This window comes from Chiloscyllium plagiosum, unplaced genomic scaffold (assembly GCF_037043375.1).
Source record: "Chiloscyllium plagiosum isolate Xiang-an unplaced genomic scaffold, Cpla_swu_hap1 HiC_scaffold_20, whole genome shotgun sequence".
In the NCBI taxonomy this organism is placed as follows: Eukaryota; Metazoa; Chordata; class Chondrichthyes; order Orectolobiformes; family Hemiscylliidae; genus Chiloscyllium; species Chiloscyllium plagiosum.
This window is the reverse complement of record NW_028270158.1, coordinates 53,874,701-54,838,452: the sequence shown is the minus strand read 5'-3', so window position 1 is coordinate 54,838,452 and position 963,752 is coordinate 53,874,701. Positions and strand designations below refer to the sequence as shown.

The window sequence follows — 963,752 nt, the reverse complement described above, 5'->3', positions numbered from 1 at the left end:
CAGCCTCCGACGCTCCAGGGAAAACAGCCCCAGCCTGTTCAACCTCTCCCAAAAGCTCAAATCCTCCAACTCTGGCAACATCCTTGTTAATCTTTTCTGAACTCTTTCAATTTCACAGCATCCTTCCAATAGGAAGGAGACCAGAATTGTACACAATATTCCTAAAGTGGCCTAACCAATGTCCTGTACAGCCACAACATGACCTCCCAACTCTTGTACTCTGACCAATAAATGAAAGCATACCAAACGCCGTAAGGAGGTATGAACCTGCACTACAAGTTTCTTTGTTCAGCAACATTCCGTCGGTCCTTATTATTAATTGTATAAGTCCTGCTAAGATTTGCTTTCCCAAAATATAGCACCTCACATTTATCTAAGTTAAAATCCATCTGCCACTCCTCAGCCCATTGGCCCATCTGATCAAGATCCCATTGTAATCTGAGATAACTTCTTCGCTGTCCACCATACCTCCAAATTTGGAGACATCTGCAAACTTACTAATTATACCTTTTGTGCTCACATCCAAATCATTCATATAAACGATGAAAAGTAGTGGACCAACACTGATCCTTGTGGCACTCCAATGGTCACAGGCCTCCAGTCTGAAATACTACCCTCCACCATCATCCTCTGTCTTCTACCTTCGAGCCAGTTTTGTATCTAAATGGTGAGTTCTTCCTGTATTCCATGAGATTGTCATCCAATAGCTCTTCAGTGATGATAGAAATTAAAAACATTTCCACAACTCCTGTAAAGACAGTGACTTCGTTCGTGTTGACACCATGAAAAAAAGAATCTCATGTCAACATCAGTGAACTCAATCAATTCTTTCTTCTTTTGAATTCCGTCATGAGTTTAGAAATCTTTTACCAGTTGCCCCCTGAGCAGTTCTTCATTAACAGTTTATTTTTGAATAATCTGTTTTTTTGTAATTAGTCAAACTCCTTCAGTTGCTGCAAAGTTGTTCAGATTAAGATATATGTGAAGACTTAAAGGTGAGGCTTGCGAATAACATAAATATTTTCAACACCCTTACGCTTCTTTATGCAGTGTTACTTCTAGTGTACCTTCATACTTAACAGTTATTCCACTTATATCATGTAGCTGTATCTCAATAGACTTTACCTTCTGTTTCTGAAGCAATGATATTTGAGCTGATAGTATAATGACAGTCACACCTGTCTGAAGCTTAAAATTAATGGATGGCCATTGACATACAGCAAGCCAATGTGGGTCAGCTGAATGACCAATTTCACATAAGAATGCATCCCTTATAATAGTCTAACATGGGTATCTTTTTGAAAAAGGAAGTTCCACAAGATGGAGCTCTTTGTGCAAGTAAGCATTTGGCTTTTTGCTGCTTTGAAGCTGTGCCCTACTTCTGCACATCTTTTGGAAGGAATCAACAGTTTTACAAATGTAGCATTCTTTCATCATAGGTAGGCTTTTCTGTTCTACAGCACAGATATTGACTTGCGGTATTTGCTGTTTGTGTACATTTTTTGATGGTTTTTCATGTGTGCCTGCAGAATGTTCATATCTCAAAGCAGATTTTGTTGGTCTCCTATGGCAAGGTTTTCCTCTCCTCTCATGTTATATTATGAACTCTTCCTGGTTTCTGCTTCCAACACAATTTGAATAGCTTTATCCACAGTCAAATCTTCTTAGGATTATAATGAATTTGACAAAGACTCATCAATAATTCCAACAAGAATTCTGTTTCTTATGAATTCAGATTTCAAAGCTCCATAGTCACAGTTTCCCACAATAGAGATCATAATACAATTGTTGAATAGATTCTCCTGGATGCTGAACCATTTTTTGAAATGTTATACTTTCAAGGACCTTCTTTGTTCTCATTTAAAGTAATTATAGGTATTAAAGGGCATTAGAACTTCTCAAAGGTATCAGTCCCTTAAGTTAGATTTGCTTATTATTAGCATTATCTTGTTTTGTTGTGATCTTGTTTTTGTTTGTTCAGCTTGAGATCTGGTATTTAATTTTGAAGTAATCATATACCTTAAGAATTGTGTCCTTCAAGGTATTGAATCCTGTCATTTGTTTTGCCTAGCTTGTAGTACAAGACTATGTAGTTCTGGATATAGGTTTGCTCGTCACCATAACTAGGTGACATCTTCAGTGGGCCTCCGGACGAAGCACTGCTGATAATTACTGCTTTCTATTAATATGTTTGGGTTTCTGTGGGTTGGTGATGTCATTTCCTGTGGTGATGTCGTTTCCTGTTCTTTTGCTCAGGGGATGGGCTCTAACTTGATGTGTTTGTTGATAGAGTTCCTGTTGGAATGCCATGCTTCTAGGAATTCTCGTGCATGTCTCTGTTTGGCTTGTCCTACGATGGATGTGTTGTCCCAGTCAAAGTGGTATCCTTCCTTACCTATATGTAAGGATACTAATGCGAGAGGGTCATGTCGTTTTGTGACTAGTTCATTTTTCATGTATCTTGGGGGCCAGTTTTCTGCCTGTTTGTCCAATGTTGTGTTTATTACAGTTCTTGCTTGGTAGTTTGTAAATGAGATTAGTTTTACTTGTTGGCTGTACAGGGTCTTTTAAGTTCTATAGCTGCTGTTTTAGTGTGTCGGTAGGTTTGTGGGCTACCATGATGCCAAGCGTTCTGAGTAATCTGGAAGTCATTTCCGAGATGTCTTTGATGTAGAGGAGAGTGGCTAGGGTTTCTGGACATGTTTTGTCTGCTTGTTTGAGTTTGTTGATGAGAAATTGGTGGACTGTGTTCATTGGGTAGCCATTCTTTTTGAATACATGGTATAGGTGATTTTCCTCTGCACTGCGTAGTTGCTCTGTGCTGCAGTGTGTGTTGGCTCATTGAAATAATGTTCTGATGCAGCTTCGTTTGTGGATGTTGGGATGATTGCTTCTGTAGTTCAATATTTGGTCCATATGTCCGTATGTGTTGTTTTCCTGTAGACACTGGTTTGAAGTTCCCCATTGGCTGTTCGTTCTACTGTGATATCTAGGAATGGCAGTTTATTGTTGTTTTTCTCCTCTTTAGAGAATTTTATGCCAGTAAGGGTATTATTGATGGTCTTGAAGGTTTCCTCTAATTTATTTCGTTTAGTGATGACAAAGGTGTCATCCACAGAGCGGACCCAAAGTTTGGGTTGGCAGAGCTGTCTGTTCGAGTCTCTGCATTACTGCCACTGCTAAGAACCCTGATCTCGGAATGATATCAATGAACTTGAAAGACCCTATACAGACAACAAGTAAAACTAATGCCATTTACAAAATACTATGCAAGAACTGTAACAAACATTACATTGGGCAAACAGGCAGAAAACTAACCACCAAGATACATGAACATCAACTAGCCACAAAATGACATGACCCTCTCTCACTATTATCCTTACATACAGATAAGGAAGGACACCACCTCGACTGGAACAACACATCCAGCCTAGGACAAGCCAAACAAAGACATGCATGAGAATTCCTAGAAGCATGGCATTCCAACAGGAACTCTATCAACAAACACATCGAGTTAGAGCCCATCTACCATCCCCTGAGAAAAAGAACAGGAAATGACATCACCACAGGAAATGACATCACCACAGAAAATGACGTCACCAACTGCAAAGAAACCCAAACATATAAATAGAAAGCAGGAACTATCAGCAGTGCTTCACCCGAAGGCCCACTGAAGATGTTACTTAGTATGGTGACGAAGCGTCTGGAAATGAACCTTCAAGCTCAGCAAGCAAACCTACATCCAGAACCTCAACCTGAGCTACAAATCTTCTCAAAACTCACTAAGAATATATATTTGATTGCATAATGCCAATAGTGCAATTTACCTTGATTCGGTAAGCATAATTGCAAAAACTATCAGGAGCCACAGATGGCACAGCAATCAGGGCCTCATGGTAAACTGCCTATTCTCCAATCAGGACTAAGTGATGTCATCAGATTGGGATGAACCTCAGCAATAAAGAGTTCAAAACTATTACCTTATACAACAAAAGAAACATTCAATCCAGCCACCAAAATTTGAACTAAATAGCCCAAATATTGAACATGAGTAAGAGAAATACATTTATGAATATATTGGTTAAATTGTATTTTGATCACTGGATGCTGAGATTCAGGGGAGGCCGTTTAATTGCATAACTACTGCTGGACTCTAAGGCTGATTCATTGACTGACTTAATGTCACTATAACAGATTTGCTGGTCATTATGTGGAACATTGATGTGAAAGTGCCGGTGTTGGACTGGGGTGGACAAAGTTAAAAATCACACAACACAGGTTGTAGTCCAACAAGTTTATTTGGAAGTACAAGCTTTCAGAGTGCTGCTCCTTTGTCAGGTAGCTAGTGGGGCAGGATCATAGGACACAGAATTTAGAGTAAAAGATTGAAGTGTCATACAACTAATGCGATGTATTGGACAAAGTAGATTGCTGTTAAGTCTTTAAGCGCTTAGAATGAGTTGCATGTTTCCATTCATTAATATGTAAATCCCAGAACTTCTTTCAATTTATATAAATGATTTGGATGTGTGCATAAGAGGATTGGTTAGTAATTTTGCAGAAGACCCCAAAATTGGAGATATAGTGGACAGCGAAGAAGGTTACTTCAGATTACAATGGGATCTTGATCAGATGAGCCAATGGACTGAGAAGTGGCAGATGGAGTTTAATTCAGATAAATGTGAGGTGCTGCATTTCGGGAAAGCAAATCTTAGCAGGACTTATACACTTAACGGTAAGGTCCTGGGAATGTTGCTGAACAAATAGGCCTTGGAGTGTAGGTTCATAGCTCTTTGAAAATGGAGTCGCAGGTAGATAGGGTAGTGAAGAAGGCATTTGGTATGCTTTCCTTTATTGGTCAGAGTATTGAGTACAGGAGTTGGGAGGTCACATTGCAGCTGTACAGGACATTGGTTAGGCCACTGTTGGAATATTGTGTGCAATTCTAGTCTCCTTCCTATCGGAAAGATGTTGTGAAATTTGAAAGAGTTCAGAAAAGATTTACAAGGCTGTTGTCATGGTTGGAGGATTTGAACAATAAGGAGAGGTTGAACAGGCTGGGGCTGTTTTCCCTGGAGCATCGGAGGCTGAGAGGTGACCTTATTGAGGTTCATAAAATCATGAGGGGCATGGATAGAATAAATAGACAAGGTCTTTTCCCAGGGTAGGGGAGTCCAAAACTAGAGGGTATAGGTTTAGGGTGAGAGGAGAAGTTATAAAAGAGACCTAAGGGGCAACATTTTCACGCAGAGGGTGGTACGTGTATGGAATGAAGCTGCCAGAGGAAGCGGTGGAGGCTAGTACAATTGCTACATTTAAAATGCATCTGGATGGGTATATGAATAGGAAGGGTTTGGAGGGATATGGGTTGAGTGCTGGCAGGTGAGACTAGCTTAGGTTAGGATATCTGGTCTGCATGGACAGCTTGGACTGAAGAGTCTGTTTCAGTGCTGCACATCTCTATGACTCTATGACTATGACTCTAAGTCATATTACCGAGATAACTTAAGGTTTATAAAAAAAGGTGACATCTTAGCTCAGTAAATGCATTAAGGGTATGAGATTAAAGTCTGTCTGTATTTGAACCTTGAGTCAGACTGGTTCTATTTCCAAAGTAGGAATTTATAAAATATCACATGGACTGACTGCCTCCAGATTGTGTGCTTTTTGAACAAAGTAGAATAAATCTGCAAATGTTAATTCCCCCATAGATCTATACGTGTGTGTGCGTGCATGTGAGGGAGAGTGTGTGTGAGTGCATGTGAGAATGTGTGTGTGTATGCTTGATAGAGTGTGTGCGCAAGTGTGATGGAGTATATGCCTGTGAGAGGGTGTGCATGTGAGTGTGTGTGCGTGTCTAAGAGGGAGTCTGTGTGAGTGTGTGCGCATGTCTGAGAGAGCATGTGTAATGTGAGAGGGTCTGTGTGTGTGAGTGGGTGTGTGTATCTGAGAGAGAGCGCGAGAATGAAAGTGTGTCTGAGAGAGGGCCTGTGTGAGTGTGTCTGAGAGTGTGTGTATGAGAGAGGGTCTTTGTGAGTGGGTGAGTGTATGACAACAGATTAATGGGCAATGATCACTAGACGGGATGTTGCTTACCAATCAAGGAACACTTCAGCGGTCAGGGACATTCAGTCTCAGATCTTCGGGTGACCATCCTCCAAGGCGGACTTCGGGATACGCAACAACACAAATTCACCGAGCAGAGGCTGACAGCCAAGTTCGGTACCTGTGAGGATGGCCTCAACCAGGATCTTGGGTTCATGTTACATTCCAGGTGACCCCACTACACTATACACTCTCACACACACAAGCCCACATGCACAGACACGCTTATATATGATCACACTCATGCAGACCCTCTCTCATACACATGCTTTCTCTCAGACACACACGCACTCACATGCACACCCTCTCACAGCCATATACTCCATCACACTCGCGCACACACTCTGTCAAGCACACACACACCGTACACACTCAACACACATACAAGTCTGTGGGGGCAACTTGCATTTGCAGATTTGTACCTGCTGATACATTCTATTTTGTTCAAAAAGTACACAGTTTGTCGGCATTTTATGAATTCCTACTTTCGAAATATAACCAGTCTGACTCAAGGTTGGAATACAGACAGACCTCACACCTTTAATGCATTTACAGAACTGAGATGTTACCTTTTTTTGTAAAAGCTTAAGTTGTCTCAAGAATGTGACTTGAAAGAAATTCTGGGACTTGCATGTAATGAAACGAAACTTCCAACCCATTCTAAGTGATTAAAGACTTAACAGCAATCTAGGTTTGTTTAATACATCGCATCAGTCATTTGACACTTTGACCTTTTAGTCTAAATTCTGTGTCCTATGATCCTGCCCCACTAGCTATCTGACGAAGGAGGAGCACTCCGAAAGCTTGTACTTCCAAACAAACCTGTTGGACTACAACCTGGTTTTGTGTGATTTTTAACATTATGACATTGGTCACATTTTGGGAGTTTATTGGTTACAAATTGAATGCTACATTTTTCTTATTGCAACAGTAAATACACTGGCATAATTACAGGATTTTGGAACATCCTAAGGATGGGAAGGCATTAGACGGCAACAAAGACTTCTCTTCTATTAGTTATAGAGTCATAGACTCATACAACATGGAAACAGGCCCTTTGGTCCAACTCATCTGTGCTGACCAGACATCTGAATCGAACCTAGTCCCATTTGCCAGCATTTGGCTCATCTTCTTCTGAACCCTTCCTATTCATATCCCCAAATGGAAATAGAGCCCAAAGAGGGAGAAGAAACAATTGGACTGACAAAGGAGTGGAAAACCATCAGCCTAGGAAAATGAATAGCTACTAATGGGGGCTATTATTATTTGGTATCTAGTAAAGGTGGAGGCTGTTTCATTAAGCTTGCCTTCTAAGTTTGGAGTGCTCTTTCTGTTAGACTATAAGATGATAGATGGTACAGAGCTGTCCTTATTTGTCGAATGCCATTTGACTTCAGGAAATACTCAAATTTCCTGCTGGTAAATAATGGCCTGTGACTGACACTTCCAGGGGTCTGTGTATTGCAAACAATTTGTGCATTTTTGTATCATCATTCCCATGTTTGATGAATTAACTCTGTGTATATTTAACCACGCTGAGTGGGCATCCACAATGACAAAAACATTGAGTCCATGGAAGGAACTGCAACATGCAACTGAGTCCAGGGTTTATCCAGCCTTTCCCATGAATGTGGGAGAGCTGCTGGTGGTAAGTTTTGCCCTTGTGGCACTCTGGGCACTGCTCTACCAACACATCTATGTCTGCATCCAATCCTGGCCATCAGACATAACTTTTCACACACATCTTCATTTTGGAAACCCCTGGATGATCCTGGTAGAGTTCAGCCAGTATCTGGAAGTAAGCTTTGCTCAGGACAATCACTCTTCCTCCCCATATTAATATGCCATCCCTTACTGTGATGTAGTCTCTCTGGATCCAGAAAGATTTCAGTACTGGTTGAGATGGCCCTTTGGTTTCCCCTATCATCACCAGCCATTTCAGTTTTGCTAGAACTGGATCCTTATTTGTCCAAAATCTGATATTCTTAGTGTAACTTGAAGTGTGTCCATAAAATTTAAAACCATGACGGATTCTTCTAGTGATGGTACCACTGGTGGTGTATCTGCCAGCGGCAGGCAGGTCAATGCATCCGCATTTGCTACTTGACCTCCTAGATGGTCTTCCAACTTGTGATTTTATGGAGTTAGTATTAGAAGCCACCATTGAATTTGGCCTGAAGCTATGGGCAGCATTGTCTTGCCTTCTTTAAGTAGACATAGCAGGGGTACGTGTCTGTTATTATTACAGATTTATGTCTACAAAGGTATTGGTGGAATTTCCTGATTCCAATATGACCGCCAAATCTTTTCTCTATCTGGGGATATTTATGCTCTGCATTAGCTAAGATCCAGGATGCATATGCTATTGGGCGTTCCTCTCTATTGAGCCACGTATGAACTAATACCACCCTGACAGTGTATACAGGAAGGTATTGCATGTCAATACCAGACTCTCATTTGGGAACATAGTGTGCCAACACTATAGAGGATGATAGCTGTTTTGTTACTTGCCTGAAAGCCATGGCTTGGCTCCGTGACCATTTCCAACATTGACCTTTTTTAAAATTTGATGCAAAGGTGCCAGGATGGAGGCTAGGTTATGTATGAACTTTCCATAATAATTCACCAACCCAAGGAAATACCTAAGCTCCAGTGCAGATGTAGAAGCCTGGGCATAACATCTAAAGACTATGTCCAAGTTCTCTAAGTGCTCCTTATTGGTCTTCCCTGTTATTAGCACATCATTTAGATAAATGGTGACTTAGGTAGACTTTGTAAAATGTTCTCCATTGTCCACTGAAAAATTGCACAGACTGACAATACCTCAAAAGGCAAAATTATGTATTAGTATTATGGGTATTAATTGTTGCATACTTCTGGGAATCTTCATCCAACCACAGTTACAGGTATACATGGCTTATGTTCAGCTTTGTGAAGGATAGTACCCCCACCCCTCTCCCCACCAGCTTTGTGTATAAATTCTCTACGTGAAAAATTGGGTATTTACCCAGCTGCGAGAAGCAGTTTAATGTTTGTTTAAAATCCCCACAAAGGCGAACTGACCATCAGGCTTCACAATCAGTAGGACTGGTGCTACCAATTCTGCGAACTGGATAGGTTTGATTATTCCTTTGCTTTCCAGCCTGCTGGTTTCTGCCTCTACCTTTGCCTGTAAGGCATTCGGCACTGGATGGGCCTTACAGAATCGTGGAATTGTGTCCTGCTCAACATACAAAGTGGCCAGCTCCTTTGACAGTCCCTAGACCTTCCTGAAAAACTTCTGGATATTTAATTAGGATCTCACTCAGGCAGTCATTTTCTAAACAAAAAATGTTGAAACGAACTAGGTGAATCTTCCTCACCCAATTTCACCCCATCGAGTTTGGGCTTGAACCTTTTACTAGAACCAGCTGCTTTTCATATAAGATCGGAACCAAAGTTGTACCCTTAACCTGTAAAGGTTTCCCCGGTATAGGTTTTCAAGCTGGCCGAGGTCTTACACAAACCTAAGCCTTGGAATCCAAAGTAACTTTTGTTTCAGACTGGGTCTGTGATCACTGAAATGGCCATGCCAGTATCAACCTACATGAGATCCAGGTGACCATTTAATTTTGATTGGTTCTGATTTGGATGTTGCAAAGCAATTTACCTAATCCAAACCAGATGTAGGTGCACGTTCCAGGGTATGTATTCTCCTACCTATGGGCGTAAGAGTTCTCTTACTCATTTTAAGTCCAGCGGGACTAGTTTGCTGTCTCCCATACCAGCAGCAACTAAAATGGCTTGCCGGCTGGATCCTGAAGAAAATTTTAGCTGTTTGGCTGAGGCTTGGCTTTCTTTTGGCATTTTGCTGTGGGCTGACCTAGAGTGTCTCTGTTCAGTATATGTCCTGAGTGGGGCTGTGCAATTGCCTTCACTCAGTTCCCAAGCTCAGTTCGAACTGGCAAAGTCGTTCACTTCCATTGGAATACTCCACAACTCATATGCTCCACTTGTCGCATTTTCCAATGATAAAGTCAGTGCAGTGCCTGATTGAATCCAGTTAGGTTTCAGCCAATAGGCACTTTTTTGTGGTTAATTCATTAATCCCATATACCAAATAATCTCTCAGCACCTCATTAAGGGTTAAACCAAAGCCACATGCCTCTGCCAGTTATCTTATCCCAGTCAAAAATCCTGACACGGATTCCCCTTGTTCTCGAGTAAAAGTGCCAAGTAAAACCAATAGCATCTAAGAATTGGAAGAGGTTTGAGGTCATAATATTCCGAAACTAAATCTATCAATTTTTGAAAGGTTATAGTACCTGGTGCTTCAGGGAAAGTTAGGTTCCTAATAACTGAAAAAGCTGTGGGTCCACAAGCTGTTAGGAGAATTATTCATTACTTTTTATGTGCCCCAGTGTTATTTGTCTGGAAAAAAATAAAGCATTCTTTTCACATGGGCCCAGTCTTCAATGGCAGGATTGAATGCATCAAGCTTCCCAAATAATGGCATGATGCCAGAAATGCTTATCCCAACCCAAAGATGACTGTTGTGAGTGAATTTATTCAGGAGCAGCATTTCTCTTGTCGCCACTAAAATAACTCCACAGAAGCTGGTATCTTATCACCAAGTCACCCTTTATTTACATGTGAAGAGTCATTGAAACTGATCCAGCTCCCTCAAAGCCAGCTCTCAGAGTCAACAGGATGTCTGACACTGCTGTTCTTATTTTTTTCTGTTTTGATTTTTTTTTTCTCCCATACTACCGCCTAAAAGCAGTAGCACTTATTTTTCCCCAGTACCCATGTCATGTGTTTGCACATGTAGGACACAGTGAAGAACAACAAGTGTGTAAATCATTATTTATATTCCACCACCCAGAAGAAAGGAAACACCAGAGTGGCCAGTGACAAACAGTGCCCTTCTTGACAAAGGGCAATGCTGCGTGATCAAAAAAGTGAAGGGGAGGGAAGGGATTAAATCAAAATAGAATTGGAGGGGGAAATAAAACATTCCACACCCTGCGGTTCCCATCTCTCCCTGAACAGCTCAAGTGTACTGGTGGACACTGCATGCTCCTTCTTCAGGGACACCTGGGCTCGAATATACCCACTCCTGTTTTTTTTAAAAAAATTTTTGTGAGACATAGTGAAAGACACAAGGTGTACAAATCTTTATTCAATTTCCACCACCAGGAAAAAAAGAAACATCCAAGTGGCCAGTGACAAGCAGTGCCCTTCACATCAAAGGGCAATGCTGTGTGATCAAACAGTGAAGGAGAGGGCAGGGATTAAATCAAAATAGAATTGGAGGGGGAAATAATACACTCCACTCCCTGTGGCACCTACCTTTCCCTGAACAGCTCCAGGGTGTTGGTGGACACCGCAGGCTCATTCTCCCGACACACCCTGGCTCTAACGTAACCGCAGAGGAGGGGCAGGCAGTTGGCCCTAACGATCCCCTCCATGGCACTGCCTGGACCTGTTTATGGCCAGTTTGGCCAGGCCCAGGAGCAGACCCACGAGGAGGTCTTCAGACCTGCCCTCCCCCGACCGTACCGGGTGCCCGAAAATCAGGAGCTTGGGACTGAAGTGTAACCAAAAACAGAGAAGAAGGTTTTTAGAAAATCAAAAAGGGAGTGCAAGCACCCACACTCAATATATACATGGTACACAGACTCCACAACAACACAGAATAAGCAGTTGGGCTGGGAATCCGTGAACCACCATAATCTGTGGTTGCAGGGAACCGCTGCGTGCAGCACCCTCCACCCCAGATCCCCGAGAGAAAGGGGGAGAACTCCCGCATAGCTAGCCCTCCACTGGGAGCCCACTCCTGTTCTTTTTTTTTCCTTAACCCCATACTCCCGCCTAACTGCGGTAGTGCTTATTAATTTTTTTTCCCCAGCACCCATGCTGTGTGTGTGCAGGTGTGAGACACAGTGAGAGACACAAGGTGCACAAATCTTTATTCAATTGCCACCACTAGGAAGATAGGAAAACACCCGGGTGGCCAGTGACAAGCACTGCCCTTCACATCAAAGGGCAGTGCTGTGTGATCAAAACAGTGAAGGGGAGGGTAGGGACTAAATCAAAATAGAGTTGGAGGGAGAAATGATGCACTCCACTCCCTGCGGCGCCCACCTCTCCCTGAACAACTCCAGGGTGTTGGTCGACACCACGTGCTCCTTCTCCAAGGACACCCGGGCTCTAATGTAACCGCGGAAGAGGGGCAGGCAGTCGGCCCTAACGACCCCCTCCACGGCCCGCTGCCTGGACCTGTTAATGGCCAGTTTGGCCAGGCCCAGGAGCAGACCCACAAAGAGGTCTTCAGACCTGCCCTCCCTCCTCCGTACCGGGTGCCCAAAGATCAAGAGCATGGGACTGAAGTGCAACCAAAAGCAGAGGAGGAGGTTTTTGAGAAAATCAAAAAGGGAGTGCAAACACCCACACCCAATGTACACGTGGTCCACGGACTCCACAGCGTCACAGAACAAGCAGTTGGGTTGGGAGTCCGTGAACCACTGTAATCTGTGGTTGCAGGTGACCGCTGCATGCAGCACCCTCCACCCCAGATCCCCGAGAGAAAGGGGGAGAACTCCCGTATAGAGAGGCCTCCACCGGGGGCCCACTCCTGTTTTTTTGGAGTTTTTTTTGTATTTTTTATTTGCAGGTGTGAGACACAGTGAAAGACACAAAGTGCACGAATCTTTATTCAAATTCCACCACCAGGGAGATAGGAAAACACCCGGCTGGCCAGTGACAAACACTGCCCTTCACATCAAAGGGCAGTGCTGTGTGATCAAAACAGTGAAGGGGAGGGTAGGGACTAAATCAAAATAGAGTTGGAGGGAGAAATGATGCACTCCACTCCCTGCAGTGCCCACCTCTCCCTGAACAACTCCAGGGTGTTGGTGGACACCGCGTGCTCCTTCTCCAAGGACACCCGGGCTCTAACGTAACCGCGGAAGAGGGGCAGGCAGTCGGCCCTAACGACCCCCTCCACAGCCCGCTGCCTGGATCTGTTAATGGCCAGTTTGGCCAGGCCCAGGAGCAGACCCGCGAGGAGGTCTTCAGACCTGCCCTCCTTCCTTCGTGCCGGGTGCCCAAAGATCAGGAGGGTGGGACTGAAGTGCAACCAAAAGCAGAGGAGGAGATTTTTGAGAAAATCAAAAAGGGAGTGCAAACGCCCACACCCAATATACACGTGGTCCACGGACTCCACAGCGCCACAGAACAAGCAGTTGGGCCGGGAGTCCGTGAACGACTGCAACCTGTGGTTGCAGGGGACTGCTGCGTGCAGCACCCTCCACCCCAGATCCCCGAGAGAAAGGGGGAGAACTCCCGTATAGAGAGGCCTCCACTGGGGGCCCACTCCTCTTTTTTTTTTCTTTTTCCTTTTTTTTCTTTTTTTTTAGTGACAAACACTGCCCTTCACATCAAAGGGCAGTGCTGTGTGTCTCCTGTTTATTTTATTTTATTTTTTTCTTTTCTTTTTTTTTACCCCCACACTACCACCTAAGTGCGGTAGTGCTTATTTTATCCCCAGCACATATGGTGTGTGTGTGCAGGTGTGAGACACAGTGGAAGACACAAAGTGCACCAATCTTTATTCAAATTCCACCACCAGGAAGATAGGAAAACACCTGGGTGGCCAGTGACAAACACTGCCCTTCACATCAAAGGGCAGTGCTGTGTGATCAAAACAGTGAAGGGGAGGATCTCCTGTTTATTTATTTATTTATTCTCTTTTTGCTTATTTTTTTCCCCAGCACCCATGGTGTGTGTGTGCAGGTGTGAGACACAGTGAAAGACACAAAGTGCACCAATCTTTATTCAATTTCCACCACCAGGAGGATAGAAAAACACCCGGGTGGCCAGTGACAAACACTGCCCTTCACATCAAAGGGCAGTGCTGTGTGATCAAAACAGTGAGGGGGAGGGTAGGGACTAAATCAAAATAGAGTTGGAGGGAGAAGTGATGCACTCTACTCCCTGCGGCGCCCACCTCTCCCTGAACAACTCCAGGGTGTTGGTGGACACCGCGTGCTCCTTCTCCAAGGACACCCGGGCTCTAACGTAACCGCGGAAGAGGGGCAGGCAGTCGGCCCTAACGACCCCCTCCACGGCCCGCTGCCTGGACCTGTTAATGGCCAGTTTGGCCAGGCCCAGGAGCAGACCCACGAGGAGGTCTCCAGACCTGCCCTCCTTCCTTCGTACCGGGTGCCCAAAGATCAGGAGGGTGGGAATGAAGTGCAACCAAAAGCAGAGGAGGAGATTTTTGAGAAAATCAAAAAGGGAGTGCAAACGCCCACACCCAATATACACGTGGTCCACGGACTCCACAGTGCCACAGAACAAACAGTTGGGCCGGGAGTCCGTGAACCACCGCAACCTGTGGTTGCAGGGGACTGCTGCGTGCAGCACCCTCCACCCCAGATCCCGAGAGAAAGGGGGAGAACTCCCGTATAGAGAGGCCTCCACTGGGGGCCCACTCCTGTTTTTATCTGTCAACCAGGGCTTCCTGATTGGACCAGATTAACAGCACCAATCAGGGAACTCATATTCTATAATGTTCACCTGACTGACCTTTTACTACAAGATTCTCTTAAAGGTCATGTTTGGTTCCTGATGTTTCTGTCACCTTTAACATATCTGAAAAAGACCTTCCTCATTAAATCACAATCTTAATTTGGACTCCTATTGATCATTGTAATAGCTGACTTTGTTAACCCTTGCTTAATCCTATACTGATCCAAATTCACTTTCTTCATATGTCATAACGTATTTCTTGTTCAGGTCAATTTAATTTGACAACTAGCTTTATCAAGCTGTTTGTTGTCCATTTTGCCATGGACAAACTTAAAGGTAAATAAAACCAACACATTTTGGCATATATTTCCTTTTATAATTGCATCACCTCTCTGAAAATTGTCCATGGTAACACAAGCACAATAGCACGAGTTTCTTTTCTGCAAGAACATAAAGCAATAAACTTTTTTGCAATTTTAATGATAGAAGAATTAGAGCAAACTTAAGTTTTCTTACTTAATTTAACTTGAACCTCTGGAGGAGTTACAGTCAACCACTGCAGGCTCTGAGTTCTGTTGTTAATGACAGATAACAAAATGAGCTTCTCCACAGTAATTACTTCAAAGCAGTTCAGACAATCAGAAATATTTATCACAGCTTTGAAGGTCAATCTATGGGTCATGTCCACCATTGCCTAGCTAATTTATTTTTAAACAAATCTCGTGTCAAAAAATAATCTCCCAACAAGGAAAACAATTTCAACTTGAATATTTTTTGTGTTCAGTTTTATAGTCGTTTTGTTTTGCCTTACCCTTCATCAACATCCCTGAGTCAGAGATGCTCCACAACCAGTCCAGATGTTATGTCAGACTACTTCATGGTTACTTCCCCTCTTTTTTTCTTTGACTTGACATTTTCCACAACATTAAAGGATAATTTGCTGACTAAACTAGTTAAAATCATTTGGAGGAACTGGCGTTCCAACATTGCTATAGCAAATCAAATTACCAACTAGCACCCAGATATGCATTCTGTTGTATGTTGTAAATGTGATCAGAAATAGTCACTTGGCAGTACTGAGCTGGAATACTTCTGAAAAGAGAGACATGTTGTCAAAGCTTTTTACCCTGTAGCTATCAGGAAAAATGCAGGAATTTCAAATTTCCAATGGTTACAATAAATAAAAGTTTTTGTGGTAATGTCCCTACCTCTAATCACCCCAGAATTTGTTAGCCTGGAGAAGATGTTTGCAGAACATGGCCAACAGATTGATTATCAGATTACATGTCCTCCCTATATGCCCAAAGGCAGGCAGTAAAAGTGGGAGGAGTCTCTTGGTTAGCCATTCTGTAGAAGGCAGTAGGCAAACCACTGTCGCAATTTGCCCACTAAAATGGACCATCTAAAATGGAAGTCTATTGTTCAAGTCTTGGAAACAAGGCGGGAGAACAGACAATGAATAAACTGCCTGAAATGTTGCAATTGTTTGAAATTATACATTCTTTCATTTGTACTGATGAGTGCAAGACAAAAAGCTTCAAAAACATGTTTTTCTCAACAGTATTCTCGGTCAGAAATGTTCTGTCAGTTGCAATCCAAATGTCAGTGACTTATTTTGTATTAATGTAAAAGACAGAAGCAAAGACCCAAAGAAAAGAAAATGCTTTCTAATAGTACCTTACATAACCTCAGAGCTTTGAAAATATTTACAGCCAATTGGGTACTTTTGATGTGTCATAACTACTTTAATGTAAGACAATGCATTGTTTAGTATTTCGAATCCTGTTTTCTTTCAAAAGCTTAATCAAGAATTTTCAATTTAAGTTAACTAATCACAATGTTAGATTGCAAAGACAGCCTGTTGAAAAATATATTTTGTGATCTAGCTGGCTGTAATACTGGACATGTCAGATTTCTCTTACACCATGCTTCTGCACTTTGGAGTGCATTAACACCTCTTGTTGTAATGTTGCTTCTCCAAGGAGTCTTTCTGCATATAGACAGGCAGTCCTCACTGTCTTTAGATAGACAGGCACCCAGCTCATGGTTTGGCTGCGTCTCAGGGCTCGGCAATGCCCTCTTGACCTGTCCATCCCCTTTCCCACCTATCCTCTCCGCTTTTGCTCCCTCAGCCAGAGCTTAAAGGCTCACAGTATGTCTGTCTCATTTTGCCTTTCAGCCCAGATACAAAGTTTGTCATAGTTGTCACCAGTCATCTGTCAAGAAGCTGAATGTGTTGCTGTATTATGCTATGTCAATCTCACACCTGCACCATTTGCCAGATGCATACACACCAAGAACACTGCATGTGCATCCACTGTGGCAATGTCTCAGAGCATATGGGGAGTAGTCCTCAGTCATAAAAGATACTCTTCAGGCAGAGGGTTTTTGGCATAGTAAGTCAAAGGCAGCCTTAGCTATCGAACCAGGGCTTGATCACTTAACCCTCGGCTCTGTCATGATCAGGGATCCATATCTCTACAGTCTTGAGATTGACCAGCTCTGTGGTTACGGTGCAACAGACCTGTACAGAGTTCAGTCAGGGTTGGCCACTTACACTTGGGGCTCTCTGTCTAAGTTGCTTAATGTGGTGAGCCACAATTAGTCCTGGGGATCCGTCCACTAGAAGTCAAGAAGGTGGGGGTTATCAGGGGCAATGCTGTGGGACGGAAACTGGGGAACTCAGTTGTTTGGATTAGAGGCAGCATATTAAAATGGAGAGGAAGTTACAACTGTGAAGGGGGAAATTCAATATATAAAGTGGGGAGAAGATGGACCATTGAAGAGAAAGAGACAACACAGGAGGAGGTCACCAACTACTAGATCTAGTATATTTACTTGATATGTTTGGAGTTCAGAGGTAAAGTGGGCAGATGAACTCTTAGATACAATGGATGGGGACTAAGGAAGTTCAAAGACTCTGGATTAATGAGGCGGGCTAGTAAGAAAGGATGGTGTGCATCTGGAGGTTCGCTAATATTCAGAGGCTGGGTCAGAAACTCTCTGGTTGAGGAGTGGCTGCTGTTTCCTTCTATCATGTTGTGAACAACAAGAGAGCAATGGAGCTGAAAGTGGCTGCCTCCACACTCAGAGTGTGTTTTTCATTCTGTCAGGAAAGAGCTTTAATTTTGAGCGGTGAGGCCCTTCAAAGGGCAACAACATTACACAGACACCATATCTGAAAGACACCCATGCAAATACCAAAGCTGAGACTTATGTGTAATTACTACATGCTATTGTACCTTACAAATTAACCTCCTTACTGCAGTCCAAATCCTTGCCTCTATATCACATCAGCAACGTTACAAATCAACTGCAAGAATGGCTCTGACACACAAGAATATACAAAGATTCACCGTAGTTGCCAAAGCAGCTATCACCTTCCAAGATGGGGTGCATGTCTGTGCAACTATTCAACAGACACGGAGAGTGCTGGACCTGGATCTCCATGGCAGCCAGATGATAGCATGCCAGAGTAAGCAAGGTCCCAAAAGCATTGGTGCAGTTCTGAAATCTTTGTATCAGCTTACCCAGTGACCCAACATATTTAAAATAAAACAAAGAACTGTGGATGCTGGAGATCTGAAACACACAAAAAACAGAAATTCTTGGTGAAGTTCAGCAGGTCTGGCAGCTTCTGTGAAAAAAACAGAGTTAAAATTTCAAGTCCAATGACCGTTCATCAGAATAGGACAAAGAACTGTGGATGTTGGAGATCTGAAACAAAACCAAAAATTACCATAAACCAGAAACTCAATAGGTCTGGCAGCATCCTGGGGACAAAATCAGATTTAATGTTTTGAATCAGGTGCTGATGAAGAGTTAACTCTGCTTTCCCTCCACAGGATTCTGGATTAGTGGTGCTGGAAGAGCACAGCAGTTCAGGCAGCATCTCTCTCCACAGGTGCTGCCAGATCTGCTGAGTTTCTCCCCCCAACAAACCTGTTGCTCCTTTGCCTGTCAATGAATGTCATAAATTGCTGACTCCAGGGGGTGCTCGCCTGCCTGAGGCTGAGCCAGGTGCCTGGTCAGTGCCAGTGACTGAAATATTTCTTCACTGACCAACTGTAGAGATGTGGTAGAGATGTGCTCACCAGCAGGTTCCCATTACTCCAGGAATGTGCCCACAAAGGAGTTTGAACTGGTGGGGGTGTAGGAGGCAGCCTTGCCAGGGCATCCTCTGGCCATCCATGATCTCTTCCTCAGAGGAGGGGGATGTCTTGCAGTTCTGCCCACATGACCACAGAGACCATGGTCATTCTGCTCATATGTACAGGAGAGAATTACATTGCAAACCAGGGGCAGAAGTTTTGGCACATTAAGAGCGCATTCACAGCGTGGGTAATGGAAGAATAGCTGAACAATGGATTATATATCTTGCATGTTCCCAAGACATAGATGTTTCTGTGTCTCTACAGGACCTGCCCTGGACTAACCACTGAGGGCCAAGATCCTCTTAGTAAAGATGAGGAGCCAAATACTGGTCATGGCATCACCCACCCTGACTCTTACTGCTCTATAATGGGCCATTTCACCTGCAGTAGAAAGCGAGGATTGGAGTGTGGTGCTGGAAAAGCACAGCTTGTCAGGCAACATGCAAGGAGCAGGAGAATTAATGTTTTGGGCATAAGTCCTTTATCAGGAATCATTCCTGATGAAGGGCCTATGTCCGAAACTTTGATTCCTCTGCTTGTCAGATGTTGCCTGACTGGCTGTGCTTCTCCAGCACCATTTCAACTGTAATAGAAAAAGGAAAAGAACAATTGATATGAAAGTGGAAGGAACAGCTGCTTGAGCTGTTGCAGGTAGTGGAAAAGTGGTGATGTGTCCCAAGTGAGTGAGTAGGCAGCACACACACCATGGGGGGGGGGGGCTTAAGTGGATGGGGGGGGCGGAGAACAGGGTTTGTTGGTGGACAGCATGGGTAATGAAAAACATTGCATTTGATACTGAAAGTGGTTGAGCATGAGCCTTGGTGGGAGAAGGGTGTAGTATTAGTGAGTGATAGTGAGGTAGCAAAGAGCACTTAGGTTGCAAAGTAGATAAGGTCATTCATCTTAGAGTCATAAGAGATGTACGGCTTAATTCATCTATGCCGACCAGATACCCTAAACTAATCTTGTCCCATTGGCCAGCACTTGGCCCATATCCCTCTAAACACTTGCTATTCATATATCCATCCCAATGCCTTTTAAATGTAATTGTACCAGCCTCCACCACTTCCTCTGGCACCTCATTTCATACACACACCACCCTTTGTATGAAAAAGTTGCCCCTTAGGTCCCTTTTAAATCTTTTCATTCTCACCCTAAACCTATGCCCCTAATTCTGGACTCCCCCATCCCATGGAAATTACCTTGTCTAATTACACCATCCGTGCCCCTTGTGATTTTATAAACCTCTATAAGGTCATCCCTTAACCTCTGACACCCTAGGGCATGGAGACCACATTGATCCGGGGCCAGGCTGGCAGGGATCTGGTGTCATGGCCTCCTTTGCCAGTCCTGGTGGGTAGAGTGCTGCTCCGCAGCACTCCATGCACCAGGACCTCCAGGTCCCTGTCTACAAAGCTGGTCAACAATTTCCCCTTGTCTGCCATGTCCAGGAAAAATGTCACAAACTATGGCAGAGACTGTTAGCACTAGACCAGATGTAGAGCAGCCCTTTAAATATGGCACTGGTGCCAGGGATTCTAGGATATTCCAGCAGTAGTCAGTACTTCTATTTACGACAAATGTATTGGGCTAGCATTAGAACGAATGGGGTACCATGGGGGCATGGTATATAGTTAATGAGGCAAGTTTGCCCAAGAAAAATCATGAGGTCTGGTGGACAGAAAACCTCCATAAAAGTTAATGAGTAAAATGACACTTTGCCAATTTCTGGAAGACTCAATCCTAATTTAACCTGTGAGGGAAAATCACTACAGCTGTGAAACCACTAGATGGCAGCAAGTCACTCTCACCACGACTCTGACATTGGGATACACAGATTTCCATGAGCCCTACTGCACCAAGAGATGATGTTCCCTACTACAGCGGATGTTATTTTTTAGTCAGTTAATTAGAAATTATGCTTTATGTCATGACAGTGAGTTATAAATAGTGTACCATTTGGCAGCATTCTGCAAATAGAGGCAACTATACCAAAAACTAGACAAGGAGCATTTCAATGTGGAAACAATGACTAAACTCACATGGGCATTTTACTCATCCAACAAATTAAGACTCATGCCAAAGAGTATGGGTAGAATAATAATGTACAATTTGAGACCCTTATTTGCAGCTTTGGGTGGTGAGTTTATGATTTTTTAGTTTAAATTAAATGAAATGTAATGTCATAACTGCTCAGGAGGACATTCCTCCCATCAGGTCATTCCTGGTTGTCTATGGAGCAATTTCAATCAGTCATCCCATTCAGGCATTGTACTCTTGTAGCCCTACAAGTTTATTTGCTTCATGCGTTCATCTAATTTCCTTTTTGAGCACCGTTTCTGTCTCTGCTTCCACCAAACTCGTGGGTAGCAAGCTTTTTTTTTATTCATTCATAAGATGTAGGCGTCACAGGCTTGGCCACCATTCATTGCCCATCCCTAACTGTACATTGCAACACATAAAATGGGGCTATTGTTAGTGATGTAACAATACTGAAATCCATAGCTATGTTCACCATAAGAAAGACCAAGTCAGCCAGGTGTCTTTTGGTTTGCTAACTGTTTACATCTCCGTCTACAGGAGGGATGGTACCCCTTATACCCTGGCGAAAGTGAGGACTCCAGATGCTGGAGATTAGAGTCAAGAGTGTGGTGCTGGAAAAGCACAGCAGGACAGGCAGCATCTGAGGAGCAGGAGAATCGACGTTTCGGGCATAAGCTCTTCGTCAGGAATCCTGATGAAGGGCTCTTGCCCGAAATGTCGATTTTCCTGCTCCTCAGTTGCTGCCTGACCTGCTGTGCTTTTCCAGCACCACACTTTCGACCCTTTATACCCTGGTCCCTTTCCAGACAGACTCCATTGTAAGTATACAAAAACAGAAACTATTGCAGAAACTCAGCAGGTCTGGCAGCATCTGTGAAGAGAACATAGAGTTAACGTTTTGAATCCAGTGCCCTTCTTCAGAGTTGCTGAGTTTCCTCCGCAATTTCTACTTTTGTTTCAGATTTCTTGCATCAACAGATATTGGTTTTGTTCTGGTTTTATGTGTTTGAGATCGCCATTATCTGCCATTCTTTATTTGATTCCATTCTAAGTACTGTAACTTTCATACAATCCACATCTTGGGGGGAAGTATGCCCTTCAGGCTTCAAAATAGGTCACCAACTCTAGTTGTGGTCACACTGCAGAACTGTAATTGTCTTGTCTAATTGACTGATCAAAGTCAGTCAAACAGAACTTTTTTTCTATCTCCGATACATTTGTAACTGATAAACAAAACAGTTCAAAGAAAACGAAAATGGAAACTGCACTTTTTTTTAAACATACCAAGATATTTTCTTTTACCTTGAGTTGCTTGCAGCCATGCCCAAGAGATTAATTGTTAACTCTAGGAGACTCTAGGGTAATTCAGGTGTTGGCAACAAGGTTTTGAAATGTCAGAAGCCAATCTCAAAGCACGGGGTTTCACTGCCCCTCTCACTGTCACCCACTGAGTGGCTCCTTGCTACACTAATGAAAATGGTCCTGACTGAAGTCATTCAAAATGAATCAGGGTTGCAACTTTTCAGCACATTGAAACCTTGCTACAGCACTGTTAATGCAATGGAATGGGACAAGAGGATATTTCAGAGCCAGTATAAGTCCATAATTCACAAAAGAATGTATGGCATTTTACAGTGCTTTCCAAGATCCCAGAGCTCATTATCTTTATTTTAATTTTAATTCTTTCACAGCATGTGGGTGTCAATGGCAGGACCATCATTATATTGCAGATTCCTAATTGCTCTTGAGAAGGTGGTGATGAGCTGCTGCATCCCATTATCGTTAATGAAGCGGTTTTGTGCACTCGTCATTGTTGCAAGGTAAGCAATAAAGTACATAGTCATTGTTGCAACTTAGCAACCAATTTGCACATGGCAAATCTCACAAACAGCAATAAAGTACATAATCAGATAATCTGTTTTTAAATGATGTTGCTTATGCATTAAATGTTGCCTATTAAATGTTGGCTTTGAGACTGGGACTGACCATGCTCTTTCTAAGCACATCAACAAAAACGGAACTCCCACTCCCACCACATGCCCAATCACCTCCCAGATGAGCACAACGAAGGTGTACATGAAGTACCAAAGGAAAAGAAATGAATGCTTCAACTTTTTCCCTTGCTGTACACACATGTAAAGTATGATTTATATCTCATGTAGTCCCATTCTTTAATGAATTTCTGATTTGGAATGTGAAATAAATAAAAATGTCCAAGTTGAAGACTATAAAGTCTGAGAAGGAGAAAAAGATTAAATTGTTCCTATTCAGCTTCAAGTGCTTTTTGGACAATTCTTAAGAGGTTTTAAGTAGCAAAAAGAAGACATTGTACTAATTATTTATTTATCAACGAAAGGGAGAAATGAACACAAGAAATCTTGAGCGCAGTTACTGCAGCAAACTAAATTCTGTGCAGAGGAAACACAATTAAAAGGATTAAAAACCCCCATCAGGCCTTAAGTGGTTTCCTACCATTTGCTGCTTACTTCATGCAGTTAGGATCAGAGTGTCATTGTGCTGGTTGGTTCCTGGAAATGAAAAATAAACAGGAAACACTGAGCACATTTATGGCATCAAAATGCAAAATCTCAGCAGAAGAACATACCAATTAAAAAGGATTTAAATGTTTCATCTGTTTTCCTTGGTTTTGACATGTTTTAAAAGAAACCAGCAGGAATGATAGTATTAAAGGCAAAATGGAAGAAAAGCGGTTCCAAGGGTAGATTGATAAATAAAATCAAGCAGCAAAGACAGTGTGACCCATTCGAAATAGTGCAAATAGACATAATTTTTAGTGATGCAAAATGTTCACACCGTTAATAACAAATGACCTAAAATAAGCAATAAAGATTCATCTGAAACAGGAAATATGTGCAGGCCAAAGAAATCTTACATGTAGTAGAATGGTACTTGCAGTAGTCTTTCTAATCTTGCCTTGTACAATTTGGTAATACACACAGGTCTTGTTTGGTTTTGTTTATGATCTGCTTAATTGTGTAGAATTTTACAGCACAAAAGTGTGTCCATTTGGCCCACTGTGCCTATATCAACTCATTGAAAAAGCTCTCCAACTAGTTCTTTCCTCACTGCATGGAATTTTCACTCCTTCAAGTATTAATCCATGTTCCAACCATTATATGATTAAGTTACAATTGTACAGAGATATTATTACAGGAAGGCAACCTAATTGTATTATCACAAGACAATAAACTGCGCTAATGCTCTGTGGACGCAGGTTCAAATCCTGCCATGGCAGCTGTGGAATCTGAATTCAAAAGAAAATGTCTGGAATTAAGAATCTATTAATAACCATGAAACTATTGTCAATTGTTATAAAAACCCATCTGGTTCACAACATATGCGGCAATGCTGCTCCTTTAACAAGGTTATGCAGTCCTTGGCTTTTTTCAGAGAGGTTGTAAAAAGGCACAGAGTCCAAAAAGTCTGGGGTTGAAGGGTTTTAGGGCAAATTTGATTATAGCTAACAGATACTGCCTCAGGAAAAAAGGCTTTCAAGTTTAAAAAACACTTGCACAATGAAAGAGGAGTGGTCAGTTCTCCCAATTCAGCTTTTCTCTGGTTTGGTTTGGTTTTAGTACAGTGGGGTTCTGAAGCTGCTGGACCCAAAGAAACAGGTTCATGCTGGTACCCTCTCTCTGACCTCTATCCTGTAAGACCATGTGTTTGATTTTACCTTTTGCGCCAAGGGGTGTTTATGGGGATTGTTGCAAGTATTGGGAACAGCATCATTAAATTGGGATGATCTGTTGGGTTTTTGGATAGGTTAAGTTATTGAGTATTCTGTTCTCTTTTGTCTCATTTGGTAATCTTGTAAATAAATTCTGTTTTGCTTAAAACTAAGTGGCTTGACCAACTGCATCTCTCCTGGAATATCCACTGTACACCTGTTTAAAACAACTAGCAAAGTTAGGGTCTAGGCTGCTTTCTTGAAATGTTTTGAGGGGGTCTGGCCTGGTCCACAACTGATTGGGGATTCTTTGTAGGATTTGTTCTATAGTTCTGATTTGGGGTTAGGATTGTTGGACCTGAAGGCAGTGAGTGGTAGGTGTGAATGCCTTTTATTCTGGGTGTTGAATTCAGTTGGTGTAAACAGTGCTTGAGAATAGTAATGGCTCTTTCAGTCACCAAGAGTTTCTGGGGGTGACTTTGGGGATTTTGCAAAAGGTGATTAAGGCCAAGCTGCTGGAATTAGCTGCTGGAGGGAGATAAGGAAAGAAGAGATAATTACAGCAATAGCTCAGCATTCGAATTTACTAGCAATGCCATCAGAATTTTTAGAGATGGCTAAAATTCAATTGGAAATGAAGCAGCTTGAGTTACAGACAAAAGACAAGTAATTACAAAGAAAAGACAGGAAAGTAATTTTAAAAGCATGGAGGTGAAGGCTGAAGGTAAGCTTAGCGAGGAAGAGAGTGATGATGAACAAACCAATTGTAGCCAAAAGCCTGGTGAGAAACTGTTTAAATATATTCAAGCATTGCCCAAATTTGATGCCAAGGATGTGGAAGTCTTTCTCATTTCATTTGAAAAAATGGCTAACCAAATGTGGTTGCCAGTGATCATGTGGGTGTTTTGATCCAAACAAAACTTGTAGGTACAGCTAGTGAGGTATTCACCTTACTATCAGAGGAGGTATCTGAGCATATGAAGAGGTGAAGAAAGCCATCTTAAGTGCAAATGAACTTGTGCCAGAAGCCTACAAACAATGTTTCAGGAATCTAAAAATGAAACTTGGTCAAACCTTCATTGAGTTTGAAAGGAAAACAAAGTAATTTTGACAGGCGGATAAGGGCATTGAAAGTAGAGCAAAGCTATGATGCTCTTAGAGAGGCACTTACTTTGGAAGAGTTCACAAATATGCTTCCTGAAGTAGTGAGAACTCGTGTGGAAGAGCAGAGTGTTAAAACAGCAAGATTAGCAGCTGAAATGGCTGATGATTAAGAGTTGGTCCGTAAGTCAAAGTTTGGCTTCCAAATCAATTTCAATTCATGTGGTATAGAAATTGGTGAAAAGAGAAATATTGTGTGGAAAGGGAAAGGTAGATCTCGGTGAAGATCATCAGAATAACTTACCACAGGGTAAAAAGGAAACCCTTGAAAAGGCAAGCAAAGTTAAAAAGCTCCAGTATTTTTAATACAATAAAGTAGGCGATGTGAAAGCACAGTGTTGGTGGGTTAGGAAGAACACTGGGAAGCCAAATGTAGGAAAACAGGATAAGCCAGTGAATTTTGTTGGAGTGGTAACAGAAACCACAGTGGAGGCTCAAAAGCTGCACCAGAATGCACAACCTGGTCGTAGGTTGGTTAAGGAGGAAGTGCCAGAACCTCTTAAACTATATACCTGTGAATGGAAAGTTTACTTGCATAGGCCAGGAGCAGGAGGTAAATAGGTTACAATATTAAGAGACACAGGATCCTCTCAATCTATGATGCCGAAAGATGAGGAGACATGTATCTCTGAAGGACTATTGCCAGAAAAGGTACTATTAACGGGAATTCACAGCCAGACAAGAAGTGCTCAAGTAGGTAAAGTGAGGTTAGAATGTGTCAGTGAAGAGTGGAGGAGTCATTGTAGGAGTACTGGTCAAACTCTCAGCTCCAACATTTGTCCTTGCTAATGATATAGTTCACAGGTAGGAGTGCTGCCCACTGTGGTTCAAAAGCCAGTGGATACTCAGGCAACTGAACTATTGCAGGACACATATCCTGGGATTTTTCCTGACTGTGTGTTAACGAGGTCACAAAATCACCAGTGGAAACAGGAGAGATCAAAGAGTACAGATCATAGAGTTAAATTAGAACTATCAAAGACTGTGTTTGATCAGATGACTGATACAAACCAGGAGCTGATAGATAACACAACAGTCACCTTTAGCTCAGATAAATTAACTGAGTTACAGTAGAAAGATGAAAATTCAAAGCAATTGTATCAAAGGTACACACAGGAAAAGAATTTGAATGTATCCCTGCATATTATTATCTTTAAAATGGTGTTTTAATGATGAAAAGGAGCCCATCACATATTCAGGCAGATGAGAAATGGGCAGAAGTTCATTGAGTCATATTGCCAGTGGGTTTTAGAAAGGAAGTGTTGCAAGTGGTGCATGAGCTGCCTCTAGGGGATCATTTAAGAGTGAGAAAAACTCAAGTTAAAATATAAAAGCTGGCATGGACTGCATAAGGATGTAGTTGAAGTTTGCCAGACATGTCATATATGTCAGGAAATTGGAAAACCACAGGCAGTAATAAAACCCATATCTTTAATACCTATTCCTGCTTTTGAGGAATCTTTTACAAGAGTCGTAGGACTTAAAAAAAAAGTGTTTGTTAATAATGATGGATGTGTCCATTAGATTTCCAGAGGTCATCCCATAATGCAATATCACAGCTAAAAGGATTGTAGAGGAATTATGCAAATTTTTCACTAGATATGGATACCCACAGAGATACAATCGGATCAAGGATCCAACTTCACCTTTAAACCATTCAAGAAAATTATAGGTGGCTTAGGAATAAAACAATCCAAATCTACTGCGTACCATCCAGAGTCACAGGGAGCGGTAGAAAGGTGACATCAGACATTAAAGACCATGTGGACAGCTTATAGTCAGGATTGGGATAAGAGAATTCCATTGGTGCTCTTTGTGATCAGAGATGCTCCAAATGAATTGACCAAATTCAGTCCATGTGAATTAGTTTTTGGGCAAGATGTGAGCGAACCGTTAAAATTGTTTAAGGAGAAATTGGTAAGTCAGAATTCAGGAACCACATAGTTGGACTATGTGTCAAACTTTAGGGAACAATTAAATAGAGTGGGGGAGTTGGCTGGACAGCATTTAAAAGTATCACAGCATACAATGAAACAGGAAGCAGACAAGAAATCAAAAATTCATAATTTTGCTATTGGAGAGAACATGTTAGTGTTACCTCCAGTGATAGGTGAACCTTTAAAAGCAAGGTTTAGTGGACCTTACCAATCAAAAGTAAATTAAGTGAGGTGAACTACTTGATAAGGACTCCAGACAGAAAGTAATCTCAGAATGTGTCACTTAAATATGCTCAAAGGGTATTTTGACTGGGAAGGAAAACAAGAGGAGAATATGTTATTGGTTACAACACAGAGGGAAAAACCAAGTTCAGAATATTCTGAATTGGACATTCCTCAAATTAAATTGGACAATGAGGAAGTGGAATAAATTACCTTCCAGAGGAAAACTGAAATGATCTGCAACAGTTATTACTATCACATGGGGAGATATGTGGAAATAAGCTGGGAAGTACTAACTTAATTATGCATGATGTAGATATAGAACATAGAATATAGAACAATACAGTGCAGAAAGGGCCCTTCAGCCCTCGATGTTGTGCCAACCTGTGAACTAATCTAAACCCATCACCCTACACTATCCCATCGTCATCCATATGCTTATCCAGAGACTGTTTAAATGCCCCTAATGTGGCTGAATTAACTACATTGACAGGCAGGGCATTCCATGCTTTTACAACTCTCTGAGAAAAGAACCTGCCTCTGACATCTGTCTTAAATCTATCACCCCTCAATTTGCAGCTATGTCCCCTTGTACAAGTCGATGTAATCATCCTAGGAAAAAGACTCACTGTCCACCCTATCTAATCCTCTGATCATCTAGTATGTCTCTATTAAATCCCCTCTTAGCCGCCTTCTCTCCAATGAAAACAAACCCAAATCCCTCAGCCTTTCCTCAGAAGATCTTCATTCCAGACCAGGCAACATCCTGGTAAATTTCCTCTGCACCTTTTCCAATATTTCCACATCCTTCCTGTAATGGGGCAACCAGAATTGTACACAATATTCCATGTGAGATTGGACTCATGTTTTGTCCAGTTGCAGCATGACATCATAGTTCTGGAACTCAATCCCTCTACCAATAAAGCCTAACACACCTTATGCCTTCTTAACAGAATTATCAACCTTGGTGGCAACTTTCAGGCATCTATGTATATGGACACCAAGATCCCTCTGCACATTCACACTACCAAGAATCTTTCCATTGACCCAGTATTCTGCCTTCCTGTTATTCTTTCTAAAGTGAATCACCTCACATTTATCTGCATTGAACTCCATTTGCCACCTCTCAGCCCAGTTCTGCAGTTTATCCAAGTCCCCCTGCAATGTGCAACATTCTTCCACACTGTCCGCCACTCCACTGACTTTAGTGTCATCTGCAAACTTACTAACACATCCACCTATGCCTGCGTCCCAGTCATATAGGAGATGCTGTTCCACTTAAGCAATATCATTATAGGCATAACCTTTTAAAGTTGGCACAGGTTCAAAAGGAGATTGAATGCATGCTCCAAGACTACGTAATCATAGGGAGTTACAGTGACATGACCTCACCCATAGTAATGGCGAAAACCAGATCACAAAGTCAATGCAGACTGTTGAAAAGGTGGGAAAAGCAACTTATATTTCCAAGTTGGACTTGCTCAGATGATACTGGTAAGTACATTTGTCAGAAAGTGTGAAGGCAATGTTGGCTTTCGTAACACCGAATAGACTGTATCAGTTTAAAGTCCTGCCATTTGGTATGAAAACTGCACCAGCCACACTTTAGAGACTACCTAATAAGGTCATTGCTGGATTATTTAACTGTATCGTTTATATAGATGACCTGGTGATTTTTAGTTACACACAGAAGGAACATTTGCAATATTTATCAGACTTGTTTAATCCACTTTGGAAGACAGGCTTTTGATAAACCTGACTAAAAGCGAATTTGCCAAAGCCCAAGTCACCTTCCTGGGCCATGTTATTGGACACAGACAAATGGCATGCAAAAACAAAGGTACTTGGGGGGTTTCCCATACTATCGGCAAAAAGAACAGTACTACGATTCCTGGGGTTAAGTGGATTTTATCGAAAGCTCATACCAAATTTTAGCAGTGTGGCTACTCGATTCACCGAATTGCTAAAGAAAGACAATAGGTTTCAGTGGACAGCAGACTGTCTGAAGCCATTTGACAGTCTGAAAGCTATGTTATCAACTGCCCCAGTATTAGCCAAACCTAATTGCGCCAAGCCAACAAGATGGTTCTCAATGCAAGTGATGTGGGTGTCAGTGCTGTGCTCTTGCAGGAAGACGACGAGAAGATAGAAAGACCTATCAGATATTTCTCCAGGAAACTGAACATTCATCAGCAGAAATATTCAACAGTTGAGAAGGAGACTTTGAGCTTGGTGTTGGTGTTACAGCATTTCAATGTTTAGATTAGATTAGATTAGATTAGATTAGATTAGATTAGATTAGATTAGATTACAGTGTGGAAACAGGCCCTTCGGCCCAACAAGTCCACACCGACCCGCCGAAGCGTAATCCACCCACACCCCTACATTTACCCCTATACCTAACACTATGGGCAATTTAGCATGGCCAATTCACCTGACCTGCACATCTTTGGACTGTGGGAGGAAACCGGAGCACCCGGAGGAAACCCACGCAGACACGGGGAGAACGTGTAAACTCCACACAATCAGTCGCCTGAGGCGGGAATTGAACCCGGGTCTCTGGCGCTGTGAGGCAACAGTGCTAACCACTGTGCCACCATGCCGCCCACTATGTTTATGTTACTGATACCATTTCTGGGACAAACACGTACACTGACCACAACCCATTGAGGTTTGTGGAGAAATTTAAGAACAAAAATGCCGGACTGTTTAGATGGAGCTTGTTGTTAGAGCTATTCAATTGGAAAATTGTGCATGTGGCAGGATGATTGCTGACGCATTGTCGAGACTTGAATGAGAAACAGAGACATTCGATAGCAGGAGTAAAACAGACTGAAACAAAATATAGTAGTGCATGTGTGCATGATTATTGACAATGTAATGGATGTGTGTGTTATACAGTACCAACAGTTTAAAATTAAGGAGTTTTAAAATGAAGCCATCTTTGGATATTGATGGTTCATTTTCTTTTTAAGGGGGGAGGTTTTACGAAGCTGCTCCTTTAACAAGATTATGCTGACCTTGGCATTTTTTCCAGAGACATAGTAAAAGACACAGATTCCAAAAAGTCTGGGTTTGAAGGATTTTACGACCAATTTGATTATAGCTAACAGGCACTGCCTCAGACAAAAGGCTTTCAAGTTAAATTTAAAAACTTGTACAATGAAAAGGGAGTGGTCAGTTTTCCCAGCTCAGCTTTTCTCTGGTTTGGTTTGGTTTTAGCACAGTGGGGTTCTGAAGCTGCTTGTCCCAAAGAAACAGGTCCAGGCTGGTACTCTCTCTCTGACCTCTCACCTGTAAGACCCTGTGTTTGATTTTATCTTTTGTGCCAAGGGATGTTTATGTGGATTGTTGCAAGTATTGGGAACAGCATCACTAAATTGGATGATCTGTTAAGTTTTCGAATATTCTGTTCTCTTTTGCTTATGTTTCATTCAGTAACCTTACAAATAAATTCTGTTTTGTTTGAAACTAAGTGTTTTGACCAGCTGTGTCTCTCCTGGAATATTCACTGTACACTTGCTAAAAACAACTAGCAAAGTTAGGGTCTGGGCTACTTTCTTTTTGAGGGGGTCTGTTCTGGTCTATAACAAATGTCCTTCAAGAAAGAAAATCTGCTGGCCTAGTCTGGCCGACATATGATTTCAGATCCACAGCGATCACTGCCTTCTATGCAATTAGGGATGGGCAATGAATGCTGGCCTAGCCAGTAATGCCCACATCCTGTGAAAGCATTAAAAAATTAGCTTTGTCAGAATCCCTAAACATATACTAATAAGTTTACAGCACCAAGAATTATTCTTGAAATAATTTACTCTGACCTTAAGTAGATGCCTTAAGCTGATTAAGAACCATGTGTTAAGGTCCTTCAACCCTCATTATCAATACAGAAATGTTGAGGAGTTAGCCAGGCTGATGTCGGTGAAATATTAGCTTTAACCAGAATGAAGTTTACATTCAAAACATTAGGGTCAGATTTTAGATGCTCATGTGGCTAACTCAAGTTGAGTAATTTCCCTGCTCATTCAACCTAGATCGGTTTAAAGGCCTATGTAGGCTCAATTTTCAATTAGACAAGATAGCACTAGTCCACCAACCCCAGAATCAGGTCAGAGATAGTGTCAGGAGCAGGTGATTGCTAAGGTTGGCTGGTTAGAAGGTAGATCTCGGTTCTTTGGGACTTTGACCTAGTTGTTTTAAAATCTGTTAGGCCCCTCTGCCCCTCACCTCTCATGTCTCCAAACCACCCATATGTCCCAGTTCCATCTTTATGCCAATTCATACCTCAAATCTCCATAATAATTCAGTATCCAGCTTGGCAGACTTCACAGTCATGTGAAGATAAAAAAAGATAAATTTCAGGCAATACAGTTATAAACTGCACTCCTGCTTGCATCTGGAATTGGAAATAATCATTGATTATGCTTCCAATGTCCATCCTTTTCTCTTCATCTGATGTATCTCTGACCACTCACTCCCCTTCGTTTTCTTGATTTCACTGTTTCCATTTCTGGGGATAGACTGTTCACCAACATCCACAACAAATCTATTGACTGTCAGTTCTGCACACTCTGCTTCATACAAGGATTCCATCCTATTCTCCCAGTTTCTCTATCTCCATTGCATCTGTCACACCATGGTGATTCCCACATGCCCTCCTTTATCCTCAACCAATTTCCACCATCCTCACTGTGGTTGATTAGTGCCTTATCCTTGCCTGATCTAAGTCACACACTTCTACCCTCACATTGTCCATCAGTCTCCATATTTAAAGCCATTTCCACCACCTCCAGCACCATGTCCCCACCAAACACATCTTCTCCTCACCGTCCCAGTCAGCATTCCAAAGGGACTATACCTCCACAATATAATAATCTACTTTTCCATCCTTTCTAACACTTTTTACTCTCCCTGGCATCTTCCCATGCAATCACAGGAAGTGTAACACTAATCCATTTATCTCCTCCTTCCTCATTATCCAAGGCCCCAAACATACCTCCCGGATGAAGTTGGGTTTTACTTGTACTACTGTCTTCATACTCAAAAGATGGAGTCTGCTAACTCAGATCCAAATGTCCCACACTCTGATAGGACACCTGCCAAGATGAGTAATCAAACTGTCAAATCTGACACAATTTGCACAAAGAAGATGGTAGAAATAAGCAACAAACTGCCTCCCGAGCGGGTCTGACCTGAGACCAAAAAAAAATTATAAGTTGGTGCTGGAAAATCCAGTCAGGTTGGTTACTCTGATGTTGACAACACCCAGCCCTACTTCAAGACTGTGTCTCCTGACCCTTCCACTATCTTTGATTTGTCAAAGATGGATAAATAGAAGCTTACTGTAACCAAATATTGCAAAGTCTGAAGCCAATGCCCTTGATCTCTGTCAAATCTCTGTTCCCTGACCACCAACTTCATACATGCCAAATCATTCTTGCTATCATTTTTAACCCCAGATGAGCTAATACACATTCACTCCATCAATTAGACTGTTTAATTCCATATCTATCTTTACTTCAGTTCATCTACAGCTCATCCTCACCTTTCTTCTCTCTAGACTTGACTAGTCCAATGTATTTCTCCCATTCAGCATCCTCTTGAAATTCAAGGTCATCCAACCCTCTAGTGCCTATGTCGAAACTTGCACCAAGTTCAGTTCAACTATCACCCGACAGTTTGCTGACCTACATTGCTTCTGGCTCCACAAAATCTCATTTCACCCTTGTTTTGAAATCTCTCCATAGCTTTGCCATTCTCTATGTTTGTAATCTCATCAGGTCTGAAGCCACTGGAAATATCTACCAATTTTGTCTTTTCCAATTTTGTCAACTGCACATCTAATTTTACTTGCTCCACCATTGTGGCTGTGCCTTTAGTTGCCTCAACCTTCAGTTCTGGAACTACCTCACCACCACCACCACCAACACCCCCCCGCCCCTCCCCCCCACCAAACCCCCTCCCCTGCCCTCCAATCTCCCTTGCTATTTCTTTCCTTGTTTACAACATTCCTTAGAACCCATTATCTTTTATCAAGCTTTTCGTCATCTGTTACAACATGTCTTTATGTGGCTTATGAAGTTCTGTGAAGCATTTTGGAACATTTTATTAGATAAAACACAAGCAGTTATTCTTCTAATTTATCATTACTTTGACTGAGTATCAAAATTCTTCCTAAACCTTATATTTAGTATTTTGGAATTGCTTCTGAAAAACCCAAGTGGATTATATCCTTGATTTGCTGACAACTGATATACTTACCTGCTCAAAGAATGGCAACCACACTGTCTTCATTCAAAGTATAGAGTCAGCATGTTAAGTGAAATCCAGTTAGAACAAAAAACCCAAATAAAGTTTAGCCAAAATATAAATGTGTTGAAAAAAACATGAGCACCTCTTCAGAAATGACTCCAACTTCTTAGCAAATTGGAGTCAAGCTTGAAGCAAATTTCAACTTATTTGAGCGTTTTATTTGAATTTTCAGCTTGACAGCAAGTATTGATATCTTAAAATTCGAGTTTCAATTCAGCAAACCCTTTCAGTCTCGGTTTTCCATAGGAAACCTGTAGTGCAGGTTTGGTCTAGCATTTATATGTCCTCAATTATTTAAGCAACTTCTCCCAAAGTATATTGTCTAATATTTATGATTGTCTTTCTTAGTGGTGTTTTGCTGAAATGCTACATTCTAAAGAAGTAATGGCAAAGGCAGAAGACATGAAAATTGTGAAAAAATATAAACTAATTATCTCTTGCCAGATGAAGCTTACTTAACTTGTCTGGGCATTCTGGCAGTATGGTATTATTTTTTCAAATCACTCCATACTCTGGTAAATATTATTGTGTAGACATATATCAATTATAATTTTACAATCTTTACTTTTGGTAAAAGCTTTTGTTTTTGTAAGGTCTCTGACTACACTGAGTATAAGCACTCAAAAGCAATCATAAACCACGTATTCAGGTACAGAGACTGCAAATCAGTATCTGTTTCCACACAAATCTTGGCAGAAAGAATGCTGTGACTTTAATACAAAAGCATGTTATCAGCAGAATGATTAATTTTAAATATATATCAATGGTCTGCAGTAAAGCAAGCCTGGATGTTTGCACTGTGAAATGAAAATGCATGACAAGTTATTAGGTATGTTTCTAATTGTTAAATTAATGTTCAAGAGCTGTCAAAAAGTCTTCTGTTTTAACAGGAAACATAAGATCACAGATTTGATTTTATGTGCACCAAGAACTAATAACATTGACCCACTGTACAGATTCAGAAATGGATATGAGTTAATTATTTGTCTTGAGTTTACAGGTAGTAGCAAATCAACAGTACTCACCATTCACTATCCTAAATAATGTCCTTAGATTTTTTTATGAGCTTTTACACAGCTGCTTTTGGTGATTCGACATCCATTTCAATATAATGTCCCCTGGAACATGTGTGACCATGGCAAAAAAAGTATTATCTTCACCCTATCAGATTGAAGAATCCTTACTGAAACACACGGCAATAAATTAGCAAGTGTAAAAATGTTTAATCCAAGATAACAGAAGATGAAGAAAGCAAAGCTAAGATTGGACCAAGTGAGATAAAAGAGATAAAGAAAAAGTTAAAATAACTTTTTAAAAATTTTATCTCCAACAATAATTAAAATCTGAAGGAATTGCAAGAATGAGGATTTAAATGTATAGTACAATGAAGTCGTTTGGTCATAATTAAAAATCATCATGCTGTGAAGAACTCAACTATGGACAGGTTATAAACTTCTCTGTTGGATTCAGTGAATACCCACTGCATGAATACCTCAACTTCAAGCCATTTGTAAGTTTGAATGCCAAATTTCTCAGATATTGGTGTTTCAAAGCCTGTAGAAAAACAGGAACAATTGGATTTCTGTTTTTTTACTGCAGATGTGCAGATTCTAGAAGTTGAAATCCACTTTACTCCATAATAATGGTGAGCATTGACAACCTCACCTTTCTTCTTACCCCAACACCCAGAGCAACATTTTAAAGTGGAAAGATTGAATGGGATGGTGGTATTTTACATCATTATATAAATTAGGCAATACTGTGTTAGCTACCGGTGATATATCTTTTCCAAATTTTCTAACCAATATCTTGAAATAAAATATCAGAGAGATATTAAGGGGTTACCAAATAACTTGCAACTTGTCTACATAGGAGCAGGAGTATGCCGTTCAGACTCTATAGCTAATCTCACTATTCAATGAGACCCTGACTGATTTGTATTTTAACTCAGTTCATCTGCACGTTCTTCTACATGCTTGTATAGCAAAATTATGCTGATCTTTAATTTAAAGTTATTAACTGACCTAGCATCTTACTGTCTCACCTTTACACTTTGCATGAAGAAGTGATTTCTAACTTCACTTCTGGTCTAGCTCTGATTTTAATGTTACATCCTATCCTAAAATCCGTCACTGCTGAATTAAGTTTCTCTCTTTCTGCCTTTTAAATTTCTTTCAAAATCCTAAAAACAAATCCTCAGTCAAATCACCCTCTAAACAGAGGGTGGACGCTAGGAAATTGTTTCCGTTAGGCGAGGAGACTAGGACCCGTGGACACAGCCTTAGAATTAGAGGGCGTAAATTCAGAACAGAAATGCGGAGACATTTCTTCAGCCAGAGAGTGGTGGGCCTGTGGAATTCATTGCCGCAGAGTGCAGTGGAGGCTGGGACTCTAAATGTCTTCAAGGCAGAAATTGATAAATTCTTGATGTCACAAGGAATTAAGGGCTACGGGGAGAACGCGGGTAAGTGGAGTTGAAATGCCCATCAGCCGTGATTGAGTGGCAGAGTGGACTCAATGGGCCGAATGGCCTTACTTCCGCTCCAATGTCTTATGGTCTTACGGTCTTAAACACCTATTTCCTAGGGATTCCAAGATTGGTTTTCATAATCTCTGGTGATATTCTAGTGAAACTGCAAAAGATGTACTCCTCCCAAGGCTAATGCATCACTTTTAAAGTGTAGTGCTGAGAACTGTATATAGCATTTCAGATGTTGTGTAACCTGGGCTTTGTATAGTTGCAACCAAAAGCCTAATCACCTTTTTGTAATCAAGCCTCCTAGCTATAAAGGTTATCTTCTCATTAATCTTATGTTTTTATTTTTTTAACTGACAACAACAGTTTATTAATCTGTGTACAATAACTCCTGCGTTTCTTTGGAATTATATTGCTCCTAACTTTTCATCGTTTAAGTATTACTTAGGTCTTTCCTTTGTGGTTATATCATATCATCATTATTCTAAAATAGGTTCTGCTCCTTCTCTAGATGCTTCAATTGATTTGATGTTTCAGCAGCGATTAATCCAATTCTTTTAATCTTAAAATAAGGTTGACTTTGTAGATTTGTATGAGGTGAAGGAATCCAGTCACAGCCAAAATATCAATATTTTCTGTACCTGTGGTTACAGACCAGTCACACCTTTATGAAAAAGAGCTTGATGCTATTAGATGGGATTGATGTGGTGGCAACATGCATTGACAGTTTAGTGGTGAAACAATTGCAGAAGGCAGAAGACTAAAGCTTTACAAAACAAAAAACAGAAAATCACTGGACTCAAAAAGTTACTCTGTTTTTCTCTCTACAGATGCTGCCTGATTTAAGTTTCTCCAGTACTTGCTCTTTTTTCAGATTTCCAGCTGATGCAGTTCTTGGTTTTAGCAAAGCTTTAAGAAATCCTGAATAAGTTCAACTTTGGAAACACTAAGTAGCATTGGCACTGATGAAAATAAATAGAGCAGATGCTTGCATAAAAGCAAAACAAGAGGATGAGTTTTGACTTTAATGGAAAAGGCCCAACAATACAAATGTATTCTCATGCACTGTTTGTTTCATGGAGGTGTTGAGCTATTGGAGCAGTGATTGGGCTGTTTGATATTATGGAGCTATGGCTTCAAGTTGGACCAAAGGGTCTGTTTCCATACTGTACATCTCTATGACTCTATTTACAATCTATTAACAAGCCTTGATGAGTCAGGTGTGCAACAGGTATGCATAACTTCCAGTGTGCTGAGCTTTTTTGGACAGCAATATACTGTACCATAGATTGTGGCTTAAAAGTTGACCTGACATAAAAGATGAATTCATTCCTTTTGTCCCAAAGCAATCATACATATGTCGATATTTTTCATATATTTGGTGTATAAGTTGATTGCTCTCCCCTTCCTCCTTTTCAGCCAAGATACATTATGGTAGATCAGTTGTTCAAACTCAATGTTTCACTCCACAAGAGATTGTTTTAACAACCATAACAACTAGGAACAATGATGGAGATATGGGCTGCGTTGGGCTACGTCGTATAAAGTGCTGGAATTTAGGACAATTGCAATTGTCCGCACTGAGTAGACCTGGCGTGGTGAATGATAGATGGCAGCTACGCACAATGGCAGTTCACTTATACATGACTACAGAGTTTTCAGAGTGAGTTGTCAAGGCTTCAAAGCTTGACTTATACACTGACACACACAGTACTTCAGTATTAGCTGTGGTTCAGCTGGTAGCACTCTTCCTTCTGAGTAAAGAAAGTTGTCAGTTCAAGTCCCAGTCAACAGCCTAGAGCACAAAAATCAAGGCATATATTCCAGTGTAGTTCTGATAGTGCATTGCACTGGTGAGAGTGCCATAATTTTGGGGAAGGCATTAAACCAACATTCCTTTTCTCTCAGAGGGACGATAAAGATCGGATGGTTCACTTCAAGGAACAGCAGTGAAGTCTTTCCAGTTTTATAGGTCATTATATATCCTTCAATAACATCACTAACAGCAAATTAAATATCTGGCCATTATCACTGTATTTTAGAAGATATTTAATTGACTATAAAGTACTTTGGAATGTCCAGGACAACAAAAGATTCAATTAAAAGATGCTACACAAATGCAAGTCCTTCTTTTGCAAAGCACATTGTAACATCAACTTATAAACAGTAATACTGGTCAAGATCTTTCCTCTGCCTACTGATTGAAAATGCTTACTAGAGTTTTCAACATAAAATCAATCCTTGTTAGCCCCTCAGGCAGCCTGCTGTGGTACACAGGGAAAAAAACAATTTTTGCCAGCAATTCATGCTCTGATTGATAAATGGTGACGTGCTTGAAATAGGTAAAGTCTAAGATTCTGTCTATTTCCTGTCTCTACACTTCTCCCCCATTCACCAGAAAAAAAACACAGAGTTTAATAAACTTACAAATTCTCAACAGCAAGTATTTTGGCTTGTGTACGCCCTTATTTTTAATTATATTTCTTTTATTTTATTTTAAGAACATTAATGTTTTCAGTCCAGCATATTTTTGGAGCTGTGTTACTTAATGAGAAGCTTTTTTCTTTTCAAGGTAGCATCCCTGACCAACCTGAATATCAGGAAATACAATAAGTTAGGTCTCCTTGGATGTGATGGTTCAGCACTTATTGTAGTGAAGCCTCCAGTCACTTGACAATATATTTCACAGAAGAGTTTGTAATATTCACAGTGCCAGCAGGAATGCTGGTGTTATTGAAAATTTCCTTCTGCATTTGTTGCACAAGTTGCTCTCCTTCCTGAGCTATATTTTTTTGACCAGGACAAAAGCCATTTCAGTGGTACTTTAATCTCTCTTGAGACTGAGTAGTTGAGTAGATGATGTGTATGGTCAGTTCTTGTTTGGATAGAGAGGCTTCACAGCCCTAGTGATCATATCCTGTTCCCTTCAAATGTTTAAATGGAATTATATACTTCTGTTCAACTTTCCTGATCGACTTGAGACTTCTTCAGGCTTTAGCTTTGTTACTGCTTGCAATGTCACAGTGATGTGTTGTATGAAGCCATAGTTTTGAAAGATTTAATGTTTATGTTGCATTACACTCCACCCAAACAGATGATCAGTTGAGTTGTGTGTGTGTACCTCCCAAAGGGCCTTAGTAAATATGTCTAACCATTTAATGTATACTCTATCTATTGCTGTCATGGAACAATTTACTTTGCTAACAAAAACGAAGTGTCCTTTCTACTAAGACTTATCAGTGGTCTATCCTCTACCACTGATAATTAGACAGGCCCTAAAGACAGTATAAAGGAAAGGAGGATTGGCAGCATTGAATTAACTAAAGCATCCAAAGTACTGATACCACAATGTACCAGCAGTGGTTATCAGAGGATACCACAACATGAAGCAAATGAGACAAGACAGTTTCCAATGAAGGCACTGGACTCACTTAAGAAAACATAACTTTTGTTGTTTCCTTCAAAAGAAGTGCCGCAAGTATGGCTCCCATCATATCATCCACACTTTTCTATGTAGCTGCTGAAATCAGTCCATTGGTCATTTCTCATTATAGAGTCATAGAGTCAGAGAGATGTACAGCATGGAAACAGACCCTTCAGTCCATCCCGTCTATGCCGACCAGATATCCCAACCCAATCTAGTCCCACCTGCCAGCACCAGGCCCATATCCCTCCAAACCCTTCTTATTCATATACCCATCCAAATGCCTTTTAAATGTTGCAATTGTACCAGCCTACACCACTTTCTCTGGCAGCTCATTCCATGCATGTACCACCCTCTGTGTGAAAAAGTTGCCCCTTAGGTCTCTTTTATATCTTTCCAGTCTCACCCTAAACCTATGTCCTCTAGTTCTGGATTCCCCCACCCCAGGGAAAAGATTTTGTCCATTTATTCTATCCATGCCCACATAATTTTGTAAACATCTACAAGGTTACCCCTCAGCCTCCGACACTCCAGGGAAAACAGCCCCAGCCTGTTCAGCCTCTCTCCCTATAGCTCAAATCCTCCAACCTGGCAACATCCTTGTAAATCCTTTCTGAACCCTTTCAAGTTTCACAACATCTTTCCGATAAGAAGGAGACCAGAATTGCACGCAATATTCCAACAGTGGCCTAACCAATATCCTGCTACATGACCTCCCAACCCCTGTACTCAATACTCTGACCAATAAAGGAAAGCATACCAAATGCCTTCACGCTATGCTATCTACCTGTAACTCTATTTTCATGGAGCTATGAACCTGCACTCCAAGGTCTTTCTGTTCAGCAACACTCCCTAGGACCTTACCATTAAGTGTATGCGTCCTGCTATGATTTGCTTTCCCAAAATGCAGCACCTCACATTTATCTGAATTAAACCCCATCTGCCACTTCTCAGCCCATTGGCCCATCTGATCAAGATCCTGTTGTAATCCGAGGTAATCTTCTTCGCAAATCAGCCATTCAGCCAACTGAGCTAACCAACTTCCTTTTTCCCATTACAATTTGATTTGATTACTAAGGTATTGTTTACAATGCATTAAGTGGGCCTGGTAATCAGCCAATTCAATAAGCTGTTGTGTGGCACTGCTACTGTGCTGAACAAGGTAGATTTGGAACAAATTTAGCTATTCAAATAAAAACTGAAAGTCATAGAAAACCTCAGTAAGTCTGGCAATATCTCTGCAGACAGAAACAAAGTTACATTTTGAGTCTGATATGATTCTTCTCAGGAGTATTTTGAACTATCCATACAAAGATTTTCAAAGTTTGCGTAAAGATTTGTAGCGTGGATGCTGGTTGTCGTAGTTGTGGGTATGTTTGCCGAGCTGGGAAGTTGATTTGCAGACGTTTTTTCCCTGCCTAGGTGACATCTTCAGTACTTTGGATCCTCTTGCTGTGCTATGTCTTCTGGAATTTATTTGGTTCTGTTCCTGCTGGTTTTGGTTGTTCATTGTAGTGGCCAGTATATTGGGTACAGGTCAATGTGCTTGTTGATGGAGTTCATGGATGAGTGCCATGCTTCTAGAAATTCTCTGAGTGCCCTCTTGTTTGGCTTGTCCTATGATCATTGTGTTGTCCGGGTCGAATTTGTGGTTCTTATGATCTGTGTGTGTGGCTACTAGGGACAGCTGGTCACAGCGTTTTGTGGCTGGTTGGTGTTTGTGGTTGTGGATTGCTAGTTGTCTACCTGTTTGTCCTATATAGTATTTCATGCAGTTTTTGCATGGAATCTTGTAAACTACATCTGTCTTGCACATGATGGGTAGAGGTCTTTTGTCCTGGTGAGTTGTTGTCTGAGTGTGGCTGTCAGTTTATGGGTTGTCATGAATCCCAGTGGCCAGAGAAGTCTGGTTATCAGTTCCAAGGTGTTTTTTACATAAGATAGCATGGTTGTGGCATGTCCTCGTCACGTTGTTTGTCTGCGGATGAAGTTGTGGGGATATCTGTTCTTGGCGAATACTCTGTAGAGGTGTTCTTTTCTTCCCTTCGTAGGTCAGGACTGCTGCAGTGTGTTGTAACCCTTTTGAACAGGGTCCTAATGCAGCATCTCGTTTTTGTTTGGGCATTTGCTATTGTCGTTCAGGAACTGGTCAGTGTGTGTGCCTTTCCTGTTCACTTTTGGGATGCATTCACCATTCAGTGCTCTTTCTACCATCACATCCAGGAATGGGAGTTGATTGTTGGTTTCCTCCTCTCTTGTAAATCTGGTCCCTGTGAGCATGGTGTCAATAATCTGGTGTATGTTCTCGGTTCTGTTCTCTTAATGATAACAAAAAGTGTCGTTCACATATCTGATCCAGAGTTTGGGTTGAATTTGTGGCAGAGCTGTTTGCTTCAGTTGTTGCGTTAGAGATGGGTGAGCCCATAGGTGTTCCATTGATCTGTTCATATATTTGGTTGTTGAATGTGAAGTGCGTCATCAAGCATAAGTCTAATAGTTTGCGTATGCAGTCTTTGTTGATAGGTGCCCCATCGTGTTGTCTGTTCTGCTTGTCTAGGAGGTTCGCTATTGTCTCTCTGGCCTAAAGTTTTGTCAACTGAAGTGCACAGCACCATCACTGTGCCAAAATTCTGGAAGTTCCTCCCCAACATTACTGTGGATATACCTTCATCAGAAGGACTGCAGTAGTTACAGATAGCAGCTCACCACCACCTTGTCAAAGCCAATTAGGAGTGGGCAGTAAATGCATAGGCAGCAACACCCACATTTCATGAATTAATATGAAACAAAGACGAGGGAATCTGATCAACAACAACCACATAAATTGCATTTGCATGAATGCTTCCTCCATACCTCCATATCAGTGAGGACAGTGCGTGAAGGCTCAAGATACATGTAAGGACTAATGAAGCATGCTTTGCTAGTCATTGTTGTGTGCAGACCTTCCTCAACCATTGGAAAGTCATCAGCTGCAAGACATCATGAAGAAGTAATGAGTTTCAGTCAAATTCAGGCTTGCTGACTTGTGTGTATACACAATGTTGCTCTCATCCTTTTTTCAACTGAAAATGCCCAGTCTTATTGAGCATTTCCTATTAAGAAGATACATGATTAGAAGGAATCAGCCATCTTGAGTCATGTCAAGAGTGAAAAGAATCATCAAGAATTAAATCAGGAATCAGGTTCTGATTCTTTCAAAATAAACTTGTTCAGAGATGTTATTACGCATCTCTGGAGCAGGTTGGATTTGAACTCAGGCCTCCCAGATAAGGGTTCGGAACTCTACCTCTGCATCACAAGAAGGTCCCTGAGGTTGGACTTTCAAGGAGTCACAATTATTGACAACATACCTGGGATCATTCTTCACTTCACCAGAGATTATGCTTATTCCGAACAGGACAGGTGAATAACATTACAACAGGTTTTGTGATGTAAGTAGAAAAAATAAATACTTTGATATGGATCTCCTTATAGTTATATTCATTAAAAATTATGTTCAAATCCTATTTTTGTGTTCCATTGTGTAATTACTAATCACATTGACCTTCTCTTGGAAAATAAGGCAGGGCAAGTGACTGAAATATTAGTATAGGAGCACTTTGAGACTAGTGATCATAATTCTATGAGTTCTAAAATGGTTATGGAAAAGGATAAACCTTCCATGTAGGTTAACATTCTTAGAGTAAGGCAAATTTTAATGGTGTGAGACAAGAACTTTCAAAAGTTGATTTAAATAGACTGTGCAGAGGTAAAGGGATGATTGACAATTGGGAGGCTTTCAAAAATGTGATAATGCGAGTTCAGAGGCATTATGTTCCTGTTAGAGTGAAGGGTAATGCTGTTAAGATTAGGGTACAGTGAATGAATAAAGATATTGAAGTGCTAGTCAACTATGAGAAAGAATCATATCTGAAATATATACACCTGGGATCAAATGAATCTTGTGAAAAGTGTAAAGAGTGTAGAGGAATTCTTAAGAAGAAAATCAGGAGGACAATGAGGTGATATGAGATAGCCTTGGCAGACAAGGTTAAGGATAATCCAAAGGGATTGTACAAGCATATTAAGAGCAAGAGAGCAACTGGAGAGAGAATAGGACTCCTTAACGATCAATGAGGTTGTCTATGTCTTGAACCTCAGGAGATGGGAGAGATACTGAATGAATATTTTACATCAGTTTTTACTGTGAAGAAATGGATGCTAGAAAACTCGGGGAAATAAATATTGATGTTTTGAAGATAGTTCACATTACAGAAGAAGACGCACTGGAGGTCTTAGAAAACATAAAGGGAAAGACTGAAGGGTGGTTAAAATTGTTCCTTTATTTAAAAAAGGCTGGAAGGAGAAGATTGGGAACTATAGACCTGTGAACCTGACACCAATAGTGGGTAAGTTGTTGGATGTGATTCTGAAGGATCAGACTTACATGCATTTAGAGAGGCAAGGGCTGCTTAGGGATAGACAGCATGGTTTTATGTGAGAGAAATCGTGTCTCACAAACTTGATTGAGTTTTTTGAGGAAGTAACTAAAAGAATTGATGAGAGCAGAGTGGTTGATGTTGTTTACATAAACTCTAGTTAAGCTTTTGAGAAGATTCCACATGATAGACTAATTACTAAAGTTAAATCACATAGAATTCAGGGTGTGCTTACCAATTGAACACAAAATTGTCTTGATGTTAGGAGACAGAGGGTGATGGCAGGCTGGAGGCCTGTGACCAGTGGTGTTCGACAGGGTTCAGTACTGGGTCCATTTATGATTGTCATTTATATAAATGATTTGAATGAGAATATCAGAGGAATGGTTAGTAAGGTTGTGGATGACACCAAAATTGCTGATATAATGAAGAAGGTAATATTACAAAGAGGCCTTGATCAATTGGGTCAATGGGCTGAAGAATGACAGATGGAGTTTAATTTGGATAAGTGTGAGATATTGCATTTTTATGAAACAAACAATGGCAGGACTTATGCAATTAATGGTAGGGCCCTGGGTAGTTTTGTAGAATAGAAAGATCTAGGGTTTCAGGAGCATAATTCTTTGAAATTTGCATACAGGTAGAAAGGATTGTTAAGAGGGTATTTAGCGCACTTACCTTCATTACTGGGACCTTTGAGTAAAGGAGTGAGGCGTCATGTTGAAGTTGTACAGGATGTTGGTGAGGCCTCTTCTGGAGTACTGTGTGCAGTCTGGTCACCCTGTTATAGGAAGGATATTATTAAATAGGAAAGGGTTCAGAAGCAATTTACCAGGATGTTGCCAGGAATAGAGGGTTGGAGTTATAAGAATAAGCTGGATAGAGTCATACAGTATGGAAACAGGCCCTGTGGTCCAACTTATCCATGCCGACTAGATATCCTAAATTAATCTAGGCTCATATGCTAGCATTTGGCCCATTTCAGTTTAACTCTTCCTGTACATCCAGATGTCTTTGAAATGTTGTTATTGCATCCAGCATCCAATCTCAACAAAAATATACAATCAAAAAAGAACACACTCTATTCACTATTGTAGATCTACAAAAAAGAACTGTAAAATTACACTTAAGAACTAGCCACTTAGCTGCTCCCCTGCTGTGAGCTCCCCCACACAGGTTTCACCAAGGTCAACTGTGAATTTCGATAGTTGTTAATTTTTCTTAGGCGAACTCCAATGTCCAGAGATACTTGAAACCAAACAGCACAGACAGTTAGCTGTGCAGGTGACCGCTGGATCAGCTATGCATGTTTATTTCTCCATTTGATTCACTTCCCATATGATCACTGCCTTTGTCTTGCATCCTTCTTTTTAAAATGCCGTTGTTTTGATTTTTTTTCATTAAGTTCCAAAAAAATGCAACAGCTAATAAAACAGTAATTACTGCTCCTAGAATTTGAGGAAATGAGCTCCAATATTGAAAATACCTCAAAAAGGAGTAGCTCTTACAGCCACAATTTTTACCTGTACTCCATCTTGGTTTATCCAGAAGCTAGGACTTTTTTCACTAGAGTACTAGAGGTTGAGGGGTAACCTTATAGAGGTTTATAAAATCATCAGGGGCATGGATAAGGTGAATAACAAGGGTCCCTAGGGTGAGGGAGTTCAAAACCAGGAGGCATATCTTAAGGTGAAAGGAGAAAGTTTTAAAAAAGATATCAGGGGCAACTTTTTTTAACACAGAATTGCTTCATGTATGGAATGAACTGCCAGAGCAAGTGCTGAATGCAGATACAGTTACAATATTCAAAAGACCTTTGTAAAGCACATGCATACGAAAGGTTTGGAAGGATATGGGCCAAATGCAGGCAAATGGAAATAGTCTAGTTTGGGAGCATAATCGATGTGGACTAGTTGGACCAAAGGGTCTGTATCCATGCTGTGTTACTCTATGACTCTCTTCAAGAAATTCAAAATCACGCAGTTACAGTTTAATTAGCAATATCCCTGCAAAAGATATTTTGGTAATCAATCACAGGATGATATCAAGCATCACAGAATTGAATTGTTGCTCTGTAACACACCTGTGACCTGAGACTGAAGACTGCATTAAATAATTCAAAAAAGGCTTGATTTCTCATTTTCTTTTGTACTGAGTAAGATGCTGTTAGTTGGTAGGGCCTGAGAGCACACAGCTGGATTCCCACTGAATGCTAATCACTCATCCCATTAGACTGTCTGCAGTCTGAAATACTCTTCCTCAGATTAACATGTTTGCACAATGTGTACAGCTGATACTCACTGAGTTTTTTTCCTTTCTTTTAACCACTGATACCTTCTTGTAAATGAATAAAAATGAGATAAAACAAATTGCATGTAAGTTTAGTACTGTGAGATTCAGCTTGATTACAGATTGGCACACTGGTCTTAACCATCTGATACATTGATATCAACCTAGCAACAATCTCCTGATATTTTGCAAATGAGCATCTTATTGCCTTCCAGCTTATCATCACGGCCACTTTCATTTACAAGTCACAAAACTGTAGTTATTCTCATATTTGAAAAGATTTGAGGATCTCAGTATTTAACATGTCCCGATTGCTAGTGCTACTGCAGCACACGGAACTGTTTTCTGTGAGCAACTCAACCTGATTGCCCATCAATAATTAAGTTGTTAGTCTGCTTTCATAGTCAAGGTCATAGCTTGCTATGAAGCAAATTGCGCAAAACCACAGGGTTCAGTCTGCACTATAGATGTACTTTGAAAATTTCAAAGCTATTTATTTTCAAACTTCCTCTCGCACCTCCAACGTTGTTTTTCCCTCCACTGAAGATCCTGAACAATTTCACAGTACTTATGTCTGGATTTGGATCAATAATTGCATCCAAAGAACTCTCAAAGTCATAATTGACAATCTCTGGCATCTATTCTCTTCACCTGATAGTGGTGACCGTGCCTTTAGCCATCTGATAGGCTCCAAACTCTAGAACTTGCTGTGCAAACTTGTCTAGTTATTGCCTTCACTCACATTTAACAAGTTCTTTGACTAAGCATTTAATCACCTATTCCAATAACTACTTCAATGGCTTAGTTACAACATCTGTCTGGTTATATTCCTCTGAAATGCCTTGGTACATGTTATCACCTGAATAACTGCAAATAGTTAGAGCCATACCCTGAGTTTGACAAAGTGAATTTGTAGAATGCTCCCATTAGGTGGCTCTATGATCACCATGTCTCAGCCTCATGCTGCTGCGATATATGTAAGTGAGTTAGAAGTGTGTAAATTTTGATTCGGCTACCAAGTCCTTTGTTTTCTTTCTCTTGCAGCAAGGCACATAGGTTTGTTATCATAAATCAACATTTAAAATGCAAACTAGTAACAAATGTGTATCGGTTGCTGGAAACCACATCTGTCAGATGTCTTTTTGAAGAAAAAGGTATTTATTCTGTCAACTGGGTTTATTGTATGATTACAGCTGCTATGTGACACAAAAACATATTTCATCCAGTCTAAGTTAAATGGAATAGCCAGGGCACAGTGTAATAATTATTCTCCTACTGACAGACATGCAATTTGCTGTGTTAATGGGTATTGCTTATCTAGCCCAGTTGAAGTAATCCAGGTGTAAAATTTATTCCTCTATTTCATCAGAGACCTTTAGTATAACCTGGCCAAGTATCTCACCTCAATACATGCCAAAGTAAATCCATGGATCAAGAATCTAGAATGAGAGAGTCTATTGTAATATTCAATTATGTCACGGCTAATTTGCATATCAGCTATACTGTATCATTCACTTCTGAGTGCTGATAGTCTATTAATGTGGTACAATGTGATCGCTGTGTCTGAGAAAAAATTGTCTTCCTTGTAACACAAAGGAGCTACAAAGAGTGTATTGAGAGAGTCATTGTTTTGGAAGACTTGATTTGCGTTTTCCATCCAAGCAAGAAAACATAATTCAGTTCAGTGGGCCAAATGTAGAGGGTAGAAAGCCAAAAATGTTATCATTTCTGACACTATCCACTAAGCAATGCTGAAGATCTGTAAACCACAGCAAAGCCTTTCCCAATCTGCCCCTGTGATTCACCAGAATCACAGGTTCAATGCATCATTGCCATGTAACTATAAGTGAAAATTTCTCTAATGGTTGATTCTACTAATCTTACAAATAAATCAGCTTTTCAGCAGCAAGGTGCATTTGGAGTCAAGGACGGTGTTATCACCAATATGTTACATTTCCCTTTCAGCAATATTAAAATTTTTATATTAAAGGGCTATTTCATCTGTAAAACCTTGGGTCATATTTGAATTATGCCATTCATCTACTCATTCAATTCACTTTTTCATTCTAGTGCAGAAAATGGGCCAGCTGCCATTTCTCCTCCAGTATTCTCAGTATTCAATGGTCCAAATACTTATTGGAAGTGAAAATAACAACCTGTTGTAGTTCTTCTATTGTGTGGCTGCTTCACGGAACAAGCAAAAGCCTGGATTCTAGTCAGCTGCCATTTTACTTTTTGTCCACACTTCTTCCTAAGAATATATATTTTGATTTAAAACAAAAATTACTGGGAAAACCCTGCAGGTCTGGCAGCATGTGAGGGTTGCATGGAGGCTTTGCACCGCTGCCTCACAGTGCCAGGAACTTGGGCTTGATTCCAGCATTGGGTGACTGTCTGTGTTGAGTTTGCACATTCACCCCCTGTCTGTGTGGGTTTCCACTGGATGCTCCCATTTCCTCCCACAGTCCGAAGATGTGCAGGTTTGGTGGAATGGCCATGCTAAATTGCCCTTAGTGTCCAGGGATGTGCAAGCCACGTGGATTAGCCACGGTAAATGCAGGGTTATGGGGGTCTGGGTCTGGGTGGGATGCTCTTCGGAGGGTTGATGCAGACTCAAATGGTCTCTTTTGCACTGTGGGGATTCTATGAACTGGGGAGAGAAAGCAGAGTTAATGTTCGGATCTACCCTTCTTCAGAACAAAGTATAGCTGGGAAAACGTTGGTATATTTGCTGATGGTAGATATCCTGACACAAGCCCCTGAAAACTCTTTAGGTCTGTTAGGAAAGAGGGCTGCACCATGCTTGCACAACACCAATGTTCTTTATAAAACAGAAGTCATAATTGGGACATCTCACTGAGTTGTGGGGACATTGGATTAGATGGAAAGAAGGCTAGTCAACATAGAGGAAGCAAAGAACGTGGAGTTAATGATAAAAAATGGCATGGAGAGCAGATCTTCAACTGAATTCACAAGTATGGAGGATGGGATGAGGAAGAATAATGGAAAATTAACATGAAATAATCCAGACTAGAAATAACAAACTCTGGAAAGATTTGCTGCAGTTGGCAGGCAGAAGCAGACTAGATGGCAAACAATGCTGAAAAGGTCCAAATGAGCCCAATGTGTGATAAGAAACTAAATTCAATGTCAAAGCTTTCAAGCAATCTGAACCATTGGCCTTAGAGAGGAATGGACATGATCTCTCCGTCCAGTGTTTAGGCTGAGTCCAAAGTAAATGGCTTTCTTTCCTAATAACTAAGTGTATGAAAGTTCTTGTAATCCAGTACTGGATATCAAATAAATTGCGTGAGAAATTAGCTCATAACCAGCAGCAATAGTGCTGTGATACCATTGGATGCCATCAACACACTTCAGAAAATGAACATCATCACTTGTGAGACTCACTCTAAGCAACACACCATCCTGACTTAAAACTATATCACTGCTCCTTCATTGTTACTGGATCAAAATCCTGGACCTCCATTCCTAACAGCTGTACTTGCACTTCAATTACTGCAGTTAAATAAGGCAGTTCTCTCTGACCTTTCTTGGGATTAAAAAGAAAATCAATCTGTCCAGGGATGTTATGAACCACCTGTGGAGCAGATTGGACTTGAGCCTAGGTATCCTCGTTCAGAGGTAGGGACATTACCACTGCACCGTAGGAGCCCTTTCAAACCATGTCCTTCTCAAAGATAATTAGTGATGGGCAGCAAATGCTAACGTTGTCAGCAATGCTCATATCCCACGAAATAACTTTGCTAAGATCTTTTTCAACAAACACTGGTGCTTTGACGTTTAATAGCTAATATTTGGAGTAGATTCCCTGCTAATTATCACCTCCATCTAATGAGGTAGCAAAGATCAGAAACTCACCATGTAGAAAATCATAATTCCAACAACTTGCATTAATGTGGTATCTTTAACGTAGTAAAAGGCACCAAGTTTTTATAGATTTCCTACCAAATAAAATTTGACATCACTCAAAGCTTGATCAAAGACGTGGGTTTTGAAAAAAACTTTCTAGAAGACAAGTGATGAATCAGAGAAACTTTCAGGAAAAAAAACCTTACTCTTTAAGCAATGTACCCAATTACTTGAGGACATTTTGATAGCAAATACATTCACATTGCATTTTAAAAGCCATTCAGTCAAAACACAAATTACAAATATAACATGACTTTGTAGGTGTATTGAGAATTAATCTATTGTTTAAAGCAAGAGGAAATTGTTCTTGTAATTGAATTGTATTGGTAGTCCAGTCGATTCTAAGTATCAAATATATTTAACACCATAATGTGAAAATGCATTTCTCTCTCAGAAATCAACATGTCAATTAGATTTGAGGGAGGGTTTGGATGAAGTTTGTCATAAATTCAATAATTAATTGAATTGAATTAGCTTCATTGTCACATGTACTCAGATGAGTACAGTAAAAAGTTTATAAGTCGCCACTTTTGGCACCATCTTAAGTACGCAGGTACCTAGGTACAGATTCTTCAGTGAAAGTTGATGTACAAGCAGCATCAATAATTTATTTAGCACAGAAATCCAGACATTTGTGCCTTTAAAATGCTGCCTCAGAGTAATTTACCCTTCCTACAATCTGTTCTTCAAGTCAACACTGGCCTCATTTGAATATCTTTGAGGAGAAAGTGAGGTCTGCAGATGCTGGAGATCAGAGCTGAAAATGTGTTGCTGGAAAAGCGCAGCAGGTCAGGCAGCATCCAGGGAACAGGAGAATCGACGTTTCGGGCATAAGCCCTTCTTCAGGAATTTTCCTGAAGAAGGGCTTATGCCCGAAATGTCGATTCTCCTGTTCCCTGGATGCTGCCTGACCTGCTGCGCTTTTCCAGCAACACATTTTCAGCTCATTTGAATATGTCAAGAGTGCTGGGCAGGAGTACAGCAGCTGTGAGTATCTTGCATTACATGTTGACAGCCTTCAGGTAAGAGACTGGGAGTTATGAGTAGTAACAGTTGCTAGCTTCACCTAATTAAGGTGACAGTGAGGAATTTGTCAGCTTAAAGCTGTAGCTTGGGAATAACTTTTTGAATCCAATCGTTTCTTGCTTGTGCATTTTTCTCTGCAAAGGTCTGCACTTGCTTCTGTCTCTTGCAGGTCAATTCACCTACATCCCGTTCCCTTATTTGCAGACAGGACATGTAAAATAGCTCTTATAGTACATTGGTAGTGTTCTTATCACTGGGTCAGAAGGTATAGGTTCAAGTCCAGAGGAGTGTTATAACATCTCTGAACAGCTTAATTGGAAAAATATCATGGTTGCCTAAAGAGGTTGAGGCTTTTCTTATATGGGCAGTTACAAAAAACATTGACAAAGGTTGCTGGAGTCTTGAAAAAGACTAGGTTACAATGTTATGCTGAGAAGAGCCTTGATCAGACCCCATCAAGGTTTAGAAGTTTAGGCCTGTAGGCACATTGATACAGAAAACTGTGAAGTTCCACACATAGAAGAAAATGAAATCTCACTATAAGAATGAAACGATCAGGAATCAGCCATTCAAGCCTTGAAGCTTCCTCAGTAAGAATGATCTTCTATCTTTACATCACCATCCCACATTATCCTAATGTCCTCTATTCCTTAGCTACACAAAAACCTACTGACCTTTGTTTTAAAAAAAACACAATGACCCCCAAGCATCTCTCTGGGTACAGAATCCCAAAGAGTCACAATCCTTTCAGTGAAAACTTAAATTTCTCCTTGCATCAGTACGAAAAGGCCAACTTCTTATTCTTAACCAGGGAAACATCTTCTTAGCATCTACTCATTTACACCCCTTTAGAATTTTATGTTTCAATAAATCATCTCTTCTTCTAAATCCCAGGGAATACAAAAGCAAGTCTGCTCAATCCCTTCCTGTCAGATAAATCTTATTAGTTTATAGGATTTGGAATGTGCTGCTTGATCGAGTTATGGCTCAGTTATTACCTTTGAAAGAAAACTGGATAAATGGAGGATGAAAGATTATTGGGAAATTAGGAAAGAGCAGGGGATTAGAACAAACTGGAATGGTTTTCATTAGAGTGGGTGTAGACTTGGGCGGAAAGGCTTCCTTCTGTGCTGTACTATTTTGTTAGTTTATCAATCCTATAACTCGAAAACAGATGGCACATGTACTGGTCTGATAAAAAGAGCAATGCAAACAAATTGAGAAAAAAAAACTATATTCTCATACCTCTTTAACATGTTTTCAGGATATTCTTTGCCATTTTAAAACCAATGAATTCTTTTTGGCATGTAAATACTATTCTACTGTCTGACATTTGCATGAACATATCTTGGCATGACCAGAAAAGAACTACACTCACAGGTCTTCCCTGCCAACAAGTCAGCCATATGAACGGGTCCACTGCATTCAATCTATCAGTGCAAATTCACATAAATTAGTAACTAAGCAGCACATGGTACAAATCCAATAAATACACAAGTGTGATCCACGTTCAAATGATCTGGGACAGTATTAAGAAAACTGTAGAAAAATCATACAATGTCAATTCATTTTGAATTAATCAATTTACATGAAAACAAACTGTGTTAATACCTTTTGTGAATGCAGGTTACAATGCCAATAACTAGACACTTCAAACAATAGCATCTGCTCTAAAATACATTAGCACAAACATTTAGGTATTAACAAAGGGGACTTGCATTAAACAAAAGAGACATGAAACAATAATGACAGTCTTACAAAGAGAAGCATTTACTCTGTTCAGATCAATTTCTGTGAAAGATAATGAACCAGTGCATCACATAGCTAAGAGGATACTGTTCATATTTGCATTCATCTTGTCCTCCATTAGGCTTTAAAAGGTGAAATATATTAAGTACCACAAATACTTTTTTTATACATTCATTGGGGTGCTAAGTCTAATCCTGTAATTGGAATTTTGAAGAATAAGCAGAAAGCAATATCATTTTTAATGAGGAATGACTATTTGATTAAAAATAGTACCAGTTAATCACTGCAGACTGACCATTTATGCATAATTTGCGAAAAGTAAATAAATTGGTATTCATAGCAAATTGAACATTTAATGTATATTCTAAAGTATTTGTTACAAGTCAGTTATAAGATTAATAGTTTTTCAGTGTTTGCAATACACCTAAAAGGGCTTCAAAGCTGATTTAAAGTTAATTTTCAATTAAAAATAGGAGCTGTAATAAAAATGACTGCAGGGGTCCTCATGATGGTACTGACTCATACAGATAGAATCACAGAATGATGCAGCATAGTAGGAGGCCATTTGTTTCATTCTCTGAATGGATAACAATTAGTTCTACTTGCCTTATTTTTCCTCATAACCCTGCATATATTTTCAGCAAATTCAGTTTCCCACTGCAAGTCACTATTGAATTTGTTTCCACCACCCTTTAAAACAGTTCATTCTAGCTCATAACAATTCACTGAAAGAATTCTCAACTTCCTACTAGTTTATTTCTTGCCAATTATTCTAAGTCAGTGTCCTCAGATTACTGATCTTGCTGTTCATGGAAAGAGTTTCTCTCCATCTACCCTCAATTTTGAACACTCTTATGTAATGGCATTTGGACCCTGGAGGAATCTTGCGATGATGTCACAGAGTTGTTCTCCATTCAGTATAAATAGCACAGTTTCAACAGAGTTAACTAGATTGGAAGAGGGTAGTCTGAGATTGATAGACAGAAACACATATAGAGAATAGACTTTTAATAACTGTAAGATTAGAACAGGGAATATCTCAGATTATTATGTAACATATGTATTAGTGTTAATATGCAATAAACAGTATTCTAAAGAAACCAAAGCCTGAAGACAGTTCTTGACTTTGCCTTCTCCTTGATTAATCTTGAACCCAAACTCTTAGATGCAAGCAACAGAGTAAATGACAAATGCACTGCTACCAAATCTCCCCTTCACTGTTTCAGGAAAACAATATCATCTTCTCTAGTGTTTTGAGATAACTGCAGTTCCCCATTCCTGATGCCACAATTTGAATTTTCTCTGTCCCCTCTTAAACATTTTAATGTCTTCCTACATTGTAGCACTCAGAATTAAACATATAAAATTATTTGACATCAAACCAGAAAGCATTGCAACTAGAAAAGATAACTAAGTGATTCTGGGACAAAATGAGACAAATAAAAAACAGATGCTGATGTTTAATGTAAAATGTACTGTGTGAACATTGGTGTCTTTAATAGTGATTAAATCCAGCCTGCACCAGTTAGAAAGCTTGCCAGATTCAGCACTGTTTAGGTAGTTAAGTAATGTCCGATAAGCTTCTTGTCTCATCAGGAGATTTGGCACCTGCAGTTCTGCTCCACGTGAAAGTTCTGGCCAGTGGAAGCTCTAGAGTATTACTAGAGACCAAGGTTGATCACACATGAAGTTCTGCATCAGCAAGAAGATGACTGTTTTGTGTGTGCATGTGTATGGGAAGGGGGATTTGTTTATGGAGATCATGGAGAGGGTTGGAGTTTCAGACACAAAGATGGGGTTGTGGCTTTCAGTGGCTACCCCTCCTCCACAAACTGTCCTCTCAATTGCCCCCAGATTGGGGTAAATGAGGGCCTGCCCTTAACCTGGCAGGCAGGGTGCCCTGGACTCCCTATCAGGAAAGCGGTTATTTTTCTCATTTGCCAGGAAGGCAGGTGATCAGACCAGTGACATTTTGAGGCATTTTACTGGTTGATAACTGATCACTTAAGAACCTTAGTTGGTGGCATATTGTGAAAGTCGCCTGTGAACTTTCTTATGCAGAACGTGATTAAAGTAGCGAGATGGATGCAGGTATCTTTCCAGTGGCAGGTGTTTCTCCAGTGCCAACCTGCTTTAAACAGTATTCTACATGTTTCCTACACCTGCTCCATCACTTTAAGAGAGGGGAACATTCTGCTCTTCATTAATCCTAATTGTTATCTAATGATCACCAGAAGGAAGAGTTTAGTGTGAGTATTGGAAGAGGACAGGATCAGGCTTAATTGTAATAAAAATACAATGCTGGAAATATTCATTAAATCTCCAGTGTCCATGGGTATAGAAACAGTTAAATTTTGAGTTAAATTTGGCTCTTCTTCAGAAAACTGTCAGAGGATAGAAAGGTAAAATAAAAAGAATACTACACATGATGGAGATATAGCACATTTTTCCAATCATCCCCAGATACAGGAAAAGTACCAGAGGATTGGAGGTCTGAAAATACTGTTCCATTATTAAATATGGTATGAAGGACCAGCCCAAATAATTTTCGACCAGTCAGTCTGACCTTAGTGATGGGCAAATTATTAGAATCAATATTGAGAGACAGGATTAGCCATTACTTGGAAGGCAAGGATTAATTAGGGATAGTCAGCATGGTTTTGTCAAGAGATCACTAATTAACTTACACACTTAATTGAACTTTTCCGGGAAGTAACAAGGAGGATGAGCGGTGTAAAGTCATAGATACATAGAAAGCTGCAGAACAGAGAAAAGCCCTTTAGCCCATCAAGCGATTGATGAGGATAATGCAGTGGATGTAGTATACGTGGATTTTAGTAAGGCATTTGACACATAGATTGGACCAACCTGCATTTCAGGCGAACTTGCTTGCTCTCTGAGACTCGTTCACTTAGCACCTATCTACATGCTTAGTTTTCATGCCTTGCCATGCCATGCCTGTTTGTGCTTCAGCAAGAGCCAAAGACTATCAATACTGTTGTACTGACATGCTGTTTTGTACAGACAGCCAGATGAGCTACATTTCATAGGGTGAGGAGAGGAGTTGCTGAATATCTTGATGTATGGCACCCCAAGGTATTAATCTAACATCTGTGACGTACCAGCCCCACATATTCAAACAAATGGCCATGTCAGAAAATGGTTGATCCCAGTGCATTTAGTCAGGGCATTGCCTACACATAGTCCATGGGAGTAGCCACAGTTATTCATCTGCTTGGGATGCTCACTGTCAGGGTATCTGCAGTCTGGGAGCAGGCAGTGATCTGTCCTCTAGGGACAATAGCAGCCATCAGGAGAATTGCGTAACATCAGTTGGGGACCTGCAAACATGGCAGTCACATGTCTAGTCAGTCATGGGTGCTGCTTGTCTAAGTGTGTCAGAGTTCTGGAGTGAATACAAAGCTGTGAGTCCATCGATTAATTGTTTTGCGGGTGCAAAGGGGGCCTGAAGGGACAGCACTAGGTTCACTGTCAAGAAGGTGTATTGGTATTGGGAGCCAAGGGCTGGGAGGAAAGTAGACACATGTGCAGGTTGGGACAAGGATGGTGATGGGTAAAGTTAAGTTGAATTGGGAGAATGCAGGACAGCATCAGAAGGCATGGAGAGCTGATTATCCAATAGACAATAGGTGCAGGAGTAGGCCATTCTGCCCTTTGTGCCAGCACCACCATTCATTATGATCATGGCTGATCATCCTCAATCAGTATCCTGTTCCTGTCTTATCCCCATAACCCTTGCTTCCACTATCCTTAAGAGCTCTATCCAACTCTTTCTTGAAAGTATCCAGAGACTTGGTCACCACAGCCTTTTGGGGCAGAGCATTCCACACACTCACCACTCTCTGAGTGAAGAAGTTTCTCCTCAACTCTGTTCTAAAATGCCTACCCCTTATTTTTAAACTGTGTCCTCTGGTTCGGGACTCACTCATCAGCGGAAACTTGCTTCCTGCCTCCAGAGTGTCCAATCCTTTAATAATCTTATACATCTCAATCAGATCCCCTCTCAGCCTTCTAAACTCAAGGGTATACAAGCCCAGTCACTCCAATCTTTCAGCGTAAGATAGTCCCACCATTCCGGGAATTGACCTCGTGAACCTACGCTGCACTCCCTCAATAGCCAGAATGTCTTTCCTCAAATTTGGAGACCAAAACTGCACACAATATTCCAGGTGCGGTCTCACCAGGGCCCTGTACAGCTGCAGAAGAACCTCTTTGCTTCTATACTCAATTCCTCTTGTTATGAAGGCCAGCATGCTATTAGCTTTCTTCACTGCCTGCTGTATCTGCATGCTTGCTTTCATTGACTGATGTACAAGAACATCTAGATCTCATTGTACTACCCCTTTACCTAACTTGACTCCATTTAGGTAGTAATCTGCCTTCCTGTTCTTGCCACCAAAGTGGATAACCACACATTTATCCACATTAAACTGCATCTGCCATGCATCTGTCCACTCACCTAGCCTGTCCAGGTCACCCTGTAATCTCCTAACATCCTCATCACATTTCACCCTGCTACCCAGCTTTGTATCATCAGCAAATTTGCTAATATTACTTTTAATACCATCATCTATATCATTAATGTATATTGTAAAAAGCTGCGGTCCCAGCACTGATCCCTGCAGTACCCCACTGGTCACCGCTTGCCATTCCGAAAGGGAGTCGTTTATCACTACTCTTAGTTTCCTGTCAGCCAATCAATTTTCAATCCAAGTCAGTATTTTGCTCCCAATACCATGCGCCCTAATTTTGCTCACTAACCCCCTATGTGGGGCTTTATCAAAGGCTTTCTGAAAGTCCAGGTACACTACATCCACTGGATCTCCCTTGTCCATCTTCAGAGTTACATCCTCAACAAATTCCAGAAGATTAGTCAAGCATGATTTCCCCTTCATAAATCCATGCTGACTCTGACCTATCCTGTTATTGCTATCCAGATGTGTCATAATTTCATCTTTTATTATTAACTCCAGCATCTTTTCCACCACTGAGGTCAAACTAACTGGTCTATAATTCCCTGCTTTCTCTCTCCCTCCTTTCTTAAAAAGTGGGACAACATTAACCACCTTCCAATCCACAGGAACTGATCCTGAATCTATAGAACATTGGAAAATGATCACCAATGCATCCACGATTTCTCGAGCCACCTCCTTCAGTACCCTGGGATGCAGACCATCAGGTCCCGGGGACTTATCAGCCTTCAGACCTAACAGTCTCTCCAACACCAATTCCTGGCAAATATAAATTCCCTTCAGTTCAGGTCCTTCAGCCATTATTACCTCTGGGAGATTGCTTGTGTCTTCCTCAGTGAACACAGATCTTAAGTACCAAATAAACTCTTCTGCCATTTCTTTGTTCCCCATAATATATTCACCCGTTTCTCTCTTCAAGGACCCAATTTTAGTCTTTACCATTTTTTTCCCTTTCACATACCTAAAAAAGCTTTTACTATCCTCCTTTGTATTTTTGGTCAGTTTATCTTCGTACCTCATTTTTTCTCTGCGTATTTCCTTCTAAGTTATCCTCTGTTGCTCTTTAAAAGCTTCCCAGTCCTCCATTTTCCCACTCATCTTTGCTTTGTTATACTTTTTCTCTTTTGACTTTATATGTTTCTTAACTTCCCTCGTCAGCCTCGGCCACCTCGTAGGATCTTTCTTCCTTTTTGGAATGAACTGATCCTGCATTTTCTCCATTATACATCTAACTCAGTATCCTATTCCCACTTTCTCCCAATATTCTTTGATCGCTTTAGCCATAAAAATTTTAGCTATCTCCTTCTTGAAAATGTTCAATGTTTTGGCTTTAACAACTTTTGTGGAAGTGAATTCTACAAGCTCACCACTCTGGGTGAAAAAAACCTCTCTTCATCTCAGTACTAAATGGCTTACACAGTATCCTTCGTCTGTGACCCTTGTTTGTGGACTCTGTAGTCATTGGGAACATTCTTCCTGTGGCTATGCTATCTAGTCCTTTTAAAAATCTATAGATTTCTATGCAAATCCACGTACTCTTCTAAACTCCAGTGAATCGGGAGTGGGGGTTACTGGCAGTGACCACCACTGTGGTGCAGGGTGTGCATTGTTAAGGTTCAATGTCATGTGTTAAAGGACAGAGAGACATTATGTTCAATGTGATGGGACTCCAGTGGGGCCGGTGGTGGAGGGTGAATGTGTGGAAATGGGCTGTCAGGTAATTGGAGAGAAAGAGACTCAATAGGGCGGGTACCTGGTTACTAGTCAGAGTCTGGTGCTGATAGCATCCACCATATGCTGCATTCCTGCCATGACTTTAGGATGGCACGGTGGCTCAGTGGTGGCACTGCCGCCTCACAGTGCCAGGAACACACATTCGATTACAACCTTGGGCGACTGTCTGTATGGAATTTGCACATTCTCCTCGTGTCTGCGTGGGTTTCCACTGAGTACTCTGGTTTCCTCCAACAGTCCAAAGATGTGCAAGTTAGCTGGGCTGGCCATGCTAAATTGTCCACAGTATTAAGGTATATGTGGGCTATCTGCATTAGCCACAGGAAATGCAGGGTTACAGGGATAGGGTAGTATGACTGATTTAGTTAGGATACTTTTTGGACGATCGGTGTGGACTTGTTGGGCTGAATGGCCTGTTTCCATAATTTGGGGTTCTATAATTCAATTCCATGATACTTGTTCTTTAGATGCAAAATGTAAATGGATAATTGCTGAGACTATGCCCAAGGTGAGTGGAGTCAGTGTCAGTTTGATGGGCAAAAGTGCAGGATCCACGTCTGCTTGATGCTAGGACGGTGAAGGCACAAGTACATGAACTTTCATTTGCAAACTCCAACTACATTTCCTTTGCAATCATTTCTTTATCCATTTGCATTACATGCAGAGTGTATGTGCTGTGATGTCAATTGTTGGTCAATGGCAAATTTCATCATGCCACTGGTGGTTGCAAATCAAACAATATCATCTCAATAATGCAGAAGTTAGCACCAATGACTTAAAAGGAGGTGAGCCATAGACTGAAGAACAATGATCTGAATATACAGCCTTTTGATTGAACTCAACATTGTGATCAACAATTTTAGACCATCAACTCTATTTTTTGCCACATGCTGGCCTAAATCTTGTTTTTGCTTTCAGACCTATACTAAATTTCCCTCTTGATCTTTCACTTCCTCTACCTTTGCATAAAACCCATCACATTTCTACTCTTCTTTCATGCTGGATGAGAGTTGTCTAAAACTTGGAGTAGTAACTTGACAGACTTGCTGAGTATTCCCACCACTTTGGCTTTTATTTCAGATTTCCAGCATCCACAGTATTTTATTTGTGTTTTGGTCAAATAGAATACTGACATCCCCCAGTGACAGATTGCGAATTTGGAATGGACTGCCTTGGCTGCATTATTACAAGTTTGGCAACAACTACATCTCCAGTTAGACATGATGAAATGCCTGAAATATTGCTTCTTTTTAGCTAGAAACAAATTTGCTGTACAGTGATAGAAAAAGTACACTGTGATTTGTGAAATATAACTATTCCACTCTGACAGATTAAAAAGATGTATCATTAATTGGAAGAGTATCAAGAACTCACACTCCAATACTTCTGCTTACAGAAGGAAGGGATCAGCTAGATAAAGTAATGAACTATGACTGATCGATTTTCTCAAGTACTATTGTGTCTATAATAACACTATTTATCTTTGCTATCGCAGGAAGTAGTGAACATGCTGTACTTCACCACAACTTTAAAAAATACTTCATGTAGTTTCCAAACAGGTTTCTGACAATGGAAGATTTTATTTTGTATAGAAAGACCTCCCCACTAATTATTTTTGTTCATTTGGAAATTTATGATTATTTTGTGTTTCTTGCCATAGTGCTCATCTATGCAAAGTGTGTAAATGCTATGTACTACACGTTTTCAACCAGTGTAGGCAGTATAAACACCTACAAAAAGCACATAGCAACACAGGAGCTATCTGTGTGCATATATTCTTAAAATGGCAGGACATCATGAGAAAGCAGTTAATAAAGCATCTGGAATCTTGGGCTTCATAACTGAGTACAAAAGCAGGGAATTTTGCTGAACATCTATAAATTCTCATCAAATATTGTGATTCCAGACTTGACCACAACTTTACATTATGATTCAAATTATGTTATGGTCTCATGAGGAACCAATAATTATTTATTTTAAAAATAGACAAAAGGTGGGATCCAAGAGACTTAAAGAAAATAAAGCCACATGTTTTCATGGTTTAGACCAGCAAGGAAAGTAGATTGATCTAAGAGGTAGTGCTGAAAGAGCCTCAACTTATCTAACAGGTTTGAGATTCACCTGAAGGAGTAGTGCTCTGAAAACCTATGATTTCAATTGAACCTGTTGTACTATAACCTAGTGTCATGTGACCTCTGACTCTGGCCAAACTCAGTCTCCCAACCCTGCAAAGCTCAGTTTTACCTCCTTTCACAAACAGGCCTGTCTGGGTAGCCCCACTATTTCTGCCTGCCTCACAGTACCCATCTCTTCCTACCTCAACTTGATTTTTTTCTCCCCTTGTCCAGTCCTTTCTCACTTACATCACGATTCCTCTGACGTTTTACATCAGTTTCAGAATTTCCAATTTGCAGACTCCAGCTGTCTCGTTTTCACCATGGACATGCAATCTTTTTACACGTTCATTCTCCATCAGGATAGCCTCAGGGCTCTCCGCTTCCTCCTGGGAAAGAATGGCCTTACTGTTTGCATACACCACCACCCTCCTCTGCCTAGCTGAGCTTGTCCTCATCTTGAACAACTTGTATTCTAATTCCTCTCACTTTCTTCAGGTCAGAGGGGTGGCCATGAGTATCCACATGGACCCCAATTATGCCTGCCTCTCTGTGGGGTACATTGAACATTGCTTGTTCTAGTCCTATTCCAGACCCATTCACAATTCTAAATCTGGTCTATTGGTGATATCATCAGTGCTGCTTCACACTCTCATCTGGAATTGGAAAAGTTTAACAATTTTGCTTTTAATTTCAACCCCGCTCTCACCTTCACCTGATCCATCTGTGACTCATCCCTTCCTTTCCTCTACATCTCTGTTTCCATATCTGGGGTTATCCACTATATACCCACCGATTCCCACAGTTACCTTGACTATACATCCTCAAGCTCTGCTTCCTGTAAAGACTTTACTCCATTCTCACAGTTCTTCTGTCTAAGTCGCATCTGTTCTGATAATGCCAAATTCGACAAGGGGGCCTCAAAAATGTCCACCTTCTTCCTCAACTGAGGACTCCCCAGCACCATAGTTGACAAGGCCCTCAGCCAGGTCCAACCCATCTCCCACACTTCAGCCCTCACTCCCTCTCTTCCCTCCCACAACAGTGGTGGGAACCCCTTGTCCTCATTTACTTTTGCACCAGCATCAACAGCCAGAGGATCATTAGCTGCTATTTCCACCACCTCCAGCAGGATGCCACCACCGGCCACATATTCTCCTCCCCTCCCTTGTGAGCCTTCTGCAAGGACCGCTCCCTCCGGGACACCTTGGTCCATTCCTCCTTCACTCCCAACATTCCTGCACAACCACATAGCAGCTTCCCCTGCAAAAGCAGATATAACATTTGCATGCTTACTTCCTCCCTCCTCAGTATCCAAGAGCCCAAACACACCTTCCAGGTGAAGCAGCGCTCTATCTGCACTTCATTCAATCTAGTCTACTGCATTCACTGCTCAAAGTATGGTCTCCTCTCCATTGGGGAAATGAAGCATAGACTGTGGGACCGCTTCACAGAACACCTATGTTCTGCCCGCAAAAAAGACCTTGAGCTTCCAGTTGCCTGCCACTTTAACACACCACCTCGTTCCCTTGCCAACATGTCTGCCTCAGGCATGCTGCAGCGCTCCAGCGAAGCTCAGCACAAGCTATATGACAGCACCTCGTTTTCTACTTGGATCCTCAACAGTCTTCTAGATGCAGTATGGAGTTCAACAGTTCAAGGGCTTGAGGCACTTTCTCCCATGTTCTTAACCCAACCCCCAACCCCCAAACACCAGGCCTTGTTATCACATGGTCTGGTATTATAACCCATTGTTAGCCACTAATAGTCTCCATTAGTAGCTATTCATTCTCCTGATCATTATCATCTCCTTAGTTTGTCTAACTGTTCTTCTCTCTCCTTGGGCTCTATCTCCACCTATCATTTAGTCCTTACTCCCTCCTCCAACCCAATCTTCTCTATAAAAAAAACTGTTCTGAGGAAGGGTCACTGGATGCGAAACATTAACTCTGATTTGTCTCCACAGATGCTACTAGACCTGTAGAGCTTTTCCAGCAATTTCGGTTTTTGTTTCAAATTCATGGGGCATTGGCATCAGTACTGGAGAAGAAGAGAGCTTTTCCAATGGGACAGGGCTCCTCCTGAATCATACTGGGACCAGAGTCCTGGCAAATTAAAGAACTATGTCCGTGGATAGGGCTTTAAACTAAATAGTGAGGTAGGGTGCAGGTGCAGTTGCATGGAAAATTATGGAAAACGTTAAAGCGTGTGGGTTGGGGGGCTCAGCGGAGGTTATTAAAGTTTCCAGAACAAGTAATAGGACAGAGTGTAAGGAAAGTGTCAGGAATCTAACTTCAGGCACAAAAGGTAAGGGGACAACTATGAGAAAGGGGGCAGTTGATGCACTGGGGGTGTTGTACATAAATGCACAGTACACAAAACACGATAAGTGAGCTTGTAGCGCAGATTAAAATTGGTAGGTATGATGTTGTGGGTATCACAGAGATGTGGCTGGAAGTGAGTCAGGGCTGGGGACGAAACATTCAAGGATACATGTCCTATCGAAAGGATAGGCAGATGGGCAGAGGGTTTGCAAGATGTGACATAGAATTTATGGTATAGAATCCATGTGAGTAAAGTTGAGGAAACTCAAAAGAAAAAAGACCTTGTTGGGAGTTGTGTATAGGCCTCCCAGCAGTAGTCAGACTGTGGGGAAGAAAATAAATTAGGCAGGTAGAAAGGCATTATTACAATAGTTGTGGGGGACATCAAATAAGCAGGTGGACTGGGAAAATCAGGTTGGTAGCCAATTTCAAGACAAGGAATTCATAGAATGTCTGCGAGATTGTTTTTGGAGCAGCTTGTGGTAGAGCCAACGAGGTACAAGGCAATGGATTTTGTGATGTGTAATGAGGCAAACGTGATTGGGGGTTGAAGGTGAATGACAATGACCCTTATAAGAGAGAATTCACCTTGCAGTTTGAGGATAAGCTGGAATCAGATGTAAAGGCATTATACCTGAGAAAAGTAACTACAAAGACATGAGGGAGGAGTTGGACAGATTTGATTGGAAGGGAGCCTAGCAGGGAAGGCAGTGGAGCAGCAATGGCAAAGGTTTCTGGGAGGCAGCACAGAAATTCATTCCAACGATAAAGATTTATTCTAAGGGGAGGATGAGGCAACCATAGCTGACAAGGGAAGCCGGGGACAGTATAAAAGCAAAACAATAAAACAATAAAATATGCAATGTGGTGAAGATTAGTGGGAATCCAGTGGATTAAGAAGTCTTTAAAAACTAGCAGAGGATAACTAGAAGTGCAATAAGGGGGGAGAAGATGAAATACGAGAGTAAGCGAGCTAATAATATAAATGATGATTTCAAGTGTTTTTAGATATCAACAAGATAAAAGAAGGGCAAGAGTGGACTGCCAGAACAAGACAATAGCGTTAGGGTTTGGTTTAGGGAACAAAGTAATGGCTGAGGAACTGAAGAGGTACTTTGCATCAGTCTTCACAGTGGAAGACACGAGCAGCATACCAGAATTTCAAGACAGTCAGGGGCAGAACTGAGTGTAGTGACCATTACTAAGAAGGAGATGCTAGAGAAGCTGAAAGGACTCTGCAGTAGATTGCTGAGGAGATTGTAAGGCATTGGTGATGATCTCTCAGGAATCAGTGGAGTCAGGCAGAGTCCTGACCTCGGTCGTTGTTAAGATACTAGAGTCCATTGTTAAGGATGAGATTGGGGAGTTTTTGGAAGCTCATGGTAAAATATATCTGGGTCAGCATGGCTTTGATGATGGGAGATCATGCCTGACAAACCTGTTAGAATTTTTTGAGGATATAATGAGCAAGTTAGTCAAAGGAGAACCAATGGATGTGATCTATTTGCATTTCAGGAAGGCCTTTGACAAAATGCCACATAGGAGTCTGCTATATAGTATGAGTCCATGGTGTTAGGGGCAAGATGCTGGCATGGATAAAGGATTAGCTGACTGGCAGAAAGAAGTGATAGGGTCAAAGGGTCTTGACCAGTGACTAGTGGAGTTCCGCAGTGATCTATGTTGGGACCACAACTATTCACATTATACACTAATGATATGGACAAAGGAACTCAGGGGTTTGTTGCTAAGTTTGCAGATGACACAAAGATAGTTGGAGTGACAGGTAATGTTGAGGAAGCAGAAGTACTTTGACAGGCTAGGAAAGTGGGCAAAGGAGTGGCAGATGAAATACAAAGTGGGAAAGTGTGAGGTTAAGTACTTTGCTGGGAAATATAGAAGCATAGACTATTTTCTAAATGGGAAAGTGCTTTGGAAATTTGAAGCATAAAATTACTCAGATGTCCTAGTGCAGGATTCTTCCAAGGTTAACATGCAGGTTCAGTTGGCAGTTAGGAAGGTAAATACAATTCAAAAGTGGTAAAATATAAGAGCAGGGATATACTGCTGAGGCTATATAAGGCTCTGCTCGGATAGCATTTGGAATATTGTGAGCAATTTTGGGCCCAGATCTAAGGAAGCATGTGCTTACCTTGGAGATGGTCCAAAGCAACTTCACAAGAATAACACAGTAAGAAGGGTTTATCATATGAGGAGTGGTTGAGGATTCTGTGTCTGTATTCAATGGAATTTAGAAGGATTGGGGGTATCTGATTGAAACTTACAGAATACTGACAGGCCTAGATAGAGTGGTTTGGAGATGATATTTCCACTAGAAGGAGAGACTAGAACCTGATGGCACAACCGCAGTGAAGTGAAGACCTTTTAGAACTGAGATGAGGAAGAATTTCTTCGGACAGTAAGTGGGTAATCTGTGGAACGTATTATTTGTATTTGTCAGATACAGATAGGTTCTTAAAAAAACAAAAGAACCGTGGATGCTACAAATCAGAATCAAAAATAGATATTGCTGGAAAAGCTCAGCAGGTTTGGCAGCTTCTGTGAAGAGAAATTAGAGTTAATGTTTCAGGTCTGGTGACTCTTTCCGAGTTCTGAGGAAGGGTAACCGGACCCAAAACTTTAACACAGATAGGTTCGTGTTTGATAAGGAGATCAAGGGTTACAGGGAAAAGGCAGGAAAATAAGATTGAGAAACATATCAGCTATGATTGAATGGTGGAGCTAACTAGATGGGTTGAATGCCTAATTCTGCCCCAAATCTTATGGTCTTTTTATTTTTTTCATAACCTCAGATGTGCAGAAATCCTTTTAAATGCAGTAACATAGGCAATAGTAAGCTTTCACAAACAGCAATGAAAAAAAAATTGGAGGGCAAATATTGGCCAGGATACCAGAAAGAATTCCTATGATCTTCACTATGCTATAAGCCAAACTAAGTATGGATAGATTCTCTAGTTCAGTTAGTAATCTACAGTTTGATAAAATACAAGGTCATTGCACATATACTGTACATAGCTTTTCTCAGAGCAGCTCAACAGTCCAGATCCAATTGCATTATCATCCATTCTATAGTCAGCGTGAATTATCAGAAAGGGTGCACCTCTGAATACTGCATGACATGCTTGGTATGCTTCCTCTGTGCCAAGTAAGTGATTGAGCTTTAACAGCACACTATTGTAATCCTAAATGGACAAGGACTGCAAAGTCAATGATGGAGAGGCTGTCACCTAATGTTAAATCATTTCAAGTTGATATTGATTTACATTAAATTTCATTGTTTATTCATTGCCTGAGAAAACATGGTGAACAATCAGAAGCTAACAAGCACATTGGTGGTTGTAACAAGATGGAGGCAGTTTCACCTATCTCTGGATTTAGTAAAGGGAGGTCATGCCTGACAAACCCGTTGGAATTTTTTGAAGAGGTAACAAGTAGGTTAGACCAGGGAAACCCAGTGGATGTGGTCTATCTAGACTTTCAAAAGGCCTTTGATAAGGTGCCACACGGGAGGCTGCTGAGCAAGGTGAGGGCCCATGGTGTTCGAGGTGAGCTGCTGGGATGGATTGAGGATTGGCTGTCTAAAAGAAGGCAGAGAGTTGGGATAAAAGGTTCTTTTTCAGAATGGCAGCCGGTGATGAGCGGTGTCCCGCAGGGTTTGGTGCTGGGGCCACAGCTGTTCGCATTATATATTAATGATTTGGATGAGGGAACCGGGGGCATTCTAGTGAAGTTTGCCGATGATACGAAGTTAGGTGGACAGGCAGGTAGTACTGAGGAAGTGGGGAGGCTACAGAAGGATCTAGACAGGTTGGGAGAGTGGTCCAGGAAATGGCTGATGGAATTTAACGTGAGCAAGTGCGAGGTCTTGCACTTTGGCAAAAAGAATAAAAGCATAGACTACTTTCTAAATGGTGAGAAAATTAATAAAGCCAAAGCACAAAGGGATCTGGGAGTGCTTGTCGAGGATTCCCTAAAGGTAAACATGCAGGTTGAGTCCGTGATTAAGAAAGCGAATGCAATGTTGTCTCTTATCTCAAGAGGGTTGCAATATAAAAGCAGAGATGTACTACTAAGACTTTATAAAGCTCTGGTTAGGCCCCATTTGGAGTACTGTGTCCAGTTTTGGTCCCCACACCTCAGGAAGGACTGGAACGTGTCCAGCGGAGATTCACACGGATGATCCCTGGAATGACAGGTCTAACATATGAGGAACGGCTGAGGATACTGGGATTGTATTCGTTGGAGTTTAGAAGATTAAGGGGAGACTTAATAGAGACGTACAAAATAATACATGGCTTGGAAAAGGTGGATGCTAGGAAATTGTTTCCGTTAGACGAGGAGACTAGGACCCGTGGACATAGCCTTAGAATTAGAGGGGGTCATTTCAGAACAGAAATGCGGAGACATTTCTTCAGCCAGAGAGTGGTGGGCCTGTGGAATTCATTGCCACGGAGTGCAGTGGAAGCCGGGACGCTAAATGTCTTCAAGGCCGAGATTGATAGATTCTTGTTGTCTAGAGGAATTAAGGGCTACGGGGAGAACGCTGGTAAGTGGAGCTGAAATGCGCATCAGCCATGATTGAATGGCGGAGTGGACTCGATGGGCCGAATGGCCTTACTTCCACTCCTATGTCTTATGGTCTTAAATGCAATGCCAGTATCTCCAGCAATGGATTTTCTACCTATTCATCAAATATTGTCTTTGAATTCCCTCAAGGCTTTGTTTATTGACCTCACCTCCTCCATCTATATGAATCCCTTTGCAACATTATCCACAAAGATAGATTTACCTTCCACACGACACCTCTATCTTTCTTAATCTCTTTACTATCGGTGTCAACAGAATGCTTGCAGAGGAGCAACATTTCCTCAAACATTTGGAGGACTAAAGTCATTAACTTTGGCAACAGTGACAGACTCTGATTCCTTGGCAATGACTACATCCCTCAAATGTCACTGTCACTGGTTTGATTAGATTGTTCACAATCTCAGCAGCCTACTCAACCTTGAATAGAGCTTCCAGCCCCACATCTGCTCTATTGAAAAGACTGCCCATATCCACCATGCCTCAATCCACCAGCCCTTCATCCATGGCTTTGTCATCTCATAATCAATTACTCCAATGCTTTCTCAAATAATTTCCTCTATAAATGTTACATCTCCCAAAGCTATGCTGCTTTAATATATCTTGTACCAGGCCCTACTCACACATTTCTCATGCCTCTGATGCCCTAAATTTGTTCTCCATCCGCAATTTAAAATCCAAATTTTGCATTTGAATCTCTGCATGGTCTTGCTCTTCCCTACCTTTGTTACTTCTTCCAGCCTTGCACATCCTCATTCCATTTGCTCTGCACAAGCAATTATACCTTAAATGGTACAGCCCATGTGAAATTCACTCCTTAAAAACGCTCACCTCACAATCCTTCATTGATCATTTCCTCATTCTTTGGTGGAGTCTCCATTTTTGTCTGGATACACAGTTCCGAAGCTGAGGGAACAATTTCCTTGCTTAAAGATTTTTTTTTACAAATATAAGTGGTCATTGCACAGAAACTATTAAATATTTAAAATTACTAACTTAACGTGCAAGTCATCTTTTTTCCTGGTAAATTTACAGAGCTTGTAAATATGCTGTAAATAAACATTGTTTACTCTGTTGGCACGTTAGAACCTGCTGGGTGCACAGTGCACTTGAATACCAGGATTTTATTTTAAGAACATGGATGATTTTCCCATGGCAAATTGTTACGGTTCAGAATCCCCTGAGACATTATTCAAAGTGTATTAGTCTTCCATGTGTAATTTTCTTCAGTATTGAGGTCATTTCCCATAATTTTCCATGGGACTTATGCAAGTACAAATAGATTCACATCAGACAATCGTAATTGCTGGTATTTACTTGACGACAAAAAAGAAATCACTGACCTCTTACGTAAATCCCTCATATCAGCATATTCCTTTCTTGAATTCAATGTCCACAATACATAACAAAAAATATACATACAGACATTTAAAACTATGATGCAGGATTTCAAATATTAAATTCAAAAGTATTTCTTGAAGTTTATTTGCATATTTGAAATTGTTTTTTTCCAGAAATATATTGGTGAAAATTGGTGAATATTAATTATGTTTATAAAAATGTTTGAACACCAAGTAAAAGTCTTCTTCATGGAAAACTCAAAAGAGAAAACTCATTTTATGTACTAGCACCTGTACACTATGCGTGCACACAATGTGTGTATCTGGAGTGTAGAACTATAGGTATGTGCATGAACATGGACGATGTATATGCAGGTATTGTGTGTTTATTAAGGGATGGTGGTTATTTAAATTATGAGTACAATGTTTAAAATATGAATGTAATGCCTCTTACAGTCTTTCATAACACAGCAGCAATGTCTGGAAGTATAGTGTATATATACACACACACACGTGCAACTCACCTCTCGATTCCCCAAAGCCAGTCATGGGTGTGATGGAATACTCTCCACTTTCCTCATGACCACTGTGATGTTATGACTGCTCAGGTGGGGATGATGGTGGTGGGACAGGGTGGAGTGCATGGGGATAGGAGGAGGAAGAAGTGTAAAAGGGCAAAAATTGCAGGAAATTAATGAGGGGAATAAATAAGTATTTCTGCAGCCATTGAAATTACTCTAGGGTGGTATAGCCTCCTGGATGCCAGGGTCAAGGATGTAATGGAAAGGATACAGGGCATTCTGAATGGGGAGGTGAACAAAGTGATTGTTCCATGTTTGAATCAATGACATAGAAAGAGAGAAAAATGAAGTCATTTAAGCAGAATTTAGGGAATTAGTTAGGAAATTGAAAAGCAGGACATCAAAGGTTGTAACCTCTAGATTACTCCTGGTGCCACACAGTAATGATTTTTTTATTGACCAGGGGGCAGAGTTAAACTACTTTGTTGTGGGTTGAGTCAAATGTAGGCCAGACCAGATAAGCATGGCAGTTTCCTTCATCAAAGGACATTGGTGAATCAGATGGGTTTCTCCAATAACCAGCAATGAATTCATGGTTATCAATCGACCCTCAATTCCAAATATTTGTTGAATTTAAAAGCATCTGCTTTGGCAGGATTCAAACCCAGGTCCCCAGAACATAACCTGGGTCTCTGGATTAACAGGAGAAAGTGAGGTCTGCAGATGCTGGAGATCAGAGCTGAAAATGTGTTGCTGGAAAAGCGCAGCAGGTCAGGCAGCATCCAGGGAACAGGAGAATCAAGAAGGGCTTATGCCTGAAACGTCGATTCTCCTGTTCCCTGGATGCTGCCTGACCTGCTGCGCTTTTCCAGCAACACATTTTCATCTCTGGATTAACAGTCCAGCAATTATACCACTGGGCCAAATGTTAATTGAGATAGTTTTATTTCAAAGTAGTGTGGGAACAAAATTCTTCAACTGCATTTTCAGCAGGTATGTAAAAAGCCTAACATGGTATGGAGCCATTCTGGACTTAATATTCAGAAATGAGTCCAGGTTGGTACAATTACAACCATTAAAAAGCATCTGGATGGCTATATAAATAAATAGGAATGATTCTCTAACCCTATGATTCGTTGACAGGTGAAAGGCATAACAGTAGGGAAGTATTTTGGAGACAGTGATTGTAACTCAGTTAGATTTAGGATAGTACCAAAAAACATTACGAATAGATAAGGAATAAAAACTCTAAACTAGGGAACAGCTAATTTTATTAAGATAAGATACGGTTTAACCTAAGCAGACAAGGAGAAGTTATTTGCAGGTAAAACTGCGTCAGAGCAGTGGGAGGCATTCAAGGTGGAAATAGCAGAAGTACAGGGCAAATATGTTCCTGTAAAAACAAGAGGAGTGACCAAGATCGGAGAATCTTGAATGTTGAGCAACATAAAGGTTAGGATCAAGGAAACAAAACTCATACCAAATGCTTAGGGTTAAAAATAGCAGAGTCGAGAAGAGTATAAAAAGTACAGGGGGAGAATCTTAAAAAAAGGAAATTAGAAACACAAACAGAATGCATGAGAAAACATTGACAGGCAGAATAAAGGAAACCATTTTCTTTGAAAGAGAATAGCTAAAGAAAATCTACGGGTCTTAGAGAGGCAAAGGTAAACTGTAAAAGACCCGGAAGACATGGTCACAGTCTTAAATAAATAATTTGCATCAATTTGTTAAGTGTGGATAATTTTTGACAAGCTGAAAATGTGTTGCTGGAAAAGCGCAACAGGTCAGGCAGCATCCAAGGAGCAGGAGAATTGACTTTTTGGGCATGAGCCCTTCTTCAGGCTCATGCCTGAAATGTCGATTCTCCTACTCATAAGATGCTGCCTGACCTGCTGCGCTTTTCCAGCAACACATTTTCAGCTCTGATCTCCAGCATCTGCAGTCCTCACTTTCTCCTAGATAATTTTTGACAAACTTTGTTGAATTTGTTTGAGGAGGTAGCAAAGACTATTGATGAGGTGATGCATTTGATATGTTCTGCAAGGATGTTAGCAATACTTCTGATAAGTTTCCTTATTGCAAACTGATCAAGAATGTAAGAGCCTCTGGGATCCAAAGCAAAGTGGCACAATGGGTCCAGAATTAACTGAGAAGCAGGAATCAGAAGCTGCTGGTGAGGAGAGACCTTGTTATGACTGGAAGTTTGTTTCCAGTGGTGTTCCGCAGGGCTCAGTGCTGGGGCCCTTGCTGTTTGTGGTGTACATTAATTGTCTAGACTTAAATTTCAGGGGTGTGATCAAGTAGTTATGGCTGACATGAAAATTAGTAGGATGATAAATAGTGAGAGGGTAGCTGTAAACTGAAGGAAGATATCGATGGACTGATCAAATGGGCAAAGCAGTGACAAACAGAATTCAATCCTGAAAGTGGGGGCTTATGCACTTGGTGAGGGCTAATAAAGCAAGAGATTACACTGTGAATAATAGGGCCTGAAAAATACTGAGGTCAGATGGAAGATGGTGTACATATCCACAGATCCTTTAAGGTTATTGGGAAGGTAGATAAGGTTGTTAAGATGGCAATTGTCCATATGCCCCTGTTAGGTGAGGCACCGAATATAATATCAGACAGGTTATGCGGGAACTCTGTAAAACTCTGGTTAGGTCACAACTTAAGTCGTTTGCTGTTCCTATGACCATTTTATAGGAAGAATGTAATTGGACTAGAGAGGCTGCAGAAATGATTTACCAGGATGCTGTCTGGTCTGGAGGTTCTGAGCTAGGAGGAAAGATTGGAGAGGCTGGTGTTTTTTTCCCTGCAGCATTAGAGGTTGAGAGAGGACCTGACAAAGATAGGTTTATGAGAGGCACAGTAAGGGTGGATAGGAAGGTATCTACAAAAGGTAATTATGAAGGACATTTACAACACTTAAATAAATGTTTGATTGGTTACAAAGAGCCAATTTGATCGTAACTTGGCCAAAAGTGAATTTGCTAAAGCAAAATTAACGTATTTGGCCCATGCTACGGAACAAGGCTACGTAATACCTAGAAAAGCAAAGGTAGGGGCTATTTTGGATTTTCAACAGTCAGGAACTCCTTGTATATATTTAAGACTGAGATAGATAGATTTGTGATCTGTAGGAGAATCAGCAAATATGGGAAAGGACAGGGAAACAGACATGAGGAATGTTGGATTAGCCATGATCCTACTAAATGGAGGAGCAGGTTCAAGCAGCTGCATGGCCTACTCCTATTCATTTTTTTAATGGTCACATAAGAGCAAAATGAGAGACTTTAGCAAATTCCGTCAGAATTTTCTTTGAATTTCAGCACTGTCGTGTTCCTTTGACATATTTGTTTTTTTAAAAAAGGCAAGAAATTTAAATAGACAGTAGAGTGTCGCACTGCCTTTGACAGCTTGAAAATTTGTATTGCTTACCACATTGGTTTTAACAGCACAAAATTATGCCAAGCCATTTAAACAGACTGTTGATGCCAGTGGTGTCAATATTAGAACAGTGTTTTTTTCAAACATGAGGATGAGATAGGATTCGAACAACCAGTCAGTTATTTTTCACAAAAACTAAGTTCATGCCAGCAGAAATATCCAATTATATAAAAGGGCTCGGAATACAGCATTGTCTCTACAATATTTTGAAGTCCAACAACTCTGCAGAGGTTGCTATTTAAATACATCATAATCTGCTAACCTACTTAGTAACAATTTGTGCCAAAGAATTTGAGACGGTTTGATTGGAGTTTAATGCTAAAAACTTATAATTTGAAAGTCAATTATACAGAAGGAAGCAACAATGTTTTATTGAAAGCAATTATGGAGGAAAATGTTTTATGGTTTTTTCATGAATGTACATCAACAGCCCCTTGTGAATGCATTCACATACTGACCTCCACAGTTTAAACAAAAGAAAATTTAAAGCTTATGGTCTATCAAGCCAGGTTTAATTCCAATATTAATATCAACTGGAATCATAACTACGAAATTGCCATTCCTTCATTGTTGCTGGGTCAAAATTCCAGAACTTCCTAACAGCATTGTGGGTGTACCGATGACACCTTACCCCTTCAGCATTGGACTTCCTCAAGTCAAAACGGCAGCTCATCACCCATCTTCTGGAGGATAATTAGCAGGTTGAGATGACCACTGGAGTCATAGAGTCAGAGAGATGTACAGCATGGAAACAGACCCTTCGGTCCATCCCATCCACGCCAACTATATATCCCAACCCAATCTCATTCCACCTGCCAGCACCCGGCCCATATCCCTCCAAACCCTTCCTACTCATATAACCATCCAGATGCCTTTTAAATGGTGCAATTGTACCAGCCTCCACCACGTCCTCTGGCAGCTCATTCCATACATCCTCTGTGTGAAAAGGTTGCCCTTTAGGTCTCTTTTATATCTTTCTCCTCTCACCCCAAACCTATGCCCTCTAGTTCTGGACTCCCCCACCCTAGGGACAAGACTTTATCTATTTATCCTAGCCAGGTCCCTCATGATTTTATAAACCTCTATAAAGGTCACTCCTCAGCCTTTGATGCTCCAGAGAAAACAGCCCCAACCTATTCAACAGCTCCTTATAGCTCAAATCCTCCAACCCTGGCAACATCCTTGTAAATCTTTTCTGAACCCTTTCAAGTTTCACAACATCCTTCCAATAGGAAGGAGACCAGAATTCCACATGATATTCCAAAAGTGGCCTAACCAATGTCCTGTACAGCTGCAACATGACCTTCCAACTCCTGTACTCAATACTCTGACCAATAAAGGAAAGCATACCAAAAGCCTTCTTCACTATCCTATCTACCTGCGACTCCACTTTCAAGGAGCTATGAACCTGCACTCCGAGGTCTCTTTGTTCAGCAACACTCCCTAGGATCTTACCATTTAGTGTATAAGTTCTGCTAAGATTTGCTTTCCCAAAATGTAGCACTTCACATTTTTCTAAATTAAACTCTATCTGCTACTTCTTAGCCCATTGGCCCACCTGATCAAGATCCTGTTGTAATCTGAGGTAACCTCCTTCGATGTCCACCACACCTTCAATTTTGGTGTCATCTGCAAACTTACTAAGTATACCTCTTATGCTCACATCCAAATCATTTATATAAATGATGAAAAGTAGTGGACCCAGCACCAATCCTTGTGGCACTCCACTGGTCACAGGCCTCCAGTCTGAAAAACAACCCTCCATCACCTCCCTCTGTCTTCTACCTTTGAGCCAGTTCTGTATCCAAATGACTAGTTCTCCCTGTATTCCATGAGATCTAACCTTGCTAACCAGTCTCCCATGGGGAACCTTGTCGAACGCCTTATTGAAGTCCATACAGATCACGTCCACTGCTCTGCTGTAATCAATCCTGTTTGTTACTTCTTCAAAAAACTCAATCAAGTTTATGAGACATGATTTCCCACACACAAAGCCATGTTGACTATCCCTAATCAGTCCTTTCCTTTCCAAATCCTGTAAATCCTGTCCCTCAGAATTCCCTCCAACAACTTATGAATAGGAAGGGTTTGGAGAGATATGGGCTGGGTGCTGGCAGGTGGGACTGGATTGGGTTGGGATATCTGGTCGGCATGGACAGGTTGGACTGAAGGGCCTGTTTTCATGCTGTACATCTCTATGATCCTATGACTGTTTAACTTGCTCACCATCGATGTCAGGCTCACTGGTCTATAGTTCCCTAGCTTGTCCTTACCACCCTTCTTAAACAGTGGCACAACGTTAGCTAACCTCCAGTCTTCCGGCACCTCACCTGTGACTATCGATGATGCACATATCTCAGCAAGGGGCCCAGGAATCACTTGCCTAGCTTCCCACAGAATTCTAGGATACACCTGATCAGGCCCTGGGGATTTATCCCCATTTATGTGTTTCAAGACATCCAGCATTTCCTCTCTGTAATATGGACATCTTTCAAGATGTCATCATCTATTTCCCTGCATTCTATATCTTCCATGTCCTTTTGCACAGTAAATACTGATGCAAAGTACTCGTTTAGTATCTCCCCCTTCTCCTGCGGCTCCACACAAAGGCCGCCTTGCTGATCTTTGAGGGGCCCTATTCTCTCCCTCGTTACCCTTTTGTCCTTAATGTATTTGTAAAAACCCTTTGGATTCTTCTTCACCCTATTTGACAAAGCAATCTCATGTCCCTTTTTGCCCTCCTGATTTCCCTCTTAAGTATACTCCTACTGCCTTTATACTCTTCTAAGAATTAATTCGATCTATCTTGTCTATACCTGTCATATACTTCCTTCTTTTTCTTAACTAAACCCTCAATTGCTTTAGTCATCCATAATTCCTTTCACCCAAACAGGAATATACTGTCTCTAGACTCTTGTCATCTCATTTCTGAAGGTTTCCCATTTTCCAGCCATCCCTTTACCTGCGAACATCTGCCCCCAATCAGCTTTTGAAAGTTCTTGCCTAATACCGTCAAAATTAGCCTTCCTCCAATTTAGAACTTCAACCTTTAGATCTGGTCTATCCTTTTTCATCATGACTTTAAAACTAATAGAATTATGGTCACTGGTCCCAAATTGCTCCCCCATGACACCTCAGCCCTGCCTTATTTCCCAAGAGTAGGTCAATGTTTGCACCTTCTCTAGTAAGTACATCCACAAACTGAATCAGAAAATTTTCCTATACACACTTAACAAATTCCTCTCCATCTAAACCCTTAACACTATGGCAGTCTATGTTTAGAAAGATAAAATCCCCTACCAAAACCACCCTTTTATTCATACAACGTTATTCACTAGAAAAGTCCACATCATAATACACAAACCCGGTTTAAGCAGCAAACTTATTTTGAAGTATGGAAAATGCAGGAGAGGAAAACTTTTAAGAACACTGCTAGGGTTTGGAGGAGTAAGTTGGCCGCATTCTACAGTTTATGTATAATTAAAAACAATTTTTTGACTGGTATCAGTGATTTGTACACCACTGGATGCAACTTTTATTCTGAAAGTCATCTTGCAAACATTTTGAAAGACAGAAGTGGACAAACAGGAAGTAGAAAGATTTCACATTGTAGCACAAAGTCCATAAGACCATAAGACATAGGAGTGGAAATTTGGCCATTCAGTCCATCAAGTTTGCTCCACCATTCAATCATTACATTCTCAAGTGAACTTTAACAATAGGTGCCATGTTGGCCCAGATAATGTTTTGAAGGTGCGAGGTGCCCTGTGTGAGGCTGTCTGTGCTCCAATGTTCAGACTAATTCACCACTAAAAGATGCATTTACAGAATCTTACATGGATTTATGGAGTTTTTGAGCAAATTAAAATGTAATTCTGCAAGTACAAATTTACCTCACAAATGTACACGTGTGTGTGCATGTGGCTGTGTGTGCACAGGGTGTATGAGTGTCTGTGAGAGTGTGTGTGTATGTGTGTGAGTGTAAAGGGATATAAATCTGTGAAAAGGTGCGTGTGTGAGTGTATGTGCGAGCGTATGAGAGAGAGCTTGTGTATTAGAGAGTGTGCGCGAGTGTATGGGTCTGTTGGAGTGTGTGTGCTGTGTGTGTGTGTGTCTGTCTGTCTGTGTGTGTCTGTGTGTGTGTAGTGCAGTGGGGTCACCTGTAGTATGACATGAACCTAAGGTCCCGGTTGAAGCCATCCCCATGGGTATCGAACTTGGCTAGCAGCCTCTTCTCGGCCACTTTGTTGGTCACCCGAAGGTCCGAGGTAGAATGTCCTGGACCGCTGAAGTGTTCTCCAACTGGGAGGGAACACTCTTGTCTGTTTTTTATTTGTGGTGTCCATTCATCCGTTGCCATAGCCTCTACTTGGTCTCATCAACATACCATGCCTCAGGGCATCCTTGCCTGCAGCATATCAGATAGACAACGTTGGCTGAATCACATGAGTACCTGCCATGTACATGGTGGGAGGTGTCCCCATGTGTAATAGTGGTATCCGCGTTGACACTCTGATACGTCTTGCAGCATCTACTGTGACAAGGTTGTATAGTGTTGTCCTGAAAGCCAGGCAGTTTGTTGCGAACAATGATCTGTTTGAGGTTTGGTGATTGTTTAAAGACGAGGAGTGGAGTCGTGGGGAAGGGGTTGGCGAGGTGCTCATCCTCATCGATAATGTGTTGCAGGCTGCGAAGAACATGGCGTAGTTTTTCGGCTCCTGGGGAGTACTGGACAACAAAGGATACCCTGTTAGTTGCAGCTTGTGTCTGTCTCCTGAGGAGGTCATTACAGTTTCTCACTATGGCACATCGGAACTGGCGGTCAATGAGTTGAATATTGTACCCTGTTCTTATGAGGGCATCCCTGTCGGAGAACACTTCAGCGGTTCAGGACATTTGACCTTGGACCTTTGGGAGACCACTCTCCAAGGCAGACTTTGGGACAGGCAACAACACAAAGTGGCCAAGCAGAGGCTGATAGCCAAGATCGGTACCCATGCGGATGGCCTCAACTGGGAACTTGGGTTCATGTCACACTATACGTGACCCCACTGCACTACACACACATACACTCCTACAGAGGAGAAAGTGAGGACTGCAGATGCTGGAGATCAGAGCTGAAAATGTGTTGCTGGAAAAGCACAGCAGGTCAGGCAGCATCCAAGGAGGAGAATTGACGTTTCGGACATGAGCCCTTCTTCAGGAGGGCTGAAGAAGGGCTCATGCCCGAAACATCGATTCTCCTGCTCCTTGGATGCTGCCTGACCTGCTGCGCTTTTCCGGCAACACATTTTCAGCTATACTCCTACAGACCCATAGACTCACACAGACCCTCTCTCATATGCTCACACGTAGACTCCCACACTCACACATGCACCATCTCACAGACTTATGCCCCTTTACACTCACATTCACACACATCCACACACTGTCTCATAGACACTCATACCCCTCCGCGCACACACAGTCAAATACACATATACATTTGTACTTGCAGAATTACATTTTATTTTCTTCAAAAACTGCATGAATCCATGTTAGATTATGTAAATCCCTTTTTTAGATTAAAATTAGTCTGAACATTGGGGCACAGACAGTCTCACACAGGGAACCTCATGCCTTCAATGCATTATCTGGGCCAACATGGCACCTATTGTTAAAGTTCATTTGAGAATGTAACTTTAAGAAAGTTCTGGAATTTACATATGAAAGAACTGAAACCAACATGCCCATTCAAAAAGATGAGAGACTTAACAAACAATCCATGTCTTTTTCAACAGATAATTTCAGTTACATCACACTGTAAACTTTTGCTATGAATTCTGTGTCCTACAATCTTATACTCCACAACCGCCTGATGAAGGAGCAGCACTCCAAAAGCTAATGCTTCCAAATAAACCTGTTGGACTATAATCTAGTATTGTGTGATTTTTAACTTTGTACACCCCAGTCCAACACTGGCACCTCCAAATCATGAGTGAGGGAAATGATCTGGTATCTTTTGAACCAATGGAGGCTTGATAAAATAACAAAAGAATTGCGGTGAGGAGCTGAGAATCCATTGAAATGTGGACTGAATATTTTAAGGTATTTTGTAACTGTTATTTTCTGGATGCCACAGTAATCTTTAATGTAAGTGTTTATTCTCTGGCTGTAAAGTCAGTTCCTTATGATGCATTCTACAGTATCCTTGAAGGTTACATGTGATCTCTCCCCAACCCCATGACAAAGGACATGCCATCTGTTTGCTGATTCCTAATTAAGATGGAAGGGGCTGATATTGCCTGCTGCAAAGAAAATCCATGGTGCAAATATGCATGGATGGCAATCAACAGCTTTAGTAAAAATTGACCAAATCTTAAAAAGGTCCAAACTTAATTGTAATAAGCACAGCAGTACGAAAAGAACTTTGCAGCACTTGATGTGGCATTCATCCATCAGTGCACAGATAAAGAGAGTGGGTGAGAGGCGGAGGAGGCAACAGCAATCCAGTCATCACACTGCAGGATGCACCATCAATAAATAGAAACGAGATGCTCGACAAGGCCTGAATTCAATCAAGTAATGAGGCAGTGGAATTAGGTCTTTAAATATTAATCAAAGTTGCCGCAATACTCTATACAATGTTATCTTGTTGTAATGTCTATATTTCGCAGTCAATTTTATCATTGATATTTTATATTTAGGCTCATTCATACTTTTAGAGTTAGCCTGTCTCTCAAAACAAAATCCCTTTGAACAAATTTTATTATCTGTTTTCATGTGCTTTCATCTCCTGCTATCAGACTGTCTAGTCTCACATAAGTAGCTGAAAAGTTAGCCTTTGGCCTTGTCTCAGGTTCTGCCAATCCCTCCTGATATCTGCAGCCTTGCAGAATACCCTTGCTGACTTTCTTTCTCTATAGTAGCTGAAATTGAACCACGTTGTATTCAGCTCACACTTTATAGAGTAGGATCTTTCCACATGATTTTGGTTTCAAAAGTATCTAATTTCTCCAAAAGCACTTCAGCCCCACTAATGAAACATGCTTTAGAAGCCCAGGTCACTTATCTGAGAATCAAAAGGTTTTAAGCACAGAAACAAGCACAGAAAAAGTCAATTAGGCAATTCTGCTTGTGCTAGCTCTTTGAAACAAATATCCAATTAGCCTCACAGACTGTTATTTATCTCCAAAGCCCAGAACTTATTCTTCCCAGTTATTGCTTCATTTTGAATCTATATTCAATTCTATTTTAAAAGTTATGATGGAATCAGCTTCCACCCATTTTCAGGCAGTGCATGTGAGATCAGAAGAACTTATGACTTAAAAAAAACTCTCCTCATCTCTTTTGAGTAAGTTTATGTCTAACTTTTATAACTTTATTTATAATATCTAGATATTGCAGCACAGTATGTGTTTGTCTCAGTAGATAAGAGTCAGTCTGAAATAACCATTTCACGTGAGGGAGGTACACTCCCAGAAATAACATTGCTTCAGCCATCTCCAAAATTCTGTCAAGAAAAACCTCAGATTTTGGAGAATGAACGAAACAACCTAAAAACATTAGTTGTGATGCCATTTACTGATTTGTTTTTACCAATTAAAATGAATGAACTGAAAGGTTCATGACATTTCTTATTTTAGAATCTGCTAAAATGGCTGGGACTGTGAAAGCACATCTGAAAATAGATTTGTCACATTCTCGCAAGAACAGACAATATTGAAATTACACCCTGACTTGCTGGTATTCATTAGTTCATAGAGAGAATAATATTTCAAATTGCGCAGAGATTGAATCATAGGGTTTACACTTATTCCCATTTTAATCATCAGGGTCACTGCAAGCCAAATTTCCAATTTATTTTTGTCTTACATAGGATGGCATAGAAACAGCCTATCTCGGCCAATAGATCCAACCTATTACCCATATGTGTCTTCTCCCTCAATTCATTTGACACCATCTATATTTCCTTCTAATTTTCTACACCTTAAATGTTTATCGAGCTTTTTCCTAAACATATGTTTATTATTTGTCGCAGTTACTCCCTGCATTAACAAATTCCACTTTAAGACGACTCTTTGTGTTTCTCTTAAATTCATTACTGAATTTATTAGTAATCATGAAACAAATCTTCAAGTCTCTCACTCATCAGAGATCAGATGTATAATGTGCTTCGGAGCCCTCTGGAAATTCTGACATGTGGATCTACATGGGAATTGACCGGGAAGTTTGAACTTTCAATAGGCAATTCACTTACATCCTGGGATTGCTCTTAAATGTCTCCCATTCTTTTCCCCGACCCAATTATCCGCTGATCTAACTACCCCTCCCAGCCACTCAATTATCTTCCAGAACTGGCCTAATTATCCACCAAAACACTAACCCACCAAACCCAACTACCCATTCAGTCGCTCAGTCATTTTCATGTACTCATACTAGACCCTTCCTATTTGTATACCCATCCAAATGCCTCTTAAATGTTGCAATTGTACCAGCCTCAACCACATCCTCTGGCAGCTCATTCCATACACCTACCACCCACTGTGTGAAAACATTGCCCCTTAAGTCTCTTTTATATCTTTCCCCTCTCACCCTAAATCTATGTCCTCTAGTTCTGGACTCCCCGACCCCAGGGAAAAGACTTTGTCTATTTATCGTATCCATGCCCCTCATAATTTTGTAAACCTCTATAAGGTCACCCCTCAGCCTCTGACGCTCCAGGGAAAACAGCCCCAGCCTGTTCAGCCTCTCTCTATAGCTCAAATCCTCCAACCCTGGCAACATCCTTGTAAATCTTTTCTGAACCTTTTCAAGTTTCACAATATCTTTCCGATAGGAAGGAGACCAGGATTGCACACAATATTCCAAGTGGTTTGTTTCAGCATGGTGTATATTTTATGTAATCCTATGTCATATACTTGAGTTCTAATGAATGACTAATAGATGCAAAAGTTCATTATTTCTCTGTCCCATGTTTTTAAGCATCACTGCTTATTTGTAATTTTACTCACAGACCTAGGAGAGGGCACAGATGGACTGCCTTCTGACCAACTCTTTGCTTTCTCTTGGTCAGAAGTGATCAAAATGATTAGAGACTAGGGATCTTACCCTAGTAAGATCGTATTTGTACTACAAAGCAGTCCCCAGTCAGAATCCCCTTTGCATCTCACACCACGGAATAGTTGGATTTCATTGAGGAGAATTACAGACTCGGGTCTGCATCTTAAGCCCACCAATACAGCATGGTTGTATGTCACGTCTCCACTCCGACTGGCTGCATTTCTGCCTTGGGAGCAATAAACAGGAATCATACTGGGTTCTGAACCTGGCTGTGAGGAAAATCGCTGTTTGGGAGTTTGACTGAAGTGCCCCCTAAATTGCCATGGTGACGGGTTACCTGGACAATTAAAGGCAGCACTGGCCTCTCAAAGGCTAATCAGAAACCTTCCAGTAAAGGTTTGCTAACTGAAGTGTGTGCATCAGGCTCCAATTCACAAACTTCATAAAAATGTAAATAAAAATAGGGCAGCACGGTGGCTCAGTGGTTAGCACTGATGCCTCACAGTGCCAGGAACAAGGGTTTGATTCCTGCCTCAGGTGACTGTATGTGTGGAGTTTGCACATTCTCCCCGTGTCTGCATGGGTTTCCCCTCGGTGCTCAGGTTTCCTCCCACAATCCAGAAAGATGTGCAGGTCATGCTAAATTGCCCATAGTGTTAGGTGCATTAGTCAGGGGTAAATATAAGGTAAGGGAATGGGTCTGGGTGGGTTACTCTTCGAAGGATCAGTGTGGACTTGTTGGGCTGAAGGGCCTGTTTCCATACTGTAGGGAATCTAATAAAAAAATACAAAAAACATTAGTCATGCAGGTTATCACTGTGCTGTTTGGCAGTAGGGAGGTGAGGAAGAAATCTACAGGGTGGCCTTTAACTGCAGCCACACTCTGGTAGGCAGAGAGAGCCTCTCGACTTGCTCCCAGACAATTGAACTGTGTCCTGTTGCATTGGGAAACCAGAGACCCTATACCCATCATGTGTAAGACAAGTATAATTTACAAGATTCCATGCAATGCTGCATGAAACACTGTATAAGGCAAACTGGCAGTCAACTAGCAATCCACATCCACGAACACCAACTAACCACTAAACGCCACCACCAGCTGTCCATAGTAGCCACACATGCAGATGACACGGACCACAGATTCAACTGGGACAATTTAACAATCATGGAACAAGCCAAACAGAGGGCAGCCAGAGAATTTCTAGAAGCATGGCACTCATCCATGGACTCCATCAAGCACATAGACCGAGACCCAAAATAGCGGCCACTACAATGAACAACTGGAACCGGCAACCAGAAGCAGCAGGAACGGAACCAAATAAATTCTAGAAGACACAGTACAGCAGCGGAGGCTACAAAGCACTGAAGATGTCACCTAGAAAGGGGACGAAACGTCTGCAAATCAACTTCCCAGTGGGGCAAACACGCCCACAACTACGACATCTGGCACCTGAGCTACAAATCTTTATGCAAACCTTATTTTATTATTTCTGATCTGTGTACCCGTACCTTTCAGATTTCACCACTGTAATTCTTCTCTCCGTTTTGCATTAATTGTCCTTAAGAGCCTGACTGGCTGCCCATCTCATTGGAATTCACAAAGTTACCAGACCTGAACCTGCCTATTTTATAAATAAATGCAAAGAATGCTGGGGAAACTGAACAGGTCTGGCAGCACCTGTGGAGAGAAAGAGAGTTGATGTTTTGAGTTTCGTATAACATCTCTTCAGAACTGCCTCCTCAATGTGTTTTGATGCTGGAAACAGAACTGTGCAAGCAGCACACATCTAGTAGTGGTGTTTCTTAGCCTGGTACACTTCATTCTGGATCTTATCAGAACTCCAAATGTTGTTTTCTATATTTTACAAATTAATTAATTATTTGGGGTTTTAACTTAGAAGCCACTTAGAAGTCACTAAGACTGAGAAAAATGTCTTTTCTTCACATTTTATTTTAAATGTCCATACAGATGCCAGTTAACTTGAATAGTTCTGTCCTAAATATGATTCTCAACCTTTGTTTGATATTTCAATTTTCTCTCTCCCATGTTCACTCTGATTTTTCCACATGTGGCTTCCAACAGAACCTCTCTCTTTCAGAAACTAGTTGATCAATCCTAGCGCTGACTGCTGTCTTATTAAAACTGGGAAGTTTCAACAACAATTTCACAATGACACAGCAACAGTGAGAGCATTTTTCAGTACACCATGATATTTCCTTTAGCTTCCCTGCCTTAACTTTGTTTTTCTACAATCCCTTTCACAATCTTACAACAGGCTGCGCTTCCAGTTTCCATCAGAGAGACCCATCTTCCACAAGTCACTGTAAATAATCATTCAAAACCTCCCAATTGTCAGCACAACGTCATTAAAAACCTGAATCCTTTGAGCTACAAAGATCAAATGATATTTGCAGCAGGTGGGAAGTGATCATTGTCTCCTAGGAACTGCTGATGTCATCTGTGCAGACTGACGTGTCTCACTTAAATTGAGACTGACTTCATTAGACAGTATGAGGAAGCAAAGGAGAGCATTTCAGCACAGGATTGATTTATTCTTGAAGTAACAATATCAGTCTGACACTGTCAAGAGTATCAAAAGTAATCAGAAAATGCAAAATTGTATGCCTAAATAAATCAATGGAGCAAGGCACCTTGGGGTATGGATTGAGCTTGGGTGGCTAAAGTGTGAAATGAGAAAGAAAGCTGTCTTTTAATACACAACACATCTCTTCTGCAGCATTCCTTCTGTACTGATTATTGTTTTGAGGCCTTCACTATGACCTACACCTGGTCATAGGCTGGGTTTATTGGGATGCTCGACAGAATTCCTGGCTCGCCAATATGCCCGACAATGCCAAAATTAGCTTTGTAACCTAACAGGGATGGGAGGAAGATTTGAGGAGCAGAAGCTTAGCAGATTTGGTTCAATTCAAAATTACAGATCACCATTCGTTTCACTCACTCCTTTGGATAATGCTGGTATTTATATCTTTAAATATTTTACAACACATTGAGCCCAATACATCCGTTAAGTTATTTGGTTCTGGGATTTTTCATGCTGATCATAACAGCTGCACAAGCTCAGATATTGGAGGGAAAAGAGAAACAATTAAGGCAATATACACCATAAAAATTCTGATAAAGGAAATATATCTTCGATCTGTGCTGATTTTTATCTTAATCTTTAACTTTCATTTCCATTTGATGTGCTTTTTCCTTTTGGATTCTCTCATATCACTGCAACTCTGAAACTGATCAGCAGGTTGGGAATTCACAGATGACTCCACAGTTCTGACAGAAAGCTCATACTGTGGGTGAGTTAATCAGAAGAATGTATTAATATTCGTGCAGCCATGTCTCTTGATCTCCCTCTGGTTTGAGATTATCATCACCAATTCAGAACTGCTCGAGTTCATGATACACAACTTTAGTTCTATGCAGGCCTTTGTTTGCAATCTTGAACTTTGAAAGACAAACTTCTGGTTCAATTAGCCACTGAAGTCTTACAATACTTCCTGTTGAACTTTGGCTTTGTCAAGTGGCTTTATGTTCATCAGTCAACCTCTGACCCCAAACAGCTGTGTGCAAAGAAATAAGCATTCCTAGCTAAATACTTTTACTGCCTTTCCCAGAACCAATTAAAAATTAAGCACGGTCTGAAGTGAAAATTATGCCACCTGACTTATTGCTCATCTAGGATTTAGAAGGATATGAGCCAAGTGCTGGCAAATGTGACAAGATTAATTTAGGATATCTGGTCGGCATGGACGAATTGGACCAAAGGGTCTGTTTCTGTGCTGTACATCTCCATGACTTTGTTTCTGCATCCACTTTTGAACTGTTAAAAAATAGTCAGACTGTCAGAGTATTATGTATGCTTCAACTGGGGAAATCATAACATTGTGGTGTGAGCCCATACGTTTTCCCATGCATAACTTAATGGCAAAAATAGCACATAATTTCACGTGACCATCCTAGATTCTTTTACCATAAAGGGAAAATGTTGGTTTATAGGGAGAGAGCTTAACTTATAGATGGAATGTTTGTGGCCAACTGGAGAAAAGTTATTTGAAGTCAACTCAAAACTTCACATTGGTGACAAAATGCTCCTGTGCATTTTTTTAAAACAAAAGTTGAATAGTTCTTACAGTGTCTCAATGTAATATATATACACTAGTAAGTGAGCAAGTAGGTCATATAGTTCTAGAACACTTCTGATTACTTTCCAGTCTGTTCTGAGTAAGCTGATCTAAGGCAGGGTAATAGTAGAGGAATAAGAATGTCACCTTGGACAAAGGGAGAGGAAAGAAAAACTTAAAGTTACAGAATATCGAAAAGTGCTTTACTGCTAATAAATTAGTCTTCAAATGTATTCACTGTTGTATTGTAGGAAATGCTGCAGGCAATCTGCACCTAGTAACGCCTCCAAAAATCAATGAACACTTAGCCTAACAGTGCATTGAACTGATAATCAAAACTACATGTTGAAATTCAATAGGTAGACAGTGTTCCTACATGTGCAAAAGAAGGAATGCAACTTTCTAGGTACCTAGATACCTAAGCCAGACCATTATTTGTAATAGGTGGAATCAGCAGCCGCTAGTGGTATCTCTAGCAGTATACATATGCAATAGGACACCTGTGCAGAGCCAAAAAGACCACCCATCTACAAAAATGTGTCTTAGGGACTTTAATTGTTTCTGCATTCATTGATGAACAACATCAAAGTGATTCTACCAAATCATCAATGCTTTATTTTTCGAGCATTAAAGAATCAGAATATCTTTTCTATTTGTTATGCCCATTAAGAACTTCCTTTCTATATTGGAAATAACAACGTTGCAAAATATTGGTAGCTGTCACCTTTTGTTGGAACAATGCATGTACAATAATAACAAGTGACAAGTCATTTTATCCCTGTATAAATGTTGTGAGCATTCAGAGCCAAAGATCAATCACAGCTTCTTCCTTTTATTAATAAAGCAACCAATTGATTCTTCCTTACAGTGACAATGTCACATTACTTGATGAATATGGGCCAAAATTCTTCGGCAAATGTTGTGTGTAATTTACACTAATAGTTGTGGAATCTTTTTTATTCTATATGATAATTAAAACAACTTGTAACAAGTTGCTGGATCATCATCGCAAATTCAAGTCAACTAGTTTATTATGCATAGGGATCTTAGAGTCACAGAGTTATATAGCACAGAAGCATACCCTTCAGTCCAACTCATCCGCGCAGACCAGACATCCTAATCAGACCCAGTCCTATTTGCCAACAATGGGCCCATATCCCTCTAAACCCTTCCTAGTCATGTACCCATCCAGATTCCATTTGATGTTGTATCTGTGCCCACCTCCACCCATTTCCTCTGACAGCTCATTCCATACATGTATCACCCTCTGGGTGAAAAAGATATCCCTCAGGTACTTTTTCAAATTTTTCCCTCTCACCTTAAACCTATGCCTTCAAGTTTTAGACTCCCCCACCCTAGGAAAAAGACTGGCTATTCACCTTGCTGGTCCTCCTCACAATTTTATAAAACTCCATTAGGTCACCCTTTAGCCTCCAATGCTCCAGGAACAATGTCCAGGCCTATTTAGCCTCTCACTATAACTCAAATCCTCTAGTCCCAGCAACATCCTTGTAAATATTTTCTGAACCCTCTCAAGTTTAACAACCTTCATGTAGAAGGGTGATCAGAATTGTACACAGTATTCTAAAAATGGCCTCACCAATGTCCTGTACAGCCACAATATGGCATCCCAAACCCCTGTATTCAATGTTCTGACCAATGAAGGCAAATGAGCCAAGTGCCTTCTTCACTGTCCTATCTACCTGCAACTCTACTTTGAAGGAACTGTACACTTGAATCCTTAGGTCTCTCAACAAACTCCATCTGATCAAGTTCCCATTGTAGTCTGAGATAATCTTCTTCACTGTCCACTATACTACCTAGTTTGGTGTCTTCTGCAAACTTACTAACCATACCTCCTGTATTAACACCCAAATTATTTAAAAACAATTATACAAGCAATTTATACAAATTATACAAATGCAGTGGATCCAGCATCAATCCTTGTGGCACACCACTGGTCATAGGCATTGGGACCAAAAAGCAATCCTCTATGACCACCCTCTGTCTCAAACCTTCAAGCCAATTTTGCATTCAATTGGCTAGCTCCCCCAGATTCCATGTGATCCAACCTTACTAACCAGTCTACCATGCAGAGACTTGTCGAATGTCTTGTTGCAGTCCATATAGACAACATCTACCGCTTTGCCTTCATCAATCTTCTTGGTCACTTCTTCAAAAAAATTAATCAGTGAGACACGATTTCCCATGCATAAAGTCATGTTGATTATTCCTAATAAGTCCTTGCCTTTCCAAATGCATGTAAATCCTGTCCTGAGAATCCCCTCCAACAATGTATCCACCACTGACATAAGCTCACCGGTCTGTAGTTCCCTGGCTTTTCCTTACAGCCTTTCTTAAATAATGGCACCACATTAGCCAACCTCCAGTCTTCTGGCACCTCACATGTGGCTGTGAACAATACAAATATCTCAGCAAAGGACCCAGCAAATCTTCCCTAGCTTCCCACAAAGTTTTGGGAAACATTTTATCAGGTTCCAGGGACTTATCTACCTTTATGTTTTTAAGACAACCTCTTCTGTAATGTGAGCTCTTTTCAAGATATCACCATTTATTTCCCCAAGTTCCCTAGCTGCCATGTCCTTCTCCACAATAATTACTGAGGTAGGATATTCAACTCCTGTGGTTTCACACATAGAAAGCCACACTGGTCTTTAAGGGACCCCAATCCCTTCCTAGTTACTCTTTCACCCTTAATGCAGTTATAGAATCTCGTTGGATTCTCATTAACTCTAATTGCCAAAGCTATCTCATTTCCCTTTTTTGTCCTCCCATTTTCCCTCTTAATGGCACTTCTGCTGCCCTTGTACTAATCTAGAGATTCACTCAGTCCCAGCTCTGTATACTTGATATATGTCCCCTTTTTTTATCTTGACCAGAGTCTCAATTTTTCTAGTCTTGTCTCTTTTCTAATACCAAATTGTGTTTGTAAAATAAATGCTGATCCACTGGGTAGTTTTGATTAGACCACTCAGGCCTTAATATTAAAATGAATTTTAATATTCAGAGCCACAGGAAGCACAGTATTTTGTATCCGCATGTTAATTTTATTGTCTGTTCCATAATCTGCAGTTCTCCAGATGGCAGCATTTGAAATAAATGGCTGTTCATTAAGGCTTAGTGAGCCTAACAATATGTTAACTGTTGCAAAATCACACAATAATTACAACTGAGGAAGGTCATTCAGCCCATCTTAATACTTCCATTCAGAGAAATGCCAATGTTCCCTTCTTTTAGTGCCCAGTTGTTTCTCAGATAATGGCAGGGATTTTGGATCCATTAATCATAATCTATCTGGGCATTTATTCCAATTTGTACGACAAAGACTTTCTTGACCTTCATCTGAGAAGTAGTTTGAATCTAAACCACCAATTAGATTATTAAAATTTAATGTAATACTCAAGCTGACATTTCCTCCACTCCTGGATGCCTGTGTAAAATTGCCACTTAGTTGCATCCTTTCTAGGCAGAAAGATCCAAGTTTCCTCAGTCTCTAATTATTATCAGGAGCCTAGTACTAAAGATATATCTCCTGACTCTTCTCTGTACTTAAAGTTCTCTTGTTTCTTGATGACCAGAACTGGTTACAGTATTCATGGTGCACTCTGAGTACAGGACCACAGTTTGCACACAAACATACAAATTAGGAGCAAAGGTAAGCCTTTGAAACCAGCTCCAATCTTCAATAAGTTCATGGAAGATCTGCTCATGTTCAAAATTGTCTATGCCTGATAAGCTTTAACTTTCTCACCTAAAAAGAATCTATCTACCACCATCTTAAAATATACAACTACCCAACTGCCAGTACCTTCTGAGGCAGAGAATTTCAAAGTCCTCAGAGAAAAACTTTCTCCTCATCTCTGTCCAAAAAGGGCAATTTTCAAATTTACGGGAGAAAGTGAGGGCTGCAGATGCTGGAGATCAGAGCTGAAAATGTGTTGCTGGAAAAGCGCAGCAGGTCAGGCAGCATCCAAGGAACAGGAGAATCGAAGTTTCGGGCGTAAGCCCTTCTTCAGGAATGAGGAAAGTGTGTCCAGCAGGCTAAGATAAAAGGTAGGGAAGAGGGACTTGGGGGAGGGGCTTTGGAAATACGATAGGTGGAGGGAGGTTAAGGTGAGGGTGATCGGCAGGAGTGGGGGTGGGGCAGAGAGGTCAGGAAGATGATTGCAGGTTAGGAAGGCGGTGCTGAGTTCGAGGGATTTGACTGAGACAAAGTGGGAGGAGGGGAAATGAGGAAACTGGAGAAATCTGAGTTCATCCCATGTGGTTGGAGGGTTCCCAGGCAAGAGATGAGGCGCTCTTCCTCCAACCGTCGTGTTGCCATGGTCTGGTGATGGAGGAGTCCAAGGACCTGCATGTCCTTGGTGGAGTGGGAGGGGGAGTTAAAGTGTTGGGCTACGGGGTGGTTGGGTTGGTTGGTCCGGGTGTCCCAGAGGTGTTCTCTGAAACGTTGTGGCGGATCTGCTCCCAGGAGGACCAGTTTTAAAACCGTATAACCCAGATGGCCTCCTTCTTCAAGGACCGCAATTTCCCGCCAGACGTAGTCGACGATGCCCTCCACCGCATCTCTTCCATTTCCTGCTCCTCCGCCCTTGAGCCCCGCCCCTCCAACCGCCACCAGGACAGAACCCCACTGGTCCTCACCTACCAACCCACCAACCTCCATGTACAACATATCATCCGCCAGCATTTCCGCCACCTCCAAACGGACCCCACCATCAGTGATATATTTCCCTCCCCTTCCCTATCAGCGTTCCGAAAAGACCACTCCCTCCGTGACTCCCTCGTCAGGTCCACACCCCCCACCAACCCAACCTCCACTCCCGGCACCTTCCCCTGCAACCGCAAGAAATGCAAAACTTGCGCCCACACCTCCCCCCTTACTTCCCTCCAAGGCCCCAAGGGACACTTCCATTTCCGCCACAAATTCACCTGCACCTCCACACACATCATCTATTGCATCTGCTGCACCCGATGTGGCCTCCTCTATATTGGGGAGACTGGCCGCGTACTTGCGGAACGTTTCAGAGAACACCTCTGGGACACCCGAACCAACCAACCCAACCACCCCGTGGCTCAACACTTCAACTCCCCCTCCCACTCCACCAAGGATATGCAGGTCCTTGGACTCCTCCATCGCCAGACCATAGCAACACGACGGTTGGAGGAAGAGCACCTCATCTCCTGCCTGGGAACCCTCCAACCACATGGGATGAACTCAGATTTCTCCAGTTTCCTCATTTCCCCTCCTCCCACTTTGTCTCAGTCAAATCCCTCGAACTCAGCACCGCCTTCCTAACCTGCAATCATCTTCCTGACCTCTCCGCCCCCACCCCACTCCGGCCTATCACCTTCACCTTGACCTCCCTCCACCTATCACATTTCCAAAGCCCCTCCCCCAAGTCCCTCCTCCCTACCTTTTATCTTAGCCTGCTGGACACACTTTCCTCATTCCTGAAGAAGGGCTTATGCCCGAAACGTCGATTCTCCTGTTCCTTGGATGCTGCCTGACCTGCTGCGCTTTTCCAGCAACACATTTTCAATTTTCAAATATACCCTTGTTCGAGACTCACCCACAAGAGGAAACATCTTCTTCACATCCACTTCATGAAAACCATTCAACATGTTATAAACTGATATAAAACCAGCTTTCTTCTAAATCAAGCCCAAATTGTCCTTCTTCACACATGGGGTCACATCAGCATTTTTCTCTCAAACTGTTCCTCCTTAAAAGCTGTTCATCTGTAACATGGTTTTAAAGGGTAATAGAACATGAAACATGACCCTATATTCATTCTATGAAAAATTTCTGATCTGCTTTTTCCAGCATTTTTGCATTGTTTTCAGATTTCCTGTGCTGTAGTATTATATTTTTAATCTGTTCTAATGTGTCATTGTAACCTCCATTTTGGCCAATGTCTTAGACAGTCATGCTTGCAGACTGGGAAGAGGTATTCACATAATTTGCATTTGGTCTCCACAATGTCAGGCAGATTGCATTGTCAGCAGTCAATTCAGTAAAGAAGAAATGTATATAATTCACTGCTTCACTCAAATGAATATTTGGGCTGAGCAGAGAGGGAGTAAAAGGACAGTTGGCCCTGCCTCTTTTTTTGGAGAGAACAAACACAAATTGGCTCTATCCACAAGCATGAGCTTCCAACAGACTGCAATTTTAATTCTCCACTTTGCCCTCATGCAAACATCATGTAGCCTGTTGTTCTGTTCCAGTGAAGCTCATTGTAAGTTCAGAGAACAATACCTTCTCTTTCAGTTATGTACTTTCCAGCCTTTTGAATTCAACACTGCATTCAACAATTTCAGAACATGAATCCTATCCCATAATCTTTTGCTTGTTTTTGTATATTGGTCTTTATGTTGCTATCAGACACAACTCCTCAATTTTCTGTCATTTGCACCACTTTGGGCAAAAACAACCATTACAACTCCCTTTCACTTTTGAACCATGAAACCTTTTGCCAGTAAATCTCCTGAATACTATTAAAGGCCCTTTGTTTAGTTTTCCATCCACTCTGCCTTTCACTTGTTTAGATGTATTACAGTGTATTCTTCCTTCAGTTATAAAGGAACATCTTTGGCCTGAAACATTGGGCTAGATCTTATCTGCCCACCTCACCAGGTTTTGATGGGGAGTTTTAGGGAGGGCATGAGGTTGGTACATGAAATAGGATTGTTGCCTATGTCACCATCATCTTATCCCTGCCCACTACCCCACACACCACCCCCACCTCCCCCAAGCTCATTCTTGGGGTGGAGAGGCAGTCTGCCCATCATATGTAAGGAAATAATTAAGGATCAATTGAATTTGTTGGCATGGGATGCCAGGGAGGAGAGGGCAGCGAGTTTCTTTCAACAATTTTAAAAAGGGTGGGAAATTAGGTACTATCTTCAAGGGTGCCCTTTGTGCATTGGGGGCACTCCAAGGGATAGAAAACCCCTTTCCTTCCTTCTGCATACTCTTCAAAACCCTCCTTAACTGGTTAAACCCTCCTGGCCCAATACCTTTCACTTACTTTGGTCTAGGATACAAGGCTGCCTTTCTTGTTGACTTACCTGAAATACTGGAAACCTGGACTACTGGGTTCTTAACACAACTGGGGTTGCCAGAGCTGCCAGACAATCAAATTGGCTGGCAGTTTGCAAAGCCAGGTCTCCCTCTGCATGGAGGGGTGGATGTCCCACATTGCCCTTATTAATTCTACTACAGCCTGTTACTGATGTGGGGTAGACTTTCTTTTAAATTTGGTTTCTGACACATTTAAAATCCAGGCTATTAACTAAGTTTCTCTCTCCACAGATGCCAGAAGTGCTGCATATTTCTAGCATTATTTATTTTTGTTTCATATTTCTAGCATCCCCTCTATTTTTCTTCTGTTGACATATTCTTTAGCCTGATATTCAACTGAAGAACCATGGAAAGCTGCAAACCTTGCTGATTGAAGGAATGTTTATATTTCAGTCTTTTAAAATTAAACTTGCTAGGCTGGTAAAACTAAACAAATGCTACCAGAAAGAAAAAAAGATGGGGTGGGTGAAAAAGAGACGCTGGCATTTGGATAACCTTTGGAGACTGTACAAATTAGATAAGATGGGTCAGCTACAAATATTGAAACCTATAATCATTAAGATGGTCCATGTGGGGCTCCTCGTGATGGGAAATTACTGAAAGGAAGCTTGATAAAATATGAACAGTTTCTGGGTGGGTTCAAACTCTATACTTTAAACAGAGAGCTCAGAATATGATTGGGCAATGTGATTTTAAGAGCAGAATCATAGATTTACAGAAGTCCCACCAATGTTGTAATCCATAACTATCCTTTTAAAACAGGTGTAAAAGATTGAACACATTGGAGACCATTGTTGCAGTAGAGGCAGAATGCTGACTAGCAGTGAAAGGAGAATTGAAAGGAAACCAACACGAACACACAGCATGATCCAATGTCTAACTTATTGGAAACACTAGAGAATTTGCTTGTCTGATATTGAAATATTATTTGCTGGGAATACTGCAAGAAAGCAATCTGTATTTTATTTTTATTTCCCTCATCTTTTTCAAACTATTAAACTATAATAATTTCTATAGTTTCTTTCTTCTTTTGTTCAACCTGTTAAATCTGTAATCATATTCAGAAATTATTTAAAATTTGTGCTCATTTTAATTTTGTAATACTAGGTACAAATAAACACTAACCCCATTAATTATAACAACCTTTTGAGTGAGTCTTGAATACATTCCCTTGTAATTCACATGGCAAAGCAAATGATAAGCCTGAATAATGCTTGCAACCTGAATCGTCTCATTTTGAGTTCAATTAGTAGCCTTTTATATGAAACTCTATCAAAAGCATTTTGTAAGCCAGGGTGGGTAATTGGGTCATGATGTACTAACAATCCTCAAGACTATGCTTGACAATCTATCCCATTATTTTACAAGAAATATAAGTAAAACTAATGAGTCATTGTTCGCCAGAGTCTGTTTTGTCGCACTGTTTGTAACTGGGCACAGAATTAGCTTACTCCCAATACAGGGATATCTCTCTAGGGTCCATTGACTCACATACGTTAATTGTCAGTGTCTCAGCAATACTTTTCTTGAATTTTCTCAGAACTCAGGGATTAATGTAATCTATCAGTGGATTTATTTGTTCTGATCCCATTTAGACTCTCAAAGACATTTTTTAAAAGACTTTGTTTGGGAAGACATGTTTCTCATAAACTTTTTTGGTGAACATTGAGTGGACAGCTGTGGTCATTAAGAATGCCTACTGTAAGGCATTTGTTCAGTTTTGAGGCAATTTACATATATTCTGATTACCATTGTGGTCAAAGGGAAATCTTTACTCTTTATTTCCGTTGTTACAATATTTTTTAAACATCTATCTTTGTGTTGCTGATCACTATGACCCATTTTTTAAAAACTTCTGTGTAATTATGAGCCCCATCTCCTTTCTCCCTGAAGGATTTATAGATACCTTTGTTTCTCTTCAAATATAATTTAGTCAATCATCTTCAATGTCTAATGTTATTCTGCCAGTTGTCTGTTGTGATCAGGTAACCTTAAAATTGGTGGGTTCTTTATTATTGGTCCAGATCTTCAGGTGAGAATCAGAATTCCTATTTCTGACCCTGATCTAACAAGAGCAATACATAGTTACTGATAAATACCAACAAATAAAATGTTCATTGGAGAGAGTTGAGGTGCTCTTTTTCAACTCACACATCATCAACTCTAACCCCACTGACTACTTGTTCCTGTACATATACACAATCAAGTTTTCACCCAATTGTTCCCCAGTTCCACTTGACCCTGGGCAAATCCCCCTAAATAATAACACTTACTCTGAATTTTCTAAACGACTTTCTGGAAAATCTTTCAGAACTAGCATAGAATCCTTACAAGCAGACAATTTGTACAGTCATCACACTCCCTTTTCATGACACTAGCTCCCAAATTCTATTAAATAATGTTCCGTTTCTTTGAAAAGCTACTGAGGGTAGTTAAGGTTCTATGAGGGTTAGATGGCAGATGGACAGTGTGGCAGGATGGTAGGTGGATAAGATGAGGTTAGCAGGTGGGTGAAGTACATTAGTTGAGTTCAGGGTTGTTGGTTCATGTCAGGAGGGAAATCAAGTTGAGTTGGGTTTCAGAGACAGATTGTTGGTGAGAATTATGAGGTGAATCATTATGAGTGATTGAGGGATGATTTCTGACATGGTATTCTCCTATCTAACATTTCCTGGATAACTGTCCAGATAAGTCCCATGTAACCATCTAAAGTAGCTGACGTTAACCAGAGTTGAAGACTTTATTGGACAATTGTACAAGGAAGCAGGGGGAGTTGTCCACTGGATATTCCACCTTTCTGGGTAAGGCTTGTCATGCTTGTTTTCAGTCATCATTAGAAATATCAAAGATCTGGAAACGATTTTCCAGATTTTAGAAGATAAGCTTAAACTTAATATACTTTAGGAAACATAGGCTTGAGTTCATATCATTCTGACAGCAGCCAGATGAAACAATTCACCAATTCATAAACAGGTGCCAACATGAAGGTAGAGAATGTGATTTCATTAATAATATAACTAAAGGCATGGAACTGTCTTTAAACTCATTAGATACTTCAGAAAAGTATTGCTGTACAAACCCAAAGAATGTACCACTGCTAGAAGGAGACACGTTTGAAGAAATTGTAGCTGATCAGCAACATCTTCAGGTGTTTGACTCTGACAAGTATTGCAGCATCAACACATTCAACAAAACATCCAAAACCTAAGCTGTGGTTCATTACTACCACCAGTGTGCAGTACTTTGATATATATGTCGAAAAGGCAAGAGAGAGGTAAGAGTGGACATTGGTCTACTGGAAAATGAGGCTGAAGAAGTAGTAATGGAGAACAAAGAAATGGCCAACGAAGGGAATAGGTAGCTTGCAGCAGTCTTCATGGTGGAAGACACCAGCAGCACACTGGAACTTCAAGAGAATAAGGGTACAGAGGTGAGTGTAGTGGCCATTACTAAGAAGGTACTGGGGAAGTTGTAAGGTCAAAGTTGGATAAATTACAGAGACCAGAGTTCTGAAGGAGAAAACTGAGGATACTGTGAAGGCATTGGTGCTTTTTCAGGAATCATTGGAGTCAAGGAAGGTGCCAGAGGATTGGAACATGGTTAATATAACATCCCTGATTAAAAGGGAGGGAGAAGGCTGGAAATTAGAGACTTGTTAGCCTGACCTTGGTCATTAATAGGATTTTCAAGTACATTATTGAGGATGAGATTACGGAGTACTGAAAGTGCCTGGTTAAACAGGAAGGAGTCAGCATGGCTTCATCAAGGGGACATCAAGCCTGACAATTCTGTTAGAATTCTTTGAGGACGTAATGAGCACATTAGACAAAGGAGAGCCAGTGGACATTATCTTTTTGGATTTCCAGAAGGCCTTTGACAATGTCCCATACAGGAGACTGCTGGGTAAGATATGAGCCCATGGTATTAGGGGGAAGGTAACAGCAGGAATACTGGATTAGCTGACTGGCAGAGGGCAGAGAGTGGGCATAAAGGGGTCTTTGTCAGGATGGCAGACTGTGACTAGTGGTGTTCCACAGGGGTCAGTGTTGGGATAATAGCTTTTTATGTTAAACATTAACAATCTGGACCTATGAACTAATGGCTTTGTTGCTAAGTTTACAGGTAATGTTGAGGATCTGAAGAAGGGTTACTCCCAAAACATTGACTTCTCCACCTCCTGATGCTGCCTGACTTGCTGTGTTCTTCCACCCTGCTGCTTGTCTACCTTGGATTCCAACAGTTTTTTTTGTCTCTAAGCAATTTCTAATGGCAGATAATTAACAAAGTAGGTGCTCCAAGACAGGTAATGTCTATTGAAGGTAATTTTATTGTCTTCAGAAAGAGCCATACCTGGTAGATAGATATACATCAGATGAGACATGGTGAAAAATAATGCATGAAGACTCCTACACGGACACACACATTCATAAATAAATATACAATGTATGAAACAACTCATTCAGTTGAAATTTTGACTTCTAATTTCATTAATTAAGGTCATATAAATTACATTGTAGCTTCTTTGAACATCATTTGACTTCATCCAATGCAATACCTGTTCAATGTTATCAAAGCAACATTTTTCACCAAGCAACAGTACCAAATACAACTTTAAGACCACTGTTTTGGAGAATAAATTGAGGTGCACAATGTAAGTTATAGCCCAAAACTCCTATGCTCCCCAGCTCATCCATAGTCTACTGCAATCTCAGATTTTTGAAATAGTTCTTTGAATGCATCTTGAATTCTGGAAGTGGACAACAAAAATCAGGGAGAAATATTACCCACCCATTGAATGTAATCTTTATCTAGTTGGTGGACCTAGCTAAATCATACTAGAGTAATCTTAATGTTTTATTAACACTTCAAGGCATAAGGTGAGAAAATGTGCTATTTAACTGCAAGTATTTAATTTTTATCATGTGATCAATATAGTTAGCTGCATGTTACAACGTTTTTGTTGTCTCACATACATGTCTTGCAGATAGAAATAAGTACAGCAAAAGGCAAGTAGTACAAACAAAAAGAATTAAACACAAGTAAACGGATATAACACCAGATTGTATTTACGTTGCAGTTTTCATGTAAGAAATCAACCAAAATTGCTTCACAAGAATGTTGTAAAGGATCACATAAGGATATTTTAAGGACGATGCAAAAATTGGTCAAAGTGGTACATTTTATAGAGTCTTAAAAGAAGAAACAGAGACAGGTTAAGCAGCTTAGGGAGAAAATACCAGAGATTTAGGGCCTTTGGAATTCAAAGTTTGGCTAACTAGATGTGAACAATTAAAATCACCAGAATCAATGCAGCAATAATATATCACAAGGTTGTGCAACTGAATGGGGGAGATTACAGAGATAAGGAGGAATGGGTCTGAGGGGCAAGTTTTGAAATAAGGCGCTGATTGCTAGAGAAGCAGGAATCAAGAGCTGGGTTTATTCCCAGGTCAGAAACCTTGCCAGTGGGAAACTTAGATTTTTGCACAAGAAAGCCCTTGATAGATTTGAAGACAGGTTTCTCATCCTTAATTTTAGAGACAGGAACAGCCAAAGGCCAGATAAATTGTAGAACTCAATGCAGCACTGAAAGCAGCCATCGCTAAGACTGTTAATTGTTCTGAAAGACTGATCTGCTGATTGTGCCAAAGCCTTCTATTACACCAGAGGAAAATAAGATGCCATGGGACACCTGGCACTCTGGCACAGCATTTTTTAAATCAGTGCCGAACTGGATCTACTGCTGCAGGCCATGAAGTAGAGGTGGGAAGTCCTGTGGGAGGCCATTTCACCATGCAACAGAGGCATCTCTCTGCTCAGATTCAGCTTCATCCATCTCTTACGTAACAACCCCATCCCCATTATGAGCTATGCACTTCAAGGATCTCAGCAACCTCAAGGACCATGCTATGGTGAGCACTATAAGCTACCAGATTGAATGAGATCCTTGCAAGAGGGTAATGGAGGACACCATACTACATGTCCAGGCAGTTGAAGGACAAAGGAGTCACCATGGCTGAAATACTAGGAATAGTGTCTTGGAATTAACATGCCACCAGCTGTCAAGACTTTAGTGGCCCTCCATTCTTTCCCTTGGAGTGGGAAAATTCAACCCAAAGGTGAACATTTTTAAATCTTATACATTCTTTAACCAAGAGTGAATGTAGTTCAGCAAGTACAATGAAATATATGAATTGACTTGTTCTGAATTAAGACACAACAGATTTTGGAGGACTTGATGTTTATTGCAGAATTTTCGTGGCAGGTCAACACTGAATTTGAATAGAAATTACAGAAATATAGTTCTAGAGTGGAGTTAGGTAATGTTCGAAGTGGAAGTAGATGGTATTAGTGACACAAGGTTAAAAGCTCACTTTGGAGTAAAACACGACAACACGTTTGCAAGTTACCATGTGGAGAGATGGATTTGCTGGCTAGGGAAGAGAATTTGTAGCAGACATTAAAGAAAATGGTATTGGTCTTGCCAAGATTTAATTGGAAGAAAGATATGCTCATCCAGCATTGGACATTGCACAGGAGTCTGACAATTTAGAGATAGTGGAGGGATCGATACAGGTTATGTGAGGTACAGCTGGGGATCATCAGCTTGTATAAAGAAAATGATTAAAAAGCAAATAACACCAGGTTATAGTCCAAGAGGTTAATTTGACATTGCAATTTCAAATAAACCTATTGGACTATAACCTAGTGTCATTTGATATTTGACCTTGTCCACCCCAGTCCAATTCTGACATCTCCACATCATATAGAAAATGACAGAGTGCATGGATGATGTCACCACATACAGGCTGTGGATAGTAAACTGGAAGGAGCCAAGGATAGATCCTTGGGAGATGCCAGAGATTATGTCACAGTAATGGGAGGAAAAGCCATTGCAGCTGATTTCTTGGCTGCAATTAGATGGACAAGATGTGGTATGTCCTTAGATACCTTTAAGTTGAGATGAACAAGTTGTAACTCAGAGATACTAATTCACAGGCTATCTTTTTATGAGATTGTAATGATAGAATAGTACAAGTTGTCCAAACCTTTCTAATAACTGTACGATGGAAATTCAATATACTTAAGAGAATAATAAGTACATATGTGGGAGAAAAAGAGTATCAACACATTCACCTAAACTTCAGGACATGCAAATTCCAAATAGAAATAAGATAGTGACACACCATCCAACACCTTATCAACACTGAACTTAATGCAGAAAGTAAAGCTGTTAACTCAAAAATAAACAGGAAACAAGTAGCTAGCTGTTCTTAACAAGAAGCAGCAATATGTACAATATGTTTCAACATAAGTGAAGTCAGCACTGAACTGCTAGGGAAGAAAATACAGCAAGACTCTAATGAATAGCATGAAATAAAAACAAAGTCAAATGTCAACCTTTTGGGAACGTTGAAATGCAAAATCCAACAGAGCAAAGCACAAATCAAAACATCTTTAAACCAAAAGGACAAGATACAGAGGAAATTGGAAACATTAAAAGGTGCACAAATAATCAACAAACTCCAGGAAAAAAACAAGCCCCATCAAAATGTAAATCAACATTTTCCCCTACTTAAACAAATGTGCATAAATATTTTTATAAAGGCGCAGTCATAAACTTGCAAAGTTATTCCCCTACCTTCACTTTGCTGTACAGGTGATGTTCTAAGATCTAAACAACTTGAAGAAATTAAGCCTTAAACTGGGATGATGTGAAGTATTTGTTAATATTTAAAACTACAAGTGCAGAAATGACTTTAAAAAGAACAACATTGTATAAAGTTTAGAAACTGCTCAATCTAAATAATCTTGGTATTATTAGAACATTTCTTCATGTCAGGAGTATGTAAGGTTTGACGAAGGATCAGGTAAGTGAATACTGCACAAAAATGCAGATTTTACTTATAATCTTAATTGTCATCTTACTTTCACAATTTTGTCATAATGTTTGTTTCAGCAGCATGGGAAACTGTCCAGTTAAAAGTCAAGTTAAACACTTGCACATTTCCCTAATACTGAATGTTTCATTCAGCTGAATCCACCAATAGGATATCTGGTCAGCATGAGTGAGTTGGACCGAAGTGTCTATTTCTGTGCTGTACATCTCTATGACTCTAAATGGTGAAATTATATCATTGAGCCATTTTTCAAAGTATCTTCAGACACAATGGAGTGGATTTGAACTGCCTCAACTGGGTGTTTGCGTGGTAAAAAATGCGTTAAAAATATGCTGGTAAACTCACCATCAATGATTAGCCTGCTTCAGCAGCATCCCCTCCGTTGTTAAAAGCAATTAAAAAATGAAACTAAATGATTCTACAAATAATCATTTTTAATTTCACAGGAAATCTTTTCCCATGAACTGACAGCTGTGCATTTTGGTACATTTTGCTTTAATGATACACTTGTTGTGGAAATCATTTGACCACAATATCTGTTACTTGCTCTCTGGTTTCTTTAGATATTCTACTATGAATGGTATTGGGGTTCAGTACCTTTCACAACAGAGTTCCAGAAGTTTCCAGTATTACTTCCTTACCTGTAATTATCCTAATCAACTGTTTCACACCCTCATTTTGCCATTTCTACTTATTTAGACAAAGATTGAAGAAAGGAACTGCTTAATATTTTCATCATTCTTTCATCATTTTTCTTTTCCAGTTGATTCTGTGCTTCCTTTAAGTTTGTTTTTCACTTACCTTTTATTGGCTTGTATATTATTTCCTTTGTATTATCTGTTCTTCATATTTCCTTCTTTGTTTTCAAAGTTCCTTAGCACCCTGTCTATATTTCATATTTCCAGCGTGTTTTTCTTTTATATCATTAAACATAAATGTCATCTCAAACTTCTTTTTAATCTCATTTCTAATATTAATTTCTCTACTTGTCCAATAAGCTCCAGCTTTTGAAACAGTCCTTTAACTATTGAGAGAATCTTTATGCCTGATTTTCATATAATCATACAGGCCATTTGGCCCATCGAGACTACACCAACAAAAAGACTACACTACATCACCAAAAAACTACTCTACATCAATACTAATCCTACTTTCCAGCATGTGGTCCATAGCCTTGAATGCTATGACATTTCAAGTACTCAGCCAAGTATTTTTAAAAAGATTGTGAGGTTTCCTGCCTCAGCTACCCTTCCAGACAGTGCATTTCAGATTCCCACCAGCTCTAGATGATTTTCTTTTGCAAATCTCCTCCAAACCTCCTGCCTTTCACATTAAAATTATGTCCCCTTGTATTATGGGAACTGCTACTTCCTATCCACAACCCTCAATCTTATACATCTCATTCATCTTCTGAGCATTGTTTTATATTACAATTTTCTTTTAGTTTACCTAGGCAAGTTCCCTTTTAATCTCATTGAATTTTTGTGAGGAGAACCTTTATTATTTAATTTTCTCATGTTTTTTGCTGTTTCTATCGAGCTATTAAGTTATGACCAGTGTGTTCTATTTAAAACATCACTTTCATTGCTTTCCCCAATTCAATTCAACATCAACAATCACAACAAGTTATAAGGCATATTTAACATAACAAAATGGCCTAAGGCACTTCACAGGAGCATTATAAAACAAAATGTGATAGAGCGACAAGTTTTGATAATGTCCAAACTTTGATCAAAGATGCAAGTTTTAAGATGGGCCTTAAAGAGGAATTTAAGATGGAGAGATCAGACAGTTGGGGTTGGGGAAGAGTGGGGATTTGGTATTCAAAAGTTTAAGGGCTGCACGACTGACAGTGTAACCAAAGGAGGAAAGGTTAAAATCAAACATGTTTGAATGATCAGAGCTACAGGAATGCAGATTTCTTAGGCTGGAAGAGTTTAGTGAGATATACAGCGGCAAGACCACAGAGCAATTGTAAAATCAAGAGATCATTTAACTAGGAACCAATGTTGTCAGTGACAGATTGATGGGATTTGTTCCAGGTTAAGGCAGAAAAGTTCTGAATGACTTCAGGTTTACAGAGAACAAGGTTCAGAACTGTCTTTGTTGGACTAAATACAGATGGAGAATTTCTACATATTGAATTGCACTACTAATAAACCAATGAAAAGAAGATTCAGTATTGATCAGCCACTGCTCCAAACAGATACTTAAACAAGTGTTTTATAGATTAGTTTATTACTCATTCATCACAGTAATAATTGGTTTAAACTAAAATTGATCACATCGAAACCCAAATGTATGGGCATCAGTACAGGAAATTGCATGATAATTTGACAAAGATGATTAAAATTTCCTCATGCAGTAACATTCAACATTGTGCATGTGCTTACAGTGGATCTGCAGCATGTTTCCTAGTGAATTTCTATTGACTTCAAGATCCCTTAGGGATTGAACGTTATAAGTTCCCCAAGTAGTTGGTGAGTGAAATAACAAAGAGTGATAAACCAGAGGGGTCTTAGCTGGCCCAGAGTGTGGTGTCTCTCTCTGCACATCATCTTTTATCTGTGAAAACTAGGAGCAAGATTCAAATGTGAGGAAGCATCAGCTACTCCACAGTAAAGATTTTTGACACAGGAATGAATAAGTTAACCATCCTAGCTCTGCAAATGTAAACGATTAATGAAATTCATTAATATTTAAGTTCCCTTCATCATTAGTCCACGGTCACCTATTGACTGTGTGATTTTCAAATGTCAAAGCTTTCCTAGATGTAGAGAATTTGACTTTGTTTATCTAAATACCATTAATTGCAAGAATACCAAAAAATAAGTCAGAATCATAACTATGTATGTAAAGTGTATCCTTTTAAATTGTAATTTATAATTTTAAGCAAATGTTCTGCTGTTTACACTGTTACAGGAATAGGAATGATCTCCTCTTCCCCAACAAAAAACGTTACAGAGATCAGCTATAAAGAAATAATCACACATTCTTTCACATTTTAACCCTAAACTCTCATTACTACACTTACCTGACACTTCCAATGATGCATGTATCTTTTTTTTAATTAAGATGGGTTTATCAGTGCCGTTGATGTCCAATTACTGCCAACTTTATCCTTGCTTAAAGTGGATTAGACCAATTCAAAGATAATTTCATTATGTACTTAGCAGGAAAGAAACTTATGTCTCATTTGACTGTTGTTAAATCCACACAACAGGAAAGGGACAATTTTCTAATTCAGTGAACAACCATTCCTATCAGTATATTACATTTGTTTTCACTTCCATAAAACACTTGTTAAACTACCAAAAATTATGATGAGCAATTTGTAATTGTATTGTCTCTTAATCATTACTTGCAGTTGTATTCTGGATAAGCTCCCTGAAATATAACCATAATGTTATAAGCATATTGCAATTATTCCTTTCAAACTTCAAAAGACTACTAAATCTCTAATCGTGCTTTCCAACTTCTAATAGTTTTAGCCAGGTAAGATGATCAAACGTTTTCAAAAAAACCTCACACTAAAACCTGATCTTACATCAAGTTTCAGAACACCATTGAAATGTCAAAGTTGTTTCTCCAGATTTCCTTGTCTGAATCAGGAAGAATGTTGTGGTACAATAGAAAGAAAATAACTTACCATATAGGTAAAAGTAGCTTTTCTTTCTTCAAGTTCATCTGTTATTATTGCTACCAAATCAAGGTGAGTATTACCCACAATGTAGTGAAAATACAGGATATTTTTAAGACAGAAGCGCTGATTTATTATACATTTAGAAACAACTTGAACATATTTTTGTGAAACAGATTTGCCAAAAGCTTAAAAAAGTTAAGCACAGAAATAAGCATTTAAAAATGAAGTTACAGTTATTCCTTGCCTGATGGACGCAGTATAGTAAACATAAATAGGTTTGCTTTCAGAGGTTACATTTCACACTATTGACCAAGAAATGTATGTAACTTTACAAATACCATTAATAACTTACCAAACTGTAAATAAAATGGAATTGAATAAATAATTTGCCATTAGATATTATCATTGTTTTTTTGTTTGACATGTCCCTAATATTAGTGTGCCTTTTTTCTCTATGATTTCTTTAATTTATTGCAATTTAACCTGGTTGAAGACTTAATTCTTTCTTTAAAAAATGAACAATGAATTAGTCTATTATTGCACTGACTACAATCCAGTAGTAATTTGGTTCTCAGTAAATGTTACATTAGAAAAGTAAACATTTAGAATGAGGCTAGCATGAGCAAGCGGAAAAGGAAAAAAAATCTAAATTATATACATTCCACTTAAACACCAGAAAACACCACTCAACTTGGAATTCGATTTTAAGTGTGCAAAACATTACAGTTCTATATAAAAATATGTGCATTATGAAGACATTAAATTATTTATCACTAATACATAATTATTTATATATACATTGCAAACATTACATCACTGTACAGTTCTCATCTTTTCTGCACTTCTGCATACTGTGGCTTTGCACAATAAAGTGCCTATACACATAAATCTGACTCAAATCAATGTGATTGAGTATGGGAACCTACTCAAGTTCCATTCAAAGAACATTTGCATTTCCCTTTTTTTTTGCATTCCCTTACAAAATCCTTAAATCATTGACAAGGGATCAAACAAGCATCATTAGACAGTAATAATTTGCATTTTACAGTGATTGATTGGCATAAGTAAGTCTTTTCTTCCTCCAGAAAATTTATCTTCCTCAGCTATACCACAAGATCATCCGTGTCTTCTTGTGTGCTTGTCATACGAACAAGCCCCCGTTTCCTAAGAGGCGTACTGGCGACGCTGAGCATCTCTTTACTATTTTCAGGCCTATGAATATCACGGTTTTCAATTGATGCTTTGGAATGGTCTATTTTCTTCCGTTCGGAGGCCAATAATTCTACCCTTGAATCTGCAGAGATACTAGAAGAAGGGGTTGAGTGATTGCTATCAGAAAACAAGTCAGATAAACTGCTTAATGAGCTCACATCTGAGTGATCGAATGATAGGTCTGGAATGGTAAGATGCTTGCTTTGACAGGATTGGGGAATTCGTTGATCTGTTATGGATGCCTGATTCTCAGACTGCAAATCTACGAGTTCTAGAGAATCTCTATGAACCATGGATTCAAAGGATAGTGTGCGCTTGCGTAAATGCATCCTGGCTTCAGACATTGCAGTATGAGAAGTTGGCCCACTTTCACTCTCCTTGGGAGGCTCTATTGAGATACAAGGTGGACTCATTTTTTTCTTTCTTTGAGCTGCAAGGATATACTCGGAATCTGACTGGGCATGGACAGAAGGCTCTCCCTTTTCTTCAGTAGAAAATGGAACTTCTAACTGTAGATTTGAATCTTCATCGTCAATCGAAGGGCATATTTCAATTGAATGCCTCCTTGGATCATCTGCCCAAGAAGGTTTTGCCAGTAATCCCTGTGCATCAACACTGTAGAATTTCTTCAAGTCTTTTTCCCTTCCAATTCCTGCCAAGCTTGCTGTACTGTTAGAGTTCTTTAAAGCCACAGCTGACTGATTAAGCGAGAGGAAAGGTGATAACGATAGGCTTCTCACTTCAGATTGTCGCTTCCAGTTTCTCATTGAGCTGTTGATGCACCTCACTTCTTCGTCAGCTGGATCCACAGAGTTGAAAAAGGAGCTTGCTGGGCTGTTGCTGCCACTGCTGTGACTGGGTGAGCGGCTCGGAATACTGCGCTGGCTGTAGACCTGCCTGTGTGTGTGAACACTCGATTGCTTACTGCGTTGTGTCAACAGTGGCAAAGGCTGAGCGGCGACCTTTGGAGACAATGGTGTGGAGTGCATTAATGGTGGAACCAAGATATGATGAGCTGAAAGTTTTGGTTGCAGATTGTCATTAGACTCTAGCTTCAAGCTGTTCTTAGATTCCACATTCATAACACCCACTGAGTCATTTCTGACAGACTCCTGGAATGTAAGCAGTCATAGAATATCAGAGCAAATTCCCACTGGTAGTGTTTCATCATAAATATTTTGCGAAACTTTTGATTCTGGCTGTATAGTAGCAAAAAGAATTTCTCTTGCCTTGCATTACTAAACTTTACTGAGTCTCCCACACTAATACCCCCAGGTTTTCAATCCCTCTCATAAAGGCAGTAATTGCTGAAACGGTATTTAAAAAATGATAGACTTAAAATACAGCTTTCATGTCCTCAGGATTTCCAAAGGGTTTCATGGCCAATTATTATTTTCTTAAAAATCTATTTGCAGGATTTGGGCATCTCTGACAAAGTTGCCATTTATGGCTGCCTAAGATATGGTTTCACAAACTCAGTGGCTTTAGAAGTTAAACAGCAGTTAAGAGTCAACCAAGCCATTGAGAAATTTGGATCACATAGACTGGCTCAGTTCATTAATGAACCTTTTAAGATAATCAACAGTTTCATGATCACTTCCACAAACACTTCTTTTTAAGTTTCCATATTGTTAAAAAAATCTGCATTCACATTCACAAACACAAATCACAAATGATTTGAACTCATGATCAGTCCAGGACTCTGGATTGCCAATCCAGTTACAATTATTACACCATCATATCCATCCTTTTGAAAGAAGTATGTAATTTTCATGTAGGCTTATGAATGAAATAATGCCTAATTAATCTGAAAGTTTTCTTTTTGTAGAGGAATTGCCAGAGTTGAATGCTGGCCGGGAGATCTCTCCCACTGTTCTTTAAACCTATAGAGGTTAACAACTACATAATAACTAAGAGCAAGAGAATGCAATTTAGCCTGTCGGGCCTGTTCCGCCATTTGATACAATCACGGCTTATCTTATCTTAGTCTCAATTCCACTTTCCTGCCTGATGTCCAAAATCCTCCACCGAGAAGACATTGTAGTACTTCCTCAGCATTATACTCAAGTGTCAGCCTATATTATACGCTCAAGTTTCTTGATTTATGTTTGAATTCAATGGTCTGGAATTTTGTAATGATAAATGCATGGCGTCAAGCATTTATTGCACTTGCACACGTCCAGACATTTTGTGTGAGGTTTCGCACAGGAAGTCTGTTGTGATTAGAAAGCTATTTCTCCATGGCAGAAAACCTGAGTCCTGTGTGAACAAGACAGCAAGCTGTGCATCTCCGTAATCAGACTGAGGAATATTCTACACAGATGCATAGGGTCTTAACCAGGAAGTGTAAGTTAGAACATTTCATTCAATGCCAAAGCATATGCAAATATTGGAAGAAAGAAAGATAGAATCAAGATAGTGTGGTAGAGATAATTGAGAAGTTAATTAAAAAAGGATTTAATTATTTTGAAATCTCCATAAATAAATAAATTTTAGGAAACACCCACATTCCATGAATGAATAAAAAATTTGAAGATAATCATATTTTGCATGGTCACCATTACTGAGGCTGACTTTACATTCCAGATTGATTAACTGATTTCCTTCCCACGTGGTTAAAGATGCCCTCCAACGCATCTCGTCCACATCCCACACCTCCGCCATCAGACCCCACCCCTCCAACCGTAACAAGGACAGAACGCCCCTGGTGCTCACCTTCCACCCTACAAACCTCCGCATAAACCAAATCATCCGCCGACATTTCCGCCACCTCCAAAAAGACCCCACCACCAGGGATATATTTCCCTCCCCACCCCTTTCCGCTTTCCGCAAAGACCGTTCCCTCCGTGACTACCTGGTCAGGTCAACGCCCCCCCTACGACCCACCTGGCACTTTCCCCTGCACCACAGGAACTATAAAACCTGCGCCCACACCTCCTCCTCACCTCTATCCAAGGCCCTAAAGGAGCCTTCGATATCCATCAAAATTTTACCTGCACATCCACTAATATCATTTATTGTATCCGTTGCTCCTGATGCGGTCTCCTCTACATTGGGGAGACTGGGCGCCTCCTAGCAGAGCGCTTTAGGGAACATCTCCGAGACACCCGCACCAATCAACCACACCGCCCCGTGGCCCAACATTTCAACTCCCCCTCCCACTCTGCCGTGGACATGGAGGTCCTGAGCCTCCTTCACCGCCGCTCCCTCACCGCCAGACGCCTGGAGGAAGAACGCCTCGGAACACTTCAACCCCAGGGCATCAATGTGGACCAACAGCTTCCTCATTTCCCCTTCCCCCACCTCATCCTAGTTTCAAACTTCCAGTCCCCTTGACTTGTCCGGACTTGTCCGACCTGCCTAGCTCCTTTTCCACCTATCCATTCCACCCTCTCCTCCCTGACCTATCACCTTCATCTCCTCCCCCACTCACCCATTGTACTCTATGCTACTCTCACCCCACCCCACCCTCCCCTAGCTTATCTCTCCATGCTTCAGGCTCACTGCCTTTATTCCTGATGAAGGGCTTTTGCCTGAAACGTCGATTTTGCTGAAGCTCCTCGGATGCTGCCTGAACTGCTGTGCTCTTCCAGCACCATTGATCCAGAAACTGAATTCAAAGTCCACCAGCTGCCAATGAGAATTGAATCCATGTCTCCAGAGCATTGACCTAGGCCTTTGGAATCCAAGTCCATTGACAACCACTACATCACCATCTCCCCCAATCAGATCCTGATTTCAGTATTTAACTGCTCATATGCAGTTGCTGCCTGACGTACAGTTAAAAGCAAAAATGGATATTGATAATTTCTCTCTAATTTTGACTCAAAATCCAGACATTTTTTAAAAAATCATCCTATTTAGATGTGTTGTGACACACCTATGGAGCAGGTGGGATTTGAACCAATGTCTCTTAGTCCAGAGATAAGGACACTACCACTGCACCACAAAAGCCCATCCTGGTCATTAGCTTTTTTGTTTGTATCCAGAAGTGCTCTTCCACACAACTGAGTGTTTATTTCCCCCTCACCAAATCATCCATGATATTCTTGTTCAAGTCCATTAGAATTTCTTGTGGCTCAGGGATCCATTTCGAGTTTCACAGCATTTCCAGGCCCAAAGGTCACCAAGCAACCCTTTTCACTTACACTGTCCCCAATCAAGGACATAAGGTCAGAAATGGAGGCTACGAAAGCTACTCACTGTCCTTACTCCAACTCCTTCAGTTCCCGTCCACATATTCTTCTCTGCAATGTTCATCCCTTCTCATTCACTTTAGAACTCTTTCAAAATCTAACAACAATCTCTGTCCCACTCTCTCTAGAACAACTAGCAACAGTCTCCACTCCCAATGGCACTGCCTGTGGTCCTAAATCACAAGGTATGTTCCATTGCCAAGCAATTAAGTGCCTGATAGGTGAGTAGGTCCAGCAGTGCAAACATTAAATCTAGCTGCAGGACTGGGAATTCTGATCAATTCCTTTCCTGCCACCGCCCCCTCCCAAAATAAGAGATACTGGTTTCTTAATAACAGTTCAAGCATTTCATATCACCAAATAAATACTGAAATATAAACTTAGAAACTTGGTGACAGGGAATTAAGTCCCAAGTTGTAAAATGGGTACCAAGTGCCCAAAATGGCAGGGAGCTTGCAAATGCAAATTCTGTGTCAGAATTAGGCATGAGCCCCCTCCCCCTGCCTTGTTTGATATCACTTTTCCCAAAGGAAAATTGGACAATTGTTTATGTAACCAGACAATTTGCTATCAACTAGTTTTGTGTAACTCAATGAGCTGAAATTGAAGCAAAAGTTACTGACTTTTGATCTAAGTTGAGTCAACAATATTTCAGTGCAAAATGGAAAAACGCCTTTGAATAAAATCTATCAATACCTGTCTACGTAGTAGCCTGTTAAAACTGGGTGATCTCGGTGGTCTCTGTGGAGGAGGGATTTTAGGGAGAGTGATGTGGCTGGTCGAAGCGAAGCTATGATGAATTATCTCAGTGGGAATTCCAAGACACGTAGAAACTTCAGCAGGCTGGGACTGGATTGAAGTCACAGACCCTAGACAAAAAATCCAGATTAAAAACAAAACCCTGAATGAAAATAAAATCTTGAAACCAAAGAAATGCTTCATATAAAAGGTTCTTTTAATTTTTCCATTTGCTTCTTCCTCTTTGAGAAAGTTTAAAAATTTAGCTATCAATTTGAATATCTACTTTGTGATTATATATTTTTAGGTTATTTGTGAGAAGCCATATTGAGTTACTTGGTTGCCTGTGCTTCCAAAATTAATGAGTTTAGACGAAGTCAAGACAGACTCCAAAAAGTTTGAAAGAAGATGTTAAGATTGTCAACTCAAGTCTGACTCAGACAAATTGCCCAATAAATCCATTGATAGATTATACATATTTTTGTTGGCCCAGGGTTGGGCTTCCCTAAAGCCAGGTCTGAGGTCCTCAGTTGGGTTCAGGTGTACCACTAGTGCAAGCATGCTTGGTTGAAAGCACTAAAAATAGGGCCAACTTGGTGAATGTTGGATTTGGGGATGCAGAGTTGGGAGGTGTCTAAACTTGGATAAATCTATGCTAAACTTCTGAAAATTGGGGTAGGCGAGCAAAAGACATTCTAAGAGTGGCTCCCAGCCACAAATTCACAGGGCCAGCCAAGTTCTTCTCTGAGGAGGCCAGGGGAATACCCACAGTTTTCTCTGTCTATCCCAGATCACAGATGTACCCTTGAACCATTGAAGATCTGCTTATGGAGGGTCTGACCCCTGTTTCGACAAACTATAGTAGAAGCAATGGTAGAGTTTTACAACAGCAGCAAACCTTTCATAACCCTCAGATATTCTAAGCTGAGTACTTCAAACTGACACCCATATGATTGGCTTTCTGATTAATTAAAGAAATGCACTGAATTTTTAAATAACTTTTGACTGATAGAAGAATGTACTAATTCCCTTTTATTAACTAAAACATGTTGGTGACATACCCTGATGGGGATCCACCTCATGCAGCGGATAATGAGATTGGGCTGATCTAACTGGGCGAAACATATAGCTGTCGTTAGGTAAAGAATGCATTCGAGACACAGAAACTTTCCGAACAGTCAGCAAATTGTCTTTTTGATTCTCTCCGATCATTTTGCTGTATCTAAGATCTTCCTGTTTAAAAATAACCAGAGAATATTGGAAATTATTCACACTGTTCAATATTACACTGGCATTATGCAGCATTGATGCATTCATAACCACATAGAATAAACCAGCAAGATACCAGTTTCTTCAACATGACTGGAACTGACTATTAATAAAATGCAGAGAACTGTATAGAACACTAACAGAGCTAGGATATGGAATTAAACAAGAATATTTCATAGTAATTAATTAATCATAATGCTGCTATTACTAACAGTCCAGCTTAAACAGCTTAAACAGAGAAACCCATCAAGCAAAGGTGAGAATGAAAAGGGTGCAAGTCCAGTTCATAAAGGGTGCAGTCCAGTTCAGATACGGAATTATACAAGAATATTTCATAGTAATTAACTGGTCGTAATGCTGCTCTTACTAACAATCCAGCTTAAACAGAGAAACCCATCAAGCAAAGGTGAGAATGAAAAGGGTGCAGTCCAGTTCTGACAATATACCTCAGCAAATTTTATAAAGAGACACTGGAGTAAGGCTGAGCAGGCAGCATAGAAAATTAAGAACAGTGTAGAGTAGCATTAGGGATGCAGAGGGGAGGGATGCACTTTCCTTGGGTGCTGTGACAGACCAAAAGAAGGAATTCAATTTTCTTTACAGTACAAGCTTGCTGAATGAATTTTGTACAGAAATTAATGCAAATGGCAAAAAAATATTTTAAATTAGATATGGGAGAAGCTAAGGTTGTATCCAGTAATCTTCAGATCATCCTCCATTAAGTTTTGACACTTGTACTGTCCTAGCCGCAGAGTTTGAGGTCTATGCGTGCACATCATTCTAAACTATTATGGTTATTTCATGGGCACAGCTATTTCTATACCTTTAGACATCCTTTGGTCAGCAAATAGTGAAGACACTCCAGTCCTAATATTGGAAGACAATGGGGAAGACCTTCTATTTCTTTTGAAAATGGCATGGGAATCTTCAGGAAAAGAAGGCACTAAAGAAGGCAATTGCCAGCCACCAGATGGCCTTCTGGACAGTGGTGTGCATTTTTGAGATTATAGATACAGAGAAGAAAACTGGTTGTTCATTTACTCCTAACTGAAATTTTGGACCTTACCGTATCTTTAGATTAAAGAGGCATTGTTCCTGAATTGCCAGATCTCTCTTTTGATGAGGATCAGTTCTTCTGAAGAAGGTAAAGCAATATAATCATCTATTTAATACACAGAATCTGCCCAGGAGATCAGCAACAGTAACTGAAGTCAGGTGATGAGGTTCCTCCCCCAGAGTAGATAGTAGGATTACTTCTGGGAAACAAATAGGGTGCTAGCTCACTCTATAATGAAAGCAAGTGAAGATCTAGAAATTTCTACAGCGAGCAAAACGACCATAAAATCTCAATAATTATGAAGCGAGAAATACATTTTCAATAATGCCACAAAATAAATCTCAAAGTTCAAAACAAATTCCAGACTACTGAAGGTACAGACAAGGTGGTGGTGCCACCTGCACTAGGCAGATGTCAACTGCAACAAATGTTTGCAGTTATGCATAGAATATATGAAAAAAGTGAGCTCGAATGTTTGGAGAAAAACATTAATTATCAGCAAAGGCTCACCAAGATGTACAACAACTTAAGTACTTAATAATACATTGTAAATTGAGAAAGATCCTTTTGTCCAAGCAGATCATGCTAATAGCCAAAGTCCAGAAATTGTTGATTTGCATAGTCGGATATATTTACATAGAAACCCATCAGCAAACCATGGAAGTAATAGAGAGCTCTTTTCAGCCAAAAGCTACAATATTAGATTATTGAGATTAGGGAGACACACAAATTATTTTTGAGAGAATGTGAGGGGTGCAGATGCTGGAGATCAGAGCTGAAAATGTGTTGCTGGAAAAGCGCAGCAGGTCAGGCAGCATCCAAGGAACAGGAGAATCGACGTTTCGGGCATAAGCCCTTCTTCAGGAATGAGGAAAGTGTGTCCAGCAGGCTAAGATAAAAGGCAGGGAGGAGGGACTTGGGGGAGGGGCTTTGGAAATGCGATAGGTGGAGGGAGGTTAAGGTGAGGGTGTTCGGCCGGAGTGGGGGTGGGGCAGAGAGGTCAGGAAGATGATTGCAGGTTAGGAAGGCGGTGCTGAGTTCGAGGGATTTGACTGAGACAAAGTGGGAGGAGGGGAAATGAGGAAACTGGAGAAATCTGAGTTCATCCCTTGTGGTTGGAGGGTTCCCAGGCAGAAGATGAGACGCTCTTCCTCCAACCGTCGTGCTGCTATGGTCTGGCGATGGAGGAGTCCAAGGAACTGGATGTCCTTGGTGGAGTGGGAGGGGGAGTTGAAGTGTTGAGCCACGGGGTGGTTGGGTTGGTTGGTTCGGGTGTCCCAGAGGTGTTCTCTGAAACGTTCCGCAAGTAGGCGGCCTGTCTCCCGAATGTAGAAGAGGCCACATCGGGTGCAGCGGATGCAATAAATGATGTGTGTGGAGGTGCAGGTGAATTTGTGGCGGATATGGAAGTGTCCCTTGGGGCCTTGGAGGGAAGTAAGGGGGGAGGTGTGGGCGCAAGTTTTGCATTTCTTGCGGTTGCAGGGGAAGGTGCCGGGAGTGGAGGTTGGGTGGGTGGGGGGTGTGGACCTGACGAGGGAGTCACAGAGGGAGTGGTCTTTTCGGAACGCTGATAGGGAAGGGGAGGGAAATATATCACTGGTGGTGAGGTCCGTTTGGAGGTGGCGGAAATGGCGGCGGATGATACGTTGTACATGGAGGTTGGTGGGTTGGTAGGTGAGGACCAGTGGGGTTCTGTCCTGGTGGTGGTTGGAAGGGCGGGGCTCAAGGGCGGAGGAGCGGGAAGTGGAAGAGATGCGGTGGAGGGCATCGTCGACTACGTCTGGCGGGAAATTGCGGTCCTTGAAGAAGGAGGCCATCTGGGTTGTACGGTTTTGGAACTGGTCCTCCTGGGAGCAGATCCGCCACAACGTTTCAGAGAATACCTCTGGGACACCCGGACCAACCAACCCAAACACCCCGTAGCCCAACACTTTAACTCCCCCTCCCACTCCACCAAGGACATGCAGGTCCTTGGACTCCTCCATCGCCAGACCATAGCAACACGACGGTTGGAGGAAGAGCACCTCATCTCCTGCCTGGGAACCCTCCAACCACATGGGATGAACTCGGATTTCTCCAGTTTCCTCATTTCCCCTCCCCCCACCTTGTCTCAGTCAAATCCCTTGAACTCAGCACTGCCTTCCTAACCTGCAATCATCTTCCTGACCTCTCCGCCCCCACCCCACTCCGGCCTATCACCCTCACCTTGACCTCCCTCCACCTATCGCATTTCCAAAGCCCCTCCCCCAAGTCCCTCCTCCCTACCTTTTATCTTAGCCTGCTGGACACACTTTCCTCATTCCTGAAGAAGGGCTTATGCCCGAAACGTCGATTCTCCTGTTCCTTGGATGCTACCTGACCTGCTGCGCTTTTCCAGCAACACATTTTCAACACAAATTATTTTTTCCAAGTTTACATTTGAAATAAGCTTGAACAACTCAGAATGCAACAAGACTTGGCATAGTCTAATTGCTTCAATGAGACTTAGCTGTCAAACAGTGCAAACAAGCTTTGCAAGCGCAGACTCAGACTAGTGACACAACAGAGATATTATATTCGAGGAAACAGCTGCATTGTTGTTGAAATATTCAGAACTCAAAATGATCACAAATCTCAAATGACCACAAAAGTGAATGCTTAGCTGAAGAAAGTTGTTTGCCACTGTAAATAAGCTAATATCTAGTCCTACAAAAATGAACACCAGAGATAGAACAAGAACCTTAATTGTTTTCTTAACAACAGAGATCATCTTCAGAAGGAGACTGTCCTTTGACATAACTCTGCAAATCATAGTGTCAAACATAGGTTTCCTATTGGTCTTGTTTTGGCTGCTTACACTGCTGTACATGATGATACTTTTTTACTTTCGTATGGAATCCCAGAGTTGTCCTTGCTTACATGTCAGACAAGCAGGAGGCTGGAAGAACACAGCAAGCAAGGCAGCATCACGAGGTGGAGAACTCAATGTTTCGGGTGTAACCGTTACACCCAAAATGTTGACTTCTCCACCTCCTGATGCTGTCTAACTTGCTGTGTTCTTCCAGCCTCCTGCTTGTCTACTTTGGATTCAAGCAACTGCAGTTTTTCTGTCTCTAGCCTTGCTTACATGTCAGCAGCCTCACTTTGCAGCAACTGTTGAATTGATAACACCACCTTAATAAAAGAGAAACTCATTATGGCCTGTCTATTTTCACATAGGCCAGGTCCAAGAAACGTATAAAGATGGGAGACGGTGTTGTGAGGTGGAGTTGTGGAGTTTGATTTGCTGGACCCCCAACATCCCGGCCGCTCCCCCCCCCCACCTGCCAACACCCCCCAAAGATGCATGGCCATAGATCGAGACATAATGAAAAGCGTTCCATTCCAAAAGGAAGTAGGAGTATACTTAAGAGGGAAATCAGGAAGGCAAAATGGGGACATGAGATAGTTTTGACAAATAGAATTAAGGAGAATCCAAAGGGTTTTTACAAATATATTGAGAACAAAAGGGTAACAAGGAAGAGGATAGGGCCCCTCAGAGATCAGCAAGGCGGCCTTTGTGTGGAGCCACAGAAAATGGGGGAGACACTAAATGAATATTTTGCATCAATATTTACTGTGGAAAAGGATATGGAAGATATAGAATGTAGGGAAATAGATGGTGACATTTTGCAAAATGTCCAGATTACAGAGGAGGAAGTGCTGGATGTATTGAAACGGTTAAAGGTGGATAAATCCCCAGGACCTGATCAGGTGTACCCGAGAACTCTGTGGGAAGCTACAGAAGTGATTGCTGGGACTCTTGCTGAGATATTTATATCATCGATAGTCACAGGTGAGGTGCCGGAAGACTGGAGGTTGGCAAATGTGGTGCCACTGTTTAAGAAGGGCAGTAAAGACAAGCCAGGGAACTATAGACCATTGAGCCTGACCTCAGTGGTGGGCAAGTTGTGGAGGGAATCCTGAGGGATAGCATGTACATGTATTTGGAAAGGCAAGGACTGATTAGGGATAGTCAACATGGCTTTGTGCATGGGAAATCATGTCTCACAAACTTGATTAAGTTTTTTGAAGAAGTAACAAAGAAGATTGATGAGGGCAGAGTAGTAGATGTGATCTATATGGACTTCAGTAAGGTGTTCGACAAGGTTCCCCATGGGAGACTGATTAGCAAGGTTAGATCTCATGGAATACAGGGAGAACTAGCCATTTGGATACAGAACTGGCTCAAAGGTAGAAGACAGAGGGTGGTGGTGGAGGGTTGTTTTTCAGACTGGAGGCCTGTGACCAGTGGAGTGCCACAAGGATCGGTGCGGGGCCCTCTACTTTTTGTCATTTACATAAATGATTTGGATGCGAGCATAAGAGGTACAGTTAGTAAGTTTGCAGATGACACCAACATTGGAGGTGTAGTGGACAGCGAAGAGGGTTACCTCAGATTACAACAGGATCTAGACCAGATGAGCCAATGTGCTGAGAAGTGGCAGATGGGGTTTAATTCAGATAAATGCGGGGTGCTGCATTTTGGGAAAGCAAATTTCAGCAGGACTTATACACTAAATGGCAAGGTCCTAGGGAGTGCTGCTGAACAAAGAGGTCTTGGAGTGCAGGTTCATAACTCCTTGAAAGTGGAGTTGCAGGTAGATAGGTTACTGTGAAGGCGTTTGGTATGCTTTCCTTTATTGGTCAGAGTATTGAGTACAGGAGTTGGGAGGTCATGTTGCGGTTGTACAGGACATTGGTTAGGCCACTGTTGGGGTATTGTGTGCAATTCTGGTCTCCTTCCTATCGGAAAGATGTTGTGAAACTTGAAAGGGTTCAGAAAAGATTTACAAGGATGTTGCTCGGGTTGGAGGATTTGAGCTATAGGGAGAGGATGAACAGGTTGGGGCTGTTTTCCCTGGAGCGTCGGAGGCTGAGGGGTGACCTTATAGAAGTTTATAAAATTATGAGGGGCATAGATAGAATAAATAGACAAAGTCTTTTCCCTGGGGTCAGGGAGTCCAGAACTAGAGAGCATAGGTTTAGAGTGAGAGGGGAAAGATATAAAAGAGACCTAAGGGGCAACCTTTTCACGCAGAGGGTGGTATGTGTATGGAATGAGCTGCCAGAGGGTGTGTTGGAGGCTGGTACAATTGCAACATTTAAGAGGGTTTTGGATGGGTATATGAATAGGAAGGGTTTGAAGGGATATGGGCTGGGTGCTGGCAAGTGGGACGAGATTGGGTTGGGATATCTGGTCGGCATGGACAGGTTGGACCAAAGGGTCTATTTCCATGCTGTACATCTCTGTGACTCTCTGACTCTAAATCCCCATTGGAGGAAGGGAGGACCCCTGTGTAGGTAGCTTTCCTTTGGTGAGCAATGCTACCAACAGATGGCAGCATGGAACTCCATGGCATCTTTTGAGTATCAAATAATCAATGACTAAATAATTAGATGACCATCCAACAGTTCACTAACAAAAGAAAAGAATAAGAGACTTATTATATTAAAATAACATGACCAAGAGTACTTATATAAACATTTTTGAAAGAAAAAAATTAAAACAAGTTAACTGAATTAACTAGTGGTAGCCCTTTAAAAGGTCACTTTAACAGAAATCAAAAATTCAACAGAAATTTATCAAGCTGTTGTTGAGGGTAAGGGAGGGGAGAGGAGACTGTGAGAGATGATGCAATTCCTGCCTTTGTTGTATCCATTGTTCACTGAAGGCATCAAGCAGACCAAGAGACACTCGTGTCAAGTGGCCCTTTATTCTCTTTTAGTATTTAATTTATTTTTCTAATCAACCTGTTCAGAGATGTTATTGTACACCTCTGGAGCAGATAGAACTTGAATCCAGGTCTCTCAGTCTGGGGGAAGGGACACTATCACTGCACTACAAGAGGGCCATTCTTTTATCCTGTTGAGTAAACAAGAAATAAATGAACAAATTAACTGATTGACAGCTCATCAAAGGACCACTGCAACCAGAATGAAAACTTGAAAATAAATTTTTCAAATTATATCACAATTTTTATTTGGGGTGAATATAAAGCACTCCAGCCCCTTCAATGCGTGCTAAGCACAGGAATTTCTTTATTCTTTTTTTTAGTCATAATGCAACCAAATTAACTCAATAAAATAATTAACTTAAGAACCAATTTTTAAAGGAGCACTGTAAACAAAGCAGATGTTCAAAAAAAAACATGAGAGACAGACATTGTGGCTTGGACAGCATTTGTTGCACAACTCCAATTGCCTTTGAGAAAGTGGTGATGAGCTGTCTTCTTTGACAACCACCTGATGAAGGAGCAGCACTCCAAAAGCTAGTGCTTCCAATAAACCTGTTCAACTATAACCTGGTGTTGCGTGATTTTTAACTTTAATATATACAGTTCTTGGTGCATAGTACATCTACAATGTTGTTAGAAGCTGAATGGCTTGCTCAACCATTTCAGAGGGCAGTTAATAGGCAATCACATTGCTATTGGTCTGCAGTCACATGTAAGCTAGATCAATGAGGATGGCACATTTCCTTCTCAAGAAGGGATTAGTGAACCAAATGAGATTTTACAACAATGATAGTTTCATTGTTAGCATTACTGAGTCTAGTTTTCAATTCCAGATTTTTATTAATTTGAATTTAATTTCTACCAGCTTCCATGGCAGGATGAGAATTTGTGTCCACATAGCATTTGTTTGGAATACCAGGTTGCTAGTTCAGTGATGTTATCCCGAGCTACTATCTTCCCTTGTGCAGATGATGCACTCCAGCCCCTTTGGTACCTACTGGTCATAGAAAGCTGAAAGCAAACTAACAGACACCACATGTCGAGTAAGAAAGACAGCCTTGTGCATAAGTAATTATGCAATTCATGACTCTCACTTCAAGACACTTCACCTTAATTTTTGCAATTTGCATTGATGGTTGGATGAACCTAAATCATTGCAAGGAGATTACAATCTAATGTGCTTTGGATATTATTTAACACATTGTCAAATGCGTTTTTCAAATCAGTTATTCACATTATAATGTTTGTCACTTCTGATCTATATTTTAAAAAAACTTCAAAAGATATGTAAAGGGAACATGGTTACTGCATGACTCAATGATTAAAATGATGACTGCTGCAGGTGGTTTTTGTCTAAGGAGTTTAAGTTAGCAATTTGTATAGAAACACAAGTAAAATATTATCACCTGGATACCTGGTGTAAAGGTGATGATGCCAAATCTAATGTATTTAAATTTACAACATTAGACTTACAACAATTAAATACCTTCAGATTTTATTTAGCATTGATGGGTCCAAAAATGTGTATTTAAATCAGGATCTCTGTAAATTGCAAATAAAGTGAGTACTTTTAAAATCTTTAACGTATTTAAGAATTTGTTTTACCGAAAGACCCCTAACTAAAACTAAAAGCACTGATCTAAAATTTGATGCTCTCTTCAAAGTGAAACGTGACAGTACGTTGATGATGAATTATGTCCTGACCACTGATAATTTGACGATAATAAGTGAGCTCAGACACAGATTCTTGTGGAAGGATTCAGCCATGAGAATGTGTCAAGGCCTAGCTCAATGCTATCTGAGCCAGATGTTTACTCACTAGCTATTTAGCAGGGGTCACAACACAGTAATCAGTTTGAGGAACTGTGGCTGATTTTACTTCTATGTAGCCTGAGGGTGTGTGACCAAGCACAATATCTTTCCTACTGCGTTTATTTGGGACGACTATCAGAAATTGTGACTTTATAATGGGCATTCGTGACAATATCAAAGTCTGCATGAGGCAACGATCAATCTTCTGCTCATTGAACCTTTCTACATTGCATAATGTGAAATCTGTAAATCAAAATTACTTCTTCAAAGGCTCTTACTGGAAGTGAACTGCAGCATACATTACAGTACAATTTCTTGCAAATTACCAGAAAGGCCTTTTTAACCAAGAAACAGCATAACAAATAATGTTAAACAGATTTAGAAACCTATTTAAGTAATTAAGCAAAGCAACGGTGCATGGTCTGGTATAGAAATAAGCACATTCACCATGCATGCCTTAAGCTCAGGGCAACTGACTGCATAAAGTGGAAAACGTCATCTGTCTAGGCTGTAATTGGAGTAGTTTATGACTTGGAGATGCTGGTGTTGGACTTGGGTGGACAAAGTTAAAAATCACACAACACCAGGTTATAGTCCAACAGGTTTATTTGGAAACACTAGTTTTTGAAGTGCTGTTTCTTCCTCAGGTGATTGTGGCGAGTAAGATACATTTTATATTGATTAAATTACTTACAGTGTGGAAACAGGCCCTTCGACCCAACAAGTCCACACCGACCCTCCGAAGAGAAACCCACCCAGACCCATTCCTCTACATTTACCCCTTCGCCTAACACTACAGGCAATTTAGCATGGCCAATTCACCTAACCTGCATATTTTTGGACTGTGGGAGGAAACCCACGCAGACACAGGGAGAATGTGCAAACTCTACACAGACAGTTGCCTGAGGCAGGAATTGAACCTGGGTCTCTGATGCTGTGAGGCAGCAGTGCTAACCACTGTGCCACCGCGCAGATGCTATGACAACAGATGAATGTACACCGCACAACAATCACCAGGCAGGAGTGTTCCCTCCCAGTCGGGAAACACTTCAGCAGTCTGGGCCATTCAGCCTCAGACCTTCGGTGACCATCCTCCAAGGCGGAGCAACAATGCAGAGTGGCCGAGCAGAAGTTGATAGCCAAGTTTGGTACCCATGGGAATGGCCTCAACCGGGACTTTGGGTTTGTGTACACACACACACATACACACACACACACACACACACACACACACACACCTACATAGTCACACACCCACGCAGACTCTCTCTCATACGCACATACATACACCTCCTGCACACACCCTCTCACAGGTATATACCCCATCACACCCACACACACTTAACCAAGCCTACACATACACACACTCAATCGCACGCACTCACACCCACACACACACACTCACATGCAGACATTCACTCTGTCTCTCTGATATGCACACGCATATAAACTTATGGGTAAATTTGTTTTTGCAGAATTACGTGCATGTAAAATTCTGTAAATCCCACTTTAGAAATCAAACTAGTCTAACTCAACAGTGGGACACAGACAGACCTCACAACTTAATAATTGTCTGAGCTGAGATGGCACCTATTGTTAGAAAAGCTAGACCTTCCTTAATAATTTGATTTAAAAGAAGTTCTGGGATTTACATATCAAAAAACAGAAACCAACACATCTCATTCTAAAAGATGAAAGACTTGATCGAAAACTGTTTAATGAATCATCACATCTCCACAACACTGTTATCATTTGGCTATAAATTCTGTGTCTTATGATCTTATTCTCGATTTGGAGATGCCGGTGTTGGACTGGGGTGTACAAAGTTAAAAATCACTCAACACCAGGTTATAGTCCAACAGGTTTAATTGGCTCCTTCATCAGATATCATCTGATATCTGAAAGCTAGTGTGCTTCCAGTTAAACCTGTTGAATTAGAACCTGGTGTTGTGTGATTTTAAACTTTGATCTTATTCTCCACAACCACCTGAGGAAGAAGCAGTGCTTCGAAAGCTAGTGTTTCCAAATAAACCTGTTGGACTATAACCTAGTGTAGCGTGATTTTTAACTTTGGATTAGTTTGGAAAATATATTTCCAGCTTGCTTTTTCTCTTTTACATTAAGGCTAAACTTTGGTTAGTTTCGATTTTGTTGGTCCTCAGTTAGAGTCATAGAGTCATCGAGATGTACGGCACAGAAACAGACCCTTCGGTCCAACTCGTCCATTCCGACCAGATATCCTAAATTAATCTAGTTCCATTTGCCAGCACTTGACCCATATCCCTCTAAACCCTTCCTAGTCATATACCCATCCAGGTGCTTTTTAAATGTTGTAATTGTACCAGACTCCACCATTTCCTCTGGTAGCTCAATCCACACACGCACCACCCTCTGCATGAAAAAGTTGCTCTTTAGGTCCCTTTTAAATCTTTCTGCTCTCACCTAAACCTATGACCTCTAGCTCTGGACTCCCCCACCCCAAAAAACGACCTTGTCTACTTACTCTATCCATGACCCTCATGATTTTGTAAACTCCTATAAAATCAGCTCTCAGCCTCCAATGCTCCAGGGAAAACAGCCCCAGCCTATTCAGCTGCTCCCTATAGTTCAAACCCTTCAACCCTGGCAATATTTTTGTAAATCTTTTCTGTACCCTTTCAAGTTTCACAATAGGAGGGAGACCAGAATTGTACACAATATTCCAAAAGTGGCCTAACCAAACTGGTGTGCAATATTGAAGGCTACATTAGTGACAAGCATTTCATTTCTAAAAATAGAAAAAAAAAGGACAGTTTATCAAATGCTTCATTTGTCATTGCCTTCATTCCCCAATGCTTAGGCAGAAATCTAATCTCAAGACTTAATTGCCAAGTAAAATTAGTAGAGGTGAGTGCAACGGAGATCGGATTTAAAGGTTAAATCAATTGGAAAATATATGGAACAGACATGAAATATTCTCGTATTTCATTGAACAATAATCTTGTAATATTATAAATATAATTACACATTTTCTAGTTTCATGACAAATGGAAATGCAAGATAAATTCCTAGCTAATGACTGTCAGCATTCAAAATAACACAAGATTATTACTGTACAGAAAGCCATTCAGTCCATCCTGGCTGCACTAGTTCTCTGAATGTTCAGTTCACTTAGTCCCATTCCCCTGCCTTCTCCCACCTCGGGCTACATAATCTCTCTTTTCAGATAAGAGTATAATTTTGAAAGTTTCAGCTGAACTTTCTTCCTCCACACTTTCAGACGGAATGATAGTGCCTTCCAGCCCCTAATTATTTGCCGCATTTGCTTCAGCGTGTTGGTTTTGCTCCATTTATCAGTTTCTTTAAATCTATAACCTCTTGTTGTTGATCCTTTCATGAGCTGGAATGATACCACATATCTATTGATCCTTCATGATTTTGAATTGTGTCATATTGTGATTTGGGTAATTCCCTGTCACCAATACTCCTTTTTTATACTGTCTTTAGAACCTAGCTAATTATGAGTGATAGAGGATAGACCATTGGTGAGCCTACAGAGTGACACTTGTTGAACATTCCATCGTAGTTAAATGCATGATAACAACAGGCACAGTTTACATTGCCTAATATGCACAACTATTTAGAACTATCAATTGCTGTGAAAACATTTTGGCTCTTCTCAGGAACTCATACAAGTTTCAATTACCTCCACCCAAAGGCTGTGTGAAATCATCAGCATGGGTAGAACTCAAAGTAACATGAACATTAACATCTCCCCAACCCCAAAGATCTTTTTAAATCATAATGAATCATTATACATTAATCTAGCAAATCTTTGAGCTAATCAATACAGGCAGTCTGAATGTTTCACAATTTTCCCAGAACGCACTCTCTTTGGACTTGGGAAAATGGTATGTCTTTTGCTTGAGGACTGTTAACTTTGATTATGAATAGCATTACATCAATAAACTGCAGGATCTTATATTTCTTGGATATCCATCCAAGAAGTCATTCCTGGTGGATAGAATCATTGGTTCTGTCATGATTGTAATGAGGTCAGCCAACTGAACTTCATAGAATATGAGATACAGGATTGGACCAGATTAACAACCCCAATCAGGGAGTACCTGCTAACATGAAAAGGGTGAGTGCAGACTCTGTATTAACATCAACGACTGTTCATGTATAAATAAAGGGTAACATGGTGACGGGGTACTTGTCTCTGTGGAGCTATTTCAGGTTTGTTTCTCTGGAGGATCTTTAATCTCCCAAATTCCGATTTGCAGAAGCGCTCTTCCTGCTAACTTCAGGAAGTACTGCAAAATATCATTGGGGGATCTTTAATTTCATGAATGAATACCATGGGAGATGGCTGTTCTGTTGAAATTAGTACTTTATTTTGACTGTATCCTGTATTTCTAGAGCAAGCATTTTCTTCTTTCTGAGTGCTTGCTGAATCTGTGGACAAAGACCTGACTTCCTTGGAGTTACATACATCGAATCTCCACTTTGTTAAAGCAACTTTGTACTCTCAACCTACTACATTTGTGTTAAAGTACACAAACTTTTCACTTGTTGATTAGGTTGGACATCTTTAATAGCCCTTGATGGCTGTTTGACTGAACTATACATTTTCACATCCGCAGTCATCAAACTGAAAGATTGCTGCTTACTCAGCACTGTCTTCTTCACTGGCATTGACTATTCTGCTGTATCAGTTTGCTCACTGGACTAATCTGCTGATTGAACACCATCAGTTTAAGATCTTTGAATGAGCTCAAGTATTAATTCTATTCTCAGTATTTGCTTTTTTTCAATTTTGGTGAGCTTTATCTTCTGATCTGTCTTCAGTAATGATTGGAGTACTTTCTACACCTCACAATCCCGTACAATTGCATATTTTCCAATGAGTTATGAGATCTTTAATCTCCTTTGAGTTTCTATGGCCATCACACTGCTGACTGAGCCTTCGTTGTACACTTTGCAATCCTCAAGTGTTCTCTGTGTAGCCTTTCCATTACAGCTTCCCAAACTGCAGATGGAAGAAGTAGCCTTCTGTCATATACAGGTAAGTCATCTATGATCATGAGATGCTGTCAGTGCTCAAAGTAAGTCTTCCTGACCAATTTGCTGAACGTTTAGTCTAGCTGTGTTAATACAATGGTGTTGAATGGTGGAACAATCTTGATTGCTCTTTTGTTCTTGTCAAATATTACTTGAGCTTCTTTTGGCTTGCTGGCCACTTTTCTTGGCAATATGCAACATTCCTTTGTAATTATTAATGCAATTCTTAATTGTCTTCACAGATCCTTTCTTCTTTTTGGGTTCCTGCCAGATTTCAGAAACTTTTTGACTTGGTGGTTGACAATAGTCTACTTCTGGACCAATTGTTTGACAACTGTTTTCTTCTGGACCAGATGCTTTCTTTGAACTAGTGAAACACTCACTGTCCTCTCAATGATAGTGAGGACAAGACATGTGCGTATTGTCAAAAGTGAGGAACATTGATTGTGAATCACATATGTGTTTTCAATCTTCATTCACTGTTTGTGTTGTGTTATTTGGAACATAACTTTGATCTTCAGAGTTGTTCCATCTGGACCATACAGTTTTAATCTTTGTAAACTGTTATTTCAGGTCCTATAGCCATGGCATTTGTTCTGATGGGATGGAAATATTTGTTTCTGTATCGAGTTTCAAATTAACAAAAGGTCCATTGATAGAAACAAGCTCTGTGAAACTTGAGTTGGTTGAATCTCCACTTTCATTCAAAACAGTAATTTCTCTGAGAAATGCCTCAAGTATGTTTTCAAATAGAGGTATGTAGACTGATGCAGGTGCTTTTTTTTACAATAGTTGTGGATCCTGTACTGTGTATACCTCTTTGCATGTATGACCACCAGTATTTCTACTGCCCTGACTCTTTTGTCCGCACATCTTCTGGAAGTAATTTTAGGTGTTTTAAAAAATAGCATCCCTCTCACGGCTGGGCACTGCCTGTGAGGTTTTATTTTCCCACAACACTAACAATGATTCTGACTCTTGGTATCTGCTGTTTGATGTTGACTTGCCACTTGTCTTTTTCCCAAGTGTCCATAATTTATAAAGAGAATAGTCTCTGTTATCCTCTTGAGTTGGACTTCTCTTCTCAGGAACTGTCTATGAGTCTTTCAGGTTTCTGCTACCAGCATGATTTGAATAGTTTTTTCAAAAGTTAAATATTCCTTGCACTGTAAGAAATCTGACAATGTTTCATCGAGAATTCCATTAACAATTCTGTCTCCTATGAACTGTTTTCAAACCTCACAATTAATTAAGTTGTTTACAGATTCACCTAAAAGCTGAACTCTTCTGCAAAGTCTTGTTTACTTAAAAATCTGTTTCCTTTAGATTGAACTGAAAACTGAAATATAGTAAAGTTCTCTTACCAGACCATAGGGCTGCTCTCTCATTATAGAGAGACAACTGGTGCTGGTTTAACCTTAGGGGCACTGCACCTTAGAGGTTGAGAATCATCAAAGGCTTTTAAAACTTCCTCAAAGATATCTTTATTTTTGTTAATTATTTTGAGGATTAATAACATAATTCAATACAAGAGCTACTGAACACAATAACATAATAACTTTCTCAGTCTCAGATGTAGAGCTTAATTCTGAAGGAATTGTGGGCGGCACGGTGGCACAGTGGTTAGCACTGCTGCCTCACAGCGCCAGAGACCCGGGTTCAATTCCCGCCTCAGGCGACTGACTGTGTGGAGTTTGCACGTTCTCCCCGTGTCTGCGTGGGTTTCCTCCGGGTGCTCCGGTTTCCTCCCACATCACAAAGATGTGCAGGGTCAGGTGAATTGGCCATGCTAAATTGCCTGTAGTGTTAGGTAAGGGGTAAATGTAGGGGTATGGGTGGGTTTCGCTTCGGCGGGTCGGTGTGGACTTGTTGGGCCGAAGGGCCTGTTTCCACACTGTAATCTAATCTAATCTAATCTAATCGAATTCTGTACCTTAAGAACTCCTCCTGGATATCCAACGTTGCACTCTATGGTTCAATATTAAATCTTTGCAGAAGTATTATTTCTTCTTTCATTTCTTCTCAATATCTTTTTATTTCTTATCACTATAAAGTTGTTTCAAATCTTTAACACTTCAAGATTGCTTGTAATTTACATCCTCTAAGCTTTTATTCTTATATTCATTCATGCTGTTAATTCCATAGTCTTTGCCTCAACATCAAAACTACATTTGCCCCTAGTCAGCCCTGCTCTTCCTTTTACCATCTTCTTACTATTTGTTGACTATAGGGAATTTTGGAGTTCTCTTTCATGTTGGTTACCAGTTTTTTTTTTCATACTCTCTCTTTGTTTCTCTTACTTACCTTTCTTTACACATCTTTGATACTTTCTATATTTGGCCTAGTTAGCAAATGTTTTTCTACCTGACATCTCTCATGTACGCACTTTTTTCTTGTGTATATTAATTTCTATTGCTTTTGGCATCCAGGCAGCTCTGGCTATTTTTTCCTACATTGAATATGCCCATAGTATTTCTTCTTTGAAGGTAGCCCAATGTTCAGCTACAGTTTATTCTGCCAATTTTTGACTCCAATTTATTTGATCCAGCTCCATTCTTATCATTGAAGTTGGCGTTTCATCTGTTATTAAACTGTGGATTGGTCTTTGTCCTTTTCCATTGTCAGCCTAAACTATTTGATACAACGACCACAATCCTCCAAATGTTCTACTCACTACTCATTTCCAAGAACTAACTCTGGCAGCATCTCTTTTTCAGTGGACCAGAAACATGTTGTTTAAATATTCCTACACACACTCTAGGAACTCTTATTCCTACATTTACATTACTTTTTACATTACTACCATTCCAATCTATATTTGGATATTTAAAGCCATTCTTGATGGCATCCATATAATTCTTTGCACCTTGGTTATTTCCTTGTAAGCTTGTTGAACATAGAACAGTACAGCACTGTACAGGCCCTTTGGACCTTGATGTTGTGCTGACCTTTTATCCTACTCTAAGATCAAACTAATGTACATACCCTTCATTTTACTATTATCTGTATGCCTATCCAAGAATCGCTTAAATGTACCTAATGTATCTGACACTACTACCACTGCTGGCAGTACATCCCACGCACTCACCACTCTCTGTGTAAAGAACCAACCTCTGACATCTTCCTGAAACCTTCCTCCAATCACCTTAAAGTCATGCTCCCTTGTGATAGTCATTTCTGATCTGGGAAAAAATCTCTGACTATTCACTCTATCTGTGCCTCTCAAAATCTTGTACACTTCTATAATGTTGCCTCTCACCCTTCACTCCAATGGGAAAAGCCCTAGATGCCACAACCTTTCTTCATAAGGCATGCCCTCCAGTTCAGGCAGCATCCTGGTAAATCTCCTCTGCACCCTTTCTCGAAAGCTTCCTCGCCCTTCCGATAATGGGGCGACCAGAACTGAACACAATATTCCAAGCGTTGTCTAACCAGGGCTCTATAGAGCTGCAGCATAACTTTGCGGCTCTTAAACTCAATCTCCCTGCTAATGAAAGCCAAAGCACCATACGTCTTCTTAGCAACTCTATCACCTTGGGTGGCAACTTTGAAGGAGCTATGGACATGTACCCCAAGATTTCTGTTCCTCCACACTGCCAAGAATCCTGCCTTTAACTCTGTAATCTGCATTCAAATTTTACCTTCCAAAATGAATCACTTCACACTTTTCAGATTGAACTCCATCTGCCACTTTTCAGCCCAGCTCTGCATCCCGTCAATGTTTAACTGCAGCCTACAACAGTCCTCCACACTATTACCACTCCACCAATTTTTGTGTCATGAGCAAACGTACTAACCCACACTTCCACTTCCTCATCCAACAGATCCCTGCAGCACACCACTGGTCACCGTACTGAATACGTTCCATCTATCACCACCTTCTGTCTTCTATGGGCAGACCAATTCTGTATCCTGACAGCCAAATTTTCCTGTATCCCATGCCTCCTTAATTGCTGAATGAGCCTACTATGGGGAGCCTTATTAAATGCCTTGCTAAAATCCACATACATCACATTCACTGCTCTACCTTCATCAATGTGTTTTGCCACATCCTCAAAGAATTCAATAAGACTTGTGTGGCATGACCTACGCCTCACAAAGCCATGCTGACTATCTCTAATCAAACAATGGTTTTCCAAGTAAACATAATTCCTGTCTCTTAGAATCCTCTCCATAATTTGACCACCACCGATGTAAGACTGAATTGTCTGTAATTCCCAGGATTATCTCTACTTCCTTTCTTGAACAAAGGAGTAACATTTACTACCCTCCAATCATCTGGCACTACTCCAGTGGACAGTAAGGATGCAAAGATCATTGCCAAGTGTGCATCAATCTCTTCCCTCGCTTCCCATAGTAACCTTGGGTATATCCCGTCTGACCCAGGGGACTTATCTATCCTTATGTTTTTCAAAATTTACAGCACATCCTCCTTCTTAACATTAACTTGTTCGAGCATAGCAGCCTGATTCATGCTGTCCTCACAAACAACAAGGTCCCTCTCAGAAGTGAATACTCAAGTAAAGTGTTCATTAAGGACCTTCCCTACCTCCTCTGAGGCACAAGTTCCCTCCACTATCCCTGATCAGCTCTAACTTCACTCTGGCCATCCTCTTGTTCCTTACATAAGTGTAGAATGCCTTGGGGTTTTCCGTAATCCTACCCACTAAAGATTTTTCATGCCCCATTCTCGCTCTCCTAAGAGCTGTTCCTTCTGGCTACCTTGTAACCCTCTAGAGCCCTGTCTGATCCTTACTTTCTCAACCTTAAGTAAGCTTCTTTCTTCCTCTTGACTAGATGTTCTACATCCCTTGTCACCCAAGCTTCCTTCACCCTACCATCCCTTCCTTGGCTCAGTGGGGCAAACCTATCCAGCACTGTCAGCAAGTGCTCCCTAAACAATCACCACATTTCAGAGGAATATTCCTCTGCATTCTTCCCACTTGTTGCTGGCCTATAGATAACACCCAGAAATGTAACTGCATCTTATTTGTTCCTTAGCTCCAACCAAATTGCTTCCATTCTTAACCCTCCTGGGATGTTTTTCACTAGTACCGCAATGGAACTGGAAAGGGTCCGGTAATCCAGCCAGTTTCTTTGGGGGTCAATGTACAGCACGTACAATTCAGGATGAACTCAGCAGCAAATTTACTGGATAAGGAGTTGCTCGGATGTAATTATTATAAACTTGACATCATAATTAAGGTTGATACCTTCTCCAATATGGGGAGGAAAGATTTGTATACCAGCAAGCAAAGAACTGGGAGGTCTGCCAGAATCAAAGTTCTGCACCTGAAGCAGCAATACACAGGACAATTATTTATCACTTTGCCAATGGAGACCGAGTTGTCCTGGTACTGGATTATTATTTACTTTACAGGTCTGATGCCCTTTTCAGGGCATATCCTCAGCACCCAAAGGAGAGGAGGGATGGGGGCAAACTATGGCATAAAAGTAAAATAATCCAATTGATGGATTGATAAAATGACGCACTATCAATTCAGTAAACCATTAAAAAGCTCTTTTCATATTTTAATTTCACTTTTTGAAAACAAAAATGTAAGTTACAGCTTTTGCTATCTTAAACTAAAGATACCATTTGAAGAGTGTTATTGTCTTTGGTCTGATATTACTTTAAAGGACAATTGAAGTTCACGTTTATGGTGAGTGAAGTCTGCTGATATTAATGATGTCACAACATCACATACTCAAGAAATATAATACTACAACCGAGAGTGGCTAATGGCAAGATGCGATGCCAGAAACACTGGGTGACATATCCATTTGTATTTTAATTGGCTGAGGTCACTCTGATCTTATGGGCGGCACGGTGGCACAGTGGTTGGCACTGCTGCCTCAAAGCGCCAGAGACCCGGGTTCAATTCCTGCCTCAGGCGACTGACCGGTTTCGTCCAGGTGCTCCGGTTTCCTCCCACAGTTCAAAAATGTGCAGGTTAGGTGAATTGGCCATGCTAAATTGCCCGTAGTGTTAGGTGAAGGGGTAAATATAGGGGAATGGGTCTGGGTGGGTTGCGCTTCGACAGGTCGGTGTGGACTTGTTGGGCCGAAGGGGCTGTTTCCACACTGTAAGTAATCTAATCTAATCTGATGCAAAACCACTCGCACAAAACATCCCAGACATGAATCAACAAGAAATTTCTTATGTGCATACTGGTCCAACATAATCAAAATGGCCCAGACTCATTCATCTGACAGCCACAGATGCATTCTGAAAATCATTACTACATGATGAAAATAATGCTGGGTTGGAAACTTGGTTGAGCTCCAAAGTTCCAATGAAAGAGAGGTAATCCTGTGTTTTAATCCAGCCTGGAATTTACCAGCATAAAGACCTGAACTCAAATTTGACCTGGTTGCTAATTTAAATTTCAAGTTCAGGTTATATATATCCTTATAAGGAAGTTAAATGATTATTTTTAGACAGTTTGAAGCCTTCTGAAAAAGATATTATTTTTTCTTAATCCATTTCTGAATTATTTTATTCAGTTTTTAGCGATGGTTTAGTGATCATACCCACATCTTTGTGACAGAAGATTGTGGTTTCAAATCCCACCCCAGAAAGTAAAAAAATCTAGTTTTATAATCCAGTGGAGTACTGAGAGAATGTGGCACTATCAGGGATGCCATGCTTTGGTGAATATATCAAACTAAGGTTCAACTGCTCTCTCAAGTGGACATAAAATCACTGTGGGACTATTTCAAAGGAACGGGAGGAGCATTATTCCCAGTATCCTGGCCAATACTCATCCCCCTACCACCAAAATAGATATTTTGGCTATCATCACATTGCTGGTACAAAAAGCTGGCTCATCTCCTACATTACAACAGTGACTGTACTTCAAAGAGTACTTTTGTTTTACTAGGAAGTGATTTCAGACATCCTAAAATTATGACAGGTGTTATACAAATTTAATCATCCTTAACACAATGTAAGTAGTTAAACCCCATGAACTAAATTCTTCCAAGCAGATGGAAGTGAGTTGGGAAGTGGAGAGGGGACATGGAAAATGCAATTGGTTTGTGTCAGGCCAGTCCAAAACACAGGCTGTATGACTTTCCTGCATGAAGACTCCCAGCAGCAAAGGCAACCTGCCTGAAATGGTACATAGCCAATTAGGGCACTCAATAGGGTAATTAAACTCAATTTTTAAAATTGAGGAATCAGGGATGGCTGATGAAGGGCTTTTGCCTGAATCGTCGATTTTCATGCTCCTCGGTTGCTGCCTGACCTGCTGTGCTTTTCCAGCACCACTCTAATCTATCTCTGTGGGATGTTTAAACAATGAGGCCTTTCATTAAATGCTGGCATTAAATTTCCACATCTCGGGTCTCCTCAAGCAAAAGGCATATCATTGTAGCCAATTCATGGAGGTTGGCTGTCGTAACTAATGTAGCTCCCTCCTATGAAGGTACCATCCCTGTCACACCACAAAGCAGGTCGGCAGAACAGACCTCTTGGCATTAGAACTCAGTCCCGTCCTTGATAATGGGTGTCCTTGAGGCAATGTTTTAATTGGCAACCTCTGTGAAGATTGTACTCCACATCCTACTGTGGAATTGAAGCTTATGTCAGGATTGTGACATGCATGGGAAAATTCAGCCCCAAGTCTAATTAGTATGAAAGCAACAACTCTTTTGTTGTGGTACTTTTGAATGTATTATAACGATACCCCAAAAAGTTAACTAATAAGCTTGCTTGTGATCCTTTTCTATGAATAAAAGAAATAGTGTAAATTGCACTCACCACTAATTGTTTTACATGTACTGGTGATTCAAGTTGTACTGACTCCTGGCCAGCTCCCGTGGCTTTGCTGTCAAGGATAGGAGTTTGTCCAATGTTGCTACTTGATGCTCCCTGGGCTTGTGACATTTCCAGCTCTATTTCTGCATCAAGCTCTGCATCCTCTTTGGCTTCTTTGTTGCTCTCCTCCAAATGTTTCATTAGAACAGCAACCACAACATTGACAAGCACAAACTGAGCGATTAGAACAAAAGTGACAAAGTACACAGGAGAAAAGAAAGGGAGGTAGGTGAGGCAGTGCTTATCCTCACTGCCACATTCTCGTAATGTATCCTGTGAAAATTCAAAACAGTTTAAACAATGAGTGCCGACTTGCATTTATGTACCACCCTCAACAAAGCAAGATTTTCCAAATTACAAACAATCGTAAAAATGGATGACCAGCAGTGGTGGTACAGCTTGCAAAGATGAGAGAAGGAATGGTGAAAGAGGTTGGATTTGATGAGGTTTCTGATGTGGGAGGAGTGATATGAGGGTGATGGATCTAGCTATAAGTTGAGATCAAGATAACTGAAGACTTTGTCAGAGCAGATGAAGCAAAGTTGAAGAGCAAAATGCATATCAGCATATTAAAGCAACATGTTGTGAATCTGCAAATCTAAAATAAAGACAGATAATGCTGGAGACACTTAACAGGTTAGTCAGAAAACCAATGTTAATCTTTTAGGTTAAAAAATAATCTTTCATTAGTTGGGCAGAATCTTTTGAAGCTCCCAACAGCAAAATGATCAGCACTTAATTTTACAGAAGGCCAAAGTTTAGCTTCCAAAGGCAGTATGAAACTACAGAACTAAATTGACAGTGGATTAAGCTTCTCATGGCAGATGTCGGGAACCGTTGCATGATGTGCATGCTCTATAAAAGGCAACCTCAACAGAATTAAGTGCACCTTTCAAATTAAGTAATCAGCAAACAAGATAGACAGGCCTTCAGGTTCACAACCGGTTAAGTATGACATGCAGCGGGTGAGGTAGTCTTCCTGCTGGTGTTGGAGTGAGTAGTGCTGCTTTTTCTCGTATGAGAGCTTTGTTCAACTATTAGCAGGGAGTCATTGATGACTAAGAGTGGGTAATGGCAAGGAAAGGAGAACAACGCATGTGTAATTGAGGGAAAAGCTTCTTTAACAGTGAGAATGCTCCCCTTGACTTACAGAAAATTAACGCCTGTCTTAGCGCCTTTAATTTTGATACTCATACCTTTGACCTCTTGAGGAAATGTCATGCGTTTTACAGTTCTGCCGCCAACAACTGTTACCATTAACTCTGTTAAAAATCACATAACACCAGTTTATAGTCCAACAGGTTTATTTAGAAGCACTAGCTTTTAGAGCGCTGCTCCTTCATCAGGTGGTTGTGGATACAGCAGCACTAGTGGTTCCAAATAAACCTGTTGGACTATAACCTGGTGTTGAAAAATGTGTTGCTGGAAAAGCGCAGCAGGTCAGGTAGCATCAAAGGAGCAGGAGAAACCTGGTGTTGTGTGATTTTTAACATTGTACACACCCAGTCCAAAACCGGCATCTCCAAATTATGACCATTAACTCTGTTTCCATCCTGACCTGTTCAGTAATCTCCAAGTAAGAGAGCCACATTGGGCTTAAAATATTCACTTTGTTTCACTTTCAGTATAGGATGCCAGACCTGCTAGGTTCTTTCAGCACTTTTTGTTTTTAAAATGAGTACCAAAGTATCGGGGAGTTTATAAGTAATGAGCAGCAAGTATTAGTGAGGAACAGGATGCACATACATAATTTTGAATGAGTTGTAATGCATTTAAGTTGGGAATATGTCACATGCATAAAGTTCTTCATTCTCTCGTTGTACTTTAGAAATATGTAAAAATAACTTGTTATTCTCACTTGTGGATCTTAAAACTATATTATGAAACCAATCAAACCTCTTTGTTACAATCTAATACCCTACTAGGACCCTGATAGTAAATCTGAAATCTACTGGTACTCTATACAACTCTACAGTTATTGAGTATTTTTCTACATTGAATTTCCATTTAATAACCTATAAGAAATTTCTTTTGAGTAGGTGACTCCATTCAGAATTCTGATTGCTGTTCATCGCATGGGCATTGAACTGAGCATTTATAAATTGCCTCTTCCTGTGGCTCATCTGTCCAGCTCAATCATAATTATAGTGATTGTACTGAGACCTTCTGGCATTTTAAAAAAGAATAGCCTCATCTCAAGTGAAGGTCACATCACATCCTGTGTTCACACCACACATTCAGCGTCATTATTTTGAAAGAAGACTAATAGTTCAAATGACTATAAGAAAAGGTTGTGCAGTTTAGACCTCAGCAATGCAGAAAGCATGTATCTTGCAATAACTGTACAATGATATTGAGAAGGGCATGATTACAATCACTTAATTTTTCAGTGCAAAGGCAGCCCATTGTATGGAATCTTGCAGAATGATCATCTAATAAACAAAAGATGAGAAATCTATTTTTTTAAATTAGAATCAGATGTATTTCAGCAGATTGAGGGAAAAATATCAGCCTTAACTTCTGTTGCTGTTATAGTTTGTTTGTAGACCTGGCAAAAATCACAATCAACCTGTGGAATACAATTAGTTTCTTTGGATTTCATTCAGTTCTTTAGTAGGAATCTCATTACTGTTGTATCAAACTCCTTTTCAAAAATTATTCCTGTCAACTTTAGAAAAAAAAGAGGCATAACCAACTTAGATCTTTTTGCAGGCCTGACAGCAAAATCATTGATTACTCTTAATACATTTGAATTCATTACTCCAATCCAACATGCACGCTCATATTTGGGTGGAGGTGTAATAAGCATTGTACCCCTTCCCAACAGTCAGTCTTGAGAATTCATGACTTAAGGTGAGAAAATTAAATGAATCCTTGTTAAAAAGATTATCTACCTTTAAATGTGTATGTCACTCCAAGACAGCTATCTGGTGACCTGTTTCTAATTAGCTTTTGTCAGTGTTGATCTGTATCCAAACAAAAGGAATGTTCCTTTTACTTTATTCCTAACAATTCCTAACAACTGTTTCAGTTGCCTTACCCTTCAGTTTCTCTTTTGTCCTTTAGGATGTGTGCTGGCTCTTTACCTTGCCTCTCCTCCAGACAGCCCACTGAGGAACCGGTAGTTATTAAAAAAACGTGAATTAAACCCCATCTTGAATGCTCAGCATTAAGAAACAATTATCTGAAATATATGTACTCAACAGAAATAGATGGAAATATCAACAGTCAATCGTATATCCTACAATTAGGATAAATGACTGACTGTTGATATTTCCATCTATTTATATATATACACCTGACCTCTTGAAGTATTCAAGTCTTGGTTGGAGAAGACAGATCTGAGCCTTTGGGCATAGAAGCATGCTTGCTCACCGTCCTGGCCCACGAGCCTTTGAAGCTGTCTATTCCTCTTTGAGCTGAGAGGTTCCTGAATGGCTGAGAGGTTCTCAACCTCATTATAATACTTAGATGACAAAATCTATCCCATGGGAGCTGTTTGACTGTTCCTACTCTGCTATTAAACCCAGAAGTGGATGACTTGGAGGCAGTTTTGGGGCTGTTTTTAGTATTTTATGAAAGTTTCCTCTCGCCCAATACTAATCCACTCATTTATCATGGGGAAATAATCTTCTTTGTTACGAATTGGATGATTCTGTCAGTCAAGTAGCCCATTCCAGCCTGTTAAAATTCAAAAATATCAGAAATTTATAAAAGCATAGGAATATAAGAAATAGGAATAGGAGTAGGCCATCTGGCCTGTCGAGCCTGATCCACCATTCAATAAGATCACGGCTGGTTCTTTTGTGGTCACCTGCTCACCATAACCCTTAATTCCTTTACTGTTCAAAAATCTATCTTTGCCTTAAAAACATTTAATGAGTAGCCTCAACTGCTTCACTGGGCAGGGAGTTCCATAGGCTCACAATCCTCAACTTAGTCCTATATCTGCTCCCCCTTTATTTATACCTTATGAAGTATAATGTTTTGAGATGAAGACTGTAGGGAGATACCATTAATTACTGGTGAACAAAGTAAAGTGAATTGAACGTAAGTACAGATAAATTAGATCATTTAATTTTCCTGGGACATTCTAATGAATAGGTTCTTGGTGTATTAGTAATGCTTGAACTGAACAGTTCAGTGGAAGTAATTACGTACCTTCATTATTCCATTCCAGTTATCACCAGTAGAAACTCGGAATAAAGTCAGAAATGCCATTCCAAAATTCTCAAATGTTGCATGTCGACTCAAGCCTTCACATGGATTTTCATCATTACAAACTGAGAAGCAAAATAGTCCAATCCATTATTGAAGGTTATATAAAGTGCCTTTAATTGATACAACTAACAATTCCCTTTCATTTGAATTTTCATTGCTTGGAGCCAAGTTTTATTTTGGACCTATTTTAAAAGGCAGGAAGTGATGAATTTTCATAGTTTACATTGAAAATAATTTTAACAAAGGCAAAGTTACAACAGTTTTACCAAATCATTGGGCTGCTGTATCATAAGAGATAGATGACTAGTGGTGGCTTAACCTGAGGATCACCATAACCCAGGTGAGGGGAGAGGTTAGGAAGGAGAGCCCTTCATGGTAACCTCAGCCATTCAGGAATAGAACTCATGCTGTTGGTATCATTCTGTGTTGAAAACTATCCATCCATGCTAAACTAACCCCCTTTATTTTAATAGTACCCATTGGTCTGTGTAAAGTACAATAAGTGGGGGCATGAACTTCTACTTAAGCCTTGAAATAAACTCTGAAAATTGGGCTCTTGTGGCAAAATAGTAGTGTCCCTACCTCTGAGCCAGGAGACCAGGTTCAAGTGCCACCTACTTCAAACATTTGAAATAATACTCCTGATTAGAAAATATCTAAGTTGGCTGTAACAAAGATATCAATTAAAATCTCACCCAGCTTTCCAAAGAGTTCAACTCCAAGAGCCGCATAGATAAAAAACAAAAGCATGAACAATAAACCAAGGTTTCCAACCTGAAAGGCAAAGAAAAGGATCTTTTATAGAATACAGAAACTCAGAGAATGTTAGTCCAAAAATTCAGGGCTATGAGTTAGAACTGAGCTGTGGAGCTAATTGTATGGGTCTTTTAATAAACTAGGACTAACACTGGGTCAAATATCCTCCCACTCTGCTGTAAACTTAGAAGTACAAGGTTGCAGAATCATAAAGAGGAATTACAGCTAGTCGACATATGATGCAAAGTCATAAAATCAAATAAATCAAAACATAATAGAAGGCCATTAGCACCTCTAGCCTGCAGCAGTACCGGCACTTTAAATGCAGTATTTTGATGATCTTTAATCTGGGAGCTGTATAGTAAGGACAATTTAAATTCTTTAAAATGTCTATGGAGTGTATAATTTATTTTAAGAACATTTGAAAAAGACTTTGAAGTGTTTGCAAAAATTGTAAAAGAATCAATTGTATTTTCTTGGCTACTACATGGCAACCATTGAAGAAGTGCTAACAGAAAGCAAGTTCATATATAAAAGCCTTGTGGCTGGCAGATACAAAGGACAGCTTTTGACAATATTGAGCTATAGCAGGGAATAAAACAGAGTATATACATTTACAAGTGACTTTGTCACATATGGCCCAAAAAGATAGCATTTACGAAAAAGCAGGCTTGATGACAAAAGCAGGCTTAATGAATCAATGATTTTTATCGTTACCTGTACTTTGATAGTTTAGGACAGAAGGCACTCAAGAGCAGGTTATAGTCCAACAGATTTATTAGAAATCACAAGCTTTTGGAACGCAGCTCCTTTGTCAGATGAACAAGAAATTCTTGCACTGTTCAATGTTAGAATTGCTACATGAGCAAAACTGTGTCTCTGATCAAATAGCTCTAGTGTAAATTCAACTTTTAATCCTTTTACATTTGACAAACATACAAAAATATTGTTAGGTCTAGTGGGGGAAGGAGAATCAGCTTATCTCTCTTTAACACCTGCTTGTTTGGTCACAACAAATAATTTTATTAATTTTTAGAGTGCGGCTAACATAGTACATTGGAACACAGGAAAAGAAGCAGGCCACTCAGCCTTTTCAGCCTCCCCTGCTATTCAATACCATCATGATTGATTGAACACATTAATGCCTTTTATCCATCTCATCCCCATACAGTTATACAACATGGAAACAAACCCTTTGCACCAAGCAGTTCACGATGACCATGTTCCCAAACTAAACTAGTCCCACCTGCCTGCACTTGGCCCATATCCCTCCAAACATTTTCTATTCATGATCTTATCCAAATGTCTTTAAAATGTTGTAACTATACCTGTACCCACCACTTTCTCTGCCAGTTTATTTCACACACAAACTACTCTGTAAAAAAAAAAGGTGCCCTCATGTCCTTTTTAAATCTTTCTCCTCTCACCTTAAAAATATGCCTGCTAGTTTTGATCTCCCCCATCCTAGGGAAAAGACCTTGTCATTCACTTTATCTATGCCCTTCATGATTTTATAAACCTCAATATGGTCACTCCTCAACCTCCTATGTTCCAGTGAAAAGAAAAGTCTCAGTCTTTCCAGTTTATTTTTATATCTCAAACCCTCCAAAACCATCTATGTGATTGGTAGTTAGAGATGTATCAATCTCTATCTTATACTTATTCAAAGATTGAATTTCCAAAGCCCTCTATAGTGGAGAATACAAAACATTCACAACCTTCTCAGTTAATACATTTCACTTAAAATGAAAGTAATTAGATTAAAATGATGGAACCAGATTAGGTTTTTTTGAGTTGTCCAGGCCTTGTTGCATTTGAACATGGGCTGCTTCAATAACTGAGGAGTTATCAAAGCCCACTACACACCAGCAAATTTGTTGGCATTTGGAAGCAGCCCTGCTTGGCCATGGAAGCAAAATGTTAGACAAGGGGAAACTGACACCACTCTCCTTGGAAAGGGACCAGTCGGGTCCTTGTGGATGGGTTGATGGAGAGGAGAGGAGTCATCTTCCCAGTTTCCTATGTTACATTGAGAAAATGTGCTTGACCTTTTCAGATGACTGGCAGAGGAAGCCATGCTACCAGACTATGACAACCTGGTCAGAGATGGCCACCGAGTCAATAACATTTCCAGGGTGAGGAGTACTGGGCTGCAGTGCGGGAAGAGGATGAGAAACCTTAGTTCCATTAGAGTGAGCGCAATGCTCTGTTCTCTGTTACCTTACATCATATGTGCCATTGCTCAACATCCACACCCGCTCTCACCAATCCTTATGTTCTAATAGCCCCTCTTTTGAAGTATAGAATCCCTACAGTGTGGAAGCAGGCCATTTTGTATGCAACACATTCCCTCATTTGCTCTCATTACTGCCCCCATGCTTCCCCATCATTAACTTTGCATGTCTTCTCTGCTACAGGCTAACAAAAATATGTTGTCAATCAGTGTCATTGCAGTGTGACTACCCAGTGACTAGTTGCACTTGCAGCCCCCCTCACATGTCAGCTCACTTTCCACTCCCATTGCAATGTCTCTTTGCAGGCGTTCTCCTCAATACCGTATGCTATGCATGTTTTTTCTAATTGTTGTGACAGTAAGTGGTTCTCTGCCAGTGGCTTTCAGCCTCAGTGTCAATACAAAGGAACCTCGATTATCCGAAGGACATGGGCGAGCAGCATTTCGGTCGGTTAATTGAATTCAGGATAATTGAATGCCAAATAATATAGTTTAGCCGAGCATCGGGACATTGCCATCTTGCCGGATAAGCCGATATTCGGATAATCGAATGCCAGATAATCGAGGTTCCTCTGTATGCTGTTGGGACCCTCAACCCTTCTCATTTCTAGGTGCCCATTCTATAAAACCCACAGGCGGCACATTTCCACAGCCACACAAGCCGTGTACACCTGCCTACCTGTCCCCTCCATCATCTAGTCCTCTGCTTCCCACTTTTGCCTTACATTTTTGGGAGGGAGGTGATGGGATCTTAATCCAACACTCTCATGCGACCTGACCAGCCATCACCAGCCTTCACTGGCTCAGACCCTCAGCTGGTGATCACAAATCTCCCTGATGGCACATCTACCCCCCTCTGATTGATGTCTATGGAGAGAAAGGACCTGCTCCTTGCAGCACAGAAGCATGGTCCCCCCCTGTGCAACCCAAGCACTGACTATAACCAAAGCCTGGGACTGCTATGAGAGGCTGCCCTGACTAAACCCCCCCCTTCCCCCCCTTGACAGAGAGGTGTCCTCTGTCAATTCAAAGATGGACTTCAAAGTGGACAATTCTCGTATGTCTTTTTGACATGTTCTATGCTTGCAGTAGATTATGTGCGTTGGATACAAACGCTAGGGCACTTGGTACAGGTTCTAAACTGACAATAGAACAATTATTTATGACACACTGCACATAGGTTTGGCTGAGGATTGCTGCACAGCATGCTTACGTGCCAGTTGAGCAGCAATTGCCAATTTAAGATGTGGCAGCTCAAATCACAGCAACGCATGACAGCTGCTAGCATGACAGTAGGCAGCAGGCTGCAAGAACAAGTGAGCAGCCTTCATAGGCAGCCTGGTCTATGTTATGGACTGGGTTCCTGTCCCTGTGTGGTATTGTATCCAAGGCAGTTGTATACTGCTAGTTGATGGAGTGCCCTGCTAGACGTGTCTACAGTGCCAGTATATTGGAGGATGGCAGTATGATGGCAATGCCTCCCTGAAAGTGGAGGGGTCAATGTCTATGATAGAAGGATGTGTGAGGCTGATGCTTGGGGATTGTGTCCTACTCTGCAATTTGGCCATGGGAAACATAAAAGTCATTGAGAGAAGATGTTGAATTGAACCTGCTCTGGTTTCCATGTCAAGATTTCCGGATAATTAGTTTGATAAGATTGCAACCTGTGGCCAGTTGGAGTGTTAACAATGTATCTCATAACAAACAATGAGCACCAATTGGTGGATAGCAAAATTCTTGCTATGCAGCTTGAAAAATAAATGCGGCAAGATGATCTTGATATTGAAATGGATCTTTCTGAACATCTCATCTGTTTCTATTGCTCATTCCACCATACCCCACATTGCTCAGAGCCTGGTAAGATTCCACCCCATGTTGTCTGAGATTTCATTACAGATATGATGCCTTGCTCAACATGAATGCAGTTTAAACAATCAAGATGGGAACAATGCACTCAAGAGCTTTTGGTGATTAATTTTAATTTGCATGTTAGTAAAAGGGCTATCATAAAGTGAGCACATTGATTTTCGTGCCTGATTTTTCAATCCTTTACACTGATGAATGATGCTCTCATCAAGAGTAGTCACATCACATTGTGAAGTTTAAGTTTGCGTAATGGTAAGATCAGTGAGTTGAATTACAGCCAAAAAAAGGATAAAATGAATATGTATGTGCAGCCAAAACAAACCCAAAATGATTCAGCATTAAAATGGGACAGAGAGGTAATGGTAAAGGCTGGTGGAGAAAGTGAACCTAAATCCTTTTATTACAGTTCCTCTGAGACAGAACAAGAGTAATGTGTTATTTGTTAAGACATCTCTTATGAATACATTCAGTCAGCAAAATATATATGAGCTATTATTGAGGTATTGATTTTGGAATTTGTTCGTAACTCAGTGGAGGGAATGACAAAAGCCATAATTAAGCACTAAATATCCTTTGTCAGAAGTGTGCAAAACAATAAACTGGTCTCAGTGATTAACTAGTGAGGCCAGAGGCCAGACTGTTTTATCAAAAAATGGTTGCTGCATATCACTGAAGGTGCTCTAGACAACTGGAGATTGTTGTTATTACAGTGAGGTTCAGGTTGGAAAAGTTGAACACCACAAAGGAAGTGTCTTTATTTTCCTTGACCACGCTGTAATGAGATCATTGGTGCAGGGATTTCTCAGTAATTCAATGTATTTCTACATCATTACACCTTAAACTGTTGCCATGTATGTCGGAGGTTGAGTGGCTAGACTGAAAATGTTATTTTGTTGTGACATTGTGATAAATTTAATGAAACAATATTCAAGTTTTCAAACACAAGTAATACATTTAATTCTACCATATTAATCAGGACTATATTACCTATCAAGAATATTTTCAACATATTATTGCCCTTCTGATACACTTATATGCTTCTCATTTTTTAAAAAAATTGGAACTTGATGGACAAATTAATTTGGTTTTGTGCCACTTGCAGAAATAACTACTAGGTTTTCTAACTGGCAGAAACAGTTCCTAATTTAAAAGCATCAAAACTGACTTTGTTGTTTAAGATGCAACCAGATCAATCTATAAAATTGTTCTTGAGGGCAGCTGAATAATTGGCCCTACATGCTTGTCCACTATCTAGAAGGCACAAGTATGATGGAAAGCCATCCGCTTCTTGGGCTAAGTGCAGCTCCAACGAACAGCTTAACACCACCCAGGATAAAGAAACTGACTTGACCGATACTCCATCCACCACTTTTTAAAATTCATTTATGGGATGTGAAGGTCATTGACAAGGTCAATACTCATTGCCAATTCTTAATAATCCTTCATGCAGCCATAGTGAACTGCATCTGAAAGTGCTGCTGTCCATGTGGTGTTGTTCTGTTAGGGAGAGATGTTTAAGATCTTTATTCAGGAACAGTAATAGGGTTCCAAGCCATAATTATGTGTGACTTAGAGGGGAATGTACAGATGGTGGCAATATGCTGCCTATGTCAGTGTCGAAGTGGTTCCATGTGGCACTGAACTGTGCACAATCATCAGTGAGCATCCCGACTTCTGATTCTTAAATGGAGCGAAGATGATGGATGAAACATTTGAAGATGTTATGCTGAGGAAATTCTGCATCTGGGGCTGAGGTGATTGGCTCCAACAACCATAATCTTGCTTTACGGTATGATCCCAATCAGTGGAACATGTTCACCTGATTTCCAGTGACTTCTATCATGCCGAAGTTTTGTGAGACCTCATGTGGTCAAATGCTGCCTTTGTGTTAAGGGCACTCATTCTCATCATTTTGTTTCAAATTGTGCCAACTGAAGGAAATTAGGAATGTAATAATTATTTAAATTAATGAGAAATCTGATCTGTGAAACATGCTGTGCAGAAATTACTTTGAGGAAATCTGTGATACTAGTTCATTGTTAAATGGAATCAGAAACTTATTTATCTGAGGAAGGTAGTGAATAAAAGTAATAAAGTCCCATAGTTATAACATAATGATTATTTTTCAAATTCCACAATATGTACCTTGCTAATATGATGATGGACCCTATTAAAATATTTTTAATCAACCTGTTCAGAGATATTATTACCTCTGCAACAGGAGAGAAACAAATCCAAATCTCCTGGTTTGGATATGACCCCAAGAGCCTTTTTCACAAGGCTGTTCTCTCAATAGAGAGAGAAAACTGGCAGTGATTCTAACCTTAGGGTCATGAGGGATTTCGAACATCCATAGCACTTCAGCCAAAGCAAGAATTGAACCTGTGCTGTTGGTGTTATTCTGTATCACAAACCAACTATCCAGCCAAATGAGCTAATTGGCCCATGTGAGGTCTATTCATTTTTTTGAAGCCTATTTATGATAAGTTTGTAAAACTCTTTCACTTGTTTCCAAAACACCATTAATGGAATAATTATCAGAGCATGTGAACACTGGGCAGCATGGTGGCTCAGTGCTTAGCACAGCTGCCTCACAGCACCAGGCACCTGGGTTTGATTCTCCCCTCGGGCAACTGCCTGTGTGGTTTTGCACATTCTGTGTCTATGTGGGTTTCTCCCTGGTGCCCTGTTTTCCTCCCACAGTCCAAAGATATGCAGGTTAGATGGATTAGCCATTCTAAATTGACCATAGTGTTCCAGGGATATGCTGGCTAGATGAATTAGCCATGGGAAATGCAGGGTTACAGGGATGAGGTGGAGTGATTGGATTGGGTGGGATGCTCTTTGAAGAATCCATGTAGACTTAATGGGCCGAACGGCTTGTTTCCACATTGTAGGGATTGTATGAGTGAAGTAAGGATTAGTCATACAAGAATAACTTGTTTAACAACAGTTAGCAACAGAAGGAAAACTTCTTGCCTGCCCTATCTGCGATTTCATATTCACAGAATCTCTACATTGTGGAAGCAGGTTATTTGGCCCATCAGATCCACACCAATCATGTGAAGAGCATCCCACCCAGACTCACCTTGTATTCCTCATGGTTAATCCATCTAGCCTGCATATTCCTGGACACTATCGGTAATTTAACATGGCCAATCCACCTAATCTACACGCTTTTGGAGTGCGGAAGGAAACTGAAGCACCTAGAGGAAACCCACGCAGATACAGGGAGAATGTGCAAACTCCAAATAGACAGTTGCCCGAGGCTAAAATCAAACACGGGTCTGTGATGCTGTGAGGCAACAATGCTAACCACTGAGCCAACATTCTGCCCTGGTGATTTATCTGATAAATCTCTCCATGTATAAGTTGTTTTTTGCTGCTTCTTTAAAACCTATTTCAATGACATTTTCTGTTCGTCCCTTCTCAGCTTTCCATATCCTATGCACTTTCCTTCTCTTGCATGAGAATTATTTTGAAAGATTCACTTTGAAGCTTATTTTGTTCCAATGTTATTGTATGGCAAGTATTATCAGTAAAGTTGTATGTTGTGGTGTTTGTGGAAATCAATACATGATAAACGCCAATTGTGTCTGAATCACTCCTATTGTACAGGGTATAATCAGTCACTTAATTGATCACATAATTGAGTGGCAACACATGGGAAAAGTCACTTAATTGACTGAGTTTGTTACTGGTACTGGATGTTAATTTGGCTGAACAGAACGTTTTATTACATCTTTTAATCAGTCAGCCTTCTAATAAAACTGACAAGAATGGTTTACACTCAAGCCTCTATTCAAGTGCAGAACTTTAAAAAGTGGAACAGTTTGCCATTAACATTTCCAAGAGAAGGCAAATCAATGAAGACTTAACAACAGACAACAACATAGGTGTTTTTTTTTCCCCAAAAAGACAATAAATAGTCCAAATGAAAAACAAGATTGTTCTGACAGCTGCCCCTTTTCATGGCAAAATAATTTACGACTACACAATTCTACTTTTAAAATCAATTCAGTCTGAAAGAAAACACAGCTGGTAAACTGAGCTGAAGAAAAAATATTTTAGAATTTCTGTGCTATAAATCATGTTTCACTGGACCTCACAGAATTAGAACCAAAAACCATAGTTTTAGAAGTTCTATGTAGATGTACACAATCCGTTCTGTAATCTCTCAGAACAAGGACAGTATGTATAAGCTGCAATCTCAGGTTTATATTTTTTAAATTTAATCTGTGCTCCAAGATATGGACATTATGGCAATTTAAGCAGCCAGCATCAACATCAAGCTCTCTACTCAGTTTCTACATGGAGAGATATCATGTAAATCTCCTTTCCTTTTGCCCCTAAGGTCTGAAGGTCATCATTTCCTGATTCAGTGCTTTTTTCTCTTGGCATTTTCAGGTTTTTCAGATTTTACTGGCAAAGCTAGCTTTTATTGGTCATCTCTAATTGCCCTTACGAAAGTACTAGTGGATGTTTTTGAAATATTGATATTTTCAAACTCTTAGCTACCCTCTGAAGTGTCCCAGCAAACCACTCAGTTGTAAATAAGCACTAAAAAGCATCAAAAAGGAATGAAACCAGACCTAGACACCAGGCCAAATCAGTCCTGTTGATCCTGCAAAGTCCTCTTTGCTAACATCTGAGGGTTGGTGTCAAAATTGACCGAGCTGGCTTACAGACTCATCGAGTAATAACCTATCAAAGTCATACTCATGGAATCATAAACAGAACATAGAACAATACAGCGCAGAACAGGCCCTTCAGCCCTTGATGTTGCGCCGACCTGTGAACTATTCTCAGCGCGTCCCCCTACACGATCCCCAAATCATCCATGTGCTTACCTTATAGGTAACATCTATAGTGCAGGTGATATAATCCACATGGACTTCAGTTAGGCTTTTGACAAGATTTTGCATAGCAGACTGGTTAAGAACCTAAGAGTCTATGGGAACTAAGGCAATTTGGCAAATTGGATCCAAAATTGGCTTATTGACATGAAGCAGAGAGTGACGGTCGAAGGTTGTTTTTGTGACTGGAAGCCTGTGTCCAGGGTTCGGTGCTAGGTTCCTTGCTATTTGCAGTATACACTAATGATCCAGATATGGTCAGTACATTTACACATGACAAAATTGGCAGGGTAGTAAATGTTGAAGAGGGAAGCCTGAGACTGCACGATGGTCAGATGGGTTGAACAATGGAACAGGATCAGAGCGACTTTGGTAAGCATGTCCATAAATCCCTGAGGGCTTATGCCCGAATCGTCGATTCTCCTTCTCCTTTGATGCTGCCTGATCTGCTGCGCTTTTCCAGCAACACAATTTTAAGCTCTGCAGTCCTCACTTTCTCCTAGGCAGCAGGATATGCAGATAAGGTATTTAAGAAGGCATATGGCGCACTTGCCTTTAACCCTATTGCACTGAATAAAACAGCAAGAGGTTTTGATGGAGCTGTGTATAATGTGAGTAATGGGAGTCCTATGTGTAATGCTGGTCATCACATTATATAAAAAAAAGATTGCACTTGAGGGGGTGCAAAAAAGATTCACCAGAAGGTTGCCTGAGCTATAGTGATTCAGCTACGAAAAGAGACTGGATAGGCTGGGATTGTTTTCCTTACAGCAAAGAGGTTGAATTGGGAGCTGACTGAGGTGTCCAAAGTTGAGGGGCATTGACAGGTAGAAAGTTTTCCCTTTAGTAGAGGGGTCAATAACAGGGGAACACAGATTTAAGAAGAAGAGAAACAGGTTTAGAGGAGATTTGATGAAAAGTATTTTCATCCAGAGGGTAGTAACTATCTGGAACTCACTACCAAAAAGGGTGGTAATAGAAGGAATGCACATGACATTTAAGAGCACTTGAAATGCCATAGCATACAAGGCTATGGACCAAGTGCCAGATAACAGGATTAGAATAAATAAATACACAGATCAGTGGGGACACAATGAGCCAAAAGGCCTTTTTGCTCATGCTATAACAATTTGAAACAAATTCTAATACTATTAGGTCATACCCAGAAAATGTGGCACACAGTAGTGAGCATTTGAAGGTACTGTTTTGTACTGTTCTGTTATTAGACTCCAATTAGAACCAAAGAACTTACAAAATAATTGTTTACTGCAATCCAATAGGGAAGTATCATTCCATAGCTCAAACAAGTCTGAATATGCCTGTAATCTGGCTGATGACACAAGGGCTCATGTGATTCAAAGTCATACAGTCATAGAGATGTACAGCACAGAAACAGACCTTTCAGTCCAACTTGTCCATTCTCACCAGATATCCCAACCCAATCTAGTCCTGCCCGCCAGCATCTGGCCCATATCCTTCCAAATGCTTCTTATTCATATACCCATCCAGATGCCTTTTAAATATTCCTTTGGCAGCTCATTCCATACACGTACCCATCCTTTATGTGAAAAAGTTGACCCTTAGGTCTCTTTTATATCTTTCCCCTCTCACCCTAAACCTATGCCCTCTAGTTCTGGACTCCCCAACGCCAGGGAAAAGACTTTGTCTATTTATCCTATCCATGCCCCTCATAATTTAGAAAACCTCTATAATGTCACCCCCTCAGCCTCCGACACTCCAGGGAAAACAGCCCCAGCTTGTTCAGACTCTCCTTATCGCTCAAATCCTCCAACTCTGGCAACATCCTTGTAAATCTTTTCTGAACCCTTTCAGATTTCACAACATCTTTCTAATACGAAGGAGACCAGAATTGCACACAATATTCCAACAGTGGCCTAACCAATGTCTTGTACAGCCACAACATGACCTTCTAACTCCTGTACTCAATACTCTGACCAATAAAGAAAAGCATACCAAACATCTTTTTCATTATCCTATCTACCTGACTTACCTCATTAAGGGATATTGTCCCAGCATAATATACACTAACTATAATATATAAAAGGAGTCAACTGCCTTGGAGTCCTCAATATTGAATATTCACTCCAAGAAGTCTCATGGTAACTGGTCAAACCTGATAAACATGCATAGTTCTCAAATCACAAATCAGTTTTCTCTCTAAATATTCTCTCTATTAAATACCAACTGGGGGAAACATTGATGGCGTCAAGGGTGCAGAATATACTCGGCATAGAGGACATTGTCCATCACCAGGAGTGGCTCGGTTGGAACCAAAAGGACATAGTTTTTTTAGATTAGATTACTTACAGTGTGGACACAGGCCCTTCGGCCCAACAAGTCCACACCGACCCTCCGAACAGCAACCCACCCAGACCCCTTTCCCTACATTTACCCCTTTACCTGATACTATGGGCAATTTAGCATGGCCAATTCACCTAACCTGCACATCTTTGGACTGTGGGAGGAAACCGGAGCACCCAGAGGAAATCCACGCAAACACAGGGAGAATGTGCAAACTCCACACAGACAGTTGCCCGACTGGTCTCTGGCGCTATGAGGCAGCACTGCTAACCACTGTGCCACCGTGCCGCCCACCCTTTTCCTTTTACAGTGTGGAAACAGGCCCTTTGGCCCAACAAGTCCACACTGACCCTCCGAAGAGTAACCCACTCAGACCCATTTCCCTCTGACTAACATACCTAACACTATGGGCAATTTAACGTGGCCAATTCACCTAACCTGCACATCTTTGGACTATGGGAGGACACCGGAGCACCTGGAGGAAATCCATGCAGACACAGGGAGAATGTGCAAACTCTACACAGACAGTCGCCTGAGGCTAGAATCAAACCTAGGACTTTGGTGCTATGAGGCAGCAGTGCTAACCACTGAGCCACCGTGCCACCCCATTACTCACTCGACTGAGTCTGTTGCAGGTGGCAAGGCAACCAACAGGTGGTTCTGCCAGGGCTATTCAGTCCCTGGGCTCACTAAAGCCTTGGTTCAAACATGGACAAATAACTGAATTCAAGAGAGAAACTGAGAATGACTGTTCTTCACATAAAGGCTGATCAGTAAGCTTTGCAAGGTCAGGAAGGTGAGATCACATGCAGAGTGATACACATCCTGTATGAACATATAGTTCAGGGAATGTAGAGGCAATATGGTAATTAGATGCAGAGGGGAAGTGTTGCTTTGTGCTTGTTTTTTTTGGCTCATAGTTTATAAGGCTGTTTTTAACAGGTTAAAAGTGGACTACACCTCCTCTCACCCTGCATCCTGTAAAAACTCTATCTCTTATTCCCAATTCCTCCACCTCCACAGCATCTGTTCCCAGGATGACCAATTCCACCTTAGAAAATCCTCCTTTTTCAAAGATCACAATTTCCCCTCTCATGTGGTCGACAATGCCCTCCAGCACATCTCCACTCCCCAGACCTTCGCCCTTGATCCCCATCCTTCCCAATGCAACAAGGACAGACCTCCCCTGGTCCTCACCTTCTACCCAACCAACCTCCATATTATCTCATCATCTTCCGCCACCTACAAACAGACCCCACCATTAGGGATATATTTTCCTTCCCACCTCTATCAGCATTCCATAGAGACCATTCCCACCGCGACTCCCTCATCAGATCTACATCCCCATCAGCCCACTCCCGGTACCTTGCAGGAACTGCAAAACCTGTGCCCACACCTCCCCCCTCACCTCCGTCCAAGGCCCCAGAGGATCCTTCCACATCTAACTGAAATTTACCTGCACCTCCATCAATGTCATCTACTGTATCCGTTGCACCCGATGTGGTCTCCTTTACACCAGGGAAACTGAACACCAACTTGCGGATCGTTTCAGAGAACACCTCTGGGACACCCACACCAACCAACCCCAACATCCCATGATTGAACACTTCAACTCCCCTCACATTCTGCTAAGGACATGGATATCCTGGGCCTCCTCCATCAACAAACCCTAACCACCCGATACCTGAAGGAAGAACGCTTCATCTTCCGCCTTGGCAACCACACAGGATTTATGTGTATTTCATCAGTTTCCTCTCCCCTATCTTATCCCACTCCCAAGCCTCAAATTCAGCATCACCCTCTTGACCTGTCCATCGCCTTTCCCATCTATCCATTCCACCTTCCTCTCCGACTTGTCACCTTCTTCCCCATCTTCAATCTACCTATTGCATTCTCAGCTACCTTCCCCCAGCCCCACCCACTCGCATCTATCTCTCAGCCCCCTGTCCCACAAGCATCATTCCTGATGAAGGGGTTTATGCCCGAGACGTTGATTCGCCTGCCCCTCGGATGCTGCCTAACTGGCTGTGCTTTTTCAGCACCACATTCTCGACCCAGAATAAATTGAAGCCCAGGATTAGGGGCCCAACAAAGAATGATATCACAGATAAACCATCAGTTCATTGATTGGTGATAGCTACTAATCTGACTATCTATTACAGATTACTTTCAGATTGAAGGCAAAAAGGGGAAATATTTGCAGGCCATAAGCTAAAAGATCAGTAGGTAATTTTAAAAACTAAATTGATAACTAAGAAATTCAAAAACAGATGTCGGGCCAGGCGAAGTGTTGTGACTGAATGGCATGGAATTTGGTGGATGCCATTGTGGCTCATATTGACCACATCTGTAACAAGTGTTGGTTGCTTGAGGAACTCCAGATCAGAGTTGATGAGCTGACATCTGAGCTTCAAACACTGCAACACATCGGTGAGGGGGAGAGTTAGCTAGATGCTGTGTTTCAGGAGACAGAAGAAAGGAAAGATGTTCTGCTGAGGGAATATGAACAGCTAGGAGCTAAATTAGAAAGCAAAACCAAAAAGATAATCATCTCTGAATTACTACCTGAGCTACAAGCAAATTGACACATGGTCAACAAGACTAAAGAGGTAAACACATGGCTCAAAATGTAGTGTGGTAGAATTGGGTTTGAGCATCTGTGGGAAATCCTCACCCACCGATCCCACAGCCCCATGGCTGAACACTTCAACTCCCTCTCTCGCTCCATCAAGCACACGTAGGTCCTGGGCCTCCTCCACCGCAAAACCATTACCACCTGATGCCTGGAGGAACAACGCCTCATATTCTGCCTTGGGACACTGCAACCACAAGGAATAAATGTAATTTCAAAAGTTTCCTCATTTCCACTCACCCTACGTTATCCCAGTCCCAAACCTCCAACTCGGCACCACCCTCCTGACCTGTCCATCAACCTTCCCATCTATCTGCTCTACCCTCCCCTGACCTATCACCTTCTCCCTCACCTTCATCTACCTATCACTTTCTCAGCTACGTTCCCCACAACCCCATTCCCCTCCTAATTATTTCTCAGCCCCCGGCCCATAAGCCTTATTCCTGATGAAGGGCTTATGCCCGAAAAGTCTATTCTCCTTTTCCTCGGATGCTGCCTGACCTGCTGTGCCTTTCCAGCACCACACTCTCAACTCTGATTTCCAGCATCTGCAGTCCTCACTTTCTCCTAGCAATCATGTAACCACTGATGCTTATCAGAAAAATCCATTTGTCCACTAACTCCCTTTATGGAAGGGAATCTGCTGTCCTTACCTGAACTGGCCTACATGTGACTCCAGACCCACAACAATATGATTGATTCTTAGCTGTCTTTCTGGGCAATTAGGGATGGGTAATAAATGTTGGCCTAGCCAGAAATGCCCACATCCCGTGAATAAATAGAATAAATCAATCTGTTTATATATAACACAAATTTAAATATTTCAAGGGAATCCAAGATGGCGGTGACCAAGGAGAATCACATTTGTTGGGTTCTCTGCAACAACATCAGCAGGACAGGCCTAGAACCTGTTCATTCCATGCTACTGTGAGTAAAAACACAGTAAAAGAGCTACAGAACTTGAAAATTTTACTTATCTTCATTTTTTTACTGCAGGAGAGTGACGAAGAAAGGAGCAAGTTCACCTGGGAGCGGGGCTGCGGCCCAATCCACTGAGGCAGCAGGCTTGCTTACTCACCAGGCCTTGGTTGAGGGGCTTGCCAAATCTCACGAGGTTCTGGGGAGGCAGACTGAAGAGAAAATTGAGGAGAAGCTGGCCCCAGTCTCTTCTATGCTGCAAGACCTGGGGAAAAGGACTGATGTGCTCGAACACTGGAACACAGAGGTAGAGCCAGAGGCTGAAGCCCTGGAAACACAGGTCCATGGTTTACTGGATCTGGTGAATGATCTTGAGAACAGGAGCAGAAGAAAGAACCTTTGTATTGTTGGCATACCGGAGAGGACGAAAGTGGGATTCTTTGAGAGGTGGTTCCCAGAATTTCTTAGTTTGGAGGCTGAAAAGGGAAGGGTAAAGATTGAGACAGCCCACTGGGTCATGGCACAAAGGCCAGGGATGGACCAGTGCCCTCGCCCTGTCCTGGTACAGTTTACATCATTGTAAAGGCAAACAGAGAGTCATGGAAGCTTCCAGAGCCCAAGGGAACGATCCAAGGGCGTTGGTGTTCAAGGGCACCAGGGTCAAGCTTTTTCAAGATTTTTCAGCAGCGGTGATCCGGAAAAAGAAGTCCTACCATGGCATCAAGAAGAGACTGAGAAAGCTTGGGAGCCAGTACTCTCTAAGATATCCAGCGGTGCTTCGGATTAATTATAATGGACATGTACATTCATTCGACTCGCCAGAGAAAGCAAGGAACTTTGTGGACATGCTGACTCAAGCTGGAAGATTGAATAGGCACAGATGACAGAGCTGTTCGGGTTTGTCCTTCTTTAGAGAGGAGTTGGTGGAGTCTCCTTTTGTTGGTAATAAATTGCATTAAATTATGCTCAGGATGGATAGAGTATTTTCCTTTAACTTCGAAGTTATACCAAGGGATGGGTGACATATTTACTTTTAATTTACTTGTGTGTATTACTAATCTTGCGTTTTTCTACTGGGTTGTGTGTGTGGCGCGACCCTAGCTGGTAGGAGTTAAGAGGGTGGTGGAGATGGTTAGTAGGGCTTTGGGATGTGTAGGTGACCCCTTTGAATGGCGGGGGGGAGGGGAGGAAATGAAGATTCCTCTAATCAGTGCCTTTGGCACTTTTTTGTTTTTCCGCTTTTGGTGTACATAGCTTTTGCAAGTTTTGTAGGTTTGTTGGTTGTAGCAATTTTAGTTTATGTAGTTTTTGTATTTTGTGGACTTTCTTGAAGTGAAGCTCAACGATTCCCTGTGGGGTCTAAATAGTGCTGTAGAAGGTTATGGCTGAGGATGTATTCAAGTGGTGTACCTGGAATATTAGGGGATTCACTCCCCAGTCAAGAGGAAAAAGATACTTTCCAGTTTTAAAAGGGAGAGGGTGGATGTTGCCTTATTGCAGGAAACACACCTAAATGATGTAAAGCATTTGAAACTGCAACAGAATGGGTATGATCAGGTTTATTTCTCATCTTTCAATAAGAGGAGTAAAGGGGTGGCCATTCTTGTTAGGAAGAATCACCCATTTAAATTGTTAGAATGTATTAAAGAAATACATGGGAGAGTTGTAATCCTTAAAGCTTTGATACATGTGGAAGAATACGGGATCTTAAATGTTTACTGTCCCCCGGCCCACCCCCTCAAGTTCTTGATAGAAGCACTTTCTAGACTAGTTAACCTCACATCTCAGCATATTATCAAGGCGGGGGGGGGGGGGGGGGGGGGGGGGGGGGGAGGGGGAGGTGGGGGGGCATTTTGATTGTCTAATAGATCCTATAATGGACAGATTGCCCAAAAGCCCCCCGATATCTTCTTCACAGTCCAAGAAATTAAGGGATTTGTGTATTCAACTAGGATTGGTAGATGTTTGAAGGCACATTTACCCTACTGGCAGGGATTTTACTTTTTTTTCCAAATCTGCACAAATGCCATACCAGGATTGATTTATTTTTGACTTCCTCAACGCATTTAGGCTCGGTGGTATGTACAATTGGCAATATCACTATTTCTGATCATACTCCAGTGTATTTAATGGTCAAGGGTGAGCATACTATGGTAGGTTCTAGGCATTGGCAATTGGATCCCTTTATCCTTAAGGATAGCAAGTTTACTGAATTCTTTTCTACTGAATTCAGGACATTTTTAGACATTAATTTAGGATTGACCAGTAATCCATCCATTCTGTGGGAAACAGCTAAAGCCTTTGCTATGGGGTTAGTTATTTCTTATTCTGCCAGGAAGAAATGGCAGAAGGGTGTGCAACAATGCTTGATCGAGACATATGAAGGCAGCTGAAAAGGCATACTTTGACAGGCCCTTGTTGGCTAAACTGCAGAGGATTGTAGTACTTCAGGTCTGCACTGAACTCCGTGCTCACACAGACAGCTAAGAGGAAGCTTACATTTGTAAACTAAAGGCTGAGCATGGTGATAAGCCAGGCAAGTACTTAGCGTATCTTGCCAGGAAAAGGAATGCTCCCCAAGCCATTACCTCGATCAGGGAGGATGTTGGAATTTTAACCTATGATTCTAAAAGGATTAGCATGGCATTCCAGAAATTTTACGCCGAACTATACCAGTCTAAAAGTTGTGAGGATAGGCAGGTTAGGATGGCGTCTTTTTTAAAGAATTTGGACCTCCCAGGGGAGACCCCTGAACCAGAGTCTCTCCTTAATGCCCATTGTCAGTGCAAGAGGTGCAGGAGGCTGTGAGGCAGCTTCAGAATGGAAAGGCACCTGGTCCTGAAGGACTTCCCAGTGAGATTTATAAGGAATTTATAAGCATACTGTCCGGACCGATGCTTAGTATGTTTAACGAATCACGTAGTCGTGGCCTCCTCCTGCCACCTTTAAGAGAGGCAAACATCTCTCTTATTCTTAAAAAAAGACAGGGCCCAAGTGGACTGTGCTTCCTCTGGTCCAATTTCACTCCTGAATGTCAATTTTAAAATCCTATCTAAGACGCTGGCACTAAGGTTAGAAACTGTGCTGCCCTCTATCATTAAAGAGGATCAGACGGTGTTTATAAAAGGTTGCAGGTCGTAGAATAATGTCAGGAAGTTACTTAATATGATCCAAGTACGTCAACAACGATCGGTACAGGGATTAGTGATCCCTTTAGATGCAGAAAAAGCATTTGACTGGTTGATTGGCCATATCTTTTTTATACTTTAAAGCGGTTTGGCTTGAGTGAGGCCTTTATCAGGTGGGTAGAGGTTTTGTATAGTGACCCTCTTGCTGCTGTACTCACCAATGGTGTGCGCTCAAGCAATTTCAATATTCTTAGGGGCAGTTGACAGGGCTGGCCCTTATCACCATTGCCTTTTACATTGGTGATTGAACCGCTGGCTGAGGCAATACGTAGGGATCCCAATATAACTGCTCCCGAAGTGGAGACAAAGTTGCATAAGATTGCATTGTATGCAGATGACGTTCTTGTCTTTATCAAACCCAACAGTTTATCCTTTACAATACATCTGATACAATACATTAATTCATTTGGCAGTTTTTCAGATTAAAAGATCAACTTTGTGAAATCAGAGGCCATGCCTGTGGGTGGTCTCCCGAAAATGCCTGATCCAGAGGACGAACCTCAATTTCTCTTTAGATGGTCAAAGGAGGGTTTTCTCTATGTAGGAATATTCATTACTCACGTATTTGATCGGCTATTTAAAACCAATTTTGCCCATTTATTCGACAGAATCAAAAAAGACCTTCAAAGATGAGAGGCGCTTCCAATCTCCTGGTTAGGTTGGGTAGCCCTCATTAAAATGAACATTCTCCCCCATCTGCTGTATCCTATGCGAATGCTTCCTTTGTTTTTTAACTAAGCAAACATTTAGAAGACTGAACGGCCGATTCAGTTCCTTTATTTGGTATCGCAAGTGACCCCTTCTTAAATTGATTAAATTGCAGCTACCCCACAGTCTGGGAGGAGTGGATCCCAAATATTAAAAACTATCAGTTAAGCTTGTTACTATCCTATGTGAATGACTGTGCCCAGGGGACTCTCGCTCACTGGCTGGACATCGAAGCATTAGGCAAGATGTCCCCTTACTGGCTTGTTGTTCTTGGACAAAATGAGGACAGTCAAGGAATATTGCCACAGCCCAATAGTAATTAATACTGTCCAGGCGTGAAAGGCAATATGTCAAAATGAGGGTAATATTGCCAAAACATAATCTTTTACACCCATAGTTGGTAAGCCAGGTTTTCAGCCAGGGATGATGGACTTGGGGTTTAAACTATGGGCAGCTACGGGTGTGTCTTGCTTGGGTGACTTATTCGATGGGCATATACTGGTGTCTTTTGACCAGTTGGCTCAGAAATACAAGTTGCCCAGTAGGGACCTATAGATTCCTTTAGATCTGACATGGAGAAGAGGGTGTTGAGTACTGAGAACACACTTTCTGTCTGTAATATCTATCACCTATTGGGAGAGGGTCCCTCGGAAGAGTCTGAATGGCTCCGTAAGGAATGGGAGATAGAGCCAGATGTTAAGATCTCTTCTGAAGTATGGGAGAATATCTGGGAAAATGCAAGGATGATCTCAATCTGCAGCAGGACCCACGCCTTGCAATTGAAGATTCTCTACAGGGTCCACTTGGCTCCAGATTGCCTTTCAAAATTTAAAGCAGGAGTATCTCCAATGTGTCCTCAATGCAAGATGAGTTTGGTTATACTCACTCATTGTCTCTGATCCTGCCACAGGCTGAGGGCATACTGGAGCGCTGTGGTAGGTGAAATAGAGAGGGTCTTGAGGACAGAGATGGCGATGAACCCTGTATCTCTTCTTCTTGGCCTTGTTCATCCACTTCCATTAGATGCGCGCAAAAAAAAGGCTTATCAGTATCCTCACTTTTTGTGCGAGAACAAACATTCAGTTTAGGTGGGTGTCTGAAAACCCCCTGCGGCTACTGGGCTGGTGTAATCTACTCATGGAACACACCCCTTTGAACTTCCTTACAAAAATGGTGCACCGTAAAACTGAGAATTTTTATAAGGTGTGGTGACCCTTTCTGGACTACTTGGATACAGATTTGTCTGCCATACCAAAGTACAGCCATAATGATTCTGTTTAATGAGTCTGGTATCCAGGGAGGAGGAACTACAAACACATCAATATGTAGAAATTTATGCACTTGATGGTCGAGGATGATTACTTTGCTTCATTGAGCTGTATTATTATTATTATTATTGTTATTATTGTCATGATTTTGTTTAGTTAGTTATTAGTTATTGTTTATTTCTTTATGTAATTAGTGGGGGTTTTTGTATTGGCTTGAATTGTTTGTTTTGTATTTGTTGTAATATCCAAAACCTTTTCTTCTCTTTTCAATAAAAATATATTTATAACATTCAAAACACAATGTCAAAAATAATCCTATTAATCTCAACAGCACTCCGTTATTGTACTCACACCAGAAAGAATCCCTTTCTTTATCACAACCGCAGGGCTTAATTTGACCGTCTTTCCAATTCCCAGAATTGAGTATTTGATAGCCCCTTACCCGAGTCTTCATAAAATGTACCTTAAATTTCCTCAGCTTCAAAGAACTCCTTCCGGATTTTAACCAAGTATTTCTGGTTTAGAACTTTCAAACTAAACTCCTTATACTGTAGTATTAATAGTTCTAAACTATCACCCTTCTTTAGCAGCAACTGTCTTACCTATCCAGCTTCAGCTAAGACTTAAAGTCATTGAGTCATAGAATCAAACAGCACAAAAACAGACCCTTCAGTTGAACTTGTCCTTGCTGACCAGGTATCCCACACTTAACTAATCCCATTTTCCTGTATTTCGTTCATATCCTTCTAAACATTTCTTATTCATGTACCTGTCCAAATGTCTTTTAAATGTTGTAATTGTGCCTGCCACTACAACTTCCTCTGGCAGCTCATTCCATACATTCATCACCTTCTGAGTGAAAAAGTTGCCTTGTCAGTCGCTTTTAAATCTTTTCCCTCTCACATTAAACCTATGCCTTTTGGTTTTGGACTACCCTTTTCTTGGAAAAAATTATGGCTGTTTACCTTATCTATGCCTTGTCATGATTTTATGAATTAATATCAGCCTCCCATGCTCCAGGATAAAAGTACCAGCCTATCCAGCATCTCCTTATAGCTCAAACCGTCTGGTCCTGCCTACAACCTTGTAAATTTTTCTGCACCTTTTCTAGTTTGAGGATATCCTTCCCACAGCAAGATGACCAGAATTGTACGCAGCATTCCAAAAGTAACCTCACCAATGTCTTGTGCAGCTGTAATAAGACATTCCAACTTCTATATTGAATGCTCTGACCAAGGAAGGCAAGCATGCCAAACACCTCCTTCACCACTCTGTCTATATGTGACACCACTTTCAAGAAACTATGAGCGTGTACACCTAGATTCCTCTCTTCAGTTGAACTTCAATCACACTTCCCAGTACCCTACCATTAATTGTGTAAGTCCTGCCCTGGTTTACCTAACCAAAATGCAACACCTCACAGTTATCTAAATTAAACTCCATCTGCCACTTCTCAGGCTATTGGTCCATCTGATTAAGATCTCTTTGTACTCTTTGATAACCTTCTTTACTGTCGACTATCCTGTCAACTTTGGTGTCACCTAGAAATTTACTAACCATACCTCATACATTCTTACCCAAATCGTTGATATAAATGACAAACAACAGTGGAACCAGGACTAATCCTTGCAGCACACCTCTGGTCACAGGCCTCTAGTCCAAATAACAATTATCTATCGTCACCCTCTGTCTTCTACCATCAAGCCAATTTTGTTTCCAATTGGCTAGCTTTCCCTGGTCCCATGTGATCTAACCTTACTAACCAGTCTACCATGTGGGACTTTGTTGAAGGTCTTGCTAAAGTCCATGTAGACAATGTCTACTGTTCTACCTTCATTTGCCTTTTTGGTAACCTCTTCAAACAACTCAATAAAATTTTTGAGATTTGTGATTTCCCATGCACAAAGCCATGTCTTAATCAGCCCTTGCATTTCCAAATGCACGTAAATCCTATTTCTCAGAATCCCTTCCAACAACTTACCCACTACTGAAGTCAAATTCACCAGTTCATATTAAGATATGAGTGTTTCCCTCAGGCCAAAATCAAAACTTTGGAACCTGCTTACTGAAGCCTAATGCACAACTGTTTACTCTGTTCATTAGTAAAACTCACCCGGTGAAAACAAAACCTCATTACTGTTCAGGAAATCTCTGTTTTATACTGTTTTAAATTAAATCACCATCACTGCAGAAATACCTACGCGTCAATCACTAAAATCATTCATAGTCAGAGAAATCCCACATACTATTTGTTCAAAATCTAAACTCTATAATAAATAATTTTGAAATATATTCATATAAATAACACATCTCACACACAATACCATATCAGCAACGGATTCTAAGATATGCAATCAGCTTAGGTTGTATGACATTATTACCAATCATGGTACTACCTTGCAATGAACCAGTAGCCAACTCAGACCAAATGCTTGACAAGACAATAATAAACAAAGAAACACAAGAAAAAAAGCCCAATGCAATGAGTGCATGATGCTGCTGAGTGATATCAACAAGCAAGACAATCAAGTTGACAGCCAAGAGTAACTGAGAATAGCATGCACCTCTCCAAATGGGTAAATGATCACAGATCAAATGAGTAGGCAAATCTCCAAAATGTTCCATCGAAATTTGAATTATTAATCTTGTTATCTGTATAATTGTTAAATTGACAATATGCTTCAATAGCTGAAAATGTGTTGCTGGAAAAGTGCAGCAGGTCAGGCAGCATCCAAGGAGCAGGAGAATCGACGTTTCGGGCATGAGCCCTTCTTCAGGCTCATGCCTGAAATGTCGATTCTCCTGCTCCTTAGATGCTGCCTGACCTGCTGTGCTTTTCCAGCAACATATTTTCAGCTCTGATCTCCAGCATCTGCAGTCCTCACTTTCTCCTAATATGCTTCCATACAAAGATGTATATCTGTTTAGGATTTCCTTTCTTCAAAAACAGGGGAATGTTGTGTTATGACTCGCAGCAAATATATGATATATTTTTAAAGAACTAGCTCATGATGGCATCACTATACCATGATATGTGACCTAATGGTACAAAGATCTCAGTCTCCATCCTACTAAGTCCTCATGCAGGATGACACACTGACAGAAGTGTGCTGCAGTACATCAAATACATCCAAATTGCTTTTGCTTTAGCCTAGACATCCAAGTGCCTGTGATTGTACAAAATATGTAGATACCAAGTACTGTACTGCAAGAAAAGTTCATTGTATTTTTAGTACTACATGATTCACATCTCATGTCAGTAATGTAAATGTTATCTCTGTGTAGTTGCCAGTCGTCAACAATTATGTCATGTCAAATCATCTAACCCAGCAGAAAAAGTGGGCTTTCAACTCATTTGGTTTAAATTGTGCCCACACTGTGAATCAGATAAGCAAAAAACAGTACAATAAGCTACTGTACCATTCTATTCGACCAGTGGAAATCCTTCTATGAAAGAGTGCTTGCTGTTCCCAATAAAAAACATCTTCCCATTTTGATCCTGATAAATCTTCAGATTTTATAATAATCTGAGTAAAATTTAAATATTGGTTTAATTATTGTACCTCAGTTCATACTTCTTCTACAATATGATGCTAATTATTTCTGCATCCTCAGTCAGGTATGAAAACAATGCATTGAACTCTCAGTATACCTGTCAAGGAAGATTTTTTTCACACAGTACATCTCATGCTAACCTACACCATTATCAATGTCTATAACTCAACTAGGTTGTGCAATAATTATAGAAAGGAAAATTAACAGTGGTTACTTTCCCTTAACATCAACATTTTACTTAACCTTCAATGCTTCAAAAAACATATAATTTAAAATCACACATTACGTTTCTATATTTTGCATTTTTCTCACAAAATTTGATAATTGCACATTTCTCAAATAATATTTCTGGCCTCTCTTTTGAAATTTCAAAATGTCAATAACATTCAAACTAACAACATATAGGAACAATGTAGCAGATTTATGAAGGGAAGTACACAAGTATAAGGTCAGAGTTTTACATCAGGGAAAGAAGCTCTTCAGTCCATATATCCTCATCGGTCATCAGGCAACATCTACTCTAGTCCCATTTTCCAGCAATTGGCCCCTAGCCTTGTATGCTATGGTGGTTCAAAGTGATCATCTAAGTGTTTAATAAATTTTAAGTTTAAATTTTGCAGAAAATTATATTTCCTCATCTATGTCTAAACCACAGTTTTACATATACATTTGAACATTGAGAGAATGAGAGTAACATATCAGTGTGAAATCACTTTTACAGACTTTTAAATCATGTTCCTCCAACATACCTGCGGCAAAGCTTGCACAACTGTATCGAGTAAAGCCCTCATTCCAGTAGCCATCTTGAGTAGTTTCAGCACTAGGGATGTAAAAATTAATAAGGAACACTTAATATACTAGTTATTATAAGTAGTGAATACACATGAAGAGTAAAAATATATACTTGGTAAGATTATTTGAATAGATGATTTAATAAACACCATGACTGCACTTATTCCCTCCCTGGAGATGGTGAGGCAAGTTGTAAGAAGGCAAATAATTGGGAAGATTGGCCTCAATGTGCTACCAGCTTGATTACCTGCCATTCCTGGCAGGTGAGAAATGTGACTAGTTCTCTGAATCAGGAACCAGGTCAGCCTGTCTGTTGCATTAATAGGTGGGTAGAATGAGGATGGTTGTCCTCCATTCTCTCAATCCAGGACGAATTGGGAGCAGGGATGGAGAGACAAGGAGGTCGCTACTGAAGGTCACACACCCTGGTCTTGACTGTAACCTCTTTGAGCACTCTCTCCTGAAGGAAAATTGCCTATCCATTTACTCTTGGATCTCTGCTGATTGGCCAGCAGCTTCAAGCAAGGTAGAACTTCCACATCAAGGCACGTGATTTGCCTGGATGCTTGCCAATCAACTCTTAGAGTTTGATCTGGTGAGTTCTAACATAGATGGGGTAGGGAGGCAGTCACTACTGGAGACGCTCACACCGACACTTAGTGTTTAGAGCGCTGAACAGCCAAAGCCAGATGTTTTGTTGTTTCTCTGGTTGTAAAGCATTCCCTGAGCAAAACTCAGAATTGAACATCAGTTTGGAAGGACACAGGTCCATTATACAGCCCACCTAACTCTCCTTCTGTTTTTTTAGTTACAATCTGTACAATCTGCCTCTATAGTATCTTTCCACCAGGGACAATACTTCTTCAGGTTGTATTGATAGAAATCAATTCAAATGTTTTAAACAAAAACAGAAATTGCTGGAGAAACTCAGCAGATCTGGCAGCATCTATGGAGACACAAACAGAGTTAACGTTTCAAGTTCAATATGACTTCTTCAAAAAGGAAAGGGCATCGAAAATGAAGAGCTGGGGAACAAATGGTGTGGAGGCCCAAAAGACAAAGGAGTTGCTAATTGGGAGAGAACATGAGAGAAAATCCACATTTACCTCTAACAATGCCATGGACTAAACCACTTGTAATGTTTCATTTGTTCTTGGCATAAATGTCATACAAAACTTTTCCATATTTCATAGAGTCATAGAGGTTTACAACATGGAAACAGGCCCTTCAACTTGTCCATGCCACCCAGTTTTCACAATTAAACTAGTCCTATTGCTCCATATCCTCCCAGACCTATCCTATCCATGTACCTGTCCAAATGTTTCTTAAATGATGAAACTGTACTCACCTCTGGCACTACCTCTCGCAGCCATTCCAGACACTCGTCACCCTCTGTGAAAAAATTGCCCCTTTGAACCCTTTTGTATCTCTTCCCCCACACCTTAAATCTATGCCCTCTAATTTTAGACACCCCTACCATGTAGACTATCTACCTTAACTACACATCTCATGATTTTATAGACCTGTATAAGGTTACCCCTCAGTCTCCTATGCTCCAGGGAAATAAGCCCCAGCTTATCCAGCCTTACCTTATAACTCAAACCTTCCAGTCCAGGTAGAATCCTGGTAAATCTTTCTCCACTCTTTCAAGTTTCGTAATATCCTTTCTATGTATGGTGACCAGAACTGCACGCAATACTCCAAATGTGGCCTTACTGACATCTTGTACAGCTGCAACAAGACATTCCCACCTCCTATACTCAGTGCTGGGATCAATGAAAGCAAGCATACCAAAAACCTTCTCCACCACCCTGTCTATCTGTGACTCCATTTTCAAGGAGCTATGAACCTATAACACTCCAGGATTTCCCAGAGCCCTATTATTGACTGCGTATGTCCTGCTCTGTTTCGACATACCAAATTACAACACTTTGCATTTATCTAAATTAAACTCTACCTGCCATTGCTTAGCCCACTGCTCTAGTTGATCCAGATCTCATTGTATTCCCAGATAACTTTCAGTGTCCACTACACCAATCTTGGTGTCATCTGCAGACTTTCTAAGCAAACTTCCTAAGTTCTCGTCCAAATCATTTATATAAATGATGAATAATATTGGATCCAGCACCTGATTCTTGTGGCACACACCGCTGGTCGTAGGCCTCCAGTCTGAAAAACAACCCTCCACACCACCCTCTGTCTTCTATCTTCAAAACAATTTTGTATCCAATTGGTTAGCTTTCTCTGGATCCCGTGAGACTTAATCTTACCCAACAGCCTACAATGCAGTACCTTTTAAAAGTCTTGCAATGTCCATGTAGACAACGTTTACCACATTGCCCTCATTTATTTTCTTGATCACCCCTTCAAAAAACTCAATCAAATTTTGTGAGACATGGTTTCCCATGCACAAAGCCATGCTGAGTATCCCAAATGAGTCTTTGCCTCTCCAAATGCCAACATTAGCCACCCTCCAATTTTCGGGCACTTCACCCTTGGCTGTCCATGATACAAGTACTCAGCACCCTGCAATTTACTCACTAGCCTCCCACAAAGTCCTCGAGGCACTTCATCAGGTCCTGGGGATTTATCTACCTTAATGCGTTTTAAGACTTCCAGCACCTTTTCTTCTGTAAAGTGGACTCTCTTCAAGACATCACTATTTATTTCCCTAATTTCACGAGCATGCATGCCTTTCTCGACAGTAAATACTGATGACAAATATTTATTTGGGATCTCACCCATCTCTTGTGGCTCTGCACATAGATGGTCTTGCTGGTCTTTAAGAAGTCCTATTCTCTCCCTGATTACTCTTCTGCCATTCAGGGATACTTGTAGAGTCTCAATGCATTCTTCTTTACCTTATCTGTCAAAACTATCTTATGTCCCCTTTTAGTCCTCCTGATTTCTTTCTTTAAGTGTATTACATCACCCTCTATACTCCTCAAGGAATTCACTTCCTCCAGCTGCCTATACATGTCACATGCCTCCTTTATCTTGACCAGGGCCTCAATAACTCTAATCATCCAGAGTTTCTTACTCTTGCCAGCTTAACCCTTCACTCTGACAGGAACATGCTGGCCTTGAACCCTCATGAACTCACTTTTGAAAGCCTCCCACATATCAAATGTTCTTTTGCCTGCAAACAGCCTCCCCCAATCAATTTTTGAAAAATCCTGTCTAAGACCATCAAAATCGACCTTGCCCCAATTTAGAATTTCAAATTGAGGACCAGACCATAGGTATTTTAAAACTAATGGAATTGTGGTCACTGGTCCCAAAGTGCTCCCCCACTAACACTTCTGTCATTTGTCCTGCCTTATTTTCCGACAGGAGGTCAAGTTCTGCCCCTTCTCTAATAGGCCATCTACAGACTACATGACAGATTCTTCCTGATCATACTTAATAAATTTGTCTCCATCCAAGCCCTTAAAACCATGGCAGTCCCAATCAATATTAGGAAAGTTAAAATCCCCTACTATTACAACCCTATTATTCTTGCAGCTATTTGCATTGTCCTTCCATATTTGCTCCTCAATCTCCCAGTGACTCCCTCAATCTGGTAGTAGCAATCAGGTAATAGTTGTAACAGGAGGTTCCATTCCTCTGCTAGAGCAGGTGCTAATGTCCAGTATCCTGATTTCAATGGGTCTGCAGGGTGGAGTGCATTCTTTTCAGGTATCTGGGTGCCACTTAGTCTAGGTAGGCTTTGTGGGGCTTCAGGACCTGAGGAGACTGGGGATGCCCTCGGGGCTGCAGAATTGGTGATGCTATTGTGAGGTAGGAAGTCTATTATCAGATCATTTAAGGAGTATATTCCTTCAGTCTTGAAGCTGTTTAGGGAACGTCTTGTTTTGCTGTTTAGTTCCTGAGCTGGCTGAGGTCAAGTTGAGGTATTATGGGTATGCTCTGTTTAGCTAAAAACAGACATGGTTTCTGTGAACAAGTAGTGTGCAGGTAGAGTGATTTATTTTTCTCCCACAGTCACAAACAACAAAGGTATATCCCAGTGAGGAAGAAGAATTCTAGGAAGGAGATAAACCAACCATGGTTAAGCAAAGAAGTTAAAACTTGCGTCAAATTGAAAGAAAAAAACCCAACACAATAACGAAAATATTAGTGGTATTATAGAGGATTGAAATTTTTTTAACACAAACAAAAGGTAACTAAATAAATAATAAAGAAGAAGAAAATAAGTTTTGAGGATATGGGTTTCTCCCACTTTTCCTCTATTATTTTAGTATCCTGTTTTTTTTGTTTGACAGAGATGCAACAGCACTACTTTGTTTCAGTTGACCCTCAATTAAAGCTTGAAAAGCATTTGCTGAGGTCAGTTTGTTATGACAAATGTTGAAACAAAAATGCAATTCAAAGGTCACAAGACAGAAAATAAGAATAATGTGCATGTCATACAGAAAGTTTTAAAAACTTTATTATGTATAGGTTCTAGAGCATTACTAGGTTAATTTCATCTGTAAAAACTAGCTGTACCTACAGTAAAATAAAAGTTTACCGGCCAGCTGGTCCACTCATTAGTTTCCTACTTCTTGCTTTGTCACTTAAAGTGAATTGAGTCGAAGGAATGCATTGCGAATTGGCACAGACAGCTACTGCTGACACAATTCAAAACCAAAACTAATTAAGGTATATACAATTGGACCGATATGAATTGTAGCAAATAATCATACCAGGAAGTAATGCAAAGATTGCCATCTAATACTGATGTTTAACTGTGAGTAGAAATGTAAATTAAGATTCTTCATCAGGTTATTTACAATAACTCCCAGGCATCCATTACTCTTTATGCAATGTGCTACTACTGATATAAAGTCCAAACAGAAAACGGGTACAAAGTTTGCCATTGCTTTTCAAAAATCAATCTAGCAATAATCAAGATAATTTTAGAAGTTATACTAATAAGGGATAATATTACCTCTTGCAATTCGTAGCACCCTCATGATGCGAATGATTGTGGGGTTAATGGGCAGGGAGGCATTAATTTCAATTTCTTCCAAGGTTATTCCCATTATTGAAAGCAGAACAATAGCAAGATCCAATTGGTTCCATCTGAAAAAAAGAAATTGCTTTTGCATTTGTGTATTCCACGCACACTGTAATTAGTGAGATAGTGATGGTATGGGAAGTTTTATGACATACCACCTGCAATTTAACCAGTGTTGGCCCAGATCTTCTGGGTCTCTGGATCATCAGAAACTAGACACAAGAGCCAAGAAGCACATCAGGACCTGATGGTAGTCCAAATATGCTAAATCTATGGGAATTGGTGGGATATTTAAACTTCCGATGGTCAGTTCTTCTGCTTCCCCGAATAGATCAGATTTACCTATCTGGATAATTTTGGGCACTATTTTGGGGCGGCATGGTGGCACAGTGGTTAGCACTGCTGCCTCACAGCGCCAGAGACCTGGGTTCAATTCCCGCCTCAGGCGACTGACTGTGTGGAGTTTGCACGTTCTCCCCGTGTCTGCGTGGGTTTCCTCTGGGTGCTCCGGTTTCCTCCCACAGTCCAAAGATGTGCAGGTTAGGTGAATTGGCCATGCTAAATTGCCCCTTGTGTTAGGTAAGGGGTAAATGTAGGGGTATGGGTGGGTTGCGCTTTGGCAGGGCGGTGTGGACTTGTTGGGCCGAAGGGCCTGTTTCCACACTGTAAGTAATCTAATCTAATCTAATCTAATCTATATACCTAACTCTCTGGATGAGCCCTTAATCTGTAACTCGGCTCCTGAGCTCCTTACTCATCTACCAGACTTCATTAGTTCCTGACTATCATTGAACTGCGCCAATACTCCAACTCCCATGACCCAATACGATAGTGCCGGACCAACTGCATTGAACTGCAATGAAGCATAGAAAGCAAGAGAACAGCCAAAACTGATAGTGATTGCTACTTCATGGAAAATCTGAGTTTCAACTTAATTTATGCCATGTATTTTAAAACAAGGACAAATCCTTGTCACTAGATTTTCTGTGAATACAGTACTCCTTTAAATCTTTCATTGAGATATATGTAAACTTCACCAAAATGCTCATCAGATAACATCTGTTTGCTAACTTTATTTTCTAGGATTGAAAAATAACATCACGTCTGTTCAACCAGATGTAACTCATCAGGGTCTTTTACTTCCACAATGACTGTTTGCAATTAACAAGAGGGAGTATTAACATTCAAAGCACAAGCATGACTTTGTTCCATGCTGCGAGCTTTTGAATCATTTCAATCTTTGATTTGTAAAATTTAAAGGGACTTGCAGAGAGCTGGACCAACAATCATTCGGTCAAAATATTCACACTTCCTATGTTTTGGGCTTGGACTGGAGAATTGGATGTTAATGAAAAACATTTTAGGTTTCATTCTAACAATTGTGAGTGGTAATTTACAGAGCAGTCTGCAGAGACTAAATGCCTACTGACAGTATAATACATTGAAGCAATTTTTATGACAAATTAACACATAAAAATTAGGTTCATGCTGAGTGACAAAGTAACACCACGCCTTTCCATGTATCCTTAGCCAACATTAGAAATGTTACATTAATGGAGAGTTTCTCATGAAATCCAAGTTAGTAAGAAAACCTAAAAGATTAACTTAGCAAATTCAAGCAAAAGAAATAGCTCAATAACATGCTGCTGCATTTATGTATTTGTGATTATACCAAGAGCATAATATCAAATTCTAAACTACTTTGGTTAATGGAAGAAAAAGGAAGTAGTATATTTTAATGATGATCACATTTATTTTGTACATTTAGTTTTGGAATGTATCGCTCGTAACATCAACATTTATTGTCCGTCCTTAGTTATACTTGTGCAAGTAGTGATGAGCCTCCTACACTGAGTGGTATGTGAATCTGCCAAAGGTGCATCTGCAATGTTCAATTTTTTAAAGTGTACAATTGGACATGGCTTATGTAGGCCAAACCTCAAGTACATCAGGTACGTGGACGTTGCTGTTTGGCTCAGCATTTAGTGTCCATCCCTAACTGCTCAAAGAACAGTTATTTATTCATTCACAGCATGCGGGCATCACGTGTTAGGTCAGCATCTATTGCCTGTCCCCAATTGCCTAGAGGATCAGTTAAGAATCAACCACATTGCTGTGGGTCTGGAATCACATGTAGTCCAGACCAGGTAAGGATGGAAGTTTCCTTCCCTAAAGGACATGAGTGAACCAGATGGGTTTGCATTCAACTTCACTGCTGTGGGTCTGGAGCCACATGAATGCCTGATCAGGTAAGGACAGCAGTTTCCTTCCTTCGAAGATATTGGTGAACAAGACGGGTTTCTCCCTGATAATGAACAACTAGTTCATTCTATTTTAATTCACTTCATTTTATTTCCAGATTTTTATTGAATTCAAATTCTACCATCTGCCATGGCAGGACTCAAATCCCAGAAAATATCCTGTGTCTCTGGATTGATAGCCTAGCAACAAAACCACTTGACCGTTACCTTGCCTTGAACTGATCCCTGTACCAATGAAGTTTATATTTTGCTTACAAGGAAGTATGTAGACCCATGGAATGTGATGGTTGTCTTTAGCTCATGGTTCCAAATAACCTTCTGGCCTTTTAAAAAATGTAATCTTCTCAGAACTGAAACCAAAACTCACCTGCCCCTATTTTAACATTCATATCCAAAAGGGTAATAATACATTATTTGGAAATTTAGAACATAGAAAAGTACAGCTCAGAACAGGTCCTTTAGCCCATGATGTTGTGTCGAGGATTAATCCTAATGTAATGTAAAACAAAATAACTTAACCTATGCACCCCTCAATTCACTGCTAACCATGTGCATGTCCAGCAGTCACTTAAATGTCCCTAATGACTCTGGTTCCACCACCACCGCTGGCAACGCATACCATGCTTTCACAACTCTCTGCGTAAAGAACCTTCCTCTGACATCCCCTCTATACCTTTCTCCTAATATCTTAAAACTATGACCCCTTGTGCCAGTCAATCCTGCCCTGGGGAAAAGTCTCTGGCTATTGACTCTATCCATTCCTCTCATTATCTTGTATACCTCTATCAGTTCACTTCTCTTCCTCCTTCTCTCCAGAGAGAATAGCCTGAGCTTAGTCAACCTCTCTTCATAAGGCAAGCCCTTCAGTCCAGGCAGCATCCTGGTAAACCTTCTTTGCACTCTCTCCGAAGTCTCAGTATCTTTCCTAAAGTAGGGTGACCAGAACTGGACACAATATTCCAAGTGTGGTCTCACCACTTACTTGTAGAGCTGTAGCAAAATCTCGGAGCTCTTAAACTCGATCCCCTGTTAATGAAAGCCAAAACACCATATGCTTTCTTAACAACCTTATCCACTTGGGTGGCAACTTTGAGGGATCCATGTACTTGAACACCAAGATCCCTCTGTTCCTCCACACTGCCAAGAATCCTGTCTTTAATCCTATATTCAGCATTTGAGTTCGACCTTCCAAAATGCATTGCTCCGCATTTATCCAGGGTGAACTCCATTTGCCATTTCTCAGCCCAGTCCTGCATCCTGTCTATGTCGCGCAGCAGCCTGCAATAGTCCCCAATGCTATCAATGGCATCTCCAACCTTTGTGTCATCTGCAAATTTGCTCAACCTCCTCATCCAAGTCATTTATAAAAACTACAAAGAGCAGAGGCCCAAGAACAGAGCCCTGTGGGACTCCACTCAACACTGACCTTATTACAAATTTCATCACAAACTTTGTAAATTACATTAGACTAAATGAGATTGGAGTTAATATAGTATTATGGATTGAGAACTGGTTAACAGACAGAAAGCAGAGAGTAGGATTAAATGGATCATTCTCAGGATGGCAGGCTGTTATTAATACATTACCACAAGGATCATTTCTAGGTCCATAGCTGTTCACAATCTACATGAACAATTTGGATGTGAGGTCAAATTATAATATTTCTAAATTTGTTAATGTCACAAAACTGGCTGGGAACATAAATTGTGAAAGGAGCTAAGGAGGTTTTGAGGTAAATTGTATAGGCAAAGAGAATGGGCTAGAACGTGGTGGATGGAATACAATGTGACTAAGTCTAGAGTTATTTAGTTTGGCATATAAAAAACAAAGCCAGAATACACATTGTGATATTTTAATTTGGAATATTAGCATTTCAAGTCACTAACTAGTAGGCCGCATCTTGTCTCCACATTAATGAGTTCCTAATTTTATGCAGGTCATAGAGTGATGAGTAATATGAGAAAGTAAACTCCAGGATTTTGCCATGACACTGAAGGATCAGCAATATAGCTCCAAGTCCAAGTTAGGATGGTTTGTAACTTCTGAGTCTTTAGAATTCCTTTCCTTTCCTTAACAGGATGTGGATGCAGAGTCTTTAAATCTTGTTAAGGCGCAGGTAGATAAACTCTTGATTACCATAGGGTGAAAGCTTTATCGGAGGTATACAGGAATGTAGAGTTGAGATTAAAATCAAATCAGCCATGATCCAATTAAATGGTGGAGCAAACTCAAAGGGCTGAGTGGCCTCCTTTTGTTTCTTGTTCGTATGTTCAAAGTATGTCATTTGAAGGGTACTTTAGTTAAGAAAGCTAATTACCTAACTTTCTGTGACATATTTAATGGGAAATTACCATAAAGTCCAGCAAACATTTAGAAGTAATGGGAAGGCAAAATGTCTGATACAGTTTTTACAAAACAGCATGTGAATGCCACAAATCAGCCTTCAAGTTCTAAATAGATATCATTCATGCCATATAGCTTAATCATCAGATTTACTAGTCAATGTACAGGCTAATAGTATTGTTGATATGGCATTAATTTTTCAAATAAAAATGGCTCACCCTCATTGTTTCTTTTAAAAATGTCATTATATCATCATGACATCATATATTTTGGTTTGGCACACAGTTTGTTTTTGCAATGTTCCCCTCATGATTAACAATAGAAATGCTTCTTTTCTATATAGTCAAAGATTGATTTTGATTTTGTCAGCCCAGAGAAGCTTCGATAGGCATCTCTATTCTGTGTTAATGAGCAATCCTTGATGTAACTTTCTGAAAATGGCAATTTGGATGCAATCTAACCACTTAAAGTACCTTTTAACAGCATTACCACACTGGGTTTCTTATGATAGGTTCCCTGGATGCCATTAACTTCTGTTGCAACTTTGCATATAAAAGTTCCCAACTTCCCTACTTTGACATAAGTTTGACAGAGCAATGAACTAGCGATTAGCTATTTTTGATGTATGTATAATTAGCTGATCATATTTATACATCCTGTATGTGTGATGTGTACATCAGTATGTAATATCAGCAGTATAATATCAATATAATGTCAATACACAAGAATTCCTCCAAGCAAGCTCCAAATGTCCCTTAAAATAAATTCCTAATTAATCAGTGAACTCCAATTTTCCACTCCAACATAGTCTTAATTGCTTTCTTTACCCAAATTCCATTTCTCCCATCTCCAAATGTTCCTGTGCAGCATCCAACCAATGGCTTTTTAAAAAAATCTGTGAATACCATGTCCATTGCATTTCCTTCCTTTCACCAAATGTTACTTTCTCAATGAACTGTATGGGTTCTATGAAACATAATCATATCTTTTGAGATCTGTGCTAGTTACTTTTAATATATTCTCTCTAATAACTCATGTCGAATTAATGTACCTGAAGTTATATTGGGACACATGTTGATCAAACTAGCCTGTAATAACTGTCTCATTCATCTAAATTCCTGTATCACATTGATCCTCTGACTAAAAGCACACACAATAGAGTCCGAAAACAGACGTTCAAGATTCTTTGCCATTTCCTTTCACAGAATCTCAGGATGTTTTACTGAGGTCCTGTTGGTTTTTGTTTCTCCTTTGGCCTAACTCAAAATTTATCTTTGATACATCATAATATTGTTCAGCTAGCTGTCAACCAATTCAGAATTCCTCTCCAATATCACTCTCTTAAAAACATGCAAAGTGCTCATTTAACATCTGTCAATATTCTACAAATTGAGAATTTTTTTTCTCTCATTTTTAACAGTGTTTGTTACTTTTTATACACTTTTAATATTCTTTCCTTATATTCCCTCCTGGCTTTGCTTACAATTTCTGTCTCTTCTAAATTTACTACATATTGTAATCATTTTCCATTCTTTCCCAGTTGGCAGTCAGGTTTGTGTTCTGTTTTGATGTAGACATTAAGTAATATAATTTAGAAAGTAATTAATTAATTGGAAATCAAGCATTTGAGAAAATGAGCAGAAAAACAAGAAGACTTTAGATAGTTCCAGTTAAACTGTTAGCACCAGCACAAGTGTGATGTACTGAATAGAGTGCTTTGGGCTGCCATTTCTATAGGGAAGTAAGTAAAAAAGTGTCTTACCTGTCTTTAAAGAATCTCCTGAAGCCAAATGCAATGAGTTTAAGAATAGATTCGAAGACAAAGACGATGGTGAACACGTAGTTACAATACTTTAGAGCTTCTTCAAGCGACTGGTGGAAAGCAAGTCAATAATAAAGTATTACAAGAATACAAAAGTCAGTATTTTGCTTAATGGGTGATGAAATGTTATTAACACCAAAAGAACAAATACTAACAGCTATTGGACATGTCCCAAAATTGACAATGATTCACTAGTTCCAAATGTATAAACATGTTCTTTCACATATGGAAATAAAAACAGTTGTTGCAGTAGAACACAACAATCTTATATTTGAGCAATGGTTACATTGTTGTGTTAACAATGATTTATCCTATACAAGAAGTTGGCCTTTCAATTAAGCAATGTAAGTTCTAGAAATAACTGGAGAAACTCAAAGTTCGAATCTAGCCATCTAAATGGTATGCAAGATACTCTTTGCCTGCTATTTGAGGAGAATTGGAATGACCTCAATCCAGTTTCTAGTTCAGCATTACTTGCCATTTTACTCAATCAAAAATACAGCAATGAGCTAGATTCTGTAGAAGACCACTGCAGTTGCAACTTTAGAAGTGGTGGAACATGAATCATGGTTATTCTATAGGCAACCAAAAAGAAAAAGCATCCAGGAACCATGTCCAATTATAGATCCCTAAATAGATGGCCTGTGGCCATAGGTGTAGCTCTTTAGCATCTAGGGTTCATGGATGAGATCTAAAGCAGCATTAAATGACCCTCATCTTCACTGGGAGTGCTGTGTGCCACCAGGAAGGCCCTTGCCACATCATCAATTTTTCCACAAGTGGAAACATAATTGAAATTAACTAGCTACCCGCCTCTGCCAGGGAAGATTGCTTGGAGATGTGATCATGTTAAGTTATTTAATTTTCTATTGCTCCTGCCGGCAGATTTATTTCCCAGGAACCAGGAACATTCAAGTCCATTGTCCCTGGAGAGGTCAATGAAAACTGTCACATTTGTTAAAATGACAAATGCAGCTGCACTCTAAAAGCAGGAAGCAACTCAAATTAATTGAGCAATGCAGCAAGAGTATTTTCTCCACCTAATGTTTCTGGACCAGCACTAATTGTGCTGTACATGAGCTTGGTAAATTTAATTGTTGCATTGCATCCCTAAAATATAAAATATTGAATGAGTTGATATTTGTGTTTGCCAATCTTGATGAGAATAAAACTCAAATAAACATTTACTTTAAACTGTGCTTTTTAAAAGCTCATGAACAACAGGGCTATGCGTTATCACCAAATTATCTTTTTTATAATTATTAAGAAAACCAGAAGTTTATGTTCATTGGTTTATGGCCCATACAGACCATCTCATAGCAAGGTTATACATCTGCATTCCTCCACACACTTACAGGTGGCTGGTGGTAGTGCTCCATGGACATTGTGATAACATTTATACCAATAATGAATGTGATGAATAGATCCAGATAGTGGTTGGTGCACAACTTATGGATGTAAAGTCGAGCAGGGGAGTAGTCAGCATAATAGGGTCTGCGTTGGGCTTCTGACAGAGAGAAAAATGGGAGAAAACAAAACTTGATTACTTTCAATTTTCACAGGGAAAGTAGTAAACAACAATGTTCACAAATGTGCAGGGAACATTTATATATTTAATCTACTAAAATCATTTAACTTCTTGGCTATTTCTGGCATGAGTTAGCATCATCTAATGCCCATTTACAGGTTTAATCTGAATTAAAGTGTAGATTACATTAGACACACACTGGATTTTTTCATTATTTTGTAGACCAAGAAACTCAAAATTAAATTCCAGAATCTGTAGATATTTACTCATAGACCATGACCCCTCCACGTCATCAATGTGAAACCTGGAGGGGAGGAATGGTCAGTGAGAGTGAAAACAGAGATGAGAGGCTAAAGTTATATCATTTTCATGCACTTAAACCACCAGTTGAATGGCCTTAGGGTTGCATGCAAATAAGTATGTCTAGTCTAGCGCATCTTACAGCTATACAGCAATGTATGCGTGTAAGGTACACAAGAGGAGAATGAACTGTTTGTTTTAGAAGGATGGAAATTAATAGGTCAGTTGTTAAAAATTCACCCATGCAATGTTTTGGTCTTCCGTTAAAGACATTTTTGAAATTATGTAATAATTATATTAGAATTGAACAACAACTTTGCTCTTAACACTAACTTTCACATAGCAAGAGAAGCTTAGTCATGCTAATAACCCTGTTTCTGCTATGAAGACAAATAAAATTAATATAAATATTATCAAATGCATTAAAGCCAAAGCAACAATTACATGAGTGGATCTTATTCATGATGTAGGTCTAATTTGTTATATTGCAACTATTGAAATGAAATATATACCATGCAGTTAATACATGCTCATTTTGCATTAACACATGCAATTTACCATGCACTGCTAGATTGCACAGTGCGAGGTTAGGGAGGAATTGCTATGGGAAGTTAAAACTAGGAGAACAGAGAATAAAGTAAGTTAATTATATAATAGGAGATTTATTCAGAGTGTTTCAAAACAAATGGTGTACGTGGAAGGACACTTCCCTTTCTAGCTCTTTAGGTGAAGTAAATTTGCACTTTCCTAGTATTAAGGATATCAATATAAATGCAAGTTGTAAGTAACTATTATTATTTACAATAAAAGGTTTGTACTTAAACTGCTAATATAAAATATGGAAGAGACACTCAGAATCTAATTCGTTCAGAGTTCATCTGAAAAGCATTTTATTCTTGACTCAATGGAGAAGCACAAATTAAACTTGGATTTGTCATTGCTCTTATTGTTAAGTTCCCCTCAGCTTGTACAAAACAAAAATTATGCCCTAATTCTGCCATTGTTTTAGCCAGTAATAACAATTTTTATTTGCACAATGGTTACTCTTATTCAAATTTATTTATTGATATCACTAGTCATTTTGCACATTATTGCACATTTCTGTATTTTAATAGCAGTACTAAAATTTAACTAACTCTACAGTTTGTAGCAGTAACACAAAAGTTGTTGATCTCTCCTTGCAGGGTACAAACTAGTAGAGTACACTCTTTTCCAGTAATTATATTCCTAGTGAGAATGACAGGAATAATTCATAAAAGAATCAGGATTCAACATGCAGGCCCAAACTTCCACCACAGGGATTATGAAATATTAGCACAATGCCAGTTTTGGTAAGATTTTCGAGTTACAATTTTAAAGAAGAAGCAGTGGGTAACCGCCTTCAGTGAATGAGTGACCTTCATGTTTGACATTTCCAGTTTCTTCCAGGGGCAAGGAAGTGGACTGAACATCCTGAACTGTGGAGTCCAATTCTTCTTTAATGAAAAGTTTATGATTCTGCAATGCCTGAGCTAAAATATGTCATGAATAGTTTTATAAGAAATTATGTTTCATAGTGTGTGATTGCAGAAGTCGACACGCTGATCATACTACCCTCTGGGGAAAGAAGTGGGGAGAAGCAATTTTGTTTGTTATTTGTGATCAAAATAACTAAATGCAGAAATATAGCATAAAAAGCAAAATTTTCAATAAGTCAATGAAACTGCCTAGGAAAGATGCAAGAGGACACATTCCTTCTAACCACAACATCTATATGGTAGAATTTTATAAACAGATTGTGACAAAAGGACAGCACTAAAACGTACAGCACACACTACGCATCTTTCTGAGTCTGCCACATTCAGCCAAAACTTTGGGACTTCTCCAGGTACTGCTTTTGGCAAACGTGAACTGGAAGAAATAATATCTTTTCTTTACAATCAAGTATGTTTTCCTATTTTTCTCTATCATCTAAAAATATCTTTAGATATTAAAGACATCAAGGGGTATGGAGAGAACACGTGAATATAGAATTGAGATAGAGGATCAGCCATGATAATGATGGCACAGCAGCCTCAACAAGCTGATTGGCCTACACCTGCTCAAAGTTTCAATGTTCTCTGTCAATGTCTAATTAAGTATTTGTTGTACATTAACATGAATTTTCTACAAATAGCAATCAGGCAACGTACACTTGTGAAAAAGTTTTGTGAAGTCCATTAAATAGCTAGTTACATTATGTTTGAATATTGTCAGAAGATATAATTATTAACATCTTATTGGAAAATAAAACAGATGCTTTATACTTGACTGGCACTTAAGCTTGTATCACTTTGTCCCATGCCCCTCTGCTGCTCCCAGGACCAAAAAACACTGTAGGTGATTTTATCTAAAAGAACTAGGATTTGGTGTCTGGTTTAAAACAAAATTGAAATAAATTAAACCTTAAAAATTGCAATGCAACCAGTCTTTTCAGGTCATCATGCAATGTGAATTCAGCATGCACTAGCATGCTACAGGAATCACATTTCCTTCCCAGTTTGGAAACAGGCAGGGCTCAGAAAGATTAAACGTACTACCGACCAGCCAGGCACAGTTCCTTACTCCTGCGCTTTTTTTCCAGCCTTCGCAGACGTTTCTCCTCCCGCCGGCGTGCCTCCTCAGCCTCCTGGTGCTGCCGGCACTTGTGGAAGTTCTCCACCACCACCCCAACGAACATGTTTAGCACAAAGAAACTCACAATCAAGAGAAAGGAGATGAAGTACAGGAGCATCCAGGGATTGTGATTTCTTTGCGGCTGTCGATTGGATAGGAATGTGCAGGACAAGGAAAGGAAGGAGTGGAAGTAGAACAAACAAATAGAACAAACCAATTAACGTTCACAACCATTTGGCATAAAGATAAAGGGAACATTTTTGATTTCAATCGTTTCTATTTACTGGAACAGAACTGTTTCACAAAAGATTAATGTAAATGAAGATTACACAGAATTTACAGCATAGTAACAGGTTATTTGGCCCAACCTGTTTGTGCTAGTGCTTATACCATATAAGCCTACTCCTGTCCTATTTCACTTACCCATTGCTGTTTACCTTTCTCATTCACTGACATGAAACGTTAACTCTGTTTCTTCCCTTATAGATACTAGCTGATCTGATGAGCATTTCCAATATTTTCTGTTTGTATTACTTCATGCACTTATCTATCTTCTACTTAGATGGATCAATGTTAAGTCTCTTTAACTTTGTGGTATCAAATTTAACATTCTCACAACTCTGTAAAAAAAGTTTCTGCAAGATTCTTTATTGGATTTATCAATAACTATCTTATATCTGTGAACCCAGTTTGGACTCCCGCAAGTGGAAATATTGCTAATAATCCTGAAACAGAATAACTTGTATTATTTCAAAAGCATCATTAGTTCTGGTGTATATGGTAAATATATTTTAACTCATTATGAATGAAATGTAAATAAGCAGCACATTGAGTTCAAATTGTCACAAGGGGATGACATAGAGTGTTTTTGTTTTACCTGCTTATCAATTCCTATTGCATCGAGACCATCATACATTATATTTACCCAACCATCTTTGGAGGATAAAACAAAGAGTGACATCAATGCCTAAAAAGCAAAAAAGAAACAGTTATCAGTCTTTCTAAAGTATTTGGTTTTCTTTCAAAATGAATACAAAGATTAAAAATTAAAATATGTACAAAACTGTCCAAAAACCCAAATGATATTATTTATTGAATGCCTCAGAATTATTACCAAATGACAATGAAGGATATACTGTGATCCTCATTTTCTGCATGTCCACATTAAATAATTTTGCAGAGAAATTAATCAAGTTATTACACCAATTTCAAATTCCACAAAATTATTACCAGTAATTTATTGGAAAATGAAATAAATGGAGAAGCAACCTTGTAATTTCTATGCTTTTCTCTGAATGCATTTGAAAAGAAGGTATATTTGTATCTTGCCAACTGCAACTATTATTCCATTAAATGCAGAACTTAAACATACCTGTCCCAGATTATCAAAATTGTATTTACGGCGCACCCATTTGTAATTAGCTTGGACACATTCTGACTTATTTGTAATATTCCTGGTATCATGTCCATCACAGTGGTAGAACTTGCCTTTAAACAACTGAAAAACATGAACATATAGATTTATGAAGAAGAATTTTAGACCCATTCAATCCGCATAATGATTAAAAAGCAGTCATGGTCCTCTTCAACTCCTTGGTCCAAAATGTTCCCCACCAATTTTCCAGGAACTTATTGAAATCTAATTATTGAAATTTCCTTTCAGAGGGGTTGTTCCTGGAGTGATGACTAACATCAATAATTCAGATTAAATGTGATCTGTGATTCAGATTAAACCCATCACACATTTTCTAAGACTTTTTTAGTTTCTGGCCTGCAGACTCAGAGAAGGGCACGGATGAATCTCTAAGCCATAAAGTTTTCAAACTGATTTTTTATAAAGGCTTTCAGCTAGAAAGTAGAAAAATTCACGTAATCCTGGAAGGGTTAACAGGTAGGAACAGAAGAGTTTCCCCTCTCTAATGTTTGGCCCAGTTTATTGTGATTTGAAATATGTACACCTTCAAAGGGAGTGTTTCTTAAACTACTACTGTACATCTCAGTGTAGTTTGATAGATGATGTGACATAGACCAGACACAGCAGCAGTTCTAGTATGGGGTCTTATGTGCAAATAAAGAACCCACAATATTCATGTATTTATCCTTGTTGCACAATTGGTACTAATAAACAGAAGAATGCAAGAGAGATTACAACACATAATTGAGAGAGAATAGAACAATAGGAAAGAAACTATGGTAACTATAAAAGCATTGCACTCATGATTCTGCTTTTCTTGAGACACTTCAAATCTTTTATAAGGAATCATAAGTAAATATTTCCTCTGGCTAAATGTAGTATGATAATAATTTTTGCTTATAATTTCCTGTGACACAGCTTAACTGCTCTCTCAAGAGGCAGTATTGGTTAATACCTGTGATGATTAACTCCTAAAGATACACAGTGCAGTTGAAATAATCAGTTCTCAAACAATATAGTCTTCAGGTAGCATTGCAGAATTGTTATGAATTGGATTTTGCAAAAGAGCAATGCATTACTTTTTATCATAGTGATATTAGATGGAAGTGTAGTGATGTGCTAATTCTTTGTGGTTTAGACAGTTTTAATGCATGTTTGGAACGAAGTTGAGAGAGATCTTGATGTGCATACTTCTATGAAGGCAATACTCTTTTAGGGCATCACAATCTAGTTTACTTTTCTGATTGTCAAATTCAGCTTTAGTTATTTGAATATATAAAGTCATATTTCTGGGGAATAATACTTTGACCTTTCATTAATAATCTCATATTTACCTGGACCCCCAGGATTCCGAAGATGATGAAGAAAGCACAGCAGATGAGTACGATATTTCCGATGGGTCTCAGGGAAGTTATTAACGTTTCTACTACCAGTTTTAGGCCTGGAGCTCGGCTGATGACTCTAGCAAAAGGGACAAATTGCTGTCAGGAATTATAATCAATAGTTAACAGAGTTTCTAAGAATAAGTGAGAGAAAATGTGCTTGGATAGCTTTTCCCATGTGATCATACAGAAAGTGACTACAGCAAAAGTATTAAGTATGACTTGTGGGGCGAATGTAACTCGACCCATCCAAATTTGAGTCATATCATGCTTAAGATTTTTTTAACAAGTCTCTTTGGATTTCTTGCAATGGAAAATCTGTCAGCAATTCACCCAAACACCTGAATTGTAATTTTCTCGCTTAAAATATTTCAAAGCATGCAGCAACTGTGCATGTTTGAAAGTAAGTTTGAATATAAAATATTTACCCCATGAATCAGTAGCTTCCATTTCAGCAGCTGGTGACAACAGAGCACGAGCCGGGGCAGCCAGGAAGGTATGTTTATTATAAATTACTTACCTCATTAATCAACGGAGCGAAGGCTGAAACAGTAGCGGAAATGGACAAGGGGACTGCTGGGTAAGTGAACTAATATATTCAGGTGGTGGCTAAACGCGAAACACTACATGTGTACAGTTTCCCACCAATCCTCCTCGTCTAACCAAAAAAAAACTCTTTGTGGAGGGTTAGTAACGTAAGGCTTTCTTTTTACTCTCTTTTGGCAATTTAAAGCAGAAGCGATGGAAGCTATGGCAGTTGCATGCTCCTCTTGCAGGATGTTGGAGGTAAGGGTCACCACTAGTGTCTTGCTGACTTCACCTGCGAGAAGTGTACCCAACTCCAGCTCCTCACAGACCATGTTAGGAAACTGGAGCTAGAGCCGGATAACCTTTGGATTATTCAGGAGGCTGAGGGGGTGACAGAGAGGAGTTATAGGGAGGTAGTCACACCTACGTTACAGGATAATGGTAGCTGGGTGACTGTCAGGAGAGGGAAAGGGAATAGACAGACAGTGCAGGGATCCCCTGTGGCCGTTCACCTTAATAATAAGTATACCGCTTTAGATACAGTTGGGGAATGACCTGCCAGGGGAAACCCACAGTGGCCAGGTCTCTAGCACTGAGCCTGGCTCTGTAGCTCAGAAGGGAAGTGAGGAGAATAGGAGCGATAGTGATAGAGGTTCAATGGTTAGAGGAACAGACAGGAGATTCTGTGGTCACGAATGAGACTCCCAGATGGCATGTTGCCTCTCCGGTGCCAGGGTCAGGCATATCTCGGATCGAATACACAGGATTCTTAAGGGGGAGAGTGAGCAATCAGAAGTCGTGGTACACATCGGTACCAATGACACAGGTAGGAAAAGGGATAGATCTGAAAAATGAATATAGGGAGTTAGGTTGGAAGCTAAAAGGCAGGATGAGCAGAGTAGTAATCTCAGGATTGCTACCAGTGCCATGGGCTAGGGAGGCTAGGAACAGAGAGCAAATGCAGCTGAACATGTGGTTGCAGGGCTGGTGTAGGAAGGAGGGCTTCAGGTAGTGGATCACTGGGATATCTTCTGGGGAAAGTGGGACCTGTACAAGATGAATGGGTTGCACCTGAACTGGAGGGGCACCAAAATCCTGGGCGGGAAGTTGCCTAGAGCTCTTTGGGAGGGTTTAAACTAGTTGGCCGAGGGATGGGAAACAGAGTTATGGATCAGAGGATGGGTAGCTGGTGAACAGGCAGATACAGTGTGCAAAGAGTCTGTGAGGAAGGATAGACAGTTGATAGGGAAAAATTACAGTCAGTGTGAGGGTTGAAGTGTGTCTATTTTAACACAGGAAGTGTCAGGAATAAGAATGGTGAGCTTACAGCATAGATCAGTATTTGGAGCTACTATGTTGTGGCCATTATGGACACTTGGATATCACAGGGAATGGTTGCTTGATGTTCCAGGGTTTAGATGTTTCAAAAGGAATAGGGAGAGAAGGAAAAATGGTGGGGGAGTGGCATTGCTAATCAGGGATAGTATCACAGCTGCAGAAAGGGAGGTCGTCGAGGAGGGTTTGCCTACTGAGTCAGTATTGGTGGAAGTCAGAAACAGGAAAGGAGCAGTCACTTTATTAGAGTTTTCTACAGACTCCCCCATTAGCAACAGAGACATGGAGAGCAATTGAAAGGAAGATTTTGGAAAGGTGCAGAAGTAACAGGGTTATTATCATGGGTGACTTCAACTTGCTTAATATTAATTGGAATCTCCTCAGTGTAAATAGTTTGAATGGAGCAAATTTTGTCAGGTGCGTCTAGGAAGAATTTCTGACTCAATATCGGTGATAGTGATCACAACTCCCTGAACTTTACTACAGTCATGGACAGGGATCGGAACAGATGGTGTGGGAAAGTATTAATTGGGGGAGGGGAATTACACTGTTGTCAGGCAGGAACCATAGAACATAAATTGGGAACAGATGTTCTCAGGGAAATGCACTACTAAAATGTGGAGGTTGTTTAGGGAGCATTTGCTGCAAGTGCTGGATAGGTTTGTCCCACTGAGTCAAGGAAGAGATGGTGGGATGATGGAATCTTGACTGACAAAAAAATCTGGAACATCTAGTCAAGAGGAAGAAGGAATCTTATTTAAGGTTGAGAAGTAAGGATCATACAGGCTCTAGAGGGTTACAAGGTAGCCAGGAAGGAATGGAAGAATGGACTTAGGAGAGCTAGAAGCTGGCATGAAAAAGCCTTGGTGGGTCAGATTAAGGAAAACACCAAGGTATCCTACAGTTATGTGAGGAACAAGAAGATGGCCAGAGTGAGAGTAGGGCCAATCAGGGATAGTGGAGGGAACTTGTGCCTGGAGGTAGGGGAGGTCCTAACGGAATACCTTACTTCAGTATTCACGACTTACAGGGTCCTTATGTTTGTGAGGACAGCATGAAACAGACTGATATGCTTGAACAGGTTGATGTTAAGAAGGAGGATGTGCTGGAAATTTTGAAAAACATGAGGATAGATAAATCTCCTGGGCCAGATGGGATATACCCAATGTTTCAACAGGAAGCGAGGGAAGAGATTGATGTGCCTTTGGCAATGATCTTTGCATCCTCACTGTCCACTGGAGTAGTACCAGATGATTGGAGGTCGGCAAATGTTATCCCCTTGTTCAAGAAAGGGAAAAGGTATAATCCTACAAATTACAGACCAGTCAGTCTTATGTCGGTGGTGGGTAAATTATTGGAGAGGATTCTGAGAGACAGGATTTATGATTACTTGGAAAACCATAGTTTGATTAGAGATAGTCAGCATGGCTTTGTGAGGGGCAGGTCATGCCTCACAAACCTTACTGAATTCTTTGAGGATGTGACAAAATTCATTGATGAAGGTAGAGCAGTGGAGGTGATATATATGGATTTTTAGCAAGGTGTTTGATACAGCTCCCCATGGTAGGCTCATTCAGAAAGTAAGGAGGCATGGGATATAGGAAAACCTGGCTGTCTAGAATCAGAATTGGCTAGCCCATAGAAGACAGAGGTGGTCAGCATGGAGCTTGGTGACCAGTGGTGTTCCGCAGGCATCTCTGCTGGAGCCTCTGCGTTTCATGATTTTTATAAATGGCTTGGATGGGAAGGGTGGTTTAGTAAGTTTGCTGATGACACAAAGTTTGGTTGAGTTGTGGATAGTGTTGGAGGGCTATTGTAGGTTGCATTGGGACATTGACAGGATGCAGAGCTGGGCTGAAAAGTGGCAGATGGAGTTCAACCTGAAAAGTGTAAAGTGATTCATTTTGGAAGGTGAAATTTGAATGCAGATTACAGGGTTAAAGGCAGAATTCTTGGCAATGTGGCAGAACAGAGGGATCTTGGGATCCATGTCCATAGATCCCTCAAAGTTGCCATTCAGGATAATAGGGTTGTTAAGAAGGCATATGGTATGTTGGCTTTCATTAGCAGGGGATTGAGTTTAAGAGCCACGGGGTTATGCTGCAGCTCTATAAAGTCCTGGTTAGTCCACACTTGGAATATTGTTTTCAGTTCTGGTTGCCTCATACAGGAAGGATGTGGAAGCTTTAGAGAAGGTGCAGAGGAGATTTACCAGGATGCTGCCTGGACTGGAGGGCATGTCTTATGAAGAAAGGTTGAGGGATCTATGGATAAAAGCAAATTACTGCGGATGCTGGAATCTGAAACCAAAAAAGAGAAAATGCTGGAAAATCTCAGCAAGCATCTGTAAGGAGAGAAAAGAGTTGACGTTTCGAGTCTAACTGACATTGGTTAGGCCACTGTTGGAATATTGCGTGCAATTCTGGTCTCCTTCCTATGGGAAAGATGTAGTGAAACTTGAAAGGGTTCAGAAATGATTTTCAAGGATGTTGCCAGGGTTGGAGGATTTGAGCTGGAGGGAGAGGCTGAACAGGCTGGGGCTGTTTTCCCTGGAGCGTCAGAGGCTGAGGAGTGACCTTTTTCGAGGTTTACAAAATTATGAGGGGCATGGATAGGGTAAATAGACAAAGCCTATTCCCTGGGATCGGGAAGTCCAGAACTAGAGGGCATAGTTTAGGGTGAGAGGGGAAAGATATAAAAGAGACCTAAGGGGCAACTTTTTTCACGCAGAGGGTGGTATGTGTAGGGAATGAGCTGCCAGAGGATGTGTTGGAGACTGGTACAATTGCAACGTTTAAGAGGCATTTGGATGGGTATATGAATAGGAAGGGTTTGGAGGGATATGGGCCGGGTGCTGGCAGGTGGGACTAGATTGGGTTGGGATATCTGGTCGGTATGGACAGATTGGATCAAAGGGTCTGTTTCCGTTCTGTACATCTCTATGACTCTATGATTCTTTGTCAAAGGGTCAGTTAGACTCGAAACGTCAGCTCTTTTCTCTCCTTACAAATGCTGCCAGACTTGCTGAGATTTTCCAGCATTTTCTCTTTTTTGGTTTGAGGGATCTATGGCTTTTCTCTTTAGCGCAAAGAAGGATCAGAGGTGACCTGATAGAGGTGTACAAGATAATGAGAGGCATAGATAGAGTGGATAGCCAGAGACTTTTTCCCAGGGCAGAAATGGCAATCGTGAGGGGGCATAATTTTAAGGTGATTGCAGGAAGGGTTAGGGGAGATGTCAGAGGTAGATTCTTTACACAGAAAGTGGTGGGTGTGTGGAATGCACTGCCAGCAGTGGTATTAGAGTCAGATACATTAGGAGAAAGTGAGGACTGCAGATGCTGGAGATCAGAGCTGAAAATGTGTTGCTGGAAAAGCGCAGCAGGTCAAGCAGCATCCAAGGAACAGGAGAATCGATGTTTCGGGCATAAGCCCTTCTTCAGATACATAAGGGACATTTAAGCAACTCTTGGATAGGCACGTGGATGATAATAAAACGAAGGAATGAAGGTTAGTTTGCTCGTAGAATAGGATAAAAGGTCGGCACAACATCGAGGGCTAAAGGGCCTGTACTGTTCTATGTTCTAGTTCTAAACAGTAGTTGAAATAAGTGTTACAGCAAGCTTCGTTTGAACTGACACCTTATGAACTGGCGCTCTTGATAAACCATTAAAAATTAAATATCATAAATACCGGAAGTTTACTGTATTATCACAATTTCAGAGTAATCATTTGAGATTATAAGGGAGAAGGCTCTCAGCTGGTAGGTTTTATTTAAGGCAAAGTTGCATTATTATTTATACTGTAAATAAAGTGTAGCAGTGCATCTGACTATACCCTGTATTTCACCTCTATTACTCAGTGTGTTCTTTTAACATTGATTATGTGGACCTGTTGATCAACAAGCACACTCATTGTCTCATTGGCACCAGATAATAAAATAAATTCCTGTATTTCCAAGAGGTTTAATTCCATGTGAGATTAATTTTGGTACCTTAGGGTAGAATACTACAATACATTCAAATATACTTAGGCTCAACTTTTCTTCCCATTATTTAACGAAGCATCTATTTATCCTATGGTAATATAGAGCTTTCTTTTCAATTTCAGTAGCAAAGGTAAATTGGCCATAGACTTACCGGACCATCAGACTGTCCTCTCCTTAGAGAAACAGATGACTGATGGGTGGTTTAACCTGGGGTTGCCACGCATCAGGTGAGGGCAGAGGTTGAAGAGTGTCCTTCGTAGCAACCTCAGCTGACATAAGAATTGAACACATGCTTTTGGCACCACTCTGCATGACAAACCAGCCAGCCAACCAAATTGAGCTAACCAAATTCCTGTTACCAGAATGTTCACCAGTTATACACCCTGCATAATTTGCCTTCTTGCTAACTTCAATGGCAAGAGTCTTCAAGTAGGCGCATAATGAGTGGGATATAAAATGGACAGAAAATCTACTACGATCTATTCTCCAATATTAAAAGTTATCTTCACAGTCTTCCTCAAAAATATCTTAAGAGACCTCCTGTTGGGGTTCACCAACACCCACCACCTACAACAATGGTTCAGGACTGCAGCTAGGATTGCTAGTTTAACCATAAGTCTGAGAAATTGTCAGCTCATGGTTGATACTTCTTGGTAATTATAGCTTTATTTCACCATAAGGAATAATGTTGAACTGAACTGAAACTCATTGCTTGCTAGTGGGTCTGATTTCATCTTGTTGTTCTTGTTCATGTGCTCTTCACAGACAAATGTGGAAGAGATTTCATTTGCTTGGCACTTGTTACAACATTGTGAATGTATTCTTCCTGAATGTAGTTTAAGGCTCATTACACGTATCAACTATAAGAAATCCTCTCATATTGATTACTACAGAAGACCAATTCATCATAGAATCCCTACAGTGTGGAAACAGGCCATTTAGCCCAACAAGTCCAAACCGACCCTCCAAAGAGGAAGCCACCCAGATCCATTCCCCGACCCTATCCCTGTAATCTTGCATTTCTCATGGCTTCTGAATGTAACCTACACATCCCTGAATACTATGGGCAATTTAGCATGGCCAATCCACCTAACTTGCACATCTTTGGACTGTGGGAGGGATATAATCCATGAAACTAAGTGTATTTACTTCACCTTGACAAGATTTATGTAGTCTTATGCCATCATTTTTCTTGCTTGTATTCTGAAGATACATTAAAACCTGCAGGCATAATTCCCTCTCATTCAGACAGCCAGTTTTTAAGCAATCAAATTGCCATGGTTCAAAATGACTCATTTTTTCTATAGATCTTGGAACCAGGAGGAAAAGGATTTTGAATGCATTAATTTTGACATCCAATGGTTTGTAGTTTTAGTTGCCTTATCTTTCACCCTTGTTGGAATGGACCTAGCCTGTCACTGAAATATCTCCTCTTTAAAAGTCACTCATTGTTTCATTACAGTTTTCATGTCAATATCCGGTTTTACTTCATCTGAGCTGGATCTCCTCTCAGTCCATTCAAGTTAGTCCTCTTCTAATTTAGAAGATTTTTAAAAATTGTTCTGTGCTCTTTTTCATTACTAATCTTAATCTTATGATAAAATAATCACTCTTATGTAAGTTCCCCCTGTCAAACTGGTAGATAGTGAGTGAATATCATACATCACAACATCTTCCACCACTTCCGCCACCTACAAACGGATCTCACCACCACAGATATATTTCCCACCCCACCCCTTTCACCCCCACCTCGGCTCCCGTCAAACCCTTGGTACTCCTGAGTTGTCTGTACCCAGCACAAAATCTAGCAATGACTCCTTATCATTTAATTTAAGGAAAGAAAAGGATTTTGAATTTAATTTAAAAAAAATACAATGTTAGAAAATATATCAAATTTCAAATTAAAGATGGAAGATGGAGAATAAAAGACAAGGAAATGACAGAAAGAGTGAAGACCATTCCTTGTTCCAATTAAACTGATTTTTTTTCATTATTTAGTGTTCACATTGCAGTGCTAAAGGTGTTCTTGATGTTTGAGTATGTGACAACTCAAGGATAGAGGAGTTCTGCTTGCCATATTGGCTGTCTAAAAGTTGAAATATCAATGGAGCTTACCTCAGTGGTCGAAGGGTTCGCAAGAGTCGTAATACACGGAGAATACCAAGGATCTTTGCTCCTCCCGCTGATGCCAGGGAGACAATTATGTCAATTACGGAAACAAAAACTAGGATGCCATCCAATATATTCCAACTGCTTTGGAGATATGCATTCTCACCAGAAAAGAATCCTAGTGCCATGACCTGAGGACAAACAAATGCTATTATAGCAGATTATCAACAAAAACAATATTTTGCTATTGACTAAACTTAGATTCCAGCCTGAGGTGTAGTGGAAGTATCAGCCACATTAGAAATAAGAACAAATTGGAAAAATAAATGATTTATATAATTTATCAATGGTAACGAAGCAGCTAATAGATTTTAAGGAGACCTCAGATTCTCAGCAGACATGTCCTTGGGGGTGGCTATTTGTGGACTGAATAGAGTTGATAGAGTAGGAGGTGACCAAAAGAAATGACACTGACAGCATGCATCATGATGTCTCACCTTGTTCCTGAATCTACTGATTTTCAAGAAGGTGACAGGAGAGATAGAAAATGGTTGTTGTATTTACTTTTACTTGCTTGCCTTCCAAATGTCAATATTTCCATGGGCTGGGCCATGATTGAGAGCTGCATAAAGCTGAACAAGGGCAGTTATCGAATACAGGGTTAACAGTCTGGCGAAGTTTTATTTGATATAAAACAGTGCAAGTTTTAAATAAAAACTATTCCACAGTAATGAATTTTTAATAAAATTAATATTGTCCTATTCTATCCTGGTTCTAGCTCTCCACTGCCCTGGTCAATTTGAAGATTCAGATTATTTCACATTTTCGAAGAATATAGAAAGAGCTATGCATTGGGTTTAGAACATGGGCTGTTTCACTGGAGTCCACCTCCACTCTTGCACCACCGCTAACCCAACCCTTCCTGGTTGCGAATTGGCTGCCATTCCCATCTCCTCATGAAGCCTTGCCTCCAACATAATCAAAAACTTTGAGTTTTGACAGGGGCAGGTTCATGAACTGGAAATAAATCAGCCCTGTGAAAGCTGCTTCTTCAGCCAAAATCCAGTCCCAAATATCTCAAGCAGACACAATGCAGCAACAGTAAAACAAAAGGGGTTAAATACAAGCCAAATAGTAGATTGAGAATTAGAGAAAATAATAATCAACTCTAGACTGCTCTGGTTAAAATGGCATCCAGAAACCTGCATCTAGTTATGGTTACCCATGAATCTAGGGGGACATTTAAGCAATACAGGTAGTGCTGAGAAAAGTCACAAAGCAGGCCCTCAGTGTAAAGACATTAAAGAGTTATAAAAATGGATAGAATGGACTTGGACTTACTGTCTGAAAAGAATGCACCTGAGAAATGCCCTTAAAAAGCTCTGCGAGACTGTTAAGGGCGTAGAAAAAGGTAATTTAGCAATTTACTTCAAATGAAACTGGGAGCATTTTGGGAACAGTGGTCATAATTCAATAAGTTTTATCAGGATGCAATGGCCTAGTGATGTTTTCACTGGACTGATAATCCAGAGATCCACATAAAGAACTGGGAACCCAGGATTAAATCCTGCCACAGTAGGTTGTGGAATTTGAATTCAATAAAAATCTGGAACTGAGTCTACTGATTATCATGAATTATTACTCATTGTTGCTTGTTGGAAAAACCTATCCAGTTCACTAATGCCCGTTAGGGAAAGAAATTTCCAGTTTAACTGGGTCTGGTGTCCAGACCCTTAGCAATGTGGTGACTTATAATTGTCCCCAGGGCAAATAGAAATGGGCAATAAATGTTGGCCTAGCGATGCCCTTATAAATTAATGAAAAAAAGTTTTAAGATAGTTATAGAAAAGAATGAGACTAGTGCTAAAGTGGTAAATTAAGGGAGGGTTCATTCCAACGGTATTAGGCAGGAACTGGACATATTGGACTGGGGGCAGCTATTTGAAGGCAAACCCACATCTGACATGTGGGAGTCTTTTAAAAGCCAGTTGACATGAGTTTAGGTAAAAACGAGGTAAAATCTGATGAAGGGCTTTTGCCCGAAACTTCGATTTGGCCTGTCCTCGGATGCTGTCTGAACTGCTGTGCTCTTCCAGCACCACTAATCCAGAATGAGTTTAGGTAGCCTGTTCCTTTGAAGATGAAAGAAAGTGAAGGCAAGATTTGGGAATCTTGGGTGGTGAGAGATGTTGTAAGTTTAGTTAAGAAGATAAAAGAAACATTTTTAAGGTTTAGGAAACAGAAATCAAATAAGGCTCCTAAGGAGTATGAAGGAAACAGAAAAGAAATTTTAAAAGAAATTAGGAAGGTTAGAAGGGGTCATGAAATGTCCTTGGCAAGCCTGATTAAGTGAATCCCAAGGCATTTTATACATTTATTAGAAGCAAGAGCGTAACGAGGGGAAGGGCAAGACCACTCAAGGACAAAGGATGGAATTTATGCATGGAACCTGAGGAAGTAGGTGAGGTCCCCAATGTGTACCTTGCATTGGTATTCACCAAAGAGAAAGTTAAAAATCTCACAACAACAGGTTAGAGTCCAACAGGTTTTTATAGCAGCACTAACTTTTGGAGCGCTGTTCCTTCATCAGGTGGAGGACAACCACCTGATGAAGGAGCAGCGCTCCGAAAGCTAGTGCTGCTATATAAACCTGTTGGAACTATAACCTGGTGTTGTGTGATTTTTTAACTTTGTACACCCCAGTCCAACACCAGCACCTCCAAATCATGACCAAAGAGAAAGACATGGATGATGAGAGGGATGTGATGATACTCTAAAGCATGTTGGTATAAGGAGAAAGTTGTTGGGTGTCTTGAAAAACATTAAGGTAGATAAGTTCCCAAAGCCTGATGGGATCCATCCCAGGATACTGAAGGAGGAAAGGAAGGAGATAACTGAGGCCTTGATCTCTGCATCATCTTTATACACAGTCGAGACCTCAGAGACAGCAGAATGGCTAATGTTGTTCCTTTGTTCAAGAAGGGCAACAGGGATATCCAACATAGAGTCATAAGAGATGTACAGCACGGAAACAGACCCTTCGGTCCAACTCGTCCATGACAACTAGATATCCCAACCCAATCTACTCCCACCTGCCAGCACCCGGCCCATATTCTTCCAAACCCTTCCTATTCATATACCCATCCAGATGCCTTTTAAACATTGCAATTGCACCAGCCTCCACCACTTCCTCTGGCAGCTCATTCCATACACATACCACCCTGTGTGTGAAAAAGTTGCCCCTTATGTCTCTTTTATATCTTTCCCCTCTCACCCTAAACCTATGCCCTCTAGTTCTGGACTCCCCCACCCCAGGGAAAAGACTTTGTTTATTTATCCTATCCATGCCCCTCATAATTTTATAAACGTCTATAAGGTCACCCCTCAGCCTCCAACACTCCAGGGAAAACTCCCTATAGCTCAAATCCTCCAACCTTGGCAACATCCTTGTAAATCTTTTCTGAACCCTTTCAAGTTTCACAACATCCTTCCGAGAGGAAGGAGACCAGAATTGCACGCAACATTCCAAAAGTGGCCTAACCAATGTCTTGTACAGTTGCAACATGACCTCCCAACTCGCATACTCAATGTTGTGACCAATAAAGGAAAGCATACCACACACATTCTTCACTACCCTATCTACCTGCAACTCCACTTTCAAGGAACTATGAACCTGCACGCCAAGGTATCTTTGTTCAGCAACACTCCCCAGACCACACCATTAAGTGTATAAGTGTATTACACCCCCACACGCACCAGCCAATTTTGAAACAGTTTCTACCTTACTGTTGGTAGAATACCGAATGGACGCACAAACTCTTAGTATTCGCCTGTACCTGTGTTTTTGTTTTTGCTGCTGTTTACCTATTATTTACTTATTTATGCTACTTAACTATGTGATCTGCCTGTATTGCTCACAAGGCAAAGATTTTCATTGTGCCTCGGTACACGTGACAATAAATTCAATTCAGTTCAATTCAATTCAATAAATCCAGCTCGGATTTGCCTTTCCAAAATGCAGCACCTCACATTTATCAAAATTAAACTCCATCTGCCACTCCTTCAGCCCATTGGCCCATCTGATCAAGATCCCGTTGTACTCTGAGGTAACCTTCTTTGCTGTCCACTTCACCTCCAATTTTGGTGTCATGTGCAAACTTACTAACCATACCTCCTGTGTTCACATCCAAATCATTTATATAAATGACGAAAAGTAGTGGACCCAGCACCGATCCTTGTGGCACACCACTGGTTACAGGCCTCCAGTCTGAAAAGCAACTTTCCACCACCACCTTCTGTCTTCTACCTTCAAGCCAGTTCTGTATCCAAATTGCTAGTTCTCCTTGTATTCCATGAGGTCTAACTTTGCTAACCAGTCTACCATGAGGAAACTTGTCGAACACCTTACTAAAGTCAATACAGATCACTTCCACCGCTCTGCCGTCATCAATCCTCCTTGTTACTTCTTCAAAAAACTCAATCAAGTTTGTATCACATGATTTTCCATGCACAAAACAATGCTGACTATCCCTAATCAGTCCTTGTCTTTCCAAATACATGTAAATCCTGTCTCTTAGGATTCCCTCCAACAACTTGCCCACCACCAATGTCAGACTCATTAGTCTATAGTTCCTTGACTTTTCCTTGCCACCTTTCTTAAGTAGTGGCACCACGTTAGCCAGCTTCCAGTCTTCCGGCACCTCACCTGTGACAATCGATGATACAAATATTTCAGTAAGGGGCCTAGCAATCACTTCCCTAGCTTCCCACCGAATTCTTGGTTACACCTGATCAGGTCCTGGGGACCCAATCACTTTTATGTGTTTTAAGGCATCCAGCACCTCCTTCTCTTTAAATGGATATTTCAAATTATGGGCTGGTGAACCTTATATCAATGGTAGGGAAATTATTGGGGAAGATTCTTAGGGACAGGATTTACTTGCATTTGGAGAAGACCGGACTTATTAGGGATAGTCATCATAGTTTTACGCAGGGGAGGTCTTGTCCCACAAACTGAATTAAATTCTTGAAGAAGTTACAAAGGTGATTGATGAGGGTAAGGCAGTGGATATTGTCCAAATGGACTTTACAAAGCATTTGACAAGGTCCCTCATGGTAAGTTGGTCGAAAAGATAGATCGTATGGAATCCTTGGTGAGTTGGCAAGCTGGATATAAAATTAGCTTGGCTCGGAAAAAACAGTGTTGTTGTGGAGGGGTTTTTTTTCTGACTGAAGATTTATGACCAGTGGTGTTCCAGAAGGATTAGTGCTGTGATTGGTGGTAAATGTCAATGGTGTGATTGGTAAGTTTGTAGATGACATGAAAATTGATGGAGTTATGGATAGCAAGGAAGAGTATGAAAGGATGCAGCAGGATATAGATCAGCTGGAAAGTCGGGACAGGTGTGAGGTGATGCATTTTTGGAAGTCAACTGCAATAGGAAAGTATACTGTAAATGGTTCGAAATTCAGAAGCATTGATATACAGAGCGATCTTGGGGTCCAAGTCCATAGCTCCCTGAAAATCGCAACACAAGTAGATAAGGTGGTAAAGAAGGCAAATGGTATGCTTGCCTTCATAGGTTGTGGCACTGAGTATAAAAGTTGGCAAGTTATGCTGCAAATATATAAGACTTTGGTCAGACCACATTTGGAGTATTGTGTGCAGTTCTGGTCATCATACTATAGGAACAAAGAACAAAGGACCTTCCAGCACAGGAACAGGCTCTTCGGCCTCCAAGCCTGCGCCAATCCAGATTCTCTATCTAAACCTGCAAACTATTTTCTAAGGATCTGTACACCTTTGCTCCCTGCCCGTTCATGTATCTATCTAGATACATCTTAAATGACGCTATCATTCCCACTCCTACCACTTCCCCTGGCAATGCATTCCAGGCACCCACCACCCTCTGCGTGAAAAACTTTCCATGTATATCTCCCTTAAACGTTTTCTCTCTCACTCTGAACTTGTGACCCCTAGCAATTGAGTCCTCCACTCTGGGAAAAGTTACTTGCTATCCACCCTGTCTACATCTCTCATGATTTTGTAGGCCATAATCTGGTCCCCCCAACCTCCTTCTTTCCAATGAAAATAATCCTAATCTACTCCTCTCCTCATAGCTAGCAACCTCCATAACAGGCAACATCCTGGTGAACCTCCTCTGTACCCTCTCCAAAGCATCCACATCCTTTGATAATGTGGCGACCAGAACTGTACGCAGTATTCCAATGTTCCAAAAGTCTTATACAACTTTAACATGACCTTACAACTCTTGTACTCAATACTCTGTCTGATGAAAGAAAGCATGCTGTGTGCCTTCTTGATCACTCTACTGACCTGCGTTGCCACCTTCAGGGAACAATGGACCTGAATATCCAGATCTCTCCGTACATCAATTTTCCTCAGGACTTTTCCATTTACTGTATAGTTTGTTCTTGAATTGCATCCTCCAAAATGCATCACAAAGGATGTGAAGTACTGCAGTAGGTGAAGAAAAGGCTCACCAGGCTGTTGCATGGATTTGAATGTATTAGCTATAAGGAGAGGTGGGACAAACTTGGATTATTTTCGTTAGAGTGCCAGAGGCTGAGGCAATCTGTTAAAAGTATCTAAAATTATGAGGACATGGTTAGGGTGGATATTTGGAATCTCCTTCCTGGGGTGGAAATATCAAGCACAAGGGGATGGGTTTGAGGTGAGAAGGGTCATATTTAAAGGTGATATGGCAGGAAAGTTTTTTTACATACAGCAGGTACCTGGAATGCACTGCCAGGGCGAGTGGTAAAAATAGATATGAAAGCATTAGTTCAGGGACATTTAGAAAAACACTTGAACAGGCAGAGAATAGAGGGATATGGACCACATTCAGACAGATGAGATTAGTTTAGAAAAAAATAGCTGGTGAGATTTTAGCATGACATCACGGTCAGTACAAACATAGTGGGCCAAAGGGCCTGTGCTGTACTGTTCTATGTTCTATGGAAAAGGAGATAACTTCAAACCAGTAAAATAATGTTAGAACTGATCTTGAAATTCCTTGGATAAACAATAATCAAATGTGCGGATTAAGTTTCCAGATACATAATGAGGCTCAAAAGCTTTAAAACAATTAGATGCTTCAATGATGGTTGGGCGGGGTAAGAGAGAGAGGTTGGAGGTCAGGGTCATTTTGAGGCTGGATTAAGATGGATTGAATAGGCTCCCTCATCTCAGACTATCTTGTGATCAACGTTTCTGTTAGAATTCAGTTGTTAAACAAATTCCATTCTTTTCAGTGCATGATTTCTTTAAATCTACTTGTTGGTTCTCACAGAACACATCCTGTGCAATTTTTTAAGGCTACTGTGTGGCTACCCACCCATGGAGCATGAGAACACTGGATGCAATCTTGCAGTTTTCCAGAATCTCAGAGATGGTGAATGATCACCAAACTGGAATATTAACTCTTCTTTTTCCATGGATGCAACCTGACCTGTTCAGTATTTTCATCTTTTTAGGCAAGCTTCCAACTACTTCAAAAAAAGTGTCAAAGCACACAGGGGGCATTACCTTAAGAGCCATTTCAACAACAAAAATAGCAGTGAAGATATGATTTGAGACACTCAGAAACATCCGTTCCTGTTGAGGAAGGAAATAAAGCATTAAATGAGCTGTGAATCATTACATGACTAATTATTTTAAAAGATTTCTAAGCATCTGACTGAAACACTAAGAAGTCTTGAGAGTAACAAAAGCAATTAGCTGAGCGCTATTTATCATACACATAAAACCATATCAAGGGAAAATGTGAAAATTGGTAGCTGAGCCTGCATGACAGATACTCACTGTACTGTTTGGGTCAATCTCAGGTCTTTCAAGAGCAATTGTAATGCAATTGAGAAATATAAATACCAGAACTACATGGTCAAACATCTTGTGAGCAATAATCTTCTGGCACATGATGCGGAACCTGAAGGTGATGGAAACAAGGATATATCACTCATTCACTTGCAAGTTTTACCCAGAAACGGTATTACATTAAACGGTATTACATTGCATTTAGAGCACAATAATACGCCTTTCAGCCCAACAGTTATATGCCTGCAAATGGGGCTACTCCCATTCTTCTTCACTTGCTGCCATCAATATATGTTTTTATTTCCTGGCCAATTATCAATGTCATTGTTTTGATACAGGAAGTATATAATAATGGGTATAAAGATGAAAAGCTGTACTCGGTCATTGAAGATAATTTACATATTTACATACTGAATACTGTAATACACAACTTGACAGCAGGTCATTACATATCGGTGTATATATGTTATCTTTTATATCACTGATGTTATGTCGCTAGTGTTAAAAGTATGAATGAAAAGAAATCAAAAATGAAATACAATGTACCGGTTTTGAGGAGCAAATAAATAGAGCGCCCAATCCTCATGCGTTTTACACCAAGTTGGTTTGTATGGCTCCAGAAATTGCCACACTCTAAAACAGTAACTCTGTAATGAAAGGAAAATAGATGGCTCACTCTCAATTCAAGTCAATAATTACAATTAGCTTGTAAAATACTAGTATCTATGCAGATTTTTACACTTAATTAATAACCAAAGTTAAAAGACAATTTTTATGAAAGGTATACCAAAATCAGGTTTTTAGAAACAACTGACTGTTGCTTTAAATTTTAAAACTATGTGTAAGCCTGAGACATTGGAAATTACAACGTCAACTAGGCTGAATAAAGAAGTGAAAGAAAACAGGAGTTAGTGATTTAATGATAGCTGAGTTGTGAAAAGTAATCATCTTTGAGTTAGAAAGAATAGACATGAATTTTTTTTCCCTTGTGACAACAACCAGGCATTCACTTGCATGTGTTTCAGTACCTACACATGAATGAAGTGTGAGAAATTTGAGCTTTAAGCTTACAAAAAATGGATATAGCATCTGTAATACTTTGGGAACATCTGTCACATATTAGGGGTGCAGAACCTTTTGCCATAGGTGGCGGGTTTCCAAATGAAAATTGATGATACAGATGCACAGGCAAGAAAGGTCAGAAGTCAAACAACACTAGTTATAGTCGAACATGTTTATTTGAAATTATAAGCTTCAGGAGCGCTGCTCCTTCATCAGGTGGAGCAGCATTCCAAAAGCTTGTGATTTCAAATAAACCTGTTGGACTATAACCTAATGTTGTGTGACTTCTGACCTTGTCCACCCCAGTCCAACACTGACATCTCCACGTCCTGGCAAAAAAGGCAGGCTATCACCACATAATCTCTTTGGTGTGAAGTATTTTGATGCTCCTCAGAATAAATCAATAGTATAGATGTTCAAGACTGTGGCCACATTGTCAGGCAGTTACAAAGCTGCCCCTGGCCTGTAATTTCCCTGAAAATCTTGCATGAGGGATGGTATATTTAAGATTTTGATAACGTGTTGCTGGAAAAGCGCAGCAGGTCAGGCAGCATCCAAGGAACAGGAGAATCGACGTTTCGGGCATGAGCCCTTCTTCAGGAATGAGGAAAGTGTGTCCAGCAGGCTAAGATAAGAAGGGAGGAGGGACTTGGGGGAGGGGCGTTGGAAATGCGATAGGTGGAAGGAGGTCAAGGTGAGGGTGATAGGCCAGAGTGGGGGTGGCGGAGAAGTCAGGAAGAAGATTGCAGGTTAGGAAGGCGGTGCTGAGTTCGAGGGATTTGACTGAGACAAGGTGGGGGGAGGGGAAATGAGGAAACTGGAGAAATCTGAGTTCATCCCTTGTGGTTGGAGGGTTCCTAGGCGGAAGATGAGGCGTTCTTCCTCCAACCGTCGTGTTGCTATGGTCTGGCGATGGAGGTGTCCAAGGACCTGCATGTCCTTGGTGGAGTGGGAGGGGGAGTTGAAGTGTTGAGCCACGGGGTGGTTGGGTTGGTTGGTCCAGTGTCCCAGAGGTGTTCTCTGAAACGTTCCGCAAGTAGGCGGCCTGTCTCCCCAATATAGAGGAGGCCACATCGGGTGCAGCGGATATGGAAGGATCCCTTGGGGCCTTGGAGAGAAGTAAGGGGGGAGGTGTGGGCACAAGTTTTGCATTTCTTGCGGTTGCAGGGGAAGGTGACGGGAGTGGAGGTTGGGTTGGTGGGGGGTGTGGACCTGACGAGGGAGTCACAGAGGGAGTGGTCTTTTCGGAATGCTGATGGGGAGGGGAGGGAAATATATCCCTGGTGGTGGGGTCAGATTTCTCCAGTTTCCTCATTTCCCCTCCCCCCACCTTGTCTCAGTCAAATCCCTCGAACTCAGCACCGCCTTCCTAACCTGCAATCTTCTTCCTGACTTCTCCGCCCCCACCCCCACTCCGGCCTATCACCCTCACCTTGACCTCCTTCCACCTATCGCATTTCCAACGCCCCTCCCCCAAATCCCTCCTCCCTACCTATCTTAACCTGCTGGACACACTTTCCTCATTCCGAAGAAGGGCTCATGCCCGAAACGTCGATTCTCTTGCTCCTTGGATGGTGCCTGACCTGCTGCGCTTTTCCAGCAACACATTTTCAGCTCTGATCTCTAGCAACTGCAGTCCTCACTTTCTCCTTGAAGATATTTAAGATTTTGCCTCAATTGTGACTCATAGTTCTCTAATGCAAATTTCCCTTGACATATCATGGTATGTGTCTTAATCTATACACACAGGTTGAACTAATTACAAAATATCCTCTTTTATGCTTTTTTTCATCAGCAAATACAGAGGCATCCTGAGTAGAAAGTTTATGACTATGAATGTGGGACTAATGATATTGAAGGGACTAATTGCCAAGTTGCCAGAAAATGCATGGTGAAGAATCAAATTATTGGACAGAATCTTATACAAGTTGCTGACACTGGGACAATTTCAAAGCACAAACTTCCCAGAGACAGTCAATTTATAAATAATCTCCGATTTAGGTTCACCATCCAATCAAGGAAATCGGGAGGATTTTGGGGTGAAAAATGTAAAGGAGGCAAAACTGAGCTTGTCACTTTGAAGCTATCTCTTGGTACTTATTGGACTTCAGACATAGTGGGGCCTGTCCAATATTGGGAAATTCCTAGCACTAGCAAATTGTTTTGAGTTAGTCCCTCATGTGGTCCTAACTGACTACCTGCCTCTGTTGACAAAATGATACACTGCACAACTCATAAAATTTGCTTCTGGTCCTACCTCTGAGAACATCCCATCTAATTAGTTTAAGGAGTGAACAAAATTTTCCCCAGCAATTACACAGGGTGTCTTTTCATTCCAAATTTCCCAAATAACAAAATAGCCCATTTGGGCACCTCCTATTATATGTGTGTGCACGGTGGGACAGTGGTTAGCACTGCTACCTCACAGTGCCAGAGACCCGGGTTCAATTCCTGCCTCAGGCAACTGTCTGTGTGGAGTTTGCACATTCTCCCCGTGTCTGCGTGGGTTTCCTCCGGGTGCTCCGGTTTCCTCCCACAGTCCAAAAATGTGCAGGTTTGGTGAATTGGCCATGCTAAATTGCCCGTAGTGTTAGGTGAAGGGGTAAATGTAGGGGAATGGGTCTTGGTGGGTTGCGCTTTGGCGGGTCGATGTGGACTTGTTGGGCCGAAGGGCCTGTTTCCACAATGTAAGTAATCTAATCTAAGTTGTTACTGCATTCCCAGTGATGTGCTGAGGGTACAGGAGAAAGCAGATGTTAATTGAAGTATATTTGCATTGCCTAATCAGGGGATTGCTCAACTTGAGCACTCAAATCCAAAGTGACTGTATAATAACATACACTTTACTGCAGGTGATCTGTGAGCTCGAAGCCTGTGCTAATATTGTGTACGCAGCTTACAAAACGTTGTACTAGTGATGTGCATTAATAGTTTCCTTCAACTGACTTGAAAATCTGAGTAATTAAGTCAACACTAACCTTCTTTAAATGATCTATGTAACAGGATATTTTTTGCAAAGGTAATATGCAGTATGAAAATATTCAAATAGATATCTCCCTCCATCAGATATTTTGGTATTTGAATTCAGCTTCACTTAAATAGAGATGTTTAGTCAAAATATTAAACATCTATCTGGGTTAGCAATAGGTGTGTTGAGTAAAAATTAAAAGAATTGAAAATCTGAACTTGTTCTGTGTAACATTGACACATTAATATATTTATACAAAATTTCTCCACTATTTCAACACAACATTATCCCATTTAAAATAATTGCAATTGGCATAAAGTGATTTGATATGGTCAACAGAACATAGCTTCACGAATTTCAAAGAGTTATCAAATTTGTTAAACTTACATTGTCAATTTCATCTTCATAATCGTTTGGATCATCTTTGAGATTATCCATTCGAGGAAAGATCTCATTTGAAATAGGCAAGGACTTGCCATTGCAATCTTGATAGTCACAAGGCATTGTGCTCATAGGATTAAAGGTCACAGGATGTCGCATTACTGGTACTTGAAGTAGCTCAGGCAAGTCTATGGATCCTTTGGTATCGAAAGATTCTGCACGATGGTGCAAGGAGCATCCACTGAGGCTGCCAGCTTTGCTAGACTTTGCATCTTCCGATTCGTCATCTTCACCACAACTTTCATGTCCTACACCCGAGAGCAGGGATTCCCTTTCATCCGACTGATTCTTCCTTTTTAGGCTGGGTGCCCTTCCAAGGCTATGCCAGCTTGAACGGCGACTACCCCAATTACTGTTGGTGCCCCAAGGGGCACAAGGTGAACTGCGAATGCTGGACTGGAAGACATAAATAGCAAAGGAAGAGGAAGAAGATAGTCAAAAATTGTGAAATTATCAAATCCATTATTTCGATCATTATATATGGTAAATGGATTATTTTGCTCTTCTCCTGAATCTCCTACCCACATCTAAATTCCTTTCTCTTCCTTGGCAATATACCAGTGTCTCATCAACAGCTTTACGTCTTGGGAGCCAGCCCCCAAGTCTTATCAGGCCATTTCATTGTGGATGGTAAGAAGTCTAGTCTATTTCTTTCCTCATTGATTGTCCACAGATAGGGGTTTATAAATTGTGATCTGAGAGGGGAATCTTTTGATTATTTTCCTCCTTCCCATTCTGAGGATACAAACTGATTTTAATATCCAGATTGTCATCCTGACTGAGAACACCTTAATCATCACAGCGGGAACTTTTCTAATTCGCACTGTTCAATGTCTTATAAGGTGATGTGCTTACACACGCAGTCACTGGGCGAGCTCATGGCAGTGTTTCATTCTAGTCCCAGTGCATGGCAATACTTTCTTTTCAACAGCACTGTCTTTCAACAGCACTGACTTTCTTTTCATTTAAACATTTGGAGGAAGTATAATGTGTTTGAATGCAAATTGAAAAAGGTCATATTGCTAATATTCATGAGTTAAAAAACATACCCAACAGTGTCTTGACATAAACATTTACTCTTGTTGCCAATAGCAAGAGGATGGCTAAGCTTTCACTTCATCTGCTATTGTCAGAAATACTTCCATTGTGACAATTATACATATAGGTCGTTCTGCTATAACGCGACGGTTGTTTTCCTCAGCAACCTCTCACTATAGAAAATCGTGCTATGGAAAACTGTTACAGAAAATCACGCTGTAGAAGATCGCTAACAGAAAATTGTTATATCCGTTCAGTAGATAGTTTGCATTATCCAAACAATGCCCACAATTCATCAATCGCATTTTGGCCAATTCAGGCTAACAAAACCTGCATTATAGAAGAATGACCTGAATGTTTATCAACAAGTAAAATAGCCAAGGAACCTAGCTATTTATCACCTGTACATTGCTACTGTACTCAGTGACTGCACACAAAAGTTTTGGGATAACCTCCTGACTATTAACAGTTTTGGATTATTTGTTACTTTGGTTAGACGCTCAGCATGTAACTCAGCAATAACCTATCATGTTATTCCAGTCATTTGACTTGTCTCCAGCACCATCTTATCTTTAAATTTTTGTAATTATCTCTCTGCCTTAATTAATCAGATAATGGGTCATCCCTTCACTTGCTATTCAGCTGTTAACACTTCACTCACACCACCTGACACTCTTGATCACATGCAGAGACTTATTATTCAGCGTGTTGACACTCCATTCACACCATATGTACATCTTTTGATCTATCTGATCATAAATTTTGTGCCTGCGTGTCTCTCCTCACTTCACCTGATGAAAGAGCAATGTTCCAAAAGCTTGTGATTTCAAATAAACCTGATAGACTATAACCGGGTGTCGTGTCACTTCTGACAATTAAAACAAAATCAGTTTTAGTCCTGGCCTAGCCGAAATATTTTACTTTCAATTCTGTTAGATAACAACAGTTGACTTTTTTAGTTCATCATGCTATACGTATTGTGTTCTTTGTAATCATTAAAAACACAGAAATAGAGAACACAGACTGGATCATCAACGCCACACTCACAGGAATCCGATTCACTAGAGAGGAAAAAAAGGACAACCAACTCCCATTCCTAGATGTGATGGTACAGAATTCACCACAAAGGTATACAGGAAAGCCACACACAGACCAAGTCCTAAACTACGAAAGCAACCACCCCAACACACACAAAGGAAGTTGCATCAAGACACTATTCAAAAGGGCCACAACACACTGCAGTACACCAGAACTGCAAAAAGAGGAAGAAGGATACCTATACAATGTATTCGCCAAAAATGGATACCCGCGCAATTTCATCAACAGATGCCTAAGGGAAAGACAACGGAATGAGGACATGCCGCAACCCAAAGGACTAGCCACACTACCATACATCAAGAGCATTTCCGAACTGACAGCCAGACTACTGCGACCACTAGGACTCATAAGAGCACACAAACCAACAGCCACTCTCAGACAACAACTCACCAGAACTAAGGACCCATTACCCAGCATGAGCAAAACCAATGTAGTGTACAAAATCCCATGCAAGGACTGCACAAAACACTACATAAGACAAATAGGAAGACAGCTAACGATCCGCAACCATGAACACCAACTAGCCACGAAACGACACGACCAGCTATCCTTTATAGCCACACACGCAGATGACAAGCAACATGAATTCGACTGGGACAACACTACTGTTATAGGACAAGCCAAACAGAGAACAGCCAGGGAATTCCTAGAGGCATGGCACTCATCCTCAGATTCAATCAATAAGCACATCGACCTGGACCCAATATACCGACCACTGCAGCGGACAGCTGGAACTGACAACCGGAAGCGGCAGATTCAAACCACTACAAATGCCGGAGGAAAGATCATAGAAGCGCTTCACAGGAGGCTCCCAAGCACTGAGGATGTCACATAGACAGGGGACGAAACGTCTGCAATACAAATTCCCAGCTCGGCGAACAGAACCACAACAATGAGCACCCGAGCTACAAATCTTCTCACAGACTTTGAATTGGAATATACACCTGCTACCATTCAGGAGTTTGCAATATGTAGAAAAGAGTGCCAGTTTTATCACTCATGCACAGTATGGCATTCAGGTAATTTGATCAACTATATTGATGAACACAATGTTTCTTTGTCAAACATCTGACAGAACATGTTTGTTTCTCACATAGAGTCATAGAGATGTACAGCATGGAAACAGACCCTTCGGTCCAACTCATCCATACCAACCAGATATCCCAACCCAAACTAGTCCCACCTGCCAACACCTGGGACATATCCCTCTAAACCCTTCCTATTCATATACCCAGCCTTTTAAATGTTGTAATTGTACCAGCCTCCACCAGTTCCTCTGGCAGCTCATTCCATATACGTACCATCCTCTGTGTGAAAAAGTTGCCCCTTAGGTCTCTTTTATATCTATTGCCTCTCACCCTAAACCTATGCCTTCTAGTTCTGGACTCCCTGACCCCAGGGAAAAGACTTTGTCTATTTATCCTATCCATGCCCCTCATAATTTTGTAAACCTCTACAATGTCACCCCTCAGCCTCTGATGCTCCAGGGAAAAAAGCCCCAGTCTGTAAAGTATACATATAATTCATAATCATTCTTTCAAACCAAAGGCACTAATGCCAATTGGTTTTACAGAATTTTCAAATCCAGCTTCTTCCAAAGATTACATGCTCTTGTGTAACCACTGATTGGATATTATACAGTTCTACATTTGCTGTGAGTTTTAGAAATAAACTGGTTCTTTTACTGCAACAATCCAAAATTTCATTTATTTTTCAAACAAAATATATGTAATCTTGTTATCATTTCTTTTTAGAAAGGGTGTCCCAGTAATGAGTCTCCTTTTGCTTTGTTTACATTTATATAGCACTTCTCACATGCAGAAAGGCTTTTCTGAAGCTTTAAAAGATGAAGAGAAGAAAGTACAGCAAGAGGCAAAAATGCATTTGGAGATTGTGAGCCAAATCAAATGTTTGTTTCATCACAAGATTTCTGAAATAAGGCAGGGCGTTGGTTAAACTTGTACCCTGTTTACCAAAACCTTCCCGCTCCCCACCCACCTACCCAGTCCACTCAACCCAGGCGTCCTAACTGTTCCTCCAGGTCTCCTTCCTAAATCAATGATCAAGCTCCTCCTCATCTGTTCTGAATACTATTGGGCAACGTGGACAGCAATTCCTGATCTCAATGTGTAGCTACATTCAAATTCTGTCTGCAGGAAAATAAAGTAGGAGAGTGGGAGTAAGACAGTGGGCAGAGTTAGGGATAAGGCAAACTTCCACTAACTTTGACTGGAGCTCAAGTTATGTGACTGTATCCTGAACATGTTGATGGCTAGTACCTAAGAGTTTGGTGAGCAAAAGCCATTGGTAATGTGGCATGTTTTCAGTGCAAATATATTGTGGAATCAATGGCTGAGATGGTGGAAAGTGTTGCACTGCACTGTAATAGAGAAATTGAATGAGAAGGGCAGGAAACATTATGAACATGAGTGAAAATGCTGCATGAGAGATGAAGAATGATCCACAGTGACAGCAAAATTGAGATTGAAAGAGAAAATGATCATGGATATGCTGAACTAGAATCTGAGGATAAGAATAGTTGGACAAGAGTCAAGAGAAAGCAATTCCTGGGTGAAGAAAGAGAAAAAGTGTCAACCAGATGTCATGTCAAGTAAATCTCAAGGGGAGGACAATAAGATAAGTGGAAATAGAACAAAATGTAATGTTGAGAAAGTGTTTGTCACATGTTGGAAGCTAATAGAAGTGTGCATAATGGATACTCAAAACATTAGAAGTAAACAACATAGAAGGTGATAGTATGGAGAAAATAACTAACAAAAGAAAGGAAATAAAATTAGAAAAATAGATTAAGGGAAGGTGCAAGAAAAGCTGAGACAAAAGCAAATAGAGCATTTCAGGGTGTGGGTTTGCTCGCTGAGCTGTAGGTTTGATATCCAGACGTTTCATTACCTGGCTAAGTAACATCATCAGTGGCGACCTTCAAGTGAAGCGAACCTGTTGTCTCCTGCTTTCTATTTATATCTTTCTCCTGGATGGGGTTCCTAGGGTTTATGGTGATGTCATTTCCTGTTCGTTTTCTGAGGGGTTGATAGATGGTATCTAGATCTATGTGTTTGTTTATGGCGTTGCGGTTGGAGTGCCAGGCCTCCAGGAATTCTCTGGCATGTCCTTCCTTAGCCTCTCTCAGGATAGATGTATTGTCCCAGTCGAAATGGTGTTTTTTTTTCATCTGTGTGTAGGGCTACGAGGGAGAGAGGGTCGTGTCTTTTTGTGGCTAACTGGTGTTCGTGTTTCCTGGTGGCTAACTTTCTTCCTGTTTGTCCTACGTAGTGTTTGTGGCAGTTCTTGCATGGAATTTTGTAGATGACGTTGGTTTTGTCCATGGGTTGCACTGGGTCTTTTAAGTTTGTTAGCTTTTGTTTGAGAGTGTTGGTGGGTTTGTGTGCTACTAGGATTCCGAGGGGTCTTAATAGTCTAGCTGTCATTTCTGAAACTTCTTTGATGTATGGTAAGGTGGTTAGAGTTTCTGGCTGTGTTTGGTCTGCTTGTCATGGTTTGTTCCACTTTCGAGGAGCCCTATGAACCTGCACTCCAAGGTATCTTTGTTCAGCAACACTCCCTAGGACTTTACCATTAAGTATATAAGTCCTGCTAAGCTTTGGGGCAGCACGGTGGGACAGTGGTTAGCACTGCTGCCTCACAGCGCCAGGGACCCGGGTTCAATTCCCGCCTCAGGCGACTGTCTGTGTGGAGTTTGCACATTCTCCATGTGTCTGCGTGGGTTTGCTCCGGTTTCCTCCCACAGTCCAAAGATGTGCAGGTCAGGTGAATTGGCCATGCAAAATTGCCTGTAGTGTTAGGTAAGGGGTAAATATAGGGGTATGGGTGGGTTGCGCTTCAGTGGGTCGGTGTGGACTTGTTGGACCGAAGGGCCTGTTTCCACATTGTAATGTAATGTAATCTAAAAAAAAATGCAGCACCTCACATTTATCTAAATTAAACTCCATCTGCCACTTCTCAGCCCATTGGCCCATTTGGTCCAGGTCCTGTTGTAATCTGAGGTAACCCTCTTTGCTGTCCACTACACCTCCAATTTTGGTGTCATCTGCAAAACTTACTAACTGTACCTCTTATGCTCGCATCCGAATCATTTATGTAAATGATAGAAAGTAGAGGACCCAGCACCGATCCTTGTGGCACTCCACTGGTTACAGGGCTCCAGTCTGAAAAACAACCCTCCACTACCACCATCTGTCTTCTACCTTTGAGTCAGTTCTGTATCCAGATGGCTAGTTCTCCCTTTATTCCATGAGATCTAACCTTGCTAATCAGTCTCCCATGGGGAACCTTGTCAAACGCCTTGCTGAAGTCCATATAGATCACATCTACCACTCTGCCCTCATCAATCCTCTTTGTTACTTCCTCAAAAAACAAAATCAAGTTTGTAAGACATGGTTTCCCATGCACAAAGCCATGTTGACTATCCCTAATCAGTCTTTGCCTTTCCAAGTACATGTACATCCTGTCCCTCAGGATTCCCTCCAACAACTTTCCCACCACCGACGTCAGGCTCACTGGTCTATAGTTCCCCGGCTTGTCCTTACCACCCTTCTTAAACAGTGGCACCACATTAGTCTTCTGGCACCTCACCTGTGACTATCGATGATACAAATATCTCAGCAAGAGGCCCAGCAATCACTTCTCTAGCTTCCCACAGAGTTCTAGGGTACACCTGATCAGCTCCTGGGGATTTATCAACCTTTACCCATTTCAAGACATCCAGCACTTCATCTTTGTAATATGGACATTTTGCAAGGTGTCACCATCTATTTCGCTACAGTCTATATCTTCCACATCCTTTTCCACAGTAAATACTGATGCAAAATACTCTTTTAGTATTTCCCCCATTTTCTGCGGCTCCACACAAAGGCCGCCTTGCTGATCTTTGAGGGGTTCTATTCTCTCCCTAGTTACCCTTTTGTCCTTAATGTATTTGTAAAAACTTTTTGGATTCTCTTTAACTCTATTTGCCAAAGCTATCTCATGTCCCCTTTTTGGCCTCCTGATTTCCCTCTTCAGTATACTCCTACAGCCTTTATTATCTTCTAAGGATTCACTCGATCTATCCTGCCTATATCTTAAACAGGCTTCCTTCTTTTTCTTAACCAAACCCTTAATTTCTTTAGTCATCCAGCATTCCCTATACCTACCAGCCTTTCCGTCCACCCTAACAGGAATATACTCTCCCTGGATTCTCGTTATCTTATTTCTGAAGGCTTCCCATTTCCAGCCGTCCCTTTACCTGCGAACATCTGCCCCCAATCAACTTTTGAAAGTTCTTGCCTAATACCGTCAAAATTGACCTTTCTCCAATTTAGAACTTCAACTTTTAGATCTGGTCTATCCTTTTCCATCACTAATTTAAATCTAATAGAATAATGGTCGCTGGCCCCAAAGTGCTCCCCCACTGACACCTCAGTCACCTGCCCCGCCTTATTTCCCAAGAGTAGGTCAATTTTTGTACCTTCTCTAGTAGATACATCCACATACTGAATCAGAAATTTTTCTTGTACACACTTAACAAATTCCTCTCCATCTAATCCTTTAACACTATGGCAGTCCCAGTCTATGTTTGGAAAGTTAAAATCCCCTACCATAACCACTCTATTATTCTTACAGATAGCTGAGATCTCCTTACAAGTTTGTTTCTCAATTTCCCTTTGACTATTAGGAGATCTATAATACAATCCCAATAAGGTGATCATCCCTTTCTTATTTCCCAGTTCCACCCAAATAACTTCCCTGGATGTATTTCCAGGAATATTACAGCACAGCTATAATGCTAATCCTTATCAAAATCACCACTCCCCCTCCTCTCTTGTCTCCCTTTCTATCCTTCCTGTAGCATTTGTATCCTGAAACATTAAGCTGCCAGTCCTGCCCATTCCTGAGCCATGTTTCTGTAATTGTTATCATATCCCAGTCCCATGTTCCTAACCATGCCCTGAGTTCATTTGCCTTCCCTGTTATGCCCCTTGCATTGAAATAAATGCAGTTTAACTTATGAGTCCTACCTTGTCCCTGCCTGCCCTGACTGTTTTACTCACTCTGTTCTCAACTGTACCAGTCTCAGATTGACTTCTTTCCTCACTATTTCCCTGGGTCCTACCCTCCTACCTTACTAGTTTAAATTCTGCCCAGCAGCTCTAGCAAATTTCCCTGCCAGTATATTAGTCCCCTTCCAATTTAGGTGCAATCCGTCCTTCTTGTACAGGTCACTTCTACCCCAAAAGAGATTCCAATGATCCAAAAATGTGAATCCTTCTCCCATACACCAGCTCCTCAGCCATGCATTCATCTGCTCTATCCTCCTCTTCCTGCCCTCACTAGCTTGTAGCACCTGGAGTAGTCCAGATATTACTACTCTCGAGGACCTCCTTTTTAAATTCCTGCCTAACTCTCTGTAATCTCCCTTCAGAATCTCAACCTTTTCCCTTCCTATATCGTTGGTTCCAATGTTGACAATGACCTCTTGCTGGCCCCTCTCCCCTGTGAGAACATTCTGCACCCTCTCTGAGACATCCTTGATCCTGGCACCAGGGAAGCAACACACCATTCTGCTTTTTCTCTGCTGGCCACAGAAACATCTGTCTGGACCTCGGACTAGAGAATCTCCAAGCACAATTGATCTCTTGGAACCCAATGTATCCCTCATTGCATTAGAGCTAGTCTCAATACCAGAAATTTGGCCATTCGTGCTACGTTCCCCTGAAAATCCATCACCCCGTACATTTTCCAAATCAGCATACCTGTTTGAAATGGGTATATCCACAGAAGACTCCTGCACTAGGTGCCTACCTCTCTTACCTTTCCTGGAATTAACCCATCTATGTGACTGCATCTGAGAGTTCCCCCCCCGTCCCCCCACATTCCTATAACTGCCATCCATCGCATACTGTTGCTGTTGCAAATTCCTCATTGCTTCTAACTGTCTCTCCAACTGATTCACTCGAACTGATAAGACTTGCAACCAATAGCATTTATTGCAGATATAATCCGCAGTAACCCTTAAACTCTCTTTAAACTCCTCCATCTGACAAGAAGCACATACCACTTTACTAAAGGCCATTTTTGCTTCTTCACAATCTACAGACCCAGAAAATAACACCGTCTTATTCCTCTACAAACACTGCCCCAGGTTAAATTAATAGTTATGGCTTATATTTTAAGTTTAATCAAGAGACATACCTCCAAAAACATATCATCAAGAAAGAACCCACTCTACTCACTACTGCAGACTTTCTGTAGGCCACTTAAAATAATACACTTATCTGATTCTCGCTGTGAACTTCACCCAAACAATTCCTCCAAGATCAGTTGTGAATTTCACTGTTTGTTAATTTTCCCAGATGCACTTCGATGTCCAGTGATACATGAATTCAAACAGCAACGGCAGTGTCAGTTTCTTTCTCTCTCTCTCCTGCACTGACCTCACCATGTGCTTCCTTTATCTGTTCTTCTCCCTTTTAAAATTGCTGTTGTTTAGACCTTTTTTTCCCAGGTTCCAAAACAACGCAACAGCATATAAAACAGTAATTGCTGCTCCTGGAATTCGAGGAAATCACCTCCAGCACCTAAAATACCTCAAAAAAGAGGCAGCTGTTACAACCAGAAATTTTCCCCATCCTCCATCTTGGATTACCCAGAATCCCGTTCATTTGTGTAAAATTAAAAGAGGGATCAATGAGTACAGATGTCATCATCTCAGCATAATACACCCTCACCAATAATGCTGCTAACAAATGTGTGCGCCTCAGATACGTTTGGAGCTCCAAGTGCACATATAGGCCTATATGTCACATGTAAATGGTCCCAATTTCTCATCGTCAGTGTTGAACAACAGTAGTTTGGCCTCTTTTAGAAAATGTAGTCAAGGGTGTCATTTTATTGTTTGCTGAGGTGTTCAACATATTTCCTTTAAGAGTAAAGTCAACTTTAAAATGTGGACTTCAAAATGAGAAAAGACGCAGTTGAAACCAAGAAACTGCAGATGTTGTTACAGGTTTTAAAAAAAAAATCAAAGTACTGGAATATTGTATGTTGTATCTATAATAATGCCTTATTCAAGCAGTGGGCAAAGGATGCTTCAGCTCTGTGGGGTGTTTGTAGCGGTGCATGGATGTGGGTGGGAGGAGCAAAGTGTATATGTATGTGTACATATGTGCATGTGTCTGTGTCTAATTTAGAGAGCAAAATTAGAACTGAATTGAGAAGGAACTTTTTCACCCAGAGGGTTGTGAATCTATGGAATTCCTTGCCCAGTGAAGTAGTTGAGGATTCCTCATCAAACGCTTTTAAAGCTATGATAGATAGTTTTTTTGAACAGTAAAGGAATTAAGAGTTATGGTGAGAGGGCAGCTGAGGCCACAAAAAGATCAGCCATGATCTTTTTGAATGGAGGAGTAGACTTGAAGGGCCAGATGGCCTACTCCTGCTCCTAGTTCTTATGTTCTTATGATCTCGCTACCTTAATTTGTTTGTATAGTTTTGGATTATTTGTCACTTTAGTTAGACCCTTGGCATGCAACCACTATACTTACCGTGTTATTCCAGCCATTTGGCTTGTCTCCAACACCATCTTATTTTTGTAATTATCTCTCTGCCTCAATTAACTGGATCATAGACTATCCCTTCACTCGCTATTCAGCTGTTGACACTTTACTCATATCATCTGATACTTTTGAACACCTGCAGAGACTTATTATTCAGCCTGTCGATATTCCACTAACACCATTTGTACTATCTTTTGATCTATCTGCCAATAAATTCTGTGCCTGTGTCCTTCCCTTCACTTCATCTGATTAAGGAGCGGTGCTCTAAAAGCTTTTAATTTAAAATAAATCTATTGGACTATAACCTGGTATATGACCTTGTCCACCCCAGTCCAACACCAGAACCTCTACAATATCAGCTAAGATCAACCGGTTTTTTTTATTGACTACAGAAACCCCGCTTAACAGAACTACTGAGGAACCTCGATTATCCAGCATTTGATAATCCGAATATCGGATTATCCGGCAAGATCGCAAGGTCTCGCTGCTCGGCTAAATTATGTTAGCTGGTATTCGAGTAACTGAATGAAATACTGTCCGCCCGTGTCCTTCGGATAACCAAAGTTCTTCTGTATCTAAAAATGCACTAATATTGCCAAAAAATAAATGCATAAATGTTATGCAACTCAGCAACTTACCAAAGACCTCTGGTCATAATTTGTAGGATCAATGGAAGCACTGCTGCCTCTTCTGGATTCTAAGTAAGTATGAACTGAATCCATATATGGTGAACTCTTTGGTGTAGGCATTGGTGTAGCAGCAGTATGCATGATAATTGGTGGTGGTATGCTGCTTCGTGAATCCAAATGTCCATTTGATGTCATGACGACCGAATACATTTTTAAATCTGCAAAGAATAGAACAGGTCAGAATAAAGGCAGCAAGCCAAAAAGGGAAATTTCTCAATATACAATCAGTAACAGTTATTTATAGTCACTCTCACCAGAAGAATGATCTTTAAATCGTTCACACTCCTCATCAAAATTAGCAGATGTTTTTTCTTCATCTGTATCTGATCTGTTGGCATCACCCTGAAACATTAATTCAATATGTGAAAAGAACTGTCAAAATTAGGTAGTAACTTGTCAAAACTAATATAAATTTAGAAAAACAAAATAGGTTAATACTTCATAATTTCAGCCAAACAATTACCTGCTTATAGCTTACAGCAAACCACCTCTCACAAAATAATTACCAAGCTCTAATGTTAAGACTTGTACTTGTCTTTTTTTCTACCCCATTAGAATAAGTAATTTATCTCTATCTAATCATCTTAAAGATTTCAACTGGAGTACCCCTTGTGGAATTTTCACAGATAACCACACCTGGTATTTTGTGGTATTTGCCAACTTTACTATGATGTGATACTGGATAAGGGTTGCTAGAGGTAAATTTTTTGCCACCAATCCCCCTTTGTCTCACCATTTTCTCCAGTTCTATAAAGAAGGGTTGGTTACACTGGAAAGTTTTTCACTGGAGAGTAGGAGGTTGATAGATGACCTTATAAACATCTATAAAGTCATGAGGGGTATAGATAGGATTAATGGTCATTGTCTTTTGCCTAGGATGGTTGATTTCAAGACCAGGGAGCACATTTTTAAGGTGAGAAGAGTGAGATTTAAAAACGAAATTGGGCAATTGTTTTTACACAGAGGGTGATTCATGTTTGGAATGAACGTCCCCAGAGGAAGTGGTAGATGTGGGTACAATTAAAACATTTCAAAGACATTTGGATAAGTACATGAAAAGGAAAGGTTTGGAAGGATATGAGCCAGGAGCAGGCAGATAGGACTAGTTTAGTTCGGGATTATGGTCGACATGGATTGGTTGACCGAAGGGTCTGTTTTCGTGCTCTATGATTATTTGACAATGACTCTATATTCTTATTCAAATGAATGTTTTCCAGATCCATAATACTGGTTCTGATAATCTCTTGCTGGTTTCTTAAAACATTCCTCACAAACAGGAAGATGTCTCAGGGAGCAATCAGTAAGGAGGTAAAATGTATGGTTGGCACTAAGAAGGGAGGAAGGAGATGGAGAATGAAGAAGCAAGGATTGAGATCCGAAGATGGTTGGTTTAGGTTTTAAGGGAGGCTGTTGTACAAAAGGGACCAAATGAAGGGAAGCAAGTCAAGAATTCCAAAAGCCAAAGTTGTAGTAGCTAAGTGCACAGCTACCATTAGTGGAATAGGGGACAAGACAGGAACAGAAGGCAGGTTCTCACTGAGAAAAGATGAAGGGAGATCACGCAAAGACTAAAAACAAAGTCCGGATACGACTTACCTCTGCTTGGAAGCCTTCCACAAGAATAGCAACCAGTAGGTTGAAAAGCACATAGTTGCCAAAAGTCATTAATGCCACAAAGTAGAGGGCAGCCCAGGGTGAGGTGGAGGCCATTCCATTATACAGGACTACATTCCAGTCCTCCTGAGTAAGGATCTAAGGACAAAGATCTTGACATTACCACACGATTATGAAGCTATGGAGTGTGTGAGATTGTGTGTATTTTTACTCCAGATTCCTTCCTTTTAGATTAGATTCCCTCCAGTGTGGAAACAGGCCCTTCGGCCAAACCAGTCCACACCGACCCTCCGAAGAGTAACCCACCCAGACCCATTTCCCTCTGACTAATGCACCTAACATTATGGGCAATTTAGCATGGCCAATTCACCTGGCTTGCACATCTTTGGACTGTGGGAGGAAACTGGAGCACCCGGAGGAAACCCACGCAGACACGGGGAGAATGTGCAAACTCCACACAGACAGTCGCCCAAGGCTGGAATCAACCTGGGACACTGGTGCTGTGAGGCAGCAGTGCTAACCACTGAGCCACCTTGCCACCCTCTTTCCTCTTTTAGCTTTTCCAAAACTGCACAGTTACCACAATGCTGACGAATCAATGATGTGCTTACCATCAGTTTCTGAATCATGTGGTACCTGCTGTTAACCCTGCCTCTGCATCTGGGTAGGGAGCCAGTATTGATACACACTGCCCTGTATTCTTTATCCAAGTTGTTAGAAAAAATTGGTTTTGGGCTTATAGTACAGGCCCATTTCAATTTAAAAACATTACACCAGATCATCATAGACTTTATGTTATTTACCCATGCAACGCGGTATTATTCACCATCTCTGCAGGCAACTGCTGTAGTACATCTGGTAATAATCATACGTTTATAAATGCAATAATAAATGTGCTGATAGAATAAACAATGATAAAATAAACAATGTGGGTGGCATGGTGGCACAGTGGTTAGCACTGCTGCCTCACAGCGCCAGAGACCCGGGTTCAATTCCTGCCTCAGGCGACTGACTGTGTGGAGTTTGCACGTTCTCCCCGTGTCTGCGTGGGTTTCCTCCGGGTGCTCCGGTTTCCTCCCACAGTCCAAAGATGTGCAGGTAAGGTGAATTGGCCATGCTAAATTGCCCATAGTGTTAGGTAAGGGGTAAATGTAGGGGTATGGGTGGGTTGCGCTTCGGCGGGTCGGTGTGGACTTGTTGGGCCGAAGGGCCTGTTTCCACACTGTAATGTAATCTAAAAAAAATCTAAAAAATTGTGCTTACTAATTAAAAATGAAATATGTATATTGTGACTCTAAACAACGGCGATCAAACAACATGCTATAAATATGTAACACAAAGATTGCTACTGGAAAGAAGAAAACAATGTTATCAATCACATCATTGATTCCAGATAGCAGCAGCACAACTTTTGCTTTAGTGGAATAGCCTCACCTGAAATACAGTGACAATTGCCCACAACAAAGAATCAAAATTCTTCCTGTCTGGTATTGTGTCTCCATTCTCCATCTTCAAGCTGAATTTACATCCAAACAGATGCATGCCCAGAATACTGTGGGTGAAAGCAGAATAATCTTTACAAAATTTAGATTAACATAACACATACGAGGCAAAAGCACATCACTGCTAACAACCAGAATGCTTTAAAATAAAGATTCTTAGATCACTAAGAACACAGACCTAATCTTTTTTTTAAAGCTCTACTTCAATGTTGAAGATTTATGGTGAATGGTAAAAGAACCAATGATGACAAGAGGAAAGTCATTTTAAACAAGTGATGGTTAGGATCTGGAGTGCACTGGCTGTGAATGTAGGGAAGCAAATTCAATCAAGGCTTTCAAAGAGAATTGGATGATTGTTTCGGGGAAAACATTTTCAGACTTTGAGGATATGATCATTCCATGATTCAAGAAGAAGCTGATAGTGGTCATTACTGAACAAAGATTCTATTACACTTTATTTATACTGATGCGATGTAGGAATGAGCTCATGCACTTTGGGAGGAAGAATCAAAATCAGGTCATTATTTAAATAGAAAGAGATTCCAACAAGTAAAGTGGCTAGAGGTTTAGCACATGAAACACAAAAAGCATGCAGATACAGCAAGTAATTTAAAAATCAAATGAAATTTGGCCCTAAATGCTAGGAGGTAAGCATTTAAAATAAGGAAATCTTATTACAATTCTACAGCGTGTTGGTGAGGTTACACCTTAAGTACCGTGTACAGTTTTGGTCCCTGTATTTACTTGGCATTGGCAGTTCTTTAAAAGAGAGTCACCAGACTGATTCCTGGGTCGAAGGAGTCAACTTATCAAGAATGGCTAAAAGGTTAAGCCTTTATTCATTACAGTTTAGAAGAAAGATGGATGATCTTAATGATACACACAAGATTCTAAGGGGCCTTGAAACATTCAATATGGAGAAGATGTTTCCAGTAGTGGGGAAATCTCAAACTAGGGGGTCATCAATACAGAATAAGGGGACATTCACTTATAATGGAGATGCAAAGGAATTTCTTCTCCCAGACAATAATAAATTTCTGGAATTCTCTACCCCAGAGAATTGTGTAGACTAAGACACTGAAATTGTTTAAAGGAGGAGTAGGAGAAAGTGAGGACTGCAGATGCTGGAGATCAGAGCTGAAAATGTGTTGCTGGAAAAGCGCAGCAGATCAGGCAGCATCCAAGGAGCAGGAGAATCGACGTTTCGGGCATGAGCCCTTCTTCAGGAATGAGGAGAGTCCTCATTCCTCATTCCTGAAGAAGGGCTCATGCCCGAAACGTCGATTCTCCTGCTCCTTGGATGCTGCCTGACCTGCTGCACTTTTCCAGCGACACATTTTCAGCTCTAAAGGAGAAATAGACATACTTTTGAAATAGTAGGGAGTTGACAGAAATGCTGAACTGGCATAAAAGAAAGTTGATGCTTAGGGCAGATCAGCCATGATCTTATAGGCCAATTGGCCTACTTCTGCACCTCTTTCTTATGTTATTATGTGATCCATTGAGGACATTGGAGACGAATGTTCCAAGAGAATGTTCTCCTTGATTGGGACTGGACATTCCTTTGTTAAAAGAGGTTCTATGGTTACAGTCAGACTGGCGTTGGGGGAGTGGAATGTGTATTGAATATAGGTGGGTAGCTGAGTAAGTGTCGAGTTATGATGCTCCAGTGATCACGAGTTTGGGACAGGCACCATTGAGCACTTGATCCTTTCCTATCTACCGTTTTCATGAGTAAAAGCTAAATAGGCATGCTGCAATAAAACACATTTTGCTCAATTACAATGCAAATTAATGTTTGTAATCACCTGAAAATAAATATGAACAGCATGAGCAGCATGCAGAATGTAGCCACGTTGTCCATGGTTTTCATCAGAACCACTAACTGGCGTCGCAGTGCAGGCAGGAAACGGACTAGCTTCAAAACTCTGAGCAGCCGGAATGTTCTCAGCACTGAAAGGCCACCATCAGACTGACCAATAATTTCCCACACACTAGTAATAACAGGAAAATAATGTTGATTGCCTTATTTTCAGGATAAGCAGAAGGATCAGTCCCTCTCTAAGACTTCTCTGTTTTCTTGTTTACAGATTAGTAGCTTCTCATGCTCAGGTGAATGGGTCAGAAGGTTTTATAACAATGTGGTATTTGCTCACATAGTTGTAATTGATCGTTATAGAAAATACGTAAAAGCAACTTATGAAAAACTGGGACCAGGCATGAAGAAACAGCTAATGAATAAATACAATGTAACAGTAAACGTAACGTCAAACCATCAAATTTAAATCTTTCAGGAATGAAATTGCACTATTCAATTATAATATCAAATGAATTAATTGGTTAATAAACGTGAAAGTGCTTTCTTTAAAAAAGTAGACAAGGGAATCTCAGAAAATATCTTTAGCAATAACATCATATATGATTATTTCACATTATTGATTTATTGCATTGGAACAATATCTAAAATTTGTGATTATTCTTCTTTCCTATCTTTAGAGTTCAAATTTTCTATCAATCTAACATGGCTCTCATTCTATGTTAAGATACAGGAAGTTACAGTCAGATGAGGAGTTCAAGATTGAAGAATAGAATTTGAATGTGAAGAGCAAGGCTTGGAACCAAAGAGAAAGTAGGTCTGGCAATGAACAGAGAGAACTTGAAGCTGGAGAGGAAGCAAATCCAGATGCCGGTTATTAGACCAGCTCATCTTCCTCCTTCAATCCAAAATGTGGACTGCCAACTTACTCCAAAGAGAGAACGAGTGAGGAAGCCAATGACCAGGAGCAGTCATTGAGCACATGGTCAAGCAAAGCTACTCCTTAATTTCATGTGCAACATCTCTCTGGAAACCTCTGAAATAGAATCAGCAATCTGCTCCATGATGCAACTCAGGCTTATCATTTGATTTTTTATTCTGCACATTTTTGTGCATATAATGGTTCTGGAAGGTTTAATATTGGAGACTACATTAAGCCTCACTCATTGGAGGATGACACACAGACATGGGAAGGGAAATCGAGAGAATGGCTTTGGATCTTGAAGGGAACAGATGTGTCATCTATGTCTCCAAGCATTGACAATATTAACGTAGCTAATGTAACTTGTACCTAATTGCTACCATGCAACAAGTTAAAACTCATTAAGATTCCTTCTTACTGAGACTTACAAGTGGCCATTCCTTTACCACTGTATTCCAAACAATCCCTTAAAATAAGTCAAGGGATGAGGAATGGTTTTAACATTCTTCTGCCTACAACCATTTGTTAAATTGAAGGACATACTATTACATCTGAACACTGATTTTTTTTATTAACCTCTAATAGATAGTTGAAGACATGCTGAATCCCACATGGGGACAGTGAATGACAAACATTTAATTGCCAACACATTGCTTTAAACCCCAATTTGCAAGCAATAGCAAAGTACCTTAATTGAACAAGTAGAAATTCAAACATCTACCAGAAAAAAATGTTAACGAGAGAAACAAATATTGTAAACCTACCTGATAATGACAACAATTCCATCAAAAATATTATATGGATTTTTAATGTAACCAAAAAGACCAAATGCAAAAAGTTTAAGAATCATTTCCAAAGCAAACATGCTGGTAAATACAATGTTGCTGATCTCCAGGGCATTGGTAAGCTCTTCAGGCTGTGAAAAGATTTGAAATGATCTATTAGCAAATCATTTAAATCATTTCATTGATGGATATTAAAAAGAACATTGATTATGCTTAAATGGTGTCATGATTTAATTCAAAATAATACTAGCCTTGCACTTTGTTGAGTGAAGAAAGTTGAGAGGTGACCTAACTAAAATGTTTTGCATGTCTATAAGATTTGATGGTGTAGAGAGAAACCACTTCTTTTCATAAGGAAGCCCCCAGAAGGAGAACAATAGCAGCATTACATAATGCCAGTCCATAATTATGCTTCCTTAACCTAACAGCAGGGCTTGCTTGAAGAGCTTGTGGAAAAGGCCCTGCGTGAACAATTTCCTCTTCACCTTATTATAGCTGCCCCCTCCCAGCTCAAAAGTGAGAACAGTAAAATAGTTATTAATGACTCTGTAAATATTTACTATCCATTCAATATTGATTGTTCATTATTTACTTTATGTTTAGCAGAATAATCTGTCCTAGCATGTAGGGTAGAGCTTCTAAGATTTTTAAAGCCTGACATTCTGTTCCACGGGTATATCAGTTACAATCAAAGCAATTATAGGATGGAGCAAAACTATTCAGATGTTGGAGCAGTTTTTCCATCTTGCTGATCAAAGGAAAGGGAAAAAAATCAGTACGACAATCATCTCAGCCAGCCCTCATGATATTGTTTCACACAGTTTTACAATGATTTATAATTATATTACAAGCAGCCTTTACACATTAGCACACAACAGAAGAAGCTTAACTATGATTAAACATGATTCAGAAGCATTACGGATAGAAATGAGTGAGTATAAATCTGGTAAGCATTATCAGTACCTCATGTCAACAGTCAAGTATCACATTTTCAGTCAGGCATCACGGTTTCTTGTATTAACACAAATTTTTTTTATACAACAAAATTTACACATCCATATAAAGGAGATATTTGTGCACCTCAGCATTTAGGTGATATTTATAGGTCTGTTAAACAGCTTAGGCCATTGTAAAATCTTTCCATGTGCAATTCCTCTTTAACAATTGTCAGCCTGTATCAGGTACTATACTGTACTTATTAAGGAAGAGTGGAATATTGAATCCACTGACACATCTCTCCAAAACCAGCTTTACAACTTTAATCCAAAATTCTGATTAATTATTTGCTCCCAAGTTTTCTGATGGTAGCTGGAACACTGATAATGGACAAAATCAACATTTGACTGCAAATCTTAAAAATGGTTGGGATCTTTGCTTTGAAACATCACAACATTTGCATTATAAATAGACTGAGTAAGAGAAACTCTGGAACATCACAATCAAAATTACTAAGGGCTTCTGTTCACCCATTGATTGCACCTAATGATACTCAGCAGATGGATATATTCACATTCCATTAACATGTATCTGGTAATTTTCAAAAGTAAAATCCGAATTTAAACTTTTATAAAACTTATATATTTTTTGTCATGAATATCAATTTTGAGGTTGCATAAAGTCAACAACATAGTTTAAGGTTTCTATTCCTTCCTGACCCCACAATAGTAAAACTTTTATAGCTGACGAGAAGTATATAAACTAAATTGGTTAATGTAACTATTAAAATGGGAGTTGAAACAGAGATAAACATGAGAAAAAAAACTGCATACTTGTCTGACTAGATATAAATGGCATTACAAAAGAAATTCAAAAAATATTCCCCTAGAAATTGACACTTCAAGACTATTTTATCAGAACCGATGTCATGCAATTCTATGAATGTGACACAAAATGGATATACTGAACACTAGTGAGAAATTAATCAAGAAGAATTATAACTTCGAACTCAAATGTTATGTGATAGGTGAGAAAAAAAGAGCCTCACTATTATGGTGATTACTGATTTGAGAAATCTTCAGCTGCATGTTTTGTGTTAGATGGAAATGATATAACCAAATATGCTGGCAATGCATATAAATGTCATGAAGTGTTGAAATTCAAAATAAGTCTCATTTTCTCACCAGGTACTTGTTAGTTGCAACATATAATTTTTAATCCAAAAATGGAACCTTTGGCTTGACAATTAGTCACTCAAAGGAATAAACACTAGCTACATTGTCAACACAATGTACATTTGAATGGAAAGCTCGTGGTGAAATGTCAAGGAAAAAGAGTATCATCAAAGACTTTAGATTGAAGAATATTAATCATCACATGGCAGGTGATGCAGAATGTGTAGGATATATGATAAACAGAGAGTAGAAAGAGTGCTACCAGATGAAGGTCAAAGTGTGTACCCCAAACCGTGGTCACCAAATGCCTAGAGATCATTTAAGATAATTTATTAAATTTCTTTCATGTTTTCAAACACATTCTGTGGAAATATTTTCTACTCCTCGTTACTTTTGCACCGATAAAGCTAATGGAAATAGCAATAACAATTGCAGGGAACTGCTCACATCAAGTGGTAAATCAAATTCAAAATTCACTTGCTAAACAAGCTACAAATTAATTTGAGTAATTAATGAATTTAATTAATATTCCATTAATTCATTTCTGAAAAATATATACTTTGTTGAAGTATTTTGTCTTGCTCTCATCAGGACATTCAGAAGAAATACTGGTGCAAAGAACAATGTCTGAAACAATACAAGAAGACTGTCCTGATTGGCTTGTAAATTGAGTCTGATTAAGATTAGTGTTGCCATGGATAATGCACCAGTTAGGTAACAATTGACAATTAAGCTTTGTAAAGTAAACTAGGCAAGGGTCAAGTCATCAGTCTGAACCAAATAGTAGATGTTGCCTATTTTGTAATGATGTAATGGGTGCAATGTATGTACACTATCATGACTCACTGGAATAGTGTGCTGGAAAAGATCTCTGAGTTATCTGTTAAAGTCACAGCTTAAAACAACTGCTGAAGGAAAGATGAACTGCTTTTCTGCAATTTTAACATCATTTATGACTCCAGACTGAAAGTCCTTGTGCTGATGGAAATTAAAATGCAGCTATTCAACTTGTTCCCAGCCCCAAGCTGTTCAGTTACCCCAGAGCCAAACATACAGTTATTGGCAGGCAAAAAACTTTTGTCATCAATAACGGGTCACTAGTCCATAGATCAATCGACTTCTTGCTGCCATTTAACTGTATCCGTACTCAAAACCCTTCAGTTCCTGTTCATCTGCAACTATTTCAATTACTGCTTGTTCAAACAGCTGTTTACACAATGCCTGTCACCTGAGTGCCAGCTTACTCGTTTTTCAAACCAGGCAGCAATCCTTTAAAACAGGTCTATTTCATCTAGGATTTTAAAAAGCATACAAACAAAAGGATATAGTCCTTTCAACATGTTCTGATTGCCTACAATGAACAAGACCTTTCTACTGATACCCTGTATATGTCATTTCTGGTATCTACACACGTGCCACATTGTGAACCTGACTAACAATCTTAAACTCGAGATTAGAGTGGTGCTGGAAAAGCACAGCAGTTCAGGCAGCATCCGAGGAGCAGAAAAATCGACGTTTTGGGCAAAAGCCATTCTGTGTAATTCTAAGCACATTCAGGACTATTTATTAAGTATTGATAAATTGTGGGATCATGTGCAATGTTGAACATTTTTGTGGGTTTTGGAAACAGGAGCTGCTGGGGTACTTCAGCGATAGCTAAAGGGACATGCTATTTAACATGATCTGCAATTTTTGGGGCATACAGCCTACTTATCTTGTTCACCTGGGTAAGTTGCTGAGTTAATAAATTCAATGAATACTGATTCATATAATGGTGATGGGTCCAGAACACCATCAAGCTGTGCACAAGTACAAATGCCTATGGCTTCCCTGAGTGATATATTGACAAATAGGCTATACTCAACTGACCACGTAGATGTGGCTTTGCTATCAAATGCAAGGCCTTTATGCTCCTTGCAAATGTGAAGGATTCCTCCACTGTATATATGGAAATCTTGTTTAAAACTAACTGTAGCAAATTGTCCAAACATTTGACTAAAACACATTGTGTAGCTCAGATAGGGTGTAAAGGGACATCACTACTAGATGCCTTGGGTAGCCCGCGCATAGGCAGATGCATAGGAGTCATGAGAATGAAACGTCACCCAGCAGCCTGTTGTTCTTGTGCAAGTCTGAGAAGCACTTTTTTTTAGCTTATCCTTGAGCAAGACTGTCCAATCATGTTGGTAAAAACAATGACTGCAGATGCTGGAAACCAGATTCTGGATCAGTGGTGCTGGAAGAGCACAGCAATTCAGGCAGCATCCGACGAGCAGCAAAATCGACGTTTCGGGCAAAAGCCCTTCATCAGGAATAAAGGCAGTGAGCCTGAAGCATGGAGAGATAAGCTAGAGGAGGGTGGGGGTGGGGAGAAAGTAGCATTGAGTACAATAGGTGAGTGGGGGAGGAGATGAAGGTGATAGGTCAGGGAGGAGAGGGTGGAGTGGAAAGGTGGAAATGGAGCTAGGCAGGTCGGACAAGTCCGGACAGGTCAAGGGGACAGTGCGGAGCTGAAAGTTTGAAACGAGGATGAGGTGGGGGAAGGGGAAATGAGGAAGCTGTTGAAGTCCACATTGATGCCCTGGGGTTGAAGTGTTCCGAGGCAGAAGATGAGGCGTTCTTCCTCCAGGCGTCTGGTGGTGAGGGAGCGGCGGTGAAGGAGGCTCAGGATCTCCATGTCCTCGGCAGAGTGGGAGGGGGAGTTGAAATGTTGGGCCACGGGGCGGTTTGGTTGATTGGTGCGGGTGTCTCGGAGATGTTTCCTAAAGCGCTCTGCTAGGAGGCGCCCAGTCTCCCCAATGTAGAGGAGACCGCATCGGGAGCAACGGATACAATAAATGATATTAGTGGATATGCAGGTAAAACTTTGATGGATGTGAAAGGCTCCTTTCAGGCCTTGGATAGAGGTGAGGGAGGAGGTGTGGGCGCAGGTTTTATAGTTCCTGCGGTGGCAGGGGAAAGTGCCAGGATGGGAGGGTCGTAGGGGGGCGTGGACCTGACCAGGTAGTCACGGAGGGAACGGTCTTTGCGGAAGGCGGAAAGGGGTGGGGAGGGAAATATATCCCTGGTGGTGGGGTCTTTTTGGAGGTGGCGGAAATGTCGGCGGATGATTTGGTTTATGCGGAGGTTTGTAGGGTGGAAGGTGAGCACCAGGGGCGTTCTGTCCTTGTTACGGTTGGAGGGGTGGGGTCTGAGGGCGGAGGTGCGGGATGTGGACGAGATGCGTTGGAGGGCATCTTTAACCACGTGGGAAGGGAAATTGCGGTCTCTAAAGAAAGAGGCCATCTGGTGTGTTCTATGGTGGAACTGGTCCTCCTGGGAGCAGATACGGCGGAGGCGGAGGAATTGGGAATACGGGATGGCATTTTTGCAAGAGATAGGGTGGGAAGAGGTGTAATCCAGGTAGCTGTGGGAGTCGGTGGGTTTGTAAAAAATGTCAGTGTCAAGTCGGTCATCACTAATGGAGAAGGAGAGGTCCAGGAAGGGGAGGGAGGTGTCAGAGATGGTCCAGGTAAATTTAAGGTCAGGGTGGAATGTGTTGGTGAAGTTGATGAATTGCTCAACCTCCTCGCGGGAGGAGGAAGAGGTGGGGAGTGGTGCCGGTGTAATTACGGAAGATCAACTGTTCTACGTAGCCAACAAAGAGACAGGCATAGCTGGTGCCCATACGTGTGCCCATGGCTACCCCTTTGGTCTGGAGGAAGTGGGAGGATTCAAAGGAGAAATTGTTAAGGGTGAGGACCAGTTCGGCCAAATGAATGAGAGTGTCGGTGGAAGGGTACTGTTGGGGATGTCTGGAGAGGAAAAAACGGAGGGCTTGGAGGCCCTGGTCATGGCGGATGGAGGTGTAGAGGGATTGGATATCCACGGTGAAGATGAGGCGTTGGGGGCTGGGGAAACGGAAGTCTTGGAGGAGGTGGAGGGCGTGGGTCGTGTCTCGAATGTATGTGGGGAGTTCCTGGACTAGGGGGGATAGGACAGTGTCGAGGTAGGGTAGAGATGAGTTCAATGGGGCAGGAGCATGCTGAGACAATGGGTCGGCCAGGGTAGTCAGGCTTGTGGATCTTGGGAAGGAGGTTAGACCGGGCAGTGCGGGGTTCCCGGACTATGAGGTTGGAAGCTGAGGTGATGAGGTTCTGTATGGTCTGGGAGATGATGGTTTGGTGATGGGCGGTGGGGTCATGGTCAAGGGGGCAGTAGGAAGAGGTGTCCTCGAGTTGGCGTTTGGCTTCAGCGGTGTAGAGGTCAGTGTGCCAGACTACCACTGTGCCCCCTTTATCCGCTGGCTTAATGTGAGGTTGGGATTAGAGCAGAGGGATTGGATGGCTGTTGTGAGGGTGAGAGGTTGGAGTGGGGGTCGACAGGTTGAGGCGGTTAATGTCCCGGCGGCAGTTGGAAATGAAGAGGTTGAGGGCAGGTAATAGGCCAGCGCGGGGTGTCCAGGTGGATGCAGTGTGTTGGAGGTGGGCGAAGGGGTCCTCGGAAGGTGGGCGGGAGTCCTGATTGTGAAAGTAAGCTCGGAGGCGGAGGCGACGGAAGAAGTGTTCGATGTCACAGCGTGTATTAAATTCATTGATGTGTGGACGGAGGGAGATGAAGGTGAGTCCTTTGCTGAGGACTGATCGTTCGTCCTCAGTGAGTGGGAGGTCTGGAGGGATGGTGAAAACTCGGCAGGGCTGGGAGCTGGGATCTGGTGTGGGTGTAGAGCTGGGAGTGGGGTCGGAGCCAGTACCTGGAGTGGGTGTGATGGTGGGGGGAATGGGGGTGGAGGCATGAGCAGGGGTAGTGTTCCCCTCGGGGTTCTGGGGGATGGGGATAGTGACAGTGGGGTCTGTGGGGGGCGTGTCAGCAGAATGCAGGTGAGTGGCACTGGTGGGGTCGGAAGTGGTGGCAGATACGGCAGTAGGGGTGGCGGAAGTCACTGAGCATGTGGCATCGGCGATGATGTGAGGGCCGGAAGTGGCTGTGGGAGTGGCCATGATGGGGGCAGAAGTGACATCATCAATCAGTGTGGGGGTGGTAGCTGCATCAGCCACGTGGCTAATGGTGTTTCCGAGGCCAGGGGAATCTTCTGGAATGTTTGAGGAGCGCTGGTTATGGAGGTGGGTGGATAAAAGTTTGTTGTACTTACAGTTTTTGATGTTTGAGATGGAATTGAAATACTGTTTGTTGAGAGTATGAATTCTCCTGAGGATGTAGTACAGAGTGGGTCCTTTGCAATTCTGAGAGAGTGTGGCCCTCAGCTGAGGCAGGGCAGACTGTAGAGAGGTTAGGTGCCGGCGCATTGCTGCGAGCGTGGAGCGGAGGATCTTGAAGGAGAACTGTTGCTGGTGTTTTTGAATCTGTAGTCTGTACTGTTTGTCCTGTTCGGGTCCAAACTCTACTGGTTTAAAGGTGGTCCGGAGTCCGTGTGGGATGAGTTGGTTACGGAGGCATGCACTGAGGAAGCAAATGTGGCTGTGGTACCGAGTTTGTTTCGCAACATGTCCAATCATGTTGTAAAGCAGGTCAAATGGATATGGATTCAGCATGACATTAAGAATGACAGGCATTTTGTTCTTATAGCCATACCTGCTAAGGATGCCTGTTCTATTCCCACTGTCAGGTTTACAGATGTGAATGGCAAGATTAGCCTTAAGGACTTGCTATGCTGCCAGACATGTGCACTGTACATAGAAATCATACAGTCACTCAGAATTTTGCAGAATGCATATGCTAAATCAACTAGGCGTGCTCTCAAGGATTTGGCATCTTCAGCAGATGCTGGTTTGTGACAGGACAGCTGGGAATAGAGGAGTTGGGAAGTCATGTTGGGGTTATACAGGACATTGGTGAGGCTTCTTCTGGAATACTGCGTCCAATTCTGGTTGCCCAGCAATAGGAAGGATATTATTAAGCTGGTGTGTGTTCAGAAGAGATCTACCAGGATGTTGCCAGGCATGGAAGGCTTGTGTTATAAAGAAAGGCTGGATAGGCTGGGACTTTTTCACTGGAGGGTAGAAGGTTGAGAGGCAACCTTATAGGACAATGAGAGGTCTAGACAGAATTAATGGTCATTGTCCTTTCCCTAGGATGTGGGATTTCAAGACTAGGCGGTACATAGAGTCAGAGAGATGTACAGCATGGAAACAGACCCTTTGGTCCAACCCGCCCATGTTGGCCAGATATCCCAACCCAACCTAGTCCCGCCTGCCAGCACCCGGCCCATATCCCTCCAAACCCATTTCTATTCATATACCTATCCAAATGCCTCTTAAATGTTGCAATTGTACCAGCCTCCACCACTTCCTCTGGCAGCTCATTCCATATACATACCACCCTCTGCGTGAAAAAGATGCCCCTTAGGTCTCTTTTATATCTTTCCCCTCTCACCCTAAATCTATGCCCTCTTGTTCTGGACTCCCCCACCCCAGGGAAAAGACTTTGTCTATTTATCTTATCTACGCCCCTCATAATTTAGTAAACCTCCAGAAGGTCACCCCTCAGCCTCTGTCGCTCCAGGGAAAACAGCTCCAGCTTGTTCAGCCTATAGCTCAAATCCTCCAACCCTGGCAACATCCTTGTAAATCCTTTCTGAACCTTTTCACGTTTCACAACATCTTTCCGATAGGAAGGAGACCAGAATTGCACGCAATATTCCAACAGCGGCCTAATCAATGACCTGTACAGCCACAACATGACCTCCCAACTCCTGTACTCAATACTCTGACCAATAAAGAAAAGCATACCAAAAACTTTCTTCACTATCCTATCTACCTGCGACTCCATTTCCAAGGAGCTATGAACCTGCACTCCAAGGTCAGCAACACTCTCTAGGACCTTACCATTAAGTGTATAAGTCCTGCTAAGATTTGCTTTCCCAAAATGTAGCACCTCTCATTTATCTGAATTAAACTCCATCTGCCACTTCTCAGCCCATTGGCTCATTTGATCAAGATCCTGTTGTAATCTGTGGTAACCCTCTTCGCTGTTCACTCCCACCTCCAATTTTGGTGTCCTCTGCAAACTTACTAACTGTACCTCTTATACTGTATCCAAATCATTTATGTAAATGACAAAAAGTAGAGGATCCAGCACCAATCCTTGTGGCACTCCACTGGTTACAGGCATCCAGTCTGAAAAAACAACCCTCCACCACCAACCTGTCTTCTACCTTTGAGCAAGTTCTGTATCCAAATGGCTAGTTCTCCCTGTATTCCATAAGATCTAACCTTGCCCACCAGTCTCCCATGGGGAACTTTGTCGAATGCCTTATCACATCTACCACTCTGCCCTCATCAATCCTCTTTGTTACTTCTTCAAAAAAACTCAATCAAGTTAGTAAGACATGATTTCCCATGCACAAAGCCATGTTGACTATCCCTAACCAGTCCTTGCCTTTCCATATACATGTACTGAGAGGAGTGAGATTTAAGAAAGAAATAGGGGCAATTTTTATTACACAGAGGGTGGTTTGCATTTGGAATGAATTTCTCCAGAGGAAGTGGTGGATGTGGGTACAATTACACCATTTAAAAGACATTTGGATAAGTACATGAATAGGAAAGGTCTGAAGGGAAGTGGGCCAGGAGCAGGGAGGTGCGACTAGTTTAGTTTGGAATTATGTTCGGTATGGACTGGTTGGATCAAAGTGTTTGTTTACATGCTGTACGATTCTATGACTCTAAAACCATTTTTTAGTATTACTCAAGTTCTGTATTACAAATGACAATTAACAAATTAGTTATTAACTTTCAATATCAATTAGAGACATACATTAGAGATGTACAGCACGGAAACGGACCCTTCGGTCCAATTCATCCATGCCGACCAGATATCCTAAATAAATCTAGTCTCATTTGCCAGCATTTGGCCCACATCCCTCTAACCCTTCCTATTCATATACCCAGCCAGATGCCTTTTAAATGTTGTAATTGTACTAGCCTCCACCACTTCCTCTGGCAGCTCATTCCATACATGCACCACCTTCTGCGTCAAAACGTTGCCCCTTAGATCCCTTTTATATCTTTCCCCTTTCATCGTAAACTATGCTCTTTAGTTCTAGATTCCCCCACCCCAGGGAAAATACTTTATCTATACCCTATCCATGCCCCTCATGATTTTATAAGCCTCTAAGGTCATCCCTCAGCCTCCAATGCCCCAGGGAAAATAGCCCCAGCCTATTCAACCTCTCCTTTTAACTCAAACCCTCCAACCCTGGCAACATCCTTGTAAATCTTTTCTGAACTCTTTCAAGTTTCACAACATTCTTCCTATAGCAGGGGAAACCAGCATTGCACATAGTATTTCAATAGTGACCTAACCAATGTCTTGCACAGCCACAACATGACCTCCCAACTCAATGCACTGACCAATAAAGGCAAGCATACAAAATGCCTTCTTCACTATCCAATCTATGGGCGACTCCACTTTCAAGGAACTATGAACCTGCACTCCAAGGTCTCTTTGTTCAGCAACACTCCCCAGGACCTGACCATTAAATGTACAGGTCCTGCCCTAGTTTGCTTTTCCAAAACATAGCACCTTACATTTATCTAAATTAAACTCCATCTGCCACTTCTCAGCCCATTGGCCCATCTGATCAAGATCCTGTTGTATTCTGAGGTAATCTTCTTTGTTGTCTACTGCATCTCCAATTTTGGTGTCATCTGCAAATTTACTAACCATACCTCCTATGTTCACATCCAAATCATTTATATAAATAATTCACATAATTAATATTTACAAGAACAGAGAAGCAGAACAGAAATCAAAACTCCAAGTAAAAAGTGAGCAAAAATGTCAGTTCAGGTTTGTTTTCAATAAGATTTCAAGAAGCAATGAAGGCAACTTTAACATAAAATAGAAAAATATTTTACTGCTGATATATTTACTGCATCATTATTTTATATTGTCCTGATGATAACATGCAAATTATAGTCAATTAGGCTGGATTACAACAGATTTATAAAGAATTCAGGCAAGTCATATCATATTCCAACTATTACAACATAGTTCAAAACAAAGTTAAAAATCACATAACACCAGGATATACTCCAACAGGTTTAATTGGAAGCACTAGCTGTCAGAGCGCCACTCCTTCATCAGGTGATTGTGGAGGACACAGTTGTAAGACACAGAATTTATAGCAAAAAACAGGCATGGAAGAGCAACTTGTTTCAGCCAGACAAAAGGCCAATGATACCTCGAGAAGTGGCAGTATGATGATGTCACTGGCACTGTGAAGCAATTTTCAGAGATCAATTGAAATTGCTATGTCTAGGAAGTGTGTTTCAAACATAACAAGCCAAAGATGTCAAGCCAAATGCTTAAATTGCCTTTTCAAGTGTCAGAGATATAGAACATGGATATAGACCCTTCGGTCCAACTAGTCCACGCTGACTATGGATCTGAAAACGTAGTCATTTGAGTAAGAATACAGAGTCATTGACATATAAACATAGAGCATGAAAACAGACCCTTCGGTTCAACCAATCCATATTCACCATAATACCAAACTAAACCAGTCCCACCTGCCTGCATTTGGTTCACAACCGTCCAAACATTTCCTATTCATGTACTTATCCAAATGTCTTTTAAATGTTCTAACTGTACCTGCATCCACCACTTCCTCTGCCAGTACGTTCCACACATTTGTATAAAAATGTTGCCCCAACGACCTTTTTAAGCTTTCTCCTCATGATTTTATAAATCTCTGTAAGTTCACCCCTCAATCTCCTATACTCCAGTGAAAAAGGTCTCCCACAAGGGGACATAGCTTTAAATTGAGGGGTGATAGATACAGGGCAGATGTCAGAGGTAGCTTCTTTACTCAGAGAGTACTAGGGGCACGGAACACACTGCCTGCAACAGTAGTAGACCTACCAACTTTAACAGCATTTAAATGGTCATTGGATAAACATATGGATGAAAATGGAATAGTGTAGGATAGATAGGCTTCAGATTGGTTCCACAGATCGGCCCAACATCAAGGGCCAAAGGGCCTGTACTGCACTGTAATGTTCTATGTTCTAAGTCGCAATCTGTTTTTATAACACTAACCTCCATTCCCAGTAATATCCCACTAAGTGTTTTTCTCAATCCTCTCCAATTTAATAATATACTTCCTATAGCAGGATAACCAGACCTGTACGCAGTACTCCAGAAGAGGCCTCACCAACATCCTGTAGGAGCTCAACGTGATGGCCTGGATCCTATCGTCAAAGGTTTGAGCAATCAAGTCAAACATGCTAAATGCCTTCTTAACCACCCTGTCTACCTGTGATGCAACTTTCAAAAAACTATATACCTGAACCCTCAGGTCTCTCTGTTCTTTAACACTACCCAGGACCTACTACTAATTGTATAAGATCTGCCTTAGCTTATTTTATCAAAATGCAATATCTCACTTTTATCCAAATTAAACTCCATCTGTCACTCCTTAGCCCAATTGATTAAGATCTCTTTATAATCTTAGATAACCTTTCTTACTTTGCACTATACCACCTATTTTTGTGTTATTTGCAAACTTACAAACCATGCCTCCTATATTTTTATCCAAACCACTGGTCACAGGTCTCTAAAATGAAAGAAAACCCTCCAACACCCTCTGTGTTTCACATTAAGCTAATTTTGAATCCAACTGGCAAGCTCACCCTGAATCCTATGATCTAACTTTACTAATTAGTCTACCATGCTAAACCTCGCCAAAGGCTTTACTAAAATCCAAATAAACAACATCTACTACTCTGCCCTCATCAATCTTTTTGGTTACTTCCTCAAAAAACTCAATCAAGTTTGTGAGAAATGATTTCCCTCAAACAAAACCACGCTGGCTATCCATAATCAGTCCTTGCCTCTCTAAATGTATATAAATCCCATCTTTTGGAATCACCTAGAGCAACTTACCCACCACTGATGTCAAGCTCAGAGGTCTATGGTTCCCAAGATTCTTCCTACAGTCTTTCTTAAATAAATTGGCCACCCTCCAGCCCTCCAGCACCTCACCTATGGTTATAGATGATATAAATATTTCTGCTAGTCCTTGAAGCTGAGGAAGAATTCAAGCTAGCAAGTTTCACAAGTCCTTGAATCTCAATCCGTTCTCTTCCAGGCCCTGGAGAACCGTACATCTCAAAACAAACTTCATGGGCTTTTTCTGGCCACAACTCCTGATATTACATCCACTTGGTTTCAGGCAGAGACCATGACTGATTGTTTAAAAATAAAGCACAAGAGTTGAAAAGATTCAAGTCTTTGTGGAGTATGTCACTCCCAGTCTATGCCATCATTTTCCCTGAAAGCTCTTTGAGTTAAAATTGATCTTGTAGGATTCCTGGTATTCATTAGAAAATACTGATTTCTTCCAACACAATCAAATGGGACATGTTCCAAAATTATAAATCAATTCGCAAGCAGTTAATAATAAGACTACATGGGGAGCCAACAAGAGAAATCAGAAGCTTAATAAATCTATTTCATGCATGAGTACTGTCATTTAAAACAGACTATTGAAAATAACATCCAAAAGTATTTTTGCAGCTTCATTAACTTTGTTAAATAAACAAAGAAGCCTTGCATCAAAAGAATGAGTGCCCCTTAAAACCTGTCACCTACATTCACCGAACATCTGCCCTGCCAATACAAAATATGTCAGACTCAACTAGATGTAACTTCCTATGTTGTATATTGCAACAATTACATGTGATAACAAAATGCCACAAACAAAATTAAGATTGTACTTAACTATATACAAACTAACTGAGCAATACATTGAAATTAAATTTACTCTATATTGGTCAGCTACAGTAACAGAAACATGCAGGAAAATGAACCATTTTTAAATTAATTTGATAACACAGTTAAAATTCATGCTAGAAAAAAATTGTGCTCATGGAATGTTAAACTATTGCAAATATAAAATTAATTTATCATGGTTGTAGTTTCCAGCTAATTAAAAATTTATGCTATGAGTCACCTAGTAATGTATTCCCCTTAGACAATACAGAAATAATGAATCTTATCAGCATTGAATGTCAATAGACTAATTCCTGCTAATCTATATACTTCAACAAATGATATAGTTTAATGATATGCTGCAGCTTTGTTCATTTGGCGATGATTATGAGACCTTTACTATAGCCTGTGCTGAAGAATAAAAATAAATTGCTGTTAAAAAAAACTAAAATCCAATGATGAAAAATTACTTGTTTAAAAAAAAGGCTCAATTATTTTGGGTGAGCAATGGGTTTGAACACTAGCAGGCTTCTAGACATTATTCGGGATATATCATCTTATGATTGCCTGAATAAATGCCCTGTCACAAATAAAATTACAATTCAACAATTATAGCAATAATCTTCATTTTAAAATACAAACATTGCAGGGTACCTGACACATATGAATTGTTAAAATGTTTTATATATGTATTAGTTAACACAAGAAAAAAAGTTTCTTCCAAAATAAAAAAGCCGACATTTTGAAAGCCTGTCTATAAAATAAACTGAACCATAAATGTTATTGTACTAGCAAGTTTAGACTGAAACTCAAAACGGATCTTCAAATTCAATGACGGGCTATGCTTTTGTTGACAATCATCTCTGAACTGATGGAAGCAGCAAAATGCTGAGAACGACACATAAACAGATTTGTTTGTGAAACAGAGTCAGTACTGGAGGGCTGGAATGGGTTAGATATTTTTAACCACCAAGGGCACAATGTTCAAATAATATCTTTCTAAGCAATGCTACCTCTGAAAAGCCACTAATCAATCACACACTGTATGTGTGTGCCAATAGCTCAAAGTCAAAGGGTACAGAATTACCATATCACAAAAGAAAACATTTTGGGGCTAAAACAAACTAAATGTTATAAAAATGTCATACTTGAAGTGTTTTATCTACACTTGTGTAAACTGCAGATAGCACAGCAATGGAGTTTACAATCTTTGAGTCCCACTCAGTTGTAAAGTAAAAGAATAGGGGAGTGTCATCAATTTTTCAAGACCAGTTTTTCATTTTAATAAAGCAATGCCAGAAAATACAGAAAAGCACGCATGTGGTGGAAATTACAAACTTCTGGATATGGCTTATGTCATTATTTAATAAGCTGAGGAGGATAACCTGTTACCAGAATGATTGAAACTTACTGTCACTCCCCACTCCCCCATGGCACTTTCCCATGCAATCGCAGAAGGTATAACACCTGCTCGCTCACTTCCTCCCTCCTCACTAACCAAGGTCCCAGACACACATTCCAAGTGAAGCAGCGATTTACCTACACTTCACTGAATTTAGTCTACTGTATTTGCTGCTCACAATGTGGTCTGCCTTACACTAAGGAGATGAAATTCAGACTTGGCAATGGCTTTGCAGGACCCTGCATGAATGACTCTGATCTTCCAGTTACCTGCCAATTCAATACATCACCATGTTCTCTGGACAATACCTCTGTCTTGGGCTTGCTGCAATGCTCCAGCAAAGTTCAGTGCAAGCAGGAAGAACAGCATTTCTTTTTCCACTTGGGAACGCTGCAGCCTCCAGAAGTCAATATCAAATTCAATAATTTTAGGGCCTGAGCACCTGTCCTTATCCCAACCGCCACACACTAGACCTTGTTATTTCATGGGTCATTGACCACAAACAATCCATTGTCAGCCACTAATGGTGCCCATCTGCAGCTATTGATTCTCCTAGGTTGAACTTGACTCATTTCTTTGTCTGCCCAACTATTTTTCTCTCACTCGGAGCTCCATCTTCATTAATATCTTTTTCCTCCCCCCCCACCCATCCAATTATCAGCATATTTTCCAAACTTTTCCTATCTAAAATGAGCTCTTAAGATGCTGACTGGACACCTTAAGATGGCTGACTGGACCCAAAATGCTAACTCTGCTTTATCTCCACAGATGCTGCCAGATATACTAAGTTTTTTCAGCAATTTCTGTTTTTGCTTATTATTTCCAGCATCCAGCATCAGTTCTTTGATTCAATTGCAAATTATTCCTGTAGAGGGAGTTAGTCATGTTGCTAATGGCAATTCTGTCATTCACTGGATAGGTACCTGGTTAATATGTAGAGAATCAACAAATTTGCAACTGAAAAAAGAACAAGACAACATTTTACTTGCAATAGGAGTGCAAGTAAATGAATTCTGAATAATGATATTTTTAATTCCATTATTTTATGTGGAAGAAAAAATATTAGTTAATGGTAAGGCAGATATAGTCATATTAGTGTCACAGAAATAATTCACTTCACCATATCATAAAACAAAGAGCAAGCAGCCTGTGGCAGATTGTGACAGTGCCCTCTATAAATGATGGATAAAACTAGTCAATAAATTGTACATGGGAAATCATGACTTACAAACTTGATTGAGATTTTTGAAGAAGTAACAAAGAGGATTGATGAGAGCAGAGTGGTAGATGTGATCTACATGGACTTCAGTATGGCATTCAACAAGGTTCCCCATGGGAGACTGGTTAGCAAGGTTAGATCTCACAGAATAAAGGGAGAACTAGCCATTTGGATACAGAACTGGCTCAAAGGTAGAAGACAGAGGGTGGTGGTGGAGGGTTGTTTTTCAGACTGGAGGTCTGTGACCAGTGGAGTGCCACAAGGATCGGTGCTGGATCCTCTACTTTCTGTCATTTACATAAATGATTTGGATGTGAGCATAAGAGGTACAGTTAGTAAGTTTGCAGATCACACCAAAATTGGAGGTGCAGTGGATAGCGAAGTAGGTTACCTCAGATTACAACAGGATCTTGATCAGATGGGCCATTGGGCTGAGAAGTGACAGATGGAATTTAATTCAGATAAATGAGAGGTGCTGCATTTTGGGAAAGCAAATCTTAGCAGAACTTATACACTTAATGGTAAGGTCCTAGAGAGTGTTGCTGAACAAAGAGACCTTGGAGTGCAGGCTCATAGCTCCTTGAACGTGGAGTCACAAGTAGATAGGATAGTGAAGGTGTTTGGTATGCTTTCCTTTATTGGTCAGAGTATTGAGTACAAGGGTTGGGACGTCATGTTGCGGCTGTACAGGTCATTGGAATATTGCATGCAATTCTGGTCTTCTTCCTATCGGAAAGATGTTGTGAAACTTGAAAGGGTTCAGAAATGATTCACAGGGATATTGCCAGTGTTGGAGGATTTGAGCTATGGTGAGAGGCTGAACAGGCTGGGGCTGTTTTCCCAGGAGCGTAGGAGGCTGAGGGGTGACCTTATAGAAGTTTACAAAATGATGAGGGGCATAGATAGGATAAATAGACAAAGTCTTTTCCCTGGGATCGGGGAGTCCAGAACTAGAGGGCATAGGTTTAGGGTGAGAGGGGAAAGATATAAAAGGGAACTTAGGGGCATCTTTTTCACGCAGAGGGTGGTACGTGAATGGAAATAGCTGCCAAAGGAAGTGGTGGAGGCTGGTACAATTGCAACATTTAAAAGGCATTTGGATGGGTATATTAATAGGAAGGGTTTGGAGGGATATGGGCCGGGTGCTGGCAGGTGGGACTAGATTGGGTTGGGATATCTGGTTAGCATGAACGAGTTGGACTGAAGGGTCTGTTTCTATGCTGTACATCTCTATGACTGTAACACATGCGTTAGCCAGTTTCAAGTGCTTCCATTGAACCATGTGGGAATTCTGGATACAAATTCATGATGTGGCACAATCTCAGACATCAGAATAATGCAACAGAAAGGCTTGCAACCCACAAAGAAAAACTCTTCTTCAGAAAATGAGAAAGTACTATTCCGATTAATTTTAAAGTCATCAATATAAAGGTTAAATCTTGAACACGGTAGACCAGTGGTATTCAACCAGTGTGCTGTGGTGTGCCGTGAGAACAGTCCAAGTGTGCTGTGACATTTTGTGCAAGGGTAATGAAAATCAATATAAAACAAACATTGTTTTGTCATTAACAATTTTCTATCCAAACAAAATTACTGTTCATAAAACCCATGAAAATTAATTATCGAATTAAAAGTGTGGCATTGCCCTTCTGATTCTAAAATGTGAACATTCTAAACGCATGTGGCCAAAAGGCAAATTTAACATGATCTGAAAAAGGTGGGTTTGCTATGGAATTGTTTGCCTCATTGAAGTGTGTCACGCTACTGAAAAGGTTGAAAAGCATCACTGTAGACAAGCATGCAGCCTTTAAAAGTAAAACAACTGTGAATGCTGGAGATCTGTAAGAAAAACATAAAGTGCTAGAGAAATTCAGCAGGTTTAGCAACATCTGTGGAAAGAAAATCAGAATTAATATTTTGAGTCCTGTTCTGACACAGGATCACCAGACTTGAAACATTTACTCTGTTTTTCTCTTCACAGATGTTTCTCCAACACTTTCTGTTTTAGTTTCAGCCTTTAATAATACTGTTGTGTTCCTTCATTGTCTGTCCATTTGTTTCCATGTCAAACACTGAGTAAAGGCAACAAAACCCATTTGAAAACAATCACATACTGAAAAGGATATACATCAAACCTTTGTGAGAGGGACCTCCAAGTGGAACTAGATTCCAGGTTTGATCTATGGTCATTAATCAACTAGTTAACAAATATCATGTTTATATCATCAACACAGTACCAAATGACACTGCTGAAAGTCTGGAATCTCATCAATAATTGTTATAGCAACAACTGTATGTAGGATTAGGAGCAAAACTGCAGAGGAATTTAAATTATGCAGAACAAAACCTCCCTTCCCTCCTAAAATATGTACAGCACATTTTATGAACACGTTGAATATATTTTAGATTGTTGAAAAATTGAAGATCTCCAGTAAAGACATTTTTTAAATCAATGAGGCAAGGTAGTATAGCACTTTCTAACCCTAATAAAAACAGAGTAATAGTGTATTAATATTGAGGGACCTCAGTCCCAGCAACTTGGATTGGTGTGAACTGAATACTGGGTGCTTTTTTATGACGTGGAGGGTTCATTGATAAGCTGCTTTTGTGCATCGATAAGCAAGCAATTAGGCAATGATTATTTAGCTGATGGATTTGCATGGAGCTCAATGTTAAGAAAAGAGAAGCAGCACTATTCAAATCACAGGACAGAATACAAATAGTTTGGGTATAGGCTCGTCATGGTGGTGGTGCCCTTACTGCTGGGAAAAGAGGACTGGATTCAAATCCCACCTAGTCTAGAAGTGTGCAGCAACATCCTTGAGCAAATTGATTAGGAAAATACCCAGAAGAAATACTAAGCTGTGACTTTAAGGTTGTCTGACCAAGTTGAGTTCAGCTCCATTTGGCCTATTATGATGCTATGGTAGTATCCTTACCTCTGATGCCTGGATTCAAGTCCCACTTGCTCCAGAGGTGTATAAAAAAAGTAACAGGTTGACTAGAAAACAGCTACAAATCACCTGGGGCAAGGTAGCAAGTTTTTTTTAACTTCTTCCTACTAAAGCTTTGTCGAAAATATTCCTATTATAACATGAAAGTATTCTTAGGTTTGAAAGATGGGACTTTGTAAAATTTCTAAGAATTTACTACACAATAAACTTCAGAGACTTAGGTTAACAATAATCTTTAAAAACATTTTGTGTTACACAAAGAAGGTTTTTTTTACCATAAACCTTTTCATTCCCAGTGGTGTGTAGCTTGTTGTGCATGGAATCAGTGAGAATTTTTCAGACCAAAAACACTACAGACTACAAAGAAAAATGCCAACACTAGGGAACATGAAGAAGTGAAGTTCTGAGTGCCTGACCATGTTAATTGCAAACAGACCAGCCAAATATGTAAAGAAAACAACTGGAAGGTTGCCAAAAAAATTCCAAAACAAAGTCACAGCCAAAGATAGTTATCAGTAATTGTGATTGACAGATTCTTTCAGAGTCTAACTTCAGATCTTCAGCATCTCCAGCACAAAGCCCTCTAAAACATAAAGTGAAGGGGTGACTACTACCTTATCAAACCTCTTTTTAAATTGTATATATTTTTAAAATGGAAGTCGGAAATAATTGTTGGAGTTAAGAAGTTCAGTATTGAATGTAATTTTGATGACATCGTTGAGGATAATGGCTCAAGAGGAGTTTCAATGCTTGACACTGGAACAGAATGAAATCTCTACATTATCACATCCAGAATTCAATCAACAATCTGTCTTGACTCAATATTTTCTCTTTCAGTTACTGCAAATGGTTCTACTTAGTAACCCCTTCTGCTCGATCTTCTGTTATTATGCCTTACTCTTAATGGCAACAGAAACTCAGCATTAACTGTTTGATTTAATGTTGGACTTCCTCTTTAAACTGCTTCCATCATTGTGCACTTAAATCTTGCTATCATGCTCCTGTCTGTAAACTAATACAAGGCTGAAAGTGCTTAACTGAGTGTAAACAAAAAAAGTCTCAAGATCTTAAATTCATTTAAACTATTAGTTTCAAAAAACAACTGACTGACTGATTTCAGAATCAACTATAACACTAGTGAAAAGTTGTCAACTTTTCCAAGACCAGAGCAGGGTCAGGATTAAGATAAATCATGGTATTAAATTCACCATTCATGATCACAGTTCTCATTTAGATTTCTGCCAAGCTTTCAACATGCCTTCACAGTAAGGTATCTGGCCAACATGGAACTTGCTTGGTGTATAAACTGATGATGAAATTACCCAGACTAATTTCATGATGATTCCATCCAAATGAACAACAGAGTGGTAGGCGAGCATGCAAGAACAGGTAGGTTTCAGTGGTATTATCCTGTACTACAAACTTAAGTGACTTGAGGCCTACCCTGTTTTGCTAGCTTTTCCATCTCCTCTGCTCTTTCTTATGGTTACCTGATTTTCAATAGTCAGAACAAAGATACATAGACGATTTAGAATTGGGAACCAAATATAGTGTCCCAAAGTTTGCAGATGACACGAAGGTGAGTGGTATAGCAAAGCGTGCAGTGGACATGGAGAGCCTGGAGAGTGAGTTAGATTGGGTAAGTGAGTGGGCAAGGGTCTGACAGGTGAAGTCCAATGTTGAGTAAATATGAGGTCAAAAATTTTGGTCGGAATAACAGCAAAATGGACTATTATTTAGACAGTGAAGAACTGCAGTATGCAGCTGTGCAGAGGGACTTGGGTGTCCTTGTGCATGAATTGCAAAGGGTTGGTTTGCAGGTGGAGCAGATAATTAGGATAGCAATAGGGAGATAATGGTACAGCAGTATAAGATGATGGTGAGGCCACACCTGGAATACTGTGTATAGTTTTGGTCTCCTTACTTAAGAAAGGATGTGCAGTGGAGGGTATGCAGAGGAGATTCACTAGGTTGCTTCTGGAGTTGAGAGAGTTGTCTTATGAGGAGAGATTCAGTAGACTGGGACTATACTTATTAGAATTTAGAATGAGTGGGGATCTTACAGAAACATATAAGATTATAAAGGGAATAGATAAATTAGAAGCAGGGAGATTGTTTCCGCTGGCAGGTGAAGTTAGAATAGGGCATAGCCTCACAATAAGGAGACGCAGATTCAGGACTGAATTGAGGGAGAACTTCTTCACCCAAAGGGTTGTGAATATGTGGAATTCCCTGTCCAGTGAAGCCATTGAGGCTACCTTGTTGAATGTTTTTAAGGCAAAGATTGATAGATTTTTGAACATTAAAGGAATTAAGGATAATGGTGAGCAGGTGAGTGGAGCTAAGTCCACAAAAGGGTCAGATGTGATCCTATTGAATGTGAGAGCAGGCTTGAGGGACCAGATGGCCTACTCCTGTTCTTATTTCTTATGTTTTTAACCAAGACACATTAAAATGTCTTGAGAAGGTAAGGCTCCATGATGAGCATGTTAGGCAATTATTAGCAGGAATCGGAATGAGGGGCAATTGAAGCTAAGAAGTCATGTGATGACACCCCTGGAAAATGTCCAGTCAGAGTTAATAATCTTATTAAAATACTCAAACATTGAAGATAACATTTATGAACCACAATCTTTCTCCATTATTTATTCCATTACTATCAGCTGAGATTAAAAAGTTAGCTGAAAACTGAGAAAATCAATTCAAGCAGACTTTAGATTAGATTAGATTACATTACCGTGTGGAAACAGGCCCTTCGGCCCAACAAGTCCACACCGACCCACCGAAGCGCAACCCACCCATACCCTTACATTTACCCCTTACCTAACACTATGGACAATTTAGCATGGCCAATTCACCTTACCTGCACATCTTTGGACTGTGGGAGGAAACCGGAGCACCCGGAGGAAACCCACGCAGACACGGGGAGAACGTGCAAACTCCACACAGTCTGAGGCGGGAATTGAACCCAGGTCTCTGGCGCTGTGAGGCAGCAATGCTAACCACTGTGCCACCGTGCCACCCACAATCTACTTTCAAGCTACTGTGTTGTGGAGGATCACATAGATATTGTACATGCAGAGATCTCCAGACTGAGCTTATAAGGTCAATTCTCATTGCAATGCCTTGTGACTACTGACTGTGAAAGGCTCAGTATGAACGATATCTGATACTGAAACTATCATCATCGGCGATCCCTTGCAGACGAGGATGACTCTCTTCCACTGTCAGGTTGAGTCCATAGGTGGCTTTACAGACTGATGCAGCTACCGCAAGCTGTTACACATAGGGCAGGTGGTGTTCACGGGAAGGAGTGGGTGGGGCAGCATGCTCTTTTCAACGTTTTCGTCTGGCTTCCATTTTTTCCCCAATGGCAAGTCTTGAGGTGTTCAATGTCTTCCCAGATTCTCCTCCTCCACTTTGGATGGTCTTGGGAAATTGTACGCAATTGCTAATATGGTGACAAGCGACAACTTCTCAGTTCAGGTCAGAGTTCTCTAAGACCTCCCGGTATCTCTGCTGCATGACAAATCCCTCACTGTACATTTTCTGATTTGCAACAGTCAGCTTTTAATAGAATGTTGCATTGAAAAAAATTTAGAAAGTCAGCATTACTTCTACTGACTCTCAAACTTGGGTATTCTGCAAATGTTATCAATGACAGTGGTAGACTTGATTGGAGAGTGTAGCAGTATACAATATTGCTGCTTGTTCATCTCTCTCACTGTGGAGCTTCTTCAGAAATGTAGCCTACATCTCCCATTATTAACTGAGGTGGTGCTGCAGAATCCTTTAATAATCGTACAATTTTAATATAAATCTGCTGGTATGTGCAGTCTTGTGAATTACTTTCTGCATGGTTAGGGCTGGAAGGGGGAATGAGTGAATGACACTGTGGTCTTCACTGTGCAGAAGAAAATAAATATAACAGGTCTGTGAGATATTGCTCGCATTTGTTAACACTTGCATAATGCAACTTTTCCAAGCATGAAATGAAAAGGTTTTGATAATATTTCTCCCAGCTTTCAAACAGATAACCTTAGAATGAATGTGTTAATCGCTACTCTACAAAAACATTTGAAACATTCCAGGAGCAGAGCTAGAATCTTAAACAGTGAAGACAAACTGTTCAGTAAATGGAATGGTATAAAGTTTGAAGTAGACAAGCATGAACGGCCCCAGTTGGGGTTTGAGTTTTCAGTGAGCAGGCAGCAAACCAATTGACCAAATAGTAATGCAGAACTGCCCTCCTAAATACTTACTACTTTTTAATTAAATACTTTTTTGATAAATATTTTCATTTCAAAAGTAATCAAATTTCAGAAAGCAGTAAGCTTCTGCAGATGCTAGAGTTTGAAATAAAAACAGAAAATCATAAAGAAATTCCGATCTGATAGCACCTGTGGAGAGAGAAATACAGTTAACATTTTGAGTGTAATATTCCAAAGAAAAGTCATTAGACTCAAAATTTTAACTCTGCTTCTCTTTCTTCAAATGCTGCCAGATCAACTGAGTTTCTCCAGCATTTTCTGTTCAAATTTCAGATACTAGGTCACATTGCTGAGGAGCATGAATGGTTTATACAAATTAGAATTATAGACCATTATTGAGAGCACTGTGATCACCAAGGACACATTTAGTATGAAATGGGCTATAGATCCCATGTCTGCTTCTTTCTATTACATATTTGACTGGAGTTCTTTACAGATTTGCAGTTAAGCAAATGTTACCCTCTCGAGTTGCCTTGACTTTGTTCCTGTCCTCAACTTTAACTTCTCTGTTCCCAGCTCCTGGGATTCCCACTGTTCCAAACTGGTTTACTTGTTTGATCAGTGCATTTTCAATGGTAGGTGGTACTACCTCTATAAGTGCAGTTTTTGTTTGGTGGTCACTGTTGTCATATAACTGATTTCCCCAGATGGATCGTGATGGGTGGGGGTTGAGGTTTAATGGGGAAAGACTTCGAATTAAAGGGAAAATGACTCAGCAACGTTAAAAAAACAGACATTTCAGCTTTCTGGAGAAAAGTGTTTGGACAACAATTCACTGATGGTGAAAAAGGATATCTCGAGTCACCCTCACTATTCTGCTTAAGCTTTCACTCATTATCTGCACCTCCCTCTTTTGGATCAACATTAAACTAAAGCCCCATTCAATCTCTCAAGTAGACAGAAAATATCTTGGGGCACTACTTCAAAAGAATGGCAGAGGACTTTTGTGTCCTAGCCAATATTCATCCCTCAACCAATATTAGAAAATTGGTTACCTGATCATTATTACATTGATGTTTGTGGGACCCTGCCAAGGGTATATTATTCCCTGCATTTCAACACATCAAAATTACTTTACTGGTTGCAAAATGCTTTGGGACATCTCAGGTTGTGAAAGACTATATATAAAGAGAAGTCTTTCATTTTTTTCTATGTGAATTTTACTTCAATTATTTTCATTTGTCTTTTTCATTATCACTTCCACCAGTTAACGAGATCCTTCACCTACTTCTGCAGATTAGTTGATTTACTTTTTATTTGACTTTTGAAGCAATGCAGTCAGGAAAATTTATAATTTAAGATACTTGTATAATTTGTAATTATTCTAAGAATGTTTGAAAAAAGTCTTTTTAAGAGTTTGCATCAATCGAAAGGGAACAATTGTAATTCCCTCCAATAAAAAAAAGAAAAACTAGCCCATGTAAATTGGTGATCCTTGACATGGAAGCAGTACTAATAAGAAAGAAATATTTGTGGATTAAAAAATTTTGGTTGATTAACAATTCTTACACTGCAACAGTAAGTCAACTTAAACACATTTTAGTGAATTGTAAAGTACTTTGGAATATCATTAAGTTGTGCAAGGTGCTATAGCAATGCAAGCTATTATATTTTCTTTCAAGATCTTGAATTGAAATGTGCACAATATCTGATGAATGAGAACACAAAACCGTTTTGTCTCAAGTTGTGCTTATCATCACACTTGCAAATAAGTTACAAAGTACAGTCGGTTCTGCTATAACGCGTGTTTTTTCAACGCGAATTGGCTTTAACACAATTGAATTATTTACAACGTTATCTGTAGGATGAGATCTTTCCTTACCAGTAATTGGCTGTAATGTGATTCTGGCCCCAATGGTTTAAAATGGCATGCATATTGCGCAATTTTCTTATAATGCAAGATTGCATGAGAATGGAACTATCACATTATATCAGAATTGACTGTAGCTGATTTTTGAGTATAACACATTGGTCTGCTTGTCATTTTAGTCAGAAAAATTAAAACAAAACTCAAGTCTACCTCAGCATGTAAATTCAGCTATTGTGAAAATTAGATTATAAATAATGATTACCTCCCCTGGTTATTTAGTCAATTAATCACAGAAGCAGATGGCATTGCTGTTAAAACTTTATCCTAGATTCAATCTACTGCTTAATTTACCACATACAACATATAAAGAATACTGGGTGTGAACACTTGTTTATTCACAAGATAGCAACTCTCCAGGGCATACAGTAACATTTGTGTGCCTGTTGTTATTGTCAGGGAATTCTATGAGAGAAAGATGAAGATACAGAAATGTATTCATCTTGGTTATTGTGTTATTTTCAATGGATGTATTTTGAAATGCTTGATTAATACTCCATGGGAAGGCGGGTTTCTTGTTTCTAAGTAACTGTTCCCAGCTACCAGAAATTATACAGTTCTTAGTTGTCAAATTTTGCAATCGTTAAATACAATATTTATTCCTTATGCTCAACCATTGGTACTTTTCTACAGACTGTTAGATTAAAGCTTGGCAACTGCCTGCTAATTCATTAATAGAGGATAATTAGACAGGTCTCTTGATCTCCACAACTTGTTTAAAGAACTTGCTGGAAGAAATTCAACTGTTTGTTGGGGCTATAAGTTGATTACAACTTTCATCATACTTCATTGAAGCAATGACATCCTGATGGATGGGGAGTAAACATGAAAGGAATCCTATTAACCCAAGTTACCCAATGCTGATAAGATTGGACAGTGTGATGCTGTGACAGTCCATCTTATTTTACACAGTCATATCAGTTTCCCCACTGGGTGGGTTAGATTAGAGGTGCCTCCAAAGGTTCTAACATGAAGAAAGAAAAAAATGTTCAATAATGAACAACACAGAAAATAGATGCAAAATGAAGATTGAAATTATAAATGAAAAGGTGGTTTTATGAAAGTCAATGAAAGAGACCTGTTGGTAATGAATTAAAATTCAAAGCTAAAGTAAGTCAACTGGGAGGCAGCATGGTGGCTCAGTGATTAGCACTACTGCCTCACAGCGCCAGGGACCCGGGTTTGATTCCAGCCTCAGACGACTGTCTGCGTGGGTTTCCTCTGGGTGCTCTGGTTTCCTTCCACGGTCAAAAGATGTGCATGTTAGGTGAATTTGCCAAGCTAAATTGCCCATAGTGATCAGGGACGTGTAGGTTAAGTGAATTAATTGGGGAAACATAGAGTAATGGGTCTGGGTGGGACACTCTTCAGAGAGGTGGTGTGGACTTGTTGGGCCAAAGGGCCTGTTTCCACAATGTATGAACTCTAATTCTAAAAAAAACTACAGTAATCCTGTGTTCTACATGTAAACCAGTTTTGTTTTGCATTGATAATAAATTTTCCAAAGATCTGATGAATTATCCTGAAGATCTGTGCACGATGTTCTACATTATTATTTCCATATTATTGCACAAATATCCCACTTGCAGACATTTTTAAATCATTTAATCCTCCACCTGTCTTAATATTATTTTTTGTGCTCATCCCTTTTCCTTTGGTACCAAAATGTATTTTATCATTTAATCATTCATCCCCTCTACCACAATGTTGACTGTCTTTTTCTCTTCAACACCCTTCATCAATAAATGCTGCCTCAGAGTGTTTCCCAGAGTTTTCTATTTTTATTTCCGATTTCTAGCAAACAATGCATTTGTTTTTGTGATATTACAAAGATATTTCTATTATATTCATTTTTAGTGGCTTCAATTCAGAATTAAAATATCATGGAATACTTACGTCATAAGACAGTATTATTCCTAAATCTTTACCAATTGTACTGAGTCACGAAATTAAACAATATAACTAAGACGTATTGAACAATACTAAAAGAGTCAATTATGGGGCCAGGGAGTGTTAATTTCTATAAAGCCTTTCATATTGACTCTTTGATACCAAAGAATCATAGAGTCATACAGCACAGAAACAGACCCTTTGGCCAACCATATCTATCCTGACCAGGAAATACTAAATATACAATCCCATTTACCGCAGCCTACTTCTAAGTGCTAATCCAGATGCTTCTTAAATACTGTATAAGTTCCTGCTTCCACCACCTCACTGGCAGCATGTTTCATATTTCTATCACACTTTCAGAGAAAAAAACCTTTCCTCAAGTCTTGTCTAAACCACATACTCCTCACTTTAAATTTGTGTCCTCTGGTCTTAGACACATTTGCCATGGGGAAAAGATTCTCGCAATTTACCACCTATGCCACTCATAATTTTGTATACCTCAAGCAGATCCCTCCTCAGCCTGCTCTGCTCCAAAGAAAGCAAATCTCACTTTCCAGTCTCTTCTCATAACTGAGACTTTTCATGCCATGCAACATCCTGGTGAATCTCCTCTGTTCCGTCTCCAGTACAATCACATCCTCCCGATAGTGTGGCAACCAGACCTGCACACTGTATTACATTTATGGCCTAACCGATGTTTTAATTAAGTAGTAACAAGAACTTCCTTTCTCCTTTATTCTATGTCCTGGCTAAGGAAGGCAAGCATCCTGTATACCTTCTTTACCACCCTGTTTACCTGTGCTGACAACTTCAGGGATCTATGGATTTGAACATCCTGTATTCCTCAGTACTCCCTCGGAACCTACCATCCATTATGTATATCCTTCCCTTATCAGACATCACCTCACACTTATCAGGATTAAATTCAATCTATCATTGCTCTGCCCAATTTACCAGCTGATCACTATCAGACTGTAGCCTGAGACCATCATCCTAACAACCAACTATCTGGCAAGAGAAATCACCTCAGCGTTTCCTTCATTAGCATTCTTCATTTGCACACTCTTAAATCATGCTCAACATTTTGATAACCTGTATGTATTTTGAACTAGCATAACATTATATAAGCTAACTTACATCATTTGCCTTAGCCAATAAAGCTATGGGGTGGAATCTTAAAGGGTCTGAGGCGACATGGGTTATGACAAGATTTGGAGCAGAATCAGTTGATAGAATATGAAATGTTTAATCTCAGGGTCCTGGGTTCGAAGTTGGGTGCCTTTATTTGGGGCAGTACAGTGGCTCAGTGCTTAACTCTGCTGCCTCAAAGCACTAGGGACCTGGGTTCGATTCCAGTTTTGCATGACTGTCTGTGTGCAGTTTTCACATTCTCACCATGTTCCACCAGGTACTCCAGTTTTGTCCAAAGATCTGCAGGTTAGGTGAATTGGTCATGCTAAATTGTCCATAGTGAGTAGGAATGTGCAGGCCAGGTAAATTAGCTATGGTAAATGCAGGATTACAAGCATAGAGTAGGGAGCTGGGTTTGTGTAGAATGCACTTTGGATGGTCAGTACAGACTTGATGGGCAGAATTCCTCTTTCTGCACTGTGGGAATTCTACGATTCTAAGTCTGACAAGACTTAGCTTTGGGAGCATCTTCCTGCATCTTTCATGCTATTGCTGAGTGGTGTGGCGAGTTTCTTGCTAGGTAGTGAAGAGTTCCCAGATAAGGAGGTTTACAGCTTATTAACACCACAACCACCTCATTAATATTCAGCTTCCTGACTTACCTAATACACAAAGAAGCTAGATGTCAAGAATTCTTGACCTGGAAATCAGAGTGAGTACCTGATGATTTAGCTGCAATACCAGCCTCTAGGATGGATATCAAGCACCAGCATTTCATGGCATGACGGTCACATGCATCCCATGTCCAAGGACATTGGCATTCGACTAGCCTCTGAGAACCCTCATGGCACATCTCTAGTCCACTTACAGGCACTTGTGCAATTCAATGTTGTGCCTTGGGCTGCACCTGCAACTACCATTGTACTACTGTTTTAAGGACATTATGCTCTCAGAGACATGCACCCAGCATATCAACTGGACCATGCTGCATCTTCGTGTACTTCATTCGCTGTCCTGGGTGCTTGCAATATCCCTGTTTTCATTGTATGTGTTCAGCTTGCCCCTTCAGCCAAAGATACCAGGTTTCTATTACTTCGGTCTTGCCTTGCTGTTTAGCATCTTGTTAAAGGTTATGGAAAAAATGTGGTAAAGTAGACATGAGAATTCTTGGATCAGCCATAACACTAATGACTGGTGGAGCAGGCTCTTGTTGCTACTTATGCTTTCTGGTCAAAGCCAGGAAGTTGTCATAGTTGTTCACAAATCTCAGTCAATTCAAGGGTAATATCCTTCATTCAGGGGTCAAGGGCAGTATCCAATACCAGTCCTGAGGCTTGGACATGTTCAGTCAGCTGCTCAGTGCAGCCAGAGTCAGGAACCTCTTCACAAAACGGATGAGGAGCTGAATGTTGGCAGCCCACTACCTGTCTTGACTCTTTCTGCCCTGGAACAAAAGAGAGGCAGGTGTTAAGGGAAATGCAAGCAGGTGGCTTTTGGTGCAGGTGTGGAGTTGTCCCAAGTCAGTGGATAGGCAGTGGTATGGTACAGCAAGAAATCTTATTGGTCTCACAGCAAGAATTCCTCCAACTAACGTGGCATATCTCATAAATAACAAAAAGAAACATAATCTTCAGCCCTAAGATTTTCTAATCAGCAAGGGTATATATGTTAGCTTGCAAAGATCTTTAGTACTACTTTGGAGGCTGAAACTATTCCTTGAAAAGCTGGAATTACAACCATGCTACAAAGGATACTTTCTCAACTGCAGTTTACACTTAATTTTGCTTTACATAATTCTTATTAAATACACTCTGGCTATCAGCATGTGTACCAGTATCATTTAAGTTTTACAAGAGTTGGGAGAGAAAAGGGAATGGATAGGTGGCTCTGGTCTCCCCACTGGTAGGTCATGTACATGTGGGATTCTAAGAGAAATGCCAAAGAAATTTAGAAAATGCACCTGAAAAACTCAAGAGTCTCCTGAGTTAAATGCAGCAGGTTACCACCTGAACATGTCTATCCATAAATTTAGAGCTGAGCTGACCATCCATTCAGCATGAGATGCTTGATGTGAGAGATCCTGGATGAGTTGGCTTCACACTGACTGTAGCTCAATCTGCTAACTGAATTTAGTGCCGAAAATCCAGCAGACTCTTTATATTAAGATTTTAGCAGTAATTAGTGGCTCCTTAGTGCTGTACATTAACTACACATTCATAACTGTGTTGATTAAAGTGAGAAAACAGTGATGATATTGCAGCGTTGCCCAATCACACTGCTCTGAAAGTTTTAATGCCAGTATACGTGGGTAGCTACAGGATTATCCTTGGAACAGTACACAAATCAGGGAATTAGAGATACAAAAAGCAGTACTATTCCAAAATTAGGATCTTTTCCAACATCCTAGGACAAGCCAAACAGGGACACGCACGAGAATTCCGAGAAGCATGGCATTCCAACTGGAACTCTATCAACAAACACATTGACTCGGACCCCATTTACCACCACCTGAGAGAAAAAAAGGAAATGACATCACCATAGGAAATGATGTTAAACACAATCCAAGGAAACCCAAACATAAAAATAGAAAGCAGGAAACACCAGCAGTGCTTTGTCCGGAGGTTCACTGAAGATGTTACCTAGTATAGTGATGAAACGTTTGAAAATGAACCTTCCAGCTCCGTGAGCAAACCTAAATTTAGTACCTCAGCTAAAAGTCTTCTCAAAACTTGCTAATATATTATCCTGTATACATCAGATGTGTTCATCTATTTAAGTGTTTGAACACTTTAAACTTCAAGCCATGTCCTTATGACCCAATAACTGTGAAAGTGTAGCTCTTGGTGTAAAATTTATTTGGCAAACGCAGATTTCCAGAGTAATTATATTTTTCTTTGCAATTTGAACTGGATAATCATTTGTATTACATGTACCTGCCCTGACAAACCCACAATGCATAAATGTGTCTTACAGGAAGTCAAAAATAATTAAAATGAAACAGCACTTTTTAAAGGGAGACAAGGAAATACTTGCTCAGACAATGTCACATATAAATTTGAAGCTGCTTATTTCAAAGCAAGTGAATATGCACATCAATAATGTGATCAGACTGATTTCAATTGCTACAAGTCATCTTCTCACAACAATTTAAAAATAACATACTTGTTATACTTTCACATCAATGGATAATTTTTCTTTGGCTTAAAATAAAATCAAGATCTTTCTTTTGATAATTGTGAAAACTGCCATTCTTATCTTCCTGTGTGAAGCTCTATCTAACTAGATATATTGCTAGGAGAAATGTTTAAGTCTCCTTGAACAGCAGGGAGGAGTTAAAATGGAACAACACCATTAATGCTCTTGTCCCACTGATTTCATTTTAGCAGCAATACTTGTGACAGCATACAAGCCTTTTGCTAGGCTTTGGTCACTTGAGTATTTTAAATCAGAACTAGTTTTAAAATCAGCCAGGTCATTTGCAAAGAATTTTTGCTGGATTGCTTTTGGTTTTCTCAAATTTTTTTTTATCAAGTAATAAAACCAGCTTTGCTATCTTGTGTAATTTGTTCATCCTTGCATCATTGACCAGAAAAAAGGGTGAATACCAGACAAAACGCTTGATACTGGAGCTATCCCAGTATAATGTTTGTAAATTGGTTATCATTTGCTGAGACAGGTTGAAGAATTGTTTGTCTACACTATTTCATGCACACCCTGTAAATGGGCATACAGGAATATAAAGGATAGGGCAGGGCATTGCAGGTGGACAGGGGAAGGTGAGAGGTGGGGGGGGGGGGGGAGTGTCCATTAATATATTGTTATGACTCCATTAAAATCCAGGGAGAAGGATCCTTCATCATATAAAGCAAATCACTGCTTTTAGATTAGATTAGATTACCCTACAATGTGGAAACAAGCTCTTCGGCCCAACCAGTCTGCACTGACACTCCAAAGAGTAACCCACCCAGACCCATTTCCCCCAACTAATGCACCGAACACTATGGGCAATATAGCATGGCCAATTCACCTGACCTGCACATCTTTGGACTGTGGGAGGAAACCAGAGCGCCCAGACTGAATCAAGATTTCAAAACAGTTTTATGACCTTCGATTTTTGCTGTATTTAGGTTAACTGTGAAAAAAAGTTCTCAAGCTATGTCTTGATCCATCAATAGCTACTGTAAAAAAGGATGGACATCAGCACTCATTACACAATGTGACTTGCTTGGTTCTGCTGACTGATCATCTGAGCTGACAAGACAAAGGGGAACAAAAATTAGGAAACAAATAGCCCGTAGAAATAAACATGATAATAATTCTAATTCATTTTACAATAAAATGAAAATAATAATCAGACACTTTTAAATCACATATGCTGCTTGAAGGTGCTGAGGCATGATTTTTATTGTTAGGGTGCTAGAGATTAAAAATATGGAAGTTTTGTACAAGTTGTTGGTGAGGCTCCAGCTGGAGTAATGTATACATGTTTTGGTCCACATCTTTATGAAGGATATACTGACATTAGAAGCAGTTAATGAGATTCACTAGGCTGAATTCTGGAATGAAAAAAATCTACTTATCAAGAATGCCTAAACTGGTTAGGCCTTTATTTATTAGAGTGTTGAAGAATGAATCTTACTGAAACATTCATAATTCTTATGGGGACAGACAAGGTAGGTGTTGAGAAAATATTTCCACTAGTGGGGGAATCTAATACTAGGAGACATAGTTATAGAATAATGGACATTCACTTAAACCAAAATGTGAAGGAATTTCTTCTTTCAGAGGGGAGTGAATGTTTGGAATTCTCTATGCTGCGGACGCTAAATCATTAAAAGTGTTTAAAAACCAAGGTAGATAGATTTTTTAAGTATTGAGGATCTGAGGGCTATGAGGAGCTGGCACAAAAAAGGAATGTGCCACAATCTTATAAAATGGTGGACGAGGCTTGAGGTGGTGAATGGCCTACTTCTGCTCCTATTTCTTATGTTATTATGTAAATCCTTTTCCAGAGTCTTGGTTAAATTTACTTAAGGGAAAATAACAATAAAATAATTGTTTTCTACATTAGACAGTGACTGGTTAAACAGCCTTTGTTTAATTTTAATATTTGCTACTCTGGGGACGAGATACGCAAAACCTATAAATTATCATGCAAAAAAAGTCAGGCATAACTGTGAGAGCTCTATTTTCTATATATCGATATAGCAAACTCCCTGTTTATCAAAAATGTGATTGTACTTATAAGCAATTTAATCCTTTATGCCAGGAGAGCTACACTTGACAAATTAATTTAGAAGTTGATGAAGCTTTCAAAAGATTGGAAGCGTGGAGCACTGACACCGACTGAAGAAAAGGCCTGCACAGAAAACGTTTACGATATGAAAGGCATATTAACCAAAGAGTTTCAAGAGGCAAGTCTGTCCAAATTACTTATTTAAACAAACTTGACACATTGTTGGCAAAATCATTTAGCATTCATGAATGTCTTATTAATCTGTACTCATAAGTCACTCTCAAACTAAGATAGAAGTGCAAATTCCACACAGACTGTCACCCGAGGCTGGAATCAAACATGGGACCTGGCGCTGTGAGGCAGCAGTGCTAACCACTAAGCCACCATGCCACCCTAGTGTTGATGGCTGAACTGTAATCAATGAGTAGGGTTCTTACGTAGCTGTTCTTGGTGTCAAGGTGTTCTAAGGAGGAGCAAAGAGCAAGAGATATGGCATCTGACATGGATGTATTGGTCTGATAGGCAAATTGAAGTGGGTCAAGAGTAGTGGGGAGGCTGGAGTTGATTAGTGTCATTACCAGCCTCGGGTGACAGTCTGTGTGGAATTTGCACATTCTCCCCGTGTCTGCGTGGGTTTCCTCCAGGTGCTCCGGTTTCCTCCCACAGTCCAAACATGTGCAGGTCAGGTGAATTGGCCATGCTAAATTGTCCATAGTGTTAGGTGCATTAGTCAGAGTGAAATGGGTCTGGTGGGTTACTCTTCAGAGGGTCAGTGTGGACTGGTTGGGCCGAAGGGCCTGTTTCCACACAGTAGGGAATCGAATCTAATCCCCTTGAGACTGATTACTAAACTTAGCAATCTTAGACTAAGTCCCACTCTCTGCACCTAGATCCTCAGTTTCCTGACCCACAGGCCACAATCAGTGAAGATTGGGGACAATATTTCATCCTCACTATCACTCAACAGTGCAGCCCCCTACTGTACTCACTGTATACCCAGGACTGCATTGCCAAATACCAGACTAATGCCATTTACAAGTTCGCTGATGACACCACTATAGTTGGTCGAATCTCAAATGACGACGAAACAGACTATAGATGGGAGGTGGAAGACCTGGAAAAATGGTGCGCTGAGAACAACCTAGCTCTCAATGATAACAAAACCAAGAACTCATTATTGACTTTCGGTGGGATGTTACTCATTCCCCCTATACATTAACAGCACAGAGGTGGAATGAGTGGAGAATGTCAAGCTCCTGGGAGTGGTCATGCACAACAAGCTTTCTTGGACTCTTCATGTGGATAAAGTGAGGGCTGCAGATGCTGGAGATCAGAGCTGAAAATGTGTTGCTGGAAAAGCGCAGCAGGTCAGGCAGCATCCAAGGAAAAGGAGAATCGACGTTTCGGGCATAAGCCCTTCTTCAGGAATCCTTCCTGAAGAGGGGCTTATGCCCGAAACGTCGATTCTTCATGTGGATACACTGGTTACAAAGGCCCAACAAAGTCTCTTCTTTCTCAGGCAGATGAGAAAATTTGGCATGATAACGAATACTCTTGCCAACTTTTATAGGTGCGCCATTGAGAGCATTCTGTCTGGATGTATCATTACCTGGTATGGTAACTGTACCATTCAAGATCAGAGATGGTACAGGGACTGGTGAACTCAGCCCAGACAATCACAAAGGCCAACCTCCCATCTACAGAATCCATCTAACAGTCTCGCTGTCAAGGAAAAGCCACCAGCACACTCAAAGATCCATCCCACCCTGGCAATGTTTTTCTATAACCTCTGCCATTGGGGAGAAGGTACAGAAGCCTGAACACACACACACCAGCCGATTTCATAACAGTTTCTACCCTACTGTTGTTAGAATACTGAATGGATGCACAAACTCTTAACATTTGCCAGTACCTGTGTTTTTGTTTTTGCCGCTGTTTATCTATTATTTACTTATCTATGCTACTTTAATATGTGATCCGCCTGTATTGCTCGCAAGACAAAGCTTTTCACTGTGACTCGGTATACGTGCCAATAAATTCAATTCAATTCAATTCATCCTCATAAATCTTTTCTAAACCTTCTTAAATTTCACAACATCCTTCCTGTAGGAGGGAGACCAGAACTACTTGCGGAACGTTTCAAAGAACACCTCTGGGACACCCGCACCAACCAACCCAACCGCCCGTAGCTGAAAACTTTAACTCCCCCTCCCACTCCGCCAAGGACATGCAGGTCCTTGGCCTCCTCCATCGCCAGACCATGGCAACATGACACCTGGAGGAAGAGCGCCTTATCTTCCGCTTAGGAACCCTCCAACCACAAGGGATGAATGCAGATTTCTCCAGCTTCTTCATTTCCCCTCCCCCCAACTTTTCTCAGTCCCAAACCTCAGACTCAGCACCGCCTTCTTGATCTGCAATCTTCTTCCCGACCTCTCCGGCCTATCACCCTCACCTTAACCTTCTTCTACCTATCGCATTCCCAATGCCCCTCCCCCAAGTCCTTCCTCCCTACCTTTTATCTTAGCCTGCTTGGCACACCCTCCTCATTCCTGAAGAAGGGCTTATGCCCGTAACGTCAATTCTCCTGCTCCTTTGATGCTGTCTGACCTGCTGCACCTTTCCAGCAACACAGTTTTAAGCTCAATACTTCAAACCAAGATGTATATACATTATCTTTGTGCAGAGATAATTGACTTGCTCAGTCTGATCTCTATCATCCTATTCTTGTTGTAAATGCTCCCTATTTGAAAATAACGTTAATATTCACTATCGTTTTCTCTAAACATTAATACAGATTATTACAAACTTTAAATTTGTAATTGACCAAACATTCATGTTCTGAATTATTACAATTCTTATCTGAAATCTATTACTGAAGAAGGAGAAAGTTCCTCTAACTCATTAATGTAAAAACCAAAGTAATTGTCTTCAATTTTTGCCCCTGGCTCCATCCACCTTCCTGGCAACCTTGTCAGTTTGCAGAAAAGTGTTCATAACCTTGGTGCCATACTTAACTTAAAGGTGGGTTTCTCACCACATTTTTGTCTTAGATACTTCCATTGTTATTCCCAGGCTGTCCAGGATGCGCCCTCACTTTCCATTCTCCATAACTTTCTGTTCAACAAAAATTCTGGTGTCAGTATCATACGTTCAGTCCTGTTTACCCATTGTCTTAATTTTCACTGGGCTACATTTGTTTCTGGTCCAAGGACATCTTAATTTTGAAACTTCCATCCTTGTTTTAACATTACTTTATGGCTCATATTTCTCTGTCTCTATAACTACCATCAACCTTGACTTGAGATTTCAAAGTTCCTTCTGATCCGGTCTCTTGTATACCCAACTTGTTAACATCTCCAGCATTGGTTGCAATTTCTGCTGAATATGCCTCTCTTCAGCTGCCTCATGTTTTGACCTCACAGAAAAGCAAAGTACTGCTGATATTAGAAGTCTGAATAAGTATTCTCGTTCCAAAGAAGATTCATACTGAACTTGAAATGTTAAATCTACTTCTGTCTCCACATATGCTATCAGACCTGCTGAGTTTCTCCAGCACTCCTGATCTCACCTTGCCACCTCTCCTTCCTTGAAATCTATCTCTTTACCCCATGTATGCAGCAGTCCCTCTATTGCCTGCTCTGTTACAGGAATGGATTAGTCAGTTATCCCACCCACATGCATACAGCCAAAGACACACAACCCAATGTACATCATTTTGATTCCTTACCCAAGAACATATGGTTCACAGGACATTGTGAGAGTTGTGAAACACAGGGAAGCCTCAGTGCCAAGCTGAAAACTAATAAGAGTCACCTACTCCTTGAACTGTTTCATTGACTGGCTTTGAAATACGAATAAAAATCTGTTTTTTTGAGTGGCACATCTGGATCAACCCTGGCTTGTTCCCTGAACCATTTCAGCCAACTGCTCTGTCTCGCTGCTGTAAACTCAATGTAATCAATTCTGCATTCTTTCCTAGACCTGTGAACCAGCATCTGCCCAGATTTGAATATGTGGTCCATTTTAAAAACAAATTAAACAGGACAGGAGAATTTTCTTTTAAATAGCACAGACACAGGCTTCTTTGAAAGATCCATGTTTTCACAAATGCTTTGAGACCATAGTTTTGAAATCCACATGCCAGACATCTCATTAGTTTGCCCTTTACCCATTTCTAAACACTTTGCAGTACTTTTGTCTTTTTTTTGTTTCAGTAAGGGGAATAGAGGCAGCAGGCTCTGTGTACTGCTTTCCCTATTAAAATTAGAGACTGGTTGTCTGCCATAGTCTCTGGAAACAGATAAACAAAGGCAGAATGCTCTGCCTCAGTCTTTCATCACACATAGTAAAAGATATTACAACTTAGGTCAAGATAATTTATTTCTTCAATTGAGAATTTTTTTTAACCATGCTCACATTCTCTCTCATTTCCACACATACTCTGTATTTTTCCAACAATCTAACATACTACATGCTCCTTTGCCTCCTTGTTGAATACTCAGTTACCGAAGCCTCCTAACACACTGCATATGGATTACGTTTTGTCCCTTGCTTCCTGCAAAACTGTCCTGAGCTCAAACATACTCCAGATTTTCTAACACATTATGTGTCAGACAAATACTGACCTGCCAAGCAGAATTATGTAGGATATACAGCACAGAAAAATATCATTTGGCACAACCAGTCAATTCTGGTCTTTACACTCCATTCGAGCCTCCTGTCCTTTTTCCTAATCCAAATCTATTATTATAGCCATCAATGTCTTTCTCCCTTTATACTTAAACAGAAATTGCTAAAGAAACTGAACAGATCTGGCAGGATCGAATGAGATTCTCCAGTACTTTGGTTTTATTTCAGTTCTCCAACATCTATGACAATACTCTGCTTTTCATCCCACCTATTTTTCCCATAATTTAGTTTCCCCTTAAAAGCTGAACTATTCACTTCACAATAAGCACACAATGTTCAAACATATTTTTCATTTCTCCTGATATCCTTGTCCAGAGTTCAAATATTTACCCACACCTCCAGATGCTGTGCATAGAACATGCTTCAAATATTATGTTTTGTTTCCTGACTTGACTGTATATTACTCAGTTAATATTGCATGCACACAAAAAAAACCCTTGTTTTCCAATACATGAACAATGAGCACTCTCTATCCTCCTCTTGGAGCTCTCATTCAGCAGTCAAACATTCAAACTCATCTTCTCGAGTGCTGTAAAGTACTCAAGTATCATTGAATGGAATAATAGAAAGGTTACAAAACCAGGGCATTTGATCCATTTATCCAATTCCAGTTCTTTGCAACAGCAATTTACTTAACTTCCCATCTCTTTCCCCATAAACCCACAATTTCTTTCCCTTTCAGGTGCTTTTCCAATTTCCTTTCAAAACATAATTGAAAACTCATCCTTTCTTTCCTAGTTAATTACTTTCCATGACCATGTGCCACTCAGCAGAGTACTCATTTTCTGCTGACTCACCCTGCTATTTAACCCACTGCTCAGTTCTCAAACATTCTCTGTCTTTTCACATTTCCCAGTCATCAACTTTTTGCAGGTCCATGCACATAGGTAGTAAATATGAATCCACTTGATCTCACATGACAGATTTTCACTAACATTAATAGAAGAACACATATCACATTATATTTTCATTCAGAATTTTGCGCAATGTGCTGAGTACCAATATGCAATGTCATAGAATATCCTTGCAAAATAAATGCTTTATGACTACATTACAGCTAGTTCTGCTGTAACTACATTACAGTCAGTTCTGCTAGTTCTGTTCTTATGCAATCCCATGTTATAAGAAAATCTTGTAATAGCAGCACCATTTAAACTAATGGGGCCAGAATCACGTTATACCCAATACACGCTGTAGTTCATACTGTAGAAACACTGTCCCCAGTTCGTCAATCACATTATAGCAAATTCATGTGAACGGAATGTGCATTATAGCAGAACGACCTGTACAACAAAAGTCATAAATACATAAAACTTCATGTTAATAGCTGCAATGTCAGGTTGCTTATTCACATGAGGCCAGCCTACTTTATTCAATGGTGACACAGTCATTTGGGTGAAGTGAGCCTAGATTTATTTATTTGATAAGCACCCACTACCTTAACTTTCCCATATTTCCCACGTTGATCTGACGGTTAGCAGTATAAACATAAAATATTGGATAACCTGTAGCTTAATACTTTGCATACAATTTATACTTAAATTAATAAATGATGTTAAATAATTCTTAAATGCTTAAACAAGGCGACTCGATTCAATTTCCATGTGTTCCAATTGGTATTTTGCCCATTAACGTGTTTTGTTTGTTCATCACTTAATGGATAATCAATTTAGAATGTAAGTGATGCATAAAATACAAAGGTTATACCATTCAGATTTTCTGAACAGATATATGTGATTATTGTATAAAACATTAAAGGAACTTTAGACAACTTTGAATGATGAGTGCAACCAATGAATTAATGAAGAACATCTATCACATGTATATGATGTATAACTTCATATCCATAAGTGACACAGGAATGAGAATCTCATTACAAAAATGCACTAGATGAGGAACACAAAGCTTAACTAGCTGCATTAAAGATGTAATGTGTAGCATATAAGTTTCAGTTAAGGTTATCCTATGGACATGTCAAGATCAGCAAGAGTAGGTGGGAAAGTAATAAAGTCAGGATTACTGTACATATCTATGAACACAGAATATGATCAATAAGATTGATGATTTATACACATGAATTGCCACTCCAGCATGTGACTTATATGACAGAAGGGAGTCTTACATTTCTGACAGGAGATTCCAAAAGGGCTCTTTTAGAGATTCAGAGCCATAATGCAATGGGACAGTAATTTCATAGACCCTGTCAGGTTATGGGCGAAGGTGTGTTGGGTCAGTGTAGCAGCAGGGAAAGGTATTTGGGCACAGAATGGGGGAAGGGGATGGGTCCTGTGAGGGGCTTGGTGTCAGGGTCCAGGAGTGGTGTAGTTGGGAGGTGTGAATTAAGTATGGGGTCTGTTGAATAGTTGCTCAGGATTTATAATATGTATTAAATAGTGGTGTATTTCCTTAGTAACTATTTACATTATTTAATTAGAAACCTCCGAATTCTCCTATTTTAATAGCAACGTTTGGAGGATTCCAGGCACGGAGGAATTCCCCAGCAATTTCTTGGGCAATTGCTTCGGAATCTATGGAAGGAGATTCTGTAGGGTCCCTATACTCGATTTTCATCTCCGCGGATAATGACTGTCAGCACATCAGAAGCTCAAAGAAGGGCAGGATTGTTAAATATTCTTGGGTACAAGGTGTTCAGCAAAGATAGGAAAGGAAAAAATGGAAGCAGTGCAATAATGATGAAGAAGCACATTGCTGTGCTGTAGAGAAAGGATGAACAAAATGGATCAAGAAAACAATCTGTTTGACTAAGACTAAGAAACAAAACAATTACCAATACATTGCTTATTATAGGCCATCAACTAATGGGTAGGTAGTAGAGGGGCACATTTGCAATAATTATAAAGCAGTTGTAATGGAGGACTTTAATTGTCTGAATATAGACTGAGAGTAGTAAAGTACAAGAAGAGGGAAGAATTATTACAGTATACGCGGGAAACTTTTCTACATTAGTATGTTACCAGTTCAATGAGGAAGGAGGCATGAGAATGAAGTGGACCAAGTAAATCAGATGCCAGTAAAAGAACATGTGGGGACAGCAATAGTTGTATCATAAGGGTTAAATTGGCTGTAGAAAAGGACAAAGAATAAGCCAGAGTAAGAATAATTAATTGGAGGAAAGTCACCTTTGATAGGTTATGAACGGATCTAGGCTAATTAAATTGAAGTCAGAAGGTGGAAGGAAAAAACAGTAGCTGAACAAACAGGAGGTATTTCAGATCCAGTAAAGGTATATTCCCCAAAGAAGAAAGATAGTATAAACAAACCAGAGTTCTTTGAATGTCAAAAGGGATAGGCATGAAAACGAAGTATGCTTATGACAGATGTCAGATGGATAAGCCAATGGAGAACCAAGCTGAATATAAAAGAGTCAAAAGGAAGTGTAAGAGCATATAAGACAAGCAAAGAAAGAGCTTGTAAAGAAAATGGCAGCTAACATAAAAGGGAAAAGGTGTGTGCTAGGGACCAAATAGAGTGTTTATACATTGAAGTAGGTAATAGAGCTGTGATATTAAATTAATATTTTGTATCTCTCTTTTTCAAGGAAGAGGCAACTACCCAGACATGATGAAAGATGGAGCTAAGGTGGAGGAGTTAAAATTGATAAGGAATAGTATTAGATTGATTGTCTGTACTTACAATAAGGCACTAGGACTAGAAGGATAATGAGGGAAGGGTAAGTGGAAATTGTGGAAGCACTTACTGTAATGCTTCAGTTTTTCCTACACTCAGGGGTGGTGCAGAAGACTGGAGAATTGCAAATATTACAACTGTTTGTTCAAAAATGCCTATACAGTTAAACTCAGCTACTTGAGACCAGTCAATATAGCTTTGAGAGTGAGGAGATTTCTGGAAACAGACTTTTTACACCCATTCCTCATACTGACATGTTTTCAATGGTGAGGCATAAACCAATAAAGCACACCTAAGCAAATCCACCTTATAAGAAGGCAGGTGTGAAGGAAACAAATCAGTAGTCTGTTCACTTTTTAAATAACTAGTTCAGGTTCATCTAAACTGGCTACCAAGCTAATTTATCTAGATAATATGCCCCCCACACTATAATACAGCTGGCATTGGCAGGCAGGCTGGAATCATCAATGATTTCTTTTTAATAAAACTGCTCAAAACGTGGGAAGGAATGTGAGATATGTCCTTATGGGATTCTTTGAGCATACTGAGGACATTAGCTGATGCTTCACATAAATCTGCCCACTTTGTCTTGTTCCTTATTATCTGCCCTCCCAAACTAGCATTCTCCAACCTCCACCATAGGCTGTGCAATTTCCTTCCACCCTTGAATGCCCAATTACATGGCTGTAGTATAATTTCTTTTTTGCCTGTACCTCCTTGCAGACCCAACAGTTCCCACTCCCAAGTGTTATCGCTGTAGGGACTGCTGCAGCTACTGACTACTTAGACTGCCTGGCACTCTTGAGGGCAGGACCTCTCCTCACTGAGGGTGAGAAGCTCCACTTATAGCTGCAGGTGGGCTTCCTTTCAGTGTATCAGCTACTGGGTAACTTTCCATTATGGAGTGGTTGGTAGAAAACTGTAATTTTGCTAAAATAATTCGAAACAAAATGATTGATCACATGAACAAATGTGGGTTAATTAATAAAAGCATAAAAGCAGCACAGATTTGTTAGGGGAAAATTGTGTTCCACTAAACAACTGGAACATTTTGAAGAGGTAAAAGAGACAATTGATGATTATGATGTTGAACAGATGTACATGGATTTCCAGAAGTGATTTTTGGAGTGCTAGTTTTAGCTCATGGAATAAATGGTCCAGTTGCAACATGGACACGAAATTAACCAAGTGACAGAAACAGAGAGTAATTATTAATGGATATTTTCCACACTGGAGGAAGTTCTGTCGTGAAATTTCCCTAAGTATCAACATTGGAACATTTGCTGTATGTTAATATGTTTATATGTTAACGATCTAAACAGGACACAATTTTAGAACTTGTGTATGATTTTAAACTTAGAAAACTTGTGAACTGAGAGGAGGATAGTGTTATACTTGAAAAGGACATAGGCAAGTCGTGGGATTGATACAAGTAGCAAATAAGGTTTGATACAAAGAAGTGTAAAGTGATTCATTTTGGAAGGAAGAACACAAATGAGAAAACATAATATTAACTGTTCAATGCTAAAGGGGTAACAGCACCTGGGTATAACTGTGTATATATCATTGAAGGTGGCAGGACAGTTTACAGCACCCTTAATAAAGCATATGGCATCCATGCATTATTAACAGGGGCATGGAGAACAAGAGCAAGGATGGTGTGTAGAACTTACATAAGATACTCATTCAGCATCAGCAGGAGTATAGCATCCAGTTCTGGGTAGTCCAGCTTAGGAAAGATGTGAAGGTATTGGAGAAAATGCAGAAAAAACCTACAAGTATCATTCCACGGAAGAAAGGCTTCAATTACTGAGATATACTCGAGAAATTGGTACTGTTTTCCTTGGAAGAGAGAACAGGAGATTTGATGAATGGAAAAGAATGGACTTATTAGACGCAGTCAACATTGCTTTGTAAAGGGGATGTCTTACCTCACAAATTTAATTAAGCTTTTTGAGGAAGTGATGAAAATGATTGATGAGGATAGGGCAGTGTATGCTATCTACATGGATTTTACTAAAGCATTTGATAAGATCCCTCATGGTAGGCTAGTCCAGAAGGTTAAGTCAGTTGGGATTCATGACAAGTTAGTAAGTTGGATACAAAATTGGTGTGGTCATAGAAGATGGAGTGTCGTTGTGGAGGGACGTTTTTCTGACTGTAGAAATGTGACCAATGGTGTTCCATAAGGATCCGTCTGGGACTTCTATTGTTTGCAATTTATATAAATGATTTGGTTATAATGCAGGCGGTCTGATTAGTAAGTTTGCAGTCAACATGATAACTGGTGGGTATATAAATAGTGAGGATGTTTGTCAAAGCATATAGCAGGATATAGATCAGTTGGAAAATTGGGCACAGAAAAGGCAGATGGGGTTTAATCTAAATGAAGGTGAAACAATCTATTTTGGGAGGTCAAAATGCAAGAAAGAAGTATGTGAGAAATGGCAGGTCCCTTAGAAGCATTAATATAAAGTGAAGTCATATGTTCCAAGTATATAGCTCCTTGAAAGTGGCAACACAAGTGGAAACGGTGGTAAAGAAGACATACAGCATGCTTGTTTTCATTAGTCAGGGCACCAAGTATAAACCGTATTGCAACTGTATAAAATTTTAGTTAGGCAACATTTGGAATATTGTGTACAGTTCTGTTCCTCACACTAAAGAAAGGAAATGGAGATTTTGGAGAGGGCGCAAAAGCAATTTTCCAGGATGTTGCCTAAATTGGAGTGTAATAGCAATAAGGAGGTATTTAAACTTGGATCATTTTCACTAGAGTGTCAAAGGCTGAGGGGTGATCTGATAGAAGTAGATAAAACTGTGAGAGACTTCGATTTTAGAGAGTCATAGCCTTTTCCCAGGGTAGAAATATCGAATACTAGGGGGCATAGATTTAAAGTGAGAGTGGGAAAATTTAAAGGAGATTGGAAAGGCAAGTTTTTTACTCAGGGGGTGGTAGGTGCCTGGAACATCTGCCAAAGGAGGTGGTAGAAGCAGAAATCATAGCAACATTTAAGTGGCATTTGAACAGACACATGAACAGGCAGGGATAATAAGGATATGGACCACATGCAGCCAGTTTACAAAGGCAATGTGTTTTGCACAGCCATGGTGGGCCGAAGGCTTGTTCCTGTGCTGTACCATTCTATATTCTATACACATGATATATCAGCATGAGCTGTCTGGAATGAGTAGAAAGAGCAAACTGTTCTCATTCAGGAAATGATCCAGAATGAGAGGGCACAGGTTTAATCGATAAAAGAGTCAAGGGCAACTTGACAAAAAAACCTTTTCACCCAAAGTGATGGAGGCTGCTTCAATCAAAGATTTCAAAATGGAATTGGATTCCTATCTGGATAGGAAGAATGCACAGAGTTACTGTGAGAAGGCGGGTGAGTAGTACCTGTTGAATAATTTATTCGGAGACCCAGCACGAACATATTGGGCCAAATGACCACCTTGTATGCTGCAACAATCCTGTGGAAGAAAATTTGATACAACCTATAATGAAATGAGCTTTTGAAGTGAATATGTTTGATAATAACAGCGTTATAGTGTGATTGCAGTAGTACTCTATTGATACATATTCCCAATATTTTTGGGTCTGATACTACCTAAATACCTTTATCTTCAAGTAAGGTATGCTATGGATGCTATTTGTGTTTTGTATACCCACTTTGGAATGGAAGAGATGGATCACTTCCAGGAATAATGAAATGATGAAAATCTATATTTACTCATGATCTAGCACCTCGCAATATCCAAACTTCCTCAAATGTAATCTGTACTTTGTAATGAATATGTCAGCTAGCCTTAAAGATTTACATGCATGATTTTATAACGTTATTGCTTCCTTTAAAAGGATACTGGGTGTGCTGAGGATATCCCTGTGAGTGAGCTGTGCTGGCTACAAATATGTTAAATAATATGTGTTGTTCGCACAAGCTTTCAGCAACTTGCTGCATTTAACTTGTGAAGTCAAGCTGCAGCCTGCTCTCCTGATGCTGAACTCCCCTTACAAGTGGGCAGCACTGTGCTTTCAGGTGAGATTTATGGAACACTTGCATCACTAATTCCATTTGTAGCACGGCAGTAAAATCTATGGGGTGATTGACTATTATTTTTCTTGAGTTACTATGTGGTTTGTGACAGCTCAAAGATCATGCATACTCATATATTATCAAAAGCAAACATAATGAAGGATAACAATTCCAAATGAAGTGAAGTACTTGATTTATTCTATAGGATAAGCCTGAAAGTCAGAATTAAGATTCCAAAAAAAAGTCTTTGATGTTCTATACACTCCTCATGCTGGACTAACAATAATCCTGCCAATTTGTAGTGAAAAAACTGAGCGAGTTTGAAATACACAGCAGGTCCATCAGCATCTTAAATGATAAAAGATAGGACAGCCTTTCATCATAGCAGATTATGATGAAGGGTCTATACTTCAACAATCTGTCTTTGTAGGTTTCAACCAGCTTTGTACTTCTAACACATTTTATTTTTAGTTTCAATGTCCTGCATTTGCACTGTTTTTATCTCAGCTATCTTGTTTTGAAAAGGAGCTGTTTAGTCTTTGTTAGGAGTCTGTTCGACATGCTCACTAGTCCAGAGAAAAAGATATGTCCCCATTTAGTGTTTCACTTGAAGCTTCCCAATTTTACATCTGTATCTGTAATTTCCCAGCACAGAATTCAAATTAAATATCCAGTTGAAATATTATTTAGATTTAATTTTTTAAATGTAGCATATACTAAGCTCTTTTGAAGTGCAGTATCAAGTGAGAATGAAATCCATTGTTTAATATTTTATATGTTATTTGAGCTTAGTGACCAGAATCTCTTAACTTGCATCACTTGGCAGGGCCTGAAAGGAATTTTTGACAAATGTCATTTTCACTTGTTGTGGAAAATGAATGTGCTTCACACAGAGTAACTGTTTAATTCTAAATGTTTTTGAAGAATCATAAATTAATAATCTGTCAAGCAAAATAATTGCTTTTGTGTCTTTTTCTGGTATTACTTGTGCTCCACACTTTCCTTTTCATTTCTTTGTAGTTTTATTTATTTCAAATTGATTTAACTTTTCCTTGCACATTCTTTTAGCAACAATGACTTGCATGCAATTGTCACTTTTGATGCATGATCCTTGACAAAATTTACAGAAACAAGAATTGATCCTAAGATCAAGAAAATATTATGAAATAAACCAAAGAACTATAGATGCTGGAGATCTGAAACAAAAACAGAATTTGCTCAAGAAACCCAGCAAGTCTGGCAGCAAATGTTGAGAGAAAACATTTTTAAGGTTTCGAGTCCAGAACCTTGCTTCACTACTGATAGCAGCTGGGAGTAGGTGGTATTTATGCTGATGATGGGGCATAGGGTGGGGTGGGGAGAATTGTAAGGAGGAGAGGGTTGAGTGAATAGATGGAATTAGAGCCCAGAGACAGAGAAATAAAAGGGTAGGCATACACAGGGACTTTTCCAGCACCACACTCACGACTTTAGTCTCCAGCATCTGCAGTCCTCTCTTTCGCCTGACAGTAAGCCAGGGAAGAAGAAAAGTTAAATAGATAATAATGGGGATATGAGTTGGTGAAAACGGTTTGGCTGTGCTAAAAGCATTCCATGTCAAGAACAGGACCTGGATGTGGGAGTGGGTGGAAAACATGGAAGGGGGTGTTCAGGTTCTAAAAGTATTGAACTTGATGTTGAGTCCTGAAGGCCACAAGATCCCCAAGCACAAGATTAGATGCTGTCCCTCCAGCTTGTGCTAAGCCTCATTGGAGGATTGCAGCAGGTCTGAGGCAACACTCTGGTGTGTTGAAATAGCAGGTAACTGGAAGCTTGGGGTCATTTTTGTGGTCAGAATGTAGTTGATCTGTAAAGCGGTCTCCCAGTCTGTGTTTCATCTCCCCTGTGTAAAGGAGACTATTTTGTGAGCAACAAATACAGTCGATTAGATTGAAGTGCACATAATTTGCTGCTTCACCCAGAAGGTGCTTCTGGGACCTTAGATAATGAGGAGGCAGAAGACAAACAGGCAAGTGTTACACCTTGTGTGATTGCATGAGAAGGTGCCTTGTGATTTTGGAGAAGTGTTGGGAGTGAAGAAGGAATGAACTAGGGTGCCCAGAAGGGTACAGTCCCCGCAGAATTCTGACAAAAAAGAGAAGGGGAATGTGTGTCTGGTGGTGGCATCCCACTGGAGGTGGTGGAAATGGCAGCATATGATCCTTTGGATAGAGACTGGTCGGATGGAAAGTGGGGACTAGCGGGATCCTATTATTGTTGAAGAGAAGAGAAGGGCTTAGGGCAGAGTGAGGGAAATGAATTAGACAGGGCTGAGGGCCCTGTCAACTATGGTAGTGGGGAATCCTCAGTTGAGAAAAAAGTTGGACATTTCTGAGTCCCTCTGCAGAAGGTGGCATCATCTGAACAGATGCAATGGAGACAGAGAAAGTAAGAGAAATTGAATGGAATCCTTCCAGAAAGAGGGCATGAGGATGCAAAGTCCATGTAACTGTGGGAGTCATTGGTTTATAATGGATGTCAGTGGGCAGCCTATCTCCAGAAATGGAAACAGAGATGTTGAGGAAGGGAAGGGAGAAGTGAGAGATAGACCAGGTGAAGATGAGAGCAGGTTGGAAATTGGAAACAAAATTGATAGAAGAAAGCAGCACCAATGATGTCATCAATTTACTACAGAAGGGGTTGTGGGAAGGGACCTGAGTAGGATTTGAACAATAAATGTTCCACATACCTCCCAAAAGAGAACGGCATACAGGGGCCCATGCAGATACCCACAGCTACACCTTTGATCTGAAGAGGAGTCTCTGGACTCAAAACATTAACGGTTTTCCCTCCACAGACGTTGCTAAACCTGTTGAGGTTTTCCAGCAATTTCTGCTTTTGTCCAAGAAAATATTAGTGTTTCTTTTACCAAAGGCTTGAGCACAGAGGTGGGTTTTAAGGATGGCCTTAAAGAAAACGTAAGATATGAAGTTTAGGAAGTAAATTCCAGAATGTGCACCTAGATTGCTGAAAGCATAGGTGACAGTAGTGCATTGAAGGGAGGGGCATATGCAAGTATCAGAGTTGAAGATTTGAAGAGTTTGGTGAGGTGAAAGATGTAGATGCAGGAAGTACAACTTAAAGGGAGAGGCTAGACCTTATAGTGATTTAAACATAATGATAATAACGGTAGACTTTGTGTATTGATGGACTAAGAGATAATGTTTACAGGGGTTAAGTCTAAGTGGGACTTGATGTGAATATGAACTGTAAAGTTTGGATGAGCTGAGACTGACAGAGGGTGGTTAATGGGGAGCTGGTGACTGCACCAACCACGTCTTGAAATGACAAGGACATGGATGATTTCATCAGTAAACAGACTAAAGGAAATTGATGTCTAGGAGTTGAAAATAGGTTTTTGTGATGGCAAGCATTTGGAGTTTAGAAGTCCTGCTTGGGGTCAAAAGAGATACAAAAGAGGAAGAAATTTATTCAGAAGGTGCTGTAGAGTTGTACCAAATCATCATGGCAGACAGTGCCATTGATCGCAACCTGCACGCTATTAATCATTGAAAATATTAAGACCAGAAGTGGCATTTCAAAGACAAATATTTTCCCACCAGCATTGGCCCCCTCTCAAGATTGTGAATATTACAGAGGAAATATTGGCCAATTAAAGGAATTAAATCAGTGGCAAGAATATTGAGTTTGTGGTGGGGCTGATGATAATGACTTCAGTATTCACAAAGTTTAACTGAAACAATGGGTCATCTCAGGGTGTATTTTGGGAAATCTCCCAGAACAGAAGCAGTCAAGAGCGATGGAGACATGGACCTTGGCATTATCTCCAAAGACCTGGAATCTGATCCTGTGTTTATGTTATTGTAATCAACAGGTGACTTCCTTGGCTATGGTGATATTGTTTATAGGTAGCATGTCATGAGGAAGACAAGCAGGCTGAGAAAAGACCATTTGTGGATTCCAAGAGTGGTGCTGTAAGGGTGGAAAGAAAATGCTTTCCTGACAAATGGACAGGTGAGAATGGAGCCAAGCAAAGGCAATCTACTGAGTCACGGAGGACATGAGTTGACATGTGGTTGACCCCATCAATGTCTGCAAATGGATTGAGGAGAACAAGGAGAATAGTGCACTTCATTCATTGAAAATGCCATTTGTTACTTTAGTTGGGGCTATTACAGTCTTGTGCATTCACATCCAAGCAATATATCTCAATAGGAATGGACAACATCCATTAAATGCCAAGATTGATACTGGTGCAAGCACAAGTGTCATCCTTTATGCATCTTACATGAAATGTACTCAAGAAATTGGTAAGCATGGTGCAGTCTACATGAGATAGGCTAGTTGCTTTCAATGAGTCTGACATCCCATATATTTTCATAAGCTCTTTTAAACGCCAATGTGGAACTTTAGGATAGACAACTGAAATCTAAACTGTTGATAAAGGTGATCATTTATTAATGGTTTGCCAGTGTGCACAGATCCAAAGATTATCACAATCCTAAAGGTGATAAATCTCAGTTCCAACACCAAAGATTCCAGACTGCAAAATCAAGACTCTCCTTTATTTGACTAACTTTTGTCCAGAGTGGTCTGATACTAGTGGCAACTTTAAAGGCAATGCAATGTTACATCTAAAAGTTGATGCCTATCCCAGTATCAACCCCGCTTGTAATTCAGCATTTACATTCATGAAAGGCTCAAATTGAATCAGATTCCCCAGTACAAAACAACAATGTCTGGAAAACCAAGAATCACACTGATTGGTGCAGCTACATCATGTGTTTTGAAGAAAGATGTTACCCTACACTTTTTTTTATTCAAGGCACCTGAGCATTGCACAAAAAGATGCCCACATAAGATTCAAATTCTGGAAATTCTTAATCCCAAATTCTCAATTGCCAAACATTTTTCAATGCTTGAAGCAAAGAATAGATATTCATCTACATGTCTGTCCCCAAGGCATTTCCTCTTCAAGAGCTTCTCCATTAAAAGACACAATAGTAATGGCAAGACAATCAACAACATGCTTTTTAATGTCTCAAAAATGCTCTATCATACAGTAAGTGTACACTACAATATTAAGATATCTCTAAACTCACCACATTGAAGTTTGATGCATCCCAAAAGGACCTGAGTGTGTCTGCTATAGGGCAAACAAACTGTTTGGTCCTAAAGTCCCTATGAGAGCTCATTATAACTACTCCAAGTAGAAAGAGAAGCTCTTGCTCTAGTTTCTAGGATACAATTGCTACATACATATACAGTGAAGAAACATTATATATTTGAAAAAGCACTTCATTATTCACACCTCCCAGAAACCATTAGAAATGTGTTGAAAATCTTTCACAAGTGCACCTTCCTGACTACAATACTAAGTTGTGAAGATCCAGGGTTACAATCTAGAAGTATAATACAAGCAAGATTCCTAACCCCTTAGCCAACCTCCAAACTGCGCTAAAAACAAAGAGCCTTTAGACTTACAAGTTGATATTACTAAATCAACTGAACTTGAAGATAGCCTTTAGATATCCCAAAGATACTCGAAGATCTTCTATAATTTGGTCATAAACAAGCAAACCAGATTCAGCAAGCTATGTCATACGATGTCCAGCTGTTGCAGCTGAAAATGTTCGTCAGTTGGTGATCTGAATGCATCCAAAAGGTCTTTGAGAAAATATGTGCATTTTAGCCAATCAGAGCCAAACTAGAGCTGTCCAAGAATGATCAAGACAAACAAGTCATTACTCCACAAGCTCTATATCAAGGCATGCTAGATCATATGCATGAAAAGCAGATAGGCACAAAACAAATCGAGATTTGTGAATCCCACCATTACAAGGACATCAATTCACAAATCAGAGATGTGAGCCATGTAAGTTCCATCAACCTCAACAATTCAGAGGATCTCTCCTCCCACATGAGACTCCTTCTAAGCAACAATGCAAGATTGTGACTGATATTTTCCATGCCCAGAAACATGGTGGCCTGACTGTTCCATCAAATTTGTGTGAAAAATCAAAGATGTCATTAATTCAATGGTTGTTGACACACTAACCACTACATTCAGGGTGTTTGATATACCTAAGCTGATTGTGGCTAACATCAGTTTGCAGTACATTAGCGCAGCCCTTCAAGTTATGTGCAAGTGGGGTGGTCGACATATTACCACTCCTCACTGCCCTCGAATCGAACATTATCACAGAATGCCTTGTTCATACCATAAAATCTATAATTTTCAAGTTTAAAGTGATTTGCCAAGATGTTTGGTAGCTATATTAAGTTTGCATGCTATTCCTCTGGTTAGTTGTCTACCCTCATAAATGCCTCTTATTTTCCACATTTTATGTTGGAAAGAAAGTGGTGCTGAAGCATGCTCAATCGGAATGCAGATCATTATCCCAACTTGAACCAGGAGAAAGCATACAAATTTGAGATTTTCAAACTACACATGGTTCATAGAAAGCTATTATGTTGCTGTGTCCACCCTCAGTCATACCATAATGGGCAACAGTCAAGTCCTGCAAAGAAACAGATGACGTATTCGAATGAGATATCAACCACACATCACACAAGATGACAACTCAGATACTGTAGACATCATACCAGTCAACAATCACGTTGACAAATTATACTCATTCACCTCAATGACAAATAGCACACCACATAGTGAAGTTACAAAGTCAAGTCATGATAATTGCATAAGGACTAGGTCTGGTCCTGGTACCCAAAGACATTAGCTGAATGTATAGAGGCATATTTATAGGATTAAATGGTTCCCCTTGTTTAATAACAGATAGGCAGGGGGTATCATGGAATAGATTCCTATCCAGTCAGGACTGAATCTTTAATTCAGTAACATGACATCGCAACAAGTGACATTTAGGTATAAAGATACCTGCCTCATCTTTAATTACTCTTTCTATGTAATGGAGTCAGTGTTGTGTGTTTTCTCTATCAACAACATGAATGCAATCTTCATAAAATTATTGAACACAGAACCCCGACTACGTATGAAAATCTAAGCTATTGTAGTTTTCTAAATAGTTAATTTTATGAATAACTTTAAGATATCTGAATCAACAAATACTCTTCTATCTGTGGTAGACATTACACAGGCTCGCATATTAAAAAAAACCAAAAATAATATGAACCTATGTGACATATCTGATGAGGTATAAATATTATCACTTATGTGTCTTCAGCTGCAAATTCCTAGCATTTGTAACAAATTAATAACTCCCAAAACCATGTATCTTTTTGTTTCAGTTCCAGCCACAATGACTAATGATTGTAGCTTGCTAAATACACTGTGAAATATTTTAAGAACTCTTTGCACACCTGAATTCCTTTGAAACACATTCAAATAATAAACTGGAAATTCTTATTAAATAGGTTAAATACATGGCCAGAATTTTACTATATACAATTTTTAATCAGACATGATTTTGATACAAATGTATTAATTGCTCATCTTATAATATCATACAGTTCAACTTTGTTCCCTGATGCAATTCCAGAAATCATATATTCTAAACAACAAATAATAACTCTCATCTCTTCAGGATAATATTTCATTGTAAATATTATGTAATCATTTTGGGGCAAATGTATAGACTCTTCAGGCTATGTACAGCCTATTTATTGAACATCAGTCCAGACATTTTAAATCATTCTGAAAAGTACAGGACATGTTTAAAAACACAAAAATGCTTATGAAAGTATGATGTAGAGTCCACCAAGTACAGACAAGTCTAAGACTTATTGTTGGTATTGGAGGCAGCAGTATTCCTTGTATTAGGAAATCTCTGGAGCCAGGATTTATAAACACATGAATATGGATAATTACAATGAAGCACTGGTTCAACTTTAATTGGCAGAAAATGCTGAGCTGAGCTTTTCAGGAATCCAAATACAAAGAACATCCCACGAGCTTCTAGAATTGCAGAAATACAAAAGTGATTAGCAACTGCACTATGGATTTGAGTACTAAATTAATAATTCTGCCACTAACTAACCCTGTGCATTCTTCCTAAACTGCTAAAAAAATGCTTTAGCAAGTACATAAAAATAAAGCATTAATGACCAACATAGCCCAAGGTTCTGGGATCCCTGAAGTCAAACAAATAGCAACAAACATCCAAAATATATTACTTTTGTTCCAAGCAGTCTTTGTGGTTATGCTAATTCCCATTAATCTAATAGATGATTTTACTTGACTTGCTTCTTTCAATCAACAGTAAAGCTCCCACTTAATTGCCCGACTGAACTGAAAATCTGTAAATTTACTATGTACTTACTGAATGCAAATTTATGAATTAACTATTCTATCTTAGAGAACTATTGTACCAAATCTGAGTACTGCTGAAAAAAAGAGGCTTTTTGTCTTGTATTCATCAGTACATATGCAGAAACAACAAATTTCAAACAGAATAAGAACCTGTATCATATGGAAAAAAGGATGTTGATTTGTCGAGGCATTGCTATGGAGGATGCATACTCTCCACCTTTTTTTCAATCATATCCTGAGTGGTGAGGACAGGTTCCTGGTGCATTTTCTTTTTCTAATGGTTCATTTCTATCATGAAAATGGAATATCGTTTCCTCAAGTAAGTCAACAGAAAATTGAACGAAGCAAAACGAATACATTAAATAATGAATGGAACACTTAGTGTATTTCTTTATTTAACTATAAAATGTAAAAGGTAAAAGACAAAACCTTGCTAGGACTGCAACAATTTTGTTGCTGGGGCTGCCAGCAAGAGTTGATCCCCTTCAGCCAATGGCAGAACCTAAGAAGAAATATTCTTGGCACAGGCAAATTAAGCAGCTTGTCTCGAGGTGTTGTCAACCCAATCATACACCCAGCAACTCTAGCAACAGTAGTGGCTATAACAAAAAAGGGCAGATAAATCAATGGCTGAAGGGATTATGCAATTTGCAAGGATTCAGATGCTTGGATCATTTGGATCTTTTTTGGGGCAGAACCAATCTATTAAAAAGGGATGGGTTTCACCTGAACTGGAAAGGGACCAATATCCTGCCAGATAGATTTGCTAGTTCCATTTTGGGAGCCTTTAAACTAGTGTGGAGGTTGGGGGGATTTCCTAAGTAGCAGCAAAAAGAAAGGCAGATGAGCATGGTTCTGAATAAAAAAGTTAATTAGACAAGACAGACAAGAACAAATCAGAGAATGAGGTAACTCTGAAGAATTAAACAGCATTTATTTCAGTGCAAAGGTCTACAGTATGGCTGATGAACTCGGGTATGCAAGGGAACAGAGGACCAGGATATTACAGCTATTACAGGAACTGAGGGAAGGACAGGACTGGCAACAGACTTCAGACATATGTAAGATTAATATTGCTGTAACAGTAGGGGATTTTAATTTTCCTAACTGACTGGGACTGCCATAGTGTTACAGGTTTGGACGTAAATGTACTTACCAGGTAAGGAGCAAAGCTTGACCTTCTCTTGGGAAATAAGGCAAGGCAAGTCATAGAATCATAAAGTTGTACAGCATGGAGTAATAGTTTGGTCCAACTCACCCATGCCAACCAGGTATCCTAAATTAATCTAGTCCCATTTGCCAGCATTTGACCAGCACATCCCTCTCAACCCTTCCTATTCATTTACCCATCCAGATGCCTCTTAAGGCATCCAATCTGAAAAGCAATCCTCCAACACTACCATCTGTCTTCTACCTTCGAACCAGTTCTGTATTGAAATGGCTAGTTCTTCCTGAATTCAATATGATTTAACCATGCTAATCAATCACCACGAGGAACCTTGTCGAATGCTTTACTAAAGTACATTTAGATCACGTCCCCCATTCTGCCCTTATAAATCCTCTTCATTACTTCTTCAAAAAAGTGACTGAAGTGTTAGTAGGGGAACACTTAGGGAGTAGTGACCATACTTCTATTGGTTTTAAAATAGTTATGGAAAAAGGATAGGCCTTCCATAAATATTAAAGTTTTTAATTGGACTAAGGCAAATTTAAAATGGTATGAGACAGTAACTTTCAAAAGTTAATTGGAATAGACTGTTTGCAAGTAAAGGGACAACTAACAAGTGGGACACTTTCAAAGTGTGAAAACAAAAGTTCAGAAGCATTATGTTGCTGTTAGAGTGAAGAGTAAGGCTGGTAACTGTAGGGAACAATGGGTGAATAAAGATATTGAGGTTCTGGTCAAGAATAAGGAAGAGTCAAGTATTAGATGCAGACAACTGGGATCAAATGAATCCCTTAAAGAGTATAAAGGGTGTATGAGCATTCTTCAGAGGGAAATCAGGAGGGCATAAAAGGGATATGAGGCAGATAAGGTTAAAGATAATCCAAAGAGATCCTATATGTATATTAACAGCAAAAGAGCAATTAGGGAGAGATTAGGGTCCCTCAAAGATCAAAGAGGTCATTTATGTTTTGAACCTCGGGAGATGGGAGCAATAGTAAATGAATATTTCATGTCAATTTTTAATATGGAGAAAGAAATGGAGGCGAGCGATCCAAACAAATATCAATGTTTTGAAAACAGTTCACAGAACAGAAGAGGAAGTGCTGGGGGTTTTAGAAAAAATAAATCTTCAAGACCTGATCAAGTGTATCCCAGGACACTGTGGGAAGTTTGGGAAGAAATTGCAGGGCCCCTAGCAGAGTTATTTGTATCACCTATAATTACGAGTGAGGTGCCAGAGGACTGGAGAGTGGCTAATGTTGTACCTTTATTTAAGAAAGACTATATGGAGAAGCCTGGCAAGGACATCAGAGGGCAACATTTTTACAAAGAGAATGGTTTGTACGTGAAATGAATTGTTACAGGAAGTGGTGAATGCAGGTATAGTTACAATGTTCAAAAGTCATTTGGATAAGTCCATGAATAGGAAAGGTTTGGGGAGGATATGGGCCAAATGCAGGCAAGTGGGACTACTTTAATTTGGGAACATGGTCAGCGTGGCGTAGTTGGACCAAAGAGTCTGTTTCCATCCTGTATGACTCTATGACTTTATGTTCAGGCTGCAGCTGCACATTTACAACACATAATGGCCAGCCGCCCTCAAGTGTTGCTTAACTGGATTAGGGTATGTCAGAGATAGCTTGACAGGCAGGTCTTGGTAATCAGAGTGTGAGGATGTGGGAAATCATTAAGCATCTTTGTTACCTAGGGGGCAGTCATTGTCAGTAGGGCTTCTCCATGGGTCATGAAGCAAACAAAAAGGAACAGACATGCCTGGAACATGCAAGGAAACTACTTCCAGGTTTCACTCAATGCCTCCTGATATTGCAGTGTCCTCTATGACCCCATCCTGCTTCACGGCCGTGAAGTGTGAAGCAGCGGAGAGTGGTCAATCTGCCTATCTGTGCCATAATGATAGCAACTTCCTGGATATCTTTTGACACCATTTTTCCAGCACTTATAATTCCCAACCTGTTCCCTAGGGCTGGTAAAATTCTGGCAATGTATTAATCAGTTATGAAAAACTGTGCAATACTTTATTAAAACAACTTGTCAAATCATAATACAATTACCATAAAATTTAATTACCAGAAAATTTTCTCTTAATAGCACAATTAATCAATTATCCTTCATTGTTCTCTGCTTAAAATGTACTTGAACACTAAAAGAACCATTTCAAATGTCAAACACAAAGGGTTATCTCAAATAAAATTGTGACTAACAAATGCTAATGTACTAATAATGGATGTGAATCCTCGAAGTGTGACCAAATCTTTTTGCTGAATGTCAGAATATAAATTAGTGCCTGTGATGAAGAATATTTTATGCAGACAGCAAGCACAATTTGCTTTATTGTGTGATTAATTTAGATACTTTGGGCTGAATATTACTTATTTTTGGCCAAGTACAAGTCATGTTGAGTTTTCTGGAGGGATTTTTTTTGCCACAAGGCCTGGTAGGTTTTCTTGCCGTATCTTAACAAACTCACCTCATTACCTCTATCCCACCCTTTGGTATCCCAATATCTGATTCTTGCCCCATCTTACCACAGAACTCATCAGTGCCAGGATATGCTGGTACTAACCAACACTTCTTGCACCTATGCCATTTTAAAGGCCAGTTGTACACCCAGACAAACACGGTCAGTCTGATACTGCCTTGCCAGGTTCCTGGTATTTGCCCTGTTCGTGACAGATGGGGTAAATCAGCATTCTGCTTTGCAGGAAGGAAAATGAAGGTCCACCTGCTGGAAGGGTGATGCAAAGGCAAGACTTTCTCTTCTCCAGACCAATAGTGGAGGTCACAACACCAAACTATGCCAGTCTGGCCCACTGTTGCCACACAGGTTGGAGCAGTCTCAGGCACCTGAAGGAATGAATAGCTGGGAAGGAAGGAGATCAATAACTTTCTCCACACTGCCAGTGTAAGTGCCACTATCTTCCCTCTGCCACTTCACACACATGCTTTCTCTGATACTACACACACTTCAAACAAGGCGTATATTCTACCACCCTCACTTTTCCTTCAACATTTTCCCTCACTCACCCCATAATCCACCCCAACTCCCAACACCACGAACATTGCTGTCTGCACTGCTTATCCACTTGCTCAAGACAGCAGTCCACCTGCACGATAGGTAACAGCTGTGTCACCAACTTTCATCTCCCTAAATATCTGCCTCTCTCTCATTGCAGGAGGCAAACAGCCACAGGTATGGCAAAAAGATTCAGGATGGGTGGTGGGCAGCCTGGCATTTGGCTCCTCATCCCTAATTTGGACAGCATCCTGACACTGACCACCATGGACTGACCGTGTTCAAGGTCGTGGATTGGTATCAGAGGCTGCCTTTAGCTTACTTTGTCAGGACCCACTGAGTAAAGGCCAAGCCCTTAACTTGACTGAGGCTTGCTGACAACTATGACAAGCTTCCTGGCTTTGTGTCCACACTAAACAGTATAGCAAAACAGAAGTAATATGAGCATGATAGCTCAGCCTGAGAGAGAAAGAATGCTCACAAAGGCAAGACATGGCAATGCAAGGTCAGGATGCTTTAACTCAGAAGAGCACTATGAGAGTGAGCAAAGAGTTCAGAGATGCAGTCTTGCCCAAACCATGGGCTTGGTACTGGTCCCTCAGTGCATAGCCTCCTTGCTGCAGCATCACTATGATAGCTGCCAGTGTAGACTGAGATGTAGTACTGAAGTTCAGAATCATCCTGCAAGAGGATTGGAAATGTGTCTTAGAAGCTGGCATCTGTGGTTGTGGGATACTTGTGAAGGCGCCCATGGAGTGGATCCTGAGATTTTGATAGGTGAAAATGAGGACTGCAGATGCTGGACATTAGAGTCAAGAGTGTGGAACTGGAAAAGCCCAGCAGGTCAGACAGCATCTGAAGAGCAGGAGAATCAACATTTCAGACAAAAGCCCTTCATCAGGAATGAGGCCTCATTCCTGATAAAGGGCTTTTGCCTGAAACGTTGATTCTACTGCTTCTCAGATACTGCCTGACCTGCTGTGCTTTTCCAGCACCACACTCTCGAACCTGATATTTTGATGCCCAGTGTCCAACATGGAGCTCTTTTGGAACAAACGGCAAGCTGAAGGCACCAGATATCCACTCTGATTTCCACAATGAGAATTCTTGACATCCAACTTGTTTGGCACATTTATTATGATAAAAAACTGTACATTAATGAGGCAAGTTGGGCTGTCAACGAGATGTTTAACAAGAAATAATTTCCCTTAATTGGCAATTGCTGCTGCCTAGTGAGAAGCTTGTTGCATCACCTGTCACAAACATTAAAACATGGTGCAAATTGCTCTCATCATTAATGTAGGCCACACTGGACTTGTCATCCAATTCTGCCACAAATCTCATAAGATGCTGCTATTCATTTTTATCTCCTGTTCTACACTACATCATTTAATCCAGGAATTCTGAATTACTTAGTTTCTGAAGACTTCTACAATGTTATCTATCAACTCTCCCTGTACGACAAAAGAGCTTCTTTTCAATGTAAAAATTAGCTACTCAACTTAAAGTGTATCGTTATTCTTTTTGCTTCACATTATTATATAATGCTGACCAAGACTTGGATGAGGTCATGGACATCAAATCCAGGCTCAGTTGAGCAGTGGAACGACAATGAATCATGGATTCTTATAGTGCAGAAAGAGGCCATTTGGTACATCATGCCTTCTGAACAGCATCCCACCAAGACCCAGCCCCTCTCCTATCTTCCTACCCCCCACTACCATGGCTAATCCACCTAACCTCTACATCTTTGAACTGTGGGAGGAAACCACAGCACCTGCAGTCCTCACTTTCTCCTTGGAAACCAGAGAATCAGGTGGAAACACATGCAGACACAGGAAGAAAGTGCAAACTCCACACAGTCACCCAAGGCTGGAATCGAACCCAGGTCCCTGGCGCCTTGGGACAGCAGTGCTAACACTGAGTCATCATACCAACCCTCATCCATGTTGCACCTCTGACCTTTCTTGAATCCTTATGAGAACTGAAGTTCAGTTATTGTTTGCTGACAAAATTGAATGATGCGGTTGTGTTCAAGCACATTTTGAAAATCATGACAGAAGGAAAATGGGAGCCAAGGAATATTGCTCAAGCCCCACATTTCCTATGTTCCCTATATTCCATGGACCCCTCTAAATCTGTATCATCTTCAGGGTTTTGTGCCTCACCACAGGCCCTCTGAGTTCAACTACAGTGGATTCATTATTTATAACCTCTTGCTAGCACAAACTTTTCCTTGACCATGGGCAAGTGCTATTTGTGTCAATCTTGACTGAGTTTTTTGAAAAACTGACAAAGAAGATGGATGAAAGCAGAGGGATGGATGTTGTCTATAGCGACTTCAGTAAGATGTTTGAAAAGGTTCCATATGATAAACTGGTTAGCAAGATTAGATCCCATGGAATACAAGAGCTAGCCATTTAGATACAAAATTCGCTTGAAGATAAAAGACAGAGAGTGATGGTGGAGGGTTGCTTTTCAGACTAGAAGCCTGTGACCAGTGGTGTGCGCAAGGAGCGGTGCTGAGTCCATTGCTTTCTGTCATTAATATAAATGATTTGGATGTGAATATAGGAGGTATAGTTAGTAAGTTTGCAGATGACACCAAACTTGGTGATGTAGTGTACAGCGAAGGAGATTCATAATTCCTTGAAAGTGGAGTCACAGGTAGACAGGGTCATGAAAAAGGGCTCATGCCCGAAACATCGATTCTCCTGCTCCTTGGATGCTGCCTGACCTGCTGCACTTTTCCAGCAACACATTTTCAGCCCAGGGTCATGAAAAAGACATTTGGTACACTTGCCTTTATTGGTCAGTGCATTGTGCGTAGGTGCTGCGAGGTCATGTTGCGGCTGTACAGGACATTAGTTAGGCCACTTTTGGAGTACTGCATTCAATTCTGGTTTCCCTGCTATTAGAAAGATGTTGTGAAAGTTGAAGGTATTCAGAAAAGATATACAAGGATGTTGCCAGGGCTGGAGGTTTTGAGCTATAGAGAGAGGCTGAATAGGCTGGGGCTAATTTCCCCGAGCATCGGAGGCTAAGGGGTGACCTTATAGAGATTTATAAAATCATGAGGGGCATGAATAGGGTGAATAGCCAAGGTCTTTTGCCCCAGGATAGGGAGTCCAAACCTAGAGGGCATAGATTTAAGGTGAGAGAGGAAAAGATTTAAAAGAGACCTAAGGGGCAACTTTTTCATATAGAGGATGGTGTGTATATGGAATAAGCTTCCAGGGAGGTAATGGACAATGGTACAACTACAACATTTAAAAGGCATCTGAATGGGTACATGAATAGGAAGGGTTTACAGGGATATGGCCCACACACTAGTAAATGGGACGAGATTAATTTAGGATGTCTGATCATCATGGACGAGTTGGACTGAAGGATCTGTTTCCATGCTGTACATCTCAATGTACATCTCAGACTAAACCTCCATAAAAGGAAGTCCTTATAGGAACTGCTTTATGAAACTTAAGTTTGTAATGAAGATTGATAGTCATTCAAAAGCCCAAATGACTTACAGATTACAAGGTATTATCAATAGGAATTCATTTCGCTGAAGCCTGCTGCCAAATCTTATTGACGACAGCATTCAAGAATTATTGTCCAAATGTATTCTTTTCACCGTGACCCTCCTCAATTCTCATAACAGTTAACATCATTCATAAAATAATACATTTAGCTGACAGTAAAGCAGGACTGTTTTTACTTCAAACCTTTGAGGTAAAAACAATGACTGCAGATGCTGGAAACCAGATTCTGGATCAGTGGTGCTGGAAGAGCACAGCAATTCAGGCAGCATCCGACGAGCAGCAAAATCGACATTTCGGGCAAAAGCCCTTCATCAGGAATACATACTTCAAACCTTTCCCTATGCTCTTAAGTAGGCTGCTTATGATGACAGACTTGTGTCAACAAATTCTAATTCCTCTCATGTTGCAAATCAGTAGGCCTTAAATCAATACATGACTACCAGTGATATTCATATAGACAGTTAATTTTAAACCTTAGCTCCACAGCTCACTGTAAATGTCATATCGTGAAGTTTCAGCAGTATCTGTACGTCAATAAATTAACCTTTAATTGTAAATCATGTTTAATCAAATAATAAATGGATTGCATTTGTCCAATTAGCTTTTGAGGCCTGTCAAGCAATATATTACAAAGCCATAGCCAGGTCAGAAAACATTAGGTGCAAATCATTTTTTTTACAAGAAATTCCAGTCACCAGATAGAAAAAAACATTAATTATTGACACTTACCTGTTCATGGTATTCAATACCCATACTCAATGTATTGATCAGAATGGCAATCATAATTCCACGGTTAAAGTATTTACTTCCGACAATTCTTTTCATTTTTTCAGAGATTAGTGTACATAGCAGGATTAATTTATTCTTTTCTTTTGGTTTATTTTTGTTCTTGTGTCTCTGATCTCTCTGGTCACCTTGAGTGATGTCTTGCGTAAATTCGTACACACCATCAGCATCGGAGTCACAACTTTCTGAATCGCTGAGCTCTAGGTCTGGATTTTCCAAAGCATGAGCACAATAAGGGCAGTTCTGGAGGTCACAAGTCAAAATACCAGCCTGTGCATTGGGTGTGGAACATGACACATTGAGTCCTGACAACTTGCTTGCAGCTTGAAAGACTCCTTCAACAAAGATATCCAAACAAAGATATTAGGATGCAGCAAATATATATTATTTGTGGCTACCTCTTACCTAAAACCTCAATAAGAATATTTTTTATTTTTGAAGATGGTCTTGCAACTCTTTTAGACTGTTATTTTTGACATGAGATATTGATTTATTTAATGAATGCTATTTGCATTCATTTATGGAGTAATGACATATCTAATTCAGATTACTAATTGAGCAAGTATGATTGACTATGATTCCATTTACATGTCAAAGCAAAAAAGCCAAAGGTTAATCAAATACTGCAACAAAATCAACATAAATTGCAATCGTTAAAATTCCTTAAGATACGTTTCAATAGTCATTTAATTATTAAATCTGCTGAATTAAAAATATGAAGTCAACATTTTTATATTAAAACTATATCTACCTTTATCTTTGGGTTCAATTAAAGAGAAGTCAATATTGATGAAAATTTAAGCAAGTCCTTCTAAGTGGCTAGAATAACAATAACCATAGTGGTGAACAAGAATAAAACATTTTTTTGATTTTATTGTATCTCTGATTGTTATGTGGGAACTTTTTAACTATGGAAGATAGAAACAAAAAATCAATATAACCACCGTTTCTTTACAAGACTACCTTATATTAGGCAAAAGCGGTAAAGGATGCCATTGGGTCTCATAACCCATTGTTTTAGTTAAAAAAAATGGCATTAGCCCTTCTAAAGATTAAACCATAATTTTGGCTGTGGAGAAAGTAATTATCCATTGTAATTTTCAATAAATGGTCAAATATCTTATTTCGTCAGCCTAGTTTAGGTTTACTAACTGCAGAATTGAATTTGGTAAAATTTGGACCACGTTAGGTTCTTGTTTTCCAAGATAAAAACAATGACTGCAGATGCTGGAAACCAGATTCTGGAGTAGAGTGGTGCTGGAAAAGCACAGCAGTTCAGACAGCATCCAAACTGTCTATTTTCCTGCTCCTCGGATGCTGCCTGAACTGCTGTGCTTTTCCAGCACCACTCTACTCCATAATCTTGTTTTCCTAGACATTGATGATTTATACCTACACACATCTACTGATTGACCAAATGAAACATACACACCACAATTAAGCATAGGTAGACTATCTCACCATATCGTTTTGTATGCATAAGCAGTATGACACTAAACAGTTTTCTCAATGGAAGACAGCATTTATGTCTAGGGCCATTGCAAGGAAGGTTTAAAAAATAAATATATAAAAGTTGGAAGATTTAATTTACACATATGCATGTCAAGATTGTAAACCTATTCATAAATATGCAGGTTTAAAATTTCACAGACAGTGTAGGGCAGCATTCTTTCCCCCAAATTGTCTAACTTCAGAACATTCACACCTTGTGACGGTAATTCAGAAGCAACATATCATGGGTTGTGGAAGAAGAAACGTCAATAATCTAAAGTCACAGTGAAGGCCCAACTGATTTTTCATGGGAAGATAGTAGAACTTGAATACGGCTTCAGTTCAAAACACTGGAAACAGGTGCACCTTCAGGTCATAATCAACCTATTTAAGATTGATCCAGCATTTTATACATCATCTTAAATTGCTTCCAATGGGTGGTTCCAATGAAGAACTAATTGTTTCTATATATGAATATTGATTACAAATCTGGGCAATAATATAGTTGACTATTGCAAAATTGGTTTACTTCAGGGAGTTAGGCTTAACACGATTTCTCAGTTATTGGCTTTCAGCAAACAGTCAAATTTCTTATTTCTTTGACCTTTTTAACCATGGTTCCATTCTATAAATGATAGTTAAAGCTGTCCTGCTTTCCAAGACAGTGTTTTAAAAAATTTGAATTCATTTTTTCACTTTGTTTCTATTCTCTCCTTCAACATTAATTTACATTTACATTTTATTTCCTATGCCTTTACATCTATACTTTCAAATCTTGTGTTGAAATTCATGTCGATACATCTATTTTCAAATTAATTACAATACTTTGACATTATGTTAATACAGACTGATTTAATAACTGTTCCAAGTGTTGATCCAGCCTGATCTTCTTGATGCTGGGAATGTGGTATAAATAAACTTGTCATGTGTTTAGCAACAACCTGAAGCAAGGTGGTAAGTTATTAATTAAACAACAGATACTGAGTCAGAAGTTAGAGACATAAAATTAGTCCAATTAGTCATTTCCCCATGCAAATGGTTTAAAAAGATTAGAGAATTCTAATAATCAGAAAAAATAAATCTCATAACAAACCTCCTAACGTTCTTTAAAAATAACCTTACGATTGGTTTTGCAGATATGACTATAGTGTGAGAGGTTACTATTAAAATGACATCTTAGTTCGGAGTATAAATCCTAGGAATGAACAGGAGGACTCCAATTTATTTCACTTAATAGTAATAATAGTTAGTTATTGTTATATGTATTTATGAAAATATAGTAAAATGCATGTAAGTCACCATAAGTCAGTGCCATTCCAATAACACAAATTAGAAAAATGAATAAATCATACAAAATTAGGACAAATTTCATTTTTTGTTCCATACACAGCATCTTGATTTCCTAAGTGACTATGGGATTCTGCTACACCACGCAACTGCCAAAGCAGTCTCTGAGGCCGCAACACCAAGGAGGAAGCATGCTGAAGCAGTCTGAACCACCGCTGACTGAACCCAGATGTTTCCTCTGCCATAGCCGCCTCATTGCTGCCAATATTCCAGCCACCATCATAGCCAAGAGATTGTCCCAATTCTTAAGGACCAGGATTTCCATCTTAACTTCCAAGAATCGACTGAGCATCCAAATTAACTCCCGAGGACCAAGAGATCACTCACTCTGTCGGCATTGCAGACACCGCCAAAACATCAGAAGGAAAGAATGTACCCCAATTCATTGACACTGGAACAGTTGTTTAAGCTGTGACCACCTTGGCCACAAGGAAGGACTGGATCTGGCGCTCAACACTTCCCCGCAAATCTCTTCACAACCATAGCCGCAGAAAGAAGGAAAGGTTAATTCGATTCACAACTTAAACGAAGAAAAATAAAATTTTTTAAAAAAGTTGCGGTTCATATGTAAGAGGCATCAGATGGGCGAGAATTACTAGAATCAGGAAGAGTTCCAGAGGACTGGAAAATTGCTAACGTGACACCTCTGTTTAAAAAGTGAGTATGGCAAAAGATGGAAAATCACAGACTGATTAGCCTAATCTTGGTCATGGGTAAGATCCTGGAATCCATTGTGAAGGATGAGATTGCTGAATACTTGGTAGTGTATGGTAAAATAGGGCAAAGTCAGCATAGTTTCATCAAGGGGAGGTCATGCCTGACAAATTTTCTCGAATTCTTTGAGGAAGTAACCAGCAGATTAGACCAAGGAGAGCCAATATATGTTATCTATCTGAACTTCAAGAAGATTTTTGACAAGGTGCCACACAGGAGGCTACTGAATAAGATAAGAGCCCATGGTATTAGAGGCAAGGTGCTAGCATGGATAGGAGTTTGGCTGGCTGGCAGAAATCACAGAGTGGCAATAAAAGGGTCCTTCTCAGGATGGCAGCCGTTGACAAGAGGTGTTTCGCAAGGCTCAGTGCTGGGCCACCACTTTTCACTTTATACATTAACAATCTAGATGAAGGAACTCAGGGCTTTCTGTCTAAGTTTTCAGACGATACAAAGATAGGTAGAAGGACAGGTAGCATTGTGGAGGTGGGAAGGCTACAGAAGGATTTGGACAGGTTAGGAGAGTGTGCAAAGAAGTAGCAAATGGAGCACAACATGGGAAAGTGTGAGATCACACACTTTGGTAGGAAGAATAGAGGAATAGACTATTTTCTAAATGGGGAGAAAATTCAGAAGTCTGAAGTGCAAAGGACTTGGGAGTTCTAGTCTAGGATTCTCTCAAGGTAAACTTGCAGGTTGAATCAGTATTTAGGAAGGCAAATGCAATTATGGCATTTATTTTGAGAGGACTGAATATAAGAGCAGGGATGTACTTCTGAGGCTCTATAAGGCTCTGGTCAGACCACATTTGGAGTATTGTGCACAGTCTTGGGTCCCATATCTCAGGAAGGATCTACTGGCCTTGGAGTGTGTTCAGAGAAGGTTCTTGAGAACGGTCTCAGAAATGAAAAGCTTAACATACGAGGATTCTAGGTCTATACTTGATGGAACGAAGAAGGATGGGGGGGGGTCCTAATTGAAACATACAGAATACTGAATGGCCTGGACAGATGCTGGGAAGGTGTTTCTGTTTCCATAAGAGAGACTAGGACCTGAAGGCACAGCCTTACGGTAAAGGGAAGATCTTTTAGAATGGAGATAAGGAGAAACTTCTTCAGCAGAGAATGGTGAATCTATGGAATTCTATGTCACAGAAGGCTATGGAGGCCAGGTCATTGAGTATATTTAAGAGTGAAATAGATAGATTCTTGAGTATCAAGGGGATCAAGGGTTACGAGGAGAAAGCTGGAGAATGGGGTTGAAGAACTTACCAGCCATGATTGAATGACGGAGCAGACTTAATGGGCTGAATGGCCTAATTTTTGCTCCAATGTCTTATGGTCTTATGGGCTGGGAACCTGAATACCTCTACCCTGCTGTTAAATATCAATAGCTCTGAAATCTTGGCATCTTTGTTTGAAGTTTAGCCCCAAAAGGATATTGAAGTTTTGGTAAGTCATGAAGATCACAGTTCCATTACTTCAATCAAATCGAACAGAGTGTGAGCTCTTAAGCATTTCTAGCACAAAAGGAATGGTTGGTCCAATTGTTAAACAGGACTCATTCTAATTTTGAATAGGATACAGGCATTTACAGAAAGCTTTTGATAAGGTCTCACATAGCACGCAAAAACTAAAGTGCATTGGAGGTAGTGTACCACATCGACAGAGAACTGATTTGCAGATAGGAAGTAAGAGTAGATCTTTATCCAAGTGTCAGTCACCAACTGCTGTCCCCCAGCTATTCACAATATATATTAATGCTTTAGATGATGGAACTAAATGTTTTATCTCCAAGTTTGCAATCACTAAAACTAAGCATGCAGATGCATCCTAGAATAATGAAGGAATTGAGAGTGGAATTGTAGTGGGACTGGCAATAAGCTTTCAATCTTCCACAGGACTGGACAATTGCAAATGTAACACTTTTATTAAAAATAAAATTTGTAAAACCAAGCCCAGAAATTAAAGACCAGTTAATTTAACTGAAGTGGTGCGAAAACTTCTTGAAAAAAGTTATTTGGCACAGAATGCAGTCTTGTGGAAAATGTGAGTTGATTACGATGGCTTCTTTAAGGGAAAGTCATGTTTACCTAACTTGCTGGAGCTTTTTGAAGTGAGAGATGATGAGGTAATGCTGTTGATGTGATGTACGTGGACGTCCAAAGATGTTCAATGCAGTGCCACAAAACAGACTTGGGAGAAAAAGTTGAACGTAAGGAATAAATGGGACTGTAGCAACAAGGATGCAAAATTGGCAAGAGTGACAGGAAACAGAGTAATGGTTAATGAATACTTTTCAAGCTGGAGGAAGGTTTGTAGTGAAAACTAATGGGGGGTCAATGCTTTTTGGTAATTTTAATGATCTAGAACCTGGTGTGCAGGGCATAATTTCAAATGATACACAAAACCTGGAAACCTTGCAAACTTTGAGGAGGATAGTAAAAAACTAAATATGGCAGGACAGGTATAGTGAGTAGTTAAAAAGCATACAGCATTCTAGGCTTGGTCAATAGTGGTTCAGATACAAGAGCAGGAGTTATACTGAACTGTATAAGGTACCAATTAGACTTCAGTTTTGGCTACCACATTTTTGAAGGATATGAACGCAATGCAGGGAAAGTGGAAGAGGTTTACGTGATTGGTTCAGGGATGAAAAACTTCAGTTCTGAAGATAATATTGGAGAAGTTGGCACTCTTCTCCTTGAAGAGAGGGCTAAGAGGATGTCTGATAGAGGTTTTCAAAATCAACCTCTCATAAAAGGATCAAGAATGCGAGAGCATGGACACTAAGATAATTGCAAAATGAGCAAACGTGATGTCAGAAAACGTTTCTCAGAAAGCAAAGAGTTAGGATCTGGACCACACTGTCTGGAAATGTGGTGGAGGCAGGAGAATGGCACTAAGTCAAATGCTCATCCAGTAAGCCTATGCAGATGTGATGAGCGAACAGCCTCCTTATGCAGTGTAACCGTTCTGTAATTCTGGGGTCTATCAGGCATGGAACATTCTAAAGGTAGTTAATTCTCACATTTTCTGGGAGATACATCAATCAATATACACAACCTTTAGCCTTTGGAGATTCAAGAATCATTGACTGACATATTTAAAATGATGATGGTCGAGAATATGGTGCTGGAAAAGCACAGCATCCGAGGAGCAGGAGAATTGACATTTCGGGCACAAGCCCTTCATCAGCCCTTCTCATTCCTAATGAAGGGCTTATGCATGAAATGTCAATTTTCCTGCTCCTCGGATGCTGCCTGACCTGCTGTGCTTTTCCAGCACCACACTCTCGACTCTGATCTCCAGCATCTGCAGTCCTCACTTTCCCCATGTCTAAAACGATGAGAAAATGAAAACAGATTACTTTGGACTCTCAGTCTAAGAGATGTATAAGATTAAATGTAAGATGATATGACAAAGGAATGGAAAGACTTTTATTCACATAGAATTGTAAGCCTGTTGAACAAACTAGCAGAGTTAAAAATTACATAATACTTGCATTTTCATTCATGGCACACGAACATCCTGATTGGGTGACTGCATTTATTGCTTATCCCTAATTGTCCATGAGGCAAAGTCACCATATTACCAGACCATAGCGTTGCTCTCTCATTAGGGAGATGACAAGTGGTGGTTTAATGTGAGAGTCAGTATGCCTCAGGTGAGAGGTTGAGATTGAGAAGGTGAATCCTTTGTGGCAATCTCAGCTAGGGCAGGAATTGAATCCCACTGTTGCATTAACCTGCATTACAAAACCAGCGGTCAAGCCAACTGAGCTCACCAGGAGGTGGCAGTGAACTGGTTACCGAATTGCTGCAGTTTTTAGGGTGTGGGACATCCACAGTTGTGTTAGAAAGGAGTTCCAGAATTTCAACCCGTGACAGGGAAAATGTAAACATTTAAAAACTGATGATTGAAGGAAAGAGAAATAAAAGGATTATGTGGACAGACTACACACATGGAATACGTCCTCCATATATTTAATAGTCCTAATCCCAACATAGAGAGTCTGTTTTCATGTTACAAATTCTGAACAATTCCACAACATGATCTTCTGCCCTGATGCACCAAAGTCTTTCCTGAGTCAATATTGCTGTGGCTTGTCCACCCTGACACATGGTCCAGTCTGTTTCAGATTTGATTGGTTTTTTGATTAGTAATTTATTTCAGGACTAGTAATTCAAGTCAAGTCCAAACCCAGCACTGAACTTGAAATTCTAGTATTTCTTCTTTTGAACTTTATGACAGCTACAAAAGCTCTCCATCTAGATTAGTGACAAGTTAATCCCAGTTTCCCAGCCAGCAATTATTTAACCTCACATAATGGAAGCTATGAGCATGCTAATACAGTAAGCCTCTGGGTTGCAAATGGGTTCTGTTCTTGAGTCCATTCACAAGTCAATTTGTATGTGAGTTGGAACAGCATGCAGGGCAATAAAAAGTAGGCATTTGTAAGTACAGGAAATGTTCTTTTGTCAGATATTTAAAATGATGCTCCTGTATGGGATCACTTTTGTAAGTTCAAATCTGTAAGTTGGATACTCGTAAATCAGGGACCCTTGTATTGGTTTTGTGTTCTCGTTTACCAAGGGCAAACAGACTGAGTAATTTTCTGAATTAATAAATGAAATGATTTTGCAGTAAAAAAGATTTTGTACAATATGTTTTGAGATGTTTTGTAAATTGCAGATTGTTTGTTTAATTTTTAGAAAATGATAGCTAGACTTGGTGGTAAAAATATTCACAGCTAGTAAAGCAGTCAAGGCCTTAAGAAATTTAGCCCAAAAGTAGTTCAAAACTATTGCAGTATAGTGACCATTCTGTTGCAAACTGTTGATCATCACTTAAATTGTCAGGATCTGAATTCTAATTATTAATCCTTCAATGTAGTCATCATTATAAAAAAACACACTGGTCTTACATATCTTTAACCAAACCTGTATCCAAAACACATAATAACCCAAATTCATAAAACCAGAATGGTATATACTAAAACTATATATATTCTAAGCAACTTGAAGTTTGCTAAAACCATCCATCATTTGGAACACCCTCACAAGTTAACAACCAGTCAGAAGTATGTGTTAATCTTAAACTTCTAATTTTTCCAGTTTAAGGCATTTTAAATATCAGTGCATTTGTAAAATTAAGTGGCATTTGCAAGCAGCTTTTAACATATTAGAATTAATTTTGAACAGACTATTAAAGTATCATTGCAAAATAACAGTGATATTTCTTACCCTGTTCTCCCACAAAATGGTGCAGTTTGCCATAGGAATCTGCCAAGTTCATGTTTGGGTTCCCTCTGCCCACAGTAATGAGTGTATTCCTGCTACTGTTGCCTTTTAGTTTTGGTGTGCAGCTGCTTCTACTAGTCACAGATGGAACTATTGTTGGATAGTTCATGCCTCCATGATGTGTAAGGCCAGTCATTAGTTTAACATTAGTTGTAGCGGAAGACTTGTATGTCATTTGTGGGCCTTCAAAGTGGCAGTCGGCATGGTAAATACTGTGAACGGACTCAGTACCTGAAGAAGGACTCTGATGGTTTAGTGCAGATGAAGGAAGCATAAGCTTACTGCCAGCTCGTAACGATTTGATCTCCATTTCACAAAGTTCTGGACTGCCTTGCTGTGCCTTTGAATTACCATTGCTGATATGGTAATGATGATGATGATGATGATGATGGTGATGAATTAAATGATGGATTGACCTTATACGACTTTTATTCTGCCATTTCCTCTCTTGACCATTTGAACTGTTTGGGGTGACTTTTTTGTGTTGTTTATTCTGCCAAATGTTGTAAAGGCGCAGTGTCCGCCGCTTCATTTTTCTAAAGAGGTGGCAAATGTATTTAAGGAGCTCTTCATAGAGGCTTCCAGGCTCTGAGAAACTGGCAATTGTGCTATCATTTGAAAGAAAGCGGGCTCGCTGCTCCTGCATTAACTGGTTTTCACGTTGCTTTGTTTCTGAAAACTGAGTTGCTATGACAACCAGGCACAAGTTAATCATGAAGAATGAACCGACCTAAAGAAATTTTTTTAAGGACATAAATACACAACGTCAATTTTACATTCATAAAGACAGCAAAAACGTTCATCCTTCTGCACTGGCAATCATTCCAATTGTGTTCATTAAATCATCTTGTTTTGTTGTAATGCAGGCATTAAGAAAATAACTCATCTCAGACTCAAGGGAGACTTAATATCTCAGTTTCCACATTATCAGTGATCGTACTTAATAATAAATATTGTATGAAGTAATATATTAAAGTGATATTTTAAAATTAATATAACCGAAAGAAATCAACTCTTAACACTTCTTAATGTTTGTGGGAGATGGGATTGTCCAAAAACTGGGATACTGCCTTTCAAACAATTCTCTCTTCAATAGGTTGGGAAAGAAACTTTAAAAAGGAAATAATTTTTTCCAATGCAAGAACTTTACAGAGAGTTAATTTTCCTGATGTAACCAAACACAAAAGTTGAAGCTAATCTATTGTCTTATTTCTGTGATGGAATAACATCAAATGTTAATTTTCTGTTTAGCTTTTCAGGTGGCCAGACAAAAAGATGGTAAAGCAATGTAAATTACTTGGAGACAAGTGCCTGCTGCCTCCATCTGCAGATTATCTAGCTAAGCACAGAGGGGGGACCAATTGCTATTCAAAAACATTTGTCATCCCTGCTTTCAGGTGCTGTCCATCCTAGGGGGCACCAATGCTGTCTTTAGGGCACAAGCTGATATTTTGGCTCTGGTCATTCAAACTGGCGTTACAGTTACTTGTTTCAGAATGTTGCTCTTAAAATTAATCTCTACTCATTGTGATAGATCCTCTCACATCTTATTGCAAGACTGCATATTTAAAGGCACAGATGTACCCTCAACAACTACTAAAAAAAGTGTCTGTTCTTCAGGTTATAAGACAGGAATGTTCCTTGCCATCCCCAAACCCCAATCGTGCAAGAATTTTATCACATGTTGAATAGAAATAAAAACCAAATATGTACTCATATTCTTTTCATTATCTACACATACAAATTAGTTTTTCTGTTCATTGACATTCAACATGCCAAAGAGACATGGAAAAATATGTGCTACAATCCATCAAATGCTTATCACTACAGTGTGGTATTGCCCATTTACAGGGCATCCAGGGTGCATCTGCCTCTTCAAGAATTCATAGAGTCATAGCGATGTACAGCATGGAAACAGACGCTTCGGTCCAACCCGTCCATGTCGACCAGATATCTCAACCCAATCTAGTCCCACCTGACAGCACTCGGCCCATATCCCTCCAAACCCTTCCTATTCATATACCCATCCAAATGCCTTTTAAATGTTGCAATTGTACTAGCCTCCACCACATCCTCTGACAGCTCATTCCATACCCGTACCACCCTCTGTGTGAAAAAGTTGCCCTTTAGGTTTCTTTTATATCTTTCCCCTCTCACCCTAAACCTATGCCCTCTAGTTCTGGACTCCCTCACCCCAGGGAAAACACTTTCTCTATTTATCCTATCCATGCCCCTCATGATTTTGTAAACCTCTATAAGGTCACCTCTCACCCTCCGATGCTCCAGGGAAAACAGCCCCAGCCTGTTCAGTCTCTCCTTATAGCTCAAATCCTCCAACCCTGGCAACATCCTTGTAAATCTTTTCTGAACCCTTCCAAGTTTCACAACATCTTTCCGATAGGAAAGAGACCAGAATTGTACGGATGCTTTTACAGATGCAAACACAAGACTCCCCCATCTGAAAACATTCTAAATGATTTATGTCTAACTAAAATCAATTCCCAATCAAACTCTTGGATACTCTCAAAAACACATTTTAATTTGCCATCAGTTTTTAAATGCTGCCAAGCAGTGTTCATTTGAATTAGAGAAAAGCATGAAGTTAACTGTTCTACATTCCATCAATAGGACAATCAATCTCCTGAGGTTGCTATTTACAGAGTTTTACAGATTAACACATTTACACTGATAACGCACAAGTGTAAGACCAAAATTAACTTTTTTGATTGATGCAGCAAGGCCATATTTTGATGGATCAATACTGGTCAATCTCCTATGTCAATGTACATTTGGAGGTCATATTTTTATCAAGTATACATGGTCCTCATTTTATATTCCAGCTATAAATTCTCTTGTCCATATTTACCAACTTGTCACAATTTGCAATTGCATCATGTCAATGAGGCTACAGAATGGCTTAATCAAAGGTTCTGGACAGAAAACAAGTTTAAGAGGCCTACAATGAAAGGAGTTGAAAAGTGCAGCTCTAGAAAAGCACAGCAGGTCAGGCAGCATCTGAGGAGCACGAGAATCAACGCCCTGGGCACAAGCTCATCAGGAATTGGGGAAGGGGGAGGGGGAGTAGCTTGGAAGGTGATAGATAGATGCAGGTGGGGGGTGATGGTAAAAGATTGGAGTGAATAGGTGGGAAGGACGATGGACAGGTGAGAAGGACGATGGACAGCTGGGGAGGTCCATGAGGGCAGCAACAAGCCTTTTTCTAAGTGAATTCCTACTGCCAAGAGAGCCAAGTTCATGCTGTTGGTCCCTGATCTTTTTATTCATGGATCACAGATGGTCTTTCTACAGGTTGTGAATGATCTCCCACTCTGAGAATTGCTTTGCCTAACCTGGTTTTGATTCTTGGGATTGTCATAGTGAGTTATGGTGGGGGAGTAGAATGGAACCTCTGCTACAAAAGAGAGAAAAACATCTTTGCCAAACTGACTTCTATTCAGATTATACTTGAAGCCTCCATAATCACCATTCATTTGAATCTACAGCTGCACAGCCTTTGTGGCATCAATGACATTGTCATTACCTGGCAAGCTCATCAAATTATCATGCCCAATGCTGCAGGATAAGGCCTGAATAGCAGCTGCTTAAGCAGAGCATTGCAGACACCACTCAAATTCTAGTCAAGGCTGTCTGTAAGTTAGCATTGATGGAACTTAGCATTTCATTCACATGACCACAGGACTCCTCCATGTTACTGGTAAATCTCCAATAAGCCCAACAATTTATCAGCATTAAAATGTATTCTTCTCTTGAAATTTGGGCCTGACCTTAACAGCTAGGCAGAAAGATGCACCATCCTTGAGCAAAGATTCTCTGGTCCTTCTATTCCAACTGATTCCGCTAGTGTTCAGCAGTGCTCTGAATTACTCATGTGCTTCCTCATAGTGGCATACCTGCTCTACTGAAGTACATATCTCTGAACTGGTGAGTGAATAAGGTGCAAAACAATGTAGACCATGCACTACTATATTTGTAGCTACTACTACTACTATGATTCTATATTCGTGATACATTTCTGTCCATATTGTTCATAAATCAAATAAAACCTCTAATTGATTTATCTATTAAAACAAACAAGTTTGTTTTATCTTTTATCCACATGCTATAAAAATTATCTAAATTTTCTAGTCCTTAGCGTAATTTGAAAACCCATCCCAATAAGTAATATTTTAATAAATGCATATAGTGGAGATATTCACTATTAAAGGAAACATTGACTTTTAAGCTCTTAAAATGCACATACTTACTATTATAAGCAGTATAAAATATATAAAATTGTAAAAAGAATGTGCATCCATAACATAATACATGATGTCTACCCATCCTTCCAGGGTAATAACCTGGGGAGAAAGAAAAGAAACATTACATTTTTATAATTTATTTTGAATGGTAATAACTGAAAAGTAATTTCAAGATGTATATTCCAATGTATTTTCCTATTAAATAACACCTAAGGATTTTAAGTATTGGGCAAATAAACATCTCTGTCTTCACTCAAAGTTGCAACTGATTTTACTAAATGAGCATACTCACAATTTTTCACCTTAACTTTGAAAACTTACATATAAATGAAATCATCTAAAAATGTAATCTACATTTCTCATCTTTTTTTTATAAATAGGGCATTTTTAGTCTGGGTTCAGTAGTAATAGTTTAGGTTCCAGCCAGCCAAAACTTTGTTTAGGCTACTGTCAGGTGATAATTTTCACCATATTGTTTAAGAGAGGGTTCTGCACAGGCCTGATTGTATTTATGGCCAGGTTACAGTGGTACTGGAAAAGCACAGCAGGTCAGGCAGCATCCAAGGAGCAGGAAAATCGATGTTTCGGGCAAAAGCCCTTCATCAGGAATAGAGGCAGGGTGCCTGCAGAGTGGAGAGATAAATGAGAGGGGGGTGGGGGTGGGGAGAAAGGATGCTGCCTGACCTGCTGTGTTTTTCCAGCACCACTCTAATCTAGACTCTGGTTTCCAGCATCTGCAGTCCTTGTTTTTACCCTGTATTTATGGCCAGACATTCATTTAACCATTTGCTAATTATTGTTCATTCATGGGATGCAGGTGTCTCTGGCTAGCATCAGCATTTATTGCCCATTCCTGGAGATGACCCTCTTGTGGCACAGTGGTAGTGTCCCTAACCCGGATGGGGATATCCAGGTTCAAGTCCCATCTGTTCCAGAGGTGTATAGTAACATCTCTGAACAGGTTGATTAGAAAAATAGATTAAATAACAATAAAAAATGCCATCTTTAATTCAAATGAGTCACATATAGACAAGACTAGGTAAGAATGGCAGATTTAAAAAGACATGAATGAAGCAGGTGGGTTTTAACAATTGACAATGGTTACATGATCAACCATGGGCTACTTTATTGTTTCAGATTTTTATTCAGTTCAAATTTCACCAAATACCATAGTGAGATTTGAGCCCATGTCTCCAGGAGATTAACCTGGAGTCCTGAGTTACTAGTCCAGTGACATTAGTGCTACAATGAGTAATACCAACTTGGTTTACGCTCTATAGGGTACTGAACTGAAGAATAGTGAAATTAATCTCTCCAAGTTCATCTCTTGATTCTGCAGTGGTTATCTTCATAAAGACAGTAAACACATTCTAACTGGAAGAGGATGGCTGCAAGTCTGACACCACCAACAGTTTTTTTGTAAATTGCAGCTTTTTAGGCAGATCTCTAGCTTATTTTGAATTATCTTGAATTGTGCCTTACACAAACTATTTAATAACAGTTTCTAGGACCTCTCCTTTGACAGATGTTAAGCTAACTAGTTTGAGATTTTCTGCTTTCTGTCTCCCTGCCTTTTGAATAAAGGAGTTGCATTTGATCTTTTCAAAACTAATGGAACCTTTCCCAAATCTAGGGTATTTTGGAAACTTTAAATCAAATATGAACTATCTCAAATATCTTCTTTTAAGACCTGAGAATGAAGTCCATCAGGATCCAGAGACTTGTCAGCCAACAGCTCTATCAATTTACTGGCGAGTGAAATTTTCTTCCTTTCATAAACCTCCTGCCTTACAGCTATTTCTGGGATGTTACTCATATCCTCTATACAGAAAACTGATGCAAAATATTTGTTCATTTCATCTACTGTCTCCTTATTTTCCATTAATTCCCCAAACTCACTTTTAATAGGACTAATTATCATTTTGTTAATTTTACTTTTTTTAAAGATCTTTAACTGAAATGATCAAGGCATAAAGAAAATATGTTTTTTGTTATTATCTTTGAATGTTTCTGTTTCCCATATACAGAACAATGGGAAAATAGTCTATTTGGTAAACTGTGAATCAGGATAATGAGACTTTTTGCTTTCTAATTGCTATTGGAAGGCAGTGGATCACAAAAATAGACATAGTGGCTAAGTAATGGCTGAAGCATGGGGGTAGAGCATGTGATGAAAACCTGAGGAAGACATTTAACCATAACTGGCAATCTTAAGACATTAGAAGAAGCCTGATAACATTATCACGTAACATACAAAGGGACTGAACCTCTTCCTATGATACCTCATCAGTTGAACTCCACTGCCATCCTTCTCTGGTTCTTCCATAAGAACAATGTACAGGAGTATTCCCACAGGGAAACCTCATAAAGAACAAATTGTTACCATCTATTGCTCATTGACAGACAGTTGAGAGCAAATCAGAAGCATCTACAAATTGGACATATTAATTGTAAAATTGTCCACTAATGAATTGTTTTTTTACATTAAACTCTTATCTTCTAGCTTGATTGTTTGGTATAGTGCACATATGTTCTTTGGGGGACACAAAGCAGAATTATGAGATTTAGAACAGATAACATAAATCTGTCAATACTGCATGGCCTAGAACTGCAGTAATACATCTGAGAACCACATGCGCACAGTTCTAACAGCCCATTCTCAAAGGGGAGAGTTTCAGGAGGTTGAGATTTTGGGTCTCAGGTTTCCTTGTCATGTAGAAAGCTCAAAGCAAAGACACTCAACTGCCAACATGCAGTCAAGTGATTGGGTAAGGCCACTGGGGTGTGCAGTATAGTTGGCTGGACTTCACAATGCAATGAAGGGGAGTTTAAAAGGTCAGAGCTGGGTATAGGTCACAGGGCCTGGATGTCAGAGTGAAATGTGAAATTGGAGATATTGGGAGTGGCAGTGACTTAAGTGAGTATTAATTGTTTTTTAGTTCTGCACTTCTTAGTGTTGATTTTCAGGAAAACAATCAGCATTGATGCTGGATACTTCAGGCACAAGTTTAAGTTGCAAGAAGGAGCAAAAGGAGTTAGTACTGGTATATGTTAATGGCCTAGAACCTGTTTCAAAAATGGATAAAGGATGCCTCTTGTTTGGTCCATGCCAAAATGGCAGCCCATCTAGCCTGCAGCAGAAGTGTGTGCATGGAGTGGATGCCCAATTTAGAAACAAAATTACAGCCATCACACTAAAATGGCAGGTCTGTTTATAACACATTTGAGCTGGTGGTCTAGAGCCATCTATGCATGTGCAATTTCACACACTGTTGCAAACAGCTTCCAAGGTGTTGTGAAGAATTTTCCAAATGAAGAATGTTAAATTCTATAACACTTGTCTGTCCACAAACAAAGTCTGTAACTGAATAGGTGGCATACCTGCAGAAAAGCAACACCACATTGGCCAAGCAAGTTTCACAGTCACATTATCAAACAAAGAACATGCAGCAGATTTTAAGTAGTCAAGCATACCTTGAAATTTGTGCCATAGGCAGATTGATACCTACTGATCACAACTGAGCTAGTATAATTTTCAAGGCAGCAAATATAAAAGAAACATTGCCATGCATTATGTTATTCAATGTAAAGAGGCTGTTACATCCATAACCAACACCACTACTTCTTGGAGAAAGTGAGGATTGCAGATGCCGGAGATCAGAGCTTAAAAATGTGTTGCTGGAAAAGCGCAGCAGGTCAGGCAGCATCAAAGGAACAGGAGAATCGACGTTTCGGGCTTAAGCCCATCTTCAGGAATGAGGAGGGTGTGCCAAGCAGGCTAAGATAAAAGGTAGGGAGGAGGGACTTGGGGGAGGGACGTTGAGAATACGATAGGTGGAAGGAGGTTAAGGTGACAGTGATAGGCCGGAGAGGGGGTGGGGCAGAGAGGTCGGGAAGAAGATTGCAGGTCAAGAAGGCGGTGCTGAGTATGAGGGTTGGGACTGAGACAAGGTGGGGGGAGGGGAAATGAGAAAGCTGGAGAAATCTGCATTCATCCCTTGTGGTTGGAGGGTTCCTAGGCGGAAGATGAGGCGCTCTTCCTCCAGGCGTCGTGTTGCCATGGTCTGGCAATGGAGGAGGCTAAGGACCTCCATGTCCTTGGTGAAGTGGGAGGGGGAGTTAAAATGTTCAGCCACGGGGCGGTTGGGTTGGTTGGTGTGGGTGTCGCACCAACCAACCCAACTGCCCCGTGGCTGAACACTTTAACACCCCCTCCCACTCCGCCAAGGACATGCAGGTCTTTGGCCTCCTCCATCGCCTTACCACGGCAACATGACGCCTGGAGAAGAGCGCCTCATCTTCCGCCTAGGAACCCTCCAACCACAAGGGATGAATGCAGATTTCTCCAGCTTTCTCATTTCCCCTCCTCCACCTTTTCTCAGTCCCAACCCTCATACTCAGCACCGCCTTCTTGACCTGCAATCTTCTTCCCGACCTCTCCGCCCCCACCCCCTCTCCGGCCTATCACCGTCATCTTAACCTCCTTCCACCTATCGTATTCCCAACGTCCCTCCCCCAAGTCCCTCCTCCCTACCTTTTATCTTAGCCTGCTTGGCACACCCTCCTCATTCCTGAAGAAGGGCTTATGCCCGAAATATCGACTCTCCTGTTCCTTTGATGCTGCCTGACCTGCTGCGCTTTTCCAGCAACACATTTTTAACCACTACTTCTTACCCAATCTCTCTTTTCCTATGTCTACACTTCAAAACAGGTGTGTGGATCTGTGCATGCACGCATGGTGGACCAGCCCACAGCAACACTGGCCAAAACATGGGGTTGCACGAAAAAAATGTGAGAAGCATATTTCTAGCTCTATGTCTATACAAACAGAAAGTATATAGTGATAAGTATATAGTCCTGGCTGAACTTTTTTTAGCAGACATATGATGGTGGAAACTCTGCAGAAATGAATGGAATACCATTAAATTTGCTTTGCTTCTGTTTTATGCACATTAACAGCTTAAAACAGCTCAACAAAGCCCGACAACCTGCTGAACAAATTGCCAAAACAAAAATTCGAATGAAAAGTATATATAGTTGTCGAAATTGCTCTGATACTCTTGCAATGTTTTTCAAATGTGGTTCGCTAATAGGGAGAGAAGACTTTACCAAGAAGTTGTACTTCTCTTTCTAGATGCGCAGCACTAATTTGGTTTATGAAAATATCATCAGTGTAATTCACCAAACTAGTAAATAGCAACATAAAAGTGAGTATGCTCTCCTGCCTCCCTTCCTTCCCATCCTTACATAATTACTGGTTGATGTATTTATTTAAAACATACAATGGAAACTTGTTTACTTAATTAAAAAATTCAATTTATAAACAGTTTCACACCAAGAAACAGTTGAATTAGCAGCTTCCTTGACAGTCTGATCAAGTTAAATGAGTGAATGCACATTGAATTATGGAAAACTATCAGTTCAAATTGAAATTGTTCCATTCTAGACATTAATGGAGAGATGAACTCAGAGGCTTCTCACAGGCTCTACCTGCCTGTAAATTTGAACTAAGAACATCTCTACACTTGGCAAATTGATTTGAGATTTTAAAACCGAATCTTTTGTTTGGTGTAATTAAAAGATCCAGTCAGCACAGTAAGCACATTGCAAGTAGTTTTGATCAATGCACTGCACCACTCTTTATCAAATCCTAGAAAGGTTACAGAATAATACTATTTGGCCTGTCTTGTCTATGCTGGCTCTCTATGAGAGCAACTCAGACAGTTACTCACTCCTATCTTTATCCCAACAACACAGCAAGTCACTTCTTTTCAGGTGGCTATCACATTACCTTTTGAAAATCATGATTGAATTTGCCTCCACCAAAGTCAGTTACTTCAGATTCTAACTGTTCACTGCATATAAACATTTATCCTTATGTCAGCTTTGGTTCTACCTTAAATTAATGTCCAATGGAAACAGTCTCTCTCCAGTAACAGCACACAAGCATGCATGGGTAGTGCAATGTTCAACTGGTTTATAAGTTGTAAAAGGCAATCTGCATACCTTAAAGGGGAAAGCGCTCTCAAGGCACAACAACTGTTAGCACTGCATCGGAAAGTATTGCATGGAGGCATGGACAAAAGAGATTCCCTGGTGGGGCACTGAAGACCTTAGTCCAAGATGTTGAGAGAAGGGCAAGTAGAGTTTAATATCCTCTCACAAGGTAATGCTGAGGGCAAATTGAGGGTTTATTGGGCAGCAACACAGTGCCAGGCAGCCGCATTCTTCTCATCTCTGACTTGATTAATCCCTGGGTGGGATGGCACATAGATGGCTTCCGCAACACATCACCAATTGAAGTCCATAAACACTTAAAGGGCTCACCCTACTGCTGCTTATATTCACTGGTTGCAGGAAAAAGTCTTGACATATGGAAAGTTCAGACCATAAAGAACAAGGAACAATACAGCACAGAAATAGGTGCTTCAGCCCTCCAAGCCTGCACCAACACATGACACCTTTATAAACTAAAAATGTTGCCTTTATGTAGTTAGTATCCCTCTATTCCCTGCCTATTCGTATATCTGTCAAGATGCCTCTTAAATGTTGCTATTGTTCCTGCCTCCACTGCGTCTTCTGGCAGCATATTCTGAGCACTTACCACTCACTGTGTAAAAAACTTAACTCTCACATTTGCTTTAAAATTTCCCACTTTTACCGTAAACCTATGTCCCCCTGTAACTGACATTTCTACCCTGGGAAAAAGATTCCAATTATTCATTCAATCCATACCTCTCATAGTTTTGTAAACCACTTATCAGGTCACCTCTCAGCCTCCAATGTTCAAGTGAAAACAAACTAAGTTTGTCCAACCTCTCCTCATAGCTAATAGCCTCTAAACCAAGCAACATGCTGGTAAACCCCTTCTGTACCCTCTCCAAAGCCTCCATATTATTTTGGTAGTGTGACAACCAGAAGTGTACACAATATTTCAAATGTGGTCTAACTAAAGTTTTTACAGCGGCAACTTGCCAATTTTATACTCTATGCCATGATTCCTGAAGGCAAGCATGCCATACATCTGTTTGACCACCGTATCCACTTGTGTTGTGAGAACTGAGGACCTGTACGCCTACATCCCTCATGTATGTTAATATTTCTTAGGTTTTTGCCATTTACTGTATATACTTCCCTCCTGTAGTAGACCTTCCAAAACGCATCACCTCACATTTGTCCGAATTAAACTCCAACTATCATTTCTCTGCCCAAGTATCCAGATTCTCTATATCCTGATGTACCCCTCCGGCACACCTCCTCACTATCCACAGCTTCCCCAATCTTTGTGTTGTCTGCAAATTTACTAATCAGACTATGGACATTTTCTTCCAAAATATATATATATATTACAAGCAACAGAAGTCCCAGCAATGATCCCTGCAGAACATCACTGGTCACAGATCTCAAGTCAGAAAAAACTTCCACTGCTACTCTCCTCCTTCTAGAGTTATAGAGTCATAGAAACAGACCATTCAATCCAATTCGTCCGCACTGACCAGATATCTTGATCTAACTTAGTTCTATCTGGCAGTATTTGGCCGATATCCCTCTAAACCCTGCCTATCTTCATATACCCATCCAGATGCCTTTTAAATGTTGTAACTGTACCTACCTCCACCACTTCCTCTGGCAGCTCATTCCATATACACACCACACTCTGCGTGAAAAGGTTGGCCCTCAGGCTCCTTTTAAATCTTTCCCCTTTCACCCTTGAATCTGCCCCCTAGTTCTGAATGCTCCCACCCTTTAATAAAGATCTTGGCTCTTCACAATATCAAAGCCCTCATGATTTTGTAAACCTCTATAAGGTCACCTCTCAGCGTCCGATGCTCCAGGGAAAAAAGCCCCAGTTTATTCACTCTCCCCATAATCCAAACTGTCCTGTCCCAGCAACATCCTTGTAAATCTTTTCAGCACCTCTCAAGTTTAACAACATTCTTTCTATAGAAAGGTGGCCAGAATTGTAGGACCAAGCCAGTTCTGTATGCATTTTACCAGCTCACTACAAATCCTATGTAATACCTTTTGTATCAGCCTGCCATGAGGGAACTTGTTAAAGGCCTTGTGGGTGGCACGGTGGCTCAGTGGTTAGCACTGCTGCCTCACAGCGCCAGGGATCCGGGTTCGATTCCTGTCTCGGGTGACCGTGTGAAGTTTGCACATTCTCCCAGTGTCTGCGTGGGTTTCCTCCGGGTGCTCCAGTTTCCTCCCACAATCCAAAGATGTGCAGGTCAGGTGAATTGGCCATGATAAATTGTCCATAGTCAGGGGTAAATATAGGATAGGCGAAACTCTTCGGAGGGTCGGTGTGGACTTGTTGGGCCAAAGGGCCTGTTTCCACACTGTAGGAATTCTAATCTAATCTAAATTCCATGTAGACAACATCCACCACCCTGCCTTCAATCATCTTTGTCACTTCCTCAAAATACTTAATCAAATTCGTGAGACACAACCTTCCCCCACACTCTACCCTTCACATAGCTACACTGCCTGTAGCTAATAAGTCCATATTTTATATATAGGCCTGAGTTACTAAGGATGTCCCTCATTCAAAGGCATCCAGTGCCTGCAAGGGATTCAACAAAGAGAAGGGGTGCCCTGAAAGTCACTTTCCACCTTGCTGCTGACCCTATCCCCATTACCATCACTGCGATGCACAACTGCCAAATTCTGATTGGACTTTTGGGGCCTCAAACCTGCAGAAGGCCTGCCACTGCCCAGTTAAGTATCTTATTGGTATATAAATTGGCTGAAATGTGGCAACATAGGTTGTTGGCAGCTCTTCACCAGTGAATCCAAACCCTTCTTTCCCAATGTTTCTACATGACCCTCAACATGCACTTTCTGAAGAAAACAGTGGCATGTGGCCATACAGGTCAATTTGACAAGTCTCACCCAAAGGATACAGTCCTGAAAAATTAAATGAACTCACTTGAGTGGTCAAGGTCAGTGAGCACATCTTTAAATACTAAACCATTTGGGCGGTGGTCCAGTGGTTAGCACTGTTGCCTCACAGCGCCAGGGACCCAAGTTCAATTTCAGCCTCGGGGCGACTATCTATGTGGAGTTTGCATATTCTCCCCGTGTCTGCGTGGGTTTCCTCCGGGTGCTCCAGTTTCCTCCCACAATCCAAAGATGTGCAGATTAGGTGAACTGGCCATACTAAATTGCCCATAGCATTAGGTGCATTAGTCAGGGGTAAATGCAGGGGAATGGGTCTGGGTGGGTTACTCTTCGAAGGGTTGGTGTGGACTTGCTGGGCCAAAGGGCCTGTTTCCATACTGGAGCTAATCTAACCTAATCATTGCTGGTTGCCATTCAGACTGTGCCCATCATGGCTGTGAATACCAGCACTTAAAAGAGCACATAAGCTGTCATTGTAATACAGTAATTTGTGCTCAGCAGATTTCCAAGGAGCTGCTCCAGGAAAGTGCTCTCACAGACTAACATTCTATGCTCTTCCACTGCTTTACCAGTGTCCTCTACCAGTTAACAGACCAAGAATGCTGTTGCCCATATCCAGCTAATGCAACCCAAAAATGAGCCCTTAAGTCCTAAAGTTGCTTGACATCATACTGAGAGGCTATCTACAATTTCTCTGGTGAAAATTATCATCTTTCCGCCAGCCACTCTGCAGCCACTGATCTACAATGTATAGGAGCATATGGCCAGGCAAATGTACCTGTAAGTCTTCGGCATTTCCTAAGTGTAAATAGTTCAGTTTTGCATGCATTGTTTCAAGTTTGTTGGATAAAGCTGTTATGGAATGTTTTATTTTAAGCTTTTGGCCAAGTGGAAATGTGATCATAGCATCCCTATAGTGTGGAAGTAGGACATTCGGTCCTTCGAATCCACACCAACTATCTGAAGGCACCCCACCCTGACCCACACCCTACCCTATCTACGTACCCTGCTTTACCCATGGTCAACCCACCTAGCCTGCATAGTCAGGAGATTATGGGCAATTTAGTGTGACCAATCCATCTACGTTGCACATCTTTGGACAATGGGAGGAAACTGGAGAACCCAGAGGAAACCCAGACAGATACAGTGAGAATGTCTGTGTGGAGTCTGCACAGTCACCCGAGGGTAGAATCAAAGCCAGGTGTGACGCTGTGACGCAGCAGGGCTAACCACTGAGCCACCATGCCACCCATGCAGAATTCTTACAATGCAGATAGAGGCCATATTGCCAATCGAGTCTGCGCCAAGCCTTCAAAGAGCATCCCAACTAGAACCATTCACCATGCCTAATCCACATAGCCTGCACACTACAGGACAATTTGGTGTGGCATATCCACTTAATCTATACATCTTTTGACTGTGGGAGGAAACCACAGCACTTGGAGGAAACACATTTAGACATAGAAGAACATGCAAACTCCACACAGACAGTCACCCAAGCCTGGAATCAAAACCAAGTTCCTTCCTCTGTGAGGATGCAATGCTAACCACCGAACAATTGTACCATCCTGAATGATAAATGGAGTGGTGGAATTGTGGGACTTGTAGAGTAGCAGTTATGTTGTGATGAGACCTCAGACCTGAAAGCTGCTCACAGCCTACCTAATGTAAAGAGATTCTTGATGTGTTTTTACTTCCTCTTCCTCCTCTCAAAACGTCTGTCAGAGACCTGGAGACAAGGGCTGATAGGGGGGGTTGTGGAAGAAACAACATACCTTCTCAAATTTGGAGACATGCTCCATCAAATGTAGGAGGACTCTCCAGCAACAGAACTGTTGTTTTGCAACAAAGTTGCACAACGTTCTTGGAATCTGAACAGCTCTCACCGAAGGTGCACTACCCAGGCATGACAGAAAGGAATTAGTCATCAAGCAGTATCTCAGTGGCACACATTGACGCAAGAAAAAAGCATTGTGATTTTGGACATTCAGCAACTTGATGTTCTCAACATAATCAAATGTACATTTAGGGAACAGTAGCTTCAATGATTGCTGTACATCTGCCCTTAATACTTGAGTCCCACAGCAAAATGCAAACGGCTGAATGCTTCTTGAACCACTGTGCCCGAAACGTCGAACCTTCTGTTCCCTAGATGCTGCCTGACCTGCTGTGCTGTTCCAGCAATAAAGTTTCAGCTTTGATCTCCAGCATCTGCAGACCTCACTTTCTCCCCTAAAAACACAGGAACCTATGAAGTTCCACCTCTGGCATGGAGCGCCTCCACCTGATCCAGTGATTTATGATAAACTAACAGATGTTGATAAGAGAGCTTGCTCTCATCTAGAAAAATACACTGGCGCAGAAACTGAGAGCAACAGTGATTTTCACAGTCACTGGCAGTACTGACCTCAACCTGTTGTATACTTGTCCATCTGGTTGGAGGACATAGCATAGTTCCATGACCACCTCCTTGATGAAAAAAAACCCACCTCAGACTGCTCTTGGTTGAGATGAAGGTAGGATCAGTGGTCCCCTAAGAGCCTTAGTGGATGTAACCCTCAAATGAGAATACACACTGTTTGACATCACATTGTTTGTCCACTCTAAATGCTTATGGTGCATATTTACTGTGCTGCACAAGTATATATACAATCATGGCATACTAAGAGGACCATGAAGTTTGTGATACAATTGACATTGTATGAGCTCGAATGGCCACATCACAAGATGCTCTATAGAGCCACATCTTCTGACCATGACTTCAACATCTGCGTGTGTAATTTCACCAGTGCTATCAGGCAACATGTCGAATTAACAAAGATACCTATGCAATGCAGTGGCACAACTTTCACTAATTATACACAAAGATAAACATGACCAAAGAAACTATAACTTATACATACAAACATTCAACTCTGCTGAAGCTCAGCGCTCATGTCAACAACTGTTTTCACTTTGTGAAGCAAATGCATGAGATTAATCTTTCTCAAATTAATGTTAGTTTGTTTGGTAGTTAGTGTGGTGAGTACTAATGGAGGGTCTTGTCAGCTTGATTCAATTGTTGTAGATGTGCTGCTGGGAGATGCAATCCTACCTACATATATACAACCTAGCACATCATACATCCAGGCAGGTACATCACATGGCAAGATCTACTAAAAGCCTTAATGACAACATAATAATCAAATAATGACAGATGCTGATAACATGCAGTCTACTGACAAAAAAAAGCAGTCAGTACTGTATGCAGCATACTGTAGCAGCTGTGACAACAGGTGCGTGCATCCTGTTTACAGTTAGTGCTGAAAAGTCACTTCAAATACCCACAACATATTGTGTGACATTTATTTATTGGATTTGCTGTCGTGTTTCTAATTTCTAATGGGCAGCAATGACACCTGAATATTTGAATAACTGCAAATGTCTATTTTGTTCCCACTGCATCTATCAGCTTTAGCATGGAGGACAGCTTAGGGACTTTAACTTACAAAGAATATTGGTTGACACTGAACTGCGACTTTATTAACTGCCTCTAGGAGATTGTGAATCAGTGCTGTCAATCTCTGTTAAAGAAAAACAGAACAATTAAAATGATCATTTTGGAATCTCTAGCAGTGAAGGTGATTGCAGAAACCACTACGGATTTAGTGCTTTGCCAGAACAATTATTTTAGCTTCATGGTAGCAACCCAATTTTTGCTGAAGCGCATTATTCTTGGATACCAATAGGTTCTCGCCTCTTCTCGGAGTGTCGCTATCTCCTGCTGGTTTTGTAATAAGAACCACAGGAAACGGATCTGCTTAACATTCACAAACACTATTTAACAAATTAAGCTGAACCATGGCACCCTGTAGGTGGTCGCTAATTATTTATTGGCGTGGTGTAATTTTGTAGTAAAACTGCTGAATATTCAGCAAAACAGAACATGAGCAGAAATGTTCCTGGGCAAAATGTTGTTTGAAGGGAAAAAAAATTGCCTAAAGCACTTCTTTGATTAATACTAAGTTTGGTATTGCTCAATGTTTTCTTTTGCGAAATATTCAGTTTATTTTAATAAGGGTATCCATAGGAAAATAGGAATTAGGAGCAGGAGTAGGCAATTCAGCCCACTCTGCATTTAACATGACCATGGTTGATCTTATAGTGGTCTCAAATCCACTTTCCTGCCTGCTCCTCATAGTTCTTTATCCTGCTTTTCATTAGAAACATATCTATTTCTTTCTTGAATCTGTTTATTGATTCTGCCTGTATGGCAATGAGTCCTATAGATTCATAACCCTCCGTGAGAAGTAGTTTCTCCTCATCTCAGTTTTGAACTTGCCTTCTTTCATTCTATATTTATGACCTTTTGTTCAAGAGTGTTCCACAAGGGGGATCATCTGTTCAATGTCCACTTTACCATTCCCCTTTAGCATTTTATCTTCCTCATTCAGATTCCCTTGTCATTCTTCTGAACTCCAATGAGTACAAGCCCAAGCTAGTTAACTGCTCCTTGTATGACAGCTCTTTCATCCCTGGAATCAACCTTATGCACCTCCTCTGAACTGCCTCCAGTGCAACCAAATCCTTCCTCAAGTAAGGAGACCAAAACTGGACACAATATTCCAGATGTGGTCTCATCAATGCTTTATACAAGTATAACAGCACTTCTTTACTTTTATAATCCAGTCCTTTTGCAATAAATGCCAGGATTCCATTTGCCTTTCATATTATATGCTACACTCGCATACCTAAGTTCTGCAATTCTCCCCTCTGCACTGATGGACTTTGAATCTGCTTCCTATTTAAATAATAATTTGCCCTTTTAATTTTCCGGCCAACCCCAAATGACAACCTTACACCTATCCACATTAAATTTCAACTGCCAGATTCTGGCCCATTCTCATAACCTATATCCACCTGTAAATTCTTTATGTCCTCATCACTGCCTGCTTTTCTGCCTATTTTAGTATCATATGTGAACTTTGCTATGTTACATACACTCTGTCCCTGTTTGCAGATAATTTATACATAGTAAATAGCTGAGGATTGAGAACTGGACCCTGCAGTTACAGTTTGCGATCCAGAGAAGGGCACATTTATCCCAACCTTCTACTTTCTATCAGTCAGCCCATCCTCTATCCAAGCCAATATTCTATCCTTAATCCCCTGGGATCTAACCTTCTGGATCAGTCTTTTATGCATTGAGAAATACAAAAAGAATTAAAGGCAGGGAACTAGGATGGCAAAGCTGAATTGAATGAACAAAAGAAATGAAAGATAATAACACAAAGTTGTCAATTAGGTTAAGAGCATAAGGGATGGACTCAGGTCACTAAAAATGGGATCAGGTGATGATAGTGAAACTGATGGTGCACAAGCTGACAAAGTGCTAAACAACATTTTTGCCTCATTCCTCATTAGAATGAGATAGCTCATTTATTTGATATGGGAAAGGTTCTGTAGAAAAATGGTCTCGCAGTTATATGATGCCTTTTGAAAGGGGAGATCTTCAAGCACTTTACAGTAGATGTAATGCTTTTGAAGTGCTGTACCAATTGTAATTAAAGGTAGGGATAATAGAGACAAGAAAAATACATACTATAAAAAGCATCTTTGTGAAACAGTACTGTCTTACCACTATTGCCCCACACCGTTTGACCCCCTTAGCCCTAAGAACTATATCTAATTCTTTCTTGAAACATTCAATGTTTGGCCTCAACTGCTTTCTGTTGCAGAGAATGCTATGGGCTTATCATTCTATGGGTGAAGAAATTTCTCATATCAGTTCTAAGTGCCTTATCCATATGCATAGACTGTGACCACTGGTTCTAGGTTCCCCAGTTCTCAGGAACACCCTTCTTGTATTTACCCTTTCCTCCTATTTCCACTTTATAGGTTTCTGAGAGATGCTCCTCATTCTTCTAAACTTCACTGATTATATTCCTAATTAAACCAGTCTCTTGTCATATGCCAGTCTTTTCATCCCAGGAATCAGTCTGTGAATTTTGTTGCATTCTCTCCATATCCAAAACATCCTTTCTCAAATAAAGGAGACCAAAACATACACAATACTCCCATGCACAACTGTAACAACACTTGCCTATTTTTAAATTCTGACCCTCTACAAATAATGGCTAAAGTTCCATTTGCTTTTTAATTATTGATGCAAATGCAAACTCACCTTTTATGTTCCATGTACAAGAACACTCAGATTCCTTAATGCTGCACTTTTTTGAAGGTGCTCTTTGTGTAAATAACAATGGTCTGCCTTTTGATTCTTCCTATTAAAGTTCATAACCTCTTACTTTTCTACATTGAACTTCATTGGTCTTATTTTTGCCCATACATTCAGTCTATATACCCTTGCAGATTTCTTGTGTCCTCACCACAACATGCCCGCTAACCTTTTTTTAAAATCATCAGCAAATCTAGATACATTTTAAGTGAAGTTCCCCAGAACTTTATGATTTCTTTCATTTCATATTTTCATAAATAATCTGAAGCTGCAAGCCCCAAGAAAAATATTTGCATGTTGGTTCAAAGTTTATTGAAGTGGTAGATTCACAAACCTGTACAGGATTAGCTACTGGAGGATTTGAGTATACTTTGAAATCGGGCAGATGAAATCCAATTTGAAGAAATGCAAAATGCTTCAAATGGAGGCAAGAATCTAGGAATGGCTGGTTACTTAAGTGTAAAGTAAACAATGTGCATTGGAAAGGAAGTGATTGGGCAGCTAGGGGAATTCTGGTTTACAAAATATTGAAGCTGTATTTCAAGATTGCTTGAAGGCAGTGAATTAAAGTAAATCAGATGCGGGGCTAATTATAAAAGATCAATATTGCAATCCCTTATTTCTTTAAGGATATACAGGTAAATCTTATGCAGAAATTTATTAAATTTATGTTCATATCATTGTTATGTAATCATCCTGGCAATAATAAGAGTCGCATATCAATCCACCACATTATCACCACTCTGACATTATAAAATTGATCACACTTTAAAAGTTCTTAATTGGCTTAATAACCAACATCCTTGGTTATGGAAAATTCTTTATAAATTCAAGTTTTTCTTTTCATTTTTCTACAACAGTTGGAGATGGTAGTGTGATGGTAACATCATTCCATTTAGTAATCTAATACCCCAAGCTGAAGACATGGATTTCAATGCACAGCAGACATATTTGATTTAAAAAAAACACTAGAATAATGGTGAACATGTATACACTGTTGATTACTGTTAAAAATCCACCTCACTGACTCATGTTCTTCACAGAAAGAAACCTGCCAACATTACATATGACTAGTGATCCACAACAATGAGGTTGACTGTTAACTGTTTTCTGGGCAATTGGAGACAAGCAATAAATGCAGGCCGCGCCAGCATGCCCACAGCCCATGAACACATTATAAAACAAAATCTCTCGTTCCCATTCCACATCAAATAAGTTAGCTGAAATAGTAAGGTTACCCTGCCACTTTATAAGTCATCGATGGGACAGCATTTATAATACCCTGTATGGTCACTTTAGTACTACATAGGTATTGTAGTTACTGAAAGGATGTGAACAATCAGAAGAATTAAGTGATAGGTCAGAGAATACAGTTAACTTGCCTCAAACAAGTCATTTTCCTGTATATGTGGACTGACCACATTTCAAAAACAATGATGCTTATTAGCCATGCAAAAATGTAGATGAAAATTAGTTCAGCTATGAAGGAGAAAGTAATTTATGGAACAAATGTGTTCCTAAGGAGGAAGAAGACATTCTTCCTATCTCTTCTAAGGACCTGAACAATGTGGACTCTGGCAAAAAATTTGGGAGAATTGCGTGAGACGTCAAGTGAGGTTTTTCTAGATAACGAGAGTAACAAGTCACATTTTCCAACTAAGTTCTAGACATCGAGACAAATTTCTCATTAATTATCAGCAAGAGGCCTATGAACAGGGATTATCACATGGTCACCCTCATTATTCTTAATGTGGCCTCACTAAATTGCACTTTCATATCCTATCACTTGTTGGATAGAACCTGAACACTGAGCTTTCCTTTGACCAGGTACCTGGTGACTCCAGTTCACTGCTTGTTCCTCTGAGAAGTCCTCATTGAGACCAGGAACCAGTGACTCAGGGCATGTTCCACAGGCAGTGGCTGCATGCATTCCATGCCCACAGACACTGACATCTTATAGGCTTTCTGCACCATTATGGCACATCTCTGATACACTTATAGTATGCTTCTGCATTTTAATGCCACAATTTGAAGCACAGCAGCAACTTGTACTGGAATTCTGCACCATGGACATTTTGCAAGGATAAGTACCCAGATCACTGATTGGAAGCGGGTGCATCCCAATTTTGCTTGCTTTCTTAGTGCTCAATCATTTAGCACCTAACTGGATGCCCATAGCCGGCCTTGCCTTTTAAAGCTTTGCTCCCTCAGGCAGAGCTATCAGGGGCATGGTACTTCTGTCTTCAGTCAAAGAGTCATACAGCATGCAAACAAACCCTTTGGTCCAACCAAGTACCCCAAACTAAATTAGTCCGACTTGCCTACGTTTTGGTCCATATCCTCCAAACCTTTCCAAATCAGGTACCTGTCCAAATGTCTTTTAAATGTTGTAACTGTACCTGAAACTACTACTTCCTCTGGCAGTTCATTCCACATTCGAACCAGGGTGACTCCCTCGGGTCCTTTTAAATCTTTGTCCTCTCACCTTAAAGTATGCCCCCTAGAGAAAGACCTTTGCTATTCACCTTATCAATGCCCCTCATGATTTTATAAATTTCTACAAGATCACCAATCAATTTGCTATGCTCCAGTGAAAAAAGTCTCAGCCTGTACAGCCTCTCCTTATAACTCAAACCCTCCAATCCTGGCAACATCCTGGTAAATATTTTCCAAACCCTCTCCAATTTAATAACATCCTTCCTACAGTACACTTGTCTTTCAGTGCAGACACAAAGCCAGAAAGGGTATTATGGTTGTCTGCAGTCATCAAGCAAGTAATCATATTTACATCATCTAACTGGACTCAGGTTAACCATATAAGGTGCAAGGGCAAACATTCTGGAGTAAACTCTATGTGGTTTGTGGAAGGAATAGACTTCATGATTTCATTTTATCCTTTGCAATATTCTTAAGTCATAAAGTTATGACAATCAAATTTACCCTCAGTAAGTAAGGACGGTTCATTTAGCACAAATGACAACTACTTTTCCAAATATTTATTGCAAGGCCAGTAAAAGCACTTGCTTAGGCTGCTGTACGTAAGACAATATTTATATTATCCAGTTTCTCATAATGCCAAATTTCTCCCATAGTCCTCATTATCACAAGTTTTGTTTATTTAATAATCAAGATTTAAAATAATTTGAGGAATTTTAAACATACTCTTGCATCATCAAATTTGGAGTAGCTTTCACTAATTTTAAATCTAAGATTACATAAGACTCTAATGTTTGATAAAATTTCAAATTTCATCATAATGAAACATGTAAGTAAAAATACAACTTTTTTTTATCAGAATCAGCATCAATTATTTAACATGCCTAAGATAAACAATTTTAAGTCTTTTAGGTTAATGAAATAATAACATCAATTAACCTATGAAAACTCAAATCATAAGAAAATTCATTTTGAACTTAAGTAAAAACATCTTTGTTTTATTTTAATTTCTAAGGTCAGCTGATAGCTGATCCCATCAATGTATTTTATGTCCATATTTAGGTGTTGGCTCTCGCTCAGCACTTTCGACTGAGTCAGAAGTTTGTGGGTTCTAGCCCCACTCATATCCAGTGACTACCACTTTGCTGGTTTTGGAAACTTGTACTGTGCAAGTTGACTGCCAAGTTTTTCACAGCGGTGACTAACTACACTTCAAAAGAAGTACCTCATTCTTCATCTTCAATTTGTTCCACCATATCAGTTTTCCATGTCATCTCAAGTGTTCCCACATATTGTTTTGCATTCTATTTTTAACCTAAAAAGTATCTTCCTGGCACTTACTAAGGCAAATAATAGTAATTGTGGGGAATGGAAGTTCAAGCAATATATTGTAACCAAGGTTCAAACTAAATATATACACTGTATCAAAATCTATACGCTTTTAATTCCTTGCAGTGGCAATGCACTGCCCCAAGGGGTTTCTGCTGGAATTCATTGTTACTCCAAGCCCTTGATGATGATCTCATCATCTCCCCTAGCTTACACCTAGTGCTGCAACTGGTCTTCATCCTAAAAGTACAGGGATCATTAAGAACTTTTTGTGATTCTGAATTGATAACACCTTTCAAAGCAAAATAACACTTCCAGATAACTAGGGGCTTTGGGAGTAGATTTTGGAAGATGCTTTGTAAAGAGATGTAGCTGAACTTTTCAGCAAAAAACAAAAAAGAAATTGAATTTTCAATAACTCAACATTTCAAATAAAAAGCTGTTTGTAAGAGTCAATTATCAAAAAGTGATCAAACTTTGCATTTGAGCATTCCAAGGAACGTGGAAAGCCTAACAGACATATTTGATGACTTCTTCAATGCACAGGCAGCAGACTGCACAACAAGCATGGTTCTCTAAACTCTAGAACTGTCAATGTACCAACAGATTTGAAGCCATTGTTTCTGAATATGCTCCAAATACATTGAAAGTGCAAATCCCAGAGAATGTTTTCTGACTGAAGTGAAATTGACTTGATGAAACCAGGATCTTGCCCATCAAAACCACCTTTATATGTTAATTGGCAATTCATAAAATTGTTACAAAATACTAGGTGACAGAAATTTGAATGCTAACCTTTGTCACTAGTGTGATTTTTGTGTTTAAGAAATGTATTTTTCAATGCACTAGTAGCAGCTGAAGCTGACAGAAGTGGCAAGAGCTGGATAGCAGAGAGCTCTCCGGGAAGTGTGTGTACTGTCAGGGACAAAAGTCATATACTACGGTGCTGTCTCCTGGTCAGGGCTCCTGGTCTTGTGTATAGCATATCCAATCCCATTTGGGCAGCACAGTTTTATCGATTTATTTCAATTTAATGGGTATCAATGTCTGAGAACATTGTAACAACTACATTTTGGACTACAGTTGCAGTATTTTATAAATATGTCCATTCCTCCTAGGTCTTGTTTGGTAAATTAAGCTGTAAGTAAATATCTATCTTCCAAATGAGCAGGATTACAAAAAAAATGAAAACCAAAGAGCATGGAATTGTCAATGGTTTTGCTCGTACGAAGAGATCAGAGATATTGGACTATTACCTTGGCCTATAGATTAAGTGGCATTAAAAGACTGATGTGAAATGAAGAAGCAATTCAGTGAAGGATCGACTTCTTTATGGAGGTTATTCCATATTTAGACTCAAGCAGCTCAATCTTTTACTTCTTCCATACATAGATGAACAGAAATATCGCTGCTAAATATAAGCAAGAATCTAAAGAATGACTCAAGTTATAAATGCTGCCAAACAGACATAATTATCAAGTCAGTTTCAGTTCATCAAATCAAATTGATACTTACAATTTAAAACTGTTATAACTGTTAAAGTATTTAGTTCATCAAATCAAATTGATACTTACAAAATCAAGCTATTATAATTATTAAAGTAGGTTAGTTGTGAATGCAGTGTGGGTAGAATGTAAATCACAAGTGTTTTTAGGGAGCCATTCATTAGAATTAGATTTCACTGTCATGGTTACTCAAGTACAGGAATACAGGTGTCCAGTGAAAAGTGTACAAAGTCGCCATTCTTGGCACCATCTTAGGTACAAGGTAAACAGTAGAAAAATAAAGAAATGAGTTAAAAGTTCAACATCACAGTTCTTGTCAGTATAAAGTAGTAAATACGAAATAAAGTTAAAAGTTCCAAATTACAGTCCTTCTTTCGCCATGGATCTGCAGTCACACCATGCTGGGCTCTCCTCACACAGACGCGACCTCTCCCATGCTGGGCCTAATCTCTCTCCCCCAGTTAGGCTCAACCTGTCAATCTCTGTACCTCTGCCCACTCGTCTCCAACTGCCATCTGAGCTCATCAGTCACATCGCCACAGACTGCCAGAGTCCCACTCTGGTGCTGCTCCAGCCCCCCAGCCATTAAGATTTCATGAATACCAGATGACCACAGACTGCTTTGAAAAAATAGCCTGTTCTTACTAGAATTGCCATCACTTGATTCAACTATGGAGCTCTGTTCATTTTTCAAGCCTCTGCCAAACTGACTGCTTGGTATCAGTCTCAGGAAATCTCAACTGATTATGAAGAAAACTTCTTATTTTGTTGAATACAGAAAAGCTAAGACTGTGCTTTATGAGGTGCCCTCTTTCACTGGATTTAGAATCAGCGAGTTTGACACATCTGTAATATGTAATATGATTACTATCTCTAAAGTACCCTATGCAAAGTACATAAGTTTGGAGTATTGTATACAGTATTGGCTACCCTGTTATAGTAAAAACATAGTTAAACGAGAAAGAGTGCAAAGAAGATTTACGAGGATGTTGCCAGGACCAGTAGGCCTGAGTTATAGGTAGAGGTTGGCCAGAACAGGACTTCATTCTTTGGAACGTAGGAGAATGAGGAGTGACCTTATTGAGGAGTATAAAATCATGAGGGGCATGGATAGAATGCATATAGTCTTTTTCACAGGGATGGGGAATTGAAAACGAGAGGGCGTAAGTTTAAGGTGAGAGGGGAAAGATTTAAGGAGGACCTTAAATCATGCAGAGAGTGGTGCGTATATGGAATGGGCTGCCAGAGAAATGGTTGGGGCAGGTACAATGGCAACATTTAAAAAACATTTGGATAGGTACATGGATGAGAAGGATTTAGAGGGATATGGATCAAATGCGGGCCATTGGAACTAGCAGAGTGGGCACTATGGTCAGCATGGACCAGTTTGGGACGAAGGGATTGTTTGCATACTGTATTATTCTATGACTCTAAGTTGAAATGATAAAAACCTTAAAATGTCTAATCCCTAAATTAGTAAAATAAAATATGCACTGCATGGACTCTACAACCCTTGTACCTAATGCGTTGAGAGAAGGCACCCAGCTTCAATTAAAACTTACAAAAAAATATACTTCTAGCAGTTACGCATTTCTACCCTGTTGTGATCTGCCATGTGTTTATCTAACATTAGTTATTTGTCCAATTCTGACCTGGTATACACCATTGGTGACACCTAATCTTTTTTGAAAAAACATTCTTATTCATAAAATATCCAAAAGCACATTTGAAACATTTCAAATAGACAATACATTAAATGTGATGAAGTACAACTCTTCAGGCTGCAATCTTTGACACCTCAATCCAACTGCAGTATCTATGACATTTACTATATACTTTCAATGACCATCATACACCTCAAGTGGCTCTATAAGTTATCACTCCCTCACAACACAATAGGTAAAAGGCCTTATACAGTTGACTTTCTTCATTGTGCCTTTCACAGTGGCTGCTCAAGCTTCAGTGCAGATAGTTCAGGACCATGGAATGTACCAGTCTGCAACATTAAGTTGAGAGCAACTCCTTGCACTGGAAGACCAGTACATTTTGGGCATCTTCACTAAGTTGATGGTTCTCCTGACACAGTGGATGTTTATCTGGGGACAACCTCCTTTCTAGCAACACCAAAATCATAATGTTCCATTGACTATTTGTTATGTACATTAACAATATGGATGTAAATGTAGAAGGTATAATTCATAAGTTAGCAGATAACTTGAAAACTGGTGGTGTTGTTGATAGTGAGGAGGATGATCTCAGACTCAAGTCTGATATAGATCAGCTGGTGAACGGGCAAAGCAATGGCAGATTGAATTTAATCTTGGTAAGAGTGAGGTGATGCATTTTGGGAGGTCAAAGATGGGGAGGATTTACACAAATAACGATAGGTCTCTAAGGAGTACTGAGGAACAAAAGGACCTTGGTATACAGATCCATAGATGCTTCAACGTGTCAACACAGGTAGACAGGTGATGAAGTAAGAATATAGATTGCTTATGTTCATTAGCTAGGGCATAGAATATAGGAACAAGGAAGTCTTATTGTAACATTTTAAAGCTTTGGTTAGGCCACAGATGGAATAATAAGTGTAATTTTGGTTGCGATACTATTAGAAGGATGTGATTGCACTGGAGAGGCTGCAGAGGAGATTCACCGGGATGTTGCAACGTCTCATTATGAGGAGAGACTGGATAGGCTGGGTTTGATCTCCATGGAGCAGAGAAGCCTTGGTGCGGGGGGGGGGGGGGGGGTGCGGTTGAATCTGATTGAGGTATACAAAACTATGAGTGGCATACATAGAATAGATGGTGAGAAGCTTTTCCTCATGACATACGTGACCAAGACCAGAGGGCGAAGGTTTAGGTGAGAAGTATGTGGTTTAGAGGGCATGTGAGGAAAACTTTTTCACCAAGAGGGTGAGCAGAAATATGGAACATACTGCCTGAGAGGATGTTGGAGGCAGGTACTCATGCAACACTGGTTGCGCGCTTAAAATGCCACGGCATAGTAGGCTATGGACCAAGTGCAGTAAATGGGATTTGTGTAGTTTGGTGATTATTGGGTGGTGCAGAAGGGCCTGTTTCAATGCTATATGATTCTAATTATCCATCTGAGTCAGACAAGTCCAAATCCCAACCTTAGTAAGACTCCTTTTTAAAGAATTAGCAACAAGCTGCAAGTATATTCCAGTAACTTGCTCACAATCAAAGTTTAAAAAACTTAGATTACATTCCACTTTTTGCTCTTTACTGGAATTAAAAAGTTCAACAAGCTTGCTGGTTCATCTTTCTTCATGCTTATTGAATGGTTGTGCGAGTTCATTCATCCCCACTGGCTATAAAGATTAATATTCTTGTTTGATAACTCTCCCGAGGACACCAAATTTAGTGGCTGAGCCAGACAGATCAGAAACATGTCAAACACAATTATTTGTTTCATTCTGACTTTGTTGATTGGCAGACAGGAATAGTGGTATTACAATTGGTCTGGATTTAGAAGGGCAAATCCACTGGGATTTCCACTCCTGATCACCATTCAATAAAAATAAAAACAATTTGAATATGTGTAGCACCTCAATGCATTTCAGAGCAAAATTTGATACTGAGCCACAAAGGAAAACTAGAATAGACAAACCAACATTTGGACAAAGAGGTGAGTTGAAAGAATGAACTTTTTTAAAAATGGAAAGTGAGCTAAAGAAAAGTTTAGATTGGGGAATTTTAGAGTTTAGGACCTAGACAGCCAAGGGGACACCCTGAATGGTGAAGAGAAGGAAATCAGGTCATGCACAAGAGGCCAGAATCAGAAGAACAAATGGATTTCAGATTGTTGTAGGGTCGGAGGAAGTTATGGACCAGGGATTTATAGTATTCTGATACATTTGAACCTTGTCCATGTGTTGGCAATGATCATTTGGGGAAAGGTACAGCAAAGACCCATGGAACAGCAGATATGATTAGATTACTTACAGTGTGGAAACAGGCCCTTCGGCCCAACAAGTCCACACCGACCCTCCGGAGCAACACACCCAGACCCATTTCCCTACATTTACCCAACACTACAGGAAATTTAGCATGGCCAATTCATCTAACCTGCACATTTGTGGGTGGAAACCGGAACACACGGAGGAAACGCACGCAGACACGGGGAGAATGTGCAAACTCCACACAGACAGTTGCCTGAGGCGGGAATTGAACCCGGGTCTCTGGTGCTGTGAGGCAGCAGTGCTAACCACTGTGCCAAAGTCTTAATGAGAAAGGTGAACATTGATAAAGAGATCTGGGTGTAAAAATAACTTAGAACCACAAGTTGTTTGGTAGTACAGAAATGGAGTATTGCTGAAAAAGGTCATATTGTTTAAGAGATTTATAACAAGATTTTTCTTTTCTTTTCATAATCACTATGTCATTTGGAGCTAAATTGGATAGTTGCAGAAAACAGGGATGGGGATCACATTCAACTTGTGCCAATTCAATGCTATGCAGGCAATCAAATCAACTTTGTGCAGCCTGTTCATATGTCTGATTAGAGCATGCTGCTGGCCCTAACCACACAGTAGAAACAGAGTCAAAACTGTAAATTGGTCGTAGCACTTAAAAACGAACCTGCATGGCCAGTATTCCCTTCTTCCAGGGCAAACACTGGAGCAGGTTATTCAGGAAATAAATTTGATCTGGAAAATAACAACAAGTAAATAACTTCATGACTATTGAATGCTGCACTGCAGGCATTGTTGGATAAGATAAGAAATGGGATAGATGTTCTGCATCCTCAGGAAACCAGAAAGTCCTCCAAAAGGTAATAGAACAGATTGATCAATGATGGGTAGAGTAAGCTCATAGAGTTGCAGAGCCCTGTGAAGTTCCGTTACCTCACACAAGTGGTCAAATTTGATGAATGCATTATCCAATGCTATATCCCATCAACTGTATGACTTGCTTCACTCATTGCTCAAAACAATGTATCCTCAGCCAATGTGAGGAGCGAAACTGTTAGTGAATGAGAAAGTGGTGTTGCATTTACTGTGAGTTCTTTACAAATAACCAAAGCAAAAGGTTATTGTCTACCTTCCTTCTTCCCTTCTGCCTCCTATTCGTCGTGTGCTACTGGCCTACATCCCATTTAGCTAGTGACAAGGGCTATCCTCTCATGATGGTTAAGTTGTACAATGTGCAGCAATCCACAACACACCCTGACATTGACTCTGCTAAGTAGCTGCAAGGCTTCCTCGACTCGGAGAAAGCGAGGACTGCAGATGCTGGACATCAGAGTCAAAAGTGTAGCACTGGAAAATGACAGCCGGTCAAGCAGCATCTGAGGAACAGCAGAGTCGATATTGTGAGCATAATCGCTTCATCAGGAATGTGGAAGGAGGGGGGAGGTGGGTGGGCAAAGGGGGCTGAGAGATAAATGGAAAGGGATGGAGCTGGGGAGATGGTAGCTAGGAACGTGATAGGTGGATGAAGGTGGGGGTGATAGTGATAGGTCAGAGTGGAGGGTGGATCTCTTATCACCATCACCCCCACTTTCATCCACCTATAGCATTCCTAGCTAGCTACCCCCCAGCTCCATACCCCTCCCATTTATCGCTCAGCCCCCTTGGTCCCTCTACACTCATGACAATGAGCTTATGCTCGAAACGTCGACTCTGCTGCTCTCAGATGTTGCCTGACTGCTTTTTCAGCACCATACTTTTTGAGGCAAGGCTTCTTCAGAGTGGAAGCAAACTCAAATGTTTTTGCAGGCAAATACTTTGCTGTTTCAATTTTCATGTGTCAGCATGTTCGGTACATGCGCACAGATTACACACAAAGTCATGAGCCACATCTGCAAACATTGGCTTATCATTTGGAAACATGCTTTGGTTTGCGCTACTGGCTCAAATGCAGGGAGAACAATGGACTGTTCCCAAACAAAGGCATTAGGAATGTTTCCAGGATACTGGCCATTGAGCTATATGATTCACTTGTTATGATCATTTAATGACTGGAATTTGAGGAAGTTGAATTCTTTTTCACACCAGAACATGGCAGAGGTGATAGTGCATTCCTGTAAAGTGATGTGTGCAGAATGAACGTTGCCCTGCACCACAGTGAAGTCTGTAATCCTAACAGTTAGATATTGTGTGCTCTGTCACCTCCCACTGGCGGGAGGGAATTAACTGCTGGGAGTGCAAGTTAAATAGAGCACCTTACACAACAAATTCAAGGCCTTAAAATATTTCCAGCACCAGCCTGTAAAGACTCAAGCACACAAAAGCTAATTTTCATCATCACATTCACAGCAACTCATCGGTTTCTTCATACACTCATGTTGGAATTGTGGCTGCAAATGGTGGTTGATTTCAGTGAGGATGACACAGAGTTTGGACGCAGTGTACCTTACTGAGCTTCAGCTCTTTAAAGGCTAGAAGGACATACATCCTCCTGCTCAGAGCTCTTCTCTCCATTTATCACGTTTAACCTTTTGAGCAGCTTATACTGCTATGCATGGCCTTTTTTTATTCTCCCCAGCTGCTGTGTTCAAAGAGGTATCCTACTAATAAAACCATAAGTGACAGCAAATTGTCACAAAGATACCTTGAAGTCAATTAAAAAAAACTTCAGGACCTGACTTACCATTTCTTGCACGCTTTTATTGAAAGCATTAACAGTTGTGAGGTTATAGCAACAACCAGACAAAAAACATACTTGAAAATTATCCCTTTAGATAATGGTGTACAAACTCAGAAGACCTGACTGGAAAGAAATATTTATTGTTGAATACCAAAGTAGAGTGATTACTCGTGGCAACTCCAAGTCCAGGACAGATAGTTCTGCACTTTTTAAAAATATTTCCTAATCTACCTGTTCAGAGATTTTTTTTTCCTTATTTATTCTCAGGATGTGGGCATCTCTGGTTCGGCCAGCATTCATTGCCCATCCTTAATTGCTCAAAGGGCGTTAAGAGTCACTGACATTGGGTCTGGAGTCACATGTAGGTCAGACCAAGTAAGGGTGGCAGTTTCCTTCCCTAAAGGACATTAGTGAACCAGATGGGTTTTTCCGACAATCGGCAATGGATTCACAGTCATTATCAGACCCTTAATTCCAGATTATTTTTATTGAACTCAAAATCCACCATCTGCTCTGGTAGGATTCCCAGAACATTACCTATATCTCTACAGTCTCTACAGTCCAGAAATAATAATACTAGGCTATCACCTCACCTCTGGAGCATTCTTCTGGCTCAGAGATAGGGACACTACCACTGCACCACAAGGACCCTAGTTCTGCCCATTATAACATTTTCAAATCAATCTGTTCAGAGATGTCACAACACATCTGTAGAGCAAGCGAGACTTGGACCAAAGCCTCCTGACTCAGGAGACACTACTACTACTGTGCTATGAAAGCTCCAGCTCTGCCCTTTGTTAATATATCCAGAAGTGTTATCACAGACAACTGAATGACTTTTCCACCACCAAACCGTAGTGATTTTTTCTTTTGTATTTAGCTATTAACCACCAGCAGTTATCATCCATACAGCCAATAACAAGTTTACGTGCAAAGCCTATTATGGGCGGTTCTGCCCTTTTTTTCCTCTGTTTATACCCAGAAGTGCTATACCCAACTAAGCAGTTTAACTATCACTACTAATCACCTGTGTAGCAAAATCAATATCTACATGCAAAGTCCATTGAGGGCAATGCACACAGAAGTGAGGGGGAGGTAGGGAGAGAGGGGACTAAATCAAAATTGAACTGGAGTGGGGGGAAATAAAGCACAGTATCCCCCAGGGTGACCACCTCTCTCTAAAGGCATTGAGAGCATTGACAGACTGTGCGTGCTCCCTCTCCAATGACACCGGACAAGTTCTGCCCTTTTTTTTCTTTTATACCATTCTTCCCTTTAGTAATTTTTTCTTTGAAAAAATATTTAACCTACTTTTCTAATCAACGATGTTATTACACACCTTGGACTTAAAACCGGGCCTTCTACTCAAGGGGTAGGTTCATGACTACTCTGTAAGAGGGCCTCTGTTCTGTCCTTTTTTTCGCTTTTATTAACCGAAAGAGAGATCCAATCAGGATAACAAAACTATTAATGTTTGAATGACACTTTGTCCTCCTCTACCTACTGTATTTGTGAAATATTACATTGAATAAAAGTTAGTCGAACACTGTCAACTGGAGTGAAAGCAAAGTGTCTTGTGGGAATTCAGAGTTCAAATACCAGCACTGCAGCATTTATTACGGTATTTTATTATGCAGGGTGAATCAACTCAATCCCTATGGTACAAAAACAAACAAGACAGTTCTGGATGCACTGAAATTTAAGAAGCTACAGAGTATACAGTCATCTCAAACTTAAAAATTCATGATCTTTCTGCATGCTATTATTCTACTGAATGATACTCTGTCACCTTCAAAGTAGAGAAACTTTCCAATGAGTTCAGGGATCAATTTCATGTATAACTTCAAATGTTTAATTAGAAATGAATTTGCAATGATTCCCTAATTGTAGGCAATTGAAATGGGAATGTTAACAGTAAAGAATATTCCTGCACTCTGCTTTTCAAATTGCTCAGTCAATATTTCATACAGCTCTGATGAAACCCTGACACATTTGGGGGAATTTAATGCCTTCCTCTGGGAAGGTGGAGTGCACCACTGGGAGCCACCTTCTATCCTTGCTGTTGTCGTCCTCTTTCCATCACTTCCCTGTAGTATAAGACTCAACAATGATACAGGCCGTGTGTGGGTAACATACAGGTAGCAGCCACCACTGTTGCTTAATAGAGCTGCCAATGCCTGCAATGTTTGGCAACTGGGATCTCTGCTCCCGGTGTCCTTGATCTCAGCTAACTGCCTGAGAATCACATTTCAGTTGGTCTTCCTGAAAAGGGGCACTATGGGGCTCTTGCCACCTCTCCAGCCAGCAGGCAAAGCCCCAATAGCCTCCATTAAATACCATCCCATAACGTTGTTTTCCTCTCTTCAAATATGGTGTCAGAGCAGTTGAGTGTTTCCAGCTATTTTTATATATTTATCATTTTAGCTTTGTGAAGAGTGTGAAGATGATAGAAAAAGCACTTCATTACAAATGTTGGAATAATTTCTTTATGTTCTCATATTGTTTTGAACAAGCAACCTTCCTGTGAACAAAATACCAGCTACACAGATAATCAGGCTTCTTCCAAACCATGCTAGTAAATGTGTCATACTTCCAAAATTCACCCCCATTGCTAGCCTTGAAATCAGGCCAATTCTGTGGCCTCTTTAACAGAGATCAACCGTTTCATCTATAAATTTTAGGAATGAGGCTGAGATGGTCAAAACTCATTTTGTGCAGGCAGTTAAGAGGGTATGCTCACACAGTTTGGAGTGCTTTTGAACTCTGATCCCAGTCAGTATCCTAATACATTTAAATTAGATTCTTCAAAAATACAAAGCTCATTTTCCTTTCAAATAGTAAAGGTTATAAGTTTTGGAGTGTAGGTATAGGTATTTGGAGTATAGGTATTTGGAGTATAACAGTATAGGTTTTGGAGTTTGGTCTGTTTAGATACCAAGAAAAACTACAGCTTTTGTCAAAAACATCCTCTGCCCCAACACTATCTTTCAAGCATTTGTAGTTGTCGCACTGCCTTGTATCTCTGCAGTCAGCTATTCCATTTCCTTTCAGTTTTTGTGAGCTGCAGGCCAGGAATGGTGCTTGGTTTCATTAAGGAAAAACTACTCTTTAAAGAGTTAAAGAGTCCTTATGGGCCAGTTTCCAGTTTCTTTCTTCATTCTCTAAACTAAGGTGTAGCTGATTCATCTGCCACTGTAACTCAGAATCAATAAATATCACCCAGAGGAAGCAGCCTATTTCCAACATTACACAAGGCTGCCTTTCATAATCAAAGTCTTTTGAGGTGGAGGTTAAACACAAGTTAATTGGCTACATCGTGTCCAATTTCTTTAATCACTTCATTTGCCTTCCTCTGTGCAACATCCTCATCATTCTGAACTAAAATTTAGAAAAAGAGCTTCCATCTCAATAAGCATGCATTTCAGAAATATATTGCTCTTAGCTTCTAAAGATTATGGGGCTCAGACAAGAATTGAAAATCATGCAGTACTGTGGTGCTTTTCACAACTGTTGTCTAAAAGTGCTTTATAACCCATGAGTAATTTGGATGTGTCATCATTGTTGTAATGGGAAGACTGCTGTACCCAACGTGGCAAGCATCCATAATCAATAATTCAATAATGACTCAATAAACTGTTTTTTTTGTGATTGTTACTGAAGGATAATTTCTCTGCTCTTAACTGAAATACAGTAGAGCCAAGGGATCTTTTGCATCGACCCCAACAAGCAGATGTCATTTTGGTTTAACATATCATCAGAAAGGCAGTGCTTATGATACTGCAGGAGTCCTTTGATATCACACACAAGTGTTAGCCTTGGAGTTTGTGCTCAAGCCCTGGACTGGGGCTTGTATTTTGAACTTCATAGCTTAGGTAACAGCCCCACCACCTAAACCATGGATTAATTTCAATTGTTGCCTCGAGAATAAATCTTTTCATTGTTAAAAACAATGTTCAACTTTTAAATTGAATTCCTATTTTATATATTAAGAAGTGGGATACATGGTTTAGTTTCATTTTTGAGTGTTTTGTGGGTTGGTGCGAAGTCTGAATGTCTGTTTTGTTTATGTGCATTTTATAAACTTTTAAACCCTTGAGATGAACAGCTAAGTGCATTAAAAAAAAGAGATAAAACTGTGTTGGTTGTTTAGCATTATCAGTTGAATAGTGTACAGAGAAAGATAGAACAACCTGGAAAATAATCTAGTCAGTATGGTGTACATCTGAGAGATTTAGGGAACTCATGCAGTTGCTCTGATATTAAAGTACTAATGAGTTTATTCTGCAGTTTGTAATAGGATCTCAGGGAGAGGCACTAGATGAAGGGAAAAAGCAGTCAATCAGAAACTGGTAACTAGTTAGAAATATGCAAAAGGAAACAGGTTACAGCTGAACCAACCTGAATCTGAGCAAGGAGTCTGAGTTTGCAGATGGTGGTAACTTCTTCCTGACGTTTTTGTCTTTGTAAAGATATTGCAAGGATGAAAGGTATAATATGAACTGGAATCCTTTTTGGTGTCAGTAATGAAATCCTTTCAACATTTCATTCTGTCTAGAGTAATATAATTCATTTTTTGCTTGCATAATAAAGAGAATAAACTACATATTTAATAATCCTTGTATTTGAGGTATAAAGACAACTTCTTGTGAATGTTTGCAGTAACTGGTCTCCATGGTTAAAAACAAAGACAAAGTTAGGAGTTAACAACTCAATTTTTCACTCAGATTTGACGTGTTCAGCATTCATATCAGCAGGGATCATAATCCTACAGTCATTCAGAAGCAAAAGAAAGTAGGAATGAACTGAACTTTGATTAAATCTAAGTATGAAAAAATATATGAAAAGCAATAAGCTTTTGTCAGGCCACCTCCCTGACAAAAATCATTCAAAGGGTAGCAAGATCAGCAAATGACCCGCTGCTGATCCTCTAACAGTGAGATTTGTCATCAAGCATTAGGAGAGGTACAGAAGTCTGGTACAGTTTGCCATTTAATTTTACCCCAACTGGCTACACATGACCTTCACCTCTTCCAAAGATATGGTTAACTGGTTTAGTATAGGAATTCCTCTTGGGCCATAGTCAAACTTGCGTCTTACTGTTGTGTATCAAAGCCTGATGCAGTATCACATGCCTAACTGTGGGAAGCACAAAAGTGTGACAAGACCTCAAGGAATGCAGGTACTTGCGCTAACTTGGAAATTCTGTGCAGAGATGGAGAAAGGTGTTATTCTAAAAATCTTATTTCTCCCTCCAGATGCTGGTGAATATTTAAGAATTTAGGTGAGCATATAGGTGATTTTTCTTATGATTGCATTCCTCTAAACTCAGGCAGTAGTTTAAACTGGTACTGGGAACAATTGCATTAAATCTAATAGTTTAGCTAGCTTATAACTAGGTATAACCACAGAAAACAGTTAAATAATATTTATAAACTTGAAACCAAATTAGGTACATAAAGAGCTGCAAGTGTGGCATGTGTGAACTGGTAGCCACCATGTGATTCATGACAATTGCATCTGCAGTTAGCATCTACTACCTAGTAAGTTCAGTTCTGAGTTGATGAACTGATTCTTGAAATTTGGCCCCATTAAATGCATGAGTAAAGGAAAATTTACCTCAACAATTTCTTCCAGGAGGCAACCTTAGGCTAGACATATCCAACCTATGGTCAAGGGCAGGAGACAGTGACTGTGTGAGGCAAGTATAGCATTCCAGAAGGTATCAAGAGTGGCTCTTATACAGTCATACAGCATGGATACAGACCCTCTGGTCCAACCAATCCACGCTGACCATAATCTTAAACTAAACTAGTCCCATCTGGCTGCACTTGGCCCATATCCCTCCAACATTGTACTGACCCAATTTTTTTAAAACATTGTAACTGTACCCACATCCACATTTCCTTTGGAAGTCCATTCCACACATGAACAACTATGCGTAAAAAATGCCCTTTATGTCTTTTTTAAATCCTTCTTTTCTCACCTTAAAAATATGCCTTCTCATCTTGAAATTCCCCTCCCTAGGGAAAAGATGCCTACCATTCACCTTATAAGGTTTGAAATTCTTGCAATTTGTGTCAAGGAGAACAGGGATTGTAGGATAAGCAAAGTGACTATGGCACTACGGTGCAAAGAGCCACTCAAGTGAAGGAAGTAAAAAGTAATGTAGTTAGAGCTAAGGGTGGTATAATTAGAGGGATCAACACTTAACAGTATTCTCAACAACTAACAGCATGGGCTCTCTGCCAGGGGTAAGGACAGTTCTTTACAATTGGAGGGGGAGGATCCAGTTGTCATGGTACATCTACTACCAAAAACATAGTTAAGTCTATGGAAGAGTTTCTGCTGAGGTAGTATAAGCAGCAAAGAACTAAATTAAAAAATAGAATCACAATGACCCACGAGCAAACTGGCGTTGGACAAATACGATTAGAAAGTTGAATGTTTGGCTTAAAATCCATTATGAGAAAGAAACAAGCGTAAATTCTTGGGAAAGCAGTACAAGAGGAAAAAGGAGTCGCACCAGCAGGATGACTTTCTTTTGACTCACCAGAAGACTTCAGATTAGGCAGATTTGAAAATTTAAAGTGAATAGAAACAGCAATAGTGCAGGGTAGCAATGTTTGAGGGCATGAAATGTGGTCTGAAACTTGTGTCTTGAACTTAAATAAAAGTTATTGAACTGGAAGATAGAGTTGGCTAAACTGAAATAAAATAACAGCTCAAAAGCCAAGACAGTCATGAAGCAGTGGCAGATACCCAAAGTGAAATTTTATGACTAACAACCAAGATAATTCCACTGAGAAACACAACTGCTATGAGAATGATTTGTCAAACATGACTAGCTAAGAAAGGCAAAGATGGTACAAAATTGAAATAAAAGATGTGCAATATTGCAAAAGTTAGTCATAGCTTCGAAGCTTGGAAAATGTTAGATGGAAGAATTGCCGAAAAAAGTGAGAAATTGAAAAATGAGAGTTAACTAGCAAGACACATAAAACCAAATGGTAAAAGAAGTTTTTACATTTATATAAAAGCTCACTTACAGTTAACATTAGTCCCTTAAATGATGGGACTGAGAAACTAATAGCGGGAAAGGAGAAATTACTACAAGCTCTCAATAAATACTATGGGCTGAAGCTTACTTTTATAGGATAAATCAGCGCTCCGTGGGTTTTGTTTGCAGGGATTTCTGCCATGAAAGCCAGAAGGTTTTTAACCATATCTTACCAAACTTGTCTCATTTACAAATACTCGATTTCTATGGCATTTTTCATGTCTGATTCTGCCCCATCTTACCACATGCCACTCTGATAACAACTCGCTTCTCACCAGAATTTCGAGAACTCACTGGTATTCCTTGTACTCTTGCCATTTTTACATGTCTGTTATACACCCAGACAAGAGCTTTCAGTCTGGAGCTGCCCCCACACTGTCTCTGACATTTGTCGTGGACATGATGGATAGAGGAAAAATCAACAATCTGATGTGTGGGCAGGACCTGGAGTTCCCTCATTCCTTATGTGGAGAGCACTCTGACTCTGACTGCCCTGAGTAGCTGACTATTTCTAACTGGAATTGGAGGATGCCCTCGCCTTACTTTGCCAGGACCCCTAAGTGAAGGCTACACTCCTTGCTTTGACTGAAGCCTGCTGGCAACTATTACAAGCTTCCTGGCTATGTTGTGCTAAACAACATGGCAGAAGAAATAGATCATAGAACATTACAGCGCAGTACAGGCCCTTCGGCCCTCAATGTTGCACCGACCTGTCATACCATCTAACTTACACTATACCAAGTACGTCCATATGCTTGTCCAATGACGACTTAAATGCACTTAAAGTTTGTGAATCTACTACTGTTGCAGGCAAAGCATTCCATACCCTTACTACTCTCTGAGTAAAGAAACTACCTCTGACATCTGTCTATATCTATCACCCCTCAATTTAAAGCTATGCCCCCTCGTGCTCACCGTCACCAAACTTGGAAAAAGGCTCTCCCTGTCCACCCTATCTAACCCTCTGATTATTTTATATGTCTCTATTAAGTCACCTCTCAACCTTCTTCTCTCTAACGAAAACAGCCTCAAGTCCCTCAGCCTTTCCTCATAAGACCTTCCCTCCATACCAAGCAATATCCTAGTAAATCTCCTCTGCACCCTTTCCAAAGCTTCCACATCCTTCTTATAATGTGGTGACCAGAACTGTACACAATACTCCAAGTGCGGCCGTACCAGAGTTTGTACAGCTGTAGCATAACCTCATGGTTACGGAACTCGATCCCTCTATTAATAAAAGCTAAAACACTGTATGCCTTATTAACAACCCTGTCAACCTGGGTGGCAACTTTCAAGGATCTGTGTACCTGGACACCGAGATCTCTCTGCTCATCTACACTACCAAGAATCTTACCATTAGCCCAGTACTTTGCATTCCGGTTACTCCGATGAAAGTGAATCACCTCACACTTGTCCACATTAAACTCCATTTGTCACCTCTCAGCCCAGCTCTGCAGCTTATCTATGTGTCTCTGTAACCTACAACATCCTTCGTCACTATCCACAACTCCACCGACCTTAGTGTTGCCTGTAAATTTACTAACCCACCCTTCTATGCTCTCATCCCATTCGTTTATTAAAGTGACGAACAGCAGTGGGCCCAACACCGACCCTTGCAGTACAGCACTGGTAACTGGACTCCAGGATGAACATTTCCCATCAACCACCACCCTCTGTCTTCTTTCAGCAAACCAATTACTGATCCAAACTGCTATATCTCCTACAGTCCCATTCCTCCGCATTTTGTACAATAGCCTACTGTGGGGAACCTTATCGAACACCTTGCTGAAATCCATATACACCACATCAACCGGTTTACTCTCATCTACCTGTTTGGTCACCTTCTCAAAGAACTCAATAGGGTTTGAGAGGCACAACCTACCCTTCACAAAACCATGCTGACAATCCCGAATCAAATTATTCTTTTCTAGATGATTATAAATTCTATCTCTTATAACCTTTTCCAACACTTTACCAACAACTGAAGTAAGGCTCACTGGTCTATAATTACCTGGGTTGTCTCTACTCCCCTTCTTGAACAGGGGAACCTCCAGTCTTCTGGCACTATTCCTGTAGACAATGACGATTTAAAGATCAATGCCAAAGGCTTGGCAATCTCCTCCCTGGCTTCCCAGAGGATCCTAGGATAAATCCCATCCGGCCCAGGGGACTTATCTATTTTCACACTCTGCAGGATTTCTACTACCTCTTCCTTGTGAACCTCAATCACACCTAGTCTAGTAGCCTGTATCTCAGTATTCTCCTCGACAACACTGTCATTTTCTAGAGTGAATACTGTCAAAAAATATTCATTCAGTGCTTCCCCTATCTCCTCTGACTCCACACAAAACTTCCCACTGCTATCCTTGATTGGCCCTAATCTTACTCTTGTCATTCTTTTATTCCTTAAATACCTATAGAAAGCCTTAGGGTTTACCCTGATCCTATCCGCCAACAACTTCCCATGTCTCCTCCTGGCTCTTCTGAGCTCTCTCTTTAGGTCTTTCCTGGCTACCTTGTAACCCTCAAGCACCCTAACTGAGCCTTCACATCTCATCCTAACATAAGCCTTCTTCTTCCTCTTGACCAGAGATTCCACTTCCTTCGTAAACCACGGCTCCCGTGCTCTATGAGAGCCCAATACATCTGGCTGAGGCATTAAAATTAAGCAATGCAAGGCAGGGATGCTGTGAGCATCGTATAGGATTAAACTCAATATGGACTACGTCAGTAGGCAAAGAGCCCAGAGACGCAACCTGGACCAGTCCATGAGCTGAGCGCATATCTTGAGCACAGTGTCTTTGCAGCAGCATTACAATGAGAGCTGCCTGTGCAGCCAGAGGTACAATATTAAAGTGCAGACAGGTCTTATGAGTGGATCAGAGATGGTGCCATGAGATGCTCTGAGGGTTCATTGAGGTGGTAACATATCAGATGCCAATGTCCATCATCGAGGTCCTATGTAGCAATCAGCAAGCTGAAGGTGCCAAGTCTTCACTCTGTTTCCATGACATGTTGTCTCAATATCTACCTTGTTGGGTGAGTTTTGTAAGACAGAAATCTGAATATTAATGAGGCACCTTGGACCATCAACAAAGCGTTTGACAAGCAATAAGTCTCCCTGATTGGCAAGTCACTGCTGCCTAGCAAGAAACTCTCCACACCACTTGTCAAAAGCATATAAGATGGAGTGGGATACTGCTGACTTTGAAATAGCCTTCATCGGATTTCTCATCCATTTTTGCCACAAATCTCGCCATTTTCCACATGCTCAAACCCCTAAAAAAATCTGCCTTTTGTATCTGTTTTCACAGGAGAAGACACAGAAAGCATTGTAGACAATCAACAGGCATAAGGGAAAAGAAACTTACAACAATTGTGATCATGAGCTAAATACTAGGAAAACTAATGGAACCAAACAATGACCAGCTCCTTGAATCTGACAGCCTTCATTCTATGATCTTTTACAGTTTCCATAGTGGTCACATGAATGTCACGGCGAAAAACACATAAGCAATGTCTCAACAATAGTCAAATTTGCTTTGAATCTAGTAAAACTGAATTATTCACTACACCATTGAAAAGTGAACATGAAAGACTTTGTTATCATAACTTTAGTGGTATTCCCAAATTGTTCCTAGACTATAGAATTTAGTCACGTGGGATTAAATTGTAATAGGAGTAACTTATTTATATAAATGTCTAAAAAATGAATAGGTAAATAAATATTTATGATAAGGGACCTTACCTGAAAAATGGCAATCCAGGCATATCCTATATTATCAAAATTAATGGCACCCTTATGTGGGTTTACATCTCCCGTTCTGCACACATTGTAATATTGATTCCAGTTTATGCAACCACTTGCATTGTCCATTTCCAGACTATATCTTGGGTGGTTGTAAGAATCCAAGGTAAGAAAACATTCGACTCCATTTTCTTTCAAATTTGGAAGGTCCTGACATTTCTGCATGCCATTGTCCCGTGACAGTGAGCAAATAAATGGAGTTTCATCACCTTCTATCTGATAATTTGGAGGTAAAGAAACATTGTAATACCTAAAAAAAAAAGTGAGAGAATTAGCCTGTATTAATGGTGTATTATTTGGTAAATTAAGACAGAAACAAAATTCACAAACAAAAAAAAACTGTGGACACATCCCTTATTGTTAAAGTATGCATCATAAAATGGATACTCAGTTTTACAGTTTCAAATGAAATTCAATGTTTTAAAACATTTTCTTCTAAGCAAAGCTTGTTAGCATAAACGTTAGAGATTTATTTTATTGTTCTTCAAGATCTAGGTATTTTTGACAAGATTAGCATTTATTATACATCTGTAGTTGCTCTCAAACAGGATCTGTTGGGCTTCCGTATTGAACCACTGTATTTCAAATGGTGAGGGTGTTCCCGCTTTGCTGCTTTTTGTGGAATTCTAGTGACAGTGAAGGAGCAATGATAAATGCCCCAATCAGAATGATAAAGGATTTGAGGTGATTGTGTTTGCAGGTACCTAATGCCTTTGTGCTTCTAGGTGTTGGAAGTCATGCACTTGGAAGGATTTTTGTAACATTTGGACCTGTGTTAGGACGGTAATAACCTGATTTAGAGAATAATGCAAACATTGTTCAACAGTAACCTCCATGTTCCATATTTGGCACTTGAGACAACAGCTCTTCTGAACTAGTATGCAGTGTCTATCGCCCACATGAGACTGAGTATGGGATTTTCCATTTTGGAGTTAAAGTATGACCACAGATGTTTTAGATAGTGTCACATTTAGGGCGGCACAGTGGCTCAGTGGTTAGCACAGCTGCCCAAAAGCGCCAGGGAGCCGAGTTCGATTCCCGCCTCGGGCAGCTGTCTGTGTGGAGTTTGCACATTCTCCCCATGTCTATGTGGATTTCTTCCGGGTGTTCCGGTTTCCTCCCACAATCCAAAGATGTGCAAGTCAGGTGGATTGGTCATGCTGAATTGCCCATTGTGTTAGGAGTATTAGTCAGGAGTAAATATAGGGTAAGGAAATGAGTCTGGGTGAGTTGCTCTTCAGAAGATCGGTGTGGACTTGTTGGGCCGAAGGGCCTGTTTCCATACTGTAGGGAATCTAATCCAATCACATCTTCCATTGCCTGTAGAAAGTGCTCCAGAGTAATCACAAACTCTTCTGCTCATTTCATAGGAGAAAGTGAGGACTTCTTCACTGTCTAGGATGACTTAGACAGTGAACCACATATGAGTGGTGGGCAGATGTTCCTATCCCCACCAGTACAGCCATGACTCAAAGATTCTGGAGACACATTTAAAAGACATTGAGACACCCATTCCCCTGCTACAAACCCTGTACAGATGAGGAAAAGGGCTCTGGACAGGATGAGCCAGCTGACCACGGCACCATGGTGCAGAAGGCCATTCAAGAGGGGGGAGCAAAAAGACAAGTAGTTGCTATAGGGGATTCTATAATTAGGGGGACAGATAGTATCCTTTGCAAGCCGGATCGGGAGTCTCGCATGGTGCCTACCCGGTGCCAGGGTTCGGGACATCTCTGACCGGCTTGAAAGGATATTGGAGCGGGAGGGGGAGGATCCAGTTGTTGTGGTCCACGTTGGGACTAACAACATAGGCAAAGCTAGGGTGGAGGACCTGTTTGGGGATTAACGAGCCCTTGGAAGGAAATTGAAGTACAGGTCCTCAAGGGTTATAATCTCCGGATTACTGCCCGAGCCACGTGCCAATTGGCATAGGGATAAGAAAATTAGGGAAGTAAACACGTGGCTAAGGGATTGGTGTGGGAAAGAGAGATTCCACTTCATGGGGCATTGGCATCAGTTTTGGAACCGGGGGGATCTGTAGGGTTGGGACGGTCTCCACCTGAACCGATCAGGTACCAATGTTCTAGCGAAGAGGATAAATAGGGTGGTCAGTAGGACTTTAAACTTCTGAGTTGGGGGAAGGGAAAGTGAAAGCGACAGGGAGTATGGAGTTAAATGGAAAGATAAGCGGCAGGATAGCATATGTGCAGGCAGATTTAAACTTGAGACAGATTGGGAATGCAGCAAAAAGGAAGGATAACTTAGGACATCTTATGACTTCCAATATCTCTAATGATAAGAAAGTTAACATTAAGGCACTCTACCTGAATGCTCATAGCATTCGTAACAAAGCAGACGAACTAATGGCACAGATCATCGTAAATGATTATGATGTGGTAGGCATCACAGAGACGTGGTTACAGGGAGGTCAGGACTGGCAGTTAAACATCCAAGTGTTTTCAACTTATCAAAAAGACAGGGAGGTGGGCAGAGGGGGCGGGGTTGCCTTGTTAGTTAAGAGCAAAATTAAATCTACGGTGCTGAATGACATAGCGTCGGATGATGTGGAGTCTGTGTGGGTGGAATTGAGGAACCACAAAGGCAAAAAAACCATAGTGGGAGTTATGTACAGACCTCCTAACAGTGGTCAGGACCAGGGGCGCAACATGTACCGGGAAATAGAGAAGGCATGTCAGAAAGGCAAGGTCACGGTGATCATGGGAGACTTCAATATGCAGGTGGTAAATAATGTTGCCAGTGGATCCAAAGAATGGGATTTCATGGCATGCTTAGAGGATGGCTTTTTGGAACAGCTTGTCATGGAGCCCACAAGGGAGCAGGCTATTCTGGACCTAGTGCTATGTAATGAACCAGACTTTATAAAAAATCTTAAAGTAAGGGAACACTTAGGAAGCAGCGATCATAATATGGTAGAGTTCAGTCTGCAGTTTGAAAGAGAGAAGGCAAAATCGGATGTAATGTTGTTACAGTTAAATAAAGGTAATTATGAGGACATGAGAGAGGAACTGACGAAAATAGACTGGAAGCAGAGCCTAGCAGGGAAGACAGTAGAGCAAAAATGGCAGGAGTTTGTGGGTAAAATTGAGGACACTGTACAGAGGTTCATCCCCAAGAAGAGAAAGATTATCCTGGGAGGGATTAGACAGCCATGGCTGACAAAGGAAATCAGGAAATCTATCAAAGAAAAAGAGAGAGCCTATAAAGTGGCCAAGAGCACTGGGAAATCAGAAGATTGGGAAGGCTACAAAAACAAACAGAGGATAACAAAGAGAGAAATAAGGAAGGAGAGGATCAAATATGAAGGTAGGCTAGCCAGTAATATTAGAAATGATAGTAAAAGTTTCTTTCAATACATAAGAAACAAACGACAGGCAAGCGTAGACATTGGGCCATTTCAAACTGATGCTGGAAGCCTAGTGATGGGAGATAAGGAAATAGCAGGAGAATTTAATAAGTACTTTGCGTCAGTCTTCACAGTGGAAGACATAAGTAATATCCCAACAATTAAAGGGAGTCAGGTTGCCATTACAAAAGAGAAAGTGCTGGAAAAGCTAAAAGGTCTTAAAATTGATAAATCTCCTGGCCCTGATGGGTTACATCCTAGAGTTCTGAGGGAGGTGGCTGAGGAAATAGCGGAGGCGTTGGTTGAGATCTTTCAAAAGTCACTGGAGTCAGGGAAAGTCCCAGATGATTGGAAGCTCGCTGTTGTAGCCCCCTTGTTCAAGAAAGGATCAAAGCAAAAGATGGAAAATTATAGGCCAATTAGCCTAACCTCAGTTGTTGGTAAAATTCTAGAATCCATCATTAAGGATGAGGTTTCTAAATTCTTGGAAGAGCAGGATCAGATTAGAACAAGTCAACATGGATTTAGTAAGGGGAGGTCGTGCCTAACAAACCTGTTGGAGTTCTTTGAAGAGGTGACAAGTAGGTTAGACCGGGGAAACCCAGTGGATGTGATCTACCTAGACTTCCAAAAGGCCTTTGATAAGGTGCCACACGGGAGGCTGCTGAGCAAGGTGAGGGCCCATCGTGTTCGAGGTTAGCTACTGGTATGGATTGAGGATTGGCTGTCTGACAGAAGGCAGAGAGTTGGGTTAAAAGGTTCTTTTTAGGAATGGCAGCCGGTGACGAGCGCGTGTCCCGCAGGGTTCAGTGTTGGGGCTGCAGCTGTTTACATTATATATTAATGATCTGGATGAAGGGACTGGGGGCATTCTAGCAAAGTTTGCCGATGATACAAAGTTAGGTGGACAGGCAGGTAGTACTGAGGAAGTGGGGAGGCTGCAGAAGGATCTAGACAGTTTGGAGGAGTGGTCCAGGAAATGGTTGATGGAATTCAATGTGAGCAAATGCGAGGGCTTGCACTTTGGGAAAAAGAATAGAAGCATGGATTACTTTCTAAACGGTGAGAAAATTCGTAAAGCCAAAGTACAGAGGGATCTGGGAGTGCTGGTTGAGGATTCTCTAAAGGTAAACATGCAGGTTGAGTCCATGATTAAGAAAGCGAATGCAATGTTGTCAATTATCTCAAGAGGGTTGGAATATAAAAGCACTGTTGTGCTTCTGAGACTTTATAAAGCTCTGGTTAGGCCCCATTTGGAGTACTGTGTCCAGTTTTGGTCCCCACACCTCAGGAAGGACATACTGACACTGGAGCGTGTCCAGCGCAGATTCACATGGATGATCCCTGGAATGGTACGTCTAACATATGAGGAACGGCTGAGGATCCTGGGATTGTATTCATTGGAGTTTAGAAGATTAAGGGGCGATCTAATAGAAACTTACAAGATAATACATGGCTTGGAGAGGATGGACGCTAGGAAATTGTTTCCATTAGATGAGGAGACTAGGACCCATGGACATAGCCTTAGAATTAGAGGGGGTAAATTTAGAACAGAAATGCGGAGACATTTCTTCAGCCAGAGAGTGGTGGGCCTGTGGAATTTATTGCCACAGAGTGCAGTGGAGGCTGGGACGCTAAATGTCTTCAAGGCAGAAATTGATAAATTCTTGATGTCACAAGGAATTAAGGGCTACGGGGAGAATGCGGGTAAGTGGAGTTGAAATGCCCATCAGCCATGATTGAATGGCAGAGTGGACTCGATGGGCCGAATGGCCTTACTTCCGCTCCTATGCCTTATGGTCTTATGGTCTAAACCAGTTAATCCCTCAGACATTGATCTTTGCCTCCACACACCACCAGAGATTTCTTATCTCTCCACCCTTCAGGCTCTCTGCCTGTATTCCTGATGAAGGACTTTTGCCCGAAACGTCGATTTTACTGCTCTTCGGATGCTACCTGAACTGCTGTGCTTTCCCAGCACCACTCTAATCTAGACTCTGGTTTCCAGCATCTGCAGTCATTGTTTTTACCAGATATTTCTGTCAAGCCTCAAGAGATGACTCGATGCTTTAATGAGACCTCATTGAACATCTACTCCAAATCATCTGGGTCAAAAATGAGGTTTGTTCCCCTATAGAAGGAAAAGGCCCTGCCATCAGACCCAGACTGTTTGTTCTCAGGTTTGTAATAATGCTGCTTCTTTAACAAGGTTGTGCTGTATTTGGCTTTCTCTTCAGAGAGGTCATAAAAACAGTGATTCCAAAAGGTCTGGGTTTAAACACTTGAGCATGCTTTCAAGGTTAAAAAAAAACACTTGTACAATGAAAGGGTAGTGGTCAGTTCTCTCAGCTTTTCTCGGTGGTTTGGTTTTAGCAAGCAAAGTTGTGAAGCTGCTGGACCCAATGAAGCAGGTCCACGCTGATCCTCCCTCTCTCTGACATCTTTGCTGTAAGAATCTGTGTTTGATTTTATCTTTTTTTTGCAAAGGGGTGTTCATGGGGATTGTTGCAAATATTTGGGACAGCATCATTAAGTTAGGATAATCTGTTAGGTCTTCAGATAGGTTGTTATTCTGTATTCTGTTTTTTTTTAGTGTTTCCTGCAAATATGTTCTGTTTTGTTTGAAACTAAACGGTTGAGCCAGCTGCCTCACTCCTGGAAAATCCACTACACACCTGCTTAAAACAACGAGGAACATTAGGGTCCAGACTACTTTCTTGAAATGTTTTAAGGGGGTTTGACCTAGTCAATAACAGTTTATACTTGAGGTCAACACCTCCAGCAGGCATCAGTGCAATGGCATCCAATGCAGGAAGAGAATCAACAATTCCCTATGCTTGGCAAGGCTAAGTACCACATCTTCTCATAATGTAACCTCATACACATACAGCTTTCACTTTATTTAACTCTGCCGTGGTACAGTCATGTCACATAGGCACAACCACCTCAACGTCACATGCATGTGTGCATTGAAGGGCTTACACTCAGTATACTGACAATCTTCTAACACTTTCTACTCATTTACTGGACAGGATTCACTTCCTGGAAAGATTATGCATGCTCATCAAGAGCCCATGAGCACACTTTCATCACACACATCATTTCCCTTTCTTTTACTGCAGGACAAGCTGGTACACAATAGGGAGGAAAGGACCCAAACAGACAGAGCCCCTTACAATCCTCACCTCATTCCAGGAAGATGCAGTTTAGCTGGTGGGTGAAAACCAAGACTGGTCCAGCACCAATGGGGAGATCAGCATTGGAGAAGCCAGGGAGCATTGTTGTTGTCTGCTCTTCTCAAAGGTCAGGGTAGTAGGGAAATGTTAACATTTGTAATACTGGAAGCTCATTCATAGGGAATACTCAGTCTTTTCAAGATGTCACTCAGCTAGGTGAGGGGTGAGGGTACTGGAGAGGGAATGCATAGGTTTAAAAGCAAAATGATATAGCAAAATTGCAAGACAGTATTTGAGTAATGACACCCAGAGTGGGACAGGAAAGGGCAGAGCAGACAAACAGGGAAAGAAGAGCAGTAAAAGCATTAAAGGGAGAAAAATGGCAAAAAGGAAATAAAATTAATGGCCCTTTACTTAAAGACACAAAGTATTGGGAACAAAATAAATGAATCAATGATACAAATAGAGGTATATGGGTATATCTTAAAGCCATTATAGAGACATAGATAGAAGGTGGGAAGGAAAGGGTGTTGAGTAGCTTTCTGGATTAGTGGTGCTGGAAGAGCACAGCAGTTCAGGCAGCATCCAAGGAGCAGTGAAATCGACGTTTCGGGCAAAAGCCCTTCATCAGGAATAAAGGCAGACAGCCTGAAATGTGGAGAGATAAGCTGGAGGGGGGTGGGGGTGGGGAGAAAGTAGCATAGAATACAATAGGTGAGTGGGGGAGGGGATGAAGGTGATAGGTCAGAGAGGAGATGGTGGAGTGGATAGGTGGAAAAGGAGATAGGCAGGTAGGACAAGTCCGGACAAGTCATGGGGACAGTGCTGAGCTGGAAGTTTAGAACTAGGGTGAGGTGGGGGAAGGGGAAATGAGGAAACTGTTGAAGTCCACATTGATGCCCTGGGGTTGAAGTGTTCCGAGGCGGAAGATGAGGCGTTCTTCCTCCAGGCGTCTGGTGGTGAGGGAGCGGCGGTGAAGGAGGCCCAGGACCTCCATGTCCTCGGCAGAGTGGGAGGGGGAGTTGAAATGTTGGGCCACTGGGTGATGTGGTTGATTGGTGCGGGTGTCTCGGAGATGTTCCCTAAAGCGCTCTGCTAGGAGGCGTCCAGTCTCCCCAATGTAGAGGAGACCGCATCGGGAGCAACGGATACAATAAATGATATTAGTGGATGTGCAGGTAAAACTTTGATGGATGTGAAAGGCTCCTTTAGGACCTTGGATAGAGGTGAGGGAGGAGGTGTGGGCGCAGGTTTTACAGTTCCTGCGGTGGCAGGGGAAGGTGCCAGGATGGGAGGGTGGCTTGTAGGAGGGCGTGGACCTCCTACAACCCAGGTAGTCATGGAGGGAATGGTCTTTGTGGAAGGCGGAAAGGGGTGGGAGGGAAATATATCCCTGGTGGTGGGGTCTTTGTCAATACAAGATGGAATACACTTACTGGCAAAAAATGATCTTGGATCCAAAGATACAGAATCCTTATGGGTGGAGGTAAGAAATAAAAAAGGGAAGATGATACTGGTTGGATTAGTCCAGTTAGGCTCCCAAACAGTGACCATACCATGGAACAGAGAATAAATCAGGAGATAATGAAAGTTTGTTAAAAGAAAAGGTAGTACATTAATCATGGATGAATTTAATCTTCATGTAGATTGGGAATATCATTGCAAAGGTAGCCATGAAGAAAAATTCATCAGGTATATTTGGGACAGTTACCTAGGAAGATATATTGAAAATCCAATGAGGAATCAGGCTATTTCAGATCTGGTAATGTGTAATTAAACACTTTTATTAAATGATCTCAAAGTGAAAAAGAGCTCCCAGGAAACAGCGACTAAAACATGATAGGATTTAATACTTAGTTTGTAAGCGAGACACATGGGACAGAATCAACTGTGCTAAACTTAAATGAGGGTAATTAAAAAGACTTGAGGCAAGTGTTGTCTGGAATGGACTAGGAAAGGAGTTTAGCAGAACACACAGTTTTTGAGCATAGTTGTTGACATTTAAGAAAATAATTCATGACTCACAACAAAGATATATCCTTGTGAGGAAGAGAGATTCCAGGAGGGTATTAATCAAAAATGGTTAACGAAGTTAAGAATAGCATCAAATTGGAAGAAAAAAAAAATCACACAATATGAGGATTAGTGGTAAACCACTGGGAAACCTTTAAAAAACAATGAAGGATGACCAAAAAGAAAACAATCTAACTATTCAAAGGTAAAGTTTGAATAAAGGAAGCAATTTCAAGATGGCAACTTGTAACTGATGAAGTTCCACAGGGATCAGTGCTGGAGGAACAATTATTTACAAATTATACTCATGACTTGGATGAAGTACAATGCCAATTTGAACATAAAGACTGATGGGAGGATAAGTGGTGAGGATCACTCCAAGTTTACAAAAGGACATAAACAAGTTAAGTGAGCAAAAACATGACAGATAGAATATAAAGTAGGAAAATATGAGGTTAATGCATTTTGGCAGAAGGAATGGGGGAGCTGAAAATTATTTAAATAGAGAAGGGCTATAGAATGTTCAAACTCAGAGGGATTTGGAGGTCCTTATTCATGAATTCACAAAGCTAGCTTCCAAGTTTAGCTTATAAGAGGTGAAGCAAATGGATTATTGACCTTTATTTTAGAGGGAATGGAGTACAAAAGTACGGGGGGCCTTTTTAAAACTATACAAAAACACAACTGAGAAAAAACCTAGAATTTGATAAACAAATTTAGTCCCCTTATCCGAGGAATGATATACTGGTATTGGAGGCAAACCAGAAAAGGTTCATTAGGTTGATTCCAAGTATGGAAGGATTTTTTTACGAGAAAACGTTGAGTAGTTTGGACCTATCCTAGGCCAAGAATGAGAGATGGCGTTATTGAAACAAGTAGGTTATTAGGGAGCTTAATAGGGTAGATACTGAGAGATTATTTCTGCCAACTGGAGTCTAGGACCAGAGGGCAAAGTTTACATTAAAAGTTGCCTGTTTGAGACAGCGATGAAGAGGAATTTCTTCTCTCAGTGGGTAAGCAATCTGTGGAATTCTTTACCATAGAGGTAAAGCTGGGTAATTAAATATATTCAAGGCTGAGAAATGGATTTTTAATCAGGAAGGGAATCAAGGGTTATGGGGGAAACACAGGAAAGTGGAGTTAAAGATAATCAGCCATGATCTAATTAATGGTGAAACAGACTTGATGGGCTAAATGGTCTACTTTTGCTCCAACTTCTTAAGATGTTATGGTCCTCCCTAAAAATTACACATACTATCAGAGACTGCATCCATTGTGACTTCAAATGACAACTCCTTGCTGGCAAAATGACATGCCCATGGTTGGAATGTGCATTGCCTGGGGTTCAGAAAGCATATCAGGGCACCTTACTAGCCCCATTGGCAATAACCAAATTACTTTCAGAGAGGGTGAAGCAGAACTAGTCACATGTGGCCAAGGCATGGCAGTGATGCCAGACACAGTCACCCACAACTTAAAACTCTGCTTTTGCTCACCCCATGTATTGTTTGAGATCTTTGGCTTATGCCAATAGTGCAGCTGCTAGATCATTTTTGCCTTCTTTGCTGCATTACTTACTGTATAGTTCAGAGATTGCAATGTGTTGAGAATCGGGCAAAATATTCTTTAGATCACTGAGTGCTTGGGATCTCACTGGGATGTGATTATTTGAATACTGTTATGTTGGCAATCCTACAGTTTTGGGCAGCTGAAATAGATTGTCCATCAGTTGGACTTTTGATTAATCTGAGGTCAGTTCAGTTCGCCAAAATGTGATGCAACTCTGCAAACCCTTCCAGCAGAAAAACTCTTCAGCTATAGCCATTTCTACTTTGTTAGAATGTTGTGCAGTAACTTTGATACTGTTTCAGCATGTGAGATTCAGTTACATCTTGGGTCATTCAAGTATCAGTAACTCGCCAGCTCCTCCCTATTCTGTTATATCCTCACCATTTTGTCATCCTTGTTGGATCTGTGATCCTTTAGTATCTCCTCTTTAATTTGCCAGCAGTTACTGTCCCCAACTTTCCCTGGAGCTCCTAGACATTGAGATCTTACTGCCCCTTTGGAGCTTGTCCCTCTCCACCCCACCTTACACCACTGTATATTCCCTGCGCCGACCTTTCAAAACTCCAAGAGGTTATGGTTGCATCATCCTTGTAACCACTGCTTATGGAACAGCAGGCCCCTAGAGCTGAGCTGCAGGTACAAGATGGTGTTTATATAGATGATGATTTGGATGTTCATTTCACAAACCCAGACTGACTGACTGTAGGCCAAGATCCACATACACTACGGTAAAAGCCCTATCCTGGAGGAAGGTTCATTGATCAACATTGTGGATATCAAGTAAAATGGAAGAAGCCAAAAGCAGACCACAAGTCACACAACAGAAAAGAAACAGCATTTGATTTACGGTGCCCTCTTTGAGATAACTATCTAATTAGTCCACTGTCCTGCTATTTCCCCACAGACCTTCAAATATTTCCTTTCCAAATAAATAAATATGAGGATGTAAAAGCTCTATCGTACCTCTATCTGCTAGTTTCTTCCATCACATTAGTGCCTGCAAATTTATATTACAATCCGGTCTCCAACATATTCCAGGTTTGGAAAAGTAGGAAGCCCAAAATTAATTTCAAGTTAGAATATTGTCACCTTTAGTTTTAATTTCAACTGTTCAGTGCCACAATTTACTCAAGATTTTTTTTTGAAATTCATATTCAGGTCTTTGTTTCTATGAACATTCTATTTAGTAACTAACTATTTTTTGACCTGAAGGCCTGAAGTATTTGCTGGAATATGACTTCACAGGCAATAGATGCAAGCTATGTGATCATACGAACCAATCCTTTTATTACCTGTGTTATGAAGTTGAAGGTATATACTGCACCTTTAAGAGAGTGAATGCTGTTCTGAACTGACAGCAAACAAGCACCTATGATGCCTAGCTAGCAATCACAGAGTGTACTGGAAAATTGAAAATATGCAACATTTGGCTGTGAAATGGATACCTGAGTTGGTTGCTGTTTTGATAACAATTCAAATTTAACCAGTTTAAATTATGCCCCAGGATATTAAAACCCAATCGCATTTGAATTTATTATCCTGCCAACATCGAACCAATGAGATGATCCAATACTGGGGTGTAAAAAAAGCAGGCATGTTGAAAGTCAGACAGAGTAACTGCTATTGTATGAGAGAGAGAGAGAGAGAGAGACCCAAAAGATTGAAATACTATCAAAGGTATCTTTTTCATGTGAAACATCTTCACAGTAAAAAGAAAGAAGACAACCTGGGGGGGGGGTCTTCAGCCAGAAGAAGACAGACACCGCAGATGACAGCCACTTTCTGGTTTTGAAATTAAGTTGACATAATTTTAATAACTGTTTTTATTGGAACAGTATATTGTTATAGAGTTGGAGGCAGATAATAAACAGTTAAGAGAAAGGGGGGGGCTTAGAGTTGTGAATAGCTGTTGTTTAATTTTCATGTTCAGAGTTAAAAAATAAATTGATATTATTTTCTTTAAATAGTCGAATTTGGGAGTTCTCTGTCACTCATATTTTAACAGATTATAAGGCAATGTGAGCTTTTCTGGGTGTTTGGTTTAATTAACAGAAGGGTTCACAGGCGTGACTTAACACCTGGTTTCAGCAAGTGCGGAGTTGCAGCAGAGGTTGCTGATAATAGCAGGATTTCAGACAATTTTCCGAGGTGAACCACAGCACCTGACTTTCATCTAAGTAATGAATTTAGCATAGACAAAATATCAAATCTTCTATAATTTTTAAATTTGTGTAAAATGTTGCAGTTCACTCGGAATATATTAAAGGAATATGCATGCGCCATTTGCTCAACTTGTTATTGTACTCCACCTCAGCAGGAATGTTTTGAAAAATTCCATTCAACAGAGAAAGTGACGAAGTGTTTACTTCAAAGGAAGTCATTTTCAAAGGCTGTGAGAAACATAATGTATGCTTGCTGTTATCTGCTCGAATGTACTTTCAACTCCATTTGAAAGCACACAGTCGAAATGCATATTGTCTAAATGGTTCCCGCATGAGTCTCAGAGTTTCAGCAGGCTCTCAGAATTGTGGGTTAATGCTGGCAGGAAGTGAAGAGACCACTATTTTAAACCCATTATTAATACACAAGCTTCTTGCAGTAAGGGAAGCTATTAGATCTTGTTCGACAATAGAATCCTTGATGATCATCAATTCTTCAACCGGAGGTGACAAAACCAATTTCAGTTATGCTACTGCTGTTCAAAGTAATCTACAAATTATACACTGTTCTGAAAGGTTCAGAATTATTAGATAAATTAACTGAGTTACTGGATCATTGTTGAGTTTAACAAATTTTGTGTCTGCTTTTGACAGCCTTCTCACTAAAGCTTTTACCACAAGCAACTGTAGTATCATGCCATTGCTAACGATAACCATTCACTCATATACTCAAAGTTGGATTATCAGATTTTCTATTTTTCCATGCATATTTAATATCACCCTTCTGAACTCTACATCTGTGACTTTAATATAGGATAAACGAACTTGCAAAAACAGAATCTTGCTTACGAAGCTACCGACAAGCCTCTTAGCAAAGCATCTCTGTTCATTTGGAAGTAATTTTTTAAAATATGCAATATTTCTCTTTTTTTAAATGCATGTAAAATGAACATTGCATATAGAAATATGATGTATTATAGTCAAGGTTTATTTGGCCAGGAATTTCCCAAATTAACTAAGGACTGGATATCTTTATAGGCTTCATATATTACTTGGGCCATAAGTTACGCTTTAACTAAATTCCAACAATAAATCTCAGAATTCTTTTCTAATGGTGAATTAACAAAAAAATTATTTTTCCTCACAACTAAGAAAACTTTAACATTTTTCTTATTGTATTTAAATGTACACACTCCACATCTATACCATCCACACGGACTCTGTTTAAGCCACGTTGGTATCAGTGATGCACTTACTTTCAGAATTAACTTTTTGCAGTTAGAAAAACAAATGCTATGTCATTTGTTCATTTGCTTCAAGGATGGCTGGAAGTTCTTCATAAATTTTAATAAATAACTTATTATTACTATAATTTTTATATGTGAGCAAAATGTCAAATCTTCTATTCATGATTAGATAAGCAGCAAGGGCCGCTGTGCAGTGGCACAACTAATTCTCTGATAGTCCCTTGATGGTAAGATTCATCAATGGTTGACTCAGGTCACACACAAGGACACTGCAGAACAAAAACAAGATTATTACGACTGCTATATTAATGATCTTGAATCTTAGGCAGTCCCTTAGGATTAAGATGAACTTTCTTCCATTCTGGTTTTATGGGTTCTGAGATAGCTGATAAGTCAAGTGGGTGATTTCCAGACTCAGGGCATGTGATGCTTGAAGGGTGGGGTGGTTTGTTGTTTGAAGGTTTGTGCACTCTGACGCCCTGACTTTGCCTCTACACATTCCTGATGAAGTCTCTATATGCGATCAGTGACATTGTGGAATGATCTTTTGTCACTTTGGTCATTCACAAGCCATTGACTCCCAGAAGTTGATGGGGATGTCTGACCTCTTCAAGGTTGCTTTGAGAATGTCCATAAACGATTAAGGTGTCCACATGGAAATCATCCATTGTGAATGCGATTTAGGTACAGCAGATGCTTTGGGAATCTGGTGTCAGGAAAGCAACCTACCTGTCCAGCCCAGTGGAGCCAGTTTTAAGTGATTCGTACCTTGATACTGGACAGATTTTCCTGGGGCACAACTTTGCCATTGAACCCTTTTCTTGCCACCAGATTGGTGTCTCCAATAATATTACATTCTTCCATTACTATATCACAGAATCATAGAATTGTTACCGTGCAGAATTACCAATTCAGTCCATAGTGTCTGCACTGCTTCAGAAACAAGCATTATGATTTACTGCCATTTTCCTGCCTTTTCCCATACCCTTGTACATTTTACCTAATCAAATAACCTCCAATGCCCTTTTCAATGCCTCAGCAACTGTGCTTCCACCAAACTTCCAGACAGTGCATTCCAGACCCAAATGACTCATCAGATAAAAAAAAATTTGCACATCACAATTGCTATTTTTGCAAATGACTAAATCTGTTCCATCTTGTTCTCTATGCTTTTACAAACAGTAAATTTCTCAATAACTGCTCGATGCAGACATCATGATTTTGAAATCAGACTTGTCAGATCGCTTCTTAGGTTTCTTTACAAGGAGGGAAGTCCCACTTTCTCCAATCTACCCTCACAGGGGCAGCACGGTACTAAGTGCTCTCTGTCATGCCACCTTCACTGATATATGTCTAAATACATTCAGGTCCCTGCTCCTAAACACCCTTAAGTATTCTATCTCTTATTTTATATTTTCTGTCCACGTTCTTCTGACCAAAATGTTTCACCTCACACTTCTCCACGTTCCACATCATCTGCCACCTATATGTCCACTCTACCGACAAGTTCTGTACTGTCATCTGCAGAGTTCGCAATGATTCCAAACTTCATATTATCTGCAAATTATAAAATTGACCTCTCAACACTAAGATTGTTAATCTATATGGAAAGTCAAGGGTCCTAACTGACCCCTGGGGAATTCGACTAAAGACTAAAAAGATAGCCATGGATATCTACCCTGTTTCCCATCATTCAGTCAATTTTGTAGCACTTTGCTGCTGTTCCTTTTATTCTCTGAATTACAATGTATCTCACAAGTCTGCTGTATTGCATTGTATCACATGCCTTTTGAAAGTCTTTATACATCACATCAACAGCATTCTTCTTATTGACCTTTCATGTTAATATCATCAAAAAACTCCAGAATGTTAGTCAAACATGATTTCCCCTTTCTAAAAAGGATTTCCCTAAACATGCCAGTTTTTTCCATGTAAATAGTAATTCTAGAATCATTTTCTTGGAGTCATAGTTATGTACAGCAAGGAAATAGACCCTTCAGTCCAACACGTGGTTTTGTGCATGGAAAATCATGTCTCACAAGCTTGATTGAGTTTTTTGAAGAAGTAAACATAGAGGATTGATGAGGGTAGAGTGGTAGATGTGATCTATATGGACATCAGTAAGGCGTTCAACAAGGTTCCCCATGCGAGGCTGGTTAGCAAGGTTAAATCTCACGGTATACAGGGAGAACTAGCCATTTGGATACAGAACTGCTCAAAGATAGAAGACAGAGGGTGGTGGTGGAGGATTGTTTTTCAGACTGGAGGCCTGTGACCAGTGGAGTGCCACAAGGATCGGTGCTGGGGCCACTACTTTTTGTCATTTATATCAATTATTTGGATGTGAGCATAAGAGGTATAGTTAGTAAGTCTGCAGATGACACCAAAATTGGAATTGTAGTGGACCATGAAGAAGGTTACCTCAGATTACAAAAGGATCTTGATCAGGTGGGCCAATGGGTTGAGAAGTAGCAGATGGAGTTTAATTCAGATAAATGTGAGGTGCCGCATTTTGGGAAAGCAAATCTTAGCAGGACTTATACACTTAATGGTAAGGACCTAGGGAGTGTTGCAGGACAAAGAGACCTTGGAATGCAGGTTCATAGCTCCTTGAAAGTGGATTCGCAGGTAGACAGGATAGTGAAGAAGGCATTTGGTATGCTTTCCTTTATCAATCAGAGTATTGAGTACAGGAGTTGGCAGGTCATGTTGCAGCTGTACAGGACATTGGTTAGACCACTGTTGGAATACTGCAAGCAATTCTGGTCTCCTTCCTAACGGAAAGATGTGAAACTTGAAAGGGTTCAGAAAAGATTTACAAGGATGTTGCCAGAGTTGGACGATTTGAGCTATGGGGAGAGACTGAACAGGCTGTGGCTGTTTTCCCTGGAGTGTAGGAGGCTGAGGGGTGACCTTATAGAGGTTTACAAAATTATTGGGGGGCATGGACAGGATAAAGAGGCAAAGTCTTCTCCCTGGTGTCGGGGAGTCCAGAACTAGAGGGCATAGGTTTAGGGTGAGAAGGGAAAGATATAAAAGAGACCTACGGGCAACTTTTTCACACAGAGGCTGGTACATTTATGGAATGAACTGCCAGAGGAAGTGATGGAGGCTGGTGCAATTGCAAAATTTAAGAGGCATTTGGATGGGCATATGAATAGGAAGGGTTTGGAGGGATATGGACCAGGTGCTGGTAGGTGGGACTAGATTGGGTTAGGATAACTGGTCGGCATGGACGGGTTGGACCGACGGGTCTGTTTCCATGCTGTACATCTCTATGATTCTATAACTCTCTGCCCTCTAGTTTTGGACTCACCTACTTTGGGGAAAATACCTTGACTATTCACCATATCCTTCATGATTTTATAAACCTCTTTAAGGTCACCCCACAGTTTCCAATGCTCCACGGAAAATAACCCCAGCCTATTCAGCCTTTCCCTATAGCTCAAATCCTCCAAACCTAGCAACATCCTTGTGAATCTTTTCACAATAACCTTCCTATAGCACGAGTCCAGAATTAAATGTAGTATTCCAAAAGTGGCTTGACCAATGTCCTCTACAGTTTAGATCAGAGTGGTGCTGGAAAAGCACAGCACGTCAGGCAGTATCTGAGGAGCAGGAAAATCAACGTTTCGGGCAAAAACCCTTCATCAGGAATAGAGGCAGGGAGCCTCCAGGGTGGAGAGATAAATGGAGTGGGGGGGGCTGGGGAGTAGGTAGCAAAGGGTACAATCGGTGAATGGGCGTGGGGATGGAGATGAAAGGTCAGAGAGGAGGGTGGGGGAAGGTAGCAAAGAGTACAATAGGTGCACTGTCCTCATGACCTGTCCTACCTGCCAATCTCCCTTCCCACCTATCTGCTCCACCCTCCCCTCTGACCTATCACCTCCATCTCCACCCCCATTCACCTATTGTACTCTTAGCTACCTTCCCCACCCTCCTCTCTGACCTATCACCTCCATCCCCATGACCATTCACCTATTGTACTCTTTGCTACTTTCTCCCCAGCCCCACCCCCCTGCCCCATTTATCTCTCCCTGCCTCTATTCCTGATCAAGGGCTTTTGCCCGAAACATCAATTTTCCTGCTCCTCGGATGCTACCTGACCTGCTGTGCTTTTTCAGCACCACTCTGATCTAAACTCTGGTTTCCAGCATCTGCAGTCCTCACTTTTCCCAAGTCCTCTACAGCCGCAACATGACCTCCCAACTCCTATACACAATGCACTGACCAATAAAGGCCAGAGTACCAAACACCTTCTTAACTAGCCTGCCTATCTGTGACTCTGCTTTCAAGGAAATATGAACCTGCACCCCAAAATCTCTTTGTTCAGTAATAGCCTCAGAATCTTACAATAAAGTAACATGCTATCCTGAATACTTGTTTCAAGAAGCTTCCCCACCATTGAAGTTAAACTAATTGATCTATAATTGCTGGACTTATCCCCACAACCTTCTTGAACAAAGGAATGGAGCAGTTGAATGCCTACTAAACCTTTAGTCATTTTCCCCATTAGATCTTTTTGAATGGTGACCTGTTGAATACCTTAGAGGTGCTGTCTAAGTACAAGTTATTGTTCACTGTATATCCTGAATAATTGCGCAAGGAATTTAGGAAAAAGTATTATATGTAAAAATGTAGAATGTCCTATAATAATGGCTTTCAGTTTAATGTTTAATGCACAGATTTTTCCTGGTAATAGCTGATAAGATAGCAATGGTATTAGTGTCTTGTGATGTCAAGGAAAAGCATAATGTAAATATGCTCATTGTATTGTCTCATGATACATTTACCTTCACAAAGGATTATGCAGGAGATTACAAACTAATGTACCACTTGCAAGAATTATTGTTGGCAATTTTCTTTGTTTTCTGCCAGTTTGTACAAGATGGTAAGTAATTGCAGAGATTTCAGCTACATGCTTTATTAAAACTATCACAAAACCTTAAAGGAAATTTTCTATAAAGGAAGTTCATATGTTTTGCTTTTTATTTTAGTTTTTTGTGAGTAGCAAGTGACATTTTAATGATTGCTTGGTATTTCTAATCATAGGTCTGTGTTTAGTCTTCTTTAAACTGAGACAAGCTATAATGATGGCCTACCTTGTATTGAGAATGTTCAATATTCTGTGTCGTGAGAGCAGATAATTAGTACCTCAAGCAGTTGTGCTGCTTTATACTGTGTGGAAATGTTCGTGAATGGTAACATTCTCTGCATAATATTTAATCTTATACAAACTTGGAAAATGCCTTATTCGTTCAACACAAAAACAATTCTCCTGAGAAGAGGAAGGAGTATGTACATAACAAAACATGAAACTGACTTTATTTTATACTGGTTCTTATATGGGATTCTAATGATCATGTTCCATCCTAAAACTAGGGACAATTCATCAAGAGGAAAATGCAAATCTGCATGTGTCAACTTGTGTTCTCGTTGGTTATCTCTGAATTAATTCATACTGAGAATAGACCAATCATCAAATTCTAATTCAGATCTCAAGATAATTTTTCTTTCTCCTTAGTTACAGGTAAAAGGAAACAGTTCAACTGCCTATTCTGGGGCTTCAGCCCAACCTGTTTAAGATGTAACTATAGGAGTTAGGTAGAATCATAAAAATAAAGACTGTTCAAGATGATGCAATTTGTATTCAGATTTTTTTTTAACAAACATTCTCCATTCTCAGAACTTGAAGATTTAATTTTTGAAATAGCCATTGCCTTTCTGAAAATTACCTTGAGGTAACAAATCAATGACACAGACAGTCATTGAAAGGGGAATCATTATGTCTCCAATTACACAATTTAAACATAAATATTAGTAGTTATAACTCAAGAAATTGGACTTAAAAGAGAACAGAGCATGATAATAAAAGTAGGAATTTAAATGAAAAAATGACTGAATATTCAACAAAATCTACATTTTCATCACATAGAATCTATCGATATTTGTGCATCTAGCATGCACAACAAGAATAGCACTGTAAAAGGAAAACAAGATGTTTCTGCTTTGTCTGTATCCACTGATAATGTCAAATGCTCAAAGATCAAGTATTGTATGGTAAGACAGTTCCACTGATAGTGTGCCAACCACACTAACAGATGAACAGTACACAACCCATTGTGCCAATATGCCATTGCTTAAACTGCCAATTTTTCTAAATTTGAGTGACATTGCCAAGTTAATGCAAATCCTGCCAAGTTTAAAGACAGCTTTATACTTGTTGGGAGATGCCACTTGGGAACTGGATCGAGATTTTCCTAAAATATTTCACTTACAATTGTCACAAGTACAAGATTACAACCTTTTCAGTCTGACAGAGAATTTGAATATAAATGTCATAGATTGATCTAACCAAGTCCTGTAACTCAACTAAAAACATCATAAGAAAATGATGCTTTCTTTGATCAGTGTTTACTTTTGCATTGCACTGGCAAAAGTATTACCTTCTAAATGTCTCTGAATTTCCCTGGGATACTGTGAACTATAAAAACTCAGTCTTAGTCCAGAGTATGGATTTCAAAGAATGTTCCTTTTACAAGCATTAAAAACTGGCAATGCCTAACCATCTGTTACATGAAATGATTGAGGCAAATCATGTTGATGTAGTTAAGAAGAGCCTTGATATTTATTATATACAAATATACATATAATATTAAGATGACAGACAAGGAAAGGGCAGACAAGAGGTTCAGTAATTGGCCTTGGAGGATGTCTGAGTGCAAAATACCAGTACACACTAATTGGGTCAAATGACCTGTTTCTATGCCACAGATTCTATATAATATTTGAGCTTCCTATTGGGAAACAAGCAAGCTCTGCCTCTAAAATTATCCAATCTGCTCCAAACATATGAGTCATATTCTCAAAACGTCCACGTGTACTTTTCAATGTAAGCTAATAGATAGTGAGTGAGCAGAAACTGGAATCCTGACTGACAGTTTTTCATTCATACTCTACAGGCGCTGAGAATAATTATGCCACTGTTCCCATAGAGACAAATGGGCTTGGCAGAAATTAATCTGAGAACTTTATAACCTGCTTGAATCTTGAGCAAAGCATTTTGGGGTTTATCGTACTTTGACAGTGCTGCTAAGCAGTTAACTTTCTCCATGGTATTGAGAACTTTGCAGCAGTGGCATAATCACACTTCCAACATGTTGATTTTTAACAAGATTTATTTCTGATTTATTTGGCCAGGAAGTGGCACAAGTTATTCATGATTCCATCCTCACTTTACAGACAGATAAATTACTGTCAAAATGCCTCACATAACAGGTTTGATCCCAGACTTTGTTAATAGCAGCCAAAGTTATTTTGTGTCTCAGTGTTGAAAGGAAGGAAAGGGAGACACCCACAATCTGGCTTTCATAAAGAGGTTGAAACTGCAAAGAGCTATGCAGATTATCACATTCCAATGAATGTTTGTTTGAAGATTTTAATGAAAATGTCACTCATTTACATCCCATATGATTCTCTCCTAAGTAGTCAGGATTTCCTTAGGGAATAAAAATTAAATAGTGTCTGTTGTAATTTTAAAAAAATACCAGTAACTTACTGAATTGGGGGAAAGAAAACAACAGTTTATTTGAAGATTAAGCTAAGTGTAAATATAAACTGTTGACAAAGGGGAGAAGCAGAGGAAAGAAATTGTGACAGCTACAAAATCTACAGACAAGTAAAACAATGCAGTACATGAGCTACATAATTCCAACTAAATTCTAATAGAAGAAACAAATCCTATAGGAAGGATGTTGTGAAACTTGAAAAGAGTTCAGAAAAGATTTACAAGAATGTTGCCAGGGTCAGAGGGTTTAGCTATAGGAAAAGGCTGAATAGGCTCGGGTTGTTTTCCCTGGAGCTGAGGGGTGACCTTATAGAGGTTTATAAAATCATGAGGGACTTGGAAAAGGTAAACAAACAAGGTCTTTTTCCTGGGGTGAGGTTTAGGGTGAGAGGGGAAAGATTTAAAAGGGACCTAAGGAGCAATTTTTCATGCAGAGAATGGTGTGTGCATGGAATGAGCTGCCAGAGGAAGTTGTGGAGGCTGGTATAATTACCAACATTTAAAAGGAATCTGGATAGATATATGAATAGGAAGAGTTTAGAAGGATATGGGCCAAGTGCTGGCAAAAGGGACCAGATTAATTTAGGATATCTTCTGGTCAGCATGGACAAGTTGGACTGAAGGGTCTGTTTCTGTGCTGTACATTTCTATGAATCAAAGATGTTTCTACATTACTTCTGTCAGTAGTTACAAGTGAACTTTAATAAAATTTTACACTGCCAGTTAAGAAATGATAATCAGTTACTAGGACATGGTTGTATTACGTTTTCTGCATTGTATAGACTTGAATAATTAGTAGAATCTGCTTAGCATTTCAACGTCTTTCTTTCAATGGCACTCTTATAAATGAGTGGAATTCCCTTAACCTTGTACACAGTAAATCCAATTGTGGACTGAGTTAATTACAAATAATATAAATAATAAGCATGAGTTATTCTGTTAATTTCAATTTAGGAACAGGAGCAGATTGTTCAGCCCCACCTGTTTGTTCCACCATTTAGCTGGATTGCTGTCTTACGACCAACTCGACAGGTTAAAGAGGGCAGACAGTTCATCCTTCCTCACCTGACTGGAATAATTTGGCTAGAATTTACAGTTGGCTGCATACTAGAAATACATCTATCACTCCTCGCATTTGGAAGTATTTCTTACCTTCTCTCTTGTTACATCCTTCTCTAATATTTACACTATCCCCCGTAATCTTTGACTCCCCAATTAGCAGGACAAGCTTCTTTCTTTCTTCTCTATTTATTACCCAAAATTAAAACTTTCATCAAATCCATCCCTTAGTCTCTTAAATTCTAATGAATACAAACTTTCAAATATAATCCTTGGATTCCTGGAGACAGGCTTCCTGTCGGAGGTGGGAATCAGGACTGAGCCCAAATTGCATCTCTTTTCATTTCCAGCTTGCTGGGAATGCAATTTTACCATCTCTGAAGCATTTTCCGTGCTTAATGCACATATGACTCTTTAGAGCAACAATATATATCTTCTTAAAACTTATGAAACTTTAAAAAGATGGATTTCATTGAAAAGCCCATGAATCGTTATTCCTCCATGTTGAACACTGTTTGGAGGAAGGACTGAAGTTGGCAAGGGCACAGAAAATACACTTGGTTGGGGGGCTTCAATGTCCACTACTAAAACTGGCTTAGCAGTACCACTACTGACCAAGCTGATCAAGTGCTAATCAACATAGCTACTAACCTGGGTCTGCAGCAACTGGCAAAGGAATAGATACAAAGGAAAAACATGCTTCACCTCATCTCTCTTCCAAACGTATGCCTTTCAGGGTGAATTGACCATGCTAAATTGCTTTGAAGTGTCCAGATGTGGGATGCTTTTTCTAGGATCAGTGATAGGCGAACACTCAATTTGCCAAACTGCCTCTTTCTGCAATGTAGGGATTCTATGATTCTCATCCTCACTAATCTGCAAGTTGCAAAATGCATCTGCCCATAACAGTATCCTAAAAGTGACCACTTCACAGTCCTTGTGGAGATGAAGTCCCACCTTCACATTGAGAATACTCTCTACTGTGTTGTGTGGCACTATCACCATGCTACATGGGACAGACTTCAAACAGATTTAAGAACTTAGCACCAGGCATCGATAAAGGTCTGCGGACTCTCAGAAGCAGCAGGATCATACTTGAACACAATTTGTAAGCTCATGGGATGGCATGTCCCAACTCCATAATTATCATTTAGCTAATGCAGCACGGTGGCTCAGTGGTTAGCACTGAAGCCTCACAGCACCAGGGTACCTGGGTTCGATTCCTGCCTCGGCCAACTATCTGTGAGAAGTTTGCACGTTCTCGCTGTGTCTGCATGGGTTTCCTCCAGGTGCTCCGGTTTCCTCCCACAATCCAAAGATGTGCAGGTTAGGTGGATTGGCCATGCTAAATTGCCCGTAGTGTTAGGTGCATTAGTCAGGGAAAATGTAGAGAAATAAGGGAATGGGTCTGGGTGGGTTACTCTTCGGAGGGTCGGTGTGGACTTGTTGGGCCAAAGGGGCTGTTTCCACACTGAAGGGATTCTAAGTTCTAAGGGAATCAACCTGATTCAAAGAAGAATGCAGGAGGTCATACCTAATAGTAGGTGGTGATCTATGAGCCTGACAATATTCTGGCAAAAGTACTGAAGACGTGTGTTCCAGAACTTGCTACACTGCTGGCTATGGTGTTCCAACAGAGATACAATACTCTCATCTACCCACAATCCGGAAATTGCTGATATGTCCTGTACATACAAAGCAGGAAAATTCTAACCTGGCCAATTACTAGTCTATTAGTCCACTCACAATCATTAGTACACTGACAAAAGGTGTCATAACAATGCTATCAAGCAGCACCTGCTCAGCTCCAGCTCACAGACACTCAGCTTGGTGCACACCAGGTCCACTCAGGTCACAATCTCATTACAGCCTTAGTTCAAACATAAACAAAAGAGCTGAATTCCAGAGGTGACACAGGAATGACTACTCTTGACATCAAGGCTGCATTTGATAGAATGTGAAATCAAGAAGCCCTTAAAAAACTGGAGTCAATGGGAATCAAGAAGAAAAAAATCCCCATTGGTTGGAGTCATACCTGGTACAAAAGAAAATGGCTGTGGTTGTTGGAGGTCAGATATCTCAGTCCCAGGGACATCCCTGCAGGGTAATGTCCTAAGCCCAAACATTTTCAGCTGTTTCATTAAGGACCTTCCCTCCATGATCAGGTGAGAATTGGGGGTGGGGGTGTTCGCATTGCAGGTCCTGAAGAAGGGGTACACACAAAACGTTGACTTCTCCACCTCCTGATGCTGCCTAGCTTGCTGTATTCTTCCTGCTTGTCTACCTTGGATTCCAGCATCTGCAGTTTTTTGTCTCGAGGCAAACCTAGGACCTGGCTGGCAGGGTCCTCCCTTAGACAGCACCCATTGCCTGAAGGAGTACTCACCAAGTGGAATAAAGGAGCCCAGACTAAGATCCTCCTTCCTCTGTTCTTTCAATCAATACCTCAGCCTCATCTTGGACTTGCCATCTGGGGTCCCAACAGAGTCACCCAACCCCAAGCATCCCATGATCTCCCAAAACGCACAATTATCAAAATTAAAAATAAAAATATAACAATGCTACCTCGATACCTTTGACGCTGACCAAAATCCTCTGTATTTATTTATATTTATTTAAAAAATCATTGTACCGTTTCTCAGATTTCCAAAGGGAGAAATAATCTTAACTATGCCTTTTTAAAATGTGCTAGGAGAAGGACAAAATAACACAGATGTTAGTTACTTAGCATGTAGCAATGTAAGACCACTTGGAAAGAGCACAGCTCTGGCAGAACTAAGGAATAGTGTGCTGAATGCAGCATATTTATTAAAGTGACTATTCAGAGCCTACTGAGCATTTCTCTGTTGTAAAATTCAGTACAAAAAAATTCCATTTTCTTTGCCACTGGAGACAGAAGAATAGATTTATGTATGATTGTTAATTGAGCATCCTGATAGCACAGAAACATGAAGTAACTCCAGTATCTCTAATGACTGTCATCCGTGTTGGATTTCTACAGCTCATCACTGACAACAGCATCAGGTAGGCTGCTGACTAATCAGGTGGGGAATCTTGAGCCTCCTATCCAAACATTGGAATTTCACTACATTTCACCACAATGGGACCATCATATGTAAGGTGTCAATATACAGGTAAAGACAAATAAAGCAAAGAAATTACATCAACACATTGCATGTGTTCAAATGCAATGACAGAGATTGCAAGTCACTTCTTTCTACCAGATATCAGGATCTTACATGAAGGAAACTCTTTTATTATCCACTGATAGCCTGCAGCATACTCCTATACCCTGCATTAAAAAGCACATCTGACACTTTTGAAATGTCCTTGACAGATAGGGCCACAGCATCTTTTCTCTTCAGTCTATCTATCCTTAACACTCTGTAAATGCTGGTAGTTCAGGGATGCCTCTGAACTGCATAACTCAGCAGTTTATTCAGAAAGATTGCAAAGACAGCCAGCAATAGTAAATGTTGCTGCATAAGGAGGTGCTCTTATGAGTTTGGTGTGAAGCAACAATGGTCATCCAAAAGAAAAGAAGTAATATACTGTCTGGATTGTTCTACAATAAAAATAACTTTACTGGTTTTGACATCGATGGAACAATGATAAAAGCATCCCTGATTTTAACAAGCACACGTATAGATCTGTGCCTTTGTTAGCAGATCAAAATTGTATATATCCCATTATGATTTAAACTGATAACAAGTCTGACAGAATGAACTCTGAAAGTACACCTTTGACATTTAGGGCAAGCTCAGCAAGTTTGAAACTATTTAATGCTTTCTCAAATTATAAGGAATTTGACACTTATGACCAATAGTCATTAAAAGTTAATGATGCTTTAAATGTTCTCTTTTAATTGAATGTAAAGATTGCTCTTGAATAGAGTATAGTGTAAAGTTGTATTGAAGGCTGTCTGGTGACATGCCTTTGAGGCCAAATTTTGAAAATGGACTGAGGGTCCAAGTTAATTGCTACTGAAAGTGAAGTAAAAGCTTTGACACTTGAAAACAAAACGCGAAAACAACTGATCTGGATGTAGGTTTGCTTTGGGTTGGTGACGTCATTTCCGGTTCTTTTTCTCAGGGTGTGGTAAATGGGGTCTAACACGATGTGTTTGTATCCTTACATACAGATATGGAAGGACACCACTTAGACTGGGATAACACATCCAGCCTAGGACAAGCCAAACAGAGACACACAAGAGAATTCCTTGAAGCATGACATTCCAACTGGAACTCTATCAACAAACACATCGAGTTAGACCTCAGCTACTGCCCCTGAGAAAAAGAACAGGAAAGATGTCACCACAGGAAATTATGTCACCACAGGAAATTAAGTCACCAACTCAAAGAAACCCAAACATATAAATAGAAAGCAGGAATCATGTACAGTTCCTCGCCTGGAGGCCCATTGAAATGTTACATAGTAGGGTGACGAAACATCTGGAAATGAATCTTCCAGCCCAGCGAGCAAACCTACATCCAGAATCTCAACCTGGGCTACAAATCTTCTTAAAACTCACTCAAGCAACTGGTTTTACTGCTTGCTGACTCAGTGGGTAAAAAGTTCCAGTGTCACTGGGTCAAAATCCTGGAACTCCCCCCCTAATGCAATTGTGAGATAACCTACCACCAAATAGACTAGTGATTCTACTGAAAGCTCACAAGTACCTTTTGAAGACCATCTAGTGATGGGTAATAAATGCCGGACCAGTCAATGAGATTCCACGAATGAGTTTGAAAAAATACACTGAGAGGGAGGAAAAACACATGCCTGTTACTCTAGAGATTCGTTTTAGCACACCCCCACACTAGGTGAGTAGCCCGTCCTCCTATCTGCCATTGAAACCAATTCCTCTAGTTAGGCCATGGACAGTGCTCTTGTACCTGTACATAAAATTCCAGTAGACCATAGCCTCTGTGACCTCGAACCTCTGAGAGACATCCGGTCATCAAAGGCAATGGGGCAGTGCATTCAGCAAATTGCCTCGCACCTTAGCTGTCAATGTCAGATGTTGGAATTGCATCAAGGTATAATGGCTGTAAGAAAGATCTGAAAACGTTATGAAAACACAAATGTGGCACAGGTGTTTTAAAAAACTCAATCTGTGCATCATATTGTTTCCACTCTATACACATTGTCACAATTAAAGTGAAAATGGACTATCAATAGTCAAATCTTAGAATTTGACTTTAATACTCCAGGCTTTCATGAACTAAAAATGGTCTTAGAAAGGACACTGTTGACCTAAAATGAATTCTGAGATCATCTGACAAGCTCAGATAACCAACTGCCTTAGAATTACTATTTTAATCAAGAGACACTGAAACTCATTCAGGCATCATGGAATTTTGTGCTCATGTTTATTCACACTTGCATGGCAACGACATATATTTGGAGATGAAAGGTGGCTTACAGATATCCAGCTTGAAATGAAACAATGACAAAGACACTAGAATCCACAAGTGAACGAATTATCCACAGCAGAATTGAGCAAAAAGCGACGGAAAGCAACGTGGAGTGATAACAGCAAGGATACTGGAAGCTTTTCACTCGTTGGATCTCACTCTCAGAAACCAGTAATGGTGAATCAAAACGTGGACGATTCACATTTCCACAGAACTTAAGATTTGAACATTTTCGAACTAGCTGTACTAAAGAAACAGGACAACAGCTGCACGGTTGGATTCAGGCTTTCTCATTCTCATAACAAAAGGAACTCTAAGATGTGTAACTGCAGTTGCCTTTATCCTCCTGCCTATACTCAGACTATCTTTCCCCGTTCACAAGCACCTCACCTTCTTTGCAAGTTCAATAGTTGTGTACTTCTGTGTGTTTGATGTTGCTTTATTATTTTCTTTCAGGATAGTAGGTAATAAAACACCACTCTTTCATTCGAGAAACATTTGTATTTGCACTCCTTAATTTCTGATTTGGTTAACTAAATTTCAATGAATGTTGGCCACATGCCAAAAGGGGGAGCAAAAGACAAAACCTGCAGTGATAGACCAAGAGAAATGTTAAAAAAATACCCTCCTGATCACTCCTTGTTGTAACAATATGCCAATGATAATTTTTTGGGACTAGCCGAGAAAGAGAGCTAAATGTACTAACATACCTCATAGTTGCTGCCTATTGATGGCTACAGGAACATATAATTTTCCTTAAAGTAAAAAAATGTGTTTTTGTCATCAAAAATTATGAACAGCCATGCTGTCTGGCTGACCTCATCTTTGAAGATTTGATAAATTAATTTACATGATAGGTGGTGGCATCACTGAACCCTTTCATGAATCTCTGTGTGGCAACCTGAAAAATCCCATGTATGTTACTACTGAAGTCCTAGAAACAATAGCTGGCAAAACATTAAGTGTCCCAGGCACAGGGTTCATGCCAAGTCTGTGTGTCTGCATGTTTTGCTGTAAGATCCTACATATCTCTTACTGTGACATCCCAGTGCCCACCTTCTACGCCTTCCCTGTATGTTTGCTTCCTGGCTAGATCTCCCTCTGATGCAATTGCTCTGGTCTTGCAGCCTTTTACATCTCCTCTCCTTCTGTTCCCAAGGTTGTTAGAATATTAGTTATATCAAACCCAAAGCAAAGCTATCAAGTAGGCGTGTGAACTATAAAGAAGGCAGACATCTTTGAGTTGATGGCTTTCATCCAAACAACTGCTGAGCAATGACATCTTCAAATCCTCCCATGGTCCACACCCATAACTTATCCCCTCCGTCCCAAGGTGGCCTTCCACCACTTCGATCTGGATACTTGCCAGTTTACTCATTTGTTCAGAGCAATGAACAGATATAGAAACAGAATCATCCATTCACCAGGAACCCATCACCATCTTGATTCTTTTCTGATGCATTCGCATTTGAGTCCATCAACACAGACTCTACAGGTGTCACTGTGCACCTTCCCTCTGTCACCCTTGAACATTTAGCTATCATCTTTGACACTGTGACAGTGACGATAGATTAGCCATTTGCCCCCACCTATACCCTAACCCCTCACCTCCCCACAGACATTACTCTTCTGGAAGGCCCTGCTCATTTCATTCTTGATGTATCTTTACAAACCTTTGACTCACTCTGAGACATCCCACTATCCTTAGCTCAAAATGAACTTGCCTATACACATCAAGCCCCACTCACATCAGTGTAATAGTGGTAAGTTTATTTTAATTATTCGTCACTTTGATGCTTCATGTTTGAAAGCAATGGTTAATATGTGTAAATTCCAGGAAGATAAAGCTCTTTAAAATTTCCCTTTGGCTTTAAGAAGTATTCTAGCTAATTGCTGAGATACGAATGTAACAATGCAATCTACCTGATGTAACCAGGACTATAGGAAAGGAAAAACTGCAGGGAAGAGATAATCAGTCATGGATAACTAAGGAAATAAAGGATCATACCAAATTGAAAGCTAATGCCTACAAAGTGGTAAAGATTAGTGGGAAACCAGAGGATTTGGAAATCTTTAAAGGTCAACAGAAAGCCATGAAGAAAATCTATTAAATTAAGACAGATTATGAGAGTGAAGTAGCTCAGAATATATAAACAGATAGCAAATGTTTCTACGTACATGTAAAACGAAAGAGTGGCTAAGATAAACACTGGTCCTTGAGAGGATGAGAAAGGGTATTTAATAATGGGAAACAAGGCCCTGAACATGTATTTTGTGTCAGTCTTCACAGTAGAAGACATAAATAGCATGCCAATAATTGATGACAAGGAAGCTATGGCAGGTGAGGACCTAGAAATAATCATAATCACTAAAGAGGTAGTATTGGGCAAGCTAATGAGCTAAAGATAGACAAGTCACCTGGCCATGATGGAATAAATCCCAGGGTACTAAAAGAGATGGCAGGGGAAAATAGCAAATGCACTGATGGTAATTTACCAAAACTCACTCGACTCTGGGGTGGTTGCGGCAGATTGAAAAATAGTAAATGTTATACCAGTATTTTTTTAAAAAGAGGAAGACAAAAGGCGGGTATCTATAGGGGCGTTAGCTTAATTTCTGTTGTGGGGAAAATGCTTTAATCTATCATGAAGAGAGAAATAGTGAGATGTCTGGATAGAAATTGTACCATCGGGCAGACGCAGCATGGGTTCATGAAAGGCAAATCATGTTAAACTAATTTACTGGAATTGTTTTTGAGGACATTATGAGCACAGTGGACAAGGGGGGACTGGTGGATGTGGTGTACCTGGATTTCCAGAAGGCATTCGACAAGGTACTGCACAAAAGGCTGCTGCATAAGATAAAGATGCATAATGCTATGGGTAATGTATTAGCATGGACACAGGATTGGTTAAGGAGTGGGGATAAACAAGTGTTTTTCTGGTTGGCAATCAGTAGATAGTGGTATGTCTCAGGGATCAGTGTTGGGACTGTAATTGTTTACAATTTACATTAATGATTTGGAGTTGGGGATCAAGTGTAATGTGTGTGTGTGTGTGTGTGAGCGCGCGCAGAGAACCCTGAAAGTTTGCAGAAGGATATAGATAGGTTAACTCAGTGGGCAAGGTAGATAGAGTGCAATATGAGGTCATCCATTTTGGAAGGAAAAATAGCAAAATGGTGAAAAATTGCAGCATGCTGCTGTGCAGAGTGTCCTTGTGCATGAATCACAAAAGGTTGGTTTGCAGATGCAGCAGTTATTTAAAGGTAGCAAGTGGAATGTTGTCCTTCTTTTCTAGATAGATGGTGTTTAAAAACAGGGAGATAATGCTGCAGTTGTATAAAATGCTGGAGTACTAAGTGCAGTTTTGGTCTCCTTACTTGAGAATGGATGTACTGGCACTGGAGGGGGTGCAAATGTTTGCTGGGTTGATTCCAGAGTTGTGGGGATTGGCTTACGAGGAGAGATTGAGTAGACTGGCACTATATTCACTGGAATTTAGAGGGTGCAGGAATCTTAGAGAAACATAAAACTATAAAGGAAAAAAATAAGAAAGAAGCAGGAAAGTTGTTTCTACTGGTGGGTGAAACTAGAACCAAAGGGCATAGGCTCAAAATAAAGGGAAGAAATTTAGAACTAGTTCAGGAGGAACTTCATCACCCAAAGGGTTGCAAATCTATGGAATCCCCTGCCCAGTGAAGCAGTTGAAACTACCGCGATGAATATTTTTAAGGCAAAGATAGCTAGATTTTTGAACAATAAAGGAATTAAGAGTTATGGTGAGCAGGTGGGTAAGTGGACCTGAGGCCATAAAAATATCAGCCTAATCTTATTGAATGGCAGAGCAGGCTAAAGGGGCAAGATGGCCTACCATCTCTTATTTCTTATGTTCTTATGCTGTTATGTAACCCTCACCAGTTTCATTCCACCATATATATCGCCACGGAACACCCTGGGATTCAGAAAATGTTTTGCACCAAGTGTTTAATGTTCTACTTCATGCAGATGACCTCCAATCATACAGTCCTAAGTCATAGACTGACTCTTTAGTCCAATTCATCCAAGCCAACCAGATATCCTAAATTAATCGAATCCCATTTGTCAAGATTTGGCCCACATCCCTCTAAATGCTTTCTATTCATATCCCCATCCAGATGTCTTTTAAATGACGTAATTGTACCCAGCTTCACTACTTCATCTGCCAATTTATCCCATACATACATCACGCTCTTCTTGAAAAAAATGCCCCTTATAGGTTCCTTTTAAATCTTTCCCCTCTCACCGTAAGCTTTTGCTCCCTAGTTTGGGACCATCCTACTGTGGGAAAAAACCTCAGCTATTGACCCTATCCAAGGTCCTCATGATTTTATAAACCTCTATAAGATCACCCCTCAGTCATGACACTCCAGAGACATTCCTCCAACCCTGGCAACATCATTGTAAATCTTTTATGAACACTTTCAAATTTAACAACATCTTTCCTATAGCTGTGGGACTAGAATTGAATTCTAAATTGAATTCTAAAAGTGGCCTCACTAATGTCCTATAGAGCCACAAAATGACATCGCATCTCCAACACTAAATGTGCTGACCAATGAAGGCAAGGATGCCAAAGGCTTTCGCCATCACCCTATCCTACCTGCAATTCTACTTTCAAAGGAATTATGCACCAGCACCCTCGGTCTCTTTCTTTGGCAACACTCCCTGGGCTCCTATGATTAACTGACTAATTCCTGCCCTGGTTTGCCTTACCAAAATGCAATACCTCATGTTTTGCTGAACAAAGAGACTTTGGAGTGCTACAGTGGGCACACAGAGAGGGGAGCCGGAAGGTAATCGGAGACCAGCTTAAATTAACCTTTTTCTTTTCGCAGTCTGTGTTTTTTTTTACAACTAGGAGCGGGAACCCGGAAGTCGCCAACAGAGACTTCTGGGAAGGTAAGAAGTTTGAGTGGAGAAGGAACCCGAGACACTACACGTGTAGTGTCTCCCACCCTCCCTCCTCCTCTAACCTAAAAAAAAAGGACTTATTTGGCTGAACAGGTATGCTATTGAGTGTTCTTGTTTTGGAGACTAAGTGTAGAGTTATGGCAGCGCAGGCAGTGGAATGTTCCTCCTGCAGGATGTTTGAGGTAGGGGTGACCACCGGTGCTCCTGCCGACTTCACCTGCAGGAAGTGCAACCAGCTCCAGCTCCTCACAGACCGCGTTAGGGAACTGGAGCTGGAGTTGGATGAACTGAGGATTATTTGAGAGGCTGCGAGGGTGATAGATAGAAGCTACAGGGACATAGTTACGCCAGAGAACAGAGGTAGCTGGGTAACAGTTAGAGGTGGGAAGGGGAGGAAGCAGGCAGTGCAGGGATCCCCTGTGGTCGTTCCCCTCAACAATAAGTATACCGCTTTGGATACTGTTGGGGCGGGATGGCATAGCAGGGGTAAGCTGCAGTGACCGGGTCTCTGGCACGAGGTCCGGCTCTGAGGCCCAGAAGGGAAAGGGGGAGAGGAGGAGAACGCTAGTTATAGGAGACTATATAGTTAGACGGACAGACAGGCGGTTCTGTGGACATAGGGGAGACTCTCGGATGGTTTGTTGCCTCCCGGGTGCCAGGGTCCGAGACGTCTCGGACCGTGTCTTCAGAATCCTTAAGGGGGAGGGTGTGCAGCCAGAAGTCATAGTGCACATTGGCACAACTACATAGGTAGGAAGAGGGGTGGGGAGGTCAGTCAGGAGCTCAGGGAGTTAGGCTGGAAGCTAAAAACTAGGACGGACAGAGTCGTCATCTCTGGGTTGTTGCCGGTGCCACGTGATAGTGAGGCAAGGAATAGGGAGAGTCTGCGGTTTAACATGTGGCTGCAAGGATGGTGTAGGAGGGAGGGCTTCAGGTATTTGGACAATTGGACTGCATTCTGGGAAAGGTGGGACCTGTACAAGCAGGACGGATTGCACCTGAACCAGAAGGGCACCAATATTCTGGGAGGTAGGTTTACTAGCATCCTTCGGGGGGGTTTAAACTAATTTGGCAGGGGGGTGGGATCCGGACTTGTAGTCCAGCAAATAGGTTAGCTGTTTTTCAGGATGTCCAAGAATGTAGGCAGGCTGTGGAGAAGGTAGCACTGACAGGGAATACTTGCGGACACAGAGATGGGCTCAAGTGTGTATACTTCAACACAAGGAGTATCAGAAATAAGGTGGGTGAACTTAAGGCGTGGATCGGTATTTGGGACTACGATGTTGTGGCCATCATGGAAACGTGGATAGAAGAGGGACAGGAATGGTTGTTGGAGGTTCCTGGTTACAGTTTCAGTAAGATTAGGGGGGGGGGGTGGTAAAAAAGGAGGGGGGGGGTGGCGTTGCTAATTAGAAATGGTATAACGGCTGCAGAAAGGCAGTTCGAGGGGGATCTGCCTTTGGAGGTAGTATGGGCTGAAGTCAGAAATAGGAAAGGAGCAGTCACCTTGTTGGGTGTTTACTATAGGCCCCCCAATAGTAGCAGAGATGTGGAGAAACAGATTGGGAAACAGATTTTGGAAAGGTGCAGAAGCCACAGGGTAGTAGTCATGGGCAATTTCAACTTTCCAAATATTGGAAGCTCTTTAGATCAAGTAGATTGGACGAGGCGGTGTTTGTGCAGTGTGTCCAGGAAGCTTTTCTAACTCAGTATGTAGATTGTCCAACCAGAGGGGAGGCCATATTGGATTTTGTACTTGGTAACGAACCGGGACAAGTGATGGGCTTGTTAGTGGGTGAGCATTTTGGTGATGGTGACCACAATTCTGTGACTTTCACCTTGGTTAAGGAGAGAGATAGATGCGTGCAACAGGGCAGGTTTTACAATTGGGGGAAGGGTAAATACAATGCTGCAACACAGGATCTGAGGAGCATAAATTGGGAGCTTAGGCTGTCATTGAAGGATGTCGTTGAAATGTGGAACTTTTTCAAGGAACAGATATGACGTGTCCTTGATATGTATGTACCTGTCAGGCAGGAAAGAGATGGTCGTGTGAGGGAACCTTGGTTGATGAGGGAGGTTGAATGTCTTGTAAGGAGGAAGAAGGAGGCTTAAGTAAGATGGAGGAAACAAGGTTCAGACAGAGTGTTGGAGGGATACAGGATAGCCAGGAGGGAGCTGAAGAAAGGGATTAGGAGAGCTAAGAGAGGGCATGAAAAATCTTTGGCGGGTAGGATCAAGGATAACCCCAAGGCCTTTTATGCGTATGTGAGAAACATGAGAATGACGAGAACAAGGATAGGTCCGATCAAGGACAGTAGTGGGAGACTGTGTATTGAGTCGGAAGAGATAGGAGAGGTCTTGAATGAGTACTTTTCTTCAGTATTTACAAATGAGAGGGACCGTATTGTTGAAGAGGAGAGTATGAAATGGACTGATAAGCTAGAGGAGATACTTGTTAGGAAGGAAGATGTGTTGTGCATTTTGAAAAACATGAGGATAGACAAGTCCCCCTGGCCTGACGGGATATATCCTAGGATTATGTGGGAAGCAAGAGAGGAAATTGCAGAACCGTTGGCAATGATCTTTTCGTCTTCACTGTCAATGGGGGTGGTGCCAGAGGACTGGAAAGTGGCGAATGTTGTGCCCCTGTTCAAAAAAGGGAACAGGGATAACCCCGGGAATTACAGGCCAGTTAGTCTTACTTCAGTGGTAGGCAAAGTAATGGAAAGGGTACTGAGGGATAGGATTTATGAATATCTGGAAAGACACTGCTTGATTAGGGACAGCCAGCATGGATTTGTGAGGGGTAGGTCTTGCCTTACAAGTCTTATTGAATTCTTTGAGGAGGTGACCAAGCATGTGGATGAGGGTAGAGCAGTGGATGTAGTGTACATGGATTTTAGTAAGGCATTTGATAAGGTTCCCCTTGGTAGGCTTATGCGGAAAGTCAGGAGGCATGGGATAGTGGGAGGTTTGGCCAGTTGGATAGAGAACTGGCTAACCGGTCGAAGTCAGAGAGTGGTGGTAGATGGTAAATATTCAGCCTGGAGCCCAGTTACAAGTGGAGTTCCGCAGGGATCAGTTCTGGGTCCTCTGCTGTTTGTAATTTTTATTAATGACTTGGAAGAGGGAGTCGAAGGGTGGGTCAGTAAATTTGCAGACGATACGAAGATTGGTGGAGTTGTGGATAGTGAGGAGGGCTGTTGTCGCTGCAAAGGGACTTAGATATGATGCAGAGCTGGGGTGAGGAGTGGCAGATGGAGTTCAACCCTGTCAAGTGTGAGGTTGTCCATTTTGGAAGGACAAATAAGAATGCGGAATACAGGGTTAACGGTAGGGTTCTTAGTAAGGTGAAGGAGCAGAGGAATCTTGGCGTCTATGTTCATAGATCTTTGAAAGTTGCCACTCAGGTGGATAGAGCTTGTAAGAAGTCCGATGGTGTATTAGCGTTCATTAGCAGAGGGATTGAATTCAAGAGTTGTGAGGTGATGTTGCAGCTGTATAGGACCTTGGTAAGGCCACATTTGGAGTACTGTGTGCAGTTCTGGTCGCCTCATTTTAGGAAAGATGTGGAAGCTTTGGAGAGGGTGCAGAGGAGATTTACCAGGATGTTGCCTGGAATGGAGAATAGGTCGTACGAGGATAGGTTGAGAGTGCTAGGCCTTTTCTCATTGGAACGGCGAAGGATGAGGGGTGACTTGATAGAGGTTTATAAGATGATCAGGGGAATAGATAGAGTAGACAGAGACCTTTTCCCCAGGTACAACAGAGTGTTACAAGGGGACATAAACTTAAGGTGAAGGGTGGAAGGTGAAGGGGTAGGTTCTTTACCCAGAGAGTGGTGGGGGCACGGAATGCGCTGCCTGTGGGAGTGGCAGAGTCAGAATCATTGGTGACCTTTAAGCGGCAATTGGATAGGTACATGGATAGGTGCTTAAGCTAGGACAAATGTTCGGCACAACATCATGGGCCGAAGGGCCTGTTCTGTGCTGAATTGTTCTATGTTCTATGAGTGCAGGTTCATAGTTCCTTAAAAGTGGAGTCACAGGTAAGTAGGGTGGGGATGCATTTGATATGCTTGCCTTCATTGGTCAGTGCACTAAATATAGGAATTGGGAGGTCATGTTGCAGCTCTACGAAACATTGGTTAGTTGAAACTTTATTGCTGGAACAGCACAGCAGGTCAGGCAGCATCCAGGGAACAGGAGATTCGACGTTTCGGGCACAGGCCCTTCTTCAGGAACGAGCAGAGAGTGTTCAGCAGGAGAAGATAAAAGGTAGGGAGGAGGGACTTGGAGGAGGGGCGTTGGAAATGTGATAGGTGGAAAGAGGTCAAGGTGAGGGTGATAGGTCGGAGTAGGATGGAGGCGGAGAGGTCAAGAAGAAGACTGCAGGTCAGGAAGGCGGTGCCGGGCTGGAGGGATTCGGCTGAGACAAGGTGGGGGGAGGGGGGATGAAGAAACTGGTGAAGTCCAAGTTCATCCCCTGTGGTTGGAGGGTTCCCAGTCGGAAGATAAGACGCTCCTCCTCCGACCGTCGCGTTGTTGTGGTTTGGCGATGGATGAGTCCAATGACCTGCATATCCTCGGTGGAGTGGGAGGGGGAGTTGAAATGCTATGCTACAGGGTGGTTGGGTTGGTTCGTCCGGGTGGCCCAGAGGTGCTCTCTGAATCGCTCCGCAAGTAAGCGGCCTGTCTCCCCAATATAGAGGAGGCCACACCGACTGCAGCGGATACAGTAGATGATGTGGGTGGAGGTGCAGGTGAATCTGTGGCGGATATGGAAGTTTCCTTTGGGGCCTTGGAGAGAAGTGAGGGGGGAGGTGTGGGCGCAAGTGTTGCACCTCCTGCGGTTGCAAGGGAAGGTGCCGGGAGTGGAGGTTGGGTCGGTGGGGGGTGTGGATCTGACAAGGGAGTCGCGGAGGGAGTGGTCTCTACGGAAAGCTGATAGGGGAGGGGAGGGAAATATATCCTTGGTGCTGGGGTCTGTTTGGAGGTGGCGGAAGTGACGGCGGATGATGCGCTGTACATGGAGACTGGTGGGGTGGTAGGTGAGGACCAGTGGGGTTCTGTCCTGATGGCGGTTGGAGGGGCGGGGCTCAAGGGAGGAGGAGCGGGAAGTGGAGGAGATGCGGTGGAGGGCACCGTCGACCACGTCGGGGGGGAAATTGCGGTCCTTGAAGAAGGAGGCCATCTGTGTTGTACGTATTTTGAACTGGTCCTCCTGGGAGCAGATGCGGCGGAGACGAAGGAATTGGGAGAATGGGATGGCGTTTTTACAGGGGGCAGGATGGGAGGAGGTGTAGTCTCCCACAGTTCCACGACTCCCACAGCTACCGGGACATCTACTACAAACCAACCGACTCCCACAGCTACCTGGACTACACCTCCTCCCATCCTGCCCCCTGTAAAAACGCCATCCCATTCTCCCAATTCCTTCGTCTCCGCCGCATCTGCTCCCAGGAGGACCAGTTCAAAATACGTACAACACAGATGGCCTCCTTCTTCAAGGATCGCAATTTCCCCCCCGAAGTGGTCGACGGTGCCCTCCACCGCATCTTCTCCACTTCCCGCTCCTCCGCCCTTGAGCCCCGCCCCTCCAACCGCCACCAGGACAGAATCCCACTGGTCCTCACCTACCACCCCACCAATTTCCATGTACAGCGCATCATCCGCCGTCACTTCCGCCACCTCCAAACAGACCCCAGCACCAAGGATATATTTCCCTCCCCTCCCCTATCAGCTTTCCGTAGAGACCACTCCCTCCGCGACTCCCTTGTCAGATCCACACCCCCCACCGACCCAACCTCCACTCCCGGCACCTTCCCTTGCAACCGCAGGAGGTGCAACACTTGCGCCCACACCTCCCCCCTCACTTCTCTCCAAGGCCACAAAGGAAACTTCCATATCCGCCACAGATTCACCTGCACCTCCACCCACATCATCTACTGCATCCGCTGCAGCCGGTGTGGCCTCCTCTATATTGGGGAGACAGGCCGCCTACTTGCGGAGCGATTCAGAGAGCACCTCTGGGCCACCCGGACGAACCAACCCAACCACCCTGTAGCACAGCATTTCAACTCCCCCTCCCACTCCACCGAGGATATGCAGGTCATTGGACTCATCCACCGCCAAACCACAACAACGCGACGGTCGGAGGAGGAGCGTCTTATCTTCCGACTGGGAACCCTCCAACCACAGGGGATGAACTTGGACTTCACCAGTTTCTTCATCCCCCCTCCCCCCACCTTGTCTCAGCCGAATCCCTCCAGCCCGGCACCGCCTTCCTGACCTGCAGTCTTCTTCGACCTCTCCGCCTCCATCCTACTCCGACCTATCACCCTCACCTTGACCTCTTTCCACCTATCACATTTCCAACGCCCCTCCTCCAAGTCCCTCCTCCCTACCTTTTATCTTCTCCTGCTGAACACTCTCTGCTCATTCCTGAAGAAGGGCCTGTGCCCGAAACGTCGAATCTCCTGTTCCCTGGATGCTGCCTGACCTGCTGTGCTGTTCCAGCAATAAAGTTTCAACTTTGATCTCCAGCATCTGCAGACCTCACTTTCTCCTGAAACATTGGTTAGGCCAATTTTGGAATACTACATGCAAAGGTTGAGTGTAGGGAGGTCCAAAATCAAGTTTCAGGGACGCAAAATGGCACCGGCAAGCAAGAAGTTGGTTTGAAGTGTGTCTACTTCAACACTAGGAGCATCCAGAATAAGGTGGGTGAACTTGCAGCATGGGTTGGTACCTGGGACTTTGATGTTGTAGCCATTTCGGAGACATGGTTAGAGCAGGGACAGGAATGGTTGTTGCAGGTTCCAGGATTTAGATGTTTCAGTAAGAACAGAGAAGATGCTAAAAGAGAGGGAGGTGTGGCATTGTTGGTCAAGGACAGTATTACAGTTGCAGAAATAATGTTTGGGGACTCGTCAACTGAGGTATTATGGATTGAAGTTAGAAACAGGAAAGGAGAGGTCACCCTGTTGGGAGTTTTCTATAGGCCTCCGAATAGTTCCAGAGATTTAGAAGAAAGGATAGCAAAGATGATTCTCAATAGGAGTGAGAGAGACAGGGTAGTTGTCATAGGGGACTTCAACTTTCCAAATATTGACTGGGAACACTATAGTATGAGTACTGTAGGTGGGTCAGTTTTTGTCCAGTGTGTGTGCAGGAGGGCTTTCTGACACAGTATGTAGACAGGCTAACAAGGGGCGAAGCCACATTAGATTTGGTACTGGGTAATGAGCCCGGCCAGGTGATAGACTTGGAAGTAGGTGAGCACTTTGGTGATAGCAATCACAATTCTGTTATGTTTACTTTAGTGATAGAAAGGGATGGGTGTATACCACTAGGCAAGAGTCGCAGCTCGGGGAAAGGCAATTACGATGCGAATAGGCAAGATTTAGGAGGCATAGGATTGGGAAGGAAACTGCAGGGGATAGGCACATTAGAAATGTGGAGCTTATTCAAGGAAAAGCTACTATGTATCCTAGATAAGTATGTACCTATCAGGCAGGGAGAAAGCTGTACAGCGCAGGAGCCGTGGTTTATGAAGTGGAAACTCTGGTCAAGAGGAAGAAGAAGGCTTATGTTAGGATGAGATGTGAAGGCTCAGTTAGGGCACTTGAGGGTTACAAGATAGCCAGGAAAGACCTAAAGAGAGAGATCAGAAGAGCCAGGAGGAGACATGAGAAGTTGTTGGCGGATAGGATCAGGGTAAACCCTAAGGCTTTCTATAGGTATTTAAGGAATAAATGAATGACAAGAGTAAGATTAGGGCCAATCAAGGATAGTAGTGGGAATGTTCGCCGAGCTGGGAATTTGTGCTGCAGACGTTTCACAGGAGGCTCCCAAGCACTGAGGATGTCACCTAGACAGGGGACGAAACGTCTGCAACACAAATTCCCAGCTCGGCGAACAGAACCACAGCAACGAGCACCCAAGCTACAAATCTTCTCACAAACTTTGAATAGTAGTGGGGAGTTGTGTGTGGAGTCAGAGGAGATAGGGGAAGCACTGAATGAATATTTTTCAATAGTATTCACTCTAGAAAACAAGTGTTGTCGAGGAGGTTACTGAGATACAGGCTACTAGACTAGGTGTGACTGACGTTCACAAGGAAGAGGTAGTAGAAATCCTGCACAGTGTGAAAATAGATAAGTCCCCTGGGCTGGATGGGATTTATCCTAGGATCTTCTAGGAAACCAGGGAGGAGATTGCCAAGCCTTTGGCATTGATCTTTAAATCGTCATTGTCTACAGGAATAGTGCCAGAAGACTGGAGGTTCCCCTGTTCAAGAGGGGGAGTAGAGACAACCCAGGTAATTATAGACCAGTGAGCCTTTGTTGGTAAAGTGTTGGAAAAGGTTATAAGAGATAGGATTTATAATCATCTAGAAAAGAATAATTTGATTAGGGATAGTCAGCACGGTTTTGTGAAGGGTAGGTCGTGCCTCACAAACCTTATTGAGTTCTTTGAGAAGGTGACCAAACAGGTAGATGAGAGTAAACCGGTTGATGTGGTGTATATGGATTTCAGCAAGGCGCTCGATAACGTTCCCCACAGTAGGCTATTGTACAAAATGCGGAGGAATCTGATTGTGGGAGATATAGCAGTTTGGATCAGTAATTGGCTTGCTGAAAGAAGACGGAGGGTGGTGGTTGATGGGAAATGTTCATGCTGGAGTCCAGTTCCAGTGCTGTAGCACAAGGGTCGGTGTTGGGTCCACTGCTGTTCGTCATTTTTATAAACGAACGGGATGAGGGCGTAGAAGGGTGGGTTAGTAAATTTACAGGCAACACTAAGGTCGGTGGAGTTGTGGATAGTGACGAAGGATGTTGTAGGTTACAGAGACACATAGATAAGCTGCAGAGCTGGGCTGAGAGGTGGCAAATGGAGTTTAATGCGGACAAGTGTGAGATGATTCACTTTGCTCGGAGTAACCAGAATGCAAAGTACTGGGCTAATGGTAAGACTCTTGGTAGTGTAGATGTGCAGAGAGATCTCGGTGTCCACGTACACAGATCCTTGAAAGTTGCCACCCAGGTTGACAGGGTTGTTAAGAAGGCGTACAGTGTTTTAGCTTTTATTAATAGAGGGATTGAGTTCCGGAACCATGAGGTTATGCTACAGCTGTACAAACTCTAGTGCGGCCGCACTTGGAGTATTGTGTACAGTTCTGGTTACCGCATTATAAGAAGGATGTGGAAGCTTTGGAAAGTGTGCATAGGAGATTAACTGGGATATTGCCTGGTATGGAGAGAAGGTCTTACGAGGAAAGGCTGAGGGACTTGAGGCTGCTTTCGTTAGAGAGAAGAAGGTTGAGAGGTGATTAATAGAGACATATAAGATAATCAGAGGGTTAGATAGAGTGGACAGGGAGAGCCTTTTTCCAAGAATGGTGACGGCGAGCACAAGGGAGCATAGCTTTTAATTGAGGGGTGATAGATATAGGACAGATGTCAGAGGTAGTTTCTTTACTCAGAGAGTAGTAAGGGTATGGAATGCTTTGCCTGCAACGGTAGTAGATTCGCTAACTCTAAGTACATTTAAGTCGTCATTGGACAAGCATATGGATGTACATGGAATAGTGTAGGTTTGATGAGCTTCACAATTGGTAATGACAGGTCGGCGCAACATCGAGGGCCAAAGGGCCTGTACTGCGCTGTAATGTTCTATGTTCTATGATACATTGCCAAATAAATCCTAATTCTTTCAACCCAACACTGGCTCGTCATTCCGTAATGTGGACTCTCTCACGTTTGCCACTTACCTACTTGACAGTCGAGCTCATGGCTTCCCTGTCCATTTATCACACTCGTCGCTCCCCTACATGATTCGCATGCTCATCACCTCTCCCTTGACTGACTGGCTTGCTCCTTTCTCTTCTGAAATCTTGCTACGAGTAACAGCTCAAGGGAGGAATGGGAGAGGAAAAGTGAGGAAGCAAGGGAAAGGAGTTGCAAGAAGTAAATCTAGGGGGATCGATAGGTGCCATTTCGATGTAGCACCATTTTGGTCATGCACACTCCAAAATTATCACTCAATAAGTTGATCCCAACCTTTTGCCCCGACATTTAGTCTCAAATTTTACTTGGGTAAATCAGGTAACTTAAAGCTTAAGACCAAAATATGAACTGTGATACTGAGACTCTCATGTAGACAAAGTTTTTTCAAATATGGAACCATCACTATTTCGTACTGACAGTCAGAGTTTTGGTGTTGATATATCATTATCTGCTGATAAATTTTAATGCAGCTATTCACCTTAATAGCCCCATCACTTTTAATTCTGCACTGTTGCTTGATTCAAAAATGCTGCCTACTGAAGTTCCCGGGTTTCTGTCTTGAATCTTCATGTGATAGACAGGGCAATTCTCAACCCACAGATCTTTGGAGACGTGGGGCAGGATAAACCAGGAGGAAGTGGAATCCAAAGTTCAGGACTTGTTCCTTTCTTCCTTTGTCACCGCTCTGTCTCATTATTAAGGTATTTGGACTCAAAATGTGTTTCAATGACTGGTAACAAGCTCCTCTCAGTCATTAATGTTATAGCCGCTAGACTTTTAGGGGAGCTTCAGTGTGTTTCTGAATCATTTTCTTTGCCTTTGATTGAAATATTGTTCATTTGAGAATTGAGAAAACAAAATCTGGCTTGGGAATTAGTTTTCAGCCATTTGACCAGTGTCCAGTCCATTGAAATTGAACTGAAATGAAACTGAATGGAGTTTTGCCTGAATATGTGTGGAACTGGATTCAAAAATGACAGGAGTATTTGGTCAGTGCTCCTCCCATTAAATCTGGAGGATGCAGCGGAGACAGTGCTGATACAACTTTTCAGGCACTCTTATGTGTCACATATACACAGTCCCAGTCTTGCTGCAGTACAAGAATTTGGTATCAAACACTATTGTTCCCAAATGCCTTTGTACTGGGTGAATGCTCATCATCAAATGAATAAGGCAATGATCTTTTCAGCAGGCACCTGTGCCCTGCATTTATTGAGTGACACAAACAGCACTTAAATCTCTGAACTAAGGAAGTGCCAAAGGTTTGATCCAGGATGCCTGTATACTTGTCCTTCTGGCCTTTAGTATATTTGTTATTTTGAGGCCACACAGAGTATATTTTCTTTCAGCGAAAGGATACAGATGGCGTTGGCTTTTCCAGACAACTTTTTCCCAATAATTCCTCTCCAGACTTCAGAATCACAGACAACCCGAGCATTTAAATTTCCATGTATAATAACCATTTCTTCTTCGAGGATGACAGTGAGGATTTTAAGTCAGAACAGAATTTTTCCTTAACATCTTCATCAGAGTCAAAAATCTGGGGATAAATGCTGATGATGGCAGCATATTGATAATGGCTGAACTGTAGATGAAGTCTCATGAGACTTTTGTTATACAATTTGGGAGTTATGACACCCAAGATTCTACTCCAGATGGCAAAGCCAACTCTGCAAACACAAGGGTTGTTACCAGACTTCCCTATTCAGTAGAAAGTATGATTGAACTATTTTTTAAAATAATTTCGACCTAATCAAACAAGTGAGAAATGCCTCCAAGCCCTCCGTTTTTTCCTCTCCAGACGTCCCCAACAGTATCCTTCCACCGACACTCTCATTCGTTTGGCCGAAATGGTCCTCACCCTTAACAATTTCTCCTTTGAATCCTCCCACTTCCTCCAGACCAAAGGGGTAGCTATGGGTACACGTATGGGCCCCAGCTATGCCTGTCTCTTTGTTGGCTACGTAGAGCAGTTGATCTTCCGTAATTACACCAGCACCACTCCCCACCTCTTCCTCCGCTACATTGATGACTGCATTGGCGCCACCTCGTGCTCCCGCGAGGAGGTTGAGCAATTCATCAACTTCACCAACACATTCCACCCTGACCTTAAATTTACCTGGACCATCTCTGACACCTCCCTCCCCTTCCTGGACCTCTCCATCTCCATTAATGACGACCGACTTGACACTGACATTTTTTACAAACCCATCGACTCCCACAGCTACCTGGATTACACCTCTTCCTACCCTACCTCTTGCAAAAATGCTATCCCGTATTCCCAATTCCTCCGCCGGATCTGCTCCCAGGAGGACCAGTTCCACCACAGAACACACCGGATGGCCTCCTTCTTTAGAGACCGCAATTTCCCTTCCCACATGGTTAAAGATGCCCTCCAATGCATCTCGTCTACATCCCGCACCTCCGCCCTCAGACCCCACCCCTCCAACCGTAACAAGGACAGAATGCCCCTGGTGCTCACCTTCCACCCTACCAACCTTCGCATAAACCAAATCATCCGCTGACATTTCCGCCACCTCCAAACAGACCGCACAAACAGGGATATAGTTCCCTCCCCACCCCTTTCCGCCTTCCGCAAAGACCGTTCCCTCCGTGACTACCTGGTCAGGTCCATGCCCCCCTACAACCCACCCTCCCATCCTGGCACTTTCCCCTGCCACCGCAGGAACTGTAAAACCTGCGCCCACACCTCCTCCCTCACCTCTATCCAAGGCCCCAAAGGAGCTTTCCACATCCATCAAAGTTTTACCTGCACATCCACTAATATCATCTATTGTATCCGTTGCTCCCGATGCGGTCTCCTCTACATTGGGGAGACTGGGCGCCTCCTAGCAGAGCGTTTTAGGGAACATCTCTGGGACACCCGCACCAATCAACCACACCGCCCTGTGGCCCAACATTTCAACTCCCCCTTCCACTCTACTGAGGACATGGAGGTCCTGGGCCTCCTTCACCACCGCTCCCTCACCACCAGACGCCTGGAGGAAGAACGCCTCATCTTCTGCCTCGGAACACTTCAACCCTAGGGCATCAATGTGGACTTCAACAGTTTCCTCATTTCCCCTTCCCCCACTTCACCCTAGTTCTAAACCTCCAGCTCAGCACTGTCCCCATGACTTGTCCGGACTTGTCCTACCTGCCTATCTCCTTTTCCACCTATCCACTCCACCCTCTCCTCCTTGACCTATCACCTTCATCCCCTCCCCCACTCACCTATTGTACTCTATGCTACTTTTTCCCCACCCCCACCCTCCTCTAGCTTATCTCTCCACGCTTCAGGCTCACTGCCTTTATTTCTGATGAAGGGCTTTTGCCCGAAACATCGATTTCGAAGCTCCTTGGATGCTGCCTGAACTGCTGTGCTTTTCCAGCACCACTAATCCAGAAGTGAGAAATTAAGTCATATTCTATTTGATTGTGGCTAGTTATAAAACATTTTCTGTAAGGAAGAATAGCTATACGGTCCAGGTTAGAAGTAAAGTGAGTAGTTTATGATTTACTGGCTGTTTTTATGGCCCAAGCTAATGTAAAAGCTAACAAATGTGAAAATACTTTGAGATATAAAGCTTTTATTTAAGGACACAGTTGCATTTAAGTTGCTATAATATTGTAACTTAAAGTATTTAATAGATCTACATTTATTAGATTGTATGGTTATTTTGTTTTTTATATTTACTTAATCTTGCAATGGCACTTTGTGAACTCAGCGTTAACAGACTTCAGTACTTTAATGAGGTATGATTTTTGTTATTAACTTTATTCTTTTTGGAGAAGAAAAGAAGCCCGTATGGCAACCAATGTGGATTGCATCTTAAGCTCAGTTTCTGATTATAATTGACTTTAAGTCTTATAATCAAAGATGAAGTGAATGACAGAGAAACAACTGAAGCAACATAAAGCAACAGTTTGTTCCTCCCTAATGTGGCAGTGTCAGGACTAAGCCATGCCCAGAAATCAAGTATGTTCAATGCACCAGAACTTTAAAAGAAAGACCTCACATTAATTTGTATCAGTCACATGCCTAACAGATGATTTAGTTTTCGATTGGACTCCAGTTACAGGAATTACAGCATTTCAACTAGACAAAGTATAACAAAAAGCAATATAAATAAAAATCGATGCAAAGCCATTAAATGCCACTATAGGGAAAACCAGTGGTTGAGGGTACCAGACCACAAGGTTGCCAGACAAGAGAGTATTGTATTAGGGAGCTACAACCTCAATATGATCATTAAAGAATTTTAGAGCAAGTGGTTTGTTTGAGAAAATATATAAGCTTATATTTTGCAGTCAGCAGAGAAGAAAGGTTGCTCACTGCTAATTTCAAAGAAATCTGCTCAAAAGATCAAATGACTAGTGTGGGTTTCAACTTATCCTTTCCTGGTAGCATCAACTCAGGAGGATCTCTTGGTAGCAGGTAAGCCAACAAGTAGGCTAAATATTTGTACACAGAAAGCCTGAAAGGTGAAAACATTCAATGTTCTTTGTTTCTAATTTAAATTTTCCAAGATAAAATAAGTGGTAATGATTTAATAAAGATAGAAGCTAGAATAAAGATAAAGAAACTTTAGAAGTAAGTATCTTAAAAATGTGGACATATTTAACCACTATAAAGAAATTTGTCATTCAAGAATATAAACTTTCAGGGCCAGGAAGCTGCTGAAAAATAATTGTGAAATCATTATACAGCTAAAATCTGGAGTCATTCAACAAACATTCCATTTTCTCCCCCAAGGGTTTTTACAGTGAAACTAATAGCGCAACAGTGTAAACTCAAATGAATTGACAAGATGTGTTACTTACAATATTCAGGTGTCTACACCCTCAATGATGTATCATCATGAGAAGTATAGAATCACTGACAACAAATTTTGGGATTTCTAACTATGACACATATGCAGCAACACCAAACATGGCTGTCAATTTAAGTAAGGAAAGAGAATGTTGACAGTTACACCATCATTACCACTGTAAAATCAAAACCATTATTCAATGGCTTGTGTCCTGCTTCAATAACCTGAATAGCCCTAGTGAAAAAGATTAGATGTTGCCATCTCACTTGCAGCTGACATTTTATGTAGGCTGGACATGTTTCAATGTCTCCAAAGCTTACAGCAACATTTGTAGGCATTTCAGCTCAGGGTTGAAAATGTAAGAAATTTACGTTTTTCAGTGTTATGATGGAATCTATGGTAAGACAAAACTTCTATTTGTTTCAGACAGACTCTCATTGAAAAGGAAAAACAAATAGAAGAAAAAAGAAAAGAAATTAACCCTCCCAACTGCTGAGGTGCTGGATTTTATGCACCGCCTCTCTACCCCTGAAACATCACTGACAAAATATTCTACATGATGGTGTCATATTATCAGTACCTCATTGTGCCAGCTGGTCAAATTATAGAAGGCAAGCTGGACAAACAATTTTCAGCCCATTTGCCATTTTGAACTTACTAGTTGACAAGCTATTAAATGTATTAACAACCCCATCCTCTGCAATTTTCTTTATCGCCTGCTGCATTTTTTGAGCATTGAATGAAAGTAAGTTTGGAAGTATCTTATCCCAGCTATAATAACGCGGCACAAGACAAAATGCAAGAAAAGACTTGACTCTGGGACCATGATTGAAGGTACAAACAGCTTTGGCAATACTAATAAAGATAGATTGAGAGTAGGCTTATACAATTCAAGTTTTGACAGACATTTGCAGCAGTACCCCTCTGCCAAATGGTGTCTTTGCCTTCAGTAATGATTGGGAGCAAAGCATCCCTTTGCTTTTCACCTAATGTCTCAAAATTGGCCATTCAATGCTTGATTGTACAGCATGGATGGGACACTCAGCTTCTGTTCCTGATCCACTTTATCATGTAAACTTCATTCCAAGGTGATACCGAGATTGAAATTCAAAACTTCTCAGAATCACAGGAATGTCACGCACAAAAGGAGACCATTTGGCCCATCATGCCTGCACTGGCTTGTTAAATGAGCATCTTTACCTAGAGCCAATCTCCTCCTTTTTCATCATACTTTTGCACATTTTATCCAAATAATCAACAAAAGACCTTTTGTTGCATTCTATACCTGACTACTTGCTGAATGGAAACATTTTACTTGCTTAATCCTTGCTTCTTTAGCAGATCACTTTAAATCTATGCCCTCTTGTTCTTAGTCTTATCATGAGCAAGAACAGTTCTCCCTATCTACTCTATCCAGTTCACTCAGATCCATTTCCTTCCTATAATGCGGTGCTCAGAATGGCACACCATATTCCAGCTGAGGTCTTGTACAAGTTCAACATCACCTCCTTATTCATTTACTCGATATGTCTATTGATAAAGCTGAGGCTACTGTGTACTTTACATACTGCTCTCTCTCTGCCCATCCTGTCACTTCAATAATCTGAGAACATATACACTCAGGTCCCTATGCTTCTGTATCCTTTTGTTTGAAACAAGACAAATGAGATAGAGTCACCTGAGCTCAGTAGAAGTTGATAAAAGTCTACTGGTTCATTCCAGGCAACTGAGGATGACAATGGCAGGATCCAGTAGCTGAGAAAAAGTAAATATTTGCTGCAGTGATTTCTTCTTATTTGAAGGTAACATATACCAATCAGGGCAAGTTGAGAAAGTTCAGCAGTGTGTGCCATTTTTGACAAAACTTGTGCCCTAATGTCAGCGTACTATTATCAGCTGTAGATCAGGAGCTGAAATTCCTTGTGAGGAAGACAGAGTTCTGAAAGACTTTACAATTGAGAATGATTTCATATAGGCTGAGTGAGCTACCAGCTGATTCATAAGATTTGCTTTAGTTGCATTGGCCATGTAAAGTTATTAGTTTCAACTGAGAAGATAATGTTCACATTAACATTGCTGTCAAGTTCAAGTTCATCATGGGCTTACATGGAGGGTAAAGATTTCTATTCAATCCAAATCTTCACATAACCCAGAAATCTTATATTTCAGAAATGCAAATCACCTGTCTGTCAAGCACATTTTCCCACTGTGAATTTTACTTAGAAATAGCAAATGATTTTTGGCTAACGTTAAGAAATTACAGAACCACAACAGGTGAAGCTCTCACTTACTTTAAAGGAAAGATCTTGGATTTTCTGATCTAGAAATCTGACATGTAGATTTTTAGTGAGGGTAGTGAAGAACAATTTTATGAAAACTGTATTGGACTGGTCTAATACTATTCAGTCTATGTAAGAAATTCAAATCTTTCAGGAAAAATCTACATCACAGAAAAAACCTTCATGTGGCTTAATGATTGTAAATGGTGTACTTACATTGCAAAACTGTCTTCGAAAAAACATCTGTTCCTTAGCAGCCCAGCCCACAGCTGCACGCCAACAATTCCAAATATAAAGAAGACAAAAAAACAAAGGAGAAGGACATTGCCTAACATAGGCAGAGTATCTAGTAGTAAAGTCACTAGTATTCTCATACCTGAAAAATACAGAAATGCAAATACACAATTAGAGTACATTTTCTTTCAATTCAAAATAACTAATTCAACAGCCGTTTCCTTCTGGTTCAATAGAAAATGTCGAATTAAGCCTTGTTCTTCAAACATATAATGATATGCGTTTCTATAAAATCCAGTCTACTACAATATGATTGCATTTTAAAGGAACAATGATGCATTAGAATAACAAGTTAAATGACAATCAATCTTTTGTCTTCTACTGAAATGAAAAATCAATATCAGATATGATCATTAACTGATGGCATAATAATCAACACAGTAATCCTCTTCCTATAGTACATTTGTGTTGCCTTGCAGAACTTCGTGAAATTTAAGAACATTTTCAAAGTATACAAACTCAGTCCACAAGGATATCTGCAGCTCAGCTGACAATAGATAGCACAGATTGATCACAACCCCACACTGGTTAAGATGTGGCAAAGACAATTCTCCTCCATAAAACAAGATAGCATTTAAAATCTGGATCCTAACTCACACAAGTTCCATTCATCTATACTTGCTTGCATACACCCACTCCTGGTTAAGCAACAATTTGATTTTAAAGTTTCCACGGTTGCTTTCACATCCCTCCATAGTCTCACCCCTGTCTAATTATGAGCTCTCCAACAAAATGATAATAAGCCTCTTAAAATATTCAGGATTTCTATTGTTCCACTATTAGCTTCTATGCTTTCAGCTACGAAGGTGCTTAGCTCTGGACTTTCCTCCATCAATACCTGTACCTCTGTTTCCTTAAGATGTTCTTAAAATTTACATTTTTGCCAAGCTTTTGGCCATTTGTCGAGATTATGTGGCTTGGAGGCAAATGTTTTTAAGAACTTTCTATGAAGGGCCTTTGGATTTGTTAATTACATTAAATATAAGTTGTCCTCATTTTTATGTGACAGGATTTTTTAGGTGTTGGCAGGTGAAGTCAAACCACCTGTGATGTCATAGCAGCTGAAATTGTTTACTAAATTACCTGGGTTACTTAGCTTGAGGTTGCAGACCCGATGAGCTGAATGGCCTCTTTCTGCACTGTACAAATTGTATGATTCTAGTAGTTTGGGGTGAAGGATGAACAACAAATAATTTTCAGCAGAAGAAACAGTTAACTTAGGTAACATCTTAGGGTTTATTGCACCTCAGTAACTGTATATTAAGTTAACTCTTCAATATTCACAACCCTATTCAAATAACCAAAGTTAAATTTCACTAGGGCGATTTAATAGTCAGAAAAAAAGTTATTATTACAAATAAATAGGTTGGAATTAAATCCTGAATTGAAAGGAATGTCATAACCACTTTATACTCTTAAATAAATCAAGAATGTGAAAGTAAACATGCCTTTGACCATTCTGATCTACAGCTTGAAAAAATCAAACAATAAAGAGGTGCTGTCTTTTTAAAGTCAAAATAAAGCAGAGACAAACAAAATGTTCTGATTCTCTCTATTTATAAATGATTTATTTCAATAATGTGCTGGAATATCTGAAAGGCCATGGACAGAAATGCTAACAATATTACTTTTATCTGCTTTTAAATGATAAATTTCAACCATCTAGACTGCCCTCAATCTGACCTGATGTTTATACAAGGAAAAAGTTGGCACATTTGATCTTATTCAGTAAAAATTCAGTACGAAAGACACAAGGAAAAAAGGGCCTTAAGTTCGTGCTATGAAGTTCTGAGTAAGAATACAAAAGCCACCTTTCTATTTATGATAAAATAAATCATCCTTCCAGACTATTACACAGATATCCTCAACACACTTTTGAAGAGAAATCTGATACAATAATGTAATGTCATCTATTCATTTAAAATGAGCTGACAACTTATGGAGACAGATCGATAGCATTATGCAGTGAAGATTCTTGAAAGGAAAGAAAATCTTTGAATGCTGCAATGAAAATAGAACTAAACATTGTCTTCATGGTCAGTACATAATTATGCCTTTCAAAGACATACTCATGACATTATAACTATAACATATTAAGTGATCTGCGGTCTCAAAAGGTTTCAAACTCCATCTTACATGAGGGTAACTTGAAGCATGACATTTTAGAATAATAGAATCCCTCTGCAGAAAAAGGCCATTCAGCCCAATGAAGCTGTACTGACCTTCCAATACCCATACCCACCCTATCTCCATAATCTTATATGTAGCACAGCTAATCCACCCAGCCTACATATCTCTGGCTCCTACAGGACAGTTTAGCGTGGCAAATGCACCTGACGTGCACATCTTTGTACTGTGCAAAGAAACTGAGGCACATAGTGGAAACCGACACAGATATAGGGAGAATGTGTAAACTCTGCAGAGGAAGCAAGCATTGTAATTTAGCAGGTTAATATTCACCAAGACACTTGAACAAGAGGGATACAATGTTTGTACAAAATATTTGCTGGAAAAGCACAGCAGTCAGACAACACCTGAGGAGCAGGAGCATCGACATTTCAAGTATGAGCCCTTCATCTCTTCGACTCTGATCTCCAGCACCTGCAGTCCTCACTTTCTCCAAAATAGTTAGTTGTCAAACATGCAGTACCACAACATTCGTGCCCAATTTGTCATGATGTGGAAGATAACACAAGCATTGCTGCATCAGATTAAACATTCTGTCGGAGGCAATCTCACACTATGAATATTTTTATAGCCATTTATAAAAGGCTTCAATATTTTAGTAGTGGATATTTGGAAAACTAAATGAACACCAACTGGACAACACCTTTAGACAACAGAGAATTTGAACAAAGAGAGAGCTTTTCACCCAGAGAAAGCATCATCAGTTTCTGCACAGATATGTAGATAGAGCAATAATTGCCGAGAAAACAGAGTTCATTTTTTTTCATTAGAAGGTAAATGCTTCCAAAACAAAATAACTTTCTAAGATTGCCTTAACTAAAAATTTAAATAAGAAGAATACCTGAATTGCACTTGAGATGGAACACAAAGGCCATTGAATACAGTACAGAAAGCTGTAATGCCTCAATGTTCTATTACTGAAAGTTGATATTAAGTCACAGCCTCTCACATTAGCAGCTACAAAGTCTTTGCTTGTAAGGAAGGAGTCATACAGTCATAAAGCATGAAACAGACATTTTGGCCCAACACATCCATGCTGACTAGGTTTCCTAAACTGAACTAATCCCACTTGCCTGCATTTGACCCACATCCCCTTAAACCTTTCCTCACCATATACCTGTCCAAATGTCTTTTAAATATTGTAACTGTTCTTGCCTGTACAACTTCCTCTGGCAGCACATTCCATATATGCACCACTCTCTGTATGAAAATGTTGTCCCTCAGATTCCTTTTAGATTTTTCCCCTCTCACCTTAAATAAATGCCCTCTAGCTTTGGACTCCCTTACCCTGGGGAAAAGACCTTGGCTATTCATCTTATCTATGCCACTTACGATTTTACAAACATCTATAAGGTCACCTCTTAGCCTCCTTCACTCCAGGGCAAAATGTTTCAGCATATCCTTAATAGTCAAATCTTCCCGTCTCAATAACATGCCTGTAAATATTTTTTGTATTCTTTCCAGTTTAATAACATCCTTCCTATAGCAGGGCAACCAGAATTGCACACAGTACTGCAAAAGTAGCTTTACCAATGTCTTATACAAATGTAACATGACGTCCCAACTCCTGTACTCAATTCTCTGAACAATGAAGACAAGCACGTCTTCTTCACCACCCTGTCTACTGTGATGCCACTTTCAATGAATTATGTACCTGCACCCCCAAGTCTCTTTGTTCCAAAACACTCCCCAATGCACCTACTATTCCCTAGTGTTTTGTAACAAAATACAACACCTTGCATTTATCTACATTAAAATCCAACTGCCATTCCTTGGCCCACTGGTCCAGTTATCAATATCCCGTTTTACTCTTAAATAATCTTCACTGTCCATTATACCATCAATTTCGGTGTCATCTGCAACTAACTGTGTCTCAATTATATAAATGATGAGTAACAGTGGACTCAGGACCAAACCTTGTGGCACACGATTCGTCATAGGCCTTCGATCTGAACAACAACCCACTACCACCATCCCCTGTCACCTACCATAGTTTAATTTACATTGACACAAAGTCAGGATTTCATGGTTATATCGTGGATTACAGAAATTTAGATTTAGATTACTTACAGTGCGGAAACAGACTCTTTGGCCCAACAAGTCCAAACCGACCCGCCGAAGTGCAACCCACCCAGACCCATCCCCTACATTTACCCCTTCACCTAATACTACGGGCAATTTAGCATGGCCAATTCACCTAACCTGCACATTTTTGGACTGTGGGAGGAAACTGGAGCACCCGGAGGAAACCCACACAAACTCCACACAGTCAGTCGCCTAAGGCGGGAATTGAACCCAGGTCTCTGGCGCTGTGAGGCAGCATTGCTAACCACTTATCATGGAATGGGCATCCAGTGATATTTTAATGAAATACAAACAATATTCAAACAATGCATGCAGTTTTATTTTACAGACCAAGTCAACAGTGACCCTGAGGAAAAAGCTTGAAAACTCTTTGCTTTGACAGTGGCAAGGTGACAGAAATAAATAGGAAGGATGTTATTAAACTGGAAAACATGTGAAAAGTTCTCAAAGACCTGCTCAAGGTAAGAATCTTAATCAGAATTAATAATATCCATCCCACAATCATGACTCCTGATAAAGTCTGTGTGTTCAGATAACAGTATGAATCATTGTTTTGGCACAGCTTTCATTGCAGCAATGTTGTACTAAACACCCAGTTGTAGTTGACTTGTGGGTGTTAATTTTGGGATGGGTAAAGTCAAGAATCACCCCCAAAGAAGTGGAGATGTTAACACATACTTTTTACAAAAGGGGGTGAACTCAAATCTTCTGTCCTCATAAAACATTAATCCATCTCTTGCCCTTCAATAAGTGTTTGATCCTTTCAGTTGAAATTAGCACAATATGGTACATTTAAGAAATCCTGAGTGTTAACTTTTTCAAGCAGAGGGTGGTAAGTGTGTGGAAAAAAGCTACCACAGAAAATGATGGAGGTGGGTAGGGTTTATGAAGGATTTAGAAGGATATGGGCCAAGTGCTGGCAAATAAGACTAGGTAAGATTTGGTTGTCTGATTGGCGTGGATGAGTTGGACGGAAGGGTCTGTTTCTGTGCTGCATGACTCTATGGCTCTATAACATGAAACTGAAAAGTAGAAACAAGAGTTAAAAAGACTCAACCAAACCAACCACAAATACACAAATAAACTTTGTGAGAAGATTTGTAGCTTGGGTGCTCGTTGCTGTGGTTCTGTTCGCCGAGCTGGAAGTTTTTGTTGCAAACGTTTCGTCCCCTGTCTAGGTGACATCCTCAGTGCTTGGGAGCCTCCTGTGAAGCGCTTCTGTGGTGTTTCCTCCGGCATTTATAGTGGCCTGTCCCTGCCGCTTCCGGTTGTCAGTTTCAGCTGTCCGCTGTAGTGGCCGGTATATTGGGTCCAGGTCTATGTGTTTGTTGATGGAGTTTGTGGATGAGTGCCATGCTTCTAGGAATTCCCTGGCTGTTCTTTGTTTCGCTTGCCCTATAATGGTAGTGTTGTCCCAGTCAAATTCATGTTGCTTGTCGTCTGCGTGTGTGGTCGTGTCGTTTCGTAGCTAGTTGATGTTCGTGGATGCGGATCGTAAGCTGTCTTCCTGTTTGTCCTATATAGTGTTTTGTGCAGTCCTTGCATGGGATTTTGTACACTACATTAGTTTTGCTCATGCTGGGTATCGGGTCCTTCGTTCTGGTGAGTTGTTGTCGGAGAGTGGCTGTTGGTTTGTGTGCTGTTATCAGTCCTAGTGGTCGCAGTAGTCTGGCTGTCATTTCAGAGATGTTCTTGATGTATGGTAGTGTGGCTAGTCCTTTGAGTTGCGGCATGCCCTGGTTCTGTTGTCTTTCCCTTAGGCATCTGTTGATGAAATTGCGAGGATATCCTTTTTGGCGAATACCTTGTACAGGAAGACAGCTAACGATCCGCATCCACGAACATCAATTAGCCACGAAATGACACGACCAGCTATCCCTAGTAGCCACACACGCAGACGACAAGCAACATGAATTTGACTGGGACAACACTACCATTATAGGGCAAGCGAAACAAAAAACAGCCAGGGAATTCCTAGAAGCATGGCACTCATCCACAAACTCCATCAACAAACACATAGACCTGGACCCAATATACCGGCCACTACAGCGGACAGCTGAAACTGACAACCGGAAGCGGCAGGGATAGGCCACTATAAATGCCGGAGGAAACACCACAGAAGCGCTTCACAGGAGGCTCCCAAGCACTGAGGATGTCACCTAGACAGGGGACGAAACGTTTGCAACAAAAACTTCCAGCTCGGCGAACAGAACCACAGCAATGAGCACCCGAGCCACAAATCTTCTCACAAACTTTGAACACCTACGGGCGAGAGACGCTACGACAAGCCAGGAAATGAGAATCCTGCGCTAACTGCCTAAGCGCCACATACGAACAACTCCGGTTCCTGCATGAATGCCGAAAGAATCGAATCCTTCCACTAAGTGTCAGATACAGACCACCAGTCAACAATCCACAAGCCAGAGACACAGCCAGACAGAACGGACTCAGGATGATCCAGGTAATGATTACAGACGCTCACAACCGACTGCACAGATACAGACAAGAAATTGCGCGCAAAAGTCGTTAATTTCAAAAATCACTAATCAGGAATGGACCCGGACCATAGAGCAGGCCGTCACCATAGGACAGAACAGGACTACACAACGCAAAAAAATGGCACTAAAAGAAAAAATGGCCAAACTAACACACAACAAAGAGGACACCACAACACACACCTGGGTTAAAAACCTCTCCCACAGACAGCTCACAGACACGGAAAAAACAATACTGGCCAAGGGACTCAACTACAACCACAGGGACGCCAAGACAGCAGACTTCCTAGCAGCACTAGAATGCACACTCAGGAACAATGGACTGACAGAAGAGACACAACAAACAGTGAGACAAAGTATCGTACCCCTGATAACAAGGAAAAGACAAACACATAACCTCAACACCAAGGAGAGGGAAGCACTAAAATCACTAAGAAACGATAAGAACATAATCATACTACCAGCAGACAAAGGCAGAATGACGGTCATCCCGTACAAAGCAGAGTACATCCAAAAAGCACAACAAGTACTTGCAGATACCAACACCTACCAAAAGAGGGAGTTTGACCCACCCCACAGCTCACCAATAGGATAAACAACACACTGAGGAACATACAAAAAAACGGACAGATAACCAGGTCAGATCTACAAAGAATGAAACCTGAAAGCAACAACACCCCCAGATTCTATGGATTACCTAAAGTGCACAAACCAGACATCCCACTCAGACCCATAGTATCACTACCAGGGACACCATCACACAAACTGGCGAAAGAACTACAGCTGAAACTGAAATACCTGATCAGCGGATCCAGACACTCTATACAATCAACACAGGAATTCTTGGACATCATCAGAAATATACACATAGACAAGGAAGAAACCATGGTCTCATTCTACGTAACGGCACTGTTCACCTCTATTGACAAAGCCCTAGCCAGAGAAACAATAGCCAACCTGCTGAACAGACATAACAGACAACAGGACGTTGAACCCATCAACAAAGATGGCATACTTAAACTACTGGACCTGTGCCTCACAACACACTTCACATTCAACAACCAGATTTACGAACAAATCAACGGAACACCCATGGGCTCACCGATCTCGGGACTCATAGCAGAAGCAGTAATGCAAAGGTTAGAACAAACAGTCTTACCACAAATTCAACCCAAACTCTGGGTCAGATACGTTGATGACACGTTTGTAATCATTAAAAACACGGAAATAGAGAATAAACACAGGATCATCAACTCCACACTCACAGGAATCCGATTCACGAGAGAGGAAGAAAAGGACAACCAACTCCCATTCCTAGACGTGAGGGTACAGAGAACACCAAACGGAGAATTCACCACTAAGGTACACAGGAAAGCCACACACACAGACCAAGTCCTGAACTATGTAAGCAACCACCCAAATACACACAAACGAAGTTGCATCAAGTCACTATTCAAAAGGGCCACAACACACTGCAGCACACCAGAACTGCAAAAAGAGGAAGAGGAACACCTATACAAGGTATTCGCCAAAAACAGATATCCTCGCAATTTCATCAACAGATGCCTAAGGGAAAGACAACAGAACGAGGACATGCCGCAACCCAAAGGACTAGCCACACTACCATACATCAAGAACATCTCTGAAATGACAGCCAGACTACTGCGACCACTAGGACTGATAACAGCACACAAACCAACAGCCACTCTCAGACAACAACTCACCAGAACGAAGGACCCGATACCCAGCATCAGCAAAACTAATGTAGTGTACAAAATCCCATGCAAGGACTGCACAAAACACTATATAGGACAAACAGGAAGACAGCTAACGATCCGCATCCACGAACATCAACTAGCCACGAAACGACACGACCAGCTATCCCTAGTAGCCACACACGCAGACGACAAGCAACATGAATTTGACTGGGACAACACTACCATTATAGGGCAAGCGAAACAAAAAACAGCCAGGGAATTCCTAGAAGCATGGCACTCATCCACAAACTCCATCAACAAACACATCGACCTGGACCCAATATACCGGCCACTACAGCAGACAGCTGAAACTGACAACCGGAAGCGGCAGGGACAGGCCACTATAAATGCCGGAGGAAACACCACAGAAGCGCTTCACAGGAGGCTCCCAAGCACTGAGGATGTCACCTAGACAGGGGACGAAACGTTTGCAACAAAAACTTCCAGCTCGGCGAACAGAACCACAACACAAATAAACTAATTTTGGAAGCTTTTAAAAAAAACAATTCTCTAACTTATTTTATTATTCTAATTTGTTCTAACACTGTGGCTTTCTAATGTTTTGCTGGAGTGCTATCAAATTAGGATAATTAGGATGATGGCATTGTAGAAATTATTTTCCAAAAACTTTGATAATGGTTCTGCTAGGCTTCAGGATATAATAAAATCAAAGAACACAGGATACAGTTAAAATCAGTATTTGGATCCTTAAGAAAAAGGGACAAAATGCTTAAATACCAAGGGACTCTTTCCTCTGCTCCAAGCCATAAAGAAGACTACAAAAACTAACCTACAATTTGTTCTACATCACTTTGGTATTCAATACAATAGTACAGCTCCAAAGTGTGAAGGCTGTCTCTTTTTATGTAAGGGCCTCAAATAGCCACAGGAGGGGTCTTTCAAGCTTGTGCCTTCCCACCCAGAGCTAATTCTAGTGGAGGTGGGAATATGGTGGTGTTCGAGTAGGCTACAACCATGCCTAAAGAAATTTTCTTTTCATTTCTAGGCCCGTCACCTCCAGAAGTGGACAATTCCTCACTGAGTCTTCGTTTCAGCATCTTGTTAAATCTATTTATATCTGTCCAAGTCAGGCGGTCAGTGAAGGTCATACAAAACCATACAGTGTCAGCATTGCTGTCTGATGAGACTAGTTGGTTATAGAAGCGTAATGTATACAAAAACAAATGACTGCACTACCAAAATTTCAAATGTTTAATTTATTTCTTTGCCTTCCAAGGCAGGGTTGTGAAGGGGAATTTGTAGCATCTTTCTTTGTGGGCTAGCAGAAACTAGTGTTCCCTCTTGTCCCACGCGAAAGGCATTTTTTGTTATATGAAACTTAACATTTGGGAATGGTGTGACATGATTCCTTTCTTTGCGAGCTTCATATGGCTGAGGAAACTCACTGCAGGTTTGATTTGAAAATGCAAAAAGAATAATAGGGCCTGCTGGTGCAGTTGTCTTTTGTTGTATGCTCATTTTATGCAAATAAGATTTGGGAAAAGTCAATTCCTGGCTTGCCAAAGTTAGTGAAGTGATATGAAAAGCTTTAACCCTCACCTAATTATGGTGAATTTTTTTCTTTTCCCAATGACTGTTAAAATGCCGAGAGCACTCTCACCCTGCAGGCTGTTTAAAAGAACTCAATTCATGAGATTCATTTAAAACCTTTATTGTAATTCAATGCAATGCCAAAATAAAACACATTCAAAAGACATTGAAATTGCATGGATCTTGGTGGAGAAAAATAAGAAAAAGGAAATCATAAAATATCAGAAATATGATTTGGGGGCACACTGTCCCTCAAATTTTTGACCGAAAATTTATAAATCGCTTATCACAGGAATTTCCATAAATTGTTCTCTATCATGGAGCATGAGAGCAATGGAGCTATGAAAATGAGTCATTGCAGGTAAGGGCACATATCTTGAAGTATGGTGTCACAGGTCAAGAAAAATGTGATGCATTAAACTATGCTTTAACTCCTGACATCAAACATGCAAGTTTCACAGACACACACAGCATCCATTCCATCTGCCAGAGCTTGCATAATTTTTCTCACTATTGGCATCACTATGGTGTGCCTATTGTGGCAAAACATGCTTGGACATGTGCTGTTTTGTTCATTGCTTACCTAAGCCCTCGCTGCTGGCATGTAACGTGATTGCATCTGCATGCACTGTGGGAGCACACTTTGTTGTGGTCACCAATTTCTGTCTTGTATGCACATTATCTACCTATATCTCAATTTTCTAGATAATTATTAATAGAAATTGGCTATATGTGACAATCACTCACAGTCTTTGAATAGAAATTAACAAGAAATTCCTGGTCTGAACTCCAGTCTAATTGGAAAAAATATTTATTTGTGGCATTGCATATTTCTTTTATTCATTCTCTCAATTTGGGTTTAGTGTTTAAGAACTGTTTTACATTAAGTTAAACACTAACAGTGGTCATATGTGGTAATGAAATCAAACAGGTTATGCATAACTCTTCACAAAGTATGATGACCTTTTAAATTTTAGCATTTTTAAATTACCTTGAAGGACTGATTCCTGATAATGTGCAAGGAAACTGGACTATAATCCCTACATCTGATTACTATAGAAAAGCTTCGTAGTAAATGGCTTTGGCATCAGTGGATTTGATTGCTTTGAAGCCACTGAAAGGGATTTGTAGAACCCTGGAGTCAAAATCACTCACTACTCTTAATAGATCAAACAACATCTGATCTCAATAATTCATAAAATAAAATGCTTACATATTTTCAATCAATAGGCCAAATTCTAATTAGAGCTCTTTAACATTAAATTCTGATGTCAAATTTAGCTGTTTAATTGATCAGTAATAAACTGTATCAATTATATTGTTTGTTAATTTACTGAAGTATGTTCAAATGGAAAATACTCATTGCAAGATTCAAATCAAAAATATTAATAATTTTTCATAAACTGTCAGTAGATGACGTACATTTGCAAATGGCCATTTTGGCCTAGCCACTATTCCTCTGGCTGCTTAGTTCTACTGACAGGATATAATTGGGCACCTCAGTTATCTTTGAAACTCAGAGCATAATTTTACACTAAAATGTTGTGGTTCTGTTCACCAAGCTGGGAATTTGTTGCAGACGTTTCGTCCCCTGTCTTGGTGACATCCTCAGTGCTTGGGAGCCTCCGGTGAAGCGCTTCTGTGATGTTTCCTCTGGCATTTATAGTGGTTTGTCTCTGCCGCTTCCGGTTGTCAGTTCCAGCTGTCCGCTGCAGTGGCTGGTATATTGGGTCCAGGTCGATGTGTTTGTTTGACCCAATATACCGGCCACTGCAGCGGACAACTGGAACTGACAACCAGAAGTGGCAGAGACAAACCACTATAAATGCCGGAGGAAACATCACAGAAGCGCTTCACAGGAGGCTCCCAAGCACTGAGGATGTCACCTAGACAGGGGATGAAACGTCTGCAACACAAATTCCCAGCTCGGCGAACAGAACCACAACAACAAGCACCCGAGCTACAAATCTTCTCACAAACTTTTACACTAAAATGTTATGCAGCTGTTTCAATTTTATTGAAAAAGTGTGGTGCTGGTAAAGCACAGTCGGTCAGGCAGCATCCAAGGAGCATGAGAATCAACGTTTCGAGCATAAGCTCTTCATCAGGAATGATGGAAAGCTTAAGCTCAAAACATTGAATCTCTTGCTCCTCAGATGCTGCCTGACCGGCTGTGCTTTTCCAGCACTACACTTCTTGACTCTGATCTCCAGCATCTGCAGTCCTCAATTTCTCCTGTTTCAATTTTATACACTTTTCAAAAACATGCAGTTAAGAAAGTCTACTCTGCCAAAATTCCTAATGTTTAGTTCATTTCGTTTCCCTCCATAACATTGTATTTAAGTGCAATTTGCCCATGTATACTGCTACTTAATTGTACACATTACTGCAACTGTAGAAGCGATTTTAATTATCATAATAAATGTTCAAAGGGATAACATAATTACCAGCATATCCAGGAACAAAGGAAGTCATGTACAATTTTCTCTATCTATAGTAACTGCCTTTAGCAAGATCTAGTCAAACAGATAGGAGTGGAAACAATATGACTCTGCATCTCATTTTCATATCATTCTGAATTGCTTCCCAAAATAAATCAACTTCAAACACAATGATTCTTGGCGTCTGTTTCTTAAGTTACAGCACTGAAAATTTGAGCTGCGTTGCCTTGAAATAACACTCTAATATTTTGTACAATGTAGAGATAGCATCTGGACTAATGCACTTACATAATTCCAAAGTCCAACACAATGTTATGATAGAGCACAGATTTTCCCTATAGGATAAATGTGATGAGAAATTGAAGAAGGGCACCAGAACTATCACACAATGGTTAATAGGACCCCATCAATATGCCAGCATTGCTAGAAATCCATAACCATTAAAACATAACCAGCATTATACGCTTTCCTATTTATACTATAAGGTTTGTTATTAAACAGTTTTGTTTTCCCCGGACCTATTCACTTGGGAGGCCCTGTGGTTCAAATACTGAAATTGCATCTAATGTCTTTGATATCAGGATAGTAACTTTATTCTTGAAATAAAACCTTGCTTCTCTCTTACATTCCTTATATGCAAGATGATGTCTAAAATCATCTTCCAAATCAGGAGACAGAGAAACTAAAAAGTACAGCCAAAATTCTAACTGTAGACTTTGCCTTCTCTACTGGGAATGAGATAAAACATAGAGCGACCACCACTTATGAGGAAAAACATAGCTTGAATAATTTTTAAACATGTAGACTTTATTCAACTTATTTCTAGAGCTGTGAGGAATACTGTAGTTACAATTAAGGTTATGGGGCTGGATTTAATGCATACCAACAGAATAAGAACAATGATGGCCTTGCCCACTTAATTGTAGAGTACGTCCATGTGAGTCTCCTGGCAGTGGCAAAAGCACCCTTGATTAAGTCACAGGATGGAGAGGGCTCATATAACATGCCTGTCCACTGGCAGCACAATGTCAATTAGATTTATTAATGAGAAATTGAGACCAATTATTCATGAGTACCCTGCAAATAAAAGGGTACTGCAAAGCTGTTCTCATGCTTCAGATGACTCAACGATGTAAGGCTGTCGTGATGCAATTGTAATGTCACAGCCTTTGAGCCAGAAGGCTATGATTGAAGTACCACTGTCATAAGTTCTCTGAACAGACTGATTGGAAAATATCTAGACCTGATCAAAACCAAAAGAACTGAAAATCGGACGTACAAACAGAAATTGCTGGAAATTCTGCAGGTCTGGCAGCATTTCTCCATAGAAACCTCCAAGGCTCCAAGCTGCCTCATTATCAGCAACTGTGCCTATCAGATGAATGCATTGGGGAGGGTCCCCTTGCCCTAGTCTCTGTCATAGTTGAAGAAAATAGCTCACCACCACCTTCAAAGGTAATTAGGATGGGTAATAAACAGCAGTCTTGTTATGGATAGCAATATCCCATCAGCAAATAACAAAACTTTGGTATAGAGGTCCCTTTTGGTGCAGTGGTCGTATTCCCATTTATTCCAAAAGGTCTGTAATAATATCACTTGACAGGTAGATTAGGAAATATCTAACAAAACTTCGTTGTAGTTAAATTGAGTCAGTCATAGGTCAATTTCATTACTCCACAAGAAACCTAGCCTGAAATATTATCTTTATTCAATAAACAGAACAATTCCAATCTTGAAATTTAGTATTGATAAATGAACAAAATTTCATCATAATAAGGAGAGAACCACTTACCAACAGCAGTGATAAAGTCAAAATCGAATGTAAAAAGCAGAAATATACACCAATTTTGAAAATAATGAGCAATCATAAACTTACTAGGAACTCTGTTAATGGCTCTTAATGGCCTGAGAACCCGGACAGTTCGGATTGCTGAGAGACTTGCATTGTGTCCATCCAGTGAATATTCTAGCATTCTAGAATTAAAAATGCATGCATAATATAAATATAATTCAAATCATATGATATAGTAAGTTATTCTAAGCCATTTGGAGTAGATAATCATTTCTTTAAAAAAGGTTATTCTAAAGGCATGCTTGTCGCTAATCTACTCAGGGCAGATGCTCATCCATTTATGAAGGGTAATTGTATAGCTGTGAACTCCCTAATTTGCCTAGCTTGCCAAAACTGACAAGCAATGATCACAACATATTAGATTAGATTACTTACAGTGTGGAAACATGCCCTTCGGCCCTACAAGTCCACACCGACGCGCAACCCACCCATACCCCTACATTTACCCCTTTAACCGAACACTACGGGCAATTTAGCATGGCCAATTAACCTGACCTGCACATCTTTGGACTGTGGGAGGAAACCGGAGCACCTGGAGGAAACCCACGCAGACACGGGGAGAATGTGCAAACTCCACACAGTCAGTCGCCTGAGTCGGGAATTGAACCCGGGTCTCTGGCGCTGTGAGGCAGCTGTGCTAACCACTGTGCCACCGTGCCGCCCACTATGTATTTGGGTATTGGAACAAACAAGTATTTGAGCTAAGTCAATATCATGGAACTCCCTTCCAAACCACATTATGGGTGTACCCATATCTCATTGATTGCAGTGGTTCTAGAAGGCAGCTCACTCTGCCACCATCTCCTGGGCAATTAGGGATCGGCAATAAATGCTTGCCTGGTCAGCCATTGCCAATATCACATTAACAAATTTTTTAAAAAGTGCCTTAGTATTTAACTAGTTTGTCTTTATTTAGTATTTGCTGTTGATTTATAAACATTGCACAGCAAAATTTCAAATTATTTTGGTAATTATACCAATTGATGTAAACAAATAAGAGCAAATTGATTCCCTTTTAAACAGATGTCAAATTCACTTTTTCATACAATGAAACCATGCAGATTTGACAACGGCTATGAAATACAGATTATTTTATTGGGCCATTTTATTCTGCAACAAAGCAGAGAAGGAAAAAAAATAATCACTCAAATATGAGAACTAGCATTATCTTGAGAAAAAGAAAAACCATAAAATGAATGCTGAAGCATTTTAGATGTTATTAGCAATTGGACTTTTAGTACCTTCACTATCTTGCATAGTGTAGATTTAAAATCTCTTGTATAAAATAAAATTACCAGCTTTTGAAAGACCCTGGATTGTTACTGCAGGGCATCCAATATGTAGTACAGGTACTGCCACTGTGCATTAGTGGTGGAGAGAATAAATCTTTAAGTTGATGAGTGAGATATCAATTGACTGTATGCTTCGTCCTGGATGATATCAAGCTTTTTGGAAATTCTTGGAACTGAGTTCACCCAAGGAAGTGGAGATTAATCCATTGCAATCCTGACTTGTGTCTTGTAGCACAGGCTTTGGTGAGACTGGAGGTGAGTTATTCATTGTAACATTCAAACCACTGTCCTGCTCTTGTAGTCTATAATATTTATTTGGATAGTCTATTCCAGTTTATAGTCAGTGGCAACCCCAAGTACGCCAAGCATTAATTTAGGAGTAAATTCCAAAATTCCAGTTTGAAGTGATGCTAAATTTAGGAATTACTGACGTGGATGTGAATAATGAATAGACTAATGTTTGCACACTAAAATAGCAAGCAGAGGAATGTTGAGCAAAAATGTTTACTGATTTCTGGTATTATTGTCAACAGTAATTTATTGCTTATATTTCCTTTATGAACTTTCCACCATAAATTAAAATTCATTATGTCATTAAACTCAAAAAGGCATTCACAAAATGCAAATGAAGGAGTGAACAAAGTGCATTAGAGACATCTGTCAAACTGCTTCTATTTAGGGGAGGCTTTCATACACTTACTGATGGTTAATGTAAACTCTAACGTACAAGCCTGGCTGTTGATTTCTCTAATACCAGTTGGCAGGTTGATTCCTAAGTTACCTCACAGAAAAGAAAATGGTTTGAATTCTCCCAATCACAGAGATGAAGCCCAAATCTAGAACTCCCACTGCTAAGCATAGTTGTTTCCATCTTCACTGGGGAAGGAATGCATATTGTGGTTCATGATGTGGCTGCTGATATAAAACAACAGCCTCGTTTTTTTTAATGCCTTATTTGCCTTCTCTCATTTCAGATTTTTCATTAGCCAGATGTGGAAAACATGATGTCTGCATATTGGACCTCATAGGGATAGTTCTAATATTAGTGGATATTCTTAGATAGGTAGGGTACCATTTTGGACAGATAAAATAACCCTTCATTATGGTCTGGGAAGACTTTTTTGTGGAGATAAGGTCTCTTTTGGATTTATTAAAAGTACCATGTGAATGCACTCTAATAAATGCAGAACCTCATTGATACTGTCAATGGCAACTGCCATACCATTTTAAATTCTTCCCCTTTAAATATTTTTAAAATGTCTAGAATGTTAGAAATATCATTGCTTGCACTTTTACACTATTGGTATAGGCCCAAGGACAATCATTACCAGATTAGAGCTCTATGATTGACTTTACAATCTTCCATTATCACAGTGGATTGCCTGCCATTTCACAGTTTGATGGTTACTGTAACCAGGGGGGGTTACAGATACCTAGAATTGCAAGTCCCACTTCAAATTCTTTTTATAAGAAATTGCAGAAGTTATAAATGGTGAATGGGTTTTCAATAAATGAGAGTTTTTGTTTGAAATCTACACTTAATAAATTTATTTTATCTCAACATCAGCCTCAATTCTGCTTATGGTGGAAACTGGATGAGTTGCTACAGTAGTTGTAAGAGCAAAGGGTATTGACTGGGGTTCATGGCTTGTCAGCAATAATTTGGCATAGGGCCGAAAAGGGGCAATGGGGAGTTGTTAGCAGGTCTGCTCAAAAGCACCCTTCTGCCAAGTTTCCATGGAAATGGAATTCCATATCATGTTTTCATTTTTTAAAAAGATAAGATACTAACCCTGCCATTACAATGAAGAAATCCAGACGATTCCATGTATCTCCCAGGTAACACTTCTGCCCAAATATTCCAAGAGCCACCATCTTTGTGACCATTTCCACAGCAAAGAATGCAAAAATAAAGTCATCAAATGCCTGATGGTTTAAAGAAAGCCAAAAATTTTTTAAATTTAGAAATTCAAAATCCAGACATTTTACTTTCTCACCTTATGCATTAGGATCGTAAATCATTCTAAAAAAAATTGCAAAATATAGAATTGTAGTCATTTTTACATTTCAAAACTCTGCTTTGAATTTTATTTTTTCTTAAGAATTTGAACAATATGCAAGTAGCATATAGTAATTTGAGTCAAGAGACACTCAATACATTTTGGCATTTAATTTACAACAAAGATGGGACATCTTACCTTAAGAATGGTACATCTTTCAGACTTACATTCCACATCTTCACATGGTTGAAACATGCCCAGCGTAACACAATTCAAAAGGATGACTAACATGCTGACGTGCTCAAACCATGTAAGTCACTGAATTAAGGAAAATATATAAGGAAAATATAAGAATAATTGTAAAATATGTTAAGAAATTTACAGGAAACAAATTTGAAGTACAGAATATATGGCTCCATCAAAACAGCAACCCAAAAACTGAGATCAGGAAAATACAAACAATTGTAGAAAGGAAATTATCATATAAATGATCATAAAATAGTTACAGAACAGAAGATGGCTATTTTGGTGATAGCTATGATGGATTGCTACTGCCACTCCTTTTCCCCATATCCCTGCAAATCTTTCTTTTTCAGATGGTTAGCCAATTCCCCTGTGAATGCCAAGGTTGATTATACATCTGCCACATTCTCAAGCAGTGCATTCCAGATCTTAAACATTTTTTGCATAAAAAGAGATTGTCCTCATGTTGCCATTGCTCTTTCTGCTAAGTATCTTACATCTACACCCCTTGATTCTCAATTCTTTTACCAGTAGGAACAGAGTCTCTCTACTTTCTCTGTCCAGGCCATTCACAATTTTGAACATCTCCATCAAATTTCCTCTTAACCATCTCTTCTCTATGGAGAGAACTCCCAGCTTTTGCAATGCTTCCATGTTGCATGAAATTATGCCCAGTACACCAATTTAATTCATTAATCTAATCAAGGAGTACAGAGAACCCAAATCAAATGCCTGGGTATCTCCACTATAAACTTCCCTCCAGTCTTAAACAACTGTACCTCTCTAGTCCCTATTTCCTGTCACTCAGCCAATTTTGTATCTATATTATCACCATGATGCTACAAGATGAAGAACCCTATTCATGCTTTTATGGGATGTGGCATTACTGGAAATGACAGAATTTGTTATCCATTCTTATTCAGTGGGTTGCCATGCCATATCAAAGGGAAGTTAAGAGTTAACCTCATAGTTGTGGATCTGAAGTTTCTTGTAGGACTGACCGTGTAAGGCAAACAGTTTCCTTTCTCTAAAGGATATCAATGGATCAGATGGTTCCATAATTGCCTGCATAACTCAGTCATTCTTTTTCTTTTAAAATTTGTATTTTTTAAAATTGAGCCCTTAAAATGAGTCTAAACATAATTATATTATTGAGCAAAATGATTCATAACGAGGATTTTATAATCGTGTGTCCAAAAATTTCAACTAATTGTTGTCAACAGTCAACCACCTAAGAGCTTGACAGTGTCATGGCAGATTATAAAAACAGATCATAAACAAGGGTCTCAAAACGATTTGCTAAAGATATACAGTATACCATTTTGGTGAATGTGTTAGGCTGTGTTCTTCTGACTCAAAGTAGAGTTGATTACATTTGAGCATTCCTAAGTTCTTCTTCAGCACTTGGATCACCTTTACTACATGAGGATAACAATATATATCACTGTATTCCCTCAAATGACAATGTGAAGAGCAAGCACAATAACCTGGCAGACCTTCTAGCATCTCTGACTCAAATAGTTAATGCTTTTATCTAAAACATACCTACAGATTTCAATTTTTATAGATTTGAGCCCAAAGAGTTTAACTGGGTGTATGTGGTAATGCAGTATCATGATAGGTAAAGTCAAGATTAACATTACTTGCCAGTCCAGCTAAACAGAAAGCCAACACATTTTTGAGAAGCATTTTTTTGCTTTTTTTTATTATAAATATAAACCACTGCAGCCTTAGATGATTTAAAGGTAGCTTTCTCTTAATTTGTATCGAATTTAACAGCCAGTTATTGATGATCAGAAGCAGGAAAAAATACAAGAAGTCAATACTAAACAATACAAGCTCATGACTTTATCATCCATCCATGGAGAGCATGAAGCACAGTGCAGAATGTTTTGCCTTGAAATAGATTCCAGTTCTTAATATATATCTTTATGTTTGGATTCTGCTCCAAGTTCTAAATTATTACAGAAAGCTTAAAATATGTCACTGGGGAAGGGAAAATCAATCAAATGGAACAATACGATACTGTCTTGAACCTCTAGAGCACCTCAAATTCTTCCTGTGCCTTCAGATATACTTTCTTTATTAAGGCTTTGGGAACTCGCAAAAAACATCTACTAAAACAATAATTTAACTATTTAACAAACTACTAATGTAAGTGAACAAAAAAGTAATTATGACAAATTTCCTTTTTTGAGACTAAGAGTGGCGGCACATGTAAAAATGGGAAGGACTCCTGCCTACGAACATGCCAGGTTGTCCCACATGTTTACATTCTCTCAGCTCACAGCACATTCACAGACAGAAAAATAATAAAGATAATAGCTGGGAAGTTTTGAAACCTGCCTGGACCTTCAAGGCTCCAACATCTGGGTGCCTTAATTAAAAGCATTTCATTCTCTGCAAACCAAGAGCATCACTCAACCTCTGCTCATCACTCCAGCCTACTCTACAAATGTCAAAGACCAGGCTGTAGTAAAACAAAAACAGAAATTGCTGGAAAAACTCAGCAGATCTGGCAGGGTCTGTGGAGAAAAATTAGAGTTAAGGTTTCAGGTCCAATGACCCATCCTCAGAACTTCCTCAGAGGCTATATTGAACCTCTTCAGTGTTTTGGCTGAAAACTATCAGGAGAGAAGGAAAGCTCTGATCCTCAAGGACAGCAAAAAAAAGACTAAAATACTAAATTTAAAGTAAAATATTGTGGATGCTAGAAATCTGAAACAAACAGAGTTAGGTGCTGAGTTTCTCTGGCATTCTCAGCATTTGTTGCAAAAACAAATTATCCTGCCTAAAAAAGGAAACCTGAACAGATCTGGCTGCAGGGTCAGTGTTATTAAGAGATCCTGGCTCCAGTATCCCACCAGGATGTCTACCACTATGTGGTAAATATTTCATGCACCAATGAGTGTGAGTTAGCATTGTAGGTTGCCATCATAATGGCTGTCAAACAGGCAATACTTACTGATGACAACCACCTGATGAAGGAGCAGCGCTCTGAAAGCTAGTGCTTCCAAATAAACCTGGTGTTGTGTGATTTTTAACTTTGTACACCCCAGTCCAACACCAGCACCTCCAAATCATGACTTGTTGAAAGAGATTACTATTCTAAAGGTAAATGAAATTGCTGTTCTATTCATCAGGACAAAGGAAAGATTGCTCCACTTCATTGGTTCTGATACTTTTGGTACAGTTATTCGTCAGCAACTCAATGCACCATCTGAAGCTCTATCCAAACATACATTATAATCTTCAAAATACATATTGGCCCTTTTCTGTAAATTTAGCCTCAGAGTGTTAAGATTAACGATATTTTTGTATGCACGAATGGTTCCTGGAATTCACCTATGTACTAGCTTGAGAAATGGAATCAATAGATGCACAGTCAATGCAAGAATCTTTAAATGTACATTTCACCTTAAAATTGACCTGGGAAGGTCTCATGATATGAATGGAATTTGAACATCCTTGATCCAAGAGACTTGTACTCAACCAATTTTTTAATTAAGTACGTCTGTTATTTTCATTTGTTTGATTTTCAGCTGCAAACTCAATTAAAAACAGTAATTTTCAAAGAGTTAAACACAGTGCTTTTATTCACACCTCACAAATATTACTGAAATCATTTTGCTTCCCAAAACGCTAAAATTTCATTGTTGTACATCAGCGCACTGTCTTGCACTTTATTTAAACGAGTCTTTTGATTTTTTTCTGTCAATGTCTTCACATGAAATAGTCAAATCACATTTTTTTTCTATGGAGCTAAGAAGTGAATATGAATGTGAAAACTGATGTAAAAGCTAACTAAAAATAACATGTTTCAGAAATAATGGGACTTTTTACCACTTCTCTTCCCAATGTCCAAAAGCCTGGTACACTCCTCCTAGCTCAAGCAGTGATTTACTTATCTTATTAATGTAACATAGAATGGTGCTATGTTCACTGCTTCCTGTGCAATCACTGTGTCAACTTATATTTTGTGATTCTTGTGATGAGTCCCTCTTCAGTCCACAAGAATGACTCTGAGCTTCTGATCATTTACTATTTTAATGCTACGTCCCACTCCCATTCTGTCCTCTTTCTTCAGGCTCCTACATCATTCCAATGAAGTTTAACACAGTTTTTAAATTAGGAACACTACATCTTTTAAACTCAACACAGTTCAAAATGTTAAACTATAACATTTTTGGAAAGTAGATGATAATAATGGTTTATTGTCATTCACAATTCCTTTACAGCTTTTTTTGTATCTTGTACCTTTACAACTTCCTTTTGTTTGCATCATCCTCCCTTGTATTTAATCACTGTCGTCTTCTATCTGACCAAATACTCTTCCCTTTGTTCTTTTGACATAGCTCCTCCTGCACTTTGTCCCCTGCTGCATCAGATGCCTGCTAACTCCCAACACCACTACCGCCACTCACCGCTTCCTCCAGTGTCCCCACCCAAGGAGCCTCTCCACAGATTCTGCCAGACCTGTTGAATGTAGCTGCCATTTTCTGTTTGCATATTATACATAGGATCCTATGCCACAACATAATTTTACACCATTAGAGGTTCAGTGTGCTACACAAAAATGAAAGATCTGAAGAAGAACAAATTCAAACTTGTTGAAGTTGAAGTATTTAACCCAAACAAAACTATTCTTGAATCCAGCTGATACTTTTTTTTAAAAATCCTTATCCTTTCCTGAAAACCAAAGTAAGCAAAATATACGAAACCCCTGCACTGAATACATTTTATATTTAGTGGTTTCTGTTGTGGCCATTTGGTCACAAATTTCTTTTGTAGAAACTAAGACTTTAATGGTGGTTGAAATAAATTGATGAAGTGTGATTGTGTTGCAAACTTTGGATCTAGCTGAGACTTGAGTTGCAGAACAAAGTTCATTTCTGTATATAGAAAACTTCGAACACTGAAGTTGAAATTACTTGAATACTTTACATGATACATCTCTCCAACACCAGAAATCAGTAACAGGAAAGAGATAATGGGCACCTTGGTCTGGAACTTGAATAAGGCAGAGTTATTTTATTGCTTAAAAAGGCATCATGTTGAAAATTAAAACAATGGTGTCATAAGGTTATTGTAAGAAAGGAGGACAGATCTGTATTTTTATAATGCCTTTCATGATCACAAATTGCTTTACAGCCTATTGATTATGATTGCAAAGTGGTCATTGTTGTAATGTAGAAACTGAGGCAAGTTTTTCTTATTATGGAGGATGCCAATGATTGGTCAAGAGAGTGGGATTAACACCCTTATCATTCTTGGAAAAAAGTCATGGGAGCATCTGCATCCATGTGGAAAGGCAAATGAGGTGACTATGAAACATCTCATCTGAAATGCTGCACCCTCTGAATAATGAACTGAAGTATCAGCCTTGAGTTCTGTGCTCAAGTTTCAAATGGGGGCAATACTCTCACATTCTGACTGAGTGTTACCCACTGAGCTATGACTGGTAAGCAGGCTGATTTGCTCAGTTGGTTGGACAGCTAGTTTGTAATGCAGACTGATGCAATCTGCATGGGTTCAATTCCTAAACTGACTGCGGTTACTGTGAAGTACTCTCCTTCTCAACCTTCCCCTTCACCTAAGGTGTAGTGACCCTCAGGTAAACTACATGAATTGTCTTTCTCTAATTAGAGAGCAGCCTTAAGGTCCAGTAACACTTTGCCTTTATTACTCTATGGCGGATGCATTAATAATCACATATTTAGCCTTTTAAACTTATTTTAAAGTTGCCACATATAAAATAAAATGTTCTTCATTTCTAGTCTTATTCGCATTTGTCATTCGCATTAGTGTCAGTATGCAGTGCAACAGTTGCTAATTCCTTTGCACTTTAAACTTTTCTGATGACAGTTTTGTTCTATATAATTGGAATTTCACTTATATCTTCGCCACAGCACTCCTCTGCATTTTTGGAAACAATTCTTACCACAACAGCTTTCCTCCCAGTTCTCTGGCATCAAGTTCATCTCTCTTGTAATTCTTCTCCCATGAGTTTAATATCTTGTGTCTGGCCATTTTAAGATAGAAACTCATCTATCCCAATTGTATTCAAAGAAAATCTAAATAACAACTTATTTCTTGACTTTGCAAGATGTCTTAATGGTTAAGCCAACAATTTATCATATGACAGGACAAAAAAGTCAAGATCATACAGAAAAAAAACATGGCTTAGAGCCTAGATAGAGATGTACAGCAAGGAAACAGACCCTTTGGTCCAACTTGTCCATTAATTTGTTGAAATAGATTTACACATGGGAAAACTTTGCTAGATCGCCAACGTTTTTAATTCAATCTATTTTGTCAATTGTTCAATGTCTACTTACACAAGAGAAAGTGGTGTCAAGTGCTTGTAGTATCTGTAATTGACTCTTTAAAGGTATGTTGATTTACACTATTAGTGTTGTTTAGATTAAATTGTCTACAATGTGGAAACAGGCCCTTTGGCCCAACCGACCCTCTGAACAGTAACCCACCCAGACTCATTTCCCCCTGACTAATGTACCTAACACTATAGGCAACTTAGCATGACCAATTCACCTGACCTACACATCCTTTGGAATATGGGAGAAAACCAGAGCACCCAGAGGAAACCCACGCAGTCACAGGGAGAATGTGTCGAACCCAGGTCCCTGTCACTGTGAGGCAGCAGTGCTAACCACTGAGCCACCGTGCCACAATAAGGGTTGGTTTCTGAGCTGATTTTTAAATTTTTCCATACATGCCATTATTACCATAGGGTTCGTTGGTTTAATACAGAATATATACTGGGTGAATAAGCATGAAATTGCTTTGAGTTAGCAGGGACAGTATGAGATATCAAGGGGGTAGGTGGAGAGACACGGGCTGTTAGGTATTGATATAGATGTGACATGGGATATGGTGGGCTGGATAAAAGCAAATTATTTAAATCAATTTCGCCTCTGCACCTGCCAATATAGGATTGGCAGGTTCATGTCCAGCATATATCCACCTCCCTGGCACAAAAATCATTTTCTGTAGTAGGTACACCAGCTAAGTCATTTTCTAACTCCAACATGAAAATTCAATCCATGTGAAGATACATTCATTGATCCTGACCACTGGTATGGGTCACTGAACCTCTTTCAACATTGCAGTCATGTTCTTGGAACCAGATTCCTGGAAATACCCTCCCTGCCTTCTTGCAGCCATTGTCTACTCAGGGTGTGCCTTATGTTTAATTGATCAGTGATCTCTAACAATCAAGATTCCCACTCCACTTCACCCTCATATACCTACTAATTCTACCAGCAATGTACCCACTTCTGCCTGATTCCACATATATTTAGGAATTCAACTATGCCAAGCCCATCACCTAAATACACTAAACCCATTCAATGAAATTTTTCCCTCTCAGCTCAACTGTCTAGAAGCGCTAGTGCTCCAAACTGTAGAACAGGCTGTGATTGAAACATTTGCATTTGGCGTAACTGACAACATTTATGATGACAATATCTTCCTACTTTATGCTCCTCCTCAAATTTTATTTCAGTCCCAATCTTTCTACATTTGTCACTAGTCTTCCAAAACTGAATAAGAAAAAACTGGGAGCTCTTTCCCTTGCTTATTGCTGCAGTCTCTGTGTTTTTTTCTTTCATCCAAGTCTTCCACAAACATAATGAAGGAACTTCTGTGCAATGGGTATGATTCCCCTTGAAGAAGAGTGTGCTACCTTTAAGAGTTTCTGTTTAGCCTGGTGTCCTGCCAGCTCTGAATACAGCTGTGTAATCTCTTGAGTATGTAGTCAGTCAGCAGCCTATTCTCTCCTAGGTTGCACACTGAAATCATTTAGATTAGGAGATAGTATGAGGTTTGTGTGCCTACCTGCTTTGATGTGACTAGGCATGGGACAAACACACATTGAGACCCACTGTTTTGAAAATCCACTTTGTACCAATAGTTTCTTAGAAAGCACAGAAGTCTTGTGTTCACTTATATCAGTAAGTCACTTGCCTTTTCAAATTTTCCATTAGTAATCCAAAAGCTAATGCTACTTAACTGTAATGCTTGAAAAGTGCATTAGTTATTGGCTTTCTAGAGAATTGTGTTTTGGACAGGATTGCCTTTTAGTAAGCTGAATGAAATGTTTTACTTTGCTGAAGTAAAAGATGAAGATAAGGTTATTACATAATGACAAAACTGATCACAGTTCATCAGAACTGTCTCCTCAAATCATTGTGTGTGCAAAAACATTTGTTCTATCATTTTATGCAATAACCTATAATGAAAAGAAATGCTGTGAAACCATAAATTAGACTGTTCACATTTGCCATCTCTCAGAACTGTAAACCATAAAATTGAAATTACTCATCATCACAAACAAGTTAAAATCAGCAATTTAAAATACTAATAGAGCAGAAGCCATGCATATTTTTTAATTAGATGATCAACTTAAGTAATAATGGATAATAATAATAATAATAGTAATAATAAGTACTAACAAATGAATACAAAATAAGACTGAAAAGCAACCATATGATTTTGGGGGTACTTCAATCAAACAACCTACCAGAAGTCAGGAAGTTCAATAATGTAACTTGATCATACTTCTGATCAAACATTTTACACCTTTTATACCAATTTTTTTGGCAACAATTATAGATTGCAAGATCAGGGGCACTTGAGAGATGCTAAAACAAATGAGCAACCTCATTGGCCCTTTTTGGGTATTAGCTATCAAAATATGATTTCAGAAATTTCTAACAGGTATGAACTACATTCATGTCTCATCACTGATCACTGATGTTCTGTTTAACTACCTCAGATTTTACTCCTCAATGGTGAGTAACATGGAATGCCTTTAACTTGAGTATCAAGTATCCCTGTATGAACAAATAGCAGTGAGAAAGGATACAAAATAGTGAATTATATTTTAAAGTAAGTCAGCCATTATTACAAATGCCAAAAATCCACTTTCAATCATTCAGAACTTGGAAAAACAGTAACAAGACTGAAGGCAGATATTGATTCACTGTTTGTATATCGTCTCAAAAGCTAAACCTTTGGGTATCACATATGTAATCATCTACTCAAAGTCTATAGAGTAACTGTTGCTATGTTATATTTGGCAAAATCTGTCCCTCAGTCAGCATGGTATATGTTGTGGTCAAGGTCACCAGAGCCATCCAAAATGCCTTGTCACTGCCACCAATCCTTCTGGTTGATATTAGTCGAAGTTACTGATATATGCAAAGAAGGATACCCACTTAAAGTTTGTTCAATCCTGACAATACAGAATAAGTTTATTATACTTACCTGACAGCTAGTTACAGGACAATAATACATGATAGCATCAAAAGAGACCACTGGGGTCAACTGAAGTCTAAGTACATATTATATTAGCTACATTGCTCTTACACCAAGTACTACAGTACTAGAACATGAACTGGCACAACTAGCTAGCTCTTTCCAGAATCAGTTCTTTCTCTTCTGATGGATGGAACTTATCTCATGATGCCAGGAGCAACCTCCAATGAGGTTGCTCATTTGTTTTAGCATCTCTCAAGTGCCCCTGAATGAATAATAAAACATTGACCTTTACAGGTACTGATTGCCTTAAACAACAGTCATCATCATCCGTGTTAAATAAATCATCAAATTCTTTCACTGCAACAGTTACTGGGTTATGGAAAAAGTGCTATAAAGAGTTGTAAATTGATAGTCCAAAACTATGTACACATTGATGACAACTTAAAATATCTTACATAACATATACAGCAATGATTTACTTTCAGTTTGTTACACTTTCTTTTCAAACTCAGTCTAATATGCATTGCTGAATAATTTTAATGATCTTTCTGTGCCAATGCTGCACTGACATAGGGAGTATAAAACTGTAAAATATTCTATAATTTAGTTCACTTTCTTTTTTCTGAATTTTCACAGCTCCTCACAGAATCACTGAATCCCTACAGTGCACAAAGAGGCTATTCAGCCAATTGAGATCATACCCGCCATCCAAAAAGCACGTCACCCAGACCCATAACCCCACATTTACCATGACTAATCCACCTAGCCTGCACACCATTGGACTGTGGCAAAAACCCATACAGACACAGGGAGAACATGCAAACTCCACACAAACAGTCACCCAAGGCTGGAATTGAACCCGGGTGCCTGGCACTGTGAGGTAGGAGTGCCACCCATGTCCCCTGCACAAATAGAGCATAGCTTCATCCATAATTCTTTCAACAACAACAGAAGATGATGGAGAAACCAAGTAGGTCCAGCAGCATCTACAGAGAAAGAAAGAGTTATTGTTTTGAATCCAGTGATACAATGTCTGTTTTATTCTCCTTTTAATGTGTCTTCCAGCATTCTGCAAACTCCCACAAACAACAATTTGATCATGACAAGACAATCTGTTGTTTGCAAAGTTATTTGGAAGGTTGTTTGAATGACAAACATTGGCCAGAACACCAACAATAATTCCACTTATATACTTCAAAGTAGTGTCATAGCATCTTCAGCATTCACCCAAGCAAGCAGATGGTGAAAGGAAAGGTTTCAGTAAATGAAATCAACAAATAATTGTGCAGATTATATAATCCAATGTGAAAGATAGAAGTCATCAAGCCCATCAAGCAAAAATAAGGCGTTTATTTTAGGTCCTCCAGTGAAGTTATGGTTCACATGTTCCACAGGTTCTTAAAACAAATGTAACCATAATTAAGTATCAACTTTTTCCATTTCTTTGTCTTGAAGCCCCACATAGCAATTTTCAATGTAACAGCTTTAAGCAAAAAAGACAACATACAAATATAGCTGTACAATCAATTGTCTTAGATTCCAATTGTTTATATTGGTTAAAGGAGACTAATTATATTAACGTTAAAAATAACAAGCTAATGACTTAGCACGTAATTTTGTCTTTGATCACTCATGATTAAAGAAAACTTTTATTCCAAACCAAAGTCTGCAAAAAGCATTTGTTGTATAATTCGATCTGAGATACTAACTCCTGGTTACATTTTGTTTTTTTTATGTAAATCCCCACACTATTGCCAAAAAGTGGTAGTGCCTATTCCTCCCCAGCACCCATGTCGTGTGCGTGCAGGTGTAGGATACAGTGAAGAAACAACAAGTGCAGAAAACTTTATTAACATTCCATCACCAGGAAGAAAAGAAACACCAAAGTGGTCAGTGATAAACAGTGCCCTTCTCATCAAAGGCTAATGCCTAAGGGTGATCGAAAAACTGAAGTGGGGGAGCGTGGGTAGGGATTAAATCAAAATAAAATCAGAGGGGGAAATAGAACAATCCACACCCCGCAGTGCCCAGCTTGCCCTGAAAACCTTGAGGGTATTGGTTAACATCATGTGCTCCTTCTCCAGGGACACCCGGACCCGGACGTAACCGCGGAAGAGGGGCAGGCAATCGGCTATAATGACCCCCTCCACGGCTCGCTGCCTGGACCTGCTTACAGCCAGCCTGGCCAGGCCTAGGTAGAGACCCAAGTGGAGATCTGACTTACCCTCCCTCCTCCACACCGAGTGCCCAAAGATCAGGAGCGTGGGGCTGAAGTGCAACCAAAACTTTAGAAGAGAATCCTTAAGGAAACAAATAAAGGGAGTGCAGACGCCTACGCCCCATATGCACATGGTCCACAGACTCCACAGCACCACAGAACAAACAGTTGGGCTGGGAGACTGTGAACCACCACAATCTGCATTTGCAGGGGACTGCTTCAGCACCTTCCATCTCAGATCCCCATAGGAAAGCAGGACTCCCGCATAGAGAACCCTCCACTGGGGAAGGACTCTCTTTTAAAATGTTATCAGAATTGCATCCTGGATCTATGTAACCTAATCTAATAAAGAAAGAAACATTACGCAATTTACTTTTAGCAGTGAAACTGGCAAAAAAAAGGGACAGAGCTGGAGAACAATTGAGAATTAACAGCCACAACATCGCTTCAGTGTGAAAAGGGAATGAAGTGTCAAAAAAACTCTAAAACTGAAAAAGGCAAAAATTACAATAAAAAGATATCCAGACCAAATTAGTTATGAGTATGTTAAACTGCCAATCACTGTGCATGAAAAGCTGGAAGTGAAATGTCAAGATTTTATCTTACTGTCCAGTTAAAACTATCGGAAGGACAGCCAGCAAGAATGATGATAACAGATATATTCAGAAAATGCACTGTATGTCAAGCCTTATACGAGACAAGAATAAAACTGAAATAACAGTTTTTTTTAGTTCTCGTGGCTTGCTGGCACATATTAGTTATTTCCAAGGAAGAATTATATTTGATCAAGATGTGAAGAAATGAAACAATGCATTGTTGACTGAGATTAACAACTAAAGACATATAACAATTTTCAAATAAAGTTTGTTTAAATTTTAAAACTATGAAAAAAAAGTATTTAACTGATTTACAAGTTCCTAAAAGAAGAGAACACATCTGGTGGAATTTTCCCAGCCCATGGTGAGAGATTTCAGAGAATTGGGTGAGATGTCGAATGAGGCCTTCATGGAATTCGAGATCAACAAGTCATTTCCAATAAAATCTAGAGGTTGAGATGAGATTCTTTCTAGAGAGCGGAGAGAGGCCGATGAGGGTATTATTGTTTACTATCACCCTCATTAATACCTAATCTCAATCCATTGATATGCAGGCTCACATTCTCCCAACCATAGGTTAGAAACCAGACACCTGAGTGGGTACCTGGCTATTTCAGCTTGCCATTTTCTCCTTCCGAACTCCATCCAGGACACCAGACACCAACATCTGAGGGTATGCTCCAGGGCAGAAACTGCACACACCCCACATCCATGGACACTGGCATCCAACACCAACCAGTCTAAATGCATAATCACTGATAGACTCACAGCACATTTCCGCACTTCAAAACTGTACTTCGAAATAAAGCTGCATCTCATTGGAACACTGCTGCAAGGATGTATTGCACACTGGGACTAGCACCCAGTTCACTGATTGGATCAGGCTTCATCTCAGGGATACTCATGTGCTGTCAGCACACACTCACTTTCTGCCTACCTGGTCACTCTCAACATCTCTGCCTTTTTCCACTTTATGCTTACAGCCAGATGTTAAAGGCTTACAGTACTTCTGCTTTGTTCTGCAGCTGAGCGTTCAAAGTATTTCTGTTTTGCCTTGTGGTTTAATGCAGCCAAAAAACCAGGCAGCATCTCATGACTCTCAGTACTCATCAGTCAAGAGGGTCAAACATGTTGCTGTACGGCACCATACTATGTCATGAGACATGAAATATGTGACAAACATACTACATGTGCATCAACCAGATGATCATGTTTCAAAATTGAGGGGAATAGCCCTCAGTCAGGTCCAGAGGGGCTGCTGTCAGGGGGCCCAGGTACAGTGCTGAAAAGTAATGTTCACTGACAGTCAAAAGTCTTGGATACAATCAGTCATCCATTTGGAGAAATCAGGGTCAGTGATTCCATCTCACCACTGTTTGGGGAGTGGGTCACAGTCAGTTCTGCAGGTCCACTGGAGGTACTCAGAGGTTTCTCAGATTGTCAGTCAGGGATCTGCATGGAAAGCTTGCAGGGATATGGTCAGTTGACTGTCAGAGTTCACTGTCAGTGAAGAATGTGCGTGATGGTCAGTCCTGAGATCTATAGAATGAACAAAAGGAAGGGCGAGTTGAGAGCATACTGTTGTGGTAAGGAAATTAAAGCTGTGGATTGGAGGCAGCAATCAGGGATGTCCAGCAGAGAAGATGATAAACAGAAGAGGAGGCATTCAACATATAAGATAGGAAGCCAGTAGTACTTGGGAATGTGGGTGGGTTTATAGGTGGTTACCATTCCCATGGCATCAACAGGGTAAGTTTACCTTGCAGTGGTGGGTTGGAGCAAAACTGGAGGGATGGGGCTTGAGGGTAAGGATAGGTCTTACAGTTGTAATTCCAAGTGGAGGATGAAAGCATCTGAGAGATCAGTAGTGATGAGCCATTCAGGGATTTCCAGGTAGAAAGGGACATGAAGGTTTAGAGGGAGACCTGATAACAAGGCTGAGCCTGGGATTCTAAATGCCAATCGAACCCTGCATTGCCTTTGTTACAATGTGGAGGTTGAACCCCTCTGCTAATTCAACTAAAACACCTTGAGAACACCTTGCCTCGTAATCTGTTAAAAATATGTGTATCAGATACCTGATTTCCACAGTATATATAAAAAGTAACAAATTATTTATTTAACCCTAACAATGAATACTAACAAAACTATTAACAAACCGAGCACTCTTTCCCATAACTAACCAATATCCCTTAGCTGACCACAATTCTATTAATGTGCTGTTCCAAAACACAATTACTAATAATGGCAAACTAGCACTTAATCTCTTTAAAGGTCCACACAGATGGTCTTCTCTTCTTCCTCCAGCCTTCCATTCTCTTCTTTCTGAATCTACTGTCTTCTCTGGGTCATCTTCTTACTTTCTACTGCAAGTATTTTTAGCTATCAAATGCCTTGGTACCTTTTAAATAGATGGTGCCTTCTTAAGAGATTTCTTTGAGAGCTTTTCATGTTAGCTCTGAGCAATTTTCAAAATGCCCTCCTTTGTAAACCCCATTACTCGTGCCATCTCATTGTCCAATGTTGTCAATACAATCAAATTTAAATTCAATTGTTTTTTGCATTCCCGGGCATATTTTAAATTAATTGGTTAAATTCAAATCCATTTGCCTTAACTTCAAAAGAAAACCTATCCTAAGCTAATGTTAATAACCCTACTGCCAATTGTTACATACTTTCAATTCTCAGTACTCTCTATGACTCTTGTCAGCTAGTCACAGACACGTGTTATCAAAATTTCTCAGCTCAGAAAAGCACCCTCTCTCTCACTTAAAGGGATCATACACACTTTCAACTTCATAACACCCTAAATAATCTCCCAACTCCTAAATGCACCACTCAAACAGAAAATGGCTGTGACCACATCCAGGGTGAACAGAGTATGTTCCAATAGGTAAATGCAACTTATAATTGCCTGATTTCTGTTCATTTTTGGTGTTCATGGATAAAGGTGAATGTTTTGAATTGTTTTAAGTCTTTCCTGTACTTGATCCCATATTGAACAAAGATAAGATGCTGAGCTATAGTGCACAGAGAGAAAGAGGAGCAGTGATTTTGAGAGAAAATGCAACAAAAGGTCATCTAAGTTCTATGGCCTGGTTTTACTAAGGACAAGTAGAAGTGTGCAAGTGTAAGCCATGCCACCTACATGCTGTGAGCAATGTTGGTTTGTGGTGCTGTGCCATTTCATTGACAGTGCAGGGCAACTCCAGAGTGCCAACAATCGACTGCTTGCATTACTGGGGTCAAAGATAATGCTGGCACCAGGATGTCAGGAAATCTTGTGATAACCTGCTGTGGCAAGCACCTCCAGCTACTGTGAGTGGGGATCAGAGTGGAATATAGTTAATTAGGTAAGTTTGGGGCAATCATGCAAGAAAACCTGTTAGTCCTTAAGAGAAACTCCCATTAAAACCTGACGAAAATGAAACAGCCAAAATATGGGAAGATTCAGCCCCTAGATTCTATTAGTAATGTTTCTTCCACCGTTATATAAGAATTGCCCTTTCATTTCGCAGCGTTTTAGCTAATATAGTATTTCAGTCATGGATACTACAGTCAAGATAAGATACAAACCAGTAGCAGTTGATCAATCTTAGTTTACATTGCAAACCATTGCACATTTTTCATGTAAATGTTGTCGCCAATAAGAAAAACAAAGCATAAAATTTATAACAACAAGTTTGATATTACTGGCAAGAAACTTGAGACTTTTCTTGCCAATTTATTCCATTCCTTTGAAGCAAGACTATGTCATACAGAAGAATTTGCAAAACACAGTAGATTACCAAAACACTTAGATACTTTGAACAATATTTATCAAGATTGGCTTAAAGGAGAACTCTGCCTCCTCCTGCTCCCACTTAAGAGCTGAAGTAATTTATTTCATTATTTCATCATTCATTCTCTCCACTGAATGATTATGACATTTTTAAAATACTTTGTCATACCTTGGATCAGAACACTGGATTTGCCCATCATCAGAATTACCAATATTTTCTTGCTATGGTTACAAGTAAACATAGTTTTGAAGACAAAAACTCCATTATGATGGTGTAAGGTTTATTTCTTAAAAACATCTCAAATCTTCAAATATCTTATCAATTTGCAGTAGTATGAATCACAAGACCATCTCAGCAAAACTACCTGCTCTACTATGTTTTATATTCATTCAATAATTCTCTCTAATTGGCTTTAAAATTTAAAAAAAGTTTAATCAATTTTCAAATTCCCATGTAAAATTCTTTTGGAGAGGGCACATGACATCTGTCATTAAAAGTTCAATGTACTGTATAGGTCTTGGTTTCCCATTATCTTTTATTTGTCATCTTTTTTCTCTAGGCCATTTAACAGCTATGTTAAGCATTAATGAATAAACAAATGAAACAGTTAAGTGTCTGAAAACACAATGCATTTTGACCGCATGTGTACCAAAATTGAATAAAGCAATATATCAACCAAAGAAATTTCCTGGAAATAATAATGCCATATGCGATTTTTAAAATTTATTTATGGCTGGGGTATAAATAGTAAGAGCAATTTAGCAAATATTTACATATTCACACAAAATGTAATCATTTTAAGGGAACAAATGAATTGAGAGGACCTTTGTATGATACACACATCAATATCATTATGTCAGTGGGCTGCTGAAGACACTTTAAGCAACTGATCACTCTCCCACAATAATGCAAGGGAAGAACAAAGGGGCAAAAACAAAGAGGAACAAGAAGGGAAATGGACAATAGTTGAGGGGACAGGAGAAACAGGAAATGGAAGGTACAGGAAAAACAAGACAGTTATCTGTCGATGGATATGAAGGGACAGGGAGGAGAAAGGGAAGGAGGATCAAGAGAATTCTTTAAGAGGAGAGAAGGAAGAACATAAGGAGGAAGTGGTGTGGAGAATATTTTGCTGATTGGTCAGGATGTACTTGAACATTTTGTCAGGATTCATGTAAACAATCTGTTAAGGATGGAGTGGGATTGATGTAATGGTTGAGGATCATTTCCTTTAAATGTGGTGTGAGTTCAGTAACATTAATTTTTCTACTCAACGGAAAGTTGGAGAGTGCACCAGAGCTGATTCCCTCTACCCAGTGCGGAATGCTAGGTGATGACTTAATAAAAAGGGAAACAGATTGGGGGAATTAGCCCAAGTATTGCAAAATATTCAATGGGGTAAGCCAGTTCTCAATAGGGTTGGAGGGAGAGGAGACAGGGAAATTGCTAAAAGGGAAATGGATGCAGCATCTATTCTATTTGTTTTTGTATGTGCACATGCATGTGTGTGGGGAGGGGTGAGTCATCAGAGTGATTAGGAAAGAGCAAGTGACCTGAAGCAAAGCTATTACATCCCCAAGCAGGGCAGTGACATAAATGGATCACAAGTGTGGAGAAAACAGCAGGCAGGACAGGCAAGCAATGAGCCGGATGAACTGAAAGATGATGAATGAACAAGAGAATGATCATGGAGGCTGTCAACAACCAAAGAGGCAATATGAGCAGATCTGGTGTTTGGAAAGCCAAGGTTCTGGAAGCACATTCTAGCAATGTATCAACTGAATCTGTAATCAGCTAAAGGTTTATAATTTTTGCAAAAGGGGTGGTGGGAGTGCATAGCAAGGTGTTTTGTGAAGAAAAGCAGGAAGTGGCGCAAAGGCATTTTGTCAGTGGAATCAGCAATAGGAATAGCCAGGATTCAGAAGGAAGCAGAGGGTCTCAGAGGGCCTATAAAGGGAGAATCAATTCATGAGGATAATCCAATGTATCTGTAAATATTATTGCTTGTATTATTTTAAGTAATTAAAAAACATGACTGATGGCTAAAAGAATTTCATTTGTGCTGTATTTTCCCATCTTTGTCACTATTGCCCACATAATTCAGAGGTTGAGAAAATTCTGTCCTGTACTTCTCATCTTTTATGAAGTATTAAACAACATCAACAGCTCTGGTTTCTAATTCTGCCTGTGCCTTAATGGCCAAGCAAAGTGCATTTAAGGTTACTGAAATAAGCTTAAGAATAAAACTGCAAATTCCTTGATAATACACCAAGACCTGATGGTAAAAGTGAAAAAGATAAAAGTAAAATAAGGTACACAGTAAACATGAAAAAGTCATTAGCTGAGTGAGACAAAGGTAAGACAAAGATGAACTGGAAATTTACATCAAATTGGAATTTGATTGGTACAGTATATCTTTTCTATGTTCAATGTAAGGGTTAAAGTCACATTCAGAAAAAATCATTTGAGTAAGTTCATATATAATCTAATTGAAAGAGGAAGCTGCATGATAATAGCAAACAGCATTCAAGCCACTGAATTCCTTTTTCTAAATGGGTGCTTATTACTGCATCTGAACAGATCCACATAAGGAAGGGATGGTTTTTACCGTCTAGTGAGTAACCTGGAAATTTATTTCATGTGGGAATTTGGTGCAAAGGGGAACTGAAGAACTAAGATTTATTATAAAGAGGTAATCGCTCTGGAACAAAAGGCAATTGGGAGAGGATAAAGGGAATGGATTGAGAGGTCTACCTGCACTAAGACCAGCAGCAGTGTGACATTACAAACCTAGCTGAACATGAGTGCAAAGAAAGAATCCTAAGTAGGACTGGTGATTATTTCTAGTCTTTAAAGTAAAAGTAAAATCTTTGGTCTCTTCTCTCTCTTCTTAAAAAAAAAGCTGGTTGAGTATAATATTGATCCGATCTGCTCCTCGGATGCTGTCTGACCTGCTGTGCTTTTCCAGCACTACTCTAATCTTGACTCTGTTCTTAGATCATAGAAATTACCCAATTACCTTCAGAGGTCTTCTGCACTGGAGATTCCTGGATTGGGGCTTCTTGTTATAAATGTATGCAGGAATCCAGTAGTGAAGATGATCTAACATGGAAACAATGCCTCCTTTTGCAGCAGTGTTACATATTCAGTGATTTAAATGCCCATCAGCACGATCAGCCAAGTTGCCAGTTGCTGTGAAAGGGTATTATGTAAGTGTGGGGTCAGAGTGGCAGTTGGTTGAGAAGGTTAGTGTGCCAGGAAGATGGAATACCAGATGGATAAGGATGAGGTCGAACAGGTAGCTGAGGTCAGTAGGAATTTAGATGGGTTGCATGCCAAATGGGTGAGGTGCCGAGCGCATGATGTAGTTAGGATGCTAGGATGAATGAGAGTTGGTGTAGGGTCAGGATGGGGGTGTTGGGTCTGGTGATGTGTGGGGTGATATATCCAGCCCAGTAGTTCAGAGAGGGACCTGGTTCTGGGGTGAGGAGTCAGGTGGGTGGCACAGTGTTATTTTGTTAGTGGGAGTGCTGGTGTCCAGTCTGGCAGCAAGGAATGATGTCAGGTCCGACAAGTTTGTCTAGTCTGGGGTCTGTCAGACAGGAGTGAAGAAGAGGATGTTGGTACTGGAGGGATGGGGTTAGGCTGACAGAGGGAGTAATGAGGTCTGGGCCTAGCATCGGTTCAGATCCAGAGGTGTTAGGTTTAGTGGTAAGACGTGGTGTTTGGTCCGTAACCTAGGACCTACAATAGGTTTAATCTGGCATTTTTTCCTGGATAACAAATAAGCTGAACAGAGTCAAAAGCATCTGAATTCTCTGACTTTAGTGGACTTTTTCTGAGGGTCCCAAATATGGGAGAATTACCTGACAGGCAATTCCATTGCTCAGGCGACTGCCCTGGAATCAACTGCATTGGGGACAATTCCAGTCTGTAGTGCTTCAAAGATTCTTTGGCTATCAAAATATCTGGACCGTTATTTTAACCATCAGTTCAAAACAGCAATTCCAAGAAAACATGCAACTTTAGCTAATTGACTATAAGATAGTTGAACTTTTATGACTAGAGAAAGAAAGGTCAGAGCCAGAAGCAGGTTCAATTCAGAACAAAAGATCTACGCCAGCGAATCTATATGAACAACTGCTCCATTTAGCAACCTTAAAGTAGTCAGAGTAATTGGATAAAGCCTTAGGATTTTCTTGGGGGTCAGTGAAGAAAGGTCAGTGTGTCAACCCATGTCTGTATATCACAGGAAGAGCTGAAGAGAGTCACATGTGGTGAATGTGCAGAACTTCGAACAAAAGGAAATGATTTTGCCACACCAACTGAGTAAAAGATTAAAGAGTGAAGATAGGAGTTATACTTCAGTGGAGTTGAGTGTCTGTAAAGAATATTGCACAAAAAAAGTTGAATCTTTCTTTTTGCCATTTATGAGAAGTTCTTTCCAAATTGTCTTATAGCTTTTTAATTTTTTTTGTGAAATAAACTTTTGTTAAAAGTACATTGGTGAATATGTTCAGTGACTGATCACTGTGGAAACCAAATACAAAATTAAGTATTATGGTTCATTTTGTAATCTGACTTGTCCAATGTTACCATTGGCTGGGTTCATAGCACTTTCTGTACCTCCTACACACAGAACTGCAATACAAACATACAAATTGGGAACATAAGGCAATATTACAATTGTTTGATTATAGACATTATGTATAATCTTATAATTGTAGGAAAAATGACAGACCCAATGAACTAATTTTCCACAATTGGTACTTAGTTTAAGGTATGCATTGCAATTTTGTTGTTCACAATAGGGTGCTTGAAATAGAAATCATATCTGTGCTTGGTAAAAATAGATTTGGCACCTTATTACACAAAAATATCATTCACAGTCAAAAATAAAGTGCAATGCTCTACATATGTTCCTAGGGAAATCTGGTTTGTCTACACATTTAAATTTCTGACAAATTAAAAGACAAGAAGTGAGATTCCTGGTTTATGGAAATAAAAATATTACGAAATGTGTCCAGGTTTAATCCATCAATATAAAACAACATTTTCCATTTTGAAGTAACTGTAAGAGTTAGAAGCTACCTGATCTATGGCAAGAGCAGGAGATTATAGGAACATTTAGCAACTTGATTACATTAACACATTTCACCATAAGTGATTAACATTACATGAGACACAATTACGAACTAGTTCTCAGATGCTTTGGGTAGCAGTAAAATCATGGCCACACAATCATGTCAGAGTCATATAGCACAGAAAGAGATCCTTCGGGTCCAAGTAGTCCATGCTGACCATAATCCCAAACTAAATAAGTCCCACCTGCCTGCACTTGGCCCATATCCTTTCAAATATTTCTTATTCATGCACTTATCCAAATGTCTTTTAAACATTGTAACTGTCCCCACATCCACCAATTTGTCTGGAAACTCATTCCACATATGATCACTCTGTTTAAAAATTTGCCCCTCGTATCTTTTCTAAATCTTTCTCCTCTTACCATAAAAATATGCCCTCTAGTCTTCAAATCCCCAACTCTATGGAAAAGAAAGCTTCCATTCATATTATCTATACACCTCATAATTTTATAAACCTCAATAAGTTCACCCCTCAACCTCTTATACTCCAGTGAAATGATTCAGCCTATCCAGCCTCTACTTAAAATTCAAACCCTCCATTCCCAGCAACATTCTGGTAAACCTTTTTTAATTCTCTCTAGCTTAATAATATCCTTCCTATAATATTGCTCAGGGAAAAACATCCATTTTCAAATAATTATGTAGGAAGTTGCAATGAACATGTATTTCTCAATCAATGGCCTATGCTTATTTTACAAATCAAAGGTTAATTTTAGTACATTCTACAATAACATCTTTTATTACCCTATATTACAATTTCTTTAAATATATGAAAATATCCCAAGGCATTTTACAAGGGTGTAATTAGACAAAGATTGACACCGAGTCAAAGGAGGAGATATCAGGTAGCTAAAAACTTAACAGTCATAGATACCTCCAGCACAAAAAAAGGGGTCCTGGTCCAATCTGTGCCAGTCAAAATCAAGCAAATTATTCTCCAACACTTGGCTCATAGCCTTGCATGTCTTAGCATTGTAAGTGCATATCTTTAAAAGGACTGTGAATATAACAATTGGAGAAACAATAAGACTTAAATAGAGAATTTTAGATCATGGATGGGTGATGGTACAACCACCAATGGTCATAAAAAGCGAATCGAGATTGTACAAAAGGTCAAGTATAGGAACAACTGCTAATTTTTGCAAGGATTAGATCTGAAAGATTTATAGATGTATGGACAGGTATATGGAGGAAACAACACAAGGATGAGAATTTTAAACTTAAGACATCAGTGGATCAGATTTCGTACAAGCCAGCAAGCACAAGGATGATCGATATAAGAGATTTGATGTAGGTTATAAAAAGTGAGAGAAGTTTTGAACGAGCTTCAATGTATGAAAAGCTGAAGATGAGAAGTCAACCAGGAGAATATTGGAATAGTAATACGTTGTAACAAATCTAAAAACTGAAGGGAAATAACATTAAACATAAATGCCTGAGTGCTGTGGTATTCCACTGATGACAAATAATGATGATAGCAGTTGATTATCACTTAGAATGTCAAATTATAGCTATATGATTGCTCTTCAATTGATATAACTGATAGCTGTAAGATTATCTTCGATGCAAATAAGAGCAAGTGATGCTTGAATGATTGATTGTTTTTTACGAGCAAATGAAAGCTATTGAAGTGAACAACGTAAAAGGACATTGGGTAATGTCAAAGATTTCTGGCAGTTATGTTATTCAATCCAATCCGAGATAACCACCTTGGTCATTGCCACTTCCAGAGTGTGAATGAGCAGCCGGTAGTATCAAAAGAAGGTCAATGACCTTCTTCACTTTGCTATGGTAAATGCATACTCTTCTTTCAGCCAACACATTATCTCTGCGAGTACATCACAAACATTTTTAATTCTCATGCTCTACCACGCTCTCTATTGCCTGCAATATCCCCCCAACACCCAAGCCCCCAAAAACCCTCAACCTTGCATTCCCTCTGTGCTTACTCACTTACTTCAATAATCTTTTGACAACTTGCACCAGCATTAACAGATGTGCCACCCACATTTAGCTTATTCATCCCTCCCTTTCTCTCAATTCAGGAGAATGCACCTCATAATAGGAAGGGAGAGAAGCCATACTGTGGGGGTTGCCCGATGTTCATCTCATCAGCCCCTACATGGACAGAATCCTGATTCACGCATGAGAAGACTGGGACCATTTGCGCAGGTATGCAGAGGCATTCATGTCCTGACAACTGAGTAAATACCACACATCTTTCTACTGCAATTCTTACATTAATCCTGCAGTGAACCTCATTCATTGCACACCAATTCTAACCACTGGCTGTGACACCTCTCTTGTGTCTTGCAAGCACAGCCAATACCTTGGACCTCTGCAGAGAAACTCCTGGCTGACCCAGAAGCCAACTCCAGGATCTCTCACAAAAGAAGGCTTACTTGACCTCCATAAGCACAGTTACTGACACCTTGTGGGTACATTAGAGGGTGTAGGAGCACAGTCTGATGAGTATCACACTGTGACACTTCTGCAGCTGGCTAAGGAAGAAATACTCCAGGTCACACTCAAAAGGGCTGCACGAGACCAAGTACCTGCTCTGCCTCAGGCAGGAATGGACTCTGTAATTTCAGTAATCAGGGACTTTAGTCGCACTCACAGGGAGGAAAAGGGGGAACAAAAAGGAGTGAGGTGTTATTGTTCACCAGGAAATAAGTGATTGTTTGACCACCTCCATGGACATGTTAGAGGCTGCCATAGGGAGGCAGGTTGAGCAGCCACAAGGTCTGCTGGAAAAGTATATACACCTGCATTTTGTCACCCCACATTGGTCCTCAGGACCAATGGCATAGCAAAAGGTGGATGGGGAACAAGATATGCAGTGCAGGTGTCAATTTTTCACAAGGAAATATGCCAGGAGGCACCCAGCTGGTGGAGGAACCAGTGGCAAGCCCTGCAGAAGTTACCATTCAGGGCATACCAGAGGCCAGATGAGTGACACAGAATCTTTGTTTTGTTGGGGTGAGTCCTGGTTTTGGGTCTGGGAAAATGGGATATTTGTCTAGCCTGGCATCTATCAGAATGGAGTAAGGAAAAGGATATTGGTACTGGAGGAGTGGGGTCAGGCTGGATGAGTGCAGTTCTAACAACACTCAAGAAGCTTGGTGGCATCCAGGTCAAGGCAGCCCCCTTGATCAGCATCGCATTCACAATCATTCAGTTCCTCCATCACTGATGCTCAGTAAATAGCAGTATGCACTATCTACAAGATAAAAACGAGGTAAAAACAATGACTGCAGATGCTGGAAACCAGATTCTGGATTAGTGGTGCTGGAAGAGCACAGCAGTTCAGGCAGCATCCAAGGAGCTTCGAAATCGACGTTTCGGGCAAAAGCCCTTCATCAGGAATAAAGGCAGTGAGCCTGAAGCATGGAGAGATAAGCTAGAGGAGGGTGGGGGTGGGGAGAAAGTAGCATAGAGTACAATAGGTGAGTGGGGGAGGGGATGAAGGTGATAGATTTGGGAGGAGAGGGTAGAGTGGATAGGTGGAAAAGGAGATAGGCAGGTAGGACAAGTCCGGACAAGTCATGGGGACAGTGCTGAGCTGGAAGTTTAGAACAAGGGTGAGGTGGGGGAACGGGAAATGAGGAAACTGTTGAAATCCACATTGATGCCCTGGGGTAGAAGTGTTCCGAGGCGGAAGATGAGGCGTTCTTCCTCCAGGCGTCTAGTGGTGAGGGAGCGGCGGTGAAGGAGGCCCAGGACCTCCATGTCCTCGGCAGAGTGGGAGGGGGAGTTGAAATGTTGGGCCACGGGGCAGTGTGGTTGATTGGTGCGGGTGTCTCGGAGATGTTCCCTAAAGCGCTCTGCTAAGAGCTGCCCAGTCTCCCCAATGTAGAGGAGACCGCATTGGGAGCAACGGATACAATAAATGATATTAGTGGATGTGCAGGTAAAACTTTGATGGATGTGGAAGGCTCCTTTAGGGCCTTGGATAGAGGTGAGGGAGGAGGTGTGGGCGCAGGTTTTACAGTTCCTGCGGTGGCAGGGGAAAGTGCCAGGATGGGAGGATGGGTTGTAGGGGGGCGTGGACCTGACCAGGTAGTCACGGAGGGAACGGTCTTTGCGGAAGGCGGAAAGGGGTGGGGAGGGAACTATATCCCTGGTGGTGGGGTCTGTTTGGAGGTGGCGGAAATGTCAGTGGATGATTTGCTTTATGCGAAGGTTGGTAGGGTAGAAGGTGAGCACCAGGGGTGTTCTGTCCTTGTTACGGTTGGAGGGGTGGGGTCTGAGGGCGGAGGTGTGGGATGTAGACGAGATGCGTTGGAGGGCATCTTTAACCACATGGGAAGGGAAATTGCGGTCTCTAAAGAAGGAGGCCATCTGGTGTGTTCTGTGGTGGAACTAGTCCTACTGGGAGCAGATCCGGCGGGGGTTGGAAGCTGTGGGTGGGAGATCTCCTGAGGTGATGAGGTTCTGTATGGTCTTGGAGATGATGGTTTGGTAATGGGAGGTGGGGTCATGGTCGAGGGGGCAGTAGGAAGAGGTGTCCTCGAGTTGACGTTTGGCTTCAGCGGTGTAGAGGTCAGTGCGCCAGACTATGACTGCGCCCCCTTTATCCGCTGGCTTGATGGTGAGGTTGGGATTGGAGCAAAGGAATTGGAGGGCTGCGCGTTGTGAGGGTGAGAGATTGGAGTGGGGGAGGGAGGTAGACAGGTTGAGGCGGTTAATGTCCCGGTGGTAGTTGGAAATGAAGAGGTCGAGGGCAGGTAATAGGCCAGCATGGAGTGTCCAGGTGGATGCAGTGTGTTGGAGGTGGGCAAAGGGGTCCTCGGAAGGTGGGCGGGAGTCCTGATTGTGAAAGTATCTACAAGGTGCTCTGCAGAAATTCACCAAAGATCCCGAGACATCACCTTCCAAGCTCATCACCACTTCCATCAGGAAGGACAAGGACAGCAGATGCATGGGAAAACCACACCTGTAAGTTCTTTCCAAGCCACTCACCATCCCAACTTGGAAATATACTGCCATTCCTTCATTGTCGCTGGGTCAAAATCCTGGAATTCCATTCCAAAGGACATTGTGAGTGTACCAAAAGCACATGGACTGCCATAGTTCAAGAAGACAACTCATCACCACCAATTAGGGACAATTAGGGTCGGGAAATAAATACTGGCCTGCAAGCAATGTCCACATCACATGAATGAATAAAATAAATAATTTTTAACTTGCTTGAGTTTTTTTATGATATTAAAGAAAAGGAAAACAACGGTATTATGTCTGTGGTATGTAGACTTCAAAAAAGTATTAAAGTGCCACAAAATTAGGATTGCTCAAAAAGTTAGAACTCATGGTATAAATGGAACCACAGCAAATTTCATTGAGTGAGAGAAAACAGAGTGGTGAGCAGTTGATTTTAGATTAGAGAAAGGTACAGAGAGAAAATGTTCTTCAGGAGTGTTAAAGACCTAAACCTTTGGTGTACGGGGCAGAATTTTAAAGTTGTGGATGACACAGCCCAGAAATATAGTGAACTGTAAGGAGGATAAAGATAGACTTCAGATGGATCTGGACAGATTGATGGACGAGGTGGACAAGTGGCACACAAAAATCGAAATGATGTACATGAGAGAAAAAATGAATGTCAGATAGTACAAAATAAAGGATACAATTCTAAAGAAGTAGCAAGTACAGAGGGATCCCAGGAATGAATGTTCAAAACTAATTGAAGCTTTAGAGCATGTTCAGAAAGTGGATACTGTGTCCTGTTCTGGGTTCACACAGTTTAGGAATAATTTGAAAGCATTAACACAAATATAGAAAAAAGATACAGAAAAATAGTTTCAAGGAAAAGGAATGTCAATTATGTGGATATATTGGAGAGGCTGGTGCTCTTCTATTCAGAGAAGAGAAGGTTTAGAGGATATTCAGTAGGGGTATTCAAAATCATGAGGGGTCTTGATTGAACAGATACGGATAAATTGTTCTTGTTGATAGAAGGATCAAGAGGGCACATATATTGTGTAATGTCAATGACCTAAATAAAAGCAATATGAGGAAAATCTTTTCTGCAGCATGTGATAAGGATCCCAAATGCATTGCCTGAGAGGGTACTGGAAACAGATTTTCAGCATGACTATCAACAGAGAAGTAGATAATTTATTTGAATGAAAAAATTTTATGGGCTATGGGACAAAGTGAGTGAATGTGACTAGGTAATTCACTCCTGTTGAGAACACAACAAGCTAAATAGCTTACTTTTTTATAGTTATCATTCTATGATTCCGATTCTCCTAATGAGACCACCGATATTTTTTCTTTTGAGAATGTTTCAATTAGAAATAAGTTGGCAGAATTAGGAATTTGAATACAGATTAATGATGAACAGCCCTCTGAGTATTCTGGCATTTGTGTGGCCTACAACTAATCGATCAGGAAAGCTTACTTGTTCCCATAACAGTTTCTTTTCTTTGGTGTCCACTGTTTACGCAATCATTGTTAAATCTGGAACTGGATCTCACTCTGCAGAGCAGGAATGTGAAATTTCCTGGAGAATTCCCCAAACAGTTCAGCTGGTTACTAATCATGTGATGTTCAAAAGTCCCTTGACCCTCTATCGCTACCTCGTTTACAATGCAGACATTTAAAATCTTCATCCAACAAATGTTACAGAGAGGTCATCTTCCCTGTTAGTGACCAAGACCAAACAGCTGTAGTTCTTTCTCCTTAACATAGATGAATGTCATTGGTAGAGCTTATAGCATATGAGAAAGATATAGTGACTTTTAATCATGGGAGTACATTTTCTGTACAATGATTTGTAGTTAAGCAGAGAGTCTAGGCCCACAAATATGACAACACGTCAGAGCCAAGTTTGGACATTTGAAAATGATGTTGACATGGCTTGCAGGATGGAGATTTGCATCAATTCAGCCTGGATTTTCTAACTAACATCACTCTGAGAATTATGCTGGCATTTCATTTATTGTAAATTGGTTATTGAAGACATTAAAATGAACACACATTTGAAAATCTAGGCAACAGTTTTACATTAAAACAAAACTAATACATTGCTCTTTTATGATGTAGGGGAGAGTGGCTGGGGTTTCTGGACAGGTTTTGTTTGCTTGTTTGGGTTTATTGCTGAGAAATTGGTGGACTGTGTTTATTGGATACCCATTCTTTTTGAATACACGGTATAGGTGAATTTCTTCTGCTCTGCATATTCCTCTGTGCTGCAGTGCGTGGTGGCTCGTTGAAATAATGTTCTCTCCCACATCAAAGGCATCTTGGAAATGACTGCCAGACTACTCAGACCCCTTGGCATCATGGTAGCCTACAGACTCACCAACACACTAAAACAGCAGCTATTGAACTTGAAAGACCTTATACAGACAACAAGCAAAAGTAATGTCATTTACAAAATACCATGATTCGGAGATGCTGGTGTTGGACTGGGGTGTACAAAGTTAAAAATCACACAACACCAGGTTATAGTCCAACAGGTTTAATTGGAAGCACACTAGCTTTCGGAGCGTCGCTTCCAATTAAACCTGTTGGACTATAACCTGGTGTTGTGTGATTTTTAACAAAATACCATTGAAGAACTGTAACAAACACTACATTGGACAAACAACCAGAAAACTAGCCAGCAGGGTACATGAACATCAACTAGCCACAAAATGACATGACCCTCTCTCACTAGTATCCTTACATACAGATAAGGAAGGACACAACTTCAACTTGGAGAACACATTCATCCTAGGACAAGCCAAATAGAGACATGCATGAGAATTCCTAGAAGCATGGCATTCCAACCAGAACTCCACCAACAAACATATTGGTGTGGACCCAATTTTCCACCTCCTGAGAAAAGAACAGGAAATGACATCACCATAGGAAATGACATCACAACAGGGAATGACATCACCAACCCAAAGAAACACGAACATATAAATAGAAAGCAGGAAACATCAGCAGTGCTTCATCCAGAGGCTCACTGAAGATTTTACCTAGTATGGTGACAGAAGGTCTGAAAATGAACCTTCTAGCTCAGCGAGCAAACCTACACCCAGAACCGCAACCTGAGCTACAAATCTTCTCAAAACCCGCTAACACCTATGGGCGCAATACGCTAAAACTGGCCCAAAAATGGAAAACAAATGCCATCCGACAGAGTGCCACCTGCGAACAGCTGTACTTCCTGCACAAATGCCTAAGAAAACAGGTATGACCTAAATGTCTTAAATACAAACCTCCCTTTAACACCCCACTAGCCAAACGAATAGCAGAGCAAAATGGCCGCAGAATGCTTAGAGAAATGATTAATGATGCCCACAACAGACTCCATAAATACAACCGGAAAATTTTGCACCAAAAAATCTTTACTCACTCATGCAACAGACCATGAAAGGACAGACAGAGTACAACAAGCCATAGATATTAGACAGCGACACAGAAAATGAAAAAACTATACTTGCAGAAAAAAACTAGACAAACTTACACAAAATAACAACATTGACAACACAGAAGCATGGATAAAAAACTTATCGGACCGACCCTGAACAGACATTGAAAAAGCCACCCTAATAAGAGGATTAAATTTCAACTTCCAGGATACGGACAAGAATGATTTCTTAGCAGCATTAGAAACAACACTGAACGACAACCAACTCACAGAAGAAACCCAACAAACTACCACCAACATTAAGCAGGAAAAAGGAAGGAAACATACTCAATACACACAAGAACGGAAAGAACTAGAAAGACTAAAAAAAAACATTGTTATCTTACCTGCAAACAAAGGACACTTGACAGTCATTTTAAATCAAAGAGACTACATTGAAAAAGCAAATGCACTACTTGCAGATACCAACACTTATCAACAAGTGGTGATAGACCCGACCCCACAACTAGAGAACCAAATCACAGCCCTACTCAAAAACCTTCAGGAATCTGGAGAAATAAATAAGACCGACTTCCAAAAAATGAAACCAGATGGATCCAACACACCATGCTTCTATGGATTACCCAAAATTCAAAAACCAGGAGGCCCCCTCAGACCCATAGTCTCGCTACCTGGAATACCAACTTACAGATTGGCAAAGCAGCTACACCAAAGATTAAAACACTTAGTAGAAGACTCATGCCACTCCATCCACTCCACCAAGAATTCCTGAGGACCATCAATGACACTAAGATAGAAGAGGATGAAATAATGGCCTCCTTTGATGTAACAGCCCTGTTCACAGCAATCAACATCAACCTGGCCAAGTAAACACTGACTACACTATTAGAAGAACCAAAGTCACATAGACTAAACACCACCAATTTCATTAGCAAGGATGGTATTGTCAAGCTGGTGGACCTATGCCTTACCACCCACTTCACCTTCAACAACAAAACCGACAGACAAACCAACACCCGTGGGATCTCTGATATCAGGGTTCTGAGCAGAGACAGTAATGCAGAGACTCAAACAAACAGCTCTGCCAAACATCCAACCCAAACTTTGGGTCTGCTACGTAGATGACACCTTTGTAATCACTAAACGAAGCAAATTAGACGCAATCTTTAAGACCACCAATAATATCCTTATGGGCATAAAATTCACTAAACAGGAGGAAAACAACAACAAGTTGCCATTCCTAGATGTCACAGTAGAGCGAACAGCCAATGGGGAACTTCAAACTTCAAATAGGAAATGACATCACCACAGGGAATGACATGACCAACCCAAAGAAACACATACATATAAATAGAAACCAGGAAACATCAGCAGTGCTTCATCCGGAGGCTCAGTTAAGATGTCATAGAGTATGGTGACGAAACGTCTGAAAATGAATCTTCCAGCTCAGCAAGCAAACCTACATCCAGAACCTCAACATGAACTACAAATCTTCTCAAAACTGGAACAGTCCATCTTCTGCAGTTACACTGGCACCATTCACTACATTTTCCTCCGCTACATTGATGACTGTATTAGCACTACCTTGTGCTCCCACAAGGAAGTTGAACAGCTTATCAACTTCACCAACACATTCCACCCCAGTCTTAAGTTCACCTGGATCATCAGACACCTCCCTCCCCTTCCTGGACCTCTCCATCTCCATCAATGGTGACCGGCTCAACATGGACATTTTTTACAAACCCACCAACTCCCACAGCTACCGGGACCATACCTCCTACACCCTGCCTCCTGTAAAAATGCCATCCCTTATTCCCAATTTCTCCAGCTCTGCCACATCTGCTCTTAGGAGGATCGATTCCACCACAGAACACATCAGATGGCCTCCTTCGTCAAAGACCCCAATTTCCCCTCCCACATGGTCGATGATGCCCTGCAGCGTATCTCATCCACTTCCCACACCTCCATCCTTGACCCCCACTTCTCCAACAACAAGAACAGAAGCCCCTTGGTCCTCACCTTCCACCCCAACTTCTGTATACATTGCATCGTCTTCTGCCATTTTTGCCACCTACAAACAGACCCCACCACCAGAGATATATTTCCCTGCCCTCCCCTATCTGCTTTCTGTAAAGGCCATTCCCTCCGTGACTCTCTTGTCCAGTCCACTCCCCCCACCAATGCACCCTCCCCTGCAGGTACCTTCCCCGGCCACCACAGGAATTGCAAAACCTGCGCCCACACCTCCCCCCACACCTCCATCCAAGATCCCAAAAGAAACTTGCACATCCATCAAAATTTTATCTGCACTTCCACACATGTCATTTACTGAATCTGTTGCTCCCGATGTGGTCTCCTCTACATTGGGAGACAGGACACCTACTTGTAGAGCGCTGCAGAGAACAATCCCGGGACACCCACACCGCCCCATGGCTGAACACTTCAACTCCCCTTCCATTCGGCCAAGGACATGCAGGTTCTGGGCCTCTTCCATCATCACACCCTAACCACCCAACGCCTGGAGGAAGAATGCTTCATCTCCCACCTTGGGACCCTCCAACCACATGGCATCAGTGTGGATTTCACCAGTTTCCTCATTTCCCTCCTCCCTTATCACAATTCCAGCCTTCCAACTCAGCCTAGCCCTCATGACCTGTCCTACCTGTCCATCTTCCTTTCTACCTATCCAATCCACCCTCCTCTCCGACCTATCACCATTACACCCACCTCCGTCTACCTATCACACTCTCAGCTACCTTTCCCCCAGCCCCAGCCCAATTCCCCTCTCATTTATCTCTCCATCCCCTCAGCTCACAAGCCTCATTCCTGATGAAGGCCTCTTGCCCAAAACATTGATTCTCCTGTTCCTCGCACACTGCCTGACCTGCTGTGCTTTTCCAGCACTCCACTCTCGAATCTAATCAATCCAGCATCAGCAGTCTTCACATTCTCCAATTATTAAGCCATTATTGGTGTTGCAACTAACTGAGACATTTAACCCAGAACAATCCTGTTAGTGTCAAGCAAGATGCACATTTATAGAATGAAACTGTCTTCAAAATCTGAATCAGGAATCACAACTGTGTGAGTATAAATGGATGATGGTGGATCATCACAAATCTTATTGGAGCTAGATGGTGTCATCTTATTACTTTGGGGTGAAGACATGAAGCATTTTTCAGCATTAGAATCTACAGACTCAACGTCGCTGCTACAGTATAAGTAAATATTTTCCAAATTCAGACTTTTGGATGATACTTCATGATTTTAGAAAGCAATTGAGCAAATTGCTGAGATTGCACAGCTCATTGCTAATGGAATGGTTTAATTCAAATGTTTTGAACTTTATTTTATTTGAAGTCCCCCATTCAAGTGAATTATTAATCATGGAACCCCACTTCCATGATATATGATACTCACAATATGAAATTGGTGCATGCAGGATATGTTATTTTTAGAATTTGCTTTTGGATATCGTAATGCAAAGGGATGAGAGCTCTGAAGTAACCTTGTGATGATGCAATGAAGCTGCACATCACTGAATACAAATACCACGAAGTGGGCAGAGTTAAACATTCTGGAAGAATCCTAGACTATCTTACACTAGCATTCTCGACTTTTTTGAAGAATCACAGATAACACTTAAGAAGATAGGTTAGTCATTATCTAAACTAAGCATAAACTGGAATGTAGTATATCTGTGATTACCACGTATCACAGTGCTTAGTATTAATGTATACTTAATAGTGTTACTTAGAAGTCCAAGCCCAAAGGCAGTCCTCAGCCTTGCCTTCTCCTTGACCAGCGTAAAAACAACCCAAACATGTACTGTAGTACCAAACCATACAATAGCAAAGCTATCAGAGTAGTTAGATGTCCATGACCACATCCCACTGGAACGTCTGCCTATCCTTGGTATCGTGCTTAAACAATGCCACTCACGAATCATTCTGCATAAACATTGATGTTCTTCAGCAAGAATTGAAGAGTATAGTCCCCAAAGCACATAATAATTGCACAGAATTATCCATGGATCTTGATTTACTCAGTCTAGTAAAACAGTGGTCCTGCTGAGCACTGGGGTCTTGCTGAAGGATAGACTGACACCAGTTTAACAACTTTATGCACCTCCTTGAGTGACTGAATATCAATGCAAGAATCAGCAGACTCTGTTAGCATGGAGTGATGCATGCACTCTGAATGCACGCAGTATACTGAAAAAGCAGGAGAAAGTGAGGACTGCAGATGATGAAGATCAGAGTCAAGAGTGTGGTGCTGGAAAAGCACAGCAAGTCAGGCAGCATCCGAGGAGTAGGAGAATCGACATTTCAGGCATAAGCCCTTCATCAGGAATGAAGCCCTCATTCCGATGGTCCAGGGAAAACAGACCTAGCCTATTCAATCTCTCCCTCTAGCTCAAATCCTCCAACCCTGGCAACATCCTTGTAAATCTTTTCTGAAACCTTCCAAGTTTCACAACATCTTTCCAATAGGAAAGAGACCAGAATTGCATGCAATATTCCAAAAGTGGCCTAACAAATGTCCTGTACAGCTGCAACATGACCTCCCAACTCCTGTACTCAATACTCTGACCAATAAAATAAAGCATAACAAACACCTTCTTCACTGTCCTATCTACCTGCAACTCCACTTTCAAGGAGCTATCAACCTGCACTCCAAGGTCTCTTTGTTCAGCAACACTCCCTAGGACCTTACCATTTAGTACATAAGTCCTGCTAAGATTTGCTTTCCCAAAATGCAGCACCCCACATTTATCTAAATTAAACTCCATTTGCCACTTCTCAGCCCATTGGCCCATCTGATCAAGGTCCTGTTGAAATCTGAGGTAACCTTCTTCGCTGTCCACTACACCTCCAATTTTGGTGTCATCTGCAAACTTACCAACTGTACCTCTTCTGCTCACATCCAAATAATTTATATAAATGATGAAAAGTAGTGAACCCAGCACCGATCCTTGTGGCACCTCGCTGGTCACAGGCCTCCAGTCTGAAAAACAACACTCCACCACCAACCTCAGTCTTCTACCTTTGAGCCAGTTCTGTATCTAAATGGCTAGTTCTCCCGGTATTCCATGAGGTCTAACCTTGCTAATCAGTCTCCCATGGGAAACCTTGTCAAATGCCTTACTGAAGTCTATGTAGATCACAACTACTACTCTGCCCTCATCAATCCTTTTTGTTACTTCTTCAAAAAACTCAATCAAGTTTGTGAGACATGATTTCCCACGCACAAAGCCATGTTGACTATCCCTAAAAAATCCTTGCCTTTCCAAATACATGTACATCCTGTCCCTCAGGATTCCCTCCAACAATGTGCCCACCAACGAAGTCAGGCTCACTGGTATATAGTTCCCTATCTTGTCTTTACCACCTTTCTTAAACAGTAGCACCACGTTAGCCAACCTCCGGTCTTTCGGCACCTCACCTGTGACTAATTGTCGTGTTGTAAAAGAAACTTTTGGGAAAATGATCATAATGTGGTTGAGTTTCCCATCAATTTTATGGACAATATAGTTCAAATCAGAAATTAAGGTTTTAAATCTAAAAGCAAAGATAACGATGAAGGGGTGAGAGGTAACTTAGCTGTGCTAAATTTGGAAACATTGATAAAAAGGTATGGTAGTAGGCAGGCAATGGCTAGCACTTAAAAGATTAATACATAGTTCACAACAAACACACATTTGTTTAAGGCAACAAGAAAAGTGAGACGACCATGGATAACAAACGAAGCTAAAGATTGAATCAGCTCAAAGGAGGAAGCCTTCCAAAAAGTAACAAAGTCTGCCTGAGGATTGGATGCATTTTAAAATGCAGCAAAACAAGACGAAGAAACTGATAATAAAAGGGAGACTACAACATGAATGCAAATTAGCAAGGAACATGAAATGGACTACAAACACCTCTACAAGCATGGAAGGATGAAAAGATTATCAAAGAAAAATGTGGACCTTTTGCAGGCAGAGATAAGAAAATTTATAATGGAAAATTGTGCAGAAGCTAAATAATTACTTTATGGCAGTCTTCAAGGAGGAAGAAATAAAACATATTCCAGAAATGACAGAGTTCCGAGGGGCAAGTGAGAGTGAGAAGCTGAAATAAATTATTAGTCAAAAAATTAGTAATGGAGAAATTATTAGACATACAGTTGACAAATATCTGTTACCCAATGACCTTACATTCCAGAATTTTGAAGCAGATGACTAAAAAGAAAATGAATATATCGGTGAACATCTTTCAAAATTCTACTGACTCTGGAATATTGCCTGCAGATTAGAACGTTGAAAATATAACCTTGCTGTTTAAGACAAATCAGGGAATGATGGATCTTTTGTCCTAACATTAGTAGTGCAGAAAATACGAGAGTTTAATGCAAAGGACTAGGCACTAGGAAAATAATCATCTAATTATACAGAGTCAACATGGTTTTAAAGAAGGGGAAATCATATTTCACAAATATGTTAGAATTTTTCAAGATGGTATCAGTTAGGGAGATGTCAGATATTTTGGATTTTCAGAAGGGTTTCAAGAAGGTCTTACTCAGGAGCTTGGTAAATAAAATTAGAGCACAATGGATTGAGGCAACATACTCATATGGATTAAGGGTTGGTTCATCGAAATTGGAAAAAGTGGTTCATTTTCAGATTGGCAAGCTGTGACTTGTGGAGTGTTTTGAGTATTAGAGCTTGGGCCCCTGTTGTTCCCAATCTACATCAATAATTTGGATCTGGGGACCAAATACAACATTTCCAAGTTTGTAGAGGTTACAAAATTAGGGTATGGGGGCTCATGTGTTGTGAGGATAATGCAAACAGGCTTCAAGGTTTTGATCACGCTGAGTGGGCAAGAACCTGGCAGATGGAATATAATTTAGATAATGCGATTATCCACTTTAGTAGGGAGAACAAAGCTGCATTTGTTAAATACTGAGAGATTGGGAAGTGTTGAGGCTCAAAGGGATCTGGATGTTTTTGTTCATTGAAAGCTAACATGTAGCAAGCAACTAGGAGGGGAACAAAATTGGCCTTTGTCGCAACATGTAAGGAAAGACTAAGAAAACATGAACCTCTTTAAATATTTTCAAAGATGAACATTAAGTGATATAATAAATGATGACTTAAATGCACACAGGACAGAGAATCCGCTACATGATAAGTTAGTCTTTCTTATCTCTATCATATTTCCACTGTTGAGAAAATTACAACGTTCTCTATTGTGCAATGTGAATACTTTACATAAATATAGTATCATTTATTTTCAAGCTTGGGTTTTAAACTAGTGCCATGTGGGTTTTGATCTGTATGAGGAGGTTTAATGATTAACCTACCAGCATTTCTGGAGCTGTGGATTTTGAAACCAGTTGAGAAAGGAGTGCTACTCGGATTTTTTTTTAAATTTTTATAGCTTTACAAGCAAACAGAATAAACATTTAAGGACATTAGTCTGCTTTCAGTGAGAAGGATTAGGTTTTTTTTTGGTTTGGAGGAAACTTGCTTTGAAAGCTTATAGTTTCAGATTGCAACCATTCTGGTTTAAGTTGCATGCAAGTTCTCCTCGCGTAAGGAATTAGTTTAGAAAAAGGTAGAAATTGGTTGCATCCATGGAGGGGTTTGGTTTAAAAGTTCCAGACAAGGTTATTGGTTATAACCATGAAGAAATTAGTCAAAACAGTGAAAGTCTAAGATTAGCTGTGTGAATACTCAAGGAAGAGGTTATCAAATTCTCAAGACTAGGAAATTAAACAGCAGTTAAGTCAAACCTGTAGATGTGATAAAGAAAACAAATTCTCTCTGGAGTTTTTAAGGGATAGATGGAATATTGTTCTTCTGTTCAATTTTGAAACCTTTTAAATTGTGCTATATGTAAACAACTTGGATTATTTTATTTTATCCTCTTCTCTTTTGTAATAAAGTTTTGTTATATTGTAAAAACCAGATCTGTAGCATTGTGTGCTATTGCTTGAGTGAAAGAACACCTTGTTAAATAAAAAAAAGTATCATGTTTGATTTCAGTCTGGTATCTGATCTGTCCAATAGTAATATCAGCTGGGATTATTACACCCACAATATGTGAGATTAAAAATTCAGTGTAGTGCAATGGTTTTACAGAACAAAATACATGCTTATTAGTAATTGTTTTATTCCTTGAGAATAACATGTATGTTTCATTCTCATTCTTTTTAGTTGTGTACCCAATTCTAACAGTTTGCTCGTTTGTATTGACTCTTTTGAGAAATTCTAAAGGGAATAAAGCATTTTAAAAATGATTAATTTAGCGACAGGTCTTAAAATTATAACAGGAGAACAATAACTTTAGTTGTGACATTTCCATAGACGAGTCATCCGTTAGAAGTGAACAATGAGGCAGTGAAATGACCCAGCTAGATCAGCAATTACCAGACATTTGGAAAACTAAGAACGTGGCTGTGGAGCATTGTGCATGGAATCTACATAAATAACAAATCAAAGTTGATAAATAGTCCTTGAAGAAGTTCTCTTCAAAGCTAAAAGGGAATACCTTGCCTCTGAAGAACTTCATCTTCCTTTAAAAATAAAAATTACAATAATTAATGATCAATCATTTCTTACAGTTTCAGTCTATTTAGCCCATTTTTTTAAACCTGATTATTTAAAACAATATTGGACAAGATTAGTTGACTGTGTTACTGAGACAGACAATGTAAAGCAGGCATAATTAGGCCCCATTTAATGCAAATTGAAGTAATAGAGGAGAGGTAAAAAGAAAAGTCTCAGAAAAGTAAAAACATAGTGACACAAACTGAAAATATCCATTTAGAGTCATAGAGATGTACAGCATGGAAACAGACCCTTCGGTCCAACCTGTCCATACCGACCAGATATCCCAACCCACCTGCGAGCACCTGGCCCATATCCCTCCAAACCGTTCCGATTCATATACACATCCAAATGCCTCTTAAATGTTGCAATTGTACCAGCCTCCACCACATCCTCTGGCAACTCATTCTATACATGTACCACCTACTGCATGAAAAGGTTGCCCCTTAGGTCCCTTTTACATCTTTCCCCTCTCACCTTAAACATATGCCCTCGAGTTCTGGACACCCCGATCCCAAGGAAAAAACTTTGCCTATTTATCCTATCCATGCCCCTCATAATTTTGTAAACCTCTATATGGTCACCACTCAGCCTCCAACGCTCCAGGGAAAACAGCCCCAGCTTGTTCAGCTTCTCCCTGTAGCTCAAATCCTCCACTCTGGCAACATCCTTCTAAATCTTTTCTGAACCCTTTCAAGTTCCACAACATCTTTCCGATAGGAAGGAGACCAGAACTGCACGCAATATTCCAACAGTGGCCTAACCAATGTCCTGTACAGCCGCAACATGACCTCACAACTCCTGTACTCAATACTCTGACCAATAAAATAAAGCAAATCAAACGCCTTCTTCACTATCCTATCTACCTGAGACTCCACTTTCAAGGAGCTATGAACGTACACTCCAAGGTCTCTTTGTTCAGCAACACTCCCTAAGACCTTACCATTAAGTCATGATAAGATTTGCTTTCCCAAAATGCAGCATCTCGCACTGATCTGAATTAAACTCCATCTGCCACTTCTCAGCCTATTGGCCCATCTGGTCAAGATCCTGTTGTAATCTGAGGTAACCCTCTTCGCTGTCCACTACACCTCCAATTTTGGTGTCATCTGCAAACTTACTAACTGTACCTCTTATGCTCGCATTAAAATAATTTATGTAAATGACAAAAAGTAGAGGGCCCAGAACCAATCCTTGTGGCACTCTACTAGTTACAGGCCTCTAGTTTGAAAAACAACCCTCCATCACCACCCTCTGTATTCTACCTTTGAGCCAGTTCTGTATCCAAATGGCTAGTTCTCCCTGTATTCCATGAGATCTAACCTTGCTAATCAGTCTCCCATTGGGAACCTTGTCGAACGCCTTACTGAAGTCCATATAGATCACATCTACTGCTCTGCCCTCATCAATCTTCTTTGTTACTTCTTCAAAAAACTCAATCAAGTTTGTGAGACATGATTTCCCACGCACAAAGCCATGTTGACGATCCCGAATCAGTCCCTGCCTTTCCAAATACATGTACATCCTGTCCCTCAGGATTCCCTCCAACAACTTGCCCACCACTGAAGTCAGGCTCACTGGTCTATAGTTCCCTGGCTTGTCTTTACCGCCCTTCTTAAACAGTGGCATCACGTTTGCCAACCTCCAGTCTTCCGGCACCTCACCTGTGACTATCAATGATACAAATATCTCAGCAAGAGGCCCAACAATCACTTCTCTAGCTTCACAGCTCCTCTTGTTCTCTTAATTCTCTCCTTAATTTATTTTCTGCTTTCTTTATATTTCACATGGGCTCTGTCCAATTTTAGCTTCCTAAACCTTACATACACTTCTTTTTTTTCTTTTGACTAACTTCATAACCTCTCTCGTTATCCAAGGGTTCCTCAACCTGTCATCCTTGTTCTTCTTACTAGAAGCTGCTGGTCCTGAACTCTCATCAGCAGGTCCTTAAACATTTCTATGGATACAAAACAAAAGTAAACCAATACATTAAAATTTTTCTTCTGACTGAATCATAAACAAAATACTGGCCAAACTGAACAAAGTACTACCACTGGTAGGAGTCTTGCAAGTTAATTATGACAAATGCTGTCAAAGAACAGCATTGAAATCCAGATTTCCATCATCAATATATACTAACTGACTTGTCCGATATTACATAAAATTGTACTACTGCTTGTGGTCACTAAGTGTACACAATGGCCCACACTTTCTGATGGTTAGTCATTATTCCAGCATAGACCATAAAACCATAAGACATAGGAGTAGAAGCAAGGCCATTTGGCCCATCAAGTCCACTCCGCCATTTAATCATGGCTGATGGGCGTTTCAATTCCACTTACCCGCACTTTCCCCGTATCCCTTAATTCCTTGCGAGATCAAGAATTTATCAATCTGTGTCTTGAAGACACCCAACGTCCCCGCCTCCACTGCGCTCCATGGCAATGAATTCCACAGGCCCACCATTCTCTGGCTGAAGAAATGTCTCCTCATTTCTTTTCTGAATTGACCCCCTCTAATTTTAACACTGTGCCCACTGGTCCTAGTCTCCCCACCTAATAGAAACAATTTCTCAGCGTCCACCCATACATTATCTTGTAAGTTTCTATTAGATCTCCCCTCAACCTTCTAAACTCTAATGAATACAATCCCAAGATCCTCAGCTGATCTTCACATGTTAGGCCTACCATCCCAGTGATCATCCGTGTAAATCTCCGCTGGACACGCTGCAGTGCCAGAATATCCTTCCCCAGGTGTCGGGCCCAAAATTGAATACAGTATTCTAAATGGTGCCTAACTAGATCTTTATAAGTTCTTAGAAGCACATTGCTGTTTTTATATTCCAAACCTCTTGAGATAAATGACAACATTACATTTGCTTTCTTAACCATGGACTCAACCTGAAAATCAACATTTAGAGATTCCGGGACTAGCACCCAGATCCCTTTGTACTTTCTCACCATTTAAAAAATAGTCCATGCCTGTATTCTTTTTTCCAAAGTGCAAGACCTCACATTTGCTCACGTTGAATTTCATCAGCCATTTCCTGGACCACTCTCCTAAACTGTCTAAATCTTTCTGCAGCCTCCCCATCTCCTCAGTACTACTTTGCTTGTCTGCCAAACTTTGTATCATTAGCGAACTTCGACAGAATGCCCTCAGTCCCTTCATCCAGATCATTTATATATAAAGTGAACAGCTGCAGTCTCAACACTGAACCCTACGGGACCCTACTTGTCACCAGCTGCCATTCTGAAAAATAAACATTTATCCCAACTCTCTGCCTTCTGTCAGACAGCCAATCCCCAATACATGCCAGTAGCTCACCTCGAACACCATGGGCCCTCACCTTATTCAGCAGCTTTCCGTGATGCACCTTATCAAAGGCCTTTTGGAAGTCTAGATAGATAATATCTGCAGGGTTTCCCTGGTCTAACCTACTTGTTACCTCTTCAAAGAATTCTAACAGGTTTGTCAGGCACGACCTCCCCCTACTAAATCCATGCTGACTTGATCTAATCCAACCCTGCACTTCCAAGAAATTAGAAATCTCATCCTTAATGATGTATTCTAGAATTTTACCTACAACCGTGGTTAGGCTAATTGGTCTATAATTTTCCATCTTGTGTTTTGATCCTTTCTTGAACAAAGGGGGGGTTCCCAATCATCTGGAGTTTCCCTGACTCCAGTGATTTTTGAAAGATCACAGTCAGCGCTTCTACTATTTCCTCTCTCAGAACTCTAGCATGTACCCCATCAGGGCCAGGAGATTTATCAATTTTTAGACCTTTTAGCTTTTCTAGCTCTTTCTCTTTTGTAATGGTTACCATACTCAACTCTGCACCCTGACTCTCCTTAATTGTTGGGATATTACTCATGTCTTCCACTGTGAAGACTGATACAAAGTATTTATTAAGTTCTTCAGCTATTTCCTTATCTCCCAGCATCAGCCTTCCAGCATCAATTTGGAGTGGCCCAATTTTTACTTTTGCCTTTCATTTGTTTCTTATGTATTGAAAGAAACTTTTACTATCATTTCTAATATTACTGGCTAGCTTTCATATTTGATCCTCTCCTTCCTTATTTCTCTCTTTGCTATCTCCTGTTTATTTTTGTAATCTTCCCAATCTTCTGATTTCCCAGTGCTTTTGGCCACTTTATAGGCTCTCTCTTTTTCTTTGATACATTTCCTGACTTCCTTTGTCAGCCATGGCTATTTACCCCTGCCCCGGATAATCTTTCTTTTCTTTGGGATGAACCTTTGTACTGTGTCCTCAATTACACCCAGAAACCCCTGCCATTGTTGCTCTACTGTCCTCCTCACCAGGCTCTGCTTCCAGTCAATTTTCGTCAGTTCTTCTCTCATGCCCCTGTAATTACCTTTACTTAACTGTAACACCATTGCATCTGATTTTGCTTTCTCTCTTTCAAACTGCAAACTGAACTCTACTATATTGTGATCGCTGCCTCCTAAGTGTTCCCTGACTTTAAGATATTTTATAAAGTTTGGTTCATTACATAGAACTAAGTCCAGAATAGCCTGCTTCCTTGTGGGTTCCATCACAAGCTGTTCCAAAAAGCCATCCTGAAAGCATTCCATGAATTCCCTTTCTTTGGATCCACCGGCCACATTATTCACCCAGTCCACCTGCATATTAAAGTACCCCATGATCACCGTGACTTTGCCTTTCTGACATGCCCTATCTATTCCCTGGTATATTTTGCATTCCTGGTACTGACCACTGCTGGGAGGTCTGTACATAACTCCCATAATGGGTTTTTTGCCTTTGTGGTTCTTCAACTCCACAAGATCTGACCCTATGTTATTTAGTGCCATAGATTTATTCTCATACTTAACTAACAAGGCAACCCCGCCCCTTCTGCCCATCTTCCTGTCTTTTCGATAAGTTGTAAATCCTTGAATGTTTAACTGCCAGTCATGAACCCCCATAACCAAGTCTCTGTGATGCCTACCACATCATCATCATTCACGATGATTTCTGCCGTTAATTCATCTGCTTTGTTACGAATACTACGAGCATTTGGATAAAGTGCCTTCTTGCTAATTTTCTTATCCTCATGATTTCCAACATCTCTAGTAATATGTCCTAAGTTATTATTCCTTTTTGCTTCATTCCTAGCCTGCCTTGAACTTAAACCCTGCACAAATGCTAACCTGCTGCTTATCTTTCTACTTGACTCCATACTCTCTGTTGCTTTCCCTTTCCCTTCCCTGGACTCACAAGTTTAAAGTCCTAATGACCACCCTACTTATCCCTTTCGCCAGAACACTGGTTCCAGATCGGTTCAGGAGGAGACCATCCCATCGGTACAGATTCCTCCTGTTCCAAAACTGATGCCAATGTCCCATGAAGTGGTATCCCTTTTTCCCACACCAATCTCTTAGCCACCTGTTTACTTCCCTAACTTTCTTATCCCTATGCCAATTAGCACACGGCTCGGGCAGTAATCCAGAAATTATGACTCTTGAGGACCTGTTCTTCAATTTCCTTCCTAGTGTTTGATAATCCCCAAACAGGTCCTTCTTCCTAGTCATGCCTATGTTGTTAGTGCCAACATGGACCACAACAACTGGATCCTCCCCTCCCGCTCCAATATCCTTTCAAACCGGTCGGACATGTCCTGCATCCTGGCACTGGGCAGGTAACATACCATGCAGGACTCCTAATCCAGCTCACAAAGAATATTATCTGTTGCCCTAATTATAGAACCACCTACAACAACTACTTGTCTTTTTGCTCCCCCCTCTTGAATGGCCTTCTGCACCATGGTGCCGTGGTCAGCTGACTCATCCTGTCCACAGCCCTTTTCCTCATCCATAAAGGGAGCAAAAATCTCATACCTGTTCGACAAGGTCAAAGGCTGAGGCTCCTCCACTCCTGAACTCAGAATTTCCCTACCTGCCTCACTTACAGTCACACCCTGTTGTCCCTGATCATTAACTGAGTTTGAATTACTTAATCTACCAGATGTAACTGCCTCCTGAACCAAAGCGTCCAGGTAACTCTCCTCTTCCCAGATGTGCCACAGTGCTTTTAATTCAGATTCCAGATCGTCAATTTTGATCCGGTGCTCTTCCAGCAACTGACACTTGGTGCAGATGTGGTCACTGCCATTCACAATGGGAATAGCCAGCTCCCACATTATACAGCTACAGCACATCACCTGTCCAACCATCTCTACTTATTTAATTAATTTATACAAATTTATGAGTTAAATAATTTCTAGTACTTCTCTATGATCTTATTTAACTAACCAACTTATAGTAAATTTTTAATCTATCACACGATACACAAGAAATATAAATTGAAGCGCCTTACCTTAGCAATACACCAGAGTCCTTTTTATTGGTTAGAGGAGGAGGACGGGTGAGAAAAACTACAAGTGTAGTGTCTCAGGATTCAGCCGCTGCCCAAACATATACGCAGCAGTCCTCTGCTCCTCATTGTGGCCTCTCCTTCTGCTGCGCCTTTAAAAAGAGAGTGCTCCTCACTCTCACCTCTCGACAAATGGGGGTTGCACATGGGGACACTGTGGAATCCCCATTATAGCATGTTCCAAAGGAATTGCTTGGGGAATTTAATTTTCTGTTGATAAATTGTTCTGTGCCTGAATCCTCTGAAAGTCTCCATTTAAATTAATTGTGGGCGGCACAGTGGTTAGCACTGCTACCTCACAGCGCTAGAGACCCGGGTTCATTTCCCGCCTCAGGTGACTGACTGTGTGGAGTTTGCACATTCTCCCCATGTCTGCGTGGTTTCCTCCCACAGTCCAAAATGTGCAGGTTAGGTGAATTGGCCATGTTAAATTGCCCGTAGTGTTAGGGGCAGTGATAAATGTAGGGGAATGGGTCTGGGTGGATTGCGCTTCAGCGGGTCGGTGTGGACTTGTTGGGCCGAACGGCCTGTTTCCACACTGTAAATAATCTAATCTAATCTAAATCTAAGAAATTGGGGAATTCCAATGAAATTGAGCAAAATAGTTACTCAGGAAAAGTTAGATGATATATTTAATAGTCTATGTTCTGATTGATTAATCAAGTGAATCCATATTTAATGCACATAAAAGGCACCTCTCCCAGATACTGCTGCTCCCCCTACCAACACTCCTGTGGACCCAACACCTCTATTCCATTGCTAGACCCAACCTTATCACCAGATGCAAAATCCTCAAACCCAACACCCACCCTTTCCCACTGGATCTAATTGTTTTCCATTTATCCATTCTACCTGAGACACTGTACATTGTGTCATATATTTTACTTCTTTGCACCCTTGCAACCTACTTAACTGTCAACCGAGCTGGCAGCCTACTCACCTGGTACTTAACCCCCGTCTCATCTGGCATTCTACCTTGGCACCCTACCCACTCTCCAAATGGCACCCTACCCATTCACGAACAAGCAACCCGCACAGTTAAACATTCTTATTACCTGCCATGCCAAACTGTCACCCCCATCATGTTACCTTCTATATTTCTGGAAAATTCAATCCTTGGAAAAATCTGGCTCAATATTTGCTAAAAGGATAAATGAATAAATGCACTTTAGAAAAAAGAATACAGGCATGGACTATTTTCTAAATGATGAGAAAATTCATAAAGCCAAAATACAGAGGGATCTGGGAGTGCTAGTGCAGAATTTTCTAAAGGTTGACTTGCAGGTTGAGAAAGCAAATGTAATGTCATTTATCTCAAGAGGGTTGGAATGTAAAATCAGCAATGTGCTACTGCGACTTTATAAAGCTCTGGTTAGGCCCCATTTAGAATACTGTGTCCAGTTTTAGGCCCCACACCTCAGGAAGGACATCCTGGCACTGCAGCGTGTCCAGCGGAGATTCACATGGATGACCCCTGGAATGGTAGGCCTAACATACGATGAACGGCTGAGGATCCTGGGATTGTATTCACTAGAATTTAGAAGGTTGAGGGGAGATCTAATAGAAACTTAAAAGATAAAGCATGGCTTAGAAAGAGTGGACGGTGGGAATTTATTTCCATTAGGCACAGCCTTAGAATTAGAGGGGGTCAATTTAAAACGGAAATGAGGAGGCATTTCTTCAGCCAGAGAGTGGTGGACCTGTGGAATTCATTGCCACAGGACGTTAAATGTCTTCAAAGCAGAGATTGATAAATTCTTAATCTCGCAAGGAATTAAGGGTTACAGGGAGAGTGCGGATAAGTGGCGTTGAAATGCTCATCAGCCATGATTGAATGGCGGAGAGGACTTGATGGGCTGAATGGCATTACTTCTACTCCTATGTCTTACCTTCTTATGGATGTCAGTGTTGTCACTGAAGATAATCATGAAATATATGTCACTTATTTTATTAAAATTATTCATTAAGCATAAGTTCCAGTGAAACCAACTTTTTATTATATTGTTGACTCACTGCTTTTTCCATTTAATTACATAGTAATTACTCATATTCTGGGTCACTACAATTAATGTTTATGATTTTGGGAAGTTGCCCGACAACAGAAAACTAAAACCAATACAAAACAAACCCTTTAAACGTGCAGAGGTTAAGAACAACAAACTGCCAAGACAGAAAATGAACTAGCCTTATCTTTTCAACATGAAAGAGATGGCAACCAACCAACTCATTTCTAAGATTTAAAACCTCACTTGCATTTGAAAACTAGATAGTTCAACTCAAGGTTCATCTTTACTTTCCAGAAGCTTCTATACCAAGACAGTTATCATATATATTGACTACACTGATTTTTTTTCAGTTTATTACTGGTCAGTTAATCATAATGCAAAATTAAACAGAGTTTGCTGCAAAAATGAATGCCTGTCAACTATAGCAAATGGCAAGGCATGGCAGACATCAGCTATAGGGTCACTTTATAATGCAATGACCATTTAATTTGTAAAAGGGCAAAATCATTGAAAGCTTAGAAAACAGATTCTTGTGTTGCTGCAAATTGTAAAATAAATTAGGTACAATAAACCATGACACAATAAGGCATTAAAACCAACAACCATTTGTGACTCCATATTACTGAGGCAGTTCATGCCGAAATACAGCAAGACCTGGACAATATTTAGGCTTGGGCTAACAAGTGGCAAGAAACTTTCATGCAACACAGGTTCCAGGCAATTTCCATCTCCAACAAGAGAGAAGCTAGCATTCAAAAGGCATCACCATTGCTGAATTCCCCACTATCAACATTCTGGGGTTTACCATTGACCAGAAATTGAACTAGATTCATCACATAAATACTATGACTGCAAGAGCAGATCAGAGGCTAGAAATCTTGCAACAAATAACTCATTTTCTGACTCCCCAAAGCCTGTCTGCCAGTGACAAAGCACAAGTTAGGATGTGATGGAATACTCCTCACTCATGTGAGTAAGTGCTTTTCCAAGAGCGCTCGAGAAACCTGACACCATCCAGGACAAAACAGTCCCTTTTACTGACAACATATCTTCAAACATTCACTTCTTCTTCCGCTGATGTTCAGTAATAGCCATGCATACTATTTATAAGAACTATGCAGGAATTCACCAAGGAACCTGCCAAGTCCATGACCACTACCACCTCGGAGGAAAAGGTCAGTAACAATGTTGCCCTCCAATCCAATCATCTTCAGGCTTGAAATTATATTGTTGCATGTGGGTGGGTGTTTGTGTGTGGGAGGGTGTGTGGGGTTATGAGTGTCTGTGTGAGAGTGTGAGTGTAAAGGGTAATAAGTCTGCAAGAGGGTGCATGTGTGAGTATGGGAGTGTATGTATGAGAGTAGAGAGAGGGTCTGCGTGAGTGTATGGGTCTGTAGGATATATGTTTGTGGGGTGAATTTGTACTTGCAGAAGTACATTTTACTTTGCTCAAAAACTGCATGAATCCATGTAAGATTCTGTAAATCCATTTTTTAGATTAGAATCAATCTGACCATTGTGGCACAGACAGTCTCACACAGGGCAGCTAACACCTTAAATGCATTATCTGGGCCGACATGACACCAATTGTTAAAGTTCACTTGAGAATGTAACTTTTAAATGTTCTGCAATTTCCAGACGAACGAACTGAAACCAACATGTTCATTCTACCAGGCCAACGCTCCCAGCATTGAGGCACTGATCACCCTTGATCTGCTATGATGGACTTGACACATCGTCTGCATGACCGACATGGGACACCATAAGCAGGTCTCTACTCCCTTCTTTGAAACAGCAGGGGAGCCCCTGGTAGACAGAGGAAGTGCTTCAGTGATACCCTCGAAACCTCACTGATAAGGTGTTGCATTCCCACAGACATGTGGGAATCACTGGTCCAAGACCAGCCAGGGTGGAGGAGGAGCATTGGGAAGGCATTGCGCACCTGGAGTCTTGCCATCAGGAAAAAGCAGAAGCCAGGCGAAAACAGCAAAAGAAGTGTGCTGCCACACCAATGCCCACGCACCCTTTCCCGCAACCATCTTCTGAACCAAGTGTAACAGAGCCTGTGGTAGCTGAATCAGTCTGTACAGCCACCTACAGATTCACTCTGCGTCTGCAAGGAACCACCAATAAATGAATAAATGATGGTTATCATTGCCATGGAGATACCTTTGAAGACATCTTCAGAGTCTGCTGGTCCTAAATTATCATATGGGCAATTTCTGTCATTTCACCTTGCTGGACAAATAGATCAAGAAGGATGAAGATGATTATGATCACCATCAACTCTCATGCAGGTTGGCATCTTCATCCTCCTGAGTGACATCCTCATTCCAGGTGGTTAGTGAGGTGGACCAATGAGCACCTTAAAAGAACCTCACTTCACGACCCACTGCACAGACTAGTCAATGTTGCATGGTCTGGAATGTATCCTCTGCACTCCAGTGTAAAGTTTCTGGATAGGAGGTTGAGGGGTGGGTTAGTAAATTTGCAGATGACACAAAGGTTGGAGGAGTCGTCGATAGTATCGAGGGCTACTGCAGGCTGCAGCATGACATAGACAGGATGCAGAGCTGGGCTGAGAAATGGCAGATGGAGTTCAACCTAGATAAATGTGAAGTGTTGCATTCTGGAAGGTTGAACTTGAGTGCTGAACATAGGATTAATTACAGGATTCTTGGCAGTGTGGAGGAACAGAGGGATCTGGTGTGCAAGTTCACAGATCCCTCAAAATTGCCACCTAAATGGATAGGGTTGTTCAGAAAGCATATGGTGTTTTGGCTTTCATTAACAGGGGGATCGAGTTTAATAGCTGTGAGGTTTTGCTGCAGCTCTACAAGTCCCTGGTGAGACCATACTTGGAATATTGTGTCCAGTTCTGGCCGCCCTACTATAGGAAAGATACCGAGGCTTTGGAGAGGGTGCAAAGAAGGTTTGGAGAATCGACGTTTCGGGCATAAGCTCTTCTTCAGGAAGAGCTGAAACGTCGATTCTCCTGTTCCTTGGATGCTGCCTGACCTGCTGCGCTTTTCCAGCAACACATTTTCAGCTCTGATCTCCAGCATCTGTAGTCGTCATTTTCTCCTGCAAAGAAGGTTTACCAGGATGCTGCCTGGACTGGAGGGTTTGCCTTATGAAGAAAGGTTGAGTAAGCTCGGACTTTTTTCTCTGTAGAGAAGGAGGAAGAGAGGAGACCTGATCGAGGTGTACAAAATAATGAGAGGAATAGATAGAGTCAATAGCCAGAGACAGGATTGACTGGTACGAGAAGTCATAGCTTGAAGATATTAGGAGGAAGATATAAAGGAGACATCAGAGGTAAGTTCTTTATGCAGAGAGTTGTGAATGCATGGAATGCGTTGCCAGCTGTGGTGGTGGAAGCAGAGTCATTGGCGACATTTAAGTGACTACTGGACATGCACATGAATAGCAGTGAGGGGTGCGTAGGTTGTTACTATATTTTACATTAGGAGTAAATCTCGGCATAACATCGTGGGCCAAAGGGCCTGTTCTATGCTATACTTTTTCTATGTTTTAAGTTCTATGATGCTTTTGCATATGGCTTCACTTGAGATTGGCCAAAGCAGGAATTCATGCAGTGAAGGCCTTGAGTCATTGGAGCACACATCAACTAGATGGACCTCTCCACTCAGTCCAGGAGGAGATTCTACCTCAAGGATCTCTGCTCCTGCTAGTGTAGATACAATCTCTTTTCCTCCAAGGGAACTGCCCACAGGTTCCAATGCCACTGGCACCTTCTTCTGTACATTAGTACTGTGCTTCCCAACTAGTGTAATCCTATCTAAGTATATGTAAGGACCAAAGTGGGTGCATCAGTACTAATAGAAAGTGCATTTGCAAAGTGTGACGATACTTTTTCAGATTTCTATAGGTCCTCATGAGCCAGTATTGGTAAGAAAAAAGGTCTCCTTTGGAGATATGATATGGAGATGCCTGATGAAGGAGTGTTGCTCCGAAAGCTAGTGCTTCCAATTAAACCTGTTGGACTATAACCTGGTGAGGTGTGATTTGTTCCTCTGGAGATACCAGTCTTGGAGAGCAGTAGCCTCTGCAACACTGGAGCTTTCTAATGTAACTCAGTTCTCAGCATGCTGTTAGATAGGATAAAGTGCAATGCATTTCCTTGATGAACACATTAACCTCTTAAACCTACAGCTCAGCGAGCAAACCTAAACCTTATACCAACTCCACCCTCACCGCCCACCTTGCCATCACCTTCCTCCTGGTCTGCCATCTGGTTATTTCCAGAGCTCCTCACCTTTGGTTATGATTATGTGAATGCAAGGAACACCTCCATCCATTTGTTTCCTCTCTCAGATAGTACGTGCCTATTTCCCATAATGACAAAAGAGAGTGAAATAGAGGCACTGCTGTCCTCAGTGGCCAATGGTAGCTGTTCCAATTCATCAAAAGGCAGCACGATGTCTCTAAGCCATTGACAATGTCAGTGAGTGGGTTGTGCACACCCTCCTCTGACGTTCAGATATGGCACATGCTCCACATTACTATTCTGGTGTGTCTTTTGGACAGTGACCTGGCCTGAGGACTAGGATTGCATTCATTTGATGTAGCATATCAGGTCATTGAACATTTTCCCACACTAAGCTTAAATTCTCATAACCAGAAATCTACTGTAAACTATAATAGCGGTGTCCACACTGACATACATAGCCAACCTCCTTCTGCAACTGTTCCATAGCCTCCAAAATGGTCTTCATACCTACACATGAAAACCGAGGGACTACCAGGTTCCAGGCATGCAGCTCTGCTGTGATATTGTGAAACTGAAGTTTTTGTGAACTTCCACTCTGTAGTGACAGCAATAAAATAGCATATACAGTCATTTCCTGCCAAGGTCAGTTTAAAATAAGGTTTGTACTTGAGTTGTCCTGCCTCCATCCCCAGCCCATGGATATAATTGGCTGCCAAATCTATGTCAGTTGCAACTAAGGTGTTATACCATGAAATTCATGCTTCCTATACCCCATCATGCTTCCTATACCCCATCAAGACAATATTCATAAGGGTCACAACACACTGCAGCACACCAGAACTGCAAAAAGAGGAAGAGGAACACCTATACAAGGTATTCGCAAAAAACGGATATCCTCGCAATTTCATCAACAGATGCCTAAGGGAAAGACAACAGAACGAGGACATGCCGCAACCCAAAGGACTAGCCACACTACCATACATCAAGAACATTTCTGAAATGACAGCCAGACTACTGCGACCACTAGGACTTATAACAGCACACAAACCAACAGCCACTCTCAGACAACAACTCACCAAAATGAAGGACCCGACACCCAGCATGAGCAAACTAATGTAGTATACAAAATCCCATGCAAGGACTGCACAAAACACTATATAGGACAAACGGGAAGACAGCTAACGATCCGCATCCACGAACATCAATTAGCCACGAAACGACACGACCAGCTATCCCTAGTAGCCACACACGCAGACGACAAGCAACATGAATTTGACTGGGACAACACTATCATTATAGGGCAAGCAAAACAAAGAACAGCCAGGGAATTCCTAGAAGCATGGCACTCATCCACAAACTCCATCAACAAACACATAGACCTGGACCCAATATACCGGCTACTACAGCGGACAGCTGAAACTGACAACCGGAAGCGGCAGGGATAGGCCACTATAAATGCCGGAGGAAACACCACAGAAGCGCTTCACAGGAGGCTCCCAAGCACTGAGGATGTCACCTAGACAGGGGACGAAACGTTTGCAACAAAAACTTCCAGCTCGGCGAACAGAACCACTGTAATAATTACAATTGGAGATGCTACATTCCAGAACATGCATTTACAAATGTATCACCAATTGACATATTGTAACAGTCTAAATGTGAATCCTTCAGCGCTGTCAACCTACCTTGCATCAAGACTTTTATAGTTTTAAATCTAAAATCATTTATAGTTTTAAATCTAAACAACACCAGGGGCGGCACAGTGGCTCAGTGGTTAGCACTGCTGCATCACAGCACCAGGGTCCCAGGTTCGATTCCGGCCTTGGGCGACTGTCTGTGTGGAGTGTGCACATTCTCCCCGTGTCTGCGTGAGTTTCCTCCAGGTGCTCTGGTTTCCTCCCACAGTCCAAAGATGTGCAGGTCAGATGAATTGGCCATGTTAAATTGCCCATAGTGTTAGGTGCATTAGTCAGAGGGAAATGGGTCTGGGTGGGTTACTCTTCAGAGGGTCGGTGTGGACTTGTTGGGCCAAAGGGCCTGTTTCCGCACTGTGGGGAATCTAATCTAAACACCAGTTGAGTTCTGCAGGCTTTAATTATTTTTCAAAATTCCCAGGAAACTATGAACCTGGTCATGCCCATGGGGTTGACTGAGCTCAAACATGAAGTGAAATGTATTTTGTATCATTATGACATGAAAGCTAAACAGACAATTTCCTTTTATATAATTTTCTTTCAAGTTATATCTATTTTAGCACAGTAATGCATTGCTGACAAAATTGTAAGCAGCTCAAAGCAGAGCACAAACACAACGAAAGATGAACATTGCAGATATCTCTCTTCAATGTTTTCACCTAAATCTCCATTACAGCAAATCCCAAATTGAGGAGTGTAATTCCAATCACATCATAAAAACAGCAAATAGTAATTAATCAAGTTAATGAACATAATAAAAACAAAAGTTCTTTTATTGAAAAGTTTGTTTTCTGCACTCAAATCGAATATCACTTTTGTGAAAGCCAACAAAGGGACTGGAATAGTCATCCTAGAACGGGACTGTATCCTTTTAAATGTCACTTTGTGTAAGTGAATCAAGTTGTTGGATGATGTATCTGGATAGGATTCATCCTAACGACTCACCGTGTCTGGGTTGTCCAAAACTACAAACAGTGCTCTACTTTACCTATGACGAATTCTGCAACCTATTACCTTGCCAAAGGTTGAGTGAATTGCTACAATCCCCGCTCCCCTTTCAACTTTGAGCAAGATTTTCACAGACATAGTGAAGGATTTGCAAAGACTGTACAGGATTTGCATATTTATAGCAATGCCGTGTACATTTGCTCATTTGACATTGCTAGCCTATACACCAATTTCTCATTGAAGGAAACCATAGACAAATGCAATGCAGCATTGTATCATGTTAATCCAAATCCAACACTGTTACGACAATCAGTATTAACTCATGAATTCACTAACTTTTGCAGTTGAGTTCAATTTTATCAATATCATCTACGGCCAAATACATAGCGTTAACATCAGTCCCAGTGGGCAGACAACTTTGTTGGGTGTCATGGGAAACGTAGCCTCACTGCGAAGACACCTAACCTTCTATGCCTTCCATATTTCTGACATATAGATGATATGTTTTCTATATTTGAATCTGTAGCTACATGTAAGAATTTTCTTACACATTTTAATGTGCTCAATCCCACACTCACATTCAACTTTGAAATGGAACAGACTATTAGAGTTCTGAAGCTGCAGAGAAAACTTTGAGTCCAGTGATCCTCTTTCAGAACTGTTTTGTTCTCGAAAGGTGCTGCTGGAACTGCCGAGTTCTCCAGCAATTTCTGTTTATGCTTCTTACAGATTTCCAGCATCCACAGTTCTGGACAGCCTGCAATATCCTGGATGCAACACCACAAAAGTTTTAATTACCTTAAACAAGTGGCCAAGTCTGTTAAGATAGGGTATTAGTGAGTATAGTGGGTGCTTTCTTGATTATATGTTTTTGGAGATAAGTCTCTTGATTAAACTTAAAATATAAGCCATAGCTCTTAATTTAACCTGGTGCAGTGTTTTGTAGAGGAGTAAGACAGTGTTATTTTCTGGGTCTGTAGATTGTGAAGGAGCAAAAATGGCCTTTGCAGTGATATGTACTTCTTGTCAGATGTGGGAGTTTAAAGAGAGTTTAAGGTTACTGCGGATTATATCTGCCATAAATGCTGTTGGATGCGAATCTTATCAGATCAAGTGGATCGGTTGGAGAGACAGATAGAAGCGATGAGGAATTTGCAACAGCAACAGTATGTGATGGATGGCAGTTATAGGAAGAGGGGAAAGTCTCAGATACAGTCACATAGATGCGTTAACTCCAGGAAGGGTAAGAGAGGTTGGCATCTAGAGCAGGAGTCTTTTGTGGATATACCCATTTCAAACAGGTACGCTGTTTTGGAAAATGTTGGGGTTGATGGATTCTCAGGGGAACGTAGCATGAACAGCCAAATTCCTGGTATTGAGACTGACTCAAATGCAACGAGGGGTATGTCGGCTTCCAAGAGATCAATTGTGTTAGGGGATTCTGTAGTCAGAGGTACAGACAGACGTTTCTGTGGCCAGAAGAGAAAAAGCAGAATGATGTGTTGTTTCCCTGGTGCCAGGATCAAGGATGTCTCAGAGTGGGTGCAAAATGTTCTCACGGGGGAGAGGGGAAAGCAGGAGGTCATTGTCCACATTGGAACCAACAATATAGGAAGGGAAAAGGTTGAGATTCTGAAGGGAGATTACAGAGAGTTAGGCAGAAATTTAAAAAGGAGGTCCTCAAGGATAGTAATATCTGGATTACTCCCAGTGCTACGAGCTAGTGAGGGCAGGAATAGGAGGATAGAGCAGATGAATGCATGGCTGAGGAGCTGGTGTACGGGAGAAGGATTCGCATTTTTGGGTCATTGCAGTCTCTTTTGGGGTAGAAGTGACCTGTACAAGAAGGACGGATTGCAGTTAAATTGGAAGGGGACTAATATACTGGCAGGGAAATTTGCTAGAACTGCTCGGGAGGATTTAAACTAGTAAGGTGGAGGGTTGGGGGAGTGGGACCCAGGGAGATAGTGAGGAAAGAGATCAATCTGAGACTGGTACAGTTTAGAACAGAAGTGAGTAAAACAGTCAGGGCAGGCAGGGACAAGGCAGGACTAATAAATTAAACTGCATTTATTTCAATGCAAGGGGCCTAACAGGGAAGGCAGATGAACTGAGGGCATGGTTAGGAACATGGGACTGAGTATCATAGCAATTACAGAAACATGGCTCAGGGACTGCCAGGACTGGCAGCTTAATGTTCCAGGATACAAATGCTACAGGAAGGAGAGAAAGGGAGGCAAGAGAGAAGGGGGAGTGACATTTTTGATAAGGGATAGCATTATAGCTGTGCTGAAGGAGGATATTCCCGGAAATACATCCAAGGAAGTGATTTGGGTGGAACCGAGAAATTAAGAAAGAGATGATCACCTTATTGGGATTGTATTATAGACCCCCTAATAGTCAGAGGGAAATTGAGAAACAAACTTGTAAGGAGATCTCAGCTATCTGTAAGAATAATAGAGTAGTTATGGTCGGGGATTTAACTTTCCAAACATCGACTGGGACTGCCATAGTGTTAAAGGTTTAGATGGAGAGGAATTTCTTAAGTGTGTATAAGAAAGTTTTCTGATTCAGTATGTGGATGTACCTACTAGAGAAGGTGCAAAACTTGACCTACTCTTGGGAAATAAGGCAGGGCAGGTGACTGAGGTGTCAGTGGCCAGTGACCATAATTCTATTAGATTTTAATTAGTGATGGAAAATGATAGACCAGATCTAAAATTTGAAGTTCTAAATTGGAGAAAGGCCAATTTTGACGGTATTAGGCAAGAACTTTCGAAAGCTGATTGGGGGCAGATGTTCGCAGGTAAAGGGACGGCTGGAAAATGGTAAGCTTTCTGAAATTAGATAACAAGAATCCAGAGAAAGTATATTCCTGTCAGGGTGAAAGGGAAGGCTGGTAGCTATAGGGAATGCTGGATGACTAAAGAAATTGAGGGTTTGGATAAGAAAAAGAAGGAAGTATATGTCAGGTATAGACACGATAGATCGAGTGAATCCTTAGAAGAGTATAAAGGAAGTAGGAGTATACTTAAGAGGAAATCAGGAGGGCAAAAAGAGGACATGAGATAGCATTGGCAAATAGAAATAAGGAGAATCCAAAGGGTTTTACAAATATAATAAGGACAAAAGGGTTACTAGGGAGAGAACAGGGCCTCTCAAAGATCAGCAAGACGGCCTTTGTGTGGAGCTGCAGAAAATGGGGGAGATATTAAATTAATATTTTGCATCAGTATTTACTGTGAAAAAGGATATGGAAGATATAGACTGTAGGGAAATAGATGGTGACATCTTGCAAAATGTCCAGATTACAGTGGAGGAAGTGTTAGATGTCTTGAAATGGTTAAAGGTGGATAAATCCCCAGGACCTGATCAGATATACCGAGAATTCTGTGGGAAGCTAGAGAAGCGATTGCTGGGCCTCTTGCTGAGATATTTGTATCATCAATAGTCATAGGTGAGGTACCGGAAGACTGGAGGTTGGCAAAGGTGGTGCCACTGTTTAAGAAGGGCGGTAAAGACAAGCCAGGGAACTATAGACCAGTGAGCCTGACCTCAGTGATGGGCAAGTTGTTGGAGGGAATCCTGAGAGAGGATGTACATGTATTTGGAAAGGCAAGGACTGATTCGGGATAGTCAACATGGCTTTGTGCGTGGGAAATCATGTCTCACAAACTTGATTGAGTTTTTTGAAGAAGTAACAAAGAGGATTGATGAGGGCAGAGCAGTAGGTGTGATCTATATGGACTTCAGTAAGGCTGAAGAAGGGCTTATGCCCGAAACGTCGATTCTCCTGCTCCTAGGATGCTGCCTGGCCTGCTGCGCTTTTCCAGCACCACACTTTTCAACTTCAGTAAGGCGTTCGACAAGGTTCCCAATGGGAGACTGATTAGCAAGGTTAGATCTCATGGAACAAAGGGAGAACTAGCCATTTGGATACCGAACTGGCTCAAAGGTAGAAGACAGAGGGTGGTGGTGGAGGGTTGTTTTTCAGACTTGAGGCCTGTAACCAGTGGAGTGCCACAAGGATCGGTGCTGGGTCCTCTATTTTTTGTCATTTACATAAATGATTTGGATGCGAGCATAAGAGGTACAGTTAGTAAGTTTGCAGATGACACCAAAATCGGAGGTGTAGTGGGCAATGAAGAGGTTTAACTCAGATTACAACAGGATCTGGACAGGAGTTTAATTGAGGTAAATGCGAGGTGCTGCATTTTGGGAAAGCAAATCCAAGCAGGACTTATACGCCTAAATGGTAAGGTCCTAGGGAGTGTTGCTGAACAAAGAGAGTGCAGGTTCATAGTTCCTTGAAAGTGGAGTCGCAGTTAGATAGGATAGTGAAGAAGGCGTTTAGTATGCTTTCCTTTATTGGTCAGAGTATTGAGTACAGGAGTTGGGAGGTCGTGTTGCAGCTGTACAGGACATTGGTTAGGCCACTGTTGGAATATTGCGTGCAATTCTGGTCTCCTTCCTATCGGAAAGATCTTGTGCAACTTGAAAGGGTTCAGAAAAGATTTACAAGAATGTTGCCAGGGTTGGAGGATTTGAGCTATAGGGAGAAGCTGAACAGGCTGGGACTGTTTACCCTGGAGCGTCGGAGGCTGAGGGGTGACCTTATAGAGGTTTACAAAATTATGAGGGGCATGGACAGCGTAAATAGACAAAGTCTTTTCCCTGGGATCGGGGAGTCCAGAACTAGAGGGCTTAGGTTTAGGGTGAGAGGGGAAAGATATAAAAGAGACCTAAAGGGCAACTTTTTCACGCAGAGGGTGGTACGTGTATGGAATGATCTGCCAGAGGATGTGGTGGAGGCTGGTACAATTGCAACATTTAAGAGGCATTTGGATCGGTATATGAATAGGAAGGGTTTGGAGGGATATGGGTCGGGTGCTGGCAGGTGGGACTAGATTGGGGTGGGATATCTGTTCAGCATGGACAGGTTGGACCAAAGGGTCTGTTTCCATGCTGTACATCTCTATGACTCCATATCTTCAAATATCATATCTCATCTCTGAACACTTGCTTCATGCACTGCTCAATGCACCACAGCCTGATCAATCACATTCCAATTATCTGAATCAATCACAAATCATAGCAAATATTAACCTCACCCACACACAAGAAGAATTGCTACAATCTTCACACAGCTTGCACATACTGTTAGCTACCATCCAAACACAGGACACTCAAGTCACCAACATACTTGCCTTCTCTCACAGTCAAGTTGCTGCAAGACTACAGGAATCTATGTATCGACAGGAGACATATTTAGATATATGCCATTTACCTCTCAATGAAAGGGATCATTAGAGTGACCTTTACAAAGGCAGTGGTGGACCTGGAAACATCAAAGCATTATCCTCACATTTAATCCTCCTCTCATATCTCTCTTCCCTGACAACCAACAATTTATCCTGATTTACAAGCCGCAGATCGTATTAGCATGCACCAGTGCTCTCATCTGTCCTGTCACCAAAACTTAAAATCGTGCTTTCCCCCTTTCAAATATCCAGGTACAATATGGCCAGTGATGCAACAAGAGATGCAAGAGTAGCAAAATGGTGAAGAAGAAAAAGAGACACTGTCACTCACCTTCACACTTGCAGCCACCAGCTAACGTAACTTTGAAAATGAGATACCAGGCCCATGTGCCTGCAACCATGTTCAATCCTAGAAAGCCAGGATGCCAATCTTTATCAATGCTGTGGTTCTGTTCGCCAAGCTGGAAGTTTTTGTTGCAAACGTTTCGTCCCCTGTCTAGGTGACATCCTCAGTGCTTGGGAGCCTCCTGTGAAGCGCTTCTGTGGTGTTTCCTCCGGCATTTATAGTGGCCTATCCCTGCCGCTTCCGGTTGTCAGTTTCAGCTGTCCGCTGTAGTGGCCGGTATATTGGGTCCAGGTCTATGTGTTTGTTGATGGAGTTTGTGTTTGAGTGCCATGCTTCTAGGAATTCCCTGGCTGTTCTTTGTTTCGCTTGCCCTATAATGATAGTGTTGTCCCAGTCAAATTCATGTTGCTTGTCACCTGCGTGTGTGGCTACTAGGGATAGCTGGTCGTGTCGTTTCGTGGCTAGTTGATGTTCGTGGATGCGGATCGTTAGCTGTCTTCCCGTTTGTCCTATATAGTGTTTTGTGCAGTCCTTGCATGGGATTTTGTACACTACATTAGTTTTGCTCATGCTGGGTATCGGGTCCTTCATTTTGGTGAGTTGTTGTCTGAGAATGGCTGTTGGTTTGTGTGCTGTTATAAGTCCTAGTGGTTGCAGTAGTCTGGCTGTCATTTCAGAAATGTTCTTGATGTATGGTAGTGTGGCTAGTCCTTTGGGTTGCGGCATGTCCTCGTTCTGTTATCTTTCCCTTAGGCATCTGTTGATGAAATTGCGAGGATATCTGTTTTTGGCGAATACCTTGTATAGGTGTTCCTCTTCCTCTTTTTGCAGTTCTGGTGTGCTGCAGTGTGTTGTGGCCCTTTTGAATAGTGTCTTGATGCAACTTCGTTTGTGTGTATTGGGGTGGTTGCTTTCATAGTTCAGGACTTGGTCTGTGTGTGTGTGGCTTTCCTGTGTACCTTAGTGGTGAATTCTCCGTTTGGTGTTGTCTGTACCCTCACGTCTAGGAATGGGAGTTGGTTGTCCTTTTCTTCCTCTCTCGTGAATCGGATTCCTGTGAGTGTGGAGTTGATGATCCGGTGTGTATTCTCTATTTCCGTGTTTTTAATCATTTTAGGAATTCCTAGAAGCATGGCACTCATCCACAAACTCCATCAACAAACACATCGACCTGGACCCAATATATCGGCCACTACAGCGGACAGCTGAAACTGACAACCGGAAGCGGCAGGGACAGGCCACTATAAATGCCGGAGGAAACACCACAGAAGCGCTTCACAGGAGGCTCCCGAGCACTGAGGATGTCACCTAGACAGGGGACGAAACGTTTGCAACAAAAACTTCCAGCTCGGCGAACAGAACCACAGCAACGAGCACCCGAGCTACAAGTCTTCTCACAAACTTTGAATCTGTATCAATCTTACATTTATTTGCCAAATGAAACATGAAGAGCATATAGCTCCTGATTCAACCAGTCTTCTTTGTCCCTTCCACCAACCTGCATGACAAGTTAAGTTACACCTTTGTAGCTATCATATTCTGAGGTAAGACTTGAACCCAGACCATCTGGCCCAGAGATAGGTATACAATCACTGAACCTTAAGATGTTTATGGAACTGTCTCTTTATTTATGCACAAGTGAATTCCCAATTACTCCCTTCTACCCGAATATAATTAAACACAATTAATATACTGGGGTACAAGGACTGAAGCAGGAGGAAAAATCAGGGAGGACATTCTTGCTGAAGTGTAGGAGGGAGCTCATGCACTACAGTGGTAATGCCCTTACCTCCGAGCAAGGAGGCCCAGGTTCAAGTCCCACTTGCTCCAGAGACGAAAGGTAACATCTCTCAACAGGCTGATTCGGAAAATATCCACTGAAGTGCAAGCATCTGACGCATTGCTCTTCACTATATATAACATGCTCCCTGAATACTCAAATATGGTCTCTTCACTACCACTGTCACCTTCAGCAGCCCATCCTATTCTATGTGAACTCTTCTCATTCTTCCAGTTATGCTAAAATCTAAGAAGAATGCATGTGATTGTACCAATTTCTGGCTACAACATGTTTATGCAGTATTCTTGAAGTTAGAGGAAATTCCTTCTGGAAGTATCACATCTCTCCCTGTAAATTGTTTACAACTGAACGGAATGTTATAGTCCACTAAACCCTTTCACTACAGCAGAAACAGAATGTAGAAAGTAATCAGTAATTAACCTGTAAGTGTACAATGATCCATTTGAACAACTCTGGTGGATGAGGTGAAATGGGAAAGGGGTTCATTCCTGCTGTTCAGCATGTAACCAACTGTACGTTGCTAAAAGGTTGAGCTCCAAAAGTGCAACACTGACATGAAATCAATATCACATGCCAACTAATGTGACAATCCACCTGCTCTACAAAGTTCTAATGGGTGTTCCCCAAAATTTGCCACTGAGCAATTTTACCTATTCACAGATAGACAACAAAATAAGATGAAAAGGTGCTTGATTCCATTCAGAACAAAATATCCCAAACAGTGAGATCAAATTTCCTTCTTGCTCATCAAAATCTGGAGCAGTGCCGGTGAGCACCACAGCAGATTCTCAGTTGAATGAAACAATGTAGCTTTAGTAGCAACCAAAGGAGGAAGGCACAGGAGAGATAAAGCAAAACAGAAAATTAATAAAGAAATAGTAGTTCACACAACATTAAAAACACATTGGAAAAGCAAGATTGTTCTTCACATAGATTACAGCTGAGGCAACTCGATTGGCTGACAAGTGTCAAATTTGCTGAAAACAGAAGTAGAATTCTATAAAGCTGGAATGACTTGTTCTCTTTGTTAACAAACATGCGAGTCAGTCAAACATCAGATTTGAATTGTGCAGAAATACTGTAGTAATTTCCTTGCAATTGTATAGCAATTGTAATTGTATAGTTGCATGGCTGCACTCAAAGTACTTTCCTGGACCACAGCCACAGGGAAGAACAATTGACTAAAAACACTATGGCAAACTCATCTGAGACTGTTAGGAGAATTTCTCTCTCCAGATGACTAATGAGAATTTAAGTAGAGAAGAAAGTGGAGTGACAATCAATTACTGGCTTGGAGCGATTAACCGTCCCAAACCTGTCTATCCAAGATAACACTGACTTCAGCATGTACAAGTTGGAACTAGACTTTTGTTGCGGGATTGAAAAGAAGCCCATTTTGTAATGAAATGCACATTTGATAATAAAATGTTATTTTATATGGTCTGTTTTTGTCTAAAACAGACCCGCGGAGGAACTATTAATATTAAAATTAAAATTAAAACTTTTTTTTTCATTTTTGTGACATACAGAATGAAATGGATAGTTTATTACTGATATTACAGAATCACTATAAAATACAGTTACTTTAATGTTACACCAGTCTCATTGAAAAAGGTTAATGAAAGATCTATGATGATTCACGTGCTGTCAGAATAACTTTTGCTTTTCATATAGTGGAAACTAAAACAGTTGATTGAATTTAGGAATTACTGGATCATAACAAGTATTTAAAGCTTTTCTTTAAAGCTTTATTTTCTCACCAATTTTCTCTTCTTCCTACTGACAGATGAACACACAAGCAGTACCCACCCTCTCAATGGCCAATATTCATTTGTGAGCATCACTCAATCTTGCCAGATTATTGAATTAAAGGGGTGTCACAGATAAACCCAATCATATTTCAAGAATTGTTCACGCACACTTTCAGCAGCTCGATGGTAGCCAAAGCAGAAACAAGGGCCATGTTCCTCAATGTAAGGCTTCTAAATTTGCTGCACATTAAAATTATTTGGCTCAACACACAGTTTACATATTGAACCTGCAATGACCCTGCTTTACACAGTTCAGTTACTCCTTCTGAATCAGGATATGTGCTGGTTTGGGGGTGGAGTTACAATAGACAATAGGTGCAGGAGTAGGCCATTCTGCTCTTGGAGCCTGTACCACCATTCAATATGATCATGGCTGATCATCCTCAATCAGTATCCTGTTCCTGCCTTATCTCCATAACCCTTGAGTCCACTGTCTTTGAGAGCTCTATCCAACTCTTTCTTAAACGAATCCAAAGACTGGGCCTCCACTGCCTTCTGGGGCAGAGCATTCCACACACCCACCATTCTCTGGGTGAAGAAGTTTCTCCTCATCTCTGTCCTAAATGGTCTACCCCTTATTTTTAAGCTGTGTCCTCTGGTTCGGGACTCACCCAACAGCGGAAACATGTTTCCTGCCTCCAGAGTGTCCAATCCTTTAATAATCTTATACGTGTCAATCAGATCCCCTCTCAGTCTTCTAAACTCAAGGGTATACAAGCCCAGTCGCTCCAATCTTTCAACATAAGATAGTCCCACCATTCCAGGAATTGACCTCGTGAACCTACACTGTACTCCCTCAATAGCCAGAATGTCTTTCCTCAAATTTGGAGACCAGAACTGCACACAATACTCCAGGTGTGGTCTCACCAGGGCCCTGTACAGCTGCTGAAGAACCTCTTTGTTTCTATACTCAATCCCTCTTGTTATGAAGGCCAGCATGCTATTAGCCTTCTTCACTACCTGCTGTACCTGCATGCTTGCCTTCATTGACTGGTGTACAAGAACACCCAGATCTCTTTGTACTGCCCCTTTACATAAATTGATTCCATTTAGGTAGTAATCTGCCTTCCTGTTTTTGCCACCAAAGTGGATAACCATACATTTATCCACATTAAACTGCATCTGCCATGCATCTGTCCACTCACCTAACCTGTCCAGGTCATCCTGTAATCTCCTAACATCCTCCTCACATTTCACCCTGCCACCTAGCTTTGTATCATCAGCAAATTTGCTAATGTTACTATTTTACTATTAATACCATCTTCTATATCATTAATATATATTGTAAAAAGCTGCAGTCCCAGCACTGGTCCCTGCGGTACCCCACTGGTCACCGCCTGCCATTCCGAAAGGGAGCCGTTTATCACTACTCTTTGTTTCCTGTCAGCCAACCAATTTTCAATCCAAGTCAGTACTTTGTCCCCAATACAAATGGCAAGAGAAATTGTGTTCCTTTTCACGTTCAAATATAGGTTATCCACCCTTGAAAACTTGTCATTATTAGGTCTTTATTATATATCTTTAGTCAGAAATATAACTAATTCAAGTAGAGTAAGATGGGGAATTCCAAATTTTCCTCCCTATCACTTTCGCACTAGGATGTTGATTCACCAAGAGACGTTAAGGGATAGTGAATGATCGTATATAACATGCGCTTTATATTTATCAAACAGTCTTTTTAATTTTACTCTTGATACAAAGCAGATATAACACTGATGTACAATTCTCAGCAAATGGCATACCAGCTGTATAAAGAGGGTTGATGGCATCAGCCAAGCTGCTGCTCCCATATTGTTAAACTGAAAAATGTCAAAGATCAACGTAAAATTGGAAATTTTAAGATTTCAGATTAATATGAGAAAAATCCCAAGCTTTGTTTATTTTGCTTTGAAAATTTGTTCCAAAGCAGTGAATAACTTTAAGAGCTGGTGTTGATTTGAAAGTATATTCTGTTATTAACATCTGATGTATGTTAATATTTTTCAAAATAAAGTATACAATGCAGACTGCTGAGGTGAATAGAGAAATTGCAATAGAGACATTTCACATTTAACACACTCTACTGTAACATTACCTGTATATTTTGTTTATGCTCAACAGCCATCCCTAAGTGATACAGAAAAAAAACGCTACGTGGGCTAAAAGAAACTTTAACCAAAACTTTTCCAAATGGTTTCCCAAATTAGATATGTTCTTACTGGTGCTGTTGTAATTTCAGGAAGAGAATACAACATAGAACAACATAACAAGCCTCTTTCAACAGATCTCCTTCATTCTGTGAACTTACAAGTCTTTCCTCTGACCATTTCATAGCTATTGTTTTTATTTCCCTTCTCAGGCCAATGGTGAACTATATGAAGCTGTGAAAAATCAGACTCTGCAACATGAAATATTGCTTACTATTTGTGATAATGTAAAATTATTTTAGTTGAAACATAGACATAGAGATATACAGCATGGAAACAGACCTTTCAGTCCAACTCATTCATGCTAACCAGATATCCTAGATAAATCGAGTCCGATTTGCCAACATTTGGCCCATATTCCTTTAAAGCTTTCCTATTCATACACCCATCCAGATGCCTTGTAAATATTGTATTTGTACCTGCCTCCACCATTTCCTCTGGCAGCTGATTCCATATACGCATCATCCTCTGCATGAAACAATTGCTCTATAGGTCATTTTTAAATCTTCCCTCTCTCACCTTAAACCTACGCCCTCTCGTTTTGGACTTCTCCATCCCAGAGAAAAGACCTTTTCTGTTTACCTATCCATGTCATTCATGATTTTATAAACGTCTATAAGGTCAACCCTCAGCCTCCAACACACCAGGGAAAATAGCCTGTCCCTACAGACTAAACCCTCCAAACCTGGAAACATCCTTGTAAATCTTTTCTGAACCCTTTCAAGTTTCACAACATCCTTCCTATAGCAAGGAGACCAGAATTGCACATAGTATTCCAAACACAGAAACATGGGTAGGAAACAGGAGCCAGAGTAAGCCATTTGGCCTTTGAACGTGGTCCGCCAGTCAATATTGTCATGGCTAATTATCCAACTCAATACCATGTTCCTGCATTCTCCTCAAGTCTTTTGATCTCTCTACTCTAAAACTATCTAACTCCTGCTTGAAGGCATTCAACACTTGGCCTTAATCACTCTCCACGCCAGAGATTTCCACAGGTTCTCCATATTCTGAATGAAAAGAAAATTCCTCGCTCCACCCTATATCCTTAGAAATGAAGGGAAGGAAATTGAGCAAGTTATCTCTGTGATCTCTGTTTGGCAGAAGTGTTGTTCGAGAATGTGCAGCACGAATGTGCAGCTGACATACATGCCCTGATAAAAAGAAAAATTAAAGTTAACTTTTTAAAATGGGCAAAATGTCATGATTCTGAAACTTCCTGCTCTATTTTGGTCAAAAGGACATCTACTATAATTCTCAGTACCATCAGCATAATAGAATGGAATGTGGCACAATGATAACATTACTGGTCTAGGAACCCATAGTTCCTAATGCTCTGGAACATGGCGTCAAATTCCACAATGGCAGACAAAAAAATTTGAATTCAATAAAGATCCAAATTTAAAAATGCTTGTCTAATGGTGACCATGTAACCAATGTCAATTGATGTAAATATCCATCTGGTTAATAAAGGTTCTTTATGGAAGGAACAAGAACAGAAATTGTTGGAAAAACTCAACAGGTCTGACAGTATCTATGGAGAGAATGCAGAATTAACTATTCAGATCCAGTGACCCTACTTCAGAACTAAATGTAGCTAGAAAATGGTTGGTATATATGCTGCAGAAGGGGCAAGGGGAGGTGGAAGGAGTGAACGATAGGTGGAGATGGAGCCCAGAGAGAGAAAAACCGTTGGGTAGACAAAGGAATGGGTAAAGGTCAGCCGGGGAGAATGAATAGGAACTAGTAGCTGACAATGGATTGTTATGTTAGCAGTTCATGGGCATAAATCTGGTGTTGGGATTAGAGTAAGGAATGCTCAGGCCCTAAAAGTATTGAACTCGCTATTGAGTCCAGAAGGTTTCTGGGTTACAAAGCAGAAAATGATGTGTTATTCTTTCAGCTTGTGCTGAGCTTCACTGGAACACAGTAGCAAGTCCGAGACACAGATGTTCGCTAGGGAATACGTGGTGTTTTGAAATGGCAGGCAATTGGAAGCTCAGGGTCATTTCTGCAGACAGAACACGGGTGTGTTGCAAAGCAGTCACCCAGTCTGCATTTCGACTCCCCAGTGTAGAGGAGGCCACGTTGTAAGCAGCGTACAGAGTCATAAAGATGTACAGCGTGGAAACATGCTTTGGTCCAACCCCTCCATGCCGACCAGATATCCCAACCCAATCTAGTACCACCTGCCAGCACCCGGCCCATATCCCTCCAAACCCCTCCTATTCATATACCCATCCAAATGCCTCTTAAATGCTGCAATTGTACCAGCCTCCACCACTTCCTCTGGCAGCTCATTCCATACACGTACCACACTCTGTGTGAAAAAATTGCCCCTTAGGTCTCTTTTATATCTTTCCCCTCTCACCATAAACCTATGCCCTCTAGTTCTGGACTACCCAACCCTGGGAAAAGACTTTGTCTATTTACGCTATCCATGCCCCTCATAATTTTGTAAACCTCTATAAGGTCACCCCTCAGCCTCCGATGCTCCAGGGAAAACGGCCCCAGCCTGTTCAGCCACTCCTTGCAAATCTTTTCTGAACCCTTTCAAGTTTCACAAGATCTTTCCGGTAGGAAGGAGACCAGAACTGCACGCAATATTCCAAAAGTGGCCTAACCAATGTCCCGTACAGCTGCAACATGACCTCCCACCTCCTGTACTCAATACTCTGACCAATAAAGGAAAGCATACCAAATGCCTTCTTCACCATCCTATCGACCAACGACTCCACTTTCAAGGAGCTATGAAACTGCATTCCAAGGTCTCTTTGTTCAGCAACACTCCCTAGGACCTTACCATTAAGTGTATAAGTCGTGCTAAAATTTGCTTTCCCAAAATGCAGCACCTCACATTGATCTGAATTAAACTCCGTCTGCCACTTCTCAGCCCATTGGCCCATCTGGTCAAGATCCTGTGTAATCTGAGGTAACCCTCTTCGCTGTCCACTACACCTCCAATTTTGGTATTATCTGCAAACTTACTAACTGTACCTCTTATGCTCGCATCCAAATCATTTATGTAATTGACCAAAAGAAGAGGGCCCAGCACCGATCCTTGTGGCACTCCACTAGTCACAGGCCTCCAGTCTGAAAAACAACCCTCCACCACCACCTTCTGTCTTCTACTTTTGAGCCAGTTCTGTATCCAAATGGATAGTTCTCCCTGTAATCCGTGAGATCTAACCTTGCTAATGAATATCCCATGAGGAACCTTGTCAAACACCTTACTGAAATCCATATAGCTCACATCTACCACTATGCCCTCATCAATCCACTTTGTTACTTCTTCAAAAAACTCAATCAAGTGTGTGAGACATGATTTCCCATGCACAAAGCCATGCTGACTGTCCCTAATCAGTCCTTGCCTTTCTAACTTCATGTACATCCTGTCCCTCAGGATTCCCTCCAACAACTTGCCCACCACCAACGTCAGGCTCACTGGTCTACAGTTCCCTGGCTTGTCCTTACCACCCTTCTTAAAAAGTCACACCACATTAGCTAACTTCCAGTCTTCCGGAACCTCATCTGTGACTATCGATGATACAAATATCTCAGCAAGCGGCCCAGCAATCACTTCTCTAGCTTCCCACAGAGTTCTAGGGTACACCTGATCAGGTCATAGAATCACAGACATGTACAGCATGGAAACGGACCCTTCAGTCCAACCCGCCCATGCCGACCAGATATCCCAACCCAATCTAGTCCCAATTGGCAGCACCCGGCCCATATCCCTCCAAACCCTTCCTATTCATATACCCATCCAAATGCCTCTTAAATGTTGCACATCCTCTGACAGCTCATTCCATACACGTACCACCCTCTGCATGAACAAGTTGCCCCTTAGGTCTCTTTTCTGTCTTTCCCCTCTCACCCTAAACCTATGCCCTCCAGTTCTGGACTCTCCGACCCCAGGGAAAAGACTTTGCCTATTTATCCTATCCATGCCACTCATATTTCGTAAACCTCTATAAGGTCACCTTTCAGCCTCCGACGCTCCAGGAAAACAGTCTGGATGGATTCTTAGGGCAGCTGGTGCTGGAGCCTACCAGGGAGAAGGCAATTCTGGATCTGGTATTGTGCAACGAACCAGAATTGGTCAGGGACCTCGAAGTGAAGGAGCCATTGGGAAGTAGTGACCATAATACAATAAGCTTCAATCTGCAATTTCAGAGGGAGAGGGTACAATCGGAAGTGACAATTTTTCAGTTGAATAAAGGGAACTATGGAGCTATGAGGGAGGAGTTAGCCAAAGTTCAATGGTGCAATACCTTAGCAGGGATGGCAGTGGAGGAACAATGGCAAATATTTCTGTGTATAATGCAGAAGTTGCAGGATCAGTTCATTCCAAAATGGAAGAAAGATCCTAGGAGGAGGCATGGGTGGCCGTGGCTGACAAGGGAAGTTAAGAAACATATAAAGTTAAAAGAGAAAAAGTATAACATAGCAAAGATAAGTGGGAAAACGGAGGACTGGGAAGCTTTTAAAGAACAACAGAGGATTACTAAGAAGGAAATATGCAGAGAAAAAATGAGGTACGAAGGTAAACTGGCCAATAATATAAAGGAGGATAGTAGAAGTTTTTTTAGGTATGTGAAAGGCAAAAAAATGGTTAAGACTAAAATTGGGCCCTTGAAGATAGAAACAGGGGAATATATCACGGGGAACAAAGAAATGGCAGAAGAATTGAATTGGTACTTCACATCTGTATTCACTGGGGAAGACACAAGCAATCTCCCTGAGGTAACAGTGGCTGAAGGACCTGAATTGAAGGGAATTTATATTTACCAGGAATTGGTGTTGGAGAGACTGTTAGGTCTGAAGGTTGATAAGTCCCCGGGGCCTGATGGTCTACATCCCAGGGTACTGAAGGAGGTGGCTCGAGAAATCGTGGCTGCGTTGGTGATTATTTTCCAGAGTTCGATAGATTCGGGATCAGTTCCTATGGATTGGAGGGTGGCTAACTTTTTAAGAAAGGTGGGAGAGAGAAAGCAGGAAATTATAGACCAGTTAGTCTGACCTCAGTGGTGGGAAAGATGCTGGAGTCTATTATAAAGGATGAAATTATGACACATCTGGATAGTAGTAACAGGATAGGTCAGAGTCAGCATGGATTTAAGAAGGGGAAATCATGCTTGACTAATCTTCTCGAATTTTTTGAGGGTGTAACTCTGAAGATGGACGAGGGAGATCCAGTAGATGTAGTGTACCTGGACTGTCAGAAAGCTTTTGATAAAGTCCCACATAGGAGGTTAGTGAGCAAAATTAGGGTACATGGTATTGGGGGCAAAGTACTAACTTGGATTGAAAGTTGATTGGCTGACAGGAAACAAAGAGTAGTGATAAACGGCTCCCTTTCGGGATGGCAGGCAGTGACCAGTGGGGTACCGCAGGGATCAATGCTGGGACCGCAGCTTTTTACAATATATATTAATGATATTGAAGATGGTATTAGTGATAACATTAGCAAATTTGCTGATGATACTAAGCTGGGTGGCAGGGTGAAATGTGATGAGGATGTTAGGAGATTACAGGGTAACCTGGACAAGTTAGGTGAGTGGTCAGATGCATGGCAGACGCAGTTATCCACTTTGGTGGCAAGAACATGAAGGCAGATTACTACCTAAATGGAATCAATTTAGGTAAAGGGGCAGTACAAAGAGATCTGGGTGTTCTTGTACACCAGTCAATGAAGGCAAGCATGCAGGTACAGCAGGTAGTGAAGAAGGCTAATAGCATGCTGGCCTTCATAACAAGAGGGATTGAGTATAGAAACAAAGAGGTTCTTCAGCAGCTGTACAGGGCCCTAGTGAGACCACACCTGGAGTACTGTTTGCAGTTCTGGTCTCCAAATTTGAGGAAAGACATTCTGGCTGTTGAGGGACTGCAGCGTAGGTTCACGAGGTCAATTCCTGGAATGGCGGGATTACCTTACACTGAAACACTGGAGCGACTGGGCTTGTGTACCCTTGAGTTTAGAAGACTGAGGGGATCTGATTGTGACATATAAGATTATTAAAGGATTGGACACTCTGGAGGCAGGAAACATGTTTCCGCTGATGGGTGAGTGCCGAACCAGAGGACACAGCTTAAAAATACGGGGTAGACCATTTAGGAAAGAGATGAGGAGAAACTTCTTCACCCAGCGTGGTGGCTGTGTGGAATGCTCTGCCCCAGAGGGCAGTGGAGGCTCAGTCTCTGGATTCATTTACGAAAGAGTTGGATAGAGCTCTCAAGGATTGTGGAATCAAGGGTTATGGAGATAAGGCAGGAACAGGATACTGATTAAGGATGATCAGCCATGATCATAGTGAATGGTGGTGCAGGCTCGAAGGGCAGAATGGCCTACTCCTGCACCTATTATCTATTGTCTATTGCTGTTGTTTTGACTTTTTTTTCTAAAGTTCCAAAACAATGCAACAGCATATGAAATAGTAATTGCTGCTCCTGGAATTCGAGGAAATCACCTCCAGCACCTAAAATACCTCAAAAAAGGAGCAGCTGTTACAGCCAGAAATGTTTCCCGTCCTCCATCTTGGATTAGCTTTCTATGAAAAATAGAGTTGAGTAGGTTCAGTGAAGTGCAGGTAAATCACTGCTTCACCTGGAAGACGTTTCTGGGGCCTTGGATAATGAGGATGGAGGAAGTAATGGACAGGTGCTACATCTTCTGCTTGGGTAAGTGCTGTGGGAGTTTGGAGGTGGATTGGACAAAGGTGTGATTAGATTAGATTAGATTAGATTACTTACAGTGTGGAAACAGGCCCTTCGGCCCAACAAGTCCACACCACCCTGCCGAAGCACAACCCACCCATACCCCTACATTTACCCCTTACCTAACACTACGGGTAATTTAGTGTGGCCAATTTACCTGACCTACACATCTTTGGACTGTGGGAGGAAACCGGAGCACCCGGAGGAAACCCACGCCGACACGGGGAGAACGTGCAAACTCCACACAGTCAGTCACCTGAGGCGGGAATTGAACCCGGGTCTCTGGCGCTGTGAGGCAGCAGTGCTAACCACTGTGCCACCGTACCGTCCACCGTGTTCCAGCAGGAAAGTTAAATGTGTGAGGCTGTTAAGGGAGGGGAGGGAAATATATATCTGATGGTGGCATCCAGCTGGAGGTGGCAGAAATGGCGGCCAATAATTCTTTGTATGTAGATGCTAGTGGAATTGTAGGTGAGGATGACAGAGGGCCCTACCACTGTTGTGGGAAAAATGAGAGGGTGTGAGGGCCACAGTGCAGGTCCCTGTGGGGAATCCTCAGTTGAGGAAGAAAGTGGATATTTGGAGGCCCCCTTGTCAGAGTTGGTATAATTGGAACTGATGCCATATTGAGGAAGAATTGGGATACTTTTTCTCGCTCGCTGGACTCCATCTCCCTACCTATCATTTACTTCATTCCCCTTCCCCCAACCCCTTGAGCATATATATCAACCTTATCCAGCTACAATCAGTTCTGAAAAAGGGTCACTGGACACAAAACGTTAATTCTGCTTTCTCTCCACAGATGCTGCCAGACCAACTGAGTTTTTCCAGCAATTTCTGTTTTTGTTTCTGATTTCCAATATCTAAAATTCTTTTTTTTTCCTTTAGATAAAGAAATCCATTGCCCTGGTCTACATGTGAGTGGAGGCTGACACGACATTGTGATTGATTCTTAACCTTTCTCCTGCAAACCAGTCAATTTAAGAGTAATAAGTGCAGGCCCTGCCAGTCATGCCCACATGCCATGAACAAATTTTAAAAATGTTCACATCAAGACATGAATCCACACAGGTCACTCAACATGCTGGCAATACTCCTTTAAGCAATATGTCTAAAACAGATTATATAGTAATTTACTTTATCAATGTTCTGGGAAGTTGGCCTTCAATTAGGACGTTAAAATATAATCATGATCAACTTTGAAATCTCTTCAACAGCTAATTCATTGAATGCACTCAAGGCAGCAGGAACTATCCATGTACTAGGTAAAATATGATTTAGTCAAGAAACACCATTCAGGTTATCCATGTAAAAGACTGTGGGTTGGAATTGCTGAAGGAAGTTCAACACAATTTTCTTAACTTTCCTAGCACACTGGCTTAATAAAACTGAATCAATCCTATCCCTATGTGACAATACTATGGCTTTAAGAGGTGTATTTTGTCCTGGTTTTTCTTATGAAGAAAGACTGAGACAGAAGTCCCAAGCTGTCTGCTCAAAGCCAATAAAGTAAACAGCTTGTGAGGCCTTGGGTTTTTTTTTAAGTTGGAACAATAGAAGCAGCTTGAATGGGAGGAGTCAAGCTCCCACAGAACCAGGATTTTTAATTTTAGCTTTCTGCAATTTCTGGAGTCATGAAACTGGATGTGGAAGCCCTTAATCTTCTCTCTGTTTCAATTAAAAGCTGATGCTCTCTTCGGGCTGCTAGAATTGCATGTGGCACAATCTAGTTTACTGAATTTGTCTTTGCCAAGCATGTGTTTACAAGTTGTTAATATAATCAGAATATTTAAATAGTAGTAGTTAATGTATGTATTATTTTGTTAAGCATTTTGATAGAGTTACAATTAAGCCAATTATTTTCTTTTATTTTGTCTGTATTTTAATATAGTATAAGATTGAAGTCAAGTCGTTTAACCAAACAAATTGTATCTTGAAAGCAAAGCCATATATTTACCTTCAAAATAAGAAAACGTTAGGGTCTAGGCTATCTTCGAAATATCTTATGAGGGGATTTGGTCTGTTCCATAACACTTATCAATGTATGTATTTTTAATACAAATGGTTTCTTGCAATACACCATGTACTCACAAATTTTGGACATGTCTCCTTTTCTTATGAATTAGATTAGATTCCTACAGTGTGGAAACAGGCCCTTCGGCCCAACCGATGAAGGGCTTTTGCCCGAAACGTCAATTTTCCTGCTCCTCGGATGCTGCCTGAACTGTTGTGCTTTTCCAGCACCACTCTACTCCAGCATCTGTTTCCAGCATATGTAGTCATTGCTTTTACCTTCGGCCCAGCCAGTCCACACTGACTCTCCGAAGAGTAATCCATTTCCAGACCCATTTCCCTCTGACTATGCACCTAACACTATGGGCAATTTAGCACAGTCAATTCACCTGACTTGCATATCTTTGGACTTATGTTATAAGTTTAGGAAGACAGGGTATTCCACATTAAAACAGGACAACAAAGCACAGCCAATTATTTCAGTTCTCACTGAAATTCCAAGTGCTGCATTTACAATCACTGGGCTGTGGACAATACAAATCTGTAGGTATATTGTAAATCAGTTGATTAATGTTTTAAGCATGTTTTTGAAATTATGGAAAATAGCAGACTCCCACAGATAAATGATTGCCATGAGCTCGAGAATGTAGCAAACTAACTGGTGAATCATTCTGCTGTGATTTATAAATAATATTATAGATTATATTGTAACTAATCTCACAGATAGCATTTGTCATACTCTGTTAGGATGTCAAGCTGATATCTAATGGAATAACTTTGATTTTCCAGACTTAGTGTATACACTGGAGGCTAATGAATGATATTAAATGTAATTCAGTCAGTTCAAATAATGATTCCTCCAACAGGGAATTGCCAGGACTTTCCTTAATATTCAAAGTGGAATTAAGTTACAGCATTGTGTAGCAGCACTGTACAGTAAAGAAACTGTATAGAAACTTGTGGCACAGCACAAAAAGTGATCATTTGGGCCATAGCTACCATTGCTCTCTAAAATTGAGCTATACAATTTCTAGCTTTTGGTCCATTGGCCCTGTAAATTATAATACTTCAAGTGCCTATCCAAGTAATTCTTAAATGTCTGAGAATTTCTGTCTTTGCTACCCTTCCAGGAAATGAATTGCAGAATTTACCAGCCTCTGGGTGAAAATAATTCTCTTCAGGCACCTCAGTCTTCAAGTGAATATTTAAAATCTATGCTCCCTGGCTACTGACACTGACCTGTCAGGAAAGGGAAATAGGTCGTCCTTATTCATGCTGTCTATGTACCTCTTTATTTTGTACACATCAATTAAATCTCCTTTCTACATTCTCTATTCCAAAGGAAATAAAACTAGGTTTTCCAATCTTCCCTAATAGCTAAAGTTCCCCTCATCTTGACACATCTTTGTAAGTGTCTCTTGTGCTCTCTCTACACAATTATATATTTTCTGTCATCTTTCAAGCAGTTTCAGTACAGCCACCTGCTCTTTTAGTCTATGCCTTAGTGAATAAAACAAAAGCCTATCCTTCTAATTTTGGAGAACCATGCACTCGCCAAAATCCTTTAGTTTCTCTGCACTTCTCAACATGGTCCCATTTATTGGCACATTCCCTCACCTTGTTTGTCCTCCTTACCTGCACAAGATGCAAACAATGAATTTTAACAAGTATAAACCATGTAGGCTATTCATGGCTATCATTGCTATACATTTCCAGAATATCTTCTATAGTTTGCATTTTGATGACTTAGAAGAACGGAGACAGTTTAATAGAAAAATAAATAAAGTACTTTTATAACATGAATCCAAACTATCACCAAGAAAAATCAACACATATTTTGGATAAAATAACTAGATTATATTTGTTTTCAAAGGAATTAAATCCTCACTTCTTTTGGCATTATTTTTGCCTCAACTATACCAAAGCTAAACTGAAACAAATAAATCTACATTGTCAGGATTATGTTTGGCATAATGTAAGGAATTATTTTCTCTGATATAAATAGATGTTTCTGTATTTCTGTTTACATTGTTAAGGGTGTCAGCCAGTACATCATCACTTTTAGCTGGAAAAAATGTAGGAAGCAAGTCCACAACAGAAGTATGATAGGGCAGAACTTCTTACTTTCATCTTGCTATGCTATTGACTCTGTCAAAAATTGTTTTGAATATTCAGTGGCAGGCAGCACAAATCTAGCCTACTGCATCACAGTTCCTCCAGTGGGTGTGAAGGCAGGAGCTCATCCCAAGAAGCATATTGTCTGCAAACCAAAAGTGGGAAAAGGGAAACACCATCAGAACGAATGTAGCTGCATTAGAGAAATTACAGTAACGGAGAAAGGAGCATAACTGGGAACATGAGTGAGGTAAAGTGGTCAGTAATCAACTGTAGGGGGTTTATACCTAAGTTTTGATGGAATAAATCTGAAGCAGTAGGAACTAGTAGTTTAAGACTGTGATAGAACTCATTCTTGTTCCTAGATATGCGCCTATCTACCAGACAAGTCACTTCACTAAGCTTTTGAGTTGCCTTGCATGGACCACTAATCTTGCTTTCAGAAGTTCACTTTGGAAAGCTAATAACTATAATATTTTGTCTTCTGTTTGAAATGTTCTAATTGCAGCATGTTTGTCTGCCCACTCTTGCACCTTTGCCTGTGAAAGTTTCAAATCCTCTGCGCTATATTGCATATTCCTGTCTCTCTGAGAATATGAGACTACATAATCCAGTTGAGGATTCATCTTGGTGTCTTAAAAACCTTTTTGTAATAAATTTTAGTGGACCTCTTATCTGATGCCCAAAGATCAATTTGAATGGACTGAATTTAATAGATACATTTACAAATCTCTGATAGTGAATAACAATAAAAATCAATCCTGCGCTGCAAACCTGCATGTATTTGCTATAATATGGCTTAATCATTGTCTTAAGAATTTGATGATATCTCTTTAAACTTCCTTGTGCTTGTGGATAATATGAGGTGGACGTTAACTATTTTACACCCAAATTAATTATTACATCTCAAAAGTTCTAGACATTGTAAATATTGTATTTTTATTTTTTACCATATTTTGATCGTGAACTAAAATAGAAAAAGTGCTTTTAGTTTAGATTCCCTACATAATGGAAACAGGCCATTTGGCCCAACGAGTCCACACTGACCCTCCAAAGAGTAACCCACCCAGATCCTATATTTACCCCTGCCTAATGCACCTAACACTATGGGCAATTTAGCATGACCAATTCACCTGACCTGTACATCTTTGGATTGTGGAAGGAAACCGGAGTACCTGGAGGAAACCCACACAGACACGGGGAGAATGTGTAAACTCCACACAAACAATCGCCCAAGGCAGGAATCGAACCTGGGTTCCTGGTGCTGTGAGGCAGCAGTACAAACCACTGAGTCACCGTGCACTCATGGAGCAGATTACTGCACTTTTTAAAAGTAGGTTATTAACGGTCATTTTAAGTTTTTTTTAAACTGCTGTTTATTCAAGCAAGAGTAAAGATTTAGTTTTAGATGAGCTGGAACCAGGTGTACAGAAAATGTGTACAGAAGAGATTCAGTGGCAACAACCTTTTGGTCTGTGGAATTGTGACCAGTTGTCAAAGACAAAGGCTTTCTGCCTGCCAACAACTACAAGATTGGGCTCCCAGGTCCTGTGGATCTTCATGAAGAGCTGGTGGGTGCAAATGTTTGGTCAGAAGCCATCAAATCTCCTGAAAGGAAGGTGCTGCAGTTGTCTCTGCAATGTAAAACACCTCAAACCTGAAGAAAGTCAGTTTATTTCTCATCATCAGTTGTGTAAGTTGTGACTTTTAACCATTAAGTCACAGAGACTTTATAAGTGTGAGCTAGTTGACTTTTGCCTCTTGTCAGGAAATAAAATATCTGTAGAAGGAAGATTGAGGAGCAGCAAGTCTTAAATGTACAAAAAGATCATCTTAGCAAACCATGTGGATAGGGACCATTGACCTGCCTTTCTCAATCATGCTCTCTGCCCATAATACTCATGATTTTTTGGCTGTCTGTATGCTTGTAGAAGAGGGGATTTTATAAGCGAATTAGACTTTCAAGTCAATTTGTTCGTAATTGTTTACCTATAGCTAGAATCTACTTATTTGTAATAAATTGTAATTTTTGTTCAGAAACCTAGTCCATGCTTTCTGTCAACATGGTTCTAAAAGACAGATAAATTGGGGAATTTTGCACACTTTCATAAAATCTTTAACTACTGTGATAATTTCAAAAATAGCGGGCCTTGATTTCCTCCAGTGAAGCAGAACAATAAATTTGAAACCTAGGCCTAACTGACTTTCAACTATTAGCCCACAATGAGTAAAAAGATATAACATTTCCACCAGTACTTTAGCTAAATTATCCTCAAAAGGAATGGTTTTGAGAAGCTGGGTCATGTCTCGAAGGACATACTGATGTCCCACTTTAGGTTTTAATAACCGTCCAACAAAATCTACTAACAATGTACTGAATGGTTCTTCAAAAACTAGCATGGGTGTTAAAGGCAGTGATTTGATTACATGTTGAGGTTTTCATACAGTTTGACATAAATGATATGTCTTACAGAACTGCATTACCTCAGATCTATAAGGATATTGCCACTTCCTTATCATAACTCCATTTTCAATATAATAACACTGGATCTCTTTCAGCCTCACCTTTAGAGAGAGCTGATTATATTAATTTGTTTAACTATGAATCTGCTTTCTAAGTCTCAATTAAAGAAAACATACAAAATACTTCTTTTGAATTACCCCACCCTTAAAGAATGTTCTGGCTACACTAACATCTGCTTGTGTTATTACTTTAATATCAGGTAATGGATTTTGTCAACCATTGCTCTGGGTTCTAATTTCTAAACATGAGGAGTTTTTAATTTTTTCTGAAAAGAACTGGGAGACTGGAAGAGAGTGGACCAATGTGACAAGGGCAGCAGTGATAGGAGACAAGAAAATAGTAGCAGAGAGCCCCAACAGCATGTTTCTAACTGTTAGAGCTGAAGTGGCACATCACAGGAAAATGGGTAGGTGATTTGTGGGTATTATGTCTGTGTCACGTTTGATTGGATGAGAGATTTAAATCAGGAGATGGTATTCAGCTTAAGAGTGCAGTTAGAAAATACACTTGTAAAATATTTAGCATCAAAATTAAATAAGAAGAAGAGTCGACTGGGCAGGTGATGAATTGCAGCTGTAGGGATATGAGGGAACGGCAAACATCAATGCAATCAATGGTGAACAAATGTTGGCTGTTCAATAAACATTGGCCCAATGTTGACAAGATACAGTGTGAGGTGCAGACACTGTAACATCTAAACGAGGGAGAGTGTTACCTGGATAGTGTGTTTCAGGAGGCATTCACAACCCTTTAATTAATAGCATTAAATCATTCCATAGTCAGGGAAAGGAGGGTTAGTAATCCAGGTATTGTGATCCAGAATTTAGTTTTGGAGCAGCCTCAACCAGTGCCCTTGTCCAATAAGTATGAGATTCTTGCTCCGTGTGGACAAATGCACAGATTGCAGGTAGAATAAACCAACTGACTGAAACACCATGGTACAGAGTGATGTTCAAGTAGGAGGAGGAGGAAGGAACATAGCAGTAGTAGGAAATTGCATAGTCAGGGGAATAAAAACTGGTCGTTGCAGCAAAGACAGAATCCCGAAGGCTGTGTTGCCTACCTGGTGCCAAGGTCACCACCTCTTCCAGCTGGAGAGGAACACTGGAATGGGAGGGCAAGAATCCAATTGTCGTGGTCCACTTAGGTACCAATGACATAGGTAGAACGAGGAAAGAGTGCCTGCTGAGGGATTGTGGATAGCTTGGGGCTAAATTAAAAAGCTGAACCATAAAGGTAGCAATTTCCCGATTATTATATGAGCTACATCCAAATTGACAAACTGTAAATAAGATGAGAAAGGTATTTGTGAGGCTCAAAGATTGATGAGGGGGAAATGGGTTCTGATTCATGAGGAATTGGCCCAGTACAAGGGAAAGAGAGAGTTGGTATACTGGAATAGACATTGTTGGAACCATTTTGGGACTGGTGTCCTACAGATTCATATAGCTTGGGTTCTGGTTAAGTCTTTAAACAATGGAAGAGGGGGATTCAACTGAAAAAAACGCCTTTATAAAGTCAAAAAGAATTAAGAGAGAATGAGTGCAAGGTACTAAAAAGGTGAATGATAAATGTGACAGGAAGGGACAGAAAATGTAAACAGAAGAGGACAGCAGAAATTAGAACCAGATTTAAGTAACAGTGGTTAAAAATGTCAAGGCTCTTTAACTAAATGAACTTTGCATTTAGAACAAGATAGACAAGTTCAAGGCACAAGCAAAAATACATTAACACGACTTGATAGCTTTTACAGAAATGTAATTGCAACGTGACCAGGACTGGGAACTCAATGTTCAAGGATATTCAATATTCTGGAAAAATAGGCAGAATGGAAAAGGATATGGGATAACATTGTCAATAAAGGAAATTATCAATGCTTTGGTGAATTGTGATGCAGGAGCAGTAGAACAGGAACAAGCTATTTTAGATCTAATGACATATACTTAGGTAGGACTAGTGAGAGACCTTGCAGTTAAGAATCCACTGGGTGGCAAAGATCACAACACAGATTTTCAAATTCAGTTTAAGGGAGATCAACCCGAGTCTCAAACCAGTATTCTCAACTTAAATAAAGGCAATTACAGAGGTGTGAAGAAAATGAGCTGGGGAAATAGCTGAAAGGGAAGATTTGTAGATGAGCACTGGCAGACACTTAAGCAGATATTTCATAATGCTCAGCAAAGATACATTCCAGCTAAAAAGGACTTGATGAGAAAAATGAATCACAAGTGGCTAACAAGAACAGTCAAGGAGATTATACAATCAGAAACAAAAGCATACAAAATGATGATTAAAAACAAACAATAGCTGACTAAAAAGCTAATAAAAAGGGAGAAAATTGATTACAAAATTAAATTGATAAGAAAAATAAACCAGCAAGAGCTTCTACTGGTTAAACAAAAGAAAGAGAGTAGCTAAAGTGAGTGTGGGACTCTTGTAACATGCAACTGGGGAATTGATAACAGGGAACAAGGAAATGGTAGATAAATTTAAACCAATAGTTTCTATTCTCTTTCAGGCAGAGGACACTATAAACATCCTAAAATATCAAATAAACATGGTGCCAAAAGGAGGAAAGGTAATGTAACAGTCTATATCTTGAGGGGCAAACTACTTTACAAACTGATAGGATTCTGGAAGTGTTCCAGCAGACTGCAAAACCACCACTGTGTTCATGAAGGGATGGAGACAGAAAGCAGGAAACTATATGTCGGGTTCTCTAACATTTGTAGGGAGGAAATAGCTGGATATTTACAAAAGCTCAAAGCAATCAAACAGGATCAACATAGTTTTGCAAAAGTAAAATTAAGTTTCATAAATTTGCTAGTCTTCTCAAAGGGAAGTGACAGATGCAGCATATTTGGATTTCCAAAAGGGATTTGTAAGGTGTCACATAAAGGGATGTTGCAAAAGATAGGATTTCATGGTTCGCAGGGGATAATATATTAGTATGGATTGATGATCGGTTAAAACACAAAGACAGAGATGGGACTAATGGGTCTTTTTCAGGTTAGAAAGAGATCACTAGAGGAGTGCCACAAGGATCAGTCTTAGACAGTCAATTTTTATTGGATATAAATATGAATTCACATTTGCTGTTGATACTAAAATAGGTGGAACGTTATGTTGCAACTAAGGCATAAGGAGTCTCTAATGGGACACAAATAGCTTGAGCAAGTGGACAAAAACTTGACAGATGGAATTTAATGCAGTGAAGTTAGAATCAAAAGGCAGACAATTAATTACATGGTCAGAGACTCCAAAAAGATGCAGCACAGAGAGATCGAGGAGTCCTTATACATGAATTCCAAAAAGTTACTGAAAAGGCAACAAGGACACCATTGCCGGAAACAAGATTCCTCTAAGCTAGACAGACAGTTTACTTCAGGTGACCAAGTTTGATACCAAAACCATGAAAATGGCCCTGCACAGGTAAGAAACACAGTCAGCGTGAGGTCAGGTCCTATGACATACAAAGTTCGGATGGGTGAGGTGGTTCTGAACAAACATATGGACATGAAAGCAGCAAACTCACAAACAGATCAGGAACAAAACATACTCGAAACCTCAGAAAAACTGTTGGAGCTCCTGGGTTCTCCCCCTCCATCTGACTTGGACATAGCAGATGTCGCAACCCTGATACCTTTCTCACCTGAACAAGTGGATGAATTTCTTCCAAGATGCTCCCTGGCCAAAAAAGGCAGGCTACGATCTGGTACATACCACTCATATCCGAGGTTGATTTGGAGGAACTGGACCCAGTGCGAGAATGAAACAGACATACAACAGGAACAGGCTTATGTCTCCGAACTTAGATGGGAAGGGATGTAGTAATTGTAACGAGGCCAGTAAGGTGGACCTCATAGAACATGAGTTTCCTGGTTGGGGTTATTAACTAAGACAGATATAAACAGAAGTGTCAGAGGTTCTGTTCACTCTGAGAGGTGACTCCACACTGTGTACTTACCACTGCAACACTCAGGCAATAAATTATTTCATTTTATTATAAAAGGAATCTCAAATGATTAAGAATGTTTAAAGCATGACTTTTTAGTTGCTTCTATTTGAGAAGATGAAGAAACTTTTAGAATAGAATGAACAATTTTGGCAATCCAGCACAGAGCTCCATCTGCTGGGCGTGTGAATCAGGAATTCTGATGTGAAGGTTGGACCTTCTCAGAGGATTTTCCAATGATTATATGACACCAGGCCTGAGTTCTTGTTATGGCTTTTCAGCTCTTCAGGCTCTACGCCAACACCAAAATTTCATAAAATGCAACCTACTATTTTAAGCAGCACATGTAAACAAGCAGCAGGTGGATCTTGATTAATATTACAGCATTCACTAGTCTGCAAAACATTATTCATTTCGATTTCAAAAGTGCTGATTAATGGAAAGCTTCTGTTCCATTGTATTCACACAACAGAATAACAGTATGTAATGCAAAACTCATGATACTCCATTGAATTTGATTTTCCTTTATATAATTGTATACCAAATGAGCTGATTCTGACAGGCTTCATCGATATTGAAATATATATTTTAAGGACATAGTTTTGGCAAGGGGATCTAAAGAATGAGTAAGGAAAAATATGGCAAAGTTAAAGCAAAACAGTATATTACAGATCCCGTTTCTGTAAAAGTAAATTTCAAAAGGGCATTATTTTGTTGGAAGGAATAAATCACTAAAATAGTAAATAATAGAGGAATTTTAAATGCATAATGCATAGATCCTAAGATGCTGTGCTTCACGAAAACAGTTGTATAAGAACACATCAACAAGTGTAGGGAATTTGGTCCCTCTACCTCTTCTCCTATTCAAATAAATTAATAATTGATTTGTCCAATTCAACTCAGTTTACAGGTCTTTGTCCAATACCCTTGACACCATACCTTTAACAAACTCTTACAATCTTGGAAATTTCAATTCACCCAACATCCAAAGCCACTTGAGACACAGAATTTCAGATTTCCACTCTCCTTTGTGCGAAAAACGTTTTGTGATTTCAATCCTAAACATTCCTCCTCTAATGATAAGATTATCATCTTTTGTGTCGGATTCCCCCACTCGTGTAAACAATTTTTTCCTTATCTGACCCCGAAATTGTTGTATTAGTTTAAATAGTTTGATAAGATCACCAGGTAACCTTCTCAACTTGTTCTAATAATTTAACCTATTAAACACGAGCATAATCCAGGTGAATATGTACTGCAACCCCTCGAAGGGCAATGTATCTTTCTGAAATTCAAGACCTGTAACTGAATGCAGTACTCCAAAATAAGGTCTGACCGAGTTTTTACACAATTGAAACAATACTTCCTCACTGTTCCATAAGCCTTTTTAATTACTTTTTTGTATTTATACTGCAGCTTGTTAATTATCTGTGCATATGGGCAACCAAATCAATTTTTTCAACTACCATTCCTGATCTCTCACCCTTAAACATTCCAATTTGACTTTGTGAATTCAAACCCATCATGAATATATATTTCCTACTCATTTTCTTGTCTATATCCATTTGCAACTACCTGATTCTATGTACACAACTTGGTGTGTCTCCTAAATCAATAGCCAGTAGTTGCCATTATGTGACGATTTATTTTCTTCACAAACAATTGTAGATGTTTTGAGTTAATTGAAAGACTTTGCAATAGGAAGGCCTGTAAACATTTCCTTATGACTCTTGCAGACTTGCAAGTGATCAGAAGTCAAATATGCAGCAGTGCTGAAAAGTGATGAGATTTACTTAAAGAATTACATTGAGATCTCTTGCTCAAAATTCTACTGCAGAGTTGTATAATCAGTTGGTCTATTTATCAGTAAGCACTGGTGGCTGATTATATGTTTTCAGTTTGTTTACACATTCTTGACGGACATTCTTTTGCCACCAGATTGTATGCAGGGAGAGGGCCTTGCCTCATTAATTGTTGCTCTGCAATGACAGTTTCGTCTCTAGCTAGTTGAATACCATTAACTCTTCTCACATGTGAGACCACCTAAGACCATAAGAACATAACGAACAGGAACAGGAGTAAGCAATTTGTCAACCCTCAAATCAGCATTCAGTAAGACTATAGCTGATCTAATTATGAATGAAGTCCACTTTCCTACCCGCCTTCCAAAACTGGATTCATTTATGAATGTTCAAGTATCGCCTTGAATACATTCAATGATCTAGCTTCATTGTTCACTGGTAAAGAGGAATACCAAATACTAATGATCTTCTGAGAGAAAGAATTCTTCCTCATATCTACTTTAAACAGAGTCTCCTCTTTTTTAAAAACTGTACCCACTAGTTCTCAGTTGCCTCATGAGGAAAATTTCTCATAGCATCCAAGCACCCTCAGAATCTTATTTGTATTAAATTTCATCTGCCACACTTCCGCATATTTGTAAGTACAAGTTCACTTAGAATTGTAGAATTATGTAACATATAGGAGGCCATTTGGTTCACTGTTTCCTTGCTAAATTTTTCGAAAGACTATGGAAGGTAGTTACAGGCCTCAGGTTTTCTCTTATATAGCAAATTAGCCCTCAGCAAGTATGTCCAATTGCCTTTTGAAAGCTCCTACAGAATTTGATTTTGCCACTTTTTAAAATTCTTTTGCAGGATGGGGGCATCACTGACTAGGCTAGCATTAATGTCCATCCCCAAGTTAAGAGTCAAACACATTGCTAAGGGTCTGGAGTCAAATGTAGGCCAAATCAGGTAAGATTTCAGTCCCCAAAGGACATTAATGAACCAGTCAGGTTTTTACAACAATTGACAACGGTTATATGGTCACCAGCAGACTGGCTTTTAATTCCAGGGTTTTTTTTTAATTCAAGTTTCACCATCTACCATGTGGGATTTGAACCTACATCCCACAGAACATTAGCTTGATGTCTAGATTACTAGTCCAGTGACTAGTATTACCATTATACCAGCACCTCATCCTAGATGGTGTTATTTCTCCTCCACTTCCATTACAACTATTTTAAATCAGTAATATTTAATTACTGACCTATCAGAGGAACAGAGTCCCCCGCTTACTCTCTCAAAACTTTCATAAAATGAGATACCTCTATTAAGTTTTCACTCAATCTTCTGTGTTATAAGGAAACATCCAACTTCCCCAATGTCTTCATGCAACTTGTGGGAAGGTGGTGGTGTGATAACATCACTGCGCTTACAATCACCAATTATGGCTGTTGTGGAGACATGGGTTCAATTCCCAACCCAGCAGATGATGAGATTTGAATTGAAAAGCTAGCCTAATAATGCTGTTGATTGCTATAAAAGCCAATCTGCTTTACTAACGCCCATTAGGGAGGGGAAATCTGCTAGTCTTAACCTGGACTGAACTGCATGTGACTCCAAATCCACAGCAATGTGGTTGACTCTAGGCAATCAACGATTTCGCTGCTCGTTGGATGCTGCCTGAATTGCTGTGCTCTTCCAGCACCACTGATCCAGAATCTGGTTTCCAGCATCTGCAGTTATTGTTTTTACCTCTAGGCAATCAAGACAGACAATAAATGCTCACCTAGCCAACAATGCCATACACGAATGAATTATAAATTAAATCTCACATGAAGTCCCTCTTTTGCAATTTCTCCAAGATTAACACATTCCTAAGGGCTATTAACCAGAATTCTACAATATTCCAGGAGAGGCCTATAAAGCATGATACCCTTGCTTTTGCATTCTTAAAAGCATTATCAACTTGCCTTGTCACGTTCAAAGATCATGAACATGCACCCCCAGATGCTCTTATTCTTTACTCTTCAAAATCGTATTATTTTGATAACACTGACTGTCCATGTCATTTCTCCTAAAGTGCACAACCTAATGTACACTAACTTGCATCTGCCTTATATTCATCCAGTTCTTCGACAATTCCTCAACTCATCTACCAACTGCTGGTTAGTGTCATTTGTGAAATTAGATCTGCTTCTCTGAATCCAGGTAATTCAAGTCAATTAGGACCAGAAGGGATCCATCAGTGATCTGTAGCACATTACGCTCAGTAAATTTTTGAGAGTGTATTTACTTCTTTAACTTAATATCAGCTTCCTCTTTACTGCCAACTGCTTATTCATTCCTTCATTTGCTAAGGGTTATCACTATCTTAAAAGGTTTCAACAAAGGTGAAAGATTGTTTCAGAAACCTAATCAGCAACCAGTTTACTCTCAAAACAACACATAAGCTTCTTGGGATCTGAAATAAGGATCAATTTTTTCAAAATTACCATCAAAACCAATAATGCTTCAAAGCAAGAAGCCTATTTGTCCCACTCCAGCAGAACATTGCACAAAAGAATAGCTTTCCAGAACTGGAGGGCATAGGTTTAGAGATAGAGGGGCAGGATATAAAAGGGATCTAAGGGGCAACTTCTTCACACAGAGGGTGGTGCATGTATGGAATGAGCTGTCAGAGGAAGTGATGGAGGCTGGTACAATTACAGCAGTTAAAAGGCATCTGGCTAGGTATACAAATAGGGTTTAGAGGGATATGGCTTAAGTTTTGGCAAATGGTACTGGATTAAGTTGGGATATCCATCAGCTTAGACAAGTTGGACTGAAGGGTCTGCTTTCATGCTGTATGCCTCTATGACTTTATAACTCTCATAGTATTCTCTTGAAATGCTTATCCTCGTATTAAAGATCAAATTTCTAAAAGTACTGAAGCTCAGTAGTACAAGATAATGAAGAACATAACAAGTGCAGATTAAATTCACACACATAAAAAATTATCGTTTGGCTCATAGAGGTGTACAGCATGGAAACAGACCCTTCAGTCCAACCTATCCATGCCAACCGGATATCCCAACCCAATCTAGTCCCAACTGCCATATCCCTCCAAACCCTTACAATTCATATACCCATCCAAATGCATCTTAAATGGTGCAATTGCACCAGCCTCCACCACTTCCTCTGGCAGCTCATTGCATATCCGTACCACTCTCTGTGTGAAAAAGTTGCCCCTTAGGTCTCTTTTATATCTTTCCCCTCTCACCCTAAACCTATGCCCTTTAGTTCTGGACTCCCCTACACCAGGGAAAAGACTTGGTATATTTATCCTATCCATGCCCCTCATGATTTTATAAACCTCTATAAGATCATCCCTTAGCCTCCGACACTCCAGGGAAAACAGCCCCAGCCTGTTCAGCCTCACCCTATAGCTCAAATCCTCCAACCCTGACAACATCCTTGTAAATCTTTTCTGAACCCTTTCAAGTTTCACAACATCTTTCCGATAGGAAAGAGACCAGAATTACACACAATATTCCAACAGTGGCCCAACCAATGTCCTGTACAGCCGCAACATGACCTCCCAACTCCTGTACTCAATACTATGACCAATAAAAGAAAGCATACCGAATGTCTTCTTCATTATCCTATCTACCTGCGACTCCACTTTCAAGGAGCTATGAACCTGCACTCCAAGGTCTCTTTGTTCAGCAACACTCCCTAAGACCTTACATCAAGTGTATAAGTCTTGCTAAGATTTGCTTTCCCAAAATGCAGCACCTCGCATTTATCTGAATTAAACTCCATCTGCCACTTCTCAGCCCATTGGCCCAACTGGTCCAGATCCTGTTGTAACCTGAGGTAACCCTCTTCGCTGTTCACTACACCTCCAATTTTGGTATCATCTGCAAACTTACTAACTGTACCTCTTATGCTCGCATCCAAATCATTTATGTAAATGACAAAACGTAGAACACCAAGCACCGATCCTTGTGGTACTCCACTGGTCACAGGCCTCCAGCCTGCACCACCACCCTCTGTTTTCTATCTTTGAGCCAGTTAGGTATCCAAATAGCTAGTTCTCCCTGTATTCCATGAGCTCTAATCTTGCTAATCAGTCTCCCATGGGGAACCTTGTCAAACGTCTTACTGAAGTCCATACAGATCACATTTACCGCTCTGCCCTCATCAATCCTCTTCGTCACTTCTTCAAAAAACTCAATCAAGTGTGTGAGACATGATTTCCCACGCACAAAGCCATGGTGACTGTCCCTAATCAACCCTTGCCTTTCCAAATACACGTACGTCCTGTCCCTCAGGATTGCCTCCAATAACTTGAACATCACCGAGGTCAGGCTCACTGGTCTATAGTTCCCTGGCTTGTCCTTACCACCCTTCTTAAACAGTGGCACCACATTAGCTAACCTCCAGTCTTCCAGCACCTCACCTGTGACTATCAATGATACAAATACAAGAGGCCCAGTGATTACTTCTCTAACTCTAAGTTCTCGGGTACACCTGATCAGGTCTTGGGGATTTATCCACCTTTACCCATTTCAAGACATCCAGCACTTCCTCCTCTGTAATCTAGACATTTTGCAAGGTGTCACCATCTATTTCCCTACAGTCTATATCTTCCATATCCTTTTCCACAGTAAATACTGATGCAAAATATTCATTTAGTATCTCCCCCATTTTCTGCAGCTCCACACAAAGGCCACCTTGCTGATCTTTGAGGGGCCCTATTCTCTCCCTAGTTATCCTTTTGTCCTTAATGTATTTGTAAAAACCCTTTGAATTCTCCTTAATTCTATTTGCCAAAGCTATCTCATATCCCCTTTTTGTCCTCCTGATTTCCCTCTTAAGTATACTCCTACTTCCTTTATACTCTTCTAAGGATTCACTCGATCTATCCTGTCTATACCTGATATGTGCTTCCTTCTTTGTCTTAACCAAACCCACAATTTCTTTAGTCATCCAGCATTCCCTATACCTACCAGCCTTTCTTTTCACCCTAACAGGAATATACTTTCTCTGGATTCTTGTTATCTAATTTCTGAAGGCTTCCCATTTTCCAGCCGTACCTTTCCCTGCGAACACCTGCCCCCAATCAGCTTTCGAAAGTTCTTGCCTTAATACCGTCAAAATTGGCCTTTCTTCAATTTAGAACTTCAACTTTTAGATCTGGTCTATCCATTTCCATCACTATTTTAAATCTAATAGAATTATGGTCACTGGCCCCAAAGTGCTCCCCCACTGACACCTCAGTCACTTGACCTGCCTTATCTCCCAAGAGTAGGTCAAGCTTTGCACCTTCTCTAGTAGGTACATCCACATACTGAATCAGAAAATTGTCTTGCACGCACTTAAGAAATTCTTCGCCATCTAAACCTTTAACTCTATGGCAGTCCCAGTCTATGTTTGGAAAGTTAAAATTCCCTACATAACTACCCTATTATTCTTACAGATAGCTGAGTCTCCTTACAAGTTTGTTTCTCAATTTCCCTCTGACTATTAGGGGGTCTATAATACAATCCCAATAAGGTAATCATCCCGTTCTTATTTCTCAGTTCCACCCAAATAACTTCCCTGGATGTATTTCCAGGAATATCCTCCCTCAGCACAGCTGTAATGCTATCCCTTATCAAAAATGCCACTCCCCCTCCTCTCTTGCCTCCCTTTCTATCCTTCCTGTAGCATTTGTATCCTGGAACATTAAGCTGCCAGTCCTGCCCATCCCTGAGCCATGTTTCTGTAATTGCTATGATATCCCAGTCCCATGTTCCTAACCATGCCCTCAGTTCATCTGCCTTCCCTGTTAGGCCCCTTGCATTGAAATAAATGCAGTTTAATTTATTAGTCCTACCTTGTCCCTGCCTGCCCTGACAGTTTGACTCGCTTCTGTTCTCAACTGTACCCAGTCTGAGATTGATCTCTTTCCTCATTATCTCCCTGGGTCCCACCCCTCCCCCACCTTACTAGTTTAAATCCTCCCGAGCAGTTCTAGCAAATTTCCCTGCCAGTATATTAGTTCTCTTCCAATTTAGGTGCAATCGGTCCTTCTTGTATAGGTCACTTCTCCCCCAAAAGAGATACCAATGATCTAAAAATGTGAGTCCTTTTCCCATACACCAGCTCCTCAGCCATGCATTCAACTGCTCTATTCCCCCTATTACTGCCCTCACTAGCTCATAACACTGGGAGTAATTCAGATATTACTACTCTCGAGGACCTTCTTTTTAAATTCCTGCCTAACTCTCTGTAATCTCCTTTCAGAATCTCAACCTATGTCGTTCGTTTCAATGTGGACAATGACCTCTTGCTGGCCCCTCTCCCCCGTGGAGAACATTCTACACCTCTTTTGATCCTGGCACCAGGGAAGCAACACACCATTCTGCTTTTTCGCTGCTGGCCACAGAAACGCATGTCTGCACCTTAGACTACAGAATCCCCTAACACAATTGATCCCTTGCAAGCTGATGTACCCCTCGTTGCATTAGAGCCAGTCTCAATACCAGAAACTTAGCTATTGGTGCTACGTTCCCCTGAGAATCCATCACCCCCTACATTTTCCAAAACAGCATACCTATTTGAAATGGGTATATCCACAAAAGACTCCTGCACTAGGTGCCTACCTCTCTTACCTTTCCTGGAGTTAACACAACTCTCCGACTATATCTGAGACTTTCACCCCTTCCTATAACTGCCATCCATCACATACTGTTGCTGTTGCAAATTCCTCATTGCTTCTATCTGTCTCTCCAACCGATCCATTCGATCTGATAAGATTCGCATCCAACAGCATTTATGGCAGATATAATCCGCAGTAACCCTTAAACTCTCTTTAAAATCCCACATCTGACGAGAAGAACATATCACTGTACTAAAGACCATTTTTGCTTCTTCACAATCTACAGACCCAGAAAATAACACCGTCTTATTCCTCTAAAAAACACTGCTCCAGGTTAAATTAATAGTTATGGCTTATATTTTAAGTTTAATCAAGAGACATATCTCTAAAAACATATAATCAAGAAAGAACCCACTCTACTAACTACCGTAGACTTTCTGTTGAACACACTTAAAACAACGATTAACTTATCTGATTCTGTGGTGTGAACTTCGCCCAAACAGGTTCCTCCAAGATTAGTTGTGAATTTCAATGTTTGTTAATTTTCCCAGACACACTCCGATGTGCAGCGATACATGAATTCAAAACAGCAAAGGCAGTAATTAGTAATTTAATCTGCAATCCTAATTAAACCTACATGGTTATTTTCGCATATGACCTCATATCTTGCAGTGTTTTGACAACTTCAGAGGAGCATTAAATATAATTTGTCTAATTTTTGATTTAAATCATTTTACAACAATTCTGAGACGTCAGGAATGAATTTTGTCAAGAGATAAAAATACATGTTAATACAATTATTTTAATCAACTTGAAATTAAAATTATTGAATAAATAAATACTTCTTAAAGAATAAAAACTAATCTTCTGACATTTGAATTTCAACTAAGAAATATTGGTTGGTGGAGGAAGAAACAGCATCCTGAAATTAATATATTTACCGACTTTGTGGAGTACATAATCTCACACATAAAAATCTTTAAGTCATATGTGGAATAGGGACATCATCAGTGCTTGGGAGCCTCCTGCGAAGCGCTTCTTTGATGTTTCCTCCGGTGTTTATAGTGGTCTGTCTCTGCCGCTTCCGGTTGTCAGTTTCAGCTGTCCGCTGTAGTGGTTGGTATATTGGGTCCAGGTCTATGTGTTTGTTGATGGAGTTTGTGGATGAATGCCATGCCTCTAGGAATTCCCTGGCTGTTCTCTGTCTGGCTTGCCCTATGATAGTAGTGTTGTCCCAGTCGAATTCATGTTGCTTGTTGTCTGCGTGTGTGGCTACTAAGGATAGCTGGTCGTGTCGTTTCGTGGCTAGTTGATGTTCATGTATGCGGATTGTTAGCTGTCTTCCTGTTTGTCCTATATAGTGCTTTGTGCAGTCCTTGCATGGTATTTTGTACACTACATTAGTTTTGCTCATGTTGGGTATCGGGTCCTTCATTCTGGTGAGTTGTTGTCTGAGCGTGGCTGTTGGTTTGTGTGCCGTTATGAGTCCTAGGGGTCGCAGCTGTCTGGCTGTCAGTTCTGAGATGCTCCTGATGTATGGTAGTGTGGCTAGTCCTTTTGGTTGTGGTATGTCCTCGTTCCGTGGTCTTTCTCTTAGGCATCTGTTGATGAAGTTGCGCGGGTATCCGTTTTTGGCGAATACCTTGTATAGGTGTTCCTCTTCTTCTTTTTGCAGTTCTGGTGTACTGCAGTGTGTTGTGGCCCTTTTGAATAGTGTCCTGATGCAGCTTCGTTTGTGGGTGTTGGGGTGGTTACTTTCATAGTTTAGGACTTGGTCTGTGTGTGTGGCTTTCCTGTATACCCTTGTAGTGAATTCTCCGTTCGGTGTTCTCTGTACCATCACGTCTAGGAATGGGAGTTGGCTATCCTTTTCTTCTTCTCTCGTGAATCGGATTCCTGTGAGTATGGCGTTGATCATCCGGTGTGTTTTTTCTATTTCCGTGTTTTTAATGATTACAAACGTGTCATCGACATATCTGACCCAGAGTTTGGGTTGAATTTGTGGTAGGACTGTTTGTTCTAACCTTTGCATAACTGCCTCTGCTATGAGTCCCGAGATTGGTGATCCCATGGGTGTTACGTTGATTTGTTCGTATATCTGGTTGTTGAATGTGAAGTGTGTTGTGAGGCACAAGTCCAGTAGTTTAAGTATGCCGTCTTTGTTGATAGGTTCAGCGTCCTGTTTTCTGTTCTGTATGTCCAGTAGGTTGGCTATTGTTTCTCTGGCTAGGGTTTTGTCAATCGAAGGGAACAGTGCCGTCACGTCGAATGATATCATGGTTTCTTCTTTGTCTATGTGTATACTTCTGATGATGTCCAAGAATTCCTGTGTTGATTGTATAGAGTGTTTGGATCCGCTGACCAGGTGTTTCAGTTTCTGTTGTAGGTTTTTTGCCAGTTTGTATGATGGTGTCCCTTATAGTGATACTATGGGTCTGAGTGGGATGTCTGGTTTGTGTACTTTAGGTAATCCTAAAGTACGAAGGACCCGATACCCAACATGAGCAAAACTAATGTAATGTACAAAATACCATGCAAGGACTGCACAAACACTATATAGGACAAACAGGAAGACAGCTAACAATCCGCAGACATGAACATCAACTAGCCACGAAACGACACGACCAGCTATCCCTAGTAGCCACACACGCAGACAACAAGCAACATGAATTCGACTGGGACAACACTACTATCATAGGGCAAGCCAGACAGAGAACAGCCAGGGAATTCCTAGAGGCATGGCATTCATCCACAAACTCCATCAACAAACACATAGACCTGGACCCAATATACCAACCACTACAGCGGACAGCTGAAACTGACAACCGGAAGCGGCAGGGACAGACCACTATAAACAACGGAGGAAACATCAAAGAAGCGCTTCGCAGGAGGCTCCCAAGCACTGATGATGTCGCCTAGCCAGGGGACGAAACGTTTGCAACAAAAACTTCCAGCTCGGCGAACAGAACCACAACAATGAGCACCCGAGCTACAAATCTTCGCACAAACTTTGAATATGTGGAATAGTTTGTTTTTTCTTGATTTAGTCTAAAGGTAGAAAACGATTGTTACAATCCAAGATGAATCCAAGCATTTTCATGTTAGATAGGAGAATACTGGACAAATTGGATCTTGGTTATGATCTAGCTTCAGAACCATCATACAAGTCTTTCTGCTATAACACACATTTCATTATTATGAATTCACTGTAATCTGATAGACAAACTGGGGACACGGTTTCTAAAGCATGAACTTTCAAAATGCATGTTGGCTGTAATGTGATTACATCACCAACACGAAGCGCTGTTTGTAAATAACGATTTTTCTATATTGTGGGGTTGCAAAAGAACGCAACCACCACTTTATAAAAGAACTACCCATATTTTAAACAATAGAATGCATGGAGAAAGAAGGGTAAGAAAATAAGCAGTAGAATTCCAGGATTGAAATGAAATATGAGAGCAATTGTCTTTATTATACAAATGAACAAAACAAACATGTAACACCATCTAAAGAGGCATATCAAAACAGCTAAGATTATTTTATACCATAAATGGAAAACTTAAGACTAACATTTAGAATTAACGGGAGATAAATTTGAGTAAGGTTAATATGTGATAAATATAATTTAACAGACAAACTGATGGTGAAAACCCCACAGCTTGCACGTTAAATGGTTGATGATGACAAGTCAGATCCCACACAAACATCAGTACACTATGGGTCACTGAAACGCATTAAAACCTTTGACTTGAGGGGTTCCAATTTTTCATTTTTATAGATCTAGCTTTGGAATGATGTATACTTGAATTAAGAGCAAAAGTAGGTCATTTAGTTCCTTGTGCCTGCTCTGCCATTTAATAAGATAATGGTTAAAATGTCTGTGTTTTGGATTCCATGATCCCAACAACCCTTATTAATCTCTGATTCCATTGCCTACCAAGAATCTATCTACCTCTGCCATAAAAATATTTAATGACTTCACCTCTTCCGGCTTCTGAAATGGAGAGTTCTAACCTTCTGAGATTAAAAAAAAATCTCTATCCAAAAGGATAATCCCTAATTTTTAAAGAGTGCCCTTTTGTTTTTGATTTGCCCGCAAGGAAAAACACCCTTTCCATATCCACCCTGTGAAGACCATTCAGGATTTAATATAGTTCAAGCTGGGGCACCCAATGGAAATCCACACAGACACAGGAAGAATGTGCAAACTCCACACAGACAGTCACCCAAGGCTGGAATCAAACTCAGGTCCCTAGTAGTGTGAGGCAGCAGTGCTAACCACTCAGCCACCATGCTGACATCTAATAAGATCAGAACAGATCTGATTATAACTTCAACTCCATGTTCCTGCCTACTTCTGATTGCCTTTCACCTCTTGCTTACCAGGAATCAATCTCCATTTTATAAGTATTCAAAGACTCTGCTTCCACCATCTCTCACCCAAGAGAAGAAATTCTCCCCATCTCTGTTTTAACCGAGTCACGCCTTTTTTAAGTGATAGCTCTAGAATTGCAAATGACAAAACATCCTTTCTACCTGTACCTTGTCAAGCCTCATCAGAATTTTATATATTCCAATCAAGTCACTTCTGACTGTAAATTTCAATGGATACAAGTCCAGCCTGTCCACTATTTTCTCATAAGACAAGCTACCCAAGGTACTAGCCTAGCAAATCTTCACTGAACTGCTTCCAACATATTTGCATCCTTCTTTAATTAGATATTAATACTGTACACTGTTTTCTGGGTGTGGTCTCACTAGTACCTGGAGTTTGATTCTATATTTAACATCTTTAGTTAAACATCTATAATGGGTCCTCTCCTTGGAATTTTTCTTCCGTGGAATGTATTCATTCTGTGTTTTCTGAACTATCCCCTTAACTGTCTGCCAGTTTTTTGATCTATCCTTTAACCTAATTTGCCAGTTCACTTTAGCTAGCTTTGCTTTCATGCCCTCACAACTGTGTCAAGTTTAAAATATTAGTTTTGGATCTACTCAACTGTCCCTCAAACTGAATATAAAATTGGAACCTTTTAATAATTGACTTTTACCATTAATAAGAGTCTACATTTTCCTGAGTGAGTTTTAGCAATAAAACTAAAGGAAATAGCTGGCTTATTTCTTCACACAGAGCTATATATTGTTGAGTATGTCATGAATTGGCAATATCTCAGTCTTTCAAACCTTCATGCCCGATTATAATCAACCCAGGTGTAGACAAAGAGAGGAGTCAGTTCACTTTTCTTAACCTGGCTAAAACACAGTGGATTTTGGCTAGAGATCAGGACTTCGAATCTGACCTGACGTTCACCTAAAAATCAATATTGAATGCCCCTACCATTCACCTATTTATGATTAGTTAACATTGCACAAACATGAGACCAAGCTAAATAAAAACCAAAGGGACCGCAGATGCTGTAAATACGTAACAAAAACAGAAGTTGCTGGAAAAGCTCAACCGCTCTGATAGCATCTGTGCAGAGAAGTCAGAGTTAATGTTTCAGGTCCAGTGACCTTTCCTCAGAACTGAGGGTCACCAGACCCAAACTGTTAACTCTGATTTCTCTTCATAAATGCTGCCAAATCTCTGAGCTTTTTTCACCAACTTCTGTTTTTGTTCATGAGACCAAGCTGGATCTCTTTGCCTGCAAAATTCCATTTCTTACTCATCTGGGGCCCCAACTCTCATTATTTTTGCTTTATATTTCAGTTCCATTTCTCCCCCCCTCCCCATCTTATTGCCTTTTTCAAATTCCACCATTTTATTGACTTGTTTACTGTGTAACTATTCTGGTTAATCGTTTTTTTCTTATTTCATCATTCACTTTACATTTGTCTTTTAACATTCCTGCTTTCTGACTTTTTAAAATTATTTAACAATGCTCCCACACAAATCAAGGTGGCATCTGCATCTAGCAGTAGATCATCTGCCTCTCCGAGGCTTGGATTTCATCCCAATATTTAGCTAACCTTCTTTCAACTTAAAAAGATTAAGTGTAATAAACTAGTGTTTAATAAAACAGTATGATTCATCGAGTGAAATGGAAATGTGCATACTTCATAGGGCAAGTAGATGTACCTCCCAAGTGTCACAATTGCTAGTTAAGTTACTGAACAGAACATTTTCCAAGCAAAAGGGAAGCATTCTTGGACTTGGACATTAAACTAGTGGAAATGAAGAATAACCTATTGCAGTGATTGGATCCATGTGGATCTCAGGGACTACGAGATCCTTGATTGGCCCAGAATAACAACCCTGATCAGGAAGACCTGGCTGACCAATATAAATGGGGGATTTACAATGTCCTGACTTCATGAGAGTGATGCTGGGCTGTTGATTTAATCAAGTATCATTTAACTTCTATTCAGGCAACATGCTTAAAAGGTAAGTTACCAACTGTAACAAATTTGTGAGGGCATCTGAGGAATACATATTCACCTGTGTATGCTGGTGGTGTCAGAAACAAAAAGCAATGCATTTTGCAAATTAATTTTGAATTTATCTTCATTTTGAGCTACATGGAGAGCCTGAATAGGCTGGGGCTGCTTTCCCTGGAGTGTTGGAGGCTGATGGGCATGGACAAGGTCTTTTCCATGAGGTGGGGAAATCTAGAACAGAAGGACATAGGTTTAGGGTGAGAGGAAAAATCCTAAAATGACCTAAGGGGCAATTTTTATCATGCAGAGGGTGGTGTGTATGAAATAAGCTACCAGAGGAAGTGGTGGAGGCTGGTGCAATTAAATTAGATTAGATTCCCTACAGTGTGGAAAAGGACCTTTGGCCCAACAAGTTCACACTGACCTTCCAAAGAGGAATCCAGCCACCCCCCTCTGACTAATGCACCTAACACAATGGACAATTTAGCATATCCAATTTGCCTGACTTGCACATCTTTGGATTGTGAGAGGAAACTCCTGCACCTGGAGGAAACCCATGCAGAAACAGATGGAATGTGTAAACTCTAACCAGACAGTTGCCTGAGGCTAGAATTGAACCTGGGACCCTGGTGCTGAGACAGCAGTGCTAGCCACTGTGCTGCCCACATTTAAAAGGCATCTTGATGGGTACATAAGAAGGATTTAGAGGAATATGAGCCAAGTGGTAGCAAACAAGACAAGATTAGATTAGGATATCTAGTTGGCATGGATGAGTTGTGGTTTCTGTGCTACATATCTGACTCTAATATGAACAATCTTGCATCTTATATGCATAAGATACTATGTAGCTCTTGGGAGACCACAGGTTCAAGTCTTAAACTTTCTGCTGTTCCTGACTTCAGCAGAATGTTAAAATTCACTTTTCAAATTAATACAAGATATAAATATCTAATTTTATATCAGTAAGGTTCCCCATGGTAGGCTATTGTACAATGTACACAGACATGGGATTGAGGGTGATTTTAGTGGTTTGGATCAGAATTTTCCTGCTGAAAGGAGAGGGTGGTTGATGGGAAATACTCATCCTGGAGTTCAGTTTCTAGTGGTATACTGCAAGGATCTGTTTTGGGTCTACTGCTGTTGATCACCTTTTATAAGTGACCTGGATGAGGGCATAGAAGAATGGGTTAGTAAACTTGTGGATGACTAAGGTCAGTGGAGTTGTGGATAGTGACCTCTGTTATAGGTTAGAGGGACATAAGTGATAGAGCTGGGCTGAGGTGGCAAATGGAGTCTAATGTGAAAGAGATGAATTCCTTTGGAATGAGTAATAGGAATGCAGAGTACTGGGCTAATGGTAAGACTCTTGGTAGTGTAGATGTATCCCTGTACATAGATCCCTGAAAGTTGCCACCCAGCTTGTTAAGAAACCAATAGTGTTCTTTTATTAGAGGGATTGAGTTTTGGAACAATGAGGTCATGTTGCAGCTGTACAAAACTCTGGTGTGGCCACACTTGGAGTATTGCATACAGTTCTGGTCACTGCATTATAGGAAATACACAGAAGCCTTGTAAATGGTGCAGAGGAGATTTACTAGGATGTTGCCTGATATGGAGGGATGGTCTCATGAGGATAGGCTGAGGGTCTTGAGGCTCTCTCTTAGGTTGAAAGGTGACTGAATTGAGACTAATAAAATCAGGACTAGATAGGTTGGACAGTGAGCTTTTTTCCTCCAATGTTAATGGCTTGCACGAGGAAATATAGCTCTTCTCTTTGACCTCAGAAATCCATAGATACTCAAGGAAAAAGGAACATCCCTTGTACAGATAGCTACTTATCTCTTTACAAAAGCCTCAGGTGGAGAACAGAGGTGATATTATTAATGCCATCTGCTCAGCAGGACCACCATCCAATAGGCTATTCTCTTCTGAAAAGGCATTTCTGGTGCCTTGACTGGTCAAGAATACTCTGCAAGACATTCCTGCAAGGACCTCCCTCATTGATTGTCTGTTGCATTCTCCATAAAACAGGCCTTCAGAAAGGCATAGACTTAAAGGACTGAGGCCATGTTAGGAAACCACTCCGTTGGAGGAAGAGAATGTATTCTAAACACAGTGCACCTGGGAAGGCAATGGTAATAGAATGACACTAGTGATACTGCTTTAGAAGTTTTGCAAGGAGTGGTGTTTAGTAAATTACTATTTGCAATAAAGAACTACCATAGACAAGAAGAAGCTGCATATATAGGAAATATGCAGATCACTGAAGCTAGTTCCACATGAGATTGAGTGCCATTTTGATTTTGGATTGCAGAAAATAAAAGGAATGGGAAGGTTAGATCTATCAGAGTTCTTGTATCCCTGTTTGTCATTCATTCTTGTATTCACTTAATCCCTCAAACACAACTTCCACAAACCTTAGTGTAATGCAGTACAAAATGTCACAATGCTGCTTACCATATTCTATAAGCATTTATTTTGAGGTGGTAGACTGCGTAGAGTATATAAAGACAGACTATAACCAATACATACAAGTGAAATAGTGGAGTCACAAAGACAATTATCTCCCATAGCCACTTGAGAACCAAATATTCCCTCTTGACTTCTGCTGTTATTCACTGTACTTAATAGTCAGTCATGATGATAAGACTTTCAAATTTCAAGATTCCTTTGAAAAGATCAGAAGTGTAAGAGTTTCTCTGCAAAGGCTGCCATATTAGATTAAAGTTAAAAGAAGAGAATTCTAGGGACATTCAAAAGATTAGGCAGCAACTGCAGAAACAAATTTAACATTTCAGGTCAATTAACGTGTTTCAGAACAAAGCTAAAGATGTTTGGCTTAAGCAAGTACAGGATCATGGAATAAGGAAAAACAGTAAGCAGAAGGAAATGTTAGAACTTTTTATTCACTCATGGGATGTGGGTGCCTCTGGCTAGGCCAGGATTCATTGCCCATACCAATTGCCTGGGGGATGGTTAAGAGCCACTCCTATTGCTGGAGGTCTAGAATAACATCGGTCAGATGGGATTTGGGATTTCTCACTAATTGACAGTTATCATTAAAATAGACTTTTATTGAATTCAAATTTCACCACCTGCTATGGTGGCCTGCATCTCCATGTCCTTGGAACATTTAAAATGCATCTGGATGGGTATATGAATTGGAAGGGTTAAGAGATATGGGGCAAGTGCTGGCAACGGGACTAAATTAATTTAGGATATCTGGTCCGCATGGACGAGTTAGCCCGAAGGGTCTGTTTCCATGCTGTAATCTGACTTGATAAAATTATCCTGGGATTTTGGATTGCTAGTTCAGTAACATTACAACTACAGCACTGCCTCATGTCTGCCATTTAAATGGAAGTGCAAGCCAAATGGAGTGATAATAGACAAGTGTAAAAACAAAAAAAGCATAAATGGTTGCAGTGGAATTCTACAGGGGGTGCAGAAGAAACCCAAAGGAAGAAAGATCTGTTGTGCAGGAATATGACAAAGAAGGCTGATCACCCCAGAGATAAATATCACCTCTGATATTGTACTGATAGGACTTTGGCAACCAAAATACCAGTTGTTACTCATTCACCAACATGGGCTATGGTACAGCCCTACTCTACTGTCAAAACCTATTGTCCAAGATAATATGGAAGAGATCAGTGTTAAGTTCAGAAAACTCTGAAATGTCTCATAAAGATGATGCATTATTCCTCAACTTTGTGTATTCTTCACTGGAAGTGTTTCAGCCAGCTGGTGACTAAAGATGGTTAGAGTTCCCTTTAAAATCAGGAACATGTCATTCTGACAAAAGATGGAAGAGCAGAGAGACTGATCATTTGACAAGCATCCTGTGTGCATGTCCACACAAACAAGCACATCTATACTGCAGTACTGATAGATTTCGACTCTGGCTGAAGCAGCAACATGGAGTATTAAAGTGCCAAAGTGTGGTGCAAGTGGATTATAAATGGCTGTTGATGATATGGCATGTCTCAGATTTTGGATTTGGAGTGTGCCAATGATATTGATGTCAGGTGTTCAAGATGGAGGTACAAAGGAGCATGTCACCAGGTACCAACTCTGACTTTCATGTCAGGAATTCCCAACATTATTTTATCCAGCAATCAGCAGAATAGAAGCATGCATATTGTTGAGGTGAGATTAAGTAATGAGTGGTTATTCATGTTAGTATGCCTCTCAGACTCATTACTGAGCTCCATGTCTCTACATTCAAAAGTTCATTGAAAAATGCAAATTTTTGCTCCCTAGGTTGAAAAATACCTCACTCAACCTCATGATTTCCCCCAAATTTCTTGTCCTCGTCCATATCATTCAGGACCTGGGAAGATTCTATCTGAATACATTCTCAGCTAAAATCATCCTTGTATAAAGATCAGGAAAAAGCTGAACACATTTGAAGTCTTCAAGAAAAGACCCAAAACTTATTTAATCGTGTCTTCAAAATATGAAGGGATTTGATTAGAATAGATCTAGAAAAGATATTCTCACATAGTCCAAAGCTGAAAATAAATATAAGTCCAACAAGGAATTTAGGAGAATTTCTTCACTCGGTGAGTGACTCAAACTCATCAGCACATGGAGCACTTGAGGCAAATAGCATAGCCATAGTGAGGGTAAGTGAGATCAAAATCTGTGCAGAATATCTCAACAGGATGAGTTGAAGTGAGGAGCATAAAAATCACTAACCTGTTGAATTGACTGGCCTGTTTCATTGCTGCACATTCCATGTAATTAAATCAAAATGAATCCAGCTACAAAGCCTGTGCCAACATCTAATGCTTTGTACCATTCAAATTTTTTACTGTTGTGAAGTTGGGTAGAGTCTTTTTGGATTGGAAGACAAGCTAATTGAACTTTCATTAGAAAGTGATTTGGGGGCGGGGGGGAGAAAAGAAAGTGTGTGTGGTCTCTTAAAGAGATGGTGTGTTTTGTTTTCCATGCTTAGCAATTTGAAAATGTCTGTGGGTAACAGCTTGCCAGTTACAGCTGCTTGAATTGAGCCTTTGTATCAAAAGGCTACAGTGTTAGCAGACAAAGCAACATTTTTGCCAAGATAATAGATTTATAAGTTTAGCCAATTAAGGCACTTGGAGACAAAGAACCAATTTTAAATCTGATGGTTTTGACAACCTAGAATCAATCCAATTGTAAATAAACTAATAGGTCATCAAGGGTAGAAAAGAGTCCATTTGAAAATTGGCAGACAGCAAACTGCCATCTGAAAAAATTGGTTCTCAGCTGTCAGAGTAACTATCGTCTAACTAAAGGTACAATGGCAATTTTTAGCTAACATTCCTAACACCAGATTTCAGCAGAGGTGTTCCTGACATAGGAACGCCTTCTCTTTCTCTTGAAGGTCAGGGGAGAAGGCATAGAAAGGTCTGGAAGACATAACATGACTAATTTTGAGAGAATAAATTCTACTGTTTTTGTCAAGATTTATTAGAACAGCATAACATTTTGAATAGTTTATATTCAGGGAAACTTGGTAGTTAAAGGGGAATTGTTTGGTTTGTTAATGGTTCTATTTAATCTGTTCACTGTTGGAATTAAATTGTTACTTGGTGATAGAGCAAATGAAAGGATTTCATTTGATTAAACCACTCCTCTGCAACAACAGATTGGGGGGGTGAGAGGTAGGTTATACCACTTGTCATACTTTTAACAGATTATGGGGCATGGCGAGCCTGGGTGTTTGGTTTTAGTTGTCAGATTGGGGTCGATAACAGTAGCATCAACCAAACTACATTGCTCATAACTCCAATACTCCATTACTGCGTTTGAGGAATGATGTGGTGGTGCCGGAATGGGGTGGACAAGGTCAAATGTCACACTATACCAAGTTATAGTCTAACAGATTTATTTAAAATCAAAAGTTTTTGGAGCACTGCCCCTTCATCAAGAGCACCCAAGCACTGATTGTATAATCTGAAAGGCCAAAAGATCATGCAAATGGTGAGAGTGCAGTGTCAACAGGTCTGTGTGAAGTGTCAACAGCTGAATAATAAGTGAAGGGATGACCTATAATCTGATTAATTGAGGCAGAAATAATTACAAAGTGTATTTTTTAAGAGTGCTAGAAACAAACCAAATGACTGGAACAATATGCTAGGTATAAGAGTCACATGCTCAGGATCTAGCCAAAGTAACAATGAATCCAAACCTATACAATCTAAGGTAGGTAGATCCAGGAACATTCATTGTCACAATGGATGTTTTGGCACACTACACCAGCATCCCCCATGATGATGGCCTTACTGCAACAGCCTCCATACTCAACACCAATAACTGCCAATTTCTAGACTCCATCCTACAATTTATCTACTTCATCCTCAACTATGTCTTCACTTCCAACAACCAGCTCTTCATCCAGACACCCATTACAGCAATGGAAACCAAATTTACATCCTAACATGCCAACATTTTCATGCAGCAGTTTGAGCAAGACTTGTTTGCATAGGACCTCCAACAAATATTCTACACCAGATACATTACTAACATTCTCTTCCTTTTTTAGGCTCATGGCAAGAAATCACAAATTACTACAGAACAATATCAACCAGTTTCATCCCACCATCAGAGTTACGATGACTATGATTTATCAGTCTCATTCTTGGACATGTGCATCTCCATCAAGGTCACCTTAATATCTCACTCTACTGCAAGCCCCTGGATAACCTCTCAATGCTGGAATTCACTAGCTTTACCCTAAACATGTTAAAGAAGCCATCCCCTACAGACAGGCCCTACACATCTGTAAGATCTGCTCAGACAAAGGAATGCAATGGACACCTAAAGGTGTTGAAAGACCCCCTTAAGAATGGGAGATGATGGTCAACTCATTGATCACCAGTTCCAATCTGCCACAGTGGAAATACTGCATCAATCTCCTCAGAGGGCAGTTACAGGACATTACTGGATGAAGAGTACTCTGTTATTCGCCAGAGTGGAGAAGCTATGCCATGTTCTTCGTAGCCTTCAACATGTCATAGATGATGAACCTCTCGCCAAGATCAACCCAATGTCTCCACTTCTCGTCTGTAAATAACTACCAAACCTTAAACCAGTAAATCATTCACAGCGCACACAGGACACAATCCTGCCATGTCAACCTCTGCAAGACATGCTAGATCATTGACACGGATACTACCATCACACGTGGAAAAAACACCCACCACTTACACAGCAGATACTCATTTGGCTCTGCCAAATGTTTACCTCATATGCTGCAGGCAAGGATGACCCAAGGCATGGTATTTTGGCAAGACCATGCAGACACTAGGACAACAGATGTATGTACACTATACCACAATCACCAAATGTTCCCTCCCAGTCAGGGAACACCTCAGCAGTCGATGATTTTCAGGTAAGTGTCCTCTGAGGCAGCCTTCAAGGTACACAACACAGAATTGCTGAGCAGAAACTGATAGCCAAGTTCTGCACTCATGAAACTGGCCTCAACCGTGATCTTGGGTTCATGTTGCGCTATATGTGATCCTGTCATACAGTTCTGTAAAGTCTTCCTTACTATCCTGTTTTGACACCATCAGCTTGATCTTATTATGATCTCTCTCTACCTTAATTTGTACAATTTTTCAGATTCATTGTTACTTTGGTTAAACCCTCAGCATGCAAATCTCATACCTAGCATGTTGTTTCAGTTATTTGGTTTGTCTCCAGCACCACTTTTATTTTTAATTTCTCAATTATCTGTCTCAATTAATTGAAATTATAGGTCATCGCTTCACTTGTTGTTCAGCTGTTGACACTTTACTCACACTGTCTGACACTCTTAATCACCTGCAGAGACGGATTGGTTTAGTCTGTCAACACAGCACTCTCTCCATTTGTATGATCTTTTGGTCTCTCTAATTATCAAGTCAATGCCTGGGTGCTCTCTTCACTTCACCTGATGAAGGAGCAGTGCTCCAAAAGCTTTGATTTCAAACAAACATGTTAGACCATAACATGCTGTCATGTGATTTTTGACATTTAGGAAATTTTGAGTGACAGCTGGAAATGGTGGCTGATATGTTAAATCTACATTTTAACTTTGATTTTAGATTTAAAATAATATCTATGCCATGTATTCATATGGTCACTTCTGAAGTACATGTCATTCAAATTGAAGAATAAGCTGCAGTTTTGATTACTTTATGGTGTTTTTGACTTGACTTCTACCAATATAGAGGCAACATATTTGACACTGTAAACTAAACGTACTTAAGCATTTGCATTCAGATTGCCATTTGTTTAAAAAGCAGGACAGAACAACATAAACACAACAGTTTCAAAGATCCTAACAAATGATGTCCCTGCTGAATTTATACTCAAGAGCCTGGAATGAAAATTATAGTTCACGCAGAATACTTAGTATAACTGACATCACAATGATCATCAACTCTGGCTGTCTTTTCCTGTTTTCTTTTTTCAAGAAGTGACTCATAGGGTACATGTTTTCTCCTTTCACCTATATATGGTAAAAACCAGCTTATCAGATCAAATTTCCATTCTTCACTAGTTGGTACAGTCCTAATTGAGGAGAGGTTATGCAATTTCATAAGGATTCCTGATGAGCAGGAGAATGAGCTGACAGTGTAAAGTTACATTCTAAAATCTAAAAATGGCTCAAAATGACTAATTACATTCAAATAGACCAGAAAAATTAAGTTTAAGGAATTTAACTAGCCATTGTTTCTCTCATTGCTCATACCTGAATAATCACACAATGGCCTTAGTTAAACCTTTTTGGCTATGAAGCATTTTCGTGTATTCTGTTTACATGAAAGACATTACAAAAATGATTTTTCTCTAATTACCATATATAGGCAATGAATTCCTCACTAGTTTCATTTTCTAACAGTAACTTCCAATACTGTGAAATCAATGCAAACTGAATATTGGTGCCATTAGGGGTATTGGCTGAGAGGAATATATTCTCTCCTGATACTGTGAAGCTATTCAATTTACACACTGAACTGTTTCCTTATTTCCAATTGAATTTCTGCAATGCATGAATTTCATAGGTCCTCAAAAGCACTGTCCAAACTCACCATCCCATCCACCTAGAAGGACCATGCAAACAAATCCACCTGCAAGTTCCCACCAAGCAACCCCAGCATCCTGATTTGGAAATTATAACACCATTCCTTCATTGCCTTCATTGAGTCAAAATCCTGGGATAGCATAATAGCATTGTGAATGTATCTTAAGGCAGTTCACCACCACCTTCTCAAGGGCAACTAGGTTCAGGTAATAAATGCTGGCCACACTTGCATCTCAAGCCACAGTAATGTGAACTGACATAATTCACCTCTGAAATGGCCTAGGAAGGATTTCAATTCAGTGGAAATAGGGATGGGCAAAATTGCTCCCATCAGAAAATAAAAGTTCCACACTATCGTGAAGGTATCATTGCAGTAGCTTTACTGCTACAGTTTGACTAAAGATGCAATTATTAATGGAACACATTTCTTTAGAACCATTGTTAAGGATCATGTACAGTGACACTTGTAGCATCGGCTGCTTCTTGATATCACCTATGTGAATCAATTTAACTGAATATTGCTGTGTATGATGACTGGCACTTCAGAAAGAGGCCACAATGGATGATCCACTCAGCACTTCCGGCTGAATTTGGTTGCAAATATCTCAACCTTGTTTTCGGCACAGATATGCAAGAGTCCAATTATCATTCAGGGTGAGGGATTTCTTGAAACTTCCAGTACAGACAGTTGCTTAATTGACCAGGATCTACAACTGATTGCAATAGCATTGTAGAGCATGCTGTTTCTACTTATTAACATGATGTAATTCGTTGTTGTTTGAGCAAGCTAATGTCTCATTTTTAGGTAAGTTTGGTGCTGCACTTGACACACTCTGACATGCCCCACTGAACAAGAGTTATTCCCTTGATTTTATAGTAAAGGAAGAGTGGAGGAATTTTTTTTTATTTCAAAACTACACTTTATTTATAAAAGATATCCTTTTATATAACCAGTCACAAATGCAGTTCAGTTCTGCACAATAGCATATCAAGGAAACAAACATTAAAGAAAGAGGAGGGGAATATGCTGAGCCAAGAGGTTACAGATTGTGTTTAAGTAGAATTCTGCTGCTGCTAATGGCCCATAGTGCCATGCAGATGCCCATATTTAAGCTGCTAGAAGAGTTCCGAGTCTGTGTCTAACACAGTTACCTACAACATAATGGAGAATGTCCTCCGTGGGGAAGATAGGACTTTGTCTTAGACGATGTAGTGTTTGCTCTTAACAATACTGTCCTGGACAGATACAGCTACAACAGGCAAATTGATAAAGATGAATGCAGTAGGTTTTACCCTGTTACTGGCTCTGTCACCAGCTGCTGCAAGTGCAGTGGGGCAAGTGCTTCAAAAACAAGAAATGCTGGGACAACATCCATGGTGAGAGAGCAAGCTCACGTTCTGAGTCTAGAGGAGTCTTCAGAGTTGAAGTGAAGTGAGGAGAGAGCAGCATTTAAGCTTATAGCTTGGGGAGGGGGGGAGGCTGTGGCCGTGGTGTGATTTAAAATGCTGGTGGAGAAAAGATGTTGGTACTTCAGATTAAGTGATCGGAATGTGAGAATGGCAGAACAATGATAAGTATAACTGCCAGATTTGAAAGGGGGGGGCAATCCCACGAGGTGGGGGAAGGGAGAGAGGTCATGGTAACAAAGAATACAACAAGATAAAAGGGAAAGTCTTGAACTCCATATTAAGTCAAGAAGGCTGTAAAATGCCTAGTCTGAAGGTGAGATGTTGTGCCTCCAGTTTGCACTGTGCTTCACTGGAGCACTCCAGCATGCTGAGGACAGAAAAGTGGGCATGCGATCAGGATGCTGTGTTGAAATAACTGGCTACCAGAAGATCAATCATGCTTGCACACAGGCTGGGGGTGTTCCGCTAAGTGGTCACCCAGTTTGCATTTGGTTTCTCCAATGCACAGTAGGCCACATTGGGTTCGGCAAGTACAATACACAAAATTGGACAAGGTACAGGTAGAAAGCTGCTTCGCCTGGAAAGATTGCTTAGGCCTTTGGATGAAGAGCAGGGAGGAGGTGAAGGCACAGGTGTTGCATCTGCTGCTGTTACATGGGAAGGTACCATGGGAAGAGGGGGTGGTCTTGGTGGTTGTGGAATGGACAGGGAAACGCAGACAGGGAAGTGAGGGGAAGATGTGTTTAGTGGTGCCACTCTGCTGAAGCTGTCTGAAATGGGGGAGAATGATCCTTTGAATGCAGAGGCTGGTGGGATGAAAAGTGAGGATAAGGAGGATCTATCACTGCTGTGAGTAATGCGAAGGAGCAAGAGTAGAAGCACAGGAGATTGGTCAGATGGGGTTAAGGGCCCTGTCCATCACAGTGGACAAGAAATCATGGTTATGGAAAAAGCAACCCTTGTCAGCAGTGCTGCTTTGGAAGGTGGCATCATCCAAACAGATGCGACATAGGCGAAGGAACTAGGAAAATAGAATAGAGTCCTTGCAAGATATGGGGTGTGAGCAGCTTAGTGAAGGTAGCTATGGGTGTCAGTGGCTTTGTAGTGGATGGCAGTGGACAGTTTATTCCAATAAGGAAAAGAAGGGAAGTGTCAGTAATGGACAATGTGGAAGATATAGAGGGGTGGAAATTTGGAGGCAAAATAAACACATTTTTCAAAGTCCTGGTGGGAGCATGAAGTGATACTGAAGCAGTCATTGATGTGAGGACTAGAACAAGGATTGTTCCACATACCCCATAAAGAGGCAGGAATAACTGGGACCCATGCAGGTGCCCATACCCATTCCTTTGACTTGGCAAAATGGAATTAATTAAAGAAGAAATTTTTCAGCGAAAGAATAAGTTCAGCTAGGTGGAAGAAAGTGGCGTTGGAAGGGGAGTGTTCAGGCTCTGGTCAAGGAAGAAGCTAAGAGCTCACAGACTGTTCTGGTGGGGGATGGAGGTATAGAGGGATTGGACATCCATGATGAACAGGAGGCAGTTAGGGCCAGGGAACCATAAATTGTCACTATGGTGGAAGGCATCAGAGGAATCACAGATGTAGGTCGGCAGGATCTGGACAACTGGAGAAAAGATGGAGATCAAGTAGGAGGAAATGAGCTCGGTAGTTGGACCAGGACAGGAGAAGTACCTAAGAGTTGGTGTTGAGCCACCACAAGGTAAAGACTGGCGTGCCACTACGACAGCACCACCCTTTGTCAGCGAGGCGTGAGAGCAAAGATATAGTCCTCCGGGATCAGTCACGCATTATGGCCGGTACCGGAGCCATCCACATTGACATCCTTCACACACACACACACACAGCTCTGTTTTCATCCAAATGGACAAACATGAATTTGTCAACTGAGGAACATGGGTAGGTGATATCTAGCAGGTGCTCTTCCAGTGCTTCATAGGTTTCAGTCAATGTTGAAAACTCCTGGAGCAACAACCGCCCTGTCACCCAATAGGACATATCAGGGATGATCCTGGAAACTGACTGATATATATGATTCAGTGCAAATGACTTTGTCAGGCTGTTGACTGACTGACTTTGTAGAACAATTCTTGCAATTTTGGCACAATACCCTGATGTTAGTGAGGAGGATTCTATTGGGTGAACAGTAAAAAGTGTGTCTTTGCTGCTTGAGATGCCTAGTGGTGCTATGTAGTCCATACAGAGTCATAAAAATGTACAGTACAGATCCTTCAGTCCAACTTGTCCACACTAACCATTTATCCCACCTATTGTCAGCACTTGGCCCATATTCCTCCAAAACCCTTCCTATTCATATACCCATCCAGATGCCTTTTAAATGTTGCAATTGTGCCAGCCTCCGCCACTTCCTCTGGCAGCTCATTCCATACGCACCCTCTGCGTGAAAAGGTTGCCCCTTAGGTCTCTTTTGTATCCTTCCCCTTTCACCTTAAACCTATGCCCTCTAGTTCTGGACTTCCCTACCCCAGGGAAGGGACTTTGTCTATTTATCCTATCCATGCCCCTCATGGTTTTACTTACCTCTATGAAGTCACCCCTCAGCCTTTGGTCCAAGGAAAACAACCTCAGTCCATTCAGCCTCTCCCTATAGCTCAAATCCTCCAGCCCTGGTAACATCTTTATCAATCTTTTCTGAACACTTTCAAGTTTCACAACATCCTTCCAATAGGAAGCAGACCAGAAGTGCACACAATAGTCCAAAAGTGGCTGAACTAACTTCCTCTACAGCTGCAACATGACTTTCCAACTCCTATAATGAATGCTCTGACCAATAAAGGAAAGCATACCAAACACCGCCTTCACTATCATATCTACCTGCGACTCCACTTTCAAGAGCTATGAACCTGCAATCCAAGGTCTCTTTGTTCAGCAACACTCCCCAGGACCTTACCATTAAGTGTATAAGTCCTGCTATGATTTGCTTTTCCAAAATGCAGCACGTCCCACTTACCTAAATTAAACTCCATCTGCCACTCTTCAGCCCATTGGCCCATCTGATATAAGGTCCACTACACTTCCAATTGTAATCTCAGCTAACCTCCTTCGCTGTCCACTACACTTCCAATTTTGGTGTCATCTGCAACCTTACTAACTATACCTCCGATGTTCATAACCAAATCATTTATATAAATGACAAAAAGTAGTGGACCCAGCATTGATCCTTCTGGCACTCCTCTGGTCACAGGCCTCCCGTCTGAAAAACAACCCTCCACCACCACCCTCTCTCTTCAATGTTTCATTCTTTTCAGCTTTTCGGTCAGAGTTTGGCACAGCTATTTGGCTTGCTAGACTATTTCAGAGGGAGACAGAGTTAAGCACTTTATTATGGGTCTGGGGCCACATGTATGCCAGACTGTGTATGAACAGCTGGTCCATTTCCATAAAGAAGTATTTGTGGACCAGACGACTTTTAATGACCATTCAATAGTTTTATGATCATTATTAACAGAGCTAGCATTTTTCTACTTAATTAAATTTCAATTTCCCAGTGGTCATAGTGAGATTTAAAGTCAAGTCCCTGGATTATTAGTCTGGGGTTCTGGATTATTAGTCCAATATAATTACCATAAAAGTTAATTTTGCATTAAAGACAGCTATACACCATTCCAAATAAAGCCCAAATCATGGAAGACTTTTTTTTCATGTATTTTTTCACATTGTCTTCAACCTCTCTCCTCTTCCCAGTTAGTCTTAGTTTAACATTTAACTACTGGATCTACCTCATTAAAATTCTTGAACACACTTTCAAAGTTTGAGTTTTTCAATTGCGTTTGCATCTATCTTGAACGTAATGTGGAAGTTGTGTGTCAACTTGTGCAGTATTTAATTTGTTACACCAAGTCACCCCCTCTATCTGTATTCTACGTTAGCTTCTTATTTTCTCGGCATCTTACTCGGAACTACAATCCATCAGTGGCCTCACTATATCCTGTCACTGCAGCCTTCTCTAGTCTTCTATTCCCTCCTGTGCTCTCCAATTCTCTGGTTCTAGTCTTTTTGTACTTTTATACACCAGTGATGACCAAGCATCCTGGACTACTAAATTCTTCAGTCCTTCTCGACTACTAAGCAGATCATTAAATCCCATCTGATTGACCAAATTTTCATTATCTCCAATCGATATCAGATTATTAATTTGTGAAGTGCTCTCAGTGCTCGGCATTAAACAGGTCATGAGTGGATTTGCTGCCGTCTAGTCAAAAGTGTCCACCCAGCAGTCATTTTGATTCTCAAACTGCCCTTGTGTTGCAACGAAAGAATTCCTTCTTACCACTCATTAACTTATATATTCCTCTGTTAAACTACACATTCTCAAGAATGAGCAAAAAGCAACATCAACCATGACATCAAATCAGTGGATCAACCCTGGTTTAATGCAGGAGGGCAAGCCAGGATCTACATCAAGCATACCTAAAAATGAGGTGTCAACCTGGCAAAACTACCAAACAGGACAACATGCATACAAAACAGGATAAGCACCAAGTGATAGACAGAGCTAAGCAATCCCACAACCAGTCAGATCAGATGCCGCATCAATTCATGAATGGCCGTGGACAATTAAATGACTCATTGGAGGTGGAGGCACCACAAATATTCCTATCCTCAATGATGGAAGAGCCGAGCACAGCAATGCAAAAGATAAGCTGAAGCACTTGTATCAATCTTCAGCCAAAAATATTACGTAGATGATCTAACTTGGCATCTTCCAGTAGTCCTTAGCATCACAGATGCCAGTCTTCAACCCATTTGATTCACTCCACGGGATATCAAGAAACCGCTGGAGGCACTGGATACTGCAAAGACAACAGGGTCTGACAACATCTGGCAATAGTACTGAAAGTGTGCTCCAAAACTTGCCCTTTCCCTAGTCAAGCTATTCCAGCGCTCTTATAACACCTGACATCTACACGACAATGTGGAAAATTGCCCAGGTATGACTTGTACACAAAAGGCAACACAAACTCATCCAGTCAATTACTGCCCTATCTGTCTACTCTCGATCATCAGTAAAAAGATGGAAGGTATCATCAACCGTGCTACCAAGCAGCTGCTGCTCAGAAATAATCTGCTCAATGGCACCCAGTTTTGCTTCCTTCAGGGCCACTCAGCTCTGGACATCATTACAGTCTTGGTTCATATAGAGACAAGACAGCTGAATTCCAGAGGTGAGGTAAAAGTGACAGCCCTCGACACTGAGGCTGCGTTCGACAGAAACAGCCCTAGCAAAACTGGAATCAGTGAGAATTGGGGGCAAATCCTCTGCTGGTTGGAATCATACCTGGCACATAAGAATATTATGCTTGGTGGAACTCCGTCATCTCAGCACCAGGGCATCTCTGCAGGAGTTTCTCAGGGTAGTATCCAAGGCCGAACCATCTTCAGCTGTTTTATTAATGACCTTCCTTCCATGATAAAGTCAGAAGTGGAGATGTTCGCTGATGACAGCACAATTTTCAACACCATTCGTGTCTCCTCAGATACTGAAGCAATTCTTGTTCAAATGCAACAAAGTCTGGACAATATCCAAACTCGGGCTGACAAGTGACAAGTAACATTCATGCCCCACAAATGGCAGGCAATGACCATCTCCATTGATGAATATCCTTAATTGTCATGTGCATTCCACATAATAGTGAAAAATGTGTACCCTCACTCGTGCATAAGCACAATTCATAGAATTAAAAAGGATAACTTAAAGAGAGTCCAACCTTTCCTTCTCTGCTGTTACAGCATGCCATGGCCAGAGTCCAGCTCTGAACTTTCCTGCCCACACCATGCCATCAAGAGAATGACAATATAATCACCTCTCCTTGACATTCAACTGGATTATCATCACTGAAACCCTCACTATCAACATCCTGGGGGTTACAATTGACCAGAAACTCAACTGGACTTGTCACAGAAATACAATGGCTACAACAGCAGGTCAGAGGCTGGAATAAATAAGTAGTGAGTAACTCACCAAAGTTTATCCACCATTTAAAGTCACAAGTCAAGAGTGTGATGGAATCCATTGTCTGGATTAATGCAGCTCCCATAATATTCAAGAAGCTTGACACTGGCCAGAACAACGCCACCTGCTTGATTGACATCACATTCACAGCATCCAATCTCTTCACCACTCATGCTCGGTAGAAGCACTATGTCCTGTCTACAAGATGCACTGGAGAAATTGATCAAAGATCCTTACACAGCACCTTCCAAGCCCAGGACCACTTCAATCTGGAAGGACAAGGGCGGGAGATACATGGGAACACCACCCTCTCCAAACAGCTCACCATCCTGACTTGGACATATATCACCGTTCCTTCACTCCTACCTGGGTCAAAATCTTAGAATTCCCTCCCTTAGGGTATAAGGAACAAAGAACAAAGAACATTAGAGCACAGGAATACACCCTTCTGACCTCCAAGCCTGTGCTGATCCATATCTTCTATCTAAATCTGTCTCCTATTTTCGAAAAGAACAAATATTGTGGGTCTACCAACAGTACATTCACTACAGCAGTTCAAAGAGTGAGCTCAGTACCACCTTCTCAAGGGCAACTAGGGACAGGCAATAAATGCTGACCCAGCCAGCATTGCCCACATCACATGAGTGAATAAAAAAACTAGTCAAAGTCAGTTTGAGATAGATATTTATTTCAGTACTACTTCAATGAACATTGACTGATCTCTGGTCAGCTATACTTTATGAAACAAGGGATATTTGCTTTACTGTATCATAATTCAGTAGAACTTTTCTCAGAGCATATTCAAAGGCACAACCGTCTGAAAAGTATGCATATCTCAAGTTGAAAATGCTATTGACAGTGGTTCTATTAGTTACAGGCAAATTCTTCATTGAATCACTGGGTTTACCAAAAAAAAAATTTTTTAGTGGTATTCATGCTTTAGTGCTTGACTGTTCAATATTTTCTGACATTCCTTTAAATATGATAAAAGAATTGTTAACATTTTATTAACCCATATTTCAGGATTTTTCTCAGTATAAACAGTCACAACTATAAGAGCTAGGTAAATTTGTTTTAGTTTAGGTGAATGGGTTACTTTTATTCAAGTAGACAGTAAATTTAGATAAATCCTCTGAATACTTTTGGCCTACACCATGTTATTTCTGTTTTGTTGTGATTGTTCTGTTTTTATTTTTATTGTCCTATAAATACAGGTAGTTCACTGGCTTTTCAAAGAGTCAGCAAATTGTTGGCTGAGATCAGCAAAACAAGTGAATGACTAAAATTGACACTGTAATAATGATCAAATTCCTTTCAAAGATGTGATATTCAGAGAACATCATAAAGGACAAAGTGCCAAAGGAGCAGGACATTCATGCCCAAGGGAATTACAAGATAATTTAGCCATTAATGTGCCATGCAAGAAGTAGAAAATATGATAACTTAGCAGAAGTCAGATCAAACTAGTAGAAAACAGCAAAAGCAGAAATTAAGATCTCGGAGGCTGTGAACCTGGTTGGTCCTAAACTCAGAGTCAACAATCTTAGGTCAGTACAATTCACATTAAATATATATTTTTGGCAAAGCCAAGTTTTCAGAGAATGTCTACTTAATGGAAACAGAAGATTACACTGCTAAGTTACAATTACAGTCAGTTGTAAAATAAGCATGGAAAATACATAACTTATACATTTAGATGGCTAGTAGTGTCTGGCATAAAGACAAATCTACTCGAGTTGAACCTTTTCATTAACATATGTTTACCCTCTATGCAAAGTTTTAGCTCACAGGTACTTGCAGCATTTGTGTTAGTTTCCTGTGTCTTTGGTGTTTTCTCTGAATTTTCTTGATAAAATTTATGCAGAGTAAGATACAATTTTAAAAATATTAAAACTACAAATAGTCAAGAATACAATAGAGAAACAAAGTCCTAAATGACAGGTGTTCAGACAAAAAGAATCCGGTTTAATTCCCCATCTGTGTGGAGTTATCAGCTGGCAGGTAGGGCATTTGGGATGATGCAATTGCTACTTACATGCATGGCCCATAAAAGGAGATACCAAAGTAAATTGACGGGACACTTCTGTTTATTATCTTACTGGAAAGTGCAAAAGGAAAAAAGGATAATATTAGGCTCAACCGTGATACTTGTTGAGAAAGCACCTTACCATTTATATTCTATCTTATCAAATAGAAAATGGTGATTGGGGCAAGGGGTTTAATAACATCAGAAGCTCTTGTGGAATTGTAGGCATTGCCGTTGGAATTATCAAAGAAGTATGGAAGGAAAAAATGCTTAAATTTTAAAGCATGTAGATTAACTTCAAATGCTAAGTTAATTCTGCAGCTCAACTCTTGCTGATGAATGAATACTCTGACAATTTAAGTGTTATAAGAGCTTCAAATTTGCAATTTATCTGAATAATTGGGAATATATTGTCATTCAAAAATGTGAAGAAAGCTATAAGAGTTGGCATAATTTTACTGTGAATAAATTACCATAAGCTGCCTTTAATTCAGCTATTATTAAGAAATCTCACAGACAATAGACATGATGTTAGTTTTTTTGGATCAACCATAGTTTCCAAACCAAGCACTGAAGCTTCATGGAACCATTAGGGAATAAATTCAGGAAAACATCTTGACAAATTTGAGTGGCACGCTGGTTCAGTGGCTAGAAATACTGTCTCACAGCACCAGGGACCTGGGTTTGATTCCAGTCTCAGATGACTGCCTGTGTGGAGTTTCCACGTTCTCCTTGTGACAGTGTGGAGTTTCCTCCAGGTACTCTGGTAACTTCCCACAGTCCAAAGATGTGCAGGCTAGGTGGATTGGCCATGGTAAATACAGGATTACAGGGATAGGGTAGTGGGGTGGGTCTGGATGGGATGCTCTTCAGAGGTCAGTGTGAACTCCATGGGCCAAATGGCCTGCTTCTACACTGTAGGGATTCAATTCTATGAAGTTAACCAAATTGGGTTGTGAGGTTTATTTCCCAATTAATGGTGGAATTTGATTACAATTCCAACCAACAGTATCTGTCTCCGGATGTGTTCAGAGCTTGATTCTTATACAATGTTCTTCGAAGTTCTGCTGCTGAAGAATCACAGAGTTGGAAGCGTAAAGTATTTTCTGTTTTTGAAGTTTAACGTGTGGTATTATTGATGACACTTTAGATTCTTTCATTCACAACACTAATTACACTTATGGAGTCTTCAAGTCTACAGCTTGCCTTATCAGAATTTGCCTGTTCCTTGTTACATTTGATGGTAGCAGTCTATTTGAAACACAGTCTGCCCTGCAAATACCCATTTACCTCAGGAAATTTCTTCTGCAGGCAGTCTTAATTGCCTATTTGCCACAAGGCAGCAAGTTATGAAGCAGTGTTATATAGTCTCTCATGAGTGGCTAATTACTTTCAATGCCTGTAAGACAATTTGTCTTTGTCCCTTAACAGTTTATTTCACAGAGTTATTGCTGATTCTTTCAACCCATGAACAGTTATTAAAGGTCTGAAGTTTATAGTAACACAATTTTTCTAGATTATACAGGGTCATTCTATATATTGGAACTATATTCAGGAATATGTGGGCTCTGACCCACCAAAATCATAGAACAAAGATAGACTTTGACTTCAATAAATAGCATAAGTTTAAAATGTGCTAAAAAAACACCTGCTGGTTTTCAGGGAATCAAGTGACTCTGCAGAAGCAGCTAAACAAAGCAAGGTGATAAGAGATGAAATTTATTGCTGGGAGAGAAAAAAGACTGGCTTTGAGAGGACCAGAGACCGATCCTGAATAGTACCCAGCAAACGTCTTTGGTCCTAGAATTCTACTTTGCAAACCCAAAGTGTGATTAGAAAAGACATCCCAGATAGTAGTCTCTCTCTTTGAATTATCTTTCTTTATAAGAAGCCCTTGAGATCTTAGTCAAGTTTCCAAATACCAACATTTCTGTCTACGTTGTGAAGGCTGATGTACTGGACTGTGGCCAGTTCTCAAACACTTCAAGTTCCAGATGATATGGAATAAGAAGTGGACATTTACCTTCTACAGCTATCAGCAATTCAGTTGTAATAACAGAAAATTCAGCAGATTTGAGACGTTATCAAATTTTGTCCTTTTGGTGCATGGGAATTGATTTTATTTTCCTTTATGCTTTTTAAAAAAATAATTCCATTGTCTCTACAAAGGCTTCTCAATGCATTGATCTATGTGTGGGATTAAAGGAATATAGTTTTAATTCCAGATCACAATTTAAGTCAATCAGAGGCCACCACTTGCTTTAAGAACAAATTTTGTTCAGAGTAAACAGATTATTTTGTATTAATTTAAAAAGCCTGGTCAACATTTCTTTTACTATGGATAGTAGTAACAAAAGAGGAAACTGCCCATTTTGGTAACTGAACTGAAACACTTACAGTAATCGTGCAACAGGCTGAGTAGAAGGGCTTAATTATCAGCATATTCCTCCCATCACAGTCACAAGAGCATCTCACCAAAAACTGCATTAATGCATAGCTTGTAAAAATGTTTGGGTACAGAAAGAAGGAATTAGTTCCTGCCTTTGGTTATTGTTGTCCCCCATACCACTAAAAACATTTCTTCAAGGTGCACATTGTGGAGGTCATGTGATCATGTGCAAAGCTGAATAATTAGCTGGGAGTTTACATGCTCCGCAGAGCATAGTGAACCAGCAATCTGCTTCCTTTGCATTCCTCTTAAGTTAATAATTTAAATTCCAAAGGAACTATTTTTAAAATTGTTTCCTCACCCCACACCATCCATGCCCAACCCTCCAAGAAGTGATGTACAACATTTGGCATAAATTGCACACATCACAATGTTCTTTTCCATTTCATGCTAATATTTGATTCCTTAAGATGAAATTTAAGGTTAACAGTTAACAAATGACAACTCAACAGGTTGGCAATTTTGCAATCAAAATTAGAAAGCTGGAAATGTTTTGTCAGAGAAAGTGTCCTTGTATCACAAGCCCAAAGCTAAATTTGAGATCCTTCACTGGAGCTTAATTTATTGAGAATTTTTACAAACAGGTTTTTTCCAGAAAATGTTAACAATTCCTGCTGTTTAATTTTTTTTTTGTCCATGTCAATTGTTGAAAATCACTCTTCATCTTGACAATAGACAGCAATTAAGTATTTTTATTATTTTTGACTGATATATAAACGTTTCCAGTTCACTTGTTCAAACTTAATACAAATTTCTTCCATCTGATTTGCACAGAAGTCAACACATTCATTCTAACTGCAAACTAATTGTAAATTGGTCAGATGAAAACTTCTTTGCAATAAAGTGGACCAGCCAAATTGTTCAAGCAACTTTTGCAAAAAAACCCTCCGACACTTCTACTGTTTAGCTAAATAATACAACAGGGAGACTGAAACCAAATTGAGCAATCACTTTGAGCAACTCTGCCATTCTAGCCACAAGCATTACTGTGAGCATCTGGTTGCCAGCAACTTTAAATTTCTGCTTCATTTCCACCATGACCTTGGCTTCCTCCAATGTTCTAATGAAGTATGATGAAAATTAGAAGCACTGCCTCATTTTTCCATTAGGCATTTTACAACATTCCAGATTCCATATTCATTTCAACAATCTTAGATCGTCATCACCAGTCTTATTTTAATCAGATAGCAAAGTTTGGGAACAATTTGCTATCACACATTGACACCATTGACTCTAAAATATCATCTGTTTCTTTGCTTATTCCATTGTCATGCCTTTGTTATGTATCATCATTGATTTTGTCAGTACAATTCTCCTGCTTTCCATTCCAGCACAATTTTTAAGATTTTTCTGGCTCTGCCTCTGCACCTGCTTCAAACAGTTATATGTCTAATATTTTTCCAGATGAAATTAAAGGTTACCAACTTCAAAATGCTTAAATGTGATAATTTCTCCATATCTGCTGAGCATTTCTGACATCCTTTATTTATCCCAAATCTCCAGCATCAGTATTTTATTTCAGTTCCAAAATATGCTCTGCTGTTTTAAGGTTAAAAATAAGAAATTTTATGCCGAAACAACACATAACTGACAAACAACCTAAGGTTTACCACAAACTGCACCAGCTCTTAGTCATAAAATTATTGCCACAACTCAAGCAGAAAGATGCAATAAAACTGGTCAGTTAGAAAATAAACATTTATGAGACAAAAGAACTGAAAACAATATAGTGTTTGTAATAGCTAACCACAGTCAAATTTTAAAAGATCAGATTGTGAAGTGTAAATTTTGAAATATGAATATAATTACCATTTTACAATAGCTGAACAGCAATTTAATTTTTAATAGCTTCCTCAAAAAGCAAAAAAAGGATATCTAAGTTTACATAAATAATATGAAGGGAATCCCCTGAACATGAATACTATCTCAATGCAGTTCATTTTGTTGACTGTAAAATACATCAGCTTTATTTAGAAATAATAGTCTGTCCTTATATTAACACAGAGGCTTTCTCAGAAAGCAAGACATCCCTATTTCTCTGTGGTTTACAGAGTCAAAGAGATGTACAGCATGGAAACAGATCCTTCAGTCCAACTCGTCCATGCCAACCAGATATCCCAACCCAATCTAGTCCCACTTGCCAGCACCTGGTCCATAATCCTCCAAACCCTTCCTATTCATATACCCATCCGGATGCATTTTAAATATTGCAATTGTAGCAGCCTCCACCACTTCCTCTGGCAGCTCATTCCATACATGTACCACCCTCTGCATGAAAATGTTGCCCCTTACATCTCTTTTATATCTTTCCCCTCTCACTCAAAACCTATGCCCTCTAGATCTGGACTCCCCCACCCCAGGGAAAAGACTTTGTCTATTTATCCTATCCATGCCCCTCATGATTTTATAAACCTCTATAAGGTCACCCCTCAGCCTCCAACGCTCCAGGGAAAACAGCTAGCCTATTCAGATTCTCCCTATAGCTCAAATCCTCCAAACCTGACAACATCCTTGTAAATCTTTTCTGAACCCTTTCAAGTTTCACAACATCCTTACGATAGTTGGAGACCAGAATTGCAGGTAATATTTCCAAAAGTGGCCTAACCAATATTCTGTACAGCCGCAGCATGACCTCCCAACTCCTCCTTACTCAAAACTCTGACCAATAAAGGAAAGTACACCAAATGTCTTCTTACTATCCTATCCACTTCCAAGGAGCTACAAACCTGCACTGCAATAGCTCTTCTCCATTTTGCAGCTCTACTATTTGAATATTAATCAAAGCATAAAGTATTACTGAGACAAGAAGTGCTCTTTAAATAAGTGCCTTGTTATGAGCTTCAAATATACTCCATTGTTCTGAATTTTTGGGCATGATTTTCATCAAAGGATCTGATGTTGGAACTGTTTCCTGACTTTAGGATAGTCCACAGTTGTAATTTTTGTACAGGCAGGCTGGTAACTGGCTGGAGGGCAGGTTATGCAGTCAATTAGCAGTGAAAGATGTACGATGGAGGTGGGGCATCTAAACTGACCAAGTATCTAGAAACATCTAAAGCCTGATTTAAAAGGCATTGTGACAGCCATTACTGACACAGCTATTTGGATGTAGGAATGAAAGCAACAGGATGAGACGAGGAGGAACATTCCCTTTTCCTCAAGAATTTAACAGACTGAATCCCAATGTTTGTGGCTTTAATAAATGATCCCGTTCTCCTAACAGCTTTGTTTAGTAAATCCAGTTTTCCATGGTACTATAAGTCAAATCCAATTTTTTCATTGATTTGTCAGGCCAACACACATTGTCTGTGGTGTTACTAATAATTCCTGGTACTTTGTGGATTTTTCTGGGTGAATAAACAATCACCTACCTCCAACAACAAAAATAGAAATTGCTGGAAAAGCTCAGCAAGTCTGGCAGCATCTGTGGAGAGAAATCAAAGTTAACATTTCAGGTCAAGTGACCCTTCATTAGAGAAGGATTTTTATTATGTACCTACCATGAGTGGTTAAGTAATGGATTTCCCACCTTTTTGTGGCCTCAATAGTCTCCTAACCTTCTTATTTTGTTAGATTTTACATGTTTCAGACTTCTCATTTGTCCCTTTATGGTTTGCAATGTTCCTAGATCAGCAAGTTTAAAATATTATTGTGGCTGTTCAAGTTGACTTACTGCAGCTGTGTTTTGTGTGCCCACCTGCTATGGGTGACACAGTGGCTCAGTGTTTAGCAGTACTGCCTCACAGCACCAGGGACCTGGGTTCAATCCTAGCCTCAAGTGATTATCTGTGTGGTGTTTGCAAATTCTCCTCATATCGGCATAATTTGCTCTGGTTTCCTCCCACAGTCCAAAGATATGCAGGTTAAGTGGGTCCGCTATACTAAATTGCCCATAGTGTCCAGGGATGTGCAGACTAAGTGGATTAGCCCCGTGAAATGCAGGGTTACAGGGATGGGGTGGGTCTGGCTGGGAAGCTCTTCGGAGGTTGGTGTGGATTTGATGGGCTGATTGGCCTGCTTTCACACTGTAGGGATTCTATGATCATGGTGATGAAGCTGTAAATGAGTTGCAGGCACACACTTACCTTCTCATTTTTCCAAGCTGAAACACTGTGCCATTTTAAAGTATTCTCTGTCGAACAAAGGATTTTTAAACTTTATTCATGGAGCCATCAACATTTTGTTCATTTGCCAGGTGAACTCAGGACCGCTCTGCATAGAACACCACTTCTTGATGCGTCTGCTTTTTAGTTACAAATGCTTTGGGTCCACTGGGTTCCTAACTCTCTCAGTACAGTGCCTCTCTTGCCAGGTCTGAAATGCTTTTTTAGCCACAGTAGATTCTGCCTCATTGAACAAGGCTCTCTTCAGTAGGATTCTCAAATGTACAGTTCTGCAAGTTACTAACTGTCTGCACCATCAGTTTTCTTAAAGTTTAGCAGTGAAAGTTTCTTCATACAATCAGCAGGTAGGAAGCAGCTAAATGGGGTATGCTCAACATCACCAGATGAATCCTCACAACAGCTCATCCATCTGGAAGGATTGTCGCCATCACCCATCTCTAGATTTGCCAGTAGAAATCCTGCTGTTTTGCAAGCATTTTTACTACTGAAAATCAGGACTTCCAATTTCTTCAGCCAACAGCCAACATTTGATCCTTTAGCCATCAACTATTGGGCAGCCTCTCATTAAAGAGACAGACAACTGGTGGTGCTTTTAATGTGATGGTCACCATGTCTCAGATAAGGGGAAAGATCTTCATAATAACCTCAGCCAGTGCAGGAATTGAACCCATACCATTGACATCACAAGCCACCCATCCAACCAACTGAGCTAACCAACACAACCCTTTTCACACTTTGACATTCCCATCTGTTCCTTCTAACTTTTGTTTTATATATTAGATTGTTCACAAAAGGAAACCATTGTGTGAGGGCTTCAGAGCCCTGGAACAACCTTGTGATAACGTCAAATAGCAGCAGCTCACTCAGAAAAAAATATCACAGTATGGGTGAAGTTAGAACTGACTAGAATTTGAGAGAGTCTTAAGAGCATCTGGACATGAACACATAAATATGTTATTTGTGTAAATCTGAGTCAGGTATACCTACAATTACCATGTACAGGTGTATTTGGTATGAAAGTATACTAAATACTATAACTTTCAAGTCTAAGGCAGAAGACAGTTCTTGACTCTTTCTTCTCCTCAGCACTGAAAATGTGTTGCTGGAAAAGCGCAGCAGGTCAGGCAGCATCCAAGGAACAGGAGAATCGACGTTTTGGGCATAAGCCCTTCTTCAGGAATCTTGAAGGGCTTATGCCCGAAACATCGATTCTCCTGTTCCTTGGATGCTGCCTGACCTGCTGCGCTTTTCCAGCAACACATTTTCAGCTCTGATCTCCAGCATCTGCAGCCCTCACTTTCTCTCTTTCTTCTCCTCAACCAATCTACCTCAAACACAAAATCATAATATGGCCTCAACTATACAATAAAAGAAAAACCTTTGACATGATACTCCAGAGGAGGACATTGAGGAACAGAAGCATTATGAAGTGCTGGAATAGCTCTTACAAATAGGACTTTTTCCTTCCTCTGCTGCTGCTTCAAGCATATAGAGGGCATGAGTGCTGTGCAACCTTCTAGATATCAATGGTAAACAAATCAAATGTTTGAATGGATGTGAAATGAGATTAATCCAAGTGGACAATATTTTTAAGTAGAGTTCATTGTTGGATGGCGTACTGGTACTCCTTACCATGCCCAGAGCAGATAACTGGGCAAAACTCCATTCAATTTTGCCCAGTGTTAACTGTCAAATTCGGCACTGACACCTCTTGCAGGTCTCAGTCTTTCCAAATGGTATTAGATCACCAATATTCAACTTCAAGTGTCAGTATTTATTGCCTGTTCCTAGTTGCTCTTGAGAAGGCGGTAGTGAGCTGCCTTCTTAACTAGCTTCAGTCCATTTGGTATGGGCAGACGTAGAGTCAGAGATGTACAGCAGGGAAACAGACCCTTCGGTCCATTCGTCCATGCCGACCAGATGTCCCTACCCAATCTAGTCCCACCTGCCAGCACCTGGCCCATATCCCTCCAAACCCCTCCCACTCATCCAGATGCCTTTTAAATGTTGCAATCGTACCAGCGTCCACCACTTCCTCTGGCAGCTCATTCCATACAAGGACTACCCTCTGCGTGAAAAAGTTGCCCCTTGGGTCTCTTTTATATCTTTCCCCCTCACCCAAAACCTATGCCCTTTAGTTCTGGACTCCCCCACATCAGGAAAGAGACTTGGAACATTTATCCTATCCATGCCACTCGTGATTTTATAAACCTCTATAAGGTCACCCCTCAGCCTCAGCCTATTCAACCTCTCCCTATAGCTCAAATCCTCCAATCCTGGCAAAATACTTGTAAATCTTTTCTGAACCTTTCAAGTTTTATAATATCCTTCCGATAGGAAGGAGACCAGAACTGCATGCAATATTCCAACAATGGCCTAACCAATGTCCTGTACAGCTGCAAAATGACCTCCCAACTCCAGTACTCAATACTCTGACCAATAAAGGAAAGCATACCAAACGCCTTCTTCACTATCCTAGCTAGCTGCGACTCTGCTTCCAAGGAGCTATGAACCCGTACTCCAAAGTCTCTTTGTTCATCAACACTCCCGAGGACCTTACCATTAAGTGTATAAGTCCTGCTAACATTTATCTAAATTAAATTCCATTTGCTACTTCTCAGCCTATTGGCCCATCTGATCAAGATCCCTTTGAAATTTGAGGTAACCTTTTTTGCTGTCCACTACACCTCCAATTTTGGTGTCATCTGCAAACTTACTAACTATACTTCTTATGTTCACATCAAATCATTTATATAAATGTTTGGGAAGAATTCCAAAATACAATATATTTCCAATAGTGAGTACCTTGGAAGGGCATCGCAGGTGGTTATAAACCAAAGCATCTGTTGCCCTGTCCTTATGCATGGTAATAGTCATGGGTTTGGAAGGTGGAGTCGAAAATGTGGTTCTGGAAAAGCACAGCAGGTCATGCGGCATCCAAGGAGCAGGAGAATAGACATTTCGGGCATAAGCCCTTCATCAGGAATGGTGGAGGGGTGGGAGGGGAAGAGGGACTGAGAAATAATTAGGAGGGTGGGCATGGGGCCGGGGGAAAACAGCTGGGAAGGCGATAGGTGGATGCAGGTGGAGGGTGATTGTGATAGTTCAGTGGGGAGGGTGGAGTGGTGGGTGGAGTGGTAGGTGGGAAGAAAAATGGACAGATTGGACAGTTCAAGAGGGCAATGCCAAGCTGAAGGGCTGGATCTGGGATGAGATGGAGGGAGGGGAGATCTGGAAACTGGTGAAGTCAACATTGATGCCATGTGACTGAAGAGTCTCAAGGTGGAATATGAGGCGTTCTTCCTCTAGTCTTCAGGTGGCTTGGATTTGGTGGTGGAGGAGGCCCAGGACTTACATGTTCTTAGTGGAGTGGGAGGGGTAAATGAAGTGGTTAGCCACAGGGCAGTGTGGTTGTTTGGTGCATGTCCCAGAGATGCTCAGATATTGCCTGATCTGCTGTGCTTTTCCAGCGCCTCACTTTTTGACTGACTCTCCAGCAACTGCAGTCCTCACTTTCTCTTGGGTTTGGAAAGTCCTTTGTAAGAAGCCTTGGTGAATTTCTGCACTGCATATAATTGCACACACTGTTGTTGCTGAGCATCAGTGTTCATGGGAATGAATGCTTATGGATGCCAATCAAGCAGGATGCATTGTCTTGAATGGTGTCAAGCTTACTGAGTTCTTAGAGCTGCACCCATTCAGGTACACTCCTAACTTGTGCCTTGTAGCTACTGTACAGGCTTTGGGGAGTCAGGAAGTGAGTTAATCACTCCAAGATTCCTAGCCTTTGACCTGCTCTTGGAGTCACAATATTTATATGATGAATCCAGTTCACTTTCTGCCCATTTACTTCTTGTTAAACAAATGTAGATTTGCTATACTTCTACTTAAAATTTGAGATTTCACCAGGTAGAAAATCCATCTACTGTATAAGTTTCTGTGTATGTCACACTCTGCATTCAATGTAGTGTTGTTTTCTTCACTATATTCGTAGCTTCTGAGATCAGCATAGGAGCACTGTTATGTTTTTATTCGGACAATGAATGTTCAGCTTCTTTTTACCCTCAGGTTTCTCTATGTGAATTTGATAAGCCGGTGACCCACAATTTGATAATGCTCAACTATACTTTGGTCATTTTTTATCTACAATGATCAACATTTACCTTCTAGCAATCCTCCATCTTCATTCTTTGTTCTATCACACAATTACATTGGGTTACATGTCTATCTCACAATTCCTTTGCTGCTGCAAATAAACTAGTAATGATTTCTTGCAGCTTCTTCCATACCCTCTAATATTTAAGTTCCAGTCCCGAGTTCATGAGCTCACACTCAACTTCCAATTCCTCCTTGCAGCAGTATCAAATATAAACAATGCATTATGAACTGAGAGCAGATTTGCAATGAGAGTTTCTCGCTCAGCAACAGTGTAGGTAGCAGATCAAGATGACAATTTAATAGCATCTTCCCAGACAATTCAACTTTCTCAATTTCATTTCATATTAGACATTTCTATGAACTATATGATTTGTAGCCTCAATCTCCAATATTTGGAAGACAAAATTTCCATTTATCTCCAGTGGGATTATCTATTGTATTAAAACAGAAATTAATCCAAAACAAAAATACTAAACTTCAGGTAAAACATACAGCATTATTAAATTACTGAACATTATATATACATTATGAACATATAAGATTAGATACATAATTAGCATACAAAGATTTCATTAGAACTCCTTATAAATGTTGAATAAGTACATAGCTGGATTTAGCAAAACTCCTGATTAGTCCAGTAAAACTAGATTTCCAACGAAGTACTTTTTAAATGCAGGTATTAATTTAATCAACAGAACTTAAAATCGTGCTGAAGATAGCTTTCAAATTATTCATGAATTCATGCTGCTAAGCACTTTGGCTTTTGAGAAATAGAGAAGTTGCTTATATGTCTTTAATTTTAGATGCTGAAGGAAATCCCACACTCAGACATCGCAATTAAGTTACAACATGTAGAAAATTATATACAGTACATCTAACCATAATGCAACTAGTTCACTTTGACAAGTAGGTGCACAAAGGCCACCTTAAATCAACATGAGGAAGAGATATCTGAAAAGATTGCTGAAGACATGTTATTATATAATTGTGATACAAGTACAAAAGCATGGCATGCATACTATCATTCTTAACTAAGGTGTTATTCCATTATCGACTATTACATGCCTGAGCAATGAACATTGTTTTGAAAGTTAAAAGTATGTTTATTCCTCCACAAGTAAGTTTCTGACCAGTACTGATTCTCTCTCTCTAGGGATCACGCTGAGGGATACTTTCAGGAGGATTTGATAATTCCAGTAGAGTGGCACACCAGAATAGAATTTTATGCCATGTGTATTACATTAATCTATTTGTTATTACTTTGCGCAGAGTCACAAAATGAAAAACAGTTTATAAATATGATGCTAGTTTTTTGGATCAACCATAGTTTCCAGACCAAACATTGAAGCCTCATGAGACCACAAGGGGATAGATTCAGGAAAATATCCCGACAAATCTTTCAGTTCACTCAAATATTCAAAGAAAATCTCAAACTCTTTCATGAGAGGACAAAATAAAATATTACAACAAAGCCTTTTTGTAAGTTGAGTTATTTCAGTACTGGGTATATTTACAGTGAACAAAATGCTCTCCACACTAGAAAAAATATCCCAATTTTAATCTTAATTAACAGGACATTATGAGTATTTAATCTAAATACAATTACATTTGAATATAATATTCTATTATTGCAATATGTATTACACTCCCATATTGTTTTCTATTGTCGTGAAGTTAAAAGTCCTCATTACAAATTCAAAGGACTTTAATTTTGTCATTACTTCACCCTTACCACACACCTTCTCAGTTCTATCAATGTTGTTACTTTTAGATTATGGATGAAATTCTAAACAGGTCTGAGTGATATGAGCTGCAGAATTAGATGAGAAATCAGATGAGCCCACCTTGAACTTTGTAGCATTTGGCTCTACCTTTAATACTTTTAACAAGTGGCGTGGCAAATATTCATTTAGGTTGTGGCGAGTTGCCCATTATGGGTATTAACAAAGTGTTAACAAGTAATAATGACCCAACCTGCCTCATTAATATTCAGCTTCCCATCTTACCAGGCGTGACAAACAAGCTAGATATCAAACCAATGTGTCATAAGATCAGAGCAGGTACCTGGAGAATTCAACCCACTGCTTGTTCCATGGGCATCAACCATACACATCCCATAACCACAAACATTGGTAACCATCATATACCAGCTTCTAAGAATCCTCATGGCACATCTCTGATCTACTTGCAGGTTGCTTCTGGTTTTTAATGACGATAAGCAACAATCTGTCCTAAACCATCCACAGAGATGTGAATGTCAAGAAGGTACAACAACGCTAAGGAGGCTAAGGAAATTCTGCATGTCCATATGGACCCTCAATAACTCTTACAGATGCACCACAGAAAGCATTCTATCTGGGTGCATAATGGCTTGGCCCAGGACTGTAAGAAACCACGGAAAGTTGTGAACACAGCCCAGACCATCACACAAGTCAATTTTCCACCTATTGACTCCATCTACACTTCTCATTGCCATGGAAAAGCAGCCAACATCATTAAAGACTCCTCCCAACCCAGTTATAACCTCTTCTGTCAAGCAGAAGGTACAAAAGTTTAAACACGTGTACCACTGAGTTCAAGAACACCTTCTTCTCGGTTTTATTAGAGTGTGGAATGGACCTCTCAAATTTCAAATCTACTATTGAGCTTGCTTTTGTACACCTCTTGTGCAGCCGTAACTCTGTATGCTTCGGTCTGTTCAATCACCCGATGATCTCTATGTCCTTGTATGAGATTTTTATGGACCAGGCCACACCCCTCCCAAACCATTTCAAGAAACTGGCCCAGATGCAAACTTTGCTAGTTGTTTTATGCAGGTGTAATGCGTATATTCCTGGAGAGGTGCAGCTGATCAAACCACATAATTTTAAACATGACAGAATTTATTTACACAATTACTGAATGAAACACAAACAAAAAAGAAAACAGAATACAGAATAACTTAACCTATCAGAAAACCCAACAGATTATACCAACTTAATGATGCTGTTCTAAATACTTGCAACAATCCCCATAAACACCCCTTGGCACAAAAGATAAAATCAAACACAGGGTCTTACAGGAGAGAAGTCAGAGAGAGAGAGATGGCAGCATGGAACATCTTCTTCCATGTAGCTGTTTCTTGGCAGCAACCTCAAAACTGCCTGACTGCTTTCAGTGAATAGCCAGACTGCCAAAAAAAAAATCAAACCAGAGAAACGCTGAGCTGGGAGCTCATTGTACAAGCGTTCTATTTTAAATTGAAAGCCTTTTTTCTGAGGCGGTATCTGTCAGCTATAATCAAATTAGCCCAAAAACCCCTCCAACCCAAGAGCTTTCAGGACTTGTGTCTTTACAACCTCGTGAAAAACACAAGAATAACATAACCTTATTAAACGAGCAGCATAACAGTTCTGATCTGCCTGTACTGCATGCAAAGCAAAAGCTTTTCGCTGTACTTAGGTATACATGACAACAATAAATCAAATCAAATCATTACTGCACCTAGCAACTATCATTCTCATGATGCTGCAAGGACACTTTACACACAGAGACATGCACCTTCTTCCAACACTATCAGGCTGTATCTCTGGGCTCTTCGTTCAATGTCACAGCAGTCCCTCACTCTGAAACCATCTTGATGCTCACAACATCACTACCTTAAATTGCCTTGTCTTTGTGTGATTTGCCCCATCTGTCAGAGCAACTGGGCTCATAATATTTCTGTCTTGCCATATAGTTTGGTACATACACAAAGCCAAGAACTTGTTATGGTTAGTAGCAGGTCTCAGTCATATCAAGGGCAATAGCTTTTGCTCAGGAGATACTGGCACAGTAAGTCAAGGGCAGCTTCTGACAGCAGTCCAAAGGCTTGGACACAGTCAGACATTTGGGGTAGTCAGAGCCAGGAGGATATCCACATAAAGGGTCATGATTTGGAGATGCCGGTGTTGGACTGGGGTGTACAAAGTTAAAAATCACACAACACCAGGTTATAGTCTAACAGGTTTATTTGGAAGCACACTAGCTTTCGGAGTGACGCTCCTTCATCAGGTGATTGTGGAAGGCTCAATCCTAACACAGAATTTATAGCAAAAATTTACAGTGTGATATAACTGAAATTATACATTGAAAAATTGATTGTCTGTTAAGCCTTTCATCTATTAGAATGCAGTAATAGTTTCACTTCTTTCATGTGTAAATCACAAAACCTTTTTTTTTAAAAAAAGTTGCATTCTCGGGTTCGCTGTTAACAATGGTGATAGCAAGACAATATGTTGAAGGTGTTGGCCCCCTGTGTTCTCTGTCTATGCCATGATGTTTAGATTGATTCTAATCTAAAAAGTGAGATAACAGGAGTTTTACATAAATTCATGCAGTTTTTGAGCAAAGTACAATGTAACCCTGCAAGTACAAATTCACCCCACAAAATATATCTGTGCATGTGGGTCTTCGTCTGTCTGTGTTTGTGTGTGTGTGTCTGGGTTGGGGGTTGTGAGTGTGAGAAAGTGTATGAATGTGTGTAGTGAGTGCAGAGTGTCTTAAGTTTGTGAGGGGATGCATGTGTGAGTGTGGGAGTGTGTGTGTCTGTAAGGGTGTGTGTGGGTGTCTGTGTGCACGTCTGTGTGTATGTGTGTCCGTGTGTATAGGACTGCTTGTGTGTGAGTGTGTGTGTGTAGGATTATCTGTGTGTGTGTGTGTATAGTGCAATGGTGGTCACCTGTAATGTGACATGAACCCAAGGTCCCGGTTGAGTCACATGAGTACCAGCCATGTACAAGGTGGGAGGTGTCCCCACGCGTAATGGTGGTATCTATGTCATAGATACTCATGTGACTCAGCCAACGTTGTCTATCTTATACGTTGCAGGCAAGGATGCCCGGAGGCATGGTACATTGGGGAAACCGAGCAAAGGCTACGACAACGGATGAATGGGCACCGCATAACAATCAACAGACAGGAGGGTTCCCTCCCAGTTGGGGAACACTTCAGTGGTCCAGGACATTCAGCCTCGGACCTTCGGGTGACCTTCCTCCAACGTGGACTTCGGGACAGGCAGCAGAGAAAAGCGGACGAGCAGAGGCCGATAACTAAGTTCGTTACCCATAGGGAGGGCCTCAACCAGGACCTTGGGTTCATGTCACATTACAGGTGACCACCATTGCATTATAGACAGACAGACACACACACACACACACACACACACACATGCACCCCCTCACAGACTTAAGACACTCTGCACTCACTACACACACACATACACTTTCTCACACTCACAACCCCCAACCCAGACACACACACACACACACATACACACACAAAGACCCACATGCACACATATATTTTGTGGGGTGAATTTGTACTTGCAGGGTTACATTGTACTTTGCTCAAAAACTGTATGCATTCATGTAGAACTCTGAGCTCAAAAACTACATGAATTTATGTAAAACTCCGATATCTCACTTTTCAGATTAGAATCGATCTAAACATCATGGCATAGACAGAGAACACAGGGGGCCAACACCTTCAACATATTGTCTTGCTAAGACCATTGTTAACAGCGAACCCGAGAATGCAACCTTTTAAAAAAAAAGGTTTTGTGATTTACACATGAAAGAAGTGAAACTACCACTGTATTCTAACAGATGAAAGGCTTAACAGACAATCAAATTTTCAATGTATAATTTCAGTTATACATTGTATCACTGTAAATTTTTGCTATAAATTCTATGTTAGGATTGAGCCCTCCACTATCACCTGATGAAGGAGCATCGCTCCAAAAACTAGCATGCTTCCAATTAAACCTGTTAGACTATAACCTGGTGTTGTGTGATTTTTAACCACATAAAGGGTGAGGAGCAAAATGTCAGCAACCACCATTGGTTTGAGTCTTTTAGCCTTATTGAGGGCTGTGATCCTCTTAAAATGAGAGGGAGGCAAGTATTATGGGAAATAAAAGGGAGTGGCACAGCTGTTACTTTGGTGCAGGTGGAAGGTATCATGAAGGATTGAGTAGGCAATGCTGTTGGATTGGGGTGGATGCAAGTGAGTGAGAGATGATGGTGTAGGCAATAGTAAGAGTGGTAGAAGCTAGGTACAATAGCAAAAATACAGTGTCTATGAGGTATTGGAGAAAAGCTGGTAGCACTTATGTTGGCAGAGTGGAAGGACATTGACTTTCTTTCTCTAATGCTAGGCTTTCCTCCACATACCCCACAAGATATAGAAGCAGAATTAGGCCATATAGTCCATCAAGTCACCTCCACCATTTCAGCAATAATGATATGCTTCTCAACCCCATTTTCCCACCTTCTCCTCATAACCTTTGATCCCCTTAGGAATCAAAACCTATCTCTGTCTTAAATACACTCAATGACTTGGCTTCCACAGCCCTCTGTGGCAATGTGCTCCACAGATTTACCACCCTCTGTCTGAATAAATTTATCCTCATCTCAGTTATAAAAGGTCATCTCTTCACTCTCCTAGTCAGCCAATCCTCTATCCATGCTGGAAGCCTCCCCTAACATCATGAGCTCTGATCTTATTTAATAGACTCCCATGCGACAGCTTGAAAAAACCTTCTGGAAATCCAAATAGATCATATCCACAGGCTATCCTCTATCTAACTGGCTTGCTATCTCCTCAAAGAATTTTAGCCAATCTGTCGGGCATAACCTCACCTTGACAAAGCAATGCTGACTCAGTCTTATTTACCACAACCTAAGTACTTGACAATAATTTATCCTTAATAATGAACTGTAAAGTCTTACCAATGACCAAGCTCAGGCAAACTGGTCTATAATTTCCCTTGTCTCTCTCTCTTCTTAACCACGTTGTTACATTAGCCATTTTCTAGTCTTCTAGAATCTCCCTGCTTTCAATGACTCCTAAAAGATCATGAGGTGGAGGTGCTGGTGTTGGACTGGGGAAGAAACAGTTAAAAAAATCACACAACACCAGGTTATAATCCAACAGGTTTATTTGGAAGCACTAGCTTTCAGAGCACTTCTCCTTCATCAGCTACCTGATGAAGGGGCAGCGCTCCGAAAGCTAGTGCTTCCAAATAAACCTGTTGGACTATAACCTTGGGTTGTGTGATTTTTAACTTTGTCCGAAAATATCACTATCAATACATCCACTATCTTCTCCAGAATCCTGATGTGTAGTTCGTCTGTTCTAGTGGTACATTCACTTTCAGAATTGCCTGCACCTTCTCCTTAGTAATGGCCACTACACTCACTTCTGCCACCTGATTCTCTTGACGTTCTAGTGTACTACTGATGTTTTCCACGGTGAAGAATGGTGCAAAGTACCCATTCAGTTCCCCCACATCTTTGCTCTCCATTATTACTTCTCCAGGCTCATTTTCCAACAGTGTAATGTCCACTCTTGCCTCTCTCTTGTCTTTTATATATCCAAAATTGCTTTTTTTTAGTTGTTGTCTGCTAGTTTTTAGAAGTTTCCTAATCCTATGGCTTCCCACTAGTCTTCACAAAATTGCATGCTCTTCTTTTGCTTTTATGCTGTCCCTGACTTCCTTTGTCAGTCATAGTTGCATTTTCCTCCCCTTGGTACCTTCCTTCTTCCCTGGGATGAATTTCTGCTGTACCTCCTGATTTACCACAGTAACTCCTGCGATTGCTGTTCCATCTTCTCTGCTAGGCTTCCCTTCCAATTAGTCTGGCTCCTCCCTCACATTTTTGTACTAACAAAGACTTATATCGGTATTACATTGTATCAGATTCCAGCTTCTCCCTCTCAAACTGCAGGGTGAATTCTGTCAAATTGTAGTCACTGCCCCCTAGGGGTTACTTTACCTTAAGCTCCCTAATCAAGTCTGCTTCAATACACATCACCATAGAACCACAGAGATGTACAGCATGGAAACAGACCCTTCGGTCCAACCTGTCCATGCCGACCAGATATCCCAATCCAATCTAGTCCCACTGACCAGCACCTGGCCCATATCCCTCCTTCCTAATCATATACCCATCCAAATGCCTCTTAAATGTTGCAATTGTACCAGCCTCCACCACTTCCTCTGGCAGCTCATTCCATACATGTATCACCCTCTGTGTGAAAAAGTTGCCCCTTAAGTCTCTTTTATATCTTTCCCCTCTCACCCTACACCTATGCCCTCTAGTTCTGGACTCCCCGACCCCAGGGAAAAGACTTGCCCATTTATCCTATCCATGCCACTCAATTTTGTAAACCTCTAAGATCATCCCTCAGCCTCCGACACTCCAGGGAAAACAGCCCCAGTCTGTTCATCCTCTCCCTATAGCTCAAATCCGCCAACCCTGGCAACAGCCTTGTAAATCTTTTCTGAACCCTTTCAAGTTTCATAACATCTTTCCGATAGGAAGGAGACTAGAATTGCATGCAATATTCCAACAGTGGCCTAACCAATGTCCTGTACAGCGCAACATGACCTCCCAACTCCTGTACTCAATACTCTGACCAATAAAGGAAAGCATACCAAACACCTTCTTCACTATCCTATCTACCTGCGACTCCACTTTCAAGGAGCTATCAACCTGCACTCCAAGGTCTCTTTGTTCAGCAACACTCCCTAGGACCTTACCATTAAGTGTATAAGTCATGCTAAGATTTGCTTTCCCAAAATGCAGCACCCCACATTTATCTGAATTAAACTCCATCTGCCACTTCTCAGTCCATTGGACCATCTGGTCAAGATCCTGTTGTAATCTGCGGTAACCCTCTTCACTGTCCACTACACCTCCAATGTTGGTGTCATCTGCAAACTTACTAACTGTACCTCTTATGCTCGCATCCAAATTATTTATGTAAATGACAAAAAGTAGAGGACCCAGCACTGATCCTTGTGGCACTCCATTGGTCACAGACCTCCAGTCTGAAAAACAACCCTCCACCACCACCCTCTGTCTTCTACCTTTGAGCCAGTTCTGTATCCAAATGGCTAGTTCTCCCTGTATTCCATGAGATCTAACCTTGCTAATCAGTCTCCCATGGGGAACCTTGTCAAACGCCTCACTGCAGTCCATATAGATCACATCTACTGCTCTGCCCTCATCAATCTTCTTTGTTACTTCTTCAAAATACTCAATCAAGTTTGTGAGACATGATTTCCCATACACAAACCAAATCCAGAATTACATGCTCCCTCATGTGCTCCACCACAAGCTGCTCCATAAAAATCCACAAATTCCCTTTCTTGGGCTCCGCTACTAACCTAATTTTCCCAATCTATCTGTATATTGAACTCCTCCATGATTACTACAATAATGCATTTCCTACATGCCTTTTCTACCTCCTGACATATTTGCTAGGGATATGTACGTAACTTCCATCAGGGTCAATAGATGGCTGAGACTGTTCCAAACTGGCTGGCATGGACTGGTTTCAATGCCAACATTGCGGGTCCTGGGAAAGGAAAGCCCCGCTTTTGCAGCACCTTATCCAACTGGACCTGCAGGTCTCTGCCTGTAATTTGGGATACTGTCTTCCCCCTGTTCGCCATTGCCAGAAACTGTGCAGGACAGCTGCGGACTGGCAGTGTTGTGTGCGCAACAGGCTTTTGAAACAAGGTATCAGTGCCAGGGATGCAGGTGAGTTCCAGGATATCTGCTGAGTAGTGAGTTGTTCTGGGAATGACGCATGGTAAGATAGGGCTGGAATCAGACGTAAGGAGCGCCATAGGGGTGTGATAAGTAATTAATGAAGTAAGAAAACTGTGGCAAGAAAACTCACTGGGATTCACAGCTTAAATCCCTCCATAAAAAACTCAGTGCAACACGCACTTAGACAAAAGTATAAAAGATTCAACTTGATGTCTCATTGGCACATTTGTACAATGCATCTCACCTCCTCATGTAAATATAAACTCCGCATCAGAACTATTGCTTACTGTTTCTTTTTCACCCTTTGCAACTTGGAAAAATCTTGCTATTATATAGTTACTTTTCACATAATGAGCCTACTTCAAAGCATTCTGTACAGTGTAGCCATTGTTGCAATGTGGGGAAAGTAAGACAAGACTCAAAGATATGCTAAATGGTTTTAGATTCTGGATTAGTGGTGCTGGAAGAGCACAGCAGTTCAGGCAGCCTCCAAGGAGCAGCGAAATCGACGTTTCGGGCAAAAGCCCTTCATCAGGAATAAAGGTTTTAGAGACAATTGCACTTCCATTTGTACCTAGGTGACAGGGATACTGAGTAATTAATTCAAAAGTGAATGGGAATGGAGAACATGAATGCCTTTTAACAAAGGATAGGTTTGAACTACTTTCAAACCTTTACAAAATAACAAATTGTGAATGTTAACAGATTCATACTAAATTTCCTAATTTGATTTTGTTGTGGAAGTGGTAATCTCTTGCTTTAAGCGATATACTAATCTTCCTGAAACACACTTTCATAAATTCTCACATTTACTTGGAGAAATCTTACACTCCTCATTTCCCCCCAAAAACTGCTCAATCATATTTTGAAACACATTTTGTACTTCTGAATGTGCCCTTTTATTATTTCCATGAAGTCATTTTCTATCAGTACTGGTAGGTTGATAGCTAGCTTTTTAAAAAATATACATATTAGTTCATGTGGCGAGAGCATCACTGACTAGGCCAGCATTTATTGCCCATTCCAAGTTACTCATCATGTCAGCAAACAGATTTTCTGACCTAAAGACATTCGAAATACAAATGGGTTTTTGACCCTACCCATCACGAGTGGTTACATACTCAACATAAAGTTAGCTTTTTATTTTCAGAATTTTGCTAATCTGTTACAATGGTGATATTTGAACGCATACCCCAGAACATTAGAGTTCTAGCTTACTAGTTCAGTAACTTTACCACTACACCACCTCCCCAGTGAGATCATTGTTTGCAAGGAGATAGCAAAGAATACACAGCAAAGCAAATTGTTAAAATAGATGAACTATGCAATTAATTTTGAAGTTATAAAACATTATCTTCACAATTTTATAATATTCATACTTTTATTAGTAGTTTTCTTGCATATAATCTAACTTCACTAAAAATTCAAATTAGCTGCATCTAAACTGGAAAAGTAGACACTACATCAAATTAAACTAATTGGTTCTGAAGATCCATGATCCTTGTTCAATTTCAATGAGAGTATTAAGGATGAGAAACTAGACTGGGCCCAGATAAGACCGATCAGCCCATGTATCAGGGGATTCTTATGTCCTGCTCTCTCTCTCTCTCTCTCCCCCCATCCATCTCCATACCAATTTGGCCACTGGTGTACGAGGAAAAGGAGACTCCCTATGAGTTTCTGCTTTTCTATATTTCAGTGGGCCTGGCAATGGCAACAACAGATGATAATGAATAGCTGTAAGGTTCATCTAGAGGGTCCCAACAGGTTTGTGAGATGTACTCCTGAGCAATTAAAAGAATAAACAAAAAGTTTCCCCTAATACCACCTTTTCCAATGCCTTCACTAATTTGTTGGTTAAGGTCTACCTTATTATTGCCAGGCATATGAAGGAACACATCACACCTACCCTTACCCCGAACCTTCTCCTCCACATCCCCTCCCTCAACCCCAAACCTCCTCTCCCCTATCCCTCCCACCCTCAGAAGCAGAGGTTACTGTCTGTCACCAACACAGCACAGTATGTGTATCTTTTCCTACAATCATTTCTTCAGCCTCATTAGGAAGTAATTAGCAAATGTAATCAGGTAAAAATGATAAAAATGACAAACAAATCCAACCAGAAAAAGAACAGTTGCCATGCCAGCAAAATGAGTGTACGTGTATTTGTGCACAAATGTGCCATATCACTACGCAAGGGATAATTCATTTATAAAGAATAAATTTGTATTTATAGACAATGTAATATAATTGTATGTTTATGCCTGCAACAGAAGACAAACGTCATAATTCAGTTGATATGGCACTGTTTCATTAAATTGGTCACAAAAAGTCAACACAAGTCACACACAAAAAAAGCCATTCTTAGTATTATATGATGACAAGGATAAACAATTCCACTATGTAACAAGTACAAAACAAAATATTTTCTGCAGTCTTTAACCAGATGTAACATTTTTACCTGAGAGTGTATCCTGTAGATTTACTTTGTGCTTACAATCTAACTTGACATTAAGTTCTTTAACAATCACATGAGAAAGGAGCCAATGAGTTAGAATGAATATCTAGTTTTTACATTTATTAATGCAATAACAGAGTATAAATACAACAGAAATAAATTTGTCAGTCATAAAATGTTAACTACAAATGATAGACATATAAAGTGGTAAATATTTGATTGTCATTGTGGCATAGTGTAAAACCCTCTTTCCTCTGACTTAGGAAATGAGAATTCAAGTCTACTGGAGAGACTTGAGTTCAAAAAGCTTCACTGAAGCATTAAAGCACTGAATAACAGCAATAATTCTCCCAGTTGTCCTGGCTAATACTTATTTCTGAATCAAAATTACAAAAAGCAAGTTATCTGGCCATTACCTAGCTATTTTGTAGGATTGAGATGTATAAGTGTTTCCATTACAGCACTGATTAAACTTTAAAAGTAATTCATTGACTGCAAAATAGAGGATCCTAAGTTTTAAAAGGACTATACAAATGCAGGTATTTTTTGATCTGTTTGACTTGATTGGTTGAACTAAATGAAATCCGAAGTCACACTGTTGTTTCCAAAGTGAAAAATATTAAATCTGAATTTATTTAAGAATTGCACACAATTACAAGTTTGATGTTTAGAATGTGTCCATGTACTTCTGGATCTTCTGCAACACTGCTTCAAATCAGAGTCAGAAGATATACAACCCATCGTCCATTTAATGTTTTACTATCAGGTCATTGACCTTGGTGATTCAATAAACCAAATTTCTTCAAGTTAGTTACTGAACGTTTCATTGCTGACATTTTCAGGATCATATTCCATCTGCATATGTACAGTATAATAAAACTCTAAGTGTCTGCATGCACCTGTATCAATACAAATGATCATTCAAGGTTTCGTAACTTACATATTCTCTTAGGGCAGAATCCTCCCAAGCCCTGAAAGACATGGACTATGGCAACAAATTTGGGAAAAACAAGTGAGAATCCAAGTGAGGACTTCCTTGACATTAAAAACAAGTCTCATTGTTCAACTAGGTTCAGGACGTTTAGATGAGATTCTCAGTAGTAAGCAATGAAAAGCCAATTAACCAGGATTGTTGCTCATTACAATCCTCATTATTATCTAATTTTATCTCATTAATAGCCGATTCCCAATTCACCACACTCCAGATAGAAACAAAATGCCAAGAATTCCTGACATGAAAGTCAGAGCAGATATTCGGTAAGCTCAGCTCACCATTTTTGGCCACCCAGGACCATTGTCTCAGGGCACACGCCAGAGCACTCTAATGCTGCACATTGGAGTGCACCAGCACTTCTCATTGCGGAGGGTGGAGTGGATAGGTGGGAATGAAGATGGACAGGGTTGGATCTGGGATAAGGTGGGGGAAGGGGAAATGAGGAAAGTGGTGAAATCAACATTGATGTCATGTAGTTGGAGGGTCAGCAAAGTAAAAGGTGAGATGTTCCTCCTCCAGGCATCGGGTGGCTTGAATTTGATGGTGGAGGCGGCCCAGGACTTGCATGCCTTTGGCGGGGTGGTGGTTTGAGGCGGTCAGCCACAGGGCAGTGTGGTTGCTGGGTACGTGTATCCCAGAGATGTTGCCTGAATCATTCCACAAGCTGGCATCCTGTCTCCCCAAAGTAGAGGAGATCACATTGGGAGCAACAGACACAGTAGATAAGGTGTTTGGATGTGCAGGAAAATCTCTGCTAGATGCGGAAATATCTTTTGGGGCCTTGGATGGAGGTGAGGGGAGAGGTGTGGGCACAGGTTTTACACCTCTTGTGGTGGCAAGGGAAGGTGCCAGGAGTGGAGGGTGGGTTGGTGGGGTGCGTGGGGTCACGGAAGGAATGGTTTCTGCGGAATGCTGATGGGGGGGGGGGGGGGGGGTGGGAGGGAAATATATCTCTGGTGGTGGGGTCTGACTGTATGTGGCGGAAATGGTGAAGAATGATACATTGTCTCGGGGATTGGTGAGGACCAGGGGGCTCTATCCTTGTTGTGGTTGGAGAGGTGGGGTTCAAGGGTGGAGGTGCGGGAGGTGGAGGAGATACACTGGATGGCATTGTTGACCACGTGGGAAGAGTTTTTGGGGTCCTTGAAGTAAGAGTCCATCTGTCATGTTCAGGAGTGGAATTGCTCCTCCTGGGAGCAGATGTGGCAGAGGTGGAAAAATTGGGAGGAAGGGATAGCATCTTTACAGGAGGGATGTGGGAGGAGGTGTCGTCCAGGTAGCTGTGGGAGTCAGGGGGTTTGAAGTCGATTTCTGTGTTAAGTTGGTCACCAGAAATGGAGATGGAGAGGTCCAGGAAGGGAAGGGTGGTGTCCTTCCACAAAGGATCCATCTACATCCCAGCAAAGATTTTTCTGCACATCCAAACACCTCAGCTACTGTGTCCGATGCTCCTGATGTGGTCTCCTGTACTTTGGGGAGACAAGTCGCCAACTTGCGGAATGGTTCAGGGAAAATCCCTAGGATACCAACGACCCCACAGCCCTGTGGCCAACTGCTCCATTTCCCCTCGCACTCCCACTCTGCCAAGGACATGCAAGTTCTGAGCCGCCTCCACCGCCAAATCCAAGCCACCCAACACCTGCAGGAATGTCTCTTCTTCCATCTTGGGATCCTCCAACCACACGGCATCAATGTCGATTTCACCAGTTTCTTCATCTTCTCCCACCCCCCACCTTATCCCAGATCCAACCCTCCAACTCAGCACCACCCTCTTGAACTGTCTTACCTGTCCATCTTCCTTCCCACCTATCCGCTCCACCCTCGGCTCCGACCTATCATTATCACCCCCCCACTTCATCTATCTATCACCTCCCAAGTTACCTTCCTCCAGCCCTACCCCCTCCCATTTCTCTCTCAGCCCCTTGGGCAACCCCCCACCACACGTTTCTGATACAGGGCTTATGCCCGAAACATTGACTCTCCTGTTCCTCGGATGCTGCCTGACCTGCTGTGCTTTTCCAACGCTACACTTTTTGACTCTGATTTTCAGTATCTCCAGTACTCACTTGCCCCTCCCCACCATTAGCCTTCGCTCTTTCTGCCCTCTTTAGTATCTTCTCTTATTGCTAGGTATTGTACAGAACACAAAAATAACAGGTTGAATTAAACTCCACCTTCATTCATCCAGGAAAATTTTGGAAAGTCAGCAAAAACAACACGGTCAGCCATTCTCTCAAGTTTTCTGTGGCTGTTCTGCTGAAGTTATAGGAATCTCATAGATATTGACACCTTGTGCAATCTGTGATTGAGATAAACAGATCTCTATCAAGCTAAATTGAGGCAAAAGTACATGAGTTTTGATTTGGGGCTGCAAAATCTCAGAAGATGGAAGTGGAATATCAAGTTGACTACACTGTCAGGAAGACTGGGAGGAAAGGGGAGAATGAAGAATAGGAGATTTTGTTTGGGCAGCAGTTTAAAGTGGGATGAAGTTATACATTCTTAGTAAGGTGGGAACATATAGATGCTCAGTGATAGTTCAGAGTGAAGGGGAGAGGGCTGACAACAACAAAATGTTGCAAAGAGCAGCAAAGGCAGAGAAAATACAAGTACCTTGGGTACCAGTGACAAGAGGCAGCCTGGAAACATGGAGTTACGAAGAGCAAAACCAAAAATATAAGTTTGATGCAAGCAAAGAAAGAAATTGCAGGTGACTGTCTGTGTGGAGTTTGCACATTCTCCCCGTGTCTGCGTGGGTTTCCTCCAGGTGCTCCGGTTTCCTCCCACAGTCCAAAAATGTGCAGATTAGGTGAATTGGCCATGCTAAATTGCCCGTAGTGTTAGGTGCAGGGATAAATGTAGGGGAATGGGTCTGGGTGGGTGCGCTTCAGCGGGTTGGTGTGGACTTGTTGGGCCGAAGTAAGTAAGTAATCTAAGTAATCTAAGAATGGATAAATCTGAGGAGGGTAGGGAGCATAGATGCTCAAGGTTGGAATGCTAGCAAAAAGTGACAGTGCAGTGATTGCAGAAATGCAACTATACTCAGGTGGGTGGAGTGGAAGACTTGAGAATCTACTGGACTTTAAAATCCTGTCCTACCCAAAACTAGCAACCAATTGTTTTTTAAAAATACAGCATGTTCTATCAAAGCACTAGAAAGCCCTATGGGAAATCCTGCTTTGCACTAAAAAAAACTGTCAGGCTCCAACCATCACTGGACATAAATGTTTTAGTTATTCTTTTTAAATTATGTTTTCTGAAAAGTGCTCAAAGTATTGAAGGAATTTAAAAGCAATCTAATTTAGTAGACAGACAAGTGTTTGAAGCATCACTGTTCACGAAAGACTTAATGTCCTATTAGGGTCTGGGTGGAAATAATAGGCTTCCCTCATCCTATTCTTGTCCATGACTTGTTGCTGATCTACAATGGCAACATCCAATGCAAATGGTGTGGCTGGAGAAAGCAATTAAGTGACAAAGCAGCAAGATATTATATGCTTTTTCAGAAATAGTGAAAGAGAAATATCGCTATGTTGTAGTTCTGATACAATGTGATAGCTCTGTTCTCATGTGATCTCACATCATAAGAAAATTGTGCAATAGCTTCCCCATTTAGACTAATGAGGCCAGAGTAGTGTTATAACCAATACAGGTAAGGAAAGTTCGTGTTCTACAAATAATGGTCTAAATTCTTCAATTACATTAAAGCCAGTCTGCGGTGAAGAAACGTGCATTATAGCAGAACCGACTGTAGCTATCAGACCATTCTGTACATATGGTTTTAAACTAATGATGTCCTTGGAAAAAATGCATTTTGTAAATTTACATAATGTCGTGATTATGTTCATATGATGGCTAAATAGTTCTAATGCTTGAAATAAAAAGTCCTTTACAAAGACATTGTTTTTATATTGGATGAATAGAACTGACTATATTTCATTGTAATAATGCCACTTGCGTAGGATTAAATCACAGTTCATAATGTGACTTGCAATGGAAGTTCTGAATATGAAATGTGTCATCACATCACCAATGTTTGGAAGAAAATAATTTCAAAAGTGTAGATCAAAAATCAAAGTGATGTACTCTGAATTTATTTCTCTATTCCAGCTATTGGTGTTACGATCCCAGGTGATGGTATTACTGGACAAGTCAGATGCCAGATTGAAATCTGGATTGAGATATTTTTGTTTTCCTTTTATTTATTGAAACACCACCATGCAATCTTGCAGATTTGGTTTAAACTGTGATGATGTTCCTCCTTTAGTAAAGTTATATTATCCTTAGCTTTTTAAACAAAGAGAGTCTGGGAAGTCTAGGTTTGAAGGGTTTTAGGGCCAGTTTGATTATAGCTATTAGATACTGCCTTAGGCAAAAGGTTTTCAATAAAAAAAAATTGTACAATGTAAGGGGAGTGTAGGTTCTCACAACTCAGCTTTTCTCTATGGTTTGGTTTTAGCAAGCAGAGTTGTGAAGCTGCCAGATCCAAAGAAGCAGGCCCACGCTGATCCTCCCTCTCTCTGACATCTCTCTTATAAGAACCTGTGTTTGATTTTACCTTTTTGTTTGCAAAGGGGAATTCAGGGGGATTGTTTCAAGTATTTGGAACAGCACCATTAAATTGGGATAATCTGTTGGATTTTCAGATAGGTTAAGTTATTCTGTATTGTTCTCTTTTGTTTGTGTTTCATTTGGTAATCTTGCAAATAAATTCTGTTTTGTTTAAAGCTAAGTGGTTGGACCATCTGCATCACTCCAGGAATATCCACATTACATCTGCTTAAAACAACTAGCAAAGTTACGGTCCAGGCTACTTTCTTGAATGTTTCGAGCATGTCTGGCCTGGTCCATAATAGACTGGGGGCTCTTTGCGGGATTTGTTCTATAGTTCCAACTGTGATTAGGGTTGTGGGAGTCAAAGGCTGTGAGTGGCAGTTATTAGTGTCTTTTGTTCCAGGTGTTAAATTGGGTTGGTTTGAAGAGTGCTTCTGATAGCAATGGCTCTTTCAGTCACCAAGAGTTTTCTGGGGGTGCAAGAAGTGACTTTGGGGATTTTGCAAAAGGTGATTCAGGCCAAGTTGCTGGAATGAGCAGACAAGCTGGGATTAAACCTGCTTCCTTCTGTAAGTAAAGGAGAGATAATTACAGCAATAGCTCAGCATTTCAATTTGCTGGAATCGCCATCAGAATCAACAGAGATAGCTGAAGTTCAATTGAAAATGAAGCAACTTGAGTTAGAGGCAAAAGACAAGGAAGGACAACAGAAATGAAACTGTTTGAATTATGATTTACAGCCGAGGAAAGCGAAAAAGAACGAAAGACCCAATCAGAACAAAAAAAAAGGACAGAATCGCTTTAGGAGCACAAAAACAAAAAAAAAGAGAAAAGGAGAGAGAGGAAAGGAAGAAAGAGCAGGAGTTTGAATTTCAGAAATTGGCCCTTAGATAGGAAAGTCAGCTTAAAAGGATCGATATGGTAAGCTTAGTGTGGAAGAGAGTGAGGATGAACAAACCCATGGTAGCCAAAGGCCTAGTGAAAAGCTGTTTAAATATATTCAAGCATTGCCTACATTTGATGAGAAGGATGTGGAAGCATTTTTGATCTCATTTGAAAAAGTGGATAAACAAATGTGGTGGCCAATGAACATGTGGGTTTTGTTGATCCAAACAAAACTTGGAGATAGAGCTGGTGAGGTACTCACATTAGATTAGATTAGATTACATTACAGTGTGGAAACAGGCCCTTCAGCCCAACAAGTCCACACTGACCCGCCGAAGCGCAACCCACCCATATCCATACCCCGACATTTACCCCTAACCTAACACTACGGGCAATTTAGCATGGTCAATTCACCTAACCTGCACATCTTTGTGACTGTGGGAGGAAACCGGAGCACCCGGAGGAAACCCACGCAGACATGGGGAGAAAGTGCAAACTCCACACAGAGAGTCACCTGAGGCGGGAATTGAACCCGGGTCTCTGGCGCTGTGAGGCAACAGTGCTAACCACTGTGCCACCGTGCCGCCCAATCTTACTATCAGAAGAGGTATCTGGGGCATACGAGGAGGCGAAGAAAGCCATCTTAAGTACATATGAGCTTGTGCCAGAAGCCTACATACGTTTCAGGAATCTAAGGAGGGACCCCTATCAAGCCTACATTGAGTTTGAAAGGATCAAACAAAGTAATTTTGATATGTGGATAAGGGCATTAAAAATACAGCAAATCAATGATGCTCTTAGAGAGACGATTATTTTGGAGGAGTTCAAAAATTCACTTTCTGAAGTAGTGAGAACTCATGTGGAAGAGGAGAGAGTTAAAACGGCAAGATTAGCAACTGAAATGGCGATGATTATGAGTTGGTCCATAAATCAAAGTTTGGCTTCCAAATCAATTTTAATCCATGAGGGATAGAAATTGGGGAAAACAAAAATCTTCACATGGAAATCTTGACATGTGGGCAGCACGGTGGCACAGTGGTTAGCACTGCTGCCTCACAGCGCCTGTAGACCCGGGTTCAGTTCCCGCCTCAGGCGACTGACTATGTGGAGTTTGCACGTTCTCCCCATGTCTGCGTGGGTTTCCTCCGGGTGCTCCGGTTTCCTCCTACTGTCCAAAGATGTGCAGGTCAGGTGAACTGTCCATGCTAAATTGCCCGTAGTGTTAGGTAAGGGGCAAATGTAGGGGTATGGGTGGGTTGTGCTTCGGTGGGTCGGTGTGGACTTGTTGGGCTGAAGGGCCTGTTTCCACACTGTAATGTAATGTAATGGAAAGGAAAAGGTAGATCTCAGTTAAGATCATAAGGATAACTTAGAACAGGGTAAAAAGGAAACCTTTGAAGAAGACAGAGAAGTTAAAAAGCTCCAATGTTTTCACTGCAATAAAGCAGGCCACATAAACTCACAGTGTTGGTGGGTTAGGAAAAGCACTGGGAAGCCAGATGTAAGAAAACAAGATAAGCTAGCAAATTGTTTTTGGAGTAATAACGGAAAGCACAGTGGAGGCTAGAAAGAATGTACAAGCTGAGCAGAGTTGGTTAAGGAGGAAGTGCCAGATCTTCTTAAACCATACACCTTACTCACATAGGTCAGGATCAGCAGGTAAAGAGGTTACAATGTTAAGAGATACAGAATCCTCTCAATCTTTGATAGAGTCATAGAGATGTACAGCATGGAAACAGACTCTTCGATCCAACCCGTCCATGCCAACCGGATGAGGACAATTGCCAGAAAAGGTGCTGGTATGAGAATTCATTGTGCGACTGGAAGTGCTCAGTTATCTAAAGCAAGGTTCGAGTGTCCAGTGAAAAACGAAGAGGTTGTGGTAGCAGTACTGGACAAACTCTCAGCTCCAGGAATACAATTTGTCCTTGCTAACGATATAGCTGGTTCACAGATAGGAGTGCTGCCTATTGTGGTTGAAACTCCAGTAGAAACCCAGGCAACTGAACTATTGCAGGACACACATTCTGCAATTTATCCCGACTGTGTGGTAATGAAGTCATAAAGTCACCAGTTGAAACAGGAGAGATCAATGAGTATAGACAAGGAAGTTGAAGTGGAATTAGCAGAGACCCTGTTGAACAGATGGTTGACACAAACCAGTAGCAGAGAGATGCCACAGCAGACATCTTTAGCTCAGATAAATTAATTGAGTTACAGCAGAAAGATGTAAATTTAAAGCAATTCTATCAAAAGGCATACACAGAAAAAAATCCAAATGTATCCCTGAAAGCTAATATCTTAAAAATGATGTGTTAATGAGGAAAGGGAGACCATCACATATTCAGAAAATGAGAAATGGGTAGAGGTTCATCAAGTCGTATTGCCAGTGGGTTATAGAAAGGAGGTGTTGCGAATGGCACATGACCTACCAGTAGGGGGTCATTTAGGGGTGAGAAAAACATGACTAAAATACAAGAACATTTTTACTGGCCCGGACTGCACAAGGACGCAGTTGAATTTTGGCAGATATATCATACGTCAGGTAATTACAAAACCACAGGCACCCTTAATACCTATTCCTGCATTTGAGGAACTTTTAACAAGAGTCTTAATTGATTACAGAGGGGCCCTACCTAACACTAAAAGTGAGAATCAGTATTTGTTAACAATATTGGATGTATCCACTAGATATCCAGAGGTCTATCCATTATGTGATAACACAGCTAAAAAAGATTATACAGGAGTGACTCAAATTTTTCACTAGATACATACTACCCACAGAGAGACAATCAGATTAAGGGTCAAACTTCACATCGAAATTATTCAAGGAAGTTATAAACAGCTCAAGAGTAAGACAATTCAAATCTACTATGCACCATCCAGAGTTGCAGGGAGCACTAGAAAGATGGCATCAGATATTAAAGACCATGTTCAGGGCTTATAGTCAAGACTATCCAGATGGTTGGGATATGGGAATTCCATTTGTACTTTTTGCAATCAGAGATGCACCAAATGACCAACCAAATTCAGTCGATTTGAATTAGTTTTTGGGCTTGAAATAAGAGGACTACTAAAATGGTTTAAGGAGAAATTAGTAAATCAGAATTCAGAGACCACACATTTGGACTATGTGTCAGGTGTTAGGGAATGACTAAAAAGAGCAGGGGAGTTGGCTAGACAGCATTTAAAAGTATTACAGCATACAATGAAACAGGAAGCAGACAAGAAATCAAAAACTTGCAATTTTGGTATCAGGTATAAGTTGTTAGTGTTACTTCCAATGATAGGCGAACCTTAAAGAGCAAGGTTTAGTGGACCTTATGAAGTCAAAAGGAAATTGAGTGAGGTGAACTATTTGATAAGGACTCCAGACAGAAAAAAAAAATGTGTGTCATGTGAATATGCTCAAAAGGGTATTTTCACAGGGAAGGAAAGCCAAAGGAGACTGTATTATTGGTTACAACACAGAGGCAAGAACCGTGTTCAAAGATTCTAAATTAAACATTCCTCAAACTAAATTGGACAATGAGGAAGTTGTCAAAAATTGGGATAAATTATTAAGTTACCTTTCAAAGGAAAATCAAAATCACCTTAAAGAATTATTACTATCGCATAGGAAGATATGTGGAAATAAGCTAGGAAGTACTAACCTAATTATGCATGATGTATATATAGGAGATGCTGTTCTGACTAAGCAACATCTTTATAGGTGTAACCCTCTAAGATTGGCACAAGCTTAAAAGGAGATTGAACGCATGCTTCACGACGACATAATCGATGTGAGTTACAGTGACTGGAGCTCACCCATAGTAATCGTGTCAAAACCAGATGGTATCCAACTTGTGGTCTATTGCAAAGTCAATGCAGTTACAAAGGCTGATGCATATCCAATTCCAATTTGGAAATCTGTGTTGAAAAGGTGGCACAAGCAACTTATATTTCTAAGTTGGACTTGCTCAGAGGATACTGGTCGGTAACTTTGACCGAAACATCGAAGACAATTTCACCTTTCGTAACACTGAATGGATTATATCAGTTTAAAGTCATGCCATTTGAAATGAAAAATGCGACATTTCAGAGACTAACCAATAAAGGTCATTTCCAGATTACCCAATTGTGTAATTTATATTGATGACCTGGTGATTTTTAGTCACACATAGAAGAAACATTTGCAACATTTATCAGAGTTGTTCAATCATCTTCGGGAGGCAGGCTTGGTGATAAGCCTGGCTACAAGACTATGCCACCTTCCTGGGCCATGTTATTCGACATGGACAAATGGCCCCACAGGATGCTAAAACAAAAGTAATTGGGGAGTTTGCCATACCATTGACAAAAGGAAGAGTACCACGATAGAACATAGAAAAGTACAGCACAGAACAGACTCTTTGGCCCACGATGTTGTGCCGGGGTTTAATCCTAATGTAAAATACAGTAACTTAACCTACGGACCCCTCAAACTCACATGTGCATGTCCAGCAGTCGCTTAAATGTCCCCAATGACTCTGCTTCCACCACCACAGCTGGCAACGCATTCCATGCATCCACAGCTCTCTGCGTAAAGAACCTACCTCTGACGTCTCCTTTATACCTTCCTCCTAATATCTTCAAACTATGCCTCCTCGTACCAGTCAATCCTGCCCTGGGAAAAAGTCTCTGGCTTTTGACTCTACCTATTCCACTCATTATTTTGTATACCTCGATCAGGTCTCCTCTCTTTCTCCTCTCCAGAGAAAAGTCCAAGCTTATTCAACCTTTCTTCGTAAGGCAAGCCCCCCAGTCCAGGAAGCATCCTGGTAAACCTTCTTTGCACCCTCTCCAAAGCCTCGGTATCTTTCCTATAGTATGGCGGCCAGAACTGGACACAATATTCCAAGTGTGGTCTCACCAGGGACTTGTAGAGCTGCAGCAAAACCTCGTGGCTATTAAACTCGATCCCCCTGTTAATGAAAGCCAAAACACCATATGCTTTCTTATCAACCCTAACCATTGGGTGGCAACTTTGAGGAATCTATGAACTTGCACACCCAGATCCCTCTGTTCCTCCACACTGCTAAGAATCCTATCTTTAATCCTATGTTCAGCACTCAAGTTCAACCTTCCAAAATGCATCACTTCGCATTTATCCAGGTTGAACTCCATCTGCCATTTCTCAGCCTAGCTCTGCATCCTGTCATAGTGCAGCCTGCAGTAGCCCTCTATGCTATCGACGACACCTCCAACCTTTGTGTCATCTACAAATTTACTAACCCACCCCTCAACCTCCTCATCCAAGTCATTTATAAAAACTACAAAGAGCACAGGCCCAAGAACAGAGCCCTGTGGGACCCCACTCAACACTTACCTCCAGACAGAATACTTTCCATCTACAACCACTCTCTGCCTTCTGTCAGCCAGCCAATTCTGAATCCAGATAGCCAAATCTCCCTGTATCCCATACTTCCTGACTTTATGGAGAAAGTGAGGGCTGCAGATGCTGGAGATCAGAGCTGAAAATGTGTTGCTGGAAAAGCGCAGCAGGTCAGGCAGCATCCAAGGAACAGGAGAATCGACGTTTCGGGCAGAAGCCTGAAGAAGGGCTTATGCCCGAAACGTCGATTCTCCTGTTCCTTGGATGCTGCCTGACCTGCTGTGCTTTTCCAGCAACACATTTTCAGCTCGTTCCTGACTTTATGAATGAGCCTACCATGGGGAACATTATCAAATGCCTTGCTGAAGTCCATATACACCACATCCACCGCTTGACCTTAGTCGACCTGTCTTGACACCTCCTCAAAGAACTCTGCTGACCACAGACGTAAGACTGACTGGTCTGTAATTGCCAGGGATTTCCCTATTACACTTCTTGAAAAGAGGAACAACATTCACCTCCTTCCAATCCTCCGCTACGACTCCCGTGGAGAGTGAGGAGGCAAATATCCTCGCCAGTGGCTTAGCAACCTCCTTTCTCACTTCCCTGAGCAGCATAGGATAAATCTGGTCTGGCCCTGGGGACTTATCAATCTTAATGTTTTCCAAGATTCCTGTGATTGAGGGGATTTTTATCGAAAATTCATACCAAACTGTAGCAGTGTGGCTGTTCCACTCACTGAATTGCTATAGAAAGGCAAGAAGGTTCAGTGGACAGCGGACTGTCAGAACGCATTTGACAGCCTGAAAGCTGTGTTAACCACTGCCCCAGTGTTAGCCATACCTAATTATGCAAAGCTATTCAAGGTGGCTATTGATGCAAGTGACGTCGGTGTCGGTGTTGTGCTCTTACAGGAAGACAACGAGAAGATAAAAAGAACTATCAGCTATTTCACCAGGTAATTGAACATTCATCAGCAGAAATATTCAATAGTTGAGAGGGAAACTTTGAGCTTGGTGTTGGCATTACAACATTTCAATGTTTATGTCACCAGCAATGTACCCGAGACAATCATATCCACTGATCATAATCTATTGATATCTGTGGAGAAATTTAAGAACAAAAATTCCAGATTGTTTAGATGGAGCTTGTTGTTACAGCCATTCAATTTGAAAATTGTACATGTGGCAGGACGAGAAAACTTGATCGCTGATGCATTGTCGAGACTTGAATCAAAAACTGAGGCACTTGGTGTCAGGAGTAAAACAGACTGGAACAAAATATAGTAATGCATGTTTGTATGATTATTTTCAGTGTAATGTAGTGTACTAACAATTTATGATTAAAGAGTTTTAAAATGAAGCCATCTTTGGATATTGATGGTTCTTTTTTTTTATAAAGCTGGGGGGGGGGCGAGCTGTGATGATGCTGCTCCTTTAACAAGGTTAAGTTGTTCTTGGTCCTTTTTCAGAGGGTTTGTAAACTCGGAGACTCCAGGAGGTCTGTTTGAAGGGTTTAGGGCCAGTTTGATTATAGCTAACAGATACTGCCTCAGACAAAAGGCTTTCATTTTTTTTTAAAAAACACTTGCACAATGAAAAGGGAGTGGCCAGTTCTCCTAGCTCAGCTTTTCTCTCATTTGGTTTAGTTTTAGCAGGCAGTCAGTTATGAAGCTGCTGGACCCAAAGAAGCAGGTCCATCTCTCCTGTAAGAACCTGTTTTGGATTTTACCTTTTGTTTTGCAAAGGGTTGTTTTGGGGATTGTTGCAAGTATTTGGAACAGAATCATTAAGTTGGGATTGTGTGTTGGGTTTTCAGACAAGTTATTCTGTATTTGGTTCTCTTTTGTTTGTGTTTCATTCAGTAATCTTGCAATAAATTCTGTTTTGTTTAAAGCTAAGTAGTTGGGCCAGCTGCATCAGCCCTGGAAAATTCATTTTACACCTGCTTAAAACAACTAGCAACGTTAGGGTCCAGGTTACTTTCTTGAAATTTTATTTTGGGGGGAGGGGTCTGGCCTGGTCCATAACAAACAATTGAAGTTTTTATTTATGAAAATAAGATAAAATAGAGTAAACCACAGCTATTTCTATAAAGATTTAAAACTGGAGTTAAAAACAAATCTCATCTGCGCTAATTATATGACTTTTCAGTACTCGAATACAGAGAAAGCTCCCTTCTTTATCACAACTATAGATTTTACTTAACTGTCTCTTTCAATTCACAGTCCTGAGAGTTTGGTAGCCTCTTCCTTGAGAATTCATACAAATAAACTTGGATTTTACAGCATTGAGTAACCCCCTTCAGGGCTCTAACCAAACACTTCAGGTCTGGAACATTCACAATAAAATCCTTACACTGAGGTGACCTGAACTAATTCCTTTGTGTTTGAAAAATTGCTTCATATGTCTTACTTTAACTAGGACTTCCATAAATTGAAAACTAAAAGCTTTCCAAGCAATGGGTTTTCCTCAAAAGCAAAACAAAAGTCCTGATCTTCCTAAACTGGAAGAAATCTAATGTCCTTCAATGTTTCCTCTGTACGGTCCTAAAACACTGCCATTGCAAATAAATCTCTCTTATCACTCCAGGGACCCCCTCTCTCATATAAATTTAAAACAAACCACAGCTCCAGAAATACTGACAAGTTAACTATTAAATCCCGATACACACAAACCATAATCTGCATGCCTCCAGTTCATGAACTAAAATCTAAAATAAATTATATTTAAGTCGATATAAATAAGTCAAAAATCTTGCTTATTATAAGTATAAGTTTTTTGAAAATATGCTTTTTTTTTCATTTTTCAATGCACAGAATAATTACTTTTGCATTATGATTTTTATAAAATGGTGCAGCATATCCTGTAAGTAGTCACAATTCAGGAGAGTGAGGGTACAGCAAAGAGGTAGACAAATCATGAATTATCCATAAAAACAAAGTTCTCAGAATTAAGATATTTTAGTTTGAAGCAGATGTTGTTCTATGGTGTTGCTCATGGCAAGTTGGATAATAAGTTGCTTTATAATGAGGGAAATTATACTGAGTCATGCAAAATCCAAGTCCTCTGCTAAATCCAGAGTTCTTAATTATCCCATCTTTTAAAACCACAAAGTGTAATTGCTGTAAACAAATACATCCTGAAGCAAGAACATCAATTACCATTTGGTGAGGATAAGAAAGTGCTTATACACTGCTTGCTCCAAGTCAGAAAAACTTACAAAATGACTGTCTTACTTTTTTATACTACTTACAGTTTCACTTTAATGATATCAAACGGTTTATAAAATTTAGATTTCAAGTGTTTTATAGTAGGAATGTGTTCCCTGAATATTTAAATCACTGTAAATGAAGGTAATGATTTTCTATAATCGCCACAACTTTGACCCAGCTTGAAAAGATCTTGCGTCCATTATTCACTCTACTTGAAGTTTGTCATATTTAGCATTCTCAAGTGCATCTTGCTCTATACATGGTAGAAAAAGAATTAGTTCCGTCCTTGAATTCAGGTTTAGCGGTCATGCAATGCAAAAGAATAGACAGAATCTAACACAAACTTATATTTACTGTTCAGATGGCTGTTGTGCCCTATCATTACTAGTGCTTTGCACCTTATTTTTCCTGAGTTACACTTTGACTTCTATTTGCTCTCCTTGTACTATTGTTTTACATTTCCCACCCACATAGGAGTAGAATTGAGTTTTCTGGAGCAGGTCTCATGGCAGACCCACTCATAAAAGGAATAGTTGAGTGACAGCAATTAGATGATTAGTCAACAACATATGTAGAGGCCCAGGCCAGACAGTTGTGTGGTTGGTGATAGGTAGGAAGTCTTTAAACCCTCTTTATCAGATGTCTAGATTCATTTTAGAGCAGTACACACACACACACTCAGTTCCTACAGTATTATCAATGTGGTAGCCGCTGATAGAAAGGCCAAGTGAGCATTCCCTTGAAATCAGCCTTCGTCTCCACTACTGACCCCTACCCTCAACAGCAAACATCTCAGAGCAGACATGTGATTCCTAGGTTCAGCGATGTCTCCATGCAGGTTCTACTCCAGATGGTCTGGGAACAACAGGAGGTACTCTTCCCCACTGATAACATCACAAAATTGTCGGCTAACCAAGAAAGCTTGGATAATGATTGTAGAGTTAGCAGTAGCAGGGTCCACAGGTATAGCTGTGTCTAATGCAGGCCACAAGTCAACCACTCACTCCACAATCCCAAGATGTGTAGAATGGTGGCATGAGATCAATGTAACCCTCATGAGTACAACAAGCAATGGCTTTTATTGAGAAGAATTGGGGACACAGTAGAATTCAGGGTAAATCCTAGCAGCAGAACCATCATGTGGCCTGGAAGCATGTGGCCAGAATTTGCAGGTTCAGACTTCTGTTGCTGCAGAATTGGATGAGAGTGGGAGTTGGGACAGGTTACACAAGAGGCTCCATTGTCTGTGAGAAGGATGCATTCTGAAAGAGGGTTAGGTGCTAATTGAGGTGGCACTCACTTTCCTCTTCTGCCTGAAGGAAAAGAATGCCAGTAACATTAAAGAATGGCCAACGATGGCAGGAGGAATATCTGACATAAGAGGTGGAATCTTGTTTTCTGAGATGAAGTACGCATTTGGCCTAAAAGCAGGAGACACTTCCAACTTTTATGTCAAGTAATAGAATTTGCATCTCTGATATAATTTCAGCAAAGCATTGCATAGGACAAGGACACAACCACAGAAGATGGCTGCAGCCGTAACAATTCAGGACTATATCATAATCTGATATAATATTTTATTGTCTTTCACCCACTGTAACTCAGGATCAAACACAAACATCTAGAGTCATAGAGATATACAGCATAGAAACAGACCCTTCGGTTCAACTTGTCCATACAGACCAGATATCCCAACCTAGTCTTGAAAGCTATTGCCAGAATGTCGTGAGGGCCTTTAAACTTCAATAACCAGTGCCTCCAACTGTTTCTTGACATCATGTGGACTCAATTGACTTGGCTGAAGACTGACATTTCTGATGCTGGGGACCACAGGAGACAGCCAAGATTGATCATCCATGTGGCACTTTTTCATGAAGATTGTTGTGAATGCTTCAGCCTTATCTTTTGCACTGATTGTTGCACTCTTCCATCATTGAGGATGGGGATATTTATGTAGCCTCGTCCTTCAGTGAGTTGTTAATTGTCCAGATCCATTGGTGGCTGGTTGTGGTAGCAACTGCAGAATTTAGCTCTGATCATTGTTTATGGGATCACTTATCTTAGCCTGTTGTTACTTACTGCTTATTTTGTTTATTACACATGTAGTCCTGTTTGGTTGCTTTGCCAGGTTGACACCTCATTTATGAGCTCCTGATACTTTCCATTTAATCAGGGTTGATCCCCTGGCTTAATCGTAATGATTGAATAGAGTTATGCCACGAGATTGCAGATTGCATTGGAGTACAATTCTGCTGCTGTTGACAGACCACAGCGTCTCATGAATGGTATTTTCCCAGCTACCGAAGCACAAAATTCTACAGCAAATGCTGTAGCCCTTCTCTCCCTTCTGATGTCGGTGGTAACAATGAAGAAGTCCTGTCAGTTTTATAGAACAGGGCAATCCTATCAGGTGAATGTGAAGAGTCTGCACAGTTAAACCAGTAACAGTCAAGTTATTGCAATTGTAAGCCAACACTGGCCGAGGCCATATTGGATTTGGTACTGGGTAATGAACCAGGCCAGGTGTTAGATTGGAAGGTGGTGAGCACTTTGGTGACAGTGACCACAATTTGGTTATGTTTACTTTTGCATGTAGTCCTGTTTACTTTATCAGTCTTCCAAAAGCTAGTGCTTCCAAATGAACCTGTTGGACTATAACCTGGTGTTGTGTATTTTTAAATTTGTCTACCTCAGTCCAACACTGGCTCCTCCACATCATGGCTTTAATAATAAGCTTTGTTCATAATAAGCAGACTATTTTGAGTTCATTAAAGAAGCCCGATAGACATTTATTTTTTGACAGAAATACTAAAAAGAAGCAATTCACCATTTTGGTAACTGAGTTAACAAATTTAAAATAACATTGTTTAATGATCAGTATATTCCTCCCATCACAGTTGTAACATTATGTCAGGATCAATGCAGTTGCTCTAAGCCATCAGTGTAATTCTGGGACTCAACAAGTGTTTGATGCAGATTGAGAAGGACACTTGGGAGTATTTTCCCAGCTATCAAAGGGAACAAAATTCTCCAGCGACTGCTGTAGTCCTTCTCTCCCTTCTGATGTCGGTGGTAACAATGAAGAGGTCCTGTCAGTTTTATAGAATAAGGCAATCCTATCAGGTGAATGGGAAGAGTCTGCACAGTCAAACCACTAAGAGGCATGTTATTAGAATTGTAAGCCAACAAGGACCAAGGCCACAATGGATTTGGTACTGGGTAATGAGCTAGGCCAGGTGTTAGATTGGAAAGTAAATGAGCACTCTGGTGATAGTGACCACAATTCGGTTATATTTACTTTAGCGATGGAAGGGGATAGGTATATACTGCAGGGCAAGAGTTATCGCTGGGGGAAAGGCAATTGTGATGCAATTAGGCAAGATTTAGGATGCATGGGATGGGGAATGAAACTCCAGGGGATGGGCACGATTGAAATGTGGAGTTTATTCAAGGAACAGCTATTGCAGTCCTTGATAAGTATATACCTCTCAGGCAGGGAGGAAGTGGTCGAGCGAGGGAGCCGTGATTTACTAAAGAAGTTGAATCTCATGTCAAGAGGAAGAAGAAGGCTTATGTAAGGGTGAGACATGAAGTCTCAGTTAGGGTACTTGACAGTTACAAGTTAGTCAGGAAGGACCTAAACAGAGAGCTTAGAAGAGCCAGAAGGGGACATGAGAAGTTGTCGGCACTAGGCTCAAGGAAAACCCTAAAGCTTTAGATAGGTATGTCAGGAATAAAAGAATGACTAGAGTAAGATTAGGGCCAATTCAAGGATAATAGTGGAAAGTTATGTGTGGAGTCAGAAGAGATAGGAGAAGTGCTAAATGAATATTTTTTGTCAGTATTCACACTGGAAAAAAAAACATTTTTGTCAAGGAGAATACATAGATATAGGCTACTAGACTAGACAGGGTTGAGGTTCAGAAAGAAGATGTGTTAGCAATTCTGGAAAGTGTGAAAATACATAGGTCCCCTGGGCCAGATGGGATTTATCCTAGGAATCTCTGGGAAGCCAGGGAGGAAATTACAGAGCCTTTGGCTTTGATCTTGACATCATCATTGTCTACAGGAATAGTGCCAGAATACTGGATGATAGCAAATGTTGTCCTCTTGCTCAAGAAGGGGAGTAGGGACAACCCTAGTAAATATAGACCAGTGAGCCTTATTTCGGTAAAGTGTTGGAAAAGGTTATGAGATAGGATTTATAATCATCGAGAAAGGAATAAGTTGATTAAGGATAGTTAACACGGTTTTTTGAAGGGTAGGTCGTGCCTCACAAACCATATTGAGTTCTTTGAGGAGATGATCAAACAGGTGGATGAGGATAAAGTGATTGATGTGGTATATATGGATTTCAGTAAGGCATTTGATAAGGTTCCCCAAAATAGGCTACTGCACAAATTACGGCAGTGTGGGATTGAGGGTGATTCGGTGGTTTGGATCAGAAATTGGCTAGCTGAAAGAAGACAGAGGGTGGTAATTGATGGGGGATGTTCATCCTGGAGTTCAGTTACTAGTGGTATATCGCATGGATCTGTTTTGAGGCCACTGCTGTTTGTCATTTTTATAAATGACCTGGATAAGGGCATAAAAGGATGGGCTAGTAAATTTGTAGATGACACTAAGGTCAGTTCAGTTGTGGATAGTGCCAAAGGATTTTGTAAGTTACAGAGGGCCATAGATAGCTGCAGAACTGGGCTGAGAGGAGTAAATGGGAGTTTAATGTGGAGAAGTGTGAGGTGATTCACTTTGGAAGGAGCAACAGGAATACAGAGTACTGGGCTAATAGTAAGAGTCTTGGTAGTGTAGATGAGCAGAGAGATCTCAGCGTCCATGTACATAGATCCCTGACAGTTTCCATCCAGGGTGATAGGGTTGTTAAGAAGGGATATGGTGTGTTGGCTTTTATTGGAAGACGGGTTGAGTTTTGGAGCCAGGTCATGTATAACTGTACAAAGCTTTGGTGCCTGCACTTAGAGTATGGCGTGCAGTTCTGGTCACCACATTATAGGAAGGATGTAGAAGCTTTGGAAAGGGTTCAGAGGAGATTTACTAGGATGTTGCCTGGTATGGAGGGAAGGTCTTATGAGGATAGGCTGAGGGATTTGAGGCAGTTTTTGTTAAAAAGAAGATTAAGAGATGACTTAATTGAGACATATAAAGATAATTAGAGGGTTTAATAGGATGGACAGTGAGAGCCTTTTTCCGTGGATGATGATGGCCAGCACGACAGGATGTAGCTTTAAATTGAGGGGTGATAGATATAGGACAGATGTCAGAGGTAATTTCTTTTCTCAGACAATAGTAGAGGCGTGAAATGCCCTGCCTTTAACAGTAGTAGATGCGCCAACATTAAGGGCATTTAAATGGTCTTTGGATAAATATATGGATGAAAATGGAATAGTTTAGTTTGGATAGGCTTCAGATTGGTTTCAGAAGTTGGCACAACATCGAGGGCTGAAGGCCCTGGAATGCTCTATGTTCTAAGTTTAGACTCTGCTGAATATAACCCATTCAAATTAAGAAAGAATTATGCATATGCATATAATTAAAGCTAATTACATGTTGATGTAATATAAAAATCTGTTCAGGGTGCAATTTGGCTTATGTTCCATGGGTCAATTAGGTAAATCAGTATAGTATTATGGCAAAAACTGAAATTTTTGCTTTCCCAATTATGTACCAATTAGGTATCAGTAAGGTGGCACTACAGTCATTAATTTGTACTACACTGCAAACTCACTTTGCACCATTTCCATGACACAGGTTTAAATCCACCCCTAAGCACAGCCAGATGTGACCTAACAAGATTCCCAAGGATCATGACAGGATAAATGCAGATACGTTCTTCTGTGAGAGAATCTGGAAACAAGGATCTTGGTTTAAAAATAAAGGACTGTCCATTTAAAACAAAAATGAAGAGAAATTTTGTTACACAGAAGGTTGAGTGTTTCTGCAAATGTTGTGGAAGCAAAGTCTTTAAATGCTTTTAACACGGGGAAGATAAATTATTTCCAACTAAAGGGCTGAAAGATTATCGGGGTTAATGGGAATTTGAAGTCACCAGATCGGGCATCATGTTATGACTGAATGATGCAGCAGACTCAAGAGCCAAGTGACCTACTCCTGCTCCTCGTTTGCATATTTTATGCTCAAGTCCCATCTGATATTCCTGTGATGATTTCTACATTGTCTTCACAATGGGCAGCAAATAGGAGAGCAAGCTCAAGCAGGTGAGTGGCTTATTTCTGCTGCTAATTCATACTTAAATAACTGGAGAAAAGTCTGATCTCTCTGCTATTTTTCAGAATAGCCTAAGGATAGTCCAGATTCAGTTCGAACTAACCATAATGTGACATAAGTAGACATTAGGTTGCCAATGTTATTCAGGAAGAACAAAAGGATATTTAACTTTATACAAATTGAAATGCTAATCATGCAAGAGGGGAGTGCTTCTTGTTTGGCAAAAGGATTATTGCTTAACTACATTATTTGAGCAACACAGAGAGCCACACGCAGGATGTACCCTGTACATTTAGCCTAGAATAGCTGAATATTTTTACAGGTGGACAAATGTGAGTACTCTGTTTCCAGCTGCAAAATTCACCTTAATGATGACAAAAGTTTAGAAAATAAGAGTTTTGTAAATGCTATATAACATTGAATAATACAGCAGAACAGTCTACACACACAACAAATATGTACTCCTGAAACACCATGTGAAAGGGACCAGGATGCATGCTGTAGAAGAATGTGCACATTGTATACGGCCAAAGGGCTGGAAGTTATGAGCATATATGTCTGTGTGGTGGCAGTCAGGTGGGGGTACATGGTTGGAGGAGCAGACAGCTCCTCTGAAGGAAGGACAGACCTGAAAGAAACTCAACCTGCAGCTAAAACTGAATGTGCTTGAGAAAAGTTGTCCAATTGTGGGACTCACTGGGGAGGAGGTCCTGCCATTGTGAGCTATAGGCCACTGTAACTGGTCAGCAGCTCCAGCGGTACAAACAGACCTAGCGGCAACATAGTAGAAGCTGCTACTACTGCAGGTAGGCTATGCAGAAGTCAACTACGCACCCTGAAGTGAAGGAAATCCAATGTATTTGGTCTGAGAGTTCAGAAAACTTAAGGCGGGCGAGGGGTGATTGAGAAGTGGGTTTTTCAGGTGAAAAGGAAGGGGAGGGTACAATATTTCAGAAGGGATTCCCCTATTGAACAAAGACAGCACCCCCTTTTATTCCCACATTTTATAAACCTCTTCAAAAACTAAACACCCCATTCACATCCACCTCTCCACAGCAACCATAATTTGCCAGGGCACTATTTTGTTAGTGTCAACTGAGTTTTAACAACTCAATTCACCCATAATTATTTATTTACACATGGTGTGTGTACTATCAATTTCAGCACCCCATTCATATTATGGGGTGTGAACTCAGGTGCAAGGTAATGTGGTGGGCCAGCACCTGACTGTTGGAAACACACCTGATGGAGGCGCATAATATCCAGCCCAAAGACTTGGGTAAGGAAATGTAGTGTAAAGAGCTGACTCTTGAGCATATACTTAATAAGGTATGTTAACAAGAATAACATAATGACATGAAGGAAAGACTCTGAAGAGAGAAACAACCGCTTAAACCCTCCTGTTTAATTAGAATTTACATAACAATGTAAATAAAGAATTACTTCAAAAGTTCTGACAGTCTAGCCACCTTTTCTTCAAAGAGTTGTGTAACATAAATATCCTCCAAGACATTGTTTGTCAACAATAAATGGACTGCGGCCTGCAGATGTCATTCATTTTTATTAGTTGGACTGATTTTCATAGATATTTTTAAAAATTCTTCCATTAATTAATTTCCATTTCATGAAAGCAATGTCCTTCCAACACATTGCTATTTAAGTGGCACTTCACTGGAGTATTTAAGTAAACCAGTTTATGTTTGCTACTTGAAAGAAAGTGAACATTTTTAAAAGAATCTGATTAATGGAAAGATTTTTTGGAAATGATTTGAACTATTTATTGTGGCTAGTACCTATTATTACATTGCCAAATTAGTTACAAGACATCAATTAATTTTAAATTGTACTAATATTTTGAGATAATATTGTCTTTGCATACAGCTAAATATACTTCTGTTTAAGCAGGTGATATCAATATCAAATAAATTACATACTATATCCTCTAATAATAGCATGCTTAAATCTACTAACCTGTTATCTTGGCAAAAATACCTTGGGTGCACAAAACAGTTGCTAAGCAACCAATTATTATGAACAATTCTTTGAGACTACAATGTTAGCATTCTTACATGAAACCCAGAAATTTAAGAGAACAAGCACAATAGGGTTATAAAAGAGCTCACAGTCAGATTAATTGCAATCTGAAATGTTTAAAGTCTTTAAAATGCAATAATAATAGAATTAATCTTCCACATTTATTTTAACCAATAACATACCCATCTGCCACTACTATTCACAAACAGCTTAGAAGCAAAATTTACTGTAATTATACAATACAAAAGCAACCCAACTGGCCTTCAACTTTGAATTTCATACTATGCAAAGCTGTTCCATCGTAATGAACACAGAACATTTATCTATTTAGGATATTTAGATACTTGAAATCCAGTTTTGTTAATTATGAAATCTTTGATTTTCTGAACATTAACCAAACTAAATCAGTGACCAAAATAATTAAATATTAAGGGCAAATGTTAGAGGCCCTCCAAGCCTTTTTGTGTAGCAAACACAGACTAAATGTTTTGGTGAATAGTTGCTTACCATGGAGCATACATCTACACTCATTGCTGGCTGACTCATCTTTACATTCACATTTAAGGACAGGCTTAATCCACTAAGCCAGGGAGCTGTACATATCTAAGGATACTTATTTTCTAATCAACCTGTACAAATGTATTTTTTGAGATATTATTCCACATGTCTGGATTAGATGGATATTCCCAGGTCTTCTAGCTCAGATGTAGAGACACTACCAATGTGCCATAAGAGCCCATCAACATGTTCAGGGATATTATAATCAACACCACTTTACTTTGTTAGCTTCAACGATTAGGTATTTGATATCTATTAACAAGACCTATAAGATACTAATGTCAACTTGCACCATGAATAAAACTGTTTGATTTAAAGAGAAAAATAAGACTATTGCTAGAGACCTTGTAGCACATTGATAAAGGGTCCCTACCTCTGAGCCAGAAGACCCAGTTACAAGCTGACCTTCTTGGAAATGTGCCAAGAATGTCCAACAGATTGATTTAAAACACATTTCTTGCTCTTACAAACAGTGGATGATTAAGTTGCAAGTTATATGCATAGGGAAGTGATGGCATGCTGATACTGGAATGGTAATTCAGAAACCATGGTAATGCTCTGGGAACAATGTGTTTGAATCCTAACATGGCAAATGGTGAAATCTGAAGTTGAATAAATTCAACACAACCTGTAATTTAAAAGCTGGTCTAATGATGACCATATAACCACTGTGGATTGTCATGAAAAGCCATCTGGTTCATTAATATTCTTTAAGGAAGAAAATCAGCCTAGGTATGTAAGATCCCATTTAAATTTTTTTTTTTTAAATGCAGTCTTAAATTGGTTTCATGCTGAAATGCTTGATAACAGAAAATAATTATCAACCAATATGGTGAATAACAAGGGGGCCATAATTTTACAGGTGAAAGGCTGGATGTCTGGAGGGTATTTGAGGAAATCGTCTTTCACCCACAGGGTGACAGAAATTTGAAATGCACCGCCTTGGAGAGTAATTGAGGCAGGAAACTTCGCAACCTTTAAGATGTACTTGGATGGGCACTTGAAATGTTGTAACATTGGTCAAGTGCTGGAAAATGCAACTACTGTAGATTTACAGCATTTTTCTTTGTCAATGCTGACTCAACAGGCTGAAGGGCATCTTCTGTACTGTATGATTCTATGAAATCTAACAGAAAAACACTAAAATGAAAATTTCATTTAGCTACAATTAAAAGCACATCCTGCAAATATGTAAATCAACCATGGTCATTTTGAAGAGGAGAGAAATCAAACTGGATTATCATTTCACTGGTTTTGCATTGCTCCTCATTTTAAGCAAAAATAATGATTAAAACTTTGATAGCATTGTTTATGTTATAAAGGAAAGATTCAATAGATAAATTAACAGTCATTACTTGCACTTCAAACTTGAAGTGAAATATTTCCTTCATGCTCGAGAAATATGCAAGCATTCAAACTTGATCTTATATTTGGACACATTGATCTACCACTTTCCATTTGCTACTGTCTAAACAGGAGGAATCTTAGATTTCCACAGAAGTATAACCATTTCTGCTTGAAGAGTAATAAAATTGCGATAACCAATGTAAATGGATCAGATTCTAATCATATGCGGTACAAGTTAAAATTGATTGCTATGCCAAACAGTACAATTTTTAGTTTCATGATACGCAAGGCCTGGGAAGCCAAAGTAAATAGATTACAGAGGCTACATATAAATCAATTGCATGTACTACAACTCCTATCAAAGTCCTTTGAATATTCTTGTTAAATCTTACCCAATGTTTGAGCTAGCTACTGTTGAGTACAAACCTTTCCATACCAATTATCAAGCCTGCAATCAGATCTTAATTTATTTAGTTTGTAAATTAATTATCTACTGTTAGTCATAATTAACCTTCAAAATGAAATAAATATAAAATGGGCACAAGCATTGTAACTGAGTCTGGAAAGACTCCCCACAGTACTTTCAAAAGGTTAATTTAAAATTAGAAACAAAAACAGAATGTCTTGGAGAAACTCAGAATGGCAGCATCTGTGGAGAGAAAAACGTTAATGCTTCGAGTCCACTATGAATCTTGTTCAGAAAGTAGGATCTCTACTATTAGCTTCTAATTTAAAATCAAAACTTTCCATTTAAAAAGGTACATTAGGGGATCCAAGATGGCGGCGACCCAGCAAGTCTGAGTCTATAGTGCTCTTCCCAAGACTTGGGTAAAGTGGGTCACCCACCCCCATCACACTCACCAAATCATTCATAATAGCTGTTTAATTTAATTAGTTGCTTAGTATTACATTTAAACTGTCTAATATTTAGCAAAAATGACCAAAGGGAAGGGAGCCCGCAGCTCTCAGCAAGCAGGAACCCCTCCCCCACCCTCTCCAGCTGCAGCAGAGGCGTCCACAGCCACCCCGGGGGACTTACCTACAGTAACAAGCCTTGTGGAGATGATCTCCAAGTTGGATTCGAAGATCGACGCTTTTATCGAGGAGTTCCGAAATCGATGGGACTCACTCTCGGCCGCGCTGCAGAAGCATGACCGAGACATTAAAGAAATCGAGCGCCGAGTCGGAGGGGCGGAGCTAAAGGCCGCGACCTCCGAAACCACAGCACAATCGGCCGTGGATCAGGTCCGGACTCTCGAACAGCGAGTCCTGACCTTAAAGAATCACAAAGACGACCTCGATAATCGAGGTCGCCGAAAAAATACTCGTTTGCTGGGCCTTCCCGAACGGGAAGAGAAAGGACAGCTTACAGCATTCCTCCAGCAGTGGCTGCCACAGCTTTTAAATCTGGAAGCTGGATCAGGCCAGGTAAGGGTAGAATGGGCCTACCGAGTCGCAATACGCGGGCCCGGCTCGAACCTGCGCCCACGCCCGGTCCTGTTCCGGCTGCAGAGCTACAAGAAGAGGCAGATACTCCTAGAAGCCTCTAGAAATCTTGGAAAAGACCCCCAAGCTATGATCTATAAAGGATCCAAGATCATGTTATTCCAGGACTTTTCCTCAGCTCTGGTCCGAAAGAGGAAGGCATTCGACGAGGCGAAGAAGCGTTTAAGGGACTTAAATATTCAATACTCCTTACGCTACCCAGCAACGCTACGCTTTAACCATGAAGGATCCATGTATAACTTCGGATCACCAGAAAAGGCTAAGGAATTCTTGGACTCTCTTAGATAAACTGTAAGACATAATGGATGTTGGTTTGCCTTTCCCCCCGCTTTGGTTTATATTCCCCCTTTTTCTTACTTTCCTGATTAATATTATCATGGGTGGGGAGAGGGATTTGATTTTCTCCCCCCCCCCCCCCTTGGGGTTGTTTTCTTTTATTATTTTATGTATATATGTGGGATGTATGTGTATGTGTGTATATATAAGCTGGGGGGTTTGGTTAATGTTGGTGAGGGGAAGTGGTTACCTTATTCAATTTTACCTCTGTCTTTAGGAGCGGGGTTGTTTCTCCCTTGTTATTTTGTATTAGTATATTTAATTATTATTTGTTGAGGTTGTAATTTTATAGTTAAAATGTTTATATATGGTATTAACATTACCAAATATATCCAGGTGTTGGTATGGGTGGGGGTAGGGTGCTCACTGTTAACTCTAGCTTTGTATTATATCTGAATTCTCCTCATTTTATTGAGGAGTGCCTGGGTCAAGGGTGGGGCATTGGTTGGGAGAGGATATGATGGACTTTTGGAGAGGAAGTGACACCCCCTGGGAACAAAGGGGGAAAATCTCCACTTAGATATGTTTTATATTTTTTTTATTTAGAAATAGTTTTTTATTATATTGGTGTGAGTGTATTAGAGAGGCTTTGTTTTTGTAAATTTTATATGCTCTATGCTCGGGATGTTTTGGATAGGGTTTCCCCTCCCGAAGGGTCTCGGATTTGTCCAGATGATTATGGTTGATTAGTCGGTTAAGTGGTGCACCTGGAATGTCAAGGGGAGTAATTCGCCAGTCAAAAGGAAGAAAATATTATCAAATCTTAAGAAGGAAAGAGTTGATATAGCTCTCCTACAGGAGACACACCTGTCGGATAAAGAACACTTGAAATTATGACAGGGTGGATTTGATCAGGCCTTTTTTTCTTCTTTTAGCTCAAAAAGCAGGGGAGTTGTTATTCTTGTTCGGAAGAATTTCCCTTTCAAAATCCTAAAGCAGATAAAAGACAAATCTGGACGATATATTTTGATTAAAGCCCTCATAAATGGAGAGGAATATGGGATTTTAAATTTGTATTGCCCCCGGCACACCCCTTTAAATTTGATGGTTTTGGTGCCCGTCATACAATTATAGGGGGAGACTTTAATTGTATTATGGATCCGGAAATAGATAGGATTCCCAAGAGTACTGCAGGAGTATCTCCCAGATCTAGACAACTGATGGATCTGAACAAAGAATTAGGATTAGTAGATGTATGGAGATGTCTTCATCCACAGGGCAGAGATTTTTCTTTCTACTCCAATCCACATAAATGTCATACTAGAATTGATATGTTTTTTGCCCCCTCGATTTTTTAAAATTCTATATCATCCTGTAAAATAGGTAGTATAGCAATTTCCGACCACGCTGCTGTATATATGGAAACTAAGGCAAGGAACAATGGGACGTCCCCTCGGCATTGGCGTATGGACCCCTTCCTAATGAAAGATAGTAAATTTGTAAAGTACTTCTCTCAAGAATTTAAAACTTTTTTAGAAATTAATTCAGGTACAGCTAGCAACCCATCAATGATGTGGGAGACCATCAAAGCTTACACGCGAGGTTTGATCATCTCCTACTCAGCGGTCCAGAAGAAATTGAAGGGAGAACAACAGCGTCTGCTTGAAGCTCGCTTAAAAGCAGCTGAAACAGCATACACTGATAGACCTTCTATTATTAAATTGCAAAGGATGACAGCTCTTAGGACAGCTCTAAACACTATGCTTACTCAAACGGCTAAGAGGGAAATATTATTTGCAAAACAAAGTTTATATGAATATGGCGACAAACCGGGTAGATACTTAGCATTTCTTGCAAAAAAAAAGGCCCCTCAGATTATTACATCTGTCAAGAAAAGTACGGGCATTCTGACTCATGATCATAAAAAGATTAATGCGATCTTTAGAGAATTTTATTCTCAGTTATATAAATCGCAGGATTGTGAAGATAGGACGAGAAGGATGCAGTCATTTTTTAAAAATTTGACCTTTCCAGGCCTAACTCCGGAACAGGAGTGCTCCTCTAACAGTCCAAGAAATATTTGATGCAATTAGGCAACTTCAGAGTGGTAAGGCACCGGGCCCAGATGGTTTTCAAGCTGAATTCTATAAAGAATTTACAGAAATATTGGCTGGTCCACTTATGGACATGTATAACTATGCATATAGTCAGGGCTGTCTCCCGCCTTCGCTGAAAGAGGCAAATATCTCTCTTATCCTTAAAAAAGGAAAGGATCCAGAAGATTGTACATCATATAGACCAATATCCTTGCTAATTGTAGATTTTAAAATCCTTTCTAAAACGTTAGCACTGAGACTAGAAAGGGTACTGCCACATATTATAAAGGAGGATCAGACGGGGTTTATTAAGGGCCGTAGATCATCCAATAATATTAGAAGGGTTTTGAATATGATTCAAGCCTGCCATCAGGGAAAGATACCAGGAGTAGTAGTTTCATTAGACGCGGAAAAGGCATTTGATAGGGTTGAATGGTCATATTTGTGGATCAGACAAGACCCAATCAGCTATGTAACTTAATAGGGAACTTAACTGATATTTCCTAAAGTTACACATTGGAAAGGTTTGGTGTTGGACAGGTGTTTACCAAATGGGTCTCAACATTGTATAGTGATACCAAAGCAGTTGTGGTTACCAATGGATTAGGTTCGGATAGCTTCAGTGTGGGTAGGGGCTGCCGTCAGGGATGTCCCCTCTCGCCTTGTTATTTATGCTAATAATTGAACCACTAGCAGAAGCTATACGAGCTGATCCTAATATAACGGCCCCGAGGATTGGTACAGGTAAACATAAAATTACCCTTTATGCAGATGATGTTCTTCTATTCCTCAGTAATCCTCTGATGTCCGTACCTCGCCTAATCCAAGTTATTAATACAATTAGCGCATTCTCAGGCTATAAAATTAATTTTTCAAAATCGGAGGCTATGCTAATGGGTGGCCTTGCTATGACACCCCACTTAGTGGACGGATCCCTTTTTCCCTTTCGTTGGTCCCTGGAGGTCTTCTTATATTTAGGCATTTTTATTACTCCAGTATTTGGTCAGTTGTATAAGGCTAATTTTGTGCATTTACTGGAAAGGATAAGACAGGACCTCCAGCGATGGGGAGACCTTCCAATTTCCTGGTTGGGTAGAATAGCACTAATCAAAATGAATGTCCTGCCCCGTCTCCTATATCCTATGAGAATGCTTCCGGTGATGCTGCTGAGGACAGCTCTACGTAAATTATATGGCTGGGTTCCTTTATCTGGAATCACAGACGGCCCCTCATTAAGCTGAAGAAGCTACAGCTTCCACAGACAAGGGGAGGATTGCACTTCCCAGACTTTAGGGAATATCAGTTAAGTTCCCTATTAAGTTACATAGCTGATTGGGTCTTGTCTGATCCACAATCAATCTGGTTGGATATCGAGGCCTCTCAAGTAAAATACCCACTTATTAACCTTTTATTTTCAGACAAGAGGAAAATCATTACAGATCACTGTAAAAACCCTATAATACTAAACACAATTAAGGCTTGGAATATAATGCGGCAAAATGAGGGCAATTCACATAAAACATCCCCCTATGCACCGATAGTGGGAGCATGGGGATTCCAACCGGGGTTTACAGATGCCACTTTTAAACTCTGGAGATCCAGGGGTAACTCATGTCTAGGGGACCTATTTAAGGATGGGTCCTGATGTCTTTTGAACAGCTGCGTCAGAAATTCGGATTACCTAATGGAGACCTCTTTCGATACTTCCAAATTCGAGATTATATACAGGAGAAGACTACGTTATTAGATAGTTTTTATAAATCAGATAGAGAATGTAGTGTCCTACGACCAGTGGGGGTATCTTTCGTCAGTACTATTTATCATTTACTACATGATGAAGTATCGGGAGATATGGATAATCTGCTTAAAACATGGGATCAGGATTTGGGACTAGAAATCTCTATAGAAACTTGGAATGATATTTGGGAAAACGCTAGAAGAATTACTATCTGTAACAGAACCCAGGCTATCCAGCTGAAGATACTCCATAGGGCCCATATAGCACCGGTTCAACTGGCAAAATTTAAGGCAGGAGCATCTCCAATGTGTCCCAAATGCAAAATGGAGGTGGGCACTCTTGTACATTGCCTATGGACCTGGCATAAGATCCGTAGATATTGAACTAAAGTAGCAAGTACACTGACAGAAATTTTAGGAACGGAAATTAAAGTGGACTCTGTATCTCTCCTTTTGGGCTTTTCGAACTTTCCCTCCCTGGACATGTACGGGAAGAGACTATTTTCTATTCTTTCTTTCTGTGCAAGGAAAAATATTTTGGTGAACTGGGTGGCTGAGGGCCCCCCTGGACTTTCAAATTGGCACAGATTAATTATGGAATGTATTCACCTTGACGTCCTTACAAATATGGTGCACCGAAAGACCGAATTATTTTATAAAATATGGCAGCCCTTTTTGAATTAGATAAATACAGATATCTCGGCTATCCTAACAAGGGCTTTTATTTAATTGAGATTACAAACCTGGCTGGTCCGGGACCCCTTAGGAGAGGAATCCCGCACGAATAAGGGTTTTATTACATCTGATGTTAACACATTCTGAGCATGTAAGAGACTTAAATATACACTCTGGTTAGTTGTAGGTTAGATTAGTAGATAGTTGAGTTTTGTTTTTTTTTCTTTTTCGGTTTTTTTATTCTTTTGTTAAATTTTGGCTATTGTATATTTGATTTAATTGTATATCAATGTTTATATTTGAGAGTTTTGTTTATTTTTGTAAACTTGTAAAAATATTAAATTTCTAATAAAAATATCTATAAAAAAGGTACATTATATTCTTTGCATAATTTCAAAAAATAAATTGTTTAAAATGCTATTTTATACAGTCAGTTCTGTGTGTGATGCAAATACTTAGAAATACATAATCCAATAAAATGCAAAGCAATATTAGACATGTTAGTTTGCTTAGCTCCAATCACTGTAAATGCAACAAACTGTTTTTCATAATGCATATTTCTATACCTAGCTATTTGTCACCATGATAGCCTGCAGAATTAATCCTTATCATAGTTATATTTTGCAAGAGGAAATGTTCATATTAATATTTAAGATTTAAAAGCATGCACCTTGTCAATATAACACACTTTCATATATCTCACATCATCAGTAAACCAATTTTGAAAGTAACGGTTCATTAACCAAAAAGGGACAGATCTGTTATGAATACAATTCCAGATCAATGACTATCTCAGTTTTCAAAGTTGGAAGAGTACTAGTACTTGAGCCATGAATATAATGCAATACTCTACAATGATTAACTTTGCTACCAATTTATAGATATAAATTGCCAATTTATAGCTGCTTTGTCTCCATTACAAACCTGCTTTTAAAGTTGTTCTGAAGAAAAAAATAGTACATGAAAATAAAATTGAGTATGATGATAGATGAATGAGTTGGAACTGCATTCATACAGTATCACAAATACCTACTTTTTGCATTACTTCACTGATGAAAGGATTTAAAAATGGCATATCTCTTTGTTAAAGACCACCTCAATAGCATAAAATCAAACAAACCTGGTTTTAGCACTGATGAAGCAATTTGGATCATTAAGGGAACTTTTCAATTGGAAATCCATTTCCTTACCACTTCATTCTACTCTTTCCTACTTCCCAAATATTTCTCTTGTTCCTGCCATGATCGCACCAGGCATGTCTGCAGAGTCTTCCCTGAACTGTGAACTCATAAGACTCGTTTGGTCCAGTTTTTATTATTTTGAATGTTGTAAAGTGGATACAGGTAAGATATATTAATAAAGTTTAAAGTAAGATCACTTAATTACCAATTAAGTCTTGTTGCTTGCTTGAATATTTCTCTTTCTGAGAAAAAGGGGCTGAAAACCTCAAGTCAGATTCAGCAGCTGCAATGGCTTAACTGGCAAATAATTAAAGATTGCTTGTGCAGGTGACTCAGTAGGTAGAGCAGACAAGTTCTGGGAGAGAATGAAGACTGTTTCATGCCATTATAGGATATGGCCTTAGTAGACTGGTTCAGCATACCAAAACTTTATTGGTTTGTCTTTTAATTCATTCCCTGTTGAGAAACCATTCTCTGATGCAGTTTGAAATTATACCTCACTAAGGTTTCGACAGATCAATCTTAAGATGCTGTTTTGTTAACTTTTGATGAATCACGGTTCTACAAAATGAAGTCAATTTTGCTGGAATTTCCTGTAGTAGTCCTGACACTCTCCTACTTTCCTCAGAGATTTGAATTCTTCTATTTTAGGAGGACCCATTGCATTGTCAAAGCGTTGTTAAATTCCAAGTGGCTCATACTGAAGTTAATACAAAAATAACAAATCAGTCTGTCTACCTTTCTAGCTAAAGTAAATCAACCGGAACAGCCATTTGACTTCTGGAAGCCATATTTTTCCAATGCTCTATCTTAAAGGATTGTTTTAGAAATCTTTATAAAATATATAACATTATAATTACATGGCTGTGTCACTCTCTTTCAAATGTTACAGTATCTACTAAATAGCTATTTGCAATAAGACACCATTGGTGAATTTTATTGCATATTAGATTTCATGGCAGAGTGAAGTCAAAATATGCTTCAAATTAGTGCCCCAACTATTTTAATTCAAAGTCCTCATCTAAACTCTGCTAATCAGCCACATATCACAAAATGGAAGCTGCAACTGGTTGATAGGTATGTGAGGAAGATCCCTGACAGCACTACAGAAGCTTTGATGGCACATAATTAACTCATGGGGATGGAGTGGGAAGAGAGGATGTTTGCCAGGGCAGCAGGGCCTATGACTTCCTTTCTAAAATCCTAAGGACTATTCATTTACCCATTAACTCCATTACAGAAAGTATGTCAACTTTTTTTTTAATTAGTCCCTTTAGTAATTTACTACAATTTTATTTTGATATCCTTTGAGGATAGCTTGTAAAAAGAAAGTGGTGTACACTGGACATTAATACCCATGTAGCAATATGATTGAAACATATCAAGCTGTCCTGCAGAGATACCCCACCACTTAATGTTTGTTGTACAACTGTTTTAAGATATCCTCTAGTGGGTGAGCATCAATATTTCACATAATGCAAATGGGTTGTACAGATGAAATCAGATGCTAAGAAACTGCCAGCTTCTCCATTGGTAGAATCTTAGTTAACATGATTTGATTTGTGTCACGATAATAGTCAAGAACATGATAACAACACATGCATGTTATATGATGAGTCATGGTGCACAAATGTTCCTCTACCACTGGAATCTCAACTTGGTGCAAAGAGAATAATCCTGGTGATGGAAACTCAAAATAAAATTAAACATTCAACCAGATCCATGGTACTCCAGGGAACTGAATATAACTGACAAGCATTCTTAGTTGCACAGTAGAAAATGCATGAGTAGAAAATGTAGTTTCTTTCTACTTAACTATTGGAGTGTGGGTATCCTAAATTGGAAGGTGTTCCCAGAAAGGCCAAGGAATGGAAAACTCATCGTTACTCATACCCTAGGCTCATAAATTTTCAAATTTTATCTGAAAAAATCTGATTAAATTTAATTTGATTAAATTCCAAGCAACATTGCTGTGTACCCGTCTGATCGTCAACATTGAGCCACTGCCAACCTGTACTTAAACTCTTTGGATTGCGCCAAGTAGAATTTAAATTCTGTCTTACGCAAATAAAGATTCATGTGGATTTTAAAAATACTCATTTTCATTCTAAGACATGGTCACAGCTTTCTGTACACATCAGTTGACTGGCAGGCAAATAAAATTCAAGAAGATGCAGGTACGTTAAAAGCAGCAGGATTAAGCACTAAAATAAGTCTTTCTAACCACTAAGCCTAAACAAAAGTTATTTATATCTTAATCAAATGGAAATCCAACATGAGCCAACTGAGGCATTTTTGAAAACAATTTAATTGTGGTACAATAATACAATGAGAGCCAGTCAATTGGCTAGAAAGCTAGCAGGAGTATCAGGCTAACACAAACAGTAGTAGGTTTGATCCTAAAGGTGGTTGTGGTGCAGTGATAGTGTCCCTATTTCTGAAGCAAGATACCTGGGTTCAAATGCCACCTGCTCCAGAGAGTAACGCCATTGCTGAACAGGATGACTAGGAAATTGGGAAAAGGGAGCTTGATCCCTCCAGCTCTTGCGTTTGCTATGGACTGGGCCAAACCACTCAAAATATTCTTAAGCAGGCAGCCCAGACCATAACTTTGCAACTTATTTCGGTATGTGTGCAGTGAAAATTACCCGCAGTAAGTTAGCTAGGTTGACTACTACATTTTAAAACAGCCAAAATGTTATTCACAAAATTACACAATGAAACACAAAGAACAGAATAAAAAACACCTACAAACCTCAGTATATCCAATCTAGACTTAAGAATGCTGTTCTGAATATACACAACAGTCCCAATAAGCAAACTCCTTTTAAAAACCAGTATAAATGGAACACATGCTTACAGGTTGAAGCTGAAGGCAGAAAGAGAGAGAAACAGAGTTTCCACACAGCTCACTGTTGAACCCCTCACCAATTCAGGACTGAACTAAGCTGCTCAGCTTACTTCTAAAACATGACCACTTTGGCTTGAAGTCTCATCTGTTTACATATAAACAAAAGACCTCTCAAAATCCTTTTCACCTCTGTACCCAACTAGACTGATCAGAGCCCAGCTGGTTTATTACCTCTTTGAAAAAAAAATCAAGGACAGAGTATCCTTGAGCCAAGGAACAGATTTTAGAAAATAAAGGGACTAGCTTTGTGACACCTCCTCAATTAAAAAAATGAACTATCAATACCAAAAGAAGATTTCATTTTTAACCCTTCAAAACCCCGGTTAGTAGTCTAAACACACATACACACTATGCTAAAATGTGCAAACATGCACAACCACATGCAAATTCAGGCTGCGGTACACCCACTACCAAATGCCTCCATATCTCATTTGAGTCTTGATAACACTTTGGCAATCACGTTTTCGCGACCTGGCACATGCACAATTGTCAAATTGAATGGCTGCAACAAGCTCCACCTCAAAAGTCTGGCATTTTTGTCCTTAAACTTTTTCCAAATGTCAATGGGTTGTGATCAGTGTACGATTGTCTTAGATGCATTGCTGGTAATATAATGTTGTAATGCCAAGACCAAGCTTAAAGTCTCTTTCTCCGCCATTGAATATTTTTGTTGATGAATGTTCAACTTCCTGGAAAAATATCTGATGGGTCTTTCTATTCCTTCGTCATCCTCCTGCAGAGCATCACACCAACACTACATCACTGGCGTCGATAGCCACCTTGAAAGGCTTCGTGTAATCCGGTGTGGCTAATATTGGGGTAGTGGTTAATACAGTTTTTAGGCTGTCAAATGCCTTTTGACAGTCTGCTGTCCACTGAAACTTCTTGCCCTTTATTAACAATTTAGTGAATGGAGCAGCCACACTGCTAAAATTAAGCATAAATTTTCAGTAAAATCCACTCAATTCCAGGAACTGTAGTACTACTTTTTCCATCAACCGTGTGGGAAATTCCCCAATTACTTTTGTTTTCACATCCCGTGGGGCATTTGTCCATGTCCAAAACGATGGCCCAGGAAGGTGACTTGGGCTTTGGCAAATTCACTTTGAGTTATGTTTACCACCAAGCCTGCCTTCCGAAGTCAATCAAACAAATCCAATAAATGCTGTAAATGTTCCTTCCATGAGTGACTAAAAATCACCAGGTCATCAATATACACCACACAGTTGGGTAATCCAGAAATGAACTTATTAGTCAGTCTGTGAAATGTGGCTGGAACATTTTTCATACGAAACGGCATGACTTTGAACTAATATAGTCCAACAGACATTATGAGAGCCGAAATTGCCTTTGCTCTATCTGACAGAGGTACTTGTCAGTAGCGTCTGAGCAAATCCAACTTAGAAATGTAAGTTACTTGTCTCACTTTTTTGAAACATTCCTCCAACCATAGAATTGGATATGCATTTGTGTTTATAACGGTGCTGACTTTGCGATAGTCCACATATAACCGTTGAGTACCATCTGGCTTTGCCACCATGACTACAGGTGAGCTCCAGTCACTGGAACTCACTTCGATTATGCCATCTTGGAGCATGCATACCTTCTGAACCTATGCCAACTTTAGAGGGTTATGCCTATAAGGATGTTGCTTAACAGCATCTCCTATAACTACATCATGCACAATTAGATTAATACTTCCCAGTTTATTTCTGCATATCTCCCCATGTGATAGTAATAACTCTTTCAGGTCATTTTGATTTTCTTGTGGAAGGTAACTCAATAATTCATCCCAATTTTTGACAACTTCCTCATTGTCCAATTTGACTTGAGGAATGTCGAATTCACAATCCTCTAAACTTGGTTCTTCCTTCTCTGCTGTAATCATTAAAGCCTTCTCCTCCTGTTTTCCTTCCCTATCAAAATACCTTTTGAGCATATTCACATGACATACCCTGTGACATTTTCTTTCTGTCTGGAGTCCTTATCAAGTAGCACACTACACTCAATTTCATCTCAATTTGTTACGGTCCACTAAACCTTGCTTTTAAAGGCTGACCTATTACTGGAAATAACACCAATACCTCATCCCCAATTGCAAAATTGCGAATTTGTGGTTTCTTATCCACTTGCTGGTTCATTGTATGCTGTTATACCTTTAAATGCTGTCTAGCCAACTCACCAGCTCTATTTAATCGTTCCCTAAAATTTGACACATAGTCCAAATGGGTGGTCTCTGAATTCTGACTTATTAATTTCTCCTTAATCAATTTTAACAGTGCTCTTACTTCATGCCCAAATGTTTATTCAAATGGACTGAACTCGGTTGATTCATTAGGTGCATCTCTGACCACAAGTACAAACTGAAGTCCCTTATCCCAATCATCTGGACTAATCCTGACCATAAGCCCTCAACATGGTCTTTAGTGTTTGATGCTATCTCTTTAGCACTCCCTGCAATTCTGGATGGTATGCAGTAGACTTGAATTGCTTTATTTCCAAGTTATTCATAACCTCCTTGAATAGTTTGGATGCGAAGTTTGATCCTTGATCTGACTGGATGTCTATTGGCAGTCTGTATCTAGTAAAAAATTTAAGTCATTTTTCCACGACCTTTTTAGCTGTGATGTTGCATAATGGATTGCCTCTGGAAATTTAGTTGATGCATCGATTATTGTTAATAAATACTTATTCCCAATAGTTGGTTGCAATAGGGGACCAATGCAATAAATCAAGACTTTTGTGAAAGGTTCCTCAAATGCTGGAATAGGTATTAAAGGTGCAGGTTTTACTAATGTCTGTGGTTTTCCAATCAGCTGACATGTATGACACGTCTGCAAAATCCAACTACATCCTTGTGTAGTCCAGGCCAGTAAAAATATCTTTGTATTTTAGCCTGTGTTTTCCTCTCCCCGAAATGACCGCCAAGTGGTAGCTCATACACCATTCACAGCACCTCCTTTCTATACCCTACCAGCAAAACAATTTGATGAATCTCTGCCTATTTCTCATTTTATTAAATGTGTGATGGTCTCCATTTCCTCATGAAGACATAATTTATATGTAATAACACACAGGAATGCATTCACTTTCCTTCTGTGTAAATGCCTTTTGATAGAACTGTTCTAACTCCTCATCCTTCTGCAGTAACTCAATCAGCTTAGTGGAGCTAAAGAGACTTGCATGTTTATCTATGTGCTCCTTCTCTGTGCCGCTTATCTGATCAAAAAATGTCTCAGATAACACTACATCAGCTTCCTTATTTATGCCTTTTGATCCCTCCTGCTTCAGCTTATGCCTCTGTGATCTTCTGATCACACAATCAGGGAGACTTCCTGGATAAACATTCTCCATGTCTTCAGTTGCCTGCGTCTCCACTGGCTTTTCAACTAGAATAGGCAGCAAGCCTACCAGTGAATCAGCTATATTATTTGGAAACACAAATGGTATTCCTGGAGCTGAGAATTTGTCCAATGCTCCTATCACAAATTCTCCACTCTTCTCTGGACTCTCTAGCCTCACTTTACATAACTGAGCACTTTTTGTCTCACTATGAATTCCTGTTACAAGTACCTTTTCTGGCAATAGTCCAACAGGAGTGCATATCTCCTTATCCTTCAGCATTACAGACTGAGAGGATCCTGTGTCCCCTAATATTGTAACCTCCTTATCTACTACTCCATCTATCAAAATGTCTCTGTTTGATCCTTTCAAACTCAATATAGGTTTGACAGGGTCCCTCCTTAGATTCCTTCTATGGGCTTCTGGTACAAGCTCATATACACTTAAAATAGCTTTTTAATCACCTCTTCATATTCCCCAGATATTTCTCTGATAGGGTTGTGAATACCTCACTGGCCCTACCTACAAATTTTGTTTGGATTAACAAAACCCACATTGCCACTGGCCACTGCATTTGTCCAGCCACCTTTTCAAATGGGATGAAAAAGGCTTCCACATCCTTCTCATCAAATTTAGGTAATGCTTGAACATACTTAAACAGTTTCTCACAAGGGTTCTGACTACCAGGGGCTTGCTCAAGCTCATTCTTTTCCTCACTAAGCCTACCTTCAGCCTTTATCTCCAGCCATTTAAGCTGACTTTCCTTTTTAAGTATCAATTTTTGAAGTTCAAAGCCTTCTCTTTTTCTTTCTCTTCTGCTCTCTCTTCCTCTCTCTGTTCGGCTACTCCTTCTTTTTCCCTCTTCTGCTTTTAATTGTAACTCAAACTGTTTCATTTCTACTGCATTTTCCTTGTCTCTCGTCTCTAACTTGTGCTGCTTCATTTGCAACAAAATTCTTGCCATCTCTATAGATTCTGATTGTTTTTCCAGCAAGTTTAACTGCTGAGCTACTGCTGTAATTATCTCTCCTTTCCTCACAGAAGCTGGCAGACTGTCTGTGTGGAGTTTGCACATTCTCCCCGTGTCTGCGTGGGTTTCCTCCAGGTGCTCTGGTTTCCTCCCACAGTCCAAAGATGTGCAGGTCAGGTGAATTGGCCATGCTAAATTGTCCATAGTGTTAGGTGCATTAGTCAGAGGGAAATGGGTCCGAGTGGGTTACTCTTTGGAAGGTCGGTGTGGACTTGTTGGGCCGAAGGGCCTGTTTCCACACTGTACGGAATCTAATCTAATTCCATCCTCTCTGCTAATTCCTGCAGCTTGGCCTTACTCACCTTTTGTAAACCTTCCAAAGTCATAGCATCCCCTTTTAAAAACCAGTATAAATGGAACACATGTTTACAGATTGAAGTTGAAGGACAGAAAGAGATAGATAGAGAGAGAGAGAGAGTGAGTTTCCAAACAGCTCGCTGTTAAACTCCTCACCAGTTCAGGACTGAACTAAACTGCTCAGCTAGAGAGCTGACCACTCCCCTTTCATAATACAGGTCACTTCTAAAACATGACCACTTTTGCCTGAAGTCTCATATGTTTACATATAAACAAAAGGCCTTTCAAAATCCTTTTCATTTCTGTACCAAACCAGACTAATCAGAGCCCAGCCTGGTTTATTACCTCTGAAAAAAAATCAAGGACAGAGTACTGTTAAGCCGAGGAACAGCTTTTAGGAAAAAAAAGGGACTAGCTTTGTGACAGGTTGCAGTGGTAGTGTCCCTACTTCTGACGCAGTAGGTCTGGGTTCAAGATCCACAGTCCAGAAATGTGTCATAACATCACTGAACAGGTTGATTAGAAAACATCCGTGGTTCAATCCCTTGTCTGGCTGAGGGAGATTTAGTGCCTGTCTCCTGTGGTTAAAAAAATCATGCAGGAGAAACAATGATTGCATCACAAATGTCATGGTATTATCTAAATTCTACCTGCAGATAATACAAAATTCATTAATCGAATATGTTGATTAGAATTTATGTTTAATTCACTGTCCTTGTGTAACTTTGTTTATTTTAAATCTTCACAAACTCATCAGAGTGACTGCAAATCACACGAGGATAACTTATTTGTTTAACATTATTGTGTCTAAGAATGGTCTATTTTCCTACTGAGTGGGTGCCAATCATTGCACTTACACACTAGTGAACATCACACACGAAACAGATTTTACAAAGAAATTGGAACACCACAGTGACTTTCATATAGCAAGTAAATTTTAGTGAAAGGCATGTATAGAGTTCGATGCTGATTTTAAGTTTCACATGCAAACTGTTGTATCGCCAACAGTAAATTCAGCACATTTTAAGTAAGAGATATTTGCATACAAAAAATGTCTCTAAGTGATATTCTCAAAAGGTCGAGATTAATGCTTTTAAAATAAATCTGTACTTTAAAAGAAAAGGATTTCCTTGTTTCATCATCAACCCAGTCAAATTTGCTGTGATGTAAAAGTGCTACAATTATCCCATCTTCTCTTCTCATACATTCCCTGGTTTAACTATTTTAAAGGAGAGAACGTAATCAGTTTCAACCCCCAACACTAATTCAACAAACATTCAATCTGTAGGCTCATTTTATGAAAAAGGGAATGAATCTGAATGGTTTATTGTTCCAATAAGGAGAGAAAATTACTAACTGTCTCTTCAATACAAGAATGCAATTTCATTCTCAAAGTAAAATTTCTCATCATGTACAATATGCTTTCAAGTTTGAGAGTTTTAAGTGTTTCCTAACTTCTTTTCTATATACTTATTTTAATTGATCATACTTAGGTCATGAGGGTGAGAGAAAACAGAAAAACTGCTCAGATGAAGAGGTAAAGCATAGATTTTTCAAACAAGGATTCCTGGATCTAAGGGTGTTCACAAGTGATTCTTGAAGCTGTCATGCATTACATTAGCTTCTTTTACTTTATCACATTATTTCTAATGAGGTATAGAGACAAAAATAAACATAGAACTTTCAACTTCCATTGAAAAAAAATTTGTATGGGGGCTATAATAACAGGAGTTAGAAACAACTAATAATATGCTGTTTTCAATTTCATTCCTTGCCAAAGACAAAAGTATTAATCATTTTTTCTGCAATGATTTGTTTTTAAACTTGTTTACGGGACATGGGAACTGCGCGCGACACCAGCATTCACTGCTCAGGCTTAATAGCCTGGAGGCAGTTAAAAATCAATCACACTGCTGTGGGCTTTGTGTCACATGTAGAACACACCAGGTGAGGATGGAAAATTTTCTTCCAACAGGACATTTCAAATATAGTATAGCTTTCCTTTAGATTGTGAATATGGCCTTTTTATTAATTAGGAATGTGTTTTCAGAATGCAGTATTCTTCAGCGGGAAATGAAACACGGCAAAGGGCAGAATGTTTGCAGGCTGTGAACAACAGGGGCTACAGCGAGAAATTTGAGGAAATTGGATGAAATATTGAGTGATGCATTCTTGGCAGTAGCACTTTGTGACCAAGTCCTGTACGTTGAGATGAGATTCTTCCCAGTGAGCTGCAAGAGTCTATTATTGGGGTTTATTGCTTTACGGCACGGTGGCACAGTGGTTAGCACTACTGCCTCACAGCGCCAGAGACCCGGGTTCAATTCCCGCCTCAGGCGACTGACTGTGTGGAGTTTGCACGTTCTCCCCGTGTCTGCATGGGTTTCCTCCAGGTGCTCCGGTTTCCTGCCACAGTCCAAAGATGTGCAGGTCAGGTGAATTAGCCATGCTAAATTGCCCGTAGTGTTAGGTAAGGGGTACATGTAGGGGTATGGGTGGGTTGCGCTTCGACGGGGCGGTGTGGACTTGTTGGGCCGAAGGGCCTGTTTCCACACTGTAAGTAATCTAATCTAATCTACCTAATTTTATCTCATTAGTGTAAGCCCCCATTCTCCCACTCATTGGATAGAAACTATATGCTATGAATTCTGACATGGAAGTCAAGAAGTACCTGGTGACTCCAGCTTGTCATTTGCTCCTTCAGACTTCCATATTGGAACCTAGCGCCTTACATCACAGGACATATGGCAACACACACACACACACACACAGCCCATGTCCACTGACATTGGTATTTGACGTATACCAGCCTCATCACATCATATCAGATCAGCATGATTTTGCAATGCCATGCAGCACTTTGTAGTGCATCAACAATATTCATTGCAACCTTGCAGCAAGGAAACTTTGCATGCAGAGGCAGGCATCCAACTCGCAGAACTGGACCAGGGGGCACCTCAGGGCATCTCACATGCTCTCTTAGAGTGCAGTCACTTTACTCCTTCCTTGATGGTCACAGAATCCCAGCCTTGTCTTGTTTTTTTGTGTTTTGCCCCCTCAGCCACAGCATAAATGCTCACACTAATTCTGTCTTACCTTACTGTTCAGCTCAGACAGAAATACAAGCCTCTTGTCACTGTTGCCAACCATCATCAGCCAAGAGGCTGAACTGTTTGCTCAATCTTCATTTTAGCATTTTCAAAATGATAATTGAAAGTAATATCGTGGCTTGCATTTGGATTTCGTGATTGCCACTTGCAATCATTTTACACACTTGGACTGGCATTAATGGTTAAATTTAATATAAAGAATAATAAAACTAAATAAGGGTTGAATATTTTTCAAAACCTCAAAAGATGGACATGTAAGCATGAAATACATTATTAAGTAACCAGATTACATTTTAAACACTGCATAGAGTCACTCAGAACTTAACAAGGTTTTCTGGTCCACTCTTCTTTGAAGATGAACAGTATGTATTAAGGCACACGTGAGTGAAAATAAACTATTAATATAGCACTTTAGTGAAGCACCAATGAAAGAAGAACAAAGTCTTCAATTAATGGATGATAACTTGCTATGGAATACACAGGAACCAAGTTAAAACTTGTGTGAATATCTATACATTACAGGTTATTAGATCCCAAATAAGGAATGGGAAATTTAACACAGAAGAGTACAGCACAGGAACAGGCCCTTCCGCCCACCAAGTGTATGCCAACAATGAAACTAAGTGTTAGTTTGGTTTCCTTAGGATTATTTTCTCCATAGATTTTGGTAAGGTGAAAACTCAAATGGCAATCATTTGGGAAGAAATCCAAGTAAAATTTAATTGGATTGTTCTGTCCTTATCAAATGAAAGACTAATCCAATATCAGTCAACAAACTTGTGTAGCATATTACCAACATTCTAATAGTAATCCCATCTAAGTTATGGTAGCAGGAAGATTAATAAGGACACATAGAACAATATCATGAGTAACTCTATGTATTAAACAAAACATGAAACAGTGTCATAACCTCCCAGGGAAGCTCACAAAGATAACCCTGACCTCAGAACTTTGGAAATAGAATGTGCAGTATGTTACCTGACTGCTAAATCATCCTTTTTTTTCTCAGGAGCCCACCATAAACCCACGTTGAAAAGTGCAGCCTGATTTTTAACACTACATTGACAGCCATCAAAAGTTGTCACAGGGAATAGGTTTTTATGTTTAACCAATTTCAGTACAGGCAAAGTTTCAAACTCCAGTGGTGATCAATGCAGAGGTGAGCAGAACAAAAGAATATTCATGATAAGACCATAAGACCATAAGACATACGAGCGGAAGTAAGGCCATTCGGCCCATCGAGTCAACTCCGCCATTCAATCATGGCTGATGGGCATTTCAACTCCACTTACCTGCATTCTCCCCGTAGCCCTTAATTCCTTGTGACATCAAGAATTTATCAATTTCTGCCTTGAAGACATTTAGCGTCCCAGCCTCCACTGCACTCTGTGGCAATGAATTCCACAGGCCCACCACTCTCTGGCTGAAGAAATGTCTCCGCACTTCTGTTCTGAATTTACCCCTTCTAATTCTAAGGCTGTGTCCACGGATCCTAGTCTCCTCGCCTAACGGAAACAATTTCCTAGCGTCCACCCTCTCCAAGCCATGTATTATCTTGTAAGTTTCTATTAGATCTCCCCTTAATCTTCTAAACTCCAATGAATACAATCCCAGGATCCTCAGCCGTTCCTCATATGTTAGATCTACCATTCCAGGGATCATCCATGTGAATCTCCGCTGGACACGCTCCAGTGCCAGTATGTCCTTCCTGAGGTGTGGGAACCAAAACTGGACACAGTACTCCAAATGGGGCCTAACCAGAGATTTATAAAGTCTCAGTAGCACAACAGTGCTTTTATATTCCAACCCTCTTGAGATAATTGACAACATTGCATTCGCTTTCTTAATCACGGACTCAACCTGCATGTTTACCTTTAGAGAATCCTCAGCTAGCACTCCCAGATCCCTCTGTACTTTGGCTTTATGAATTTTCTCACCATTTAGAAAGTAGTCCATGCTTGTATTCTTTTTTCCAAAGTGCAAGACCTAGCATTTGCTCACATTGAATTCCATCAGCCATTTCCTGGACCACTCTTCCAAACTGTCTAGATCCTTCTTTAGCCTCCCCACTTCCTCAGTACTACCTGCCTGTCCACCTAACTTTGTATCGTCAGCAAACTTCGCTAGAATGCCCCCAGTCCCTTCATCCAGATCATTAATATATAATGTGAACAGCTGCGGCCCCAACACTGAACCCTGCAGGACACCGCTTGTCACCGGCCGCCATTCCAAAAAAGAACCTTTTATCCCAACTCTCTGCCTTCTGTCACACAGCCAATCCTCAATCCATACCAGTAGCTCACCTTGACCACGATGGGCCCTCACCTTGCTCAGCAGCCTCCCATGTGGCACCTTATCAAAGGCCTTTTGGAAGTCTAGGTAGATCACATCCACTGGGTTTCCCCGGTCTAACCTACTTGTCACCTCTTCAAAGAACTCCAACAGGTTTGTCAGGCACGACCTCCCCTTACTAAATCCATGTTGACTTGTTCTAATCCGATCCTGCTCTTCCAAGAATTTAGAAACCTCATTCTTAATGATGGATTCTAGAATTTTACCAACAACTGAGGTTAAGGTAATTGGCCTATAATTTTCCATCTTTTGCCTTGATCCTTTCTTGAACAAGGGGGTTACAACAGCGATCTTCCAATCATCCGGGACTTTCCCTGACTCCAGTGACTTTTGAAAGATCTCAACCAACGCCTCCACTATTTCCTCAGCCACCTCCCTCAGAACTCTAGGATGTAGCCCATCAGGGCCAGGAGATTTATCAATTTTAAGACCTTTTAGCTTTTCCAGCACTTTCTCTTTTGTAATGGCAACCATACTCAACTCAACCCCCTGACTCCCTTTAATTGTTGGGATATTACTCATGTCTTCCACTGTGAAGACTGATGCAAAGTACTTATTAAGTTCTCCTGCTATTTCCTTATCTCCCATCACTAGGCTTCCAGCATCAGTTTGAAGTGGCCCAATGTCTACTCTTGCCTGTCGTTTGTTTCTTATGTACTGAAATAAACTTTTACTATCATTTCTAATATTACTGGCTAGCCTACCTTCATATTTGATCCTCTCCTTCCTTATTTTTCTCTTTGCTATCCTCTGTTTGTTTTTGTAGCCTTCCCAATCTTCTGATTTCCCAGTGCTCTTGGCCACTTTATAGGATCTCTCTTTTTCTTGATAGATTTCCTGACTTCCCCTGTCAGCCATGGCTGTCTAATCCCTCCCCGGATAATCTTTCTCTTCTTGGGGATGAACCTCTGTACAGTGTCCTCAATTTTACCCACAAACTCCTGCCATTTTTGCTCTACTGTCTTCCCTGCTAGGCTCTGCTTCCAGTCTATTTTCGTCAGTTCCTCTCTCATGCCCTCATAATTACCTTTATTTAACTGTAACACCATTACATCTGATTTTGCCTTCTCTCTTTCAAACTGCATACTGAACTCTACCATATTATGATCGCTGCTTCCTAAGTGTTCCCTTACTTTAAGATTTTTTATAAAGTCTGGTTCATTACATGGCACTAGGTCCAGAATAACCTGCTCCCTTGTGGGCTCCATGACAAGCTGTTCCAAAAAGCCATCCTGTAAGCATTCCATGAAATCCCATTCTTTGTTCCACTGGCAACATTATTTACCACCTGCATATTGAAGTCCCCCATGATCACCGTGACCTTGCCTTTCTGACATGCCTTCTCTATTTCCCGGTACATGTTGCGCCCCTGGTCCTGACCACTGTTAGGAGGTCTGTACATAACTCCCACTATGTTTTTTTTGCCTTTGTGGTTCCTCAATTCCACCCACACAGACTCCACATCATTCGACGCGATGTCATTCAGTGCCATAGATTTAATTTTGTTCTTAACTAACAAGGCAACCCCGCCCCCTCTGCCCACCTCCCTGTCTTTTTGATAAGTTGAAAACCCTTGGATGTTTAACTGTCAGTCCTGACCCCCCTGTAACCACGTCTCTGTGATGCCTACCACATCATAATCATTCACGATGATCTGTGCCATTAGTTCGTCTGCTTTGTTACGAATGCTACGAGCATTCAGGTAAAGTGCCTTAATGTTAACTTTCTTATCATTAGAGATATTGGAAGTCGTAAGATGTCCTAAGTTATCCTTCCTTTTTACTGCATTCCCAATCTGTCTCAAGTTTAAATCTGTCTGCACATATGCTATCCTGCCGCTTATCTTTCCATTTAACTCCATACTCCCTGTCGCTTTCACTTTCCCTTCCCCCCAACTCAGAAGTTTAAAGTCCTACTGACCACCCTATTTATCCTCTTCGCTAGAACATTGGTACCTGATCGGTTCAGGTGGAGACCGTCCCAACCCTACAGATCCCCCCGGTTCCAAAACTGATGCCAATGCCTCATGAAGTGGAATCCCTCTTTCCCACACCAATCCCTTAGCCACGTGTTTACTTCCCTAATTTTCTTATCCCTATGCCAATTGGCACGTGGCTCGGGCAGTAATCCGGAGATTATGACCCTTGAGGACCTGTACTTCAATTTCCTTCCTAGTGCTCAATAATCCCCAAACAGGTCCTCCACCCTAGCTTTGCCTATGTTGTTAGTCCCAACGTGGACCACAACAACTGGATCCTCCCCCTCCCACTCCAATATCCTTTCAAGCCGGTCAGAGATGTCCCGAACCCTGGCACAGGGTAAGCAACACACCATGCGAGACTTCCGATCCGGCTTGCAAAGGATACTATCTGTCCCCCTAATTATAGAATCCCCTATAACAACTACTTGTCTTTTTGCTCCCTCCTCTTGAATGGCCTTCTGCACCATGGTGCCGTGGTCAGCTGGCTCATCCTGTCCACAGCCCTTTTCCTCATCCGTACAGGGAGCAAGAATCTCATACCTGTTGGACAAGGTCAAGGGTTGAAGCTCCTGCACTCCTGAACTCAGGTTCCCCCTACCTGCCTCACTTAGTCACATTCTGATGTCCCTGATCACTAACTGAATGTGAATTACTTAATCTCCCAGGTGTGACTGCCTCCTGAAACAAAGTGTCCAGGTAACTCTCCCCCTCCCGGATGCCGCGCTGTGTTTGAAGCTCAGATTTCAGATCATCAACTCTGATCTGGAGTTCTTCCAGCAACCAACACTTGCTGCAGATGTGGTCACTGCCGATCACAATGACCTCTCTTTTCACTTATAGATAATAGTCATATTGCAATTTTTAAGCAAGAACAGATTAAAGGGAAAGAACTGCCGACATGAAATGTTTACTAGGTGATTAATGAATACAAACTGACACTGCACAGAATTAAAATCTGGAAGAACACATTAGATTAGATTAGATTAGATTAGATTACAGTGTAGAAACAGGCCCTTCGGCCCAACAAGTCCACACCGACCCGCCGAAGCGAAACCCACCCATACCCCTACATTTACCCCTTACCTAACACTACGGACAATTTAGTATGGCCAATTCACCTGACCTGCACATCTTTGGACTGTGGGAGGAAACCGGAGCATCCGGAGGAAACCCACGCAGACACGGGGAGAACGTGCAAACTCCACACAGTCAGTCGCCTGAGGCGGGAATTGAACCCGGGTCTCTGGCGCTGTGAGGCAGCAGTGCTAACCACTGTGCCACCGTGCCACCCACATTGTTAGAACGAATGCTGATAGTTGGTGGGTAAGGAGGTCTACATGTTTTACACAAAGCTAATTTTGTTTACAGATTGTAGTTAGCATTTAGCTTAAATCTGAAAGTTAAATTCTGAGGTTCCCAGGAGTAAGGAGGGTTTAAACAAGGCCTCCATTGGGGTCTGGTGGGTTTAATTAATCATAGAACTAAGTCATAGAACTATAAGTGGGTCAGATAGACTATTTTGTGTTAAGAGTGTATAAAGTAGGAAACCTACTGTGACTTAGCAATTAAGTACAAATTACAATAGACTCCTAAAATTGAGTGATTAGGGGAGTTCGGGCAGGAAATAAAAGGGATGCTCTGTTGCTTTTGCTTTTTCTAACTTCTTCGACCTCTGGGAATCAGATATTACCTACTACAAGAGAAGAAGTTAGTTGTTTGGTGAATATCTGGTAAGTGACTAAGGTTTATTGCATTACTAAGATTCAAAATAGTATAGCAACTGATGGTAAGGTTAATACCGAACACGATGGGCCAAAGGGCCTTTTCCTATGCTTTACATCTCTGTGACTCTGAATAATTTAGTAGCTAATTAGGACTCATTTAAAAAGGCAAGTCTGGTGCTGTGTTATAGCTACTTCATATGGGAGCTCCTGGATGCCAGTTTAGTTGAGGACAAGCAGCTTGCAGTAAACATTTGAACTATGAGTTAGAAGTTGAACCACATACATCGCGATGCATGACGAAGGGAGAAGGTTACTTGGAGTCTCTGTACCAGGAGGCAGTCACACCTCCTAGAATTGGGTCATCTGATTCAGTGCTCAGGGACAGGAGGACATGACTCCAGGTGATACAGGTAAGGGGACCCGGCTATTAGGACTGTAGGAGTCTTAGCTTTTGAATCTATCCAACAGGTTTGAAGTCCTTTTAGCTGTTCAGTGTATATGATTAGATGAGTTAACTGACTAAAGCACAAAACATGGGATGTTATTCAAGTGGGTGGAGAAAAGGGAATGCAACAGTGATAGTAGAGGACAATATAGTCAGAGGGATTGATCCTGCTCCCTGCATCAAAGAAAGTGGATCATGGTGGCTATGTTGCCTGACCAATACTATATATTCAGGGCTAAAAGGAACTTGCAGTAGGAGGGGGAAGATCCAGTCATTGTGATTCAATTAGGTACCAATGACTTGGATAAGACAAGGGAGGTGGCTCTGCATGGTCTGTATGAGGAGCTAAGCATCACATTTAAAAAGCAGAACCTGAATGGTCATAATTTCTGAATTAGTATGAGTTAAATGCAAATTAGTATAGGGAAATCAGATTGGAAAGATGTGTGCACAGCTCAAAGACTGGCATGGGGGAAGTGGGTCCCAGTTCATGGGCCACTGGTACCAGCACTGGGGAATGTGAGATCTGTACCTATGGGGTGATGTTTTTGAAAGCCACAGAAGTAGGGAAGTAAAGAGGTTTTTAAACTAAATATTGGGAGCAAGAGATCAAATTGCGGAAGATGTGATAAACTAAAGAGTAGAGCCAAAGTCAAAGTGAAAAGTACTAATGTAGTAAATGATAAACAGACCATGACAGGAAGGGATATAGAATACAAATCTAAGAGTAAACCACAGCTGATACTAGCAGTGACAAAGAGAATAAAAGAATAAATCTAAGGATTGTGTGGTTCAGTGGTTAGCACTGCTGTATCATAGCACCAGGGACCTGGGTTCAATTCCAGCCTCAGATGATTGTCTGTGTGAAGTTTGCGCATTCTCCCCATACCTGTGTGAGTTTCTTCCATGTGCTCTGGTTTCCTCCCACAGTTCAAAGATCATCCATGCTAAATTGCCCATAGTGTGTAGGTGAGGTGGATTAGCCATGGGAATTGCAGGGTTATAGGGTGGGGTGAGTCTGGGTGAAATGTTCTTTGGAGAGTCAGTGTGGACTTGTGGGGACGAATGGCCTGTTTCTATTCTGTATGGATTCTATATTTCTTATCAAAATGTACAGAGTATTTGAAACACAACAGATGGTCTGAGAACACAAATGAAAATAAATACAATCTGGCAGCCAGAACAGAGGTATGGTTGTATGATGACATGGATTGGACCTGAATCTTGAAGGGTGCACGATTTTTGGGAAGGACAGGGAGTTAGGAAAAGGTGGAGAGGTGGCCCTGTTAGCTAGTGTTGATATTAGCACAATAGAGAATGATGGCCTAACTATAAGAAACCAGGATGTGGAAACAGTTTGGGTGGAGATAAGAAATGAAAAAGAAAATAATTCATTTGCTGGAGTGGAAGAAAAGCTTCTGAACAGTCACACCATAAAATGAAGCATAAAGGAAGAAATAATCTGAGCTTGTCAGAAAGCTCCATATCATGGAAGATTTTAATCAAAATATTGAATGGAAAATTTGGAAGGACAAACATAGCCTTGATGTGGAGTTCACAGAATGTTTACAGGATTTTTTTTAGAACAGTTTATTCTGGAGATGCTGATAGAGCAATTGATACAAGACCTGGTATTGTGCAATGAGATAGAGATAATTCATGAGCTCATAGTGAAGATGCTCCCAGGTCGCAGTGATCTTGATATGGCTAAACCTTACATTCAGACTGAGGGAGAGAGGAGTTGGTCTGAGACTATAAGTTCTCCCTCTACTCTCACTTCAGAACTGGAGCTCAAAAAGTTGATATTCCAATGCAGCACTGAGGAAGGAAGTGTCATCCTTTCAATTAAATGTTAAACTAAAGCTGTCATCAACTCCCCCAATCCCCTTTTCAGGTGAACACAAAATACACCACAATGTTAATTTAAAGATGATCTATCCTAGTGTACTGGCCAATAGTTGTGCCTTAACATCAGGAATAGATTATTATACTATTATCATATTTTTTATGATTTGGAGATGCCGGTGTTGGACTGGGGTGTACAAAGTTAAAAATCACTCAACACCAGGTTATAGTCCAACAGGGTTTAATTGGAAGCACACTTCCTTTCAGAGTGTCGCTCCTTCGTCAGGTGATAGTGATAGATCACCTGATGAAGGAGCGACACTCCGAAAGCTAGTGTGCTTCCAATTAAACCTGTTGGACTATAGCCTGGTGTTGTGTGATTTTTAACATCATATTCTTTGTTTGTGGGAACTTGCTTGGTGCAAATGGACTATTGTATTTTTCTGTTGCATTTATGTTACATTATAGTTGTAAACAGAAAGTTGTAAACAGTGCTGATGCCAAAAAAAAAATCATATATTATGTCTACATACTGCATTTCCTCTTAAGGCAAAATACTATTTATGTAAAATTTTGGTAATGGCTACTGAGAATGAGTTATGGTACTGGAAGGCGATATGCAATCCAGGAGCACCGTCAATGTTGCATAATATTCAAAAGCAAATCACATAATCTTAACTTAGCTACTTACAAGAAAATTCTAGATTTGGAGACACTGACAGTTAATGAAACAACTGGAAAGAGAGACAAAGAGAGGGAGATAAACGAAGGAAGTGAGAGACAGACAAATACACAAAGACAGAGAAAAGGACAGAAATAAATTTCTTTATCAAGCAATCAATCGTACACTGTCTGGGGGAAATATTTTCCTGCCTTTTGTCTTTAGTATGTTATAAATGTTTACATATTTGATATATTTTGGATATATTCCAGAGTCCATGGTGAAATCAGAAAAAGCACATGTAGTAAATGCCATACATCTAGCTCTTAGGCTGAAATAAATTTATAAAATTAATAAAAAGCATGGGTAGGGTGAATAGTTGAGGTCTTTTCCCCAGGGTAGGGGATTCCAAAACTAGAAGCCATAAGTTTAAGGTGAGAGAGGAAAGATTTAAAGAGATCTAAGGGGCAACTTTTTCACGCAGGGGTGATGTATGTATGGAATGAACTGCCAGAGGAAGTGATAGATTTAAAAGGAATTTGGATGGGTTCACAAATAGGAAGAGTTTAGAGGGAATATGGACTAAACGCTGGCAAATTGGACTAGGTTAATTTAGGATATCTGGCTGGCATGGACGAATTGGACTGAAGGGTCTGTTTCCATGTTGTAAAGCTCTTTGTCTTTATAAGTCTGCCAAGGAGTGATGCCGCACCTTACTGTAGCTTTGCCATCAATGTTTCATTTGCATAATGGGGATTTCATTGCTGTTTTATTTTGTACAACTTAGAACAAACTTCCAAGGATTTAAAAAGTTTGGCTCACTTCAAGTTTTTCAGACTGCTGTCAAGATGTTCTTTTTTCTGTTGGTGGTGGTGGTGGTGGTGGTGACTACCATTACTGAAATACAAATTTGATAGGACAATGACTTTACTTGAAGATGAACAAATGATTTTATATTTTCTATAAAGGTCACTTGCAGTCAACTGAATCTAAGATTTACAGCGTTCCACAGCATTCCCAATCAGCATATATGTGCATGTGATAGAAAAACATTAAAGTTGGCAGTAAAGCAAACAAGTTGAAATAAATGGAAAGGGATACTAAAACATGATTCTGAAGATGATTGATGTTTAAAATAGCAATAAGACAAAGCACATACATTAGGCCCATTTTAAGAAATATGGAGTAAGAGATAGGAATAAACTAAAATTAATGTCATTTTAAACAATTAAATGAAAGAGGTCTTAACTCAGGTCATCATAAAAAGGCACTGAAATACTTAACTGTTAACCTACTGAGCAAAAGGAAACTCTTTGAATTTAATGAAACAACCTTCAGCACTAAAACTTCCAGGATTAACAAATTGGCAATAAGGCAGAATAATCACATTCTAACATTATCCTGGAAGTCATAGTTTTCTAGTAACTGCTAATGCTTTTTAAGTTATAAATTCTTTAAGGTGATCACCATCAAGTGTAAAACACTACTAAACCTTCACAGATGCACGAGCAATTCCTACTTATTTTAGTTTATTTATGTGAAAACAAATATTCAACTTCTAAAGTCATATTACCCTCAATCCAAAGCTCTGTGTTCCATTTTCAGAAATTCAAACCACATCCAAAATATTCATTGTTTACTTGGGACCAATTTAAGCAAACAGCCAGTTCTCAAATTATTGCACAGAATACAAATCTTTCAAATTGGTAAAAGTATCACAGTTATTTGAGTACACATTTAAATGGTCGATCGTTTGTAACAAATTGTATTTGGAAACAAATACAATGCAAATCATTTGAAGACCAGAATTGGAAACAGCAATATGAAAAGATTTCAACCCATCAAATATTACTATTGAAACAAATAAGTAACAACTTGCAGCAAAAAAATCTTACAGGACTTTCCTTGCTTCAGACGAAGAAGCAACCATGAAGATAATCCACTTTTATAAAGCGAAGTGATGTGCCAAGAGACATAAATCTTTCACCAGTGCAATCAGAAAAGTCTACCCAACACATTCTCAATACATATAGTGTACAGTACCTTTGGTCCACCATGTCTACGCCAATTCCTACTCCTCATTTAGTCCTACTACTTATTGCCTATGCATACATAGTATCTATCTCTCTGTTCATCTCATGTTCACATAGACATCAAGATACACCTTAAACATTGCTAACATGCCTGCTGCCACCACCTCCACCTGCCAGTGCATTCCAGGCACCCATCACCTTCTGCATGAAAACTTTTCCCCGCATTTCTCTCCTAAACTTTCCCCCTCTCACCTTGAACATGTGCCCTCTTGTAGTTGACCTTTGCACCCTGAAAAACGCCTCTGACTATCCACCCTACCTAAGCCTCTCATAATTTTGTAGATCTCTATCAGGTCACCCATCAGTCTTCGTCTTTCCAGTGAAAACAATCTGAGTCTATCCAACCTACCACTGGTAAGTGTAGGGAATGCTGGATAACTAAAGAAATTGAGGGTGTGGTAAAGAAAAAGAAGGAAGCATATGTCAGGTATAGACAGAAGAGATCGAGTGAATCCTTAGAAGAGTGTACAGACAGTAGGGGTATGCTTAAGAGGAAAACCAGGAGGGCAAAAAGGGGACATGAGATGGCTTTGGCAAATAGGGTTAAGGAGCATCCAAAGGGTTTTTACAAATATATTAAGGACAAACGGGTAACTAGAGAGAGAATAGGGCCCCTCAAAGATCTGCAAGGCAGCCTTTGTGTGGAGCCGCAGGAGATGGAGGAGTTATTAAACGAGTATTTTGCATCAGTATTTACTGTGGAGAAGGCTATGGAAGATATAGAATGTGGGGAAATAGATGGTGACATCTTGAAAAATGCCCAAATTACAAAACAAGGTAGTGCTGGATGACTTGGAACACAATAAAGTGGATAAATCCCCAGGACCTGATCAGATGTATCCTCGAACTCCGTGGCAAGCTAGGCAAGTGATTGCTGGGGCCCTTGCTGAGATATTTGTATCATCGATAGTCACAGGTGAGGTGCCAGAAAACTGGACGTTAGCTAACAGAGTAGCATTATTTAAGAAACGTGGTAAGGAAAAGCCAGGAAGCTATAGACCCGGTGAGCCTGATGTTGGTGGTGGGCAACCTGTTGGAGGGAACCCTGAGGGACAGGATGTACGTGTACTTGGAAAGGCAAGGACTGATTGAGGATAGTCAGCATGGCTTTGTGCATGGGAAATCATATCTCACGAACTTGATTGAGTTTTTTGAATAAGTAACAAAGAAGATTGATGAGGGCAGAGTGGCAGACATGATCTATACAGACTTCAGTAAGGCATTCGACAAAGTTCCCCATGGCAGACTGGTTAGCAAGGTTAGATCTCATGGAATACAGGAAGAACTAGCCATTTGGATACAGAACTGACTCAAAGGTAAAAGACAGAGGGTGATGGTGGAGGGTTGCTTTTCAGACTGGAGGCCTGGGACCAATGCTATGCCACAAGAATTGGCGCTGGGTCTACTAGTTTTCATCATTTATATAAATGATTTGGATGTGAACATAGGAGGTATAGTTAGTAAGTTTGTAGATGACACCAAAGTTGGAGGTGAGTGGACAGTGAAGAAGGTTACCTCAGAGTACAATGGGATTTTGATCAGATGGGCCAAAGGGCTGAGGAGTGGCAGATGGAGTTTAATTTAGATAAATGCGAGGTGCTGCATTTTGGAAAAGCGAATCCTAGCAGGATTTATACACTTAGGGAGAGGCTGAATAAGCTGGGGCTGGTTTCCCTGGAGCATTGGAAGCTGAGGGGTGACTGTATCGAGGTTTATAAAATCATGAGGGGCATAGATAACATAAATAGACAAAGTCTTTTCCCTGGGGTGGGAGAGTCTAGAACTAGAGAGCATAGGTTTAGGGTGAGAAGAAAAAGATATAAAAGAGTCCTAAGGAACAACATTTTCATGGAGAGGGTTGTGCAGGTATGGAATGAGCTGCCAGAGGAAGTCGTGGAGGCTGGTACAATTACAGCATTTAAAAAGCATCTGGATGGGTATATGAATAGGAAGGGTTTAGAGGGATATGGGCCAATGGGACTAGATTAGGTTAGGATATCTGGTCGGCCTGGAGGAGTTGGATCAAAGGGTCTGTTTCCATCATGTATATATCTATGACTGTTCTCATAAGTAAAACCCACCAGACCATGCAACATCCTAATTAACCTTCTCTGCACCCTCTCCAAAGCATCCATGTCCTTCTGGTAGTGTAGGGACCAGAACTGCAAGCAATATTCTAAATGTGACCTAAATAACGTTTTATACAGCTATAACATAACTTGCCAACCTTTACATTTAATGCTCTGGCCGATGAAGGCAAGTGTGCTGTATACCTTCTTGACTGCCTTATCCACCTGTGTTGCCACTTGCAGTGATCTGTGTACCTGTAGGCCCAGATCCCTTTATATGTCAATGCTGCGAAGGGTTCCGCCATTTATTGTATAATTCATACCTGAATCTGATCTTCCAAAATGCATCACCTTGCAGTTGTCCAGATCAAACTCCATCTGACATTTCTCAGCTCAACTCTGCAATCTATCTATATCCCGCTGCATCCTTTGACACTATCTCTCCTCACTGTGTGCAACTCCATCTATTTTAGTGTTATCTGTAAACTTACTAAGCAGACCCCTTACACTTTCCTCCCGATCATTTACCTATATTACAAATAACAAAGGTCCCAACATTGATTCCCGCAGAACACCACTAGTCTCTGATCTTTAATCTGAAAAGTACCCTTCCACTGCTACTCTTTATCTTCTGTGACTAAGCCAGTTTTGTATCCATCTAGCTAGATCACCCTCGATCCCATGGACTCTACCTTGCGTACCAGCCTGCCGTGAGGTACATTATCAAATGCAATTCTAAATTTCGTGTCGACAACATCCGCTGCCTTTCCCTCATCAATTATTCTTGTCACTTCCTCAAAAAATTCAATCAAGTTGGTGAGACAATGATCTTCCCCCACCTATCGCATTCCCAACGCCCCTCCCTCAAGTCCATCCTCCCTACCTTTTATCTTAGCCTGCTTGGCACACCTTCCTCATTCCTAAAGAAGGGCTTATGCCCGAAACGTCGATTCTCCTGCTCCTTGGATGCTGCCTAACCTGCTGCGCTTTTCAAGCAACACATTTTTCAGCAATGATCTTCCCCAGACAAACCCATACTGCCTATCACTAACAAGTCCATTCGCTTCCAAATGTGAATAAATCCTGTCGCTAACTACTTTTTCCAATGGTTTCCCCAAGACCTCAGGCTCACTGGCCTGTAATTACCTGGATTATCTCTGTTTCACTTCTTAAACAGATGAATAATAGTGGCCACTCTCCAGTCCTCTGGAACCTCGCCTGAGGCCAAAGAGGATGCAAGGATATTTGTTAAGACCCCATCTCCTGAAGATGGAATTCATTTATTCACAGAATTGTGACACTATCAGAAAATTACATGAAATACATCAATTAAATCATTCTTAAAATTCAGAGAGTTACAAGGAATATTGATTAACTTTAGTTTTTTCCATTCTTGGCTCTTTCTGGTTAGACCAATATTTATTGCCCTTTATAACTGACCTCATTTGGCATGATTTAAGTGATGGTCAATCACACCAATAAGGTACTGGCACTACTTGTAGGTCATACTGATATAAAGACAACAGATTTCCTTTTCTGGAAGATGTTAACTCACCAATTGAATTGTTATGATCTTCAAACATCTCTGCCAGCTTTTGATTTTCAGATTTCTCAGGTTTTTTTAGATGAGTCAAGTTGTCAAATTGCTACTCAATTTGACCAAGTTAATAGATTACTGGTCCAGTAACATAATCACTTAGCATTTTTTAATATCAATTTCTATATATTAAATGTATTTTTCTCACTGTAATACATCATTCTATAATCAGTGGAGTTCCTGAGTAAAATGAATATTTAGAGTTGAACTTACAAAATAAATGTACCTTTCGGGATTTATATTATGCTGGGATCACTGTTAATTTAATGTTCACATGCACCTGCAGAAAAAAAGCACAAAGTATGTTGCTTTATAATGCTAAATTGTTGTTGTAAATATGGCACAAAACTGGTAATACAATATCAGGACAAAGAAAAGGTTTAGGAATCTGTATTAGCTAAAACCTGAAGGAGGAATACATTGCAGCATTGATTGGTTGGGCTAAATGATTTGTTTTAATACTTGTAAATTCTACATACCTTTGTTGCTATCGGAGCCTTAAAAGGTATCAATGCACGTACATGTAAGTTGCATTAATTCAGTATAACGATTTTGTTGGCACAAAGTGAATGAACTCTAGTCAACCTCATAATTACATGTCCAGATCACTCCTCTCCTCCCTCCCCTTAGCTGGTAGAATCATATCAGTAACTATATCAGTAACAGGAAGCACACTCTACCTTTTTTGAATCTCTCAATCCAATGCACATACATCGGCTCAGATGAATAAATCATCCTCAAGGACATTCAAAGTTTCAGATAAAACTACACTATAAAATTGGGTATAGTATAATGCACAACATTTAAGGCTTCTTCACTTTTGTGGCAAAGATTCTGCTGATATAATGATAGCACAGTTTTTCTCATGGTTTTGAGACCATTAACTCAAGATTTCTTCAACAATATTCTTGAGAGACAAAATGATCTGGACAGCTGAACATCCTGCAGCAAATTCAACAATTAACACTTATCACGTGTAATCCAGTTTGTTATCCTCTACCAAATTCTATGTTTCTCCAATTAGCTTATATAGGGAAACTTAGCTGAATAGCACTGAATTTACACTAAATGCTTAGAGGTAATATTAATTATAATTTCCAGGCAGATCTGTGCAATTGTAAAAGATTTGCTCTAGTAACTGGCACCTACTCTTCAAACTCAAAAACTCAAACAACGGGCCTGGCTTATAAAATTAACAGTAAAAAAATTGTTCACTAGTAACTGTCATATTTTATATGCTAAGTTTGATAATAATGTGGAACATGTATTTTACTGTTGCAATTATCAATAACATTTTTTAAGGAACACTATCAATTCTGTTCAAAGGTTTAAATGTATTATGGCATCAGACATTTTTTCTAAACCTTTCAGCTTAATTGTAAAATTATTTATGTATGTATTTATAACTTTCACCTACAAATATTGGATATTTACATAATTTACAATACTCATATTTAATTTTGGTATGCCATCAGTAACATCATGATTATGTCTACCACTGTACAAGAAAGTCCAATCTTTTTAGTAACTCAAATATCCACAGCTGTTCAGCAACACCAATATATTAGCATTGCATGTATATAACATGAACCTGATTAGATCCATAAAAGGACAGAACAGTGATATTTAAAGTCAATATAATGTGTAAATGCTGCACACTTGAAGAAAAACAGGTGACATTAAAATGTAATGTATGTTAAAAATGAAATTGAACGAGATCGAAGTTTTTTTAGCAGACATAGAAATTAACTTGTCTAGTCACTGTGGAACATAATAAGTGAAGGATTTTGAACATAAATAATACAATTAACATCAGTTGAGCACAAATGAGGGAATGCCATTATAAAGGTGTGCAGACCATGCCTTAAGTTGTGTTCAGTTTGAACACTAAGACACAAGGGAGATTTGCAGACCCAGGAAACCATGCAGAAAAGAACCAAAACTGATACTGCAGCAAAGGTTTAACCTAAACAACTGGACAGAATCAGACCAGCTATTTCTTTTACATGCCAGTCAATTGAAGTTAATGGAAAGTAAAATTGGTTGGGTGTAAAAGGATGGCCAATTCGATCCCATCAATATCACTTTGGGTGGATTAAGTTAAGTCTACATCCCTAGTGTTAAGAGATTGAGTCATGCGGAAATAATAGAGAATCTTGAAAACTTAGAAACTTACAGCAAGGCCATTTGAAATTAGAACAGCATTTAAACAGGCTCCAGTGCTGTTTCACTGTCTTAAAAAGCCACAGTATAGATGTTACTAATGTTTGAAGTGGTCACTAACAGTCGTAAAGGTGGTAAGGTGTGCCTAATTATCATAATCCAAAAGTATTTAAATCCCCCAGCCCTTTAAACATGAATATAATATGCTACTGCCGAAGTCAGAGTCTGAAACAAAACATCAGTTGCGGGAGTGATTTGATTGAAAAACCATCTGATGTATCACAAAAAAAATCTTTTTTGGTATCTTCAAAACAGTTAATTATTGGCATTACTAAAAAGTTTTTATTATAGCTAATATCCATGTGAATGCTTTGCTGAGATTTAAGGTCATATGAGCATAAGGAATAGGAGCAGACACAGACCATTCAGCCCATCAAGTCTACTCCATCATTCAATTAAATCCTAGCCTCTGATGATTCTGAATTCCACTTTCCCACCTTTCCCCATAACCTTTGATTCCCTTACAAGTTAAAAATACGTCCATCTCAGCACTACATATATTTAACAACTTAACATCGACATTCTTCTTCAGAAAACAATTCCACAGATTCACAACCTCTGAAGGAAGGAATTTCTCCTCATCTCTGTCTTAAATGGATGATCCTTTACTCGCAGATTATGTTCAATGGTTATGGGTTCTCCCACAAGGAGAGATAATCTCTCAGCCTCTACCCTGTCAATCTTATAAGTTTCAAACAAGCTGCCTTTGATTATTCTAAACTCCAATGAGTTACAGGCCTAAATTACTCAACCTTTTCTCATAAGAAAGTCCCTCTGTACCAAGGATCCACCTAGTGAACTTTGGACCACCTCCAATGCCAGTATATCTTCTATTGGATAGGGAACTAAGACTGTTCACTGCATTCTAAGTGTGACCTAGTTAGTGTTTTGTACAATTTTGGAGTAAGTTGCTTATTTTTATACTCTATTCTCTTTAAACTAAAGTCCAAAATCCCATCGGCCTTCCCTATCACCCAGTGAACTTATATAGTAATTTTTTGTGATTCACGCATGAGGACCAAAAAATTCCTCCGTCACAACTTTTGGCTGTCTTTCTCCAGTCAATAATATTCAGCTCCACTACGCTGCTGAAGTGCAGAGCCACACATTTTCCCCCATTAAAATTCCATAAAAGCACCCAGTTTAGCGAAGTAGGGAGTCTGAATTCATACTTTCAAAACACAGTTTAAAAAATCAAAAACAGAAATTACTGGTAAAGCTCAGCAGGTCTGACAACATTTGTGTAAAGAAGTCAGAGTTAACATTTCGTGCCAGTGACCCTTCCTCAGAACAATTCAAAGAGATCTTGAATGTGGTTATTGAAATGAAGTTTGTTATTTTTGTAAAAGATTAATCACTTGAGGAATTCAAGATCTTTTAAAAGAGGTTATTTTCTGTTCCAATTGTGAACGAATGAAAGCTCTAAAGGGAGGATCTCAATGTCATTTTGTTACTTTATCTACAGTCTTCCCCATGTTCGGCTGAATTGACAGCATATCCAACAGTTAGATTAATCACTTCCTTTACTTATTAATGGGATGTGGACACTGCTGGCTAGACTAAAACGTATTGCACAATCCTAAATGCTCTTGAAAGGATGATGATGAGGTGGCTTCCTGAATTGCTGAAGTTCTTGTGATGTAGGTACACCCAGAGTGTTGTCAGAGAAGAGAGTTCCAGGATTTTGCCTCAGCAACAGTGAATGAATGATATAATTCCAAGTCAAGCTCGTGTGTGACTTACAGGAGAACTTGCAGGTGGTGGTTTTCCCACGTATCTGCCTTTTGTCCTTCTAGGTGATAATGGACATGGCTTTAGAAGGTACTGTTGAAGAAGCCTTGTTGAGTTGTTGTAGATAGTCTTGTAGATGAAATGAACTGTTTCCATGTATAATAAGGAATAAACATCAAAAGTGTTAAGATTGGATGCAAATTAAGAAGAATGCATTGTGCTGGATGGAGGTGTCAAATCTCTTGAGTGTTGAGGGGATTTACATTTTGTTGAAACTGGGTCACATAAAAAAATGTGAACAACTGTGTTTCTCACAGACAGTTTTATTAGATTATGGAATGGTGGTGGTATTGTAATAATGCAACTGAACTAGTAAATCGAGAAACCAAAGCTAATATTCTGGGAATGTGTGTTAAAATCATGGCAGTTGATGAAATTTGAATTCAATAAAAGTGTGGAATAAAAAGCTAACCTAACAGCAACCATCTTTATTGTTGATTGGTGAGAGTTAGAAGGCATAAAGCTATTTTGGAGCGCTGGCCAATATTCCAGCAAATCCACATAGATTTTCTAACAAACTCCCTCAGCACCTCCTGCCTGCGGACTCAGTAAATTCCTACCCATATTTCTTAAGAGACTGGAATATGACGAGTATCGACAGAAATGACAGGCTTGAGTTTCTGAAGATGCAAAATGGCCTAACTCTCGTTCCCATGCTCCATTCAAACATCTAATCGCAGTGTCAGAGGAACCAGGGCAAACATGTTTTGGTTGCAGTATGCCTCTTAAACTGATCAAGTTAAAACTATTGAGTGCACTTGATCTGATTTTAAATTGTTGATCGCGTTATGTGACAGAAGGTTCACTATGCGTTTTCTAATGTCACATTCTTACAATTCAAATAAATTGAGGTTTGTATTTAGTAGTTCTTTCATCTGTTCAATGTGAGTAAGTTCCACAAATCTGAGTACTGGTGACTTTGTTACCATAGTAACACTTTTGCTGGGAAACTTGATGGTACAGACTGTCAACTCATAACTGCATTAACAGGAGAAAAGGAAACCCTAGAGATTCATTAGGAATGAGTTCCTATGACAACTGCAAAAAACTCATAATAAGCATTTTTCTATTCCACACAAAGCTGTCAAAGTTCTCTGGGGAATGGGTCATATTTTGAAGATGAGCCACGCACTTAAAAGCAAAATCAATAAAGAACAAGGAGACTCAACAAAGAAGCTACACATCGTACGGAAAATTAAATTTCCTCTTTGACATGAAACAGAGATTAAGGTCCCCTCAAATATATTTTTAAAAGACACTTGAAATTATGTTATAGAATGAACATTTCAACAGACATTAGACATAACTACATGTGCTTGAAATGCTTTCTATCATCGTCATGCAATGGGCTTCTTTGAAATACGTCAGAGAAGTAGCCATACCAGGGTAGTGAATGTAACGAGGTCAGCTAGGTAGACCTCACAGAATATGAGTTCCCTGATTGGAGTTATTAATCTGGCCTCATTGGGGAGTGCTGGCTGAGACATATAAAGCGGAGTGTCAGAGGTTCTGTTCAGCCTGAGAGCTAGCTCTGAGGAAGCTGGACCAGTGTCAAGTACTCTGCATGTGTAAATAAAGGGTGACGTGCTGACAGGATACCGGTCAATGTGGAGTTATTTCAATGGTGATGAGAGCAAACACGGGTGCCTGAAGAAATTCACTTCCAACAGTTGTCTTTGAGTTGGGGTAAGCAAATCTGACATCATACTGCTATTTGGGACACTTGATTCATTCGATCCTGCCTTCAAAGGCTGTGCCCCGTATGTGGAAACAATGCATTATTTTTTTCCAGGCAAATGATATTGGGGCAGATGAAAAGTGACAAGTAATTAGAATATATAACGTAAAACATTACAGCGCCTTACAAGTCCTTCGGCCCTCGATGTTGTGCCAACGTGTGAAACCTCAATCTGAAGCCCATCTAACCTGCACTATTCCATTCTCGTCCATATGCCTATCCAATGACCATTTAAATGCCCTTAAATTTGGCAAGTCAGCTACTGTTGCAGGCAGTGCATTCCATGCCCCTACTACTGTCTGACATCTGTTCTATACGTATTACCCTCAATTTAAAGCTATGTCCCCTCGTGCTAGCTATCACTATCCAAGGAAAAGTCTTACTGTCTAACCCATCTAACCCTCTAATTATCTTACAAGTCTCAATTAAGTCACCTCTCAACATTTTTCTCTCTAACGAATACTAGTCAACATCCTAGTAGATCTCCTCTGAACCTTTTTCAAAGCTTCCACATCCTTCCTATAACGCAATGACGAAGAATCTTACCATTAGCCTTGTTACTCCTTCCAAAGTGAATTACCTCACACTTTTCTGCATTAAACTCCATTTGCCACCTTTCAGCACAGCTCTGAAGCTTATTTATGTCCCTCTGTAACCTTACAACATCCTTCATCACTATCCACATCTCATCCGACCTTAGTGTCATCCAACAATTTACCAACCAATCCTTCTATGCCCTCATCCAGGTCATTATAAAAATGACAAACAGCAGTGGCCTCTAAACATATCCTTGCAGTTTACCATGAGTAACTGAACTCCAGGATGAACATTTCCCATCAACCACCACCCTCTGTCTCCTTTCAGCTCACCAATTTCTGATCCAAATCACTAAATCACCCTCAATCCAATGCCTCTGTTTTTTTCTGCAATAGCCTACTGTGGGGAACTTTATCAAATGCCTTACTGAAAACCGTATACACCACGTCAACTGCTTTACCCTCGTCCATTTGTTTGATCACCTTCTCAAAGAACTCAATAAGGTTTGTGAGGCACAATCTACCCTTCACAAAACCGTGTTGACTATCCCTAATCAACTTATTCCTTTCTAGACGATTGGAAATCCTATCTCTTATAACCCTTTCCAACACTTTACCCACAACTGAAGTAAGGCTCACTGGTCTATAATTACCAGGATTGTTACTACTCTCCTTCTTGACAAGGGAACAACATTTGATATCCTCCAGTCTTCTAGCACTATTCCTGTAGAAAATGATGACATAAATTCTCCTAACAGTTTAGGGACCCACAATTGTTTTGTTATTAGGAGCCTAACATTTTCTGAGGCACAAGATACTAATACCTTTCAAGTGTTGATGGTTTTAGTTAAGGAATATTACAACCCCAAACCTCCTCTACTTCTGTGACTCTATCTGTTTCACTCGGCAGTTCGAGAACCAGTGGAATCTCTGTTGGTTTTTTTGACAAGGATAAGACAACTGGCAGATGCATGTTACTTTGGTTTAATTAGATGCAGGAAGACCATTTGGTATGTGGGATTAATGATGTATTCATGGAAAGCATCTACTAGCTGAAGCCCAATTGGACTTCAAACAGGCAGTATAACTGGCTTTATCATTCAAAAAATGCAGCAAATGATGCATGAGTTACAGGGTATGCCAATGGAAATGGACATATTTGCCAGGTCAAATGAGCTGGGGATACCGCTTGAGTGAAAGTAATTGCACAGCCTCACTCAGAACAAATCCTGAATAGGGAAAGTCTAGGTCGGTCAGGAAAGTGCACACTCTGGAAAACCCACCTAAATCTGGCTTGAAAGGTTAAATTGCTAAGCAACATCCAAATCAGAACCAATCAAAATAAACATCTCCTGAAATGGTCTCCTGGTTCTAATGGAGATTGATACCTCTGCAGCCATACCAGTGATCGTAGAACCAACCTTGAACAAAATGTTCTCCGTAAGACCTCAGCTAGACTGAGAACCTGTTCGGGGAGCCTTTATCAATTAAGAGTACAAATTCTGTTCCAGTCTCATATGAGAATCGGCTGGTTCAGTTATCACTAGCTTGTAGTAAAAGGCTCGGCCCCTTATTGATGAGGGGAAATTGAGGAAGTTTCACCTTGATCAGCTCAACATTTTTTAATTAGAAAATGGCTACTTGTGTGAGGTCTAATTATGTATCCAAATGTGTTTCAGAAAGGTCTAGGGACTATAAAAGGAGTCAAACAGTGTGGTGCTGGAAAAGCACAGCCAGTCAGGCAACATCCGAGGAACAGGAGAATCGATGCTTTGAGCATATGTTCTTCATCAGGAATGAGGGGGTGGGCCAAGGTGGCTGAGAGATAAATGAGAAGGGGTGGGGCTGAGGGGAGAAGGTAGTTGGGAGTGCAATAGGTGGACGAAGTAGGGGGTGAAGGTTATAGAATGGAGAGGAGAGTGGAGCGGATAGGTGGGAAGGACGATGGACAGGTAGGACAGGTCAAGAGGGCACTGCCGAGTTGGAAGGTTGGGTCTGGGATAAGTTGGGGAGAGGGGAAATGAGGAAGCTGGTGAAATCCACATTGATCCTGTGCGGTTGGAGAGTCCCAAGGTGGAAGATTAGCCATTCTTCCTCCAGGTGTTGGGTGGTAAGGGTTTGGCAGTGAGGAGGCCCAGGACCTGAATGTCTTGGAGAGTAGGAGGGGGAGTTTAAATGTTCAGTCATGGATTGGTGGGGCTGCTTCGTGTGTGTGTGTCCCAAAGATGTTCCTTGAAGCGTTCTGCAAGTAGGTGTCCTGTCTACCCAGTGTAGAAGAGACCATATTGGGAGCAACGGATACAGTAGATGATGTGTGTGGAAGTGCAGATAATTCTCTAACGGATTTGGAAGGCTCCTTTGGGGCCTTGGATGGAGGTAAGAGGGGTGGTATGAGCGCAGGTTTTGCAATTCTAGCAGTGGCAGGGGAGGGTGAGTCCTAACAAGGGAGTCAGGGAAGGAATGGTCTTTATGGAATGCAGATAAGGGTGGGAAGAGAAATATATCCCTGGTGGCGGGGTCCGTTTGTAGGTGGCAGAAATGGCAGAGGATAATGAAATGTATCTGGAGTTTGTTGGGTAGAAGGTGAGGACCAGGGGTGTTCTGTCCTTGTTATGGTTTGAAGGGTGGGGTTCCAGGGCAGAGGTGCGGGAAGTGGGTGAGATATGCTGGAGGACATCATCTACCACGTGGGAACAGAAATTGCAATCTTTGAAGAAAGAGGACATCTGGTATGTTCTGTGGTGGAACTGGTCCTCCTAACAGCAGATGCAGCAGAGGCGGAGGATTGAGAATACAGAATACATTTTTATAGGAGGCAGGAGGTGTAGTCCAGGTAGCTATGGGTGTCGGTAGGTTTGTAGTAGATGTCCATGTTGAGTCAGTCACCGTTAATGGAGGTAGAGAAGTCCAGAAAGGGGAGAAAGGTGAACTTAAGGTTGGAGTGGAACTTATTAGTGAAAATGATGAACTCTTCAACTACCTCGTGGGAGCACCATCATCCAATAGTCTGTGGAAAGAGCAGTCCAAATTTGAAGGCAGGCTTAAAGAAACAGCCTGCCTAGAGCTTCATGAGATACCAAACTGTCCAGGTTCCTATTTGATTATTAGACCACCCGTCTTGCAACTACAGGGATAGTTCCAACAGAGTTGTGAATGAGGAGGAGACTCTGCAACAGGTTTAATCTGATTTTCCCAAATCTGGGGGGAGGGGCAGTGAAACGGCATTAGGAACACCAATGCCTCGAAGTAAGAGAGGCAGTTTACCTCAGGGGACAAAGTTTGGTGCTGAAACCATGGAAATGGTTCAGAGAAATGGTCATCATGGGGTCAGGTCCCATGACATACAAAGTTCGGGTAGGTAAGTCAGTTCTGAATAACCATGTGGACAACATGAAAGCTGCAAACTCGAAATGGGGCAGAAGCAAAACATACCCGACCCCTCTGAACAGCCAGAAAGTCTGTCAATACTCATAGGTTCTCCCGCTCCATCTAGCGTCAAAGAAACCTCGAAGTTTGAGATGGACACCGCGAATATCAAAGCCTTGACACCTTTACCAGCTGAAAAAGAGGATGAATTTATTCCAAGATGTTCCAGGCACAAGAGGCGGGCTACGGTCCAGTACACGGAGGAACCAGACCCGGTGTGAAAACGCCCCATAAATGGCTGCAAGAAAAAAAGGCCTTCATCCCTGGACTTAGAGAGGAGGGATGTAGTCAAACAGGTAGACCTCATAGAATATGAGTTCTCTGACTTGGGCTATTAACCTGGTCCAGATATAAACAGGCATATCAGAGGTTCACTTCACTTTTGAGAACTAGCTCTGAGGAAGCCACACCATTGTCAAATACTACGCACACGTAAATGAAGGGTGACTTGGTGACAGAATACTGGCCTCTGTGGAGTTATTTCAACCACCATTTCCAATGTAAGCACATTTACTAGGCAAGTCATGTAATGAAGTAATCAGGAAAAAAAAACACTAACTGGCACATACTGAATAAATACAAATTAAGCTTTCCAATGCTATCAGTTTTAAACAGACGTAGAGATATTAACATCACTTCAGGTTTTTTATGGTGGATCCTCAAACATAACATGAAACATGTTACATCATCTGCAGTTAGTTACTGAACTGTGTATTTGTACTATTTAGATTTATAAATTATTCATATATGGTAATAATAATAACTTAAAGACAATAATAGACATTTGGCCCTGGATGTTTGTTCCCAAGTCAGGAGTCCAAAGTAAGGAAAATTCCAAACTCAAGAGAATGGCCTTAATTTAATTTTGATTATGAGACAGATTACTCTGCAAAAAAAGTGTGATACAGCCACAGGAGTTGTCAGATGACAAGCGGAGTGATGTGATAGACCAGCTATCATGATCTGGAACATCATCTCAGGACTGAAAAAAGCCTGCCAGACCTTACAAACTCTAATATACCCAACCAGCATTCTTTTCCCTTAAACACTGCATGCAAACTCATCTAGTATCTACTATGGGCAGACCTCAGGATCCAAACTGAAATTAAAAAGTAAAGATCTAAGTGTCAATTGCAGATTTTGTTTTAGGGGGAAAACTGTAATTCATGAAAATTCGTAACTACATCTACATTCCTTAAAATTCATAACACTTTATAAAAATAAGCTTTCAAGTGCAAAATTCCTTTTGAAAACAAGTATTTATAGTCATAGTTCCACATCAAAGTCTTTATAATCACTTGGAGCTGTTGAACAAAATTTAAACAGATTAGCATCCCGTTGTGATTATGACAGGTTGTGAAATGAGTCTTGCAGCACAAAACCTGTAATAGTAACCTCGGCTTATGTTAATAGACAGGGTAAAATAGCAAGTACCAATTTCATTTCTCAATGGAAAGATTCTTTTAACTTAAAGGCGAATGCATTTATCTGGTTTTATGCACTTAATTATCTACTTTCTATATTACCAAAGGAAACCTAATCTCTGCCAGAGGTATCCCTGAAAGCATGTTGCTATGGAACCCCCATTGATTCTCTGCAAAGTATAAGGCCCACAAATCATGTTTTGGACATCCCACTCACAGAAATTATACCTGTTTGAATGCAACTGTGTATTTACATATGCAGCTGCCTCCGTGTACCATGGATATGAAAATCTACAAATCAGTCCCATTGTCCCCATGTTCGCCATACCTGGTAAAATGACGGGTGTCAGGTCTGGTGATGGGGTTTGCAGATCCAGGGCTCCAACGTCATTTGGCTATGGCAAAGACACTCTCCATCTTTTCAAAAATTCAGGACTTGGTAAAAATGTTGTGCTGACATTTGTTTTAAAAGAAAATTATGGAGATGATCTGGCAAATTCAGTCAAATTAATTTTCAAATAATTAAAGTGAAGTATTTTTACTAATACTTCATAAATAAAGGTAGTTAAAGTATTGAAAATACTTGCACAGAATAATGGAATATACAGCAAAGAAACAGGCATTTCAGCCCTTCACTCATGTGTGCTGGTGTTTATATTCCACTTGGATCCCCTTTCATTCTTGCCACCTTATCACAACTTTACAGCATTACCTTTATATTTCTGTCTCTCTCATTGTTTTATAGTTTTTTTCCCACTGGATATGTGCTGAATATTGAAGCATTGTAAATTAACAAAATAAACCATGACATTTCTTTCTTCTCAAGCCAAAACTGTCATATGTTCTTTCGCTCCAAATTGCTGACATAGTGATGTTTAGCTATATACAGTCACCTCTTTCTTTCTATACATGGTACCTCCAATGTAAGTATGACTGAACATTGTAATCTAAATTTCGTAGCAATACCTTCAAATAAGTGTAAGAACCATGCCTTTTTATTTTGTGTTTTTTTTTAAAAGCTGAGCTCTGAACCAAGAAAGAGCTCTTTTCAAAACTGGTTTTGAAAGGGTAGCTGCAAAATTGATACTATGTAATTTGATACCCATGGCAAGCATTGTAAATAACTGTTTGAACACATCGTATTTGAAATATGAGTTACAGACCATTTGGAGCTGAGGAAGTGTACAGACGCAGTTTTGTCTGGCAACAAGACGTTGAGTGGTCTACGGGCTAGTAATCAGTTATCAATAACACAGACCTTTTTTGCTTGCCAACAACTGTGTAATTGATTCTCAGTCATCTGAACAGTTTGAAGCTAGAAACAAATTACTCAGAGAGAGAGGTGGAGAGGTATTCTGTTCTTCCCCAGCTTGGGAGCAGTCTCTCTCTTTTCAACAGTCAAAACTCACTATAGATTTGAAGAAATCTTTTCTGTAACAATTATAATTAGTTGTGAATTTTAACTGATAGGTCAGAGACATTTTATAAGGCAACCAGCCACCTTGTGTCTCTTACCATCCAATGAAAGCATTGGAGAAAGATGACTGAAGCAATGTACTGGCCAGTCACAAGGATCATCTTAACAACAATAGCTGGAAACAAAGACTACTCAATTGTCTTTCTAGATTTTTCCACTCTGCGAGAATGTGTGCACATATTTTATATATATATTATGTATATATAAGGATTAGGGTTTTATTGTGTAGCATTATATGCCAACAGTGATCAACCGTATACTTGTAGCTAGAGTCTAAGTACTTGTACTAAATAGTGATTCTTCTTCAGTACATAAACCTGGTTCCTGCTTTCTATCAATCGAAGTTCAAAAGTCCAATGAATTGGGAAAGTTCATGTACTTCTGGTAAGAGCCAATGTGTTGGAAGTAGTACATTGGCATGGATAGAGAACTGGCTTATGGGCAAGAAACAGCGAGTAGAATAATGGTTCTTTTCAGGTTAACGACGTGTGACCAGTAGGGTTCCACAGGGATCAGCACTGGGACCACGACTGTTTATAAAATATATTAATGACTTAGAGGAAGGAAATGAATGTACTATTAGCAAATTTTGCAGATGACATAAAAACAGGTTGAAAGGCAGGTTTGAGAGGGTTACAAAGTTTACAGAAAGATATTGATAGGTAAATTAAGTGGGCAAAAAATTGGCAAATGCAATGTAATGTTGGAAAACATGATGTTGTTAATTTTAGAAGGGAGAACAAAAGAACAGAATATTATTTAAATGGACAAAAATTGCAGAAAGCTGCAACAGAAAGGGACTTGGGTGTACTTGTGCATGAAACACAGAAGGCTAGCACACAGGTGCAGCAGGTAAGCAGGAAGGTTAATGGAACGTTGTCGCTTATTCCAAAGGGGTTGGAGTGTAAGAGTAGAGAAGCCTTGCTGCAACTGTTCAAGGTGCTGATGAAGCCACATCTGAGCAGTTTGACCCTCTTATTTCAGGAAATGTATCATTTCATTGGAGGCAGTTCAAAGAAGGTTCACTAGGATAATCCCTAGTATGGAAGGATTATCTTATGAGCAAACATTAAACAGATTGTTAGTTTATTCAGTTTATGGAACTTAGAAGATTCAGAGGCAATTGTATTGAGACATATTCTTTAATGGCTTGACAGGGTAAATGCTAAGTGGATGCTGGAGAGCCTAGACAGGGCATAGTCTAAGAATTAAGGGGTGTCCATTTAAGACTGAAACGAGGAGAAATTTCTGCTCTGAAAGTTGTGAATCTTTGAAATTCCTTGCCATAGAGTGCAGTGTCCTTGTGTATATACAAAACTGAAGTAGATAGATACTTGAACATTTAGGGGAGTCAATGATTACTTAGAAAGGTAGACATGAGGAATATCAGAACAGCCATGATTCTATTGAATGGCCAAGTAGAGTTGAGGGGCCAACAGCCTCCTGTTCCTATTTCATGTGGCCTTACCAGCAAATTTCTTAACTGTGTTTCTCATGCTCAAATTTAAATTATATATATGCAAGATAATTGTGTACCAGTTAAAAGCCACCACATTTCAGGTTGCATCGTATAAAAAAGATATACAAAGTCTTTTGTGAGAAACCTTATTGAATCCTTCTAAAAGTCTATTAACATTTACCTCAGTATCTTTATTAATCCAGTCACTTTTAAACAAGTTGCTCCAATAGTGCACATGATTTTTCTTAGAAAAATATCCTGGCTGCCCTGAATTACTCATTTATAATATGTTCACTTTTTAACTTAATTATGAATTCTAAAGCTGAGAATCTCCTTGGAAATGTTCCAGTGGAATTTCATTGGAAATGGGACCGAAACTCCATTTATGTGTATACATGAGATTTCTATTGCACTTTTGATGAACTTATAGTTCCACAGGAGAAGGTCCAAGAAAACAATCAGGAGTTTGACAAAAAATGTTTAAAGACAAACTGGGCCACAGTGATAAAGGTTTATCTTTTTCTTCCTTCTTGACAGAACGTCTTGTGTTGACTTCTGTCTAGTCCCTTGGCAGAATCTGCATATTTAAAAGCCTACTGGAAAAAAATTAGCCAGAAGTTCTTAACCTTCTATGTGACTTTAAACTATATGGCAAGCATTGCATTGCAGTCAGCAATTAACCTTTGGTAACTTCTTCAGAACTAATTATTTTTCTATTTACTTTAAACTCTTGTTCAATACGTTTTCCAAATAAACTTATATTCTCATTCTCCATTTGTTAAAACTGACAAAGTTATTGATGACTCTTCCTCATAGAATCATAGGATTATGTCAAAGGGAGGCCTTTCAGACAACCGTGTCAATGTCGGCTCTCTGCAACAGCAACTCAGTTATTCAAACTCCCCTTCCCAAAACTATGACCCAGGAATTTTTTTCTTCTCTTCCCAATTCTGTAATGAAAGCTTTGACTTTATCTGCATTCACCACACTCTCATCTCGGTGTATTCCAGACCCAAACCACCAGTTGCACAAATATATTTTCTCTTATATCACTGTTGATTCTTTTGCAAATCATCTCATCTCTGATTCCCAGTCCTTCTGACAAGCTGAACAGTTTCTCCACATCTATTCTGCCTAGAACTCATGTCTACATCGTTGGGAACAATATCACCTGCATCTTCCTTTGAAGCCCCATGCCACCCTGAATTTTAACTATATCATCACTCTTCATGGTCATTGCATTATTATCCTGGAACTCCTTCCCAAACAGTACTATGGATGTTGCTTTACTCTAAAGACTTTGGTAGTTCAAGAGGTCTGTTCCACCACCTTCTCCAAGCAATTAGTGATGGGCAATAAATTCTGGCCTCACCTCGACACAGAAATCCCATGAACAAAGAAAAAAAAAATCAATGGCAATGCCCTCATTAAACATTTATTACCCCATCAAAATACTCAATCAAGTCACTTAAATATTATTTGCCTTTAACAACTCTTTCACCATGCTCTGTTAATGTCATAATGGCAGCATGTTTGCATGGCAAATCTCCAATGAACTTCAACCAAATGGCCACGCCCCAATGTATAAGGGGACCAATGCTCAGTCAAGTCAGTCAGGGAGTCTCAACAGAGTCGGTCAAGGGCATCGTCTAAATATCAGCCAGGTGCTTGGACATGGTTAATTGGCCACATGAAGTGGTCAGAGTAAGAGGTTCATATAATTATAATCTTAGGGAGTTAGACATGGTCAGTCCTGTAAGTCCAGTGCAATCAGTCTCAAGATCAAAGACAAGTCAGTCAGACAGCTACACAGAGATCAGTCAGGAGTCTAGTCTGTCACTAGAACCGGCTGTAATTCCAATTCGGTTGATTGGGTGGGACACAGTCAGCGCTGGAGGCTATTCAATGAATTTCAAGGTGGATTATTTGGGCCACTGTTGTTGTGGGCAAGTTAGATATGTCAATTTCAGGGATTGGAAGCATTATGCAGGGATGGAGAGGGGTCAGTAATTGTGAACCAACACGTAAGGGTGGAGGAAAAAGTTCTTTGGAAGACGTGAGAAGAATGGTCATTGATGGTCAATGCCACCCTGACTTTGACTGGAATACAGTACATCACAATGGTTGGCATAATTAAGTTGGAGGCTTAGTGTCTAGGCAGTAAAGTTCTGAAGACTTAAATGAAAGAGCTGGGTGGAAATGTTTGGAAGATCAGAAATGATGGAACTGACAGAAGTGCAAGGAAGAAAGGAACTCAAAGGTTTGTGAGGTCACCTAGATGAACAGGCTGTGACTCATTCTCAAAAGATCAGTTATCTTCCGTCCTCATCTGAATTGTATATGCACAATGTCAGTGAGAAAAGGTTGTCCCAAACACAGTATGGGCAGAGTAAGTACTTTTTGCTATCAGAGTACATGGGCTTAATTTTTAAGTGATGTGTGGCCTTTCATGAGGCTATTGTATTAATTTTTCACATGAGCTACAGGTTTAAGATATCTGTAATCATAGTATGCATTGAAAAGCATATAGTGGCCAAATTATATTGAATTCAAATCCTGGTGACAAACAATCTTGAACATGTGAACAGTCATTACAAATATATCATAGTTATCTCTGTGAAGGAGATGTAGTCATACATGATGTTTAAAGTATCACCTGCAGGCCACTATTCACAAAGATAATCCTAGATTCCATGGGCTGCTCAAGGGCACAGAGCTGAATTGCTCTCACCTCGAACCATAAGTGTTTGACAGCATGCTATTACGTGCAATGCTGCCTTTCTTGGATGTTGTTGAGTGCAAACCTTCAGTAATTCAATCAAACTAACAGTTTGCCATTGCATTTATATGGCATGACTTGTGCTGCATGTACTGCAGTAAGATCCCCTTCATCAAATATCCATACATTGACATTCCAAGTGCCTCTGTATAGCAATTGTCCATGTTCCTCTCAATCAAGCAATATAAGCTGTCATTTGTGTATGAAGCAAATACTGACAGCGCATGTTACTGAAGATATGTTCTATTCCTAACATTCTCCACACAGATTCATTGGAATTGTGACCAATGGTTCCAACTGCAGCAGGAGTTATCTTTGCTGTGGCTGCAAGGCATCAAAGGCCCTAAGAAATTGAGAAAGACCAAATGTATCAGCAATCCCAGGACTAGCAGCTGCTGAACAGCCTCCACATGGAAAACTCACAGTTAACATAGGATGCAGAGGCGATATTGTGTGCAATCCTAGTCTCCCTCCTATAGGATGTTATGAAACTTGAAAGGGATCAGGAAAGATTTACAAGAATGTTGCCAAGATTGGAGGATTTGAGGAGCAGGGAGAGACTGAATAGGTTGGGGTTGTTTTCCTTGGAGCATCGGAGACTGAGGGCTGACCTTCTAGAGGTTTATAAAATCATAAGGGGCATGGATAGGATAAATAGACAGGTCTTTTCCCTGGGGTGAGTCCAGAACTAGAGGGCATAGGTTTAGGGTGAGAGGGGAAAAAATTAAAAAAGGACCCAAGAGACAACTGTTTCATGCAGAGGGTGGTGCATGCATGGCATGAGCTGGCAGCTGAAGTGGTGGAGGCTGGTACAATTACAACATTTAAAAGTCATCTGGATGGGTATATGAATAAGAAGGATTTAGAAGGATATGGGCCAGGTGCTGGCAAATGGGGCTAGATTAGGTTAAGATATCTGGTCGGCATGGGTAAGTGGACTGAAGGGTCTGTTTTCATGCTGTACATCTCTATGACTCTATATAGAAGGATTAGACTCTATTGTCCTCCATGCTACTTTCTCAAGGTGAAAGAGGCACAGAGCTGCCGCAGACTGCGCACGTCCCAGGACACCATGAGAGAACTGTGTTATCTGTTGGAGCAGAACTGTAGAGGTAGTTAGCCAACCTATCCTAGAAACTATCTGGGTGACAGCCGTGCTACATTTTTACGTAACTGTTGCTTCTAAGGATCCACTGAGGACCTTGGATTCAGCTGGGTTCGCTCAATCCATTCCCTACAAATGTATCAAGGCTGTTACTAATGCAGTTTGGGCCAGATCACACCACTTCATCTTGTTTCCCTGTGATGATGTCAGTGCTGTCAACTGGACAGTTGGCTTTGCCAACATGGCTGCATTCTCCAAGGTGCAGAACACCATAGACTATACACATCATATTGAGAACACATGTCATAACCCAGCAGAGCTTGTGAACAGAAAAGCTTCCATCCATTCCATCAATGTACAAGTTACCTTGATCATCAGTGCCATATCTTGTACAGTTGCACATGTATCCTGGAAACTGCCATAATGCCTATATCCATGAGAATTGTCAAATTCATGCTTCTGATGCCTTACAAGGAGATCAGATCTACCTTCTATTCCTAATGAAGTGTCACCTATGCCATCAACGTGCCCTACGAAGATTTTTTTTTTAGTTTCCTTTTCATTACACTATTATGAGGGACTACTCCTAGTTGGCAGCATTTGACCTGGTGACCTAGGTCCCAGCAGAATTGAGTACATTGGCCATTTGGGAATGCATGTCATTGGGATGTGGTGTATCTAAAATGAGAAGAGTTGCAGCAAACTGAATGAGATAACTCACTACAGCTCACTGAGAGAAACCTTCCATGAAGGTCCCCAAGCTGGTACTTAGTTGAGGTTTGAGAAATTTCAGTTCATTGTTTCTCATAAAATAATAGGAAAGTAAGAATTTGGAGCAAGAGGAGAAGGCCATGGGCTCCATTGAGTTTGCTCTGCAATTTGATATTACTGTGGCTGATTGTTCATCTCAAATCAGCATTTCTTACATTGTCAATGTAGCTCTTGATTTTTTGGTTTACCAAATTCTATCATTTGCGGTCTTGAATATACTCAAGACAGAAAAAGCCAAACAGCCAAAATTTCTGAGTGAAGAAATTTCTTCTCATCTATGTCAGTTGATCCCTTATGCTGAGGCAAGGGTCTTTCATTCTGGTGTCTCCAGCTAGTTTAATAGCACCAGTGATTCATGAATAAAATTCTTCACACCTTATTGCCATTGTTGGACATTATCCTATATTAGTGATTTTTGAGAAGATTTATAGGTCAGGTTAACGATAAGTATGACAGTTAGCTCGCTGAGCTGCAAGATCTATTTTCACACGTTTCGTCATCATACTAGGTAATATCATTAGTGAGAATTTCCAGTGACGCGCTGGTGGTATGTCCCACCTCTCTATTTACAGATGTTGGTTTCTTAAGATGGGTGATGTCATTTCCAGTTCTTTACTCAGACTCCTTGGCATCATGGTAGCACACAAACCTACCAACACACCTAAACAGTGACTAATGAAACTAAAAGATCCATTAGATATTACCAGCAAAACTAAGGTCATTTACAAGATATCATGCAAGAAGTATAAAATAACACATCGGACAAACAAGCAGGAAACTTGCCGTAAGGATACACAAACTCCAACCAGCCACAAAAGACATGACCCACTATCACTAGTTTCCATACACACAGACAAGAAGGACACCACTGTCTGGGACAACACACACATCCTAGAACAAGTGAAACAAAGACACGGACAAGAATTTCTAGAGGCACGGCATTCTAACCAGAACTCCATCAAACAACACATCGATTCAGATCCTATCTACTTTTCCTTGAAAAAAAGAAACGGAAATGAATTCATCCACCTTAAGAAACCAATAGAAAGCAGGAATTTTCAGCATTGCTTCACCTGAGGCCCACTGAAGATGTTACCTAGTAAGGTAACAATACGTCTGGAAACGAACCTTGCAGCTCAGCGAGCAAACCTACATCCAAAACCAAGACCTATCAACAGAGAGGCGGGACTTACCACCAGTGCTTCAGCAGTTACTCTCACTGATGATGTTACCTAGTATGGTGACAAAATGTCTGAAAACAAATCTTCCAGCTCATTGAGCTAACTTACATACTTATTATCTTATATTTATTAGAATTCATTCTTATCAGGAATACAAGCATATCGCACCATTAGCGGTCTCGTAAGTGTACACACCAAAATTTATTTTCTACTCATCCTAAATTACAAAGTGCCACTCCTCTCTGATATGCATCCACAACTTTTATTTAATTTTTACTGAGTTGCTTTTCTAATTTTAATTAGTTGGTAGAATAACTGGCCTTTTCAATGTAGTACAACATTTAAAATATGTACAATATGCTCACACCTAAACAATTTTCTCACTATTCATGGTTCACATTTCAGCATTTTCATTTGCATACCAAAAATCTACCAATCACAAATTTAAAATTAAGAAATGACACAGCATCGACTGCCATTTGCCCTCACTATTTATCTGTCTCCATGTTATTTGGATCAAAATGACACACACTCACAAAACTGCAATTATATTGCGATTTTGATGTCTTGCTTGTGTAATGCCTGAGTAATCTGTAAAAGTCCTTATTCTTATAATATGTTCTCTTAATACCCAACAAAATGTTGTCATCATTTCATGCAAAATTTCATGTAATACATGTAATGTACAACTATATGTAGGATGCCTCAGATCAATGAATTGCATGCTCAATCTCCTCTGAAACATTCCAATTTCAGAATGTTCTGTGCAAACAGAGGTCCAATACCTGTTGCTACAGGACTACCACAATTTCAATTTGTCATAAACAATTACGATCAGTTCAACATAAACCTCTCCAAGGAAATAAAATTATACTAAAATTGTGTCATCTAATATTTTGTCTCAACTCGAATATAAATCCAAAACTGTCACCAAGTTTCAGACAATTGCCAATAAGAATAATGGAATCAGATCCCCAGATCCCCAGTTTTACACTGGTGTTTGTTTTATTGCTATTCCGCAATTATGAATAGTTGTAAAGAGTCCTGCATAGGACTGGCCATCAAGAATATTAAGATATTGTTAGGTACCGCAAGAATAGTTCTGAAATGCTGTTTATTAATTTTTTTTTGTATATAACTACCCCAAACATTCCCCAAGTCTGCACTTATGTTGCAACTATTTAAGGTTCCACTTAACTGACTCCTTACAGGCTCTTTGTGGACAGTGGAAACAATTGTGTGACTCCTTTCCAATTCTGCTATCATGGACCTCTCACAAATCTGACAGCTTAAGTCTCCTCTATTTTAATAACCTGCAAATATTTGACCAACGTCTCCTGATATGGAATATCACAAATGAAGACACTCTAATGACGTGACATGTTCCTTGAACTTCTACTCAAACAGAAACATGCTCCTAAACTCAAGTCTGATGTCTCCTGAACTGAATTAAAAAACAATGCTCAATCCTCAACTCTTCTGGACTGAAATCAAACATTCAATGTTTGCCTCACCTATCATGAACTCAGTAACGTTACATCTTTCTATTAACACTACAGTTATCTGCAGTCACTTGTTTTATGACACATGCTGGGTATAAATACCATTCTAGAAGGTCTCTCTGACCTGGTTTTCCTTTAAAGAAAACCTTTCACAGATTTAACTAAGACCAAACTGCCTCTATTTTAAAATCCAAATTCCAAAAATACTAATATATATAAATTACATATTCCTCATCACACTTGCCTTCCCATAAAAGAATGAAAATATATCCTGATAGGCATTTCATTTCTGACCAAGAAAAGTCTCAAGAACATTATTTCCATGTTGCATTCTTACATAAAACATATAACAAGTTAAATAACAACTTTATTCTGCATAATTCTTTTTCCATTCAGGTTCTTTCACATGTACGCTTGACAAAGCATCCCCTCCAAGATTTTCTTTGCCAGCCAAATGAATGGTTTTGAAGTTGTACTCTCAGTTCTCATTCTGAAAGACCACTAAAAAAGACCACTAGTCTGTTTAAACAAGTAGCTTCCAGTTTGCTGTATTCATAAATTCATAGGGGTGGCATAGTGGCTCAGTGGTTAGCACTGCTGCCTCACAGCACCAGGGTGACTGTCTGTGTGGAGTTTGCACGTTCTCCCTGTGTCTGCGTGGGTTTCCTCCCATGGTCCAAAGGTGTACAGGTCAGGTGAATTGGTCATGCTAAATTTCCCATAGTGTTAGGTGCATTAGTCAGAGGGAAAATGGGTCTGGGTGGGTTACTCTTCGGAGGGTTGGTTGGACTGAAGAGCCTGTTTCCGCACTGGAGGGAATCTAATCTAATCTAAATTACAAAGTGATGCAGATGAATGCAAGATTCATTATCTCTTTCTCCACCAAATATTTCTGTTGACAGGCATTCAATTTCTTCATTCAGCTAGGCTGTTCGATCACCTTTTTTTTTGTTGCAGTAAAACAGCATCCACAAAAATGTTTCTGGCATCAACAGTTTGAATGGCTCTCATAATTCAGTGCTGATAAAACTGATTTGGTTTTCAGCACAATTTACAAGTTGTCAAAGGAATGCTAATATTCTTTGGCCATTCAAATGTCTTGTCTTTTCTTAATTAAATGTTTGTAAAACGAGTGACTACAGTATTAAAGTTCACAGCAAACTTCAAAGTAAATCCACTCACATTAACATAATACAAAATAACACTCATTTCCATTTCTCTAGGTACTACTTGGCCTTATCTCATTGTATGGTCTAAATAAGCCACTTTTGCTTTGGCAAATTTATTTTTATCAAGACTGAGAACTAAACAGTATCTTAGTCAACAGTCAGGCAGTTGTGTAACAATCAAGTAATGTAAATGAATCACAGAATTACAGATTCAATCATATATCGAAGGCCATTTGGCCCATCATATCTGAACTGGCATTTGAGTTAGTGCCAAATCCCTCCTTTTTACCCAAACAGTGCATATTACAGGGGAGGCAATGACCTCATAGTATTATCACTAGTCTATTAGCCCAGTAACTTCGGTAATGTCCTGGAGACCCAGGTTCAAATTCCACCATGGCAAGTGGAGGAATGTGAATTCAATAAAAATCTTGGATTAAGATTCTAATGATAACCTTGAAACCATTGCTGACTGTCATTGAAAAAAAATTACAGTTCATTAATGTCCTTTAGGAAAAGAAAATCAGCCATCCTACTCAGTCTGACCTTCATGTGATTCCACAACCACTGCAATGTGGGTGCCTTTCAATTGCCCTCTGGCAATCAGGGATGGGCAAAGAATACTGGCCTGACCAGTGATGTCCATATCCCACAAATCAATATAAAATTTATATTTAAAAAGTCATCTGATGCTTTCTTGAGTGTCTCAACAGAACCTGTTTCCCAAAACCTCTGGGCAATGCATTCCAGACTCAAACCATTCACTAAGTCATTAAAAATTCCTCACCTCTCATTTGTTTGTTTTGCAAAATAATTCTCAATCCTTTTATAAGTTGTAACAGTCTACTCTGTCTAGACCTTTCAATTTTGAAAATTTCTAACAAAAAATCCCTAGAGCCTTCTCCTATCCAAGGAGAAGTCCCAACCTCTCCAATCTATCCTCATAACTGTAGTTTTTCATCCTTAGAACTATTTTGTAAATCTCTTCTGTACTCTCTCCAATGTGTTCACTTCCTTCCTATAGTTTAATGCCCAGAGCTGGACACAATACTCCAGCTGAGGTTTCACCAGTGTTTGCATATCCTGCCTGTTCTCATACTTATGCCCCTTTTAATGAAGTCGAGAATATTGAATGTTTTTTTAACAGCTTTCTCCAAATAATCTGCCACCTTTAATGACTTCTGCATATAATCACCTAAGACTGTGTGCTTCTACACATCCTTTATTTTGTATTGTTTTACCATTTTCTTCGTAGCAAAATGTAGCACCTCATTTATCTATATTGAGCTTCAATGGCCACCTATCTGCCTATTCCAATTCGTCAATGCCCTCTTGATATTCTATGCTGTCTTTCTCATACTTTACAATTCTTCCAAGCTTTATGTCATCCCCAAACTTTGGCATTGTCCAATATAACAAAATCAAGACCATTTATTATATCAGGAAAGCAAGGATCCCAATACTGACATATCAACAGTGCCCTCATCAACTCTATCACCTCTTCAAGGAACTCCAACAAATTAGTGAGGCATAATTATACTTAACAAATTCACTGACACTTCTGAATTAACCCACGTTTTTCTGTGACTAGGATTTTATCCCAAGTAATTGTTTTTAAAAGATTCCCCACCATTAAAATTACAGTGGAGAAAGTGAGGACTGCAGATGCTAGAGATCAGAGCTGAAAATGTGTTGCTGGAAAAGTGCAGCAGGTCAGGCAGCATCCAACGAACAGGAGAATCGACATTTCGGGCATAAGCCCTTCTTCAGGAATGAGGAAAGTGTGTCCAGCAGGCTAAGATAAAAGGTAGGGAGGAGGGACTTGGGGGAGGGGCGTTGGAAATGCGATAGGTGGAAGGAGGTCAAGGTGGGGTGATATGCTTGAGTGGGGTGGGGGAGGAGAGGTCAGGAAGAAGATTGCAGGTTAGGAAGGCGGTGCTGAGTTCGAGGGATTTGACTGAGACAAGGTGGGGGGGGAGGGGGAATGAGGAAACTGGAGAAATCTGAGTTCATCCCTTGTGGTTGGAGGGTTCCTAGGCGGAAGATGAGGCACTCTTCCTCCAACCGTCGTGTTGCTATGGTCTGGCGATGGAGGAGTCCAAGGACCTGCATGTCCTTGGTGGAGTGGGAGGGGGAGTTGAAGTGTTGAGCCAGAGGTATTCTCTGAAACGTTCCACAAGTAGGCGGCCTGTCTCCCCAATATAGAGGAGGCCACATCGGGTGCAGTGGATGCAATAGATGATGTGTGTGGAGGTGCAGGTGAATTTGTGGCGGATATGGAAGTATCCCTTGGGGCCTTGGAGGGAAGTAAGGGGGGAGGTGTGGGCGCAAGTTTTGCATTTCTTGCGGTTGCAGGGGAAGGTACCGGGAGTGGAGGTTGGGCTGGTGGGGGGTGTGGACCTGACGAGGGAGTCACGGAGGGAGTGGTCTTTTCGGAACACTGATAGGGGAGGGGAGGGAAATATATCCCTGGTGGTGGGGTCCGTTTGGAGGTGGCGGAAATGACGGCGGATGATACGCTGTACATGGAGTTTGGTGGGGTGGTAGGTGAGAACCAGTGGGGTTCTGTCCTGGTGGCGGTTGGAGGGGCGGGGCTCAAGGGCGGAGGAGCGGGAAGTGGAAGAGTTGCAGTGGAGGGCATCGTCGACCACGTCTGGGGGGAAATTGCGGTCCTTGAAGAAGGAGGCCATCTGGGTTGTACGGTTTTGGAACTGGTCATCCTGGGAGCAGATGCGGCAGAGACGAAGGAATTGGGAATATGGGATGGTGTTTTTACAGGGGGCAGGGTGGGAGGAGGTGTAGTCTAGGTAGCTGTAGCTCCCAACCTCACTATGTAATAGCTCTTGTAAGTTAATTTTATTGCTTTTTCACAGATAGCAAAGTATTTCATCTAACATTTTAAGCGCCATATCACACATTATCCAACCGGAATACTGGAGGATCAACTTTAGAATTTTCAATTTGATTCAATCTCCAATTGTTCTGACATTTTTATTTCACTCCCTAGCTCTCTCCCTACCCAATACACTTCTCTCATAACTATCCTCTCAGTCATAATATTTCTGTAACACATTAACATGATATTTATTTTTCCTCCTGTCTGGAGTACTGACTACATGATTCACATTTTTTTAGTGATGTGGTAAGCTTCAGTGAACCTCGCTACCTTACTTTTAATGGTTGCCCGGAGGCAATCAATAGTGCTAATTCTTCGTCTCCAGTAACAGAATTTCGCATTTTTTATCTGTTCTAGTTTTCATTATTTGTTGAACATCTTTCAAATGCTTTTCAGCCAATTCTCAGGTTTTGATTATTTTCATTCTGAAACATGAAACATGAGTTGATAGCATAATATCTGAACTTTATATTATAAGGTTTTCTTTAATCGTTCGTATATGAATGCAAAAGTGCTGTGTCATGGACAAAGAAGGAATGGGTAAATTTAATGTATGATTGCTTTTCCCTCTTAAATCTGAGACAGTAACATACTGTTTGATTTACTCTTCTTTTTTACTCCTGTCCTATATGTGGTAGGTTGAAGTTGTTCCCCAAACACTAGCTTCTGGACTTAAATTTTGAAATAAACCCACAGCAAAAATCTTTACGATGAAATCAGTGATAGGGTTTATTAACTAAAGATTAAAAACATGGAAAGAAACACAGAGAATGCTGGAGAAACTCAACGGGTCTGGCAGCATCCATGGAAAGAAAAGGAATTAGTATTTCAAATCTCGTATGATTCTTCCTTGGAATGGAAGAATGTTCTTCTTTTGTTCAGAAATAGAGTCATATTAGACTCAAAATATTAACTCTATTTCTCTCCACAGATGCTGCCAGACCTGTTGAGTTCCTCCAACATTCTACGTGTTGTTTCAGATTTCCAGTGTCTGCAATATTTTGCTTTTATTCAAAATACTGGGCATTGTTTCACTACTTTAGTCACACACAGGCATACAAGGTGGAAAGAGAAAAGGAAAGAAAGAGGTTACAATATATAAACTTCTTAAAAGATCAAAGATGTTGGTACTAGGTTAAATAGCTTAGTCCATTGAGTCAGTGAACAATTGGGAGTCTATCATTTGGCTGACCTTGTATGAATTACAACATTTAAAAAAATATTTGGAAAGTTACATGAATAGGAAAGGCTTAGAAGAATATGGGCCAAATGCAGGTAAATGGGATTAGTTCAGTTTAGGAAACCTGTTTGACATGGATGAGTTGTGCCGAACTGACTATTTCCATGCTATATGATTCTGACTTTAATTCTTGCCAAGACACAGCAGTATCTCTTGTATTCATATAATTAATTCAGTTTGGCAGGCAAAATCCAAGATTCTTTCTGTAGATCAAACTTTCTGAGTGAGATGCAGAGCAGGGCCTTTTAGTTGCTAAGTCTTTGAGTTGTTCTTCTGATAATGTTCAAAAAGCAAGTGATGTCAGGACCTAAACGATTCAACAAGCACAAATTCGAATCATGTGACAGGCATATTTCTGCTAAACCATTCAGAGAAACAAGGTACTTTGAGCACCATCAGTAAAATGTCCATTCAGAGTTGACGAGGTGTTGCTTGGAATGCCATTAGCATCTTGTTATCAAGCAGTAGTGGTTTGAACTTTTTTTATGTCATAATATTCATAGGGTCTCAACATCTCTGGTCAGCTTACAGTCACAAAGCAAGCCAAAGACTCCAGGAGTTAAAAAAGATGTTAATCGACTACCTAGTTTTGATTGCAGAGAGTTGTAGTGTGTTTTGTCAAAATACAAGAGATGTTATTTGGGCAATCCAGCAATTGTGACCATTTGTTTTAACAAAAGATTTAAACAAAAGGATAGTGAAGAAGGTATTTGGTCTGCTTGCCTTTATTTGTCAGTGTATTGAGTATAGGAGTTGGAAGGTCATACTGCAGCTGTATAAGACATTGGTTGGGCCACTTTTGAAACATTTCATTAAATTCTGGTCTCCCTGCTATAGGAAAGATGTTGTGAAACTTGAAAGGGTCCAGAAAAGATTTCAGAAAACCAGGATGTTGCCAGGGTTGGAGGGTTTGAGCTGTAGAGAGAGGCTGAATAGGCTAGGGCTATTTTCCCTAGAGCATCAGAGGCTAAGGGATGACCTTATAGAAGTTTATAAAATCATAAGGGGCATAGGTAGAGTGAATAGCTGAGGTCCTTTACCCAGCATAGCAGAGTCCAAAACTAGAGGGCATAGTTTTAAGAGTCTAGATTAGAGTGGTGCTGGTAAAAGCACAGCAGATCAGGCAGCATCCGAGGAGCAGGAAATTTGACGTTTCGGGGAAAAGAGGAATAGAGGCAGGGTGCCTGCAGAGTGGAGAGATGAATGAGAGCAGGTGGGGGTGGGGAGAAAATAGCATAGAGTACAATAGGTGAATGGGGGTGGGGATGGAGGTGATAGGTCAGAGAAGAGGGTGGAGTAGATAGGTGGAAAGGAAGATAGGCAGGTAGGACAGGTCATGGGGACGGTGCTGAGCGGGAATGTTTTCAAGTGGGGGAAGTGGAAATGAGGAAACTGGTGAAATCCACATTGATGCCATGGGGTTGAATTGTTCCGAGGCGGAAGATTAGGCATTCTTCCTCCAGGCATCGGGTCGTGAAGGAGCGGCGGTGGAGGAGGCCCAGGACCTGCATGTCTTCGGCAGAGTGGGAGGGTGAGTTGAAATGTTGGGCCACAGGGCGGTGGGGTTGATTGGTGCGAGTGTCCCGGAGATGTTCCCTAAAGCGCTCTGCTAGGAGGCGTCCAGTCTCCCCAATGTAGAGGAGACCACATCGGGAGCAACGGATACAACAAATGATATTGGTGGATATGCAAATAAAACTTTGATGGATGTGGAAGGCTCCTTTGGGGGCTTGGATGGAGGTGAGGGAGGAGGTGTGGGCACAGGTTTTGCAATTCCTGCAGTGGCAAGGGAGGGTGTCCGGAAGGGAGTGTGAGTTGGTTGGGGGGTGTGGACTTTACCAGTTAATCACGGAGGGAACGGTCTTTGCGGAAAGCAGAAACTGGTGGGGAGGGAAATATATCCCCGGTGGTGAGGTCCGTTTGGAGGTGGCAGAAGTGTCGTCGGATGATGTGGTTTATGTGAAGGTTGGTAGGGTAGAAGGTGAGCACCAGGAGCATTCTTTCCTTGTTACGGTTGGAGGGGCGGGATGTGGACGAGATGTGTTGGAGGGCATCTTTAACCACATGGGAAGGGAAATTGCGGTCTCTAAAGAAGGAGGCTATCTGGTGTGTTCTGTGGTGGAACTGGTCCTACTGGAAACAGATACGGCGGAGGCAGAGGAATTGGGAATACGGGATGGCATTTTTGCAGGAGGTAGAGTGGGAAGAGGTGTAATTCAGGCAGCTGTGGGAGTCCGTGGGTTGTAAAAAAATGGCAGTGTCAAGTCAGTCGTCATTAATGGAGATGGAGAGGTCCAGGAAGGGGAGGGACATGTCAGAGATGGTCCAGGTGGAATGCGTTGGTGACGTTGATGAATTGCACAACCTCTACCCCTTTGGTCTGGAGGAAGTGGGAGGATTCGAAGGAGAAATTGTTAAGGGTGAGGACCAGTTCAGCCAAACGAATGAGAATGTCAGTGGAAGGGTACTGTTGGGGACGTTGGGAGAGGAACAAATGGAGGGCTTGGAGGCCCTGGTCATGGCGGATGGAGGTGTAGAGGAATTGGATATCCATGGTGAAGATGTGGCATTGGGGGCCGGGGAAACTGAAGTCTTGGAGGAGGTGGAGGGCGTGGGTGGTGTCTCGAACTTCTGTGGGGAGTTCCTGGACTAGCGGGGATAGGACAGTGTCGAGGTAGGTAGAGATGAGTTTGGTGGGGCAGGAACATGCTGAGACAATGGGTCGGCCAGGGTGGTCAGCCTTGTGGATCTTGGGAAGGAGGTAGAATAGGGCGGTGCAGGGTTCCCGGACCATGAGTTTGGAAGCTGTGGGTGGGAGATGACGGTTTGGTGATGGGGGTGCGGTCACGGCCGAGGGGGCGGTAGGAGGAGGTGTCTTCGAGTTGGCGTCTGGCTTCAGCGATATAGAGGTCAGTACGCCAAACTATCACTGCACCCCTTTTATCTGCTGGTTTGATGGTAAGGTTGGGATTGGAGCAGAGGGAGTGGAGGGCTGCGCGTTGTGAGGGTGAGAGGTTGGAGTGAGGGAAGGGGGTAGACACGTTGAGGCGGTTAATGTCTCGGCGGCAGTTGGAAATGAAGAGATTGAGGGCAGGTAATAGGCCAGCACGGGGTGTCAGGTGGATGGAGTGTGCTGGCGGCAAGCAAAGGGGTCCTCGGAAGGTGGGCGGTGGTCCTGATTGTAACAATAAGCACGGAGGCGGAGGAAGAAGTGTTCAACATCACGGCGTGTATTAAATTCATTGATGCGTGGACGGAGGAGGATAAAGGTGAGGCCTTTGCTGAGGACTGATCGTTCATCCTCAGTGAGGGGGAGGTCAAGGGGAATGGTGAAAACTCGGCAGGGCTGGGAGCTAGGACCTGGTGTAGGTGTGGAGCTTGGAGTAGGGGTGGAGCCTGTAACTGGAGTGGGTGTGGTGGTAGGAAAAATGGGGGTGGAGTCATGAGCAGGGGTGATGTTCCCCTCAGGGTTCTTACCTTGGCATAAGCAGGGGTGATGGTCCTCTCGGGGCTTTTACCTTGGCATAGTTTTAAGGTGGGAGAGGAAAGATTTAAAATGGACCTAAGAGACAACTTTTTCACACAGACGGTGATGCCTGTATGGAATGACCTGCCAGAGGAAGTGGTGGAGGCTGATACAATTACAACCTTTAAAAGGCATCTGGATGGGTATATGAATAGGAAGGGTTTAGAGGGATATGAGCCAAATGCCGTCAAATTGCACTAATTAATTTAGGTGATCTCGTCTGCAGTTGGACTGAAGGGTCCATTTCCATATTGTACAGCTCTATAACTCTAAAAGAACCATAAAGACAGAGACAAACCTTTCATATTCATGAATTTATCCAAATGCCCTTTAGATATAGTAAATGTACCTGCATCCACCACTTTCTCTGGCATATGTGTCAAGAGTGTGGTGCTGGAAAAGCACAGCAGGTCAGGCAGCATCTGAGAAGCAGGAGAATCGATGTTCCAGGCATAAATCCTTCATTAGGAATAAGGTTTGTTGGCCGGGAGGCTGAGAGATAAATGGGAGGAGAGGATGTGGTTGAGGGTAAGATAACTGAGAATGCGGCAGGTAGATGAAGGTGGGGGAGAATGTCATAGATCGGAGAGGAGGGTGAAGAGGATCAATGGGAAAGGTGATGGACGGATCAAGAGGGCAATGCTGAATTGGAGGCTTGGGACTGGGATAATGTGGGGGGAGAGGAAATGAGGAAACTGGTGAAATCCACATTGACCCCTAGAGGCGTCAGGTGGTAAAGGTTTGGAGATGGAGGAGGCCCAGACTTGCAAGCCCTTGGTGGAGTGGGAGGGGAAATTCAAGTGTTATTCCACAAACTAACCAGTCTGTATCAAGATGTTGCCCTCATGTCCTTTTTAAATCTTTCTACTCTCACCTTCAAAAATATGCCCCCTAGTTTTGAACTTCCCCATCCAAGGGAAAGTCATTCACCTTATCTATGCCTCTCATGATTTTATACACCATACTAAGGTTGCCCCTCAATCTCCTACATGCCGGTGAAAAACGTCCCCGCCTTTCCAATCTACTTTTATATCTCAAATGCTCAATCTCTTCTGAACCCTCCCGATTTAATAATATCCTTCCTATAACAGGGTGACCAGACTGCACACAGTACTCCAGAAGAGGCCTCATCAACATTCTGTACAACCTCAACATCACATCCTAATTCATATATTCAAACGTCTCAGCACGCTAAACACCTTCTTAATCACTCTGTCTACTTGTTGTGCAATTTCAAAGAATTATATTCCTGAACTCCCAGGACTCTCTGTTCTATAACACTACCTAGGGCCCTACCATTAACTGTATAAGTCCCGTCCTTGTTTGTATTGCCAAAATATAATGTCTCACATTTATCCAAATTAAACTCCATCTGCCAATCCTCAGACCATTGACCCAATTTATCAAAATTTCCTTTTAATCTTTGATAATCTTCTCCACTATCCAATATAACACCAATTTTGGTGCCACCTGCAAATTTACTAAGCGTGTCTCCTATATTCTCATATCAATTATATATATAAATGACAAATAAAATTGGACCCAGTACTGATCCCTGTAGAACACCACTGGTCACAGGCCTCCAGTCCAAGAAACAACCCTCCACCACCACCCTCCATCTCCTACCATCAAGCCAATTGTGTAGTCAATTAACAAGCTCACCCTGAATCTCATATGATATAACTTTACTAATCAGTATACCGTGTGACTTTACTACTTATCAAAGGCTTTACTAAAGTCCAAGAAACAATCAGGAAGAGAATATCGTTTACATAAAAAAGAAAATTGTGACTTTTCTTCATGCTGTCTAGCAGTTAAAACTGAATCCTGTGGATTCATTAGGAGCATCCCTAATGGCAAAAGGTAACAAAGGAATTCCTTTACCCAATCATTAACATAATCCAGAGGCATTAATGGAAGAGAAAATATTAATTAGAAGTATATATGAACATTATAAACTAACCATATTTTAAAATTAGATTAGAGAGTGACTTAGAAAATGGAGAAGTTGTATTTGAAGTAATGAAACAAATTCCTATAGAAGGAATTGATTTTTATCTTGGAAACAACCTATCTAATTAAAAACTTTTGGCCTCACCGAGGGTGATGGAACATCCAATGGAGGTAACAGAAACTGAAATGTTCCAGGAAGAATATCCTAGATTGTTTCTTGACTGTGTTGTGATGAGATCTCAGGTCCATAGGACTAGAGAGGAAGTAGAAAAGTCTATGAAAGAAAGGAAACGGTTTGGAAATTCTATTGTAAGATACAAATTTTGACAATTTAAATAAAAAGAATAAAGGTTAAAAAAATGAAGCTGACATGTTTAGCTGAGGTGGGGAGAGAGTCAGTGAGGGGAGAAGGGAGAAACTTTGACGGAAAAAGAGATAGTATGGAGAGAAAGAGAGAGAGATGATGGAGGAGAAGAAGGCAAGAAGCGGTGAATGGAATAAGGAGAGGGAAATAAGAGAAAAATGAGAGGGAGGTGAAAGATTGAGGTAGAAGTTAAAACAGAGGAAACAGGTGAGAAACACAGACATACATAAATGCACACATTAAATCAAACATATAGTGTATACACATAAAAACATTTAGAAATAGATGGGTTATGAACATTTCTCAACAGTATAAATATTTTGGAAATATGAAACATTTACTAGTTTCAAAGTAACATGAGCCATGAGCAATAGTCCCTATAATTTCTATCTTTTGATGGTATATTTGCCCTTCCATTTTAAGTATATCTCAGGCACTTTAATCGTGTATTCTGCACATTTTTCAGATTAATTCTACTTAATAAAATATGTAAAGTTGACTGCAACAGAACAAAGGCAAATCTGCTCTCTATTTCAATCCTACTAATTCATCTACCAATACTATTGTCTAGATCTTGTGGTAATAATGGCTGTAAATCTATTGTCATGCTGTCATTACTGCTCTGAAACTGACAGTAACTTCTCAAGTCTGCACATATGCAGATGAATGCAGAAATCCAATGTTGTTGTGAACAATTCCATGTCTCTCCACAGGATGTACTGTTAAAGACCCTGCCAATTGCAGTCAATTAAAAATTACTGAACTAATGACAGCCTGTCTTTTGACACCATTAGTCTGATCTTGTTGAATGAGATGTAACTGCATTTTAACAGTGTGCTAAATTCATAATTACAGTTAAAAAACCATCACTGAAAAACAAATTGTATATTTTCAGAAGACCAAAGTTCTCTATTTTATTACATAGAACATAGAATCGCTACAGTGCTGAAGTAGGTCATTTGGCCAATTGAGTCCACGGCAACTCTCCGGACAGCATCCCACCCAGTCCGACCTCCCTCATCCCTGTAACTCTTTATTTCCCACGGCTAACTCACCTAGCCTGCGTGTCCCTGGACAACGTAGCACAGCCACTCTCCCTAATCTACACATATTTGGACTGTGGGAGGAAACCCACACAAACAGAGGGACATCATGCAAACTCAACACAGTCAGTCGCCCATGGCTAGAATCAAACCTTGGTCCCTCGTGCTGTGAGGCAGCAGTGCTAACCACTGATCCACCATGCCAACCCAATGAAAGGTTTATTCTGGAATTGAGGCTTTATGAGATGGTTATATTTGAAACTGTCTTATAAGTCAAGGTAAAATGGCATTGTGGAGAGGGACTCAAGCTAGTTCTGTTTTGTGACAGGCCTGTGATATATCTGTTCAATGAACAGGGGCCCCAAGGCAAGTCTTACAAAAACTAAAGTGCTAATTTTCACATCTAGATACAAAAACAGAAGCAGCTATCCATCCCTGCAGATTGCCTCTGGGAGTGTGAGGTTGTCAGATCCAAAAGGACCCGCAAAAGGGACCCCTGTTCTGCCAGGCATAAGTAATTGAGTTTTTTGGGGTTAACTACCCAACCAAAGGATGGTGAAAGCAGAACACCTGCTCAAGAAAATAGGGATTGTGAAAAGTTACACTATGGATTCACCAGACAGAACCTTACAAATAGGATGTGCTGGATTATTCTCAAAGGACTGAAAGGAGAAGACATGGTTTAAAAGAACACAAAGAATCACCTTAGTGAAACAGAGAGAAATCAATTTGTTGAAAAGTTGAGAGGACTTGGACTTTCAACTTAACATTATAGGAATTTGTATTTAAATTTTATTGTCACATGTACTCAAGTACAGCAATACAGGGATACAGTGAAAAGTGTACAAAGTCGCCATTCTCTAGCAACGTCATAGTATATGGAAGACAGGGTTAAAAGCAGAAGCCCAAATTTTAAAAATCCAAAGAAAAGGAAACATCCAGATAACTTTCCCATCTCTGCCATGAGTCCTTGCCATCAGAAAATCAAAGCCACAAAATCCATCTTTCAGTCTGCTAACACTCAGGTGCCCCAAGTCCCCATACAACACCACAGCCAGAATGCCAAATTGTAACCATTTCAATGTGTTTTTAAAAAAAACATTTTATGCTTCGGCTATTACTTTAATCTAATGTCCTAAACTCAAGAGCAATTAGGAATGGGCAATAAATGCCAGTAAAGCTCACATTTCATAATAGATCTATTTAAAATATCTACTTCAGTCTCTGTAAAATTTAATTAAAAGTGAAAGATGATCGGTGCATTATACTTTCTAGTTAGTCTTTTGTTAGAATACTTGAATGTGATTAGCTTTTTTTTATGTTTGATGACATCAACTTCATTCAATGTCTAGCAATGATGATGACTTGGCGCAAGATTCAAACTATGGTCAGAAAAGGGGAAATCCATGGCAAAAAATGGAAATCCACATCACAACAATCATTGCATCTTCCTGGAAAACATTTTTCAACAGTAGTGGGTGTCAGCACTTTACAGCAGGCCACAAAATCCAGGTCTTATATTTCTGTATTCACGTAGCCAATGCTTAGCTAAATGCAACATTTTATTTAAAGTGGAGATTTTTTTAAAGATTTATGGGTTTCTCCATTTCAATTTTGCACAAGTGAAGTTATACTGAAAAAAATGTTGCTCTCCTACTTAGTTAAAAATCACACATCACCAGGTTATAATCCAACAGGTTTAATTGGAAGCACACTAGCTTTTGGAGCACTGCTCCTTCATCAGGTGATTGTGAAGAACACAATTGTAAGGCACAGAATTTATAGCAGAAATTTACAGTGTGATGTAACTGAAATTATACATTGAAAAATACCTTGATTGTCTGTTGAGTTTTTCATCTGTTCGAATACCATGATAGTTTCACTTCTTTCATGTGTAAATCACAAAACCTTTTTTTAAAAGTTGCATTCTCAGGTTAGCTGTAACAATTGGTGTTAGCTAGAAGAAAGAAGGGCTCATGCCCGAAACGTCGATTCTCCTGCTCCTTGGATGCTGCCTGACCTGCTGTGCTTTTCCAGCAATACATTTTCAGCAATATGTTGAAGGTGTTAGCCCCCTGTGTTCTCTGTCTATGTCATGATGTTTAGATTGATTCTAATCTAAAAAGTGAGATAACAAGAGTTTTACATGAATTCATGCAGTTTTTGAGCAAAGTACAACCTAATTCTGTAAGTACCAATTCACCCCACAAAACATATGTGTGCATGTGGGTCTATGTGTCTGTCTGTGTGTCTGTCTATCTGGGTTGGGGGTTGTGAGTGTGAGAGAGAGTATATATGTGTGTGTAGTGAGTGTAGAGTGTCTTAAGTCTGTGAGGGGGTATACGTGTGAGAGTGTGTGTGTGTCTGGGGTGGGGGGTTTTGAGTGTCAGTGAGAGAGTGTATATGTGTGTGCATGAGTGTAGAGTGGTCTAAGTCTCTGAGAGGATGCCTGTGAGAGTGTGGGAGTGTGTGTCTGTAAGGGTGTGTGTGAGTGTCTGTGTGCGTGACTGTATATATGTGTGTCCGTGTGTATGTGTGTGTATAGGAGTGTCTGTGTGTGTGTGTGTGTGTGTATGTGTGTGTGTATAGTGCAATGGTGGTCACCTGTAGTGTGACATGAACCCAAGGTCCCGGTTTAGGTCTGCCCTATGGGTATGGAACTTAGCTATCAGCCTCTGCTCGGCCACTTTTCGGCCTGTCCCGAAATCCGCCTTGAAAGATAGTCACCCGAAGGTCCGAGGTCGAATGTCCTGGACCGCTGAAGTGTTCCCCAACTGGGAGGGAACACTCCTGTCTGTTCATACTTGTCCAGTGCCCATTCATCCGTTGCCATAGGCTTTGCTCGGTTTCCCCAATGTACCAGGCCTCAGGGCATCCTTGCCTGCAACATATAAGATAGACAACATTGGCTGAGTCACATGAGTACCTGCCACGTACATGGTAGGTGTCCCCGCGTGTATTGGTGGTATCCATGTCCACACTCTGACAAGTCTTTCAGCGTCTACCGTGACAGGGTTGTATGGAGTTGTCTTGAAAGCCTGGCAGCTTGCTACGGACAATGATTTGTTTGAGGTTTGGCGGTTGTTTAAAGGCTAGCAGTGGAGGTGTGGGGAAAGTCTTGGCAAGGAGCTCATCCTCATTGATAATGTGTTGCAGGTCACAAAGAACATGGCATAGTTTTTCAGCTCCTGGGAAGTACTGAACAACGAAGGGTACCCTGTTGGTTGCAGCACGTGTCTGTCTCCTGAGGAGGTCATTACAGTTCCTTGCTGCGGCACGTCGGAACTGGCGGTTGATGAATTGAGCATCGTACCCCATTCTTGTGAGGGCATCCCTGAGTACTTCCAGGTTCCCGTCACGTTCCTCCTCATCTGAGCAGATCCGGTGTCCACGTAGGGCTTGTCCATAGGGGATGGCTGTTTTAATATGTTTTGGGTGGAAGCTGGAGAAGTGTAGCATTAATAGGTTGTCTGTGGGTTTGCGGTAGGTTGTCTGTGGGTTTGGTGCTGAGGTGTCCATCCTGGATGGAGCTGCATGAGTCCAAGAATGAGACAGATAGTCGAGAGTAGTCCATGGTGAGTTTGATGGTGGGATGAAACTTGTTGATATTACTGTGTAGTTTTATCAGTGACTCCTTGCCATGGGTCCAGAGGAAGAAAATGTCATCAATGTATCTGGTGAATAATGTTGGTTGGAGATCCTGCGTAGAGAAGAAGTCTTGTTCGAACCTGTGCATAAAGATGTTGGCATATTGGGGTGCAAATTTGGTCCCCATAGCTGTTCCATGTGTCTGGATGAAGAACTGGTTGTCAAAGGTGAAGACATTGTGATCGAGGATAAAGCGGATGAGTTGTTGGATGGTGTTTGGAGATTGGCAGTTGTTGATGTTGAGTACTGAGGCTGTTGCCGCGATGCCATCATTGTGGGGGATGCTGGTGTAGAGTGCTGAAACATCCATTGTGACAAGGAATGTTCCCAGTTCGACTGGTCCGTGGGTGTTGAGTTTCTGTAAGAAATCCGTAGTGTCCTACGTTCTCCTACTTGTGCATCTCCTATTTTATCTGCAAATATATTTTCAGATATAACAACAGCAATGCAAAGCTTTTAAAGCTTGATCAGCATTCAGTGTTTATCTAGTGACTGGTCTTTTCTCACTAGTTCACCATACAGAGGTATTCTGTTTAGATAAGTAGGTATGGCAAACATACAAAAATGTTGGAAGTATGACACTTTAGCCCACAATAGCTTAAAATTCTAAGTACTTCATGATAACTCAAAGCATACTTTGTGAAGCAATTTCTATACCTGTTGAGAGGAGCTTCTTTCACATGTCTAACAGAATTCAGGAATATGAAATTTTGGCAAGGATAAGTAACATATCATCACTGCAGCTTCCCTAAGTATTGGTTTTGGAAATCAGAAAACGAAATATTGCAATGGAAGTAACGTACCAGGAACCTGTTTGGAGCACTGACAGATATTCCACAGCGTTGCTCCTATTAAATCAGAGGTTATACTACTTTACAATTCAATATACAATACATCAGCATTATCAGAGCCACTGAATAAAACAAATTCTGCTTTAACTATCCATTATTTTAGAATTTCTAATTCAGTGACACTATATATTTCTGCATTAAAAACATTCACACTTGCCTTGAACATTATACACGCTGAAAAATGTGTTGCTGGAAAAGCGCAGCAGGTCAGGCAGCATCCAAGGAGCAGGAGAATCCGACGTTTCGGGCATAAGCCCTTCTTCAGGAATGAGGAGGGTGTGCCAAGCAGGCTAAGATAAAAGGTAGGGAGGAGGGACTTGGGGGAGGGGCGCTGGGAATGCGATAGGTGGAAGGAGGTTAAGGTGAGGGTGATAGGCTGGAGAGGGGGTGGGGGTGGAGAGGTCGGGAAGAAGATTGCAGGTCAAGAAGGCGATGCTGAGTCCGAGGGTTGGGACTGAGATAAGGTGGGGGGAGGGGAAATGAGGAAGCTGGAGAAATCTGCATTCATCCCTTGTGGTTGGAGGGTTCCTAGGCGGAAGATGAGGCGCGTTTCCTCCAGGCGTTGTGTTGCCATGGTCTGGCGATGGAGGAGGCCAAGGACCTGTATGTTCCTCCTCTCTACCTTTTATCTTAGCCTGCTTGGCACACCCTCCTCATTCCTGAAGAAGGGTTTATGCCCGAAACGTCGATTCTCCTGCTCCTTGGATGCTGCCTGACCTGCTGCACTTTTCCAGCAACACATTTTTCAGCTCTGATCTCCAGCATCTGCAGTCCTCACTTTCTCCTAGTTGAACATTATACAATCTACCTCCTCTAAGTATTTAATTTCTTAACTTTAAAAGTACACAGCACGTATTGGAAGGTGATGAGCAAAAGCTTTGTGAATTATGCTCGACATTTGGCGTTGAAAAGTAAGAGGGAGCAGGCTTTAGTAGCAGATGTAGAGATTTGTGGAGGAACGATGTCAGAAAGGTGCTGATCTTGGTGTTTGCAAAATTAGGTACTGCAAAACTTTATTGTAGAGCAGGCTTGTTCAATCTCCCTGCATTGTTGCTTCCCATTCACTGCCACCCTCCTATCACTCATTCAACCATTAATCCATCCACCCTCCATTCACTCACTCACTCTCCATTCACTCACTCACTCACTTGTTGCTCACTCACAGCCCGAAACTCCATCACTCCCTCACATCTCTCACTTGTTCACCAACGCCAGACCTCCTCACTATGTTATTTAACCCCAAATACAGCCTTCCCAGACATTCATTCACCCACCACCAACCAGCCCCGTGTCCTACCCCCCACCACCACCACACACTCTAAACCCAGTTAGCTACATGCACTCGCTTGCACAGGAATGGGAGGCCCAGAGGAGTACAAGCACAACCTTGCACTCAACTGAACACATCTGCCATCCTGGTCTCTGTTTACACTGCAACCACCACTCTTTGTGAGCTCCTGTTCTTCCTCCCTGTCCCAACAAATGAGCATTTCCCACACACTGCTTCACCTAACTCTCAATTCCCACTCTCCTTGAAAGGCCTGCTTAATACCCATTTCCTCTGCCCTCTGATGGCCTACCTGACTCATTTCTCCCTGCCAAATTCCAACATTCCCTTCCTCTGCATAGACATGGCTTCTGATTGAAGGAGCAGCTAATTGTGAAATCCTCCAGTTACACTTATTTGAATCTTGAAATGTTTGGGAGGCCATATGTTGGAAAAGCCTGTCCTACAATCAGTAAGTGGGCCTACCGTACCAGGTTTGTCATTTAGTCAGACTGAGTTATTGAAATAACTTCACGGAGACTGGTATCCATCACCAAGTCACTCTTTATACACACATGGACTCTGACAAGGTAGCTCAGAGCCTAGAGTGTGGAGAATTCCTTAGATCTGTCAGCCAGAGCACCCTGATTAGCCCAGGTTAATACCCCAATCAGGGAACTCGTAACAAAGTCAATCTGGCCAACCTGGTTCCAATCACTACTGTTATCAAACTATCTGCAATAAATATGAAACAAATATTGCGTTCAAAGCCGTGTCTGAAATGGAGAAACATGAAACAGTTATTAAGATTTTAATTTTGGTAAGGCTGACTTCAATAGGATAAGAAAGATAATCTACAGCCTGTTAATGGACAAAATGGCAGAAGATTATCAGGAGCTCTCAAAAATAATTTTGTTTTGTGACAAAACTAGTTCATATTAGGTCCTCTAAGCCTCACTTTAAATCCAAGCCCTAGCTCTGTCAATCCATGCCCCTTAACCGCTCACAATAGTTCTTCATAATCTCTATGCAAATTCATAGCATTTCCATGCCTTTTCACCCAAATTATACACTGTAAAGAACCCAATGAACACTATAGCTAGTAACAATGGCATATGTGGAAATGCTTTTAAAAAAGCTATTCATAACTTTGTTAAAATAATAATGTTTCTACAACCATATAAAAGTGACAATCAATCAGATCTATAAACTGTCAATAAGCGAAGCTGTCATTTATCTTGTGGAAATAAACATTGAGCCAGTGGCAAATAGACCACAAGAAAAGCTTATAAAGCTATAGTGGAAATAATATTTTCCCTGTGCACCTGTTTCAACAAAGTCAAACCTTAATGGACCTCTGGGCTCTCAGCCAAAAAATATTCACCATTTTCAAAGGTCCACAGAGTCTCCATAGCTCAGCAGAAATACAGCCCTTTGTAACCTTCTCCCAACTTGCTTTTCAACCTGTGTCCGTATCAGCAACAAATTTATCTACAATGCAATCTGTGGCTTCATGTAATTTATTGATATAGATCATAATTGATTGTGACCCCAAGACTGATCTCTGCAGCATTCTCTTAGTTGGCTTGTAAACCTAAAATTGATCCATTTATTCCTCCTCTCTGCTTCCTGATAGCTATTTTTCGATCTTGGTAATTTATAAATCCCAACACCACCAGCTCTTAAGATGTGCTGTAATATTTTATATGGTAATTTATTAAATGTCTTTTGGAAATCCCAAATACCTTACATCTTTTGGTTCTCCTTTACCTAGCTTACTTGTCACATCTTCACATAACTGATATAAACTTGTCATACAATATTTCCTTATCACAAAACTATGCTGACTCTTCCTAATTTCATTATGATGTTCTAAATTTCCTGCTACTACCACCTTAACAACAACTTCTAGTATTTTCTCCATGACTAACTGTCCCACAGTTTCCTGCTTTCTGTCTCATTTCTTTAACCAATACAGTTGAAAAACGTGAAGTTTTCCAAACCACTAGAATCTTCTAGAATCTACCTAATTTTGGGAGATCATAACTAAGGCATCTACTATATCTGTAAAACATTTATAGAGTCATACTGTCATAGAGATGTCCAGCACGGAAACAGACCCTTTGGTCCGACCCGTCAATGCCGACCAGATGTCCCAACCCAATCTAGTCCACCTGCCAGCACCTGGTCCACATCCCTCCAAACCCTTCCTATTCATATAACCATCCAAATTGTACCAATTTCTTTTAAGATTCTAGGATGCAAGCTATCAGGACCAAGGGACTAGACAACTTTTAAGGCCATTAGTTTTCTAAGCACATTTTTACTAGTTATCATTGTTTTAAGTTCTTCCCTACCTTTAGACTCTTATTTTTTCATAAGTCTTGGCATGCTTCCTGTGTCTTCTACTGTAAAGCCAAATATAATATCGCTACCATGATTTTGTCCTCTTTGTAACAATCGCTAGATTTGCCCTTCATGGTGCAAGCTTTTATTTTAAACTTTGGCTACTCTCTTCCTTATATACTTGTGGAAGCTTTTACTTCCAGTTACTTTTTAATTTCTTGCAGGTTTTTTCTCAAACTCCAAGTTTTCCCTTTTCTTTCCTGATTTTTTTCTGATTTCTAATTTTTGACTCAATCTTCTGGGCTACCACTAACCTTGTGCATGTTTTATTTCAAATTTATATCATCATGAATTTAATTGGTTAGCAACAGTTGGTCAACTATCTTCAATTGCTTCTCTATTGTTTTTCCTTTTTAACCTGTTTTACTATCTCATGTAATAACTGTTTTTGTGTTCTTGTAATAGCTTTCATTTAAGTTTTAAAACACTTATTTAAGACACTCATTTCTCATGATCAAACCAAATGTAAAGCTTTATGATGTTATGATCTGATCTTATGACATTACCTCGATCTTCTTTCCATTACTATTTCTTGGCTCTCCACAAACTGATTCTACAAATTGTAATTCTGACCACAATGCCGTGTTTCTTCTCCCGGCTTACAAGCAAAAGCTCAAGCAGGAGACCCCTTCATGGATACAGGTCCAGTATTGGTCAGAGGAGGCTGAAGATCAACTCTGGTACTGTCTGGAATCAGCTGATTGGGCCATGTTCAAACATCCCGCAAGTACCTTGGACGAGTATGCCACCACTGTCACAGACTTTTTCAGCAAGTGTGTGGAGGACTGCATACCAAGGAACTCAATCCGAGTGTTCCCCAACAGGAAACCTGGGATGGATCAGGACATATAGGACCTGCTAAAAGCCAGGCGTGAGTTCTTCAGATCAGGAGACCCACTCAAATATAAGGAATCCAAGTATGACCTTTGCAGAGCCATTAAGACAACCAAGGACCAAACTAGAAACCCAGACAGACATCCAGTGACTATGGCAAGGACTGAATGATTTTACAGGTTCTAAAAAGAGACAGTGCAAGATAGCAGACACTGACACATCCCTCCCATATCGTCTCAATGCCTTCTATGCTTGCTTTGAGCAGAATTTCGGCAGAGAGGACACCTATTCCGACAAGTACTGATGAACCTATCTCAACAGTCACTGCCTCAGAGGTCAGATCAGCTTTCCTCCATGTGAATCCAAGGAAAGCGATGGGACCAGACGGAGTACCAGACCATGCACTCAGGGCATGCACTAGCAGAGGTCTTCTCTGACATCTTCAACCTCTGCTTGCAGCAGGCCACTGTCCCTGCCTGTTTCAAGAGGGCCAACATCATCCCTGTGCCCAAGAAGGCTCATGCAGCATGACTAAGACCCAGTGGCCCTAACTTCGGTGATCATGAAGTGCTTTGAAAGGTTGGTCATGGCATTAATCAACTCCAACGTCCCCACTACTCTTGACCCACTCCAATTTACCTATTGGACCAACACATCCACGTCAGATGCCATATCACTTGCCCTTCAGTCCTCCCGAGAACATCTTGACACCAAGAACAGCTACGTAAGAATCCTACTCATTGACTACAGTTCAGCCATCAACACTATTATCCCCTCAAGACTGATTACCAAACTTACTTATCTCGGACTAAACCCGACTCTCTGCAACTGGATCCTCAGTTTCCTGACCCACAGGCCACAATCAGTGAAGATTGGGGACAATATTTCATCCTCACTAACACTCAACACTGGAGCCCCCCAGAGGGGTGTACTCAGCCCCCTACTGTACTCGCTGTAAACCCATGACTGTGTCACCAAATACCAGACTAATGCCATTTACAGGTTCATTGATGACACCACTATAGTCGGTCGAATCTCAGATGGCGACGAAACAGACTACAGATGGGAGGTGGAAGACCTGGAAAAATGGTGCACTGAGAACAACCTCGCTCTCAATGCCAGCAAAACCAAGGAACTCATTATTGACTTTCGACGGAATGTTACTCATGCCCCCCTACACATTAACAGCACCGACGTGGAACGAGTGGAGAGTGTCAAGCTCCTGGGAGTGGTCATCAATAATAAGCTTTCTTGGACTCTTCATGTGGACGCACTGGTTACAAAGGCCCAACAATGTCTCTTCTTCCTCAGGCAGCAGAGAAAATTTGGCATGACAGCGAATACCCTTACCAACTTTTATAGGTTGCCATCGAGAGCATTCTGTCTGGGTGTATCACTACCTGCTATGGCAACTGTACCATTCAAGATCGGAGACAGTTACAGAGAGTGGTGAACTTGGCCCATACAACCATAAAGGGCAGCCTCCCATCTACAGAAACCATCTACCATGCCCGGTGTCAAGGAAAGGCTGCCAGCATTCTCAAAGATCCATCCTACCCTGGCAATGTTTTTCCACAACCTCTACCATCAGGGAGATGGTTCAGAAGCCTGAACACATGCATCAGCCCATTTCGAAACAGTTTCTACCCTACTGTTGTTAGAATACTGAATGAGCTCACAAACCCTTAGCATTTGCCTGTTCCTGTGTTTTGGTTTTTGCTGCTGTTAACCTATTATTTACTTACCTACACTATTTAACTATGTGATCTGCCTGCATTGCTTGCAAGACAAAGCTTTTCATTGTGCTTCAGTGCACGTGACAATAAATTCAATTCAATTCAAACAAGACAAACAGCAAGAACTTCCTTAATTTTCTTAAAAAAAGAGAAGTCAAAGTGAACATAATGGCACCAAAGAAAGCCATTTGCCCTGTCAAGGGAGTATTTTCTTTGGTACAAGGGAGCTAGAGAGGAGATTTGATGGCGGTGTACGAAGTTACACAAGATTTAGAGATGGTAGATTAGGAGAAAGTATTCCCATTAATTGACAGTGCAAAGGACTGGGGACACAAATTTAAGATTTTCATGTATCCGTTCCCCCAGGCAATAACTCTGGGAAAATAATAATGGGCAACCAGAAAACAGCAGAGAATTGAATAAATATTTTGAATCAGCCTTCATGGCAGAAGTCACTAAAAACATTTGAAAACTACTAAATATTCAAGGTGCAAGAGGGAGAAAGGAAATAACTAAGTAAATAATGATAATAACCTAATAATAAAAAGTATTAGTGAAACTAATGGGTCCAAAGCTTGTTAAGTTCCCTGAATTTGATGGGATACATCCTATCAGAATATCAAAGGAAGTAGCTACAGAAACAATGAATGCACTGATAGGAATCTTCTAGGAATCCTTAGGTTTTGGAAAAGCCCCAGACGATTAGAAAACTACCAAAGAAACACCTTATTCAAAAAGGGAAGGAATCAAAAAACAGCAAACTAGAAGCCAACTGGTTTAACATCTGTTCTGGGAAAATGACAGTAACTGTTATAAATGATGTAATAGGAGTGAGTTTAGAAAAATATAACATTCAAGCAGGATCGGCATGGCTTCATGAAGGGGTAATTGTGTCTGTCATATTTATTAGAATTCTTTGAAGAGGTAACACACAGGATAAATTCCAAAAAGGCATTTGCTAAGGCACCACTCAACAGGCTACTTAAGATAAGAACCCATGATGCTTTGAGTAGTATATTAGCAAGGGTACAGGATTTGCCACAATCATTAGTGTTGGGGCTACTATTGCTTACAATATAAATTAATAACTTGGATGAATGAAATGAATGTACTGTAGCCAACCTCATGGAAGACATAAATATAGCTGTGATGACACAAAATGTCTGCAGCAGACTATAGACAGGTTAGGTGAGTAGGGAAGAACTTAGCAGATGGAATGGATGTGGGAAAATGTGGGGTTATGCACCTTGGCAGGAAGTATAAAAGAACTGAATATTATTTAAATGGAAACAGAGTGTGAAAAACTGCAGCTAAAACAGCTTTGGAAGTTTTTGTGCACAAATCAAAAAAGCTAACATCCAAGTTCTGAGGGTAATAGAGAAGCCAAATGGAATGTTGACCTTGAGTGGTTCAAATGAAATGTAGTATAGAATAAAGTCTTGCTAAGACTATACAAGGCACTAGTTAGATCACAATTAGAATATTGTGAACCATTTTGCTTCTCTTTTCTAAGGAAAAATATATTGGCATTGGAGGCAGTCTAGAGGTGGTTCTCTATGTTGATCTCGTGTGGAAGGATATTTTTTTAAAGTGAGTGGTTCAATACTTTAGTAGCATGAAAGGAGCCCATATTGAAACAAAAAAGATTCTGACGTACGTCTACAGGGCAAATGCAGGAAGATTACTTCCCCTCATGGAAGAGTTGTAGAAGCTTGGGGACTAACTTTGTTGAACAACAGCCAAACCTCAAATAGATTGTTGTTCGTAGCAAGCTGCCCGGCTCTCAGGACAACTCCATACAACCCTGTCACAGTAGACGCTGCAAGTCATGTCAGAGTGTGGACATAGTTACCACCATTACGCGTGGGGAAACCTCCGACCTTGTACATGGCAGGTATTCATGTGACTCAGCCAATGTTATCTATCTTATACGTTGCAGGCAAGACTGCCTGGAGGCATGGTACATTGGGGAAACCGAGCAAAGGCTACGACAACGGATGAATGGGCACCGCACAACAATCAATAGACAGGAGGGTTCCCTCCCAGCTGGGGAACACTTCAGTGGTCCAGGACATTCAGCCTCGGACCTTCGGGTGACCATCCTCCAACGTGGACTTCGGGACAGGCAGCAGAGAAAAGTGGACGAGCAGAGGCTGATAGCTAAGTTCGGTACCCATAGGGAGGGCCTCAACCAGGACCTTGGGTTCATGTCACATTACAGGTGACCACCATTGCATTATACACGCACACAGATACCTTTACGAACACATTCTCACACACACACAGGCACTCCTATACACACGGACACGCATTCACACAGACGCGCACACAGACACCCACACATACCCTTACAGACACACACACTCCCACACTCACACATGCACCCCCTCACAGACTTAAGACACTCTGCACTCACTACACACACACATACACTTTCTCACACTCACAACCCCCAACCCAGACAGACAGACAGACAGACAGACACACACACACAGACAAAGACCCACACGCACATATATTTTGTGGGGTGAATTTGTACTTGTAGGGTTACATTGTACTTTGCTCAAAAACTGCATGCATTCATGTAGAACTCTGAGCTCAAAAACTGCATGAATTTATGTAAAACTCCGTTATCTCACTTTTTAGATTAGAATCAATCTAAACATCATGGCATAGACAGAGAACAGAGGGGGCCAACACCTTCAACATATTGTCTAGCTATCACCATTGTTAACAGCTAACCCGAGAATGCAACTTTTTAAAAAAAAAGGTTTTGTGATTTACACATGAAAGAAGTGAAACTATCACTGTATTCTTGTAGATGAAAGGCTTAACAGACAATCAGATTTTCAAAGTAAAATTTCAGTTACATCACACTGTAAATTTTTGCTATAAATTCTGTGTTAGGATTGAGCCCTCCACTATCACCTGATGAAGGATCGTCACTCCTAAAGCTAATGTGCTTCCAATTAAACCTGTTGGACTATAACCTGGTGTTGTTTGATTTTTAACTTTGTACACCCCAGTACAACACCGGCATCTCCAAATCATAACTTTGTTGAAGACAGACATAAGCAAATTTGTAATTAGAAAGGAAGTCCAGGGTTATAGGGAAAAGGCAGGAAAGTGGAGTAAAGGATAATCAGATTAGCCACAATCTTATTGAATGACAGAGCAGACTATGGTCGACTGGCCCACATCGGCTCCTGCTCCTTATGGCCTTATGGTTTGAGTTAATTAAGAAAAATCAGCAGGATTTATAAAAGGCAGATAATCCTTAAGTAATCTAATTGCAATCTTTGATAAAGTTACAGAGAAAGGTAAGGAAAGGACTGCAATGCATGTTGTCCTCAGATTTTAAGTAAGTGTTTGACAAATTACCACATAAAAGATTGGTTAAGAAAATTGAGCATGTGGAATAGGAGATTCAGTGTCAATTCAGTTAAAAAATGTGTTTTTAGCTCAGAAATATGTCATGATAAAAGGGTTGTATGTATATTTCAGTATGCGAATCAGATGTTGGCAGAGGGGATGACAGAAGATACATACTTTGCAACACAGTTGTATAGGTGGCAGAAACAAAGGGACCTGCAGGTGTAGCCGAGTAGAAATTTGTAGATATTAGTGTTGGAACATATAAACAGATTGCTTAACAAATCATTTGGCACCTTATGCTTTATAAATGCAAGTGCTGAGTACAAAAGGAAGGAAGTTTTGCTGAACCTTAATAAAGCACTCAGTAAGCCAAACTAAAACACTGCATACAGTTTTGATCATTAAACTTCAGGAACATTGACAAACTGCACAGAGTATTCACCAGACCATTTACATTAGATGGCAGTTTAGGTTAAGTGGAGGCTAAAGGAGCTGGGATTATTTTCCTTGGTGCAAAGGAGCAGGAGGGAAGATTTGATGGCAGTGTACAACGTTACAAAAGCTTTACAGTTGGTAGCTGAGGAAATATTGTTCCCATTAATTGATAGTTAAGGACTGGGGACACAAATTTAAGATTTTCAACAAGAGATTCAAAGTTTTTGCAGGAGTAAACATTAAAAACCACAAATGTCTTGTCCCATAGCATGAAAGAAATGGAGGTAATCAGTCTTTTCCACATGAAACTAGATGGGCACTTGAGGAAATAAACTTGGAGGGCTACATGATTAGATTGGAGAAATGGAATGGATTGCATTGCTGTATAGAGTGTCAACCTAAACTTGACAGGGCAAATGGCTTTCTTTGGTGCCATTACAAGTCTATGAAATCTATGTTATATGTCAGATTGTTAAAGATAGACAGACAACAGAAAAAGAATGTAAATCAACCCAAAGTACATAGAGGTGGTGGGTGAATTCACCCCTAAAGCCACCACAATGCCCAGGAAAATTCAATCACATCTAACAATTGAGAGAAAGGTTGTTCCTGTAAGTAGTCTTAGAGTCATACAACATGGAAACTGACCCTTCAGTCCAGCTAGTCCATGCCAACCATTTCCCAAACTAAACTAGTCCCATTTGCCTGTGTTTGGCCCTTATCCTTCTAAACCTTTCCTATTGTATTTATGCAAATGTATTTTCAATGTTGTAACTGTACCTGCATCCACTATTTCATCTGGCAGTTCATTCTACATATGAACCACACTCTGTGTAAAAGAAGTTGCACCTCATGTCCTTTTTAAATCTTTCTCCTCTCACCTAAAATATATACCCCTAGCTTTTAACTCCCCCATCCTAAGGAAAAGACCTTTGCTATTCATCTTATCTATGCTCCTCATAATTTTATAAACCTCTATAGAGTCATCCCTCAATCTCCTATGTTCCACAGAAAGAAGTCCCAGCCTATCCATCCTATCTTGATAACTCAAACACTGAATTCCCAGCAATCCCTGTAAATCTTTACTGAACTCTCTCCAATTTAATAATATCATTCCTACTGTAGGGCAACCAGAACTGTACATCGTACTCCAGAAGCAGCCTCATCAACGTCCTGTACAACCTCAACATGACATCCCAACTCCGAAACTCAAAAGTCTGAGCAATGAAGGCAAGCGAGCTATATGCCTTCTTAACTACCTTTTCTATATGTGATGCAAATTTCAAGAATTATGTACCTCTGTTCTGTTAGGATCTCTCCAACCACAGGCTGCTTTTCACAGTAAGCTGATTAGCAGAAACAGGAGAGAAGCAGCTTGTTAATGGAGCAGTAGTATGAAGATTAAATGCAGCAATCTCAAAGGTCAGAAGAAGTTGGATTGTTGAGTGCAAAGGTAGCAAGAGGCAGTGAAACAGGAAACAAAGCTAATGGGTGGGGCTGAGGAGGTCAGGCTGGAACCCAGGTAGTGACGCTGCCAGCCCAGGCTGAGTTGACGCCCTGGGCTGTGAAGTCCAAGATCCTGGAGAGCGGGACTGGTGAGATCATGGGCCCAGATGGAAGAAGCAGGACTGGTATGACAGTGGAGAGGAGTGTGAGAGGTGAGGTTGGCAAGGCCAAGAGAACAAGGCTGGGGAAGGCTGCCATGGTCATTTATATGTATTTAAATTTATCATAAAATTATCAAGATTGCTTACATTATTTAACTTGTGTCTTTGTGAGATAAACTGTTATTTCAGTTGTCAAACATCCAATCAAATGTCTGTGTATTTTCCATATATTAAACATCTCCAAAATATGGAGCATTAAAACTTTTTTAAAAATGGATTTATACAAGCTGATTACAGTTCTAATGTTCCCATATTGATACTTACTAAAGATGATGAACACTAGTGTCATTTCCATTATGTTGGTGTAAAATAAAGCTACACTATGACATACAAAAATAACCTGTACATTTAAAATGAAATCATCCATTTGCAGATTTCCTTGTAAGAACTCTGAACAAGAGCTTTCAACTCACTTCATTAATATAAATTCTTCAGTTTTTGACTCATAGGTAAAATATTAAGACATGATTATACATATTTATGAGTGCAAACATTTATATGCCATCCCCTTCATATTATTCTTTAGCAGCAGCTCATATGTTTGCCATGGCATATAATATTCCAGGTTGACCTGTAGAATATGTTAAACATTGTTGTTTTTTTAACAACATAAAGAACAATTTACATGTATCAACATACAGCTACCCTGATTATAAATGACACACAAAACAATTTACTTGGCATACAAGCTCTAATGCAATGAGGAGTTGGAAAGTCTCTAAACCACATTATCACCATCTGTTCCTAGCATTCAAAAGTAATAAAAAAGGAAGCATATATCATCCAAGTTATAATCAGGGACAAAATTAACCAGTATTTGGAAAATATGTGTATATAAAGAAAAGTTAGCAGGGGTTTTTTTTAAAGGAAAATTATGTTTGACGAACGTGCTTCAGTTCTTTGATGAAACTGCAATGAAGGTTTACAAGTGTGATTAGTGACTTCCAAAAGGTATTTTATGAAGCAAAACGTAATAGGCTTGTAAGCAAAATTAAAGTTGATGCATTAAATGGACAGAGACTGCCTTACTACAAAACTGACTACCAGATGGTAAACAGCAAATGATTGTTTGTCAGACTCAAAGGAAATGAAGAGTGATGTTCCTGAGAGGTCAATTTTAGGACAAGTTATTTTTTGTATATAATCACTTGACTTGGCATATTATACAGGGTATACTTTCAAACAGGACCCAAAAGTAAAAATGTAGTAAATATAAAGGATTTTCATATATTTGGATGGAAAAAATGGGGAGAGAAAACATCATCCAAGTGTTAGAATTCTAAAGTGAGTTAAATAACAAAAAAAGTGTAACATACATATATAAATCTCAGAATGCGAGAAGTTAGAAGGCTGATTAAAAAAACATATGGAATCTTTCGACTTTATTAACAGAATACTTAAAAAGTTATGCTAAACCTTTATTAAAAATGATTAAGTCTCAACTGAAATATTGTGTTCAATTCTGGGGACCAAATTTTAGTAAGAATGTGCAAGGCCTTGGAGAGGCTATAGAGGGGTTTTACTAGAATGGTACCATACAGAAGGCACTTCAGTTAAATACAGAGAGTGGAAGTGCATTTTTGCTGAAATAAAAATGGTGCAGTTAAGGTGGCAACTGTATCCAGTGACAGATGGGTCAGTACCTAGAGGACACTGACTTTAGGTGATTGGCAAAAGAACCAGTGACAATCTAAGGAAACTTTTTTTTAAATTCAGTCAGCTGTAATGGTCTGGAATGCAATGACTGAAGGGGCAATGGAAACAGAGTCAGTCATAACTTTCAAAAAGAAACTGAATGTGTTCTTAAACAGAAAAGATTTACAGCTTTATGAGGATTCGGGAGAACAGTGCAAATAAGTGGTTAGTTCTGCTAAAGAACTGTTACAGGCATGATGAACCAAATGGTCTTAGTCTGTCCTATGTCATTCAATTATACTGTGAAACTGTTTGTGGAAGCATTATTTTCAGTTTGTAGCTTACAGCTACCATTAATTACATTATGAGTTCGTAATCAGAACATCAAATTAATTTTAACAGCTTGAGAATGCAGCTTTTGATCTTGCTTTCCTTTCAGGATGTTTCTTTGCGGCAATCTTTACTAAGGATTCAGTAGCATGCATTCTTCTAAGATACTCCACCCAATACTGAGCCTGAAGGGGCTGAAATGCAAAAAGTGGATTGCCTGAGCACTAAATTCTGTCACTTTTTTGCAATGTCAACTTAATGACTGTTACTCTGACTTCATATCAAGTCCCAAAGTTAAAAGACTCTGCAGTTAGCCTTCAGTAATGCAGAATCTAGGTTTCTGCTTTAATACCAAGATGTTGGAAATGAACTGCAGCAAAAATCTTTGCAACTACAATAATGAAGCCATGATCCTAATGTTCACACTTACTTCTGAGTTACTGCTAAACTATCTCAAAATTTCCAGAGATATGCATCTAATTATTTTTTTCCACGTGCTGTAAGTCAAATTAGAACCTGCAAATAATCAATCTGTACAGAAGTGGACTTCAACCTTCAAAAGGGTACGAACAAACTCTAATACTAATGAGGAATTATCATACTCAATGACTATTTCCAATCTATGCTAGACATGTGCAATTCCATCTGGCAAGTATTTAATTAATATACTGTTATGACAAAATACATGCAAGCCTTTACATAAGCAGGAGATGCTGGAATGAGAGATAATCAATGGTAAATGAAATATAATTTTCAAAAGCACTATCACCGCAGAAACTACTAAAGGGCAAAAGTCCAATATGCCTGAACATGTAATTATTGAATTATTTAGCCACACATAAATCTGGTTGCACTGCAGCTATAACAATAGTAAGTCAGCGCTGAACTGCTGAGCGGAAAACTTACAAAACTTACTTGACATAATAAGTAAGTATGGTTAATCGGCAAACAAGCAACAGATAACCATGCTTACTTATTATGTCAAATGTACAAATTAAATCTTAGAAAAACCAGTGTCATTAAATAACCTGGAACTCTGTGACATCTTAAAGCCAAAGGCACTTTACAGGAACGATAACAAATAAAGTGAATTATGGCAGATAACCAAACATTTGGTAAACAAGTAGATTTTAGAGAGAGTCTTAAAGCAGGAAAATGGGGTACAGCGTTGGAGTACTGGGGGGAGGGAATTCCAGTCTCTTGGTAGAATTTAGCTAGCATAAAGTGTGACCCATGACAGTGCAACAACCAAAACTAAATGCCCAAGAGGTCCGAATTAGATGAATGCAGGTAGCTTAGAGGCTTGTATGACAAAGCAGAATTGGCTAAATACAATTTAGGACACGTGGTCCCACTAAAGCTATTAAGTTGAAATGCCCTTACATTTAAAACAATCTTTTGGGGGATGGGTAGGTGAACTTACTCTGTTACTGACAACACATCTCTGTGCAAAATCCTAGCCATTCTCTGGGAGAGTAGCACTCAAAGAGAATGAAGATGGAAAATAGGAAATCAGCATCTTCCAGGCTACCAGGGATCACTTGCTGTCAACAAACGAACATCAACTGTCACTCGCCCGCGCGTGCACCCTGCGTGACTTCCGATTCCCGTCTTACCACACGCGCCGGCCACGTGCCCGGGGGCATAGGGGCACGATGGAAGTAATTTCATAACCGGACATATTTAATACATCGGACAAAGGCCGGTCCCACGGAACATGCGCACTTAAATGTACTCATCCGGCAAAGTGCATCTGAATGCAAAAGTCCTTACGTTGACCACACATTGCCAACACGGTTCGACTCACCCGGGGATCAATTAGGAGCCTCCCAGTGCGCTACTCTGTACCCTAATATTGTCGACACCTTTCAAACTGAGTATAACATTTTCAAAATAAATATCGTTCTACCTTTATTCATTGAAGATATCAATGCAAAATGCATCGCTGTTACACTTGCACATTCTTCTATTTATCTTTGCTGTTGTGTGGAGTATCATGAATATTGCAGTCTCCTTATATGGAATCCTGAATTTAAAATGCAGGATTTTCGGGTTGCCCAAGGGAATAGTGTTAGCCCATCCTATCATTACTAAGTCTGCGTGAAGGAACTGGAAGCTTTTATGGAGGCAAGGTTTCTATTTCGACGGCGGGTATTGGTGATAAGGCTGCTCCTGCCATTTACATCTCTTCTATACATAAACATTGTGTATTACCCAATCTCACTCTTTTGTCCCTTGCATTATCATCCCTCCAACCTACTACTCACGCTTCCTTCAGCCTTCAGTTCTTCAGCCCAACTCCTCACACCCGTTCTTTTGCCTTGCTTTTTCTAACAACTCCCAGTTCCAACGAAAAGTCATTGACCCTTACAGTCTCCCATATTTAACTCCGTTTCTCCCGCCCCGTATACTGTGAGGGCTATTGAGTGTTTACAGCATTTTCTGTTTTAATTTGAGATTTCTAACATCCGCGGAACTTTGCTGTTGCACTGCGTTGTGTTTGTAAGAAATTTGTTTGAATTTCTGTCGATTGGTTTCATTACATCATTGACACCCATAAAACTAGTACTTGACGAAGGTTGTTTGATGCACGTTGCTAGGTGCAACCTCAAAAGGCACGCGATAAATCTCCATGAACATTGGCCAGAACACCTACTGCTAGCTTGTCATTTTATTTCTCCCTCGGCATCGGTACATTTTCAAGAGAGAGATATAACACATGCCAGAACAAATTAGACACGACTCATAAAAGAGTTGGTGAGTTTGCAGAAAATGCTAGCCCCTTTAGCTCACATTCTGATTTCCAGGGGCATCTGTGGTACAGGTCACAACCTTCGCAACAGCTCCTGAAATGTGGCCAGGGAGAAATGGAGCAATACAAGCGGATATTAAGTATTTCACACCTCTGTTTGAGGACGAAAGGGAAATGAAAACTTCAGGGATAACACAGACGTTTTTTTTTGCCATTCCGAAGCCTGAGTTTAACACACTTAAATCGTCAAACAGCCTGGAAACCAGAGTTGGCTCCTCAAAAGTAGAAATAGGATAGGGGTACATTGGGGGTGTAAAAGGATATGGGTTACAAACCACTTTGAGACACCAACTCCGCGGTCGGGTTGTCTGTTTGAGGCAGAAGAAGACCGCGGGCGCTAGGGCCGGGTATGGGAGCTGCTCTGTGGCGGGGTCGGATGTTGTTTCCACTGCTCCGAGCTCCTGAGCCGAGAAGCTACTGCCGCTCAGTGGTTCCATATTTTCCATTGCAATATTCCCGCTGCTGCCGCTACACAAGTCTCCATTGTCAGTCTCGACGTCGGTCGGGGACGTGCCAGTAAGCGGGACCCGGACATCCTCGTTCCCCAGAGGCTGAGCCGATTGTCTCCTGTCGCCATCAGTCATGATAGCTTGGAACTGGGAAATCTGATCAAAGAAGATATGATTCGAAATAGTGATGAGCGTGCCCACAGTAGCAAAGTATTCTTTGAGACATCACACAAACAACAGTAAAAAGAGATTCAGAACTTTCTGTCTTAACACCCAGAGCCAGTCGAATGTGGACTTGCGTTTCCTTAAACAGGCAATGTCCAGGCGATGTTCTGCTTTTTGAATTCCCATATCATTCCACATATGCACTTGTCAGTGGACTACAAACTTCTCAGATAAAGCCTGGTTAAATAGCTCCCACCACTGAAAGCTTATTTTACATCGCGATATTGTAAGTGGTGGGCCCCACTTAAAGTCTGGAGTTGCGAATTGTGTAACGAGATTAAAGCAAACATGCTCAGCTCTACTTGTCTATGAATTCAGCAAAGAAACGATGTTGAAAAATAACATTACGCTTTCCAATTTACAAGGGATGCTGACAATGTTTTTGAAACAAGCTCTCACAACCCTTCAAGTGGCGAACACTCTGTCTTACCTTAATGTCGGTGAGCGATGTGTTCCCATAAGTATAACCTTTGTCTTTCGATGATATTAAATGGAGACTGCCCCCTCGGTCACATTTGCTGGTTGCCCCTCCATCCCATTTCCTGTTTGTCTCTGATGCATGTATGTAAGGTTAAACCAACGGTTAAAGGAACAAGGGAGAAAAATAGATGGTGTTGTTGATCAGGACCTGCAGAGAGCACGCTCTCAGTCTGGGTACAATTCGGATTGCGCTCAAGAAGAGAAGCAGATCGATGTCAGTTAAGAGCCGGAGTCACGCAGTCCTCCCTGTCACCTCATCTCCCAACACCAGGAAAGTTGTGTTCCAGCCGGAGGAACAAACAGACGACACGTGATTCTGTGATTGGAACTTTGGGTGGGGGTTGTCTGCGGAGGAGGTGGGAGCGAAATCAGTAAATATGATTCGAAATCAGCATGGAATCCATAGGTCTTGAAGCTCCATCTGTAGACTTGCTACATTATCAAGTAGGGGTCCGCGTGTGGAGGTTGCATGTTTTCAACTCGCTTTATCCCTTTCGGGGGCATATTTCTTTACCGTATTTTTGTTGACGTCGCAAACGTTAGTGTTTTAAAGGGTTGCCTCCAGGTGTGCTGATGAATGCCCGGGAGATCCAGCTGTACAATTGCAATTTCCTCGATCGCAGCCTCTAAAGGTTTATTTTTAAAAATTAGAATCCCAGTTCACATGCCTGTTTGTTTTATTTCTTCTTCAACCGGGTACCCCTGCCCAAACAAGTTCAACCCCCGACAAGATAAATCATTGAGCAAGTGAGCGATTTTCTTCTCGCCCAGGTTTCACTGTCTTTCCCAGTGGGGTTGGAAGCACAGAGTTTAAGCGCCTCTCAGTTAGACCCCTGCCATTACTTTTGTTTTTCGTGCAAGGAACGGCTGTTGCCTGGGTATAGCGGTTATTCCGACGAAAATAACTCAATTTCCATTTAATAACAAACGCCGTTTCTTGCACGCACCTCAGGAGGAAGCAGTTTGAAACCAATGACTGGAGTTTCTCACTACAGTATTTAGATTTAATGTATTTTATTGTCTCGTGTACTTATATATTATGGCAAGAAACCATAACCTCCCCTCCCCAAAACAAAACTTGTGCCTTGATCAGTTTCATTCCAATGCGGAAATAAACGAGTTGTACATTCTATGTTAGATGTGTAAAATGATCGAATCCGCAAACTTAAATCTCGCCAGCGACTGCGCTCCTTCGTCTCTTGTCTTCATTTTATTGTTACGTTTCCGGAGCTCGTCAGAGAACGGTTTTCCTTTGTGTAAATCTGCCAACGGAGTTAACATTAACCCGGTACGCAGTGAAGTTGATCACGTTTCTGGCGGGGTAAGGTAGGTCTGTGGGCCGATGTCCTGTCAAAGAATGGTGTCGTTGAAATGTTCTGGCACAGAAATGGGCCATTCGGCCCGCGGTCACAGTGCTTGATCTCCTCAAAAGTAGAACACGGGGCAACGATAATGTATCAAGATGGCTACGGCGTTAACCAGAGCCGAAGAAGTCGCAGAATATTCAGTGAACTATAACATTCATAATTCAAAGACTTCCAGAAAAACTGCGCAAATTGTGTGCCTTTGCAACCCCTCCGACAAACACTACTGTACACTATTAGATGGACCATGCGAATGGGATTTGGAGACAGTGTGAGATATATTTATACATTTATAATATGTTCATCAACTGTCCCTGTTGGTGTTCCGTTGACAATTGTAATGGGTTTATGTTTTGCCATTGGACAGGTACCCAATCCCTATCACAGCAACCTCAGTAAGACGTGAAGAGAGACTTACAGGGAACAACCAACGATGATTGTGAAATGCGCGATGAGTATTCATGTGAAAGCACCGCTGCGTTGCTAAGACAGCGTGGGCAGGTTAATGGACGGAATGTTGCTGGAAGACAATCACATCGCGACATGAGTATGACATGGGCGTGATTGGTTACAGGAACATTTCCTTCAAAATGCTACTTTTGTGGTAAAAGAAACCCCCAAGTAGACAGTAATAAATAAAAACTGGAAATGCATGGCAGGGCTGGCAAGATCTGTGGAGAGAGAAACAGAGTTAATATTTCAACTGGAGGAACTTCGGTTAGAACCGGAAACTCTGGCTGTTTCTCTCTCCAGTTGTTGCCAAATCTGCTAAGTATTTCAAATATGTTCCTCTTTAAGAAAAGCGTCAGAAGCAATTTGCGTTAGTTCCACAATTATTACTTGTGTGTTACCAGATTCCTCTGTTAAAAACGCATTTGAAGGCTGGTAAGAGTCCCTGCAATTTATTTCGAGAACCCAAATTTGAACGCGCTGTAACGGTTTGGATCGGGTTGCAACACCTGCTAAAGACATAGATTAAAGGTGGCTTCGGGTCCTAAAGCAAATAGAAACGGGTAGGCGGACAAGGACTCTCTTATTCAACACGTGAAGAGCATTTACAAATGTTTTGTGAAGTCACTGGTCCTGTCTCCATCAAGACATTTTCCAAGAGGAAGTTTCCTTTTTTATATTTTAAAGCTGTTTCTGGCCGATTAACATCACCATAAATGTCACGAATTCGCTATTTGTGCACCGAAGCTGCGGAACAACAATCACTAATACGCCTGGAGTGCCTTTAAAATGGTAAAACTTCCCACCTGGCGCTGTACAAGCACATCCTCAAACAAAATTGGACATTGCCATACAAGAAGACGTGAGAGCAGATGATCTGAAGTTTAATTAAACAGGTAGGTTTAAAGGAACTTCTTAAAAATGGAAAACGAGACTTTGAGGTTTCAAGAGCAAATTTCAGTTTATTGCATTGGTAGCTAAAGGCAATGATAGAGTGATTAAAACCGTTGGGGGGGGTGGAGGTGGTGGTAGAGGGGGTGCGGTTCAAGAGGGCGAAATGACAAGAGGACATTATATGGACACAAAGGGGGAATACCATGAGAGGTTTGAAAACAATGAGAATCTAAAAATCGAGCAAGTATGCAAAAGGTAAAACATGAGAGGTCAACTTGAAGTACATTGGAATGGTCAGGTAACGAGGTACAAAGGCCTCAGCAGTGGATGAGTTGAGGCAGGGGTAGAGTCAGGCAATGTTAATGATATGGAAATAGTTAGACTTATGACGTCATGGTTTGGCTTTGTGGCCAGAATTCATCTCAAAGTCAAATAGAGAACAAAGAACAAATAAAGTTTACAGCCCAGGAACAGGCCCTTCAGCCCTCCAAGCCTGAGCCAATCCAAATCCACTGTCTAAATCTATCACCCAATTCCTAAGCATCTGTATCCCCACCTACTCATGCATCTGTCCAGACGCACCTTAAATGAATCCACCATACCTGCCTCTATTACCTCTGCTGGCAATGCGTTCCAGGTGCCTACCACCCTCTGTGTAAAGTAATTGCCGCATGTATCCCCCTAAAACCGTTCACTTCTTGCCTTGAACGCATGACCTCTTGTTATTGAATCCCTCACCCTGGGAAAAAGCTTATCTCTCTATCCATCCTGTCTATGCCCTTCATGATTTTGTAGACCTCAATCAGGTCCCCCGTCAATCTCCTTTTTTCTAATGAAAACAATCCTAACCTACTTAACCTCTCTTCATAGCTAGCACCTTCCATACCAGGCAACATCCTTGTAAACCTTCTCTGCAACCTCTCCAGAACATCCACATCCTTTTGGTAATGTGGCGACCAGAATTCTAAATGCGGCCAAACCAAAGGCTTACACAATTTTAACATGACCTGCTAGCTCTTATACTCAATACCCCGTCTGATGAAGCAAGCATACCATATGCCTTCTTGACCACTTTTTCCAACTGTGCAGCCACCTTCAGGTACAATAGACCTGAACTCCTAGATCTCATCAAATTTTCCCAAGGCTCTTCCATTTATAGTATAGTTTGCTGCAGAATTAGACTTCCCAAAATGCATCACATCATATTTGCCTGGACTGAACCTTATCTGCCACTTCTCCGTCCAACTCTCCAATCTATCTATATTCTCCTGTATTCTTTGACAGGCCCCTATGCTTTCTGCTACACCACCAATCTTTGTATCATCTGTAAACTTACTGATCAGACCAACAATACCGTCTTCCAGATCATTTATGTATATCACAAACAACAGTGGCCCCAGCACTGATCTCTGTGGAATGCCACTAGTCATCTTTCTCCATTTCGAGAAATTCCGGTCAATACTCTGTCTCCTGTTGCTCAACCAGTTGCTGTCTGTCTTCTGTTGCTTTATCCACCCTGCACACGATGTGACTTCACTTTCTCCATTAGTTGACCATGAGGAACGTTATCAAATGCCTTACTAAAATCCATGTATATGACATCTACAGCCCTTCCTTCATCTATCAACTTGTTCACTTCTTTAAAGAACTCTATGAAGTTGGTGAGACACGATCTCTCCCATACAAAACCATGTTGCCTATCACTGATAAGCCCATTCCTTTTCCAAAAGTAAATAGATTTTATCCCTCAATACCTTCTCCAGCAACTTTCCCACCAATGACATCAGGCTCACTGGTCTGTAGTTACCCGGAATACTCCTACCACTCTTCTTGTACAGGGGGACAACATTAGCAACTCTCCAGTCCTCCGGCACTTCACCTGTGTTTAAGGATGCTACAAAGGTATCTGTCAGGGCCCCAGCTATTTCCTCTCTCGCCTCCCTCAGTAACCTGGGACAGATCCCATTCAGTCCTGGGGATTTGTCCACCTTAATATCCTTTAGCCTACCCAACACATGTTCCCTCCTTATGTCAACGTGATCCAGAATAAACAAAATTCTATTTCTAATCTCAACATTAATCATGTCCCTCTCCTCAGTGAATGCTGATGCAAAGTAATCATTGAGAATCTCACCCATTTTCTCAGGTTCGACACGCAACCTTCCTTCCTTATCCTTTAGTGGACCAACCCTTTCTCTAGTTACCCTCTTGCTTATTATATATGAATAAAAGGCCTTGGGATTCTCCTTAATTTTGCTCACTAAAGTTATTTAGTGACACCTTTTAGCCCACTTGATTCCTTGTTTAAGATTGGTCCTTCTCTCCCGATATTCCTCCAAGGCCTGTTCTTAGCTACCTGGACCTTATGTATGCTTCCCTTTTCCTCTTGGCTAGTTGCACGATTTCTCCTATCATCCACGGTTCAGTAATCTTGCCTTTCCTATCCCTTGTTTTCTTCCCTTGCCTATCCTGCACTATCTTCAACCTATCTTTAAAAGCCTCCCACATATCAAATGCGGACTTCACTTCAAATAGCTGCTTCCAATCCACAATTCCCAGCTCCTGCCAAATTTTGATATAATTGACCTTGGCCCAGTTTAGTACTCTTCTCTTAGGACCACTCTCATCTTTGTCTACAAGTATTCTAAAACTTAGAGAATTGTGGTCACTATTCCCAAAGAAATACCCCACCGCAACTTCTATGACCTAGCCTGGCTCATTCCCCAACACCAGGTCCAATATAGCCCCTTCCCTCGTCGATCTATTGACATACTGCACAAATATGACATCAGACTCTTAAACAGTCAAAGTGACCTTCAGAAGAATAAAATTGATGCCAAAGCGGAACAACATTTAGTTGGGGAACCAGATACAAAGTCTTTCATCTTCGTAGTATTTGGTTGAGGAAATGTTTGTCATTCAGCATCGCATGTTGCACAAATAGCCAAACCATTTAGAGCCTATGACAAGGTTGAGACAGATGGTGCTGTGGTAAAGACGAGTATTATCAGTTTATATTGGGGGATTGGCACTATGATATCAGATGGTGTTGCTGATGTGATGAGAAATTGGAGGTCAAAGATAGATCTTTGCAAAGCATTAGAGATATGAAGAGGGAAGTGCAGAAGAGGGAAGTGATTCTCTGGTAATGATCAGGTGGAAGATAATGAACCAAATAGATGCAGTTCTATGCAGCTGGTCCATAGTGCAGATCATTGGAGGTTATGGATATTTGGCAAAGGCTGCAGCACAAATCAAGATGAATAGAATGGCTTACCTTTCTCACAGTATTGTAACATATAATTAATAACTTGGATTAGAGCCATTTCAATACAGTGGTGTGATGTGTAAATCTGGATTCAAGCACAGAGTACTGGGAAAGGTAGCAAAATAATTAATTAATGTTGCACAAGTGATAACTAAAACTGACTTTAGAATTATTTAGCAGTCATGCTTGAAGCTTTTGCAGTCAGTTTCCAGCTCTCTTGAAGGGGGGGATAGATGGTTAACACTATATGCTGTCTTTCCAGATAAAAGTCATCACTGTCAATTGGTCAAATTTGTCTATATCAGCAAAATACAATTTGGTCTGTTGGTTTTGTAGAAAATGGGTTAATCATAGTGAAGAATGTTCTCACTGGTAAAGGGAATATTACTCAAGTTGGGAAATAGACACCAAATCTATTTAATTCTCTGAGCCATGCCTGCATGGGTATTGCGATAAGGAGCATGCCAATTTATCATGAGAAAATATTTTTGCTCTTTTCAGGAAATTATATCAATTTCAGGGGCTTAGTACATATGAATTCTCGGGGAGTCCACATATATTTGAAATAAATATCAAAGGATGCTGATCTACTTCATACTGAGCATTAAGGGAATATGCTATCATGTGCAATATGACCTTGAGACAAGATGCAAGAAGAGAATTTTGTGTCAGTATTCATTCTGGGTCTTGCAATAGTTTCCATTGATAGATTTTACACAAGTCTTGACATGATGGACAGAAGTTTGCTGTTTTTCTAAATCATGATTTGTGAAACCTCAATTGCCAAGTCATATATGAGGAAAAGAGTTAATTCATTATTGAATTTTCCATATCAAATGTGTGTTAGCATCATTAATATGTAAAGAACTGCAAGAATTTGCTTATTCCGAAGGTCAAGGTCTCATTAGTTTCTAAGCAGCCATGCAAGTTCAGGACTAAAGCTGTTAATTTTTTTTCTTCAAATGAACTTTGAGAAGACTGAGGACATTATTCTTTGAACCATTTCATAAACTATAATTCCTTGCCTCTAACTCCATTTCTTTCCAATAACTTACTCAAACTAAACTTTGTGAATAAGCCTGATACTTCATTAGACCCAGAACTGAGCTTCAAATTTCATATCTGACTTACACCAATACTTACACTTAGAACATTAGAACATTCAACTCCATTGTCCCTGAAACCTTTATTACCTGGCTATCAACTTTGAACTAAATCTCCTCAATAGCAAGCCCAGCACAGAGAAGAGAATGAGGCCAGTATGGAGGGCAGAACAAGCACAACACGGGGGAAAGCAAGCTCCGTGCAAGGGAGAGCAAGCCCAGTGTAGCGGATACTGAGCCCAGTACAGAGGCGAATGATCCCTGAGGCAACATCAGAGACGTAGGCCCAGTGGCTAAAGATGGCACCTGAGGATCAGAGACTTCGTCGTTGGTTGGGTCCGGTGCTGGCAGCTGCAAAGCGGTGGCAGAACAGCACCACAGCAACATCCACCATGGTGATAGACTCCAATATTAGTATACACAGTGCAAGTGATGGCAAAAGTGAATTGGCCCAGAGCAAAGGATGGTGCAAATAGGATGGGTGACTTCAATGTTAGTTGGGTCTGCGGAGGCAGTGGTGGTTCTGTGCTGGCTCAGAACTCAAATGTAGATGGAATTCTCTTTAAGCTATATCTTTCTATTTTCTCCTGTTATCAAAATAGTGCGGGATTGTGGTGACAAATGAAAGCTTTTAACTGAATTTTATTGTATTTCAATGTAAAATACACATGACAATAAAATCATTCATTAATCCTTTTGTTTGTCTCCCATCTTTTTTTCTCCATAGCATTCAATTTGATTTTAAAAAGTCCTGCACCATGTCCTTCTCACCCACCATCTCATATTTTCACAGTCCTATCCATCTGATTCTTTCCACCTTCCCAAGTATCAAATTTAAAACTTTTGCCCCATTTTTCTCTGACTTTTTGTGCATACTAATTCTGAAACTGATACCTTTATCACACTGTTAGCAGATTAGACTGCATTCGCCTTCTTCGTGGTCTTGGATCATCCACTTTCTATAAACTCAGTTACAGATATTTTCTAATCAACGCATTCAGAGTTGTTATTACATACCTCTGGAGCAAATGAGACTTGAATCCATGTTGCCTGGATTAGAGGTAAGGGTACAGCCATTGCACCACAAGAGTCCTCTGGTGAGGCAGCCTAGTTCTATGCAATTTTTCAATCCAAACTCCTCCTCACTTTTAATAACTTTATGAAAACTAGTATTTTAAGAAACTTGTGACTTCATTTCTTGGTTGTCCCACTATGACAAATTTCATCTCTTTACCTACTTTTTCTAGAAACCCATTCTCCCCAGTTAATCCCCACATCTCTAACTCCCATCCCCCACTCTCATCCATCTTTGTTAATGAATGTCATAGAGTCAGGACTCGAGCACATTGTGTAACTATTCCCTCCCACAGATGGAAAGGACTCCAAGACGCTTTTTATTTGATAAGAATATGGGAGTTCTCTCTGAATTCCGGGCCAATATTCTCTCTCTGTCCAGCATCATGTGCCTCAAAGTTGCAGGGACCTGGGTTCGATTCTGCCCTCGGGCGATTATCTGTGCACATTCTCCCCATGTCTGTGTGTCTCCTCCGAGTGTTCTGGTTTCCTTCCACAGTCCAAAGATGTGTAAGTTAGATGGATTGTCCATGCTAAATTGCCCATAACGTCCAGAGATGTGCACACTTTGTGGGTTAGCCATGGGAAATGCAGAGTTAGAGGGATAGGGTAGGCGCGTTGGTCTGGATGGGCTTCTGACCGGAGGGTCGGTGTGGACTCGATGGGCCGAATGGCCTGTTTCTACACTGTAGGGATTCTATGAAAACTAAAGCAGGTCACCTGTTTTGCGGGAACTTGCTTTGTACAAAGCAGCTGCCGCACAGTCTACATTACGACAGTCCCCAGAACTCCCTGGCGTTGTGAAAGGTTCTGTTCCATTGGCTTTGCTATTGGCCTTGACAGCCCTTCAATTCCAGGCTTGCAGTCTACAACTTAGGGACTTCCGACTTCGCAGAACTCTTGTATTGACCCGAGAAAATCAAGTTCTTTATTATGATTTACATTTGCATTAACTCCGACAATGAAGAATATCCAGGAACATTGAAGGTGCTAATTTCAGGCTCGGTATTCATCAGCCCGCCACACATTTAAAACCGAATTTGGATTCTTGTTTTATTGTTATTTATTTATATTTATAAACAAATTTCATTGCAATGAATAAAAATCTGTAATATCTTGCCAACGTTGATGGTGATAAAATACGATATCTAGCAATGGAACCGTAAGCACGAAATAACGCCCTTTTAGAAGTGGTACACTTTACAATTAAAGTGAACACACATTATACGCATCACAGCATAAAACGACAGAAAGGGGGCATTTTAGCATTTATTTGCAACTTGCTGAATAGCACCGCTGCATCAGGCAGTATTTTTTCAATTAACCTAGATGGCTTAACACCACAACATTCAAAGTATTTAAAATTTCAATTTGAAGGGACATTAATATGGTTTAAAGTTATGTAATTATATCTAAAGTTGGTTTTTATGTAAATCGGCTGCGAAAAATTTTGTGAAATAGGGAGAAAGTGGAGATTTTCGGAATTCCTATCTTTGGGATACGGTAGATAACATAATGCTGGAATGCAAAATGCATACACGTATGCGTCCCTCAAGCACGTTGCCAAGGGGATAACAGATTTTAAGAGAATTTCCTCTTACTGATACGAGCACGGACACCAGTCCGGTATAAATAAAATGTTGCAAGTCCAAAATGTTGCCAATGATTGCAACCCCGTAACTACTATCATCAGTACTGGGTGAAAATAGTCGTATTTATTCCTGAAGGTGTTTTCTTAAAAGATGTAAGTTTAGATAGAGTTACTCCATAACAGAAATTGGATTTTTCTTCTAAATCGAACCAGCCTCGAACCTCTAAATTTTCAGAGAATTTCATGCGAGAATGAATTTGTAATTTCTGAATGTGTCTGCATTGTAATACACTTTCACCATTCAAAGCTTTACTTCTTCTGGAATCCCTTATGTAAAAAAAACATTATCTTCAGGCAATAATTTTCTTTTCAAACTCGCCTCCTGGGAACAGTTTTTAACCCTGGACCCAGTTACAGCTCGTCACCAATCACATTTCCAGAGGCTACTCAGGTAAAGGGATTCCTCGGCGATCAGCTTTTGTCTCCCGTTGTGTTGAACAACGGGTGAGTACGGGAAACGCCTTCAGCCTATAAACGCCAACAATATGGATTTAATTTATTTACTGAAGTTGGAAGGGGGAATGGAAAACTAAATCAATCAGCATGGTCACCCTGATATTGCAAGTAGTTGTTTTTACCTGTTAGTCACAATGCTAGTGTTGTTTGTGGCATATATAATGCGAGACCATGCTGGCAAGCCCCAGGTGGACAGAGGAAGAGGTTCATAATACCCCTCAAGGCCTTACTGGCTAAATGCTGCAATCCCACAGACACCTGGGAATCACTGTCCCAGGACTGCCCAAAATGGAAGAGGAGCATCCAGGATGGCATTGAGCATCTCAAGACTTGCTGTCAGGAAAAAGCAGAAGCCAGGTGAAAACAGCAAAAGGAGCATGCTGCCACACTAATGCCCCACCGACCCCTCCCACCCCCACCTTCTGCCCCAAATGTAACAGAGGCTGCAGTAGCTGCATCGGTCTGGGCAGCCACCTACAGAATCACCCTGAGAGGGGAAGAAGCATCCTCAACTGTGAGGCACCGTCAATAATGATATAATGCGAGGAGTGAGGAAAGCACATACTGATGTACCATTTATAGTTTACCCTGCCAACTCTATACTCCTCAGGAATAGGTGAATTCAAATGAATTATGTGGAGATGTCTGAAGATAACTTTTAGTTAGCTTTTGATATTTGCCCCATCAAAAGTGCCTCTGGAAACCCTAAAACCTGCTTTGAAATTTCTCCCACAATCATGCCACACTTTTAAAAGTCTGAAATGTTTTTGTAGGTTTGTGTGCCTCTTCGTCTACCCTATAATGCATATTTTAAATTTAAAATAAAATCAGTATGCTAAACTGAAAACAAATTAAATAACAGGAACTGGAATTTTATCTAAAAAGGACACTTGGGGTGAGTGAGAAAAAGCAATGATTGCCTTCCAGGCTGATTCTGGAAGTAAGTTCACACATAGTGCAATTTACAGCATGTCTCCATTCCACATTTGTTTGTCATTCTCAGGATTTTGGAGCTGAATCTAAATTATTTTAATAGAAAGACCTTTCAGGTGCCTAACATGTCCAATGCACACTCTGTTACACCTGGGGCAGTTAGTGTTTGGGGAAATGGGAGGGTGGGATCTCTGGGTTGCCTCCACTCCTTCTTCGTGGATGTTTGACTTCAGTTTGACATTAGCCCTGAGGGGCTCATGCCCAAAATGTTGATTCTCCTGCTCCTCAGATGCTGCCTGACCTGCTGTGCTTTTTCAGCATCACAATCTCAACTCTGATCTCTAGCATCTGCAGTCCTCACTTTCTCCCATTAGCCCTGAGCATCCAGATATAAAAATCCTTCCTGGATGCTTTCCCTTCACTATAGGAAGTCTTGGCCCAGGGTTTCCAGGTGTCCATGAGATATCGCATTTTGTCAAGGAGATTTCCAGAGTGTCCTTGAAGCTTTTGGTCTGCCCCTTGCACTGTAGAAGTTCCAAGCAGAGCACTGGTTTCAGAAGTCTAACATCAGGTATTTGGACAATGCGGCCATTCCAGCAGAAATGATCAAGCATGGTCAATGCTCCAATGCCAAGTCTGTTTGCCTAAGCAAGGACACTGATGTTGGTGAACTTTCTTGCCATTGGATTTGCAGAATTTCTGCAGGCAGGTGGTGCCTTTCTAGGGTTTTGAAGTGCTTGTTGTATATAGTCCACATGTCCATTGTATATTAGGCATAATTCAGAAGTAAGCTGGAATGCTGCAAGTTGTAATACAGAAACTCACTAAGGTTGCTACAAGGGCACCTTACAAACCGGTGACCTCTGTCATCTGAAGAACAAGGGTAGTTGGAGGGTAAGTATCACTGATGCTGTGTAGACTATGAGTTTGATAGCAGGTTTGAAGTTCTGGTCTTCAAACACTCTCTTTCCTCAGGCCACTGAAAACTGTACTGGCACAGTGAATGTTGCATTGAACCTCTTCAGCCATGCCTCTTAAAGAATGTAAAATGGTCAACATGGTCCAAAGCCTCATCGTAGATTTTGATAATTAGGGGTAGCAATTTGGTGTGTTGAGGATAGCTTGATAGAGGATCTTCGTCTCACAAGTAAGGCAAGGCCCATGCTTTTGTACACCTTAATGAAGGTTTTGATGATGGCTTGGAGCTCAGCACCATGCCACACAAGTTCCAGATAATGAGCCTCTCTAACAAAAGAGAATCAAACTACCTTACCTTGACATTCAATTCGATTACCATCACTAAGTTCTCCAATATCACCATCCTGGGGTTACCATTGCCAAAAAATAATTGAACTGGACTAGCCATATGCACACTATTGCTAAAAACAGCACTTCAGAGATTTGGATTCTGTAGTGATTAACCTATTTCCTAACTTCTTTAAGTCTGTCCTTTTTATATAAGGCACAGTTCAGGAGTGAGCTGGAATGCTGCAAGATGTGTGCAGAAACTTGCCAAGTCTGCAACAGGAGCACCTTATAAACCAGTGACTTCTATCACCTGAAGGACAAAGGCAATAGATGCATGGAAACACTACAACTTGCAAGATTGTCTCTAAGCTAACATGAAACAATTTTGCCATTCCATCACTATCACTGGGTCAAATTTCTGGAATGCCCGAACAACACAGTGGATGTCTGTAAGCTTCATGGACTGCATTCATGAAGGCCTGCACCGCCACATTATAAGGAAAAGTATGGATGGATAATGACTGATTGCATACACAGCAACACCCATGAATGGATATAAAATAATATGTAAAATATGGGTATTGAAGTTACATTTTCATGGTTGCTTAAGTGTCTTCATATTGCTGCCAAATTGTGCCTTTGAAATGTCTGAAATCAAGCACCCAGTGAGAAAAAGCTCCTTAATGTCTCCAATCTCACATCTGATTTGTATCTAAAGGTGTAATCTGTTAGAAAAGGAATTTATCCATCTGGAAAAGTGCATTACGGTCCATCAAAGTCCTGTCAGGTCAGTGTACTACAATCCACATAGCTTCAAATATTTTTCCAGGAATTTATCTAACTCTTGTTTGCTGGTTAAGTTAATCCTCAATAGCCCCCTTCATTAGTGCCTTCATACACTCACCATAGTCTGTGTAATGTCTATATTGTATTTTCACTCCATTTTCCTTATGAAAAAATCATAGGGGAATTATAACATGGAGTTTAATTTTTTAATTATAGACTCGGATAAAAGTAGTGTAAAGGGAAATGAGAGTGAAGATTTCTGGAGTATGTTCAAGAGAATATTTTACATTGGTATGTTTCCGGTCCAATGAGAAAAAAACACCATTTGACCTAGTCTTTAGCATGAGGTAGGCCAATCAAATCATGAATGGATGAATATTTGTGATAATTGTATTATAAGAAATAGGCTGACTATGGAAAAAGACAAAAACAACAGTTAGAATAATTAACTGGGAGAAAGCCAACCTCAATAGGGTAAGAGCAGATCTGAATTAAATAAATTGAAGTGAAAGGTTCACAGGAAAAATTTTAGCTGAACAATGGGTCACCTGCAAAGTAGAGATATTAAGGTATAATCAACTTATAATCCTTCAAAAGTGAAAGGTGCAGCAAACAAATCCAGAGCTCCCTGGATGACAAAAGAGAAGAAATTTAAGGTAATGAAGGAAAAGTATTTATGACAGATGTCGGGGAGAAATACAACTGATGTGTGGGTGCCGGTATTGGTCTGAGGTTGACAAAGTCAAAAATCACATGACATTGGATTTTTTGAAACCACAAGCTTTCAGAGCCCCTGGTCCTACCTCAGGCAGAGACCAGGCTGAAAATAAAAGGTGCTGCAAATGTGTTGCTGGAAAAGCGCAGCAGGTCAGGCAGCATCCAAGGAGCAGGAGAATCGACGTTTTGGGCATAAGCCCTTCTTCAGGAAAAGAAAAAGTGAAAAATTCAAATAAGTCAAGCAAAGAGGGAACATGAATAAAAATCAGCAGCTAACATAAAAGAGAATTCCAAAATCTTCAATAGGCATATCAATGGTAAAAGGCTGGTAAAGGGAAGAGCAGGGCAAAAACGGCATTTATAGATGGCAAAGGCATAGGTGATATATTAACGAATATTTTGCATCTTGTTTACCAAGGAAGTAGAGGAAGAAATTAACACATGAGAAGGTTTTAACGGGATTAAGTAGAGGTATTGGATAGTGCATTGTCTAGTATGCAAATGCAATTTCTGTTTGCTTTATTTCAGTTATGGTGTTGTTGAATGTAAATGAATGTTTTGAAGCAATTTAAGGCTTTTTTGTATGTGATTTTCAAAGGTGAACAATGATAAGATGCTTAGGCTACGGTGTTGAAAAATGTAGCCCTGGAAAAGCACAGCAAGTCAGGCATTATTTCCCAAACTGTTATGGTGTTATGCAGTCATGCTGTGCCCAGCTGGTGCAATTCTAACTTGATTTTCCCACTCAGTATAAGTGGAAATACCCACCCCTGCCAGGGTATCTCAACATCCACACTGCTGCCACCATGTTTGAACACAGCTGTGCACACAATCAAGCATTGGCAATCCAGAATGGCTCTTCACTGTGCACGTAGTAGCCATCCACAACTCAACATTTCTAATGGCACATAGGTGGCACAGCTGACACTTCCTTATGCATACAACTGCATTTTCTACTTCCATTGCTGTTTAAGCACCAGGCCACACATCCTACCTGCATGTAGCCACCCTTTCTAGGTTACTGCTATTCTTTCCTATTGCCCACTGTAACCTAAGGAGAAAGTGAGGACTGCAGATGCTGGAGAGTCAGAGCTGAAAAATGTGAGGCTAGAAAAGCACAGCAGGTCAGGCAGCATCTGAGGAGCAGGAGAGTCAACGTTTCGGGCATAAGCCCTTCATCAGGGATATTCAAGAACATGGTGGCAGCAGCGTGGATGTTGGGATACCCTGGCAGTGGTGGGTATTTCCACCTATACAGTGTGGGAAAATCAAGTTAGAATTGCACCAGCTGGGCACTGTAACAGCATGACAGCATAACACCATAACAATTTAAGAAATAGTGCAAGAAAACCCATTAAGTCTTGCAGATAGGAACCCCCCAAAACCCTAAAAAACACTTAACTGATTTCTGATAAAATTCAGATCAATAAATAGGGACAAAATTAATAGTCACATGGACAAATGGGAATTAGTTAATGAAAGTCAGCATGGATTTCTTGGAGAACCATGTCGGTTATTAAGTCTCAGAGATTTGAAGGTGGTTATGGTTAGAATTGTCCCATTTGATATAATATTTCCAATTTGTACAGCATTATTTCCCTGTGTGGTCATTGCAAGAATATGTATAAAAGTGTCCACGTTAACTTTATTCTTGTTCTTTATTTTTACTCCCTTACTTTCCTAATTTTAATATACTAATTTTTATTCTCTGGCCTATATTGGTTTCATAAATAAAAGAAGATGTTCACTTTTTCTTATTGATCTTAAACCATTATGGATATGCGTTTTTGCCCACATCAGTGTTCTACTGTACTCCTTTTTACCTAGCCTGTGGTAATTTTGAATTGCCACCTTCATTCAAAAGGCCTCCCCAATTTATTAACTCATTTCTCAAAAGTTCCTTTTCCAATATTGATTTTATGTAGCAATGCCTTCCTTTTCTGGTGTGCAAGCCTGGTATTTAGCACTGTATTTTGGTGACTGTTTACAAGTGTGTTCTCTTGTTTTAATTTGCTCCTGCCTTGTGGGATAATGCAAAACATGAAGTTCAATATCATTTCCTCCTTGCAGATTTGCTGGAAAAATCTTCAAACATGTGTCTCCTGATGCCCATGACAGCATTTTATTACAGGATTTACTAAACTCAGTTACATGAGATAACCGAGTCAAACAGCACAGGAGAAAGGCATTGGGCTAATTATGCCTGCTTGGAGTGAAAATTGCAATGATTTCAAACTTCTTTGGATATCTGAAGGATCTACACTTTCTCACCGTTTCCTACATCACCACAACAGGTATATATCAAAAGTACTTCACTGGTCACAAAGCACTTTGGGAAATTTTGAAGTCATGCTAGGCATTATATCCAGGTAAGTTTTCTTTAACTTTAATCCAATTTATTGAATACAATAAACATTGTACAGTTTAAAAAGCCCATTCTGCAGATGGTTATGCTTCGTACAAGCCTAGGTCTTTTCGACTCTTCCAAACAGCATGATTTTATTGTTTTCTCCTTCATGAGTTTTCCAGTTTCCTCTTCAATGATTTTTTGTGGTACCAAGTTACACCTTCAACAATGCTGCTTTTATATAATTCTAAGGAAGAATATACGCCTTTAGTATTACCGTTCCTTTTCTCTGTGCAGGTGGATAATAGATTGGAGAAGAACAGATTTTGAGGGGCTGAGATCAGAACTTGAGAAGACAAACTAGGAAACAATATTGAGAAACAACAACACAGAGCAACAATAGCAAGCATGTAAAAAGGCAACAATCAGACAGCAGGGAATGTATGATTAACAAAAAGGAAAGAGCAAATTAAATTCAATGAGACTTTATGGATGTGCAAAGACATAACTGGTGATAATAAGTTAGGAAAGAAGCATTTACTGAGTACATAAACAGCAGAAGAATGTATGATAGAAGTATATGGAATGTGTAGGACAGAAGTCAAACACCACCGCTGTTCACAATTTACATGAACAATCCAGACATTGGAATTAAAAACACAATTCCTATATGTGGAGATGACACTCTATTGGGAATATTAGTTAATGCAGAAAATGTCTGCAAATTACAGGAGGACATTAATAAGCTTGCAGAATGGCCAAATAGATATTAAACTAAGTTCAATACAAATAAAGTGAAATCATATATTTTGATAAAATAGTGAAGTTATTTACTATTGGGAAGCTGCATCTAGATGGATTAGAGGACCAAAGGGACCTTAGAGTACAAATACATGAATCACTAAAAGTTGTACCACAGCTTAGCAAGGTCATTTTAAAACGTAAACAAGAACTATATAGACTTCGCACATAGGCTTAGCATTAAAAAATAAAGAAGCCATGCTTAATCTGTACTGAACTTTATTGGGACCAGACTTAGACAACAGCATGAGTTTGAGTTACCAGACTATAAAAAGGATATGAAGATACTGGAGAGGATGCCAAGAAGATTTACAAGGATGTTACCCAAGGAAATGCGTGGGTGCACATATTGGGAAGAATTGGCAAGCTGGGTTTCTTTTCTATCAAAAAAGAAAAGCTGACAGGTATCTTAAGAGATGTCTATAGAATTGTGTAAGGTTTTGGTGAAGTGAATAAAGAGACAATGTTTCCTCTTGCAGGGAAGTGCACAACTAAAGAATGCCAACATAAGATGGTCATCAAAATCCAATAGGGAATTCTGAAAAACTTTCTTTTCCCAAAGGAACTCACTGCCATGGAAAATGGTTGAAGTGAATAGCATGGATACATTTAAGGGAAAGCCAGACAAACACATAGGGAAGATGTTTACCATGGTACATTAAGAGGAGAAAAAAATGGGAGGAATCAAAAGTGGAGCGTAAATTCTGGTATGGACAAGTGAGGCTGAATGGCCAGTTTCTGTGCCATTTTTTAAGATTAGATTAGATGAGATTCTTAGCCTATGTAATCCTATGTAAAGTGCTATTGAAACTGCTGTATATTTTCAGTATTTCTATTTTATTTCATATTTTCTTGCATATATGGCATTACAGTTTCTATCCCAATCATTCCAAAAGATAACTTACCAGTGTGAATGTACTCTTCAATATTTTTAGCTAGATTGAAAAAGTAACATTAAAAACTGCAGAATTTTAGCCCTTTCGATATTTGACTATTGTTTTTCTCAAATGCTAAGGACTGTATTTTCAGCCTTGTGTTTATTTTTGCTTTAGAAAACACCCTAAGTATTCCTTTCTTTCCAGAAATTTAAACCAGCATTGTTTGTTAGCAGATGGTTTTCTGTTGTGTTCATGCTAAGCAAACATACCTGATGGAAATTGAAAAATGAAAGGAATTACTTTCGTATTCTTTGTGAAATAATTGTATCTACATTTGTCATATAGCTGATATATTCACAAAGTCTGCTTTAATCCAAACAAAAATCATGCCACACAAAATAGAACTTATTTTCTTGTGTAAACATAAAACAATAGATAAAGAGTGCTCATAACACCGGTGCTAGGATCTCGCACCATGGTTATGAATGTGGGTATTTACATAAAGTTATAAAATGATCATCATTTTTGAAGATTTTTTTTGTTTATATTTGGTGTTTCTGTTATTTTACTGGTCACCATAAGATATTTGTTGGCATGAATAAGTTGCTCTTTGGGCAGAAACGCTTTCCTTGATGCCCTGAAGAGGGCAGCACGCCATTTCCCTCTCACACTTCCAGCAGCTTGCAATGCAAAACAATGTCAACATTAGGGGGGCAATAACAATTCTGACTAACAATGGCCTGCTCTTGTTACCTTACCACATCAAATCTTGGGTCGTGAATGCTTTAGTATTGAAATCCTATTGATCTTTTCCTTGTTATGTATAGAGTAAACAAGAATAAACAACGGGTGAGTATATTGGTTAATCTGGTCACGAGAAAGATGTGAATATTTCTATCATTACTTCATTATTTGGTATCCTCAAATGAATAGAATATCTAATATGGTGGAAGCAGTTCTAAAACTGATGGAGATGTAAACAAGATTTGGCAAAGAGAAGAACTAACTGGATTGATAAATGCAGAGGAAGACTACGTCGTCAAGTTGCAAAAGATGAACCAATAAGAAAGTACAGTGCAAAAATCAATAAGTGATCATTGCCAGCAAGCATGATTGCACGTATATTCAAGGTAGTGCCTCATCCTAAATTAGAAGCCTGAAGACCAGAGTCATACAGCACGGAAGCAAACCTTTCATTCCAACTTGTCCGTGCTGACTAGATAACCGAAATTAAACCATTTGCCTGCATTTGGCCCATATCCCTCTAAACACTTCCTATTCATGTAGATGCCTTTTAAATATTGTAATTGTACTAGCGTTCACCATCTTCTCTGGCAGCTCATTCTATACATGTACCACCTTCTGTGTGAAAAAGTTGGCGCTAAGATCTTTCTTAAATATTTCCCATCTCACCTTAAACATATGCCCTCCAGCTTTGGATTCCCCAATCCTGAGAAAAAGACATTGTCTATTTACCCTATCCATGCCCCTCATGATTTTATAAATCTCTATAAGGTCACCTACAGCCTCTGACGCTCCACTTGGCGAAAGAATAAAAATGGCCGTCAGTAATTGGTAGTAGGGTTTAATAAAGGAAGTGGAAAAATAATATAGAGGAGCATGCTAAAGATTAAGAGATATGATGTTCATAACATAATCTGTATATTGAACTAAGAATTCATAACGGACATTGGACAAACAGAAATTGGTCTTTTATAAAAGTTACAGTAGATAATGTTCTGAATCCAAAGTTGAAAGAGATAAATTAGCAAGTAATATAACTGAACATCCAAATTTTTCTCCTGAATGAGTTGTAATTCTAATATAACATGAAAAAAGAGAGGGCATTGGATTTTAACTTAATGGAGCAGATATTCTGCTTCAGCAGAACTGGGCTAATTCATTGACATGGTTGACGTCTTGACTCTTGATGGACTAACTGAGCTGTTTCAGAGATCTGCTAGAAATGGGGCATTATTTGTTATTTTCTATCTCCAAACTCCCAGTGAAACTTACAGTATACATAAGGAAAGAAAGATTTGGAATTTGGTGCTTTAGCCTAAGTAATCATCTCATTTCTGAGGCATTCTGGATTTCCAAATTTTTAAGATCCTTCTAGTACTGCTGGGGTGTTTGAAGAAAAATCCAGTTGATCAGGGGATGTCATTGTCGCACGGTAATACAGGATTGAGTGAATTGCATCGCCATTCTTACTCCTGATGAAAAATTCATCAAACCTGAAAATACACATGCATGCCATGGACCTGATCTCCATCCCACTCAATTTAACATTTAACATGAGTTCCTTAAACTCATGTCTTCCACAATTTTCTGCTTCTGGAGTTTTCTTCTAAGTAACTCAGGACATTTTTCCCAACTGTAACTGATTTGGAGTCTGTTATTAATAGCAGTTGAGCTGCCATAGATCTGTCTCTTTGAGAAACCTAAACCTGTACCTTACTCTGGATTATTTTAATTTTCTGAGTTTCTACACTCCTATTAGTGGACAATAGCAGGCTTTTCTCTTTTTTGTTTTCTAATGCATTGAATGGTCCACCTCAAAGTTTGTGCTTCTTAACAAGCAAATAACTTGATGTTTCTACGCCACTCACAGAAATCTAAAATTGAGCTAAAGCCATGTCTTCTCCTTTTTCACACATACATTTTAGAAATGCCAATTGAACTTCAAGCAATATATAATTCATTTACTTTAGAATCCGAGTTCTCAAACATTAATAAAAACTTTGAAAATTCATCATGTAATTTGAAGTACTACCTTCAAATTTGGTCTCCAACAAGTGAACAGACGCCATAATGTCTGTCGATTCAGTTAGTCATTAAAATATAATACTTTGTGGACTTTCTTCACTGTGCTGGTGGAAGTATCAAACCCTCTGATCTGCGAGTTCAATACCATGACCAGCTTTTTGGGTAATCTTTGCAACTAACTGAGCACAGCCTTAGCACTGGAAATTCAGATGAGATTCAATAACACACGTTCTCACGATTAGCATTAGTATTAGTTCTGCACTTCTAGCTGCTGTATAAAATCCTGAGGCAAAGTAAAAATCTCATGTGAAAAACATAATATTGGGAGCAATTTTAACATTCCTCACACAGTTTCAGGTTCATGGGATGGGATGGAACACTGGATTTGCAATCCATCCATTAGGACTCCCCATTTCATTAATGGAACGTAGAATTTCAGAATGTGTTCTCCCAACCCAGTTTTCTGACTGGAAGATTTTAAAAATTGCTTCCAGTGTATTTCTTTCTCCTCATCCATGTATTTTGTCTCTGGCAAACAGAGTCTGGGGGCAAAGGACATTTAAAATAAAATCCCTTAAATTGTGATTTGCTTTAGGGGAATGTTTTAATACGATAGATAAGTCTGCTAAACTTAATATACTTCGCACATCACTATAATTCTAAGCAACTAAAACTATTGTAATACGAAAGGTTTGCCATAATTAGCATGATGACTAAAAGCTACAGTAAGTTTGATGATGTAATGCTTTGTTGAAAAATGTGGTGCTGGAAAAACACAGCAGGACAGGCAGCATCCAAGGAGCAGGAGAATTGACGTTTCGGGCATAAGCCATTCTTCCAGCACCATATTTTTCAACTCTGGTCTCCAGCATCTGCAGTCCTCACTTTCTCCCCAATGTAATGCTTTGGCCTGGCTTTTGCCAGTAGTAAAGTGAAACTGACAGGATTTGCTGTCCTTACTCCTAAATTCCTAAACTGACAGCAATAACCTGGAATCAGCATATATGCAGTTAAATGCAGAAATTCAGAAATTGCTGTCAGTGATTCTATCTTGCTCCAGAAGGTGCACTGTTCAGGTCCTCTATACACCCAGAACTGCAATTAACTAGAAACCACTGACCTGCTGAGAAGCTCTACTCTTGTGCATTTGTTCTCCTTGTAAAGCCCTTGAAAAAGGTTTTCCTGCTGAATGAATTGTAGCTGGATTTTTAACAGCATACTAAATTCATAATTATGGTTAAGCAGCATCACTATAATTCTAAGCCACTAAAACTATTGTAATACGAAAGGTTTGCCATAATTAGCATGATGACTAAAAGCTACACTAAGTTTGATGATGTAATGCTTTGCTATGAAAAACATTTTTTTTATTTGTGGATTGCCAAATCGCTCCATTACAAACATAAACTACAGAGAAATTAAAATGTCGATTTTACTTATGATAGTTTAGCTTCCGTTTTAATCTCATGAGTATTGTTTGGTATTTATTTTGCTTTCTGTAAAATTTGAACATTTTCATCAAATGAATGTGGCCTTTTTATCAATGTTTTTTTCTCTCCTGTTTTTCCATTTTGAAAATATTCAATGTGATTTGTTGCTCATCCTGTGAGATTACATCATTGTTGTTGGATGTTTGGAGATTCCCTGGACTTGGCACAGATTTAAGCTGATGTTCGGAAAAGGGATATCTTTGCTAAAGACAACACTAAATCTTTGTGGGCAGTTTACTTCAAAGTTGAATGTGGTCACTATTGTTCGTTTGCTGACTGCAAACCAGATCATTAGCAGTTCCTGTGTTACATATTTTACCAATTTTTCTTTGGAATGAATGTCTCATATTTTTATAAGTGTTTTGTTAATTTGTTTTCTTCCTCAATATTGGTATTCTGTGTCAGAATTCAATGTTCTTAAACTTGATTCCTAAATGTAAAGAATCTTGATAAACACAGAAATTTGTACAAATGTTAACAAGCTCTAACTTTCTGTAAATTTGGCTGCAATGCAAATGAGGACATGAATTTTCATCATTGTCTCTGGTACTAAATTAAAGAGTCCTCCATTCATATAATAAATTATACATACCTTTCAATACAGAAATATAAAGCCTAAGGTTTTTTTGAAGGGGATGTGATGGCCGAGTGATATTATTGCTGGGCTATTAATTGTGAGACCCTAGCAATTTTCTGGGACCTGAGTCCAAATTCTGCCATGGTAGAATTTGAGATCAATAAGAATCTAGAATTAAAAGTCTAATGATGACCATGGCATTGTCAATTGTCAGAATAAATCCATTTGATTCATTAATGTCCGTTAAGGAAGGAAACTGCAGTCCTTATCTGGGCTGGCCTATATGTGACAACAAACCCATGTAGTTAACTCTTAACTGGGATTATTAGGGCAATTAGAGATAGGCATAAATGTACCTAGCCAGTGATGCCTTCATTCTGTTAAATGAATAAAACAAAGTAGAGAATGAGAGTTCAGTCTCTAGCTGTTGAATTGTTTTTCAGGCAACTCTGCATTAATAGCCAGATTTTAAAAGCATGTTCAGTCTAAGAATATTTTTTGGCACACAACTGTCATTGAGTTATAAAAAATGGGTAGTTGGATACAATGGTGACATGTTGAAAATACTGTATGTTGTGAGTTCTGGTGAACAGCTATTGAACACCAAAGGCAGATATGTGCATTTAGACATCTGATTGAACATCAAGTACAATAACAAGTCATCCCTTCCCCTGACCCCAAGGGATCTGAAAGATGCAACAGACTTGGTGGATCAATTATTCATCAGAAATTTTAGTAAATATTTTATTTAACCAGGACTAAACATGTCTGTAAATTGTGGCAAATGTGATTTTAAGATAAACAAGGCACTTTCTAAACTTTTATAGATGATCCAAAGCAAGGGGGTTTTCAGAATGTCAAAAGAAACATCAAAACAAGATGAGCATATGGCATTGTCTGACACAGCTTAAACAAACTCATTCTGCAAGTTGAAGATTCTTTTTGGCAACAGCCTCCAAACTCTAGTTGTAACAACTTAAAGCTGCCTAAGGGTTTTACAGGAAAATTTGCAAAGCAGACAAATTGCAGTTGGATAAATCACTCACACTGCCCATTAGCTACATTTTTATGTCAACATGTGCACTATGTAAAGTGCTCAGTCTTGCAAGAGCAAGCTTAAGTCATTTTGGATGATAAGTATCCCCAAAGCTCAATCTTAAGTATAGTAACTATGAAGTAATTTACAATTCATCTCAATTTATAGCAAAATGTGGCTAACTGCCCTCTGGAATGGATTAGCAAAACATACAGTTTTATCAAAGGAATACAGAAATTTTGAAAAGGAAGAAAACTGGATGGTCTACCCAATAAGGGCCTATATACTGGAAATGACAACAGCATAATCTACCCAGCTGACCCAGCAAGTCTTCATCTATCAATATCAATACTATCCCATATTTAGAGAGTTTAGATATGTCAAATAACAAATCGACATAATCAGATTAACCAAATCATACATCACAGCCAAAGTCCCAGACTTCCCTATTCCCATTCCTGGGCATGAAGCACCACAGGGTCAAACCCACCAAAAGTGACAGCACAGTTGTATACAATTGAAAAGGAGTTTTCATGGGAGTTCCAAATGTTGAGAACTTCATGGACCCCTTGCAGTCTCGTGGCAAAAGGGTAAAATGGACAAAGAAATCTCCAATTGGTTATCTAGTTTTCCACCCTGTTGATCATAACTTGGAAGAAGCCTTGAGTGGCAAGAATCTATTCTGGATGGCGATCTTCAATGCTATCACTAAGTGTGGCTCAGTATCACCATTATTGACTAAAGCTGATAACTTCTGAAGGCTATATCAGCCAGATTGGACTTGTGGTGAGGGAACCAGCAGGAGAGAAAAATCTACTTAACCTTGTTTTCAATAATCTGTTGCAGATGCACCAGTCCATGAAAGTTTTAATGTAAGTGATCACATCACTGCCCTTGTGGAGGTGAAGTCTCATCTTCACATTAAGAATATCATCCATCATGTATGTGGCATTATTACGTTGGTAACTTGAATTGATTCAGGACAAATCAAAACTGGGCAGCCACAAGGTATTGGGCATCACGAACAGTGGCAGAATTATATTGAATCACAATCTGTAAACCTGCTACCTGACATATCCTTCACTCTACCAATACCATCAAGTGAAGAAACCAACCTGGGTCAATGAGGAAGTGAATGGAGGATGATAGGAGCAGCACCATGCATACTAAAATGAGACACTTGCTTGTTAAAATTACAAAACAGAACAACATGCATTCTGAATAGCAGTAGCAAAATGTGATAGATTTAAACAATTCTTCAATAATGGTTCAGACCAAAGCCCTATTGCCACATCCAATTGTGAACAGTGGCAAACAATGAACAACTAAACAGAGGAAGAGGCTTCATTAGTATTCCCATTTTCAATAATGGGGAACTCCCTCCCCCCACCCTGTCTCAGTCAAATCCATCAAATTCAGCACCGCCTTCCTAACCTGCAATCTTCTTCCCGACCTCTCCGCCCCCACCCCAGTCTGACCTATCACCCTCACCTTGACCTCTTTCCACCTATCACATTTCCGACGCCCCTCCCCCAAGTCCATCCTCCCTACCTTTTATCTTAGCCTGCTGGACAAACTTTCCTCATTCCTGAAGAAGGGCTTATGCCTGAAATGTCGATTCTCCTGTTCCCTGGATGCTGCCTGACCTGCTGCGCTTTTCCAGCAACACATTTCCAACTCCATTAATTGCCAAGTAGATGATCCATCCCAATTTTCTTTTGAATTCTCAAAAATCACAGATACCAGAGTCTTCAACCAGTTTGATTCACTCCACATGATATCAAGAAATAGCTGCAGGAACTAGATACATTAAACATTTGGGTGCTGACACCATCCTGACAGTAGTTCTGAAGGCTTGTACTTGGGACTAGCCAGTTTCTATGTAAACTGTTGCAATACAGCTACACCGCAGACATCTCCCCAACCAAGTGGAAAATTGGCTAGGCATGTCCTCTTAACAAACTGCAGGGTAAATCCAATTCTGTCATTTAGTGCCCCATCAGTCTATTTTCAACTATCAGAAAAGAGATGGAAAGTGATGTCAGCAATATTGTCAACAAGCATCAATTACAAGTTCACCGATGCACATTTGAGTTCTGCCAGGGCCACTTGGCTCCTGAATATATTGCAGTCTTGTTCAAAACATGGCCAAAAGAGTTGAAGGTGAGAATGACAACATTCAACTGAATGCAGCTTCAAGGAGCCCCAGCAAAATTGGAGTCAATGGGAATCAGGAGCATACCTCTCCATCATTGGAATCAAGTACAATCACCTCAGCCCAGGACATTGCTGCAGGATAATGTCATAGGTCTAAACATCTTCAGTTGCTTCTTCAATGACTTTGCTTTCATCATAAGATCAGAAGTGGGAATGTTCCCTCTTGATCGCATAGAGTTCATTAGGAGTTGCAATTCCTCAGATATTAGAGTAGCCTGTGTTCAAGTACAGGAATAAGTTGTAGGGTTTAACACACAGCTTTATGTACAATGGTGTTGACTGAATATCTTCTGGTGTATATCTTCTGGTTAATTTTGAGTGAGTCGTATGGAGGGGAACTAAAAATGGCATCCTAAGCAAACATACTATGATGACAGCTGAACAGGATAGTTTACATTTTGTTTCTGTGAGGCTAAAATAGCTTTATCTCATTCAGGATTTCATGCAGGCAATCAGATCGCATGTAATTTGTGAGCATTATCAAAGATGTGTACAGGACAATGAATGGGAGGAGCAGTGGTGAAGAGTTGTGTCAATGGCTGTTTTGCAGAGGTTCTCTAAGTTAGTACAATTCTAGATGGAATACCTGGTTGAGGAGGAATATACTTGTTCACTTTTGTTATTCAGCATGACCCTCCTTTCTTTAATGGGAGCAAGACTGTTTATTTATCGTTCTTCTGGTTCATATGTATTCATGTTTTAAAAGAGCCAATTTAACCAAGCTTTCTTGAGTTAACAAAGGAGTGAGTTTACTGTTAACAAAATGCAAGAAGAAATAATCACACAACATACAGGCACATAGATTAGATATACAAAGTGCATCTAAATAAAAGATAACAGTTTCAAAAAGATATACAAGTTAGTTTCTAAGTCATGTATGAAGAGTAGATAGCAGATATTGCAACTATTACATTGAATGTTTCCAGTAACATTAATGTTGATAGTTAAAAATTACATTTTGAGGTTCTTGACTTTACAGGTTGATCCTTTTGTTCTGGTTCCTCTCAACAGGGGCTGGCTGACAGCACTCAGAATGATGGAAACACTTTCCCTTTCCTTTCCTGCATTGTAGGGCTGTTCTCAAATTGAAACTGTTATTGCACATCAGACCACTAATATATGTATTCCAGTGTTGAAGCTTGTTTTTAAACGCTGCCTCTGTATGTTCTTGAGAGGGAAAAATACAAATATGTCTGTCACCCAGACTGCTATCTTTCTATGAACATGATCACTGTCTCAGATATTCATAGGGGAGTTTTGATTGTTTTTCTGCCTTTCAAATCCATCCTTTTAACCCTTCCTTGACATCTCATCAGGTGTGAAATTCTAGGAGCTCTCTCTCTCTCTCTTTCTCTCTCGCTCTCTCTCTCTCTCTGTCGCTCTGTCTCTCTTTCTTTCTCCAGTCTGCAACTGAATTTGCATTAACAGTCATTTTGGCAGAATTGATCTTCTTTTAAAAAGCACATATTGGGTCTAAACATTTGATAAAGTCATGGTTCATTCAGAGTTACGTTGCAATACTTAGAAGTGTTGGCTAATGAAAACAATAACAGCACACAAACAACAGGAATGTGATACATTTACTGATGTAAAAGTGTTGGGGCCTCTAATAACAGAGGAACTATGTCATGTTTTACATACAATAGCACAGCACAGGAACAGGGCCTTCAGCCCACCATGCTGACTCTGATGCTATTTTAAACTAATTCCATCTGCTTGCACATGATCTATACCCCTCTATTCTCTGCCTGTTCATGTGTCTGTCTAAAATCCTCTTAAACTTTGCTTTCATAATAGCTCCATTATAGGAGAAAGGAATGTAACCACACTGGCATTAATCTAATGATGACTGGAAACTGTTAAAATGAAATGGGTAGTGCACTCAATAAAAACATCACTGAAAGGTTTCTTAAGAACATGATGACTTAACTTATGCATTTTGAATTCAGATAATAGAGGTTTTGTTGAAAAAAATTAGAAGTAATTATAATCTAAAGCATTGGGATGTAACATGCTGACCTGGTTTTCTTCAAATGCTTTTCATGACTCTGAACAGTGAACAAAACAGACAGTGGCCAAGAATTATAGACATAAAAGGTAGATCTCGAGGGGGTGAAAATGGAAGAAGTGGTATCATTGTATATATGTCATATATGTCATTATGCAAGCACATTTTGCATTCTGCACAAAAGAGACAGAAATCGTACAATTTTGAGTGAATATATGGTCAGCATTACTATTAGGGGAAGCCAACTGTGCATACATACATGCACAATAGCTTATTCTTTGGCTCAATGTTTATTTATTTTTGATTCTACCTCTGTGAAGGCTTTTACAATATTTCAAAGTAAAGGTGGTATATGTTGTTTCTGTCTGTTTGTGCAAGAGAATTGCTCAAATCCCCAAAACTCCATCTGAAAGCTGAAAAAAATAGGAAAAAGAGCCGGGAACCCTGATCATGTTAAAGATTATCCTGTGAACAAAGATTTTTGCTTCTTTTTAATTGGTTGAGTTACCTCTGTGGCTCTGGAAAATGGTCTCTAAGTAAACAGTATGCACTGAAATTAAATTAACAATTTGCATAGTGTAAGTTAAATGCTTATCTGGACAGAAAAGAGAAGCTGGTGTAAGGTCATGGGAAATGCACATTTGTGGATAGATCATGATGCCATATTCCATCAGGGATACATACTCCATATGACCTTTGGCAGGTGATGTCAGCCTAATAGTCACACCTCCTGTCTTGCTGTCAGTGCAATGGAGATAGGGATGGGACAAGTGTTCACTTACAGAGTCATAGAGGCTTTGAGTCCTACAGCATGGAGACAGGCCCTTTGGCCCAAACTCATCCATCCGAACAAAATGTCCAGCCATGCTAACCCCATTTCCCTGCACTTGGCCCATGTCCTTCTAAACCTTTCCTAGCTATATATTTGTCTAAATGCCTTTTAAATCTCAACCACTTCCACTGGCAGCTCATTCCATAACCATACTACCCTCTGTGTAAAATAACTGCCCCTCAGGTTCCCTATTATTCTTTCACCATGACTTAAACTGATGCCCTCTAGTCCACGATTGCCCAACCCTGGGAAAAAGACAGAGTGTATTTACCCTAACCATGCCTCTCATGATTTTATACCCTTCTATAAGATCCCCTCTCAGTCTCCTACGCTCTAAAGAACAAATTCCTGGCCTGTCCAACCTGTCCTTATAACTCAGACCGTTGCATCCTGACAACATCCTTGTAAATTTCTTCTGCATTCTTTCCAGTTTAATAACATTCTTCCTATAACATCTCTCATTGGATTTCCCATGAGTCAAAATCGAGTAGAGACCACTGTGGATTGAACCCTGTCATGCTTTCCATTTCCCTCATCCTCCCTAAAAGATGTCACTTATCGATCCAGATTTTACCCCTACCACTCCAAAATGTAAATAAGGAAGTGGTGAGTGCCAGGAATGGAACCTGAGGCACTCTGGGGGAAGCAATGTCGGTATGAGAAGATAAAGTTATTGCTGGAGATTTTCTGGTTGGTTAGGATTGCCAGTGTTGCAGTCATAGAGAATGCCATTGTGATCATCCTTATGAGTTGCATCATTGTCAGCTATTGGTGTAGTTCTCACCTTAATAACTATTCATCACATTAACCAAATATTGGCCACAAAATGAGTCCAGATCCACAATGATTCACATTAATTTACAACGTTTTCATTTTTTTCAAGAATTCATTTCTGGCCCTGTATTTATATAAATTTGCGTGAAGAATAGAAATCAAAAACAATGCCATAACAGCAGATTATCTATACACTCTGGCACAGTCAGAAATGTTATTAAAAATCATAAATGACTATTAATCATGTCTTACTCTGATCACCAAAACTGTACAATAATCAATTTAATTCATCTAAGTTTAAATGAGATTTTGTTTTTGCAGAAAAATTGTAGATTTATGAAGCTCAACTTTGGGCATATAGTTCAATCACTAATTATAGCCTGAGGGAAAATGAGATAATCTACTTAAACAATGAAGAGAAAGCTGCCTGCAGTTTGAATTGTGGTAAAATACATAACATTGACATTTCAAACTGTGTACATCATACTAATGTACCTTGTATTATGAAGGAAAGGTGATATACTCGATTTCAAACTGTTTATGACATGACAATTGCAAATGAATCACAGCATACGTTTACGACATTCCCAGAGATATTCACAGCTATTGTCAAGATGATACAACAGCAATCAATCACCAAAAAGATGTGTTTGTTTGTAGTAAAGAGATGATTACTTCACTGTCATGATGGTGTGAATTGCTGACAGTTTCCATGGACTGTTTTATTTTGATTTTGTGTTGAGGAATCTGTGATTAGGATACATTTTGGCTTTTCACTATTCAAGAAGTGTCTGTCCAGCTCTTGGTGACCAAAGGCTGACAAAACATTTGTAAATGGGGAAGGTCCAGGTAATGCTAAAAATCACTATACGTCAAGGTACTAGAGGAAGTAAATCAATCAATAATTGGACCTGTCCAACAGTATAGATAGCTTGAGTTCTCTTCACTCTATGACTCTAACTGTACCCAGGTTGGGAAAATTTAATGATTAAGATTGATTCATATTGCCAGTTTTTTTGTTGAACCAAGATGATTTAAAGTATGATCCATCAACTTTCCAATGATTTGCAGAAAAAGTAACAGGATCAAATTCTAATACCAAAAAACAATGTAACTGTTTTTACTTCATTACTCTGGATAGCAGCTGCAATTTTGCTAATCTGCCATTCACACCACCCCCAGGAATATCTTTTTTGTTCTTTAACATGTCCAAGTACTTGTTCCTTTGCCTTCTGCTATTTATCCTCTTAGAAACATAGAAAATAGGAGCAAATGTAGGCCATTCAGCCCTTCAAGCCTGCTCTACCATTTAATATGATCAGTACCCTGTTCCTGCTTTTGCCCAAACCCTTTGATCCCTTTAGCCCTAAAAAAACATATCTATCTCCTTCTTGAAAGCATTCAATGTTTTGACCTTAACCACTTTCTGTGGCAAAGAATTCCACAAGCTCACCACTTGCTGAGTGTAGAGATTTTGCCTTGTCTCAGTCCTAAATGGACTACTCTACATCTTTAGACTGTGACCCCTGGTTCTGGACTCCCCAGTCATTGGGAATACTTACCCTAAGTACTGACATTTACCCTGTCTAGTCCTGTTAGAGTTTTATTGGCTTCCATAAGATCACCTCTCAAACTTCAGTGAATATAGTCCTAAATCATCCAGTCTTTCTAAATATGTGAATCCTGTCTTCTCAGAAATCAGTCTGGTAAACCTTATTGCATTCTTTCCATAGATAGAACATCCTTCCTCAGATAATGAGATCAAAACTGCACACAACATTCCATGTGGTCTCACAAAGGCCCTGTATTATTGCGGCAAGACATCCTTGCTCCTGTATTTGAATCCTCTCCCTATGAAGACCAATGTCCCATTTGCCTTCTTCACCTCTTGCTGCAGCTGCATATGTTTGGTGTTTGGTGTGCAAGGACATTTAGTCTCATTGCGCCTTCCCCTTTCCCAAACTGTTGCCTTTCAGATAATAATCTGCCTTCCTTTTTTTCTACCAAAGTGAATAACCTCACATTTATTCACATGATAATTCAACTGCCAAGCATTTTCCCAATCATTCAAGTTGTCCAAATCAAGTGGAGTATCTCTGCGTCCTCCTCATAGTTCACTGTCTCACCCAGATTTGTGTTGTCTGCAACCTTGGTGACATTTCATTTAGTTCCCTCATCTAAATCATTAATATATATAGTGAATAGCTGGGGTCCAAGCACTGATCCCTGTAATACCTCACTGGTCACTGGCTGCCACTTGGAAAATGGCCCGTTCATTCCATCTCTTTGTTTTCTGTCTGCCAGCCAGTTCTCAATCCATGTCAGTACACTACACCCATTCCCATACTCTTGATATTTACATGTTTGGGACTTTATTAAATGTTATCTAGTCTCTCATTTCCTCAACCCTATCACAGACCTACACATTTGTTCAGTTATTCTTCCCTCCCTCCCTCCTTTCACTAGCTTAAAATCTAATACATTTCAAACTTTTTTAATTTCTGCTAGAATATTGTTAACCTGGGCCCTTGGGCTGAAAGCTCTCTGTGGGTTTCTGAATACAGGTGTCAGTCAAATGCAGGCGGAAAGCTTACGCGGTGTAGATAACAATAACTATCTGTGATTTGCCCTGGAATTGTCTAGTGTTGGCCAGGGGGCAGACTCACTATCCATTTAAGGAAAAACGGAAGCAATCCTCTCCAACTTTCCAAAGTGTAAATTAAAAGAAATGTGATTTGAGGTCAAGAAAGATCATGGCTGGAGTGGGGAAAATGCCTCCATAGGATGGTCTGCAGATGCAGATGCACCCAATAGGCAAGGGGAGTTTCCAAGCCTGACTGGTGCATGAGCCTGATCTGTGACAGGGACATCACCTCCAGAGACTTAACCTGGCTCCCAAGTTATGTTTCTAAGAACATGGCCTAGAGACTGGATGTAGCGACAGGAGCACACTACCAGTGAGGCTATACCTGGCTGCCACTCAGCTACAACCCCAGCTCAACTAGGGTGTCAGAATCAAGTTTTGTTTATTTTGTTTCTCTCTCCATGGAAGGTGCATGATCTGCTAAGGATGTCCAGCAATGTCTTTTTTTAAAAATAATCAAACTCCATACTACATAAGATTTAGTGAGCGAAAGTAGCAATATCATCAGAAAGATGATCCATGAGTATGGCTGATAGCTTCCATTGCACATTAAGAACAATAGGTACTGCACAATGACTGAACTGTTAAATCAACGAGGTAAAAACCACTAATCCATGAACTGTTAAGTCCCCTACTATGGCTATGTCTCCAGAACTATTCCTACTCTACTGATGCTGATCATTCAAGAAACTAAAAAGCATGAACAAATCACCCGCTTTGGCAGCGAGTACAACAGTTTGCCACTGAGCTGTTCACATTGTTTACAATGGAGCTAGGCCAATGGTTGAAATACAGCAACAACAATTGAAGTGATGAACATCTAGGATTAGCAAATGGACAAACCACTGCACTACATCTCCTTCCCTGGGGACTGAAATCTAAACCACCAGGATGCCTGTAAATGTGCACTAACAAAAGCAACTACTTTATTGACATTCATAGGATTTTAACATATCAGAGGGAACTTATCCCCCCAATTTTCTGTAGGAGAAGTGTAAATAAACACCTAATTAAAAATGGCTTTGGTCTTTCATCAAACAACTGTCATGCTTCTGGATACCGTGCGCTAATTAATTCATGAACTATGAAGTGAAAAGGAATTTCTCAACTGGCTCATCCCTTTAGCTGCCACAAAAATGCAGCCCACATCTGTGTAATTAACAGGGCAAGAGAATAGATCATTCATTCAACGTTCTAACGAATATAATATTTATGTATTAGTGGTGTCAGTTTTGGCTGTGTTTGTAGTGCTCTTGCTCCTGAAGTAGAAATTTGTGGATGCGTGGTCAACTTCAGAAACTTAAAGCCAAAAATTGAGTGTGCCAGTATGGTGCGATACTGGGGGACTGTTGTCTTTTTCATGAAATGTTAACTCAAAGCTCTGAGTGCTCTTCCAAATGTACATGAATAAAAACACAGACCAGTATTTTGAAAAAAGCAGGAAATTATCCCCAGTGTTCAGTGAATACTTCAATAAAAATCACCAAATAAATAATGTATTTGGTTATTGCTATTGTGGAAATTGGCTGTGTGCAAAAGGCTGATGTGTTTCCTACATTATAGCAATGATCACACTTCAAAAGCACTTCTTTGACTGCAACATGCATTAGGGTATGCTGTATGTTGTCATGACAGGCACCATGTAAATGCAAGCCTTTCTTTCAATCAACTTTAATTTTACACCTTGTCACATCTCAAGTTAAGCAATCTATCAAACCAGTTGCTTTCAAGTGTTTTTTCTTTTCTCCACAGAGACATACAGCTGACACCAGAGAGGCAATGTGGCATTTTGTTATGTGTATTGGAATAATATACCGAGAGATTCATATAACATTCTATACCAATCACACACAGTTCCCATCTTTTATTAAAAGGGCACATAAAGATTAATGACATGTAAGTAGCATAACTTGCAGGCATATCAACTCATTCATCTGTATCAAGATAGGATGTTCTTGCTGATTTAACGCAGTTTGTTTAGTGTCATTGACGTAAGGACATAATTAAATTCCAGTTTAATTCCATTGAGATACACAGTTTCATGAATAAATCTGACAATTTTCAATTAGTTTGAGATGGACAATAGAAGAATGTAGTTGTAATGGCATAACTTGGTGCAGTATGCAGAATATGGTGTAGGATCTGGAGACTTGGTGGAAAGTGGGGTATGGTGTGTGATGGTGAGTGGAGGGTAGTTGAGTGGTTGAAGGGAAGAGCAGGAAATTACGCTACTTGGAACCAGGGAACTAAATAAAGCAATCCTGACAAGGTAGTTTGTGGAGGCAGTTACCTATTAAATCTGTAGCATCATTCCCACTGGCCATATGTGAGGCAGATGGAGGGGGTACGGTGCTGGGTCATGGCTTCATTTTGTCTCTGGGGAGACGGCTAATATCCATAAAACATTGGAGGAAATAAAATGACAAAATGTATGGGTAGTTATCAGTTAAAGTGGAAACAATAATATACATCACCACAATAAGTCTTGATGCATACTGGATATCACATAAGCATATAACACAAGTTTAAATCTTGTATGTCATCTGTATACACCTTGATCCCATGTTCCAAACAACAACTTGCATTTACTGGTGCATTCAATAAAACATCCGAATTCAGGTATGTTAATGATTAAAATTTGATGATATAACCACTGAACCAGGGCTCACTTTGAACATTTGCGACTTCTTGGAGATCAACCTCATACAACTTGAAAAAGACCATGGCTGCTCTGGTCGCGGTCTCAACCGTAGTTTCTTGTCTATCCATAATCTCCCTGTAATGCTTTTACCCAAAATCCTTAACTCCCATGTGCATTAGAAATCTATTAGCTTATCCTTGAATAAATTCAATAATCCAAACCCCCCTCCCCTGCCTGCCCCCCTCCCCCAAATTGAAGAGAATCCCACAGATGACTAACATGGAAAATATTCTCATTTCCCTGTGAGGGAGAGCTCTTATTCTTAAACTGCGTCTTTTAGTTCTAGTCTCTCCCTCACAAATATTCTCTTTCTATCTACCCTATCAAGGCCCCACAGGATCTTCTTTGTTTCAATCTGATTCTTCTGGACTCCAATGGATCTAGTGTTATCCAGGAGCATTCTTGTTTCTGAATCAGAGATAATGGGTTCAAGTCCCAGTCCTGGAACTTGAACACAAAATACTGCAGCAGTATCAGAGATACAGAGTTTTGGGTCAAATGTTAAACTGATGGACTATCCAACTCTCAGGATCTAAAGGGTGGGATCTTATCAGGTTTTCAGTGGGCTGTGGTTAGAAGTCTAGGAGAATCATGTGAGAAATCTAGTGAGGCCTTTCTTGATGATGGAAATAATAAGTTGCAGATCAAAGTTTGTGGGAAGATTTGTAGCTCGGGTGCTCGTTGCTGTGGTTCTGTTCGCCGAGCTGGAAGTTTTTGTTGCAAACGTTTTGTCCCCTGTCTAGGTGACATCCTCAGTGCATGGGAGCCTCCTGTGAAGCGCTTTGGTGGTGTTTCCTCCGGTATTTATAGTGGCCTGTCCCTGCCGCTTCTGGTTGTCAGTTTCAGCTGTCCGCTGTAGTGGCCGGTATATTGGGTCCAGGTCTATGTGTTTGTTGATGGAGTTTGTGGATGAGTGCCAAGCTTCTAGGAATTCCCTGGCTGTTCTTTGTTTCGCTTGCCCTATAATGGTAGTGTTGTCCCAGTCAAATTCATGTTGCTTGTCGTCTGCGTGTGTGGCTACTTGGGATAGCTGGTCGTGTCGTTTCGTGACTAGTTGATGTTCGTGGATGCGGATCGTTAGCTGTCTTCCTGTTTGTCCTATATAGTGTTTTGTGCAGTCCTTGCATGGGATTTTGTACACTACGTTAGTTTTGCTCATGCTGGGTATCGGGTCCTTAGTCTTGGTGAGTTGTTGTCTGAGAGTGGCTGTTGGTTTGTGTGCTGTTATAAGTCCTAGTGGTCACAGTAGTCTGGCTGTCATTTCAGAGATGTTCTTGATGTATGGTAGTGTGGCTAGTCCTTTGGGTTGCGGCAACAGAAGAAGGTGGGTGAACTTGCAGCATGGATTCGTACCGAGACTTTGATGATGAGGCCATTTCGGAGACATGGATAGAACAGGGACAAGAATGCTTGTTGCAGTTTCCAAGGTTTATATATTTCAGTAAGATCAGGGAAGGTGGTTAAAGAAGCGGAGGTGTGACATTGTTAGTCAAAGACAGTATTACGGTGGCAGAAAGGACATTAGATGAGGACTTGTCTACTAAGGTAGTATAGGCTAAGGTTAGAAACAGTAAAGGAGAGGTCACCCTGTTGGAACTTTTCTATAGGCCTCTGAAAAGTTCCAGAGATGTAGAGGAAAGGATTGCAAAGCTGATTCTGGGTACGAGCAAAAGTTACAGGGTAGTTGCTATGGGGGCTTTAAATTTCCTCATGTTGACTGGAAACGCTATAGTATCTCAGATGGTCAGTTTTTGTCCAATGTGTGTAGGAAGGTTTCCTGACACAGTATATAGATAGGCCAACAAGAGGTGAGGCTACATTGGATTTGGTACTGGGTAATGGGTACTAGGCCAGGTGTTAGATTTGGAGGTGGGTGAGCATTTTGGTGACAGTGGCTACAATTCAGTTAGGTTTATTTTAGCGATGGAAAGGGATATGCCACAGGGCAAGTGTTATAACTGGGGGAAAGGCAGTTATGATGCAATTAGGCAAGTTTTAGGATGCATAGGAAGGGAAAGGAAACTGCAGGGAATGGGCACACTTGAAATGCAGAGCTTGTTAAAAGAACAGCTACTGCATGTCCTTAAGAAGTATGTACCTGTCAGGCAAGGAGGAAGTGGTCAAGCAAGGGAACTAAAGTTTACTAAAGAAGTTGAATCTCTTGTCAAGAGGAAGAAGGAGGTTTATGTAAAGATGAGACATACAGGCTCAGTTAGGATACTTGAATGTTTTAGACTAGATTACCTACAGTATAGAAACAGGCCCTTCGGCCCAACAAGTCCACACTGATGCTCAAAGAGTAACCCACACAGACCTATTCCCCGACCCAATATTTACCCTTGATTCATGCGCCTAACACTGTGGGAAATTCACCTGATCTTCACATCTTTGAATTGTGGGAGGAAACCCACATAGACACAGGGAGAATGTGCAAACTCCACACAGACAGTTGCCCAAGGTGGGAATCGAACCCAGGTCCCTAGCACTATGAGACACCATGTTACAAGTTAGCCAAGAAAGATCCAAAGAGAGAGCTAAGAAGAGCCAGGAGGGGACATGAGAAGGTTTTGGCAGGTAGGATCAAGGAAAACCCTAAAATTTTCTATATGTGTACTGTACCTTTAAGAGAGTTGAAAAGCTCGCAAGGACTGGCCTAAAGCACAGAGTGTCCTGAACAAGGTAACACTTAGTCGAAACAAATAACTGGAGTTGTGTTGCTTTGGAACAAAAACAAATTCAAATTTGCCCAATCAGTTTAAATTATGCCTCAAGGTACCAAAATCCAATTGAATTTGAAATATAATTTTTTTGATGATATCAGAACCAATGAAATGGTCCGATGTTTTGGGATATAAAGCCAGACATTTTGAACAGTTGGGGGGACAACTGCCAAGCACCAAAAAGTATAGACTGCCAGATGAATAGCTCTCTGAAGGGTACCTGTTCATATGAAAAACACGTGCAGCAGAATACTGAAGGAAAGACAACAGAGGAAAATCTGCTGGAGAATATAGAGAGCGAAGATTTGACAGCGAGCTAGTTTTGAATGTTGAATTGTTTTGTAAATCTTAATTGGGTTTTTTTCTCAGACCAGTAAAGTAGGGTGGGAGGTAAAATATAGGGTTAAGGGAAAGGAATTGTAAATAGCTGTTGTTTTAATGTTCTCTGTTGGATTTAAATAATAAAATTATTAATTGTTAAATAGTGACCTCTGGAATCGTTCTTTGCCTCTCAAATTTTAACAGATTACAGCATGAGGTGAACTGTTTCTGTGTGGGTGGTTTAAATCGGCAGAGGGGTTCACCCCACATCATAACAATTTGGGGGCTTGACCAGGATCTGAACCCAGGACCACTTGCATAGCAGGTGAGAATTCTACCATGAACCAGAGAGATTCAGTTGGACCCAGGCTCTAAATTTACTGCTAGGCTGTTAAAGGAGTTCATGGATAGCTTAGGTATACAGCACTTTAAATCAAGTGCGTATCATCCTGAATCCCAGCGAGCTTTAGAAAGGTAGCATCAGACCTTGAAGTCCATGTAGAGAGTATACTGTCTGGATTACCCGAACAATTGGGATAACAGTATTCCATTCATATTGTTTGCCATTAGAGATGCCCCAAATGAATCTACTCAGTTTACTCCCTCCAAGTTAATATTCAGGCATGAAATGAGAGCCCTTTGAAATTTTAGATTAGATTAGGTTACTTATAGTGTGGAGACAGGCCCTTCAGCTCAACAAGTCCACACCGACTCGCAACCCACCCAGATCCATTCCCCTACATTTATCCCTTCACCTAACAGTACTGGCAATTTAGCATGGCCAATTCACCTAACCTGCACATTTTTCGACTGTGGGAGGAAAAATTAGTTAAAGAAAAATTGACAGGACCAAGGTCAGATATCTCACACTTGGATTAGTGAGAGATTAAATTGAGTAGGTGAGTTAGCTAAATGCACCTAAAGAGGGCACAGCATAGAATGAAACAGGTGGCAGATAAAAACTCTGAGACTCAGGTGTTTTCCTGAGCAGATGACATGTTAGAACTGTTACCAGGGATAGGAAATCCCTTCAAAGCCAAGTTTAATGATTCCTATCAAATTGAGAAAAGGTTGAGTCAGGTGAACTATCTAGTAAAGATACCAGATAGAAAAAAACAGTATCAGGTACGTCATGTGAACATGTTGAAACCGTATTATACTCGAGAGAAAGAACTGGAGAAACAGGTGTTAGCTACTGTCCTGCAGAGTGAGGAATCCAGTCCAGATGTTGTGGATTTTGATGCATTTCAAACTATGTTAAAAAATGAAGAAATCCTTGAGGAGTGAGAAAGGTTAGTGAACTCTCTGTCTCAGGAGCAAAGAACGCAATTGAGAAGTCTGTTACTGCAGCATGAGGACATAAGTAGAAATCAGTTGGGGAGCACTAATGCTAATGTACATAAAGTAAATGTAGGAATGCTGTTCCGATAAAACCACACCTTTCGGCTTAATTCTTCCTAAGCCAGACAGGTCCAGAGGTGGTGGAGGTCATGTTCAATGAGGATATCATCGAACTGAGCCAGAGCAAGTGGCGGTTGCCGATCGTCTTAGTTCCCAAATTGGTTGGGACTCAACAATTTTGCGTGGATTATCGGAAGGCCAACGTTGTTACAAAATCAGACTCATATCCAATGCCGAGATTGGACAACTGTATCGAGAAAGTTGGACAAGCCAGTAACATCACCAAGTTGGACTTACTGCATGGTTACTGGCAGGTACATTTATCAGAAACAGTGAAATAAATTTCTGCGTTTGTAACCCCAAATGGGCCATATCAATTCAAAGTGATGCCCTTTGGAATGAAGAACACGCCCGCCACATTCCAAAGATTCATGAACAGAGTTGTGACTGGGTTAACAAACTGTGCAGTCTATTTGGATGATGTAGTGATCTTTAGTGAGTCATGGAGAGATCACATGGTACAGTTGGTAGAGCTCTCTGAACAACTACGAGAAGCAAAACTGGTAATAAACATAAACAAAACTGAATTCGTGAAAACAAAGGTGATGTTCTTGGGATATAACATTGGTTATTGAAGGTTGACCCAATGGATCCTCATTGAGGAATTTCCATGACCGACCTTGAAGAAAGACGCGCTTTGATTTTTGAAGCTAAGCGGATTCTATTGGAAGTTTGTCCAAAACTTCAGCAGTGTAGTGATACCATTAACCAACTTACTGAAGAAGAACATAAAGGACAGAACAATGCCAGGAGACATTCAACCATTTGAAAACAAAATTAACCACCGCACCAGTATTAGCTATACCAACTTTTCGAAACCTTTCACAGTTGTCATTGATGCTAGTGATATAGGAGTTGGAGCTGTACTGCTACAGGAAGATGGTGATGGGATTGAACTGCCAGTTGGTTACCTTTTGATGAAACACAACATCCACCAGATGAAATATTCCACAATCGAGAAAGAACTCTTGAGTTTGGCACTGGTCTTTCAACATTTTAATGTGTCAGAGACAGTTGCGGACATGGATCACAATCCTCTTATATTACTGGAACACTTTAAAGACAAGAATACGAGACTATTTCATTGGAGTCTTATTTACAGACTTCTAATTTACATATCATACATGTTGCTGATCGTAAGAATGTAATCGCAGATGTGTTATCGTGGATTTAACTGATAAAGTATAGATAAGATTGGTATCTATTCAATGATATACATATGTGGGAAGAAGTTAATATGAACTTAGATTTAAGTCATATGTATGTCATGATAATGTAGTTGAGGAATAGAAAAAAAGACGTCTTTTCATTATGATGGCTCATTTTATTTTAAGCAGGGAGGTGTTTTGAAGGTGTAGGTGTATCCTGTTGCTTTAAAAGAGTTGAAAAGCTAGCAGGGACTGACCTAAAGCACAGAGTGTCATGAGCAAGGTAAAAATGTAACACTTGGTTGAAACAAATAACTGGAGTTGTGTTGCTATAGAACAAAAACAAATTCAAATTCAGCCAATTAATTTAAATTATGCCCCAAGATACCAAAATCCAATTGAGTTTGAAATCTAATGTTTTTGATGACATCAGAACCAATAAAATGATCCAATGTTTTGGGGTATAAAACCAGACATTTTGAATAGTTGGGGGGAGAACTGCCAAGCACCAAAAAGTATAGACTGCCAGATGAATAGCTCTCTGAAGGGTACCTGTTCATATGAAAAACCTGTGAAGCAGAATACTGAAGGAAAGACAACAGAGGAAAATCTGCTGGAGAATATACGAAGAGAAGATGGCTGGTTTAGAAGTTGAATTGTTTTGTAAATCTTAATCGAGGCTTCTTTTTGGACTAATATTGGTAAAGTGGGAGGTAAAAGATAGGTTTAAGAGAAAGAAGTTGTAAATAGTTGTTGTTTTAATGTTCTCTGTTGGAATAAAAGAATAAAATTGTTAATTTTTACTTTAAATAGTGACCTCTGGGATAGTTCTTTGCCCCTTGAACTTTAACAGATTATGGTGCAAGGTGAACCTTTTCTGTGTGGCTGGTTTAAATTAGAACATGGGTTTACCCCATGTCGTAACAATGGATATGTCAGGAATAAATACTAAAGTAAGATTAGGGCCTGTCAAGGACAGTAGTGGGAAGTTGAGCGTGGAGTCTGAAGAGATAAGAGATATGCTAAATGAGTATTTTTCATCAGTATTCACACAAGAAAAAGACAATGTTGTGGAGGAGAATACTGAGAGACAGGCTATTAGACTACAGGATTGAGGTTCATAAGGAGGAAGTGTTAGCAATTCTGGAAAGTGTGAAAATAGGTAAGTCCCCTGGGCTGGATGAACTTTATCCTAGGATTTTCTGAGAAGCCAGGGAGGAGATTGCAGAGCTTTTGGCTTTGGTTTTTATATCGGCATTGTCTACAGGAACAGTGCCATAAGACTGGACGATAGCAAATGTTGTCCCCTTGTTCAAGAAAGGAAGTGGAGACAACCCTAGTAATTATAGACCGGTGAGTCTTATTTAGTTGTGGGTAAAGTGTTGGAAAGAATTATAAGAGATAGGACTTATATTCATCTACAAAGGACTAATTTGATTAGGGATAGTCAATGTGGTTTTGTGAAGGGTAGATGGGGACTCATAAATCTTACTGAGTTATTTGAGAAGGTGACCAAACAAGTAGATGAGGATAAAGCAGTTGATGTGGTGTATATGAATTTCACCCAGTAAGGCGTTTGATAAGGTTCCCTATGGTAAGCATGGGATTGAGGGTGATTTAGCAGTTTGAATCAGAAATTGGTTAGCTGAAAGAAGTGGTGGTTGATGGGAAATATTCATTCTGGAGTTCAGTTACTAGTGGTATACCGCAAGGATCTGTTTTGGGGCCATTGCTGTTTGTAATTTTTATAAATTACCTGGATGAGGGCATAGAAGGATGGGTTAGTAAGTTTGCGGATAACACAGAGGTCGGTGGAGTTGTGGCTCGTGCTGAAGGATGTTGCAGGTTACAAAGGGACATAGATAAGCTGCAGAGGTGCGCTGAGGGGTGGCAAATAGAGTTTAATGTGAAGAAGTATGAGGTGATCCATCTTGGAAGGAGTAACAGGAATATAGATTACTGGGCTAATGATAAGGTTGTAGTGTGGATGAGCAGAGAGATCTCGGTGTCCATGTGCATAGATCCCTGAAATTTGCCACCCAGGGTGATGGGGTTATTAAGAAGGCATAGAGTGTGTTAGCTTTTATTGGTAGAGGGATTGAGTTTCGAAGCCATGAGGTCATGTTGTAGCTGTACAAAACTCTAATGCGGCCACACTTGGAGTATTGCATACAGGTCTGGTCACGCATTATAGGAAAGGCATGGAACCATTGGAAAGGGTGCAGAGGAGATTTATCAGGATGTTGGCTGGTATGGAGCATAGGCCTTATGAGGAAAGGCTGACGGACTTGAGGCTGTTTTCGTTTGAGAGAAGAAGATTAAGAGGTGACTTAATAGAGACATACAAGATGATCAAAGGATTAGATAGGGTGGACAGTGAGAGCCTTTTTCCTTGGCTAGCATGAGGGGACATAGCTTTAAACTGAGGGGTGATAGATATAGGACAGATGTCAGAGGTAGGTTCTTTACTCAAAGAGTAGTAAGTGCGTGGAATGCCCTGCCTGCAACAGTAGTAGACTTGCCAAATTTAAGGGCATTTAAATCGTTATTGGATAAACATATGGATGATAATGGAATAGTGTAGGTTAGATGGGCTTCAGATTAATTTCACAGGTTGGTGCAACATCCAGGGCGGAAGGGTCTGCATTGTGCTGTATTATTCCATGCTTTTTGTCCTATGTTCTATGTGCATTGGTCATGTTGAATGCAGGGTTATAGGGATAGGGTGAAGGGGCTGGGCCGGATGGTTGGTGTAAATTCGATGGGCAGAATGGCCTCTTTCCGCACTGTAGTGGTTCTATGAGATGGATGGGTTGCTGTATGGTGTCATGCTACATTAGTGTTATGCTTGCACCATGCACAAGGAGCTGCTGCAACTGTCACACTACTAGTGTTTCAACCAAAAGGCTCAGCACTGGTGGAGAGTAATCTGTCACATCAAGGAAGTTGCCAGCAGAATAAGTCAAAGCTAGTCTCTAATATCAACCAAGGAAATTGGGTACAGTCAAATCAGGAATCTCTCCTCATAGAGTATGAGGAAGCAAATGTTGGGTACGCCACTATTCATCCAAGCTCTTTCTGCCCTTTTATGTATTGTATTCTCAAGAGAAAAAAAACGAGGGATTGAAAGAGATAAAGATGGATGTCACAGCTGCTAGTGCTGGGGCAGGTAGGAGAAAGATGATCACATTTCCTGAGTTAATGAATAAGAGGCCCAGAAGCAATCTCAGACTAGGCTATCTTTGTCTGGTAGCATGGCCTCCACAGTTGGTCCTGGGAGAGGTGAACAATCTCCACTCTGGACTGTCTCACTCATAAGAGCCTTTAGTTCTCTGTCTGCAAAGTGGGACACCAATCTCTCCTTCTCTGCCAAGTTTTGGGCAGATATCATGAACCATTCAGAGTGACTCTGGACTGGACCAGGTCATAATGGTCTTTGAAAAATGGCGTCAGTGCCAAAGATAACAATCTATTCCAGGATATCCTGCCATGACACATTCTTCTGGCTGCTGGAAGTGGTAGAATCCAGTTAGTGTTTGACAAGAGGGCTGCTGCAGAACCATAGCATGTGTATGTGATAATAGCTCAAAACTTGCTAATCCTTGCCAAAACAAAAACCCTTCAGAACTCAATAAAAATTACATTTAGCCAAATGTTACAACATGGGGTAAACCCTCCTGCTTAATTTAAACCAGCAACCCCGAAAAGATTTATCCCACACAGTAATCTGTGAAAATTCGATAGGTCAAGACCTCTTTAAAGTAAAACTTAACAACTTTATTTCTTAAAGTATAACAGAGAATAATTAACTAACAACTATTTACAACTCCTTCCTCTAACCTATCTTTGACCTTCCCCATTTGACAATCCTCATCAGATAAAACCCCTGATTAAGATTTACCAAAAATTCAAGTTTTAAAAACCAGCCAGTCGTTGAATCTTCTATTTGGATTTTTCTGTGTCTTTTTTTCTTCTTCTGAGGGATTATGCTTCACAGATCACAGATTTATAAAGATACCTTTAAGAGAGCTACTTTTCAGGCAGCCTCTACATGCTGGTGGAATGGCGGTTCACCTCCCAACTGTTAGTTTTCCCCAGCCTTATACCCCCAAAAGCATCGTATTGTGTCATTGGCTTTTAAGATTGTCAATATAATAAATTCAAACTGGAATGGAATTTGGTATTTTTCAGGGTATAATTTAAACTGATTGGCCTAATTCAAATCTGTTTTGTTGTTTCCAGGCAACCCAGCTAATCTAGCTTTCGACCAAGTGTTAAACAGTTTCCTTATTGCAAACACTTGATACTGTCCAGTTGTTCTGCTAGCTTCTAATTCTCTTAAAGATACAGTACACCCACATCTTCATAACAGCCCCCTTAAGAAAAAAATTAACCACTGTAATGAAAAGATGGCTTCATTTTTTTCTCTATTCTTCAAACACATTACCCTAACAAACAGATAACTCTAATCTAAGTTCACCTTAACTTCTTCCCATATAACTGTGTGTATATATACATTAAATAAAGACAAATTTCATCTGAACTTTATCAGTTAAATTTGCAAAAATACATCTGCAATTACATTCTTACGACCCGCAACATGTATGATTTTTAAACTAAAAGTCTGTAACATAAGACTCCAACGAAATAGTCTCATATTCTTGTCTTCAAAGCGTTCTAAGAATGTAAGAGGATTGTGATCTGTGTGCACAACCATCTCCAACACATTGTTCGTGACATACACATTAAAATATTGCAAGGCCAGTACCAAAGTCAATAGTTCTTTTTCGATTGTGGAGTATTTCCTTTGGTGGATGTTGATCTTTGAGAAGTAACCAATTGGCAGCTCAATTCCATCCTCATCTTCCTGTCGGAGTACAGCTCCAACTCTAATGTCACGAGTAAAGGTTTTGAAAAGTTTGGTGTAATTAAAACTGGTTTGGTGGTTAATATTAATGTCAAATGGTCAAATGCCTCCTGGCATGGTTCTGTCCACCGAAACTTTGGTTCAGCAACTCGGTTAACGGTGCCACTACACTGCTGAAGTTTGGAACAAACTTCCAATAGAATCTGCTGAGTCTGAAGAATCAAGGCACCTCTTTCTTCAAGGTTGATCGTGGAAATTCCTCAATGGTCTTTGCGATCCATGTGTTGAACCTTCCTTGATCGATGTTATGTCCCAAGACGTTATCTCTGCTTTCGCGAATTCAGTTTTATTTAAGTTTATCACCAGCTTTGTTTCTTGTAGTCATTCAAAGAGCTCTGCCAACTGTAGCATGTGATCATTCCAGGACTGACTAAAGATCATTACACTGTCCAAATAGACTACACAATTTGTTAACCCAGCTACAACTCTGTTCATGCCTTTGGAATGCAACAGGTGAGTTCTTCATTCCAAAGGGCATCACTTTAAACTGATATAGCCCATTTGGGGTTACAAACCCAGAAATTTCTTTCGCCGTCTCTGATAAACCTACCTGCCAGTAACCACGCATTAAGTCCAACTTGGTGATGTAACTGGCTTGACCAACTTTCTCAATACAGTCCTCCAATCTAGCAATTGGATTGGACTCCGATTTTGTAATAGCGTTGGCCTTCTGATAACCCATGCGGAATCATTGAGTGCTGTCCAGTCTTGGGACTAAGACGATCAGCGAACTCCACTCGCTTGGTTTGATGATGTCCTTGTCAAGCATGGCCTCTGCTCCATCTGGACCTGTCTCACTTTGGAAGGATTAAACCGACAGGGGTTTTGGAAACAGGCCCTTTAGCCCAACAAGTCCACACCCACCCTCCGAACAGTAACCCACCCAGACACATTTCCCTCTGACTAATGCACCTAACACTATGGGCAATTTAGAATGGCCAGTTCACCTGACCCACACATCTTTGGACTGTGGGAGGAAACCCATGCAAACACAGGGAGAATGTGCAAACTCCACACAGACAGTTGTCTGAGGCCTAAATCGAATCTGGGTCCCTGGTGCTGTGAGGCAGCAGTACTAACGACACTGAGCCACCGCAAATCTTCTGGTCAGGGAGAGCACTGTGCTCAGCAGCCTGAAGGAAAAAGATGGCTTGGTAACATCATCTCAGTCTGACATCCTGAGGATCAGCAAATCCTGTGACTTGAAGCCTACAGGCAATGCACCCTCCCAGTCTATCATGGAGGATGACAGCTTGGGGGAGAGACTGGACCAGCTGGTATCTCAGGATGAGCTGAACAAGGACCTTGAGTCCTTAGAAAAGAATAAAACTCCTGAAAATGACCATTTACCAGTAAAGTTGTATTCAGCTCTGTTAAACTTGATAGGCCAGAACCTGCTGGAGGTGTAAGACAGTGTGCTTCTGGAAGGCAGAATGTGTGAAACCATGAGGAAAGTTGTCATCCTCCTCATTACAAGCAAAGGGGGAGAGGGAGGAAATTAGAAATTGGTGACCCAGTTCACTGTTAAGTGTGGATTACAAAATCCTGTCTAAGGTCATTGCCAACTAGGTCAGGTCTGCTCTGGGACTGGTTATTCACCCTGACTAAGTCTGTGCTGTACTGGGCAAGATGATCTCTGACAGCCTCACACTCCTCAGGGATACGATCAGGTTGGGGTAGGGTGGGGGTGTGGTAGGGGGGAGCGGGGAAGATGCCTGCCTCATCAGCCTGGATCAGGAGAAGGCCTTTGACAGGATATCACACACCTACTGCAAAATGTACAGGAATAGGGATATCTTGCTGCACAGGGTCTTTGCGAGATCATACCTGGAATATTATGTGAAGTTTTGACCTTATCAGAGGTAGTATGTTCTGGTTATGGTGAGAGTGCAATGAAGGTTTACCAGCCTAAGTCCTGGGATGACAGATGGACATATGAAGAAAGACTGGATGGGATAGGACCATTTTCACTGGAGTTTAGAAGAATGAGAGGGGATCTCATAGAAACCAATAAAATTATAACAGGACTAGACAGAGTGAACAGAGAAAGGATATTCCCAATGACCAGGGTGTACAGAACCAGGGGTCATACTCTAAGGATATAGGTAGGCTACTTACAACTGAGATGAAAAGGTATTTCTTCACCCAGAGAGTGGTGAGCCTGTGGAATTTTCTGCCAAAACATTTATGTTTTCAAGAAGGAGAGAGATACGGTTCTTAGGACTGCAGGATCAAAGGGTATGGATGAAAGCAGGAACAGAGTACTGGTAGGATGATCAGCCATGATCATATTAAATGGTTGAGCAGGCTTGAAGTTCCAAATGGCCTACTCCAGTTCTTATTTTCTATGTTTCTATAACGTCCTGAATAAGTAAACCTATGTCAGTGGTGAATACATTAAACATCAAAATCACTTCCTGGATACGATTTAGATTTAGAGCATTTCCAGAAAATCTAGAAAACTGTGATTGAAATTATGAAAATGTTCTAAGACACAATGACACTATTTCATAAATGTTACCATTAAAGATTGTTGATTTATCACAAATGATGTGTCTACCTGGTTGCACACCTGGAAATAATATCTATAAGTATATGCACATATAAATAGGTGAAGTGGAAATCACATCCATTTTAAGATACTATCAAGTATCACATGGTTTAGGCAATGAGATAAAATGCTCCACAACATAGGTCCATTTGTGTAACAAGGAGGAAAGATACATAACTGAATTATGCAAAAAAAACCACCCCTTCACAATAATTCAAGATGAGCCCAGCATTTCCCAGAATTTGTCCAAAACATAGTTTTGCGGGGTGTAGGTTTGCTCGCTGAGCTGTAGGTTTGATATCCAGACATTTCATTACCTGGCTAGGTAACATCATCAGTGGTGACCTCCAAGTGAAGCGAAGCTGTTGTCTCCTGCTTTCTATTTATATCTTTCTCCTGGATGGGGTTTCTAGGGTTTGTGGTGATGTCATTTCCTGTTCATTTTCTGAGGGGTTGATAGATGGCATCTAGATCTATGTGTTTGTTTATGGCGTTGTGGTTGGAGTGCCAGGCCTCTAGGAATTCTTTGACATGTCTTTGCTTAGCCTGTCCCAGGATAAATGTGTTGTCCCAGTCGAACTGGTGGTTTTTTTCATCCGTGTGTAGGGCTAAAAGGGAGTGTTTGTGGCAGTCCTTGCATGGAATTTTGTAGGACAAACAGGAAGAAAGTTAGCCATCAGGATACACGAATACCAGCTAGCCAGAAAAAGACACGACCCTCTCTCCCTCATAGCCCTACACGGATGAGAAAAACCACCATTTCGACTGGGACAACACATCTACCCTGGGACAGGCTAAGCAAAGACATGCCAGAGAATTCCTAGAGGCCTGGCACACCAACCACAACACCATAAACAAACATAGATCTAGATGCCATCTATCAACCCCTCAGAAAACGAACAGGAAATGACATCACCACAAACCGCAGAAACCCCATCCAGGATAAACATATAAATAGAAAGCAGGAGACAACAGCTTCGCTTCACTTGGAGGTCACCACTGATGATGTTACCTAGCCAGGTAATGAAACGTCTGGATATCAAACCTACAGCTCAGCGAGCAAACCTACACCTTAAACCTCAACCTGAGCTACAAACCTTCACAAACCTTGCAAAAACATAGTTTTGCATGAGAATGTTGTGGAAAAAACATGAAGGTTCTAACATGTAAGACAGTGCCAAATCCAATCCTTAGATATCTATCATTAACTAATAAAAACTGTTAAATCAAATTAAAGCTGCAATAATATTATGGAATTGTCTATCATTAAACTCCTTTATTCTGTTATCATGAGAGATTGCAGTACAGCTCATCTGAAAAGACTTAAAGTGGACACACGTCTCTTAAAATTCAAACTCATGACCGTTTGATTTAGTGTATGGCACAATCTATGCTGACATATAAACTGATTTTTTGATTCAGCTATACCATGCTGACCATAAAACTGATTTCCTTATGGGAATTAATGATGATAATACAGATAATTGTGTCAGCCTTCAGATCTATTAGGTACTGTGACAATATTTAAAAGAAAGCTTTTTAAGTTCTTGTCTTCCTTTGAATGGTTGATTTTGAATTAATGAGTAACAAATGAAATAGATTACTTTCTCTCTAAATTCATGAAAATATTTTGTATCATGATTTAATAGCTGAAGGCTTAACCTTATTCATAATGGTGTTTAATGGAGGTTTCTAAAGGAATGATTATTTATTCTTATTTAGTGATAATAGTTCAGTAACGTGCTTTGTTTATACCCTAACTTCCAATTCCCTCAGACCTTGTAATTCCATTAATACGAATTAACTCATTTCTGTAAGATTGGAATTCAATCAGGCTTGAATTGTTGGCTACTTTGTTATAAGCAATTTTGTGCAGTCTGATCAATGTAAATTTGAAGGACATAATATGTAATACTGTGCTACCTCTACAGTGCTGTTCCAAAGCAAGCCAACTGAGATCATTGCCTACTTACATATGGTCTTTCTTTGTTAAAGATCAATGGGGAATTTGAAACATTGTTAAAACAATGTGATTCTATGAGCAAAAGCATTTTCTCAATGTACCAACCCCATTTGTAGATGAAGAATTCATACCAGCTGATCGCTTACCATATCAATCATTATGTGCTGCTCAGAAAAGCTGATAATGTCAACCTGTTTTGAAATGTTCTGTGATTTATCATCAGTATGTGACTCCAATTTTTATTGATGAATTCAATATGTGATAATCTCCTTTTTGAATAAATTATTCGTCTGCCTATTCTGTTCTGCCTGAAAATAGTTCACGATGCTGATACAACTGTTAACACCCTGAACTGGAGTAAGCATTTCATAACATGTGGGGAATTTCAGACCAATGAATAGAAAGAGCTGGCAGCTATCCAAACATGCATAATTATCATGGTATTGGCAGATTATATATCAATACAGGGGCTGGTATATTAATTGGTCACTCAGATTTTGTGTTAAGCATATTATAGAGATGTTTGGGAGAGACTGGAACCAACTATTTCTGTTGTCTGTGAAGGATTCTGTGGAATAACTGACACAAAAGCTCAGCAAAATATTAAGTTCCCATATCACTGCATGAATGAGTCCAATTAATTGTTCTAACTCTGCTCTTTAGATGCAAGGGTGAAGAAAGTGCCAATTATGCTTCACCTGATGCTATCCTGGGACATTAATCTGACCTGCTGCTTCTATTCAGTGCAGCCATTGCTCTGAACCATGACGGTATCCTCTTGATGCTGGAAACGAGGTGCACAGTAATTGAAGTCTTGCCAGAGTTTAGATGCATGCCTTCGAGTGAACTGGTTGGGATTGAAGTCTCCCCCATCCCCACCCTTTGAGTTCCTCATTACCCAGGGCAGCTGAATGTTTTACTGCTTCAAAGATATTTTCTGATCTTGTTTGCCTTACATTGTTCATAACAAAGCTGACCAAACTTAATGAAAGAAAACACTGATACATAGTATGAATATTAAACCTCATGCCAGCCGAATGAGTCATCATTCAGTTACCACATAAGACCAGCTATTCAATTTTGCTATGACCTAATATAAATATCACATGGCATAAAGATACCAGAGAGATATTATCAAGAGTTCCACAGACATTCACCCACACAAGGCAACATTAGCTGTACTGTGATGGATTTACATGAGATTACCTTGTAAAGCCTATGGCAAGATGTTCACCCAGTACTCAAAACAATATGAAACAGAAATTGTTTTCTTTTCCCCCACAGATGTGCCAATTCATCTAATAATGTAATAGTCTACTCAGCTCAGTACATTTGTTTTAACTAAATAAAATTGCTTGGAAACATAATTATATTCAGCTCATAGGACTATTGTTTAATAAGGATTCTCATTAAAATTCTGATAAGTATGTAAAGCAGTGAAATTTCTGGTAAAGCTCCAGATCTAGAAGGAAAATATTAAAATACTAATATTGTTTGATTTTATAATTTATGTTTTGGAATAGTTCTGTAGGGCACATTGGCATGCAATGGGTAATGTTGTTTAGGCAAAATGTTCACTTAGCAGACTAAAACCTAATCATTGAAGCAGTTTGTGATTTCTAATATCTGCTCAAACACTATGCAGGGGAGTCTGGAATAAATGTCGTCAACTGACATTGACATTTATTACAGAGCCTTTAAAGTGTAACTAATCCTGGACAGCACATCTTTGAGTTGTGGCTATGCGCTATTATTTAAAGCATGAACCTGCCTTGTGAAGCGAAAGCAGCAGAACCAATACTTAGGATTAGTTTAATCAATCCAATGCTTTTGGTAATTAGTGTGTACTCATTCAGTTGGCTATCCACTGCCAGTTGGTTATCCAACCAGTTGGTGGGGGGTGGGGGGCTGTCAATGACTGATGTACACAGCCACATCAACTTGCATTTCTTTAATCTGGTTAAATGTCTCAACACACTTTGCATGAGGTTGACCAAACTAATTTGACACTGAGGCAAAAGTAATGGCTTTGGTGCTACCATAGTGGAATTGGAAGGGATTGCTGCATGTTCAATGCTGGATATTGGACAAGCAAATTGATCAATCAAAAGCAATTGAAAGTTGTGAGGTAGAGCTGCATGTTGCTAGTGTGCACGGTACATTTTTGGATAATGTCACCAAGGAAAGAGGGGCAACTAATAAATGAATTTGGGTGGAGTTCTGTTCAGGTACATATATTGGAATGTGTTCAGATAACTTTTGGCCACCACTGTTATGGTTCCAGCCAGGTAACGTCTAGACTATATGAACAAAGGTCTGCCTTTCAGGAGCCTCAAGTACAAGTGCTAATAGCTGCAAGATGGATTTCCCACCACTGTTGATGCTGGATGTTGAAAGTATCCTGCTAGATTTCAAAATACACCTAACAATGTAAATTCTACAAAACTAAATGAACTAACAGCAAGATGCATAGAAATAATATCACAATACTTTACACTCTGGGTTAGCTTAGTAATCTATTTTGTCATAGGAATATCCAATTATCGCTGAGTAAAGATCCATTGTCCTCTGTGTATTTCTCCCAGATCTCCACTTCTTGTTTCCTGTGTTATACATAGTTGTTCACTTCTACTGTGTCTTTTGTTAGCTCTGAAAACAACCATATATGTTGCCAACTTTCCATTAAACCTGCTTGCCCATGTTGATCATGACATTCACAAAGACAATCAAAACAGAGAATGGAAGAGGGTGAAGTGTTAGCTTTGCCCTAAAGCACATCCCCAATGGCCTAGCAGTTGTTAGGATTCATCAGATTATGATTGACAGCTTCAAATATCAATCAGCATTGAGGCATTAAAAGTATAAGCTATTGTAACTCAATACGTTGGGCATAGGTTTACCAGAACCTAGTTCCGCATTTACTTTCTGATATGCCCTGAAAGCTTACCTCATGAGGATTTGGGCAGTTTTGGATTTGGGAATATATATTCTGGTCCAATCAGGGAGTCTTAGCTGTTGGTTAAGAGCAGGATTGTCAGAAATCCTGTTCACTCTGAGACCTGGCTCTGAGGGAACTGGATCAGAGTCAAGAACTCTCCACATGTAAAAAATGGGTGACTTGGTGATGGGATACTGGCCTCTGTGTAGTTATTTCAGACATTAAGCATTCCTGGTTTGGAGAATGATCAGAATGTGGGTGGCACTGCTGCCTCACAGCGCCAGAGACCCGGGTTCAATTCCTGCCTCAGGCGACTGACTGTGTGGAGTCTGCACGTTCTCCCCGTGTCTGCATGGGTTTCCTCCGGGTGCTCCGGTTTCCTCCCACAGTCCAAAGATGTGCAGGTCAGGTGAATTGGCTATGCTAAATTACCCGTAGTGTTAGGTAAGGGGTAAATGTAGGGGTATGGGTGGGTTGCGCTTCGGCAGGTCGGTGTGGATTTGTTGGGCCGGAGGGCCTGTTTCCACACTGTAATGTAATATAATCTAATCTAATCTAAAGAACAAAGAGTGGAGAGGTGATTTTGTTAGCAATCCTCTTGGCCCAATAAAAATCAGTGGCACAGATATTTTGTTTGCTGTTTCTGGAGTGGCCTGCAGCAGTTCCTTTTACTATTGTTTAGTTCATGTTTTGCAGGTCACTGGTGAGTACTTGTTTCTCTTTGGAGTATTAGTTGCCTGCTTACGGGTCTGTTTTCATCTCCCAATATTAGCTACACTAGCTCACAAGTCCAACCGACAGGAAATATTCATTAGAGGCACTATCAATTCCTTGAGTGTTTTTACACTATTGGGCAAACATTGTGTAAAAATAAAGACATTTCTGATGACATTTGTGATTAATTCTCAGGTTAGTCCAAGCATATACAATGATGAGGGTTTTCTTAAGTTTGGAACAAAGACCCATGAACGTGGAATTTTGATTGTGGCCCTGGATGTTTATTCTGGCTATGTACATAATTTACATTTGGCATCATGAACTTATGCACTTCTGTCACAACTCAGACACCAACTGAGTGGAAAATTATCATTTAGGCTGCCATAAAGATGCAAATCATGCAGTCTTCCATCATTTCACCATAATACAAACCAATTTAAAGACTTACTCATCTGTTATTTAGGATTGGTAATGGTCAATGTATAATAGATTGATTTCTTCCTAGAATGACATTTTTAATATTCCAGGATATCAATCAGGCAATGTTTCACTCAAATGTGCTCGTTTTTCAACACTAATCCCCTCAGTTACTGGATTTACCAGAAAACAATAGTTTAATATATTATCCAGGATTTATTTAACAGTTTTAACATTCAGGTCAAAAAGAAAGACTTACATTTATATAGTGCCTTTTGCCTCAAGGCATCCCAAAGCACTTTAGAGTGTTGAAGTATAATCAGTATTGTAATCTAAGAAATGTGACAGTTAATCAGTATACAGCAAACTCCCACAAGCAGCAAGATGGTAATAACTGGGTTCTCTGTTCTTAACAATGCTGATTCAGTGATAAATTTGTGCCACCAGGGATAACTCCCTTATTCTTTATTTAAATAGTGTAGCTTACTTTACAATTACCTGAGAGGGTAGACAGGCCCCCAGGTTAGACCTCAATTTAAGGTACTGCACCTCTGATGATGCAGCATTTTCTCAATATTATACTGGAATGTCATCTTAGATTTCTAGAATGGATTTGAATCCACAAATATCTGACTTAGAAAGTCTAGAAACAAACCATGACTGGCAACTTGGGAGACAAGCTTCTGGACGGTGCAAGTGCATTGTCTATTTGTGCTTGATCAAACACTTTGAGCGATTTATTATATAGTATTCTTAGATGACTACATTGCCATCAAATGCTGTCAGTAGGATTGCTTGAGCTCTGAGGGTCTTAGTGGGTCAGAGGAAGAATGAAGATGTTTCTCATTGATGTCCTGCATCTAAAAGGTTGCACAGAGTGACTCATGCAGTGATAAATTTTGCTTCTTTGTAAGTACCTGGCATGCAGAGCAAAGCTGTTTTTGCTGTTTGTGGATGGGATTGAATTCCTAGGCCGAAAGGAATCCTGGTTCTGAAACAGAACGTGCCACTTTGACTGAGTGAAGGTGTCTGTCTAAGGTCGAGATCAAGGTTCACTTTTGGGTAGGATGAACTGAACTGTTACTTAAATCTAGCCAACTGCTATCTATGATCTGGAAAGGCTTGATTTTGAAAGTGGAAACATGTTTCTTTCTGCATCAACAAATAACCTCTACATTCAACATGATTTAATTTAATGAATCTGGCTTTCAAAAAAAAACATTCACAATGGAAATGCGTATCACATTTTCCTGTGTCACAGTTTCCCAAATGAACTAAACTTTGGCATAATAGTGATGTCAAGATGCTGCCATAAATTTGCTTTTGTATTTATTACTGCCAATTTACTTGGTTTAAACTAACTAACAATTTCTGGAATTCATTTACAGATATTTACTTTATATGATGAATTACTTTGAATCACAGCAGTGTAAATTCAGACACTTGTTTTGTGGTTTATTACAGGAAGGGCTATAATATAAATATTAACTGAAGTGTGCAACTAAGCCTTGTATCATCCACCTACATTAAAATTTTTATAATTTTTATAATTTTGACTGCTGTAGGCATTCTGAACAGAAATTAATTATTCACTAATGCTCCTGATTAGTGCAAGATGAAAATGTATAACAAAATGAATCTTTTTTTTAAGCAACACTTGGGTTCTGTACTCCTAAATGACTATTCTTTAACATTTCATAGCTTTTTTTTTAGTCCAAAATTGCGTAGTTAGCATTTTTGCCAGTAATACAAGTCTGTCCATACAATTTCAGGATGCAAAGTAGAAATTCACCCTAAGGAAGAAGAAACATACTAAGGGCAGGATGTGGCTGGCAAGGGAAGTCAGGAGCAGCATAAAAGCAAAAGAAAAGGCAAAAAATATGGCAAAGATTAGTGGGAAGCATGATGATTGCAATGCCTTCAAAAACTAGCAGAGGACAACTAAAAAACAATAACAGGGGAGAAGATGAAATATGAGAGTAAGATAGCTAGTAATATTAAAGAAGATTGCAAATTTATTTTAGATATCTAAAAGGTGAAGAGAAAGAGAAGAGTCAATATTGGACTGTTGGAAAATAAGGCTTGAAAAATAGTAATAGGGAACAAAGAAATGGTGGAGGAATTGAACAGGTACTTTGCATCAGTTTTCACACTGGAAGACACCAATAGCATGCCAGAACTTCAAGAGAGTCAGGGGACAGAGGTCAGTAAGGAGAAGATGCTGGAGAAGCTGGAAGGTCTGAAGGTGGATAAATCACCTAAACCAAATGAATTATACTCCAGAGTTCTGAAGGAGATAGTTGAGGAGATTGTGGAAGCATTAGTAGTGATCTTTCAGGAATCACTGGAGTCAATGAGGGTCCCAGAGGACTAGAAAATGGCTAATGTAAGACCCCTGTTTAGAAAGGAAGGAAGGCAGAAAACAGGAAACTATAGGCTGGTTAGCCTGACCTTGGTGGTTGGTAAGATTTTAGAGTTTATTATTAAGGATAATATTGCAGAATACTGGAAGTGCATGGTACAATAGTGCTGAGTCAGCATAGCTTTGTCAAGGGGAGATTATACATGACAAGTGTGTTAGAATACTTTGAGGGCATAACGAGCAAGTTAGACAAAGGAGAGGCAGTGGGCAAGATCTATTTGGATTTCCAAAAGATATTTGACAAGGTGCCACACCAGAATCTGCTACATAGATAAGAGCCTATGGTGTTAGTGGGAAGGTAATGGCATGGATAGAGGATTGGCTGACTGGGAAAAAGCAAGAGAGTAGGGATAAAGCGATCTTTTTCAGGATGGCAGCCAGTAATAAGTGGAGTTCTGCAAGGAACCATGTTGGGAACACAACTGTTCATGTTATACATTAATAATCTAAACAAGGGAACTGATGGCTTTGTTGCTAAATTTGAGGATGACATAAAGATAAGTGGAGGGCTAGGTAGTGTTGAGGAAGTGGGAAGGTTGCAGAAGGACAGACGAGGCGAGTGGGCAAAAAGTGGCAGATGGACTACAATGTGGAGGAGTGTGAAGTTATGTACTTTGGTTGGAAGATTAGAAGTGTAGAACATTTTCTACATGGGAAAAGCATCATAAATCTGAAGCACAAAGCAACTTGGGAATCTTATTTGAGGATTTTCTTAAGGTTACCATGCAGGTTATTTTGGCAGTTAGAAAAGCAAATGTAATTTTGGCATTTATTTCAAGAGGGCCAGAATACTAGAGCAGAGATGGACTGCTGAGGTTGTATTGACCTCTGGTCAGACTGCATTTGGAATACTGTGTGCAGTTTTGGGCCACATATCTAAGGAAGGATGCACTAGCATTGCAGGGATCCAGTGGAGGTTTGCAAGAATGATCCTGGGGATGAAGGTTTTGTCTATGAGGAGCAGTTGGAGACTCTTGATCTGTACTTGATGGAGTTTAGAAGGAGTGATGGAGAACCAGATTGAAACTTACAGAATACAGGCCTGGATAAAGTGGACATGGAGAAGATGTTTTCACTAATAGGTGAGACTAAGACCTAAAACCATAGCCATAGATGATACATAGATGTGGGCGGCACAGTGGCACAGTGGTTAGCACTGCTGCCTCACAACGCCAGAGACCCGGGTTCAATTCCCGCCTCAGGTGACTGACTGTGTGGAGTTTGCACGTTCTCCCCGTGTCTGCGTGGGTTTCCTCTGGGTGCTCCGGTTTCCTCCCACAGTCCAAAGATGTGCAGGTCAGGTGAATTGGCCATGCTAAATTGCCCGTAGTGTTAGGTAAGGGGTAAATGTAGGGGTATGGGTGGGTTGCGCTTCGGTGGGGCGTTGTGGACTTGTTGGGCCGAAGGGCCTGTTTCCACACTGTATGTAATCTAATCTAATAAAAAAAAAGTAATCTAATCTAAACAAGGAGGCATTTCTTCAGACAGTGAATGGTTAATCTGTGGAACTCATTGCCACAGATGTCTAAATCATTGAGTGATTTAAGAGAGAGAGAGAGATGGCTTCTTAATTGGTAAGGGGATTGAGGGTTAAAGGGAAAAGGCAGAAAAATTGGGTTGAGAAACAGATCAGCCGTGATCGAATGGTGGATCTGAGTCAATGGGCCAAATGGCCTTATCCTGCTCCTATATCTTATGGTCTAGTGGCCTTATGGTCTTAGGATTTTGTTCACATGCATTGCATACAGCTACACACTGACTTTTTTTCACATTCATTTAAGGAGTTCCAGGATTTTGACCTACAACAGCAAGCAATGGATGCAGTTTCAAGTCAAAACATTGTATGATTTGGAACCTTTAGTGCTCACAAAATTGGAACTTCTGTTTTTGCTCTTCTTTTGCTTTTGAAGAACTATTTGAGTTGCTGCAATGCATTTTATAGATGGCAGCTTCTGTGCACTGTTGGTGGAGGGAGTAAGTGCCCTAATTACATGGCAGCAGAAAAGTACTGACTGTTATTTTGGCTACACACTAATACTGAAGTTAGCTGACATTGAGACTCCAATGAAAAGAACTTAGCGCATACTTATCATTACCCATGAAACTTCTTCATTTCATGTTGACAGACATTATCAAACATGTCTTCTACCTTGCATTTGACAGATATAGTAAACAGGTACCAATCGCAAACTATAGTGTAACTGAGGTTTAGATTTTGCTTTTGATGACAATTATCAATTTCATTTACTGAACGAATAAGTCTGAGAACATTTTTTACTGAAATGATCTTCCAGCAGGAAGGTAGAATCACAAACAGTAGGTCCTGGTATTCTCTTGAATGACCGGTATGGTTATTAGTTACAGATTTCAAGAAGCACAAATGAATTTGTGGAGTTGTAGCCTGAGGAGTTTAATTCTCCAACTAGCTACACTGAGTCAGAAACTGCAAGATACTCAATCCTAACAGAGACAGAGGCATAACTGTTCAGAAAGTACAATACAGCAGTTGAATATTTTTAAGAATTGTTTCTGTTATATTGCATAACCATTACATTTTGTATCAGCTGCAAACCAGCTATTTACAGTTATCATGAAAAGATTGTCATTTCTGTTTGTTATTTGCTTCTTGTTTCATTTCTGACCTATTTTAGAAAATCTAAGTCAATGAGGTGCAAGTATGGTGTGCAAATTTACATGTGTTTACATGTTTTATGAGCTTACAACTTCCATCTCTGTTTTCAAAACCTTCTACAGCTTTGTCTCTCTCTCCACCTTCTTCCTTGTAAACCCATTTATCTCTCCAGACATCCAAGAGTTTTAAACTCCTCTCATACTGGCTGCTTGTGCAATCCTGGTTTCCATCATACTGCCATTGACAGTCATGCCTTCCGCTATCCAAGCCATGAGCTCTGTACTTTCCTCCCAAACTTCTCCATCCTTTTGCCATTCACTCTTCCTTTTAAATGCTCTTTCAGAAACTACCTCTTTAAATTACCCTTTGACCACCTGTCCTAATATCTCACCACCAGCAGCACCAACAAAGACAACCATATTTATATTCATGCCTTTAACATTGTAAAATGCCCCAAAGAACTGCCCCAATTTGAGCTGAGCCATGTAAAGAGATATCAAGGCAGATGACAAAATGCTTGGTCAAAGTGGTAGGTTTTTAGAACTGCCTTAGAGAATGGCGCAAAATTGGACATGTTTAGAGAGGAATTCCAGATCAAGGGGCTTTGAGACCTGACCAAAACTGCTTCTGTGATCTAATCAGAGTTGCTCAAGGTGAATGAATTGGAAGATGTTGTGTTGGAACCAGGTTGACCTCATTGACTATGAGGTCATTGATTGGGGTTGTTTACCTGTGCCAATCAGGAAACTCACTGACCAATCCAACCAGGTCGGATGGTGCATCGGGGTGGACAAGAGCCAGATGGTACGTAGGGGTAAACTGAGAGCCAGAAGGCAGGTAGACTGTCCTCAGTGCTATCACCCTGGGCAGGTGCTGGGCGGGCTGTCCTAGAGGTGGCAAGAAGGTGTGAAGGGTGGTTAGGGAAGCCAGAAGGTGGGTAAGTCTTCCTGACTGCTGTCATCCTGGGGAGGTTGGAGAAGCAGGACAGGCTGTCCTAAAGGTGGCCAGAAGCTGTGTCAAGGCGCACCAAGAGCTGGAAGGGGCATGGGGCAGTCAGAGAGCTGGAAGAGGCATTGGGTCAGGCTGCCTTAGAGTGGCAAGAAGGTGGGTGCGACAGGTAGCTTGTTGTGTTGCTGGGGTGGGGATTGGGGGTGTGAGGTCTGTATTTTATGCATTTTTAAAATGTAATTGGACTGTCTCACATGCATTTGTTACTGTTTTGTGATGATTGAAATTGGGATTTGAGGTTTGACGTCATTTCCTGAAAACTGGTTGAACGGTAGGGTTTGGGGCCTGGCTTTGCCGCTCCTCTCCCTTGTAAAATCGCTGTTTCTTTGTATACAGCTGTTGATGTTAACTGTGTTGTAAACTGTGTATTGTTTAATACATTTTTAAAAAATTAACCAGGAGAAAAAAATCTAACCAGGAGAAAAAAAATATATAACCAGGAGACTAGCATCTCTTCAGTTCAGGGGACTGACTCTGAACTGGCTGGCTACAGTCAGTGTACTGTGCACAAGTAATTAAATGGTGACTTGGTGACCATTGGTGGATACTGGCCTCTGTGCAGTTATTTCAGAGGAGCACAAATATTTTGGAGGAAGACAGAGAGGGGCAGGCTGTTGATGAAATTGAAAATAAAGTTGAGAACTTTAAAAAACAAATGTCACTTCACTTGGAGCCAATGTTGGTTAGTTGTTTGGTTTTATTTGATTATACTATTGTAAAGTGCCTTGGAACATCGTACCGCATAAAATGTGTTCGAGAAAATTAATTGTTTTGGTTCTTATCTTTATACAATATTTTGATTTATGTTATTATTTCATGTCCAATAGCAATTTCAAAGCAGAATGTAGTATTTTTTGGAGTGTATGAGTTTCTATTCAGCATAGGCTGAGGAGCTGGGATGTCCAAACTGAGTGCGACTGTGCCATTACTAACAGGAGGCTGTAATTACACATTACCATGAGGCAGTTCATAATCCCTAAAGATGGATAATGAGCTATATAATAAAAACATCTGGACCATAGGGGTAAGCTTTGTAACACTAATTATGTATACTTTTTTAAAAAATGCATCTATACATGTTACATATGAGGGCTTTTACCAATAGGTTGCTCTATTGCTCTGAAATAACACCTTTTGTGACCATCAGATGCCTCAGTGTTTTACAACATTGGAGTTATTTTGTTTGGAAGTCATTGTTATAATGGTAGTAAAAATAACATGAACCAAGAGTTAAAAATCACACTACACCAGGTTATAATCCAACAGGTTTATTTGGAAATACAAGATTTCAGGGTGCTGCTCCTTCGTCAGGTAGCTAATGGGTCAGGATCATAGGACACAGAATTTATAGTAAAAGATCAAACAACTGATGCGACGTATTGAACAAATCTAATTTGCTGTTAAGTCTTGAATCACTTAGAAAAGGGATGCAGATTTCGATTCATTAATATGTAAATGCCAGGCTGGTGGGACTAGATTGGATTGGGATATCTGGTCGGCATGGACGGGTTGGACCAAAGGCTCTGTTTCCATGCTGTACATCTCTATGATTCTATGACTCTAAGTCACAGTCCTTAAGGTTTTATTTTAAAAAAAGGTGACATCTCTGCTCAGACAATGCATTAAAGGTGTGAGGTTGGGATTTGTCTGTATCCCAACCTTGAGTCAGACTGGTTCTATTTCCAAAGTAGGAATTTATAAAATGTCTGCTAACAGATCTTTTACTCTAAATTCTGTGTGCTATCATCCTGCGCCACAAGCTACCTGATGAAGGAACAGCAATCTGAAGACTTGTACTTCCAAATAAACCTGTTGGATTACAACCTGGTGTTGTGTGATTTTTAACTTTGCCCACCCTAATCCAACACCAGCTCCTCCACATCATGTTCAAAGTCATACAGACGGACAGCACGGAAACAGACCCTTCAGTCCAACGAGTCCGTGCTGACCAGATATCTAAAATTAATCTAGTCCCACTTGCCAGTATTTGATCCATATCCCTCTCAACTCTTTCTATTCATATATCGATCCATATGCCTTTTAATGTATAATTGTACCAGCCTCCACTACTTTCTCTGTCAGCTCATTCTATACACGCACCACCCTCTCACCTTAAACTTATGCTATCTAGTTTCAGATTTCCACAACCCAGGGAAAAGACCTTGTGTATTTACCCTATCCATGCCCCTCATGATTTTATGAGCTTCTGACAAGGTCACCCCTCAACCTCCGCCAATGCAGGGATAATAGCGCTAACCTACTCAGCTTCTCCCTAAAGCTCAAACCCTCCAACCCTGGGAACATCCTTGTAAAGTTTCACAGCACCTGTTTTCTACCAGGGAGACCAGAATTTAACGCAGTATTACAATAGTGGCCTAATCAATGTCCTATACACCTCAACATGACGGTCCAACTCTTATACTCAATGTACTGACCAATAAAGGGAAGCACACAAAGCATCTTCTTCACTATCCTATCTACGTGACTCCACTTTCAAGGAACTATGAACACCTGCACTCCAAGGTCTCTTTGTTTAGCAAGACTCCCCAGGACCTTACCATTGAGTGTGCAAGTCCTGCTGTGATTTGCTTTTCCAAAATGCAGCATCTCACATTTATCTAAATTAAACTCCATCTACCACACCTTGGTACATTGGCCCATCTGATCTAAATCCCATTGTACTCTCAGGTGGGCTTTTGCCCGAAACGTCGATTTTGCCTGTCCTCGGATGCTGCCTGAATTGCTGTGCTCTTCCAGCACCACTGATCCATAACCTTCTTTGCTGTCCACTTCACCTCCAATTTTGGTGTCATCTGCAAACTTACTAATCATACCTCCCATGTTCACATCCAAATAATTTATATAAATGGCAAAAAGCAGTGGACCCAGCATCGATCCTTGTGGCATGCTGCTGGTCACAGGCTTCCAGTCTGAAAAATCAATCCTCCAGCACTACCCTCTCTTTAAGGTTTGAACCAGTTCCATATCCAAATGGCTAGTTCTCCCTCTATTCTGTGTGATCTAACCTTGCTAACCAGTCTACCATGAGGAACCTTGTCAAATGCCTTACTGAAATCCACATAAATCACATTCACTGCCATGTCCTCATCAATCGTCTTTGTTACTTCTTCAAAAAAACTCAGTCAAGTTCATGAGAAATGATTTCCCAGGCACAAAGCCATGTTGATTATCCCTAATCAGTCCTTGCCTTTCCACATACATGCAATTCCTATTCCTCAGGATTTCCTTCAACAACTTCCCCACAACCGATATCAGGCTCACCGGTCTATAGTATCCTAGCTTTTCCTTACCATCTTTCTTAAATAGTGGCACCATGTTAGCCAACTTCCAGTCTCAGCAAGGGGCCCAGTAATCACTTTCATAGCTTTCCAGAATTCTAGGGTACACCTGATCCGATCCCATGGATTTATCCACGTTTTGTGCATTTTAAGACATTCAGCACCTCCTCCTCAGTAATATAGACAGTTTTCAAAATGTTGCTATTTAATTCCCCATGTCCTCTATCTTCCATATTCTTCTCCACAGTAAACACTGATGCAAAATACTCATTTAGTATCTCCCCCATCTCCTGCTGCTCCACACATAGGCTGCCTTGCTGATTTTTAAGGGGATTCTGGATTAGTGGTGCTGGAAGAGCACAGGAGTTCAGGCAGCATCCGAGGAGCAGTAAAATCGACGTTTCAGGCAAAATCCCTTCATCAGGTCCTATTCTCTCCCTATTTGTCCCTTTAGATTAGATTAGATTAAATTTCCTACTGTATGGAAACAGGCCAGAGCAACACATCCAGATCCATTCCCCTACTCAATATTTACCTCTGACTAATGCACCAATCACTGGGAAATTTAGCATAACCAATTCACCTGAGCCGCACAACTTTGGATTGTAGGAGAGAACCGGTGCACCCAGAGGAAACTCACGGAGACACAGGGAGAATCTGCAAACTTCGCACAGTCTCCCGAGACGGGAATCAATCCCGGGTCCCTGGCGCTGTGAGGCAGCAGTGCTAGCCACTGAGCCACCATTTGTATTTGTAGAATCCCTTCAGAATCTTATAAACCTTATTTGCCAAAGCTATATCATGTCCCCTTTTTGCCCTCCTGATTTATCTCTTAAGTAAAGTCCTGCTGTCTTTATTCTCTTCTAGGGAATCACTCGATCTCTGCTGTCCATACCTGACATATGCTTCCTTCTTTTTCTTACCCAAAACCTCAATTTCTCTAGTCATCCATCATTCCCTATACTTAGCAGTTTTGCCTTTCTCCCTAACAGGAACATACTGTCTCTGGGCTCTCATTATCTCACTTCCATTTTCCAGTCATCCCTTTACCTGGGAACATCCATCCCCAATCAACATTTTAAACTTCTTGCCTAATACCGTCAAAATCAGCCTTCCTTCAGCTAAGAACTTTAACATTTAGATCAGACCTATTCTTTTCCATCACTACTTTTAAACTAATAAAATTATGGCCACCTACCCCAAAGTGCTCCCCCACTGGTATCTCAGTCATCTGCCCTATTTCCCAAGGGTAGGGCCAGTTTTGCATTTTCTCTGGTAGTACATCTATGTACTCACAAAATTTTCTTGTACACACTTAACAAATTCCTCTCCATCGAAGCTCTTAACACTATGGCAGTCCCAGTCTATATTTGGAAGATTAAAATCCCCTACCATAACCACAGATAATTGACATAGAACATAGAACATAGAACATAGAACAATACAGCACAGAACAGGCCCTTCGGCCCACGATGTTGTGCCGAACTTCTAACCTAGATTAAGTACCCATCCATGTACCTATCCAAATGCCGCTTAAAGGTCGCCAATGATTCCGACTCTACCACTCCCACGGGCAGCGCATTCCATGCCCCCACCACTCTCTGGGTAAAGAACCCACCCCTGACATCTCCCCTATACCTTCCACCCTTCACCTTAAATTTATGTCCCCTTGTAACACTCTGTTGTACCCGGGGAAAAAGTTTCTGACTGTCTACTCTATCTATTCCTCTGATCATCTTATAAACCTCTATCAAGTCACCCCTCATCCTTCGCCGTTCCAACGAGAAAAGGCCGAGAACTCTCAACCTATCCTCGTACGACTTCCTCTCCATTCCAGGCAACATCCTGGTAAATCTTCTCTGCACCCTCTCCAAAGCTTCCACATCTTTCCTAAAGTGAGGCGACCAGAACTGCACACAGTACTCCAAATGTGGCCTAACCAAAGTCCTGTACAGCTGCAACATCACTTCACGACTCTTGAATTCAATCCCTCTGCTAATGAACGATAATACTCCATAGGCCTTCTTACAAACTCTATCCACCTGAGTGGCAACCTTCAAAGATCTATGTACATAGACCCCAAGATCCCTCTGTTCCTCCACCTGACTAAGAACCCTACCATTAACCCTGTATTCCGCATTCTTATTTGTTCTTCCAAAATGGACAACCTCACACTTGGCAGGGTTGAACTCCATCTGCCACTCCTCAGCCCAGCTCTGCATCATATCTAAGTCCCTCTGCAGCCGACAACAGCCCTCCTCACTGTCCACAACTCCACCTATCTTCGTATCATCTGCAAATTTACTGACCCACCCTTCGACTCCCTCATCTAAGTCATTAATAAAAATTACAAACAGCAGAGAACCCAGAACTGATCCCTGCGGAACTCCACTTGTAACTGGGCTCCAGGCTGAATATTTACCATCTACCACCACTCTCTGCCTTCGACCGGTTAGCCAGTTTTCTATCCAATTGGCCAAATTTCCCTCTATCCCATGCCTCCTGACTTTCCGCATAAGCCTACCATGGGGAACCTTATCAAATGCCTTACTAAAATCCATGTACACTACATCCACTGCTCTTCCCACATCCACATGCTTGGTCACCTCCTCGAAGAATTCAATAAGACTTGTAAGGCAAGACCTACCCTTCACAAATCCGTGCTGGCTGTCCCTAATCAAGCAGTGTCTTTCCAGATACTCATGAATCCTATCCCTCAGTACCCTTTCCATTACTTTGCCTACCACAGAAGTAAGACTAACAGGCCTGTAATTCCCGGGGTTATCCCTATTCCCTTTTTTGAACAGGGGCACAACATTCGCTACTCTCCAGTCCCCTGGTACCACCCCCGTTGCCAGTGAAGACGACATCTCCTCACAAATTTGTTTCCGACTATTTGGGGGGTTCTAAAGTACCATCCAAACAAGGTGATCATCCCTTTCTTATTTCTCAGTTCCACCTAAATAGTTTCCCTGGATGTATTCCCAGGAATATTCTCCCTAAGTACAACCGCAATGTTATCCTTTAATAAAAATGCCACTGCCCCTCCTCTCCTGCCTCCCTTTCATTTCTTCCTAAAGCATCTATACCCTGGAACATTAAGCTATCAGTCCTGTCCATCCTTGAGCCATGTTTCTGTAATTGCTATGATATCCCAGTCCCATGTTCCTAACCATGCCCTGAGTTCATCTGCCTTACCTGTTCGGCTCTTGCATTGAAATAAATGCAGTTTAAATTATTCGTCCGACCTCGTTCTCTGCTTTGTTTCTACCTGCCCTTACTCATTTTCCCATCTGAACCAGTGTCAGACCAATCTCTTTCCTCATTATCTCCCTGGGTCCTATTCCCCCCTTTTACTCATTTAAATCCTTCTAAGCAGCTCTAGCAATCTCCCCACAAGTATATAAGATTAGATTAGATTCCCTACAGTGCGGAAACCGGCCCTTCGGCCCAAACAGTCCACACCGACCCTCCGAAGAGTAACCCACCCAGACCCATTTCCCTCTGACCAATGCACCTAGCACAGTGGGCAATTTAGCATGGTCAATTCACCTAACCTGCACATCTTTGGACAGTGGGAGGAAACTGGAGCACCCGGAGGAAACCCACGCGGACACGGGGAGAATGTGCAAACTCCACACAGACAGTCACCCGAGGCTGGAATCGAACCTGGGACCCTGGTGCTGTGAGGCAGCAGTGGTAACCACTGAGCCACTGTGCCGCTCTTAAGACATTGAGGGGGTACCCAGATATGTTAGTCCCCTTCCTATTCAGGTGTAATCCATCCTTCTTGTACAGATCTCTTCTACCCCAAAAGATATTCCGATGATCCAAAAATGTGAATCCTTCTCCTCTGCACAAGCTCCTCAGTGACACACCCATCTGTTCTATTCTCCTATTCCTACCCTCACTAGCTCATGGCACTGGGAGTAATCCAGATATTACTATCCTTGAGGACCTACTTTTTAAATTCTTGCCTAACTTCCTATATTGTCTCCTCAGAATCTCGTCCTTTTCTCTTGCCGTGTCATTAGTTCCAATGTGCATGACGTCCTGCTAGCCACTCTTCCGTTTGAGAATATTCCGCACCCTCACTGAGTTATCTTTGATCCTGGCTCCAAGGAGGCAATACACCATTCTGATGTCTTGCTGTCTGTGCCTCTAACTGGAGAGTCGTCTATCACATCAACCACTTGGAACCTGATGTACCCCTTGTTACATGAGAACCAGTTAGACATTAGAACCGGAAACTTGGCTATCAGTGCTACATTCCCTTGACAGCCCATCACCCCCTACATTTTCCAAAACAGCACACTTATTTGAGATGGGGATAACCACAGGAGAGTCCTACACTACCTGCATTACCTTTCCTGGAGGTCACCCATCTACCTGACTGTATCTTCGGTTTACCTCCCTCCCTGCAACTGCCATCTATTGCACCTCCTAACTCCTGTAAATTCCTCATTGCCTCTAACTGCCTCTCCAACTGATCCATGCAATATGATAGGATTTGCAACCAAAGACTTCCTGCACGGGTTGTGGTGACCAATTTGTTGCCATGCTTACCAACCTTTTGTTACAAAACATTATACAATAATTGCAAATACATATTTCTGTTCTACGTTGCAATAAAATTATTTCAGGAGTGATATGTGGCAATCTTGAATAATCTTGGAATTATTGAAGCTGGTTTGTTAAACTTTGATTTAAACACCTGTGTTTTGAGACACCTAAGGACAGCTCACCAAAAGCTTGTTCAAAGATGCGAATTTCTAAGGAGTGATTAAAAAGAGGAGAGAGAAGTGGAAACTTTAAAGGAGGGAATCTTAGAGCTGAGGGTCTCGGGAGCGGAGACATAGCCGTCAACTTCATACAAGCTAGGGTATGAACAGCAGAGATTTCAAAAACCTCAAGTTCTTGGTTTGGATGGGTGTGGTGGTGCAGAGTGAGAGTCTGGTCAGGAAAGATCAAAGTTAGAGAATACTTTCTATTGTTATTTCTATGATTTTGCATCCTGCCTGGTGTAGTCTGGAAATGTTGTAAATATCTAACCATGAGAAGACAATATTATTATCAAATAATTTACAGTCCCATAGTTGGTAGGAAACTGCTCCTCAGTAGTGCTGTGAACTCTTGTCCAGTAAACTGGTGAATATGAACTAGAGTGAGAAAAATAGTGTCCATATCAAGGGTCTGAGAACTTCAAGGTTAAAATACCTTTTATCATAGTTTTAAGATGATAAATCATAACTTAACGTGTAAAGCAAACATTTTACAAGTTGTTTTGCTTTTCAAACTGCAATGCTGGACTGGTCAGAAAATTTAGTACATGGCAGTTATGAAGAGGACAGAAGAGTGAACACAAGCACTCTCTTCATAGTCCCTTTATTGTCAAACTATAACTGGCCAAATGATTTTCTATTCATTTTGCGGTAACCCATGTGTTGAGAAAATGCTATCATTTCTTTTTTGCAACGTCCCTTTTGAAATAGAGTGGATGGAGGAATGTTTTGGAAGAGGGTTAATTAGTTTCCTGATTGTGACATCATTAGGTTCTACAAAATGTTCATGTGACCTAGAGTTGTCATGGAGATAAATAGCTAAGAAACATAGGGTAGATAGAAAGCTAATTGCAGTGTAGTGGGAGTTAAGCTTGTTTATTTTCTGTTTGACAGTTCAGAGCACTGAGAATTGTTACAAGGAGAAAACAAGTTAGGTTCTTTTCCGAATGGAAGTTTCCTGTTTGGCAGACCTCAAATAGATCCTGATATTGAAATAGGTCTCAGGGAATTTTTAATCTTTATTCATTCATGGGAGCATCACTCGCTACCCCAGCATTTGTTAGGCGAAAGTGAGGACTGCAGATGCTGGAGATCAGAGTCAATAATTCAGTGGGGCTAGAAGAACACAGCAGGTCAGGCAGCATCTGCAGAGCAGGATGCTGCCTGACCAACTGTGCTTTTCCAGCACCACTCTAATCTTGACCCCAGCATTTGATGTCTACCCTTAAGTACTGTTATAAGGTGAGCATGAAATACTTTCATGAACTACAGCAGTCCAAAAATAGAACAGAGACTGTTACATTGTGTGATATACTTGGAAAAGACAGCACACTGAAGACAGGAAGCACAAGAGTTTGTTGTTTAGCTGCAGTGGAGGGGTAGTCCGCCAGACTGTTTAGCCACAGTGGATAAGGGGTTCTCTGGGGTTCTGTGCCATTAGGGTTGTCATGACCTAAGTGAGAAAGGATTTACCGGTCTATACCTTGTTAATTTTAAGATGTCTCGAGATTTTGGATGGAATAGGGCTGTTGAACACTGGACTCCAGAGCCAAATCAATTAGATAGGCACTGCGAAATGCTGTAAAACAGAGACAAATTTGGAAAGAAACTGAGATCGGTTATGGTCCCATGATTGTACCGGAAATAATGTGAGTATTTACAACATTACGAAACATACCTTTGTACTATCAACTCCTAAAAGTAAAGCTTACCACTTTATTTGAAATATCCTTCATCTCCTAAATAGTGTTTGAGTTATGTTGACTTCAGTTGAGTTGTCACAGTACAAGTTTCAAAATGTGAAATCTTGTCAAGCAGCTTTCTTTTGTTGGCACCGTGGGGATGCCTTCCTTTTTGAAAGGATATTAATCTCCATGGGGATTGGCCCACTTTCGCTCTCAATTATGCCTCTAGATATTATGATCTCGATTGCAGCACTTCAGGGAGCCAAAAATGCAACCCTTTTCCAGTCAGCAAGAAGCCCGTAAATTCCCAAAGCAGTATGACTGTGTGTATGTGTAGGTGTATTGGAATAAAATCTGTATTTAATGGCCTAGTTGTAAATTACTCAAATACTCTATCTATTGTTCTAAGTCTTGGGTGTCCTTGCTGCTCGTCGGATGCTGCGCGAATTGCTGTGCTCTTCCAGCACCACTGATCCAGAATCTGGTTTCCAGCATCTGCAGTCATTGTTTTTACCTTTGTCCTCAAATGTAGGTGCTACGTACATTTTATTTTTCAACTTCTGCTTCATTTTGCCATTTCTACTTATTTTCAGCAGATCTCTCAACTTAAAATTACATTAAAACCTTCCTGCATGCCTTTATTTCTATATTTTTGCATTTAGTTGAAAAATGAATACATAATCAGTCCAATATCAAAATATGGGTAGCCAATTGAGTATGGCGAAAGTGAGGACTGCAGATGCTGGAGATTAGAGTCGAGAGTGTGGTGCTGGAAAAGCACAGCAGATCAAGCAGCATCCGAGGAGCAGGAAGGCTTTTGCCCAAAACATCAATTTTCCTGCTCCTCAGATGCTGCTTGATCTGCTGTGCTTTTCCAACACCACACTCTCGAGCCAGTTGGGTATGTAAATTCAAAAACATCTTTATCAGATTACAGCTGAACAATTTGAATTGTCAATGTAAAGAATATTCAAAAGGTTCAATTTGCCACATGAAACGAGAGATGTTAAAGATGCTGGAGTCCAACAATGGTTTCTGGCAGTGTGAGGAAAGATAACAACTTGCTTCATTACCATGCAGAGAATAGTGGGTGGCTGCATAAAATTTGAATTTTAAAATTCTTCTTAACTGAATTATCATGGAAATAAATTTATGTACAAATGTGTTTCTAATAAGTTGCATGAAGATTATTGATGATTCAGCAGTGCTATCTAATATAAATTAAAAATTATTGTCAATGCCAGGAAGAGAGAGAACATTTTAAAAATCAACACCATAACAAAATTCACAGAATATCTTATTGATCTGCAAATCTATGTCTGCTCCACTCACAAAAAGAGAACGGAAGTAATAATGACCAGATTATATCAGACAATTGTGCAATTGGCCCTATATTGGAGTGTCTTAGGAGTTTTTTAACCGGCAGTGACTGGATGGGGTTGTGAGTTTGGTCAGAAAGGCATCCATACCAAGCAGATACCCATACCCTGCTGCATGTCCACCCAGAATTCGGATTAGAAACTCCCTTCTCCATTTGGACTGTCACTGGAGAGGGGTTCATCCCTCCAACCCCAGAGACAAGATTATTGTGCTTTGTTTCCTTTATTCATGTGATTTGAGCATGGCTGTCAGACTTTACTTATTGTTCATCCCTAGTGGACCTCAAGAAGGTGATGAAGTGCCGCCTTTTTGAACAGCTGCAGTCCATTAGGTTTACACCCACCCACAACAGCTTTAGGATGGGAATTCTAGGCTTTTGACAAAAACCAAAGATGCTGAGTGACTTAGAGGGGAACTTGCAGGTATTCCAACATATCTGCTGTTTCATCTTTCTGAATGGTGGAGGTTGTGAGTTAGGATGATGCCGTCCAGGGAACCTTTGTGAATTTCTGCAGTGTATCTTGTAGATGATACACATTGCTGCTGTTACTACGGCAGCTGGGCAATTGTAGTGATTCGTTAGCAGTTATGTATTTTCTTGAAGTTTTCTTTTCTCAAACTGAACCTGTTCACCTATATTTAAGAGGAAGTCAATTCAATACATGAAAGGAAAATAAATAGGAGGATACATTGATAGGTGAGGTGACTAGATTTTTGTGAGGCTTAAACAATTGGACCAATTGGCTTGTTTGTGTTGGCAAACACAATGTAATAAGATTCGAATGCATTGTATTATCAAATAATATGAATTGCCTTGTTAATGCTTATTTTCTCTTTTCACATTTAATGACACACAAGACAGACATAACAAGTGCTTATGTCTGTTTTCATAGCTGTTTTTCTTGGAGCAAGTCTTTTGCCAGACATTATAACTTGAAAGGGATCTCATTTCATCAAGCATGACTGACCAGCAGACTGTTTGGAAAAGTTATGGATATAATTACTTTAGTCATCAAATCTTGAAGTGGGACTTGAAGCAAGAGCTTCAGGCTCAGAGGCAGCATTGTGACCAATTGCACCACAAGGCATCCCATTGTTAGGATATTGTGGGTTTACTTTAGCAAAGAAGAACTCAGATTGATGTGGTATGGCCCCGCAACAAATTTATTACCTACTAGTAAATCTCTATCATATGCAGGATTGGTTCTCAGGAATGTAAGAGTAGGATGCGCCAATCAGCCTGCTCAATAATTGAATATGATCATGGCTGATCACCCACTTCAATGCTTTTCTTCCACATTACCTCAATATCCCTTTGTGATACTGGTATTTTGAAATCTTTCAATCTCTACTTTAAATATACACAATGACTCTTCTTCACATAATCCGCAGGAATTCCAATATGATGAGCTAATGGCACTGTCACACTTAAGAAACCAATTTATGGAGGATCCAAGATGATGATGATCTAATAGGTCTGGCTGGCTGAGCTCTGCACCAAAATCCAAGTAAAGTGGTGCTCCCGCCCTCCCCTTACTCACCATTTCTGAAAATATCGGTAGAATAAAGCCCCTAGAACCTTTAAATATTAATTTTAACATTTAGGGAAGAAGAGGAAGATGGCAAAAGGGAAGGGATCATAAGGATTGCAACATGCAGGGCACTCCCCTGCAGCAATGGACCCGCCCGTGGCCATATTGCCGATTCCCGAGGAGGCGCCTTTGATATCACCAGAGCAGCAGAACTTAGTCTAGGAGTTCATGATACTGCGAGAGAAGATCAAGGTAGCGCTGGAGGAGTCTCACACCAGACTGGAATCCATCTCTGCCATGCTACAAAGCATGAGCATGAGATCTGACCTCTTGATCAACACGTGGGCAAGGTCAAACAGAGAATCGCGGCGTTGGACACCTTAGCGGAGCAGATCCAGACACTGGAAAGTCAGGTGTGGGCCTTAATCAACCAGGCTGATGACCTCAAATCGAAGTCAAAGAAAGAACGTACGTATAATTGGGGGTACCAGAAGGCTAGGAAGGTGAGCTTCTGGTCAGCTTTCTGGAGCAATGGCTCCCGCAGCTCTTGGGACTATGAGTCGAGACGGGACGGTGCGAATGGAACTAGCCCATCGGATCGCGGTCCGCATGCTCAGGTCAGATCAGTACCCCTGTCCTGTCCTCGTGCCCTTCCAGTGCTATAAAGAGAAACAAATGGTTATGGAAGCCTCCAGAACATTGGGGAAAGACTCACAGGCCCTAATTTACAAGGGGTCAAAAATTATGTTTTTATAAGACTTTTCTGGGGCAGTGATTAGAAAAAGGAAATCTAATGACAAAAAGAAGAGGCTGAGAGACCTGAACATTCAATATTCAGTAAGGTACCCAGCTATGTTACGCTTCGGCTATGGAGAGTACATGTACAACTTTGACTCAGCAGAGAAGGCAAAAGATTTTCTGGATTCTTTAAAATATTTTGGACAATAGTGTATCCTTTAGTCTCTCAGTGGATAATTTAAATTCCTGACTCTGTTTTGAAAATGAGTGGGGTTGGGCGTGGTTTCTTATCTCTCCTTCCCTTTCTTGTGCTTTTTTTTGCTAACTCCTGTTATTCCCATTATTATTTCTTGGCTTGAGGTGGTCATTTCTTTCAGTTATTACAAGTGAGGTTGATGTATGGGGGTTTGGATTGGAAGCCCACTTTTAATTTCCATGTGTGTAAAATATATGTTTTCTTTGTTTTTGTTTTCTTGGGCTTGGGGCGCAGCTCTAGCTGAAAGGAGCTATGGTGGTATTAGGGGCTAGGATGAGTGCCCCCAATGGGCAAGGGGGGGTGTAGTCTCCAGCTATTGGTTTTTTGTTTAATTTAAAAGTAGTAATTAGAGTATTTATTTTTGTTATATTTGTATTGGGATTTTCTAGACTTTATGAATCCTATTTTGTCTCCACTCAGCGTACCACGACTGGGCTTCTTCCTCTTATGGGGTTGTGGGCTGCTTTAGACAGTTATGGCTAGTTGTTTGTTTTGATGGTGCACCTGGAGTATAAAAGGGAGTCATTCACTGGTCAAAAGAAATCTCAGAAGAGCGAGGGTTAATGTTGCTCTGCTACAGGAAACACACTTGAATGACAAGGAGCATTAAAACTACAGCAGGGAGGGTATGGCAAGGTGTTATTTTCATCTTTCAATTCTAACAGTAGAGCAGTGGATATATTAATACAGAAGAACCTTCCATTCCAGTTAATAGACCAAATTAAAGATGGACAGGGACGGTTTGTTATCCTCAAAGCCTTAATACATGGGCAAGAATATGGCATCTTGAATGTCCACTGGTCCCTCTGCACACCCCCTCAAATATTTAATTGATGCACTTTCTAGGTTGATGGCTGTTGGGGTGCGCTCTATGATTATAGGGGGAGACTTTAAGCATCTCATGGATCCTGTGGTGGATAGGATGCCAAGGGGTCTTTTGGGCATCTCTCCACAATTCAAATAGTTGGTGGAACTTGTGTGGGGAATATGAGCTGGTAGATGTGTGGAGGTGTCTTCACCCTAAGGGAAGGGATTTTACTTTTTCCTCCAACCCGCACAAGTGCCATACAAGGATAGATATGTTCTTTATTCTGTTGATCTTTCTGGATTTGGTATTATCCTGATGAATTGAGAATACAGCCATTTTGGACCATGTGGTATTTGGAACTTAAGTTCAGGGGCAATGACACAGGTACACGGCACTGGTACTTTTGAAAAACAGCAAATTTACTGAGCCCTTCACAAGGGAGTTTAAGACTTTCTGGGACATTAACTTGGCCAGTAATCCATCAGTGCTATGGGAGGACACCAAGGCTTATTTAAGGAGTAGAATTATTTTGAATTCAGCGACCAGGCAGAGACAGAGGGGAGAGCAGCAGCATAAACTCGAGACCTGCCTGAAGGCAGCTGAGGAGACATAATATGACAGACTGACTGTAGCTAAATTGCCATGGGTTACAGCTCTTTGGGCTGCTCTGAACTCCATATTTATTCAGTCAGACAGGTACTTGGCCGGAAGACGAGTGCCCTGCAATCTACCCTCTCTATTAGGGAGGGTACTGATATTATCACCCATGAGACTAAAAAGATCAACGCAACATTCAGGAAATTCTATGCAGAGTTAGCACTGGTCAGAGGGATGGGTCGGTAAGGATGAGATCCTTTTTTGAGAATTTGATTCTCCCAGGCATAACTGCACAGCAGGCCTCCCTTTTGAATGCCTGTCTAACAACACAAGAAATTCAAGAGGCGGTAAGGCAGCTCCAAAATGGCAAAGCACCTGGTCCGGATGGGTTCCTGAGCAAGTTCTACAGGGAGTTCATAAACATACTGGCTGAGCCAATATTGAGAATGCATAACCATTCATACAGTCAGGACTGCCTTCCACCCTACCTTAGGGAAGCTAATATCTTTCATATTCTAAGAGAGGGAAAGATCCTGAGGACTGTGCCTCGTACAGAGCTATCTTGCTGCTGAACATAGATTTTAAAATTGTGTCTAAAATGCTAAGATTAGAACAGGTCCTGCCTTCTGTAGTAAAGGAGAACCAGACAGGTTTTATTAAGGGTCGCAGTTCTTCCAATAACATTAGAAAAATGTTAAACATTGTGCAGGTGTGCGAGCAGAGATCAATCCTGGGCTTGGTGATGTCCTTAGACGCAGAAAAGGCATTTGACCAGGTGGAGTGGCCATATCTTGTTAATGTCTTGGAATGTTTGGTCCTGGCTGGGGTGAGATGGGGGAGGGAGGGGCAGTGGTCTTCGACAGGTGGGTGGCAGTGTTATATAACAATCCCATGGCAGTGGTCCTTATGAATGGAATAAAATCAGCTAACTTTAGTATTGGGAGAGGCAGCCAACAAGGGTGCCGTCTCTCGCCATTGCTATTCACTTTGGTGATTAAACCACTGGCGGAGGCTATTTAGAAGGACTCTAAAATAGCTGCTCTGGAAGTGGGAATAGCAAAGCATAAAATTACTCTCTATGCAGACAACGTTCTTCTCTTCTTGGCTAACCTGACAAAATATGTGCCCCATCTAATACAAATGATTAGTTTATTTGGTACCTTAAAGGGGTATAAAATTAATTTTATGAAATCGGAGGCCATGCCCCTGGGGGGGCCTTGTGGGAGTACCTGACCTGAAGATGGAACTTGATTTCCTTTAGATGGTCACAGAAAGGTTTCCCATATCTGGACATTTTCATCACCCCTCTTTTCACCAATTGTATAGAGCCAATTTTGTACAGCAGTAGATGTGATCTATATGGACTTCAGTAAGGCGTTCGAAAAGGTTCCCCATGGAGACTGACTAGCAATGTTATATCTCATGGAATACAGGGGGAACTAGCCATTTGGATACAGAACTGACTCAAGGTAGAAGACAGAGGGTGGTGGTGGAGGGTTGTTTTACAGACTGGAGGCCTGTGACCAGTGGAGTGCCACAAGGATCGGTGCTGGGTCCTCTACTTTTTGTCATTTACATAAATGATTTGGATGCGAGCATAAGAGGTACAGTTAGTAAGTTTGCAGATGACACCAAAATTGGAGGTATAGTGGACAGCGAAGAGGGTTACCTTAGATTACAACAGGATCTGGACCAGAAGGGCCAATGGGCTGAGAAGTGGCAGATGGAGTTTAATTCAGATAAATGCGAGCTGCTGCATTTTGGGAGAGCAAATGTTAGCAGGACTTATAACTTAATGGTAAGGTCCTAGGGAGTGTTGCTGAACAAAGAGACCTTGGAGTGCAGGTTCATAGCTCCTTGAAAGTGGAGTAGCAGATAGATAGGATCGTGAAGAAGGCGTTTGGTATGCTTTCCTTTATTGGTCAGAGTATTGAGTACCAGAGTTGGGAGATCATGTTGCGGTTGTACAGGACATTGGGGTTAGGCCACTGTTGGAATATTGCATGTAATTCTGGTCTCCTTTCTATCAGAAAGATGTTGTGAAACATGAAAGGGTTCAGAAAAGATTTACAAGGATGTTGCCAGGGTGGGGCTGTTTTCCCTGGAGCGTTGGAGGCTGCGGGGTGACCTTATGGAGGTTTACAAAATTATGAGGGGCATGGATAGGGTAAATAGGCAAAGTCTTTTCCCTGAGGTCGGGGAGTCCAGAACATAGGTTTAGGGTGAGAAGGGAAAGATATAAAAGAGACCTAAGGGGCAACATTTTCACACAGAGGGTGGTACGTGTATGGAATGAGCTGCCAGAGGAAGTGGTGGAGGCTGGTACAATTGCAACATTTAAGAGGCATTTGGATGGGTATATGAATAGGAAGGGTTTGGAGGAATATGGGCCAACTGCTGGCAGGTGGGACTAGATTGGGTTGGCATAGCTGGTCGGCATGGACGGGTTGGACCGAAGGGTCTGTTTCCATGTTGTACATCTCTATGACTCTATGACTCTAAGATCTTCAGTGTTGGGAAGGGTTATCGATATCATGGTTAGGTCGAATAGCTCTGATTAAAATTAATGTTCTTCCTCACCTACTATACCCTATAAGAATGTTGCTGTTGTTGCCTAGGAAAACGCTGCGGAGGCTTAACAGTTGGTTTGGGTCATTTATCTGGCACTGTAGGCGTCCCCTTAGTACACTTGCAAAGTTGCAAGTTCCACAGGGAATGGGCGGGGTGGATCTCTCAGACTTTAAACGATACCAAATAAGCTCCTTATTGTTCTATGTGAGTGACTGGGCGTGTAAGGATCTGAGGTCAATATGGCTCGACATTGAAGCCTCCCCCAGGCAAAATGTCCCCTCCTCAATTTGCTACTCGTGGATAGAATGAAAACTGTTGCTGAGTACTGTAAAAGTCCAATTCTTATAAATACGGTCAAAATGCGTAGAATGATATGGCAGAGCGAGGGTATTTTACATAAGCCCTCCCTGTTCACCCCCTTAGTAAAAGCATCTGGATCCAGGCGGGGATCAATGGATTCCGGCCACAAGATATGAGAGGTCATGGGGAGTCTCCTGTCTGGGAGATCTATTTGAAGGATTCATCCTGATGCTTTTGACCAATTAAATATGGGTTATTCAGTAGGCAGCTCTTCCGTTATTTCCAGATCTGGGACTACATACAGAAAAGGACCATGGTCTTGGCTCAGCCCTGTAAGTCTGATATGGAGAGAAGATGCTTCGGTGCATGGGCACTCTTTCAGTCAATAGTCTCTATCAAGTACAGAGGGGGTACCCTGGAAGATATGGAAAGACTATATGGAATCTGAAATCAGGAAATGGGGATGGAAATCTCATTGGTGGGAGCCTCAGTGGGGGAACATCGAGTGATGTAAATTAAGTTAAGTTAAATTAAGTTAGTTTAGTTCAATTCAGGCTAATTTAATTTAATTTATGTTTAATTATTTATTGAACTGTAATATGGGAAGATTGTTCTGCATCTCTGTGATAGTTTTAGCTTGTCCTGGAAAGTAGAGTAGTGGGTAGTTTGTTGTTATTGTTGTTGTACCATAAGATTGCTGATTTATCTTTTGTACTGTTATAACCTTGACAAGTGTAGACTAGAATATGAAAGATCAGAAAGTTCAGAATTTAAAAGAGCTCATCTCACAATCTCAGGATGTCCAATAGCATTTTACAGCCAAGTAAATAGTTTTGAAGTGTTGTTTAAAATGCAACAGCCAAATTGTGCACAGCAGGCTTTCATATATAGAAATGTGATAATGACCAAATAGTCTTTGTTACACGGGGTTGACTGTGGAATAAATGTTGACTAGGACAGCGGTCAAAGATGTGGGTGTAATGTATCTTTAAGAGAATGAGAAGCTAGCAGAACAACCTGACAGCACCAAGTGTTCTCAGGAAGGTAATTATGTAACACTTGGTCGAAAGTTAAATTAGCTGGGTTGCCTGGAAACAACAAAACAGACTTGAATTAGGCCAATCAGTTTAAATTATACCCTGAAAAATAACAAATTCCAATCCAGTTTGAATTTAGTATATTAACAATCTTAAAATCCAATGACACAATCCGATGCTTTGGGGATAGAAGACTGGGGAAAATTGAACAGTTAGGAGGAGAACTGTCACACCACCAGCATGTAGAGACTGCCTGAAAAATAGCTCTCTTAAAGGTACCTTTATCGATCTGTGACCTGTGAAGCATAATCCCGAAGAAGAAAAGATACAGAAAGGTCCAGATAGAAGATTTGACAGCTGACTGGTTTTGAAAACTTGAATTTTTGGTAAATCTTAATCCAGGGGTTTTATCGGACTAGTACTGTAGAAGGGGAAGATAAAAGGTAGGTTAGAGGAAGGAGTTGTAAATAGTTTTTAGTTAATTATTCTCAGTTATACTTTAAGAAATAAAGTTGCTAATTTTTACTTTAACTAGTTATTGATCTCTCGAATTTTCACAGATTACTGCATGGGATAAATCTTTTCTGTGTTGCTGGTTTAAATTAAGCAGGAGGGTTTAGCCCGTGTCACAATAGTTTGGGGGGGCTCATCGTCGGGATTTGAACTGGTTTAGACAGATTTGAATAGATTTGGGAGTATGAAATATCCCAGCAAATTTAAACACTTGCAGGTTAGTGATCTTTAAATAAACGTTAGGTGAGGCAATTTGTTTAATTTTGGTGACTTGTTGTTGATTAAATTAAAAGTGAGAGAAATGGCTCTTAAAATTGCTAATGTGATTCTGGGATTTGAAGATGATTTTCAAATTTGCTAAGAAAGTTTCGAAGGAAAGAAAAAGTCCATATTTTTAGAATTTGCAAATACATTTGATTTGGGTTTAACCAAGGACAAAAGAAAAGCTGAAATTGTAAGGGAAATACTCAAACACTTTTAGGTGTGTCAGAGAAACAGACAAGTGCAGTTGAGGTAGAAAAACTTAAATTACAATTGAGGAAAATGGAGTTAGAAGATAAACAAAGGGAGATGGAAAGAGAAAGAGAGAGAGAGAGAAAAAGAGAGAAGGTTCTTGGCTGAGCAAAGAGAGAGAAGAAAGGAAGAGAGAAAGAGAGACAGAATAGAGAGAAAGAGAGAGAGAGAGGAAAAGAAAGAGAGAGAAAGTTCTTAGCTGAGCAAAAAGAGAGAAAATTTGAACTTGAAAAATTGCAACTTTGTCAACAAAGTCAAGTTAACAGGAAGGAGATTAAAAGAGAGGATAGTGATATATGTAGATATGTCGAAACTCTGTCACATTTTTATGAGAAAGATGATGAAGTCTTCTTTATTTCTTTGAAAAATTGGCTAAGGAGATGGAATGGTCCGAGTATTTATGGGTAATGCTAGTTCAGATTAAACTGGTAGGCAGAGCGAGTGAGGTATTTGCCACATTGTCAGATGAGGGGTCAAGAGATCATGGAGAGGTTAAACAGACTATTTTAAGTGCATATGAATTGGTACCAGAAGCATATAGACAGCAGTTCAGAAACACAAAAAAGGAACCAGGTCAGGCTTGTGTTGTGTTTGAAAGAATTAAACATAGTCATTTTGATAGATGGTGCGTGCTTTAAAAATAGATAGGACCTTTGAGGCTCCATGAGAGATTATTATTCTGCTGCAGGAGTTTAAAAACTCACTTCCAGAGATGGTAAGAATTCAAGTAGAGGTACAGAAAGTTCAGGCAATGAGAAGGGCAACAGAATTAGCAGATGAATACATGGTGCATAAGACAAGCTTCCCACCAGAATTTCATCCTGTGAGGGATAAAAGTTGGGAGAAGGGGAGATCTTACACTACAAAAGCAAGAGTAGAGAGCACTGGTAAGAATTTACCACAGAATAAAAAGGAAGCCCAAAAGGGTGGACAGGAGGTGAAAGGCCTCAGGTGTTTCCACTGGGGTAAAGTGGGACACATAAAGAAACAGCGCTGGTTGTTAAAGAAAGGCACTATGGGAAAAATTGTGGTAAAAGGAGCTAAGCCAGTGGCATTAGTGAAGGTAGTAAAGGACACCCCAAGAAGAGCTGCAAGAGAGTGCAGAGCCTAATCAGGGTTGGGTATGGAGTTAATACCTGATCTCTACAAAGAATTTGCCTCCGCGGATAAAGTTTACCCAGAAAGAGAAGGGGGAGAAGGACAAGAGGTTATAATTTTGTGAGATACAGGATTTACCAGTTGCTGATAGTAAGAGATGAGCGAATATGCACTCTTTCTGATCTGTTACTTGAGAGTGTGGTAATTTGTGGGATAGATGGACAGAAATTTAGCATTCCCCTATGTAAGATCAGGTTGGAATGCCAACTCAAGACTGGGAAGTTACAGTGGGAGTGATTGACAGAATGTCCATTCCAGGAAATCCAGTTTGTTCTTGAGAATGATTTGGCAGGATCCAAGGTGGGAGTGACGCCCCTTGTTGTGGAGAAGCCCAAGGAATACCAAGAAACTGAAGAGTTAAAACAGAAATATCCTGGTATTTTCCGAGACCGTGTGATAACCAGCTCCCACTATCACAAGTCTCAGCACGAAGCAAAAAGTAAAGAGAAAGATGAAGGAATTGAGATTCATTTAGCTATACCCTGTTTGATATAATGGTGCAGGAAAAACCTGAACAGGCAGAGGGTCAGACAGAAGTGTTTAGTCCCGAAAGGCGAAGAGAATTGCAACAGCAAGACAAGACAATAAAAGATATATATGTGGATGCATACTCTGAAAAGGAGGCAGAGAATACTCGCAAAGGTTACTACGCAGAGGGTGGTATGTGTATAGAATGAGCTGCCGAGGAGGTGGTGGAGGCTGGTACAATTGCAACATTTAAAAGGCATTTGGATGGGTATATGAATAGGAAGGGTTTGGAGGGATATGGGCCTGGTGCTGGCAGGTGGGACTAGATTGGGTTGGGATATCTGGTCGGCATGGACGGGATGGACCAAAGGGTCTGTTTCCATGCTGTACATCTCTATGACTCTATGACTCTCTCTGAAAGATAGAATCCTAATGTGGAAATGGATGCCACGGCAGGTTAATACAGAGGAGAAATGGGCTGAAGTGCACCAGATTGTGTTGCCAGCAGCATAAAGACAGGAGGTGTTAGGGGTAGCACATCAATTACCTGTGGGAGGTCACCAAAGGGTACAAACAACTCAGGCTAAGGTACAAAAACATTTTTATTGGCCTGGAATGCACAAGGATGTGGTTAACTTTTGCCCTATATGTCATACATACCAAATGATAGATAAGCCACAGGCGATAATAAAACCAGCACCGTTTTTTCCAATTCCCACATTTGAAGAACCTTTCACATAGGTTATAATTGATTGTGTACGTTCCCTCCAAGAACTAAAAGTGGAAACCAATACTTGCTAACCATAATGGCTGTGTCCACCAGATTTCTGGAGGTAATTCCATTACGGAGTACCAAGGTAAAAAGGATAGTAGAGGAGTTTGTAGCTCTCTTCACACAGTATGGGCTACCCAGAGAGATTCAGTTGAACCAAGGGTCAAATTTTACTGCTAGGCTGTTTAAGGAGGTTATGGATAGCTTAGGTATACAGTACTTTAACTCCAGTGCATATCATCCTGAATCCTACAGAGCTTTGGAAATGTGGCATGATATCCAAGATGGCGACTGTCTGAGTGGTCACTGTGCTGGGCTCTGTCCCATACCCCATGGCAAGGTGGACCTTTACCACCAAGCCTCCCAACTCCCCCTGTTAACCACTCCTAGGAGAAAAATTGCTAATATAAAGCTACTGAGCACCTGGAGCTGCTAAAATTGTGGTTTGACAGCTCTAAGATCACGATGAAGGCGAATAAAGGAAAAGGAGTGGAAGGAGTATAGCAAGCAGGGCACTCCCTTAGTGTGTCAGATATATGCGTAGTCATTACTTAAACTCCTGGGGTGGCCCCTTTGGGTTTAATGGGGCAGCAGCATTTATTCTCAGAGTTTGCCAGACTCCAAGAAAATATTGAAACAGCGATGGAGCCAATATCTGCCACGCTGAAAAAAACATGAGCAAGAGATTCAAACACTGGACCGAAGAGTAGAGGCAGTGGAGCAGAGGACCGCGTCATTGGAGACCAAGGAGGAGGTTTCGGGAGGAAGAATCTGAACACTGGAAGACCAGGTTCAAATCCTTCAGGAACAAGTGGACAACCTGGAAAAGTTGAAGGAAAAACTTATGGCTTGTAGGTCTCCCAGGGCGTGAGGAAGGCAAGGACCTCATTGAATTCCTGGAGAATTGGCTCCCGAAGTTCCTGGGCCTGGAGTTGGAGTAGGGCCTGGTGAGTGTGGAGTGGGCCCACCGAATCACAATGCGCTGATCTGGGCCGGATTTGTGCCTCTGCTTGGTCTTAGTGCAACTCCAGCATTATAAAAAATACAGCTGGTGATTGAAACAGCAAGAAGACTAGAATGATATTCACAGGCTTTAATCTTCAAAATTCAAGAAGGTTTTTCCAAGACTTCTCAGGAGGCATAGTTAAGAAAAGAAAGGCATTTGATGAAATTACGAGAAAATTAAGGGATCTGAATATTCAATATTCCTTGAGGTACCCAGCGGTGTTGCCTTTCCCTCACAGAGGAGTGGTATATAATTTTGATTCAGCAGAAAACACAAAGGATTTTGTGAACTGTTTGGAATGAAAGACTTGGATTGGGAGTTGGGAGTGGTGAAGGGACACCGTTACGGACAATGGTATGATTTTTTTTCTTTACTTTTTCTGCCCCTCTTTTACTCCTCTCTTCCCTTTCTATGGCTATCGATTTTATAGCTTTAGTACTGCCTTGGTTAAAACCTGTTTTATTTATCATTTTGGTCAGTTGGTTATTGTATGGGGATTTATTTTGCTGCTGTCCTTTTTTTTGGATTGGGGATGGCTATACCTGTGATTATGCTATATGGAGAAAAGGTGTGGAGGGGGAAGGATGGGCGTCCATTGTTAACTCTCAGAATGTAAGTAACATGTTTTCTTTATCTGCATATTGCCCGGGACTAGGGCGCGGCCTCAGCTGGAAGGAGTCAGGATGGTAGCAAGGATTGGAAGGATTGCCTCCCATGGGCAAGGGGGGTGACCTCCAGTGAATTGGAGTTTATTTGTGTGTATGTTTACGTTAAATGTAGTGTTTTTTTTAATTGTTGTAGTTTTTATAGGAGTAGTTTTTAGATTTTATGGAGTTAATGTATTCCTCGCTTGCTGTACCTCAGATAAGCTTCCTCCTCTTGGGAAATCATGGGCTGCCCTGGACGACAATTTACTTTTTATTCCAACCCAAACAAGTGCCACACATGAATTGACATGTTCCTCATGCCGTTGGCCTGTTTGGACAGAACATTTGTGTGCAAAATTGAGAATATAACTATCTCAGACCATGCGCCAGTGTATTTAGATATTAAAATCAAGCGTGGCGGAATAGATGTACGGCACTGGCACAGCGACCCATTTCTGTTAAGGGCTAGCAAATTTGTTGAGTACGTTACAAGAGAATTCAGGGCTTTCTGGGGTATCAACTCGGGTATGGCCAGTAATCTGGCAATACTTTGGAAGGCCACTAAGACATATTTACAAGGCCTGATCATGTTGTAGTCAACAACTAGAAGGAGGCAGAGGGAGGAGCAGCAGCGGAAGCTGAAGACCCGGCTGAAGGTAGCTGAGGAAGCATATTATAATAGGCCTTCATTGGTCACGCTGCAGTGGGTCAAGGTTCTCCAGACTATTTTTGATTCATTGCACACACAAGTGGCAAAAAAGGAGGTCACCTTTGCAAAACAAAGATTATTTGAATTTGGAGATAAGCCAGGTAGATACCTGGCACATCTGGCTAAAAGAAAATGCTTCCCAATCCATTATGTCTGTTGGAGAGAAGGCTGGCACAGTTACACGTGAGTTGAAGAAGATCAATGTTAGATTTAGGAAATACTTTGCAGAGTTATACCGGTCAGAGGGTGGTGAAGATGGTGCGGATAGAATGCAGTCTTCTTTTGAGAACCTGGACCTCCCCAGTAATAAACACAGAGCAGGTCTCCCTGTTAAATGCGCCGATGATGGTACAAGAAGTGCAGGAAGCAATAAAGCATCTACAATGTGGCAAAGCACTGGGGCCATATGGATTCTTGAGTGATGTTAGAGTGATGAATTCATAAATGTGTTGGTGGAGCCACTTTTGGGGATGTATAGCTATTTATACACACAAGATTGTCTTCCGCCCTCTCTTAGGGAGGCTAATATCTCCTTCATTTTAAAGAAGGAGAAAGACCCTGAAGAATGTGTTTCATACAGGACAACTTTGTTGTTGAATGTAGACTTTAAAATTCAGTCAAAGGTGCTAGCCCTGAGGTTGGAAAAGGTATTGTCCTATTTTATGAAAGAAGATCAAATGGGTTTTATCAAGGGCCATAGCTTCTCCAACAATATAAGGAGGATACTGAACATAGTGCAGGTATACCAGCAAAGATTGATCCCAGGTTTGCTGGTCTCCCTAGACGCGGAAAAGGCATTTAACCGGATAGAATGGCCATACCTGTTTGGGGTCCAAGAGCGCTTTGGTCTGGGGGGAGTCTTTGCTAGATGGGTGGCGATGTTGTCTCATGATCCTAAGGTGGCAGTCATCACAAACAGCACTAAGTCAGATAACATTAATATTGGGAGAGGTAGTCGACAGGGATATCCTCTCTCACTGCTGTTATTTGCCTTGGCAATTGAGCTGTTAGCTGACGTTATCAGGAGGGAACCTGAAATAGTAGTGCCAAGGCTGGGAATGGGGGAGCACAAGATCACCCCATGATATCCTTTTGTCCTTGGCCAATCCAGAGGAATCCGTTCCTCAATTGATTCAAAAAATTAATTTATTTGGCAGTTTTTTTGGGACATAGGATCAACTTGACAAAATCAGAAGCCATGCTGGTGGGGGGATTAGTGGAGGTGCCTGATCTGTAGAATGGAATGCAGTTCTCGTTTAGATGGTCATCAAAAGATTTTTTATATTTGGGAATGTTTATTACCCCGGCCGTCCACCAGCTGTATAAAGCTAACTATGCACAATTACTAGAGAGGATAAAACAGGATTTGCAGAGGTAGGAGGGATTACCGTTATCATGGTTATGCCAAGTAGCCCTGATCAAAATGAATGTTGTGCCCCTTGAGAATGCTCCCATTGTTGCTACCCAGACAGGTGTTACGGAGGCTCAATGGTTGGCTAGAGTCCTTTATTGGGTGTCGCAGGCACCTTCTAATTAAATTTATTGCTCCCGCAGGGTGAAGGCTTTCTGGACTTGAAGAGATATCAACTAAGCGCCCTGTTAGCATATGTGGGTGACTGGGTACGGAGGAATGCAGAGTTGATTTTGCTTTATGTTGAAGCCTCACAGCTGAGATGTCCCCCCGTTAATCTAATACTTATGGATAAGATGAAATCCGTGACAGAGCAGTGTTAGAACTGAATCATTTTAAATGCAGTGAAAGCTTGGAGGATAATGAGGCAAGATGAGGGCAATTGGTTTAAGATTTCGCCGTTTACCCCATTGGCGGGAGCCCCAGGAATTAAACCTGGGGCAATGGACTCTGGTTTTAAGCTACAGGAGAATAAGGGAATCTCTTGTCTGGAAGATTTATTCAAGGAGGAGGTCTTGATGTCATTTAGCCAACTAAATCAGAAATATGGACTTTCTAATAGGGACCTTTTCCAGTACTTTCATTTAAGGGATTATATACAGAGGAGGACCACGCTCCTGACTCAGCCTTACAAGTCAGACGTGGAGATTCTTTCAGTTAGTACTTTGTATCATTTACAGAAGGGATGTGCCTTAGGAGATGTGGAGAGACTCGTTAGGAATTGGAATAGGGAACTAGGAGAGCATATATCACTGGAAACATGGGATGATATATGGGAAAATGTAAAGAAAATCTCAATATGTAACAAAGCACAAGGCCATTCAATTGAAGATTTTACACAGGACTCATATGGCGCCAGAAAGGCTCGCTAAGTTCAAGAGGGGAGCATCTCCAGGGTGTCTCAAATGTAAAATTAGTATAGGCACTCATACACAATGATACTGGTCATGTTGCAAGTGCTGGAGGTACTTAATGAGGGAGCTGAAGGGGTTCCTTCAGTTGAAGTCAAAGTGTACCCAGTATTTCTTCTTCTTGGGTTGCAGAATTTGTCCTTCCTGGGGGAACACAGGAGGATACTGTGTAACATTTTCACCCATTGTGCAAGGAAGAATGTTTTAATGAATTGGACGCTGGAAAAAACCAGGTCTTCTGGGGTGGGGCAGGCTGGAGATGGAGCATCTCCCCCAAGACTACCTCACAAAACGGAACAGTTTTACAAGACATGGCAGCTTTTTCTAAATTATATTGATGCAGACTTATCGGCAATATTAATTAAGGCCATGATATAGCCTTGGGAATCTGTTTGGGCGCATGTGGGGCCCTGGGAGGGGGAAGCTAAGGAAAAAAAAATGGATACAATGATTGGTGCTCCCGACGTGGGAGTAATGTGATATAATTTAATTTAAGATAATTTGAATTTAGCGTAATTTACTTTTTATTTAATTTGATTGTAGTTTAGTTTAAGTTAAGTAGATATGTTCATTCCGGTAGAATAGTAGGTAGTTTATCATTATTATTATTGTGATACAACATTGTTGTACTACCTCTATCTTTTTGTATTTTGATATTGCTTTCTTTATATAGTTGTTTTGTAAAAGATTTTAAAAAGTTTTAATAAAAATATTTATAAAAAAAAGAAATGTGGCATCAGACCTTGAAGACCATGTAGAAAGTATACTGTCTGGATTACCCGAATGATTGGTGTTAAGGTATCCTTTTAGTATTGTTTGCCATTAGAGATGCCCCATATGAATCCATTCAGTTCATGCATTTTGAGTTAATATTCAGGCATGAAATAAGATGCCCTTTGAAATTAATTAAGGAACGATTGACAGGATCAAAGTCAGAGATCTCGCACTTAGATTATGTATTGGAGGTTAGGGAGAGACTAAATCAAGTAGATGAGTTAGCTAAACAGCACCTAAAGAGGGCACAGCATAGAATGAAACAGGTGGCAGATAAAAGCTCTGAGACTCGGATGTTTTCCCAAGCGGATGACATGTCAGTACTGTAACCAGTGGTTGGAGATCCCTTCAAAGCCAGGTTTAGTGGTCCCCATTAAATTGAGAAAACGTTGAGTGGTGAACTATCAAGTAAAGATGCCAGATAGGAAAAAAAGGTATTGAGTATGTCATGTGAATATGTTGAAACCATATTGTACTGGAGAAAAAGGAATGGAGAAACAGGTATTAATTACAACCATGCAGAGTGAAGAATTAAATCCAGATAATGTGGATTTTGATGTGCCTCAAAATAGATTAAAAAATAAAGAATTCCTTGAAGATTGGGATAGGTTAGTGAGCATAGGAGCATATCTGACTCAGGAGCATAGAACGCAGTTGAAAACTTTGTTACTCCAGTATAAGAACATATATTAGAATCAGATGGGCTGGACTAATGCTATTGTCCATGAAGTAGATGAAGGAATCTAATCTAATTATCTTGGAAGATCTCTGAGGCAAATAGCGAGGCTTGCTGAGTCTTCACCTTCTGCAGATCCTCCATCACATTGATCCCCATTGTCTGCAATACGAGTGCGTTCTGCGGGCTTTTCTGGAGTTTGGACAGTTTTTCCTGTCTCTCTCTCTGTCACCTTCTGAACATCCTTGGGGATAAAGAACTTCTTATCCTTGGCTTGTTCTCACCAGTCCGCTGGAGACTCAAAGATGGACTTCACAGTTCTCCAACATGTGTAATCCTTTTTTGAGCATCTCAATATTTTCTGGGGTCAACAGTTTCACATTCAGCTTCCACATTCTCTTGCAAGTGCACTGGTCATCCTGTAGGTGACAATCGGCCAAAAGGAGGCAGTGGTCAGAGAAGAACACTGGCTTGATGTCAATGGATCTGACCAAGAACATGAGGGACACAAACAGGAAATCTATTCTTGAGCGGACAGACCTGCCTGGTCATGACCAGGTATATCTACTCTGTGTTCTATCTATTGTGCAGCTTAGTGACTTTAACTGTTTCTATCAGGAATCTGGATGTGGTGTACAGTTTGCTGTCAGCCCCTCCAGGTCAATGGTGTCATTGAAGTTTCCGGCCAGAATGATCGGCTTTGATGCTTCCAGCAGCAGTGGAAGCTGCTGCAGGACAGCCAGCCTCTCACCCTTTGCCAACGGGGTGTACATGTTAATTAGTCTCGAGGGGGTGTTTCTGTACATAACATCTGCCAAGATGAGGTACCCACTCACCACCTCCGTAACCTCTGAGATGGTTAAGTTGCCTTCCTGCAGCAGAATGCCCAGTTCAGAAGAATGGCAAGTGCTATCCCCTGACCATTTCCTGCAGCTGCTGATGTGTGGTATCCCACAGTCCTGCAGAAACAGGAGGTCAGCCTTGACGTTGGCCAGATATACCACACAACTGCCTGAAAGAGCCATCAACTTACAGCTAAGCAACGTAACATAATCTACAGGAGTGACATATTTAGAAAGCCCCTTAAACAAGTAGTGATTGATGTTCAATGCTGTCTGAACATAAAACAGACAATTAGTCCTCATGATCTGCAGCCCCTACCCCATGACAGATATTGTCCATTCTCCATTCCTTTTGGGTGGTATCCATAACAGGCAGTCAATTTGCTTATCCAGTTATATGGCTGAACAATAAAATACAAAATTAAAGCCTCATACCCTACCTTGAGAGTTATTCTTATGTTAAAATGCTAATGTCATAAGTATCAAAATCACTTTATAACCATAAAAACTTAGTCCTAATCCTGATTAATAAGGTTGAACAACTTAATCTCTGTGAGAAATATTCTGAATTCTGCTGACAAAGATGCTTCCTTAAGTATTTGACTTTTTTCAGAATCACCATGATTTTCCACAGAATCTTTCTCAGAAATTCTTGTCTAATGTTTGGGTTCTTGGAAAGTGATTCATGCAATGATTAATCAAAGTTGTGCACTTTTATGGGATAAAACACAGAAAGATGAAGAAAAAGCAAGTGATAGGATATGAAATGTTATGATTAATTTAGCTTATGAATTGTTTGCATCTATATAATTGTTTGAGTTTCCCTGAGAGATCACAGCAGTCAAACATTATAAACATGATCGATGGCTAGTTCCGTGAATTGTTAAAGGGCACATGATGCTCTTCTATTTCTTGCAGTTCCACATATTTATTATATCTGGGATCCCCACAGTTAGTTTATTCTCCATGTCTCCTTTTCTGCTTACAAAAAGCTAAAAATCTAGGTCCAGACAAGGTTTATTTTTAGAAAATGTGCATTATAACCAATGTTATTATTTATGATTCACACTATTGTACATGGAATGCCAGCATGTAGTTAAGGCAGTTTTTCTTGACGACAGTAATACACAGTGTTGCTTTACACTCTTTCTAGTGCTCCTTTATCAGATAGGGCTCACATGTTGTGGAAGATCAATATCCACATTGATTGTCACTAGTTCTTCATTTCTTTTCTCTTCCTCCAGAGTTATAACCCTGACTTAAACCTTAACCTTTTGCTTGCTTTTATTCACCAGAGGAAACAATTGACTTTCTGATACTTCAAGCTTTTGTTCCTAACAGAACCTCCTCATAGTTACATTCATCTTCTCAGTGATGAATATATAAATTGGAGAAGGGGTACTTCATTTTCCCCGTCTATTGAGTTAACATTTCAGGTACAGTGACCATGACTTCAGAATTGAACTCCAGTCTTAAAATGGAGGTGTCTTATTTTTAAACTATATTCCCTAGTTTTAGTCTCGCTCTCAAATGGATACATTTTCTGTCCTATCAAGTAATCTCAAGATAGAACATAGAAAAATAAAGTGCAAAACAGGCTGTTGTCCCTCGATGTTGTGCCGACCTGTGAACTGATCTAAGCTCATTCCCCTACACTATCCCATCATGATCCATGTGCTTATCCAAAGATTGTTTAAATCTCCCTAATGTGGCTGAGTTAACGATGTTTGCAGGCAAGGCATTCCATGCCCTTACCACTCTCTGAGTCAAGAACCTGCCTCTGACATCTGTCTTAAATCTATCACCCTTCAATTTGCAGTTATGCCCCCTCATACAAGCTGACATCATCATCCTAGGGAAAGGACTTTCACTGTCTACCCTATCTAATCCTCTGATCATCTTGTATGTCTCTATCAAATCCCCTCTTAGCCTCTTCTTTCCATTGAGAACAGACCCAAGTCTCTCAGCCTTTACTCATAAGACCTTCCCTTCAGATCTTATAAGTTTCAACAAGACCACTTCTCATTCTTTGGAACTCCAATGGGTATAGTTCTAACCTGTTCAAACTTCCCTAATAAGATTAATCCTTTATTTCAGAAATGAGTCATGTAAACCTTCTCTGACTGTTTTTATAGTATCTGGTTTTATAAAAACCAGATAATTTTTATAGTGACTATCTGGTAAATTTTACCAAAACTTGGCTAAGCGTCAAATTCAGGAAAATTCAGAGTTTCCCTGTGTGAACTCTAGCGCATTGTCTCACACTGTTCTCTCAGTTTGCTTCATTAACTGTTTACCATGGCACTACAGAGCCCAACGTGAGCTGTTGTGCATTCAACAATGATGGAACTACCTGCCACTGACAAGACCTCTTGGGTGTCGACAGCATTTTTAAAATTCCGCAGGTTAAGCATTGCCAGCATTCACAGTCCATAGAGGGAGGGGAATGGAAAATAAATGTTTCTGCGGGCACACAGGTGATACTAGTGACACTCCACTGCAAATACAAGTGCATATTTGTAAATGTATTGCTATTTTTTATCAACACCTGTCTAACCAACTGTCACTGTAACTTCAGCTAAGAAAACCAAATTAAACAGGTTACCCATCCTTAACCTTCTATCATGAGAGAACTGAGTCCAAGGGAGTTACTCTTTCCCTAGCGCCCGATGCTGCATAACATCTGCCCATTGCTCTTATTTGGGAGCATCATGTTCTGGAATACTGCACCTCAATCATCGGGAGGGAAAGGCGTAGATTCTGGGCCATCTGTAACTGGAACGAGTTTTGGAGGGACATTCAGCAGCTGCTGGAAGTTGTCGCTCGTCCTGGATTTGCTAGCATATTTGTTTCACCTTCATTTCTCAGCATGTTTGCACCATCGTGATAATGGCCCCTGATGTGGTTGGATCAGTAAGTCACGATTCCTAATGGAGAATATCAGAAAAGGAATAGATCCTTATAATATGAGCAGTAAGCATCACATTATATATAAATGGTGATTCAGCAGCAGCACATGGAGGATTCAAACAAGGACAGCCATGAAATGCCTATACGTGGACCTCACATCTGCCATTAGTGGTCCTTGCAGCTAAAGGAATCAAGGGATATGGAGAGAAAACAAGAATGGGATACTGAAATTGCATCATCGGTCATAATCATATTGAATGGTGGTGCAGGCTCAAAGGGCTGAATGGCCAACTCCTGCACCAATTTTCTATGTTTCTATGCATCAGTCTTTTTGAGATCAAAGGATGCAGACCATTGGTCTTGAGGATGTGTCAGCCTTATGTGTAATAGTTTTCCTTGTACACTTTCTTTGCTGCTGGTTATTGTTTTAATTTAATCTCTTCCCATCACCTCTTTAATTTGAATTATATTTGTGAAGTTTTGTACCTTCCACCATAAAGACAATCACCAAATACCTGTTCAAAGCCTCTGAGGCTTGTTTTCCACGATCATCCCCCAGAACCAACACTAACTTTAGTTACTGTTATCCTCCAAAGATGTGCAGGTTAGGTGAATTGGCCAAGCTGAATTGCCCATAGTGTTAAGTGCATTAGTCAGACTGAAATGGGTCTGGGTAGGTTACTCTTCGGAGGGTCGGTGTGGACTGGTTGGGCCAAAGGGTCTGTTTCCACACTGTAGGGTATCTAATCTAATCTATTCAAAAACTTGGTGAAGCTCTTAGTATCTATTTTCATATAATTAGCTAACTTTCTCATACTTCTGCCTCTTTAAGACTATAAGACATAGGAGCAGAAGTAGGCCATACAGCCCTTTGAATCTGTTCTTCTGTTCAATTAAATGCCAAAAAGGGAAAGTAGATGAACTCAGGGCATGGTGAGGAACATGGGTGTGGGATATCATAGCAATTACAGAAATGTGGCTCAGGGATGGCTCAGGGATGGACAGGACTGGCAGCTTAATATTCCAGGATACAATTGCTATAGGAAGGATAGAAAGGGAGGCAAGAGAGGAGGAGGAGTGGCGTTTTTGATAAGGGATAGTATTACAGCTGTGCTTAGGGAGGATATTCCCAGAAATACATCCAGGGAGGTTATTTGGGTGGAGCTGAGAAATAAGAAAGAGATGATCACCTTATTGGGATTGTATTATAGACCTCCTAATAGTCAGAGGGAAATTGAGAAAAAAACGTGGAAGGAGATTTCAGTTATGTATAAGAATGATAGGGAGATTTCAGTTATCTATAAGAATGAATTATGGTGGGAAATTTTAACTTTCCAAGTATAGACTGGGGCTGCCATTGTGTTAAGTGTTTAGATGAAGACGAATTTGTTAAGAGTGGGCAATGTTCAGTATGTGGATGTACTTACTAGAGAAGGTGCAAAGGTTGATCCACTCCTGGGAAATAAGGCGGGGCAGGTGACTGAGGTGTCAATGGGGGAGCACTTTGTGGCCAGCGACCATAATTATATTAGTTTTAAACATAGTGATGGAAAAGGATAGACCAGATCTAAAAGTTGAAGTTCTAAATAGGCCAATTTTGACAGTATTAGGCAAGAGATTTCAAAAGCTGATTGGGGGCCAATGTTTGCTGGAAAATGGGAAGCTTTCAGAAATGAGATAACGAGAGTCCAGAGAAAATATATTCCTAGTAGGGTGAAAAGAAAAGCTGGTAGGTAGGGGAATGATGGAAGACTGGAGCAACTGAGGGTTTGGTTAAGAAAAAGAAGGAAGCATATGTCAGGTATAGACAGAAGAGATCGAGTGAACCCTTCGAAGAGTATAAAGGCAGTAATAGTATACTTAAGAGGGAAATCAAGAGAGCAAAAAGGGGATATGAGATAGCTTTAGCAAATAGAGTTAAGCAGAATCCAAAGGGTTTTTATAAATACATTAAGAACAGAAGGGTAATAAGGGAGAGAATAGGGCCCCTCAAAGATCAGAAAGGCAACCTTTGTGTGGAGCCGCAGCAGATGGGGGAGATACTAAACGAGTATTTTGCATCAGTGTTTACTTTGGAGAAGGACATGGAAGATATAGAATGTAGGGAAATAGATGGTGACATCTAGAAAAATGTCCATATTACAGAGGAGAAAGTGCTGGATGTCTTGAAACGCATAAAGGTGGATAAATCCCCAGGACCTGATCAGGTGTACTCTAGAACTCTGTGGGAAGCTAGGGAAGTGATTGCTGGGCCTCTTGCTGAGATATTTGCATCATCAATAGTCACAGGTGAGGTGCCAGAAGACTGGAGGTTGGCAAACGTGGTACCATTATTTAAGAAAGTTGGTAAGGACAAGCCAGGAAGCTATAGACCGGTGAGCCTGAGGTTGGTGGTGGAGTGAATCCTGAGAGACAGGATGTACATGTATTTGGAAAGGAAAGGACTGATTAGGGATAGTCAACATGGCTTTGTGCATGGGAAATCATGTCTCACAAACTTGATTGAGTTTTTGAAGAAGTAACAAGAGGATTGATGAGGGCAGAGCAGAAGATGTGATCTATGTGGATTTCAGTAAGACGTTCGACAAGATTCCCAATGGGAGATTGGTTAGTAAGTTTAGGTCTCATGGAATACAGGGAGAACTAGCCATTTGGATACAGAACTGGCTCAAAGGTAGAAGACAGAGGGTGGTAGTGGAGGGTTGTTTTTCAGACTGGAGGCCTGCGACCAGTGGAAGGCCACAAGGATCGGTGCTGGGTCCACTACTTTTCATCATTTATATAAATGAATTGGATATGAACATAGGAGGTATAGCGAGTAAGTTTACAGATGATACTAAAATTAGAGGTGTAGTTGTCAGTGAAGAAGGTTATCTCAGATTACAACAGGATCTTGACCAGATGGGTCAATGGGCTGAAGAGTGGCAGATGGAGTTTAATTTAGATAAATATGAGGTGCTGCATTTTGGAAAAGCAAATCTTAGCAGGACTTATATACCTTATGATGAAGTCCTAGGGAGTGTTGCTGAACAAAGAGACTTTGGACTTCAGGTTCATAGCTCCTTGAAAGTGGAGTCGCAGATAGATAGGATAGTGAAGAAGGCAGTTGGTATGCTTTCCTTTATTGGTCAGAGTATTGAGTACAGGAGTTGGGAGGTCATGTTGCGGCTGTACAGGACATTGGTTAGGCTTCTTTTTTAATATTGAGTGCAATTCTGGTCTCCTTCCTTTTGGAAAGACATTGTGAAACTTGAAAGGGTTCAGGAAAGATTTACTAGTATGTTGCCAGGATTGGAGGACTTGAGCTATGGGGAGATGCTGAATAGGCTGGGGCTGTTTTCCCTGGATCGTCGGAGGCTGTGGGGTGACCTTATAGAGGTTGTAAAATCATAAGATAAACAGAAAAGATCTTTTATCTGGGGTGGGGGAGTCCAGAACTAGAGGGCATAGTTTTAGGGTGAAAGGGGCAAAATATAAAAGGGGCTACTTTTTCACGCAGAGTGATGCGTATATGGAATCAGCTGCCAGAGGAAGTGGTAGAGGCTGGTACAATTACAGCATTTAAAAGGCATCTGGAGGGGCAAATGAAAAGGAAGGGTTAAGAGGGAAATGTGCCAAGTGCCGGCAAATGGGACTAGATTAGGGTGAGATATCTGGTCGGCATGGACAAATTGGACCGAAGGATCTGTTTCAGTGCTGTACATTTCTAAGACTCTTTGACTCTATAGTAGCTGATCTGATAACGTTCAATTGTACTTTTCTGCCTTTTTCCTAAAACTCCTAGTTTCCTTGCTGATTAAAAATTTGTCCAATATATATTTAGTATATTTAATGAACCAACCTCAATAGCCCTCTGCAGTAAATAATTTTCAAGATTCACTACCTTCTGAGAGAAGAAATTCCTCTTTATCTCTATCTTTAATGAGCAGCCCCTTCTTCTACGTTTATGCTACCTCTCACAGGGGGAGACATTCTTAAAGCCTGCCCAATCCTCTGACCTGTGACTAATATTTGTGGATTTGCAGTGTCTTTTCCAATTTAATAATATCTTAACTTCCTCATTTAGCGACAGATAATGCATCCTTCTTAAAGAACCTTTTTTCTCTCTCTTTAAATAAATAAATCTTTAACTGTAAATTAATCCAGAATTGAAAATTCTAAGAAAAATTAAGTATGCTTATAGCCTAAGTGTTTGCCAGATTCAAAATAATCAGCCCATGCTATTAGCAATTTACAAAAGCAGCATCTATGTTGATTAGACTGCTTTAATCTAACAATGTCTAATCCAAACACCAGAGTTAACATATTACCATCTTATTCCTGCCATGATCACCCCAATTACTTAGCTATATGATTTGATATTTTGAGTACTGCAAGGCACCATTTGATTTTGAAACACATCATTCAGATTTTAATGGACTTTGATGCTCCTGGGAGCAGTTGGCAATTCATATCCAACTTCCTGTTCTCAACTAATTTTTCAGATGATTATTCTGAGCACGCAGCATTCAGGTACTCAGTAAAGCTGAATTCCAATCTACTACTGAAAGAGGAGTAAGGTAATAATTAAATAAGAATGAAAAACTAAAGGTGGGACTACTTCATGGAATTTGACACTGAGTTACCTGAGGGAATTCCTATAATTTAAACTATACAGTGCATAACAAAACAAAGATTGCTCACAGAAGCATATTATCTCTGCTGAGCACAATCAGTGCTGAAGCTAAAGGTTCACAAGATGGACAGTTGCACATACAGTAGATCCAAATGATGCCAGAGCAAGCCAAAAATAGTAACTGTGCATCTGCAATGAGTGCATTTTTTTCATTTCTTAGGCTATATGATTCATCACAACACCTCACAAGATTTGAACTTGCAGCTTTCAATACTACTAGACATCTATTCATTAAAAGCTTTTTACTTGAGGAAGATCATGCAATAAAAAATCTAAACAGGGCATATTCAGAATCTAAAGATAAGATAGGAATTTGAAGTGTGAAAATTTCACTCTTTTCCAAATTGATTAATTCACTAAAGACAATATGCGTTTTCCATCTATTAATAGAGGGAAGTTACATTTTATAGCCAGCTTCAATCAATTCTAATACCTCAATGTCTCAATTCACTGTGTCATATAGTGAGAGTGAGGCTGTCTTCAACAACTCTCATGGAACTGGAATAATAAGAATTATGAAGCACAGTGAAATAACAATAGAGGAAAAGAATATTGCTCAATGAGCCAAGACGTTTATATTATATATTTTGCACTCCTGAATGCTATACCTAAAAAAGCAATCAAGCAGGTTGATGTCATGTCAGTTTTTTTTGTCAAATGATGCTCAATGCTCATGACAAGTGGATATGATCATTTCTCTAAGCATCAAAAATGTTGAAGTTTATTTGGTTTTCTTATCCAATTGATAGTAACTCAAATTTTAATGATGCATGGAAATAATGTTATCAGGTGATGTGATGTATTTTGATGTACAAGGTGGTGTTCTCTGTCGTGTAGCCAAACTACGGTCCTGAAACAGTTGAACCTCCTTTTCACATTTTAATAGAGGCCTTGTGATACAAAACAGCTCTATAAATGTTATAGCTACCTTCTGCAGTTTCTACCTTTTCTTATAAGGTGGAGCTTCTCCGCAACTGATCAGCTGCTAAGAAGGTAGGACATTAGGATGACAATCCTTCCTCAAGCTGAAATCTCATCATATTGCACAGAACCAAGGCTGGAATGATTAAGGGTTTTTTTTCAGTCTCTTAATTATTCATAGTTTACAATAGTCCTGCCCTCCCTCGTCTGGTACAATGCTGCAAGGAAATTGATGCCCAGGATTTAATGTAAAAGCAGTGAGACAGTCAGGAATAAGCTCAGCCCTTGGAAATCACAATGCTACTTTATATGGCTCAAGCAATTAGCTGCCTGAGGTTGTGACTTCTACATTCCCTGAGGCAGGATGTCCTGCCTTCAAGAGCTGCTGGACAATTAGAGTGACAGTATGCAATTGTTTGGCTTAACCTTAAGCCATGTTTTGAATAAGAGTAAAAGTTTTGCAATTCTCCAGTCCTCTGACATTTCACCAAGACTATGAAAAATTGTAGAATTATTGGCAGTGGCCCTGTAGTTTCCATTCTCCTTCCCCTCCTTATTGTTGGAAGAATCACATCTGGTCCCAGTGCCTTGTCAATTCTATCTAATTCCTCATTCTTATCAATTTAATCCCTTCCAGTGACTGAAATTCATCCTCTTTCACCATCCTGTGGATATCATCTTCTTCCTTGATAATATAGGTGAAAAGTAATTCATTTTAAATCTTCAGCAAGCCCTCTGCCTCCATGAATACATTCCCTTTTTGCTTCTTAATCAACCCTACTCCTTCCTTTACTGCCCTTTCACTATTTATATGACAATAGAAGACTTTGGGATTCCCTTTTATGTTAGCTGGCCATCTCTTTTCAGACTCTCTGTTTGCTTCTCTTATTTTTCACCACAATGTTGCTATATTAAATCTCACCTGTATTTTCTAGCTGACATCTTTCATAAACACACATGTTTTACTATAATTTCTATCTCTCTTGTCATTCTTGGAACACTGGATTAGTTTGCCCTACCTTTCCCTTCATCGACTGGATCAGCTCCTCATTTAAAGTAGCTCATTGCTCAACTATTGTCTTACCTGCTGATCTTTGACACCACAATTTATTCAACACATTCTAACCCCACTGAAGTTAGATTTTCTCCAATTTATTAGACTTACTCTGGTTTGTCCATTATCTTATTTCATAGTCAGCCTAAACATTATGATGCAGTGAACACTGTCCTGCAAACGTTCTTCCATTGACACTTCACCGACTTGGCCCACCTTAAGATCAATCAAGATTTTATGGGGAGCTGGAACAGTTGGAAGTTGGATTGATGGGAATGTAAGGGTTGTTTCTCCCACCCTTAGATGAATCAAGACTCTGAAGTTGTGAAGCTTAAGCTTGAGACCACTAGGCATATCTTGATGACATCTTTGCTGACTCAGTGAATGGAGGGGTGGGGAGAGCCTCAAATCAGGAATCTTGAATATTGCGATCAAAACAGGACCCATCACTCATCCATGACTAGGGCTGTGCCTTAGAAATATCCATGTTCATCCTCATAAACAACTCCCTCAACTTGTCTGACTGGCTTCAGAAATTCCAGTCACATTTACCATGTCTCTGGAACTGCATTTGTTGTTGCTGATGGCTGACTGCAGTCCCAGCAGTGGCCACTGTTCCTGATGGCACTGTTGGGACTGAAGCCCGTCATTTGACCATCAGCTATAGAGGGCTGAACTTCATGCCATTAAACCCGCTACCCCGATTAATATATATAAAAAACAGCCTGCTACACATAACCAGCCATACCTATAACCAGCCAATGTGGAAATACTCCGAGCTTTCCATGGATGGGGCCACTGTTGTCCTGTAAAATGTTAATCATTTCTTCTACATCTATCCTGTCAAACACAAACACCTTAAGAAATCAAGACTTATGAATAGAGACGTGGGACATATCTCCAGTGCTTCACCGGAGACTCTCACCAATGATGTTACCTTGTATGGTGACAAAACGTCTGAAAACAAACCTTCAAGCTCAGCGAGCAAACTTACAGACTTATCATCAACCTGAGCTACAACTCTTCTCAAAAATCACTAACATTCATAATTTCTTATGTCTAAGCACAATTAGGGCATCCTCTCTGGTGATGATGGTCACCAATTTATAGCTGGTGTTGTTTATGAGGATGAGGTTGGGTATTTCTAAGGCACAGTCCTGTCTTTTAAAATAATGATAAAAGCATACTTATATTCCACAGAGTGAAGGCTGGATTTGCATAAAAGTTAAGTAGAACAAGAAAATTTCAAAACAAGAACTCATCTCTGAGTGCATTAGTTTTGAATTGCAGATGCAACAACTTTGGTATATAGAGCTGTTATTGCATAACAATGCAGTACTTCTATGGTTCTAAGATTGTAGAAGACACTTCATTAGTCACTATGTCATTTAATTGAACATTACTTACATTCATATTTTGCCAGATGGAGGAAATTATGCTGAAATTCTTATTTGATGTCAATTCTAATTTCCTTGATTTTCTTTTCTCATTTAAACATAATTAAGACTGGAATATGAATATAATAATGACAGATTGACTGTTTCACTTTGACTATTACTGGGATTATAGCTTTAGACATTTTCTAATCAACCTGTTCAGAGATATCATTGCACACCTCTGAAGCAAGTGGGACTTAAACTAGGCTTCCTAGTTCAGAGGTAGGGGCATTACCACTGTGCCACAGCATTCTGGTACTGTATTTTTTATATATCCAGAAGTGCTCTTACATACAACTGAACCATTTTATTCATTACCAAATTGTCCTTGCCATTTTTTTCATTTATTAACCTCCACTAATAAATCATCTGCATTTCTAATTAAATAATTTACACAGAAAGCTCATTAAGGGCAATGCAAACCATCAAAGATGAGGGAGAAGTCAGGAAAGAGAGAGTGGGATAATTCTGAATGGAAACTGAAAGAACTGCAGATGCCGCAAATCAGAAACAAAAATAGCAATTGTTGGAAATGCTCAGCAGGTCGGCAGCATCTGGCAGAGAAAGAAATTAGAGTTAATGTTTTGGGTTGAGTGACCCTTCCTCAGGAGTTGTGATTTCTTTCCACAGATGCTGCCAAGCCTGCTGAGCTTTTCCAGCAATTTCTGTTTTTGTCTCTAATTCTAAATGGAGTTGGAGGAATTATAACTTCAGATATTTTCAAACCAATCCTGCTCAGAGATGATATCACACACTATTGGTGTAAGTGAGACTTAAACCCCATGCATTTTGGATAAGAAGTAGGGAAACTACAGTTGTACCAAAGAGCTCAGGGATTATAACTTCTTATCTTTTTGGAAGTTATTTTCTAAGCAACCTGCTAAGCAATAGTATTACACATCTCTGGAACAGGTAGGACTTGAACCCAAGCCTTCTGGCTCAAAGATAAGGATAGTACCACGATGCTCCATGATGGGTGGGGTGGGGTGGCGGAGCTGTGGGTTATAACTTTGACTTTGACATTCAAAACAGGTGAAATCAATTCAGCTATTACTCAAACACTTTGACTAATGGGTCTGTTGTGGTGCAATGGTAGTGTCCCTCCCCTTGAATCAAGAGACCTGGGTTCAAGTCCCACTTGCTCCAGAGGTGTGTGATAGCAGCAGGTTGATTAGGGTAAAAAACACTCTCGCTGGCCTGGCTGGCTATAAACATGTGTAGGCAGTGGGCTGTGAAAGGATCATCTCTGCCAACTGTCTGCCTGTCTACTGCATTTATGTCCATGCCTGGATGTCCTTAGACAGAGGGCATGTGATGTCCATTGATGTTCTTGATCCCTTTAGAGAGAGTTGTATACCACAAGTGATACAGTGCTTTAGCTCCCCACCCCCAACTCCATTTTGATTTACCCCTTTACCTCTCTTCCTACTTCCCCAGTTTTGATTGTCCATAATGGGTTTTGCTTGTCAATATTTAGTTGGCTGCACAACTGGTTACTGGTTGTGGTTAGTAGTTTAAAAAAAGAAAGAAAAATCACAGTGATTTGATGATGGGAAAGTGAAACACTTATTTAAGTCTGATAACATTTCTGGATGTATAAAAAAAACTTTCCTCACGTGCCTTATTTCCCCTTCCAACTCTATTTTGATTTTGTCCCCTCACTTTCTGTGTAACTTTCCCTCACATTTGTTGTTGTTGCATTGCCCTAACACATTTTGCATGTAAAACTGGCAATTTAATTATAAACAGGGGTGATTAGTGATAAATAATAAAGGGGAAAAAAGTAACAGATGTGGTTTGTTGGTGGAAAACAAATGCTCAGTTGTACATAAAAATATCTCCAGATATCTAAAAAAAAAAGCACTTCCCCTGATGAGGCTCAGGGGTAGTGTCCTTACCTCTGCACCAGAAGCCCTGGGTTCACGTTTTACCTGCTCCAGCTACCTCATAACATCTCTGAACATGTTGATTATGAAATATATATTAAAAAAAACCTCCCTGAAGGCCTCTTGTGGTACAGATGTAGTAGATCAGAAGGCAGAGTTTAAATCCCACCTGCTTCAGAATTGTGTCATAACACAATATATACACAGGAATAACAATATTTTAACAAAACATACACCTGCTGATTATTGTTTCCTTTGATTGCAATGGGATTCACTGAAACTCTGTCTACTTTGCACTGGTCCTATTTTTAACCTGCTCCTATTTCTAACCGGATCCTTTTTAGAAATGAGATCATAGAGTCATATAGCATAGAAATAGGCTCTTCAGTCCAACTGGTCCATACCAACTAGGTTTCCTATACTGAACTAGTCCCATTTGTCTGTATTTGGCCCATATCCCTCTAAACCTCTCCCAACCATTAACCTGTCCAAACGTCTTTTTAGTGTTATAATTGCACCTAGCTCTACCACTGGGTCTGGAAGCGCATTTCATATACGTCCCTCAGGTCCCTTTTAAATCTTTCCCCTTTCCTGTTAAACCAATGCCCTCTAGTTTTGTACTGCCCCAGCCTGGGAAAATGACCTTCGCACTTTACTTTATCTACGCCACTCATGATTTTATAAACCTCTATAAGTTCACCCCTCAACCTCCAGTGACATAAGTCCCAGCCTTTCCAGCTTCTCCTTGTAACTCAAACCTTCAGGCTTGAATGACATCCTTGTAAATCTTTTTTGCACCTTTCCAGTTAAATAACATCCTTTTTATAGCAACCTATTAGAATAGTACACAGTACTCCAAATGTGGCCTTACCATCTGCCATGGCTTAGTAATAGTACTGACATCTTTTCAGTAATGGAAAGTCAAAACAAAAGTGAGATCAAACTAGGTAACTTGTGTGGAAAAATTATGGTAAGGACTTGATGGATTGAATGGCCTGTCTCTGCTGTAACATTTAATCATTTCAGTTTATGTGACCTTGGATTAAAAGTGGGACACACAAATAAAGCAATCAGGAAATAGTTCTCCTTTCCTCTACTGTTGGTGGTTTAGTTCAATACTTAAAATAATATACATAATGTCAACATTTGTCTTTCACCTAAAGAAATTAGCATTGACTATTCATTGTCTGTTTCCCCATGTAAAATATATACATCATCTCAAAACCTAAAGCACTTCATGTAAAACAGTGCTTATTGGAGTAGAAGTTTGCAGGTATTCTTTAACCAGGAAATTATTAGAACGAGGAACTTACTACCACATGGATTGTTGAAATGAATGGATAGATGCATTTAAGGGGAAGCAACATAATTACGATAGGGGGAAACGATAAAAGATGGGATTTGATGAAGCAAGGTGGGATGGAGCTTATGTGGAGCATCAACATCAACATCAACCATTTAGGCCAAAAAGCCTACTTCTAGATTGTAACTTCATCTATAATATTCAAGTATCTGTTACAGTCTGCTCACTAACTCCAAGAATTCTTATATGCTGGTGCTCACTTAGAGCCAGTCAATTAATTCACAATGGAGAGATAATGGTATGGCTCATCCTAACTCCAGATAATCACAGAATGATACAGCACAGAAGGAAGACATTCAGCCCATCATGTTATGCTGTCTCTTTGGTCAATTTATCCAATTAGCTCTAAGCCCCTTCTCGTTTCCCAAATCTTTTCCCTTCAAATATTGAATGCTTGCCTTTTGGAAATTCCGTTGAATCTGTTTCAATCACCCTTTCAGGCAGTGCATTTCACAGTAAAGCAACTCCCCATGTCAAGAAAAAGGTAATGGAATATTCAAATTGCAATCTGGAGGGTTGTGTCAAGAGTGGGAAAGAGGCAAAATGCAAAATACTTTTGTAGTTGACAAATGAAGTGCCTGATCTATATACCTGTTTGAAATTTAGGTCTGAAAGAAATTGAAGGTTCTGTTTTCTGGTATTTAAGTCGGCTTTTGCAACATGCTGCAGGGGTTTTCTTGCACTAATTGCCATTCTTCTCCTATTGCTGTTCTAGTGTTTGAATGAGCTCGGATCCAGCAAAGATGATAAGCTCTTTGTTTTCTGGCTCTCAAAAGCTGAATATTTCCCTGATGTTACATTGTACAGCTGAAAATACTGCCAGTTACAGATAGAGACTACTTGCAGTGATGAGACTCAGCTGGAGTTCAAGCTGCTGGTTCAAAGGCATTGGCGGAAGAAGAAAAAATATGTAAAGCTGCAAAACTGATACTGGGCAAGGTCAATATCAGCTTTACACAGACCATTCTCTTTTGTTTCTTTCAAAAAACCTATTTGGGTGTTCTTCAAATTTCATAGTAAAATTCAAAAACAATAACATTTCATTCCCTGATTGACATTGCCAGTAATGAGTACCCATTAACCCGTGTTTACCTTGAGTGAGGACATGGTCGTGCTTAGCAGTCAAACAGCTAGCCAACCCTCATCATGAAAGCTCTTGCATGAAGAATGAGCACTTGTCAGTGCTGTCAGTACAACATAGTGGGTAGCAACATAGGAAGATGGGAAAAACTTGTAAAGTATACACATATATAGTCTCTAGAATCACAACCAAGAAAGTTGTTCTTGATCTTAAACAATAACATAAATTGGTTGATAGCAACTTCAATGGGAATTAAAAATCAAGACAAATGTATAACAGGTTGCTAACTTGTTATGCTCTTGTCCAGAGTCAAGAACTACCTCATTGTGGGCAATTAAAAAAAACTGTTATGGGTCCTTAAATATTTTCTTGCAGTAATTCTAGAGGACCAGGATGGTACCTAAAGGTGAGCCAAGCCAGAAGAGAAATTAGGGAGAATAAATAACGGATGAGCTTTTTAGGAAATTGGTGGCTTGGGACAATACAATGCTACTTTTGATGTTTCCATTGTGTCTGAAGAAATGCGAGCTTGTGTCAAATAGTCAAAAGGTGATAAAACTCCATACCACGGTTTAAAAAATCTTGCGACTCCAGTGAAGAAAATTAGATCCAAACTTTCTGTCACGTGGTCAACAAATGTTCCTCAAAAAACTGCTTTAAAGCTAGTTATTATTGACCATTCAAAGAAAATGTCCTCCCTGTTAGCCTGATTCCTGGCATCCCAAATATCTGAAATATCTTAATATTTCTCAAATATCTTGATCAGGAATCAAGGGCAGAATCTAGTGCCTGCTCCTCCTATGGCAGGTTTGTTGGTGAAGGTTGGGAACTACTTACTGGACAGCAGTTCATTATGGGCAGGACTTCCACTTTCAGGATATTAGTCCAGCGGGGTAAAAATATACAGTGCCTACAAGAGGCAATACAGACCTCTCACCATCTCGCCAGTAAGCAGCCAAGGCCTTCTATATCTCTACAAGATTCCTGCCCATGGGTATAAGGTGGAATTAAATGCCATACCTCATGGCAAATTTGATAAGTTCCATGGCAGGGACAGATGGGAGGGCAGTGGACAGGGACCCCTCCATCTGTCAGTTGGCACCCTTAAGTGGGCAAATAATCATCTTGCTGCCCCGGTTTCGACCAGAGGCTTGTAGGCTTCGCTATGTGAGGAGCCAAGACAAACAAGTCCTGCTGGGTTGTCTGCAGGTTCCTGGGGAGGACCCTCATTCGAAGGCATTTAATGCCTGACACAAAGACCCAGCATCACCCCTGTTGAATGAGGTCATATAAACTGCTTTGCAAGAATGCCAACATATTCAGCAGCAACTCATTAGAAATATATGATGTAAGAACAGAAGTCATGTTATCCTTTTGTTTCCAGCATTTATTGTATTGTTTAACCTAGTTATGATCTGGCTCGTGCAGTGAACATAAGACAGCTCACATAGTATAAATTTGTTGTAGAAATTTCACTTCTGCAGTTAATTTTGTAACTGTCGTTAGTCACTTGGCACCCATCTTAACATTGTTGCTGTTACATTTGCTAGGATATTAGCCTTCAGATCTGGCTTTTTACATGTGATCAAGCAACATGATGTTTTGAATGATGTTTTATTTCACCTCACGGAATAACATCTTGGGCAACCCAGGGAATCTCCACAGGGTTACAGAACCATACATCGTTTTTGATTATCATCATCATCATCTTCTATATTAGCATTTAGCGTGAACTGGTCTTGTCTGTCAGCCAACTTTAAATTCAATGAATGCTATGCTAATGTCTTATTGAGCCGTGGGTCTTTTAAAGTTAAGTAATCCACAATGATCTGGATCACATATTTTCCTTTGACAAGCCAGTATTTCATATTCCAGTTTATTTATAAATAGCTTAGCTCTGAATCTGTGCCCTCCATGAATGTTCAGTTTTCTTTTTATTTCTTTCGGTCTGTATTTTGAACAGTTTGTAATTTTTCTGAGGTAAGTGCATGTTGCATGTTGCGTGTGCAACTGAATAGAAGTCCAGCTGGAGATTTTTTTATACCATATTGGGATGTCTAGTGAGTTTGAAAAAAAAATTGCAGAGTTCTTTCTTCCAGACTTTCTTGACAACAGCAACAGAAGTAAATAGTTTTCTGTCTGCGTAAACAGTACTGGCTAGCATAGTTACTCTGTTCTATGTCTTAAACTACAGTCATAAGAAAAAAACAGATGCGGTAAAATGTCTTGTATCCAGCATTGAAGGAAACATGTTCAGTGTCACCATTTAAACAGACATAAATTCCACAGCCTCTCCAAGAGAACAGACAGTATTAATCCATTTTGGCTGGCTTCTGGGCCCTGAATGGAAATGATTCCCATAAATTTATGTTCAATTTTTTTGCACAATCCTTCAGGTGGTTTTAGCATTTGCAGTGACTTGTCCATTTTGTCAGAAAGAATAGCATGTCATGCTTGTGATATGAGGAGCGGTTGAGAACTCTGGATCTGTACTTGCTAGAGTTCAGAAGATGAGGGGGATCTCATTGAAATTTACAGAATACTGAGAGGCTTGGATGGAGTGGCTGTGGAAAAGATGTCTCCACAAGTAGGGGAGACTAGGACCCAAAGGAACAACTGCAAAATGAAGCGAGCAACCCTTTAGAACTAAGATGTGGAAGAATTTCTTCAGCCAGAGGGTGGTGAATCTGTGGAACTCATTACCACAGAGCACGGTGGAGGCCAAGTCATTGAATGTCTCCAAGACAGGTTCTTGATTAATAAGGGGATCAAGGGTTATGTGGGGAATGCAGGATATTGGGGTTAAGAAACATTGAATGGCAGAGTAGACTTGATGGGCTGAATTGCCTAATTCTGTTTCTATATCTTACCATCCAGTTAGCAAATATATCAACACATGTGCCACCTGTTTCACTGTTGGAAACTAGTTGGATTTGAATTATCTTTCCTCAGATGGATGACCATATACTAACGCATCTTCCTTCCTTTTTCCAGGAAGAATTTTGTATGTGCTAGCTCCTCTTTGATAACATCAAGACAGCCAAAATTGTAATGTATGTATGTGGAAAGCACTTAATGAGCCGTCTCTGCATTCCTGTGTACTGTTTAAATCCTTCATCAACACAATTTGCTTCAATATCTAATCTACAAGATAAAAATCAAGCCTCCAATTGTTGACAGAAGTGTGAAATGAAAATACATTTACTGTGTTGAATACATTAAGACTTCTGACCTCCATTGTCCATTGGATATGTGTGCAGTCTAGATTTAACTACACCTAATTATGTAATGTTAAAGCAAAACCATGTTAAGTAAATGGGACTAGAAATCTCATTGAGTATTGTGCAATTCATTAGAATGGTATTTATGAGAATATTGTACATTACCTGAATCAATGGCACCATTTTGGCATTCCCCTCTTTGTCTTTCAGTCTTGATGCCTATCCAAACATTTTGATTATCAACCTCTTCCAGTGCCATACCATTGTCTTAGATACCTGCCTGAGCCACAGAGACCCCACAAACCCCTCCACCTCAACAATCACCACCAACATCTCCTCAAGAACCTGCCACTGTCCCCAGCACTCACCCAGTAACAATGAAGCTGCCCTTGTTGATTATGAGGTGTCAGGTACTTTGGAGCTTAGTAGACATCTTGCCACCTGCCCTGAGGGGTGCTGACAGCTTTGGAACTTGGTAGCTCACACTTTGATCCTTAGAGCACTGCCTGTGACTGAGCTTGACAAACATAAACACCTGATTCCTGAAGAAGGGCTTATGCCTAAAATGTCGATTCTCCTGCTCCTTGGATGCTGCCTGACCTGCTGCGCTTTTCCAGCAATACACTTTTCAGCAAACACAAACACACACACACACACATACACACACACACATACACACACACACGTATATGCACACACATGTATATATACACGTACACACACACACCACCACCCTCTATCCCCCACCCCACCCATGCCCTGGCCCTTCAGAGTGCCAGCCATGGCCAAGCTGAGATGCCCACCCCAAGATGGCAACTGGTACTTGATGGGAGGGTGGCTGTTTCCCCTGGTCACCTGCAGGACACAGCTGATGGAGAGCTGCTGGATGCTTTGGATCAGTCCAGCCATTACTCTCCACCTTCACCCCCAACAATCCCACAACTCCTACCAAGCTTGGCAAAAACCCAGCAGCCCCCTCAACATTGTCACAGGTTGGGATATGCCATCCTCCACCAGAGCCCCACAGCCCAGGCCACTATCCTGGGGCATGAGAGAGAAGAAGCAAACCACCGAGTCCAACCTGAAGGGACATCATGCCAGTCAGGAAGAGTAGCCTCATTGAGTGGAGACCCAAGCAAATCCTGGACAAGGTGGCATCCAGCAAAAAGAGGCATTTTAAACATCTCCCATGAAAAGGCACCACCAGACAGTGGCACAGACCCACCAAGGGATCCAGATGGCAGCGCATAGCCCAGTGAGCAAAGACCCCCACCCAGCATAAATCCTGGGTATATATATCCCCGTGGCTCCACAATCCTAGACCATTAGTAATGTTGCATTCAGTAAAGATGCCCCAAATTTATCATGGTTCCACATGGGTTACCCGACATGGTCAAACTCCTGGATGAGGAAGGATTAGTTGGTCCCCTTTCTTTATTCAGCCATTAACAATTTGGTTGCAACAAGATTAATTCATAAAAGATCCCTCCTTAGTGGATGTCTTTCACCGCAGACCAAATGAATGTAAGTTTTAAAAGGAGCCAAATGAAGCAGGCTTTCTTGAAGATTGATTTTACTGGTAATTAAAGAAGTAAGAATATAGCACATGGATTACAAATGAGAGGTGAGTCAAAAACAAAGGCAAAATTTAAAATAAATCCAGATCAGTCTCTGAGTTTCACTAGGATGGGATATTCTATGTGTTCTACTGTATCATACTAGTGGCATTGATGTTGGTAGGTGAGCTGTTGATTTTGAGATAGTTATCTTTGCAGATCTTTGTTTTCTTTCATTTGCGGTTTCACTTGCTTTTTGGCTTCTAACAAAGAATAGGTTTCTACTTTCTTTTTACCTGCAGCATAAGGACGACTAGGCTTTTTCACAGCTGTGACCTTCGAAGCACACCCTTGCCCACTTGGCAGGCTTGAAACTGGCTTTTAACCACTGTTCCTGTATATCCTTGAAAACACAAGTATGTCTCTCACCCAGACTGCTTTCTTTCCTCCCATCATGTTCACAGTCTGAGATAACTAACAGTAGATTATAGTTCAGTTTGAACTACATTTCTCCCCTTGAAGTTCTTCTGTTTGATGCTTCCTTGACATCCATTGGATATGACATTCCTTCAAGGCTGGGGATAATCCATACAGGCCTTTCAGGCAGTCATTGAATTGCATTATCACTTTTGTAGTTCAGTGCCTAATGAATGTCAATCATTATTCTGTGAAGTGCCTTTGGACATTTTTCAATGTTAAAGGCACTACTTAAATGCACAATTCTGCTCCCTTGTACTTGCTGTACTTATGAATTTATGTGAACATCCATTCCAAAAAAAGAAATATTGTGTGCTAACTGGAAAATTAACTGGAGACACAAGAGTGGAAAAGGAGGTGCAGAGGGATTTTCCAGGTTAGACCAATGCAGTTCAGATTTGTTATTGATTCATTGACAATGAAGTATGCTGAGAATTCCATATTGCTCACAGTTGTTTTGAAATGTTGTCCAATTGAATCCCAGAATTCCTGTTTGGAAAATGAGACTGCAGTCAGTACCAACAGACTGAGGCTGGCAAATACTTTCTCACAGATGAAGCCTTCAGAAGCTCATCATATGCAATTGAGGTAATGTGTGGTTCTAGACAACCTTGTAGTACTTATTGATGTTAATTGACTTAGTTGAGCAAGATGGTACAACAGAATTATAGAAACATAACTATCAGTGTTTCTCTTTCTCCCCACAAATAACATTCATTAAAGTGGTGGCAGACATCGAGGATCGGCGCAACATCGAGGGCCAAAGGGCCTGTACTGCGCTGTATTTTTCTATGTCTATGTCAGACGAAGCTGAAAATAGGGAGGGAGGGAAAATATCCAAAACTGGGACGAGAATCATTTTATTCACTAAATGCATTAAACAGACAGAAGTAAAAAGCAATATTTCACTCCTATCTGACTGTTGACTCCAAAATCTGAATTTGCCATCAGACCAAGAGAGTATTATACAATAAATTACTTGTGATTAGCTTCACATATTGAGCACTTTTTACTCACTACATTCTCATTGAAGTTCTTTGTTTCCATCCTTCTGCTATATCAGACCAGACTCTTGATTGATTTGAGAATGATTTCTCCATCTCTATCATGATCCACCAAGGTTTTTGCATGGACCATCTGTGATAGAGGAGCAACCAATACAGTTACTGGCTAACATTCGTCTTAATCAAATCAAAACTTTATGGGAATTATTAGTAAGGAGATCAAAATTCATGGGGAAAAATGAGGGGGAGGGGGCAAATGGCCTAATTCTGTTCCTATAGCTTATAGTCTAAACCTCTCAGTTTGTGATTTGATGTAAACAAAACAGACGATATTAACTTCAACTCAACTGCTTAAATCTTTGCAAATTCATTGTTATTATTCTTTCTTTGCCAATGTTACATCACATGAACCACCTTTCTTAATTTGTTCTATCATTGTTGACCATTCCTGAAAATAAATCATTTTCAGTAAAGCCAGAGCTTCAATACTTTAATGATCCATTATAATATGATAACAATTGCATAAATCAATTCCATAACATGCAGTCAAAATGTCTGTAATGACTTGAATGATAGGACTGAATGTATGGTTGCTAAATTTACTGATCATCCCAAGATAGGTAGGAAATTAATTTGTTAAGAGGAGGTGAAGAGATAGTGATACATTAATTAAGTGGGCAGAGATTTGGTCGATGGAATATAATGTGGAAAAATATAATCTTGTCCACTTTAGTAGAAAGAGTAGAAGAACAGCATAAAATTTAAATAGAGGAAGATTACAGAACTCTAGAATCTGGGTATTCTGGTATTTACTTTCTATTAATTCTTGATCTGGGCATCACTGACAAAGCTAGCATTTATTTCCCTTCCCAAGCACCCATCAGAAAGTGGTGGTGAGCTGCCTCCTTGAGCTCTTGCAATCCATTTACTGCCGTACAGCCACAGTACTGTTAGGAAGGAACTTCCAGGATTTTGATCCAATGTCAGTGAAGGAACAGCAGATTAATCCATAGTCAGCACTGTGTGTGGCTTGGAGGGGAGCTTGCATATGGTGGTGCACCCAGATATCTCATCTCTTGTTCCTCTAAGAGGCAGAGATAAGAAGGTGCAGTTTAATGAGTCTTGGTGAGTTGTTGCAATGCATTTTGTAAATGCTACACTCTGCTGGTTCAGCATCGGTTATGGAAGGAGTGAGTGGTGAGACTGTGAGAATGGGTTAGGGTTAGGGTATCAATCAAACAGATGTTGCCTTTGCCCTGGATAGTGTAGAGCTTCCTGAGTGCTGCACTTATCCAGGCAATATTCCACCATGCTCCTGACTTGTGATTGTGGATGGTGGACAGGTTTTAAGAAGTCAGGAAATGAGCTTTTCACCACAGTATTGCCCAGGTCAATTGCTTTTGTAACTATAGTACTTGAATGTTAAATATTTCTAGTTAAATTTCTGGTCAACAGTAACCCCCAGGATGTTGATAGTGGGGAATTCAGTAATGACATTAAATGTCAAGGAGAAATGGTTAGATTCTCTCGTCTTAGAGATGATCACTCCCTGACAGTTGTGTGGCATGAATGTTACTTGTCACTCATCAGCTCAATCATGAATGCTGACCAGGTCTTGCTGCTTTTGAACTTCTCCACTTCTGACTTATGAGGGAGAGAAGGTCAATGACAACGATGGGTGTGCCTAAGGCAATACCCTGAGGAAATCTTGCAATGTTGACCAGTGGCTAGGATTTTTAAAAATTAATTCATGGGATAAGGGCGGCACTAGCTAGAAAAACATTCTTTGCTCATCCCTATTTGCCCAGAGGACAGTTAAGAGTCAACCACATCGCTGTGGGTCTGGAGTCACATGTAGGCCAGATCAAATAAGGATGGCAGTTTCCTTTCCTAAAGGACATTAGTGAACCAGATGGGTTTTTCCCCCTACAATCAGCTCATGGCCATCATTAGACACTTAATTCAAGATTCCACTACCTAACATGGCAGGATTTGACCCCAGGTCACCAAAACATTACCTGGGTCTCTGGATTAATTTTCCAGCAATAATGCCATTAGGCTATTGCCTCCCTTTATTGGCCTCCAATAATTATGACAATCTTCCTTTGTGCTAGGTGTCACTCTAAAGAGTGGAGAGATTTCCCCTGATTCCCATAGCCTTTAGTTTTGTTAGGATGCCAAATTCAGTCATATGTTGTCTCATTGTCAGACAGTCCCCCTGACTTCCTCATGAATCACTGAAGTTTTGTTTGCATGTACGTCAAGTGATTAGGAAGGCAAATGGAATCTTGTCATGTATTTCAAGGGGAATGTTATATAAATTAAGCAGATTTGCAACAGTTGTTTATGACATTGTTGAGGCCACAGCTATGGACTGTGTACAGTTTGATTGCCTTCTCTTCAAAGGTTTATGAATGCATTGCAAGGGTGGAGAAGATTTGCTCAACTGATTCGTGAGATGAAAGATTGGCCTTATGAGGCTAGTTTGGACAGGTTGGGTCACCTATTGGCAGTTAGAAGAATAAGAAGTGATCTTATTGAAACAGAGAAGATCCTGAGGGAACTTGATAGGGTGAATGCTAAGAAGATACTTGCCTTTATTTGAAAGCCTAGTACTATGTTTTAAAACAGGATAAACTCTTACGTTAGACAGGGATGAGAAGAACATTTTCTTTCAGAGGGTTGTGAGTCTGTGAAAGTTTCTTCCCTACACTTCTTCCTTGCATAAGACACAATGTAATTGAATATTTTGACGGCAGAGGTAGATACATTCTTAACTAACAGGAAGTCAAAGGATATCAGGAATAGACAGGAAAGTGGAGTTGAGATCACAAGTAGATCAGCCATGACATTATCAAATGCTGGGACAGGCTGTCGGGGCTGAATGGCCGACTTCTTCTATTTCATATGTACATATGAGCACGTAAGTGGAATCTAATACAATACCAATAGAACTAGATTTATTAGGTGACCAGATGCTAGTGACTCTGATCATTAGGTTCGCTCAAATTGGAATATGAATTACATGATAAGGTGAACTGCATATGTATAAAGTTAAAAAGCACACAACACCAGGTTTATTTGGAAGCAATAGCTTTCAAAGTGCTGCCACCTGATGAAGGAGCAGTGCTCCAAAAGCTAGTGCTTCCAAATAATCCTATTGGACTCTAACCTGGTGTTGTGTGATTTTTAACTTTGCCCACCCCATTCCAACACTGGCTCCTCCAAATCATGCATATGTATGCTTATCAAAGAATTTTCAAATGATGATGTGAAGTGCATTGAGTCAAATGGTTCCATGTAAGGCTTTGTGAATATTAGTTTGACAGTTTATCTATACTTTATTTTCATTCACTATTTTCCTTTACATATTTTTTTCAACTAAAATTTCTGTGACAACAGAAAATTGGTTAACATGAATACTTCCCATACTGAAAAATCAGGGCCAAAGTTAATTCCTGTATTACTGAGGCAACATCAGACAGGCACAAAGATCTGAGCAATGCTTAGCTTTGTGACCTGTAGCTTCAGGCTGGAGCAGAAGTGAGTGGGGATGCATGGGAAAACAGTCATAGAATATAAAACGTACAATAGCATAGCATAGGAAAAGGCCCTTTGGCCGATCATGTCTGCATCAATTCCATTGCCATTCTAAGTTAATCCCATCTTCCTGCACATGGTCTGTATCTTTCTATTCCCTGCCTCTGTGTCTGTCTAAATGCCTCTTATCTGCTTCCATCACCTCCCCTGGTAGTGCATTTGAGGCACCTACCATCCTGTGTGTAAAAAGCTTGCCTTGTATATCTCGTTTAAATCCACCTGCACCCCCCCCCCACCACCTTAGACCTATGCTCCCTAATATTTGAAGAAGACTCCAACTATCCACCCTATCCATGCCCGTCATAATTTTATAAACCTCTATCAAGTTGCCTTCCCCCCCAACCACCACTTCCAATCTTGGGGTGGCACGGTGGCTCAATGGTTAGCACTGCAGCCTCACAGCACCAGAGACCCAGGTTCAATTCCAGCCTAGGGCAACTGTCTGTGTGGAGTTTGCACATCCTCTCTGTGTCTGCGTGGGTTTCCTCCCACAATCCAAAGGTGTGCAGGTTAAGTGGATTGGCCATGCTCAATTGTCTGTAATGTTAGGTGCATAGTCAGGGGAAATATAGAGAACTAAGAGGTGGGTTACTCTTCAGAAGGTTGGTGTGGACTTGCTGGATCGAAGGGCCTGTTTCCACCCTGTAGGGATTCTAAGTTCAGCAAAAACAATCCAAGTTTGTTCAACTCTCCTTATAGCTCATACACTCCAATCCAGGCAACGTTCTGGTAAAACTCTTTTGCATCTTCTCCATAGCTTCCACATCCTTCCTATTGTGTGGTGACCAGAACTTCAAACAATACTCCAATTGTGGCCTAACTAAACCTTTATACAGCTGCAACATGACTTCCCAACTTTTATGTTCAATGCCACAACTAATGAAGCAAGCCTTCTTTGCACCTTATCCACTTGGATTGCTACTTTCGGGGACCTTTGGACTTGCATCCAAGATCCTTCTATAGATCAATGCTCCTATCTGCCATTTCTCCATCCAACTTTTCAACTGATCTATATCCTACTGAATCCGTTGACAACATTCCTCACTATCTATAATTCCAATTTTATCTGCAAACTTACTAATATGACCGCATACATTGTCATCCAAATCATTTATATAAATTACAAACAACAGAATTCCCAGCACTGATCCTTATAGAACACCACTGATCACAGGTCCCTAGTCAGAAAAAACACCTCTCCACAACTACATCCTGTCTTATTTGGCCAAGCCAATTTCGTATACAACTTACCAAGTCACCATGAATCCCATATGACTTAATCTTCTGGACTAGCTTGCCATGAAGGACATTGTCAAATGTTTTAGCAAAGTCTTTGTAGATAACATCCAATGTCCTACCCTCATCAATATCTTCATCACTTCCTCAAAGAATTCAATCAAATTTGTGAGAGAATACTTCCCCACACAAAGCAATGCTGACCACCCCCAGTAAATCCATGTTTTTCCAAAGGTGAGTAAATTCTATCTCTAAGAATCTTGCCCAGTAATTTCCATGCCACTGATGTAAATCTCACCAGCCTATAATTTCCTGGAATGTCCCTGTTGCCCTTCTTAAACAAAGGAAAAGCATTGACTGTTCTCTAGTCTTCTGAAACTTCACCTGTGGCTAAAGAGGACACAAAGATCTCTGTCAAAGTCCCAGCAACCTCCTCCCTTGCCTCCCTCATTACCTGGGATTAAGCCCATCATTGCCTGGGGACTTATTTACCTTAATATTTTTCAAGACACTCATTTTTCTTAATGTTGACATGCCCTAGGATATCAATATACACCTCTCTAATCTTACCACCACTCATATCCTTCTCCTTGGTAAATACCGATGCAAAGTAGACATCAAGGACCTCACCCACTTTCTGTAATCCACACATAAATTCCCTCTTTTGCATCTTCTCCATAGCTTCCACATCCTTCCTATTGTGTGGTGACCAGAACTTCGAACAATACTCCAATTGTGGCCTAACTAAACCTTTATACAGCTGCAACATGACTTCCCAACTTTTATGTTCAATGCCACAACTAATGGTCTTGAGTGAAGCTACCCTTTCCCTACCTACCTCTTGCTCCTAATTTATGTATAAAATGCCTTACGATTCTCCTTAATTCTATTTGCCAAGGACATTTTAGGCCCTTTTTACTCTCCAATCAACATTATTGTGGGAAACTGAGAGTGAGCAGGCTGCAAAAGTTCCTTGTGAGGCCTGGAAGGTATTACACCAGTCCCTGGGCATGGTTCCCCAATTTGTTACAGTTGCAGACAGGATAATTCAAACCATTAAGCGCCCAGGTAAGGAGGAGTGATCTGGTTGCCCTTAGTTATTCACCCACACCTTTGGTTGGTCACAATAAGTTTAATTTAAAAAGAATCTCTTCCCTCATCAACACTTTTCTCTCAACTCAAACAAACTTACATTTAAAAATGAGCTTTCTTGAATGATTAAATAGGCTTTCTTGAATGATTGCAAAGGCTGAGTCTATCAATTACAAAATGTGAGAAGAAATAATAATGTTATGCACAAATTGGACATAAAGAATGAGTCCAGAAGATAAAAACTAAAAGAAAAGATCAGTCTCTGAATTGGCCATGCTAAATTGCCCATAGTGTTCAGGGATGTGTCAGTTAGGTGCATTAGTCAGGGGAAATGTAGAGTAATGGGTTAGGGGAATGGGTCTAGGTGGGATATTCTTTGGAGGGTCGGTGCCAACCTATTGGGCTAAATGGCTGTTTCCACACTGTAGGGATTCTATGATTCAACAAATTGTTTGTGAAGAGAGGATAGTTAAACTTTGCAGCCATTCCAATGGATGTTGCCAGTTGAATTGACATTGGTAGCTGAATAGGTTGTTTTGAAATTATCCACTTTTTAAGTTGATTAAAACTCTACTGTCATAATTTATTTTGTTAGTGGCTGAGTAGCAGCATTCAGAATGGGACAGAGTCTTTGCCTTTCTTTTGCCTGCAGCGAAAGGATGATTACACAACTGTCCTCAGAGCTTTGACCCTCACAGCATACTAGTCCACACATTAGGAAGTCTAACCATTAACACACACTTACTAGTCAGCCAGTCAGTTTTAAACCCCCATGTCTGTATTTTCCTTAAAGGCAATATACAAAGGTTCTACAAGTGGTTGCTTTTTGTTGAGACAAGGGAGATTGATCAGCCCCCTTATTATGTCTTCCTATTATACATCTCTCTTTTTTGAATCTTTTCTGATATTTTGCAGGTACAACATTTCCATAGCTCCCACATTGAACTTTGCGAGACAGTGACTGAATTTACATCTGTAGTCACTTTTGGCTGTAGTAAGCTTCTGTGAAAAAAAAACACACTTTGGAGTTAAAAGCTAACTGTGTTCCAAGTATTTCAGGTTTCCGTCCTGTTGTCATAATGCAGAAACTCTCAAAAATAACAAACCTTATTGTCACTCATCTGAGACTGCTGATTTTCAACAACAGGTCTCTTTGGAAAGGCTAGCACCAACTCTGGCCCTGAAAACATTTTAGCAGGTCGGCAACTGTCACCCTTATTTCATCTGCACATGATTACATCAGTACATTAGATCACATCCTGGCAGAATGAGTCACTGTCCACCCTCCAGCACTGTACAGCCAGCACTATTTTTGTTTTATTTAAATTAGGTAGCTTTTACAGCAGGCGGACCATTCCCTGACAGTAGGGTACCATTAGCTGAATACTGCCCCTATTGTCTGCGAGGTGAAATAACACTAGCCTCAGAGATGTACAGATCTTTGAGAAGTACGGTGGAGAAACAAAGATAACAGGCAAAAGAAAGAGAAGTGAGAAGAGGGGAAAAGGATTATGCTGTAACCATGCATTACCTGAAAGTTTGGTAGAAAGACTCAGCAGTAACTTTCACAAAAGCATATTGGATAAATACTTGAAGAGGTAAAATTGACGGAGCTATGGGGAAAGAGCAGGAGAATGGCACTAATGGAGTAGCTCTTTCAAAGTGCTAACATTAGCACTATGTGTTCAGCAGTCTCCTTCTGTGCTGTATCATTCTATGATTCTATGAAAAACAGTACGAAATGGATCAACAAAAATTCCATTCTAATTTAAAAGCTATTCCTTACTGTGCTTTTAATCTGGGCACATCAGGTGTAACAAAGCTACAGAGTAATACAGGGCATTCGGATTGTTGGGACATATGATGGATATGTGCTTGAGCAATTGTGAGCACAGCTGTGTTAGGTTAGTGTGAAGCAAGTTGTACGAAATAGTGTTGTTTATCATAAATGCTACAATACACCCACAAAATGGTGACATGGTGGCTCAGTGGGTAGCAATGCTGCCTCACAATGCCAGTGACCTGGGTTCAATTCACCTTCAGATTAGTGTCTCTGTGGAGTTTACACATTCTCCCCATGTTTGCATGGTTTCTGTAAGGTGCTGTAGTTTCCTCACACAGACCAAAGATATGCAGGTTAGATGGATTGGCTGTGCTAATTTGCCCATAGTGTCCAGGCTCTATGGATTAGTCATGGGAAATACAGGGATAGGGTAGGGTGGTGAGCCTGGGTAGGATGATCTTTGGAGGGTCAGTGTGAGCTGAATGCCCTGCTCCCATATTGTAGGGAGTCTATGATTGCTTAGTGAACAAATAAAATAACTTAAACAGACTTGACTGTCTTTCATCTTAACTTCAGTCCAACTGGGCCTTGCTTTGCAAGCTGTGCTGTTTGAAATCTTGACACATCACACACATCCTGCCTACGCAGCCTTACTTGAATTTACAAATTATATTTATAACATATTAACAATGGAAACAATTTATTTTTAGTGATTGAAATTCCTCTTTGTGCACTATTTTAAAAATAACAGCTAAGACATTTGAAATGACTTTTTTCAGCAAAATCATTAAGCCATTCAAAATAATGCTCATGGGAATGTGATACAAAAACACATTAACCATTGCACTAAAAATAGAGCACAGAGAAATTTCAAACCTTTAATGTTTAAGAACTCTGACTCAGAATATTAATTCACATTTAATAACCTGAAGAAGTTTGACTTCATTGGCAGGGTTATTCATCTCTGCATATTAGAGCTCAAAGCACTGCTTTGAAAATGCAATGATTGGAATTCTTGCGTTGCTGGTAGTGCATAGTTGGTGTTTGCTGCTAAATATCTATTATAATCCCAGTTGAGGTTGGAATGCCTCAGGACTCTATAACAAAATGTCACCTACACTTGCCTTTTACCACAATGTCTTGCATGAATGTATTCCATCTCCAAATCTTATTGATGAGACCAGTTTTACACACACATAAGTTGTTATGAACACACAAGAGAGAAAAAGGCCATTTGGTCCAGTGGGATGATGCTAATGTTTTTTCTGCATGCAAGTCTCCTCCCACTCCTTCTTTATTAAGGTCCATCAGCATACTTTCTATTCTTTCACTTGATGATTTTATCAGCTTTATATGGATGAATCTGCACTGTTCCTCTCAATTACTCCTTGAGGTAGCATGCTCCACACTGCTTGAGTAAAGATGGGTCTCCTGAAATCCCTATTGTGTTTATTAATCACCATCTTATATGTATGATTACAAATTCTACTCTCACCCAGATGGAAACATTTTCACTCCATGTAGCCTACTCAATACTTAGATAATCTTGAAAATCTTTAGGATGTCACCCTTCTGTTTCTCTGTTTTAAAGAACACAAACCTCAAATATATTCCTAAATCTACTGGAGCAGTGATGAAGTAGACAAGGTAAAGTGCTTCACAGGAATGCTATAATACAAAATTTGACACAAACAACATGGTTGGTGTTTGCTGCTAAATATCTGTTATAATCCCAGTTGAGGTTGGAATGCTTCAGGACTCTATAACAAAATGTCACCTATACTTGCATCATCATCTACAACATCAGGAGATATTAGGCCAGATAACCAAAGGTTTGGTCATAAATGTAGGATTTGAGGAGAGGCCTTAAAGGAACAAAGAGAGAGGAAGAGAAAGATAAAGAGAGACAGAAAGACAGACAAAACAGACAGACAGAGGTTCATGGAGGAAATCCCAAGAATTTGGGCCTTGTCCACTAATGGCACAACTACCAATGGTGAAGCAATTGAAATCAGGGATACTTGAGGTGCCAGAATTGGATGAAAGCAGGAGATATGCCAGGGCTAGAGGAGATTAGAGAGATAAAGAGGGGCAAGATCATGGTGGGAGTTGTAAACAAGGGTGAGAATTTTAAGATCAAAGCATTGCTTAACTGAAGCCTATGTGGGTAAGTGAGCAAAGCTGTGAAGGGTGAATAGGATGTGATGCAAATTAGGACACAGCCAGCATGGATGTGATCATCTCAAATTTACTCAGGATAAATGGTGGGAGTCCGGCAAACTTCAATGGAATAGTCAAGTCTACAGATAACAAACGCATGAATGAGGTTTCAGCAATAAATGAACTGCGTCAGAGTGAAATCGCTGATTTCCTCTTCCTGCTTTCCCCCTGCTGTCACTCTCCCGAACAGAAAAGTCAATGAGTGAGCTGAGGAGTAAAAGGAGTGAGAGAGAAGTGGAGAGGGGGCAATAAATGGGAGGGAGTGAGTGGGTCAGGAGGGGGAAGTGGCGAGCAGGAAGAAGTTGAGAAGGGGCAGTGAGTGGAAGACAGTTGGGTCAAGAGAGGTAGGGAACAAAGTGATAGTTTGTTTAAACACATAGAATGGGCATGAATGGATACAACATGCTTTTTGGTGTGTCCATTCAACCCATGCTAAAATAGAAATGGAGGCAGCAGTATTCAGATAATTATGTAAGTATTTCAAACTATTGTAAAACAAATAAAATTATTTAAATCAACATTAGAATGCTCTTTAAATGTGGCATATCTGAGTTAAACATCAGTCAAGCAGTCTGATCATTCAGCAACAATGGAGATTTTGAAAGAGGTGGTGAGCTGGATGTCACTATTATCCATGTGAAAACTAATATGTTTTTGGATGATGTTGCTGAGGGGCATCACGTATGTAGATGAAAACCAACAGGAGATGAAGAATATGTCCTTTGGTAGGAAAACTAGAAGAGCAGAATATTATTTACATGGGAAAGGTCTACTGAAAGCTGGAGCACAGAGAGATTTGAGGGTGAACCACATCCAACTGCAGTGGACCATATGGAAGGCGAATGGAATGTTGTCCTTTATTTCAAAGGGAATGAAATATAAAAAATGCGGAGACCTTGTTAAAACTATACAACAAACTGGTCAGACAACTGCTGGAATATTGTGAGCAGTTCTGGCTGTTACATAAGCTATGATATATTGTCATCAGAGGGAATCCAGAGAGCGTTCATTAGTTTGAACCTGGGTATGAAGGAGTTATTTTATGAGGATTTTCTTATGAGGTTCAGTAGGTTGCACTTGTACTCATTGGAGCTCAGAGAAATGAAAGGAGATGCTAATGAAACCATTCAAAATTTGTAGGTGACTTGGCAGGGTAGATATGGAGAGGTTGATTCCCCTTATGGAGGAATCTTGGACCAGAGGACATAATCTTAGGGGAAGGAGTAACAGATTTAAGACAGAGATGAAGAGGATGTTTTTTTTTCTCTCAGAGGGTGGTACGTCTGTGAAAAACCTTACCACAGAAGACTTTTGAGGCTGGGTTGTTAATCATATTCAGGGCTGTATTAGACAGATTGTTAATCAGGGTTATGGGGAAAAGGCAGGAATCTAGAGTTGAGTATTATCAAATCAGCCAATATCTCATTGAATGGTAGAGCAGCCTCAAGGATGGAATAGCTTACATCTATTCCTGGGTGTTATGATCTTCTGGTCTGAATCCTTGGGAGTCACCATAAGTAATGGTGCAGGATCATGAAGAGATGCCATTGCAACTCAGGCTATAATTAGATAGGTATGAATGGTCAGGGAGAGAGTATTCCCATCCACCTGAATAACACTAGAGAGATGCTGAAAGAAGATGGTGTGGATGACAGTATCAAAAGCTACAGATGGGTCAAGAAGAACAAGGTGGATTCATTTACCTTTACATAGGATGCTCGTTGATCACAGTTGTTTCAGTACTATTGCATAGGCTGAAGGCTAATTGGAGACAGTCAAACTTGGACAAAGTTAGAAGTCACACAACACCAGGTTATAATCCAACAGCTTTATTTAAAATCACAAGCTTTCGGAGTGCTGCTCCTTCATCAGGTGAAGTCAAGCCTCCGAAAGCTTGTGATTTCAAATAAACCTGTCAGACTATAACCTGCTGCATATGACTTCTGACTTTGCCCACCCAAGTCCAGAATCAGCACTTCCACATCATTCAAACTTGGAGTTCTGGCATAGGCATAGATCTAGGTGGTGACAACATGTCAACAGACTTTAGAGTGGAGTTGGAGATTGGTAGTTTTCAACGATGTTGTGGGCGCAAGTTAGATATTTTGAGGGAGGGTTGAAGGACTTAAAGGAGGGAAAATAAGGAAGTACCAGAATTAATCCCTGGCCAGCACTGACTAAAGTGATGTTTAGCAAAGCCCCTTTTTTTTCTCTCTCTTTCATATTTTCTGATCCAAACTCCTCTCGCCATCCTAACACAAAAACAGGACATACTGGAGACACACAGCAGGTCTGGAAGCATCTGCAGACAGAGAAACAGAGTTAACATTTAGAGTCTGATTTACTCATCTTCAATACTGATAGGGGCTGGAAAATGATTTTTTTATGCTGGTGTCGGACGAAGCAGAGGAGGATCAAGTGGAACAGATTGTGAAGGTAACCAGAACAAAAGACAAAGGGGTTGCTAATGGTGGCCTCTGAGAGCTGCCTGTTCAATGGGAACTGCTACTGACATTTTCAACTGATTGCAAAATGTGAAAGGAGTGTGACCTGATTCTCTCCAGTTCTCCCAGTCTCATGTAGTGAGGGATCATATTTCTTTTGCATTCCTTTCTCTCTGACAGCTGCACAGAGATCTGTAGCTCACAACAGGAGGTGCTACGAATGAACAAAGTATTAGCACACAATCATCCTGTGGCAAAGAGTGTAAGAAATTCTAATTGCAATAACAGAATGCACACTGTCTCACTTCAATTTCATTCTGAAGACACCAACGGGTCGGAAATTTATCAAGTACTATAGTTAAGATTCCCCAAGTGGAGGATTATTCAGAAAGACTCATTAACTGTTGATCTGAACACTCTTTATCTTAATTTTCACAAAATGATAACATGCTATGTTGGCAAATCATGCTGCATAAACTTGGTATTGCAGTGAGGCGAGTATTCTTGCCTCTCCAGTGTGTCCAACGCAGAACATCTTTGTTAAGGTCTTTGTGCTGACTGCAGTGGCAGCTTTTTAAGAAAAAAGAAGTGATCGTGGTTTTCTGCTGTGAAATGTTACAGGTGAATGCTGTGGAACCAGCTATGGGGTGGTGGGGTGGTATAAAAACAGGAAGATAAGTGGGGTGGGGGGCAGGGAAATCAAGTGCTGATCTTGTCTCTGGGCAGCCAAAGAGCAGAAGCAGTAAAAATGTGTGAATAAGTTACAAACACACAAATATAAGAGCTGTGAGACCTGGTGAAGCCTGCAAAAGGAAGGACGCACTGTGATTTCAAGAGCTTAAAACAAAATCAATAATCCACTGCAAATGAAATTTCCAAAAGAAAACAGGTTATTCTTTAATATCAAGTATTCCGAATGTTTATCTTGTTGGTACTTGACAAGTTCACCATCCCTAAGTGGATTGTTCCAGCTGACAATTTGTTGCTATAGTTACCACATGCCTGGAATATGTTCTTCAGTCTCGCTGTATTCCCTGCACTACACATGCATATATAGTACCAATTTGCAACCATTATTACAGAGTTATTTCTCTCAATTAAACTGAATTCTAATCTTATTAGTACTGAAAGTTAATCTTGATAAAATGTAATATTTTATCTTTATGCACATGAAGGTGTTTTCCATTAAAATCCTTTTGCAGGCTTCACCAGGTCTCACAGCTCTTATATTTGTGTGTTTGTAACTTATTCATACATTTTTACTGCTTCTGCTCTTTAAACTTTTTCAGCTTTACAAATTCTAATATTACATTTATTTCAATTCTACTCTGATCTCGACAATTCTCCCCTTTCACCAATATTTGCAACTTCTCAATTGCAGCAATCATCAATAAGCATTGAAACTGCTGTTGTCATTGGAGTAGCAGCCCAAACTTCTGTGCTCAAATTGTTGGAGTGAGACAACCTTTCTTTACTTATTCATGTGCTGTAGATACCACTGTCAAGGCCAGTGATTGTTGGTCATCACTCGGTGTCTTGAGAAGGAGATGCTGGGCCATCTTCATGAACTGCTGCAGTTCAAGTTGTGTGGGCATAGAAAGGAAAACCAGTAAGACTTTCAACCCAGCCACTATGAGAGAATGTCAACTCAGAGACTGTGTAGAGAAATTACAACTACAAAATGGGGAGATGTGACTCAAATAATGTTGCTTCTACTCAAGGTGAACCTGTAGTTGGAGGACTATACTTCCTGAGAAGCATTCATCTTGAAATCATAACATTTCCTCAAACCTATTTTCTAAGCTGAAAGGATACAAGCAAATATGTGCTGATTAAATGATTGGCATAGCATCTCACTCCATTTCTTTTCACCTATGTGAAAGGATAGCAGAAACATTTATGGACATTTGGAATGAAAGAAAAAGTGCAAAGGATCTGAACATGCTACATCTTTATTTGCATTGAATAAGAGCAAACCAACTTTGTTTTAAAATTGTTCTCTTGAAACATAAACATGCGTATTGTAGAACAGTCAGACATGTTGCCAAAGTTTTATCATACTCATCAGGACAAATACTACTCAGCACTAATTCTCCCACTGCCAACCAACTCAGCTCCTGCCACCGTGACCTTTCAAATCAATGTCAATCCATTCCAGCTTTGCAAACTCTCCCATTTGCCACTTCCTTCCCATTCCAGGAATTACTAGCTCATTGCAGATCACCATGTGCCCTGCTCCCTCCCTTCCCACGCAGCCTGTAGGAATGATTGAGAGAGAGACTTGGCTAGTGGGAAGGAGTGCAAGAATCAAGGGAAGGGGTGAGGGAACAATTCATTGGAGGTGGCTGCCAGGAAGATTTGGTTGCAGTGAGGAGGGTCAGGAAGGGGAGCAAGAAGTTAGAGAGGGAATGTGGTCAGCTGGAGGATCAAAGGGTGAAGCAGTGGGTAGGAAGCTTGAGGGAGAGAAGTAACAAATGGGAAGTCAGTAACAAAATTCACTAGGCCAGAAAATTTCTTACATTACTGAGAGTTTTCAGCTATCACTGAACTAGATCAAAGTATTGTCATCCTACATCCAGCAAAAACAGTTTGCAATAAAATTTTAACCCATATCTTTCACATTCAGTTCAAGTACCTCTGCTCTAATAAACAACCTCATCCATCACAGTGATGATAACAAAGAAAAAACAAAACACTGTACATTACAGGAACAGCCCCTTCAGCCCATCAAGCCTGTGCCTTTCTAAACTACAAAGACTTTTGCCTCGACACAATCCATATCCCCTGCCTGTTCTTACATCTGTCAAGATGCTTCTTAAATTACCATATCTGCCTCTACCACCTCTCCTGGCATCACATTATTGGCACTTACCACCCTCTGTGTAAAAATACATGCCTCTCACATCTCTTTTAAACTTTCCCCTTCTCTCCTTAAACCTAGGTTCCTTGCAATTAACATTTCTATCTTGGGATAAAGGTTCCAACTACCTATTCTATCCATGCCTCCTGTAATTTTAGAAACTCCTAGCAGGTCAGCCCTAAGCCTTCAATTTTCAAGTGGAAACAAACCAAATTTGTTCAATCTCTCTTCATAGCTTATACCCTCCAAAGCAGGTAACACCCTGTAAAGCTTTTCTGAACTCCCTCCAGAATCTTCACATCCTTTCGGCCTGTGCGGCAACCAGAATTATATGCAATATTTCAAATATGGCCGAACTAGAGTTCTAAACAGCTGGAACATGACTAGCCAATTTTTATAATCTATGCCCCGACCAATGAAGGCAAGCATGCTCGATTCTTTCTTGAGCACTTTATCCATTTATATTACCACTTTCAGGGAACTGTGGACCTGTACATCTAGATATCTCTGTATGTTAATACTTCGAAGGGTTCTGCCAAATACTGTGTACTTCTCTCTTGCATTACACCTTCCAAAATGCATGACCTCGCATTTGTCTGGATTAAATTCCATCTGCCATATCTCTGCCCAAATCTTCTGTCTATCTATATCCTGCTGTATCCTCTGGCAATCCTCCTCACTATCCTCAGCTCCCCTGATCCTTGTATCATCCACAAACTTCCTAATCAGACCACCTGCATTCTCCTCCAAATCATTTATATATATTACAAACAAAAGAGGTTCTGTCACTAAGTCAAAGAATGCTATTGTTATTACATCTGCATGTTTACCTGTAATGTGTAATTATAATGGCCCGGAATTTTTGATTGGTTTCAGAACCTTTCTGACTGATAAATATCATAGGATAAAGTATCCAATTACCTGCCTGTGCTGTTTACAGCTAGTCTTCCAATGCTAGACACCTACGTGAGACTCCGACATAGAAAAACTGATAGGCCTCAATGCAACTTCCGCGCTATTTTTCAGGTCCAACATAGCCTTTAATTCTTTTTTATTTCTTTCAAATATTAATGTTGTCACTTCATAATTCTAAACTTTGGTTATTTAACATTCAATGTAATTGCGCGATTCCATTGACTGACTGTAGGTGAGTGTCAAAAATGGGTAAGGCTGAGGGGTAGAGGTCACTGTGTAAAGGGGTGGGATTGCACTTGGAAAAGAGGCACTGAAGCAGAGCAGTGTGGGTAAGGTATTTGACGGTTTGGATAGCAAGTTTTTCGGTGGTAGGCGGATAGTGCCATGGTCCGACAATGTGGCAGATAGGTAAAGTGCTAGGAAGTTCTGGTAGCAGGTGAGTAGATTGGCAGGATGACAGTGTGGTAGTTGAGTCGGATGGAGGGATGAATGAGTAGGTGGTGTGGTAGGTGACTTGACTGGCAGTGTTGGTTGGTGGATAGGGTGCTGGGGTGGCATGTGGATATGGTGGCAGGTTGACAAATGATAAGGGTGGTAGTTAGATAGGCTTAGATAGACACTCGATAGTCAGCGGTGAAGGGTGAAAATGACTATTCACTTAATCTACTTTATGAGATTTTATTTACAGAAACATACATTATAAACATGCACTTTCAACCCAATCTGCCTTCTCCTATTCAAGCAAGTGAAACAAATCAAACCAAATTAAAAGCAGGCAAAATTTAAAGGGGTGTCATAACAAAACAAAAATCAAATAGTCAAATGGAACTTACAAACTTAAATTAGAATTTGATTGTGGGGAAAGGTATTGCTTTTCATTCTCAGTAGTGCCATAGTCACAGAAGATATAAAGATCACTAGTGGAGTCTCTTCCTTTATGTTGGAGCCTATGATGGTCATCAGTTGGAAAGGTTCTGAAACCAATCTGGGCCATTATAATTACATATAACAGTTAAACATACCGATGTAATAGTAATAGCACTCTTTAACTTAGTGACAGAACCTCTTTTGTTTGTAATATATATAAATGATTTGGAGGAGAATGCAGGTGGTCTGGTTAGGGAGTTTGTGTCTGATACAAATGAATCCCTAGGTAACGCCCATCTGATTATAATGAAGCACCCAATTAACATATCATTAACATTTCAGAAGGACAGGGCAAATATGTCAATATACTCCATCTGAATTCCATACAAAAAAAGATAAGACAGGAAATTTTGGAATGTATTTTTGAACAGGGCAGGACTTATACACTAAATGGTAAGGTTCTGGTCAAGGGCTCACCTTCATCCCCCTCCGTCCACGCATCAATTAATTTAATACACGCCATGACGTTGAACACTTCTTCCGCCACCTCCACCTCCGAGCTTACTTTCACAATCAGGACTCCTGCCCACCTTCCGAGGACCCCTTTGCCCGCCTCCAACACACTGCATCCACCTGGACACCCCGCGCTGGCCTATTACCCGCCCTCGACCTCTTCATTTCCGACTGCCGGCGGGACATCAACCGCCTCAACCTGTCTAACCCCCTCCCCCGCTCCAACCTCTCACTCTCACAACACGTAGCCCTCCACTCCCTCTGCTCCAATCCCAACCTCACCAGCAAGCCAGCGGATAAAGGGGGCGCAGGGGTTGTCTGGCGCATTGACCTCTACACCACTGAAGCCAGACGCCAATTCGAGGATGCCTCTTCCTACCGCCCCCTCGACCATGACCCCTCCCCCCATCACCAAACCATCATCTCCCAGACCATACAGAACCTCATCACCTCAGGAGATCTCCCACCCACAGCTTCCAACCTCATAGTCCGGGAACCCCGCACTGCCCTGTTCTACCTTCTTCCTAAGATGCACAAGCCTGGCCACCCTGGCCGACCCATTGTCTCAGCATGCTCCTGCCCCACTGAACTCATCTCTACCTACCTCGACACTGTCCTATCTCCCCTAGTCTCCCCACATATGTTCGAGACACCACCCATGCCCTTCACCTCCTCCATGACTTCCGTTTCCCCTCCCTCCAACGCCTCATCTTCACCATGGATATCCAGTCCCTCTACACCTCCATCCGCCATGACCAAGGCCTCCAAGCCCTCCGTTTCTTCCTCTCCCGATGTCCCCAACAGTACCGTTCCACTGACACGCTCATTCGTTTGGCCGAACTGGTCCTCACCCTTAACAATTTCTCTTTCGAATCCTCCCACTTTCTCCAAGCCAAAGGGGTAGCCATGGGCATCCGTAAGGGCCCCAGCTATGCCTGTCTCTTTGTTGGCTATGTAGAGCAGTTTATCTTCCGTAATTACACCGGCACCACTCCCCACCTCTTCCTCCGCTACATCGATGACTGCATTGGCGCCACTTCGTGCTCCCATGAGGAGGTTGAGCAATTCATCAACTTCACCAACACACATTCCACCCTGACCTTAAATTTACCTCGACCATCTCTGACACCTCCCTCCCCTTCCTGGACATCTCCATCTCCATTAATGACGACCGACTTGACACCGACATTTTTTACAAACCCACCGCTTCCCACAGCTACCTGGATTACACCTCTTCCCACCCTACCTCTTGCAAAATGCCATCCCGTATTCCCAATTCCTCCGCCTCCACCGTATCTGCTCCCAAGAGGACCAGTTCCACCACAGAACACACCAGATGGCCTCCTTCTTTAAAGACCACAATTTCCCTTCCCATGTGGTTAAAGATACCCTCCAATGCATCTCATCCACATCCCGCACCTCCGCCCTCAGACCTCACCCCTCCAACCGTAACAAGGACAGAACGCCCCTGGTGCTCACCTTCCACCCTACCAACCTTCACATAAACCAAATCATCCGCCGACATTTCCGCCACCTCCAAATGGACCCCACCACCAGGGATATATTTCCCTCCCCACCCCTTTCCACCTTCCGCAAAGACCGTTACCTTCGTGACTACCTGTTCAGGTCCACGCCCGCCAACAACCTACCCTCCTGTCCTGGCACCTTCCCCTGCCACCGCAGGAATTGCAAAAACTGTGCCCACACCTCCTCCCTCACCTCCATCCAAGGCCCTAAAGGAGCCTTCCACATCCATCAAAGTTTTATCTGCACATCCACCAATATCATTTATTGCATCTGTTGCTCCCGATGTGGTCTCCTCTACATTGGGGAGACTGGACACCGCCTCGCAGAACGCTTTAGGGAACATCTCTGGGACACCCACACCAATCAACCACACCGTCCTGTGGCCCAATATTTCAATTCCCCCTCCCACTCTGCCGAGGACATGGATGTCCTGGGCCTCCTTCACTGTCGCTCCCTCACCACCCGACGCCTGGAGGAAGAACACCTCACATTCCGCCACGGAACACTTCAACCACAGGGCATCAATGTGGACTTCACCAGTTTCCTCATTTCCTCTTCCCCCACCTCACCCCAGTTCCAAACGTCCAGCTCAGCACTGTCCCCATGACTTGTCCTACCTGTATATCTTCTTTTCCACCTATCCACTCCACTCTCCTCCCTGACCTATCACCTTCATCCCCTCCCCCACTCACCTATTGTACTCTATGCTACTTCCTCCCCACCCACCCTCCTCTCATTTATCTCTCCACCCTTCAGGCACTCTGCCTGTATTCCTGATGAAGGGCTTTTGCCCGAAATGTCGATTTTACTGCTCTTCGGATGCTGCCTGGACTGCTGTGCTTTTCCAGCAGCTCTAATCCAGAACCTGGTAAGGTCCTCGGAAGTGTTGCTGAAGAAAGAGACCTTGGAGTACAGATTCATAGTTCCTTGAAAGTGGAGTAGGATAGTGAAGAAAGCACTTTGTATGCTTTCCTTTATTGGTCAGAGCACTGAGTATAGGAGTTGGGAGGTCATGTTGCAGCTGACAGGACTTTGGTTAGGTTAAGTTTGGAATATTGTGTGCAATTTCCTCTACCTCCTATAGGAAGGATGTTATGAAACTTGAAAGGGTTCAGAAAAGATTTAGAAGGATATTGCAGGGTTGGAGAGTTTGTGCTATAGGGAGAATCTGAATAGGCTGGGGCTGTTTTCCCTGGAGCATCGGAGGCTGAGGGGTGATTCTATAGAGGTTTATTAAATCATAAGGGGCATGAATAGGGTAAAATAGACAAGATCTTTTGCCGAGAGGGCATAGGTTTAGGGTGAGAGGGGAAATATTTAAAAGGGACCTAAGGGGCAACTTTTTCACGCAAAAGGTGGTGCGTGTATGGAATGAGCCACCAGAGGAAGTGGTGGAACTGGCACAATTACGACATTTAAAAGGCATCTGGATGGGGATATGAATGGGAAGGGTTTAGAGGGATGTGAGCCAAATGCTGGCAAATGGGACTAGATTAATTTAGGATAGCTGGTCGGCATGGACCAGTTGGACCAAAGGGTCTGTTTCCCTGTGGTACATCTCTATGACTCTCTGACTCTATAATTGTCTGAAGTTCTTTTATGGACACTCACAAGACAGTGCAAGGCACAGAGATGTCAGTCAAATATTATAGATGAAACCTGGTTTGAAATGGGTGTGAGTCACTCATTTTGATGTTGAAGTGAGGCTTGCATTCTTTTCAGACAAAGCAGCTGCACCTAGAGCGAGCAACCTGAACACTCTTAGCTGTAACCCAAACACCAGCGCAGATCACTGTGGGCCTCTGCACTGCTAAATTAGTTATTGTTCTGCCCATAAAACAGATGCAACTATGTTGAATGTAGACTAAAGTTAACTTGAAGTACAATCTCTGTTCCCTTTGTAAAAAGGAATGAAACCTGCAAGGTCTGACCACTAACTCTGATGGAAAAACATTGCCACTCGTTCATGACCTTGTACTGTCATTCCTGTATTTGACGAAGCTCTGGACAACATTCACATGTTTAATTTCCCTTGACAAAAAGTTACTGAAATACAAAACATTAAAAGTGTGGTTACGTAAATAATCCAAAGTTAATTTATGTAAATTCACTGGTACACTCACTAATGAAAACCAAGGACGCTGCTAGGCAACCATGTTACTTCTACTTAATAACAGGGACAGGTCCTCCTCCTTAACTGAGGTGAGTCAATACACAATCAATTCCTGAAAAATCACTTAGTATCCTTTAGTTATATGATTGGGTTAAGACAATAAACGTGCAGGACCATGTTAGAAAAATAGGAATTGAATAAATGTTGTGATAATTAGTAAATGTAACTGTTGCTGTGGTGTTTTTGAATGTATATTCTGACAATCTGGGTGGCATGGTGGCTCAGTGGTTTGCACTGCTGCATCACAGCACCAGGAACCCAGGTTTAATTCCACCCTCAGGTGACTGTTCTTGCGGTATTTGCATAATATGTCTCTGCGTGGATTTCCTCTGGGTGCTGGGGTTTGCTCCCACAGTCCAAGGTTGTGCAGGTTAGGTGGATTGGCCATGTTAAGTTGCCCATGGTGTCCATAGTGCTAAGAGTTTGTGGAAGAACTCCAAGTGTGGATTTGAACTTGTGGTGTAAAACGTTGGGATAGACCATTTTAAAAGCTATGTGGATTAGCCATGGTTAATTCAGGGTTACAAGGATGGATTGGGTCTGGCTGGGATGTTCTTCAGAGAGTCGGTGTGGACTCAATGAGATGGATGGCCTGCTTCCACACTCTTGATGATTCTAAGTGCAACAGTACTGGTTTGCCATTAAACCAAATGTTGCTTAATCCTTTCCTGCACTGGAGAATACAATTTACATTCGCGCCTCGACATACGAACGACCCCGTTCACGAACAAATCGGTTTACGAACAGGATTGTACGTAAAATTTTGCTTCAACGTACATACAAAATTCAAGGTACGAACAAAGGTACGAACGCAAAAAGCCCGTGTGCGACCACGTGATTTCATTGTTCTGCTTTGCTACGCACGTTCTGAACACAAAAGCTCTCGGGCCCCGCTTGATCTCATTCAGTTCGTCTTTGGCACGCGCACTGTGAACATCATAAGAATTCTTACGTTTTTTTTTGCTTTTTGCATTAAATTTGCCCTCATTATGGCTCCCAAGAAAGTGAAAAGTGGTAGTGATAGTGGTGTTAAGAAGCCTAAACGTATTACTGTGGAAATGGAGTGAGGAATCACCCTAACAAAACTGTGACCAACAGAGCAGTGAACATTTTAAATGACAATGGGATGTCCCATTTTCAGAAAATTCTGCAACAAAGAAAACAACAAGTTTCTCTGGATTGTTTTCTTGTGACATCACCAACCTCCACGAGACAAAAAAGAGAAAAGACTCCGGAAATATCCGAACAATGGGAAAAATTGATTCAGTTCGCGAACTTTTCGTTCGCCCCGGAACGGATTAAGCTCGTAGGTCGAGGCACTATTGTATTTCTTTACCACTTTGCAGCAATCAACAGTTTGAACACTTATGATGTAAGCTTGTTACAAACCTGCAGGAATGCAAAGAGTTTGTGGAAGAACTCCAAGTGTGGATTTGAAGTTGTGGTGTAAAACTTTGGGATAGACCATTTTAAAAAAAACCACATGGTCCTCATTTCGGTTTCCCCAAGATCTGGACTGATATTTCTCATGAAGTTCACAACAAGCTTGACAAAGAAGAGAAAATTACATTTCCAAGAAATTTAGTAGCCCAGGGCTACTGAAATATTAAATGGGCCACTGAATTTGTTATCAAGTGCATTGAAAGCGTGGGAGTGCCATGTCAGCGTACCTGTTGGGCATTTTCATCTGAAGCTCATGTTGAGATACACAGTCAAAGAAATTCCACAATGATTCATAGCATTTCTTGCACTCCATATATTTACATTGATGAATAAAGTTGTGGAGTTGTTTTACCAACTTACTCTTTCTCAGGAATTTGAAAGTCTTCACTCAGTCTGCAATGTTTTACAAGCCCAAAACCTGACCTTACCTCGACCATATTTTTCTAAGTTTGCTCATTTATCTGAGAAAGTGGATATAATCAAATATTTGTGGAAATGATTAGAGAAAGTTCTAATATCTGAGCCTTCTTAATCCTCCAACCTCATGAGCGGTGTAAATTGTACCTTCTGATGAATGCTAATCACTGTTAGATTACCACTCTGTTCCTTTTTACCTAATTTGTTCTGGAGCTTCGCACCTCTGATACAAAACTCCAAACCAGATCTCTTGAGAAATGCATAATATTCCTGTTCTGGGAATTTTCCTGCATCAACAGGAGCACAGCTGGAGGTCAACCCACACCCCAGTATCTGTCATTTTCCAGGATTTAAAGATCCTAATGGAACTTTGACAAGCTGCAGAGAGAATGAAAGGATGTGAGGAACTTGGTGTAGGGGATAAAGGGCAGTGAAAGTGATGGGGTCACAGGTAGATGAGGGGTAGAAGCTGGCAGCTGGGTAGATGGGAAGGTGCTATGTGTGGTGGTGGGGGGTCAGATCGAGTCGAGGGTTGTGAATGGGTCATTGTGTTGGGTCAGATCTGGGATTGCATAATTGGGGGTGCCGTCATGTCAGGACGGGGATGGCTAGGTGAGGTGTCAGCAGTGAGCCATTGGGCAGAGATCAGTTTTATAGTGACCCAGGGAGTTACAGCAAACTTTAATCTCTGTGACTTTTCATGGGTAACTATTCAGAAAATGGAGGATGAAGGGGTGGTGAGCATGGCAGCGAGGGGAGGGGAGAATGGAGTGGCAAGAGAGAGGTAGCAATAATGAGTACTTTACTTTCAGTTCTGGTTTCAGCATTCTCATCTAAACTAGCTCTTTCCCACTATCTAAAGTCATTAACAAAATGGCGAGAGGATTTAGTCATAAGAGCATAAGAAATAAAAGAAAAATATGGCACATTGAACTTGATCTATTCAAGATACTGGCTGATGTTCAACCTCCACCTTTCCATTTTTACCCAATATTTCGATTCCCTTCAGCTACAAATGTCGATTCAATTAGATCATGAGCTTATCCTCAAATCCTTACCTAACAAAAATCTAGCAACTACAGCTTTAAATTTTTCAAATGAACCTCTCCCCTACTAAGCCTCAGAAGATTTCCACTATCAATTTAATGAATAAGAATCAACCCAGAACCTGTGCCACATTTCACTGCTGCAAAGTCAAAATCACTAAAGATGTGCATTATTCCTAATCAGATGTAGGTCAAGGAACTGAACAAATTGGAAAAGTCTGAAGTACCGCCAGTGACAGAAGAAAATATCTGCGTTTATGTGATGCAGATGAGGAGGTGAGTTGTGTTCCAAACATGATCCATCATATTAAATGCATTTTACCTGGGGGAAATTACGCTGAATGCCTGACAGATGGAGAAAATAATAGCCTATTATGTGGGAGTTCCTTGGAATGAGGATGACACTTGCTCATGTAAGTCTTTTAATGTGGGGAGAGGTGTTGTGCTTGTTACTGTAAAATTCTGGCTGACTGGGAAACTCTCCCTCTCTTATCTGCACATTGGAAAGACGTACAGATTGCTAAAAGTCTAAATTAGAGCAGTGCTGGAAAAGCACAGCAGGTCAGGAAGCATCTGAGGAGCAAGTGTGGAGCAGAGGATCCTGAAGGAGAACCGCTGCTGGTAGTTTTGAATCTGTAGTGTGTACTGGTTGTCCTGCTCGGATCCAAACTGTGCTGGTTTGAATATAGTCCGGAGTCCATGTGGGTTCAGTTGGCTGTGGAGGCAAGCACTGAGGAAGCAGATGTGGCTGTGGTAGCAAGTCCATTTCAGGACATGATTGAAGAGCTTCAGGGCAGGGGAAATGACATGGGGGTTGCAGTGAGAGAGAGACACTCACTGAGATTCTTGTAGAGAGAGAAGGAGAACTTCTTCAAGGTAGACATCTTGCCCCATGGCCCAACATTTCAACTCTTCCTCCCAGTCCACCAAAGACATGCAGGCCCTGGGCCTCCTCCAACACCACTCCCTCACCACCCGACACCTGGAGGAAGAATGCCTCATGTTCCACCTCGGAACACTTCAACCCCAGGGCATCAATGTGGACTGCACCATTTTCCTCATGTCCCCTCCCCCCATCTTACCCCAGTTCAAACCTTCCAGCTCAGCACCATCCTTATGACCTGTCTTACCTGCCAATCTTCCTTCCCACCTATCCGCTCCACCCTCCTCTCTGACCTATTACCTTCATCCCCATCCCCATCCACCTATTATACTCTTGGCTACCTTCTCCCCAGCCCCACACCTCTCCCATTTATCTCTCCACCATGGAGGGTCCCTCTTTTCATTCCTGATGAAGGGCTTTTGCCCAAAAAGTCGATTTTCCTGCTCCTCGGATGCTGCCTGACCCGCTGTTTTTTTCCAGCACCACTCTAATCTAGACTCTGATCTCCAGCATCTGCATTCCTCACTTTTGCCTTACAGATTGATAAACTGATTGACTGTGTAATGGCATACCTTCTGTGCTTTTCAGGCCCGGGTTGGGTCTCGAACCCAGAGGCTCTGGCCCAGAGGTAGGAATGCTATCATGGTGACCTAAGATTTCCTGCATGGGCTGTAAGTTAGTGCCTGCTACACATATTGCTGTTGTGGTGCTAGTGGGTGGTGTAGAGATTGTAATGAGGTCAGCCAGGTGGACCTCATAAAATATGAGTTCCCCAACTGGGGCTGTTAATCTGGTCCAATCAGGGAGCCCTGGCTGACAGATAAGAACAGGAGTGTCAGAGGATCTGTTCACTCTGGGAATTGGCTCTGAGTGAGCTGGATCAGTGTTAAGGACTCTCCCTGTGTAAATAAAGGGTGACTTGGTGATGGGATATCAGCCTCCGTGGAGTTATTTCAGGGAGTTTCCCTATTTCTAAGTGTTCCAGGCCCACTCCAAGAGTTGATGCCTGTGGGTGGTGCATTCACAGCATGGCCAAACAGGTTGATTATCAATCTGCAAATCCCTTCAACATGCTTGATGTAGAGTAACTCTGTTCAAGCTACTGACTTTGGCTTCTGGTCGGTGACCTGTTCCAGGTAAAAAAAAACTACATGCAGCAACATGCATGTGTCAATTCTGAAGAAAGATCATTGGACTTGAAACATTAACTCTGCTTTCTCTGCACAGATAATGCCAGACTTGCTGAGTTTCTCCAGTAACGTTGATTTTTGTTTCTCCAGCATCCACAGTTCTTTGTTTTATTTTCATGCATGTGCTTTGTCTGCCCCTTGTCAGATGCCTAATGTGTTTGTGCTTTGTCTGCCTTGTTTGTCCAAGACTGAATTGAAAATGAGGACCTTTAGGGGTTCCTGAACAGTGAAAGTTTCATGCTTTGATCCAAGACCATTGGGAACTGGACAAAGACAATAAATCCATTTCACATTGGACCTGAAAGCCAACAGATTTAGATTTAGATTTTACTGTCACATGTACTCAAGTACAGGAGTACAAGAGTACAGTGAAAGGTGCATAATGTTGCCACACTCGGGCCATCTCAGGTAGAAAGGGAGCTAGGTACAAAAAAAACTTACGTATAAAATAGTAAGAGAAATAAAATTAAACATTACCTTAGTAGAATATGTAGAAAAATTTAAAAATAAGGTCATGGTTAACATTAAAGTCTTTCTAAATGTAAACTAGATACTCAAGAGATTAAATTAGAAGTTCAGCAGTCTTTGATGAATCCTCTGCTTATCTCACTCTCTAGGAGGCCTCAGCAGCCTGTTCTTGATGTCACCACCACAGATATTTTGAAGACCTCCCTCACCACTCAGTCTTCCCCTGTTGGGCCTCGATGCTATCGTTGCTGCTGATGCTACCACCTACTGGATCTCCACCTGCTTCCGGAGCATGCCTGGGCAGGGCCCACTCACACATCGAGCCAAGTCACCGCCACGAGCTGTCGAGATACCAGGCCAAGAATCTCGCTGAAGCACTGAGAGACCGGGCTGTCACACAGCCACGAATCACTGAGAGACCGGGCTGTCATACCGTCAAAAACTGCCAAGAGACTGGGCTGTCATACAACCATGAACCGCCGAGAAACCGGGTTGTCTACCGCCATGAGCTGCCGAGAGACTGAGCTGTCATACAGCCATGAACTGCTGAGAGACCACATGTATACTCACACAGCAGACATGAGAAATAGAAATCTAATCATTTTTGCATGCTACTTCCTATCCAGACTTAGTAACATGAGACCTTTATGTGGATATAGTCTTCTGTGATCAAAATGTGTTTTAATCTGACCACACACCATAGCTACCAGGCAATTTCTTCCTCAAATCCGAGCGTGGAAGCTGAACAGAGATCAGGTGAAATCCAAGCCCTACCAACTTTAATAAAAGCCTAATTAATGTCATGCATTGACCAGTTTGCTGTGATCATATTCTCCCATGGGTTTACAATTCTGGCCTTTCTCACCTTAGCAAATTAGATAGGTGACTTAATAGTCAATTTTGCTATGGGCTAGGGGAAAGAAAATGTTAAATCGACAGCATGCCTCCACTTCCCACGCAGGATTATCTTTCAACTTGACCAATCCACCCACAATGTAGTGGTCAGAAAGGCAGCTCCAGTCATCCTATGCACCATAATTAATATTAGAATGCTATTTACACACTGAACAAAGTACAAATGCAATTGTACACTATACTTTAAAACAAAGGTTGAAAGAAAGGGCATAGCAAGCATTTGTAAATTGATAAATTATCACCATTTGTAATCTCTATTCTATGTTGGAAGAGTTATCCTTTGGCTTATTAATCATGAGAAAACTGAATTCCCCTTGCAGCTTTCAAAACATTAATTTATCATACACCACTGTGTTTACAAGATGCAAGTCAGGTTTCTGTTTCTGGGGAGGAACAAATTCAATAACTGCACATATAATAAAGAAATATCTGGGCCATTCTGGATTTAAAATTCTTTTGTGTAGCTGTGTGATTCTATGAAAGCTTAGCACTCATTTTGTGCAACTTATAATGGCATCAGCCACTTCTTGCACATTCTAGGCAGTGCTCACTGAGGAGAGGAAAAGACAGTTTGAATCAATGCTATCTTGATGCCATATAGGGCACCTGACTGTTGTGTTGCCAGGATCCCTAATTTGGGAAAAAATAGTCCCAGCAATTAACTTGATGATCACATTGCAAACATTCTTGTAGCATGTTAGGCCCAGCCAGAGCACCATTTAAAGGTCCACTTACTCAAATTCTACCAATGGTGATTTTTAAGAGTTTAGGTGATATCTGGGTGTCTGGAGGTAATTTCAGCATGTCTGCAGGTCCTGAGATGAGTCCCGGTTTTGTCAGAGTGTTGCTTCACCCTCTTAAAATGAGGGCTGATGTAATTTGTCTATAATATGTTTTTTATTTTACTAGATGTGACATTGGTGATAATGTTTATGGTATCTCTTGCAATACAAGAAACTGGGTGTACATATCATTGTATTAAACAATCCATTAGACATTGATACATCGAACTATTTTATGCAAAAGAAACTGCCGACACATAACTGTTAGCTTACAACAAAGCGGCACATTTCCAGTTCCACATCATGCTTCAAGTGATCAGAGGAAAGAGGGAGTATGAGATCTTTATTCCCTCAGATAATGTGCTACAGTGATGATATCTTAAGCATGTCTCTTAGCTGTTGTGGTTCAGTTCACCAAGCTGGGAATCTGTGTTGCAGACGTTTCGTCCCCTGTCTAGGTGACATCCTCAGTGCTTGGGTGCCTCCTGTGAAGCGCTTCTGTGATGGTTCCTCCGGCATTTATAGTGGTTTGTCTCTGCCGTTTCCGGTTGTCAGTTCCAGCTGTCCGTTGCAGTGGCCGGTATATTGGGTCCAGGTCGATGTGCTTATTGATTGAATCTGTGGATGAGTGCCATGCCTCTAGGAATTCCCTGGCTGTTGTCTGTTTGGCTTGTCCTATAATAGTAGTGTTGTCCCAGTCGAACTCTTGTTGCTTGTCATCTGAGTGTGTGGCTACTAAGGATAGCTGGTCATGTCGTTTCGTGGCTAGTTGGTGTTCATGGATGCGGAGCGTTAGCTGTCTTCCTGTTTGTCCTATGTAGTGTTTTGTGCAGTCCTTGCATGGGATTTTGTACACTAGATTGGTTTTGCTCATGCTGAGTATCGGGTCCTTCGTCCTGGTGAGTTGTTGTCTGAGAGTGGCTGTTGGTTAGTGTGCTGTTATGAGTCCTAGTGGTCGCAGTAGTCTGGCTGTCAGTTCAGAAATGTTTTTGATGTATGGTAGTGTGGCTAGTCTTTTGGGTTGTGGCATGTCCTTACTCCGTTGTCTTTCCCTTAGGCATCTGTTGATGAAATTGCAGGGGTATCTGTTTTTGGCGAATACATTGTATAGGTGTTCTTCTTCCTCTTTTTGCAGTTCTGGTGTACTGCAGTGTGTTGTGGCCCTTTTGAACAGTGGCGAACAGAACCACAACAATGAGCACCCGAGCTACAAATCTTCTCCCAAACTTTAATGTCTCTTAACTGTATACTGACATGTAGACTGAGAGATAATGCAACATCTCCTCTTTTCCCAAAGACTAAGAAAGCTTATCGCAAAGAGATACATGTGATTGAACAACATATTGTCACTTTAATACAACAGGTAAAACATAGTTTCCAAGACTAGCATTTCCCTCTTCAATGTAACCCCTTGGACGTTTGATGATTCATCCCATTTGGAGAGGTACACATTGTTCCCAGTTGCTGTTATTTTACAGCTGTCATTCATAACTGCACTACCATCATCATCAGAGTGTTCCTCATCAAACTTTTTGAGCATGATTGATACATTATATATTTGATCTGGCTTGTGCTCCTTCATAATGCAGCGCCATGATCAGTAAAGACAAATATATTCCAGCTAGTTGCAAATTCTAGAAATCTTTGCTGGTCTCTAAGCATTGTATCTTGAGAAGAATGTCCTGTGTCTCAGAATGGTTAGATATTTGGTTGCTGGGCAAGATCGTTCATACCTGCCTCTGAGCATAAATTGTGCTGGGAATGGTAATCCCTTTTCCATTTGTGTTGTGCAAAGATGTACTAATGCAATTCCAGTGAACTTGCTATTTGCCCATAGTGTAATGTTGTCAATGCACAAAACTGGTGAGCTGTAATATGTTGTGAGATAGACTCTTGTATGGTCTTCCATGGAATCCTGCTTGAGGAAATGCATGTCTTTCAGGATACATAGCATTAATATGTTAGGACTAGCTCCTTTGGTCAATAATAGCTGTTAGGGTGAGTTATTTTGTCTTTTCAGGATGTACGTTACTAATGGATGTAAAGGGTTCTCGTCACCTTATTCCATCAACATGGTGTATGAAGTTAACAAAATGGAAATCTCAGTCAGCTTCTGAAAATTGGTTGACTCTGCACCTGATCAATGTGTTTGTGTTTGTGGACCTTCTCAACACTTTCCTTGCTACTGATATTGCAATGGCTTCTTGGTTACCTGTGGTTTGTCCTTCTTTCATTCTCAACCTTTAGAAACAGATTTCCTGTGTCTGCATGCCCAATGTCCCTTGGTGCTGCACGTTTTACAGATATCAAGAAAAGCTGGATAGCTTGTTGGTAGGTGTGACAAACTGCAGCTAATACAGAATTTGTTAGTTTAATATAGTTTGCTGACTATATCAACATTAGTGGGTGCACCTAACAAAGGCAATTATTGTTGACCACTCACTATGGAGTCATATTTTTGTCTATCTTCAAGGAATGCATCAATGGTGTAACACTTTAAAAAATTCTATCGGCTTTACTGGGTTCAAAGGTGATGGCTAACTAAATGGGCCTCTCCAATAGCTTGTCTTCTGAAAAGTCATCCGCGTGGCATTTGCCGTGGTATAGTTGGACAAACTGATCAATAGACTCATTGGTCTGTTGTTTATGTGACATTAGTTGGAGTCTGTTAATCCTGAAGTCAACTCTTACCTTGAGATGGTCTTCAAGAACTTTCCAGAGCTTTTCAAGATCTTTCTGACCATTCATAACAAGATTGTATTAATCTTGTCACTGGCTTTGTTTTGAGTGAATCATCTACTGGTTGATCTGTACACTAAATGGTATAGTTATTTGAACAGTTACAGTTCAGTAAGGTGTCACTGGATGTCCAATATTTCTGAGGTATTTGTTATCCTTGCTCCCACCTGTGTCAGTCTAAGTTAAAAGTTCCTTGGGAGCAAATATGTTCCAGGTGTTGTTATGAGAAATTATTGCTTTGAATTACCTGGCAGGAACAGAACATTTCAGTGTTTAGTTTTCTGTACTACACTGCACTAATATTTTGTTCCAGCTCAAGAGAGCACTTCAGTCTTTTTAAATTTCTTTTTCATTTAAATTGAGACAACTTTAGAAATGTATTTTATCTTAAAAGGACTTACTGCCAAATCAAAAATAAAGTATCTCTGTTTTCTCAGTAATGCCCTACCCAGCAATGTTTACAGATGCCTATAATTTCAAACACTGATACTGCTCAAAAGTGAAAAGCTTTACCTTTTTGTGAACTCTGTGTTGTTCAAAGTTGTGTCTGATTGATCATCAACCATTTTTCAAATACCTACTGACAAGATATTGATTACAGAACACCACTGCTGACACCATGGTGTGAGTTTACCTTAGACAGGGTATTTTACTTGATGCGGCAGTGCTAATGTCACCCCTCATTACATACAAACCAGGCTTGAATATCATGGTATTGAAGAATCCAACAGACATTTCTTACAACTTGCTATTTTGTACAAAAATTACATTCTTTAGGCACATAGATGCCTAAGCTAATATTAAGCCATCAGTTTACAACAGAGGAGCATACTTCCAGTAAATTATCATTCTTCAAATGATCAGAGTTAAGACATTATGGCATAACACATTTATATCTAGATGTCATAGCTATGATTGATATCATTAATATATTTCTTAAAGGTATACTAATAAACTGATTGTTGTAAAGACCATGTCTTTCAACTTTTCTGCATTTTTAATTGTGAACTGAAATGGAAAAGGACTACATTAAAAGCCAAGGATTGTTGATGGATTGATGCAGTTTTTAAAAGCAAGTCGCCTGACATGCCTTGTAAGTGCTGTTTGTACAGTTGCTTGTAGTAGGAGTTCAATTCTAGATGAACTGGAGCTGAAGGGCGGTGTATGAATGGAGTGTCAGCCAACAACATGTGGCTGATTGGTCTGTGGACTAGACCAGTTATCAATGACAGAGGCTTTCTGCCTGCCAGCAACTAGATGTTTGGCTCCCAGATAGATGAACAGCTTGGGGCTTTGAATGACATAGGGAGAAGCCGTCAGACCTCTGCAAGCTTGGGAATTGTGTCTGTTCTCTGCAGTTAAAACTACCGAAAGCCTGAAGAAAAATAATTTATTTGTCCTTCAGCAATTGCTGTAAACTGTGACTTTTAACAGATAAGTCAAAGAGCTTTACATGTGTGAACTAGTCAGACTGTGCATCCTGCAAACAAGTGAAAGCATCTGGAGAAGATCGAAAAATAGCATTCTCATCAGCTGAAGGATCAGCTCAGCAAACTCAGTGCTCATTACACCACTGATCTGCCTTCCTAGTCGTTCCCTCTGCCCATAACACCCATGTTTATTACTTCCCTGTCTGTTTCTAAACTTCATAAGGGAGATAAAGTTTTAACCAGTAAATGGTTATTAATTGCTTATTTATTGTAATATTATTTGTAATAAACAGTAATTCTTTGTTTATTACAGACATCTCATCCATGCTTTGTCAATTTTGCCTTTTTTTTTAAGACCCTCTAACTATTTTGATGACTCCGGGAATAGCAAAGCTTGAATTTCAGCATACTATCCCAGTGAGTCGTAATATCATGAGACACAACATAACAGGGTTCTGGTTGCAAGTGGAGTACAGAAAGATTCAGCTGCAGTTGCAGTGACTTTGCAGTTGCAGTGACTTTGCATTTGCAACTCGACAAGGAGATGGAACAGAGGCTGTGGAGGGGGCAAACTGTCTGCAATGGCATTTGTGCATTCGGAGCCAGACTTGCCCCATGCTTCTTGCTAATTTTTTTTTATTTCAAAAATACAATTTATTCATAAAATAATTTGATGGTCTGTACAGTTGGTCATGCCATACATACGTACATATTTACATACAGAGATCAGAATTTATCATTTTTATATACAGGTCTGTACGTTTATCAATCATATGTCCATATAATTAGCTGAGGCGTCAGCAGAGCCCAAATGACTGCGTGGGCCCCCTGTTCTTCTTAGGCAGGCAGATGTTACACAGTGGTCTTTCCCCACCGCGCCTTGGCGGCAGCTGCCCCAAGCTTCAGCGCGTCCCTCAACACGTAGTCCTGGACCTTGGAATGTGCCAGTCTGCAACACTCAGTCGGGGTCAACTCCTTCAGCTGGAAGATCAACAGGTTTCAGACCGCTCAGAGAGCGTCCTTCACCGAGTTGATGATCCTCCAGGCACAGTTGATGTTCGTCTCGGTATGCGTCCCAGGGAATAGACCGTAGAGCACGGAATCCCGCGCCCATGCTTCTTGCTAATGTCAGGCAGCTATCAACAGGCCAGCCAATTCCTGTCAGTATACATGCACATCAGCACTGACATGTATTCTGTTCCAAGATCCTCATCTGAGTCCTTTGCAGCAAAAAGTCATCTACAACCTCACTGTCCAGAGAGTTGACAAATGAACAGTCCTTTACTTCTGGCCTGGCTATAACCCAGCTGTGCTCACCATTTGATGATATTCAGTCATGGGATGTGAGAGCTGCTGACTGTATCAATATTAGTGGCTGCACCCAAAGCATGTAATTACTGATGACCATTCACTGTGGATTCATACTTACGTCAATCCTTGGCCAGCATTAATTACCCATCCCTAATTGCTTTAGCAAAGAGGTGGTGACTTGAATTATTGAATCGCTGTCGTCGTTTTGGTGTAGGTTGATTAGCACCACATCCCTAAGCATCCATCCTTCCCAACAATGATGCTCAGCAGTGTGTATTAATTACAAGATGCACTAGAGAAATTCGCCAAAGATCCTTAGACAGCACCTTCCAAACCTATGACCATTTCCATCTAGAAAGACAAGGGCAGCAGATACATGGGAATACCATCACCAGCAAGTTCCCCACCAAGCCACTCACTATTCTGACTGGGAAATATATCACCGTTCCCTCATTGTCAAAATCCTGGAATTTCCTTTCTAACAGCACTGAAGGTGATGTTTTTTTCTTATTCCCTTGTGAGACACGGATATCTCTGGCTGGCCAGCATTTTTATTGCCATCCCTAGTTGCCCTTAAGAAGGATGTCCACATCCCACAAGTGAATAAAAAAAAGGGAGCCTCCTCAATGCTATTAGAAGGTAAGTTCTTAATGTTGAAGTAGTGAAGGTAAGGTGATACAGTTCCAAGACAGGATGGTGTATGATTTGGAGTGGGACTTATGCGTGATTTCCCATCCATCTGCTGCCCTTGTCTTTCTAGTTTTTTTGGCTTGGAAGACCTGATTCACCAGACACTGATCCTAAATCTACACTGGCCTCCAAGGTTGGGAGGAGAAGTTCCAATATTGTCATTGGTATCTGTTGGGAAGAAGCCAGAATGGAGCATTAAATTCATAAACCATTTAGATGGAACAGTATTCTTCTGCGCTGAAAGTTTTAATTCAATGTTACAATCTAAGTGAAAATAGCAAGGTAGGCCATCTCTTTTCAGTTCTGGTTTGTTCAGTCCAGAGTGAGAATTTCAGACTTTGGCAATATCCAACCAAAATTACAATTTGGGAATCATTTTGTATTATTCGTATTGATGCTTAAACTGGATCTGGTTCTAATTTTCAGAGAAACAAATCATGGAAACAAGTCATCAAAGTCCTCTATATGATTGGAAAAAAAGGAGAAAAAGTGAAAGCAATTGATTTGTGATAAGACTATTAATGTACAGTATGGTAGTTTGAGATATTATTGTGTCCAACTTTAACCCTGTGGTAACATGTACAGCAATAAGAAATGTCGTGTAAATTTGCTTTGGTATTTTTATCCAACATTGTTACAAATCAAAATGCATATGCCCCAATGATCTCTCCAATCTCCAGCAAATGGAAAATATAAATGGTTTCAAATGGGAGAATTGATCTTACCTAACATCATATCTCAGCTAATGGAACCTACAACAGCCAATTTGTTTGGAGGTTCACAAGAAAACAAAATAACAATAAGCGGAAATGATGAAAACTAATAAAATAGCACAATGGGCCAAAATGAAAGGAGAGAAGCTGGAAATGTAAAATGCAGAGAAAATGAAATGAAAATACGTAGAAGTTTAGTCAATGCACGAAATGCGAAGAGGGAACAATGATTTAGATGGAACAATGAACACCATTTCCAATGAAGGGTCAAAGGTAAGGACTTCTCTTTACTTATTGATCTGCTGCAAGTCTGTGGCATCTTCTGTAATTTCTGCAAAAGGGCCAACCTGTATATTAAATAGTATAAAGTAGAACCATCAATTGTTGTAGTGTTGTGAAGGATAGTCAAGGTGACAGTATACATCGGCCTTCATGATAAAGCATTGTTAACCAAATGAATAGAACCAATTCTTAGCAGCTCTAAATGTAAGAAGAATGGTTTAGTTTTGTATATAGTATATTGTTCTATTTTGTTCATATTAAATAAACTGGTCCATGAAGTCTAATGAACATTGTTGTCACACGTTGACTACCACAATTCAGTGCATTAGATATTAACTCCTTGTCTTTGTTCTTAACCTTTTCATTCCCTCTGATCTTCTCAACCTCCACGAATCTTACATGTCCTTCCTACCTGAAGTTCCTGGATCCTGGTTCATGAGTATCTCCTCTGCCTTCATCTTTTATTACAAATGAAATGCTCTTATTATAGAATCTCTACACTGCAGAAAAAGACCATTTGACACAACAAGTCCACACCGACCCTCCGAAGAGTAACCCACCCAGACCCATCCCCTACATTTATCCTTGCCTAATGCACCTAACCCACACATTCCTGAAAACTATGGGCAATTTTGTATAGCCAATTCACCTAGTTTGCACACTTATGGATGGTGGGAGGAAACCAGAGCACCCAAAGGAAACCCACGCAGACACAGGGAGAATATGCAAACTCCACATGGACAATCACCTGAGACTGGAATTGAACTCGGGTCCTTGGTGCATGAAGTGGCAGTGCTAACCACTGAGCCACCATGCAGCCCACTCTTCTTTTGCAGTGTGATCATTAGGTAATATCTAAAGAGCCTCTTCCAGCTCCACAATCCACTGTTTAGATCTCTTCCAATTTAAATCATTTGCACGTTCTCAACTGCCTTTGCTCCTCTATTGGAGACAATTCAGCCACTTTGGTTGTAAACACTAGAATTCTCACCCTAAACCTCTCTTCCTTTCGATCACTCTCTCATCCTGCAAGATGACCCTGTTTCTATATATATTATATTTTATTCTTTAGTTCCATGTGCATTATTTTCTTGACAATATTTTGTAAAATGTATTGGGATTTATTTTTACCATTTTTAAAAGGCAATAGAAAAATGGAGGTTATGTTCATCCAAGATGAGGAACCTCCTTCAATACCTTATATAACGAATATACAAATGGGACACTATATTTGGCTCCATTTTTCAATTATGCATGGCACTCAACTGCAATACATTGCCTCATGTTAAATACATGAGAGACGGGAATTTGGTTTGAGAAGTAGATGCTGTGCTTCACAGGAGCTAAATCAGCCCTGAAACTTGACACCAAGCCAAATAAGCAGGACAGGTGGCCAAATACTTAGCCACAGAGGTATGTTTCAAGCAACTTCTTAAATTAATAGAGATAGATGGGGAGGGAATTCCAGAGCTTACAGCTTAAATGGCTGAAAGAACGCTGCCAATGAAGGCGTGAAGGAATGCACGAGTGTCCAGAATTGGAGAAAGTCAGAAATTTCAGAAAGTTCCAAGGCTGATGGAGGTAACAGGCATAGGGAGGAGGTGAGGCCATGGAGAGATTCAAACTCGCAAATAACAATGTGTTTTAAATGAACATGAATATTTGGCATTTTGTCGAAGTAAACACATACAAAGTGATTAATTTACAGGACTCATGCTGGGAGAAAATATTAATTGGCATGCAAAGCCCAGTTCCAATGGACTATCACCTTCTGTCCGTGTGAATTAAACAGGAAACCTGGCCACAGTCTGAATTCACAGGATTGGCTGCCTCCACACAAACTCCAAAGAAAGGAAGATCAGGGTACACCCAGATCAAGGGAGACAGAGCAGAAGCACAATGTGTGACTATGCACAGCCAAGTCACTGGCTGCAGCTAACCAGAACAAGAGAGGGTGCAGATGAGACTAACTAGCACCAGGTCTAAGGCACTTCACCAATGTGGAGAGACTGGAGAGACAGTTTTAATTAGATTCAAGAATGTTAAGAGCAGGTTTGATAGAAGTGTTCAAAATCTTTTGTGTCCTTGATAGAGTAAATAAGGAGTGCAGTGGCAGAAGGATCAGTAATCAGTAATCAGTTTGAAAATAATTGGCAGAAGAACAAGAGAAAACATGAGGAAGAAAATGTAGGCAGGGAGTCATTACAATCTGGAATGTACTGCATGAAAGGATGATGGAGACAGCTGTGATAGTAATTTTCAAACTGAATTCGATAAATGTTTGAAAGCATTAAAACTGCAGGGCTATGAGGAAAGAGAAGGGGTAAGGGTTGAATTGGATACTTCTTTCAAAGAGCCACAAAACCATAATGGGTTAAATGGACTCACTCCCAGCTTTATCATATGAAATGTTTGCATGTATTTATGTTACTATATAAGTCTTTGTTTAAAGCAGAAACTACAGAAGATGAAATTGTTCTTTAGCAGAAGTGAATTAGCAACCCAATTTCTATCCCACACAATTTACTTATCCAGCATAGCCTTATCTCTAATTCTTTCCTTTTATCAGTGCAAATGCATGCATCCCATTGAGACCATTGTTTTCCACAGAAGTTCTGCCCTTTACCTCTTTTACCTCAGGCGCAATTTAAGGCCAGATGACACTGGAACAGAAGTACGCCATTCAGCCCACTGAGTCTGTTCTGCCATCCAATGAAATCATGGCTGATCTAATAATCCTCAATCCTAATTTCTCACCTTTTCCATAAAAACCTTAATTCCCTTACTTGTTCAAAATCTGTCTATCTCAGCCAGGAAAATTGCTAATGTTGCAGAATACAGGGAGAATTAGCCTTTGGATACAGAACTAACTTGAAGGTAGAAGACACAGGGTGGAGGTGGAGGGTTGCTTTTCAGACTGGAGGCCTGTGACCAGTGATGTGCCACAAGGATTGGTGCTGGGTTCACTGCTTTTCATCGTTTATATAAATGATTTGGATGTGAACATAGGAGGTACAGTTAGTAAGTTTGCAGATGACACCAAAATTGGAGGTGTAGTGGACAGCAAAGAAGGTTATCTCAGATTACAACAGGATCTGGATCAGATGGGCAAATGGAGAGTGGCAGATGGAGTTTAATTTAGATAAATGTGAGATGTTGCATTTTGGAAAGGCAAACCAGGACAGGACTTCTACAATTAATAGTAAGGTCCTGGGGAATGTTGCTGAACAAAGAGGCATTGGAGTGCAGGTTGGTAAGTTTCGTGAGAGTGGAGTCCCATGTAGACAGGATAGTGAAGAAGGTGTTTGATATGCTTGCCTTTATTGGTCATGTTGCGGCTATACAGGACATTGGTTCGGCCACTTTTGGAACACAATGTGCAATTTTGGTCTCCCTGCTACAGGAGGGAGAAACTTGAAAGGTTCAGAAAAGATTTTGCCAGGGTTGGAGGGTTTGAACTGTAGGGAAAGGCTGAATAGGCTGGGGCTGTTTTCCCTGGAGGCTGAAGGGTGACCTTATAGAGTTTTATAAAATCATAATAGGCATGGATAGGGTGAATAGCCAAGGTCTTTTCCCTGGGTTGGGGGAGTTCAAATCTAGAAAGCATAGGTTTAAGGTGAGGAGGGAAAGATTTAAAAGGGACAACTTGTTCACACAGAGTGTGTTGCATATATGGAATGAGCTGCCAGAGGAAGTGGTGGAGGATGGTACAATTACAACATTTAAAAGACATCTGGATGGGTATATGAATTGGAAGTTTTTAAATGGATATGGGCCAAATGCTGGCGAATGGGACTAGATTAATTTAGGATATCTGGTTGGCAAGGACGAGTTGGACCGAGGAGTTTGTTTCCATGCTAAACAGCTCTGTGACTTTATGACCATATGACTCCACAGCCCTTTGCAATAAAGATTTTCACAAATTCACTTCCCTCTGAGAGAAGAAATTGCTCCTTGTCCCTGTCTTAATTGTTGAATCCCTGATTCTTGGATTGTGCTGTCTGACCCTAGACTCTTCCACAAGGGGAAACAACTTTTTCATCTGTCCTGGCAAATCACCTAAGAATCTTGTATGCTTCAATCAGGTTGCCTCTCATTCTTCTAAATTCCAATGAGTACAGGCTCAACCCACTCAATGTCTCTTTATAAGATAGTGACTCCGTGCCTGGTAAAAGCCTCAGTAACCTTCAAAGGACTGGCTCCAATGCCAATAAACATTTCCTTAGATAAGGGGCTCAAACCGTTCACAGTATTCCAGCTGTGGTTTACCCACAAAAGACTACAGCACTGAACTTTCATTAAGGAATGTAGGGCAGATCAACTCTGCATCTCTCCAATTTATGTGTGCTGTTAGGAAAAAAAAATGTTCTTTCCCCTCGTGGCTTGTTGCTAGGCAAGCAGAGGCAGTGTGTGGGCGATTTGGCTTTTCAAATCTGCACAGCTTCCATGGTATAAAGCATCATATACAGGGAGATTCATGTGCTTTGCACGTTTGAAGGACCTTTCTTTTAAGGGTTTTCCCACTATGGAAATGAAGTTTTTTATACAATGTCCCAGCTAGCTTCCCTATTTTAATTAATGCTATTATGAGGGAAGGTTCAGCAAGTCTGTGACAAATGTTCTTTGATAAAAGGTAAAGGTGAGGGAAGAGCATCTGTATACATGTGCAATAATGCCAACTATTATGCATGGCCCTGTAACATCTTCAATGAATAGCTGTAATGTGATCAACACAACATTAATCAAGATGACTCAAGGAACAAAAACAATTAAATAAAGAAATAGCATATGACCAAATGCATTGATGCTCTGTAAACAAGTTTACTTAATCACAGTTGTATTAAACAGGAATTTGATGTGTGTTTGTTAAAGATTCTATTTTATCAACTTTAAGCATTTTTTGCTTAGTTGGTTGAAACTGCTAAGTTGTTGGATACTTGCACTCAATATAATTCGCTGCATTGACCAGAGTAAAATGTTTAAACTGTTCGTCTTTGGAGTAATAGCCATCTAAGAGATAGCCTGGAACAGGTTCATCAACAGTAAATCTGATTTGACTGATTTAATGGACTAACATTAGCTATCCTCTGTCACACAATAAATGTGTTGTTGACTGTGGGTTAGAATCTGCCTTGCCAATTAATGATATATATAGGCTGGAACTTCACTGTTACGCACTCTTTAGCAGCAGTTCTCATGAAGTGTTTATCTGATCACAGTTGTACTGTTTGGCATATCTCACAATCAACTTGATGTGCCAGAACATCTTCTGTCATTCCATACTTAGTGAATAGTCATTTGCACTTTCCGTCCTTCAACATGAAACCTGACTAATAGGCTGATGTACTGATTTAAAACAATGCAAAGAAAAGATACTAATGTGCCTACAATAAATGTACCAGACTTGACAATTCAGCTCTCAGCTATTCAGCTCTGCTAACTGAACAATCGCAAAATTTCTGAAAAAGTTAGTCAAACGATTGCTGTCTGGGTTTCAAACTGTGCCAGGATTGGTAGTGCAGATCTGTCCTTTTAAAGAATTGCAGCCATTGTGTCAAAATCAATACAGCACGATGAGGATTTAGAAAGAAATAAATGGTCACTTCACAATGTTTTCATGCAGCACAGTACAGTTTCTACATGATTAAGCATCAGGACATTCAGACTTGATTCCCAGATCAGAGAGTGGGATGATGGTACAGTGACAAATGGACGTGGAAGTCTTGATGTCTACTTGAGTCAGTTACTCCTGATTCTTCCATCCTCAGCGAATGATCTCTGTTCCATTGCGTGTCATCCATTCATATTCAGAGTTTTAAAAGAGTCATAGAGTCGTAGAGATGTACAGCATGGAAACAGACCCTTCGGTCCAACCCGTCCTTGCCGACCAGATATCCTAACCCAATCTAGTCTCACCTGCCAGCATCCAGCCCATATCCCTCCAAACCCTTCCTATTCATATACCCATTCAAATGCCTCTTAAATGTTGCAATTGTACCAGCCTCCACCACATCCTCTGGCAGCTCATTCCATACACGTATCACCCTCCGCGTGAAAAAGTTGCCCCTTAGGTCTCTTTTATATCTTTTCCCTCTCACCCTAAACCTATGTCCTTTAGTTCTGGACTCGCCGACCCCAGGGAAAAGACTTTGTCTATTTATCCTATCCATGCCCCTCATAATTTTGTAAACCTCTATAAGGTCACCCCTCAGCCTCCGACGTTCCAGGGAAAACAGCCCCAGCCTGCTCAGCCTCTCCCTGTAGCTCAGATCCTCCAACCCTGGCAACAGTCTTGTAAATCTTTTCTGAACCTTTTCAAGTTTCACAACATCTTTCCGATAGGAAGGAGACCAGAATTGCATGCAATATTCCAACAGTGGCCTAACCAATGTCCTGTACAGCCGCAACATGATCTCCCAACTCCTGTACTCAATACTCTGACCAATAAAAGAAAGCATACCAAACGCCTTCTTCATTATCCTATCTACCTGCAACTCCACTTTCAAGGAGCTATGAACCTGCACTCCAAGGTCTCTTTGTTCAGCAACACTCCCTCGGACCTTATCATTAAGTTATAAGTCCTGCTAAGATTTGCTTTCTCAAAATGCAGCACCTCGTATTTATCTGAATTAAACTCCGTCTGCCACTTCTCAGCCCATTGGCCCATCTGGTCCAGATCCTGTTGTAATCTGAGGTAACCCTCTTCGCTGTCCACTACACCTCCAATTTTGGTGTCATCTGCAAACTTACTAACTGTACCTCTTATGCTCGCGTCCAAATCATTTATGTAAATGACAAAAAGTAGAGGTCCAGCACTGATCCTTGTGGTACTCTATTGGTCACAGGCCTCCAACATGAAAAACAACCCTCCACCACCACCCTCTGTCTTCTACCTTTGAGCCAGTTCTGTATCCAAATGGCTAGTTCTCCCTGTGTTCCATGAGATCTAACCTTGCTAATCAGTCTCCCACAGGGAACCTTGTCGAACGCCTTACTGAAGTCCATATAGATCACATCTACTGCTCTGCCCTCATCAATCTTCTTTGTTACTTCATCAAAAAACTCATGTTTGTGAGACATGATCTGCCACGCACAAAGCCATGTTGACTATCCCGAATCAGTGCTTGCCTTTCCAAATACATGTACATCCTGTCCCTCAGGATTCCCTCCAACAACTTGCCCACCACTGAGGTCAGGCTCACCGGTCTATAGTTCCCTGACTTGTCTTTACTGCCCTTCTTAAACTTAAACAGTGGCACCACGTTTGCTAACCTCCAGTCTTCCAGCACCTCACCTGTGACTATCGATGATACAAATATCTCAGCAAGAGGCCCAGCAATCACTTCTCTAGCTTCCCACAGAGTTCTCGGGTACACCTGACCAGGTCCTGGGGAATTATCCACCTTTAACCATTTCAAGACATCCAGCACTTCCTCCTCTGTAATCTGGACATTTTGCAAAATGTCACCATCTATTTCCCTACAGTCTATATCTTCCATATCCTTTTCCACAGTAAATACTGATGCAAAATATTCATTTAGTATCTCCCCCATTTTCTGTGGCTCCACACAAAGCCACCTTGCTGATCTTTGAGGGGCCCTATTCTCTACCTAGTTACCCTTTTGTCCTTAATATATTTGTAAAACCCCTTTGGATTCTCCTTAATTCTATTTGCCAAAGCTATCTCAAGTCCCCATTTTGCCCTCCTGGTTTCCCTCTTAAGTATACTCCTATTTCCTTTATACTCTTCTAAGGATTCACTCGATCTATCCTGTCTGTACCTGACATATGCTTCCTTCTTTTTCTTAACCAAACCCTCAATTTCTTTAGTCATCCAGCATTCCCTATTGCTACCAGCCTTCCCTTTCACCCTGACAGGAATATACTTTCTCTGGATTCTTGTTATCTCATTTCTGAAGGCTTCCCATTTTCCAGCCGTCCCTTTACCTGCAAACATCGGCCTCCAATCAGCTTTTGAAAGTTCTTGCCTAATACATTTTACTGAGGAAAAGGATAAGCCAGTGATTCCACTTAAATTGACGCACTGACATCCTGGAGTTTTGCTTCACTCTCTTCAATGGCTAGAAATGTCACCACCACATTATATTTTATTCCTTCATTGAATGCAGCTGTTACTGGCAAGAGCAGCATTAATTCCTGTTTCCCCTTGGGAAAGTGCTGGTGAACTTCTTTCTTGAACCACTGCCGTCCATCAGGGGCAGGCACACTCCATAATATTTTTAGGTGTTCATTTATTCTGAAGTCAGGTAGCAAGGGAGGAAATAAAGTGCCAAATTTTGTACGTAATACTGGAGTTGTTATAAAATGCAACTTAAAAATAGGCATAAACCATTCAACCTAACAAGCTTGCTCCAATGTTCAATGTGATCATGGCTGATCGAGTATTTCAATGTCTTTTACTCTCCCTATCTCTGTAATCCTGCATGTCATTGGTGCTCAGAAATCTATCAATTTTTACCTTAAACATACTTAATGCACAGCCCTCTGTGGTAGAGAATTCCAAAAATGCACAATCCTCAGAGTAAAATAATCTTTCTTCATCTCTGACTTAAGTAGCACCCCACCTCCCCGGCCCCTTGTTTTTTTAAACTGTGCATCCTGTTTTTAGACTCCTCCACCAGAGTAACCATCTTACCTGCAATGACCACATTTAATTCTCCAAAGATGCCAAACTTTGAATAGATAATTAGTTACAAATAGATCATGGCTCATTCTCATTCTTCAAAACTATAGCAAATAAGGGCCCAGTTTGGCCAATCTCTCTTCATAGACAGTCCTGCCGAAGGGCTTTTGCCCGAAACGTCGATTTCGAAGCTCCTTGGATGCTGCTTGAACTGCTGTGCTCTTCCAGCACCACTAATCCAGAATCTGGTTTCCAGCATCTGCAGTCATTGTTTTTACCCTATCCCAGGGTCAAGTCTGGTGAACCTTGGTTGCACTCTCTCTATGGAAATAACAATTTTCCACAGATAAGGTGACCAAAGCTGCACAGTACTCCAGGTGTGGTCCAAGCAAGCATGAATAAAACTATGCATTAAATAATAGCCAAAAAGCCACTCCTGGTTTTCTGTGCAGATTTCCCCTCAATAGCCTTGATAAAGAGCTGAGAAGATGTCACCCTCCCTCAACATGCTATGCAGCTAACACGGTGATTCCCCATGAGGGGCAAATGGGCTGAAAATTACAAACATTTTACAAAAGGAATTGACTCTATAAGGATACAGAGACCCCACACAAGAGAATGAATAATCAAGCATGATATTTCACTTTATAGATATATACATGTATAATGCATGTGCACAATTTGTTATCTTCAGCACGTTTCCTTGTCACGTTTGCTTCTCAGGAAATTACACGATAAAAATTCTCGGCACAGAGGAGAGCAGAGGAAGATAATGAAGAGAAAAAAACACAGTTTGAATTATCGTTAAAGTTGCATCTGATATCTTGGTTACAGCTGTGTTAAATTATTATGGGATGCTTTATTGCACCTTTGCACTGAGCCTCATTTAATTCTCCAAAGGTGCCAAACTTCGAATACATAATTGGTGTACAAACCTGCACCCCTCAAGGACCTGAAACTGAATAGCTCACAGCCCTTTACATCCTGCTTACAATTCAGTTCTGCATCAAGTTTTCAGCCATGCTGGATTTAAATGAAACACTTACAGCAGGCAGAAATGTTGTTGGCTCTGATGGCAGGATTAAAGATAGACAGGTGCACTATTTCCCAATAAATGTTTCGGTCTTGGCCACTCTAGCCATTTTCATTCTGGCTGGACCATAGGGTGGATGGTAAGGGGACATTAGATCAATTAGAGGGTCAATTAAAGCCACGCGAGATGCCATCTGGAATTTTTCAGTCAGTACGTGAGCCTTCTGCTGAAGCAGGCTGGTGATAGAGGACATCAGGACAACTTTCCACCATGTTCCATCAAGTACCTACTATAGCAATCAGATCAAAACTCTGGCCAGTGGCTGTCTGTTGACCATGCACAATGACAAAGCAGGCAGCTGTGGCCTATTTGAATTTAAAATGTACAAGAGCCGTTCAAAGGGTCAAACCATCTTGAGGCATCTTCTTTGTCTTATCCACATTAGCAGTGCCCACCACTGATGTGTGGGTTGCCAATCTTTTACTGCTTGACCGCTTCCTTAATTGAATGCCAAGCACCTTGATGACTCACAATCAGGCCAGCGAATCCTGACCTCAGAACAAAAGCTCAGCCTAGTAACTTGATATTGCTTCAGCTGTAAATCATAAAGTACCCTTCACAATGCAGATTCTGAATTAACTTGAAATCCAAATGATTCATACTGGAGCCACACAAATAGTCTGGATCGAACCATTCACCGGATTTACGTACCCACTTAACTATCAAACAAGTTACCTGTCAATCTGTATGGTAACACGATAGAGTTTAAGGACTTGTTTAGTAACAGGGTGATATAAGTAATGAGAATCAGTCCAGACTCTCACACTCCAAACAAATTCAATTTCATCTGTCATGTAATTAGTGTCCCAGAAGTTACAATGTTCTACTTGAAATGAGTTCTTTCTTAATTTCAGGGCCCAACCCTCCCTGAACCAACCCTCCCTGAACCAACCCTCCCTGAACCAACCCTCCCTGAACCAACCCTCCCTGAACCAACCCTCCCTGAACCAACCCTCCCTGAACCAACCCTCCCTGAACCAACCCTCCCTGAACCAACACACAATGCTATTGAACTGCATTTAAAGAACCTTTAGCTGTTCTTTGTTCATTGGCACAGCACTTTGAGGAACATAATGAATGCTCCTGGGATGGCAAGGTAACCATTCTGAATGCAGTGAGGAAGTCAAGGGTTTCCCCATGTATTTATTCTACACAAACAGCATATATTGGCAATGGTTCTGTTGGGTATAGACAAATCAGGAGTCTCATCAGGCCAGCTCAAAGTTCACTCACACTGAACTGGTTATTAAGAGTGGGAAGGTAAATCTCACACATGCAATTTGTGTAGGATGAGATCAATGTCAATTCCTTTCATCTGACATTAACAGGCTGGCCTTGGAATAGGTTCAGTAATTTCACTGTCATATTCACGTCAGCAATGTCATCTTAAAAAAAGATTTAACACCGTGTACTCAAAACACAAAAGGTAGATTCCTATGTAGAACTCATGGTGCAGTGATGTAAATCAGACCTACTTGTCATTTTAGGTTGGAATTGGATTCAGCTCAGTAGAGACTTCAAACAGTGCCAGTAGACTCTGTACACTTTTGAATTGGCACAGGATCACAATATAAACAGTTTGGCAGTAAAAAGATAAAACTTTAATGTAGCCAGCAAAACAACAATAAGACAATCTGGACTCACCCTCAAATGAATGCCAAGCTTCCAGCCAGCAGAGGGCGATACCTCTAGTAGAGTAGCTGATGCAAGAGAAGAGGGCCAACAAAGGTAAAACTGGAATTAAGGGTTATTTGAAGTTGAATTAAACTTAAAACATTCTGGTTTGGGGCCACTCTGAAAGAACCCTGACAGGATATTACCTAGGCATTTTAATTTTCCAGCACTGGAGGCAGAGTAGGTCACAGTGATTCTAACCGATGGGCATAATTTTGATACTTTTGGTCCTCTTCTGCCAGGAATGAATGGGCAGAGAGGACAAAGTAGCTGGTAATCAGAGAAGGTTGACTAGCCTCTACTGCCCATTGCATTTTCGTAAGTGGCGGGGAAGAATATTCAGAAGAGACCTCAGGAGTAAAGGAGGTTTCACCAAGGGTCATCACAATTCGCTGAAGATATATTCCAAACAAATCCAACGAATAGTAAAAGAACAAAAAATGGCTATTTATTGCCCGTATGAATCCAGGCAAATCTTTAAATTGAGCCTTTATTGCAACAATTGGTATTTTTACAACAAGAATCAATGGAATAAGGGTAGGTTGAGTTCTATATAGTCACTCTTTTCCTATTCATTTGTGGGATGTGGGCAGTGCTGGCTGGCCAACATTTATTGCCCATCATAGTTGCCCTTGAAATGGCAGAAAAACTAAAGGCAACACAAGGTAATATTGTCTTACAAAGTGAATGGTTGGAATGTGGAATGCACTCCTCAGGGTGTGATGGAGGAACATTCAATTGTAATTTTCAAAGAGGGATATCTATAAAACGCATTGTCATGGTGGCTCAAGGGGGCTGCATGGTGGCTCAGTGGTTAGCACTGCTGCCTCATTGCGCCAGGGACCTGGGTTCGATTCCACCCTCGAGTTACTGTCCATGTGGAATTTGCACATTCTCCCCACGTCTGCGTCGGCTTCCTCCAGGTACTCCAATTTCCTCCCACAATCCAAAGATGTGCAGGTCAGGTGAATTGGCCATGATAAATTGCCTATAATGTTCAGGGATGCCTAGGTTAGATCTATTAGCCAGGGGTAAATATAGGATAGGGGGATGGGTCTGGGTGGGTTACTCTTTGGAGGGTCAGTGTGGACTTGTTGGGCCGAAGGGCCTGTTTCCACACTGTAGAGATTCTTCTTCTTCTTCTATAAAAAAAGAAAGGAAAACATGAGCAGAACTATGGGGAAAAGGTAGGGAAGAGGGACTATGTGAGTTCTCTTACAGAAAGCACTTAGAACACAAAGAGCCTAAGGCTCTTTCATTGTCAACAATTTCTTTCATCATCAACAATTTTATAATTAATAAACAATTACAATGGGCCACAACAATTACTTAATGTCCCTGAATTTTATTTTCCCATGGATGGCCTGCAGCAAATAATCTTTAACATCTGGAGAGCTTAGGATAGTCCTGGTGCATTGGCAATGGTTGCAAGGACTCCTCTACAGATGAACACAATGATTCTACTTGACTCACATGAATGGTCTCATCAGTTGAAAATCACACAACACCAGGTTATAGTTCAACAGGTTTAATTGGAAGCACACTAGCTTTCAGAGCGATGCTCCTTCATCAGGTGATAGCCTGCATGTAAAAGGTCTTTAGTGTGCAGTTCCAATCTGCCTGCAGAACACAGCCAACTGAACATCAGCGCAAAGGAAGTGTAAGGTCATGTTCCAAGCTGACAAATAAGCCATTTGATTTTATCTAGAATTATAGTTAGCCCCTCCTATGTGTGAAATAATCAAAGTTCCTGGACCTGTTGTCATCAAAATAAGATCATCCAAATGAAAAATGACATTCAAAAATATTTAATAGGTACACAAAATGAACAGAGCATGAAAAAGGAGAATGCTTTTATTATACCTCAGACTATTGACTTAACTGTTTCAACTAATTAATCACTTGCTAATTACCCCTTTCATTTCACCTCACTGACACAAATCTCTACAGTTCCTGATAAGTTTGGACAAGGAAAATCTTTAGAGGTGCTATCTGCTCAGATTGGGGGAGTTCCTTACTGCACCATCTCCAAAGAGCATAGAACATTACAGTGTAGTACAGGACATTCGGCCCTCGATGTTATGCTGATCTGCGAAATTAATCTGATGCCCATCTAACCTACACTGTTCCATTACTATCCATATGTATGTCCAATGCCCATTTAAATGCATTTAACGTAGCGAGTCTACTACTGTTGCAGGCAGGCTTTTCCATGCCCCTTCCACTCTGAGTAAAGAAAGTACCCCGATACTGTCCTAAATCTATCACTCCTCAGTTTAAAGCTATGTCCCCTCATGTTAGCCTTCACCATCCGATGAAAAAAGCTCTCACTGTCCACCTTATCTAATCCTCTGATTATCTATACATCTCGATTAAGTCACCTCTTAATCTTCTTCTCTCCAACAAAAACAACTTCAGTTCCCTCAGCCTTTTCTCATAAGTCTTTCCTTCCATACCAAGCAGCATCCTAGTAAATCTCCTCTGAGCCCTTTCCAAAGCTTTCACATCCTTCCTATAATGCGGTGACCAGAACTGCATGCAATACTCCAGGTGCAGCCTTACCAGTGTCTTGTACAGCTGAATTATGACCTCGTGACTCCAAAATTCAATCCCCCTACCAATAAACATGAAGTTACCATGTGCCTTCTTAACAACCCTATCAACCTGGGTGGCAACTTTCAGGGATTTATGCACCTGGACACCGAGATCTCTGTTTATCTACACTGCCGATAATTTTACCATTAGCCCAGTACTCTGCATTCCTGTTACTTTTCCACATTAAACTCCATTTGCCACTTCTCAGCCCAGCTCTGCATCTTCTCTATGTCCTTCTCTAACCCACAACGTCCTTCGGCTCTAGCCATAACTCTGCCTATTTTAGTGTCATCTGCAAATTTACTAACCCATCTTTCTATGCCCACCTCCAGATCATTTATAAAATGACAAATATTAGTGGCCCCAAAACAAATCCTTGCGACACACCACTGGTAACTGAGCTCCAGGATGAACATTTCCCATCAACCACCACCCTCTGTCTTCTTTCAGCTAAACAATTTCTGATCCAAACCGCTAAATCACCTTTAATCCCAAAACTCCTTATTTTGTGCAATACCCTACCATGTGGAACCTTATCAAATGCCTTACTGAAGTCCATATACACCATATCAATTGCCTTACATTCATCCACCTGTTTGTCACCTTCTCAAAGAATTCAATAAGGTTAGTGAGGCATGACCTACCTTTCACAAAACCCTGTTGACTATCCGTAATCAAATTATTCCTTTCCAGATGATTATAAATCCTATAACCTTTTCCCACAACCGAAGGAAGGCTCACCGGCCTGTAATTACCAGGGTTGTCTCGACTCCCCTTCTTAAACAGGGGAACAACATTTACTATCCTTCAGTGTTCTGGCACTACTCCTGATGACATAAAGATTGAAGCCAAAGGCTCTGCAATCCTTTCCCTGGCTTCCCAGAGAATCCGAGGATAAATTTCATCTGGCCCGGGGTCTTATCTATTTTCAGATCTTTCAAAATTGCCAAAACCTCCTCTTTGGAGGAAGTGAGGACTGCAGATGCTGGAGACCAGAGTTGAAAAGTGTGGTGCTGGAAAAGCTCAGCAGGCCAGGCAACAAGCGCAATCCACCCAGACCCATTCCCCTACATTTACCCCTTCACCGAACACTATGGGCAATTTAGCATGGCCAATTCCCCTAACCTGCACATTTTTGGATTGTGGGAGGAAACCGGAGCATCCGGAGGAAACCCACGCAGACACGGGGAGAATGTGCAAACTCCACACGGAGAGTCACCTGAGGCGGGAATTGAATCCGGGTCTCTGGTGCTGTGAGGCAGCAGTGCTAACCACTATGGACAGGTTGTTTCAGGAAGCATCTCATTTAATGTGGAATTTGTGAACAGAGCAATTAAAATAGAGGGAAGATCAGCACAACAAGAGGAGAGAAAATTTGTGAACAGGCATTGGAAGAAACATATGAGGGGTACAAAGGAGGCGAGCCATTCAAATAGATCAGAAGTACAAAGGAAAGTTGTTAGAAACTGATTCAGCTGTGACTTGCAAATGTGGAATCAGTCTCTATAAAGAAGAATAACTTTGTAGGGCTAAGAGGAAAAGAAACAGGGAGGAGGACAACTTGGATATCTCTTTCAGAGCTGGCAGAAGCTTGATGGGCTGAATGATATCCTGTGCTATTTGATTCTCTGTCACTTTAGCTTCCTTACTAATGCTGACTGTAACACCGTTCCCCATCATCGCAATCTTGCCATTTCCCTTTGTGCCTTTCGAAATCTCTTTAAAATTCTCTTCTTTGACCTTCAGTACCCTCTCCCACACTCAGTGTCCTTTTACCCTATATGGTAAAGCATTCTGAAATGTTTCTCTCTATGTAATGAAAAACATGGAGTACAAATGAATCACAACAATATCACCGCCCACCAAACTCACTCCCAATATCAGACCGGATAAGGAGATTGTTGAAGAAATTTGAACTATAAAGAATGAGGATGATTGAAGGCACAGGGAAAAATAATGGAATTATTTGATTATTGTTCAGATCATTTCACAAGGGAGAAAAATACTAATTTGCAATGAATATCCCAGAGGACTTTGAAACTCACTCAGGATCAAACGAAAGTCTGAGATTCTTAATGATCTGGTTCAGCCTGGGACCATGGTCAGGGAGGGCAATGGAGTTATTGTGAACAGGGTGGAATCTTGTGGAGGGAGCTGAAGACAATGGAGTCAATGAGATTGTGACTGTGTTCATGGTCAAATACTGACTCACTGCTGCACTGAAGCACCAGGCAAGAATATTTAATCCAACACATCAGACCAAAAAGGTTTAATTAATATTAGAAAATTAAAAATTAAAATTGCAGTTAACGTAGAAAAATAGAAAATAGAAGCAGAAAAAGGCCATTCAGCCCTTCAAGCCTGGTCCATCATTCAATGTGATAATGGCTGATCATCCAACTTGGTACCTTTTTGCCCGTACCTTTGATCCCTGTTACACTGAGAACTATATCTAATTCCTTCTTGAAACTTTTCAATATTTTGGACCCAGCAGCTTTCTGTCGCAGAGAATTCCACAGGCTCACCACTCTCACATTCTTGCTGTCATCTTCAAAGATAATGGTTTCCCTCCTTTCTTGTCACTGTGATCTCCTTGAATTCTCTAACTCTCCTCCCCTACCCTGTGTTACTTTGAATGTGACTTTGAGTCTATACTGCAGTCCCACCACCATTCTCTCTCTGCCTCAAATTGGACATCGCTTCCTCTTTCTCCACTCGTAACACAATCCTCAAATCCCACTTTTTTGATCAGCTCTCCTGATTTATCTTCTTTTGACTTGGTGTTCATTGTTTTTCACAACTCCATGAAAATTTTCCTACATTGTTTAACTCATGTAATTTTATGGTTTGATATAAATATCTACAGTATACAAGAGCAGGGACTGTTATTGCAATCAATGTGTGGAATAAGAGAGCACAGTCAGCATATTATTCTGTTAGCAATGCAATGGAAAGGTGAATAAGTCACCAGAGCAATGCTCTTGGATGGGGGCTGAATGACTGCATCTTATGCCTCACTTTTTCTTAGGCTAAATCTTGCCTTTTTATATTCTTGCTGCAATGTTCATGCTTCAGTTTTTGAAGTCTTTGCTGATACATATTTTAGTTTTCTGGATTGTAAAACTGCTTTACAAAATTACCTATTCCAAACTGAGTGTCATTTTAGCACAAGACTATTGTAAATTCAAAGAGCAGATTACTGGAAGAGAAAGTGGCAATTAATATTCAATGCCATACACCTCTGAATTTCAATAAGAATTATAACTTCTATGACTTAAAGTCTGCTTTAAAAATGCCATGTCAGATGAATCAGCAATAACATGCAAGTAAAACTGAAATTACTAAGAAAAGTCATATTTTGTTAAAACTTTTCAACTGAATTGGTACAAATATGCTCGACGGAATGGTTTTTTCCTGCATCCTAACTTTTCTGAGATCATGTACACATCTGGACAATTTGCAATAAATATCAGTAAAGGGAAAACAACATTTCAAATCATACGAGAAGAGAGTGCTGATTGGTTGGCAATTGGATTCTGATTGGTTGAGACTGTGACAATAATGTGGATTTAAGAAGTTATTTTGTCCTGTTTTTGTAAACAGAGAGGTTTTAAGATACAGACTCGAGCAGTCTACCAGAGCCAATAGTATAAACAGCTTGGGAGACCTCGTTGTTTTAAAAGTTAGAACAATAGAAGCAGTCTGAATAAGTGTGGCCAAGTTCTCATAGAACCAGGATTTTCAGTTTAGTTTTTTTAGTTTTTCAGCAGCAGTAATTGTTGCTGGGGTCTCAGTAGGATTGGAAGCTGCAGTAAAACTCTCCCAGCTGCTACATTGTCTCAGAATTCTTTTTTTTTACCTCCTGGGCATATGAGACATTCTGTTTTCTGAATTTGCAGTTTTCCAAGGGTGTGTTTATGGAATGTAAATATATTGGAACATTTAATTAGTAATGGTTACTGTACCTATTATTGTATTAAATTTTCAATAGAGGTAAGTTATTCCAATTCCTTCTTTCTTTTGTTGTATTTTAACTATAGTGGATGAATAAAATGTTATTTGCATCTGGAATGCAATACCTTACATTTACCTTTAAAATAAGAAAAGTTAGGGTCCAAACTATCTTCTGAGTATTTTGAGGAGGTTTGGTCTAGTCCAGAATAAGACAAATGCAAACATTGGGTGATGACTAATGTTCATAATAACCAGAGTACTGACCAGCCCACACTTACAGAGCTCAAAACGAAGTACCCAACATTAGATGTAATTCCATGATTGGACTGTATTTGTTAAATACTCGTGAATGTGCTAAGAATTTTGCTGACCATCAATTTAAGACAGTCAGTCGGATGAGAGTGCTGTGTACTTATGCATACTGGAACGTACATATATTAATGTAAAGGAACCTGCATATATTAATACACAGATCCTGTTCTATGCAGATAGAATGAATGTGCACATACATTGTGCCTGTTTCAACAGATCAGAGCAGGTGACAGCCATTATCTGGTTCATTTCCTCAGGTCAATTCTTGACCAATCAGAGTCAACCTGCCTTATTTAAAATGTGAACAAATCTTGGAAGTTAACTCAGTCAAAATTCAACTAGTACATTCTCCAATGCAACACTTTGTCTAATCAGAGTCCATTTGCCAACTAATCTGCACTCTCTTTTTATACATTATAAAATATTGCTTTATCATTTTTCCTACAAATCACCCTGTTTACTGTTAGACAAAAAAGCTTCAACATAAAGTGCATTTTTCAGCAAAAACTATAATTGCTACAGACACTATCATTTAAAAGATCACAAAAATTGGACAACCTCTTTTTTGCAATCTTGTATTTACAAATAGCTGAATTTTATGAGCAAGTGCAAAGTGAACTTTTCCAATCTTATGCTGAAAATATTTTTGATACTTATGTCAGCCACTTACTTGAAGCCATATGATCTTTTTTAAACAAAACCTTAAAAGCCTTTGTGATTTCTGGCAATTGACCAATCTTTCAATTATTTTTGGCCTCTAATAACTTGCTACTATATTGGTGGTCAGACTTCAAGGTATTGACACAATCATTTAATGTTTCCTATTCTGTGACACAAATGAACTGTTTTTATCTATAACTCACATTGCAAAATTTACTTCTAAAGCTGTCCATTTCTGCAACGCAGCTTAATCCCAATTGGCCTTTTTCAGCCACCTGCTTTTAAATGGTGATTCTAGCTTTGAAATTGGGGTTACCTTTCTTCAAATAGGTATTTGATCAGCTACTCACATACAATATTTATAGAAGGTAAGCCGGGGCAAATTACAGTGTAAATTCTGTGAAATGTATTCAGATGGTGGAAGCTAGACAACCTTCCTGGCCAGTGAAGGATACTTATGAAAATGAAACCTGCTGTGAAATGATGAAAGACAGCAACTACTGCTAAATTAAATATTTCCTTACAGCTGACACAAAATAATAACACTCTCAAATCATAACATTGAAAGAGCTGGACACACCAATACTTTATTTCTTGGGAACATATCAATGTTGTTCATGCCAGTGTCATCTCTCACTTAATCCTAAAAGAGTTGTGCTGGGCTGTCATGTCAGTGAGTGGAGTTCTGCAGCATAACTGGATGCATTTTCTAATCAACCTGTTCCAAGATGTTATTACAATATGCGTCTGCCAGGTGCCCATATGCAAATCCATGAGAAAAGGTATCATCACCCTTATCTACAAGCAGAAGGGGGAGAGGGAGGAAATTAGCTGAATATAGACTAGAAATTCCTTTCTAAGGTCATCGCCAACCAGCTGCCAGACTCATTTATATTCTTATAAATGGTTGTTTGGATACCTAGCCCTTTAAATGCCATTAATGTGGGTTACACAGAATGCAGATGCAGCATGAAACTGCCTGATCGAAATTTGGTAACTTGGCTCACATCGGCCTAATGGTTTGTTGACGTCAGGATAATGTTGATTCAAGGCTTTCTGAGGGAGTATTGGGAACAGTGCAGCTAAAACCCTCTCTCCTCTCAGAACACTGCATAGACCACACACAAAGAGTCTAACAGCTTTGAGCCTTAGGTGCCTAGGCAACAGAATTTCCTGCCCAAGAAGTCCAAAATGAACTATTTGAAAGTGGTGAGCACTTTGGCAATTCAGTTATGTTTATAATAGCAATGGGCATGGATAGGTATATACCACAGGGAAAGAGGTATAATTGGGGGAAAGGCAGTTATGATGTGATTAGGCAAGATTTAGGATGCATAGGATGGGGAAGGAAACTGCAGGGGATGGACACTCTTGAAATGTGGAGCTTATTCAAGGAACAGCTACTTGATAAGTATATACCTATCAGGCAGGGAGATAGTTGTCGAGAGGGAGAACCATGGTTTAATAAAGAAGTTGAAGCTCTTGTCAAGAGGAAGAGGAAGGCTTAAATGAGGGTGAGGTGTGAAGGCTCAGTTAGGGGGCTTGAGAGTTATAAGTTAGCCAGAAAAGATCTAAAGAGAGTGCGAGGAAGAGCCAGGAGGGGGGCATGAGAAGTTGTTGGCAGATAGGATCAAGGAAAACCCTAAGGTCTTCTACAGGTATATCAGGAATAAAAGAATGACTAGAGTAAGATTAGGGCCAATCAAAGATAGTAGTGGAAAGTTGTGTGTAGAATCTGAGGACTTGTGGAAGTGCTTAATGAATACTTTTTGTCAATATTCACATTGGAAAAAGGCAATGTTAGTGAGAATACAGAGATACAAGTTACAAGATTAGACTGGATTGAGGTTGACAAAGAGGAGGTTTTGAAAAGTGTGGTGCTGGAAAAGCTCAGCAGTCCAGGCGGCATCTGAGGAGCAGGAGAATCGACGTTTCGGGCAAAAGCCCTTCTTCAGGAATGAGGCTGGTGTGCCAAGCGGGCTGAGGTAAAAGGTAGAGGGGGGAATTTGGGGGAGGGGCGCTGGGAATATGATAGGTGGGAGGAGGTGAGGGTGAGGGTGATAGGCCGGAGAGGGGGTGGGGGCGGAGAGGTTGGGAAGGAGATTGCAGGTCAAGAGGGTGGTGCTGAATCTGAAGGTTGGGACTGAGATAAGGTGGGGGAGGGGAAATGAGGAAGCTGGAGAAATCTACATTCATCCCCTGTGGTTGGAGGGTTCCTAGGCGGAAGGTGAGGCGCTCTTCCTCCAGGCGTCGTGTGGCCAGGGCCTGGCGATGGAGGAGGCCAAGGACCTGCATGTCCTTGGGAGGGGGAGTTAAAGTGTTCAGCCACAGGGCGGTTGGGTTGGTTGGTGCGGGTGTCCCACAGGTGTTCTCTGAAACGTTCCGCAAGTAGGCAGCCTGTCTCCCCAATGTAGAGGAGACCACATCGGGTGCAGCAGATACAGTAAATGATGTGTGTGGAGGTGCAGGTGAATTTGCGACGGATATGAAAGGATCCATTGGGGCCTTGGAGGGAGGTGAGGGGGGAGGCGTGGGCACAAGGTTTGCACTTCTTGCGGTTGCAAGGGAAGGTGCCGGGTGTGGAGGTTGGGTTGGTGGGGGGTGTGGATCTGACGAGGGAGTCGCGGAGGGAGTGTCTCTCTCCGGAACGCTGATAGGGGTGGGGAGGGAAATATATCACTGGTGATGGAGTTTGTTTGGAGGTGGCAGAAATGACGGAGGATGATACGATGTATCCGGAGGTTGGTGGGATGGAAGGTGAGGACCAGTGGGGTTCTGGTGGCGATTGGAGGGGCGGGGTTCAAGGGCGGAGGTGTGGGAAGTGGAGGAGATGCGGTGGAGAGCATCGTCGACTGCATCGGAGGGGAAATTGCGGTCTTTGAAGAAGGAGGCTATTTGGGCTGTTCGGTAGTGGAACTGGTCCTCCTGGGAGCAGATGCGGCGGAGGCGAAGGAATTGGGAATATGGGGTGGCATGTTTACAGGGGGCAGGGTGGGAGGAGGTGTAATCTAGGTAGCTGTGGGAGTCGGTTGGTTTATAGTAAATGCCTGTGTTGAGTCGGTCACCCGAGATAGAAATGGAGAAGTCTAGGAAGGGGAGGGAGGAGTCTGAGACAATGGTAAATTTGAGGTCGGGGTGGAAGATGTTAGTAAAGTGGATGAACTGTTCAAACTCCTCGTGGGAGCACAAGGTAGCACCAATACAATCATCGATGTAGCGGAGGAAAAGGTGGGAGGGTGGTGCCAGTGTAGCTGCGGAAGATGGACTGTTCCACATATCTGACAAAGAGGTAGGCATAGCTGGGGCCCATGCGGGTGCCCATGGCTACTCCTTTGGTTTGGAGGAAGAGGGAGGATTGGAAGGAGAAGTTGTTAAGAGTGAGGACCAGTTCAGTCAGTCGAAGGAGGGTGTCAGTGGAAGGGTACTGGTTGGGTCGGCAGGAGAGGAAGAAGCGGAGGACTTGGAGGCCTTCGTGATGGGGGATGGAAGTGTATAGGGACTGGATGTCCATTGTGAAGATAAGATGTTGTGGGCCGGGGAAGCGAAAATCATGGAGGAGGTGGAGGGCGTGGGTGGTGTCCCGAATGTAGGTGGAGAGTTCTTGGACTAAGATGGACAGGACCGTGTCGAGGTATGCAGAGATGAGTTCGGTGGGGCAGGAGCAGGCTGAGACAATGGTTCGGCCGGATAAATTGGGTTTGTGGATTTTGGGCAGGAGGTAGAAACGGGCGGTGCGGGGTTGTGGGACTTTGAGGTTGGAGGCGGTGGATGGGAGATCCCCTGAGGTGATGAGGTTATGGATGGTCTGGGAGATGATGGTTTGGTGGTGGGAGGTGGGGTCATGGTCAAAATTGTGTTAAATATGGAAGTATCCCTGCCCCTAAGCGAAGCCACCGCGCCTCCCTTGTCTGCCTTGTCTTAGTTTGGTGCACCGATCTTTACACCGCTGAAGCTAGACGCCAACTCACGGACACCTCCTCCTACTGCCCCTTGACCATGACCCCATCTCCCACCACCAAACCATCATCTGGGTCGGTTTGGACTTGTTGGGCCGAAGGGCCTGTTTCCACACTGCAAGGAATCAAATCTAATCTAATATTACACATCTCTGGGGCAGGTGAAAATTGAACCCATTACCCCTGCCCCCAATGCAAAGGTAGGGACACTACCACTGCATCACAATAGTTCATGTTGATATTTTGATTAATCTGGAAGAGGTGGGTTTGACCCTGGCTGCTTCACTTAGGGGCAGGGATTTTACCGTATTTAACACAATTTTGGGCACCTATGCTTGTTCTGCACGTTTAACAATCAGGATTTCACACTCTGCACTGAAAGAACAGCAATATTTTGAGTTTACACATATAAAGGGCAATACAGAGATTGAGGCATGGCTGTCAATGATTCTATGCTGCTTCAGAGTGTACACTGTTGAAGTCTCCCAAATCCATAATCCCAAACAATAATCAAATTGACAAAAATATTCTCGGAATTTTACGGGGATCTGAATGACATGATTTGTGGTAGACTTACATGATAAGTCTAGCAAGGTCTCTCTCTAAGTTAAGCAGAAGTAGGTACTGCAGATGCTGGAGATTAGAGTCAAGATTAGAGTGGTGCTGGAAAAGCACAGCAGGTCAGGCAGCATCTGAGGAGCAGGAAATGCTGATGAAGGGCTTTTGCTCGAAACATCGATTTTCCTGCTCCTTGGATGCTGCCTGACCTGCTGTGCTTTTCCAGCACCACTTTCTCTATGTCATCTCAATTAGCTGCATCTTTTATACATCTGCCAGGCATTAAGGTGAGTTCCACACAAGGCAGCAGCAAGTTGTCACATAAGGGGGGAGATATTGCCTGTTAATGACCTTATTAACAGCATGTCTTTTTTCATTGATATGCAAGTTTCTTTTTATTATATTACATGCAGCAAATAAACGAGATACCAGAATCCTCAGGAATGGTCAGTGGACCCGCAACCTTAACTTTGATTTCTCTTTACTGATGCTACGAGACCTGTTGAGCTTTTCCAGCAACTTCTGTTTTTGTTTCTGATTTACAACATCCACAGTTCTTTCGGTTTTTATTTAGATACTAAGAATTCTTGACATGAAGGTCCAAGTGGGTACCTGGTGACTTCAGCTTTCTGCTTACTCCTTAGTGGGCCCCTAATATCTTGGGGCATTTTCCATGGGCACCACCACTAGTACAACATGTCCACAGACATTAGCATCCGAATTGTGCCAACATTTAATAATGCTCACGGCATACCTTCGACCCACTAATAGGACATGTCTGCATTTCAATGCTACACCTCAGACTGTACTGGCTACTGTCATTGTAATGACACAAAGCCAGAAAGTAGTTGAGAATCTCAGCAGGTCTGGCAGCATCTGTGGAGAGAAAGCAGAGTCAACGTATCAGGTCCAGTGACACTTCTGTTCTGAAGATAGACCCAAACTGCTGAGATTCTCCAATAATGTCTCATTTTGTTTCAGATTTCCAGCAGCCACAGTTCTTTGTTTTATTTCATATCATTGTAATGACAGTGTACACTCAGGGACACACACACCCAGCTCATGGGCTATACCAGGCTACATCTCCAGCATGGTCACTTTCTGTCGAAGTGTTTGTTGTATCAGATCCTACCTGGATGCTCACCCCTGCCTTGCTTTGCCTTATCTTTTCATGTATTGCCCCTCAGCCAAAGATACCAGGCTGACAGTACTGCTGTACTGGCATGCCATTTAGTGCAGAGGCAAAGCCAGCAAGCTTCTCATGATTGTTAGCAGTCATCAAGCAAGGGAATGAAGATGTCAGGAACAAATGTCAGGAACTCTGCAGGGTAGTTTCAGACTAAACAGTACTCATCTAGGTTCACAATGGCCTTTAAATGTGGCCCTGGTGCCAGAGATCCTGTCAATTCTGAGATGGTCCAGTGGTGGTGATTTGTTCTGAGAATGGTACATGGTAGGATGAGGCAATAATCAGATGAAAAGAGTGCCATAAGGACCAGATGTATAGTTAATGAGCAAGTCTGGAAAGATATAGTGAGTGATTTGTCTCGATCTCACTGTGAAAAACCCTCCAAAAACACAATGTAACTTATACTTAGTCAAAATAACGTAAGACTCATGCCATCGACATTTTTAAACCATTAGTCTCACTATAAAAATACTTGAAAAGGTTACACTTTATTCAATAAAGTATTTTTGTAGTTTATTCAATAAAGTGTAACTGGGTTTTCAATGTGTTTTATCTTCATAATATCTGTTTAACACCTTCAATGACCTTGAAAACCACTTTGGTACTTCTGAAATGAAAATTTCAGATAATAATTTAAGAAGTTCACACTTCAAAAATAATAAATTTCATAATCAGTTTATTTCACTACCTGATCATTTAAATGAAATGTGAAGGATAACATTTTTTTTATTTTCTGGCTTGCTGTGCAAATGCTCTTTCTAATTTCTATTTATGTACAATGTGGATGGTACTGATCTTCCTGATTTGCCCTTGACAAGATGTGACAAGTTGACTTGTTGAATCACTACAGTCCATGTGGTGTGGGCACGCTCACAGTGCTCTTCAGGTAGGGCTACTTCAATGAGATTTGACTGCTTACCCTGTTTGTAGACATCACTGTTGCTAGAGATCCCATTGCTTTGGTGCCAGATTTAAGTTGCCCTTGGATAAGAAGAAATCCACACCACAGTGATTGCTGGATCTTTTTGTGCCTGGCTTCAAATCCCAGAGATATGTGATATCATGACTGAACAGGTTGGTTAAAAATACAATGTTGAGCATGCAAGACAAGTGAGAAGCAAAGTAAGATTTTAAAAAAAAGTTGTAAATGAATTAATAAGCACATTGGAAATGATTTAGTGAGAAAATAATCTCCATAAATCCTGTAAGAAAAAAGTGAAAGAATATGTGCTGAAAATGTGTTGCTGGAAAAGCGCAGCAGGTCAGGCAGCATCCAAGGAACAGGAGAATCGACGTTTCGGGCATAAGCCCTTCTTCAGGAATAATCCTTGTAGAGGGAGGAAGAGAGCTTCTTCAAGGAAGGCATCCTTGTAAGAGGATTTGCAGTAGGTTAAAATCTTCGAGGAGAAAGTGAGGACTGCAGATGCTGGAGATCAGAGCTGAAAATGTGTTGCTGGAAAAGCGCAGCCTGAAGAAGGGCTTATGCCCGAAACGTCGATTCTCCTGTTCCTTGGATGCTGCCTGACCTGCTGCGCTTTTCCAGCAACACATTTTCAGCTCTGATCTCCAGCATCTGCAGACCATGCAAGAATATGTCACAGGGTGATGAAAGAAAGAGCAGTCTCTTTTTTGTTTTTTTTTGTCTAGCCACCGAGATGAGGTATAACATATGAAGATAGTCACTGATAAGAATCTTCAAAGATATAAACATTCTGGACATTCACAAGAAAAGACCTGAAAACATTTGTGGGTGGCACAGTGGTTAGCATTGATGCCGTAGCGCCAGAGACCCGGGTTCAATTCCCGCCTCAGGCGACTGTGTGGAGTGTGCACATTCTCCCCGTGTCTGCGTGGGTTTCCTCCGGGTGCTCCGGTTTCCTCCCAAAGTCCAAAAATGCGTAGGTTAGGTGAATTGGCTATGCTAAATTGCCCGTAGTGTTAGGTGAAGGGGTAAATGTAGGGGAATGGGTCTGGGTGGGTTGCGCTTCGGCAGGTCGGTGTGGACTTGTTGGGCTGAAGGGCCTGTTTCCATACTGTAAGTAATCTAATCTAATCTAAAAATCAACAGCAAGTGCCAAAATCCAGGTAAAAGTTTCCAAATGTTTTTAACCCTATCTCTTAGCAATAAGTTTCATTTAATTTAGCTTATTTTTTTTTCCTTATTTTCATCTTGCCTTCCTGAAATAATATTTCTGTTGTGTTCAATCTGTTCTAAAATGTTCACTCACCCCCAGAGGTTCCATTAACTTCTAATATATTGGAGACCATTAATTGCTTGCCGCAAACAGGGCTAGGTCTGAAATCCCGCTAATAGGAATATTGCATGTTGTCAAGAAATCAAATTGCACATTTGCTCGTTCTAATTTCATTGTCATTCTTCTACATCACTGAGCATTCCAGTTAATTAAAGTCACCTCATTACTATATTATCAATGTATATCTTCTATCTGACTGCATAAAGTGCCATCATTTTTCCCTGTTTGTTGACTGCTAACTGTGTCAACTGCCTATTCATTAACAATAACTAATTTGATTATTGCTTTCCTTGAGATATCATTTTGCCATTTACTGTAATTCCTGAACATGTTTCACCATTAGATATTGAACTCAATGTTAAGTAAACCTGGTATGCCCAATCACAATGCTCTCATAACTTTCTTCAATTATTTATGCTTTCAACTCTACCACTTTTTTCAGAATATCAACACGTGGGTGAAAAATATGTGCTCATCACTTCTAACTTAAAGTATTTTAACCTGTTCACTTTTCAGCCACAAAGCTTAAAATAAGCTTTATTTTACTCACAATAAGCATATTTTAGTTGAACAAATTCTTCAATAGACCAATTCAAGCACCACTCACAAATTATCCAAACTGTGAGGGAGTACAATAAAAATAAACAAGGAAACATTTTCAACAGATGCCGAAATATTGATATATCTGATGCTGTTTACTTGGACTTTAGTAAAGCCTTTGATAAGGTTCCCCTTGGTAGACCAATTAGTAAAATTAGATCACATGAGATTCAAGGCGAGCTTGCTAAATAGATACAAAACTGGCTTTATGGAGGAGACAGAGGGTGGTGGTGGAGGATTGTTTTTTGGACTGGAGGCATGTGACCAGTGGTGTTCCACAGGGATGGGTACTGGGACCATCTTTGTTTCTCATTTATGTAAATTATTTGGGAGAGAATATCGGAGGCATGCTTAGTAAGTTTGCAGATGATACCAAAATTGGTGGTATAGTGGATAGTGAAGGAAGTTATCTAAGATTACAAAGAGTTATTGTTCAATTGGGTCAATGGGCTGAGGAGTGGCAGATGGAGTTTAATTTGGGTAAATGTGAGCTATTGCATTTTGGTAATACAAACAGGGCTTATACAATTAATGGTAGGAGGCTGGTTAGTGTTGAAGAACAGAGAGATGTAGGCATTAGGTTATGTAATTCTTTGAAATTTGCAACACAGGTAGACAGGGTGTTTAAGATGGTGTTTAGCATGCTTGCCTTCATTGCTCAGACATTTGAGTACAGGAGTTGGGATGTCATGTTGACATTGCATAGGACATTAGTGAGGCCTCTCTGGAGTACTGTGCAGTTCTGGTTGTCCTGTTATAGGAAGGATATTATTAAACTAGAGATGGCTCAGAAAAGATTTACCAGGATTTTGCCGGCAAAGGAGCGTTTGAATTATAAAACAGGCTCTATCGTTTGGGTTCTTTTCACTCGAGTATAGGAGGTTGAGGGGGTGACTTTACAGAAGTTTATAAAATTATGAGGGGCATAGAGAGGCAAAGGTCTTTTCCCTAATGTGGGGGAGTTCAAACTATGGGGCATATTTTTTGCATGAGCAGAGAAAGATTTAAAAAAGGACATTAGAGGCAACTTTTTACACAGAGTGATTATTATGTGGAATGAACTGCTAGAGGAAGTGATGGATGCAGGTATAGTTACAATGTTTGAAAGGCATTTGGATAAGTACATAAATAGGAAAGGTTTGGAGAGATATGGGCCAAATGTAGGCAAGTGGGACTCATTTAGTTTGGGAACATGGTTGGCGTAAACTATTTGGACCGAAGGTTCTGTTTCCATACTGCATGTCTCTATTTCTCTCTCTATTTATGAGACAGTTAAACAGCAAGGAAGGGTTGGTTTTCCGCTGTAAGTGGATCATCAGCAAGAGGGTTAAGCTACTGTCACTATGAGTTATCCAGAATACACAGTTACTCTTTCAGGCAAAGGTGATACACACATCTTTCCACAGGACTCCAGATAAAATGTGGCAGTTGCTCCTTGTCACCAGGATTAAAGCACGCATCAGAGGTTTACATTTCATTAATTTAGCCATTGTATTATGTTGGCTTATGATTCAATAGTTGCCCACAGACAACAATCAGAATCTGAATGTTGTTTCAATTGCTCAGGGGAATGTGTAACACGTACAAACAGACATTGCTTTGATAGAAACTAGAAAATATTCTCTTCTAAGTGAACTCTTTCCCCTATTAAAATTATTTTAACTCACCCAGAAAAGCTGTGACTTAAGCTCCATACTGAGACTAACTGATCTTTAAAATAAATAAAATGCATCCTTTGACAAGTGCCTAGATGATTCAGCATGCATTTGCACTGCCAAGTCTGAATAACTGGTCACCCAGGATTAGACAATTTCAGATTTGGTTTCTGTTAGCTGATCACAGTGAAATGAGAGTAGAGATGATGTGATTAAGCTCAATACATGGGAAAGAGGAAAAATATCAAATATTCTACTTCTGATCACTAGCTAACCCTGTGCTCTTTAGTGTATTGAGTGTGTGCGTGTGTGTATGTGTGTGTGCTGTGACCAGATAGACTGCTGGCACTCAGCATACACATGATGTGCAAGTGCAGAGGACACGTAGGACATTACACCAAATTGGAATACAAATAGAAATATTTCTCAGCTGTATTTTAGAAAATAGAACAGAAGACTAAAATGAGAAATACACTTTTGACACATTCAAGAGGAAACTTCCAACTGATTCATTGGTGCCCATGCCAACTCTACAACAATCACCAAGTATCCACGTCAGACTTTAGTAGCTGTGTGGACATGGAATAAAATTACCTTCTAAAAACCTAATACTGCTCTCACAATACAGATTTGATAGTGAAAAGAGCCTCTCCTTCATGAAAACATCAAACTTCTAAATCTCCATAAGTGGGTAATATCTTCTAAAAATAAGCAAGCTCCCAATCCTTTAATAGCCTCTTTAATTTTCAATTAAACTGACTTCAAAACTCCCTGGTTAGGATAATTTTAGCTTTTGTAATTCCATCAAGCAATCATAATGAATAGCCTCTGGGGAAATGTCAATACTCTATTGAAGCTGATTGAATAGAAGTCACATCAGTTGACCTGTAAATCCAAGGAAACCAGTAGTGTTTTTTTAACCATCACTGATAGCAACAGCCAGTACTTTTTAACAGTTTAAACAGTGAAATTTATAAACTTCAGATCATGACGGGTTAACAGGACTTATTCACAATTTGAGTGTTTACATCTAGTCATAACTTCATGACTCCCACACTGTGAGTTAAGGTTAAGGCTCTTGCAACATTCCAACTGGGTTGTGTTTGAATTCAGCAATAAGTTTAAATGGCCTTGCTGAGTTTGGTTTTCCTCCAGTGAGAATCATACCTCTTAACCTTTTGTCACTGGCAAACGTGGAATGTGTCAGAATTAGGGGCTGGAATTTTCACATCCAGGTCCCAGCCATGATTTGAAAGGTCCAGACAGTTTTCCCTACTCCAGAAAAATCCCACCTTATTTGTGATGAAGATCAAAGAAAAACTCTAGTCCTTATAATATTACTATTTGTGGGAGTTTGCAGTGGGCAAATTGTTTGCCATGCACTTATTTGCAGAAGAGGCTGTACTTCATAAAGCATATTATTGGCTGTAAAGCAATTAAGGTACCCTGAGATTGTGAAAAATGCTACAAAAATGTGGAACTTTCTTTTCACTTATTGCAGTTTTCAGTTGGAGATGATGGCCTAATGGTAGTCTTATTGCTGAACTATTAATATAGAAACTCAGCTAATGCTGTGAGGAGTCAGGTTTTAATGCCAGCATGGCAGATGGTGGAATTTATACTCGTTAAAAAGAAAATATGTGGAATTAAGAATCTTCTGATGTCCATGAAACCATTGTCAATTGTCAGGAAAAACCCATCTGGCTTACTAATATCCTTCAGGAAGAAAATCTGCCATCCTCACCTGGCTCGGCCTACATGTGACTCCAAACACACAACTATGTGGTTGACTCTCAACTGCCAGTTAAAATGGCCTATCAAACCACTCAGTTGTATGAATCGATACAAGGGCAACAAGGAACGGGCAATAAATGCGGGCCATACAGTGATGTCCATGTCCCGTAAGTGAGTAAAGCAAAAAGTCTACAAACAAAATGCATTTCTTGATCCACAAGAGTAAGCACATTTTAATAGAATGCATTGAACCCAATTAACCCATTCACTTCTCCAATTAATCCATTGCCTATATAACAGCAATGGCACCCAAACAGAAATAAATAAATGTGAAACGCACTGGGACTTTGTAAACTTTTAATAATGCACTGCATAAATGCAGGTTCTTTCTCCTTTATATATAATGAGCTAGTTCTTTATAATTACATCACATCATTTTGCAGAACTGTTAAACCAATTTACATATACGCTTTCATCTTTCTGCTCACATTTAAATAATCAAACCTCATCCCACTCCGAATCAATTCGAGACATGGGCATTGGGTGACAAGAAGATGTAACTCAGTTTCCATCCTCAATCAGGTAAGATGTGAACATTTGAGACAAGATGGACTCAGCAACTTGCATCAGTATACTGCCAAGGGTAGATGAGCTCAGTTGGCTGTATGGATGATTGCAATGATATCAACAATAGAGGGTTGAATTCCCACTCTGGCTACTACAATGGACTCTACTTCTCAATTATCTCCCCTTGCCTGAAGTATGGTGACCCTCAGATTAAGACACCAGCAGTTGGGTATCTGTCTCTATATAACAAGAGAGCAACTTTTCAGACCACACCAACTCTACCTTTTTACATAATGCCTGTAATATAGGAAAAACATTCCTATGTCCTTCACAGTAGTTTTATCAAACAAAATTTGAGACAAAGCCTCAGGGAGGTATCAGAATAACCTTGATCATTAAAATAGGTTTCAAGGGAAGAGAAAAAGGTAGATAAATGAAGAGAGTCATAGGCAGAATTCCAAAGCTTGGGACTGAATAGAGCAACTAAATTCTTGATTCACAAGAGACCAGAACTGGAAGAGTGCTGAGACTTCAGAAGTTAATGTTGCTACAAGAGGTTACAGAGATAGGGCCATGGAAGGATTTGAAAACAAAAATAAAAATAAGCTAAGAATATGAATTAATTCTGCCAGGACAGGGCAGAAGCAATTTGGCAAAAAAAAATTCTGGACCTCTTTCTTTTTAAACAGTCAATCGTGAAGGCAATGCCAATTTTGCAAGTTACAGATATGCTGGAAGAATATTGATTTACCCTACTCAGAGGCAATGGAGCTGGTAAGCAGTTATAATGGAACACTGCAAATTCCTACTCTTGTTGCTGCAACTTCTGATTGCATCATGCTGTTTTGGGGCTCGAGGCACTTATAGACTCAAGCAGGAAATCATGGGTTCAGGGCACTGCTATAATCTTCATCTTATTTTTATCAGGCTCTATGAAGAAAAGCCATCACAGCCCAGCTTTCCTTTCAGGCAAAGCTGTGGAGAGGATGCAGTAGCACTCCAAAGTGAGTTTTAGTATTGACTTGTGTTTGTCATTATTCACCGAGGCTCTGCTTAAGTAGACTCTGTTTGCTCTGAGTCCTACCTAAGCCACATTCATGAGCCACCTAAACGACTCATTCACCTTTAGAGTGGTGTCAATACCCTGACATAAGGGATATGTTGAAAAAGATGAAACATTTCTGAGTAAAAGAAATGCACAGGGAAATTCAAAAAACAGTTACACAATCCAGCAGGGTTATAGTGCTGTTGTCAACAATGGAGCTGCTGCAACCAAGAGCTGGCCAGCCAAACAGTGGCTGCATAGCACGAGTGCCTTCCAAGTGGTACGTCCAGCAGTGGCTGAAGTAAGCCATGATTGTTGGCTTTAAAGTTGCTTGCTTTAGAGGGGCAAAAGGCTGGAGCGAATAGAGTGTCAGGCCACAATTCCAAGAAACGTACGCGCAACGGATAAAAAGTTACAGAAGGAACACAGAGACATGGCATCAATTGCAGCAAACAGAGCCACCACTGCCACAATTATGACCACTCCTCCTCTGGGTGAGCCTTGCATTCGCAAACTGTAACAGGCCACACAAAATCCCTTACAAATGTCCAGTTAATTGAATCTATCTAGTTTTTAGTGGGGTTAGTTGGGTGGCAAGTGGAGTTCCAAATTAGTACTCGCTTACTAATTTGGGAGCTCTTGTGGTGCAATGGCAGTGTCCCTATTTCTAAGCTAGAAGGTCTGAGTTAAAGTCCCACCTGCTCCAGATATGTGTCATCATCTACCTGGTCAACATGAGTAAAAGTATCCACCAACCATGTTAATGTGTTCTGCATTATAACATCAACGTCTCAATTTTACATTCCACCTAATTCAATGTCACTCATTTCTCAAACACGCATTCCTGGCCTTTATCTTGGAACGTAAATTCAATGAGCAATGGGTGAGCTCTCCTAACTATTGAAATAACTTAAGAACCTAAAACAAAGTGGTTTTTTTGCAGCAGATAATCCATTATGTCACAAGTACTTTTGTGTCTCTGTTTGTGGAGAATGTAATCAATAAACTCTCAACAGTGATTCGTGCTCAAAAGAAAATGCAGATATTTCCAAGATAGCAGCAGTCTGATCCTGCATTCCCTCTACAGTTTTCTTTAGATTACTTACAGTGGGGAAGCAGGCCCTTTGGCCCAACAAGTCCACACCGACCCTCCGAAGACCAACCCACCCCCCACTTCACCTAACACTATGGGCAATTTAGCATGGCCAATCCACCTAACCTGCACATCTTTAGACTGTGGGAGGAAACCAGAGCACCCAGAGGAAACCCACGCAGACACAGGGAGAATGCGCAAATTCCACACAGACAGTTGCCCGAGACAGGATTTGAACCCGGGTCTCTGGCTCTGTGAGGCAGCAGTGCTAACCACTGTGCCCATGAATTTCGTGTTCAGCTTTTCACAAAATAAAATAGCAAATTTAAAAACAAACTGATGATCTGGTTTATTTTTAGATTGCACCTTACTGCAAACCACTATGATTGCCCTACGTAATCCGAGTATAGTACTTGTCTGCACTATGGTGACAGTGTGAGTCACTATATCCCCATAACACCGCTTGGCTATGGAGTCATTACAGGTATATTCTTTGAACTGATTTGCTCCAAATGAAAATGGGAAGTTTCTCTCATCCTAATTCAGGTGATAATGCAACAGAGTGATGAACTCATCAAACAGCAGGGTTATGAATGGTATTAAACACCCACCAGGAAAATATGTCAAAGCAGCTGCTGCCTCAGTAATAAGAGTCTACCATGCAGTTTCTTGGGCATGTGCTCCTATCATCTAGATTTTGACTATCTGTAGCCTGATTCTTTTACTCCATATCTCTTGATGTCCCCTCCCTTATAAATTTCTAGTTGTGAAAGAAAACTCCAATGGTCACAGGTTTCATAGGCTGTTGGGGCATAGAAGATCCAAGACTTCCTCTAAAATGTTCCTTCCTGATCTCCCTTCTGACTGGCCTAACACTAATTTTAAGATTACGTCTCCTTCTTTTTGCCACACGAGAGGATACAATTTCTCTTTATCTAGCCAATTCATGTTTTAAGCATTATTATCTGATCGTCTTAAGTATTTGCTATACTTAAGAGAATAAGATCTCTGATGAAAAATATAAAAACATGAGAAATAGGATCAGGAGTAGGCTATCTGGCCTGTTGACCTTGATCCACCATTCAATAAGATCATGGCTAAACTTTTTGTGGACTCAGCTCCACTTACCCGCCCACTCACCATAACTCTTGGAGTCATAGAAATGTACAGCACAGAAACAGACCCTTCGGTCCAACTCATCCATGCCGACCAGATATCCTAACCTAATCTAGTCCCATTTGCCAGCATTTGGCCCATATCCTTCCAAACCTTTCCTTTTCATATACCCATCCAGATGCCTTTTAAATGCTGCAGTTGTACCAGCTTGCACCACTTCCTCTGGCAGCTCATTCCATACTCACACCATTCGCTGTGTGAAAATGTTGCCCCATAGGTCCCTTTATATCTTTCCCCTCTTACCCTAAACCTATGCCCCCTAGTTCTGGACTCCACCACCCCAGGGAAAAGACCTTGTCTGTTTACCCTATCCATGTCCCTCATGATTTTATAAACCTCTATAAGGTCACCCCTCAGCCTCTGACACACCAGGGAAAACAGACTCAGCCTATTCAGCCTCTCCCTATAGCTCAAATCCTCCAATCCTGGCTACAACTTTGTAAATCTTTTCTGAACCCTTTCAAGTTTCGATCGGAATATTGCATGCAATATTCCAAAAGTGGCCTGACTAACGTCCTGTATAACTGCAACATGACCTCCCAACTCTTATACTCAATACTCTGACCAATAAAAATGAACCTATCTTGGTTTTAGAACCACTCTACAAGGTATCCTCAGTTCCTTCACTGGGCGTAAAATTCCACAAATTCACAATCCTTTTGAGTAAAGAAGTTTCTCTTCAACTCAGTCCTAAATTTGCTCCCCTTTATTTCGAGGCTATGCCCCCTAGTTCTAGTTCTAAAAAAGACTTGCTATTCCAGAATTTTCTACTTTTATTTCGGATAACCACATTATTTTGCTTTTATACTCAAGGGACTAAAAGCCAAGCTTGTGAAGACTGTTCTCGTCACTTAAACATCTAAGCCTTGATTTCAGTCAAGTTAAGTAATGTTTGCCTTCCTTTGTGGTTTTATTTAATACTGTCCTAATGTTGATTGGCACTGTAGAAATGCAAATCCTTTCCTTCTTCACTTGCAGATGTGTTGGGCTTTATGTGTGGCTGCCCGCAATTTTACAATTTATAGCTACCATACTGTTTGAAAGTTCGTAAACTTAACATTCTAAGATTTATCACTGGTTTATTCAAAATGACAAAGTATTTTAAAACAGCAATGGCAAATGTATGATCCAGTTTTTTTTATATAATATGTTTAATTTTGTTTTTCTTTACACTGCTAGTCATCCCAATTGACTGTAGCAGGTAGACTGCCCAAGACCAAGTTGTTACAGCTTGGTAAGGGGCAAGGTAAAAACAATGACTGCAGATGCTGGTAAGGGGCAGTTTAGAATGATCAGTACAATATTTTGTCTTTCCATGAGAAACTGCTTCCCTCTGATGTTTTTGTTCAGAGACAGACCACGATGCAACTAAACCATGTCAAATATTATAAGAACTCAACCATAAATTGCCATAATTCAGAAAATGCATCTTTGGGAAAAGTGTGTATCTATATAATGGAATGATTTTCGGCTGAAATCCAGCTTCCTTATACCTGTTTCCTGTCATGTTACTGGTAATAGTCTGATGATGAATCACTTGTCCAGGAATAATTAACTCTGTGGGTCAGTTTATTGCAAAGAAAAAAAGCACATTTTAAGCTTTGAAACAATCCTTACAGCAAACCAGCTGATTTCAGTGTGTGCAGTTTGCAAACTCAAAGTAGACTAACTATAAGGTGGAATCGCAACATTGTATACTCACAGCAGAGCATGAAGTCCTTAAAAATTAATTATTTTAAAGACACTGCCGCCAAGTTTTGCTCCATTTTATCCATGATTGATCTTCTTCCTTAAGCTGTTTTGAGTGGTTTAATCTTCTTGGCATTTACTGTTTGTTCCAGTAAGAGGTTCCACCTCATTTTGCAACTTCTGGTTTTACTACCTGATGCTTCTAATTTTATGAAAGCTTTGGCTTCCTGTTAGTCCAATGTATTTTCTCCTTCATGACTGTAATAATTGTCCAATCTATTCAATTTTTTCTCTTTTTATTCTTTTTGATGCTCAGACCTTTCCATTTTCAGCATCAGTGATTGTTTGGTTTCCTCTACGTCCGAGGTAAAAACAATGACTGCAGATGCTAGAAACCAGAGTTTAGATTAGAGTGGTGCTGGAAAAGCACAGCAGTTCAGGCAGCATCCAAGGAGCAGTAAAATCGATGTTTCAGGCAAAAGCCCTTCATCAGGAATACAGGCCTTCCTCTATGTCCTGCCTCACTTGCGCATCTTTATAGGCACTTAATCTGGAAGAATAGTCTTGTGAGCGATTTACCATTTTACATTGTCTGTACTGTGCTTCTGAAGCTGGCTTTTCATGTGTATCATTTTCTTCAGTGCGAGTTCAGGCCAATGGTTCTGTAGCTGCTCTTGCTGAGCCTGATCTGTTTTACATGCTAGTTGCTTCAAATGTTCCTTTAACTCAACATTCCTTTCATGGAATTGAAGATTCAGAGCTGCTTCAGCTCTTTATTCATCTTTGTGACCTGAGCATTTCCTTGGTGCATGCGGAGGGTCACAATTTTCACATACGTTGCTATGTTCGGATATTCTAGTGATTGCATTTGCTCTTAGTCCTGTAGGTTTTGTTGATCTGCACAGATTGCACCATTCTTGTGTCCATCTTTCACCACTATATGTTTTTGATTTGTCTAGCAAATCTTTGGGTGAAAGGTTACACGGGGATGGATGTAATCACCAATTCAACAGTTCTGTTTACTAGCTTCCCATCTGAAAATTACAGTTATGAAGCCTTTTGTTTGTATCTGCTCATGAAGTGCTCTATGGATTCTATAGGCTTCTATCAAAATGATTTCTAGTTGATGAATACTGAAGTTCAACGTGACTCTGAATTGGTGTTCTAGTGCACACCATATCGTGTGGGGATCTTATAGCTCTTTAGCCATGAATCTTGCAATGTTAAGTTTGTGGAGACATTTATTTCCACATGGAGTTCTTTGAGACTGCTTAGAATAGAGAATTTCCTTAAAGGAACAGAAGGGTTCAGGTGGGTAGCATTATGCATTAAAGGGAAACACATAGAGTCATAAAACATAGAACAATACAGCACAGTACAAGCCCTTCAGCCCTCGATGTTGCGCCTAACGTTTATCCTACTCTAAGATCAAACTAACCTACATACCCTTCATTTTACTATCATCCATGTATCTATCCAAGAGTTGCTTAAATGCCCCTAATGTATTCGACTCTACCACCACTGCTGGCAATGCATTCCATACACCCAACACTCTCTGTGTAAAGAACTGACCTCTCTCATCTCCCCAAACCTTCCTCCAATCACCTTAAAATTATGCTCCCTCGTGATAGCAATTTCCACCCTGGGTAAAAATCTTTGGTTATCCACTCTATCTATGCCTCTCATCATCTTGTACTCCACGACCAAATCACCTCTCATCTTTCTTTGCTCGAATGAGAAAAGCCCTAGCTCCCTCAAGCTTTCTTCATAAGACATGCCCTCCAGTCCAGGTAGGATCCTGGTAAATCTCCCCAGCACCCTCTCTAAAGCTTCCAAATCCTTCCTATAATGAGGCGACCAGAACTGAACACAATATTCTAAACCAAGGCTTTATAGAGCTGCAACATAACCTCACAGGTCTTAAACTCAAACCCCCTGCTAATGAAAGCCAGCACACCATATGCCTTCTTAACAACCCTATCAACTTGGTTGCAACTTTGAGGGATCTATGGACATGGACCTCAAGATCGGTCTGTTCCTCCACACTGCAGAGAATCTTGCTTTTAACCCTGTGTTCTGCATTCAAATTCAATCTTCCAAAATGAATTACTTCACATTTTTCTAGGTTGAACTCCATCTGCCACTTCTCAGCCCAGCTCTGTGTCCTGTCAATGTCTCATTGCAACCTACAACAGCCTACCACACTATCCACAACTCCACCAACCTTTGTGTCATTGGCAAACTTACTAACCCACCCTTCCACTTCCTCATTCAAGTCGTTTATGAAAATTACAAAGAACAGAGATCCCAGAAAAGAACCCTGAAGAACACCATTGGTCACTGAGCTCCAGGCTAAATATTTTCCATCTACTACCACCCTCCATCTTCTATGGGCCAGCCAATTCTGCATCCAGACAGCCAAATTTCCCTGTATCCCATTCTTCCTTACTTCCTAAATGAGCCTACCATGGGGAACCTTATCAAATGCCTTGCTAAAATCTATTGCACCACATCCACTGCTCTACCTTCATCACTGTATTTTGTCACATAGAATATGGAACACAGAACAGTACAGCTCAGTACAGGCCCTTCAGTCCAAGATTTTGTGCCGAGTATTTATCTTAATCTAAGGTCAATCTGACCGACATATCCCTCACATCCTCAAAAGAATTCAATAAGGCTTGTGAGTCCCTCACAAAGCCATGATGACTATCTCTAATCAAACAGTGCTTTTCCAAATAATCATAACTCAGAATCCACTCCAATAATTTGCCCACCACCAATGTAAGACTGACTGGTCTGTATATCCCAGGGTTATCCCTATTCCCTTTCTTGAACAAGGAAATAATATTTGCCATCCTCCAATTATTTGGTACTACTCCAGTGGACAGTGAGGATGTATAGATCATCGCCAAAAGTGAAGCAATCTCTTCCCTCACTTCCCGTAATAATCTTCGGCATATCCCATCTGGCCCAGTGGACTTAACTATCTTCATGTTTTTCAAAATTTCCAGCACATCCTCCTTTTTAACATCAACCTATGTGAGCATATCAGCCCTTTTCATGCTGTCCTCACAAATGACAAGGACCCTCTCACTAGTGAATACTGAAACAAAGTATTCATTAAGGACCTCCCATACCTCCTCTGACTCCAGGCACAAGTTCCCTCCACTATCCCTGATTCACCCTACCCTCATTCTGGCCATCCTCTTGTTCCTCACATAAGTGTAGAACATCATGGGATTTTCCTTAAATTTAACTGCCCAGGCTTTTGTGTGCCCCATTCTAGCTCTCCGAAGTCCATTCTTCAGTTTTTTCCAGGCCACCTTATAAACCTCTAGAGCCCTGTCTGATCCTGGCTTTCTCAACCTGAAGGAAGCTTCCTTCTTCCTCTTGACTAGATGTTTCACATCTCTTGTCATCCAAGGTTCCTGCACCCTACCGTCCCTTTCTTTGCTCTGCCAAGAAAGGGACAAACCTCTGCAGCACTCTAAACAACATTCACATTTTTATTGGCATTTCCCTTAGAATATCTGTTCCCACTTTATGATCCACAGTTTCTGCCTAATAGAATTGTAGTTGCCCCTCTCCCAATTAAATACTTTCCCATACCATCTGTTCCCATCCCTCTACATGACTATAGTAAAGGGAATTGTGATCACTATCACCGAAATGCTCTCCCACTGAGAAATCTGACACCTGACCTGGTTCGTTGCCAAGCACCAAATCCAATATGGCCTCCCCTCTGGTTGGCCTATCTACATATTGAGCCAGGAGTCCTTCCTGGACACACCTGACAAAATCTGCTTCATCCAAACTATTTGCACTAAGAAGGTTCCAATCAATATTAGGGAAGTTGAAATCATCTATGACGACAACCCTATTACTTCTGCACCTTTCCAAAATCTGCCTCCCAATCTGCTCTCCTGTGTCTCTGTTGCTATTGGGGCATCTATATAAAACTCCCCATAAATTGACTGCATCTTTCCTGTTTCTGACTTCCACCCATACTGACTCAGTAGACAAACCCACCTTGGTGACCTCCCTTTCTGCAGCTGTGATACTATTCCTGATTAGCAATGCCACTTCCCCACCTATTTTACCTCCCTCCTTATTCCTTTTGAAACATCTAAACCCCAGAACATCCAACAACCATTCCTGTTCCTGTGATATCCAAGTCTCCGTAATGGCCACTACATCATAAATCCAAGTGCTGATCTATGCTTTAAGTTTATCACTTTTATTCCTGACACTTCTTGCGTTAAAATAGATGTCCTTCAACCGACCACACTGACTGAAACTTTGTCCTTTCAACTGTCTATCCTCCCTCACAGACTCTCTCCACACTGTATCTGCCTGTTCACCAGCTACCCCATGTTTTGATCCATAGCTCCAGTTCCCATTTCCCTGCCAAACTAGTTTAAACCCTCCTGAAGAGCTCTATCAAACCTCCCACTCAGGATATTGGTACACCTCCAGTTCATGTGCATCCTGTCCTCCATGTAGAGGTCCCACCTTCCCCAGAGGTATCCCAATGATCCACATATCTAAAGTCCTCCCTCCTACAGCAGCTCTGCAGCCATGTGTTCAGCCATAGAGATGTACAGCATGGAAACAGATTCTTCAATCTAATTTGTCTATGCCGAACAGATATCCTAATCTAATCTAGTCCCATTTGTCAGCACTTGGCCCATGTTCCTCTAAACCCTTCCTATTTATATACCCATCCAGATGCCTTTTAAATGTTGTAATTGGATCAGCCTCCATCACTTCCTCTGGCAGCTCATTCCATATACACACCACCCTCTGAGTGAAAATCTTAGGCTCCTTTTAAATTTTTCCCTTCTCATCCTAAACCTATGCCCTCTAGTTCTGTACTCCCCCACCCCAAGGAAAAAAACTTGTATTCATGCCCCTCATGATGTTTTAAACCTCTATAAGGTCACCCCTCAGCCTCAGACAACACCAGGTTATAGTCCAACAGGTTTAATTGGAAGTACACTAGCTTTCGGAGCGACGCTTCTTCATCAGGTGATCGTGGAAGGCTCAATCTATCTTATCCATGCCCCTCATAATTTTGTAAACCTCTATAAGGTCACCCCTCAGCCTCCAACATTCCAGGGAAAACAGCCCCAGCCTGTTCAGCCTCTCCCTGTAGCTCAAATCCTCCAACCCTGGCAACATACTTGTAAATCTTTTCTGAAGCCTTTCAAGTTTCACAACATCCTTCCGATAGGAAGGAGACCAGAATTGCATACAGTATTCCAACAATGGCATAACCAATGTCCTGTACAGCCGCAACATGACCTCCCAACTCAATACTCTGCCCAATAAAGGAAAGCATACCAAACACCTTCTTCACGATCCTATCTACCTGGTGACTCCACTTTCAAGGAGCTATGAACCTGCACTCCAAGGTCTCTTTGTTCAACAACAATCCCCAGGAACTTACCAGTAAGTGTATAAGTTCTGCCCTGACTTACCTTTCCAAAATGCAGCACCTCACATTTATCTAAATTTACCTCCATCTGCCATTCCTTCATCAGGAATATGACTTCAAACATGAATGGGTCAAACTAATGTGCTGAGTTCGAAGCTCCTGCGACTTGAAAAGGCAACATAAATCAGAAGCAGATTAGCTTTATCTCCTTCCAGCATGAAATAGTGATCACATCCGAGGGAGAAACTTGCTTTGTATTGAAGAGATAAGAGCAGATTATCCTTTCCCAGATAATGGTTACACTGTTTAAGATTGAACACCTAAAAACATTTTTTTTAAGAAGTAACTAAGGCAGACTCAATGATGAAAGCTTCAGCTTACAGAGTTCATTATTAAGAAAACATATTTCCCTGGTTTGTTTCAAACGTACTTGGAGCTAAAACTGTCAGGCTCTCCTGGGGCCATAGTGCTTCATAAATGCATGTCTTCTCTCTTAAACACCAGAAAACTATCAGCATTTGACAACACAAGCAAAAGATGGATCTCCTCATCTTGTTCACTCCTACTAACCTTCCATTACTGTAGAAATATTTCTATACCAGACACCTCCTCCAGTTAAAGATTGGGAAGACTAAAGCCACTGTATTTAGTCTGCAGTCGAAATTCTGTTCTCTACTTACTGATTCCTTCCCTCTTGAAGAAAAAAAGAATAAAAGTTTGTTTTGTTATGGAGGTGTTCAGAAGGATGAAGGAGGCTTGTGTCAAATTTAACCACCAGATTGCCCCTTGCCACCTCCCTTCCTTGCCACCTCCCGCCCAGCTTCATGCCACCTCCCAGCAGACTCCCCATCACCTCTATACCAACTTGCCACCAACTCCCAGCTCCTCCCTGCCTCTCTCCTGACCCCAAACTACCTCCTTGCCCTCAACACCTCAATTCTACCCGCTCACTACCTTCTGCCTTGTCCCTCGCTTCCTCCTTCCTGAAGCCTCACTATCTTTCAACCTATCCTTCCAGGAACCTCATTACCTCCAGCTTATCACCTCCCTCTAAGGCTAGTGCTGCATCCCACTCACCACCACCCTTATTCCCCAATCAGGCAGCAGCCAGCTAGGAGGGAGATAGTAAGGACTGCAGATGCTGGAGATCAGAGTCAAGAGCGTGGTGCAGGAAAAGCACAGCAGGTCAGGCAGCATCCGAGGAGCAAGAGAATCGACGTTTCAGCAAAAGCCTTTGAGATGATGAATGGGGGACTGAGAGAATGTGGGGGACTGGGCAAACAGTAGGAATCAGTGAGGGCATCAGTGAGTGGGAGGGTGGGAAAGTATTACGTGTTCTTTCCTATTTTTATTCTTTCATCTTTGCTATTGGTTTGATGGCGTTAACTGCATGAGATGGCACTGTCACCGATAGGTACCAGCACTCCTACAGCATGTGAAGAAAATGTGCCTCCATCAGTTGTACTAGCAATAAAGACAGTCTGTATTTATAGCCCCTAGTACTGAATTCCCCCACAAGCAATGATCCCTCCAAGCCATGCAGATCTACGTATGCTGATCAGTGCACCAATGCCATTTCTGGTTCTGGAAGTCACTGCCACTTATAGGCCTCGGAGGTCTGCACAGACAAAAGATAAATTAGTGGGAACACTGCCCACATTCTTTCTACATTTAACCTATCAAATGCAAAACTTAAATTCACCAATCTCTACCTCTTAATAAAGAAAAGGCATAGAGGAAGAAAGGACTCAATAAATAGAAACTAATAAAGACAGAAAACAGAAAGGGAAAGAAGTGAAACTTGGGGTCAGTCTACAGTGTACACAGCAGCAAAAACTGCTTCATTATTTGAGAAGAAAGTGCTAAACAGATTAAAGCTGCAACCAATATCTGCCTCTGACCCTATGGTAACATGTCAAAGGGAAAAGGCATCGTATTCAGCAGATGGGTTCAGCATCTTTAGAATGCAGCCAATTCCAAAGGGAGTCAGACATGTAAGCTCCAGATGACATTCTGAACTGAATATCTAGTTGCGAGTGAGCAGAGGACAGGTTTAATGGGCTAACTGACCCTTTCCTGCCTGCCTGCCGCTTTTGTGCATCTATGCTGTCAACCTCATTCTGTAAGATTGTCAATTGGCATTTTTGCTTATTCTATTACATTGAGGGCAATAGAATAATAACGCTGGCTAGTCTATTTTAATAAAGGAAAATCTCTTATCAACACAAGCTGGAGGAGAACAACCTCACCGTCTGCTGAGGTATCTTACAGCCTTCAGGTCTCAACATTGAATTTAACAAGTTCAGAATATGAATACCACCTCCTTAGGCCCCCACCTTCTCTATGCATTTGTTACCTTCCCCACCCAGACCACTAAGGTCCAGTCCTGTAAGGGTTACTTCACAGCACAGCCAACCCATGTTAACACTCGACTCAACATTTACCTCTCTTGGCTTATCATCAGCACCGTCTTTGTTTTCCTATCTCTTTGTCTCACTCTCTCTAGTGACTCCTCCCTTTACTCAATTCACTCCTCCCCCTCCCCAGCCCCCACAAACCCTGACATCAGCATAAATACCACCTATTCCCAGGTGTTTTCAGTTCTGAGAAATGGTTACTGGACCCAAAACTTAACTCTTTTCTTATTTCTACAAAAGCTGGCAGACCTGCTGGGTTTCTCCAGGTCTTTCTGTTTTTGTTTCTTGTCTGCCTTAATTTGTCAACCTTGAGGTGTAGCATATAGAATCTCTAATCTGACTTTTAATCAGTCCATACCCCAGAAACCAGACTTCACTGTCCTTTGCACCAAACCTAACTGTTATGCCTTCATTCTTAAAAGACAAAGGTCATAGTTATTAAGATCACTTTCAGCATGAATACATTATGTGGTGAATACTGGATAGGCATCTGCAATGACATTTTATAATGGTGAATGAAAAAAAGATTTGCTTTTTAACATCTCAATTTAAAAAGGAGTATAGAGTGCCTCTGTCTCCAAGATTCAATTCATTCTTGAGTACTTATAATAATTGCTATTTTAAAAATTTGACTTCACACGGGAGTTTTCATTTCTCTACTGACGATCATTTGCTAGGGAGCGAGCCCATCAAATCACCATTTTATGAAAATTCTATATTTCCTCACCCATTGCCTCAGCAAGAGAATTAGATTTGATTTTCTACAGCCTCGCTCTTCATCCGCCTCCACCTTTTTCTGAAAAGGTTACAGCTTCTCCTATGTGGAAGCTCAGAGAGCGCTGATTATTGTATAGGCAGCATTAAAGGAATCAAAGCCAAGGTATTCATTTATCTTGTGTGGCATTTATCTGTGAAAACAGATCAAAACCAAAAGGGTTAGATAAATTGTAAGCTAACTTGATTCCATTTTATATCATAACATCTTTCACATGAAACATTAACCCAAGGCTTTGTCTGTTTCTCCCATGCCACTATTTTAAGAAGAGCAGAGAATCCACCTAATGTTGCATCATTAGTCATCACTCAATTAAAATCAGTTTATCTCATTATTTATTTCTGGGACCCTGTTGTGCAAAAATGACTGCCATTTTTGCCTGCAAATCAACTCTGGGATGTTCTGACAAAACAATGGTGTATAAATGCAGGTTCTTTCTTCCATTCCTTCTGCCATGCAATTTGCTCCTCATAGCCTCTTTGGACAATTACCAATCCCTGAGCTCAGTTCACTTACACAAACGCTTAACTGGAACAATCTCAGGATAGCTTTTGAGGGCCTATTTTTTAATTGGTTTCTGGCATGTGGGATCCCTGGCCAGCTTCTACTTATTTCTAAGGAGCAGTTGTAGATAGGAATGGGCAGAATGCAAGGCACAGGTGGCACGTCCATTAATTTGGCTGGAGATTGTGTGCTACACTTGCAGGGGGCGAATAACAAATATTACCTTAAAAGTAATGTCACCAATTATTGGGGAAGCCAATTTTAGTATTGTGTCAGAACCCGAAACTACAAGACTCTAATTAAGAATGCTGTAAACCAAAATCAAGATGACTCCCTCCAATATCTCAGTATTTGGACTGGATTAGCGATCATGTTCATTCCTGTTCAAGAAGGATTTAGGTGTGCCAAGGTCATTGGCATTGAGGATATTCTTTGGCTGTCAAAGCAAATGTAAGCAGCTGGTACCATCCATTATTAAGATAAGAAAGAAAACTAGAGCGGAGAAATGTAGTCAGAAAACACCAGTTGTGTACCAGGCCAACTCTACATGGAAAAATAGATTGTACCTTGGCAATTGGTGAAGTGGCTTTGAGAATTTGGATAAAGAGAGGGAATGGGGATGATTCTAACCTTGAGCGATGGTGTAAAATAAACAAGCTCAAATGACAGACTTGCAGTTAAACTGGGAGCTGCAAACCAAAATAGGATAGCAGAAGCAATGAATAATGTTGTGAACTGCCTGTCTTCTGCGATTGCTCTTTGATGTGGCACAAGCCATCTCTGACCCTGCTTTTGTCCTACTTATCTCTCCCTCTCTCCAAGTTGTTTTAGTGTGATATGCCCTTTATTGTCACATTATTGAAGTGGATTAAGTTAGCTGCATGGAAAAACATTGCAATCGTCTCTCATTGAATCTTTCTACTGGATCTTGACAGAAGCAGCCTTCTCCTCCAGATATTGAAAAGTGTCAGCTTCAATGGTGCACCCACACTATGGCTTGGGATCAAACTCAGGCTCAAGCTTTCACAGCTGCTGAACATCTCTGACTGTCGGCTAGCTGTGTGTTGTTAAGAACATACATTATAAATTGTGGTCATCTCTTGACATATCGAGCTTTTAATTCCAACATGTTTTTTAAAAGAGAACTGCTACAGCCAAAAAAGGACTGCAGATATAAATCCAGTGGCTGGCTAGAGGGGGAGAGAGACCTTGTAACATCAGACCCAAGAAGGTGTCAAGGAAGCTTCAAAGAAATGAACTTAAAAGGAGAAAAATCCATTACAAGATGCTCCGAAAACTAGTGCTTCCAAATAAACCTGTTGGACTATAACCTGGTGTTGTGTGATTTTTAACTTTGTACACCCCAGTCCAACACTGGCATCTCCAAATCAAGATGAACTACAATCTCCTGACAGTCTCTCAGACTGTGATCAGGGGTTTTCTCCCACAGAGTCAATAAAGTGCTAGATAAAGCACAACAGATCATGCAGCATCTGATGAGCAAGAGAGTCAATGTTTCAGATAAACCCTTCATAAGAACCTTCATCTGGAATCATAATGACTTGGGAACCTTGGGGTCCCTATGTGTATTGTCAGTGCATGTGTATACATGGGTGTGTATATATGTAAGTAAGATGGGCAAGGTTAATTTAGTTATGTACATGAGGAGAGGGAATGGGAGCTGATTACAGTGTGTGACAGTGGTTCTGAGGGGTAGAAGAGTTAGTTAAAATGTGTGGTTGCTATGTTGTGTTGCTGTTGTTATGAACAGTCCCCATTCTGGATTAGTGGTGCTGGAAGAGCACAGCAGTTCAGGCAGCATCCAAGGAGCTTCGAAATCGACGTTTCGGGCAAAAGCTCTTCATCAGGATCCTGATGAAGGGCTTTTGCCCGAAACGTCGATTTCGCTGCTCCTTGGATGCTGCCTGAACTGCTGTGCTCTTCCAGCACCACTAATCCAGAATCTGGTTTCCAGCATCTGCAGTCATTGTTTTTACCTCGATGAACAGTCCCCAGGCAATGTTCCCTGATTCATTACAGTTCCAGAAGAGTTATCCCAAAATGTTAAAATTGCAAGTGAGGAGGGAAAAACCAGCCCCCCTTCTTCATTTACACACTGCCTCAGTTTGACACAACAGGATTAATTTTAAAAGGATCCCTTTCCTTGTGGATATAGTTCTCCCAAATCAAAATAAACTTATGTTTAAAAAGGAACTAAGTTAATCAGGCTTTCTTGAATTAATAACAAGAGTAAGTTTATTAATTATTACATTTGAGCAGAATTTTTTTAAAAATTCATTCGCAGGTTGAGGGCTGCACTGGCTGGGCCAGCATTTATTGCCCAACCCAAAGAGCAGTTAAGAGTCTGTTTGGGTCTTGAGTCACATGTAGTCTCGACCAAGTAAGGATTCCTGCCCTAAGGGACATTAGTGAACCAGACAAGTTTTTCCTGACAATTGACGATGGTTTCATGGTCATCACCAGACTCCTAACTCCTGATTTTTGTTGAATTCAAATGCCATCATCTGCTGTGGCAGGATTTGAACCCAAGACCCCAGAATATTTCCTGGACCTCTGGGTTAACAGTCACCGATAACATCACCAAGCCATTGCCTCCTCTACATACTAATACAGAACACTTACACTCAGATTAGAAATAAGAAGAGAATTCAAAAAGGTAAAAGTAAAAGAAAGGTTATACAGATTAGAACAGATTAGATAATTTAATGATCATTATTAGGTAGCACAAGTAGCATTAATGATAAGAGATAAACAGTTGATTTTTGAGATTTTGTAGGCTGATTGTAATTCCTTTATCCTGATTTGTTTTTTTTAATGAGTTTGCAATACCAAAGTGGAGAGGATCTTCCTTTCCTTACCTGTCGTGCAAGGATGCTTACTGACTGTTCTCAAGCAATGACTTCAGCAGTACATTAGATGCATTCTAGTCCACAGCAGCCTAATATTAACACACAGATTGCTTCTGAAACTGTCTTTTTAACACCACTTTTGCATATTCCTGGAAGAGAAAATCGCAAAAATGTCTTAGAGATTAGTCTTTGTCCATTGAGGGCGTATAGTTAGACCTCTCGTTATCTTTGTTTGAAATTTCTTTGACACATTTAGGTGTTAAATTCCAATGGTCACACTCAGAATTTTTGCCAGGCAGCAACTGAATTAATGCCTGCTGTCATTTTTTCCCTGCAGCAGACCCCCTTTTAACAAACACATTTTGGATGAAGCACTGAAAATATGCTTTGTATTTGTTGTAACATTCTGCTCCTGCACTACTGCTTTGTTTCTGTTGGTGCATTGGGTCACATTAATTTTCAGGTGCTAAATTTAGGTTATATTGGAAAATAGTTTGGGAAGCACTGTTATAGATTGTTATAAACAACATCTAATTTCCCTCTAATTTCCCTTTCTTATAGATGTTATAGCTCAGAAATAAACCATTTGGAACTAACTGTTCTGTGCCAGAATTCTTCCCCACATGAACCTTTGGCCATTTTATTTAATCAAACAAGTTGAGCAAAGTCTTCATTCACTTCTCCCACACGTACTTGCTTAGCTGCAGTGGCAAGCAGAGAGTAGGTAAAGGATAGCCATTCAGAGTGGAAGAAGGTGGAACATTGATCAGTGGTGGAACCACTGGTGTTTGTAATTTATGTTGTCCATTTAAACTTTAGAATAAATGGCACAATTCCAACAATACTAAATTGGCGGTGGGTTGGGGTCAGAGACAGTGAAGAGGACTGGAACAAATTACAAGAAGGCAACAATAAATTTGCAGAATGGCTGTTTAATTGGGAATTAAATGTGGGGTGTTCCATTTTTGTAAAAATAGATAGGTTACATATTTCTTGGAAAATTAAGAATCGAGGTAGAGTAGCAAAGGGAAATGGATGTACAAGTACATAAATCACTAAATGTAGAGACACAGGTTAACAAGGAAAGATGAAAAAGAGTAAACTCAGCATTAACCTTTTTTTCTGGAGGGAAAAAAAAATAGAAAATGTTTTGCTCACCTTGTATTGAACCTTATAAGATCATATTTGCAGTGCTGTGCACATTTGGAAAAGATACAAGGAAGATTTACATGGATGATTCAGAATCACAAGGTCATACCAAGCAAGAAAGGATAATGGAATCTTATTAGTCATGACAAGAAAAGCTGAGGGAAGACCTGACAGCAGTTATGAAAACTATCAAAGCTGCCAGTAGATCATACACAGATCATTCTGCTCTTGAAGAAGCAAAAAAGTTAAGACCATCAATATAAGATAATCATCAAGGAATCAAATAGAGTATACAAGAAAAACTTCTGAGAATATAGAACTCAGTAAAGCATAAGACCATTAGATGTAGGTGCAGAAGTAGTCTCTTTGACCCATCGAGTCTGTTCCACCATTTTAGAAGATCATAGCTGATCTGATAATCCTCAACTCTACTTTTCTGCCTTTTCCTTAGATCCCTCGGTTTCCTCACTGAATAAAAATAAGTCGATCTCTTCCTTCAAAATATTAAATCCACAGGTTCACTGCCCCTGAGAGAAGAAATTCCTCCTCATTTCACAGAATCTTGGAATCCCTACAATGTGAAAGTAGGCCATTCAGCCCATTGAATCCACACTAACCCTCTGAAGTGCATCCCACACCATCCCCCATATTCTTTCCCTGTAACCCAGCATATCCCATGGATAATCCAATGAGCCTGTACCTCTCTGGATACAATGGGCAATTTAGCATAGCCAATCCACTTAACCTGCACATCTTTGGACTGTGGGAGGAAACCAGATCACCCAATATAAATCTAAACAGACACAAAGAGAATGTGCAAACTCCACACAGTCACCCAAAGGTGGAATCGAACCCAGGTTGCTGGAACTGTGAGGCAGCAGTACTAACTTGTGAGCCACCTGTCTTAAATGGGCAGCCCTTTACTCTCAGATTATGTCTTCTGCTCATACACTCTTCCAAAAGATGAAATAGGTGAAAGTGAGTACTGCAGATGCTGGAGATTTGAGTCAAGAGTGTGGTGCTGGAAAAGCACAGCAGGTCAAGCAGCATCCGAGGAGCAGGAAAATCAACATTTCGGGCAAAAACCCTTCATCAGGAATGAAGAGGAAATAGTTTCTCTATATCTATCCTGTCAGGTCCCATAAGAACTTTGTTTGTATCTTGTATGTACAACTAGGAACAGCTAAACTGAGTAGCATAGATACATTTTAGGAGAGATTGGATATGCATGATAAAATCAGGAAGAATCGGTTCAACTGGTAGTATTACCGAATCACAGAATTATTACAGAGTAGAAGGAGGCTATTCAACCTATTGTGTGTGCACTAGCACTCAGAATGTGCACCTCACCTAGTGCCATTCTCCTGCCTTCCCTCAGTAACCCTATTCTCTATCCTTTCCTAAGTGGGAATGGTTTGTCCCTATCTACTCTACCCAGAAGCCCCCTGTTCCCATAATGTTAAATACGTGTATCAGATCTCGTCTCAGCCATAATTTCTTAAAGGAAAGCAGTCCTAACTGCTCCAACCTATTTTAATAACCAGTTTCTCATCACTGGAGGCAATTTTGTAAATATCTTCTGCACTCTCCCTAATGCTTTCATGATCACATCCTTCCTAATGTCTGGTGTGCAGAGCTAAACGCACTGCTACATATAAGTTCAACATTACTGCCTTGCACGTGTACTGTAGTCTCTGTTAATAAATTTAAAGCGAAACTTAATCAAACATAGACTTGTTAGCTTGAATTGCTGTGTGTGTGTGTGTGTGCATGTGTATGTGTGTCTGTGTGTGTTTCACTTATAGTTCTGAAGTCATACAGCACGGGAACAGACCCTTCAATCCAACTAGTCCACGCCAAACATAATCCCAAACTAACTAGACCCACCTGCCTGCTCCTGGCCTATATCCTGCCAAACCTTTCCTATTCATGTACTTATCCAAATGTCTTTTAAATGTTGTAATTATAGCCACATCCACCACTTCCTCAGGAAGTTCATTCCACACATAAACCATCCTTCGTATAAAAAGATTTGCCCCTCATTTGTTTTTTAAATCTTTCTCCTCTCGTCTTAAAAATGTGCCCCCTAGTTTTGAAATCCCCCATCCTAGGGAAAATACAACTACCAATAACTCTATCTATACCTCTCATTATTTTATAAATTTCTATAAGGTCACCTCGCAACCTCCTGCGCTTCAGTGAAAAATGCCCCAGCTTTTCCAGTCTTTCTTTATAACTTAAACCTTCCATGCCTGCCAACATCCAGATAAATCTCTTCTGAACCCTCTGCAGCTTACTAATATCCTTCCTATAACTGGGTGACTAGTATTCCAGAAGAGGCTTCACCAATGTCCCATACAACCTCAACATGACTTCCCAGCTCCTGTACTCAAAGGAATGAGCAATGAAGGCAAGTGTACGCATCAATGACTATAAAGTCCAGCACTCTGTAATAATGTTAAGGGGTTCTGTAGGCTGAATTTTTAAAATTCCACTTGTTGTGAGAAGATGCAGCTAGCCATTACTCATCTTTAGTTCGGTGTCTCATACCAACATTATGGTTGGGGTAGTGATTGTAATGAGGTCAGCCAATTGGACCTCACAGAATATGAGTTCCCTGATCATGGCTGTTCATCTGGCTGACATAAAACAGTGAATGTCAGTGATATTGAGGCTGAAATGACCGACTCAGTGAGAGGTCGTGCTATTGTCAGAGTATAGGCATGTGTAAGTAAAGGGTGATTGGTGATGGGATGCCGGCCTCTGAAGAATTACTTCAGTTGGTATCTTCCCATTTTAAGGCCTAAAGTGGAGGAGAGAACCCCACAGTTTAGGAAGATGGGGTAGGGCCCATTGGATTTCCCAGCAGCTGGGGAGCAGATTTATTGCCAGCACGCTTTCTACATAAATTAGAATCCAGGACAAGGAAGCCCCGGCTGCTGAAAACTGTCCACATCTGAGGCCAGTTTGGATAGGGTGAATACCAATGGCCTTTTTCCCAGGATAGGGGAGTCCAGAACTAGAGATCATAGGTTTAGGGTGACAGGGTAAAGGTATAAAAGGGACCTAAGGGACAACTTTTCACGCAGACGGTGATGCGTGTGTAGAATGAGTTACCAGTGGATGTGGTGGAGACTGGTGCAATTACAGCTTTTAAAAGGCACCTGGATGAGTATATGAATAAGAAGGGTTTAGAGGGATATGAACCAAATGCTGGCAGATGGGACTATATTAATTTAGGATATCTGGTCAACATGGATGAGTTGGACCTAAGGGTCTGTTTCCATGTTTTTCATTCCTGACTCTATGACTCTGCACTACCTCTGCCAAGGGGATAGGGGATTACAGAAGCAAGGGCAGGAGATGGGTCTTAGCAAGTACCGCTCTGCAGTATGCCAGCCCCTCAATTGGCACAGATTAGAGGGACTGCTGCCTCTCGGCCTGGAAGGTTCTACATCATGGAAATTACGGGGAAAGTAATACTGATTGATGTATTGAAAATTTACCTTGTGTAAATGTAACTCAAAAGGTTCCGCAAATTAATATTTAAAAAAAACACCAATTTTCTCAGGTTTCCCAGTTTTCTATGTTGTAGGCATTGATGTATACAGCCAAAGCTCAGTATTAACTGTTTCCTTCTGACTCCCTTTTTGTAAACCAGGTAAGTCTTACCCTTCTGTCTTTCTATTTCCATTTCTTTGTCCCCTCCAAAAATGTATTTTGTCCACAATAGAGAATTATCTGGAACAATCATGCTGGCTTGAGAATCAAAATATGGGACAGTGTTTTCAGGTATCAAGGAATATTCATTTATAAAAATAAAGAAAAGGGCAAAAAAGAGGAATAAGACACTCAGCTTGGGAGATCTTAACAGATTGTTTGGCCCAGATCAGAAATCCACAAAATGATACAGGTGATCACAAATTGTCCAATACGTTTCTCCTGCCAATAACGAATTATTGACATTTATATAGCACCTTTCATTACTTCAAGATACTCCAAAACATTTTACAATCAATGAAGTACAATTTTAATTTTGTGTTGTGGGTAACACAGCAAAACTCTTATAAACTGCATTGTGGTAATGATCTGAAAATCTACTTTTATGATATTTTGATTGAAGCATAAATATTTTCCATGACAGCAGGGGGTTTTCGCTTGATCTTCTTCAAGAAAATGCCCCGTTCTTTATTCACTCCACTAAGACTTCAGATAACTATCACATCTGAAAAATAACACTTCTAGCATTGCTGCACTCCTTCTGTACCACACTGGAACATCAGACTTAATTGGTGTGTACACGTTCTGGAGTGCGAAGTGAACCCACAAACACCCAGCCCCGAGGTAGCCATTTACGAACTGACCCACAGATGACACAGTAAGTATAAAAGGTGGAGTGCATTATTAACTTGATGCAGAAGTCATGTTTATGGTTTAGCCAACAGTGACTGGCTGACTAATTATAACTACCTCTCCCACACCACATCCTTGCTATGTTGAAAAGAAAGCTTCTTTTGTCAAAAATTCTGTATCATCTTTGACTCTGACTAAATCTTCCCTCAGATCATAAAACCAAAAATCTCCTCATGTTCCTTGGTTTCTCTTGCCAGAAATTATAGTTATAGATAGTTCTTCTATAATATAATGATTGCATTCTTGTGCGACCCTGCGCTATCTAGAAATCGCATAATAAAAATAGCACTTAAAGTGTTGCCGATGCAATCAAGTTAGAGCCAACACACGTTTTAAAAGTTTCCACTTTAGAAACAGCGTCTCCTGTTCATCAATCGCCTTGCAGCCAATTCGCATTGACAAAATACCCATTTACTTCATTTAACTCTTTTTCTCTCCTACTCTGTACAACCTTGTTGGTGTCCTACACTATCAGACTGACTCTTTGACTGACCTAGAAAATATATTTAAAAGGACTTCATACAATGCGCTTAATGAGCCAAAAATAAATTCAAATTTTTTTGGAAGAACTTTGTGCACGTATTAGATTGCTTGCTAATCAGTTTTAATTAAATGATTCAAATTAATCCAATATCCTGTGTTGGAATTAAAAATTGCTAATCATGTACATTATATTTTAAAACAAGATTAGTGGATTAGTCAAAATTAATAATATATTAATGATTAATGATATATTAGCACAGCGTGTAAAACTGCTTTAACAATAAAATACCAGACTAACTCAATGTTAAAATAGCAGTGACTCAGTGGGATTTTAATTCATTCATAGCACACTCCTGTACACAGACTTAAAGTTGGGCCTCTTGGAAGTTATTACAGGTAAACACAAAGTGCAATAAAGTGAACCAATATTTCTCAAATCTGGCTTCTTGGCTATTGGCAGCACTGATCTTTAATTTGAAGGATATCAGGTGTATATCCTTTTACTTGGTTGTTTTCACTTACTTTTTTTTCAAATTCATTCACAGAACGAGGGCATCGTTAGCTAAGTCAGCATTTATTGCCATCCCTAATTGCCCAGAAGACAGTAAAGAGTCAAGCAATTGCTGTGGGTCTGGAGTTATGTGGAGGCCAGACCAAGTAAGGATGGCAATCTCCTTCCCAAAAGGATATTAGTAAACTGGATGGGTTTTTTCACCAATTGACAATAGTTTTATGGTCATCATTCTACTCTTAATTCTCAATGAATTTAAATTCTCCATCTGCTATGGCAGGATTTGAACTCAGGTCCACAGAACAATACCTGTGTTTCTGGATTAATAGTCAAGCAGTAATACCATTAGGCCATCATCTCCCCAAGTGAGGCACTGTCTCACACTTCTGTGCCTGTGTCAAAAGGTTGTGAGTCAAAAAGTGCAGTGCTGGAAAAGCACAGCAGGCCAGGCAGCATCCAAAGAGCAGAAAAATCGAGGTTTCGGGCATAAGATCTTCATCAGGAAGGCTGTGAGTTCAAGTCACATTCAAGAGGCCATAGCAAGAATCTAGACTGGCAGTCCAGTGCAGTATGAAGAAGGTAATTACTGTCTTGGAGATCAGAGTGTTAGAATGTGACATTCAACTGCTGCCCCACATGTTCTCTCAGGCAGAAATAAAAGATTCTTGGCACCTTTTTAAGGAAAACAGAGGTGCCATTCTTTGTGCCTTGGTTGACATTTATCATGCAACAAGTGCCACTAAGAAGAAAGTTATCTAGTTATTGTAACAGTTCTGTTTATGGAAAGTCCTTGGCACAAATTGACTGCATTTTTTGCATTACAGTGGTGACTACACTTCAAAAGTACTTCATTTATTGTAAAGGCTGTTTTGAGCTTGTGCAAGGCTACATAAATGCAAATTTTGCTTTCTTTTAACTAACCTGAGATCCTTGCAAACCACATTGTAGAATCTGTATACCAAGATTAAGCTCGGTTCATTAAAAATCCGTTTCGAAAATCACGTTGTGAAAGTGCAAGTTTCATTTGCAAAGGTTGCATTTTTACCTGTTAGTTATCTTCAAAAATAGTTCACACAGATTTATTTCTATACACACCCAGAAGGAAGGACAGACAAAGTTATAATAAAATTCCAAGCATTTGGTTGTACTTTGTTAAAGCAACTGAGAATTTCCAGTTGACTGAATCAAATTTTATTTAATGTGTGTTAAGAAGTTTGTGTAGTGAGAAATAATAATCAAGGTCTCCAGAGTTCTCTGCAGGATTTTTTAAATAACTTAGCTAATTTATTTACTGTGTGCCTTTGCCATAATCGAAGGCATAGCAAACTGCCCAGCTTTCAGGACAACATCGACCACAACACCTTACAACCCTGTCAGGGCAAGCACTGCAAGAAGTGTCAGAGTGTCGACATGGATACCACCATTACACGTGGGGACACCACCCATATGACCCAGCCAACATTATCTATCTCATACGCTGCAGGCAAGGATGCCAGAAGCATGGTACTTTGGCAAGACTGAGCAGAGGCTACGATAATGGATGAATGTCTTCGTAGAACAATCACAAGGCAGGGATGTTCCCTCCCAGTTGGGGAACACCTCATCAGTCAGGGACATTCGGCCTTGGATCTTAGGGTGACCATCCTCCAAGGTGGACTTCAGGATATGCAACAACGCAGAGTGGCTGAGCAGAGCTGATAGCCAAGTTCTGTACCCATGACGATGGCCTCAACCAGGACCTTGGGTTCATGTCACACTGCAGGTGGCACCACTACACTATATAGGGGAACCTCGATTATCTGAACATGATGGGCAAGTACTATTTCACTCGTATAACCGATTATTCAGTTGCTAGATTAAATGCCTTTCCTCTGGGACTCAGAGTTCTTAAAATCTGCTCCCCATTCAGGAGACTAGCAGCGGCATACAGCATGCAAGCCTCTGACCCCGGCCAACACCTCCCCCCGCCTCCCAACCCTGGCCAAAACCTACCCCCGTCCCAGCCCCCAACCCTGGCCAAAACATTCCCCCACCCCTGCCCCCCAACACCGGTCAATACTTACCCCTGCTCCCCCCAACTTCAGCCAACATCTCCCCCCGCCCCCAAACCCCAACCAACATCTCCCCTTTCCCACTCCCCAACCCCGGCCAACACCACCCCCCCCTCCCAACCCCCAACCCCGGCCAACAGCACCCCGGCCCCCTCCCCTCAACCCGTTCAACGCCGCCCCCCCCCCCGCCCGCCCCCATTCAACACTGCCCCACACCCGACCCCTATCCCTGTCCAGCACTGTCCCCGTCCGCTGCCCGCACCCCAACCCCATCCAACCCTGACCCACTCCCTCTCAGGGGCAGCCAGACTGGACACCAACAAAAAGACTGCTGCTGCTGCTGCTGCCTTTGTGGGCTAAGTCTCCAAATAGCACGTGCGCACACACACGCGCACACACACACACACACACACACACACACACACATATAATGGGGTGAATTTGCATTTGCAGAACTGAATTGCAGACACATTCTATTTTTTCTCAATAAGCACATAACCTGTAGGCAGTCAATGCAGGCAATCAATCCATATAATATTTTATAAATTCCTACTTGGGAAATAGAACCAGTCTGACTGAAGATTGGGATACAGACAGAGTCCAACCTCACACCTTTAATGTATTGTCTGAGCTGAGATGTCACCTTTTTTTTTAATAAAACCTTAAGTTATCTCAAGAATGTGACTTAAAAGAAGTTCTGGGATTTACATATTTATGAACCAAAACCTGCAACCCATTCTAAAAGATGAAAGACTTAACATCAATCTAGGTTTGTTCACTATATCATTTTAATTGCATGACATTGTAATCTTTTGCTATAAATTCTGTATCTTATGGTCCTGCCCCACTAGTTACCTGATGAAGGAGCAGCGCTCTGAAAACTTGTGCTTCCAATAAACCTGATGGACTATAACCTGGTGTTGTGTGATTTTTATCTGTGCCCACCCTAGTCCAGCACCAGCACCTCCACATCATGATCCAAGGAGGCATATTCAGTTTCTCAGTAAAATTCCAATTGGGTATTCTGCATCATTTCCCTGGCTATTTTATTCCCTCTGCCCTCCCAATTTCTTTTGTCTCTTTTCCTAGTCTGCCCATCATTCTTCCTCTTTCTCTCTTCCCCATTTCCCCTTTTCTTTCACTCTCCTTCTCCCTCTCTCTTTATTCTCACTCTTTACCTCTCCCTCTCTCTCATCCCACCATTTTGATTTTGCTTCTTCATCCATCTCTCTCTCTCTCACACACACACACACACTTACTCTCTGTCTTGATCCCATTCTCCATAAGGGTCTCTCACTAGAGAGCAATTAACTCTCCTTTGCCCCAGAAAAGGAGCTGGGCTGACATCTTGTGGTCCCACCTAAACTAGATGGGCAGTAGTGGAGAATGAGATAAGAAATAGTTGTTAATTCTTAAATTGCTGCAGTCTGCGTGGGGCACGTTTTCGTACAGTGTTGTTAGTCTGGGTGACTGAGGATTTTGAACCTCAAATAAGGCACAGCAATGACAGACGGTTATCATTTAAACTTCTTTCAAGACTTCTTATGGGCGGCACGGTGGCACAGTGGTTAGCACTGCTGCCTCACAGCGCCTGAGACCCGGGTTCAATTCCCGCCTCAGGCGACTGACTGTGTGGAGTTTGCACGTTCTCCCCGTGTCTGCGTGGGTTTCCTCCGGGTGCTCCGGTTTCCTCCCACAGTCCAAAGATGTGCAGGTCAGGTGAATTGGCCATGCTAAATTGCCCGTAGTGTTAGGTAAGGGGTAAATGTAGGGGCATGGGTGGGTTGCGTTTCGGCGGGTCGGTGTGGACTTGTTGGGCCGAAGGGCCTGTTTCCACGCTGTAATATAATCTAATCATACAACCCCAGGATGTTAATGATGACATTTCAAATACATGGGGATTTTACAAGCTAATTGATATTTTCCTAATTTAGTCTATCATCACTATCATCACAAAATCCTCCTAATCATAATCCTGGCTGTATCACTAATGGTTAAAGATTTAAAACATACATTTCAGTAGTCGAAGAAAAGGAAGTCAGCATCTTTTCTCATTTTCAATGATGTTAAATATATGTCATTTCACACTTTCACTCACATTTACTCATAACGTGCTTGTAATAGGAGAGTATTTCTCTAAAATGTTTATGAATGGTTGAAAGAATTTTGATGTGGATATTGTTTAGCAGCATCAACTATGGGTATTTACATAATATCTTTAAACCAGTAAATATTTCCAAGATGATTCACATTAAGAGAAGAAAAGATTGGTCAAAGAGGCAGAATTTAAGGGCTGTCTTCAAGGGAGAATGAAGTGAACAGAAGTTGGTGTGTTGAAGGAAGGAGTTACATTGTTTAGGGCTGAGACAGACAAAGGCACCAACACCAATAATAGAGCAATGAAAATCAAGGATGTGCAAAGAGATAGAATTAGAAATGCACACAGATCTTGGAGAACTATTGCACATTTTGAGAAATAATTGTTCATGCATTTGTACTGCCATATCCAACAAGACTGAAAAGAACTGGAAGGTTGGATAACGCTATTTTGATTGCATGAATATGATGGGCTGAATGGATGCTGAACATGTTTTATGTTTATACCAAGGTGATAATAGAAATAGGATTAGATTCCCTAAAGTGTGGAAACAGCACCTTCGGCCCAACCCACCCATACCCGTTTCCCCTCTGACTAAAGCACCTAACACTATGGGCAATTTAGCATGGCCAATTCGCCTGCCCTGCACATCTTCGGACTGTGGGAGGAAACCAGGGCAAACCCACGCAGACACGGGGAGAATATACAAACTCCACACAGTCAGCCGCCCAAGGCTGGAATCAAATCTGGGACCCTGGTGCTGTGAGGCAGCAGTGCTAACCACTGAGCCACCGTGCCACCCTAAGGGGCAGCTGATGGCACTGAGAGATTTCTAACCATGGATCAGAAACATAAAATTAAAACAGATAGTGCAAAGGAATTCAACAAGTCTGGGAGCATCCATGGTGAGGGAACCTGAAGGCTGAATCTTATGTTTTCTTGGTTAGGTCGTAGTTTTATTGAGTGTTTTGGAGGGATTTCAGCTGGAAGGCCTTGCCAATATTCTTGCCATATCTTACTAAACTCAACCTCATCAACAATGCAGCAAGCCTCATTATGGCATACATAAACTCCGATTCCAGCATCGTTTTACCACACAATGTGCCAATCAGTGGATTCCTAGACCATATAGTCTCCCTTATACCTATGCTGTCTTTAAAAATCCATTCTGCACCAAAACAAGAACTTTCAGCCCAAAGCTGCCCTGCATTTGGTGCCTGTCATTTGTCCTGCGTGTGGCAGACAGGGAGAGATCGGCATCTTGCTTTGTGGGCAGACACCTGGAGGTCCTATTGGATGGGGTAATGCAGAGGTTATGAGAACTTCCTCTTGCCCTAGGGCCAGCAGTGGGGGAGTCATCATATCAGATCATGTCAGGCTAGACAACTGCATGGAAGTCAGTTGAAGCAGTAAGAGAAGAATGGAGTGGACCTAGTTTTAAATGGAAGCAATAGGAGCAATCCTGATAAAGCCTGAGGGACAAGGTCTGGATTGAACTCAAACTGGAACAGTAGGAGCAGAATCCACAGGTGGACCTCCGGAGGTGATGTCATGGCTCAGAAAATGACAGGATTGACCGCTCAGGTCCAGAGACTGAGCCAGGTCTGGAGTCACGCCTGGAGGGATAAGGGAGGGTAATGTACTTATTATTGTGATTTGTAACTTGTTAGGAATAAAGAGCACAAGAGTGAGAAACTTGATTTTAGTGAGGAGGAGAGAAGGTTGTGTAATTGGTTCCTTAGTTTATTGTCTGTGGTTGATGAGGTTCACAATGGCAGGAGAACTGGACACGGTGAAATGCTTCTTCTGCAATACATGGGAAATCAGGGACACTTCCAGTCTCCAAAGTGACCCCGTATGCAGGAAGTGTGTTCAGCTGCAGCTCCTGATTTGCTGCATGGAGCACCTAGAGCTGTGGACGGGCTCACTATGGAGCATCCATGAGGGTAGGAATATTGTGGACAGCACAGTTAGTGAGCTGGTCACACCACCAGGAAGGGCTACACTGATACAGAAGAAGTGCATGACCACCAGCAAGATTAGTAAGCGTGGGCAGGTGTTGCAGGAGTGCCCTGTGGCCATTCCACTCTCAACAAGTATACTGTTTTGAGGATGGCCTCTCAGGGGAAATTGACAGCAGTAGCCAGATCAGTGGCACCATGATTGGTATTGATATATAGCAGAAGTGTTGGCGAGCAATAGTGATAGGGTACTGTATAATCAGGGGCAGAGATAGGCATTTCTGTGGCTGTGGGCAAGAGTCCAGGATGGTGTATTGCCTCTCTGGTGCCAAGGTAAAGGATAAGTCTGAGCAGGCACAGAATATTCTGGAAGGGAGACCGAGCAACCAGCGGTATTGACAGTTTAGTCAAAAAGAAAAAGGAAACAAATGTAAGGTTGAGGAAACATAAATCACACAAGACCCTTGAGAATAAAGGAAGCAGAAGACTTAGAGAAAAAATTAGGAGAGCGAGAAAGGACCACGGGTTATACTTGGCAAGTCACACTGAGGAGAATCATTTAGAATATTATGTGCATTCGATAGGAAGGTTATGGAGACTTTAGGGAAGTACGAAAGCAGTTTCTCAGGATGGCGCCTGGATTGGAATGGATTAATTAGAAGGAGAGGTTGGATAAACTTTGATTGTTTCACAGAGTATTGGAGGCTGAGAAACAACTTGATAGAAGTTTATAAAGTTATGAGAGGCATGGATAACCTGGATAGTCAGAGTCTTTTTCACAGGGTGGAAATATGAAAAACAAGGGTAAGAGGGGAAAAGTTTAAAGGAGATGTATGCAGCAAGTTTTTTTACACAAAGGGTGATAGGTGCCTGGAAAGCTCTGCCAGGAAGGAGATAGAAGCAGATAGGATAACAACATTTAAGATAAATACAGACAGGCACATGAATAGACAAGGAATAGAAGGATACAGACCATGTGCAGGCAGATGGGATTAGATAGCAACATGGTCAGCACAGACATGGAGGGCTGAAGGGCCTGTTGCTGAGCTGTGTTGTTCTGTGTTCTAGTCCAAGGTTGCCACCTGGGCTGGAGCAGTCTAAGTCACATGGGGAGTTCCCAAGAATCTCAAAATGCCCAGGAAGAAGGTCAAAGACCTTCTTCGCTCTGCCAACTCAAGTGCCATAATCTTTGCTCTGATAATTTACACTCACTCAGGCTCTGCTACTCTACCCACCTACCAAGGATCATACTCTTCCATGCTCACTATTGCCTGCAACATCTTACCTCACTCACTATCACCACCCCAAACTTCAACCCATTAACCTTGCATGCCCTCTGTGCTCCCTACCCACTCACTCAGGCCACCATCCAAACTATAACAAACTACCAAAAATAACAGCTGTGTCGCCCACTTTCAAATCCCTTAATACTTCTCTCTCTTTCATTCCAGGAAGAAAACATTCCCCAAAAGGGCAAAAAGACTCAAGACATCTGGTGGGCTGCCCAAAATTCGGCTCCATATCCCAAATGTGGAGAGAATCATGACTTTGACCTCCCGAATGTCCAAGTATCAGAGGCTGAAGGTCATCCTCTTGGCTTGACTGAGGCCTGTTATCAACCATGACAAGTTTCCTGGCCTTATGTCAGCAAGAAATAGTAGAAGTGAAATGAGCCTAGTATCTCTGGCAGAGGGGGCAAAGTGTTAAAAATGGCAAGACAAAACAAAGGTAGGCAGGGGGATGCTGTGAGCATCCAGTAGGTTCATAGAGACTATTTTCAGCGAGTGAAGAGCCTGGAAATGCAACTTGGTCTGGTCTATGAACTGGGTGTGTGTCCCTGATCATACAGTGCTCTTGCAGCAGTGTTACAATGAGCACTGTATGATCAGGGACACACACCCAGTTCAATGATATGCCACAGGCATTCTTAGAGGCTGGCACATATCAAATATAAATGATTGTGGCTGTGGGGTGCAGGTGGCAGTGTCCATGGAATGCACCCTCAGATGTTGCCCCGACTGTGCATCCAAAATGGAGGCCTCACGGGCAAGCGACAAGCTGAATGCACCAGGTCCCCACTCAGTTTCCACATTGTGGTTTCTCGGCACCTAGCTTGTTTGGTAAGATAGAAAGCTGAATACTAATAAGGTGTGTTGGGACATTAACAAGGGGGCATTTAACAGGCTACAACTCCCCCCCTTAATTGGCAACTCACCACTGCCTAGTGAGAAACTCACCGTGCTGGTTGTGAAAAACAAAGTATGGAGTGAGATTCTTTCAAATAGAGATTGAACTCTGTGGGAAGCTAGAGAAGTGATTGCTGAGCCTCTTGCTGAGATATTTGTATCATCAATAGTCACAGGTGAGGTGCCGGAAGAGTGGAGATTGGCAAACGTGGTGCTACTGTTTAAGAAAGATGGTAAAGACAAGCCAGGGAACTATAGACCGGTGAGCCGAACCTTGCTGGTGGACAAGTTGTTGGAGGGAATCCTGAGGGACAGGATGAACATGTATTTGGAAAGGCAAAGACTGATTCAGGATACTCAACATGGCTTTGTGCATGGGAAATCATGTCTCACAAACTTGATTGAGTTTTTTGATGAAGTAACAAAGAAGATTGATGAGGGCAGAGCAGTAGATGTGATCTATATGGACTTCAGTAAGGCGTTCGACAAGGTTCCCCATGGGAGACTGGTTAGCAAGGTTAGATCTCATGGATTACAGGGAGAACTAGCCATTTGGATACAGAACTGGCTCAAAGGTAAAACACAGAGGGTGGTAGTGGAGGGTTATTTATCAGATTGGAGGCCTGTGACGAGTGGAGTGCCACAAGGATCAGTGCTGGGCCCTCCACATTTTGTCATTTACATAAATGATTTGGATGCAAGCATAAGAGGTACAGTTAGTAAGTTTGCAGATGACACCAAAATTGGAGGTGTAGTGGACAGCGAAGAGGGTTACCTCAGATTACAACAGGATCTGGACCAGATGGGCCAATGGGCTGAGAATTGTCTGATGGAGTTTAATTCAGATAAATGCGAGGTGTTGCATTTTGGGAAAGCAAATCTTAGCAGGACTTATAATGGTAAGGTCCTAGGGAGTGTTGCTGAACAAAGAGACCTTGGAGTGCAGGTTCATAGCTCCTTGAAAGTGGAGTAGCAGGTAGATAGGATCATGAAGAAGGCATTTGGTATGCTTTCCTTTATTGGTCAGAGTATTGAGTACAGGAGTTAGGAGCTGAAAATGTGTTGCTGGAAAAACGCAGCAGGTCAGGCAGCATCCAAGGAGCAGGAGAATCGAAGTTTCGGGCATGAGCCCTTCTTCAGGAATGAGGAAAGTGTGCCAAGCAGGCTAAGATAAAAGGTAGGGAGGAGGGACTTGGGGGAGGGGTGTTGGAAGTGCGATAGGTGGAAGGAGGTTCTGGACTTAATATTGAATTCAATGCCTTCACAGTGTGAACCAACAGCCATTCCTTCCCTTTCTTTTAGCTTTACTTGTAACATTCTGTGTCACCATGTCCTCTCTCCCCTCACCTCACCCCAGTGTCTGTACTTTCCAGTCTAACAATTGGACTCACCATTGTTCTGCCATTCCCACATTCCAATCATTTAATCTGTACTATCAACATCCTTTCTCCCCCAGCAATCCACACTCCAAGCCCACCCCCCCCCCACCCCCACTATAGCATAAATGCTGACCCTCACACGTCGGCTGTGATTAAGTGTCATCTAAACTCAAAACGTTAGCTTGCTCTCTTTCTCCATGGATGCTGCCTGACCCACTGTGATCTCCAGCATTTTTTTGTTGTCAGTACAGATTCCAGCATCCACAGTAATTTGCTCCGAGAAGCAAAGGAAATGTTTGGAGTTGAGTAGAAGGTAGGAGAGATCACACAAACAAGGAATAAGAGCAGGCCACTCAACCCTTCAAGCATGTTCTGCCATTCCATAAGATTTGATGGTGGCTCAGTGGTTAGCACTGCTGCCTCACAGTGTTGGGGATGAAGGTTCAATTCCTGCCTTGGGCATCTGTCTGTGGTGGGGTTTGCACAGTCTCCCCATGTCTGTATGGGTTTCCTCCTGCAGTCCAAAGATGTGTCGGTCAGGTGAATTGCCCATAGTGTTAGATGCATTAGTCAGGGGTAAATGTAGGGGAATGGGTCTGGGTGAGTTACTCTTCAGAGGGTCAGTTTGGACTTGTTGGACTGAAGGACCTGTTTCCATACTGTAGGGAATCTAATCTGGTTTTAACCTCAACTCTACATTTTTGCATTTCTTCAGCTGTCTTTCATCCCCTTGGTAATCAAGTATGTATCTACCTCTGGCTTGAAAATATTTAAAGTTTCTGCCTTTTGAAGTACAAAATTCCAAAGACTCGGAGAGAAAAAGTGTTTCCTTATTTCCATTTTAAATGGGCAACCCCTTATTTTTGAACTATGACCCCCTAGTTTTAGATTCTCTCACAAGAAGAAACATCCTTTCCACATCCACCCAGTCAAGGCTTCTCAGGATCTTATATGTTTCAATTAGTTCACCTCTGACTGTTCTAATCTCCAGAGGGTTTACTCCTGTCCAACCTTTCCTCATAAGGCAAATCTGCCTATTCTCATCAAATGACAAAGATGGTCCATCATGGAGTGAAAGGCAAAGGAGGAGAAAGTGAGGACCACAGATGCTGGCGATCAGAGTTGAGAGTGTGGTGCTGGAAAAGCACAGCAGGTCAGGCAGCATCCGAGGAGCAGGAGAATCAATGTTCCAGGCATAAGTCCTTCATCAGGAATTTCGGGCATAAATCCTTCTTGATGAAGGGACTTATGCCTGAAATGTCATTTTCCCTGCTTCTCGAATGATGCCTGACCTATTGTGCTTTTCCACTCACTCTGAACCAAGGCTTTGATTCCCTTCCACCCTCAAGAGTGTGGTGCTGAAAACCGTCAATACTCCTGTTTCTTGGATGTTCGCTGACCTGCTGTGCTTTTTCAGCACCACGCTCCCGACTCTGAAAGGCAAAGGGAGTGATAATGTTTGTGGAAGGAGTCAAAGTCTTGGTTCAGAGTGAGTTTTAATGAGGAGTAAAGGGGATGGTCTGCCTGAAGGCAAAGACTTGAAAACAGCTGACTGAAAATTAGAATGAAGAACAGAACTCATTGGTCTGATGTTGTTGAACTCAATGTTGAGTCCAGAAAGCTTTAAATTGCAGAACTGAAACAAGAGGTGCTGGTTCTAAAGCTTCACTCAACTCCAAACATTCCCTTTGCTTCTACCTGACATTCCTCCCTTTCTCAACATCATAAAAGCAATCACATTTATAGAGTCATAGAGATGTACAGCATGGAAACAGACCCTTTGGTCCAACCATCCACGCCAACCAGATATCTCAACCCAATCTAGTCCCACCTGCCAGCACACAGCCCATATCCCTCCAAACCCTTCCTATTCATATACCCATCCAAATGCCTCTTAAATGTTGCAATTGTACCAGCCTCCACCACATCCTCTGGCAGTTCATTCCATGCACATACCACCCTCAGCATGAAAACGTTGCCCCTTAGGTCTTTTTTATATCTTTCCCCTCTCACCTTAAATCTATGCCCTCTAATTCTGGACTCGCAGACCCCAGGGAAAAGACTTTGTCTATTTATCCTATCCATTGTTAAAAATCACACAACACCAGGTTATAGTCCAACAGGTTTAATTGGAAGCACACTAGCGACACTTCTTCATCAGGTGATCGTGGAGGGCTCAATCTATTCTATCCATGCCCCTCATAATTTTTTAAACCTCTATAAGGTCAACCCTCAGCCTCCAACGTTCCAGGGAAAACAGCCCCAACCTGTTCAGCCTCTCCCTGTAGCTCAAATCCTCCAACCCTGGCAACATCCTTGTAAATCTTTTCTGAACCCTTTCAAGTTTCACAACATCTTTCCGATAGGAAGAAGACCAGAATTGCACGCAATATTCCAACAGTGGCCTAACCAATGTCCTGTATAGCTGCAACATGACCTCCTAACTCCTGTAGGAGAAAGTGAGGACTGCAGATGCTGGAGATCAGAGCTGAGGTCAGGAAGAAGATTGCAGGTTAGGAAGGTGGTGCTGAGTTCGAGGGTTGGGACTGAGACAAGGTGAGGGGAGGGGAAATGAGGCAACTGGAGAAATCTGAGTTCATCCCTTGTGGTTGCTTCCACCTGATACTCCTCCCTTTCTCCACATCATAAAAGTAATCACATTTCAACCTTGCTTCATTTATAGCAAGTCATATTGAACCCGAAACATTAACTAGTGAGCCTTTTCCAGCACTATCGGTTTGTATCACAGATTCCAGGATCTGCAGTATTTTGCTTTGCAAATGTTAAAAGCAAGACGGGAACCTTTCAGGTCAATCATTGCAGAACAATTTGAATAATGCTTTACCACTTCTAACATTTATCCTGGTGGATCCTTTCATATCTCGGAGAGAGGAATCTTGCTGTAAGGGTAGAATCTTTGTTTTCAGATGCATGTGCAGCATCCAACAGAGATAGTCATCAAAGAGGCATCTGTTATTTCTGATCACGTATTACCCTTGGGAAGAAATGAATCAAGTAATTTATTTGAATGATTCCAACAATGACTTTTGTGTTATGACATGGAGTTTTCAGTTAGCTTATATAAGAAATAACTTTGTACAACTAGATGTTTTGAAATTTCTGTTGCTATATCATGATAAACATCACACTGGCAACTGCTTATTCATTGGTCTCATGTCAGTGAGCAGGTGACAGTCCTGAGGGTTTTAAATTCAAAAGATATCGGGAATGCTGATGTGGACGTGCTTTTTTTCAGTAAGAAATCTGCATTTTTCAATATCCAACCTTTGATTTTACAGGTATTCAAGCAGGGAATGCCCAGTTAGAAGCAGTTATTAAAACCGAAAGAATTGCGGATGCTGTAAATCAGAAACAAAAACAGAAGTTGCTGGAAAAGGACAGCAGGTCTGGCAACATCTGTGGACAGAAATCAGAGTTAATGTTTTGGGTCATTGCTCAGATCTTTGAGTATAGGAGGTAGGACATTATCCTGAGTTTGTACAGGATGCTAATGAGGCCAGTTTTGGATAACTGTGTACAGATCGGGTTGCCCGAATAAGAGAAGAATATTATTAAATTGGAGAAGGTTCAGAAAGGATTTACCAGAATGATGCTGGGGCTGGAGGGTTTTGAGTTATCAGGAGAGTTGGGTAGGCTGAAATGTTTTTCACTGGTGTGTAGGAGGTTGAGGGGTGACTTTATAGAGGTTTATAAAAACATGAAGGGCATACAAAAGGTGAATAGTAAAGGTCTTTTCTCTAGAATGGGGGAGTTCAAATCGAGGGGGCATATCTATAATGTGAGAGGAGAAAGATTTAAAAGGGACTTGAGAGGCAACTTTTTCACACAGAGGTGGTACGTATGTGGAATGAACTGCCAGAGGAAGTGGTAAATGAAGGTACAGTATCAATATTTAAGGGACATTTGGACAAGTATATGAATAGGAAAAGTTTAGAGGTATATAGGCCAGAAATGAGCAAATGGGACTAGTTTTTTTTAGATTAGATTAGATTACCTACAGTGTGGAAATAGGCCCTTTGGCCCAACAAGTCCACACTGACCCGCCGAAGCGTAACCCACCCATTCCCGTACATTTACCCCTTTACCTAACACTACGGGCAATTTAGCATGGTCAATTCACCTGACGTGCACATCTTTGGACTGTGGGAGGAAACCGGAGCACCCGGAGGAAACCCACGCAGACACGGGGAGAATGTGCAAACTCCACACAGTCAGTCGCCTGAGTCGGGAATTGAACCCGGGTCTCTGGCGCCGTGAGGCAGCAGTGCTGACCACTGTGCCACCGTGCCACCCAAGTTTGGGAAACTTGGTTGGCATGGACGGGTTGGGCTGAAGGGTCTGTTTCTGTGTTGTATGACTGTGTGACTCTATGACTCTTTCTCAGAACTGAGTTCTGATAAAGGGTCATGGACCCGAAATGTAACTCTGAAAGTTCTCCACAGATGCTGCCAGACCTGCTGATCTTTCCAGCAATTTCTGTTTTTATTTTAGAAGCTGTCATTGCTTGTCTGCTTAACATGAAAACGTAAGCCCTGATTTTCCAATGAGGTACAAACCGGGTAGGAAAAGGAGCAAGATGGCGTCAAACTTTCATGATGTAACAAATGTGAAGATTCTTGAGCAGTAAGGGAATAATGGGGATATGCAGAAAATGCAAGAAAGTGAACATGAGGAATCAGCCATTAACCTATCAAGCTCGAAGGGCTGAATTAAACAAGAAGTCTGTTTTGAAGAATGTTGGTGGGGAGAGGTACCCTTCATGCTGTCCTGGCCAACAGTTATCTCTTAACCCTAGTGCCATTGAAACTGATTTTCTGATCATTCAGCACAATGTCATTTGTAGAACCTTGGTCTGTTGGCTGCCACTTTTCCTACTTTATAGCAGTGAAGTAGTTGAAAAGTACTTCAGTTATTGACAACATAGGAAAAGTAGGTCAACCGAAAAACATCTCAAATCTCTCTTGTGGTCTCATGAGTGAATTCACATTTAAATGTGCTCCAGTAACTTTGAGAAACCAAATCACCTGATTTTACTGGTGGTTCTAGCAGTGGTCAGGACTTCAGCTATCTCTGTGCCTGGGGACTGTCTGCATCATATAAAGAACCAAATTCCAACGCCTGTTCATAAGACCTTCCACCTCACTGTGGCAACAGAATCAAAGGATTGTCACAGAATAAAAAGGAAGCCCTTTAATCCATATTATCTACATTAGCTGTCTGAATAAGCAATTCACTTAATGCCAGTTTTTTGCCGTTCTCCCCATGACCCTACACCTTCTTCCTTTACAAATGTCAGTTTATTGCCCTTTTGAATGTTACGGTTGAACCTGCCTCCATAACAGCCTCAGGCAATATATTCCACTCACTGCATGTAAAACTCTTTCACTTCTCTTTAACCAATTACTTTAAATCTATTCCCTCTCATTTTCAATCCCTTCACAGGTTTGTCTGTATTTGTTTTGCCCCTACCCTTCATGATTACAATTTTCTCTATCAGATCTCCTCTCAGCCTCTTTTGCTCGAGGAAATCTGTTCTAACTTCTCCAATCCATTTTCAAAACTGAAGTTTTGCATCCCTGCAACCTTCCTCATGGATCCTCCCATGCAACCTCCCTCCAATGCCTTCATATTCTTCTGAAAGTGTAACTTGCAGTACTGGATGCAATACTCCAACTGAGGGCAAACCAGTACTTTATACAAGTTTAGTGTAATCTCTTTGCTGTTGTACTCTCTACTCCTATGAATAAAGCCTCAGATGTTGTATGTTTTGTTAACTGATCTCCCAACCTGTCTAGCCACCTGCAATGACTCATGCATATAATCACACAGATCCCTTCAGGATCTGGGCCCCTATTAGAGTTGTAGTCCTTATTTATAAGGACATTCAATGTTCTTCTTATCAAAATGAATCACTTCACATTTTGCAACATTGAATTTCATTTGCCATCTGGCCGTCCATTCAATCAGCTGTCCATGTTCTTTTGAAGTTCTGCATTGACCTTGGTTCTCAATGCTTCAGGTTTCATGTTTCCAAAACTCTGTGGAGAAATATTATCAATTTTGTTTTCACTCATTCAGAGGATGTGGGTATCTCTAGCTTGGCCAGCATTTATTGTCTATCCCTAATTGCCCAGAGGGCAGTTGAGTGTCAAACACATTGCGGTAGGTCTGGACTCACATGGAGGCCAGATTTTGAATTTTATGCCCAAGTTCTCGGTCATTTATATATATATATCAGGAAAAGCAAAGATCTCAACACCAACATCTGGAGAACTGTGCAATAAATTTTTCTCCGCTCTTAGCAATAATCATTGACTGCTACTATTTGTCACCTGTCATTCAGCTTATCCTGTATCTATTTTGCTACTGATCCCTTTGTTTGAAAGTTCTAGCCATTTTCTGCTAAATGACTTTGACAATGTTCTTAGGGAACAGTCCAATATGGCCCACTGCCTCTTTCACCCATCTGGTCTCAAGGCATTACCTGATGAATTTGTGATTAAAGGTTATTTCTGTCAAAAGGTTTTAATGAATGGCTGGTGATACAGTATAGTCCAACTACTTGGAGCATTCCATGGCAATATAGACAGATCCATCCTTTGCAACACCAGGCACAGGTAGAACCTCACCAGTTGCACTTAGGGAGAAAGTGAGGACTGCACATACTGAAGTGTGGTGCTGGTAAAGCAGAGCCGGTCAGGCAGGATCCAAAGAGCAGGAGAGTTGACATTTAGAGCATAAGCTCGATGAAGAGCTTATGCTCGAAGTGTTGACTCTCCTGCTCCTTGGATGCTGCCTGACTGGCTGTACTTTTCCAGCACCACACATTTTGACAGTGGCACTTAGGGCCAGGGCCAAGGGTCCATTAGGGCCAAAAAACTGGGATCTGAGATTCTCAAGATTGGGCTCAGATTGGAACTGGAGCTTCTGTGCTTGAGCCAGGATCTGGGGGCAGGGCCAGGAATAGCACCAGAGTCTGTGTTCTCCATTTCTGGCCCTTAACATTTGCACGCTGAGAGTCCATGTACAGTGTGATGCAGCCACACACAAAGGAATCCATCATGATGACGACTTGAATCCCCAGTAGTGAAGAACCTACTTATTTTCCATTTGTAATTTTCCAGTCTCATTTTGTACAGGACCATTTATGGGGAGGTGCTGGCCTAGTGATATTATCTCTGGACTGTTAATCCAGCAACTCAGCTAATATTCTGGGTACCCAAGTTCGAATCCTGCCATTGTGGATGGTGGAATTCAAATTCAATAAAAGTCTGGAATTAAGAGTCTAACAATGACCATGTGCCGATTGTCAGAAAAACCCATCTAGCTCACTAATGTTCTTTAGGGAAGGAAACTGTCATCTTTACCTATTCTAACCTACACATATGAGTCCAGGCCAGGCTTTAGATCGGAGTGGTGCTGGTAAAGCACAACAGGTCAGGCAGCATCTGAGGAGTAGGAAAATTGACGTTTTGGGCAAAAGCCCTTCATCAGGAATAGAGGCAGGAAGCCTCCAGAGTGGAGAGATAAATGGGCGGGGGGGGGGGTGAGGCTGGGGAGAAGGTAGCAAAGAGTACAATAGGTGAATGGGGGTCAGGATGGAAGAGCTTCAGGGCAGAGGAGATGACCTGGGGGTTGCAGTGAGAGAGAGAGACTCACTGAGATTCTTGTGGAGAGAGGAGGAGAACTTCTTCAAAGTAGGCATCCTTGCAAGAGGATTCACAGTAAGGTTAAAATCAACTAGGCAAAAGTGAGGACTGCAGATGCTGGAAACCTGAGTCCAGGCCCCCTGCAGTATGTCTGATTCTCAACTGCCCTCTGGACAATTAGGGATGGACTATAAATGCCAGCCAAGCCAGCAATACCCACATCCCATGAATGAGTGAAAAAAAAAGGTTACGTTTCTTCAGAGTTTTGTAAATGGTGTCCCTGTGGACATGATCCATATTTGACTCCCAAAATATGAGAAGATTATTTGAGTGTTCACTGCAGTTCAGGCTTGGGGAATGGGTCAGATCTATGGCATGTTCAGAAACACTGAAAACCTGATAACCAGGTTCTGTTACAACTTTAATAAACCCCAGTCGGTTAGTTATACATGACTTTTCCTTTAGAAATTCATACTTGTTTTCTTTAATTAACCAACACTTGGCCATGCGACTAATATAGCAAATGCTTGTTATTATGTCAGGAATGTAGCAGTTTTCAATGACATCCTCATCCCTTTCCCAGCCAAACTCGCCAAGTTAAAATTAAGCCTGTAAATCTTGTTATAAAAGGTAAAATATCGGGACCTGTGTAAAGTTCCACTTGGGAGGCATGTATGAATATTCAATGGCTTCATCTGAATCTCCTCTAGCTGCTAATTTGTTGGAGGTGTTAATTTGTTTGAAACAAATGGAATTAACACCTCTGCTTGAACAGCAGAGAGACAGAGTTCAGATTCATCCATTATATTTTTTGCAGTGGAAGTTAAGTCTCAGCTTTTTTATTTGCCAACTGTGGTCTATTCATCAAACAGATCCTGAACCATAACCCTTGCTGGTTGTTATAAGTACTATTTGGTAAGGCATTTCCCTTCCTTAGTAAATCTGAATTATGTTCTTTTTCACTCCCAGTGGTTTAAGGGTTCTTCCCTTTTCACAAATCTAATTGCAGCTGTCAAATTACGTTTCTTCACCTCCTGAACATATTTTATAAAAGTGGGCAGATGGTTCTTCTCTGGTGATCCAATTTTAATTCCTCTGTGAGTTGCTTGAGGTGCAGTGTCATTCAAGCTTTTGCTTTAATTAAAGTTTCTCTGACCTGTATGAGCTCACAAACAGCAGCCGCAGACGCTCTGGGCTTTTAATCTGTGTCCCTTCCAATCGCTGTCATTCACTCAAAACCACTTTTGCAGGTAGCACTGATTACAATTCTCATGAGTGAGCGAGGGGTTTCACGTGCAAAGATTCAATTATCAGAGCTTGATTAGTTTCTTCAGGAGAACCCAGACAAATTGCATGTGAGTCCACAATTCATCTGTCTTTGACATGTTTTTTCATCATAATCTAGTTACAGATACATTTATTGTAGCCATTAGTTCTGTTTTTATAATGAAGTAATTTGTAGGGTAATTGTGAGGCAGTGTTACTTGCTCTTGATCCTTGATGGGATATTGAATTTCTACACTGAATCTTTCTTGTTTCTTTCACAAAATGTTCAAACTTGCTGGGACATTTTTGTTTTCATCTGTGACAAAACTGGTCTTTTTAAAAATAATTTATTTTCTAACCAACCTGTTCAGGAATGTTGTTACACCCCTCTGGAACATGTGAGACTTGAAACTGGTTCCCCTGGTTCAGAGGTAGGGGCACTACCATTGCACCACAGGAGTCCAAGATATCACTGGTCAGTGGTTTCCCCCTGACTGTGGTCTTTAATTAGCTGCCAGAGGAAGGATATTAGGCTCCATGTCTCTTCACAGGTTCATTAGCTCATTGATTTATTTGGCTGACCAGATATTAGTTACACACAGGCAGCCAACATTAATTCAGAAGTATCCAAATTAAACTGCGAATCCACATCAATACTGTTGGGTACAGGTTCTTCCTCTTTTGCCAACCGTCCACCCACACATCCATACAACAGAGACATACTTTCTTTACTTTAACCTCTGAGAATTTATGAGCAAGTTGAACAAAGGTGCAAGTGCATGAATGGGAGATTGCACAGTAATCCTTCTGAAAAAGCCATGACTCAAAGAAACCCTTGCAACTGCACCAATTCAACTGAATGTGCCATTCTGTGCTCACCTGATTCAGTTAAGACCATCTGCTCAACCACTTCACCTATGGTACTTAAGAAGGCTGGGGAGTTGGCAAAGTTGGCAGCATAAGTGCACCATAGTGTGCTCGTGTAAGATGGGCAATAGTAAGTCAATAGGAACCAAACATCAACAGAAACGAAAATTTGCAGAAATGGGAAATAGGTTCCCAACTCACTGTCTATCACCAAGCAAAATCAAATTGAAAGACAGGTTGTCCAAGATTATTATCAACAGCAGATGCTGGGAAATGGACATTCTCATCATGCCCCATGTGGCAACTGTAATGATATTGGGCCAGACTTTGTTAGTGTGGTGATCACCCCAGGGTTGTCCTTCAAAGCCAGGTATAAGCCTGTTTCAGGGAACCCCAGGGAGATTATGTAGCAATTGAGCAGTTGAAGAGTTACCATAACACATTATTTTAAAATGTTCTCTGCCTTCAACAGCTGGCAGTTTCCCCAGCAACACCAACCCAGGTAAGACGTCAGCTGTGGCAGGAAGAGACTCTTTAATGACCTTGTAAGTGCCTCAGTTAGCCTATATAGGTGGGGCAGAGGGGTGGGGTGTGGGGTGAGGGGCATATCAACCTCCTTCCTGGCTATTGATAAAATTGCATGATGCTGGAAAAGTAATGGGAATTCCATCACCCCTTTCTTTTCCTTGCTATTTTACCCACTCCCGCCCCTCTTCACAGCCTTTCCCCATTGCTTCCAGTCGAGCTCAATTTCATGTAATATTTTTTAAAAGTTTTCATGGAATGTGTGCTTTGTTTGCTGAGCCAGCATTAATTACCCATCTCAAATTGTCCTTGAGCAGGTGTTGGTGAGCTACCTTCTGCTGTCCATGATGACTCCCATATTTCTGTAAGGGAGCAAGTTCCAGGATTTTGGTTCAGTGGAAGATTGGTGATATATAATTCCAAGTCAGAATGGTGTATGGTTTGGAGGGGATCTTGCAAGTCATGGTGGTCCCATGCATATGTTGCCTTTATCTTCTCAGTGGTAGGTATGGTATAATGGGGATTCATGCAAATTGTGATAATGTAACTGATCACAGGGCTCAGAAATCAGCCAGGGAGAAGACACCAGTCCAGAATAAGCATGTAGAGTCACAGACTCATACAAATGGAAATAAACCCTTCAGCTCAACTAGCCCACACCAACAATGTTCCCAAACTAAACTAGTCCCACCTGCCTGCACCTGGACCATATCCCTCCAAACCTTTCCTATTCATGAACTTAGCCAAATGTCTTTTAAACATTGTAACTGTATCTGCAGCCACCACTTTCACTGGCAGTTCATTCCTCACACAAACCACTTGTGTAAGAAATTTGCCCCTCATGTATTTTCCAAATCTTTTTCCTCTCATCTTAAAAATATGCCCCCTACTTTTGAACTCCCCTACATCAGGGAAAATACCCTTGTCATTCATCTTATACATGCCCCTCATGATTTTACAAATCTCAATAAGGTCAGCCCTCAATCTCCTACACTCCAGTGAAAAAAAAACCCAGTCTATTTTTATGTCTGAAACCCTCCATTCCTGGCAACATCCTGGCAAACCTCTGCTGAACCCTCTCCAGTTTAACAATGTCCCTCCTATAACAGAGCAAACTGAACTGCACGCCATACTCCAGAAGAGGCGTCACCGACACCCAGTAAAACCTTAACATGACATCCCAATTCCTGTACTCATAGGTCTGAGCAATACAAAGGAAGAGATCTTGGATAATGCAGTAGAGAGCTGGTTTTGATAACCTACTATGTACAGATGTAAATAAAGGCGTGTTGTAGTACATAATGAGTTGAAATGTCTTCTTTTGAAATAAAAAGCAAGCAGCTGCAGGGACAGTACTTGTGCACACACCCATAGCCCAGATGTTCTCCACACCACATAGAGACAAACCCTTCCGTCCAATTCATCAATGTCAACCAGATATCCTAAACTAATCTAGTCTCATTGCCAGCACTTGACCTATATCCTTCTATACCCTTCCTATTCATATACTCATCCAAATGCCTTTTAATTGTTGCAATTGTACCAGCCTCCACCACTTCCTCTGGCAGCTCATCCCATACACATACTACCTTCTCTTTGTGCATGTGGTTATTTTGGCTTAAAACATAAGGTAAAGCAGTAGACGTCACTAATTTGGAAGATGCTATTGAATGATCCTTTTGGGATATTGCTGCATTACATAAATGGTACACATGGCTGCCACTGTGCATGAATGGTGGAGGAGGTAAATATTGAAGATGCTAGATGGTGTATCAATTGAGCAGGCTGCTTTGTCATGGAGGATGGTGAACTTCTTGAATGTTGGTGGGGCTGCAGGCAAGTGATGATTACTCTATCATCCCTTGATTCATGCCTTCAAATGCACCTCTAGAGCAGGATTCTAACCTTATGTCTCCAGCAAGCTCATGAAATGCATGTAATGTTAAATATCCAATGCTTGAGCAGAAGTCCTGTCCATTGGACACCTGCTTTAAAAAAAACAACAGGTCCTCAAAGTCTCAATTTAAAAGGGAAGTAAAGGAGGAGCTTTCTTTATTCCTATAAATGTCAGCTGATGAGCAAGAACAGATTTTCAGCTGATTTTCCACTCTTTCTCAGCTTCATGTTTGGATAAAAGCAATTTGATCCCTATAACAAAAGCAAAATACTGCAGATGCTAGAAGTCTGAAATAATAAACAGAAAATGCTGGAAATGCTTAGCAGGTCTGGGAACTTACTATAAATCTTTGAATTGTATAAATGTGTGTGATCGTGTGTTTTCACTCTCATTGATTCCTCACTCACTTTCACAGTTACACACCAAACTTTCTCAGTGAAAAATTGAGGAGTGCACATTCTCAGTGTCTGGTGCTCAGTTTGGATATAATACCATCTTCTCGTTGAATTGAGCATTTCCCTGCCAATTCCTTCTTTTGTTGCTACATCTTGAAACATATCCCTATCATAAAGCAAACTAAGATTGTGTAAACACTTCAAAAAACAGATTTATAACATTATTATCAAGCAGGCAGATAAAAGAACACTTTTTGGGTCAGGGTTAGAAGCCAGCTGTGCTGTTCTTTAACTTGCCCATCAATTCCGATTTATTCACAGGTAGGTAAAATTTTGTTCCAGCTTCTGTCAGAGTTCACACATCATTTACAGAGCACTGTTCATCTTCCTTTCTGAGCAGCACTGTAGTTTTATGAAAGATTTACTTTAGGAAGCCAATATAGAGAATTAGATGAGCAGATTCAGCTTATCTCAGCTAATATGACACAGCAGCAGTTACTGAGCTGTGAAAAGGAAAGTTGGCTTGATTTCTCACTCCTGGTTACCGTGAGGCACCTGCTAGATAGTATTGCTGTTCTGACGCTGAGGAGATGTCACTTCCCTTTGCCAGTTTTGTCCGGCCTCCCACTGAACACAGAGACAGGATCAAGGGAAAGTGCAGGTTAATTTACATTCACATCTCAATAAGAGTCAATGCATTTGAAGAGAAAAAAAAAGTCAATCACGATAAAATGGATATGGGGCAATTCACAGAATTTAAATGTTTTTTCATTTTTTATTAGTAATGAAAGAATGTAACAGTCTTTACCCTGTTTTAAAAGAAAAACAACTGAAACAGTCCTATGGACAAACCCGCATAAAGAATTGAATAAAAAAAGTGTTGGCTGATATAACTGAAATATCAACTGTACCATATTATTTTTATGCACCATCCCATTTTACATCTTGGTATAATACTGGGAATGTAGAACATTTAAGGAGAGGTATAAGGCCAGATATCACAAAATGTAAATGTGATCATGAGTATTCAGACATGTAATGTTGCCATTTATCTCAAGAGGGTTGGAATATAAAAGCAGCAATGTACTACTGAGACTTTATAAAGCTCTAGTTGGGCCTCATTTAGAATACTGTTACGAATTTTGGGCCCCACACCTTAGGAAGGACATACTGGCACTGTCCAGTGGAGATTCACACGGATGATGTCTGGAATGGTAGGCCTAATATGCGATGAATGACTGGCGATCCTGGGATTGTATTCATTAGAGTTTGGAAGGTTGAGGGGAGATCTAATGAAAACTTACAGGATAATGCCTGGCTTAGAAAGGGTGGATGCTGGGAAATTGTTTCTGTCTGGCAGGGATACTAGGACACGTGGGCACACCCTTAGAATTAGAGGGGGTCAATTTAGAATGGAAATGAGGAGACATTTCTTCAGCCAGAGAGTGGTGGGCCTGTGAAATTCATTGCCATGAAATGCAGTGGAGACCGAGACGTTAAATGTCTTCAAGGCAGAGATTGATAAATTCTTGATCTCGCAAGAAATTAAGGGCTACGGGGAGAGTGCGGGTAGGTGGAGTTGAAATGTCCATCAGCCATGATTGAATTGCGGAGTGGACTCGATGGGCCGAATGGCCTTACTTCCACTTCTATGTCTTATGGTCTTATTACTCTTTGAAAAAACTGCTTTATTGAAGGGAGGGTTGTTGCTGAACTAAGATAAATATATTTTGCATCATAAATCACACTAAATACATTTTTCAATCAAACACAAGGTGTCATACACATATGAGAAATGCTGATGATAAAAGACAAAGGTCTATTTTGTTCTCCTTCTATTTTGTGTTCAGTTTTGGTCTCCATTTTTAAGAAAGGGTTTAATTGCATTGCAGGTGGCACAGTACAAGTTCTTTAGATTGGTACAGATTCTTGTGCAATCTCGTGTTGTAGAAAAAACGTGACTTAGAAACAGTGCTTTGAGTGATGGCGATGTAATCGTGTTACAGCCAATACATGCTTTAAAAGTTCGGGCTTTAGAAACAGTGTCCCAAATTCGTCAATCGCGTGATAGCAGAATGACCTATATTAGGGCTGACAACCTTGAACACATATGTGTGCATATATGTACAAGATAACTTTAGGCCGATGATTCCCTAGGTTTTCTGCTATCGGGAAGTTTTTTTAGGTCTAGTCTGGGTTTGTTGTAGATTAATTGATGCATAAATTTGTAGCTTGGGTGCCGGTTGTGGTAGCTGTGGGTATGTTCGCCGAGCTGGGAAGTTGATTTGCAGACGTTTCATCCCCTGTCAGGGTGACGTCTTCGGTGCTTTGGAGCCTCCTGTGAAGAGTTACTGTACTGTGTCTTTTGCAATTTATTTGATTCCATTCCTACTGCTTCTGGTTGTTTGTTGTAGTGGCCGGTTTCTTGTTCAACAAATACATGGACCTGTACCCAATATACCGGCCACTACAACAAACTACCAGAACCGGCGACCGGAAACAGCAGGAACAGACCCAAATAATTTCCAGAAGACCCAGTACAGCAACACTTCCCAGGAGGTTCCAACGCACTGAAGATGTCACTTAGACAGGGGACGAATTGTCTGCAAATCAACTTCCCAGCTCAGCTAATATACCCACAACTATAACAACGTATGTAGCCCTCAATACTGTATTTAAGATATTATTTTATGAAAGAACTCAATTTAATTTTCATTTAAATGAATTGGTGTAAAATTGGCCACTTAGTATGATATGTGTGTGGTCACTTATGCAGCATTCTTCCAGGGTTTAGTTCATGCCAGGTTAATTTATGTGTTCAGCACTGAATTGGCAGACCTTGAAACATTTCTTTCAATTAAGCTGTCACAAAGATTGTTGGAAACCTAATGATAGTTTAGTGAAAAAATGTTCTGTGATTTGCTTCATGTGGACATTCTGAGCTTCACTTCAGATAGGTGGGTAAGGTTTCCCTGACACATCTGAGGCTCTGACATTGACAGATTGCTAATGGAATGCAGGCAGTCTTACATAACTGCACAACTCCATTGCAAATGCGTTTGGGAACAGATACAGATTGAAATCTCAGCAATCAAAAAAGTCTTGGCTGGTTTTCCTACGTGCTTTTCCCTCTTTTCCTTGCAGGATCAGTTGTTTCACACGAATCACTAAAGACAAGAATTATAAAGTTATGCTATCCATTTCACAATGTTTCATTTTTGTACCCGTTGAGAATTAAGGGTCCAGAATTTTCAATTAGTTTTTTATTGCTTTCAACATTTCTGCCGGAACATACAAGATCTTACATAATCAACGTGAGTGTTTCCCCCGTTCCTCTTGTGAATGCCTCAGAAATCTCAAGTCTGCATTTAGAGAAGGAAGGGGTCAGGAAACCTGGTCTCCATCCAATGCCTAGGAGAAAGTGAGGACTGCAGATGCTGGAGATCAGAGTCGAGAGTGTGGTGCTGGAAAAGCACAGCCGGTCAGGCAGCATCTGAGGAGCAGGAGAAGAATCAGCCTGAAGAAAACTGTTCTTATAATCACGCACACTCAAGCAACTGTCTCCACCCTCCACCTCGAACTCCAGCCCCACTCCAGGTCCTAACTCCCATCCCTGCCGTGCCTTCACCATTCCCCCAGACCACCCCTCCACTGAGCACAAACATTTAGTCCTCAGTAAAGGCCTCACCTTTATCCCTCTATGATCCCAGATTAATGTTTTCGACACATGCTGCAACCTTGAATGTTTCTTCCACCATCTCCGCTGCCGTGCCTACTTTTTTTAACCAAGACACCCACCCTCCCACCAAGGACCCCTTCTCCCGCTTCGGTCATACCCCATCCACTTGGACACCCCATGCTGGCCTGCTACCTGCCCTTGAACACTTCATTTCAAACTGCTGCCATGTCATCAACTGCCTCAGCCTGTCCACCCCCATCACTCACTCCAACCTCCCGCCCTCACAATGTTCAGCCCTCCACTCCCTCCGTTCCAATGCCAACCTCACCATCAAATCTGCAGACAAGGGGGGATGCAATAGTAGTGTGGCACACTGACCTCTAACTGCTGAAGCCGGGTGCCTACTCGCAGACACCTCCTCCTACTGCTCTCTTGATTACGACCTCACCTCCCTTCACCAAACCATCACCTCCCAGACCATCCACAACCTCATCACCTCTGGGGATCTCCCATCCACAGCCTCCAACCTCATTTCCGTGAACCTGCACTGCAGAATTCTACCTCCTACCGAAGATTCACAAACCTGACTGCCCTGGTCAACTCATTGTCACAGCCTGCACCTGTCACACCGAAATCATCTCTTCCTACTTCGATACCCTCCAGTCCCCCTTAGTCTAGGAACTCCCCACTTACGTTCGTGACACCACCCATGCCCTTCACCTGCTCCAAAATTTTCATTTCCCCGGTCCCCAACACCTCATTTTCACCGTGGACATCCAGTCCCTGTACACATTGATCCGCCATGACAAAGGTCTCCAAGCCCTCCGTTTCTTCCTCTCATGCCGTTTCAACCAGTACCCTTCCACTGACACCCCCATCCGCCTGGCTGAATCGGTCCTTACTTTCAACAACGTCACCTTTCAATCCTCCCACTTCCTCCAAACCAAACAGGTAGCCATGGGCACCCTCATGGGACCCAGAGCTATGCCTGCCTGTCTGTCATATATGTGAAATAGTGCATCTTCCACAGTTACACTGGCACAAGGAGGTTGAACAGTTCATCAACTTTACCAACACCTTCCACCTTGACCTCAAATTCACCAGGACCATCTTGGCAACCTTCCTCCCTTCCTCTCTATCAACGTCTCTGGCAACCGACTAACCACAAGCCCATCAACTCCTACAGTTACCTAGACTGCACCTCCTTCCACCCTACCTCCTGTAAAAATGCCATCTCTCATTCCCAATTCCTCCGCCTCCACTGCATCTGTTCCCAGGATGACCAATTCCACCTCAGAAAGTCCCCGATGGCCTCCTTCTGCCTCGATCGCAACTTCCCATCCCATGTGGTTGATGATGCCCTCCAGCGCATCTCCTCTACTTAACGCACTACTGGCCTTGGACTCCACCCTTCTCAATGCAACAAGGACAGAACACCCCTGGTCCTCACCTTCCACCCCACCAACCTCCGCATACAATGCATCATCCTCCACCACTTGCACCACCTCTAAACGGACCCCACCATCAGAGATATATTTCCCTCCCCACCCCTATCAGCATTCCAAAAGGACCATTCCCTCCGTGAACTCCCTCGTCAGGCCCACACCCCCAACCAGCCCACACCCCACACATGGCACCTTTCCCTGCCAGCACAGGAGGTGCAAAACCTGCGCCCACACCACTCCCCTCACCTCCATCCAAGGCCCCAGCACAACACTTTCGAATCCATCCAATTACCTCCTTGATCTTTGCAATTTAGATTGGAGCATTGTTGGGATATTAGAGCAAAAATGTCACTGCAATGATGTATTGATTTTAATTATGCAGATATAGCTCAATTGGAGATGGCAAGGGATTTTGATTGAGGCAGTGAGGGGCTGGGTGGAAGCAGGGACTGGAGGCAGATTATAGGTGTGCAGTAGAGAAACAGTGCATGTACTGATGAATGGTTCTGTGCTGACTGGGCATGCACAGCTCTTCATATGTAGCAGCAGATGTTAGATTAGTAAATGTAGCATGGTGATTAAATTAATCCAACAAGAAATACAGGAGAAACCCCTTTCCCTATAGAATATGAAACCCACTATCGCAAGGTTCAATAGCTTTGCATTCAAGGGGAAGTCAGATAAGTACACAAGAAAGAGAGGAATAAAAGGGTAGGGTGGTTTTTGTGGGCTGCAGGATGCTCTTTCCTTGACTGAGTCTGAGGCCCTATTTAGGTTACAGCAGGAGAGAAACAAACATTTGTGTCTTAACAAGAGGAGGCTTTTGCTTTAACAAAATTTCATTTATTACATATTAGCAATTAAGTATTAGTTACAATAGCTAGTTACCATTGTTACTCATACCATAAAGTGGCCTATGGATATCAGTCTTCACTACTCCAGAAGATCATAAGATCCCTATGATCCCTATGCCTTATCCCTATCCAATCCGGTATGAAATTATCATCTGGGTGGAGCTTTATGAAACTCCAACATTAACTCTTTCAGAATTTTTACCTTATACAACAGATATGCGCAGTGGGAGGAGATTCACCTGATGACTAACTTGGACCTGTTAGGCCAAATGGTTAGTTTCTGTGTTCTTTTGCGTCTTCTATTCTCCTTCCCCAATTAGCCTGTTAGCTAAAAAAATCTTGAAAAATATTGTTTTCCCACCAATCAATTAATGAAGGTGTTAAGGTTGACAGGACCACAAAATGTTTGATATGTTTTCATTATCAAGCTAGAAAGTGACAGTCAAATAAATGTATTGGATGAATGCTCCAGAATAATACTATACAGGGAATGTTATATCAAAAATTAAGTCAAGGATCAATTTGAACTACCAATTGCCAGTTTTTTTTTTATTTTGTAACCAATGGAAGCTGCAATTGCCAATGTAGTGAAGCATTCACTTCTATCAAGGGTAATTCTCTACCGTGATTAGACTTAGACTGCTGTGGCTAAAATTCGAGAGTGTGGTGCTGGAAAAGCACAGCAGATCAGGCAGCATTACATTGCCTGAAACGTCATTTCTCCTGCTCCTCGGATGCTGCCTGACCCGCTGTGTTTTTTCCAGCACCACACTCTCGACTCAGATCTCCAGCATCTGCAGTCCTTACTTTCTTCTTGCTGTTGTTATGGTTAAAAACTGTCCCAAGTTTATATTGATTGATAGTCCTTTTATTAGTTCATGTTTACTCCAAGGCTGGGATGACTACATTTCTGTCATAAAAACCCTTATAAAGATAAGCTTGATATTCTTCTTAAACTGTACACCTAATCAAAAGTAACTTCTTAACAATTCCAAAGGGAATTGTCAACTCTTCAATCTCTACCAACAAATCCCTTCCCTTCCTATTACCTCTTTCTAGGCAAACACAAGGGGTGCAGCACTTGACCTTTCTCCTCTTCCATTCTCACCATCCAAACTCCCAGAAGCTATTCCAGATGAAGTAACAAATTGCTTATACAGTATAATAAACTAAAAGAATTACCCACTCCTCACAATGGGGTCTCCTTTACACTGGGGAGACTAAATGCAAACAAGGTGACTGTTTTGAGGGACACCTCCTTTCTGTACGCAAACAAGATTATGAGATTGCAGCCGCATGTCATTTCAATTCCTCACCTTAAGCTGCTTCTCTGACTTTTCTGTCCTTGGCTTGCTGCAGTGTCCTAAAATAACTCAACACAACTTGGCGGAAAATTTCCTCATCTTTCACTTGGACATTTTACAGCCTTCTAGATACAGCACCCAGAGGGGACAAATGAGTGGTATTTGGAAAAGAACATACTGGTCACAATGGAGCTTCACGTTGAAGAATACGGGGCAAGGCCAGACCAGTAGGTGCCCTTTTCATGTTTTACTGGATTTTCCTACTGCACATTGAGTTAAAAAAAAGTTTAAATCATAACCTCATTCCGCATTATGTTTCCTTTCTCTACAATTAGTACAAATCAGTCAGTAATTAATTTGCAAGAAGCCACTGATGACTTTAAACATTACTTGTGAGTGGCCTTTCAAATTCGTATTCAGCCATCTGCAGTCAATGCAGGCCTTTAGCTTAACCATTGAGCTCCTAAATCCGAGAATCAAATTGCTTTGACCACTGTCAGAGTCTGCCTATTCTACATACTTGTGGTCGATGTTCCTTGCATGTGTGCTGGCACCCTCAGCAAAATGGGTGAGCATGCAACAAGGATATCTTTCAGGAGTCATTGGAGTCAGAGAAGGTCCCAGAAGATAGCTAATGTAACAGCCCTGTTTAAGAAAGGAGGGAGGCAGAAGACAGGAAACTATAGGCCAGTTAGCCTGACCTCAGTTGTCGGTAAGGTTTTAGAGTCCATTATTAAAAATGAGATTGTAAAGTACTTCGAAGTGCATAGTAAAATAAGACTGAGTCATCATGGTTGTTAGATTTCTTTGAAGATGTAACAAGCAAGCTAGAGAAAGAAGAGCCAGTGGATGTGATCCATTTGGATTTCCAGAAAATCTAAAGATGTATTGTCATGCTTTCACTGGTAAAGAGTTAGTGGCCGATAAGTAAGATTTTATACAAAGAGCAAGATAACCCTAATTACAAAGGTTGACAAACTATCTCAAAGGAGCAGCAGTGATTTTTCAGTGCCCACTTGAGTTTAAACTCAAAAGGCCTAACTTTATCAGAAATCAGCTGTGTTTATTTTGCCGTGTTTCACTCTCTACTAGTCCAAAGTGTCCTTGCCTCATTCACCACGTACCAAGCACCACGCCCCCATGTTGCCCCAGACTTCTGAACTCCCACTTGCCTTAGGTGGAGGTACTCTCCACAGGAGGGACTCCTGGTGCTGACACCACACTTAAAAGATCATTGTGCTCCCAGTCAAGCACCAGGAGTCCAGAGATGCTCTACATGGTTTGTGTCATTTGCCATGAGTACAGGAAATAAAGGAAATGCGGTGCCCTGTTTTGCAGACGGGTACCTGGCAGTCTTTGTTCATGGGGTGGAGCATGGAGCGTAACCTGAGATATTAGTGTCTCGTGTTGAAGGGGAGCCAGCAGGGAGCTGGAGTTGCCAGGTACCCGCTCTCACCTTTCAGGTCAGAAATTCGTCGATTCTAGTTTTCGTCCAGTGGGTGGGAATGAGATTGGGAAACAAGATGCTAATATATACAAACAGATCTCTTGCCACTCACTGGCGAGAATCTCATCTCATTGTTCAACACTTCTTGGAAAATGATAGATACCTTTTGCTTTTCACATTGAGAAGTTCCTTGCTGGATATTTCACCTGATTTTCCCAACTTCATCATCATGGTCCACATCATTCAAAGGCTGGGAATATTTACCCAATGGTTTAATTGTGAACAATAATGAATAAGGAAGATTGTGTATACTACAGTCTGAAACAAAGAGGAGCATTGGTTATCTCTCATGACTTAAGTCACAAATAATAAGCTGAAATAATTGAAATTGAAAAAATAAAACACAAATAATAACGAACTTAGTTAAACTCAATCCAAGTAGCTCACATTTTAACATTACATTTACAGGAAATTGTAATGCTTACTAAAGCTACTTATTTTATTGATTGTTATTGATTTTACCGAAGTAACTGCATGAAAACTATTATAGAGAAAGCACTGCAGTTATGAATTTCAGTGCTCAAGGTGATTATACCAGAAAAATGTGCTTTTGCCAGAAACCCTTCTGACGTCTTGATTTTAGGCAAGATCATTTTGACCATACGATTCCTGTGCTATTGTTCAATCTTGTTTGTGACTAATAATCCTTCTTAAGTACACAAATTGAAGTGTCAGCCATGATTCCTTCACTTCTCCCATCCCATATCTGCGGGACCATTCCCACAATGCCACACAAAATCTAAATTATTTTGGTTGTTTTGAGCAGGAAACAATCGGTAAAATCACAGCTGTCAGACAGAAAAATTACACAAGGGCTGTGGATATCAGCTTTCACTGAAATAACATACAAGCAGTGCAGTTTCATGACTGACATGGGAGGGCTAATGCCCAGCTTCAGGTGTTGCAGTAGAGATGTCAGTGATTTTTTAAAAAATCACTGCCTGAAACAACAGGAGAAGAGAATGACCTTTGTTTTTTGAGCCTGATTGGCTATATGTTTGATTTTAAGACTGGTAAAAATTCTAATTCGTAATTTTTTGTTTGTAAGTCCATAATAGAGGAAGATGAGGGCATATTTTGATATGTTTATATTGTGGTCTGTCTCTTGATTGACCTTTAATATGAAGGATTGTTATTAAGTTATCCCAAAGCAGTATTTTGAAGAAAAGTACGTTGTGTTTGTTTTTAGGTAATTTCTAGGTTTGTAGATTGTTAAAGGTGGAGAAATCACTTTCGCAGAGTAGTGTGCTCTTCCTGTCAGATATGAGAGATCAGAGAGAATTTGAATGTTCCCAGAGATTAGATTTGCAGAAAGCGTGTTTGGTTGTGAATCCTATTGACAGCATGGAACAACTGGAGCAGCAATTAGAGGCGATGATAAGTTTTCAAGAGCAAGGGTGTGTGATGGATAGCAGTTTCGGGAAGGTGGAGACACCACAGATACTGTCGGGTAGATGGTTGACTGCTAGGAATGGTAGGTGAGGTAAGCAGATAGTGCAGGAGTCTCTTGTCGCTATCCTCATTTTAAACAGATGTGTCGTTTCAGATACTGAAGGGAGAGATGGTTTCTTAGGGGAGTAGAGCACTGACAGCCAGGTTTCTGGTACCATGATTGGCTCGACTGTAATGGGTATGCCAGGTTAAAGCAATCAATTGTAATGGGGGACTCTCTAGTCTGGGGCACAGATAGACATTTCTGTGGTCATCAGCAAGACATCTCTGTGGCCATCAGCAAGACATCAGGATAGTGTATTGCCTTCCTAGTGTCAGGGTCAAAATGTCTTGCAGAATATCCTGAAAGAGGAGAATGACTCGAAGGATGTTGTTGTGCACATTAGTACCAATGTCATAGATAAGGAAAGGGTTGAAGTTCTGCAGAGAGAATATAGGAAATTAGGCAGGATGTTAAAAAGTAGCACCGCGAAGGCAGTTACATCTGAACTATTCCTGGTACAATGTACTAGTGAGAGTAGCAATAGGAGGATAGAGTGGATGAATGTGTGGCTGAGAGGCTGGTACAGGAAGCAAGGATTTACATTGTTGGACCATTGAGATCTCTACCTAGATAAGAGAGCTGATTCCAGAATTGGAAGGGAACTAATATACCATTGGAGTCATTTTCCACTGCTACTTAGGAGGCTTTAAACTAGTAAGCTGGGAGCCAAAGCCATACTGAAAAAAGTGAAAAGGCAGAAGCTGATACAGTAGATAAGGGGAGCAAGTCAAATAGTCAAGGCAGACAAGAACTTGGCAGAGAACAAGGTAAGACTGATAAATTAAACTGCATTTACTTCAATGCAAGAGGCCTGACAGGTCAGGCTGATGAACTTAGGGCATGGTTGGAGACATGGAACTAGGATATCATAACTATTACAGAAACATAGCTCATGGATGGACAAGACTGTCAGCTTGATGTTCCTGGATATAGATGCTATAGGAAGATAGAACATGAGGAAAGAGAGGAGGGTGAGTAGCGTTTTGGTTAGGGATAATATTACGGCTGTAAATACACAGGATACTTCTGAGGGATCCTCCATTGATGTTATATAGGTAGAACTGAGAAATAAGAAATAGTTGATCGATTGTATGATTAGGCCCCCTATACTCAGAAGGAAATTGAAAAGCAAATATGTAAGGAGATCTCAGATATTTGTAAGAATACTGAGGCTGTAATGGTAGGGAACTTTAACTTTCCAAATGTAAGCTGGGACTGCCATTATATTAAGTGCTGGGATGGGGAGGAACTTGATAAGTGTGTGCAAGAAAACTTTCTTATTCAATGTGAAAATGTACCTACTAGAGAAGGAACAATATGCGACTTTCATTTGGGAAATAAGGCAGGACAAATGATTGAGGTTTCATTGAGGGAACATTTTGGGGCCAGTGATCATAATTCTTTTACTTTTAAAATAGTTCTGGAAAAGGATTGAACTGATCAAAAAGTTAAAGTTCTAAATTGGAATAATTGAGGCTCTGGTCAAGAATAAGGAGGAGACGTATATCAGGTATAAACAGCTAGAATTGACTGCATCCCAAGAGCAGTATCAGGCAGTAGGAGCATGCTTAAGTAATTTTATAGATGATACAAAAATTGGTGGCATAGTGGGCAGTGAAAAAGGTTATTTAACATTACAAAGACATTAGTGAGTTTTGAGAAGATTTGTAGGTCAGGTTGAGGTTCTGGACATAGGTTTGTTCGCTGAGCTGGAAGGTTCATTTTCAGACGTTTCATCACCATACTAGGTAACAACCTCAGTGAGCCTCTGAATGAAGCACTGGTGGTGTAGCCCACTTTCTGTTTATGTGTTTGGGTTTCCTTGAGTTGGTGATGTCATTTCTTGTTGTGACATCATTTCCTATTGTGATGTCATTTCCTGTTATTTTTCTCAGGGGGTGGTAAATGGGATCCAAGTCAATATGTTTGTTGATAGAGTTCCAGTTGGTGCTTCTAGGAATTCTCGTGCATGTCTTTGTTTGGCTTGTCCTCACTGAAGATGTTACCTAATATGGTGATTAAACTTCTGAAAACAAACTTTTCAGTTCTGTGAGCAAATCTACATCCATTACAAAGAGATTTTGATCAATTGGGTCAAATGGCAAAAGAGTGACAGATGAAGTTTAGTTTAGATAAATGTGAGATTTTATATTTAGGTAAAATAAATAAGGGTAGGACTTGTTTTTAAGAATTTCAAGACTGTGGGGCATATCTTTTAGGTGAGAGGAGAGAGATTTTAAAAAGTCACAAGGGTCAATTTCTTTACTCAGAGAGTGGTTGCGTGGAATGAACTTCCAGATGAAGTGGAGGATGTGGATACAGTTAAAAAGACATCTGGATAAGTTCATGAATAAGAAATATTTGCAGGGATATGGGCCAAACACACGCAGGTGGGATGAGTTTAGTTTGGGATTATGGTTGGCATGGACAGGTTGGACCAAAGGGCTTGTTTCTGTGCCTTATGACTTCATGACTTTATGATCTAGGTAGTGGGCAAAAAGGGGCCATGGAATAGCCTTGGCAAATAGAGTTAAGGACAATTAAATAGATTCTATAAGCAAATTAAGGGCAAAAGAGTAGCTAGGGAGAGAATAGGGCCCCTTGAAGATCAACATGGCCGTCTCTGTGTGGAACTACAGGAGATGGGTGAGATACTATACAAGTAATTTGCTTCAGTATTTACTGTGGAGAAGGACATGGAAGCTAGGGAACTTGGAGAAGGACATGGAAGCTAGGGAACTTGTGGAAATAAATAGCAATGTCTTGAAAAGAGTTCATATTATAGAAGAGGAGATGCTGAAGGTCTTAAAATGCATAAAGACAGATAAACCCCAGCATTTAATCGGGTGTTTCCCAGAACTATGTGGGGAAGCTTGTGAAGAGATTGCTGGGACCCTAGCAGAGACATGGGTGAAGTGCTGGAAGACTGGAGGTTAGCTACTGATATGCCATTATTTCAGAAAGTCTGTAAGGAAAAGCTAGGGAACTACAGAATAGGCTAGTGAATCTGACATCAGTGGTGGGCAAGTTGTTGGAAGGACTCTGAGGGATAGGATTTACATGCAATTGGAAAGACAAGGATTGATTTGGGTTAGTCAATGTGGCTCTTTGTGTGGGAAATCATGTCTCACTAACTTGATTAAGTTTTTGAAGATGTGACAGGGAAGATTAATGAAGGCAGAGCAGTAGATGTTATCTATATGGACTTCAGTAAAACATTCAACAAGGTTCTGCATGGTAGACTGGTTAGTGACATTAGACCACATGGGATCTAGGGGGAGCAAGCCAATTGGATACAAAATTGGCTTGAAGGTAGGTGACAGAGGATGGTGGTAGAGGGTTGTTTTTTGGACTGAAGGCCAGTGGGCAGTAGTATACCACAAGGATCAGTGCTGGGTCCACTGCTTTCTGTCAGTTATATAAATGAATTGGATGTGAACATAGGAGGTATGGTCAGCAAGTTTGCAGATGACACCAAAATAGGTGGTGTAGTGGACTATCAGGAAGATTATCTCAGAGTTCAATGGGACCTTGATCAGATGGGTCTATGGGCTGAGGAGAGGCAGATGCAGTTTAATTTAGATAAATGTGAGGTGTTGCATTGGTAAGTCAAACCAAGGCAGAATTTATACAATCAATGGAAAGGACCCTGGGGATTGTTGCCGAACAAAGAGACCTGAGGTTTGCACGGACATAGCTCCTTGAAAGTGGAGTCGCAGATTGACAGGGTGGTGAAGAAGACATTTGGCATGTTTGCCTTCATTGGTCAGGGCATTGAGTGTAGGAGTTGAACATCACATTATGGCTGTAGAAGACATTGGTGAGGCAAATTTTAGAATATTGCATACAAGTCTGGTTGCCTTCTATTGGAAGGATGCTATTAAACTTGAGAGGGTGCAGAAAAGATTTACAAGATATCACCAGGATTGGAGGCTTTGAGCTGTAGGGACAGGCTGAATAGGCTGGGGCTTTTTCTCCCTGGAGCACCTGAGGCTGAAGGGTGACCTTATAAAGGTTTATAAAATCATGAGGGTGATAGATAGTGTGAATAGGCAAGGTCTGCTTCCCAGGGTGGGGAAGTCCAAAATGAGAAGGAGAGAAGGGAGAGATTTAAAAAGGATCTGAGGGGTAACTTTTTCACACAGAGGATGGTGCAGTGAATGAAACGAACTGCCAGAGGAAGTGGTGAAGGCGGGTACAATTACAACATCTAGATGGGTAAATGAATGGGAAGGGTTTAGAGGGATATGGGCCAAATGATGGCAAATAGGACGAGGTCAGCTTGGGATGTCTGGTCAGCGTAGATGAATTGGAGTGAAGGGTCAGTTGACTCTATGACTCTACGACTTCCCAAAACAAAGGCACTGATTCAGCTCTTCCAATCAAAAACCTTAAAGCAGCTCTCCACTGCAAGCGGTGCCCCCAGGATCAGTGACTGGTGAAGGTAATGCTCCCAGGAGCCAGAATAGAGGATTTCTACTGGAACTTTGGGTACAGGTAAACGGGATGGGGTGAAGGTATTGGGGTCGGAGGCAAGGGCAGGGAGGTGGCTTTTAGCCCACCTCCCTCATAACTCCTGATTGGGCAGCTTTGCTGGGCTGCCTTCAAGAACTAGTCTCACTTAATCCATCAGCTGACACCAAATTCTGATGGGAATAAAGACGATCAGTATCTAATGGGTCCTTACTGAACCTAATTAGCATTGCACCGTCGGTGAATGGGATTTCTGTTTCAGGCATTTCCCCCTCCCATCTTAATGGGGAACTATTTTCCCCAGTGCTGGGAATTAGATGGGCTGCTACCAATCAGTTGCCTTGGCATTTTTGGCATCATGTCTGCTCCAGCTTTGTCGATTATATTCTGCTGCGGGAGGATTAAAAAACTAAGGAAGACAAACATGGGTAGCCGCTCAGATCTTAAGAGAGAAATACCAAAGCAGAATGCTGCAGCTACTGGATTATGTTTCTGGTCACATCCCACTACCATTCCATTTTGCTTTGCACCATCATGCCCTTCTGTCTTTCGACCATGGGCCTATCCTGATGTTCTTTCCTCCCTTTCCCTTTAACCTGCGTCTGAACTTGCTTAAAACCTGTAACATTTCCAACGTTTCCCAGTTCTGTTGCAAGGTCATTGACCTGAAACGCAAATTCATTTGTGTTTTATTTTGAAACAGAATGCTGGGAGGCCATCAGGCTGAGTGAAGCCTGTGCAGCGATCAGAATGTAGGGGAGTCATCAGTCTGCATTACTTTGGTGAGGCCAAGCAAAATGACTCATCATAATATGGGAAAAAAACATTTTTGACATTTTGTACTTGTGTGTGAAGATAACTCGAACTGATTGAAATAAGTAACCTTAGTTATAGTTGTTTCTCTGTACATTTATAAACAGTGATATAAAACCTTAATGATTTATATTGTATCTCATAACTCACCGTTTTTATCTTTGGAGAGATTGAATGATCGCAGTCCAAAAGACACAACAGTCCAGGTCAGGTCAAAAGCGAGTATCCCCCTTGTTAATACTCTGGGTTATGATTTGGAGGTGCCAGTGTTGGACTGAGGCGTACAAAGTTAAAAGTCACACAACATCAGGTTACAATTCACCAGGTTTATTTGGGAGCACTAGCTTTTGGAGCGCTGCTCCTTCATCAGCACTCAGAGCTGGTGTTTCCAAATAAACCTGTTGGACTATAACCTGGTGTTGTGTGATTTTTAACTCTGGGTTATGCTATTTTGCAGTAAGCTTTTGGATGGACCAGGAAGTCCAATGTGAATGACTCACAGCAGTGACCTGCACAAATTCTCCTGACAGCAGATCTGTGGGAAGGTATCAGCACCGTTTTGCAAACAAAGGATGCATAACAAAATTAGTTGCTGTGCTACAGATAAGAAAGGCAATTGCATTAATATGATTCCTTTTTTTTGGAAGTGTGTTTGATTGTTTTATGATAATAAAAGTTAATCCATTGCAAAGTCAAAAATATTGACTCTGATTCACAGGTGCGACCACTAATGTCAGTGTGAGTCACAAACTGAATAAGTCACTACATGTTTTTTTCCATCATGCGATGGTTTGAGTGACTGCCCTTGAATTGTTCTTTAAAAAAACTTGCCATCATAGAGGGTACAAAATGTTAAATACCCTGGTGCACCCAAGCCATTAAGTTACCAGCAATACTTTGATTATTATTGTAAGTAACCTAAACAAATTGGCAGATTTATAGTTTATTTTGACAAGATATGATTCCCTCTTTGTAATCTATGGAACATGGAAACTAGAAAGATTTTGGGTTAATTAACAAGTCAGGAGGGGAAAGGGACATAAAGGAAAAGCAATATTTCCACATTAGACACCATGCTAACAGTTCCTCACAGGCCGCAACAAGAGATAAGCAATCATGGCTGACAGTGGAGTTATCTCAGCTGGAGAGTCTAGCTTCTGAACAAACAACAAAAACCAAACTAAAAGTAAATTGGTATCCAATCTGTGATGCGGGTAGCTCAGCTGGAAGGCAGAAGTGATGAGCAGTTCATTGACGTAGTTCATTGACTGTTCCTGCACTCAAGCACTGATAGGGACCTCATACTGTAGTCATTGTCTTAAGGAAATCCAATCACATTTGCTCAGTTGCTCAGTGAACTGAATGAGCTCAATTCAACTGGGGAGAAGTAAGTGAAATAGCAAGCTCAGTTTCCATTATTAGAATTATAAGTACCTATTTATTTTTAGATATTTCCATCACAATCACTTCTCTCTTCCAGCATATGCAAAGGCCATTTCACAAGTTGCCCTGACTGCCAAAACAGAGGAAGGTTTATTAAATGGAGAAACTCAGGAACTTGGTATTTTGCTATGTTGTCAGGGTTTGAGGCTGTTTAGTCTCCCAAAGGTTCACAGTCTTCTAAGCAAGAACTCTTTATTTGCAAGTAAAGATATGCACACACTGGACTTTCACCCAAGGTTCAAACTTCCCTCTTATGTAGTCATGTGACTCTGACATCACAACATAGGCCACAGCACAGAGAGAGGCTCTGCTGGTTGAATAATTTGGCCACACATTGTAATTCCACCTTATAGCATCTGGTCCATAGCCTTGCAAGTTACAGCACTTCAGGTGCAGATGCAGGTACCTTTCAAACAAGTTGAGAGCTTCAGCCTGTACCATCAAGCTGGACAGCGAATTCCAGACATTCTCGATGTTGAAGAGTTACTCTCCCTGTGCTCTCAAATTCTGCGAGCAAGCATCTTTAATCTGTGCCCCTTGCTAATTGACTAAACGTTTTCTGATGTTAACTCCTACACTTCATAGCTTGGGAATCTGAGAGACTTATACAATCCATCTCATTTCCCAGCTCTTTCCCCAAAGCCGTGCTAGTCACTTACCACTAATGAGAACTAAAGTTCTGAAGAAAGCAGTGCTGAAGAACTTCAGTGAGGTTCCTTAGAACATTCACAACGCTGTCAATCATTACCCTTTATGCAGCAAATTTTGTAAATATCAGGCATGCATCATGATTAAGTTTTAGTCTGTTCATGCATATATTAGCTGTTATTGAGGCAATTATTTAAATGATACAGATTCAAGCTGCCAGTCTCCCATCTGGCAGTACCATTGATGCACTATAAACACACATAATACTATAATTAATTTGTTGTTGACTGTAAAATGCATTTATTTTTAAAAAGCATCTGTACATGGAATCATGCAGTATAGAAGGTGGCCATTTAATCTATTGGGCAGACTTTGATACCCTTCCTGGTGGCTAGTTTGGGGGCAATGGGGCATTTAAATAGGCAGGCGGGTAACAAGTGGGGCTCCACCACCTTCACACTCTTGCCCTGTTTAGGTTTAGGATGGCCAGGTTTGTGGATGACTTTCTGCCACCAAATGACACCCTTAAATAAGCACGTAATATCCAGTTAAGGGCTTCATCCCACCTGCATTGGTATTCACCTAATGGAAATGGATCCCCAGCTTTTTGCTGGGTGCAGAGATCTCTGGTTATCAGACACTCAGAACCCGATCAAGGGACTCAGCATGAGGAAGGGGGATATTATCTGTGCTGAGAGCCACCCTGTGCTCTTTATAAATAATCTGTTCTGCTGTAATTCCCACTCCATGACACCGTCCCAACATCACTCACCTGTTCCCGCTCCTAGGTTACACATGAATGTAGTACCTGTAGCAGCTATTACCTCCCTAATGCTGCCAAGTATGAAGAGTTGGCAGTCTCTGATTGGTCAGTAGCCCTTGGCAGGTAGAAATTCTTTGATCTGTAGGAAGCCCACTGTGGCCCAGTTAAGTGCCTGATTGGTCATTAATGGAACAGGCTAAGTGGCATGGGGACCTCACCAGCTTTCTGGGGAAGACACCAACAATCTTCATTAATAATCAGCCATCAGGTCTTCCCAAAGTCACTTTGACAAGACTTAATAACCCATGAATTCGACCGTATGGAAGGATAAGGACAGCACATGCATGGGAGCACCAGTGATTGCAGGTTCCCATTCTGGTCATGAACTATATCCTGCTTTCCTTCCCTGTTGCTGGGACTCCCTCTCCAACACCACTGTGTTGCTATGCCACAGGAACTGCAATGGTTCAAGAAGGCAGTTCGCCACAGCTTTATCAATGGCAGTTAGGAATGGGTAAAAAGTGCTAGACTAACCAGTGATAGCCACGGTTTAGATGCCTTTGACAAATTATATCTCTTGGACGATTGACTTATTAAAGACAATATTTCAGTGTTCTGCAAAAATCACCATTCTGCAGTCTGCCAGCAAGTGATATGAGTCAAAAGTGTGGCACTGGAAAAGCACAGCAGGTCAGGCAACATCCGAGGAGCAGGAGAGTCAATGTTTCGAAGAGCTTATGCTCCTTGGATGCTGTTGGAACTGCTGTGCTTTTCCTGTGCCACACTTTTGACTCTGATCTCCAGCATCTCGGTCCTCTCTTTCTCCCAGCAAGTGATATGATTGAGTGAACATCAGTTATTAATCCCCCTGTTTTCTGTTACCTTTAGCCTATTAAAAACTTACATAAACTACAACTATTCAGTTCCAAGGTTACAAGATTTAGAACTTAAATTTCACATCTACCTATGGGAGTCAATTGTATAATTACTTGTGATGATTTGCTCCATTCAATATATGGTCCAACAGGTTTATTTGAACTCACAAGCTTTCTGAGCATTGCACCTTCATTGGTTGAGGTCCTGACGAAGGGGCAACACTCTAAATGCTTGTGATTTCAAATAAACCTGTTGGACAATAAGCTGGTGCTGTCTGTCTTCCGATCTTGTCCACCCCAATCCAACATCAGCACCTCCACATCATTCAATCTAAACACGCTTATGATAATAGGAAAGAAAGGTTTGCAAATATATAAAGCACCTTTCACAACCTCAGGATATCTCAAAGTGCTTTAACAGCCTGATGTTAGTGTTGGGTTTTGCCACTGGCGGAATTTATCCAAAGATGTCACCAAAGCCCTTTCAACATATGCCCTTGAATCTGGTATTGGTAGACATTTGGAAAGTCACAATAATTTAACATGTTCGAAATGATATTGGACTAAGTACCCAACCGTGATCTGCCTTTTGAGAATCATGTGTTTAGGTCAAGCAGGACTGAATGGAATTTTTTAATGTCAACTATTGCACTGCATATATTCCAATTATTATCCATGAATTCATAGGAGCTTTATTGGGATTTGTGTGTAATAACACTTCTCATCGACACACATCCTGTAAAACTGACTTCACTCAAAATACGTTCCCTGACATCAGTGATCTCAGGAGATTTTTTGGTGACTTGTCACTTTGTGTGATTTGATTTGCTTGCCCCTGCCATCTTGCCGGATGTGACAGTGCTAGGTTTCCACACCAGCTACAGACTTACGCAGGATCAGAAGGTAAGGAAATTCCCCGATGCAAAAGAAAGAGACAAGAGTGCATGGTGCAATTAATCATCAAGCTGTCAGCACCTAAGGGAATTTCAAAACTGTCATCTCAATTACTGGGACAGCAGCAAAGAACAAGGTGATGACACAGAGTTTGGCAATGAGATCAGAAGCAGCATATTGCACAAGGGATAGGTGTTTCTTGATAAACTAATGGTGGATGAGATCATTAAACAAGCAAACACCAGCAGAACAGATCTTTGGAGATTTAGGCCCAATTAACAGGATTTTGAAAGTATTTGCAAATTACTCGTACACTGCTGTTTATTTTTCCGATATCCTTTGGCATTTTTTGAGACCTGTCACTAGTTCAGTTGAATGATTTTGAGCTGTCTACAGTCTGTCACACTAGTAAAGCCTACCTCTACAGAAATAATATTTTCAGCATGTTAAATCCATCTAACTTTCCACAGTTTCTGCCAATAGCAGATTCAGGGAATTGAAAACCCACAGATTCTCCAAGTGTCATGACACCACCCATCCTGATAGCAAGGCACATGACTTACTGATCATAAATATGTGTTTGACAATGGATATAGATGCAATAAATTATCTTGCAAAAATTTACCACAAAAGCAGAGATACTTGGAAGGGTAATATTTTCTCCTTGATCTGTGGTATCAATTAGATGACGGTAAGCTAATATCCATTTTATGTATCTTCCAAAGTTAATTTCCATGGACTACAATTAAACTAAAAATAGGGAGAGTGGTATAATGGATGCTACAATATTGTCCTATTTTTATATATGGACCTCAATAAAAACATGGCTATGATTGTTTTTAAAACAGACATGTTTTTTCATGCACATTTATCGAGAATTCCTCACTCCAAAATTCAACTCAGTGGAAGGTGCCCCGGAGAATTGGATTTTTGTTCCAGGGCTTGGTCTGGAGTATGCAGACTCATTCTTGATGAAGGGCTTTTGCCTGAAGTATCAACTCTCCTGCTCCTGGGATGCTGCTGACCTGCTGTACTTTTCCAGCACCACACTCTTGACTCTAATCTCCAGCATCTGCAGTCCTCACATTCACCTGGTCTGGAGTTGAGACTGTTGTTCCCATAAAAGGGCTCAGTTGGAATGCCCATCCATGCCAATTGAATGACTCCATGCCCTAACCCACACCCCATGGCCTCTCCACCCATTCATGCTAACCAATGCTCCTCTACCCATTCCCAAGTGGCCACTCATACCTTCTAGTTCTAGTTCTAACATTACAGCGCAGTACAGGCCCTTTGGCCCTCAATGTTGCGCCGCCCTGTCATACTAATCTGAAGCCCATCCCACCTACACTATTCCATGTATGTCCATATGCCACCTATGCCCATCTACCCAAGAACTGCTATAGCCCCATGCCAACTTAGTGCTAATTCTACTAATCCATGCCTATCAACTCCTTTCCTTACATCCTCCATGCCATCTAACCTATTCTAAGGTGAAGTGAGATAAAATATTATGTACCAATGGATGATTCACTATTATGAGGAAAAGCTTGTCGGATAAGAACCCTTCAAATACATTTAATTTTTCTTCACCTAGTCAGTCCCTTATTAAATAAGGGACTGACTAGGTGAATATGTTCATTGTCTCAACTATAAGTAGTTGGAGCAGCCAATCAAACTGTGCAATAACAGACATCCTACTGTGATAATGATAGGCTGTGACATCAGTGATGCAGCAAAATGTTTTAATGATAGCCATTTGGATAATGTCAACAAGCAGTGTGAAATAGTAAGCATTGATTTTCATTTTAAAGGCAAACAGTTTTCTCAAAACCTTTAAGGCCAGGAGTTTTAAATAATTTGGCAGCTTGTCAGTTCCAATGATTTTATTCATTTTTTACCCAAAGTCATGTCTAATTTCAATAATCTCAGAGGGCATTTGTCTTCTCCCAAAAAGCATCTTATCTCTCCCAAAGGGCATCTCACTACATTCAAAGATGTGCCTAGACCGCTCCAAAAGTGTACTTTACCTCTACGTAGAGTTCCACAGCTTTAGATTTTATCCTGTCAGGTATAATGTAGACAAGTCATATTTTGGGTATCCCAGATTTGAAAGTTTGACCAGACTGAAGACTATTTCACTTCAGCTTATGAGGCTGCCTACGTGAACCATGGATGTGCAAAGTACCAGTGGCTCATATTTCCCTCCACTACTAATACCCAAGAAAAATCACAGATGAGAGTGAGACTCCAGGATTGTGACTCTGGTGCCATTTTGGTTAGGTCTTACATTTTGGTAAGCCTAAACAGGGCAGAACTTATACAGTTAATGGTAGGGCCCTGGGGAATGTTGCTGAACAAGGAGAGCAAGGAGTACAAGTGCATAGTTCCTTGAAAGTGGAGTCACAGGTAGACAAAAGGTGGGGAAAAAGGCATTTGGCACGCTTGCCTTCATTCATGAGTACATTAAGCATGGGAGTTGGATGTCCTGTTGTCATTGTACAGGACATTGGTGAGGCCACTCTTAGAATACCGCATAAAATTCTGGTCGCCCTTTTGTAGGAAGGGCATTATTAAACTGGAAAGTGTGCAGAAAAGATTTACAAGGATGTTGCCACTACTTGAGGGCTTGAGCTAGAGGGAGAGGCTGGAAAAGCTGGGGATTTTTTCTCTGGAGCGTTGGAGGCTGAAGGGTGACCATATATAGGTTCATAAAATCATGAGGACCATGCATAGGATAAATAGCCAAGGCCTTTTTCCTTGGGTGGGGCAGTCCAAAACTAAAGGGCAAATGTTTAAGGGAGAGGGGAAATTTACAAAGGACCTGAGGGGCAATATTTTCCCACAGAGGGTGGTACATGTATGGAACGAGCTGCCAGAAGTAGTTGAGGCGGGTACAGTTGCAACATTTAAAAAGCATAAGAAGTGTTTAGAGGGATATGGATCAAATGCTTGCAATTGTGACTCGGTCAGATTGGGATGTCTAGTTGGCGTGGGTGAGTTGGACCTAAGGATATGTTTCTGTGCTGTATCACTCTATGACTCTAAGTCAGACTACCTCTCCATCATTTGAAAAGTTAAACCTTTGAGTAGAAAAAATTGTCACTCATAATCCAGTTTTCCAAAGTGATGAGAATCATGAAATATTTGCACCAAATTAGACATTTGGAGGAAAACCAAAATTGAGAAAGATTCTCTTTGTGCAGTCTTACAAAATTATAAAGCAATTGATAAGGAATAGACTATATTTCTATTGCACACAACATGCACAGTATTTTCCTCCTGGATATAAACATTCAATTTTCTATCTATTCTGTAAGTAACACATTCCTTTTTTCCTGGACTTCACCTCCTTAAAAGGCAGCACCCAATGTCACCAACAACATTTTATTGTCAGCAAAAAAAATTCAATTATCTGATCAGAGAAATGCCCTCCTTTGTGTGAAATGTTACGTGTGTGTACGTGCTCAGATATGTATTAAGGATGTAAAGTATCTTAGGATTTAAATATATTCAAGCAATGTGCAGAAAATAAACAGAAAATATAAAGAGTTATGAATTTTGAAAAGTAATTGAGTCTCCATGGCAGCAATTGCAGTCAATCTCTAGAATTTGATTTGAAATAAGTGGCTTGTTTATCATTGGTACCTGTCAGGAGAAAGGGAGACCCAGAAAACCAAATAAATGACTCAATGATTCTATGATGAAGAGCTAAACATGACTGCAAGTCTATGACTGATGTGCTTCACATACCAGCCTCAATCTATGACAGATGTGCTTCACATACCGGCCTCAATCTATACGCTATCTTCTTAGATATAGCTACTTAACAAATATTCGCAATCCAAACAGGTTTGATGGATAGTTGATTCATTTGCACTGTGATGTATTATTCACATACTATATAAAGGGGCAACTATTACTTTTACTGGTGTCTGGGGACAGACCAATATTCAGACTGCAGTACGACAGGACAAGTTAATATCAAAACAATTTAGAATTTCTGTTGAGAATTCAATTGAAATGAACATGCCCAAACTTTCCATCATTCACTGAAGATAATAAGTAACAAACTTCCAAAATGGCTTTGAAGGATGTGAGAGAGAGACAGAGAGAGAAAGAAGAAAATGGTAGCTAACATAAAGCTAACAGAAGTCTGTTATGTGAATATTGTAATGATTACGGTTATTTATTTCCCTTATTTTTGGACTCTGGGATGAAAAGGGGAAGATTGTGTTTTAAACCAAGGAGATTGTGTAAAGAGTTTTAAAAACCATATTTTATTGGAACACATTGTGAGTTGAATTTAATGTTGCTTTTTGCTGGAACAGTGAGATTGAAGCAGACATCATGGTGCATGATAGTCCTGAACAAAGGGAAATCTGCTTGTTACAATATTCTGACTGGTCACTGAACAGGTGATCATCCTCAATGTGGGGGCAATGCAGTTGAGAATCACCTGTGCTGCAAAGAGAAAGAATCAAAAAATCGGTTTGTTTGTGTGTTTAGCTGTCTGTTGGAAAGTTTCTAATGACAACTAACTGTCTTCCACTCATCTTTCTCTGCAAACCCTGTTGAAGGAAAAACAAAACACCTTATAGAGTCATAGAGATGTACAGCATGGAAACAGACCCTTTGGTCCAAACCATCCACGCCAACCAGATATCCCAACCCAATCTAGTCCCACCTGTCAGCACCCGGCCCATATCCCTCCAAACCCTTCCTATTCATATACCCATCCAAATGCCTCTTAAATGTTGCAATTGTACCAGCCTCCACCACATCCTCTGGCAGCTCATTCCATACACATACCACCTCTGCGTGGAAAAGCTGCCCCTTAGGTCTCTTTTATATCTTTCCCCTCTCACCTTAAACCTATGCCCTCTAGTTCAGGACTCCCCAACCCCATGACCTCCCAACTCCTGTACTCAATACTCTGACCAATAAAGGAAAGCATACCAAATGCCTTCTTCATGATCCTATCTACCTGCGACTCCATTTTCAAGGAGCTATGAACTTGCACTCCAAGGTCTTTGTTCAGCAACACTCCCTAGCACCTTACCATTAAGTGTATAAGTCCTGCTAAGATTTGCTTTCTCAAAATGCAGCACCTCGCATTTATCTGAATTAAACTCCATCTGTCACTTCTCAGTCCATTGGCCCATCTGGTCCAGATCCTGTTGTAATCTGAGGTAACCCTCTTCGCTGTCCACTACACCTCCAATTTTGGTGTCATCTGCAAACTTACTAACTATACCTCTTATGCTCACATCCAAATCACTTATGTAAATGTCAAAAAGTAGAGGGTCCAGCACCGATCCTTGTGGCACTCCAATGGTCACACACCTCCAGTCTGAAAAACAACCCTCCACCACCACCCTCTGTCTTCTACCTTTGAGCCAGTTCTGTATCCAAATGGCTAGTTCTCCCTGTATTCCATGAGATCTAACCTTGCTAATCAGTCTCCCATGGGGAACCTTGTCAAACACCTTACTGAAGTCCATATAGATCACATCTACTGCTCTGCCCTCATCAATCTTCTTTGTTACTTCTTCAAAAAACTCAATCAAGTTTGTGAGACATGATTTCCCAAGCACAAAGCCATGTTGACTATCCCAAATCAGTCCTTGCCTTTCCAAATACATGTACATCTTGTCCGTCAGGATTCCCTCCAACAACGTGCCCACCACTGAGGTCAGGCTCACCGGTCTATAGTTCCCTGACTTGTTTTTAACACCCTTCTTAAACAGTGGCACCACGTTTGCCAATCTCCAGTCTTCCGGCACCTCACCTGTGACTATTGATGATACAAATATCTCAGCAAGAGGCCCAGCAATCACTTCTCTAGCTTCCCACAGAGTTCTCGGGTACACCTGATCGGGTTCTGGGGATTTATCCACCTTTAACCATTTCAAGACATCCAGCACTTCCTACTCTGTAATCTGGACATTTTGCAAGATGTCATCATCTATTTCCCTACAGTCTATATCTTCCATATCCTTTTCCACTGATGCAAAATATTCATTTAGTATCTCCCTCATTTTCTGTGGCTCCACACAAAGGCCGCCTTGCTGATCTTTGAGGGGCCCTATTCTCTCTCTAGTTACCCTTTTGTCCTTAATATATTTGTAAAAACCCTTTGGATTCTCCTTAATTCTATTTGCCAAAGCTATCTCATGTCCCCTTTTTGCCCTCCTGATTTCCCTCTTAAGTATACTTCCTTTATACTCTTCTAAGGATTCACTCAATCTATCCTGTCTATATGCTTCCTTCTTTTTCTTAACCAAACACTCAATCTTTAGTCATCCAGCATTCCCTATACCTACCAGCCTTCCCTAAAGACAGTGAAAGGTTACTTTCTTAACCACTGAATAAAAGAAAGCATCGATGTACCAACAACCTTGTGTCAACAGCATACAACTAAAAAAGAATTGATAGGAAGAGAAAAAAAACAGGCTGGTGCTATTGAACTGTGTTTCCCTGAGATTTTTTTTCTTTTCCTTTCCCACCTGTAATATCCATGCCTGTTTTTGTGCATCTATCTGTTTGTGAAGGGGAGTTTAAGAAACGTTAGAATTCAATTGTAGAGTTCTACGTCAGCAATTCAGAATTTCTAATGGCTATTGGTTTAAAGCTTTAGTTGGTAATAAACAGTTATTTTCTAGTTACTGGGTGAGCATTTCCTTTTCACGTGACTTCATCAAACTGGCGACTTTGGATAGCTTGATTAAATCTTTTCATAATTGTAAGAATAATAGAGCTAGATTTTAAGACTCTACCCAATGAGTTGTGAGACAATGAATAGAAAAAAACCCAAAGAGAAAGAATAGGACATATTAGCAAAGGATAAGGGATTCACACATGGAGACACTTGGTACAGCAGAGTTTCTTAATAAATGCTTTACATTTGTCTTCACAAAAGGGAAAAAAAAGCAAAATGTTTTGGAGGGGGATAGTTCAAAGAAAATTGCTAAATATATTTTCTTTCCTGCTATCTTCCCCAAATGTTAACATCAGATACATTGATATTCTGTCCAAGGATTCAGGATGGATGCCTAGAAATAAAAGAAAAGTGTTTTCTTCACAACAACCAGATGATTCAAAATATCATGCAACCATTTAGGTCTTTTAGATGTGTAGTCACTGTTGTAATGCAGAAAGGATGGCAGCCTTTGTGCAGAACAAACTCATACAAACAGCAATCACAAATTAACTTGTTATGTGTTGTAAGGTTGAATATTGATCAGTACACCAAGGATAATGCTTCTCCTCTTCCTCTAAACTGTGCCATGGGATTTCTTCTGTGTAGGCCGGCAGGTCCTCAATTTAATGTTTGAAAGATGGCACCCCCATAGCATCGTTTTGAAATGTGAGCCTTGAGATGTACACAGCAATGATATTTAAAACCAGAGCTTCGTGACTCCAAGCAAGAGTGCTAGCAACTAAGCAATAATGATGGGATTACTTCCAATGGTATTCAAAAGGTACATTTAACTGCTAAATACAGTGCCGCACAAATGAGCAATTTTGATTTTCTTATTCATAAAAGTAATACTAATTTTTATTTTAAATACAGTTCGTCCAAGTGGAGGTAGATTATTTTGAATTAAATTAGTTGTCCCCTGATATTTGAAGAAAGTAACGAGGAAGTCAGGTTACTGTGTGAAAAATGATGGGATCCACCCGTCTTTGAGCTAAGGTATTGTGAACCTACAAACAAGGAACAGAAGTAGGCCATTTGGCCCTTCGAGCCTGCTCCATCAATCAGTAAGGTCATGGCTGATCTGATTTTAACTGCAACTTCACATTCCCGCACAACTCCAGCAATCTTTCATCCTCTTGCAGTAGATGGTCCTGCAACAAAATCAAAACAATTAAACCTCTATGGGAATTCACCTTTCAGTTTTAAATACTGCAAAACTGCAAGAAAAAGCTGATTGTAAGTGGAACATTACAAATTGGAAATGTCAGATTAATTAAATTCAACCTTCTAAAATCTCTGGCAAATAAGATGAAAGATGTAAATATCTGCAATTGCCTTTTGATTATGAAGACTTTAGCCAATGTTGCTCACCTCTATTTAAATGCTAAACATTGCCATCTGAGTAATCTGACCTGATTTCTGAACCGAAACGATGAGGAAAATGAACCACAGCAAACAGAACTCAAGTAAAAACTACTGCAAAGTCTCCCACTCAATGCAAGATTACTTCCAAAGTCAAATGCAACAGGTGGAGGAGAGATAGATTAAAACAAATGTTGTGCTTAAAACCAATCAATAGTTCTCAAAGTGATAAAATCTATAAACTCACTTGATTTTCTGGAAGTTTCTTCTCCTGGGTCTAATGGATTTTTTCACCTTTGGACTATATGGTATCAGTGTTGAAACTTTATTGCTGGAACAGCACAGCAGGTCAGGCAGCATCCAGGGAACAGGAGATTCGACGTTTCGGGCACAGGCCCTTCTTCAGGAATGAGCAGAGAGTGTTCAGCAGGAGAAGATAAAAGGTAGGGAGGAGGGACTTGGAGGAGGGGAGTTGGAAATGTGATAGGTGGAAAGAGGTCAAGGTGAGGGTGATAGGTCGGAGTAGGATGGAGGCGGAGAGGTCAAGAAGAAGACTGCAGGTCAGGAAGGTGGTGCCGGGCTGGAGGGATCCGGCTGAGACAAGGTGGGGGGAGGGGGGATGAAGAAACTGGTGAAGTCCAAGTTCATCCCCTGCGGTTGGAGGGTTCCCAGTCGGAAGATAAGACGCTCCTCCTCCGACTGTCGGGTTGTTGTGGTTTGGCGGTGGATGAGTCCAATGACCTGCATATCCTCGGTGGAGTGGGAGGGGGAGTTGAAATGCTGTGCCACAGGTTGGTTGGGTTGGTTCGTCCGGGTGGCCCAGAGGTGCTCTCTGAATCGCTCCGCAAGTAGGCGGCCTGTCTCCCCAATATAGAGGAGGCCACACCGGCTGCAGCGGATGCAGTAGATGATGTGGGTGGAGGTGCAGGTGAATCTGTGGCGGATATGGAAGTTTCCCTTGGGGCCTTGGAGAGAAGTGAGGGGGGAGGTGTGGGCGCAAGTGTTGCACTTCCTGCGGTTGCAAGGGAAGGTGCCGGGAGTGGTGGTTGGGTCGGTGGGGGGTGTGGATCTGACAAGGGAGTCGCGGAGGGAGTGGTCTCTACGGAAAGCTGATAGGGGAGGGGAGGGAAATATATCCTTGGTGCTGGGGTCTGTTTGGAGGTGGCGGAAGTGACGGCGGATGATGCGCTGTACATGGAGATTGGTGGGGTGGTAGGTGAGGACCAGTGGGGTTCTGTCCTGGTGGCGGTTGGAGGGGCGGGGCTCAAGGGCGGAGGAGCGGGAAGTGGAGGAGATGCGGTGGAGGGCACCGTCGACCACGTCGGGGGGGAAATTGCGGTCCTTGAAGAAGGACGCCATCTGTGTTGTACGTATTTTGAACTGGTCCTCCTGGGAGCAGATGCGGTGGAGACGAAGGAATTGGGAGAATGGGATGGCGTTTTTACAGGGGGCAGGATGGGAGGAGGTGTAGTCCAGGTAGCTGTGGGAGTCGGTTGGTTTGTAGTAGATGTCCGTGTTGATTCGGTCGCCTGAGATAGAAACAGAAAGGTCTAGGAAGGGGAGGGAGGAGTCCGAGACTGTCCAGGTGAATTTGAGGTCGGGGTGGAAGGTGTTAGTGTAGTGGATGAACTGTTCAACCTCCTCGTGGGAGCACGAGGTAGCGCCGATCCAGTCATCAATGTAGCGAAGAAAAAGATGGGGGGTGGGGCCAGTGTAGTTGCGGAAGATGGATTGTTCCACATACCCTACGAAGAGGCAGGCATAGCTGGGGCCCATGCGGGTGCCCATGGCTACTCCTTTTGTTTGGAGAAAGTGGGAGAAAGTGGGATACTATATGGTATCAAACAATGATACTCCCTACTCATCACCATATGGGACTAAGGACCTATTTGGTTGAGAGTGTAGAGGTACAATCACAAGTGAGTCTTTACAAGAAGAGGCCCTTGTCTAACAAGATGTAATTTACTGCATGCTAGTGATCAGGTCCATGTTTTATTAGCTTGTTAGGTATGTTATTAAAATATTGGGAGACATTGATATTACATATCTCCTTTGAGATCCAGAGATATTCTCCCGATCTCCCCTTCCAAAGCTGTACAATAACATCAGATTAGATGGGGATTAATGCAGACTCCAACATTACCCCTTCAGAATCACTATTTCATGCAAAAGATGGAAGATTGCAAATTTTCAATACAGGGGAATTGAGATGACTTTTGAGGATGACCTCAAGCAGCTCCAAGCCTTCAAAGCCCAGCAATGGACTGTGTCCTCTCTGCATGGGAGACAGCAGTCTGAATAAACTGGCTGACATGTAGCAACAAAGACAGCAGGTTTAGTGTGAGGGTGTTAGCCTCATTATTGTGCCATTGAAAACCTAAGGCTAAAGCAATTTGTAGTCCTTCAGGGATTTAATGGGAATGGCACAGCCTTTCTACATCTTCAGAATGCCAGTCAGCAAACCCTGTCAAGTGTGCTAGTGATGAGGACTGTCATTATCATGCACCTTGTTCCTGACTGAGGTACCCAGCTTCAGGGCTGGGGAATGTGGGGGCTGGGTGTGTGGGGGGGAGGGTGGATGTTGGGGAGGTGGGAGAGGCATGAAGAGTCAGCTGTTGCCCTTGATTCCAAGCCTCCTTGACCTCCCTCTCCCCATAGTACCCATTTTGTGATTCTATCCCAACTTTACCCATCTTTGATCTGTGTCCCATGTCAACCCTAGACCTCTGTTGGGTGCAGTGCTTTGGTCTGAAGTCCCATGTAGTCCTAACAATACATACGGCTTACTAGTAACATCATTGGATTCCCCCTATAATTCTGCAGCTACTGATTTGCATAGTTGGCAGAGGCTAATTGAAGACATTTTGGACAAATTGTTCTGGGTGCTGGGTCAACTACTTTTTGTCAATTTTATAAATTGTTTGGATTTGAACATAGGAGGTAGTTTGTTAGTAAAGTTAGTTAGTTAGTAAGTTTGCAGATGACACCAAAATTTGAGGTGTAGTGGACAGCAAAGAAGACTTCAGATTACAATGGGATCTTGATCAGATGGACCACTGGCCTGAAGAGCAACAGGGAGTTTATTTTAGATAAATGCAGGGTGCTGTATTTTGGAAAAGCAAATCTTAGCAGGACTTATACACTTAATGGTAAGGTCCTAGGGAGTGTTGCTGAACAAAAAGACCCTAGAGTACAGGTTCACAGCTCCTTGAAAGTAGAATCGCAAGTAGATAAGATAGTGAAGAAGGTGTTTTGTATGCTTTCCTTTATTGATCAGAGCATTGACTATAGGAGTTGGGAGGTCATATTGCAGTTGTATACAACATTTGTTTGGCCAATTTTGGAATATTGTGTGCAATTCTGGTCTCCTTGCTATCGGAAGGATGTTGTGAAACTTGAAAGGGTTCAGAAAATATTTATAAGCATATTGCCAAGGTTAGAGATTTGAGCTATAGGGAGAGGCTGAATAGGTTGGGGTTGTTTTCTCTGGAGTGTCGAAGGCTGAGGAGTGACATCATAGTAGTTTATAAAATCATGAAAGGCATGGATAGGAAAAATAGACGAGTCCTTTTCCCTGTGGTGGGGGAGTCCAGAACTAGAGGGCGTAAATTTCGGATGAGCGGAGAATGATATAAAAGGGACCTAAGGGGCAACCTTTTCATGCAGAGAGTGGTGCATGTATAGAATGAGCTGCCAGAGGAAGTGGTGGAGGCTGATACAATTGCAACATTTAAAAGGCATCTGGATGGGTATATGATTAGGAAGGGTTTGGAGGGATATGGGCCAAGTGCTGGAAAATGGGACTAGATTAGGTTGGGATATCTGGTCGGCATGGACGAGTTGGCCTGAAGGGTCTGTTTCAATGTTGTACATCTCTATGATTCAATGACTCTAATTCCCTTATATATGTAGTGGCTACTATCTCTTAGAAAAAAAAACACTCGTAAGCAATCCCCAATTGATATTCTCATCCTGCAAATAACAATCAGACCCTTTCAAATAACTATGAGAACACTCATTTATCTTTGCCTTGTATATTAGTGAAGAGCACTACAATTCTAATGAGTAGTTTCATTTGTTACTGTTTAACAATAATTCAAGTAGAAAAGTAGCTGTCTCAATTACAGGTGTACATATTTTCCAATGTTATTAAATGTCAAGTGATGTGGGAGACCTTGGATTCTGCTTTTGAGAAGCCAAACTCCATTACCTAAAAGCTATTTTGAAATGATTTACTTAACATTGTCACTTTCAGAAGGCATTAAGCACAGCTTAGTGTGTGGCTGAACCACTTGAAAGGTGTTAATGTGGCTTTAGATCACAGCCCCAGTTTTACAAGGCTCCACTGGCAACAGTAGAATCTCTCTAGCAAAACACAGTGAGAAAAATCACATACATCAAATTTTCAGCAGGCTGCACATTGCGATAAAGAAACAGTCTGCTATTTTAGTGTCATACTAATTCCCAGCACAGCCTCTATAACTGGTTTGGTTAAGTGGATCCCTCAGTGGACCCCATAACCTTAACACTATCTTGTGCACTACAGGTCCTTGTAAAAATTAAGTCTCACATTTATATAGCATGTTTTATGACTTCAGGATGTCCGAAAGCCAGTGAAAAATAATTGAAATGTCCTCATTATTGTTCTGTGGAAAACATGGCAACCAACCTGTATTCAGTAAGCAACTAAAGTGTATAGTGACCAAACAATAAGAAATATCAGCTGGAATAAACTGTACAGCTTCATAAAACCAAAAATTATTCAATGCAATTTTGATTCATCTTCTGACTCTATTCCACTATCCATAGCCTTTGATTTCCTGAGTTAACAAAAATCCATTTATCTTAGGCTTAAGTATGCTCAACTGTAGAGGAGCCATAATTTTCTGGAGTCAGCAGTTTCAAAGATTCATAATTCTCCAAGTAATGAACGTGTTCCTCTTCTAAGTTCTGTTGATTTAGTGATACTGATTGAGGAATAAACATTGACTGACCTACTGTGCTTTTCCAGCACCATACTCTCGACTTTGACTAGGATACACTGAGAATTCTAAAGTAATGCCGTGGGGTCATTTACACCTTGGAAATTGTGTGAAACCTTAATTTAGTTTCTCATCAAAGGAGCAGTATTTCTGACAGAGCAGCTTTTTTTTAGTACTACATTGGGGTGTCAGTTCAGGTTTGTGCTTAACTTGCTACAGCAGGAACCTGCAATCTTCAGAGGCAAGAATTTTGCCCACTGTGTTACTGCTGAGACCTATTTACAGTTTCCATTATTCTTGTTTCATTTTCCTCCGTTCTGTTGGATGCAAACATGAATGAAAATGCATAAAACATGCTCTTGAAGCATTTTATTTAGAAACTGTGATGGAATCTATGGTTTCAAAGCTTGTACTTCTTTTCATCTTCAAGGTCAGAGCGGGACCTTCAGGCACTGGAGGCAGGAATGTTAGCAGAACGATCACAAAACCTAATTATCCAAGCTGCTGTGAGAACTGTGAGCTGAACACACATATGGCCTTTCTTTCAGCCCTTAAGAAAGAACACAGGAGCAAGTGTGGGAACTTCTTGCTGGGTCCATCACTCCATCAAACCATGGCTGGTCTCTATCTCAACTTCATCCACACCCCATGATTCTAAATCCCTTGATAACCTTTTCTCATAGAAAATTAGAATCTAACTTTCAAAATGTTTGAATGACCCAGTCAAAGCAGTATTTTTTTGTGGGGAAGTGAGTTTCACATTTCTGATGCAATCTGTACAAAAAATGTACTTCGTGCTTTCATCCCTAAACAGCACAGCTCTAATTTTAAGATAATGTCCCTTTGTTGTGGAATCTGTGGAACCATTCAATTATCTTAAACACTTAAATTAAAATAGTCTGATCAATTTTAGTCAGCTTCCGTGCTCTCAAAGCCCAAGGCCAGATCCACCAAACCTTGAATACTGGGCATGCAACCTGTCTGCATGAATTGTTCATTTGTCTAAAATAAGTCAAACAACTTGCATTTGTTTAGTCTCTTTAACATTGTAAAAGTGTTCCATGGCACTTCTTGGGAGCATTTACAAGCAGAGTTTGACACTGAGTCCAGAGATATTAGGACACATGACTGGACAAGAAAGAGATAGAGACATATAAAGGTTTAGGAAGAAAATTCCAGAGGTTAGGAACTATTGGCGGTTAAAACATATCCACACATGGTACTTCAAGTTCAGAGCTCCATGAAAAAATGAACTACAGTCCATCAAGCAACATTTGTAAGGTGTCTGGGTGGGTATATGAATAGGAAGTGTTTAGAGAGTCAAATGCTGGCAAATGGGACTCGATTTATTTAGGATACCTGGTCAGCATGAATGAGTTGGACCAAAGGGTTTGTTTCCATGTTTTATATCTCTGAAACTCTATGACTGTATCTATTCAATTTTGGTGAATTGTTGAGGAGAATGGTATAACTATGCAACAGCAATTCTCTCACAATTTAGCAGGTCTTCCGTTTATTGCAATCCATCACCATGACTTAAACCAAGCATAAAACAGCTGGGTCAGTCTTGTTTCTCTCCAATATTCACTGCCCCCCCTCACTATTAAGATGAACCTAGCACATACCTAACAACACCTGCAGCCCTCTGGCTTCATGCTAATCAACCATTCTTTCTTATATGAGTTTATGCAATCAGTGTTGGTGGACTGTTTAATGCTAATAAGAAAAGTTTGCAATTATTTAATTCCTTCCATGATCTCAGGGAATCCCATTCCCAAAGTGCTTTATATTAATTTCTATTGAAAAGTAGTCACTGTTATGGTGTAGTAAATACAGCAGCTAGTTTTCACACAGCCAGGACCACAGACAGTGATGTGATAATGACCAGGTAGTCTGTTTTTAGATGGTGAATGAGGGCCAAATATAGAATAAGATCTCACAGGGAATTCCCTGCTCCTTTTCAAAGTAGATCCATGAGTTCATTTATATCCACCTGAGAGGGGCACACCTTATGTTTGGCCTGACAGATAGCTCCTTTGGCAATATAGCACTCCCTCAACATCCACTGAATCCCTCTGATTTCCCCAACGTTTGTGTGTGGCAGTGGCTGGAAGATTGGGAAGTGAATGTGTCAGAGCCTCTGAGCAGCTGCACGGCTTAGATGGAATGTTGCTAGCACTGCTCTGGAGTGTCAGCCATGATTTTCATTCCAAGTTCCAATTGAACCCAGACTTGTCTGGCTTAGAAATGAAAAGCTACCAACTGTCACATAAATAAGATGTATAGGAATTGTGAAATACATTTAGCACTGACTGAGAAAGGTTTCCTGAATCATTATACTCTATAGGAAGTAGCATCAGGTTACTCAGTTACAGGTAGGACCCCTCCATTTGAGCATGTTGCTTAATGTAAGTCCTGGCCTCCTGCAATCAGATGTGTACTCTTCCATCTGCTGTGAATAACACAGTCAATTGAAAACATTCAGGACAATCTGTATGGTCACAGAGAAGCAGAGAAAGACAATACCAATATACCGAAATTACAAATGCTAAGAAAGTAACAAAGATTGAATCAGCCTGTAAGAGTAAAAAAGATTATCTTGAGCATATTTCTTACTGAAATATGCACATGGACTTAGCAGACATCCTAATATTACATTTGCATGTGTGATGTGATATTCTTACCTGTTAAATAGAGCTCTGACATTACTTTGCAGACCTACCAGTCAATGAAGTATGAAGTCACAAAATCCAATGAATATATTCATCCTTTAATAGGCTACTGTATAAGGAACTGTTAATCAAGACAAATCAAAGCCACAGTGATGCATCAGACAATGTAAAACTACAACTTAAACACGACACAAGCTTCAATATATAGTCAAAACTCATACAACACCAGATTATAATTACCTGACGAACGTGCAGCGTTCTTTAAGATAGTGCTTCCAAATAAACCTGTTGGACTATAACCTAGTGTTGTTTGATTTTTAACTTAGTCTACCCTGGTCCAACATTGGCAACTCCTCTACATATATACAGCACAAGTAACGTGGTAGGACAAGCTCTTTGCATCCTGTTTAATCTGTATATAAAGCAACACTGCATCATCTCACCACATTGTAGCCAGCTGGGCAAAATAGTTTCTACTGCATTATTCATCAGCATCTCACTTCCCTTTACATAATGAATGTGGTTAAACAGAAATGGAAATTCAGAACTTTATCATTTATCATTATAATCGAATTTGGAGGAAAGGTAGTCTCCCTCATTTTAAATTATAGCAGGAGCATTCCAATTAAATTCTACGGATTCTGACACTGTTAAATCAAGCAATTATTTTCCAAGGAAAAAGTAAAGATAAATGACAACTTATTTCCCCAACATATAGCAACATTACTGAGACTCCTAAAACTGTCACATTGACACCATCACATGGTTAATTATTGTCCAGAGTTATCGTTCAGCAGCAGCGATATATGTCAGCAAGCTGTCAAATTGATTTGAATTGATGGCAAAGATTGGAACTGCATGTCAAGTCTGCAGTGTACAGTCCAGGTTGATACAGCAGTTGAGCACAAAGACAATGCAGCATTGGCAGGGGTGCAATCATTCCAAAGAGGCTTTATAATTTTCTCCCTGTTCGGAGAGGGTGATATGATTGCGTTTGGGATAGCATCCAGTTTTAACTGGGTCCAAGGCGCTTCTTCATCAGAGTTGAAACTTTATTGCTGGAACAGCACAGCAGGTCAGGCAGCATCTAGGGAACAGAAGATTCAACGTTTCGGGCACATGCCCTTCTTCAGGAATGAAGAAGGGCATGTGCCCGAAACGTCGAATCTTCTGTTCCCTAGATGCTGCCTGACCTGCTGTGCTGTTCCAGCAATAAAGTTTCAACTTTGATCTCCAGCGTCTGCAGACCTCACTTTCTCCTCGCTTCTTCATCAGAATCTATCTCATGATAAGTGCAACTATCGCCAGTAAACCAAACACAATTTGAAATCGTACTATCAAAAAATAATGTTGAACCAAATGTGGGCAGTTGATTCTATGTGCTTATGCTAACACTTTGATAGAGCTATATACTGAATCCCAGTGATTAAGCAACATCCCACAAGTTACTTCCTTCAAATACTTATTCAGTTTTCTGTTAAATGTTACCATTAACTCACCACTGGAAACAGTTTCTCCTTATTTCTTCCATCAAAACTATTTATATTGTTGAGTACTTCCGTGGTATCCTTTAACATTTCTTTCCTCGCTGGAGGACAACTCCACATATTTGACCTCCTGCATCCCTTGTACCTGTTATATTATTTGGAGGGCTGCATTTAAGGTCAACGCCACAATTGGGTGGAATTCAGCACAAGCATGCATTATTGAGTTGCAGGGCTATATCAATGAATGACAGAGAGGCATCTTCACAAATGAAATCTTTTTGTAAAATAATGCCAACAGTTTATGAGACTAGAAGTAGTGTATAACTTGAGATTCTGAAACTATTCAGGAAATTAGAATTCTGCTTACTTCCCTTTCCTGTAGTGAAATTGACAGGCATGTTCCCAACTCAAAATTTCACCCTGTTGAAAATTTATGCAGTTGATTTGCTTGGATCTCTTATTGGAGGCTCTGTAATCAGTTAAACTCTGTGAATAGGAACAGGATGGCGAGTCATAAGTGGGGTCAGGCTGAACCGCCTCAGATGTTGGGAATTCTAGATTTTTGAATGACTGAGGGGAAGCCACTGCTCCATGCACAGCACTGAATGATTGTGTTATAACCAGATCCCAGGCAAGGTTCGCCAACCTGTTATGGTTGCAGACAGAATACCCTAAATCATTAAACTCCTGAGTTGAACAGGTTCCCTTTCATATTTCACCAACTGTCTCAGTTGGTTGCATCATGAGTTATTTAAAAATGTATCCCTTTCCTAGTGAATGCCTTTGTCCAAACTCAAAAGAATTTATGTTTTAAAAGAAGTCAGCCCCTGAGTTAACAAAGAACAAGTTTATTATTCGCAGGACACAAGAACATTTTGGAAAAGCAAATCAGAGCAGGACTTATACACTTAATGATAAAGTCCTGTGGAGTGTTGCTGAACAAAGAGACCTTGGAGTGCAGTTTCATATTTCCTTGTACGTGGAGTCACAGGTACATAGGTTAGTGAAGAAGGCGTTTGGTATGCTTTCCTTTATTGGTCAGACCATTGAATAAAGGAGTTGGGAGGTCATCTTGCAGCTAAACAGGACATTGGTTAGGCAACGTTTGGAATACTATGTGCAACTCTGGTCTCCTTCCTATCGGAAGGACTTTGTGAATCTTGAAAGGGTTCAGAAAAGATTTACAAGGATGTTGTCAGTGTTGGAGGATTTGAGCTACAGGGAGTAGCTGAATAAGCTGCGGCTGCTTTCCCTTGAGCGTCAAAGAATCCCTATAGTGTGGAAGCAGGCCTTCCTGCCCAACAAGTGCAAACCGACCCCCCGAAGAGTAACCCATCTAGACCTATTCCCCTACCTTATTATCACCCCAAACTAATGCACCTAACCTATACATTCCTGAACACTATGGGCAATTTAGCATAACCAATTCACCTAACCTTTGGATTGTGGGAGTAAACCAGAGCACCTGAAGGAACCCCACGCAGTCACGGAGAGAATGTGCATACTCCACACAGACAGTCACCCAAGGTTGGAATCGAACCAGGTCCCCAGTGCTGTGAGGCAGCAATGCTAGCCACTGAGCCACCAGGCACCCAGAGGCTGAGGAGTGTCCTTATAGTGATTTATAAAATCATGAAGGGCATGATAGGACAAATAGAAAAGGTCTTTTCCCTGGGTTGGGGGAGTCCAGAACTAGAGGCCGTAGGTTTAGAATGAGAGGGAAAAAATTTAAAAGGAACCTAAGGGTCAACCTTTTCATGCAGAGGCTGGTCCATGTATGGAATGAGCTGCCAGAGGAAGTGGTATGATTATAACGTTTAAAAAGCATCTGGAAGGGTATATGAATAGGAAGAGGGAAGAGGAAGAAGGATTTGGGCCAAGTGCTGGCAAATGGGACTAGATTAGGTTGGGATATCTGGTCAGCACGGATTAATTGGATCAAAGGGTCTGTTTCTGTGCTGTACATTTCTATGACTCTATGACTGGATGTAGATTTGCTCACTGAGCTAGAAGGTTCATTTCCAGACATTTCATCACCGTATGAGGTAACATCTTCAGTGGGCCTCAGGCGAAGCACTGCTGATAACCCCTGCTTTCTATTTATATGTTTGGTTTTCTTTGGGTTGGTGATGTAATTTCCTGTGGTGAAGCCACTTCCTGTTCTTTTTCTCAGGGGGTGGTAGATGGACACTACATTGGACAAACAGGCAGGAAATTAGCCACCAGGATACATGAACACCAACTAGCCACAAAATGACATGACCCTCTCTCACTAGTATCCTTACATACAGATAAGGAAGGACACCACTTCAACTGGGACAATACATCCATCTTGGGACAAGCCAAACAAAGACATGCACGAAAGCGTCTAGAAGCATGGCATTCCAACCGGAACTCTATCAACAAACACATCGAGTTAGACCCCATTAGAAATAAGAGGTAACTCCAAAAAGATAGAAGTTGGAACAAGCAGATATATACATTAGTCTCTGAATTGTTTGCAAAGAGTGGATAGCTGACATTTGCGGGCATATCAGTGGAGATTATCAGTACACCAGTTCTTCTATAATGCAAATGGTTATGAACTCCGCAGCTCTGCGTTGTAGAAGAATCACATTTTAGAAACAGCACTTAAAGTGTTGGCGATGTACTCGCGTTACAATCAACACATATTTTAAAGGTTCAAGCTTTAGATACAGTGTCCTCAACTTGTCAATCGCAAATTTGTGTCAACGAAGCACACATTCTAGCAGAACAACCTGTAGTATTGACTTTTCTAGGTGAACAGTCAGTTTCATTATCATTAATTTTGCAAATTAGTTGAGATTCTGTAGCTCTGATTCTGTTTGACTGCGACTGAATTCCAGTATTCAAGGTGAAATAGTGTCCTGTGGTTGTCATCGTTCCCTTTCGTCTAGGTGCTAGCTAGCTGACTTCTAGTCATCACTGGCAGTGACTTGCAGACAATGATGACTGTCTTCCACTCTCGTGGTGAGTCCATAGATGGCTATACAATCCGATGCAGCTTCCCCAGATTCTTCTACACTTGGGACAGAAGGTGGTCATGGGAAGAGATGGGTGGGGTGTTGGTGTGGCAGTGTGCCCTTTAGGTTGTTTTCGCCTGGCTTCTGCTTTTTCCCGATGGCAAGTCTCGAGGTGCTTGACTCTTTCCTGGATGTTCTCCTCTTCCACTTTGGATGTTCTTGGCCCAGTGATTCAGAGGTGTCTGTGGGAATGCTGCATTTTGCCATTGAGGCCTTGAGGGTCTCCCTGAAACACTTCCTCTGTTCACCTGGGGCTCATCTGCTGTTTCAAAGCTGGGATCAGAGAACTGCTTGGGGAATCTCATGTTGATCATGCAGATGACGTTCCCAGCCCATCACAGCCAATCAAGCAGGGGTGTCAGTGCCTCCATGCTGGGGATGTTGGCCTGGTTGAGATGGGTTTGCAGGATCTTGTGCAGGCAATGTGAATGGTACTGCTCTAGCGCCTTGAGGTGTCTGTAGACTGTCCACTTTCTATTACTCAAAGTGAGAGTACCTTTATATGCAACACAGGTGTGACTTGGAAATAGTTCTTTGACTGTGACCTTCACAATACGCTAATGCTCAAACCCAGGCTGGTACACATGAGAATGCTCAGTCCTATTAGCACGTATCAGTAGAATTGAAACTGTCTTTTTAACTCCCGACTTTGTGCATGCTACTCTGCACTTTGAGACATAATCAAGAAAGTGGTTTGCTGTTCAGCAGGGGGTTGTCTCCTTATCTCAAATGGCTCTTTCTCTGTTTGATGAAGTTAAAAATCACACAATACCAGGTTATAGTCCAAGGTTTACTTGGAAGCACTTCCAATTATACTTCCAGAAAATCCTGTTGGACTATAACCTGGTGTCGTGTGATTTTTAACTTTGTACACCCCAGTCCAACCACTGGCATCTCCACATCATCTCTGTGTGAGGTATCTTTAACACCTTTATCTGTTAGTTCTCACTGGTACATACAGAATGCTTACCAGACAGCCTTTGAATTTATGCCTGAATTATTTTGTCTTGGTAGCAGTTCATTTTTCAAAAAATACATTTTGGACTTAAGGACTAAAAACATCCGTAGTATTTCAAAGTTCCAATCTATTATTATAACAATGGAACAGTGGTCATTCTGTCGGGCAGATTTCTAATTGCTACTCTCACTGACTAACCATTCATATGAAAACAAACAGCCGCTTATATTCTCAGACAGTGTTGGGGGAGCACAGCGTGCATGTACACTATTGCTCACTCCCAATCCGCGCTGAGGGGTAGGGACAACAGCAGCTGCCATCAATCATCATTGCTACTTTCTGTCCCGAAGCAGCAGACAATGTCGCCTGTTTAGTTGCCATCTCACCCGTTTGTTGTTCAGCTTCCTGATCCAGGTGTATATCAAAGTCATCCTGCCACCAATTTCCTTCCCCTCCTCCCACCCAACAAAACATCGTGTACCACTGAGGTAACTGAAGACACTTCATATTTTTAAAAGGATTAAGAATTATTTATGATGTGAAGGTACATCCAAGGTGCTACATTTACTGCTGCATTGGTGCTGACCAATAGTGTATTAGTCCACCAGGTAAATGGAGAGTTGTAGGAAACACAACCAATTAAGGTCCAACATTTTGAGTCCAAAAGTGTGTTTATTTATAATGTATGGGAACCAGAAGATCTATCTATCAGTAACGTTCCAGTAAATCTCTTTCACAACATGTACAAGGACTTAACCATCATCCTAAAGTATAGCTGGTTCTTGTTTTTCATAAGTTGTCAACAACCCTTATGGAATTGCACTAATAGTTTATCGTCAAAACGTCCAGCAGGATTTTCAGTTCTTCTAGCTTATCATCTGGAAATCCAATCAACATTCTACAGAGGGTTTGTCCTCAAAGATCTACCGGTGTCAAATGAAAGTAAATATTCTGCTTGCAATGGACAAAATGTAGTAAAAACTTATATGTAATGTTTACCACCGCAAACAGTAGATTTGCTTTCACTGAACAACATATGCATTGTTCCCAGTATCAATATCAAGAGAGGCAGGATATTCAGTGAACCAAGAACGAAAATGCAGGCTTCCTGACAAATTATTTATTATCAAGGGTTTTGTTATGAAAATTGCAACAGTTTTTAACAAGCAGACTGTATCCATACTAGCACCAAAATCCATGATGCTCTACATGCAGTAATAAGGCAAGACCCAAATACATTTAATCCATCTGCCAAATGTGATGCGTTCCAGAAATCAATTCTCACTTTAAAACTGAAGCCTGGCACATGAAAAACTTAAATCAACATAGCAGCTTCAATACAGACAAAAAAAGTTCCAAATTACTTAACAGAGGGAAAAATTAAGGACAACATTTTGATCCGTGGTGGCAAAAACATGAGCGGTGATTAAAAGCTTGGTAAAAATAGTAGACAACATCACAGTTTTATAGGTGTTTCGGCAGTGTGTACCAGTGTGTGGGGTACAGACATCATGCTGCTGCCACTAATGGCATAGTGAACGGATGCACAATATGTCTCAATTGGAGAACCACATGTACAAGCAATAATTGAAAGGTTGGAGGTTGTAGAACTTTGGAAGACACTAAGGTCTTAAATGAATTCAAACATTAAGACATTAAGTTCAACAAACCAAAGGAAAGATCAGCAAGGATGGGAATTGTCAGCAAGGATGGGAATTGTCGGCAGGGATGGGAGAACATAAAGTTTTGAACAAATTAAAGTCAATGGACAGAGGGTGATGGAAGCAGACAATTCTCTTGCTCTCATGGCAGTCATTCTGCAACAGAATGATCAAATATTCCAACGCTTGTGAAACTAATTCATAATGAACAAGGCACAGATTTTACAGTACAACAGTTGCTTTGGTGGAAGGAAATTAACTAAATCCTTGATATCCACCAGCAGCTAATTTATACCATTAGGCCACAGTATTCATCTTCATATTCTACCTACCACTTAAATTTAACTTGACAAATAAAATATACAGAATTTAAAATCAGAAATGACAATCACATCTGTAGTAGGAATGAAAAGCATAAAGAGGAGAAAATAAAATCCAAAGCATCATTTACTAAGTACACCAGTCGTTTATACTTCACTAATGCTAATATTCAAATTGATATAATTTGTACCATGTCCCCCTTTTGATCCATATCCTTTTGTATATAACAGACCTGTTTGATCTAGTTTATCCAATTATGTTGTTGCTTTTGTTAAGTAAAAAGGGTGTCTAAATTTCATTCCTGAATGATCTACTATTGTCTTCAGGTTATTGCTATCCAGTATAAATAACTTTTCTATGACCATTAGATTGAATCCCTTTGATATTAAATATCTTGATTATTTTATAACTTTAAGCTTCCTTGGGAAGTGAGCTTTGCTAGCTAGGCAAGCACTTGTTGCCCATTTCTAATTCCCTTGAGAATATGGTAGTGAACCACCTTATTGGACAACAACAGTTCCTGAGTTGCCAGTGCACTGTTTGAGGAAAAAATTCCAGAATGTTGACCCAACAAAACTGAAGGAAAACTGATATCATTCCAAGTCAGGATGGCGTGTGGCCTGGAAGCACACTTGCACATCTGTTACCCTTGCCCAGCTGTGTAGTAAAGGTCACAGGTTTGGAAGTTGTTGTCAAAGAAAGCCTGCTAAGTTACTGCAGTATATCTTGTGGATAGCAGCCACAGTGTGTCCTTGGTGAAGGGAGTGAATATTTAAAGTTGTGGCTAAGGTGTCAATCAAATAGGCTGCTTTATTCTCGATAGTTTGAGGCTTTTGAGTGTTGCACTCATCCAGACAAGTGGAGAGTATTCCATCACATTGTTGACATGCATTATAGATCATTCATGGACAGGTTTCAGAGATTAATTCACACCTCAACTAAACACTAATGAATACAAACCAGATTAATGGAATCTGGCCCATAATTTAACTCTTTAATTCTGGTATAATTCTGGCCGGTACGCCTTTGAATATTTCTTTCCTCAACAAGCTGAGAGTTGGATTTACACACGTCACTCAATGGAGGTCCCACCTTGAGAGTTGCCTTTCAGTCTCTTTGCCAATGCTGTTGCTATCCCAGCAGCACCAGGAGACAATAGAGGGCACTGCTGGAACTATAGAGAGAACCACAAAGAAGTGTCATGGATCACCGGACAAGGCTATTGTGGGTTTTGGTGAATGGAGGCATTGGTCACTCTTTTAAGGAATGGGCTGAGGGAAGTGAAGGCACACTTTGGAAGCCAAGTGGGAAGATACAAAGTGGGCAAGAAATCCAATCTTGGTGGGGATTCCTAGATGTACACAGATACCCCTTGAGAAACATGGACCACCTTTCTTCCAGCATTTACACCAACTTTGGTGAAAAAAACAGCTTTCCCACTCTGGCTCACCTTCCTGTGGCAGAGACTATTAGGCACTGGAGGAGAATTGAGGTCCTTAATAGCCACCTAAGGTTTTCAATATGTCTAAGAATGGGTGGATGAGTATGTGATGTACCAAATGTCCATGTTATGAGAATTGGATAAGGTGTTAGACCATAAGACCGTAAGACATAAGAGCGGAAGCAAGGCCATGCGGCCCATTGAGTTCATTCCGCCATTTAATCATGGCTGATGGGTGTTTCAATTTCACTTACCCATACTCTCCCCGTAGCCCTTAATTCCTTGCGAGATCAAGAATTTATCAATCTCTGCCTTGAAAATAACCAACATCCCTGCCTCCACTGCACTCCATGGCAATGAATTCCACAGGCCCACTCTCTGGCTGAAGAAATGGCTCCTCATTTCCATTCTAATTTTATCCCCTCTAATTTTAAGGCTATGCCCAGGGGTCTTAGTCACCCTGCCTAACGGAAACAACTTCCCAGTGTCCACCCTTTCTAAGCCATGCATTATCTTGTAAGCTTCTGTTAGATCTCCCCTCAACCTTCTAAACTCGAATGAATACAATCCCAGGATCCTCAACCAATCATCATATGCTAGGCCTACCATTCCAAGGATCACCCGTATGAATCTCTGCTGGACACACTCCAGTGCCATTATGTCCTTACTGAGGTGTGGAGCCCAAAATTGGACACAGTATTCTAAATGGGACCTAACCAGAGCTTTATAAAGTCTCAGAAGCACATCACTGCTTTTATATTCCAACCCTCTTGAGATAAGTGACAACATTACATTTGCTTTCTTAATCATGGGCTCAACCTACAAATCAACCTTTAGAGAATCCTGGACTAGCACTCCCAGATCCCTTTGTACTTTGATTATATGAATTTCCTCACCATTTAAAAAATAGTCCATGCCTGTTCTTTTTTCCAAAGTGCAAGACCTTGCACTTACTCACGTTGAATTTCATCAGTCATTTCATGGACCACTCTCCTAAACTGTCTAAATATTTCTGCAGCCTCCCCACCTCCTCAGTACAACCTACCTAACTGCCTAACTTCGTATCATCAGCAAACTTCGCCAGAATGCCCCCAGTCCCTTCATCCAGATCATTAATATATAAAGTGAACAGCTGTGACCCCAACACTGAACCCTGCGGGACCCCACTTGTCACCAGCTGCCATTCCGATAAAGAACCTTTTGTCCCAACTTTCTGCCTTTTGTCAGACAGCCAATCCCCAATCCATGCCAGGAGCTCACCTCAAACACCATGGGCCCTCACCTTACTCAGCAGCCTCCCATGAGGCACCTTGTCAAAGGTGTTTGGTGGAAAAATGGAGGCTATCCATGCATCATATTTTAAGTAAAATTCAGCCTTTAGTTTTTCACTAGACAGAAAATATTTAAATTTCTTACACTTCTCCACATTGCCTTCTGCTTCAATAGTTTTGCACACTCAGTCCTATCTTACAATTTCCTTTGTCCAGTCTGTTCTTTCCTCTTTAGGTTTTGAGCTTATCAGAAGGCACCTTTCGCCCTTTGGTACACTAGACAAAATTCATTTACTTTTCCTTTATTGCAGTTACATTGTCTTACACAGAATTTACAGCACAAAATTAGGTCAGACTGCCCAACAATCTCATACCAGTGCTAACAGGTGAAGTAGTGAGCCCCCTTCCTCACTACTTCACCTCACTCTAATGACATGACCCTGTATTCCTTTCTTCTTCATGTACTTATCCACTTTCCCCTGAAATGTAGCTATGCTGTTCAACTCATCTCCTCCATGTTGCAGCAAGTTCCACATTCTCACCATTCTCTGGGTGAAGAGATCATACTTAAATGATTTGCTACAAAAATGAGGTCAGAGATGTTTCTTTAATTCAGAATAAAATGAAGGGGTTCATGAGACCTGTTCTAAAATTTGTCTAATAACAGGCCCCGGTGATATGCTGTCAAAGATTAAAGGGAAGCTCAGATTGTTTAGGGGAGGAAGGTGCAATTTGTTTCCCACTCGGAGACAATGATAATGTCTGTGCTTACAGTGATTAAACTGCTAGTCTTGAAAGAAGATGTTGACAATGTTCGATTGTAAACAGTTGTGTACTCTGTTTACTTCTAAGGTAAGAGAGTTCAAGGATTCCTGGATACAAGGCCCATATGATTTGCATTGCCACGGTAATGGACTGTGAGGTTGAAAACAGTTGCCAAGATATCCCTGAAACTCATAGAAATAGGTAGTCTGCCTGGATCCAAGGTAGAGGAACAGCTAGAAATTTTTATTTTTCACCCCACAAGAATGCAGATGTCAGCTTATGCTTGGGCTGAAACAATCAAATTTGCAAATATTTGAAATGAGGCTGCAAGTTTAGCCTACATTGTTCTCGAGGAAGAATATTCAGGGGAAAAAAACTTCAGCGTTATAGTTCTGGAGTTAAAAGTTACCAGGCCTGGAAAGAACAGAAATGGAAGTAAATCTAGGCATTCCTTTAACTATACTGGACTAGGTTCAGGGCAATTTGATTACTGCTTAAGAGGTTGAATTAAATATCTTTCCTGTTGTGTTGAAAGTAAAAGGGAAAGGTTCTGTTCATAGTTTGATGTGTAAGCCACTGACAAACATCTTCTAGCCCGTTTGTTACAGGAAAAGTCTTAAAACATGAATCTGTGTCAATGCTTCGGCTGTCAGTTTGAATTTCTTTACAGAAGTTATTACTCCCTACAGATATCGAAACAGAAGGAGCATTTGCTTTTTAAGTACCATATCCAGCAACAAACTCAAGTGGCCTGACTGACTACATTGAGTCAGCTGAGGTCACTGGAGGGTAATTAGGCAGAGAATTATCTGCCCAGAGACACAGAAATGGTTCTGTTCTGTGAGCTCCTGAACAGTGACATACTCTTCTGTCTGTTTAGCAGCTGCAATTTTGAGATGGAGTTTAAGGTCAAAAGGCTGCATTTTTATGGGGCTGTAATTGCTATGTTTGGAAAGCAGATAAATTGATGTTAACCCTAATTTTGACGAATATCTTTCACATAATTTTCCTTTTTCAAACAGCTTGTAGGTAATAAGCCTCATTATTCTACTGTACAACAATAGGAGGCATTTAGCAGGCCTTTGGAATGCTGTTTCAATATTTTCTTGTAATTTTCACGTTCATCAAGAAATGTGAATGTTGGGTTTGGGATATTGTCCGTGGTCATTAAATTGCTTCCAGATCAGGTGGCACATAGTTCAATGTAGAGCAAAGCCCTCAACTTTCTGCCCTGTTGTCATTGCCCCATTCCAGCGTTCCAACAGAATCTCAACCCCACTTGCCAGTCAAAGGATTACCTATTCTCCACTCAAACCTGCAGTTACAGTGCATCAAGACCCATTCCAACTTTCGAATGACAAGCCTCAGACAATTACTCTCCATTCAATACATGCCCACAACACAGATCACAGATGCTCTTCCTCCATCCATCTGTATCCACTGATGGCCCAGTTATAAGGCATGGTGGCACAGTGGTTAGCACTGTTGCCTCACAGCACCAGTGACCTGGGTTCAATTCCACCCTTGGGTGACTGTTTGTGTGGAGTTTGCATGCTGTCTCCGCATCAGCATGGGTCCCCTTGGATGCTTGGGATTCTACCCACAATTCCAAGATGAGATGCATAGTTGGATTGGCCATGATAAATTGCTCATAGTGTCTAGGGATGTACAGGCAAGGTAGATTAGCCATGGAGAATGCAGGATTCCAGGGAATAGGATGGGGTGTGACTCTGGCTAAGATGCTCTTTGAAGGGTGAGTATGGATTTGATGGGCCAAATGGCCTGCTTCCACACTGTATGGCTTCTATGAAAAGTTGTTTGCCTTTTGCTCTGTTGGAGGATTGAGAGCAATCCTTTCCATTTTGAAATGTTGATCAGAAGGTGCTGTTCAATCTAAGGCAGGGATGCATGAGTTTTGCCATCTCTGAGCTTTCAGTGCAGATGAATCTACCACCTCATATAATCATGACAAAGATTAAGCAAAGTTTAGAGCTAATTACTCAGGATTGAATTTCAAAGCTTCTGTAAGTTGAACGTGGGGGAGGTGACCTTTAAAATGGTGACTATGTATAGAAACACCTGGATTTCTGCTGAGGCACTGATCCCAATATTTGCAGCATAATTTTCAAGACAGTTGGGGCAGGGCTAATTGCTCTGGTAGACTACCACAGGCATCTGGATCCACTCTGAGTTTAACTCCATGCAGTGCAGGAGCATTTTTTTAAAAAGTGGATATTGCAACAAAAGTCACAGACTGAAAGAGGTTAGGTTTGCTGCTGTTGTATTTTGGCATTGATTCTAGACCATACAGGAAATGCACCTTTAAGACAGTCCATTGTCATCACAAAATGTGACATTCCTCGCCCTCAGGCACTTGCTTAGTATGTTGTCAATAAGCTACATGTTTGCAATGTGCTATAACATCAGTAAGCATAGAATTCAGACTATGTGTGGAAATCTGCAATATCATACTTTGCAAATTGTTAATATTTTAAATACACTTCAAGGCATCTGACTCAACAAAACCCAAAATTTTGTGATATACGTTACACTAACTAAAGTACATAAAGCCAAGGGCATTGTCACAGCGATCAGATACTAAACGTTAGTCATGACAGCTAGTTATTGAGCAGTAAATAGATATGAAAGGCTGAAAAGATGACAGCAATATGATAGTAATAAAATGTCTGTTTCCTAACAAGTTGTTAATCAATTGTCCAAGTTCAGAGCAGAAGTTACAACTCCAACCGAAACTAAAGGTCACAAAACCTGCACTGAAGCATAATTAGTTCTGTAGTCCTCTGCTGATGCAACTAAAAAAACAAGGGCCTCAGGATGGGCACCTGAAACCTTTCACATCATTGAATTAGATGGACTACCTATTATTTGTTTACTAGTATGCATGGATCTAAATATTATTACAATCCAGGAAGTGACAAATCCAGCAGTTGCGACACCAAAGATTCCAGAAATGGACATAATGAAAGGAAGGTAGATATAGAGAGTTTTGAAGGGTGACCAATGAGCTTTTTGGAGATTTGGGGTGAGAGTCATTGATCATGCTGGCAGAATGCTGGCAGTCTGTAGCGAGGGGGATAGAGAGGTCAATCAGTTTGCTTCAGGTGGGAACACCATTTCTCCTGATGTTCCTGGCCAACAAGCAGTGCTTGAAAGGACTTACCAGTTGCATGTAGGAACCCTCTGCTTCTTTTTGAGTCAACCTTTACTGAATAACAAGGGCTGAATGGCCTACATTCACTCCTAATTCTCGTGTCAGGGCTGAATAGCCTTTTTCTGCACTGTAAGGTTCTGAAAAAAAGCCTCACAGTTGTGGAGGACAGAGGAGGATTCTCCAAATGTCGATGTAAGCATCTTAGTGAGCAACAGTAAAATTTCATGACAGCACACAAGTAGACAGCAGAATGGCGTATAACTGTGAAGAGTAGCTGCTTCCACTTTTAGTGCCAGAATGATATATGAATTGTTGCTCAAAGTTAGCTGGCAAACGTTGGTGGAAATCCTTGCTTGCTGAAAGGATCCTTTCTAACATCCTTTCTTCATTTCAATAAAATCGCTTTGCTTCAGTAATCAGCTTGCTGCCTGGTAGTGAGGAATTTATTCATTTGGGGGCCACGTTATTAGCAGCACTGCAAGAGCAATGTTTTGTTTAATTTAACAGCATGAATCCCTGGCATTAATAAAGGCCAGCTTATCCAACCACCCCGTCAAAAAGTTAATAAGCAAACAGTTGTCACAGCCTCCTCAGAGAAGATGAAGTTCACCATGAGGTACGCAGTGCAGGCAAAATATTTTGTGAGCAATTAGTCCTGTGCTTGCTGATTGTCAGGCTTCCTTGAAGGCTTCTTGTTGGGTTGCAGTTCCCCAAGTGCAATGGGACTCCTTGCAGATGTGGCCATTATATACAAGCTCCTTGAAAATCCTACGAGAGTTCAGAATATTCGGTTGGCAATTTGGTAACAAAAACATAGAAGTAAAAAGAATCGTGCTTGCTTCAAATAAGCTGCATACAACAACTTTCTAACAATTATGACAAACCTAAAATGACTACTTGACACAGGGAGCAGAAAACTATTTAATACTGGGTCAGTCTCACATTTGATTTCGCCTGCTTTCATTCGAAGACTCAACTTAAGTGGTGTGCGACTGTCACTCCAATCACAGATCTGTCATTTCAGGCTATTGGTTCTAACAGCGCATAAACTTCCTACATTCCCACCACCCACACAAATCACACAGGCACAGCCCTAATTAACTTAGCACCGATTCTCATGAATTTCATGAAAATTAAGTAATTTGGTGTAGAGATAATCTCTCTCTTGTCTCATTAAAATTTAATTATAATAAGCATCTAATATTGTGACATGCTGAACCAGGGTAAATTTTGCTGCTGCAATAAATCTTACGCTGGCCCTTAAAGGCTGTTAAATATTTCAGCTTCTGGTGATTATTTGGTTATTTCACTTACCAAGTGAATTTACCCACAATGTTGTGCTGAACATGATGCCACATTAAACTAATCCCTTCTGCCTGCCCTTGGTCCACATTCCTCCATTGCTTGCATATTCATGTGCTCATCCAGAAGTTCCTTAAACATCCGTATAGCATCTTCCTCCACCACCACCCTGGCAGTGTGTTCCAGACACCTACCATTCTCTGTGTAAAAATTTACCCCTCACATCTCCTTCAAACTTCCCCCTCTCACCTTAATGCATGCCCCCTCATATTGGGCATTTCAACTCTGGGGGAACAGTTCTGACCACCAACCTTGTATATGCATCTTATAATTTTATGGACTTCTATCAAGTCCTTCCGCAGCCTGCGCCACTCCAGAGAAAACAATATACATTTTTTCTAACCTCTTCTTATAGCTCATACACACTAATCCAGGCAGCATCCTGGTAAACACCTTTAGAATCCCTACAGTGTGGAAACAGGCCCTATGGCCCAACAAGTCCATACCGACCCTCCGAAGAGTAACCCACCCACACCCGTACCCTAAATATTTACCCCTGACTAATAACCTACCCAGTGGGCAATTGAGCATGGCCAATTCACCTAACCTGCACATCTTTGGATTGTGGGAGGAAACCAGAGCACCTGAAGAAAACCCAGGCAGACACAGGGAGAATGTGCAAACTCCATGCAGACAGTCGCCCAAGGATGGAATTGAACCTGGGTCTCTGACACTGTGAGGCAGCAGTGCTAACCACTGAGCCACCATGCCACCCTTCTGCGTGCTCTCCAAAGCCTCCATATTCTTCCTGTAATATGGCAACTAGAATGGAACACAATATTCTAAGTGTGTCCTAATCAAAGCCTTATAAATTTTGTTGTGCGCAAGCTGAAATTCGATGAGGGTGGGGAAGTTTTGCTGGCTTGGTAACACAAATTTGTTGGGAAACTATCATAATTCCCGAAAGAAACTGAATAAGTTGCAATATGATCTGAAAAACACACCCATGAAGTTTTAGGGACAACTGCCAATAATGAAAGAAGGAAGAGACATAGGACATAGAACATAGAACAATACAGCACAGAACAGGCCCTTCGGCCCACGATGTTGTGCCGAACTTCTAACCTAGATTAAGTACCCATCCATGTACCTATCCAAATGCCGCTTAAAGGTCGCCAATGATTCCGACTCCACCACTCCCACGGGCAGCGCATTCCATGCCCCCACCACTCTCTGGGTAAAGAACCCACCCCTGACATCTCCCCTATACCTTCCACCCTTCACCTTAAATTTATGTCCCCTTGTAACACTCTGTTGTACCTGGGGAAAAAGTTTCTGACTGTCTACTCTATCTATTCCTCTGATCATCTTATAAACCTCTATCAAGTCACCCCTCATCCTTCGCCGTTCCAACGAGAAAAGGCCGAGAACTCTCAACCTATCCTCGTACGACTTCCTCTCCATTCCAGGCAACATCCTGGTAAATCTTCTCTGCACCCTCTCCAAAGCTTCCACATCTTTCCTATAGTGAGGCGACCAGAACTGCACACAGTACTCCAACTGTGGCCTAACCAAAGTCCTGTACAGCTGCAACATCACTTCACGACTCTTGAATTCAATCCCTCTGCTAATGAACGATAATACTCCATAGGCCTTCTTACAAACTCTATCCACCTGAGTGGCAACCTTCAAAGATCTATGTACATAGACCCCAAGATCCCTCTGTTCCTCCACCTGACTAAGAACCCTACCATTAACCCTGTATTCCGCATTCTTATTTGTTCTTCCAAAATGACAATGACAGATCCGCAAAGAATTGGAGGGAATTGCTGAAGGCACTTGTCAGAGATGAGGAAGTACTATTTTTGGAAGTGTTTCAGGTGGGCAGCAAGGTATAAATTTAACTGGAGTTCAGGAGCTAAGTCAAGTGCATAATGGAATATTCTTCACTTGCCTGGATAGGTGCCGCTCCAACAACATTCGAGAAGCTTGACACCATCCAGGGCAAAGCAACTGCTCAATCAGCACCATGTATATGACTAGGCGAAAGTAAGGACTGTAGATGCTGGAGATCAGAGTCAAGATTAGAGTGGTGCTGGAAAAGCACAGCAGGTCAGGCAGCATCCAACAAGCAGGAAAATCGAAGCTTTGGGCAAAAGCCCTTCATGGTTTTTGCCCGAAATGTCAATTTTCCTGCTCCTCGGATGCTGCCTGACCTGCTGTGCTTTTCCAGCACCACTCTAATCTTGACCATGTGTATGACCTCAAACCATCTACTCCTGTCGCCATGAACACACATTACTAGCAGCGTGAACCATCGACAAGGTGCACTGCAACCATTGGCTAGGCTCCTCCAACAGCATTTTACAAAACTCTGACCTCTACTATCAAGAAAGACAAGTGGAGCAGATACATGGGAACAACACAACTTGAAAGTTCCCCTTCAAGCCACGCACCATCCTGATTTTGAAATATATTGTCATTCTTTCATTGTCACTGAGTGAAAATCCTAGAAATCCTCCCTGGCAGTACTATGGGAGTACTTAGAGTCATAGAGATGTACAACATGGAAACAGACCCTTCGGTCCAACCTGTCCATGCCGACCAGATATCCCGACCCAATCTAGTCCCACCTGCCAGCACCCGGCCCATATCCCTCCACACCCTTCCTATTCATATACCCATCCAAATGCCTCTTAAATGTTGCAATTGTACCAGCCTCCACCACATCCTCTGGCAGCTCATTCCATACACGTACCACCCTCTGCGTGAAAAGGTTGCCCCTTAGGTCTCTTTTATGTCTTTCCCCTCTCACCCTAAACCTATGCCCTCTAGTTCTGGACTCCCCGATCCCAGGGAAAAGTCTATTTATCCTATCCATGCCCCTCATAATTTTGTAAACCTCTGTAAGGTCACCCCTCAGCCTCCAAGTTCCAGGGAAAACAGCCCCAGCCTGTTCAGCCTCTCCCTGTAGCTCAAATCCTCCAAACCTGGCTGTTCACAGATGTTGGTATATTGCAGTTGCATCAAGTGTGTAAGAATCTCAAGAAAAAGAATCTAACATTTGGTGACAGAGGCAGGATTCCAACATCTAGAGCATCCAGACAGCATGAGTAAGTGATTGTCTGCATGATGATAACATGAGTCAGACAGGCCCACGAGGTAAGATTTACCTTGATCTCTCTCTCTCCTTAACCTATCACTCAGTCAACATCTCATCCCCTAGGACTCTGTAGTGACAGAATCTCTGAGGTAATTACACACTTACACACTTGTACACCAAGTTCGCTTTCAGAACCATAAATTCTTGGAAAGGGAGGTTAGAATCCCCCTGGAAAGGGACCTTAGAGTCCCCTTTGTATTCAGAGGTTTGAGTAGTCAGAACTTACACAACACAGAGTGCAGCGGTTGGAGAAGATGACTCATTATCACCTTTGTAAAATGGACAATAAATGCTAGTCTTGCCATTGATGCCCACATCCCATGAATGAATTCAAAACAGACAGACAGCAAGTATGATGGAGAGAATTCCAAAGTGTCAGGCCAAGCTACTGTAGATATACAGTCAGCGGGGACTGGAGTGAGGAGGGTTTGCAAAGAAGGACAGAGATAGGAGGAATGATCATGATATACCACAGAAGATTGAAAAGAGGAAGCTGTGTCAGATCAGGTACAAGCGGTACCAGACTCAGTTTTGATGCTCACGTAGAAATCCAGAGGGAATGCAAAAGTATTGGAGGGAACAAATTCAAATAAGAGGATTAGTTACAAATGTCCATCACTAACTACCACTCTTTTGCCTAAGAGAACAACTCCATGTCCTTTTAATTGTGACAAGTAATTGGGAGATTCTTGATCCTTGGACAGTATTGAATTTTCATTTACATCATGGACCATATTGCTCCCCACAGGTATACAGGTCTTCATAGAATCAATGAATGGTGCAACACAGAAGAATGTCATTCTATCAAGTGCATGGTATTTGAAGTTGGAAAGGGCTCCTTTAAATAGCAATATCAGCTAATTTTCTTTTTTGTTATTTGCATCTTTATTATATTTGAATTACAATATAAATCCAAGTTTACAAATGTTGTTATTGATTTCTTTTCATTACAGGTTAAATGGGTGCATTGATTAGTTCCTGCAAAGAATCAGAAAAGCAAACAACAGCAATACTAAGGATGTGAATCGTGACTTTGTTCCCCAGAGATTGGATAAAATGTGGAAACTCAGTACTAAATGGAGTGACTGTGCCAAACAGTACAGATGCATTTAACGGAGAGCTAGGTAAGTAGATGAGGGATAAAGGAGAGGCTTGTTCTCCTGAGAGCAGCAGAGATTTCAACAGAGGTGTACACACTTGGATAAAGGAGACAAAGAAAGCTAAGATGCATCAGGGATACGAGGAAGAACTTCCTTGATGCAGTAAGTGGCGATGATCTGGTACTTACTCACCTTGAGCTGAAAATGTGTTGCTGGAAAAGCGCAGCAGATCAGGCAGCATCCAAGGAGCAGGAGAATCGACGTTTCGGGCATGAGCCCTTCTTCAGGAATGAGGAAAGTGTGCCTAGCAGGCTAAGATAAAAGGTAGGGAGGGGGGACTTGGGGGAGGGGCGTTGGGAATGCGATAGGTGGAGGGAGGTCAAGGTGAGGGAGATAAGGTGAGGGTGATAGGCCGGAGGGGGGGTGGGGGCGGAGAGATCAGGAAGAAGATTGCAGGTTAGGAAGGTGGTGCTGAGTTCGACGGTTGGGACTGAGACAAGGTGGGGGGAGGGGAAATGAGGAAACTGGAGAAATCTGAGTTCATCCCTTGTGGTTGGAGGGTTTCTAGCCGGATGATGAGGCGCTCTTCGTCCAACCGTTGTGTTGCTGTGGTCTGGCGATGGAGGAGTCCAGGGACCTGCATGTCCTTGGTGGAGTGGGAGGGGGAGTTGAAGTGTTGAGCCACGGGGTGGTTGGGTTGGTTAGTCCGGGTGTCCCAGAGGTGTTCTCTGAATCGTTCCGCAAGTCGGCGGCCTATCTCCCCAATACAGAGGAGGCCACATCGGGTGCAGAGGATGCAGTAAATGATGTGTGTGGAGGTGCAGGTGAATTTGTGGCGGATATGGAAGTATCTCATGGGGCCTTGGAGGGAAGTAAGGGGGGAGGTGTGGGCGCAAGTTTTGCATTTCTTGCGGTTGCAGGGGAAGGTGCCGGGAGTGGAGGTTGGGTTGGTGGGGGTTGTAGACCTGACGAGGGAGTCACGGAGGGAGTGGTCTTTTCGGAACGCTGATAGGGGAGGGGAGGGAAATATATCCTTGGTGGTGTGGTCCGTTTGGAGGTGGTGGAAATGATGACGGATTATACAATGTATATGGAGGTTGGTGGGGTGGTAGGTGAGGACTAGTGGGTTCTGTCCTGGTTGCGATTGGAGGGGGGGGGCTCAAGGGCGGAGGAGTGGGAAGTGGAGGAGATGCAGTGGAGGGAGGGAGTGGTCTTTTCGGAACACTGATAGGGGAGGGGAGGGAAATATATTCCTGGTGGTGGGGTCTGTTTGGAGGTGGCGGAAATGACGACGGATGATACAATGTATATGGAGATTGGCGTGATATGATGTATATGGAGGTTGGTGTGATACGATGTATATGGAGGTTGGTGGTGATACGATGTATATGGAGGTCCACTTCCACCATTTTCAAGGGGAGTAAGGAGTAGAAAGTGAAGACTGCAGATGCTGGAGATCAGAGCTGAAAATGTATTGCTGGAAAAGCGCAGCAGGTCAGGCAGCATCCAAGGAGCAGGAGAATCGACGTTTCGGGCATGAGCCCTTCTTCAGGAATGAGGAAAGTGTGTCCAGCAGGCTAAGATAAAAGGTAGGGAGGAGGGACTTGGGGGAGGGGCGTTGGAAATGCGATAGGTGGAAGGAGGTCAAGGTGAGGGTGATAGGCCGGAGTGGGGATGGGGGCGGAGAGGTCAGGAAGAAGATTGCAGGTTAGGAAGGCGGTGCTGAGTTTAAGGGATTTGACTGAGACAAAGTGGGGGGAGGCGAAATGAGGAAACTGGAGAAATCTGAGTTCATCCCTTGTGGTTGGAAGGTTCCTAGGCGGAAGATGAGGCGCTCTTCCTCCAACCGTCGTGTTGCTATGGTCTGGCGATGGAGGAGTCCAAGGACCTGCATGTCCTTGGTGGAGTGGGAGGGGGAGTTGAAGTGTTGAGCCACGGGGTGGTTGGGTTGGTTGGTCCGGGTGTCCCAGAGGTGTTCTCTGAAACGTTCCGCAAGTAGGCGGCCTGTCTCCCCAATATAGAGGAGGCCACATCGGGTGCAGCGGATGCAATAAATGATGTGTGTGGAGGTGCAGGTGAATTTGTGGTGGATATGGAAAGATCCCTTGGGGCCTTGGAGGGAAGTAAGGGGGGGAGGTGTGGGCGCAAGTTTTGCATTTCTTGCGGTTGCAGGGGAAGGTACTGGGAGTGGATGTTGGGTTGGTGGGGGGTGTGGACCAGACGAGGGAGTCACGGAGGGAGTAGTCTTTTCAGAACGCTGATAGAGGAGGGGAGGGAAATATATCCCTGGTGGTGGGGTCCGTTTGGAGGTGGCGGAAATAACGGCGGATGATACGCTGTATATGGAGGTTGGTGGGGTGGTAGGTGAGAACCAGTGGGGTTCTGTCCTGGTGGTGGTTGGAGGGGCGGGGCTCAAGGGCAGAGGAGCGGTAAGTGGAGGAGATGCTGTGGAGGGCATCGTCGATCACGTCTGGGGGGAAATTGCGGTCTTTGAAGAAGGAGGCCATCTGGGTTGTACGGTTTTGGAACTGGTCCTCCTGGGAGCAGATGCAAGGAGATGAAGGAATTGGGAATATGGGATGGCATTTTTACAGGGGGCAGGGTGGAAGGAGATGTAGTCTAGGTAGCTGTGGGAGTCATTCGGTTTATAGTAAATGTCCGTGTTGATTCGGTCGCCCGAGATAGAAATGGTAAGGTCTAGGAAGGGGAGGGAGGAGTCTGAGATGGGGTCCAGGTGAATTTGAGGTCGGGGTGGAAGGTGTTGGTAAAGTGGATGAACTGTTCAACCTCCTCGTGGGAGCACGAGGCAGCGCCGATACAGTCATCGATGTAGCGGAGGAAAAGGTGGGGGGTGGTGCCAGTGTAGCTGTGGAAGATGGACTGTTCCACATATCCTACGAAGACGCAGGCATAGCTGGGGCCCATGTAGGTGCTCCCTTGTCAGGTCCACACCCCCCACCAACCCAACCTCCACTCCCGGCACCTTTCCCTGCAACCGCAAGAAATGCAAAACTTGCGCCCACACCTCCCCCCTTACTTCCCTCCAAGGCCCCAAGGGATCCTTCCATATCCACCACAAATTCACCTGCACCTCCACACACATCATTTATTGCATCCGCTGCACCCAATGTGGCCTCCTCTATATTGGGGAGACTGGCCGCCTACTTGCGGAACGTTTCAGAGAACACCTCTGGGACACCCGGACCAACCAACCCAACCACCCCGTGGCTCAACACTTCAACTTCCCCTCCCACTCCACCAAGGACATGCAGGTCCTTGGACTCCTCCATCGCCAGACCATAGCAACACGACGGCTGGAGGAAGAGCGCCTCATCTTCCGCCTAGGAACCCTCCAACCACAAGGGATGAACTCAGATTTCTCCAGTTTCCTCATTTCCCCTCCCCCCACTTTGTCTCAGTCAAATCCCTCGAACTCAGCTTCGCCTTCCTAACCTGCAATCTTCTTTCTGACCTCTCCGTCCCCACCCCCACTCCGGCCTATCACCCTCACCTTGACCTCCTTCCAACTATCGCATTTCCAACGCCCCTCCCCCAAGTCCCTCCTCCCTACTTTTTATCTTAGCCTGCTGGACACACTTTCCTCATTCCTGAAGAAGGGCTCATGCCTGAAACGTCGATTCTCCTGCTCCTTGGATGCTGTCTGACCTGCTGCGCTTTTCCAGCAACATATTTTCAGCTCTGATCTCCAGCATCTGCAGTCCTCACTTTCTCCTTCCTAGACTAATACCTGGAATAGTGGATTGCCTTATGAAGAAAGGCTAGACAGACCAGGTCTGCATCTGCTGGAGTTTAGAAGAGTCAAAGGTGACCTAATTGATACTTAAAATTCTGAAGAGTCTTCACCAGGTAGCTGTGAAAAGGAGGTTTCCTCTTGTGGGCGAGTCGAGAACTAGGGGTCATAGGTTAACAGCAGGTTGTGGCCCACTTCAGAAAGAGATGAGACAGCATATTTTTTACTCTGAGGGTTGTGAATCTTCCAAATTCCTTCCTCAAAAGGCATTTGATGCAGAACCTTTCAATATTTTTAAGACCACAGATAGATTCTTGATTACCCAGGAAATGAAAGATTATCAGGAATATGCAGAAATGTAGAGTTGAGGCTAAAATCAGAACAGCCATGATCTTATTGAATGGTGGGGTAGCCTTGAAGGACCAAGTGGCCTGGTCTTGTTCTTTGATGATATGTTTAGGTGTAGCATATGCTCTTTTAGAAAGGAGAGAATTAAATGAAGTTTAACCCAGAAAAGTGAAGGAGCGTTGTGGGAAAATATCAAGCAATACGTTAAATTGTAGCAACTGGAAAGAATTGTAACTGTAGAATCAACACTGATCCTTCACGAATGTCATAATAGTTCTGTCTTAGAAGCATGATTTTTATTTATGTTGCATTTACGTGAGGAATATATACCTCAGGTATAAATAAAAATGGGAATGACTGCATTTGTCATCAGCTCTAAATAGAGGAACTGAAACAAGGGAGCAAGAGACAAATTGTTTTAATAAAACTCCAACAACATTGGTCAAGCTGAAACTGCTCATCCCTTCCCACTTTTGTAAGTTTACTTCTTCTGTGCATTATATAAACATTTTCCCTAAAGCTGGGCTGCAACCTGCTACATTGAGGAGGCCAAGTTGGCCGTGAGCCAGGAGAGAGCTGCAATTAATCATGTTTCACTGAGGGGATTCCTGTGTCAGATGTGCCAGTGGAAAGCAAGCCCCAGTTCTGGTTTCATGGCAGGTGCTGAGTTTATTAGCTGTGAACATGCCAGCCTGAGTGCCAGAACAGTTCTTGTCAAACGTAGAAAAGTGCGAAAGCAGCAGATTTCACGGTTAATTCTGCCGCAGGGAGTGAACATGAATTAATCTTATATTGAAACAATACATCACCAATCATCTCATCTTGAGAGTGAGAGCAAGGGAATAATTTTCACAATGGTATGAAATGGGCGAAAACAGATTCAGCGTCATTATACACCTCTCCTGACTGAGGAAGTGGGAATAAAAATTGAAGGAGATGTGAATCTGACATGAATGGCTTTACAGCTATTGTCCAAAATCTAAATTACCATTTTCGAGTGAGCGGTTCTGTGTTAATGACAGGGTGCTTTTCAATCTCATCATATCACTTCTGATAAAGAGGCCCACCTCAAATGCTTCATTTATCTTCCTCTTTCAGATGCTGACTGGGCCTGCCTCTCCAATCCCAGCATTTTCCATGTTCTGTTCAGATTCCAAGCATAGTTTGTCCAAATCTGCCAACACCTGGGTGCCTCATACTTCTTCTAGAACATGCATTACAACACACACAAATTCTCATTGGAAACTCCAGAATGGAGCAAGTGAAGAGAGCATTAATTAAAGCACATTACTCCACCATACTGTGTGGTAACTCAGTGGCATTGCAATTATATAGGTCTTCTTTGAGATATATCACTGCCTGGTTGATGCTTTGTAAATACAAAGCTGAGAAAGTACATGTTTTAATTTTGAGTTTATATCTCACCAAGAAATGTCCAAGCCAATCTACATCAGATAACCTTCTCTGTAAACTCTGTCCGCATCTTCACAACTTTGTAAAACAGAAATCAATTCAACCTATTACTGAATGCTAGTGATCCTTTAACATACTCCAGAATTTGGATCTGGAACCATATCTTGGTCAAAAGCAAATCAGATCTTCGTTAAACCTACCTGTATAAAAGTGTTTTTGAAGACCGTCATTACTTTTTTAAAATATCGGCCTGAGTTAATTGAAAATCAGCTAAGTACTAATGTTAGTGATTTCCATGGAGGGTACAAATGTGTATGACTTTGCCAGATTTCTCATGTTATATTCCAAGCTCACCTCATTGCTATGCACTACATCCCTACAATGCCTTGCACATTGTATTCTGCCACTCACTAGAGGCATAAGTATTCACTACTATCAGGGTTCCTGGTACTGACACCATGTTTAAAGTGCAGTTGTGCATCAGGTGCAGCACTATCAGTGTGGAGCAGCCCTGCACAGCTCCTGACATTTCCCCAGATATATCTGCCAATGGAAACTGGAGACAGGGACTTGACTGTCCTGATTGATGGGGTGCTGCACAGGAGGACTGTCCTTCTCTCCAAGCATGAGACTATGACACCAGACCCTGCCAGCCTGGTCTAAGGTTACCACCAGGCTCAGTGCAATATCCATAGTCAGGAGGAACACCCAGCAACATAGGTACAAGGTCAATAGTTTCTCTGTTCTGCATGACTAAGCGCCAATCTTTTCTACCTGCTACCTTGCAGTCATTATGACTTTGCTAATGGACAGACCTGCCTCCAAAGTTCATGCTGTACCACTCTCACTATTGCCTGCAACATCTTCCCTCATTCAGTCTCAATCACACCAAACTCCCAGACTAGATCAGATTAGATTAGATTAGATTACTTACAGTGTGGAAACAGGCCCTTCGGCCCAACAAGTCCACACCGACCCGCCGAAGCGCAACCCACACATACCCTACATTTACCCCTTACCTAACACTACGGGCAATTTAGCATGGCCAATTCACTTGACCTGCACATCTTTGGACTGTGGGAGGAAACCGGAGCACCCGGAGGAAACCCACGCAGACACGGGGAGAATGTGCAAACTCCACACAGTCAGTCGCCTGAGGCGGGAATTGAACCCGGATCTCTAGCGCTGTGAGGCAGCAGTGCTAACCACTGTGCCACTGTGCCACCCACTACTAACCCAACATGCTCTCTGTTCTACCTACTCATTCGCTCAGGACATCTCACCACCTTTCCCCCTCCTCCACTAATACCAACAGCTGTGCCAGCCATTTTCATCTTTCCCAATTCTTCCTTTTGTCGCATTCCAGGAGACAACACCCTGCAATAGTGCAGGGAGAGCAGAGACACATGTCAGGGTGCAAGATAATCAGCTCCTCAACCAGGCTTCCTGGTCAAGCCAGCGAGGACAGTGACCACTCGTGGTGTTGCTGAAACGTCCATATCCCGGCAACCAAGTAAAAATCGTTGACCAATGTTGTGCTAACCTGCTAACACCACTGTGAATGTGCTCCTCACATGACTAAGCTTCTAACCTTTATTCACAATGCACTCTCTCTTTTGTCTCCATGTGGCAACAGCACAGTCAAAATCAACAAGATATCTCCTCCTCCATCTCTGAAGAAGAAGATGTCACATATTCCTCAGAGGTTGCAATAGCAAGGTTTCCTCCTACACAATCCACCAGCTCAGATACTGATAGTTTGATGGGTACTTTGTCAGATTAGAGTTGGAGTCACCATGCTGGTGAACACCACTCTGCAGCCGATTGAGGAAGAAACATTTCATATCACTGGCACTCTGAGGACTGCAAGAGGCCAGGCCCCAAACAGGAGACGACCGCATGCTATCAGCAATTAACTTCATCAAAATGCACCAGCTAACACAGGAGCAGCAGGCATTGGAGAGTCATTGGGTAGATGGAGTCAGTCTGAAGGACTACACGAATTCTGTTGTATACCATATTCCCTCTAGTATGGCTGCATCTGTGAAGGGCTTGATGGCCGCCATGGAGGTGTGGTGGCTTAGTGATTAGCACTGCTGCCTCACAGCACCAGGGAGCCGGGTTTGATTCCACCCTCAAGTGACTGTGTGGAGTTTGCACATTCTCCCCATGTCTGCACTGGGGTTTCCTCCCACAATCCAAAGATGTGCAGGTTAGGTGAATTGGCCATGCTAAATTGCCCATGGTGTTCAGAAATGTGTAGGTTCGGTTCATTAGTCAGGGTAAAATATAGGATAATGGAATAGAGGAATGGGTCTGGGTGGGTTACTCTTCAAAGGGTCAGTGTGGACTTGTTGGGCTGAAGAGCCTGTTTCCACACTGTAGGGATACTATGAAATGGCGAGTCATGTCCAGTTCTGCTGGACATTCACATGAACCTCCACTCTATTACTGCAGCATTGCTGCTCAGCATCATCAGCAAGGTGATAGGGGAATGACAGTCCTTGGCCTCAATCCAGGTGCGCCTTCCTCATAAGAAGACAGGGCAGTGCCAGTAAGGACCCAGCTAGTGGAAGAATTGCAGATAAGCCCCACTGAACCCTGCTCCCAAAAATGGCCAGATCTGCTACCTCCACCCTTGCTTCCGTCCTCAGCCCTACTGGTGTTCAGGCTGTGGAGGGTACACCTGTCCCTGGGCAGGACACATACAGCATATCCAGACTTTATAACCACAAATGCCCCCAAGGGTGACATGACCCAAACTCAAAGAACTGCACTAAGACAATAGTGGGAGGGGAAGGAAGAAGAAGACCTCCCAAGGGCACTAGGGTCATTGTAAATACACATTGTCACATTCATAAATATATATTGACTTTTTGTAGTCAGCTGAATGAGCAAATGCTGAAAATGTGTTGCTGGAAAAGCGCAGCAGGTCAGGCAGCATCCAAGGAACAGGAGAATCGACATTTCGGGCATAAGCCCTTCTTCAGCCTTCTTCATTCCTGAAGATTCTCCTGTTCCTTGGATGCTGCCTGACCTGCTGCGCTTTTCCAACAACACATTTTCAGCTCTGATCTCCAGCATCTGCAGTCCTCACTTTCTCCCTGAATGAGCAAATGGCATTGTAGCTGCAACTACATAAGTGAAGGTGGAGAGGCTAACTCTGCTTCCTTCTCCTCGGGCGCTGTTAACCCTGCTGCAGTTCTCCAGAATTCCCTGCTTTCTTTTTTGCCTAATTGCAGTTTGTGAACTCACTGTGCATGAGTTGGCTGCTGAGTTGCCTACATTAAAGCAGTGAATACACTTCTTTGAAGTGGGAGATACTGACAAAACGAGTAAAGAAGAAAAGAGCACGAATGTGGGAAAAAAAGAACATTTTTTTCCTTTTGTGGAATAGTTTAAAACCAGAGAGCAGAACCTTCTACTATTCCAAGAATGCAGCTATGGAACCAGAGTTAATTGGTGCTTCTCTCTTCAGAAAATCGAGGGAAGCTGCAGCCCAGTGGAACAGTAGCAGCAATGGAATTGTAGCAGGCTTCTGCTCATCATCCTTTTTTTTAAACTTGAACTACTTTTCTGCATGGGAGCAGGATGATAGCTGTCTCAGCTACTTTCTCACTTACAGAGCATTAAAATTGCATGGCGTTACACAGATGGTTCAATGATTTACTTAGTCTTTTTCCTTTCATTCTCATTTATCAGCATCAAAGTCTTTACCTATTCGCTGTTTGAAGACCATTCCTGGAACACCATGGGACTCCAATGTGAAATGAATCTATCTGGAGTTTCCTAATGGACCAGACTGGTTGGATTTCCATTGCAAGATGTGATGGGACTGCATCAGTGTGCCAACCCTCCAGAATGTTTTTCTGTTCTCTTGTGTGGTGTGAATGGCGCTGGCTGGTCAGCATTTATTGCCCGTCCCTAGTTGCCCTTAAGGAGATGTGATGGGGAGTTGCCCTCTTGAACTGCTGCGGTCTATATGCTGTAGGTAAACACACGATACCCTTAGGAAGGATATTGACCCAGTGACAGTGAAGGAACAACGATATATTTCCAAGTCAGGATGATGAGTGGCTTGGAGGGGGACTTGCTGGTAATGATGTTCCCATGTATCTGCTGCCTTTGTCCTACTAGATGAAAGTGATTGTGGGTTAGGAAAGTGGGCTAGGATTGCCCAGGTCTTTCCAGAATTAAAGACAAATCTTTAGGACACAGCTATGAACAAACCAGGAGACAATGCTTCAGGCTATTACAAAACAGTGTCTTTGAAATAATTAACACTTATATTTACTCAAGAAATTAATGTAATAGACACAGGAAACTGTGTTATTTGCCTGACAGTCAGGAACGGCCCCAACCCAGGAATGCAGAGTCTATGAGTTTTCTGATTTCATTATTATTCACTCAAGAAATCAGGGCAGCACAAGCCAGATCAGCAGTTATTGCCCATTCATAAATGCCCAGAGGGCAGTTAACCACATTGTTGTGGGTCTGTATGCATGCCAGACTGGCAGATTTCCTTCAGTAAAGGGCATTAATGAATCAGATGGGTGTTTACAACAATCAACACCATTAGGTTAGCTTGTTTTTAATTCTAGATTTTTATTGAATTTAAATTTCACCTGCCATGGTGGTATTCAAACCCATATCCTCAGAATATTAGCCCGGGGTTGAAGTTTTCTAGTCCAGTGACATTACGAGAATGAGAAATATGCCATAGTTAACGACAGACAAGTTGTGAAGAATGAAGAGGGCAAGTTTACATTTCTTAGGATTGTGTCAGATATCATTTGTGACTTTGATAAGAGCTGTTTTCTGACTGGAAGATTCCGGCATGTAGATGTCCAGCCAAATTTCGCAATCGTAATCTGACTACTGCTTATGTTGATATGTTAGAGTTGAGAGATCGAGCAGGTAACCTAGTAATCCCAGACCTGAGCTCACAGTGGTTTCTATATAACGTGTCACAATTTGAATACATGAACCTTCCTTTTCATCATGGAATGGATTCTGGGCTTGGATTCTGTTCTGTTTTAAAACAAATGTGAAGTTGGAGTGGCTTGAAAAGAAAACTCTAAGCTATTGGCATTGAATGTGTGCCTTGAAGCCAGCTGGACCATTTGTGGAATTTGTAACTGATAAATAAATCAATTTGAGATCTCATCCAAGGATAGCCCCTGTTTATCTTGAGAACTGCTTTCCGAAGCAGGAAGGAGGTGTAAACAATTTTATGACATGCCTTCTGGTGAAAAAAAGCCAGGAACAGTAAAAAAAACTTGGCTCACAAAAAGGGTTCAGGGTCATGCGGGCTTTAAAGCAAGAAGCCATATGGAGTAGGCCTCAAACTCATAATTCAAAGCTAAAGGAAATGGAATTTTGTAACTTTGTCTGTAGACTTACACTCTGTCCAGCGAAAATGACCTGGCCATCTATTTTCGAATATTTTTAAGTCTGCCTTTGAAAATACTGGGGAGCAAATGAGAACAATACAATATTCTGTACCAATCACAAGGGGTTCCCCTGGTTACACCTCTGGGTTATGCTTGTAGGGTTAGGGTTAGAATTAGGGCAGCATGATGACTCAGTGGTTGGCACTGCTATTCATAGCTCCAGGGACCGGGCTCGATTCCAGCCTTGCATGACGGCCTGTGTGGAGTTTGCATGTTCTCCACATGGCTGCATGGATTTCTGCCTAGTACTTTTGTTTTCTTCCTCAGTCCAAAGATGTACAGGTTAAATGGATTGGCCAAGCTAAATTGCCCATAGTGTCCAAGGACGTGCAGATTTGGTGGATTAGCATGGTAGATGTGGGGTTATGGGAATAGGATGGGTCTGAGTGGGATGCTTTTCAGATGGTTGATATAGACTAAATGGTTTGAATGACCTCTATCTGCACTGTAGGAATTCTAGGATTCTAGAAATGATATAGACACTGAATGCAGAATACAGAAAGTACTGAATACAGAAAGTTAAAATTTGTCTTGGACAGTAGTGCAACGTATTGTTAAATCTGGTTCTGATGCCACAGAGTTCCCTCAGTACTGTGCTGGAGTGCAAAGCTGGGTTATGTGCTTGAGTCTCTTTAGTGGAACTTGAACCAAGGAACTGCTACCCATTAAACCAGAACTGATATGATCCAGTCAGAACTTAGTGCTTTATTTAACTGTAGATCTGAAGGTGAATCCAATCTCCAGACCACACAATATTCTGACTTGGAACTATATTCACTGTCATTGAGGCAATATCCTAGAACTCCCTTCCTAACAGCACTGCAGGTGTCCCTACAACACATGGGCTGCAGCAGTTCAGGAAGATGACTGCCCACCACCTTCTCAGGACAATTAGTGATGGACAATAAATGTTTGCCAAACCAGCTACACCCACATCCAGCAAAAATTTAATAAAAGATGTTCATCATCAACAACTAAACTTTCAGCTTGAGTTACCAGGCAGAAGTTGCCTGTCTGATTTTTCCCTTCTAAAGTTTTACACTGACCTGCCAATTCTCGTAGCATTCCCAAAAGTATACATAGATGTTGTATAAATTGCTTGCAGAACTTTTGATGGTGCATAACGTGACATGCATCATATGAAAAAATGTTTAACAAGGAAGTCCAAAGTGATTACACCCTTTCTAAGAACTAACTAGAGAATAGAAAGTGACAAGCTAATTTATTAATCTGTCCAGCCTGTAATGATATTGCTTCATCACTGCCTGGTATCCCACTTCCTATTCTGTGTCATCATAAACACCATCACTTTGGTGCCTTGAATTAATTGTGGCTGCGTTGACAACTGCTTCAGATCTTCTTGCTTTAGAAATTGAAGCAGTAGCATATGTGGGGAGAATCTCTTAGATCTTCACAGCAATCTGGTCAGTGTTTTTAGAACTGTTATTTTCCCTTCCAACTGCCCCCCGTTCCCCCTCCATCATTTTAAGTTGATTAAAGCAAACATGCCTCACTTTGAATTTAAAGTTGGTCAATTGGTCACATGAGAATTCAATGGAAAAATGCAATGCCAGAATAAAGTTGACATTGCAATAGGGCAAAGAAAAATCAAGGAAGCAAAGTAAACCGCAAAGGTCTAACACGTAGGACACCACCTTGGCCTGTAGAAATATAGTAGGCCATCCAGCCCCTTGAGCTATTCCACCAATAAATTAGATCACAGCTGATCTGTAGCGTATCTTGGTTCGATATTCCTTAATATCCCTTCGGTCCAACCCGTCCACGCCAACCAGATATCCCAACCCAATCTAGTCCCAACTGCCAGCACCCGGCCCATATCCCTCCAAACCCTTCCTATTCAAATACCGATCCAGGTGCCTTTTAAATGTTGCAATTGTACCAGCCTCCACCACTTCCTCTGGCAGCCCATTCCATTCACATACCACCCCCTGTGTGAAAAAGTTGCCTCTTAGGTCTGTTTTATATCTTTCTCCTCTCACCCTGAATCTATGCCCTCTAGTTCTGGACTCCCCAACCCCAGGGAGAAGACTTTGTCTATTTATCCTATCCATGCCCCTTATAATTTTGTAAACCTCTATAAGGTCAGCCCTCAGCCTCCAACGCTCCAGTGTCTCCTGACATCTTGAACAGCCTGACTCTAATTTTAAACTGCCCCCTTTGTTCCCGCACCAGGGGAAATATCTTCTATCTATCCAACATCATTGAAATTAGGTATCATTCATTTAGGACAGAAATAGGAAGAAATCTTTTTCTCTCAGAGGTTTGCGGAATTTTGAAACTCACTGTCTCAGAAGGTAATGGAGTAGGGCTCATTGCACCTTGTGACATAGAAAAGGATAGATTCTCATTTGGCAGGGCAATCAAGGGTAATCAGGGATGAATGGGAATGTGGAATTTGAAACACAAACACATCAGCCATGGTTTTGTTGAATTTCAGCAAAAGGTCAAATGGCTAAATGGTCTGCTTCCCATCCTATTTTGTATTTTTTTTATTTTAAATGCCATGATTTGATCTCAACTTATTTTTTTTTGATATTCAAGACAATACAAGCCTATTCTGGAAAATCTGCCTTATAATTTAATCCATTCACCTCAGGTATCATTCTGGACTGCCCCTCCTCCAAGAGTGTAAGCCAAGGTGCAGCATCCAAAACTGAGTGTAATACTTGTAGGGGCTCAATTGTTTGGATCTTAAGTGTAACAAATTGAAATTATACTGAATTCGATTTTATAGGAATGAGACTTTCTGACTTGTACTTTGTGGAGTCATGTTTTAACAACATGAATCTATGGGAAAATGATGGAATGATGATATATTGACATGACTAAGAGACAGGGCGAGAGAAGGATCTGAAGGAGGAAATAATCGTGAACTGGTGTAGATCAATGACTGCTTACAGTATCAGTACATAAATAAGGACTGTTGTTAAAATTTATCTAGACTGCTGAGGAATCATTTAAGTGTCCACAAGACATTACCTTTCTGCCAACCAGAAGACGGAACATACTTCTACATAAGTGTAGAAGTTCCAGGTTCAAGTCCTAACTGACCCGGAGACATGTTATAACATATCTGAACAGGTTGATTAAAAATGACATGGAGGTCTCTTGTGTGCAGTGGTAGTATCCATACCTCTGGGCCGGAGATTTGGGTTCAATTCACACCTGCTGTGAAAGTGTGTCTTAAATATTTAAAGTACGCTGGGAATTCTGTGAGATGTTGAAGGTCAACAATATAATGCTGGAGGTTCCTGCCTGTTTTTGTTGGAAGCAGAAGTTTGGTGAAAAATTCCAGATCTGAAAAAGAATTGACGAACGCAAACCAAATAATTAAAATAAAATGCCTTCATTATCACAGTGCTGGAGGCTGTAACAAAGCCGCTCGAGACAAACATTAACAAGGGAACTCAGGACTGAGCTTTGTAAGACCTCCCAAAGTGAAGGTGAAAAATGGTTGGTTTACCTGTAGAAATTAAATGGAGATTGCACGTGACGTTTCAAAGAAACAAAGATGCAGAAAAGCAAGGTGACTGGACAACATAATTTGTAATATTTGGTGGAATAGTTCTAAAAATAAAACTTTATTCTCTTCAAAAATATAAATATTTCCTTTTGTTTCCAGTGACCAATAAGTCATTGCAAACACCTACACAGATTTCCTTTCCTTCCTTCTCCCCGAAACATCACTGCAGCTCTATGAATCCAAGAACTTAATATCCAATTCCTGGAAAAGTCCATTATCTTGCAGAATAGCTTTTCTTCCCTTCCACAGCAAAATACAATTGGCCTTAAAGCTTACAGACCTTCTAAAAGTTCGTGTAATAGCATAATACCGCTTCATACCCAAGTTGCATATTCATGGGAAAACTCAGATTTCAACACACGAAGGGGGCCCACTTCTCTATTGATCAGCATTGTTGACTTCAGCACCTTTCACTGTGTTGCTGTCTCAATGTTTTGTCAATTTGGAAGATGAGAGTTTTGGGATATTGAAGCACTCTGGTCTAAAAGATCAGTCTGAGAAAGTAGTCATCTTTTTAAGAACAACAAAGCCACCAAAGCCTGACAGGCAAGAAGTATATATTTATTATAAATGTGAAAGGCACTGTCTGCTATATTAATAAAAACTAATTAGGCAAATACCAGCTTGGAAGATGAAAATAAGCAAATCCAGGTCTGCAATGCTGAAAGACATTCCTTGCTCTACTGCAACCACCATGGCTGAACAATGCCTTTCCCACAACCTGCCCTCTGGAATCTCTCAAACCAGTCTCTCCTCCACCACCCCTTTCCATGGGCTACTGGACCATGCCTGATCTTCGATCTTCCTTCACCTACAGATGAAACATAGGCAGGAAAATTAAGCAAGATGAAAAACATTGCTCAATAGATCCCTAACACTGAATTTTCCATTTTGGAAAAACCTGTCTCAATATTGAGCCCACATTCTTCTGATGTCATTAAGTTCATTTTCCTGTCAGCTTTAGGTTCTGAGCACAGAACTCAAACTTCAGCACTCATCCAGTTAGTGCATTTCTGTAAAGAATCCAATGATCTGAATCTCTAAACTAGAAAGCACTGATTCAGGTATCAATGCCCCCCCCTTACATCCATATCTGGCAAGTTGACATTTTGCTGGACTGATAGAATTATACCCTTCTTGTTAATCTATGCAAAACAGAGCCCCCAGTCCAAACTGAAGCATCAGTAACAATCAAATTTCAAATCCCTAAAAGCAACCAAGTTGAATTCCAGTATTGGAATCCAAGAAGGGGAATGAGGAATTAAAGGTGCCTAACCTCACTTGATGACTGCCAGAGAAGGGTCAGTTACATTATGAGGCAGGGTGTGATCTGTAGAATTTGTGATGACTATTCCCAGATACAATCTTACATCCAAAAACCAAAAGGAGGACCAATGCTATAATATGATCTATGAGCCCAATAATTTTTTTAAAAATGCTCATAATTTGTCATGCATATCATAGTAACATTTTGATTATTTTGTTGGGCTCTTTAAATCTCTTGGGTCAGTTATGTTGCATGTCTCACTTTAAAACATGAGTCTTCCAATGCAATCAATGGCATTATTGACATTTAACTGCATCAACTGAGTATAAAGCAGGATGTTTGTAATAACAGAGCCCAGTCGTGAGACTCAACTATACTCCATAAAGCAATGCTCCACTCATTCTGACTTCCACCCGAAACAACAATATCCACAGGCAACCATTAGTCCAGTTATTATTGCTGGTGCAAATACATAACAGTAGGCAACACCTCTTAATGAATCTATCAGGGACTATTGGTAGTCACACTCTAGCCTAGTGCAGAACACACAGCACTGTGATCAGGAGGGAAGCTAATAGTGGGAGTTTGATTTTAAATGTTTATCAGAATGATGCCTGTGACAATTGGTTTGCATGAGAGTTGTGTGGGTGGTTTTCTTTCTCCTTCACTGGATTGCTAGCTCCCTGGGGCTGTTGGGACAATTACAGCAACATCAGACACTGATCAGGCAACTTTATCGTTCCTTATGTTGTTATAGTCTTAGTAGAGATGAATGCGACGCAGCAATCTTTGAAAGAAAACTGAAATCAATTTATTCAAACAGGAGTTTGTTTGCATCCCAGTGATTTTTGTATCCTGGGTTATTGAAGCAGAAGTAATAACCATGTGAAATACAGGCAATATTTCAATAAGTTATCAGCAATTAGATTTACTAGAATGGAAAATTTAGCCAATGGCACAGACTTTACATGCAGGTTGTGTGCAGAACTGACTTTTCTTTTTATTAACTCATTGGATTTGGGCACTGCTGCCAGTCCAGATTTTTTATTGTCTAGCATGAGTTGCCCTTGAGAAGGTGGTGGTGAGTTGCCTTCTTGAACCGCTGCAGTCCATGTGCTGTAGAAACACTCACAGTGCCCTTAGGCGGGAGTTCCATGGTTTTGACCCAGCGACAGTGAAGGGACTTAGAAATAATTTTAAGTCAGGATGGTGAGTGGCGTGGAGGGGAACTTGCAGGTGGTGTTGTACCCATAGTGAATTTCTGCAGTCCATGTCTTGTTGCATTTTATTATGGGCTTCTTCAGTACCTGAGGAGTCATGAATGATGCTGAACATTGTGCAATCATCGATGAACATCCCCACTTCAGACCTTATGATCAAGGGAAAGTCATTGATGAAGTAGCTGAGGATGGTTAGGCCTAGGACACTACCCTGAGGACTCCTACAGAGATGTCCTGGAGCTGAGATGACCGACCTCAAACTACCACGACCATCTTCAGATATGAGTCAGGTATGACTGCAATCAGCAGAGAGATTCCACCCCTCAACCTCCGATTCCTATTGATTCCAGTTTTGTGAGGGCTCCTTGATGCCACACCAGGCCAAATGCAGCCTTGATTTCAAGAGCTGTCACTCTCACCTCACCTCTGGAATTCAGCTTTTTTGTCCATGTTTGAATCAAGGCTGTGACTAAGTCAGGAGCTGAGTGGCCCTGGTGGAACCCAACTGGGTGTCATTGGGCAGATTATTGCTGAGCAGGTGCTGCTTGATAGCACTATTGGTAACACCTTCCATTACTTTACTAATGATCAAGAGTAGACTGATGGGGCAGTAATTGACTGGGTTGGATTTGTACTTTTTTTGTGTATAGGACATACCTGAGCAATTTTCAAATTTCTTTGGGTGGATGTCAGTGTTGTAACTGTACTGGAACAGTTGGCTAGGGGAGTAGCAAGCGCTGGAGCACAAAGTCTTCAGTACTATTGCCAGGATATTGTCAGAACCAATAGCCTTTGTTGTGTTCAGTGCCTCCAATTATTTCTTGATATCACGTGGAGTGAATTGAATTGGCTGAAGACTGGTATCTGTAACGCTGGGAACCACTGGAAGTGGCTGAGATGGATCATCCACTAGGCACTTCCATGCTGGGGCCACTGTTGTTTGTGATATACTTAAATGACCTGGAAGAGGGCACTGTTGGTATGATCAGCAAGTTTGCAGATGACACGAAGATTGATGGAGTAGCAGAAAGCATGGGGACGGTAAAAAAATACAGGAGAATATAGATAGACTGGAGAGTTGGGTGGAGAAGTGGCAGATGGAGTTCAATCCAGGCAAATGTGAGGTGATGCATTTGGGAAGTCTAATTCTAGAGCAAATTATACAGTAAACGGAAGAGCCTTGGGAAAAGTTGATCAGCAGAGAGATCTGCGAGTTCAGGCCCATTGTACCCTGAAGGTTGCTGCACAGGTGGATAGAGTGGTAAAGAAGGCATATGGTATGCTTGCCTTCATCGGACGGTGTATTGAGAATAAGAGCTGGCAGGTCATGTTAAAATTGTACATGACATTGGTTCGGCAGCATTTAGAATACTGTGTACAGTTCTGGTCGTCACATTACCAAAAGGATGTGGACACTTTGGTGAGGGTGCAGAGAAGGTTTCTGAGAATATTTCCTGGTATGGAAGGTGCTAGCTATGAAGAGAGGTTGAATAGGTTAGGTTTGTTTTCATTAGAAAAAAGGACATTGAGGGGGGACCTGATTGAGATCTACAAAATCATGAAGGGTCTAGACAGGGTAAATAGAGATAAGCTTTTCCCCAGGGTGAAGGATTCAATAACGGGAGGTCATGCTTTCAAGTTGAGAGGTGAAAAGTTTAAGGGGGATACACACGGCAAGTACTTTGCACAGAGGGTGGTAGGTGTCTGGAACACATTGCCAGCAGAGGTAGTAGAGGCAGGCACAAAAGATTCATTTAAGATGCGTCTGGACAGATGCATGAGTAGGTGGAGAGCAGAGGGATACAGGTGCTTAGAAATTGGGTGACAGGTTTAGACAGTAGATTTGGATCGGTTCAGGCTTGGAGGGCTGAAAGGCCTGTTCCTGGGCTGTAAATGTTCTTTGTTCTCTTTCTTTGTTCTTTGTTCTTTCTTTGAATATTGTTGTGAATGCTTCAGCCTTATCTTGCACTGATATATTGGTCTCTTCCATCATTGAGGATGGGGATATTTGTGGAGCCTCCTTCTCCTATTTAATTGCCTCCTACCATTCATGACTAGATGTGACAGAACTACACAGCTTAGATCTGATCCATTGGTTGTGGGATTGCTAGCACTGTCTGTCACTTGCTGCTTATATTGCTTGTTATAGAAGCAGACCTGTTGTGTAGCTTCACCAGGTTGACACCTCAGTGGAATTTGGAGATTGACATTCCTGGTTTGAGATGGACATTAGGTGTCTGTTTCTCCAATTTGGGTATGGTGGCAGTTGGAACTTGAGTCAGATTTGCATCCCTTCGACTTCATTTGAAGTACTAATGGAGTGGAGAGCAAGCCTCTTCAACACTGCTGACAGCCCACCTACCTGCCCCGTCCTAAAATAAGTTTGTGGACAGTATGTTCAGTATTCCCAGGCTAACCCAGTTAGATATCTTTATGCCCAGGAGAGCTAATGCTTGCATTGGGAAGTTATGAGTTTCATACTGAGCTTTGCAAATGGCCTCAGAGATCAGACAAAACACAGATAGGTATTTTTGCCTGTTATGGATTCTTAGGTGTCCAACCCCACCTCATCCTGTCTTCATAGTGGCAGGGTATTCGTCTGTGGTGGCTCTTTCCAGGTATGCACCATGATTACTTCCCTACAGATGCAACCCATGCTCAGTGTTGAAATGGCACTGCCTCTCAATAGATATTACTCTGATGAAATCTAATGGATTGTTCCATCAATTTGACAGATGAGTATTCAGGAAAAAAACAAAAAGACTGGGCTTGTACTTAATGGAGTTTAGAAGGTGAGATGGGTTCTGATTGAAACTTACAGAGACCTGGATAGAGTCAATGTGGAGAAGGTGTCTCCGCTATAAAGAGAGACTAGGACCCAAAGCCACAACCTCCAAGTGAAGGGATGATATTAGGAGGAATTTCTTCAGCCAAAGGGTGGTTAATCTGTGGAATGCATTGCTGCAGCAGGCTGTGGTGACCAAGTCTTTGAATGTATTTAAGACAAAGATAGATAAATTCTTGATTGTTAGGAGAATCAAGGGTTATGGGGAGAAGGCAGTAGAATGGGGTTGAGAAGCATATCAGACATGATTGAACGCTGGACCAGGCTCAATGGGCTGAAAGACCTAATTCTGTTTATCTATCTTATACACTATAGTGTATAGTTTCCGTTTGGATGCGTCCATGATTGTTTCTTTCTCATTAATGGCCTGATATGGCAACTGCGCTGTCTAGGACCATACAAAACTATAGAAGGTTGTGTGCACATCCCAGACAATCATGGAAGCCAACCTCCCATCCATGGACTCCATTTATACGGCTTGTTGCCACAGAAAGGATGCCAACATTATCGAAGACCCATTGCAACCCCCAATGATATGCTCCAACCTCTTCTATCAGGCAGGAGAGACAGAAGCTTGAACGCACACACCAGCAGGCTCAGGAACAGCTTCTTCCCAGCTGTTATTAGACTGATGAATTGACTCTCTAGCTTCAAATAATACTGATCTTGCTAACATTGATCTCCCCTACTGCACGCCCTGTAGACCACCAACCTTAACCTCTGGATTATTTGTTTAATGATATTATTTTCATTCTAACCTCAGGATTATTCAAGAATGCCATTTATCCTGGGACACAATTCTTGATCAGGTCTTAGCCTCCAGCAAATGAGGATGTATGATTGCTCTATCTAATCTACTTTATCACTAATTGCCATCCTGTTTACTGCCCATTTACTTGTTGACAGAGTTGAACTCTGCTGATAGTATTCCACTGGGAATTTACCTTGAATGAGTAATGAGTCTCAATGCAAGGAGATGGGCTGGGGTTATGTGGTTAGTAGAACTCCCAAAACTCTTCCAGTTCTGAAACCAATATAACCCTACATCTCTGCTGACCAATTAGAAAGACGTGACATTAAAAAAATTAATAACGAGAACACAGGGAAAATATTAACAAAGTTGTGTCAATCACATGCAAAGATTTAAAGCAAAATCTTTCTAGATTTCTCTTTGTCATAATTCTACAATCATAATTAATCAATTAACATCCAAGCAAAATATTGTGAATATTGGAGATCTGAAATAATAATAAAATGAAAATAGGAAAATCAACTCCAAAGAAGAGATATGTTGGATTTAAAAAGTTAACTCTGTTTCTCTCTCCACAGATGCTGCTAGTCCTGCTAAGTTTATGTGCAATTAACATATCTGACATGTACAATTAACTACCAGTGATGTGGAACCCTATTAAAAATGTGCCTAAGGTAATTTGTTTTCAAGTAGCAAATTAAAATAAAGCTCTGCTGACAGTAATAGATGAGGCCAGTCAATGTAAAAATCAACTTGTGAATATACAGATGGGCCACTTACTTAATGAGCATCTTGTAAAAGAAATAGTCTTAAAAACTTTGGATTTGAAAAGTCTTTAAATACTGGAGTGAGAAAGAAAATGTAGCATAACCAGTCACAATTATTGCCACAGTAACAGCGGAAGGCACAGGGTCCGTAAATAACAGAACCACCAGCAGCAGATGACAACAGTGAAAATGGGCAGCTGAAGAAAAGATGAAGGCAAGAAAAGGGTAATTTTGCAAGAAGGAGATCTCATGGGAAAGGGGACCCAACAAACAAAGGATTCTTCAACCAGATGTAAACCACAAGCTTTGTTCCACATAAAAATTGTAAATATTTCCTTGATGGACCTAAATTTCCCTTCATGTTTGTAATGACCTGATGTCAATGGAATAGAGAGCACCTGCGTCATGGACCATTGTGTGTTCAAATCTCATGTTACTGTTCAATGGGTTTGGAGGTCAGTCTATTCCTCTTCCTGTCCATCCTCCCACAGTCACTCCGTAAACTGCCTCTCAAAATCCCTCCATGGTCTTTTCCCCTTTCCTATTAGTGTAATATGTACCAGCCCACAACTCTCTCTGTACTGCCGTATTTCTAATTCCAGCCTATTGAATGCTTCTTATTTTAATTTCTCCAGCATTGGTGGTCATCCCTTTAGCTGCCCAGGATTGGCATGCCCTCTCTAAATCTTTCTGTCCCTCTAACTCCTTTTCTTCCTTTTAAGACATTCTTGAAATGCTGACTCTTTGACCAAGGTTTTAGTGTTCTCAAGATATGTCCTGATGTGGTTCAGTAACATATTTTATTAAAAATGAAGAACTTTGGGTTTTGTATGTTAAAGGTACTATCTAAATACTCCTGTCACTGGTATTGGTGTTGAGGAAGACAAATTGGATAACTCTTTCAAAGAACCAGCAATTATCAGACGCTAAATGATCTCCTTCTATAGTATGTAATGCTATGATTGATGTTTCTGTCTTTAAAAAGAGGCACCATTGAAATTCTGACTTGTTGAAATGACTCACAAACTGCTGCACAATGAACGGACTCTTCACAGGGTTTTGCTTTCCACCAACTTCAAAAGCAAAGGTTAAGTTAACCCAACGTATTTTAATCTAAAGACAGCAACTCAGCACAATATAATTTCATGCTGGTGGCTGGACAGTGTTACAACCACATCAGGCGCGTACATGGAGTGGCCCTTGAGCTTTGAATTTATATAACTCATTTAGCTCCACATTGCTTTTTAGAGTGTTTCAATTTAAAGATAAGCAGCAACAAAGCTTTAGTCTTAAGCAAGGTCAAAGGTTAATTAATTACATCAGTATTGCTTCCAAATAGTAAGCAAATGTTGATAGTGATTAGCTAAAATGAGGATGCAAAGATTAAAAATAGGTAGAGATAATAGACACTTATAAAGATGAAAGTAAGTTCTGTTTGTTATCAAAGCAGGTCTGGTTTACTTGACGTGTTCTTTTTTCTAAGTTGAAGTGGTTGAAAAAATTGAAATCAGGATTCTTTAGCTGTGATGGTTTCTGTAGATGAATAATGGGAGATTGTCCCACAAGTGAACTGAACAGAACAGGTTCTGGGAGGAAGTGAATGTTTTTTAATTTCACTTTGATACCCATACAGGTTGTGGTCCTTGGCACCCTGATTCATTATAGCAGTCTTTAGCTAGTTTGCCTGTTTCTCCTCTCCATGTCAATAATTCTCTCTCTGACGGTGTCTCTCAGGGTTCTTCCTGGAGTTCTAACAAAATGGCTTTTCACAAGCAAGGCAAAATGGCTGCTGTGTTAACTCTGTTCAACAGAGCAAATCATTTATGCTGGCATTCCCTATAATGACTTTGTAGTGTTCTCTCAGAAACTTTGAATTCTTACGCCATTAGAAAGATTCATTGTATTACCCAAGGGTTAATCGAATTCTAAGTATCTCCCTTTGTGGTTGGTTCTGAGATAACACAACGGTCTGGCTATAGTGAATCAACAAGGAAACTCATACAACATTGTGAAAAGGTTTTGTAAGACATTGTTAGAAAGACGGATTAAATCTTATTCCCCCTGCAGGTTGGCTGCAAGTGCCTGTGGAGTGTTGAGATGTTCCTATTAATATCTTCTTTTTCTGATGGTGAGGTGCATTATTTCTGTAATGTCACTAATCCATAGCACAACTATGCTAATTTAATTGATTACAGTTATGGCCAGGACTTAAGATGTAGAATAGCTGCTCCTGTCTTGTTAATTATGTTGCACTTTGAGTCTGAAGCATTGAAAGCCCATGGATTCACTTTTACAGCAAAATGTCATCTGCTTTTGTAGGTCTAAGGGGAGTCCTAAAGGTGAAGGGCTGGTAAAGGGAGAGAATTCCAGAAGTTAGCACCTGAGCAATTAACAGCACAGCTGCCGGTAGTGAAGAAAAGAAAATCATGGACATGCGAGAGTCTGGAATTAGGGAATGCAGAAATCCCCAAGGGTTCCATCACTTAGAACCTGTAAAATAAAGCAATTTTGTGATTTTGGCACAGCCTTACCTCACTGTATTGTTTATCAGAGGCCTGAAGTGAAGGCAAAGTTGACCAACATTAACAGAGGTTTCTGAAATTATTTTCATCAAGAGCAACCTTGCTGGTTAGGCTTGTTTCTAAAACTGATTAAGATAGAAAGAATGGTAGGACCATGGGAGAGCATTTGCCTTTGACTTGCCTTATGTCAATATCTGTTGTTCCTCTCAATGCCAGGACAACAATGCAAATGGAATGGTTTCATCAGTAGCTGTATCCACATTCACATTCTGTGTGGATTCATGATACTGGAGCATCTACTGTCTGTGCACGGTGAGACTGGCCAGGCAGGAAACTCAGTACTGGGACCAAATTAAAAGGGCACTGCACAACTGGGGCAGAGAGGGACCACTGGAACATGCCAGATCGGAGTCCCCAGGGAGATAACACTTAGGATGTTGCCTGCAAGAAACAAGAGAGGTAATGACAGCATTGAGTTCATCTGCCCTGTCCTCCTTCATCCGCTGGCTGGACAGTGACATCTCAGACCTCAGTTGAACCCATCAATGCCACTGAATCATCAAGAGTAATGATGGAAATACCTTAACATAGAACATAGAAAAGTACAGCACAGAATAGGCTCTTTGGCCCACGATGTTGTGCCGAGATTTAATCCTAATGTAAAATATAGTAACTTAACCTACACACCCCTCAACTCACTGCTCTCCATGTGCATGTCCAGCAGTCGCTTCAATGTTCCCAGTGACTCTGCTTCCACCACCACATTCCATGCATTCACAACTCCCTGCATAAAGAACCTACCTCTGGCGTCTCCTTTATACCTTCTTCCTAATATCTTGAAACTATGACTTCTTGTACCAGTCAATCCTGCCCTGGGGAAAAGTCTGTGGCTATTGACTCTATCTATTCCTCTCATTATTTTGTACACCCTGATTAGGCCTCCTCTCCTCCTCCTTCTCTCCAGAGAGAAAAGTCCGAGTTTATTCTACCTTTCTTCATAAGGCAAGTCCTCCAGTCCAAGCAGCATTCTGGTAAACCTTCTTTGCACCCTCTCCAAAGCCTCTGTATCTTTCCTATTGTGACCAGAACTGGACACAATATTCCAAGTGTGGTCTCTCCAGGGACTTGTAGAACTGCAGCGGCTCTTAAACTCGATCCCCCCGTTAATGAAAGCCAAAACACTGTATGCTTTCTTAACAACCCTATCTATTTGGGTGGCAACTTTGAGGGATCTATGTACTTGCACACCCAGATTCCTCTGTTCCTCCATACAGCCTAGAATCCTGTCCTTAATCCTATATTCAGCATTCGATTTCGATCTTCCAAAATGCATCACTTTGTATTTATCCAGGTTGAACTCCATCTGCCATTTCTCAGCCCAGCTCTGCATCCTGTCTCTGTCGTGCTGCAGCCTGCAGTAGCCCTCTATGCTATCGACAACACCTCCAACCTTTGTGTCTTCACAAATTTGCTAACCCACCTCTCAACCTCCCCATCCAAGTCATTTATAAAAACTACAAAGAGAAGAGGCCCAAGAACAGAGCCCTGTGGGACCCCACTCAACACTGACCTCTAGGCAGAATACTTTCCATCTACAACCACGCTCTGCCTTCTGTCAGCCAGCCAATTCTGAATCCAGATAGCCAAATCTCCCTGTATCCCATACTTCCTGACTTTATGAATGAGCCTACCATGCGGAACCCTATCAAATGCCTTGCTGAAGTCCATATACACCACATCCACTGCTCAACCATTGTTGACCTGTCTTGACACCTCTTCAAAGAACTCAATAAGGTTTGTGAGGTATGACCTGCCCCTCACAAAGCCATGCTGACTGCCTTTAATCACACTATGCTTTGCCAAATAGTTATAAATTCTATCCCTCAGAATTCTTTCCAAAACTTTGCTGACCACAGATGTGAGACTGACTGGTCGGTAATTGCCAGGAATTTCCCTATTCTCTTCTTGAAAAGAGGAACAACATTCGCCTCCTTCCAATCCTCCAGTACGACTCTTGTGGAGAGTGAGGAGGCAAATATCCTCACCAGCGGTTTAGCAAATTCCTTTCTTGCTTCCTGGAGCAGCCTAGGATAAATCTGGTCTGGCCCTGGGGACTTATCAATCTTAATGTTTTCCAAAATTTCTAGGACATCAACTTCATCAATCTTGATCTGGTCAAGACTGTATCCTAGCTCCTCTAAGTTTTCATTTACATCAATTTCCCTTTCCTTGGTGAAACCCAAAGCAAAGAAACTCATTTAGGGCTTCCCCTACCTGCTCAGACTCCACGCACAAGTTTCCTCCACTATCCCTGATCAGCCTTACCTTCTCCCTGGATTTTCAAACATCTTTTTTGCTGGAGCAACAGAAGTCCAGCCGCTGCTAATTTAAACATTCTTAAAAAGCATGCAAGGCAGTTTACAACTCCAGCATACAACTGGATGCCCTTTATATAAGAGCTGGTGCCCAGTCTTCAGGTGAGAAGGCATTCCTGACATCAGAGACAGCTTTACCACAAGACTGCATCAGCCAGCTTCAGGAGCTTGTCCCAGATTCAGTTGACTATCACAGACCCATTTCAGATCCCTATTGACTTCTGAAACTGCTCAATACAGCAAAGTAAAATCGAAGGCATGATCTGCAGTGGTCGCCCTGTCCTGTGGTTATCATAGCAACCAGGCTTTCTCCCCTCTTATCATGGGTTATGTCTGTAGCTGTTAACCTCCATTTGTAAGGCTATACGCGCACTTTCTACGAACATGTCAAGTGTGAATGCCTACCAGAAATGTCATAGCAAACCATCCATCATCCCAAATCATTAAGGATGACATTTTCAAAACCTGGTTCATTAATTTTCTGATGGGTTCATTGGCAAGTCAATCCCCTCTTTTTCACAATGCCATCGAGCCTGGTATCCTTTATTCAGATGACAGAAAGTGTGCGGGACCTTTGAGTATTTAATCCCTAGAAATCCTTACTAATCTTAACAAAATGTAGCATCAGTGTACAGTGCAAGGGAAGCACTGTATGTGTGGAATTACATGGAATTCACAAACTGGGTCAATCCTTTTTGTCACATTACAACCAGATTCTGGGTGAGGTTCCCCAGGCTATTACTGCTCTAGTTGGGATATCCCAAATTGTCAAGCTCTCTGGTGAAGAGAGTGAACTTGATTCACACACTGTCTCAGCTGGTCACAACAAACTTAATGTACAATGAATTCCCTCTATTGGGGATATCTTTCTCCCAGACCAAAATGAATTGATGTTTTAAAAGGAGCCAAGTTAACAAGGCTCTCTTTAGTAACCAGAAGGTTAAGTTCATTCGTTACTAAATGCAAGAATTAGTTCATAAGTGTTTCCAATAAGTAGCTTCCAATAAGTAGTTTCCAATAAGGAGCTGCCAGAGGAATTGATGGAGGCTGGTACAATTACAGGATTTAAAAGGCATCTGGATAGGCGTGTGAGTAGGAAGAGTTTAGAGGGATATGGACCAAGTGCTGGGAAATGGGACTAGATGAGGTTAAGAAATCTGGTCAGCATGGATGAGTTGGGCCAAAGGGTCTGCTTCCCTGCTGTATATTTCTATGACCTTATGACCTATATTTGACTGGCGACTTCAGTGGCTACTCACTGAAAAGTGAAAAAGAAGACTTGCAGCTCAGCTTCTTCAAACTTTGAAATTCATTGGGCAGACTGTGTTGCTTCCATCCTTAAACCAGAGCCAATGATTTTTTCATGGGACCCAGTAGGATTCCTGCACCTCAGATCAAGCTGTCTTAGTTCAAACTCCCCATCTCGACATTTTTCCTCAAATTCTCGCTCTTCTTTCTTTACTCTCAATCCTTTTTCTCACTCCCAGTTTCATTCTCTCTCTTGCTCTTTGCCTCTCCTTCTTTTCTTAAAATTCTCATTTCCACTGCTCCAATTATACTTTTACTACAGCTACTCTACCCATTTCACTTTCCTCAATCTCCATCTATAAACTGTGGGCCACACCTTTTAAAATTTCAAGATTTCTAATTTACATACAAAATTCTAATCCCAAGTGGCTCATTAAAATCTTCTAACTGTTCAAAGGATAGAACTTTTAAATCCTCAGTAACTTTCCCAACTCCACTAGAAAAACTAGTATTGAATTCGGACATTTCTATGCATATCAGTGCAAAACTCAAGAAAACCTTTTGCAGCAATTTTCGTCAATTGGTTTCAAAGAGATAATTCATTCATTCTAATTCTTCCATTTTGTCTATGGATTCAAATTCTGGCCATGAGCTCCAATTTGTTACAGCCAGACCCTGGGTGAGGTTCTCTGAGTTATTATGGTTCCAGACAGGATACCCTAAATTGTCACTCACAAAAGAGAGACCTATTAGTTATTAAATATGAGAAGGAATAATGACACAACACACATTAACACAGATTAGATATGTCCGATGAAGGCGTTTTGCCCGAAACATTAATTTTCCTGCTTCTTGGATGCTGCCTGACTTACTGTGTTTTTCCAGCACCACTATAATCTAGACTCTGATCTCCAGCATCTGCAGTCCTCACTTTTGCCTACAGATTAGAAGTGGTCGATCCAGAGGAAGATAAAAGGTGAAAGGTATATGGGTCAATCTCTGGGTCATTTGTGAAGAGTAGATAGTTGAACATTGATATTTAGCAGAGATTTTGGATTTCTTGGCCTAGCAGGTTATTTTAAATTATTTTGCCCTGGTTCCTTGCTAGCTTCAAGCTCTCAAAGTAATAAAATTATTTTCCTGCAATGCAGGGGTGACTATTCAAAGTTTGTTTGACTGTGCTGTAAACAGCACATTAGCACATGAACCCAGGCTAGTATACACAAGTACCACAAGCTCACTAGTGCACCTGCTTCCACTACAATGAACAAAGCTAGGATTGAACTGGCTTTAAAGGCCTGTTCTTGTTTATCTTTGAAAGGAGAATGCTCGAAATGTGTTTGTCACCCAGGCTGTTATCCTTTGTCCCATCATACTCACAATCTGAGAAAACTCCCAGTGCTTACAGAATATTTTGTTGTGTAATAATCTCCTATTAAGTCTATCCCTTTGAAGCTTCCTTAACACCTTGTTAGGTGTGGAAACATGTGATGCTGGAAAAGCACAGCAGGTCAGGCAGCATCTGAGGAGAAGGAGAATCGACATTTTGGGCATAAGCCCTTCTGATGAAGGGTTTCATCAGGAAAATTATGATTCTCCTGCTCCTCTGATGCTGCCTGACCTGCTGTGCTTTTTCAACGCCACACTTTTCGACTCTGACCTCCAGCATCTGCAGTCCTCACTTTCACCTTGTTAGTTGCAACATTGCAGGCTATCTTTCTTTCTCTCTATCTCTAGACAGACATTAGATTTACATCCGCAGTCATTTTAACCATATCCATTCTCTTTTAAAAAAACAAATGATGGAATTAAAGTTTGATATGTCCATTGGTAATTTGGGGTTATGATCTATGGTCATGACAGTCAGCATGTCTCTCTCTGCCTTTCTCACACACGTGCTCAGCTGGGCTCCTCTTCAATACATCTAGTTTACACATACTAATTGCTTCTTGTATTAGTGAGCTCCATAGTCTGACCGCTCAGTATAACCCGTGTGGATTTTCTCCCTATGCAATCCACCAAGGTTATGTT

At 40.8% G+C, this 963,752-nt stretch overlaps 1 protein-coding gene and 2 long non-coding RNA genes across 6 annotated transcripts; 2 read left to right on the top strand and 1 right to left on the bottom strand.

The window, feature by feature from the left end:
* Nucleotides 1-103,730: 103,730 nt before the first annotated feature.
* Nucleotides 103,731-656,119, bottom strand: cacna1ha (calcium voltage-gated channel subunit alpha1 Ha). 4 transcript variants are annotated; one of them, XM_087997955.1, is made up of 35 exons: nt 654,515-656,119; nt 653,676-654,015; nt 402,613-402,725; nt 402,207-402,340; nt 399,147-399,244; nt 384,677-384,836; nt 334,993-335,302; nt 297,189-297,281; nt 292,867-293,653; nt 284,013-284,404; nt 221,053-221,204; nt 219,359-219,544; nt 217,483-217,600; nt 216,031-216,186; nt 214,689-214,776; nt 214,384-214,592; nt 202,983-203,432; nt 199,112-199,212; nt 198,554-198,677; nt 198,278-198,346; nt 190,735-190,919; nt 182,722-182,848; nt 181,346-181,471; nt 180,851-180,940; nt 179,923-180,115; nt 176,867-177,018; nt 175,452-175,561; nt 169,017-169,150; nt 164,041-164,111; nt 139,685-139,763; nt 138,930-139,051; nt 134,712-135,041; nt 113,071-113,242; nt 111,968-112,140; nt 103,731-108,037 (listed from the first exon to the last, which is right to left on the bottom strand). In XM_087997955.1, exons 2-35 carry the CDS (start codon nt 653,992-653,994, stop codon nt 106,967-106,969), a joined length of 7,194 nt encoding a protein of 2,397 aa, XP_087854081.1. In that variant the 5' UTR covers nt 653,995-654,015; nt 654,515-656,119; the 3' UTR covers nt 103,731-106,966. The 4 variants fall into 4 exon arrangements, with proteins under 4 accessions (XP_087854081.1, XP_087854083.1, XP_087854082.1 ...); XM_087997954.1 differs by having other exon boundaries at nt 103,733-108,187; XM_087997957.1 differs by lacking the exons at nt 111,968-112,140; nt 113,071-113,242.
* Nucleotides 656,120-765,252: 109,133 nt separating this feature from the next.
* On the top strand, nt 765,253-794,934 carry LOC122560382 (uncharacterized). The gene is made up of 3 exons (XR_006314728.2): nt 765,253-765,359; nt 790,096-790,187; nt 792,602-794,934. It is a non-coding gene; the product is annotated as an uncharacterized LOC122560382 (long non-coding RNA).
* A 139,275-nt stretch (nt 794,935-934,209) lies between these two features.
* Nucleotides 934,210-955,723, top strand: LOC148146626 (uncharacterized). The gene is made up of 3 exons (XR_015760633.1): nt 934,210-934,241; nt 955,388-955,483; nt 955,702-955,723. It is a non-coding gene; the product is annotated as an uncharacterized LOC148146626 (long non-coding RNA).
* Nucleotides 955,724-963,752: the final 8,029 nt, after the last annotated feature.

Excerpts from the sequence above, each read along its gene's own strand:
- cacna1ha (XM_087997954.1), bottom strand. The coding sequence starts at position 653,994 with ATGACTGATGGCGACAGGAGACAATCGGCTCAGCCTCTGGGGAACGAG. Across the intron at positions 402,726-653,675 it reads TCTCAAAGTGGTTTGTAACC|CATGGTTTGAGCACGTCAGC; the intron begins CATATCCTTTTA and ends TTCAGTGACTTA. Across the intron at positions 216,187-217,482 it reads CAATTGTCACTGTATTTCAG|ATCCTTACTCAGGAGGACTG; the intron begins GTGAGGCTATTC and ends CTTTGTCCTTAG.